We start from the raw sequence: 956,692 nt of genomic DNA, 5'->3' as shown, positions 1-956,692 counted from the left end.
CATCCCAGATGAAGCTAACACACTGGCAGAAGCCGGTGTCCTGTTACAGGACACAAGACTGATAAGAATTTGACGACCCCAAAAAGAATTTGCAGGGAATTGTGACTCTCACTTAATTCTTGCTGAGAAGGAGAAATAAACCATTTTAATCATATATATTCTATAATCACGCGCCACATGTATAAACATGTATCTAATTTTCCCATCTCATGATTTTCCTTTTATCTGGTTTTGCCTACAGTATGTCTTCATTTTCTCTTTTAAACTCTTTTGTATTAATGTTTCAGACTTGCATACTAGAGATGCGCGGATGGGCTATTACTTCATCCGTAACCGCATCACAAAACTCATCATCCATCCGCCATCCACCCGCATCAACGTTTTTGACCAACTTTCAAAACCGCACCCGCCCGCCATCCGCTAATACAAGGCGCTGCTTATGACAGCCGCGAGACTAGAAACCGCCCAACACCTGCCCGAATTTAATTAAAATATTTTTTTTCGTCACGTCATCCGCCCGATCCGCGGTTTATCCCCGGAGTCCACGGCTATAACCGGCAACCGCGCATCTCTATTGCATACTATGGTTAACCTAAATCATATGTGTAGCATGTTTAGTCTCTATAAACTCCAATCCTCGTCCCCCATTTGTTAATTTACATTACATTTTTCTAAATTTGTGAATCATTAATATTATAAGAATCTTGAAGATTCTTTTCTTAAACACCCAATCAAATTATATATTCAAATGCCCTGCTAGAATATTCTCCATTTATATAAATGACCTCCCATTCGCTTGTCCTGATGTTTCTGTGCAGATGTATGCTGATGACACCGTAGTCTATGCACACGGTAGGAATATCTCTCAGGTGGTTGCGAAGCTCACTAACTCCATGGTTAATGTCACAGCTTGGTTGAAACACTCCTGCCTGCAGCTGAATACATCAAAAACAGTAGCAATGTTTTTTACCAAGTCTCACAAAAAATTCAGTGTTGAGCCAGAAATCTTTGTTTCAGGGGAAAAACTGCAGATCGTGTCAGAATACAAATATCTGGGAGTTTTAATTGATTCAAAGTTATCATTTTCATCACATGTAAAAATGGTCTGTAATCGAATTAAATATAGTCTCTGTAATTTTAGACACATTCGCCATCAAATGTCCACACAGGCAGCAAAAATGTACATGCACTCTATGATTTTCTCACACATCACATACTGTTTACCCATTTGGGCACAAGCTAGTATTACATCTTTGAAACCTCTGCAATCACTTTACAAACGAACTGTTAAAATTCTGGACAATAAACCATGTATTTCTCATCATTGTCCAATACTACAAAAATATAGATTACTCAGTTGGGATAATATGGTTAAATATTAAAATTTATGTCTCATTTATAAAATTATTCATGGTATATCTTCCCCTCCTCTTCATCAGTTTGTCAATACCCGAACAGTTGATTACTGCAGGACCAGAGGTGCAGCTAGGGGAGATTGTATCATTCCCCTTAGAAAAAGTGTATTTGGTCATACTGCTTTTTCTGTTCAAGCTGCTGCTGAGTGGAACCTCACCCCAATAACCATCAGAAATATAAACACGTATAGTTCCTTTAAGATTCAGTTGAGGAAATGGCTTATTGATCATCAGAGCTGTCAACATTAACCTATTACTAAACCTGTTCTTGCTGCACACTGTTGGCTTTTCTCCTTATGTGTGTGTCATGTTTTTACGTGATGTTTGTCCGATTGATGTCTTGATGTGTTTAGATTATACATTCTAATGTAATAGATAATTTTACTAAATGTATTTTAATTTTTTTAGTGCTATGTAATATGTAATCGCTTTTAGGGTGACTTTCACCATCTGTCTAGGGACTACAGATGAAAAATAGCCTTTAGGCTAATTCTGGCATATTGACAGTAATGTTTATGAATATGCACTGTCCCTGTAATAAATAAACTAAGTTAAAAAAAAACAAAAAAAAAAAAACACAATGGGTCATACAATCTCCCTCCAAAGGGAAACCTTCTTATTGCCTCACACACCTCACGCTTTAAAAATCACTGATCACAAGATCACCCCTCTTAGTCTCTTAGTCTACAAACGACAAACAGGTTAATTGATTGTAATATTAATTTACAACATTTAGTTAATTCTATTAACTGATCCAAATATTCATAATGAATTATAATGAGTTATTATTGATTATTCATATTTCTTTATAGCTAATTTGCTACATTGGTCAAGAAAAGAAGGGTGATTGGTCCTCAGTGGACGAGACAAAGAAATCCAGGTGGGTATTTGTGGCTGGGGTGAAGATCTGGTTATTCTCTGTAGTCGAAATGAAGGACTTCTACCATCCTACACTCCAGCTCTTAAACTACACTGATAACCCCTATCCAGGTTGTGTTAGACTTTCTCATTGTCCTTCATTAATATGTAATTAATATTAATATTATATCATAATCTGTTATTACCCATCATTTTAATTTTCACGTTTTAATGATAATAAGACTTTTTATAGCGTTTTTTTTCTTCACATTTTCATTTTTAATTATGATTAGAGAAAGATTATGAAAGTGAAAGTGACATGTGAAGGCCGAGTAACTGATACTCAGAATTTGTCCTCTGCATTTAACCCATCCAAGCTACTGCACACATATTAGGAGTAGTGAGTAGTGAACACACATAAACTGCAAACTGTGGACACACACCCAGAGCATACCTGGGGAACGATTGGGGGTTAAGTTCCTTGCACAAGGGTCCCCAGTCGTGCATTTATTTGTTTAGGAAGAGAACAGATGAACAGAGAGTGTGCGTCACTTTTCATGTTCAACACCACACAAAGCAAATTAATGTTTGATTAATGTCAATTAATGTCATCCTCTCCTCCTGCTTTCGCACCTCGTTGACTACCTGCTTCCTCCTTTGAGCTGGGGGTGCCTTGTGCCATTTAGGAGGAGCTAAACTGAGCCCAAAACCCCCTCTTCCATGCTGTACCTGTCCCACGATATGACCAATATGAAGGGCAGCCTTTGCCTCTTCCACAGATTTCTTTGCTGACCACTTTCTACCAGTTTTAACACAGGAGCTGCCTCCCTTACACATTTGTCGCGCGGCTTTTAATTATGAGATGCTCCTCGATTTAGAGGGCTTAAATTGCATTCGTGCCCATTCAATGTTATCGGTTAACTCACCCAATAACCGATTAGTGCAGGCTACTGTTGTAGTCATGGTTGTCATATCATCCATGTATGCTCTGATTGGTGATAGTCGCATCCCAGAAGCCAAGCGCTCTCCTCCTACTACCCATTTTGATGCCCTAATGATTACTTCCATTTCCATGGTAAAAGCCAGTGGAGAAATGGTGCATCCTGCCATTATTCCAAACTCTAAGCATTGCCATGTAGTGCTGAATTCTGGAGTTGAGAAACTAAATTGCAAATCTCCAAAATAGGCTTTCACTAAATTTGTTATCGACATCGGTACCCTGAAAAAATCAAATGCTGCCCAAAAAAGCTAATGTGGCACTGAATCATATGCATTAGCCAAATCCAGGTATGTCACATGGACCTCCTTCCTCTCCTTTTTAGCTGATTGAATTCGTTGCCAGATAACATTGATGTGTTCTAAGCATCCTGAGAACCCTGGAATGCCCGCTTTTTGAACTGAAGTGTCAATGAAGCCATTCTTTAATAGGTAGGTTGCAATCTCTGAGCAATAATGCTGAAGAAAATCTTACCTTCGACGGACAATAGTGAAATAGGACGAAACTGACTGATGCTTGTAGCATCTTTTTCTTTGGGTATAAAGACTCCATCTGCTCGGCGCCATGTTCTAGGTACAACCTGCTTTTCCCATGCCACTTTTACCAATTTCCACAGAATTCGTAGAACTCCTGAAGCACTCTTGTACACTCTGTACGGAACTCCATTAGGCCCTGGAGATGATGAAGACCTTGCCTTTCTCACAACCTATCACACAACTCTATCTCTTTCCACTTAGGTGCACAGACCTCCATTTGGTATTCTGGTGGATTGATAGGTGGGATGTCTGACGGAACTGACATAGGCTCATGCCTTTTTGCATCTGTATGCAAATATCTCTCTAGCTCAACCCTAGATGCTTTTAAAGTGCCATTCTTCTCACTGGTGAATAACTTCTTTACGAATTTGAATGGGTCTTTATAGGAATTAGCCCTCACATGCTCCTTCTTTTTGTAGCGTTTCCGTAGGCACTCAGCTCTGCGTAATGTTGCAAGCTTATCTTTTATGGCCCTTTGTAAGAGATTGAGTCCCTCCTTCTGACTTTGTTCTGCTCTTTTCCATTGCTTCCTCAGCTGTCTCCTTTCTCTAACTAACCCTTCAATTTTCTGCTGCCGTCTAGACACTGCAGGAGTAGTTTGTACTTTTTCCTTCCTTTTTCCCACACCAAACCTCTCACTTCCATATGCATAAATGATGTCCCCAAATGTATCCAGCTTCTTTTCAACTGTACCAGTTAATCTTTCCAATGCGAAGCATAGATCTGTGTTTACCGTGTCCAATCCAGTTGTCTCACAAGCTCTTGGCCATCTAACTCCAGGTCTATACCCGTTGAGGTTCTTTTCTCTCTTATGCTGGTTAGTCTGACGGGGTTCACAAGTATCAATGTGTTCATCACTAACTGTGCAAACCCTCCTCTCCTCTATGATAGAGTTGCTGATATCCTGCGAACTGTGGTTTGTTTCCTGTCGCTGGATTTCATTCGACTGACTCGACTGACTTCGTAAGAAGTACTGATCAATGCGAGGCCCTTGTCCCTTCTCCCTCAAGCATTTCATTTTCCCTTGATGTATCTTCAAATCCCTGACCGTTGTCGCCTTGCTCCTGCCACAGACACAAGCTTGGAGTTCAACGACTTTGCTAACTGCAGAACCTGAACTAGTCTTTTGTGAAGTACTCTCCATACTCATATCCGTTTCCATTCCAAAGTCGTTAACCATGTTGTCCAACATTGAGTAATCTTCCGCCCCCGCTCTCGCAGACTCTAGGGGTATATTTCTCTTTAGCTTCTCAGAAGCCTTGGGCGGGAGTCTCCAGTATCCTGTAAACACAGAGCTGGATACTGCCGACAAGGGTAACTAACCCTTACCAGCCCCATTGGGGTCTCTTTCCTCCAGTCAGCTGTCTCTCCAGGCTGTCACAAGGTCTTTTCCTTGTTGCCAGCAGTACTATTCACTGCAGTCACTGGACGTATCCAGATCTTCATGATTTCCACTATGATTTCCATGATTTCCATACAATCTTATTATAATATGAACAAAACGGAAAAAAATATCTTAATTAGGCTCAGTTGACGCTCTGTATCTGCCCGAACTCAAATTTTCCTCGTGGTCCGCATCAACTTAAACTGGATGCTCACCTGTGCATAATCAAACACATGCAAGGGAGACTGATGCAGAAGTAATTGTCATTAGATTAAGCACATTTGCCTCAGACAGACTTCTTGTGGCAGTTGATAATAGTATCATTATTCTGCTCTTTTAATAATTTGTTAGGTTTCTGGTTGCAGCAACAAGGAAACAGGATTTCTGTGCAGCAGACTTTATTAACAATAAACTTAAACTTACAGAAACGCTCGGGAGACTAAGAACCAGGACAGAACAACCAGCTAAACATTAACGTCGACAGACACTGAACAGGACAAAACACAGGGCTTAAATACACAGAGCTTATGAGGTTTACGAAGATACAGCTGGGACAAATGAACTCAATGACAGAAACCATAGTAACAAACAGGCTTGGGATGAACTATTGAAGGGGGAGTGGCTAGGAACTGAACATAATGAATATAGAGAAAGTCCAAACACAAACAGAAACGTGACATTACCTCCCCCTCCCGGAAGGCGTGTCCTTGCGCCATAAACAATCAAGAGGGGTGGGAGGGTGTTCCCATTTAGTCCCCTCATGTTCCTTGTGTATAAATACTTCCTGTTTGGTTCAGTTTGTTGTCAGTCATCATCTATGTTTAAGTGGTTGTGTTTATGTTATTCTCCAGTGAACTCATGTTTTTCTGTCAGTGGATTGAAAAAATACTGTTCTGTTTATTCTCCTTCATTGTGCGATGTCTTTACACAGCCATATTGTGACACTTAATGTGTACTTATAATTTGCTTACTCTAGAAAGTACTGAGTAATATATTGGTTACTTTTATAAGCCGCCTGATCGGTCGTGGCGGCGGTATTGCAACAATCTATAGAGATATTCTAAATGTTACTCAGAAAACAGGTCACAGGTTTAATTCGTTTGAAGTACTTGTGCTAAATGTTACGCTCTTAGATGTAAGAAAGAAATCCCTATTATCTCTAGCCTTGGCTACTGTATATAGACCTCCAGGGCCCTATGCTGATTTCCTAAAATAATTTGCAGACTTTCTCTCAGATCTATTGGTCAATGTCGATAAAGCAATAATTGTTGGAGATTTTAACATACACGTAGATAACACAAATGATGCGTTAGGGGCTGCGTTTACAGATTTATTAAACTCCTTTGGGGAGTTTCACTAGATTTAATTATATCATATGGAACCAATCCAACCCGATATAGATATTCTACCGCAAAGTGATGATGTCACTGATCATTACATGATAACTTGCATAATACGTCCTGCTAAAATTTGTCATGGTTGCGCCACGTTATCGACCAGGCAGAACAATCCTTCCAAACACTATAGATAGATTCTCAAATAGCTTACCTGATCTATCTCAGCTGCTCAGTGAACCCGAACAAACAAATGAACTAGAGGAAATGACTAGCAGTTTGAGCACCATTTTCTCTAGTACACTAGAAATTGTTGCACCAATTAGATTAAAAAAGGTTAGAGAGAAAACTAAAGCACCATGGTACAACAGTGCTACGCATGTTATCAAGAGAGAAACTCGTAACTTAGAGCGTAAATGGAAACAAACTAATTTAGAGGTCTTTATAATCGCGTTGAAAGACAGTATGTCACGTTATTAAAAGGCTCTAAAAGAAGCCAGGGCTGAGCATCTCCGCAAACTAATAGAAAATAACCGAAATAATCCAAGGTTTTGATTCAACACCGTAGCTAGACTAACAAATAAACAAACATCACCAGAGCAAAATATTCCGTTACAGTATAGTAGTAATGATTTTATTAATTTCTTCAATGAGAAAATAGAAAGCATCAGAAACACAATTGTAAATGTACAATCTTTTATGGTGTCTTATGATTCAGCCTCAATTATCACCCCTCAAGAACAACTACACCGCTTTACAACTATAGGACAGGAAGAGTTAAATAAACTTATCATTGCATCCAAACCAACAACATTTTTATTAGATTCAATACCCACTAAACTACTGAAAGAAGTGTTACCTGTAGTGGAAGAGCCTCTTCTCAATATTATTAACTCGTCTTTATCTTTAGGTCATGTTCCAAGAATATTCAAACTGGCAGTAATAAAACCGCTCATTAAGAAACTGCAATTAGATCCAAATAAACGAGCAAATTACAGACCCATTTAAAATCTTCCATTTATGTCTAAAATTCTAGAAAAAGTTGTGTCCGCTCAATTGTGCTCTTTCTTGCAAGAAAATGATATCTATGAAAAATTTCAGTCAGACCGCATCATAGCACAGAAACTGCGCTAGTTAAAATTACAAATGATTTACTGTTAGCTTCTGACCAAGGCTGTATCTCAATACTAGTTCTACTCGATCTTAGCGCTGCGTTCGACACTATAGATCATAAAATACTCTTGGGTCGACTACAAAACTACACTGGTGTTCAGGGACAGGCATTAAGCTGGTTTAGATCGTACTTATCAGACCGTTATCATTTTGTCTGTTTAAATGGGGAAAATAACGTTAGTAGACTATGGAGTGCCGCAAGGATCGGTGTTAGGCCCTCTGCTATTCTCAATATATATATATGCTGCCACTTGGTAATATTATAAGAAAACATGGAATTAATTTCCACTGTTATGCTGATGACACTCAATTATATATTTCATCAAGACCAGATGAAAACACTAACTCATCTAAATTGACAGAGTGTCTCAAAGATATAAAATGCTGGATGACGTATAATTTCCTGCTATTAAATTCAGATAAAACGGAGGTATTACTTATTAGTCCAAAAAACTACCCCCAAAACCTTCTACAATACAACTTTAATTTAGAAGGATGTCCTGTTACTTTATCCACTACAGTAAAAGACCTGGGTGTTATACTAGACCGCAACTTGTCTTTCAAAAATCATATTTCATATGTTACAAGAACAGCCTTTTTCCACCTTAGAAACATTGCTAAGCTACGTAACATGCTATTTGTTTCTGATGCAGAAAAGTTAGTTCATGCATTCATGACCTCGAGACTAGATTACTGTAATGCTTTATTAGCTGGCTGTCCTGCATCCTCAATAAACAAGCTACAGTTAGTGCAAAATGCAGGTGCTAGAGTTCTTACTAGGTCAAGAAAATATGATCATATAACACCAATTTTATCATCTCTACACTGGTTACCTATTAAGTTCCGTATCAATTACAAAGTATTACTGCTGACCTATAAAGCCCTAAATGGTCTAGCTCCTGTGTATAATCCATCACGTTCTTTAAGATCACTAAATTCGAGGTTTCTGGTCATTCCTAGGATATCTAAGTCCACTAAAGGAGGGAGGGCGTTCTCGTATTTAGCTCCTAAAGTCTGGAACAGCCTTCCTGATATTGTTCGAGGCTCAGACTCGCTGTCCCACTTTAAAACTAGATTAAAGACGCATCTCTTTAGCCAAGCATTCACATAATGCTTACCTTTTATACCACTGTTGAATCAGATCGAATGCATTAATATTATGAACAGCAGCTATGCTAATTATTTCCCATCTGCTCTTCTGCTGTTATGTCGAGACGCTAGTCCCGAGTTAAATAGCGTTCGTCAGCTCCAGTTTGTATCCAGCCTCTCACGGAGACTTCAGATCCCCCAACACCTGCGATGAGATGACTAAACGCCTGTGAAGAGACGACTCGACGCCTGTGAAGAGACGACTCAACGCCGGCGATATGTTATGCCCTAAATTACTACATGATTAACTAACTGTATTTTTTCTATGTACATTTCTGAAATGCACTTTCTGTAAAGCTGCTTTGAAACAATATGTATTGTGAAAAGTGCTATACAAATAAAATTGAATTGAATTGAATTATATTTTGGTTAATAATATTTTGGTTCAGGGTTAGTTCCTACAGAAGGCTAGATATTATAGTAAGTACATAGTACATACATGTATAACAGGACTAAAATAAAGTTAATGTCTTTTCAAAAAAATGTTGTCATTGTTTTCAAACTATACAACTTTGCTCCAAAATGACTTTCCCTAGTATCAAGCATGGGGTATTGGATAATTTTTGGATAATGAAGGGAACAAGATGCTGAATCGTAAGACGACACTTTGGAGAACACAGTGTGTTAGCGCCTGAAGCACGTGTAACTCTAGTCCAATCTAGATTGGCGCTGCGTCATGACACAGCATGTGACGTAGCTTACACCGGCAGAACGCAGAAGTTATAAAAGGACGCCGGCACACAGTAGTAGTTTCTAAAAGATCGAAGGAGGCGTGGCAAGGAGACCCAGACACCCAGTGTCTCATCCTTTTCTCAAGGAACAAGGGTTACAGAGGAACTTGAGACGCTCCCTTTCGAGGGAACTCGTGCTGCGTCGTATGAAGACACTTTCGAGTACAAATACCTACTAGGCCACAACAACTAATGCATGTCAAAGTGTGAACTGTCTAGACACAACTAGGACGAGAGTATCTGCGTACCCAGAGTAGAAGGAAGATGCAGACTGTAGAATATCATGAACGTATGTGGGAAAGAAAGGCTTTAGAAGACGCCATGCTTCTAGTAGAATGAGCCCCTATGGCCAGAGGTGAAGGCATATAACGCACCTGGTAGGCCAGAGAGATTGCCTGAACAATCCATTTACTAATTGTTTGCTTGGAGGCCCTTCCTGGGTGACCGAAAGCACACTAACAGTTGGTCTGACTTCCTCTAACGAGAAGACTTTTGAACCGTTTAAAACCACACTTTACTCAGAGTAAATGAAGTCTTCCTTGTTCCGCCAACACATGCGGTCCGGGATAGAAGACCTGTAAAATAATAGACCATGCCACATTAGAAGGCACTTTAGGCACGCAAGATAGCTTTCACATTCCCAGGGCAAATTCTAAGCATGGAGGACAAATAGACAGAGCTAGAAGGTCCCCGACTCTCTTAAGGGATAAAAGCTACCTTGAAGTTGATAAATTTCTCAGAAGCTGATTTCAGTGGCTCAAAGGGGGCCAGAGACAACCCTTTGAGAAACAATGCCAGATCCCTGGTTGGAACTCTGGCATGAGTCCACTGAGGAACCGTTCAGTCAGCTGGTGCCAGCAGCCCCTTTAGACTTAGTGTGACAAGGCAGATATTGTTTTAAAGCGGCTGACAGCCTCTTCGCCTCCTGGAACCTCTCGACGACTGAATTAAAAAAGCCCAGAAGGCGAGAGCGGGGCATTCAAGAAGAACAGTTTATCCTTCTCCCGGATGCCCGATTAGTTCAGCCGCAGGTGTCTCTCCGTCACTACTAATGCTGCCATTGAGTGGCCGATGGCATGGGGCATCTCCTTAGTAACGAGGAGAGACAGGTCCGATGCCCGACAAAGCTCTGAAACATCGTCGGGCCCGACCCCCTCGCCATCATCAAGGTATCTTAAAAGGTCTTCCTGGTAGGCCTGCATTATGGCCATGCTGCATCATATGACGACACTTTGGGGACCAACATCAGCCCGACCTGCCCAACCCGCTGCCATATATGCTCTGCCCACCAAATCAGATGTAGTTTGGCAGGGTTTTGTGGGCAGCGCCGGAGCTTTCAGAGATAATGCAACGTCGGGTGAGAGATAGCTGGCAAGAGGCTCTTCAAGACCCTAGCCGGGGGAACACAAGCCTGACTACCCTCATCAAAGACAGCCGGGCGGGAGCAGTGCACTCTGAGCGGAAGCAGCTCACATCGAAACCCCCTCGAGTGCTGCCCGTGCATGTACCAACACCCAAGCAGTACACACAAAGCTAGTGTGTGTCCCTACCTGTGAAATATCTGGGGCATGGAGGCACACACCGCTTAAACTGCTTATTTTCGCTCACCATTCTTGCTTTCTTTATTTTTTTTATTTTTAGAATAACTCCTGACTGAATTACAAACAACACCAAATAGACTGACAGTTTAAACAGAGGGCTTACTGAAGGACAGCTACCCTCTTTGTGTGGGTAGCTGCCCTTAATAAATGTTTATAGAATGTTTATGTATGTTTATGAATGTTTATGGGTGAATGTTTATGGGTAAATGTTTATCGAGAAGATGGTGCTTCGATAATTATATTTTTTAACAGGGATTTACAAGTGGCTATGTTTTAGGCTCCTAGGGGGATTCTGATCAACTTGAGCTTATGTACAGTAATCATGTTAGACTGATAAGACCCAACACCGTCGGGTCTAATTATCATATTGAGAGGACTCAAGCCTGCAGGCAAGGAACCTCCATGTTATAGAACCTCACAATTGTGGACAGTGAGGACCAGCCTGGCCGCCGCACATATGTCTTGAATTGGCACACCACTGGACCAGCCCCACGAAGAGGCCATGCCTCTTGTAGAGTGGGCTCTAGCGCCTATAGGACAATCCTGGCCCACCGAGGTGTATGCCAGAGAGATGGCGTCCACTATCCATCTAGACATTCTCTAATTCGTGATTGGTAACCCCTTGGTGTGAAGGGGTACAAAGAGCTGTTCTGACTACCTAAACGGTGCAGAACGCTCCAAGTAGATTTTTAGAGCTCTGACAGGACAGAGCAAATTAGCCTCCCTATCGTTCTCTTGGTTGGAAGTGCTGACAATGTAATGACCTGCGCTCTGAACGGAGTTCGTTACGTCGGACGACGACGAATGGGGTTTCGCTTAGAAAGCCTATCAACTTCGAGTATTACAAAACGAGCCAATGGCAAAGAAATGCCATGGGTCTGCTGAATTTGCATGGCGTAACTCCGCCCCACCTCGTGGGTATACAAGGAGGAAGCCGGCAGCAAGCAGATATGTTTCTTCGCTGAGGAGCCAAGACTGAGCTCAGCCGATCCCGCGGTACAGCGGAAAGTGGCAGGCAGACGTAACGTCTCCGTTCCCTACTCAGGGAACGAGGGTTACATTCGTAACCGTAGACGTTCCCTTTCGTTGTCACTCCGAGTTACGTCGGATGACGACGAATGGGGTTACCAGTCTAATCACGCCACCTTCTCAGCTGTCTTCCAGTGCCCTGCGTAAATCGAGATCCCTGTCGAGACTGGACGAAGGACTCCATTTAACACAGGAATACCAAGGTACACTGGGAAGCATATCCCAAGCTAGGGGAAGTATGCAATTAATGCCAACCCGGAGGGGGGGGGGGTGGGGGTGGGGGTGGGGGACTTAGAGAATACACATATGACCCGAAGGAACATATGGAGAACACTGGGGTATCCAGCCGCAGGTGGAATATTTCAACCCCAGGGCTGTCAAGGTGGCTTGCCAAGGGAAAGACACATGCTCAGAGAGGCTTATAGTGGAAATACACATGTGGGGGTCGCTCAGGGGAGGGACCATGCACACGGGAGGCACCTAGCCGACGCGCAGGCAATAGACACTGGCGCCAACGTCAGGAGTGCTGGAGGAACTCAGGGCTTTCGGGGAAGCTCACCTGAGGAGAATATCGCACGTATCCAGTCCGTGGAGTGGAATGGCCAGCAAGCGAAGACACCTGAGCGGGTCCAGTACTAGCTTGTTGAAGCGAGTACATGAGAGGACACTGGCTCCACTCGGAGATTGTAGAATCTGGCGAATGTGTTAGGTGTCGCCCAGCCAGCAGCTCTGCAGATGTCTGTTAGCGAGGCGCCATGCGCTAGAGCCCAAGAGGACGCCACACTCCGGGTGGAGTGGGCAGTCACACCAAGGGGGCACGGTCGACCTTGCTGCTGGTAAGCCAAAGCAATGGCGTCCACTATCCAGTGAGACAACCTTTGCTTGGAGAGAGCCTTTCCCTTCAGCTTCCCACCATAACAGACAAAGAGCTGGTCTGAGGTCCTGAAACACTGCGTCCTGTCGACATAGGCACGGAGAGCGCGTACTGGACAGAGAAGTGCCAAGGCTGGGTCTGCCTCCTCCGGGGGCAGCGCTTGCAGGTTCACCACCTGGTCCCGGAAGGGAGTGGTAGGAACCTTGGGGACATATCCAGGCCGGGGTCTCAGGATCAAGTGAGAGTAAGCCGGCCCGAATTCCAGGCACGCTACCTCAACGGAGAATGCGTCCAGGTCCCCTACCCTCTTGATGGAGGCCAGAGCAACCTGGAGCGCTGTCTTCATAGACAGGAATTTAAGCTTGACTGATTGCAGTGGCTCAAATGGATCACTCTTCGGGGCAGTTAGAACCACTGAGAGGTCCCAAGAGGGAACGAGAGGAGGGCGAGGCGGATTTAGTCTCCTCGCTCCTCTCAGGAACCTGATGACCAGGTCGTGCTTCCCCACCGACTTACCTTCGATGAGGTCATGGAGTGCGGCAATAGCGGCAACATAGACCTTCAGGGTGGAGGGAGACAGCCTTCGCTCCAGCCCCTGTTGAAGGAAGGAAAGCACAACACTGATCGAGCATCTCCGGGGTTCTTCTCGGTGAGAAGAGGGTTAGGGTTCCCAAAGCGTGACAATGCTTTGGGAACGCCCCTGCGTGAGTGCGTCATGAAGCACGTATGAAATCAGTCCAATGGCGAGACGGAACGTCATAGGCGGGTGACGTCATCGACCAGGAAACTATATAAGCACCCCAAAACACAAGCGCGTCAGCTTCTGAGTCTTCAGCAAGCGCTCTGTGTGTGAAATCATATCAGTCTGTCTCTCAAGTGTTTTTGTCTGTCCATAGTATTGCTAGGCAGGAGTTTTTCACAAATAAAAAAAAAAAAAACAAACTATAAGGAGACGATATATATATATATAATATGGCGAGCGAACAGCAGTTCAGAAAGTGTGTTCATCCCTGCCCACGTTATATCACGGGTGGGGACACTCATGATCTGTGTGTTGTTTGTATGGGAGTGCAGCATGCCCAGTCAGCTCTCGAGGGAGCTGATTGTGTGCATTGCGAGCGTTTGTCCATGAAAACGCTCCGCTCCCGCCGAGCTCTCTTCGAGAAGAGTGGTTCGGTGCGCTCTCCCCGCGGTTCGGGTCCCGCTGCTGCCGAGGCACAGCGGAGGCTTCAATCGTGGGGATCGCAGATGGATCTATCAGCGGGGATGGAGACGGGCTCTGCCCCATCTCTGCCCTTACCTGGTAGATCCAGCGCCTCAGATCCGGCGGTTTCTTCCGCCCGGGCTGAGGCACCATCACTTCAGCTATCCAGTTCTGAGGAACTGGACATTGAAAGTGTGGATACTGCAGAGACTGGGGACTCGTCACTTCAGTCTCCTGCTAGTGAGGAGCTTATAGAGGTGTTAACTCGTGCAGTTGAAAGATTAAGCATTGAGTGGCCAGCTGATACACAGGAGTCTAGATTTTTGCCATCTCGCGCTGCACCTCTGCGCCGGTGTCTGCCATTCTTTCCTGATCTCCACACCGAGGTTTCGAGATCATGGAAAAGACCGGTTTCGTCCAGAATATTCACACAACAAACATCGTTATATTCTAATATTTCTGAGGCGAAATCTTATGGCTATGGGGCGATGCCTAAAGCTGAGGAAGTGTTGGCGAGCCACCTTTCTCCTGATACGGCATCGTCCTTCAAGACACCGGCGTTGCCCACCAGACCACTAAGAAACACTTCGGCTCTGGTGGGCAAAGCTTACTCGGCGGCTGGACAGGCAGCATCCTGTTTACACACACTATGTCGATTCTTCAAGCCTATCAAGCTGATCTGTTGAAAGATATTAGTGAGGGGCAGGAATTGAGTGCTGATGTATTGAGAGAGTTACGTCAGGCAGTCGATCTCTCTCTCCGTGCCACCAAGGAGACGGCCAGATCAGTAGGCCGTTCTATGGCAGCCCTGGTGGCAACGGAGAGGCACTTATGGCTAAATCTTTCCAATATGAAGGAGAAAGAGAAATCCTTCCTTCTGGACGCCCCGCTGTCAACTGCTGGCCTCTTTGGTGACTCGGTAAATACGGTCATCGAGAGGTTTCAAGAAGAGAAGAAGCAGGCTGCGGCGCCACAGAAGTTCCTCCCCCTTAGGGTGCATGTCCCCGGGGCTGCTGGGCGGAAAGAGCAGCCCCGGCCGTCGAGTAGCTCCTCGCACAGGGTGCAACAGAAAAGGAGCATCGCGTCTCGTGCTCCTCCCCAGCAAGACTGGGCCGAGGCGCGGCACTCTCAGTCGAGGCCTTCCAGGGGCAAAACCGATTTGAGGACGGTTATTGTCGCCAGGAAGGCTTCGTCGAAGAAGCCCTGACGCCACAAACGTCAGGGTACTGAGGGTGGTCCCCACCAAGAGAGAAATGTGTTCACCGCAGTACACGGCGCCCGTTCTCTCTCGGTGCCCTCAGGGGCCCGTTCTGCCAACCCCGCCTGCGTGCCGGGGCGTAGACGGTCCCAGCGAGCGCTTTCCCGAGGGACGCTCGCTCGCTCCGAGGAGCGGTGTGATGCGGTTAGACCAGTTGTTCCCTGCCGGTGCGCCGTTACAGGGCACTGTGTCTGCCACTCAAAATATTCCAGAGGCCAGTCTTGAGAGACTGGTACCCTTAGTAGAATTTTTGGCGGATTGGAACAGCCTTCCAAATATTTCTCAGTGGGTCCTGCAGACTATCGAGCACGGGTACGCGATTCAGTTCAGATCACGCCCGCCACGCTTCAGAGGGGTTCTTCCCACAGTGGTGGACCCCGAGCAGGCTCTGGTTATGGAACAGGAGGTGAAAACTCTGCTGCTGAAGGGGGCTATAGAACGAGTTCTTCCTCCCAGCAGAGACTTGGGTTATTACAGCCGATATTTCATCGTTCCGAAGAAGGATGGGGGGTTGCGTCCAATTTTAGATCTGCGCCTATTAAATCGCTCAGTAGGGAAGCTCAAGTTCAAGATGCTGACTCTCAAGCAGATCGTGCCACAGATCAGGTCCGAGGACTGGTTTGTCACGATAGATCTAAAGGACGCATACTTCCACATTTCCATCCTTCCACAACACAGGAAGTTCCTGAGGTTCGCTTTCGGGGGCGAAGCGTACCAATATCGGGTTCTTCCTTTCGGCCTAGCACTGTCTCCCCGAACTTTCACGAAATGTATGGATGCAGCCCTGGCTCCGCTGCAACTCCAGGGCATCCGCATTTTAAACTATATCGCCGATTGGTTGATTCTGGCTCAATCGGAGCATCAGGCGATTCGGCATCGAGATGTCGTTCTCGCCCATATAAAGAAGTTAGGGCTGGGGCTCAACGCCAAGAAGAGTGTGCTTTCTCCAGTACAGAGGACCACCTTTCTAGGCGTGGTTTGGAATTCGACAACGATGCAGGCACGTCTGTCTCCTGCTCGTATAGCTTCGATTCTCTTAACCGTCAAACAGGCAAAGCTAGGCCAGTCACTCACTGTAAAAGAGTATCAGAGAATTCTGGGTCTGATGGCAGCTGCGTCCAACATTATAACTTGCGGCCTGCTGTACATGAGACCACTGCAGTTGTGGCTCAGGTCCAAGGGGTTCTCCCCGAGGGGAAACCGGCTCCGGAAGATCAAGGTCACGAGACGGTGTCTCCGTGCCCTGGCTATGTGGAAAGAACCTTGGTTCCTGTCCCTAGGTCCTGTGTTGGGGGCTCCGTGTCATCGTGTAACACTAACGACGGATGCCTCTCTCACAGGTTGGGGGGCGATCATGAGTGGTCGCTCAGCTCAGGGTCTGTGGCTAAATTGTCTAGAAATGCTGGCGGTGTTTCAGGCTCTGAAACACTTCCTCTCAGACCTGAGAGGTCATCATGTTCTTGTCCGGTCAGACAACACATCGGTGGTCTCTTATATAAACCATCAAGGGGGTCTGCGTTCGCGCCCGTTATACAAGCTGGCTCGCCAGATCCTTCTATGGTCCCAAGGGAAGCTTCTTTCATTGAGGGCGATCTACATCCCGGGGTATTTAAATTAGGGGGCAGACATCCTGTCGAGGCAGGGGCCGAGGCCAGGAGAATGGAGACTCCACCCCGAGGCGGTGGAGCTCCATTGGAAACATTTCGGTCATGCCGAGGTAGACCTATTTGCATCCAGAGAAACTTCACACTGCCAACTGTGGTTTTCCCTAAGTCCTCCAGCCCCTCTGGGGTTGGACGCTATGGTACAGGAGTGGCCGAGGTCACGCCTGCACGCATTTCCCCCGATTGCTCTGCTCCCAGGAGTTCTGGAGAGGGTTCGCCGGGACGGGGTCAGTCTACTGTTGGTAGCCCCGTACTGGCCGGCCCGAGTTTGGTTTGCGGACCTAATATCTCTCCTCGACGGCTCTCCTCTGGAGATTCCGATCAGGAGGGACCTTCTCTCTCAGGCGAGCGGGTCGATACTTCACCCCCGCCCAGATCTATGGAGGTTGTGGGCTTGGCCTCTGAGGGGGCCCAGCTCATAGAATCTGGTCTCTCGTCCGAGGTCGTGGAGACCATCCTCCACTCCAGAGCTCCGGCCACTAGGAAATTATATGCCCTGAGGTGGAAAATGTTCACCTCTTTGTGTGGAGAACACCAGTTGGACCCAGTTAACTGCCCAGTGGGTGCAGTGCTGGAATTCCTTCAGGAGCGTTTCTCCACAGGGTTATCCCACTCCACACTGAAGGTGTATGTGGCGGCCTTATCTGCTTACCACGTCCCTTTGAGTGGAGCTTCTCTCGGGAGACACCCACTTGTAACCCGTTTCCTTCGTGGCACTCTGAGGCTGAGGCCAGCAGTTCGCACGAGGGTGCCGACCTGGGACCTGGCGGTTGTTCTAGAAGGTCTCTCTCTAGCACCGTTCGAGCCCATTGAAGAAGTTTCTGAGAAATTCCTCACTCTAAAGACTGTATTTCTTCTTGCTATATCTTCATTAAAAAGAATAGGAGATATTCAAGCTCTGTCGGTTTCTTCCTCGTGCTTGGAATTTTCACCCGGCATGGTCAAGGCTTTCCTCCTTCCTAGACCGGGGTATGTTCCCAAGGTTCCAACTAATGTGGTCAGGCCTATTGTACTGCAGGCTTTCTGTCCTCCTCCATTTTTGACGTCGGACCAAGAGAAACTAAATCTGCTCTGCCCTGTTAGGGCTTTAGATGCGTATGTCCACAGAGCTGCCCTGTGGAGAAAGAGCGAACAACTTTTCGTTTGCTTCGGACCCCCTAAGAAGGGATGTCCAGTATCTAAGCAGAGGTTGAGCAAGTGGGTGGTTGAGGCCATCTCTCTTGCCTACGAGTCCTCCGGTCAGCCTTCTCCTTTGGCTGTCCGGGCTCATTCAACCATGGGTATGGCTGCCTCTAAGGCTATTTTGTCAGGAGTATCTATTCAGGATGTTTGCGATGCGGCAGGATGGTCATCACCGCATACATTCGTTAAGTTTTATCATCTTGACTTCAGCTCCACTCCAGGGGCGCAGGTGCTTTCGTCTTAATGTGCGCTCTGACTTCACACGATGGACACTTGCTCGTATGGCGGCGTTGGTATTAGCGTTCCCAAAGCGTTGTCATGCAGCTCGAGTTCCCTGATAGGGAGCGTCTCTGGTTACGTATGTAACCCTGGTTCCCTGAAGGGAACGAGACGCTGCGTGTCTTTGCCATACTCCCGGCATGCCCGTGAGCACTTGCTTCAGTTTATCAGAAGCTGACGCGCTTGTGTTTTGGGGTGCTTATATAGTTTCCTGGTCGATGACGTCACCTGCCTATGACGTTCCGTCTCGCCATTGGACTGATTTTATACGTGCTTCATGACGCACTCACGCAGGGGCGTTCCCAAAACGTTGTCACGCAGCGTCTCGTTCCCTTCAGGGAACCAGGGTTACATACGTAACCAGAGACGTTCTCGGAGCATATGCCCTGCATGCGTGAGGCGCGCCGCTTCTTTATTTAAATCTACCCTACTTTGTCAGTTATTTGTTAGTGAGAAAAATATGAGACTACTTTATTAAAAATATTGCTTAAGTTAACAGACCTGTGTGTGTTTTATATCACTAGTGCAGTGTCCATTCTCGGAGCATATAAGCTCTGCTCGCGTGAGGCGCGCGCGCATCAGGCTCGCACTGTTCTGTAGTTTATTAAAAGTTTATTAATTCTGAACGTGTCGCGTCTCGCCTGTCTATCTATATTGCACCAAATACGACAGTGCACTCCCTTGTGAAGTCGTTTGGATGAACTGTTCTCGAAATAATCAAAATGCAACGGACAGATAGACATAGGCTATAGAGATTCAGAAGCTTCGAATATTCGATGTTCATTACTACCGAAGCTTCGAAGCTCAAAAAATGGTATTGGACCAGCCCTAACTGTATCTAGTCATATGAGTCCTGACTCCATTGGATATTTTATATTTGGTAATTAATTTGGTAAATAATTTGGTAAATATTTTATATTTGTTCTGCTTTGGCATTAACAATTAGGGGCCAGGATGTTGGAGCCATATTTAGAATTTTGTGCACTGCCAGAAATAGAAATTAGTAAAGATTAAATTTGATGTATTTATTATGTATTACAAAATATTATGCTTTAAATGTACAAGGGAATTTTATGTTTTATGTTTAATATTTGAACTAACCTGGTCAAGTACATTTATTGACTCCTCCCCTTTTTGATGCATCCCTACCATGCGTGAGTGCAGGTGTTCATAATGATGTAGGATTGTTTGGCCAGACAGTTTGGAGTATGGAGAGCAACAGTTTCTTCAATCGCATGAAACGTATGTTATGAGAGACCTCTGTTCACACTGATAGTGTTTTCTTGGATGTCAATTTTTGTTTTTTGTTTGGAAAGTAAACCAGAGATTGCGATCAATAAATACAGATTTTGTTATGACCGCTTCTCCGTGCGTGCTTAATGGACATGTAGATAAGAAGATACTCCTCATCTAACCTCGAGAGGCTAAAAGAATTAAGACATTAGGGATTAGCCTCTACAAGGGGGCCGGGGGGGATTCATCCTCCTGGGTCCTTTAAGGAAACAAATGACGAGGTCATTTCTCCCCAGTGACTGGCCAGCCACAGGAGCATGGTAAGCTGCTATGGCTGCCACATACACTTTCCGACCCGCATCCAGAAGCTCTTGTAGGAAGGAGAGTACCACTGACACCTCGCATGACTGGGGCTCGAGGTCCCTAGCTGTGCACCTATCTGACTGGTAGAACCATGGTATTGAAGATCGGGACATGTAGATCAGCACTGATCATGTGTGGTGTGCCGCAGGGCTCCATTCTTGCTCCTATTTTATTTTCTCTCTATATGATTCCTTTGTGAGGTATTTTCAGGAAATATGGTATTAAGTTTCACTGGTACACTGATAATGTACAAGTGTATCTGCCACTGTCACATGAAAATGGTTTAGAACCTCTTATGAACAGCTGCCCCGGGTGCTGCATGGGATGGGTGACCGGAGGGTAGTGTTGGATGTCCCGCCCGGTAACCATTCCCTGTGGGATCCAGAATTATCAGCTATGCTGAAACGGGCCGCCGAGGCTGTTGGGCTCGAGTGGAACCCTCCACCGTGTCCTGTTCAGTCTCGGTTGGATGATTGGTATCTCGGGGCGGGCCGTGCTGGTTCTCAGCCCGCCGCCCCAGTGCCCTTCTTTCCCGAAGTGCATGAAGAGCTTACTTGGTCGTGGACGGCACCTTTTACTGCTGAAAACGACTTAAGTAGTTCTTCCTCCCTCACTACCCTTGTCGGAGGAGCGGTGAAGGGTTATGAGGCTATCCCTCCAGTGGAGCGGTCTGTTGCGACTCATTTATGTCCAATGGCCGCTGCATCCTGGGTGGGGGATCCTTGTTTCCCCTCGCAGGCCTGTGAGTTCGCGTCAGGATTGGCGGTCAGAGCTTACAGAGCTTGCGGGCAAGCCGCTTCCTCTTTGCATGCCTTGGCGTTGTTGCAAGTGTACCAGGCCAAGACACTCATGGACATGCACGAGGGTAGTTTGGATCGGGCGCTCATGAGTGAGCTCCGCACCGCCATTGACCTTGCCCTCCGGGGTACGAGCGTCGCGGCGTGTGCGGTCGGTCTAGCGATGTCCACCTTGGTGGTCCAGGAACGCCAACGTTGGCTCAGCCTGGTTGAGATGGCGGATGCGGACAAGGTTCGGTTTCTGGACTCCCCAATTTCCCAGGTTGGGTTGTTCGGCGACGTGGCGGAGAGCTGCGCCCAACAGTTCTCTGCCACCCAGGTTCGGACGGAGGCTCCCCGACACACCCTATCCCGGCGGCCCGCTGTTGCCTCCACCCTGCCGCCGGGGATAGTCCCTCCGCCAGTTTGTCGCCGAGGGCGCCCCCCTGCCGCTGCCTCCGGTTCCGCGGGGTCTCCGCAACAGCCTTCACCCAGGCCCCAGCGTAGAACCAGCAGCAGGCAGACCGCCAAGTCTGTCTCAGTCACTGCCCAGCCAGGGGGCGAGTGTCAGAAACGTTCCTGAGACAGGCCACCCAGGGATGGGGGGACTAACTCTTCAGATGGTTACCGTTCCACCATTCGCTCTCCGGAGTCCAGTGGTACCCAAATTATCAAAAGAGCGAATTTCTCCGTCCCTGGGTCCCAAGAGGGCGAGGCTGGCGGTTTGCGACCCTGTGGAACAGCCTTGCCCCCCCCAGCCCCCTCTTGTTCGCCAGCCGGCAACACGAGGCGTTCGAGGACCCGGTCATCCGCCTTCTCTCCCATCCTCTGTTGCCCCGTGGAGACAGGTAAGTGCAGCACGGCTCACTCAGACCCCGCTTCGGGCCGCCCACGGGCCTTCCGAGCCGGGTCCCTGTCCTCCACCTCGCTGCCCCACCCCGGGTATGCCTGTGTTACCTTTGGTCCCCCTGGTCCGGTTCGTCGAGGCCTGGAAAGTGCTCTCCAACCCGTCCGGCTGGCTCCTCCGTACCATCAGGCTCGGCTACACGATTCAGTTCCGCCGGAGTCCGCCCAAGTACAGTGGCATTCGCCACACTTCGGTGTCGAGCAAATCTGCTCCTGTCATGCGCGCGGAGATCGCGGTCCTGCTGGCGAAGGACGCGATAGAGCCGGTGTCGGTAGCCGATATGAAGGCCGGCTTTTACAGTCCGTACTTCATTATACCCAAGAAAGGGGGTGGGTTACGACCAATCCTGGACCTGCGAGTCCTGAACCGGGCCCTTCACAAGCTCCCGTTCAGAATGCTGACGCAGAAACGCATCTTCCAATGTGTCCGTCCCCAGGATTGGTTTGCAGCGATCGACCTGAAGGACGCGTACTTTCATGTCTCCATCCTGCCGCGACACAGGCCATTCCTGCGTTTCGCGTTCGAGGGTCAGGCGTATCAGTACAAAGTCTTACCCTTCGGGCTGGCCCTGTCACCCCGTGTCTTTACGAAGGTCACGGAGGCAACCCTCGCTCCCATGAGAGAGCAGGGCATTCGCATTCTCAACTATCTCGACGACTGGCTGATACTAGCTCAGTCTCGGGAGCTGTTATGCGAACACAGGGATTTGCTGCTCCAGCACATCAGCCAGTTGGGTCTTCAGGTCAACTGGGAGAAGAGCAAACTCGCCCCTGTGCAGAGGATCTCTTTTCTCGGTTTGGAGCTGGACTCGGTCCAACACACGGCGCGCCTCACAGAGAATCGCGCCCGGTCGGTGCTGAACTGCCTGAATTTTATCAAGAGCAGAACAGTGGTTTTTCTGAAACATTTTCAGAGGCTCCTGGGGCATATGGCAGCCGCAGTTACGCCGCTCGGCCTGCTTCATATGAGACCACTCCAGCACTGGCTTCGCGACCGAGTCCCGAGGTGGGCGTGGCAGAGAGGCACGCTCCCTGTGAAAATCACCCCGGCCTGCCTCCAAACCCTCAGCCCGTGGTCGGACCTTTCGTTTCTCCGGGCCGGTGTGTCCCTAGAACAAGTGTCCAGGCATGCTGTGGTTTCCACAGACGCCTCCAACACCGGCTGGGGGGCCACGTACAACGGGCATGCAGTAGCTGGCACCTGGACGGGGTCCCACCTGCATTGGCACATCAACTGCCTCGAGTTGTTAGCAGTGCCCCTTGCTTTGAGACGCCTCAAGACGACGCTGCTCGGCAAACATGTACTGGTCCGTACGGACAACACGGCGACCGTTGCGAACATCAACCGCCAAGGTGGTCTACGTTCCCGTCGCATGTCACAACTCGCCCGCCACCTCCTCCTATGGGGTCAGAAGCATCTGAGGTCGCTTCGTGCCGTTCACATCCCTGGCCTGCTCAATCGTGCCGCCGACGAGCTCTCACGACAGATTGTGGCCTCGGGAGAATGGCGGCTCCATCCCCAGGCGGTCCAGCTGATATGGGACCACTTCGGGGCCGCACAGCCAGTTGTTTTATTCCCTCGAAACGGATGCTCTGGCTCACAGCTGGCCCCGGGGCCTCCGCAAGTACGCGTTTCCCCCAGTGAGCCTTATTGCACAACTACTGTGCAAAATCAGGGAGGAAGAGGAGCAGGTTTTGCTAGTTGCCCCTTATTGGCCCAACCGAACCTGGTTCCCTGAACTTTTTCTCCTCTCGACAGCTCCTCCCCGGCCTATTCCTCTGAGAGAGGACCTACTCTCTCAGGGACGGGGCACCATATGGCACCCGCGTCCAGACTATTGGAGACTCCATGTTGGTCCCTGGACGGGACGCGGAGGTTCTAGGTAGTCTACCACAGGCAGTCGTAGATACCATCACTTCAGCGAGAGCTCCCTCTACGAGGCTTGCTTACTCCCTGAAGTGGAAACTGGTTTGGAGCGTCGGCTGTCCCCCTCCACCCTCAAAGTGTATGTCGCCGCTATTGCCGCACATCACGATGCAGTAGACGGGAAATCCCTGGGGAAGCATGACTTGATCGTCAGGTTCCTGAGGGGAGCGAGGAGATTGAATCCGCCTCGCCTCCCCTCTATACCCTCTTGGGACTTATCTCTGGTGCTAACCGCACTGCAGAGACCGCCCTTCGAGCCTTTGCAGGTAGCAGAGTTAAAAATTCTGTCCCAAAAGACAGTTCTCCTACTTGCTTTGGCCTCCATCAAGAGGGTAGGGGACCTGCACGCATTTTCGGTCAGCGAATCGTGCCTGGAATTCGGGCCGGCTAACTCTCACGTTATCCTGAGACCCCGGCCTGGATATGTGCCCAAGGTTCCTACCACCCCCTTTCGGGACCAGGTGGTGAACCTGCAAGCGCTGCCCCCGGAGGAGGCAGACCCAGCCCTGGCTTTTCTCTGCCCCGTTCGCGCTCTGCGCTTGTACGTGGACAGAACGCAAAGCTTTAGGACCTCAGAGCAGCTCTTCGTCTGTTATGGAGATCAGCGGAAGGGAAAGGCTGTCTCCAAGCAGAGGTTGGCCCACTGGATAGTGGATGCCATCATCTTGGCGTATGAGTCCGGTTGAATTCCCTTGTCCGGAACCTGTTGAGCTCCTCCGCACCCCCCCAACGTCGGACGTGGCGGAACGTCTGGTGTTAGGCCTACCACTCGTATGCAGTGTGGAACCCGTGTTAGGCTGGGTCCATATGTTGCGGTCCCTACGGCGACCCCATATGTGTATTCTTCCACGATACGGCTCCCCAAAGTGAGCCCGTGTCTTTCCCTTGGCAGAGTCCTGCTGTCACTGTAAATTGGTGTGTCTCCCCCCTCTCTAGGCTGGAGCCACCCCAGTGACATTCCATATGTTATACTGCCCGGCCCTCCGCCCAGTTCATATGTGTATTCCCCCCCCCCCTTTTTCGGGTTGGTTGGGCTTCCGCAGCATCCCTTCCTTCCAATGTTGGGCACGCTTTCCCAGTGTTACCAAGTCTAACTGAGTGGGTCTTGTGGAACAGCAGCGACTTCCTGGCCTAAGCCCTGTCCTTTTCCGCTAGAACGTCGGGAGGATCAGAAGGCTTTTGTCTAGGCACTGGAAGGTGGCAGCGTTAGTGGCGTGTTCAATGGTTGATCCTATTTCAGTCGGCGTCGACTACGTCCGACGTTATCGACTGAAAGGGAACGTCCTGGTTGCGTATGCAACCCACCGTTCCCTGAAGGAGGGAACGGAGGACGTAGTCCCCTTGCCACTACCGCTGGACCACCGCTGACTCCGAGTTACGCTCGGCTCCTCAGCGAAAAGCAAATGGTGCGTGCATCCACTTCCGTATTTATACCCGCGCTGCGGGGCGGAGTGTGAGATGCAAATCTCGCACGCCAATGTGTATTGGCTCGTTCAATAATACTCGAAGACGATAGGCTCCCTAGCGTGATCCCATTTCAGTCGGCGTCGACTACGTCCTCCGTTCCCTCCTTCAGGGAACGGTGGGTTGCATACGCAACCAGGACGTTTCTTTCACTTATGCAATCTAGCAAAGATGAAATCATGCTTGACGTTTAAAGGCCTTGAATCCGCGATCCACACTTTGGTAACATCCAGACTTGACTATTTTAATGCATTTTATATATGGGAATTAGTCAGTCATCTATTTCCCGTTTACAAAAAGTAAAAAATTCAGCTGCTAGACTTCAAATGGGGATAAAAAACATGAACACATTATTCTGACCCTGATCTCCTTGCACTGGCTTCCGGTTTATTATAGGATTGATTTTAAACTTCTGTTATTGGTGTACAAATCTTGTCAGATCTTTTAATTGAATATCAGTCTGGACGAAGTTTGAGATCCGCGACTCAAAAGTTACTCAAAATACACAACACATCGAAATCAAAAAGGAGATTGGGCCTTTTCTGTAGCAGCGCCTAAACTTTGGAATAGTTTGCCTAAACATATTAGAGACGCTGCTAATGTGCAGGATTTTAAAGGACAACTTAAAACAAATCTGTTTTCAATAGCTTTTAATAGTGATAATTTTACTATATGTGTTGCCTATGTGATGCTGCTTATTAGATGAGATCCTTTTCTCCTTCTGTGTTCTGCGTTATATTGTAAAGCACTTTGGTCAACTTGTGTTGTTTTAACTGTGCTAAATAAATAAGGTTGCTATTGCTATTGCTATTGCACCAGCTGGTGAATACTGACCACTTCAGAGCATAGAGGGGCCTGGTAGACAGTGCTCCAGCCTCAAGGATGGTACTCAAGACCTTTTCTGGGAGGTCCCAGGGTACCCATTGAGGTATACCTCCACACATGGAGGTCCCATAAGTCGGGGCGAGGGTGCCAAATCATCCCGTTGGCCTACTAAAGGACTACTAAAAGGACTGGGCATCCGCTTTCCTTGATCTGTCTGATGACCTGATGGATCATAGAGACTGGCGCGAACGCATATAGAGGGCGTCTGGGCCAGGAATGGGCCAGCGGGTCCTTGTTCCTCGAAAAGAACATTGCGCAATGAGTGTTGCTTTCCGAGGTGAAGAGGTCGACCTCTGCCTATCCGAATACACCCCATATCAGACGAATCGTCTGTGGGTTGAGAGACCACTCGCCTGGGGGAGTGTTGTCATGAGATAGCATGTCCGCACCCAAATTTTGGACGCCCGGGACATGAGCAGCTCTCAGAGAGCGCAGGTTGGTTTGTGCCCAAAGGATGAGTTTTCTGGCCATGACATAGAGGTTGCCCGATCTGAGGCCGTCCTGGCGATTTAATTTAAATTTATTTGTATAGCGCTTTTCACAATACATATTGTTTCAAAGCAGCTTTACAGAAAGTGCATTTCAGAAATGTACATAGAAAAAATACAGTTAGTTAATCATGTAGTAATTTAGGGCATAACATATCGCCGGCGTTGAGTCGTCTCTTCACAGGCGTCGAGTCGTCTCTTCACAGGCGTTTAGTCATCTCATCGCAGGTGTTGGGGCATCTGAAGTCTCCATGAGAGGCTGGATACAAACTGGAGCTGACGAACGCTATTTACCTCGGGACTAGCGTCCCGAGATAACAACAGAAAAGCAGATGGGAAATAATTAGCATAGCTGCTGTTAATAATATTAATGCATTCGATCTGATTCAACGGTGGTATAAAAGGTAAGCATTATGTGAATGCTTGGCTAAAGAAATGCGTCTTTAATCTAGTTTTAAACTGGGACAGTGAGTCTGAACCTCGAACAATATCAGGAAGGCTGTTCCAGAGTTTAGGAGCTAAATGTGAGAACGCCCTCCCTCCTTTAGTGGACTTAGATATCCTAGGAATGACCAGAAGCCTCGAATTTAGTGATCTTAAAGAACGTGATGGATTATACACAGGAGCTAGACCATTTAGGGCTTTATAGGTCAGTAGTAATACTTTGTAATTGATACGGAACTTAATAGGTAACCAGTGTAGAGATGATAAAATTGGTGTTATATGATCATATTTTCTTGACCTAGTAAGAACTCTAGCACCTGCATTTTGCACTAACTGTAGCTTGTTTAATGAGGATGCAGGACAGCCAGCTGATAAAGCATTACAGTAATCTAGTCTCGAGGTCATGAATGCATGAACGTCTCAGGTTACTATTGTAACCATAGTTCCCTGAGAACAGGGAACGAGACGATGCGTCCATCGACGCCATGGGAACGCCCCAGCGTGACTGCGTCTGAAGCATCTATGTCAACTAGTCCAATGGAAAGAATGAGCGTCACGGGCGGGTGACGTCATGACCAGGATATGATAAAAGCACATCCGGTGCAAACCGGCATTAGCTTTGAAAATTGCCGAAGCAAGCCGATCACAGGGATGCAGGAAGTATGGCAGGGTGACGCATCGTCTCGTTCCCTGTTCTCAGGGAACTATGGTTACAATAGTAACCTGAGACGTTCCCTTACGAAGGGAACTCAACGATGCGTCCATCGACGCCATGGGAACGAGAATACCCAAAGCGCCAGAATTCCAAGTACCTGAGTGTCAGTCTGTTGTAACTAAGCACTAAGCACCTGAGAACCTGGGGCAGCATCCAGGTCCAAGCTGTAAAACCTCATGAATGTGAGCGGTGAGGACCAGCCCGCCGCATCACAAACGTCTTGGAGAGAACTCCAGATAATACGCTTAGAAGCCATACTCCTAGTGGAATGAGCCCTGACCACCAAATGGTTGGCCAGAAGACTCACAAGCAAGAAGAATAGTCTCGACTATCTATATGCTCAATAGGTTGGATTTTCTCGACAGAGAAGTCCGATGAACATAAGTGTCCAGTGCTCGCACTGGCACAAGAGGTTCAGCTTTTCCTGGTCCGAAAAATGGGGGAGGACAGAAACCTGCAGCACAATAGGCCTCGGAATAATGGTAGGCACCTTTGGAACATATCCATGTTTCGGGTAAGATTGCCTTGGCCATCCCGGTGCACTCAAGGCAGGTGGGGACCGAAAGGGCCTGAAGGTCTGACTCTTATAGGGACGAAATAGCTAGCAGAAAATAGTCTTAAAAGAAAGGAACTTCTCTGAGACCAAATCTAAGGGCTCGAAGGGAGCCCCAGATAGGCCTTCTAGAACTATTGCAAGGTCCCAAGCCAGCACCTTAGTGCAAGTTGCATGCCTCAGCCTCAAAGTGCCACGAAGGAAACGAGTGATCAGGGGGTCTCGACCCAAAAATGTACTACCCACCAGGGCGTGGAAAGCCGCAATGGCCGCCACACATATTATACCTTATGCGTGGAAGGACATAGACCTGATACAAAGCGTTCTTGCAGAAACTCGAATACTGTGTTTACTGAACAGTTAACCGGATCCCACTGACGCTGGTAACACCAAGAAGTGAAAAACTCTCGAAATAGTGAATATAGTTTCCTCGTAGCGGGAGCTCTGGAGCTTAGAATGGTCTAAACAACCTCGGTTGAGAGACCACTCTCTATGAGTTGGGCCCCCTCAGAGGCCAAACCCACAGTTCCCAAATCCCCTGCCGGGGGTGCAATATTGCATCCCCTGCCTGAGACAGAAGGTCTCTCCTGATCGGGACCTCCAAGGGAGGTCCGTCGAGGAGAAAAATTAGGTCCGCAAACCAAATTCAGCTCGGCCAGGGTGGTGCTACTAAATAGGCTTATTCCATCCTGGCGGATTCACTCCAGAACTCCTGGGAGCAGAGCAACGGAGGGAAATGCGTACAGACGTAGCCTCGGCCACGTCTGCACCATAGCATCCAGCCCCGTGGGGACTGGTTGAGTGAGGGATAACCAGAGCGGACAGTGCGTCGTATGCTGAGACGAGAACAAATCCACTTCTGCCTGGCCGTAAAACTCCCATATTTGCTCCACCGCCTCGGGGTGGAGTCCCCTGGCCTCAGCCCCTGCCTCGACAGGGTGTCTGCTCCAATATTCTGGCCCCCCCTGGAATATACACTGCCCTCAGACAGCGTAATTTCTTGAGGGACCAAAATAAGAGGCCACCAACGTGTTGTCTGTGGGTCAAGAACCAGAGTTTCCTCCATATAACCAAGGCGCGGGGATACTGCCGCGTGATCTTGATCGTAAGGAGTGGGTTTCCCCTCAGGGAGAACCCTCTGGTCCTGAGCCACCTCTGTAAAGGTCTCACGTACAGCAGGTCAAAGGGTATCACATTGGACGCTGCTGCCCTGAGGCCTAACAGTCACTGTTCCAGAACAACACATGATGGCCCCTCAGGTCTGGGAGGAGATGTCTCAACGCATTGAAGACGACCATCATCTCTAGGCAATTCATGTGCCAAGAGAGATGATGACTCCTCCACAAGCCCTGAGCTGAGCGGCCTTCCAATACCGCTCCCCAGCCGGTGAGGGAAGCATCTGTCGAGATCACAACTCGATGGCAAAGAGCTCCCAACACCGGACCCTGGGTTAAGAACCAGTGTTTCCTCCATATAACCAAGGTGCGGAGACACCGCCGCGTGATCTTGATCATACGAAGTGGGTTTCCCCTCGGGGAGAACCCTCTGGTCCTGAGCCACCACTGTAAAGGTCTCATGTACAGCAGGCCAAAGTTATCCCGCTGGACGCTGCTGTCACAAGACCCAACAGTCTCTCTAACTGTTTTACAGTGCGTGACTGGCCTAGCCTCAGCTCTTTTGCGGCTGTTAGGATAGCAGCTACACGAACGGGCGACAGAGTGGCCCGCATCGTCACTGAATCCCATACCACACCAAGGAAAGTGGTTCTCTGTACTGGAGAAAGCACACTCTTCTTGGCATTGAGCCTCAACCCCAACATCTGCATAGGAGCGAGAACGACACCTCGGTGCCGAACCGCTAACTGTTCTGATTCCGCTAGAATCAGCCAGTCATCTATGCAATTCAGAATGCATATACACTGCAGCCTGGCGGGGCCAGAGCTGCGTCTACACGCTTCGTGAATGTGCGGGGTGATAGAGCTAGACCGAAAGGAAGTGCCTGATACTGGTGTTCTTTGCCCCAAAGAAAACCTCAGGAACCTCCTGTGCTGAGGGAGGATGGAGATATGGAAGTATGCGTCTTTTAGATCTATCGTGACAAACCAGTCCTCGGATCTGATTTGAGTCACGATCTGTTTGAGTGTCAGCATTTTGGAATTGAGTTCCAGCACCAAACACTCCAACAGACGAAGATCTAGTATGTGACGCAGCTCTCCATCCTTTTTTGGAACAATGAGATAACGACTGTAAAGACCCGACGCAATGTCGGGCGAGTACACCTGCTCTATAGCTTCCTTTGCTAACAGGGCCTTTACCTCTTGCTCCATTACCAGAGCCTGCTCGGGATGCACCACTGTGGGCAGCACCCCGTTGTAACGAGGAGGACGAGAACCAAACTGGATTCTGTATCCTTTCTCTACAATCTGCAGGACCCAATGAGAAATATTCGGCAGAAGCTTCCACGCTGCCAGAAAATTTACTAAGGGAACCAGCCTCTCGAGGCTGGTCTCTGGTGTTATCGAGACAGCCAATTCCGGAGCCTGAAACATAATGGCAGGAACTACCTGAACTGGCCGCTCTAAGGCCCCCCTCAGAGGGCGCGAAACCGATGCTGTGCCGCAGCATAGCATCAGCGACTCGCTGGAGACCGCTGCGCCCTGAAGCACCGAGGGTGGCAGGGTTGGCAGAACGGTCTCGTGAGGACCCCGAAATGGAACGGGCACCGTAAAATGAGGTGTACACCGCTCCACTTCGGTCGGGGCTGTCCTCACAGGCCTGATGCGTGAACATCAGGACCTTTTTTTCTTTTGAGCCGCAGCCTTCTCAGCGTGAAGAACGGTCCTCGGATCCGGCTTCTGCTTTGAAGGCTTTGGCTGCTGTGTTGTGTATGAGAAACTAGACGGCTGGAGCTGCTCACGCCCAGCAGCCCCAGGGGGTTGGACATAGCGAGGGAGAGATTATCTTGTATCTTTCTCTATGATTCCCATCAAATTGAGCCAGAGGTGTCTCTCAGTGACCACAAGGGCTGCCATCCCTGAGAGATAAATCTGTGGCCCGACGGAGTTCTCAAACCCCATCGGGCCAAACTCCCTCACTTCTGTCCAAATACCGCAGCAGGTCAGCCTGATATGCTTGTAGCACTGCTATGGTGTGCAAGCAGGCCCATGCTAGACCCACTGCCATATATGCTTTTCCCACTAGATTAAAAAATAGTTTTCTTTAATGGTTGAGTGAGAGAAGCCGACGCCTTCAGGTACGATACTGAACCGGGAGACAGATAGCTCGCAAGCGTCTGTTCTACCCGGGGTATAGCCATACCCTCTTAACCCCCAAATATCTGAATATACATGAATGTGGGGGCTAAAAGACAAGAGGAGTAAGGCTTTTTCCATGATCTAGACAGCTCGCTGTGCAGATCGGGAAAAATGGAAGGCCCCGTGATGGAGGTGGAAAAATAGAGGGAAGGAAACTCGTTTAATTTATTTTATTTTTAGGACGAGTGCCCCCTTATTTCTGCTGGCCATAAATATTTAATTTATCTACAGCCTTAGTAAACACTTCCACCAGCTTATTATTTTTTATATATATTTTTTATATATATTCACTTTATTTTATATATAATATATAAACTATCATATATATATATATAGGCTATATTTCTCATACGCTGGGGAAAGAGATGGCAAATTCACTTCCCCCATGATTGTGTCACTTTCAATGCCCAGCACATCTACCCCCTCGGAGGTAGAGCACTGAAGCATTGATTTCTCTCTCTCCCCGGGCGGAAGAGACCGCAGCGCGGGCTTCCGAGACCGGCGAGAGAGCACTGGATCCCTCGTGGAAAGGGAGGAGATAAGATCCGCGGACCCGTCTCCAACCCCGTAAAGAGATCCTATTCGCGATCCACAGGAATGCATTCTCCGCGCTGCCTCGGCAGACGCGGGACCTGTCACCCTGAGAATTGCGAGCCCGGCCACTTTCCTCGAAAAGTGACAGGCGGGAGCGGAGCATGCGAAGCGAAAGCTTCTCACAATGTTGGCAATCAGCCCCCTCGGAGGCTGATACCGCATGCTCTACTCCCAAACACATCACACAAAGCTCGTGTGTGTCCCTACTCGTTAAATAGCGCGAGCAGGGAGAACACAGAGTTGTGCAATTGTTTAGTTTCCATAAATATATATATATCAGACAGACAACAGTAAATATAACAGACAGTTTGACACAGATCGCTTGCTGAGGCAACAGAAGCTAATGCCGGTTTGCACCGGATGTGCTTTTATCATATCCTGGTCATGACGTCACCCGCCCGTGACGCTCATTCTTTCCATTGGACTAGTTGACATAGATGCTTCAGACGCAGTCACGCTGGGGCGTTCCCATGGCGTCGATGGACGCATCGTTGAGTTCCCTTCGTAAGGGAACTAACTTTTCTGCATCAGAAACAGATAGCATGATAGCTTAGCCATGTTTCTAAGGTGGAAAAAGGCTGTTCTTGTAACATATGAAATATGATTTTCGAAAGACAAGTTGCGGTCTAGTATAACACCCAGGTCTTTTACTGTAGTGGATAAAGTAACAGGACATCCTTCTAAATTAAAGTTGTATTGTAGAAGGTTTTGTGGGTAGTTTTTTGGACCAATAAGTAATACCTCCGTTTTATCTGAATTTAATAGCAGGAAATTACACGTCATCCAGCTTAGATGAGTTAGTGTTTTCATCTGGTCGTGATGAAATATATAATTGAGAGTCATCAGCATAACAGTGGAAATTAATTCCATGTTTTCTTATAATATTACCAAGTGGCAGCATATATTTTGAGAATAGCAGAGGGCCTAACACTGATCCTTGCGGCACTTCATAGTCTACTGACGTCATCTTCGATTTTTCCCCATTTAAACAGACAAAATGATAACGGTCTGATAAGTACGATCTAAACCAGCTTAATGCCTGTCCCTGAACACCAGTGTAGTTTTGTAGTCGATCCAAGAGTATTTTATGATCTATAGTGTCGAACGCAGCGCTAAGATCGAGTAGAACTAGTATTGAGATACAGCCTTGGTCAGAAGCTAACAGTAAATCATTTGTAATTTTAACTAGCGCAGTTTCTGTGCTATGATGCGGTCTGAATTCTGACTGAAATTTTTCATAGATATCATTTTCTTGCAAGAAAGAGCACAATTGAGCGGACACAACTTTTTCTAGAATTTTAGACATAAATGGAAGATTTGAAATGGGTCTGTAATTTGCTAGGTTATTTGGATCTAATTGCGGTTTCTTAATGAGAGGTTTTATTACTGCCAGTTTGAATATTCTTGGAACATGACCTAAAGATAAAGACGAGTTAATAATATTGAGAAGAGGCTCTTCCACTACAGGTAACACTTCTTTCAATAGTTTAGTGGGTTTTGAGTCTAATAAACATGTTGTTGGTTTAGATGCAATGATAAGTTTATTTAGCTCTTCCTGTAGTTGTTCTTGAGGGGCGATAATTGAGGCTGAATCATAAGACACCATAAAAGATTGTACATTTACATAGGATTACATAGGATTTATATAGGACACCACAGACATATTGTCCGTGGAGACTAAGACGTGGTGTCCTCTGAGGTCTGGCAGAAACACGTTCAGGGCTAACCAAACTGCTCTCATTTCCAGGCAGTTTATATGTAAGCTCTTCTCCGGGCTCAACCAGAGGCCGGAGACAGGCTTGCCCTCACACAGCGCTCCCCAACCTCCTGGAGGACACACCCATGGTCACGCCCGACTGGTACCAGTTTTGGGCTTTCCAGGGGACCAGAGCTCTTATGCAGCATCTTATTACAGTGTTTCTTAGTGATTACTAAACCCCTTTCGGCTCAGTGCCAGGGGGACTAATTCCATCGCCCCTTTTGCTAGCAGATTTTTTTACTTCGGTGCGAAGCACGTGAGCCACGTCGCTTCTCACCGAAGTCTCGATGACTGCCTGAAATCGCAGGGGTCTACGAGCAAATTGGAGCGAGTAGCCTTGCTTTATAATGTTCAAAACCCAGTTCGACACTTCGGGGATGGCTTGCCAGGCCTCGGCCCTTGTGGCTAGGGTTTGAATGAAACATGGGGCTGGGCCACCTGGCATAGGGGGACCTAATACCCTTGTGTTGTGTTTTGTGCACATATTCTCCGTGGGGCTGGCTTGACGGGCCTTGGCCCGGTTGGACAGAGATAGAGTGACAACTGGGGGAGGGCCGCCTAGAGAAGGTGGACTGGTTACCCGGGTGTTGTGTGTTGGAAACATACTGTTATTGTGCTTTACTTGGGTCGCTGTAAAAACAGCATTTGTTTGTAGGGGCGTGTGTAGTGCAACGGGCCCTTTGACTACAATAGGAAAATCCCCAGCCGCCTGAGCTAAACAGGGAGCTAGGAGATTTAGATGAGCACTTTTCGAGGGCGGTCCGGGCCAGAGCGATACTCGGAACCTCTCTCTTTCCTCCTGTTGCTAGAAGGTCTTCTGAGGCACAGGGTCCAACACAATGCTGGGTTGGGGACCCTGGCGCCGGGGCAGCGGGTAGTGGGTAGCATTTAGCTGATTGTGAGAGGCGATGAGTATCAGCCGCAGGGCGGGGCTGAAAGACCCGAGGCGCTGGCTTCGCTGGCTGAGGAGGCGGCGTGCTCTTAGGGCGACTCGAGACAGAGCTGGAGCGCTTGGGCAAGAAGTGTCTCAGAGCTGAGAAGGCTTCTGTGCCTTGATGAATCATTCCAAAAACCTTTTTTACAGCCGGGCCAAAAAGACCGGTGCTGGAGATAGGTGAATCAAGAAAAGAGGTGAATCAAGGAATCAAGGCTCTCTTATGTCTGTTCAGCCAAAGATGGCGCTCGAGCACCACAAGGTTAGCCAAGCCTCTGCCAATCGCTTGAGCGATAGCCTTCGTAGCATCCAGTGCTAGGTCTGTGGCGCTGCACAGGACACAAAATGTATCAGGGTTCAGGCCAGACTCGTCCATGGTTTGGAGAAGTTTGGCCTGAAAAACCTGTAACACTGCCATGGTGTGTAGAGCTGATGCAGCTGTGAAAGTGCGTCCAGCGAGGGTTGAAGTGTTTTGGCAGGGCTTCGAGGGGTGTACCGCTCTAGATCTTCAACCAGCAGCAGTGGATGGGCAAAGACGAGCAGTGACTGCTTCTTCGAGAGGAGGCAGTTTCGAATAACCTTTTTCCGCTGCACCTTCAACAGAGGAGAGCATAGCGGAAGTAGAAGCGTTTGTGCGTGCCGAGTAGGGGGCGCGCCATGACTTTGTGAGTTCACCGTGAACCCCAAATGAAATGGCCTTGGTGAGGATACGTAGCATCTCGGTGTCTGAGTTAGTCCTGGTAGGAGTAGCATTAGCACCAGACTGTGAAAGTGCGGGGCCAGCCGAGCCCGACCACTCTTCTTCAGACGAAGCAATGGAGAGGCTGTTGTCATGCTTTGTCTGATCTGCCGAAGGAGACGAGACCCCCCGCTCAAAGGGAGGGGGGCTGGTCTGTCTGGGTGAACAGGACAGACGAAGGAGACTGTGATGGAGAAAATGAGGCACGCAGGGACGTGGCCGGCGTGGGCTCACTTTTTTCCATGTGCTCGGGTTCCCGTTGGCTGCGGCACTTCTTCTTCTGTGGCTGAAGTAGTGAGGGGAAAGGAAAAGCAGGAGAAGCGGTGTTGTAATATGGAACAACGCTCGCGAAAATTGCTCTTTTAGAACTGAATGTCGCACCAGCGATCACACAGTAGCAATGAAAAGGATATAGCGTGTTCGCCGGATGGCAGAGGAGGCAGAGACGTAAAGGTCGCTGAAGGAGATAAAATCTGAATATGGCAAAAAAATAGGGGCATCTTATAGCCATAAGCCACGCCCATTCTGGTGGGCTCTGATGTGCTCTGGCGCCAAGTCACCTGATTGATTCGCAGTTGCTGTAGCACAGCCAATGGGTGAGCTAGACGCTCTGCTGTGTTCGCTGTGCAGCTGCACTGCATTTTAGGCTTCAATATTTCTCGAGGAAAGGAGTTTCCCCACTGCGTATTAGCTACGCAATACGAAGTGACCGTTCTCGAAAGGGAACTCTCATGCCATTGCATGCACACCCTTATCCATGCATTCACAAAAATATACATCCATGTGCATGTATACCGATGAGCTCACATCTGCATGCATATTACAAGTGTTTCTCCAGCTGTCTAGATCCTCTGTTATTCATCTTCACAGAGTTTTTTATTAGCTGAGCTCTTGTGCAACTGTGCAAACCTTGATTTTATCAAGCAAGACATAGGCTATTCTTGGATCAATATTTTTGACAGCCCTGAAACAAGATTCTTATCAAGACAGTAGTTGGACTAATATTCGGATTCAGGACATGAAAATTGTTTCAGGACCAATAAAGGATACTGATCCAGGAACTTATCCTACTTGGTTAAATCTTGTTGTGCACTTTACAGGATTACTGCTGTGATAAGATATGACAAAACAGCCTACATATTCACTAATAGCCACTCCAGACCAGTCATTTGAGGTCCAAGCATCCTTAAGTATTCAATTACTTTTCATGCAAAAGTAAACACAACTGTGGCGAGGGGGGCGTGGTTCAGCAATGTCTGTGATGGGAGAGAGAGTTGGGAGGTGGGCGGCACGTACGTAGGTCAAGTGCAAAATGATGAACACCTGATCACGTTTGCAGTAATTGCCGTTGTGAAACATAAGAGCCACCTGGAAGCGGGAAGCTGAAAGAGAGAGAGAGTGACTGTGGATGTGTGTGTGTCGTGACCAGAGAAAGAGCCTGAAGAAGCTGCTGCTATATTGTATAAGTTGTTAGAGAATTTATGTGTGAATGCACAGATAGCGCAATCGTTTGCTTTGAAGTTTTTCTGAATAAAAAGTACACACGTTCCACAGCACGCCGACCCCGTCTCCTTCCTTCTCCCCTGAGTCTGAACTTTGCTACACTGGTGCTGAAACCCGTGAAGGAAGGAGAAAGTCGCCGCCAGTATGTCGACCCCGCCGGGTACGCCGTTTGCGGACATCATCCATTCGCTCGCGGGCCTCCACCAAGAGAACCGTCAGGCGCTAATGGATTTGAGGAGCGACCAGGATCGCCGATTCCACACCCTCATCCAAGCCCAGCAAGAGGACCGCGAGCTGTTCTGGAGCTTGCTGAGCCGGGAGGTTCGGACCGCAGCCCTTCCCCCCAGTCCAAGTTTAAGTCCCCAGTTTAAAAAGTTTATATATTTGGCAGATGTAAAGCATACATGTATATGTTTTTTGTGTTGGTCCATTTTTATTATTATTACTTTAACAGTTCAGGGATGTTCAAGGAGCAACCTGTTTGTGCACTTTCTGAAGATTTTTTGCACTGTGAATTTGCACTGTCAGTTCTGTTTTTGAATAAAGGGTCGTAAATTAATGTTTATTTTATTTTATTTTTTATTTGATTCATCGATTAATCGAAAAAATAATCAACAGATTAATCATTTGTTAAAATAATCGTTAGTTGCAGCCCTAGTCGACTACCGCAAGGTGAATGCTGTGTCGAAATTCGACGCATATCAAATGCCCCAGATTGACGAGTTGCTGGATCGGCTAGGCACGGCTCGTTTTTACTCGACATTGGACTTAACAAAAGGATATTGGAAGATCCCCTTAACTCCAATGTCCAAAGAAAAAACATCCTTCACCACGCCGTTTGGTTTGGCACACTATCCTTTCTGGTTTTTCGGGCACCGGCCATGTTTCAGCGCCTCATGAACCGAGTACTTCGACCCCATGCCGCATATGCCGCTGCCTATCTAGATGACATCATCATCTATAGTAACGACTGGCAGTGGCATATGGGTCATTTTAGGGCTGTTCTGAGGTCGCTGAGACTGGCTGGCCTGATGGCCAACCCGAAGAAGTGTGCAATTGGGCGGGTGGAGGTTAGATATCTGGGCTTCCACTTTGGTCACGGTCAGGTGCGTCCCCAAATTGATAAGACAGCAGCAGTTGCAACCTGCCCGAGACCCAAGACCAAAAAGGAGGTTAGACAGTTCCTGGGGTTGGCAGGATATTACAGAAGGTTTGTTTCTAACTATTCGGACCTCGCCAGCCCGCTGACTGATCTAACTAAAAAGGAAACACCAGATACGGTCCAGTGGACGGAGCTGTGCCAGCAGGCCTTCACCCAGATAAAGGCTGCCCTGTGTGGCGGGCCGCTCCTCCATGCTCCTGACTTTTCTCTCCCTTCTTTGTTACAGACAGACGTGTCGGACAGGGGGTTGGGCGCGGTCCTGTCGCAGGAGATAGAGGATGAGGAACGGCCGGTGCTGAACATCAGTCTGATGGCTCCCCGGCCTGAGGCGGGCGGTGGGGGTATGTGGCGAGGGGGGCGTGGTTCAGCAATGTCTGTGAAGGGGAGAGAGAGCTGGGAGGCGAGCGGCACGTAAGTAGGTCAAGTTAAAAATGATGAACACCTGACCTCATTTGCAGTGATTGCCGTGGGGAAGCATAAAAGCCACCTGGAAGCGGGAAGCTGAAAGAGAGAGAGTGGCTGTGGACTTATGTGTGTCATGACCAGAAAAAGAGCCTGAAGAAGCTGCTGCTATATTGAAGAAGTTGTTAGAGAATTTATGTGTGAATGCGCACGGAGCACGATCGTTTGCTTTGAAGTTTTTCTGAATAAAAAATAAACACGTTCCACAGCACGCCGACCCAGTCTCCTTCTTTCTCCCCTGAGTCTGAACTTTGCTACAACAACCATTATATAACTTCAGCACAGGCTATGAGATTCATAGCATGGTATGATGATTAGATGGGCCAGCTCTGACTGAATATCTAATTACATTACAGTGTTTCTGAGTGATTACTTTATGCTGAAATGAGTCACATCTTTCTGAGTCAGACTTAAACAGCTCAACACTTCCAACTAAGAACCAAGTGAGTCTTTCCTTTTGAGTCTGCAGTATATAGTACCACCCATTACTCTTCCTCCTGTGTCTGTGTTAGTAATGCTTTCTCTCTCTTCTATCTTGCTCCTTATCTCCAGCATGGGCACACACACACACACACACACACACACACACACGCACGCACGCACGCACGCACGCACGCACGCACGCACACACTTTCCTTGGCATCATGCATCTTTCATTCTGCCGCGTGTTATAATCCCTGAGGTGTGCTCCCAGGACACACACACACACACACACACACACACACACACACACACACACACACACACACACACACACACACACACACACACACACACACTCACGCACACACGCACACACGCACACACACACACACACAAAATCACCTTAAACCACAGGAGAGAGAGGGAGGGAAAGGGCGAGACAGCTTTTACTAGGGTTCTTTTACAAAAAAAAAAAAAAAATACAAGGAAAGGCAAGCCTCTTTTCATTTGTTCTTGAAGCTCTATACCATTCACTTCCCCCCCAGCTATTCCACATCAGACTGAACCTGAGGGATGCTCACACAATTTCCAACCATCTTTCTCAGCCTCATTCTGAGCAGTCAGAGACACATCAGAAGCACTCATGGGAGAGGATTCACCTTCAGGGGAAACATCCACAGTCTCTAATGACCATATAAAAAACACAGAATGTAATGAATGTAACCTGACCACTGTCAGTAACATAGCTAGAGTCTAATGAGCACAGTAAACACACACACACACACACACACACACACACACACACACACACACACACACACACACACACACACACACACACACACACACACACACACACACACACACACACACACACACACACACACACACCATATAGCAGTTATAGAAAACAGTTGTGAGGTTTCCTGCATGTAATGCAGCTTTCTTTCCCCTGTTTGTGTGTTATTCAGAGTGGAACTAAATTAATGAATTACAGTTTTTTACAGTCGCTAGGACACATTTCTCAATACTTAGGTCACTTTTTCAAAACTCTTCAATGAGCACAACATGTGGGCTAAACTGTGGATCATTTATCATTGCTTTGGCACAAAATGCATTCAATGACTACATCTTTCAAATTACATTAATTATTTACTCACTTCGACACAACAACCACCAAAACTCTGTGTACTTACAGGCCAATTTGCACATGCTTACATACTGTTTTCAAAACTGTTAAACTTATGTTCAAAACTGGTTTAGGTCTGTCAACCTTTGCTAGTGTGATGGAAGAATATGTTGATTTGAGACATGTATGAAGTGATATGGTTGTTTTAGTGCATTTTGAAAGTGAAATGAACTGCTGTTCCGAGCCGAAAGTTGGTTTGGAGAACTGTGTGAAGAGCTTTGAAAAAGTGACGTAAGTATTGAGAAATGTGTCCTAGCGACTGTAAAAAAACTGTAATTAATGACGTGTGGTTGCACAGCCCATCAACACACAATCAGAGCATTCAAACATCCACTCTGAACTGATGATGTTACATAACAGTTAGGAGAGAGATAGACAGAAAACGAGGCATGATATTTATGTATTTATCCTCTTATAATTATTTTTATAATTACACTGTAAATGATTGAAAAATGTACAGAAAAACTATAAAACCACTTTAATTGGTTAACTGTAAGTTAGATGCTATTTGCACTAAGTGTAAATATTAGATTATATTAATAATTAGTACAAATAGTGGCAGATACTATTTGCACCTCAGTCTATTGTAGTATATTATAAAACAGTATGCAATAATAACAACATATTTTGTGTATATTGTTATATTTATTAAAATCGTACATGGATGCTGCTTTATTGGGACATCACTTGTCCCTATCACCAAAGCCCTCCCCTACACCTAATCCTAATCATATTGATCATGCTGATCATTAAATATGTCCTTGAAGGTTTTACCATGGTTTTGAGTGTGGTAATATGAGCTGCACATGCCGCAGTCAATGTGTCAGGTTGCGAGGACACCAAATCCAATTTCAATTATATACCTATTAAATACCTGTTAGCACTTTATTTCCATTCTTCCATATTTTATAAATTTTTATTTCAAATAAGTGCCTTTCCGACCTGATACAGTATGCGTTGAAAAACGAGAAGAATGACTTTGGAAGAAGGCAAATTCGAACTGTTGCATCAAAAGTTAACACCATCCAATGAAAGCAGAAGCGCAAGTTCTACCAGAAAGACTCCAATGCCATGTCGGTAATTTATAATCTTGCGCAGCCAATCACAGCTTGACATCAAATATAAAAAGACCAATCTTACCCTCCTATTTTGTTGCCTGTAGGTGTCATAGCGAAGTTCCGCTCTTCAAGCGCATCTTACAGAGCTCACCATGCCGCAAAAAGCAACCGTAGACTTTGACTTTTCCGATTCAGGCGATAATCAAGTTCCGCCTTATCCTCAGTCAGTGCGTCGGAGCAGCTGTATTCAAACAGGAATCTCCCTGGTCTCAACTGCCCTCTGAGAAAATTGTTACTATCCTGGAGGAGGCCGGTTTCCCGGTCAGTAACGACCTTTCACACAATGATCTCATCTCTTCCAACACCCTGGGCACATCTGCTGCCCCACCTGAGGATGATACTTCAGCCATCCCGGCTCCAACCCCTCAACCCAGCTCAAGCCAAAAGGCCCAAGTCCTCTACACCAACGCCATCGCCTTCGCCTAATTTCGGAATAGAAGGATCCAACGTGCAGCTTCTAAAAGGCGTTCAAGGTCTCACCGAAACCGCCAAGTTAAGTCAAGTCACCTTCATTTATATACCGCTTTTAACAATATAGATTGTTACAAAGCAGCTTTACAGTGATAATAGGAAATTAAAGTAACAGAGATTGTTTTGGCTTTACAGCCGCTCTAGAATAAAGTTATTGTCTAGCTAAAGTTAGTTTTGATTGATTCACTTCTGTCAAAACGATCATTAGTTATTAACTTAGGGGGCGCTTACACGACACTGTTCTAACAGAAAACCCCTAACGCGTTCCGGCCGCTGAACACCTAGATCTGGAAGTTCTTTAGTGACAGGCCATCCACACATCCACACAGGGCAGCTTACCTGCTCCTTCCTCTTGGTATCACTGCAGTACAGGTAGACTGAGGATATGGCCTCCCAGGATCCCATCATCACTGGTGACGTAGTCATGCATACCACGAGGGACAGCCTTTTTCTCCATATCCTTGATAGACTTCAATGGAGGCTTGCCTATTCAGTTGTCCCTGGCTGTCCCCGTGTACCTGCAGTCCTTGTCTTTGAGGTACCGCACTATCTCCAGGCTGGTGAAGAAGTTGTCCGCAAAGATGGCTGTGGTGGTGGAGTTGGACATGGCTCAATTACAAGAACTGGCTGGTGACACCCATGGCTTGTTGTTCAGACATCATGGGGAAACCGTGGGCCTCCAGCATAGTTTTGCCCTGGTATAGCACCAGGACATGAATAAAGCCATCCTCAGAAGCCCTGGCAAACAACTTAAATCCCTATTTGTCTGGCTTGTTCTTGATGTATTGCCTCAGGTTTACAGCTGTCTTGCCTTTGTAGGGAACCATAACCTCATCCACAGACTGCTTGGGGGCCTGTGGCTCAATCCTGAAGGCAGTAACCAGGAGGCTGAACACTAACTGACAGAATCTGTCAATGGTGCCCGGGATCTGGGTGTTGTCATTAAAGTGGACAAGCTTTCTCATCAGCCTGAACCTCTTAGATGACATGAGGTTTGCAACTTGATGGACCCTGGTCTCCATTGCCCAGTAGTCATCAATGGAGGGCAGCTCATAAATCCCCATGTAGAGCAGGATAGCCATAAAGATTGTCATCTCATCTTCAGTGGTGGTAAAGGTGGTGTTAAAGTCCTTCTGGGTTGCATACAAGTTGATATGATATGTTATATGCTTGATGACATGGGGGAACTATAGGGAGTCTCAATGAAGTCAGGGGGAAAGTGCTGGAACTCAGGCAGGGGTTGGTTGTCCATGTCAATCTTCTTCCAGGTGGTTATCCTGGCTGCTGGCTTCCCCTTCTTCGTGGGCCCCTTGGGCTTATGGTGCTGGCTAGTCTTTGTCCTCGCTCTCATTATTGTCGTCATCGTCCGAATCCTCAAGCTCCTCCACTGCAGGCCGTACTCTTGCTCTTGGCAGAGGGGCCCATGTCACTCGGGCATGGAGTGTCCAGGGTGTGGGTAAGTGGGAGGAAGCCTCGGTCTGCCATGTCATCGTCTTCCTCATCAGAGCCCTCATCGTCACTTTTATTAGTAATAAGGCTCACAGTAAAAATAAACAGCAACACATGCCATAATAATATAAACTGGGTTAGTAGTAATAATAATAATAATAATAATAATAATAATTAATAATAATACCTGTTATAAGTTAAACATATTTCATGACAGCAACATGACAGACGACGAACTCGAAACTGCACACTCACACTACAAGACAGAGTGCACAAGAACGAGCATAAGCACATCCTGTGCGCTCACAACAGAGGACAAACACACGGAGCATGAATGTCCGAATCCCGACACAGAACCGAAACCAAACTAGACAGACACCACGCCCCGCACATGTAACAAGGCATACAGACAAGAGAGCGCACGGCTTGAGATAAAGCCGCGCGCCTACTCAAAGACATTAACAAAACAGGAGTGTCAGAAAACCAAGAAATAAACTAGACATAAGTGACAGAACCCTGACACTATTGTCCTACATTATAATGCATTAAGTGAAAAATAGCCCTATACGTACTGGTGGTACCACTTATTTTAGCAGTAATGAGGCTCACAGTAAAAATAAACAGCAATATATTCCATTTAAGTATAATACAAACTGGTATAAAGTCATAAAACTGACCAAAATTACACATATTTACTATTTATGGCTTGATAATTTCAATAAATGGTTTAAGTTTCCCACTGGATCACTGTATAATGTTATACAAACCTGTGGCAACATTCAATGTAATAGTACATACTATTGTCCTACGTTATAATGCATTATTTGTAAAAAACAAAAACAAAAACTTGAGTCTGTTTTACTATGCATCAGGGGCCGTATTCACAAAGAATTTTAAGGCTAAAAGTAGCTCCTAACTGGCGAATTTAGTAGCAACTCCTAAAAATAATGGGCGTGTCACTCCTAACTTTAGGACTCCTAATTTTTTTCACTAAAAGTAATTCACGAAGCATTTTAGCCCTAAAAGTAGCACCTAAGTCTGGGACAGCTTAAAAGAAGTCGAGAGGACTCCTAACCAGTGTTGGGGAAAGTTACTTTTAAAAGTAATGCATTACAATATTGCGTTACTCCCCAAAAAAGTAACTAATAACGTTACTTAGTTACTTTTTATGGAACGTAATGCATTACATTACTTTTGCGTTACTTTTTCTCACCTGCATGGGCTTGTTTGTTTGTTTTTTAATAACAGCTAAAACAATATTTTTGCCAATTGTTAAGGCCCTTTCACATCAAAAGTTAAATGAATAAGCCTAAGGCTGAAGGAAATGCATATTTACTACTGTACAGTAGAGGGCGCCGCTCAAACAAACCTTTCAGCTGCTGCTGTTCTTGATTAAATAACAATAGGATACAGGAGAAGGAAGTTCAACACTCTTATTTCTAAACCTAATCTAAAGTCATTTTTGCTTATTAGTATGGTTGAATTAGATCATTGTAGGTCAGCAGCAAAGACATTGGTTAATAAAATGAGATTAAATACATAAAGTATATTTGTGTAATTTAACATAGTTAATTATGAAACTTTTGCACAAAATTCTGAGATTGCATTTGACTGTTTTTATTCATTTTGAGGAATACTGAATGTTTTAGTGCAAGTGAGATGAGTAAATGCATGTTCAATGCAAATGCACACAACACCTCACTTTATTTCTCTCAACATGGGGACAGGAGAGCTGTCAGTCAATAAATGTGAAAAAGTAACTAGCGTTACTTATTTGAAAAAGTAACTCAGATATTTTGTTGTAAATTGAAAAAGTAATGCGTTACTTTACTAGTTACTTGAAAAAGTAATCTGATTACATAACTCAAGTTACTTGTAATAAGTTACCCCCAACACTGCTCCTAACTCACTAAGACCTATTCACAAAGGATTGTAGCGCATATCACCGCCTCGCAGTCATCCGGGGTCTGCGACACAAGCGGGAATGCTGCATTGATCTGCAAACAAATCTTCTCCTATGTCTCACGCTTAGTTTTACTTGATATCCCAGTGTCGAATTTCCCTTTTATTTTTATTTTTTTATTTTTTCAGCACCAACTGGGCCAGCAGCAGTAACTGATCCTGCGTCCAGTTGGGCTTTCTTTTTCGTTTTGGCGAGTTCATAATCCACCGTCATTCAACTATTACATTACTTCAATAGGAGCAACATTTACTTGCTTTAAGTAGTCTATTTAGGCTATGGAAGCTTGTTTCCGCCACAGAATGAAAAATAAAAAAGCTAATTGCGACTTTTTATCTCAGAACTGCGACTTTATTTCTCACAATTCTGACTTCATATCTCGCAATTGTGAGATAAAAAGTCGCAATTATTTTAATTTATTTTTATTCAGTGGCGGAAACAAGCTTCTATACTAATAGGATGTCAATTAACCAAGCAAGTGTTAATGCAAGTGTCGTTTTTCATTATTAGGCAAGTGGCGGTTTCATTAGGGTATTAGGCTACCTTAATTTAATTTAATTGAATTCACCACTTTTCTCTCTCTTTCTGCCTTTTTAGAATTACACTTCACTGGGGCCTGCACAAACATGTCATTATATATGCATTTCGATGACATTACTATTATTATTTTGTGTAGGACACAGACATATTTAGATGTCGTAATTCCATGATTTGTTGCGTCTGTGTTATGTTCCGCATGATGGCCCTGTCATCTAACAACCAATCACCGTGATCATTGCGAGGAAACTCGTGCATGAGAATTGACGTCATCCATAGCAACGAAGACTCACTCTTAGTTTAGGAGTTGTCATTTTTCCTTACTAAGAGTAGGTCTGAAAGGCGTTGTGAATAACTTTTAAGAGAAAACTCCTAGCTAAAATATTTTAATGGGATTTAGGAGTACTCCTAGTGGTAAAATAAAATTCTTTGTGAATACGGCCCCTGGTGTATGTCTAAAAATGGACACACTGTCACTTGCACTAGTATCCAAAAAACTCCTAAACCCATTTAAGGGTAAAAATTGAATTGATGTTCAACAAATAAAAAACAGATATAATACAGATGAACAAATGATAAAGCTCGAGTTGCTGAATATTCAATTCAATTCAATTCAAATTTATTTGTATAGCGCTTTTCACAATACACATTGTCTCAAAGCAGCTTTACAGAAATTGCATTTTGGAAATGTACATAGAAAAATACAGTTAGTTAATCAAGTATTAATTTATGGCATAACATATCGCCGGCTTTGAGTCGTCTCTTCACAGGCGTCGAGTCGTCTCTTCACAGGCGTTGGGGCATCTGAAGTCTCCGTGAGAGGCTGGATACAAACTGGAGCTGACGAACGCTATTTACCTCGGGACTAGCGTCCCGAGATAACAGCAGAAAGGCAGATGGGAAATAATTAGCATAGCTGATGTTCATAATGTTAATGCATTCGAACTGATTCAGCAGTAGTATTAAAGGTTAAGCATTAAGTGAATGCTTGGTTAAAGAGATGCGTCTTTAATCTAGTTTTAAACTGGGACAGCGAGTCTGAGTCTCGGACAATATCAGGAAGGCTATTCCAGAGTTTAGGAGCTAAATGCGAGAACGCCCTCCCTCCTTTAGTGGACTTAGATATCCTAGGAATGACCAGAAGCCTCGAATTTAGTGATCTTAAAGAGCGCGATGGATTGTATGGCGATAGAAGGTCTGTTAAATACGCAGGAGCTAAACCATTTAGGGCTTTATAGGTCAGTAGGAATACTTTGTAATTGATACGTAACTTAATAGGTAACCAGTGTAGAGATGATAAAATAGGAGTTATATGATCATATTTTCTTGATCTAGTAAGAACTCTAGCAGCTGCATTTTGCACTAACTGTAGCTTGTTGATTGAGGATGCAGGACAGCCAGCTAATAAAGCATTACAGTAATCTAGTCTCGAGGTCATGAATGCATGAACTAACTTTTCTGCATCAGAAACAGATAGCATGTTGCGTAGCTTAGCAATGTTTCTAAGGTGGAAAAAGGCTGTTCTTGTAATATATGAAATATGATTTTCGAAAGTCAAGTTGCGGTCTAGTATAACACCCAGGTCTTTTACTGTAGTGGATAAAGTAACAGGACATCCTTCTAAATTAAAGTTGTATTGTAAGGGATTTTGTGGGTAGTTTTTTGGACCAATAAGTAGTACCTCCGTTTTATCTGAATTTAATAGCAGGAAATTACACGTCATCCAGCATTTTATATCATTTAGACACTCTGTCAATTTAGATAAGTTAGTGTTTTCATCTGGTCGTGATGAGATATATAATTGAGTGTCATCAGCATAACAGTGGAAATTAATTCCATGTTTTCTTATAATATTACCAAGTGGCAGCATGTATATTGAGAATAGCAGAGGGCCTAACACAGATCCTTGCGGCACTCCATAGTCTACTGACGTTATCTTTGATTTTTCCCCATTTAGACAGACAAAATGGTAACGGTCTGATAAGTAAGATCTAAACCAGCTTAATGCCTGTCCCTGAACACCAGTGTAGTTTTGTAGTCGATCCAGGAGTATTTTATGATCGATAGTGTCGAACGCAGCGCTTAGATCGAGTAGAACTAGTATTGAGATACAGCCTTGGTCAGAAGCTAAAAGTAAATCATTTGTAATTTTAACTAGCGCAGTTTCTGTGCTATGATGCGGTCTGAATCCCGACTGGAATTTTTCATAGATATCATTTTCTTGTAAGAAAGAGCACAATTGAGCGGACACAATTTTTTCTAGTATTTTAGACATAAATGGAAGATTTGAGATGGGTCTGTAATTTGCTAAGTTATTTGGATCTAATTGCGGTTTCTTAATGAGAGGTTTTATTACTGCCAGCTTGAATATTTTTGGAACATGACCTAAAAATAAAGACGAGTTAATAATATTAAGAAGAGGCTCTTCGACTACAGGTAACACTTCTTTCAGTAGTTTAGTGGGTATTGGATCTAATAAACATGTTGTTGGTTTCGATGCAATGATAAGTTTATTTAGCTCTTCCTGTCCTATAGTTGTAAAGCGGTGTAGTTGTTCTAGAGGGGCCATAATTGAGGCTGAATCATAAGACATCATAGAGGATTGTATATTTACAATTGTGTTTCGGATGCTTTCTATTTTCTCATTGAAGTAATTCATAAAATCATTACTACTATATTGTAATGGAATATTTTGCTCTGGTGATGTTTGTTTATTTGTTAGTCTAGCCACGGTGTTGAATAAAAACCTTGGATTATTTTGGTTATTTTCTATTAGTTTGCGGAGATGCTCAGCCCTGGCTGCTTTTAGAGCCTTTTTATAACGTGACATACTGTCTTTCCACGCGATTCTAAAGACCTCTAAATTAGTTTGTTTCCATTTACGCTCTAAGTTACGAGTTTCTCTCTTGATTGCATGCGTAGCACTGTTGTACCATGGTGCTTTAGTTTTCTCTCTAACCTTTTTTAATCTAATTGGTGCAACTGTCACAAGAACTGGACGGAAGCAAATGCAAGTTGACTCTTTTATTAATGGTCAGAAGACACAAAGACAATCACGAGGAACACTGCAGATGGTGGCGCAGGGACTCAGTGGTCAGCGTGCAGGTGGTGGTGATACCGGTGCGGGTGATGGTGAATCCAGTGCAGATGGACATCCAGACGAGACAGGACACGAAGACACCGAACAGGAACTCAACTGGAACAGACTGCGACAGGAACACGAAGCACGACACAGAGAACACCAAACCAACGATCTGACAAAGAGAGGAGAGTGTGTTGAGTCTTTATAGGTGAGTGAATTGGCAGCAGCTGGTGCAGGGAACGAGATCAGCTGGCACGCTGATCAGTGGCACGAGCGGCCACGCCCACTCACACACACACAACAACAATGACACGAGACATGAAGAAAACAGCGAACTCATGAATCGTGACAGTACCCCCCCTCCTAGGGACGCCTCCTGGCGTCCCCAGACTCCCTTACCTGTCGATTGTAATCATCAATAAGGGAGTGATCCAGAATGTCTCTAGCAGGCACCCAACTTCTCTCCTCCGGACCGTAACCCTCCCAGTCCACCAAGTACTGGAACCCGCGTCCCCTCCGCCTTGAGTCCAGAATACGATAAACCGAATATGTGGTCTCCCCGTCTACGAGTCGCGGCGGTGGGGGAACCGGGACAGGCGGATTAATACGAGAACGAAAAACGGGCTTAATTTTGGATACATGAAACACGGGATGAATTCTCCTGTACACTGGAGGAAGATTGAGGCGGACTGCCACCGGACTAATGATTTTGGTGACAGTAAACGGACCAATGAATTTGGGAGCAAGCTTATTCGAGACGGAGCGGAGAGGAATGTTCTTGGTAGAAAGCCACACTTTGGAACCGACGACGTATACGGGAGGCCTCCGCCGGTGGCGATCAGCCTTGGCCTTGGTGCGCGCTCCCACTTGGAGTAGAGTCTCTCGGGCTCTAGTCCAAGTGCGATGACACCTCTGGACAAAGGCGTGAGCGGAGGGAACCGCGACCTCGGGTTCCAGACTAGGAAAAATTGGTGGCTGGTACCCTATGCTACACTCAAACGGAGATAGGCCCGTGGATGATACTGGTAATGAATTGTGGGCGTACTCCACCATTGACAGTTGTTGGCTCCATGAGGAAGGATTCTTGGAAACCATACATCGCAACGTTCTCTCCAAATCTTGGTTGGCTCTCTCAGTTTGGCCATTGCTCTGGGGATGAAACCCTGAGGACAAACTAACAGTCGCACCCAGTAATCTACAAAATTCTTGCCAAAATTTGGACACAAATTGGGGACCTCTGTCGGAAACCACGTCTGTCGGGAGGCCATGTAACCGAAAGACGTGGTTAACGACTGTTACCGCTGTTTCCTTGGCTGAGGGCAATTTGGGCAAGGGAATAAAGTGGGCCGCCTTCGAGAACCGGTCCACCACGGTTAAAACTACCGTGTTACCCTGAGAGGGTGGGAGGGCGGTGACGAAATCTAGAGCGATGTGGGACCAGGGTCTCGAAGGAACCGGCAGCGGTTGAAGGAGCCCATCTGGGGGTCGATTGGAAGTCTTACCAGTGGCACAAACTGAGCAAGCCAAAACAAAACTGTGAACGTCGCGAGCCATACGAGGCCACCAAAATCGTTGCTTGACTAAAGATGTAGTGCGGCTAACTCCTGGATGACAAGCCACATTGGAACAATGCCCCCACTGAACAACGTCGGACCGTAATTCCTCTGGCACAAATAAACGGTTCGGTGGGCAACCGACCGGAGGCGTTACCCCTTGTAAGGCCGTCTTGACCTTCGATTCGACCTCCCATGTGAGAGTAGAGATAATTAGAGTCTCTGGAAAAATGCTCTCGGGAGTAGACGGGCGATCGGAACGGTCAAAAATGCGCGATAAAGAATCGGGCTTGATGTTTTTGGAGCCCGGGCGGTACGAGAGAGAAAAGTCAAAACGTCCGAAAAAAAAAGTGCCCACCGAGCCTGCCTAGAGTTCAATCTTTTAGCAGTTCTGATATATTCCAAATTCTTATGGTCTGTCCAGACGACAAAAGGTACCCCCGACCCTTCTAACCAGTGGCGCCATTCCTCCAATGCCAATTTGACTGCCAACAACTCTCTATTACCAATATCATAGTTACGTTCGGCAGGGGATAATCGATGGGACAAAAACGCGCATGGGTGCATCTTGTCGTCTGTGAGAGAGCGTTGGGATAGTACTGCACCTACCCCCACCTCTGACGCATCGACCTCCACCACAAACTGACGTGATGAATCAGGGGTAACCAGGATGGGGGCTGAAACAAAGCGGCCTTTCAGTTTGGCAAACGCAGCTTCCGCTGCGTCTGACCACCTGAACGCCGTTCTGGGAGAGGTCAAGGCGGTCAGAGGCGAGGCTAGTTGGCTGAAATTGCGAATAAATCGTCGGTAAAAATTGGCGAACCCCAAAAACCTCTGTAGGGCCTTACGGGAATCTGGACTTGGCCAATCTACCACAGCCTTAACCTTCTCAGGATCCATACGCACTCCCTCAGACGACACAATGTACCCAAGGAAAGGAACAGACTGTGCATGAAAAGCGCATTTCTCCGCCTTGACAAAAAGCCCATTCTCTAGCAGTCTCTGAAGCACTCGTCGAACGTGCTGCACGTGTTCCTGGAGAGAAGAAGAAAAAATCAATATGTCATCCAGGTAGACATATATGAATTGGTCGACCATATCTCGCAGCACGTCATTGACGAGTGCCTGGAAGACCGCTGGGGAGTTGGACAAGCCGAAAGGCATGACCAAGTATTCAAAGTGCCCCCTGGGGGTATTAAAAGCAGTCTTCCATTCATCCCCCCTCCTGATGCGGACCAAATGATAGGCATTACGTAAATCCAACTTTGTGAAGATAGATGCTCCTTGCAACCTCTCGAAGGCTGAAGACATCAACGGCAAAGGATAAGTATTCTTTACCGTGATGTTGTTCAGCCCCCGGTAGTCAATACAAGGTCGCAAAGACCCATCCTTCTTCCCCACAAAAAAGAACCCCGCCCCCGCTGGAGAAGAGGAGGGACGGATGAACCCCGCTGCTAGAGAATCAGAAATATATTTCTCCATAGCCTCCCTCTCTGGGACAGAAAGTGAATATAACTTGCCTTTAGGCGGAGACGTACCTGGCAATAACTCTATAGCACAGTCATAGGGACGATGCGGAGGAAGAGAAGCAGCACGAGACTTACTGAACACCTCCTTCAGGTCTAGGTACTCCGTGGGCACGCTTGACAAGTCCGCTGCTTCCTCCTGAAACGTACAAACAGAAACAGACGGACAAGCAGACACAAGACAGGACTCATGACATTTATTGCTCCATTCAGACACTGATCTCTGCTGCCAGTCTATTTTGGGATTGTGTTTGAGGAGCCAGGGATGACCTAAAACAATGGGTGCCAGGGGGGAGTCCAAGATATAAAAAGAGATGGTTTCGGAATGGTTGCCGGATACGCTGAGTGTGAGGGGTCCAGAGGTATAAGAGATGGTAGGGAGTGTTTGTCCGTTAATCGCGTGCACTGCGATGGTGTGACTGAGGGGTAGAAGGGGAACCTGAATCCTGAGTGCAAAAGTGTGGTCCATGAAGTTACCTTCAGCCCCAGAGTCCAGTAGTGCTTGACAGTCGTGAGAGTGAACGGACCACCTGAGTCTTACCGGGAGGAGCGTTGATGTTGATGAGGTCTTCTCGGCGGAGATCCCACCCGACAGTAGCCTCAGGTTTACTGCCGGGCTTGGCCTTTTACCGGGCAGTTGAAAGCAAAATGTCCTGCTGCCCCACAGTAAAGGCAAAGGCCCTGGGACCTCCGCCTCTCCTTCTCCTCCCGGGAAAGCCGAGCTCGCCCGACCTGCATGGGCTCGTGATCGTAGACGGGGCTGACCGCGTCCCCGCCGCTGGTTCGCGAAGTCTCCGCCGCTCCAGATACCCGTGCGGGTAACCTCCGAGATTCGACTCTGGAGAGTCGGGAGTCCACACGGAGTGCCAACTCGATCAGCCCATTGAGGGTAGTAGGTAAGTCCAGGGCATAAATCTCTCTCTGGACGCGGTCAGCCAGCCCATGCAGGAACATATCCCACTGCGCCTCCTCGTTCCACTGACACTCTGCCGCCAAGGTCCGGAACTCGATAGAGTAATCAGATACAGATCCTTCACCTTGCTTGAGGTCTGCTAGAATCCGGGCCGCCTCTCTTCCCGCGACCGCACGGTCAAAAACTCTTCTCATCTCGGCGGCGAGTGTCTGGAACGAGTTACAGCACGAGTCTTGGTTCTCCCACACCGCCGTTCCCCATAGCGCTGCCTTCCCAGTCAGAAGAGTGAGCACGAACGCGACCTTACTGCGTTCACTGGCAAAGGTCCTGGGCTGCAAAGAGAAGTGCATCGAACAGCGAGTTAGGAATGCTCTGCAAAAGTTCGGCTCACCGTTGTAGGACTCAGGAACAGGTAAGCGGGGCTCTGACTGGGAGGCGCTCTCTGGTGGTACGAGAGGAACGGCTGGTGTGGGTGGCGCAGTGGGAGCTTGCATCAGTTGGAATCGCTGGGTGAGCTCGGACACCTGCGCCACAAGAGCTTGAATAGCTCGACCCGATTCATTAGTATTCCTCTCCTGGGAATCCATCCGCGCCATGCAGGTCTTGATGAAGTCTTCCAAGGAAGAGGCTGTTTCCCCTGCTGCTTCCATTGTAGGTCAGATCGTTCTGTCACAAGAACTGGACGGAAGCAAATGCAAGTTGACTCTTTTATTAATGGTCAGAAGACACAAAGACAATCACGAGGAACACTGCAGATGGTGGCGCAGGGACTCAGTGGTCAGCGTGCAGGTGGTGGTGATACCGGTGCGGGTGATGGTGAATCCAGTGCAGATGGACATCCAGACGAGACAGGACACGAAGACACCGAACAGGAACTCAACTGGAACAGACTGCGACAGGAACACGAAGCACGACACAGAGAACACCAAACCAACGATCTGACAAAGAGAGGAGAGTGTGTTGAGTCTTTATAGGTGAGTGAATTGGCAGCAGCTGGTGCAGGGAACGAGATCAGCTGGCACGCTGATCAGTGGCACGAGCGGCCACGCCCACTCACACACACACAACAACAATGACACGAGACATGAAGAAAACAGCGAACTCATGAATCGTGACAGCAACAATATCTAGTGTACTAGAGAACATGGTGCTCAAACTGCTAGTCATTTCCTCTAGTTCATCTGTTTGTTTGGGTTCACTGAGCAGCTGAGATAGATCAGGTAAGCTATTTGAGAATCTATCTATAGTGGTTTGAAGGATTGTTCTGCCTGGTCGATAACGTGGCGCAACGTGACAAATTTCAGCAGTACGTATTATACAAGTTACCATGTAATGATCAGTGAGATCATCACTTTGCGGTATAATATTTATATCAGTTGGATTGGTTCCATATGATATAATTAAATCTAGTGTATGATTTAGACGATGAGTGGGACCACTGACGTTTTGCGTGACCCCAAAGGAGTTTAATAAATCTGTAAACGCAGTCCCTAACGCATCATTTGTATTATCTACGTGTATGTTAAAGTCTCCAACAATTATTGCTTTATCGACATTGACCAATAGATCTGAGAGAAAGTATGCAAACTCTTTTAGGAAATCAGCATAGGGCCCTGGAGGTCTATATAGGGTAGCCAAGGCTAGAGATAATATGGATTTGTTTCTTGCATCTAAGAGCGTAACATTTAGCACAAGTACTTCAAACGAATTAAACCTGTGACCTGTTTTCTGAGTAACATTAAGAATATCTCTATAGATTGTTGCAACACCGCCGCCACGACCGATCAGACGGGGCTCATGCTTATAACAGTATCCTGGTTGAGTGGACTCATTTAGACCGAAATAATCATTTGGTTTAAGCCAGGTTTCAGTAAGGCAAAGTACATCGAAACTATTATCTGTGACCATTTCATTTACAATAACCGCCTTAGGTGTGAGCGATCTAATGTTTAGAAGACCTAGCTTTAGAAGTTGTTTTTTTTCACTGATATTTAGATTTTCTGGTTTAATTACAATAAGATTTTTGCTAGATCCTACACTAGATTTATTGTTTGGCCTCACTAAGCGAGGAATAGACACAGTTTCTATATAATGTTCTACACTACTTATATCAATTAAGTTGGGACAGCAAAGACTGTGATTTGGACTTTGACTTACTAGTCATATGGTGTGTAACGTCTTGGAGATGTTGTCCGACAGAACAGCCGCTCCGATTCTGCTGGGGTGCAGGCCATCAGCACGGTAGAGCCTAGGTCGCTCCCAGAACAGATTCCAATTATTTACAAAGAGCAGTTTCTGTTCATTACACCATGACATTAACCATTCATTTAGAGCAAATAATCTACTGAACCTTTCTTGTCCTAGTCGGTACGTGGGAAGCGGTCCAGACACGATGATCGTTGCTTCAGGCGATGTGCTGCGAACCGTCTCGATCAGGCTTCTGTAGTCCTTCTTCAGAACCTCCGTCTGCCGCAGCCTGATGTCGTTCGTCCCCGCGTGTAGGACCACAGCTCCGACGCGCTCGTCACCGTTCAGGATCTCGGGAATCTGTGCAGCGACATCAAGAACACGAGCACCAGGAAAGCAGTGAGTGCACACCTTACGCTTACCTGAGGTAGCACGGACATGACGGACCATGGAAGTGCCGATGATCACGGCGGCGTCACGTTCCGGCTCGCGAAGAGGGGAGAAGCGGTTCCGGGTGGAGATCTCGAAGACCGGGAGGGGGGGGGAAGTCCTTGGTCTGGTCCTGGCTCGTGTCTTCCGCTGTGGGATCACCCAGGGTCCGTGGTGTTGCCTCGGTGCCGGAGTGAATGAAGGCAGAGATGATCGCGTCCTCCTGGGCAGAGAAACGCACGGAGTAGACGAAGTCGGAGTCAAAAAGTTACTAACCACTGACTTGTGAGCATCGGCGCGTGATGTTTCAAGCGTTGATCGCCGATCTCGCAGCTCGGCTTGCTTCACCAGCAGAACACGGATCTGCTTCTCCACCGACTCCAGCTCCAATCGTACCGAAACCAGCTCGAATGTGTCCTCACCTGCACTCAGAGGTAACGTTAGACACACATCCGATATGTTCGCCATTATAACAGATGAACAGTAAATTAGTAGTGATACTACCAATATCACTACTAATTTAGGACTGAAATGATGGATATAACACGTATCCTTTCAGTCAAACGGGTGTAAAATGAGAGGGTCGATAGGCGCGAGGCCACGCGTGAAATGCTAGCGGGCTAAAGGCTAGTAGCCGAGATTCGGAAAGTTGGATCTAAGTAGCGATATCAAAGCAATCCGATTGTTTTTTATAAGGAATAGTGTCGAGGATAAGTTCACATGATATAAAAATAGAAAGTGCTTGTTTATAAATGAGTGGTAAAGAAGAAAATCAGGGATTAATGAATCAATTCGACGGAGCTCCAAACACAAACACAGATCGCACGCGCATGCGCAAAAAAAATTTTTTTGCACATGCGCAAAAAAAATATTCAATCCCTTAGTTCAAAAAACTTATTGTTAATGATATGATTACAGATTATAACCTAGATGTGCTGTGTTTGACAGAAACCTGGCTAAAACCAGACGATTACATTACTTTAAATGAGTCCACCCCCCAAGATTACTGTTATAAACATGAGCCCCGTCTGAAAGGCAAAGGGGGAGGTTTTGATGTAATTTATAGTAACATCTTCAGAATTACTGAGAAGTCTTGTTTTAAATATAATTATTTTGAAGTGTTGGTGCTTAATGTAACACTATCTAGAGTAAATGATAATTCACGTTTGAGATTTGTGCTGGCTACTGTATACAGGTCTATCAGAGTTAGTACTGGCTGCAGATAAAGTCCTAATTGTTGGTGATTTTAATATACATGAAGATAACGAAAAAAATGCATTGGGATTGCCATTTAAAGACATTCTGAATTCAATTGGAGTTATGAGTAACCTACTCATTGTCGTAATCATACTCTGGATCTAATATTATCACATGGAATCAATGTTGATTCCGTTGAAATTCTACAGCAGAGTGATGACATCTCAGATCATTATCTAGTCTTGTGTATACTTCATTTAGCCAAGGCTGCAAAGTCAACTCCGTGTTACAAATATGTTACACCTATCACTTCTGCCACGAATGATTGCTTTATTAATAATATTCCTGATCAGTTTCATCTCCTCAGCATCCCAGATAGCTTAGAAGAACTCGATATTGCGGCAGAAACTTTTGACTCTCTCTTTTCCATCACTTTAGACACAGTTGCTCTTTTGCGCTTAAAGAAGATTAAAGAAAATAGTCCAACACCATGGTACAACGAGCACACTCAGGCCCCTAAGAGAGCAGCCAGAAAAATGGAGCACTACTGTAAGAAAACATTATTTTTTTCACATTTCATGGAAAGAGAGCATGATTGCGTACGGAGAGGCCTTAAAAGCTCCTAGATCTGCTTATCAACCCTATTAGAAAAAAAATAAACAAAACCCTAGGTATTTATTTGAAACAGTGGCTAAATTAACGAAATAAAGCTTCAACCCGAGACGTTTCTGCAGCACAGCAGTAATGACTTTATGAACTTCTTTACTTACAAGATTGATAATATCAGGGAGAAAATAATAACATGGAACCGTCTACTACAGTATCGCATCAGACAGTGCATTGTAGTCTCCCTGAGGAACAATTTTATTTATTCATTGCTATAGGAGAGGAACAATTTTCTAAACTCATTAAATCATCTAAATCGACAACATGTCAGACCCTATACCGACTAAGCTATTGAAAGAGATGCTTCCAGAGGTCATAGATCCTCTTCTTAATATCATTAATTCATCTTTGTCATTAGGATACGTACCAAAAACTTTTAATCTGGCTTTGATTAAACTGCTTGTTAAAAAAGCAACTTGATCCTAAATAATTAGTTAATAACTGATCGACCTCGAATCTACCTTTTCAGTCAAAGATGTCAAACTATGTCCCTTTCTAGAAAAAAATGGTATCTGCAAGGATTTTCAGTCAGGATTTAGACCATACCATACTACTGAGACAGCTCTCATCAGAGTCAGAAATGATTTGCTCTATTCACCCGATAGTGGTTGTATCTCTCTATTAGTGGTACTCTATCTTAGTGCTGCATTTGATACTATTGACCACAACATTCTTTTAAATAGACTCAAAAATTATGCTGGGATTAGTGGAATTGCATTAGCATGGTTTAAATGATACGTATCTGACCATTATCAGCTTTGTAGCTGTAAATGAAGAGATGTCTTATCGATCAAAAGTTCTGTATGGCGTGCCACAAGGCTCAGTACTAGGACCACTGCTGTTCACTCTGTAAATTCTAACCTTAGGAGATATTATTAGGAAGCATGGAATTAGTTTTCACTGTTATGCTGACAATACTCAGCTCTATATTTCTTCATGCCCTGACGAAACTTACCAATTCACAAAATTAATGGAATGCATAGGTGATATAAAAAACTGGATGACTAATAATTTCCTACTACTCAATTCTGAAAAAACAGATATTCTAATTATTGGACAAAAAATTCTCACGTGATAACCTAGAATACTGTCTAAAACTGTCACGGAACGTGCAAGGCAAAAAAGGTGTGAGGACTCAAATGCAGGAGAATGGTAATTCATTACAAAAATAAACAAACACAAAGCAAAAAACCCACGTGGGGGAAAAACACAATGAATAAAAATGAAACAACAACTGAACCTTAACATGAAGCGGATCACGGGGAACGGGAGACATTAGACAACGATCCGACAAAGACTGCAAACAAGAGGAGACTTAAGAAGGGAACAAATCAAGATGGGACAGGTGGAAGAACTCAAACAATAATCAGGAAACGAGGGGGAGGGATCAGACAACGACAAGAGCACATGGCCCAAAATAACAAAACACCCATGTGCAACACAAGACAGGACAGGCATTTGACATTACCCCCTCCCTACAGTTCATCGAGCGGCCCGGGCGAAGCTGAAGACCCCTCGGGTGGCCAGGGCGGCGAAGACCCCTCAGGCGGCCAGGGCGGCGAAGACCCCTCAGGCGGCCAGGGCGGCGAAGACCCCTCAGGCGGCCAGGGCGGCGAAGACCCCTCAGGCGGCCAGGGCGGAGACGACCCCTCAGGCGGCCAGGGTGGCGAAGACCCCTCGGGCGGCCAGGGCGGCCAAGACCCCTCGGGTGACCAGGGCGGGACGGGAGGGACAGACCAGAGGGGAGCATATAGTCCATCAGTCGACCAGAGCGAAGTAGACCGTTCATTGGGAATCCCGGGCGAAGCGGACAGTTCATCGAGCGGCCCGGGCGAAGCTGAAGACCCCTCGGGTGGCCAGGGTTTGTGAAGACCCCTCGGGCGGCCAGGGCCGCGAAGACCCCTCGGGCGGCCAGGGCGGCGACGACCCCTCGGGCGGCCAGGGCGACCAAGACACCTCGGGTAGCCAGGGCGGCGACGACCCCACGGGTGGCCTGGGCGGCGAAGACCCCTCAGGGCGGCCAGGGCGCGAAGACCCCTCGGGCGGCCAGGGCGGTGAAGACCCCTCGGGTGGCTAGGGCAGTGAAGACCCATCGGGCGGCCAGGGCGGTGAAGACCCATCGGGCGGCCAGGGCGAAACAGACGACCCATCGGGCGGCCAGGGTGAAGCAGACGACCCATCGGGCGGCCAGGGCGAAGCAGACCCCTCGGGCGGCCAGGGCGAAGCAGACCCCTTTGGGCGGCCAGGGCGGTGACGACCAGGGCGAAGACGTCCCCTCGGGCGACCACGGCACAGGAACAGAACCTGGCTCAGGAACAGAACCCGGCTCAGGAACAGACACCGGCTCAGGAACAGACACCAGCTCGGGCACAGGAACGGACACCGGCTCAGGAACAGCAGACACTGGCTCAGGAACAGCAGACACCGGCTCGGGAGCAGGAACAGACACCAACTCGGCGGCGGCCATCCCATCTGGGGACACTGGCTCCGGCTCAAGAACAGACGCTGGCTCCGGCTCAGGAACAGACACTGGCTCCGGCTCAGGAACAGACACTGGCTCCGGCTCAGGAACAGACAATGACTCAGGAACATACACCGGCTCAGGAACAGACACTGGCTCTGGCTCTGGAACAGGCACTGGCTCCGGCTCTGGAACAGGCTCTGGCTCTGGCTCTGGAATAGGCACTGGCTCCGGCTCTGACTCAGGAACAGCAGGCACTGGCTCTGGCTCCGGCTCTGGAACAGCAGAGACTGGCACTGGCTCCGGCTCAGGAGCAGACACTGTCACTGGCTCCGGCTCTGGAGCCGACACTTGCACTAGCTCCGACTCTGGAACAGGCACTGGCCTTGGCTCCAGCTCAGGAACTGGCTCCGGCTCAAGAACAGACACTGGCTCCGGCTCAGGAACAACAGACACTGGCTCCGGCTCGGGAATAGCAGATACCGGCATGTCCAGGATCCGAGCCAGACGTTCCAAATAGTCCATAAGTGCCTTGGCGGCCACACGAATGGGCATCTCCTGATCTGTCTCAGACTGGGCAGACGGGACGTGCACAGTTTCTGACTGGGCAAACGGAGCGTGAACAGTCCCTGGCTGGGCAGACGTGATGTGAACATTCTCTGACTGGGCAGACGGGACGTGAACGGTCTCTGACTTGGCCCCTCTTCTCTGCTGAGACCTCATTTGGTCGGATCGTTATGTCACGGAACGTGCAAGGCAAAAAAGGTGTGAGGACTCAAATGCAGGAGAATGGTAATTTATTACAAAAATAAACAAACACAAAGCAAAGAACCCACGAGGGGGAAAAACACAATGAATAAAAATGAAACAACAACTGAACTTTAACATGAAGCGGATCGCGGATCACGGGGAACGGAGGATCACGGGGGATCACGGGGAACGGGAGACATTAGACAATGATCCGACAAACACTGCAAACAAGAGGAGACTTAGGAAGGGAACAAATCAAGAGGGGACAGGTGGAAGAACTCAAACAATAATCAGGAAACGAGGGGGAGGGATCAGACAACGACAAGAGCACATGGCCCAAAATAACAAAACACCCATGTGCAACACAAGACAAGACAGGCATGTGACAAAAACTTGATGGCAGCTCTGTCAAGTCTTCGTCGTCAGTTAGGAACTTGGGTGTGCTCTTTGATACCAATATTTCATTTGAAAGTCACATGTCTAGTATCTGTAAAACCGCATTTTTTCCATTTTAAAAATGTATATAAATTACATCATATGCTCTCAATGACAAATGCAGAACAATTAGTTCATGCGTTCATGACATCAAGGCTAGATTATTGTAATGCTCTTATGGGTGGTTGCCCTGCACGCTTAATAAACAAACTACAGCTGGTCCAAAACGCAGCAGCTCGACTTACCAGAACCAGGAAGTATGACCATATTAGCCCGGTTCTGTCAACACTGCATTGGCTCCCTGTTAAACATTGTATACATTTTAAAATATTGCTGATTACTTACAAAGCACTAAATGGTTTAGCTCCCCAGTACTTGAGTGAGCTCTTAACATATTATAGTCCTTCACGTCTATTGCGATCTCAAAATTCCGGCCAGTTGATAATACCTAGAATATCAAAATCGACTGCTGGCGGTAGATCCTTTTCCTATTTAGCACCTAAACTTTGGAACAGTCTTCCTAACATTGTCCGGGAACCGGGGACACTCTGTCAGTTAAAAATCTTTTAATCTAGATTAAAAACACATCTCTTCAACCTGGCATACACATAGAACACTATACATTCCTATTATTCAAATCAGTTTAATGATTATTAGGCTGCATAAATTAGGTCAGCCGGAACCAGGAACATCATAAAAAGAATGGCATCTCTGCTAATTTTAGTTTTTCTGTTTATTCCGAGGTTAACTGTAATCAGCCAGACCTGGGCCGTATCCAGATCAGATGGTGGACTTGCGCCTAGACACAACCACAACGCATGATGTAATCAGCCGGATCCAGGCCGCATCCAGATCAGATGGTGGACTTGCGCCTAGATATGACCACAACACATCTCTTAAGTGTCAGCAGAGCTTGTGTCAACTAGACTCTCCCCTGTGAAGGCCTCATCAACACGACAGCCATTGGCACTGATCCTCAACAAACTCGTCTCCATACGTGCGTGATGAGTCCGATCTTCAACCAGATGAACTGCATAAAATCTTCCGATTCAATCTTACTTTTGACCTGTAATGCTGCCTGAATCATAATCAAACACTGGTCATTCGTTGGCCAGAGGAGAACTGGCCCCTCGACTGAGTTTTTTTCTCCATTCTGTCACCTGATGGAGTTTTTGTTCCTTGCCACTGTCGCCTTTCTTCGCCTTTGTCGCTATTGGCTATTGGCTTGCTTAGTTGGGGACATTTAATTTTATATTTAAAAATATTATTACAACATTATTTTTCTGTTATCTCTGTAAAGCTGCTTCGAAACAATCTGTATTGTAAAAGGTGCTATATAAATAAAGGTGACGACTAATTTCTGGAAATCCTACGCAAACAACATCTATCTCAACATTTAACACAACTATTCAACCATATGATGTGTGAGTTTCATTAACTTACCATTGTCGTTTTGATGATATTTCTGTATGTGTGGGTGAAGGTAGGAGCGTAGATGCATACTTTACAAACTCCAGAATGACACTGAAGTTAAAAATCCCGCAGGCAGCTCCTGATTAGTCAGATGCCATGGTGTCACTATCTGTGACGTAGACTGATATCCGTTGATTGGGTGGAGAAATCCATGTGCATATACAAGCTCATGGAGAGACATGTAAATGCCATTGAGAAAGATCGATTAAGTTCCCAAATATGTTTTTTCGCCTGATAAAGGGTTTGCTCCGTGGTCTTTCTCCACATCTATACTGGGCATTCCTTTCGTATCGGAGCCGCAACGACAGCAGCTGAATGCGGCGTTAACGACTCTACTATCCAAATGCTCGGTAGATGGTCGTCCACGGCATACAAGACCTACATCAGATCTGACACACAAATTCTACTATATGCTCAACAAGCCCTCTCAACCCACAATCAAGGTAAATCTTTTCGCTAGCTTCAGGTGGTGGTTAAATAAGATCTATACGGCTATCCTTGTGTCTGCTTTTCGTGGCTCACTTGCTTTAGCTCTACACGCAGTCAATCGTGGCTTTCCGTCTTAATTTTGTTCCGTTACCGTTAACGATGGCGAATTTATGAAGAGTAGCTTTCGACGAGTATACCATAATTACAACTTTCTGAGGTTAAATGTAGAGCCCTGCTTATAAAATGCCTATCGCACCTTTAGTTTCTGCATCGCCTTCATTAAATTCAACTTAGCCTATCGTGGCTTTTGAAATATAGCTTTCATGATCAAACAGGTGTTATTTTTTCACGGCTAATTGTGGCCTAGTTCATTAATGCTATCGTAGCTTTTGCCTTAAAGGTGCAGTGTGTGATTTTTAGCAGCATCTAGTGGTGAGGTTACGAATTGCAACCAACAAAAGTTACGGTGGCCGACAGGTAAATATGTCATTTTCTGAGACAGCAGGGGTTAGCCAGTTCAGCAATGAGTTTTCTTTACAAGGATAAATTAAGAAATGATGTTTACTTAATTATTAAGTACAACTATATGTTATTGCGAATATTATTGTTATTTGTTCATCATTGTGTCAGTGTTTTATTCGCTGAACTTGCACGAATAGCAACATCGTAACGAAACACGTTTGTCCGTTTAGGGCTACTGTAGAAACATGTCGGTGCATTTCAATGTGAGGGGTTCTGTGGTGTATGTAGATAGAAACTGCTCATTCTAACCGTTCATTAAGTAAAGTCTTTATACACCACTGAAAACATAGTTATGGATCTTATATTGCATTTCTGTCAATAGATCCTCAGAAATATTACACATTGCACCTTTAACATTATCTTTCATATATAAACTCATTACTATTAAACTAGGTTTCATGATTGCACAATATAGCCTAAATATTTCATGGCCAATCGTGGCCTTCGTCCATCCAAGGCTATTATAGCTTTCTCGCTTCTCCCTGTCCCAATACCATGATCCCGGCCTATCGTGGCTCCTCGGAAAGACGCTCTGGCGACTGCACATATCATAGCAATAAATGTAAAACCATGGACCTATTTTCCAATGACAAACGCTTGTGAAAATGGCCTTCTGTTCATCTTTAGAAGATGATAACATGGCTTAGCTTGGTTTACATAGACTATAGCGACATTCATGTAGTATCTTAGTTAAAATTCTCGATATTGACTGAAAGTTTAGTCTAGTCTTTAGTCTCTAATCTATTATACTTTTATCACAGCAACAACTTCAGATTATTGCCTTATGTTGTCTCATGTTCTACGTAAAATTCTTAGCATGCTCAAAATATCCTTTTGGGTCTCAAGCTGTCTTGTTTGTTTTAGTCTGTCACATATTGCACCTTAAACACATAAGCCTACTTTTAATCCATAATTTGTCAATTCTATAGCACAAGAAGTTTTGTCTAGATCGACTTCCCTATTTGATTAGTTTTCCTGCATGCATTCCAGGATCCTCATAGATGCGCACGGAATACATCTCATTTTCCTTATTTTTGGGGGTAGGCTCCGCCCCTGCCTCTACCATCAGGCAGGACCTACCAATTAACTTCAAGACCTGGGCGAAGGATGGGGCCTACGCCAAAGAACTTTGAGAGAGAGCTTGTCGAGTGTTTATTTATTTATTTTGTCCGTAAAATAATTTTCCAAAACAAAATTCATTCATACTAGAATCCATGAATGTCCATGCCTCTACTCCTGAAATCCGATGGGTTTCTTTTGTAATTTTTTTCCTGGCTCAATCAGACAATGGTGGGTGGAGTTAGTGTAAATTGCCTCTTGCACTTGGTGTAAAATAGACATTAAAATATACAGGTCCTTCTCAAAAAATTAGCATATTGTGACAAAGTTAATTATTTTCCATAATGTAATGATAAAAATTAAACTTTCATATATTTTAGATTCATTGCACACCAACTGAAATATTTCAGGTCTTTTATTGTTTTAATACTGATGATTTTGGCATACAGCTCATGAAAACCCAAAATTCCTATCTCAAAAAATTAGCATATCATGAAAAGGGTCTCTAAACGAGCTATTAACCTAATCATCTGAATCAACTAATTAACTCTAAACACCTGCAAAAGATTCCTGAGGCTTTTAAAAACTCCCAGCCTGTTTCATTACTCAAAACCGCAATCATGGGTAAGACTGCCGACCTGACTGCTGTCCAGAAGGCCATCATTGACACCCTCAAGCAAGAGGGTAAGACACAGAAAGAAATTTCTGAACAAATAGGCTGTTCCCAGAGTGCTGTATCAAGGCACCTCTGTGGGAAGTCTGTGGGAAGGAAAAAGTGTGGCAAAAACGCTGCACAACGAGAAGAGGTGACCGGACCCTGAGGAAGATTGTGGAGAAGGACCGATTCCAGACCTTGGGGGACCTGCGGAAGCAGTGGACTGAGTCTGGAGTAGAAACATCCAGAGCCACCGTGCACAGGCGTGTGCAGGAAATGGGCTACAGGTGCCGCATTCCCCAGGTCAAGCCACTTTTGAACCAGAAACAGCGGCAGAAGCGCCTGACCTGGGCTACAGAGAAGCAGCACTGGACTGTTGCTCAGTGGTCCAAAGTACTTTTTTCGTATGAAAGCAAATTTTCCATGTCATTCAGAAATCAAGGTGCCAGAGTCTTGAGGAAGACTGGGGAGAAGCAAATGCCAAAATGCCTGAAGTCCAGTGTCAAGTACCCACAGTCAGTGATGGTCTGGGGTGACATGTCAGCTGCTGGTGTTGGTCCACTGTGTTTTATCAAGGGCAGGGTCAATGCAGCTAGCTATCAGGAGATTTTGGAGCACTTCATGCTTCCATCTGCTGAAAAGCTTTATGGAGATGAAGATTTCATTTTTCAGCACAACCTGGCACCTGCTCACAGTGCCAAAACCACTGGTAAATGGTTTACTGACCATGGTATTACTGTGCTCAATTGGCCTGCCAACTCTCCTGACCTGAACCCCATAGAGAATCTGTGGGATATTGTGAAGAGAAAGTTGAGAGACGCAAGACCCAACACTCTGGATGAGCTTTAGGCCGCTATCGAAGCATCCTGGGCCTCCATAACACCTCAGCAGTGCCACAGGCTGATTGCCTCCATGCCACGCCGCAATTTCTTTCTGTGTCCTACCCTCTTGCTTGAGGGTCTCAATGATGGCCTTCTGGACAGCAGTCAGGTCGGCAGTCTTACCCATGCCATGATTGCGGTTTTGAGTAATGAAACAGGCTGGGAGTTTTTAAAAGCCTCAGGAATCTTTTGAAGGTGTTTAGAGTTAATTAGTTGATTCAGATGATTAGGTTAATAGCTCGTTTAGAGACCCTTTTCATGATATGCTAATTTTTTGAGATAGGAATTTTGGGTTTTCATGAGCTGTATGCCAAAATCATCAGTATTAAAACAATAAAAGGCCTGAAATATTTCAGTTGGTGTGCAATGAATCTAAAATATATGAAAGTTTAATTTTTATCATTACATTATGGAAAATAATGAATTTTATCACAATATGCTAATTTTTTGAGAAGGACCTGTATAATAAATAAAATATTTTTACTGTAAAATAAGACAAAATACAATTTTTTTATTTTTTATTTTTTTTGCAGTGCAGGAGAATAGGACACAGAATTAGAGAAAGTAAGAACCCACCAGCATATTGGTAAGGCCTTTCACCTTTTATAATAGAAGAACGGAAATGAAATCGAGTTTTATAAATTTAGACACCCTAAACTGGCCTTGACTATATCATCTACCAATCCCCAAAAGCATTTATCTGTGCTGTCTCCACATATAGGTATTCTGGGAACCACTTCTGAAACACAATTAGGGTGAGTTATGAATGTGAAACACAGTGCACACAGAAAGCGGGGGAAGGGAGGGAGATAAGCTCACTGATATAGATATGGTCTCGCAATCTTGTGTCGCTGCCTCTTGGAAGTGGCAAATGGAGAGGGCAGAGCAAATTTTACGCCTCTGCCACCATCTTTTCAAGCTATACTAATTTGCTAACTCCAATCTATCTTTCTGCTCTCATCTCCGCGTCCCCCTGTCCCCACGGTCAGAAAATGACAAAAGCACAGAAATCCATCTCCAGCTAAACCAGCATATTATTATCTGCCTAACGAGAGAGAAAAAGAAAGAGAGAGACAATTTCCATTTCAGTGTTCTAGCCACAGTCACAGAGCTGTTTCCCATATACACAGGGACAACCTTTGCTTAATTGGAGATGTTAAATGGTCTATTTATCATGTGTCCAACACCTCTCCACCAGCACATGCCTAATTAATGCACATAACTGCATAATAGGATTGCAATTATGTTATTTAGATGCTACAACACAGTGTTCACATGTCCCCACCTGTGTGTCAGCTGAACGCTAATACTGTGTTTATTTTAGCTGCTGCTTTCCTAACAGTGATGTGTTAGAACCAGCAGAATGCCGCTTTTTACTACATTTTTGCATCTAATTTTTAATTGCACAGAACAGGACAAGGACGTTTTTGGATTTCAGTTGTGGATGAATGTATATTCCAACAGTATGCAACGTTGATTCCTTTGTTTCCACAGCCATTCTAAGTGACAGTGATAAGACGGGGTACTTTGTTTCAGACCCCTGGCAGCCATACACTAGACAGTTTCCCATGGGAGGTATGTATCTGGGTGGGGGCTTTCAGACATCCCGACCTTCATTTTGAAGTCTTTTAGACCAGAGAGTAGATTGCAGCCACAACTGTTTGCCAAGGACACTTAAAGGTTATTAAGACTGCATAATTTTAGTGAAAATGTCATTAGACAAAATGTTTCCCAACATCACAACTCATAGATTTTCTTTGTCCAGATTTCAATGAACATCAAGACATGAAGACTTTCTGTTGTGTTGTTTTCTCTCTAAATAGCTTTTAATAGAAACACAGTTTGCAGGAAGGCAGCATTTACAGATTTAGGGGTGCCAGCCCTGTCTCTGCATGATTAAAAAGCCTGTTCTACTCACACATTACTGGAGCTGAAGGGCTCATATTCCAACTCTTCCCAAATGGGATTTTACACATGAATGAACTGTGAAAATCCATATTTCCATGACCGCATCCTTGCATTCCAGCAAGGGAATTACTTTGCCCTCTAACACTTTACCTCAAATTAGATGAATGTTCATGAATGGGATAAAAGGGAATTCATTATTGGTTGGGTTGGTAGAAATAACACATTATAAATGTAGCAGAAGTAAGCTATTAAAAGAGAATCAGATGTTATGAATGAGGCAATATCTAGTTGCCTAGTGCACTTCCACTAATGCCAACATAATTTTCGAGTCTATTTAAAAGAATGTTGTGGTCGATAGTGTCAAATGCAGCACTAAGATCTAGTAACAATAATAGTGTCACAGTGTCTGGTTGTGTTTCCCTTGTTTGTCACTAGAGGTCCTCGTTCTCACGGTGTCCGTCACATTTGACATCATTTCCCAGCTTCTGTCTGTCACTGTCACTCATCAGTCCATTGCACTCAGCTGTTCACCGTAATCATTGTTCCCAGCTGTTCATTGTTAGTCTTGTTAGATCTGTGTATATATTTCCTGTCTGTGTCAGTATGTGTACGGAGTCGTTGTATTATGTCCCCACTCTTCCGTTCTCGTTTGTGTTTCTTTGTCTGTGTTGTTCTTGTCTTTTGGATTGCTACATGGTATTTGACCCCTGCCTGGACTGATTGTGAGTTGGATTACCCTATCATTAAAAACTACTGCTTTTGGATCTTCTGTCCCCTGTGTGTGTTTCCGTGACAGAACGACTCCGTCAAACCCAGATCCAGCGGTATGTTTTCTAATATCTCTTCCCCAGCCACCGAGCGGGAGAGAAGGGAGTTTTTTAAGGGGACCCGGTTGGTCAAGTTTCGCGGGTCCCGTGGAGGTCACAGTGGAGGAGGTAGTCGGGAGATGATCCCTTTTCCGGTGGTTCCGGTGTTCCTGAGCCAGTGTCTGCTGTTCCTGAGCCGGAGCCAATGTCTGCTTTTCCTGAGCCGGAGCCAGTGTCTGCTGTTCCTGAGCCAATGTTTGTTTCTGTGTTTGTGTCTGTCTTTGTGGCTGTTACTGTTCTGGTGTCTGTTCCTGAGCCGGTGTCTGTGTCTGTTCCTGAGCCGTTGTCTGTGTCTGTTCCTGAGCCGGTGTCTGGGTCTGTTCCTGAGCCGGTGTCTGGGTCTGTTCCTGAGCCGGTGTCTGGGTCTGTTCCTGAGCCGGTGTCTGGGTCTGTTCCTGAGCCATGGTCGCCTGAGTGGTCGTCTTTGCCCTGGTCATCACCGCCCTGGCCGCCCGAGGGGCCGTCTGCTTCGCCCTGGCCGCCCGAGGGGCCGTCTGCTTCGCCCTGGCCGCCCGAGGGGCCGTCTGCTTCGCCCTGGCCGCCCGAGGGGCCGTCTGCTTCGCCCTTGCCGCCCGATGGACCGTCTGCTTTGTTCTGGCCGCTTGACTAAACAATTTTCCTGAGCCATGGTCGCCTGAGTGGTCGTCTTCGCCCTGGTCATCACCGCCCTGGCCGCCCGATGGGCCGTCTGCTTCGCCCTGGCCGCCCGATGGGCCGTCTGCTTCGCCCTGGCCGCCCGATGGGCCGTCTGCTTCGCCCTGGCCGCCCAATGGGCCGTCTGCTTCGCCCTGGCCGCCCGATGGGCCGTCTGCTTCGCCCTTGCCGCCCGATGGACTGTCTGCTTTGCCCTGGCCGCTCGACTAAACAATCACCCCCTGTTTCTGTTCCCTTCAACGGACCTGGACCCCCATCCCTCCCCCTGATCCTCCACCACTACACCTCCCGCCTGGACTCCTGTGTGTTTGTTTATGTCGTGGAGTGTCAGGTAGCCGCCTTGTAGAGGGGGGGGGGGGTTATGTCACAGTGTCTGGTTGTGTTTCCCTTGTTTGTCATTAGAGGTCCTCGTTCTCACGGTTTCAGTCACATTTGGCTTCATTTCCCAGCTTCTGTCTGTCACTCATCCGTCCATTGCACTCAGCTGTTCCCCGTAATCATTGTTCCCAGCTGTTCAATGTTAGTCTTGTTAGATCTGTTGTATATATTCCCTGTCTGTGTCAGTATGTGTACGGAGTCGTTGTATCATGTCCCCACACTTCCGTTCTCGTTTGTGTTTCTTGGTCTGTGTTGTTCTTGTCTTTTGGATTGCTACATGATATTTGACCCCTGCCTGGACTGATTGTGAGTTGGATTACCCTATCATTAAAAACTACTGCTTTTGGATCTTCTGTCCCCTGTGTGTGTTTCCGTGACAAATAGAGAGATACTACCATGATCGGATGATAAGAGCAAATCATTTGTGACTAATGAGAGCTGTTTCAGTACTATGGTACGGGCTAAATCCTGATTGAACATCCTTGCAGAGCCTAACCCTAACTTTGACAGAAATGGTAGATTCGAGATCGGCCTGTAATTGACTAACCGTCACCCAATTGCCCTGCTGCATGGGCTTCACAGCCGGGACCGAACAATGTACAGAGTTCACTAAGCTAGTTGCATCCAAAGCAGTATCTAAAGCCCTTGCACTCTTACAATTAACCTCAATTAAAGTTTGGATGTGTGTCTCTAGTTCTGAAATCTTCTCCGTCAGCCTGACTATCTACCTGCATTTATCACATGTAAATCCTGTGCTGACAGAGAAGGCTATGCTATACATGTTACATGAAGTGCAAGTGACAATAAGAGGAGAAGATGGCATGACTCACCGTGTTTGTTGACTGATCCTACTCACCACAGTTGTTGATGGACATGTAAAAAGCGCAAGCAAAATAAATAAATAAATAAAGAGGGCACGGATGGCACGCTAACAGGCTAGCGAATTACTAGCGTGTTGTGCTAGCAACGATTTAGATTGAAGCTAGCGATGTCAGGTTAATGTGATGTTGAGTAAGTTATATTTAGCAGTATAAACAATAGGGAATACTAGTAATACTACTAATACTAATTATTTATAATGATTTAAAACAGAAAGATATATAAAGCTTAGAGACGCAAACTAACTCAACCAACTCAGCAGCAGCAGTAGCAGCAGCAGGCAGACAAGAGCATTCGAGCAGCAGACAGGAGCAATCGATACCCTCGGTCTAATACCCTCGGTTTGCAATGGATATCAAGTCCATCCATATTTTTTTTTCCATATACTGTTTCATTTGGAAATATCTACATTACAGAACATAAATTGGTTTGCGCAGCGATTAAGACTTCTCTTTAATCAGACTTACAAATACTATGTATTTGCTGTCTAATCAAAAGTATACTTGCTTTTACATGCCAAATTACAGAAGACACAGATTCATTCTTCCCAAAATATTCCCTTTTTTTTGTCTGTGTGAACTCCTTTCCTCCAGAGCACCAATCCTCTAAATAGACCTATGACTGATAGTTCATTATTAGCTTAACTGTGATTAATGTTCAGATATTGCCTATTTGATAACATCTGATTCTCTTTTAATAGCTTACTTCTGCTACATTTATAATGTGTTATTTCTACCAACCCAACCAATAATGAATTCCCTTTTATCCCATTCATGAACATTCCTCTTATTTGAGGTAAAGTGTTAGAGGGCAAAGTAATTCCCTTGCTGGAATGCAAAGATGCGGTCATGGAAATATGGATTTTTACAGTTCATTCATGTGTAAAATCCCATTTGGGAAGAGTTGGAATATGAGCCCTTCAGCTCCAGTAATGTGTGAGTAGAACAGGCTTTTTAATCACGCAGAGACAGGGCTGGCACCCCTAAATCTGTAAATACTGCCTTCCTGCAAACAGGCTTTAGGATGAGTTCACTAAAGATATATGGCTGGTTGCACTAGTTAATAGTATCAAATGGAACAGTGCTTCTGAGAAAATTGGGAGGATTTACTTGACTGTTATCTCACTCTAAATACATGGGCAAAAGCTTTTTATCTCTTAACACATTCTGAAGATTGCAATAAGCTCATTTAAACCAATGGACAAACAAACAGATAATTAAAAAAGCTACATATTAGACAGTGAATCTGCCTCTGTGAACTAATCTGACAGCTCAAACAAGGGCCAATGATCTCATAACAGAAGATAATTGTAAAATTTAACAGTGTTGGTAAAAACACAGATAGATGACAGGGTCACTAACACAGATCAGATTCACTAGACCAGCAAAATGAGTGAAACAAAACAGATCAACTCAGTGGCACTAACAAAGCAATTACAACCATGACAAGGCTTTAATTGTGTCTGATTGTAGTACCATTACATCTATTTGCTTCACCTCTCATTATGGTTGCCTTCTGAGCATCTACTAACCTTTAAGATGCATCCGGTTTTATGCATTTACTGGTAAAGCTACTGAAATATATGCACTTTACTCACGCACACACACAATTATGTATGCATGAGTATGCAAACACATTCATGCATGCACACATACATATTCAGTCACTCGTAGTCACACACAAAAATTCTTAGAGCTTCCAGCGACACTGCAGAGATCTCTCCATTCAGGGGCTGTAATTATGGACTATTGAGATAAATCAATTACCATGAACATATAGCCTTTAATTTATTTAATCCATAACTAATTAAAGAGCCAGAGGAGGGTGGGTCGAATCATGGGAGTGTGTGAGTAATGAATGAAAAGATTTCTATAAAAATTAATTGTTCAGAAAGATTACAGTAATCTGATCAGTCTAGTTAATATTTTCTATTTTCTACAAACAAAAACCCTATCTGGATTTTCCTTTTTTTTTTTTAGAGATAACTTCATTTGACAGCTTTAAATCAAAAGACTTCCCTTTTTCAAAAATGAACCCAAGACTAATATTAAATCAAACTTTTTATATGCTAATTATTTTTTGTGCTATGAGTCCCATTTCTAGCTTGTGTCTATGGTTAGGGCGTATTACTCTATATGGCCGTGTAGTGTTAAATACACTAAAAACGCTAAAAAATACTAACACATTAGCACATTAGCATCCCACAATCGGCATGAAAGGACACAAACTGATCACAATCTTTCCATTTCAATTTAGCATTGCAGCTGACTGCATCCCCACAATCCATTTATCTCTCTCTGCAGCCTTTTCTTGTTTGTCTCCCCCTCTCTCTCTGAAAAATGGAATGGAGTGGAACTGGACATACCATCAAATCCAGGTAAAGATTGAATCGGACAGTAAGAGTCTGGTCTAATCAGGTTGAGAGTGTGCCCCCTGGAACTAGCATGGGCCAGTTGAGAACAGATTTAGTATTTATGTCATTTTCTTCAGATTTATTCAGCCACAAAAACATTCCCTGCTTAAATCACATTCCAGCCATTCAGCTATGAAACATAATCAAGTCCAAGAAATTGAGCCTTAAAGGCGCAATAGGTGGTTCTTTACAGAATTTTTTTTTGTTATACTGGTTGAAAGGTTAACTAGTACAACAAACGGCGAGACCCTGGCGGTGATGAGGGTATCCGTCCGAAGGCACAGACCCACTCAGAGTCCAGTGTCGACATCCCACGGTGGAGTCAAGGAAGGGAGGAGCCGTGGTGGAGTAGAGGCTGACATCAACTGGGGGACGACCGACAATGGCAGAGCCAATGGATCCAAGGGTGCAGACGGAGAGGACTGCCCAAGGACTGCGGTGATGCCGGTGTGATAGCCTAGTTTCTCCCAAGGTATTTTTCTACATTCTGTCACCTGATGGAGTTTTGGTTACTTGCCATAGTCGCCTTTTTCGCCTTTCTTCGCCTTTGTCGCAATTGGCTTTTGGCTTGCTTAGTTGGGGACATCCAATTCTGTATTTAACAATATTATTACAAGATGATTTTCCTGTTATCTCTGTAAAGCTGCTTTGAAACAATCTGCATTGTAAAAAGCGCTATATACGTAAATAAAGGTGACTTGACTTGACCTGACCGGGGCACTGGATCTATCCGCTTATGCCGGGTGTACACCAAAGGATTTTCACAGTCCCAGACTAAAGACCGGCAGTCTTTAGGAATCTTACTGGAGTCTCGGCGCACTCCGGTCGTCTCGATCGTTAAATGTGAGGTGATAATCTGTAGTCGGCGACCCGATTTATGCCAGTCTTTCTCTAGTCTTTCATATCAAACATGTTTGATATTATCGCAAATCTTTAGTCTGAGACTAAAAACTGTGAACCCAAGTCTTTAGATGTGACCTGATAATCTTATAAAGTCTTTTCTAAATCTTTTCAAAGTCTTTAGGTGTACAGAAAGCATTAGGCACTGACATAGGTTGTAGGACCTGAGGCTCGACGTGAGTGCTTGGCATCGCAAGAAATGGCGAAGGGCTGACATCTTCCAGCAGAGGCGGTACCTCCATACTGAAGTCCATCAGCCAGTCCTCAGTCTCTATTTCCACCAGTATACCCATGGTAGTGCTGGGCGGTTTGACCAAAAATGTATATCACGTTTTTTCAAAATTATGCCGGTTTTCCGGTTTATGACGTTTTTTTTTCATGCATAATCAGGTGTTCAAAGCATTTTCTACTGGTTGAGAGAGGAATTACTGCAGTAAATTGACTTATCCTATTTTACTGTCATTAGTGAATATTGTAGAATAGAATAGCGCCCAGTATAACCTAAAATTGTTATTTCTTAACGTTCTAATAACGTTCTTATTACCAGGGAATAACGTTAATACAACGTTTATATAACAGGAGAATTGTACGTTCTAATGACCTTTGAATGATGTTCTTATAACCAAGCAAGAACGTTAATACAACGTTTATATAACGGGAGAATTGAACGTTCTTATAACGTTTTGAAGTTCTTATAACCAAGAAATAACGTTAATACAACGTCTAAAAAACTGGACATTTTGAATGTCCCTAGAACATTCAGAAATAACGTTAACGTTTTTATAACTTAATGAGAACGTTATGAAAACGTTCTTATAACCTAAAATTTTTAGCTGGGGAAGAGGAGAGATTCGCGATTGCACTGAACACGTTTTAAGTGCAGGATTCTCTGAGCGAGCCCAGAGAAAATAGACCTATTTTAACAAGAGCAGCGTGTATCTGAGAGCGCGGCACATTATATTCCGCGCGCGAGCAGAGAGATTCGCGCTCGCGCATTATATTAATGTACTTTCGAGCTACAATAATGCGCTCAGCATCCATCGTCCATGTATTGTAACAGAGCACTGCTGTTTGTTTACCCTCACTCGTCGCTGCTTAGAAGTGCAACATTGTAAAGGGTCCGTCTGAAACAGTGTCGTGCAGTGTAACGTTTGTTCCGAATGTGTGTAATTAAATACACCGGTATGGCGGTTTATTCAAAATCAATATCGTGACGAAAATATAAACCGGTTTTCGGTTTGAACCGGTTTACCGCCCAGCACTAACCCATGGCCACTAATGACATAGACTCACACCCCTGGTCAGACTCACTGGGGGGCTCCTATTCCAGGGCGAGGGTCAGCACTGTCCACTTGTCCTCGGGCTCTGGCTGACGTGTCGCGGCGGGTGGTAGCTCTCCATTTCCGGGGGGCTCACATGATTCCACCGTGGTTGCAGGTGGTGAAATGGGCTCTGGAACCGGCTGTGTTCTGGACCGGGGGTAGACAACCTCCAGACACAGGATGATAGCGTCCCTCCAGTTCAGCCCAGAGGTGTCTGGGAGGTCTACAGGTTGATAGTAATTCGCCCTGATCCAGAACAGTGACTTCAGGGTCTCGTAATCAAAGGGGCTGGTGAAGGCGAGAAGGCAGAAAGTCCAGGCTCTAATGAGCCACAACAGCAAATCGCACTGCATAATCCATTTAGGTCGGTTGATCTGCCTTAAGATGAAGATGAAGACGGATGAAGACTGGATACAAATATAAAAGTGATTTAATGAAACAAAAAGGTAGAGAGGCATAACAGTGTGCATAATATTAGCATACATAAACAACAACTGACAACCAAAGACTGAAAACAGAGGAAATTAAAGCTTTAGCGTGAGTTTTGCCAGAAAGACTCAATTGTTACGTCACTTATTACCTTCTCATCAAACCAATCGTGTTCTAATACTCGTAGTATAAAAAAAATCGGTCTGTCAACCTGACACCTGCCTGTCAACATTTTTTTTTTTTTACATTACCTCACTCACCCAGTTTGCTCAGACATCATATGTCATCAACGCGTTTCATGCTATGCAGAGTACAGACAGACGTCAGTCTCGGAGCACCGCAAACAAACAGCAGCCACCATTTACAGTTCCTCCAAAACAATGAGCTTATGCTACGTTTACGCCATAACTACTACATGCTATTCTCAATATATATGCTGCCACTTGGTAATATTATAAGAAAACATGGAATTAATTTCCACTGTTATGCTGATGACACTCAATTATATATCTCATCACGACCAGATGAAAACACTAACTTATCTAAATTGACAGAGTGTCTAAATGATATAAAATGCTGGATGACGTGTAATTTCCTGCTATTAAATTCAGATAAAACGGAGGTATTACTTATTGGTCCAAAAAACTACCCACAAAATCCCTTACAATACAACTTTAATTTAGAAGGATGTCCTGTTACTTTATCCACTACAGTAAAAGACCTGGGTGTTATACTAGACCGCAACTTGACTTTCGAAAATCATATTTCATATATTACAAGAACAGCCTTTTTCCACCTTAGAAACATTGCTAAGCTACGCAACATGCTATCTGTTTCTGATGCAGAAAAGTTAGTTCATGCATTCATGACCTCGAGACTAGATTACTGTAATGCTTTATTAGCTGGCTGTCCTACATCCTCAATCAACAAGCTACAGTTAGTGCAAAATGCAGCTGCTAGAGTTCTTACTAGATCAAGAAAATATGATCATATAACACCTATTTTATCATCTCTACACTGGTTACCTATTAAGTTACGTATCAATTACAAAGTATTCCTACTGACCTATAAAGCCCTAAATGGTTTAGCTCCTGTGTATTTAACAGACCTTCTATCGCCATACAATCCATCGCGCTCTTTAAGATCACTAAATTCGAGGCTTCTGGTCATTCCTAGGATATCTAAGTCCACTAAAGGAGGGAGGGCGTTCTCGCATTTAGCTCCTAAACTCTGGAATAGCCTTCCTGATATTGTACGAGACTCAGACTCGCTGTCCCAGTTTAAAACTAGATTAAAGACGCATCTCTTTAACCAAGCATTCACTTAATGCTTAACCTTTGATACTGCTGAATCAGTTCGAATGCATTAACATTATGAACATCAGCTATGCTAATTATTTCCCATCTGCCTTTCTGCTGTTATCTCGGGACGCTAGTCCCGAGGTAAATAGCGTTCGTCAGCTCCAGTTTGTATCCAGCCTCTCACGGAGACTTCAGATGCCCCAACGCCTGTGAAGAGACGACCCGAAGCCTGTGAAGAGACGACTCAAAGCCGGCGATATGTTATGCCATAAATTAATACTTGATTAACTAACTGTATTTTTCTATGTACATTTCCGAAATGCAATTTCTGTAAAGCTGCTTTGAGACAATGTGTATTGTGAAAAGCGCTATACAAATAAATTTGAATTGAATTGAATTGAATTGAACTACCAGAATTACAAGATGGTAACCCGCGACCTTCTAACCGGAGCTGTTCACATCCTCAGACTCGGAGTTATGCGTTTCCATGTCAATAGTATCAACACCGCAATGTATCTGCTGCAGTCAGGTACGTTCATTTTAATTGTAATGTTATGTGCTTTGAGACATTTCATTTTTTTAATGTATTTTTTTATTTACTAGGACAGTGCATATTAACAACAGTACACTTACAAAAAATAACAGCAGTACAATGAAGTACAACTGCAGTAAAACTGAAGTTCAAAGCAGTATAACTGCAGTACAATGAAGTACAACTGTAGATTTGCTGTATTACGAATTATAGATACATTATAACTGCAGTACATTGAAGTTCAACAGCAGTAAAACTGCAGTACAAAAAGTACAACTGCAGAATAGTGAAGTACAACTGCAGTACAACTGTAGATTTGCAGTATAATGAAGTAGGCCTAGGCTATACAATAACTGTAGTTAAGTGATAAACGTAAATGCATATGATCGAAGACTTTAAATGCAAAAACCTCAAAGTCCATCTGACATTTCTTTTTTAAATTAGCTTTTTTATTTATTTAGCAGGCTCCTATCAGTAATTTCACTTTAATGGCAACGAGGTAATTTAGTTGCCATTAAAGTGAAATTACTGAACCTAAATAAAGGAGCTATAAAGAATAAATAAAAAAGCTAGAGATGGACTTTTTGGTTTTTGCATCTTGCATCTTAAGTCTGATTACCATTAATACTACACTGACTGCAGTTATTCCGTAATATTGTGCGACGCGAACTTTTTCTCCCGCATAGTTAGAATAGCCCGCACGTGACCAGATCTTCTTCCTTCGCGCGAACGCGGTCGTTGTCCTGACAACGAGTCTCGAGAGCAGCTGATTATGGAAAGCCAAGAGGGCCAAAAACACGCGAATTTTTAGCGTATTTCACGCTTATTTCACGTGTATTTTACGTGTATTTTACACGTAAAATACGCGTGAAATACGGGTCGGTGTCATTGGCTGCTGAAGACTTGGGTCTAACCATTTCTGTGAGCTTAGAGGGGTGTACCTTTCATAGACTAGGCTACCACCAGTTTAAATTCTATAGATCAGCTTATTCAGGTTTTTTGTATAACCTATATGAATAATATATTTAAATAGCAGTGTTATGACAATTTAGATAAAAATAAAATTAACTTGTTTTTCTTCACTCATGCCTTTTTGTAAATAAACACATTAGTGGAAATTCTAGCTTTAACATCAAAGCATTAAGGTGTGTGGGGAAATCAGTTACAGTGGAGGTAACCAATGCAGGTTTATGATCACTGCAGGTTTAAGATACAGACCACTGAAATCAATATCTGTCTTTGGAAAACAACGTGAGCTTTTTTTGTGCTTACATTTACAGCTATAGCAAGAAGGGGGCGCTTTTTCAAACCTTTTTGTTCTGAAATTGGGCACTCAGACAAACTGTAATTAGGTATACAGGTGATTTTATCAATTTAAAGGAATTTAATGACTTAAAGTATTTAAATATGTTATTTAAGGCTTTCAGGATTAGAATGGGAGCTTGTGCTCAGGTCAGGACAGGTATAAGAACTTGATTTGGCTTTCCTGACAGCAGAAGTATTTTACTGCTACCAAAATTAAATATCCTCCTATTTCTTTTTTTTCTTTTTCTTCGTTTTCTTGTGTAGCCCAAAGAAAATAGATAGATTGCAATTTTATGAACAAATATTTTTACAAAGATTGCCCCCTTTTGCATATTAGTACATTTACATATTATTATTATTATTATAACAGGGACAATGGACAGTAAGAACTGGCCCAGAATTAGCTACAGAGCTCAATTTCATCTGCAGTCCCTGTCATTTGATAGATGCTTTTATCCAAAGTGCCTTACATTGCATTTCAATGTACACATTTACATTCTTATCAGTTCTTGCTTTCCCTGGGAATCCAACCCATGACCTTAGTTTTGCAAGCGCCAACATTCCACTGTTTGAGCTACAGGAAAAGTAGGAATTTACCTGTAAAACCAATCAACCCAACTCAAGATTTCTAATATTAAAAGCTAACATTTGATTGTAGAAAAGTTTACAGATGTGGTTCTTGATCAATGCAATTGTAATGAATATCTGTTAAAACAACATAACCTTGCTTCACAGGGACCACACTACAGAAACGTCCTATCTTAAAGGTATTGTTCACTCAATTTAAAATTCTGTCTTCATTAACTCACCCTCATGTTGTTTCAAACATGCATGAGCCTCTTTCAATGTTTGGTTACTAATATTTGAAGATTATTGGTAACCAAACATTGCTGGTCCCCATTGACTTCCATAATATTGTTTTCCATAGTGTGGAAGTTCCACACAAGAAAGAAACTTTGGAACAACATAAGGGTGAGTAAATGGGTGAACTATCCCTTTAAGCCCCAAGTTATAATCTGACAAGTTCAGTGTTTTAAATTGGTTCCAAAATGAAATCACAGTGGTTACTTAAGACAAGATATTACTCTGACTGAAGTTGTTTCTGCAATACAGCCTCAGGAAACCATTCCTCATGTATGCAGCCATATATCAAGGTGGACCTCACACAGTAGGTTCACACTCACAGTGTCATTACATGGACATTTATCAACTTTATCATAGAAGGCTTTAATAAAAGAAAGCTAACAGACATAGGGGATGCGGTGATTTCGTACCACCAGATTTCGTCATGAGTCATTTTGTACCCACCACTTTTAACTTCCGTCCATATTTATTTGACTTTTGGTTCGATTTTTGGACCATTTTCAGTGGTTATGAGGAGCAATATGAGAGAGAAATTTGGCAATCATTGTCTGACCCAGCAAAAAATAAAAAAACTATAATATATTTTTTATTGATTTTTCTGTTCGCATTTATGAGGGAAAAAACAACGTGTCAGTTGTCGTTTACTGACGTGAGCGTTCTGAAAGCGGCACTAAAAGACTTCTTTAAAACTTTAACAGAGACCTCAAACAGAGCAGCTGCCTTTCTTTACATTTATTTTCGTTTCGTATTAATTATATCTTAATTTTAATCAATGTTTCATGAACCAATTGTCTGGATTTATTAAATAAATAAGAAGTAAATATAGCAGAATCACGACATGGAGGCGCCGGCGAGTGAATTGGAGTTTGTCTCATAAATTAACCGAAACTCGGCGTATAATGCACATTCACATTCACAGCGTATTTAGACACATTTAGATGCATTTATAATCATTACTTTTACCGGTTCTTTGTGGCAAGCTTTATGCGTGCGGTCGTGCGCTTGAGCACAAATTATGAGCTTTTGGCAATTTTTTTTAATAATTATTGACAAAATTAGAATATAGTAAAAGGTTTTTTTTTGTGTGTGAAAGTTTTGGGTGGGCCTGTTGAAAAGTGGGGCCGTGCTGCCCGTGCCTGAGCTACAGGACATCGTCTTTGAAAACATAACCTGCGCGAAAGAGAGAGAAAAAAATTAATACGTCATTGTACCCAGCACTTCTGAAAATGCACTTCCGAATGCGTCTCTGTCCCCAGCACATTTCAAACCAAACTGACGCCCATGATAACAAAGATAGATTGACAGGTGACACTGCAATGACTACCCTTTTAAAATGCTATTTTAACCCTTTACACTTTTTTTTTTTTTTTTTTTTTTTTACATCAGCAGGGTTCACTTGGAATGCTCCGAATGCAATGGGCAAACACGGTCCTCAAGGGTCAATGCCCTCTGCTTCAGCTTCATTTCATTTTTTCTAAATGTAATAAATTTTCAGTGAAATCAATTCTGATTTAAAATAGTAATGCATATGTTAACAAACTGACCCACTGTACCTTTTATCATGCAGATGATTTGTATGAATTTATGATCACAAGCTTGGATGTGTTCTGTCAGTGCTTGAGGAAGGTAAAGTAAGTGGGGAACTGAATAACGAAAAACGAGTTGGCTTTATAGCACAGTCTCATTTCAGTAAACTGCTGGTTAGGTATGAAATATGCCACATGGTGTCCGGTAAGAGACTTGGTGAAAATATGTTGGAAATTTGAGAGTAACCTGTTTATTTGTCACCACAACAACTCAGTTATTAACAAGGATTGAATGGTTGTACTTAGTTGTGGGTGTATTAGTGTGTGGTTTTCTTTAGAAACAGAAACTGCAGAGTAAATATTCTAACATTAAATATTAGAGACAACACGGCACTGACAACATACATTATACTTCATCTCATTAAACGACAAATTAAACCCCATGTAGCCTACTATTTAAATCGATTGCTGGATGTCGTAATGTTATTGTAGCCTACATAAATCTGATTTAGCATTTTATTAGCAACCCCCACCCCACCTGTTCCACCCACTTTTTAAAATAAAGTTACGTCACTGATTTTTATGTTTATATGTTTACTTAAATGTTATATGGTGTTTTACCAAAGTGTCTAATAATTTTTACAGATAAAGTGCTTTAATACCAATTACCAAGGTAACCTGTAAAATACTTCTGCTGTCAGGAAAGCCAAATCAAGTTCTTATACCTGTCCTGACCTGAGCACAAGCTCTTATTCTAATCCTGAAAGCCTTAAATAACATATTTAAATACTTTAAGTCATTAAATTCCTTTAAATTGATAATATCACCTGTATATCACCAAACAAAAAGGTTTGAAAAGCGCCCCCTGCTTGCTATAGCTGTAAATGTAAGCACAACAAAAGCTCACGTTGTTTTCCAAAGACAGATATTGATTACAGTGGTCTGTATCTTAAACCTGCAGTGATCATAAACCTGCATTGGTTACCTCCACTGTAACTGATTTCCCCACACACCTTAATGCTTTGATGTTAAAGCTAGAATGTCCACTAATGTGTTTATTTACAAAAAGGCATGAGTGGAGAAAAACAAGTTAATTTTATTTTTATCTAAATTGTCATAAAACTGCTATTTAAATATATTATTCGTATAGGTTATACAAAAAACCTGAATAAGCTGATCTATAGAATGTAAACTGGTGGTAGCCTAGTCTATGAAAGGTACACCCCTCTAAGCTCACAGAAATGGTTAGACCCAAGTCTTCAGCAGCCAATGACACCAACCCGTTCATACTGATTTTTAACGCGTATTTCACGCGTATTTTACGCGTAAAATAGACATGAAATACGCGTGAAATACGCATGACATAATCAACGCGTATTTCACGTGTATTTTACACGTCAAATACGCGTGAAATACGCGTAAAAATTCGCGTGTTTTTGGCCCTCTTGGCTTTCCATAGCTGATACTCGTTAGGCCGTGTGTCCACCAAAGCGTTTATAGCCGGCTGAAAACGCTGGAGACTCTGCTGAAAACGCCTAGCTGTGGGCGCTTGAGAGCGTTTTGGCAGCGCTGCGTTTTTCAGTTGAGACAATTCGTAGCTACGATACAGAATAACCGCAGCACAGTTTACTTGTAACTGATTTCGCAGATAATTTTGTTTCATACAAAAAATTTCTTTTTCATCCATTTTGTTCGGTTAGCTCTGCTGGTTGACGTCGTTGTACAGAAAGAATGTTGTGACAGTTGGTCGTGTGGTATTTGTCCCGCCCCTCCTCCACTGTGATTGGACGGCTGTGTAAAAAGTGACAGTGATGAGTGCAGCGTTTTACCCAAAGTTGAAAATTTTTCAACTCTCGGCGACCAGTAAAAAACGCCGGGCGCTCAGCACTTGAGCCTTAAATACTTGCTCAACGCCTCGTTACGCTCATGGCGTTTAAAAAACGCGGCGCTCCCATTGAAAACAATTGGAATTTTACGCCAGCTGCTTGAAAAAACGCTTTCGTGGACACACGGCCTTACGGTCAGTCAGCGTCTTTTCCCGTAGTGTCTACTCCATAAAATACCTTTTGGTTGATTTCTAAACCGACAACATCGTTCATATACTTTCATATTTGTGAACTATCACAATTAAATCACAAAGACATGACAGCATTACAACCCGTGGTCATTCACAAGTGGGAAGAGAAACGTTTTCTGGAAGAAAAGAAGTTCAACAGGCGAGTTGGAGCGTTGGCTTTGTCAAGTCATTCAGTTTAGCGGTGACGGTGAGTATAACGTATAATGTATAATGTGAAATATAGCGTATTATTTCAATTTTAGAGGGATGTAAAACCACTTTACTTATGTTATTCAAACCGGTGAGCAAATTAGACTATATTCCATACTGTAACTTAGCGAGCGTACTGTAGTTTTACAGTTTACTTTTTAGAGCTGCGTCACAGCAGATTGTGTTCTGTTTGCAGCATTATTTATATTTCTTTTTATCACTGTAACACTTAAAAAAAAACAATCTGTATTGTATAAAGCGCTATAAATAATGGTGACTTTACTTAAATTGTTTCAGATCTTCAAACAACAGAGAATGAAACAAAAGCAACCAGAATAAACACACAATTCAGTTTATTAATGATAATTGTACTTGTCTTTTGTTTTATGTTAAATTTCTTTGGAATATCTGACACTATTGGTTACACAAAAATACAAGCAATTATGTTCAATAATTTGACATTAATGTGCAGAAAATGATTTTTTTTTAAATATCAAAATTGTAATTCAACAGAAGATAATGGCTATGGTGAAACAAATATGCACTCACAGTATTTAAAAATAATTGTCTTTCTGCTTTTTTCCAGACATGTTTTTCCAGAAATTATTGTGTAAGTTGTGTAGACTGTCAATGGAGTGACAGAAACTCTCAAATTTCTTCAAAAAGATTCAACGAAAGTCTTAAAGGGTTGGAACGACATGAGGGTGAGTAATTAATTACAGAATTGGTTTTCTAACCCTTTAATTTGGAGTGTTCAAATCCATTATTAATGCCGACTATGTTCAATAGTTTGACATTATTGTGAAGAAAAGGACATTTCTTAGAATACTTTTTATTGTGTGATTGCTATTTTCAGGAAAATGCACTGGAAACAACTAAAAACAGAAGACCAAAAATGTAACTCAACAGAAGTTAAAGGCTGCGGTGGAACAAAGATGCACTCAGATAACGGTGAGCAGTAAGCTAAATTCTTTATTATACCTTTTATAAACTATTATCTTTATAGTTTAGAATAGATAATGACTGATATTGTACTTCAGGAACCAAGACCTGTGGGAATGCTGGAGGAATCAAGTGTACGAAGTCCTCCGTCTCCTCAGCCATTAAAGAATTCAGACGTGAAGAGATTGAGGATTTAAAAAATGAAATCAAAGAGCTAAAAGAAAATGTACAATATTACCACCGATTCAGGATAAAAACAGATTTGGAGAGAGAGCTGAATGAGTGGAAAGGCAATGAAATCTAGTTCTACTACAGCAATTATTATCAGTACTAAACATCAGTTCTCAACAGTTTGCTTGTAGACTCTCTTCTTTTGTACATATTATACCATAGTCTGTTTGAATACTCGATCCTGACTGACTGGAAGGTGTGCATTAAAACAATGAATGCACAGATAGTTACAGTCTGTTTAATCATCATTCTAAATTAATGTGCTCTCTTTACTGTAACACACATACAGTCACTCTCACACAGAAACATTTCTAAGCAACAAGGTCTTAACATTGCTGTTTTTGAAGTAATTAAACTGACAGCTTCACTAGAGTGATGCTCAACAGATGCAGGTAATTCACATATGCACAATCCCTCTCTCTCCCTCGTTTATTCATTCAAATAAATGTAATCCAACCACACTCATTTATCTCTGTGGCTGAATGCTGAGTGTGCAGAATACTAGATCTAATGACCCGTAACCAAAACAACTAATGAAAATTAACTGTTAGTTTTACTCTTCCAGTCAAATTGTGCTCCACAAACATTAACCCTTGTGCGCTGTTCGTTTGCAGTTTACACCCGGGTTGTTTGGGGTCTCCAGAGACCCCAGGCAACACAATATAGCCTAATTTTACTCAGTTTATTCGTCTTTTTACTCCACATATGTGCAGTTTTTGGAGGATTTATTTTATATTTTTAAATTTATATAAATAAGCAAATATTTTTTTATACAAAAACAGCTTTTTAAATGTAAAATTCACTTTATAAAAGACCCACATTTCTAACTTTTATTTATGGGGATAACCATGGATAATTTGACATGGTTTAGTGCAAGTATGGTTTAGTATAATTTTTTGGGAAATCCGTTTTAAAAGTAAAAAATATCACTTTAACCAGTAGATTACTGCAGAGCTTTACTATTTGCTATTTGACTAACTGAAAGACATTTTTTCACATGTTTTTGCAGTTGTATTCATATCTACATATGAAATCACAATTATAACAATAAAAAGTTTAGCATTTTTTGTACTGAAATCCCCAAAATCAGAAAAAAACGCAGAACACACATAGACGGAAATTAAGTTGGTACACTTTAAATTTGTAGAATATGAAAAACAGATGTTTGAAATAAATGCTAAACTCTAAAGACTCCAACTTTTCTTTTTGTAACATCTTGTTCAGGTTTGATTCTAATCATAATGTAGACTAACATTATTGAAAAACTGATTTATTTCATTGCAAAAAAAAAAAACTGACAATAATTTTTATTTGTTATAATTGTGATTTCATAATATGTAGATATGAATCCAACTGGAAAAACTTGTGAAAAGATGTCTATCAGTTAGTCAAAAACAGTTAAGCTCTGCAGCAATCTACTGGTTAAAGGGATACTTTTTTACTTTTAAAACTGCATTTTCCACAAGATGGGCAAAAATCTTACACTAAACCATGTCAAATTATCCATGTTATCCCCATGAATGAAACTTAGAAATGTGGTTGTTTTATAAAGTGAATTTTACATAAAATGTAGGCACTGTACAGTATTTAAAAATGATTGTGTCTTTCTGATTTTTTCCAGAAATGCATGTTATTGGGCAAATTGTGTAGGCTGTCAATGGAGTGACAGAACGCTCTCAGATTTCATCAAAAAGATCTTCAGTTGTGTTCGCGAAAGTCTTGCAGGGTTGGAACGACATGAGGGTGAGTAATTTAACTTCTTTTACCTGGAGTGTTCAAAACCATTATTAATACTGAACAATAAACCATACAAAATGAACTGGAAATTGTATGAATACTTTCCACAAACACTTGCTGACACCAAGTTCAATTTAAGAGATTAACTTGCAGATTAATTTTAAGCACAATATGCCTGTGGTGAAGAGTGTAACTGAAAAGACTTTCTGTGATTCTTTTTGTTTGTTTGTTTTTTCCAGACTACATCCAACTTAGTCTTTCCACATCTGAGATGAAGACAGTTAAAAGAACCATGTGGAATAATGAGGATAAGCTCTTCAAAAAACGCAACCTCTCTGTATAATGTGGGGGAAGATATACGTATGCATGATTTGTAAATAAACACTTGGAATATATTGTCTAACTCTCAGCCTGTTATTTGAAGTTATAAAAAAAAGCAAAATCGTTATTTGTTGCATTGCAGTTTTTTTGTACCTTAATTCATTATATTGCAGATGTGTGAAAATAAAACTTAATCTGGATATTCTGGTTGTATTTCAATTGTATTGCACAGAATTTTATTAGTATTGCATTTAGTAGTATTGTAATTGTACTTTAGTTGAACTATGTATTATTGCAGTAATACCGCCATTACATTGCAGTATTATTGTAGTACTATTGCAGGAATACTGCAGTTATATGGCAGTACTATTGCAGTAATACCACAGTTAAGCCGCCTTTCCACTGCACACGACAAACGACAGACGTCGGACCGGAAGTCATTCATTTCCAATGGAGAGTCGTACGGGAGCTGCTGGGAGTTCCGATCATATGCGTATGCGGAAAATTCGGATCCGATTTGAGCTTTGGATCCGTTGAAATATCTGAACTTCTGCGGCTAGACCGAATGCGACCGGCCGACCGGATGTGATGTATTCCAATGTAATCCAATCAAATCAGTGTGCGCAAGTTGAGAATTATTCATACTCTTTTTTAAAACTTGATCCGAAACACTTAATACTTTTAAAAAAGACATGGTTATTAATAAATAAGTTTAAAAAAATTATGAATTTAATATATATATTATTGGTTTTAATGTTGTATTCCTTTTCCCTCCTAAAATATTGGCGGTCATTTTTGATGTTTTCATTCATTCATTCATTCATTCAACCATGGTAAATGCACAGAGAATAAAGGCTCTTGTTGTTGCACTCATTTACTGGAGACGCAAAAAGAAATACTCTAAATCAGTGTGGGTAAAACACTACCTGGCACGGAGGAAACATCTCGGCGAGTATCACCGTTTAGTGCAAGAGATGCGTCTAAACCAAAACGGGGAAGATTTCCGTGAGTATTTTCGGGTCTCACGAGAGGAATTTGATGAGATTCTCCAGGCTGTTGGCCCAAAAATTACCAGGGAGGATACTTCATTCCGGGAGTCCATCAGCCCAGCCGAGCGCCTTGCAATTTGTCTCAGGTACAAACTTAAATCAGTAATATAGAAACATATATAAATATGTATATATAGGCCTATGTGTGCATGTATATGTATGTGTGTATGTATGAAAAACATTTATTTCATAATGTGATTTCCCCTCCACTTTTTTTTAATGAAAGTTCAAGGATAAACGATGCAGATTTTTTTTAACATTTTTTATCATATTTACCAGGGGTACCATTCATTCTGAGCACGACTGTATATATACTATATGCCCACAATTTATATTTTTACTGCCCACAATTCTTTTGTTGGTAAATTTGCTGTTTGCTATAAATGACTACTGTACACACCCAAATCAAGTCTACATGAAATAGTATAACATGACAGGTCATCAAATAGGCCTATAACACTTGCTTGTCTGAAAAAAATATATATAATTATAATTTATAATTATGTATTATTTGTAAATATAATTTATTCTCATGCAATATTAGTTATAGCATTACATGCATTTTTTTAATATAAATGTTTACCACCAACTTATCTTATGTCTTATATTTTCAGATACCTAGCCACTGGAGACTCATACCACTCACTGTCCTATCGCTTCAGAGTGGGCTGGTCTACAGTGTCCACCATTGTCCCTGAGGTGGCAACGGCTGTCTGGGAGGGTCTGGTGCATCAGTACATGCCAGTGCCACAAAAAGAAGATTGGCAGACGATCGTCCAGGACTTTAATGTGCGCTGGAATTTCCCTAATTGTTTAGGGGCCATTGATGGTAAGCATGTGGTCATCCAAGCTCCACCCAACTCAGGCTCCCATTTCTACAATTATAAAGGAACCTATTCCATCGTATTACTTGCAGTAGTTGATGCCAACTACTGCTTTAGGGTGATTAATGTGGGTGCTTATGGCCGTGGAAGCGATGGTGGAACCTTGAGGGACTCTGCTTTTGGCAGGGCCCTTGAAGCCGGAACCCTGACAATCCCGCCAGATGCCCATCTACCAGGTGCTGAACATCTAGGCCCACTTCCTCATGCTTTTGTTGCAGACGAAGCTTTCCCACTCCGTCGCCATCTCCTGCGGCCCTATCCGGGAAAGAACCTGCAAAGATACCAACGCATTTTCAATTACCGTCTGTCCCGGGCCAGGCTGGTTGTGGAAAATGCATTTGGCATTCTTGCATCTAGGTTCAGGATGTACCACAGGGTCATGGGTCAGCACCCTCAAAATGTCGAAGCATGTGTGAAAGCGACATGTGTCCTCCACAATCTCCTGCGGAGGAGCAAAACCACTAACCCCTCTGCACCAATGGAGGGAACAAACAGCAGCATGCAAGGCATCGCCTTCAAGGTGCTAACAATTCCTCGAGGGAGGCTGTCCATGTGAGGGAAACCTACGCATCCTACTTTTCCTCTGTACATGGTGAGGTTCCATGGCAGCATCTGGTGTAGAAGTCCTTCCAACAGACCAAAGGTCCTTTTAAGGGCCACCACAGTTTCGCAAAAGGCTTTTTTCCAGTTCAGTGTGTATGGTGTCTCTTAATTATGTTCATGCTAAAGCTATTAAACATATTAAAACTATACTAAATAGAGAATTTCATTATTTATATGACAATCATATTTAAAGCAAATTTATCTTGGTACTGGTTGCTAAAACAACCATGCATGGTAGCAATTAACACAAGTTCAAGTAGATGAGTACTCAAAATCTTTATTAAAGAACAGTGTGTCAGTGAACATGTCAGAAAACATAATAACATGTGTGTGTGTTTTTGTGTGTCAGTGAACATGTCAAAACATAATAACGTGTGTGTGTACTGTGTGTGTGTGTGTACTGTATGTATGTGTGTGTCAGTGAACATGTCAGAACATAATAACGTGTGTGTGTGTACTGTATGTGTGTGTGTGTGTCAGTGAACATTTCAGAACATAATAACGTGTGTGTGTGTGTACTGTATGTGTGTGTGTGTGTGTGTGTGTACTGTATGTGTGTGTGTGTATGTGTACTGTATGTTAGTGTGTGTGTAAAGAGGTCCAGCCAGATAGGAGGTCCAGTTGAAAATTTCTGCAAGAAAAGGAGAGATAACTTTAGCACCATTATTCACATTTTATTTTAATTTATTTTAAAGAGAGATCTTCAAAACTCACAGTCAAACTCAGCCTCAAAAATAAGCTGGTGCATTTTCAGCTTGGTGAGTTCCCTGCATTTAGGCTCAAGTCTCTTCAGGGCTGGCAGCAAACTCTGCAGAAACTGCATATCAGGATCTTCTGAGCCAGCAGGGGCAGGACAGCTGGAAGTTTGTATGGCTTCAACGACTGTCCGCTCAAAAGAAGACATAGATCCTGCTTCAACTCTCCTCCGGCGTTGTCGTGGCTGGGCAAAGTCTTTTCCACTCTGCCTCTTTCTGCTCTCCTCCTCTCCAGTCATGTCCTCTCCTGGACAGTCCATCCTACTCTCTTCTGCACTGATCTCTACTCTTATTTCTGTCGTGTCCTGTCCTACCTGCTTTTCTTGCACATGTATTTCCTCTGCCATTACGTCTGCACTATCTTCCTCATTTCTTCTCCCTTCTCGTCTCTCCTCCACTTCCATGTTCCCAGATGTGGGCCGAGAAGTGATAAATGGTAGGAGGAAAGACATTTCTGGCTGGCAGCTGCTCCGCTTTTTCTTTTCTTCTCCTCTCTCCTTTCCCTGACATAAACATCACAGAGATCCCTCCACTTTTTCCTGCACTCATCCACTGTTAAGTTTAAAAAACAATTACATAACTGTAAACTTAACTCACATAACTGTAAACTTACATCATAAGTAACTAATCAAATTACAAAAACATGAAGAGTGATCCCTTATTTTAATTTTAGTTCATTATTAATGCATTTGCCTACACCCAACACTGCTAATTTCATACTGCTAGTTAATAATGTAATTGTTTTATTTCAGACTAATTTCATACTAGTTCATATCACAGTAGCATATGCGCATAACTTTACAATTTAAATTAAACTTAAAAAAATTATAGCATTGTTCGTTATGTTAACCACGTGTAATAATACAACTGCATTGAAATACTAGCTAGATGGTAATTTAGGCGGGACAAAGATTTGCTTTCATTCTGCACATTTGGCAATCAAAACCCACCTGGCAGACCGACAATCTCGCTAACTCTCTTCCAAGCTTCATTTTTCCTGCTGACGTTTCTGTATGATTCAAGAGTAATATCATAAAGAATGGGGTATTCAGAGACTGCGAGAATCAACTTCTCTCCCATGTTGCCGCGTACGATAGGAATGAAAGTTCCATGCGACTGACACTAGGGGCGAAATGCGACAATCGTATGCGAATGTCGTGTGCAGTGGAAAGGCGGCTTCATATTGCAGTATTATTGCAGGACTACTGCAATTATATTGCAGTACTATTGCAGTAATACCAGTTATATTGCAGTATTATTGTAGTAATCCTGCAGTTATATTGCAGTATTATTGTAGTACTATTGCAGTGATACCACAGTTATATTGCAGTATTATTGTAGTACTATTGCAGTAATACCACAGTTATGTTGCAGTATTATTGTAGTACTATTGCAGTAATCCTACAGTTATATTGCAGTATTATTGTAGTACTATTGCAGTGATACCACAGTTATATTGCAGTATTATTGTAGTACTATTGCAGTTATACCATGATTTCCATTACACGAGAGTAGATGTTAAAACTTCATGCTGATTTATACTCTGCTTTCGCCAAGATAAGCACCAACTAAGACGTAGCTTTACAGTAACCTATGCTTCTCCATCCATTTACGCTTCTTTCCATCTGGTGACGTGAATCTCCTTCTGTCTGGTGTTAATAGTGTATTTGCGCGTCAGCACACACAACGGCTGCAACCACAGTAAGGTCCCCCCATAACAACCCTCTGGATTGAGCGGAGTAGGGAACATCTCTAGGGTCTTCAAGTGGGCACCTTCCGTCCTCAGTGTTTCGTCGACTAGCCCACAACACCTCAAGAGGGCTCGACAGTGACTCTGGCGTCCCAGAGTCACCCCCCTCCGTCCCCCACTCAACTCAGCCCGGCTTACTGACCTCTACTTTCCTCTTGCTGCTGAGACCTAACCACAATCTCACAATCTCTCCGCAACCCAACCATACGCGCCAACCCGTTTGACTAAGGCTGTCGAGCCCCACTGGTGCGTTAATATGCAGTTTCAGTGGCAACGGTTCCGTATGGCATACCACCTACCGCAAAACACAATATCTGCCCAACCACCCGTCATTCACGCAATATACACAGGAACGTAATGACTGTAAATACTATACAACCTCTACAAATAACCAACAGTGCTGCTGAGACCTAACCACAATCTCACAATCTCTCCGCAACCCAACCATACGCGCCAACCCGTTTGCCTAAGGCTATCGAGCCCCACTGGTGCGTTAATATGCAGTTTCAGTGGCAACGGTTCCGTATGGCATACCACCTACCGCAAATCACAATATCTGCCCAACCACCCGTCATTCACGCAATATACAGAGGAACGTAATGACTGTAAATACTATACAACCTCTACAAATAAACCAACAGTGCTGCTGAGACCTAACCACAATCTCACAATCTCTCCGCAACCCAACCATACGCGCCAACCAGTTTGACTAAGGCTGTCGAGCCCCACTGGTGCGTTAATATGCAGTTTCAGTGGCAACGGTTCCGTATGGCATACCACCTACCGCAAAACACAATATATGCCCAACTTCCCGTCATTCACGCAATATACACAGGAACGTAATGACTGTAAATACTATACAACCTATACAAATAAACCAACACCCTTCAAGTTTTCAAGAATTCTACGAAACCGTAGCATGGCGGCCTGTACTCAGCCAGCTAGAATCTTTCCGTCTCAACCACAGCCAGTTGCTGCTCCTTTCTGCTGCTTCAGATAAGTTCTTTACTGTGCGACGCAACTCTTGACCACTGAATCCGACGTCTCTGAGGAACCGGGTTGTAGAGTGTGCCACAAAACCTCGACAACCCACTTCCACTGGATAAACCTGGACTCTCCATCCTCGCTGTTCTGCTTCAGTGGCCAGATGAGCATACCGCAATTTCTTCCTCTCATATGCCTCATCTACCGCATCCTCCCATGGCACTGTTAACTCTATCAGTTGAACAATGCGTGCTGATCCAGACCACAAAACAATATCTGGTCGTAGGTTAGTGGTGGCAATCTCAGGTGGAAAAATAAGCCGTTGATCAAGATCAGCCAGCATCTTCCAGTCCCTAGCAGCTTCCAGTTGTCCTGGGCGAGAATTGGTGTTAGCACCTTTTCTTGGTGGTTGCTCGCCTGGGCGGAGGAATATTGTCTTCTGCGTGTAATGTTTTGCTAGAACAGGCGGCAACTTATTGATCATACTACGCTTGCCTTCCAATGCTAAAGCCAAACATCGCAATACTTGGTCATGGCGCCAAGTAAACCAACCTTGGCTAAGAGCCACCTTACATCCTGTCAAAATGTGCCTTAATGTGGCAGGTGATGAACACAAAGGACAAGAGGGATCCTCTCCTACCCAGAGGTTTAGGTTCTGCGGTGATGGGAGAACATCATATGTTGACCTAATAAGGAAACAGTTATATTGCAGTATTATTGTAGTACTATTGCAGTAATCCTGCAGTTATATTGCAGTATTATTGTAGTACTATTGCAGTGATACCACAGTATTATTGTAGTACTATTGCAGTAATACCACAGTTATATTGCTGTATTATTGTAGTACTATTGCAGTAATACCACAGTTATATTGCAGTATTATTGTAGTACTATTGCAGTAATCCTGCAGTTATATTGCAGTATTATTGTAGTACTATTGCAGTAATCCGGCAGTTATATTACACTATTATTGTAGTACTATTGCCGTAATACCCCAGTTATACTCCAGCTATACTGCAATAGTAGTTATATGATTCGGCTTATGTCAAAATGATTTATGACCCTATGATTGACAGGTGGGCGGGGCTAACCTTTGACCTTCCGGAGGATGTTCCGGAGGTCCTTTGATGTAGGGATTAACCTTTGACCTTCCGGAGGGGTTGTTCCGGAGGTCGCTTAATTTAGGGATTAACCTTTGACCTATCGATCGATCAAGTTGACAGTACATTCCGGAGGATGTTCCGGAGGTCCTTTAATGTAGGGATTAACCTTTGACCTATCGATCGATCAAGTTGACAGTTGTCTTTACCCTATTGACCTTTGTATGATATATGAAGTTGCCAGTTGTCTTTGCCAGTTGTCTTTGCCCCATTGATTTTGACCTATTGACCCCGGGGGAAATAACTTCTTAGTGTGGGAAATCCCCTCCGTGTCGGGGTGAGAAAATAATTTTTCTAATGTTGCATATAGATTAGAATAGATTAGAATTACAAAAGTAAAATCATCTTACCGTTTCACTATGGTGAAGAATTGGATTAAAGTTGACAGTCTCCGCACTGTGTGTGTGTGCGTCTGTGAGTGTGTGCGTGTCATCCGATATCCTGGCATTCCTGAGCACGCTATATAAATGGGGATAGTGGAAAAAGTTTTTCTAATAATGCTACATATCTCACACTAGAGTTGAAAAACATTGATCTTTTAAAATGGTTATAAAATGTACATTTAGTAATTTACAAATATTTTTCATACTAACTAAAGTAGATTTGAAAAACATTCATTCCTTTAAAATAAATATCTTACTGATCCAAGTATTTAAAAAATAAAATCATCTCACCGTTTCACTATGGTGAAAAAAGCCCCCATGTGCGTTTCTCTCACACCCCTTGCATTTTGACAGTCTTTGAGTTAAATGTGTGTCTGTGTGACACCCGATATCCTGGCATTCCTGAGCACGCTATATATATGGGTATAGTGAGAAAAAAGAGATTGTTTCTAATAATTTCACATATTTTACACTAGAGTTGAAAAACATTGATCTTTAAAATGGTTATAAAATGTACATTTAGTAATTTACAAATATTTTTTCATACTAACTAAAGTTGAAGTACATTGATCTTTTAAAAGTGTATCAAATATCTTTTCAAAACAAAAATAAAAACATCTTACATTTTAGAGAGTTGAAGAAGTAAATCCCAACACATCATTGTCAATATAATGTATGAATGTATTTACAAAAATATCCTCGAGTGTTTTTCTCCCACACCGGTCATTTTGACACTCTGTGATTCAGAGTGGAGGAGGAATGTGTGTGTGTGTGTGTGTGTGTGTGTGTGTGTGTGTGTGCGTGTGCGTGTGCGTGTGTGTGTGTGTGTGTGTGTGTGTGTGTGTGTGTGTGTGTGTGTGCGTGTGCGTGTGTGTGTGTGCGTGTGTGTGTGTGTGTGTGTCAGGCCAGCAGCAGTATGAGACGTTGAGGATGTTTTGTTAGTATTAATCTTAAAAGTTAATCTTAAAAGTTTAAAAATAAAAGATAATTTAAATTCAATTCAATTAATTATTTAAAGTCTTAATAAAAACGTTTTAATACAGTCGAATCTTCTATTTATCTTTTAGAAGATTACTGTAATGATTTTGTTTAACGGAGACCTAAAGTATAATGTTTATTAATTTAGTCATAGCCATAATGATTTTTGTACTGTAACAGCATATTCTATCCCGTACACCTAAACACGACCATCACAGAAAAAGGCATCTTTACATTGTTTTTTACATACTGTTTTACTCTCTCACACACACACAGTAACCCGGTTCCATAAAATTAACTAATCTCTATTTTTAAATTAAATGATTATAAATAACGTATATAACTCAATGAATAATAACAAGTATGTTACTAAAATGAATTCAAACTATTTAAACATAGTTTTAGCTAAATGAATTTATATATATATAATATATATATATATATATATATATATATATATATAAATATAAAAATACCTTACATTTCCACAGTGCTGAAGATGTAGTTCTTTATGCAATGATAAAAACAGTCCAAAGTCATAAACAAAATTGTATTCCTTTTTTATTCCTTCAGTGATAAACTACAGGGTGAAATGAATGCATGACCCCCTCAGAGAGACGAGAGGAGTTACAGGACAGATGAGACAGATGTGCCAATGTCATAGCATATGTAAAGTTAGTCTGCTTTCCAGAGTTTTATTCATACTAAATTCATTTGAAATATTAAAAGTTTAAATTAGATCTTTTAAAATTAAAAGACTGTTTAAATCAAAGCTTTAACGTTTTATTAAAATCGTATCTTCTTAGAAGACTTCTGTATGATATAAATGATTTTACATAAATTTAACCTATGGTATTATTTTTACTAAAGCGTCTGTTCAAAAAATAAAGCAAAAACCGTACTTTGGTGTCTTAGATCTTATACAAATTATTTCAAACAGTATTTTTGTCCATGCCGCATGAAACATGTTGTCAAAGTTTGTCACAATGTTTTTTTTGTAGTTGTTGTTTTTGTTTTTAAGAAATCCCAGGACTCTACATTGCTCTTATTTAGATTAAGTTGTATCATTTAGAAAACCACCGTACATTTTCAGAGACGCGATGTACCTTTTTTGGTCCATCACACAGCATATTTAATTTTACTCCTCTTAATTCAAAGCATGATCTTACTTTTTCTACGGTAGCTATGATCTATTGCACGTATAAGTTGTATATCATTTTTTACTTTTCTTGTATCTCCCGAACTATCCTTAATCAGTGTGGAAACATACAGGCTGAACCCCTTTACTGAGAATATACTATCGGTTATCTATATAGTAGGAGGCATGCCCTTTGACCTCCTCCATTTTGGAGGCTTACAGCTTAGTCCTTAAGCGGCTACAGTAATTTATTGCCATGTGTAACCTGAAAAAACAAGAGGTGATAAAAAATGTTAACGATGACCTCATGGCTACGGCTGTGAGAGGACTCCATTCCCTACTGAAAGAACATTGTGGACACACAGCTCTGACGTTTTCCAAGAGTATTTTGCCCAGCCTCTTCTTTATAAACAGCCAAGACAAATCATTTCTGGACCAAAAACTTTTGCACCCTCACTCCTCTTACCACCTCATCAAAAGACATGTCTAAAAGTGAGTATTGTCTTTATAATTCATTTATGCTACAGTGTTTTATTTAAAAAGATTGTTTACACATAAGGAAAAGACGGTATAATTCATTAGTGTTTTAAACATGCTATTGCTGTTATAGCATGCTTTGTTGCTCTTACACATTGTTATATGTTCTATATCAAATGTTTTTGACGTCATATACGTTTCAGAATATATATATATATATATATATATATATATATATATATATATCCCCCAGCCAATCACATTTTACTGTAGTTGCCCGCTGGGGGGTTTCCATAAAGGACATTAAAATAAATGTTTTAAATATTATTTAGATTATTTGAGTCAAACATGGTTATATGTGCATAGGCCTATTTAATTATTTAATCTGTATTTTATTCCTCTTCAGTTACTTACTTTTTAAATTTCGGTAGGCTACTTTTTAATTCTTCCTTTACTTTGTCTTTGATTTTAACTTTTAGCACTTTGCATGATAAAATTGTTTAAAATGTAAGCTGTAAATATGAATGGCACAATGTGATAACCAAAATATATAAAAGTTAAGTCAAAGCTATTTATATAGCCTAGCGTTTTTCACATTCTCATAATTTAGTTATACATTCTGACGCTGGGACACTGTCAAGCGTCTTCTTTCAGATGGTTCAATATTTATGATATTATGCTCCCCTGAATGGAAAAGAACTGTAAACTTCATCATTGTACTGTAATGAACTGCGTTACTGCCTATAGGATGATTGCATGATTTTTTTCCATTTAAAATAACATGGTCTTTCCTTTTCTCTCTCTCTCTAGAGACAGCAAACACTGCAGGACAACCGGACATCCAAGTAACATGTTAGTGTGGTTTATATTTCTTTTTAATGAGAAACATTATAGAGTGCAACAGGCGTTTTCTGGAAGTAAAAACACTTCCGGTAACCAGCGACTGTGAAAAAGGGGGCAGGTACTCTATTGGGTGTATAATGAACAATTGACAGATGAAATGACAGATATTTTATGTAAACAGGCAAAATCTCTTCATCTGATGGTGGCCATGTGTTTTCGCCTATCATAACTGGTTTAACTCATGGCTCCTCCTTTGAGATCAACATAACTTCTGACGAATCAAGTGTACCGGCACATTGTAAGTGTAATAAAACAGTTTCGCCTATGTATTAAATTAATCTTAATTAAGCAGTCCGAGTTAACTATTTGGGACCAATTGGAAATTTACATTCTGATCTAACAGCGTCATGTACAAATTTGTCATGCTCCTGGATTATTTTACTATACTACATTAGCCTTTTATTTACTGATGATTTTATCAAAGCGACGAATTAACTCAATTCATGGTTGCAATAATAAAATAAATGAACAATTGACAGATGAACTGACAGATATTTTATGTAAACAGGCAAAATCTCTTCATCTGATGGCGGCCATGTGTTTTCGCCTATCATAACTGATTTAACTCATGGCTCCCCCTTTGAGATCAACATAACTTCTGACGAATCAAATGTACCGGCAAATTGTAAGTGTGATGCATGAAAAACTATTAAAACAGTTTTTCGCCTATGTAATGTATAAAATTAATCTTAATTAAGCAGTCCGAGTTAACTATTTGGGACCAATTTTAAGGAAAGTTACATTCTGATCTAACAGTATCATGTACAAATTTGAAATATTTTGGTACTATTGAATCAAGTTAAGTCATGATGAATTTATCTTATCTGGTGTCATGCTCCTGGATTATTCAGAATTGTAACTATAGCCTTTTATTTTACGGCACTTATTTATTTTACTACAGATTTTATCAAAGCCAAATACTGTCCAAAAGGGGCGACTGGGAAAGAAGAGAAACAGGTCAATACAAGGTTAGATTCAATCTTTATATTCTTTCCCCATTTTGCCTTCATTTTCCTTTTCCTGTTTTAATTTTTCTATTTTTATATTCTCAGATCATCAAGGGTTTCTGAAAGCAAACACCAGTCAGTTGGTTGAAAATATGAAGAACATTGATCCAATCATTGACGATCTTGACTTGCACAATGAATCAGTTGCAAATGTGTGAGCGAATCCAACACGCCGGATGAAGATGAGGGAACTGCTGGACTGTGTGATGAAGATGAGGGAACTGCTTGACTGTGTGAATTGTGAAAGCATTGCCAAGGAGCTGGTCAATGCTTTGTGCAAGCCCATCATCAAAATGTTTTAACATATCGTAAATTTCAATTGTTTGATAAATTATCTAACGATTATACCTAACTATCAGCAGTTATATGTGAAACGAGCTCAGTCGCATTAGAGATGGATTCTTGTTTATATTGAACCGCATGTTTAACAGCTCTAGGGTTCTTAAATTGTTTACCGCGGTTTCATTTTGAACAACACTATCGTAACACTTATCGTATCGCCGGGTGTGATTGTAATGTTTTGTATGGTGTTTTTCTTTACACTTTCCCCCTGGATATCTGGTTCCTACAGTTAGCGGTAATGTTAGTCAACTCTATGTCTTCTCTTTGTTCATATTTGACAGTATTCGCATGAATTGGCGTGATTTAATAAAATGACGGTTTAAACCATCATCTTCGCTTGAGACATTTACATTATATTTTATGGTTTACAGTATATTTTACAGTATTTTACAGTATATTATACCATCCTAGTTTTAAATAGCGCTTAAATGTATATTTTACCCCTTTATGCGGCTACAGAACACCGCACAAGGATCTCTGAAATGTTTTTTGTGTAAAACATCTATGTAGATCTATCTATGTTTTTAAAAATACACCGAAACAAAGAATGAGTTTAGTTGAATCAGGTTAACATTCTTAATTTAGTCCAAAACTATTAAGTTCAAATAATCCAATTGTTTCGTTTATTTAGGGATAGTGTTCAACAACCTTTACAAATATATCTAATAAGATAACCTTTTACAAAATCTTTACTCGGTAAAGACTCTTATTGGTTTTGTCGCATCCAATGCATCCCCAAAGTAGTTGTTTTTATAATGATTAAAACCGCTTTAATTATTATTATCATGGTCTACACTTTATGGTAAAACACTAACATATCAGAAACTCTTTTAAATATAAACATTAACATGTTTTTATCTTGCTGTTAAAACACATAAATAACGTTTTATTTCAAATGTACACCCCTATACAGCATGATGGGATGGGGAAATCCACAGGCTCACTGAAATATTTAATCTCTGAAATATTCTCATCTAGTATTTATTCATTAAATTATTAATGCGCAAGAATCAAGACTTATAATACCATTTTATTATAAAATTGTGAAACTCCAAAGCTCCGACACGGTCGCAAAGAATGATGAGTTAAGCGGTACAATCTTTTATTTCAACAGTATTTTTCTTTACAAAATGATGATAGACCGACATTAAATATACATAAAGTAGACAATAACTCCATTTATTTATGATCCAACCAGAATAGAAAGTCTCGGCACGCTACCATGTCTTGGTCTAGGGTATAGTTGACGAGGCCTTCAACTATTTCGCCAAGATCTGTTTTGGCATTTTTTGATGCCAGTGACGCACAGAGATCTGTTACAAACGTAAACATAACGAGTAGTTCATCGACCGCGAATTCGTGACTAGATGCATACATCACATCCAGAACTTTTCTGAGGATTACGCCTGTCGGCTCTAGGGTGTTAAAAAACATGGGCGTCACATCGGTCCATGTCCCCACCAACCCTCTTATGACATCCATTTCTTTTTTGAGATTTGTGACACGTTTGGTGTCCCGCTCACAATCGGTTTTCCTATCGCACGCAGCATCGATGATACTGTCCATCAAGTAAACCATCTGGTCTCTAAAATGATCTTTAAACATAGAGTCTAACGTGGCCCTTAAACGACACTCTTTCCCCGTGGAGCACTCACACAACGGATGATACTTGTGTCCCGCATCGCCGGAACTCGACGGGCAGTTGTTCTCCGTCAGCTTTTGCGTCGCCATCTCAGAGGTTTTTAGATTTTCAAATAGGAAACTGTTTGATGGTGAAAGTCCCCGGAATCTCTTGAGCGAGTCCTTGCAGCACAATCGTCCAGGCCTAGTGCTTTAACGCTCGGAAGCTTGTGTTTTTGACAAATGCCAAATGCTCAGACAAACAGGAACATCTGATCAATTCCTTCCACTTTTGATCAATGAGATGTTGTAGTACCCCCGCAGTCGCGTTTTTTACGATATCGAATCCGACGTCGTTGAAGCATCCGTCCGTAGCGTCGAAACGGGGTTTCGTCGAAAACGTCGAAACTCTGTGTAGAGTTTATTAACCCATGCGATTGGGGTCCGCCCTCGCACCCATGGTGTGTACGGTGGGGGTCGTCATCAGGACGCCGTAAATAACCATGACCTGCATGTCGTCCGAGAGAATTCAGCCGAAAATTATTTTACGGTACTGTTCAGTTTATTTAAAAAATATTTTTCATTGAACACCGTTATATTTGTTTTCTCATTCAAAGTCATGTTGAAAGAACCTGTTTCAGTTAAGTAAACCAAAAAAAATTACTTAAGTAAATGGAGTTATTGTCTACTTTATGTATATTTAATGTCGGTCTATCATCATTTTGTAAAGAAAAATACTGTTGAAATAAAAGATTGTACCGCTTAACTCATCATTCTTTGCGACCGTGTCGGAGCTTTGGAGTTTCACAATTTTATAATAAAATGGTATTATAAGTCTTGATTCTTGCGCATTAATAATTTAATGAATAAATACTAGATGAGAATATTTCAGAGATTAAATATTTCAGTGAGCCTGTGGATTTCCCCATCCCATCATGCTGTATAGGGGTGTACATTTGAAATAAAACGTTATTTATGTGTTTTAACAGCAAGATAAAAACATGTTAATGTTTATATTTAAAAGAGTTTCTGATATGTTAGTGTTTTACCATAAAGTGTAGACCATGATAATAATAATTAAAGCGGTTTTAATCATTATAAAAACAACTACTTTGGGGATGCATTGGATGCGACAAAACCAATAAGAGTCTTTACCGAGTAAAGATTTTGTAAAAGGTTATCTTATTAGATATATTTGTAAAGGTTGTTGAACACTATCCCTAAATAAACGAAACAATTGGATTATTTGAACTTAATAGTTTTGGACTAAATTAAGAATGTTAACCTGATTCAACTAAACTCATTCTTTGTTTCGGTGTATTTTTAAAAACATAGATAGATCTACATAGATGTTTTACACAAAAAACATTTCAGAGATCCTTGTGCGGTGTTCTGTAGCCGCATAAAGGGGTAAAATATACATTTAAGCGCTATTTAAAACTAGGATGGTATAATATACTGTAAAATACTGTAAAATATACTGTAAACCATAAAATATAATGTAAATGTCTCAAGCGAAGATGATGGTTTAAACCGTCATTTTATTAAATCACGCCAATTCATGCGAATACTGTCAAATATGAACAAAGAGAAGACATAGAGTTGACTAACATTACCGCTAACTGTAGGAACCAGATATCCAGGGGGAAAGTGTAAAGAAAAACACCATACAAAACATTACAATCACACCCGGCGATACGATAAGTGTTACGATAGTGTTGTTCAAAATGAAACCGCGGTAAACAATTTAAGAACCCTAGAGCTGTTAAACATGCGGTTCAATATAAACAAGAATCCATCTCTAATGCGACTGAGCTCGTTTCACATATAACTGCTGATAGTTAGGTATAATCGTTAGATAATTTATCAAACAATTGAAATTTACGATATGTTAAAACATTTTGATGATGGGCTTGCACAAAGCATTGACCAGCTCCTTGGCAATGCTTTCACAATTCACACAGTCAAGCAGTTCCCTCATCTTCATCACACAGTCCAGCAGTTCCCTCATCTTCATCCGGCGTGTTGGATTCGCTCACACATTTGCAACTGATTCATTGTGCAAGTCAAGATCGTCAATGATTGGATCAATGTTCTTCATATTTTCAACCAACTGACTGGTGTTTGCTTTCAGAAACCCTTGATGATCTGAGAATATAAAAATAGAAAAATTAAAACAGGAAAAGGAAAATGAAGGCAAAATGGGGAAAGAATATAAAGATTGAATCTAACCTTGTATTGACCTGTTTCTCTTCTTTCCCAGTCGCCCCTTTTGGACAGTATTTGGCTTTGATAAAATCTGTAGTAAAATAAATAAGTGCCGTAAAATAAAAGGCTATAGTTACAATTCTGAATAATCCAGGAGCATGACACCAGATAAGATAAATTCATCATGACTTAACTTGATTCAATAGTACCAAAATATTTCAAATTTGTACATGATACTGTTAGATCAGAATGTAACTTTCCTTAAAATTGGTCCCAAATAGTTAACTCGGACTGCTTAATTAAGATTAATTTTATACATTACATAGGCGAAAAACTGTTTTAATAGTTTTTCATGCATCACACTTACAATTTGCCGGTACATTTGATTCGTCAGAAGTTATGTTGATCTCAAAGGGGGAGCCATGAGTTAAATCAGTTATGATAGGCGAAAACACATGGCCGCCATCAGATGAAGAGATTTTGCCTGTTTACATAAAATATCTGTCAGTTCATCTGTCAATTGTTCATTTATTTTATTATTGCAACCATGAATTGAGTTAATTCGTCGCTTTGATAAAATCATCAGTAAATAAAAGGCTAATGTAGTATAGTAAAATAATCCAGGAGCATGACAAATTTGTACATGACGCTGTTAGATCAGAATGTAAATTTCCAATTGGTCCCAAATAGTTAACTCGGACTGCTTAATTAAGATTAATTTAATACATAGGCGAAACTGTTTTATTACACTTACAATGTGCCGGTACACTTGATTCGTCAGAAGTTATGTTGATCTCAAAGGAGGAGCCATGAGTTAAACCAGTTATGATAGGCGAAAACACATGGCCACCATCAGATGAAGAGATTTTGCCTGTTTACATAAAATATCTGTCATTTCATCTGTCAATTGTTCATTATACACCCAATAGAGTACCTGCCCCCTTTTTCACAGTCGCTGGTTACCGGAAGTGTTTTTACTTCCAGAAAACGCCTGTTGCACTCTATAATGTTTCTCATTAAAAAGAAATATAAACCACACTAACATGTTACTTGGATGTCCGGTTGTCCTGCAGTGTTTGCTGTCTCTAGAGAGAGAGAGAAAAGGAAAGACCATGTTATTTTAAATGGAAAAAAATCATGCAATCATCCTATAGGCAGTAACGCAGTTCATTACAGTACAATGATGAAGTTTACAGTTCTTTTCCATTCAGGGGAGCATAATATCATAAATATTGAACCATCTGAAAGAAGACGCTTGACAGTGTCCCAGCGTCAGAATGTATAACTAAATTATGAGAATGTGAAAAACGCTAGGCTATATAAATAGCTTTGACTTAACTTTTATATATTTTGGTTATCACATTGTGCCATTCATATTTACAGCTTACATTTTAAACAATTTTATCATGCAAAGTGCTAAAAGTTAAAATCAAAGACAAAGTAAAGGAAGAATTAAAAAGTAGCCTACCGAAATTTAAAAAGTAAGTAACTGAAGAGGAATAAAATACAGATTAAATAATTAAATAGGCCTATGCACATATAACCATGTTTGACTCAAATAATCTAAATAATATTTAAAACATTTATTTTAATGTCCTTTATGGAAACCCCCCAGCGGGCAACTACAGTAAAATGTGATTGGCTGGGGGATATATATATATATATATATATATATATATATATATATATATATTCTGAAACGTATATGACGTCAAAAACATTTGATATAGAACATATAACAATGTGTAAGAGCAACAAAGCATGCTATAACAGCAATAGCATGTTTAAAACACTAATGAATTATACCGTCTTTTCCTTATGTGTAAACAATCTTTTTAAATAAAACACTGTAGCATAAATGAATTATAAAGACAATACTCACTTTTAGACATGTCTTTTGATGAGGTGGTAAGAGGAGTGAGGGTGCAAAAGTTTTTGGTCCAGAAATGATTTGTCTTGGCTGTTTATAAAGAAGAGGCTGGGCAAAATACTCTTGGAAAACGTCAGAGCTGTGTGTCCACAATGTTCTTTCAGTAGGGAATGGAGTCCTCTCACAGCCGTAGCCATGAGGTCATCGTTAACATTTTTTATCACCTCTTGTTTTTTCAGGTTACACATGGCAATAAATTACTGTAGCCGCTTAAGGACTAAGCTGTAAGCCTCCAAAATGGAGGAGGTCAAAGGGCATGCCTCCTACTATATAGATAACCGATAGTATATTCTCAGTAAAGGGGTTCAGCCTGTATGTTTCCACACTGATTAAGGATAGTTCGGGAGATACAAGAAAAGTAAAAAATGATATACAACTTATACGTGCAATAGATCATAGCTACCGTAGAAAAAGTAAGATCATGCTTTGAATTAAGAGGAGTAAAATTAAATATGCTGTGTGATGGACCAAAAAAGGTACATCGCGTCTCTGAAAATGTACGGTGGTTTTCTAAATGATACAACTTAATCTAAATAAGAGCAATGTAGAGTCCTGGGATTTCTTAAAAACAAAAACAACAACTACAAAAAAAACATTGTGACAAACTTTGACAACATGTTTCATGCGGCATGGACAAAAATACTGTTTGAAATAATTTGTATAAGATCTAAGACACCAAAGTACAGTTTTTGCTTTATTTTTTGAACAGACGCTTTAGTAAAAATAATACCATAGGTTAAATTTATGTAAAATCATTTATATCATACAGAAGTCTTCTAAGAAGATACGATTTTAATAAAACGTTAAAGCTTTGATTTAAACAGTCTTTTAATTTTAAAAGATCTAATTTAAACTTTTAATATTTCAAATGAATTTAGTATGAATAAAACTCTGGAAAGCAGACTAACTTTACATATGCTATGACATTGGCACATCTGTCTCATCTGTCCTGTAACTCCTCTCGTCTCTCTGAGGGGGTCATGCATTCATTTCACCCTGTAGTTTATCACTGAAGGAATAAAAAAGGAATACAATTTTGTTTATGACTTTGGACTGTTTTTATCATTGCATAAAGAACTACATCTTCAGCACTGTGGAAATGTAAGGTATTTTTATATTTATATATATATATATATATATATATATATATATATATATATATATATATATATATTATATATATATAAATTCATTTAGCTAAAACTATGTTTAAATAGTTTGAATTCATTTTAGTAACATACTTGTTATTATTCATTGAGTTATATACGTTATTTATAATCATTTAATTTAAAAATAGAGATTAGTTAATTTTATGGAACCGGGTTACTGTGTGTGTGTGAGAGAGTAAAACAGTATGTAAAAAACAATGTAAAGATGCCTTTTTCTGTGATGGTCGTGTTTAGGTGTACGGGATAGAATATGCTGTTACAGTACAAAAATCATTATGGCTATGACTAAATTAATAAACATTATACTTTAGGTCTCCGTTAAACAAAATCATTACAGTAATCTTCTAAAAGATAAATAGAAGATTCGACTGTATTAAAACGTTTTTATTAAGACTTTAAATAATTAATTGAATTGAATTTAAATTATCTTTTATTTTTAAACTTTTAAGATTAACTTTTAAGATTAATACTAACAAAACATCCTCAACGTCTCATACTGCTGCTGGCCTGACACACACACACACGCACACACACACGCACACACACACACGCACACACACACACGCACACACACACACGCACACACACACACGCACACACACACACGCACACACACACACGCACACACACACACGCACACACACACACGCACACACACACACACACACACACACACACACACACACACACACACACACACACACACACACACACACACACACACTCCTCCTCCACTCTGAATCACAGAGTGTCAAAATGACCGGTGTGGGAGAAAAACACTCGAGGATATTTTTGTAAATACATTCATACATTATATTGACAATGATGTGTTGGGATTTACTTCTTCAACTCTCTAAAATGTAAGATGTTTTTATTTTTGTTTTGAAAAGATATTTGATACACTTTTAAAAGATCAATGTACTTCAACTTTAGTTAGTATGAAAAAATATTTGTAAATTACTAAATGTACATTTTATAACCATTTTAAAGATCAATGTTTTTCAACTCTAGTGTAAAATATGTGAAATTATTAGAAACAATCTCTTTTTTCTCACTATACCCATATATATAGCGTGCTCAGGAATGCCAGGATATCGGGTGTCACACAGACACACATTTAACTCAAAGACTGTCAAAATGCAAGGGGTGTGAGAGAAACGCACATGGGGGCTTTTTTCACCATAGTGAAACGGTGAGATGATTTTATTTTTTAAATACTTGGATCAGTAAGATATTTATTTTAAAGGAATGAATGTTTTTCAAATCTACTTTAGTTAGTATGAAAAATATTTGTAAATTACTAAATGTACATTTTATAACCATTTTAAAAGATCAATGTTTTTCAACTCTAGTGTGAGATATGTAGCATTATTAGAAAAACTTTTTCCACTATCCCCATTTATATAGCGTGCTCAGGAATGCCAGGATATCGGATGACACGCACACACTCACAGACGCACACACACACAGTGCGGAGACTGTCAACTTTAATCCAATTCTTCACCATAGTGAAACGGTAAGATGATTTTACTTTTGTAATTCTAATCTATTCTAATCTATATGCAACATTAGAAAAATTATTTTCTCACCCCGACACGGAGGGGATTTCCCACACTAAGAAGTTATTTCCCCCGGGGTCAATAGGTCAAAATCAATGGGGCAAAGACAACTGGCAAAGACAACTGGCAACTTCATATATCATACAAAGGTCAATAGGGTAAAGACAACTGTCAACTTGATCGATCGATAGGTCAAAGGTTAATCCCTACATTAAAGGACCTCCGGAACATCCTCCGGAATGTACTGTCAACTTGATCGATCGATAGGTCAAAGGTTAATCCCTAAATTAAGCGACCTCCGGAACAACCCCTCCGGAAGGTCAAAGGTTAATCCCTACATCAAAGGACCTCCGGAACATCCTCCGGAAGGTCAAAGGTTAGCCCCGCCCACCTGTCAATCATAGGGTCATAAATCATTTTGACATAAGCCGAATCATATAACTACTTGCAATATTGCAGTTTTTTCATGTCCAAAGAACTGCATTTTTCTACATGTAACAAAAACTGCAGTATTACTTGTAAAAAACTGCAGTATTTTTTTGTAAGGGTATACCTGTAACATGCCAGAATTATGCAAGCATAAAACATGAGGTAATTAACGGCATCTCTTGTGATGCTTTGCCAAAAGCAGCTGTGTGTGTGTGTGCCTTTAATATGTTCCAGATCATCTACAACACCTTTATTATCAATGTTTTCTAAATTTAGTCATCCCTAAATATACAATGGTTGGTTACTTTTGTCAATTAAATACAGTTGAAAGAGAATTTTAAAAAAATCCACAAATTTTTGATTGTATTGCATTTTACAAAATGTCTTAACTTTTCTGGATTTGGGGTTGTAAATAAATAAATGTCAGGGATTCTTGATGTCAACTAAAACTCTTTCTGCGTAATAACTTTTTTGAGAACACTAATCTAACCCTGACATCAAGAATCCCTCACTTTTATTTACAACCTCGAATCCAGAAAAGTTAGGACATTTTGTAAAATGCAATACAATCAAGAATCTATGATTTTTTAAATTCTTTCAACTTTATTTAATTGACAAAAGTACAACGAAAAGTAATTGTTTAATAATCAATTTGTGTTTTGTAAATATAAACCGTTTTGATTGTTGTAAAAATTGATTTTGATGGCTGCTACACACTCCAAAAAAAGTTGGGACAGATGCAAAATAAAAGTGAAAATCTTATAGAATATCCAAATCAAACTCTTTTGAAACGGTCCACGATAAGAAGGTGAACTGGTAATAGGTATGGGTATCGTGATTGAGTGTATAAGTGTCACGTTATGTGCAGGTAGCTGAAGACGAGGATGCAGGAACTTCAAAGTATTTGATTTATTTACAAAATTTAACTTTCTGGAACATACAGGAACAAAAGAACAAAACTCCAGGGGCCCGTTTCAATAAGGTGGTTCAACCAACTCTGAACTTACTCATTTCAGCTGTTCTGAAACTGAAAACTCAGAGTTTCCCATCTCAGGGTAAGTCAACTCAGAGTAAAAATTTTAACTCAATCAACTCTAAGTTGACTGACTCTGATTTAAGCGCGTGCGCTACAACTATAAAAAGCCATTATCAATGGAGCGCAGATATTATGAGTCACCATGGTAACAGCACCAGACAAAAAGAGGTCTGCATATTTCTCACCAGCAGTACGCAAACATTTTCTTTTAAGCAACAGGGCAGCAGCGGCGATCAAGAGAGATAGTTTGGGAGAAAATAGTTGCTCAAGTCAATGCGCAAGTTTACATTTTAATTACTGTTATACAGTGTTGGGTGTAATTACCAAGTAATCTAAAAACTGTTTTTTTAATTAAAGGGATTACTCTTAATTCTTCTGTAATATAAAGTAAAATATGATGTCATTGCATTAAATACTGCATAGACTATAGAACAATTCTGTATAAAACAATAGTGGATTTAACATAACATTTTTAAAAGGTATATTTTAATGTAACCTTCTCTCTCTACACACTTTGGTCAATTCAATAATAATTAATGCAATTGTATATTGTTAATCTGAAAGCATTAAAAGAGCAGTTTATTGTTTCTTTTTGTATTGTTCAAGTGGTTGAGGTTGATATGGGATTTATAAAGTAATTAGTAATAAGTAGACCAATACTTTCTAGAGATAGTAATTATTACATTAATTAAATTACACTGTTGAAGATGTCATTTGTAGTTAGTAATTAATAACTATTTTAGAGTAACTTACCCAACTGTTATAATATAAGAGGTGAAACTGGAATAACAGCATGTTATTCAACCTAATTTTAATTTTCATGTAGGTGCAATCCTGCAGCCATTAAAAGAACATGGCAGCAGCTGAAAATGAAATATAAAAACACAATTCAATCAGGTAAGGCTTGAGCATATCATGGATGTAGGCTACCTGACTTTACAAACATTTGATATATTAAATAACTAAATAGCATCCAGTGTCTTGCAGTGCAGCAGCATTTTTGACATGTCTAATTAACACAATTAAATGTTCATTCTCCTTTGACTTCTACTCAGCCAACAGAAAGGAGGAAGAGGCTCGCAAAGATGGAGATGCAGAGGAGGAGGAGATGCAGAGGAGGAGGTGATGCAGAGGAGATGGAGATGGAGATGGCCCTGAGCCTGAATGCTGGAATTCCTGGAGGGACTTCAGAGCCAGTCACTCCCGAAGATTCAAGTGCCTTCATAAAATGTAAGAGGTCAACATGTGTATTATTTTTTATATAGGCTGTTTTTGATATTTCCATATATTTTACTTGGGTTGGGTTTTTTGTTGCTCCCAACAGATTCTGATGGTAATATCTGTCTTTTGGAGCCTCCTGTCCCAACAGAACCCCAGACAGTTGTAAGTAGCCGACTCAATACACCAGAAATTATGACAAATAGTATTATAAAATTTGCTCAACCAAATGCTCATCTTCACAGGACGATGGGGATGAAGAAACAGTTTCTGCTGCCACAGAGAGGCCTACAGAGGAAATGTTAATATTATGTGTCTACACATTCACATTTCTTCACATTATTTATGTGGAGTAGCCTATAGAATCTAAGTTTATATCTAAGTCTAAACAGATATTCTTATCTCTCCCCCGTCCCTAGAGTGTGGTAGAACAGTAGGAAGAAGATCCATCAACTTCTGGTGCACAGATGAACACAGTTCAGTGATTTTCAGGGAATGCCACAGTTTAATTCTGTAGAATTTGTTTAGAACTACATGATGTAACTCTAATCTACTGTATTTTCAGTTGCCAATTAAGAAGTTGTATAGACTTCATCTTATTAAAAAACTTGGGGGAAAAAACAGCAATGAATAAATGTTCCAAAAGAAGGAATAATGCGTTTAAACACCACTTCCTCTTTAAAAAAGGGGAGGAGACCGAAATAAACTCTGGGTTTACGGAAGTAAACCTGCTCCTGACCAGGTTAGGTTCACAGAGTAAGTTACCATGCTAACTGACTCTGAGTATAAGTTACCTCTCTTTCAGAAACGGGCTTGACTTACCCTGCTTTCTCAGGTTTGACTTACCTCCCATTCTGAAACAGAAAACCCAGAGTTTCGCTCATTTCAAGTTTAACATACTCAGAGTTTTCACTTAACCTCCTTTCTGAAACAGGCCCCAGGACTTCAGGGTAAACACAACCATACATTGACGACGACCAACAAACACTGAGGGAAAACACAAGGCTTAAAAGAACTGAATCTAATGGGATAATTAACAGAACACAGGTGAAGAAACTGAACACAAACGAGGAGCGGGAAAACTAACAGGACTGAATCAAAATCACAAAGACGGGGGGAAACAAGATCTCAAAACTGAACTAATAACAGGACTAAACCAAAATCCCAAAGACAGGGGAAACCAAGGTCACAATACAGAACTCAACACATAGAAACATGACAATAAGGACCATCTCAGTCTTTACAAGCAAAGATGGGTCATGGCTGATCACTTTGTGCCAAATATAATGGGACAAAATATTGTGACAAGATTCAGGGAATCCAGAGAAATCTCAGTACATGTAGGGCAAGGCATGAAAGCTCTGTTGAATGTGCATGACCTTTGAGCCCTCAGACGTCATTGCATGATAAACCTTCATACTACTTTGTTAAATATAGCCATGTGGAATTCTTTGGAAAACCATTGTCACTTACAAAGCCTGCTGGTGCATCAAGGAATGCCACTTGAATCTCTGTTAAGCAAGGATATATCTAGCATCTGTTCAATGCAGAGATGCTACCGAGTTCTCTGGACCCGAGCGCATCTCAGATGATCCAAAACACAGTGGAAATGTGTGCTGCGGTCAGATGAGTCCACGTTTCAGCTTGTTTTTGGGAAAAACAGACATCGAGTTCTTAGTCCCAAAGACGAAAGGGACCATTCAGATTTTTATCAGCGACAGATACAAAAGCAAACAGTCATTGTATGGGGGTACATCAGTGAAAACAGCATGGGTGACTTGCATGTGTGTGAAAGTACCATTGATGTGGAGGCATATATTGTACAGACATTTAATGGCATCAAGATCACATCTTTCCTGAGAAGAAAGACAATGCCAGGCCTCATTCAGCATGTACTACATCAATGTTTTGTAGACACTCTACACCATAGAGTGGATTTGCTTGACTGGTCTGCCTGCTGTCCAGATCTGTCACCTACTGGAAATGTATGGCCCATCATGAAAAGGATATTATGATATGATATCAGACAATGACATCCATGGACTGTTGAGCGGCTGTCTTGTATCAGGCGAATTACAATTAGTTTTGTGCAGTAAAAACATTGGAATTAGGTTCTGTGTTCTTTTGTCAGTTAAATAAACTTGAAAGAGAATAAACAAATCACAGATTCTCACATATTTTATTGCATTTTACAGAACGTCCCAACTTTTATGGATTTGGGGTTTCTTTCATTCATTTGTTTGTTGTTGTTGTTTGATTATTTGTTTTATTTATTTATTTATTTCTCATGGCAGGAAAATGGGTCTTGTATCATCACTGATACTGATTTAAGGGGAAATTATTCTATCATGCGAGAAGAAAGAGAACGTGATAGGAGAGACGCAGTTAAGCATATGGATGTATACATATACAGTTTAGAGGTCACATTAGAAAAAAATGTCACTGCATACTGCTGCAACTGATCAAAAATTGCAAAATCAAATAGAAAAAAAATTCACTGCATAATGCTGCAACTGATCAAAAGTTGCAAATTAAGATATATAAAAAATAAAATATTCCAGAGAGCGATATATGTTAACATGCATACAACTCAACATTATATTCTCTATAGGGTCCCTAAAGGCTTTTAGTGCAGTTACTTGTAGGTCACTTTTATATACTTGTCTGAATATAGCTACTTGTCTGACTGTAGAGAATGCTCTTAAGGGGATAGTTCACCCAGTAATAATAAAAAAAAACCTGTCATTATTTACTCGCATGTTTTTCCTAAAACCACATATTTCGTGGAAGACAAAAGGAGATTTTAGTCAAATGATAGCCTCAATCATCATTACCTTTTTATTATATTATATGGAAAACGATGAAAAGAAAGTGAAAAGTGACTGAGGCTGATTGACCCCTTTGAGTTTCATGAATAAAGTTGTGCAGTTTGGAAACAACATGAGAGTAAGTAAATAAAATCAGGATTTCGGGGTAAGCTGTGCTTCGAGACTAAGTAAAGTAATGCGTTGTATCCTACACACAAAACGTGCACCAAGGTTTCCATTTACTTATTTCTTTGTAAACTGTAAAAAAACATTTAAGGGAAACTTCAACTTATTCAATAGTTCAGTTTTCAAATAAAAACTACATGGCATACTTAAAATGACAAATTACTTCTCCCAAATTCATTTAGCCTAAAAGCACTCTAAATATGTTATACAAGGTCATACACTCCAGTTAGCTGAAGGATAATGCGGAGGAATAGCTCCCATACTATCCATAATGTAGGGAATTAACAAAAATAAATAAAAAATAAAATAACGACTTTATTTCAACTATTAATTTCCTTCTCTGTGGGCCTCGAGTCAGTTCACTAGTGTAATAGCGTAAGCTTCTGTTGTTATACATCACACGCATCACACACATGACCAGCGTCGGCCAATAGTGAGCCTACGTTTGACGTAGCTCTACACAATACGTTAACTGAATAGAGGGCCACAGAGAAGGAAATGAATAGTTAAAATAAAGTCGTTATTTTTGTTTGTTTTTGCGCTCAAAAAGTATTCTCGTTGCTTGATAAACTTAAGATTGAGCCACTGTAGTCACTTGGACTATTTAAACGATGTCTTTAATAATTTTTCGGGGCTGGCAAGTGTCAATCCCTTAGAAGCCTATGGAGGAGTGAACCAGCTCTCAGATTTAATCAAAAATATCTTAATTCGTGTTCCGAAAACGAACAAAGGTCTTACGGGGTTGAAACAACATGAGGGTGAGTAAATACTGACAGAATTTTCATTTTTGGGTGAACTATCCCTTTAAGGTAAAACAGACCTCCCCTCTCATTTGTTGTTAGGAACATGTATCTTCATCAGGGGGTTAGTCGTCAACCAGCAGAGAAACATGGAAATGTGCAGAATCTGGATTTTAAACTTGCCTTTCATTGAAATTTGTCTAATTAAGCCCCCAGATTAGCTACATTGATTTTTCAGCTGTTTTCTTATTCATTGGATTTTCTTTCCCTAGTTACAATTGTGGGATTGAAATTCAAGATAACCTTGTTGTTAGAAGGTCAAATTAGCAAGGCAGACATTAACTAAATTCAGCATATGGCTTGATGTGAAATTGTTTACACTGGAGACTACCAGGTATTGAAAGGAATGCCTGAACAACACGGCAATGCTAATTCAACCAAGCAGCGTAATAAATTTCTTATTAATCCTTAAATATAATTAGTTACAATTTTTTACTATTTAGCTGCTTAAACTGTCCCTAAGGGGAAGACAGGGGTTTCTAGTCAAGGTTGGGAATGTTAGAGATGAGATGAGTTTCCCTCCAGTCAGTGGTGCTTATTCGCTAGCCTTAAGACCTGTGATCGTTTCCAAGGCGACGACAGGCAGCATATAGAGAACCTGCCAAATGGAAAATGTCAATTACAACAAATATGTAGATATGGTGCAGTGAGTGTGCAGCAGGGCAGACTGAGAGAGGGGAGGGTAAAGCGGGAGCTATAGGGTGAGACAAAGGGGCTGAGTTATGCCGGCCTGGCTGACAGAGGGAATGTCTGTCATACTTCATTGTATTACAGTCTCTTCAGTAGAGAAGTGACGATCCAGGTGTGATGATTTTTCCCCTTTAAAAACCATCATCGTTCACCATCAGAAACATTCGTCCAGCTCAGCCTGTAAGATGATTTAGCCACAGAGATAAGGTCAGTCAGATGAGGAAAGCAAGACTAGGGACGATATTGGAAGACAGGTTAATAAAAGGAAGAAAATAAAGGGAAGGTTTTGATGTGAATTGAAGGGGAAGAAAGTTAAGAGGAGGATATAAGAGGGTATTCTAGTACAATCACAATCATATAGCTGTCTTTCATATGGACTGGACCAAGGAAAAGTATTTATGGTTTTTGAAAAGATTAGTAAGAAGATTAGTAACTGAACAAGCATCATGATGTCTTTTATAAATTTCTGAAAACTTCTGCAAATTCTGCAAATTAATTTTGATAAATATACAAACAAATAAAACAAGAAGAGAACAGAAATAAAAAGAAAAAGCACAAAAGAGGCTTTTTTAAAGGAAAGCTAAACAAAAAGTGTAAGAATGTTCAAAACATTAAAAAAGAGAGGCAGTTGAGGACTTGTTGCATTAAATATTAAAGGAGAAGAACGATTAGAGCAGTGTCAGCAACCAGAAGAATACAGTACAAAGGTAACTTCCATATAGGTTATTTATTTGCAGGTAAGTGCAGAAAACAAATGATGCAAGCAGATGAGTGACTGAGTTCATTAAATAGCAGCAAACACGTAGCTATTAATAATGGATACTGATGGCTTACTGAGTGCAAGTGGGAACCAGGAGGGATGCTGGGAAATCTAGTTCTGTGGTGACTGGGCTGGTGACTGAGGATTGTGATTGGAGATTGTGACAGTACTCCCCCCTCCTGGAAGGTGCAACCTTGCGCAAAAATAAGTCCAACTAGGGAGGAAAAATCCAGGACAGGATGAGCAATGGTAGAATCCAGAGCAAAAGTGCTGGGCGGAGTTGAAGACTCCCAAGGTGAAGCTGGCAGAACAATAGATCCTCACAGTGGAGCTGAAGACCTCCAAGGCAGACCCGAAGACCACCACATTCGAGCAGATCTAAACCCAGGCAGATCGGTTGGCTAGAGACCATTAGCTGGCTCAAAGTCTGGAAGGGCTGTTGGATTGAGATTGTCTGGAAGGGAAGCTAGCTTGAGAACGTCTGGATGGGCGACAGGCTTGAGAACATCTGGATGGGTGACAGGTTTGAGAACAACTGGAGTGCCGGCTGTAAGTCAGGTGTCTGGAGTGCTGGCTGGCTTGCTGATTCCTGAAGGGCTGATTTCGACAGACCTAATGAAACAAAGACAAACTGATAGTTCAAGGGCGACCTTCAAGGCTGCGCCGAGGGAACCTTGATCGGCCTCTGTGGCGAGGAGACTTTGATCGGCCTCAGTGGCCGCGACGAGGGAACTTTGATCAACCTCTGTGGCCACGACGGAGTAGACAGGAGGTTCGGGGACAACCTCAATGGCTACATTAGGGCAAACTGGATACTGAGGACGACCTTCTTTGTCGCATCAGGGCAAACAGGAAACTCGGGAACAACCTCCGTGGTCACATCAAGACAGACAGGAAAATCTGGGATGAACTTTTTAGTCACATCTTGGCACACAGGAAATTCGCAGGAAACTCTGGGACGACCTCTGTGGTCGCTTCAGGGCATAGAGGAAGTTCATTGATAAATACAGCCACTTCGATAAGAGTTGGTCAGCAGTGTTCGGCCCAAACACACATGATGGCCACTGCCGTAACTGGGAGAGCAATCAGCAGTAGAAGGCGAGGCAAACTCCTAATGAATCGCTGAGATTTGAGTAGACTCCTGGCTGAGTTCAGGGATCTCAGCAGGCTTCTGACTGACTTCAGGGGAAGGGGCGGACTCTTGTCTGAACTCTGGAGCAGACTCTTGGTCAAGGGGGCTAATGGCGCTTTTCCACTGCATGGTACGGTACGGTTCGGTACGGTTCGACTTGGCGCGGAACGGTTCGGCTCGCTTCGCTTTTCCACTGCGTGGTACGACTCGACTCGGTACGGCACGGTTCTGTTCGCTTTAGCTCGGTTGCTTTTCCACCGCAGTTAGTACCCCTTCAAAGTGGGTGGGACTGATCGTTATTTGCGCCGCCTCTATTGCCATGACATCATCGTAAACGCGCCAAATTTCAAACGCAAAACACAGGAACAATGGAGCCTATCGAGGGGATGGTGTTCCTGATTCTCGGCATGTGGATGTTTTTAACTGCAAGACGGAGAAATGTGTTTAAAATGAGGCTGATGGCAAGAAAAAAAAATACTGCTAAAAAAAACAAAAGAGTCTGGGAACTCTTACAACGAAGCGCAGATGACGACATCACTCAGTTTGCCCGACGGCGCACTAGGGTAAGCTAATCTTGTTTGGGGTCTCAATCGCTATATCGTCACAAAGCATATAATGAATTTAGCTGGCAATATTATGTATTAAGAAGTGTAATCTGTGTATTTCAGATTATCATATTTCGCAAAGTCGCCGCCACAGACCATCTGTTTGGACGTTTAACAGAGCTTCTGAGTGGTGGGATGTGATTGTTCCTGGTTTTACAAACACGCAGTGGTTGGAGAACTTTAGAATGTCGGAAGAAACGTTTATCCATTTGTGCAACAAACTGCGTCCTGCGATGGAGCGACGGGACACAAACTTCCGCGTGTGTGTACCTCTAAAGAAGAGAGTAGCCATTGCACTGTGGAAGCTTGCAACCGGCTCTGAGTACAGAAGTGTTGGACATCTTTTTGGAGCAAGCAATTCAACTGCGTGTCGGTGTGTTCAGGAGTTCTGTGCTGCAGCAGAGACGTTGTTGGTACCTGAACAAATTCGTTTTCCAGATCAGGAGAGGTTTAAAGAAATGGCTGCCTACGTTGAGAACAGATGGGGACTCCCACAGTGTATTGGTGCTATTGATGGATCACACATACCCATAATAGCACCACAACACTATCACTGTGACTATTTCAACCGTAAAGGCTGGCACTCCATCATCCTTCAAGGTGTTGTGGATGGGAAGGGACTTTTCTGGAATGTTTTCACAGGACTGCCTGGAAGCCTGCATGATGCTCGGGTTTTGAGACTGTCCACGCTGTGGGAGGTGGCAAGCCGTGGAAACCACATACCAGCTAGCACCAAAAACATTGATGGGGTGAATGTTGGCTACTACATCCTTGGAGACTCTGCCTATCCCTTGCTGAACTGGCTCTTAAAACCATTCATTGACACTGGATGGCTGACAGCGGAACAGCGGGTCTACAACGCGAAAATATCCAGAGCATGTGTAGTGGTTGAAAATGCTTTTGGAAGATTAAAAGGAAGATGGCGTTGTCTTATGAAAAGAAATGACTGTTCGGTCGACCTTGTGAAATCTATGGTGCTGACATGCTGTGCTCTACATAACCTTTGTGAGAGTCATGGAGAGGCCTATGAGAGTGCATGGGATCCACCTTTAGCAGCAAAACCTGTGCTGGCACTGCCACAGCCTGTAGAGGAGGAGGGCAGGGATGTCCGTGAGGCTCTGATGCGTTACTTGAACAGTTGACTATGTCTGTTCTGTAAAGTGTGTGGTCAATAAACTTTTGTGCAGTATTTGAAAATGTTTCCCTTGCATATTTCTTAACCCCTTTCACGGAAAAGATCACAGATTATTTTAGTAAAACATTTCACCACTCGTTAAAACATCACACTCTTACTTGATCTGGAAAAACTTTCCCTCATTATAAAGATTTAAGACTCCAGCTTTGATATTTGACCACTTTTATGATAAATCTGCTTTGCAGTGACATTAAATTCTTAATTTATTCCAGGAGTGCGAAATTATTAATTTGTAACATTTGATATTTTGAATAGGAATCATCACTCATAATGCAGTCAATCATGTTTTCTCAGGTTTATTTGTGTTCACTTACATGCAATATACAGCATCTGGAGAAATAATTATCACATGTTTTTTAAATATTTTATCATACAGAATAATATTTCTATTAATTTTATGTCATAACACTATTTTAAACCTTGACCGGAATCTGATACAAATACTCGATGGTGGTTTAAAGTGAGTTTTAAGTAAAAGTGTATTATTAATATTTTATATTGTGTAAATGTAGCTTGCTGATACCTGTTGCTTTAATCCACCTGCTGGAAAAGCTATTCTATTACATAATTCAATTTGTTAAAAGAATTCACGTAAGGTCCCAAAAATATGTATAAGGTCCCAAAAATATTTATATATTTTGTTTTTAAACAAGACTTAAAATAATAGGTGGATTTTGCATGTATAGTAGGATGACATGGGTGTCGATGGCTAAGCATAATGCTAGAATAAAGGCTATAATGGCTGAATTCAAACAAAAGAATAAGGATAAAAGAATAATGAGGATTAAGTCTCATACCGGCAGAGGTGTGAAAGGTATGTCTATTGACTACAATAAAGCATGAATGGGACAGTTCTCCTCACCCGACATTAGTCAATAGACTGTAAAGGTGTCTACAGGGCAATAAAATATTTGATAAGAATCTAATCAGCCTTCTCTTAAAAAAAACTCCCCATATATACTCCACAGCATGGATATTTTTAAGAAATCTTCAGATTTAATATGGAGCAGGAACCCAGGTTCCTGCTCCATGCTTCCTTGAGCTTATATGTCTTAATATTAATAACAGTCTGATTAATTCTGAGTCTTGAACTGTAAAGTCTTACTTCTAGACTGGGCTTTCTTAATATATGTTGGTTATGTCTCCATTCAGAATAGATTATATTCAAGTGGGGCATACATGACACCCAGAATAAAAAGGTTGCTGCTCATAAGTCACAGCAACCCCTTTTTATTTTGGGTGTCATGTATGCCCCACTTGAATATAGTCTATTTTGAATTTCAAAGGTATAATTAGCTATATTACATGCTAATGAAATATTAAAGCATTAAAAAGGAAAGTACACGTTTAACAAGTAAATTTTATTGAAGAAAAATGTAAACAGATCAAACTTCAAACAAAGTGCAAATATATTTACTGAAAAAATAAAATATATAAAGACATATATAAACAAATATTTAAAAGTAAAAAATGTACACCAAGCGAACTTGACATTTTGTGCAAATGTATGTAGTGCAAAAAAATAAATATATATATAAAATATAAAGACGACATATATAAACACAAATTTAAAAGAAAAAAAATGTACACTAAGCAAACTTTAAACGTCGTGCGCAAACGTATTATACAAAAAATTCAGAGAAAACAAGTTAAAAAATAACTATTTCTATGAATTATGGACTAGAGAGGTTTTAGTCGGGCAGAGAGGTCTGTTGTTGCCGGCCACTCATCGCCTGTACAAGCATCCCCATGACGTTGAGGAAGGCTTGATTGAATGCAGCCGTTTGTGCATTTTCCTCCGTCCTTAAGGCCGCTTCCTGCTCCCTCGCTTGCCGGGCCTCATCGATTGCCATCTGCAAATGGAGCTCCCTCTGTGCCCGGTTCAGTTCCTGCTGTTGAATATCAGCCACCTGCATCTCTCTTAAAACAGCTAGATGCTCCTGATGGTGCATGCTCCTTTTCCTCTTGCCTAGATACAAAGGAAGAACAGTTATAATTGTGTTTTTTTTCTAAAGGTAAAACAAAAACAAAAGGAGAGTAAAAATAAAGCTAACAGAATTACATATAAATTAATTTATGAAATAACTGTTCATTAACAACCCTTACATGATCTACAGTGTGAACTAATCACAAAGTTACAGTAGCTAGCAATAATGTATTTATGGTGAGCAACAGGATTTCATGATATATCCAATTTTATTGCAGGCATTCAAATCGACATAAGAAATTAGGATTAGGTAAGCTTAGTCTAGATATATGATTTGTAACAGAAAGTGTTTTAGTCGTATTTCATACCTGGTACAACACGCTCTGGTGTCCTGCTGGTGCTGGAGGTTGCTGGTGTAGGCGGTCGTGCTGGTGGTGAAGCTGCTATCACCATTTGGGACGTTGAGGCATCACTGCATGGAGAAAGTGCTAACGAGTCAATCGTAGACAATGCATCTGAAACAAAAAGATACACAAATTATTGCAACACAAATCAAACTAGCAACAATAAGAAGTCCAGAACATTTAAATAATTAAATAGTCATAGATGTATAAAAAATCAAAATAAAGCTTTACAGTAGATGGTCAATAAAGTGAAGCTTTCAAACTTAATATATTGTTAACTTAACACAACGTACCATCATTGAATGTGTTGTCTAACAACGAGGTGGCCGAGTCCAGGGCACCCTCTCTCCCATTGCTCGCAGGTCGTCTTCCGTAGATAGCGTCCATTTGGTCGAACCACTTCCACGTTCTCCTGTTCGCACCACTCCGGCCGTTGTGATCCTTTATGGTTCTATGGTCACTCTTAAGTTTTTTTTTAATTTGTCCCTACACTGTTTGTAGGTCCGGTAATAGCCGTGTGCGGCTAACAGCTGAGCTACTTCTTGGAACACTTTTTCATTCCGTTTTGCCCCATCCAGCTCTCGCTGGATCCGCTCCTCTGCAACCAACGAGAGGAACGTCTGCACCTCGTCCACTGACCACGATTCAGCCATTTCTTTTTTAAAGTTTTGATCTCTTTTTTTCAAGAAAGTAAAAAACAGATGCTAACGCGTTGGCTGTTGTCTACTGGTTATTTAAATCTAGCGGGTTTAGTGTCTCATCTCGCAAATCCAATGACGCTGGTAGTGACGATTCTATCTGACCAATCAGTGATCTGCAGTGTTTTTACGTCACATTTTAGTACCGGTACGGTACGCTTGGAACCTCAACAGACCAGGTACCATTTAAAGCGAGCCGAAGCGAGCCGTACCGTACCGTACCATGCCGTGGAAAAGCACCACAAGTGAGCCGTACCGAACCGAACCGTACCGTACCATGCAGTGGAAAAGCGCCAAAGCGTACCGTACCGAACCGTACCGTACCGTACCATGCAGTGGAAAAGCGCCATAAGGGGCTGGAACCGACACTGGAGCGGGTTCAGGGCTAGAGCAGACACTGGAGTGGGCTCAGGGACTTCTCTCATTGGAACGGACTTGGGAATTTCTCTCACTAGAACGGAATTCTGGAATTGCTTCCTCTACTGTATATGAGGACCAACCCACTGAGCCACTGTGCTGCCCTGTTTACATGTGTTGACACAGAGTAGCCTATACAAGTGTCTAAGGGCATTAAATATTTAAATTACAAAAATAACAGATAATACTTTACTTTAAGATTCACATTTTACTGTAGTAGTACACTACATTTTTTAAGAGTCTCATGGAAGTACACAGTCCAGAACATGGAATCATAAAGAGCAAAGATTACATTTTCTAAAGCAAAAACACATCCTCACTACAAGGACAAATAGAACACAAACTCAAACATACAACTAGCACACAAGTCAAATCTAACAAGAAATGTGGAAAACAACACATTAGAAAAAGAAAACACAACAAAATTCTGTTTTGTGTATATGAATTGTTTCATATGGAGTTTCAAACATTGCCATTTTACAGTGATGCTTCAGGCTGAAGAGAGACCTTAGAGTGTAACGGTTGTCTGCAGACGCTGGATATATGATTTAGATTTGGCGTGGAATGGACTGCATGAGCAGAGTTGTGAGTAATAGAAAGTCAATGAGATAATTTAGTTCTAAATCAGATGAAATGCTGCTCCTGAAGGGGAAGTTCAAAGTCCTGATTGATTAGTGTAATGCATTAGGTTCAATCCCAGCTAACAAGGAACCCAGCAAACAGAACGTTCCCATATGGTTCCCATATGGTTTTTGTTTTTTTGGGGAACCAAATAAGAACGTTATCTGTGTTTTTTTATATATAACCTAAAGAGAACGTTCCCTGCAGATTATTATTGTATAAACTAAAGAGAACTTTCCCAGAACGTTCCCTGCAGGATAGTTTTAGGTTTTATTCTATAAACTAAAGAGAACCTTCCCAGAATTTTCCCTGAAGGTTAGTTTTAGGTTTTATTTTTATAACCTAAAGAGAATGTTCCCATTACGTTCACTATCTTTCTTTAAAAGTTATGTAAATGTTAGGACAAAACGTTCTTAAAAATATTTAAAAAACATTCAGAAATAAAGTTTTCATAACATTTAAAAAAAGATAGAATAGAACCTTCCCATAATGTTCACTAACGTTCTTTAAAAGTTATGTAAATGTTAGGACAAAACGTTCTTAAAACATTTTAAAAACTGGATATTTTGAATGTTAAAAAACATTCAGAAATAAAAAACTCATAACATTTCCAAAATTATAGAATGTAATGTTCCTCTAACGTTCACATAAACCAAGGGAAAAAAAGTTCTGAAAAAAAACATTCAGAAATAACGTTTTCATCACTTAATGGGAATGTTAGCAAAACATTCTAAGAACATATTTTTGTCTAACGACTACCCATCAGTTTGGTAGTTGGTTGAATGGGCGACCAGCAGTATGAATGCGGTCTAAACGACTGCCCATCAGTTTGGTAGTTGCTTGAATGGCCAGCCATATAAAAACTATAAAGAACTATTTACTTGACATGCGGTGCTAATTATCTTTCCATTCTTTCCCATTGACACAGAAACAATTCAGAGAATGTCTCGTTGAGGAACTTACTGTGTTGGTGCGTGCTGATGTTCCTTCATCTCCTCCATCCCATAAAGATGAGACTCGCCACTTACCAGGGACCTTTGCTTCAGCAGCACCAAAGGAAGGCGTGAGTGCAGGATTTGTTCCCGAAAAACCCATTTTTTGCAAGACTTGTTCAACGGCATTGTGCTTTCAGCCAAAGCGGGACTGCTTCACTGTTTGGCATGACAAGCACTGACTAAACTAAGCATTTTGCCGGAGACAACAGCATTGTTGGACATTTTTTACCTTTGTATGTTTTTATACAGTATTTATATCACTTGTTGTATTTTCTTTTTTTTTTACATTTTTTTATATTTCATAAAATTTTATTTATATTTTTATTTTTCTGGTGTGCAAATAAATCACTTATATATAAAGTCTTATGGTTGTGTGTATTATTTTATAATTGAAAAAGCATGGTGCAGTGTAAACGATGACAAAAAAGTGCCCTTCATAACATTTGGTCATTAGGTTGCTTTTTGGGGTATCCAAGTAGGTTTCTTGGTACCTGGACATAGTCTTGGAAAAAAATATGGTAGGAATCTCATTTTTCATAATACCTTCCTTAAATGTGAAATATAAACTGATGAGACTTGTGGCTTTCAATCAATTACCTAACCGGATTCCTCTAGGTTTGTTTTCATTTATTTTTACATGAGATGATAAAATGTTACTTGCAGTACAATTAATCTTCAAGGCACTTCAAATTCTATAATTTTTTGTCTGTGTAAGTTTTTTCAACTTTAACATATGGGTAATAAACTATACAGTGTCTTATTTTTAAAGATGTCTAAATTGTGAATGTAGTGCAAATTGTTCAGCAACTGCAATTAATTTAGTTTGGGGATGTGATTTCGTGGGATGTGCCTCAGGCAGGGGGAGGGAGAAAGGGAACTGACATAGTCTTGGAAAAAAGCTTGCAGGATCCCCATTTATCATTGTATCTTCCTCAAATTTGAAATATAAACTGATGAGACTTGTGGCTTTGAATCCTTTACTTACTTGGATTCCTCCAGGTCTATTTTTATATATTTGTCAAATATATACATTATTTGTAGCGCACATTCTTTTTGAGGCACTTCAACTTTTATAACTTTTTATCTGTTTGAGCATTTTCAGCGCTGATTGATTGTTAGTAAAGTCCCAAGTGTCTTCTTTCCAAAGAGACCTCAATTGTGTCTGTGGTGCACCGTTCTCAGGAGCTGTATTTATTTTAATTCAGGTTGGTCATTTTCAGCTGTGAGCCCCCTAGAAGGGGAGCAGGTAAAGATGTTCCAAGAACGTTGTTCTAAGAACATTTTCACTCAACATTACGAGTATGTATTTTAACTATGCAAACATTATAAGCCTGTTCGGTTTATTTTTTTTATAATAACTGCACACTATTTATCATTAGTTAAGCATTAGTAAACAGTTAGTTCATAATTTATAAAGCAGTAATATACATTACTAAGCAGTTTATAAACAGCTATAAATGCTTTATTCTTGATTTAGAAGCATATCTATAATGTGTTTAATAATTGTATTGTCATACTTTTATTAATTTTTCATATTTTATTAATGATCAGTTTATCATTTCTAAATGAAATATAGCATTAGTTACAAACCAGTTATTTAGGAGTTGTCAGTGATTCATAAGATCACTTAACAAGTAATTATAAAGCATTTAGTAGTGGCCAATTAACTATTTTTGTAAGCTCATCTAAAGTGAGGACTATTTATGCCTTGTAAAGCATTAACAAAGGAGATGTAAAGGCTCATTTATCAACTAAACAGAAAAAGGAAACAAACACAACACAGTGATACAGAACATATAAACATTATTAACTGAGCCTTTAAATCTCATTTGTAAATGCTTTACAAGGCATAAATAGTCAACAATAGATAACTGAACACTAAATGCTTTATAACTATCTGAATTAACCATGAATTTCAGTAGAAATACATTAACACACTAAGTAACTATTACTATACACTCACCTAAAGGATTATTAGGAACACCTGTTCAATTTCTCATTAATGCAATTATCTAATCAACCAACCCCATGGCAGTTGCTGCAATGCATTTAGGGGTGTGGTCCTGGTCAAGACAATCTCCTGAACTCCAAACTGAATGTCAGAATGGAAAAGAAGGTGATTTAAGCAATTATGAGCGTGGCATGGTTGTTTGTGCCTGACGGGCCGGTCTGAGTATTTCACAATCTGCTCAGTTACTGTGATTTTCACGCACAACCATTTCTAGGGTTTACAAAGAATGGTGTGAAAAGGGAAAAACACCCAGTATGCGGCAGTTCTGTGGGCGAAAATGCCTTGTTGATGCTATAGGTCAGAGGAGAATGGGCCAACGGATTCAAGCTAATAGAAGAGCAATTTTGACTGAAATAACCACTGGTTACAACCGAGGTATGCAGCAAACCATTTGTGAAGCCACAACACGCACAACCTTGAGGCGGATGGGCTACAACAGCAGAGGACCCCACCGGGTACCACTCATCTCCACTACAAATAGGAAAAAGAGACTACAATTTGCAAGAGCTCACCAAAATTGGACAGTTGAAGACTGGAAAAATGTTGCCTGGTCTGATGAGTCTTGATTTCTGTTGAGACAGAAATTTCAAATTGGTTTCTTGAACATGACAATGAGTTCACTGTACTAAAATGGCCCCCACAGTCACCAGATCTCAACCCAATAGAGCATATTTTGGGATGTGGTGGAACGGGAGCTTCGTGCCCTGGATGTGTATCCCACAAATCTCCATCAACTGCAAGATGCTATCCTATCAATATGGGCCAACATTTCTAAAGAATGCTTTCAGCACCTTGTTGAATCAATGCCACGTAGAATTAAGGCAGTTCTGAAGGCGAAAGGGGGTCAAACACAGTATTAGTATGGTGTTCCTAATAATCCTTTAGGTGAGTGTATGTCTGAATAATATGATGTATGAATGTACATTTAAATAGTTTATTAATCATTTACTCACACTTTCTAAGTAATCTTATGAACTCCTAAGTAACTGGTTTGTAAATGATACAATACTTAATTTAGAAATGATAACTTGATCATTAATAAAGTATGAAAATACAACAATAATAATAATTATTATTAAAATATTATAGATATGCTTTTAAAACAAGAATAAAGCATTTACAGCTGCATTTATAAACTGCTTGTTAATGTCAATTAATGCTTTGTATGATTTAACTGAAAATGAATTAACTGTTTACTTATGCTTAACTAATTATTAATAGCATGCAGTTATTATAAAGTGTTACCGACTGTTATAGAAACATTATTTTAGGAACATTTTTCACTAACTTTTTTTCAACTTTTACATAACGTTATGGGAACATTCCCTGTTAGCTGGGTAGAGCGCGTGGCAAAATCAGGAATTGTTTAAGTGACATTAATCTGCTGGCAGAATTCATACTCAGGGAACTCATATTTATTTTGCACAAAGTTTTTTGTATCTAAATCACGAACACATAACTTTAATCTAAACAAACACATACACACAAGGCACGTATACATAGAAAATGGAAAAGTGAAAGTGGATTACCGGAAAGAGGAACAATAGATGAAGCTATGGAGTCATAAAAGAGTCATTTAACCCTTGTTAACAAAGGGGTTCACACTTTAGTATATCGTTCGATACTTGCATTTGCCTTAGCTGTTGAAGAGCGTCCGGATAAACAGTCTCAGGAGAAAGTCTTGATGGTTCGGTCTGATGGTGCTGAAGTTGCAATTGATTTCTTCCGCGTTGAATGAAACAACGATTTTTAACTTGTAGTATTAGTCTGAGTTATGGGCGAGGAAGGTACAATTCATATGGCCTGATATTTCTCACGCAAACAGAAGAAGTAAAAGCGCGAGGAGAAAACTTGTGTTGGCTTTAAAGTTCCACAGGGGTCACACCTTTTGAGTTTTGGCTTGAACAATGAGAAAGATACAATTCTCAAGTGGGAAAGTTCCTTTGTTTGGAAGCTGACTCATTTTCATGTTTTGAGTCAGCTGGCAGTTTGTCTTCATTTATACTCTGATTAATATAACAAACACACTGCATTCTATGAGAAGAAGATGTCCACCAAAGTGTGAGTCATTGAACGAGTATTATTTTGATAGGAGACACCACACAAATGGGGCTACATTAACAAGTAGTTCTATCGTCAGGCATGCATAACACTATACCATATAAAAAGACAATATACAAACAGTAATAATACACAAAATGTAATAGGGAAATGCATGTTCATTCATTAGACCGATTTGTCAACGAATTAGTGGAGAGAATTCCTTTTCTATGGGACTACAGGTCTATCTCCCAACTGAGTGTCTTTGAAGTGTATGAGGGGAGCGACTGTTATCAGGGGACTCTAACTGTTGTTTGTGCATATGCACCAAACAGCAGTTCAGAGTATTCGACCTTCTTGGAGACCCTAAATGGAGTTCTGTATGGGGCTCCATTGGGGGACTCCATAGTTCTATAGTTGAAGTTCTCCATAGGAGACTTCAACGGATTGAAGAGGAACAATGTGGTTTTCATCTTGGCAGTGGAATGACGGACCAGCTCTTTACTCTCACAAGGATCCTGGAGTGGGCTTGGGAGTATGCCCCTCCAGTCTACATGTGTTTTGTAGATCTGGAGAAGGCGTATGACCGGGTCCCCCAGGAGATACTGTGGGAGGTGCTGCGGGAGTATGGGCTGAGGGGATCCCATCCCTATCCAATCCCTGTACATCCAAAGCGAGAGCTGTGTCCGAGTACTCGGCAGTAAGTCGGACTCTTTCCAGGTGAGGGTTGGCCTTTGCCAGGGCTGCGCTTTGTCACCAATCCTGTTTGTGATATTCATGGACAGGATGTAAAGGCGTAGTCGTGGTGAGGAGGGGTTGTGGTTTGGTGGGCTTAGGATCTCGTCACTGCTTTTTGCGGATGATGTGGTCCTGATGGCATCATCGTCCATGACCTTCAGCTCTCACTGGATCGGTTCACAGCAGAGTGTGAAGCGGTTGGCATGAGGATTAGCACCTCTAAATCTGAGGCCATGGTTCTGTGGTGAAGATTTTAAACTGAATATTAAATGAACAATGTTTTTAACATCTAACCATAAAGATATGAATTATACTAACATCTCGTGATAAGTTCTAACACTTCCTTTGGTCCTATGTCTGAAGATGACTAAAACTTCCATTCCTGATTCTAACAATAAATCTAAATTGAACTTACTTCCTTTTTCTTCTAGGATGTAGGCATCAGACAAACTCTAACCTCCTAAACATTTGACTTAATATAACTTTGGTAAATGGAACTTTGAATTTGGACTAACCGTTATATTGTGAAATGATTAATTAAAATATTAACCCCTCACAATGTTTTTGATAATACAGGATATTTTGCTGATGTTACTAAGAAAAGGGTAATGAAAGGGGGGGACTTACTTTGACAATGTAACCAATCGTCATGATGGAGAGCGTGATATGTTAGTCATGATGATTTTGTTTTGAGATTCCTGGGTTTGAAAGCATGTGATAATGTATCATGTCATATTATAAAAACTGTTGTATTCGTGTTGACTGGTGGGATTCTCAATGGGATTTGTCAGAGATCCACTGGCCTTGCTTCTTCTAGGGAGATTCTATGAGTTCTCTACTCGAGAACTCTCCTGGCCGTGATTAAAGCATTTAAAGGACATTTGCTGGAGCCTGTCTGTTATTTTCTGTTGCCAAAAGGTTAGACTAGGGACCCAAGTAAGTAAGTTAGAGTTTAGGGAACTCGGCCAGTTGTCGACGGAAGACGCAGGAGCCAGAGTATAAAGGTTATTGGGTGTCGATTGTAGACGCCCCAGATATTAAGTGTCGATTTGGAGACGCATTGGGTGAAGACTGGCCACCCCCAAAAAAAGAAGACTAAAGACCTTATTACCAATTAAAAGTGATAGTTTTCAATTAAAATAATTGGGTTCCAGGTACGCAGTTAGGTTTAGGGAAAAATCCACAACAGTTCTCAGCAGGAAATCGGTGGAGTGCCAACTTCAGGTAGGGAATGACTCCTTACCCAAGTGAAGGAGTTCAAGTACCTTGGGGTATTTTTCACGAGTGAGGGGAGACTGGAGCAGGAGATTGGCTGGAGAATCAGAGCAGCGGGGGCGGTATTGCATTCGCTTTACCGCACCGTTGTGACGAAAAGAGTCACACTCGATCTACAGGTCAATTTTTGTTCCTACCCTCACCTATGGTCATGAAGGCTGGGTCATGACCAAAAGAACGAAATCGCGGGTACAAGTGGCCAAAATGGGATTCCTCAGGCGGATGGCTGGTGTCTGCCTTAGAGATAGGGTGAGAAGTTCATCTATCCGTGGGGAGCTCAGAGTAGAGCCACTGCTCCTTTACGTCTAAAGGAGCCAGTTGAGGTGGTTTGGGCATCTGGTAAGGATGCCTCCTGGACGTCTCCCTAGGGAGGTGTTCCAGGTACGTCCAGCTGGGAGGAGGCCTCCTGTAAGACACAGGACTAGGTGGAGAGATTATATATCCACTCTGGCCTGGGAACGCCTCGGGATCCCCCACTCAGAGCTGGTTAATGTGGCTCGGGAAAAAGAAGTTTGGAGTCCCCTGCTGCCTCGCGACCCGACCCCGGATAAGTGGATGAAAATGGATGTAGGAATTTGTAAGGGGTATACAGTTAAAGACCCAGAACCAGATATGAAGAATGAAGACCCAGAGTCAGAATTATAAAAAAATAAAGAAAATATTTACTGAAGATAGTTTGCAGTTTCATCAGCAGAAGTCAGCTTCAATACTCGCACAGGAGTTCGTAGGCCGCCCCGCTTACAGTTACAAAGATCACAGCAGTTATACAATTTCCAAGGTCTAAGCTACGTCATTGCTTACAGGATGAATGATTCTCATTGGCTATGAACTAGATAAACACAGTAATTTTCCACACATATACAGATAGACTGAAGCATATCTCCATCGATTATGCAGCTGAAGTTAGGCACGTCATGACCTTCCAGGTCGCAGATTTGGGTTGCTGGGCGCCAGCATGTCCAGAACAACAACTCAGTCAATCTCCAATAATGCCAGTGGTTCCTTAACCTGTAACCAAGAAGACTAACACACACCGACACACAGCTTTTCCAAGGTTGGATTTGGCCAGGCTCTCACTATAAACAGGAGAGTCCTCTCAAAACATCAAGATAATGCGTTCTTTCTCTCAAGGATAGCTAAACTTTAGTCTAACTGGAAAGAAAGGCTTTAACAAAGAAATGGCCCCTTAAACTATTGGCTTCAATGACCCCTATATGTTTTAACACATTGAAGACCTTTCTCAAACACAAAACAAGTCCCTATTTCATTTCTGGAAGCTGGGTTAAATAAGCAAGCACTGTATTCAGATATCAAATACAGACATTAAAGAATACATGAAAAGAACATTTCAGTAATCACACTGGTAACTTATATAAATAAAGTAAAATCTCCAGAGAAGTCATTCAACTCATTTGATATTTAGAAGGAAAAATATTGATTAATACCTTAATTATAATCAATCATTACATATACATTGAAGCAGCAGTGGATTCCAATCCACCCCCTTCAAATTCTTCCCCACATGGATATCACCTCAGATTCATTCAAGTTCGTGAATTTGAACATGCGAATTCACCGCATTGATCATAAGCTGCCTGATTTGGAAGTGACCTGAGTTAGCATTGCTTATTGCATCGCTGCATTATTGACATGGACTCACCGAAGTTAATTAATGTGACTGACTCAAGAACAATTTCAGATAAGATCTCTATTGAAAACATGCTTGCTCTAAACGCTATGGAAGTAAAATGCCAAATGTTTTTGAAACAAAAAAGCTTGTTGAATTGCACTACTTGAAAAAATATGCATTGCATTAACCGTCCTTGCATTTTAATGCATTGTATTTTTAGGGCTTGCATTTTTATGGGCTGAAATTCACCATGGTTGTATAGGTAACACTTTACAATACGGGTGCACTAATATGCATTAATTCATGCTTAACTAATACACAGATAATCGTGAGTTAATGTATGACTCATGAATAACTAAACCATTAATTAATGATTACTGCATCAGCAACTAATAAAGAGTCTATATGATTAATATATTAAGTAATATATTAATTGTTATTAATTAAATCGGTCATAATGTATTAATTCCTTCATAAAATATTTTATTAACTAATAGTGTAAATTAATGCGTTAATTACCACAGTGGGTTGAAGTCATGTACTTCAACTTAGAATTGTCTGCTTTAATTAATCATTAGCTACTGATTTGCAAAGGTATCATTATGTTATGACTTTACTTGTTGAGGCACATGACTATTAACTAACTGTTAAAGGGGACATATCATGCTAAATCCCCTTTTTTAGCCCGTAAATGCATTTTGTTGTATATTTGGAGTGTTTATAAGTACAGAAAAGTTGAAATATGTCTCTTCAGGTGCTTCATTGATATCTTTATATTCTGTTTTGGTCATATTTTACAACCTGTTCCGATTTTACTATTCTCTATGACGTTTTTTGAACAATTACGTCACAGTATTTGCAGCGGAACTGCCAAATAAGGACATCGACTACCGGCCGAACACTTCGAGCAATCCGCCATTTTAATTTCTCGCTGCGATTTTTTTGTACAAGCTCAAGGATGCAGAAATTACGAGAGGGTAAGTCAAAATGTTCGGTTGTTTGATGTAGTAACCCACACACTTCATTACACCGTCTCCCAGCAGAACCTCTTCGAAGTGCCTGGTTGAGTTTTATTTTTCATGGAAAATGTACCCACATCTGTGGTAAAAGTAATTTTTGTGTGCACGAACGAAGCACTTCAAGGATAACTACTTCAGCAACCTCCGCCAGTATAAAGAAGGACTTGCCGATAGACTTCGTCTGATTGAGGGGTCAATTCCTTCTATCTTTGGAGACGAACAGAGCACTTCGGTAAGCTGTAAATAACGTTTTTACGTGCAATAACAACGTGCTTTTCTTTAATTGTTTATAATACAACTTATATTTTGTTTGGTGAGTGTTAAATAGTCGTTGTAAAACATGCAGTATTGTAGTAGTGGGCATGGATGGAGAAGTTACTGTAAATACAGAAACATACCATTGCGATACATCCATATGAAGACGTTGTTCTGCAGGTTCGTCGTCTTCATTTTCATCTCGCTCCGGGTCCGGCTCTGGCTCGACATGTAAGGCTTAATGGACAAGTCTTCCGTTGTTGACATTTTGTTAATAACGTGTGAATAAAAAGTTCACTGGTCATATAATCGTATCTCTGCTATCAAACTACAAAAATGGCCGAACGGGGTGGAGTTGAAACGAGTGTCACCTCTGCAACCTGGAGAGGGGGCGGGGTATGAAGTGTCTCATTTGCATTTAAAGAGACCGCACCAAAACGAGTTGCTCTCAGACGCACATCAGAAAAGGGGTAGAAAAGGGGCCTGTGGAGCTATAATAATGAGGAATTCAGACCCAAGCATTAAAGTTCTGCTTTATATAGACCACAAATGTAGGATTTATATGTAAAAAGGAATGATTTAAAAGCATGATATGTCCCCTTTAAGTAATATGTCATTTTGGTTTTGAAATCCACACTAAGTCATGGATTTAAATTTCCAACCATCTACAACCAAGATTTTACTGAGTCAGATGAACTGCCGCATCCAGTATCTTGTTGTTCATGCACAGGAATATGTCAGGTTAAGATTGATGTCGTGGAACACTGAGAACATGCGCTCGGGCTCTGCTATTTTATAACACTGTGTCTAGACTGGACAAAGACAATAGAACCCATTATAATCAGTGATACTACACTGGATGCGTCGCAACGCAACGCTACACGACACAACAAACCCTGACAGTAAACTGATGCCACACTCTATTTCTGACGTACTCCAAGCTCTTGTGCTACTGTACTTCTGTAATGAAGGACAAATGGACTTGCAATGGTCTGTCATGTCCAGTGTAGACAGCTGTAATGGTCTCGTCCAGTTTAAACACAGTGTAACAGCGGTCAGGAGTTACCCATCCTTTAAACACTCTCTGACATTACATTCAGTTTTACTGTCAAAACCCATAAATGGCATATTACTTAACAATTAGTTAATAGTCATGTGCCTCAACAAGTAAAGTCATAACATAATGATACATTTGCAAATCATTAGTTGAAGTACATTGCTTTGACCAATTCTGGTAATTAACGCATTAATTTACGTTTTTAGTTAATACAATATGTTATGAAGGAATTAATACTTTATGACACATTTAATTAATAGCAATTAATATATCATACTTAATTTATTTACCATATAGAATCTTTATTAGTTGCTGATGCAGTAATCATTAATTAATGGTTTAGTTCTTCATGAGTCATACATTAACTCAGGATTATCTGTGCATTAGACAGTAGCGTACCGTGGGGTTTCAGTCAGGGCCTTCAGTAACCGCCCCCCCTTTCCATTTCATTTAATTTCATTACATTATATTTCTCTGTACTGTAGGCCTACGTGTTGTAGCCATTAAAGTAAAGTTAGTTTCATATTTATGTTTAAATAATATGGTATTTTTTCCATTTCATCTATGTTGATTATATGAAAAGTGATCAGCCTATCAGCCAGTATGAGTAGCCTAATCATAAGATGCGTAATATCGAGAGACATCATTTTGACCGCTTTATTAAGTTTTGTTTTGTGAAGCCCTTCTTTAAAGTGAATTTCGTTTTGTATAAATTGTATCTTAATTTTAATCAATGTTTCATCAACCAATTTCCTGGATTTAATAAATAAGTAGCAAATATAGAAGACAATAGCCATCAGGAGACGGAGGCGCCGACGCGAAAAACTTGCATCGAACGTGAACTGGAGCTTGTCTCATAAATGAACAGAAACTCAGAAATATATCTAAGCTTGAAATGTCTACTTTTAAACAAAACAATTCAAAACGAAAAGAAAAGAAACAGACAACTCTCTTATAATCCGTATGAAGTGTGCATTTCTCTCTGTAGGCACCTTCACCTACTAAGAAGGTGGCGAGTCAGCATCGTAACAGAAAACACTATTTATTAAGAAACAATTAAAAAGTCTCCTTGTTATATTTGACACATTCATAATGATTAGGCTACATTTGCCGGTTCTTTGTGGCAAGCTTTATGCGTCTGCTAACTGATCGAATATCGTGACATCGATATTTTGTACCAGGCCATTTATGGTTTTTCACATTGTTCAATAAAGTTCTTGGTAAAAAAGAAAAGAAAAGAAGCTACTGTGCCTAATATTATTGTATACAGCTTGTATTTATACTAAGTCTTCTTCTCTGTTTAACAAACGGCTCTTAGCCACCAATTACATTAAACTCATAGTTTAGCTAAGGACTTATAGTTTAAAAGTGTATATAACATGGATTTAAAAATAATATGAAACACACAAACATGAATGTTGAAAATATTTTTGTGCATTTATTTAAAATGATTAAAATGTATTTATAACTGATTACAATATTTATATACATAAAAAATAATTCATACAACGTAACTTTTTTTTATTAATAAGCTAGTCGATGAAAATGCTTGCATAGCGACAAAACGTACTCTTACTCTTTTACAAAAAAATTACAAAAACTTGGTCCCAACAGGGCCTTTAACATCAACATGTTGAACAAGTCTGCTGGCTCCAGCATTAAACAGACAGACGTGAACGTGGTTCCCTTTCAGTCGATAACGTCGGACGTAGTCGACGCGACTGAAATGGGAGATCGCTAGAGAGCCTGTCTTCTTCGAGTACTATTGAACGAGCCAATGTAATTGGCGTGCGTGATTCGCATCACACACTCCGCCCCCGCGGCGCGGGTATAAATACGGAAGTGGATGCACGCACTAGTTGCCTTTCGCTTCGGAGCCGATCGTTTGATGTCTCTGAGAGTGCTGTTGTCTACAACGAGTGAGTGTGTCGGTGTTCTTCAGGAAGACTCTCCCAGTGCTGGTGTTCTACAGCGCGAGTGCAGCGGTGATCGCGAGCTTTGAGCTCTCAACTGCTGTTTTAACAGCAACAAATTTCTAAATGTTTGTGTGTGTTGATGGCTGGTTAGAGGGCGTAAAAGTGAGTGCTTCACTGTTTCAGTTCTCTGTTCAGTGTTGCCGCGGTCATTCCCCTGTGTGCTCCGGCACTGGTGACGGTCCTATTTTCTGAAAGAGCAACACGGGTGCGTTTGCGTCTTTTTCAAGATGTCATTCCGCCCGTGCGTTTCTGGGTGCGGTCGTTCCCTGTCTCTCTCTGATGGTCACAACTGTTGTGTCACGTGTTTGGCTTACAGCACGCTGAGACAGCTTTTGTGGACAGCTCATGTTTTCACTGTGGGAACATGACTGTCGCAGTGTTGAGGGCGAGACTCGCCTTCGTTCGCGGAGAGCGAGTCCCCATTACCATGCCCCACCCTCGGGTGCTGTGTGGGATGGGTGACCGGAGGATAGTGTTGGATGTCCCGCCCGGTAACCATTCCCTGTGGGCTCCTCACTCCTCCCTTCCACTGCAACCACTGGAGCCTCCTGTGTTGTCTGCTGGTCCATCTGTAATGGGTGGGCCAGCGGTTTCACTCGGGGCTCCCCTGGAGGACAGGACGCCGATTGCAGCATCAGAGGGTGAGCTGACTTCTAGAGATGATGACTCGGCTGCATTGTCTCCCTCCGGGAGTTCAATGTTGCCCGAGCCGGATCCAGAATTATCAGCTATGCTGAAACGGGCCGCCGAGGCTGCCGGGCTCGAGTGGAACCTCCTCCGTGTCCCGTTCAGTCTCGGTTGAAATCTGGAGTTTGGTATCTTGGGGCGGGCCGCGCTGGTTCTCAGCTCGCCGCCCCAGTGCCTTTCTTTCCCGAAATGCATGGAGAGCTTGTCAGGTGGTGAACAGCATCTTTCTCTGCCAGAAACTGCCTGAATAGCTTTTCCCCCTCATTACCCTTGATGGAGGAACGGTGAAGGGTTGCGAGGTGTCCCTCCATTGGAGCGGTCTGTCGACACAGGTGCTTGTTCCTGTTCCTGGGTCATCTGTTCCTGGGTCCCAAGAGGGCCAGTCTGGCGGGTGTGACCCTGTATAGCCTCACACCCCTCAGCTCCCCCTTGGTCGCCAGCAGGCAGCTTGGTGCGTTCGAGGACCCGGTCATCCGCCTTCTCACGCGCCCTCTGCCGCTTGTGGAGACAGGTAAGTGTTGCACAGCACACTAACACCACTCTCTCTACTTTGCACCTGTGTCCGGCGGCCGCTGCCTTTTGGGGGGATCCTCGTCTCCCCCCTAAGGCCTGTGAGTTTCGTCCGTTCCGACGGGCAGAGCTTACAAAGCCTGTGGGCAAGCCCCTTCCTCTTGCGTGCCATGGCGTTGCTGCAGGCTAGGGCACCCATGGCATGCACGAGGGTAATCCAGACCGTGCGCTCATAGGTGAGCACCGCACTTCATCCGACCTCACCCTCCGGGGTACGGGTGTCGTAGCGTGCGTGATCGGTCTGGCGATGTCCACCTTGGTGGTCCAGTAGCGCCTTCGTTGGCTCAGCCTGGTTGGTATGGCGGATGCGGACAAGGTTCGGTTCCTGGTCTCCCCAATTTCCCAGGTTGGGCTGGTCGGCGACGCGGTGGAGAACTGCATCAAACAGTTCTCTGCCGCTCAAGCGCAGACGGAGGTCATCCGGCACATCCTGCCCCGGTGGCCAGCTGCTGCCTCCACCCGCCGCCGGTGGCAGTTCCTCCGCCTGCTCGTCGCCGTGGGCGTTCTCCGGCCGCCGCTCCTGCTGGCCCTCCGCAGCAGCCTCCACCCAGGCCTTAGCAGGGAGCCGGCCGCAGTACAGACGCCCAGCCCGCTCCAGGCGCTGCCAAGCCAGGTGGCAAGCGACAGCGAAAGCATTCCGGAGCGGGCCGCCCAGGAATGGATGAGATGCTCTTGGAGTGGCACGATCACTCCCTCCCCCCGGGTGAGGGCCGGGTGGAGCCTTTGTTTGTGTGTGTGTCTGTTCCGCCGCTGGCTCCCTAAAAAAAAAAAAAAAAAGCGGAGCAAGCGGTACCCACACTTCAAAGAGAGAGCAATTTCATCTGTTCCTGGGTCCCAAGAGGGCCAGTCTGGCGGGTGTGACCCTGTATAGCCTTACACCCCTCAGCTCCCCCTTGGTCGCCAGCAGGCAGCTTGGTGCGTTCGAGGACCCGGTCATCCGCCTTCTCACGCGCCCCCTGCCGCTTGTGGAGACAGGTAAGTGTTGCATAGCACACTAACACCACTCTCTCTACTTTGCTGCCCCACCTCAGGCTCGGCTACCCCGCTCAAGTCAGTGACAGTCATCACATTAGGTGTTGAGCAGACGTGCTCCTGAAAATTCAGTGATATTCATCACACCCAGTGTTGAGCAGTGCTCCTGACAGTGCTTATCTTATCCTGCTGGCGAAGGATTTGATATAGCCATCTTGGCCCAAGATTGGTCTGCAGCTTTGACCTGAAAGACAGGTGCTTCAGATCTCTACCTCCCGTACCGCAGGCCATCCTGTGTGTTGCGTCTAAGGGTGGAGTATCAGTACAGTGTCCTTCCCCTCGAGTGCTCCAGAGCCCGTTGGGTCTTCAGGTCAACTGGAAGAGAGTAATCTCGCCCACGGGCTGAGTATCTCTTTTCTAGTTTTGGAGAGGTACTCGGTCCAACATGTCTCTCCAATGAGAATGTGTTCAGCTGGTGTTGAAGTGAGAAAGGGTCCCACTGAAAGAACTTTCAGAGGCTCCTGGGGTATATGGTAGTCGCAGCCTTTGGCTCCCTCCATATGTGACCGCTTCAGCGCTAGCTTCACGATCGAGTCCCGAGGTGACCGTGGCAGAGCAGCTCACCCTGTGTGACTATAGTTCATCCCGGTCTGCTGCCAAACCCTCTTCAACAGAGGGGCCATGTACAAAGGGCGTGTTTTAACGGGGGCCTGGGCGACCCCCGACTACACGGGCATTCGTGCCTCGAGTTGTTAGACATTGCGACCGTTGTGCAAGCTTCCCCTGCATGTCACAAACTCACCCGTCACCTCCTCCTTGGAGTCAGACGCTTCTGAGGGCGCCTTGTTCCACTCCTCCCGCTTACTCAATCGTGCCGCCATCGAGCCTCACGACAGTTATAGCCAGGGCAAGTGGAGACTCCATCCCCTGGGTCCGGCTGGGTCATGACCATTCCGGGGCCGCTCAGTTGCCCCCCCGGTTTTATTTTTCCGCCAGTATTTGGGTAAACCGAGCGGACTACCCTTGGACAAACACTGGGACTCAGCTGCCCCAGGGGCCCGCAGAAATGCGTTTAACCCCAGTGAGCCTTCTAAAAGTGACTGCGACTCAGGGTCGCCTTGCGCCTGCAAGTCAGTGAAATCATCACTCTTCATGTTGAGCAGAATTGCTCCTGAAACTCAGTGAAGTTCATCGCACTCAGGTGTTGAGCAGCAATGCTCCTGTAGCTCAGTGAGTCCATCACAGGTAGCTCAGTGAATTCATCACACGCAGTGCTGAGCAGAAATGCTCCTGGTGCTCAGTGAAGTTCCTCGCACTCAAGTGTTGAGCAGAAATGCTCCTGAAGCTCAGTGAGTTTATCACACTCAGGTGTTGAGCAGTAATGCTCCTGAAGCTCAGTGAACTTGTCACACTCAAGTGCTGAGCAGAAATGCTCCTGTCGTTCAGTGAAATTCTTCGCACTCAAGTGTTGAGCAGAAATGCTCCTGAAACTCAGTGAGTTTATCACACTCAGGTGTTGAGCAGGAATGCTCCTGAAGTTCAGTGAACTTGTCACACTCAAGTGCTGAGCAGAAATGCTCATGTCGCTCAGTGAGGTTCTTCGTACTCAAGTGTTGAGCAGAAATGCTCCTGAAGCTCGGTGAGTTTATCACACTCAGGTGTTGAGCAGGAATGCTCCTGAAGCTCAGTGAACTTGTCACACCCAAGTGCTGAGCAGAAAATGCTCCTGTAGCCCAGTGATCTTCACATGTTGTGTTGAGCAATGCTCCTGTCTTTTGCGCCCGTCACTTGCACCTACGTGCCAAGTCAGGAGAGGAACAGGTCTTCATAGTTGCCCCTTATTGGCCCAACTAGACCTGGTTCCCTTCAACAGCCTTCCTGACTTCTCCTGAGAACTCTTTCGGGGACGGGGCACGATGGCACACGCGTTCTTCCCCCGGAGATTCCGGGTGGTCTTACATCTGAACGCGGAGGTTCAGGTGGCTATCACAAGAACATGTGATAGTTACCATCACTTCTGCGAGCACCCCCTAGAATTGGGTAGCGTGCTTACGCCTTTAGAAGTGGAACCTAGTCGTTGAGTGCGTCTTCTCTCCAGAGGAGATCCTGAAAGCTTTCGATCACTTCAGTGCTCTCTTTCCTGCAAAATGGGTTGCAGTAGGCTGTTTTCCTTCACCCTCAAAATGATGTTGCCTCGGTGTTTAAACGACGCTCATCGTGTTGCAGAAGTATGCAGAAGCACGTTCTGATCGTCAGGTTCCTGAGGAGCAAGGTCTGAAAATCCTTGTGTCCCTCTTTATCCTCTTGGGCCTTGTCCCTGGTGCGACTGCACTGCAGAGACCGCCCCTGAGCCACTGCAGGCAGTGAGTTAAAAATTCTGTTATATCAGTTCTCCTGCTCGCGTGGTCTCTACTAGAGGGTAGGGACTTGCTCGCTTTCGGTCAACGTATTGTGCCTGGAGTCTGGGCCGGCTAACTCTCACAAGCTGAGACCCCGGCTCGGATTGTGCCCAAGGTTCCTACCTCTCCCGTAATAGGAGCAGGTGGTGAGCCTGCAAGCGCTGCCCTGGAGGAGGCAGATCCAGCCTGGCTTCTCTGTCCGTTCGCTTGGACGCGTACAGAATGCAAGTCATAGACCTCAGACCAGCTCTTCAAGTATCTGTTGGAATTCAGCAGAGAGGGAAGGCTGTTTCCATGCGAAGTTGCACTTAGTGCTTGCCTTCATTTCGGCAAAGATCCGAGATGCAACATGTCCACTTAGGTGTTGAGCTCCTCTATGATGAGTGTAAAGTGCTCCGACTGGGCGTTGACGATATACTTTGCTAAACAGATTCTAGAGTTGGGGGCTGGACGACACCTAGTTGAATCGCTGCTTCCCGTGGGCTCCCTTCTCATGAAGCCAGTTTCACCGTGAGCCCGGTTCAAGTGTCGGCTTGCTGCGCCATTCCCCTCCTATGGACTGGATACGTGCGCCTTTCTACTCCAGTTGAGTTCCCTTAAAATTGAACCCTGTTGAGTTCCTCCACACCCCTCCGACGTCGGACGTGCGGAACGTCTGGTGTTAGGCCTACCACTCGTAAGCAGTGTGGAACCTGTGTTAGGCTGGGTCCATATGTTGCGGTCCCTTCGGTGACCCCATATGTGTATTCTTCCACGATACGGCTCCCTGCGGTGAGCCCGTGTCTTCCCTCGGCAGAGTCTCTCTGCCGTCACTGTCCGGTGTGTCTCCCCCGTCTTAGGCTGGAGCCACCCCAGTGACATTCCATATGTTAGACTGCCCGGTTTCCGCCCAGTTCATATGTGTATTCTCCACATTTCCTCCCTCGGGTTGGATGTGGCTTCCGCAGCGTCCCTTCCTTCCAACGTACGGGGAACGCTTTCCCAGTGGTCCTGTAGGAACAGCAGTGACTTCCCTGGCCTAAGCCCTGTCCTTCCCCGCCTTAAGTTTGCGGGGGCATCAGGAGGCTTTGGTTTAGGCACTGGAAGGTGGCAGCGTTAGTGGCGTGTTCAATGGTTGATCCCATTTCAGTCGCGTCGACTACGTCCGACGTTATCGACTGAAAGGGAACGTCCTGGTTGCGTATGCAACCCACCGTTCCCTGAAGGAGGGAACGGAGGACGTAGTCCCCTTGCCACTACCGCTGGACCACCGCTGACCCCGGGTTACTCTCGGCTCCTCAGCGAAAAGCAACTAGTGCGTGCATCCACTTCCGTATTTATACCCGCGCCGCGGGGGCGGAGTGTGTGATGCGAATCACGCACGCCAATTACATTGGCTCGTTCAATAGTACTCGAAGAAGACAGGCTCTCTAGCGATCTCCCAATTCAGTCGCGTCAACTACGTCCTCCGTTCCCTCCTTCAGGGAACGGTGGGTTGCATACGCAACCAGGACGTTCCTCACTGCACTTTGGTTCTTCATCCCGTTCCTCACTGCACTTCCTGTGTGAATGATAGTGTGTGTGTGTCTGTGTGCGTGCGTGCATGCATGTGAAGGAGAGAGAACAGGGGGCAGCTCACAGCACTGCGAGGGTAACAAGCTTACTAACACCCCTCACAGTGTTGTCAACTGCACCCATAGACAATAAAAGAAAGGCTGCACCCCGTTCCTCGCTGCACTTCCTGTGTGAATGATAAATAACCTGTTCCGCTCAGTGATAGCTGTTAGCCAGTCATAGCGGTCATAGTTACCCTCAGTGAAGTGCCGCACAAAACCTTTTCCGGCCTTGGTCAGCCTATCCAGCTTAGGTGTAGATCTTCCTTTTTAAATGATCTCTTTCTTCTCTCCAAACATACGCCTTGAAAAAGGCACACGAATGAGATCGTCAACTGGACCGGTAAGAGGTGTGAAGGCAGCGGCCATAGCTCAGTTCACTGACATTGCTCACAACCCGCCAACATTTCAAACGGTTGATGACATCAGCGGGGGCTAGCGCCGACACATCGCTGGGCCCTGAGGGCGTTCTGTCACTGCGCATCGAAATTTGATTGGCTAATGATACACGTCAGTCAAAGTTATGATCAAATTGGAAATGGCAGCTTCAACGGAAGGGTAGCTATACTTCTAGTGCAGGTTCTCGGAGCTGTGATGCGTTTAGATGACCATATGGAAAATCCAGCTCAGCCTCACAAAAAATAACCATATTCTTTATGCAAATATAATCGTAAAAATGAAAAAAATATATTTTACATATTATATATTATATTACATTATATTTTAGATTCTGACAGGGCCGGCAGAGAAGGCCCTGATGGCCCTGACAGCCCACCTCTGGCATTAGATAAGCATGAATTAATGTATATTAGTGCACTCATATTGTAAAGTGTTACCGTTGTATATTTAAGCTGTGGATATTTCAATTAAAAACATTTCACACACATTTTCATTATTAAAAATTCAATTCAATTTGGAAAAATTCAAAATTCGCCCCCTGCTACCCTGGCTCATTGAAACTCATGTCTTAAGTGTACACAACGAATTCAGTTTTGTAGCCTAACCACCTTAACAGCATATAATATCAAGCTCCGTGTTTTGTTACTTTCGATAATAAGCAAGGTGTAATCTTTCAAATTCTGTCTATTTGATCACCAAAATCAAACAATAAATGCCGTTTTGGCGCTCTTTGATATGGCGTGACAGATCACTGTTCTAGGCTCCTCATTTCAAGCGTCAGCGCGGAGCGCAACTAAACGCGATACTATCTTCCTCAGTTACAGAATAAACATGAATGTACACCTGAAGGTAGGCTATGTTGAAAGATAAAGTATGCTTACTGAAAGACATAATAACTCGTGTAATCGCTCAATCTGTGTTTCAGCAGCGGAAAGACATCAATAAAACAGCTTAGTTGTCTTAGCATTATATTTACCTCAGCAGGCAAGTCATCCACTGTTCCACAGCTCGTTGATTCCTAGAGAAATGAACTCTTGCACTAAATAAATGCACTATATTAGCCTATATATTAGGCTATATTTTACTTAACCTGTTAATGATATCTTGATTATTTAATGTAGGCTATGTTTAAAATATCTTTCATGAAAATGACAGCAACTGTGTAAATTATTATAATATTTCAATAACAAGTAAAAACATAAGTTAATGCAAAAACGGCCTTGTGTTCAGTTTACATGTTTTCATACAATGTGTTAGGTGTTGATTATTATATCTAAAAAATAAATAGCATCTGAATTTTGGCTAAAAGTCTATAGGCTCTGTTGTTATTATTTATTGCTCCCTATATAGTTTGCTGCATTAGCAGTTTTTTTTAATCCTTGAGAAACATTTTTTGTACATGTAAGCAGCTTTCTCTACCATGAACAATATTATGTTATTCCCCGACGCTAATGTACAGATCAAATGTTAAATATTGAGGTAGAAGACATATATCTCGGTTGTTTAGTTTCCCTTAACAGCGGCACTGTGCAATATAAATTTTGAGATTCCCTCAATACGTTATTCTCCAGGAAATTTGCCTTGATCTTTTGGTATATAAGAGGTCTTTGTACCATTAAAACTTCCTGCAAGTTTCATAGCTTAAGACGTCCTCCCCATTATAAACGAACAATTTATTTAATCAAGCTCTAAATACAGCTCGTTGGGGATCCATGTACGAAGTGACGTCACGGTACGAAGTGACGTACCCGTCGTTTGCATATGACCGCCTCAAGAGCAAGACGACTACGCCTCATTTCGCATCATCGCATGTTGCCGTGCACACAGGTGTTCAGTCGACGTGCAGCGAGTGGGTTTGTTTACAAGGATATCGCGATGCCACGCAGATGTGCTGTTCCTGATTTTTTTTGTTCATGTTCATGCTGGTTATAGCTACCGTCTGTAACGTTAATCACATAGGCTACTGGTGTTCTGCAAACCAGCAATTTGTTTTACATAGGTACCGTATGCTCTTATTGTAATCTACCAGCAATACTGTTGTAAGTTACCTGTATTTGAAATAAACACCCGGTACTGGTGGTGTTTGATCACCGTAATTCTGACCCAAATTGCTTTGTCGCCCTCCTGGCTGTATATGGTGATATTTTTTGCAAGTGTTTCTTTAAAAAAAAAATACACTGGACAGAGATCATTTATCGCTTTTAATTTAAAACGGTTTATTTAAAACAATTATTTATCAAACAGATGGAATTAGAAATAAAGGCCTTCCTCTAATAGAAGCCTGCTTCAAAAAAAAACCTGGTACCATTTGCAGTTCAGGTAAATAAAGGCCCCGGCTTTTATTTGAGGAATTACAGTATATCTGTAACATAGATCTTTCGTTTATATAAGAAATATAAATGTTAATTTGCAGTTTAATACGTTGCTTATACAAATACATTTTATTTCAACATATTTCAGTCGATTTTCACACATCTCAGTATAGCAATATAGTTTGCTAAAAGCGGATTATTCATTCACACACAGAAACGCGATTCAAATTTAAAATGTCTTTTTTCGAGTTGTGGTAAACAGCGCATCTCTGCCGTTCATTCATTCACACACAGAAACGCGATTTACTTGAAAATGAAAAAAACTTACTACAGTATTCCTCAGCTCAGCTGAATCTGTTGCTCCTCGAAATACCAGCACTTCTGAGGTAGGCCTACATTTTCCATTATTATTATTATTATTCCTCACAGTGCTGCGAGACAGTATAAACAAGTAGCCTACAATGATCTGAATAAACTTGATGTGTTTTCTCGAGCTGATATGGGGGCGTTCACAGTTTACATGGATCACCTCAGTAATTTGTGTTTGAATAGCGTGCTGTCCGTGGGCGGAGTCAAATTAAAAATAATTAGCTGAGATGAGAAAGACTGACATCTCACTCTTTACATACAGATTACATAAACTGAGAATATTTGTTTTTTTATAAAAATTACTTAATTTAAAAGAAGAGAATGCAAGCTTCATGCCTGTGTGTCTGTATATGCCTGTTTGACGGAGTATTCGCAGAGTTATTGTTCATTTTCGGACGTGTTTCAAAATTGACTTCACTGACAGAGAGAAAGCAGAACTCACATCATGTTTATTTTTCTTTATTTGGCAGAAAGCACAACACTTTATTTTTATTGTGAGTATAAGGAAAAATAATACACACTTAACAGGATCGATTGATGTATGAAACTGGTTTGTAAGATCAAAGTCAACAGAGTATTTGTACTTTAGATTGAAGTGATAAGAAAAAAACCGAGCAAATCACGCCGGCACGATTGCCGACCTCAGAGGGTTAAGCTGTCTTCTCTACATTTCAAGGATGACTGTTTTGAGAACAAATCACAGTATGACGCTGGCTTTGCCAGAAAACTTTTGCTTAAAGATCAGGCCGTGCCGACTATTCTAGGCCCAACAACGACGCCGCACACTGTAAGTAATGTATTTCATCTTAAAACTACTTTTTAAAACGTTAATTGCAGTTTCATTCATTATCAATAATCACAGTGTTTTTACTTAGATTACTTGCATATTGTTTTCAGAGTCCGTCATGTTCAGGGCAGGCCCCGTATTAAATGATGTAGGATGTCAAACTGACCGACCCACTCAGACAAATAATGTTCAACTGTTAGCAAATTATAGGATGATTACGCAACAATAACCCGTTTTCAAGTGTCTTGGGTTACAAATGACATATTAATGACAAATGGCACGTATTAATGACAAATGAAACGTAGCAATCGGTAGCACCCGCTACTAATGTAAACAGTTCCGCAGAATCCGCACATGTTCTGTCTAGGGGGAATTATTAATTTATGTGTAAGCACTGACGTTAGCCAATCATAACAGTGGGCTTTAACACTGAACTCTTAAAGGGGAAACACCCCCAAAACAGACTGTTTGAATCAGAGGATGGGAAATAGGGTGGGAAAAGGTCATAAATCACTCAATTTTACAAGGTTTTTGTCCAAAAAACTATAGTAATACTATAGTTGCACCTAAGGGAACATAATAAAACAAAAAACAAAACCATGTCATGACCCCTTTAATGGACTAATAGTGATATAAAAGACTGAACTCGCACCTTATTGGGATTGTAGGCTATACTATATAGGAACAGGAAAGCGGACTCAGAGTAAACATAACAAGCAAAGTTTCATGCTAAGCGTTTCCTAGTGAAGTATTGGCATAAAGTTGGCTTGACATTGGACATTAGATATTCGCACATTAAGGGACCATCTCTTAAGTTACATACGATATGGGTGTGCAGGTTTCTAACTTCAATATAATTTTAAGAAAATGACATATAGTAATAAAACCAACTGTAAAGGGTTCATGTGGGTGTCAGGCATGATGCACGAAGATGACGAATAGGAAAATGACTCAGGATTTTATTTCAAGACCGGTCAAGACCACAGGCGTCATTATTTCACGACATTATTTGTTAACATCATTACTGTGATTAGACATTAAACTTCCGACCAAGAGCTACACTCATGTCTAGTTTTAAACGTTTTCATTTTGACTGATTGTTTTACGGTGGCAAACACTGCTCTGCCCCACAACACCCCACCCCACCCCACATCACACACACTGTTTTGTTATGAGTAAGAAAATTTAAGCATTACGTTTCAAGTTCCAGAAGCTAAACATGTTTTTCATTTATTCAGCATTTCAGTATGCTATTGTATTCCAGGAATATTAATTTTGTTGGGAACTCAGAAGCGAAGACCAGGAGACATGGTTGTATCTTCAGCAGGATTCTTTATTGAGAACACGAGCTGTCGGTAGCTGCAGTCATCAAGTCTAAACTCAATAGCTTAAACACAGTGTTTTATACCTTTCAAGGGGAGGGATTTGTAAATGTAAATAAAAGACAGTAAGTCAGCCCGTTCCCGGAAATTCCCCAGACCTGCCTCCAAATGGTAAACACTTGTGTAAACTTTCTCAGTTAAAATACTGTTGAACCTAAATTAGATCACTCAAACCTTAACATTATCATAGAGACAGAAGCCCAGCTGTTCTTGAGAAGTAACAAAAGGTTAATGTCATCATCTATGCTTCCAAATGGTAAACACTTGTTAACCTAAATTAGATCACTTAATACATTTGTAACACTACAATTTCATATTTGTTTCTATCTAGGTCATGTTCACTTTATGATTGCATGGTTCTCAATGTCCTTTCCCGTGACCCCTAGTCTGAAAGAAAACTCTCGCACTTAATGCCCGTTTCAAGTCTGTTAAATCCATCGCATTTCAATTCGTATCTGTCGACTTATTGTGTCTGGTGTAGCATTGTCGGTATGTATACCTTGTTTTGTCAGATTGTCAGTAGGTATCCTTCATTATTTTGTCAATAATTTAAGTTTGTAGAGTGTAATCTGAGGAGATGTACGGCTATGTGTATGCTAGCTATTGCGTGTGTCATTTGTCAATAAGCTGCACTTTAAAAGTGCTATAATTACCTGAATGTTATTCACGTGTATTTCTGCTCTTATATTAAAGTAACACTACGTAACTTTTCAACCTTCATAATATATTTCCAAGTCTCTTGTGATGGTACATCGACTTACAATAGGTTGAATGACACGTCTGCCATAGCCTGACGGGGTCTGTAGCGTTTTTAATCGTACTTTTAAACTTCGGGTTTCGGGTAGTAACCGGCGAACAAAGAGAACTACAAATTTCGACTGCTTTACGGCATATACGTCACTTCCACCACCACCGCCACTTCCTTAAAATCGGACGTGCGAGCCAAATGTTATAGTCATGGCCGAAGCAGCACAAAAAAACAAGAAAGCAAAGGTTTTATCGGAGCAAAGCAAAAAGAGAAAAAGAGAAAGTGATCGCGTTAAAGGCAGAACGAGGATCAACATTGGGCCAGCGTTTTCTCGCTGGCGTGAGCTGAAGGAGGAGGAGGGGTGCCCGATGCAGACTTGGCTTCAATGCTTTTGGACTAGTAAGTATATTGCTTGCATACCGTCTCTTTGTTGTTTTTTTGTCTGCCTGACTTTGTTACGGAAGCTATCTTATCCTCCGTTTATCTTCATGAATCAAGTAATGATAGTAGAGTAGCGAATTATCAATCTGGTAGCTAGTAAACGATATTCTAGTTTTTGATGGTTAGCTATCGCTAGCATTCTCATTCTGATTTGAACTTTCCAATCGATGAAATGCAAATAGCAAATGTTTGACCTAAAAAGTGTACTCTACTCAACATGTACAAAGAAAAAAACCAAATGAAAGCCTATGTCTAAACGGCGTGTACAGGTTTGGTAGGGGCTACATTCTTGCAAGTAAATATATAAGATGTAGAAAATCATATTTTAGGATACCTAACATGTCTGGTATATTTGTTTATTTGTCTCGCCTCAGGCTATAATGCAAATCGATTTGTAAAATTTGCAGATTCATTTATGGTAGCTTGATATTATAATATTGACGATATATGGTTATTATCTACCACTCAAAGATTGCATTGAAGTATCATATAGATTCAGTAAAACGGTAACCAATAGACGAGGCTACTATAATGACGCTGGCTTGTAAACGTGATCATCGCGATCATTTGTCGTTAGAAAAATATAAAACCCATGAAATTATATTCATATGTCATGCTGAAATATATGGCACTGTACCTGGGATGAAGACATTTCACACGCGACGCAAGCAGAACAACTGCATGTGACTTCCTACAGTGTTCAGGGCTATCATGGTTGTCAACAAATGCACGTGCATGTAGGATGACAGAGTTTACGACAGTAGTAGAGGACAATACTGTTTCCCAACTGTAGGGGGACCCCGAGAGCAAAAGTTACCTGGTGTTACTTTAATGTAAAATGAGTACAAACGAAATGCAACGGTAATAGTGCAAATTAGCCTTTATTCATGTGGAGTTGAGGTTGAATGAAAATGGCGTTACGCTAATTTTTCCTTGCTCTTTTGTATTGCAGTTTCACTTTTCCCTGTAACGTTGTAACAACTCGTCTAGTATTCACACCTAGAATAATTGCCACAAGATTTATATTAGGGAGAGAACCACCGGCTATGCTCTGTTTTAGTCTGAATACTCAGTAAGACGAGAAATTGATGCCAAAGTGAGTATTATTCACAAAAGAAAGATGTAAAGAATACATATGACCATCAATACGTGATAGGAAATCACACATATAAAAACCCAAGTCAAAGCATTTCAAAATAGAAGAAAACAAAGTCACACATCAACAACACTATTTAGAAAAGCAGTGCAAAAGCTCTTATCTGGGTAGGCCGACATGACAAAAAGTCCTTTCTGCTGTATTTAAGTGCACGAAAGTCTGGAAACGAAATGGCTGGAATCAGTCCGATATAATCCATCATAATCCATGCGAGCAACTAGACATTTCTCCTTGTACACCGACCCAGAGGATAACGAGGAGAATAGAAGTAAGGTGTCCTGGGGTTAAACAGTCCTTTTGTTGAACAATCCTCCTGGAAATTATCAGGAAGAACTAAAGAGTCCTTTTTGACTGAGCAGAAAATCCCATAGATTCCCAGTCTGGACTCTGAGAGTGGCATGCAGACACCATGCTGTTAGTCCCCAAACAACTCTCACTCCTTCTATCATTGACTTGCTGATATCCCAGATCAATAAGCACACTACCTCCCCCTAGTGTCAGGTAGAAGCCTTGCATACCAAAGGGCAACTAATGTGACAGATCAAGACTGTTACAACGGTATCTCCAATAAACCAGTGGAACTAGAATTCATCTTCAGAGTCTTGGGGTGGGGAAAAAGTTTAGCTGGCCGTCAGGATATTAAGTTGATATATCGAGGACGGCACACACACACTCCACACGTGAATGCGGGAGACAGGAGAACAAGCTGTGCCTTCACCGTGGCTGTTGGGGAGATGTCAGCCAAATCTTCTGTTATACAATTTGGTTACCTAAACTACAAAGGTTTAATCTGCAAAAAAGCATCTAAAAGAAAACATACAGCAGCATGTAAGTTCTGCAACGCAACGCCTACTGAGACTGCTGGGACATCGTCTGTGGCGAGCAGGATGAGGCAGAGGGCCGTGAAAGAGCGGCACGAGGCCGGTGGCGTGATTACTGATGAGCGACACCCGCGCGACGCACCGGTCTCGTATCTCTCACGGAGGAGCGGAAGCATAAAAGGAGTAGCGACGACCTTGGAGATCGAGAGAGGAAAGGCCTGAACTTGTGTTTGTTTTGTTATATGTGACAGCAGTCGTCCGTGAGGGGCTGCTGTCTTTTACTTTCATTTTGTATTTGTTTTATTTTATGTTTCTAAAATGTGTGTGAACGTTCGCCGGTTCCCGCCTCCTTATTCCTGTAACATCTAACCACGTTAACTAGTCAAACTTTTATCGACATTTAGAAAGGAAGCATAAAGAAAGGTAAGCTGCTCAGTGCAAGTAAATGATGATAGCAAATTCTGCGGTACCAACAACTCATGTTCACCCCTCACCAGAGTACTGGGCGATATTAACCAAAAACATAAGTCAAACCACATGTGAGATATTTACTGTAACAAAAAGTAAAACACCTGGTAATCAAAATAAAATGCAAATACAGGGTTTCCTTCCCCATAAATCTGCACAATATGTACCAACATGTGAATGAAAAATTTATATAAAATAATTTGCCTACTAAACAAGACTTAATGCATGGATGTGTACATGATAAATATTCCACACCTGTTATTCACATTAACTTGAGACATAGGCCTAATGGACTGTCTAAATAAATACCTCGTAGAGATTAGCATTTTTACGGAACTTTGAGTTAAAATGGCCGCGATTGCTTTTCACAAATCAAACTTGCAAACAGAAAGCACCCGCCCTCTGTAAGTGTCAGTTTGGTGTTTCTGTCCACAAACAAACTTAATTGACCAAATACAAGTGTTATTAAATTATATCGATGTACACAATATTTCTTTACTTTATATCATCTATATAAGATATATATATATATATATATATATATATATATATATATATATATATATATCGTCGTATATACATTTATCACCCAGCCCTACCTCAGGCTCACCAAAAACACTTTGGCGAATAGAAGTTTAATCATCTAAGATTATGTTATTTTCAGTCTTATGGAGAGACAAATAAACTGGTTTGACCATATCATACCATTTCAATTATATCATTGTTTAACTTGTGTAAAGTAAATTGTTTCCATAATGCCTTTGATTTGCATGTATTGTGCTGATGTGTTTTATATGTGATATGATTTAACATCATTTTATTAAGTTTTTATACGTTTGCAGTCATTTTTTTAAGATTGCTCTTTTAATGTGATTGATGTTCATATCACCAGATATCTTATCAGTTCCTTCCTGAATTTTTAGGTTCTTGGAGTACAAGGCAGGGCAACAGACAGATGTCACACAGCCAACTATAGCAGTGTTTACGCAGAAAGTGCAGGCATACAACCTACATTCACCAAGACAACAAGCCATCAGTGAAGCCATTATCCAAGATATGATAATTGGGTGTTGTCTGTCTCTGTCACTTGTGGAAAATGGACATTGTAAACACTTTCTTGAGATTATGGACAGCAAGTACACAACCATCTCTAGAAGAACTATTTCTGAGAAACAGAAACAGACTGTCAAGGAAACTGTTTTAAAGAAGCTGGAGACCCAGTCATCTGTTTCATTAACGACCAATCTCTGGTCTGATCGTAGGCTCCGCTGCTTCCTTGGAGTGACTTGGAGTGAATCAAATGATTCAGATTCCTATGCACTCGAATCCTACTTGCTGGACTGTAGGCGTTTTACATGTAGACATAGTGGGGAGCGAATTGCTTCTGCCTTTGAAGAGATCACAAGTCAAGTCAAGTCACCTTCATTTATATAGCGCTTTTAACAATATAGATTGTTTCAAAGAAGATTTACAGTGATAATAGGAAATTAAAGTAACAGAGATTGTTTTGGCTTTACAGCAGCTATAGAATAAAGTTATTGTCTAGCTAAAGTTAGTTTTGATTGATTCACCTCCGTCGCAACGATCATTAGTTATTAACTTAGAGGCCGCTAACACGACACCATTCTAACAGAAAACCCTTAATGCAATCCGGCCGCTCATTTGCCCAAAACAGTGCCTGGTGGCTCGAGAACACAAACCATTAAATAACAATCAATCCGAGTCAAATACGGGAAAAAAACTATGAACAGGAATCAACGCTCAGAAATGTTCACCGGGGCAAAACAAGACTTCGCACTGATACTGTGTAAGTCGTGTGCTTAAGTAGTGTGTGTATAATGAACTGCAGGTGTGTGTGTAATCAGTCCCAGGATTGAGGGCCTATGGGAGAAGTCCAAATGAGAAGCAGTCAGTATTCAGGTGATTTCACCGCCTGGTGGTGCGAAGAAGGTGGTGCGGAAGCTCCACTTGTAACAGTTTACTTCGCAGACCCCCCCCCCTGCGAATGAGGCAAATGAAGCCTGGGTCTACCACGTTGTCGAGGGGCCGGTATCTCCAGATGTGTCCTGTGAAATTCCTCCATGAGGATGGGGTCGAGGATGTCCTCCGCATTGACCCTGGATCGCTCCTCCGGACCATACCCCTCCCAGTCTACCAGGTACTGGAGTTTACTGCTCCGGTGCTTGGAATCGAGTAGTTCTCAAACCTGGTACACCTCCTTGCCGTCAACCTGAATGGGTTGGGGGTTGTGGGTCTCCGCTTCCTCCTCTAACTCTCCTCTAAGACCACCAACGGGTTTCAGAAGTGAAACATGGAAAGTGGGAGAAATACGATAATTATTAGGCAAGTCTAAACAAAATGAAACTGGGGTAATTTGTTTTATGATTTTGAAAGGCCCAACAAACCTGGGATTGAGTTTTCGGCATGTAAGTTTGAGACAAAGTTCTCTCGTGGATAACCAAACCCACTGACCCGGGGCATATTCATGACTGGGACGGTGATGACGATTAGCTTGTTGTTCCTGTCTCCTCACAGCATGTTGTAAATGGGTGTGTGCATGGTTCCAAGATTCTTCACAGCGCTGTAGCCACTCAGTAACAGAGGGAAGGTTGGAAGGTTCGCCAGACCAGGAAAATAAGGGAGGTTGATAGCCCAGGACGCACTTGAAAGGGGTCAAACCTGTAGCAGGCTTCTGAAGTGAGTTCCGTGCAAACTCTACCCACATTTGATATATTTAATCCAGTCGGTCTGGTTCTGTTGGCAGTAAGCTTGTAGGAAGTATGTCAATTCTTGATTCATGCGTTCAGTCTGGCTGTTAGATTGTGGATGGTACCTGGAAGTGAGACTTACATTTATGTTGAGATGTTTGAAGAAAGCGGTCCATACTCATGAAATTAACTGTGGGCCCCCACCCGAGACGTTGTCTTCAGGCAGACCATAGAAGCAGAAGACATAATTACAGAGTGTCTCGGCTGTTTCAAAAGCGGTGGGAAGTTTGGGCAGGGGAATGAGTCAATATGATTTGGAAAAGTGAAATATGACGATGAGAATGGTGGTGTTGCCTTGAGACTTGGGAAGATCGGTAACGAAGTCAATTGCGATATGTGACCAGGGATGTTGGGGGATGGGTAGGGGTTGAAGAAGACCAGCAGGTAAAGGACGTGGTGTTTTGGAGGTATTGCATACAGTACAATTATTGACGAATTGGATGGTGTCAGAAGACATCGTGGACTACCAGAATCAATTCTTGAGAAGGTGTAGAGTAGCTGTAATACCTGGATGGCCGGAACTGAGAGCTGCATGAACTTGGTGTAGAAGTTTGTTGCGTAGGGTTTCTAAGACAAAAGTACGCTCACGAGGGCATTCCGAAGGTAGAGTACTTTGGACATTGATTTGAGTGATCTCGGTCATGATGTCCCACTGAACAGGAGCAATGAGCAGTTTTTCAGGAATAATGTGTTCCTCAGACTTAGGAACATTCATCTCCTCCATTTGTCAAGACAGAGCGTCAGCTTTTGTATTCTTAGAACAAGGTTGGTATGTGACGATGAAGTGAACCTGGTTGAAGAACAGTGCCCATCTGGCCTGTCTGGGGTTCAATCGTTTAGCTGAAGGCAGGTATTCCTAATTTTTTGTGGTCTGTGAGAATCGTGAAAGGATGCTGTGCTCCCTCTAACCAGTGCCGCCATTCCTCCAGTGCAGCCTTCATGGATAGTAGTTCACGGTTACCCACATCGTAGTTTCGTTCGGCTGGGGACAATTTTCTTGAGTAGAATGCACAGGGAAAGATTTTGGCTGGAGTTCCATGACGCTGACTAAGTATGGCCCTGATACCTGTGTTTGAAGCGTCAACCTCAACTTTGATGGGGAGATTTGGGTCAGGATGATGAAGAATTGGAGCGGATGTAATTCGTGTTTTGAGATCTTGGAATGCCTGCTGAGAGTGGGTAGACCAGATGAAGCGAGATGAAGAGCCATGGTAGTTAAAGGAGCGGCGACAGAACTAAAGTTTCTTATAAAGCGCCTGTAAAAATTGGCGAACCCCAGGAATCGTTGTAGTTCCTCTACTGTGCGTGGTTGAGGCCATTCCAAAACCGCCTTGACCTTGCCCTCATCCATAGCTATTCCCTCTTGACTGATGATGTATCCCAGAAATGACGTAGAGGTCTGATGAAACTCACATTTCTCAGCTTTGGCATAGAGTTGGTACTGAATCAGACGTTGGAGAACAGATCTTACATGCTCGATGTGTTCATCGAGAGAATTGGAATAAATCAAGATGTCATCAATGTATACCACAACCCAGTGATTGAGCACGTCTCGGAAAACGTCATTAATGAATGATTGGAACACGGAAGGACTGCTGGCCAATCCGAACGGCATGACCAAGTACTCATAGTGGCCTGTGGAGGTAGAGAAGTCAGTTTTCTATTGATGAGATTGTATGCACTGCGTAGATCTAATTTGGTGTAGTATTTAGCCTGTCTGAGTTGTTTGGGTGCCGCGGGTACCAAGAGTAATGGGTATCGGAATTTGATGCTAAGGTCATTGAGACTGCGATAGTCAATGCAAGGTCGTAGACTACCATCCTTTTTCTTTACGAAGAAGAATCGGGAGGCAGCGGGTGATGTTGAGGGTCTGATGAAACCTTTAGCTAGTTCCTCCTCTATATATAGGTCTTCATGGCATTGGATTCGGTTTGAGACAGAGGGAAGATTTGGCCTTTGGGAGGAGTTGCCCCAGATAATAAATCAATTGAGCAGTCACTGGACCTGTGAGGAAGTAAGTTAGATGTCTTGGTTCGGCTGAAAGCAATGGCCAGATCTGAATATTCTACCGGTAGATCGGGGATGTCGGTGTTCAATTCTGTGACATTAATGGAGCGTACTGGTATTGGGGAGACTTGACTTAAGCATTGGTCATGACAATTTGGGTCCCATTGAACAAGTTGTCCTTCTTTCCAGGAGATGTACGGGGTGTGTCTGCGTAGCCATGGTAAGCCGAGAATGACCGGATTGTTAGGTGAGTGAATGACATAGAATCTGATGATTTCTTTGTGGAGTATTCCGACTTGCATGTAGACCTCCTCCGTGATGTGTTCGACTCTTCCTTCTCCTATGGGGCGACCATATAGCGCCTCCACTGCCAAATGAAAATTGCACAATGTAAGGGTGAGTTTATGTTGTTGCGCAAATGCAGTAGATATGAAATTACCGGCTGCCCCAGAGTCTAACAGAGCAGAAGTAGATACTGTCTTGCCCTTGAACGATAGTTCCACAGGTATTTTAATACAGGACGAGGAATGATTCATTTCATTTCATGGACTTGGAGATATATGGAGCTGGTCGGATCGGACATGCTGACTTGAGGTGACAAGCTTTACCACAGTACATGCATCGGTGCTTTTGCATTCGTCGTTGTTGTTCTCGTTCTTCGGGGGTTAGATGAGTGTAACCGAGTTGCATAATTTCTGGATAAGAGACAGCGGATTGTGCATTGGAGAAGTGTGGACGAATAGGACGTCGCGATCGGATCAGATTATCGATCTGGATTGTCAGTTCAATTAATTCGTTCAGCGTTCTTCTCTCGTCACGACAGGCTAATTCAGCTTGAAGTGCGTGACATAGTCCTTTTCTGAACAGAACTTTTAATGTGTCCTCTATCCACTCCGTTTGGGCAGCAAGTGTGCGAAAAGTCAATGCATATTCTGCTGCTGTGGTTCTCCCCTGTGACAGAGCGAGTAGCTGATCCCCCGCACTCAGACCTCCCGCAGGATGTTCAAAGACCTCTCTGAAGCATTGTAGAAAGATAGTGAAGGAGGGGAAGATTGAACCATCCTCTCTCCACACAGTGGTGGCCCAGTCTAGAGACTTTCCACTCAACAGCGAACACATGAATGAGATTCTGCTTGAGTCTGTGGGATACAAAGTAGGCTGTTGATTAACAAAGAGAGAGCACTGCAATAGAAATCCATTACACTTAACTGGATTTCCATAAAATTTCTCGGAAAAGGCTAATCGTGGGTTTGCAGACCAGGGTTATGGAGTCCACTGGGGCGGCAAGTGCTCAGAACTATTCATTGATTGTTTATGGACAGGTTATGGAGTCACAGCATATTTCAGCTACGAATGAAACGCAGGGCGGTGTCTGAAGTTAGAAGTTCCTCCGCTGAACACGACACAAGCTCCAGTGCGAGATACAGTGCCGTTACAGTGGAAACGAGACAATAGAGACTGGTCAATTACACTTGAATTACTTCTAAATGTTTAATTTTAAATTTTAATATTTGTTAAATGAGCTTAAATGTATACAATATGTATTCAAAATTATATAAAATATTTTATACTGTAAAATATGACAGAAAATAAAGGAATTATCATGCAAACCAGTAATTGTGTGAAGTATTTTATTTTATTTTTATTTTTTTTATTTAAGGTAATCCGTAAACATTAATTCATGTATAAAATAAAAAAAGAAAAGAAAAAAAAGCTAGTATTATAGAAAAAAATCAAACAACCCATTATGCTGGGTTAAATAAACAACCTATTTTTACCATTTTATCATGTCCTATATTTACCCAGCCCTTTTTTTAGAGTGAATGAATGAATGGAATTTTTCCTCAGGGAGACTACAATGCGATACTGTAGTAGACGTTTTAAGTAAAGAAGTTCATAAAGTCATTACTACTGTGCTGTTTGGAAATGTCTGGGTTGAAGCTTTATTTCTCATTAATTTAGCCACTGTTTCAGACAAATACCTAGGGTTGTGTTTGTTTTCTTCTTAGGGGGTTGAAAAATTAGCAGATATGTAATCGTGCTCCCTCTCCATGAAATGCGAAAAACCTCTAGCTTTTAGGGTCCAGAGTGTGCTCGTTGTACCACGACATTGGACAATTTTCTTTAATCTTCTTTAAGCGCAAAGGAGCAACTGTGTCTAAAGTGCTGGAAAAGAGAGAGTCAATAGTTTCTGTTGCAACATCGAGTTCTTCTAAGCTATCTGGGATGCTGAGGAGATAAAACTGAACACAAAGATTATTTATAAAGCAATCTTTAGAGTTAGAAGTGATAGTTCTACCATATTTGTAACAGGAAGTTGGTTTTGCAGCCTTGGCTAAATGAAGTATACATGAGACTAGATAAGGATCTGAGATGTTTGCTCTTCTGCAGAATTTCAACGGCATCAAGATTGATTCCATGTGACAATATTAGATCTAAAGTATGATTACGACAATGAGTGGGTCCTGACACGTGTTGTCTAACTCCCAATAGAGTTTAGAATGTCTCTAAATGCCAATCCCAATGCGTCTTTTTCATTATCTACATGGATAATCTAACGCATTCTCATCCTTTGGCGCCATATGACAAAATGGCGAAATACTACGCACATGGCACCCTTTATCGTCAATATAACACGGACTGTGATGGGTAGGTTTAGGTGTGGGGTAGGGTCTGCGTCTCATATTCACGCTAAAGGATGCCAGTCAACTTTATGACGCCTTGGGTTCGCGTGTTATATTCACGCTAAAGGGTGCCATGTGCGTAGTATTTCGCCGTTTTGTCATATGGCGTCACATATGCCGCCAAAGGATGAGAACGGGCTCGATAATCCCACCGGTCACAATTGTGACCGCATCTTTTTCTTATTTCTGGATGCTCTAAAAATGTTGTTATTGACTTTGGGCAAGAAATTCAACTTTTAAATGACAAAATAGATTGTCTTGATTAAAATCTATTAACGTCATGTGACTAGTGTGAAAGGTCACATGACCAGATCAGTTTACTTCCTGCTTGCACATCTAGAAGAAGATGTCTTCCTCAGACTACTACAAAAAGTAGTATGTAAAACATATTAACAGATTGAACCGTCATATTTTGTACATATATTCTTTAAAGGGTCTACTACTGATATATTTTGAGAATTATACTCCTGCATATACATTTTGCTCATAAGACTTGTAAATTTGTTAACGGTCACAACAAGTGCTTCCATTGAAAACACATGTATTGGCTGGTATTGGCAGGTATTGGCAGTCCTACACTAAACATATGCCACACATGTGAAGGGGATGGATGATCTAGGCAAAGGAGAAGTGCTCACTAACACAGATTTAGACAGATTTGTGAACAATATTTGAGAGAAAGAGGCCTTTTGTGTACATAAAAAAGGTCTTAGATCTTTGAGTTCAGCTCATGAAAAATGGGGGCAAAAACAAAAGTGCTGCGTTTATAATTTTGTTCAGTGTAGTTATCAGTATCCCAGAAACTTTCAATGTGCTGGACCTTCTAGACGTATGTGACTCCCCTCTGCGCCTCCTCCTCCTCTTCGGATTAAAATTTTCGGATTAAACGGGTTAAAATCGGCAACAATCACAAAATAGAGGAGACAATAACGTGTCTTTTGATTCTTTAGCTGAAGTGCTATGTTGAGCTAACCTTGATATTTATCCAAAATTAGCACACATGTCAGTTTGTATGAATTCTGACTATGGTGTTTCCTTCCGGTCACTATTGTGACCGAGAATAAAACCTAATATTTCACTAACTTAACCAACATAAAATCAAAAAAGGCATAATGTTTGACTGTTTCGGATTAAAATTTTCGGATTAAACGGGTTAAAATCGGCAACAATCACAAAATAGAGGAGACAATAACGTGTCTTTTGATTCTTTAGCTGAAGTGCTATGTTGAGCTAACCTTGATATTTATCCAACATTAGCACACATGTCAGTTTGGGGCAAGTTGCCTCAATGACTTTGGGGCAAGTCGTCACATGTGGCAACTTGCCCAAGTATAAATAAACACATAGAACATCCTAAACATTTTTTTGTAATATTGTACTTTATTTGTAATTGCAATAAGGTTTTTGAAGGAAGGAAGGAAAGGCAGGAATTAAGGAAGGAAGGAAGGAAGGAAGGAAGGAAGGAAGATGGTTCAAAATTATCAATGAAAGACAGAGCATGGCAGTACACCACCCAGTGGCGGATCTAGAGATTTTTTCCTGGGGTGGTATGAGGTTTCAGGAGGGGGGCCATGGACATTATTCATAATTTAAAATGCTACGGTTTTCATTGAATGTGTTTTGTTCTATACACTACATTACATGGAGTGGGAGTCAAATCAGAGATGTAGCTGGGTTTTTGCATGGTGTGGGTCTTAATTTGTGTGATGTGGACCCTTTCTCTGTGTAATCACTATCAGCAGCCTGTGTATAGGCTACTTAAATTGTACTTTGCGAAAAAGCAATTCTTGGGGGGTTTGTCGCTTCATGCGACACACGCAGATTTGCACACACACGCAAGGTCTCTCGCTCTCTCTGTCTTGCGCGCGCTACACGGTTTGGAGCTCACGAGCTCTTGATTCAGGGAGATTTTAACTAATTTGCGGCCATCAGGGAGCCGCTATCAATATACGAGAGAATTGGGATGTCTGCAAACGTTCGCCGGGCGCTGCGTCCATTGGCCAAAGAAGATCGCCTGTTTGGGCCTCATGTTTTTTTAGACTATATATACATTTTTTAATTATTATTTAATACCCATTTTTAACAACATGAAAAAGACTATTCAAACATGACATTAAAATATAAATATAAAAAATTACAGACATTTCAGACTACTTTTACAGACTACAGACTTTACAGACTTTTACAGACTACTTTTATACCGTGTATTCTCTGTGTAAATTCGTGCACCGAACCATGACGCCCGTACCGTTTCAGTTCAATACGAATACATGTACCGTTCCCCTATTTGAAAGTAGTGGGCTACTTTTACTCGTTGTGATTGAGTAGAATTTCAGTCATGTAGGGCTAACTTAACTGCAAAATGCCTGGTCAACCAGAGAAAAAACGGTCACGTTGTTGATAACAGGTGTCCATGTGAGTCAAAGGTGCAGTGCTTGTGAATCACCAGCTTATGACACCGCTTAGATATCTCAGTTTAATTTGGCATGTCGACCATTTTTCAAAATTGGATAGTCATAGATGCTGGGAAAGTGGATGCATGCCAATTTTGTGACAGCAGTAGTTTAAACACACACAAAGAGCTAGACTGAGGTTAGACCCTTATCTGACCTGACAATCATAGAAAAATTTGACAACAAAGTATTGCGGATGTAAATAACGTAACAATGTGGTTGTTGCACGGTTAACTGTCTGCTATTGACTTTTTCGACTTGGTGTCAAACTTACCTCTAAACTCACAGCTTATCAGCCTCTCTTCCCCGAGGCACTGTCCAGGCTGCCTGCTGGCATGACTGGTAAAATTTTGCGGGGGTTCCTGCTGTGCTGGTGATGGGTGAAACCATTGTGAGGGGGAGGGGATTTGAAATCGACTATTTCTGTTTGAGAAGAATTTGGTGCGGGTCTCCTTGGCCTTCAACGTGTAGGCTATGAACATAAAATATACTTAAAACATATTATCTGATTTATAAATGGGGTGGCAACAGGGGTGGCAAAACTGTATCCCAGGGGAGGCAGCTGCCACCCTTTGCCACCCTGTAGATCCGCCCCCACCTGACATAATCTTAAAGGCAGTCAGGCAGGTAAAGTTGCAGAACCCATCAATCAGATGTACATCAAAGGATTTTGACATAAATTACCGTACTGGATTCAGACGTGGATTCAAACAAGTAGGGTCACTGAGCTTTGCTGAAAGGGGAACCCTTGTCACACTGGCCTGTACTGAAAAAGGAAGCTTTTTTAACCTGAGATCAATTGCTAAAGTAAAGCATTTTTTATCTAGTGAGGATTCGAAATTGTAGTTAATTTTTTTATTACATCTAAGCTTGACTACTGCAGTTCCCTATATATCGGTCTCCCCCAGACTCTGCTTGTCCGCCTACAGTTAGTGCAGAATGCAGCGGCAAGGCTTTTAATGGGGGTGCGAAAGAAAGAACATATTACTCCGGTACTGCAATCCCTAAATTGGCTTCCGGTCAAATTTAGGATTGATTTAAAAATTCTCTTGTATGTTTACAAGGCATTGTCAGGCCTTGCCCCCCAGTACATATAATAGTCTCCCATTCCATGTGAGGTCAGCTCCATCGATTACAACTTTTAAGTCTTATTTAAAAACGTATTTATTTTCTTTAGCTTTTGAATAAAGTGAATGACTTTCATGTTATTATTCTGTAAAGCACTTTGGGGCAACGTCTGTTGTTTAAAAAACCTGCTATATAAATAAAGTTGCTTGCTTGCTTGCTTGCTGTCTGAGAAACAGGCAATAGTACACCTCTATACTTTAGTTTCCCCCGTGTCAAATTCCGCGATCATTTCCTGATCAACGAGGCACCTGGAAGCAAAGGAGGGGCAAATTCCTCTGGATGGATGAAAGACACACACTTTGTTCACTTCTTGAAACATTTCAGTGAACATACAAAGTGCTCAAAAGAGAAGTTTACTCCTTTTGGACACAAGTCTCATCTGTCCATTGATGGACTCAATTATATCAAAGAAAATGGCATAATCATGCTGTCATTCCCACCCCACTGCTCACATTGGCTCAAACCATTAGAAAGGTTTGTCTAAGGGCCACTAAAGAGGCACATCAACAGCGTGCGTGATGCCTGGATGAGGAACAACCATGGGAAGACAATGTCAATTTATGACATTCCTGGGATTTTGGCAATTGCCTATCCTCTGGCTGCAACCCCCTTGACCATTCAGGCTGGCTTTAGGGTGGCTGGGGTTCAAACTTACAAAAGAAAGCTACAAGAATGTTCAAAACAAAAAAGAGAGGCGGCTGAGGACATGTTGACATAAATAAATAATTCAGCAGATGTATGAGTTCAGACTGGAGCTGTAAATACAAAAAGCAAAAGCTCAGAGGAGATCAAAGGAAGGTCACATAGAGAAGATAAGAGAGAGAACATTCTGGAAAAGGGTCAACCATAATTTAAAGAACCCATTGCATGGAGCAGAGTGATATTATCATCCAGTCAGCATGCAGTATACATAGAAGAGTAAACTAATTTATTACTCCATCCATTCCTAAACAAACAAACAAACAAACAAACAAACAAACAATAAACAAACAAACATGAACATGGAAGGTTAAGTTTTAATGTATAAACACAGACAGTATAAGCTAATTAAAACGATAAATAACTCATTGCTAAAAAATAATGAGCAAGCTTATTATGAAGCACTGACACTGACTTTGGGCATAATTCATATTTTGATTATCACAGCATAAGCATCATTATCCCTGGCAGCATTCGATGACTATGTTGGCCAAATCAAAGCACTTTATTTTCACTATCAGTATGTAGAAAGGTCACCTTTTTATTAATAACAATGAGGTAAACTTACTTCATTCTTTGTACAATCTTTTTTAATCTCCATCCTTAACTGAAATTGTATCAATTTATTAGGTGGAAAATGTGAAGTTTGGTAGTGCATTACTGTCATTGTCAAGTCAAGTAAAGTCATCCTCATTTATATAGCGCTTTTAACAATGTAGATTGTTTCAAAGCACTTTTACAGAGATAATCATATAATTTAAGGTAACAGAGATTGGTTTGGTTTTATAGTGGTTCTTGAAAAATGTTTTTTCCAGCTAAAGTTAGTTTTGATTGATTCACTTCCATCTAAATGATCATATGTTATTAAATTAGGGGCCGCTAAGACGACACCGTTCTCTCTAAACAGACTGTGATAATAAACGCGAACCTGTGATAGACGCTGATGCCGTTCACATGCGCATTAAGAATTGATTCTATAGTTATGTGCGTTTGAATATATGTGAGCAGGTTTGTAATTCCTTACAAACCATGCCTAAACAAACTACTTGTCTATAAATTTTGATGCAGAATTTTATTTTATCTTATCACTTTGGGTAGGTACGCGAACTGAAAAATTCCACAACGCTTTATCTGTAGAGTGGTATAGGGATCCTCCATAGGGAGAGGCTAGTTGGCACTTCAGCACTGCATTGTCATCAGGTCCTTCGTCAGATCTGGAAACGGCCTGGATCCGGCATGCTGCGGGAAAACCTTGGGATAAACAAAGACACTAAAATTAGCGTAGATGCCATTCTTCTTATGATGTAACGAGTACATCAGGATTTAAGGGAAGTGTTCCCAGTTCCGGCTGACCTAATCTAAGCAGCCTAATATTGAATTATAGAAGGCTATAGAGTGTTATGTGAATGCTAGGTCAAAGAGATGTGTTTTTAGTCTAGCTTTGAACTGACAGACTGTGTCTGCTTCCCGGACAATGTTAGGAAGATTGTTCCAAAGTTTTGGTGCTAAAAAGGATCTACCGCCAGCAGTCGATTTAGATATTCTAGGTATTATCAACTGGCCAGAACTTTGAGATCGCAATAGACGTGAAGGACTATAATGCGTTAAGAGCTCGCTCAAGTCCTGGGGAGCTAAACCATTTAGTGCTTTGTAAGTAATCAGCAATATTTTAAAATTTATACGATGTTTAATAGGGAGCCAATGCAGTGTTGACAGAACCGGGCTAATATGGTCATACTTCCTGGTTCTGGTAAGAACAATGCACTCCCTAATGCGATGCTGTAGTAGACGGTTGCATAGTTATAATTTTGTCCCTAATATTATCAATCTTATAAGTGAAGAAGTTCATAAAGTAATTACTGCTGTATTTCTTGGAAACTTCTGGGCTTGAAGCTTTCTTTTTCGTTAGTGTAGCCACTTTTTCAAATAAATACCTTGGATTATGTTTATTTTCTTTTAATAGGGTTGAAAAATAAGCAGATCTAGCAGCTTTTAAAGCCTCTCTGTAAGCAATCGAGCTCTCCTTCCATGAAATCCTAAATACCTCTAGTTTTGTTTTCTTCCAGTTGCGTTTCCATTTCTCTGGCTGCTTTCTTAAGGGCCCGGGTGTGCTCGTTGTACCACGGCGTTGGACTATTTTCTTTAATCTTCTTTAAGCGCAAAGGAGCAACTGTGTCTACAGTGCTGGAAAGGAGAGAGTTAAAAGTTTCTGTTGCAATATCAAGTTCTTCTAAGCTATCTGGGATGCTGAGACGATGAAACTGATTAGGAAGATTATTGATAAAGCAATCTTTAGTGGCAGAAGTGATAGGTCTAACATACCTGTAACACGGAGTTGGCTTTGCAGCCTTGGCTAAATGTAATTTACATGAGACTAGATACTGATCTGAGATGTCGTCGCTCTGCTGCAGAATTTCAACAGCATCAACATTGATTCCATGTGATAATATTAGTTCCCTTTCAGTCGATAACGTCGGACGTAGTCGACGCGACTGAAATGGGATCACGCTAGGGAGCCTATCATCTTCGAGTACTATTGAACGAGCCAATGTAATTGGCGTGCGTGATTCGCATCACACACTCCGCCCCCGCGGCGCGGGTATAAATACGGAAGTGGATGCACGCACTAGTTGCCTTTCGCTTCGGAGCCGATCGTTTGATGTCTCTGAGAGTGCTGTTGTCTACAACGAGCGAGTGTGTCGGTGTTCTTCAGGAAGACTCTCCCAGTGCTGGTGTTCTACAGCGCGAGTGCAGCGGTGATCGCGAGCTTTGAGCTCTCAACTGCTGTTTTAACAGCAACAAATTTCTAAATGTTTGTGTGTGTTGATGGCTGGTTAGAGGGCGTAAAAGTGAGTGCTTCACTGTTTCAGTTCTCTGTTCAGTGTTGCCGCGGTCATTCCCCTGTGTGCTCCGGCACTGGTGACGGTCCTATTTTCTGAAAGAGCAACACGGGTGCGTTTGCGTCTTTTTCAAGATGTCATTCCGCCCGTGCGTTTCTGGGTGCGGTCGTTCCCTGTCTCTCTCTGATGGTCACAACTGTTGTGTCACGTGTTTGGCTTACAGCACGCTGAGACAGCTTTTGTGGACAGCTCATGTTTTCACTGTGGGAACATGACTGTCGCAGTGTTGAGGGCGAGACTCGCCTTCGTTCGCGGAGAGCGAGTCCCCATTACCATGCCCCACCCTCGGGTGCTGTGTGGGATGGGTGACCGGAGGATAGTGTTGGATGTCCCGCCCGGTAACCATTCCCTGTGGGCTCCTCACTCCTCCCTTCCACTGCAACCACTGGAGCCTCCTGTGTTGTCTGCTGGTCCATCTGTAATGGGTGGGCCAGCGGTTTCACTCGGGGCTCCCCTGGAGGACAGGACGCCGATTGCAGCATCGGAGGGTGAGCTGACTTCTAGAGATGATGACTCGGCTGCATTGTCTCCCTCCGGGAGTTCAATGTTGCCCGAGCCGGATCCAGAATTATCAGCTATGCTGAAACGGGCCGCCGAGGCTGCCGGGCTCGAGTGGAACCTCCACCGTGTCCCGTTCAGTCTCGGTTGAAATCTGGAGTTTGGTATCTTGGGGCGGGCCGCGCTGGTTCTCAGCTCGCCGCCCCAGTGCCTTTCTTTCCCGAAATGCATGGAGAGCTTGTCAGGTGGTGAACAGCATCTTTCTCTGCCAGAAACTGCCTGACTAGCTTTTCCCCCTCATTACCCTTGATGGAGGAACGGTGAAGGGTTGCGAGGTGTCCCTCCATTGGAGCGGTCTGTCGACACAGGTGCACCTGTGTCCGGCGGCCGCTGCCTTTTGGGGGGATCCTCGTCTCCCCCCTAAGGCCTGTGAGTTTCGTCTGCTCCGACGGGCAGAGCTTACAAAGCCTATGGGCAAGCCCCTTCCTCTTGCGTGCCATGGCGTTGCTGCAGGCTAGGGCACCCATGGCATGCACGAGGGTAATCCAGACCGTGCGCTCATAGGTGAGCACCGCACTGCATCCGACCTCACCCTCTGGGGTACGGGTGTCGTAGCGTGCGTGATCGGTCTGGCGATGTCCACCTTGGTGGTCCAGTAGCGCCTTCGTTGGCTCAGCCTGGTTGGTATGGCGGATGCGGACAAGGTTCGGTTCCTGGTCTCCCCAATTTCCCAGGTTGGGCTGGTCGGCGACGCGGTGGAGAACTGCATCAAACAGTTCTCTGCCGCTCAAGCGCAGACGGAGGTCATCCGGCACATCCTGCCCCGGTGGCCAGCTGCTGCTTCCAACCGCCGCCGGTGGCAGCTCCTCCGCCTGCTCGTCGCCGTGGGCGTTCTCCGGCCGCCGCTCCTGCTGGCCCTCCGCAGCAGCCTCCACCCAGGCCTCAGCATGGAGCCGGCCGCAGTTGAGACGCCCAGCCCGCTCCAGGCGCTGCCAAGCCAGGTGGCAAGCGACAGCGAAAGCATTCCGGAGCGGGCCGCCCAGGAATGGATGAGATGCTCTTGGAGTGGCACGATCACTCCCTCCCCCCGGGTGAGGGCCGGGTGGAGCCTTTGTTTGTGTGTGTGTCTGTTCCGCCGCTGGCTCCCTAAAAAAAAAAAAAAGCGGAGCAAGCGGTACCCACACTTCAAATAGAGAGCAATTTCATATGTTCCTGGGTCCCAAGAGGGCCAGTCTGGCGGGTGTGACCCTGTATAGCCTTACACCCCTCAGCTCCCCCTTGGTCGCCAGCAGGCAGCTTGGTGCGTTCGAGGACCCGGTCATCCGCCTTCTCACGCGCCCTCTGCCGCTTGTGGAGACAGGTAAGTGTTGCACAGCACACTAACACCACTCTCTCTACCTCAGGCTCGGCTACCCCGCTCAAGTCAGTGATAGTCATCACATTAGGTGTTGAGCAGACGTGCTCCTGAAAATTCAGTGATATTCTTCACACCAAGTGTTGAGCAGTGCTCCTGACTTGTGCGTGCTTATCTTATCCTGCTGGCGAAGGATTTGATATAGCCGCTCCTCCAGCCGGTACGAAGGCCAGTTGTAAACTCGTTCTTCGTGCTACTAGGTGGTGGGTCATGACCATCTTGGCCCAAGATTGGTCTGCAGCTTTGACCTGAAGGACACGTGGTGTCCTTCCCCTCGAGTGCTCCAGAGCCCGTTGGGTCTTCAGGTCAACTGGAAGAGAGTAATCTCGCCCACGGGCTGAGTATCTCTTTTTCAGTTTTGGAGAGGTACTCGGTCCAACACGTCTCTCCAGTGAGAATGTGTTCAGCTGGTGTTGAAGTGAGAAAGGGTCCCACTGAAAAGGTTCAGAGGCTCCTGGGGTATACGATAGCGCAGCCTAAGTTGGCTTCCTCCGTATGTGACCGCTTCAGCGCTAGCTTTACGATCGAGTCCCGAGGTGACCGTGGCAGAGCAGCTCACCCTGTGTGACTATAGTTCATCCCGGTCTGCTGCCAAACCCTCCTCAGCAGAGGGGCCATGTACAAAGGGCGTGTTTTAACGGGGGCCTGGGCGACCCCCGACTACACGGGCATTCGTGCCTCGAGTTGTTAGACATTGCGGGTGTCACAAACTCTCCCGTCACCTCCTCCTTGGAGTCAGACGCTTCTGAGGGCGCCTTGTTCCACCCCTCCCGCTTACTCAATCGTGCCGCCATCGAGCCTCACGACAGTTATAGCCAGGGCAAGTGGAGACTCCATCCCCTGGGTCCGCTGGGTCTTGACCATTCGGAGGCCGCTCAATTGCCCCCCCGGTTTTATTTTTCCGCCAGTGTTTGGCTAAACCGAGCGGACTACCCTTGGACAAACACTGGGTCCCAGCTGTCCCAGGGGCCCGCAGAATACGTTTAACCCCAGTGAGCCTTCTAAGAAGTGACGGCGACTCAGGGTCGCCTTGCGCTGCTCAAGTCAGTGAGATCATCACACTTCATGTTGAGCAGAGTTGCTCCTGAAACTCAGTGAAGTTCATCGCACTCAGGTGTTGAGCAGCAATGCTCCTGTAGCTCAGTGAGTCCATCACAGGTAGCGCAGTGAATTCATCACACGCAGTGCTGAGCAGAAATGCTCCTGGTGCTCAGTGAAGTTCCTCGCACTCAAGTGTTGAGCAGTAATGCTCCTGAAGCTCAGTGAGTTTATCACACTCAGGTGTTGAGCAGTAATGCTCCTGAAGCTCAGTGAACTTGTCACACTCAAGTGCTGAGCAGAAATGCTCCTGTCGTTCAGTGAAATTCTTCGCACTCAAGTGTTGAGCAGAAATGCTCCTGAAGCTCAGTGAGGGAATGCTCCTGAAGTTCAGTGAACTTGTCACACTCAAGTGCTGAGCAGAAATGCTCCTGTCGCTCAGTGAGGTTCTTCGTACTCAGGTGTTGAGCAGAAATGCTCCTGAAGCTCGGTGAGTTTATCACACTCAGGTGTTGAGCAGGAATGCTCCTGAAGCTCAGTGAACTTGTCACACCCAAGTGCTGAGCAGAAAATGCTCCTGAAGCCCAGTGATCTTCACATGTTGTGTTGAGCAATGCTCCTGTCTTTTGCGCCCGTCACTTGCACCTACGTGCCATGTCAGGAGAGGAACAGGTCTTCATAGTTGCCCCTTATTGGCCCAACTAGACCTGGTTCCCTTCAACAGCCTTCCTGACTTCCCCTGGAAACTCTTTCGGGGACGGGGCACGATGGCACACGCGTTCTTCCCCCGGAGATTCCGGGCGGTCTTACATCTGAACGCGGAGGTTCAGGTGGCTATCACAAGAACATGTGATAGTTACCATCACTTCTGCGAGCACCCCCTAGAATTGGGTAGCGTGCTTACGCCTTTAGAAGTGGAACCTAGTCGTTGAGTGCGTCTTCTCCCCTGAGGAGATCCTGAAAGCTTTCGATCACTTCAGTGCTCTCTTTCCTGCAAAATGGGTTGCAGTAGGCTGTTTTCCTAAATCACCCTCAATATGATGTTGCCTCGGTGTTTAAACGACGCTCATCGTGTTGCAGAAGTATGCAGAAGCACGTTCTGATCGTCAGGTTCCTGAGGAGCAAGGTCTTGTAAATCCTTGTGTCCCTCTTTATCCTCTTGGGCCTTGTCCCTGGTGCGACTGCACTGCAGAGACCGCCCCTGAGCCACTGCAGGCAGTGAGTTAAAAATTCTGTTATATCAGTTCTCCTGCTCGCATGGTCTCTACTAGAGGGTAGGGACTTGCTCGCTTTCGGTCAACGTATTGTGCCTGGAGTCTGGGTCGGCTAACTCTCACAAGCTGAGACCCCGGCTCGGATTGTGCCCAAGGTTCCTACCTCTCCCGTAATAGGAGCAGGTGGTGAGCCTGCAAGCGCTGCCCTGGAGGAGGCAGATCCAGCCCTGGCTTCTCTGTCCGTCGCTTGGACGTGTACAGAATGCAAGTCATAGACCTCAGACCAGCTCTTCAAGTATCTGTTGGAATTCAGCAGAGAGGGAAGGCTGTTTCCATGCGAAGTTGCACTTAGTGCTTGCCTTCATTTCGGCAAAGATCCGAGATGCAACATGTCCACTTAGGTGTTGAGCTCCTCTATGATGAGTGTAAAGTGCTCCGCCTGGGCGTTGACGATATACTTTGCTAAACAGATTCTAGAGTTGGGGGCTGGACGACACCTAGTTGAACCGCTGCTTCCCGTGGGCTCCCTTCTCATGAAGCCAGTTTCACCGTGAGCCCGGTTCAAGTGTCGGCTTGCTGCGCCATTCCCCTCCTATGGACTGGATACGTGCGCCTTTCTACTCCAGTTGAGTTCCCTTAAAATTGAACCCTGTTGAGTTCCTCCACACCCCTCCGACGTCGGACGTGCGGAACGTCTGGTGTTAGGCCTACCACTCGTAAGCAGTGTGGAACCTGTGTTAGGCTGGGTCCATATGTTGCGGTCCCTTCGGTGACCCCATATGTGTATTCTTCCACGATACGGCTCCCTGCGGTGAGCCCGTGTCTTCCCTCGGCAGAGTCTCTCTGCCGTCACTGTCCGGTGTGTCTCCCCCCGTCTTAGGCTGGAGCCACCCCAGTGACATTCCATATGTTAGACTGCCCGGTTTCCGCCCAGTTCATATGTGTATTCTCCACATTTCCTCCCTCGGGTTGGATGTGGCTTCCGCAGCGTCCCTTCCTTCCAACGTACGGGGAACGCTTTCCCAGTGGTCCTGTAGGAACAGCAGTGACTTCCCTGGCCTAAGCCCTGTCCTTCCCCGCCTTAAGTTTGCGGGGGCATCAGGAGGCTTTGGTTTAGGCACTGGAAGGTGGCAGCGTTAGTGGCGTGTTCAATGGTTGATCCCATTTCAGTCGCGTCGACTACGTCCGACGTTATCGACTGAAAGGGAACGTCCTGGTTGCGTATGCGGAGGACGTAGTCCCCTTGCCACTACCGCTGGACCACCGCTGACCCCGGGTTACTCTCGGCTCCTCAGCGAAAAGCAACTAGTGCGTGCATCCACTTCCGTATTTATACCCGCGCCGCGGGGGCGGAGTGTGTGATGCGAATCACGCACGCCAATTACATTGGCTCGTTCAATAGTACTCGAAGATGATAGGCTCCCTAGCGTGATCCCATTTCAGTCGCGTCGACTACGTCCTCCGTTCCCTCCTTCAGGGAACGGGGGGTTGCATACGCAACCAGGACGATCTAGAGTATGATTACGACAATGAGTAGGTCCTGACCCGTGTTGTCTAACTCCAATAGAGTTTAGAATGTCTTTAAATGCCAATTCCATTGCATCTTTTCCATTATCTACATGTATATTAAAATCACCAACAATTAGGACTTTATCTGCAGTCAATACTAATTCTGAAAGTCAAATTCTTTGATAAAATCTTTATGGTGCCCTGGTGGCCTGTATACAGTTACCAGCAGAATTCTCAAACTTCATTTATCGTTTACATTATATATTTTTACATTAAGCACCAACACTTCAAAAGAAGTATATTTAAAACTAGATTTTTTAGTGGTTTTTGAAAATATTACTATAAATTACAGTAACACCTCCCCGTTTGCCTTTCAGGCGAGGTTCATGTTTATAACAGTAATCATGGGGGGTGGACTCATTTAAAGTAATGTAATCGTCTGGTTTTAGCCAGGTTTCTGTCATACACAGCACATCTAGGTTAGAATCTGAAATCATATCATTAACTATGAGCGCTTTTGAAGAAAGGGATCGAATATTCAGCAACCCAAGCTTTATCGTTTGCTCATCTGTATTATATCTATTTTTTATTTGTTGAATATCAATTACATTTTTAACCTTAGATCGGTTTGGACGTTTTTTTGGATTTCCAAATTCGGTGGAACAGACACAGTCTCTATATGATGATATATAGGTGAAAGAGGCTCTATGTGATGGGATTTATCTGACCTTGGTGACGCGAGGCCGCTAGCAGACGGTCAGTTTAGCCAGTTTGTCTGCTTCCTGACCTGAGCCCCAGATTGTCATGTTTTGTCTCTAAGACTATGAGCCAAATTACTAGAGAGAAGAGCAGCACCATCCCAGGAGGGATGAATACCATGTCTTTTCAACAGGTCAGGTTTGCCCCGAAAACTTTTCCAATTGTCTATGAATTCCATATTATTTTGGCGGACACCACTTAGACAGCCAGCCATTGAGTGATGACAATCTGCTAACTATCTCATCACTCCTTCGAACAGGAAGGGGGCCAGAGCAAATTACAGTGCCTGACATCTTACTTGCAAGTTCAAACACCTCTTTAATATTAATTTTGGTGATCTCCGACTGGCGGAGTCGAACATCATTAGTGCCGACGTGAATAACAATCTTAGAGAATTTACGATTAGCATTAGCCAGCACTTTTAAATTTGCTTTGATGTCAGGCGCTCTGGCTCCCGGGAAACATGTGACTATGTTGGCTGGTGTCCCTATTTTCACGTTCCGTGTAATAGAATCGCCAATTACCAGGGCACAATCAACAGAATTCTCAGTGGGTGTTTCACTGAGTGGGGAAAATCGATTTGTTGTGGTAATCGGTACGGAAGAGTGGTTTTTTGATACAAAGAAATACAAAGCTAATATGAGGCTTAGACGGAGCTTACAGCCTCGAAGCAAAAAAAAAACACAGCAGGCAGCTAGGCGGACAGGAGCAATCGGTCAGCAGTTATTGTTATACATAGTTATTGTAATCCAATTAGTTCATAAAAAGCCCAGGTGAGTAAGAATCAGTCAACAAACACCGTGAGTAATGTCTTGTCCTGTTATGGTCACCTGCACTTCATGTTACATGTTTAGCATAGCCTTCCCCGTCGGCAATATAGGGTTTATATGTGATAAATGCAAGGAAACAGTCAGGCTGACGGAAAAGATTTCAGAATTAGAAACACGCATCCAAACTTTAATTGAGGATAGTAAGTGTGCTAGAGCTTTAGATTCTACTTTGGATGCGCCTAGCATAGTGAACTCTTTACATGATTCGGTTCCGGCTGAATTATTGCCTGTGGAGCCAGGAAGATGGGTGACAGTGAGGGATCGCTCTAGTCACGGATCAAAAAACCACTCTTCCGTTCCGATTACCACAACAAATCGATTTGCCCCACTCAGTGAAACACCCACTGAGAATTCTGTTGATTGTGCCCTGGTAATTGGCGATTCTATTACACGGAACGTGAAAATAGGGACACCAGCCAACATAGTCACATGTTTGCCGGGAGCCAGAGCGCCTGACATCAAAGCAAATTTAAAAGTGCTGGCTAATGCTAATCGTAAATTCTCTAAGATTGTTATTCACGTCGGCACTAATGATGTTCGACTCCGCCAGTCGGAGATCACCAAAATTAATATTAAAGAGGTGTTTGAACTCGCAAGTACGATGTCAGGCACTGTAATTTGCTCTGGCCCCCTTCCTGTTCGAAGGAGTGATGAGATAGTTAGCAGATTGTCATCACTCAATGGCTGGCTGTCTAAGTGGTGTCCGCAAAATAATATAGAATTCATAGACAAAAAATTTTTGGGGCAAACCTGACCTGTTGAAAAGACATGGTATTCATCCCTCCTGGGATGGTGCTGCTCTTCTCTCTAGTAATTTGGCTCATAGTCTTAGAGACAAAACATGACAATCTGGGGCTCAGGTCAGGAAGCAGACAAACTGGCTAAACCGACCGTCTGCTAGCGGCCTCGCGCCACCAAGGTCAGATAAATCCCATCACATAGAGGCTCTTTCACCTAGATATCATCATATAGAGACTGTGTCTGTTCCCCGAATTTGGAAATAAAAAAAAATGTCCAAACCGATCTAAGGTTAAAAATGTAATTGATATTCAACAAATAAAAAATAGATATAATACAGATGAGCAAACGATAAAGCTTGGGTTGCTGAATATTCGATCCCTTACTTCAAAAGCACTCATAGTTAATGATATGATTTCAGATTATAACCTAGATGTGCTGTGTATGACAGAAACCTGGCTAAAACCAGACGATTACATTACTTTATATGAATCCACCCCTCGTGATTACTGTTATAAACATGAACCTCACCTGAAAGGCAAAGGGGGAGGTGTTGCTGTAATTTATAGTAATATTTTCAAAACCACTAAAAAATCTAGTTTAAAATATATTTCTTTTGAAGTGTTGGTGCTTAATGTAAAAATATATAATGTAAACGATAAATAAAGTTTGAGAATTCTGCTGGCAACTGTATACAGGCCACCAGGGCATCATAAAGATTTTATCAAAGAATTTGATGACTTTCTATCAGAATTAGTATTGACTGCAGATAAAGTCCTAATTGTTGGTGATTTTAATATACATGTAGATAATGGAAAAGATGCAATGGGATTGGCATGTAAAGACATTCTTAACTCTATTGGAGTTAGACAACACGTGTCAGGACCTACTCATTGTCATAATCATACTCTAGATCTAATATTATCACATGTAATCAATGTTGATGCTGTTGAAATTCTGCAGCAGAGCGACGACATCTCAGATCATTATCTAGTCTCATGTAAATTACATTTAGCCAAGGCTGCAAAGCCAACTCCGTGTTACAAGTATGTTAGACCTATCACTTCTGCCACTAAAGATTGCTTTATCAATAAACCTCCTAATCAGTTTCATCGTCTCAGCATCCCAGATAGCTTAGAAGAACTTGATATTGCAACAGAAACTTTTAACTCTCTCCTTTCCAGCACTTTAGATACAGTTGCTCCGTTGCGCTTAAAGAAGATTAAAGAAAATAGTCCAACACCGTGGTACAACGAGCACACCCGGGCCCTTAAGAGAGCAGCCAGGAAAAAGGGAGCGCAACTGGAAGAAAACAAAACTAGAGGTATTTCGGATTTCATGGAAGGAGAGCTCGATTGCTTACAGAGAGGCTTTAAAAGCTGCTAGATCTGCTTATTTTTCAACCCTATTAAAAGAAAATAAACATAATCCAAGGTATTTATTTGAAAAAGTGGCTACACTAACGAAAAAGAAAGCTTCAAGCCCAGAAGTTTCCAAGAAACACAGCAGTAATGACTTTATGAACTTCTTCACTTATAAGATTGATAATATTAGGGACAAAATTATAACTATGCAACCGTCTACTACAGCATCACATCAGGGAGTGAATTATAGTCTCCCTGAGGTAAAATTTGATTCATTTGTTGCCATAGGAGAGGAAGAATTTTGCAAACTCGTTAATTCATCTAAATCGACAACACGTATGTTAGACCCTTTACCGACTAAACTACTGAAAGAGATGCTTCCAGAAGTCATAGATCCTCTTTTTAACATCATTAATTCATCTTTGTCTCTAGGATACGTACCAAAAACCTTTAAGTTGGCTATGATTAAACCGCTTGTTAAAAAAACGCAACTTGATCCTACAGAATTAGTCAATTACAGGCCGATCTCAAATCTACCTTTTCTGTCAAAGATACTAGAAAAGGTAGTATCCTCACAACTGTGTTCCTTTCTTAAAAGAAATGGTATCTGCGAGGATTTCCAGTCAGGATTTAGACCGCACCATAGCACTGAGACAGCTCTCATTAGAGTCCCAAATGATTTGCTCTTATCATCCGATCGTGGTTGTATCTCTCTATTAGTGTTACTTGATCTTAGTGCTGCATTTGACACCATTGACCACAACATTCTCTTAAAATGACTAGAAAACTATGTTGGCATTAGTGGAATTGCATTAGCATGGTTTAAATCATATTTATCTGACCGCTATCAGTTTGTAGCAATAAATGAAGAGATGTCTTCTCGATCACAAGTTCAGTATGGCGTACCACAAGGCTCAGTACTAGGACCGCTGCTGTTCACTCTGTACATGCTACCTTTAGGAGATATCATTAGGAAACATGGAATTAGCTTTCACTGTTATGCTGATGATACTCAGCTCTATATTTCTTCCAAACCTAACGAAACTCACCAATTCACAAAATTATCGGAATGCATAGTTGATATCAAAAATTGGATGACTAGTAATTTCCTACTACTAAATTCTGAAAAAACAGAGATTCTAATTATTGGACAAAAAACTTCCACACGTAATAACCTAGAATACCGTCTAACACTTGATGGCTGCTCTGTTAAGTCTTCGTCGTCAGTTAGGAACCTGGGTGTGCTCTTTGATACCAATCTTTCATTTGAAAGTCACGTGTCTAGTGTCTGTAAAACCGCATTTTTCCATCTTAAAAATATATCTAAATTACGTCATATGCTCTCATTGACAAATGCGGAACAACTAGTTCATGCGTTCATGACATCAAGGCAGGATTATTGTAATGCTCTACTGGATGGTTGCCCTGCACGCTTAATAAACAAACTACAGCTAGTTCAAAACGCAGCCGCTAGAGTTCTTACCAGAACCAGGAAGTACGACCACACTGCATTGGCTCCCTATTAAACATCGTATAAATTTTAAAATATTGTTGATTACTTACTAAATGGTTTAGCTCCCCAGTACTTGAGCGAGCTCTTAACGCATTATAGTCCTTCACGTCTATTGCGATCTCAAAACTCCGGCCAGTTGATAATACCTAGAATATATAAATCGACTGCTGGCGGTAGATCCTTTTCCTATTTAGCACCAAAACTTTGGAACAATCTTCCTAACATTGTCCGGGAAGCAGACACAGTCTGTCAGTTCAAAGCTAGATTAAAAACACATCTCTTTGACCTAGCATTCACCTAACACTCTATAGCCTTCTATAATTCAATATTAGGCTGCTTAGATTAGGTCAGCCGGAACTGGGAACACTTCCCTCATATCCTGATATACTCGTTACATCATAAGAAGAATAGCATCTACGCTAATTTTAGTGTCTTTGTTTATCCCGAGGTTTTCCCGCAGCCTGCTGGATCCAGGCCGCTTCCAGATCTGACGAAGGACTTTCGCCCTGACCTGATGACAATGCAGTGCTGAAGTGCCGACTAGCCTCTCCCTATGGAGGATCCCTATACCACTCTACAGATAAAGCGCTGTGGAATTTTTCGGTTCGCGTACCTACCCAAAGTGATAAGATAAAATAAAAATTCTGCATCAAATTTTATAGACAAGTAGTTTGTGTAGGCATGGTTTGTAAGGAATTACAAACCTGCGCACATATATTCAAACGCACATAAATATAGAATCATTTCTTAATGCGCATGTGAACGCCATCTGCATCTATCACAGGTTCACGTTTAAAGTCTGTTTAGAGAGAACGGTGTCGTCTTAGCGGCTCCTAATTTAATAACAAATGATCATTTAGACGGAAGTGCTGCTTTGAAACAATCTACATTGTTAAAAGCGCTATATAAATGAGGATGACTTGACTTGACTTGATTACTGCAAAAATGAGTGGAACTGGTGTTATTACACACAAAGCCAATACACTCTGATTGATGACAGCCTTCATAACAGTTACAAGGGTTTTCTCGAATGAGAGCACACTTTGATACTGTTAAATGTGTATTTGTGTGTGTGAGGCAGAGAGTGGTTTAAGCATGGTATTGATCTGTAAAGCTACACATATTTACAATGACATGGATTTCAAAATATATTCATCCTGACTGCTTCCACCTATCAGATGGCAGAGCATCTAATAAGTCCACTGGTTGATACATCTCTGTCATGAATGTTGAGACGCTGCCATCAGCCAAGAACCACCTGCTGTTCTGTCCCATCATTTCAGTCATAGCACACAAAAACACATGGCAAAGGAGATCCAGCCTGCTTATTTAGTCAATGGGACCCTTCACAAGCCATTCAGTTGGATGAAAAGGCCTATAATTTTACACCAAAGAGAATGTTTCCGAAGCAGCTATGGAGGCTTTTGCTAGCTGACTGTGACATCTCAGAACGACACAGGATGCAAGTGCAAATAACGCTTTATTTAGGATAAAGACAGCAGACAGGTCAGATAAGACACACTAGGGTCGAGACAGCACAACACAGATGGAACAGTGGCGCAGGGACCCAGGTGAACAGGTGGTGCTAGTGCTGGTGATAATCCTCTGTGAATGTGCTCGGTGATCCCGTGGTGAGTATCCGTGACAGTGTGTGGAAGTCCCGTGAAGTCAATCCAAAGACACGTAACGATACACAATCCAACCGGGGACGACGGCACGATGAACAGGTAATCCACTCAGCGATGACACGAGGAACAGGAACACACCGGAGACGAACAATGATCTGACAACATGAGACACCAGTTACTGAACATATAAAGCCACATACAAAGTGAAACCAGCTGGCGCTGCTGATCAGAAGTGATCAGTGACCACGCCCACACTAAACACACACATACACACACAGCACACAAGACGAGAGAGAGAAAGTAAATTGATCAAACGTGACAGTACCCCCTACCCTAGGGACGCCTCCTGGCGTCCCCAGGACGCCTTACCTGTCGATTGTAATCATCGATCACAGAGTGATCCAGGATGTCTCTAGCAGGTACCCAACTTCTCTCCTCCGGACCGTAACCTTCCCAGTCCACCAGGTATTGAAATCCGCGTCCCCTCCTTCTCGAGTCCAGAATACGATTTACCGAATACGTTGGTTCCCCGTCTACGAGACGCGGCGGTGGGGGAACCGGGACTGGCGGATTAATACGTGCGTAAAACACAGGTTTTATTTTGGAAACATGGAAGGCGGGATGAATTCTCCTGTACGCCGGAGGGAGTTTGAGGCGGACTGTCACCGGACTAATGATCTTGGTGACAGGGAACGGACCAATGAATTTGGGGGCAAGTTTATTAGATACGGATCGGAGAGGAATATTCTTAGTAGAAAGCCACACTTTTTGACCTACGACGTATACGGGGGGCTTTGACCTGTGGCGATCGGCCTTGGCCTTGGTGCGCTTCCCCGCCTGGCGGAGAGTCTCACGGGCTCTATTCCAGGTGTGGTGGCACCTCTGGACAAGCGCATGAGCGGAGGGGACCGCGACTTCGGACTCCATACTAGTAAAAACTGGTGGCTGGTAACCTTAACTACATTCAAACGGCGAGAGGCCCGTGGATGACACTGGCAACGAATTGTGGGCGTACTCCACTATCGAGAGTTGTTGGCTCCAGGAGGAAGGATTCTTGGACACCAAACATCGCAACACTCTCTCCAAGTCTTGGTTGGCTCTCTCGGTTTGTCCATTGCTCTGGGGATGAAACCCCGAAGATAGACTGACAGTCGCCCCCAGTAATCTACAGAATTCTTGCCAAAATTTGGACACAAACTGGGGACCCCTGTCAGAGACCACGTCTATCGGGAGGCCATGAAGTCGAAATACGTGATCTATGACAGTTACCGCTGTCTCCTTGGCTGAGGGTAATTTGGGCAAGGGAATGAAATGAGCCGCCTTCGAGAACCGGTCCACGACAGTCAAAACGACTGTCTTGCCCTGGGAGGGCGGGAGGGCGGTAACAAAATCTAGAGCGATGTGGGACCAGGGTCTCAAAGGGACTGACAACGGTTGGAGTAACCCATCTGGGGGTTGATTGGAAGTCTTACCAGTGGCGCAAACCGAGCAAGCCAATACAAAATTGCGGATGTCACGAGCCATCATGGGCCACCAGAATCGTTGTCTTACCAAAAAACTGGTGCGGTTAACTCCTGGATGACACGCTATGCTGGAAGAATGTCCCCACTGAATAACTTCGGACCGATTCCCCTCTGGCACGAATAAACGGTTCGGCGGGCACTTGGCGGAGGCGTTACCCCTTCTAAGGCCGACATGACCCTCGATTCGATCTCCCACCTGAGAACGGAGACAACTATAGTCTCTGGTTAAATACGCTCGGGAGTAGACGGGCGTTCGGTCTGATCAAAAATACGAGATAATAAGTCGGGTTTGATGTTTTTGGAACCCGGGCGGTACGAGAGAGAAAAGTCAAAACGTCCGAAAAACAGTGCCCAGCGAGCCTGCCTAGAGTTGAGCCTTTTAGCAGTTCTAATGTATTCTAGATTCTTGTGATCAGTCCAAACAATAAAAGGTACCCCTGACCCTTCTAACCAGTGGCGCCATTCCTTCAGCGCTAACTTGACTGCCAACAACTCTCTGTTACCTATGTCATAATTGCGTTCGGCAGGAGATAAACGATGGGATAAAAACGCGCAAGGATGCATCTTGTCGTCTGAGGAAGAGCATTGGGAAAGAACTGCTCCTACCCCCACCTCTGACGCGTCGACCTCCACCACGAACTGACGTGATGGATCAGGGGCGACAAGAATGGGAGCTGAAACGAAGCGGCTCTTGAGTTTAACGAATACAGCCTCGGCTGCATCGGACCACCTGAACGTCGTTCTGGGGGAGGTCAAGGCAGTCAGAGGCGCGGCTAGTTGGCTGTAGTTGCGAATAAAACGACGATAAAAATTGGCAAACCCCAGAAACCTCAGTAGGGCCTTACGGGAATCTGGACTTGGCCAATCTATCACAGCCTTAACCTTGTCAGGATCCATACGCATTCCCTCAGACGAGACGATGTGACCTAAGAAAGGAACCGACTGTGCATGAAAAACGCATTTCTCCGCCTTGACAAAAAGCCCATTCTCTAGCAACCTCCGAAGCACTCGTCTGAGATGCTGAACATGCTCCTGGAGAGAAGATGAAAAAATCAATATGTCATCCAGGTAAACATATATGAACTGGTCAACCATATCTCTCAGCACGTCATTGACGAGTGCCTGGAAGACCGCTGGGGAGTTGGACAGCCCGAACGCCATGACCAAATATTCAAAGTGCCCCCTACGGGTATTAAATGCGGTCTTCCACTCATCGCCCCTCCTTATGCGGACCAAATGATAAGCGTTACGTAAATCCAGTTTTGTGAAGATGGATGCTCCCTGCAACCTCTCGAAGGCTGAAGACATCAACGGCAAAGGGTAAGTGTTCTTTACCTTGATGTTGTTCAACCCCCGGTAATCAATACAAGGTCACAAAGATCCATCCTTCTTCCCCACAAAAAATAACCCCGCCCCCACTGGAGATGAGGAAGGGCGAATGAACTTGGATGCTAGAGAATCAGAAATATATTTCTCCATAGCCTCCCTCTCTGGTATCGAAAGTGAATATAACTTGCCTTTAGGCGGAGACTCACCTGGCACTAAGTCTATGGCACAGTCGTAAGGACGATGCGGAGGTAGAGAAGCAGCACGAGACTTACTGAACACTTCTCTCAGATCCTGGTACTCCTTGGGCACGTTAGACAAATTCACTTCCTCCTCCTGGAACACAGAAACAGGTACAGACGAACACGCAGATTAGAGACAAGACTCATGACACTTATTACTCCACGCAGACACAGAATTCTGACCCCAATTAATTCTAGGGTTGTGCAGTGTAAGCCAGGGATGTCCGAGTACTACTGGTGCAATGGGTGAATCCATGAGAAAAAATGTTATAGTTTCTGTGTGGTTGCCAGATGTAGTGAGTGTGATGGGTTCAGAAACGTGAGAAATGTTAGGAAGTTCTTGACCATTGAGGGCGTTGACGGAGATCTTGTGATTGAGGGGAGAAAAGGGGATAAGAAGTTGCTTAGCGAGTCTAATGTCCAGAAAATTACCTTCTGCCCCAGAGTCCAGTAAAGCCTTGGTGTCGTGAAAGTGAGTTGCCCACCTGAGCCTTACCGGAAGGAGAGTAGATGATGAGGTCTTCTCGATGGAGATCCCACCCGATAGTAGCCTCACAGTTACTATCGGGCTTGCTCTTTTACAGGGCATGAATTGATGAAGTGCCCCGGTTTTCCACAGTATAAACAAAGTCTTTGGGATCTCCGCCTTTCTCTCTCCTCCCGGGAAAGCCGAGCTCTGCCCACCTGCATGGGCTCGTGATCGGTGACGGGGCTGACCGTGTCCTCGCTGACGGTGCGTGCCCTCTCCGTGCTGAAGAAATGACGATTCTGGACGGCCCGACTCCTCCTGCTCAGCCGAGCATCGACCCGAAGAGCCAACTCAATGAGTCTGTTAAGTCTTGCGGGTAAGTCCAACATGTAAATCTCATCCTGGACACGGTCAGCCAGCCCATGCAGGAAACGGTCCACCTGCGCCTCCTCGTTCCATTGGCACTCTGCGGCCAGGGTGCGGAATTGGATGGAATATTCCGACACCAAGCGGTCTCCCTGGCGAAGATCGGCGAGTAGTCTGGCCGCCTCCCTACCCGCCACAGCCCGATCGAAGACTCTCTTCATTTCCTCCGAGAGTGCCAGGAACGAGGCGCAGCATGGATCTTGGTTTTCCCACACCGATGTTCCCCAAAGTGCAGCCTTTCCAGACAATAAGGTTAGTACAAATGCCACCTTAGATTGTTCTTGGGCGAACGTCTGTGGCTGTAACGAAAAGTGCATATGGCATCTGGTTAAAAATGCTCTGCAGTACTCAGGCTCACCTGCATATCCCTCAGGTGTGGGAAAGCGTGGCTCACGAAGATTCCATCCTTCTGGAGGTGTGGATTGAACAGGCGGTGTGGGCGACGTAGTGTGAGCTCTGAGAAGTTCTAGTTGTTGGGTGAGCTCGGACACCTGCGCCACAAGTGCTTGAACTGCTCGACCCATGTTCGTGATGCCTTCCTCTTGTTGGTCCATCCTTGCGATACTGTTAACGGCGAAGTTGTCCCGGCCTGATGCGCTTGCTGCATTCGTTGAGGTCAGATCATTCTGTGACATCTCAGAACGACACAGGATGCAAGTGCAAATAACGCTTTATTTAGGATAAAGACAGCAGACAGGTCAGATAAGACACACTGGGGTCGAGACGGCACAACACAGATTGAACAGTGGCGCAGGGACCCAGGTGAACAGGTGGTGCTAGTGCTGGTGATAATCCTCTGTGAAGGTGCTCGGTGATCCCGTGGTGAGTATCCGTGACAGCGTGTGGAAGTCCTGTGAAGTCAATCCAAAGACACGTAACGATACACAATCCAACCAGGGACGACAGCACGACGAACAGGTAATCCACTCAGCAATGACACGAGGAACAGGAACACACCGGAGACGAACAATGATCTGACAACATGAGACACCAGTTACTGAACATATAAAGCCACATACAAAGTGAAACCAGCTGGCGCTGCTGATCAGAAGTGATCAGTGACCACGCCCACACTAAGCACACACATACACACACAGCACACAAGACGAGAGAGAGAAAGTAAATTGATCAAACGTGACACTGACAGCACAGTACACTCAGTACACTCAATCTCTTTTGACTCTGGCGATCGATTGCTCCTGTCTGCCTTGCTGCTGAGTGGTTTTCGTCTGTAAGCTCTATATTGCTTTCTGTTTTGAATCTTTATTTACTATCATTCCGTGTTGTTTATATTGCTAATTATATCTTACTCATCACCACACATTAATCTGACATCACTAGTTTCTATCTAAATCGTTATCACTAGCACAACACGCTAGTAATTTCGCTAGCCTGCACAACACGCTATCAACTCGCAAGCCTGTTAAAGCGCTATCCATGCCTGTCGTTTTTATTTATTTATTTATTTTCTCATGCGCGCTCACGTCATCCGTGCCTGCCGTCTTAATTTATTTATTTTTTCTCTCGCGCCTTTTACGAATCCATCAAATAACTGTGGTAAGTATAGGATTAGTCAACAAACACGGTAATGTCTTCTCCTGTTATTGTCACTTGCACTTCATATCACATGTATATTATAGCCCTCTCTGTCAGCAATATATAATTTACATGTGATGAATGCAGGGAGACAGTCAGGCTGACGGAGAAGATTTCAGAACTAGAGACACACATTCAAACTTTAATTGAGGGTAGTAAGAGTGCAAGGGCTTTAGATACTTCTTTGGATGCGACTAGCTTAGTGAACTCTCTACATTGTTTTGTTACGGCTGTAGAGCCCGTGCAGCAGGTCAACTGGGTGACCGTGAGACGCTGTAGTCGCGGGACAAAACACCGCTCTTCCGTTCCGATTACAACATTAAACAGGTTCTCCCCACAAAGTGAAACACCTACTGAAAATCCTGTTGAATGTGCGCTAGTTATTGGCGATTCTATTACACAGAACATGAAAATAGAGACCCCAGCCACCATAGTCACATGTTTGCCGGGAGCCAGAGCACCTGACATCCAGCAAAATTTAAAAGTAATGGCTATTGCTAATCGTAAATTCTCTAAAATGATTATTCACGTTAGGCTTGCTACGATAGTCGGTGTTACCGGTGTTACACGATGTTCAGTCGCAACACCGGTTTCATCACTTGCCCACCGCGGCACCACAAAAAAAAAAGGTTTAAATCGTTAAAAATATTTAACGCAATTACGCAGTATCCATTAAGTCCTGCCTATTACACACACACACACACGACCCACAAAAAAGACGCGCGTAAGTATCGAGTTCTCTTTCGGGAATAAACAAACCATAACACACACAAATTATGCCAAAATGTCTGTTTTGTCGAGTGTCCTCATAAGAGCAGTCTTCAATGATTGTAGAGATTTGTGAGAAAATGGGACGCGTGTCAGATTGCATCTCTGTCAGCAGCGGCTGGTCATAAAGTATCATTAATGTCATTCAAAGAACAAAGGTAAGAGAGTAAATTACTCACTCAGACCCGGTGCCAGGAGGATTATTATACCAGTAGCCTAATTATCATGAATGCATTCCGCTATCTTTTAACACATCTTCGGCGAACGGCTTCTTCACACAAAAGAAAAACTCTTCATGAAGTGCAGTGAAATTCAGCGACCTATGGCGTTTCCTGATTGATCGAGGTTGTTTTTTAATTTTTATTTTATACGTTTAATTCACATGAGCTCTAAGCGCATGCTTTGTCAGACAAAAATGATGGATTTTGATTGGTCAGATCGCATGTCAATAAAACTCCCTGCGAAGGATGAATTGATGCTATTTTAAAAGTGTAAGTGAAGTGCACACTGCTGCACCAGCTTTTTATAAGCGAAGTAAAAAAAAAAATTACCGGTATTACCGGTGTTGTCACACGTCGATTAACCGGTGGGAAAATATCCTCACCGTCACATCCCTAATTCACGTCGGCACTAATGATGATCGACTTCGTCAGTCGGAGATCACTAAAATTAATGTTAAAGAGGTGTGTGAACTCGCAAGTACGATGTCAGGCACTGTAATTTGTTCTGGCCCCCTCCCTGTTCGCCAGAGTGATGAGAGACTGTCTTCTGGCTAATGGCTGGCTGTCTAAGTGGTGTCCACAAAATAATATAGGGTTCATAGACAATTGGAAAGGTTTTTGGGGCAGACCTGACCTGTTGAACAGAGATGGCATTCATCCCTCCTGGGATGGTGCTACTATTCTTTCTAGTAATATGGCACATAATCTTAAAGCTCAAACATGACAATCTGGGGCTCAGGTCAGGAAGCAGACAGGCTGGCTAAACCAACCGTCTGCTAGCTGTCTCACGTCACTGAGGTCAGATAAATCCTATCACATAGAGACTCTTTCACCTAGATATCGTCATATAGAGACTGTGTCTGTTCTCTGAATTAGGACATACAAAAAACTCCTAAACCCATTTAAGGGTAAAAATTGAATTGATGTTCAACAAATAAAAAACAGATATAACAAAGATGAACAAATGATTCGGTTTACTGAATATTCGATCCCATACTTCAAAAGCACTTATTGTTAATGATATGATTACAGATTACAACCTAGATGTGCTGTGTTTGACAGAAACCTGGCTAAAACCAGACGATTACATTACTTCAAATTAGTCCACCCCGCAAGATTACTGTTATAAACATGAGCCTCGTCTGAAAGACAAAGGGGGAGGTGTTTCTGTAATTTATAGTAACATCTTCAGAATTACTGAGAAGTCTTGTTTTAAATATCATTATTTTGATGTGTTGGTGCTTAATGTAACACTATCTAGTGTAAATGATAAATCATGTTTGAGATTTGTGCTGGCTACTGTATACAGGCACTCAGGGCACCATACAGACTTTATTAAAGAATTTGCTGATTTTCTATCAGAGTTAGTACTGCCTGCAGATAAAGTTCTAATTGTTGGTGATTTTAATATACATGTAGATAATGAAAAAGATGCTTTAGGATTGGCATTTAAAGACATTGGCGTTGGACAACACGTGTCAGGGCCTACTCATTGTCGTAATCATAGTTTAGATCGAATATTATCACATGGAATCAATGTTGATGCCGTTGAAATTCTACAGCAGAGTGATGACACCTGAGATCATTTTCTAGTCTTGTGTATACTTCAGACTGTTATCTTGTCTATACTTCAGAAGTTGACTCCGTGTTACAAATGTGTTAGACCTATCACTTCTGCTACTAAAGATTGCTTTATTAATAATATTCCTGATCAGTTTAGCTTAGAAGAACTCAATATTGCTACAGAAACTTTTGACTGTCTCTTTTCCGGCACTTTAGACACAGTTGCTCCTTTGCGCTTAAAGAAGATTAAAGAAAATAGGGTAACACTTTACAATACGGGTGCACTAATATGCATTAATTCATGATTAACTAATGCACAGATAATTATGAGTTAATGTATGATTCATGAGGAACTAAACCATTAATTAATTCTTACTGCATCAGCAACTAATAAAGAGTCTATATGATTAATAGATTAAGTAATACATGAATTGATATTAATTCAATGTGTCATTGTGTGTTAATTCCTTAATAACATATTTATTAACTAATAGTGTAAATATAGAAAAGAACCACCGCTCATCCGTCAAAAATCTGTCTTGTAGAGAGGTGCTGCTACATTAAATCATCAGGAATTGTAAAAATACAGCAGCCGCACACTCAAAACACTGTGCGAAATCAATTTTAATACAAAATAAAACATTAAAATTGATTTTGCACAGTGTTTTGAGTGTGCGGCTGCTGTATTTTTACAATTAACTAATAGTGTAAATTAATGTGTTAATTACCACATTTAGTCAAAGCTATGCACTTCAACTACCAGTTGTGTGCTTTAATTAATCATTAGCTAATGATTTGCAAAGGTATCATTATGTTATGACTTTACTTGTTGAGGCACATCATTATTAACTAGTCATTTAGTAATTGTAGTAATTTGCACATGAATTTGCACTAACAATGAAGTAATTAATCATGTATTAATGTGTCCCTGTATTATCTGGAAGTTGAAATACAAGGCTTTGGCTCATTCTGGTAATTAACATATTAATTAACACTATTAGTTAAAAAAATGAGTTATTAGGGAATTTATTCACAATTACCTATTTAATTAATAACAATTCATGTATGAACTAATACATTAACCATACAGACTCTTAATTAGTTCCTAATGTGGTAATCATTAATGAATAGCTTAGACAATCATTAGTTACACATTAATTAATTCAGTATTATCTGTTCATTAGTTAAGCATGAATTAATGCTTATTAGTGCATCCGCATTGTAAAGTGTTACCGAAAATAGTCCAAAGCCGTGGTACAACGAACACACTCAGGCCCTTAAGAGAGCAGCCAGAAAAACTAGAACGCAACTAGAAGAAAAAAACAACACATTTTTCGCATTTCAGGGAAAGAGAGTACGATTGCGTACAAAGAGGCCTTAAAAGCTGCTAAATCTGCTTATGTTTCAACCCTATTAGAAGAAAATAAACAAAACCCTAGGTATTTATTTGAAACAGTTGATAAATTAACTAAAAATAAAGCTTCAATCACAGACGTTTCCAAGTAGCACAGCAGTAATAATTTTATGCACTTCTTTACTTATGTGACAGGTTGAGTATTTTTTTTTAAATATTTGTCTTGCCTTATTAGAAGTAGTTTTCCATTTTTAATGGTTCTGTGTATTTTAATTGAAGACCCGCCCACTGGTGTTGAACAACGGCTTGATATTGAGCACACCTGTGTGGCTCAATCATGGAGGTGCGTCATGTTTTAGTGGCGTGATAAAAAGCCTGTCTAACTGTGCGTTCACACCGGACGCGAATAGCGCGTCAAATTCGCGTCTACCGCGTCTAGTTTGACGTTTGACCACTTTGTGTTACTTCGCGTGTCAAGAGTGAAACTGACGCGCGTAAATTTCGCTTCAAACTTTTGTTTTTTACGCGCGTCAGTTTCACTCTTGACACGCGAGTCAGAGGCGAAAGTTTCAAAAGTTTCGAACCCCGTTGACGGCCATCTTTTTACAAGATGTCTGTTGTTGATCGGTCATTTATCGAGAGAGTCACCACTCTGTATTTGCTCTGGAGAACAGAACAGCGGCCTAGGGATCATCATCGCCGTATTTGGGTCCACCAGACCCTTCTGAGGCGAACCCAGTTCGGCGAGTTTCACCATTTGCTCCAGGAGCTGCGCCTGGATGACGGCCGCTTTCAGCTGTACTTCCGCCTGTCCCGCGCCCAGTTTGATGACCTGTTGTGATGACCAACTACAGGCGCTCTATCCCGGCTGCGGAGCGCCTGTCCATCTGTCTTCGGTTAGTAAATGTATATGATATTTTAAATACAGTATATTCAATATGCTAACATATGCTATCAATGTTTTTTTTAAACTGTGGTACGGTTGGCGCTCTTTCTAGTGATACTCAGTTAACTGACGTAAATATTCTCTTGGCAGACGTGATACTGTCATGTTTCTCTGTATAAACACAGTGATTTTTATAGTGATTCTGAGTTAACTGCTATAACCTAGACATTAAAATATTCTTGGCATACGTGATACTGTCATGTTTCTCTGTATAAACACAGTAATCGTTCTAGTGATACTGAACCTAGAAATTAAAATATTCTCTTGGCAGATATGATACTGTCATGTTTCTCTGTATAAACACAGTGATCTTTATAGTGATTCCGAGTTAACTGCTATAACCTAGACATTAAAATATTCTTGGCATACGTGATACTGTCATGTTTCTCTGTATAAACACAGTCATCTTTCTAGTGATACTGAGTTAACTGGTATAACCAAGACATTAACCTAGAAATTAAATATCACTATCTGTAAGCAATATGACGTTCTTGATTATAGTCTATATGTCATGCTTAATTATTGCCATTTTAATATACCATAAACCATTTAATAGTATACCTGTTGAATGTATAGTTTAATATGTAACTACAAGTGTACTTGTAATAATATTTATAACAATGTTTTCTAGGTTTCTTGCCACTGGGGACTCATTCAGGACGATAGCATCCAGCTACCAGGTTGGTGTCTCCGCAGTGTGCCAGATCGTCGCCCAGGTAGTGACTGCCATCTGGGACTGCCTTGTAGAGGACTACATGGCTGTGCCCACCACCGATGACTGGAGGTCCATCGCAGAGGGATTTCAGGAGCGGTGGAACTTCCCTCTGTGCGTTGGAGCGGTGGATGGGAAGCATGTGGTGCTGAAAGCACCCCCCAACTCAGGATCCCAGTTCCACAACTACAAGGGAACGTTCTCCATCGTTCTGCTTGCAGTTGTGGATGCAAAGTATCGCTTCCGGGTGATCGATATTGGGGGGTACGGCAGGACCAGTGACGGTGGAATTCTGGCAAACTCCGCCTTTGGACAGGCTCTCCGGGCTTGCACTCTTCATTTGCCTCCTGACCACCCTCTACCTGGTGCTGAAGACAGAGGACCCCAGCCTCATGTCTTCGTGGCTGATGAGGCGTTCCCGCTGCGGAGGAACCTCATGCGGCCCTTCCCTGGATGCACGCTTCCTCCAGAGAGGCGTGTCTTCAATTACCGCCTCTCTAGAGCCAGGCTGGTGGTGGAGAACGCCTTTGGCATCCTCTCCTCACAGTGGAGGATGTACCGCCGCCTCATCGAGGTCCACCCTGAAGTTGCGGAGAAGTGCGTGAAGGCGACTTGTGTTCCACAACTTCCACAACTTCATGCGGTATTCGGAAGGGAGAGAGGCACCCTGTGAGGGGCGCGGGGCATGCTGGAGAGGAGCCACTGACAGGTCTGGGTCGAGTTGCAGCCAACAACTCCTCCAGAGAGGCACTCTAGGGGAGGGACGTCTTCATGGAACACTTCTCGGCGGAGGGAGCAGTACCATGGCAGCCGACGGAGTAGCATTTGAAGTCCTCCTCATGACTTCCCCACAACGGCTCTTTTAAGAGCCACCTACAAACCTATAAAGAGCATGTCTTTCTAAAAATAGTTTTCCTCCATTATAATATTTAGTATTTTTTTTCCAGGTTGTCAGCCTCAGTTCCAGGCTGTCAGGTCCACAACATGCACATGTATTAAGTTTAAACTCTGACTAACCTTTACAAAATTACAGGTTTTCCATGTTTGTATACAAGGTAAAATGATTTATTTATTTTTTAATAAATTCAAAATTGTCCAAAAATCAAATTGTTCCAAATTTAGCACAGTATACCTATTTTCCATTGCATAAGTATATAATTTATATTTAAAATTTTCCTTAAGATGAGGCGGCATGCTCTGTACAAAAGCCAGAAGGGATAGGAGGAAGTGCTCGTCTGTGGTTAGTGGCAGTGGCGGTGGCGATGGGGGGGGGTGTTGGAGGTTGCGTCGGAGGTTGCGACAGGAGCGCAAGAAGTCGCTGCTCCACCTCCGACGGACCATCCGGTGACCGCTCACGGGGCCGCCGACGAGCTCTCCTCCTCTGTTGGCCTGTGAAAATAAAAAAATACAACACATGGTGCAATGAGAAGGCAGAAAGATGATACCTGATTTTCATTCTCACAGTGAAGGTTGAAAAATTGCATTTAAACGACAAAATTGTCTAGATATTGTGAGAATAATATCTGTGCCCTTGAGTGACAGATAGTGCTTAACCCTCAGAGCCTGACGTCATCATCGACGACGCCACACGGCACCTCCGATAAATATTTATTTTATTCGACGAGAGATTTATCGATTTTCTTACCGTTTTTTCCAGCAGAAAGCTAACGAGCTAGGCATCAAGGGGGTGTCTTTGGTGTCTTTCTAGCCCTTTACAGAAGGTTTTCTATCCAGCCTGGAACTTGTGCATCCTTTCAGAGTTTTTCAGCAATAAATCCAAACGCTTATATCCAAGTATGAGCCTCTTGATGTCCATAATTTATAAATATTCCGTCATTTTTGCCGCTAGCTCGACGCTAGCTGCCATTTTGGATATCACGTGATGTTTTCACGTGATGGTTGTTGACCAATTACAGGCTGATCCGTCGTAAAAATTGGTGTGCGTCATTACGCAACTTTTGATGCCATGCAGGATGATGGATTTTCAGGAGAACAGAGCTTTTTGACAGATGAGAAACTAGATTACCAGCATAGACCCAGCTGAAGTGCCATTTATTTATTTACTGTAAAAACAGTATTATAGTAGTATAAATGTAGTATAAAAGTATAAAAAGAATATAATAAATAAAATAATAAATAAAATAAATAAAATAGAAATGCAAAGCCACTGGCACCAGTGAATTTCATGAGGCCCAAAACGCCTGGACTTCTTTTGGAAAAATGTAAATAGTTTTGGTTCTGTACAAGTTATAATGTTTATTCCTGTGCTCCAGGACTCTAAAGACATGAACAAACTGTTTTCCAGAGGAAATTGGCTTAGCTTTTATTTATTTGTGTGTGATTTCAATAAATATTTGAGTGATTCAATTTCCGATTTATTTTTTCATTTGTCTTTGTGGTCCCATAACCTATTTTACATTCAGGTGACATCAATGCAACACAAATATGCTGAAAGTTCAATTTGTCCTGAAAAAAAAGAGGTGTGTCAATTGTGCACAAAAGGGTTGATGTTTTACAAGCTTTTTTAGTGAATAACACCAGACGGAAAATGTATTGTAAAAATACCCTTAGGTCTCTGAGGGTTAAATGCATGTGTGATATTGTTTTGAACTTGCTTTAACATATATTAAGTAGTTAAAGTTATACTTCAGACATATACGTAGATAAACATTCAAATGAACAGTAGTTAAAATGTATGCAGATGATTGGTTGCATAGACTGCAATGGATTTGTGTCTGCATTCACAAAAAACGTGCATGTAACATGTTGAAATATTGTTTTTACTATTGCCTTCACAAACCTCTAGGTTCAACAGCAGGGGCTGAGGCACCAGGGACTGGGGAGACAGGAGCAGAAGATGGGGTTCTTTGCCCATCCTCACTCTGATATGGCTCTGTCAAGACAATATTAAATGTTAATACGACACATTGGTAACAATACTCAGAGAGATTACATTTTTTAATCTGTAAACATGACAACATATATGCCTCGTAATATTAGAAACACACCTGTCACTGTCTCCTCTGATTGTTCGGGTTGTCCCTGGTCCTCGAGGTGGTTGTCCTCTCCGATCCGGGCCTCGACCCCCTCCATGTTACTTGTCGTTTCTCTTGGAGTGACGAAGGGGTCAAGGAATCCCAAGATCTGAGAAAACTTCCACCTCTTCCCAGACCCTGCTGCTGACCCACTCCTCTTCTCCATCTCCTTCCTCTTCTCCTTCAGGTACGTGTCTCTGAGGCTTTTCCACATTTTACGGCAGACATCATCTGAATAAACACATTATCTTGTTATTGAAAAGCAGTTGTATATTTGCGGGAAAATAGTTGTAAACTAGCAGCACGGCAGCTTGCTAACTGATTAGTAACTGTCAGGTTCTTTCCATAAAATTTCCAGGAGCCATTCATGGAGTCAACAAAGTGTTATTTTATTGACTGTAACAATTAAGTGCTGGCCACACATTGTGCAAAAATAAAGGGGGAAAAAAAAACACTAACTAATAAATGAGGCAAAAACAGCACATTACTGAGTTCTGGGTCTCAGATGTTTCTCAGGGATCCCTCACCAGAACTAACCCAGCCACAGACATTGATGCTCTTTTAACAATCCAGACCAAACTATTTTGATAATTACAGGGGTACCACAAGACTTCTCATTCCATTACATCAAACATAAAAGGGAAAAATATATATAACAATACACGGACACGAATGAACATAAGAATAACATTTACCATAAAGCAATAAAGAAAATTCACTTAAACATTCATACGCAAAACACCTCCTTTAAACATGTGAATTAACAGACGACCCCAACCCATATTGTCCTAAAAACTACATTTCCCATAATTCCCCATGAGATATATAAAGGACACCAGGAAAAGGCCGCACCCTTTTCATTCCAAACCGTTCCATGCTGCAGTCATGGATCCTGGCGAAACCATGGGTAAGATATACATATAACAAACTTAAATAAAACTTTAAACCCATATTTTGGTTGTGGTTTCATTTACTCTAGCGTGCACTCTAGAAATAAATGGTTATGAACTTTGTTGCTCCTTGATATTTAAACCACTAAAGAGACCACGTAGCTTCTCCAGTTCCAAGGTCTGGGTAACTTATATTTAAACAGACAATTTACATAGAAATTCATAAATAGACCAAAACAAAGACATTAATTCCTTAAATCAAACAAAAATATCAATTTTTACCTACAAAAAAAATGTAAATAAACTAGAACCAATTCAAATGTTCATTCAGGTGTGGCCTTAGCCATCACAGCAACGTTAGCTCAATAACGTGACTCAAAAGTGAAATTTGTATATTTTACAACGCACCAGGTTGTACAATCTCCTCACTAATCTTCTTCCAAGCGAGGTCCTTTTTGAACAGCGGCCTAGGGATCATCATCGCCGTATTTGGGTCCACCAGACCCTTCTGAGGCGAACCCAGTTCGGCGAGTTTCACCATTTGCTCCAGGAGCTGCGCCTGGATGACGGCCGCTTTCAGCTGTACTTCCGCCTGTCCCGCGCCCAGTTTGATGACCTGTTGTGATGACCAACTACAGGCGCTCTATCCCGGCTGCGGAGCGCCTGTCCATCTGTCTTCGGTTAGTAAATGTATATGATATTTTAAATACAGTATATTCAATATGCTAACATATGCTATCAATGTTTTTTTTAAACTGTGGTACGGTTGGCGCTCTTTCTAGTGATACTCAGTTAACTGACGTAAATATTCTCTTGGCAGACGTGATACTGTCATGTTTCTCTGTATAAACACAGTGATTTTTATAGTGATTCTGAGTTAACTGCTATAACCTAGACATTAAAATATTCTTGGCATACGTGATACTGTCATGTTTCTCTGTATAAACACAGTAATCGTTCTAGTGATACTGAACCTAGAAATTAAAATATTCTCTTGGCAGATATGATACAAAGACAAAAGTAAAGCTGAACCGAAGGTAACTAATGTGCCAGGAAATAGGATGGAATCCTATTCTCAGAGAGAAGTAAATCATGAGAGGAATGAGCCAGATCTGAATATCACAGTAAACAAAATTGACTTTGTGGCATTCATTTGTGCGGTGGTGAATGGTACTTCACAAGTGGAAAAGCGATCTGACAAATTAAGGATTATCTTAGGATGTGCTAATAAATTTCTCAAGTTAACAGGAGTTTTAGCAGAGGAGGTGCATGGGATTTTGAAAGCGGAGAAAGGAACTGCTGCCATGGATATGACTCAGAGTAATAATCCTTAGCTGTACATTTACATTTATTCATTTAGCTGACGCTTTTTATCCAAAGCGACTTACAATTGCTATATATGTCAGAGGTTGCACGCCTCTGGAGCAACTAAGTGGTTAAGTGTCTTGCTCATGGACACATTGGTGTCCCACAGTGGATTTGAACCCGGGTCTCTCACACCAAAGGCATGTGTCTTATCCATTGCGCCATCACCACCCCCTGATGGCTGTACGATGTCTTTCCTACTACTACATTGGAATGCTAGGAGTTTAATAGCAAATGGTCAAGAATTTAAAAAACATATATCAGAAATGGAAAACGCACCAGACATCATATGCATTCAAGAGTCATGGTTAAACAATTCTTTGGACTTTAAGATCAATGGATATGTAGTAGAGAGGAAAGACAGAGTAACTGGAAGAGGAGGTGGGTGTGCGACATTTATTAAAGAAGATATAATATATAAGAGAATAAACACAAGTAATAATGTAGAATGTGTCAGTATAGAAGTAATGAGGAGGTATGAAGAAATTAGAATTTCAAACTTTTATAACCCATGCAAAGAAATAAATAATAGTATTCTAGAAGATGTGATGGGTGAGTCACAGGGTAAAGTTATTATATGTGGGGATTTTAATGTACATAATGGTCTATGGGGTAGTAAGAGTACAGACAATAACGGGTTAGTTGTAGAAGAATTTATAGAAGAACACTCGTTAGTATGTTTGAATGATGGGAAATCCGCAAGAATGGATATAGTTAAAGGCGGCTTGTCATGTTTAGATCTCACAGTAACATCAGCTGCATTAGCAGGTAAGTGCACTTAGAGCGTACAAGAGGATAATTTGGGCAGTGATCACTGGCCAATAGTCTGTGAGATTCAGAGTGCAGTACAAAAGCAAAGTTTTAACCAGTGTGCAAGGTGGGGATTTAAACAGGCAAGATGGGAGGAGTTTTGTGGGTTGTGTGAAGAAAATTTCAAAAATATAAAGATGGAAGGGAATATTGAGGAGAGATATAAAAAAGTAGTAAGTGAAATTATTTTAGCAGCGAACCTATCTATACCATTAATAAGAGGCAATGGAAAAAGAAAGAAAAATGTTCCATGGTGGTCTGAAGAATGCACGGTGGCAATTAAAGAAATGAATAAGGCATTCCGGGTTTTAAAAAGGTTAATAACTCAAGATACAGTAATAGATTATCAGAAAAAAGGGCAGCTGCAAGAAAGTGCAAATAGAAAAGCATGGCAGGAGTTCTGTAACACAATTGGGAGAGGGACTGGAATGCATGTGGTATGGAGAATGATAAGAAGAATGAATGGTGTCAATACTCATAAACAAGTTCCTTTAATTGAGGAAGACGGAAAGGTGGCCAGAACAGATAATAAAGATATAAATATTGGCCAAAACATTTGCTAAAGTCCATAGTATTTAAAACTTGAGTGATGCGTTTTTAAAAAGAAGACAAGAGTTAAATAAAATGTATGAGAATGTTTGTATGAAAAAACAAGAAGTTGATAGTAACACGGATAATGATTTTAATCTCTTTGAATTAAAAATTGCTTTTAGTAATTCAAAGGATACAACATCAGGGAGAGACATGATAAGCTATAGAATGTTAAAAAACTTACCGGACGTAGCCATTAAAGTAATACTGGATGTATATAACCAGATATGGAATAAAGGCACCTTACCCAAAGAATGGAAAAATGCAATAGTTATACCAGTAGCAAAACCAGGTAAAGATGCAACAAAATCAAGTTGTTATAGGCCAATTGCTCTTACATCTACAATATGTAAGGTGATGGAAAAATGATAGTAAGAAGATTAAATTATTTTTTGGAGAAAAATGTGATTTTATCATCAGCTCAAAGTGGGTTTAGGAGGAAAAGATCTACAATGGATGCTTTGTTGTAATTTGAAAGTGAGGTTAAAAAAGCTTTAACAATGAATGAAATGAAAGAATCTCTTGTTGCTGTTTTCTTCGATATTGAAAAGGCATATGACACTTTATGGAGGGAGGGACTATTAAGCTAGATAAAATCGGAGTAGGGGGGAGAATGTACAACTGGATATTGGATTTCTTGTTTAAGCATACATTTCAGGTTAGAATAGGGGAAGAAATTTCAACTATGCATCATATTCTGAATGGGACTCCTCAAGGAAGTGTAATCAGTCCAATTTTATTTAACATAATGATTAATGATATTTATGAAAGAGTTAAACCAAGTATGGGAAGGCACTATATGCAGATGATGGTGCAGTGTGGAAAAGAGGTAGAAACTTAGGGAATGTAGTCAAAGGAATACAAGAATCAATAAACAAAGTTGAAAGGTGGTAAGTGGAATGGGGACTAAAGTTGTCAGTATTAAAGACCCAATATATGGTTTTTACTAAGAAAAGGAAAATGGAACAAATGACTTTGAAATTATATGGTCAATTATTAGAAAGAGTGACAGAATTTTAATACCTTGGACTAATATTTGATGGAAAATTAACATGGAATAGACATATTAAGCTAATTGAGAACAAGTGCAAAAGAGTAATAAATTGCATGACTTCAATAGCCAAATATGAGTGGGGAGAAAGGAAAAGCTACTACTACATGTATATCAAGCCTTAATACGGCCTAGTTTAGATTATTGGTGTGCAGTGTATCGTGGTGCAGCAAAATCAGAGCTAAAGAAGTTGGACAACTTACAGGCTAGGGCACTTAGAATCTGTTGTGGAGCAATAAGATCAACTCCTCTAAATGCCATCAGGGTTGAAATGGGGGTGTGGCGGGGGAGGCGTGGTTCAGCGAGGTCTGCGACGACAGAGAGAGTGGAGAGACGAGCGGCGGTAAGTAGGTCAAGTGCAAAATGACTGACACCTGTGTCTCGTTGCAGTAATTGGCATGGGGAGACCGTATAAAAGACAGACTGGAACCAGCGATCGAGGAGAGGTCTCGTGGGAACGTGGGAAGAGGTCTCTGGAGAGGAAATACGAACCATATAGAGTATTTTGAACTGTGAATGAGATTTATGTTCGGCGTGCGCATGTGGCGCAAGAGTGATCTGAGTTTATTGAATAAATTACCCACGAGCCTCAGCCAGCTGACCCCGGTCTCCTTCCTTCTCACACACACAAAAGGAGAAATACAACACTGGTGCCGAAACCCGGGAGGAAGGAGAACGCCGCCGCCAAGATGCAAATTCCGTAAGGAACATCGGGAACGCCATTTGTGGACATCCTCACATCGCTCGCGGGTCTACATCAGGAGAACCACCAAGCCCTGCTGGACTTGCGGTCGGATCAGGAAGGTCGGTTTCAAGCCATGATGCAAGCCCAGCAGGCGGACCGCGAGCTGTTCCGGAGCTTGCTGGACCGGGAGGTTCGGACGGAGCCGGCTTTCCCCAGCTCCATCCCAGCCGCTCACATGTCTCTTACGAAGATGGGTGTCTCTGATGATCCCGAAGCCTTCTTGGACTTGTTCGAGAAAACGGCCGAGGCATGTGAGTGGCCATCAACCAGCTGGCCGGTTCGGCTAATCCCTCTACTGTCGGGGGAAGCCCAGAAGGCTGCTCAACAACTGCCCGTCCAGAAACTCCTGGTATACGCCGATTTGAAACGAGCCATTCTCCAAAGGGTCGGACTCAACCCAGAACAACATCGTCAACGCTTCTGTTAGCTGGAACTGGCGGAAGCAGGCCGACCCTTTGTTTTGGCGCAGCAGCTCCGGGACTCGTGCCGCAAATGGCTGTTGGCCGAATGAAGCGACACCGAGGCTATCATCGACAAGGTGGTACTGGAACAGTTCGTGTCTAGGTTACCGAAGAGGACTGCCCAGTGGGTCCAGTGCCAACGGCCGGCGTCGCTGGATCTGGCCATCCAACTGGCGGAGGATCAACTGGCGGCGTGCTCCGGGGTCGGCGAACCCCTGCCATCCATTTCTCTCTCTCTCTCTCCCCCTGTCTCTCTCTCTTCCCATTCCCCTAAGCCCGTTCCTTTCCCCAGGACCCGCTTCAATGGACCACCGAGGGCACCTCCCCGCTGGAAGGCTGGAGCCGAGGGCCCAGCCGGGTTGCGAGGATCCGTCAGGGGAGGGGGGCCGGGACATCCTGAAGGGCTCAACGCGGTTCCTGCGCTCTCCCCACGCCAATTCCTTGACCCGCTTCCTGCCACTAGAGTGGCGGGCAAGCCTGGGCCGGCCTGTTGGCGTTGCGGGGATCCGGGCCATTTCGTGGACCGCTGCCCGGTCATGGAGGTTGGGACATTGGTCCGGATCCCGGACGTCCCGCAGGCCGCCCCCGATCAAGCCGGGTTATACCAGATACCTGTGAGTATTAAGGGGGGTACCTATCAGGCCTTGGTGGATTCAGGTTGTAACCAGACCTCCATCCATCAAAGCCTGATACAATCCGGGGCATTGGATACGGGGCGCATGGTTAAGGTGAGGTGTGTGCACGGGGATATAGTGGAGTACCCCTTAAAAGCCATCACTATTAAATTCAGGGGACAAAATCATTGTGTGGAGGTCGCAATTACCCCGCGCCTCCGGCATCCGTTAATTTTGGGAACGAATTGGCCAGCTTTTGAACAATTATTGGAATGTTCGACAACGGATGCCTCTGGGAAACAGAAAAGGCGGGGAAGGGGGGCAGGCGCTCAGGTCGGAGAGGCTGTTCCTGGACCCAGCGGAACTGTTTCAGAGGAACCGAGCGGCTTGGCGAGGTTAAACCTCTCCAGTCGCGATGACTTTCCCCTTGAACAGTCCCAAGATGAGACGCTCAAACATGCGTTTGAACAGGTCCGTTCCATCGATGGGCAGATCCTCCAACCTGACCGCACGCTCTCCTATCCTTATTTTGCCGTTATTAAAGACAGGTTGTATCGGGTGACCCAAGACACTCAGACAAAGGAAGATACAACCCAATTGTTAGTACCACGGGGCCGTCGGGAAATGCTTATCCAGATGGCACATTGTAATCCGATGGCGGGGCATCTAGGGATGACAGCTACATTAAATCGTTTAATGACCCGATTCTTCTGGCCGGGCATTCACGAGAACGTGCGCAGGTGGCGCGCGTCGTGTCGGGAATATCAGTTGGTAAACCCACCGGCCGCCCCAGCGCCATTGCGCCCTCTACCTCTTGTGCAGGTCCCCTTCGAGAGAATTGGTATGGACCTCATCGGGCCATTAGAACAATCGGCACGGGGACATCGCTTTGCGTTAGTTATAGTAGTCTACGCAACGCGATATCCCGAAGAAGTGGCTCTGCGCACTATATCAGCTAAGAGTGTGGCAGACGCCCTGTTTCGTTTAATCTCCCATGTGGGAATCCCGAAAGAGATTCTCACGGATCAAGGCACCGCGTTTTTGTCACGCACGTTAAGCGAATTATATGAATTATTGGGCATTAAATCGGTGCGTACCAGTGTCTATTACCCACAAACGGACGGACTGGTCGAACGATTTAATCGCACGTTGAAAACAATGATTCGTAAATTCGTACAGGAAGACGCAAAAAATTGGGACAGGTGGCTAGAACCCCTCTTATTCGCCGTGCGAGAGGTCCTGCAAGCCTCCACGGGGTTTTCCCCCTTTGAGCTTCTTTTTGGACGTCAGCCCCGTGGGGTGTTAGACGTCCTAAAAGAAACTTGGGAGGACGGACGCTCAGATAGCAAAAATGAAATTCAGTATGTCATGGACCTGAGAGCAAAACTCCATACACTGGGGCGGCTCTCTATGGAGAATTTGCTTCAGGCTCAGGACAGACAAAGCCGGCTGTATAACAGGGGAACTAAGCTTCGAGAGTTTGCACCGGGAGATGAAGTGCTCATTTTACTACCAACCTCCAGCTCCAAATTGTTAGCGAAGTGGCAAGGACCCTTTGGGGTCAAACAGCGGATAGGGGATCTCAATTATGAGGTAGTACGAACAGACAGGGGTTATTCACGGCAAATCTACCATCTCAACCTCCTAAAAAATTGGAGTGAGGAGGAGTCAGTGTTGCTTCCGACGGCAGTGAGTGGAGAGGAGGATCTCGGGCCAGAAGCGATCATCAAAGGGAAATCTCTCGCCCTGGCCCCGGGGGGGATCACCTCTCGCCCTCGCAGCTCACTGAGATCACAAGGTTACAAAGAGAGTTTGCAGATGTGTTTTCACCGCTGCCTGGTCGTACTAATCTGATCCAGCCACATATTGAGACGCCGGGCGTGGTGGTTCTCGGCCGGCCATACAGATTGCCTGAACACAAAAAAAGTGGTTCAGACGGAATTGAAGGCAATGCTGGAGATGGGAGTAATTGAGGAGTCCCACAGTGACTGGGCAAGCCCGATAGTTTTAGTTCCTAAAACGGGTGCAGGTAAGGTAAAAGGAGGTGAGGCAGTTCCTGGGGCTGGCGGGATATTACAGAAGGTTTATTCCTGACTATTCGGACCTCACCAGCCCGCTGACTGACCTCACTAAAAAGGAGGTACCAGATACGGTCCAGTGGACGGAGCAGTGCCAACAGGCTTTTACCCAGGTTAAGGCTGCTCTGTGTGGCGGACCGCTCCTGCACTCTCCTAATTTCTCTCTCCCTTTTCTTTTGTAGACTGACGCGCCGGACAGGGGGCTGGACGCTGTCCTGTCCCAGGAGGTGGAGGGGGAGGACCGCCCGGTGCTGTACATTAGTCGTAAGCTCTCAAAGAGAGAGACTAAGTACAGCACCATAGAGAAGGAGTGTTTGGCCATCAGATGGGCGGTCCTCACCCTTCGCTATTACCTTCTGCGGCGGGAGTTCACCCTCTGTTTGGGCCACGCGCCCCTGCAGTGGCTCCACCACATGAAGGACACCAATGGGTGGATCACCCGTTGGTATCTAGCTTTACAGCCTTTTAAGTTCAAGGTGATCCACAGGCCGGGGGTGCAGATGGCTGTGGCTGACTTCCTCTCTAGGAATGTGGGGGGGGCTGCAGGCCGGATAGCTCCCTGGCCTGAGTCGGGCGGTGGGGGTATGTGGCGGGGGAGGCGTGGTTCAGCGAAGTCTGCGACGAGAGAGAGAGTGGAGAGACGAGCGGCGGTAAGTAGGTCAAGTGCAAAATGACTGACACCTGTGTCTCGTTGCAGTAATTGGCGTGGGGAGACCGTATAAAAGACAGACTGGAACCAGCGATCGAGGAGAGAGGGCTGAGGTCTCGTGGGAACGTGGGAAGAGGTCTCTGGAGAGGAAAGACAAACCATATCGAGTATTTTGAACTGTGAATGAGATTTATGTTCGACGTGCGCATGTGGCGCAAGAGTGATCTGAGTTTATTGAATAAATTACCCACGAGCCTCAGCCAGCTGACCCCGGTCTCCTTCCTTCTCTCACACACACAAAAGGGGAAATACAACAGGGGGAGATGCCACTAGATTTAAGAAGGGAAAAGCTTACAATGATGTACTGGGTTAATTTGCAGGGTTGTAATAAGAGACATTGCACACGAGCAATTTTAAATGACTGTTGGGAATATAAGAAGAATAATGGAAATAGTTTTGGATGGAAGTATAAACAATGGGTTAAGGAATGTGGTCTGGAAAATGTAGTTATTTTTCCCAATATGCCATTAAAAGGGGTATGGGATATTCCTGAACCTAATGTTGAAATGAGACTGCTGGAGGATCGGGAGAAAGCAGAAGGAAGATATACTAATAGCTATGAAATCAATGGTTTTATGAGAGAACATTTTTATTCTTGTATACAGATCTATACAGATGGATCTAAACCCCCAGTTGAACAAAAAGTGGGAGTAGGAGTATATATTGCAAAATTTGAGACAAAAATAAGTTTAAGGTTGAGTGAAAAAATGTCTGTGTATTCAACAGAACTAGCTGCTATAATAGTAGGTTTGCAGTGGTTAGAGCAGACTAAGCCAGATAGGATGGCGACTGTAATTTGCTCAGATTCTGCATCAGCACTTAAAAGTATATTGTCAACAAAAACTGACAGAGAAGACCTGATAGTAAAAATGTATTCATTATTATATAGGCTGAACATAGAGGGTATAATTGTATACTTTTGTTGGGTGCCGGCACATATTGGGACAGTAGGAAATGAAATAGCGGATAAATTAGCAAAAGAAGCGTTAAGGAAAGACTTGGTAGATATTAAGATACCTTTAGGAAGAAATGAAGTTAGATCAATTATTAATAGAGAAATAATAAGAATATGGCAACAAAGATGGGAAAGTAGCAGTACAGGTAGGCTGTATTATAGTATTGTAAAATCAGTAGGGAAAAAAGAATCGTGCTATGGAAGACATAGAAAGGAAACGGTAATGATTTCTAGACTAAGGATGGGTCATACAGGGTTAAAATCAACACTGGCATTAATTGAAAAGCATGGAAATGGTATGTGCGATTAATGTGGTGTTATTGAAACAGTAGAACATGTGTTTTTTAAGTGTAGTAAATATGAAGAACAGCGTAGCGGTCTTTTTAGTAATATAAAGAACAGGCCAGTGAATATCATGGACCTATTGGGAAAGGGTTTGAGTGATAGACAGAGGTTTAAGGACCTGATAACATTTTTAGAGCTTACAGGGCTAGATCACAGGATCTAGAGCCTGAGGAGGAAGAGCAAGTAGCTCTGGTCATCCTAGAGGTTGAGGTGCTCAGTGTGGAAGCTGGAGGAGCTGAACACGCAGCGTCAGCTGAAGCTCGGGCTCTGATACTCTGGGATGTTAAAGTTTTTTTTTTTTTTTTATCAGATCCATTACTCATGTGCACAAGGTATACACTAGGTGGTGGTAATACTCCAAAGGAGTGAACGGCCATAAAACGGAAAGAAGAAGAAGAAGAAGAAGAAGGCCTTGTTAGTCTTCTCCGTTCTGTATGTTGTAACGGGTTACCCGTTCCTATTTCCAGTTGCTTTCCCTGGTGAGTCGGTTGATTTATTGCTCTTTCTCTTAGTCGTAGTAGATCATGGTGTAAATATGTGTTTTTCATTAGGAACCTGGGTGTGCGTGAAATGGCAAGCACAGGTAGCATAAAGCTCATTGTAGTCTAAATTTAACCTATGAGGTAAGACATTTTTTATTGTGGGTTTTCTCATATTCTGTGAGGGGGGAAATCTTTTGAAATTGATGCACTATTTGTGCTTTTATTGTATTCTTATTGCAGGTGCGGCCCAGAGCGCTAGCTGCTGTCTTTTTTTAATATATATATCCGCCTTTTTCCTGGTTAGCGAATTTACCCATGATTCATAGCGGGTCTGAACCGGAAGCCGGTTGTCCTTTTCCGGTTCGAAGCTTTATGAAGATTAAGCGCCGCTTGCTCAGAACGCCGCAGTGATGTGCTGGTTAGAAAATATGTGAAATAAGTAGGGCTGCCCCTGCCCGTGCACGTCTGAAGTTGGGTTGGAAGTTATGTATACTATATGGGAGAGAATGCTAAACCATAACGAGCGTTTTCGTAATATATTTCCTATTCTGCATCTCAACGCACGCATAAGCTTGCCACAAAAACCCCGGGAAAAGGAATGATTATGCATTAAACATTTGAATTGTTTATTAATAACTAGTGTTTTCTGTAAGTGTCGACTGCAAAGATAAATTTGATGATACTGACTCGCCATCTTCACAGTAGTGAACGATCCTATAGAGAGAAATGCACACTTCATACGAATTAACCTATAGGCTTCTTAAGCAGAGAGCAGCCCATTTCTGCTCGTTTTAATTATTTTGTTTAAAAGTACACATTTCAAGCTTTCAATAGATATACTTATCATGTATGTGAGGCAAGTAACTTAGGCTATACGCTGAGTTTCGTTGATAAATAAGACGCGCTCCAGTTCACGAGCCCTCGCCTCCGTGTCCTGTATATCTACTATTTGTGCTTCTTATTTATTATTCCAGGCAATTTGTTGATAAAACATTGATAAAAATGAAGATACAATTTATACTAAACGAAATTCACTTTAAAGAAAGGCTTTCTACAAAACAAAACTTAAGTGGTCAAAATCATGTCTGAGCCATTCCAAATGTTTTCCGATATATTGGGCATCTTATGATCATATCTGACTCATCTTATGCGGTTCCCTTTTCATATAAGCAACATAGATGAAATAAATAAAAAAACATTATATTGTGAAACTTAAATATAAAACGTATGAGCTCATGTGCTCTGGTGTGTAGCCTATAGCCTTAACATGTATGTGTGCGTGATGTGATGGAGGGGTGCGATTCTCGAATATTAATTGCATAATACCCAGCGATCTTCGAATATTATTTTTGCTTGAAATGCCCGTCCCTACTGGTAACGTATTACACCTTTTTCGTTGGATGCTTCAGTTTTAGCGCAGCTAACCAAAAACGTCTACTCTCTGGTATTGAATGTAGCTGATACAGAACTGGACATAGGCATTCTCTCCTTTTTATCTTATGCTCAAAGCACCCAGTTTCTAAAAAGTTTTTTTATCTTCTTTGAATTGTTAAAACAACTAACAACAGCACATGTAGAGCCTGAACTCATTCTCTCACTGCTAATACAGTACGAACCGGAAGTAGGCAACCGGAGTCGTCGTCATGGCGCCGCCCATTGTTTAGAGCAGAATAAGGTGGATATATATATACCCGTTTGTGTTGCTGTTTCATTGTCCTGTACGAACGGCTGTTTCATTGTCCTGTTCGTACGGCTGACTGCAGTGGATGTTTGCGGTTTCGAACCGCTGTATTGACCGAGCTCTTTAACGACTTCTGCCCTATATCGGTCTGTATGAAAGGTGTTGAAGCATTGGACATGCCTGTTTTATGGGCTATTAAATTAAACTAACATGGTGGTAGTTTGGTCCGTTAAAGCAGCCTGAATGATCTAAAATATTATTAGTTGTGATGTTAAATATTGTGTCAGTTTGATTGTCTATGTAATCTTTTCCTTTTTTTTCTTCGCTTGGTATTAAAAATGTATTTTCCAGTGTATGTCCGCATGTGAATTATTTGACCGGTGATACTGAGGCTTAGCAGAAGAGGAGTGTATTTGTTTTCTTTTGATATTGTTTCTTTATTTTCGTGTATCACTTGCTTTAAGAACTTTTATTCACTGGTTTGTCCCTCCGGCTAAAGTGGATTAATTGCGGTCTCTTATCAACTGTGGGTATTTAATTGGTAAACTGTGTATGAGATCTATTTCTAGGACGTTTTAAAATGAATGTTTCCTGTGTGAAATAAACTTTGTATACTTTTGGAAGTCACGTCTCTGTCTTTGACACAATCCGAACCAGCAGGGTCCTTCATATTGTTGTAATTCTTTTGGGTTTAATTCTTTTTGGGGTATTGTTTATTTTTATACTTTCCTGGGCGAAGTAACATAGGTGGCGTAGTGTTTTTTTTATATATATTTTTTTTTATATATGTTTAGCCAAAGGTTACACTTACAAGATTGATAATATCAGGGAGAAAATTATAACTATGCAACCATCTACTACAGTATTGCATCAGTCAGTGCATTGTACACTCCTTGAGGAAAAATTTCATTCATTCATTGCTATAGGAGAGGAAGAATTTTCCAAACTCGTTAAATCCTCTAACTCGACAACATGTATGCTAGACACCATACCGACTAAGTTATTGAAAGAAATGCTTCCAGAGGTCATAGATCCTATTCTTAAAAACATTAATTCCTATTTGTCATTAGGATACTTGTCAAAAACTTTTAAGCTGGCTATGAATAAACCGTAACTTGATCCTGCAGAATTAGTCAATTACAGTCTGATCTCGAATCTACCATTTCTGTCAAAGATACTAGAAAAGGCAGTATCCTCACAACTATGTTCCTTTCTAGAAAGAAATTGTATCTGCGAGGATTTTCAGTCAGGATTTAGACAGTACCATAGTACTGAGACAGCTCTCAGAGTCACAAATGATTTGCTTTTATCATCCAATCGTGGTTGTATCTCTCTATTAGTGCTACTCGATCTTAGTGCTGCATTTGATACTATTGACCACAACATTCTTTTAAATAGACTCAAATTATGTTGGCATTAGTGGATTTGGATTAGCATGGCTTAAATCATACTTATCTGACTGTTATCAGTTTGTTGCAGTAAATTAAGAGATGTCTTATCGATCACAAGTTCAGTATGGAGTACCACAAGGCTCAGTACTGGGACTACTGCTGTTCACTCTGTACATGCTACCCTTAGGAAATATCATTAGGAAGCATGGCATTAGTTTTCACTGTTATGCTGTCGAAATTTACCAATTCGCAAAATTAACGGAATGCATAGCTGATATATAAAATCTGGATGACTAGTAATTTCCAACTACTTAATTCTGAAAAAAACAGAGATTCTAATTATTGGACAATAAACTTCCTCACGTAATAACCTAGAATACTGTCTAACACTTGATGGCTGCTCTGTCAAGTCTTCGTCGTCAGTTAGGAACCTGGGTGAGCTCTTTGATACCAATCTTTCATGTGAAAGTCACATGTCTAGTATCTGTAAAACCGCATTTTTCCATTTTAAAAATAGATTTAAATTATGTCATATGCTCTCAATGACGAATGCAGAACAATTAGTTCATGCGTTCATGACATCAAGGCTAGATTATTGTAATGCTCTTATGGCTGGTTGCCCTGCCCGCGTAATAAACAAACTACAGCTGGTCCAAAACACAGCAGGTAGAGTTCTTACTAGAACCAGGAAGTATGACCATATTAGCCCAGTTCTATCAAAACTGCATTGGCTCCCTATTAAACATTGTATACATTTTAAAATATTGCTGATTACCAACAAACCACTAAATGGTTTAGCTCCCCAGTACTTGAGCGAGCTCTTAACGCATTATAGTCATTCACGTCTATTGCGATCTCAAAATTCCGGCCAGTTGATAATACCTAGAATATCAAAATCACATGCTGGTAGTAGATCCTTTTCCTATTTAGCACCTAAACTTTGGAACAGTCTTCCTAACATTGACCAGGAAGCAGACACACTCTCTCAGTTTAAATCTAGATTAAAAACACATCTCTTCAACCTAGCATACACATAGAACATTATACATTCCTATTATTCAAATCAGTTAAATGATTATTAGGGCTGCATAAATTAGGTCAGCCAGAACCGAGAACCCTTCCTATAACACCTGATGTACTTGCTACATCATAATAACAATGGCATCTATGGTAATTTTAGTCTTTCTGTTTATTCTGAGGTTAACTATAATCAGCCGGACCCGGGCTGTATCCAGATCAGATGGTGGAATTTCACCTCGACATGACCACAACACATTCCTGAAGTGTCAGCAGAGATTGTGTCAACTAGACTCTCCCCTGTGAAGGCCTCATCGACACGACAGCCATCGGCACTGATCCTCAACAAACCCATCTCCATACGCCCGTGATGACTCCGTTCTTCATACAGATGAACTGCATACTATGATTGTAAAGGTTTGAAATATTGAGAAGTGCAATGGCTTACACTAATAACTATCTAACATTATTCCAAGCAATTAGTCCCATGTGCAGTGTCCATTGCAAGCTCAGCTACACAGTTCAATAAATCCACTTCAGAAACGTTGTTGAGATAAAAGATGAAAATCTCCAGTTTTTATTCCTTGGTTTCCGATTTACAAAAGAAAATGTGAGCTGAATAATACAATTATTCTGATTGCTAATGAAATAAAAGATTCTTAATAGAAATAGCTATAAGTTAGCAGTTAGCAGGTAAGAAAACCGTTCGCTTCCACAGCTCTCAATATCTGAGTCACATAATGAGAATCAACATAATGTAGTCGGAGTTGGCCTGTTCTTAAAAAGGCAGTACACTGTTTTTACCAAATCTACAAGCACATTAATAATAGTATGCTTTTACCTTTTAAGTATTATTTAACCATTACATGAACTTCTAAATTAAATTATTTACCTGTTTAACATGAATTCTTATTCAAATTACTATGAATTATACTTTGGCCTCTACAATGATGTTCCGATCCAATCTGACCTCTGCCTTTTAACGCTGCCTGAATCATAATCATTCACTGTTCGTTTGTTGGCCCCCTGACTGAGCCTGGTTTCTCCCAAGGTTTTTTTCTCCATTCTGACACCTGATGGAGTTTTGGTTCCTTGCCACTGTCGCCTTTTTCGCCTTTCTTCGCCTTTCTTTGCCTTTCTTCGCCTTTGTCTCCATTGGCTTTTGGCTTGCTTAGTTGGGGACATTTACTTTTATATTTTACAATATTATTATAGCATTATTTTCCTGTTATCTCTGCTTTGAAACAATCTGTATTGTAAAAAGTGCTATATAAATAAAGGTAACTTGACTCATGATTAAGTCATGCTAGTAACAATACACACCAATGGATGAATACTTTCCTCCCTTTGTACAGGCAAGGCTGCAAGGGACTGTTACTTCAAATTCCGGGTCCCAGGAGCATCTTTGTTCTTGATGTCCTGTTTTGATTAATTAAACTGAAGCTGCATAGTATCTCTTAGCAGAGACAAACGCACCAGTTCACTTTATCTCTGTTCAACTAGCAGCCATAACAAGGGAAATGGCCTTCACAACTACAGCATGCTGGTCTGTGATGTAATACCAATCCAATTAACAAGCTCGATGCATGGCACTCCGGAACTAATGGTGTCTCTGTCTAGTGATACTGTTTGTAGAGAGAAATATATTCACAGAATTTCCGTTTGAAATTTGAGCTTGATAATGATAATTGTAAAAAAAGTTTTAATCAAATGGCAAACGTCTTTGTCTAGATAAGGATATTTAATTTATTAAAATTACATATGCAATGATTGAATAACAGTTATTATTTTTCAATTTATTTTCACAAATGACACAATAAACATTAAATATTGTTTAAAATACAAATAGAATGTTTTGTTTGTTTCATTGTTTTTGACTGTTTTACTATTTTAATAAACTTGATGTGTTTATATCCAGCTGATGTGGGCGTAGGCATGTTTGCATGTCTTGTCTCAGATCATTTGCGTTTGAATAGTGCGCGCTCTCCATGGGCGTGGCACATTAACGGGTAATGAGGTATAATTAGCTGAAAAGAAAAAGACTGACATCTCTCTCTTTTCATACAGATTACATAAACTGCGAATATTTGTATTTTATATAAATTACTTCATTTAAAAGAAGATAATTCAAGCTTCATAAAGAAAAATCTCTTGTGTACGACACACAGCAGGGGGGGGGGGGGGTTCAGGCCTCAAAGATGTTATCTCCTCAGAGCCAAGCCAGAATGGAGACCAGAGCACATTCAAACACACACACACAAGAACCTTTCTCCAATATCCTCACTGTAAGGACTGGGCGAGGGGTGAATCTGAATAACTAAATACATCCTAGCTAAAATCCCATTGCCTTCAGGCCCAAAAAGCCTGGATGTAAATTAACACACACACACACACACACACACACACACACACACACACACACACACACACACACACACACACACACACACACACACACACACACACACACACACACACACACACACACACACACACACACACACACAACCACACACGCATCCCCCACAAGTGAAGCCCGCTCAGGACAGAGCGTGGTGTCCAGTTACGAGACATTTTTATGACTGACTGGAATGTCCCAAAGAAGGTGATTCTAAAGAGAAAGAAACTTCTCTTTTTAGACATTTAACCAGATATATTCGATGTGTTTTTATGTGTGTCCATTTGCCCATGTCACATTGGAATGACTATGATTTTATCGTAGCTTAAAGTGAATTATAAATACCTTCATTATGCATTTCAAATATAACTGTCTATTCCCATAACTTGTACACATAGTTCTGGACACCTCCAGAATGCTTTCGGTGTGATCAATCAGAATACGTACAGTAATATCCAGTAAAATATAGTTTACTATGTTTTCCATCTTTGGAGTGAAAAGAGACCAAAACTAACATCACTGGTGTTCTTAGATAACAGCGTTTACGACCCAAAGGAATGTTCACAGAACTGTGGCTCTCTCTGAATTCTAACCAAGGAGGAGAAATGAATCCTGTATTCATATATATATATGCTATTATATATCCACTTGAGAATTGTATGAACAATGTATCTAAGTTCCCTATTTCATGAGTTGCCTTTTTGTGGTTTGGTCTATGTTTCTCGACAACTCTAATGCGATAATGTTTTAAACTTTGCCAACTAATGTTTAACCAAATCCATTTGTGTCAAGTTTGGTCTCGATAAACTTCATTCCCCATTTGTTAATTGACATTACATTTTGCTAAACTTTGTGACACATTAGTATTATAAGAATTGTGAAGATTCTTCTCTTAAACACCCAATGAAACTAGAGATTTAAATGCCTGGTTATAACACAAAGGGTCATAAAATCTCCCTCCAAAGGGACAGCTCCTGATTGGACCCTCTTCCAAAAGAAGGCGGAAACGTCAGGTCTTCAAAAGGACTGAATACCAGTTTATCGCTCTCTTACTTCTCTTGTCCTCGTGTCATAATGTAACGTCTCGCCTCCGGGCGAGCTCTTCGCCTTTCTTTTATTTGTTTCTAGTTTAGTTTGTGTTTTTCAGTCTTAGATAAGTCTCCGTGTTTAATTCCAATCGACGAGTGAAAAGAACACCGCGTGACATATCTCTTCAGCAAATCCATCTACAAGGGACCTTTAAACGAGCGCACGCTCGTTTTGAAGGAGAAACACGCGCACGTGACCACGTGGCGAGAGACGCACACACGCTTCTTCACCAGCCATGCAAAGATGTGACGTTAACTCTGCGTGATTTCCCAATAGAGATCTTTATTTATTTTCTTTGTTAGTCAAAGTTTTGTTTTCCGTAGTCGACTCTGTTCACTTCCACAAAGTGAAACGAACTTAGCCGAACTATTTTCCTTTGGTAATGTTACCCCAAAGACTTGGAAACTCCGTTCAACACGCGCGCCAAGCAGCACCCAGTGACGCTTCCTAAAGGACTCCGCTCACGCACGCGCAGGAATGCCGCGACACAGAGAGACCCAGAAACTTAAGTATATCTCTTTATAGAGCTTCTAAGGAGCATTAAGATGATGTGTTCGTGTTGTTACAGACAGGGGACTGTCAGGGTGAATGTTGCCAATGCTCTCTCTCTCTCTCTTTCTCTCTCTCTCTCTCTCTCTCTCTTCCCCTCTCACACGTGTTTCCATTGTCCACACTCTATGCATATCTCGTTCATCGATGCCTGATCGTGTTTTGTTGTTTATTATGTTTGTAAATACATATATCCCATGTAACCGTTGTAAATACATAAGTAGTTCTGCCTTATTAAATTCATTATATTCATTTGATTGATGCACTGCCTTTTTGCTCATTTTCAAGTCCCTTAAGTGTCAAAAGATCTTATAGCAACAAGCTTACAAATTAAAGATACTTTAAAGAGTATGTGTTTATAGGGCAGGAAACCCAATTCTTGTGGCCACAGAATTGCTTTTCCTGAAATCCTATAAAGTAAGATGATATTGTGGATTCCCACAAATATTAGTCTGACAATTGAGCTAATTAATTTAGCCTGTTTTGTAAGACGTGGTCCGGGTAGTTAATTGCAATCAACTTGTGGTTAAGTGCAAGGATACACAGACATGCATGCAGGTAAAATGACATATCATCCCTTATCGGGAGTTTTATTAACATGTAAGACTGATCTAATCCAAACATGTATGAATAATTATTAATTACCAATTATTAATTATGATATGCAAATTCCCAACGGATTAGATCCGCCCCAGAGTCTTTACATGTTTATTTTTCTTTATTTGACAAAAAGCAAAAAAAAACCTTTGTTTTTATTGTGAGTATACACAAAAAAATAGACACTTAACAGGATCGAATTATGTATAACACTACTGTGATCTGTGAAATGAAAATCAACAGAGTATTTTGAGTCTATTTTGCACTGATAAGAAAAAAAAAATGAGCTGGTATCGCCGGCGATACCTTAGACCTCAGAGGGGTTAACAGGACACAGGTGAAGGAGTTGACTAATTAGACAGACAGGGGAAAACTGGGTCACAGGACTAAACCAAAAACACAATGAAACATAGGAGACAGACCATACATGTAACAGTATGCCCGAGGGGGAACCAGAAATCCATGGGACAGAGGCTAAGCTGGTGGGACCGAGGATGGAGGCTGAGCTGAAGGTGCAGTCAGGTCAACGGCTTACCAAGGCCAGGGGATGAGGGAGCTCGGAGAAGCCATATGGCCGATGGTTTCCAGTGAAGCCGAGGGAGGGCGGAGCCAGGGTGGAGCTAATGTGTCACCAGGCCGAGGTGGAGCAATTGACACAGAAGCTGGAGCTGGACACTCTCCGTCCTTATCATCGGTACAGGTTTGTCTCTTGCGGGTGGCTGGTCTCCACTGTCTGCGGTGGGCTCAGGCAACATCTCCGTCACGTTGTTCACTGGTGGTGGTCGGCTGGTCTCTAGCAGTGGAATGGGGCTGGAGGCAAAGTCATCCTCTGCAAGGCCGATGGTTAGTGATGTGACATTTGAACCGAGGCGTCGGAGCTTGTGTCGAGAAAAAATGGGCGTGCCAGATGAAGCCGCGATTCGAGGCTTGTGTTGTTAACGTGAAAATCACGTGACTAATGACAAACGAGGCCTCGGTTTGTGTGGAAACGTCATCGGTTCGGTTTGAGTGTCGAAACTCACGCCACCTTGTGGGTGTTGTCAGGAGTAGCAGACGCAGTTGTAGTAGTGTCAGAGTCAGAGTTAGAGAACTCTCATTGTCATTGTCGTTATTGTGTCATATGTGTTGTTAGGGCTGTATATTATTACATTATATCAAGTTAGAATACTTATAGTATATTGTTATTATTAATTATAGTAGCTATATTATAGTCTTGTTATACTAATTAGATAAGATAATTTGGATTGCTTTGGATTTTTGGATCTGGACTGGACTGCTTATTGTTTTGGATTGCCCTTTTGGATTTGTTTGCTTATTGCGACTCTTACTTTTTCCTGGTAAGGGAGCCGCAAGAAAGAGGAGATCCTCCCCTGTCTGGCCTCAACAGAAGCATCAGTATCCTCATTTATACCAGCTGGCACTGGCATTTTTATGTTCCCCTGCATCCTCTGTTCCTTGTGAAAGGATCTTTTCCAAGGCTGGAGAGGTTTTGTCCAAGATGAGGAATCGTCTAAACCCCAACACACTTGAAAATTGTTTTGTTTCTCAATGAAAATCTATTGTAATCCTTCCTTCACCCACCCCAAACTGCAGTGTTGCAGTTTGCTCCTCTAAATCCCCAGTCCCATAAGCACAACACTGCACTAAAACTAGTAACAGTTCACTGCACAAAACACCCCAAAAACAATTCTTAACTTTTTCCACCCCAGACTAATCTGTTGCAGTTTACTTTATTACACTCCCTCCACCATAAGCACTGCACTCAAGACAGTGTCACTTTTGTTGTTCATACTGACACTATCCAAACAATTTATGAATAATTAATTAACTGTGTGTGTGACAGTTGTCTCTGCACAAGTAAATTCAGACAGAGAAAGATAGGCTACATATTTTATTTTATACCCAGGCAATGGACAAATGTCTTCTCAGGTCTTTTTATTATTGCAAATGAAAGGTCACAGACTTTAATAGTGAGAAGAAAATAAATAAATAAATAAATAAATAAAACAACGTGTGTTTGGGTGGGGGGTATTAGTTTGCTCAGATCATTGGTTCAGAATTAATTAATTTGTCTGCTACTTCTTTGCACAGTAACTAGGTGTCACTAGTGAGCAATGCTGAATGAAGCTTCGAGTAATGAACCTTTGGGTGAAGCAATGGGCTGCGAGGTCTCAGTGGTTCAGGAAGCCTCATTTTGCCATCACTACCAATGGTGAATGGTGAATTGTTGTTCACCAGCACCCACTCCATGAATACGGCAAAATCCTCCTTCGGAGCAGAGCGGTCTGTGTAGTGTGTCTGACACGCAAGCTGGATAAATTCACAAGTGTGTTCTTCCAGCGGGCGGTCTCCCTGCTCCAGGCAGAGAAGCTGGACGGTGGGTGGAGCCATAGGGGGGAAAAACAGAAAAATAAGCTGAAGGAAAAAAACAAAATCACTGTTTGGTACATTTTTCTGTGGTAGTGGAAATAGCACGAAGACGAAGGAGGATGATAATACTAATAATTGTCTTTAATGACAAAACACAGGAATCAGGAGAAAACCACACTTAATATTAAAGAGAACGGATGAAGACTGAGGGAGAACACAGGGTCTACATACACAAAGCAAACAAAAGTACCTTAATTAGATAATTAACAGGACACAGGTGAAGGAGATGACTAATTAGACAGACAGGGAAAACTGGGTCACAGGACTAAATCAAAAACACGATGAAACATAGGCCCTGTTTACACGAGTACGCTCGCGTGTGAAAACATAAAAATATTTTATCAGATGTGCCTTTTGTTTACACGGCGACAGCGTTTTTGGGGCTTAAAAACGCAAAAAAGTGAAACCACCCTCCACAGTGGAAATCTTAAAAACGCTCCACGTCGCGTTCCCGTCTAAAGGGTAAAAACGCAAATCTGCTTACGGTGGCTCTCGTCGTGTACGCATTGACGTCACAGGCATGCGCCAGTACAGGAAAATAACAACCAACATGTCGGATTATTTCCATACGTCGGACCTTCAAATTGCCCTAGCAGCTCTGATAAACTTACTAGAGTCTTTTTGCTGTTCGCTTCCCCATGTTTTGATTTCGTGCTACTAGGGAGAGAAGTAGAAGGAAGGTTGTACGCAGGCACGCGGACTTGGTGTTGTTGTGTGGCAGTGCTTCACATTGCCACCTAGCCGCCTGGAGTGCATACTACATCGAATTTCACACACTTTTGCGTTACCATATGCACGCAGATTTCCCCCCCATAACGCTCGTCTAAACGCAGAATAAAAAGTGATAACGCAACCCCACTTTTGCATTTTTTCTTCAGATCGTTTCCATGTAAACATAGCCATAGTAGACAGACCATACATGTAACAATTAATACTATTCTGTGTAATATAATACTTGTGGTGTTATACATGTTCTTCTCAAAAAATTTGCATATTGTGATAAAGTTCATTATTTTCCATAATGTAATGATAAAAATTAAACTTTCATATATTTTAGATTCATTGCACACCAACTGAAATATTTCAGGTCTTTTATTGTTTTAATACTGATGATTTTGGCATACCGCTCATGAAAACCCAAAATTCCTATCTCAAAAAATTAGCATATTTCATCCGACCAATAAAATAAGTGTTTTTAATACAAAAAAAGTCAACCTTCAAATAATTATGTTCAGTTATGCACTCAATACTTGGTCGGGAATCCTTTTGAAGAAATGACTGCTTCAATGCGGCGTGGCATGGAGGCAATCAGCCTGTGGCACTGCTGAGGTGTTATGGAGGCCCAGGAAGCTTCGATAGCGGCCTTAAGCTCATCCAGAGTGTTGAGTCTTGCGTCTCTCAACTTTCTCTTCACAATATCCCACAGATTCTCTATGGGGTTCAGGTCAGGAGAGTTGGCTGGCCAATTGAGCACAGTAATATCATGGTCAGTAAATCATTTACCAGCGGTTTTGGCACTGTGAGCAGGTGCCAGGTCGTGCTGAAAAATGAAATCTTAATCTCCATAAAGCTTTTCAGCAGATGGAAGCATGAAGTGCTCCAAAATCTCATGATAGCTAGCTGCATTGACCCTGCCCTTGATAAAACACAGTGGACCAACACCAGCAGCTGACATGGGACCCCAGACCATCACTGACTGTGGGTACTTGACACTGGACTTCAGGCATTTTGGCATTTCCTTGTCCCCAGTCTTCCTCCAGACTCTGGCACCTTGATTTCCGAATGACATGCAACATTTGCTTTCATCCGAAAAAAGTACTTTGGACCACTGAGCAACAGTCCAGTGCTGCTTTTCTGTAGCCCAGGTCAGGCGCTTCTGCCGCTGTTTCTGGTTCAAAAGTGGCTTGACCTGGGGAATGCGGCACCTGTAGCCCATTTCCTGCACACGCCTGTACACGGTGGCTCTAGATGTTTCTACTCCAGACTCAGTCCACTGCTTCTGCAGGTTTTTGTCCACACTTTTTCCTTCCCACAGACTTCCCACTGAGGTGCCTTGAAACAGCACTCTGGGAACAGCCTATTTGTTCAGAAATTTCTATCTGTGTCTTACCCTCTTGCTTGAGGGTGCCAATGATGGCCTTCTGGACAGCAGTCAGGTCGTCAGTCTTACCCATGATTGCGGTTTTGAGTAATGAAACAGGCTGGGAGTTTTTAAAAGCCTCAGGAATCTTTTGCAGGTGTTTAGAGTTAATTATTTGATTCAGATGATTAGGTTAATAGCTCGTTTAGAGACCCTTTTCATGATATGGTAATTTTTTGAGATAGGAATTTTGAGTTCCCTTTCGTTGTCACTCCGAGTTGCGGATGACGACGAATGGGGTTTTGCTTAGAAAGCCTATCAACTTCGATTATTACAAAACGAGCCAATGGCAAAGAAATGCCATGGGTCTGCGGAATTTGCATGGCGTAACTCTGCCCCACCTCGTGGGTATAAAAGGAGGAGCCGGCAACATGCAGATATGTTTTCGCTTCGGAGCCAAGTCAAGTCAAGTCAAGTCAAATATATTTATATAGCGCTTTTCACAATACAGATTGTATCAAAGCTGCTTCACAGTATCAATCAAAACAACTTAACAATGTTTGTTTATTACTGGAAAAAAAAGACATCCAAGTTTGGTAGAGCTAATCAATGGTATGATTGGTTAATTAATTTGAATATCCAAGTATATTCTTCTCTCCACAAGCCATCTCTGAATTGTCAACTTCACAAACGAGTACCTCAAGTGTTGGTGTGACGGCGATCTACGGCGAGAGCGTGCTTCCTGCTGATCTGTTGCAGTGGTCTGCCAGTCGGTGCATTTCTCCCCGGGTGCTTCAACACTTGAGTTTTTTCTCACTAAAAGAGCTTACACGTGGCACGTCTTTTTAAAGATGTCTCGCCCGTGTACTTCTGGTTGCGGCAGATTGGTATCGGACTCTGATGGGCACGAGCGTTGCATAGTATGTTTGGGCATTGATCATGCTAGAGCAGCGCTCGTGGATGACTCATGTTCTCTCTGTGGGAACATGACCATCGCGTCATTACGGTCGAGACTCCGTGAACTCGCAAGAGTGAGAGTCCCCTCATCCACCCCCCGCTCTGCGGCTGGTGGCCAGGGTGACCTCAGGGTTACGGTCTGGAACAAGGCGCCGACTATGTGTCCGCGACCCCAGCCCCCCTCTTCAATGATGGTGCCCGCTAGCGAGCTGCTGATTCCCGCGGGTCTACCCTCTGGTGGCCCGCGTGTTTCAGTTGAAGCTACAGAGGAAGATGCCATGTCTGTTGCAGCATCACTAGGTGGGTTTGAGTCTTCTGGAAGTGAGGGCTCGTCACAGCTGCCACCTTCCGGTGTGCATACGGCTGTGCTCGAGTATGATCCGGAGCGGATCCGTCTGCTTAAAGCTCCCTTGTGCCAGGCCGGCCTCTTCGGCGGTGCAGTTGAAGATTTTGCCCAACAGTTTTCAACTGCCCAGAACCAGACCGAGGCCATCAGACACATTCTGCCCCGCCGGCCCGCTGCTACCTCCACCCAGCTGGCCGGGCAGACGCCTCGACCTGTTTCCCGCCGAGGGCACCCACCTGCGGCTCCCGCCCCTCCCGCCCGGACCACGCAGCAGCCTCCACCCAGGGCCGGTCGCGGAGGAAGCCGCAAGAAGGCGCCACTGCCCTCTCCTGCCCCGCCCCCCGCTAAACACTGGGCCAAGCGGCGCTCCTGAGACGGGCTGCTCAGGGATGATGATTGTTTCTCAGGAGGTGGTAGCAGGACCACTCCTTCCCCCGGTGGAGGGCCGGGGGAGAATCTTTTGTTCTCCAATCCCCCCTGCTCACCCACGGGTGGGCAGCACCCTAATGTGGTTAAAAAAACAGAAACAATCCCCTCTTCCCTGAGCTCACAGAGTTCTCGGGCGACACAGAGCGCCGCCCACAAGCCGTGCTCTCCTCGCCCCCCTCTGTCCAAGAGGCGGTTGACACGGCGTGCCGTCCACGGACCGCTTCGCCCCTGTCCCCCTCTGTTGCCAGACCCCTGGCAGAGCAGGCCCCCGCGGGACGACCAGCCTGGTCCTCCCCTGGCCCCCTCTGCCAGGGCGCGGTTGCTAACCGGCCCCCACACCGGTCCGCTATGCCGTCCACATCTGGGCCAGTTACTCCGCTTCGCTGCCCCTCCGGGGGGACGCCTGTGGTTTGCATGATCCTGCTGGTTCAGTTCCTGGGAGCCTGGCTAGAGCTTCCCCGTCTGTCCCGCTGGATCGCGCGGAACGTCAGGTTCGGCTATGCGATTCAGTTCGCACGGTCTCCTCCCCGCTTCAGGGGAGTCCGCTCCACTTTGGTCGGTGGCAATGCCCCCATCATGAGAGCAGAGATTGCCACCCTGTTGGCGAAGGGTGCAATCGAGACTTTCCTTCCAGCCGAGATGAGGTCCGGCTTCTACAGCCCCTACTTCATTGTCCCCAAGAAAACCGGTGGGTTACGGCCAATCCTGGACTTGCGCGTGCTGAACCGCTCCCCTCACAGGATGCCGTTCAAGTTGCTCACCGCCAAACGTGTTTTCGAATGCATACGGCCCCAGGATTGGCATGTGGAATTCTGTTAACCCTCTAAGGCCAGGGCAGATACGACGCTTCAGGGGGCCAGGGTGGATGTGACACTTCAGGGGCATAAGTGGCCATCTTGTCTGAAGACACCAACGTAGACACAGGTGTAGAGGCGGCCATCTTGTCCGAAGACAAAGGCGTAAGTCTTCCGTCACGACATGCTCTGAGACACAAAGGTTTAGGATCTGTATGATTACAAATTTTATTTAAATGTTTAATTTAGATTTCCAATACAATAGTAAAGTTTATAAATGATGAGACCAGGAAATCTCTGCAAACGGTAGAGGTTCCCAGCATCATATTCCTGACTGTTCCATCTCAGTACGAGAAGGCTAGGCCTTTCGTGTTCTCGTGTCTCACCGGGTGGAACTCATGCTGAGCAAGTTTGAACATCTGCTATTTTATTACTGAGACCGTTTGTCTTGGAGTTCTCATCTCAGTACGAGAAGTCTATGCCTTTCCTGTTCTCGTGTCTCATGCTGAGCAGGTTCCACAATCTGTATACCTTATTTACATTTGCTTTGTTTCAGAGAAGTCTTCACCTATATGTAATCCCTCCCCCTTGAAATGTATATAAACTACAATGTAAAGTTCCCTTAGTTAGACGATGTTGGAATGACTGCAGCTACCGACAAGCAATAAAGAACTTCTGCTTGGAAAACTTCCACCGTCTCCTGGTCTGAGCTTCTAACTTTTCTACAAAGAAAAAGATCACTACAGATGGTGCCGTGAGCCGGATAGAATTAACTTCACCTGAATCCAGATTGGAATTCAAGCTCAAAGATCTGACTGCATTCCAGAGAGAATCTTACCTGAATCCAGAACTGGAATCGCCACTCAACAAAGACTGAGTTCCAGAACTGAAATCTCCACTCAACAAAGACTGAGTTCCAGAGCTGAATCCTGAAGCTTCAAAGCTCAACAAAGAACAAACTTTTTTTTGACTGAGTTCCAGACGGAATTCTTTCCGTATAAACAACGATTTGGTGAGTTTCACTCTATTCAAAGAACCACTGAAGACCAGTTATCAGACAGCTGCAGTGTCTGGCTAACAAAGTTACCCTTTAAAAGTTTATTTTAAAGATGAAAGTATAGCCTCTACGTTGCTAGAGAAGGTATCCTCTAAAGTTACGGAAGGTTAACATTACGTGTTAATATTGGTGAACCTCTGTTCAAACAGGGATGTGTTTATCCTCTAAAAGTTAGGAAGGTGAAAGATCCTTTGCATTTCCTTTTATAGAAGATTAGAGTAACGTGCTAATATGTGACCCGTCACAGAAACCAGGGACACAAGTCGGCAGCACAACTTTCGAGCAAAATGAGAAAGAAAAGTTTTTTTTTCAAAATTGGTGATTTTCAATTTTTTGGAGAATCTGTTAATTGAAATCACGAAGAAGCCTCTCCATGTTTGAGATAGCAGTATTGGTATATTTAAAAGCTTACATTTTGAGGTTGAAATCTGCCTGTTTTCGGAGATTCTAGCATGCAGTAGGGGCGTGGCGTGTCATTGTCTGTGTGTATTTCCATACTGAATAACCCGGCGCTTTTGCCCCCGCCCTCCAAGTGAACCGCATGGCTACTTATTATGCTGTGCTCTGGCCGGCTCTATCTGATATCAAAATTCAATGAAGATGGATGCCGCAAAGATTGTCGCAGACGAGCTGAACCGTCTGGCAGTTACACCGAAAATGTTTTTGCCGCACTTCGTGGGCTCGGGAAACTGAACCGGAGGTATGGGTGCTTGAATACGGCGGCTCGGCTCGCTGACAGCGGTGGCTGGCTGTTTCATATGTGACGTCCCGATTGCTTTGAATGGGGAACGTTTTGTGAACAGGGAACAGAGTTAATGGACTGGCAACAATCTCCATAGAACATGAACTGGCACAGAGAATCGAAATAGAGGATGCAGTTAAGACCTTTGCTGCGATGAAGGCCTGCCGTGCGTGTTTCTGAGATGTAAGTTAAGCTTCATTTGCTCTTTAGTCGTTATTTAAGATGCTGAACCTGCTGATGATATAATGTGCTTGCGGACATTTCATTTGTGTGTGTATACGCACATAAGAAAGTGGTGTAAAGAGATTTGCAACAGTATTTTGAGGAGGTGAAATGTGATTATTTGGAAAATTCCAGAAATGACTGCTTAAAGAAAAATGCCAGCAGGCATTTGCCTCCTGCATAAACTTTAATATTGTTGACATTTTGGGCACACGAGCGTTGCGGACTATTTGCGTTATATGTAGGCCTATGGCTTATTGGTCTTTGTGTGTTGTTGCTGGTTTTGCGTTATATGTATATGGCATATTGGTCTTTGTGTGTTGTTGCTGGTTTTGCGTTATATGTATATGGCATATTGGTCTTTGTGTGTTGTTGCTGGTTTTGCGTTATATGCAGGCTATATGGCATATTGGTCTTTGTGTGTTGTTGCTGGTACGTTGCAAATAGAGGGGCAGCACAATTGTTTTTCGCCTAGTGCGGCAGAAGTGCACTCATTCGAAATGCAAAAAAAGCTGTAAAGCACATGGAGGAGCTTTACAGGGGGTATGGCTTATCTAAATGAGATGTAAATGAGCCCTATTGTCACCCCCAGCAGCAGAGAGAGGTGAGAACTGCACAATCTTTAGAGGTCGTTTTCTCATCTATGAGCTTTTTTAAGTGCCTACTTTAAAATGGCCACAACTTCTCCAAATATTATCAGATTTCCACATATTACACATCGTTGGAAAGCTTGGAGATTACACTTTCAGAATCTATGAATAACTCAAAATGCCCCAGAACCGACTTGTGTCCCTAGTTTCCGTGACCGGTCACATATTTTGTGTGTTTCCCTTTGCTCTGAGCAAGGAAGGTTAACTGTGTTATCGAGTGTAGCCTCTTTTGATCAGAGAAGATTTAGTGTTTTTGGTTTGTTTTATCCTCTAAAAGTTAAGAAGGTGAAAGATCCTTTTGCATTTTTCTTTTAGGGAAGATTAGCATAACGTACTAATAGTTTGTGATGTGTTGGTAACAAGGAAGTTTAAAAATAGTTGATTTGTGTTAACAAGCGTACCCTCTGTGATCAGAGAAGTTTAGTGTTTGTTTGTGTGGTAACAAAGAAATCCACAAAATGATTAAGAAAAGTGCTAGACTAATCTCCACAACTAAAAAAGGTGGTCTTGCTACTCCTTTGTGGTCAGATAGCTAATTTAAAACACTGTTAGGAGAACAGATGAATCTTATAGTCACTGAAAAAGTTAGACAAGAACTAACACAGAAATATGAGATTCATCCAGATAATATTTGGTCTGTAGAAGAGTGTAAAAACGTACTAGGAGCAAGTATTCGCAAGAACAATGTGAAAGCCATAATTTGTTGCCATAGAGAATTTCTTTTAGCAAAAGCTACAGAATAGTCTTAACACAACTCAGAGCTAGAGAAAGAGAACAAAGAGCTACGTCCTAGAGTTTCCGCGTTGACCAAGAAATTGAACCGCAACAAAGATGCAGAAAAAACTGATGTGGAAGAAGTAAGTCAGCCTGATAACATTTACCCTGATTTACAAGCGTTCTTTGAAACAGATGTAGCCATCCAATCAGTCACTGATAAGCCTGTAAATTCAGTTTATGTGTGTGGAGCTAGAATAAGATCACAGGGAATTGAGGAAAATGAAAGTGTTTCTACCCACCCTTCTGTAGTCCGAATACAAACTTTCGCAAAAGCCCTTGGACCTAAGGATATAGAACGACTCTCTGAGAGTTTACCCTCACCTCGTAAACAGTTTTCTGAATTTAGAAGGGCATTGATCAGCAAAATTCGTCTATATGACATGTCGTTAACAGAAGTCACACAGTTAATGTCACAATTTTAACTGATTCTGAATTCAACAATTTTGAATCTGCAGTGACTTCTGAACTACAACATGCTAGTAGAGGCGATATGAGAGAAGGTGTTTTGAAAATCCTAAAGACTATCTTAGGACCCAAAATAGACTGGTCTAGAGTTACTAGCTGTGTACAAAAGAAAGAAGAAACGATTAATGAATATACTGAACGGTTTTGTCAGTCAGCTATAACTTACAGTGGAATAGTGGATGATTCTGAAAGTGTGCTCAATGACAAAGGACCACTAATTCGTATCTGGTCAGATGGCCTTGTAGCCGAATATAGAAGAGCTTTGCCATTCCTAGATCTAACTTGTTCTAACAGAACTCTCAGAAGTAACGTTGAAAGGTTAGCTGCATGGGAAAGAGATGCTGATGTTAAAGCCAAAGTGAGAGTAGCAGCAGCAGCTACATTTAGCACAGCAAAACAAGAAAACAGGTGGTCTAAAAAAGAAGGCAGCTGCCTGTGGAAGATTAGGACATTGGGAGAAAGAGTGTAGGAAGAAATTGCAAGATACAAAAAGAAATGCTATGCATAATTCTGCTCCTTCTCAGCCTGCTTACAACCCGGAAGCAGTTCCGCAAGTGTCCACTGAAACTTTAGGACAGCTTGTTCAGGCTCTTTTAAGAGCACAAAAAGACCAGGAAAAAAACTAATTGTTGGGGCTGTGAGTAGCTACCTTACCCCTGTAATCCATCATAATGACACAAGAATTTTTGTGAAAGGTAGCATACAAGAGAAAGAAATTGATTTTTTGCTTGATACAGGTGCAGAAATTACCATAATTCCTACAAAATTGGCTAAAGGTTTAGACATTCCGTACAAGAAAACCAAATTTTCTTTAACTGGCGTAATAGGTGAAGATTCTGATTTGTATGAAACCCCGCCCATAGATGTACAATTTGGCCCGAAAACTCTGACTACAAAATTGTTATGTGCTCCATTAAATACAGGTGCAATTTTAGGCATGGATCTCCTGAGACAAATACATCTAACTTTAGACGTGTCCTCAGAATCTGCTAGCATTAAAATTTCCTCAGCACAAGTTTCTACCAATAATGTGATCCCTCCTGAGTATGCTTTCTTACAGAATCATCCAATTTGGGCTAAAGACAAGGATGATTTTGGTTTGTTGACAGGTGTAGAACCAATTAAATTGACGGGGACTTCACCCCCGGTCACCAAACAATATCTGATCAATAAGGAAGCTATACAGGGGATCAAACCTATTGTAGAAAAGTTGCTGATGCAGGGAGTGCTAGTTAAAACCAATAGTCCCTGTAACTCGCCCATATGGCCCATCAAGAAATCCAATGGGACATGGAGACTTACAATAGACTACAGAGTATCCAATAAAAATATTGAAAAAATCACCCCTCTAGTGGCAGATCCTTCCACAATTTGTAATGGCATACCATTAGAGAGTAAGATTTTTTCAGTAATTGATATGTCTAATGGATTCTTTTCTGTACCGTTGCACTCTGACAGCCAGCCATGGTTAGCTTTCACAGTTGACAATGAGCAATACCAGTGGACACGTTTGCCACAGGGATTTCAAAACTCCCCAACCATATACCATCAGGCTGTCAGACGTGATTTGTGTGACCCAGAATGTCCGGTAAAACAGTCCACTATGATCCAATATGTCGATGATATTTTGATTGCCTCAACAGATCACGAGGTACATCAAACTGAATTGGCATCATTGTTGGACTATTTGCATAAGAAAGGACACAAATGCAGCTTTCACAAAGCTCAAATGGCTAAAAAGCAAGTCACATTTCTGGGTCAAATAATTAGTGCAGGAAATAGATCCATTACACAGGATCGAGCGGCTTCAGTCAAAGCCATACCCCCGCCTACTACCATTAAAACACTCCGATCATTTTTAGGAACAGCAGGTTACTGTAGACCTTGGATTGAAGACTATGCCTCAATTGCACAGCCGCTCTATGACTTGTTGAAAGGCCATGGTAAAGATTCTGAAACTGTTTGTATGGAAGAATGTCACCTCAAAGCGTTCAATGATTTGAAGAGAGCACTATGTCAAGGACCAGCATTAGGAATTGCCCAAACTGATAGACCATTTGTGCTTTATGTCCATGAACATTTAAGCTTCATGACTGCATGTCTAATGCAAGATCATGGGGGCAGTTTACGCCCAATTCATTACTATTATGGTAAACTTGACATAGTAGCTCAAGGTATGGGCCCATGCCTCAGAGCAGTACAGGCAGTGCATCTAGCGCTTCAGGCTTCATCAGGAATGGTGTTAGGACAGTCTGTAAACGTAAGATGTCCGCACGCAGTGTCCGCATTAATGAATCAAGCAAAAGTCACTTCTGTCACTTCCTCTCGCTGGGGAAATTGGTTAGCAACTCTCACAGCCCCGAATATTGTCTTACAGCGTGCACCTGTCACGAATCCGTCCTCATGTATGATGTCTGCTATGACTGAAGTTTTGTTAGAGGATGAAGGAGAAATGACACACGATTGTGTTACGCTTACATATACACCTATGAGTGAAGTAAAAGAAACTCCCACAGAGAATTCAGAATTTGAGTTGTTTGTTGACGGTTCAGCTCAAGTAATTGAAGGTAACAGATGAGCAGGTTATACAGTAACGTCCACCACGGAAGTGTTAGCTTCAGGACGTCTTCCAGATCATTTTTCAGCTCAAGCTGCAGAACTAGTAGCCCTAACAAGAAAATGCACGCTAGCTTCAGGATCAGTTGCTAATATCTACACACATTCCAGATATGCTTTTGGGGTAATTCATGATATTGGTGTCATTTGGCAAACCAGACAGTTTCTAACTTCTGCTGGATCCCCCATTAAGCATGCTGAATTAGTGAAAGATCTAATGTTTTCCATGAAACTTCCAAAGAAATTAGCAGTGATCAAAGTGGAAGCACATCTCACAACTAATACTACGGAAGCTAAAGGTAATGCTCTTGCTGATATGGCAGCTAAACAGGCTTGTTTCTATGCAACTGTACAAGTGTGTTCAGGTAGTGCAGCACAGAAGACAATTATGCCTCCTGAATCAATAATTGATCTGTACAAAGACGTTCCTCTGTATGAAGCATGGACATGGTTAGACAAAGGAGCCACCGTGGATTCATCATGTTGCTGGACCAAAGGGGGAAAGTATGTTGCTCCCGAATCACTGTTACCATATTTGGCTCAACAAATACACAATTTGGGTCACAGTGGTCCAGCAACGATGAATCACAGGTTCTCAAATCAGAAATTCAGAAATTCAAATTCAGAAATGTAGCCACAGAAACAGCCAAGAGATGTGTTACATGTCAGAAAAATAATGATGTACCAGCAGCCACTACACCAGCAGCACATACCCCAGCCCCACCAGGACCATTTCGTCACCTGCAAGTTGATTACATATCATTGCCTCGTTGTAAGGGAAAAACTGATGTTTTGGTAGTAATAGATAAGTTCTCAAGATGGGTAGAAGCTTATCCAACAGGGCGTGCTACAGCTGCACATACTGCTAAATGTCTTGTCACTGATTTCATTCCCAGATGGGGATTACCAGATTGCATTGACTCAGATCAAGGTACACATTTCACAGGACAGGTAGTCAAGGAAGTGTCTAGAATTTTGAAGATTAAGTGGAATCTTCACTGCCCATACAGGCCACAAGCATCAGGACAGGTTGAACGATCGAACAGAACAATCAAAACCAGACTAAGCAAAATGCATCAGGAAGGGGTACCATGGGTCGAAGCACTGCCAGCAGTACTGTGTAGTATGAGAGCATCACCTAACAGAACAGTAGGACTGAGCCCTCATGAGATTATTACTGGACGCCCCATGCAGATGCCAGGTGTGATTGATCTTAGAAATGCTGATGTACACATTGCCTCAGATGCCCTGATTGCTTACTGTGAAAACCTAACAAAGGCGGTACAGAGTGCCAGAGGGAGAGTTGAGTCATGTTGGCAGACTCCACCAGAAGGTGGACACACAATCATCCCAGGTCAATGGGTCATGATAAAGTCATTCAGAAATAAGCCATTAAAACCAAAGTGGCATGGGCCACATCAAGTGATGTTAATTACAGCCACTGCAGTATTGTGTCAGGGAAGGAAAACCTGGACTCATTGTACACACTGTAAGGTTGTTCCCCCACCAACAGGGATAGGTTAGGACACGGAACCAGTGAGGAGCCCCGGGAAGAACCGAACGCAACAGGCTTCGGGGTTAACCCTGGGGTGAAGACTTCCCTCATAGGCCCTATCCTAGTCCATCCTTACCTCACTGTTCCTTAGGTGTCAAAGGTTTAAGAAATAGGGAAAGAGGAAACAACAATAGCAGACTCAGAAAAGTTTAAAACCCTAGTGTTTGAACAAATACTGCTCCACTGTCTAGCAGACTCAGAAAAAGTTCACAATCCTAGTGTTTGAACAAATACTGCTCTACTGTCTTTTGTTTTTTCTTTCTTACTCTGTGCAGACACCACTTGATGACAGTCCGGGACCCATACGTACCATACGTACTCACCTGCGTATAAAGCCACAACCTCCAGAAAACAACTAGACCCACTGCCGAACCAACTATCACGAAAGAAAAAAAATACACAACACAGAGACTACTCACATACGAAACCTTCAATCATCCATCAACATGATCAAGATTGTCGTTCTACTAAGAATCATAGACATCGCACAAAGTGTGGACTCCAGAAACAACATATTCTTAGAGCTGATGAATATGTCAAGAAATGCCTTGTTTGCTGGAAAGGACGTTTGCATGCCACACGCACCTTCAGTAGGAGCAGGAATCCCCTGGGTGGCACACCCTATCTCCAAATGTGACACGTGTACCTTATTCAATCATCATACCAGTGAATTATACAACAAGGATACATGTCACAATACAACAATTCCTCCAGCTTCTCCGTGTTGCATTCCAGGACTACCATCCTGCAACCTAACTTCAGCTACTCCCATCATGACAGATCTACTCCTGCCAATGATGTTCTATTGGTGGATGGAAAATTATGCTCCAGCATCGACTCCACTGGGTGAAATTCCTCGTGAACGTTGCAGCTTTGTGATTGAAAGAGGAGCAGAATCCCACGTGTACGTTACTACAACAGATAAGAAAGAGGAAAATGACTTAACAGAGTGTTTCTCCAGAAACCCATCCCTACCAATTTTTTTTTAAATAAATCAGTTGTGTATGATCTCTCCACCAACTGACACTTTTTGGTTATGTGGAACTTCTGTCTACAGCATCCTCCCCAGCCAATGGAACGGAAGGTGCACCCTGGTTTATATTCTACCAGCTATCAGAGAAAATACACACTCCACCCCAAGCTCCCCACAGCTACAAAATTCAGCTCCTACCAATATCGAAGCAGATGGCTGCATTCCAGGACTCACTTGTGCACAAACATGGTGGTCAAGAACTCTTGGAGCATTAATACCATCTTATGGTGTCATGCAAGCCCTTGATCAAGTCAGAAGCTTATCGAATTCTGTACAGAATTTGGCCAATGATACGGCTTTGGCCCTTGGTAACATCAAGGACACTCTCGCTTTGCACAAGATAATGATCTTACAGAACAGAGTGGCCTTGGATTACATTCTAGCAACGCAAGGAGGAGCCTGCACCATCATTGGACCTGAGTGCTGCACCGGGTTAATGGATCCAACAGAGAACTTGAACAAAATCCAACAAGACATTCTTGATCTGACAGCAAAATTACACCAGATGACTGAAGTTAATTTTTCATGGTTCGGAAACTTGATTGGGAAATCCTGGCTGTGGATAAAGGAAATAGCAATTGTGTTGTTGTTTGTTCTACTGGCGTACTATCTATGCGTCCACAGTATCAAGTGTTTCATTCAACATATGAATCACGCCTCTCTCGAGAAAATCACAGTTCCTACCAGAAAAGACTATTACCCGTAGGGACGTCACAGACCCTAAAATTGCATGTTTGTTTAAGTGTTTAAATTTGTTTTTTGTGAGAGTTATTTAGAACTCTCAAAGGGGGAGATGTAGGATTACAAATTTTATTTAAATGTTTAATTTAGATTTCCAATACAATAGTAAAGTTTATAAATGATGAGACCAGGAAATCTCTGCAAACGGTAGAGCTTCCCAGCATCATATTCCTGACTGTCCCATCTCAGTACGAGAATCCAGGCCTTTCCTGTTCTCGTGTCTCACCGGGTGGAACTCATGCTGAGCAAGTTTGAACATCTGCTATTTTATTACTGAGACCGTTTGTCTTGGAGTTCTCATCTCAGTACGAGAAGTCTATGCCTTTCCTGTTCTCGTGTCTCATGCTGAGCCGGTTCCACAATCTGTATACCTTATTTACATTTGCTTTGTTTCAGAGAAGTCTTCACCTATATGTAATCCCTCCCCCTTGAAATGTATATAAACTACGATGTAAAGTTCCCTTAGTTAGAAGATGTTGGAATGACTGCAGCTACCGACAAGCAATAAAGAACTTCTGCTTGGAAAACTTCCACCGTCTCCTGGTCTGAGCTTCTAACTTTTCTACAAAGAAAAAGATCACTACAGATCCAAATGCAGTATTTATTGAACAGGGTAATCCAAAGACGTAATCCATATAAAAGGCAAGGGTCATACACAAACAATCCAAACAATAACAGATCAGGGCTGAGGCAAATAGAGAAATCTACTGGTGCAAGCAGAGAATCAAGAGAACCAGGACACTTAGCAGGAAATGAATGTGAAAACCAGGCTTATATTGGGTGGATAAACAAGATAATGACATACAGGTGGATACAATGAGTGCTGATGAGTCCAGGCAGAGAATAATGGGAGATGTAGTTTGTGAGGAAATGACAATAGTCTGATGTGGAGTGCCCTCTGCTGGCTCTCAAGGGCACTCCAGCTGGTGACCATTACAACAGTATTCAAGGTTATTACGTGAGGAAGTTTTTTGTCCTATAATTACAATCTCTGTTTTTTTTTTCAGAGTTAAGTAGTAGGAAATTAGTAGTCATCCAGTTTTTTATATCAGCTAAGCATTCCTTTGATTTTGTGAATTTGTAAGATTCATCGGGGCGTAAGATTCATCAAACTAAGGCCATGCTTCCTAATGATATCTCACAAGGGTAGCATGAATAGAGTGAACAGCAATGGTCCTAGTACTGAGCCTTGTGGTACTCCATTCTGAACTTGTGATCGATAAGATATCTCTTCATGTACTGCTACAAACTGATAACAGTCAGATAAGTATTATTTAAACCATGCTAATGCAATTCCACTAATGCCAACATAATTTTCAAGTCCATTTAAAAGAATGTTGTGGTCAATAGTATCAAATGTAGCACTAAGATCGAGTAACACTAATAGAGAGATACAACCACGATCGGATGATAATAGCAAATAATCTACTCTAATGAGAGCTGTCTCAGTACTATGGTACGGTCTAAATCGGACTGGAAATCCTGGACATAACATTTATTTCTAAAAAGGAACGTAGTTGTGAGGATACTGTCTTTTCTAGTATCTTTGACAGAAAAGGTAGATTTGAGATCGGCCTGTAATTGACCAATTCTGAAGGATCAAGTTGCGTTTTTTTAACAAGCGGTTTAATCATAGCCAGCTTAAATGTTTCTAGTATGTATCCTAATGACAAAAATGAATTAATGATATTAAGAGGAGGATCTATGACCTCTGGAAGCATCTCTTTCAATAGCTTAGTCGCTATACACTTTTAAATAGACTCGAAAATTATGTTGGCATTAGTGGAATTGCATTAGCATGGTTTAAATCATACTTATCTGACCATTATCAGTTTGTTGCAGTAAATGAAGATATGTCTTATCGATCACAAGTTCAGTTTGGAGTACCACAAGGCTCAGTACAAGGACCATTACTGTTAGCTCTGTACATGCTACCCTTAGGAGATATCATTTGGAAGCATGGCATTAGTTTTCACTGTTATGCTGATGATACTCAGCTCTATATTTCTTCAGGGCCTGATGAAACTGGAAAAAAAACCAGAGATTGTAATTATAGGACAAAAAACATTCTCACGTAATAACCTAAAATACTGTCTAACACTTGATGGCTGCTGTGTCAAACCTTCGTCGTCGGTTAGGAACCTGGGTGTGCTCTTTGTTACCAATCTTTCATTTGAAGTGTTTCTAGTATCTGTAAAACCGCATTCTTCCGTTTTAAAAATATATCTAAATTAGATCATTTGCTCTCAATGACAAATGCGGAACAATTAGTCCATGCATTCATGAGATCAAGGCTAGATTATTGTAATGCTCTTATGGGTGGTTGCCCTGCACGCTAAATTGATAAACTACAGCTGGTTCCAAACGCAGCAGCTAGAGTTCTTGCTAGAACCAGGAAGAATGACAATATTAGCCCGGTTCTATTAACACTGCATTGGCTCCCTATTAAACATCATATACATTTTAAAATATTGCTGATTACTTGCAAAGCACTAAATGGTTTAGCTCCCCAGTACTTGAGCGAGCTCTTAACGCAGGATAATACCTAGGTAATAATACCTAGGCTGGCGGTAGATACTTTTCCTATTTATCACCAAAACTCTGGAACAGTCTTCCTAACATTGTCCGGGAAGCAGACACACTCTGTCAGTTCAAATCTAGACTAAAAACACATCTCTTTGACCTAGCATACACATAACACATTATAAACTTCTATGAATCAATGTTAGGCTGCATAGATTAGGTTGGCCGGAACTGAGAACACTCCCCATAAATCCTGATGTACTTGTTACATCATAACGCCGTCAGCTTTTCACAGGTTTGCATTTTTAAAGCTTGCGCAGAGATAAAAAAACTATATATACATTTTTTTTTTTTCAAGGCTTGCACCTTGGAACCTATTTCTAGGTTTGTGTTCTTGAGCCACCAGGCACTGTTGTTGTGCGAATGAGTGGGCTGGAGCGTGTTAAGGGTTTTCTGTTAGAACACGGTGTTGTGTAAGCGGTCCCTAAGTTAATAACTAATGATCTTAAACTAAGTTTAGCTGGACAAGAACTTTATTCTAGAGCTGCTATAAAGCCAAAACAATCTGTGTTACTTTAATTTCCTATTATCACTGTAAAGCTGCTTTGAAACAGTCCATATTGTTAAAAGTGCTATATGAATGAAGGGGACTTGACTTTTGCTTTTGTCAACCCCTGTGTCTCAGAGCAATACGCGACAGCTGGCAAGAGGAAGAATATTATTTAATATAACTTGGCTGAAAAAAGAAAGTCATATACACCTAGGATGGCTTAAGGCAGAGGTAGGCAAGTTCGGTTCTTGAGAGCCGCTGTCCTGCAGAATTAAGTTCCAACCCTAATCAAACACACCTGAACAAGCTAATCAATGTCTTCAGGATACTAAGGCTATAGGCAGGTGAGGTTTTTTTCAGTGTTGGAGCCAAACTCTGCAGGACAGCGGGCTCTCTAGGACCGAACTTGCCTACCCCCGGCTTAAGGGAATTATGGGATCATTTAAACTTTTCCTTTGAGAATTAGGAGGAATATTTGTGCAAGACACAAATTGCTGTTTACTTGCTAGTGTCACAGGTCTGTCAAGGAGGACTCAAATGCAGAACGAGTGTTAACAGGTTTATTGACAAAAAGTAGACAGATGACAAGATGTGGTGGGAAAGGTGAACAGTCCAGACAATAGGCAGGGCTGAGACACAATGACAGCCGTTGTAACTAGCCGAGCAGCAGTTGTAACTAGCACAAGATGACTGTAGGCTGGGGAGTAGTAATGGCAGAGCTGTGTGAATGAGAACTGAGAATACTAGCAATAGCCAGACAGGAACTTCAAGTAGCAAGGCACACAGCAAGGCACTCAGGGATCTCAGGCTCAGCACCAGGGACTCAGGCTCAGCACCAGGCACTCAGGGGTCTCAGGCTCAGCACCAGGCTTGCTCCAAAGCAAAGAGTGTAAGCAGCCAGGGACGTTCTGCTAGCTGGACAGTACCGGAACTAGGGACACAGGAGACAAGACAGATAGGGCCGATGGCAGAACTAAAGCACTTAAAAACTTCTACACATAAAACACTATAGACTTTAGTAATAAGAAACAAACTATGTAACAGAAGTACACAGTAGCACAACATCTAACAAACTGGCAACACATGAGGGAAAGAACACACGTATAAAGGGAGCTAAGAACATGAGGAACAGGTGACAACACTCGGACAAGGAACAGGTGAACACACTCAGGTAAACGAGGACTCAACTAGACAAGAGGGCGTGGTACAGGGAAACAAGGAGGCAGGAACAAAGGAGCATATGGCCAACACAAACAAAACCATATGTTGAAGCACAACACAAACATAGAGACATGAAACAAAGACAACACAGACAAAGCTGCCAGGGCAGAACCCTGACAGCTAGGTTACAGTGATAAATGTCTTGTGGGTGCAACTCGTAATTAAAATTGTGCATTTTTTAAATGTGCATACTTCATTTGCAGGTTAATATCTCCATTGTCAAGGGTCACTCTCCCTCATGTAGTGACTTGGCATTTGCAGGAACTATGCCTAGTGCACATAATAACAATAACAATAAAAAAGCACTCAAATCTGTAAAGACAATAGGCGCTTAATGTTTGCCCAGAATCCCATGCTTAAAGCTCACCTCATCATATGGGAGATTAGTGGCAGCTGTAACTTTATTATCTAGGCAGAGCGGGCATAGAGAGAACATAAATAATTCAGTGAACTGTCTGTGGGAAAGCACTATAATTTAATTCTGCAGAATCGAGGTTGCGGCTACGTCAACACTATACTGTATGAAACTAGAGATCCCCTCATTCTTGCTCTCACTGTTTGTCGGTTGTGTTATACATGCTCTCTCTCTCTCTCTCTCTCTCTATCTCTCTCTCTCTCTCTCTCTCTCTCTCTCTCTCTCTCTCTCTCTCTCTCTCTCTCTCTCTCTCTCTCTCTCTCTCTCTCTTCTCTCTGCATACCCTATGTTCACTCACTATGGTTCATTCCTTATTGTCAGGTAGCACCATGGCAACACTGTGGCCAACCATGTGCTCTCAGCAGGAAGATTGAGAAAGGAGAGAGGAAAATAAATTTATATGAAAGGGAAGCTTGTTTTCCTCTTCCGTTTGCACTATAAAATAAAAAAGTGACAGAATATGCAGAGTGCAGCCACATGTGCAAGATTCAAATGTTATGAGCTGTGACGCGTCATATTTCTTTATTAACACAGATTTTTGACTTTCAACCGAGTAAACACAGAAAGTACCCCCACCGTTATTGAATGGATCATATTTGGTTATTTCTTTGGGAACCAAAACATAATTACAGTACAATTGACTATAATTGTAGGTATCCGAAATATTAATAGGTACCCCCACATTATTGACTATAACGACTGAATATCATGACTGAATAACAGTCATAATTTGTAAAATCATTTTCACAATTCACAGAATAAACATTCAATGTTGTTTTAAATAAAAATGGAATGTTATGTTTGTGTAGCAAATTAGCTCTAAAGAAATATTAATAATCAATCATAACTTGTTATAATTGATTATGAATATTTGAATCATTTAATAGAGTTAACTTAATGTAGTAAAATGAATATTACAATCAATGCACCTGTTCATCCCATAAACACTCAGTATTAATTGTTTATCAATTCTAAGAAATGTTCATTTCTGGGGGAGGGAAATGTCTTTCTTACTGTACAGTACTACTAAGAGCCTGCATTCAAAATCTAAATCGTAAAATAAACCTTGCTGCAAGCAGAGAATCAGAACCAAATATGTATTGTGCACAAGTTTTATTAACTAAATCACAAACATAACTAAACTAAACACACATATATTCATGCATAGGTAAAATGGTGAGTGACAGAATTAAACCGGAAGCAGGAAATGGAACTATGGAAAATATCCATTTAACTATGAAAAGAACTATCAGCTTATCATTTTCAGTGCACCTCATTAAATGTATTGTATACTTGCATGGCCTTGACTGAAGAAATGGTGATGAACTTGCGTGGTTGGTTTGACTGTTCTCATGGCTGGAGTGCAGATTGTGGCCGGCCGGCCCTGGGCCGGAGAGGACACGCAGAGCAAACAGGAGAAGGGAGGAAGTCGGAAGAGCTGATGGTGGGAATTGCGATCGACTTCTTCTGCATGGAATGAACATGTTGTGCCAAACTCCTGAGGTTGTCCTTGATTCTGTTGTGGTTGAAAGAGTCCTCTCTCTCCTGAATGAGCACATGACCCTTGTGGGTCAAGGCCTGCTGCCCTGGGGTCTGGGGCCTGGTGAGGCCCCGCAAGACAGCAACCCGAACGTACAAGAGAGGGCCAAGAGAGGGAAGGCCTTGCGTAGAGGCCATTTAAAGCCTGAGAAAGGTCCCACCTTTCAGGGTTGGCTCAACCAATAAGAAAGGGGGAATTTCTAAGCGGGAGATTCCTCTGTTGGCAGGATCTATGATGCTATCTCAAGTGTGGTTAAACATATGCCTTGCCGTTTGTGTCAATTTATACTCAGATAGATATAACAAACAAACACTGGATTCTAAGAGAAGAACACTGCATTCTACACTAAAGTGTGAGTCATAAATTGAGGATTAACTAGATAGGAGAATCGATACAGGTGGGGTTACATTGACCATTGGTTGTATAATAAAATGCATACTGTAGCATCAAAGACATAATAGTACACAAGACAGTAAATCATTCCTGTGGTGCATGCTAATTTATAAATCAGTTCGTTCATAAATTAATGCAAAATCTGTTTTAAGGGCTGTGGGTCTTTTCTATGGCCTCTGCTTTTTCCATGTGGCCACATTTTTAACAGCAATAAAACCAGCCTATCTGATCATAGTCATGGTAACCAAGACCCTTCTTGCCCTTGTTGGGGGGATGGGACCATACATCCCAGAGTGAGTTTTAAAGATTATTTGTTAAATATAACAAATAATTGTGTCTGATTTGTAGGGCTTGCACAGACTAGTCGAGTAGTCGAGAGATCGACTACTTCAACCACTAGTCGGCGCTGTTGGAAACAATCGACTACTCGAGTGCCCATTAACCATAAATTAGTTCAAAATGGTGAACGTCACCAACAGACCCCAGACATCAGATTTGTGGAAGTATTTCATCAAGGATGACGAAAATATCGTAATTTGCCAACTCTGTAAGAGGCTGTTCACATATCGCGCCTAAAAAGTTATCCGTCTTTCCACAAGTGCTCGTGCTCCCATGGCGTCTGTTGTTGCTATGCAACCATGAACTGTGCTCTCTCCATGATGACGAGGAAGTATCAGCAAAGGATTAATGATTTCTAGCCCTTGCATTAGCTTTACTACTAGATATATTTATGGAGATGAGAAATAAAAACCCGCAGTGAACAGGTATGTTCGGCCGAGCTTTCGATGTTGTTACGGAAATGCAAGCTTATCGGTTGGTTTTTGTCTCATGACCTGCGGCGCGCTTGCAGCATTCTGAAAAGTTGAGATGTTTTCATCTCGCCGCGGCATAGGCGCGCCTGGAAAAATCAGTTCACATTAGGCCATTCACATATAGCGCCTAAAAATGCGTAGAAAACACTAGGTGCGCAGCGTTCTCCTTTTTCCAAAGCACTAGGGAGGTTACGCTCCAGAGGCGTCTGTCGTTGCTAAGCGCAACCATCAGCTGCACTCTCCGTTACAGCAAGGAAAAGCTTGCGGCATTCTGAAAAGTTGTGATTTATTTATCTCGATGCAACGCGGACGCGCTTGGAAAAAACGAGCTCATCGCACCGTGACCATTATGAGCGCGCATACCGCGCGTCTACATTTGAAATAGCAAACTTGAGCGCGCAAAAGACGCGATATGTGAACAGGCCCTGATCGAGCTTGCCGCACGCCTGCATTTGAAATAACAAACTTGAGCACGCAAAAGAAGCGTGACCTTTCACTTATTTCTTCCACTTCGCAGTCATCGTTCTTAGTTGCATACGTTCATTTTCCAGTCATCTTGAATGTTATTGTCAATACAACTAAACATTTTGGGAGAACGTCACGTCACGTAAGTTGACTTCATAAATTCATGTTGATTTCCTAAAAACAACCTAAAATGTCTCACCATTATTGTGATAAGTGTTCATTTTGGTTGGGCACTTGGAACTTCATTTATATCATTCTGATTCTCTTCCAATTGATGCAGTGATGCAACATGAAATCACAGTTATTTGATTTCAAAGGAAGTGAAGTAATAAATATTATATATATTTATACTTAAATTATTTCCATGTTCTTAATGAATGTATTTATGATGTATAACATAACTATCATGTTTAATAATGATCTTTTTACATTTTAATTGCAAACACTTATTACATAAACTTTTAATTGGTTTGATATAATCCCTCTATATTTGTGACAATATCTTGCAATTTTGTTTGAGTCACACACAGACTTCAACGTTCAGCATGCAAACCACAACAATGTTAACAAGTTTTTTTTAAATTAATTTAATTAATTAGACCATTGCAATTTTATTAGCTGTCTCTTGTCAGTATAACCCCAATAACGATAGCAAATACAATTTTAATGGTAAAATAAAGCCAAAAACAAAAAAAAAACAATTAATTTATTCATGCCACAATGCACTCTGGGAGTACACTTCCTCAGATCACAGATAGAATTAGGTTGACAAAACTTAAATAGATTAAGTAAGAAGAACTTGATGTAATTAAGTTGTGCTTACTTAAAGTAAGGCAACGAGTTTGCACAATTTAATCAAGTAAACTGAACTAATTCGTTTTTACAGTGTAGTCGTGCAACCCCTAATGATTTGTCTCAGTCGTTACATTTATTTCATTATTTTTCACTATTTTAGTACTTTCATTTTTAAAAAGAGTAAAATAGTGAATATTTTCCACTTGTGCAAGCTTCAAATGTCATAACTACTGACTGATTTCTGACCTTCAACCTAGTAAACAAAGAACTCTCCCCAGCCAATATTGTGTGGTCCCCATTTGGTTATTTCTTTGGGCACCAATTCCTAATGTTCAAGGAACACTATTTTAAAAAGAGTAAAATAGTGAATATTTTCCAGTTGTGCAAGCTTCAAATGTCATAACTACTGACTGATTTCTGACCTTCAACCTAGTAAACAAAGAACTCTCCCCAGCCAATATTGTGTGGTCCCCATTTGGTTATTTCTTTGGGCACCAATTCCTAATGTTCAAGGAATATTTTTTAAAAACATTTTTTTTTTAAATAATAAACATAAACTAACATTCTGAGAATGTTCTGGGGCAACAAAAAAAATGTTAGATCTGAAGAGGTGTATTCCTATATAGAGATAGTTACCCACCTCTCTCGGAGTGCCAGATATGTTTAAAAGACCCAAGTAAACCAAGCTCTTGTGGGTTTGTTTGTGTTTTGTTTCAATTTCTGAGTTCAGATGGGAAGTTATAAACAGAGAGGGAGCAGGTTTTGATGTGAGGAGTGAAATAGCTTTCCCTCCCATGTGTCGCACTGTGAATCCTTAAGGGGCAGCTGCTGTGACTGATGTAATGGCAAGGCAATATCAGCAGCAATAGTAGGGAACTGAGACACGGCTCATATGAGCAGGACCGGGCTTGAAGTAGGGTGGGGTAATAGGGCCGAGAGGAGCAGCAGCCACATTGCAATCAGTTCCGCTGCTCTGACTCACTCTGTCACCTGGTGGCTTGTCACCACAACCACCATGGTATTTTGATATGTGGGAGTTCCTATAAGATGATAATAATGGCAGGATGAACCCAGAGTTAGTTATCTGTCCCTGAAACACAGCCTCAGACAAGGGGAGGGCTCTTTCCCCAGCAAACTGCTGCGTATTATATAGTGCTGAAAAATAGAAGACAAACAGCCTCCTCCAAGGCCAGAGCAGTCAGACTCTCATTTAATCTCTTCCTTGTTTTATTTCAATGTTTTTCTCTGTTGTATATATGAATGTGTGTATTTTCAAGGATAAAAGGAAGCAAGATTCACAAACACCTCTGCAGGGATGTGGAGATTTTAATGGCTCTCTTGGGGAAGCCTGTGGTCTGTTTTGGTGAGATGGAAGACCTGTTGCTGTCTCTGCTGGGACGTTTTTGCATTTCCCACTTCTCACTCTCTTCAAACTGCAAACACTCTGACACTAAAAGACTGTACTCACATCTATTGTGCTTATTCACAGTGTGGCCATCAAGCTGTATGTCTGAATTTACTTTCAAATGCAAATTAGCGTTTCTTTAAGGTGCAGCAGTCACATCCTTTAGATGTGAGCTGTCTTGTTTTTGGGTTGGTTGCCATATTTGTTTTAAGACAAACTTTATATTGACATTTTCTAGACCTACTTAGATCACTTGGTCACAAGTAGACATTCTAAAGTCTGGTTGTGCTAGTAACTCAACGGTTAAGAATGTCACTACTGCTAAGATGTTAATCCATGTCAGCCCATTCACAGTTTCACGCAGTTAAAAACATTCTGGAAGGGAAATGCTTGTGCATACCAGTACATAATGTGTCATATCAATGACAAAAAAGAATCACACATGCTTTTTTCTATTGTCACCCATTACTGGACACATCCAGATTTTCAGTAGTTGCCTGTTATACTCTGGATGTCACTCAGCTCTCATTGAACATGAATCTGCCCAGGCTGCTGTAAAGTTACCCTATGATCTTTGAACATGAATGTGCCCAGGCTGCTTTAAAGTGTTCCTTTTATCTTAAAGTCTCCTAATTTTCTTTCAGAGGTCTCCTCCAAAAGGTTTACATGCATCAAAGGTAAAAAAACAGTTACATTTTTTCATAATATACATTGCACATCACCACATTTTTCAATGATTCTCAAACGACTCGATGGATGAATCGCTCTCTCTAAATCCCTCCTTTGCGCAAGCTACTCTGCTCTGATTGGCCAGATGGCACAGTCTGTTGTGATTGGTCTATCGTGTACAGCGCCATACATAGATGTTTCAACTGTAATTCCTCGCCATCAGCATTGACAAGTATGTTCATCAATAAACTGATGTGTATTCTAATTTATTGCGGTGCACATGCGGAAACTGTATCAATAACAGCGCATGACTTACATTAGCTGTGCACTAACGTGAATGTCTGATGTAACATAAACATTTGTAAGACACATTTTGCTCCATCCTTTATCTTTAATCAAAGTAGTAAAAACAACAGGCAATCTGTATTAATAGACACAAGCAAAGCTGATTAGCAGAAGTATTTCAGTACGACAGTGGTAATGTGAGTTACCCGGTTAGCCCTAGACCCATAATATAAAACACGAAACTACATTTTGAACACCCGGTAGAAAATACATCAATAATTATTCATATTTACAGGTTGTGATTCTGAGGAGCAAGTCCAAATAAACTGGGTACTGACCCATCTTTGAAGAGCAAGTGTTTTGCGAATCCCGAGATGAGATTTGAGAAGCAATCGTCAGTAAAATGACATTTGAGGGCTGGTCAAGTTGTTTGCGGACGTGTATCTTCTAGTGACGTAGAAGACACAAACAACTCGCACAGGCGGTTCAGAGTCGATTCTTTCTTTTGGGAGACAATAATTTTATTTATCGTGCACTTTTCGATATTACTGTCAGAACTCGGGTTTGACCTTCTTTCTGTTTTCGTTCCCCTTTGTGTTTGTTTCTAGATGTGTCCCAATGTGAAGGCTACACCCTTCGAAGGTTGCATTTGAAGAACGATTGCGCCACCGTAACACAATGAAGGCTGTCCCAATTAAATTCTCCACCCTTCGAAGGCCGTATTTGAAGGCCGGTTGCGTCATGGCGGCATGACGAAGGCTACTCTAATAAAAAAACGACGCCAAATGCACCCTTCATTTCCCCGTGAAAGAAAGGATATATAAATGGATCCTTACATACACTAGCCTACTGTCACGGTGTTGTGCGGGTAGAAGAAGATGGCTGAGTCAAAAGCTCCAAATCAAACAGTTTTACTGATCAAACTCACAGGTACAGACAGGCAGGCAGAATGACGGGCAGAAACACACTAAACACATCAATATAACTTTAACAACCGACCAGGACACACTGAACAGAAGCAAACTAAATACAAGCATGAATCAAACATAACAAGGTGAAAACAGGTGACACTGATGATGATAACGAGGGACAGGCTGGTAAGTGAGGGAGTGAGTTCAGGTGTGGAGACAAGAAGGATTCTGGGAAGTGTAGTGAAGATGACTAAGACAGACAGGTGCAGACGAAGACTGTGACAGAACGCCCCCCTTCAACAAGGCGCGACCTCGCGCCGTAGAACATCAATGGGGTGGGGGGGGCGGGCGCCCTGAAGGCTGGCCAGGGCGTGGCCAAACTGAGACGGGAAGCCTCCAGGGCGGATCAGGAAGTGCAGGCGGCCAGGGCGGAGCAGGACGTGAAGGCGGCCAGGGCGGAGCAGGACGTGAAGGCGGCCAGGGCGGAGCAGGACATGGGCGTGGCCAGGACCGTGGGGACCCTTCGGGCGGCCATGGCGGTGCGGACCCCTCGGGCGACCATGGCGGTGCGGACCCCTCGGGCGGCCATGGCGGTGCGGACCCCTCGGGCGGCCATGGCGGTGAGGACCCTTCGGGCGCCCATGGCGGTGAGGACCCTTCGGGCGGCCATGGCGGTGAGGACCCTTCGGGCGGCCATGGCGGTGAGGACCCTTCGGGCGGCCATGGCGGAGCCCTATGGCCCCCCCCAAAAAAATTAATGGGGAGAGTGACAGAGTCACTACTAGTCTCTGGGCTGGACGGAACCAGCGGTGAAGGGGTCCGTGGGCTGGACGGAACCAGCGGTGAAGGGGTATCTGGGCTGGACGGAACCAGCGGTGAAGGGGTATCTGGGCTGGACGGCCCCAGCGGTGAAGGGGTCTCTGGGCTGGACGGCCCCAGCGGTGAAGGGGTCTCTGGGCTGGACGGCCCCAGCGGTGAAGGGGTCTCTGGGCTGGACGGAACCAGCGGACTGGACGGGACGTGAACAGGCTCTGGCTGGACGGTCTCTGGCGCAGGATCAGCGGGCTCTGGCGCAGGATCAGCGGGCTCTGGCGCAGGATCAGCGGGCTCTGGCGCAGGATCAGCGGGCTCTGGCGCAGGATCAGCGGGCTCTGGCGCAGGATCAGCGGGCTCTGGCGCAGGATCAGCGGGCTCTGGCGCAGGATCAGCGGGCTCTGGCGCAGGATCAGCGGGCTCTGGCGCAGGATCAGCGGGCTCTGGCGCAGGATCAGCGGGCTCTGGCGCAGGATCAGCGGGCTCTGGCGCAGGATCAGCGGGCTCTGGCGCAGGATCAGCGGGCTCTGGCGCAGGATCAGCGGGCTCTGGCGCAGGATCAGCGGGCTCTGGCGCAGGATCAGCGGGCTCTGGCGCAGGATCAGCGGGCTCTGGCGCAGGATCAGCGGGCTCTGGCGCAGGATCAGCGGGCTCTGGCGCAGGATCAGCGGGCTCTGGCGCAGGATCAGCGGGCTCTGGCGCAGGATCAGCGGGCTCTGGCGCAGGATCAGCGGGCTCTGGCGCAGGATCAGCGGGCTCTGGCGCAGGATCAGCGGGCTCTGGCGCAGGATCAGCGGGCTCTGGCGCAGGATCAGCGGGCTCTGGCGCAGGATCAGCGGGCTCTGGCGCAGGATCAGCGGGCTCTGGCGCAGGATCAGCGGGCTCTGGCGCAGGATCAGCGGGCTCTGGCGCAGGATCAGCGGGCTCTGGCGCAGGATCAGCGGGCTCTGGCGCAGGATCAGCGGGCTCTGGCGCAGGATCAGCGGGCTCTGGCGCAGGATCAGCGGGCTCTGGCGCAGGATCAGCGGGCTCTGGCGCAGGATCAGCGGGCTCTGGCGCAGGATCAGCGGGCTCTGGCGCAGGATCAGCGGGCTCTGGCGCAGGATCAGCGGGCTCTGGCGCAGGATCAGCGGGCTCTGGCGCAGGATCAGCGGGCTCTGGCGCAGGATCAGCGGGCTCTGGCGCAGGATCAGCGGGCTCTGGCGCAGGATCAGCGGGCTCTGGCGCAGGATCAGCGGGCTCTGGCGCAGGATCAGCGGGCTCTGGCGCAGGATCAGCGGGCTCTGGCGCAGGATCAGCGGGCTCTGGCGCAGGATCAGCGGGCTCTGGCGCAGGATCAGCGGGCTCTGGCGCAGGATCAGCGGGCTCTGGCGCAGGATCAGCGGGCTCTGGCGCAGGATCAGCGGGCTCTGGCGCAGGATCAGCGGGCTCTGGCGCAGGATCAGCGGGCTCTGGCGCAGGATCAGCGGGCTCTGGCGCAGGATCAGCGGGCTCTGGCGCAGGATCAGCGGGCTCTGGCGCAGGATCAGCGGGCTCTGGCGCAGGATCAGCGGGCTCTGGCGCAGGATCAGCGGGCTCTGGCGCAGGATCAGCGGGCTCTGGCGCAGGATCAGCGGGCTCTGGCGCAGGATCAGCGGGCTCTGGCGCAGGATCAGCGGGCTCTGGCGCAGGATCAGCGGGCTCTGGCGCAGGATCAGCGGGCTCTGGAGCAGGATCAGCGGGCTCTGGAGCAGGATCAGCGGGCTCTGGAGCAGGATCAGCGGGCTCTGGAGCAGGATCAGCGGGCTCTGGAGCAGGATCAGCGGGCTCTGGAGCAGGATCAGCGGGCTCTGGCGCAGGATCAGCGGGCTCTGGCGCAGGATCAGCGGGCTCTGGCGCAGGATCAGCGGGCTCTGGCGCAGGATCAGCGGGCTCTGGCGCAGGATCAGCGGGCTCTGGCGCAGGATCAGCGGGCTCTGGCGCAGGATCAGCGGGCTCTGGCGCAGGATCAGCGGGCTCTGGCGCAGGATCAGCGGGATCAGCGGGCTCTGTGCAGAAGGTTGAATTAAAACCTGCCACTGAGGACTGGAGAAGGGAAGCTGATTTCAGTGCAGATCGGACGGATTTAAGTGCAGGATCCGCCATTTTAGCCCCCAGGTCCATGCTGTTTGAAACCTTCTTCCGGGCTCGGGGCGACACGGGAGGCTCTGGCTGGATAGTCTCGGCGGGACGAGACTCTGGACGGGTGGTGACGGAGGCTGGTGACAGTGGTTGAGCGGAGATGTTACAATCAGCCTCACCCACAGTGTAGGCTGAGCCGCTCAACAAAAGCACGTAGTCCAGATACCGTTCAAGGGTCATACCGGGATTTCCTAGTGGCATCCATGAATGGAAGTGAGGGTCTAATCCAATCCAGAATAAATCCATCAACTGCTGATCGGTAAGCGTGGTTAGATGGCTGTACTTTATAAATTCCTCTAAGTAGGATTCAATCTTACGGCCATTTTGAGAGATGGAACACAGAATCTGACTCGCTTCGTCCATTTTCTGTTAGGTCGGCTCTTCAGTTATTTTCTTGGTCGGTTGTTCTGTCACGGTGTTGTGCGGGTAGAAGAAGATGGCTGAGTCAAAAGCTCCAAATCAAACAGTTTTACTGATCAAACTCACAGGTACAGACAGGCAGGCAGAATGACGGGCAGAAACACACACTAAACACATCAATATAACTTTAACAACCGACCAGGACACACTGAACAGAAGCAAACTAAATACAAGCATGAATCAAACATAACAAGGTGAAAACAGGTGACACTGATGATGATAACGAGGGACAGGCTGGTAAGTGAGGGAGTGAGTTCAGGTGTGGAGACAAGAAGGATTCTGGGAAGTGTAGTGAAGATGACTAAGACAGACAGGTGCAGACAAAGACTGTGACACCTACAAAATCGCATCAAGGTAAGCATCTAACCCTAACCCTCGCATCTAACCCTAACCTTATATATATATATATATATATTATATATTCGCATGCCTGTCTCCCCTTATTGCTTGATTTCTCAAATACTTCTATGCTTCCTTTCCCTTTGTTCTCTGTTATTGTGTTTTGTGTCTTTTGCTGGTCACCTGCCTGTTTTTTCTAGTCTAGTTTTGTTATTTTATTTGGTTTTGTCTTCTTTTTATTTAGTTATTTTCTTTGCCCAGTTGTGTTCTGGTTCCCTGTTCCTCTTCAGCATTCACTGGTCTCTTACTGTTCTAGATCAGGCATTTGAATAATGTAAAGGTATTGTTTGTTAAACCCAGCAGCTAAATTTCCAAATGTTTAGCTTTGTTAAAATTAACAGTCCCATTTTATGTCTTTAACTACTATGTACTTGCATCCAAAAAAATTTTAGATACAATGTACTTATTGTGTTCATGTTATATTGAAAACCCATTTTGCGGCTATTGACCCAGCTAGATATGTTATAAAAATGTTTTGCTAATGTTCCTGCTATTTCTGAATGCTCTCTAATGTTTAAAGTTATTCAAACGTTAAGGAAACATTCCTCCATTTCTTCATTTTGCAAACATTATGGGAATGTTATTTTTGAATGGACATTTACAGTAGGAACATTAAAAAAAAATGAATGTAAATGTCCAGCTAAAATGTTTCAGAAACAAAGTTCCATGAGCTATGTACAAACAACAACCAATTCTCATTCCCAAGGCGTCAAAAACTGAAGCCTGGTCAAGCACCACCGTCGTCACAATAAAGACGCCAAAGGCGCCCCTCTGCATCACTTTATGTACGAATTGGGAAGTCCATTGCTTTCAATGGGAAACCTGTAGCGTCAACAATGGACGTGAATTTTATCAGTAAGAAATCGCGCTGAAGAAGTCTTTTTCCGAACACATTGCGATGTTTGGCATCAGTTCACGTGTGCCATATGTTGGTCAGTAGGGGTAAATGCGCTGTCCTAATAATCTTTGTTATAAAGTCTTTTCTGTTTGTCGATATTAATCAGATTAGCTCCCGTCACTGCATTATATTTGCCATTCCACGGAGGCTTGTGTTTCATTGCTTTCTTTCAACACCTTACTAAACTACGGTGATTAAGCAATACCTGTCACGTGACGTGCTATAGACCTTCAATCAGTTAATCATATTCATATCAGGGTCAAAGTAGTACAATTAGTTCCAAAGTGGTATTTGTAGTAGAAGCACAGAAAAAACAACACTTATCATGCTTTTTACCTTAGTTTTACTGTGATGGGTGTAGTAAAAAGGATAGTAACCACAACATGTGCCATGCTTTTTAACTCAGTATTGGTAGTTTAAAAGTGATATTTGTTGTAAATGCATTGTAACCACAACACTTGCCATGCTTTTAATGCCTAATAATGTAAAATCCAATATTTGTTAGCTACCTTTAAATAATCCTATAGGGACCTATATTATACATAATGATATTTTCTTTTCTCTTTTTTTTTCAGTTCGTCCCCTTGGAATTATAAGGTTCTATCTGCGTTCTGAGCAGTTTTGAGATATTGAGCTTCAAAGTTTTTGCATTACATATAGGAAAATTTATATGGGGAACAAGTTTCTTTCAAACATGAAAATAACAGGGACCCTAAATGTATTCTAAATGTACAATATCAAAATCCTCTCAAATTTGTAAATGGTTTTTTTTGGAATGGGTCAAACGCAGATAGAACCTTCTAATTCTAAAAAAACACTTTTCGCTTAGAATTATAAGGTTCTATCTGCCAAAACATTATTTGAACATTAAATATAAAATTAATGTTGTAACAATGTCTCAACATGTGTTAGAAAGTAAAATTGTATCCTTTCTATGACATTTATTTCATATTTTTTAGCACTTCCATGTATTTAGGACATTTCAAATTAAGCAAGGTAGGTCTAAATATTTTGTCCAGTGCAGAATCTTAATTTTCGTTACCAATTTGGTGGGTAATTAAACACATTATTGCAGAAATTGTTACTTTAATCTTTCTTTTGTTTAGACAGAAAGCAGCTACTGTAATACATCTGAGCAGGACTTTATTCCAGCTAAAGTGGGCCAGGTGAAATGGCTTTCTCTCTAGACATCAGTATGGCTGAAATAACATGCTAACGTTTATTGTTGTAATTAAGACCCCATCAATGAAATTGTTAACTATTTGACCTTTAAGGCTTAAAATTGTAAAAATTAAGACATTTTAAGACTTTAAAAACTACAATAAAATCGACATGCTTCAGCAAATTAATTCATAAAGTTAAATAATCATTGAAAAATGATTCACTGACTATATGATCACAAAAAATGTCAGACTATTTTTTTAATCACACACACACACACACACACACTCTCTCTCACTCACACACACACAGTCACACACACACACACACACACACACACTTTCACACACACACCAACACACTTTCACACACACACACACACACACACACACACACACTTTCACACACACACCAACACACTTTCACACACACTCGCACACACACACACACACACACACACTCGCACACAAACACACACACACACACACACTCGCACACACACACTTTCACACACACACACACACACTCTCACACACACACACACACTTTCACACACTCACACACACACACACTTTCACACACTCGCGCACACACACACACTTGTATGTTAAATGTTTTTTTTTTAAATATTCAATTTACTCACTGCATATTTGTATAATTCAGATAATAATAACTATAATAATAATAGTTATTAATAATAACCTGATTCATAATTAATAATAATAACCAATACACTATAAAGAAAATGGCCAAATTGAAGCCACTTCATAACACTACACAATTTAGTGAATATTTAATTTACTGTAAATGTATAGCATTCTGCCTTTATGGGGTTTCTTTTTGTCTTCAAGGAAAAAGCCGGCGACATGACATATAAAGTTGATTCTGATTGGTCCTCTTCTGTGCATTCGAAGTGCTGATTGGCTCACGCAGATAGAACCTTATAGAGCCAAGTTAGAGTTCGATTTTGTAGATAGAACCTTTTTGTTTTTTCAATAAAAAGTCCCACAATGTACACAACTTAAAAAAAAAAAAACATCACATAATGTAAATAAGTTGTCACAGAATAAGAATATGTGAATAACTCAATTTTGACAAAAATGTCAGATAGAACCTTATAATTCCAAGGGGACGAGTTGACAAGACCAAAATGACCTTTCGGACTCAGTCAGCCCATTATTATTTGAGGAGAAGTAAACAGAGGAGATGGAAAGCTACAAAGGCAAATATTCGCATGTATATGGTATATGCATGTACATATGGTATGTATGTGTTGGTTTTAACACTTAATCAAACGTTTTATCAAGCATGTGTTTTTTCTTAAACCTTTTCTTACAAAACCCATAGCCCAATCAGTGCGAACAGTGTCAAAGTCTTAATAATTAACAAGATTTAAAAAGTTTTCAAATTCGTTGGATACTAGTACATATTTGTATACTCGTACATAATCCTGCAGCTTTTACTCCTACTGCTGTTATTGGCTACTGCCTCAATTCCAATATTCAATAAGGGAAACTTTCTTGGAAAGTAGTCGGATGTCCCACACACTGTTAAAGTTTATATTAATTGCATTGCATTCTTTAAAATTATTACAAATTGGACCCAGTCTGTTCATGTTCCAATGATACATGATGTCTCTCCACACCTCATGACCTACCTCTGCTTGCAAGAGTGGAAAAGCTAATTTGTCACGTGACATCAGATATTCGATTATTTTGTCATAATCAGATCAGTTACACTGCTGATAACTGTCCTGTTTGCATGTTTATCGTGTTCATTTTAAACTAATTCATATGGATATTGCTTTGCTATTAAATACATACTTTTATTCATAGAAATGCCCACATATCAGTGAACTTATTACATAAAAAAGCATTCAACATTTAATTATGCAACTCTTTACAGAAATAAATCCTGCAGTTATATATAAACTGACTACTTGCATGTTATGTAATACAATTACCTTCATTTCTGTCTTGCAGGGTTACTTAGTTCTTTTTTAAAGATCTCTACAATATCTAACTCAACAGCTTTAAGAGCCAACCCTCACAAGAGCTACTAGTGAGTCGCAGGGAATCTTGCCTTCCGATCCAGAAGAAATGGCACTCCAAAACCCTCGATGAAAAGGTTGTTATCCTGGTCATGCTCAGTGAGCCATGTCTCAGTAAAGGCCATGATGCAGCGGTCTCTGAAGTCCTTCTGAAAACGAATGTCCCCCTGGAGTTCGTCCGTTTTTTTCCTCAGAGACTGAACATTCCCCATAATAATAATGGAGGGCAGGGGTATCCGAGTGAGCCGCTGTTTCCTGACACGTATTCTGACGCCACCTCGTTTCCCAACTCTTCTTCTTCTTATCTCTCGCTGTACCACGGATTGTATGGGAAACACTCAGAGGAAAATCCGGGGAATATAGCATGCTGTCTATCGCGCCAGCTAAACTCGCAAAGTGTAATTGCAACAGTGCATCTCAGGTGTACTGTATCCTAGCACCATTAACGTCGCATACCAGTAGTTGATAGAACAAACTCCACAGAGCGGTTAGGTAGAGAAAATCCATTTCCATTTTTGCAGCACTGGAAACAGTCCTTAGAAACAGCTCTCGAGACACATAAGAAAATAAATAAATAAACTAAACAAAGTACTTTAAACTTTTAAAACACGTAATATGTGGACACCAAACTCTCACTGCCGGTCGCCGCGTGCGCATGCGCCCTCCTAAGTTTACGACATCACTGTCATTTAAGTTCTTTTGCGGCTGTGATTAATGGTATTTTTACCACTCATTACTTCATACTTACGTGCCATCCAGAAACTTGCGCTCTGCAAGTGAACGCCGAAGTGCCATCTCAAAGAGGCACAAAATCTCTTTCTCTGACCTTTTTCTGGTCTGTTCCATGCTGTTGGAATGACCTGCCCAACTCACTCAGAGCTGTCCGTGGCCATTTTCAATAAACGTCTGAAGACGCATATTTTTCGGCAACACTTGATCCATTAATACTACTACTTTATCTTCTATTCTATATCTATTATCTTTATAAAAAAAATAATAATAAACTGGGAAGGGTCATAGCACTTGCATATTACTGTCCTATTGTTAGTTTAACTGCTTCTATTGTTCTCATTTGTAAGTCGCTTTGGATAAAAGCGTCTGCTAAATTAATAAATTTAAATATAAATGGCCTGAAATGTTTGGGGCTCTCAAGTGCGGCCCCTAGTGACAGTCTCAACACAATGTCTCGTAACCTCCATCAGGGAACAATGGTTACAATGGTTACAATAGTAACCAAGACATTCCTTTTTTTTCTTTAATTACATTTTCTTGTGTGTTCCAGTGATATCTGTAAAAAAAAACTTTTAAATTGAGTGTTGTTTTAACACCGTATTATTCCTGCAGAGCTGATCTATTATTCTTCAAGTCTGTCTGCCAAGTTTTTAATGGTGTCTCTCTCACACACACATGCTGAAGAGCCAATGTGACCTTCAACAGACTCTTTTGTGTTGTGTTTCTAAAAATAAAGCTGTGATCAGTGAAGAAGAGGGGCGTCTCTACCCATGGGCACACGCTCAAAGACAGAGTGTGAGAGACAAGCCTAATTAACTCTTTCACCATTAAAGAGACAGGGGGTAGCCATGAGAGGGGAGTGTGTGTGAAAACCTTACATGGGCAGTCTAGTGCTGGCAGTGAACTGAATAAAACTAATTTGATGAAAGAAAAGCAAAGCATGTATGTTAGGGGGAGGAAAAGAGTGTTGAAGATCGTGAGGATGGAGCTCGATGAGCATGTGAGGCAAAAAATAAAAATAAAACAAAAATATTATTTTGTATTACACTGTGTTCTACTTTTTTTGTCTGTAAATGTGTTTAAAGGTTTTCATCTGTTTAGACTTAATTCTAAAAGTGCTTATATAATAAATATTTATAAATATAAATATATAACAAAATCTGTAAATAAACAGGGTCATGAGCCATGTCAAACCCTGCTTGTGTGCTTTCTTCTATTCTCAGGTCAACCACAACCATTTTAAGAAGTTAAATGAGCCCCAAACAAGACAGGACACTGAGGTAGATGGCATGTTAAAAAGATGACACGTTAAAAATCAGAGATCTCTTCTCTTCTTGTCTTGCGAGGGACAGATTATAACGTTGACATGGGCATGGACATCTCAGGGGACCTTCATTCGTTTCCTAATCAGGACCTTAAATAGATCAACATTAAGTCTGCTCTTTAAACCAAATAAAAGAAGCAATGTAGGAGAAAAGTATGTGCAAACAGTGGGAAACTGTATATTTGGGCAGTGTGCACATGTCAAAAAATCAATTCTGATTAGAAGCCTGTGACATATAAACACGCAAATCAACCCGATCAACAGAGGTGGCTAGTAACAAAATACATGTACAAGGTTAAACATGTACTTCGTTACATTTAAATATTTTTTTTTTTTTGAAAATGTGTACTTTTAATAGTATATTTTAATGTGGGTACGTTTACTTTAATTCGAGTACATTAATAATAAAAAAAAAGAACTGTACTTTGACTTACGCTGGGCGACGTTCCACTCGTTACTTTAGTTTAATGCAATACATGTTAAGAAATACGTATAGTTATATCAAGCGCACGCTGTCTCTTTTTTCTGGGACATGAGTGATGCCCCATTCACAAATGAACTACTTGAGTCGATTCTGTTCAAAGACTTGATCAAACAAGTTGGCAAAACTGCATGAATTTTCACAAATCAGTTTGAATGATTTGTTCAGTTTTTCTCTAGAAAATTTGTTCAGTTAATTTCTAGAGTGCCCAAAGAGTGCTTATTCCTGAGTTTACATACAATTAAAATACACTACAGTTCCCTTTACATGCCTTTGAATACAAATTCTGTAGGTTCACTTTATTCCAACATTGTCTAAAAATCTAAATAGCTGTATACGTTATAATTATACAAAGCAAAGGACATGCAATGATTTTTGGGCTACAGATGCCAGAAATAATGCTGGTCTCTTCTGTGCTTGTAGCAAAGGTATCAAATTATGATAATAATAATAATTTAAATTCAATATCTATCAAAATATTAACATATTATTGTATTGTTGTTATGTAGGCTTTTCTCTTTGGATTTTTTTCTTTTTGGAAGTAGATTTTTCATTGGATACTTTTTTACTCTAAAATCAAGTAACTATTAAGAATATTAATGTTACTTTTACTTTGAGTAAATATTTCTATAAGTGCTTGTACTTTTACTTGAGTACAGTTTTTGGATACTGTACCCACCTCTGCCGTTCACTTTCTTTATCGTTCATGAAACACTATGTTCGGATTTATAAATCGGAATGAATTCATTTAGATTGAAACAAAAGGTGTGCATGAAAACATAGCCATGTTATGGCATTAGCATAAAAGACTAATTAAGAAATAGTGTATAAGTCTATTGAAGAAGTCAAGGAGACACAGAGACTGAGACCAAGGAGGATTGAGGACTAAGGCGAAGCCGGAGGGAAGGCAGGGCACAACGGAGCCAAAGAGGTGGCGCAGGCAGGCAACTGACAAAGGCGGGACGAGGGAGCCCAGTTAAGGCATAAGCATGACAGTCCCAGATGGAGCCGAGAGAAAGAAGAGCCAAGGTCGTCTGGGCGATGGGCCAGGGTGGAGTGGTGGAGACGAGGGATCTATGCCACGGTTATTGACCCCTATAGCCAATTAATTACTAGCCTAAATAAGATCAAACATATAGCCTAATTATAAATTACGGTAAAGTGAACTTCTTGTAAGTGCGCCTACAGAAATAGACTCAAAAGCTTTATGTAGAATATAGAATCAAATCTTTATTGGCGTTACTGTTGGGCATTGACTGTATTTACAATACATAGGCTGAAAGTAGGCCTATAGATAATATAGAACATTAATTGGGTAAATAGATAATGAGATAATAAAAAAAATAAATGAATAGCCTATACAAATATTAAACAAAAAAAGAGATGTGTCTTCAGCAGTTTCTTAGCCATTTTCAAGAAACAGCTGAAGACGCATTGCATTATCTTCGTGAAAATTTTAACCTGCAATTTACACTTTAAACATTTATTTCTGAGAGATTTTTGTCAAAAAGTAAAAAAATCAATGCATCTTTACTAAACATAAAGATAAAAACTACCCATCATTGTTTTGTATGTTTTTTATACCAAAATGCTAAATTTAATAAGAAAAGTTGGTACGTTTTACAGTAGTTTTAAGCACGCCCCCTCCCTTCCACTAGGCTGGGCGTGATGTCATAAAAGGGACTCCAAGCTTTTACTGTCTATGCTCCAAGCCTAGAGTTACATTGGAGACCTAGCTAGCAAAAATGGTCTCAAACATCTCTGTTATTATCAATGAAGCTGACTGCACAATGAATCCTTTATAATAATTACACTATGTTTGTTATAATTAGAGGATTTGCCAGCATACAGAATTCAGCAGCACTGAACAAAAAGTCTGTTTTGAGCGGTGAGTGGAGTCTATCTTTAATGCTTCTGATTGGCCATTGCATTGAATAAATCAACACATATGTCTGTGATTGGCTACATCGCTCAACGCTGCAAACATTTTATAAATAAAAACTCTGGCATGTAAATCATTTCTATTTTGTTTTAGTTGTTCTTATTGCTTTTATGCAACAGATGATTAAAAATTTATTAGTTTTTATGTTTTATTCATAGATATTTCTAGTTTGCGGGAGTCCCGCGAATCGTTTTATTCTCCCTCAACCCGCACACACAGAGTGAGTGCATTACCGCCCGCGCTTCCAATTATGACGTCATCACCCAGTTACTGTAAAAAACATGCTACCTTTGCAGAAACCCCAATAAATGTTATTTTAACGCATTTTAAGACAGACATTTTTAAATAGGCAATATATATATATATTGAGCACTTTAATTTGATTTAATTTGATCTAGCATGATTTGCCATGATACACCATGTAATAGTGATCTTGAGCCAGGGATCACAGTGGTGAAAAAAGCTTGAGGCTAGGACAAACGGTCTATGAGTTATGCGCAATTTAGTACTTCTGGTTGCTGTAGCACCACCTATGGGCCAATCGGGGTCATACTCTGATAGGTTCTCCCCAAAAGTGTGGCCTACCATTTGGTCGAGTTTCAAGTCTTGGTTTGGGCTGCACGATGCGTTTTAGGGGAATTTTTTTTTTCAAATAGAAATTATAGATTTTCAGCACTTCGTGCTTGAACACCTAAATACAAGTCTTATTATATATTATATTTGCTCCTAAATTACATCTTGTTTAAAATATGTTTAAACAACGTTGCTGGAAAATAAGATGTATTTATTTACATCCCTGCTGTGGCATGTCCCCACCCCCCATATCATAAATCATAAATTATGCCATCATCCCCATCACCTTTCTATCAGAATATTTTCCTCTACAACTAAATGGCAGGTGGTGGACATCACCTGCATCTTAGGAACAAAGCCTCTCTCTTCATCTGAGCTGCTGGAGCTGGAAAAAGCAATTACTGTGACCTCCAGAGCCCACACTGGGGTAAATAACACACCATCAGCAGCACTGAGAGTGAGGCAAAGTGTGATGGGCGCACATACACACTCCCCTCTCATGTGCCAGCCTTTAATAAGAAACTCCTTTCTCCTGTGAAACATGTGTCCTCTCCTTTGTAGCCCTCTCCATCTTTACCCTTCATTTCCTACCCTCCATTTCTCATGCCCCTGCACATTATTATTTTTTCTCGCTCTCTTTTTTTCCACCCTCTTCCTCCTTAAATCTCTAATGCAGCTGAGCTCCATCACTCTTCTATACACACCTCACCCCCTCCCTCTCTCCCCCCTCATCCCTCTCACTCGCTCTGTGATAAGGAATCGGTCGATCTGCAGCTATGTGGATTTGTCTGCTGTGAGCTGGGGAGTGATTGTGTAGTTGTCAGTGAGTACCAGGCTACTGATATAAATCTTAATATCCTACTTAAGGCCTCGATTCATCATTCAGCTGATTTATTAACTGGACTAATTCTAATTCATCAAATAAATACCAGCTCAAATACAGAACAGCCATACAGCCAATTAAAGCATTTTATTTGTTTTGTTGCTGTCTCTTTTTCTTATAGTGTGAGTAGTGTGTTCACACTGAAAAATACAATTAGACCTAGTGCACATCATGATATACTTGCTCACCTAAAACAAAAAATGAAGTCTTGAATGTTGGACTCAATGGTTTTAGCTTTGCCTATAGCAGGATGGGTTCTAAGAGGAAGGGCTAGTGTTCCTGAAGCTCAAACAGTATTGCATAGTCATGGATTTAATTTCCCAAGGAATAGATCAATTGGTATCTTGCATGTACAGTAATGTAAGTAACTTCATCTTCCAAATGCATAAGGTCAATGTACAAAAATCATAGAGTAGATGGCCAAGTGTGCAATGTAAGTACTCTTTATTTGTATTGAGGGACAACACAAGGGCTATAAATATACACAATGAACTACTGAACAAACTGGAAACAACTGGTCACAATCAGCATTCATTCATCTTAATGATATTTTATTGTCGATGCAGGACCTCCGAAAGTACATTTTGAAATTCTTGCAGACCTTGACCTTTTGGAGTATTCCATGAATTGACATGATGCTGGCATGAAAGAGCTGCACAAGCATCAAAACAGTAACAAAGAGGATTCAGTGTGTGTGCTCTTTGATTTGATTTTAACCCAAGCAGTGATGCAAATACAGCATGTACAGTATGTTTGTGTGGCTCAGATATGCCCTTTCGTTATTGGGACAAAATGTCTTCATAAAGATGTCAATTTCCGAAATCCTTGTCCTTATGGGGACACTATTTGGTCCCCATGAGGAAAACAGCTTATAAATCATACTAAGGGATATTTTTTGAGAATCTAAATATGCAGAAAGTTTTCTGAGATAGGTAGGCGTAGGGGATAGAATACAGTTTGTACAGTATAAAAAATATTTTTAATAAAAATTAAAAAATGATCCCATAAAACAAGAAAAATACTCAACAGATAATTTTTTTACATCATGTTTAATTTAATTTGTCACTTGGGGGCTAAGAAAAACTACCGTTTTAGTGTGTATCCCTTTAAATGCAAATGAGCTGCTGCTGCTGCTGGCACAGGGGGCGGAGCCTCACATTCTCAGTGTCAGGAAAATAGGCTTGTTTGAGATGAGCAAAATCTGCGCAGAACCGATTACCGGTGATCACTGCGAGATGCATGCCGGTTAGAAATGTGTCCGAGTCATAGCTAGTAATAGAAATGCTTCTACCGTTGCGTTTAATGGACTCTCTATCTATGGGCTTCTCCCTTGACTTTATGCCTCTATGTCCCCCCGATTGCCTCATAGACAGTAAAAGATTGCCTGTGAGCTTCTCCTCCTGTCTATACGGTAATGTCTATAGTGTGCGACAGAAAGTCGCGTGGTTATGATGCAATCGTTAGCCTATTTTTTTTAAAAACGGCTTCTACGGTGCCAAAACGTAAGATACAAAGTAATGGAGCCTTTTTTACAATGTCGTTTTTCTTTAGAAATAAATAATGGACAAATTAATTATTTGAACGCCTCAGATGTAAAGTTATTTGCTGTCAAAGCGACGCCAAAATGAATGGGAGTCAATGGAATGCTAACAGCAGGTGAAGTTCTGCTACAATGGCGGCTCCTGCGAGGCTTCAGTTTCCGGCTGATGGATTACCCCCTGGTCCGAGTGCGGGTCGCCTTGCTCTGATGTCATGCTGACATGTGTCAAAAACTCTCGCGAGCGCAAGGCGCACGTGTCAGATTCTGCAGTCGTGCGCATTTGCTCTCCACCGACTGCGCTGATCAAAAGCATGATGGGAAACGACTTGCTGACTACACAACTTAATGTTGATTGGTTTAAACAACCGTGATGTATTGTTCTCTTTTAACATGTTTGATTTTAATACTCGGATATCATGGTTCCCTTTCAGTCGATAACGTCGGACGTAGTCGACGCCGACTGAAATGGGATCACGCTAGGGAGCCTATCGTCTTCGAGTATTATTGAACGAGCCAATACACATTGGCGTGCGAGATTTGCATCTCACACTCCGCCCCGCAGCGCGGGTATAAATACGGAAGTGGATGCACGCACCATTTGCCTTTCGCTACGGAGCCGAGCTTCATGTCTGGATCTGAAGAGTGTTGTTGTACAACGAGCGAGTGTGTCGGCGCTTCTTTGGGAAGTCTCTCCTGGTGTCGGTGGTTACAGCGCGAGTGCAGCGGTGATCGCGAGCTTCAAGCTCTCAACTGCTGTTTTCACAGCAACCAAATTTCTGTTTGTGTTTGTTTGTCTGACGGTCGGTTGAGGGCGAGAAAGTGAGTGCTTCACTGGCACAGGGTGCACCATTCCTGTGTCAGTGTTGCCGCGGTCATTCCCCTGTGTGCTCCGGCACTGGTGAGAGGTTTTCACTTCCTAAAAGAGCAACACGGGTGCGTTTGCGTCTTTTTCAAGATGTCATTCCGCCCGTGCGTTTCTGGGTGCGGTCGTTCCCTGTCTCTCTCTGATGGTCACAATTGTTGTATCACGTGTTTGGGCTTACAGCACGCTGAGGCAGCTTTTGTGGACAGCTCATGTTTTCACTGTGGGAACATGACTGTCGCAGTGTTGAGGGCGAGACTCGCCTTCGTCCGCGGAGAGCGAGTCCCCATTGCCATGCCCCACCCCCGGGTGCTGCATGGGATGGGTGACCGGAGGGTAGTGTTGGATGTCCCGCCCGGTAACCATTCCCTGTGGGCTCCTCACCCCTCCCTTCCACTGCTACCATTGGAGCCTCCGGTGTTATCTGCTGGTCCATCTGTAATGGGTGGGCCAGCGGTTTAACTCGGGGCTCCCCTGGGGGACAGGATGTCGATTGCAGCATCGGAGGGTGAGCTGATGTCTGGAGATGACGACTCGGCTGCGTTGTCTCCCTCCGGGAGTTCAATGTTGCCCGAGCCGGATCCAGAATTATCAGCTATGCTGAAACGGGCCGCCGAGGCTGTCGGGCTCGAGTGGAACCCTCCACCGTGTCCTGTTCAGTCTCGGTTGGATGATTGGTATCTCGGGGCGGGCCGTGCTGGTTCTCAGCCCCCCGCCCCAGTGCCCTTCTTTCCCGAAGTGCATGAAGAGCTTACTTGGTCGTGGACGGCACCTTTTACTGCTGAAAACGACTTGAGTAGTTCTTCCTCCCTCACTACCCTTGTCGGAGGAGCGGTGAAGGGTTATGAGGCTATCCCTCCAGTGGAGCGGTCTGTTGCGACTCATTTATGTCCAACGGCCGCTGCATCCTGGGTGGGGGATCCTTGTTTCCCCTCGCGGGCCTGTGAGTTCACGTCAGGATTGGCGGTCAGAGCTTACAGAGCTTGCGGGCAAGCCGCTTCCTCTTTGCATGCCTTGGCGTTGTTGCAGGTCTACCAGGCCAAGACACTCATGGACATGCACGAGGGTAGTTTGGACCGGGCGCTCGTGAGTGAGCTCCGCACCGCCACTGACCTCGCCCTCCGGGGTACGAGTGTCGCGGCGTGTGCGGTCGGTCTAGCGATGTCCACTTTGGTGGTCCAGGAACGCCATCGTTGGCTCAGCCTGGTTGAGATGGCGGATGCGGACAAGGTTCGGTTCCTGGACTCCCCAATTTCCCAGGTTGGGTTGTTCGGCGACGTGGCGGAGAGCTGCGCCCAACAGTTCTCTGCCACCCAGGTTCGGACGGAGGCTCCCCGACACACCCTATCCCGGCGGCCCGCTGTTGCCTCCACCCTGCCGCCGGGGATAGTCCCTCCGCCCGTTCGTCGCCGAGGGCGCCCCCCTGCCGCTGCCTCCGGTTCCGCGGGGTCTCCGCAACAGCCTTCACCCAGGCCCCAGCGTAGAACCAGCAGCAGGCAGGCCGCCCAGTCTGTCTCAGTCACCGCCCAGCCAGGGGGCGAGTGTCAGAAACGTTCCTGAGACAGGCCACCCAGGGATGGGGGGACTAACTCTTCAGATGGTTACCGTTCCACCATTGGTTCTCCGGAGTCCAGTGGTACCCCAATTGTCAGAAGAGCGAATTTCTCCGTCCCTGGGTCCCAAGAGGGCGAGGCTGGCGGCTTGCGACCCTGTGGAACAGCCTTGCTCCCCCCAGCCCCCTCTTGTTCGCCAGCCCGCAACACGAGGCGGTCGAGGACCCGGTCATCCGCCTTCTCTCCCGTCCTCTGTTGCCCCGTGGAGACAGGTAAGTGCAGCACGGCTCACTCAGACCCCGCTTCGGGCCGCCCACGGGCCTTCCGAGCCGGGTCCCTGCCCTCCACCGCGCTGCCCCACCCCGGGTATGCCTGTGTTACCCTTGGTCCCCCTGGTTCGGTTCGTCGAGGCCTGGAAAGTGCTCTCCAACCCGTCCGGCTGGCTCCTCCGTACCATCAGGCTCGGCTACACGATTCAGTTCCGCCGGAGTCCGCCCAAGTACAGTGGCATTCGCCACACTCCAGTGTCGAGCGAATCTGCTCCTGTCATGCGCGCGGAGATCGCGGTCCTGCTGGCGAAGGACGCGATAGAGCCGGTGTCGGTAGCCGATATGAAGGCCGGCTTTTACAGCCCGTACTTCATTATACCCAAGAAAGGGGGTGGGTTACGACCAATCCTGGACCTGCGAGTCCTGAATCGGGCCCTTCACAAGCTCCCGTTCAGAATGCTGACGCAGAAACGCATCTTCCAATGTGTCCATCCCCAGGATTGGTTTGCAGCGATCGACCTGAAGGACGCGTACTTTCATGTCTCCATCCTGCCGCGACACAGGCCATTCCTGCGTTTCGCGTTCGAGGGTCAGGCGTATCAGTACAAAGTCTTACCCTTCGGGCTGGCCCTGTCACCCCGTGTCTTTACGAAAGTTACGGAAGCAGCCCTCGCTCCCATGAGAGAGCAGGGCATTCGCATTCTCAACTATCTCGACGACTGGCTGATACTAGCTCAGTCTCGGGAGCTGTTATGCGAACACAGGGATTTGCTGCTCCAGCACATCAGCCAGCTGGGTCTTCAGGTCAACTGGGAGAAGAGCAAACTCGCCCCTGTGCAGAGGATCTCTTTTCTCGGTTCGGAGCTGGACTCGGTCCAACACACGGCGCGCCTCACAGAGAATCGCGCCCGGTCGGTGCTGAACTGCCTGAATTTTATCAAGAGCAGAACAGTGGTTTTTCTGAAACAGTTTCAGAGGCTCCTGGGGCATATGGCAGCCGCAGCCGCAGTTACGCCGCTCGGCCTGCTTCATATGAGACCACTCTAGCACTGGCTTCGCGACCGAGTCCCGAGGTGGGCGTGGCGGAGAGGCACGCTCCCTGTGAGAATCACCGCGGCCTGCCTCCAAACCTTCAGCCCGTGGTCGGACCTTTCGTTTCTCCGTGCCGGTGTGTCCCTAGAACAAATGTCCAGGCATGCTGTGGTCTTCACAGACGCCTCCAACACTGGCTGGGGGGCCACGTACAACGGGCATGCAGTAGCTGGCACCTGGACGGGGTCCCGCCTGCATTGGCACATCAACTGCCTCGAGTTGTTAGCAGTGCTCCTTGCTTTGAGACGCCTCAGGACGACGCTGCTCGGCAAGCACGTACTGGTCCGGACGGACAGCACTGCGACCGTTGCGTACATCAACCGCCAAGGTGGTCTACGTTCCCGCCGCATGTCACAACTCGCCCGCCACCTCCTCCTATGGGGTCAGAAGCATCTGAGGTCGCTTTGTGCCGTTCACATCCCTGGCCTGCTCAATCGTGCCGCCGACGAGCTCTCACGACAGATTGTGGCCTCGGGAGAATGGCGGCTCCATCCCCAGGCGGTCCAGCTGATATGGGACCACTTCGGGGCCGCACAGATAGATCTGTTTGCCTCTCCGGACTCGTCCCATTGCCAGTTGTTTTATTCCCTCGAGACGGATGCACTGGCTCACAGCTGGCCCCGGGGCCTCCGCAAGTATGCGTTTCCCCCAGTGAGCCTTATTGCACAACTACTGTGCAAAGTCAGGGAGGAAGAGGAGCAGGTTTTGCTAGTTGCCCCTTATTGGCCCAACCGAACCTGGTTCCCCGAACTTTTTCTCCTCTCGACAGCTCCTCCCTGGCCTATTCCTCTGAGAGAGGACCTACTCTCTCAGGGACGGGGCACCATATGGCACCCGCGTCCAGACTATTGGAGACTCCATGTGTGGTCCCTGGACGGGACGCGGAGGTTCTAGGTAGTCTACCACAGGCAGTCGTAGATACCATCACGTCAGCGAGAGCCCCCTCTACGAGGCTTGCTTACTCCCTGAAGTGGAAACTGTTCGTTGAGTGGTGTGCTTCTCAAGGAGAAGACCCCCGAAGGTGTTCGATCATTTCCGTGCTTTCTTTCCTGCAAGAGGCTTTGGAGCGTCGGCTGTCCCCCTCCACCCTCAAAGTGTATGTCGCCGCTATTGCCGCACATCACGATGCAGTAGACGGGAAATCCCTGGGGAAGCATGACTTGATCGTCAGGTTCCTGAGGGGAGCGACGAGGTTGAATCCGCCTCGCCCCCCCCCTCTATACCCTCTAGGGACTTATCTCTGGTGCTAACCGCACTGCAGAGACCGCCCTTCGAGCCTTTGCAGGTAGCAGAGTTAAAAATTCTGTCCCAAAAGACAGTTCTCCTACTTGCTTTGGCCTCCATCAAGAGGGTAGGGGACCTGCACGCATTTTCGGTCAGCGAATCGTGCCTGGAATTCGGGCCGGCTAACTCTCACGTTATCCTGAGACCCCGGCCTGGATATGTGCCCAAGGTTCCTACCACCCCCTTTCGGGACCAGGTGGTGAACCTGCAAGCGCTGCCCCCGGAGGAGGCAGACCCAGCCCTGGCTTTTCTCTGCCCCGTTCGCGCCCTGCGCTTGTACGTGGACAGAACGCAAAGCTTTAGGACCTCAGAGCAGCTCTTCGTCTGTTATGGAGGTCAGCGGAAGGGAAAGGCTGTCTCCAAGCAGAGGTTGGCCCACTGGATAGTGGATGCCATCATCTTGGCGTATGAGTCCCAAGGTGAACCCTGTCCCCCCGGACTGCGAGCTCACTCCACAAGGAGTGTTGCCGCTTCTTGGGCGTTGGCGCAGGGTGCCTCGCTGACAGATGTCTGTAGAGCTGCGGGCTGGGCGACACCTAATACGTTTGCTAGATTCTATAGCCTACGTGTCGAGCCGGTTGCTTCCCGTGTGCTCTCTTCTCATAGAAGCCAGTAACACCGTGAGCCCCGGTTCAGTGTCGGCTTGCTGCGCCATTCCCCTCTTACGGACCGGATACGTGCGCCATTTCGCTCCGGTGGAATTCCCTTGTCCGGCACCTGTTGGTCTCCTCCGTACCCCCCCCAACGTCGGACGTGGCGGAACGTCTGGTGTTAGGCCTACCACTCGTATGCAGTGTGGAACCCGTGTTAGGCTGGGTCCATATGTTGCGGTCCCTACGGCGACCCCATATGTGTATTCTTCCACGATACGGCTCCCCAAGGTGAGCCCGTGTCTTTCCCTTGGCAGAGTCCTGCCGTCACTGTAAATTGGTGTGTCTCCCCCCTCTCTAGGCTGGAGCCACCCCAGTGACATTCCATATGTTATACTGCCCGGCCCTCCGCACAGTTCATATGTGTATTTCCCCCCCCCTTTCGGGTTGGTTGGGCTTCCGCAGCGTCCCTTCCTTCCAATGTTGGGCACGCTTTCCCAGTGTTACCAAGTCTAACTGAGTGGGTCTTGTGGAACAGCAGCGACTTCCTGGCCTAAGCCCTGTCCTTTTCCGCTAGAACGTCGGGAGGATCAGAAGGCTTTTGTCTAGGCACTGGAAGGTGGCAGCGTTAGTGGCGTGTTCAATGGTTGATCCCATTTCAGTCGGCGTCGACTACGTCCGACGTTATCGACTGAAAGGGAACGTCCTGGTTGCGTATGCAACTCACCGTTCCCTGAAGGAGGGAACGGAGGACGTAGTCCCCTTGCCACTACCGCTGGACCACCGCTGACTCCGAGTTACGCTCGGCTCCTCAGCGAAAAGCAAATGGTGCGTGCATCCACTTCCGTATTTATACCCGCGCTGCGGGGCGGAGTGTGAGATGCAAATCTCGCACGCCAATGTGTATTGGCTCGTTCAATAATACTCGAAGACGATAGGCTCCCTAGCGTGATCCCATTTCAGTCGGCGTCGACTACGTCCTCCGTTCCCTCCTTCAGGGAACGGTGGGTTGCATACGCAACCAGGACGATATCGTATATGTTATGTGTGAATATTCCCAAACTCTCGGAGGGTGCGATCTCTATGGGTTATGCAATGTTACTTTATTATCAAATAAATAAAAGAAAAAACTCATAGCCTATGTCTGTATTAAAGAAAAAAATGATTGATAAACAATTATTGGGAATGGAATTAAATAACAAGTACTTTGGGTGTCTTGTTCATTATATTTATTTTCATATAAAAGCAACAGAACTTAAATTACATCCAGTTTATTAGCAACATTGTGCACGAGCGTGAATCCTGCGATATCCATCTTTGATCTCGCAGGTGTCAGATCCACTGCGAGAAGTGAGAAACTGTCCGGCTTGCCTGCGCTTTTTTACTACTCTCACTGCAGCCGTCTACTCTCGACTACACTTCAGGCGAGGCAAGGCGCATCTCAAACAAGCCTAATCTTATCTCATGGAAAGATAATATCAGAACAGAAATGTTCAGTAGCAGTGTTCATTTCAACCTGGAGTCGGACAATAATGCACACAGAGCCAGAGAATACATTCTGCAAGGAGATAGAACATGTATAGTTTAGCTTAATTTCGGTTATAATTTATTTGTCATCTATTTTTATCCACTATTAATACAAGCCTGTTGTAGCGGACCTCGTCCGAATCATAGCCAAGAATTTACTGATGAGTTTTATTAAGTTTATTGTACATCACACAAAAGATGAAGCGTCAGTTTTACTCCAGAAATCACCATAAGAGCTGAATAAAAACAGTATAAGAAGTGCGCATTAAAGTCTTATCCATAAACTCTCTCTCTCCTTTTCATTATCATCAACATACACAGCGAATTACACAAACACTCATTACAACTAACAGTACACAAATATATACAGACCTTATGCCTTTTCAGTATGGAATCAGATCAGTCTCATTATTAATTCATGCAAAAAACTTGATTCACATATGCGTAGACAATTTCACATGCATGAAACAAAATTCACGTGCACACAAAAAAAAAAATCACGTGCGTGAAAAAAAAATATATTCACAAAAATCAATTCACATACACAAAATAAAACTATATAGTCATAAAATACATTTCAAAAATGCAAAACACAATTCGTAGATATATGTGAATCAAGGTTTTTGCATGAATTAATAATTAGACTGATCTGCTTCCATATTTCAGTGGGTGCTTAAAGGCGTGGTAAAACACATTTTTTCAAAGGCTTGATTGTGTTTGTGGGGTGCACTGTAACATGTGTTCATGCTTCGTTTTTAAAAAATTGCATTCTTTTTCATATATTTTACCTTTAGTCTACACTGCTCTGTCCCTCCTTGTGAAAACAGTCTGATGGTTTCCGGGTCTATGAAGCCAGTCCCTTAAAAATATGCAATGGGCTCAGATTGGTTAGCTGGCACAGTGTGTTGTGATTCGCTCACCGACTAGTGCAGGTTTTCCGGAAACGACATGCCCCGTACCTTTACCGGTAGCCTAGTTTGTGCTTTGGTGTACGTCAATACGATGCCGTCAATAAAACCATACCAATTTGAGCCCGAATCAGACCCAGATAATGTTAGTGAAGATGATCGAGCAGAACCTGTTCAAGAACGGCTGTTAAACGACGTTTCAGAAAGGTTTGTTTTTTTACCTAGATAGACTGCGGATCTATAGGGATCGTTACTGACTGCATGGTTACTTTTTATTTTTAGAACGATTGTAGCCAAATATCTGTCAACAGAACTATTAACCCAAAACGAACACTTAACATTGGCTTTACTGCAGTAGCCAAATCTAAAACAGAATCATGTTTAGCATGACTGAAGTTAAACAAGCGGTAAACGATACATAAAAGCTCTAATCAAAGAATAATTTACTCTAATTCCAAGTTCGCTGTTGAGATTTAAAAAAAATTTGTAACGTTAGGCGTTTGTCGGATAACGTTAAGTATGAATGAGCATTTAACAAGCTGGTTTGCAGAGCCAAACAGTGTTGTCATTTGATCACTTCCTTGCTACAACGTACAATTAACAATACAAACTATTACAGGAAAACACATCGACAAAAAATAAATCATACTTACAGGTTGTGGCCCGTAAACAACAGCTTCTGTTCTTAAAGTTGGAACTGCTCCATCTTTCAGCACAAGCCGTTGTGCGGATCCTACATTGAACTCGCCAAGATTCTGGAAGCTTTCCTCCGTAAAATGTGCAGCACAGAGAGCGAGATTTGGGTAATAATTAACCATTGATCCCTAACTCCCATGACCCTAGGAAGGCTGAACAAAGTGGACCTGCAATCTGGGCACTGATGAAAATAACAGCGTTTCGACGACATTGCAGCGGCAACAACACTCCTATACCACAATAGCTCTTCTCCAACGCGATATAAAATGGCCTCGCCCCCCTTATTTCGTATTCTCGGAGGAGGGGTTTATTGGGGTTACTGACGTCAGCAACCCTGGAGGAATGTTGTGTAGTCCCTACCTGCTGTTTGCTGTAGTCCTTAGAAATTGATTTATTTCAAAGCAAATATCTCCGTTTGCTTTGAACTTGAAGCGCTGTAACTTTGCAGATGTTGTTTATGCTCAAACAGCAACATTACACACTAACTAAAGTTAGACAAGTGAAATCGTGTTTTACCACCCCTTTAATAAACTGGTAAACTTTACATCCGTAAAACAACTCTGATGAACTGTAATGAAGTGCACGCTCTACCTTTCATTACTGATGTGACCAGTATCAATCAGGAGACCATAAACCTAATCACGAACAGTTGGTACAGATTCATCCGCGAGTAACAAGGAGAGTAAATGAAGACTGCTATGTTCATTCTTAAATCTTATAAGAAAACAACTCAATCGCTTAGGAGGCATTCTTGTCTACAGCTGCTCCAGCATCGAAACAATGGCGGACTGTGTTTAGGTCACTCAGGGAGGGTCTATACTAAAACTGCAGTGTTAGTCAACAGTCGTGGGAGGAGCTTGTGCAAAAGTATGTCACATTGCCCAGAATCTGAGAACCGCTTGTTCTAAAACAGTGCTTATGATTTATGGGGATTAAAAAAAAAAATACTGGCTGGATGTTTATCGTTATAGGGTGTTTGTGTACACAGATTTATGTTCGAACACCGTGTAAAAGTGAACTTTGCATAATAGATGCCCTTTAAGAAAAAATGCTGACATTGTGTTTCCCTCCAAAAGTGAAAAGCTCAGAAGTCACATGCATACCTCTGAAAATAATGCAAAATACTGTTTGCTTGGAGGACTAATATGAAATCTGTTTGTGTTTCTTGCAATATTTCTGGTTAGCTTCATTTTGATAGTCACTTTAGACATTCTGCTATCTATAAGTAGGCCTATCTAGCCTACATGTCAACTAGTTTGTATTAATTTTCAACTTCTGTGCATATCAACTCTCATTAGAGTATTAGTAGACTGTTAGGTTAAGATTATGGTTAGTAGGATACGTTGACATGTAGTTGCAAAGTTACTTCTAGTCAGTAGAATGTCTGTTGGGGGACCATCAACATAAAGTTATAGTAGATATTAAGCAGAGAGTCTACTAATATTCTAATGATTGGTAGTTGACATGTAGCCTAGTTGCAAAGTTACTAGTAGCGAGTCTAAAGTGGACTATCAAAATAAAGTGTTACCTTAAAGTGTTACTTTACATTTATACATTTGGCAGACGCTTTTTTCCGAAAACGACTCACACACTGCATTCAAGGTATAGGCCTATATTTTGTCAGTTCATGCATTCCCTGTGTATCAATCCCATGATTCTAGTGTTGGTAACACCATACTGTTTGAGCTACAGGATTATTAAGGCACAACCTTTAAACAAACATAATCCATATTCATTTTGCTTAATCAATGACAACAATATACACTGTGCATCGAACTATGGAAAGCCAAAAGGGTCAGAACTCCTGGGTATTTTAAAATTATAAAATACAAATGCTAAAGTTAGTACATGTTTTTAGTAGTGCTGTAAAAGATTATGTGTTAATATATGTGATTACTCCTATTCATGCAAATTCTTTTAAACAATGCATTCAAGCGCGATAAGTGCGGTACTGGCGCCTGTTTTGTCGAGTATTCTCACAAGCGCAGTCTTAACCCTCTGGGGTCGACAAATGCGCCGGCGCGTTTTGCTGTTTTTTTCCACACAGCAGCAACATAGACTTAAAATACTCCGTCATTTTTGGTCATATAAATAAAATCAATACATGATTATAAACTATAGAGGGTCTTCTTTTTTTGTGTACATTCACATTAACATCAAAACCGTGTGTTTTGTAAAATAAAGAAAATAAACAGGGTGCGCTTTCAGCTCACTCTGTCCCCACAAAAATCTTTCTGAAACAAGAAAAGCTTTAAATGTATACTTTTAAATAAACCAATTCACATTTAAAACAAATATTCTCCTGCAATGTAATCTGTATGAAACTAAAGAGAAGTACAGTTTCTTCTGTCTCAGCTAATTATCGTTAATGTGTTCACACCCACTCGCAGAGCACGCTATACATAAGATAATGTGTTGAGGCGATCTATGCAAAATAGATAAATGCCCCCGAGGTAAATGCCTTAAAAGCAGCAAGTTCCATCACTAGATTCATTCAGTTTCCTGCGCGTTTGGAAGATGGCACGCTATACCCGCGAAGATGCTCTTCAGCTCGTCCTGGATAGTGACGACGACTTCACATTTTCCTCAGAAGAAGACCGGGACTCCGATGACGAACGTTTGTATTTTGAAGAGCGACTTGATCCATCCGTGGATACAATTTCGGATGAGTAAGTCTTTTAGTTTAACATTAGTTGACAAGCTATTCTATATAAACATGTACATATTTTACTGGTTGGACTATTTCCAGACTTGCCATCCAGTATTGAAATGTAAAAATGTATCTTAATAGGCCGCTTTTAGTTACGTTTAAATTGTCTAGACTATGCTATATGCTGTATGATATGAAAAATTATATTTACAAAATATTATGTATGTTTACATTATATTTTTGTCTATAGTGTTTATGCTGCATCATTTAACTATGGTGCTGCATCATTTGACTATAGTGTTTATGCTGCACATTTAACTATAGTGTTTATCAGTGTTGGGGGTAACTTATTACAAGTAACTTGAGTTACGTAATCAGATTACTTTTTCAAGTAACTAGTAAAGTAACGCATTACTTTTTCAATTTACAACAAAATATCTGAGTTACTTTTTCAAATAAGTAACGCTAGTTACTTTTTCACATTTATTGACTGACAGCTCTCCTGTCCCCATGTTGAGAGAAATAAAGTGAGGTGTTGTGTGCATTTGCATTGAACATGCATTTACTCTTCTCACTTGCACAAAAAACATTCAGTATTCCTCAAAATGAATAAAAACAGTCAAATGCAATCTCAGAATTTTGTGCAAAAGTTTTATAATTGACTATGTTAAATTACACAAATATACTTTTTGTATTTAATCTCACTTTATTAACCAATGTCTTTGCTGCTGACCTACAATGATCTAATTCAACCATACTAATAAGCAAAAATGACTTTAGATTAGGTTTAGAAATAAGTGTTGAACTTCCTTCTCCTGTATCCTATTGTTATTTAATCAAGAACAGCAGCAGCTTAAAGGTTTGTTTGAGCGGCGCCCTCTACTGTACAGTAGTAAATATGCATTTCCTTCAGCCTTAGGCTTATTCATTTAACTTTTGATGTGGAAGGGCCTTAACAATTGGCAAAAATAGATTGTTTTAGTTGTTATTAAAAAACAAACAAACAAGCCCATGCAGGTGAGAAAAAGTAACGCAAAAGTAATGTAACGCATTACGTTCCATAAAAAGTAACTAAGTAACGTACTTAGTTACTTTTTTGGGGAGTAACGCAATATTGTAATGCATTACTTTTAAAAGTAACTTTCCCCAACACTGGTGTTTATGCGGCATCATTTGACTATACTGTTTATGCTGCATAATTTGACTATAGTGTTTATGCTGCCTCATTTGACTATAGTGTTGCATCATTTGACTATACTGTTTATGCTGCGTCATTTGACTATAGTGTTGCATCATTTGACTATAGTGCTTATGCTGCCTCATTTGAATATAGTTTTTATGCTGCCTCATTTGACTAGTGTTTATGTTGCCTCTTTATCATCAATGAAGCGTGTGCTCGCTAATATCTGTTGTAAATGTGCTGAAATGTGTAAATATGCCCGGTTGATGAAGTGCACATGTAACCCAGGTTACTAGAGCGCACACCAAACCAAGGAGAGAAGGAAGAAAAAAGACAGAAGTTAGATTTATATAAGTAATTTATTACTTTTATTTTAATGAAAAAGAGGTTAAATATGAATAATAAAACATGTAAATGACAAACTAAAAAAAGGAAATTAATTCGATTAATTCGAATTAGCCCCGCCCTCAGCTGTCGTGTCATGACTAGCGCGAGGGGGAGTGAGAAAGAAAGTTGTCGCAGAAAGCCGAGAGTGAAATGGCTGCGTGAGTGAAATGCATGTAGATTCTTGTGAAAAGACAATATTAGATAAGAAATCCTGTGGATTCAGCAGAGGATCGCGTGCGTCCTAGTTCCTAGCTTGTCTAGGATTGTTTCTGATTGATTAATACCCGTTCTTGGTGAGTGAATTATTGATCAGCCATAATATACATTGTTCTGTGTTTTATGGGTATAAAAAATACTGTGTTGTAAGTTTTTGAGAAATATGGTTAAGAAATGTGGTATAAAGTGATTTATTGATAATTAATCTGCTGTTAAAAGTGGTTATGTATGCTTTTCATTGCATTTTCGCAATATGTGTGATGTAGCCCACGTGGAGATTTTGCTAGCCATGTGGTCTGGGCTATAAGCTAACCTAGTGCACGTCATTTTAAAATGTCGTTTCTCCACTTTATTTCACATTTGTGGGATTTATTTAAGGGTAAAGAAGCCATAAGCAGTGATATGTGTATATATATTCCTTTTAAAGGATTTGTTAATGAGAAATTAGTCAAGTTGACATGTTAATGTGTGAAAGGGAATTAACTGTGATTAATTGTATTTTTCTGCCTTGTCTTTGCAAGGTTGGGTTTTTTTGTTTTGTTTTCTTTTCCCCTTCTCTTTATGTTGAGTTCCTGTTGTGATGACTTGTGGAACTGAACGAGAAGTTTGAGCTGAAATCTGTCTCTGCCGTCAACGAGGTCAGCTCGGTGTTGGTGGATACTGCCGAGCCAGCCCTGATTTTCTGAACTTGGACATTTCCATACACATTCATCGAGGTGGTAGGACCCCACGTGTATATGCCTTCGTGTTTTTTTTTCTCTCTCAAGGACATCGTTGCATCAGTGAAGTGAGAAGGAGTTTCCCATCTCATTTGTTCACCTTGAATTGCCTTGCAGTTCATAAAGGATATTGAACGAGTGAACTGAACATTGAGTTGAAATTTACTCATTTGAGTCAATCCTGATATTATTCAGCGTGCCATTGAGTATTGTGCTTTGAAGTCTATTGTTTTGTTTTTTGTTATTTTCTATTTGTTTTTGAAATTTTCTTTGAAAGAGTCAAAAGAGTTAAGTTAACTATTCACTTGGTTTTGAGTGAAACTGATTTCAAGGAATTATTTTGAAGGGTTTCCTGTGTAATTTACCTTGAAACTATTGTTTTATTTTTGTTGTTTTTTTGTTGTTTTGTCCTATTTCCCTTTATTCCGAACTAATCATTTCAAAGTAAAAAAGAAAGAAAAATACTTACCATTTTATACTACATCTGTTTCATGTGGTTCTTTCCCTCTGTCTTGCTGCAACACAGGCTTTCGAACTTAGTAGTCTTCTGAATCTGGTCCGAGATATAGAAATTAATTTTGTGAGAAACCACTTATCGAAACTTCGACTTTTACAATGGATATTGTGAAGCGGGAAAACGTTAACGTAGCAAACGCGCTCATAGTCGGAGGCCTTACGTTAACCGAAACAGACAATGAGTTAGAAATTTACCTAGAAAGATTTGGTTCAATTAGCCGTAACATTATCATTGATGACCCAGCTTCAGAGTTTCACCAAAATGCCATCATAGAGTATAATCATAACTCAGCAATCCAAAATTTGCTCTCCTTCCTACCCTTGACTTTGGGGAGTCTCACTGACCTAGGCGTTACTTTCCGAGTGCGTGCCTTAGCCACTGTCTACACTCAACATTCTATCTGCACTGCCACTGAAGGATATCTTGAGGAATTGAAGGCCATTGCTAAAGAAAGTGGATTGTCCTTCCAAAGTGTGCTTCAAGAGGAATTGGAGAAACTCAGAGAGACCCATTCTGAAAATGAAGCTCCAGCAGAATCTCAGCAAGCGAGCTGTCATGGTTCTAGCAGTGACTCACAGGGTGCAGAGGCCACCGCCCCATCGTCAATAAGTAGCCCCATGACTAATTTGAAAGTGACACCAACTCAAAGCTCAGAACCTAAAAACCCAACCAAGAACAGAACAACGTTTGTTCCTCCCCCTTCTCCAGAAACTACCACTGAAGGTATTACCGTGACAACCTGCCCTGTGTTCCCCACCAGCATTGTGGACCCACCCAGTGTTCAGAGAATGGTGGTTGAACACATAGTGAAAACAAGTGAAGCTACCCTGTCTCAGCAAACCTCGATCCGTCTGAGAGTCTTCTCAGGGAGGTCTCCTCGCCCTCCCAACGAACCCGATTTCGACACCTGGCGTGCGAGCGTTGACTTCTTGCTAAATGATCCTTCCATTTCTGACTTGCACAGAACAAGAAAAATTCTCGACAGTCTCTTACCTCCAGCTGCCGACATTGTAAAACATGTGCGTCCTCCAGCCTTACCTGCTGAGTATCTCAAGATCTTAGAGTCAGTTTATGGTTCTGTTGAGGATGGAGACGAGTTGTTGGCCAAACTCATGGGCACTCTGCAAAATCAGAGTGAGAAACCGTCAGACTACTTACATCGTTTGCAAGTTATTCTGAGTGCTGCAATCAGGCGGGGTGGCATAGCAGAAAGTGAACATGACCGTTACCTTCTGAAACAATTCTACAGAGGGTGTTGGGACAATAGTCTCATTACTGACCTTCAGCTTGATAAAAGAGAAATCCAACCACCCACTTTTGCCGAATTAGCAGTGCTTATTCGAACCCAGGAAGACAAACACGCCTCTAAGGAGGAACGGATGAGGAAGCATCTAGGGATAACAAAACCCCCTAATGTCTACCTAAAGTCACGAGCAGTCTCCAATCGAGTAGCAGCCTGTTTTTGTGATGTGCCAAGTTCTGATGGCTCGGAAACTAGACTTCTAAAGAAGCAAGTTGCAGAAATCCAAGCCCAAGTCATTGTCTTAAAGCAGCCTCCTGATCGAGGAAATCCCAAGAGTCACTCTGAAAATGCTGAATTGACCGCTTTGAAGAAGATGGTGGGAGAATTGTGTGCTCAAGTAGCAGTAGTAAAAGCGTCGGTTACTCAGGGACTGAAACAGAACAATGCGGAAGAGCCTGAAGTTGCAAGGCTGCAGCGTCAAATCGCAGAGCTACAAGCGCAAAGTGCCACTCGTAAGATGCCTCAAACTCCTAATAATCGGAGACCGCTTGACACAGAAACGGATAGAAGTCCCAGGATGGGCCAGCTGAGAGTTAACAGACCACGACCCTGGTACTGTTTCCGGTGCGGAGAGGATGGGCACCTGGCTATCACTTGAGAGAATGCTCCAAATCCTTCCAAAGTCGAAGAGAAGCGACTTAATTTAAGAGAGCGACAAAGCCAATGGGACTCTCTGCATGGAAGGCCAGCCCAGCCTTTAAACTGAAAAAGGTCTCTGTAGCGGGGCGTATGGAGACCAGATGTTCAGACTGTCGCCCTGAATGTTACAAATTGATATCCGATACGAGCAGCCATGAATCACCACCATTGAAACGCTTGCCAAAGGGACTAGTGGGAATGAAATGCACAGCTAAGGTCACCATTGAAGGAAGAGAAGTAGATTGCCTGTTGGACACAGGGTCACAGGTGACCACAATTCCGCAGTCGATTTATGAAGCCAATTTGCCAGACTACCCCCTGAAGCCGTTGGAAGACTTGCTGGAGGTAGAAGGAGCCAATGGACAGTCTGTGCCATATCTGGGGTACATTGAACTAACACTGAAATTTCCCAAAGTGCTCTCTGGTACTGAAGTTGAGGTTCCCACTCTGGCTCTGGTGGTTCCAGATTTAACCAGTCTTTCTCAGATTCTAGTTGGAACCAATTCCCTAGATGTGCTTTACAGCAAATGTGCTAAAGAGAATGCAGCTAGCCTTCAGTCAAGTTTCCATGGTTACCAAGCCGTACTCAAAGTTCTAGAAGCTAGATGGAGACAAGCCAGTAGTAAGACTCTGGGTTATGTGAAGATGAAAGGAAATTCGCCTGAAGTTGTGCCTGCAGGAAGCACAGTAGTCTTGGATGGTTTTGTTCACCTATATGGTCCCCACACAGAGAAGTGGGTGACTCTTGAGCCTCCATCTATCCCCTTACCAAGTGGTCTACAGATTGCAAACTGTTTGCATACCTTACCTCGGAAACGACTCTCCAAATTGTCAGTTCTGCTGAGAAATGGAACGCGAACCGACATAAAAGTCCCCCCTAAAGTTGTGCTTGCAGAGGTTCATGCAGTTCAGAAGATCATAGATCAGCAGCACCAGAGTTCAGAATTCACAGCTGAGGAACCGTCGCCCAACTGTGCTAACCTTACCTTCGAATTTGGTGATTCTCCCTTGCCCACGAGCTGGAACGAGAGGATCTCAAAGCTGTTGAACTCCATGCCTGAAGTCTTCTCTCTGCACGACCTTGATTATGGCAGCACTGAAAAAGTCAAACATCAGATAAAGTTGCATGACAACACCCCGTTCAAGCACAGAGCTCGACCTATACATCCTCAAGATGTTGACGCCATGAGAAAGCACCTTCAAGAACTGTTAGAGGCCGGAGTCATCCGCGAGTCTGAGTCTCCATTTGCGTCACCCATAGTGGTAGTCCGCAAGAAGGATGGTACAGTAAGGCTATGTATCGACTTTCGAAAACTTAACTCACAGACGATCAAAGATGCATACGCTTTACCAAACCTGGAGGAGGTCTTTTCAACACTCACTGGCTCTAATTGGTTCTCGGTGCTCGACTTGAAATCCGGATTCTATCAAATCGGAATGGAAGAGACTGATAAGTGTAAAACCGCCTTTGTCTGGCCGCTGGGATTCTGGGAATTCAACCGGATGCCGCAGGGAATTACCAACGCACCAAGCACGTTTCAGAGGTTGATGGAACGGTGCATGGGAGACCTGAACAGGAAGCAAGTGCTGGTTTTCATCGACGACCTCATAGTCTTTTCAAAAACTCTGGAAGAACATGAGTCCCGGTTGTTGCAAGTTCTAAACCGACTGAAAGAGTATGGTCTGAAATTGTCACCCGAGAAGTGTCGATTCTTCCAGACGTCAGTAAAGTATCTAGGTCACATAGTCTCACGAAATGGAGTAGAGACGGATCCAGCAAAAGTCGAAGCCTTGAAGACATGGCCGAAGCCAACGAACCTGAAAGAGTTGAGGTCCTTTCTCGGTTTTGCTGGATATTATCGGAGGTTTGTGCGAGAGTACTCCAAGATCGTTAAGCCTCTCACCGACCTTACAGTGGGATATCCTCCACTCAGGAAGAGCGGTATTAAGAAACCGAAAGAAGGAAGCTATTTCAATCCCAAGGAAGAGTTCGGTGATCGATGGAGTCCAGATTGTCAGAGTGCTTTTGACTCCATAATCGGCAAACTCACGTCTGCACCTGTGCTGGGCTTTGCTAACCCCAAGCTTCCCTACGTGCTTCATACCGATGCCAGTACCACCGGGCTCGGTGCAGCTTTATATCAGGAGCAGGAAGGGCAGATGCGGGTCATAGCTTATGCCAGTAGAGGGTTGACCAAGGGTGAAAGCAAGTATCCTGCTCACAAGCTAGAGTTTCTGGCACTAAAATGGGCTGTCACCTCCAAATTTAGCGACTACCTGTATGGTGTAGAGTTCACTGTGGTAACGGATAGCAACCCCTTGACGTATATCCTAACCTCAGCGAAGCTTGATGCCACCAGTTACCGCTGGCTGTCCAGCTTGTCAACCTACAGTTTAAGTTGCAGTACAGAGCAGGTAATCAAAACCAGGATGCTGATGGTTTATCCCGACGATGTCATGGTGAACTTCTGGATGACCTGATTTCTCAAAAGGAGAGAGAAAGGATAAGGCAGTTCACATTGAATCATCTCATGAAGCCAGAAGTTGAGTCATCTGTTTTCATGGCAGACACAATAAAAGCTATCTGTGAAAGGCATCAGGTGATCGGATCATCTAAAAGTCCCAGTTCCTCTCACTCTTCTCTTGCCTTGGTTGAAACCATTGCTCAACATGAGGACGCTCTGCCAAACGAATTCCAGTATGAAGAGGAACATGGTCTTCCAGATCTTCCTCATCTCTCAGAAACATCCTTGGCAGAACTACAGAGAAAAGATCCGGAAATGAGGATTATTATTAGAGGATTGGAGAGTGGAGTGAAACCTCGCAATCTGAGAGATCACCCCCCTACCATGAGTTTGTGGTTAAAAGAGTGGAACCGTCTCGAGCTGAGAAGTGAAGTGCTGTATAGGAGGAGACAGGAATGTGGAGCCTCTTATCAGTTGGCATTGCCCGTTACATTGAGAGACATGGTGTTACGGAGCCTCCACGATGACATGGGTCACCTGGGTATTGACAGGACCCTGGATCTCGTCAGGTCGAGGTTCTTCTGGCCGAAAATGTCGCAGGCAGTGGAGCAAAGGATAAGAACTTGTGAACGTTGTGTCCGTAGAAAAACGCCTCCGGAAAGAGCAGCTCCTTTGGTGAACATCCAAACTAGCAGGCCCTTAGAGCTGGTGTGCATAGATTTTCTGTCCTTGGAGCCAGATCAGAGCAACACCAAAAACATTCTAGTTATCACGGACCACTTCACTAAGTATGCCGTTGCAATACCAACGCGAAACCAAACTGCCCAAACCGTTGCAAAAAGCTTGTGGGATAATTTCTTGGTACACTATGGATTTCCGGAGAAACTGCATAGTGACCAAGGGGCAGACTTTGAGTCCCACACAATAAAGGAGTTGTGCAAGATCTCGGGAATTCACAAAGTGAGAACTACCCCATACCACCCAAGGGGCAATCCAGTGGAGCGATTTAATCGTACACTCCTTCAGATGCTGGGGACACTGGAAATTGAAAAGAAGTCTCGATGGAAGGAGTTCGTAAAGCCTTTAGTGCATGCCTATAATTGTACCCGCAATGACACCACTGGGTATACTCCTTATGAACTCATGTTCGGACGACAACCCCGCTTACCTGTCGATCTGGCTTTCGGATTTCCAGCAGATACCCCCGTCAAGTCTCACTCTCAATATGTGAGAGATCTCAAGAGTCGGTTGAGAGAGAGTTACGAGATGGCTACCAAAAATGCAGGGAAAGCAGCTGAACGTAACAAAAGGAGATTTGATAAGCGTGTGGTTGCTTCAACATTGGAGGAGGGTGACAGAGTTCTTGTAAGGAATGTGCGATTGAGAGGGAAGCATAAACTGGCTGACAAATGGGAACGAGATGTTCATGTGGTTGTTAGAAAGATTCGAGATCTACCAGTATATACTGTCCAACCAGAAAGGAAAGATGGTCCTCTCCGGACGTTGCATCGAGATTTACTGCTGCCCTGTGGGTTTTTGCAGCCAAGCAATTCCGAAGAACGACCAAAGCAGAAAGTTCGAAGGCCCAGAACCAGAGCTTGTCCTGATGAAGGGACAAAGGAGTCCGAGCCTGCTTCTGAATGCTCAGAGTCTGGATGAGCGAATTCCCTGTTATGTACCTGGAAGAACATTGGGCTCTGAAACTCAAATTATTACGGGCATTGAACACTTACCTTGTGTTCGAGAAGTTGCATCTGACTTGCCTGTCCCTGATCCTGATAGGGAGAACTTACCGGCTCAAGATTCCATGGAGAGTAACTCTGGAGAGCTTGCAAGACAATACTTACCTGAATGGAAACCTGTGGAGGAAAAATTGGATGAACCTGTTGGAGGAGGAATATGTGCAGATGAGATTGAATCAAGTTTTAGTGAATCAGATGTCTCAGTGGAGCAGAGACCAGAACCAGAACAATCCCCTGGATCTCTGGATGACTACCCTACTCAATTGGTTGAGACAATGCCAAGTAGTTCTGAGTTAGGGAGTGTAGGGAGAAATCTGATCTCAAATAAAAAGAGTTGTGTTGAAGACACTAAAGCTGAAGAAAGGAGTGCTGAACCTGAAGACACATCTACCCTCAGACGCTCACAGAGAGAGCGACGTCCCCCTAAAAAGTTTGAATATCCCCAGTTAGGGAATCCACTCACCCTAGTAATCCAGTCCTTGTTGCAGGGTTTAAATGAGGCTTTTAGTTCTTCCTTAGAAGAGTCAGTTGTCGCCCCTGTAATTCACGTGTAGATGCAACGGGACGTGCATATATTCCAGAGGGGAGGGTGTAACCCAGGTTACTAGAGCGCACACCAAACCTAGGAGAGAAGGAAGAAAAAAGACAGAAGTTAGATTTATATAAGTAATTTATTACTTTTATTTCAATGAAAAAGAGGTTAAATATGAATAATAAAACATGTAAATGACAAACTAAAAAAAGGAAATTAATTCGATTAATTCGAATTAGCCCCGCCCTCAGCTGTCGTGTCATGACTAGCGCGAGGGGGAGTGAGAAAGAAAGTTGTCGCAGAAAGCCGCGAGTGAAATGGCTGCGTGAGTGAAATGCATGTAGATTCTTGTGAAAAGACAATATTAGATAAGAAATCCTGTGGATTCAGCAGAGGATCGCGTGCGTCCTAGTTCCTAGCTTGTCTAGGATTGTTTCTGATTGATTAACACCCGTTCTTGGTGAGTGAATTATTGATCAGCCATAATATACATTGTTCTGTGTTTTATGGGTATAAAAAATACTGTGTTGTAAGTTTTTGAGAAATATGGTTAAGAAATGTGGTATAAAGTGATTTATTGATAATTAATCTGCTGTTTAAAGTGGTTATGTATACTTTTCATTGCATTTTCGCAACATGTGTGATGTAGCCCACGTGGAGATTTTGCTAGCCATGTGGTCTGGGCTATAAGCTAACCTAGTGCACGTCATTTTCAAATGTCGTTTCTCCACTTTATTTCACATTTGTGGGATTTATTTAAGGGTAAAGAAACCATAAGCAGTGATATGTGTATATATATTCCTTTTAAAGGATTTGTTAATGAGAAATTAGTCAAGTTGACATGTTAATGTGTGAAAGGGAATTAACTGTGATTAATTGTATTTTTCTGCCTTGTCTTTGCAAGGTTGGGTTTTTTTGTTTTGTTTTCTTTTCCCCTTCTCTTTATGTTGAGTTCCTGTTGTGATGACTTGTGGAATTGAACGAGAAGTTTGAGCTGAAATCTGTCTCTGCCGTCAACGAGGTCAGCTCGGTGTTGGTGGATACTGGCGAGCCAGCCCTGATTTTCTGAACTTGGACATTTCCATACACATTCATCGAGGTGATTGGACCCCACGTGTATATGCCTTCGTGTTTTTTTTTCTCTCTCAAGGACATCGTTGCATCAGTGAAGTGAGAAGGAGTTTCCCATCTCATTTGTTCACCTTGAATTGCCTTGCAGTTCATAAAGGATATTGAACGAGTGAACTGAACATTGAGTTGAAATTTACTCATTTGAGTCAATCCTGATATTATTCAGCGTGTCATTCAGCGCGTGTTACACACAATTGTGTTAATGTTTGCGGTATGCTATCTCCGGCAATGGCCCATTGATACGCATATACAGCCATTATTCACATCAGTTATTCATATAGGCTAATGGTACTATACTTGGAAATATTTATGTAATAATAGTTCATACAGTATTTATCCACTATTTTACAGATGTTAGTTCAATTTTGTTTATATACTTAATGATGATACAACATGAGCTTTTGTCACAAGGTGACGAAATTCCAACTTTTTCCCTTGAAAGGCGGAACTAATGTTCGCCGAGATTGCCTGCCGCCGGACCCATAACAATGGAACACCTGGCTAGTTCCGGGTTAGCGCAAAAATCCCTGTGAATGGGGTGATTAGCTAAAATCGCCGGCAGCTGTGCATGTCACCTGAAGAAGAAGAGGAGTACGTGCCTGTATACTCACCTGACTGCTTTGCAGTGAAGCCCTCCACCCGTAAGTTCTCTGTCTGTCACCTGTAGAAGAAGAGGATTACGTGTCTGTATACTCACCCGACGGCTTTGCAGTGAAGCTCCCCAGCCGTAGGTTCTCTGTCTGCTTTTCGCTGCGAAGAAGAGGAGTACATACCCGAAACTCGCACCTCAACTCCGCATGGCTGATGCACAATGGAATCAAGAGAGTGTGGGGAGAGTGGTGTGTCGCTACGCACTGTCAGTCCCGGCCCAGAGCGAGGCCATTATCTGGGTCCGCCTTCCTGCCCAGCTTCACGGGTCCCAGGAATGGATCCTGGTGGAGCCTCATTCAGACTGCCAGGCTGTAGAAGTGGCCCGGGGATTGGCTTCTGTCCGCCGGGGTCGGGTCGCCGTAAGACTGAGAAACACGAATCCCTATGCAGTGGATCTGCATCGACACCAACGTCTGGCTCAGTTCACCATAGTAAGCCCCCAACAAGTTCATGAGGAAGGAGAGTTTCGGTTCTGCCAAGTGGGCCCAACGGTAATGGAGGTGGCCTTGGCACAGACCGAATCCCCTGCGAGCAGAAAGGAGGAAACGCTGCTGGCCCACCTTGCGGGAGAGTCCTTACAAGGTGATGGGATGGAAGAAGGGCAGGCGAAGTAACTCCGGGACTTCCTGGTGAGATGGAAGCATCTCTTCTCCACCCATGGTGGAGGATTATGGGCGGACAGACATCATAAAGCACCAGATCCCTACTGGGGATGCTCCTCCGAGCCGGGAACGCTATCGTCCCGTACCCCCGACTCTGTACGCTGAGGTTCGTACCCTCCTACGAGGGATGCTGGAGAAGGGAGTTATCCGAGAGAGCAGCAGCCCGTGGGCAGCACCGATCGTCCTCGTTCGGAAAAAGACTGGAGCATGGCGATTCTGCGTTGATTATCGGAAGCTGAACCATGTTACCAAACGAGACGCCTTCCCCCTGCCGCGGGTCGAGGACTCCCTGACCAGCCTCACTCGGGCCGCCTGGTATTCTACCTTAGACTTGGCTAGCGGTTAATGGCAAGTTCAAGTGGAGGAAGGAGACCGGGAAAAGACTGCCTTCACCACCCCCTTTGGCCTCTTTGAGTGGGAACGTATGCCGTTTGGGTTGTGTAACTCTCCCGCTACCTTCCAACGGCTCATGCAGCGCTGCTTGGGAGGCCAGCTTATGGACACCACGCTCGTCTACTTAGACGATGTCATTGTGTACTCTCCCGACTTTGAGTCTCACCTCCGACACCTGGAGCAAGTATTCCAGTCCCTGGAACGGTACGGATTAAAGCTACAGCCCGAGAAGTGCCAGTTGCTCAGGAAAGAGGTAAAGTTCCTGGGCCATCGAGTCAGTGCGGCTTGGATTGCGCTGGACCCCGAAAAGGTATCGGCCGTCCAGGAGTGGACCGCACCGAGATTCTCCCAGGGATTCGTGGGATACTACCGGCGTTTCATCAAAGACTTTGCCAAGATCGCTAAAACCCTGAACCAGCTGCTTGGAGGCTCGGGGCGGACCCGGGGTCTTGGGTCCCCTACCATCTCGTGGGACCCCGCCTGTGAGTTGGCCTTTCAGAAGCTAAAACAAGAGCTGCTCCAAGCCCCGATCTTGGCCTATGCTGACTTTTCCCAGCCCTTTACGCTCTACACGGACGCCAGTAATCTGGGATTGGGGGCCGTACTAGACCAGAGGCAACGGGGAGAAGAGAGGGTCATTGCCTATGCAAGCAGGAGTCTGCACCCAGCTGAACGTAACGAAGCTAACTACAGCTCCTTCAAGCTTGAACTCCTCGCTATGAAGTGGGCCATCAGCGAGAAGTTCAAGGATTATCTGTGGGGGGCGAAGCTAGTCGTGGTTACGGACAACAACCCGCTGGTCCATCTCCAAACTGCAAAACTGGGAGCCGTCGAGCAGCGATGGGTGGCGCACACTGCGTCAAAAGGGGTCTATACGGGAGAATTCAGACAATGAATACGCCCGCTAAATGTGCTGTTTGGCAGGGATCTTTGGAACTTTGTTACGCGTACCTGTAAATGCCCGTAAAGGCCCGAAAACAGGAACTTGTCTGACCACATGCTGTTAGTTGATGGCTTGGCTTTGTAAATGCTAATTTGTGTTGGGACTGGCAGCTCAAGATTGCCCCTATTCCCCTGCCCCCCTCATTAGTATTCAGGAAAGGTGGGCTGATAAGTGCTTTACATTGCGTGAATCTACAACAAAGACTGTAGACCCTGAAAAGCAGTTTGTATCTGGGTGTCCTCTGCTCTTCAAGATGGCTTGCAAAAGATCGCTGGAGTTTTAGGGAGAGCAGAGTAGAGATGTTACTCCTTTACGTCGGGACAATGTGGCTATTCAAACTCCGAGTCCGAACAAAAACAGACATATGGTATATGCAAGTTTGAAGAGGATATTTGAAAAGCTGGAGACGATGAACAAGAGGTTGGATAAGATGGAGGCTGACATCAATGAGCTCAAAGAAGCAAAAGAGCAGCCTGCTTCAAAGAAATTAAAGAGAGCTGGAAATAAATATGTTGCGGTAAGTTATTTTCTGACCGTCACAAACATTTGGCGGTGTCCGCTTAACTTCGTGTGCTTTATTTATTAATGTATTTGAATTGAGCCCTCATACTATGTTGGATGTTTACAGGAAGCTGTACGGAGATTGCACAATGGGGAAAACAACATACACAAATATGACCCACAGACAAGGTATATCTTTAAAACTATTGTTTCATAACAGTCCTTTCTTCTAAATTATATTTTTAATCAACCTTCTTTAATTACTGCTCCACAGTCTATCCTCCCCCCACAACCTCGAGGTCACAACCTATCTTTATAATGGCGTCTCCATGGCTGTACCGGACGTAGATCCTGCTGTTTTTAAAGGTAAGTCACAAGAGAATGTCCCAAGGCTACAACTATTTATCTGTATAGATTAGTTAGTTATAAATAAACACATTCTCCCCCCTCACTATCTTCCTCTCTCTAGCATCCTGCAAGACGTATTTTGAAACTGTTAGAAGGGGTTTCAGGATGGCCCAAGATGAGAACAAAGACACGATGGAGGACAGCAGGATCATTGTGAACATGAGACAAAGAAAAAGAAGAGTAAGTGTAAATAAATATAAATCTCAGTAAAAGACTCAGCCTGGGAGAGGCTCCCATCCCAACCAATTTGATATTTTCAGTGGTTTAATTACTTTTTTATCCTCCTATTTTGCAGCTGCTGAGCAGCAGGACTGGCGTTCTCCAGACAAGAGGAAGAGGCAGCTATCTGGAAGACTACAACAGTTGACCACATGTCTGAAGAGGAGGATGCTATCTTGGATGGAAAGTCGGTGTGGGTTGTTCGGGCTCCAACCCGCAGTACAGTTTTGTCTGTGCTGTGTGGGGTGCTACAAAAAAGACTGGAAGCAGACCAGAAGTACTTGGGAACTCATCATGCACGAGTTGGTGCAGATCGAGTAGCGGTGGAGACCACAGAAGCTGGCCTGTGAATTATTTTAGTATTACGCATAAAAATAGTATTCTATAGTATAATTTGAATATTCTGTTGTTTTTTTATATATAGTATTATTTATATTATAAAGTATTATTTATAGATTGTATTATATATAATTCTATATAGTTTTCTATATATATACTGCATTTATATATTCTATACAATTCCATATTGTTATCTATTTATAAATTGTATTATTTATATATTGTACTATTTATATATTCTAAAGTATTTATATTATATTGTTTTCTATATATTATAAACAGGCCTTATATATTATATGGGGTTATATATTGTATGACTAATAGTAAAGTGTATTCTGTGCTAATGTATTTTTATTTATAGAATTTTGACTGTGCGTATATACGGTCCTTCTCAAAAAATTAGCATATTGTGATAAAGTTCATTATTTTCCACAATGTAATGATAAAAATTAAACTTTCATATATTTTAGATTCATTGCACACCAACTGAAATATTTCAGGTCTTTTATTGTTTTAATACTGAAACCCAAAATTCCTGTCTCAAAAAAATAGCATATTTCATCCGACCAATAAAAGAAGTGTTTTTAATAAAAAAAAAAAAAAAGTCAACCTTCAAATAATTATGTTCAGTTATGCACTCAATAGTCAATACTTGGTCGGGAATCCTTTTGCAGAAATGACTGCTTCAATGCGGCGTGGCATGGAGGCAATCAGCCTGTGGCACTGCTGAGGTGTTATGGAGGCCCAGGATGCTTCGATAGCGGCCTTAAGCTCATCCAGAGTGTTGGGTCTTGCGTCTCTCAAGTTTCTCTTCACAATATCCCACAGATTCTCTATGGGGTTCAGGTCTGGAGAGTTGGCAGGCCAATTGAGCACAGTAATACCATGGTCAGTAAACCCTTTACCAGTGGTTTTGGCACTGTGAGCAGGTGCCAGGTCGTGCTGAAAAATGAAATCTTCATCTCCATAAAGCTTTTCAGCAGATGGAAGCATGAAGTGCTCCAAAATCTCCTGATAGCTAGCTGCATTGACCCTGCCCTTGATAAAACACAGTGGACCAACACCAGCAGCTGACATGGCACCCCAGACCATCACTGACTGTGGGTACTTGACACTGGACTTCAGGCATTTTGGCATTTCCTTCTCCCCAGTCTTCCTCCAGACTCTGGCACCTTGATTTCCGAATGACATGCAAAACTGAGCAACAGTCCAGTGCTGCTTCTCTGTAGCCTAGGTCAGGTGCTTCTGCCGCTGTTTCTGGTTCAAAAGTGGCTTGACCTGGGGAATGCGGCACCTGTAGCCCATTTCCTGCACACGCCTGTGCACGGTGGCTCTGGATGTTTCTACTCCAGACTCAGTCCACTGCTTCCGCAGGTCCCCCAAGGTCTGGAATCGGTCCTTCTCCACAATCTTCCTCAGGGTCCGGTCACCTCTTCTCGTTGTGCAGCGTTTTTTGCCACACTTTTTACTTCCCACAGACTTCCCACTGAGGTGCCTTGATACAGCACTCTGGGAACAGCCTATTTGTTCAGAAATTTCTTTCTGTGTCTTACCCTCTTGCTTGAGGGTGTCAATGATGGCCTTCTGGGCAGCAGTCAGGTCGACAGTCTTACCCATGATTGCGGTTTTGAGTAATGAAACAGGCTGGGAGTTTTTAAAAGCCTCAGGAATCTTTTGCAGGTGTTTAGAGTTAATTAGTTGATTCAGATTCAGATGATTAGGTTAATAGCTCGTTTAGAGACCCTTTTCATGATATGCTAATTTTTTTAGATAGGAATTTTGGGTTTTCATGAGCTGTATGCCAAAATCATCAGTATTAAAACAATAAAAGACCTGAAATATTTCAGTTGGTGTGCAATGAATCTAAAATATATGAAAGTTTAATTTTTATGATTACATTATGGAAAATAATGAACTTTATCACAATATGCTAATTTTTTTAGAAGGACCTGTATATATGTCATGTGCCCAGTGTCATTTACAAATAATAAAAATAACAAACTCAACTTTGTCTATCTGATTGTCTTGACATTATAACCATGAACAACAATGATAATAAATATTAATAATGAGTAATAATAAACCCAAATGAGGCCATAAACTGGACCAATAGTGTGGGGGTTTACAGGAGGGACAAAGCATTGAGCAGCCAATCCTATGTAAGACCTCTGACCAATTGAAGGAGGCCACTGCCTTTTGTCCCAAAGGTGTGAAATGCTAATGTTCCCTTGCATTGACCCCGACCGGGGGATTATTCACTATGGTAACTGATGGCCTTTAGTGGCTCCCTGCTGTGCCCCAAACTTGGTACATATCCAGGAGTATTCGGGATTGTGTGACGGGACAGCAAACTCCCGTACACACATGTTTATTTGTGGAGTACACAGGAGTACTCAGGAGTTTTACATGCCCGATTACAGCTCTTTTCACGCAGTGGCAGCTGGCCAACTATGATTATCACATTCAGTACCGGCCAGGGAAGGAGCATACCAATGCCGACGTCCTGTCTCGGCTCCCTGAGGGTAAACTCTTGAGATCTACTTCGCCCCGGAATGTAGCAGCGGAGGAAGGACTATGGTGGGGATCGTAGAGGCCCCCGGGCTCCGAAGGGAAGGAGTTCCCTTGAGTTGGCGTTGGGACCCTCTATGGTGGAAGGACCGACAGGCAGAGGAACCGGTTTTGGCCCAATTACGGGACTGGCTGCAGCGAGTGACTTGGCCAGAAGGGTAGCACGACGTGGGCAACCCCGAGGGGTGAAGCAGCTCCTGGGACAACGGGAGAGACTCTTCCTCAAGGAGGGAGTCGTCTGTCGAATGTTACAGGACCCAGCACTTGGGGAGGAGGTATGTCAAATAGTGGTGCCTGGAGATCACTCCCAAGCTTTGCTCCAAGCTTATCACAACTACCTGGAACATCAAGGGCAGGAGAGGACGACCTCATTGGTGCGGAGACACTTTTACTTGCCTGGGATGGAGAAGGCAGTAAGGATGTTCATTTTGCAATGCCCACGTTGCATTCTCTTCAAGACCCGGAGAGAGGTACGAGCCCCACTGCTCCCAATTCAAGCTAAAGCCCCACTACACATGGTGGCGATGGACTACCTGACGTTAGGTCGGCCCACCGACCTCATCCAAAACATCCTTGTGGTAACAGATCTCTTCACGTAGTATGCATGGGCCATTCCAACTAGAGACCAGACCGCAACCACCACTGCCAGTGCCCTTTGGAAGAATGTGTTCCAGCCCTTTGGATGTCCAGAAGTCCTTCACTCGGATCAAGTCCCAAACTTTGAGTCCCGGGTCATCAGAGAGCTGTGTCAGCTATACGGGTGCAAGAAGACCCACACCACGCCGTACCACCCCCAAGGGAACGGAGGGTGCGAACGATTCAATCAGACCCTGTTGGGTCTGTTAGGGACGCTGGAGGTGGAACAACAGGGTAATTGGATGGCAAGTCTCCCGGCCGTAGTCCAGGCCTATATTAACAGTGTGCATAGCACTATTGGATATGCTCCGACGTACCTGATGTTCGGACGGCACGTACAGTTACCCACGGACTCACTGTTGGGATCCAGCCCCGCAAAGGAGGGGACCAGCCTAACGGAATGGGTGAGAAACCACCACCAGCGCCTCCACCTTGCTTATGAGCAGGTTTCCGCCCGAATCGAACGAGCTGCGCGGAAGAGCAGAAGATTATACGATCGGACTGCTCGTGAGGCTCCCCTGCTGCCGGGAGAAAGGGTCCTGGTCAAGGACAGTCAGCGCCAGGGAAAGGGAAATTTGAGCGAGCGTTGGGAACCTCGACCTTACGTGGTCCAACGACAACCCCGACCTGACCAGCCCATGTACGTCCTGCACCCTGAAGGGGACACCGGCCCAGAACGGGTATTGCATCGGAACCTGATCCGCCCTTGCCCCAACTACCCAAGACCTTTAGACACCATCATCCCCACCGAAGAGAGAGCCCACCGAACCCCGATGACAGAGCTGTCAGAAAAACGGTTTTGAGCGAGAGGTACTTTAGGTCCACGGAGTCTAACGGTTCAAAGGGGGAAGCTTTCAGGGCCTCTAGGACCAGTGAAAGATCCCAGATGGGAACCAAGGGGGGTCGCGAGGGGTTCATCCGTCTAGCTCCTCTAAGGAAGCGAATGACGAGCTTGTTCCTTCCTATTGACTGGCCGCGCGCCGACTCAGCGAACGCTGCAACGGCCTCCAAATAGACTTTTAGCGTGGATGGGGACCTGCCCTTATCCAACAGCTCCTGAAGGAAGCTAAGAAACCCCAGGACCCCACGCATTCGTGGGTCTAGATCTCTATCGGCGCACCATTTGGAGAACACCGACCATTTAGACGTGTAAAGCTGCCTCGTAGAGGGGGCTCTGGATTGCGTGATCGTGTTCATCACTCCCTCTGGCAGTACAACGGGTATCCGTTGATCAACCATGCATGTAGAGACCAGCGCTCTGGATGGGGATGCCAGATTGAGCCGCGGGCTTGAGAGAGGAGGTCTCTCCTCACTGGAATCGGCGAAGGGGCTGTGTGGGACAGCCGCATCAGCTCCGGGAACCAAGTTTGATTCTCCCAGCACGGGGCTATAAGGAGCACTGAGTGGCGCGTTTCCCTGATTCTCTTGATTACCTGTGGTAACAGAGAGACCGGAGGGAAAGCATAAAATGGGAGGCTGGGCCAGATTTGGGCCAGCGCATCCTCGTTCTTTGAAAAGAACATCGGGCAATGAGCACTGTCTTTTGACGCAAAGAGGTCGACTTTCGCTTTGCCGAAAAGGCGCCATAGTAACTGGACCGTTTGGGGGTGCAGGAACCATTCCCCCGGGGGGATGTGTTTCTTGGACAGTGTGTCTGGACCGCTGTTCAAATGGCCTGGCACGTGCGCAGCTCTCAGCGAGCGCAGGCAGCCCTGAGACCATATAAGAAGGCGTTCCGTCAGTTGGCAGAGGTTTCTGGATCTGAAGCCACCCTGGCAGTTTATGTAGGACACCACCGACATGTTGTCCGAGCGGACCAGTACATGGTGGTCCTGTATGAATGGGAGGAAGCGTTTGAGCGCGTTATTTCCAGACAGTTTATGTGGAAGTGTTTCTCATGGTCCGACCACAGGCCAAAGGCCGCTCTGCCCTCAAAAACGGCGCACCAACCCAGGTTGGAGGCGTCCGTCGAGATGACCAATCGGTGTGAAACAGCCTCCATCGTCACTCCCCGCTGGGACCAGTCGGCCGCTAACCAGGGCTGCAGAGCCAAAACGCAGCTCTGAATCACTCTGATTCGCCTGTAGCCTGAAACCCAAGCCCGGTGAGGCACTTGGGAGTTCAGCCAGCGTTGTAGCGGGCGCATGCGCAGCAGGCCCAGCTGAAGCACAGCCGCAGCTGATGCCATACAGCCTAGCATTCTCTGGAATGTCTTCAGAGGTATAGTGCTGCATTTGTGGAAAGACGTATTGAACCCCGTATTGAAATGTCCATGATGGTCCAGGATCAACATTAGCGAATCTACCCCGTATTGAAATGATAATGATGGTCCTGGATCAACATTAGTGAATCTACCCCATATTGAAGTGATCATGATGGTCCTGGATCAACATTAGTGAATCTACCCCATATTGAAGTGATCATGATGGTCCTGGATCAACATTAGCGAATCTACCCCGTATTGAAATGATGATGGTCCAGGATCAACATTAGCGAATCTACCCCGTATTAAAATGTCCATGATGGTCCAGGATGAACATTAGCGAATCTACCCCGTATTGAAATGATCATGATGGTCCTGGATCAACATTAGTGAATCTACCCCATATTGAACTGATCATGATGGTCCTGGATCAACATTAGTGAATCTACCCCATATTGAAGTGATCATGATGGTCCTGGATCAACATTAGCGAATCTACCCCGTATTGAAATGATGATGGTCCAGGATCAACATTAGCGAATCTACCCCGTATTGAAATGATCATGATGGTCCAGGATCAACATTAGCGAATCTACCCCGTATTGAAATGATCATGATGGTCCAGGATCAACATTAGCGAATCTACCCCGTATTGAAATGATCATGATGGTCCAGGATCAACATTAGCGAATCTACCCCGTATTGAACTGATTATGGTCCTGGATCAACATTAGCGAATCTACCCCGTATTGAAATGATCATGATGGTCCAGGATCAACATTAGCGAATCTACCCCGTATTGAAATGATCATGATGGTCCAGGATCAACATTAGCAAATCTACCCCGTATTGAAATGATCATGATGGTCCAGGCTCAACATTAGCGAATCTACCCTGTATTGAAATGATCATGATGGTCCAGGATCAACATTAGCGAATCTACCCCGTATTGAAATGATGATGGTCCAGGATCAACATTAGCAAATTTACCCGTATTGAAATGATCATGATGGTTCTGGATCAACATTAGCGAATCTACCCCGTAATGAAATGATCATGATGGTCCTGGATCAACATTATCGAATCTAGCCCGTATTGAAATGATCATGATGGTCCAGGATCAACATTATCGAATCTCCCCCATACTGAAATGATCATGATGGTCCTGGATCAACATTAGCAAATCTACCCCGTATTGAAGTGACCATGATGGTCCTGGATCAACATTAGCGAATCTACCCCGTATTGAAATGACCATGATGGTCCTGGATCAACATTAGCGAATCTAACCCTATTGAAGTGATCATGATCGTCCTGGATCAACATTAGCAAATCTACCCCGTATTGAAATTATCATGATGGTCCTGGATCAATTCAACATTAGCGAATCTACCCCGTATTGAAGTGACCATGAGGGCCCTGGATCAACATTAGCGAATCTACCCCATATTGAAATGACCATGATGGTCGTGGATCACCATTATCAAATCTACCCCGTATTGAAGTGACCATGATGGCCCTGGATCAACATGAGCGAATCTACCCCAAATAGGAATGACCATGATGGTCCAGGATCAACATTAGCGAATCTACCCCATATTGAAGTGACCATGATGGTCCTGTATCAACATTATCGAATCTACCCCGTATTGAAATGATCATGATGGTCCAGGATCAACATTAGCGAATCTACCCCGTATTGAAATGATCATGATGGTCCAGGATCAACATTAGCGAATCTACCCCGTATTGAACTGATTATGGTCCTGGATCACCATTAGCGAATCTACCCCGTATTGACATGATCATGATGGTCCAGGATCAACATTAGCGAATCTACCCCGTATTGAAATGATCATGATGGTCCAGGATCAACATTAGCAAATCTACCCCGTATTGAAATGATCATGATGGTCCAGGCTCAACATTAGCGAATCTACCCTGTATTGAAATGATTATGATGGTCCAGGATCAACATTAGCGAATCTACCCCGTATTGAAATGATGATGGTCCAGGATCAACATTAGCGAATTTACCCGTATTGAAATGATCATGAGGGTTCTGGATCAACATTAGCGAATCTACCCCGTAATGAAATGATCATGATGGTCCTGGATCAACATTATCGAATCTAGCCCGTATTGAAATGATCATGATGGTCCAGGATCAACATTATCGAATCTCCCCCATACTGAAATGATCATGATGGTCCTGGATCAACATTAGCAAATCTACCCCGTATTGAAGTGACCATGATGGTCCTGGATCAACATTAGCGAATCTACCCCGTATTGAAATGACCATGATGGTCCTGGATCAACATTAGCGAATCTAACCCTATTGAAGTGATCATGATCGTCCTGGATCAACATTAGCAAATCTACCCCGTATTGAAATTATCATGATGGTCCTGGATCATTTCAACATTAGCGAATCTACCCCGTATTGAAGTGACCATGAGGGCCCTGGATCAACATTAGCGAATCTACCCCATATTGAAATGACCATGATGGTCGTGGATCACCATTATCAAATCTACCCCGTATTGAAGTGACCATGATGGCCCTGGATCAACATTAGTGAATCTACCCCATATAGGAATGACCATAATGGTCCAGGATCAACATTAGCGAATCTACCCCATATTGAAGTGACCATGATGGTCCTGTATCAACATTATCGAATCTACCCCGTATTGAAATGATCATGATGGTCCAGGATCAACATTAGCGAATCTACCCCGTATTGAAATGATCATGATGGTCCAGGATCAACATTAACGAATCTACCCCGTATTGAAATGATCATGATGGTCAAGGATCAACATTAGCGAATCTACCCCGTATTGAAATGATCATGATGGTCCAGGATCAACATTAGCGAATCTACCCCGTATTCAAATGATCATGATGGTCCTGGATCAACATTAGTGAATCTACCCCATATTGAAGTGATCATGATGGTCCAGGATCAACATTAGTGAATCTACCCCATATTGAAGTGATCATGATGGTCCTGGATCAACATTAGTGAATCTACCCCATATTGAAGTGATCATGATGGTCAAGGATCAACATTAGCGAATCTACCCCGTATTGAACGGATTATGGTCCTTGTTCACCATTAGCGAATCTACCCCGTATTGAAATGATCATGATGCTCCAGTATCAACATTAGCGAATCTACCCCATATTGAAGTGATCATGATGGTCCTGGATCAACATTATCGAATCTACCCCGTTTTGAAATGATCAAGACGGTCCAGGATCAACATTAGCGAATCTACCCCGTATTGAAATGATCATGATGGTCCAGGATCAACATTAGCGAATCTACCCAGTATTGAAATGATCATGATGGTCCAGGATTAACATTAGCGAATCTACCCCGTATTGAAGTGATCATGATGGTCCTGGATCAACATTAGCGAATCTACACCGTATTGAAATGATCATGATGGTCCAGGATCAACATTAGCGAATCTACCCCGTATTGAAATGATCATGATGGTCCTGGATCAACATTAGCGAATCTAACCCGTATTGAAATGATCATGATGGTCCTGGATCAACATTATCGAATTTAGCCCGTATTGAAATGATCATAATGGTCCAGGATCAATATTATCGAATCTACCCCGTCCTGAAATAATCATGATGGTCCTGGATCAACATTAGCAAATCTACCCCGTATTGAAGTGACCATGATGGTCCTGGATCAACATTAGCGAATCTTCCCCGTATTGAAATGACCATGATGGTCCTGGATCAACATTAGCAAATCTACCCCGAATTGAAATGATCATGATGGTCCTGGATCAATTCAACATTAGCGAATCTACCCCGTATTGAAGTGATCATGATGGTCCTGGATCAACATTAGCAAATCTACCCCATATTGAAATGATCATGATGGTCCTGGATCAATTCAACATTAGCGAATCTACCCCGTATTGAAGTGACCATGATGGCCCTGGATCAACATTAGCGAATCTACCCCATATTGAAATGACCATGATGGTCGTGGACCACCATTATCAAATCTACCCCGTATTGAAGTGACCATGATGGCCCTGGATCAACATTAGCGAATCTACCCCGTATTGAAATGACCATGATGGTCCAGGATCAACATTAGCGAATCTACCCCGTATTGAAGAGACCATGATGGTCCTGGATCAACATTAAGAAGAAGAAGAAGAAGAAGTTTTATTTATATAGCGCCTTTCCAAAGCTCAAGGTCGCTTTACATGGTACCTTTATAATACATTTAACACTGACGCACAACTTTACAATCACAAAGGACACATATAATCACATTTAGGCGAAGTACATGTTAAACAGATATGTTTTTAACTGTGTCTTGAAAGCAGTCACTGATGAGATATTTCGAAGTGAAAGGGGCAGTGAATTCCATAATGTTGGCGCATTAACACTGAATGACCTTCCACCTACTGTAGATAATCGAAAACGAGGGATGGACAGTAAACCAAGTTCAGTTGATCTGAGAGAGCGTGCAGGACGGTAGGTGAAAAGTAGATCAGACAAATATGGGGGTGCAAGACCGTTTAATGCCTTATATGTTAAAAGCAATACCTTAAAGTGGATACGTGATGAAACAGGTAACCAGTGAAGGTCATGAAGCACCGGAGTAATGTGAGCAGAACGCCTGGTGGAGGTGAGAACTCTTGCTGCTGAGTTTTGGACGTACTGCAATCTTGCAATACGTTTTTTGGGAAGACCAAGAAATAAAGCATTGCAATAATCCAGACGTGATGTGATTGATGCATGAATTAAGAGTTCGGCGTCAGCTAAAGTGAGAGATGGTCTTAGACGAGCAATATTTCGAAGATGAAAGAAAGGGTTTTTAACAATGGAAGAAATATGAGAGCCAAAAGACAGAGTTGAGTCAAATAAGACACCGAGGTTGCGAGTCAGTGATGAAGGCTTTATATGGAAACCATCAATATAGAAGGACTGGTCCATCCTTTTGACTGAAACTGGAGAACCAATCACTAATATCTCAGTTGTATTATCATTTAATTTGAGGAAGTTAAGGGAGATCCAATGCTTTATGTCCCTGATGCATGCAGTGAGTGAGTCAGGCAGGGATGGTCTATCGGAGCTGGTGGTGAGGTAAATTTGGATGTCATCTGCATAGCAATGGAATTGTAGTCCATGCCTGCGTATGATGCTACCAAGTGGGTGTATGTAGATGATAAACAAGAGTGGACCAAGAACCGAACCTTGAGGAACGCCCCGTGTAAGTAAATTGGTGGCAGAATTATGACCTTGTATGGTGATATAATACATTCTGTCAGTGATATAGGAAATAAGCCAGGAAAGAGCGGAACCAGTGATACCAATATCAGAAAGCCGAGAAATAAGCAATTCATGGCAGACTGTGTCAAAAGCGGCGCTTAGATCAAGGAGCATCAAGATGTTTATTAACCCTGAATCCATCGATGAGAGAATGTCGTTAACCACACGCAGAAGAGCAGTTTCAGTTTCAAATGATCATGATGGTCCAGGATCAACATTAGCGAATCTACCCCGTATTGAAATGATCATGATGGTCCAGGATCAACATTAGCGAATCTACCCAGTATTGAAATGATCATGATGGTCCAGGATCAACATTAGCGAATCTACCCCGTATTGAAGTGATCATGATGGTCCTGGATCAACATTAGCGAATCTACACCGTATTGAAATGATCATGATGGTCCAGGATCAACATTAGCGAATCTACCCCGTATTGAAATGATCATGATGGTCCTGGATCAACATTAGCGAATCTACCCCGTCCTGAAACGATCATGATGGTCCTGGATCAACATTAGCAAATCTACCCCGTATTGAAGTGACCATGATGGTCCTGGATCAACATTAGCGAATCTACCCCGTATTGAAATGACCTTGATGGTCCTGGATCAACATTAGCAAATCTACCCCGTATTGAAGTGATCATGATGGTCCTGGATCAATTCAACATTAGCGAATCTACCCCGTATTGAAGTGATCATGATGGTCCTGGATCAACATTAGCGAATCTACCCCGTATTGAAATGATCATGATGGTCCTGGATCAATTCAACATTAGCGAATCTACCCCGTATTGAAGTGACCATGATCGCCCTGGATCAACATTAGCGAATCTACCCCATATTGAAATGACCATGATGGTCGTGGACCACCATTATCAAATCTACCCCCTATTGAAGTGACCATGATGGCCCTGGATCAACATTAGCGAATCTACCCCGTATTGAAATGATCATGATGGTCCAGGATCCACATTAGCGAATCTACCCCGTATTGAAGAGACCATGATGGTCCTGGATCAACATTAGTGAATCTATCCCGTATTGAAATGATCATGATGGTCCAGGATCAACATTAACGAATCTACCCCGTATTGAAATGATCATGATGGTCCAGGACCTAGAATTTATTGACATTTTTAAAACATTATTATAACATTTTACTAAATATTAAATGTGTATTTGTCTGTAAATGTATGAGAGAAAGAAGACTTTAAGGGGTTATGGAGTAATGTAAGCTTAGCTATTAGCTAAACGGCACATGGCTGTTGTATGTTCAGAGTTGCATTACATTATGCCATTTAAGTGTTCTATTTCAGGATTTTTTAGTGAATAAATACATTTACAAAGTCAGATTTTTAGTTACAGAGAGGGTCAAAGAAAGAGGACAGACAAAATAACTTACCTTTTGTCGGTCAGCCAAGGTAAGAGAGGAGGGAAGATTCAAAATGGACTGATTGCATTTAGTCGGCACACACTGATGACATCAGAGGCTTGTGATTGTATGATTAAACGTTGATCCAGGATCAACTAAATTTGTTGATCCAGGAACACATCTTACTTTGCAAAATCACGGTGACCCTCCTCCAACAGACACTCTACTGACTATAAGCAACTTCGCAACTACATGTAAACTTATTCTTATCTTATTCTGGGTGTGCTCTTTGATAGCAATATTTCATTTGAAAGTCACGTGAATAGTATCTGTAAAACCGCACTTTTCCATCTAAAAAATATATCTAAATTACGTCATATGCTCTCAATGACCAATGCAGAACAATTAGTTCATGCGTTCATGACATCAAGGCTTGATTATTGTAATGCTTTTATGGGTGGTTTCCCTGCACGCGTAATAAACAAATTACAGCTGGTCCAAAACGCAGCAGCTAGAGTTCTTACCAGAACCAGGAAGTATGACCATATTAGCCTGGTTCTGTCAACACTGCATTGCCTCCCTATCAAACATCGTATACATTTTAAAATATTGCTGATTACTTACAAAGCACTGAATGGTTTAGCTCCCCAGTACTTGAGCGAGCTCTTAACACATTATACTCCTTCACGTCTATTGCGATCTCAAAATTCCGGCCAGTTGATAATACCTAGAATATCAAAATCGACTGCTGGCGGTAGATCCTTTTCCTATTTAGCACCAAAAATTTGTAACAGTCTTCCTAACATTATCCGGGAAGCAGCCACACTCTGTCAGTTCAAATCTAGACTAAAAACAAATCTCTTTGACCTAGCATACACAACACATTATTGACTTTTATAATTCAATGTTAGGCTGCATAGATTAGGTCAGCCGGAACTGGGAACACTTCCCATAAATCCTGATGTACTTGTTACATCATAAGAAGGATGGTGTCTACGCTAATATCAGTCTCTCTGTTTATCCCGAGGTTTACAGCAGTTTGCCGTATCCGGATCTGATGAAGGACCTGCACCTGGACACGACGACAACGCAGTCCTGAAGTGTCAACTAGTCTCTCCACTGTGAAGGCCTCCTTCCCTTCCCTTTACCTCTGTACAGTTAAACGTTGTCGGGATAATTCCGGTTCACGTGGCTTCGCGGAAGCGATAAAAAATTCTGTATTATAAATTTCAAGGCTTGTACCTTGGAGCCTATTTCATGGTTTGCGTTCTCGAGCCACCAGGCACTGTTTTGTGCAAATGAGCGTTTTATGTTAGCACGGTGTAGTGTTAGCGGCACCCAAGTTAATAACTAATGATCGTTGCAATGGAAGTGAATCAATCAAAACCAACTTTAGCTAGACTAACTTTATTATAGCTGCTGTATAAAGCCAAAACAATCTCTGTTACTTTAATTTTCAATTATCACTGTAAAGCTGGTTTGAAACATTCTATATTGTTAAAAGCGCTATATAAATTAAGGTGACTTGACTAATAGATTTAGCTTTCCCCATATACAGGTATTGGTCATTTGATTTATTTCAAGAATTCAACTTAACAGGTGAAACTAATATATTATTTAGACTCATTACTTGCAAAGTGAGATATTTCAAGCCTTTATTTGTTATAATTTTGATGATTATGGCTTACAGCTTATGAAACCCACAAAATCAAAATCCCAGAAAATTAGAATATTATATGAAATCACACAGTAATTACACAGGAATACCATGGTCATTGAACCAGGTTTTGCTTCTTTTGGCAGTGTGGGCAGGTGCAAATCCTGCTGGAAAATGAAGGAAGCATGAAGTGCTCTGGATTTAATAAAGCACAGTGGACCAAAGTCTTCTTTTCTGATAAGAGCAAATGTTGCATCTCATTTGAAAACCAAGGTCCCAGAGTCTGGAGGAAGAATGGAGAGGCACATAATCCAAGATGCTTGAAGTCCAGTGTGAAGTTTCCACAGTCTGTGTTGGTTTGGGGAGCCATTTCATCGGCTGGAGTTGGTCCACTGTGCTGTCCACACAACGCAGCCGTCTACCAGGACATTTTCGGAGCACTTCATACTTCCTTCAGCAGACACGCTTTATGGAGATGCTTCCTGCATTTTCCAGCAGGATTTGCACCTGCCCACACTGCCAAAAGAACCAAAACCTGGTTCAATGACCATGGTATTCCTGTGTAATTACTGTGTGATTTCATATAATATTCTAATTTTCTGGGATTTTGATTTTGTGGGTTTCATAAGATGTAAGCCATAATCATCAAAATTATAACAAATAAAGGCTTGAAATATCTCACTTTGCATGTAATGAGTCTATAAAATATATTAGTTTCACCTGTTAAGTTGAATTCTTGAAATAAATCAACTTTTTGATGACATTCTAATTATATGACCAGCAACTGTACCATAGGTCTCCTTGATTCTCTCCCTTTGTGCATTTGTTAGTAAGTTAGAAGGCTATTACGGTTAGTGGGGAAAAAAAATAGTTGCTGGATTTGCCAAAGTTTGCAAGGTTCTTGGCACTTCGAACTATAAAAGGGGTTTTAAAACAACTGCAAATGTCCAGACTCATGACGTCAGGATTGCCATCAAATTCATCAAACTATCTATAACTTAAAGTTTAACAGTTTTATCTCTCTGAAACATTCTGCTTATATCTGGATGGAGGCAAAGTAAACACCAAAGTCAAATTAACATGGTTTTTGCTAATTTCTTTAGTGTTGTCTGCAGACCAGAGCAATGTGACAATTTAAATGAGTTTCCAAGCTGTAGAATAAACTATAATATGCACCAGACTCTATGCCAAATAATCAAAAAAGTCTGGCTTTCAAAACAACCTTTGAAGTATAGAGGGGTATGGCTGTAATTGTATTAGTGAAAAGCTTTGTATGGACAAAAAAATGTAAAAATATGCAAGAATTTAGCCCTAGAGGCTCACCTACTGTTGCGGGCAGTAAATACATGTGCAAATTACAGTGCCAGCAGTTACTCTGTTGACACACGTTGTGATTCCTGAAGAGGCAACTGCTGGCAGAGATCAGTGGTACAGGTATGTGCAACATTAAAACAGGTAATATAGCAATCATTAAACAGACTGAGGGAAGAAAAAAATATCACAAAGGACATTAAGAAAAAAAGTGGAATAATTTAAATATGAAACACAGGGACAGTGTGGGAAACAAAGATGAAAATGCAGTAAAAAAGAAGTGTAAAAAGGCATCTACTGTATGTACATTGCTTCTGGGAGGAACAAGAAAGACAAATCCCCCTTCATACAGCATTCTACGTCATTTGTGTGGTTTATAAGCAGTGCTCTCAATAAGCCTTTCAGTGTAAATGAATCATAAAGCGACAGAGAGCAGAGAGGAAAGCAGTACATTAACACAGGCCTGCGGCCCTAAATCTGTTTCAATTAGGTGACACTTTCAATATTGTGCATCTGATTTTCCAGATATTGAAATATCTTTTTTATGCACGGAACACTGCAAAGGCAATCTCCCTTCCCTTCTACATACAATATCCCTTTTTTGGATATTTTGAAGGATGACTGTAATTTCATGGAATTAGGTGAATTTTCAGCCCAACAGTGATTTGCAACAGCAGTAGCTGGAGTAATATACAAATAAAGCAGAGGTATACATAACGCAATGTGCTGTTTTGGCCAAGCAGACACAAGAATGGACACATCACACACAACACCTTGGAAAATCGTTTTCTCGCTCACCCTCTCAAACACATACACATTTCATGTTCTAGCCAATATAACTCCCATCTGTATGGAAGAATATCCTCCCCTGCGGATGAGGATGACTCCAGTATACCCTGCTTTGCTCCTGAAAGGACTGCTGGACTTCGATAATGTACTGTAGAACAAAGGTAATATTGTAAAACTCAATGAAAGTGATCTGCCTGCAAGAATCTTGTCTATCAGTCAAAGACTCAGCAGTGAAATGATTTTCAAACAGAAATAAAGAGGCAGTAGTCCTCCAGCATACTGAAATAAAGAGCAAAGATAGTATGAGCTGAAGTATGAGCAGGGGTGGATGTGTCTGTCTGGCATGTTGGTCTTAGTGCTGAGAGACAGATTAACTTTGAAAACCGAGCCATTTAACTTCAACATTTCCCTTGAGTATCCTGTGTGGGATTGTTATGGTGAGAATCTCTCACATCATGAATGTGTTGCCGTTTCTCTGCTTGATGGATCAGAGGTGTTGGATCTTCACTAGACTTTTTAATATGCCAATACGGAAACTGCAAATTCAGAGCAGCTTCAGAAGTGCAGAGCAAAGGAAGTGTAAATGTTAGAAGTCTAAACAGAAACAAACACAGATGGTCAGTTTTAGTAAATACACACACACACACACACACACCCACACACGCATGCACGCACGCACGCACACACGGACGCACGCACGCACGCACCCACCCACCCACACACACACACACACACACACACACACACACACACACACACACACACACACACACACACACACACACACACACACACACACACACACACACACACACACACACACACAATATGGGGATCTCTAAGTGGGCGAGTTGTTTACTTTGTTATTAATCCATCAGTTTACCCTTACAAAACAAAAATATATGTGAATATACTTAAGATATATAATGCAATATATTACATAATACATTTCCACATATGGGAAACTAGTGCTTTTGTTTCAATGTACTGCAATATATGCATTACCAATGTTTGGCTATATACTAAGACATATACAAATATTTAGAAATGATGACAAAAATAGTCTTACATGTAATATTCATAAAGTTTTATCCTTTATTGTGTACATATATTGCATATACATGTACCCATATAAATGTGAATATACACTATATTGCCAAACATTTTGGGACATCTGCCTTTATGTAGATGTAACTACATCTGCCTTTTGGTTTCTCCATTCTGCCACCTGGTGAAATTTTGGTTCCTTGCCACTGTGACCTTTGTCGCCTTTTTTCACCTTTGTTGCCATTGGCTTTTGGCTTGCTTAGTTGGGGACTCTTAATATTCAACAATAATATTGACCTGACTGCATTGACACCATTATATGAGAACTGAACTGAGCGAGACGATGACATCACAGTTTTCTCCAGAGTGGCTATAAGTGAACTAAACTAATAACTTTTTTACAACAAAAATGAAACATCACTGAACTTACTTAACCCATTTAATCCCTAATTTTTCCCAGAGATGACATATATGAGTTTGTGTGGTATAAGTAAGTATATTAAACAATCAATGTCAATAATGTAAAAAAATATTTGAAAAAAATGAGTTCCCTTTCGAGGGAACTCGCGATGCGTCAACGACGCTTTGGGAACGCTCCCAGCGTGAATGCGTCTGAAGCATCTATGTCAACTAGTCCAATGGAAGGAATGAATGTCAGGGATGGGTGACGTCATGACCAGGAAGTGATAAAAGAGCATCCGGTGCAAACCGGCATTAGCTTCTGTTGCCTCAGCAAGCGATCTGTGTCAAACTGTCTGTTATATTTACTGTTGTCTGTCTGATATATATATTTATGGAAACTAAACAATTGCACAAACTCTGTGTTCTCCCTGCTCGCGCTATTTAACGAGTAGGGACACACACGAGCTTTGTGTGATGTGTTTGGGAGTAGAGCATGCGGTATCAGCCTCCGAGGGGGCTGATTGCCAACATTGTGAGAAGCTTTTGCTTCGCATGCTCCACTCCCGCCTGTCACTTTTCGAGGAAAGTGGCCGGGCTCGCAATTCTCAGGGTGACAGGTCCCGCGTCTGCCGAGGCAGCGCGGAGAATGCATTCCTGTGGATCGCGAATAGGATCTCTTTACGGGGTTGGAGACGGGTCCGCGGATCTTATCTCCTCCCTTTCCACGAGGGATCCAGTGCTCTCTCGCCGGTCTCGGAAGCCCGCGCTGCGGTCTCTTCCGCCCGGGGAGAGAGAGAAATCAATGCTTCAGTGCTCTACCTCCGAGGAGGTAGATGTGCTGGGCATTGAAAGTGACACAATCATGGGGGAAGTGAATTTGCCATCTCTTTCCCCAGCGTATGAGAAATATATATAGCCTATATATATATATATATGATAGTTTATATATTATATATAAAATAAAGTGAATATATATAAAAAATATATATAAAAAATAATAAGCTGGTGGAAGTGTTTACTAAGGCTGTAGATAAATTAAATATTTATGGCCAGCAGAAATAAGGGGGCACTCGTCCTAAAAATAAAAAAAATTAAACGAGTTTCCTTCCCTCTATTTTTTCCACCTCCATCACGGGGCCTTCCATTTTCCCGATCTGCACAGCGAGCTGTCTAGATCATGGAAAAAGCCTTACTCCTCTTGTCTTTTAGCCCCCACATTCATGTATATTCAGATATTTGGGGGTTAAGAGGGTATGGCTATGGGGCAATACCCCGGGTAGAACAGACGCTTGCGAGCTATCTGTCTCCCGGTTCAGTATCGTACCTGAAGGCGTCGGCTTCTCTCACTAAACCATTAAAGAAAACTATTTTTTAATCTAGTGGGAAAAGCATATATGGCAGTGGGTCTAGCATGGGCCTGCTTGCACACCATAGCAGTGCTACAAGCATATCAGGCTGACCTGCTGCGGTATTTGGACAGAAGTGAGAGAGTTTGGCCCGATGGGGTTTGAGAACTCCGTCGGGCCACAGATTTATCTCTCAGGGATGGCAGCCCTTGTGGTCACTGAGAGACACCTCTGGCTCAATTTGATGGGAATCATAGAGAAAGATACAAGATAATCTCTCCCTCGCTATGTCAAACCCCCTGGGGCTGCTGGGCATGAGCAGCTCCAGCCGTCTAGTTTCTCATACACAACACAGCAGCCAAAGCCTTCAAAGCAGAAGCCGGATCCGAGGACCGTTCTTCACGCTGAGAAGGCTGCGGCTCAAAAGAAAAGGTCTGGCGCCACCGGCGTCAGACCGGTGAGGGCAGCCCCAACCGGGGTGGAATGGTGTACACCTCATTATACGGTGCCCTTTCCATCTCGGTGCCCTCAGGGGACCGTTCTGCCAACCCCGCCACCCTTGGTGCTTCGGGGCGCAGCGGTCTCCAGCGAGCTTCTGGCGCAGCGTCAACTCGACATTGCGTCGGAATGCGCCCTCTGAGGGGGGTTCGAAAACAGTCAGTTCGGGTGGCTGTCTTTATTACACCAGAGGCCAGCCTCGAGGGGCTGGTTCCCTTGGTAGATTTTCTGGCAGCGCGGAAGCTACTGCCAAATATATCTCTATGGGTCCTGCAGTTAGTAGTAAGAGGCAGATTTGGTTCTCGTCCTCCAGGCTACAACGGGGTGTTGCTCACGTTAGTGCATTCCGAGCAGGCTCTGGTAATGGAGCAAGAGGTAAAGGCCCTGTTAGCAAGGAAAGCTATAGAGCAGGTGTACTCACCCGACATTGCGTCGGGTCTTTACAGTCGTTATCTCATTGTTCCAAAAAAGGATGGAGAGCTGCGTCACATACTAGATCTTCGTCTGTTGGAGTGTTTGGTGCTGGAACTCAAGTCCAAAATGCTGACACTCAAACAGATCGTGACTCAAATCAGATCCGAGGACTGGTTTGTCACGATAGATCTAAAAGACGCATACTTCCATATCTCCATCCTCCCTCAGCACAGGAGGTTCCTGAGGTTTTCTTTGGGGCAAAGAACACCAGTATCAGGCACTTCCTTTCGGTCTAGCTCTATCACCCCGCACATTCACGAAGCGTGTAGACGCAGCTCTGGCCCCGCCAGGCTGCAGTGCATATGCATTCTGAATTGCATAGATGACTGGCTGATTCTAGCGGAATCAGAACAGTTAGCGGTTCGGCACCGAGGTGTCGTTCTCGCTCCTATGCAGATGTTGGGGTTGAGGCTCAATGCCAAGAAGAGTGTGCTTTCTCCAGTACAGAGAACCACTTTCCTTGGTGTGGTATGGGATTCAGTGACGATGCGGGCCACTCTGTCGCCCGTTCGTGTAGCTGCTATCCTAACAGCCACAAAAGAGCTGAGGCTAGGCCAGTCACGCACTGTAAAACAGTTAGAGAGACTGTTGGGTCTTGTGACAGCAGCGTCCAACGGGATAACTTTTGGCCTGCTGTACATGAGACCTTTACAGTGGTGGCTCAGGACCAGAGGGTTCTCCCCGAGGGGAAACCCACTTCGTATGATCAAGATCACGCGGCGGTGTCTCCGCACCTTGGTTATATGGAGGAAACACTGGTTCTTAACCCAGGGTCCGGTGTTGGGAGCTCTTTGCCATCGAGTTGTGATCTCGACAGATGCTTCCCTCACCGGCTGGGGAGCGGTATTGGAAGGCCGCTCAGCTCAGGGCTTGTGGAGGAGTCATCATCTCTCTTGGCACATGAATTGCCTAGAGATGATGGTCGTCTTCAATGCGTTGAGACATCTCCTCCCAGACCTGAGGGGCCATCATGTGTTGTTCTGGAACAGTGACTGTTAGGCCTCAGGGCAGCAGCGTCCAATGTGATACCCTTTGACCTGCTGTACGTGAGACCTTTACAGAGGTGGCTCAGGACCAGAGGGTTCTCCCTGAGGGGAAACCCACTCCTTACGATCAAGATCACGCGGCAGTATCCCCGCGCCTTGGTTATATGGAGGAAACTCTGGTTCTTGACCCACAGACAACACGTTGGTGGCCTCTTATTTTGGTCCCTCAAGAAATTACGCTGTCTGAGGGCAGTGTATATTCCAGGGGGGGCCAGAATATTGGAGCAGACACCCTGTCGAGGCAGGGGCTGAGGCCAGGGGACTCCACCCCGAGGCGGTGGAGCAAATATGGGAGTTTTACGGCCAGGCAGAAGTGGATTTGTTCTCGTCTCAGCATACGACGCACTGTCCACTCTGGTTATCCCTCACTCAACCAGTCCCCTCGGGGCTGGATGCTATGGTGCAGACGTGGCCGAGGCTACGTCTGTACGCATTTCCCTCCGTTGCTCTGCTCCCAGGAGTTCTGGAGTGAATCCGCCAGGATGGAATAAGCCTATTTAGTAGCACCACCCTGGCCGAGCTGAATTTGGTTTGCGGACCTAATTTTTCTCCTCGACGGACCTCCCTTGGAGGTCCCGATCAGGAGAGACCTTCTGTCTCAGGCAGGGGATGAAATATTGCACCCCCGGCAGGGGATTTGGGAACTGTGGGTTTGGCCTCTGAGGGGGCCCAACTCATAGAGAGTGGTCTCTCAACCGAGGTTGTTTAGACCATTCTAAGCTCCAGAGCTCCCGCTACGAGGAAACTATATTCACTATTTCGAGAGTTTTTCACTTCTTGGTGTTACCAGCGTCAGTGGGATCCGGTTAACTGTTCAGTAAACACAGTATTCGAGTTTCTGCAAGAACGCTTTGTATCAGGTCTATGTCCTTCCACGCTTAAGGTATAATATGTGTGGCGGCCATTGCGGCTTTCCACGCCCTGGTGGGTAGTACATTTTTGGGTCGAGACCCCCTGATCACTCGTTTCCTTCGTGGCACTTTGAGGCTGAGGCATGCAACTTGCACTAAGGTGCTGGCTTGGGACCTTGCAATAGTTCTAGAAGGCCTATCTGGGGCTCCCTTCGAGCCCTTAGATTTGGTCTCAGAGAAGTTCCTTTCTTTTAACCCTTTGGAGTCTTGGGCTATTTTGGCCGTTTTTGAGTACTTTTATTTTTTTTAAATTTTGCAACATAAAAAAATGTTTACCATACCAATGTTTGGTATAATTTTTTTCAGCACAACATCACCTATATGATCAGACAATTAGTTTTTCACTTTGATGTACTCTATCAACATACTGGACCCAAAATCACACAAAAAACACAAAATCCGAATAGAAAAATTATAGCTTTTCTACTACAAAAAACACAAACATGCTCAATGAAGCATTTTAAAAGGTTTAAAATGTAAACACAAGTTGTAAAAGTCAACATATACAGGTACAATTCAGATATAATCAACCTATATACAAAAAAAATATGATTTACAAAAAAAAGCGTGTGTAGCCATAGGCTTTTTTTCTTTCTTTTTAGCTCAGCCACTTTTTAAAAAATGTTGTGCACACAATTATTCAGAGAGCTATATTTAAGGCCTTGCATTCCCAGAGTATGAGGGTTCGCAAATAGTGCAAATACAACATAAAAAATTTAAAATTGAGATAAAATTAAACTATATGCAGCAAAAAGCAGGTGGGGCAATAGGCGTTTTTTCTTTTCTTTTTTGCTTAGAAACTCTACAAAACAATTCATGTACAATTACACAGATATCTACATTACAGGGATTTCATTCCTTGAGTAAGAAGGGTTCCTCAATAGTGCAAATATACCATACAATAGGTAAAATGAACACAAAATCAAATTATACATACAACTATTTACAGCAAATATCAGGTGTTTTTTATTTTTATTTTTTATCTGTGCCTCTCCTCAAAACAGTTTAGCTAAATCTACTCCTAAACTACCTAAACTACTCCTAAACTACCTAAACTATCTACACTACTCCTAAACTACTCTCAAAATCTACTCAAACTCTTCCAAAAACTAGCAATAATCTCTCTCTCTATATATAACGTATATATGTCTATCTTTATCAACTCCGTAAATCCTCTGCCTTTCAATTTTGCGTCTTAGCTCAGTTGGCTCCTCCTCCATTCCCTAAAATGTGCAGCCTGAATAGCAGAGTCAGCAGATTCACACATTTTTCTCCGTTTTGTTTTATGACAAAAACCGACGAAGTTATTAGAATAAATGCAACGCCTGTCGCATCCCATCTTGCGTTCTTTTACGAACGCGTCAGTATTTTTTTATATAAAGTTTAAATGATCATATCTCCGTTTTTACTTGGTCTATCAACACAAAACAAAAAGTAAAATAGAATTTCAAGCCAGCACTTTCGACAGAAGTGGACGGCAGCGCTCAACGTGACTTTGTTTTTATGCTTCGACGTCTTAAACTGGTCATGTAACTTGATCACGCCGGCGTGATCGGCGACCCCGAAGAGTTAAGACTATTTTCTGCTAGCTATTTCGTCCCTATAAGAGTCAGACCTTCAGGCCCTTTCGGTCCCCACCTGCCTTGAATGCACCGGGATGGCCAAGGCAATCTTACCCGAAACATGGATATGTTCCAAAGGTGCCTACCATTATTCCGAGGCCTATTGTGCTGCAGGTTTCTGTCCTCCCCCATTTTTCGGACCAGGAAAAGCTGAACCTCTTGTGCCAGTGCGAGCACTGGACACTTATGTTCATCGGACTTCTCTGTCGAGAAAATCCAACCTATTGAGCATATAGATAGTCGAGACTATTCTTCTTGCCTGTGAGTCTTCTGGCCAACCATTTGGTGGTCAGGGCTCATTCCACTAGGAGTATGGCTTCTAAGCGTATTATCTGGAGTTCTCTCCAAGACGTTTGTGATGCGGCGGGCTGGTCCTCACCGCTCACATTCATGAGGTTTTACAGCTTGGACCTGGATGCTGCCCCAGGATCCCAGGTGCTTGGTGCAGTGTGACAACAGGCTGACACTCAGGCATTTGAAAGTCTGGCGTTTTGGGTATTCTCGTTCCCAAAGCGTCGTTGACGCATCGCGAGTTCCCTCGAAAGGGAACGTCTCAGGTTACGACTGTAACCATAGTTCCCTGAGAAAGGGAACGAGACGATGCGTCACCCTGCCATACTTCCTGCATCCCTGTGATCGGCTTGCTTCGGCAATTTTTGAAGCTAATGCCGGTTTGCACCGGATGCTCTTTTATCACTTCCTGGTCATGACGTCACCCGCCCGTGACATTCATTCCTTCCATTGGACTAGTTGACATAGATGCTTCAGACGCATTCACGCTGGGAGCGTTCCCAAAGCGTCGTTGACGCATCGTCTCGTTCCCTTTCTCAGGGAACTATGGTTACAGTCGTAACCTGAGACGTTTTATCTCTGGTCACAATTGTGACCGGTGGCAGAACACAGGGAGTCTAAGTCTATGGTGTATATAAATGAATAAAAATCTCCAGAAATTAGTTTAAAGACAGGATTAAATTGTTGAAGTGTTTTATTTGATTAACAAATAGGTTAACATTGTCTGGCTCAGTTTAAAAAATGACAAAACAGTAATCCTATGCAGCAGCATGTCACAAATATTTGAATAAAATTATGTTATGTAAAATAACAAATTATAGGAAATTGCTTAGAATGTAATGATTATGAATGACACAAAATACTTAAAATTACCAAATGAAAAAAAACCTTAGAGAATTAAAATAATAGATTAGAACAAACAAATAAACAAATGAAAATAAATAAACAAATTATCAAATACAAGCCTATGGTAGGAAACATGATTTCTGCCAAGGGCACTGGTATGGTCGTAGTAGTAGCATCTGAAGATGGCAGTACAGATGATGTAGCAGCTTCAAGTTTTTTTTTGAGAGAGATTTCTTGTTTGAATTGTGAGTTTTGGTTGGTCCTCACATTCAGGTTCAGTTTCCTCAAAATTATCAGATCCAAACAGTTTTGCAGTAGAATTCAAAATTCTTGATGGTATGTGAGCCACCAGTAAAATCCATGTCAGATGCATCACTATCAAAGTCGCTTTCTATTGCATCCTTCTCTATCTTAGGGGCCACTGCTATATTACAAATTGCAGGCTCTGGATCGTCAGTGTGAAGTAAATCCAAAACTTGACTTAAAGTCAATCTGAAAGTGAGTTCATAAAAATAACACAGAATTACATATGGGGAACATAGACTCCCTGTGTAATACCACCGGTCACAATTGTAACCGTCTTCATTTATCTGTAGTTTGACAACAGAATAAAGCATGTATTCATTAATTTCAATGTGTATGTGTAGATAACCCTTTCATGATGATATGTGCAAAAAATGTATGAGCTATTCAAAAAGGAACTTAGTATTCTTACCTGTCCTTTCTGAGCTTTGATGTCATCCTTCCGTTAAGATGGCAGCACCAGGAAATAAATGTGTGTGGTCACATGACCGAACAAACTAATCATGTTAGACCTGCCATAAACTCATATAGACATCTTACATTTTCATTATATATGAATATGCGCTTTATAAAATGAGTTACTTTTCAATTCCATACTAAAATATGCAAGGAAAAGTTGTGGTCACAATTGTGACCAGTGGGATTACATGGGTTAAGCTGGACTGTGACGCTATTTTCTTCTGGAAACAAACTTTGATGCATCATTTTCCTGTTATCTCTGTAAAGCTGCTTTGAAACAAGCTGTATTGTAAAAGCACTATATAAATAAATGTGACTTGACTTGACATGCACATGAACTGACATTTTAATTTGTATAGGGTTTAATATGGAGTTGGCCCACCCTTTGCAGCTATAACAGCTTCAACTCTTCTGGTTATGGGAATTTTTTACCATTCTTCTAGAAGCGCATTTGTGAGGTCAGGCACTGATGTTGGACGAGAAGGCCTGGCTCGCAGTCTCCGTTCTAATTCATCCCAAATGTGTTCTATCGGGTTAAGTTCAGGACTCTGTGCTGGCCAGTCAAGTTCCTCCAAACCAAACTCGCTCATCCATATCTTTATGGACCTTGCTTTGTGCACTGGTGCACGGTCATGTCATGTAAGCGCAGCTGAAGCATTAAGAGTTTGTTTCACTGGAACTAAGGGGCCAAGCCCAACCCCTGAAAAACAACCCCACACCATAATCCCCCCTCCACCAAACTTTACACTTTGCACAATGCAGTCAGGCAAGTTCCGTTCTCCTGGCAACAGCCAAACCCAGACACTTCCATTGGATTGCCAGAGAGAGAAGCGTGATTCGTTACTCCAGAGAACAGGTCTCCATTGCTCTAGAGTCCAGTGGTGGCGTGCTTTACATCACTGCATCTGACGCTTTGCATTGCACTGCACTTGGTGTTGTAAGGCTTGGATGCAGCTGCTCGGCCATGGAAACCCATTCTATTGAGCTCTCTATGCACTGTTCTTGAGATAATCTGAAGGCCACACAAAGTTTGGAGGTCTGTAGCTATTGGCTCTGCAGAAAGTTGAGGACTTCTGCGCAATGTGCGTCTCAGCATGTGCTGACCCGGTCTGTGATTTTACGTGGCCTACCACTTTGTGGCTGAGTTGCTGTTGTTCCCATTCGCTTCCACTTTGTTATAATACCACTAACAGTTGACCATGGAATATTTAGTAGTGAGAAAATTACACGAATAAGCTTATTGCACAGGTCTTAACCTATCAAGGTGCCACGCTTGAATTCACTGAGCTCCTGAGAGCGACTCATTCTTTCACAAATGTTTGTTGCAGTCTGCATGCCTAGGTGCTTGGTTTTATTCAACAGTGGCCATGGAAGTGATTTGGAGGGGTGTCCCAATACTTTTGGCAATATAGTGTATGTAATATGAATTCAAAAAAGAAAAAAAAGTGCGCACATCCAAAAAACTTTTGGCAGGTGCTCGATCAAATGAAGCATCAAATTAAAAAATAAACAAGAATCGGCACACTGCCACTTCTGTTCCCAAGGATTTATTAAAATGAGCAATGTTTCGACCGAAAGGGTCTTTGCCTGACGAAGTGGCAGTGTGACGATTCTTGTTTATTTTTGAAAATTGTGTATATACACATATACACACACATTCACAGAATGAGTTACATGTTAAAATTAAATGTTATTTCATGTGTTTTTGCGCAATATTAATATAGGGGGGAGATCTGTTAGTGTTTAATGTTCTATTATTTTGGAATTTAAAAGGGTATATCTTATTTCTGGTATATCTGAGTTTTTGGGGTTACCATTGTGCTGAAGAGTAGAGCCTGGTTAGGTTGATGATTGGCGTGTTACTTTATTTTAAAAGTTATGTCTGCACACTCTTCAGCACAGTGATAGTCTCTTTGCTAAATGTCTTAATGCAGGTGTGTTTGACTTGTTCTATTGTTAATTAGCTATATATTAAATAAATATTTGATGTAAACAATTCTAAAATGGCAATTCCTTATGTATTATTCAATATTTTGAAATGTATTAACACAATATATTATTTTGTATATTTTCAATATACCATTAAATAATTTAATATTTTGATCAGTCATATACAGTTGTGCTCAGAATTAATGTCACCCCTGGTAAATATGATCAAAAATGGCTGTAACAAATAAAATCTGCATTGTTTATCCTTTTGATCTTTCATTTAAAAAAAATTTGCAAAAATCGAACCTTTCATTGAAGTAAAAGAATTGAAAGTGGAGGGTAAATCACATTATGAAATAAATGCATTTCTCCAAAACACGCTGGCCATAATTATTGTCTCCATAATATTAAATACTTTTTTCAACCTCCTTTTGCCAAGATAACAGCTCTGAGTTCTTTTACGAGAGGTTCCCTTTCAGTCGATAACGTCAGACGTAGTCGACGGTCGACTGAATGGGGATCTCGCTAGAGAGCCTATCCTCTTCGAGTACTATTGAACGAGCCAATGTAATTGGCGTGTGTGATTCGCATCACACACTCCGCCCCCGCGGCGCGGGTATAAATACGGAAGTGGATGCACGCACTAGTTGCCTTTCGCTTCGGAGCCGATCGTTTGATGTCTCTGAGAGTGCTGTTGTCTACAACGAGCGAGTGTGTCGGTGTTCTTCAGGAAGACTCTCCCAGTGCTGGTGTTCTACAGCGTGAGTGCAGCGGTGATCGCGAGCTTTGAGCTCTCAACTGCTGTTTTAACAGCAACAAATTTCTAAATTTTTGTGTGTTGATGGCTGGTTAGAGCGCAGAAAAGTGAGTGCTTCACTGTTTCAGTTCTCTGTTCAGTGTTGCCGCGGTCATTCCCCTGTGTGCTCCGGCACTGGTGACGGTCCTATTTTCTGAAAGAGCAACACGGGTGCGTTTGCGTCTTTTTCAAGATGTCAGTCCGCCCGCGCGTTTCTGGGTGCGGTCGTTCCCTGTCTCTCTCTGATGGTCACAACTGTTGTGTCACGTGTTTGGGCTTACAGCACGCTGAGACAGCTTTTGTGGACAGCTCATGTTTTCACTGTGGGAACATGATTGTCGCAGTGTTGAGGGCATGGCTCGCCTTCGTTAAACGCGGAGAGCGAGTCCCCATTACCATGCCCCACCCTGCACGGGTGCTGTGTGGGATGGGTGACCGGAGGATAGTGTTGGATGTCCCGCCCGGTAACCATTCCCTATGGTCTCCTCACTTCCACTGCAACCACTGGAGCCTCCTGTGTTGTCTGCTGGTCCATCTGTAATGGGTGGGCCAGCGGTTTCACTCGGGGCTTCCCCGGAGGACAGGACGTCGATTGCGGCATCGGAGGGTGAGCTGACTTCTAGAGATGATGACTCGGCTGCATTGTCTCCCTCCGGGAGTTCAATGTTGCCCGAGCCGGATCCAGAATTATCAGCTATGCTGAAACGGGCCGCCGAGGCTGCCGGGCTCGAGTGGAACCTCCACCGTGTCCTGTTCAGTCTCGGTTGGAATCTGGAGTTTGGTGTCTTGGGGCGGGCTGCGCTGGTTCTCAGCTCTTTGCCCCAGTGCCTTTCTTTCCCGAAATGCATGGAGAGCTTATCAGGTGGTGAACAGCATCTTTCTCTGCCAGAAACTGCCTGAATAGCTTTTCCCCCTCATTACCCTTGATGGAGGAACGGTGAAGGGCTGCGAAGGGTCCCCCATTGGAGCGGTCTGTCGACACAGGTGCACCTGTGTCCGGCGGCCGCTGCCTTTTGGGGGGATCCTCGTCTCCCCCCTAAGGCGTGTGAGTTTCGTCCGTTCCAACGGGCAGAGCTTACAAAGCCTGTGGGCAAGCCGCTTCCTCTTGCATGCCATGGCGTTGCTGCAGGCTAGGGCACCCATGGCATGCACGAGGGTAATCCAGACCGTGCGCTCATAGGTGAGCACTGCACTGCATCCGACCTCACCCTCCGGGGCACGAGTGTCGTAGGGTGCGTGATCGGTCTGGTGATGTCCAACGTGGTGGTCCAGTAGCGCCTTCGTTGGCTCAGCCTGGTTGGTATGGCGGATGCGGACAAGGTTCGGTTCCTGGTCTCCCCATTTTCCCAGGTTGGGCTGGTTGGCAACGCAGTGGAGAACTGCATCCAACAGATCTCTGCCGCTCAAGCGCAGACGGAGGTCATCCGGCACATCCTGCCCCGGTGGCCAGCTGCTGCCTCCACCCGCCGCCGGTGGCAGCTCCTCCGCCTGCTCGTTGCCGTGGGCGTTCCCCGGCCACCGCTCCTGCTGGGCCTCCGCAGCAGCCTCCACCCAGGCCTCAGCATGGAGCCGGCCGCAGTAGAGACGCCCAGCCCGCTCCAGGCGCTGCCAAGCCAGGTGGCAAGCGACAGCGAAAGCATTCCGGAGCGGGCCGCCCAGGAATGGATGAGATGCTCTTGGAGTGGCACGATCACTCCCTCCCCCCGGGTGAGGGCCGGGTGGAGCCTTTTGTTTGTGTGTGTGTCTGTTCCGCCGCTGGCTCCCTAAAAAAAAAAAAAAAAAAAAAAGCAGAGCAAGCAGTACCCACACTTCAAAGAGAGAGCAATTTCATCTGTTCCTGGGTCCCAAGAGGGCCAGTCTGGCGGGTGTGACCCTGTATAGCCTTACACCCCTCAGCTCCCCCTTGGTCGTCGGCAGGCAGCTTGGTGCGTTCGAGTACTCGGTCATCCGCCTTCTCACGTGCCCCCTGCCGCTAGTGGAGACAGGTAAGTGTTGCACAGCACACTAACACCACTCTCTCTACTTTGCTGCCCCACCTCAGGCTCGGCTACCCCGCTCAAGTCAGTGATAATCATCACATCAGGTGTTGAGCAGACGTGCTCCTGAAAATTCAGTGATATTCATCACACCGAGTGTTGAGCAGTGCTCCTGACTTGTGCGTGCTTATCTTATCCTGCTGGCGAAGGATTTGATATAGCCGCTCCTCCAGCCGGTACGAAGGCCAGTTGTAAACTCGTTCTTCGTGCTACTAGGTGGTGGGTTGTGACCATCTTGGCCCAAGATTGGTCTGCAGCTCCGACCTGAAAGACATGTGCTTCAGATCTGTACCTTCCGCACCGCAGGCCATCCTGTGTGTTGAGTGTAAGGGTGGAGTATCAGTACAGTGTCCTTCCCCTTGAGTGCTCCAGAGCCCGTTGGGTCTTCAGGTCAACTGGAAGAGAGTAATCTCGCCCACGGGCTGAGTATTTCTTTTTCAGTTTTGGAGATGGACTCGGTCTAACACGTCTCTCCAATGAGAATGTGTTCAGCTGGTGTTTGAAGTGAGAAAGGGTCCCACTGAAAGAACTTTCAGAGGCTCCTGGGGTATATGGTAGTTGCAGCCTTTGGCTTCCTCCATATGTGATCGCTTCAGCGCTAGCTTCATGATCGATTCCCGAGGTGATCGTGGCAGAGCAGCTCACCCTGTGTGACTATAGTTCATCCCGGTCTGCTGCCAAACCCTCTTCAACAGAGGGGCCATGTACAAAGGGCGTGTTTTAACGGGGGCCGGGGCACCCTCGACTACACGGGCATTCGTGCCTCGAGTTGTTAGACATTGCGACCGTTGCGCAAGCTTCCCTTGCATGTCACAACTCACCCGTCACCTCCTCCTTGGAGTCAGAAGCTTCTGAGGACGCTTTGTTCCACTCTTCCCGCTCTACTCAATCGTGCCGCCATCGAGCCTCACGACAGTTATAGCCAGGGCAAGTGGAGACTCCATCCCCTGGGTCCAGCTGGTTCATGACCATTCCGGGGCCGCTCAGTTGCCCCTCCGGTTTCGTCTTCGTCTCCTGTTGCTCAGTGAAGTTCTTCGCACTCATGTGTTGAGCAGAAATGCTCCTGAAGCTCAGTGAGTTTATCACACTCAGGTGTTGAGCAGGAATGCTCCTGAAGCTCAGTGAACTTATCAGACTCAAGTGCTGAGCAGAAAATGCTCCTGAAGCCCAGTGATCTTTACATGTTGTGTTGAGCAATGCTCCTGTCTTTTTGCGCCCGTCGCTTGCACCTACGTGCCAAGTCAGGAGAGGAACAGGTCTTCATAGTTGCCCCTTATTGACCCAACTAGACCTGGTTCCCATCGACAGCCTTCCTGACTTCCCCTGAAAACTCTTTCAGGGACAGGGCATGATGGCACACGCGTTCTTCCCCCGGAGATTCCGGGCGCTTTTACATCTGAACGCGGAGGTTCAGGTGGCTATCACAGGCATGTGATAGTTACCATCACTTCTGCGAGCACCCCCTAGAAATGGTTAGCGTGCTTACGCCCTTTAGAAGTAGAACCTAGTCGTTGAGTGCGTCTTCTCTCCAGAGGAGATCCTGAAAGCTTTTCGATCACTTCAGTGCTCTCTTTCCTGCAAAATGGGTTGGAGTAGGCTGTTTTCCTTCACCCTCAAAAAGATGTTGCCTCGGTGTTTAAACAACGCTCATCGTGTTGCAGAAGTGAGCAGAAGCACGTTCTGATCGTCAGGTTCGTGAGGAGCAAGGTCTTGTAAATCCTTGCGTCCCTTTTTATCCTCTTGGGCCTTGTCCCTTGTGCGATGCACTGCAGAGACCGCCCCTGAGCCACTGCAGGCAGTGAGTTAAAAATTCTGTTATATCAGTTCTCCTGCTCGCTTGGTCTCTACTAGAGGCTAGGGAGTTGTTCGCTTTCAGTCAACGTATTGTGCCTGGAGACTGGATACGTGCGCCTTTCTACTCCAGTTGAGTTCCCTTAAAATGTAACCCTGTTGAGTTCCTCCACACCCCTCCGACGTGGGACGTGCGGAACGTCTGGTGTTAGGCCTACCACTCGTAAGCAGTGTGGAACCTGTGTTAGGCTGGGTCCATATGTTGCGGTCCCTACGGCGACCCCATATGTGTATTCTTCCACGATACGGCTCCCAGCGGTGAGCCCGTGTCTTCCCTCAGCAGAGTCTCTCTGCCGTCACTGTCCGGTGTGTCTCCCCCCGTCTTAGGCTGGAGCCACCCCAGTGACATTCCATATGTTAGACTGCCCGGTTTCCGCCCAGTTCATATGTGTATTTTCCACGTTACCTCCCTCTGGGTTGGAAATGGCTTCCGCAGCGTCCTTTCCTACCAATGTACGGGGAACGCTTTCCCAGTGGTCCTGTAGGAACAGCAGTGACTTCCCTGGCCTAAGTGATCACCTGCGCTTGCTGAGAGCTGCAAATGTGCCAGGCCACCTGAATGACGGCCCAGACAAACTATAAGGGACAACGTTCCCCCAGGGGAATGGTGGCTGCACCCCCAAACGGTCCAGAATTTATGGCGCCTGTTCTGCAAAGCGGAAGTCGACCTATTTGCGTCAAAAGACAACGCTCACTGCCCAATGTTCTTTCGAAGAATGAGGACGCGCTGGCCCAAGTCTGGCCCAGCCGTCCTCTGTATGCCTTCCCTCCGATCTCTCTGCTACCGCAGGTAATCAAGAGGATCAGGGAAAGGCGCCACTCGGTGCTCCTCATAGCCCCGCGTTGGGAGAATCAGATTTGGTTCCCGGAGCTGACGCGGCTGTCACTGACAGCCCCGTGGCCGATTCCGGTGAGAACGGATCTCCTCTCACAAGCTCGCTGCTCGATCTGGCATCCCCATCCAGAGCGCTGGTCTCTGCACGCATGGGTAATCAATGGGTATCCAGAAGGAGTGATGAACACGATCACGCAGTCTAGAGCTCCCTCTACTAGAAAGCTTTACGCGTCTAAATGGTCAGTGTTCTCCAAATGGTGCACTGACAAAAACCTGGACCCACGGACGTGTGGGGTCTCACGGCTGCTCAGTTTCCTACAAGAGCTGTTGGATAAGGGGAGGTCCCCATCCACGCTTAAAGTCTATGTGGCGGCCGTTGCATCGTTCGCTGAGTCGACGCGCGGCCGGTCGCTAGGAAAAAATGAGCTTGTCATCCGCTTCCTCAGAGGAGCCAGATGGATGAACCCTCAGATCCTATGTGGGATCTTTCATTGGTCCTCGAGGCCCTGAAAGCTTTCCCCTTTGAACCACTAGACTCCATGGAGTTAAAGTACCTATCACTCAAAACCGTTTTCCTGACAGCACTGTCATCAGTGAAACGTGTGGGGGACTTACACGCGCTGTCTGTCAGCGCCGTGTGTCTCGAGTTCGGGCCAAATGACACAAAAGTCATCCTCAAACCTAGATACGGTTATGTTCCTAAAGTGATAGGTTCCATTCAGAGCGCAGGTCATTTCTCTATCGGCTCTGCCTTCATCCGATAATAAGAGCGACGTTAATCTCCTCTGCCCATTCAGGGCACTGAGGATTTACACTGCGTGCTCCGCCCCTTTCAGGCGCTCGGAGCAGCTTTTCGTTTCGTTGGTGGGCGCACCAATGGTCTCGTCGCCTCGAAACAAAGCCTATCCAGATGGATTGTGGACGCTATAGCAGCCGCTTACGCGTCGACAGGTCTGCAATGCCCCCTGGGCATCAGGGCTCATTCCACCAGAGGCATGGCCTCTTCGTGGGCATGGTCCAGCGGAATTTCTATTCACGACATATGTGTGGTGGCAGGCTGGGCCTCCCCGTCCACCTTTGTCAGGTTTTATAACCTAGAAGTTCCCGCTCTGCAGGCAAAACTTCTGTCAGTTTAAGTGAGATTCATTTTTTGTCCACAGATGTTCGTGCGCAGGCTACTCTCACGTATACTAGCTCTTCTGGCTGAGCTGCACTATTGGGTATGTGCTATATGCTTATACAGACCGGCGACGCCGCTCTGTATTCCCTATGAGTGCTTATGTACAAGTGCTGGCCCGCGTTGCTTGCCACTTTACTTCTCACTTATTTGGGTTCCCCGGAAAGCCCTGGAACTCATTGTGGATGCTTGGCGCGCACGCCGTTGACAAAGGTTTCCCGTAGCGTAAGCTTACTTACGCAATATGAGAGAACCTCTCGTAAGAGAACGTATCGGTTACCTAATGTAACCTCGGTTCTCTCTAGAAGAGGGAACAAGTATTGCGTAACCTGCCGTGCTTGCGCCACAAGCGTTTTTTCGCTTCAGTCGATGAAAACCAGAGAATACAGCCTACGAGCCCTGCTTATATACACTAAGCCACGCCCATTCTGGTGGGCTTTGACACTGTGAAGGTACGAGCGCCCTTCATTGGACGTGACGTCACGTCGGCTCAGTGGTAGGCTGCTGCAGTTCCCGCAGGGCAGCCTATGAGCACGCTAGACAGGATTTAAGAATAATTTTTTGGCTTCAATATCTCAAGAAGATGAATCTTTCCCGTAGCGTAAGCTAACTTACGCAATAATCATTCCCTCTTCTAGAGAGAACCGAGGTTACGTTGGTAACCGACACGTTTTCTTCTATAATGCCTCATGAGTTTGGAGAACAACTGACAAGAGATCAGAAACCATTCCTCCATACAGAATCCCTCCAGATCCTTCAGATTCACAATTTCATGTTGGTGCTTCTCTTCAGTTCATCCCACTCATTTTCTATAGGTTTAGGGGCTTTTTCTATTCAGTTTAGGGGACTGGGACATTCAAGTCAAGTCAAGTCAAGTCACCTTTATTTGTATAGCGCTTTTTACAATACAGATTGTATCAAAGCAGCTTCACTGTGATAACATGAAAATAATATAACAGAGTTTGTTTCTAAAAGAAAATTGAGTCAACGTCCACCTTAAGTAAGGCAGATCAATAATATTATTGAATAATAAATGTCCCCAACTAAGCAAGCCAAAAGACCAGGCAACAGTGGCAAGGAACCAAAACTCCATCAGGTGACAAAATGGAGAAAAAAACCTTGGGAGAAACCAGACTCAGTCGGAGGGCCAGTTCTCCTCTGGCCAACGAAGGAACAGTGCATGATTTATGATTCGGGCAGCATTACAAGTCAGATTGGATCGGAACATTTAGAATATTTATCCATTTCCATCATTTGGAAGTCCAAGTAATCACGCCGGTGTTGAGACGAGTTGTTGAGGATCAGTGCCGTCCACCATAGAGGGTCCATGTCGCCGGTGTTGAGTCGTCTCTTCACAGGCTTTGTGATTGGGGTATCTGAAGTCTCTGTGAAAGGCTGGATACAAACTGGAGCTGACGAACGCCGTTTTTCTCGGGACTCGCGTCCCGAGATAACAGCAGAAAAGCAAAAAGGGTGAAATAATTAGCGTAGCTGCTGTTCATAATGATTTCCATAACACATGCGTAAATGATAAAAAACATGAAGACAGTGATTCTTGCGTCCCAGAGTCACCCCCCTCCGTCCCCCACTCAACTCAGCCCTGCTTACTGACCTCTACATCCCTCCTGCTGTTGAGACCCAACCACAATCTCACAATCTCTCCGCAGCCCAACCATACGCGCCGACCTGTTTGACTAAGGCTGTCGAGCCCCACTGTCGTCGTTAAAGCAGGTTCAGTGGCAACGGTTCCGTATGGCATACCACCTACCGCAAAACACAATATCTACCCAACCACCCGTCATTCACGCAATATACACATATATGCAACCTATACAAATAACCTACAGACTCTTCAAGTTTTATAATATTAAATGCATTTGATCTGATTCAGCAGTGGTATAAAAGGTAAGCATTATGTAAATGCTTGGCTAAAGAGATGCGTCTTTAATCTAGTTTTAAACTGGGACAGCGAGTCAGAGCCTCGAACAATATCAGGAAGGCTATTCCAGAGTTTTGGAGCTAAATGTGAGAACGCCCTTCCTCCTTTAGTGGACTTAGATATCCTAGGAATGACCAGAAGCCTCGAATTTAGTGATCTTAAAGAACGCGATGGATTGTAGGGCGATAGAAGGTCCATTAAATACACAGGAGCTAAACCATTTAGGGCTTTATAGGTCAGTAATAGTACTTTGTAATTGATACGGAATTTGATAGGTAACCAGTGTAGAGATGATAAAATTGGTGTTATATGATCATATTTTCTTGACCTAGTAAGACTTCTAGCAGCTGCATTTTGCACTAACTGTAGCTTGTTTATTGAGGATGCAGGACAGCCAGCTAATATAGCATTACAATAATCTAGTCTCGAGGTCATGAATGCATGAACTAACTTTTCTGCATCAGAAACAGATAGCATGTTACGTAGCTTTGTAATGTTTCTAAGGTGGAAAAAGGCTGTTCTTGTTACATATGAAATATGATTTTCGAAAGACAAGTTGCGGTCTAGTATAACACCCAGGTCTTTTACTGTAGTGGATAAAGTAACAGGACATCCTTCTATATTAAAGTTGTATTGTAAGTGAGTTTGTGGGTAGTTTTTTGGACCAATAAGTAATACCTCCGTTTTATCTGAATTTAGTAGGAGGAAATTACGCGTCATCCAGCATTTTATATCTTTGAGATACTCTGTCAAATTTGATAAGTTAGTGTTTTCATCTGGCCGTGATGAAATATATAATTGAGTGTCATCAGCATAACAGTGGGAAGAATTCATGGCAGAAGCTTAGTTTTGTGCTCAGTTACCCATTTTTGTGTTGATTTTGATGTTTGTTTTGGACCGTTGTCTTGATGGAAGACCCAACCACGGCCTATTATGAGATTTCTAGCAGATGCAGTCAGGTTTTGATTTTTTATCTGTTGGTATTTGCTGGAATCCATAATATCACGTATCTGAACAAAATGTCCAGGACCTCCAGCAAAAAAAATAGGCCCACAACATATAAGATCCAGCAGTATGTTTAACCGTCGGCATGGGATATACTTTTTTATCCCTGTTTGAATCAAACACATCTGGTGGCTTTGCTGCTATGAAGCCCTTTTTTGTTTCATCTGACCATAGAATCTAAATTCTTTAAAAAAAAAAAAAATGTGTACATTTTTGTTTTTGTCATTGTCTTGCCTCCCAATGCTTTGATAAGGAAATCCTTTCTGTGCTTTGATAAGGAAATAATGACCATAAAACCTATACTAGTGCATAAAAACACACACATATAAAGTCAGATGATAGTGATTTGACAGTGGTGCATTTGCATATTCTCAATTCTTTCCATGCTGTTCATCTTCTCTTATTTCAGACAACAGCCATTGTGCTGCAGAGGCACTGCAGCCATCAGCTTTGTTTGAGAGAGAGAGAGAGAGAGAGAGAGAGAGAGAGAGAGAGAGAGAGAGAGAGAGAGAGAGAGAGAGAGAGAGAGAGAGAGAGAGAGAGAGAGAGAGAGAGATTCAGAGGAGACATACTGCACAAGCCATGAATTTCCATTAATCATAACTCCTCTATCTCACTCACTATCACCACATACAGGGCACTCCAGAGAGAGAGGGAGAGACCTGTTAAAAATAATAAGCCACTACAGAGATGGGAAGTGGTGATTACATTAAACTCTCATTAATCAGGATTCTGACACCACCTCATCTCTATCTTTCTCTCTCTCTACCTCAGGGCAGACTTATGTTAATATCTGTGCCATAAGGTAGTATCAACATAGACACAAGACAGGGTCCATAATCAAACACCTTTGTTTGACAAAAGCAGAAACAAAGTAGATAGAGATGCTCAGTTTGTACTTCTTAAAGAGAAATAGCATTTTTGATCCATGGGTTCTCTCTGGATTTTGGGGGAAAAGGGCTACAATGACCAAAAGGATGTGTGTTTATGTTAAGAGTTAGATGGCTGACTGTGATCTGCAATAATTATCCAAAATAATGGGAAAATGTGACTTTACATATTGAAATTTGAAATACCTAACTGCAGGTAAATGTTGCATTTAGTGGCCCTACGTTAAATATCTAGTGAGTAATAAAAACACATACAATTTTCCCAAAAACAAATGAACATGAATGTGGTAACATTTTATTAAGTTTAATGCTCTTTAACTGTTATGTCTTGTCATGTTGTGTCTGGTTCTTGTTACTCTGTCCCCCTCTGCTGGTCATCATAGGTTACTTTCTCTTTCTCTGCTCTCCCAGCTGTTCCTTATCTCCTCTAACTACCTCGTTCACTCTCTTCCCACCTGTTCCCTTTCTCCTCTGATTAGGTCTCTATTTCCCTCTCTGTTCTTGCTGCTTTCTTTGTCAGATTCTCATTTGAGTTTCTCATGCTAGAAGCAAACTTCTGTCTCGCTCATTTCTACATTGTCCAGCCCAGTCCTGTCCTGTCCTGTCCTGTTGGCATCCGCCTGGCAAGTGCAATCTGTTCTCAGCTAATCATCTTATTATTTACTCTGTCTAGTTCATCTGATGCTACGAGAGACCTGGTAGTCACAGTCTATCTTCGACCCGCGACCTCTCTGAGAGACCTGCAGCCTGTCGCCGCTACTCGGCTATTCTCTACTGCTGTCTAAAGCTTTTGAAGTTACCTGAGAGACTTTTTATGTTCCTGTTATCGCCCTCTCTGCGGGTTGTTTGTTTTCTCCTTTATCATTCAAGAAGAAGATCTGTGTACTACCCTGTGTTGTCATTAAAAGATTCTGTTCCTGTTAAAACGCTTTTGGGTCCTCACTTACCAGCATAACAGAAGAATCTGACCAAGATGGACCCAGCGACTCCGGATCATTTCCAGTCAGCCGTCGAGATCCAGGGAGCGATGATTGGCAGACACGAGGAAGAATTGTCTGCTGCTCGACATGCAGTTGAGACCCTGGCCGCCCAAGTCTCCGATCTCACAAGACAGATCAATCATCTCCGCCTCGATCCACCGGTCACTTCCAGGGCTTCCGAATCTCTTGAACCCCGAGTCAATAACCCACCGTGTTACGCGGGTGAGCCCACAGAATGCCGCCCGTTTCTCACTCAATGTGATGTTGTCTTTTCTCTCCAGCCCAACACTTACTCCAAGAACAGAGCTCGTATCGCCTACGTGATATCTCTCCTTACTGGACGGGCTCGAGAGTGGGGAACGGCAGTCTGGGAGGCGGAGGCTGAGTGCACTAACCGGTATCAGGACTTTAAGGAGGAAATGATTCGGGTATTTGACCGTTCTGTTTTCGGTGAAGAAGCTTCCCGGGTCTTGTCTTCCCTAACTCAAGGTAATCGATCCATAACAGATTACTCCATAGAGTTTCGCACTCTTGCTGCCTCCTGTGACTGGAACGAGCCGGCTTTACTCGCCCGGTTTCTGGAGGGTCTCCGCGTGGATGTTAAAGATGAAGTTCTCTCCCGGGAGGTTCCTTCCAGGGTGGACTCCTTGATTGAACTCGCTATTCGCATCGAGCGACGGTTCGACCTTCGCCGTCGAGTTCGAGGAAAGGAGTTCGCTTTCTCCGCTGCTCCCCTCTCCGCATCACTACCATCTCCCTCCGCCAGTTCGAGTTCTGAGCCCATGCAGCTGGGAGGCGTCCGCATCTCGGCTAAGGAGAAGGAACGGAGAATCACCAACCGCCTCTGTCTCTATTGCGGTTCTGCTGCACATTTTGTTAACTCATGTCCAGTAAAAGCCAGAGCTCATCAGTAAGAGGAGGGCTACTGGTGAGCGCGACTACTCGGGTCTCTCCTTCAAGATCCTGCACTACCTTTTCGGTCCATCTCCGCTGGACCGGCTCGTCTGCCACCTGCAATGCGTTGATAGACTCTGGGGCGGAGGGCTGTTTTATGGACGAGACCTGGGCTCGGGAACATGACATTCCTCTCCAGGAGTTAGAGGATTCCACGGCCTTATTCGCATTGGACGGTAGTTCTCTCCCCAGGATTCAGCGAGAGACGCTACCTTTAAGCCTCACTGTCTCTGGTAATCATAGCGAGACCATTTCTTTTTCAATTTTTCAGTCACCTTTCTCACCTGTTGTTTTGGGCCATCCCTGGCTAGTTCGTCATAATCCCTCTATTAATTGGTCTAGGAATACTATCCTCTCTTGGAATGTCTCTTGTCATGTGGAATGTTTAATGTCTGCTGTACCTCCTGTTTCTTCTATCTCTTCTTCACAGGAGGAGCCTGGTGATTTGACGGGGGTGCCGGAGGAATATCACGATCTGCGCACGGTGTTCAGTCGGTCCCGGGCCACTTCTCTCCCTCCACACCGTTCGTATGATTGTTGTATAGATCTTCTTCCGGGGACCACTCCACCCCGGGGAAGACTATACTCGCTCTCGGCTCCTGAACGCAAGGCTCTCGAGGATTATTTATCTGTAGCTCTCGATGCCGGTACAATAGTTCCCTCCTCCTCTCCCGCCGGAGCGGGGTTTTTTTTTGTTCAGAAGAAGGACGGTGGCCTGCGCCCCTGCATTGATTATCGGGGGCTGAATGACATAACAGTTAAGAATCGTTATCCGCTCCCTCTTATGTCTTCAGCCTTCGAGATCCTGCAGGGAGCCAGGTTTTTTACTAAGCTGGACCTTCGTAACGCTTACCATCTCGTGCGCATTAGGGAAGGGGACGAGTGGAAGACGGCGTTTAACACTCCGTTAGGTCACTTTGAATACCGGGTTCTTCCTTTCGGTCTCGTAAACGCTCCAGCTGTCTTTCAGGCGTTGATTAATGATGTCCTGAGAGACATGCTGAACATCTTTGTGTTCGTTTACCTTGACGATATATTGATTTTTTCACCGTCACTCCAGATTCATGTTCAGCACGTTCGACGCGTTCTCCAGCGCCTTTTAGAGAATTGTCTTTATGTGAAAGCTGAGAAGTGCACTTTCCATGCCTCCTCCGTCACCTTTCTTGGTTCCGTTATTTCCGCTGAAGGCGTTAGGATGGACCCCGCTAAGGTCCAAGCTGTCATTGATTGGCCCGTTCCTAAGTCACGCGTCGAGCTTCAGCGCTTTCTCGGCTTCGCGAATTTCTATCGTCGATTCATCCGTAATTTCAGTCAGGTGGCTGCTCCCCTCACAGCTCTTACTTCTGTCAAGACGCGCTTTACATGGTCTGCTTCCGCCCAGGGGGCTTTTGATCTCCTCAAGAGTCGTTTTACATCCGCACCGATCCTTGTTACACCTGACATCTCTAGACAGTTCGTTGTTGAGGTTGACGCGTCAGAGGTGGGCGTGGGTGCCATTCTTTCTCAGCGATCGCTCTCAGACAACAAGGTCCATCCTTGCGCGTATTTTTCCCACCGCTTGTCGCCGTCAGAACGTAACTACGATGTGGGTAACCGCGAATTGCTCGCCATCCGCTTAGCCCTAGGTGAGTGGCGACAGTGGTTAGAGGGGGCAACCGTTCCTTTCGTCGTTTGGACTGACCATAGGAACCTTGAGTACATTCGTTCTGCCAAGCGACTTAATGCACGTCAGGCTCGTTGGGCTCTGTTTTTCGCTCGTTTCGAATTTGTAATTTCTTATCGTCCGGGCTCTAAGAACACCAAGCCTGATGCTTTATCCCGTCTCTTCAATTCTTCAGAAGTCTCCACTGACCCCGAGGGGATTCTCCCTAAGGGGCGTGTCGTCGGGTTGACTGTCTGGGGAATTGAGAGGCAGGTAAAACGAGCGCTCACTCACACTCCGTCGCCGCGCGCTTGTCCTAGGAATCTTCTTTTCGTTCCCGTTCCCACTCGTCAGGCCGTTCTTCAGTGGGCTCACTCTGCCAAGTTAGCTGGCCATCCCGGTGTTCGGGGTACGCTGGCTTCCATCCGTCAGCGTTTTTGGTGGCCCACTCGGGAACGTGACACGCGCCGTTTCGTGGCCGCTTGCTCGGTCTGCGCGCAGACTAAGTCTGGGAACTCCCCTCCTGCCGGCCTTCTCAGACCGCTTCCTATTCCCTCTCGACCGTGGTCACACATCGCCTTAGACTTTATCACCGGTCTGCCTTCGTCGGCGGGTAAGACAGTTATTCTTACGGTTATCGATCGTTTCTCTAAGGCGGCTCATTTTATTCCCCTCGCTAAGCTCCCTTCGGCTAAAGAGACGGCACAAATAATCGTCGAGAATGTCTTTAGAATTCATGGCCTTCCGTCGGACGTCGTTTCGGACAGGGGCCCGCAGTTCACGTCTCAATTTTGGAGGGAGTTTTGTCGTTTGATTGGGGCTTCCGTCAGTCTCTCGTCCGGCTTCCACCCTCAGTCTAACGGTCAAGCCGAACGGGCCAATCAGACTGTCGGTCGCATCCTACGCAGCCTTTCTTTCCGTAACCCTGCGTCTTGGTCAGAGCAACTTCCTTGGGCAGAATACGCACACAACTCGCTTCCTTCGTCTGCGACCGGTCTATCGCCTTTTCAGAGTAGCCTCGGGTACCAACCTCCGCTGTTCTCGTCTCAAATCGCCGAGTCCTGCGTTCCGTCCGCTCAGGCTTTTGTCCAACGTTGTAAGCGCACCTGGAGTATTGTCAGGTCTGCACTTTGCCGTTATAGGGTTCAGACTGTGAGAGCCGCTAACAAGCGTAGAACTAAGAGCCCTAGATATTGTCGCGGTCAAAGAGTATGGCTCTCCACTCTTAACCTTCCCCTTAAGACAGCTTCTCGTAAACTGACCCCGCGGTTCATTGGTCCGTTCCGTATTTCTCAGGTCATTAGTCCTGTCGCGGTGCGACTTCTTCTCCCTCGTTATCTTCGTCGCGTCCACCCGGTATTCCACGTCTCTTGTGTTAAACCCGTCCTCCGCGCCCCCGCTCGTCCCCCTTCTTCCCCCATTCTTGTCGAAGGCGCTCCTATCTACAGGGTTCGCAGGATTCTAGACATGCGTCCTCGGGGCCGTGGTCATCAGTTTCTGGTGGATTGGGAGGGGTACGGACCTGAGGAGAGGAGTTGGGTTCCCTCTCGGGACGTGCTGGACCGTTCGCTGATCGATGATTTCCTCCGTAGCCGCCAGGTTCCCTCCTCGGAAGCGCCAGGGGGCGCTCGTTGAGTGGGGGGTACTGTTATGTCTTGTCATGTTGTGTCTGGTTCTTGTTACTCTGTCCCCCTCTGCTGGTCATCATAGGTTACTTTCTCTTTCTCTGCTCTCCCAGCTGTTCCTTATCTCCTCTAACTACCTCGTTCACTCTCTTCCCACCTGTTCCCTTTCTCCTCTGATTAGGTCTCTATTTCCCTCTCTGTTCTTGCTGCTTTCTTTGTCAGATTCTCATTTGAGTTTCTCATGCTAGAAGCAAACTTCTGTCTCGCTCATTTCTACATTGTCCAGCCCAGTCCTGTCCTGTCCTGTCCTGTTGGCATCCGCCTGGCAAGTGCAATCTGTTCTCAGCTAATCATCTTATTATTTACTCTGTCTAGTTCATCTGATGCTACGAGAGACCTGGTAGTCACAGTCTATCTTCGACCCGCGACCTCTCTGAGAGACCTGCAGCCTGTCGCCGCTACTCGGCTATTCTCTACTGCTGTCTAAAGCTTTTGAAGTTACCTGAGAGACTTTTTATGTTCCTGTTATCGCCCTCTCTGCGGGTTGTTTGTTTTCTCCTTTATCATTCAAGAAGAAGATCTGTGTACTACCCTGTGTTGTCATTAAAAGATTCTGTTCCTGTTAAAACGCTTTTGGGTCCTCACTTACCAGCATAACATTAACTGTCTCGCCTTCGTTTTTAGACAGTAAGCTACATAAAAGGGCGATTCAATTTTGCCAATAGTTTGTGTTCAAAATAACTGTACAATTCTCAATAAGGGAGTGAAAACAAATTGTATATATTGAATCACTAAATGATAATACAGTACAATTAGCACATTGATGAAACACAAGACAGCACCATGAATAAAACAGTTCAATACTTGAAAAAAAAATAAAAAATAATTCAGACTGAGACCCAAAATAATAAAGTATTGCCACACAAAATATGGCTTGTGTGTTGGAGTACCCAAAATAATGTAACGATAATTACCAAACCACTAAAACACAAATAAACAAAAACAGCCAAAATGAGGTATGGAAGGTGTACGAAATAGTTCCACCTGCAACACTCATCAGGACCATGCATATAAACCCCCGCTCTACCACTTCTCATTGTCTGGTATTGTTAACCACTACTGTGCTTTTAACTTAACGGACTCCAACCTGTGCTCGTACCTTTGAGTAATCAAACCTGCTCCTGGTAAGGAAAAGAGACATTATGTCATGATCACGGACTACATTTCCCTTCATGCATCTCCCTGGACTGATTACACCTTACACCTGCACTGCACTGATTACACACACACCTGCATCTCATTCACACACACACATATAAACCACTTCTACGCACCAAACTGGTGTGAAGCCTTGTCTCTCCTGGCTGTCTTTACCGAGTGTTTCTTCCTGTGGATTTATTGTTACATTGACCTTGGACTGTGTATCCCGTTTCTGCTTGTTCTCTGCCCACCCAGACTTGGATTGCTTACTGGACCTACTGGACCTTGCTTCTCGCTGCCTACCCTGACCATTGCCTGTTATCTGGGGTGCTTCTCAATATCCCTCCTCGTCTCCTCGCTCCTCTGTCCTCCATCCTATGACCCGGAAACCGATCGAGCTCAGCCATCTTGAAGGACATCTCAATTCTCTAATTGCACCGTGAGGAGTCGAGGATCGAGGAGTGAGGAGGCTTCCAGAGGAGACATGAGCGAGTATACACAGGTGTATCCTATGCGGAAGTGTTTTATCGACTAAACGTGACGCACGTATCAATTCTCCTCCCATTCACATCGATCACAATCTGTTTTAATTTATACTTTACCTTTGCAGTTTATATAAACCACACATTACACATATTTCAACAGGGTATCTTGCTTTATTATTATTATTTATTATGAATTTCTTAAATAAACAAACTTCAACAACATAAGGGCAGATCCTTTGAGCGCTGCTGATGACGCTATGAAGTGACGCTCGAGTGATCAAGTACACTGTTAAAAATTACCTGTAAAATACTGGCAGCAGGGTTGCCAGCCAGTTACTGTATTTTTTACAGTAGCGTCTGTAATTTAATTTACAGAATTTTACTGTATTCTCTGATTACAGTATTTTTTAAATTGTATTTCTTACAGTAAGTTACATGATTCTCTGTATTTGCTATATCTAGAGGAAATATGTAAAATGCAGTATATACAATATATTTTCCTGATGTCTGAATATTAATGACTGGCAGCTAAATTTGAAATGTTAATTATTCATCAAATGCAAATTGTTTTTAAATACATTAAGTGTTGTATAATGCACAACTTAATTCCCCTATTACTTCACAAAACAAACAAATCATTCAATATCCTAATCTTGAAAAACAGGTCAACATTTGTTTAATTTATAACTTTAAAATATGCATGAAAAAAAGTAATAAAACAGTGTATTTTGTATATTTTGATTTAATTTTTATTTACAAACTTGTATTTTTTTTTTAAATGGACATGAAATTAAATATTTTTTAATTACTTGAAACAAATTAGCCGTCATGGCCCTTCACACAAAGAAGAAATACGCAAACGACATACATTTAAAACAAGTTGACCAACATGATCATCATAAAATGGTTCTGAAAAACACAGACACGGATGAATTTTCACCACTTCATTACCAGACAAACATGTCCAAACAACAAGGCCCCAAGTGAGTCCAACAAACTTCTGATCAAAAATGGAGAATAATTCAGCTCCAGATGCTATTCCATCACAGGATGCAAAGAGTGGCTAGAAATATTGAAAAGGACAATATATTAGATATATTACAAAACATAATGATATAGTCAGAGACAGATAGAGGGATGACAGATACAGTTAGAGACAGGTAGAGAATATTAAAAGGTTACAATTAAAGAAAAAATATATCTGTGTGTGTGTGTGTGTGTGTGTGTGTGTGTGTGTGTGTGTGTGTGTGTGTGTGTGTGTGTGTGTGTGTGTGTGTGTGTGTGTGTGTGTGTGAGTGTGTTACTTACATTTCAGAAATTCCACTGATAACCCATCACTTTGCTGGGGAGAGTGGCAACATGTGGGTTCACTGCAACCTGTTTCTTCTGTACCATTTGCCCTGTCGTTTTAGATGGCAATTTTCCTCTCGACTTCTTTGTTCCTCTCTCCGGATTGATACATACAAAGCACCTAAAGGGCCAGGAAACAGACAATATGTAATTAAGACTAATTAACTCAACAGATAATATATCTAAAGGCAAGTTCTGATATTGAATACATGTGTAAAATGCAGGTACTGAAGTAGTTAAGAATTCAATCATTACCTTTAAATGAACTCCAAGGTGCCTCCTCCTGATTGCATATGTAATATGCAGTGAACAGTATGGCAAGGCCAGACAGGAAGCTGGGCTGAATGCTCTCCTCACACACAACTTGGCCTTCCAGAGTCCACTTGTCAAATTGTCTCCTAAAACAATAGCACATGTGGCAAAAGTTATTTTTTACTATACCATTTTTATTTTTCAGCTTTTTACATTTAAACTATATTTTAGTATTCAGAGTGCAGGAACTCTTTCTTTTAAATAAAATGAACAAAGGCATTATACAAACAATAAGCTAATTACACACACAGAGTAGGCTATAGCTAAAATATATGTACTGAAATGTAAGGGATTTTTACACCGGCATATTAAACATGCGACAAAACTGGTATTACAGCACCATTCAAAATGTAGGCTAACGTTATATGACACACATCCTCTGTGAGTCTGACGCAAGGTTTTAGCAACGCCGTTTTAATTTCGGCGCCCATTTTAACAGATGACTTGATTTTGATTCGATTTACACCATACAATAATCACGACGAAGTGTGCTGATCAACACGAAGCTCGTGTGAATACCGACTTTTGTCATTAAAACATGTAATTCTTAACATAGGAGCCCATAGAACCCGAGGAATGTGTGAAATACTACCGCGTCCGTGCTGCTGAAGCCCCGCGCAAGTCTCCCTCGCGCCCCGCGGTCGGAGGATGTGTTATCCGGGGTTAAGTTACCAATATGAACCGCGAATATAACGTTACCTTCATAGTCTACGAGTAACCCAACATGAAAAATAAGAAACTGAAATAATAAGTCACTTACCACAGAGTTGAGAATCACTTCTCTTGCCGCCGCCGACACGACCGTTGAAGATCACAATGCCTCTGAAGATTTGAAATTTACAGCAATATTCTGTATTTTGAATCAAACCGACGCGCGACCCCAGAATGCATTGCAGTTTACAGCAATATGCTGTATTATTAGAAAACAGCCAGCTGCTGTAAAATAATGCTGTAATTTTTACAGCAATTCATTACAGTGTATTCCAATGTATAAAAAAAAGCTTTCATTCGATTCCTTCATCCTCCTTTTCTTTCCTTGCGTCCTTCCCTCAAAACCTACAGGGGGTGGAGCTGAGACGCTAGGAAAGGAAGCGAGGAAAGGAAACGAGGATGCACAAATAAGAAATGAGAAGCACCCCTGGGGCCTATACCATGAAGCCGGTTTAGGTGGCTAGCCAGCTATGTTTCAGTTTAGTTTGCGCCAATCCTGTGTTTTAGGCACCATGAAAGTGGTTTGGCTTTTAGCAGTGTTCATCGCCATAGTAATTCACACTCCACGGCTAACCTGGTCCGGGGCAGGTTAGGGTTCCAGGTAAGAGATCTTAAACTGAACTTGGACCAATCCGCTGTGAGCAAAGTGACACATGTCTGATGTGATAGTCACTCCACCTGTTTCTATTCCAAATTAAGGTCACTAAATGGCAAATGATTTTTGAAGACAAAATTGTCTGGCTTTTACTAATACTTAATTAGAATAAAAACGTTAGATATTATCATTTTTTTATTGTGCACAGTTTAAATTAATAAATATATAAAGTAATATAAATATGCTTTAGAATCAATAGATAAACTATACAATTACTACATGTGAGCTTAAATGTTCAATTCTCTCTATACCTTTATCAATTGTATAAACTAACTTCACTGCTTTTACTTGCACTCATATACAGTAGTGAGACTTTTTAGTTATCCTCTTTCATAAACAGCTATTTTCTTGCTGTGTAAATTTTTTTAAATTCTTAATATTTTTCAATCTTGTTATATTCTTGCAAAAGAGAGGAGTGAATCTCACTGCTTATCTCGTGAGAAATGAATCACCGTTTCACTCTTTCTCAGCATGTGTTTGGCTGTTCGCTACTGATGTCACACCTAAACTCCCAAACTCAGGATCAAAGTCTGAGTTGACAAAGAAAGTTGATGATCAGCATCATGGTACCAACAAAGCCTGGTTGGTTTGGTTTTGTCAACTCAAAACTAATCCTCTAACCCTGAGTTTGTTCAACTACCATCATTGTACAGGCCCCTGGTTTGTTTCTGATTTGTCTCTGTTGCCCTGTTTGCTGTTGTTGATTCCTGCCTGTTTGACTACTCTAATAAAAGCTGCAAATGGATCCCCTTGTGTCTGGTGCGTCATTACACATTACGTATGTAATCTAAGCTAAGTGTTGATCTGAACTTGACTTCTGTGACTCACCTATGTGCTTCGGCTGATCTTACTGTTTACCTGTTAATAAACATTATAAACCGTTACCTTGGTGTTTTCTTCTGTTGGTGACAAATATGATAAACAGTTTTGGATTGTTGTCTTCTATTGAGGGGCTCCATTTCATTGTCACAATTTCATTGTATGTAATGTTCAAAAATGTTTTTGCATTTTCTCATTTTAATTAAGTAAATTGTAACCACATAAAGCATTATGCACCTGTCATACTCAGCAAACTCACTTGATCTCTCTTTCTCACTTGTTTATTTCCCTGAATATAGTGTGTGCGAAGATTGATGAGAGATAGAAATTCAGGGTGAGTGAGAGATGCATTGGAAAAAAATAAAACGGAGTGAAGGTGAGAGGAGAGCGGGATAGCATTGAAAATGGGGAAAAAAAAACTAAAAAAACTGGGACTCACCCATGTGTGAAAGACATAATAGAAAGTGTTGAAAGATGTGAGGAATGACGCTTCTGAACAGGCTGTAAAAGCTTCTGTGCCATAACACTGTCCAGGCAGGATTTTCCTGGTCTCTGTCTTTTCTTTCCATCTTTCTTCTGTAACCTCCTTCTAATCTTCTCAAAGTATAATTTAGACAGAATAACTAGGGCCAGCAATTATGTTCAGCTTGTGTTAAAAAGATTTACAGCAACAGCAATTCCCTTTAATGTGAGCCTTAAAACGGCATTCACAACCCATTTTAATTCTGCAATGTGTAAAAAATGTCGATAGTTTAGCCATCAGAATTTGACTTGATTATTAACAAAACATAATGCAGGACTGCAGTCGATAGTGGAAGATACAAGTATCAAGTATCCTAAAGCATATTGACACAGCAATTGTAACAATGTTGTTTTTTTTACACCTATATTTGCTATTATTGATATAACCTTTATTACTTTAACAACTATTACTTTTTCTAGACATTAAATACTATTACATTTTCCATCCTATTAGTTGTTTTTTTTTATAATATTGTAACCAGCCAGATACAGGTGTTAGTGAGACTATGCTCTTTCAAATGAGATGTTAAACCAAGATCCTGACTCTCTTGTAATAAAAATGGGGTGTTTCTCAAAAAGAATTTAAGAACTTTAACCCCGAAACAGGAATATATGGGAATATACTTGAAAATAATTTTCCATATGGGAAACTGCTTATATTTTTCTATATAGCAATATATTGTATGCATGGACCATGTATGGAAATATATCGATAGATACTAAAATTTAAATGGCAATGAAAACAAAAACTGCCCAACGTTTTTAAATGCAGAAGCTTTATTGAAACAGTCAATTAATTAACTTTATTGTTTGCATATTACAAACTTTGTATTTAAAAATATGTGTGATGGTACTGTATACAAGATTTTTGGACAGTTGAATATCTTGTTAAAGTTATGCCAATAGGTTGGGTGGAAAATGCAGGTTTGAAATGTATAACTTAATTGACTGAGTGCTCATTCTCAAATTGAATTCCTGTGTAATGTATTTTGCAATTGTTATTTTGGGCCCTTTAGTTCTTGTTTTATTTTCTTGTTCCATACCTTGTTTGTAATGAGTAATTAGCTCCTTTTCAAAGTTGGATGTTGCGCACATCAAATTAATATATGTTATGAAGCATATATATGATTATAAAACTTGCATACATTACAATATATAGCCTAAGTAAATATATTGTCACATATTTTTCAATATATGAAAAGTGGCAATTACTTATTATTCCACATATTGTAACATTAACATAAATATTATTCTGTGTAGCTCAAGATTCAGATGTCGAGAATTTGGTTACAAATTTTAATGCTTCATGTACCGAGGTGTTGGATGAAGTCGCTACTCTAAAAGTAAAAAAAAAAAAAAAAAAAAAAAAAAAAAAAAATGAAGATATTAGATCTATAAGAAAAATTTGTAGAAGGGCAGAAAGAAGATGGAAACGGGATAAGCTGCAAATTTCCTATCTGCTTATGCAAGCCAGTTTGTCTCAATATCAGGAAGCTGTGGAATTATCTAGGGCAAATTATTTTTCAAATTTGATTGAAAAAAATTCTCATTGTCCAAAATCTTTATTTTCCACACTTAATTCTGTGTTAAATCCTCCTATTTTATCCAGGTTTGCTCCAAGCACTGATCTGTGCGATAGGTTTTGTAGCTTCTTCATACATAAAATAATTGGCATTAGGTCCCAGATTTTACCATCTTCATCTGAAAGTTGTTATAATTACTGACTTCTTCTAGTCTGTCTGCGTTTCTGACTATATCACACTCCGATCTGCGGGCTCTGATTTCCAAAATGAAATTAATTACTTGCTCTCTGAATATTATTCCTACTGTCCTTTTAAATGAGGTACTGGATGTGGTTTTACCTAGTATACTTTCTATTATAAATGCATCTTTAAATAGCGGCACTGTTCCATCCTGTTTAAAACACGCTGTGTTCCACCCCTTGCTAAAAAAAACCCAGCCTTGATTTTTCAGAACTAAATAACTATAGGCCGATTTCAAAATTGCCTTTTTTATTAAAAGTTTTAGAAAAGGTTGTTTTAAATCAACTCACACCATATTTAATTGAAAATAACATCTGAGATCCTTTTCAGTCTGCTTTTAAAGCTAAACACAGTACTGAATCTGCCTTACCTGTGACTAATGATATTTTGATAACAGTCCATTCTGGAAACTGCGCAGTCCTCGTCTTGTTAGACCTAAGCGCAGCCTTTGACACTGTGGACCATTCTATTTTGTTGCAGAGATTAAAACATGAGGTCGGCATCCGTGAAAATGCATTACAGTGGTTCGAGTCTTATCTTTTAAACAGGAGCTTATCTGTTGAAATTGGAGAATTTTCTTCATCCACCAATAAATTGTGGGGTGCCCCAGGGCTCCGTATTGGGTCCAATTCTTTTCTCTCTTTAAATGCTTCATCTGCGCTTGATTTTCGAGCATTACAAATTCAACTATCACATCTATGCAGATGATACTCAACTCTATTTACCATTAGATTTTGGAGATGATTCTGTTTCTTCCTTGTTTGCATGTTTGAAGGATATTAGAGAATGGATGGACAAAAACTGTCATCAATAAAACAGAGGTTATCCTGTTTGGCTCCAAATCTCAAATTGACAAATACAGTCCTTCTTTAAGTAATTCGCAGTTAAAAGTTAACTCTTATGTTAAAAATCTGGGGGTCACTTTTGACTATGAGATGAGGTTTGACAAACAAATAAATTCTGTAGTTAGGGCCAGCTTTTTCAACTAAAGTGTCTTCGTAAGTTAAAGTATATTCTAACTTTTAAGGATTTGGATATAGTAATACATGCTCTTATATCCACAAGATTCGATTACTGTAATGCTCTGTATGCTGGAATTAGTCAATCATCAATTTCACGATTGCAGCTTGTTCAAAATGCTGCAGCTCGTTTCCTTAGTGGGACAAAAAAGAGGGAACATATTGCACCTATTCTGGCAGCTCTCCATTGGCTACCTGTGAAACAGAGAATTGATTTTAAAGTTTTAACTTATGTGTTTAAAGCTCTAAATGGATTGGCCCCTATTTATATATCTGAACTTTTAAGAATATATTCTCCACAAAGATCACTTAGATCGTCATCTAAGTTATTATTAAACGTCCCGAAAACCCGCCTAAAAACAAAGGGTGATTTTTATTTTTCTCAGTTTATGCGCCAAAACTATGGAATACACTTCCATTATCGATTAAAGTTTCCCCTACATTAAAAGTTTTTAAAACATCGATTAAAACGTACCTTTTTGCACAAGCATATTCAAATGTGTCTTAATGCTGTATGTATTTCTGTAAAGATTATGTAATTTGTCCTTTTTTAATGTTGCTACTAGGTTCTTATTTTATTTGTGATTTTTTTGTGTGTTTTTTGGTTTAAATTCTTTGATATGTTATGGTTTACCTGTATGTGCAGCTGTGCTGAGATTGTGAAGCATTTTGGTCAAACATTCGTGTTGTTTTAAGGTGCTATAGAAATAAACTTGACCTTGACCTTGTATATTTTCAATATTCATTAAATAGTTTCATATATTGATCGTTCAAATATAAGGAAATATTTTCTTTATGTAAGGGAATGCAGACACCCAGTCCAAATTTGTCCATTGCCCTCTATCCATCTTGTACATATACCTTTATAGCTATACTCTTTACTGATAGTGTAATGGCTGTCCTGATGCACTAGGACTCCTTTTCCATTCTTCAGGTGGATGCTTCACACTGATGGTGCTGAAAAGATTCTCCCATTTGGAGGCAATTCCTATTAACTGTCCTCATTGTTCCATGCTCTCATTGGTTGGATGGCATGTGGGCGATTAACTAGAAAAGTTGTATCAGAATTGTTCACTCAAGCTGAAAAATCATGCACTGTTGCAATAACTACATATTTTAATGTTTTTCTCAACACACACACACACACACACACACACACACACACACACACACACACACACACACACACACACACACACACACACACACACACACACACACACACACACACACACACACACACACACACACACACACACACACACACACACACACACACAATTATATGCAAATTATATTTTTGGTATATGCAAAGTACACACATTATCTGGGAACATGGAAGTACTTCAATAAAAGGAATGACTGTTTAATATAATTTTTTGTTTTAGCAGAAGTCAAAAAACAGATCCTGCAGTGCAAGCCATGCTCCTATGAGGCTCACTGTGAGAGCTACATGTTGTGCATGCTAGTGTGAACGTGATGCAGACACATCAAACACTGTCATGTATGGGAGCTAATGGGATAAGTGGGGGCTTTACAAATGTGAAAAGGGAAGTATGAACACAGTGTTAAATATGCAAATAAAACTGGAAGTTTCATCCAGATCTGTTCACTTTACTGCATCAACCATTAAACAAGTGTGGTGCCTCAAAACATATACCCAGCTCACTTGCATACTACACAGCAACACAGACATGTGCATGTGACCCTTCTGTGCATGTAAGCAAAACAATACAGACACAAATCTTTTACCCAGTGTACCCTACATGCAGCCATAGGGGGCCAGCTGGTTAATGAGTTTTACAGTTCATTCTAAATTCATTCAAAAAATGGTTGAATGGAAATTCTATCATAATTTACTCATCCTCATGTCATTCCAAACCCTCTTCGGAACACAAATGAAGATATTTTTAAGGAAATCTGAGAGATTTCTGTCCCTCCATTGACAGTCTACACAACTACCACTTTTACACCAATTTAGTCCAAATTTTCTGAAGAGACATGTTCGCTTTATATGATGAACAATTTAGGCTTTCATTCACATATACTTGCAGTTCCATTATAACTGGAATGTAATGTTTGCTCATTTGAATTATAGTTATAACAAAGTTATACCTATTTAACTAATGACAAAACCAATTTTAACTTTTAAATGAAAATAATTTTATCAGCATTGCATAGTGATTATTTACATATCCTTTCACAAAAATTTTGTAGACAACATGGTGCTGACAAAATATAAGTCCACTAATAATCAACCTTGTTTGTCATTCATTCGAGCTTGAGGGTTTGTATGATGCCTCAGAAAAATACTAATCTCCTGAGAGCAGCTATATACTGGGTAATTTGGGTTTATTAGAGCCAAGAAAATAGTGATGATTGGGATTCATGAACTCTCATAAATTGTGTCAAATTTTGTAGTTTTTCCTAATCCATCGATCATAATAGAAATCTTAAAAAAGGCCTTATCCCCAACTACCTTTCAGAAATGGGGTGTTTTAATATCATATATAATACACAGCAACCATTCTATTCTGTGATGTGTGAAGAACCCAAAAGTTTGACTTTAAAATATCCCATATATAGAAGCATAATGACCTAGACTTAAAGACTGACAGACACTCAGATAAACATACATAGACAGCAATCAACTAAACTTGAAGATTTCACTGATTAGCATGACAATGAAACAATATGCAATAAAGCAAATTATAAAATTATAAAGTATAAAAAAAGTATAAAAATAAATGAACAAACAGTACATTCAGTAGCCTACATACATATACAGTACACTATACATTCAATATTTCATGTACATTTTTAGTAATTAATCGATTGATTTTTATTTATTAACAAAATCTCTACATTTTACATTTCACAAGATCAAAAACTATGGCTGTGATGTTTTCAAACAGCAGAGCAGATTATTGGAGAAAAAAAAACACAATAGCCAATCTTTGAAACTGCTTGTTATTCATACTGTGGCCCAATCCGGGGGGAGGGTTCCTACTGTGCATAAACAAATAAGGTAGAAAATTGATGGGGGCTGCAAAGAGACTCTAATGAAATGGCAAATTTTCTCTGCCTCCTTTGAAGAACAGCCAGAAGCCTTTAAAGGAACACAAGGAGAAATGTGATTTCTCTCCTCCCTTTGCTGTTTCTTTTCTTTTCTCTTTGTTCTTCCAGCTCTCACCTCTCTCTCTCTCTCTCTCTCTCTCTCTCTCTCTCTCTCTCTCTCTCTCTCTCTCACACACACACACACACACACACACACACACACACACACACACACACACACACACACACACACACACACACACACACACACACACACACACACAGTATGCACATTCCCCCTCCCTATTTTTCTAATTTTCCTGAGGCCAGAGCAGCTTGGCACATGACATTGATTTCCATCAGCGTTTGGAAATAACCTTGCTGTTGCCCAGACAACCCACATTTACCTTTTCTGTCTTTTTTGCATATTGGTGCGAGTTTTTTCCATCAGTGAGGGAACGAATGTGGAACGAGATGACTAATGTGCTCAGGTGGGGCAGCGAGCAGTAAAGCATGTGTGTGGTTTTGTGTGTAAGTAATAAATGGTGATGCCCAGCGCAAGCAGGGCGATGCAGCGGGACTGGTAGAGGGGTAAAGAGAGAGTTTAGGTGTTGAGATGAATATTCTTCTGCGATCAAAGAGCAGGCCAGAGGACTACTCTCATTTTCCCATTAAATTTTAAATATTGAAAACCATGTCTTAAAGTGTTAAACATAGCCTAAGGGGGGACAATAACATACAGCTAGTTATATGTTTGGGAAACTTTAGTTTCACTACATACCAAAGCATAATATTGTTTTACTCCACTACATTTCAGCAGTCTTATTAGTTGTAAACACAGGTGAGACCACCTGCAAGGCATTTCTGCCTGACGCACTTCCGCCAGTGCCTTTTGGTCCGGCTGCAGGGTCGTCAGCCGGGAGCCACCCTTCACTGATGTTTCGCCCCTTTAATCCCGGAACAACTCCAGGTGGTGGAGCAGTGGCAGGGACGTCTCCCTGCCGCCACCTGCAGCCAGCCTTAGGATCCGTCTTTCCCCCAAGCCTTGTCCTTTCTACGGAGCCAGTGCCAAAGGCTCCCTTGCTCTGCCTCTTCTGCCAGTTCTTTGAGGACTCTCTCCAGTTTGGCACCTCTGATTCCAAGGGTCTTAAGGAGTCGCTGGATGAAGGTTCCAGTGAAGCCCCTGTAACCAACTTCCACCGGGTAGGTGTATGCTCTCCACCCTCCTTGTGCGCATGCAGCTGCCAGTTCCGCATACCTCTCCTTTTTTCTTTCAAAGGCAGCCTCCAGCCCATCCTCCCATGGCACGGTCAGTTCGGCCATAACGACGGTCTTTGTGGCGATGGACCAAATCACGATGTCTGACCGGAGACTACATACCATACAACACTACACACTACATACCAAAGCATAATATTGTTTTACTCCACTACATTTCAGCAGTCTTATTTTATTATTATTTGTATATTATTTTAGTATTTATATTTTGAATTGTTTTATATGATGAGTTTTTATTTAAGGGGATGTCTAATACTATTTCATGCATTATGACTTATTTACACTGTTAACGAGTTGGATTCTCACGTAAACATGGCCAAAGTTTAAAAAAAAATAGTTGGACGTATGACGGTGTATTTCTGTGCCAAATACACTCCTTCAGGATTTGTATAAGTTTCGGAAAGTTTTTTTCCGAGTATGGCCCTGTATGACGTCATAAAGGGGGCAGCAGTGGCTCAGTGGTTCATGTAGGTTGTCTACAAACCGGTGTTTGGTGGTTCCATCCCCGGTTCCACCTGACCAAGTGTCGAGGTGTCCATGAGCAAGACACCTAACCCCAGCTGCTCCCGACGAGCTGGATGGAGCCTTGCATGGCTGACACTGCCGTCGGTGTATGAATGAGTGATTGAATGGGTGAATGTGAGGCAATATGTAAAGCGGTTTGGTGGCCATGGGTCTGTTGAAAGTGCTATATAAATGCAGTCCATTTACCATTTACCATAAAGGGCGGAATTTTATGCATGGGCACTTCTCCCGGAAAAGCGTGCTCATCAACGTGCTTCGTTCGAGTTCCGGAAGCCGTTGGCTGCACTGCACACCTCCAGGTGCTCAGCTGTTTTCGGAAAGACTCGGTACAGCGAATCTGTCTTTTATAAATTCTGATAAAACTAAAGACTCTTCGGGCGATATGAAAGATGGAATACTGCTCTATAGGTACTCAAGATTAACATGAGATTGACAGAAACTGTGTGTGTTATGTCCCCTTTAAAGTAAAGTATTTACTGAATTTTTGTACTTCATTCACTGTAAGTTTGTAGGACAATGTGCCACATTATATTCATGATTGGACTGTGCTACATTGACAGGACATTACTATAAAGTACATTTGTTTGTGCCTGTGTTGTGCAGATGGGTTAACAGTTTGGCTTCCAGAGCTTTGATCCTAACTGCCATATTATGAACTTTAAGTCACTCTTGTCTAGAAGTCAATATAGTGAGAGTCCAGAGGGAGTGCTAGCAAATAATCATACAGGTGAGTGGTTGATAAATTAGTGTGTGTGTGTTTAGGGTGTATGTATGAATATGTATATTTCTTGTACAATTTGGCATCTTCAAGGACAGCAGCATAAGAGCAGACATCTATAAGATATCTTTGGTGGGGCCACCTCCACCTCCAATCTACAGGTCAAAATTAATTTCTAATTGCCTGAGTCTTTAAAATATTCCATATCTGCATTTCCCATATCCCATGTCACATTCCCATATATGCTCAAATTGGAATGAAAAGTAATGACCAGAGACAAGGGCTCTCAGTCTCAGAAATAAAGATTGGCATTGCCAATATGTTGGTAGAAAGCAATTTGCACCTGAAGTGGGTTCTATCTCGAATTTTCCCACACTATAAGTGCGCTGTCCAGCCCCTTCTAACTCAGATATTGTGTGAGCGTATCACCTGCATGTAATACACACATCCATCAGGTCCTTTAAATCACCAATATTGAATTAACTGATCAGGTTTCCACTTTTATGATCAACGGTTTGATTTGCAGCACTCAACATACTTAGCGAGAAAAGAAAACACATACGTTTGTGCCTGGGTTTTTGTGGTTCATGTATGTTTGTGATGTTTTATGTTGTGTCAGTTTGTATTTTATTCTGATGCTGCAGAAATTGCCCTGTGAAGGAATAAATAAAGAATATGCTGCTAGGCTTACTTTCCATCATCTCAAGATTCTATGGGGGATTTGAGAAGTTTTTGGACACAATATAGGGTTTCTGGAGATTGAAACCCTAAATTAGGTTTCACTGGAATTTAAAAGCCACCCACCTGGTTATTCAGTGAAGAGTTCATTTTGAGGATATACAGTACGCCAATAAATACCCTGATATGGTTTCAGCTGGGTCTGCATAAACAAATTTGTTATTACCAAATTCATGAGCAGGGAGAAAGAACCCAACTTAGATGTGGATTCCTCCTTGAGGGCAACTTTATTATTTTTCGGCTTCTGAAAATGTATTCTCATCGAACATCTTTTTGAGAAAGGGCAAATTTGCATAGCTACCATAGGAGAGTAAATCTGATCATATAAATATAAATAAGAAAATATTTAAGTGTGTTTTCATATAAAAATAAGTTGAAAACTGTGTATGCGTGGGCATGAGTGTGGGTGACATAGTAAGAGGTGCAAGAAAATAAAAAGTGTGAGGGCTGGAGGGCACTATAACGTACTCGGTTACATACGTAACCTCGGTTCTCTCTAGAAGAGGGAACGAGTATTGCGTAAGTTGCTTACGCTACGGGTAAAGTCATCTTTTCTCGAGATATGAAACCAAAAATTATCCTTAATTTTGTATTTATTGTCAACACAGTGCAGCAGCTAGTAGACCTAGAGCAGGCTGTCTAGCGTGCTCATTGGCTGCTCTGCGGCTACTGCAGCAGCCTACCACTGAGCCTGGCGTGACGTCAGGCCCAATGTCACAGCCCGCCAGAATGGGGGTGGCTTAGCGTATAAAAGTAGGCTCAGAGACTGCTTCTCTGGTTTTCATCGACTGAAGCGAAAATCGCTCTTGGCGCAAGCACGGCAGGTTACGCAATACTCGTTCCCTCTTCTAGAAAGAACCGAGGTTACATACGTAACCAAGTACGTTCTCTTACGAGAGGTTCTCTCATATTCATTCATTCAATACTTTATTGCCATACAACTCGGTGCAAGTTGTTAGGGATTTGCTTCAGTGTGCTCGTTCAACAAAAAACATAAATCAACACAAACAATATCCCACATGGGATGACACTTGAGAAAAGATAAAGATAAAGAGAACACGCCACTCATCATGTACCTGGATGACAGTCCAGGAGACTATAGTGGCTGATGTCAGGTAGAAGTAAAAATTTGCATAAAGATACAGAGCACAGCTCCTCAACTTTACAATGAATAAATCTATAACACTAATATGATTTTCATAATATATATATATATATATATATATATATATATATATATATATATATATATATATATAATGATATAATAATAAAACACTTCTAAAAAAGTTCAAATTATGCAGACTTATTAAGAGAACCTTTTTTTCATAAGGTACTGGTTCAGAAGCTGAGAGCTGTTTAAAGATTTAATGGCTCTGCAGTATGTGCTGTTAAGGAAGCGGGAGGTTTTTGTCTCAATAGCTCTCAACCTTCTTCTTGATGGGAGTATAGAGAAAAGAGAGTTGGCCGGGTGAGTATCATCTTGTAAGATCTTTAGGCCATTTTTAACGAATACGGGCCTCGTAAATCTCACAGATGGAGTTGAGTTTAAAGCCAATGATTTTTGAGGCTGTGTGGACTATCCTGTCTAGCTGCAACCTCTGCTGGACAGTAGAGTTGCCATACCAGACAGTAATAGAAAAAGTGAGGATACTCTCGATGGCAGCTTGGTAGAACTGCAGCATACCCTTACAGGCCACCCCAAATTTCCTCAACTAGCGAAGGAAAAAAAGCCGCTGATGGGCTTTTTTCGTAATGTTGAGTATGTTATCATCCTATTTTAAAGATGATGATATCGTAGTGCCTAAAAACCTAAAACTGTCCACCCTCTCCACCACCATCATATTGCGTAAGTTGCTTACGCTACGGGAACCCCTTGTCAACGCCGTGCACGCCAAGCATCCACTACCTGAGTCCCAGGGAATCCCGGGGAACATAGATAAGTGGGAATCAGGTAGCTAGCAATGCGGGCCAGCACATATACATAAGCACTCATAGGCAATACAGAGCGCCGTTGCTGGTCTATATAAAGCATATCAACCCATATAGTGCAGCTCAACCAGGAGAGCTAAGTCACGTGAGAGTAGTCTGCGCACGATCAGATCTGGGCAGAACGTACATCCCACTCATTCTGACAAAAGTCTAGCCTGCAAGACTAGCTGTCAAGACTTAGAACTTCCAGGTTATAAAACCTAACAAATGTGGACGGGGAGGCCCAGCCTGCCATGTCACAAATGTCATGAATGGAAATCCCGCTGGACCAAGCCCACGATGAGGCCACGCCTCTAGTGGAATGAGCCCTGATGCCCAAAGGGCATTGCAGACCTTTAGACACATAAACATTCGCTATAGCATCCTCTAACATCTGGATAGGCTCTGTTTCGAGGCGGCGAGACCCTTGGTGCGCCCACCAAACGAAACAAAGAGCTGCTCCGAGAGCCTGAAAGGGGCGGAGCGCGTAATGTAAGCCCTCAGCGCCCTGACAGGGCAGAGGAGACTAACATCGCTCTCACTATCAGATGCTGGCAGAGCCGATAGAAAAATTACCTGCGCTCTAAAGGGAGTGCCCATCACTTTAGGGACATAGCCATGTCTTGGCTTCAGGATGACTTTGGAGTCATTTGGTCCAAACTCAAGACACGCAGCGCTAATGGATAGCGCATGTAAATCCCCCACACGTTTAACTGATGACAGAGCTGTCAGAAAAACTTTTTTGAGCTAGAGGTACTTAAGGTCCACAGAATCTAGCAGTTCAAAGGGGTATGCTTTCAGGGCCTCTAGGACCAAAGAAAGATCCCATACAGGAACCAACGTGGGTCGCGGGGGGTTCATCCTCCTGGCTCCCCTAAGGAATGACCAGCTCGTTCCTTCCTATTGACTGGCCATGCGTCGATTCAGCGAATACTGCAACGGCCGCCACATATACTTTTAGCCTATATACTATATACATATACTAGGGGGACCTGCCCCTGTCCAACAGCTCTTGAAGGAAACTAAGAAACCACGATACCCCACATGTCCGTGGGTCCAAATTTCTGTCGGCACACCATTCGGAGAACACAGACCATTTGGACACGTAGAGCCGCCTCGTAGAGGGAGCTCTGGATTGCGTTATCGTGTTCATAACCCCTTCTGGCAAGACAACGGGTATCCATTGATTAACCATACATGCAGAGACCAGCGCTCTGGATGGGGATGCCAGATTGAGCCGCGGAGTTGAGAGAGGAGATCTCTCCTCACCGGAATCGGCCAAGGGGCTGTGCGTGACAGCTGCGTCCGCTCTTGGTTCTCCCATCGCGGGGCTATAAGGAGCACAGAGTGGCACATTTCCCTGATCCTCTTGATTACCTGTGGCAACAGAGAGACCGGAGGGAAAGCATAGAGTGTGCGGCTGTGCCAGATATTGGCCAGCGCATCCTCATTCTTTGAAAAGAACATTGGGCAGTGAGCGTTGTCTTTTGACGCAAAAACAGGTCGACTTCCGCTTTGCCGAATAGGCCAGGGGCGTAGCACAAGATCCCGGACCCTATGTATAGGCAGTCCTGATGGGCCCCTATGTTCCAAATAAAATATATTCCAGACTTTTCAAGGGCCCTCTCTCCCCTTGGGGCCCTGGTAATCAGTACTGGTTTTACCCCCAGACCGACGCCCCTGGAATAGGCGCCACAGTAACTGGACTGTCTGGGGGTGCAGGGACCATTCCTCTGGGGGAACGTTGTCCCTGGACAGTTTGTCTGGGCCGTCATTCAGGTGGCCTGGCACATACGCAGCAGATGTTCCGTCAAATCGCAGAAATTCCTGGATCTGACACCGCACTGTATGACACCAAAGACATGTTGTCCGATCGGACTAGAACGTGGTGGTCTCGTATGAGCGCATTCTCGACGGCTATCATCTCCAGACAGTTAATGTGAAGGCATTTATCTCGGTCTGACCACAGGCCAAAGACCAGTCTGCCCTCGAAGAGAGCGCCCCAACCTAAGTTGGAGGCGTCCGTCGTGATGACCTTTCAGTATGAGATGGTTCCTATCGTCACCCCGCGCTGGTACCAGTCGACCGCTAACCAGGGCTGCAGAGCTGAAACGCAGCTCTGAGTCATTCTGATTAATCTGCAGCCGAAAGCCAAAGCTCGGTGAGGCACTCGAGCATTCAACCAGCATTGTAGCGGGCACATGCACATTAGGCCCACCAGAAGCACTGCTGCAGCTGATGCCATACAGCCCAGCATTCTCTGAAATGTTTTCAGAGAAGCGACGGTGCCCTTCTGGAAAGGTGCGCTGTGTCGATAAACGGGCCGTCATAGCTACAGAGTCCAGTTCTATCCCCAGAAAGGAAATTGACTGACTGGGCAGTAATGAGCTCTTGGTCCAGTTGACCGTGAGACCCAGGCTTTCCAGATGACTGAGAAGCACTGTTCTATGAGATAAAAGTTATATCTCTGACTGTGCCAGAATCAGCCAATTGTCCAAAAAGTTCATAATCTGCATGCCCTAATTTCACAGGGGGGTGAGAGCCGCATCCATGCACTTCGTAAATGTACGGGGTGCTAAAGACAGGCCGAACGGGAGGAAGGTGTATTGATATACCTGACCATCGAAGGCGAATCTCAAGAATTGCCTGTGATGGGGTATTATCTAAATCTGAAGTAGGCATCTTTCAGAGCGAGAGATATAAACCAGTCCCTCTGGCGAATTTGTGCGAGAATTCGTCTGGTCGTGAGCATTTTGAACGGTCTTCTCATGAGAGCTTTGTTCAAATATCTCAGATCTAAGATAGGTCTTAGAGCTCGGTCCTTCTTGGGTACGAGAAAATAGCGGCTGTAGAAGCCTGACTCGCTCAGAGAAGGGGGTACCGGTTCTATAGCCCTTTTGCACAGCAGTTTGGCTATTTCTGCACGGAGTAGATGCGCTATTTCCGCTTTCACTTTCGTCGCGGTCCGTGCTCGAAAGCGCGGGTGCCGGCGAGCAAATTGTAGCTAATAGCCCTGTCTTATTGTGCGTAGCACCCATTCTGATACCCCTGGAATGGCTTCCCATGCTTCCACATGTATAGCTAGGGGCAGAATGGACTCCGGGTCCCGATCGCCGGACTTCGTGGGCTCGGGAAACTGAACTGGAGGTGTGGGCGCAGCGCGCGTGCCCTCAGTGCTTGCATATGGCGGCTCGCTGACAGCGGTGGCTGGCTGTTTTTATATGTGACGTCCCGATTGCTTTGAATGGGGAGAGTTTTGTGATAACTTTGTGATGCGCGAGCGGCGCCTGGGGCGAACTGTTTGTTAGTAAGCGTGAGCGCTCGTGAGCGGGCACGTAATTTACATTAATATCTGACGTCCCGATTGCTTTGAATGGGGAACATTTTGTGATAACTTTCTGCTGCGCGAGCGGTGCCTAGGGCGAGGTGTTTGTTAGTAAGCGTGAGCGTTCTGGAGCGGGCACATAACTTACATTCATAACCTGACCGATATGAGGCTGTTTTGGTCGTTTAACAGAGCGGGCAGAGTGTAGGTGTGGGCACATAGTCGTGGGCACATTTCCTACATCTAACACTCGAGCAGCATTTGCCCGCTTTATGAGAGTGGGCTCTGTGAGAGTGAGAGAAACGGCGGCTCGTTGACAGCGATGGCTGGCTGATTCAAGTGTGACGTCCCGATTGCTTTGAACAGGGAACGTTTTGTGATAACTTCGTGATGCGCGAGCAGCGCCGGGGGCGAATTGTTTATTAGTAAGCATAAGCGCTCGTGAGCGGGCATGTAACTTACATTCATGGCTATGGGCAGAAGGGCCTCCGGGTTCCGATCGCCACACTTCGTGGGCTCGAAAAACTGAACCGGAGGTATGGGCGTGGCGTGCCCTCGGTGCTTGAATACGGCGGCTCGCTGACAGCGATGGCTGGCTGTTTCACAAGTGACGTCCCGATTGCTTTGAACGGGGAACGTTTTGAGATAGCTTTGTGATGCGTGAGCAGCGCCGGGCGTTTATTAGTAAGCGTGAGCGCTCGTGAGCGGGCACGTAACTTACATTCATAACCTGACAGTATGAGGCTGTTTTGGCCGTGTGACAGAGCGGGCAGAGAGCAGGCGTGGGCACAGAGTTGTGGGCACATTACCTACATCTAACTCTCGAGCGGCAATTGCCAGCTTTATGAGGATGGGCTCTGTGAGAGACACAGGGGGTATCGTGCTTGAGTGTAGGGGTGAACACTGAGATGAGGGCACATTTTCTACATTTAGGGCACCAACGGCATGAGCCGCATAATCAGACATTATACTCTTGAGATTTGTCTGGGTCGCCGTAGAAACGGTGGCGGTGTGCAGGCAAGCGGATCGGATTACCGGCTCGTTGGCTGCTGAATACACCGCTGCAGTAGCCTTTTCTAAGGGGACTGACAGGGCGCGATATGTCGATGGTGGTCCGGCCGCGGTGGGTCTTTTCCTCCTTGCTGCCGTTAGGAGGACTTCGCTGTCATAGTTGCAAAGACGGAGGCTGAGCTGGACGCTGACTACCGCTTCGCGCAGGAGGCTGATCACGTGAGCGGCCTGTAGCTGAGATGGAGCGTCGTTCCTTAAATCCGTGATGGCAGCTGGATCCGGGCCTTTCTCGTCCCCTTCTCGGCGGAGAATGGTACATTCCACGATTTAGAGGGCTCTGTGTGGAGCTCCGGCAGAAAAGGCCAGGATAGAGCAGCTGTCCCCTGCGGCATCTCCATCCGCCTCGTCCCCTGAAGCGACGGCAGAGAGGGGCGGAGCCAGCAGATGCGCGTCAAGGAGGGAGGGGCGGAGAAGTCAAGTCAAGTCATCCTCATTTATATAGCGCTTTTAACAATGTAGATTGTTTCAAAGCAGCTTTACAGAGATAAACATATAATTTAAGGTAACAGAGATTGGTTTGGTTTTATAGTGGCTCTTGAAAAATGTTTTTTCCAGCTAAAGTTAGTTTTGATTGATTCACTTTGATTAAATTAGGGGCCGCTAAGACGACACCGTTCTCTCTAAACAGACTTTAAACGTGAACCTGTGATAGACGCTGATGGCGTTCACATGCGCATTAAGAATTGATTCTATAGTTATGTGCGTTTGAATATATGTGCGCAGGTTTGTAATTCCTTACAAACCATGCCTAAACAAACTACTTGTCTATAAATTTTGATGCAGACTTTTTATTTTATCTTATCACTTTGGGTAGGTACGCAAACCGAAAAATTCCACAACGCTTTATCTGTAGAGTGGTATAGGGATCCTCCATAGGGAGAGGCTAGTTGGCACTTCAGCACTGCATTGTCATCAGGTCCATGCGAAAGTCCTCGGGATAAACAAAGACACTAAAATTAGCGTAGATGCCATACTTCTTATGATGTAACGAGTACATCAGGATTTGAGGGAAGTGTTCCCAGTTCCGGAGAGAAGGAGGAAGGAGAGAGAGAAGGAGAGAAAGGGAGCTCCGGCGAGCGCTTAAATGCCACATCAGGCTCCGGCGGTGTCTGTGAACGGTGCTTCTTCTTGCACGGTCCAACAGAGGGCGGAGTGACAGCTTCGGCGTTGAACAATTCAAGTCAAGCCCGCAGGGTCGACATCGTGAGTTCTTCGCAGTGGACGCAGCCTCCCGACGAACAGCGTGGGCTGCGTGGTCTGGGCCCAGGCAGAGAGCGCATATCACGTGGCGGTCTCCGTTGCTGAGCGGGGCTCGGCACGAGCCACAGGAAATGCGAGGCATTTTTATAAAAATGCCTCGCGCTCTTTTAGGAGACTGCGAGTGTCGTGGCGGCGAACACGCACAGCAAGCAAAAGAGCAAAAGGATACTCGTCGCTGGATAGAGTAGCAGGCACGGAAGGCTGAAGGCGGCGAAGTCGACTGGCTACTTCAGGCGCTGTCCTAAGTTTGCAAGGCGCTGGGCTCGATTCGGCGGCGGCTTCTCTCAGGATCCAGCGATGCTAAGAGCTTTGTTGAAGAGATGAAAATCAGAGAAGCCTCTGAGCCGTACTTTTATACGCTATAAGCCACCCCCATTCTGGCGGGCTGTGACGCGTAGAGGGCGTGACGTCACGCCAGGCTCAGTGGTAGGCTGCTGCAGTAGCCCCAGAGCAGCCAATGAACACGCTAGACAGCCTGCTCTAGGTCTGCTAGCTGCTGCACTGCGTTGACAATAAATACAAAATTAAGGATAATTTTTTGGCTTTATATCTCGAGAAAAGAAGACTTTACCCGTAGGGTAAGCAACTTACGCAATACGAGAGAACCTCTCGTAAGAGAACTGTGAATATGATATCACATATTTTTCCATGTCTCTCACAGCAGCAGAAGACACTGTGCACACCTTAACACAGGGGGCAGCAGAGATTTAATAACATGCATTTCAAGTAAACTAGTATTCTGGTTTTAAGAAGCATTTACGTAAGGGATAATGTACATCCAGCCAGTTTTTATCTCAGATTATTACACGGCTCTGTGGAATACTTGATTCTGATTGGTCAATCGCGCCATCCAGTTGTATGTTATTCCCAGAAAATGACCACTCAAAACAGATAACACAGGCTCATCCCGGTTACTGAAGTCAGCAGCGCTATACATTGCTAAGAAAAAAATTTCTTCGTGGAAGTTTTGCATTTGGTGAGCTAATAAATTATTAAAACTCAGGCGAATCAATATTTTGTGTATAGTTATTTAATTATGCCATCCAGTATCATGGACTCGCTCTCTCTTGTTTCATACAAACGCAGCTGCTGCCATTTTGTGACTATTGTTTTGTACACTGTTGGATTATAAGATACAAACAGGTATGATTTTAAAACAGTTTAATCTGAAATCAATATCTAGTTAAATAGTTAAATAATAACTATTTATGTGGTGAAATGCTAAATGTCCGTCTAGTTTGCCATGCTGCAACTGCTCTCTAGGTGGAAGATTTGTGCTTAAAGACCTAATAAAATATTTCTACTCAGATCAATATTTCGTGTCTAATTATTTACTTATGTGGCAAGTAGTCATGTAATAAGCGGGATAATGTAGATCCAAAATAATCCCCTTCAGGCTGATGGAAGATCACCTCATCACCCTGGCTGAATATATTTTGAGAGAACAACAGCATCCAGCTTACATTATTACAACAATTTACATTATCCCTTACATAAACCCCAACCGGGAGATCAGGACCCCGACGGAGGGATACATTATAGTCATCATACCACTTATTACACAGCATTTCGCCTGATAAATAATTATGGGGATAAGAGATTTTGATTTGAGATTAAACTGTTTTAAAATTGTACCTGATTGTTATCTTTTAATCAAACAGTGTACAAAACAATTGTCCTCGATACTGGATGACATAATTAAATAACTGTACACAAAATATTGATTCGACTGAGTTTTAATATTTTATCAGCTCAACAAACGCAAAACTTACACAAAGAAAAAACTTTCCTAGTAAGCGTATAGCGCTGCTGGTTTCAGCAACCCACAATAGCCTGTGTTGTATTCAGCGGCTGTTATCAGGGAATAACATCCTGATGGATGGAGCGATTGACCAATCAGAATCAAGTATTCCATAGAGCCGTGTAATAAAGCATAATAACATTTAAGACCACTTTGTAATTCATTTTATGGTAGAAAGAAAGAAACAAGTCCAGTACTCCCACTACAACACTAAGCTTCTTATCCAAACCTGTCACAGGCATTTAATAACTGATTTTACTATTGTACACATTCCTGCCTCTCTTGCTGAGTCTATAGAAACTTTAATGATAGTAATTAAATTAAAACTAGTAGCTAAACTGTTGTAAGCATTTTTATTTTTGCTTATGTGATTCATCCAACCATTTGAAAGTGATTAAAACACTGAGTGGTAGATTACCAACTTCTAATTACATTATATTTATATTAGGCTACACACTGACTATTATAACTATCATGAAACCAAATAAATGGAGATAAAACAAGAAACATTTGCTAAATAAGGCTCATAATATTTTGGAGTGGTTGGACAATGAAGACTCCCATCACTCTCTAATCACTCACTTTCTTTGAGAGGATCTTCACCCATTTTCAATCCACCACCAGTCATGGCTGGCAGCCACTGGTATTACCGTCCTAGTTTGTTATACTGGCTCAATAAAAACATTAACTATCCCATACTGTACTGAATCTGTAGTCCCATTCTGTAGTCCCACGCCCTACCTGACTGGTATTCAAATACCGTCACTGGCGTCAATCCTATTGTTCAAAGAGGTTTTTCTCCATCTGGTGAGGCATGAGGCATATCCTTTACTTTGGTGAGGAGGTCTGTAAAAACTTAGAGATCACATGTTCACTTACTACAAGACTGGTGATGACAACATACTGTAAAATGTTTTTGGAGAGTAGTAAGGATGCCACACAAATCAGTGACAGACTCTTTTGCAACTGATCGATTCTAAAAGAATGCAGAGGGACTCGTCTGGGGACTCGTCACTTCAGTCTCCTGCTAGTGAGGAGCTAATAGAGGTGTTGACTCATGCAGTTGAAAAGCCAAGCATTGAGTGGCCAGCTGATAGACAGGAGTCTAGATCTAAGAGCAAGCTGGATGAGAGATTTTTGCCATCTCGTGCTGCACCTCCACGCCGGTGTCTGCCTTTCTGTCCTGATCTCCACACTGAGGTGTCGAGATCATCGAATAGACCAGTTTCGTCTAGAATATTTACACAGCAAACATCGGTTTATTCTAATATTTCTGAGGCTAAAACTCATGGCTACAGGGCAGTGCCTAAGGCTGAGGAAGTGTTGGCGAGCCACCTTTCTCCTGTCACGGCATCGTCTTTTAAGACACTGGCGTTGCCCACCAAACCACTAAGAAACACCTCAGCTTTGTTGGACAAAGCTTACTCGGCGGCTGGACAGGCAGCATCTTGTCTACACACCATGTCCATTTTACAAGCTTATCAAGCCGATTTATTAAAAGACATTAGTGACAGGGATGAATTAAATGCCGATGTGTTAAGGGAATTACGTCAGGCAGCCTATCTCTCTCTCCGTGCCACCAAGGAGACGGCCAGATTAGTAGGCCGTTCTTTGGCAGCCGTGGTGGCAACGGAGAGGCACTTATGGTTGAACCTGTCTAATATGAAGGAAAAAGAAAAATCCTTCCATCTGGACGCTCCGCTGTCGACCGCTGGCCTCTTCGGTGACTCCGTAAATACTGTCATCGAGAGGTTTCAGGAAGAAAAAAAGCAGGCGGCGGCGCTCCAGAAGTTCCTCCCTCTCAGGGTGCATGTCCCCGGGGCTGCTGGGCGGGAGCAGCCCCGGCCGTCGAGTAGCTCCTCGCACAGGGCGCAACAGAAAAGGAGTGTCGCGTCTCGTGTTCCTCTCCAGCAAGACTGGGCCGAGGCACAGCGCTCTCAGACGAGGTCTTCCAGGGGCAAGGCCGATCTGAGGATGGTTATTGTCGTCAGGAAGGCTTCGTCAAAGAAGAAGCCCTGACGCCACAAACGTCAGGGTACTGAGGGTGGTCCCCACCAAGAGAGAAAGGTGTGCGCCGCAGTACACGGCGCCCGTCTCTCTTGGTGCCCTCAGGGGCCCGTTCTGCCAACCCCGCCTGCGTGCCGGGGCGTAGACGGTCCCAGCGAGCGTTTTCCCGAGGGACGCTCGCTCGCTCCGAGGAGCAGTGTGGAACAGTTAGACCAGTTGTTCCTTGCCGGTGCGCCGTTACAGGGCACTTTGTCTGCCACTCAAAATATTCCAGAGGCCAGTCTCGAGAGACTGGTACCCTTAATAGAATTTTTGGCGGATTGGAAAAGCCTTCCATATATATCTCAGTGGGTCCTGCAGACTATCGAGCACGGGTACGCGATTCAGTTCAGATCACGCCCGCCACGCTTCAAAGGGGTTCTTCCCACAGTGGTGGACAGGCTCTGGTTATGGAGCAGGAGGTGAAAACTCTGTTGCTGAAGGGGGCTATAGAACGAGTTCTTCCACCCAGCAGAAAATTGGGTTATTACAGCGGCATTTCATCGTTCCAAAGAAGGATGGGGGGTTACGTCCTATTTTAGATCTGCGCCTATTAAATCGCTCAGTAGGGAAGCTCAAATTCAAAATGCTGACTCTCAAGCAGATCGTGTCACAGATCAGGTCCGCGGACTGGTTTGTCATGATAGATCTAAAGGACGCATACTTCCATATTTCCATCTGTCCACAACACAGGAAGTTCCTGAGGTTCGTTTTTGGGGGCGAAGCGTACCAATATCGGGTTCTTCCGTTCGGCCTAGCACTGTCTCCCCGAACTTTCACGAAATGTATGGATGCAGCTCTGGCTCCGCTGCGACTCCAGGGCATTCGCATTTTAAATTATATCGACGATTGGTTGATTCTAGCTCAATCGGAGCATCAGTCAATTCGGCATCGAGATGCCGTTCTCGCCCATATAAAAAAGTTGGGGTTGAGGCTCAACACCAAGAAGAGTGTGCTTTCTCCAGTACAGAGGACCACATTTCTTGGCGTGGTTTGGGATTCGACGACGGTGCAGGCACGTCTGTGTCCTGCTCGTATAGCTTCGATTCTCTTAGCCGTCAAACAGGCACAGTTAGGCCAGTCACTCACTGTAAAAGAATATCAGAGAATTCTGGGTCTGATGGCAGCAGCGTCAAACATTATACCTTGCGGCCTGCTTTACATGAGACCACTGCAGTGGTGGCTCAGGACCAAAGGGTTCTCCCCGAGGGGAAACCCGCTCCGGAAGATCAGGGTCACGCGACGGTGTCTCCGTGCCCAGGCTATGTGGAAAGAACCTTGGTTCTGTCCCTAGGGCCTGTGTTGGGGGCTCCGTGTCGTTGTGTAACACTAACAACGGATGCCTCTCTCACAGGCTGGGGGGCGATCATGAGTGGTCGCTCAGCTCAGGGTCTGTGGCAGGACCATCATCTTCAATGGCATATAAATTGTCTAGAAATGCTGGCGGTGTTTCAGGCTCTGAAACACTTCCTCCCAGACCTGAGAGGTCATCATGTTGTTGTCCGGTCAGACAGCACATCGGTGGTCTCTTATATAAACCATCAGTGGGGTCTGCGTTCGCGGCCGTTATACAAGCTGGCTCCCCAGATCCTTCTATGGTCCCAGGGGAAGCTTCTTTCATTAAGGGCGATTTATATCCCGGGGTATTTAAATCAGGGGGCAGACATCCTGTCGAGTCAGGGGCCGAGGCCTGGGGAATGGAGACTCCACCCCGAGGTGGTGGAGCTCCAATGGAAACATTTCGGTCGTGCCGAGGTAGACCTATTTGCATCCAGGGAAACATCACACTGCCAACTGTGGTTTTCCCTAAGTCCTCCAGCCCCTCTGGGGTTGGACGCGATGGTACAGGAGTGGCCGAGGTCACGCCTGTACGCATTTCCCCCGATTGCTCTGCTTCCAGGAGTTCTGGAGAGTGTTCGCTGGAACGGGGTAAGTCTACTGTTGGTAGCCCGTACTGGCCGGCCGAGTTTGGTTTGTGGACCTAATTTCTCTCCTTGACGGCTCTCCCCTGGAGATTCCAATCAGGAGGGACCTTCTCTCTCAGGCGAGCGGGTCGATACTTCACCCCGCCCAGATCTATGGAGGTTTGGGGCTTGGCCTCTGAGGGGGCCCAGCTCATAGAATCTGGTCTCTCGACAGAGGTCGTGGAGACCATCCTCCACTCCAGAGCTCCGGCCACTAGGAAATTATATGCCTTGAGGTGGAAAATGTTCACCTCTTGGTGTGGAGAACACCAGCTGGACCCAGTTAACTGCCCAGTGGGTGCAGTGCTGGAATTCCTTCAGGAGGGCTTCTCCACAGGGTTATCCCACTTCACACTGAAGGTGTATGTGGCGGCCCTATCTGCCTACCACGTCCCTTTGAGTGGAGCTTCTCTCGGGAGACACCCACTTGTAACCCGTTTCCTTCGTGGCACTCTGAGGCTGAGGCCAGCAGTTCGCACGAGGGTGTCGACCTGGGACCTTGGGGTTGTTCTAGAAGGTCTCTCTCTAGCACCGTTCGAGCCCATTGAAGAGGTTTCTGAGAAATTCCTCACTCTAAAGACTGTATTTCTTCTTGCTATATCTTCATTAAAAAGAATAGGAGATATTCAATTTTCACCCGGCATGGTTAAGGCTTTCCTCCATGGTTAAGGTATGTTCCCAAGGTTCCTACTAATGTGGTCAGGCCTATTGTACTGCAGGCTTTCTGTCCTCCTCCATTTTTGACGTCGGACCAAGAGAAACTAAATCTGCTCTACCCAGTTAGGGCTCTAGATGCATATGTGACCCGTCACAGAAACCAGGGACACAAGTCGGCAGCACAACTTTCGAGCAAAATGAGAAAGAAGAGTTTTTTTTTTAAATTGGTGATTTTCAATTTTTTGGAGAATCTGTTAATTGAAATCACGAAGAAGCCTCTCCATGTTTGAGATAGCAGTATTGGTATATTTAAAAGCTTACATTTTGAGGTTGAAATCTGCTTGTTTTCGGAGATTCTAGTATGCAGTAGGGGCGTGGCGTGTCATTGTCTGTGTGTATTTCCATACTGAATAACCCGGCGCTTTTGCCCCCGCCCTCCAAGTCAACCACATGGCTACTTATTATGCTGTGCTCTGGTCAGCTCTCTCTGATATCAAAATTCAATGAAGATGGATGCCGCAAAGATTGTCGCAGACGAGATGAACCGTCTGGCAGTTACACCGAAAATGTTTTCGCCGCACTTCGTGGGCTCGGGAAACTGAACCGGAGGTATGGGCGCAGCGCGCTCGCCCTCAGTGCTTCAATACGGCGGCTCGGCTCGCTGACAGCGGTGGCTGGCTGTTTCATATGTGACGGAGAATCGAAATAGAGGGTGCAGTTAAGACCTTTGCTGCTGCGATGAAGGCCTGCCGTGCGTGTTTCTGAAATGTAAGTTAAGCTTCATTTGCTCTTTAGTCGTTATTTAAGATGCTGAACCTGCTGATGATATAATGTGCTTGCGGACATTTCATTTGTGTGTGTATACGCACATAAGAAAGTGGTGTAAAGAGATTTGCAACAGTAATTTGAGGAGGTGAAATGTGATTATTTGGAAAATTGCAGAAATGACTGCTTAAAGAAAAATGCCAGCAGGCATTTGCCTCCTACATAAACTTTAATATTGTTGACATTTTGGGCACACGAGCGTTGCGTACTATTTGCGCTATATGTAGGCCTATGGCTTATTGGTCTTTGTTTGTTGTTGTTGGTTTTGCGTTATATGTATATGGCATATTGGTCTTTGTGTGTTGTTGCTGGTTTTGCGTTATACTGTATGTATATGGCATATTGGCCTTTGTGTGTTGTTGCTGGTTTTGCGTTATATGCAGGCTATATGGCATATTGGTCTTTGTGTGTTGTTGCTGGTTTTGCGTTATATGTATATGGCATATTGGTCTTTATGTGTTGTTGCTGGTTTCGCGTTATATGCAGGCTATATGGCATTATTGGTCTTTGTGTGTTGTTGCTGGTACGTTGCAAATAGAGGGGCAGCACAATTGTTTTTCGCCTAGTGCGGCAGAAGTGCACTCATTCGAAGTGTAAAAAAAGCTGTAAAGCACATGGAGGAGCTTTACAGGGGGTATGGCTTATCTAAATGAGATGTAAATGAGCCCTATTGTCACCCCCAGCAGCAGAGACAGGTGAGAACTGCACAATCTTTAGCTCGTTTTCTCCTCTTTGAGCTTTTTTAAGTGCCTACTTTAAAATGGCCACAACTTCTCCAAATATTATCAGATTTCCACATGTTACACATCGTTGGAAAGCTTGGATATTACACTCTCAGAATCTATGAATAACTCAAAATGCCCCAGAACCGACTTGTGTCCCTAGTTTCCGTGACTGGTCACATATGTCCACAGAGCTGCCCTGTGGAGAAAGAGTGAACAACTATTCTTTTGCTTTGGACCCCCTAAGAAGGGCTGTCCAGTATTCTAAGCAGAGGTTGAGCAAGTGGGTGGTCGAGGCCATCTCACTTGCCTACGAGTCCGCCGGTCAGCCTTCTCCTTTGGCTGTCCGGGCTCATTCAACCAGGAGTATGGCTGCCTCTAAGGCTATTTTGTCAGGAGTATCAATTCAGGACGTTTGCGATGCGGCAGGATGGTCCTCACCGCATACTTTCGTAAAGTTCTATCATCTTGACTTCAGCTCCACTCCAGGGGCGCAGTTGCTTTCGTCCGAATGTGCGCTCTGACTTCACACGACGGACACTTGCTCTTATGGCGGCGTTGGTATTAGCGTTCCCATAGCGTTGTCACGCAACTCGAGTTCCCTGATAGGGAACGTCTCTAGTTACATATGTAACCCTAGTTCCCTGAAGGCAACGAGACGCTGCGTGTCTGTGCCATACTCCCAGCATGCCAGTGAGCACTTGCTTCAGTTTTATCAGAAGCTGACACGCTTGTGTTTTGGGGTGCTTATATAGTTTTCTGGTCGATGATGTCACCCACCTATGACGTTCCGTCTCGCCATTGGACTGATTTCATACGTGCTTCATGCAGAGATGGGGACTCGAGTTTGAGACTCGGACTCGAGTGCGACTTAAGTCGCACACACAGTGACTTCAGACTCGACTTGAGACTCGTCCTCGAAAGACTTCAGACTCGACTCGGACTCGAGCTGCGGGACTCGTGAACAATTTTTATTTTTAGGAAACGTCTGATGAGCACCCTGTTATTCCCCTCCCTCTGACCCGTTACCTAAAACCTGCCTACATAACACGTACTACGTGCGCGCGCGCGGCCACACATGAGAGGACAACAAACAAACATGTCGACTGCACCGGCCGTTGCTGTGCCATTCATCGTCAGCTTTGGGTTTAAAAACTTCAAACAAGACGGGCCAAACAAAAGAAGCGCTCAATGCAAAATATGGGGTATCTGCGCGCGTGCACCTCATGGTGTTCTGAGAGCGCGAGAGGTGGGTGTACGAGAGAGAGAGAGAGAGACGTGCGAGAGGTAGTGCTGCGCGAATGCGCTACGGCGCTCTGCAATCAAATACGATTTTAAATAGGCTTAGTAAAAAAAAAAAAAAAAAACGAAAATCAATGTGTGGCGGGCCGCCACAAATATATGAACCATGTATTTCACATCATTTGGTTGCAATAGTGTTTTGCATTTAGCTACTGTGATGTTTTGCACTATGTCAATTTTAGTGCTGTGAGGTAGGCTATAACATTTTCTATATTTGGTCTAATGGCTCCACAGAGCCAGCACAATAGGAGCCAAGGCCTTTCATTATAATTCAGCAACAGACATGAGAGTCCTTTTTCTTCAGAACCTCAATTTTTACAGATACAGATATTAACTTAAAAGTAAAGTATTCTTGGTGTTTTTGTCATGTTGAAATAGCCTGTTTACACTGATTATATACCTAAATCAAAGCTGATATTGTATGCTATTAGATAAAGGAGTCATAATAACATATTACATGCTTTGAATTCCTTAATAGCTATGCAGTGTTCTAAGCAGCCTGGATGGGTCGCTGTACGTGATGCAACACTTATTATAACCACAAGAGACTTGAGACTTGACTTGGACTTTAGCTCAAAGACTTGAGACTTGACTTGGACTTTAGCTCAAAGACTTGAGACTTGACTTGGACTTTAGCTCAAAGACTTGAGACTTGACTTGGACTTTAGCTCAAAGACTTGAGACTTGACTTGGACTCTAGCTCAAAGACTTGAGACTTGACTTGGACTCTAGCTCAGAGACTTGTGAGCATCTCTGGCTTCATGACGCACTCACGCAGGGGCGTTCCCAAAGCGTTGTCACGCAGCCAAGTCAAGTCAAGTCATCCTCATTTATATAGCGATTTTAACAATGTAGATTGTTTCAAAGCAGCTTTACAGAGATAAACATATAATTTAAGGTAACAGAGATTGGTTTGGTTTTATAGTGGTTCTTGAAAAATGTTTTTTCCAGCTAAAGTTAGTTTTGATTGATTCACTTCCGTCTAAATGATCATTTGTTATTAAATTAGGGGGCGCTAAGACGACACCGTTTCTCTCTAAACAGACTTTAAACGTGAACTTGTGATAGACGCTGATGGCGTTCACATGTGCATTAAGAATTGATTCTATAGTTAAGTGCGTTTGAATATATGTGCGCAAGTTTGTAATTCCTTACAAACAATGCCTAAACAAACTACTTGTCTTGTCTATAAATTTTGATGCAGAATTTTATTTTATCATATCACTTTGGGTAGGTACGCAAACCGAAAAGTTCCACAACGCTTTATCTGTAGAGTGGTATAGGGATCCACCATAGGGAGAGGCTAGTTGGCTCTTCAGCACTGCATTGTCATCAGGTCCAGGCGAAAGTCCTTCGTCAGATCTGGAAACGGCCTGGATCCGGCAGGCTGCGGGAAAACCTCGGGATAAACAAAGACACTAAAATTAGCGTAGATGCCATTCTTCTTATGATGTAACGAGTACATCAGGATTTAAGGGAAGTGTTCCCAGTTCCGGCTGACCAGTTCTAAGCAGCCTAATATTGAATTATAGAAGTCTATAGAGTGATATGTGAATGCTTCCCGGACAATGTTAGGAAGATTGTTCCAAAGTTTTGGTGCTAAATAGGAAAAGGATCTACCGCCAGCAGTCGATTTAGATATTCTAGGTATTATCAACTGGCCAGAACTTTGAGATCGCAATAGACGTGAAGGACTATAATGCGTTAAGAGGTCGCTCAAGTACTGGGGAGCTAAACCATTTAGTGCTTTGTAAGTAATCAGCAATATTTAAAAATTTATACGATGTTTAATAGGGAGCCAAAGCAGTGTTGACAGAACCGGGCTAATATGGTCGTACTTTCTGGTTCTGGTAAGAACTCTAGCGGCTGCGTTTTGAACTAGCTGTAGTTAGTTTATTAAGCGTGCAGGGCAACCACCCAGTAGAGCATTACAATGATCTAGCCTTGATGTCATAAACGCATGAACTAGTTGTTCCGCATTTGTCAATGAGAGCATATGACGTAGCATATAATGAGAGCATAATTTAGATATATTTTTAAGATGGAAAAATGCGGTTTTACAGACACTAGACACGTGACTTTCAAATGAAAGATTGGTATCAAAGAGCACACCCAGGTTCCTAACTGATGACGAAGACTTAACAGAGCAGCCATCCAGTGTTAGACGGTATTCTAGGTTATTACGTGTGGAAGTTTTTTGTCCAATAATTAGAATCTCTGTTTTTTCAGAATTTAGTAGTAAGAAATTACTAGTCATCCAATTTTTGATATCAACTATGCCTTCCGATAATTTTGTGAATTGGTGAGTTTCGTTAGGTTTGGAAGAAATATAGAGCTGAGTATCATCAGCATAACAGTGAAAGCTAATTCCATGTTTCCTAATGATATCTCCTAAAGGTAGCATGTACAGAGTGAACAGCAGCGGTCCTAGTACTGAGCCTTGTGGTACGCCATACTGAACTTGTGATCGATAATTTACTGTAATGTTCTCTTCATTTACTGCTACAAACTGATAGCGGTCAGATAAATATGATTTAAACCATGCTAATGCAATTCCACTAATGCCAACATAGTTTTCTAGTCTATTTAAGAGAATGTTGTGGTCAATGGTATCAAATGCAGCACTAAGATCAAGTAACACTAATAGAGAGATACAACCACGATCGGATGATAAGAGCAAATCATTTGTGACTCTAATGAGAGCTGTCTCAGTGCTATGGTGCAGTCTAAATCCTGACTGGAAATCCTCCCAGATACCATTTATTTCAAAAAAGGAACACAGTTGTGAGGACACTGCCTTTTCTAGTATCTTTGACAGAAAAGGTAGATTTGAGATCGGCCTGTAATTAACTAATTCTGTAGGATCAAGTTGTGTTTTTTTAACAAGCGGTTTAATCATAGCCAGCTTAAAGGTTTTTGGTACGTATCCTAGAGACAAAGACGAATTAATGATGTTAAGAAGAGGATCTATGACTTCTGGAAGCATCTCTTTCAGTAGTTTAGTCGGTATAGGGTCTAACATACATGTTGTCGATTTAGATGAATTAACGAGTTTGCAAAATTCTTCCTCTCCTATGGCAACAAATGAATCAAATTTTACCTCAGGGAGACTATAATGCACTCCCTGATGCGATGCTGTAGTAGACGGTTTCATAGTTATAATTTTGTCCCTAATATTATCAATCTTATAAGTGAAGAAGTTCATAAAGTCATTACTGCTGTGTTTCTTGGACTTCTGGGCTTGAAGCTTTCTTTTTCGTTAGTGTAGCCACTTTTTCAAATAAATACCTTGGATTATGTTTATTTTCTTTTAATAGGGTTGAAAAATAAGCAGATCTAGCAGCTTTTAAAGCCTCTCTGTAAGCAATCGAGCTCTCCTTCCATGAAATCCGAAATACCTCTAGTTTTGTTTTCTTCCAGTTGCGCTCCATTGTTCTGGCTGCTCTCTTAAGGGCCCGGGTGTGCTCGTTGTACCACGGCGTTGGACTATTTTCTTTAATCTTCTTTAAGCGCAACGGAGCAACTGTATCTAAAGTGCTGGAAAGGAGAGAGTTAAAAGTTTCTGTTGCAATATCAAGTTCTTCTAAGCTATCTGGGATGCTGAGATGATGAAACTGATTAGGAAGATTATTGATAAAGCAATCTTTAGTGGCAGAAGTGATAGGTCTAACATACTTGTTACACGGAGTTGGCTTTGCAGCCTTGGCTAAATGTAATTTACATGAGACTAGATAATGATCTGAGATGTCGTCGCTCTGCTGCAGAATTTAAACAGCATCAACATTGATTCCATGTGATAATATTAGATCTAGAGTATGATTACGGCAATGAGTAGGTCCTGACACGTGTTGTCTAACTCCAATAGAGTTAAGAATGTCTTTAAATGCCAATCCCATTGCATCTTTTCCATTATCTACATGTATATTGAAATCACCAACAATTAGGACTTTATCTGCAGTCAATACTAATTCTGATAGAAAGTCAGCAAATTCTTTGATAAAATCTTTATGGTGCCCTGGTGGCCTGTATACAGTTGACAGCAGAATTCTCAAACTTGATTTATCGTTTACATTATATATTTTTACATTAAGCACCAACACTTCAAAAGAAGTATATTTAAAACTAGATTTTTTAGTGGTTTTGAAAATATTACTATAAATTACAGCAACACCTCCCCCTTTGCCTTTCAGGCGAGGTTCACGTTTATAACAGTAATCATGGGGGGTGGACTCATTTAAAGTAATGTAATCGTCTGGTTTTAGCCAGGTTTCTGTCATACACAGCCACATCTAGGTTATAATCTGAAATCATATCATTAACTATGAGCGCTTTTGAAGTAAGGGATTGAATATTCAGCAACCCAAGCTTTATCGTTTGCTCATCTGTGTTATATCTATTTGTATTTGTTGAATATCACTTACATTTTTAACCTTAGATCGGTTTGGACGTTTTTTGGATTTCCAAATTCGGGGAACAGACACGGTCTCTATATGATGATATCTAGGTGAAAGAGGTTCTATGTGATGGGATTTATCTGACCTTGGTGACGCGAGGCCGCAAGCAGACGGTCGGTTGTTGGCTCTTTGTTTCAAGGGTGCTCATTTGCATGTGCACGCTGGAGGGGTGGTAGCCGATGAAGAAACTATGAAATATTCTTGTAAAACTAATATGTTGTTGTTATCGACATATCATGTACACAGTCATTTCAATTTTCAAATTACCAATTTATAGAGACCCAATATTGTATGTAGGTGAGGTTACATTGACAGTTGGTTCTTATCAAAATAATCCACAGTATCAAAAATAAAAATTATTAGAATTAAAAGACACTACACAAAACAGTAAATCATTCACACAAATCTTTCTGGAGAGCAGGTTCATTTATAGATCCGTTCGTCTATGATTAATGCAGCAAAGCCCTTTAGTTGGGCATTTGGCCATTGAATTAATTATTTTTCAGCAAATGTTGAAAGTGCATGATATCACTCTGTCTATAATATTTAAAGCTCCTGACTGCAATGACATTCTTTTTATATGTGCACTTTTTGAAATCAGTGACTGACAGCTGGATTTTGAAAAATGTGAGTTCTCAAAGTCTTTCAGTTTTGAACTTGTTAATTTAATGCCAACCAGATGAATGGTGTAAACTAGGAGACACAAAATACGGTTACACTTTATTTCGATAGTCACTTTAGACATTCTGCTAACTATACGTAACTTTTCAACTACATGCCAACTAACTGTCATTAGAGTATTAGTAGGCTGTAGTAAACTGTCAGTAGACTGTTAGGTTAGGGTTAGGTGTTAGGGTTCGGGTTCCGAGAACAAGTTGACATGTAGTTGCTAAGTTAATAGTCAGTGGAATATCTGTTGGGGGACCAACAAAAAAAAGTGTTAGCAGATATTAAGCAGACACTCTACTAATACTCTAATGACAGTTAGTTGACATGTAGCTGCAAAGTTACTTATAGTTAGTAGAATGTCTAAAGTGGACTATCGAAATAAAGTGTTACCCAAAATACTGATATCATAAAAAAATATGTATAATAATGATAATAATAATAATAATAATAATAATAATAATAATAAATATGGTTCTATGGTTCCCTATGGTTCTAGGATATCTGTTTTAAACATTCTCAACCAGTAAAATGTTGATCCTGCATATGTTTTTGCATTTGTTAAAGAACTAATATTATCATAGAGAGGGAAGGAGGCTGACTCTTATTTAAAGAATCTGTGTGCTTATTATTTAAGACAGCTCTTTTAGGCTTCTACTATCTTGTTATTTGGGCTTTTAATGCTCCAAACCTCCTTAAACGATGCAAGAGCGTTTTTTCATCAGTGATGTTCTAAAGATACGCCTCATTGCCTTTCAAAAAAGATCTGCAACAACATACCTTGCTCTTCATCCCTGTGTTTACTACAAGTGCAAGACTGGCAAACATTAATTCAAGCAAATCACTCCCCTCCAGAGAGAACCGACATGATATTTCTCTCTGCTGTAGAATCTAATTAAATTTGCAGCTGTCTTTAAATCAAAATGAGATTCATTTGCATATGGGCAGGGTAACAGCCCCACCTTCCTTTGAAAAAAGGCTTGGCATCATGCCAGGAAACAGTCAGAGAATAGTGTCTGAGTGTGAGAATACTGCATATACATGTGTGCATGTGAATATTCATTTGAACAGGATGGGGGAGTGGAGGTAAAAGACGACAGGCATAGTAGATGAGGTGGAATGAAAATCAAAATTACGCAAGTGAACAAATTGATGCTAGCAATTTACAGTAGATAGACTAAAAAACAATGTGGGGTTTTGCAAAATTGGCTCAAGGGTGTTGCGAACAGAGCTGTCACAACAGAAAACTCAAAATCACTGCATTGCATAAAAAATACAAAATTATAAAGTATACAAAAATGCATTTCATATTTCAAAGTTGTTAATAAAAAGCAATTAATTATCAGCAATTACCTTGGTTATCTTCGTCTGAACAGAATTGCTAGCATTGCGCTGATTAGCTGATCTTAAGAAGGTTGCCGAACATTTGTTTTGGAGCTTTTTGACTTTTCACACAGAGAGGAAGATGAATTCTTATAGGGAGACTAACGACTTGAGATAGATGTCTGCCACCAGTGCGCAGACCAGTGCACACACACACACACACACACACACACACACACACACACACACACACACACACACACACACACACACACACACACACATACACACACACACACACACACACACACACACACACACACACACACACACACACACACACACACACACACACACACACACACACACAATGATCTTGCTAGCTATGCAAATTGGGACTTATACTATTCTCAAATAAAGCTAATATTAATAACAGACCTAAATACCAGGGCCTAAATATCAGGGCAAAGATATGATGCAGAATAAAGCAAAGTCCTTGGACAATGAAAGCTGCTATGGAGGACATTTTCAATCAATATCGAGGGCATGGTTTAGCCCAGAATGTAAAAAATGTTTAAGTGTAAAGAAATGTTCAAAAATAAATAGCCTATTATGTCTTTAAGTAGACTTTTAAGTATTTGGTGCAGTGATATTAACACCAAAGCAAATACAAAAATCAGAATGGCTGTTTGAAATATTTAAATGCTGTTCAGAAACAGAAAGTACAGTTGCTTTGTTTACTGGGTTACTGTTGTTTCATAAGCGACATGTGTAATGTTTTGTGCATTTTCAGTGTGTCTTATTCACTTGTTCCGTTTCCATGCTTCTCATCCGTCTTTGATTTGTTTCAGAGTGTGCATGCACATTCATTATTAATCTTATGCCTCATAAAAACAGCTTTGTTAATGTTTCTTGTCTCGTCACAGTTACAAATGGTAATGAATCACTACAAATTATAGCCTATTTTCAATCAAAATAGCTAAATTAAACATTTATTAAAAATGTATTAGTTTATATCCCAAAATATTTCTGTTGGTCATTTAACATTTATATTGTAAAACAGCAGACAAATATATTACCTATATGTGAATTTATCTCGCACTTTATGATCATTTACTAAAGCTTCGCGCTGGAATTTGTAATCAGCATTCAGAATCAGCAGTTTCTGTTAACATAAAACCTGCCTACTTTAATTTGATTGGTCATATCAAATATTTTGACATTAATGTGTGGTGTTATGCTGCCTTTAAATGAACACAATCAGTTTACCTGTGTTTATATAATCCAGTGTGGATTATATAAACACTGGCAGTGATAATTTAACACTTGAGGTTTTGCAGTGCGCGCTATCGGAAATGTCCTACTTCCCAGTTCTGAAGACGTTATTACGAGCTTGTCACATTCAAGTACTTTATTGTCAGAAAGAAAAGGAAAGATGGAGGACATCAGGTTTATTCTTGCCTTGGGAAAATCTTATTAAAGTCAAAATGATATTCAGTGTCCATTCATTGACAACCATGTAAACATTCACTGCGCTATCTAGATCAGTTTGCGGACGATTCTTAAATTTCTGTCACATACAGGCTATTTTCGCTTTGTATAAAACATAAGCAGACCAGATTTCTCATGGTGGAATATGGAAAGGGACAAACAATAGGACAAATACAATAGAGTTATTAATTAAATAAACTTTTTTTTTTTTTTTAGGTACAGTAGGTTTATTTAACATGTATAGGCCTACATTTATGTAACATCTTTTGTTGTTTGATTAACATTAATGACACAGACAGGTATTATAGGCTGCTGTCACTTTAGGACTGAATGCTAGGATCTAATATACGGACACAGCTGGTTTTCACTCTGCTTATGTTCACTTAAGCCATAATTCACTGTATCAGAGCCCCTCTTCGGAGAACCTGTTCACTCCCTATTCCTATTAAGCCCTATTGTACTGAATTTTGGTTGTAGTTCCACCAGAGTTCCACTGGGGGGCGATCGCCCTGAGTGCAAAATGAATGGGAGTCTGGAGCTAGACGGCTAACTTTATCTCGTTCACCCGATTGCCGTTGAGAAATCTCAGATTTGATTGTAGGCTTTGCAAGTTCAACATGGGTTATAGGTCGAAAGTTGAATGAACGAGTACTTATGTCCTTCGATTTCTTACAGGTTGAGTTGTTGTTGCCCATTACACGCTAGCATTCTGCTAATGAACGCTGATTGGTCAGTGAAGGACTAATTACGACCATAGATACCGCTTGATGGCATCGTGGCATCCGAAGCGGGACAAGAAAATTTACACGGAAAATAAATTGAATTTGAGTACTTGTTGTGTTATTCTTGTTTTAGGAAATACAGGATACATATGTTATAGTATTGCCACCTTAAAAAAACAACAACAACAACAGCCAATGTCCCGCTCAATACTGCATAATATCAATAAAAATTGAAAAAGGAGAAAAATGCATTGCAGCTGTGCAAAGATAAATTGTTCTAATATTGGGCAAGGGTTGTCCTATTTCTCATTTCGCAAGGACGAAAAACGTATGTGCTCCTGTGTTAATTGTCAAAGCCTACCTGAATTTACGGTGGGTCACGTATATGTGTGTGTGTGTGTGTGTGTGTGTGTGTGTGTGTGTGTGTGTGTGTGTGTGTGTGTCTGTGTGTGTGTGTGTGTGTGTGTGTGTGTGTGTGTGTGTGTGTGTGTGTGTGTGTGTGTGTGTGTGTGTGTGTGTGTGTGTGTGTGTGTGTGTGTGTATTTTCGGCGTGGTCTTTTAAAACAACAACACTAAAACTCTTCTAGCACGTGTATTTAGCTGTGTCAGCTGTGTTGTTGATGCCTCGAGAGAAAAGAAAGTGCAGAGCCTGAAAGCACCAAAGTGACTGAAGGATTGCCGTAAAGCAGTATCTCTGGCCGTCGGATGTGTATGACGTAATTTACATTTTAAAATAATTTTTAAAGCAAATAAGTGACTCTAAAAAAATCTAACACCCAGCAATGAGTAATTTCTTTGCATCGCCTTTCGAATACAACATTCAAATTACTAGACATAAAAATTATATCCTGAGAAAAGTGGATTTTGGCTTTGTTTTACTGGCCATGTGCTTGTGTTCCCTTTCAAGGGAACTTCGAGCTGCGTCAAACGCTGCGGGAACGCCCCTGCGTTGTGCGTCATGAAGCACGTATGGAATCAGCCCAATGGAGAGATGAAACGTCATAGGCGGGTGACGTCATCGACCAGGAAACTATAAAGCACCCCAAAAACACAAGCGCATTAGCTTCTGTGCTTTCAGTCGCGCTACATGTGAATCTGTCCCTGTGTGATATTGTCTGTCTTACATACCCTGCACCACACAAACAATTTATCCCTATATATATATATATTGAGAGATTATGGCGGACGAACAGCAGTTTAGAAAGTGTGTTCCTCCCTGCTCGCGTTATTTAACGAGCGGGGATACACATGATCTTTGTGTTGTTTGTTTGGGAGTTCAGCATGCCCAGTTTGCTCTCGAGGGAGCAGACTGTGAGCATTGCGAGCGTTTGCCGTTAAGGACGCTCCGCTCCCGCCGGTCGCTCTTTGAGGAGAGCGGTTCGGTGCGCGCTCCCCGCGGTTCGGGTCCCGCTTCTGCCGAGGCAGAGCGGCGGCGCTTATCGTGGGGATCGCAGATGGATCTCACAGCGGGGTTTGAGACGGGCTCTGCCTTATCTCTCCCTTCACCTGTGAGATCCAGTGCCTCAGTCCCGGGTTCGGAAGCACGCGCTGCGGTTTCTTCCGCTCGGGCTGAGGCACCAATGCTATCCAGTTCTGAGGAACTTGATGTTGTTAGTGTTGAGGGAGATGTGGAGGATTCGCCACCCCACACTCCTGAGAGTGATGAGCTTATGGAGGTGTTAACAAGAGCTGTTGAAAAACTTAATATTGAATGGCCAGTGACTAGACAGGAGTCTGTTTCTAAATCAAAGTTGGATGAGAGATTTTTGCCGTCACGTGTGCAGCCTCCACGCCGGTGCCTGCCGTTTTTCCATGATCTCCACACCGAGGTGTCGAAATCATGGAGAAAACCGGTGTCATATAGAGTGTTTAGTCCCCAGACTTCAACATACGCTAATATTATGGGAGCCAAGGCTCATGGTTATGGTGCGTTGCCTCGTGTGGAAGAGACGCTTGCGAGCCATCTCTCCCCCGAAGCAGCATCATCTTTTAAGGCACCGGCATTACCCACCAAGCCTTTAAGAAACACTTCGGCTTTGGTGGGTAAAGCATATTCGGCAGCAGGTCAGGCTGCGTCATGTCTGCATACTATGTCAATCTTGCAGGCATACCAGGCTGATCTGCTAAGGGACATGAGTGAGAGTGAGGAGGTCAGTACTGACGTAGTTCGCGAACTGCGTCAGGCTGCTGATTTATCCCTGCGTGCCACCAGAGAATCGGCCAAATTAATGGGTCGTTCTATGGCAGCTCTGGTGGCCGCAGAAAGACATTTGTGGTTAAATCAGACTAATATTAAAGAGAGAGAAAAAGCTTTTCTTTTAGATGCTCCTCTTTCTCCCATGGGGTTGTTTGGTGATGCTGTGAATTCAGTTATCGATAAATTCCAAGAAGAAAAGAAACAAACTGCAGCTTTTAAAAAGTTTCTTCCCCTTAAAGTTCATGTCCCTGGGGCTGCTGGGCGGGAGCAGCCCCGGCCGTCTTCGAGCTCATCACATAGAGCGCAGCAGAGGCAGAGTGTCGCGTCTCGTGCTCCCCCTGCTGGACAGTGGGCTCAGCCGCGACACTCTCAGCCGAAGCCTTCTCCCAGTAGAACTGATCTGAGGACAGTTATATTGGCTAAGAAGGCTTCGGCTAAGAAGAAGTCCTGACGCCAAGCCGTTCAGGATGCTGAGGGTGGTCCCCACCGAGGCGGAAAGGTGTTCACCTCTTTTTACGGTGCCCATTCCTCCTCGGTGCCCTCAGGGGCTCGTTCTGCCAACCCCGCCTTTATGCCGGGGCACAGACGATCCCAGCGAGCGCTTTCCCGAGGGACGCTCGCTCCCTCTGAGGAGGGTCTCAGAGCGGTCAGACCAGTTGTTCCCTGCCGGTGCGCCGTTACAGGGCGCTGCGTCTGCTGCTCAAGTTACACCAGAGGCCAGTCTCGAGAGGCTGGTACCCTTAGTAGAATTTCTGGCAGAGTGGAAAAGCCTTCCAAAAATATCTCATTGGGTCCTGCAGACAGTAGAAAAGGGTTATGCTATCCAGTTCAGGTGTCGTCCACCAAAATTCAGAGGGGTTCTGCACACAGTGGTGGGCCCCGAGCAGGCTCTGGTATTGGAACAAGAGGTGAAAACGCTCCTTCAAAAAGAGGCTATAGAACGGGTTCCTCCTCCCAGTTTGGAGTCAGGTTATTACAGCCGATATTTCATCGTTCCAAAGAAGGATGGGGGGTTGCGTCCAATTTTAGACCTGCGCATATTGAATCGCTCGGTAGGGAAGCTAAAATTCAAGATGCTCACTATCAAGCAGATCGTGTCTCAAATCAGGTCCGAGGACTGGTTTGTCACGATAGATCTGAAGGACGCATACTTCCATGTGTCCATCCTTCCACAACACAGGAAGTTCCTGAGGTTCGCCTTCGGGGGCGAGGCGTACCAGTACAGGGTTCTTCCGTTTGGCCTAGCTTTATCTCCCCGCACTTTCACGAAATGCATGGATGCAGCACTAGTGCCTCTGAGGCTTCAGGGCATTCGTATTCTCAATTACATCGACGATTGGTTGATTTTAGCTCAGACCGAGCAGATGGCGGTTCGGCATCGAGATGTCGTCCTCGCTCATATCAGAAAGTTGGGGTTGAGGCTGAACGCAAAGAAAAGTGTATTATCTCCTTCCCAGAAGACCACTTTTCTGGGTGTCGTTTGGGATTCGGTATCGATGCGGGCGCGACTCTCTCCGACCCGCATCGCTTCGATTCTCTCAGCTGTGAAACAAGTGAAGCTAGGCCAGCTACTCACTGTCAAGCAGTTTCAGAGACTGTTGGGTCTGATGGCAGCAGCGTCCAACGTTATACCTTGCGGCCTGTTGTACATGAGACCGCTACAGTGGTGGCTCAGGACCAAGGGATTCTCCCCGAGGGGAAATCCGCTCCGCACGTTCAAAGTCACGCGGCGCTGCCTTCGTGCTCTGGTCATGTGGAGAGAAACTTGGTTCCTATCCAAAGGTCCTGTGCTGGGGGCTCTTTGTCGTCGCATAACGCTAACGACGGATGCTTCCCTCACAGGGTGGGGGGCGGTCATGAGTGGTCGCCCAGCCCAAGGTCTGTGGCAGGATCATCATCTTTCGTGGCACATAAATTGTCTAGAGATGTTGGCTGTGTTTCAGGCTCTGAAACACTTCCTAACAGACCTGAGAGGCCATCATGTGTTAGTTCAATCAGACAACACGTCGGTGGTCTCTTACATAAATCATCAGGGGGGCCTGCGGTCTCGCCGGCTTTACAAGTTGGCCCGTCAGATCCTCCTGTGGTCCCAAGGGAAGCTACTATCTCTGAGAGCAATGTATCTCCCTGGGTATTTGAATGTGGTAGCAGACTCCCTGTCGAGGCAGGGGCCGAGGCCAGGGGAATGGAGACTCCACCCCGAGGTGGTGGAGCTCCTTTGGTTGAGTTTCGGTCGCGCCGAGGTGGACCTATTCGCTTCCAAGGAGACCACTCATTGTCATCGGTGGTTCTCCATCACTCTTCCAGCCCCCCTGGGGTTGGATGCTATGGTGCAGCCGTGGCCGAGGTCACGTCTGTACGCCTTTCCCCCGATTGCTCTGTTACCAGGAGTTCTGGAGAGGGTCCGCCGGGACGGGGTCAGTCTACTACTAGTAGCCCCGTTCTGGCCGGCCCGAGTATGGTTTGCGGACCTGATTTCTCTCCTGGACGGTTCTCCTTTGGAGCTCCCGGTCAGGAGGGATCTACTCTCCCAGGCGGGGGGCACGATACTTCACCCCCGCCCAGAATTGTGGAAACTGTGGGCTTGGCCTCTGAGGGGGCCCAGCTCATAGACTCCGGTCTCTCAACCGAGGTTGTTGAGACCATTCTTAACTCCAGAGCTCCATCCACGAGGAAGCTTTATGCCTTGAAGTGGAAACTTTTCACTTCTTGGTGTGGAGAACACCTGCAGGACCCAGTTAACTGCCCAGTGGGTGCAGTGCTGGAATTCCTGCAGGAGCGCTTCTCCACAGGGTTATCCCCCTCCACACTAAAGGTGTATGTGGCGGCACTAGCTGCTTACCACGTCCCTTTCAGTGGAGTTTCTCTTGGGAGACACCCGCTTATAACTCGTTTCCTCCGTGGCACTTTGAGGCTGAGGCCAGCAGTTCGTACGAGGGTGCCGACTTGGGATCTGGCCATTGTATTAGAAGGTCTTTCCCTAGCTCCTTTTGAACCTATCGAAGAAGTTCCCGAGAAGTTTCTCACTTTTAAGACTATCTTTTTGCTTGCTATCTCTTCACTAAAAAGAATCGGAGATTTGCAGGCTCTGTCGGTTTCACCCTCGTGCCTGGAATTTGCACCTGGCATGGTTAAAGCTTTTCTGCATCCTAGACCAGGTTACGTTCCTAAGGTTCCTACTAATATTGTTAGACCTACGGTTCTGCAGGCTTTCTGTCCTCCTCCATTTATGTCATCGGACCAGGAGAAACTTAATTCACTCTGCCCTGTTAGGGCATTAGACGCTTATGTCCACAGAGCTGCCCTGTGGAGGAAATCAGAACAACTTTTTGTATGTTTCGGGCCACCCAGGAAAGGGTGTCCGGCGTCTAAACAGAGAATGAGCAAGTGGGTGGTTGAGGCTATCTCACTTGCTTATGAGTCGGCTGGCCAGCCTTCACCTTTGGTTGTCCGAGCTCACTCTACCAGGAGTATGGCTGCTTCTAAAGCTCTTTTGTCGGGGGTTTCCCTGAGTGATGTTTGTGATGCGGCTGGATGGTCTTCACCGCATACTTTTATTAAGTTCTATGACCTAGACTTAAGCTCTACCCCTGGGGCACAGGTGCTCTCGTCCTCTGTGCGCTAGTCTCACATGACGGTCATTTGGTCCTATGGCGACGTGGGTATTCGCGTTCCCGCAGCGTTTGACGCAGCTCGAAGTTCCCTTGAAAGGGAACGTCTCGGTTACGTATGTAACCCTAGTTCCCTGATAGGGAACGAGACGCTGCGTCGCTCCGCCATACTCCCGGCACTCCCGTTAGCGCTTCCTTCAAGCCTATCAGAAGCTAATGCGCTTGTGTTTTTGGGGTGCTTTATAGTTTCCTGGTCGATGACGTCACCCGCCTATGACGTTTCATCTCTCCATTGGGCTGATTCCATACGTGCTTCATGACGCACAACGCAGGGGCGTTCCCGCAGCGTTTGACGCAGCGTCTCGTTCCCTATCAGGGAACTAGGGTTACATACGTAACCGAGACGTTTTATGTTCATGTTTGGTGTGAGCACATGGCTTGTCATGTATGTTTCCCTGTGCCATGTGCTCTCCTGTCATTGTCTAACCCCGCCCATCTTGTTACCTGATTATTGATTCATTCGCCCCACCTGTCCTCCCTCATTGCCCTCTTTTGTTTGCTTCCCTATTTATTCTCCTTGTGTTTTCAGTCCTGTGTTGGGTTGTTGTCTCATCTACACTGTGTGTTTCCATGCTGTCAAGTCCAAGTCTGTCTTGTTTTCCCCCTTGGTAGTTTTTGTTTGTATTTTATTTTATTTTTATTAATAAAACAGCCCTTGTTTCCTGCACCTGAGTCCTCGCCTCATCTCCTCAGTCCCAAATCCTGACAAACTGAATTTGGGATCACGCTCTGTCTGAGAGAGACCGCTTCTGGTGTGTCATTTTGCGCAATACCACTTTTTTCACAGTTCTTTTTTTAACAACTAACTGTGCATAATAACTTAAACTCTTTTTGAAGATCCTCGTTAAATGTACATATACACATGCTTCTTTGGTGTCTGATTTATTCTTCTCCGTGCTCTCTATTATCCTGCATTCACTAACTGCAAGTTAATTAATAACAAATTGTGACTGCATGATAAATTTGTTCTCCAAAATATACTATGATGAGATTTGGCTAATTCTGATTTGGCTGTTCTTGCATGACAGAAAACTACTACTCGCTTTTATAGGATCACCAAGCAAAGACAATTTAGGAAAGAAGAAATATGGGACACAACATGATTTTTTCATAAGGGTGTTCATGTTTAGTTTTTAACTAGGAAACCTGAATTTATGATCATTCCAATAGCATGTGAAGACAGCGACCGCTGACAGCTCAGATGAGAAGGACGGTTATCTTGGCGCCATGCAATATTTGTTAATGTTGTTGTTAAAATGAGTTAATGTTATTTCACAACCTTTATTGCACCTTGGAAAACTAGGGGGACCTCAATGGTGGGCATGGCCCTGATTTTAGTGATGGACAATTCAACAAAGTGAATAGTTTGATCCAACTGATGATTTTAGTATCAAAATGTTAAACCTGACAGACAACTTTAAAGTAGAGTAAATACTAGGGCATAGAATACCATATTGTTGAGACAACAAATACCACTTTTCCACCAAAAAAGAACTTGTTGGGAACTGGTGCTGGTTCAAAGTTGGTTCAACTTGCGAACCTTCTCAGAACCTGTTTGTTTTTCACTGACTAGAGAGCCCAGCGAAAGAGGTTGTTACGTCACTGTGTACGTCACCATACTCCTTAGCTAGAAACACTTGCACCAACTTCAAGCATAACAATTACAACGGCGGACTACATCATCATTCTGCAAATGTTTCTCCTGGCTTTGCGATCCTATATTGGGGTCAGAAGAAGACGTTTAGAACACATTTGTGTTCTAAACCCCGCCCCCAGCCCCCGACGTAAGCATGACGTGGTAAAAGAACGGTTCTAGTCCAGCAAAGAGTTAGTGCCGCTTTGGAACCAATTTTCCTGGCCGAGAACCGGTTCTTTGGCTGTCGAAACACAAAGAACTGGTTCGCAAATAGGCACCGGCTCTGAACCGGCTTATAAACACTTATTGCTCCTAAAGGAACACAATTTGTTTGTGGTAACAAAACTTATCTGTTCATTTCTAAGGGATGGAAAGGTAGATATTATTTGGCTTATCTTCTACTGGCAATGCATGCAGTATCAGAGGATAAGATTATGTGAAACATAATTTAATCATGAGTCATCACATATTATTGTGACCAATAATGTAATATAAAAAAAATTGTAACCGCAAATGGTTGGGACGATATTTACCATTTTTAGGAGTAATCGATTTACAGAATGACCTACAGGCATGACATGAGGCCTTTAAGGCCACAGCAAACACTAAGTCAACAAATTAATGACTTTAATGATATGAAAACGTGTAGTGTAGGCTACTGTATACATACCTTTTCGTTGTCTACATTTTAAATCTGCATCTGTCCCTCTCCATGCAGTGTGCAGCTTCACGTGTCAAAAACTCCATGAGGCATCAGTGATTGTTTTTATTTCGACTCTAGATGCCGCTCTCGTACTTTATAATAACAGTGGACCCTTCTCAGTCACTCCAGCAATGAACGCAACCTGTACAAACTATCTCAATGGATTTGTGCCGCTAACCAATTGTTCCCGCAAGATAGAACATATAGGCTGCGTCTGGAATCGCATAGGCTACTTTCTTGAGTTACTTAGTTTGAATAAGTAATTACTTTGCGACCGCTAAAAAAGTGCATTCTATGTTTGTAGTAGTCTATGAATGTAATCCGAACGTACTACATCCGCCGTGTTGTCATTATCATTTGACCATCAGTTGTGTCGCTTCACTGCCATTCATAAATCCTCTCCTGTGGCCTCATGGATAGTAAAGTGTCCATCAAATGCACACTTCAGAACCTCTGGAAGTATTAGGTCATTTGGAAGTATTAGGTCAATATTAGTGACTTTTTGCCTACTCTTTTATGAGTGCTGTGAATTTGATTTCGGATATCGCAATAGATCCTTCACTGCCTGTGTTATCCCCATAGACTGTAAAAAAATATGGACGTAGTGTCCGTGACGTCACCCGTAGGTTTCTGAAGAGTGCTTTTGAAGCCTAAAGTAGGCGGGGCCAACCGTCGCCATCTTGGCATCGCGTCAGCTCTCGTCACTCCCGGATAAAAGAAAATGGGCAAAGAGGCGGAGCGTTGGTGGAGCTGAGGTACTAATGCTATACTACTGGCCTAGTGCTAAAGTGACAGCTGAATGTAGAAGTAAAGCCAATAGTTAAAGTTCATGTTTTTGCCCTTCAAAATACTATAATAATTAAAAGACGTAACTAAAAGTGAGACTATGTGTATCGGGATGCATTATTATTCTGCTAGTTAAAAATGTATTATCATGCAGTAACTTACAATATTGCTCTGAGCTTGTGCGTGTGACAGTGATTCATGCGCATAAATGTCAGTCAGTGCGGCATCGCACGTCAAGTTCATCAAGAGCTTTATTCAGTTCAGTTGATTTTAAAATCTGATTTTGGCCGCTTCTCAATTTCTCAAATGGGTTAAACCAAAAATATTACCTAAGAAGTTCAAGTAAATGCACTAGAAATCCGCGCTCATTCAAGGGTGTGTATCTATTGCATGGACGGAGAGAAAGCACTGACACCTGCAGGATTTTCTCACGGTACTTTTTATTTAACACTTAAAAGTTTGAGAGCAACGGTACCGCATAATGAGTGTAGCCTGTACAGTATACTCCAAAAAGCAACGAAATTGTCAGACATCCATTAGTGCATGCGAGGAAAACAACTGGAAATACAACGCTGGTTGTTCTCTCCATACTCGACACCGACGGAATCCAACGGCGTGGGCAAAGGTATAATGCGTGTATTAAATTGTATGAAATAATCCCGAAAAAAGCACAAACACTGCAGAGATGGCAAGTACAGCAGCTGAGGGTGACGTTAACAGAGACAAACGTCGGCTAGCAGTTATAGCAGCCTCAATCCACCAGTCACGCAAGTGGCCACGCCCTTAATTATGCAGAACTTTAAGGCTCAATATAATTTAAACGGATGAGGTGTAAAAAAATTCACCCCCCTCACAGTTGTCATGAAGGGCAAAATTAGCTATATAGACCAAAACCACTTTTTGCTCCAGGCTGTAAACATATTTTTTTCTGCTGTAAAGTTGGGGATTTTAACATGGGGGAGATACAGATTTGACTCACTTTTGCAGCCTGCCTCAAGCGGTCAGTCGATGAATTGCAGTTTAATTCACTTCCGTGTTGGTTTCAAGAGAGACGGGGAGGTTGCCGCTTGGTTATCCCACTATCCTGTTTGTTCGATTCCATGAAAATGTTTGCTACAAAAAAAATTAAATGGTGTCTGAATAATGTTAGTTAATTTCTGTGTAAATGGAACAACTTTTAATTTCTAGCAAGAAATTAGTATTGAAGTTATTAAATATTTCTTTAGTTATCACCAGCTCCCTCTATTTGGTTGTAGATCATTAGATCGATGCCTAAATAGGCTACTGTTATGAAGCCTGTCCGAAATCAGTTTCGGTAGGTTCCAGGCAACAAGTCTACCTAAGCTTTCTTGTAAGTCATATTCATACGAGTAATCTGGTTCTTCTTAAACGATTCTGTTTCTCTCATATTTTAAAATAGCTTTAAGTCTGATTCATCCCAAACAGACCGTGCTCTCTGTTATAAACAACCTGATTCATTCTTGTACATTGGTTCATCCAAACGGTTCTAAATGAAATGATACAGAAGTAGCCTATATCTTACCCATTATGGTATTCATAATATTGTATTCTGTAAATTATACAAAACTTGCCTTCATAAAAAGGAAAAATGGTAAAAAATTAGTGTCTGTCCATCAATATCCCTGAGAATAGGGTTATATTTATTCCGATTTAACTATATTCAAGATTTATATAGGTTATAGTCTACATGTAAACAGATGCAATCTCAAAGGTATTGTCAGCCCCTATTGAAAAAACCTTTTAATGGCATATTTTCCACTTTATTGTAACTTCCTGAATATAGGCTACACAAAATTACATTCTGATTATTTCCATATAGCTGGATAAATGAAGTACTAAATAAATGTTTCCCATTTTTATTAGGCTTCTGTACAGAATATAGTCTGTTTCATATCTTTGTTTTAAAATTACAAGCATTCACTGTGGTATTCTTACATTCAGTTTAGCATGATTTCCCCATGATCATTACCTCAGACCCTACATAAGAAACATATTACCTTCTGATTCATAAACTTACATCAACGCTTGATGATATGCAGAACAAATCACAAGCCTAGCATTCATTTAATTTAGCTATATTAATTTTATCTTACAACCTAGTGTATAACTGTATATATTTGTTCAATGTTCAACCAAGTCTTTGTTAAAACTAGAAATAATCAGATGCAAAATTAGATGACAATAAAAATAGCAATTTTTATTGTTCCCCCATATCTACAGTGTAAGATAAATCTTACCGTATAATACTTCAAAATACAATGGGTACAATATTCATAATATAATCTGTTTTGATATATATAACATCTCCGGCCAGTCTGGACATACATGAATTACACAATATGGGCTGAATAGAAAAATAAAAGACTAGGATATTTGGTTTTTGTTCATTATGGCTGGAAAATAACATGACAGCCAGGATTTTGACAGCCATGTATTATGCAAATCACTAAAAGCCACACTAGGTGGGACTTTGGAACCTGAGACTAGAAACAAAACTGTCCCTATTTGTAAGCAGTATGCATTGGTTTCATAGACAGGGTTTAAAATTAAGCCTGGATTAGGCCTTAGATACTTAAGACATTTAAGTAGCTTTTATAAACGTGCCTTAGAAAAAAAAAACATTACTGATGTGCCTATTGAGACAAAACAATGGCACTGATATATTTTAAAACATTCCAGTGCAAGTTGCTTTCCGTTAAAACAGCTCAAACATGCATTATACTCTGGGACTAGTTGTATCTGTGAAATTAGGGGATTATCTTTTAAATTATAATCTTTTGAATCAGGGTAAAAAAAAATCTTCAAAATGTACACCCCTTTAAATGATGCAGGCAAAATATGTGACAGATCATCTGCAAGTGGGCAAAAATAAGAATTGTGAATGGTAAGAATTTTTTTCTTAAATAGAAAAATGGTCAGCATATGTCCAGAACACAGGTTAACTGTTGAGAAAATTACACAATTTATCCCATATTTGTCCATATTGGCCCAGAAAACATTTAAAAATTATGAATTATCAAACCAAAATATTAAAACCAAATGGCATCTGCAAAAACAACAACAAAAAAAACCTTATAACTGATGTCTTTTTTGTGGAGGAATAAAAACTGCTCCCCTCTAGTTGACATGGACATTAAAAAAATCTATTTCTTATAAATTAGTGTGCTTGAGATGCCACTTGTTTTGATATTTTGCTACTGTACATAATGCAAAGACATTGATGCCCTTTTAAGTGTGGCTTAAGTGTCTAAAACTGTTGGGGGTCAAAAATCATGAAATACATCTATCAACAGATCATGGTCACATGTATATCACATAATACAGATAGAGAATAGAATGGCTCAGAACTTGCTTTACTGAATACTGAGAGTTGCAAAAAAAAAAAGGACAGATGGTTTGGGTCACTGTGGTGCAATTCTGGAAATCTGAACATTTGACCTACTACTAAAGCCACACTATTACATCCGGGTAACATGATGCAGTATATAAATACATAACTCTTTACAACTTAAAAAAAACATGTTTGGCTTTCTTTAAAACAAAACATTTAATTTCACATAAGTATTTCAAAGCCTTTACAATTAAAAAGCACAACAATAATTAGAATGACAAAATAAATGAACTATGCTTTAAAAACACACACACACACACACATGCAAACATGGCACAAAGCACATTAGAATTTCATAGACCAGTAAAGAAACAACACAGGGCAGAGTCACTACAAAAAGGGGGACACTAAACCAGATTTATGTTTACACTTAGCTAAAATGTTATTCATACAATGCTTCAATCAAGATCAAAGCTATTTTCTAAAAGTGCGTGAATGCACAGAAGTCATGTAATATACTATAGATCCTTTTCCACTTGTCTCTGTTCCATTATATTTTCAAATAGTCAAAAACATTATTTATTTGGATTTTTATGCTGTAGACCCCCTCATTTTTTATACCCAATAGCCATTCAGTATGTATTGGTTAATTAAATTGCAATTTAACCACTTTAATGTGTTTTGTAATTTTGTAATGAATAAGTTAGAGAATGTTAAGCATAGTGGCATGTTGGATTTTTGACATGAGCAGTTACCATAAATGAGAACGTTGAGGGGGAAAAAACATAGTAACACATCTTTAATAAAAATCTCATTACAGAACATCACATTTTGCTACACACTTAAAGATTCATATTCCACAGATCAGAAATATTGTTGGGGTAAAACAAGTGTCAACTGACACAATGACAAAATGATGAAGGCATAGTGAAAGGAGAGACTGTTGAAAATTAAGAGAGAGAAGGTGAAATAGATAGATGGACAGACTGATGGAGATATGGATGGATGGTCAGACAAACATCTACATCTCATGGGAGAGGACTTCATGCTCAGGTACACCATTGGCGTGGATTGCTTGCTGACCGTTTGGTTGTGTGTTGTTCTCATTGAGTCTGCGTACGCGGTACATCTCGTAATGGATGCTGCTTGCAATATCTTTGATGTTCTGCATGTGAGTTCTAGAACAGCGAAAACAGACAAAGAGTAAACACTTATAGCCTATTGAAATATATTTACTAACAAATGAACTGTAGTCTTGTTTATCCAAGAACTGAGATGTTGAATTGTAGAATACCTGATAAGCAGGTCCCGCAAATAGGCAAACTCGCAGTGTGTGGTGTTCTCAACTGCAAAAACAATTAGAAAAATGAAGATGGTGTGGTTTTAGAGAGTATTTGAGTCATGAAAAACCATTAACAAATTATTTATATAACATTTTGTATAATTCAAATCACATTTATCATAATACCTTTCACAATACATATCGTTTCAAAGCAGCTTTACAGAAAATGTGTCTACATTACATTTTAAAGTAATCTGTTTTCAGAGGTGACTATGTCCTAGTACATATATGCTACAAATCATGCAATTAGCTAATAATGTATTTAATTTAATGCAAAAACAATAAACTCATTGAAGTGATTATTACAAAGTTGTGAATATAAAGCATTGGTGTGTGTTAAATAAACAGTCAATCTGTAACTATATGTTTCAATATTTGCTATTTCGTTGAGGTGTGCTAGCATTGTATTGCCACTAGATGACAGTGCAGTAAAACAGATGGCACCAGAGTAAGCATATTTGAGCAGAAAAATGCTTCTTTAAAGGGATAGTTTACCCAAAAATTACACTTTAAAAAAATTATGGGTAACCCATTGACTTCTATAGTAGGAATATATATATATATATATATATATATATATATATATATATATATATATATATATATATACATTTTGTGTTCTTTCTTTTGTGTTCAACAGAAGTTAAAATAAACTACCGAGACATGAATGCATACAGACTCTTAAAAGAGCCCATTAATTAAGGAAATTGAAAATGTTTGGATTATGTTGATTTTTGGTTGTTAAAAAAATAACATGCAAGGCTGATTAATATTAAATAAATATGACAATATGGGGTAAGGTAAGAAGAAAAATGTGGTGAGTAAGACAAACATAAAGCAACTAGGCTTGGAATGATAAATTAGACTAGAGAATATATAGAAACAGAAGTACTGTTTACGTCCTCTTTTTTAAATTTTACACACACACTGACTCTCTAAATACTACTTGCCTAAAAGGTCACATGAGCTGATCTGTGCTTCAATTGTTAATCACATTTTCACTGTAAATCAATGCACTCCGGTCACTGCAAATAACTGTTAGTGTGAATTCCACTTTACCCTTTTATGTAACATATAAAGGCATCTTCTTAAAGGGTAAGTTCAGCGTTTTACAAGTAAAGCCCTGTTTTAAGATCATTTCTGATTAAATCGAACGGTTAAGATTAAAATTTGGACACATGCTACTGTCCCGAGAATTTTAGGTTTTTGTGTTAGCACCCCCGCCCCCCCCCCCCCCCCCCCCACACCTATACAATGGTTCTCTTACGAGAGGTTCTCTCGTATTGCGTAAGTTTAGCTTACGCTACGGGAAAGATTCATCTTCTCGAGATACTGAAGCCAAAAAATTATCCTTAATTTTGTATTCCTTGTCAACGCAGTGCAGCAGCTAGCAGACCTAGAGCAGGCCATCTCGCGTGCTCATTGGCTGCCCTGCGGGCAACTGCTGCAGCCTACCAGTGAGCCCGGCGTGACGTCACGCCCAATGAAGGGCGCCCGCGCCTTCATAGCGTCACAGCCCGCCAGAATGGGCGTGGCTTAGCGTATAACACTAGGGGCTGTAGGCTGAATTCCCTGATTTTTCGTCTCTTCAGCGAGCTCTTCGCATCGCTGGATCTGAGAGAAGCCACCGCCGCCGTCGAACAGCGGACAGCCAGCTTAGGAGAGCGCTGAGGAAGCCGGCCGTCTTCGCCACCTTCAGCCATCCGTGCGAGCTACGCTATCCGGCGACGTATCCTTTACCTTGCTAAAACCTATTCTAAAACCTATTCTAAAAGAGCAGCGAGTGTCTTTTTTAAGACGCCTCGCACCTCCGGCTGTGAAGCGCTTCCGCTGTCGACCCTGCGGGCTCGACTCGAAGCCTTCAACACCCCCCGCCTCTCCTCACCGACGCGCAGCTGCCGCTCACGAGCCTCACTGCCGTCGCATCTGAGAATGAGGCCGAGGGACACGTACGAGCACGCGGCTAGCTCTCTTTACGTTACAAGAGAGCTACCCCGCCCTCGTGTCCCCGTTCGCGCGTCATGCAGAGCCCTCTCGAGCTCTCTGCATGACCCAGACGAGCATCATCTGTGTTACATGTAGGTCCCGTGCCCACTACTCGTGCGCGCGCCCTCGTACAAACACTGTTCCAGTTCTGCTCGACCACCGAGCACGCGGCTAGCTCTCTTTACGTTACAAGAGAGCTACCCCGCCCTCGCGTCCCCGTTCGCGCGTCATGCAGAGCCCTCTCGAGCTCTCTGCATGACCCGGACGGGCTTGCGCGCCGCCGTCGAAATGTCTCGCCATGTCAGTCCCCTTAGATAAGGCTACTGCAGTGGTGTATTTGGCAGCCAACGAGCCGGTAATGCAACCCGCTCGCCTGCACACATCCGCCGTTCTCGCGGCGACCCAGAGAAATCTCAAGTGAGTATAATGTCAGATTAAGAATGTAAGTTACGTGCCCGCTCACGAGCGCTCACGCTTACTAACAGACACATCGCCTCCGAAAAGGCGTGCGTGTTTGAGTTTATTCCCTGTCAGTCCCCTTCTAACAGGCTACTGCAGTGGTTCAATTAGCAGCCAACGAGCCGGTCTGTTGACCCTCTCGCCTGCACACAAACGCCGTTTTCACGGCGACCCAGAAAAATCTCAAATTGAGTAAAATGTCTGGTCCGGCTCATGCCGTCGGTGTTGTAAGTGTAATGAAAGTGCCCACGCCCCAGTGTTCACCACTACACATAAGCACTCCGAACCTCGCAGAGCACAATCTCATGAAGCGCAGAAAAGCCGCTCGAGTGTTGAATGTAAGAAATGTGTCCACAAGTCTGTGCCCACTATCTGCCCGCTCTGTTACACGATCAAGAAAGCAGGTTATGAATGTAAGTCTCGTGCCCGCCAGAGTGCGTTCACGCTTGCTAACACAAACCTCCCCCCGGGCTCCGCCCGCGCGTTTAAGCGTTATCACAAAACGCAAGGCATTAATAAAACGTTCCCCATCCATTATGATCGGGGCGTCAAATACACTTGTAAGTCTAGTGCCCGCGCTCACGCTTACAGGAAGCTTTTCCACCCGGAGCGCTGCTCGCGCGTCAAAGAGTGAAAAAAGAATGTTCCCCATCCCTTATGATTGGGACATCTCACATAAATCAGCCGGTCTCGGCTTTCAGCGAGCAGCCATTGCCCAGGACCGAGAGCGCGCGCGCCGCGCTTTCGGCTAAGGGGTCAGTTTCACAAAAGAAAGCAGGTTATGGATGTAAGTCTCGTGCCCGCCAGAGTGCGTTCACGCTTGCTAACACAAACCTCCCCCCGGGCTCCGCCCGCGCGTTTTAAGTGTTATCACAAAACGCAGGGCATTAATAAAACGCTCCCCATCCATTATGATCGGGGCGTCAAATACACTTGTAAGTCTCGTGCCCGAGCACACGCGCTCACGCTTACAGGAAGCTTTTCAGCCCGGAGCGCTGCTCGCGCGTCAAAAAGTGAAAAAAAAAAAAAAAAAGAATGTTCCCCATCCCTTATGATTGGGACATCTCATATAAATCAGACGGTCTCGGCTTTCAGCGAGCAGCCATTGCCCAGAACCGAGAGCGCGCGCGCCGCGCTTTCGGCTCCGGGTCAGTTTCACAAAAGAAAGCAGGTTATGAATGTAAGTCTCGTGCCCGCCTGAGTGCGTTCACGCTTGCTAACACTAACCTCCCCCCGGGCTGCGCCTGTGCGTTTAAGTGTTATCACAAAACGCAGGGCATTAATAAAACGCTCCCCATCCATTATGATCGGGGCATCAAATACACTTGTAAGTCTCGTGCCCGCGCACACGCGCTCACGCTTACAGGAAGCTTTCCCGCCCGGAGCGCTGCTCGCGCGTCAAAAAATGACAAAAGACTGTTCCCCATCCCTTATGATTGGGACATCTCACATAAATCAGCCGGTTTCGGCTTTTCAGCGAGCAGCCATTGCCCAGAACCGAGAGCGCGCGCACCGCGCTTTCGGCTCCGGTTCAGTTTCACAAGCCCGCAAATGGCGATTTCCCCCCTAGCGGCTCACATAGCTGCGTGGGAAACTATCCCAGGGATTTCAGAATGAGTTTTGAGCACAATAAAGCAGGGCTATACACTTCAATTCATTCGCCGTCCCCCGCGCTTTCAAGCCCGGACCGCGACGATTGTGAATGCGTAAGTAGCACACCTACTTCACGCAGAAATAGCAAAGCTGCTGTGCAAAGGGGCTATAGAAAAGGTACCGCCTTCTCTGAGCGAGTCAGGCTTTTACAGCCGATATTTTTCTCGTACCCAAGAAGGACGGAGCCTTCAGACCTATCCTAGATCTGAGATATTTGAACTAAGTGCTTGCGAAAAGACCGTTCAAAATGCTTACGACCAGGAAAATCCTCACGCACGTTCGCCCGAGGGACTGGTTATTTCTCTAAATCTGAAGGATGCCTATTTTCAGATTCAGATAGTACCCCGTCACAGGCAATTTTTGAGATTCGCCTTCGACGGTCAGGTATATCATTACACCGTCCTGTCCCTGGCACCCTGTACATTTACGAAGTGCATGGACGCGGCGCTCGCCCCCCTGAGAAGTCAGGGGCTGCGAATAATGAACTATCTGGACGATTGGCTGATATTGGCACAGTCAGAGACAGAACTGCTATCTCACAGAACAGTGCTTCTCAGTCATCTGGAAAGCTTGGGTCTCACGATCAACTGGACCAAGAGCTCATTACTGCCCAGCCAGTCAATTTCCTTTTAGGAATAGCACTGGACTCGGTGACCATGACGGCTCGTTTATCGACACAGCGCGCGCGCCGTGTTCGCCACCTAGCCGCATATTTCCAGAAGGGCAGCTTTCTCCCTTTGAAAACATTTCAAAGGATGTTGGGCTGTATGGCATCAGCTGCAGCGGTGCTCCAGCTGGGCCTACTGCGCATGCGCCCGCTCCAACGCTGGTTGAATGCTCGCGTGTCCCGCCGGGTGTCTGGCGGGCAGAAAATCAGAGTGACTCAGGCCTGCATAGCAGCTCTGCAGCCCTGGTTAGTGGCCGACTGGTACCAGCAGGGAGTAATGATGGGAACCATCTCTTATCGTAAAGTCATCTCGTCAAACGCGTCCAACTCGGGTTGGGGCGCACTGTTCGAGGGCAGACCGGCCTTTGGCCAGTGGTCAGACCAGGAGAAGGGTTTTCACATAAAGGGCTGTAACATGGAAATGATAGCGGTCGAGAACGCGCTGAAGTGCTTCCTCCCGTTCATACAGGACCAGAATGTTCTTGTCCGCTCGGACAACATGTCTGTGGTATCCTATGTAAACCGTCAGGGCGGTGTCAGATCCAGAAATCTCTGCAATCTGACGGAACGCCTCCTTATTTGGTCTCCGATGCACCTGCGCTCGCTGAGGGCGGCGCATGTGCCTGGCCATTTGAACGACGGCCCAGACAAACTGTCCAGGGACAACGTTCCCCCAGGGGAATGATCCCTGCACCCCAAACGGTCCAGAAACTGTGGCGCCTATTCGGCAGAGCGGAAGTCGACCTATTTGTGTCAAAAGACAACGCTCAATGCCCGACGGTCTGTTCGAAGGATGAGGATGCGCTGGCCCAGGTTTGGCCCAGCCTCCCGCTATATGCTTTCCCTCCGGTCTATCTGTTGCCACAGGTGATCGAGAGAATCAGGGAAACGCGCCACTCGGTGCTCCTCATAGCCCCGCGTTGGGAGAATCAGATTTGGTTCCCGGAACTAGCAGGGCTGTCACATACAGCTCCGTGGCCGAATCCGGTGAGGGCAGATCTCCTCTCTCAGGCTCGCGGCACGATCTGGCATCCCAATCCAGAGCGCTGGTCTCTGCATTTATGGTTGATCAACGGGTACTCGTTGCCCTGCCAGAAGGAGTGATGAACACGATCACGCAGTCTAGAGCCCCTTCCACGAGAAGGCTCTACGCGTCTAAATGGTCGGTGTTCTCTGGATGGTGCACCGACAGAGATCTGGAACCGCGGACATGCGGGGTGGCGCATCTGCTCACCTGTCTACAAGAGCTGTTGGATAAGGGAAGTTCCCCATCCACGCTCAATGTATACGTGGCGGCCGTGGCAGCGTTCGCAGAATCGACGCACGGCCAGTCATTGGTAAGACACGAGTTGGCCATCCGCTTCCTTTGAGGAGCTAGAAGGATGAATCCGCCGCGCCCCCCGTCGGTTCCCATGTGGGATCTTTCATTGGTCCTCGAGGCCCTGAAAGCTTTTCCATTTGAACCACTAGACACCGTGGGGTTGAAATATCTATCACTGAAAACCGTCTTTCTGACTGCACTGTCGTCAGTAAAACGTGTAGGGGACCTGCATGTGCTGTCTGTCAGCGCGTCGTGTCTTGAGTTCGGACCGAATGACTCTAAAGTCATCCTCAGTGGAATTTCTATCCATGACATATGTGTAGCGGCGGGCTGGAGCTCCCCGTCTACCTTTGTCAGGTTTTATAACCTAGAAGTTCCTGCCTTGCAGGCTAAACTGTTGTCAGTCTGAAGGAGAGGTGTATTCTGCCCAGATCTCCTGCTCAGATCACTCTCACATGACTCAGCTCTCCTGGTTGAGCTGCACTAAGTAGGGTATGTGCCATGTGCCTATACAGACCGGCGCGCTGCTCTGTATTCCCTATGTGTGCTTATGTACAAGTGATGGCCCGCGTGGCTGGCCACCTTATTTTTTCCACTTATGGGGTTCCCCTGAAAGCTCGGGGTCTCATGTGGATGCTTGGCGCGCACGGCGTTGACAAAGTGTTCCCGTAGCGTAAGCTAAACTTACGCAATACGAGAGAACCTCTCGTAAGAGAACGATACTCGGTTACTAACGTAACCTCGGTTCTCTCTAGAGAGGGAACGAGTATTGCGTAACCGGCCGTGCTCGCGCCACGAGCGACTTCGCTTTAGTCGACGAAAACCAGGGAATTCAGCCTACAGCCCCTAGTGTTATACGCTAAGCCACGCCCATTCTGGCGGGCTGTGACGCTATGAAGGCGCGGGCGCCCTTCATTGGGCGTGACGTCACGCCGGGCTCACTGGTAGGCTGCAGCAGTTGCCCACAGGGCAGCCAATGAGCACGCGAGATGGCCTGCTCTAGGTCTGCTAGCTGCTGCACTGCGTTGACAAGGAATACAAAATTAAGGATAATTTTTTGGCTTCAGTATCTCGAGAAGATGAATCTTTCCCGTAGCGTAAGCTAAACTTACGCAATACTCGTTCCCTCTCTAGAGAGAACCGAGGTTACGTTAGTAACCGAGTATCGTTTCATAGGTGCATTGGAACAATTATTCATATAAACGCATTAAACTTTAGTTTACAAAGACGTGAAACTCACCGAGTGGTCTGTGGTGTTCACTGATATGCTCACGCAAAAATCGCTGCAAAAGATACTTTCCAACAGGTTTTATCGTAGTTTTTTGAAGAATGTCCGGTTGTGAGGCATTGGAAAAATAGGTCCACAGTTTTACAACGAATGGTAAAACACCTATATGATTATGCTATATGACTTTTACCACTCTCTTGTCCATGCAAGATAGAGCTTTTCGAATTACTATTGATCAAACGTGTTCTATGTGAAGGAGTAGTTTGAATTCTCGGTAACTAAGATTCGTGTCCAGGAACTTGATCTACTCTTGGCAGCAAGAATGAGAACCACACATATGTGAATGTGTATATTAGGGCTATAAATTGAATAAAATTGTTTAGCAATTATTTTAATTCTATACAGCAATTAATGTCATATATTTTGTAGTTAACATGTCTCATTGAGTTCCATCTTATTCCACTTTCTGATTTAGAACTACAAAGATTCTACATAAAACAGCATTAAATGCAATCAACATTTTCTAAAGCTAAACTACAATAACTAGATTACATTTTCATATACTTTATGAACTTAATTTTAATCTTTCTGGTTGACTTGTAATTACAATGCTTTCATGCCCTTCTCGTTCCTGATATTTCATTTTTGCTGAAGCTCTATGATAATTCTTTTTCATTTTTAAACATTACAGAATGAACACTTTTTTTCCATTTGCATAAATGTTTTAATGACATATAAAATATGAATTGCATTAAACATTAAAGTAATCGGATACGTTAACTTAGCCCTAGTGTGTAAATGTATATTGTCTAAGATATCCTGTAGAGAGCATTTGTGATGTGGCTCTTTAAAAGTTTGGCTTAACTGTTTAAATCTTGAGAATCTGTTTGTAAATCAATCACAGTGATGTAGGATGATGTGGACACGAGTACATGCAATTCCTTACACACACAACCAAATGTTTTTAAATAAAAAAAGAAGCACAGGACACTAATCCAAGAACAAGGCTTACTGCCAGAGAGGATGTGCAGATGTGAGTTTGGGCAAGAAAATGTAAGACTGAAGAAAAGTGTTGTGTGTGTGTGTGTAACCTGGTAAATCCTACATTATGGGGACAAAATGTCCCCACAAAAATGGCAATTTACGAAATCCTTGTCCACGAAGGGACATGTTTGGTCCCCATGAGGAAAACAGCTTGTATACCATTTTTTTTAATGTAAAAATGCATAAAGTTTTGTGGGATGGGTAGGTTTAGGGGTAGGGTTAGTGTAGGGGGATAGAATATACAGTTTGTAGTTGTATAGTATAAAAATCATTAAATCTATCATGAAAACACAATGTGTGTGAGTGTGTGTACAACCTTCTACTGTCCCCCATCTTGTTTTCCTGCCCAGAAGTCTTTTTCCATTGACCTGATATTCTTGATCACTTCCGACCACAGCAAAAGGGATCATCTCCTATAACACACATCACATGGAAACCCTCAGTATGCAAAAGCAACACTTGGAATAACAATTTACAGCCCAGTCAGGCTGAAACAGAAGACTCAAAAGCTTACTCCATGAAGTGTGTCATAAACAAGACAGCCCTTTTACACCATATGCCAAACGCATACGCCAATAAAAGGATACTATAGATCCTTTCCCACTTGTCTTTTTTCCATTATATTTTCAAATAGTCAAAAACATAATTTATTTGGATTTTTATGCTGTAGACCCCCTCATTTTTTTATACCCAATAGCCATTCAGTATGTATTGGTTAATTAAATTACAATTGAACCACTTTAATGTGCTATTTTGTAATGAATAAGTTAGAGAACGTTAAGCATAGTGGCGTGTTGGATTTTGACATTGTTTCTGAGCTCTGTCGAGTTATAGAAATATAAAGTGACAAGTGGACATACCCTGATCTTCTCATTAATCATTCTGTCTTCTGCATCCTCATCAAACTCCTTTTGAGGATAGATGTCGATTTCATTGGTTCGCAATTCCTCTCTTATCTGCACATACACACAGCAGACAAAAAAAAATCCATGAATCATTGTTTATCTATGGAGGACATGCATGCCTGTGCACAGAACATTAGGTTATGTAATTATTTATGAGGCATCCTATACAGGAAGAGGGCTAATTATCTTGTCAACAAAAGAGGATGATTCATTAAAAAAAGGACAAAATTAGTAATGTTCAACTCTTGTTAAACACATTAATAAGTAAAGGCCTCAAGAAAAAACATGAAATTAAAGAAATAGTTCATAATTTATACTTGTCATAATTTACTGGTTGTAAACCTGCATGGAACACAGAAGAAATTCTAAAGAATGTACCAGTGGCTCTTTTCCATTAAATAAATAGGGTTTGGAGAGTTCAGTTCAAGCTTCAAAATGGATTCAATGGCATCATAAAAATTTACCATTCATCTAAATACATTCCAAATCATCAGAAGTTATACAGTAACCTTTTGTGATGTACAAAAATGTCAAAGTTTTCACTGATAATTTCCCCTCTTTTGAGCTGTTAACTATTGACTTGGTGAGTTGAAGTTGAGAACAGAATTATTTGGCCTCTTTACCATCCTCCGTCAACTGGGCTGTCCTCCCAAACTCTTGAAAATCATACAAGAATATTATGTTCTTATGAAGGCAACAATACAGTTCGAGGGCTCTCGTTCTAAGGAATTTCCAATTTTCTGTGGTGTAAAGCAAGGTTGCGTTCTGGCTCCAACTCTCTTTGGTATATTCTTCTCCGCTGTCTTGCGCCGAGCTTTCCCTGTCCCATCTGGAGTGTTACTTCACACACGCAGCTCTGGCAATCTCTTCAACCTGGCAAGACTTCGTGCAAAAACAAAGATCAACCGCGTGCATATCCGGGAACTCCTATATGCAGATGATGCCGCCTTCCTTGCCAATTCTGAGACCGAGGTGCAGGCTATGTGCTCCTCCTTTGCTGTTGCTCGTGAGGAGTTTGGATTAAAGATCAGCCTGGGAAAAACAGTGGTCTTTGCCCAACCTGCTAAGCTCTCACCCGCAATCACTATCAACAACAGCGTACTGACAAACACCACAAAGTTCACTTATCTGGGTTCCACAGTCAACACCTCCAACAGTCTAGACTGCGAATTGGACATCCGAATTGGGAAAGCATCAACAACTTTCGGCAGGCTTAGCGAGAGAGTATGGAAGAACAATTCTCTGTCTCTCTACCTATAAGTCCAAAGTTTACGAGGCCTGAATTCTCAGCACTCTCCTGTACGGCAGTGAAACTTTGTGCACCTACCGCAGACATGAACATCGTCTGAACACCTATCACTTTCGCTGTCTGCGCTCAATTATAGGCATAACTTGGAAGGGTCATGTTCCAAATTCGGTTATCCTTTCCACGACCAAGAGAAGACCTCTACACTATGTTGTGCACCCGTCGCTTACGCTGGGCTGGCCACACTTACCGCATGGAAGAAAACCGGTTACCGAAAGCAATTTTGTATGGCGAAATTGCTGATGCCCCTCGCCCAGTCGGCCGGCCGAAGCTCCGCTACAAGGATGTCCTGAAGCGTGACCTTCAGTCGTTCGGCCTTCCAAGCGACAGCTGGGAAACACTTGCTGGTGACCGAGCAATGTGGCACGCCTCCAAAATATCTGGTGTCAAAAGATCTTGCGAGCAGTACAAAGACTTCCTCGACAGTAGAAGACTGAAGCGTCATACCAATCGTCATTCTCGACGCTAAGGGTCTGAATGAATTTGTAATTTGTAAACAAATCATTTAGAGCTTTTCCACATAATGAAATATGAATCCAAGTTTCAAGTAGTCCATACTTAGCAAATGACAAAACATCCAAACATATGGATTCTGAACACTTGGAATATAGTGTATTCATATGGACCAAAGTTATTTTCCAATTATTTATATACTATTATAGTATTTATTAATATTTTGAATAATCTTTTATATTTTTTATTTCACTTTAAGTTTAAGTTTTAGTACCAATTTTGTTGTTTGTCATGCTTTTACTTGTTATATATATATATATATATATATATATATATATATATATATATATATATATATATATATCTTAGCTTATATTATTATAGCTTACATTATTAAATATTATTTAGCTTTCATTTTTATATTTATTTTAGTTTTAGTTTAACAACAACATTTTGGTATTTTATGTAGTTCTTTTTTATTTTGTAATGTTTGGATTTATTATTGTGCCTGAACTTGTAAAAGAAATGTGTTTTATAAGAAAATAAACTTCAGCTCACTTTATTTCAGTTTGCTGCCAAAGCAGCATTTCTAAATTTCCTCAGTAAGTAGCTCTGTAAGGTTTTTTACATTTATTCTTTTTTTTATTTAGCTTAAACAAAACATATTTTTAATAGTCTTTAGTTACCAGTGCTAGTTAACACTTGGTGTGGTTATTTATTTATTTATTTATTTATTTATTTATTTGTTTGCTCATTTTGCTACTCAACAGCCTGAATCTCCCTTCAATTTCATTATAAGGAAATGAGCAGCCAGTAATTCATGTTCCCTTTCGTTGTCACTCCGAGTTACGTCGGATGACGACGAATGGGGTTTCGCTTAGAACACCTATTGACTTCGAGTATTACAAAACGAGCCAATGGCAAAGAAATGCCATGGGTCTGCGGAATTTGCATAGCGTAACTCCGCCCCACCTCGTGGGTATAAAAGGAGGAAGCCGGTAACATGCAGATATGTTTTCGCTTCGGAGCCAAGAGTATTCTTCACTCTACAGTCATTTCTGACTTCGCTCTACGAGATGAGCTTCTCTCTCCGGTGTTGGTGTGACGGCAATCTGCAGCGAGCTCACAGTGCCTGCTGATCTGTGCAGTGATCTGCCAGTGTGTGTGTGTGTCTCCTTGTGCGCTTCAACATCGCAGAGTTTTTTTTCTCCTCTCATAAAAGAGCTCGCACGCGGCACATCTTTTTAAAGACGGCTCGCCCGTGCATTTCTGGTTGCAGCGGACTGGTATCGGACTCTGATGGGCACGAGCGCTGTCTAGTGTGTTTGGGCTTTGATCATGCTTGAACAGCGCTCGTGGGTGACTCATGTTCTCGCTGGGAACATCATATATGGGTTGAGACTCGGTGAACTCGCAAGAGTGAGAGTCCCCTCGTCCACCCCCCGATCTTCGGCTGGTGGCCAGGGTGACCTGAGGGTGTTGGTCTGGAACAAGGGGGCGACTCTGTGTCCGCGACCTCAGCCCCCCTCTTTAATGACGGTGCCCGCTAGCGAACTGATGATTCCACGAGTCTTCCCTCGGGTGGCCCGTGTGTTTTCATTTGAAGCTACAGAGGATGATGCTGTGTCTGTAGCAGCATCACTAGGTGGGCTTGATTCTTCTGGAAATGACGACTCGTCACAGCTGCCACCCTCTGGTGTGCATACGGCTGTGCCTGAGTCTGATCCGGAGATGACGGCCATGGTTTCCCGGGACGATTGGTTTTGGGTGAGGCCGCCGACCTGCGTCCACGGCAAACCCCAATATCTTTCCTCCCGGACGTGCATGATGAGATCACGGGTCCGCTCGTTGGTCTCATCCGCCTTTCCTCCCCTCAGAGGCCGCTGCCCATGGGTACACTGGGGTCCCCCCGGTTGAACGCTCTGTTGCCATGCTACTGTGCCCTCAGAGTGCTTCCTGGCGCAATCCTAAGCACCCGTCCAAAGCCTGTAGTTCTTTTTCGTCTACACTAATCTGTGGCGAAATCCTATAGTGCCACAGGACAGGCAGCCGCCTCACTGCATCCCATGACCGTTCTGCTGGTCTACCTGACCCAGATGCTCATGGACATGCAGGAGGGCGGGAGGCTCTTCAGTGAGCTGCGCGCCGCAACTGACCTTGCTCTCCGAGCGACGAAAGTGGCCGTACGCTCTCGGAGTCAGGTGATGTTCACCATTCTGGGGCTGACCGGTCTGATATGCACGATGTCGGGCGGACCCGTCTGCTCGACACCCCCATTTCCCGGTTCGGCCTCTTCGGGGGTACGGTTTAGTGCTTCTGCCCAACAGTTCTCAACCGCCCGTGAGCAGATTGAGGTTATTCTGACCGACGGCCCCGCCGTCCGCTCAGATCCCTCAGTCTGCCCACCGCCAAAGGCGCCCTCTCAAGGTTCCAACCCCGTCCGTTCACCCGGGCCTGGCTCTGGAAGACCGTAGAAGGGCTGCCACAGCCCTCTCCAGCCCCGCCCCCCGCTAAACGCCAGGTTAAGCGGCACTTTTGAGATGGGCTGCTCAGAGATGAGACTCAGTTCTTTCCAGGAGTTTGTAGCAGGGCCACTCCTTTCCCCGGTGGAGGGCTGGGGAAGAATCCTTTTTCAGAAAGAGCTGACTCTCTCGTCTCTGAGCATACAGAGTTCTCGGACGACACAGAGCGCCGCCCACAAGCCGTGCTCTCCTCGTCCCCCTCTGTCCCAGAGGCGGTTGACACGGCGTGCCGTCCACGGACCGCTTCGCCCCTGTCCCCCTCTGTCGCCAGACCTCTGACAGAGCAGGCCCCCGTGGAACGCTGGTCCTTCCCTGGCCTCCTCTGTCAGGGTGCGGTTTTGACCTTGCCCCCACACCGGGCCGCTATGCCGTCCACGTCTGGGCCGGACATTCTGCTTCGCTGCACCACCGGGGAGACGTCTGTGGTTCTTGACGCCACTGGCACAGTTGGGAGCCTGCCTGAGCTTCCCTATCTGTTCCGCTGGGTCGCGCGAACCATCGGCTCAGCTATGCGATTCAGTTCGCACGGTCTCCTCCCCGCTTCAGGGGAGTCCGCTCCACTTTGGTCGATGGTTATGCCCCTATCATGAGAGCGGAGGTTGCTACCCTACTGGCGAAGGGTGCGATTGAGACTGTCCGTCCAGCCGAAATGAGGTCCGGGTTTACAGCCTCTACCTCATTGTCCCAGAGAAGTCTGGTGGGTTACGGCCCATCCTGGACCTACGCATCCGAACCGCTCCCAGGCTGCCGTTCAAGATGCTCCTGGCCAAACGCATTTCTGGATGTGTGCGGCCCAAGGATTGGTTTGCAGCGATCGACCTGAAGGACGCCTACTTTTATGTCTCCGTTCTCCTTCGACTCAGACCATACCTACGGTTTGCTGTCAGGGCGCGCGCATATCAGTACGCTGTTCTCCCATTCGGGCTAGCCCTATCTCCTCGCGCCTTCACAAGGTTGTTGAGGCAGTCCTTGTTCCTCCATGGGAACACGGGGTTCGCACCCTGAACTATCTCGGTGACTGGCTGTCTTAAGCTCACTCCTGAGACCAGGTTTGCGAATACAGGGACCCAGTGCTCCGGCACCTAGCTCGTCTGGGCCTTCGGGTCAACTGGGAAAGGAGTAGACTTTGCCCCGTGCAGAGGAGCTCTTTTCTCGGTATGGACTTGGTCGCCTTCTCCACTCAGCCATTGCTGACTTGCCTGAGACTATCAAGCGCAAGAGTGCGGTTCCACTGAAGTTTTTTCAGAGGCTCCTGGGGCATATGGCATCTGCAGCCGCGGTATGCCGCTTAGATTGCTTCATATGAGACCGCTTCAGCTTTGGATTCGCGACCGAGTCCCGAGGTGGGCATGGCAACACGGCACCCTCCGAGTACCAGTTACTCCGACCTGCCGTCAGTACTCACCCCGTGGTCGAACCTCAGTTTTCTACGGGTCCGAGTGCCCCTGGAACGAGCTTCCCGGCATGTTGTTGTCTCAACAGATGCCTCCACGGGCTGGGGCGCCATGCGCAATGGACATGCTGTCACACTCTCATGTTGAGCAGAAATGCTCCTGAAAAATTCAGTGAGATTTATCACACTAGGTGTTGAGCAGAAATGCTCCTGAAGTTCAGTGAATTTCTTCACACTTAGGTGTTGAGCAAGGTTGCTCCTGAAGCTCAGTGATTCTCACATGTAGTGTTGAGCAGTATGGCATGTCTATTGCCTCGAGTTGCTGGCAGTACGCCTTGCCCTGCACCGCTTCCGGGCGTTGCTCAGGGGTCAACACGTACTAGTCCGATCAGACAATACCGCCACAGTAGCGTACATCAACCGTCAAGGTGGTCTACGCTCGCGCCGTGTGTCGCAACTCGCCCGCCACCTCCTCTTATGGAGTCAGAAGCATCTGAGGTCGCTTCGAGCCATTTTCATTTCCGGAGTCCTGAACTGTGCAGCCGACGAGCTCTCACGGCTTCAGCCCCTCCCTGGAGAATGGCGACTCCATCCCCAGTCGGTTCAGCGGATTTGGGACCAGTTCGGGGACGCACAGATAGATCTGTTAGCCTCTCACGACTCGACCCATTGCGCCGTTTTATTCCCCCCGAGGGCACGCTCGGCACGGATGCTCTGGCGCACAGCTGGCCGCAGGGCCGCAAGTATGCGTTTCCCCCAGTAGCCTTCTTGCGCAGACCTTGCGCAAGGTCAGGGAGGATGAGGAGCAGGTCATTCTGGTTGCCCCTTACTGGCCCAACCGGACCTGGTTCCCCGAACTAGTTCTCCTCGCGACAGCACCAATCCCTCTGAGGAAGAACCTTCTTTCTCAGGGACGGGGCACCCTATGGCACCCTCTTCCCGATCTCTGGAACCTCCACGTGTGGCTCCTGTATAGGACGAGGCAGGTTTGAGTACCCTACCACCAGCGGTGGTGGCTAACATCACTTCCGCTAGGGTGTCGTCCACGAGACACGTCTATGCGTTGAAGTGGAACCTCTTCGTCAGCTGGTGCTCTTCTCACCGAGAAGACCCCCGGAGATGCTCGATCAGCGTTGTGCTTTCCTTCCTTCAACAGGGGTTGGAGCGAAGGCTGTCTCCCTCCACCCTGAAGGTCTATGTTGCCGCCATTGCCGCACACCATGACCTCATCGAAGGTAAGTCGGTGGGGAGTCACGACCTGGTCATCAGGTTCCTGAGAGGAGCAGGGAGACTAAATCCGCCTCGCCCTCCTCTCGTTCCCTCTTGGGACCTCTCAGTGGTTCTAACTGCCCTGAAGAGTGCTCCATTTGAGCCCCTGCAATCAGTCGAGCTTAAATTCCTGTCTATGAAGACAGCGCTCCTGGTTGCACTGGCCTCCATCAAGAGGGTAGGGGACCTACACGCATTCTCCATTGACAAAGCGTGCCTGGAATTCGGGCCGCCTTACTCTCACGTGATCCTGAGACCCCGGCCTGGATATGTGCCCAAGGTTCCTACCACTCCCTTCCGGGACCAGGTAGTGAACCTGCAAGCGCTGCCCCTGGAGGAGGCAGACCCAGCCTTGGCACTGCTCTGTCCAGTACGCGCTCTCCGCGCCTATGTAGACAGAACGCAGTGTTTCAGTACCTCAGATCAGCTCTTTGTCTGTTATGGTGGGAAGCTGAAGGGGAAGGCTCTCTCCAAGCAAAAGTTATCTCACTGGATAGTGGACGCCATTGCTTTGGCAAACCAGCAGCAAGGTCGACCGTGCCCCCTTGGTGTGACTGCCCACTCCACCTGGAGTGTGGCGTCCTCTTGGGCTCAAGCGCATGGCACCTCGCTAACAGATATCTGCAGAGCTGCAGGTTGGGCGATACCTAACACATTCGCCAGATTCTACAATCTGCGAGTGGAGCCAGTGTCCTCTCATGTACTCGCTTCAACCAGCTAGTACTGGACCCGCTCAGGTGTCTTTGTTTGCTCGCCATTCCACTCAACGGACTGGATACGTGCGATTTCTCCTCAAGTGAGCTACTCCGAAAGCCCTGAGTTCCTCCAGCACTCCTGACGTCGGCGCCAGTGTCTATTGCCTGCGCGTCGGCTAGGTGCCTCCCGTGTGCATGGTCCCTCCCCTGAGCGACCCCCACATGTGTATTTCCACTGTAAGCCTCTCTGAGCATGTGTCTTCCCTTGGCAAGCCACCTTGCCACCCCTTGGGTTGAAATATTCCACCTGCGGCTGGACACCCCAGTGTTCTCCATATGCATCCCTCCGGGTCATATGTGTATTCTCTAAGCCCTCCTCTAGGCTCCTCAGCGAAGAAACATATCTGCATGTTGCCGGCTTCCTCGTTTTATACCCACGAGGTGGGGCGGAGTTACGCTATGCAAATTCCGCAGACCCATGGCATTTCTTTGCCATTGGCTCGTTTTGTAATACTCGAAGTCGATAGGTGTTCAAAGCGAAACCCCATTCGTCGTCATCCGACGTAACGTCTCCGTTCCCTACTCAGGGAGCGAGGGTTACATACGTAACCGAGACGTTATCTCCATTTGTGTTCCACAGAAGAAAGTAAGTCATACGGGTTTGGAACAACATAAAGAAGAGTAGAAGGGTGACATAATTATTTTCATTTTCAATTTATAACTTTTCCTTTAGTGACGCATTCTCTACTGTATATTAAGGGTCACCACGCCGTCGCTTTTCAGATGTCAAACTGAATAATCGTAACCCACATGAATTCAGACCTCTGGCAGTGAAGATTTAAACCGGCCATTGGGAGCATAATGAAAAGAACACAGTGAGAGAGCTTTCAGCCTGCGGGAATTAATGAATGACAAAGAATCAAAACTGCACCCTTCAGAGAATACATTCTGAGCTGGTGTATGTTTTGATTCTCTGCTTCTATGTGCTTGATGTCCTGAGCTGAACATTAAAGCAAATAAACCAGACAAATTCAGGAACTCCACATCAATGTTCTCAAGGTTGAAAATAGTCACCCCACTCTCCTGACCACATAGCTAAACATAACAGTTGCGTACAAGCCTGAAGAGCTTCTGGAGCCTACAGTTTGTTCCGTTTGGCAGGTGAAGCTAATGTTAGGAGGAAACGGTAGCTTGGACGCCAACTGAGTTTCCTCTGGCATCTTTTACAAAGGCAAAACCAACAGACGTCATGTGAGGTGAAGTATGTGAAGGATAAAGTTGCCTTCACCTACTACAAGAGCACAGGCCAACATGTTCATTGAATAAAAACATGAAGTAATAATACTAATTTAATCGCTTCAATCAGGAGCCAATCACTTCACTTTAAATTAACATACTAAACAGCTATATACGTGCAGTCCTCAAGATCTCTTCTTACTTTTGGATACCCTATTATTCTGTACACCAAAGAGTAAGTCATCAGTTCACATGTTAGTGCTGGTTTTATGGCAAACCTCCATGCTGTACCAACTCCAGCTGCCCACTGCTGGATCTGTCCTGTAAACTGCCTCTACCAGCCTTTGAAGTTCTGCCGAGTAGGAGTTTAAGTTGAGGTCAAACAAAACACAAAATGCCTCACCGGCCCCTGAACCCCAAAAAAAGAATCCAAAAATACTCAAGATCTAGGTTCTAGGGCTTTTCATCCATAATTAAGGATGTTCGAGTATGAGTGAAGATATTTTCCACACCAGTTCTACAAATGATGGGTGGTTATAAAGAGTTCTTTTAAATTGAGAAAAAACAATTCTAGATTATAATAGGATATAAAACAACTAATACTGTAAATTAAGCAAAAAAGTACCAGCCTATGGTATATTGCAAATATAGTGAAAAGCTGAAGCGTTTTGTTAGGCATGTGCCACATATTTCATTTAAAAAGTTAATTTTATGTCAAACATGTCAATGGCAAATAAAGGTGGTTGAACCAGCTTTGCATGCATTGCAACTTTGCCTAGTTGCAATACTCATAAGAGAAGAGATGCCATTGCAAGGAGGATAAGTTGTTATTTAAGTGGACACGTGAATTTAATAATAATATTAATAATGATATAATGTATTTCAAAATGCTAGAACACTGTATCAAATAATCAGCATCTAGGACTGGAACAGTGTTGTATCATTATGCACATGCCCAAGTGTAGTCTGTTACTTGACATGCCAACAAAAAATACTCAGGGGGGAAGTGTTTTGCACCAATTTACACCATCAGGAAAGTGATTCCAACAGATATTTACCCACAGAGGTTCTCACAGACATTGTGTGATGACAGTCTGTAATGAGGTTAAATGCTTAAAAAAAATTCATCATTATACAACTGGTGTAGCTTCTTGGATGAGCGAGGCAAAATGTCCTCAAATTAATGGAAACATGCCAGATGCTCCAAAATAAATTCCTTTTATGACCCAGGTGAATGATATAGAAAAGAGGGAAAAGACCCTCACCAGCAATGTACAAGGTGAGGAACTGAAACAATGTAATAAAACCTCTTATCATACAGTTGGAAAAGGTCCATTATATACATTGTGGAACTCACCTTCTTTTTGAAGAAGTCTCTCTCCTCCAGTGTCAGTGTGTCTGCTTTGGCGATAACAGGAACAATGTTCACCACTTTACTTAGGTGTCTCATAAACTCAATGTCAATTGGCCGCAAACTAAAACAAGGAAGAAAACAAAGCAAAGCAATCAGACCCAAAATTGACAAATTGGAGATCATTGCGTAATGTCTATTCAGGTGGTCTAATGTTTAATCTTTATTTAAAACATTTAAAGAAGTAGAGTGTAAAAGTTTAACCTCAAGTATCTCATTCTAATACTGTAAGAGTAGGACAAATAATTAACAAGGCATCAAAAGACTGACAAACTACTAATGTGAAGAGTATACTGGTTAAAAGTTTAGGGGGGAAATCGGGGGGAAACGTATTCACCCTTATATCAGTCTGATTTTCTTTCTCATGTGGAACAAGTTGACACTACTCTTTTCCACACAGCGGAAGTGAATGGTGACTGGGACTGCCTAGCTCAAAAATGACAAAAACCAAAAAGCACAATAAGCAGCATATTGCTGCAGTTCTGAAATCTCATTCATGTTTTCATATCTAAATATGGAACTTTATTAGTACTTGTTTGTCTCATAACAGTCATGATGTCCCCAATTAGAATATAGTATGTCAAAATCACACAATATCACATATTTTTGGTGAATAATGACTTGTTTATCACACAAAGCTCATATGAACTCATTTGTATGGAGTACATTTGTGTTGCTTTTTTTGTTAAAATAATAGCAATAATAAAAAGAAATGGTCTAAAGTAGAAAGAAAACAATATGGGTTTGGAACAACATAAGGGTGAGTAAATTATGACAAAATAAATTTTTGGGTGAAGTACACCCTTAAGGATATGTTGAACTTTCTTCTTTGCTTGTGACTTTGCATTACTTGTAAAAAAAATAATTACATATAATAAGTTGGCAAGTGTATTTAGGTCTGCTGGGTTGATTTGAGTGTACTGCATTCACAACCACAAGGCACAAACAAACAAGCAACACTGACATCTTTAATGTCCAAACATCCGGTTCACTCATCTCAAATGACACACTGAATTGTGTCTTTTAATAAACTGGAATGAACATGCACATGGCCTTTTAGTCCGCAGGACAAAAATGTGTCACAATCTGGGCTTGCTTACTATCACATTAGGAGGACCGCAGAGCTTGAGGGCTTTGAATATTCTGCTGAGTGCTAAAGCACGCAAAATATACACATGCAGTATATTATATGATGTTAAAAAGTGTAAGCCCACAAAACAGAATTGAGGTTTTGAATTGAATTGAATTTATATCTTCATGTATATTTGAAAGGAAACTTATTGCATTATCAGATGCACATAACTTGCATGAGCCCTGGCAAGGAAAATACCAATTTTATATTTGAGCACCTACCCACATCTGTCTCATAATTCTTTCATGGAGGAAGGAGTCACCATCTGTGGTGGATACTTCTCATTTCACTTCCTGTTTTCCAATAAACCACATGGAAATGGCTAGCCACCAGAGTGCAACATCCACTAATGAGATTATAAAAGTCTCCACAAGGTCTCAAAGGATCTGTGTGAAATGTCCAAGAATGAACCTCATGGCAAATTTGCAGCCAGTGTTGACAGCTGATTCTGGGATTTGATTAACAACTACAGAGTTTATAGTTGGTTTCTGCTTTTCTGAAAACATGATGAATTAAAATTGACAAGCCAAAGAGCCAAATGCTGAGAGTGAATTGTGGTCTTGATGTCTGATGCTCAAACCCTGAATGAAGGCACTTGATGACATAAATAAATATCTGTAATATTAGATGCAAAGACATCCCACTGCTAGTACACAACATTATTCAGGGCTGCAATTTTAAACATATTTCCTCATTGTGGAATTATGGCATAATAACTAACTGAAAAACGTACAGCTATATGTTATGTAGCACAGTGTCTGTTAAATTGTCATTTAAAAATTGTCTTTACATGTCATTTAAAATACACAATTGCTGCCGTAAGTTCAAGTACTTCCTGGAATTCTCTGAAAACTACATAAGTAACAGTAAGACGGTTGGCCCTGCCAAAATATGCAGAGATTCCAAATGAAATTCATGTGACATATGAATGATAGTATGTCCTTTTAATTTATAACCTCATAGTGTACATATTAACAATAGCTATGCAAATCCTGCTCTGCAATATCCAGTTAGTAGTAAATGTCATGTTCGTAGTGAATATTATGTCCATGAATACTGATTGTCTGATGGCACTACAATTGAACATCCAAAGTTTTGTTTGGATAAATCCTTTCGGCTTACTATGACCAATAATTTTCCAAGACAGGAGAAAAGAAGGGGCCAATCAGATTTCTGTTAGGCCCATTGCCCCTTTGGCTCCACCCATACTTCCGCTTATGCTCTTGAGGTGAACGGGGCTGTTTCCTGGACACAATTTCAAACACAGGCACTGAAGTCTGTGTGCGACTTGACATGTGGCAAGACGAGCAGCTGTTCAGATATCTTACAAGCACACAGCAGCTGCGAGACAGTATCTAATAACAGTGTGCACAGCAACACATACTCATAGAAGGAAATGCCCTCTTTAAAAGACTTAACCGCCCAAGCCCTCCTCTCTCCTGTGCAGACACTACACACATAAACATATACCTAGAAAACAAGACAGCAAACCACTTGCAAGACCACACAATGTTATTATTCTTCTAGCCCCATCAAACACACATAAACACACACACACAGTGGTTCCACACAGAGTGAAGATCCAACTCAGTGATCCGATCACAAGTGTGTTTATGCCTTGTAGTGACGCGTTTCATGTAACAACTTCTGATCAGATTGTGAAGGGTCTACAATTTCATTTTATAATTTTTTCAAAAAAAAAAAAAAAATGAATACTTTGTGCACCATTTTTCTCAAATAAAAAGGTCACATACCTGTATTAACTAAATCTTCCAAATGCAAAAAAGGTGCGCAAACAGCACATACAAGTTTAAAACTTTTAGTGCAGTGATTGTGAGTAAGGTGGTCCTTTACTGTTCACCAGTCCAGAATGCATTAGTATTTAGTATATTAGATTAGTATTTTACACTACTATATGGTCCAATGGATTTCCGGATGCCTTCAAATGTTGGTGTTTTGTGCCCCTTTTATACCTGCATCTAAGGCTGACCTCTTAGATTGGATCACCCAAAGCAAATCATAACACCAGTTGTAAATGCGGTCTATACTGAAAAAAAAATAATTCAAAACATGTCAAACTTAACTTATGGAAAAAGTTCTTGCATCAACTGCTTTCATCAAACATATTGTAAAACTCAAAAAACAAAAACAAAAAAACGTGTGGATCTGAGTTAAATAAACTTGCAGTTCAAGTTAAGCTGAGTGTTAACATTCCATAACAGTGAATAGAACTTTCATATCTTGTGTAGCAGTTTGTTGAGCTAAATGAAAAGGTTATATAGAGTTACTTCTATATTCCGAAACAAGTTGTATATACACTCATTGAAATGAAAGAAACTTCACTGAAGAGAAGACTAATCACGCAGATTGTGACTTGAAACAGAACTTTTACAACAAGATATAACAAAAGAAAACACTACATAGAGCTAAAACCTATAAAACTTAAACAACACGGTTAACAATTCTTCACCATGACTTCACATCTGAGTGCGGTGAGCAGCAGTTTATAGTATGGATTCAGCCAAAGATACAGATTTTAACAAGACCCTCCCGTCTAAAGAAACATAATATAACAATAACAAAAGCAAATTTGATTGTGTGTGTGTGTGTGTGTGTGTGTGTGTGTGTATGTGTGTGTGTGTGTGTGTGTGTGTGTGTGTCTCACCAGTGTCCAGTAGGAGGAATAAAGTATATGCAGCAGTGGACTCGTGAGTCTGGAATCCTCTTCTTCCTGTCGATGTTGATCTCTTCCTGTAAATACTGTTCGTATTGTGCATTAATGAACTTCATGATGGGCTGCCAGCTGCAAACAGATCAGAGAGACAGGGAGACACCAGAAAACACATGAGATCTAACAGGACCACCAGGTAAACTATGAAAAAGTAAGTGAGGATAGGAGCAGGCTTCACTCAATGCATATATTTATAAACTTTAAGAGTGCTGGCCTGGATGATAGGAGAAGGCAGAAAAATAGGAGAGAGGCCGCACTTTTTTCATATAAGCTATTTATTTGCACAAATAAATAGCTTATATGCATAGTGCGGCCTCTCTCCTGTTTTTTTTTAAACTATGAAATAGTTCAATAGCAGTTAGTATTAAGTTACTTATACTCCATGTTATATATATTGATATGCTTTTCATGGCAGGTATTAGTACTAACTGATAAAAAAAGGAGATACTTACCAGTTCTCATTGTTTATCTGGTCTCCAAAGCCTGGTGTATCGATGACGGTCAGCTTCATTCTCACTCCTTTTTCCTCAATATCTGTATACAAGATGAGTTTGAAGAGGAGAATGTGCACTGTTGATAACCAAACTTACGAGAATGTCACAATTGTTAAAATAAGACTTCTGATTATCCGTTTTAGTTTTAGTTCATCAGGCATTTTTACCATGACTGATGGACTTGATTTCAATGGTCTTGGGAATTCGCTCTTCCTCAGTTGTCATCACAGATCTGCGACTCACTTTAGATTTAAAAAGTGTGTTCATTAGTGTGGATTTACCCAGACCACTCTGACCTGTACAAATGGAAAGACAAAAAAAGAGAAAAATTGATGTTTTAAATTGAATGAATAAAGCATAGTACTATATGGTATGCATGCGTGTATATTAGTTTAATATGTGAATTTAAAAAGATTCGTTCATTTGGATGAACGGGGGTGGGGATGGCGCAGTGGATAAGACACATGCCTTTGGTGTGAGAGACCCGGGTTCGAATCCACTGTGAGACACCAATGTGTCCCTGAGCAAGACACTTAACCCCTAGTTGCTCCAGAGGCGTGCGACCCTTGACATACAGTATATCGCAATTGTAAGTCGCTTTGGATAACAGCGTCAGCTAAATGAATAAATGTGAACGAGTTCGAACAGGATCACGAACGTGCATCACAGAACAGAGCAAGGCGAGCATTTGTGCTTATAAAACGTAAAGTTTTTTATTTATTTTTGAAATGACCGATCGTTTCGCTAGATAAGACCCTTATTCATCGTCTGGTATCGTTTAAAGCCCTTTGAAGCTGCGCTGAAACTGTCATTTGGTCCTTGAAACGTTTGTGTCCTATTGAAGTCCATTATATTGAGAAAAAGCCTGGAATGTTTTCATCAAAAACCTTAATTTCTTTTCGACTGAAGAAAGAAAGACATGGACATCTTGGATGACATGGGGGTGAGTAAATTATCAGCAAAAGTTTTTTGAAAAAAAACCCAATCCTTTAACGTTATCTTAGTAGCTATTTATAACTTATAGAAAGAGTGCAACCTTATAAAGTTACATGTATTGCAAAATACATAATGATTTGAGGACCAAGTTTGTAGTCAAAGTATGGGCAGGCCATAGTCAATGTAATGCATATTGTTGATGTTTCGTCCCTATTAGTGAATGTTCCATAACTTTTTATAATCCGCCGTCATCGGTGGTCCTGCTTACTAGCCAGCTTATAAAATCTTCTTCAAGGCTGTGCTGGTTGCATTTGAGGTACAGGTCATGGGGTTTCTCAGATTTCGCTTGAGACGGGTATAAGCATTAGCCTCGATAGTAGTCGTGTCTCCTTCATTGCGTATTTTTATATTTTTAATATATCCCTCCACTGCATACTGTAACCCCTTTTGCCTCGATCTGGAGGGTATCGCGGAGGTATTGCTCCAAAAAAGGTCACTGACACGCACGGATATACCTCTTCCCGTCATGGCAATCTGTGGCACTGGTCGTGTTGGACCATTTTGTTTGACGGGCGTAGTAACAATAACTAGGGGGTGTGGCTTTTGCGAACGGTCAATTAAAGCCACTAGAAGACAAGCCTGCAACCTTATCCAAAAAAGCTTAACGGCTAATGCTAACGCTCAGCTATGGCGGGACGCAGGAAAGGAGACCAGAGGCCTTTTTATTTTAAAGGAGAAAAGGCACCACTACAATTAATAAACCGCTTTTGTGAGGAAATAGCTTATCATTTAATGAATTGAATGCCTGTCCACTAATCTTCAACATGTTTTACGCTAAGGGACTGTTCGTTTTTTTTATTTAAGGAGCTACCGGAGGAGTTTTGAGATCTATAGTCAAAATAGACTTGACCATCCCTTCACCAGCAATACATTTTTCTACGACCCTCCAAAATGATTGTGAAAAAAGGCATGACCCTCCCCGATAATTTAATGATTACTAAAAATTTTGAGTATCTATTAACAGAAATGCAATATGACATCCATAACTATGTTATTTAGTGTATAACCGCTGGCACCCCCTTCTATGAAGGTCGACATATTGTGACGTCATGTTTCTATCGTAGCCGAACGCGAACAAACAGCGCTACAGAGCGCGTTTTGTCACTACCTTGAAAGAGAACCAGCAGAAAGCTAGAAGCTAGCCATAGACACCGTGTGTAGTGACTTTTCCCTTGTCAGTGGTGTAAAATATGTAGTTGGATTGTTTCATGTAACTTAGTTCTTCTCCCTCGCTGTGTTATGGCTTTGCTATGTGGGGATAAATGTGCTGGTTACGTAGACAGCTGATTAGTACTCTTGTCATTGACCGTAAAACAGTAACGTTACAGGAATCACCAACCCGTCAATCGCGGTCGACAAGTCGATCTTGGAAGCATTTTAAGTCGCGAAGAGTTTTCAAAATCAGAGAAAAAAAGCCTATTGTGTGTAGTAAATGGTGTCTAGGGGATGCGGAGGCGCGTGCGCTGTTACAATCATGCCATTTTTGCCGCGCGCACCTTTGGGCTCATGCTTTAACCAGCTCAGCCACAGTAACAGCTCATATTTAGCCAGCTAAACTTTTACTACCCTGTTAGAAAAAATATATAGTTGCATATAGTTTCATGTGGTTCTTCTCCCTCGCTGTATTATGGGTTTGCTATGTGGGGGGAAATGTGCTGGTTACGTTTGTGAGACAAACAGCTGATTACTATTATTATATTATATATTAAGATCCTCACCTGACTATGTCTTTGTAAACTTTATCCATGGTGTGGTTTATAATGGACTGTGGTACAGAAACAGTGACAATGTTACACACTCTTGGCTTACTCTGGCTAGGCTTACGGTTTTATTCCGTCCTTCACGTGATGCCAACTCACACCAGGAGCATTTCAGAAGTGAAGCGAACTGGGGTGCTTCTGACACGCACCACGTTGCGGCTGATGTAAACACAAGCATTGACTAGAGTGGCCGCGATCAGCTCTGGTAGCCGTATCGCAGCCATAATGCACCCCAGACATGTGCAGTGTAAATTAGGGGTAAGAGATACACACCCTCTCATCTCCCTATAAGACAATATCTGGTACAACAACACAGTTGCTTGGCGGTCATTCTCGGAGCAAGTTTGATATTTTTTCGCTTATGTTTTCGCTTGTACCTTCATGAAACATGCTCAGATCGTAGAAAATGGCACATCATTATTTATAGCAGATTCTCACTATTATGTTGAGTCCCACATAATTCATTGTGTCGATGACAAGATATTCCTCATGGAGTAACAACACATAAAACTCCATAGGCTTTCCATCTACAGTAGAGGTTGTGGTGTGTTGTGGATTGACTCCTGTGTCGATCACTGTTGGAACAGCTGTATCCTCTTCACCTTTTTCCTCACCTTTTTGTTAGCTTCAATGAAGGACAGATGTCGAGGAATTAATCGATTCACTCGAATAGGCAAGTTTTCATGCTTGAAAAGGCTGTTTGATGTTTTTGAACCCGCCTTAAACATTGATTGCAGATGAATGATCCCTTCGGAAATAAGGGATCATTACCCCTGTTCAGAGTGGTAAGTAATTTGCCAGCCAGATTATATTGGGAATATTCTCAGGGAGGAAGTGCATATTGTCATGATCACCATTAGTTACGGCAAGTGACCTGCTCTCCTCACATATATCTGTTACCCACTGCCGCAGGTCTGTCTGTGTTTGGTCACATGGATCCACTTCTTCCAGGTCCTCACCCTCTACATCTGGAATGATGACACACTCTTCTGCAATGCGGGATTGCAGGTATTTATTGCACCTTTCTGATGTGAGGGGGCTCCAGAGCTGTCATTGCCCTCTGCTCTGCCGAGAGCCACAACAGTAATACTGCATAGTAGCTCTCTTGCATCATCCATGGATTGTGACATGAGAAGCTGAGCCATTGGCCTCGCAGAGAAATCTTTATCGTAATGTGTTTTTTTTTTCCAAGCAGCCCAGTGGCAGATCATCTTGATGCAGTGTGCGACATCAACCCGAACCGGTCTTTAGATCAGGATGAGGAGTAAAAGCCTTGACCAAAGCTCAGAGCAAAGCCAGAGAAAAGTCACTCACAACCTCTTTTGGACATCACCTGAACGACATCAGGCTGCGGCAGACGGAGGTTCTGAAGAAGAACTACAAGAGCCTGATCGAGACGGTACGCAGCACAGCGCCTGAGGCAACGATCATCGTGTCTGGACCGCTTCCCACGTACCGACAAGGACAGGAAAGGTTCAGTAGATTATTTGCACTAAATGAATGGTTAATGTCATGGTGTAATGAACAGAAACTGCTCTTTGTAAATAATTGGAATCTGTTCTGGGAGCGACCTAGGCTCTACCGTGCTGATGGCCTGCACCCCAGCAGAATCGGAGCGGCTGTTCTGTCGGACAACATCTCCAAGACGTTACACACCATATGACTAGAAAATCAAAGTCCAAATCACAGTCTTTGCTGTGCCAAATTAATTGAAATAAGTAGTGTAGAACATTATATAGAAACTGTGTCTATTCCTCGTTTAGTGAGGCCATATAATAAATCTACTGTAGGATCTAGGGAAAATCTTATTGTAATTAAACCTGAAAATCTAAATATCAGTGAACAAAAACAATTTCTAAAACTAGGTCTTCTAAACATTAGATCGCTCACACCTAAGGCGGTTATTGTAAATGAAATGGTCACAGATAATAGCTTCGATGTACTTTGCCTTACTGAAACCTGGCTTAAACCAAATGATTATTTCGGTCTAAATGAGTCCACTCCACCAGGATACTGTTATAAGCATGAGCCCCGTCTGATCGGTCGTGGCGGCGGTGTTGCAACAATCTATAGAGATATTCTTAATGTTATTCAGGAAACAGGTCACAGGTTTAATTCATTTGAAGTACTTGTACTAAATATTACGCTCTTAGATGTAAGAAAGAAATCCCTATTATCTCTAGCCTTGGCTACTGTATATAGACCTCCAGGGCCCTATGCTGATTTCCTAAAAGAGTTTGCAGAGTTTCTCTCAGATCTATTGGTCAATACCGATAAAGCAATAATTGTTGGAGATTTTAACATACACGTAGATAACACAAATGATGCGTAAGGGACTGCGTTTACAGATTTATTAAACTCTTTTGGGGTCAAGCAAAACGTCAGTGGTCCCACTCATCGTCTAAATCATACACTAGACTTAATTATATCATATGGAACCAATCCAACTGATATAGATATTATACCGCAAAGTGACGATCTCACTGATCATCACATGGTAACTTGTATAATACGTACTGCTGAAATTTGTCATGTTGCGCCACGTTATCGACCAGGCAGAACAATCGTTCCAACCACTATAGATAGATTCTTAAATAGCTTACCTGATCTATCTCAGCTGCTCAGTGAACCCAAACAAACAGATGAACTAGAGGAAATGACTAGCAGTTTGAGCACCATTTTCTCTAGTACATTAGATATTGTTGCACCAATTAGATTAAAAAAGGTTAGAGAGAAAACTAAAGCACCTTGGTACAACAGTGCTACGCATGTTATCAAGAGAGAAACTCGTAACTTAGAGCGTAAATGGAAACAAACTAATTTAGAGGTCTTTAGATTCGCGTGGAAAGACAGTATGTCACGTTATAAAAAGGCTCTAAAAGCAGCCAGGGCTGAGCATCTCCACAAACTAATAGAAAATAACCAAAATAATCCAAGGTTTTTATTTAACACCGTGGCTAGACTAACAAATATACAGACATCACCAGAGCAAAATATTCCGTTACAGTATAGTAGTAATGATTTTATGAACTACTTTAATGAGAAAATAGAAAGCATCCGTAACACAATTGTAAATGTACACTCTTTTATGGTGTCTTATGATTCAGCCTCAATTATCGCCCCTCTGGAACAACTACACCGCTTTACAACTATAGGACAGGAAGAGCTAAATAAACTTATCATTGCATCGAAACCAACAACATGTTTATTAGATCCAATACCCACTAAACTACTGAAAGAAGTGTTACCTGTAGTGGAAGAGCCTCTTCTCAATATTATTAACTCGTCTTTATTTTTAGGTCATTTTCCAAGAATATTCAAGCTGGCAGTAATAAAACCTCTCATTAAGAAACCGCAATTAGACCCAAATAACTTAGCAAATTACAGACCCATTTCAAATCTTCCATTTATGTCTAAAATACTAGAAAAAATTGTGTCCGCTCAATTGTGCTCTTTCTTGCAAGAAAATGAGATATATGAAAAATTCCAGTCAGGATTCAGACCGCATCATAGCACAGAAACTGCGCTAGTTAAAATTACAAATGATTTACTTTTAGCTTCTGACCAAGGCTGTATCTCAATACTAGTTCTACTCGATCTAAGCGCTGCGTTCGACACTATCGATCATAAAATACTCCTGGATCGACTACAAAACTACACTGGTGTTCAGGGACAGGCATTAAGCTGGTTTAGATCGTACTTATCAGACCGTTATCATTTTGTCTGTTTAAATGGGGAAAAATCAAAGATAACGTCAGTAGACTATGGAGTGCCGCAAGGATCGGTGTTAGGCCCTCTGCTATTCTCAATATATATGCTCCCACTTGGTAATATTATAAGAAAACATGCAATTAATTTCCACTGTTATGCTGATGACACTCAATTATATATTTCATCACGGCCAGATGAAAACACTAACTTATCAAATTTGACAGAGTGTCTCAAAGATATAAAATGCTGGATGACGCGTAATTTCCTGCTACTAAATTCAGATAAAACGGAGGTATTACTTATTGGTCCAAAAAACTACCCACAAACTCACTTACAATACAACTTTAATATAGAAGGATGTCCAGTTACTTTATCCACTACAGTAAAAGACCTGGGTGTTATACTAGACCGCAACTTGTCTTTCGAAAATCATATTTCATATGTTACAAGAACAGCCTTTTTCCACCTTAGAAACATTACAAAGCTACGTAACATGCTATCTGTTTCTGATGCAGAAAAGTTAGTTCATGCATTCATGACCTCGAGACTAGATTATTGTAATGCTATATTAGCTGGCTGTCCTGCATCCTCAATAAACAAGCTACAGTTAGTGCAAAATGCAGCTGCTAGAGTTCTTACTAGGTCAAGAAAATATGATCATATAACACCAATTTTATCATCTCTACACTGGTTACCTATCAAGTTCCGTATCAATTACAAAGTACTATTACTGACCTATAAAGCCCTAAATGGTTTAGCTCCTGTGTATTTAATGGAGCTTCTATCGCCCTACAATCCATCACGTTCTTTAAGATCACTAAATTCGAGGCTTCTGGTCATTCCTAGGATATCTAAGTCCACTAAAGGAGGAAGGGCGTTCTCACATTTAGCTCCAAAACTCTGGAATAGCCTTCCTGATATTGTTCGAAGCTCTGACTCGCTGTCCCAGTTTAAAACTAGATTAAAGACGCATCTCTTTAGCCAAGCATTTACATAATGCTTACCTTTTATACCACTGCTGAATCAGATCAAATGCATTTAATATTATAAAACTTGAAGAGTCTGTAGGTTATTTGTATAAGTTGCATAGTATTTACAGTCATTACGTTCCTGTGTATATTGCGTGAATGACGGGTGGTTGGGTAGATATTGTGTTTTGCGGTAGTTGGTATGCCATACGGAACCGTTGCCACTGAACCTGCATTAACGACGACAGTGGGGCTCGACAGCCTTAGTCAAACGGGTCGGCGCGTATGGTTGGGTTGCGGAGAGATTGTGAGATTGTGGTTGGGTCTCAGCAGCAGGAGGGATGTAGAGGTCAGTAAGCAGGGCTGAGTTGAGTGGGGGACGGAGGGGGGTGACTCTGGGACGCAAGAATCACTGTCTTCATGTTTTTTATCATTTACGCCCGTGTTATGGAAATCATTATGAACAGCAGCTACGCTAATTATTTTCCCTTTTTGCTTTTCTGCTGTTATCTCGGGACGCGAGTCCCGAGAAAAACGGCGTTCGTCAGCTCCAGTTTGTATCCAGCCTTTCACAGAGACTTCAGATACGCCAATCACAAAGCCTGTGAAGAGACGACTCAACACCGGCGATATGGACCCTCTATGGTGGACGGCACTGATCCTCAACAACTCGTCTCAACACCGGCGTGATTACTTGGACTTCCAAAAGATGGAAATGGATAAATATTCTAAATGTTCCGACCCAATCTGACTTGTAATGCTGCCCGAATCATAAATCATGCACTGTTCCTTCGTTGGCCAGAGGAGAACTGGCCCTCCGACTGAGTCTGGTTTCTCCCAAGGTTTTTTTCTCCATTTTGTCACCTGATGGAGTTTTGGTTCCTTGCCACTGTTGCCTTGGCTTTTGGCTTGCTTAGTTGGGGACATTTAATATTCAATAATATTATTGATCTGCCTTGCTTAAGGTGGACGTTGACTCAATTTTCTTTTAGAAACAAACTGTTATATTATTTTCATGTTATCACTGTGAAGCTGCTTTGATACAATCTGTATTGTAAAAAGCGCTATATAAATAAAGGTGACTTGACTTGACTTGACTCTTTTGGAGTTGGTGCACCTGCACGTATCCATTCTGTCAGCCAATGTGTTATTGTATTAACATCATGTCTCTCTGACAGCTTTTGCACCACTAGGACACTTGAGTCTTCATCCCCTGCCAGAAGACCCTGATATAGGAATGGGACATATGGCCAGACTTGTTAAGGTCTCTGTAGTTTCCTCACCACTGAGCCAGTTGCATCAAAACTCACAGTGGGGTTAGTAGATAAATTTGACAATGTCTTGTACAGATACATTTGTGTTTGACTCCAATAGTGACAGAGAAACTTGTCTAATCCAATGTATTTAATGCTACCAATGTGAGGTGCACTGTATTTTAACATCTACAGTGACAAAATAGGATCCTTCTCGCCTAATCCTAAATAACCTTTTAACCTTTGAAATCAAGTTACCAGACATCGCACACTTGGAACAGCCAGTGTGCAGGGAGTCATCAGTGTTTTTAATTAAACACTTGATCACCATTGGGCTGTTCATTTCAGGCACTTTGTCACATTTTATGTGAATGTGGCCACGACACTCCTTACAGTTGCCTCTGATTATGAGTTTTCTGTGCAATAAACATTGACAATCTTAGCTCTCTTGAATGTTGTACCATTATTCTTGAAGTTATAACTAATAATATCATTAGAAGCACAAACGATTGAGCCTATTTTGCAGACGTTTTGCATTGGGTGGGGGTCCAACTTCACGTAGGTTGAGTTATGGGGTGTTGCTCTGGTACGCGTGAGTATGAGGCTTGGTCACAGTATACTCACTACAAAAAACTAGGCTACACCACTGCTAGAAATCATCCTGCTCACTAAGGGTGTGATCACACTTGGCAGGTCTGGTTTGATTAAAATGAAGTCTGGTGTGATTGCTCTGTTAGTACGGTTCATTTGAATAAGTGTGAAGATGTGAAGTGTCAAAAATAAGTGTGAACGCTGCCATCCAAACCTTAAGGTGCACCAAACAAGCAGCCTAAGACCCCTGGAAAAGTGGGTAGTTCGACTGAAATATGAACGTAACACAGACCAAAGACATCTGAACGAATCAAAAACAAGATGTAACGTCACAAGATGCGACCCTAAAAAGTACTGAATGCTCAAGAATACCTGGTTCTTCTCATCATAGGAGCAACATTTCCCGTTACAGTTCGGTACAGGCATCGGGAACACCGTCTCCTTTCAGCAGATCTTTGTTTGTGTGCGCAACGGAGGAATTCCTGGTGCTATTTTGACTCGTTTTCACATTTTATAAACTCTTCACGAGTTCTCAGCTGGTAAAAATACCAACATATGCACAGTATTTGCAACATATGTAACGAGCGTATTCAGCCCAACACAAAGCATTGTTTTGGATGTTCGGCAGGTTCCGTCGCAAAATATATCATAAATGTTTTTTTTATTTATTTTGTGATATTTATGTCTTAAAAATGACAGTGTGAACACCAAGTGAGCCAGGACTAAATGTATCTTTTTTTTCTGGATCAAAAAGAACCGAACTAAAAGTGTGAACACACCCTAAAACGTCTCGGTTACGTATGTAACCCTAGTTCCCTGATAGGGAACGAGACGCTGCGTCAAGCTGTGGGAACGCCTCTGCGTGTGTGCGTCATGAAGCACGTATGGAATCAGTCCAATGGAGATGCGGAACGTCATAGGCGGGTGACGTCATCGACCAGGAAACTATAAAGCACCCCCAAAACACAAACTCGACAGCTTCTGATAGGCCTGAAGGAAACGCTAACGGGCATGCTGGGAGTATAGCAAAACAACGCAGCGTCTAGTTCCCTATCAGGGTTACATACGTAACCGAGACGTTCCCTTTCAAGGGAACTCGAGCTGCGTCAAGCTGTGGGAACGCCAATACCCACGTCGCCATAGGAGCAAATGACCGTCATGTGGGAACTAGCGCACAGAGGACGAGAGCACCTGCGCCCTAGGAGTGGAACTTAAGTCCAATTCATAGAACTTAACAAATGTATGCTGTGAGGACCACCCAGCCGCATCACAAACATATCTTAGCGATACTCCTGACAAAAATGCTTTAGAAGCAGCCATACTCCTAGTAGAGTGGGCTCGTACAGCCAAAGGTGAAGGCTGACCAGCCGACTCATAAGCAAGTGAGATGGCCTCACACCCCACTTGCTCATTCTCTGTTTAGACGCGGGACACCCTTTCCTGGGTGGCCCAAAGCACACAAATAACTGTTCTGATTTCCTCCACAGGGCAGCTCTGTGGACGTAAGCGTCTAACGCCCTAACCGGGCAGAGAAGGTTAAGTTTCTCCTGATCTGATGACACAAAAGGAGGAGGATAGAAAGCCTGCAGCACTGTAGGTCTAACAGCATTAGTAGGGACCTTAGGGACATAACCTATAGAAAAGCCTTAACCATACCAGGCAAAAACTCCAGGCACGAGGGTGCAACCGACAGGGCCCGCAAATCTCAGATTCTCTTAAGTGAGGAGATTGCAAGCAGAAAAAGAGTTTTGTAAGTGAGAAATTTCTCAGAAACTTCCTCAATAGGTTCAAAGGGGGCCAAAGAAAGGCCCTCTAGTACAATGGCCAAATCCCAAGTCGGCACCCTCGTACGAACTGCAGGCCTCAGCATCAAAGTGCCACGAAGGAAGCGAGTTATAAGTGGGTGTCTCCCAAGAGAAACTCCACTGAAAGGGACATGGAAAGCAGCTAGTGCCACCACATACACCTTTTGTGTGGAGGGGGATAACCCTGCAGAGAAACGCTCCTGCAGAAACTCCAGCACTGCACCCACTGGGCCGTTAACTGGGTCCTGCCGGTGTTCTGCACACAAGAAGTGAAAAGTTTCCACTTCAGGGCATATAACTTCCTCGTGGACGGAGCTCTGGAGTGAAGGATGGTCTCAACAACCTCAGTTGAGAGACCAGATTCTATGAGCTGGGCCCCCTCAGAGGCCAAGCCCACAGTTTCCACAACTCTGGGCGGGGGTGAAATATCGTACCGAGAGAGTAGATCCCTCCTGATCGGAATCTCCAAGGGAGAGCCGTCCAGAAGAGATATTAGGTCCGCGAACCATACTCGGTCCGGCCAGAACGAGGCTACTAGAAGTAGGCTGACTCCGTCCCGGCGAACCCTCTCCAGAACTCCTGGTAGCAGAGCAACCGGGGGAAAAGCATACAGACGTGACCTAGGCCACGGCTGTTCCAGAGCGTCCAACCCCAGAGGGGCTGGCTGACTGATGGAGAACCACAGATGACAGTGCGTTGTCTCCTTGGAAGCGAATAGGTCCACCTCGGCGCGACCGAAACTCAACCAAAGGAGCTCCACCACCTCGGGATGGAGCCACCATTCCCCCGGCCTCGGCCCCTGCCTCGACAGGGAGTCTGCTACCACATTCAAATAACCAGGAAGATACATAGCTCTCAGAGACCGTAACTTCCCCTGGGACCACAGGAGGATCTGACGGGCCAACTTGTAAAGTGGACGCGACCGCAGGCCCCCCTGATGATTTATATACGAGACCACCGACATGTTGTCTGATTGAACTAACACGTGATGACCTCTGAGGTCTGCTAGGAAGTGTTTCAAAGCTTGGAACACCGCCAACATCTCTAGACAATTTATATGCCATGATAGATGATGGTCCTGCCACAGACCTTGGGCTGGACGACCACTCATGACCGCCCCCCACCCTGTGAGGGAAGCATCCGCCGTTAGCGTTACGCGACGACAAAGAGCTTCCAACACAGGCCCTTTGGATAGGAACCAGGTTTCTTTCCACATGACCAGAGCACGAAGGCAGCGCCGCGTGACTTTGATCGTGCGGAGGGGATTTCCCCTCGGGGAGAATCCCTTGGTCCGGAGCTACCACAGCAGTGGTCTCATGTACAACAGGCCGCAAGGTATAACGTTGGACGCTGCTGCCATCAGACCCAACAGTCTCTGAAACTGTTTTACAGTGAGTAGCTGGCCTAGCTTTACTTGTTTCATAGCTGAAAGAATCGAAGCGATGCGGGTCGGAGAAAGTCGCGCCTGCATCGAGATCGAATCCCAAACGACACCCAGAAAAGTGGTCTTCTGAGAAGGAGATAATACACTTTTCTTTGCGTTCAGCCTCAACCCCAACTTTCTCATATGAGTGAGAACAACATCTCGATGCTGAACCGCCATCTGCTCTGTCTGAGCTAAAATCAACCAATCGTCGATGTAATTGAGGATACGAATGCCCTGAAACCTCAGGGGCGCTAAAGCTGCATCCATGCATTTCGTGAATGTGCGGGGAGATAAAGCTCTTCCAAATGGAAGAACCTTGTACTGGTATGCCTCGCCCCCGAAGGCGAACCTCAGGAACTTCCTGTGTTGTGGAAGGATGGAAATATGGAAGTGCGCGTCCTTTAGATCTATCGTGACAAACCAGTCCTCGGATCTGATTTGTGACACGATCTGCTTGATAGTGAGCATATTGAATTTTAGCTTCCCTACCGAGCGATTCAACAGGCGCAGATCTAAAATTGGACGCAACCCCCCATCCTTCTTTGGAACGATGGAATATCGGCTGTAAAAACCTGACTCCAACCTGGGAGGAGGAACCCGTTCTATAGCCCCCTTTTGAAGGAGCGCTTTCACCTCTTGTTCCATTAACAGAGCCTGCTCGGGGCCCACCACTGTGGGCAGAACCCCTCTGAATTTTGGTGGACGACACCTGAATTGGATAGTATAACCCTTTTTTACTGTGTGCAGAACCCACTGAGATATTTTTGGAAGGCTTTTCCACTCTGCCAGAAATACTACTAAGGGTACCAGTCTCTCGAGACTGGCCTCTGGTGTAACTTGAGCAGCAAACACAGCGCCCTGTAACGGCGCACCGGCAGGGAACGACTGGCTTAACTGCTCTGAGACCCTCCTCAGAGGGGGCGAGCTTCCCTCGGGAAAGCGCTCCCTGGGCCTGTCTGTGCCCGCATGAAGGCGGGGTTGGCAGAACGGGACCCTGAGGGCACCGAAGAAGAGCGGGCACCGTGTAATGCGGTGAACACCTCTCTCCCACGGCAGGGACCACCCTCAGCATCCTGACGCCAGTGGCGTCAGGACTTCCTCTTTGCCGAAGCCTTCTTAGCCATAATAACTGTCCTCAGATCAGTTTTGCCAGAAGACTTCGGCTGAGAGTGGCGCGTCTGGTCCCACTGTTTGGAAGGGGGAGCGCGAGACGCGACACTCGGCTTCTGTTTGGCCCTATGTGAGGAGCTGACTGACGGCCTGGACTGCCCCCGCCCAGCAGTACCGGGGACATGAATTTTAAGAGGCATAAATTTCTGAAACCCTGCCGACTGTTTCTTCTCTTCCTGAAATCTGTCTATGACAGTATTTACAGAATCTCCAAAAAGACCATGAGGAGAGAGCGGAGCGTCCAAAAGAAAAGCTTTGTCTTTTTCTTTCATACCAGAGAGATTTAACCATAGATGCCTCTCTGCGGCCACCAGGGCTACCATAGTACGGCCCATTAGCTTGGCCGACCCCTTGGTGGCGTGCAGAGATAAATCTGCAGCCTGACGCAGTTCGCGAACTACCTCAGTGCTGACCTCTTGAGTGTCACTCACATCCTTTAATAAGTCAGCCTGGTATGCCTGCAAGATGGACATCGTGTGCAGGCACACCGAGGCTTGACCGGCCGCCGAATACGCCTTACCCACTAAAGCTGACGTACTTCTAAGAGGCTTAGAGGGTAAAAGTGGTGCTTTAAAAGAAGATGCAGCTTCAGCAGAAAGATGACTAGCAAGCGCCTCTTCTGCTTTGGGCATCGCCCCATAACCATGAGATTTAGCCCCCACAATGTTTGAATAAGTGGAAGTTTGAGGGCTAAAAACACGATAAGAGACCGGCTTTTTCCACGATCTCGAAACCTCTGTGTGGAGATCAGGGAAGAAGGGCAAGCACCGGCGTGGAGGTTGAGAACGGGAAGGCAAAAATCTTTCATCTAATTTAGATTTTTCTCTAGACTCCTGCCTAACAGCTGGCCACTCGATGCTTAATTTAGAAACAGCACGAGTGAGCACCTCCATAAGCTCCTCACTTTCGGGAGAGCGAGATGGCGAATCATCGACATCTCCCGCATCCAGACTAACAACATCCAGATCCTCAGAACTGGATAGTTGCAGTACTGGGGCCTCAGTTCGGGGGGAAGAAACCGCAGAGCGTGCTTCCGAACCCGAGACTGAGGCACTGGATCTAACAGGTAAGGGCTGAGATAGGGCAGAGCCCGTCTCAAGCCCCGCTGTTAGATCCATCTGCGATCCCCACGAATGACGTCGCCGCTCAGCCTAGGCATAAGCGGGACCCGATCCGCGGGGATCGCAAACCGGACCACTCTCCTCAAAGAGTGATCGGCGGGAGCGGAACGTTCTAAGAGGCAAACGCTCGCAATGCTCACAATCAGCCCCCTCGAGACCTGACTGCGCATGCTGCACTCCCAAACAAACAACACATAAGCTGTGTGTATCCCCGCTCGTTAAATAGCGCGAGCAGGGAGGAACACACTTCTTAAATTGTTGTTTGCTCGCCATTGTCTCTCAATATAATATATATATATATATATATATATATATATATATATATATATATATATATATATATTGTTTTTTGAAATAGTGAAACTCCTGCTTAGTGACAGACAAAAACACTTGAGACAGATCCACATATAGCGCTTACTGAAGGCAAAGAAGCTGTCGGGCTTTTGTTTTGGGGGTGCTTTATAGTTTCCTGGTCGATGAAGTCACCCGCCTATGACGTTCCGTCTCTCCATTGGACTGATTCCATACGTGCTTCATGACGCACACACGCAGAGGCGTTCCCACAGCTTGACGCAGCTCGAGTTCCCTTGAAAGGGAACTGCTAAAATAGCATTTCACTGCCATTCCATGAAGTGTGTGACTAATACACTTTAGAGACAGAGAAGTGTATGAGTAATTGTGTATAGTACTCATTATATGTTATGGGTAATATGAAATTAAGTTTTGTTCAACAATTAATATTGAACAGGGCTCTTTAGCTAATAGCTTGAAAATTCGAAATTCAGCCCATTAATCTCTTTTTTATGGCTGACTGAATTAGCTGAAATACTGTAGTTCCGTTAATAGAGCATTTTTTTTGTGTTCAAAACTCAAGTGAGTTCAAAAGTTCTCATGCATAGATTACATTCCATAACCAAATCAAAGTGATTTTTATTTTATTTTTGGACATAGCTATCCAAGTTTTCCAAACATTAATTACATAAAATACAGTTCATACCAGGCATTTAAAATATATAAAGAATATTTAAAACAAGTGTTGTTGTTTTTTTTCTAAAAAAAATATAATAAAACCATTTGAAATAGTAAACTATTTGACTTGTTAATCGAGGATGTGAAGTTATGCCTGCCACCAGCCAATTTATAACCAGGGCAAATTTTAACTGACTATCCCTTCATTACATTTATTTTAATAAAAAAATAATATTAACTATATGTTTTTCATGTTAACTTAAAATTAAAGTGTAATGTTTGACCCTCTTCAAATTTGTGTTTGAAAAATGTAGCGTAGGGGTGTCCAAACTCGGTCCTGGAGGACCACTGTCCTGCAGAGTTTAGCTCCAACTTGCCCCAACACACCTGATTGGAAGTTTCTAGTATGCCTAGTAAGACCTTGATTAGTTGGTTCTGGTGTGTTTAATTGGGGGTTCAACTCTGCAGGACAGAGGCCTTCAAAGAGCAGGACTGGACACCACAGATCTATCTCTATTTAAAGCTGCAGTCCGCAGCTTTTTTTGTGCCAAAAATGTACAAAATTGTATATAATAAGGGAGTACATAATGAATTCATTTTCCAAACCGTGTTTTTGTCTTATCCTGAATCACTACGGTACACCTATAATAATTGTTTATATTCGGACTATTTTAGACTGGTACAGGTCTTACCACTGCGGAGTAGTCCAGTACCTGCGTGACTCATCATAGACATACTGTAAACAGAGAGAAGTAACTCCGGCTACAATGTTCTTCTGCAAGACGCATGCAGTTCTATTTATTAACTGCGAGAGCGCCAAAAGTTACGGACTGCAGCTTTAACCATTTAGATTTAGTGATATATAATGTGTATTTTGTACATAACGAAAAGCATACATGCATTTGTTCTTGCACACTCACGCCTGTACTTACCCACTACCATGATGTTAAACTCAAAGCCTTGTTTCATGGCTTTCCTTCTCATCTGTTCCAAGATGGCATCAATGCCCACATAGCCAAACTCACTGCTGGTGTTCTCAATCCGTGCCACAGGCGTCTTTCCTACGTCTGCCATATTGCCGTAAATACTTGTAATGACCTCTGGCCCTAATGAAATTATAGGAGACAGAAAGAAAGACAGAGACAGATCAGTTTAAGATTATTTTGCAACATTTTTGGCTGTGCATGTGCAGAATAAAGTAGACCCTCTCTCAGAGCTATTATATTTGGTTTGTCTGCAAGCTGCTATGACAAAACATTGCTATTAGAAGTTGCACAATGGCAGCTTGACACAAGCATTACCACTGCATTCAGAAGTTCAGTGGTCCACTAGATGTGGGTCAGTTGAACCAAACTGCATTTTTCACTTTGTGTAGAAATTTAAATGTGGCTCATATTTTGAATGTAATAGTATGTAAAATGAAAAAAAGTCTGATTCCTGGTTGCACTGAACGTTATGTAAAATGAAAAAAAGTCTGATTCCTGGTTGCACTGAACGTTGTGCAAAATGAGCAAACAAATATTTATGAGCAAACAAATATTGTACTGATAGGTTTCTGAAAAGAGACCAGATCGCAGAACACATGGAAATAAAGTAGGCCAGAAAACCCACAACAGTTATACAGTTTCCAAAGCTTAACAAGACACATATGTAAACATAAGAGTATACACTCATTATATAGCTACATCAAAGTTTTGTGCACTCCAACATTTCTTTTCTAAATTACCATTATATTACCAATGTTTTACAAAACCACTTGTATCAAGCTCTTAATTAATTCATCAAACCAGAGCCAAACTAAATTATTCTCAAATGATCAATTGATCATCAACTTTACCAAAATATACCAAAAATGCTTATAACCACAAACTTACCCAGAATACAAAAGGATAGTCTGCAAAGTTGTTGTATTTGATGATTCAGTAGTTTGAAAAATGTGTGTCTGACAGTGAGCAAGTGACACACACTCAACATGCCAGAGTGGGAGGGGACATGATAACTGCTTTTCCTTTTATAACGACTAAATGTGGCTTCCTCTTTTCATAGAGCGTCTAGACACTTGCACAAAAGCCAATATTTTTCACAAAGAAGAATATACCCCCCAAAAATATACCCAAATATGCCAATGGTGATTTAATAAATAAATAACATTTAAATCAATAACATAAATAATATAGTCTATCTGAATGATAATGCAAGGTGATATTACACAACAACAACAAAAAATATATAGGCATGTACAAACATAACTTATGAAACTCACTATTGCTTCATCAGACGCCTGAGGTGGAAACTATGAAATCCTGATCTGTGACCAACACAGTGTATGCTGTAATTTACAAATCTGTAAATATCACTAATTATGAAGTAGGCTATAAGAGTAGAGTTCAATAAAACACAAAACTGAGAATGCATGTTTGGCTGTAGCCAAATAGCAGTTATTTTTTTGCTTAGTTGTATTATCATTTTGAAGAACAATCTTTATCTATGTTTTATTATTTCACTACCATGTTTTGAGGTATGATTCATGTGTCTAAGAAGTCAAGTCAGAACTATTAGTCAAATGCAAAACTTGTTTTGCATGTGTTCCTTTGTGGCTTATGTACAGTATCAAAATATTGAAAAAATGATTTCCTGTCACTGAGTTAAACACACTACTTCACAGAGTCTTTTCTAAGAGAACAGAGAGTGACAGGCCTGAAAGTTTAACCTAAAACATTAGACAGTTATCAAACCACAAGCAGCCATGTTTTGTCCAGAGAATTTAACCTACGCCATTTAAGTGTGAGACAGAGGATTAGCAAACTAAACATGCTGTGTGCTCATGTCCTTCTATGTCTTACTCATTATTCAAATTAGAAACATGTTATAGACAGTGGCCACCATAAGGTGACTGCTGGGGTCTCTCACACTATATTCACTTTTTCTTTTATAACAAATCCTGAATAATCATTCTATAAAACTCCTCACTGTAAATGTGTCATTTCATATCTAGATTTGTCCACCTGTTCAGGAAAAGCTTTTATAAGTCCCAATTTAGACTCTCTCTCTCTCTCTCTCTCTCTCTCTCTCTCTCTCTCTCACACACACACACACACACACACACACACACACACACACACACACACACACACACACACACACACACACACACACGTGCGAGCGTTTTTCACAAATGAATGCAACTTAGAGGCATATTGTCATAACATAATAAGAGGCAAGAGCAGAATCAGGCAAACTACACCCCTCAGGCTACAACTTCATTTCAGCCTCTGGCTCCAAACACTGTGTGATTAATGCAGTCTTTCAGATTGTGTGGAGTTTTGGCAAAACTCCTAAAGCCAATTAAAATAAAATGATAGGTCTAGGTAAACCTAACCCATCAGCGAGGTTCAGCATTGAGGCCTAGAACTTTCCATTCGCCTCAGGGAAGCCTCATGGTTTACTGTGACCTATTGTTTTCATATGTTAACCCAATAGTCAATCACATGTGAAATCCACATTTCAAACTTGAGTGAACCACAGTTTTTTTAATGCCAAAGTGGAATGTTATCCATGTAAGTTTAGCCTGTAGTTTTGAGAAGATAGAGGGAAAATCTACCATGTAAACTGCATGTTCAGAGTATGCCAAATAGTTATTACTGTATTTAAGGCAGGATTTTTGCTGACTTGATTTCTGCTGGATTGATGAGTGATCACAACATGTGGTCATGTTAATTATGGTTTAATACCAAACATAATCTGTGCCATTGATTACATGACTACGCTGCCCTGCGAGTAGGTGATGCCAGCACCTGTTGTTTGCCATCTGCTTAGAAACAAAATGGGGCATGAATAGGAAAGGGGGCAGTGACACAGGCACACAAACTATGATTTAAAATATACTTTAAATCAATCTCAACTAGTTCCTCTTTTGGTTAGCCTCATTTTAAAATGCGAAGAGCTAAATTCCATATCATTGCAAAAACAATGGATTATTTAGAACAGTGGTTCTCTAACTGTCCAGGCACTTTAGCAACATACTGTAGACAATGCCATATTTTCATAAACATCAATATTACTGTATTTCAGACAAATATGCTACTATATGATGCTTTCTCATCAGTCCTGATTTACCCTTTGCAGACCTGTGAAAGAGCCTTTTCAGAATCTAAACACAAACCATATAAGATTTTAAGATTTAGAATTTAATCAAATCAAACAAATCACCTAGAAAAAGAAGAAGAAAAAAAGGATTTTTTTTAACCTAAGACTCATCAAATCTAATCAAATGAAGTCTCAGTAAGCATGAAATACTGTATGTGGATTTTAACAAGATCAAAAAATGCACTAAAACACTAAAAGTGGCCTCTCTAAAGGAATATCATTTTGTAGATGTTACAAAAACGTGCTCCTTTCCTAACTTAATATGCAGAGTAACTGGATTTTGTAGGTTGGTGGCTATTCAAAAAATAATAATAAATGAACCAAATTACAAAAAGGAATTAGCATATGAAATATCTTACTTACTTCTTACTACAACATATGTTAGCCTAGAAATTGATTTTCCAGCCAACAAAAAAGTTGTTGCATGTAATTTTTTGACTGTACTAAAGCATAAAGATACCATAACATGTCTGCATATGTTTAGGAAACGTGCTAAGTTCACATACTTTTTTTCTCTAAAAAACAATACTTCAGCCAGTTATTCTACTTTGAAATGTGCGTTCCGTTCTGTGTCGGAATGTCTGTTTTTGTTTTGGGCTTTGAGTTTCCACCCACTGCCAGTTTACCCAATAATATTTCAACAGTATTATTTGACATTATTCAACAGTTAGTATGTTCGGTTGCCAGTTGGTGGAAAACACAGTTTATTGCAGACATGGAAGCCAGCAAACTAAAGCCCCTTTCACGCAAAGATTCCCGAAAATACACGGATAATGTGTCCCGTCATTCACACTGCCAGTGATTTCCCAGAATCTGTGAGTGCGTTCACATCACACACATCCCTCAAGATCCTGTAAAGACACGTGACGTCAGGATGTGAAGTGTAACGTCGAACGATCTCAGCTTCAGCGCATTGGTCTTGGCTTTTGTTCACACAGGGTGTGTTCCGGGACTGATCCCGGCAATGTTACTAGGTCCCCATCCCGGCATCGATCCCTTGACGTGTTTGCGTTGACACAGAAGGCTCTAGCAATTTTACGCCAATTTCCCAGGATCAACGCGCTGTGTGAAAGGGGTTTAACTGCGTCAGAGATCACAGATTACATCCAACCTAAAAAGCCTCGGCATTCATCTAAAAATCTATATTAAAAGGAGCATATGAAAACAAGAATAAATCAACTCATCAACTTACAATGAGTAAGTATCCTCGCCTTTCATTGTCAATTGTGCTCACTCTTGTTGCACATCCTCTATCTGGCAACCCACGTGTCGAGTCTTGAGAAGAAGGGGGCGGGAGAAACAACTCTCTCCAATATTTTGAATTTGGACTGCAGTACCCATTTCAACCGCTGTCAATATTACATATGGCACCTTTAAATCATAAAATCTGTATGGACCTGAATAAACATGCCCGTTTATGGGATGTGTATACTCTATATGTTACAGCAAAAGAGAGACATGCAAAAAAAGCTTTGCTTCTTATAGGTCACAAATTGTGGGACAAAAATCTACACCATACCATATGTAAAGCCAAGAATAATATGGTGATGACACCGATTTGACACAGACCCTATACGTCACACGCAACATAAGTGCTCTAGGCATGATCAGCCCACTCTGTGGACTCTAATACACAAACCTATAATCTCAGTCAGTCAGTCAGTCAGTCAGTCAGTCAGTCAGTCAGTCAATCTCAATCTTCACAGCTCTTAAACCATAAACTCTCTTTACAGAAAACAATACAATTCAGTTTCGAAAAGATGTAGCTTCAGTGGCAGTTATCCTGTCTCTCATGCAAAGTTTGTGGCCTATATTTTTCACTAGCATGTGTCAGTGTTCTAACAAACAGGAAATAGGGTCTACCGCTAAAGTGTGTCCTTGCACACTCATGCGAGCAAATTTGCATGCACATTGTGCTTTTGCTAAATGTCACATTTATGTTTCTCATGTAATGTCTTGTTATAGAATTTAAGTAATTGCCTTTTATTTTATGTCACTTCATTATGAAGCTGTTCAAATAGTAAATTCTGAATAGTTTGTCAGTTGGAACATTTAGGCCTAATATTGTATTTTGCAGTTTGGTCAAAGACCATAGTGTGTATGCATCAGGTCCATCTATATGTATGACTGGGTTTGTCCTCTCTGAAAATTACAACATTTAGAACCACAAAATCCCCAACTATAGCTCAGTATTCCACAGATCTCATGTTTCCATTGAATACTCCAAGACATGTAAAGCCACAGAGAACTCTCTCACTCTGAATCAAAAATCTGACATGGTTGATTTCCTGTTTTCACTTTAAGAACCCAAGAGTTTGTGCCTCCACCTTCTGAAGCTGATCCAACCCTGTGCAGAAACCATATAGCCACAGAAAAGCAAGACAAACACTGAAACAAGGCCATCTATCAATTCATTCCTCACAGGCGACATACAATTTAATTCTGTCTTCATTCTGAACCAGAACAGTTGGGAATGTGCCCGTGTTTAGAGTATATTGGCCCCTGTGACTGGACTTCAAACTGGCAACAGACATTCAGAGTCAGTTTAATGAAAAGCATTTGTACAACTAACAATTAGTGTCAACAGCCAATGAATCCTAGTAGACACCTGACAGTGGCCCTAAATGTGTATTTAAACGTGTCACAGTTATGCTAGGCTAAGAATGTAAATGTTGCTAAGGCTGTTCTTACTGAAAAGAGAAAGAATGACAGAATAAAGGAGGAAGGAAATGATACCACCTTATTTTGATTCCACACTGAAGACATTTCAGGAAACTCCCAGGTTCAGAGATATTATGTGAATGCAAAAATAACCATCCATAATACGTGCAAGGAAAGTCGGGGCAGAACGCATGCTGAATTATCTATTGCAAATTTTAAACACAAGCTCCCATAGATGTGGTCCAATGGGGAAAATTCCTCATGGCAGAAGAATGATCTTTTCGAGTTCATACATTTTGATTGCAAATCCTCAATTTGTGACACTCAGTCCACTCTAAATAACTGTATGAAACCATGCTGTGTGTATAGCCAGATCTAGACAAGCAGTAGGAAAGCACAAGAGGCCATTTCCACAGATCCAGGATGAAGTTGAAGGAGGAAGCGGTAATAAAGTTTTATGTCTCTCTTTGACTGAAGCAGATATATGGAGCCTTGAACTACATGAAGCATTTCTAGAAACTTTCGTGTAAAAAGCACCAGCTGGAAGACACGGATGATCTTCAGATGCTTCATGTGTTCACCAGATGCATCAGATAAAAGAGTGAAACATTGACCTCAAGTCTCATTAGAACAGACAATCACATTACAAGGAACAAAATCTAGTGAACTATCATAATGTATGTAAAACTTTGTGTGTTTTTAATGAACTGGAGAGCTCTGAGGATATGTGTTCTGAAGCCCTTTAAGTCATGTTCTATACACTAAATTAGCAATTAGGTTGCTATACTTGACCATAGTAGATTCTAATACCTATTCAGTATTCCAATATGGAACAATTCCAAATAACGACAATACAATATGGGATGGTGATAGCACAAAAGCTGACTTAGTGCCTTAAATATAAAGAAAAGTAAGCATGAAATTGCTGGGAAACCTGCAATTTGTGTAGGTATTATATGATGGGCATGGGCAAGCATTTTATATAATAATGGTATTGTTGAACAAAGAAGTTCATTTTTAATTTTAAATTCAGTTGTTGTTTTTCCTCTTTGATGACTGATGAACTGCACATTATAATAGATGAACTGCATAATATAATGTTCCGATCCAATCTGACTTCTGACCTAAAATCCTGCCTGAATCATAATCAAACACTGTTCGTTCATTGGCCAGTGGAGAACTGGCCCCCGGACTGAGTCTGGTTTCTCCCAAGGTTTTTTTTTCACCATTCTGTCACCTGAAGGAGTTTTGGTTCCTTGCCACTGTCGCCTTTTTCGCCTTTCTTCACCTATGTCGCCATTGGCTTTTGGCTTGCTTAGTTGGGGACATTTCATTTTATATTTAACAATATTATTACAACACTATTTTCCTGTTATCTCTGTAAAGCTGCTTTGAAACAATCTGTATTGTAAAACGCGCTATATAAATAAAGGTGACTTGACTTGACTGGCATAATGGGGGGAATGGTTAGGGGCTTGAAGGAGGAATTTTTTGCTAATATATGGCTGCTTTTGTTGTAAATTGATAAAAAATAATTTCAAAATTAATTTTAATTCTAAAGCCCATGTAGCCAATCTAATAATCTTTTGGAAACAGAATGTTTCTTTCAAGGGCACCAGAAAAAAACAGAAGTGTACTGTAATCCAATTTATATTTGTGTTGATTTTAATTTCAGTTTCTCATGAAATAATGTGTAGACTCCTTTGACAGCATGCATCAAACACTATCAAAGCTGCAATACTCCACAAACCAAACCAAGAGGAATGTATTCAGGACGTTCTCTTTTCCATCTGTTTTGAGCTGTGTACAGCTAGTTTACCTCACAACTCCTGTTAAAAGCCAGATGAATCTGTAAACTACTCAATCTGTAGAGTGAACTCTGGTGCTCAGAATGAAGAATGCTACTGGAGGACTCATCTTCCATTCTGCTCGTCCCTTGAGAATTCAACCTTTGCCATTACATGCCACAAGCAGATGGTGACGAAGGGTGTTAAAATATAGTTTTCTACAGAGAATCTTCTAGTAAGGAAAAAGTAGCCAGTGTGAGTGCTGTAGGCAAGCAAAACTGCAGAGAACCAAAAGAGCCATGTGAAAAATTATCACAATGATAATTTGATGACCACAAATAGCTAAATGTCATTTTTATTCAGATCAGTCACAAGGAAATCAATTTATATTTGTGGCACTAATGTAAATGTTTAATCTGATGCTTAGAGGATGAATATCTGATTTTAAATGAAACCGGGCATATTAAAATGAAGCCACACAGAGGGGCAGACTTGGTAGTCAATCCAAATATTTGTAACTACATTAAAACCTTCAGAATTTTATAATTAGTTTGCCATTAATGCCATTAACCAGATGCTATAAATCTAACCCGTTGTGTTTTTTAATCGTTGATGTAATTTCTAGAGTTCAATGTGGTAAAAAAAAGCCAAAATAGGCTAATATCATGACTGCAAGATGCCTGCACAATTTCTGAAATTAACACTTTTAAAGTTCCCTTTCAAGGGAACTCGAGCTGCGTCAAACGCTGTGGGAACGCCCCTGCGTTGTGCGTCATAAAGCACGTATGGAATCAGCCCAATGGAGAGATGGAACATCATAGGCGGGTGACGTCATCGACCAGGAAACTATAAAGCACCCCATAAACACAAGCGCAACAGCTTTCTGTGCCTTCAGTCGCGCTATATGTGAATCTGTCCCTGTGTGAATATTGTCTGTCTTTACATACTCTGCACCACACAAACAATTTATATATATATATATATATATATATATATATATATATATTAAAGGTGCAGTGTGTGACTTTTAGCGACATCTAGCGGTTCGGTTGCGAGTTTACACTAAGGGCTCAGCCCACGGCTCATCCCTCCCTTTCGAAGAAGCTACCGTGGCGAAAACGGGACAAACATCGTCGTCTGAGACGGCAGAGAATAGCCAGAGTAAACCAAGTTTCTGTACCACAGTCCATTATAAACCACATCATGGATAAAGTTTACAAAGCCATAGTCAGGTGAGGATCAAGGGTCTTAATACGTAATATAATAATAGTAATTAGTTGATTGTCTCACGAACGTAACCAGCACATTTCTCCCCACATAGCAAACCCATAATACAGGGAGGGAGAAGAACCACATGAAACTATGCAACTATATATTTTTTCTAACAGGGTAGTAAAAGTTTAGCTGGCTAATATGAGCTGTTACTGTGCTGAGCTGGTTAAAGCGTTAAGCCTTGTTTATACTGGACGCGTCCGCATGAGCCCAAAGGTGCGTGCGGCAAAAATAACGTGATTGTAACAGCGCGCCCGCCTCGCATCCCCTAGACATCATTACACACAATAGGCTTTTTTCTCTGATTTTGAAAACTCGATCGACTTAAAATGCTTCCAAGATCGACGGGTTGGTGATTCCTGTAACTGTTTTACGGTCAATGACAAGAGTACTAATCAGCTGTCTCACGAACATAACCAGCACATTTATCCCCACATAGCAAAGCCATAACACAGCGAGGGAGAAGAATTAAGTTACATTAAACAATCCAACTACATATTTTACACCACTGACAAGGGAAAAGTCATTACTCACGGTGTTTATGGCTAGCTTCTAGCTTTCTGCGGCTTCTCTTTCAATGTAGTGACGAAAAAGCGCTCTGTAACGCTGTTTGTTCGCTGTCGGCTACGGTAGAAACATGACGTCACAATATGTCGACCTTCATAGAAGGGGATTCCCGCGCCTATGTAGATATAAATGCCTCATTCTAAGGTAATAAAAACATTACGGTTTATTAAGTAAGTTCTTTATACACCACTGAACACATAGTTATGGATGTCATATTGCATTTCTGTTAATAGATACTAAAATTTTTTACACATTGCACCTTTAAGAGAGATATGGCGAACGAACAGCAGTTTAGGAAGTGTGTCCCTCCCTGCTCGCGTTATTTTACGAGTGGGGATACACACGTTCTTTGTGTTGTTTGTTTGGGAGTGCAGCATGCCCAGTCAGCTCTCGAGGGAGCTGATTGTGAGCATTGCGAGCGTCTGCCATTAAGCTACGCTCCGCTCCCGCCGGGCGCTCTTCGAGGAGAGCGGTTCGGTGCGCGCTCCCCGCGGTTCGGGTCCCGCTCTTGCCGAGGCAGAGCGACGACGCGTATCGTGGGGATCGCATATGGATCTCTCAGCGGGGTTAGAGACGGACTCTGCCTTATCTCTCCCTTCACCTGTGAGATCCAGTGCCTCAGTCCAGTGTTCGGAAGCACGCACTTCGGTTTCTTCCGCTCGGGCTGAGGCACCAGTTATAAATGAGGGAGATGTGGAGGATTCGCCACCTTACACTCCCGAAAGTGATGAGCTAGTGGAGGTATTAACAATAGCTGTAGAAAAACTCAGCATTGTATGGCCAGTGACTAGACAGGAGTCTATTTCTAAATCAAAATTAGATGAGAGATTTTTGCCGTCACGAGTGCAACCTCCACGCCGGTGCTTGCCGTTTTTTCCCGATCTCCAACACTGAGGTGTCGAAATCGTGGAAAAAACTGTGTCATATAGAGTGTTTAGTCCCCAGACTTCAACATATTCTAATATTGTGGGGGCAAAATCATATGGTTATTCGGCTATGCCTCGCGTTGAAGAGACGCTTGCGAGTTTTCTCTCCCTCGAGGCTGCGTCATCTGTTAAGGCACTGGCATTACCCACCAAGCCTCTTAGAAATATTTCGTTTTTTGTTGGTAAAGCGTATTCGGCGGCGGGTCAGGCTGCGTCATGTCTGCATACTATGTCTATTATGCAGGCATACCAGGCTGACCTGCTGAGGGACGTGAGTGAGAGTGAGGAGGTCAGTGCTGACGTGGTTCGCGAACTGCGTCAGGCTGCTGATTTATCCCTGCGTGCAACCAGAGAGTCGGCCAAGCTAGTGGGTTGATCTATGGCAGCTCTGGTGGCCGCAGAAAGACATCTGTGGTTAAATCAGACAAATATAAAAGAAAAAGAAAAAGCTTTCCTTTTAGACACTCCTCTCTCCCCCCTGGGTTTATTTGACGATGCTGTAAATTCTGTCATCGATAAATTCCAGGAGAAGGAAAAGCAAACAACAGCTTTTAAGAAATTTCTCCCTTTAAAAATTCATGTCCCTGGGGCTGCTGGGCGGGAGCAGCCCCGGCCGTCTGCGAGCTCATCATATAGGGCGCTGAAGTAGAGTGTCGCGTCTCGTGCTCCCCCTGCTGGACAGTGGGCTCAGCCGCGGCACTCTAAGCCGAAATCTCCCAGTAATAAAACTGATCTCAGGACAGTTATATTAGCTAAGAAGGCTTCGGCTAAGAAGAAGTCCTGGCCACGGCGCGCAGGACACTGAGGGTGGTCCCCACCGAGGCGGAAAGGTGTGCACCTCTTTCTACGGTGCCCATTCTTCCTCGGTGCCCTCAGGGGCCCGTTTCGTCAACCCCGCCTTCATGCCGGGGCGCAGACGGTCCCAGCGAGCGATTTCCCGAGGGACGCTCGCTCCCTCTGGGGAGGGTTTCAGAGCGGTTAGACCAGTTGTTCCCTGCCGGTGTGCCGTTACAGGGCGCTGCGTTTGCTGCTCAAGTTACACCAGAGGCCAGTCTCGAGAGACTGGCACCCTTAGTAGAATTTCTGGCAGAGTGGAAAAGCCTTCCAAAAATATCTCATTGGGTCCTGCAGACAATAGAAAGGGATTATGCTATCCAATTCAGGTGTCTTCCACCAAGTTTCAGAGGGGTTCTGCCTACAGTGGTGGGCCCCGAGCAGGTACTGGTTATGGAACAAGAAGTGAAAGCACTCCTTCAAAAGGAGGCTATAGAACGGGTTCCTCCTCCCAGTGTGGAGTCAGGCTATTACAGCCGATATTTCATCGTTCCAAAATAGGATGGGGGGTTGCGTCCAATTTTAGACCTGCGCCTATTGAATCGCTCGGTAGGGAAGCCAAAATTCAAGATGCTCACTATCAAGCAGATCGTGTCACAAATCAGATCCGAGGACTGGTCTGTCACGATAGATCTAAGGGACGCGTTCTTCCACATTTCCATTCATTCACAACACAGGAAGTTCCTGAGGTTCGCCTTTGGGGGCGAGGTGTACCAGCACAGGGTTCTTCCGTTTGGCCTAGCTTTATCTCCCCGCACTTTCACGAAATGCATGGACGCAGCACTATTGCCCCTGAGGCTTCAGGGTGTTTGTGTCCTCAATTACATCAACGATGGGTTGATTTTAGCTCAGACAGAGCAGATGGCGGTTCGACATTGAGATGTCGTTCTCGTTCATATCAGGAAGTTGGGGTTGAGGCTGAACGCAAAGAAAAGGGTATTATCTCCTCAGAAGACCACTTTTCTGGGTGTCGTTTGGGTTTCGATGCAGGCGCGATTCGCTCCGACCCGCATCGTTTCGATTCTCTCAGCTGTGAAACATGTAAAGCTAGGCCAGCTACTTACTGTAAAACAGTTTTAGAGACTGTCGGGTCTGATGGCAGCAGCATCCGACGTTATACCTTGCGGCCTGTTGTACATGAGATCGCTACAGTGGTGGCTCAGGACCAAGGGATTCTCCCCGAGGGGAAATCCGCTCCGCACGATCAAAGTCACGCGGCGCTGCCTTCGTGCTCTGGTCATGTGGAAAGAAACTTGGTTCCTATTCAAAGGGCCTGTGTTGGGGGCTCTTTGTCGTCGCGTAACGCTAACGACGGATGCTTCCCTCACAGGGTGGGGGGCGGTCACGAGTGGTCGTCCAGCCCAAGGGCTGTCGCAGGACCATCATCTATCACGGCTTATAAATTGTCTAGAGATGTTGGCGGTGTTCCAGGCTCTGAAACACTTCCTAGCAGACCTGAGAGGTCATCGTGTTAGTTCAGTCAGACAACACGTCGGTGGTCTCTTATATAAATCATCAGGGGGGCCTGTGGTTTCGCCGGCTTTACTATTTGGCCCGTCAGATACTCCTGTGGTCCCAAGGGAGGTTACTATTTCTGAGAGCAATGTATCTTCCTGGGTATTTGAATGTGGTAGCAGACTCCCTGTCGAGACAGGGGCCGAGGCGGGGGATTGGAGACTCCATCCCGAGGTGGTGGAGCTCCTTTGGTTGAGTTTCGGTCGCGCCAAGGTGGACCTATTCGCTTCCAAGGAGACCACGCATTGTCATCTGTGGTTTTCCATCAGCCATCCAGCCCCTCTGGGGTTGGACGCTATGGTGCAGCCGTGGCCGAGGTCACGTCTGTTCGCCTTTCCCCCGATTGCTCTGCTACCTGGAGTTCTGGAGAGGGTTCGCCGGGACGGGGTCAGCCTACTATTAGTAGCCCCGTTCTGGCCAGCCCGAGTATGGTTTGCGGACCTGATTTCTCTCCTGGACGGCTCTCCCTTGGAGCTCCCGGTCAGGAGGGATCTACTCTCTCAGGCGGGCAGCATGATATTTCACCCCCGCCCAGTATTGTGAGCTTGGCCTCTGAGGGGGCCCAGCTCATGAACTCTGGTCTCTCAACCGAGGTTGTTGAGACCATTCTTCACTCCAGAGCTCCATCCACGTGGAAGCTTTATTCCTTGAAGTGGAAAACTCTTCACTTCTTGGTGTGGAGAGCACCTGCAGGACCCAGTTAACTCCCCAGTGGGTGCAGTGCTGGAATTCCTGCAGGAGCGCTTCTCCACAGGGCTATCCCCCTCCACACTAAAGGTGTATGTGGCGGCACTGGCTGCTTACCACGTCCCTTTCAGTGGAGTTTCTCTTGGGAGACACCCGCTTATAACTCGTTTCCTTCGTGGCACACTGAGGCTGAGGCCAGCAGTTGGTAAGAGGGTGCCGGCCTGGGATCTGGCCATCGTATTAGAAGGTCTTTCCCTAGCTCCTCTTGAACCTATCGAAGAAGTTCCTGAGAAGTTTCTCATGTTTAAGACTATCTTTCTTCTTGCTATCTCCTCACTAAAGAGAATCGGAGATTTGCAGGCTCTGTCGGTTTCACCCTCGTGCCTGGAATTTTCGCCTGGCATGGTTAAGGCTTTTCTGCATCCTAGACCAGGTTACGTTCCCAAGGTCCCTACTAATGTTGTTAGACCAACAGTTCTGCAGGCCTTTTGTCCTCCTCCATTTCTGTCGTCTGACCAGGAGAAACTTAATTTACTCTGCCCTTTTAGGGCGTTATACGCCTATGTCCACAGAACTGCCCTGTGGAGGAAGTCAGAACAACTATCTGTGTGCTTTGGGCCACCCAAAAAGGGGTGTCCCGCGTCTAAACAGAGAATGAGCAAGTGGGTGGTCGAGACTATCTCACTTGCCTATGAGTCGGCTGGTCAGCCTTCACCTTTGGCTGTACGAGCCCACTCTACCAGGAGTATGGCGGCTTCTAAAGCCTTACTGTCAGGAGTTTCCCTCAGTGACGTTTGTGATGCGGCTGAATGGTCTTCACCGCATACTTTCATTAAGTTCTACGACCTAGACTTAAGTTCTACCCCTGGGGCACAGGTGCTCTCGTCCTCTGTCCGCTAGTTCTGACATGGCGGTCACTTGGTCCTTTGGCGACGTGGGTATTAGCGTTCCCACAGCGTTTGACGCAGCTCGAGTTCCCTTGAAAGGGAACGTCTCGGTTACGTATGTAACCCTAGTTCCCTGATAGGGAATGAGACGCTGCGTCATTCCACCATACTCCCGGCATTCCCGCTAGCGCTTCCCTCAGGCCTATCAGAAGCTGTTGCGCTTGTGTTTATGGGGTGCTTTATAGTTTCCTGGTCGATGACGTCACCCGCCTATGACGTTCCATCTCTCCATTTGGCTGATTCAATACGTGCTTCATGACGCACAACGCAGGTGCGTTCCCACAGTGTTTGACGCAGCGTCTCGTTCCCTATCAGGGAACTAGGGTTACATACGTAACCGAGACGTTATTTTTCACTATACAGATTTCCATTACACGAGAGTAGATGTTAAAACTTCATGCTGATTTGTACTCGGCTTTCGCCAAGATAATCACCAACTAAGACGTAGCTTTACAGTAACCTATGCTTCTCCATCCATTCTTTCCATCTGGTGACGTGAATTTTCTGTCTGGTGTTAATACAGTGTATTGCGCGTCAGCACACACAACGGCTGCAACCACAGTGCGGTCCCCCCATAACAACCCTCTGGATTGAGCGGAGTAGGGAACATCTCTAGGGTCTTCAAGTGGGCACCTTCCGTCCTCAGTGTTTCGTCGACTAGCCCACGACACCTCAAGAGGGCTCGACAGTGACTCTGTCGTCCCAGAGTCACCCCCTCCGTCCCCCACTCAACTCAGCCCAGCTTACTGACCTCTACTTCCCTCTTGCTGCTGAGACCTAACCACAATCTCACAATCTCTCCGCAACCCAACCATACGCGCCAACCCGTTTGACTAAGGCTGTCGAGCCTCACTGGTGCGTTAATATGCAGTTTCAGTGGCAACGGTTCCGTATGGCATACCACCTACCACAAAACACAATATCTGCCCAACCACCCGTCATCCACGCAATATACACAGGAACGTAATGACTGTGAATACTATACAACCTATACAAATAAATCAACAGTTGCTGCTGAGACCTAACCACAATCTCACCGCAACCCAACCATACGCGCCAACCCGTTTGACTAAGGCTGTCGAGCCCCACTGGTGCGTTAATATGCAGTTTCAGTGGCAACGGTTCCGTATGGCATACCACCTACCACAAAACACAATATCTGCCCAACCACCCGTCATTCACGCAATATATACAGGAACGTAATGACTGTAAATACATTACAACCTATACAAATAAACCAACAGTTGCTGCTGAGACCTAACCACAATCTCACAATCTCTCCGCAACCCAACCATACGCGCCAACCCGTTTGACTAAGGCTGTCGAATCCCACTGGTGCGTTAATATGCAGTATATACAGTAGTCATCATTTGACGTGGATCAAAACCTTTGATAAAAGTTAGACATGAATTTTGTACAAAAGTGTTCATTTCAGCAATTGTTAAAATTTCAATTACAGTATATATATTTAAACTGTGCGTATTATTAATTGAAAACATTGTTATTACACCTTGGAATACCTCATTTATTCATTTGAAGAAGTACCAAGCAGGCCCAGTTATCATCCAAAGCTGACAAACCCAAAACAGTCAAATATTGGTTAATGAATCAGCCTGTCAATATATAGGCCTATCGGTCTACCACTATTGTGAATAACAAAATAAGAAACTGAACATAAATGTTGAAACCTTACATATTTTAACATGTTCATTAATAAAACTGATGGCCAATCTTAGACAAATGTGATATGGTATGGTGGTGACACAAGCATTCTCATTTTCCGCAAGCACTCCTTATCACGCATGTAAATAGTCAACAACAGTGTTCAACAACAGATTCTCTTTGATTTTCACATCATTTCAGAACCTAGCATAAGGGCCCGAGCACCAATGGTGTGAGGACCCTCTTGGAATTGCTCTGTTTATTATTATTATTATTATTATTATTATTATTATTATTATTATTATTATTGTCATTCTCCGAAATGAATCGCATTTTTGAGGGCCTAAACATGCACGAAAACTCACGAAAATTTGCACACGCATCAGAACTGGCGAAAATTTACATCTGATATGCTTTTCAGAATTGGGCGGGGTAAAATGGCTCGATAGCGCCACCTATAAAGGTTCAACGGAGTGCGCCTCCCGCTACGTTTCACGTATGTGTACGAAATTCGGTACATGCATGTAATAACCCAATACCTACAAAAAAGTCTCTTGGAGCGTATCCCTAAACACAACAGGAAGTCAGCCATTTTGATCTTCCTCTCAGATTTTTGTGCAGTTTTTGCCATTTTCAGGCCTCGTACTTTAACAAACTCCTCCTACAGTTTTAATCTGATCATCTTCAAATTTGGTGAGTGTAATCTTAAGGCCTTTGCGACGTTACATTGCGAAGATCTTGAGTTTACGTTGAAGTGCGTGTCCTGACAAAATTTAGATGTTTCGCCATGAAACAGGAAGTTGCTGTAACTCAGGCAAACAATGTCCAATATGCCCCAAACTTCACACGTTTGATAAGAGTTCTGTCCTGAACACATGTCCATGCTCAAATTCAGTTACAGTCATAGCACCACCTGCTGGCAACAGGAAGTGACATGTTTAAAACTGTGGTGGACTCCTGATAACATATAAAAAAGTGCCAGCAAGTGCTAAACATGCTAGCAACGTACTAGAAACATGCAAAAACATGCTAGCAAACACTTAGCTAAGTGTTAAAGCATGCTATTACTAAAATTAAATAGGAATTTGCTGTAACTCAGGCATGGAATGTCAAATCTGCCCAAAACTTCACACGTTTGATAAGAGTCCTGCCCTGAACACATCTATATGAGAATATTCAGATATAGTAATAGCGCCACCTACTGGCAACAGGAAGTGACATGTTTAACACTGTGATGCAGTACTAGCAACATATTAAATATGCCATTGAGTTATAAACATGTTATAAACATGTTAAAACATGCTAGCAATTCTTAGCTAAGTGCTAAAGCATGCTAATGCAATGAAACAGGAAGTTGTTGTTACTCAAGAAGGCAATGTCCAATCTGCCCCAAACTTCACACGTTTGATAAAAGTTTTCTCCTAAACACATGTCCATGCTCATATTCAGCTGACAACAGGAAGTGACGTTTAACACTGTTCTGGACTCCTAATAAGTACATGTATGTAATGACCCAATACCTCCAAAAAAGTCTCTTGGAGCATATCCCTAAACACAACAGGAAGTCAGCCATTTTGATCTTCCTCTCTGATTTGTGTGCAGTTTTTGCCATTTTCAGGCATCGTACTTTAACGAAGTGAGTCTAATCAAAAGGCCTTTGCGACGTTACATTGCGAAGATCTTGAGTTTACGTTGAAGTGCGTGTCCTCGGCGGCCTGACAAATTTCGATGTTTCGCCATGAAACAGGAAGTTGCTGTAACTCAGGCAAACAATGTGGACTCCTAATAATATATAAAAAAGTGCCAGCAAGTGTTAAACATGCTAGCAACATACTAGAAACATGCTAGCAAACACTTAGCTAAGTGCTAAAGCATGCTATTACTGCAATTAAATAGGAATTTGCTGTAACTCAAGCATGGAATGTCAAATCTGCCCTAAACTTCACACATTTGATAAGAGGCATGCCTTGAACACATCTACATGAGAATATTCAGTTATAGAAATTGCGCCACCTACTGGCAACAGGAAGTGACATGTTTAACACTGTGATGCAGTACTAGGAACATATTAAATATGCCATTGAGTTAGAAACATGTTAGAAACATGTTAAAACATGCCAGCAATTTTTAGCTAAGGGCTAAAGCATGCTAATGCAATGAAACGGGAAGTTGTTGTTACTCAAGAAGGCAATGTCCAATCTGTCCTAAACTTCACACGTTTGATAAGAGTCTGGCCCTGAACATATCTACATGACAATTTTCTGTTAAAGTAATAGCGACACCTACTGGCAACAGGAAGTGACATGTTTTACAGTGTGATGCAGTACTAGCAACATAGTAAACATGCCATTGAGTTATAAACATGTTAGAAACATCTTAAAACATGCTAGCAATTCTTAGCTAAGTGCTAATGCATACTAATGCACTGAAACAGGAAGTTGTTTTTACTGAAGAAGGCAATGTCCAATCTGCCCTAAACTTCACACGTTTGATAAGAGTCCTGCCCTGAACATATCTACATGACAATTTTAACTTAAAGTAATAACGCCACCTACTGTCAAAAGGAAGTGACATATTTTACACTGTGATGCAGTACTAGCAACATATTAAAAATGCCATTGAGTTCTAAACATGCTAGAAAAATGCTAAAGCATGCTAGCAACACTTATCGGAGTAATAACGCATGCTATTATCCCCATAATAAAGGACATTTTTGTAACTGACTTTGACATACTCCTCGTATATTTACCTACTTAAATGCACATTGCCCACCGTGCTCTGTCTTCCTAAAGCCACCGGGTGGCGGTGGCATGGGTGTGAGGGCCCTTTGAATGCTGCTTGCAGCTTTAATTCTTACATTGAGATTTAACCCATGTAATACCAAATTAATTACAGTGCCTAATAAAGTTAACCCCCAACTAGTTACTAACTCAAAGTTTTTTTTTTCTTTTTTTTTTTTTCCTTTCTTTCTTTTTAAATTTGGAGCATGTCAAATATTCAATTGTGGGTATTCAAACACCATTGGATGTGTGTTATGATGTTTAAAAAAAGGTTAAAGCTTTGAAAAAGAAGGAAAACAGCTGTAGTGGAATAATATTTTAGGTTAAAGGGCAGCTGTTCTAAAGATTTGGAAGGATTTTCTGTTAAATAATTGGGTCGATATATAAGAAGTGGAGTTTTATCTGAAAAAAGAACTCTGCTGAACATATCATATAGCCTTGTTGATGTAACTGAAGATTACAGAAGTATTTGTAATTGATTTATAACGAAGCGCCAACACACCTGAAAGATCGATGTGCTCGATAGATTGCTAACTTCTGTTACTGTAAAAACAAATTACTGGAAGTAATCTGACACTGACAAATGGAATGAGAAGTTAAACAGGAACAGAACAGATCTGTGCTGAATACAAACAGGTCCATTAACTTACATGTTAATGATAACAATTAAACAACTGAAACTATATTGTCATGCAACACAAAAATAAGAGAATGAACATAGGAAGCCATTAAAAAAATTTGGGGTTTGGGTATTTATAATAATCTCAGAGCGAATGTCAACAGCTGACACATGTGGGATGCGGGGCCCAATGTAAACTAATTAGAAGAAAGGATCAAAAATGTCTGATGGTAGAAATTGAGAGCAGTGATGACAAACACCCCACACAAAGAAAAGGAGAGGGCCAGGAGGTATAGAGAAAGAAAGGGAGGGAGGGAGGAGGGGAGGGGGGGGGGGGTGGTGGTGGAAGAAAAGTAAAGGAGGGGTTCACTGAGCGTATCATCTGTTTTAATGCACAGACAAACAAGAGAAAGAGAGGTCTTAAAACACAGTACAATATCCCACAAACACAAGCCAAAACCTCCTCTCCTCTTTCTCTCTCACTTGCTTCCTTTCCTCACTGGCAAGAACACAATTAGGACACCTGGGAAAACTTGTGCATGCAGCAGCAACACACACACACACACACACACACACACACACACACACACACACACACACATGCATGTCACGCAGTCTGTAGCTCTGTAAAAGCATTACAGCCTCTCTGAATGAGACTCTGGAAAGAGATATAAAACTCACGTAGAGAAAGTCTGTTTTAACATAATAAAACATGGAGAGCAGATAGTGACTCACCCTTCGTTTAGCAGCTCTTTATCTCTCTTTCTGTCCCTCTTTCTCTGTGCCTGAGTCAGCCTGAACCACCAGCTGGACTCACAGCCATGCCCACTCTAGAGTCATGTGACCACAGAACAGCCAAGCAGCACTCATCACCCATTCATACAGGGTATTGTAGAATCTGTCATGGTGTGTGTGTGGCCCAGGTTTTGCTTACATTTTGGGGACCAAATGTTTCCAAGAAAATAGCTAAACTCTTACTTAATGTTCAGTAAGGGAAGAATAGCGGCTTAATAAAATAATGTCTGAGACATTTTAGGTAGAGTAAGTATAGCTCAGTATAAAAACAATGGTAGTCCCCAACATGATAACAAATCCCCACATTTGTTTGTCTCTCCTTGTATGAGTCCCTTAAATAATAATTATTATTAGTAGCATATAATTGTAAGTGGATCAGTTTTCTTTAGAATTCAGAAAAATAACTTGTTTTATACATTAATTCATTCATTCATTTAATAAGATGTCATATTGTATTAAAACTTATTTATATAAACATATTCATATTTTGGCCCTAAACTACTGGCAGATATATGTTCTTCCAGTAATCAAATTAGTTCTCAAAAATATAGGGTTTTAAAATATTGATTATTATTATTAATTATATTAATTATTATCATTACTAATCCTGAATCTCAAAATTTCTTATAATTCTGTCATGGTAAGTTTTTAAATAAATCTATATACTTAATTTGAACAATTTGAACAATTTTAATGCATAACTGAGTAGCTCTTTTGGCATTACTCGTTCATTGTCCCTAGAACATATTAATAACCATTTACTTTTCTCTTTCAAAAATATGTTTTGTAGCAGAATGTTACAGGGATGAAGATTAGTGCAAAAATGTCTTAGAAATATTGCACACCACATTACCATCAATTTAAAATGATTATAATTCTATTCACTACACATTATTAATAATACATTTAGTTAAATGGAAAAAATAATAAATCACAACAATATTCAGTCACTGTCAGTACAAGAGGAAGTGATTTAATGTAACTTTCCTATCACTGTATCAGCAGTAAAACGCATAGGCCTAATTGAACGTTTGCATAAGTATGCATGTATACAAGTGGATATGTGTGTCTATATTTTTTGCATGGGCAAGAATGTAAACATGCAAAATGCAGGAAGTCGTTAAACAGCACAAAATCTGTAGCCTATCTTTAAAAGGTTAAAGGAAACCCAGGCATCGCTCTTCATTTGAAACAATTCTTCTGTCTGAGAGAGTAACCACATCCAGCCACCTAGCTCAGACTGGATAACAGAAATGATAAAACAGCATTCTACACAGATTGTAATGATAGGACAGTAACGTTCAGCATTTATTTCGGCTTTTGAGATGCATGGCAAAATCTCCAAAACAATTCTTAAGACACTAAGAATAATGAGAGAGGTCAGGCCATGATTTTAGAGTACAGGGAGTAGTCTGTCAGAGATGCCTTAGTGTGTAATCCTAAAAAAGTCTGAGAACAGCTACATTATGTTACTCAGGAACTCTTGACCAGAGAAAGACACACACAGAGAGAGAGAGAAAGAGAGAGAAAGAGAGGGAGACTTCCTGTAGATTTTTTTTTCTGCTTATCTTAATTACGCATATACACACGAGATTGGTCCTTAGAGGTTTGACCACATGACTTCCTCTTCATGATAACCACCATAAACATCCAAGTATTACTGGCCGTTTGTTGCTCTTCACACATAGTAAGCCTCTTCCTGAGATTTCTAGACTGGAATTGTTTGTTATTCTATAATGAATGTTTATGTTGTTTTACTCACAGGAAGGTATCAGAAAGCCAATGAAGGTGTATCACTGCCCGAGAGAAAAAAAAAACGTTAGAGAGAGACAAAAAGACAACGAGATAGAGAGTGTAGAGGAGGAAGGATGCTGTGCAAGATTAGATATGATAGTGAAATGCACAATTTATAATTATAGCATATGGAATTGATTTCACAGCTTTCTTAGTTCTGATGCAGTGAGGATGACTAATTCTTAAGGCCTTCAGAGATTCAAGACTGCAGCTCTGTCTTATCTGGAAAAAGCTTGGGTCAATATATAAATTACCTTCCTGTCCCCCTGGGTGTTGTTCTCTCCCAAACAACTGAAGGACATTTAGTTTGAGGATGATATGTGGTTAGAGTAAAGCTGTCACCTTCAGACATCTTCTAGATCCATGGTCAGCCATTGATTAGAAGCATTAGAAGCTGTAATGGTAGTTTCTTCTGATTCTTCTGTACCACCTTTTGAAGTCAGTCTAAATACAACCAGTATTTGAAACACGAGCAAAACAAGTCTTCCTTTTAAAAGTTTACTTCCAAAACATAAAATTATACATAGACATGGTACGCACGGTCAAAAAACTGTGTTGCTTCCAACGTCTCTAACTTCAAACTGAAACTAACTACATCCAATCGCTTACGCTATGACGTAGCGCTATCTGACTGGAAGCTGAAATATTGAAATGTTATCAGATCTAAACATTACTAAATTATGCATTTCAAACAATACATTACTTATGAATTTTCATAAAATAGTTTTTACTGTTTTTAAACAAAATTATTATTTCAGATGAACTAGTCCTTATGTGGCTCTTATATTACCCGGCCCCTAATTGGATAGGCAGGAGGACTAAGCAATTATAAACTTAAACACTGAGAGCCAAACAATTTCTAAATGTCCATAAACTATCAACTTATTTCTTCACTCTTCTGACGTTGCCTCTTCCAACAAACACAGTTTATTTACAGGCCTTTCCAGAGTGTTGGTCTTGGTCTTTATCTTCACTCTTCGTACTGTTCCACTGGAGTCCGGCAACGTTTCAACAACCTTTCCCATGAGCCAGGAGTTCCGTGGGGAAGAACTATCCACTAGTAGCACAACATCTCCTGTCATGAAGTTTCTTCTTGGCTTTAGCCATTTCTGGCGCTCCTGAAGAAGTGGAAGGTATTCACGCGTCCATCTTGTCCAAAACAAATCCACAAGATATTGAACTTGTTTCCACCTCTTTCTTGTGTACATGTCATCTTTGTTGAAAATCCCTGGAGGCATGTTGGGTTGAGATTTCAACAGCAATAAGTGATTGGGTGTTAGAGGTTCTACGTCGTTCACATCATCTGAAACAGTTGTAAGCGGCCTGCCGTTGATGATGCTTTCAACCTCACACATTATTGTCAGAAGACAATCATCATTCACTGCTTGCTCTTTCAAAAGGGAGTTAAGGATTCTTCGCACAGTCCGAATTTGTCTTTCCCAGACCCCGCCTTGATGCGAAGCGGCTGGGCTGTTGAATATCCACTTTATTCCTTTTGGTTGCAAGGCCTTTTCAATCTTGTCATTGTCCAGCAGTTGAACGGCTTCTCTTAACTCTCTTTCAGCGGCCACAAAATTTGTGCCGTTGTCAGAACGCATGATGGTAACTTGACCTCTCCTGCACATAAAGCGACGAATTGCATTAATGCAGGAGTCTGTGTCGAGGCTTGGCTTGTGGGATCCAGTACCTGCATCTCAGTTGTGCCAAGACATAACTGCGTCCGCAGTGTCCTGTTCTTTGGTGTATATCTCTCAAAATCAATGTAGCAACTCTGCTGTGCTTTGAAATAATTGTTGGATGTTTAGCGTTTTCTGGCATGGCAGACTTGTTGAGTCTTCCGCCAACCCTTAACGTGCCATCTTGAAGAATCGGATCCAATTTAAACAGCTGACTGCTGCGACTAAGCTGTTTACCTTTCTCCAGTACTTTGATTTCTTCTCCAAACTGCTGTCTTTGACTGAATTTGATTATTTCCGATTCTGCGACAACCAGATCATCCAAAGTAAGTGATTTCTTTTCTGTTGCTTTGAATTTCTTAATTTGTCGTTCTAATTTCGATCTCACCTTTTCAGGGTCCTTTTCAGTTTCCCTGATCTTTCTTGATACTTCCTTTCTTTCCTCTTTCATTTTCCACAGATTTTTCTTCACCTTTAAAATCCAGGCCACTGATCTTTTTAGTTTATGCCAGTCCGAATAATAGTTGATTAGTTTGTCGATTGGTTCCATGTTTTCTTCAACTTTGATCACATTGACTGTAACTCCATTCTTGACTTCTGGATCATTTTGAAGGCTTTCTTTGCCTCGCACAGGTTGTTCCGACCAATCACTTTCATTGTTCAGCAAGAAGACGGGCCCATTGATCCAGGTTCCTCCTGGCACCAAACTCTTAGCTTTCAGGCCCCTGCTGGCTTGATCTGCAGGATTTTCCGTTGTTCTGATGTACTTCCATTGCGATGGCTTGGTTGCTTCTCGGATCAACGAGATTCTGTTCGCAACAAAGGTTTTGAAACGAGCAGTTTCACTGTCAATGTATCTGAGCACTGTTGTACTGTCTGTCCAGAAAACATATTGTTGCAGTGGAACTTGAAGCTCTTGATGTAACATCTTGTCTATTTTAACAGCGACAACTGCTGCGGTCAACTCGAGTCTGGGAATGGTGACCAGTTTGAGTGGGGCCACTCTTGACTTCCCCATAAGGAATGCACAATGCTTCTCCCCTTGACTATTCTCTAGCAGCAGATAAGACACAGTGCCGTATGCGGACTCAGAAGCGTCTGAAAAATGATGTAACTGTGCTGCGGCAGTGCATCCAAAATCTGTAGGCTTCAAACACCTGCTCACATGAAACGTAGAAAGATGACTGACATCTTCAATCCATCTTTTCCAATCTTCAGCGTGTTTTCCGACAATGTTCTCGTCCCATCCGTATTGTTCTTTACAAAGATCTTTTAGCAAGAGTTTAGCAGGCAAGATGACCGGAGCAAGAAAGCCAAGGGGGTCGTAGATGGAATTCACGACTGATAAAATGCCTCTTCTGGTCATCGGCTTGTCTTGCAGCTTCATACTGTAGGTGAAAGTATCAGTTTCTGTGTCCCACTGTACACCGAGAGTCCTCTCGACTGGCAAAGCGTCATGTCTTAGATCCAGGTCTTTCACTTCGCTGGCTCTATGTACTTCAGGGATTGACATTAACACCTTCCTGCTATTGCTCATCCACTTTGTTAAATTGAAGCCTCCGCTACAGTCCAATACTGTAATGGCCATTCTCAAACAGTGTCGTTTTCTGCACAGACTGCATAAACTGTTTGTCTTCACGAGACATCTCCTCTTGATCATCGTAGTTACGCTCTGAAAAATCAGTGTTATACTGTTGAACCAGTAGCTTCTCAATCTCCATAACAGAAATTCTGTTTACTGAAAATGTAGGCATTTCATTCATTGCATCATCCATTTCCTTTCTTATGGGCCCATTCACAACCCAGCCAATGGCAGTCTTCACGGCATAAGGGCCTCCATCCTCAGCATTAATAACATGCCATGGTTCCATTGCTCTTGAACAGTTAGCTCCAATAAGCAGGCCTACATCCGCTTCTATCTCTGGCAAGCGTACTTCATTGAGATAAGGCCACTTCTGGATATCTGACTGTTTAGGTATGTTCTCGATGTTAACAGGTATGTTGCTATGAGTGAACACCTTAGGTAGCTCAATGTACTTGATGTCTTCCAGCCCGCACACTTCCAGGTCTGATATGACAAAACTGTTCATGAGCTTCTGTTCTCCAGGTTTGTCTTGACCAATGGTGCTAAGAAGTATTCGTGTTGGTTTCCCTTTGATGTTTAGTTTCCTTTGCAGGTCTTCTGTGCAGAACGTTGCTGTGCTTCCCGGGTCCAGAAAGGCGTATGTTTCAACACACTTGTCACTCCTTTTCGACTAGATCTTCACTGGTACTATTGACAGCACACTTTCCGCTTCTCCGGCCCCCGTGAGGCTACAGGACTCTTGCAGAATAGAAACTTGAGCACACGATACTTCACTTCCATGACGACCATCTTTCTTTTCCGGTGAGACAGAACCTTCTTCTTTTATTATGTGCAGAATGTCTGGATGCTTTAAAGCACATTCTTTACACTCAATTCTTCTTTTGCAGAATTTGCTAAGATGACCCGGAACTAAGCATCCAAAACACAAGCCTTTCAGTTTTAAGAAATCCACACGCTCCTTATGTGGTTGGTGTTTGATTTTGCTGCATGAGGCGAGGGTATGTGATTGCTGGCAGTACAAACACGGCTTCTCAAAGGCACTCACAGTTTTAATTGAATTTGTTGGCTTAACATGCGTTTCTTGAGGCCCTTTGCTTTCGGTGAAAACATTTGTTGCAAAACTGCTTCCACGAACCTCTCTTTTTCCATGATGCTTTTCTTTTTGGTCAATCTTTCCACTTGAGATTGGACGGCTGCCTGAGATATTACCAAAGAGGGGATCCATCGCTATTCTAGATTGACGGTCTATGTAGCTCACCAAATCAGCAAACTTTGCTCTCCTGCCTCTTCGCTCTTTTATGTCATAAGCTTCAGCACGCCAACGTTCCTTCAGTTTGTACGGTAGCTTAGACACCACTGTCCGTAAGTTGGTAGGGTTGTCCATCTCCTCTAAGAATTCGATGTCTTCCATAGTATTGCGACATCCAATCAAAAACATTGCATAAGCGCTCAATGCTTTCCCATCATCAGACTTCACTTGAGGCCATTTGAGTGCTTTGTCAATGTACGCGCTGGCAATCCGTAATTCATCCCCATAGTGCTTATGAAGTTGTCGCTTCGCTTCGCAGTAGCCTTTGTTAGGCGTCATATGAGCACAGCTGCGAACAAGCTCTTGCGGTTCACCGGCCGTAAATTGTTCCAGGAAGTACAACTTGTCTTGATCATTGCTGGTTTTCTGATCTATTGCGTGCTCAAACGCCCTCATGAAAGATTTGTATTGTAGCGCATCACCCTTAAACACAGGAATGTCCTTGGTTGGTAGATGAGATAGCTGCTGTTGTTTTACAAGTAGCTCAGTTATTACATTCTGTTTTTGCATAACCGCTAGTATGTCATCACCTCTGTTAGGCTGAGCATTAAGCACATAATCGAAGACCGGTTGAGATTGTTGTTGTATTCGGGAGTGCCTTGTATGTGATTGAACATGAGTGTTCGTATTAGCTTGTTGTGGAAGCATAATACTAGTTCTTTCCTTCACGTGTCCACCTCGTGGCTTTTGCACTGCCGCGTAGCTACTTAAACCATCTTCAGATTTTTCATATTCTTTAAGCACCCTTATTTTTGCTTTACTCTCGGCTAACGCAGTTTCCAGCTCTAACTCTTCCTTTTCAGCTTTGATTCTAGCTGCTTCAAACTCAAGCTGTTGCATTTTCTTTAGCATTGCAGCACGTTCGAGCAGGGCTGCATGTTCCGCTTCCTGTCTAGCTCTTGCTGACGATACTCGTGACACAGCTGAGGTGCGACTTACTTGTGATCCACGTGGGCTGGCATATGTGACATCGTTGACCCCAACCTGTGAAACGCTGTCATTTGGTTTAACAGTTTCTTGCAGATAATCAACCACATTAGTTTCTTCTTGCAGCACCTTTTCCACTGGCAGTATGGATTCATGCTCAGCTGCAATCCAATTTTTTGTCGTTTTCATAAATCCTCTAATTGTTGCCATTTTAGGGTCGAACCAGTTCTCTTGATCACTTGTTTTTTCATCTTCAGTCAAAAGATTTGCAACTTCGTTGTTGAGACGTTTAAACTAATTTATTGACGTTGCAAAGTCATTTTCCATCATATTTTTTACCCTTTGTAAATTTTGAACATCACTCATCAATGTTTCTAACTCTTTTCTTTTGCTTGTAAGAGTTGCTAATGTTCTTCTTCTCAATGAAATGCACCTCTGCAAACGAAAGAAACGGAGCGGTGCAGATCATTCCGTACCAAGTTTTTTTGTTTTTTTTTGTTGCTGTGCTGCATGTCCTGAGTGGTTGTGCATTGTTTGTGGTTAAAATGAACATGGATTGACACGGAAATTTAAAAAAATCACCATAAATGCATATAGTTAAAGTCTACCATGTTTCCAAGTCACCATTTGACTTGCGGGGCTTGGTAATGAAAAGAAAACTACACCCATTTGACGACAAACTGGCACAGGACTGCAAACACAAGGGGACTCATTTTATCAATAATGTAGCAACAAATAAACTAATAATAATAATTAGTTAAATCTATATAGCGCTATTTTTGGTACTCAAATCTCTTTACATATGGAAGGGGGAATCTCTTTTACTAGCACCAATGTAGCATCCACCTGGATGATGAAACGCCGGCAATATTGTGATGCTGTTCATATTGCACCAGAACGCCCACCACTAACCAGCCACACACAACATGATGGCTCAAAACAATTGGTATTTAAATGCCCCTAAAAATAATGTATTTAAATTAAAACGGAAATGGCATTGGTCTCACAGACTTACTCTCTCATTCGGCACAAATCCAAATGTTTCCATATTCGCGATCTAACATTTGGTTGCTAAACTATTATTAATATATTATATAAAAAAGTGGTATTTTTAATGGCTCACAGACACCTATCTATTCTAATTGAATAGAATTTTAATTTGACCTTCTAATATTGTCGGATAATGATCGGTTAAAAAACAACTGTTGTCCATCAGGAACAGATTTGCTATGTTGCTCGAAAGTTCACGCTAACTCAAAAACTTGTGTACACGAGCTGAAACCTAAGCTTTGATTGTAGCCACCGCAAACGTTCATATTGATAGAAGCCAAGTTTGTGTGGAAACTTCCGTACGCATTTCTGTCGCACAATCGTTTAGAAAATGAGGGCCAAGGAGAATAAATAGGTAAGCAAATACAGAGGTTAATGAGGGAGAGCAAGTCGGACAAATGAACCAATAATGAAGAAGAAGGGTGGAGTTACAACAATAGGCGGGAGAGCACATGGCACATAGAAACAAACATGACAAGCCATGTGCTCACACCAAACATAACAACAACAAGAGCACATTGCCAGTGAATACAATCACAAGCCAAGTGCTAAAACAAAACGTTAGGCTTGTTCGACTTGAACCGATGCTGCACAGACCGATCGGTGAATGATATCAAAATACTGCGAGCGCGATTAGAGAGCAGACGCTCCATATGCTTTTCATTTGCTCTCGCTGTACTTATCTCGGGAGATCAATATGCCGATTAAGATGTCTCTGTCATGTGTCAGGAAAGGATACCCTAAGTGGCTTTGTCTTGGACACCACCTGGCAAGCGCAAACGAGGCAGGCCAAGAACAACATGGAGACGGACAGTGGCGACCAAGCTAGAGGAAATGTGGCTCTCATAGGGAGAAGCACAGTTCACAGCTCAGGACAGACCTAGATGGAAAGAGCTAGTAGCGAATTCATGTTTCACATGGGACGAAGATGATTAAGTAAGTATAGTAAAAGACAGACAGTGTATTGTAATCAAGTTTGTTAAGTTATTCCAGTTGTGTGGTAATTTGCTGCAGTGCTTTTAACATGTTTACAGTTACTCACACCACAGGTCCACATCACAACTCTCATGAATAGTGTTGTTCATCACTTTGGAATCACTAGAGAATGAAATCTCGTAGAGCTAGATGAACCATGATGTTCTGTATTCTGAGGGTGACAGCTGTGAGTCATGAGGTCATAATGTGCAGAACACACAGGGAACATAAAGTAGGTCAAAGGTTATTTTGCACCCCCCCACCGACTAAATAATTTCTCTTTCTCTCCACAGACACATCAATTCTTTTCATCGGAGTCCACCACAAAAACACAATGTAGCCAGGCCACTGCGGGGGAAGGGGTGAGGTTGGGGTTCAAATAATATCCCTATGTGATGATCCTTGTTTTTAGGGACGTGCCTGAAGCCGAATACCTTAGGCATGTTAAGGGCATGACTTCAAAATGAATAATGAAGTGTAAGAAATAACATTAAAAAACTTTGATGCTATTGCTCCTTGTGCTTGCTGGATAACAGGTGAGCCAGGTGAAAGCACAATATTTTAGATAAAATTACAACACAATGGTGAGTTTGTAGAGTAAATTTAAAGCACAATCAAATAGTCATGTTGCGTTTTCTGATGCAAGCATTCATTGAATGTTGAAGGCCTGTGCTGAAAAGAAACCTAATTTGTTAAAGTCAGCATGAAACAGATATTGCGATAGTCTTTTCTTTCCTGTTGTGACGTACATATATGTACACAAGCATAACAGCTTCTGGAATGATTAAAGTCAGTTTGCAGTCAGTTGTGGAGGATATATAGCCCCACTCTCTTCCGAGACATAAGTCATGAAGACACCAGATGCCGTTTCAAGGGGGAGGGGAGGTTAACGTTTTTGATTAAAGATTATGGGTTCATATTTAAAAAAATAATTATGTGCATGGATAAATCATTTATAATAAGCATTGCAATATTCTGTGAACAAAAACTCTCAATTTTGATTTCATGGTGATTTAAAGGGATAGTTCACCCAAAAATAGTTCACCCTTTAATAACTCACCCTCATGTCGTTCCAAACCGGTAAGACTTTGTTCATATACAGAACAAAAATCGTAAAGCTTTCTGTCTCTCCATAGAAAGCTACACAACTGACACTTAATGTTAAAAATTTTCCATAAAGAGATCGTAAAACTATTCCATTTGAAGTTTTCTGAAGAGACTCGATCACTTTATATGATGAACAGATTTAATTAAGGCTTTTATTTACATATAAACATTGATAAGCAAACGTAAACACAAGCTCAACTGAACCTGAGGAAGCTCAAACTTGCTGCTTAACACACAACTGATGTGTAAGTTGATCTATATTTATATGTCAAGCAGATGCACATGATCTAGCGACTCTAGCCTGAAAGAAACCGAGTTTATGAGACTGTGTTATCAGATTTCATTGATTTCAAATATGAAAGTTATTCGTAAACTTTACAATTGTTTTAAGAAATTGATGTTCCACATCCAGAGAGATAGGAGCTGTAGCTGCACGACTTAAATAGCTGGCCGAGAGTTGTTTCAAAGTTGCTGCCGAAAGTTACGGTGCGCTAGTTCAGAGGCATGCCCTCCTGCTCATTCATCCAGCTTACAGTCTTGCATTCGATGTAGGAGTAAGCTACGTTTATATGTATTGGCAGTAGCACGTCCTCTACTTGCTCTGCAGCAGCAGCATAGCAGATCTATTCCGCCAAGACCAAATATATCAACATTTTCATACCCATTACCATGTCAAACACTCAGGGAGTTGTCATGACAGAAATATATTCCAGACAAATAATTTTCCAAAATGAGTTTTCTACCTTTCTACCTATCTGACCTTTTATTTTTTTAGGCTGCCATCATTTATAACTGACTCTTTCTTATGAGGGTAGTAGTCATTTTAATTCAAATATGAGGGTTAATTATTTTCATTTAAATATTGAGATGCAATTTCACTGCCTGGAAAGTAGTGAAAACACATTGCATTGAAAACATTGTTTCTATTTTGAAATTCCGAATCAATGATTGTAGCACAATGAAAATTAAAAAAAGACTATTTTTTGTTTTTGACCTGTTAATCATCATTTTTGGAGCATATGCTTGTGAGTGTAGTGAGGCCAATAGGCAGTGGCATCTTTTCTGGCCTCTGGTTGTAGTAAGGATCACATCTTCCAAACTGGCATATGATAATGTACCCAAATGCCTGACTTCCACAACGATATATGCCTTATATATTCTTCATATCTAACCTCACCGCTTCTATCCTTTTTAATCCTCAACTTATTTCTTTCTTACTATGACCTCATTTTCTCATGCACTGCCATCACGATCATCAACACTTTCTGGAAAAGGTTCAGCTTTTCGTCTCTGCCTATAAAACTTATTAACTTCAACCTAAAAACACAACCTCAGAAAATACTATTATACTGACTGCCAATACTGAACAATAAACAGCTACACAGAAAATATGTATCCCTTTAAATGGACTTTGTTATTTATGCATATTTAACACACAGATTGTTTGTTCTTTGAACTTTTGTTTTTACAAAATGTGCATTAAAAATGACCAAAAACCTCTGAAAATACATTTGGATATGCAAATTTTTTTTTATGAATTTATATGTATTTTCTAGTCTAAAATGAATTCACTATGGAGCCTTGGTAGCAAGTGACCTAACATGTGCTAATGTCCTCTTCACTTCCTTGTTGCCAAAAATGTTCAGCACATGGCAAATAGATTTTAATTTTATTGGCTGAAGGGGATGTCATATTAATAAAATTATAATTTTTTTGGTTGAACATTATTATCGTATTTTAACTGCAATTTTCCTTGCGTCATTTATAAATGACGACGTCCCATAAAGGGCCCCAGGATAAAGTCATATGAACAGAGATGGTTTGCATTGTGGTGGGAAACTTGTATGACCCCTGACCTTCCTCTCACCATGTAAAGTAAACACATGTTTCCGGAAATTTCATCAAGAGAGGACTGTCATATTTCCAGTGACGCATCTCAGCTCAACTCTTCTCATAGACAGAGGCATCCTTTGTCAACAATACACACAACTCTATCTAAAACAACATAAAAGCAACCAGAACTAAACTTTTTGTTTCTGAACCGGACACTCTGGAGTGCAACTGTGTGTGTTTGTTACAGATTTCCTCACTTCCTTTGAGGCTGTGTACAGTATCGATGTGTCTGAAATTGAATACTTCCCAACTAGATAGTATGCGAAAAACAGTAAGCCAACAGATTAGTACGCCTTAGGTCACATGACAGTGACAACATGGAGTAGTATGGTACAACGGGACTAAAGGCTCACCTTAAGAAAAATTAGCTTTTCACTCCCCCCCCCCCCCCCCCCCCATAGTGTATGATTGCAGAAAAAAAAATGTTTCTATTGAACATTGATGGAGCAACAGATTTTTCTCTAAACAGATTTTGTGTTAAAATAAATCATAAAGGTAGCTTATTTTGTTTAAAAATCTTATGAATTTAAGAGGTGTACACATGGGGTAAAAGGTTCACCAGCATGGGGCAAAGGGCACACATTATTTATACAAATACTTAAGCTAAAATAAAATGTTTTTAATAAGTTAATATTTTGTAGTACACTTTTCTGTTTATTTTGATGAACAAAATACTTTATTTGTGTTCAATAAATATACAGTCATTAAAATGTTAATATAAAAAATATTTTAAGTAAATTTTAAGTATTTTAGTAAAGATGAGTGTTTAAAGTGTGTGTGTGTGTGTGTGTGTGTGTGTGTGTGTGTGTGTGTGTGTGTGTGTGTGTGTGTGTGTGTGTGTGTGTGTGTGTGTGTGTGTGTGTGTGTGTGTGTGTGTGTGTGTGTGTGTGTGTGTGTGTGTGTGTGTGTGTGTGTTTTATAAAATATAATAAATATATTATCATATAGCCTATATAACATGATCATATATTCTGCCATATAAACAGTACAAAAAACATAAAATAATTAGAGCACCATTTACCTGCATCAAACAACTCTGTTGGTTTTTTCTTATAATTAGTATTCTTATAATTGGTACATTTAAGTTATTGCCACACTTTAATATGCAAATTATATTAATTAGAAAAGGCTTTTATTTGTGCTTAAAAGATAAAATAACTGAGATGTGCACTCAGATTTTGACACTCCTGATGCTTCGAATCTTTTCCCGGAACAATCAGAGAAAGCTTCAGAGATTCAAGAGGCTTCATTTCTCCATCCCTAACTCAAACTCTCTTGATAGAGGTGAGCGTGGTCAGGAGGGCCATCTTCAAAGAGAGGGCACTAAGCTCGCTTGACTTCAAGGCACAAAAAGAGCTTTCTGTGTGGCCAGCAAGACCAAAGTGAGGTCATAAGAGGAAAAATATCACGGTCTCGGAGGATTAAACCTACTCACGACTCTGAGGAACCTGATGATCAGGTTGTGCTTCCCCAAGTATTTACCGTTGACTGCCTTGAGTCATTTGCGGGGCCCTACGCAACTTGCATAGAAAAGGGCTGATCGGCTCGGACTTTAACCTCCCCTCAGGTATGATGGCCTCCGCAATGTCCTTTTTTCTGTATAGAAAAATACAGTCCCCCGTTCAAATTCCTGTTCTGCAAAGTTTATATCTTATTTTTTAAAAGGCTGAAAAGCTAAAGAAACAGCTTAAGTGAACTTTTTACATTGTAAGTCCAGTCATCACTGCTCCTCAGGATAGGGAAACTTACCCCCAGCGTCACTATATCGACACAACATTGATAGTGTAGATAGAGAGCATCTCAGTTACTATTGTAACATTCATTCCCTGATGGATGGAATGAGACGTTCTCCCTCCTACCACAACACTGAACTACCTGCTGAAATAGCCAGGACACAGTCTCGGCTCCTCGGCACAAACCTGAATGAGTGGAGCAAGCGATCTCCTTTCATACCAGTATGTCGAGGGAATGCCATGCAAATTCCACCCGCCAATTTACATTGGCCTTTTCTGAAGTATCACCAAGTGCGACCCATCATGTCACTACATCGACACATCATCTCGTTCTCGCCATCAGGGAATGTAGGTTACAACAGTAACCAAGGTGATAACAATAACAGTTAAATGCTCAAGCTCTTCAAATTTATGTAAATTCTGATTGGTTGTCAATGTTTTTGTGAATTTTTGTCGTCTGACTGTCCCATCAACTGTCTGGTTACCAACATTCTTTAAATTATATTATTTTGTGTTCAACAGAAGAAAGAAATTCATGTAGGTTTGGAACAAAATGAGGGTGAGTAAATTACATTTTAACTTTTGGGAGAACTATTCTTTTCAAAAAATGTATTTAATCTGTAAACAAAGGCCTATTACACATTTGAACAAATTATTATTTTTTATAAATTATTTTAGGGTCTTCGGTATCCTGTAATGTCATCATTAAAATCCAAGATTAAGAGGATATGTTATATCCTTCATAATCAAGGCCTTTTTTACTGATTGAATATATTCATAATCAATGACTGGTTATATATACTGATTGATTATATATTTGTTATAAAAAATATATAATTTTTTGCATGTATGTAGAATGTAGAGAATATGGTTTGATGTGACCTCTTAGTAGTTCTCTGCTGTCTCTAGTAGTATGACGTCTGAGAGACAGAAAGGTATTTCGCTATTCTACTTGCCCTTGCTACAGTAACTTATGTTGAAAGTGAATTTAGAAAACAAAACATTTTTCACATCACGGTGAATCCACAGCAGTATCACATAACTGAGTACAACAGAAACAGAAGAAAAAACAATGAAAACAATCCTTGTATCTCTTTTCTACTTACAAATCTCAAACACCCTCTCTCTCATTACAGATTCAGGTGGTGAGAAGAGTCTCTTATGATGACTTTCCATAGACGTAATGATTTTTATACTGTATTGCCTGTACTGTGTTTTATATCCCCTAACCCTAACCCAACCCCTAAACAAAATCCTAACAGAACACTTTTTTAAATAAAAAATAAAAAACAACAACATAATTTAGTATGATTTCCTCATAGGGACCAAAAAAATGTCACCACAAGGTAAAAAATGTCTGGTATTACTATTCTTGTGGGGACGTTTTCTGTGCACAATGAAGGGAATACCTGAACCAAACACACACACACATGTCTGCAGGATGAGGCATGGAGCCAGTCAAAACATTCTGCAGAGGGTCTAAGGCACCAGCAGGAGGCGCTTAGTTGATAAAATCTATTTATCACGATTTTGACAGCCCCTCTCTCTTGTCCATGGATAACGTTTGGATGGGTGGTCTGGGTATGACCTCACTGAAGCAGAAGACACAGCTATACTTGTTACAGACCCAAGATAAAAGATTTGAAATGAAACCTCTGCAATAAGGATGAGTCGCATGATCTGTAGGAGGGAACCAGGGATTGGGATATGAATCAAGCTCAGGAATAAAAAAAAAAAAACAAGTCTAGAACTAAATAAAACAGGAGATTGTCAGTTGCCCGTTAAAATAAAAAATCACATTGTTTGATTTTTGGATTCAAAATGTATGGATTTAGGCTGATCTGATCTGAGGTTTTATAGAAAATCTAAATAAAGCAAATCAAAATATACTACAAAAAAAAAAACTACAAAATATACTACATGTGTTTACAGGCTCTTAAATGTCAGACCAAGAAGAAACAATTGGAAGGAAGGACGTGAGATAAGCTGGTGTGAGGTCACTTCCTGGCCCCCCAAAAAACTGAAAGAACAGGAAGGAGCCTACTCTGTCACACTCACAACAAAACTATAGTTAGATGTTGCCCTCCCAGCTTTACTGTACTGTATACTATTGTAGTATACTATATAGTTTTATAGTGCCAACTATAGAATATACAGCTGTTATATAGTACTGTATTGTACATAAAAGTAACTACACGTAAGTGAATACACAAGCACCAATTACAAAATAAAGATAAGTAAAGTGAACCTAATGCATACTTAATTATAATAGTTTTACTTGAACCATTCAATCATGTTTTACATGGTAAACATTAAATTGTGTAGAGTATCAGAGATAAGAAGTTTAAAAACAACAATAATAATTATATAAATTATATAAGTTCTGAGGGCAGATCAGAATAAGAGAACCCATGAGCACTAAATTAGTAACGTTTCTGTGCCAGTAATGCTATCTTCACATTCATGGTGTCTCTGGGTGAGCAAGTGCAGAAAAAAAAAAAAAAAAAAAAAAAAAAAATATATATATATATATATATATATATATATATATATATATATATATATATATATACCGGAATATATATTCTTAATAAGAGACCTATTAGATTGTCATCATTTACTTATTAGATTAAATGCTCAATTCATTTTACAATGTCTTCATGAAGCTTGAAAGTTTTGCTTGAATTGACTTTCAGTGGATGGACAGAAAACTCTCAGGTTTTAATTTCTATAATAACTGGAGAAAGCTTTTAGTATTGCAATTTATTTAAATCGGAGATGCTTGACTTGTGCAGAACCCCGAAGCACACAATTTGTGAAACTACAATTAAGATCTACCATTTGTAAATCGTTGCTTTGTAGGTTGATTTGTTTCTTTTCTATCCAACTATACTTCCTATTACTCTGTGTTATACTGTTTAGCATCTGTAAATGAGTTGTATGAGTTGTATACGCTGTATGATTTCTTGAAACTAGCATACATATCTTCTAAAAAGTTTAATGGATCTTAAAACTAAGCAAAAGTTAAGTTTAGCTTTTCATAAGCATTAAATATTAATACACTTTAGAATAAAATAGTCAACTCAGCTTGTTTTAGGAGTTTGTATCTAAAAGAAAAGGCCTACAAAGGAAGACATAATAAAGGAATGTTGCAGGTTTAATAAAACTTAAAGGCATAGTTCACCCAATAACAACAAAATATGTTATTATTTATTTACCCTCAGGTCATTCCAAACCAAGACTTTTGTTCATCCTTGCAACACAAATTAAAACTGGTTTTAGGTGATTAGAAGTCAGTCTATTTTTTACCCGACTTTAGCATACATAATATATACACATGGTATAAACACATATATCCCCTTATACCCTACCCCTAAACCAACCCATCACAGAAAACCTTTGCAATTTTCTGAATAAATAAAAAAAACAGTTTAGTTTTATAAAGCGGTTTAATTTACGAGGACACAGGAAGTGTGATGTACATGTGTTATGGTTGTGTAAAGCATTATAGGGTAAACTATGAAAGAATACAGAATATATGTAGGCTATGTATATATATTTTTTTTCTTAACAGTCTTTACTAAAGCAATGAACTCCATGTGACATGAGCTGCTAGAACATCATAATCAACTCACAACCACGAAGGGAGAGAAAATTTCAGACTGCATATTACATCTTACTCAGACATAGCAAGCTGATTGTAGGTTGACCACCTGCTGTAACCTCTACTATGCCATAAGGTTCCACCTTTAGCCATAGTTCCATCTACAAGTGCTCATAAATTTGGAAGAAAAGAGAAAGCCCTCCTCCTTCATTATCCCCAATATAAATAAAACGGACAGAATATCCAATACATTTAATGCTCCTTAAATAAACAACAGCCTTCATTATAACAATTTTAAACTTTAAATGAAGTCTGGCATAAACACCCTCTGGATGTTTTTTTTATAGTTTCAGCAACAAATGCCATTAAAGTTTTCAGATACTCACAGCTGCACTGACTTAAATATGACCACTTCCCCTCTCATTCAACACAGTTCTCCTCTACCTCAGGTCCTTTGTGATCCTAAGTTACCACAGTATGTTTATGTCTCAGTATGAAGGCTGTCTGAAGCACAGCTGGACTGAAAGTCTCCAGTCCAGACAGAGTAAGAAGCCTGCGGCTGCCTTGCAGCTTTCTTCCACTCATGGCTCATTTGCATCTTGCTAATTTCTCATGGACAGTAAGGGCCACAACTCAACGGCCCATTCAGGATGTCAGAGTCAGAGTAAGTTCAGTATCCAGCTGAGATCAAACACAAAACAGAAAAGCTTTGAGCTCAGGCTAAAGGGGATGAAGCACCGAAAGTCAAAATCATATGAAGCAGAAGACTGGAATAACTCCTCTCAATAACAATAATGACAGGCATTTATGTTTCACACAGTGTTTGAACATCTTTTAAAGCAAGAGATGAGGTTAAAGATAATAGGTTCCAAACATAGACCAGGGCACCTCGTGACAGACCAAAGAAAGGAATCCTAATGAAATAACGTATGTGCACCACTGCCTGGTTCAAAAAAATTGAATTTGCTTGGAAATATTAAAACAATTCCTATGAGAAGACAATTGACCAGCTGTGTGGTTATCTAAAAGTTTCATTCATCTATTTTGAAAGAAAAAAAAACATATGCTCCCTTTATATGCTCCCTTTATTTTGAGTGTCTATACTACTACTATAGTAGTTTATACTACTGTAGACTAAGATTTAAATTATTAATTTGATACAATTTACTTACTGTGTACATACATGTTTTTACATTGTACTTTATATATATATATATATATATATATATATATATATATATATATATATATATATATATATATATTTAAATTCCTACATTTGATTACATCAGTAATTAGTTTCTGTAATTACCCCTACCCCTAACCTAATCATATCATGAAACCAGTCTCTAACCTTATCCGTGTCCCACCTCAATAGAAGTGTTTTGCAATACAACATAAACACAATAAGAAGACTGTACCAAACATTATTTTTTGACGTAATACATTGTAGTTAAAGACACCCAATATACTGTATGCCTTGACCAAAAACAACAATATTATTGGACTGCACTTACTATGCCCGTCAGAACCAGGGGATTTTCGTCCGACGTGATTTGGCGATGGACACCTTGTCGTAACCGACGGATGGTGGAGACTGTCATGACTTCTGGTGTCTGTTGTTTTGGTGACAATGATTTCATGCTTTCTTGCTGATCCATCTCCAGGACTCGGTGGCTCGCTCTTTCTGAAGGTGGTCTCTGGGAGTTTAGCACTAGCATGAGGAACAATGGTAGATGCTGCACGTGTGATGGGGGCAATGGTCTCCAGTGTCTTGCTAAAAGTGACTGAGTGCTTCTGCATCTCAGGGGTCTTACTGTGGCCTAAGACATCTGGTCTCTTCAGCCCAAACCGGGCCATTCCAGGACTAGGACACAATAACATTTTATCTTTTAGTTTAGCATTACATAATCTGAATTATACAACTGTTAGTTCTGATATTCTGATCTGATTGGACAAGAGTGCTCATATTTTGTATCACTGTTTGTATCACTTTTTCACTGTTCACTTGTCCAGCACTATTTTGCTGGCTAAGCAGAAACAAAATTAAAACTGGTGTTTAAAATCTAAGTAACTCAAATGGTATTTTCTGGTTTCTAAAACTGTTCAATCTGAGTCCAGAACCATTATACAAGTGTGTAATGTCATATGACTTTGTACAAAAATGTATGATTAGTAGGTTAAATGTCATGAAGGTCCACTCCTAAACCTGAGCCTCAGGAGAGCATAAGTAAATGGTACAAAAATGTACAAAGGAGATTGTACAAGTTTGCCACAGTCTTTATTACTTTTATTCATATAAAATATTAGTTACATTTTAGACACAATATTTGCAGTTACTTTTTATATTTTTGCTTCACCGACAAATGAAGTTCTGTACAAAACCAAAACAGGATCAAAACAGTTACACGTCTCAGAGCAACACACAATAGTGTTGTTTTGTTCATGACTGAAGGTTTTAAAACAAATTGATTGAATAAATGATTCAATGACTCATTTAAAACACACAAAAATAGACTGACTGCTGTATTACGTATATTTGAATCCAAATAACAGATTTTCTTAATCTTTGATGCAGTAAATCCTCAAAACTTTTGCATTTTTCTCTTCCATGTTCTGACTTTTCAGCATTATTGAAACCAGTCATCTAAGTGGCTATAGCCTAGTCTTATTTTATTCTGTCTGTGAACTACAGAGCTTGCTCATTCAGCTCTAATTCTAACCAAAAGTGCTCACAGCAAGACCACACAACTGGAATTGCTAGACAATGCCACAAAAGATAATTTTGGTATTCTCAATAAAATCTAGTAACTGGCAGATATGTGAAAATTGCAAATATACATGTAATTGTTTATACCTGGGAGATCCTTCAATAGCTTTGCCGTTGTTGTTGGATGAGATGTCAAAGCCTAGCTCTGTCCTACGTGACACAGGTTCAGGGGTTCGGGCCATGGCCCTCAAGGTGTCAAGGGGCTTGGTGCCATTGGAGCCCAGTTCGTAATACCTTCCACTGGTCGGAGACATGGCTGAACGTTGAACATTGGATGGTACTCGGCGTGTGTGAGATGATGAAGAGTGCGAGGATGAGTCCACATCCTCCACTTCAAATGAGCGTTTCAGAGCTGGAAGAAAAGGTCAGATTGGAATTTAGTGTTAAATTCCTAGATTTATCTTCTGTAGTCAACACATGTATAGCCAACCACCAACTTTTAGAGAAAGATCTGAGGTTTGAAATACAAATTATGTAATAATACAAAAGCCATTCATTTGTACTCAACCCAACAATTATATTTTATAGTGTTAGAAAAGTAATGTTTGTGCTTCTCAAATTCATCAAGTTCTGCAAAACGTACTCGGTTACCTAACGAAACCTCGGTTCTCTCTAGAAGAGGGAACGAGTATTGCGTAAGTATAGCATACGCTACGGGAAAGATTCATCTTTTCGAGATATTGGAGCCAAAAAATTATCCTTAATTTTTGTATCCATTGTCAATGCAGTGCAGCAGCTAGCAGACCTAGAGCAGGCTGTCTAGCGTGCTCATAGGCTGCCCTGCGGGAACTGCAGCAGCCTATCACTGAACCCGACGTGACGTCACGTCCAATGAAGGCGCATCGCAGCGTCAAAGCCCGCCAATATGGGCGTGGCTTAGCGTTTATAAGCAGGGTTCGTAGGCTGATTCTCTGGTTTTCATCGACTGAAGCGAAAAACGCTTGTGGCGCAAGCACGGCAGGTTACGCAATACTCGTTCCCTATTCTAGAGAGATCCGACGTTACGTTAGGTAACCAAGTACGTTATCTTACGAGAGGTTCTCTCGTATTGCGTAAGTATAGCTTACGCTACGGGAACCCCTTGTCAACGCCGTGCGCGCCATCATCCACTTATGAGTCCCAGGAAAAAATATAAGCGCATGTATATAAGCACTCACATTTATAGCACATAACCTGATACAGTGTAACTCAACCAGAACAGCTAAGTCATATGAGAGTAGTTTGCGCACGATAGTACCTGGGCAGAACTGACCTCTCTCTTAGACTGATAGTAGTTTCGCCTGGAGGGCGGGTTAGGAGATAATCTGACAAAGGTGGAAAGGGAGGCCCAGCCCGCCGCCACACATATGTCATGAATAGAAATTCCACTGGACCATGCCCACGAAGAGGCCACGCCTCTGTGGAATGAGCCCTGACGCCCAAGGGGCATTGCAGACCTTGCTGTATAAGCAGCTGCAATCGCGTCTATTATCCATCTGGATCAACTCTGTTTCGAGGCGGCGAGACCTTTGGTGCGCCCACCAAATGAAACAAAAAGGTGCTCAGAACGCCTGAAAGGGGCGGAGCGTGTAATGTAAACTCTCAGCGCCCTGACCGTTTTTAAGTGATAAGTATTTTAGATCCACAGAGTCTAAAGGTTTAAAGGGGTATGCTTTCAGGGCCTTGAGGACCAACGAAAGATCCCACACAGGAACGCGGGGATTCCTCCGAGGAAGCGGATGATGAGCCCGTTCCTGCCTATTGACTGGCCGCGCGTCGATTCTGAGAACGCTGCGACGGCTGCCACATAGACTTTGAGCGTGGAAGGGGGCCTTCCCTTTTCCAACAGCTCTTGAAGGAAACTAAGCAACCGCGAAACCCCACACTTCCGTGGGTCCAGCTTTTTGTCAGCGCACCATTTAGAGAACACAAACCATTTAGACGCGTAGAGCCTTCTGGTAGAAGGAGCTCTAGACTGCGTGATTGTGTTCATTACTGCGTCTGGCAGGGCAACGGGTAACCTTTGGTCAACCATACGTGCAGAGACCAGCGCTCTGGATGGGGATGCCAGATCGAGCCGCGAGCTTGAGAGAGAGGAGATCTGCTCTCACCGGAATTGGCTACGGGGCTGTCTGTGCTAGCCGCGTCAGCTCCGGGAACCAAGTCTGGTTCTCCCAACGCGGGGCTATGGGGAGCACTGATTGGCGCGTTTCCCTGATTCTCTTGATCACATGTAGTAACAGAGAGACCGGAGGGAAAGCATATAGTAGGCGGCTGGGCCAGGAATTCGCATGCCCTGTTTTCTCAAGGGGGCGAGTGCCGCGTCCATGCACTTTGTGAATGTGCGGGGTGCTAAGGACAGACCGAACGGTAGGACGGTGTGCTGATAAACCTGACCGTCGATGGCGAATCTCAAGAATGGCCTGTGACGGGGTATAATCTGAATCTGAAAAAAGGCATCTTTTAGATCGAGAGATATAAACCAGTCTCTCGGGCGAACGTGCGCGAGGAGTTGTCTGGTTGTAATCATTTTGAACGGTCTTTTCATAAGAGCTTTGTTCAACTGTCTCAGATCTAGTATGGGTCTGAGACCCCCGTCCTTCTTGGGCACGAGAAAATAACGGCTGTAAAAGCCTGACTCGCTCAGAGAAGGCGGTACCGGTTCTATGGCCCTTTTGCACAAGAGTTCGCTATTTCTGAGTGAAGTAGATGGGCTACTTCCGCATTCACTGTCGTCGCGGTCCGTGCTCGAAAGCGTGGGGGACGGCGAGCGAACTGTAACGCATAGCCCTGCTTTATTGTATTTAGCACCCATTCTGATACCCCTGGAATTGCTTCCCATGCTTTTAAATGTGCAGCTAGGGACAGAATGGCCTCCGGGTTCTGATCGGCGCGGTGTGCGGGCTCGAGAAACTGGACCGGAGGAATGAGTGTGGCGCGCGCGCTCTCTGTGCTTGAATGGGGCGGCTCGCTGACAGCGATAGCAGGCTGTTTCATATAAAGCGTCCCGATCGCTGTGAATGGGGAGCGCTTTATAATCACTTTGTGATGCGCGAGCGGCGCCATTGGCGGCGTGTATGTTAGTAAGCGTGGGCACTCGTGACCGGGCACGGGACTTCCATTCATAATTTGACCGATATGAGGCTGCACTTTGTGACGCGCGTTTAACGCCGTTGGCGAAGTGCATGTAACAAAGCGCGAGTGCTTGCAAGCGGGCATGAGACTTACGTTCATATACTGACTCATATAAGGCTGCACTTCGCGGTGCGTGCGGCGCTGTGTGCGAAGTGCTTGTTAGTAAGCGTGAGCACTTTCGAGTGGGCACGAGACTTACATCCACAACTTGATTGATATGAGTCTGCACTTTGTGATGCGCGTGACTTGGCCGTGTAATAGAGCGGGCAGATAGTAGATGTGGGCACGGACACGTGAGCTTTTTGCCACATTTGCCAGCTTTATGAGAGTGGGCTCTCTGGGTGACACGGGAAGTGCTGTGTTTGTGTGTAGGGGTGAGCACTGTGGCGTGGGCACTTTTTCTACGCTTAAAACACCACCAGCGTGAGCCAGATAACCAGACATTATGCTTAAACCAGACTTTCTGAGATTTATCTGGTTCGCCGTGAAAACGGTGGTTGTGTGCAGGCGAGCAGGTTGTGTTACCGACTCGTTGGCTGCTAAATGACTCACTGCAGTAGCCTGAGTTTTAATGGCCGTGTGATAGAGCTGCGAGAGCCGGGGTCGAACACGGGTCTCTGGCACGAAAGCTGTGGGTTTCGCCACTGAGCCACAGGGGGGAAATGACATCAGCTTCAGTTAGCGCGAGCATATAAAGAGAGAGTCATCACAGATTCTGTGTGTCAGCGTTTGTTTGCAGGCGTGCGTGTTATATAACAGGCTGATGCTGCAATATTGACATTACCAGCGGCTCGAATTAAAATGAGCTGAGAAATGTTTGAGAAATGGGGGATAGTCCGGCCTCGGCGGGACTAAAACACACTCTTTCCTCCTTTTTGCCGGTGACGCATGCGCCCTGGGCGTGCGGGAGGGCGTGTTCGCTTTCTGTACGTAAGAAAGCTGACCACGATCTCAGAGAAGAGAGTTGCATAAAATTTTTATCCGCTGCGAGAGTCGGCATAGAACACGGGTCTCTGGCGCGAAAGCTGTGGGTTTCGCCACTGAGCCACAGGGGACAAAATGACATCAGCTTCAGTTAGCGCGAGCATATAAAGAGAGCGTCATCACAGTTTCTGTGTGTTGGCGTTTGTTTGCAGACGTGCGTGTTATACAGTACAGCAGGCTCATGCTGCAATATTGACATTACCAGCCGCTCGAATTAAGAGGGGCTGAGAAATGTTTGAGAAATGGGGGATAGTCCGGCCTCGGCAGGACTAAAACACACTCTTTCCTCATTTCGCCGGTGACGCATGAGGGACGGGGTAGCTTTCTTGTAACGTAAAAAAAGCTAGCCGCGTTTAGAACAGCTGATAGCGGCGCGTCCTCATCCATATCAAGCGCCTCGTCCCCTGAGGCGGTGGCAGCGCGGGCGGGAGCCGGCGGCTGCGCGTCCGGGAGGGGGGGCAGAGAAGGAGAGATAGACGCTCAAGGGAGAGTCCATTGGTGGCCCCCGGCTCCGGCGGCCTTTGAGAACGGCGCTTCTTTGTGCGGTCCTGCAAAGGGCGGAGTGACAGCTTGAGGGTTGAACACTTCGAGCCGAGCCCGCAGGGTCGACATCGGAAGTGCGTCGCTGAGCTCACAAACCCCCGAGAGGGCAAGAGCTGCGTGTTCCTGGCCCAGGCAGAGAGCGCAGATAACATGGCGGTCTCCGTCGCTGAGCGGGGCTCTGCACGAGCTGCAGGAACTGCGAGGCATCTTGAAAAAGACGCTCGCTGCTCTTTTAGACAGTAAGTTTTGCAAGAAAGGATATGTCGCCGGATAGTGTAGCTTGCACGGATGGCTGAAGGTGGCGAAGATGGCCGGCTTCTTCAGGCGCTGTCCTAAGCTGGCTTGTCGCTTCCTTGACGGCGGCGGCTTCTCTCTAGATCCAGCGATGCAAGAGCTTCGCTGAAGAGATGAAAATCAGAGAATCAGCCTTCGAACCCTGCTTATACAGGTCCTTCTCAAAAAATTAGCATATTGTGATAAAGTTCATTATTTTCCATAATGTAATGATAAAAATTAAACTTTCATATATTTTAGATTCATTGCACACCAACTGAAATATTTCAGGTCTTTTATTGTTTTAATACTGATGATTTTGGCATACAGCTCATGAAAACCCAAAATTCCTGTCTCAAAAAATTAGCATATCATGAAAAGGGTCTCTAAACAAGCTATTAACCTAATCATCTGAATCAACTAATTAACTCTAAACACCTGCAAAAGATTCTTGAGGCTTTTAAAAACTCCCAGCCTGTTTCATTACTCAAAACCGCAATCATGGGTAAGACTGCCGACCTGACTGCTGTCCAGAAGGCCATCATTGACACCCTCAAGCAAGAGGGTAAGACACAGAAAGAAATTTCTGAACAAATAGGCTGTTCCCAGAGTGCTGTATCAAGGCACCTCAGTGGGAAGTCTGTGGGAAGGAAAAAGTGTGGCAAAAAAACTCTGCACAACGAGAAGAAGTGACCGGACCCTGAGGAAGATTGTGGAGAAGGACCGATTCCAGACCTTGGGGGACCTGCGGAAGCAGTGGACTGAGTCTGGAGTAGAAACATCCAGAGCCACCGTGCACAGGCGTGTGCAGGAAATGGGCTACAGGTGCCGCATTCCCCAGGTCAAGCCACTTTTGAACCAGAAACAGCGGCAGAAGCGCCTGACCTGGGCTACAGAGAAGCAGCACTGGACTGTTGCTCAGTTTTGCATGTCATTCGGAAATCAAGGTGCCAGAGTCTGGAGGAAGACTGGGGAGAAGGAAATGCCAAAATGCCTGAAGTCCAGTGTCAAGTACCTACAGTCAGTGATGGTCTGGGGTGCCATGTCAACTGCTGGTGTTGGTCCACTGTGTTTTATCAAGGGCAGGGTCAATGCAGCTAGCTATCAGGAGATTTTGGAGCACTTCATGCTTCCATCTGCTGAAAAGCTTTATGGAGATGAAGATTTCATTTTTCAGCACGACCTGGCACCTGCTCACAGTGCCAAAACCACTGGTAAATGGTTTACTGACCATGGTATTACTGTGCTCAATTGGCCTGCCAACTCTCCTGACCTGAACCCCATAGAGAATCTGTGGGATATTGTGAAGAGAAAGTTGAGAGACGCAAGACCCAACACTCTGGATGAGCTTAAGGCCGCTATCGAAGCATCCTGGGCCTCCATAACACCTCAGCAGTGCCACAGGCTGATTGGCTCCATGCCACGCCGCATTGAAGCAGTCATTTCTGCAAAAGGATTCCCGACCAAGTATTGACTATTGAGTGCATAACTGAACATAATTATTTGAAGGTTGACTTTTTTTTTTGTATTAAAAACACTTATTTTATTGGTCGGATGAAATATGCTATTTTTTTGAGATAGGAATTTTGGGTTTTCATGAGCTGTATGCCAAAATCATCAGTATTAAAACAATAAAAGACCTGAAATATTTCAGTTGGTGTGCAATGAATCTAAAATATATGAAAGTTTAATTTTTATCATTACATTATGGAAAATAATGAACTTTATCACAATATGCTAATTTTTTGAGAAGGACCTGTATACGCTAAGCCACACCCATATTGGCGGGCTTTGACGCTGTGAAGGTGCAAAGCGATAGTGATAGGCTGCTGCAGTTCCCGCAGGGCAGCCTATGAGCACGCTAGACAGCCTGCTCTAGGTCTGCAAGCTGCTGCACTGCGTTGACAATGAATACAAAAATTAAGGATAATTTTTTGGCTTCAATATCTCGAAAAGCTTAATCTTTCCCGTAGCGTAAGCTATACTTACGCAATACGAGAGAACCTCTCGTAAGAGAACTTGCATTCGCTGCAAGGTAAGTGTTATTTTGGACTTTCTCATTTTTTATGTATTTATTTTAAAGACACCTTAACCCTCTCAAGTTTTCTACTTGTGCACCCAGATGTCCTGTTTGGTGCCAGTGCCTGAATGCCAACATCACTTTTGGAGGGATGAAGGTCACTGGATTGCCAGAGGAGCTGCCCTGGTTCTGGTATTTAATCAAGCCTTTTGGCATGATCTAATTATCGGGTGAACTGGAGGCTAAATGACTCCATGCTTAAGATATATGTATGCGATTATAAGTGTAACAAAACCAGCAATGCTGCTATTCTTTAATTCTTTATTCTTCTTAAGGATTTTTCTTGAGTTTATTTTTGTGGCCGACCTTATTGTATATGCATTTGCACTGCTCTTGCTAGATTGAGTTGGTCATCATGGAAATGATCCAGCTGCGTCTGTGTTATTTAATTTGCTCGTCGTTAGTAGATCACGGAATCACACATAGAACTTTCCATTCAAATCTGTGCTTTTTTGGAATTTTGCTCTCGCTCTAATTTGCCTGGTTTAGTAAATCTGGCCCCTAGTCTTATATTCCTTTTTTGGAGGAATCAACTCTTTGAATGGAAAAATATAAAATACTTAACATTTTTAGAATGATGGAAACATAGCTAAAACACTTGTGTGACATATATTTTGACCTTCTAATGTAATGGCATTTGAATAAATGGTTAAACGCAAGATTTGCTGTAAGACCGTAAAATGTTCTCTCACCAACAGCTTCATATTAAACTCAATAGCAGACTGTCATAAACTTTAACAATTGAATAAAATCTGGACTGCTCATTTAAGTATCTTGTTCACTTCCAGTATGTTTTACAATACAATCTGGATATGTGAATATGGTCAAAATAAATCTTACAGTCTAAAAGAGATCACATGCATGTCCAAACCACTCTTCCACTGGATTCAAAATCCCACCACCCAGTTCTTTATGACTTGGGAGAAAACACAATCTCTGTAAAGTTGGGCCAGATATTCCAGAGACAAGTTTTCCCAGAGTGCCAGCAATATTCACAGTGCTTAGAAAATCCCTTATGAGTTTCTCACACTCCGCACACAAACAGTAATGAATAAAGCATGCAACAACACAACATATACAGAAAGTATAAGATTAAGCATAAGCATAAGATTCATCTCCCGATTTGCAACGTTTCAAGCACTTTTCATTTTGTTATATGAAAGGCACATACATATTAGATTGTATTAGACTGTATTTACCCTTGTCCCAGACACACTCCCAGTTCACTTGTCCCAGATGACTTCCATCATAAAAAAGTCTTTATTACACACACACACACACACACACACACACACACACACACACACACACACATATATATATATATATATATATATATATATATATATATATATGTGTATATATATATATATATATATACTGTATATATATGTGTGTGTGTGTGTGTGTGTGTGTGTGTGTGTGTGTGTGTGTGTGTGTGTGTGTGTGTGTGTGTGTGTGTGTGTGTGTGTGTGTATTCTTTTGAACTTTCTATTAATCAAGAATCCTGAAAATAATGGCGATAATAATAACATTTTCAATAAGAATAAATGTTTCTTGAGCAGCAAATAAGCATATTATAATGATTTCTGAAGGATCATGTGACACTGAATACTAATGATGCTGAAAATTCAGCTTTACCAACACAGGAGTAAATTACATTTTAAAATATATTCAAATAGAAAACAGTTATTTTAAATTGTAATAATATTTCACAATATTAAGTATTTTGGATAAAATAAATGCAGTCTTGGTGAGCAGAACTGACTTCTTTTAAAAACATTTTAAAAAATCTTACAGATCCCAAACTTTTGAACAGCAGTTTAATATTATTAATTATAATCTAATCAAGAGTGAGTAAAAAAGAGTGAAATAAAAAAAAACTCATGTGGGTTAAAAAAAGAGACAGAATTAAGATGTGATGCATTGTTAACATTGTTAGTTGACAAATTAAAGCTCCAGTAGGTAACTTTTGTAAACAAATATTTGTTAAAACTGTCATTATGTCCTGACAGTAGAATATGAGACAGGTAATCTGTGAAAAAATCAAGCTCCTCTGGCTCCTCCCTGTTGTCCTATTGCCATTTGCAGAAATACACCGCTCCCGGTCAGAAACAACCAATCAGAGCCAGGAGGAATGTCTTAGCAGTGTCAATCACGCTCGTGTACGCGCTGATCACCCCTCTCTTGCACAGCGCGAGCGTTTACCATCGTTCGTGACTCTCATGTTGAACTCGTTCATCCAAATGAACAAATCTTTTTCAGAGTCATTCAACGAACGAAATGACTCGAAAAAAGATTTGTTCATTTTGATGAACGAGTTCGAACAGGATCACGAACATGCAGGTGAGCATTTGTGCTTATGAAACTTAAAGTTTTTTATTTACTTTTGAAATGACCGATCGTTTCGCTAGATAAGACCCTTATTCTTCGTCTGGTATCGTTTAAAGCCCTCTGAAGCTGCAATGAAACTGTAATTTGGTCTTTGAAACGTTTGTGTCCTATTGAAGTCCATTATATGGTGTAAAGACTGGAATGTTTTCATCAAAAACCTTAATTTCTTTTCGACTGAAAAAAGAAAGACATGGACATCTTGGATGACAGGGGGGTGAGTAAATTATCAGCAAAAGTTTTTTTAAAAGTGAACTAATCCTTTAACGTTATCTTACTAGCTATTTATAACTTATAGAAAGAGTGCAACGTTATAAAGTTACATGTATTGCAAAATACATAATGATTTGAGAACCAAGTTTGTAGTCAAAGTATGGGCAGGCCATATTCAATGTAAAGCATATTGTTGATGTTTCGTCCCTATTAGTGAATGTTCCATAACTGTTTATAATCCGCCATCGTCGGTGGTCCTGCTTACTAGCCTGCGCCTTCACGGCAGGCTCTGCTGTGGGGGAGGAGCTGTGGAGGGAGGGCTGTAGCGCAGCAGAGAGCAAGGGGGTTGGACCTGTAAGTTGTGCTTGTTCAAATTTTCAGGCTAAGTCAAAATTTTCTCAAAACTCCCTACTGCAGCTTTAAATAAATGAGTGAGAGTGTGAAAAGTGAGTTTTAAGGAAGTTTAGTTTTTAAAAGGCCATGGGTTCAAAAATGCCCTTACCAGAGGTAACACCCATTTACACAATTATATTCACATTTGATTATTACCTGATTTTCTTGAGGTTAGCTTCCAAATAAAACTTGTAAAAAAAAAAAAGAAAAGAAAAAGTGATGCACAACCCACTGACCAGCCTTTCAGAAACCTGCTCCGACAGCTGTTTTTGTAATAAAACAATATGCTTTTAAAAGTTATATGGAGTGACATTTGATGCTGTATCTACAGCTGTTTGGCTGGGTTGAGCATAGCCCATGAGCTCTTTTTGGCTTCAGTTTCTGAAGAAAAGCCAGAATGCTTTCCAGGGATTATGGGAGCACTCAGTTTGTCCATCCCACGCACCTGGAATTAAAGTAAAAAACAGAAGAAAAAATAGGATCTGCAAAAAGGAAATCCATGCCAGAGCAATGTGTATGACATATCCTGTAATCTCTTACTCCAGGCAAAAAAAAAAAAAATCCATTAAAATCTACTGTTCTCAGAAGCAACTGCTCCTAAACCAATTCAAAGCTGTTAATTTGACTGTGCTAAATTGTGAAGCCATACTTAGACACCATGCAGATGTAAGATAAAGAAAAAAACAGGCAATTAGATAGTTTGACTAACAAATAACTAAACACATCTAGATAGTAAAAAGTTAAACTTTTGAAATCATATGACCTGAAGTCCCACAGTCTCTCTTTAGAGCAGCACACAATCATTAGATTCAGAACCAGGCCAGCATATGTTAAAGCAGCCAACCTTCACTGAAAGCTTTATTTTCTTTGGCTTTCTAACAAGGCCTCTGTGTCAAGGCTTGTGACAGCTTTAGGGCAGACCCTACATTAAGATAGATAGACTTATATTTCCAGTTCCTTCATAGAACTAAAGAAGCATCCGTTTTTGTTTGTCCTACTCCTCAGAAAAGGGCTTAGTGAAGGGAACATGGTGTCAATTAGGAGCCAACAGAAAACAGGCCATAATTTAAAGAAAAAATATAATAATACAAAATTTTGCCTACACAAAAGATCAGAGAAGATTGTGAAACCAAAAGGGTAGTATGGGCAGTATTTGGCCAAAAAAAAAAAAAAACATGTAAGGAAGCACATTTGGAAAATTCGCCAGAAATTAAAAACTGATATGGGTACATTTGTTCAACATACTAAGATTTGTGATACAATAATTCAAACTTTGCACATACTACACTGTTACAGATTTTTTAGGTTTTTATGAGGCTCTTCTGCTCACCAAGGCTGCATTTCTTTGATTAAAAAAACAGTAATATTGTTAAATATTATGACAATTTAAAATAACTGTTTTCTATTTTAAGATATTTTTTAAATGTAATTTATTCCTGTGATCAAAGCTGAATTTTCAGCATCATTACTCCAGTCTTCAGTGTCACATGATCCTTCAGAAATCATTCTAATATGCGGATTTCATGCTCAAAAAAACATTCATTATTAATATCAATGTTGAAAACAGTTGTATTTTTTTTTTCAGGATTCTTTGATGGATAGAAATAACAGAATTTATTTGAAATATAATCTTTTGTAACTTTATAAATATCTTTACTGTAACTTTTGATCAATATAATTCATCCTTGATGAGTAACAGTATTGATTTAGTTTATTTCTTCATTCAGCTTTGCTCACATGAATAAATTACACTTTACTATATATTCATATAGAAAACAGCTGTTTTAAATTGTAATAATATTTCACAATATTACTGTTTTTATTTTAAATCAAATAAATGCGGCCTTGGTGAGCAGAAGAGATTTCTTTAAAAAAAATAAAAAATCTTACCGATACAAATTTTTTGACTGGTAGTGTACATAATATGGATAGTGAAGTTTTAAAGTGACCGCTAGAGATCACACAAAATTATTCTAGTTTTCCAAAAAAATATGTTTATTGGAGCATGCTTCAACTCCTAGAAATAAAACTAGGAGGGGTATGAAGGTAAAAGAGTAGCAAAACTCGAGAGCATGTAGATGTGAATTTTTGAACTTGTACAACACATGTTCATACTTCTACACTAAAATTTAAACTCACAGCTCCAATGTTAAAAAAGAATTAGAAGGGAAGGAGACACTCTGTCGATGACGACACTATGGGAAACACCCTTAGCATAACGCGTCTGAGGCATGAATGAAACGAATCCAACCTATTGGCGTTGCATGATGATGTAGCGTGTGACGGCATACACAGAAGCTACAAAGGGATGCCGGCACACAGAAGCGTTAGCTTCGCGATGAAGCAAGCGGCTCCCAGGCAGAAGGAGGCTTGACAAAGGGATGCAGTGTCTCGTTCCCTTCTCAGGGAAGAAGGCCCTGTACTTCTCCTTGATACCCGACAGATTAAGCCACAGATGCCTCTGCGTGGTTACCAGTGCTACCATGGAGCGAACGATGGCACAGGCCGTCTCCTTGGGAACACGGAGAGACAGATCTGTGGCTTTGCGCAGCTCCGCAATATCTTCTTCAGTGGGACCCTCGCCTTCATCAAGGTCCTTTAACAGGTCGGCCTGGTAAACCTGCAAGATTGCCATAGTATGCAGGCTCGCACCAGCCTGACCCGCCACCATATAAGATCTGCCCACCAAATCAGATGTAGTACGACAGGGTTTGATGGGCAGCGCCGGGGCTTTAAGGGATGACTCAATGTCTGTTATCATCCCATAACCGTTCTCCTTAACCCCCACGATGTTTCTGTAATCCAACAACAGGGGATTAGAAATGGCGCGCTGAAAAGGGCAATTGTGTAAGTCTCGAAAGAATTGCAAACCCCGGCATGAAGGCTGTGATCAGTGCTGCAGGAAGCACTCATCAAGTTTGCTTGTAGCCTGCGCTTCCTGCCTCTCTTGTGGCCAACTGATGTTAAGTTTGGCCACAGCATGCGTCACAACCTCCACGAGCTCCTCATACACGGGTGCAGATTGAAATGGCACGTGTGATTCGTTTAGATTCCCCGCCGCAATGCTGAGCACATCTACATCTGAGTCAGACAGCTGCAGCACCGGGCTCTCAACCCGAGTGGAAGAAGCTGCGGAGAGGGCTTCCGCATTGGGAATGAAGGGATCTGAGCTATCAGATGAGGACCGAGAAAGTGCCGAAGCAGTCTCGTTCCCCTCTGCTAACTCTCACTGCAAGCCCCAAGAGCTGAGCCACCCGAACCGCGGGGAGCGCGAGCCTGGCCGGCTTCATCAAATTCAGCCAGGCTGGAGCGCAGCACAATGATAGATAGTGCTTCACAGTGGCCGCAAGCAGCCCCCTCAAGGCCCCTCTTGGACGATCCCAAGCAGTACACACAGATATCATGTGTGACCCCAGCCTTGTTAAAACGAGGGCAGGGATGCACACTCTTTTTAAACTGCTCACTTGCCATTTCACAATATATATTTCACAAACAACATCAAATAGATGATTCACACAACAGAGAGCACTTGCTAAAGAGCAAAAGCTAACGCTGTTGTGTGCCGGCATCCCTTTGTAGCTTCAGTGTATGCCTTCACTTGCTACGTCATTACGCAACACTAATAGGATTGAATTAGTTTCATTCATGCTTCCAGTGGCGTCATGCCCCTTCAAAGTGAGGGGGTACGTGCCCTCTCAGATTTTTCCTCCCTGGTAATTTTTTTGTCACAACTTTATTCCTATTATGCTCCATAATACCAGAGCCGATAACATCTCAAATGTATTCTTCTGGATGTGTAATAAATCGGTCAGCATCAGTCCGCCCCTATTTCCTAATATGGTGTCTGTGTATATCAAATCTAGAGCGCTACGGACGGACGGTTGAGTCCTCGCGGACAGTTGAGCTTCTCACCCTATCTCTAAAGTAGACACCAGCCACACGCCTGAGGAAACCCATTTCGGCCGCTTGTACCCGCGATCTTGTTCTTTCGGTCATGACCCAGCCTTCATGACCATAGGTGAGGGTAGGAACGAAAATTGACCTGTAGATCGAGAGCTTTGCCTTACGGTTCAGCTCTCTTTTCGTCACAACGGTGCGGTAAAGCGAGTGCAATACCGCCCCAGCTGCTCTGATTCTGCGGCCAATCTACTGCTCCAGTCTCCCCTCACTTGTGAACAAGACCCTGAGGTACTTGAACTCCTTCACTTGTGGTAAGGACTCATTCCCTATTTGGAGTTGGCACGCCACCGGTTTCCTGCTGAGAACCATGGCCTCAGATTTAGAGGTGCTAATCCTCATCCCAACCGCTTCACACTCTGCTGTGAACCGATCCAGTGAGAGCTGAAGGTCATGGACTGATGATACCATTAGATGATTTAAAAATATTCGTTAATCATCTGTAGGTAGCGTATTCATTATAATGTAATCATAATGGTCGTTTGAGGACACTCAACGACCACGTCATCTGTGAGCGTGAGAGTTTCTAACAATTTCAATCGATAAAACTACAAACCTGGCATGGAGGTATATATAAGTCATTATGATTGTCATTTTTATTAATATTATTTTATGAAGTAAGTAACATGTAAGATAAAAGTAGTGTTCCTTCTGCACATCGAAAATCATTTTCGATTTTTCCCTGCCGGTCCTCTGCTTCAGGGTATCGAAAACGAGATGAAAATAGCAGGGCTATCCCCCCCACGGAGGGATGATCGAGAATCGCTCCTCCGCGGAGCCCTCAGGAAATCGATGTTTGTATCCAGCATCAAGTCCGCTTCGGGACACATCAGTTTTCAGTAAATGCCCCAAGGGCTTGCGGCCAGGCAGTGTTCGTGTTTGCCCATCGGAAACGGTTTTCGATTATTCCCTGCTGGTCCTCCACTTCAGGGTGTCGAGAATAAAACCGAAAGAGCCTCCCCTCAGGGGAGCCCTCGGGAAATCGATGTCTGTATCAGCCATTAAGTGCGCTTCGGGACACATCGGTTTCCAGCGAATGCACACTGCTCTGTCTGCCCAACAGGCTTGTGGCCAGGCAGCGCTCGTGTCCACACATCGAGAATCGTTTCGACCAAACCCTGCCGGAGAGCCGATATAGGGGAACGAAAACGAATCTTGAATAATACCCGAAATCAGTCTCAAGAGCGTGGTTCCCTTAGTAGAATATTTCAAAGCATGGTAAGATCTGCCAAATATTTCTCCTTGGATCCTGCGCACAATAGAGAAGGGTTACAGGCTCCAGTTCGATTCCACCCACCGAAATTACACGGGTTGGTGTGGACTGCAGTCGACCCAGTGCAGAGTCAGGTATTGGAACAGGAAGTAAACTCCGTGCTGGTAAAGGAGGCCATAGAGCGTGTTCCTCCGCTGGACAGGAAGTCCGGGTTCTACAGCCGCTACTTCATAGTTCTCAAGAAGGATGGAGGGTTGCGCCAATTTTAGATCTAAGGCATTTGAATCGAGGAGATTCAGGTTCAAGATGCTCACTATTTCCATCATCGTGTGTCAGATCAAATCTGAGGATTGGTTTGTCACGATAGATCTAAAGGACGCATACTTCCAAATATCCATCCTTCCATCCAGGGCTCCAGACTAACTTTTTTCACCTACGTCCTGGAACCGTCCTGAAAAACAATATGAACCGTCCTAAAGTGAATGTCCCAAAATCAAAATGTTGTTTCTGTACTTTGTTATTATCATCTATAGTTGTTAGTCACATAATAAAAACACCATTAAAAAACACCATCTTTATTATATATATTATTATAATTATTTAGCTCCATTCAAAGATGTTATCTGTAAACAGGTAAAAAACTGATTTAATAAAAAATATCAGGAGTTAAATGCTTTTTTGTATTCATGCAGAACAAATCTTTTTTTTTTCTTTTTTTCTTTTTTTTTACATATACAAAAATTAAGAGAAAAATACATACAGCTCAAAACGTTTTTGAGTTGGTTGGATTAAAAAATAACAAATAAATACTGGGCTCGTCCATTTTGAGCCAGGCCTATGGTGACTAGTGAGTGATTTTCATTTTAGCAGTTCATCCAATAAGCAGCCTGAGGAAAGCTTTGAGTGAAAGCTTCTCAGCCAATCAGCGGCTTCTACCCCACGTGTGGACTCTTAAGCCTGCCCACACTGCATCGTCACCACAAGTGATCCAATGACATGAATGACGTTCATGAAGTGGCCAGGTGTAAACAGCCCCATTGAGACAGACACAGACGGTAGCTATTATTTAGCAAATATGAAAAGCAAAACAATCTGTTTTACGTTACCGTTGTTTAACCAGCGCAACATATTTGCGATGTCATTAAGTCATTTGATAGATGCACCCATATGCACCCGGTACCGCGGAACACGTCTCCGGGTGAGTAGCGGCCAGTGATAGTAACTGTAGTAACAGCATGAGAAGACGCGCTCCGTTGTAACTGTTAGTCTGTAGGGGTCACAAAGGCGGTCTTCCACTCATCACCTCGCCGAATACGGATCAGGTTGTATGCACTTCTAAGGTCCATCTTTGAGAAGATGCGAGCTCCACGTAGCTGTTCCAGAGCAGCAGGGACCAGAGGAAGGGGATAACTGAATTTGACGGTTTGGGAATTGAGATGACGATAGTCGATGCACGGCCTTTTGTTCCGGGATGGACATAGGGTATATACGACCTTTGCGAAGGGTGGCTCCGGGTAGCAAGTTAATTGCGCAGTCCCATGGCCGGTGTGGTGGTAACTTGGTTGCCAGTTGCTTGCTGAAGGAACGCCCGGTACTCCACTTGGATCTCGACCTGGCTCTGAACCTCGGGGCTTTCCACCGATGTAGAGCAAACTGGAATCTCTGTTACGCCCGTTACTGGCTGGGACTGAAGAGAAGGAGGGCTTTTCTGAACGGAACCGAGACAGGAAGTATGACAGTTCTCACCCCACCGGTGTACCTCACCAGTTGCCCAGTGGAGTACTGGCTGATGTTGGACTAGCCACGGGCGCCCCAGGACGATGTCTGCGGTGGACTCCTCCAGCACCATAAAAGAGATTTCCTCCGCATGTAAGCATCCTATGCGAAGAACGAGAGTGGGTGTGAAGTGGCGAATACGACCTCTTCCCAATGGCTTGCCTTGTATGGTATGGATGGGCAGGTCTTGGGATAAGCGCCATTGCCGGATGTTCAGCTTTTGAAGAGGCTGGAGATGAAGTTCCCCGCGGAACCGGAGTCGATGAGGGCTTGCGCTGGGAGACAGACACAGGAGGTTATAATATGCCAACTGGTACGTGTCAACTGTTCTACCCTCGTAGTAAGTTGGATTGCACTTACTGCTTCCCGCGGTGGACACACTGGACAAGAACGGGGACACACTGGACAAGAACGGAGGAGGTGATTCTCGGAAGCGCAGTAAAGGCAGAGGGAATGTATTCGGCGCTGTCTCTCCGCCGCAGACAGATGGGTGGAATCTACTTCCATCGGTACTGGTGCTGGAGGAGTGACGGACGGAGCGGGAGGCGGAGAGCTGACAGTGGGTTCACCTAGATTGCAAGCAGCGAGGCGCTGGGAAATCCGAAGCGTTAGCTGGATCAGGTTTTCCAGACCCGTGCTGTCATCATATACAACCAGCTGATGGCGCATTCTAGAATTTAACCCATGACAGAATGCGGAGATCAGAGCATCTCGTTCCAGCCGCAGGAGGCGGCAAGGGTGCGAAATTGCAGGGCATATGCGCTTACAGAAGAATTCCCTTGACGGAGGTTGAATAACTGGTCATGAGTGGATAGCTCGGACACGGCTTGCTCAAATACCTCGCTGAAGTGCTGTTTGAAGGCTGTAAAGGACTTTATCACAGGTGAATTAGAATCCCACAATGACCCAGCCCACCGAAGCGCTGGACCGGACAGCAATGAAATCAGAAAGGCCACACGGGCTTCGTCACTGCGAAATTGATGCTCATTCATAGTTATGTACAGCGATACTTGCAATAGAAACCCACTGCAGTTCTCCGCCTCTTCAGAGAATGTTGCTGGTCGGGCCATGGGACTCGCGGAGGCAGTGAACGAAGCAGCGAGTGATTGCGGAAGTGGTGGTGGTGGTGTGATCGCTACATCGACTGGTGGTTGACTGAGAGGGAGATCCTCTTCAAGCTCCGGCTGCCTCTGCATCTTCGGTCTGGTCTTCTGTCAGGGCTCACAGATGTAACAGACTGGATGGTAAGTTTATACATTTTATTGTGCAGATTTATATTCCGTCGGAGATAACAGGTGAGAAACAAATGACTTAGAAACATAAACAAGCTTAGCTGATGAGTAATGTGCATTTTCTCTCTTGCAGATGACTTGGTAGATGGTACACGGAAGACGGGATGGGATCAGACGAATCGGCAAGCAGGTAAGTAGCAGAGTGGATGACGGAGTCTGTGAGTCATAGATTGATGAGACCAGACAATGACTGCAGTGAAGGTGAATGCTTTATAGTGCATATGGGTGATGGGACACAGGTGATGGTGATCAATACTCAGGTGATTGTGAACGGGGGAGTGTCCGACTGGGTGATAGGGAATGAGAGGGCGGCGATGGAGATTGTGACGTGGATGGAATCCTGACACACGTGTCTGCAAATACGATTAAAAAATGCTGTATTATGAATGCCAGGCCAGTAGTTGGTGAGGTCACTAGAAAAGAAAAACTATTGACCTATAGACTGAACACTTAATCCGCATGTTTTCACAACTTTGTATTTAGCATACAAAGTTTTCAATTTTTAGTTGAAAACGGTGTTGTGAACACGACCCCTTAAAATATGACTGGCCTTTTGTAAATGAACAATAATAATCTGTCATTAATTGAATCGATTAAGTAGCACAAGTTATTACTGCACCACCTGCATGTGACATCATTAATGACAGTCCTATATTTTTTAACTAACATGGTTTACGGCTACGTGACCAGGTTATTATGGTTTCAGAAAACAGTGGCAGCTAGTTAATTTCTCCAACAATGCATTGTACTATGGTAGTTAAGCAGCGAGATGCACCCCAGATTATGGTTAAAAAATGTAAATACAATTTGACATTCTTTCTTCTCTGTGACAAGCAGGTGTCAGAAACAAAAAGTAATGCAACTTTGGTCCTGGGGTATATCTGCTTTTCCAAAAGGTCTGACAAACAAAAACACTTAAAATACTGTAGTTACACTATAGTATTGCTTTTGAGCATGCAGATACTGTTCATACACACAAACAACCTTGAACTCCCTTGCACATTTAAAGTGACTATTTTCACAGTGTTATTGTAGAGACGGTGAACGCAGGATGTTCACTTTAAAGGCTGTAGAAAGTACACAACCATGTGATTAAAGGGACACTTCACCTATTTGCATTCAGCTTTGTATTGTTAGAAACCCAGTCATATATTATAATGATCATGGATTTTTCTTTTATTTTTCCCTGAGATGGGAGAAATAAGGATTTAAGTGTTTTACTTCCTGCTTATTATGACATAAAAATCGTAATTTTGCGTCATAATAAGCAGGAAGTCACATTTCATTGAAAAGTTTAGAGACTACTAACACTAGCTCATCATTTATTCAGGGGGAGGGGCCCACTCACTCTAAAGACCTATTACAGATCAGTGGGTGGGACTTCACTTGCCGAAACTAATAGCAATATCCACCATCTTGTTTGGAAGCTAAGCTAACAAGCGCTGTGGAGCCAGATGGGAAGTTACGACAATGATGGAAGGAAATAAACATGATATGCAAGAAAAGACGATTTTGAAAGTCTTCTGCTCAAATCCGATGTTCGTGGCTATCTTTACGAGCCACAATATAGCGAAGTGTCGGATTGCCGACACGAGCGGGTAGAACGACAGGACCAGTCCGCCTCAACTCGAGCCAGTGCGGGCTCCTCGTACGTAACAGGCAGGTCTTCTGCATCGGCAGCAGAAGCAGTGCAGAAGCTGCAGAAGCCGTGGTCTGTTTTTCCATCAGCCAAATCAAAAGACCTGCCTGTCGCGGTCGAGGAGCCCGGACTGGCTCGAGTTGAGGCGGACTGGTCCTGTCGTTCTACCCGCTTGCGTCAGATTGCCAACACGAGTGGGTAGAACTACATGACCAGTCCGCCTCAACTCGAGCCAGTGCGGGCTCCTCGTCCATGACAGGCAGGTCACGGTCTCGCGTTCTACCCGCTCATGTCGGCAATTCGACTGAAATATCCAGCTCCAGATTGCCAGTACTGCGGGCACCAGTAAGTTGAGGAAGCTCAGGAGGAACTATTGTTGTTACTATTGTATTGTTGAACATTTATTGTTAACATAATTATTTTTGTTGATATCATTATTGAAATAAATGGTTCACATTTACGTTGTTTTCCTTATTAGTGTTTTATTCCACGTGCATGTTAGATAAATTTGGACGACCAACATTCCATCAGTGGAACTAATGTTACTAACCTACTGTTACTTTACATGATAATAGATAACAAAAATGGTCATGCCTACATATTTTTATTCTTATTTTGCAAATCCAAATTGCATTACAATGTTCGGACTGAACATTCAACATAAATGGAAACGAGGAGTAATTCAATAATGATTTCGGCAACAAACTAGATTTTTTTTCTGTGAAATGAATTTCAAACTCTGGCGGCACCCAGCCTTGTAGACGGTAGAGTGCTTTCTCTGAATCTGATAGGCGGATACTTCCTCAGTGTTGTTCTGGATTAGTGGGAGTGGCTTGCGGAGCTGTGCAATGAGGTGCATTGTGGGAGTTCTGGTTTTCAGTACAAATGCACCCTAAAGTTACTTTCTGTCTTTACTCGGTCAAAAAGGCACCAAATTCGAAAATTTTATTATATTTCGACTACATATATGATCCACTTTCAATAAAGATGAATGTTCCCACGGGTGAAATGCTCCTTTAAACGGCTGGAAGAGTGATTGTGCAGTTACTTTCAAAGTGATTCAAAATGTGTCCAGAGATGCTGCCTGTGAACACACACCATATTATGTTTCATTGCAACTAGGTCATTGACTGAAAAATACACACAAATTCACTTACTGTGTTCATTCACACCGCTGTGAAATATAAGTGTGCTTAAATGTGGTCTTTGTTTCCTGTTTACACTCAGTGCTATTGGGGTCTATCTGACCCCAGACATAAATAGAGCTATTGTACAAAAAAATATAAATTTTAATAATACAAATGATATATCATTTTTTTCGTTACCTTCTCATCTATATTTTTATGCTGTGTTTTGGGGGATATGAAGTACTTTTTTTACCTATTTACTGCAAATTCCTCAACAACACCATTAGCATAAATATGAAATATTCAATTTTTATGAAAAAAAAAACATAAATGATGATCAAATTTAAATAGGAATTGTTTCTGGATATTGATCTCGGTGTTAGATGCATAATTCTGCCATCTGCTGGTTAGATGTTTTTTGTAGATAATATATTTTTAGCCTTAAAGTGTAATTAACATATACTACCAGCAGAGGCTCCATAGAGATCCATTCATTTTTCTGGATGTGACTTACTGCTCTTATAACAGCTTTTGTTATGAATACATATATTTAAACGTTTAAAATACATTAAATCAGTATTTTTTCAAAGTTTAGAATTATTTTTGTTGTTGTTTGAGGTCTTTTGAAGTATCTTATAAGTATCTATAGCAATAATGCTATATAAATTTTGCAGTAATGCCTAATAAATTTGCAATAATGCCACAAGTTACCACTAAAAGAAAATACTTGATTGCAATTTCATATTATTTCAATAATCGAAATGTATAAAATGATTAACTTTAGAATAAGAAATTAATGTTTAAAGGAAAAAAAAACAGCTATAGGCGGATATGAACAGGAGTGAAGAGTAAACACCTGTGTCAATGTGTGTTTGTGTGTGCGCATGTGCGTGTGTGTGTGTGTGTGTGTGTGTGTGTGTGTGTGTGTGTGTGTGTGTGTGTGTGTGTGTGTGTGTGTGTGTGTGTGTGTGTGTGTGTGTGTGTGTGTGTGTGTGTGTGTGTAATCATGCTCATTCCACTTTTTTTTCTCTAATGCTTCTCTAATTCTCTAATTCTTCATTTATGTGTGAAAAGTTTTAGATTCATGCTGGAATTATTGATTTTATTTCACAATTTCTATAAAAATGCTCTCTTTTGCATGTCACATCGGTTTGTTTGTTTGTGTGTCTCTCTGTGTGTATGTTATGTGTGTGTAGTCATGTTCTTTCCATATTGCATTTGTGCTCTCCTACCATACCTTCATTTGTGTGTGAAAATTTTTAGATTTATGCAGAAATTATTGATTTTATTTCCCAATTTCTATAAAAATGCTCTCTATTGCAGTCACACCTCTGTGTCTGTGTGTGTGTGTGGGCACACATCTGTGTGTGATAATGTTCATTCCACATTGCAGAGTGCGAATTACCCCACCATAATTGGGGGGTACTGCCCCTTCACTTCTTCTATGACCATCATGGTCCACTACCATATCAATCCCCACCGTGATCGCCAAGTGCAACATGTGTTGTGCAATACACATACAAGGTCTAAACATGCGACAAACTGATAATCAGTAGGCTACAGAATATCTCATTCGTTATTATATATCCAAAAGAGAACTGTTTTGATCAACTCCCAAAAGTTAGAAGTTAAGTGCACTGAAATACCATTCTAATTACTAGTAAAAGTAATACCTTTTCAAGAAGCCTATTGCCTATTTCATGAAATATTGATTTGGTTTATTTTTAGATTTCATAAGACCTGGAGGTAAGACCCAACCCTCTCATATACAGAAACCAATTTTCCATTGTAGTCTATGGTAGTCAGTGTCAAATCAACACAATCTTTAATGTTTAACCATACTACCACCTGGGGTGGTAAAGGGGTGGCATGAGGTTTCAGGAGGGGGGCCATGGACATTATTCATAATTTAAAACGCTACGGTTTTCATTGAATGTGTTTTGTTCTCTACACTACATTACACGGAGTGGGAGTCAAATCAGAGATGTAGCTGGGTTTTTGGATGGTGAGGGTCTTAATTTGTGAATTGTGGACCCTTTCTCTGTGTAATCACTATCAACAGTCTGTGTAGTCTATAATTAAATTGTACTTTGTGAAAAAGCAATTCTTTGGGGGGTTTGCTCCCCAGGAGATAAAAAAAGACCCCTCAAATGATGTTTTGAGGAAATATGAACAGATTTAGTCATACGACACACACACACACACACACACACACACACAGTTCGATCGCGCCCGCGTCTCTCTCTCTCTCTCTCTCTCTCTCTCTCTCTCTCTCTCTCTCTCTCTCACACACACACACACACACACACAGTTCGATCGCGCCTCTCTCTCTCTCTCGTCTCTCACACACACACACACACACACACACACACACACAGTTTGATCGCGCCCGCGCCTCTCTCTCTCTCTCTCTCTCTCTCTCTCTCTCTCTCTCTCTCTCTCTCTCTCTCTCTCTCTCTCTCTCTCACACACACACACACATACACACACACACACACACAGTTCGATCGCGCCCACGCCTCTAATACACTAACAATGTTGTTTCTAGATCCGCCCCTGATTTTACCTCACCACAATGTAAAGCTTGAATAAAATTGAGAATTATCTTGCTACCTAACCTTGCTAACTAACCTTGGTAACTAAGGTCCACTTAACTAGCCTCAGTGGGTAAGTGAGATGAGCTATGAAAGAACAAAACACGTTAATAAATGAAGGTTGTAAAATCAACAAGCTAGACGTCAGCTAGCAACTTACATTTATCCATGCACGTCAGCAGCAAACCGTTCTCTATCTCCGTAGCTTCTAGCCACGGTGGTTCAAAATGGTACGGTCCACAATAGGGGTGTCTGAAATCGCTTTACATTAAAATGTTCCTACAGTGAAAATAGGAGTTGACTTGTAGCCTATTGTAACTCTAATTATATTGTTTCACAATATTATAAAAATTATCTGACCCCCCCAAAACTGATATTTCTGTCCCTTTGGGAGGTACTGGGTCTTCATTGGGGGGTATAGTATCCCCTGTAATTCGAACTATGCCACATTGTATTAGTGATCTAGTACCAGGCCTTCATTTATGTGTGAGAATTTTCAGATTTATACCGGAATTATTGATTTTATTTGCCAATTTAAATAAAAATGCTTTCTATTGGAGTCACACATGTGTGTGTGCAAGTGATCATGTTCATTTCACATTGCATTTGTGCTCTAGTACTGTCACAGAGGAGGCTCCCGTACCACCTCCTTTCTGCCACCAGAGGGAGCCTTCTCCGGAATATTAACTATTGGCTCTGAACTCAAATTCCCATAATACCTCTTACCTGGGACTGATTGCGCTTCACACCTGCACTGCATTTACACACACGCATAAAAGACACTTCCACTCACCACTTCTCTGCGAAGTCTTGATTTGCCTTAGTGATCACTTCTGAGCGTTTATCTATTGTCTTGTTTATCTAGTTTGATCTTGGACTGTTTCCTCATTTGTTTGATTGTTATCTGCCTGGCCTGACTTGGACTGTTCTTGGACTTTTGATTATCGCTGCCTGCCCCGAATTCTGCCTGTTGTCTGGATTTTCCCTGCTGTTTGATCTACCTTGCTCAGTCTGCCCTGTTTGACCCCGCCTGTACGACCTTCCTTATTAAAAGCTGCAAATGGATTCTGCTGAGTCTAGAGATTCATTACAAGTACCTGGACTTCATTGCGGTATGGAAATTTTCAGATTTATTCTGGATTTATTGATTTTTTTTGACAAATAAAAAACATTTTTTTTTCGATTTTCCCATTCATTTCAATGTTGACCCCAAAGGCACTGAGTGTGATTTTTTTTTTTTTTAATTTTTTTTTTTTTTTTTTTTTTTTTGACATACCTTTAGAACAACCGAATCAAGCCCAGTTTTTGTGTGTGTGTATAGATGGATAATGTAGAAAAAGTCACAATTTTATGCAACTGAGATGAAGGGAACCATGTTTATTTACTACGAAAAAGTCGACTGGGGTCATATAGATCCCAGGATACATAGTAGGGTTAAAGGGACAATGAGTAGGAATTTCTCCCATCTAGCGGTGAAATTGTATTTTGCATTTAAATGAATTGTGCTCTCCAGCGCCTTGCTTTTTCAATGCGTGTTGCATCTACGGTAGCTGTTATGTACCAAAAAGCTATGACAGGATGTCTTCTAATAGCACTTCGGCGAGTTTTCCTTGGGGTGAACAGGTTTGTTATTTCAAACAAACTGCAAACTTTTAAACTTGCCGGGGTAGTGGCATGCGCCTCTCAGTGGCCTGCTCCTCCGTTTCTGCTGCTTTCAGTTACGTGACGCTGGCTCTGAATGAAAACGTGCTGTGGAAACGCGTTGGCCTAGTACTTTTTGACCCTCTCTGCTATTATAGTTTTCAAGATGGCGGAACGACATGGAAGCCTCCATGGACCTACCCGTCACATATATAAAGATAATAAATTCTTTGTTTACGAGGATAAGTCAGATAATTGGCAGGGGTATTTGCACACCATTGAGGACATAATATGAATAAAAATATTGATTTTAGATAATAAAATACCTAAAAAAACTACACATAGTCCCTTTAACTGCATTGAATGTGCACTTATAGTGTACTTCAAATCTTAAAAGTATGTGTCTTAAAAACTGTACATGCAGATTATATTATATTAATTAAATAAAAGGGCACTAAAGTGTCCTTAGAGCTCACATTCATTTTTTCTTAACAGCTAAGTAGACCTTTAAAAAGTACACTTTGTAATAATGTTAAATTTACTTTAAAGCACATTTTAAATCATTGTTATTATAATCTGATTTTATGACAGGTAAAGTACTTGATTATAACTGTAACTGTTGTATGTTATTAAGTTAGTAGTTAGTATACTGTATTTGAAATGTACTGAACAGCAACTTTATCATTACAAATTAATCATTGCAATTAAATATATGATATACAAGTTTCAGTAGAAATTACATTAAAGTATTTAGTTTACCATAAATAATCGTCAATACATTTCAAATAAAAGTAATTATGGAATTACATTTAAAAAATATGTATTTACGCTCTACTTGAGTGGTTCAAAAAGCACTCTAAAGTTATGCATTTAATATAATTTTAATCTTGAATACATTTTCATTTAATTGCAATTAGCATGCAATGAAGTGCCCAAACACATTACATTCAGTTCACATTTAAGGATATTCTTTGTTATTCTAAGTATATTACTTAAGTGCTCTACACTCTATTCCAATAGTCCCCTTTAGACATTCTACTAACTATAAGTAACTTTGCAATTACATGTCAACCAACTCTCACTAGAGTATTAGAAGATAGGTCAGGTTTCAAGTTATCAGAATAAGTTTGCATGCTTACTTGTGTTACTTATAGTTCGAACGTCTATTGGGGGACCAACACAAAGTGTTAGCAGATTTTAAGCAGTTTACTAATACTCCAATGACTTGTAGTTGATATACAGTTGCAAGGTTAATTTTAGTTCTGTTCTTAGTTCTAAACTCTCAGAGAGTTTAGCATGATAATGGACATGACAATATTAATGTATTTGGTCTTGGTTGAATAGAACTGCTATGCTGCTGCTACTGTTGTTGCTGCTGCTGTTGATTATTTCTGCTGTTGCTGCTGCAGAGCAAGTATGGAGACTTGCTACTGCCAATAGACATAGACATGCTGCTGTGAGCATGTAAGATATGCTGCTGCTGCACAAAAAGCATGCATGATACTACCTTGCATTACCTCTATCTAACATTTCATATGGTGTTCCAGGTATCTTTTTTGTTTTTGTTTTTTTTGCATCATGGCTTAAAGCTAGTGAACGTACTCTGTTACTAACGTAACCTCGGTTCTCTCTAGAAGAGGGAACGAGTACTGTGTAATATCTTACGCTAGGGGAAAACTCTTTTCCACAAGATATTGAAGCCAAAAAAGTATCTTTAATTTTGAATTAATGTAAAACGCGTTGCAGACGGCTCGCATGCCTATTGGCTGCCCTGCGGCAACTGCAGCAGCCTATAGAGAGAGTGTGACGTCAGATCCAATGGGGGCGCTTCGCGCCCACTACGTCATGTCCTGCCAAAATGTCCATGGGCTATAAATATAGCTCGATGGCTGATATAATCTGGTTTTCATCGCCGAAGCGAACCAGCGTGTTGCAGGCACGGCAAAGATACGCAGTACTCGTTCCCTCTTCTAGAGAGAACCAAGGTTACGTTAGTGACCGAGTACGTTCTCTTACGAGAGGTTCTCTCGTACTGCGTAATATCTAACGCTAGGGGAACACAATGTAAAACACAGTGCGTGCTGGGATCCAACACCAAAGTCCCAAGGGCAGGTGCCCGGGGCTCATATAGTGCATAATCACCAGGGACTCACAGAGAGTCTGAGAAGAGAGGCTAGTAGCGTCATTCCCATAAGTAGCATCCTCAGGGAGCTAACTACATCAACCGTGTTCCACACAGTAAGGGTGAAAAATATCCGGCCTGAACTTGGTAACAGTATGGGTCTTATTTAATGCCCATGGGGTAATTTTATCGATCAGCGAGCGATGCTCAAGCGGTTTCAGTATTCTGAGCCGAAGCAACGGGGCAGACCGTACTGATTTTTTTAGAACGACAGTAGTTTAGCCTGTAAGGCGGGGTTATAGAAACCTTATAAATGTAGCGGCTGGCTGGGCCTTGCCGTCCATACATATATCCTGCAAGGTAACCCCGCTAGACCAGGGGTCGGCAACCTATTTGTCATAAAGTGCCATTTTTAAGTTTCCGAGTTCATCACTGTGCCATAACCTATGTTTTTTTTTTAACAATTTGGGAGGAGTAAAATTTACATTTGTGACTTCAACAAGCATATATAGTGCATATATGCATTTTGTTCATTTTCATCTGGAATATGTAAAAGTGTGCTCTCAATCAGAGGGCATTTGTCTCACGATTGGATAGCTTTCCAATCAGAGAAAAAACATGAAGTCATCAGGTACGCATGAACGGAGTTTCCACATGCATCACAGTCATTTTAATATGTATGGAATGTTTAATAGGGACTCTATACACTTGGTTGAAATTTATAGCATTAACTATTTGCAGCGGAACGAGCTTTAAGGTGTCAGTTGGATAACTTGTTTGCTGATGCGCAGTGGTCAGCGCGACCACTCTGACCAATGGTTTGTTAGAGCTGCTAGCTTTCATTGACTTGTGCAGTTTAATACTCACACTTTAATAATATTAATAACTCCTAACTTAATAAAAAAAAAGTTGTTACTACAAGGAATTATTACGTCAATATGTAGATCTGTATATAGGTGGGAGGTAGGCTACTTTATTTGAATGAAATACATACACCCCTCTCGCGCTTGCTTGCGTGCCAGCGATTAACCCTCCGCGTGCCAGTGTTGGCACGCGTGCCTTAGGTTGCCGACCCCTGCGCTAGACCATGCCCACAACGAGGCCATGCCTCTTGTGGAGTGCGCTATGACACCAAAAGGACACTGCAAGCCCTTAGAAGTTTAGGCTAGCGCTATGGCATCAACTATCCACCTGGATAGGCTCTGTTTTGATGTGGCTAGTCCCTTAGCACGGCCACTGAACGAAACGAAGAGCTGCTCAGTCTGTCGGAAAACAGGAGAGCGGGACACATAAGCTCTTAATGCCCTGACAGCGCAAATGAAGCCCGCATCCTTTTCCTCGTTGTACGCCGGCAGGGCAGACAGGGAAATAACCTGAGCCCTGAGTGGTGTGTTGAGGGATTTAGGCACGTACCCGTGTCTAGGTTTGACTATGACTTTCGAGTCATTTGGCCCAAATTCCATACACGTCGCACTTACTGAGAGCGCTTGTAAATCCCCTATGCGCTTCACTAAAGCGAGAGCCATTAGAAACACTGTCTTGAACGACAAATGTTTCATGCTTGACAAATGGGTTGGCTCGAACGGGGCACCTTTCATGGCTTCCAAAATCATAGAAAGGTCCCACATGGGGACTGAAGGGGGTCTGGGAGGATTCAGCCTCTTAGCTCCTTTGAGGAAGGGGATAACCAGATCGTCCTTCCCCAGTGACTGGCCAGTGGCTGGTTTAGTAAACACTGCTATGGCCGCCACATAAACCTTGAGCGTGGATGGGGATCTGCCCTTATCCAGTAACTCTTGAAGGAAGGAGATAACTTCCGTAACCCCACAGTCTGGGGGTGAAAAGCCTCGAGCTTTGCACCAACCAGAAAACACAGACCATTTTGAGGAGTAGAGTCGTCCAGTGGACAGGGCTCTACCCTGCGTGATCGTGTTTAACACTCCCTCCGGGAGGTTAGCGGATACCCGTTGATGGACCATGCATGTAGGGACCACAGCTCCGGGCGAGGATGACAAATCGAGCCCTTGGCCTGAGAGAGGAGGTCTTTCCTCATCGGTATTGGTCATGGGGCAGTGCTGGTCAGCTGCATCAGAACTGGAAACCAAGCCTGATTTTTCCAGAGCGGAGCCAAAAGCAGAACTGAGCATTCGTTTTCCCGTATTCCTTCCAATACCTGAGGCAGGAGCCAGACGGGGAGGAAAGCATAGAGTCGGCAGCGTGGCCAGACGTGGGCCAGTGCATCTCTGCTCTTGGAGAAAAACTTCGGACAATGAGCGTTTTCTTGGGACGCAAACAGGTCTACCTGCCGAGTGTCTCCCACAGCAGTAGGACCGTCTGCGGGTGCAGAGACCATTCTCCTGGTACATTGTTTCTGGACAGTCTGTCTGGTCCCAAATTCAGGTGACCAGGCACATGTGCTGCTCTTAGTGAGAGAAGATTGTGCTGAGCCCAGATCAGGAGAAGTTCCGTCAGCCTGTAAAGGTTTCGGCACCTGATGCCACCCGGGCGATTTATATAGGCCACCACTGACATGTTGTCCAAACAGACCAAGACGTGGTGACATTTTATCTGGGGACAAAAACGCCTCAGCGCATTGTCCACTGCCATCATTTCCAGACAGTTTATCTGGGGACAAAAACGCCTCAGCGCATTGTCCACTGCCATCATTTCCAGACAGTTTATCTGGGGACAAAAACGCCTCAGCGCATTGTCCACTGCCATCATTTCCAGACAGTTTGTGTTGGAGCTTCTCTCGTTCTGACCTGTAGCGTCTGGACCAATCACACACAAATTATTCATTTATATTCATATTCATGTTTATATTATATTCATATCATATTTAATGAATAGTCCGGCAAACTCACTCTCCCAACTAAGATGTGGCCAACTTCCCCTGAAACTAACACCACTGGAAGAACTCAGTGTCCGGTTAGATTGATAAGAATTTTATGACCCTGGAATTCCTGAGAGATGTGACTCTTATGTAAATCATACTCAGAAGGAGATTTAAGCCCTGTTAATCCTATATATATATATATATATATATACAGGTCCTTCTCAAAAAATTAGCATATTGTGATAAAGTTCATTATTTTCCATAATGTAATGATAAAAATTAAACTTTCATATATTTTAGATTCATTGTACACCAACTGAAATATTTCAGGTCTTTTATTGTTTTAATACTGATGATTTTGGCATACAGCTCATGAAAACCCAAAATTCCTATCTCAAAAAAATAGCATATCATGAAAAGGGTCTCTAAACAAGCTATTAACCTAATCATCTGAATCAACTAATTAACTCTAAACACCTGCAAAAGATTCCTGAGGAGTTTTAAAAACTCCCAGCCTGGTTCATTACTCAAAACCGCAATCATGGGTAAGACTGCTGACCTGACTGCTGTCCAGAAGGCCATCATTGACACCCTCAAGCAAAAGGGTAAGACACAGAAAGAAATCTCTGAACAAATAGGCTGTTCCCAGAGTGCTGTATCAAGGCACCTCAGTGGGAAGTCTGTGGGAAGGAAAAAGTGTGGCAAAAAACACTGCACAACGAGAAGAGGTGACCGGACCCTGAGGAAGATTGTGGAGAAGGACCGATTCCAGACCTTGGGTGACCTGCGGAAGCAGTGGACTGAGTCTGGAGTAGAAACATCCAGAGCCACCGTGCACAGGCGTGTGCAGGAAATGGGCTACAGGTGCCGCATTCCCCAGGTCAAGCCACTTTTGAACCAGAAACAGCGGCAGAAGCGCCTGACCTGGGCTACAGAGAAGCAGCACTGGACTGTTGCTCAGTGGTCCAAAGTACTTTTTTCGGATGAAAGCAAATTTTGCATGTCATTCGGAAATCAAGGTGCCAGAGTCTGGAGGAAGACTGGGGAGAAGGAAATGCCAAAATGCCTGAAGTCCAGTGTCAAGTACCCACAGTCAGTGATGGTCTGGGGTGCCATGTCAGCTGCTGGTGTTGGTCCACTGTTTTATAAAGGGCAGGGTCAATGCAGCTAGCTATCAGGAGATTTTGGAGCACTTCATGCTTCCATCTGCTGAAAAGCTTTATGGAGATGAAGATTTCATTTTTCAGCACGACCTGGTACCTGCTCACAGTGCCAAAACCACTGGTAAATGGTTTACTGACCATGGTATTACTGTGCTCAATTGGCCTGCCAACTCTCCTGACCTGAACCCCATAGAGAATCTGTGGGATATTGTGAAGAGAAAGTTGAGAGACGCAAGACCCAACACTCTGGATGAGCTTAACGCCGCTATCGAAGCATCCTGGGCCTCCATAACACCTCAGCAGTGCCACAGGCTGATTGCCTCCATGCCACACCGCATTGAAGCAGCCATTTCTGCAAAAGGATTCCCGACCAAGTATTGAGTGCATAACTGAACATAATTATTTGAAGGTTGACTTTTTTTGTATTAAAAACACTTATTTTATTGGTCGGATGAAATATGCTAATTTTTTTAAATGGGAATTTTGGGTTTTCATGAGCTGTATGCCAAAATCATCGGTATTAAAACAATAAAAGACCTGAAATATTTCAGTTGGTGTGCAATGAATCTAAAATATATGAAAGTGTAATTTTTATCATTACATTATGGAAAATAATGAACTTAATCACAATTTGCTAATTTTTTGAGAAGGACCTGTATATATATATATATATTAGAGGTGGGCATAGATTATTTTTTTTAATCTAGATTAATCTCACTGGAATCTTGGAATTAGTCTAGATTAATCTAGATTAAAATGGCTCATTTGAATTCTGCCGAAGGTATTCAGAATATGTGTGCTACCCAAATAATGACTAAAAGTAAGTCTTTGAGAATAGTTCGCCTCACGTAGGGATGTGAATTTCTGCCAAAAATGCCATTCGACAATAGAGGAGCAAAAGTCGAATATCGTTCACAAAAAAAAAAAAAAAAAACGTACAATTACAATGACAGAAAGGGAGGCCAATTTCATCTTTAGCAATTTGTCATCAAACAAACTGTTTATTAATTGAACAAGTAACAGGTTTTCGTCGGGTTTTTTTTTTAAACATAGTAACTTAGGCTAATTGGAAGAAGAAAAAAACAATAAGCACAACATAGCTCCAGTCCGTTTTTGCATCGCCAAACCAGATGCTCGTTAGATCAAAAAATAATGTCATGTCATAATGATTTTGTGAACCTGCCTTTACCTGCAATAGCCTCCTCCTTTTTAAACAAATTAGTTTCAATCAATGTAACGCAATACACACACATAACCGCGGGATGGCGGGGGCTCAACTTCATGTTAAAAATCACTGATCACAAGATCAGTTCCCTTTCGAGAGGTCTCTCCTATTGCGTAAGTAGCTTACGCTATGGGAAAACTCCTTTTCTCGAGAATATTGAAGTCTTTATGTAAAACGCATTGCAGCTGCACAGCTGACAGCAATGAACGAAGGCAGCTTGGTCATTGGCTGTGCTGCGGCAACTTGCTCGAACCAATGACGGGGCGACTCTGAATGCGCGACCAATGAGCGCGCGTCAGAGCCCGCCAAGATGGGCGTGGCCAAGAGCTATATATTGGGCGCCCCGTCATGAGAGTTCTTTAGATTTAATCTCCTTCAGCGAACACCTTCTTCGCTGGATCCTCCGGATTATTGAAGCTTCGCCGTCGAAAAGCATACCAGCGGGATTTGCTACGAGGACGTCGGCGCCTTCTAACGCGATCCTACTGAGCCATCCGGCGTACTCCTCACGCAAGTATTTACATCTGTTCGCTCTGCGACACTTGTAAAAGAGCAAATTTTCCAAGGCGTTGTTTCAAATGCCTTCCTGCGCGTCGTGCAGAGACCTTCTCCTGGACGGGGATCGTCACATCATCTGCGCTCGCTGCCTGGGCCGGGACCACGCAGAAGCTGCTTTGACCAAGGGCGGATGCCCCGAATGTGACGACCTGGGTCTCTCCGCACTGCGGGCTCGCCTCGCCGCTTTCGCCGTGAGCGAGCCCATCGCCGCCATCCCTCTGTTCGAGCCGCGCACTAAGAAAAAGCGCCGCTCACAGAGGCTTCCTGAACCTGAGCTCAGTGACGTCACGCCGAGCCAGTCTCCGCGTGCTTCACCGCCGCTCTTGCCTTCCCCACCGCCGGTTCAGTTCACCCAGCCGGACCCACACCCCTCTAGCAGAGCGGAGGGCCTTGTGACTTTCGGCGCGTCCGAGGACGACGGGGGAATGGATGACAGCTTGTCAATCGACGCTGCATCGGACGACTGGCCGGGCTCCACTCTCGACCCCGCCCCGTCGACGCTAGCTAGCGCGAGCGGGGGCTCCACCATGGATAGCGAGATTATCCGCGTTCTCTCTAAGGCCGTGGAAGACCTCGGGCTCGATTGGTCTTCTCCCGAAGCCGGAGCCGACTGGATGAGTGGTTTCTGCAGGGGCGCCAGCAGGCCCCTCGGCAAAGGCCTTCTCCCTTCTTCCCGGAAGTTCACGACGAACTCACCAAGTCGTGGAAAGCCCCCCACTCTGCGCGCCTAAAGCCTTCTTTTTCTTCCTCGCTCTCCTCTGTGGACGGCGCGAAGGAAAGAGGCTACGAGGGAACACCGCCCCTCGAGGAGGCCGTGGCCAATCATCTCTGCCCGCCCTCCACCACCGGATGGAAAGCCAAAGCTTCCCACCCCTCGAAGCCCTGCCGCACTACTTCAGCTCTCGCCGGTCGCGCCTACGCCGCCGCCGGCCAAGCTGCATCAGCGCTTCACTCTATGGCGGTACTTCAAGTGTTCCAAGCCAAGCTTCTCCGCTCTATGGACGAGTCTGGCCCCGAACCCGAAGCCTTTAAGGACCTACGCAGCGCGACTGACATAGCCCTGCGAGCCACGAAGGCCACCGCCCAGTCTATCGGCCGTGCCATGGCTAATTTGACTGTTCTCGAGCGCCATCTGTGGTTGACTCTGACTGAGATGAAGGACGCGGATAAGGCGCCATTTCTCGACGCGCCTATCTCCACCAGTGGGCTGTTTGGACCGGCGGTTAAGGGTTTCGCCGAACGCTTCACTGAGGCCCAGAATGCTTCACAAGCTATGCGGCATTTCCTGCCCAAGCGCTCCAGCTCATCGCAGAGCAGACAGAGGCCGCCGCAGCCGCAGCGGGCTAGAACAGCCCCCACCGCCTCTCAGCCCGCGCCTCAGGCTGACGCTCGACGCCGCTCGCGCTCTCACAACCGCAAGCCGCCTTCTGAGCGACGGGGTCCTCGGCCCAAGATTGTGCTGAACCCCGAGCCTCGAAAGCCGTCCTAGCCACAAGAATGAAAAGAGAGAGTGCGTGTCTCGCAAAAGCCGGACCACTCTCTCTGCAAAAGCTCAAGCATTACCCAGTCCCCTTACAGGCGGCTGGATATGTTCATACAGCAGTCAATGGGCCAGTCACAGAGCTCGCTCACCTGCAAACAAACGCCGTTTTTACGGCGACGCACAGAAAACACAAAAAGAGTCTTTTTCTGCCTGTGTCACTAAGGGTTCACATGTCCACAAAGTGTGCATTCCCAGATACTGTCAAAACAGTGCCAAATTCATTCCCAGCTCAAGCTGCGCACCCCATGAATGTAGATCACGTGCCTACGGTCATGTACGCACCACTACACACAAGCACTGTTCACACAGTTATAAATTCATCCCCAGTAAAAGCGGGAAACATTATAAAAGTGACGCGTGTACCTACCACTGTTTATGCACCCCCACTTATAAACACTGTCCTTACAGTGTCAAACACAACCCCAGCCCAGGCTGCGAGTTTTACAGACACAGCGCGCGCTGCTGTAATCACACACGCGCCCATTCACTCAGCTGCTCAGCGCGCGCCCGCGCCTCTGAGAGCTATGAGCTCAGGCGATTCGCTGGCCGGGTCCCTGCGTCACAGCAGCCCGCCCCTAGCCTGTATTCAGCCCATATCTGTACACGCAGCGGCATGGGAAAATATTCCAGATATGCCGAAATGGGTATTGAATATAGTAAAGCACGGATACTCGCTCCAGTTCACTCGCAGACCACCACGTTTTACGACTGTGGTCGAGACGAAAGTGAGAAAAGAGTGCTCACATGTTCTACGCACCGAGGTGCGCAAACTAATAGAAAAGGGCGCTGTGGAAACTGTTCCCCCCTCTCTGAGCGAGGCAGGTTTTTACAGCCGCTATTTTCTCGTCCCGAAAAAGGATGGCGGTCTCCGCCCCATCCTAGATCTCAGACACCTGAACAAAGCACTAATGATTCGCTCGTTCAGAATGTTAACAACCAAGCATATCCTCGCGCAAGTACGCCCAGGAGATTGGTTTCTCTCAGTGGATCTGAAAGATGCTTACTTTCACATTCCAATAGCGCCTCATCACAGGCCGTTTCTGAGATTCGCTTTCGAGGGACAGTCGTACCAGTACACAGTACTTCCGTTCGGCCTGTCCCTGGCTCCCCGTACATTCACGAAATGTATGGATGCAGCACTTTCCCCCCTAAGGCGAAGGGGAGTGCGAATACTGAATTATCTCGACGATTGGCTGATTCTAGCACAATCAGAGAGTCAGTTAATAACACACAGATCTTGGATTATCAGCCATTTAGAATGCCTGGGTCTAAGAATCAATTTTGCAAAAAGCATACTATCTCCCAGCCAGAGGATTTCTTTCCTGGGAATAGTTCTAGACTCGATGCAAATGACAGCGCGTCTCTCATCAGAGCGCGCGCTCACCATCCGGCGCCTTGCAACATCATTCAGGGCGGGCGCGCTCGCCCCCGTCAAGCGGTTTCAGAGGATGCTCGGTCTCATGGCCTCAGCATCGGCCGTACTCCAGCTAGGATTGTTGCATATGCGCCCTCTCCAACGCTGGCTCAAGAGCCGCGTCCCTACTCACGCGTGGCGTTCGGGCCACCTTTTAATCAGAGCGAACCACGGCTGTATAAAAGCCCTGACGCACTGGAAAGCCGCCGACTGGTACCAGTCAGGCGTGAGTCTGGGTGTGAACACAAGGAGAAAGTTGATAACGACAGATGCCTCCAAAATAGGTTGGGGGGCCCTTTACGAGGGCAGGCCTGTCTCCGGCTTTTGGTCAAACCCGGAGAAGCGCCTACACATAAACTGTCTGGAAATGAAAGCGGTCGCTTTGGCTCTCAGAGCCCTGCTCCCACAGCTGAGAAACGAACACGTCTTGGTCCGAACGGACAACATGACGGTAGTATCGTACATAAATCGCCAGGGTGGACTCAGGTCGAGCTCCATGCATTCAATGGCCAGGAGACTCATTTTATTGTCCCAGCACAACTTGCGCTCGCTGAGAGCAGCGCATGTGCCAGGTGCCCTGAACCAGGGGGCGGACATGCTATCCAGAGACAAAATTCTCCCAGGAGAATGGGCTCTCAACCCGCTGACGATTCACGGGTTATGGAAAACCTTTGGCAAAGCGGAGATCGACCTCTTCGCCTCCAAGGAGAACGCGCACTGCCCTCTTTTCTTCACGAAAAGCATGGATGTGCTCGCCCAGAGCTGGCCGAGCCGTCCCTTATATGCCTTTCCCCCGATCGCGATGCTACCGCAGGTCATCAGTCGGGTCAGAGAGGAGAAAAACGCAGTGCTGCTGATAGCCCCACTCTGGAAGAACCAAACATGGTTTCCAGATCTGATGCAAATGCAATCTGCACCACGGCCGATTCCACTGAGGCCAGACCTCCTCAGTCAGGCCAACGGGATGATATTTCATCCCCGCCCCGATCTGTGGGCCCTTCATGCATGGCGCCTCAACGGGTTCCCAGGAACCTCACGAGCGGAGCACTAAAAACCATCGCTGAGGCGCGGGCGCCCTCCACGAGACGCTTATATGCCCAGAAATGGAAAGTGTTCAGTGTCTGGTGTAATGCCAAGGGCCTGAACCCTGAAACATGCGAGATTACGAACGTACTCGCTTTTCTACAAGGGCTTCTGGAGGCGGGCCGCGCCCCCTCCACGCTCAAAGTATATGTGGCGGCCATCACAGCATCACACGACCCTGTAATGGAACGTCCATTGGGAAGAAACGACCTAATTATTCGTTTCCTAAGGGGCGCTAGGAGGATGAACCCTTCATGCCCCCCCCCTCAGTGCCGATCTGGGACCTAGCTACTGTCCTAGACGCTCTTAAAGGGCCTCCGTTCGAACCACTCCGAACCGTGCACCTTAAACAGCTCTCGCTCAAGACTGCGCTCTTGCTGGCACTCGCCTCGGTCAAGAGAGTGGGCGACCTGCACGCGCTTTCGACAAGCGCTGCCTGCCTAGAATTCGGACCTAACGACTGCAGGGTCGTCCTTAGACCGAAACATGGGTATATTCCTAAAGTGCTCACCACTCCCTTCAGAGCACAGGTTATCTCCCTAACTGCGCTATCGTCCCCAGCAGACGAACACGACGCTAATCTACTCTGCCCCGTTAGGGCTCTCAGAGTGTATTTGGAGCGTTCTGCCCTATTCAGACAGACAGAACAACTGTTTGTATGCTTTGGCGGCCGTACGAAAGGTTCCGCCGTTTCAAAGCAGAGAATCTCTCACTGGATAGTTGAAGCTATAGCGCTGGCTTATGAAGCTAAGGGACTTCAATGCCCCTGGGGAGTCAAAGCACACTCCACCAGGAGTGTGGCTTCTTCCTGGGCATGGTCGAGCGGGATTCCGATCGAGGATATTTGTGCGGCGGCAGGCTGGGCCTCACCGTCCACATTTATCAGGTTCTACAACCTACAGGTCCTGACACTGCATTCCAATGTACTATCAGCATGATGCTAGTTGAACTACGAGTTCGTATCTAGATTATGTATGTGCTTGTGTCACACTGAGCGCCTTCTAGCCGCTCTGTATTCTTTCCCACATATAAAGCTCGCCTCTGCCGGCTAGTTGGATGATAACTTTGCTTTTTTAGCTCAGGCACCTGCCTCTGGCTATCATAAGGCGAAGTTCAGCACGCACGGCGTTTTGCATGGTGTTCCCATAGCGTAAGCTACTTACGCAATAGGAGAGACCTCTCGAAAGGGAACGACTCGGTTACTAACGTAACCTCGGTTCCCTGAGAGGAGGGAACGAGTATTGCGTAAGCTGCCGTGCTTGTGCTTGGTTAGTTCGCTTCAGTCGTTTTAACCTAAAGAACTCTCATGACGGGGCGCCCAATATATAGCTCTTGGCCACGCCCATCTTGGCGGGCTCTGACGCGCGCGGGCGCGAAGCGCGCTCATTGGTCGCGCATTCAGAGTCGCCCCGTCATTGGTTCGAGCAAGTTGCCGCAGCACAGCCAATGACCGAGCTGCCTTCGTTCATTGCTGTCAGCTGTGCAGCTGCAATGCGTTTTACATAAAGACTTCAATATTCTCGAGAAAAGGAGTTTTCCCATAGCGTAAGCTACTTACGCAATACTCGTTCCCTCCTCTCAGGGAACCGAGGTTACGTTAGTAACCGAGTCGCTTTCTCTTGCTCCTGCTTCTCGACTGCTGGTTGATGTCTGGGGGGGAGCCCCACCGGGTCCCATGGGCCCCGGCAGGCTGTGACTACAGCCTGCTATTCCTTCACTCTCCCAAAAGAGTCAGACTGTATTTTCTTCATTTCAACTCAGAAGAAAACTACCATTTTACCATCACTGAATGGGCAACCAACTACGCCGACTTCCTCACTCCTTGGTTGCCTGCATGGCCTCTCCGGCCCAGGCCCGGCAGGTCACACAATCTGCATGTGCTCAGCCATGTGCTCATGGAGAGAGAGAAAACCTCCAACCAGAACAGAGTCAAACTACCCATGCAAGTTCATCATCTTCATCCAACGGAGAAGAAAACGATTGCAACTTCAACATTTGACACTCACGGAACCATCAACGACTACAATTTTCAAAAACTTCAAGAATTGTGTCCACTACCAAGCCATGCAAGTATCAATTTAAGAATGTGCTTTGAAAATTATAATATTGATGGTTATTTTCATAGTTAAATGGATCTGTTCGATAGTTCCATTTCCTACTTCCGGTTTCATTCTTTCACTTTAACCATCTCCCTTTGAATGCATGAATGAATGTGTAATTGTTTGTATGTTAGTTACGTTTTCATGTTTTTGTTAATAAAACTTGTGCACAATATGTATTTGGTTCTGATTCCCTGCTTGCATACAAAGTTTAATTTACGATCTTGACCCTGTTACATGCTCTAAGCGCTGTACATGCTAGAAAAAACTTATTTTTCTGTGGAAATGAAAGATACCCTTTTCTTAGAATAAATGAATAATCAAAAGAGTTCGTTGGACGAACTGCTTAATTGATTGTAATGTTATTTGTAATGTTATTATTGATTATTAATATTTAATTGAGCTGATTTGCTACAGACCACTGGCCAAAGAAAGGTCTGCCCTCGAGCAGCGCTCCCCATCCCGAGGTGGAGGCGTCCGTGGACACCACCTTCACACTCGAGGGAGTTCCCAATTACACCTGACTGATACCAGTCGATTGCTTTCCAAGGTTTCAGAGCTGAGACTCATTTCTGATCGACCTCGAGGCGAAGAACACCAGAGGCCCATGCCCGAGGCGGTACTCGCGCTCTTAGCCACAACTGCAGCGGGCGTATGCGAAGCAGACCCAACTGGAGTACTGAAGATGCTGAGGCCATGAGACCCAGCATTTTCTGAAACCTTTTGAGCGGGACTATAGTGCCGGAGCGGAAGGATTTCGTGACGTGCTGAATGTTCAGTCTGCGCTCCGGCGACAGGCGCGCTGTCATAGACAGAGAGTCCAGTTCTGTGCCCAGAAAAGATATTCTCTGACTGGGAGACAGCAAACTTTTCGCCCAATTGACTGTGAGACCTAGATTCTCGAGGTGTTCGAGTAATATGGTCCTGTGTTTAATGAGCTATGAGTGTGATCGAGCTAGAATCAGCCAATCGTCCAAGTAGTTCAATACTTGCATGCCCCGAAGTTTCAGGGGCGCGAGAGCCGCGTCCATGCACATCATAAATGTACGGGGTGCCAGGGACAGGCCGAACAGCAGGACTGTGTATTGATATGGCTTTCCCTCGAAGGTGAATCTCAAGAATCGCCTGAGACATGACGCTATTTGTATTTGGAAATACGCGTCCTTCAGATCTATTGACAGAAACCAGTCCCCTTGGCAAATCTGTGCGAGGATTTTCCTGGTCGTGAGCATTCTGAACTGGCGTTTCACAAGCACTTTGTTCAGCTGTCTCAGATCTGGAATCGGCCTTTTTCGGTGCCAGAAAATATATGCTGTATAGACCCCCTTTACTCTGAGCTTGAGATAAAGGCTCTATGGCCCCTTTGCTCAATAGTTTCGCTATAGATGAGCTACTTCGTTTTTTACCGTAGTTTCGACCCGCACCGTGTAACGGCAGGTACGTCGAGCGGACTGCAGCGAATAGCCTCTCTTTATAGTGTTCAGCACCCATTCTGATACCCCGGGGTGCTTTGCCCACGCATTTGCGTGAATAGCTAGGGGTAGAATGAGATCTGGGCTCTGGCCGCAACATAGTGGCGACCAGAGAGCTCCGGTGTGCTGTAAAGTAAACACTGTGTTTGCAGCGTCTGAGGAGGGGGGCGTGCTGATCACAGCGGGCAGCCTGGCCTCGCTCGATTTCTCTATTGCAGTTTGCGGAGAGAGAGCGAGCGAGACAAACCCCTTGGGGTTCAACATGTCTGTGAGAGAATGGGCACATTTACTGCACTGTAAACACCGTCGGCCTGAACTGACTGAGTCGATGGCCGCGCTTGATTTCTCTATGGCAGTTTGCGGAGAGAGAGCGAGCGGGACAAAACCCGTGGGGTTCAAAATGTCTGTGAGAGAATGTGGGCGCGGGACAGCGGGCACATATACTGCACAGAAAACATCGTCAGCCTGAGCTGCCTGAATGTCTGTTGGTTTCGTTGTTACGGAAAACGTGGGACATCTATTGTGTAGTGTTTGTGGGCACTGAGTTGTGGGCACATTCACTACATGTAATGCACAATCGACATGAGTCGATTTTATTTGTGTGAGCCCTGTACTTTAGTGGGCTGTGCTTGTGTGTATGGAATGAACACTGAGTCGTGGGCATTTTTATCACACTCATAACACCATCGGCCGTGGCCGGAATACAGAAAATACACACTTCATGTGATTTATCTGTGTCGCCGTGAAAACGGCTTTTGTGCGCAGGCAAGCGGGCCGTGGTACCGGCTTGTTTACTGCAGAATACACTGGAACAGTCGCATTTTCTGGAACTGAACGAGCGAAAATTTTTCGGTGCAAGTTTAATGCACAATCGACATGAGTCAATTTTATTTGTGCGAGCACTGTACTTTGGTGAGCTGCGCTTGAGTGTAGGAATGAACACTGGATAGTGGGCATTTTTTTATTACACTCATAACACCATCGGCCATGGCCGGAATACCAGAAATTACATTCTTCAAGTGATTTATCTTTACCTTTGCAGTAAACACCTGTCCAGCCGGTTGTGCGCAGGCTGCGCGGCGCCTTTCATTCAAGGCCGAGTCCGTTTGCCGTTGCTGTACACCAGGGGCTGGAGGAGTCAGAGGGCCGTCCACTGAGGGGTATCCAGCGACACTGGCAGATATCACAGAGGAGTTCGCCGAGCTGGAGGAGGAGCGAATGGCAGTGGTTTTTTGGAACTGGAAACAAATATTTTTTTTCCTTTTTGCTCTCTCGCCTCTATCCCACCTCATACTTCCGTCTCCTTTTCTCTCGCCTTATATGTCTTTACCCCCAGATATTGCGGGTGCTGTGATGGATTAGAGCGCAGTCTCGTTGGTGCTTCCCGGCCCGTGAAGGGCAATGGGTGTATGTGTTAAGCAGGGCGGTGGCAAGAGCCATGGGAACAGAGCGATCACTCGTGCCATCTAAAGTCCCAGGTAGGAGCTCCGGAATGATAAGAGGAGGAGTGACAGTGAAGGATGAGAGAGGACCAGGCCTGGATTTTATGTTGTTGTTTTATGCTTATATATGGCAGTCGTCCATGGGGGGCTACCGCTTTACTTTGGTTTTGTTGTTTGTTTATTTTGGGATTAAATGTTTATGTGGAACATACTCTGCCGGTTCCCACCTCCTTCTTCCCTTATCAACACATCTTGTTACAATATGTAAAACTTTATTTTGATAGTCCACTTTAGACACATATATGATTTGTTAAAATTGCATTAGCACAACAGGCTTTCTCTGCTATATTCCACTGCAACAATATCCAGAGTGTTATCCACATGTAACACATGATCAGTGTTTCTCTCTGAGTGCTTGTTATCTTAACTATGCTTAAGTGTTGACAAGTAACATAATCTTGTGTCTGAGCTCTGAGAGGAGACTCAAGGGTCAAAAAGTTATAGGATTCTGCGACATATCACTTTCAAAACAATCCGGTTTGTTAACTGCCAAGGCAACATGGGCAAACCAATGGATACGCAGAACCAGGAAGTAGCTCTGCCCACAACTTCCTCGATAAAGCTGAACTTACAGTTCGGAAATCTGTTCCCATCCCTGATAACAGACACACACACACACTCCACCACAACACAAAAAGTTTTACACACATATACTGTATGAGCACCTTTTAACACAAACACACTTTCACAGACTCCATCAATTTCCTTGTCATCATTTTCACCACAAACAAAAGTTTATATTTGAACCTGCAGTATATATAATTTCTGGGTGCAGAAAAGCTCCAACGCCCCTCTGTGGTCACCTGTTAAACTGCATAGCAAATTCAATACAATTCTACAATGTTAGTCCTTTGATGTTGAAACACATACACATTTGTAATTCTCAGTTTTAGATGACATTCTGATCAACCATACAAAGACAGAGCATTATGGTGCGCCAAAAGAATGGATGAAAAAATACAAAACAATATACTGTATCAGGGTGTGTGCAAGGCGTGTGGCATTGCCCACTAACAGCTGATGTTACAGGAGCTCCAAAGATTTGAGGCATGTCACACAGCAAACCTCTCCCTGCACAGCTGCTCTGCGGTGTGATACTGACACAATCCTTATGGGAGATTCTGCTGAGTAAGGTAAACCTTCTAACTGTGTTACTCTCACACACATACTCTAGTAACTTAGTCAAATTTACTAGGGAGTTGTCCACATTCAACAAAAGTATACTTCTATATTGTTCTCCTTCACATTGAACAATTATGACAATCTAATCAATGAACTGTGTTTAACGACAGTATTGAAAAAAATTATATATACTTAAAATGCAGAGTGAAAGAAGTAGAACGAGAAAACTCAAAAAGCAGAAACTAAAATCAGGTTCCACTTCCTTATTGATGAAATCACACCCATGGTCATGTGTCTTCCTTATAAAATTAAAAGCACAATCAACATAGACCAAACATAATGATTTGTGCACTTAGATAAGTAGATAGATAAATAGACACAAATGGCACAGTACAGTTTATTCGGACCAACTACTGTTCTTCTAAACTGATTGAATCCAACTGAGAAGAAACTGAGAGTAGTGAGTGTCACAACTGTGCCAGATCAGAACCTGCACAAAGTGTAAATTACAAAAACAGTACTTTCTATACATCTCTCTAAAGACAATATAAAAGAAAAGGGTGAATTTCAAACTGATTTACCAAGATTCTAAAAGAGCAAGAAGGATTTACTTACCAGCAATTCTGTCTCGCTCCATAGCTGGATTTTGGCTCCTAACAGCCACATGTGGTTTCTAGGGTTTCTCCTCCTCTCCCTTTATTTGCAGACTTCCCCTTTTGCTTTTTCCGAGAGTTTAGTCATCCCCCCCCCCCCCCCTCTCTCTCTCTCTCTCCCCACCCACTTTGTTCTTTCTTTCATTCTTTCCTCAATTTTCCTTCCCCAATACAGATCTTAAAATAGTTCAAAGTGTTTAACTGACAAGAGCTTCCAATGGAACTGCTCTGACATGTGCTGATCATATAGCTTCATTCGTTCTCCTTTTGTCTTTCTTTTGACCTCCTTTGACACTGAAGCCTTATTGTGTCTCTGAGATGGGGATAAGCCATGTGACTGTATAAACAGCCTCATGCTCTCACCACGAAAGCAAAGAAGAGAAGTCTGATCTTGATACAGCTGAAGCAACATGACTTTTCTATTTCATTACATTATTGAAATAATGCAAGTATCTGTACCCTATTTTTGTGAGCATTAAGGCTTTTTGAATTTATTGGCCATCACATACTGCATTTAGGAGTTTTGGCAAATTAACTGTTCTATGGCTGTACACTACAGATTGCCTGTTTGTAATTCAGTCATTAATCTGGTCATTTTTTTAAGAACAGCATTAAATAAAAATGAGCACCCAACCCTGAGCATATTTTTGCCGGTGATGTGCGGGCTTTCACTCAAAACAAAATCATGATGACCTATGACCTAAACCTCACACATCTAAGATCAAATCTAGCGTGGCATTCTGATTAGTGTATGTGCAAGATATTAGGATACAAGACCTCCTCTCCATTTCCAAAGGATAAAAACAGCCTCAAATCACTCTACCATACTGATGATTATTCCTTCTGGGTCAATGATGACGCAGATGAAATAAGCCTATAATAATCTGGTTCTAGAAATAATTGGCTTTTTTTAGGAAATACAGGATTTCTTTTGCTGGATCCAGCACGAGTCATATACGCCAAAAACTAAGGTACTGACCGTTACATACATCCATAAGGCTCTAGAGAATGGATTTATTCTGCTTTCCACTTCACTTTTCGTGTGTAAGAAGGACAGAGGTTTTCGCCCATGCATTGACAATTGTGGCCTAAATAACATCACATTGAAGAATCAATATCCACTGCCACTTATGGCCACAGCCTTCAAACTCCTCCAGGGAGCTACTATCTTCACTAAGTTGGATCTCCAGCATGCATACCACATAGTGAGAATCCAGGAGGGGTACGAATAGAAGATGGCTTTCAACACCCCTACTGGACAAGCTTCAGGTGATGCCTTTAAGCTAGCTAATGTCCCAGCCGTCTTCCAAGCACTTATCCAAGATGTCCAGAGAGAGATGCTGAACCAATGTTTGTTTATATATCTTGTGATATTTTAATATTTTCCCAGAGTTACGAAGACCACGTTCAACATGTTGGCATGGTTCTGTCTTGTCTGCTCTTGAACAACCTCTTCGTCAACCTAGAGAAAAGTGAGTTCCACATCACTAAACGCTCTTTCTTGGGTGTCATCCTTTCATGTGGCAGTGTACAGATGGATACCTGCAAGGTTCGTGCAGTCCTGGAGTGGCCCAACTCTGATTCATTGAAACAAGTCAAAGGCTTCCTGGGTTTCACCAACTTTTATAGGAGATTCATTCGAGGCTTCAGTTCCATTGCGTAACCTCTCATAGCTCTAACCAGGAAGTCTGGCACAACCTTCCAGTGGACAGATAAGGCTAACCAGGTATTCAAACGACTCAAACAGCTATTTACTTCAAATCCCATATTGTACAATATGGGAGCCCTCCCTAAAGGTAAACTACATCCCCTCACTATCCTAAGATGACCCTGGTCCCACATATCCATGGATTTTGTTAATGGCCTACCCGACTCTCAAGGTAACACAACGATTCTTGTAGACGGCGGAACTTCTCATGCAACATGTCTTTAGAATTCATGGGTTTCCTCAGGATTCCTTTTGGACTTCTAATCGGTACCACCAGCAGCTTGTCCTCAGGGTTCCATCCCCAATCCAATGGCCAGACAGGGAGAGTGAAACAGGAGATTGAGAAAAACCTTGGGTGTCTAATCTCAAACATCCCGAGTACATGGAGTTCCGAGCTGGTCTGGGGGGACTTTGGCCATAAACCTCTCCATCACTCGTCATTGGGTATATCTCCATTTGAATGCCAGTTTGGGTTCCCCCCTCTCTGTTTTCTGAACAGGACCTACAAGCACAGGTTCTAGCAGCGGCCCAGTTACTCCGGAGGTGCCGGGAGGTTTGGAAGAGAGCTCGGGCAGCCCTGTTAAAGTTGTCCCTGGAACAACAGAAACAGGCCATTTGATGTCGGCGGATATGTCCATCACTCTATCCTGGGCAGAGAGTGTGGCTTTCGACTTGGAATCTCCCATTGCACCTCGAGTCACGGAAACAAGGTCCTAGATACATTGGACCTTTCAAAATTCTCAAGAAAATAAACTTGTTCTATTACCGACTCCTATTGCCCGGGTCCATGCGCATACACCCCACATTCCATGTCTCATGCCTCAAACCTGTCATCAATCCTGCCATGACCAGTGGTACTGCTCCAAGTCACAAGGGGGTACATGATGTCTTTTGCCTGCAAATCGGCGCAGGATTTCAATGTCACATGCCTGTCCTGTCTCGTGTAGCACATGTGGTGTTTTGTTTTCCTGTCTCTGTCTCGATCCCACCCTCCTTGTTATCTCATTATTGGTTTCATTTGCCCCACCTGTTGATCCCTCTTTTCCTGCTTGATTTGTCCCTTTTATAAGTTCCTTAGTGTTTGCAGTTTGTGTCGGTTCGGCGTTTTGTATACGTCTCCTGTTTTCCTGTGACCTCCGGTATGTTTGATTTTGAAGTTGTTGTTTTGTTTTATATTATGTTTTCCCCCCTTGTGGGTTTTTATTTTACTTTATGTTTCTTTTATGAAATAAATCACTATTCTTTTGCAATTGAGTCCTCACCTAGTTTTCTTTAGTTGTCACGTAACAGTCTTTTGCCTGCAAATCCTCCTCCCACTTGCCAGGGGGCAACCATTGGCAAGAACTCTCAGTTGTACTTAGCAATCATTTTTGATGATTCTCACCTTTGTAGGGCCCTTTTTAAGTTTGCCTTTAGTCATTGTTTTTTGTTCAGTCTTGAGCCTACTCACCTTTGTATCCCATTGCATTCCGTGAGTCTATTGTGAGCCATTGTGTATGTTTTGTTTTCCTTTTTGTGACTATTGGAAGCTTTGCTACTAGTTTGTGTTTGTACTTTTGTTTTTGGACCTTCTAAAAGTAAAAGTGGCTTGAAGTTTACCTGGAGTTTATGCTCCTTTTGTTATTCCTCCACACATGAGTCTCAAAATTCTCAACCTTGAGTTAGCTCACTCAGTGAGAACACCAGCTCTGTGTCCAGGAGACCGGGATCCTAGTCCCACTAAAGACAACCCCCGTGGGCGTGCGTCACCAGCGAAATGAGGAAAGAGTGTGTTTTAGTCCCGCCGAGGCCGGACCAATTTTCATTTCTCAAACATTTCTCAGATCCTTTTAGTTTGAGCGGCTGAAAATCTCAATATTGCAGCAATGAGCCTGTTGTATAACACACTCGCCTGCAAACAAACGCCGACACACACCAAACTGTGATGACGCTCTCTTATCTGCTCGGGCTAATTTTAGCTTTTGTTGATTCCCCCTGTGGCTCAGTGGCGAAACCCAAAGCCTTCGCATGAGGGACACGTGTTCGATCCCAGCACTCGCAGCAGATTCAATTTAGTCTCGCCGCGGCCAGACTTACACCCAAACTTTCCACTTGTCCAGTTCCAAGAAAATGCAACTGTTCCAGTGTATTTTGCAGTAAACAAGCCGGTACCATGGCCCGCATGCCAACATAGTCACATGTTGCCGGGAGCCAGAGCGCCTGACATCAAAGCAAATTTAAAAGTGCTGGCTAATGCTAATCGTAAATTCTCTAAGATTGTTATTCACGTCGGCGCTAATGATGTTCGACTCCGCCAGTCGGAGATCACCAAAATTAATATTAAAGAGGTGTTTGAACTCGCAAGTACGATGTCAGGCACTGTAATTTGCTCTGGCCCCCTTCCTGTTCGAAGGAGTGATGAGATAGTTAGCAGATTGTCATCACTCAATGGCTGCCTGTCTAAGTGGTGTCCGTAAAATAATATAGAATTCATAGACAATTGGAAAAGTGTTTGGGGCAAACCTGACCTGGGATGGTGCTGCTCTTCTCTCTAGTAATTTGGCTCATAGTCTTAGAGACAAAACATGACAATCTGGGGCTAAACCGGACCGGCTATTGGTCCTGGCTAAACCGACCGTCTGCTAGCGGCCTCGCGTCACCAAGGTCAGATAAATCCCATCACATAGAGCCTCTTTCACCTAGATATCATCATATAGAGACTGTGTCTGTTCCCCGAATTTGGAAATCCAAAAAACGTCCAAACCGATCTAAGGTTAAAAATGTAATTGATATTCAACAAATAAAAAATAGATATAATACAGAGGAGCAAACGATAAAGCTTGGGTTGCTGCATATTCGATCCCTTACTTCAAAAGCGCTCATAGATAATGATATGATTTCAGATTATAACCTAGATGTGCTGTGTATGACAGAAACCTGGCTAAAACCCAGGGCCGGCCCTGGTCAATTTGCAGCCCTAGGCAAGATTTTACCTGGTGCCCCATGCATCACAGATCATTTCACCCTGTCATTGTGTTCATGATTATTTATCCTACATATATATATATATATATATATATATATATATATATATATATATATATATATATATATATATATATATATATATATATATATATATATACACACATTACAGCCTAAACACAAATAGCACAAATAGCGCTTTTTACAATATAGATTATTTCAAGGCAGATTTACAGCTTTACAATTTTGTTGCGTTTATAATTTTGTCCAGTATAGCCGCTTTGGATAAAACAGTGATGTCATTGTCCAAATGTCATTCATGCACAAACTATTCATTAAGTGCTATAGCAAAACTGTTTGTTTTGCAGTTGATGGCAGCAATCTTCCACTAAACTATGGCACGTTTCATGTTTTCACCATGAAAGAAACTGCGAAATGTCTTCTTTAATGTTAATTTTACATAAAACGTTAATACTTTTAATAAACCTGTAGCCTATATAAATAGCATCAATAATTTTGGCAAATAAATCTAAAAAATGCCATATATCCCCTTCAAAACTGCACAACTGTAGAGTAAAAAATTAATAAATAAAAGTGATTGAATACGTCTAAAAAAACTGACGTGATTGTTACAAATCACATTGTCTGTGGCCTCTGGAGAACTCAGAACAACTGTTAGCATAAAGTTTAAGGTAAAAATAACTGCCATTAAAGGTCCCCTGACATGAAATTTGCACTTTCTGAGTTTTTTTAACATTAATATTAGTTCCCCTAGCCTGTATTTGGTCCCCTCGTGTCTAGAAATTTCAGTCGGTGTAAACCGAGTTTTGGCTATCTTTCTCTGCCTGTGAGAAAATGAGATCTCAGACGGACTGGTCTTGAATCTCCCCTATATGACGTCATATAGGGGAAAGGTTACCTCCCCCCTCTCTGCTTTGCCCGCCCAGAGAATTTGACCCGCCCATGAGAAAACGAGCTAGGAAGTACGCGCGCGATCTTAGTTTATCCTCGAGCGATCATGGCGTGTGACCGATCGAAGCACTAAAGTTGAATAGAGAGATATAATGGCTTGCAAAACAAGCAAAGCATGGCAGTTGATCAGTGTTCGGATGTACAAATGAACACAAAAGTATTTTTTAGTTCCTTTCAACCGAGCCTCTGAAGAAACAATGGGTTCATTCAAGTTCAGAAAGGTAATCTTTCTCTCAAAATCGTTCAATACTGTTAATGCATCAGTAAGTCAAACCAGTGACTAAAATATCACCTTCACATCGTTTCTTTTAGTAGGATAAAAATAATCTTATTTAAATTGTGAACAAATTATTTACAGAAATCGATCAAAGAACAATTTTTCACACAGTGCGAGTTTATATGGACAACTCGTTATGAAATCAATGACGCACGTGACTGCACAACGAAGCTCTTACTGTATGTACATCATCGTGTTTGCATTGGTGAAAGCATTAGAGAGAGTGCAGAAACTGCGTTGCAATGATAAGATCTTCAGTCTCGCGATCTTCAGACTGTCATCTGCTTGCTCAATGCTCATCACAGCAACATTTTATGTGATGGGAATAGATCTAAATACTTTAAAAACTTCTCATGATTCGTTAATCTCGATAGCTGTATTAGTAAAAACGTATAATAGCAGTAGTAAAGGTATTCGAGAGAATTTCACATGTAGCTATTTCATATGCACGCATGTAGCCAATCACAGCAGTGGCCGCGTTTACACTGAATCCCACAGCAGACACACCCCTTCAAACAGAGTGTTCAAATCAGAGGCTAAAATCAGGCTAGGAAAAATGCCTTTTATTTCTAAATTATGACTATTTTTGATCTAAAAAACATACTTGCATTATACGGGCAGCCCAGGAAACATTATAAAATAATAAAAGTGTCATGTCAGGGGACCTTTAAATTACATATCTTACTGCAATTAGATAAACTGTTCATTCATTACATTACATCTGTCTTTATCCCCTTTTATCCTCTTATCTTTCGTTTTGCACTGCATCTATTGCAGATTATAATGCTAATTTAAAATATGTCATATAAATTTGGCCATCCGTCACAATCAGGTAACTTTCACCATGTCTAGACCTGGCGCGAGCTGCCAGGCTCATTTCTACGGGGTGCTTGAGTGTGTTAAGTGCCCTCAAACGAAAGCAATGCTGTCTACATTGGATGCAGCGAGGGGCGGCGCTACACAACAAATTACCAACAGTAAACTGATCGCGCGCGCTCTGTTTCTGATGCACTTCAAGCACTCGCTGGGCGGGGGAAGATTGATGCGCCGGACCGGAGTCGGGGGACTTAGTTAGGTTTTTGTGGAGTTGTTTTGCTTTATTTTGTAGTATGTTGAATTGATGTTTTTAAAACAGTAAAAAATTCACTCGTTCACTCATTTTGGCGCCCCTATTGAGTGGCGCCCCTAGCACTTGCCTATTCCGCCTATGCCACGGGCCGGCCCTGCTAAAACCAGACGATTACATTACTTTAAATGAGTCCACCCCCCATGATTACTTTTATAAACATGAACCTCGACTGAAAGGCAAAGGGGGAGGTGTTGCTGTAATTTATAGGAATATTTTCAAAACCACTAAAAAATCTAGTTTTAAATATACTTCTTTTGAAGTGTTGGTGCTTAATGTAAAAATATATAATGTAAACGATAAATCAAGTTGGACAATTCTGCTGGCAACTGTAAACAGGCCACCAGGGCACCATAAAGATTTTATCAAAGAATTTGCTGACTTTTTCTATCAGAATTAGTATTGACTGCAGATAAAGTCCTAATTGTTGGTGATTTTAATATACATGTAGATAATGGAAAAGATGCAATGGGATTGGCATTTAAAGACATTCTTAACTCTATTGGAGTTAGACAACACGTGTCAGGACCTACTCATTGTCATAATCATACTCTAGATCTAATATTATCACATGGAATCAATGTTGATGCTGTTGAAATTATGCAGCAGAGCGACGACAGCTCAGATCATTATCTAGTCTCATGTAAATTACATTTAGCCAAGGCTGCAAAGCCAACTCCGTGTTACAAGTATGTTAGACCTATCACTTCTGCCACTAAAGATTGCTTTATCAATAATCTTCCTAATCAGTTTCATCGTCTCAGCATCCCAGATAGCTTAGAAGAACTTGATATTGCAACAGAAACTTTTAACTCTCTCCTTTCCAGCACTTTAGATACAGTTGCTACGTTGCGCTTAAAGAAGATTAAAGAAAATAGTCCAACACTGTGGTACAACGAGCACACCCGGGCCCTTAAGAGAGCAGCCAGAAAAATGGAGCGCAACTGGAAGAAAACAAAACTAGAGGTATTTCGGATTTCATGGAAGGAGAGCTCGATTGCTTACAGAGAGGCTTTAAAAGCTGCTAGATCTGCTTATTTTTCAACCCTATTAAAAGAAAATAAACATAATCCAAGGTATTTATTTGAAAAAGTGGCTACACTAACGAAAAAGAAAGCTTCAAGCCCAGAAGTTTCCAAGAAACACAGCAGTAATGACTTTATGTACTTCTTCACTTATAAGATTGATAATATTAGGGACAAAATTATAACTATGCAACCGTCTACTACAGCATCACATCAGGGAGTGCATTATAGTCTCCCCGAGGTAAAATTTGATTCATTTGTTGCCATAGGAGAGGAAGAATTTTGCAAACTCGTTAATTCATCTAAATCGACAACATGTATGTTTGACCCTATACCGACTAAACTACTGAAAGAGATGCTTCCAGAAGTCATAGATCCTCTTCTTAACATCATTAATTCATCTTTGTCTCGAGGATACGTACCAAAAACCTTTAAGCTGGCTATGATTAAACCGCTTGTTAAAAAAATGCAACTTGATCCTACAGAATTAGTCAATTACAGGCCGATCTCAAATCTACCTCACAACTGTGTTCCTTTGTCCTGTGTTCACAAGTTCATTATGGCGTACCACAAGGCTCAGTACTAGGACCGCTGCTGTTCACTCTGTACATGCTACCTTTAGGAGATATCATTAGGAAACATGGAATTAGCTTTCACTGTTATGCTGATGATACTCAGCTCTATATTTCTTCCAAACCTAACGAAACTCACCAATTCACAAAATTATCGGAATGCATTGTTGATATCAAAAATTGGATGACTATTAATTTCCTACTACTAAATTCTGAAAAAACAGAGATTCTAATTGTTGGACAAAAAACTTCCACACGTAATAACCTAGAATACCGTCTAACACTTGATGGCTGCTCTGTTAAGTCTTCGTCGTCAGTTAGGAACCTGGGTGTGCTCTTTGATACCAATCTTTCATTTGAAAGTCACGTGTCTAGTGTCTGTAAAAAACGCATTTTTCCATCTTAAAAATATATCTAAATTGCGTCATATGCTCTCATTGACAAATGCGGAACAACTAGTTCATGCGTTCATGACATCAAGGCTAGATTATTGTAATGCTCTACTGGGTGGTTTCCCAACCAGAAAATGTCTTTTCTGGGAACAGTGCTGGACTCGCTGTCTATGACAGCACGTCCGTCGCCGGAGCGCGGACTGGACATTCAGCGCGCCGCGAAATCCTTCCGCCGCAGCTCTATAGTCCCGCTCAGAAGGTTTCAAAAATGCTGGGCCTCATGGCCTCTGCATCTTTGGCACTTCAGCTGGGCCTGCTTCGCATGCGCCCACTGCAGTTATGGCTGAAAGCGTGAGTTCCACCCCAGGCATGGACCTCTGGTATGTTTCGCCTCAAGGTCGACATGGAATGCGTTTCGGCTCTGGAACCTTGGAAAATAGCCGACTGGTATCAGTCAGGCGTGAGTTTGGGGACTCCCTCGAGTGTGAAGGTGGTGTCCACAGATGCCTCCATCTCGGGATGGGGAGCGCTGCTCGAGGGCAGACCGTTCTTTGGCCAGTGGTCAGAACGGGAGAAGCTTCTACACATAAACTGTCTAGAACTGTTGGCAGTCGACAACGCACTACGCCGCTTTTGTCCCCAGTTAGAAGGCCACCACGTCTTGGTCCGGTCGGACAACATGTCAGTGGTGGCATACATAAATCGCCAGGGCGGCGTCAGGTCCCGAAACCTTTACAGGCTGACGGAACGCCTCCTGGTCTGGGCTCAGTACAACCTGCTTTCATTGAAAGCAGCGCATGTGCCTAGTCGCCTGAATCTGGGACCAGACAGTCTGTACAGAAACAATGTCCCAGCAGGGGAATGGTCGCTGCACCCGCAGACGATCCAACAGCTGTGGGATACATTTGACAGAGCGCAAGTGGACCTGTTCGCGTCCCAAGAGAACGCTCACTGTCTTAACTTTTTCTCCAAGAGCAGGGATGCGCTGGCCCATGTATGGCCCCGCTGCCCCCTCTATGCTTTTCCCCCCGTCTCGCTCCTGCCTCAAGTTCTGGAACGAATCAGGGAAAACGAATGCCCAGTGCTGCTCGTGGCTCCGCTCTGGACGAACCAGATTTGGTTCCCAGTCCTAACGCGGCTGACCAGCACTCCCCCGTGGCCTATACCGGTGAGGAGAGACCTCCTCTTTCAGGCAAAGGGCTCAATTTGGCTTCCTCGCCTGGAATTATGGTCCCTACATGCATGGGCCATCAACAGGTACCCACTAACCTCCCAGAGGGAGTGTTAAACACGATCACGCAGGCTAGAGCCCCGTCTACTAGACAGCTCTATACCTCAAAATGGTCAGTGTTCTCTGCCTGGTGTCAAGCTCAGGGCTTTTTCACCCGTAGACTGCGGGGTCACGGAAGTGCTCTCCTTCCTTCAGGTGCTGTTGGATAAGGGCAAAACCCCATCCACGCTCAAAGTATACGTGGCGGCCATAGCGGCGTTTGCAAAACCGACGTCTGGCCAGTCACTGGGGGAAAACGACCTTGTCGTGCGATTCCTCAGGGGAGCTTGGAGGCTGAATCCTCCCAGACCCCCCTCAGTCCCTGTGTGGGACCTTTCTACGGTTTTGGAAGCCATGAAAGGTGCCCCATTCGAGCCAATCCATTTGTCAGACATGAAACATCTGACTTTCAAAAGTTTCTTATAGCTCTCACTTCAGTGAAGCGCATAGGGGACTTACAGGCGCTCTCAGTAAGCGCGTCATGTACATTTACATTTTACATTTATTCACTTAGCTGACGCTTTTATCCAAAGCGACTTACAATTGCTAGATATGTCAGAGGTCGCACGCCTCTGGAGCAACTAGGGGTTAAGTGTCTTGCCCAGGGACACATTGGTGTCTCACAGTGGATTCGAACCCAGGTCTCTCACACCAAAGGCTGTGTCTTATCCACTGCGCCATCACCACCCGATGTATGGAGTTTAGGCCTAATGACTCAAAAGTCATACTCAAACCAAGGCACGGGTACGTGCCCAAATCCCTCAACACACCGTTCAGGGCCCAGGTTATTTCCCTGTGCGCCCTCCCGGTTCATGATGAGGAGGAGGATGCGAGTCTCCTTTGCCCTGTCAGGGCACTGAGAGCTTATGTATCCCGCTCGTCTGTCTTTAGACAGACCGAGCAGCTCTTTGTTTTGTTCGGCGGACGCTCCAAGGGACTGGCCGCATCAAAACAGAGCCTATCCAGATGGATAGTCGATGCCATAGCGCTGGCTTACACTTCTAAGGGCCTGCAGTGTCCTTTGGGTGTCAGAGCGCACTCCACGAGAGGTCGTGGCCTCGTCGTGGGCGTGGTCTAGCGGGATTTCCTTGCAGGATATCTGTATCGCGGCAGGCTGAGCCTCGCCGTCTACATTTATAAGGTTTTATAACCTAGAGGTTCCCGCCTTACAGGGCAAGCTGCTGTCGGTCTAGAATTCAGTACTATCTGCCCCGCTGCGCCGGCGCAGAATGCTGAGTTTTGCTTGTGCATCGCTCACTGATCGATAGAACAGCTCCATGTGTGTTGAATAGCCCGTACTTATACCCAGTTCAGGCTGAACACGTTCACCCTGTCTGCGTGAAACACTGTTAACATAACTAGCTCCTGTGGGATGCTATTTCATGGGGAATGATGCTTGTAGCCTCTTTTCTCCGACTCTCTGTGAGTCTACGGTGATTATGCACTATATGCTAATACTGCCCTTGGGACTTTGGTGTCGGATACCAGTACGCACGGCGTGTTGCATTGTGTTCCCCATAGCGTAAGATATTACGCAGTACGAGAGATACTCTCGTAAGAGAATGTACTCGGTTACTAACGTAACCTCGGTTCTCTCTAGAGAGGGAACGAGTACTGCGTATCTTGCTGTGCATACAACAGCGCTGGTTCGCTTCAGTATTGAAAACCAATTTGTTATCAGCCTGTCGAGCGTATTGATAGGCCAAGGCCACGCCTATTCTGGCGGGATGTGACGAAATGGGCGTGAAGCGCCCCCATTGGGTATCACGTCACACAGGGCTTCTCTCGATAGGCTGCTGATGTTGCAGCAGGGCAGCCAATAGGCGCGCGAGCCGTTAATTAATTACATTAATTTAAAATTAAGGATCATTTTTGGCTTCAATATCTCGTGGAAAAGAGTTTTTCCCCATAGCTTAAGGTATTACGCAGTACTCGTTCCCTCTCTAGAGAGAACCGAGGTTACATTAGTAACCGAGTACGTTTTACTAGTAGTTTAAAGAGCACATCTGTTCAATAATCACAATGCACACATATTTTTTGTCAACACCATCAGTTTTTCATCAACACCATCAGATTTTCATCAACAGAGTTGGATGTATGTTTTTGTTAATTTTTTGTTAATATTTTGGGGGAAAAAAAGTTCTTCCTTCAGTTTATGTTGTTTTTGTAATAAAGGACCATCTGATCTACATCTTCTCATGTTTATTTAAGGAATTTATTTTTACAGTATTGAAATTAAAATCAAAGTTTGAAAATGAGTTTTCAGAATAGTGTGAAATCACAACTTAAGTTTATATATTGTTTTTTTTTTTTACATATCAGAGTAACTAAACACCATTACAAAATACTTCAGAACTTTAGATTCTTGTTGGATTGGAAGAATTAAAATTGTATACTTTTTAGTGTGTCTGACGGAGTTGACACATCCAGTTCTGAATGGAGTTTATTTGTTAAAAATGTGTTTTAATTTAGAACCTGTTCCTTTACATTGTTAAATAGCTAAGACCTTTCTCTGCAGAAACATACAGCTCTAAATGATATAGAGCGTATTTTTTTTAAAAGTTTTTTAAAACGTGTTTTGTCCCGACTCTCAAGAATCAGAGTAATATGAAAGCTGTCATGCGGACCTGGGATAGAGGATGGATACCCGACCCGAGCCCGACGGGCCGGGCCGGGTTCGGACAGATATTTAGAAATTATGTTCGGGTTCGGGTCGGGCTCTGTCACATCAGCGCGATATGGCATTGAACATTTTTAATTTAAAACAGCTTATTATGTTGGTAGCCAATGTGCCTGATGCTTTCACATGATGCAAACGTTCGTTTTTGTGATTAAAATACATGCAAAATATTCCCATAACATCTGTCTTCCTGTGTGCGGAAATTTGTTTATGTAGCCGTGACAACGAAACACGTGCATGCGCACCTGCGTTAAGTGCGCTTGTTTCTCCGTGCGCGCTGATGCACTCATCCTGCTGACATTTCCGAATGTCTTCCTACAGTTGCTTAATAAAAGCAGGCTTTCCACACAAACAAACGCACATGTGTCATTAGTATGAGAAAAAAAATGGGATTTTAACTGTCGGTCTCGGGTCGGGCTCGGACATAAATATCTTTATGCCTGTCGGGCTCGGGTCGGGTTCGGTTACTGCTGTGTCGGACGCGGGCCGGGCTCGGACAAAAAAATTCGTCCCGATCCGCACTCTAACCTGGGAGCGCACCGAGGTACCGAACACGAGACTACCTGAAAGAGGTGCCACGATTCGTGTTTATGGGTGCTTCTCATTTCTTATTTGTGCATCCTCGTTTCCTTTCCTCGCTTCCTTTCCTAGCGCCTCAGCTCCTCCCCCGGTAGGATGTGAGGGAAGGACACAAGGAAAGAAAATGAGGATGGAGGAATCGAATGAAAGCTTTTTTATACACTGGAATACTTGATCACTCGAGCGTCACTTCATAGCGTCATCAGCAGCGCTCAAAGGATCTGCCCTTATGTTGTTGAAGTTTGTTTATTTAAGAAAATTCATAATGAATAATAATTAAGCAAGATACCCTGTTGAAATATGTGAGATGTGTGGTTTATAAAAACAGCAAGGGTAAATTACAAATTCAAATTATTGTCACCGATGTGAAGGGGGAGGAGATTGTATACGTGCGTCACGTTTAGTCAATAAAACACTTCCGCATAGGATACACCTGTGTATCCTCGCTCATGACTCCTCTAAAAGCCTCCTCACTCCTCGATCCTCGACTCCTCACGGTGCAATTAGAGAATTGAGATGTCCTTCAAGATGGCTGTGCTTGATTGGTTTCCGGGTCATAGGATGGAGGACAGAGGAGCGAGGAGACGAGGAGGGACATTGAGAAGCACCCAATGTGACTCGGGTTCGCGCTTTTTCAGGAAGTAAAGTAACTTACGCATGCGCTTTAGCAGATTACGATGTATTTAGTTCAATAAACCACATATAAGGGATGATAGTGATGATGATTTACCTTGGATACGAGCAGTGCTTGAAGTGGGAAAAGAAAGGTGCCGGTACTCTCTTGCATTGGCAAATCATGACATTTGAGATTTCTACAGTGAAAAACAAAACTTATAACAAAACTTGTTGTTTATTAACAACATAAATGTAGCCTATTAAAACAATTCGTGCGTGTGTGCACGTGCGTGCGAAAACGGAACTTTTAAGTCTGCAAGTCCAAAAATACATTTAGATTATTACATTTTATTTAATTAAATGCATTTATGGTGAGATTATTATATTTTCATGTCAATCTGTGTTTTGACCACGAACCATGAGCTGTCACTTTAATTAACCGCGTGCAGCACAGCAAAAATACACTCGGAACGATCTCTGCACTGCTGTATACGCACAGCACCAGGAGCGCATTGACGGACCGCATGCGCGTGCAGTGTGAAAGCTCGAACCTGTTAACATGAAAAAATACGCACTGCATTGGCACTGCAAACGAAGTATATCAAGGGGCGTGACACTGGCGCTTTTTCTGTCAGTTGTCGAGTACCAGCTACATGCGAGAAGTAGCTGTACGCAAGAAAAAGTGCAGGTACGCTTAAGAGTAAAATGTAGAAGTGCCGTACTGCGTACCGGTGAGTACCGCCCCACTTCGAGCACTGGATACGAGTGAGTGTGAGCCTGCAGTGTATTCGCGCATAGCAATCAGGGCAACACATTAATGGCAATCCACTGTCTCCTAAAAATAGTTCGTTTGCAAGCTGCAGAAATACTCTTTCATAAGACACACATACAGTAAACCCAAGTATTGTTTACTCTGCTGCGCATAATTTCATCATAATAATTAAAATATATATATACTGACCCTCGTTCCGTGCACGTTTGTGATGATGTAATATGCACGCAAATGCACCAGCGTTCGATAGAGTCAAGTTGAGTGTGAAACCAGACCAACGCTCGGGGAACAATCGCACTCGGACCGCAGCAAATGTGCCCATTGTAAAAATGGCCTATATTAGTGCACTTCTTTAAAAAAAAACATTTGCCAAAATCCAAGCAGTGCAGATATTTGTTCAAAGACTATAAAGCAGTTAAAACAGAATGTAAAAAAAACAAAATTTAACAATAATTTACTAATTGTACTAAATAATAAAGGAAAGGGCATAAAAATAAAATATTTACTTATAAAAATACATTTGAATTATTATTAATGATTTTAAATTAATAATAGTTTACATAAGATCATATTTTAATCTTCAAGTTTTTAAACAATTCACAATAGAAATGAATCTTAAATCCTAAAACCCATATTCTTAAAATACTATGGCAACTATACAAGTATTATATTAGTAGTATTTGATGAGGAATGTTCAAGTTCACAAGAAATATCTCACTCTATTGATTTACAAATCATGCTTAAAATATTGTGGAGAGCACTTTTGAGAAGACGTGAAATTGTCAGAAAATCAGGAGGTGTGAGCAGAAGTCTTTACTCTTCATCCTCACTTTTGTCTAACAATTGAGACATTGAAATCATCTCTTTAGTGCTATCATTTTTCTATCATTTTTCAAACTGTCAACTAAGACGAGTGAGAAGGCTGGATTTAAAGTCTGGCTGTGATGATAATAATGGCATAATAACAGGGATATTTATAAAGTCTTACATATTTATAAGACATATTTATAAAAAAATATTCTGTGCATTAATGAACATCCTGTAAACACAACACACACGCATGCTTATGTTTTTTCTTTCTTTTTCAGGAAAGCAGATGGACAAAGGCACGTGTGCAAGAGCATCCATGCACAAAACAGAGATGCAGATAAATCCACAAATAGCATCAGCATCAGTGTAACTAAAGGGCACATGCCTTACAGCCATTTACACTCTGTCCTAAGCATGACTCAGACATGCACATTTTGTTATATAAGCATGTAGTGTTTAATCATCAGACCAGTCAAGTCTGATGGCAAGGCTTCAGGGGAGCAATGCTTATTGAAGCACAGGAAGTAGTCAGAAAAAAATGAGATATACAAGAAAAAAGGGTCATGACAGCAGCAATAAAGGGATGTGATGGGGTGATTCAATGAACAGAAAAGGCCAAATAAGAGGACTTTTAAGTGATACAAATTGTGGAAAAATATAACAAGTATTTCTTAAAAATGCAGCACACAGTATTCTTCAAAGTCATGAGGGATTTTGTTAGGGGGTTGTTAGGCGCCCACACCTATGGTGTTTTTTTCTAGACTATGATCTGTGTGTCTCTCCTCTTTTTTGACCTATTTGCACAACCTTCTTTTTGCCACCATATACTATCTCACTGATGCCCTCTAATGAATGGCGAGGCTTATGAATAGGGTAGACTGGTTTCCTCTGTTCGATGGCTGCCAAATGGGTAACACTTAATTTCAATGGTCCACTTTAGACATTATGCTAACTATGAGTAACTTTGCAACTGTTACATCTGTTTCTGGCTTTGAGGTTTGTCCAAGCCTGTTATTTTTTCAATGTACAGTTCAGTTTCCTTTGTCTCTGTCATCTGTTTCCATAGGCTGAATCCATCTGCTCAGTTGTGAAAATAAACTCCTTGTTAACTTCAACCTCCTTCTCTTGAGTCTGATTCCGTAACAGAAGACCGGACCAATACAGACTGACAGCAAGATGGGCATCCTCCTAGTTCCCCTAGACCCTGCCAATCTGCTTCTTTCCATCTCCAAGGACCACCACCCGATCGAGGCATACACAGAGGAGTTCCTCGACCTTGTTCCCCAGATGTCCTGGAACCCTCAAATTCAATTTATGGATTGGTCAGGACGATCCACTCTTCAGACGATTTCCATCTGCTGCCACCACATGTTCCTTGAGGGAATACATCAATAACATCCTGTGGGTGAGTGGATCGTCCTACACCCTGAAAGAAGCAGATTCAGATTCCCTTTCCATCCCTGTCACCATTCCAGAGCCTCGTCCCAAGATGGCAGCCGCCACTCCAGAATTTTGAGTTTATTTTGATCAAAAGTTTCTGCTTGCAAATATATCCAGCACTTTTCTTTCATCGTTTTTTGCATTACTCATTGCTACATGTCAACTTATTTTATAACCCAAACCCCAATAACTAACTCTAACCTAACAGTCTACTAATAGTCTACTACAGCCTAGTAATACTCTAAGAGTTAGTTAAAATGTAGTTTCAAAGTTACTTATAGTCAGTAGAATTTTGAATGTGGACCATTAAAATAAAATGTAACTGCCAAATGTTGCACCTTTCCAAATGTCTAATAATAAAACATTTGGCCTGATGGTCACCAAAATGATATGTATTCTATGATGAGCAAGCAATGGGATGTTTCTCCCTCTTTGTACTTTATATTCTCCTTGAACATGAGTTAAATGGGCCCTGACAATTCTTTACAAGTTCAAAATCTGTAAAGATCGCACTCTTCCCTTTTGTCACAAAAACAAAATGGTTGCCGTGGTGTGTGTGTGTGTGTGTGCTGCAAGCTGCAGTCTGCTGGCCGAACGTTTTGCTTTTTAAGGTCACTGTGACATATTTTTCCACTCTAAAACTTTGTGCAATTGTCTACTAGTGGTTTTAAGAAAGGCATACTAAACTAATCTTCAGCTCTAAACCAACTAGTTATTGGACCAATTCCTTCTCTTTGTGTAAGTGGAAAGAGGCTGGTCTGTCAATGGGTGACGAGACAATTACTCTCCAAAGCATTTTTGACATGATGCAGCAAATTAAGCTTGATGTGATTTCACACATGGACGCCAAAATTTATTCACTTGGAGCCAACTTGACCAAAATAGATGGATCGCTTCAAATGTTTGTAGAGCAGGTTATCGAGCTTGAGCAGAGAGTCAGCTCAAACGAGGATGATATAACAGACCTGGTCAAACGTGTGAAAGTGCTTGAAAAGGAAAACCCGGACCTGAAATCATGGGTGGAGGACGCTGAGAACCGAAGCAGACGCTCCAACCTACGATTTATTGGCATCCCAGCGAAGGGCCGAGGCTAGAGATATCCTTGGCTTCATGAGACATCTGATTCCACAACTCCTAGGTGAAGTGAATTTCCCCACTCCTCTGTTGATCGAGCGCTGCCACCGTACAGGTATCAAAGACAACTCCAGAGCCAAGGGTCCTAGGCCGATCCTGGTAAAGCTCCACTATTTACAGGATAAGCTAAAAGTAATGAAACTATCCAGGGAGAATAAGGAGTCGCTACATCTCCACAAAGGACAGAAAGGAGTTTGTGTCTTTATTTATCGGACTTCTCTGCTGGTCTGGTCCAGAGACGCCGAGGGTTTGATGCGGTTAAGAAAAAGCTCTGTGATCGAGATATTAAATACGCATTGATCTATCCTTGCACACTGAGAGTTGTCTTTGCTGGTAAGTGTAGCCAGTGAGGTGACAATTAGTAGAGGGTGTGGCCAGGTAGGGTTTTTAAGCAGGCACCTGTAGGAAGGCCTAGGGAGGAGGTCCAATCTTTTGTGTGGAGTTGTGCTGGTTGGTAGCACTTCTTTGTGTGTTGGTGCACAGACGCGGTCTGGTTGAGCAGACACAAACATTGTGCTGTCCGGTGACATGTCCATGTTGGTTTGTGCATGATTGATCTGATGAGCAGGTCATGTGGTCACGCCCGTTCCTATCTTAGAAGTTAGTCCAGGGTTTGTGGGTGAGCCGCAGGTTTAGTTGATCGCTGTTCCTCTTGTATTTTCTTTTGTTTGATTCCCCAGCTAGCCAGTACCTGCATGTGTGCGCTGTATGCCTCCAGCGCAAGGAGTTATGGATGTTGTGAATCAGACTGGCTAGCGGGGAGTTTTGATTTTTTTTCCTTTTTTTTCTCTTCTACTTTTTTGTGTATACATCACTTCCCAGCCTCGTGTTGCCAGCTAACTTTTGTACCCTCTGTTATATTGATGCAACAGGGGGGTTGCGGCCCACAAGGGGGCCTCAGTGAGCTCTTTGGGGGGTCGCGTCATATTTTGAAAAGAGTTGAACAGTGAGCATTAAAGCAGCAGTCCGTAACCTTTTTTGTGTTCAAAATTTACTAAATTTGTATAATGAGTGAGTACATCATGAATCCATTTTCCAAACTGTGTTTTTGTCTTATCCTGAGTCACTATGGTACACCTATGATAAGTGTTTATATTGGGACTATTTTACACTGGTTCGGGTCGTACCACTGCAGTGTAGCCCAGTGCCTGCGTGACTCTTCATAGACGTAAACAGAGAGAAGTAGCTCCGGCTAGAATGCTCTTCCGCAAAACGCATTATTCTGTTAATAAACGCATGTTTATTAATCGCTAGAGCGCCAAGCAATCATATTACATTAGCTAATTTTATTCACGATCCTCTGGCTGACCAAAAAATGGGTTTTCAACGAGGTCCCAGACACTAGTCATTTTGTTATAGGCCTAGCCTATATTAATTATTTTTTCGCTACACACCAGTGTGAATACTGCTATTTTTGTTATTGCATTTCAAATAGGGCCAATTAATAGGCTACTCCTAGGCTTACGTTTTTAAATTACAAACGGTCTACTGATGTTTTTGTTATAGTATTTTCAATATTATACGCTATTATTTGTGCATAAACATATCTGGTTATAGTAATAAACAGACTGTTTGTTTAAAAACAAAACATCCTTGGTGCAAGCTTACAAGAGCGACGATATCATTAAATGTGATGGGGGCCCTACAATATTTTCTTGGGAAAAAGGGGGTCTCAGACAAAAAAAGGTTGGGAACCACTGCTTTAGAACACATGAACTTGATTTGCATGAGACTTAAGTTTGCAGTGGAATTCCTTTTTGGTTTGGAGTACATTTGAGTTTGTTATACTTTTATCTAATATGATTTTGGGGTTATTGGTGTAATTTATTCTTTTGCATTATTTTGAATTGTTCTGTATGACAAAGTTGGGATTGTACTGGGGTTTATAGAGGGTTGGCTGGTTATTAACATCATTGGGGAGGGAAGGAATTCTTGTTCTACAATGTATTTTCTTTAATTATATATATTATTTTGGTATTGTTTTATTTATCAATAAATCGTATTTTTGGGAGTACATTGTAGTCAGTTTTTGATCTCCCTTGCTTGAAGAAGTTGCCTTGGTACATAAGGCACAATTATTTTGTACTCATGAGGAAGCTGAGAAATTCCTTGGTGATCTCTCTTTTATGAACTCCTCTATTGAATCTGACATGACAGCCTAAAGTTAGTGATCGAAGACTGGTGCTAACAGTAGTACTATACTCAGCTTGCTGATGGACTCTTTAACTCTTTAGTTATTTTCCCTTTTTGTGATGATTTCCTTGCCGAACTGGCATTGAACTTATTATTTATTATTTGAATTGTTGTTACTGGTATAAGTGCTGCTTGAGCTGCCTTAATTTTTGTTCCTTATTTGCAAATCAGTGCTGGGAGCAGTAAGGTTTGGAGCAGCTTTACTGTTTGCCGTATAATATGCTACAAATGCCGTAAAACGGTAGCCTGGATGCCAGCCCGAACCCCGCCCACACATTTTTTAGGTCTGGACTTTATCCGTTGAGGAGCTATTATGCCCGAACAGAAAATTGTTCTGACCAAACAAATTGTCAGGGCTGGCTTTATACAATGATGGAGAGATGAGCAACGGTAACGTAACCATCCACGTCATCAGAGCGCTTGGGTTGAATTCATGGCTGCCGCTGGAGAATTGAGTTGTGTATATTCCGCTATCGCGTGTGTTATAGAAGAAATAGACAGCGCATTAATTTTAGAAGAGGAACAGAGAACCGCGATCAAGGCATTTGTCAATTAAATATGTTTTTGCCGTCCTTCCTACGGGATTCGGAAAAAGTTTAATCTATCAACTTTAATCTATCTCTCAACATACATCATTTACTCTGTTGCTCTGATTGGTTCTAGGTCTATCCAATTGAGAGCAGAGGCCTTTTATTTCCTGGTTCGGTTGACACACGCCCCATGATCACAGCCCAATGGAGCAGTATCAGACTCACATTCTGACTACAATCTGAGTATGACGACGTCAGGCTAGTAAAATGGCGTAATGCTAAAAGATGGGTTAGTTTAGGTTATCTAAATGGGATAAGTTTGATATAGGCAATTCATATTTTGAATGTTTGAACAAATTAAATATTGTAGCATTTACAGTCTCCAATTTTTATTTTTTATCAGTACTATCATTACTTATGTACTGTTATCTTATGATTTCATGCAACATTAATTACACTACATAACTATTCCAGCATTAATAGACCTGGACCTTTTATTTTTTTTTAATGTTCATGAATGGGTCATGCAGACTGAGCTGTGCACTTATAGGTTTATGTATGTACTTTGTTTTTGTGTTTGTGTGTGTGTGTGTGTGTGTGTGTGTGTGTGTGTGTGTGTGTGTGTGTGTGTGTGTGTGTGTGTGTGTGTGTGTGTGTGTGTGTGTGTGTGTGTGTGTGTGTGTGTGTGTGTGTGTGTGTGTGTGTGTTTGTGTGTTATGCTCTCCTACTACCTTTCTCATCCTTTCCCTGGTGCTATATACTATAACCTGCGTTGATGCTCTATATGTATTTTTGCTTTCACTTCATGTGTATACTTATTCTATTATTTAGGAGTAATGCCCTCTAATACTAATGGTTTACTTGTTATTCACTTGAACATTAGGAGTTTGCCATCTAAAATTGATTTATTGAGAGCTTGGCTCACTTATAATAAACCACATATAATTACTCTTTCTGAAACTTAGTTAAGCAGTGTTATTTCTGATGATGAAGTCAAACTTGACAATTATGTTCTATTCAGGAAAGAAAGAGCCTCAAGAGGTGGGGGCCTCTTTAACACGGGGCCTCTTTAACATTAATCTTCAAATTTGACTGCAGAACTTGTATTGCCAAGTGAGAATCCTCTGCACTTTGAAGGGCTCTTTGTTAAAATTATTTTTCATAATCATAGGACATATCTATAAACCTCGGTATGCTCCTTCTGAAACCACTGAATGTACTGTATCCTGTCTACCATAAATGATTTAAATGGTGCTAGTGAAAAAATGATATTAGGTGATTTTAATACCAATTGGCTAGTTTACTCTTCTTATAAAGACCGCAATCTCTTTGACAGCATAAATTTAACTCAACTCATAACTGAACCTACCAGAGTTGGTTCTAGCTCTGATTCTCTGATTCTATTACCTGATTCTCTCGGTGATCACTTTATTGTTTTTTGTATCTGGAAAATCAAAATGCCTCATCTTCCCCCTAAATTAATCAGAGTAGGGAAATCAAGTAATATTAAGCCAATACACTTTATCCAAGATTTACTAAACATAAATTGGGAGAGATATCATTTAATTCCATCTGTCGAAGACGCATGGAATTACTTTTATACTGAATTTTTTGAGCTAATAGATAAACATGCTCCTTGGACATCAATCAAAGTCAATGGTCGACACTTACCATGGATCAAAGGAGATTTCATACGCTTACTCAAACACATCAAATGATTCTGCTGACTGGATGCTTACAAAGAATTTAGAAATAAATGTAAAACCAATACTAGAAATGCTAAAGCAAATTACTATAATGACTTTATCAGCTGATTTTAAGAATCCAAAGCAATTCTGGAAGAGAATCAATTCTATAACGAATAAACCTACAAAAATCCTTATTTCCCATATCAGAGTAAACAATGAAACTATCAGCGAACCTTCACTAATTGCAGAGGCCTTCAGTCAGCATTTCTCCACAGTTGGCAGTTCTTTTTCTTTTTCTCCTCACTCTGATTTTTCCTTGACCCAGAATTGGTGCAATATTTCCTTCTGCTTTAACACTATCACTCCACCTGATGTTCAGCAGGTTATTGATGGCATAAACTCCAGATGCAGTGCTGGCCCAGATGGTCTGGAGATCAAGTTCTTTAAACTCACCTCTCATGTTGTATCATTCCCACTGGCTGGTATGTTTAATTTATCATTGGGAACTTGTGAAACACAAGATCATGGACTTGCGCCAGAGTAACTCCTCTTCATAAAGGAGGTGATATCACAGATATTAATAATTACAGACCTATTTCAATTATTAATAGTGTAGCAAAAATATTTGAAAAACTAGTCTTTAACCAACTTTCTAAATATCTTAATGACCAAAACTTATTATCTCCACACCAGTCAAGTTTTTGATAAAATTTCTCGACCACCACTGCTCTTCTAAAGTTCACAAATGAGGGGGGCGCATGCGCGCAGTTCATGGAGTAGTCGCCTTTTACAGAGCTCTTCCCCGCTGACACTATATTTTGAATGTTTTTGTAAATGAAGTACCATCAATTCACTTTACAGGTGATTATGTTCTTTTGAGAGTTACCAGTCGTCAGTTGTTTTAGGTATCTCGTGAAATTTAAGTGCGGTGAGCGCGATTTTCGTTATTCACTGACTCATTCTATGTCCGCAAAATGGCGTAGAAGAAATCTTCCAAAACCGTTGCAGCTATTAAGGAGGACACCAATCCAAATGATTCTATCACACAGGGAAATGTGAACGCGATACTTGCTGCAATCGGTGCCCAAGGAGATGATTTAAAAAAACTGATAGAGGACAAGATGACAGCTCTAAGTGTTCGCTTGGATGCGCTGGACGCCACGCTGGTTAACTTGCAGTCAGAACAGGCCGGCGTTAAACAGAAAATGGTAGAGATAGAAGGTGCCCTGAACGATACGGATTTACGCCTCGGTGCGGTCGAAAAGGTGTGTGAAGATTTGCGTGCGGAAAATAAATCTCTCTGGACTAAATTGAATGACTTGGAAGGACGCTCTCGCAGGCTGAACCTCAAATTTGTGGGAATAAGCGAGGGAGAGGAGCGGGGGCGCCCTTCGGTGTTCATTCAGGACTTGATTACTGAGCTCTTCGGCCGAGATAACTTTCATAAGCCTGTGAAAATTGACCGAGCTCATCGAGCCCTGCTACCCAAGCCATCTGAAAGCCAGAGACCTCGCACCATTATCGCACGGATCCACAATGATCGGGACAAAGATTTAATCCTTCGTCTGAGCCGTGAAAAGTTTCCTCTGGAATATAAAGGAAAGCGGATTCACATCTTCCCTGACTATACTGGAGGTGACCACTCGGCGACGTGCCTTCAGTTCAGTCACGAAAGCTCTACGGGAGGCTGGATTGAAATGGTCCCTGCGTTTTCCAGCGAAACTGACACTGCAGCATAACGGTCGGGAGCGCTCTTTTGAATCTCCTGAGGAGGCTAAGAAGTTTGTGGATAACTTGTCGAAGGACTCGACGTAACCTCTATGCGTGACTTTACTCATCTTGACCTGTGTATGGTACTCGACTAACAGAAGTGGACTATTTTTTTTGTGAATATTTTGTTATTTTCATCGTGGTACGTAACGTTAATTCAGAGATGAATGGTTGTTTGCGCGGTGGAAAGCAGGGGGGGTTTGTGTGTGTGTTACTCCTTGTGTTTTTTCGTTATTTCTGCTCTTTTTGGGCTAAGGTAAGCTATTTCTGACTTACTTTGCACTCTTGTTGTCTCCGAGAGGATGGGGAATACTTGCTGCTTCGGTTCTTGGAGCAGCTGTGGGGAGTTCGTAAGTTCCTTTTTTTTTTTTTTTTTTGCACCAGATAATGTTCTTGCTACGATTATTACTATTTTTGTGTTTATTTCTTTTAATTATGTTGTATGAGTGGCACTATTACTAATAGCAATAGCGATGTCGAAATGAATATCACATTTGTCAGTTGGAATGTAAGAGGAATGGGACACCCAATTAAAAGGGGAAAGGTGTTTGCACATTTAAAGTTATTGTCGGCTGATATTATTTTTCTTCAGGAAACCCATATTAGACCCAGCGAACAGATGCGGCTTAGGGCAAGTTGGATCTCACAAGTTTATCAAGCCACTTTTTCCTCTAAAGCCAGAGGGGTGGCTATACTTTTTAGGAAATCTATTCCTTTCCGAATGCACTCTGTGGTGTCTGACCCTGCGGGAAGATATATTATTGTATCCGGATCCATTAATAATTTCCCGATTACATATGTTAATGTTTATGGACCAAATATAGATGACCCTGCTTTTTTCAGGAAATTATTTGGGGTTATTCCAGATACTAACTCGACTAATTTGATAATTGCTGGAGACTTTAACTGTTATTTGGATCCTCATCTTGATCGTCATTCTTCACAAGTTCCTCATCCTATTCAATCTGTTGGTGTTTTAAACAATTTGATAAAATCCATGAATCTTGTGGATATATGGAGATTACTTAACCCGACTGCTCGTGATTATTCTTTGTTTTCCCACGTTCATAAATCCTATACACGAATTGATTACTTTATTATTGACTCTAAACTCATTCAGGTGGTGACTCAGTCCAAGTATCATAATATTTTGATTTCTGATCATAGCCCTATTTCTATGGGTCTCAAAATTTCACTACCAAAGGCGCAGTATTGTTGGCGTTTCAATCCTCAATTATTAGTGGATAAAAAGTTTCAGTCTTTCATGTCTGAGTGTTTACACCAATTTTTGGAGACTAACGACAAGGGGGATGTTTCAGACTCTTGTTTGTGGGAAACATGTAAAGTAGTGTTAAGAGGTCATATTATTGCATATGAATCCTCGTTGAGGAGGGAGAAGCATAAGCGCCTGGCTGAGATAGAATCCACACTTCCAGAACAAACATTTCGTTCATCTAAAGCTCAGAGTGACCTTAACGCTATTCTTAAGTTGAAATATGAATATAACTCTATTTTGAGCGATCATGTCTCTAATTTGTTAATTAAACTTAAACAGAAACAGTTTGAATTGGGAGATAAAGCAGATAAGCTTCTTGCCAGGCAACTAAGGGGTGTGCAGGCTAGTAGTGCCATTCATCAAATAAAATCGCAGAATGGTACTTTAGTTACACATCCTAAAGAAATTAATAATCATTTTGCTGAATTTTATAAGCAACTTTACTCTTCCAGCTGTTCTGAGCTGAACACTACAGGGCGCCAATTTCTTGATGCGGTGGATTTTCCAAAACTTAATGAATGTGCCAGAGAGGAATTAGAGGAACCGTTTACTCTTCAGGAAATTTTGGAAGTAATTAATTCTTTTTCCAATGGGAAAGCCGCGGGCCCTGGTGGGTTTGGTGTGGAATTCTATAAGGCCAGTGCAAATGCAATTGCTCCTTTGTTACTTAGAATGATAAATCATTCGATTGAGAAGGAAATATTTCCAGACTCTTTTTATGAGGCACATATATGCCTTTTGAAGAAAAAAGACAGAGATGTTACGGAGCCTTCTAGTTACAGGCCAATAAATCTTCTCAATTGCGATCAAAAAATAATTGCTAAGATTCTGGCCACTCGTCTGATTAAGCATGTGGCCTCGTTTATTCACCCAGATCAAACTGGCTTTATCCCAGGAAGATTTTCATTTTTTTAATTTGCGTCGCCTGCTAAATATTTTGTACAGTAATAGGGTAAGAGATCTAAGGCAGCTGTTCTTTCTATAGATGCTGAAAAGGCCTTCGATCGAATAGAATGGAGCTATATGTTTTCTGTGCTGGATCGGTTTGGCTTTGGTGAGAATTACAAACGAATCATAAAAATGCTTTATCTTTCCCCTAAATCTGCAATACTTACTAATTCGGATAGGTCTGCTTTTTTTCCTCTTCAACGTGGTACACGTCAGGGCTGTTGTCTAAGCCCATTGTTATTTGATCTAGCTTTAGAACCCCTGGCCATCCATCTTCGTAATCATTCTGAGATCAGGGGTATATCATGTGGTCATTCTGAGGTTAAAATGTCCTTATATGCAGACGACTTGCTTCTATATTTGAGTGATCCCTCTTCTGCTTTGCCATTTTTAATGGAATCACTTGAGGTGTTTGGCTCCTTTTCTGGTTATTCTGTTAATTGGGAGAAGAGTGTATTCATGCCCTTGGGTGAAGGGTTGGATGCTCAGTTTCAGAGGTCATTACCTTTTAGAATAACAGAGGATCATTTCACTTACTTAGGGTTAACTATTCCTAAAAAATGTAAAAAAAATTTCACTCTAAATTTTATAGAAGCCATGAATAAGTTAAAAATATATATTGATAAATGGAGGGTGCTCCCGTTATCTTTAATTGGTCGAGTCAATGCTATTAAAATGGTCTCTCTGCCTCGCTTTGTTTATCTTTTTCAGAACCTGCCTATATATTTGCCACATTCTTTTTTTAAACAATTAGATTCTATCATTTTTCCATTTATTTGGGGTTATAAGGCGCATAGAATTTCTAAGGCCCATTTGCAGAAGCCGAAAGAGTTGGGTGTTCTAGCGCTACCAGTTTTCCGTCATTATTATTGGGCTGCTAATGCCAGGGCTATGATGTTCTGGCGGAGTAGTGATCAAGCTGGCGAGAACTTGATGGACACCCAACCCAAGTGGCTGTACATGGAGGCTCGGTCAGTTGCTGGTAGCTCTCTTGCCGCTATTCTTTTTTCGAATCCGATATCTTTAAAGAAGTTACAATGTAAAAATTCTGTTGTGCTCAATTCCATTAGAATTTTAATTCAATTGAAGACTGTTTTGAATATTATACGTCCTTCAGTGCTCCAGTCCATTTGTGATAATCATAATTTTTTGCCTGGCCAGTCAGATAGGGTATTTTCACTGTGGAAAAGCAAAGGACTGACTATGATTAAGGACTTCTATATAGATGGAAAATTTGCCACTTTCGAGTACTTGTATAAAACATTTGATCTTTCCCAATCACAATTTTTCCGATATCTACAGGTGCGCCATTTCATTAAACATTCTTTTAATGAGTTTCAGGAGTTGCCTCAGGATCATAATATGTATTGTCTTTTGTATTGTAATATGTATGTATAATATGCATTGTCTTTCTAATGCCAAAAAGTTGGTGACACGGTTTGTTTCCTTGTTTGTATCTCATTCTCCAGTCTCTTCAGATCACATCAAAGTAGCATGGGAAAATTACGTGGGAATTAATTTCTCAAATGAGATTTGGGAAGAAGGACTGAAGCGAATTCATAGCTGCTCTATTAATGCAAGATTGCAACTTATTCAGTTTAAAGTGTTGCATAGATTACACTATACCAAATCTAAACTTAATCAAATTTACCCTTCAGTTTCCCCATTATGTGACAGATGCCAGAGCTCTGATGGGACACATGCTCATACTTTTTGGTTTTGCCCCGAGATTTCTGAGTTTTGGAATAATATTTTTTTGTGGTACTCAAACGTTTTTGGAGAAGAAATCAGTCCAGATTTTGAGTTGGCTTTGTTTGGGTGTTCTGACCCTATATTAGCATTGACACATTCTCAACAACTGTCTCTTATGTTTGGTATGGTGGTGGCCAAAAGGGTGATCTTGATGGACTGGAAGTCCATTGTACCACCCAGCTTTCATAAATGGCTGGCTGAAATGGTTGCTGCCCTCAAGCTCGAAAGGATTCGGTTTTCTAAAGCTGATGCTTCTAAAAAATTTGATAAAGTCTGGGGCCCCTTCCTTAAGTATCTTTCTAAGAGTTGAAATATGTTTGGGCATATTTGTAATATGGATGACTTATCTCTTTTATTTCTTCACTCCATTGTCAAAGTATTATTATTATTATTTTTATAAAGTTTGATTAAGTGATTTAAAGTGTAATTTCCTTCTCTCTGTCTGGTGCGGGCGGGGGATGGGGGTGTTTTTTTTTTGTTGTTGTTGTTTTTGTTTTGTTTTTTATTTTATTTTATGTATAACATTTTTTTTGTAAACATTTTGTGAGACTTGGATATGTTTTGTGTTTGCATAAAAAACTGCTATGAATAAAATGTAAAAAAAAAAAAAAAAAAAAAAAAAAAAAAGTTCACAAATGACATACTGTCAGCATCTGACAGTAAAATGTCAACAGGTTACATATTTACTGATCTTACCAAAGCCTTTGATATGGTTGATCATTATCTTCTCTTGGATAAATTGTATGCTATTGGTCTTTCTTCTGACTCTTTATTGTTTTTAAATTGTTTTCTTCATCGCAAAAGACAGTGCGTTACTTTTCAAGGCAGCCAGTCAGGCTTTAAAATTATAGATAAAGGTATTCCACAAGGTTCATCTTTAGGTCCTCTTTTATTTTCTATTTTTATCAATGATTTACCGCAAATCTGTCCTGACTGTTTAATTCACTTATATGCAGATGACACTGTAATATACTCCTCCATTTCTGATTGTTCACAAATCCAACACTCTCTACAAATGGATTTTAACTTAGTTCAAAAATGGTTTTCTTCTAATAAACTCCTCTTGAACAGGGCAAAATCTTACAGTATGTTGTTTTGCACTCAACCTAATTCTTTGCCTTTATCTAAAAACTGGTCTATTAGTTTTCTTGATGGAACAACTTTAACAAAAGTCAAAGAATTCAAATATCTTGGTCTCTGGCTTGATACCCAGCTCTCCTTCAAACCACATATTAACTCAATTTGCATGAAAATATATGGTCAATTGAAGTGACTTTACCCCTCTGTCGATTGCTTTTCACAACAGGTTCGGAAAATAATTATTACTCATTTAATACTTACAATACTTGATTATGCTGATGCAATATGTGGAAACACCTCAGATTCAAATCTTCGACCTATCTCTGTTCTATATAACAGTCTTTGTAGATTTGTGTTCAGATGTCCTTTACAGAACTCACCACTGTCAAATGTATGAGTCTTTGAACTGGCTGGCTCCCAAGTCAAGAAGGCAATTCCATTGGACACTACTTATTTTTAAATGTATTCATTTCAATGTCCCTTAATAACTGAAATATTACTTAATTCCTTTTTATACACAGTACAATTTAAGGCATACGGAACAGTTTTTCTTTCATACACCCATAATTAGTAAAGAAATAGGTTGTCGTGCATTTAAATGTAAAGCTCCATCAGACTGGAACAATCTTTCCTGCTTGCTCAGTTCTATAGCCTCTTTTTTATATTTTCAAATCATCTCTTTTTACTTATTATGATACATTGTGTTCTTGTTTCTGATTTCTCTCTTTTTTTTTTGTTATTGTATCTGTTTCTATTTCTATTCTATTTATGTATCTGTACGGGTTTATGGATGTATGTAAGCAAATTTATACCTTGATTTTGTATTTGCATTTTCACAGATGGTTCACCATTTTTCTTGGATTATTGTATGGGCCAAAAGGGAAGGGACAAGGTTTATGGGAGCATTGTTAGAGTGTGTATGTATATGAATGTGAATGTATCTAAATGTTTGTTATAGTCCTGTGTTGCATTTACTTTTCTTTTTTTTAAATGATTTTCTATTATGATGTTGGTCTCTTTGTACTGTAGGGACCCCCTCGAAAATGAGATGGTTCATCTCAAGGGGCAATCCTTGGAAATAAAAAAAATCTAAACATGGTCTGGAGAAAACGTGTATGGAGGTACATTTTACATGTTTTCTATTTTGCATGAAGATGCCCCCTATTAAAGTGTCTTTGACTTCAATATTAATTTTTGATTATAACCTAGAAATAATTCTGGACTTTCAAATAACACCATGACAACAAATAACACCAACAACCTAATAGTCAGACTCAATAAACAGCTAAAACACATAAAAAGTGTTCCGTTTTCTGTTGAAAACGGTGTTGTGTAAACATTAACCGTCAGTTCTGGCAGGTCACGTTAGTCAAGCTTGCATCAGCTTACTCTCAGCTAATACACGTCTACCTATAGGAATATGACGCACATCACTGCATACATATATAAGCTCCTTCAGTATTATCAACAGCTATTGCGTTTCTCAGGAGCTAATTACCCTCCTCCATCCCCAGCTCCTCCTCTCGTCCAGTCAGTATGGCATTCTGATTCCCCTTGAATCAGAATAAATTCTCGAATGATGTTGTCCTTCAAAATCTTGAATTAATGATATCTGCAATACATTCATGTTGGTTCGGTTTACCTTAAAGGGTGTGGTTGCTGCTCTCCCTGCTCTTATCCATTCTAGGCTTCATGGATGCGCAGGGAGTTCTTGATCAGAACCATACCGCCAGTCCTAACTGTATGCTAATTGTCAATCATATTTGACGATAGTGGTCCTGACAGAAATACCCTCAGATCGCAAAGTTTCAAGATAAAGCTTCAATCAGTTAAAATTATTTAATTGGCATTAGGTATATAAATGAATTAATAAGTGATTAATACAGATGAATAAATGCTGTGACAATTGTTATTCTTAGTAAGTTCATGATACCAAATGCATTTATGCATCACCTCATTAACCCTTAATCTGTTAACTGTTACTGCCAATGCATGTTTAAAACAATTATATCCCATATTTCACCTGATCTAATGTTGACAAATGATATATCATTCGAAAGCTTACGAACTCAAAATTCAGCCTGTGAAACCTGTTTTGAAATTGGAGGTTGCGTTACCATAGAAACAGTACTCTAAATTATTTTATCGGGAATGTTTCATAATTTATGATCAAAACTTTTAACACATATTGTCAGAAAGGTCTGAGTCTGAATGTTCCATATTTTGTGACAGAAGTGATATTTGGACAGAAATTTATGAATTTGTTATGGCAGAATGCATACAATTAAATTCAATGGAATGTAAGTCACCCGGTGGCTATTTTTAGTATTATGCCTAAACAAAATCTCAAGGGAACTTCAATTTTTGTGATAGCAACTTCAAATTTGGAACACAACTTGGTTCGATATATGGCTTTTATTTTATAGTAAAAAATATTTTGTAAAATACATATTTTATAAAAATATATATATATTAAGTACAGTATATTTGATTTACTGTAAGTTTAAACTTCCATAACTTTTTCATACTTTCATTTTTTTGAAATGCTTTCACTTCAATAATAATCTGCTGACGGTTTTCTTTAAAACAAGACCAAATTTAAGTATATATTCCAACGCATACTTGAATTACAATAATTTAAGTTTGAATAGTGCATTTTAAATAGAGCTAGTTTAATCCCTTTTTTATACCCTAAACAGGCAACGTAACTCAGGAGTCATATACATTTCAAAACATGCTAAATAACAACATGAACAACATTTTTTTTCAGAGAAAAGGTAAGTTTAATATATATTATCTCCAAATCTGAATGTTTTGCACCACTGGCAGCCATGTTGGATTTAGGTCAGGCTGACTAATTGATCACAAAAAATTTGAAGCAAATTATGTAACCAGCATACTCAAGACAGACCAGGCTGTCATAAATGATAAAAGGATTTTATTAAAAAAAAATCATTCTTATGCCTCAAAAAAGACAAAAACGATGTGTCTCGTGAGTCACTTTGCCTGTTTTAGGGTTAAATCAAGCTGGGGTGCGTTTCCTGTACAAAGACATAACTCACTGCTTAACTTCCATAGTACAATGCATCGTTTAAGAAATCAACTAGCTAGTCACAACGGTTTCCTGAAACCATATTGTCGCAAATTGGTCGTTCAACCACGTTGGTTAATGATGTCACGCACATGGTGAGGTAATAACTTATTTTATTATCTGTTTGAGATCGAATTAATACTGTTTTGCTATAAATTACAGACATGGCATTTGAGTGTCACGGATATGGTGGCTGTAATCAAGTGCCAGACGATGGAGATAGCAGAGAAGTGTCCTGGAGTCTTCATCCGGAGGGTGAGCAGGGTATGCAGACTTCAGGGTAGAGACGGCCCTTCAGGCGGTCAGGACGGAGACTGCAGTTTGGGTGGCCAGGGCGGATCGGCCATTTCCATGAGGTCCAGATTTTGCCACTCTGGCCAGGGACCTATAGCTCCCCCCAAAAAATTATTGGGTGGAGCTATGGGCTTACGCTCAGGAACTGATACAGGCTCGGGAACAGACACTGACGCATCTTGCCCTGAGACAAACTCTCAGGCATAGCGGCGGCCATCTTGGCTGGAGACGAGGACACAGGCGTGGCAGCGGCCATCTTGCTCAGGCTGGGCAGGCATGACTAGAAGAAGCTCAGGCTTGACAGACATGATGTGAAAAAGCTCAGCCTTGACATGAAGATACTCTGGAAGGGTGGTCTCGACGGGACAAGATTCTGGATTTGGTGGAGGGGTGCTAGCACCCACTCCACACATGCGGCGAAATCTTCCTGAGGACCGCTCCCTGGGAGGGAGCTTGGGACTGCTCACTGACGCTGGAGACGTAAAACACATAGAGCGGTCGGGATAGCGTAATAGGGACACCAACTCCAAGAAATCCCTGGTGTGAGACTCCAGGGAAGGGTCCTTCTGCTCCAGACATAGCAGGGCAACGGTGGGAATGTTCATGGTGAAGTTGAAAAAACAAACAAAAGAAAACACCACAAAAAATAAACTGTAGATGGTCTTGTTTTCTGTCACGAATGTGGTGGCTCTAATCAAGTGCCAGACGACGGAGATAACAAAGACTTTAATCCAAGGATACGCATGAAAAGGTACAACCACATACCACATAGAACTCTAAATAATACAAGACGAGGAACATACTGAAATAGAGGGCTTAAATACATAGCAAACAAGAGGAACTAACCAGACTAATTAACACAACACACCTGAAACGAGAAACCTAATTAATTAGTAACCAAGGAGACAAACAGTTAGGTAACAGAGGAGAACTGATAAACAGAGTAGAAGATTTTGACAATTTTGACAAACTCAGACATGAACAGAACAGAGAAACAAATCAACAAGCATAACCCTGACACAGAGGAATATTTCTCATTCTTCTCAGTTATTTTGCTTTATTTCCAGATTCAATCATAGGCTCGTTCTTTACTAGAACACATTCGCACATAAGCACTCTTTAAAAACGACGCTTTAAATCTCTTGACAAACTTAAAGACGCAAATTACATTTGTGTGTATTCTAAATAAAATATAGCCTTTAGATTGTACTGAATGTCAGCTTGCTTATTTGGCTCAAGATAAGGACTTATTGAGACCACATGTCATGCAAAAAAGAAACTCTGCTTCTAACCACAGGTCGAGAGCTGTCGTTCCAACCACACAACTTTGTGATGCTGTTTGTGTATGTTGGTTAGAACGATGGTTTTGGGAAACACAGACTCGTTGAACTATGCTGATAACATCCGAACTTGCAACCATAGTTGGCTAACGATGCTTTTGGGAAATGCACCCATGAATAGGCTTCCCAAGTCAGTTCTACACAGTTCTACACTCTACACTGAATACAGACCATCAAGAATTGCAGTTGTTTGTTATCTTTTTAGTCAATATTGTGAGATTATGAAATCTGTCCTGAAATCTGTATGAAATCAGTTTACTATGAAATTGCTAATGTCCAAATCTACAGCAGCAGGACTGAGACAAACCCCTCTCATGTAGAGTTTGGCCACAGGCTCCACAGACTTGGCCCCACTTTTTGGCTGAGCACACAACTCTAAATATGAAATCTCTAAGCATAACCTTGAGAGTTACATAACTATTAATTAGAATGACAATCCAGACTATCTGCAGTATTTAACCCTCTGGGGACGGATTGGGCGGTACCACCCAAAATGACATACTTTTGCAAATGTGTAATTATCTTAAAAACTATTAATGCTAGAGAGGTGCGGTCTTTTTTACCGTCTTCCTCAGATTCGACTGAAAACAGTGATAACAAACTTACCCTGCTTGTATACACACTTCCTTGTTGCGCAATACCACTTCGTCAAAGGCCAATGAAATCGATGTTGTTTGGTAGATTCACGAGCAACAACCAATGGAAAAATTGCCGATGGAGGAATATTTTTCTTACCCAATCAGAGCAAGGTTACCATGACGTATTCTAGCAAATCGGAGGACTCTGTAGCCTTGCAAGGGGTGGTATTATATACTATTACGCAAACAGCTTCTTGTGGCAGAGACGACAGAAAGCGAACGGACGCGTCCAGTATAAACAAGGCTTTACGGAGCGAGAGCGCACAGAGATATGAGAGAGAGACAGAATAATTATAATAAATACATACACATAAAATTATAGCATTATTTATTGTTTTAGCACTTTTATGATGGCAAGCAGTAAACGATTTACGGTGGAACAAGCTCTGGAAGAATTACTGGAGAGTGACGAGGAGAAAGCATTGCTTAGAAAATTCTAAGCATTCCTAAGAAAAACGCCTTGGGACTATTTGTAAATAAAGTTAAATTTTTCATTGTTCTTTACACATTTTATTTAACAATTACACATGTCTGTCAAGCAAAGGCTTGAAAAATAGAGAAAACGGACCAAAAAGAGCTTAGTCCCCAGAGGGTTAAGCATTAGGTCCTTGCACGTTACCTGCAGTTCTGAGCTAATGGTTTAGGCTTAAAGGTACAATAATTAAAGGTACATTTATTTTATGGTTTGTTTAAAGAAATTAAAAGTATTTTTGAAAAATATGTTTTAAACCAAGTACATTCACAAGAGATGTTGACTCACATAGAGCAGATTGTTTGATAGGGACCGACATTTGGACATGCTCACATGACCAGCTAAATACTTCTCACTTTATCTCATTAACCCATGTTATTCATTAATTATCACCAAATATATTAATCATGGCTATTTGGGCATATATGGCATTGATTACTCTTTACATGTTACTTTTATGTGTGTTTGTGCAAATAAGAATGTAAATAAAGCTTTGTAAAAACAAGGCATCAGGTAATTGCCTGTTATAACAGTAATAAAATACAAGAAATAATCAAATACAATTCTAGTGGGTTTAAAAATGTCCTGGTTGCGTATGCAACCCACCGTTCCCTGAAGGAGGGAATGGAGGATGTAGTCGACGTCGCCTGAATGGGGGATCACGCTAGGGAGCCAATCGTCTTCGAGTACTATCGAACAAGCTAATGTAATTGGTGTGCGTGATTTACATCACACACTCCGCCCCCGCGGCGCGAATATAAATACGGAAGTGGATGCACGTACTAGTTGCTTTTCGCTGAGGAGCCGAGCGTAACTCGGAATCAGCGGTGGTCCAGCGGCAGTGGCTAGGGTACTACGTCCTCCGTTCCCTCCTTCAGGGAACGGTGGGTTGCATACGCAACCAGGACGTTCCCTTTCAGTCGAGAACGTCAGACATAGTCAACGTCAACTGAATGGGGATCAACCATTGAAAACGCCACTAAAGCTGCCACCTTCCAGTGCCTAGACAAAAGCCTTCTGATGCCCCCGCAATTTAAGGTGGGGAAGGACAGGGCTTAGGCCAGGGAAGTCACTGCTGTTCCTACAGGACCACTGGGAAAGCGTTCCCTGTTCAAGGAAGGGAGGGATGCTGCGAAAGCCACATCCTGCCCGAAGGGAGGTAACATGGAGAATACACATATTAACTGGGCGGATGACCGACAGTACAACATATGGAATGTCACTGGGGTGGCTCCAGCCTATAACAGTGGGGAGACTCACCGGACAGTGACAGCAGAGCAGACTCTGCCGAGGGAAGACACAAGCTCGCCACAGGGAGACGTACCATGGAAGAATACACATATGGGATCACCATAGGGATCGCAACATCGTGAGTCATCGTGAAGAGGCAAGAAAAACGCAAGAAGTGTTCAAAATACAAAGTTCAGGCATTGCTCAGAGTATCAAAAAACCAGACAAGGGAAATTTAAAGGAAAAGGACAATTTTTTTTATTTTTTATTATTATTTTTTTTTATGTTAAGTACTCACGGAAGAGATGAGTTTTCAGTTGTCTTTTGAATGCTGTCAGGGATTCTGCATTACGGACGAGGGTGGGAAAATAATCCACCAGCATGGAACCGTGAATGAGAATGTTCTGGAGAGTGATTTAGTGCCTTGCTGTGATGGTACCACGAGCCGTCACTCATTGACTGATCGTAGGCTTCTGGTAGGAGTGTAGACTTGTAGGATTGAGTGAAAGTAGGACAGAGCTGAGCCTGTGGTAGATCTGTAAGCAAGCGTCAAAGCCTTGAATTTGATGCAAGCAGCGAGTGGTAGCCAGTGCAGTGAGATGAACAGAGGAGTGACGTGGGCCCTTTTGGGCTCATTGAAGACAAGGCAGGCTGCAGCATTCTGGATCATCTGTAGAGGTTTAGTTACACATGATGGAAGTCCAGCCAGAAGAGCATTGCAGTAATCAAGCCTAGAAATAACCAGGGCCTGGACGAGAAGTTGTGATGCATGCTCCGTTAGGAAAAGTCTGATCTTCCTGATGTTATACATTGCAAACCTGCATGATCGAGCTGTCTTCGTAATGTGGTCTGTGAAGGACAGCTGGTCATCAAATATTACTCCCAGATTCCTGACCGAGATTGATGGGGCGATTGAGGATGACTCTAGTTGGATAGTGAAGTCGTGCTGTAGAGAAGGATTGGCGGGCGGGACAAGAAGCTCAGTCTTTGCCAGGTTGAGCTGCAGGTGATGTTCTTTCATCCATGTTGAGATGTACGCCAAACAGCTTGAGCTACGCGCAGTTACTGTGGGATCATCTGGTTGAAATGATTGGAAGAGCTGGGTGTCATCAGCATTAGCAATGGTAAGAGAAACCATGTGCCTGTATGATGGGTCACAGTGATGTGGTGTAAATGGAGAAGAGGAGCTCACCACCTAGTCCCCTAAGGAAGAGGTAGGAACCTTGGGCACATTCGTTGACCAAAAGCGAGCAAGTCCCTACCCTCTAGTAGAGACCAGGCAAGCAGGAGAACTGTTTAACAGAATTTTTAACTCACTGCATAAAGTGGTTTAGGGGCGGTCTCTGCAGTGCAGTAGCACCAGAAATAAGGCCACAGAGGATAAAGAGGGGCGCAAGGCAGATTGCATTGCCCCCTCAGGAACCTGACAATCAGGACGTGCTTCCCCTGCTTCTGCATCATGGAGAGAAGACTCACTCAACGAATAGGTTCCACTTTTAATTGGCGTAAGCAGAACTTTCTCCATAGGGTGCTTGCAGAAGTGATGGTAACTACCACATATTCCTGCGGTAGCCAGCTGTACCTCAGCTTCAGGAGCATCTCTGCTCAACACCTGAGTGTGATAAATTTCACTGAGCTTCAGGAGCATCTCTGCTCAACATGTGAGGGTGAAGAAAATCACTGAACTTGAGGAGGCGTCAAGCGACAATGAATCGAATAGCCACCTTTTTAGAAGGCTCACTGGGGAAGTGGAGAGATCGAGATCTGAAGTACTGTCCTTCAGGTCGAACGCTGCAGGCCAACCTTGGGGACGGAGCATTTGGAAATGCATCTGCGTTTCAATTGACACAGATCCAAGATGGCCATGACCCACCACTCTAGGGTACAATTAAATACAGATTTTATAGAAAACGGTCTTCATATCGACTGGAGGAAGAGGGTACATTGCATCCTTCGCCAATAGGACTGCGGCGTGCGCACACAGGACAGGAGCAATGCTCAATACGTAGGTGTGATGAATATCACTAATCTTAGGAGCATCTTAGCTCAACACCTAGGTATGATTAATATCACTGAGCCAGGGCGGAAGCCAAGCGAAATGAATCGCAAGCCGAGTCTGATGGTATAGTTTTGGGCCATCTGGACTGGGTGGGAAGCATCTTTTTTGGCTTCTACGAACCGGGCCAGGTCCAGGGAACCACAGACGTGCCCGAGGTTGAGGACATGGGCCCCGGCTCTGAAGCCCCGGAGGCGGCCCGAAGCAGGGTCTGAGTGTGGTGTATGACACTTAGCTGTCTCCACAAGATGGCCAGGGATGCGTGAGAAGGCGGCTGACCGGGTCTTCAAACCGCATCCATGGGCCGGCTGGCGAATAAGAGGAGGCTGAAGGGTGCAAGGCTTTGCAGGGACACACACTAGCCAACTAGCCCTCTTGGGGCCCAGGAAGGGAGAATTTGCTCTTTCTTTGAATATGTTGGCTGCTGGCTCCGCATTTTTGGGAACCAGCGGGGGAACAAACACACACATAACACGGAAAACTTCACTCGGTCCTCCTACGAGTGAAGGGAGTGGCCGTTGACCATCTCCAAGAGCATTCCTCCATCCCTGGGTGGCCCGCCTCAGGTTTAACGCTTTCGCTGTCACTTGACACCTGGCTTGGCAGCGCCTGTAGCAGGCAGGGCGCCCCTCCTGCAGCCGGCTCCACACTGAGACCTGTCTGAAGCCTACTACAACAGTCCAACGGGAACTGAGGCAGCATCAGGTGGGCGCCCTCGGCGACGAGCATACGGAGGATCTGTCCCCGACAGACGGTTGGAGGCAGCAGCAGGTCATCGGGGCAGGATGTTCTGGATAGCCTCCATCTGCTTCTGGGCGGCCGAGAACTGCTGGGCAAAGTTCTCAACCGCGTCGCCGAACAGTCCAGCCTGGGAAATGGGAGAGTCCAGGAACCGAACCTTGTCCACTTCACTCATATCCGGCAGATTGAGCCAGAGATGGCGCTACTGGACCACAAGGGTGGACATCGCCAGACCGACCGTGCGAGCTGCAACCTTCGTGCCCCGGAGGGCGAGGTCGGTTGCAGTGCGGAGCTCACCCATGAGCTCACGGTCTGGGCTACCCTCGTGCATGACCTGGAGCAATGCCATGGCATGCAGAGAGGAAGCGGCTTTCCCACTTTGTAAACCTCTTTGACTGAGAAAGGTGCCATTCATGCCCTTGTCAACTCCTCATGCACATCAGGCAAGAAAGGTACCGGAGCGGCGGGCTGAAAAGCAGACCGACCCGCTCCGCTAAACCAATCATCCAACTGAGCCGGTTCGGGACATGGTGGAGGGTTCCACACGAGCCCTACTGCCTCGGCGGCCTTTTTGAGCATAGCTACCATTTCTGGATTCGGCTCGGGCAACGCTGGTCTCCCAGAAGGGGGCACCGCAGCCGAGTCGTCATCTCCAGAGCCAAGCGCCCTGTCCGATGCTGCAAAGGACATCCTGTCCTCTGGAGGGGCCCTGAACGAGACGGCTGGTCGGTCCACCACAGAGGGACCAGCACGCTCATCGGGGAGCTCCACCGGCTGCGGTGCAAGAGAGGAGTGAGGGATCCACAGGGCCTTGTCGGGTGATTTGCTTGCTGTTAAAACAGCAGTTGAGAGCTCAAAGCTTGCAACCATCGCTGCACTGCACTGTAGAAACCACCAGCTTGGAGAGCCTTTCCAGGGGCCGGTTTCACAAAGATAGACTTTGACTATGGCTTAGATATAGTACATAGTCAGACTTCAGATAGACATCTTAATCAGACCGTTGCACAAAGCACTTAAGACTCTGGCTATCTTAAGTAGGACTACACAGCAATGCATTATGGGTAAAATTAGACACTTTTCAAAACAAAAAACATGGCGGATCGAGTAAGCGTATTCAACCGCTCGGTGCAGTTTACCCCTGCGGAAAATGTGTTTGTTGGAGGAGTATAACAGTTACAAGGACATTTACTTAGGAAATTTAGCGGAGAACGTAGTAACAAGAAGAAATGTTTAATTTGGAAAAAGATTGCTACGACAGTTAACAGCTGTGGCGAGCAGGAGGGACGTGAGAGAGCGGCGCGTGGCCGGTGAGACGCACCGGTTTCGATTTTCAGCGTCGTTGTTCCTCCTTTTATGCTTCCGCTCCTCCGTGAGAGATGCGAGCCCGTTGCGTCTCACAGGTGACGTTCATTATCACTCACGCCACCGGCCTCGCCCCGTTCTCTCACGTCCCTCGGCCTCGTCCTGCTCCACAACAGCGTTAATCCGACCGTTGAGCAGAGCATTAAAGACGTACAGAAAATATACAAAAACATGGTACAAGATGCCAAAAAAGAAATATTTAAGAGGAAATATCCTAAAAACCCTTTCCCTTCTCCTTCTCATAGCTCTCTCCATAACGTCATCAGCAAACCACAAATTATGAGCCATTTTCCCTTTTCTTTTGGCTGTTTGGTATGTAACTGTTTGTTACTGCTGGTTGCCAAGGTAACATAGAGTCTTAGACCTAAGTTAGCCTGGGGGTAAGGTGTCTAATTTTTTTGGTCTTAATTAAGTCAGTCTTTATTTTTGTGAAACAGTCTAACTTGCATTAGACTAGTCTATGAGCAAATTTTAGACTTGTCTAACACTATAGACCGTTCTGAAATAGCTTTGTGAAACCGGCCCTAGATGAACACCGACACACTCGCTCGTTGAAATCAACAGCACTCTTCAGAGACATCAATACAATCGGCTCTGAAGCGAAAGGCAACTAGTGTGTGCATCCACTTCCATATTTATACCCGCGCCGTGGGGGCGGAGTGTGTGATTTAAATCACGCACACCAATTACATTGGCTCGTTCAATAGTATTCGAAGACGATTGGCTCCTTAGCGTGATTCCTATTCAGTCGAAGTCGACTACGTCTGACGTTCTCGACTGAAGGGGAACTCCTTGGGCTGGAAAACATCAAACTAATCAAGTAATCCTGGTGCTATTTTGCATGGAGCCCTGATTAATTTCTGACCCATACTTTGGCTTAAAATGTTCTTTACATTGGTTCTAATTAAATGAACATTCAACACTTGTGATTATCTGTGATGATAAACATACTGTAGGAGAGATCATATAAAATAAAGGCTCTATCAGCCAACAGGGCTATGGAAACAACAGTACCCTAACAAGCATCTGGAATTTGTGGTTTTTGCTAAATGTTCATGCCTAATGACTTACCATAAGCAAAAAACAATAACATCATGACCTGTTTTTATCCATCTGTTCAAAAGCTTTTTCAATCGTGACATCATGCATTAGCTGCACGCTTCAAGAGCTATTTATGTATAACCTTATGGGCCTGTTGCATATGATCTCATAGCAAATGAGAGTGAATAAAGTTATTCTGAAAAAAATCATAATTTTAACATGAGTTCAAAGAAACATATTATTTATGAATAAATAATTATTTTCATAAAGTCTAGACAGCATAACTGTAAGAAAAAATACATTCCAGGAAAACTAGCTCATAGCAGTGGAAAGGGACTGCAGAGAGCTAATAAGTCATGAATTACTTCCTGTTACAATGTTAATTCCAATCTTGCAAAGAAGTAAGTGAAGTTTTTCAAATGTGATGATAAGAACCTGACATAAGTGACATCTACATATCCTATTCTTATTATTAACAAAATGTAAACCATCAAATCACTCTAATATTTGAATATTTTTTAAGAGAGAACTTTACTTCTCTAGCTTTAGGCATTAGGAAATAATTCTGTGAACATCTATTCTCCACAACAAAAAAAGTTACTGGTAATTGCCTGCCAGGTCATTATTCATTCCTCCCATTTGCATATATTCTAGCACTATACGTTTATCTTAAGCATAACCTTTGGATAATGTCATGACCTGAATTCAGTTATACATTATATATATATTCTATAAAAGATACAAAGAGTATAATTTTTGTTCCTGAAACAACCATTACTATCTAGACCACTGATTCTCCTTCTGGCAATTTTAAAAATATAAAAGATGTACTCATCAAGTGACTTAATTTCAAAATATAGACGGTCCCTAGAATAGCTCAAGCAAGACAGTCCATTTGTGTGTTTAACAATAACTGCCATTGACATGGCTTCAGATACTGGACTAGAATATCCAGCTTTCATGAAATAAAATTAAATATTTGTGCTACTATCACTTCAACATTCAGAGAAAAAATATGTATATACCCTAAAAATGCTTGTCATGGTAAAATTGGTATGGGTACACACAATTCACTGAATCATGTTCACAAAATTAGCATACATATGAAGGTATTCCATTTTCATAGAGCATAAAGTATATATTTTTGGTTCAACATGTGATCTGATTGATGCGGCTCTATTTTCACATTCAATTTAAGTGTCTTCTGCATTTAGTAATAGAGGTCAGCTGGACTCATGCTTGAGTATATTAATAGAACTCTTAGAATGAAAGAAAGCTCCAAAGTGAGCAGGAAGAAAACATAGAGATAATGTAGTAATTACTTTAAGAAAGAAAGAAAGAAAGAAAGAAAGAAGGAATTAAAAAAGAAGTGTCATACACTATCTCACTATCACCCAAAAAACATGATGAAAATCTTTTTAAAACTCTAGTCACATACTGTACACATAATGAAAGATGAAAGTCTTACCTTGATGCGAAGTTGTTTTCTTCATTTCCAATAAATACCGGTAACCACTTTGATTGCACTATTGTTTTATTTCTTTAACATGAATGTTTTATTTAACCTAATTTAGATTTTTAGTTTTATTTTATACGTTTTTTATTGTTATTATTATTAAATATTGGCGTCCCGTTATCCGTTCACGTGTAATCCGCGCGCGGCTCTTGTTGTCCGTAGCGCGCCAGCATGAATCTTCCACTTGTCAAAGAGAGCGTGGCTGATAACACTAGTGTAGGGCGCGCGCATAGGATCACATCTGCCAGGAGCGCGCTTTATACACACAGTCTACTGCAAGAGGGATTTGATTGCACGATAGCAGTTTTCCTGCTATTAGTAATTAAGTATGTTTACTTCAAGAACAAAACTAAATAAAACTAATGCTTTAGAGCAACAGAGTAGCCTACCTAAGTCCATGGACCGCGTAGTACCAATAGAGGGGGGTTGGGCACCTCTTTATTTTTAAAAAAAACATTTTAGAATCCTGCAATGCATTATAATTGTCCCTGTTTCTCTCGTGCCCAATATTGAAAAAAGGAGAATTATTTAGTGTTAAACTAGTTAACACTAGTCTGCGGCGCGCTACGGCTGCGACACGGCTACCGGAGCTCATCGCATGTGTTCAACAGCTATGCTGCGTTTACACCGGACGCAGGCGGGCGCGAGTGATTTCAATGTTGAGTCAATGCAAAGACGCGTTACGCGCGTAAAAAAAATTCCTGCGGCGCGAATGAGGCGTGGAGCGCGGCGCGCTAGACGCGAATACGCCTCATTCGCGCGAATGGCGCGAATTGAGCGTCTGGCGCGTTACGCGCGAATGGTGCATTTTGTGCATTCACGCGTTTGACGCGAATACGCGTCTGCCGCCCGAGTTGAAAAATCTGTACTTTGGCGTCAATTCGCGCCGCGTTAACCAATCAGGAGCCTAGCTGCTTGCTGCTGTCACGTGGTGAAGTATCTGTATGCTTCAATACATTATTTTGTAATGGTTCTAATGCACAACAAAACAACTATTTTATCACATAAAACTTGATTTCAATATATAGACATTCATTTTGTATTGAATGCTATTTATTCCATATCTAGATTATATTAAATATTATTATAATGTGAAGACAAACATACTGCATTATAAATTCATGTCTGGACAGTGTTGTGTGTGAGAGAGAAAAAAATCACAGGACAGATTAATCACTTTTGGAGGCTGGCTCCATCATCAAAACAAAAATAAATGACAGATTAGGTGGATGAGGGCGAGGGTGATCCTCGCTTCGATGCGGGACAACAGGTCATCAAGCTGGGCGCGGGACAGGCGATAGTACCGCTGAAAGCGGCCGTCATCCAGACGCAGCTCCTGGAGCGAGCAAATGGTGAAACTCGCCACACACAGAGCTGTGACTCTCTCGGTGAATGCTCGATCAACATAAAAAAGATGGCCGCCAACTGTTTTCGATTGTGAATCCATTCGCAGGTCAAGAGCGAAATTGACGCGCGTAAAAAAACAAAAGTTTGAAGCTAAATTTACGCGCGTCAATTTCGCTCTTGACGCGCGAATGGATTCAAAGTGGTCAAGCGTATAACTAGACGTGGTAGGCGCGAATTTGACGCGCTATTCACGTCCGGTGTGAACGCAGTATTACACCAACCGCGACGTGGCGTTTCAGAAGCATCCTAGAAGCGGCTCTCCGCACCGCTTCACTAAAGATAGGTGCTAACCCCTAAAATCCACTGGATCCGTCTACGGAGCGGAACGTCAGCGCCACGTTTTTGATGCGTCCCTAGCTCGGCGTCAAAGTCCACTGGAAGCGTCTCAGACACGTTTCAGCAGCTTCTTCGTTGGTGACTTCTTAATTTTTCCTTAGAATCGGAGCGTTATTTATTTGTTGTTCATTTGTCCTCTTTTGGTTCAGGAGCGGACAGTTGTGCTACCTTATTGTTTTTTTTCTTTTCAAATTTCCTCTTTGTGCTTCTACAAGGTGTTTTATTTTGAAATCGACCGGATCCTCTATGCCGTTCTGTGTCTGACTTCCTTCCCGGTACGATGTTTGACGCGGCAAGTGGCGAAAATAGACCTGCTACTGTAACCCCCTCACTGGTTCGTTCTTTCGACCCTCCCGGAAAGGACCACACAGAGACGAAGTTAAGACGATTTAACACCCATCACGTGTTTACTGGGAATATGTGAAATGACACCACACAAACATGAAATACAGCTCATCCGGTCATATAACATTCTCCTCAACAGCTTGCATAAAACTCTTTAGTCAATTCGTTATTAAAAGCTCAGTTTCTTCTCTTTTTTTCTCTGAACACAGAAAACGTAACATCATACAAACATTAGTACATCATACCTGGGAATATGTGAAATGACACCACACAAACATGATATACAGCTCATCCGGTCATATAACTGTCAAGAATAAACACGAAGTAAGTTACATGTGAAAATAAACAACAAGAAATACAATGAAAACCATGTGCTCGACAATGAGTTTCGGTATAAGATAAATTATTCATCAACTTTTCTATCTCTTATGACTCAATTATGAAATAAAATACTTTTAAAAGAACAATTCTGATCTTAAAGAGAAATAAAATCATCCCTGACAACATTTAATTTCTGTTCGACCGGAGAGAGATTTTCCACCTACCATTCTCCTCAACAGCTTGCATAAAACCTGAAGAGAAAATGGCCGATTGCACTGATAGTTTACTCTAGTCGCCTGTAGGTGTCTCCATATCCCTTTCTTTTAGATGCACTTGATGCATTATATTTAACGAATATTTAAGGAATATTATAGAACATGAACAAACATTTTGGCATAATTCATTACAAATTTATTTTACCCGTTACATTCTCCCCCACTGAATTTGCCAAAATATGGTAACCAAAAAAACAAAACAACCAAAATCGGTTCACTCTTTTCTTTACCTTTTTCCTTCTGAAAACACAGAAATAAACCAGAATTGCCATACTTAGCACATTGCTTTTGATCAGTTACAACTGCTCATATAAAGAACTGACAGGAAAAAGTGCTGCGCATATCACTTTTCCTTGATCATGACCCAAATGAAATGCCTCTTACATTTCACTTTAGCAATTCCTATTCACACACAGATGAACACAATACATTGAATTTAACACTTCATTATTTCAGACTAAGGGCCGAAATAGACCATTTACCCAGGATTTGCTTTCTAGTGTGAAACAAAGTGTGCTGATTTATTGAAGAGATAAGACGATTCACTGGTTTCAACAATCTGCCAAACTTTGACCTACGACCCTGTAACTCAGTACTGTCTACTGTATCATCAATATCAGGATTAGGATTACAGGCACTACTGTTTTCAGGACTTTCCTGAAAGACCTGGCAGTCTGGAGAATCATTTCCAGGAACCCCACTTTGCAATGGAACATCAACAACCTCATCTGAGTCTTGAGCATCGCATGACTCGGTTATCTGCGGATCACCGTCAGCCACAACAATCATCAGACATCGAATCATCATGTAGGGACAATGAGTCTTACATTAAATTAGCTCAAATTATATATAGGGAATTTTAATAATTAATCATGAATTATTAATATATTGCATATTACAGTTAAATTATCGAAGCTGAAAATAGATCGATTGTATATATGAATGATCACCATAATGGGTTATGGTTCGTCATTAATATATCAATAGTCTTATTACAGATCGATTATATGAGATAACCTTAAATGGAATTAATTTAGTTATTGAACAATCTGTTTGTCCAGCAAACAGCCGTAAGATTAACTTATCAATTTTCAACAAAAAGTATCTCTTTCTTATAATTCCAAAAAAGCTATTTTCTGGCCATGAAAAATCACCTTCTTGTTATTATAAAATTTAGGTTACTGAAATAGTAACGAATTGTAAAGCTTTGTAGCTAAAGGGTCGAACACTTCATTGACTTTGTAAAAATGAGCACTTTAGACAATTAGTGTTACGGCGCAGCAAGGACAAAGCAGAGAGTGAATCCAAATGCAAGCACTTTAATAATCCAACAAACAGGTAATCCAGGGTAAACTCAGAACTAGGAACAAGGTACTCAGAACTCAGATTACAAGCAACATTAAACAACGACCGACAAACAACAACTGAAGCAGAGGGGTTTAAATACACAGGCAAACAAGCTAAACAAGATAACAAGGGGGCGGGGCTAATTAGAAACACCTGGAGAGACTAATAAACAAGAAAAACTACAAAGGACTACAAAACATAGCACAGAACAGGAAAAAACAAAAGTCCAGACAAGACAAGGAAAACATAAGGCAGGAATCGTGACAATTAGCAATCAAGAATATAATGGTTTTAATAAAATGAAACTACGGATACAGAATTCTACATTTAAACCCGGGATACATGTATGTACAATAAACAGTAAAACTAACGAGACAAACGAATAACAACGGGAGTGAGAGAGAGAGAGATTGAGTGAGAGAGAGAGAGAGTGAAATATATATATATATATATATATATATATAGAGAGAGAGAGAGAGAGAGAGATAGAGGATGAGAAAGTGAAACTAACGGTCAGGATGAGAGAGATCACCGGGGTGATCACAGCATGGCAAAAATCACAGACAATAACCCTTAGAGAGGCAACAAGAAATCACATCAATCAAATCAAATCAATAACCTATACTTGCGAATGCGTATGGTTCTCTTTGTGTTGCTGAGGAACGCAGAGTCGTATGCGTGTTTGTCCTTCGGCGCTATAGGCTTGTTCTCTCGTGTCTTCCGGGGCGAGCAGACTCGCGGGAAGTTTTAAAGGTTCACCGAACGTGAAGTTACCAAGGAAATAGTTCAGAGTTCATCTCCCTCGGGAGGGAGAGGCGAAAATGAAAATAAAACTTAGTGAAGAAAGGAAAAGAAAAGAAACGCGGTGTAAAGCTCCCTAAGGAGCCATGGGACCGGAAACCTCTCACAGGGAAAGTGCTCTCTGAGAAACTTCTGTGTCTGTCTCTTATGGAGAGGAGGGGTTCACGCCTGCTTCGCGTATGTGAACCAATCATCTTAGAGCATCTCGAGCGGGAAAAGTTCTTCTTTGTCTTGTCAGGATAATTTACGATGGTATAACATTTTGTCATTTCTAGCCAGAAAGATTGTACACACAGAACAATACATTTTACTGTAATATCCTATGTATGACTTGTTTAGTCAAAACAAGACGGTCAAACAGGTACCAAGAATGGCCGGAAAGAGTAGAAGAAACATAAAGTTACATTCATATACAGAATTACACACATTTAATGTTCACTCACACGACTATAAAGCCATAATACCGGCTACCATGACCTAGGAAAGATCAAATTCATGTTTATACCTTTCTTAAGTGGTTATACTTATAGAAAATATAAGATTGCAGAGTCTATTCCTCTTTCTTTATCAGAATTCAAGTGGGAGCTGTGATTCCCTTGGAATTCCTTTTGGGGGTCATAAAGTTTTATGACCTAGCAAGAGGGAGAGTTACAGAAGATGATACTGTTAGGTAATCTTTCTTTAGAAATACACTTAAGATTTGAAGTTACAGACCAGTCTCCAATTACATCTATAGAATAAGACAAAACTAATTAGATATGCATGCATACAGGAAGGTTAGATACAATTCTGTGTTATATACATTAAGGACATTCCTATCCTAAGTTGCACACAAAGGACGTTTGTGTGCGGGTATGTGTGGTGTGTGTGTGTGTGTGTGTATCCTTAGGGCATATTGTCCATCCGTGGTGTGCACCACGTGAGGGTTTCGAGAACAACGGGGACCTGTTTCTTGATTGCGCAATGCGTCATAAATGGAGTTAATCAATGACCTGCTGGCAGACATTGGGGCACCATTTCACATGATTCAAGGTTTTGTGAATTAAACATATATGTGTTCATATTTGTTCAGTTGTGAAAGGAAAACAGGATTCGGTCAGTCGCTACATATTCCCCCTTTTCGTCGGATGAAGTCCCTGTGTGAACATCATCGGACGACAATCATCACAATGGCCGACTGGCAGGTGAATCCTGATGGTCATGTAGCAGGTGGACCATGGTAGTAGGGTAGCAGGTGGAACCTGATGGTAGGATGGCAGGTGGATCTTAAAGCTGAGGATTCAGCTCGATGAGGTTTGGCGTGGTCTCTGACTTGGCACCCCCTTTCCCGGGATTCCGTCTGAGACCTTCAGGCACGGCTTTCGTGAGCTCGGCTGTGTCGCATCTGTTCAGAACGGGCAGTCGAGACAGTGCTTGGATGGCTGTGTTGACCGGAGCAATGCAATGAATTGGGACCCCCTTTCCTCGATCCAGAGTTCCAGTTCTGGATCTAAGGTGAAGTTGTAGTTCTTGAAGGATGGGAGTTCCAGTGCTGTCTGGTACTCTTTGCTCGGAAGATGGTACAATGCCAGAGGATTCAGGTGGAATATGGCACCTTTCGGGGCTTGAATCCACGTACTGTGGTTGAGCATGTTGACACAGCTGTTTGTGTCATGCTGGTCGTAAGTGAGAGTAGCTGTACGCACAGGTGTGTTAACGAGCCACCTGTCATCTACAATCTCTGCTTGCGTCTCTGTGACTTTTGCTCGAGGCTTAGCTTTGGCAGGGCAGTGTGTGTCGCTGACCAGGGGTTGCAACCCGCAGGTTCCTTCAGTGTTGTCTCTGAGGAAGGGTTTGCTAGGGCAGAGATAGTGAATGAATTTGGTGAGGTACACATGTGCAGGTTTGGGGACAGGTGCAGCTGTCGTGGTAGGCCACCACATCTGGAATGTGTGCCTTCATGTGGGTGTTGCTTTTCAAAAACCTGACATTGGCAATCTCTTTAAGTCTGTAGACTTGGTTTGACTCGCTGATGGATTGGTTCAAGAGCACATCCACTTCCCTCTGCTCGTGATCGACGTAGAGTAGGATGGCGCTACCCAGAGAGTAGGCCAGGTGTATTTGTAAGAGGATCAGTTGGCCTGGTGATGGCGGAAACCAGCATAGTTAGCACAAGGCTTAAGGGTTTCAAGTATGGTGGGATTCTACCCGTGGCTGGGCTGTCTTTTGAGGAGTTAACCTCCCAAAGCATGTCTGTTATCAGGGCTGTAACCAGCTGAGTTTGGGCAAGTCATTCTGGAAGACAGTAAACAGCGGTTTCATGCAGTTCATGGTCTGATTCAGCAGGACGCTGTGAATGTTGAGAATGACCGTGTTCTTCTCAATGTCTTGCCGATGGTTTGCAAAGATGCACTCTGCGTGGTGAGTTGCTATTTTAGCTGTGAAAGTTCAGTCTGAATTTCAACCACATGCCGTTTCGCAGTGGCTATGTTTGCTGTGTGGATACTTGGCATACCAGTGTCGAACAGAGTTCTGGCGGCAGCTACGGCTCCGAGCAACGCTCCCAGGAACCGTTTTGAGTGTTAGTTGGTGCTTAAGAGTCCTGATTGTGTAACAGTCACTTTCCCAAGTTGGTTGGACATGTGTTCGACCTTGGCCTTGGCGTGAGAAAGGGAGTCCTCTGTCCATCGGGCACTTGCCCAGCCGTATTGGGCTACGGTGCTGGGGTAGTGTGCTCTGTAGGCCTTGTGGGGCTGGATGAGTCGAACATGCGCTTGATGGGTGTAGGTCCTGCAGTCGGTGATCAGGAGTCTCGGTTGTTATCTCGGTGGCAGCTGTCCTCTGGATGGCTGACAGCACGGCATGGCGAACCACAGCAGCAACCTTGGCCCATGTTTTGCCACATCTTGCTGCTGGCATGTCGCTTGCTTCAGTGTATTGTCAGTGGCTCTGGTGCTGTGGTTTGCAGCGCATGATGCGTCATGGACGTACATTGGCCTTATCCTCCCTTTGCGCCGTTGCATTACACGTCCTTGCGTTGTGGTGTCAGACGGTGCACATAGAATGTAGCTCTGTGCACGCAGCATGTGCTTGGTGTCATGCAGTGTTCTGAGTAACTGGTTGTCAGTGAGTGTAGACGGCAGTCAAGGGTTGGTTGGAGGGGTCTGAGAGGTGGTGAAGCAAAGTCTTTATTGTGTCAGAAGCCCGCATGTTCGTTATGTCTGTGTTTGTAAACAGCGGAGCTAGCGTAAACTGCAGTGAGGTAGACAGTTTAGGTTGTAAAGTTCTTATGCTGTGTGTAATCACTTCAAACTTCAGGGTGGGTGGGCGGGTTTGAAGTGACCACAGCTAGTCGTATAGTGCGCCAGGCTTGGTGAGGGTATGGGTTTGGTCATTCAAGTCTTTGTCAAGGCCCGGTTGCCTTGAGTGTCCTTTCACCTTTTTCCAGTAGGCAATCATGTTGATTGTTCTTGTGATGTAATCGCATGCCTGGAACCGGTGTTGGTGTGTGACAGGCATGTGGTTTGAAGTCTTACAGCCATTTTGTTTCCGGCCTGGAAGTTGGTATGGGAAACTGAGTCTGGCATAGTTAAAGTCTGTGCCCCTAAGGAGTTATTTGATGTTATGCGTCAACGCGATGTGCAGCGTTATGAGGATGGCTGCTACCTCAGCATATTGTGATGACTGCGGGCCCAACTTGAAGTATTGTGGTGGGCACGGTATGTCATTTTACCTACAGCATGCCCTCACCTGATTGACGGGTGCCCTCATGGTGGTAGGAACATCCATCGATGTAGGCTGTGGGCATACCTTGACACGCATTCTCTTCAAAGTACCTGTGACAGGTCAGTTGTTGTTTTTGGGGTTCTTCTACATCCACCGTCGCAACTGGTGTGTTATCAGAGCAGTTTTGGCAGGCTGCCAGGCCATGGCCTAGCGCAGACTTGTGATTTTGAGCATAACGTGCCTCAACATTGCGCCCCTGGAGGGCCATTAACCATGTGGCTATGCTTGAATTGGTGACCACGCCATCTCCGATGCACTTGCTCCAATGGGCTCCAATGTAGTTGGAGAATCTCTGGATGGCCCGTACAGTGCAGAGCAGAGCTTTTTCACAGTCTGAGAATTTAGTCTCTGGTGGGAGAAGTGTCATGCTGGCATATGTAACGACTCCTTTGTCTTGATCATGCCTTTGGTACAGGCCAGCACTGAGACAGTGGTTGGAGAACCCAGCTTCTAGATAGAACTCTTTTTGTGGGTCAGAGCAAGCCAGACATGGAGCTGTGCATAAGTGTCGTTTTAGCTCATTCATGGCATTTTCTTTAACTTCTGTCCATACAAATGGGCAGTCTGTTCTCAGAAGGGCAGTTAGAGGTTTCACAATGTCTGAGTAGCTTTCGCTGAACTGCAGTGAGTATATTGAATACGGCTGGACTGCGGTTCGATGCCTTGTGATCCGATGAGTGGGGCCACATAGTTGACTTTGGTTCGACACCACTGTCCTTTGTGGAGGGCGTTCTTGGCGCCGGCAGTGGATAATTGGTTCAAAACATAGTCTATCTCTTTCAGGTGGTCAGCCACTGTTGTGTTTTTCATGAGAACATCATCAACGTAGATAAGGTTACCTCTCATTCTGGCATCTGGGCATGCTTTGTTCAGGGTTGTGTTAAACTCAGCAGGTGAGTTGGCATAGCCGAACGGGCACCTGGTGAAAGCGAATTGTCTGTTGCTGAACGTGAAGGCTAGCTTGTGCTGATCTTCTGGATGCACCGGTATGGTCCAGAATCCAGAGGCCACATCAGGTGTTGAGAAGATTGTGGCTCCTCTGATTCTGGGTATTTCTTGCTCCAGCTGGGTCATGGGCCATCGGGACAGTGGCACCTGTTGATTCAGTTTCCTGCAGTCAATGGTGGGTCGCCACTTGCCATTTGGTTTGAGGACGGGCCAGATGGGGGCAGAATGGGTGCTGTTGCATGGACGGATGACACCTTTTTCAAGCCTGGATTCGATGATCTCTCGCACCGGTTCGTGTGAAGCGATGGGGATCTTGTACTGCCTGACAAAAGTGGGAGGAGCATTAGGGTGCGTTGGGATACGCACAGTGTGGAGTTCGGTGAGACCACAATCTAAAGAGTCTTTGGCAAAGGATGCTTTGAACTTGTAAAGGACTTGTCTGAGTCTTTGTAGATCTGCATCATTTTTAATTGCGTCAGCGTCTTTTAGAATTTGCTGAACTTGAGACTCAAATCCTGGGTACGGCTCCTCTGTTGGTGTGTCATCGGTTGGGTTGATTTTTAAAGGTGTAGCAGGTGCATTAGTCTCACTGACAGGCTGGTGGGAGACTGTGTACACTGCGAGGTGTTGGTCCTCTGTCAGCTCAGTTCTGCACACTTGGTCTTTGGCTACTGACATGACAGATGTGATGGCAATGAGTTGGAAGGGTACTGTGAACACTGTGTTGTCAGTGTGCCCTTCAGGTATCAGTGCAGGTGGGATGGGCCCGATGACGGGTAATACAAGTTCAAAGTCATGAAAGTCGTGGCTCACTAGCCATCCTAGCCTGTAGGATCTGGGGATGTTGATGTCCGTTGCTGTGCAGTTGTTGAACAGAATATAGACTACCCGAGATGACACTTCTGTGAGGGGTGTGGCTTCGAGTGTGAGTCCAAGGTCCCCACATTCAGGTGAAGGTTGGAAGAAAGCCAGCGTGTGGTTTAAGGTTTGGCCACGTCGCATGTTGAGCCGTACAGTGACCCCTTTTGTGTACGCTGGTATCACTGTTCTTTGTTCGTTGATTAGGGTGCAGACTTCAGGGATGGTCTGCCCTGACAGTAGATTTTCATGGTCGATGAGAACAGGTGGCTGTAAAGTCAATGGGGCCCATACCACTTCATTTAACATGTCCACATGAGCTTTGAGACGAAGCAAAACGTCTGCTCCAATGTAGACATCGTGGACCGGATCCGGTAGGCTCAGGAAGTAATGGGTCAGGCACCGGTTATTCCACTTTAATTGCAAAGCACAGATCCTTTTTGCAGCTATCATGGAAGATGGATGTGCGTTGAGAGGGAAACGTGTGCGTTTGCTGGTATAAGACAGGTCCGGTGTTTTGTCAATGATTGCATTGAATAATGAGAGACTGATGGCTGAGTTGTCTGCCCATAGTGCAAGTACAATGTCAGTAGTGGTTACATCATTCAACTGCAGGTCCGTTGTGACCTTGGGGCAGAAGGAATCAGAGTCTTTGGTGAGCTGAAATGTGCAGAGTGGTGAACTTGAATCTTGGTCTGGTGTGACTGGAGGGGGAGGGGTTCCCGCACTTGAGCCCAAAATTTCAGTTGTTTGAAGTCCAGTAAAGGTTCAAAGCGATCTAGCAGGTCTTTGCCAATTAGAAGTGGGTAAGTGTTAATTTTTTTAGGTGTACACTGGGTGGATCAGACTCATAGATGACTCATGGTGATTGATGGGCGGTTAGGGCCGGTTTTGTGTGGCTCTCGGCGGGTGCAGATAGCCAAAACAGCATTTTCTGGTACCTGGTGTGAGGGAGTGTGCCGTCTCGTTCAGAGTGTGCAGCTGTCAGCTGTGGAGCTTGGGTGATGCTGTCACCTTGTGATGTGACAGTTAGCTCTGTGGTCTTTGGCTGACGCGCAGTGTTCTGGGTGCCTGTTTCAGGTCTTATGCTTAGACATAGGACGTCTGGCTCGTCCCTCTTGTTTCTCTTGTGAGATCTCATGTGCAGAAGCCCTTTCAGCACCTTCAGGATCTCTGCCGTCTCTGACGTGGCTGCACTGTTTTTATCTGATGTGTGCTCAGACTTGTGCTTACCAGTGGCATGTTGAGAGGGGTACCGCTCCGGGCTGTCTGGGTTTGAGTCTCTTGGTGATGGGGGTAGGCTGTTTCTGGGTCGCCGGCAGGCTTCCCAGAATCTTTCAGAGCGCCCGCTCTGGTGCTTCGGAGGAGCACCATTGTGGTTGTGCTGCCCTCTGCTGGCTTGGAACTGTCTTGACTCTCTGTACAAAGGTCTGTGGTGTTGTGGGGCGGCCTCTAGAGTCAGCTCTGAATAGTTTTTCGAGACAGGGAAGATGGTGTGGTTTTTTTACAGTCTTTTTGGACACAGTCTTCTGCTTGACATAAGCTTTGTGGGCCAAGTCTCGTAGCTGTTGGGCAGACATGGTCCGTGAACAGGCCAGGTGATGACTCACTGTGGGATGCAGATTTCGGAGAAACAGAGTTCTGAAGTTGAAATCCTCTTCCATACCTGGCTCGTTCCGTGCTCCGAAGTAGGCTCGTCGGAATCGGTTGTAGTAGGTATGTGGGGTTCCAAGTCTTGTCTGCTTGAGGTCCATGGCGATGATGAGCCCTTGGTCTGATTCTGGATCAGAGAATGCTTGGATCAAAGCTTGTCGCAGCTGCTGGTAGTCAGTTTTGACAGTCTTTGTTTGACGGTCTAGGAAGCTGCGCACGTCACGGCTAGACGTAATTCTTAACAGATACAAATTGTCCCAAGCTGTCAAGTTGGCGACAGTTTGCAAGTGAAAGTCAATGTCCTGTAGATAAGATTGAAGGTCATCACCTCCTGCAGGGTCTGGATTGAATGTAGGGATGTTTCTGGCCAGCTTGTCGAGTTCTTTGGGGGCCATGCCGTGGTTAGCGGCAGGGGTTGTCTGGAAGCTGGCTGGTGACATCTTGAGCAATGGGCTTTTAACCCCCCTTTCAGCTTTGAGTTTGTGGCTGAAAGGTACGGACCGGCTGGTTAGGGGAAACTTTGTTGTGTGCGTTTCCCCTTCCCGGTCATTCTGCAGTCTATAAGAGTGTTTCAGTTCTCTGTGAACAATGTCAAGTTCGTTTTTTTAGATCGTGTCTCTGCTGAGTAAGCTCATGGATTTTAGCACGGGCCGCTTGCAAGTGTTTTTCACAGGCACTGGCTTTAATGCCACTTTCTTTGAGTTCAGTCTCTGCTCTCTCTAGGAGGGCGTCATTTTGTTGGAGTTTTGCCTCGAGTTCCACTCTGGCTTCTCTTTCCAACTGTTCTCGGTAGTCTGTGTCGAGGCGAAGATCTTGCAGGGCATATTGAAGTCTTTCTACTTCTTTCTGTTGCTCTGGATCTGTGTCGTCCTCTTTCTCGCGCTGGTTCTGGGTCTCGAGGAGGAGCTGATCAAGGCGACTCTGGGTTCGGGCCTGGTCCTTCCGGGCCTCCTCCGCTTGAAGCAGAAGCGCTGCTGCTTGTTGCTCCAGGTCGATGTTACTCCGTTCGCTGAGCCTTGCCTGGGGGACGAGGTTGTGTGCGATGCCTCCGACGATTCTGGCTCAGTCTTTGTAGTTGTAGCTCAGGGTTGGATCCGGGGCTATCAGCTTGCCCAGCTCGGTGTCCAGCTGCGTTTGGCTCAGATGCTGCAGGTCACTGGCGTCCTTGGGCAGGAAGGGGGTCGTCATGGCTCTCGACCATGACTGTAGGACAGGAACATACTGGCTCACTGTGGGCGAGAGGAACACAACATACACAAACAAAGAGACCAATGCAAGTCCGTTCTAAGCTTAACAAGCTATACTAATACGGGCTATGCCGTTTATGAGAATTTTGGGGCTAACTGATGTAAACAGTTAGCGAAGCCAATTGATTTAGGTCGACGAAGGACCCGAACTAGAGATTTGACAGGCAGTAGCCTAGCGGGTCACGTGAAGACAACGGCTGCGTAATTGTCACTCTATTCTATTATTTAGCTTCCTTGGTGGCTCTCACAGGTTCCTGTCTCTAAGTGAAATGAAAGAAACAAATCACAACAGAACACAAAGATAGAAGAGATCAGAGTGAAAGGTAACAATGAAAATGAATAGTTCTGAAATCAACTGGAATAAATACTAACACTGGAAGTGTTAGGGAGAATAAGGAGGCCTAAGCCTACTACCGCTGATAGGGTTTAAGATAGGGGCTAAGGGTGAGTGGGGTTGTCGAGATAGCAACCTAAGAAAGTGTGGCTTGGAGAAGAGATGGGCCAAACACTTAAAATATCCGGGAGATATCTAGTATTTTGCGGCTCATAGTAGGTGGAATGGGTTTTTATTAAATTTAGTTTACCTGCGGTGAATTGAATCCACTCCGGTGAGAACCAGTGGCATGGTCAACCTCCCTGGCGCTTCCCAAACACTCAACTGCGGTGTCCTCGGCCCTCCGTTACTCTGTGTCGCGTTGCGCCCTCCCAAACAGCCTTTGTGACTTTAAACACAACTCGGCAAAGCCAAGATGTCAACCGCCAGACAACACTACAAAATTGGGCTGTTCCCCAGAACCCTCCCGGAGGAGTGGCCTCTTTTTAGGCCCCGGTTTAGGTACTGGTCCCAGAAATTGCCTTTTTGTTTCGGCTGGACTGGTTGACTACCTTCGGAGTGCCAAATTGCTGATGTCAGCACTGCGGGCCGCAACGACGGACAGAGATAAAAGAAAGCTTAAAGTAAATTAAGGCTTGTTTGTTTAAACCAAATTGAGTAATTATTTATGTAGCTAAAAGAGTCGAAGGTTTTATTAAATAATAATAAAAAGAGGGAATTATGATAATGTTGGTAATTATCAAAATAACCTAACCCAAAAGAGAGGAAAAATAATAAAAATCAAAATATGAAGAGACAGGATTGAAACACGGTAGAAGAAGCAGGCCGCAGTAGTGGGTTTTCACCACAAGGGGGCGTATTCCTTCTCTGTGCTTTGCCTGGGTAAACAGAACACTTGATTCAAATTCAAAATTCAAAACTTGTTTAAATTTAAAATTTAAAACAAGCAGGAAAGAATTAAAAGGGAAATCGGAATGATATCCTATAATAGCTAATAACACCGTAAAGTATCATTAATAACTATAAAATAATCAAAAAGGGGAAGATGAGATAGATGCACAATTCAAAACAGAGTGAAAGGAGGAAAAACGTGATACCGACTTAGTGAGGAAGGCCACAGGGTGGCGCTGTTTCCCCCACATGGATATCAGTGACTGATAGGCAAACACGATGTAAATTTAAACTGGTTTAAAACCAAATTAAAATAAGCGTGAAAGGAGATTGAGAAATCAGGATAAAATTTTATAATAATTAACGACAACAGTAAAGTATCGTCAATAATTATAAAATAGTCAAAAGAGAAAAGTAGAAATAGGCAATTCAAACAGAATTGGACAGAGAGACAAGGAGAGTTGAGTGAGCCGACTTCTAAAGTGGTGGCCACTAGGTGGGATACTTCTAAGTGGGCTCTCTCTGGCTGTGCTGGGATTTAGTTTAAGTCTTAATTCAAATCTTGTTTTGAACCAAACTCAAAGTAAATGTACCAGTCAAAAGCAGAACAATTTGTCTAACACAAAATAATATTCGCACGAGCAAAGCTCTAAATGCAAATAATTATTGAGAATTTAGACAGGGAAATGAATTCCCTTAATTCACAGGGAAATGAATTCAGCAGTAAAGAGAGCATTATCTGAAACGGCCACAAGATGGCGTAATTGCGCTGATGCAGGCTGAAGTCAGAAGGTGGGGCGTAATTCGAGACTTCAAAACACTTAAAGGACGCCCTCTGGTGTTTAGCAAGCTGAATTACAACTGACTTTAATGTGATTCAAACTAAGAGCTTTCAGCTCGCGTCGTGCGCTGATTTCCTGCAATAAATCACAAATAAACAAGCAAATCTCTGTGGATCTTTCGGTGCTGTACTGCACAAGAGCGTGAAACAGGATTTTTTTTCGCTGTGAAAACACACAGATGTGAAACAACAGGAATTTCCGTCGGTTTTTACTCACATAAACATTTTTATGTATTAGAATTATATTTAAATGTATCAGATCTTTAATTGGGTAGCTAAACCAATTTTGACCAGGAGTTTACCGTTTTTGTTGAATATCACTGGGTTAACCACGAATTCAATAACGACATTATGTAAGGCCTTTTACCACTGAAGAGAGGAAACTTGCTCTCGATCAGATTTACGTCTTGCTCTGAGAAAGAGATTCTCGTCTTAATCAGGCGTTTAAATAATATTAACATGTACCAGCTGCAAAGAGTTTGCTTCGTCTTTACAGGGTCAGGTATTATGAACTGCAGTTTAATTTAGCAATTAACAGTGTTCACATGTTAGACATATTTCACAGAGTCGATTTGCTTAACTGAGATCGGCTTCGTGCCGATCAGTTCTTCAGTGGGTTCGCGTTGCGCGACTTTCACTGGAGCGCGCATTAAAAAAAAAAAATGAATACACAATATAGTGTATGGTGCTAAAGAACGAATTGCCACCCAGTGCTGCAAGACAGTCTTCCTGATGGGGTAGGGGGTGCGCGTCTTTCACTGTTCGCGCATTAAGCCAGCGAAAATCAGTGCATATGCGAAGATCGCCATCTTTTTTCCAGCACAGAACCAGAGGTGATGCGAATTCGCTAACCGACTTACGCATTATACCCCTCTCTTCCATCTCATTCAATGCAACACGTAACTTCTGGTATTTTGAAGGGGGAACTCGTCTATAGGGTAAGCGAAAGGGCCTTTCGTCGAACAGATGGATTCTGTGTACAAAGTCCTTGACTTCACCGCAATCAAGAGAATGTCCGGAAAAGATAGACTCATACTCGAGCACTAAGTCACACAGCTTCGCCTTCCAGAATTTAGAAACTTCGCAATTTTCCAAATCGACTGTCACCAATCCACACTTTCGCAGCCTGGCGTTCGGTGTATCAGACTTATCCGACTCAGCAGCTGACTGCTGAATGCTAGAACGAAGTAGAAGCTCAGGCTTAGTTCCCTTTCAGTCGATTACGTCAGACGTAGTCGACGTCGACTGAAATGGGATCACGCCAGGGAGCCTATTGTCTTCGAGTATTATTGAACGAGCCAATACACATTGGCGTGCGAGATCTGCATCTCACACTCCGCCCTGCAGCGCGGGTATAAATACGGAAGTAGATGCACGCACCATTTGCCTTTCGCTTCGGAGCCGAGCTTCATGTCTGGATCTGAAGAGTTTTGTTGTACAATGAGCGAGTGTGTCGGCGCTTCTTTGGGAAGTCTCTCCTGGTGTCGGTGTTTGCAGCGCGAGTGCAGCGGTGATCGCGAGCTTCAAGCTCTCAACTGCTGTTCTCACAGCAACCAAGTTTCTGTTTGTGTTTGTTTGTCTGACGGTCGGTTGAGGGCGAGAAAGTGAGTGCTTCACTGACACAGGGTGCACCATTCCTGTGTTAGTGTTTCCGCGGTCATTCCCCTGTGTGCTCCGGCACTGGTGAGAGTTTTTCACTTCCTAAAAGAGCAACACGGGTGCGTTTGCGTCTTTTTCAAGATGTCATTCCGCCCGTGCGTTTCTGGGTGCGGTCGTTCCCTGTCTCTCTCTGATGGTCACAATTGTTGTATCACGTGTTTGGGCTTACAGCACGCTGAGACAGCTTTTTGCGGCCTTCCGAGCCGGGTCCCTGTCCTCCACCTCGCTGGCCCACCCCGGGTATGCCTGTGGTGCCTCTGGTCCCCCTGTTCCGGTTCGTCGAGGCCTGGGAGGTGCTCTCCAACCCGTCCAGCTGGCTCCTCCGTACCATCAGGCTCGGCTACACGATTCAGTTCCGCCGGAGTCCGCCCAGGTACAGTGGCATTCGCCACACTTCGGTGTCGAGCAAATCTGCTCCTGTCATGCGCGCGGAGATCGCTGTCCTGCTGGCGAAGGACGCGATAGAGCCGGTGTCTGTAGCCGAGATGAAGACCGGCTTTTACAGCCCGTACTTCATTGTACCCAAGAAAGGTGGTGGGTTACGACCAATCTTGGACCTGCGAGTCCTGAACCGGGCCCTCCACAAGCTCCCGTTCAGAATGCTAACGCAGAAACGCATCTTCCAATGTGTCCGTCCCCAAGATTGGTTTGCAGCGATAGACCTGAAGGACGCGTACTTTCATGTCTCCATCCTGCCGCGACACAGGCCATTCCTGCGTTTCGCATTCGAAGGGTCAGGCGTATCAGTACAAAGTCCTACACTTCGGGCTGGCCCTGTCACCCCGTGTCTTTACGAAGCTCGCGGAGGCAGCCCTTGCTCCCATGAGAGAGCGTGGCATTCGCATTCTCTTCAGGTCAACTGGGAGAAGAGCAAACTCGCCCCCGTGCAGAGGATCTCTTTTCTCGGTTTGGAGCTGGACTCGGTCCAACACACGGCGCGCCTCACAGAGAATCGCGCCCGGTCGGTGCTGAACTGCCTGAATCTCATCAAGAGCAGTACAGTAGTTTATCTGAAACAATTTCAGAGGCTCCTGGGGCATATGGCAGCCGCAGTTACGTTGCTCGGCCTGCTTCATATGAGACCACTCCAGCACTGGCTTCGCGACCAAGTCCCGTGGTGGGTTTGGCAGAGAGGCATGCTCCGTGTGAAAATCACCCCGGCCTGCCTCCAAACCCTCAGCCCGTGGTCGGACCTTTCGTCCCTCTCAGGGACGGGGCACCATATGGCACCCACGTCCAGACTGTTGGAGACTCCATGTGTGGTCCCTGGACGGGACGCGGAGGTTCTAGGTAATCTACCACAGGCAGTCGTAGATACCATCACTTCAGCGAGAGCTCCCTCTACGAGGCTTGCTTACTCCCTGAAGTGGAACCTGTTCGTTGAGTGGTGTGCTTCTCACAGAGAAGACCCCCGAAGGTGTTCGATCATTTCCGTGCTTTCTTTCCTGCAAGAGGCTTTGGAGCGTCGGCTGTCCCCCTCCACCCTCAAAGTGTATGTTGCCGCTATTGCCGCACATCACGATGCAGTAGACGGGAAATCCCTGGGGAAGCATGATCTGATCGTCAGGTTCCTGAGGGGAGCGAGGAGATTGAATCCGCCTCGCCCCCCCTCTATACCCTCTTGGGACTTATCTCTGGTGCTAACCGCACTGCAGAGACCGCCCTTCGAGCCTTTGCAGGTAGCAGAGTTAAAAATTCTGTCCCAAAAGACAGTCCTCCTGCTTGGTTTGGCCTCCATCAAGAGGGTAGGGGACCTGCACGCATTTTCGGTCAGCGAATCGTGCCTGGAATTCGGGCCGGCTAACTCTCACGTTGTCCTGAGACCCCGGCCTGGATATGTGCCCAAGGTTCCTACCACCCCCTTTCGGGATCAGGTGGTGAACCTGCAAGCGCTGCCCCCGGAGGAGGCAGACCCGGCCCTGGCTTTTCTCTGCCCCGTTCGCGCTCTGCGCTTAAACGTGGACAGAACGCGAAGCTTTAGGATCTCAGAGCAGCTCTTCATCTGTTACGGAGATCAGCGGAAGAGAAAGGCTGTCTCCAAGCAGAGGTTGGCCCACTGGATAGTGGATGCCATCATCTTGGCGTATGAGTCCCAAGGTGAACCCTGTCCCCCAGGACTACGAACTCACTCCACAAGGAGTGTTGCCGCTTCTTGGGCGTTGGCGCAGGGTGCCTCGCTGACAGATGTCTGTAGAGCTGCGGGCTGGGCGACACCTAATACGTTTGCTAGATTCTATAGCCTACGTGTCGAACCGGTTGCTTCCCGTGTGCTCTCTTCTCATAGAAGCCAGTAACACCGTGAGCCCCGGTTCAGTGTCGGCTTGCTGCGCCATTCCCCTCCTACGGACCGGATACGTGCGCCATTTTTACTCCAGTTGAATTCCCTTATCCGGAACCTGTTGAGCTCCTCCGCACCCCTCCGACGTCGGACGTGGCGGAACGTCCGGTGTTATGCCTACCACTCGTATGCAGTGTGGAACCCATGTTAGGCTGGGTCCATATGTTGCGGTCCCTACGGCGACCCCATATGTGTATTCTTCCACGATACAGCTCCCCAAGGTGAGCCCGTGTCTTTCCCTTGGCAGAGTCCTGCCGTCACTGTAAATCGGTGTTGTTTCCCCTCTCTCTAGGCTGGAGCCACCCCAGTGATATTCCATATGTTATACTGCCCGGTCCTCCGCCCAGTTCATATGTGTATTCCCCCCCCCCCTTTTTTTCGGGGTTGGTTGGGCTTCCGCAGCGTCCCTTCCTTCCGATGTTGGGCACGCTTTCCCAGCAGGGCCGGCGCCACGGGGGGGCGTGAGGGGGCGACGCCCCCTCAACGGGACTCTCCCGCCCCCTCAGATCACCATGAATGTAAACGGGATTGTACTGATAAAATATGCTATTTAAAAATCACATTTGCCAATTACATTTTCACATTTTCTTGTTTTTGTGAATATTAAGCTGAATTAATAATATTTTAATTAAGGACAGTCTGTTAGACAAAGTCGAATTTTGATTGGTCGTTTGATTTTGCGTGCTCGCTCACCCTAGCATTACGTTAAATTTCTCATACGGGAAAGATCACACGACGGCTACGGACTGTAGAACGGATATTCCATAATTTCAAGGTTGAATAATGCATATCGGGGGCAATCGGGAGAGTCGGCATAGGCGGAGGGTGAACCAACTCCAGGGTAAGGCTAAGATGTGCGCTTCCCCTGCATTTAAATAGATTTCCTAACCATGTAGTTTTAACCAACGTCGCCTAGCAACAGCTTAAGCGTCCCAGTATAAATGCTCCCGTTAACTCACTTGTTATTAGCGCAACTATACGTTTACAAACTGTTAATTTGAGCAAAAAACAAGCACTGTATGCCTGGCAGCCAATATAAATAAACATTGCCTTACCTAATGCAGCAAAATCCTGCGTTTAGACATGGCATCAGGCGTTGATGATGCCCTCGTTGTTTAGTTTTGTGGTTATGTCACTCTCAATTAGAGCTTAGCTGCTAGATTCTCTGCCCGAGCCCGAACTTGACCCGAACCGACGATATTTCCCGTCACTATCCTCGGGCCGGGCCGGGCCGGGCCTTTGATCTAGAGACGTGCACTCCCAACGCAATAGAGTGCGGCGCAAGACTAGATTTGATGGCCGAGCGCGGGCGCGGGCGGTAATGCACTCACTCTGTGTGGGCGGGTTGCGGGAGAATAAAACGATTCGCGAATCACGGGACTCCCTCAAACTAGAAATATTTATGAAGAAAACATATAAAAAGTAATACATTTTTATTCTTCTGTTGCAGAAAAGCAACAAGAACAACTATATGTGTGCTTTAGCAAGCTTTAAAGTTAATGCTTTAGTAACAAATTTATCAGGAGCATTTATGCTGATGTCTGATGTGTATGATGGCGACACGTAGTATTTGTATTTTGGAGGTACAGAAAAAAAGTCTATTTGTGGGCAGGAGCGGGATAAAACATTAATGTTGCGGGCGGGGGAAAGTAACTTAGAAAGTAGTTGAGAACGTCAGTAAATTTAGAGGAAATGTTGCTGATTTTTTAAACAAAATAGCTGACGTCTTTGTCTTGCCAAGGCTAATTTCATAGCTAGCAATTTTTATCCCTAAACAGGCTCGGGCTCATAATTACAGTTAATTTGTCGGGCCGGGCCGGGCTCGGACACAACGTGCAAATGAATGAGTATTTAAAGTGATAACAATTTAATAAAAACATTGTAATTTATAAATTATATTGCTTTCATTTATTTAAAAATTGTTTATCGAGAAAAATGCATAAATCCTGCAATTTATAAATTATATTGCTTTCATTTATTTAAAAATTGTTTATCGAAAAAAATGCATAAATCCTGCAATTTATAAATTATATTGCTTTCATTTATTTAAAAATTGTTTATCTAAAAAAAATGCATAAATCCTGCATAAAATGAATTATCACGCGCATTAATTATCTCTGCGCGTGCGCACGTATGCAGTTTACGTCGTTTTCCACAGACCACAGCTGAGCCAGCCCAGTCGCGCTTATCATTTGGTTATGGAGTGGAGGAAACTGATCCTAGACCAGCAATTATGTGCAGCATTTCTTTATGAAAGCAACTAGTAGAAGCAGTCAGGCTGCTTTTGAGGGAGAACATTTCACTCGAATTGTATATTGCTAGTCTCAAGTCCGTGGCCAGGGGAAGGCTAAGCCTTTTTAGCAAAAAGTTTTTTTTCTCTCTCTCATCAAAACGTCTTATCAATCGTCTATAACAGTCTATATCAAGCAGGGACACGTTTGTGTGCATTTTATTTTGTGATTTCATTGTAACGAATAGAGTCTCCCGCAACAGCGATAGATTGAAACGCGCGTCAGTGTGAAAACTGCGCGAGCCACAAGACAACACTGTATCCGCTTCACTGATCGCAGCGGCAACGAGCACTTTGATCACTTGATTTAAAAAGCAACACATTTCAGCGCTAGAACAACTCTAATTTGACAAACGAACAAAATGAATCCTCTGCTAGTTAACTGGAGATGTTTTATTAATTTGTATTGGTACATCCGTGCCGCGAAGATGTTTTAAAAAGTGGTGGGGAGAAGATCGACCCTGGCAAAAAGTGGTGACGTGCGTTAATGTGAACGCCCCCTCTCGGTATTTCAGACGCCCCCTCATCAGTGCTCGGCTGGCGCCGGCTCTGTTTCCCAGTGTTACTAAGTCTAACTGAGTGGGTCTTGTGGAACATCAGTGACTTCCTGGCCTAAGCCCTGTCCTTTTCCGCTAAAACGTCGGGAGGATCAGAAAGCTTTTGTCTAGGCACTGGAAGGTGGCAGCGTTAGTGGCGTGTTCAAAGGGTGATCCCATTTCAGTCGACGTCGACTACGTAGTAGTCGGAGTCAGTGTAGTCCCCTTGCCACTACCGCTGGACCACTGCTGACTCCGAGTTACGCTCGGCTCCTCAGCGAAAAGCAAATGGTGCGTGCATCTACTTCCGTATTTATACCCGCGCTGCGGGGCGGAGTGTGAGATGCAGATCTCGCACGCCAATGTGTATTGGCTCGTTCAATAATACTCAAAGACAATAGGCTCCCTGGCGTGATCCCATTTCAGTCGACGTCGACTACGTCCTCCGTATACGCAACCAGGACGTTTCGCACACATCCTCGAATGCAATACAGGGGTAAACGTCGGCCACTTTGGCGTTTCGCCTCACAGTTACTGGCTTATCGCTAGGGTTGATCAGCTTAAGGGGAATCCAGCCATCGCCCCAAAGCGGAGTGACAACACGACACACTAGAACATTCTTGGGGGCCGAATAGAGTCTAGATGGTTCCACCATGACAGTACTGCCCGGTTGGCTACAGGACTTAATATGTAGTTTACCCCAGACAAGATGCTCTTGGCCAGGCGAAAGTGTAACTGCATGTTGAAGTTTAACTGTGCCAACATCAGGAATCGTTCCGCCCTTCCATCAACATACACCAGCCATCATAGACAAGAACTCGTCGCTTTCTAGGTTAGTCTCGCTGGGCATAGATAACAATTCCCAATATCTAGCTATCCGCTTCGAGGGAATTTTCAAGGCCACCCACACCCCCCCTCTCCGAATGTGGGCGTGTCAGTTTCCCTGACTATTAGGCGATGTTGGTGTAGAAGCTGAATTTGGAAATTGCAGTGCAGTCACGTTTTGAGTGACCAGCGCCATGACATCTAAAACACAAATTATCAGATCTGCAGTGGTCGAATGTAGTATGCGTTGTGTCGCCACAAATCTTACAGTTCCTTGGCCCAGCTGCGTTCCTTCTGTGCACTCTCCCAGAAGATTCATACTCAGGTTTACTCTTCTCATTTGTCTTCAAGACCTCGATCAACTGAGCTAGCATGACAGCCATCCGATTCAGACCAGATTGATCGTTCGCGTCCTGCTTAGATTCACCAGGCCCGTTGGTCCCCTGCTTGAGACACATTAATGCAGACTCAGAAACAACGTTAGAATTTCCACAGCACTGTATGGTCGTTTGTGCATTATGGCAGACAGGGTAGGTGTTTAGGTTCGGTCTTAGTTTAAGCACACGTTGGAAACCATCTAAAAGCTCCTGAACATCTTTCGCAGTCCAGCATTCTAGTGGCCGTACTTTAAAAGTGCGTGCTAATTCAGGGTCTGGGCAATTTCTCACAAACATCATTGCAACTTCAGAATTTAAATTGTCCATTCTTCTGCCCTGCCCCCTGAGACACTCGTCAGCTATATCTGCTGACTTATTAAGGCGAAGCCAGTAGTCAAAAGGATTTTCGCCTTGTTTAGGCAATGTACTGTAAAAGTCTGCGAGTGACATGCTAGAGTAGGACACTTCACTGAAATGTTGCTTGAGAATACTGTAAATAATCTCAGGGTGATTTTTGTGATTTGTGCATTGTGCCCATTAGGTGACTAACAATCTCATTAGCCTGTTCAGTAATTTTGACATTTCTCTTTTGCAGGTAAATTTGCATCATATCAATCCATTCTTGAATGTCACATCTGCCCAAACCATCCCCCCTAAACACTGGCGGGTCTTTTCCATCCGATTTCAGAATAACATTCAACTGTGACAAATCAAGATTAGCACTTTGAGAGCCTGTGTTGTTATTACCATTATTGGTTCTGGTAAATTCACCCCCTGACAAAAGTTTGGCCGTTACTGAGTCACCAATCTGTCTGCACAATTCTTTAACTAAATCACCCAATTCGCTGACGTCTCGATCACTAGAACTTTCCACAATGCATGGCTTTGGTGTAGAAGTAATAGGGAAAGTTTTGTTTACATCATGAGCTGTTTAATTTCCCTTAGTACCATCAGGAATGTGAGTCTTATAACCGAGTTCACCCGACCCCGGCGTAGTGTCAGAAAACGGCATCGAGTATTTCCCCCGTCCAATCCCAAAAAAATAATTGTCTGCACCACCCTCAGCCATTTTTACAAATTTAAACTACTCAGAATATTCTAAAACTAAACACAAAAGTCAGTTTAATCAAACAAAACCGTTGTTTAAATCACTTCACCTATCTTCAGTCCATTGTCATTTATTTTCCCTTTCGAAGGTCCCTCGAAGAGAAAAAAAAAAAAAAAAGAGAGAAAAAGAGTCTTCAACCGGAGAATCTGGCAACCGCAGTCCACTCGACCAGACGAAGCGCGCAATGTCCTCGCTGATCTCCGCTGTGGGCCTTGTTGTCGTCCCTCCGGAGATCAGCTTTGCGTTGATCACAAACGGGAATCACGGCACCATTGTAACCCCCTCACTGGTTCGTTCTTTCGACCCTCCCGGAAAGGACCACACAGAGACGAAGTCAAGACGATTTAACACCCATCACGTGTTTACTGGGAATATGTGAAATGACACCACACAAACATGAAATACAGCTCATCCGGTCATATAACATTCTCCTCAACAGCTTGCGTAAAACTCTTTAGTCAATTCGTTATTAAAAGCTCATTTTCTTCTCTTTTTTTCTCTGAACACAGAAAACATAACATCATACACACATTAGTACATCATACCTGGGAATATGTGAAATGACACCACACAAACATGAAATACAGCTGATCCGTTCATATAACTGTCAAGAATAAACATGAAGTAAGTTACATGTGAAAATAAACAACGAGAAATTCAATGAAAACCATGTGCTCGACAATGAGTTTCGGTATAAGATAAATTATTCATCAACTTTTCTCTCTTATGACTCAATTATGAAATAAAATACTTTTAAAAGAACAATTCTGATCTTAAAGAGAAATAAAATCATCCCTGACAACATTTTATTTCTGTTCGACCGGAGAGAGATTTTCCACCTACCATTCTCCTCAACAGCTTGCATAAAACTGAAGAGAAAATGGCAGATTGCACTGATATTTTACTCTAGTCGCCTGTAGGTGTCTCCATATCCCTTTCTTTTAGATGCACTTGATGCATTATATTTAACGAATATTTAAGGAATAGTATAGAACATGAACAAACATTTTGGCATAATTCATTACAAATTTCTTTTACCCGTTACACTACCTATTCTCTGCGGAGCGGAGCGGAGAGGCGCTTCTGAGACGTAGCTGGTGGACTTAAGAGCATTGACTATAATGGCCGCGATTAGCTCCGGCATCCGCGACGCTGACGTTCCGCGCCGTAGACGGATCCAGTGGATTTTAGGGGTTAGTCTATTTTCAAATGGTTGCCGCGTCCAAGCCGCACCGTAAATACAAAATAAAAGTAAAAATAAAAACACTTTAAATTTTAAAATAAACACCCTGTAAGGACTCCCAATTGTATTGCACACCAATATATCCTTGGTAAAAAACAATACACTGTAAGGTAGAAACCCAAAAATCAAGAAAAATCACATCGGACAGGTAAATCACATGGTCTCGCGCATCCAGTCGCGTTGCTTCTGAAATGCTCCTGGTGTGAGTTGGCACCACGTGGAGGACGGAATAAAATCTTGTCGGAGCCGTAATGCACTGCAGAATGTGCAGTGTACAAAAGGGGTAAAGTCGAGAACAGTTCAGACGGTTCTCGTTTATAGTTATCTTATTCATAAGTGTTTAGAAAAACCCTGCACGAACGCTCAGTCACATAATCATCATTCAGATCACTGCTAGGGGGGCTTGAGATCATCACACAAAAGCAGTTCTGTAAAAAAAAAAAAAAAATATATATATATATATATATATATATATATATATATATATAGTAGGCTGTGTTATGTATCCTGATTGACTTTATGATTAGTTAAATCTGTTTTGCACATGCATCGAGTTAACCATTTCAGACAGTACCGGTCAGCCTTGGTCTCGTTCACTTCACGTCTGTGGGCGTTACGCACAGCTCAGTGTGGCCGCTCCAATTTACCTTCAATGAAATCTAACCTTAGTGTAATTGACAGAATTACTAAAAAATATTTTTATACATAAAAGATTTTTTATAAAACTCAAGAGATGGTGGATGTGTGAAATTTCATGATTTATGAGTGACGTTAGTCTAGTAGAATTTTCTAAAAAATATTTTGCTACCTAAAAGTTAAAGATTTTTTGTGTCACGCATGCATGCATGTTCATTTCCCACATATTACATATAAAATGCATGTGGACTGATATTTTTCCAATGTCTGGACTCCTTTATTAATGGAGTAGGCTATATAAACTGACGTTTCAATATATTGGTATTAAATACATTTTCTGAGAATTTATATTTCAAGTTTTTACTGCAAATGTCGAAATGCACGCTCTTTGGTCCATCAGTGCTTGAGTCACTGATCACATTAGAATAAAATATCTCATAATAAAATACAAAATTAACTGATTTATGAATGTATATGCATAGTTCTCATCAGTCGGAAATACAGATAAACGCTTTAATTTGTTGTATTTTTGATCCTGAAAGAAAACAGAACAACAGAAGAGTGAATCATAGGCCTACATGGAGTCTGTGTGACGCTTAAATATAAGTTAAAAAAAAATTAAACATACGTTTCATATATAGCCTATGTTTAAATAATACAATGTTATTTTATTTATTTCATCTATTTATTATATGAAAAAGGAACCGCATGAGATGAGTAGGCTAAGATAGGATCATAAGATGCCCAATATAGGCCTACCGGAAAACATTTGGAATGGGTCAGACATAATTTTGACCACTTATTAAGTTTTGTTTTAAGTGAATTTCGTTTTGTATTAATTGTATCTTCATTCTAATCAATGTTTCATCAACAAATTGACTGGATTAATAAATAAGAAGCAAATATAGTAGACAATATAATTAGGACACGGAGGCGCCGGCGCGTGAACGAGCGCGTCTCATAAATTAACCGAAAACTGACAGAAAACACCAGTTTATTAATAAACAATTCAAATGTTTAATGCATAATCCTTAAGTTGGCCATTTTTTTGTGGCAAGCTTTGAGATGCGGAATAGGCAATATAAAAATGTAGGCATAAACACCGGTGTGATCATACGCTCCGGGGACCAGCCTAGACTGATTACACCGTGATCGTACGTGCGAAAGGCTTAAAAACAAGACATTTTATTATACAAAATATTGAAATGTAGGCTTAAATCAAACACATTTTAATTCAGATTCTGTATTTATTTTTTTATATATATATATATATATATAAAACAACGGAAAACAAAAACAACGATAAAAACAGCTGGCTTCTGTTCCAACGTCTATGTAGCCGTTACAGGTGGAGTGACCGGCGCATATAGCGGTGACAGGTCGAGTGACCGGCACATATAGCAGTGACAGGTCGGGTGACAGGCTCGTATAGCCGTGACAGGTCGAGTGTCAGGCACATATAGCGGTGACAGGTGGAGTGACAGGCGCATATAGTGGTGGCAGGTCGAGTGACAGGCGCATATAGCGGTGACAGGCCGAGTGAAAGGCGTATATAGCGGTGACAGATCGAGTGACAGGCGCATATAGCGGTGACAGGTCGAGTGACAGGCGCATATAGCAGTGACAGTTCGAGTGACAGCTGCCAATAGCGGTGACGGGTGGAGTGACAGGTCTCAGTGGCAGCTGCCCCTGCCACGGAAAGATTTTAGCCTTACTGTTTTAAATTTAAATTTTTTTAAAAACTGTCCCGACACTTTATTTAAACCTTGAAATGTTCGATGGGGTTTCAAATTTAAGTAATTTTAGTGTTTTTTTACTCAATAATTTAGCAGACTAAAGACAAGCTTCTTCATTTTCATTTACTGACGCGATCGGCTGACAATCTTCCTTTATCAGTCTTGTTGTCTGTGCAGCGGCTCTACAGAAATGTAGCAAATGTTGTAATTTGCCATTGCTAATTAAACAAAACACTTGACTTCAAATAAATAAACAGTCAATAAACTCACTAAAAAAACAAGAATCAAGAACGATAAAACATTAACGCTGTCGGCCAATAGCAAGTATGCTACAATGAGATTCGATCTCATGTCGCTTTAAGTTCCGAGAGGTAGGCTACATGTCCTTGCATTGACCACAGAGCTACCATCTGAATGCTGTTCAGTTATCGTCTTATGATCATGCAAAGCCTCACTGATGTATGTTTCTATTGCAATGTTTTTAAGTATGAATAATGATATTTAAGTTTCATTATTTATTCAATTTAATTTCAGTATTGTGAATATGAATTATTTTAACTACGTTTCACTTGAATTCATCTGCTACCAGCTTTCAATCGCTCTGAATGAGCCGAGGCGCGGCGGCAGATAACGCAATAGAGATAATAAACGGACACTATTCAAAGTCTGTGATTGTAGCGCCTCTTAGCGGTAAAAGGCAGCAAATACACCCCAAATTTTAAAAAGTATAAGTAAAAGTATTATTCTGGTTGTCCACCTACTGTACATCAAAAATGGACACTCTCAATGTGAGAGCTATCGTGGTCCGCGGCTCAGCAGCAACCCAGGTCAGCCTCAGCACCATAGAAAGGAGAGCCAGAAGTCAAGCTAGGCCTCTGCCCGGCAAAACGCTACCCATTGCGTCTTAATGCTGTATCAGGTGCTGTTCTCCCACATCGGCGCAAGACGCAGCCTGTAATACTTCAACCATTTGCCACTTGACCCAGAGCATGGCAGGCCATCCCCAGAGTGTTGAGCTGGATTTGGGGACAATCAAACGAGGTTACTTGATTTGCTCGTAGACCCCCACGCTTCAGGGGCATGGACTGCACTATGGTACGGAGCAACGTGGTACACGTCCTCTGTTCCTAAGTGATGAATTTGCTAGTGAAAAGAGCTGTAGAAACAGTTCTTCCAGCTCACAGCGAGTCAGGCTTTTACAGCCCTTACTTCCTCGTTCTCAGAGTTCTACTTTCTGCTCTTCCAGAGTCATGGCCTCATCTAGGGCCTGGTCCAGCAGAGTGTTCATTGGCAAAATCTGTGCGGCGGCTGGCTGGTCCTCGCCGTCCACCTTTGCCAGATTTTACAACATGGACGTCCCTGCTCTACAAGCATGGGTTCTGTCTATTTAGCTGGGCTTTGACCTCTACGTGAGCTCAACCCACTAAAACCCTGCCTAGTGGCTCTGAGTCTCTTAGTCTCGGGCAATTACCTCGCCCTACTTTAGCCTTGATGCCCTCTGGGCCCTTATTTTCAAGTGTTCTAGGCTAAGGCCATGGAATGATTGTCGTTCTGCAGTTCTGTCGCTTCAGTGGAATTGATCCAAGATCCTATGTCGGAATGCCCGCTTGTATAGACGTGTAGCCCCATCCATTTTGGCGGACTTTAGCACCATAGGTTTGTGCAGCTCTGCTGCAAAGCCATTGGTTCGTGCAAGTCCGCGGCACAACCATTGGCTTTTGCAGTTTCACTGCGTGATTCTATAAGGCTTCAGTAATTGGAGAAAAGTGAGTTTTCCAAATGCGTCTTGTGACGCAGAACTCGTTTCCGTTATCTCAGGGTAACATGTTATCACCGTTATCATGATTCTGATCGACAGAACAAGTTTATTTCATTATGCCCTACATTACTGCACTAATATAGTCCAGTTATATTAATACAAGTAATACAACTTGTAATAAAAGATTTATCTTGAACTCAGTCATGGAAAAACATGTCTAAACCTTAATTAAACAATTTAATAATCAATTAAAAAAAATTATACCTTACACTATACCCTCATTGGACAAGCGGTTTGGAAAATGAATGGATGGAATATTCAGCTGCAGGCGTCATCTTATGGTGAGATGCAGGAATTCACTCAGCAGAACTCTCACAGTGCATTATGGGTATTCTATAGCCGTTGTGTGTACATCAGTTGTACACTCATTATTGAGGTGCATAATGAGATTGAATGAGTGGACTCGAATATGGGTCACTATGGTTTCAGACACCACTACAAATGACTGTCGCCTCAAAAAGTGCATTATAAGGATATAGGGGGTGATTTTAGGCATAGCGGAATGGCGATCCACTCTTTAGGAGCATTGTCGCCACCTATTGTACTGCATATCAACTCGTGTTTATTACATGGTTGATGTGACTGAAGTTTAAACTCTATGGATTTTTTATACTCCATCCCAATCCGTGGACCAATCAGAGTGCATTTTCCTGCTAGCGCTGCGTGTTCAGCTCCGCTAACACTCACTTTTAGCTCTTTATGCTCCAGATCAGGTAAAGCATTCCCATTATTTCATACTATATACTAAACCCTAATCCTGAATCATAGTTTTTTTTTTTAATAATGCACCCCTGCACTCCGGTCTGTCCAATAGAACTTTTTCTATAACATCCTCATTCCTCACTCTATCCTTCCTATTCTTAAAGGGATTAAGTAACATACAAACATACACTTATATTTAGTACACATAAAAAGTACATGATACCATTTCAGATACACCACACAAATCCCATAACCCATTTTTGTGCAAACCCATAAGTGCCAGAGTTGATTTCAATCCTGTGTGTCCCAGTCAGCAGTGGCGTCATGGTTCATGTGCACGTGCCCCCTCAGATTTTTCCTCCCTGGTAATTTTTTTTGTCACAACTTTATTCCTATTATGCTCCTTTATACCAGAGCCTATAACGACTCAAATGTATTCTTCTGGATGTGTAATAAATCGGTAAGCATCAGCCCGGCCCTTTTTCCTAATATGGTGTCTGTGTATATCAAATCTAGAGCGCTACGCGCGTAGCGCTCTAGAATCTTTGCTGTGTATGTTGAAGCAACTCACTCGTCTCGCACGTTGAGCTGGCAATGTTTTACAGATGGTCTTGAAGTGGTAAGTGGGCAAAGCAACAAATCGGCATTGAATTAGTTATCGGATGATATTAAAAGTTAGTGGGATTATTTGTGGTTAACCTGGAAATTTTAACTTGATCAAAAAGTTTTGGATTCAGAGCATTAACTTAAGTTGTCTCAGTGTAACGTTATCGATAGCTAGCCTAGTCTAACCGTAAACTAGTTGGCTAACCTTACTGCCTGCCATACAAAGCCAATAAGCCATAGTAGGTTAAATGTACAAGTTACAAGTTACTAGCTTTTCTGTTAGCTCATAAATTACTAAATATAATAATGAGCAGTGTAACTACAGTATTTCAATGATTTTACTAAAGTAATGTTACATATTACATTTGATTTGATTACTTTTTTACATTTCTGTCAAATATTAACCATTTTCAAATAAACGGGGTAGTGTTAACCTTATTCAGCACTGAAATCTGTCAAACTTCTTTAAAAGTCCTTCATCACATATTAATATTAAAATAACTTAATTTTAGAGCACCACAAACTCAGACCTCAGCACCTTTATGTACCTTTAATGTAAGATCGTTCTTAGGTCACATACCAATTTAAAATCATAACATAAAAACTGCAATGGTACTGTTTTTAAAATCATGTGTAGTAGGCCTAAGTGTACAGTAAGTGTGTGTGTAAACATTCTTTAATGAAGTAGACTTCAAAAGTTTTTGAATTTGAGCTTACAGTTCTTTCATCAACCTGTCTTTTACATAAACTTACAAAATAGATACTTTAACTTAGTCCTCAGATAGAGGAGGGTTGCTGCTAGCTCCGTTAAGGTATTTATGTCCCTCCCAAACTGCATTGAAATGGTATGTTTAGCAGCCAGAATTTAAAAATTTTCAGGGGGAGAAACGCCCTGACCCCTCCTAACATGATCCATATCACCCATCGGAAAACAATTGCAACGTCTCAGATTGTGCCCCCCTAGAATTTTGGCTTATATGACGCCCCTGCCAGTCAGTAATACCTCTTTTTTTTCTATTTCCTCCCTGGCAATTTATCCTTTTGCCTCCTTTCCCATAGGTACTTTAACATCCACCTCCCACTTGTCTAGTGCATTTTTTTTTTTTTTTTTTTGCAAGTTTACATGTTCTTGTACCCAACAAAAATATACCACTATTCCAGCCTCTTTCACTCTGTATAATGATGAATATACTTCCATTAATAAATCGTCTCTGTCTGATCTTTCATGCAGTATGCTAATTAAAGCTGAAGAAGAATCCTATCATATTACTATTTTGTTTGGTCTAACTTGTTCAACTCTAGTCCTATTTTTATAGATCCTACCTCTGCAGTGTACACTTATTATTCATTGGGCAATTTCAAACTCATTTGTGTTTTCAGATTTCTGAACATATATTCCTAATGAAACCTCTTGACAAATAGTTTTTTTGTTTTTTTAGGAATTCAGCACTTCAGAAAGACTTGTTCATTATATTTCAAACAGCACACACCACAAGTTGCAAACCACAAAAATAAATACCTCCATTCATAGAAACAAATCGAACTGTCTAACACAAAATCTATATGTGACCGAATCGTTACCGGCAAAACAGGAGTCAGGCTAATCTAAAAGATAATTCCTAATATAATTTTTGTTTGTCGACTACGCCAAATTGTGACCGAATGGTTACCGGCAAAACAAGAGTCAGCCTTATCTAAAACATAATTCCTAAAATAATTTTTTGATTGTCGACTACGCCACCTAGGGACACCTAGGGACAGGTTTGTTATCAGCGAATGAATGGGCAGAGTCACGGGTTCTATGAAAAAAAACAGTTTTTATTCCAATTCTCCTTCTGACACACTCATAAAACTCCCCCCTCGATAGGGCATTGGACTAAACGCTTAATTCAAAACATACACAAGGGAATTGACAAATTTTTTTTTTAAATATACAGCAATGGTGAATCACCAAAAGAAACAAACAACAAAAAACAGGGAAAAAACAACATTAATTCAAACCAAGGTCAAACATATTCATCAACACAACCATGCAGGGCTGAAGGACATCTACCTTGGGCACCCCCTGCTGGTAATGACCTACAAGAAAAGCAAAATACTCACTCAATACTCACACCACACCACACAGGTGAAATACAACACTCAAGTGATTCGGGAGACCCCACTACCACAGCCCAGGTAATTGGCCCTCAGCTCCTGCATCAAGATACAAAAAAATGAATTCCAGTACAATAACCATAATTTCACATAATTTGTAAAGCAATACAAGACAAAAAGAAATTTAGTCAAGATGGGACAGTTAGCTGGACTTCCACGCCCCAAATAATATTAACAAAGTTAGATATACAAGAGACAAAACAAAAGTGATAAATCACAACACTCAATTTTTAAACAGAAAATAACTCTCTTAGTCACTCACACAAACAAACAAAAAACTGAATTTTACACAGAAAAAAAGCAAATAAGTCAAAACAGTCAATAAATAAACCCAGTAGAAAAAAGGGCTCCCTAAATAACTGACACATACAATAACACAACAGAAATAGGGTTCAGTAAATGAAAATACACAAATTCAATTCACCATTGTACTTTTAGGCCAGCACACACAAACCAGGTTAACTGAAAAAAAAAGAAAAAAAAAAAAGAAAACAGAGAAAACAAAATCATAACATCCAAGCGAAACAGCAGCGCTTCCCGGGCCGCTCACGCTATACCGCTAAATATCGCAGCACGCCATGCCCAGCCAATCCAAAGCACATAATCAAAATATGGTAAATCAGATCGTAGTGAAAGAAAAATGATTCATACATACCGAGGGTAAGCCGATTTTCCCTGCATAGGTGAACAGCAACTGGTGCCACTAAACGCCACTAAACGCCACACACCACAGAACGCTGCAGTCATAGACATTATAAGCACACGCACATCAACCCCGAATCAATGTAAACACCCCTCACCTGAATAAATAACCATTCAAGTCCAACCTAGCCAGTGTTAAAAGGTCCAAATGATCAACATGCTACCTTCCAATCTATACCAGCACAAACAGAGGATATTTAACAGTCACATCATAAACAAGCAGATCAAACGCAATCACTTACGCATACATTTCCTTTGCAGCCCGTCAAGCCAAAATGACGCCAACAAATGCGGCGGGTGTTTCAACCAATCACATTACACCATAGGTGCAGCCCATTTAAATACACTCTTCCTGATTTGGTCCTCCACACATAACCAATGTGTGGAATCTTTAGCATAAGTTCTGTCGGGAAGACTCAATTGCTACGTCACTTCTTACCTTCTCATCTATCCAATCGTGTTCTAATACTCGTGGTACAAAAGATCGGCACTTACACATGTCTGAATTCGCAGATGCTGACACTTCCATTCGTTCGCAGATGCTGATGCGACAACTCATGTTCTCGTTCAGTTGCTAAACGAACATGTCTCAGGACACGCATATTGTTTAAGATTATCAAGTTCCGACGATGAATTAGTCCTGCCGTCTCTCCTGCTGCACGTCGCAGTTCCTGCATTTAGTGCCGCATCTTCCCATGGGCACAGCGGTTTTCGGAGAGTTTGATTAGCCAAGGCCTCTTAAAAGAAGTCCTGCTCCTTCTAGGCCCAAAACACCCTGGGTAACCCATCAGTTTCCATTTCCACAACATAAAAAGCCTCAACATCGTCAGCTCAGCCAAAATAATCCGGCAGGAAGAGAACTGAAAAATTATTCTCAACTTGTCCAGCAAAAAGAACCCCGCTGTCTGGGTGTCATTTGTTCCGCAGATCACCGATCCCACCGACATGAATCAACAACTCTGCAATTCACAAGAGGCGATCTTCTCACACTGGTTTTCAAGGTCAAGCTCCACTCCCAAGGCTTTCAAGTTGGTTTTTCAAGTTTTGGTAGGCGCACCCGCACTGTTAATATGTCCCCTCTACCTTGATTAAACTTCATTCAAGCATTTAACTTGTCTCTCTCCTGCTTCCTACATCAGCATCAGAGTTAAAATTGGTGACTACGGTGATGTGGAGTGTTCCTAATAACTGCTGACCTGCAGACTGCAATGCAACATCCTGCAACGCTTTAAACAGCAGGGCCAGATAGCTCGCCTTAATGTTTGTAACAAAGTGTAAGCAAAGATTTACATTACGGATATTCCACTGTGCAGTGGTAATTTAATAATATCAGCGTAGTCGATCCCACACTCACATGGGCAGTTTGCAAAATACTCAATTACAACTCTGCAAGTGAATAGAAATAAAATAAGCTTAAGAGTAACAGAATATTAAACTGGCTTTAAATGCATATGCCATATTCACAGGTCGCGCTCATCATAACATCTGCTCACTCACCAGTGTTCGGTAATGTATACATTTATTAAAAAAATTGGTAAATACTTTATTTTACATATGTTCCATGTAATAACCATAGTAACAGTGAATTATGCCTAATTACATGCAATTAACCCTCAACCAAATCCTAATCCTACCGTAACCCTAAAGTACATGTAGTTAATTAATGTTACACTGTACTTAAATATTTAATTACACTGTAACAATGACACCTTAAAATAAAGTGTAACCAAAAATTTTTTAAACATCTGAAAAGGAAATAAGCTGAGCTAAAAGAGAGCAAGTTGGTCATTGGCTGTTATGCATATGCTGTAGTAGATATCTACAATGGCAGTAAATGACTTATTTTCATAAGTGTTGTAATTTCTCAAGCAACTTTTTTACACCATATTTACTTAAAATTCATATTATTAAGGTCCTTTTATACTTAAAATTTAGATCTACAATATTAGAAAATGTGTACAATCGCTGTAACACACAACCTTTCCTGGGCACTACTTGTTACGTTAGGAACGAGGACACAAAATGCAAGTAAAAGGCTCTTTATTATAGTGAAGATAGAGATGATGATGATGTAAAGTCCAGGTGATGCAGGCGGTGGCGCAGGGACTTCGATGGTCAGACACGGAGTGAAGGATGAAGTGCAGGGTGCTCTGAAGAGTGACGACGTAATCCAGACACAAAACGAAATCCAACAAGACGAAAACTGGAACACTGGAACTCGAGACGGGACACGAAGCACGGGAACAGGAACAGGCAACACAAAGACTTCATGCAACGATCTGACAAAGGGAATGAGAAAGTGGTAAGTCTTTATAGGAGATGAGATGAGTGGCAGCTGGTACTGGTGAGTGATCGCAGCTGGATACTGATCAACTGTGATGATCCGGACACACCCACTCACACACTCACACACATGTAAACAACAAAGCACGAGACTAGAGAGAGAGACCGCATCCATGAACCGTGACACTACTTTAATCCACTGATATATGTGATCGAAATATTTTATGTGGCGGGTATTTCCACATTAAAATTTACAGAGAAATGCAGTCTAATGATGCTCTGGTCAAAGGCCACATATACTTAGCCAAAAATTGCTTAACAGAGTAGAACTAACAGTCATATTATTAGTTTTATAACAACAAACCAATCACCGGAACTAATCACAGTGAATAAGACTTGAGTGACATTGTTTTTACTCAACCGTATGATTTAAAAGTTCATGTATCTTTCTATTCAAGAGACTCAATTGGTTGTTGTGGCCAGTGACCTCCCAGCCATGAATAAAACTATTTCTACAAAGAGCAACTTGGGAGCCATTTCAGGCATATGCTGTGCATCTGAGAAATGGATTATACACTCAAAAGACAACAGATCATCAAGTATCATTGAGGTAATGATAGTCGCTTCTTGACGGGACTGCCGCCACCTTACTTCAGGTAAGTATATTAAGAAGTCAGATTTAGTTGGTTAATATTTGTATTAAGAATTTCCATGACATATGTTTATAAAAAAAATAAAAAAATCAAATCAAATATTGTCCAAAATGAACCAACTGGCCTGGTTGATTCACTTACGTTCATAAGTTGGGGTCAGCAAGATAAGATTTAAACCCTGTTTTATATTTCGATATATTAATGTGTGCGCAATTCAGTCACATCATCCATGAAAAAAAACAAACAAAAAAAAAAAAAAGCCCAATTCAAGTGACCCGATCCAGCTAAACGAAGGGTGCATGTCCGATCTCAGATTTTAGATACTTGGACGGCAAGGCCAGATGAATTTCTAAGCTCGCTTAGGCTTCGTTTCGTCCGCGCTTCACGAAAAAGATCCTATAGCGGTCGCTAGCGTCCTTTGGGATTTGACGTGGTCACAAAACATATTATATTGTTGTGATAACAAAGCATGGTGTCATCTTTAAGGCAGATCTTATTGTCAGGCGATCATGCCATTCCCATCAGTCGTCTTCAATTTTATAATTAAGGTTGCGCTCATTCCTGGCCACTGCAATGCCATAGCTACGCGCTTTCACTCTTTGTTCCAGGCTTTCAGACGGCTTTGCCCTTTAGCAACCAGGATCCATCACCCTGCCCTCCTCTAGCAGAGATAATGTTAAATTAGTCGCTCCACTCAATCCAGCTCGACCATATATATCTGAAGCCGTGGCTCCCTAACCTTAAAAGCTTATATTTCTGCAGTCTTTGTTTATAATGTCTCGCATTTCTTTTCAGATTCCTCTTTTCCCATCCTGATCACGGCCTGTTGTTCCTTCCTCGTCTACAATTACGATCATCTTAATTAAATATTTTTCCATGCGTAGTTTGTTCGCAGGCATTCAAATTCACGCAAGTATTTTAATCCTAATTATCCAATTCACCGTACTTTCTCTTCGCTTGCTACTCAAGGCATAGCCAAGTCCTCTAGTAAACCTCCGATAAATGACTGCCAATCACATTGGATTACAAAGATAAAAAAGGTGTATTATTGTGCCCTTTTCGCAGGATGAGTGGTGGGTCTCCGGTGTCCCCAGGGTGTGTGTGTGGGGCTTGGCTCGGAATGCCCCACAGATATTTTGGCATAGTATGCTGGAATTGTCATTTTGAGGGTGAGTAAAGCATATAGTTTTTGTCTGTCCCTTGGATGCGGTCGGGCTGCTGCTCCTAGCAGAGGGGTCGGAGTTTCAACAGCTCGTTTGCAGCTTCGATTACCTCTCACTGACAAATTTCAAAACTTTTAGCTTTATGTTCAACCGGAGTCAGACAAAGATGGAGAGACTCAAGAAGTGTCAACATGTAGACAACATTCCAAATGGTTAGTTGATGAATTATGTATCTTATGTGTAGTTATCTTCTAGACACTGATTAGCTTATTCGGTCTTGATATTCTGTAAATCATGTTCCATGGGCACGATTTATGTAAATTTAGGGTTTGTGATGCCACTAACCCGGAAGGAATGTTGTGTAGTTCCTCTCAGCATGGTTGTAGTCTTTTAAAAGCAATTTCTTAAATGAAATTCTCCCATTGCTTGAACTTTGAGCATTGTAACTTTGCAGATGTTGTTTATGCTTAAACAGCAACATTACACAGAAGTTAGAAAAGCGAAATCTATTCAACCACCCTTTTATTACCTCCCGTCCGCAATGGTCTCTTCTTTTCCTATTGTCATATTCAGATTGTAGCCGTGTTTTTTACAGCGTTCATGGCTCATGCATTCAGGGGAATTTACTTCAGAAGCTAAACACTCCAATCTTCCCCATGGTCTTTTCTGATTTACGTTTCTCACCTAATTTCTTTACTCTCTTCTTAAGCCCTCTAAGAATGACTCTCAAGCCTCTGGTATCACATTATCAATTTCTAAATTTAGTAATAAATTCTGTCCCTTCTCATCTATGATTACATTTCTAAAAACTCCCCTCTATTTATCCTAACTAACGGAGCACCTCTGTCTAAAGCCTGGTTCAGGACTCATCTAGTTTCCGTCCTCAAAAGCTGTCGTTTATCTCCCTCCCAGTATACACTGGTCACTCCTTCAGGATCGAGGCAGCCACTACAGGAGCTGAACGTGGCATTTCTACTTCAGCTATCAAGATCCTGGGCAGATGGTCTTCCTCTGCATTCGAGTCATATATAAGACCCGATTTAAAAATCATCCTCGAAGCTCAGCAAGCTCTCCAGTAACAGTTCAGGTAAATACCTATGCAACTACTGGTGGTGATGTTATGCTTGCCCATTTCTCATTATTCTGTCAATAGTCTCTAGCTTGCATTCTACAAATGGCCGATGAGACATTGTCGATGTGTGGCCTAGTGGCCTTGCGGAGCCGAAGCGCTGTAATCATAAAGTCAATGGCTGTGATACGTCTGTGCCCTGCTCCCCTCTGTGTGTGTGTGTGTGTGTGCGTGTGTGTTTTAGAACTCCCGGCAAGATGTCAGAGAGGACAGCGTTTGCAGTATGGAAGTACGCACATTATTTTCAATTTGTCAACGAAAAGGAAAAGAACATAACGGTAAAATGCACACTCTGCGTTGGTGAAAAGTTTCTGTCGACCGCCAAAAACTCTACCTCAAATTTAAAAAAACATCTCACATCCAAACACCAATCTAGCACTCTTGTAGCAAAGCCTGCTGAGGAGGACGACGGTGGTGCACCAGCTCCAAAGCAACAGCGTTTGAGTTTTAACTCCACTAAAACAGTCCACATCAGTGAAGTTCACAAACTTGTGGCCGGTTATGTAGTTGAGGAGATGCTTCCAATTACAACTGTGGAGTCTGCATCTTTCCGTAGATTAATCAGTAAAATCCCAACTACACGTAACACAGAGGGAACAGTGCCTGACCGCAAAACATTTGCAAGCTATCTAGACAAATCCTACACAGACATGGAGAAAGAACTGAAAAAAACGTTTGAAGAACTGGAATTTGTTTCTACCACGGCAGATTTGTGGACAGCTAATAATAAGAGCTTCATGGGAATGACGGCACACTGGATACATCCATCCACTCTGAAGCGGGGGAAAGCTGCAATCGCATGTAGGCGGGTGAGAGGACAGCACACGCATGATGTAGTTGCAGGGGAGATCGAGCAAATTCATACGTCATATGGCCTTGGTGGGAAAGTGACAGCCACTGTCACTGACAATGGATCTAATTTTGTTAAGGCGTTCAAGGTGTTTCACAAAACTGCCTCGGACTCAGAGGAGGAGGAAGATCGGAGTGAAAGTGTCACTTTCGAGGATATAAACGATGTGCTGTCAAGCTCTGATGGTGATGGCATGATCAGTCTCCCTCCTCACCACAGATGAGCGTACACTAAATCTGATATCCACACTCATACACTAAATATGATATCCACCACTGACATAGAAAAATGTCTGTCTTCCAACAGTGACACAAGAGCAGTATACAGGAGTGTTATTGCTAAATGTTCGGCACTCTGGACCAAAGCGAGGAGATCAGCATAGCATCAGAAACTGTGGAAAAATTCAGCAGGAGAAAGCTGCTGGTTCCCACGACGACCAGATGGAACTCTTTTTATGAGGCTTTGTGCAGGGTCATGGACATCCCCATTACTGACCTCCACAACTTATGCACCCAGCTGGGCATCAGGTGCATTACTGACAGGGAGTACCAGTTTATTAAAAAGTACTGCGTGATTCTCAAACCGCTGGCCATGGCCCTAGACATTCTTCAAAGGGAGAAAAACTGTTTTTGTGGAACTATCCTGCCGACACTGGAGGCCCTGATGGCAAAAACGGTGGATTTAAAAGACAATCTCTCCCGGATGACATCTGGCCTGCCTGATGTTATAGTTGAGGTAAAATTGTTTGTTCGTCTGTTTTTTGTATTTGCTCATATCTTACAAGCTTTACTAAAACATTGTTGCTAAGATTTACACTGCATGTTTTAAACTAATTTCGATATTCCTGCCTGTATCTTGCAGGCCATAAAGACACGCTTTGCATCCACGCTGGACAGCAAGGAGGCCCTGCTGGCTGCAGTGACCATTCCTAAATTCAAACTGCGCTGGATAAAAGATGAGACTAAAAAAGATGCCGCCAAGGTGCTGCTTGCTGCCGAGTGCCGTGTGCTGGAGCATCCGCTGCTTGAGGAACTGCCACCTGCACCCGTCAGCGGAGGAGACGCCGTGACCGACTTTTTTTCATTTACAGAGGACAGACAGGTCTCAGAGACGTTGGACACTGAAATTGCTGAGTATTTTAAGTCAGGTGTCGAGATCGATATGTTGAACAAGTTCCTCAGGATCAAGACAGTGTTTCTGCGCTTCAATACCCCACCACCCTCCAGCGCACCCGTGGAGAGACTTTTTAGCCTCGGGAGTCTCGTTCTTACTCCCAGGAGAAATCGAGTGTCGGACAAATGTTTCGAAAACCTGCTTCTTCTACGTTTTAATCACTACTTTGAAGAGTAAATGTAAGAGGAGAGGACTATGTTAAAGCGAATTTAGATGAGTCACAAACGTTGTTACACTTTATTAATATTTAGTTCGGCTATTAAGCGATTTCTCATTTGCCTGTGTGGCAATGAATGATTTTATTCGGTTTGTAATTATTTTTGTTTGACAGACAGCTGTTAATTTCTGTTAGATCGTTGACTGGTTGTTCATTTCTAACTGCATTAGAGTTAAAGAAAAATTCTAACTGCATTAGAGTTAAAGAAAAACTCTAACTGCATTAGAGTTAAAGAAAAAATCAGGAGTTATCTTGTTTTATGGTGCTCATATAGCCTAGGCTACCCGGGCTAGGAAGGTGTGAATTTTGATTAATATGTTCTGTGATAATAAATAAATAAAACGCTATGTGGAATAGCCTATTGATCACTGTCTTTCGTCTTATTGTTATCCCGCAGTGTTAATTTAGTCGGATGACTGACGTTATTCATTGCCAGGAGTCACGACTTCTAGGTGCATTTAAAGGGGGCCGTGTCTGTCAATTAAGCTGCAGCATGTGTGAGACGCTGCAAACTGCTTTAAATATTTGGTAACGCATGAGTACTCTAACGCGTTACTTTTATGAATAGATAACGCTGTAACGTAACTGATTACTTTTAATTGATTGTAACGTTGTAACCTAATTAACTACTTTCCAAAGTAACTATACCCAACACTGGACTGTGTAGCCTAATGTCCTTGTCCCATGGTCTTGTGGCCAGTAATGGCATTGGTTCTGTGTGGCCTAGTGGCTGTGTCTCGTTGGCCTTGTATCCGTGTGGCATTAGCAGCCTTGTGGCCCTTGTAGCCAGCCTTGTGGCCTTGTCTCTGTGTGGGTCTCAAGGCCTTGTGGCACAATGTTGTAAAAAATGGCCAGTGGTCTCGTGGCCCTTAGTGGCTCGGTTCAGTGTGGCCTAGTGGCCGTTGTCTCTGTTCAGCTTGTCTCAGTGTGGCCTTAGTAGCCTTGTGGCATATTGTTTGCCTTGTCCTCTGTGCCTTTGCGGCAGTGTGGCTCTCCGGGGCATAGGTTTTGTGTGGTCTCCCATGGCCTTGTGGCATAACGTTGCCTTGTCCTTTGTTCCTATCGCTGGCAGTATGGTTCTTTGGGGCTTAGGTTTTATGTGGCCTAGTGGGCTCGTCTATGAGTGTTTTTGTTTCTGTGTGGTATTCGTAGCCTTGTGGCTCAGCTGGGTCTTCTCTTTGTCTGGGTCTTCATGGCCTTGTGGCATATCGTTGCCTTGTCTATATGTAAAAAATGGCCAGTGGTCTCGTGGCCCTTAGCGGCATTGGTTCTATGTGGCCTAGTGGCCGTTGTCTGTGTGGCTAAGCGGCCCTGAGGCATCGTTGCCTCACTAAAAAATGGCCATGTGGTCTTGTGGTGTGACATTAGAGGCCGTTGTGGGTGATCGTCGGCCTTGTCTCTGTGGTCTAGCAAGGCCGTGTGGCCCAGCGTGGCACTGCTCTGTGCGGCCAATTTGGCCTGGCCAAAGGTGGTCTGGTTTTGTGTGGCCCAAGATGGCCTGCCTCTGTGTGGTCTATCATGGCCTTGTCTTTGTGTGGTCCATAGTGGCCTGGCTCTGTGTGGTCCATTGCGGCCTTGCCTCTGTATGGTCCATCGCGGCCTTGTCTCTGTATGGCCTATAGTGGCCTGGCTCTGTGTGGTCCATCGCGGACTTGTCTATGTGTGGTCCATTGCGGCCTTGTCTCTGTGAGGTCCATCTCGGCCTTGTCTCTGTGTGGCCTATAGTGGCCTGGCTCTGTGTGGTCCATCGCGGACTTGTCTATGTGTGGTCCATCGCGGCCTTGTCTATGTGTGGTCTTTAACGGCCTTGTTCTGTATGGTCCATAGTGGCCTGGTTCTGTGTAGCCCAAGGTGGCCTGGCTCTGTGCGGTCTATCACGGCCTTGTCTCTGTGTGATCTATAGTTGCCTAACTCTGTGTGGTCCATCGCGGCCTTGTCTCTAAATGGTCTATAGTGGCCTGGCTCTGTGTGGTCAATCGCGGCCTTGTCTTTGTATGGTCTATAGTGCCCTGGCTCTTTGTGGTCCATCGTGGCCTTGCTCTGTGTGGTCTATCACGGCTTGTGCTTCCAATGGCCAGTCTCTATGTAACTATGTTAGCCTCATTCTCAGTTTAGCTTCACTATTCCCCAGTGCCTTGCTTCCCTTCAACTCATTTCCTGTAACTCAAACAGCAGAGCGTTGGAGAATTTAACACTAAGGTCATGGGTTCATTCTCCTGGGATCAAGAAATAATAAGACGTAAAGTGTGTATTGCAATGTAATATTAGTCGCTTGGGATGAAAGCGTCAGCAATGAATAAATGTTTAAATGTAACAACAGCAGCAAGAATATAAAAAATGCATAATGCATAATACATGTCTTCACATAGTACCCTACAGATTCACTGCTTCTCACAATGATGAAGGGGCCCTCTTTACTAATTAGCTATCGGCCTATGAGTCTTCCCACGTTCCATGTTAATGCTATTATGCTAACTCTTTTTTTCTTTCTATGTTTAGGAACTACAGGATTCACGACTGGTGGTATACTTTTCTTACTGTTCTTTGGGGGTGGGCTCCGTCCCGGTTGAATTATTCTTCCACCTATTTTTGGGGGTCGGCTGTGCTCCTGCCTTCATTTTTCAGGCAGGAAATGCAGAGTCCGGACCCTCGGATTGCGAGCTATGGACAGGGCCAACGCCAAAGAACTTTATATCATAATATTGCTTGCTGGGCTGTCAATGAATGTATAATTGTTACAGTATTTATTCTCCCCAGTCTTTCTGGTAGAACTACATTCAGGTAGAAATGGATGCTTTAGCATAAGTTCTGCCGGGAAGACTCAATTGCTACGTCACTTATTACCTTCTGATCTATCCAATCGTGTTCTAATACTCGTGGTATAAAAGAACGGTACTTACACATTTCTGAGTTTGCAGATGCTGACGCTTCCATTCACCTCCATCCTCCCCACCACCACCAAAACGGTTTCTTCCCCTCCATCCTCCCTACCACCACCAGGATGGACCCTTCCTATACTACCCAGAGGGTCGGCTGCGCCCCTGATTTGGTCTTCAGGCAGGAAATACAGAGTCCGGACCCTCGGATTGCGAGCTATGGACGAGGCCTACGCTAAAGAACTTTATATCATAATATTGCTTGCTGGGCTGTCAATGTATAATTGTTACAGTATTTATCCTCCCGAGTCTTTCTGGTAGAACTACATTCACATGCAGATCATTGACAATAAAGTTCAAGGGGAGACCTAGGGAGAAGTTTTTCTTGAAATATGTAACTTGGTGGGATTTTTTTTAGCAGTGTAAAAGAGAAATTGCATCATCAATTTCATCCCTATACATTATTTCTAAGTGATTAAACTGAAGGTGTTACAAGTCTTAATGTTCTTCGGCAAAGTGGAGGACCACTTTCACTACCGCAAAAGGTCACTATGAGTATCAAGTCATGCCCTATGGACTGGTTAATGTCCCGTACCTCTTTCAATCCTTATGAATGAGGTACAATAACAGATTATCTGCACTATTTTTTTATTGTATACATTAATATATCGATTTACTTATCTTCACTCACCGAGCATGTCAAAATGGTAAGATCGGTACTCTGATTACTCCCATAGCCAGCACATTTACCTCAAAGCAGATAAATGTTATTTACATCAATCCTTCTTAGGATACATCATCTCATTTCAAGGAGTAGATGAACCCAGAGAAGGTGACCACCATTACTTTCTGAAGGTTTACAATGCCTTTTCAGCTTTGCCATGGGGCCCATGTGGAGCCAATGGATAAATTTATCTGGGCCCCATTTAGGTTGCCCATGCAGGGCTCAAGTGACAACCCATCAAAAACCCACATGGAGTTGAACCTGCATGACTGAAATAGCTGTGCAAGAGGCATTTAAAGATAAGAGAAATTACTTGTCTCAAAGGGACTTTGGTTCAAGACACTTTTGTCAGAACAAGATAGTGTACTTTCTCTTAACAATACAAAAATACAGCAAGCTGCACACTGGTGACACCTTCTGGCCAAGATGTTGTAAATTCTATGCATGTATAATAATGCTTTATACAAACAAAATGTAAATTTTTTCATGAAAGTATAATCTATTAAATGTAATCTGCAAATGATTAAATACCATTATATATGAAGTGTCTGTAATTTGTGTTATTTTATTAATTTGTAGTGCTTGTTTTATGTGTTTTAGGTAGGGATTTGCTAGCATATGCCAATTGGAAACAACTATCATTCTTTATTTTTCATTATACATGCTGTGTTTGAAATTAAAACTGAACCTATGCTATAAAAGTGACCTAAGATCAATAAAAACCATATATTAGACGAGTGGTTCTGAATTCTGGTCCTGGCGACACCCTCTCTTATAGGAGAGAATTCCATAAACTGAGATGCATTCTGACTGATAGAGTCCCTAAGCAGTGTTTGCTGATCCCTATTCCTTGAGCAAGGGACAATATATGTAATAAACGTAAATAAAAATAATTTTGTTATTTGATGTGTATTTTAACAGATAAAATATACATATTACATTTAATTGTCATATTGAACATCACAACAGACATTTATCACACAGTTTAGCACTTTAAATATGACCATTTATATTTAGTAAAATAATAATAACTTTTTTCTTACATAAATGCCCTTGGATATATTATACACATGTATATTAAGTAAAAATATGGTAATTTATATGGATTTTTTTCACAGAACATGTCATCATACCTCAAACTTCTCTAATATGCACTACTGTAGTTTCATCTGTGTGTGCGATGATGCTGGGTGTTCCCAATGAGAACATTTTGCCAAGTAAAGTGAAATAGGAAATAGGGAATATTCTCATGGAATAGGGAACAGTGAACACTGGGGAATCAGAACACAGCCCAGTTCACGAAGCTCTCTCCTAATGTGCTGATGATGATATAAATAAAGTTTATTACACTGGCTCCAGGGTTCACCAGATCAACACCCCCTAATAGAAAACCCCTAGAATTTTTAAATGTTCGCTAACCAAAGTTTTAAACAGTATGTGTAACAAAGTCATGTTAGCTAAAATCGTGTGACTTTTGTCAATTTGATTGTAGTATTTTAGTTATTTAAAAATGTCAATTTGTTAAACTCTACGAACCACTGATTTACAAGAAAATATTCGTAAAGGTTTCAAAGTTTAATGGCAAGCAGATTTTTCGAAAGCACCATGACTACCTGTTAGGCTAGTCTTGTTTTTTGTTTTGGCTTGAGTATTCTCTGCCTGCCATGACTTCCCTCTCTGCCTGGCTTTTTCTGCCTGATCTCCAATAGCTCCTGTTACTGTTTCCGGCCTAACATGCACCCTAATTTAGCCCTCCTCTTGTCTGGTTTCATTGGCCCTGTCTGTTGGTTCTCAATTCTTACCTGTCCCTGGCCTTTGAGTCAGCACACTTGTCTGATTCTCACTGCCCAGGTCCCATCTCCATTGGTTCTGCCTGACCTTTGTGGTATTTTGGAATAATAGTGTAAGAGAATGCTTGTATTTTGAAAATAAAAGGGCTGTTCCGGTTCTCGCCCGGATGTTATGTGCTGATGGTTAAATAAAGACAAGCTCCAAGTATGTCGTGGTACGAACCTTTTTTGTTCTTTACCAATAACTTGACATGGTGTCAGAAGTGGGCGACTTGTGAGCGGAGAAGGGAAAAGGAAAGGAACTAAGTGATCGTTTTGGCAAGAAATAGGAGACGAGCTGGCAGAGATGGCGCAATCTACACCAACTGCTACGTTCACAATACAACCTCCAGAGCCATTCGATTTTACCAAGCCTCAAGAATGGGAGCGTTAGATTGGGAGATTTGACCGCTTTCGACTCGCAAGCAATTTAAACGCAACGTCGGAAGAAAACCAGGTAAACACGTTAGTGTATTGTATGGGTGATGAAGCCGAAGATGTGCTTAAGGGGCTAATGCTAGCTGCTGAAGAGAGAAAGAAGAACACGGATGTTAAGGCGGGCTTTGATACATTTTTTTGCCTAAAAAGAATTTAATATATGAAAGAGCCAAGTTCAATCAGCGTGTGCAGTTGCCGGGAGAAATGGTGGATTCCTTTATAACTGCTCTGTATGGATTAGCGGACCATTGCAAGTATGGACAGCTACAGAAAGAGCTGATACGTGACAGGTTGGTGGTCGGGCTGAGAAACGTTTCATTGTCAGAAAGGTTACAGGTAGACAGAGATCTAACCATTGAAACTGCTATAACCAAGACAAGGCAGTCTGAAGAGGTTAGACGACAGCAGTGTGATTTAAGGGGAGAAAATGGCAGCGCTAGCAAGTGCTCTAATGTTGATGCTGTGCATGCAAAAAGTTACAGAAAATCCAAATTTCCCTCAAAGCTTCAGCCATCTACACAAATTTTTCAGCCACAAGCACAAACATCAGGTAAATATAAATCTAATGCATGGCCACAGCAAGGTTCAAAGGCCTGTTATAGATGTGGGAAAATGCCCTCACATGGAAGATTAGAATGCCCTGCTACAGATGCTGTGTGTCACAACCGTGGAAAAACGGGACATTATGGGAAAGTGAGCAGAACCAGTGTGAAATATTTGAATGCTCTCACTACAGAAGAAGAAAAGAGTTTATTCCTGGGTGCCGTGGATGCGGGAAAAGACCCGTGGACCGTGCAGCTGCAAGTGAGAGACAAAAAAGTGTGCTTTAAAATTGACACTGGTGCTGACGTTACCGCCCTGCCAGCCGAGGTGTATTATGACATTACAGGGGGACCTGATATGAAGCGCCTGGAAGTGTCTACCCGCCCATTGTTTGGGCCAGGAGGCAATGTATTATCTGTCCTAGGTGTAGCCAGAGAAACACTGCGTAGAGGCGCACAGACAGCCACAGAGGACATTTATATAGTAAAAGACCTGCACACTGCACTTCTGGGAAGGCCGGCCATAGAACAGCTTCAGCTTGTGTGCAGGGTTGACAACATCACCAAGGGAATCGCTGAAACAACAGTATCCGAAGCTGTGCAGCGGCTTGGGTCTTGTACGAAGGCCGTACTCAATTAAATTAAAGCCAGAGGCTGTGCCCTTCTCTCTTCACGCGCCACGCAGAGTCCCTCTGCTGCTTATGGGAAAAGTGAAGGAGGAGACAGACCGTATGGAGGAGATGGGTGTAATCACCAAGATTGAGGAGCTGACTGATTGGTGCGCCCAGATGGTGGTGGTGCCGAAAAAAGCAGGTACTGTTCGCATTTGTGTGGATTTCACAAGGATGAATGAATCAGTATGCAGAGAGAAGTTTATCCTGCCTTCTGTCGAGCACACTCTGGGCATGCTAGCTGGCGCAACAGTATTCAGCAAATTAGATGCCAATATGGGCTTTTGGCAAGTACCGTTGACAAAAGAGTCTGCCAAATACACCGCCTTCATCACGCCTTTTGGGCGCTACTATTTTAACCGGCTACCCTTTGGCATAGCTTCAGCCCCCGAGCACTTTCAAAGGATGATGATGACAGAAGTGACCGGTGGTCTAGAGGGGGTACTGTGTCACATGGATGACATTGGTCTGGGGACAGACGCAGGTCGAGCATGATATACGGCTACAGGCGGTGCTTGAGAAGGCACAAAAGGCCGGTATTACGCTCAACATGGACAAATGTGAGCTTGCACGCCATACAGTCAGATTCCTAGGTCATGTGATTTCAGCAGAGGGAGTGAAGCCAGATCCGGAGAAGACGAGAGCTGTGCAAGAGATGGACGCACCCAAAAATCTCAGCGAACTAAGGAGTTTTCTGGGCATGGTCAATCAGTTGGGCCGCTTCTTGCCTAACCTGGCTGAAAAAGACAAAGTGCTAAGAGACCTGCTGTTTAAGAAAAACCACTGGTACTGGGGGACGGAGCAGCAGGCGGCCTTTGATCAGTTGAAAACAGAGCTGTCATCCACACCAGTGGTTGCACTATACAATCCGAACAGTGCATTAAAGATCTCTGCTGATGCCTCTTCCTTTGGCCTGGGGGCAGTCCTGCTGCAGAAGAATGATGCCAGGTGGTCACCGGTGGCATATGCGTCCAGGTCAATGACACCGACAGAGCAGCGCTATGCTCAAGTAGAGAAGGAAGCATTAGCTGCAACGTGGGCTTGTGAAAGGTTCAGCTGTTTTATCCTGGGAAGACCATTCGAGCTGGAAACTGACCATAAGCCGTTGGTGAGTCTGCTGGGCGGGAAGGCTCTGGATGACCTCCCACCAAGAATCCAAAGATTTAGGATGCGACTCATGAGGTATAATTATACAGTCAATCATGTCCCTGGAAAAAGCCTGTGGACAGCCGACACCTTATCTCGTGTTCCCATAAGAACCGCAGAGGCACACACCGATACAAGCCTTCTAGAGGACACCAACATCTATGTAGACTCTGTCATCTGCAATATTCCTGCCAGTGGAGAATATCTGAGCAGCTTACGCGAGCACCTGAGGGCAGACGGCACATGCTCTGCACTGATGAATTACTGCACAGACGGCTGGCCTGACAAAAGCCAACTGCAGGGAGAGCTGAGACATTACTGGCCCGAGAGAACACCGTTGACGGTGCATGATGGACTGCTGCTGCGGGGCACAAGGCTCGTCATTCCATCTGCCTTACAAGGTGATGTGCTACAGAGACTACATGAGGGGCACCTGGGGGTGACAAAGTGCAGGGGCCTGGCCAAACAGACGGTATGTCGGCCAGGGCTCAGCAGCCAGCTGAATGACATGGTACTGAAATGTAGAACCTGAATTCAAGAGAGAAGGAATGTCAAAGAGCCGCTGATGTCGACGGAGATGCCAGACAGGCCGTGGCAAACGGTGGAAGCGGACCTATTCATGCTGAAAGGCAAGACATACCTACTCGTAGTAGATTACTTCTCAAGGTATGTGGAAATTGCGCTGTTGTCACCCACAAGGTCTACAAATGTGGTGGTGCACCTGAAATCCATTTTTTCTCGTCATGGAATTTGTGAAGTTCTTCGAAGTGACAATGGGCCCCAGTTCTCTGGTAGCCATTTTAAAGCCTTTGCAGCAGAGTATGGCTTTCTGCATATTACGAGCAGCCCCAAGTTTCCCCAGAGTAATGCGGAGGCCAAACGCGCGGTACAAACCGTGAAAACCCTACTAACAAAGGCATCAGACCCATATCTAGCATTGCTGGCTTACAGAGCAACCCCTCTACAGAATGGCTATAGTCCAGCGGAGCTGTTGATGGGGCGCCGCCTCCGCACTACTGTTCCTGCCCTTCCAACCCTGCTGACTCCAGTGTTGCCTGACTACAACGTGCTGGAGGCTAAAGAAAGGGAGAAGAGGAGGTACGACGCAAAATACTTCAACAAAAGACATGGCACGAGAAACCTGGAGCCGTTAGTCCCTGGAGAGGATGTGTGGATCACTGATTCACGAGTTCAGGGCACAGTGTTATCTACATACACCACCCCTCGCTCGTATATCGTCCAGGTGCCTCAGGGCACGCTGAGGAGGAACCGGCATCACTTGGTGTCACTGCAGACCAACTGCAGGTGGTCGACATTGATAAGTCACTGAAGGAAGAAAATGCACCAGATGCACCAGAGCCAACATCACCAGAGCCAGCTCCACCAGTGACAATATCTCCCAGAAGAGAGGGTCCAGAGACTGTGCGGACCAGTTGTGGGAGAGAGGTTAGAAAGCCGCAGAGACTTGATTTGTGATTTATTGACGGGTTGTTTAGAGAGGGACGGGTCTTCCAGCAATAGGGCAGAATTAACCCCTTAAGACCTGCAGAGACAAAGGTAGTCTTCCCTTTGTTCTCAAAGAAAGGGAGATGTTGTATTTTGGAATAATAGTGTAAGAGAATGCTTGTATTTTGAAAATAAAAGGGCTGTTCTGGTTCTCGCCCGGATGTTATGTGCTGATGGTTAAATAAAGACAAGCTCCAAGTACGTCGTGGTACGAACCTCTTTTGTTTCTTTACCAATAACTTGACAACCTTGTTCCCATTTTTTCTTCTCTATGTTTCTATGTTTTCTTTGAATGGTTCCTCTGTTTCTGTAAATCGACCTTAGGTTATAGAAAGGCAAAATTTTACCTTTAGGGGTACAACAGCTTGCTGCAGGGGCAGTACCCTTAAAGGAACATCTTTGTACCTTATTTACCCCTAAAATATTCATAGTAGTACACTGTAAAAAGTGGTAACCGGCAATACCTTAAAGTGTAAATTGCAGGTTACATTTTTCAAGAAGATAATGTAATGTGCATATTAAACATAAAGATAAGAACCGCCCACCATTGTTTTGTATGTTTTTTTATACCAAAATGCTGAATATAATATGAAAATTACTCCCTCTCCCTTCCACTAGGCTGGGCGTGACGTCATAAAAGGGACTCCAAGCCTAGAGTTACCGTTAGTCTAACGGCAAGTAGGCTAGCAGTTATATTGGAGACCTAAGTCAGCTACCAAAAATGGTGTTGATGAATGAATTAACTCTAGTAAACATACTCGTGTGTGCTGAGTTCAAGAGGACCGTGATCCTGCCTGAAATGAGAGTAAGCTATTCGCAAAACAAAACGGGTTCAAGCCGCATGCGTCAAAACCAGGATGCTGCGTGAGGCAAGTCAGATTTGCCGGTCGCGGGTCTAGCTGCTCCACTAAAATCCAAAACGCGTTCAATTCACGGCAGCACATACTCTCCACTTCTGATTCCATTGGGTGGCATAGCCCACTGACTGTGCAGTGTGTGCATCTCTGCAGCTCTGATTAGGACTACTAACACCATATAAGTAAATAATGTCTTCAGTCGTTGCCCCTCCTTGCTATTCTACATGACAAGATTTTGAAAAGACTTTGGCTTATTCCCTAATGTTATCCAGGTTAGCACCAGGTTAACCTAGGTTAGCTCTAGCTACTCACCAGGACACCTGGCCAACCCTCCAATCATTTTCCTCACACCAAGCATTGATGACTCTTTGATGGTCATGATTTCTGGCAATTTCCTCCCATCTCTCACGCCTGACAGGTTAAAAATTGTCCATAGTTAAGCCACAAACAGTAGGAATCTAGCAGAGTATGGATTGCTACCATAGACATAATAAATATATAGACGCCCTATTGGCCGCTAGAGCGTACGTCAACGACGCCGCCATATTACGGAGGGCAACTTTCCCATACCTCTCATTACTGGAATTGAGAAAAATGCCTGCTTCGTGTGCTGCTTGGGGTTGTACAAATCGCCACACAATTGAAAACAGGTCTCGGGGAATTAACTTTCACAAACAAGACTGAACATTTTTTCTGGTTGTATTTGGTCATTATATAATTAGTAATAGTAACATACACCACGTACCAACCACTGAAATCGGTTGATAAATGTAAAAGTTATTATTGTTTTTATCCAGGATAACCGCAAGCTCACCCATTTACTTGCATTTGTTTACAGCGCAGTCTCGCCCTCAGCAAAATGGCGGACAAGTTGATGCAGCAACGTTCCAAAGCGGCCAATAGGGCGTCTATGTATTTATTATATCTATGGTTGCTACTCCCTCCTATGACGTCATCACCCAGTTACGGTAAAAAAAAAACATGCTACCTTTGAAGAAACCCCAATAAATGTTATTTTAACGCATTTTAAGACAGAAATGTTTATATATATATATATATATTGAGCACTTTAATTTACACATTAATTGGTTGTGGTGGTTAACCTGCAATTTACACTTTAAAGAGCTGTTTTTACTTTATTTAACCCATAAAAAATATATTGTTGGTATAAATTAATGATTTAGGTTGATTCAGCAATATATAATTTTTAGGTTATAATTTTTTATAGGTACATATTATACCACTTTAAGGTACTAATATCTAAGGTACTAACACCTTCTATGGGTAGTTAAGATACAAATTGTCCCTTTAAGAGTGCTGTCTCTGTGACAAGCTGTTGTAAATGTACTCTATTGTAAATGTACATTTTGTTCTGATAGTGTATAAATAAAATATTATTACTCATCGTTATTCATTCATTCAGTCATTAATTTATTAATTTTATTCATTCATTCATTTGTTTGCAAAATTAAGTATAAGCACTCCACATAGCAAGTGATCTTGACCCGAATTGGGCCTCAAGCTTGCACTGCTGGCCTCATGCTGGCAATGGCATGTATCCTGTCAGCCACAGCTGGACCATGTGTGGCATTGATGGCACAACATGAGGGAGTAGTATGGCCCAGATAAATCCAGTGATCATGGTCCAAATCAGGATTGTGACCTTGGTCCAATTAAGTGCTCTTTAATGCAGTTGACATCCCTGATTTGATAACGTTTCATTCTGCTATGACTTGTCATTTCAAATAATTAATTTTAAACAATACTACAGTTTAAAATATTGAATTGATTAAAATGTATGTGATCATTTAACCATAATCATGCAATATTTTATTGATTTTGTTTACCATGGGGCATAATTGTATTAATATGGTCACATAAAATACACCGTATTTTGTTCCTGTGTTGTAATCCAAATCTTCGGGATATGATGCTTTGTGTGAGGAACTGTTGTAGAGTGAGCTTTAAAAAGTTTTATGTAAATATTTATGACAGTCTAATGGGGGCAGTCTAATACAGTTCAACATTGCTTTAAAAGGAGCAAAGAAGAACCTGTTGTTTGTGCATTTGGAGTCAACCTGTGATGTGGTTGATTGCACTGTTTGCTGTTGAACTCACTCAGTAAATGATCAATCTTTAAGTTATTACAGCAACAGATCCAAATTAAAACTTTTATTCATAGATATGTATCTCTTTCCTCACAAGTGATAATAAAAAATAGGTAAAAAAAAAAAAAATCCCAACCACACAGAGCAGCAGTGTGTGTTTCAAGACCACACCACATGCAGTGAGTTCATGTCAGAAATCAGAAATGCTTAGAAACATTGTGCTTGGCCGGTTTTTGGTTTCAGCCGACAAAGTTTAATTCCTGTCTAACTAGGGGGCTTCCCATAACGTTCACGCATAAGGTCAGTAGGCAGAAGTAGGAGGTCTTTGTAGCAGCTCAAACGCATTTGACCACATGAGCATCTACATAAGAAAGCAATCCAAGCGAATGCGTTTTTGACTACCTCTGGAAGTGGTCAAAAGTGGACAAGCTCAAAACGTTTTAGACCCTTAGACTCTTGCCCTGATTAAACATGGTATTAAGATATGTTTTGGTCGATCGTATCACAAGAGGACTACGCTAATGTAGGGTATGGACAAATCGGACACACACTAATTATTCATTATATACAAAGGTTTATGAAACTTCAAAACTAACAGCCCAAATGAATGAACACAAGGGCAGAAACAGTGTCATGTTACAGGGCATGATAAGGAGATTTTACGACCTCCGAGGAATGTGGCCACATGAACAAGAGAGAGACTATGGAAGATAGAAACCCTCTTTAAAACAGACTTTACTGCATTAATCATAGACTAACTGATCTATAAATGAACATGCATAAAACTGTGACAGAAACAGTGTAAATGGTTTACTGTCTCGTGTACTATTAGGTATATATTATGGTATGTATCCTGCTATACAACCAACTAACAATCAATGTAACCTCACCTGTATCATGCCTCCTACCTAATTAATCCTTATTTAATGACTCACACTTTGATGTACATCACCTTCTTCTAGAATGCAGTATGGATGTGTTATAGCTATCTGAGCATTAATGAAGGTATAACCACGCTTTATTAGAGACAGTCCACATGTGACCTGCCTCTCTTAGTTCTTTCATCCAGCTGCAACACTGTTCTGGTGATACTGGGGAACCCCCTCCCCCTCCACGGGGGCCCCAGGGCCCAGCAGGCCTCGATCCAACCAGATATGGACTCAGGCAGGAGAGAGAAGACTCTCTCACAAAGAACCAAGGACAATCTCAGGAGTTTTGGAACAAAGGCTCCAACCAACAATGACTCCAATCACCCACTCTTCCGACTTCCTCACTTCTCCTGGGTGCTCGGCGTGGCCTCAACAGGGCCCCAGGCCTTGACCAAACCAGCCATGCGTTAGAGGTCTGCGCGGGACACAATTTTCAGACCCGCTCCCGCCCGCTCCCGCAGTGTTCAGTCCCGCTCCCGCCCGCTCCCGCAAAGATTTGTCATTTTTAGAACCGCTCCCGCCCGCATCTGTGATATAATGTCCCGCTCCCGCCCGCACTTTCTGTCTGACGAAAGGTCTTGGGGAAAAAAATGCGTGCACACAAAATTCCTTACCAATACTTGGTAACATATTTATTGGTCCCATATTACGAACAGCATAATATTCACAACAGTACTTTATCTGAAGCACTAGAGGCGCTCTGTTCCTCGTCCATGCTGTCTATTTTGAACTTGAACTAGCTTTCGAATTCGAACTCGGAGCAGCGGGAAAGGAATTGTCTCTAAACAAGTGTGCGTGAGATTAGGCCCCGCCCTTCCCGACAACATTCACAAGTTTAGGCTGCTTAAAACGTGTTTATTGCTGCCAATCAGAATCTCCCTCACAACTACAAATTATGTACGCTACTTTAATCATTTATATATTTTACTTTATACTCATATTTAATTTGCGGGAGTGCAGCGTATCATCCCTCCCGCCCGCACCCGCAAGTGCACCTCATCATCCCGCCCGCTCCCGCAATGACCTTTAAAAATTTGTCCCGCGCCGCACTGTTTTGCGTCGGGACCCGCGGGTCCCGCGGGACTCCCGCGGGAGTGCAGACCTCTACCATGCGTTTCCTGGAGCAAGAGAACTCTCAACCAACTTCCACTTGACATTTCCGGAACCATCAACGACTTCAATTTTCAACAACTTTAAGAATTGTTCCCACTACAAATGCAAGTATTCAATTCAATGAAATGTGAAAATTAAATTCTGATGGTTCTTCTCATAGTCCCTTTTTCCGGTTTCCAATTTAATCCTATCACTAACCTATTTCTGTTTTTCTGTATATGTGTGTTTAGTTTATTCATGTTTATGATTTAGATAATAACATTATGCACTTTATGTATTTGGTTCTGATTGGCTTGGAATACGAAGTCCCTTTACGGTTTTCGTTCTTGCTACATGCTCAAAACAATGTACATACTAAGAAATAATTATTCTTCTGTGGCCAGGGAAGATACCCTTTTCTTAGAATAAATTAATAATCAAAAGAGTTCGTTGGATAAACTGATTAATTGATTGTAATATTAATTTAGCCATGTCAAGTTAATCCAATTAACTGACCCAAATATTCATAATTAATCATAACAAGTTATTATTGATTATTAATATTTCATATAGCTAGGTTCCTTACATTAAATACAGGTGTAAACGAGTTCTAAAATGTTTTGAATCTTTTGACCACTTTCAGAGGTAGTCGAAAACACATTCAGCCGGATTTTGTAGTGTAAACGCTCATGTGGTCAAATACGTTCAAACAGCCACAAAAGATTGCCTACTCTTCGCCTACTAATGTGTAAACACTACAGGAAGTGCACTGTTACAGATCTGCCAGGCTCCTACACCAGCCAATCCCAGCGCACTCCCTCTCCTGAGTACTAATCAGTGTAATCACACACACCTGCACCTCATCCGCATCCTCATCACCAGAGCTAAGCACACACCTCGCCCCAGCTTATTGTCTGGTCTCGTTCCTGAACGAAGTGGACACTTACCTTGTTTCCTCTAGCAATTGTCAAGCTATTCCAGCGAATTGTCTCCAGTGTTTCCTCCAGCGTCTCCTCAAATGTTTCTCCTGTGATCCTTCTTCAGTGTCTTCTCAGTCCTCTGTTTTCCTGTTCCAAATCATCAGATCTGCATTCCTGTTATACAGCGAGGTGTGTGCATCCGGTCCATCGTCCATTCAGCCACCCACCACCCTCCGGTCCTGTAAGCAAAGACTTTTTCCACCGAATTCACATTCTCCAAATTATCATTTGAACTACTCAATTACCTGCTAGTTTCATCTCTGCTCATTGTTGCCAATAAACCTCCTGTTAATTCTCATCCTCTTTGTCCAAGTGTTCTTCCGACACTATAACAACAGTGTAATAATAGGCTGTCAATTAAGATAACACAATCCTTTGGAGGTACAACAGCTTTTTTTTTCTTATTTGATATAAATGTATTTCATTTCCAACCATGTCAGTATGTTAAAAGCAGATTTACATTCACAGTGGCAGAGTTTCTCACTTTTTCTATTTTTCTATTTGTATTTTAGGCAGTTTAGAGGACCTTTTGCTGTTTTAGTGTTAACCCAGCGGCAACACTGAAGTTGTTCTTCAGAATATGTTACACTGTTGAGTGTAATGTGTATTACATGGACCCTTATAATCGGATTGGCTCAATCGGACTAAAAAACCTTCATGTAAACACCTTAATCGATCTGATTGAGCTCGATCCGATTGGAATTTCGATCGGATTGAAAGGGGTAGTTTGTTCCTTTTGTAATCCGATCGAAAGAACATTTAAACATTTGATTGGATTGAAAACCGAAACTGAAAAGATTGCGCATGTGCAATGACGTTGAAATAGTGTAATGACGTATGACGCTCGGAATGAGCAGTCCTTCCTGTTAAATAGTGTCATCTTAATGAGTGTCACGTTATTCTAAAATTCTCATTTCACTCAGCGTTTGTGAAGTGGAGCAGGACAACTTCCCACCAATCCTTGTTTCAGACTCTCATCCACAGACGACGACGCTTTGGGCACGGGGTTTTACTGCGTGATAAATATAAGCAGCACGGCAAAATGGTATGCTCATTGTCTCCAAATCATGACCAGAGACGGATAAATATTAAGTCTGCTGTTTAAAACAAATAAAGAACTAATAGAGAAGAATAGTTATGCGCGAACAGCGGCAGTATATTCGTACAGTGTGCGCATGTCAAAAAATCAATTCCGATTTGAAGCTTGTGACATATAAACGAGCACATTAACCCGATTACTTTATTTGTCGTTCATGTAAACACCATGTTCGGATTCATCAATCGGATTGATTTCATTCCGATTGAACCAAAAGGTGTCCATGTAAACGTAGCTACTGTTTAGCTTTACTGTTTTTTCTCTCTCTTTTTGCAGTCCTCTATACTTTATTTACTGAGAAGTGATCAAGGTTTAATACTTGGGCATTTCACCCATGCAATTGTTAAATTACTTTTAAGTGGACAGTTCCTGTGGAATTAAAATGTAACGACACTGATGGTACACAACAATTACCTCAACGATTACATATTATTTTAAGTGGACGGTTCTTGAGGAGTTACCATGTAAGAACACTTTTATTATAGTGTTACACAGAGGTTTAGGTTTTACATATTACACAGGAAGTTGTGACACTTTTGTACTTTATATTAAGTGGACAGTTCCCGAGGAGTTACCATGTAAGTACACTGTTGTTATAGTGTTAGACAGAGGTTTAGGTTCTGTATTGGGACTTGGCTAGATAAGTCTCAGGTGTGGCTAAGTTTTGGAGTTTCTGGTTTACTTAAGGCTGAGAATCGGTACCAATACTGAAACCTATCCAGGCCCAGTGCAGAGCCAATTATGGGTTATTATGGCTAATTTGTGGCCATTGTCTTTAATCAAGATCTGAGCCTCTACAGGGCCGCCATTCTTTGCGACATGTGGGCCATGGAAAAAAGGGTTGTGTGGACCAGAGCTGGGCCAGAAAAAAATATGTATAAGTGGGATTTTGTTTGCTGCTTTGAATCTGTTTAAATCAGTGCTGTGAATAAAGATAGAGGCACACTTTCTCTGTGTCTTTCAGCTTTTTTGCTCTGCTTGTGTTCAGATGAGTCTGTGCCACACAACAATTAACATTCCCCACCACAGAAACACTTGCTTCAACACAGGATGTACAGAACTGACCTGAATGATCTCAATCAGAAAATTGATTGTATGCTCATGTAAAAGTACAGCCTAGAATTCGTTTTTAGTACGTTCTAAGTTTATCAATTTTGTAGGGTCACAAGGGAATGCTAAATCAAATCAAGCAAGTGTCAGGTTGAAGACAGGAATAAACCCGGGACAGGGAGCCAGTCCATCCACAGTGTTAAAACTCACTTCATACTCTCACTTACACCTATAGACAATTTAGCTTCTCCAATTAACTTGATCTTTAAGTCAAGGGAACCCATCCCAACACAGGGAGAACATGCAAACAAAACACAAGAAACAAAAGAAAGGTATCCAAGATCTTTCTAAAATCAGTTTAGTTTTATTTGTTTTATTCAGCTTATCCATGTGTGACTCCGCTTTTATTGCACTGTACTGTCACTTATTGTATCCAATTTCAAGTTACACGTAGGTGTGAAAGTTACACGTACGTATGTAATGGAGAGTTTTTGCTACATTTTGGTCGCCACAATGTTGGAAATTCTTGACTCACACAGACAAAAACATGTCTGTGTGAGTCAAGATTTTCCAACATTGTGGGGGACCAAATGTCCAAAATGTAGCAAAAACTCTCCATCAATTACAGCACCAGGTGATGGTCCACAAATAAAATGGCCAAATAATCTTGCTAAATTATATTATAATACAAATCTGAAGTGTTTGTGTGAGAAGGTTTAGGAGTAAGGTTTAGCTCAGTATTGAAAAAATAACAAGTCAATGGAAGTTCCTATACCATAAACAAATGTTTGTGCATGTGCATGAACTAGATGTTTATTGGTGACAATCTCAAAACAAAATAATCCACATCCCTACCAAAATGTAATTGAAACAGAAGCAACCAAGAGAAAATATGGGTTTCTATATTAATGCATGCTAAACTGCTCCGTGGTTTAGTCACCTTTTTATTTATACTAGGTCCAAATGCATTAAAGATAATTCAGTTCATCTTGACAGGAATGTAACTTGTTTTTCATGCACAAGAGATATCTTGTGGTCAAACGTGTCATTTGCTGTGTAAACCAGCTACAAAGCAGAAGATAAACAGGATGATGCTTCTGACCACAGACCCAAATGGAGCTATATATTACTGACGGGTCAAGCATCATCAGTGTGGGCAAACAGAGAATGGACCTACTTTTATTAAATACTGCTGGTGTACATCACATATATCCTTATTAATTTATTTCAGTTATTTATTTTCCATGTTATTGTACTTTCATGAAAATCTTGTTAAATTGGTGTGATATTCTCCTGCACATTTATTGCATACAATAAATAATATATATTAAATGGAATCAATTGTAGCTGATTTTAATTAATTCATATTCATATAATTTATATTTATTGAAAGTTTATTTTATATGTGAAGAGGTCTCTTAACTGAAGTAATACCTTCAGTTGGCTTTGCATGTAGCTAATATACAACAGTGTGATAATCTTAAAGATTTTAACTCATTTTAACTCATAAGATTTTAAGATTAAAACATTTTGCATTTACCTAAAAGGCATACATTTGTGCATGCATAACAGAAAGTAAAAGGGAGAGTTGGAAATTTTTCTTTGTGCAGAGCAGAATTTTGTTCCGTATTAGTGTTTTATTATGTCAATCAAAAAATTATTGAATGAATTAGTTGATGTACTGTAAAACATTTGGTGTATAAAAAATCCATCTGAATTGATTTGAAATAATTTTGACAATCGTTTAATATCTTTTGTTGTATTGTTGTTTTTGCTTTTTTTTACAGTGTAAAGGTTTACAATATTTTGCACAACAATATATTCAGAAACAAGAGATAGTAAATAAAATGCAATACATTCAAATGCAATCATGCTGGATGATGAGTAAAACAACACACTTACATACTTTAACACTTTTAATACAATAAAAGCTGTTTAAAACTCTACTAACACTAGTAAACACAAGAAACATTTGTGTTTTGATGCATTTTGAAAGGTTATAGAGAACTGCAAAGCTGGAAACCCAAGTAGAAAAATGAACATCAGAAAGTAAAATACAAACGCAAACAGATGCAGTGCAGTGTTTAGCTTCAAGTTTGCCATGAGCGAAAATGGCTTTTCTGATTAGCATTATTATGAACGAAATTTGATTGAAATATCATTTCACCACTGGCCTATATTGTTAGACTGAAACTAACAGGCCCTTTACAAAATGATTTAGGCTCCTTTGCACATGCATGTGCAAATTAACCACAAGTGAGGTCTTTGACATTTCTCTCTGCTGCATCTTTTTTTAAAAATTCTTAACACTTGAACTATTTTTCATTCTCCCTGATCAACAGCATTTTAAATTTAAACTAATCTAAACTGAAAGAAGGCTGCAGAAAGATTTATTACACACAAGGTACATAAGAATTCAAATATAAAGATATAAATCATTTGAAAGCTTTGCCAATCCAAATGGACAGTAAAACAACATAAAACCTTATCAATCACAAGTTTTTATCGAAGTTGCTTGGAAGATTGATAGTCTGGGTTGATGAATGTGCGTACAGAGGGCTGGCCGTTCAAATTGCTCCGTTTCATCTCTTCATAAACTGACTCTGAGGGTGGATTTGATGGTGTGTATTTCTTGTTCCCCCAACAGCCCTTCATCTGAAAGTGAAAAAAAAAAGAAGTGACTCATTTTAAAATGTCAAATAGTATGTGAAATAAATTAAGAAATTGCTATATTCTTGACTTATATTCTCCAAATATTTTGCCAGTTTTTAAACAGACTGTGTACGAGAAACAATGTACGAGAAAAACATGATAATATAAAACATAGTTATAGTTTTCAACCCTGTTGCTAAAGCCTCCCAACCCTGCTCTTTTTGAATGTCTCCTTTGTCTGACACACTCATTTTAGGTCTTGGAGTCCCTATAATTAGCTGATGACCTGAATCAGGTATGTTTGATCAGGGAGACATTCAAAATGTGCAGTGTTGAAGGGGCGCCAGGTCCACGGCTGAGAACCACTGATTTATAAGAAGAGCAAAAGGACATTTTACTTGGAATGCAGAGAGACGCAGAACAACAGGACACTTGCCAAGCTTGTTTACAAGAATCTAATCGTTTGCATGACTACTAGTGGCAAATACCACAAAAGATAATGTGCCATTGACCAATCACACAGAGCATTTAGCTTTTTTGTGGTCCAATAATAACATGAGAACACTGTTACTGATTTTACTGAGCTCTATGACTTCCGTTTCTCAAATGAAGATAAGAAGAAATAGGCCAATACAGTTAAACAATAAAGACCTACATCAGTGGTTCCCAAAATCTGGGGCACAGAGTTCTAAAAGGGGTATGTGTGGGGTGGGGGCTGGGGTGTACAGGAATAGTGTACAGTCAGCATATTGTTATGCAAGCCCACTGCATAATTATCCTGCTTATTATGTGGCTACTTGACAAAATAAGTAAATAATTGAACACAAAATATTAATTTGACATATTTGACTACCTCGTTCCTTGGTCTGTTAGCAGTTGTAGCGGTTGTAGTCATGCAATACCAGTCTACTAGATAGTCTACACGACTGAAAAAGCAGAATGGATGATTGCAGGGAGCCATGGAAAAATATAGATGAAAGCTGCATGGTTCTGCATTAAGCATGAACAAGTTTGTGAAACTTGCCAGTGCCAGGTAAACATAAAGCAGACAATAATGTAAAATTCACAAATACCAAAACAACGAGACTACACCAGATGCTAGCGGCGTGATGCGACAAAAGCAAATAGAACCCATTATAACTAGTGATCATTCAGTGATGCTATTATATTATTATTGTTCACTTTATTTTGATGTCCCTAGCACTGTTACGTTTTGGTTTTGTTTCATGTTCTTGTTTCATGTCTGTCATGTGATCCCCTGTTCTAGTCATGTGATTTTTAAAAATCACATGATTTCTCTAAATAAACTGCACTTGGCTTCTTTTCAACTTGCCTTCAGTGGATGTTCATTACAAACCCATTCTGTTGACTATATACTGTCACACTCATTAGAGTATATATAGAGTACTAGTAGACTGGTAGGTTTAGGTTTAGAATAAGCTGACATGTAGTTCCAAAGTTACTTACAGTCCGTAGAATGTCTGTTGGGGGACTAACACACAATACAGAGTTAGCAGATATTACTCTGAATTCTCTAATGAGTGTTAGTTGACACATAGGTGCAACGCTACTTGTATTCAACAGAATGTTCAAAAAATGACCATTAAAATAAAATGTTACCCAAATGCGTTTACAACATTCGTTTTATCCGCGTCCAGGTTACATCCTCTGTTGTGGTGCAGACCTGGTGAGTATTGAAGGACGGCGGAGCACGGAGCCGACACGCAGCGGAGCCGATCCGCAGCCGTTCCGCAGTTGGTGGAAATCCGGGGTTAGATTCACCAGTACAGGGGGTAACGAAGAGAGAGCACAGTGTTGTCTGCCTCAAAATATTAGCTTCTGATAGTATGAAGCTAAAAAGGTTAAGAGGCCAAGTAGTACTACTGTATTAATTTCAATATTTCAAATAAACAGAGGTGGGCTGTCAGGGCCATCAGGGCCTTCTCTTCTGGCCCTGTCAGAATCTAACATTTAATATAATATAATATAATATAATATGTAATATTAATATTATATAAAATATTAAATATATATTTTTCATTTTTACGATTATATTTCCATAAAGAATATGGTTAGTTTTTGTGAGCCTGAGCTGGATTTTCCATATGGTCATCTAAACGCATCACAGCTCCGTGGACCAGCACTAGAAGTATAGCTACCCTTCCGTTGAAGCTGCCATGTCCCATTTGATCATAACTAGCTGATGACCTGAATCAGGTATGTTTGATCAGGGAGACATTCAAAATGTGCAGTGTTGAAGGGGCGCCAGGTCCACGGCTGAGAACCACTGATTTATAAGAAGAGCAAAAGGACATTTTACTTGGAATGCAGAGAGACGCAGAACAACAGGACACTTGCCAAGCTTGTTTACAAGAATCTAATCGTTTGCATGACTACTAGTGGCAAATACCACAAAAGATAATGTGCCATTGACCAATCACACAGAGCATTTAGCTTTTTTGTGGTCCAATAATAACATGAGAACACTGTTACTGATTTTACTGAGCTCTATGACTTCCGTTTCTCAAATGAAGATAAGAAGAAATAGGCCAATACAGTTAAACAATAAAGACCTACATCAGTGGTTCCCAAAATCTGGGGCACAGAGTTCTAAAAGGGGTATGTGTGGGGTGGGGGCTGGGGTGTACAGGAATAGTGTACAGTCAGCATATTGTTATGCAAGCCCACTGCATAATTATCCTGCTTATTATGTGGCTACTTGACAAAATAAGTAAATAATTGAACACAAAATATTAATTTGACATATTTGACTACCTCGTTCCTTGGTCTGTTAGCAGTTGTAGCGGTTGTAGTCATGCAATACCAGTCTACTAGATAGTCTACACGACTGAAAAAGCAGAATGGATGATTGCAGGGAGCCATGGAAAAATATAGATGAAAGCTGCATGGTTCTGCATTAAGCATGAACAAGTTTGTGAAACTTGCCAGTGCCAGGTAAACATAAAGCAGACAATAATGTAAAATTCACAAATACCAAAACAACGAGACTACACCAGATGCTACCGGCGTGATGCAACAAAAGCAAATAGAACCCATTATAACTAGTGATCATTCAGTGATGCTATTATATTATTATTGTTCACTTTATTTTGATGTCCCTAGCACTGTTACGTTTTGGTTTTGTTTCATGTTCTTGTTTCATGTCTGTCATGTGATCCCCTGTTCTAGTCATGTGATTTTTAAAAATCACATGATTTCTCTAAATAAACTGCACTTGGCTTCTTTTCAACTTGCCTTCAGTGGACGTTCATTACAAACCCATTCGGTTGACTATATACTGTCACACTCATTAGAGTATATATAGAGTACTAGTAGACTGGTAGGTTTAGGTTTAGAATAAGCTGACATGTAGTTCCAAAGTTACTTACAGTCCGTAGAATGTCTGTTGGGGGACTAACACACAATACAGAGTTAGCAGATATTACTCTGAATTCTCTAATGAGTGTTAGTTGACACATAGGTGCAATGCTACTTGTATTCAACAGAATGTTCAAAAAATGACCATTAAAATAAAATGTTACCCAAATGGGTTTACAACATTAGTTTTATCCGCGTGCAGGTTACATCCTCTGTTGTGGTGCAGACCTGGTGGGTATTGAAGGACGGCGGAGCACGGAGCCGACACGCAACGGAGCCGATCCGCAGCCGTTCCGCAGTTGGTGGAAATCCGGGGTTAGATTCACCAGTACAGGGGGTAACGAAGAGAGAGCACAGTGTTGTCTGCCTCAAAATATTAGCTTCTGATAGTATGAAGCTAAAAAGGTTAAGAGGCCAAGTAGTACTACTGTATTAATTTCAATATTTCAAATAAACAGAGGTGGGCTGTCAGGGCCATCAGGGCCTTCTCTGCTGGCCCTGTCAGAATCTAACATTTAATATAATATAATATAATATAATATAATATAATATAATATAATATAATATAATATATGTAATATTAATATTATATAAAATATTAAATATATATTTTTCATTTTTACGATTATATTTCCATAAAGAATATGGTTAATTTTTGTGAGCCTGAGCTGGATTTTCCATATGGTCATCTAAACGCATCACAGCTCCGTGGACCAGCACTAGAAGTATAGCTACCCTTCCGTTGAAGCTGCCATGTCCCATTTGATCATAACTTTGACTGACGTGTATCATTAGCCAATCAAATTTCAATGCGCAGTGACAGAACGATGTGTCGGCGATGTGTCGGCGCTAGCCCCCGCTGAGGTCATCAACCGTTTGAAATGTTGGCGGGTTGTGAGCAATGTCAGTGAACTGAGCTATGGCCGCTGCCTTCACACCTCTTACCGGTCCAGTTGACGATCTCTTTCTTGTGCCTTTTTCAAGGCGTATGTTTGAAGAGAAGAAAGAGATCGTTTAAAAAGGAAGATCTACACCTAAGCTGGATGGGCTGACCAAGGCCGGAAAAGGTTTTGTGCGGCACTTCACTATCAACTATGACCGCTATGACTGGCTAACAGCTAGCACTGAGTGGAACAGGTTATTTATCATTCACACAGGAAGTGTCAAGCTAGGGAGCCTATCATCTTCGATTACTATTGAACGAGCCAATGGAATTTGGCGTGCATGATTTGCATCACACACTCCGCCCCCGCGGCGCGGGTATAAATACGGAAGTGGATGCACGCACTAGTTGCCTTTCGCTTCGGAGCCGTTCGTCTTTGATGTCTCTGAAGAGTGCTGTTGTATTCAACGAGCGAGTGTGTCGGTGTTCTTACGGGAAGACCTCTCCAGTGTTGGTGTTCTACAGCGTGGTGCAGCGGTGATCGAGAGCTTCTCAGCTCTCAACTGCTGTTTTAACAGCATCAAATTTGTATTGTTTGTTTGTGTGTTGACGGTTGGTTAGAGGCGAGAAGTGAGTGCTTCACTGTTGGTTGAAAGACTATTCAGTGTTTGCCGCGGTCATTCCCTGTGTGCTCCGGCACTGGTGACGGTCCCATTTCCTAAAAGAGCAACACGGGTGTGAGTACGTCTTTTTCAAGATGCCATTCCATCCGTGCGTTTCTGGGTGCGGTCTGGCACTATCCCCCTCTGACGGTCACGAAAGTTGTGTCGCATGTTTGGGCTTACAGCATGCCGAGGCATCTTTCGTGGATGAGTCATGTTCTCATTGCGGGAACATGGCCATCTCGGTGTTGAGATCTAGACTCGCCTTCGTAAAAAGCGTTGGTGCAGTCCCCACCTCTGGGCCCCGCCCTTGTTCTTCCTCTGGGTTACCTTCCCAGAGAAAGACTGGAGTGCCGTCCAAGCTGGGTGATCTGAGGATCACAGTGAGGGGTAATCCGCCCGGCCAGGCCCGGTGGGTCCCTCAATCCTCTTTCACACCGCAACTGGTGGAGCTCCCCATTGATCCCGCTGGTCCCTCTGTAATGGACAGGCCAGCCGTGTCATTTGGGGCCCCTCCAGGGGATACGATGTCAATCGCAGCATTGGAGGGGGAGCTGAACTCTGGAGATGACGACTCGGCTGCACTGCCTCCCTCCGGGAGATCAGTGTTGCCCGAGCCAGATCCAGAAATGTCAGCTATGCTGAAAAAGGCCGCAGAGGCCGTAGGGCTCGTGTGGAACCCTCCACCGTGTCCCGAGCCGTCTAGGTTGGATGATTGGTATATAGGGGCGGGCCGTACTGGTTCTCAGTCCGCCGCCCCGGTTCCTTTCTTTCCTGAAGTGCATAAGGAGCTTACGAGGGCATGGATGGCACCTTTCTCTGCCAGAAACCGCCTGAGTAGCTCCTCCCCCCTCACTACCCTTGATGGGGGAGCGGTGAAGGGTTGCGAGGCTATCCCTCCGGTGGAGCGGGCCGTTGCGATGCAGTTATGCCCAACGGCGGCCGCTTCCTGGAGAGTTGATCCTAGTCACCCCTCTAAAGCCTGTAAGTTCTCGTCCGCTCTTACGGGCAAGGCTTACAAAGCTTGTGGGCAAGCCGCTTCCTCCTTGCATGCCATGGCGTTGCTCCAGGTCCACCAGGCCCAGGCACTCATGAACATGCACGAGGGTAGTTCGGACCGTGAGCTCATGAGTGAGCTCCGCACTGCAACTGACCTCGCCCTCCGGGCGACGAAGGTTGCAGCTCGCGCAGTGTTCAGCGATATCCACACTTGTGGTCCAGGAGCGCCATCTCTGGCTCAACCTGGCCGATATGAGAGAAGCGGACAAGGTTCGGTTCCTGGACTCTCCCATTTCCCAGGTTGGGTTATTCGGCGACGCTGTGGAGAACTTTGCCCAACAGTTCTCTACAGCTCAGAAACAGACGGAGGCCATCCGGCACATCCTCCCTCGGAGGGACGCTGCTGCTGCTGTCAGATCCTCCGCCTGTTCGTCGCCGAGGGCGTCCGCCCGCAGCCGCCTCAGCTCCCGCCGGACCATCGCAGCAGCCTTCACCCAGGTTCCGGCGTGGAGCCGGCCGCGGAAGGGGCGCCCAGCCTGCTCCAGGCGCTGCCAAGCCAGGTGGTAAGCATCAGCGCAAAAGGAAACGCTGAACCTGGACGGGCTCTTAGGGATGGAGGAGTTGCTCGTGGAGTGGTCGCCGATTCACTCCCTCTGGCTGGTTGGAGGGCCGGCTGGAGATTTTTGTTATGTGTGTGTCTGTTCCACCGCTGGCCCCTATAAAAATGAGGTCAGCAGTACCCACATATTCAGAAAAAGAGCAAATTTTCTGTTCCTGAGTCCCAAGTGGACCAGTCTGGCGGTGTGACCCTGTAATAGCCTTACATCCCCCAGCTTCCCTTGGTCGCCAGCAGGCAGCTTGGGGCGTTCGAGGACCCGGACTCATCCGCCTTCTCACTTCCCCCTGCCGCTAGTGGAGACAGGTAAGTGTTGCACTGCACACTAACACCACTATCTCTACTTTGCTGCCCCACCCCAGGCTCGGCTACCCCGCTCAAGTCAGTGATAATCATCACATTAGGTGTTGAGCAGACCTGCTCCTGAAAATTCAGTGATATTCATCGCACCGAGTGTGGAGCAGTGCTCCTGACTTGTGCGTGCTTATCTTATCCTGCTGGCGAAGGATTTGATATAGCCGCTCCTCCAGCCGGTACGAAGGCCAGTTGTGAACTTGTTCTTCGTTCTACTAGGTGTGGGTCGTGACCATCTTGGCCCAAGATTGGTCTGCGGCTCCGACCTGAAAGACATGTGCTTTAGATCTCTACCTTCCGCACCGCAGGCCATCCTGTGGTGGCGTGTAAGGGTGGAGTATCAGTACAGTGTCCTTCCCCTCGAGTACTCCAGAGCCCGTTGGATCTCGAGTAATCTCGCCCACGGGCTGAGTATCTCTTTTTCAGTTTTGGAGATGGACTCGGTCTAACACGTCTCTCCAATGAGAATGTGTTCAGCTGGTGTTGAAGTGAGAAAGGGTCCCACTGAAAGAACTTTCAGAGGCTCCTGGGGTATATGGTAGTCGCAGCCTTTGGCTTCCTCCATATGTGACCGCTTCAGCGCTAGCTTCATGATCGAGTCCCGAGGTGACCGTGGCAGAGCAGCTCACCCTGTGTAACTATAGTTCATCCCGGTCTGCTGCCAAACCCTCTTCAACAGAGGGGCCATGTACAAAGGGCGTGTTTTAACGGGGGCCTGGGCGACCCCCGACTACACGGGCATTCGTGCCTCGAGTTGTTAGACATTGCGACCGTTGCGCAAGCTTCCCGTGCATGTCACAACTCACCCGTCACCTCCTCCTTGGAGTCAGAAGCTTCTGAGGACGCTTTATTCCACTCCTCCCGCTTTACTCAATCGTGCCGCCATCGAGCCTCACGACAGTTATAGCCAGGGCAAGTGGAGACTCCATCCCCTGGGTCCAGCTGGGTCATGACCATTCCGGGGCCGATCAGTTGCCCCCCCGGTTTCATCTTCCGCCAGTGTTTGTGTAAACCGAGTGGACTACCCTTGGACAAACACTGGGTCTCAGCTGCCCCAGGGGCCCGCAGAAATGCGTTTAACCCCAGTGAGCCTTCTAAAAGTGACTGCGACTCATGGTCGCCTTGCGCCTGCTCAAGTCAGTGAAATCATCACACTTCATGTTAAGCAGAATTGCTCCTGAAACTCAATGAAGTTCATCGCACTCAGGTGTTGAGCAGCAATGCTCCTGTAGCTCAGTGAGTTCATCACACTCAGGTGTTGAGCAGAAATGCTCCTGTAGCTCAGTGAATTCGTCACACACAGTGCTGAGCAGAAATGCTCCTGGTGCTCAGTGAAGTTCTTCGCACTCAAGTGTTGAGCAGAAATGCTCCTGAAGCTCAGTGAGTTTATCACACTCAGGTGTTGAGCAGGAATGCTCCTGAAGCTCAGTGAACTTGTCACACTCAAGTGCTGAGCAGAAAATGCTCCTGAAGCCCAGTGATCTTCACATGTTGTGTTGAGCAACGCTCCTGTCTTTTTGCGCCCGTCGCTTGCGCCTACGTGCTAAGTCAGGAGAGGAACAGGTCTTCATAGTTGCCCCTTATTGGCCCAACTAGACCTGGTTCCCATCGACATCCTTCCTGACTTCCCCGAAAACTCTTTCAGGGACGGGGCACAATGGCACCCGCGTTCTTCCCCCGGAGATTCCGGGCGGTCTTACATCTGAACGCGGAGGTTCAGGTGGCTATCACTGGGACATGTGATAGTTACCATCACTTCTGCGAGCACCCCCTAGAAATGGGTAGCGTGATTACGCCTTTAGAAGTGGATCCTAGTCGTTGAGTGCGTCTTCTCTCCAGAGGAGATCCTGAAAGCTTTCGATCACTTCAGTGCTCTCTTTCCTGCAAAATGGGTTGGAGTAGGCTGTTTTCCTTCACCCTCAAAATGATGTTGCCTCTGTGTTTAAACGACGCTCATCTTGTTGCAGAAGTGTGCAGAAGCACGTTCTGATCGTCAGGTTCCTGAGGAGCAAGGTCTTGTAAATCCTTGCGTCTCTCTTTATCCTCTTGGGCCTTGTCCCTGGTCCGACTGCACTGCAGAGACCGCCCCTGAGCCACTGCAGGCAGTGAGTTAAAAATTCTGTTATATCAGTTCTCCTGCTTGCGTGGTCTCTACTAGAGGATAGGGACTTGCTCGCTTTCGGTCAACGTATTGTGCCTGGAGTCTGGGCCGGCTAACTCTCACAAGCTGAGACCCCGGCTCGGATTGTGCCCAAGGTTCCTACCTCTCCCGTAATAGGAGCAGGTGGTGAGCCTGCAAGCGCTGCCCTGGAGGAGGCAGATCCAGCCCTGGCTTCTTTGTCCGTTCGCTTGGACGTGTACAGAATGCAAGCCATAGACCTCAGACCAGCTCTACAAATATCTGTTGGAACTCAGCAGAGAGGGAAGGCTGTTTCCATGCAAAGTTGCACTTAGTGCTTGCCTTCATTTCGTTAAAAATCCGAGATGCAAAATGTCCACTTAGGTGTTGAGCTCCTCTATGATGAGTGTAAAGTGCTCCGCCTGGGCGTTGACGATATGCTTTGCTAAACAGAGTCTAGAGTTGGGGGTTGGACGACACCTAGTTGAACCGCTGCTTCCCGTGGGCTCCCTTCTCATGAAGCCAGTTTCACCGTGAGCCCGGTTCAAGTGTCGGCTTGCTGCGCCATTCCCCTCCGATGGACTGGATACGTGCGCCTTTATACTCCAGTTGAGTTCCCTTAAAATTGAACCCTGTTGAGTTCCTCCACACCCCTCCGACGTCGGACGTGCGGAACGTCTGGTTTTAGGCCTACCAGTCGTAAGCAGTGTGGAACCTGTGTTAGGCTGGGTCCATATGTTGCGGTCCCTACGGCGACCCAATATGTGTATTCTTCCATGATACGGCTCCCTGCGGCTAGCCCGTGTCTTCCCTCGGCAGAGTCTCTCTGCCGTCACTGTCCGGTGTGTCTCCCCCGTCTTAGGCTGCAGCCACCCCAGTGACATTCCATATGTTAGACTGCCCGGTTTCCGCGCAGTTCATATGTGTATTCTCCACGTTACCTCCCTCTGGGTTGGATGTGGCTTCCGCAGCGTCCCTTCCTTCCAATGTACGGGGAACTATTTCTCAGTGGTCCTGTAGGAACAGCAGTGACTTCCCTGGCCTAAGCCCCGTCCTTCCCCGCCTTAAATTTGCGGGGGCATCAGGAGGCTTTGGTTTAGGCACTGGAAGGTGGCAGCGTTAGTGGCGTGTTCAAAGGGTGATCCCAATTCAGTCGACGTCGACTACGTCTGACGTTATCGACTGAAAGGGAACGTCCTGGTTGCGTATGCAACCCACCGTTCCCTGAAGGAGGGAACGGAGGACGTAGTCCCCTTGCCACTACCGCTGGACCACCGCTGACCCCGGGTTACTCTCGGCTCCTCAGCGAAAAGCAACTAGTGCGTGCATCCACTTCCGTATTTATACCCGCGCCGCGGTGGCGGAGTGTGTGATACAAATGACGCACGACAAATTCCATTGGCTCGTTCAATAGTAATCGAAGATGATAGGCTCCCTAGCGTGATCCCAATTCAGTCGACGTCGACTACGTCCTCCGTTCCCTCCTTCAGGGAACGGTGGGTTGCATACGCAACCAGGACGTTTTGTCGCTATGCAAGCATTTTCATCGACTAAGCTTATTAATAAAAAAAGTTACGTTGTATGAATTATTTTTTATGTATATAAATATTGTAATCAGTTTTGAATACATTTTAATCATTTTAAATAAATGCACAAAAATATTTTCAACATTCATGGTTGTGTGTTTCATATTATTCTTAAATCCATGTTATATACACTTTTAAACTATAAGTCATTAGCTAAACTATGAGTTTAATGTAATTGGTGGCTAAGACCCGTTTGTTAAACAGAGAAGAAGACTTATTATAAATACAGGCTGTATACAATAATATTAGGCACAGTAGCTTCTTTTCTTTTCTTTTTTACCAAGAACTTTATTGAACAATGTGAAAAACCATAAATGGCCCGGTACAAAATATCGATGTCACGATATTCGATCAATTAGAAGACGCATAAAGCTTGCCACAACGAACCGGCAAATGTAGCCTAATCATTATGAATCTGTCAAATATAACAAGGAGACATTTGAATTGTTTCTTAATAAATAGTGTTTTCTGTGACGATGCTGACTCGTGACTCGTGAATACTGACCTTCGCAGTATTATGAAGGTGCCTACAGAGAGAAATGCACACTTCATACGGATTATTAGAGAGTTGTCTGTTTCTTTTCGTTTTGAATTGTTTTGTTTAAAAGTAGACATTTCAAGCTTAGGTATATTTCTGAGTTTATGTTCATTTATGAGACAAGCTCCAGTTCACGTGGGATGCAAGTTATATCGCGTCGGCGGCTGCTATTTTTGCTTCTTATTTATTAAATCCAGGCAATTGGTTAAAACATTGATAAAATTGAGATATAATTTATACAAAACGAAATTCACTTTAAAGACAGGCTTTATACAAAACAAAACAAAGCATCTATCTCTCTCTCTCTCTCTCTCTCTCTCTCGCTCTCTCTTTTTTTTCTTTAAAAAGATGAACTTATATATTTTATAATATATTATATACGATTATGCACACATTCTTGAAAGAATAAAAAAAAATTGTATTGATAATAATCAGGGCCCGGTTCCCCGATAACGCTCACTCTTAGCTCGCTAAGAAGACTCGAAAGATGTATCTTACCAAAGTTGTTTAAGTTCCTAAGTGTGTTCCCCGAAGTGTCCCTTAGGAAGCTTCTTAACACGCTGCCTCTTGCGTTCGACGTTGCAAAGGCGCTGTCCCAAGTGAAGGTGCTGAATTAGTTGGCATCGATTGCTCAGGAATCGATTTTGCACTTCACGCGAAGGTGCATTACGGCGTTAAGAAAGACAACACATTCTATGCAAATGGAACATTCCTCAAATTATTCCAGTAACATTTATTTTAACATAGTTTAAGTTATCAGTAAAATATAGACTATTGATTAAATTATCAAATTGTGATATGTCAAAATGTTTGAGGTGACCGATCAAAGCAGGATTTATGTTCACAGAAGCAAAGACCCGCGCGCGAATCCCAACGTTACGCTTCAGAGATAAGATGTATGTGGCAAAACTAAACAGCTGTTTTACAATCGAAGTTTTAAACGACGACATAAATAATCAGTTTGCAAAGACTGTATCAATCAAAGCTCAGCTTGGGGAAGGGGATATTTACAGGTAAAGATAAAGAGACTTAGAGAAGAAGAACAAGAGAAGGAGAGGGAGATAAGAGATGAGAGCAATAGCCTATTGCATACTGTGGCCAGAATGAGAATAACTTTATTGCAATGGATTCCTATTTACCACAGATATACATAGCCTAAGTTCTTTGACAATTACAGTGGAAAAATAATATGAGCAACCCCCAGCAAGATTACTTTTGGGACCTCTGTATTTATAAAACCCTGTGTACGGCTTTTGCACTGAATAGAAAATTATATTTTTTGAAAAATACAATGAATTACAAGGCTGTACAGAAGAGTGTTCTATTGCTGACTTATATACTAAGGTTTTAAGTACATTATTTTAATATAGTCAGTAGGTAACTAAAGTGGGCCGGTCTAAGGCATGAAAGTCCAGGGCTGAAAATGAGTCCCACTCCGGCCCTGAAACCTCTCACTCAAAGTGCAAACCTACACACCAAATCACCAAAACCATAAGCTATTTCTCAGCCTTTGACTCAGTTTTCAATTGCATAAAAAACTTTTTTCAAAACACTACACACAATTCTCTACCTAAAACACAAAATTCTAGCAGGAGTTTACTTGCTTTCCTTTTCCAAATACAACCAATCAAAATGCTACACTTATTCACCAGGTCACACACACACTCCTCATATGTGCAAACACTAATTGCTTTACTGATCACTAACCATTCACTGCTTTACTGTAGTATAAGCCTATTATAGGTCAAAGGTCAGATTACCTGTTTTGAACAATGGATGCCAACAATGGACATAGACCCCCCACACTCAATTGTGTTCTTTACTGTATTATAAAGAATATCCTTTTGGTTTACATATGTTTATGGATTTGTTGTATGCTACTGCATACAACAGTAATGTTTGGCCTAATAAATATTTTATGTTTCTACATTGCATTGGTGAATACAGTGTACTTGTTACCCCTCTCAGAAGATTACTTTCCCTGTAGAACATTGTATTGAAATGTAGATATAAGCGTATGAAAGACCAAAGAGCTTTAGATTTAGAAAAACAATGTTTACATGGTTTGCACTATTATGAAATAAGTGTTTGCCATTTGATGCAAATGCTTCATTCTGACATGTGTTTATGGCATTTTGAATGCAGTGTTACATTTTTGAAGGAGATGTGAGGCATTTTGCATTTTGTGTGTGAAGTGAAAACGTGTGTAAGCAGTTGGAAAAAACTGTAATGGTAAGGTACTTTACAATCATAATTGATTGGCAAGCAGCTGCAGTTACTTCTGTTTAATGTGGTATTGATTGCCATTGGTTAATGTTTTCAATAAAAAGCAACCTATCTACAATGAACAGAGAGAGAGAGTTATATACTGAATATGGTGGGGAAGCAACGTAAAAAAAGGGCACCAAGCTTCTCGTCAGAGGAACTTGAAATTTTGCTGGACGAGGTGAGCTTGCACAAGATGACACTGTTTTCCAGGTTTCGGAATAACTTGTGCAACAGCAACAAAAAAGAGCTATGGAGCGACATAGCAAGGAAGATGGCTGCCTCCGGATCAGGCACACCAAGGTCCTGGCAGGACGTAAGGAAAAAATGGCATGATTTTTCAAGCCAGGTTAAGGTGAGAGGTTCTGCTGTCCGGGCCGGGCGAGGACAGGTGCGGGGACCAGTTCAGTGCAACCCTTAACAGCACATGAGGAGAAGGCACTGGCGATCATGGGAGACACAGTCTCACATGGAATCCCTGGGGGGATTGACGTTAGAAGAGGTGAACAGGCCTCATGTTCCAGGTCATCGCCATCCCCCAATGTGCCATGCTCCCCAGACACCGAGCCACCTGCAGCACTCTCCTCACCTGGCAGCCCCGAGCCAGAAGGGTGCACTAAGCCACCACCTCCCGTACATACGTCTTCGCCAGGACTTCGCTACACGACATCACGACGTCACTCCACAATCTCACCATGTCGGTGTAGCAAAGAGTTGGTGAACATTGAAAAGGAGGAGTTGGTCGTGTTACAGGACATTCAGCGCCAGTTGACCGAAGCAAATGAGCTCACTCGCCAGTCTCTGGAGCTGAAGAGAGCCAAGCTGGAACTGGCCAAGCAGCAGCATGCCCTAGCAGAGGTGCAATTCAACAGGCCCTCAATCTCAGTTCCAATCTTGCTGCCATCTGAAGGTGAGCCAGTTCTTCTTGGTTTATAGATTTTGATGTTCCTTTCCTCACAGTTCCTAATCTGATTTCGGTATGTGTTTGTCTTTATAGATGCTGAGCAACAGTCACACCAGTGACCGTGTCTGTGTGTGTTTGTATGCGCATTTTCATTAAAAATACTTGATCATCAACAAGATTGTATGTCATTCTTAATGAGTCAACAACTGATTCTCTATTAGCAAGTTAATCCAAAAAGAAAATATAAATCAACCAAAAACATTTGCAATAAAAAGCTGCCTTGCCTCAACCCCGGCAGCGTGCAGGGCAGCCCTTTGTGGAGGATAGAGGACCTCAACTTCTCCCTCTCCATCTTCCTCCTCATCCGCTTCCACCTCCTCTGCTTCCACCTCCTCCTCCTCCCCCTCCGGAATAGGTGCGCCTCCACGCACAGCCATGTTGTGGAGTATGGCCGTTGCCACCGTAACTGCGCAAGAGCTGTGAGGCTTCATGCGCAGTCCTCCTGACGACTTGTGCAGGCACCGAAAGCGCAGCTTCCAGATGCCAATTGCACACTCGACAACGTTGCGCGTGCGAACGTGTGCAACATTGTAGGCTCTTTCAGCCCGAGTCTGTGGGTTGGTCAGCTCTGTGAATAAGTATGTTCTCAGAGGGTATCCACTTTCCCCGAGGAACAGGCTCTGACCAAACCCCTCTCTCTCCGCTTGTTCACCCACGGCAGAATTGGCCCAGACGAAACTGTCGTGGGTGCTGCCTGGCCACCTTGCCACCAGGTCGGAGATCACACCCCTATGGTCCACTATAACCTGCACGTTTATGGTCGCGTATCCCTTTCGCGATATGTACGCCTGATCAATCACTGATGGATTGGCGATAGGGATGAGTGTGCCATCCACCAGGCCCAAGACTCTGGGGATGCCAACAATGGCATGACAGCCCTGGTGCACCTCCTGGACCTCCTGACGTGTTGCTGGCAGCCGGACGTAATCCACGGCATGGCGCAGAAGGGCGTTGTTGACAGTGTGGACGCACCTCCACACCGAGGTCTTGCTTAGGCCGTAGCCCTCTCCCATAACCTCGATGAAACTCCCTGTAGCAAAAAACCTTAGCGCTGCAAGCAGCTGGACTTCAGGGCTTAAAGCAAAATTCCGCTGCGTTAGCCTGGCAAGCGCAGGTCTGAGAAGGTACAGCAGCTCCATAATGAGTCGTCTTGGGAGGCGAAATTTTTTTAATATAGCCACGTCAGGCAAAATGTCTAAAGGGCTTAAGTTTTGCCGAATAAAAAAATTGACATGGACTAAGCGGCTCTGCGGCCGGCGCCGTCTTTGATTCAACACTAGGACACGTTTGATCGCTGCCATAGCTGATCGCTTACTGGACACCACCATGCTTACCCATTTATAGATCTTAGCCATTTAGAGTCAAATTGTTTGCCAGATTTTAATTAGCCTATCAAAAGTGATTGCCAATTTAAACGCTTTAATGACATTACGAAATAGTAATATACATTGATGAGCAAAAAACATTATAGTCACAGTTGAAGTGAATATTGTTGATAATTTCCCAACAAGGCCTCATATTTAGGAATGGGTAGATTAGATGGTAAGCAAACAACCATATTCAATGTATTGAATGCAGGAGAAATTGGCAGGAATAAAGATCTCGGCCCGGTTCCCCAATAACGATCACTCTTAGCGAGCTAAGAAGACTCGAACGATATATCTTACCAAAGTTGTTTAGGTTCCTAAGTGTGTTCCCCGAAGTTTCCCTAGGAAGCTTCTTAGCACGCTGCCTCTTAAAATCGACGTTACAAAGGCGCTGTCCCAAGTGAAGTTGTTGAATTAGTTGGCATCGATTGCTCAGGAATCGATTTTGCACTTCACGCGAAGGTGCATTACGGCGTTGAGAAAGACAACACGTTCTATGCAAATGAAACATTCCTCAAATTATCCTAGTAACATTAATTTTAACATAGTTTAAGTTATCAGTAAAATATAGACTAATAATTAAATTATCAAATTGTGATATGTCAAAATGTTTGAGGTGACCGATCAAAGCAGGATTTATGTTCACAGAAGCGCGAGCCGCGAACGAATCCAAAGGCGACTCTTCAGGAGATAAGATGTACGTGGCAAAACTAAACAGCTGTTTTACGATCGAAGTTTTAAACGACGACATAAATAATCAGTTTTGCAAAGACTGTATCAATCAAAGCTCAGCTTCGGGAAGGGGATATTTACAGGTAAAGATAAAGAGACTGAGAGAAGAAGAACAAGAGAAGCAACAGCAACTTGTGCAACAGCAACAAAAAAGAGCTATGGAGCGACATAGCAAGGAAGATGGCTGCCTCCGGATCAGGCACACCAAGGTCCTGGCAGGACGTCAGGCAAAATGTCAAAAAGGCTTAAGTTTTGGCGAATAAAAAAATTGACATTTTTTTTATTCGGCTCTGCGGGCGGTGCCGTCTTTGATTCAATACAAGGACACGTTGGATCGCTGCCATAGTTGGTCGCTTACTGGACACCACCATGCTTACCCATTTATAAATCTTAGCCATTTAAAGCCAAATTGTTTGCCAGATTTTAATTATCAAAAGTGATTGCCAATTTAAAAGCTTTAACGACATTACGAAATAGCCTAGGCTAATTACCACCATATTAGTTCTGATACCAAATAAAGTCAACTTCATAAATAGGCCTGTATCCATTGCGAACATATTTTATTATTAGTCTTCAAATGTCCATAACATAAAATCATTTTTGAGCCACAACATTGTCAACATACCATAGTCTGACTTGTACTGCGCTGCACTGATTTCTAAAGACTGCTGCACAGTGGCGGCGACTAGCGTCTTAAGCTCAAACAACGCTAAGAGAGAGCTTACGAATGGTCCAGACCAAACTTACGAAAGTGTGACTTACAGAAGATATACTTAGCGTACGAACGTGTCGGGAATCGTGCCATCGCGTTAAGAGAGAGGTTAAGGAATAGGTTAAGAACTACTTAGCGATAAGAACATTTTGGGGAACCGGGCCCTGAGCAACTTTGACAACTGACAAATTGTTATTGCAAGGCGAGTATCGCTGAAACAGCAAGGCTTGTGGGTTGCTCCCGGGTCAAGGGTGCTGTGAATTGATTTATTGCGAAATTATTAAATTATGGGAAAAGTATATTTCAAGGTGGCTCTTTTGATATAAAAGTTAAAAATCCTTTTGCTTGCCAAAACGTTCTCAATCAGTGACACTTTCTCAATCAATGTCGAGTCAATGAGTCTGTAACCCTGATATGCTCTCAGGAAGACTCAGCTGCTGAAATTTATTAATATTTCACTTCAGCATTTGGCAAGCCAAATTTTTCTCAACTCCGTTCCTGGGGACTCACTGTTGTGCACATTTAGTATGTCTTCTTTATCTGACTTTATGACCTTCTTCACTTATAAGATTGATAATATCAGGAAAAAAATTATAACTATGCAACCGTCTACGACAGTATCGCATCAAACAGAGGTCATAGATCCTCTTCTTAATATCATTAATGAATCTTTGTCACTAGGATATGTACCGAAAACTTTTAAGCTGGCTATGATTAAACCACTTGTTAAAAAAACACAACTTGACCCTACAGAATTAGTCAATTACAGGCCGATCTCAAATCTACCTTTTCTGTCAAAAATACTAGAAAAGGCAGTATCCTCACAACTATGTTCCTTTTTAGAAAGAAATGGTATCTGCGAGGATTTTCAGTCAGGATTTAGACCGTATCATAGTACTAAGACAGCTCTCATTAGAGTCACTAATGATTTGCCCTTATCATCCGATCATGGCTGTATCTCGCTGGTGTTACTCGATCTTAGTGCTGCATTTGATACTATTGACCACAACATTCTTTTAAATAGACTCGAAAATTATGTTTGCATTAATGCAATTGCATTACCATGGTTTAAATCATACTTCTATAATTCAATGTTAGGCTACATAGTTTAGATCAGCCGGAACCGGGAACACTTCCCATAAATCCTGATGTACTTTGTACATCATAAGAAGGATGGCGTCTACGTTAATATTTGTCTCTCTGTTTATCCAGAGGTTTACCGCAGTCCGCCGGATCCAGGCCGTATCCAGATCTGATAAATGATCTGCGCCTGGATACAACGACAACGCAGTCCTGAAGTGTCAACTAGTCTCTCCCTTGTGAAGGCCTCCTTCCCTTTTACCTCTGTACTGATAAAATGTTGTCGGGATAATTCCGATTCACTTGGCTTTGCGGAAGCGATAAAAAAATTTCAGAGCCACCAAGCACTGTTTTATGCAAATGAGTGGCCGGATCGCATTAAAGAATTTTCCGTTATAATGGTGTCGTGTTAGCTAGTTAAGTTAATAACTAATGATCGTTGCGACTGAAGTGAATCAATCAAAACTAACTTTAGCTGGACAATAACTTTATTCTAGAGCTGCTGTAAAGCCAAAACAATCTCTGTTACTTTAATTTCCTAGTATCACTGTAAAGCTGCTTTGAAACAGTCCATATTGTTAAAAGCGCTATATAAATGAAGGTGCCTTGACTCTGATGCACTCAGTTCAGTTCACGTTCTTTCCTAATGAGCTGATGATCTGAATCATGTGTGTTAAATAAAGAGGACATCTAAAATGTGAAGAGTGGTTGGTCCCCAGGCCCGGAGTTGAGAACCAATGGTGCATAGTGTACATTTAAAATCATCCCAGAGCTTAAGAATTGCAAAAAAGTTACACATCAGAAGATTTTCAACATCAAACCACAAAAAGCATCAATTAAAAGTAATTTGTCACATGACAGCTCAGTAATGCACTTCATATATATGCATAATGTTGTCCATAAGTTTTGTTTTTGCTTTTGAACAACATCGTAATTTTATGCTTACCTTCATACTCATACAGCAGATACCATTGATGCACAGTAGCATGACAACACACAAAAGGAGGACGATCTTCCAAAGAGGAAAAACATCTTCTGTGCAGTCTTTTTCTTTTTTTCAATGACAGAATAAATAAAAAACATCAGGGCCAGATAATTATAGAATTATACTTTTATACTCTATACATTTTTCCATTCAATATTAATCAGAAAGTGATTGTACTTCCAAATCTCTCCATCAAAATGTTCCCATTCACGCTATTTAGATACTAAACACATGCGGTACATTTATATAATAAACTCATCATGTTTTAGAATACAATTATGTACATGAAATGTAAGATACACTTACCTATCCATAACCAAGTTAATTTGCCAACAGTATTTTTTTCTTCCAAATTAAATTCACACCAGTAAACCCCAATGTCTTCGGCAGTTACATGTAAGAGGGTGACACTAAGGTTGGGAAGTGCTCCACTTACACTGACTTTGGATTTGTTCACTGTTTTAAAGTCTAGATGGTTTTCTTTGTAAAAGTAGAAGAGTTCCTGCTGTTTACTTGCTTCATCTTGTTTGTACATGTACACTCCATCTTGAGGTGTTTTATCAGTAGCGCACTCGATGGTGACATCATGCCCAGAAGATTTGATTACTGTTTGAAGTAAAGCAACTATTAAGACTTTTTTTTCTGCAAACACTTAAATACACTAATGAATTTGCAAAGCTATCTTGTGTGTGCTTGGTATTTTCTTAACTTTTCTACACAATGTATTCTACTGCAGGGTCTGTCATAGCAATATAATCCTAAGTAACATTTTTAATTGGATAACAAAATGTAACACTATACAATAAGGTTTATGTTGTTAACATTAGTTAATGTATTAACTAACATTAAATAACTATGAGCAATATATTTGTTAATGTATTGCTTTATATTTGTTAACGTTATACAGCTGTTCAATGTTTGTTCATGTTACTTCACAGTGCATTAACTAATGTTAACAAATACAATAAAATGTTAATACATATATTCATACCTTGCACCACTGTGGCTGCCCATGACATGCTTCTTATACAAATACTGATCAATAGAAAACTGAATCTCACGACGTACAGCATCTTCGCAGCTCTTTGTGACAATGACTAGTTTCTGTTCAACAACATCAGGTGGAAGTGGTCAGCAAAGCTCATCAGAGACTTTTTTTTTGTAAAGGAAGCTGATGAGAAAGAGGTTCTGCAAATAGGCCTGTAGTAGGCCTATCCTATGTCATCCTAGAAAAAAAAAAAAAAAAAAATATATATATATATATATATATATATATATATATATATATATATATATATATATATATATATATATATTATATATAATAATACATATTCTCAAATGGCCTAAACCTGAACAAGTCAATATTGATGACATGTTGTATATGCTTTTTTTTTTCAGAATACTGGTGAAATGCTGTAAACTTATAAACTATAGTTCCCTTTCGTTGTCACTCCGAGTTACGTCGGATGACGACGAATGGGGTTTCGCTTAGAAAGCCTATCAACTTCGAGTATTACAAAACGAGCCAATGGCAAAGAAATGCCATGGGTCTGCGGAATTTGCACAGCGTATCTCCGCCCTACCTCGTGGGTATAAAAGGAGGACGCCGGCAACATGCAGATATGTTTTCGCTTCGGAGCCAAGTTTATTCTTCTCTCCACAAGCCATCTCTGAATTGTGAGCTTTACAAAGGAGTACCTCGATGGTTGGTGTGACGGCGATCTCCGGCGAGCGCGTGCTTCCTGCTTATCTCTGCAGTGGTTTGTCAGACAGTGTGTGTCTCCCCGTGTGCTTCAACACTTGAGTTTTCTCTCACAAAAAGAGCTCGCACGCAGCACGTCTTTTTAAAGACGGCTCGCCCGTGCATTTAAAAAAAAAAAATGAATGGTGCGGCAGCTTGGTATCGGACTCTGATGGGCACGAGCGTTGTCTAGTATGTTTGGGCTTGATCATGCAAGAGCAGCGATCGTGGATGACTCATGTTTTCTCCGTGGGAACATGACCATCGCGTCATTAAGGTCGAGACTCGGTGAACCCACATGAGTGAGAGTCCCCTCATCCACCCCCCGATCTTCGGCTGGTGGCCAGGGTGACCTGAGGGTTACAGTCTAGAACAAGGTGCAAAGCTATGTGTCCGCGACCCCAGCCCCCCTCTTCAATGACGGTGCCCGCTAGTGAACAGGTGATACCCACGGGTCTGCCCTCTGGTGGCCCGTGTGTTTCATTTGAAGCTACAGAGGATGATACTATGTTTGTAGCAGCTTCACAAGGCGGGTTTGATTTTCCTGGAAGTGACGACTCGTCACAGCTGACACCTTCTGGTGCATACGGCTGTGCCTGAGTCTGATCCGGAGATGACGGCCATGCTTTCCCGGGACGATTGGTTTTTGGGTAAGGCCGCCGACCCTCGTCCACGGCAAACCCCAATACCTTTCTTCCCGTACGTGCATGATGAGATCTCGAAGTCCTAGAAGACCCCCTTGTCTTCTCGGGACCGCTCACTGATCTCATCCGCCTTTCCTCCCCTCGATGGGGCCGCTGCCCATGGGTACACTGGGGTTCCCCCGGCTGAACGCTCTGTTGCGATGCTATGTGTCCTCAGAGTGCTTCTTCTCGGCGCAATCCTAAGCACCCGTCCGTGGCCTGTAGTTTTTCGTCTACGCTTGTGGCGAGATCCTATAGCGCCACGGGACTGGCAGCCGGCTCACTGCATGCCATGGTCATTCTGCTGGTCTACCAGACCCAGATGCTGATGGACCTGCAAGAGGGTGGGACTGACCCAGGGCTCTTCACTGAGCTGCGCGCCGCCACTGACCTTGCTCTTCGAGCGACGAAAGTGGCCGTACGCTCCCTGGGTCAGGTGATGCTCACCATTCTGTGGCTGAACCTGTCTGATGTGCTGGATGTCGCGCCGCCCACCGCCAAGGGCGCCCCCCCGCGGCTCCCACCCCGCCCGTTCACCCGGGCCGGCTCTGGAGCCCGCGGTCGGACGCCACAGCCCTCTCCAGCCCCGTCCCCCGCTACACGCCGGGTTAAGCGGCGCTCCTGAGATGGGCTCCTCAGAGATGGGACTCAGTTCTTTCCAGGAGTTGGTAGCAGGACCACTCCTTTCCCCGGTGGAGGGCCGGGGAAGAATTCTTATTCTCCAAAGAACTGACTCTCCCGTCTCTGAGCACACAGAGTTCTCGGACGACACAGAGCGCCGCCCACAAGCCGTGCTCTCCTCGTCCCCCTCTGTCCTAGAGGTGGTTGACACGGCGTGCCGTCCACGGACCGCTTCGCCCCTGTCCCCCTCTGTCGCCAGACCCCTGGCAGAGCAGGCCCCCGCGGGACGACCAGCATGGTCCTCCCCTTGCCCCCTCTGCCAGGGCGCGGTTGCTAACTGTGCTATGCCGTCCACGTCTGGGCCAGTTACTCCGCTTCGCTGCCCCTCCGGGGGGACGCCTGTGGTTCCCACATGATCCCGCTGGTTCAGTTCCTGGGAGCCTGGTTAGAGCTTCCCCGTCTGTCCCGCTGGGTCGCGCGGACCATCAGGCTCGGCTATGCGATTCAGTTCGCACGGTCTCCTCCCCGCTTGGGGAGTCCGCTCCACTTTGGTCGGTGGCTATGCCCCCATCATGAGAGCAGAGATTGCCACCCTGCTGGCGAAGGGTGCAATCGAGACTGTCCCTCCAGCCGAGATGAGGTCCGGCTTCTACAGCCCCTACTTCATTGTCCCCAAGAAAACCGGTGGGTTACGGCCTATCCTGGACTTCCACGAGTTGAACCGGTCCCTTCACAGGATGCCATTCAAGATGCTCACTGCCAAACGCGTTTTCGAATGCGTACGGCCCCAGGATTGGCTTGCAGCGATCGACCAGCTTTGGCTTCGCGACCGAGTCCCGAGGGGGGCATGGCAACAAGGCACGCTTCGAGTACCAGTTACTCCGACCTGCCGTCAGTTCTTCACCCCGTGGTCGAACCTCAGTTTTCTCAGGGCGGGTGTCCCCCTGGAACGAGCTTCCCGGCATGTTGTTGTCTCAACAGACAATACTGCCACTGTAGCATACATCAACCCTCAAGGTGGTCTACGCTCTCGCCGTATGTCACAACTCACTCGCCACCTCCTCCTATGGAGTCAGAAGCATCTGAGGTCGCTTCGAGCCATTTTCATTCCCGGACCGCTGAACTGTGCAGCCGACGAGCTCTCACGGCTTCAGCCACTCCCTGGAGAATGGCGACTCCATCCCCAGTCGGTTCAGCTGATTTGGGACCAGTTCAGGGACGCACAGATAGATCTGTTGCCTCTCACGACTCGACCCATTGCGCCCAGTTTTATTCCCTTACTGAGGGCACGCTCGGCACGGATGCTCTGGCGCACAGCTGGCCGCAGGGCCGCAAGTATGCTTTCCCTCAGTGAGCCTTCTTGCGCAGACCTTGCGCAAGGTCAGGGAGGACGAGGAGCAGGTCATTCTGGTTGCCCCTTACTGGCCCAACCGGACCTGGTTCCCCGAACTAGTACTCCTCGCGACAGCACCTCCCTGGCCGATCGCTCTGAGGAAGAACCTTCTTTCTCAGGGACGGGGCACCCTATGGCACCCTCGTCCCGATCTCTGGAACCTCCACATGTGGCTCCAGGATGGGACGAGGCAGGTTTGAGTACCCTAACACCAGCGGTGGTGGCTACCATCACTTCCGCTAGGGCGTCGTCCACGAGACACGTCTATGCGTTGAAGTGGAACCTCTCCGTCAGCTGGTGCTCTTCTCACCGAGAAGACCCCCAGAGATGCTTGATCAGCGTTGTGCTTTCCTTCCTTCAACAGGGTTTGGAGCGAAGGCTGTCTCCCTCCACCCTGAAGGTCTATGTTGCCGCACACACCATGACCTCATCAAAGGTAAGTCGGTGGGGAAGCACGACCTGGTCGTCAGGTTTCTGACATGAGCGAGGAGAAATCCGCCTCGCCCTCCTCTTGTTCCCTCTTGGGACCTCTCAGTGGTTTAACTGCCCTGAAGAGTGCTCCATTTGAGCCCCTGCAATCAGTCGAGCTTAAATTCCTGTCTATGAAGACAGCGCTCCTGGTTGCACTGGCCTCCATCAAGAGGGTAGGGGACCTGCACACATTCTCCGTTGACGAAGCGTGCCCTGGAATTCGGGCCGGCTTACTCTCACGTGATCCTGAGATCCCGGCCTGGATACGTGCCCAAGGTTCCTACCACTCCCTTTCGGGCCAAGTGGTGAACCTGCAAGCGCTGCCCCTGGAGGAGGCAGACCCAGCCTTTGCACTGCTCTGTCCAGTACGCGCTCTCCGCGCCTATGTAGACAGAACGCAGTGTTTCAGGACCTCAGACCAGCTCTTGTCTGTTATGGTGGGAAGCTGAAGGGAAAGGCTCTCTCCAAGCAAAGGTTGGCTCACTGGATAGTGGACGCCATTGCTTGGCATACCAGCAGCAAGGTCGACCGTGCCCCCTTGGTGTGACTCCCCGCTCCACCCGGAGTGTGGTGTCCTCTTGGGCTCTAGCGCATGGCGCTTCGCTAACAGACATCTGCAGAGCTGCAGGCTGGGCGACACCTACACATTCGCCAGATTCTATAATCTCCGAGTGGAGCCTGTGTCCTCTCATGTACTCGCTTCAACCAGCTAGTACCGGACCCACTCAGGTGTCTTCGCTTGCTCGCCATTCCACTCCACGGACTGGATACCTGCGATATTCTCCTCAGGTGAGCTTCCCCGAAAGCCCAGTCTTGACAGGGATTTCGATTTACGCAGGGCACTGGAAGACAGCTGAGAAGGTGGCGTGATTAGACTGGTAACCCCATTCGTCGTCATCCGACGTAACTCGGAGTGACAACGAAAGGGAACGTCTATGGTTACGTATGTAACCCTCGTTCCCTGAGTAGGGAACGGAGACGTTACGTCTGCCTGCCACTTTCCGCTGTACTGCGGGGCTCGCCTGAGCTCAGTCTTGGCTCCTCAGCGAAGAAACATATCTGCATGTTGCCGGCGTCCTCCTTTTATATCCACGAGGTAGGGCGGAGATACGCTATGCAAATTCCGCAGACCAATGGCATTTCTTTGCCATTGGCTCGTTTTGTAATACTTGAAGTTAATAGGCTTTCTAACCGAAACCCCATTCGTCGTCATCCAACGTAACGTCTCCGTTCCCTACTCAGGGAACGAGGGTTACATACGTAACCATAGACGCTCTCCACATAAATGTTGGAGATTGTGTTGGAGATTGTTGAACCTAGTGCACATTGCTTTGAAGAAATGCAAAAGCAATGCTTTATATTTAATGCACATACAGAGATGGAGTTTGTGAGAAGCAGCATCTACTGTGAACCATGGAGCTGTAAGCTGCACACCTGAAACAAGGTGCTGCTCTTCACTCTGATAATCACACTACTAACCTATATTGCGATTTCAGTTTATTTAAATGAATTGTGCAGTCAAGCTTTTTTCTTTTTTAACTTTACTTTCAATTTCATTAGCTTTTCATCAACTTACAAACCTGCTTCGGTTCTCTCACAAGCCCCTATTTGAGAAATCCTCTTCTAGTAAGTCACATTTATGAAGTGTTGACACATTTTAATCTGTTTATTTTGTAAAATGATTGAATATGTATAGCCAGTCAAAATATTTGTCCAAAATAAAGATTGGTATTTTGTTTTTGTCAAAATCGTATTATCTTATAATCTTATTAAATAACAAAATACATTATTCATACATATGCTTATAAGCAGGTGTTCTCAACTCTGGCCCTTGATATTCACTTTCTTACAGAGTTTAGCTCCAACATTGACCAAAATCGCCTGCCTGCGACATTATAGGCTATGTTTGAAAACGCCCCCTGTACTATTTACTATCACACTATAATATAGTCCACTTGAAGGAGTAAATGAAAACGAGTCAGTGACTTTGGACACTGAGTGCGGCAGAACTTCTGCTTTTACACAGTTTGTGCTTGCTCTTTTATAATCATTTGTAACTTAACAAACTAGCAGATCCAACAGGAATTAAAATATTGATCTTGAACTCTGTCATGGAAAATAGTTTGTAAAACATTAATTAAACAATTTAAAAATCAATTAAGAAGGAATTTATACCTGTATGATATTAAGCTGTAGCCTCATTGGAGCAGCGGTAATGAAATTGGATGGATGATTCAGCTGTGGGCGCCATCTTCTGGCGAGAGTACACATAATGCACCATCACAATACATTATGGATATAATCAAGCCATTGAGTGTCCATCTGTTGTACACTCGTTATTGCGGTGTATTATGGGATGGAATGAGTGCACTAGATAAAATCCTCTATGCTTTTGGGCACCACTACAAATGACTGTCCTCTAGTGCCCTATTTAATGGTATAGGGCTTTTTCAGACACAGCCAACAACCTTGAAGACCTTGATTAGCTTAATCAGGTGTTTGATTAATGCTGGAGCTAAACTCTGCAGGGAAGTGGACCTTGAGGGCCAGAATTGAGAGCCCCTGCTGTATAGGTAGTCTATGGATAAGCATTCAACCCATCCAAATTATTTCACACACATTAGGAGTTGAGAGTAGTGAACAAACACACACACTAAATCTTAGACAAACACATCAGGAGCAGTGGACAGCCATTTTTGCTGTGGAGGCCATGAGCGATTGAAGCGTTCCTGCCGGTATTGAGATTTTACTTTGGGTTACCAGTCTGACTCTCTAACTGCCCCACTTGTACCACCAACATGCATTTTACGGTGATATATTTTTTAAAGTGTAATAGGGGAAACAATTGCATAATTTATGGCCATTACACAATTTTAACCCTCTATGGTTAAATGTTGATATATTATTGGTACAATATGACCTCATCTTCCTCATCACAGTATGACACCTCATCCTCACCCTCATCAACAGGCAGTTGTGTTTTATACCTTTTTTAGGTGCTATAGAAAAATGTGCAGATCACAATGTGTGCAGATATAGTGTGTGAATTACTATTCTTATAAGTGCATTGCAAAATAATGCAAAAATGCAAATTTAGATAACTCTTTTCCTTACAAATATAATATATTTGTTTCCAACCTATGCCTGGAATGGCCTTATGCAGTCCATTGTGGTATAATGTTGCCTCATGTCCTCTAAAACGTTTGATGATATATAATGTAAAGTTCTTGAAAATACTTCTTTACTTTCCAGTGAAGGTGACTCATATTTTTTTGTGGGTGATTAACTGGACGCAAATTAGTCAAAAATGCACTTTTCATTGAGGAAAATATGGAGCCAGGTGACCTGTGCACGTGCTGAAACAAGACACAAAATAGACTCCTGTGGGTCATGTGACTACTCTTTTGCTGGTAACACTTTACGGTAAGGGTACATGAATTATCATGAATTCAGGTATAAATTCATGAATGAATTAGGCATTAATATCTCACGAATCATCAGGAACTAACACGAGTTCAACGTTTTTCATTTATGACTTCATGGATGAACAACACCTTAATTAAGACATTAACTAAGATGAGTACATCATCATGAATTATGATTTATTACGCATGATCATGATGTTTTTTTTGTTCACAAAAAATGTGTCTTTACTATCCATTGTGGATAAAGCTACAGTTATGGTACATGAATCATCATGAACTCATGCATAAAAAAGCATTAATTCATGCATGCAACACTACTCTTCAAATTATTAATACAAAAATCCACATTACCTCATGCATGCATACAGGCTAGAACAGTATATCAATTAATGTGAACTGTTTTTCTGAATTATGATCTGAGTTTCCAAGCATGTTCATGTCTTCTTCATTGCCTGCAAATGGACAGACCCCAAAATTGGCCAATCACAGCAAATTGCACACGAATTCTGTTAACATTCAAATACAGTCATCATTAACTTCTCACTGAGAACACAATATAGCCTATGCCTGCAACATATATGAACATTTATGTGTCCAAACATGTGAAGAAAATATTTGAGTTGATCTACTGTATATATAGAACTGAGAACTTCTCAGATAAGTCAAATGTATGTATAGATATATGTCATGCTATTTAAAATATAACATTATGTTACATGAAATTTTTGTATGGGTAAAAAGTACAAAATATATTTCAGGCCTAGTGGAGTTGGTAAGTAATAAATGTGTAAAGTTGCATTAAATGGAAATACTCAATAAAGCAAAAAAACTACCTCAAATGTGTATTTAATGATTGGATTAACTGTTATCTGTGCTGTTGTCTAGTAACTCAAGTTGGAATTTTCACCCCAAAATGGCGGCAGCGCTACCGAAGCGCCACCTAGTGGCTGTTTCCAAAAAAGCATCAGAGTTTCGCCTCTTGTTCTTCTATACTCTTTGCCTTCACAGAGCGAACCGAAGCCGGATTAACATTTTCATGGATTATTAATTTAAATCTCCTCTGTACCTCATACGAAACTATTATAATTCTGCCAGAGAGGACTGCGACTGCAACACATCATCATGTGAACGACTTTTGGTACCGGTGTTTTGACATTTTCGCAATAAATAAATTATTGTGATTGGTTATACTTGTCTGTCTGTTATGTTTTTCTTCATAATTGTAGTCTACGTAGTTTTAAGGATTAGTGACTCAAAATATATTTTAATGCTATATTGTTAATAAAACTGCCATTTCTCAACACATCCCTGTCCATTACGTTTTATCCTTTTTATATTCTGTATAAAATGGGTATGTTTAGGTTTGGGAATAGGGTTAAGGGATCTTACATTTATCTATAAAATTGTAAAAGGGAAATTATACAGATATCTTTATGATATGGAATATACGCAAATAACGTTTTGTAGCTGTCAAATCGTAATAATGTTACGTTTAAATGTTGCAGATATGTCCATATTATACGTTTCAGCATCTATCCAAACGTACAAAAAAGTACGTTCTCTCTCTTTGACAATAACGTATTAATACCTAATTTACGTATTAACAATGAGACCATGCTGTTTATTCTGAAACAGTATAACACAGTTAAATCAACAGCAATACTTGGGAAGAGACATGAACATGCTAGATAACTCAAATCATAATGAAAACACATTGTTCATCAGTGTTTCAAAAGACCAAGTCATCACTTTAGTTGAGGGGCCACACACATGATGAAGTCATTAAAGGGGGGGTGAAATGCTCAGTTTCACTCAATCTCATGTTAATCTTGAGTACCTATAGAGTAGTATTGCATCCTTCATATCTCCAAAAAGTCTTTAGTTTTATTATATTTATAAAAGAAAGATAGGCTGTACCGAGTCTTTCCGGAAAAACCCGAGCGGGTGGAGGCGTACCGTGTGGGCGGAGCTAAATAATCACGACACGAGCGCGCGAAGCTTTTGCGTTTAGAGCGTCTGGAAGCTGTGAGTGACATCCGAAAATAAACCATGGCTAAGGGACCTTTCGGTATTTATGGAAGGGGCCACCGGAGGAAAATAGGGGAGGGTCATGTCGTTTTTTTCTTTGGTGAGGGGAGGGTCATCCAACTTTTTTTTAGTCTAGGGGGAGGGTCACTGAACTTTTGTATTTATGAAAACATCTAAATTTTAAAGTGGCTTTTTCGGTGCATATTTTCAATGTAGCTCCATGTAGCTCCCTCAGTCCCCCCCTCTCCATCGCTAGCAGATGGGTCTGACCCAGCAAAAATCGCACCATCCCCCAACCCATTAATGCACAACACGTGACCCCACCCCAACAATCACAGTAGGCTCTTGTGAACGCGCTTTATTTCAAAATGGATCACAACTTTCTGAGGACGAAAGTAAGGACCGCTAGCTGGAAGCACAAAAACATAAGGGTTTCACTCCAGACGCTGTCGGGTGAGGAAACGTTAAAAAAATTTGATTATTTTATAGATAAATTTGACAATCCAAAATTACGGGGAGTCCAGAGAGTGTTGGAGGAGTTGCTGGTAACGTTACCCTATGAAGACAAGCCATGTGGTGTACTGCACATGGATTTTGCCTTCGAACTGTTTGCGTCATTTTTCGAGAGGCAAACAGTCGAAATAGAATGGTTCCGGGACTGCATATTCAATCCCGAATATGGGATACCTGTTTTATTATATAGACAAACGGGCAAGCAGTGGATTGTATTGAACGACGGTCGGCGTCAATTGAGGACGGACAACATGACCATGACATTGAAGACGTCAATACTGAAACGGTAAGTACAGTTTGGTTTTGAGCTTTATACTATGCATGTGTTTTGTTGAGGGTTCTGGTGTAACGTTGCGACTAGGTCGCAGTATCACAGAACAGAAGAGTAGCTGCTAGGCCTATTCCACAAAGCCTAGCCTACTGTACATAGTACAAAACATTTTAAGAGCCAGAGCTGCGGCTGATTCTGTGTTTACATCGTAACTTACTCATCCAGGTTTGGTCAAAGTGAGAAAGATTGGAAGGGAACTGACAGGCTGAGCCCCCAAAGCAATTGTAATATTTTAAGTTTTTACTTTCATTTGTCGATTTCATGACACCAACATCCAGAAACGAATATACGAATGACGTATACAGCCTCAGTTTTCAGATATGATATGATCAATGGGATGAAGAATCAGTCATTTCTTTGAACAAATCAATGTATCCATGTATAGAAAACTCTTGGGGGATCACATTTATTTTAAATTTAAGATTAAAAAGTGTGTGTGTGTCTCTGAGAGAGATAATTGTGTGTATTTTATTTCACATTATAATTGACATGTTCCTACAATATTAACACAACAGATACAGATTGTTTTCCCCCCCTGTCTGTGTTGACACCTCTGCACAGTTTTTCCTCTGCATTTGCATTTAGTATAAAAGTAGCTCAGCAAAATAAAACACTTTTTCTATGCATAATAACAACATGAAATTGTTTCTAGAAATTTAAACTTGACAGAAATGAGTGACTCTGTGTGCTATTAAATCAGTGTACCGGTTTTACCCTTGTACCAAGTATCACAGCCTATTACAATGTAAGTGTTACTCTGTATTCATACAATACTCAATATTGATATTGTTATTCTCTCCACTAGATACACTTATTGAATCAATGACCAATGAATATGATCGATGGGTTGCCACTGCTCTGTTAGTCTGTGCTGGAAAAATGCATGGCATGACTACCATGAGAGCGAGACAACTCTTGCAGGATCTTGAGGAACGACTGGACAAGTGGGATGCCAGCAAATCAGCTGCAGAGGTCTTTGTCTCCCAGAGGCTTGATCACCGCAAAGAGAACCTGGAGGCCAGGGTTAAAGCTTTCACGAAGCAGATACAAGTAGCTTCCATAAGATGGACTCCAGAAAGGGTTGGTGATCTAGAGAATGAGAGGGTTTTTCTGCAGGAGTCATTAGAGAATGTGAAAAAACTCAAGGTGAGTAGCCTACTTCTTCAGAGACATTTAAAGTGGAATAATCTGCACCATTTCATAATGATGCCTGCCTATTGAGTGTAATGTGTTGCCGTTCACTACAGCTTAAAGTTGACGCAATATAATACCTGTTGTGGTATTAAGCATTTGTGCTATTTTTCCATATACAGGCAGCTGAGACGCCGTACACCAGACAGTGTTTGAAACAGGCTGTGAAAAGGAAGGCAGACCAGATTGCGGAAGACGAGCGCATTAAGAAGAGGGCCCGAGGTGCTGGTCACAAAACTATCATGGATGAGGAGGATGAGAAGTGGTTGGCTAAGTGTATAGGTAAGTAAATTACATGCATATTTGTTTTTTTTAAATGTAAACCTTTATCATTATACAACTATGGCTATTGAAAACTATTAATGATAGTCAACCAGAATTTTTGTATTCTGTTATTTTCAGAGGACAAAACTACAGTTCATGGTCGTCGGCATGAAAGCGTACTCTACACCCATCATAGAGTGAAGTCCCGGGATCTGCTGAAACTGGCAAACTACAGAAGGCTGAGACTAGGTCTGCCGTTGATTCGTGCTGTGTCCACAGTGCATAGCAGAGCAAGACGTCTGAAATCCCTTCAGAGCAGGAGACATGTAGGTCTCAATCTACATTTCTAGGGCTTTGTGTGCACATGACTGTGTTTATGTGGGTTAGTGCATGTGTGGTTTGAGTACTGAAAGAATGTTTATTCATTTAAATTGTTAGTGTATGGCACTATTTTTCATTAAACTATGTAATGTTTAATTCTTTACAGATAAATATGATAGTATATTTTTGTTTTAATGTTTTCTTCAGAAGGGTTTAGGACTCCGGTGCTCAAAGAAACCTCCGAAAACAGAGGAAAGAGATAACGAATGCACTCATCATCAGAGGAAACACGTTTCTCTTGCAAAAGAGCATCTGTTTGGAGTTGAGGCAGGGGAAAGGAGAAAGTTTGCTGTGGCCATCAGCATGGACGACAAGGCTTACCTTCGCCCTGGAACCTCAGGTTTGTTGCTATGTTGAAACGGTATTAATGTGCGCAATTGTAAATGGGTGGGTGAATCACACAACTATTTATATTTTCAGAGGGATTTCATGGGTCAAGGAGACAATCGGATATCCAACCCACAGATGATCAGGTTGCAAAAAGGCTACCAGTTCACGACTTCCCAGAGCCTTCCATGTACATCACACCCTCTGCTTTCCGTCTGCTTAAGAAAGAACCTTCTCAGTTGGAGGCCACTACCTTGGTATCTTCAGATGATTCCAGTATGGCAGTAGTCCACCCAAAGGCCTACATCGGGACCCATGGGACAACTTGGGCATCCAATTATATGCGTCTCATACATTTCTTTCTTGAATGCTACTGTTATACATCTCCTATAGCTGGAAAAAAATAATAAAGCAGTTTGTTTATAGTTGTTTAAGCAGTTTATATGTTGTGTATCTTTTTTCTTATTTTTAATAACAAAGATAAAATATAATTTTAAATATTTTGGATTTTTATCTTCGCCCACTTTGGCCTAAATGTCTGCCATTCTTCTTTATTATATATTTTGTAACCAATACGTTTTGTTTTTGAAGCTGGAATGTAGCTGACTAGCTCAAAGGTTTCACGTTGCCTAGCAACAATTCTTTTAAAGCTTCAAACCAACAGCAGAAACGCTAGGAACATAAACCATGTCAAATGTAGACATTTGGTCGAATTTCTGGCAACTTTCAAATTTCTGACTCAACTCGGTCTCTGGGACTTGAAGGTGGTGTACTAGTGTGCATCCACCACGTTTATCCTTCATTTCCTTTTTTCTTGAACGGTATGGGGAGTAAAATAATTAGCTGAGCCTCGCGCTGTGGGTTTCGAGTGGTGACACTGCGCGCGACCCTCGGGTGAGTCGCGAGAATAAAAAAAAAAAGGTTTGCCAGTGATTTTTTAAAACTGTTTTTAAATCCGTTTTAATATGAATATTATTGATGATATTAACTTTGAATAGAATTACACTGAAAAATCTTTCAAATACATGCAAAATAAATACTCCACGTGTCACATGACCCCCGTACAATCAATCAGTGGTCGCTCTTGAAAAAGTTTGAAAACTATTGAGAGGGCACGGCACTGGGCACTAGCAGCAAAGCGCGAATGTGATTTCTGGCGCCAATACGTAGGCAACTCTTCAAATATCCTTTCGGTCCCGGTGATTTGAAATTGTGCAAACGATATGAGAAGGAATGAGTAAACGTTATGCAAACTCCCAAATTGACGCTCGTGTCTCCAAATGGAGTTTTGGATAATGTTCAGCTTCGGCAGCTTTTAAAGGTAATACCTATGCTAAAATATACAATGACTGAGCAAATGTGTTGAATTTGTTATACCCACTTTGCTTTGTTGAATGGTCTCAATGTTGTTATATTTCATGTGAATACAAACGTTAGATGAGTAGTATGCAGGAAGTGTTGCTTATTGTGTTTCCACAACAATGTGAGTATTATAATCTACTGAAATGGCCACCATAAACGTGGAGTGTAATGTAACGTACGCAGAGGTTTGTCATAGTTGTAAACAAACAATGGCTTCTGAACATCTTTACCAAGCGCAAATCAGTACAGAAATCAATAAATTATCGGGGAGGGTCATGCATTTTTTCACAATCATTTTGGAGGGTCATAGAAAAATTTATTGCTGGCTAAGGTCAAGTCTTTTTTGACAACAAATCTCAAAACTCCTCTGGTGGCCCCTTAAATAAAAAACGAACAGTCCCTAACAATCAGATTCAGCCATACATTTTTGATCAGAATCAGATCCCGAGGCTGAGATTGAAGACGACCAGCAGCAGCAGCAACGACTACAGCAGGACGTCTCTATGTGGTGTGTAGGCCTACTGGAACGGTATAACTTATAACTTAAACAATATAAGGGCTCGTTCATACAGAACGCGTTTTTGCTCACAAAAACGTGAGATGGGCAGTGAAATGGGTGAAAAACATAAGGTCTCGAGCGTTTTTTTAAAAATAGAAATGATTTGAACTTGAGCGCAGTGTTTTTAGAACACCATGTCATGCGCGAGTTTTACAACATTTGTGTGTTGTAAACAGACAGACTGGTTTATGAGGACATGATTTATTTTTACAATAAACAAACTGAAACCTACAGTGACCAGCTAAACAAATGTATTTAAACACACACCATACATCGCATGCTCCATAGATACATTAACTGTATGTGATCATGTTGTTTACTTTCTGTGCTTACACGCCGATAGTTAACAACTCACAGACATTTGAAGCAGTTTTACTAACCGCCTGCGGTTCCAACGCACGACCGTGAACCTTTATCGTTGGGACTGCTCCATCTTTGATTATTAGGCGATCTGCAAATCCGGCGTTGAACTGGTCCTTGTTTATAAAACTATTACTGTCGAAATGAAGGGAACAAACAAAAACACTTGCACAACTCCGTTGCTGCTCTGGAAAAACAAAATCCATCCACAGGTCCCTTAACGCTGGGTTCTTTGGAAATTTGTGCAATGTTGTCTTGCCCTGGCAACCAAAAACACACTTTTTTGGTGCCATTTTTTTAATTGCAGCGCAGCCGAGCCCAGCGCTAGGCTACAGCACTCTCGCACGCACTAGGCTACAGATGCGCGCGCGCCCTTCCGGGAGAAGTGCCCTTAAGACCCGTATAAGGAAATTCCGGCGACTCTGACGTCACACAGGCCCGTATTCGAAAAAAAAACTTTCCGAAACTTGTGACAAACCGGAAGGAGTATTTTTGGAACAGAATTACTCCATCAAACTTACAACTTCATTTTTGAAACTTTGTCTATGTTTAGAATGGGAATCCAACTCTTTAACAGTGTGAAAAACTCACTATGCATGAAACAGCATTTCACCCCCCCTTTAAAAGATAATGCTTAGTTAATGATGACTGTATTTGAATGTTAACAGAATTCGTGTGCAATTTGCTGTGATTGGCCAATTTTGGGGTCTGTCCATTTGCAGGCTAAGAAGACATGAACATGCTTGGAAACTCGGATCATAATTCAGAAAAACAGTTCTCACATTAATTGATATACTGTTCTAGCCTGTATGCATGCATGAGGTAATGTGGATTTTTGTATTAATAATTCGAAGAGTAGTCTTCCATGCATGAATTAATGCTTTTTTATGCATGAGTTCATGATGATTCATTTACCATAACTGGCTTTATCCACAATGGATAGTAAAGACACATTTTTTTGTGAACAAAGAAAACATCATGATCATGCGTAATAAATCATAATTCATGATGATGTACTCATCTTAGTTAATGTTTTAATTAAGGTGTTGTTCATCCATGAAGTCATGAATGAAAAACGTTGAACTCGTGTTAGTTCCTGATGATTCATGAGATATTAATGCATGTATTAATGCCTAATTCATTTATGAATTTATACATGAATTCATGATAATTCATGTACCCTTACCGTAAAGTGTTACCCTTTTGCTCTTTTATTGATTATTATTTGACTTCATCTCCCCTGAGATAGGTTTGACCAATAAATGGGTGTCTCATTTTATTAAAAACGAACTAAAATTGACTATGTTGCCTGAAGGCAACACTGTACCATAGTTAAAAAGTGTGGTCACCCAAAAGTGTTATCTGGATACTGCCACAGCTTTTTTAATGCAGCAGAAAATAAGCAGTGTGAAAGCTGCAAGTGCGCCTGCTGTTGCAATTCTTATGCTGCTCTGCTCACGTGCTGTGGACATAGGATGTATTTTAGGATGCAAGTTAATGTCGGTGTGAAGTTGAAAGTTTTGAGGTCAAAAATAAGGTTGTATCTTGGCAACGCTTTTGCTAACTGAAAGAAAACTTGGTAGGCATCAGTGACATACTGATTTGGGCAAACCTGTAAAATTAGCTGAAAGCACCACCTTCTGGTCAGATAAATCTGCTCAAAACTTTTCATGCTCATATAAATTTGAATGATACAGTTGGTTCATGGGCACCGTTTTTGTATGAAGCCACCACTGAAACTGGTTCAACCAATTGCCTAATCACATCCTTAGAACTGTGGGACATCACAGGCACCAAAGAATGGAGGACAACCAAAATGGTTGTAACACCTTTTGATCCAATATCTGTAACTCATATTGCAAAAAGGATTGAACAAATGCATAAAAACATGGGCTAAACAAATTTAAAAAATCAATTGTTACCTTATACTTACCTATATTGTCCCATTATTTTAACATTAAGTGTTACAACTGAGCCTGTATTACAACCAACCCTGGGCTCCACATACTGTACTGTACATAAATAATTAGATGTAGTGATGAATGTGACAGGTAACCATGGTGTATTTGCAGTTCCCTTTCAAGGGAACTCGCGTTGCGTCGATTGACGCTAAGGGAACGCTTTGCGTGATGATGTATTGAAGCACATGTAAAATCAGTCCAATGGCGTGACGGGACGTCAGAAGCGGGTGACGTCATGAACTAGGAAGTATATAAGCCGGTTCAAACCCACACGCGACAGCTTCTGTGTCCTCACAAGCGCTATATGTGAAACTGTCCCTGTTATTTGGTGTTGTCTGTTTCTATATATATATATATATATATATATATATATATATATATATATATATATATATTAGTGCTGTCAAACGATTAAAATATTTAATCGCGATTAATCGCATTAATGTCATAGTTAACTCGCGATTAATCGCATTTAATCGCACATTTTTATCTATTCTAAATGTCTCTTGATTTCTTTTTGTCCCATTATTTTTTCTCATTTTAATGCTCTTATCAACATGGAAAAGTGGATCGGCTTGCTTTGTGCAAATGTTTTTTATTGAAAACAACATTGGCATATATTGTGTTCAATTTCACACTAAAACATTCTTACTTGGAGCAAATAATCTCTCACACAATGTAACACTGTCCATCAATAAAAGGGTGAAAGAAATACTGACGAGGTCCTGATATTGACGAGGGGGCGGAGAATTCGCATCAGCTGTGTGTGTGTGTGTGAGTGTGTGTGTGTGTTTGGCCATCATCAAGTGGTATTTCAGACTGGACGTGCTGCGATGATGATAGCTCAGTTCACAACGACAAAACACACAGATCACTTTGGTCTCGTCAATGGAACCATTTGGCAACTTTTTAAAAGTAAACGTTCCATTCAGAATCTTATTGGCATCCATTTCGGTGTCTCGCGCTCGTCATCCACTCAAAACTGGACGTTTTGAACGTTCCTATAACATTCAGAAATAACGTTTTTATAACTTAATGGGAACGTTATGAAAACGTTCTTATAACCTAAAATTGTTAGCTGGGGAAGAGGAGAGATTCGCGATTGCACTGAACACGTTTTAAGTGCAGGCACATATTGTCCTAGCGAGCCCAGAGAAAATTCTAACAAGAGCAGCGTGTATCTGAGAGCGCACGACTCGAGCAGAGAGATTCGTGCTCGGCACATTATATTCCACGCGCGAGCAGAGAGATTCGCGCTCGCGCATCCGGCTCGCAAGCCCAAACAAGTGTGTGCGGCGTGCCTGTTGTTTTGTTTCCGGTCTAGCTAGATCCGCTTGCGCTTTCAAAACGTCCATGCCGCGTCCTATTGCAAAAGCATGTGAAAAAAAACTACAAAGTTTGCTAGGCCAAAAAGACCGTTAATCGCGCGATAAAAAAATTAACGCCGTTAAAATGGGTTTGCGTTAACGCCGTTAATAACGCGTTTAACTGACAGCCCTAATATATATATATATATATATATATATATATATATATATATATATATATATATATATTTCAGTACGGTGAGTAAGCAGCAGTTCAGAATGTGTGTGCACCCCTGCCCGCTTTATTTGACGGGTGGGGACACACACGTTCTTTGTGTTGTTTGTTTGGGAGAGGAGCATGCACGGTCAGCACTCGAGGGCGCTGTCTGTGAGCACTGTGATGTGCTTCCATTGCGGACGCTCCGATCCCGCCTGGCGTTCTTTTGCAAGGACGCCTAGGCTCACGTTCCCCAGGGCTCAGGTCCCGCTGCTGTTGAGGCACAGCGAAGGCTTGGGGTTCGCAAGTGGATCAGTCAGCGGGGTTAGAGACGGGCTCTGCCCTCACCTGACAGAGCCAGTGCTTTGTTTCAGGGTTTGGAAGCAAGCGCTGCGGTTTCTTCCGCCCAGATACAGGCACCAACACTTCAACTATCCAGTTCCGAGGAATTGGATGTTGTAAGTGTTGATACATGTGAGTCTGAGGATTCGCCACCTCAGTCTCACGTGTATGAGGAGCTCGTTGAGGTTGTGATGAGAGCGGTCGAGAGACTAAATATAGATTGGCCGTCAGATAAGCAGAAGGTTCGTTCGAAAAGCAAGCTCGACGAACGCTTCCTGCCCTCTCGCGCACAGTCTCAACACCGGGGTCTTCCGTTTTCCCTCGATCTCCAGACTGAGGTGTCGAGATCGTGGGAGAAACCTGTGTCATACAGAGTTTACAGTGCACAAACATCTCACTACTCAAATATTTCACAGTATAAAGAATATGGTTATAGGGAGATGCCAACGGTGGAAGAGACGCTTGCGAGCTATCTCTCACCTGAAGCTGCATCTTCTCTTAAAGCCCGGTATTACCCACCAAGCCAGTCAGAGTGACATCTAGTTTGGTGGGTAAGGCTTACTCTGCTGCTGGTCAGGCTGCAGCAAGCCTCCATACTATGTCGCTGTTGCAGGCTTACCAGGCAGAGATATTAGGAGACCTTGATGAAGGCGGGGGAATTGGCCTGAACGCAGTTTGCGAACTGCGTCGGGCGACAGATTTGTCGCTCAGGACCGCCAAGGAGACGGCTAAATCTATCGGCCGTTCTATGGCAGCCCTGGTGGCCACTGAGAGACATCTCTGGTTGAATCTTACCAACATAAAAGAAAAGGACAAACATTTTCTTATGGATGCACCGATCTCGACTTCTGGCCTCTGTGGCGACGCCGTTAATTCGGTCGTCGAGAGGTTTCAGGAGTCAACCAAACAGGCGGCGGCATTACAAAAACTCCTCCCCCGTCGGATTCATGTCTCCGGGGCTGCTGAGCGGGAGCAGCCCTAAACATCAAAAGCCAGCTCCACACATCGTGTCACTCAAAAACAGAGCGTGGCTTCCCGTGCTCCCCCAAAGAAAAACTGGGGACACGGAAAGCCCGCTCAACAGCAGCCTTCAAGGCCTAAAACGGATCTGAGGACCGTTATTATGTCCAAGAAGGCTGCAAAGAAAAGGTACTGACGTCTGAGGGCGCAAGCCATCGAGGGCAGTCCCCCCTCCCCCCCCCCCCCCCCCCCGAAAGCAGAGCGGTTAACACCGCATTATACGGTGGCCGTCTCCCTTCAGTGCCCTCGGGGGACCGTTATGCTAACCCTGCCACCTCGTGTGTTACAGGGCGCAGCGGTCTCCGGCGAGCACATATCTCAGGGTCCACCTAGAAACGTAGTGGTCCTGGGATGCCCGCCCCCTCCGAGGAGGGTTCTAGAGCAGTCAGTTCAGACGTTCCCTGCCGATTCGCCGTTACAGGGCGACGAGCTGATTGCTCAACAACAACTAAATCCAGAAACCAGTATCGAGAGGCTGGTACCTCTAGTAGAATTTTTGATAGCGTTGAGGCTACTGCCAAATATTTCTCGTTGGGTCCTGAAGACCATAGAAAAGGGTTATCAAATTCAGTTTGGGTCTTGCCCGCCCAGGTTCATGGGGGTCCCACCCACCGTGGTGGACCCTGAGCAGGTTCTGGTAATGGAACAAGAAGTGAAAAACCTGTTGGAGAAAGGGGCCATAGAATATGTACCTCCCTCCAGCAGGGACACCGGGTTTTACAGCCGATATTTCATCGTTCCGAAGAAGGATGGGGGGTTGCGTCCCATTTGGGATCTAAGACTTCTGAACGAGTCAGTCATGCAACTAAAATTCAAAATATTAACTTTGAGACAAATCGTGCCAAAGATCAGATCCGAGGACTGGTTTGTCACAATAGATCTCAAGGACGCATACTTCCATATTTCCATCCTTCCATATCACAGGAAGTTCCTGAAGTTTGCTTTCGGGGGCGAAGCATACCAATATTGAGTTCTTCCATTCCATTCTGTCAGCCGTAAAAAGGATAAAGCTAGGCCAGTCGCTCACTGTGAAACAGTTTCAGAGACTGTTGGGTCTGATGGCAGCAGCGTATAACGTGATAACTTTTGGCCTGCTGCACATGAGACCCTTGCAGTTGTGGCTCAGGACCAAAGGGTTTTCACCGAGGGGCAACCCCATTCACATGATCAAGTTTACGCGGCGATGCCTACATGCCTTGGTTATGTCGAAGAAAACTAAGGTTGTGGAGACCATTCTACAATCCAGAGCGCCTTCCACTAGGAAGCTTTATACCCTGAAGTGGAAGGTTTTCACTTCTTGGTGTAGTGACCGTCAGTTGGACCCAGTTAACTGCCCGGTTGGTACAGTGCTGGAGTTTCTACAGGAGCGGTTCACTGCAGGTCTATCCCCGTCCACTCTGAAGGTTTATGTGGCGGCCTTAGGAGCTTACCACATTCCTTTGGGTGGAATGTCTGTGGGTAAAGACCCTTTGGTATCTCGTTTCCTACATGGCAAGTTGAGGCTGAGGCCTGCTGCGCGCACAAGGTTTAAAAACTCTGTTCCTCCTCGCTATTTCATCTCTAAAGAGAATAGGAGATCTTCAGGCTCTGTCGGTGGCTCCCTCGTGCTTGGAATTTGGACCCGGCATGGTTAAAGCATTCCTTCATCCTAGGCCGGGTTATGTTCTCAAGGTCCCCACTAATGTGACCCGATCTATAGTGCAGCAGGCCTTCTGTCCTCCTCCGTTCCAGGATGCGGACCAGGAAAAGCACAATTTGCTTTGCCCGGTTAGGGCGTTTAAAAAAAAAAAAATGTCATTGGTCATTTAGATAATGTGACGCATCCTGTATACGGAAATGAACCTGGACATTCTATCCGTCGAAAAATCTCAAAATCGGCAAAATGGACATACGCGGTTTTCATCGGACAGCGACGATATATATATATATATATATATATATATATATATATATATATATATACACACACACACACACACACACACACATTATATATATATATATATATATATATATATATATATATATATATATTAGTCATTCTTGGCACATTTTCCAAGTAATTCACTCAGTTTAGTCAGGTGGCAGTGCTGGCCACAGTATGAAAAAGCAGGGCTTAGATTCCCTTTCATCGTCTGCTAGAAGCTTTAATGCTCAGCAACTCTACACGGCCAAAAAACAAATAAGCAAACAAAAACAGACATTACATTACGTGTCAATGTGTTGTAGGCTCTATTTGAATAGATCAGTGTGTATGTGAGTGCAAAAGAGAATTTTAAAACACTACGTTTACTTAGATAGGGCTCATGTTGTTGTTGTTTTACTGAAATAGAATGTCTTGAATAGAATTAAAACTGCCATCATTGTAAACAATGGCCTATTTAGATCAAGTAGCTTATAAATGAGTACACCTCATTTTGACACTTAACAAATTCAGAAATTTTATTTTACATAGAAAATACATTAGGGTTCCTTAAGGATGTAATGTTCCTGAAAGTATTAATCACTTACCAAAAAAGCATGTCAAAATTAATTAGGAAAATAACATTTTCTTATCAAGGTTATAAATGGTGCAAGTTAAAGGCAATTTTTAGGTGTTACATAGCCAGCTGAATCATTCTCAAACTGAATGCTGACGACAATGTTCAGAGAAAAATGTCAGAAGACTTATTTCATTACACAACAAGGTTATAAGCAAATTATTGTTTTAATGTACAGTACGGCACAGTAGCAAAAGTAATAAACAAATACAAAAAAAGAATGGATTTGTAACAAGATCCCTGAAATAATCAATCAGGGGCCAGTTGCATAAACATAGTCGCGAAGTTAAGACTGTGTCTTTAGAAGTAGTCTGGCCAACTAACAATTAGTTTGGGCTAATCAATCAGTCTTACTTTGCTCATTCACATGAGACCAATAACTGCCTTAAAAAGGTTATGACCAATCTTAAAAAAAAAAAGAAGACTAACTTGTAAGACTAGTCTGAGCAGTTTATGCAACCATATCTTTAAAAAAAATATGACTAACTTGTAACACTAGTCTAAGCAGTTTATGCAACCAGTCGAAGGCCTTCACTTTAAGCTTTAATTTTATGATGAGGCAAAAAAGAGCAGGAAATTGCCAAAGTGTTTCAAAGCTGGCAAAAGCTATGAGAAGAGTGATGATTTCATTTCATACAGTCCTACAAGATGCATCAGTAAAATGCATGCTTGATTATTAATGCAGAAAGTTTGTCCAAAGTTCATGGTAACAAAATAAAGATGTGTGGGAAAACATACCCTTGGTCTCATGTAACAAAGTCAGCCATCAAAGTATATGGTGTTGCAAGGGGGAGCATTAAATGCCGTGCGTGGCCCTCATAGTGAAATTCAGTGGGGGTATGAAGTTCTTATAGGGATGTGAGTATACTGAAGGTGTGGGGGAGTTGTGCTTTAGCAATGGTGTCATGAATTCACACTGTAATACACAAGATTGAAACAACAAGCAAAAGTTTCTCGTATTGTGCATTTTTTTAAATGACATTGACTCTATACATTCTACCAAGTGAAAAACCTGCTGTGTACAAGCATTTCACACGACCTTAGCTCTATTTAGCACCTCTAGTGGGATTTTGTAGAGACAAGTTGTGCAACACTCCCCAACAAACATCTGGGCATTCAAGATGGTCATCCTCCAGTAGTTAAACCGGATGGATATGACAATTTGTCATGAATTTGTACAGTCAGTGCTAAGAAGGATCAGAGCAAAATACTTGAAGTTATGAAGATCATACTACGTAATAATAATGGAATAAACATATATATGTACTCCTCTTTGCAGCCCTTAATTTAAGCTAAATTGCCTAATTTAATTATTTTACATTTTTTTCTATGTGTTGTATTAGCTCTCTATAGTCTAGGGAAATAGGGGTAGCAGTAACAAAATTGGAGAAAGAGCCCCAGAACATCTTATCTCCAGCCCCAGTAACACACATAGTGAACTAACATGGATGTTTATTGAATCAAAATAAAGATAGATGGAAACATAAGCTTCAGGAGGGGGCAACCCTTACACAAAGAAAATATATTTCCTAATATATGAATGATTGATATATTAAATGATTTAATGGTATATTAGAAAATATACAGAATAGTATATTGAATATTACATAAGGAATTGCCACTTTCATATATTGAAAAATATGTGACAATATATTTAATGTTACTGCAAGTGTTTAAATATATTGAACATAATCATGCAGTATATACACACACTTAAAAAAAATATAATTTAATATATTCTTATATTTTATAATTGTTTACTAACACATGACACTGACAATGTCAGCGACAGTGACGATGACCATTAGGTGGTGACTGTGACAGAACTACCCCTCCCGGCAGGCGCGTCCTCGCACCGTAAATGGTGAAACAAGTGAGGGGGGGGGGGGGCATCCTGGAGTCCTCCCCCAGAGAGTCACCAGGGACCGATGACTCCAGGACGTTACCAGCAGTTCGGGAGACCAGGGCGAAGCAGGTAGTGCTCATGGCGTAGACGACCCTTCGGGCGGCCATGGCGGATACGAACCTTTGGGAGGACATGTCGGAGACGGTCTGGCCACTCTGGCCACTCTGGCAGAGGAGTAAATTTGGCAAAAATTGGCAAAAATTTTCTTGGGTGGAGCTATGGGGACAGGCTCAGGGACAGGCCCTGAGGGCTCAGGCGGCATGACTGCGGTCATCATTGGCCAGGGTTCGAGCGGTGAGGTGGCCATCTTGGCCGGAAACGAGGGCTCGGGTGAGACGACGGCCATCTTGGCCGGAGACGAGGGCTCGGGTGAGGCGGCGGCCACCTTGGCCGGAGATGAGGGCTCAGTGGAGGGTGACCAGGCGTGAACAGTCTCTGGCCTGGCGGACATGACGTGAACAGTCTCTGGCTCGGCGGTCATGACGTGAACAGTCTCAGGCTCGACGCACATGACGTGAACAGTCTCTGGCTCAAGGTCAATCAAGTTACTTTCCTCCAGACCTTAGACGAGGGCAGTAGTGCAGACGGGGACTAACACATGACAGTGACGATGACATTGACAGAGACGATTACAGTGACGATGACCATTAGGTGGTGACTGTGAAAATCCACAGGCTATGGGGAGAGTGGGGCACAACCTAACAAGGGCACCCTTGTTTTAAATACTTCCACACATGCTAGATGAAACTTGTGTATTTACTAGTTGCCATTATCAACACTACTGTATATATATTTTTTTACATTTACATTTATTCATTTAGCTGACGCTTTTATCCAAAGCGACTTACATTTGCTATGTATGTAAGAGGTTGCACGCCTCTGGAGCAACTAGGGGTTAAGTGTCTTGCTCAGGGACACATTGGTGTTTTTCTGATTGGCCGATGTGTTGGAAGCGGGACTTTTATTTTGACGGCGCTGCAGACTTTTATTTTGACGGGTGGCGCTGAGAACACCAGCACCAGAAGAGAACGGCAGCGCCTGATCACACAGCGCTTACTCACATTCTCCGTCTTCATTAGTTTACGATCTCTGTCAGTCAGATCTAATACTTTGTTAGACAGAACCGGTGGCTACAGAACTGGTCAAAGAAAGTAAATGGTATGCGAAAAAGTAATACGTTTGCTTTTATATTGTTTGTAACCGAAAAGGCAAACAATCAGCCTAAAATACCTAAAATCTCATTTACCGTCAACATTCAGCAAATGTGCATCTAAATAATTTAAACAAATCTCTGAATATCTAATAAACATTTAATTTCACAAACCTTGCAGATTTAAAGGCACAATACCTAAGATTTTTGCATTAAAATATCCCAAAATCACAAGGCCAGTGTTATATATTTAGTTAAGGTGATAACTTACAATATTCCAAATGTTTCAAACAATGTTTAAAAACAATGTCGCGAGAAAATAAATATACAATGTTCTACATAAAGATTAACAGTCCTTTGGCAAATGATGTGGGTATGTTCGAATGTACGTTAAAATGCGCAGCGTTATGACAATTCAACAAATACAGTAACATCTGTGATAACTAATTTACTATTAAACCTTACTTTTCTTGCGGTTATTTCAGTTTAATGAAAAACAAGCATGTCATTAAACGCAACATTTATAGAAATCGAACTTTACCTCATCCATGAAAATTAATTTTCGATTCCCGTCTGACTGATGTATCCACGGTGGAGTTGAAAACAACAGTTCCCATCATTCCGCGCTCATCACCTAAAGATTGCTCACCGTCGTCATCAAGCAAAGCCGTTGTTGTTTTTTGAATGTAGCGCCCTCTAGCGGCATAAAATCTTAGGTATTGTACCTTTAATCGAATCCAGCTGTGATATCTTGTGAAGTGTGCATTTGTAGCCTGCATAAACGTGTTCCTGCGAGTGACGGTCGGTCCGTGCGCAGTGAGTGAATGCGAACAGAAGATCAGCTTCACAGGAGACTCTATCGAAACACTTTAAATCCTTCATTTTAAAATATGCTGTGCTATATCCAGCGGCCCACTGTGTCATATTCATGTCGTTTTCACTGTGTGCTGTTTGTAAAATTAGCGTTACCTTGTCAAAAGTCAAAGTAAAAAAAAAAAGTCTTTATTTGAAAAAATATGATTATCAGTGATTACTCATTAATTACCAGATTACTGAGTGCCCTATTACAGTGTTTACTTCCTTTTTATTCACATATTCATATATTTTTAAACAATTACTTTATTTGTGAACAATTCTGTGATAGGATTGCAGATTCAAGAAGTTACCATCTAAAGTATAGGGCCTAAGCATGTTTATTTTAAAGATTTTTAAATATGTATTAAATTTATCAAATTTAATAAATATTGATTTATATAAATATAAAGTGTCTGTGCAGGGCCGGCCCGAGGCATAAGCGAACTAAGCGGCTGCTTGGGGCCCCCTGGTCCAATCGAGTTTAAATTATTATTATTATTTTTTTAGATGACTTAAACAAGTGACATAAATGAAAGAATGAATTAATGAATAATTCAAGACAAGAAAATTCTGATTGCATGATCAATATAGCCTACCTGCCAACAACTGCTGCTGTGTCTGCCAGCGTTTAGGTCATGCGCATAATCTAGACACCTCACGAGTGCATAGACAATTCGTGCGCAACTGCGCATAGTCACGTAAGTTGGAGAAAATAGCCGCAGGGGAACTTGACCTTCTAGGTGTAAGGGTAGCAGTTTGAATAAATAAAAAACATAGCACTTTGAACTCTTCTCTACTATATTATACCACACATCAGATCACTAACTCCAAAAACCCGCGACATTCCAGTACCAAGTGCGCACGACCCATTCCTATCTACGGCAAGCCCCGAGGGGAAAAATAGATTGCATACAAACATACAACGAGCGCCAGTAGCCTACATCATTACCGGTATTATAGTTACATACTTTGTTGGATTCTGTCATCTACAATCCAACAAAGTCTGTTACAATAATAATAATAAAAAATATTTTGAGGACAGTTACACTGTATTGAGACAGTTGAGAAATAATAATATTTTTACAGTTTTCAACAATAATTGTCATTTCTAATTTCTCAGTTTTGTCAATATTTTAGCAAATAATTTATTTTATATGTTTTGAGAGTTTGTTTTAAGAAGTTTCAAAGAGTTAGTAAAATAGTAAAGTAAAAGTAAAAAACTTTTTTATTGAAGTAGGCATCTATTTTTTAAGTATTTATTTTGTATTAATACATAGCCTCACTGTATTCATTTATAATGTATCATTATTGCGTGACATTTGTGTCAATAATCGTCAAGCACAGGTGACTTCGCGTAGTGGGAGGGGGCCCCCAAATCAAATTCTGCTTAGGGCCCCCAAAAGGCTCGGACCGGCTCTGTGTGTGTGTGTATATATATGTTCTGCCTTGCACCCCTCAGCCCCCTCTTGTTTGCCAGCACGGCAGCTGGGTGCGGTTCGAGGACCCGGTCATCTGTCTTCTCACGCATCCCTGGCCTCGACTGCTTCAGCACTAGCTCCATGATCGAGTCCCGAGGTGACCGTGGCAGAGCAGCACACCCTGTGTGACAACAGTTCACCGCGGCCTGCTGCCAAACCCTCACCGACTGAGGGGCCATGTACAAGGGGCGTGCTTTAATGGAGGCCTGGGCAACCTCCAACTACATGGGCACTCGTGCCTCGAGTTGTTGCAGTTGGACAACAGAGGACATAGTCCCCTTTCCATTACCGCTGGACCACCGCTGACAATGAGTAACGCTCGGCTCCTCAGTGAAAAGCAGCTAGTGCGCGCATCCACTTCCGTATTGAAACCCGTATTTATACCGATGTAAATCACGCACGCCAATTCCATTGGCTCGTTCAATAGTACTCGAAGATGACTGGCTCCCTGGCGTGATCCCGTTCAGTCGACGTCAACTACGTCCTCCGTTCCCTCGGTTGCATACGCAACCAGGACGTTTACTATTTATGGAAATGTATTATGTATTATATCGCATTATATTTTGCAGTATATTACCATATCTTTTTTGGTCACGTAAGGTAAGGCCAACACAACAAACAAAAATTCATAACCCTAATACATTTTAACCAACACACACACACACACGCGAAAAACAGCTTCAAACAAAAATGGCACTTGCCTACGGGTTTCCTCACACAATATAACTTGTCTCAAACTCTGAAATCACAGTAACACTAATGACTGAAACTCAGTGTTGGACAGTAGCGACGCTACTAGTTTAACTACATTTCTCAGTGTCGCTGTTTTCTGAATCAAATAGCTTTTCAGTAGCGGAGCTCTTTTTTTGATCAAGTAGTGCGGTAGCATCCACACAAGCTAACCATTTTTTCCAAGCATTTCTAAAGCTCAAGCTCAAATCGGAAATACAACTGATAAGTATCACTGATGCTGGATCAGATAGTGACGGTGACTTCTTCTTCTTGTTTTACGGTGGTTGGCGATTCTAGGGCCATATGATTTCATTACCGCAATATGGAAAACGTGGACTGAATCACAGTATATCCATGCATAAAAACGAAATTTACTGTATAACGCGGAATTTCAATGAAATTTGTCAGATCTTGGATGAAAAGAAGGTAAGTAAACTTTAAATAAAATTGCGATAGACTAGTGTCTGTGAATATTAAACCGCATAAAGACTATTTAAAAAGGAATCATGCATGTTCTGCGTGTCTCTGTAAATGAATGGCTCAGACGCGCGGCCGCGAATACATTTACCACACCCTGAAGCACCCATGACGCTCGCGATGTTTTCAGTAATGGATTGATGAACTTCATCTACACAGCCGCTCTTGGAGTCACTTTAGCAGCATTTTAGCTTTATTTTAGAAAAAAACTATCGTCATATCAAAAACAAAACAAAAAACAGAGACTCAAAGGTCTAGCTACATGGCAACCTGTCAAAATAAAAGGTTGGTTTAACGTTTGAAGAAAGTTTTGCTTAAATCATTAGGCCTTTTAAATAATTGATCATTACAATTTAAAATATTATAAACAAACTATTTCATAGTGCCCCTTAAAATGTCATTTATTTAAAAATGTTAATAAATTATTGTTAAATTGTATACGTTTCATGATTCAATTAATTACACATGTTTTTGATTATTAAAATTGTATTTACCCATTAAAATTGGAGTCCAGAAAAATAAAAACAAAATAAAACTGAATGTGGAATGTGGGAAAAAATAAAACAGATTTCATAGGGCCCTACAAACCAGCTTTTTGGTGCATTACCACCACCTTCAGCTCCATATGGTGTGACATCACGTACCAATATCAATCCTTGGGCTGACACGTGAAGTGATAAATGGAAAAAGATGCACACACTCTTGACTCTTTTGTTATAGTTTTATATAGTTCTATGGTTTTATATAGTTATTATTATTTATTTATTTTTGCCAAATTGGTTTGGAACAGTTGTTGAATAAACAATTGAACTGACAAATTATGCCTACCTATATGTTTGATTGACAGTTTTATTGATCACTGAGATATGACTTGGAATTAAGTTGGTTCAATATAAAAATTAAATTTGAAAAAGTAGCTTAGATGTAGTAAACTGCTTTTGCCATATTGCTGTAGCTTAGCTTGCTACATTTCCCAGGGTGGTAGCTTCTGTGTAGTGAAGCTATATTTAATGTAGAGTAACTGCTAGCTTAGCTCACTACATTTTCAAAGTAGCTTGCCCAACACTGCTGAAACTTACCAGCAACAAGACAGTGCTGGGGCTGAGAATGGTTCAAACCTTTTCTTTGCTGCTGCTAACCTTTGCTTTAAAATGTTACTTACCTTTATATATATATATATATATATATATATATAAGTAACTTTGCAACTACATGTCAACTAATTCTGTGTATAGCGTTTTATACAATAATTTATATAGATAGATTACAATAGATTGTTGTACAATAGACATTTTTTTTAAAGTATATCTATTGAAAAGCTGCAATACTGGTGTCCATGAGCATTTAAAGTTGTTAGGAGTTCTTTTTCAGCATTATTTACTTGACGCAAGAATCAGTTTTAAAGTGTTATTTGTTAAAAAAAAAAAAAAGAGGGGGAAAAATCCAGGGACTCACGTGTTACTGTAAAAGAGGAATGTAAAAAATTGCCTCAAATGTTTTGGCCTAAGCCAAATCTTTTCAAATAAAGAAACACATCTGCCTTTTGTATAGAGGTGATAACCAGTTATCCATGGGTTGTGATGTGATGATTAAAAGACTGCGAGAAGACAAAATGTCCTTTTTCCTTTATTGTTGTACAGTAAGAAAAATAAAAAACATGAAGTACAAAAGTGCTTTAAGTTCTTCTGGGATAATTTCCTAGTCTTAAGCATCTCTACATGCTACATTTTAGAGGTCTGCGCGGGACACAATTTTCAGACCCGCTCCCGCAGTGTTCAGTCCCGCTCCCGCCCGCTCCCGCAAAGATTTGTCATTTTTAGTACCGCTCCCGCCCGCATCTGTGATATAATGTCCCGCTCCCGCCCGCACTTTCTGTCTGACGAAAGGTCTTGGGGAAAAAAATGCGTGCACACAAAATTCCTTACCAATACTTGGTAACATATTTATTGGTCCCATATTACGAACAGCATAATATTCACAACAGTACTTTATCTGAAGCACTAGAGGCGCTCTGTTCCTCGTCCATGCTGTCTATTTTGAACTTGAACTAGCTTTCGAATTCGAACTCGGAGCAGCGGGAAAGGAATTGTCTCTAAACAAGTGTGCGTGAGATTAGGCCCCGCCCTACCCGACAACATTCACAAGTTTAGGCTGCTTAAAACGTTTTTATTGCTGCCAATCAGAATCTCCCTCACAACTACAAATTATGTACGCTACTTTAATCATTTATATATTTTACTTTATACTCATATTTAATTTGCGGGAGTGCAGCGTATCATCCCTCCCGCCCGCACCCGCAAGTGCACCTCATCATCCCGCCCGCTCCCGCAATGACCTTTAAAAATTTGTCTGCGCGGGAGTGCAGACCTCTACTACATTTAAAGCGGCACTATGCAGGATTTCTGTTTTGTCAAACAGCGATCCCTAGAGTCGCTGTAGAGTACTTGTATTTAACGTTACTGTCGTAAACACCACTCACGCAGAGCGTATCTGCACCTTTCTTTTACTGTCTATGATCTGCACTCACGGCCTCTGCACTTCATAATAATAAAGTAGCCTACCGCGTTAGGCTTACCTGAGCCTACATGCCAGATGACACCAATAAAGTGTATCATGTACGTCGCATTATTTCGCAGGGCTCTCAAGTTTTGAAGACAGGCAAGAGTGACATCCAGCTGACAGATACATTTTTGTCATTGGTTGTTGCGTTAAATCTTACCCAGATACAATAGTGCTATTTTCTGATTGGCTATTGTGTAGCTCGACGAACAACACCTGCGGAGACGCGCTTGATTCCTGCCGGTTCCACAGTGAGAGCGGCGCGGCCAGAGTTTTGGGTGCTGCGGCATATTAAATATATTACAAATAGTTTTTCAGTGTGAGAAATACAATGTGTGGTGGGAGAGCGTGACAAAAGACCAAAATGAGTGACTTGAGAGCCCTGATTTCATAACAATGTCCGTTATGATGTTGTTAGACATGATTATTGCAATTTATCATAATAGTTTGCAAATTGCGCTCATTTACACTATTTACAACATGTAGGCTTATTTATGTCCTGATAATTATGTGAGATATTGACAACTGTTCTCATGATAATCGCAGGAATCAACTTTAACAGTGAAAGACTGAGCGAGTGGGACTCTTGTCCGGTTCCTCGTGCTGTCAGATTCTCGTTACCTTTTTCTAGACTCTTCCGACCGCGCTTTCTTAGTTTTTTTCGCCATTCTGAAAACGCAGGTCCGATGTTTACTCGTGTCTGACTCCTCCCTCGGTCAGTCTGCCATTTCCTCTTTCTCTGTTCCTCCGACAATGCTTTTCTAGCTTTCTGCTTCTTATATGCCAGCTTTGCCATGGGACGATAGTTGTTCTTATAGCTAGCCGTATCCTGGATGGGGGCGTGTACGCGCATAGACATCATATAGATAGACGCCCTATCGACCGCTACTGCCTATTGGCGCGGACGAGCCGTGGGGCCGCCATCTTAAACCGGTCACCCGCTCCGCTCAGTGTAATCTGTTTGGAAGGTGCAATGAGCTGCCAGCGCATTTAATTAATCATATCTCACTGAATACCGAACTGATTTTCACGCGGGTTTTTTTGCTGCAAAGGTCATACACGTAGCTACACTACAGGACACATTGAATATTTTGTTCACAAAATACAACTAATAGTACGGTAGTGTTAAATGTTAAATCTAACTTGTGTAAAGTAATCCCCGAGTGAAGGTCCGCCGATTTGAGCAGGAATATACTGCACATTGCTCTGAAATCTACTGCTGCTATGCAACGCAAATAGGAGTATGACCTGCTTAATATGGCGGCCGCATTTCTTGCGCCCCAGCGGCCAATAGGGCATCTAGGGTCTATATGATATCTATGTGTACGCGTGCAGTGCCGTAAAGCAATTTGTTACCTCGCGAGACCTGATCTCACACGATACTTCCTAACACTGAGGCCGGCGGCCTGCCGGCCCAAAGTTGCAAGGGTGGTTTTGCGGGTCACATGCACCAGGGGGGTGCGAGACGACCACCATTCAACACGAAATCAGTAATATAAACATTACAATGACTCCAAAGCTGTTCGGTTAAGGTAAAAAAGCTACTTAGTTCTGCTTTAACAGAGAGACATATATTTCATAATTTTATTCAAAATCAAGTAAGAAAACAAATGCATCCTTTATTCAGAGCATTCCTTCTTCAAAACCAAACCATTCCTTGATTTAACAGAAACTACTTATTGGCACACAGTTGTATTCACAGTTACTCTACTTACTGGGAAAATAACCACAACACAAATCATGCCACAATTCACTTTTGAATTACATTTATTTTTATTTTTGTATTGCTTACACACTAAAAGTGTTATTTGAGGACCACTCAGTGAAACCATTCACTCATATACCTAATCTTTAGACCAAGTCTGCAAAACTACAGGTACATTGTGGTTTAAAGTCAGGTTGCTATTGTAAAACAAACATTTTACAAAACTCTAAACACAGTTCTCTACATTAGACAAATCATTAAAAGCTAATAGCTCTTTAGTTTAATTTGGGAATCGCTGCCATTTAAATGCCACGATCATCTCCCGATTACCTACACCCAATAATCATGTGTGAAAACACTTACACATAAATTGTTCACTTAGAAATCAAAACTTAGTGTTTTGAAAGAAATTATTTTTACCCCCTTGCATTTCTGTTTGTGTATATATATATATATATATATATTTGTATGTTTGTGTATATACAATAGTATATAAAACAGTAACAAATTCAAATTCTGCTGTAAAGCAGCTCTAACAAGCCAATAGTGACAGTTCAGTATTGATTCAGTTTAGTTCCATAACAGTATAAAATTCATCAGTTGTACATACATTATGTGTTTAAAGTGTATTTGTGCACATGTGCATGTGAGTGCTTGTGTGTGGCTAATCATTTTATGTTTGTGTAGAGTTACTACGCAAAAATACCATTTTAAGAAGAGTTAAAATAGTTTAGAATGAAGTATTTGCTTATGCAAGATATGTGTGACGTTTTGCATGTTGTGTGTGTGTTTTGTTGTTTTTTGTGTGTAGTTTTGAGAAATGGAGCCATAGTTTCAAGAATTTTGTGTAAGCATTTGAAAAAACTGTAAAGTGGAATGTGATTCTTTTTGTTTGACAGTAATTATTTATTGAGGTAAGACTTAAGAAAGAGATCCTTCCTCAGACAGTGATACAATGGTAGAAGTAAAACCATAATTACAAAAAACTGTATGTGAATTAAAGCAAAAAAGTGTTCAAAGTTGTCAAAATTATTGTTAATTTAGGGATCATTTAGGACTCCCTTCCTAAAAAGGATATAGCTTCAGGTGTTTTCAGGTTGTTAGAATTAATGCTGTTAATGTTTGATGTATAATTTGTCAATATAATGTATATATTTTTTTTTATTTCAAATCTATTTGTATAACACTTACTAAATAAGCATAAATGTTGTTACTAAGCAGCTTTACAGAAAATGTGAACATAAAGCCCTCAGTGAGTAAGCTAAAGGTGACAGTAGTGAGGAGAAAACTTTCTAGAAAGATACAAAAAAACTTTTTACAGGACTATAGATTTGGATATTATTTCCTACTGCTGAACATGACAGCATGCATGTTTTTATTTGATTATTTGAAATTATCATGAGTAGTGATTTTTTTTTCTGACCAGGCATATTGATATATTTAATCATTTTCAAATGAACTTTGACAGCCATTTTGACAACATTTTGTAAAATATTTCCTCACATTTTCAACAAACCTCATTATACCCTCCTTGGCCCTATAAACCCCAGTTGGAAAACGCATTGTTTACTAGTGATTAATTTAACAGTTATAGTGCTCCCTACATGCTCTTTACATTCCTTTGTAAATGTAAAGAGAAGTGATAACACTTTACAATAAGGTGTCATAAGTTAATGTATTAATAACTAACTTGAATTAACAGTGAGCAATGCATTTCTTACATTCATTAATCTTTGTTAATGTAGTAAATAAAAATATAGTTGTTGATTGAGATTAATAAATGCTATAGAAGAATTGTTTACTGTTAGTTTGTGTTAACTAATATAGTGGACCAATGTTAGCAAATTAAACTTATTTTAAAGTGCTAACAGAGACATTATCTTACAGTCATTACTAAAATCTTACAGTAACATTACAGTCATGTGAAGCAGCTGCCATTTTCTTTATACCTTCACTTTTGTTTTAGTGAAATGGTGGCTGTGCTGACCTCAGTATGAAAAGCAGGGCTTAGTTTCAATTTCATCTGCTGATAGTGGAAGCTTCAAAGATTAGGGCTAAAAAAATACAAATAGAGAAGTCAAAATTTCAATTATATAACTTAACAACATGTTAACTATTAACTAGTATTAAATCGTAATAATCATAACATTGCTTTGATCTGTGCCTAAAAGCAAAAATGTGGGCCTACCGTGTTGTCTGATTCCAGATCACCTTCAGCAGTACTTCCTGATTCATAACCTATTTTAAAAAACAAACCACAAAAAAAAATACATGTTATATTGTTAATTGATAAGAATATCTGTGTAGTCTATATAACTATACTTTCTTGCACAAGATAGAGCCCTTCAAGTGTCATTTACAAGGCCAAAAAATTGGGGGGGGATAGTTTATTAGAGAGAATGTTTATTATTTCCCATGCATTTTTATTAGAATGAGACAGAGTTGCTGTACTTTCCCACCAAGTATGCTTTCAGACTTATCCGCACAGATTGTAACTCAGATTAACCATGAATGTGAGAAAGTGGAAAAGTGAAACAGAAATCAATTTCAAGCAGCAACTGATTGTTAAAACAGAAACAACTAAATGTTTCAGAGAGAGAGAAAGTTTGACCCAACACCATTGTAAATATAAAATCACATGCATTTGTGTAACATACTTAGAAAAGGATGGGCAGAAGGTCGTCTATCGTCTGTGAATAAATCCAGTATAACATTATAAATCACTACTGACTACTCAAACCCATATTGTAGAATAACCTTTAATTTGAGAAGCAGTTTTGAGATATTGAGCTTCAAAGTTTTTGCATCCTAAGCGACTTTGTTTTCTAAATAAAAAGTCCTAAAATGTACACAGCATTACAAAGCAAATAGCCTAATGTAAATTTGTCACATAATAAGAATGTTAATGACAAAATTTTGACAAAATGTCAGATAGAACCTTATAATTCCAAGTTGACGAACTATAGAGAAGTGAAAATACAGCTTCACAAAACCTAGAGTTGACTTAAGCTTAACATAAACCGAAGTCATAATCAAATCATGATAAGGAATGTCTAAGGTCTTTTAGTAACACAAGAATTCCCCTTAGACAATATCTACTGAGGCCTCTTGTTTCTAAACTTAAGCATTGCCACATTTCCCCTTTTTGGCTGCAAAAAATGTAAAAAGTCTGTTTCACAGAGATCCTTCCTCAGACATAACAATCACTGAAATGTGTATATAATTGAAATTCAGGTAAGCAATAGGTCAGTTTTCTTTAGAACAAATGTTAAAAGTATACTCACGTTGAACATTTTTTTTTCGAAATATCAACAGAGCACACAGAAGACCAACAATGAGTGATCCGATGACCATCACACCAGCAACAATGTGTGTTGTATTAGATGTTATAGAAGATTCCTTGTCAGAACCATCTGAAGAAACAATAGATACAATTAACAACAGCACATATTCTCCATGGCAATGTTGTAAAAAAAATATACTGTCCTACACAATTTTCTTCATGACAATGCACAGATTTATAAATTTGCTGACTCAAAGTAACCTGAGATATATGTGGCAATATCAATGCTTTATTGTACTACTCTAAATTGCATTGCAAAGAAAAAATTATACTAATAAAATGCCATAATATGGCCAGCTCCCTACAATTTGCCTTGTCTCAAAACATGCCCAGTGTCTTCAGAATCCTCAGAATCCATGGTATGATAACGTAAACACTCCTGAACAGTGCTACTGTTAACCCTGAGTTGACATATGTCTAGAGATAAAACCACATCTATTCTGCAGATCATATTTTTACACAAGCTTCTAACTGTTAAATAAGCACTCAGGTAAGAGATGGTAAGAAAATGAAGCTTAATTACCTCTAGCAGATGTGATCTGTAATGTGCTTTCTCCATCTTGCACATATTTGCTGTTTAAGACAATGCATCTAAATGGCCCCAGGTTCAAGTTAATAGACTTGAAAGTCAGTTTGCTAGATAAGGCCACAGATTTTAAACCATTGGTGTCATTGGTGGCTTTTGTCAGGTCTGAATTCATGGTCCAATTCGTTCCAGAACGGTCAAACCAATGGATGAAGCCTGCTGGGTAGCCATCAGTAGCATTGCAGTAAAGGTCGACGGTCCCTCCGTCTGTTACATCTTTAGGCCATGTGCTTGAGATTGGATTTTTGTACTTGGCTTTATTGAGGGTAAGAAACATTCGATAAGTGTCAAGAAAGCAGAAAGTATTATAATAACCACTTTTAAAAACAAAATGGCTAAGAATTTCAGAATTTTATTTTATTTGATGAGACTGAAGAAATTCAAATCTCACCTGTGATAGTGATTCTAAGTTGCACTTTTTTTTCACCTGTGTCTGTTAGAACATAGTACAGATATTCACCCTCATCAGAAAACTTAGTGTCTGAGATTTGCAGCGATGGACCCAATGCTGGGTTTTTAAGTCCAAAGCGTGGATCTCCTGAATTTGTCTCCTCAAAAAAAGTGAAAAGTGGTTTGTTCTCTGTGATTTTTTTTAAAGAAACTCCTTCTATTTTAATTTCTTGGATGTCTTTGAAATTGCAGTTGATAACTGTGGTCTCAGCAACAATTCCAACAGTAGGTAGGCATTCCAATCGCCACAAGTCTGTTAAACATAAAAGTGCAAAAATAAAATTGCATTATGGTATTTTAGTGAGAGCATAACTATATTTATACTCAAAGGAATGTTCAGAGCTTCATACAAGTATCTTTTGACAGAATCTGTGACATGCTAACCACAGAAAATAATTTACAATGTAAAAAAGAATTAACTTGAGCCCAGAACATTTTTTAAAACTGCTTTAAGGACACCAAACAATCTTAGTCTCTAATAATCCAATAAATCCAATAAATATCTGAATATTAATGCATTGTACCTTGACTGGGCCTCACAGCAGGGATGAAGAGAGAAATTATTACAATAACCATAACCATCACCAGAGACATGTTTACTCTGAAAGGATAAGAGAGAGAGAGAGAGAGAGAGAGAGAGAGAGAGAGAGAGAGAGAGAGAGAGAGAGAGAGAGAGAGAGAGAGAGAGAGAGAGAGAGAGAGAGTTCACAATAACGAAATTATTGTACTTTGTTGCTGTGTACGTGTTGGGAACCTTATCTCTACTATTGTAAAAGTTTAAGCTGGGTTTCAGGAAGCAATGCTAAGAAGCATTCAATGTTAGTTCCTTCAAATAAATAAAGCAATATGGTGCTTAATCATAAAATGTTGTGCATGTAAACATAGATACATTGTACATGGTGCATAAACATTGATAGGCATAATTAATTGCAATAGAGATGACATGAAATTAAAATTATAATAAAATTAAATAGGGGAGAGCGGGGCACAACCTAACTCTTTTTGACTTTCTCAGTTTGTGTAAATTCACTTGGGTTTTAGAGTATTTAATAAAGGAAATACTCTGAAACCCAAGTGAAATACTCTGAAACCTCAGTTTACACAAACTGAGAATGTGTGATTAATTTCACACAAGTCTAGGACAATTACGTGGTTTTGTTTCATTAATACAGAGTATACTTTTTTCTTGATTGACCCCGAAAGAATGGAAGTGAACTGATAACACGCCCCATGTTGGGGTACATTGTAACACGTGAGGGGCACATTATAACATCACCATATGACAGCTTAAATATATTTAAAAGACAAATATATATATATATATATATATATATATATATATATATATATAATACAAACTAAAATATTCTGTAAATAAAATACAGTTATTAACTTTTTCATATAACACAATGGCATTTTTTTGTTTGACAACAAACACACCATAAAACACAGCTATACAGCATAATTCAAAACCTAATAATAATAATAATAATAATAATAATAATAAATAATTTCTGAACATTGACTCTCAGTCTTTATTTGACTTTTTATCATGGTTTCTCTATAGAATTCATACAAATATTGAATATCATATGTTTGTTCTTGGAGCTTCTAAAACTCACACAAAAAAACAGAGAACTTTAGTAAGAAATTAACTTTTGCTATGGTTAAATAAATGTTCAGTGATACTGGTAAATACACTAAGTTTCATCATACTGGCATGTGTGGAAAGCTTTAATTCATGAGTGTTACACATGAATTACAACAAACCATGCAACTAACCATTACAACTAACCATGTGTGTTACACATGGTTACAACTAACCCTGCGTTAGGTTGTGCCCTGCTCACCCCTAATAATAATAATAATAATAATAATAGCTAAATTGTTAAGTAGCCTATGTATAAATGTTTATTTATTAATTTTACATATCCACATTCAAATTAAGACAGCACGTCTTCAGCAGAATTTTTCCATCTCCATAAACTAACAGTCTCCTCTTTCGCGGCTTCTTTAGACTCCTGTTTCCTGATCTTTAGACCTGTTCTTCGCATTGTCCTAGTCCAAATTATTAAACCAAAAGTTGCAACCTGCCTTCACTTTATCATTCTGTTGTTCATTTTTGCTACTAGATCCATAACGTAATAAATTTATACCATTAATGAAAAGTGATTGGTATGTGTAAAAACACTATGTTCTAAAGCCTGAGTTACTAATGCTTTTTTAGTTGTGTTGACGCATGCGCTGTTTTTATAAATATATTTCCGTGTATGAAATAGGCTACATTAAAAGAAACTATTGGCCTACCAAATAGCCTAAATGTTAACAGCCACTAGGCTACTCATGATTAATAAACATAAGAGCTGCAACCACATTTAGGCTATGTGCCCTAATCTTACTGCTTCTGTCTTTTTAGCGCGTACGTTTTTAAGCGATTTTTGACCTCATTAATTTTCAAAATGTTAATGTTAATAGTTAATGTTTACTATACTAAAACGTAACACGGTTGTTCAACTTTACGGATATTAAAAATGACACCATCGTATATAGGCAAAAGATTAAACAAAACTTACAGTGTAAATGCTCTTCAAATGGACGAGGAAACGAGAATACAACCGCATGAAGCATTAATGACTGCCTTTGTAATGGAGATCTTGCATGCTTTCACTTTCAGTATGTAGCCTAGACCAGGCACGGCGCCAGGATTCCAGGTTTGGATGGGCCAGACCAATTGTGGGTGGGCCTTAAATTAAAAACGTTAAATTAAAAACGTTATCCAATCACTGTTTAACCTAATAAAAATTACTGACTAATATACTGCTATATTATCTGTACGTAGACTATAATATAGATTTTAATAGCTTGATGCTCTTTAAAATTTTGTTGCATTGTTAAACAGTTTCGGTGAATAGGAGTCAGGACGGACCTATCCGCGATCGCTCTCCTCTTCTGACCAAAGAAGAGCGCTTTGGAATCTCCATTAGGCTACGCATCATACCTGGGCTGCGAAAAGAAAAAGAAAAAAGAAAAGAAAAAGCGGTGTTCTTTATAAAAGAAGCACTTCAGAAATAGTTGAAATTGCATTTATTAGGACTCATGGTATAGCCTATTATAAAAAATAATCTAAACTATAATAGCCTATATTTAGACAGTAAAAGAGGTCAGGAATGTAATATTTCCCCAAAACATAGTTTAGTTCTGCTCGTATAACATTAGGCCGAATATTTCACAATTCTTCTTAATTGTTTTAAGTTTTCAACAATACATTACAGATCAACAACACTGCGCGACAGTTTCAATCAATATTAGGGGAACAGAACTTGTTAATTAACAACGTCATCTGTCCTTTTATTTATTTTCGATTTCATTAACAACAGACTGACTTATTATACAAAGAAGATGTATTAAAATGTAACATATACAATATCACAATAATATCAATAAAGTTATCTGCATTGCAGAAAAACAACAATAGCAACAACAACAAAAAAAACATTTCAGAGGCCAAAAACTAATCAGGCTAAAAAATAACAACTGAGTAAAACAACTGTAGGCTAAAAGACACTCAAATTTTTGCGCTAACAGACATCGCTGGGCGCTGTACCGCGGCTAGGTGGCTGCTTTTTAGAGCGACCTGCCGCGGAGCTGGAGCGCCTTGGGATGAAGTGTCGCATGGCTTGCGACGTCTTCTGCACCTCCGTGAAGCGTTCCGCAAAGCCCTTGACCGCAGGGCCGAGGAGGCCGGACTCCAAGACGGGCGCGTCAAGAAAAATGGCTCTGTCAGACTTGAAAAATTCTGACTTTATAACACGCAATTGCGGCTTTATTTCACGCAATTGCGACTTTATTTCACGAAATTCTGATTTTAGATCTCGCAATTCTGACTTTATTTCTCATAAATGCGAGATCTAAAATCAGAATTTCGTGAAATAAAGTCGCAATTGCGTGAAATAAAGCCGCAATTGCGTGTTATAAAGTCAGAATTGCGAGATGTAAACTCGCAATTATTAAAAAGTCGCAATTATCTTTTACAATGTTTTATTCTATGGGGGAAACAATACGCTTCCATACTAGGCTATAGCCTATAGCCTGCCCTATTTATGGAGCCTAATTAAATTAATATAAGGGGCGATTTGTCCACTAATGGCTTAAATGAACAACTAGTCGACTAGGGAAAAAAAATAAAAAATAGTCGGATGCCTTATTCCACATATCTTCGAAGTTCGAACCAGCAGGCCATTCTGGGTTGAGCGAGCGACCCTGCTGAATGAGCGAGCAGAGCGGAATATTCAGAAATTCGCTCTCCGCTCACATGCTCTGATCGGAACAAACCCGAACACTGTCTGCTGAACTTGCGCAGAAACATCAAAATAGACATAGGCCTAACCAGCTTTTTAAAATTGTTTTAAAAATTAAACATTTAGACTATTTTAGCACAAATTATGAGCTTATTGGCGATTTTTTTTATAATTCTTGACCAAAAAATGTTGAAGAAAAGTTTTGGGTGGACCTGTTGAAAAGTGGGTGGGCCTAGGCCCGTCAGGGACATGTACGCCTACACGTAATAGCCTAACAACGAATAGTACCAACCCTTTACTTCTTTTTCAAGCAACTGTTAGTGAAAATTATTTTCAATAAAAAAAATCTTAAATCCCAATATAGCCTAGTCTACATTAGACTATGTAAATAAACCAATAAGGCTATAGGTAGCCTACTAAATAAAACAATATAAGTAAAATTAGGAAGAATAAACGTGACATTTTAAATCAATGTTTAAATCAAATCAACATATCAATTATTGATATGTTTGAAGTTCTTCATAATAAAGACACGAGTTTAAAGGGTAACTAAACACTAAAACAACTTTTCTTAGTTAATGATCTGTAAGAATGGACCTTCATAAATGCTGTTCATTGATTCGAGTACATTTTTTGACATTTGGGTTTAAAGTGTTTTAATTCTAGGTAAAAAAGTCTGAGTGCTGCCCTCTTCAGGTTGAACGGTGGCTACTGCAGTTGAATTTTCCTAATGGAAGTTGTGGTACCCTCTGACGTCAGGGCTAACCACGCCCTTACCTACAGAGAGATGCGTCTCAGGTGCACGTTGGGCGTACGCTGGGACAGACGAATAGAAATCTCGCTAGAGAGGCCAATCTACTTCGAGTGAAACTAAACGAGCCAATGCACATTGGCGTGCAATCATTTGCATCAGCTGTTCAGCCATGCAGTGCGGATATATAATGAGCAGCAGGTGCGATTGCACTTTATTTGTTTGCTGAGGAGCCGAGCCAATGAGTTGGCTGCCCCGGGGGGTCGCAGCAGATGTGGCGACGGGACGTACGCCTCCGTTCCCTCCTTCAGGTAAAGATGGTTACCATACGTAAACGAGACGTTCCCTATCAGTCGGTAACTTTCGAATTACGTTGTGACCAACGAATAGGAATCCCTACCAAAGCAGCACAACTGCTGACCCCATCCAGTGCCCTGTGTGAGCCTCTTGCCCCTTCTTGCCTCTAAAGACAATAGGAGAGGGCTTACACTGAGTGTATCTGTCACTGTTGTTCCGTGATAACCCATACACTGAGATTAACTGGATAACACTGGGAAAGCGTGCCCTTTCTGTTAGGAAGGAGAACGCTGTGGAACCCACATTGTTCCACGAAGGAGTTATGAGGAGATATACATATGGACTAACCCCGAAGGTTGTACTGCATTTGCAACACTGGGTGACTTAGCCCAAGGGAAGGACATGGGACACGAACATGATAGGTGTCACCCAGCCCGCAGCTCTACAGATATCTGTTAGCGAGGAGCCATGTGCCAGTGCCCAGGAGGATGCAACGCGTCTCGTGGTGTGAGCATGCATCCTGAGTGGGCAGGGCATGCCTTGTGCTTGGTAAGCCAAGGCGATGGCATCCACTATCCAGTGGGCCATCCTCTGCTTGGAGACAGCCTTTCCCTTCTGCTGGCGTCCGTAATAGACAAAGAGCTGGTCTGAGGTCCTGAGACTTTGAGTTCTGTCCACGTACAGATGCAGAGTGCGAATGGGACAGAGCAAAGCCAGGGCTGGGTCTACCTCCTCCAGGGGCAGCGCTTGCAAGTTCACCGCCCTGAAGAGACTGGTAGGAACCTTGGGACATAGCCAGGCCCGGGGTCTCAGTACAACATGGTTGTCACTCGGCCCAAACTCTAGGATCAATTCGTCGACAGAAAATGCCTGCAGGTTCCCTACCCTCTTGACAGAGGCCAGTGCAACCAGCAGTAAAGTCTTCATGGAGAGAAGCTTTAAGTCTGCTGATTGCAAAGGCTCAAAGGGAGCATCCTGGGGAGCTCGAAGCACCACGGAAAGGTCCCAAGAGGGTATGGAGGGAGGTCGAGGAGGATTTAACCGTCTCGCCCCCCATAGGAACCTGATGACCAGGTCATGCTTTCCTACTATTTTGCCATCTATGTGGTCGTGATATGCTGAAATAGGGGCAGCTTGTATTTTGAGGGTGTAGGGAGACAGCCTTCGCTCCAACACTGCAAGAAGGAAAGCACGGACCCTATTGAACATCTTTGGGGGTCTTCTCAGCGAGAAGAACACCACTCGACAAACAGGTTCCACTTCAAGGTGTACGCACGTCTCGTAGAAGGCGCCCGCACAGAAGTGATGGTGTTAAGTACCTCTGGGGGTAAGTCACCTAGAACTTCTGCGTTACATCCAGGGACCACACATGGAGTTTCCAGAGGTCCAGACGTGGGTGCCATAGGGTGCCCCGTCTCTGATTCAGGAGGTCCTTCCTCAGAGGAATGGGCCAGGGAGGGACTGTCACAAGGAGCATTAGTTCTGGGAACCAGGTCCGGGTGGACCAAAAGGTAGCCACCAGAAGGACCTGCTCCTTGTCCTTCCTGACTTTGCACAAGGTCTGTGCAAGTAGGCTCACTGGGGGAAACGCATATTTGCAGAGGCCCCGGGGTAAGCTGTGTGCCAGTGCGTCCGTGCCAGGTGTTCCCTTGGTCAGGGAGTAAAACAGCTGGCAGCAGTAGGTCTCTCAGGAGGCAAAAAGGTCTACCTGAGCATCCCCGAACCCTCTCCAGATCAGCTGAACCGCCAGGGGGTGGAGTCGCCATTCTCCCGGGAGCACAGCTAGTGACAGCTCGTCGGCCACACGGTTGAGCACACGGGCCACACGGTTGACATTCATGGCTCGAAGCGACCTCAGATGCTTTTGACTCCAGAGGAGGAGATTTTGGGTGAGTTGCGATATGTGATGGGAGCGTAGACCACCTTGTCGGTTGATGTATGCAATGGTTGCAGTGTTGTCCGTACCGACCAGCACGTCCCTGCCCTGTAGAGGCCTTTTTAAGCAGCTCAGAGTGAGACATTCTGCTAGCAACTCGAGGCAGTTGATGTGCCAATGCAGTTGGGGGCCCGTCCACTTCCCTGACACTGCATGCCCGTTGTACGTGGCACCCCAGCCGGTGGCAGAGGCATCTGTGAACACCACAGCATACCTGGATACCTGTTCCAATGGCACTCCTGCCCGCAGGAACGAGGGGTCTGACACAGGCTCAAGTTCTGGCGGCAAGCCGGTGTGATTGTCACCCATCTCGGGACTCGGCCGTGAAGCCAGTGATGAAGCGGTCTTATATGGAGCAGCCCGAGTGGTTTTACCGCTGCTGCCACTGCCATGTGCCCCAGGAGCCTCTGAAAGAATTTTTGAACGTATTCAGGCAGTTGAGCACCGACTGAGCGCGTTCCTCTGTGAGGCGCGTTGTCTGTGCGACTGAATCCAACTCCATACAGAGAAAAAATATCCTCGGCACGGGGGAGAGTTTGCTCTTTTTGACCTGAAGACCCAACTGGCTGAGGTGCCTGAGCACGAGGTCCCTGTGTTCTAACTGATCTTGAGAGTGTGCTAGTATGAGCCAGTCATCGAGATAGTTGAGAATGCGAACGCCCTGTTCTCTCATGGGAACAAGGGCCCCCTCCGTGACTTTCGTGAAGACACGGATAGCCCGAAGGGCAGGACCTTGTACTGATATAATCGAAACTCGAACGCAAAGTGCAGAAATGCCCTGTGTCGAGGAAGAATCAAGACATGAAAGTACACATCCTTCAGGTCGATCGCTGCAAACCAATCTCGGGGACGGATGCATTCGAAAATATGTGTGTGTGTGTGTGTGTGTGTGTGTGTGTGTGTGTGTGTGTGTGTGTGTGTGTGTGTGTAAAGAAATGCGTTCATGAAGTCGAACTGCCTCGGACATGGATCTAAACCAAATAGTAGCGTTTTACTTTTATCTGGGCTTTCAACAACAGGAAATATTACAGGTGCTAATCTACCAACATGCATTACCATGGCATTGCCTATAGATGAGCTCACAGACACCGCCAAAGTAGGTACCACAATCCTTGTCCAAACTTTATGTGGCACGCTGATTTTAAGCCTTTGTGTTTTCGTGCTCGTCTATAGGCAACGCCATCTGGGCCGAAAACACTTAACAGTAACCATACTGTCTCCCTCTTCACCGTAAATACGTTCTGGATACATTTTAAGTGCATCACATATATGTGTATATATATACATATATATATAACACTGGTGGTGGTTGAGGAGAGATTCCCTGATATGATTGTAAAGCGCTTTGGGTGTAGGCCTACAGTAGACATATGAAAGTGCTATTTAAATGCCTCATTCATCCATTCATTCATTAAGCTGGATATCCTCATCCAGTCTGAAAAGTGTTTTTGCCTGTAAAGTCTATGCCGGTGCATTGTATTTAGTAACGTTCTAAAACAAATGGTATTGCCCAAGAGTGCCGCACAAGTCCTGAAAAGTGAAGCTAAAGTGTCTCGATCGCTCCCCGGTGGCTGGTCCAAGTATAGGTCAGAAAGCCCGCCTCCCCATGAAGTCTAATGAACCCGATGGAAACTAAACAATCAAATTACACTTCAAGTTTGGTCTCAGTTAGTTAGTTAGTTTATGCTATAAACACGGGAATGTGACATCAGGATTGACAGCTGTGATTGACAGCTTCTCTAAACGAAGTAGTCACTTAGGTACCAATAGACTTTTTGGGGGATTTTCAGGAGGAGATTGGAACTTCAGCTTTAATTTATACATGTCCATAACTGTTTATCACGCTGACATAATGAGTTGTTCTGCAGTAAACTGTACTAACAGTTTCTGCGAGAGTGAGGACGGGACCTTGATATTGCGGATTTACTTCCTGCTCACTACTGCGCAGACTCGGGTCCCGTGCTCACTACTGCGTAGAAGCAGGTCCCAAAGTCCATATTAGGACTTTGGCGGCGTCAGTTTTCACCAATGTAAGAGAATGCAAGGGCTGTTGTCCATCTTTTTTTTACAGCCTATGGTAATGCCATGTTGTTAGATTGGTACCTGTATAATTTCCTTTTGTTGAAAGCCCAGATAAAAGTAAAAAGCTACTATTTTGTGTAGATCAATGTCAAAGCAGTTCGACTTCAAGAAAACACTTGCTCTTGCCAGTGGATGGCAAGCACTACGGAGGATTGTATTCTCGAAATGTTTCGACTTTAATCTTGAAATTTTTCAACTTTAATCTCGAAACTTTGACTTTTTTTTACGTTGTGGTTCAGGGCTTCCGTAAGCGAAACATTCTGCAGATGATATTTAATGTTGTGTCTGCTGGCTCTATTTCTTAAACAGCTTAACGCACTTTAATGTTCTATACAGGCCGTTTCGCGTTTATTTTCACACACCACTTACTGCGCATATAGGCCTACTGAGACTTTTCTCAGCGATACGCTTTTTTTGATCCCCATTTAATTGGTACTGTCATTGATGGAAAAAACAGTTTGTTTATAGCAGAATTTGTAACCGTAAAGAAGACAATGTAACTCCAGTGTTACGTCCCCGGCGCGTCTAGGGGTGTGCGACTAACAAAACAGATAAATGATGATAAATGATAAAACGCATAAAATACACACACTATCACCACGCTGAATAATGCTTGATATTAACCACTCTAACAAGCAGGCACCCTCCCTCTATAAAACAGACTTCCTCAGCACCTGCCTCACCAAACTTACCTATCTATCTTCAGAAGCGTGCCAGGCTCGAGGCGATTTACAGGCAGTGCATCAGCGGTCGAAACCCTGAAACACCAGCCCCGTTCAGAGAACGCCGTCTCCTCCCAGGATTTACTTCCAAAAACAACAAAGACAAAATAATAAACTAGTGCCCGTTGGAATGGCTGCTTCAGCCCAGCTGGACACCTGCTCTAAGCTGAGGAAGCAGTCAAGTGGATATTTACTCGGGGTAACATCAATCATTACATTACCATAAACAGCAAAAAATTACATTTTAAAAAATTAAAATATGAATTACAAATATAATATAAAGCTTAATCACCATACATTCAACATGAAACATGAATCAATCATCCTGGTTTTCCAGAAATATCCCGAATGAGCCCCCACTTTTGTTACGTCCCCGGCACTTCTAGGGGTGTTGGACTAACACAACAGATAAATATTTGAGTGGGAAAAAAACCCAAGGATGACCCAAAACAAGTGTCAAGTTCATGTGTTTATTCCAAGAAATCTCTGCTCTCATCAAAGATGATATGAGGTATGTTATGTAAAGTAAATTAATTAACAAGATATTCAGCAGAAAATATGCAACACAATACACAATCACCACGGCTCCCACCGCGTTGGTGAAGCACATGCGGAGGTTGCCCACCGCTCACCATGCCGTCTTCCAGCTGGTCAGGAACACTGGGCCCACGGCTTCCTCCACAAAGTCACTGGACGCACGGCGTGGGGAGAAGTCAAGATCGACACCTGGCAGATCACGTCCCGCCCTGGTCCACACAATAAATCACAAAGTAATCCACACAGTCTGATGCAAGCCACCAAGGAAAAGTGAGACGAGAGCACTTCACTGGCTCAACTTATACGCCCCACTAATTGCCGCTGATCAGCTCCAGCTGCGGGATTTCATGCAGCATCAGGCTCAGGACACGAGTAGGCTACACCCCTGCAGGCTAGAGACAGAAAACAGCCACAGCAACACAAGCACAGCACACAGACCCCACGGGTCGTAACACCCAGTTTTATGTGACTCATATTTGCGTGGTGTCGCAACTGGTAAAGCGAGTGAGCTTGTGTCGCTGAGAACCGGGTTCGATTCTAGTCCGTTGTAGGGTCTGGACCAATCAGACACACACTAATTATTCATATTCACTATATTTAATGAATATAAAGGTCTATGAAACTCTCCCCCAAAACTAACCTCACAAATGAAGTTACTTTGTCAGCCGGGTGTCCGGTTACAGAACACTTTAAGACTGATAACAGACTTTACGACCTCAAAGGAATGTGGCCACATGCGCCACATGCTTAAGAGAGAGAGACCATCTTTAATTAAATAAACTTTGCGGTGTTACTCTGATCTATGAAGGAACATGCCTCACAGAAACTGTGATGATTTACTGTCTCGTGTACTATTAGGTATAACAACATGGTATGTTTGATTGGGGTGTATGTGGTTGAACAACCACCCAACGGTCAATATAACCTCACCTGTATCATGCTTCCTAGCAAATTAATCCTCATTTAATGACACACACTTTGATGTACATCACCTTCTCTTAGAATGCAATGTGAATTTGTTATGTCTATTTGAGCTTGAATGAACAGTCTAAGCATGCTGGGGACAAAGACCATAAATCAACTAAGAGCCGCTTCCCCTCTCGGACATGTCACCTTACTCATAGGTCCATTCAAACCTTAGGGGTTGGTTCTTTTCTCAGGGTATATCAGAGGCAGGCAACAGTAACCGCCCGCTCTTAGTTTTTTTCATCCAGCCGCAACACTGTTCTGGTGAGACTGGGGAGCCCCCTCCCCCTCCACGGGGGCCCCAAGGGCCCAGCAGGCCTCGATTCCAACCAGAGGTGGGCTCAGGCAGGAGAGAGAAGACTCTCTCACAAAGAACCAAGGACAATCTCAGGAGTTTTGGAACAAAGACTCCAACCAACAACGACTCCAATCACCCATCCTTTTGACTTCCTCACTTCCAATCATGCGTTCCTGGAGAAAGAGAACGCTCAACCAACTTCCACTTGACGCTGCCGGAACCATCAACGACTTCAATTTTCAACAACTTCAAGAATTGTTCCCATTACAAATGCAAGTATTCAATTCAATGAAATGTGAAAATGAAATTCTGATGGTTCTTCTCATAGACCCTCTTCCGGTTTCCAATTTCATCCTATCACTAACCTATTTATGTATTCATGTGTGTATGTTGTTTAGTTTATTTATATTCATATAAATATCTATATTTAGTTAATAAAACTTGTACATAATATGTATTTGGTTCTGTTTTGTTTGCAATACAAGTCACTTTACGATCACGGTTTTTGCTACTGGCTCAAAGTACTGTACAGGCGAAGAAATAATTATTCTTCGGTGGCCATGGAAGATACCCTTTATTAGAATAAATTAATAATCAAAATAGTTCGTTGGAAGAACAGATTAATTGATTGTAATATTAATTCAGCCACATCAAGTTAATCCAATTAACTGACCCAAATATTTATAATTAATAATAACAAGATATTATTGATTATTAATATTTCCAAAAAGCTGAGTTCCTTACACCGTGGTGGTTCCTAATCATTTCACATGTAGGCTATCTGTTCTCGTTGACTCATTGATGTGTTCTGGATAAGCGAGTTACTGGTATACTGGGGTGTGTCTGTAAAAGGTAAATTCTCTAGCAGTGCCATTATTTATAAAGATTACTTTTTTACACTATATCACACTATAATGATGCCATTAGCACACTTCAAGTTTACTTGGAATGCCAGTGCAATGGGTTTTTAAATCACTAAAACTGTGTTATCAGTATAATATTAAAGTTTTTCTTGATTGCTTAAACACTATAAACAGGCTTTTGAACTAAAATTTCAAAACCATAACGCCATTTATCAAAAAGCACACCCATTTCCCTAAACTATGAACACTATTCCCCTGTTTTGACACATGAGTCCGAACTGTCACCGCAAAACTCTACACACAAATCCCTTCATTTCTCATTGCCTACACCATGTTGTCATTTAGAAAGCTCTAGCATTCAATATTGTTCACTCAAGTCAGCAAAGCGTCAGCTCAGTTAGCACACAATTACCCAAGTGAAAACACTAAGAGCCAAAATTGATTACACACCAAGCAGTACCTTTAATAGAAAGGGCCAGAGTCAGTTCATTCAGTTTTGGAACAATGGATCCAGAAAAACATGAAGGAAGAGGTTGAGGACACTGGAGTGGCGGAGGAGGAGGAGGAGATTGGAGTGAAGGAAGAGGAGGTGGTGGAGGTGGAGGAGGATGAGGAGGAGGAGAAAGAGAGGAAGATGAAGGGCAAGTGCAAGGAGACAAGTCTCGGATGAAATTCGTTCCACTCTAGTTGCTCATGCCTTTTTCCATGGTATGACTATGAGGGAGGCTTGGCAACAAGGAAGGCCAAATTTAAGTCGCTTCACTGTTGCCTCAATCATAAGAACCATGAAACATGGACCAAAACAAGACGTGACAAAACTAAAGCCATATGGTGACATTGTTTGAACAAAAGTTTTTCTCACTAATTTTCCTCATGTTCAATAAATTCTGCAATTATTACACAGAGCATTTTGAATGAGTTGAGGAGATAAACATGTGGTTTATGCCTCTGAATTTTATCATGCCTCTGACAACCTCTGGAGTATTTCTTTTTTTCTTGGGATCAGTTTCTCACAAGGTAATGAGAATGTAGCACACAGCTGCAGTTTGGGGGTGGACTGAGAAAATTCTTTTGGAGAGAAAAATACATGTAGGAGGGAAAATATGTAATTTTCCACTGGGAATTGACATTTTGAGAACTGTAGCTCCTCCCACCTGACTTCAATCTGCCTACACTGAGTTGCACTGAGTGCTCCCTGTGCTCTCTTTCGATTTTTCTCTTATTGTTTCATTGTATTTTGTAAGTCCCCGCATTTAGGTTCATCATAACAACTCCCTGACAGAAGACTAGAACAACAAAACTAACCCAGCAGAATTTGAGTTACAACTGCATTCCCCATGGTTTTAAAGGACAATTCCGGCCAAAAATAAACCTGGGGATAAATAACACATGGGTACCGAGTCGACCGTTCTCTGTGATGCGTTTTCATGATAATCGAATGTACCCAGTTTTAACGTTAGTTTTATTTTAACCACAGATTAGCTTATAGCGCTAGTGTATGGGGCATTGAATAAGTAAAAATAAAAATTGCTAGTTAATACCCATAACAAGGCTCAAAATAACCATACACAAAAGAAATATATTGAAATATATTTTATAGTGTCAAAAATATATGTGGCATATATTCCAAATACATTGAAATATATTTGCATTGTTGTTCACTTATATTTATCATTTTGAAATATATTCTCAAATATAACAAAAATATATGACGTCAAGTGTGCAATATATTTACATTTATAACGTAATGTAAAATATATGACAAAATATATGGTCATAAAATGTTTAGTTCCCTTTCGAGGGAAGTCGGACTGCGTCGAATGACAATTTGGGGGGGAACGTCCCTCAGCGTAGCGCCTCTGAAGTATGAATGAAACTAAGCCAATCTCTGATTGGTGTTGCGTCATGACGTCATGACGGCATACAAGCTGAAGCAATAAAGGACACCTGCACACATGAGATGTCAGCTTTTTGTTCTCAGCAAAGCGCTCTCTGTTTGACTTGTCTGTCTTATTAGGTGTTGTCTGTCACAAAGCATTACAACTATATATATATATATATATATATATATATATATATATATATATATATATATTATGGCGAGCCCAAGTTTCACTCGGTGTGTGCATCCCTGCCCTCGTTATATCACGGGTGGGGACACAGATCGTTTGTGTAGGCCTACACATTGTTTGGGAGTGCAGCACGCGCTGGCAGCTCTCGAGGGGGCTGCTTGCTCGGATTGTAAAAAACTTCCAATCCGTGTGCTGCGCTCCCGCCTGTCCATTTAAAAAAAAAAAAAGGAGGAGGATGGTCAGGCTCGCGAGCCCCGTGGTGCGGGACCCGCGTCTGCTGAGGCGGCGCGGCAATGCTCTAATAAGCAATAAGATTCTGTGACTTGGATCTCGCATTTGTCGAGGCAGCGCGTAGATCAAAGGTCTACATTGCAATACAGAATCTAGTTGCTCGGATCTCGCGTTTGCAGAGGCAACGCGTAGATTACGGGTCTACTTTGCAATAAAGATTCTGTGTGTGTGCGAGGCATGAACCGTCAGCTCCTGAGGGTGCTGGCTGTGTTCATTGAGAAATATCTCGACGCGATATCCGTGTGCTGTTGGATGTTTCAGCCTCACACCTGTTGACTCTTCTTGGGTTGGAAGCCAAATATATCATGAACGACTCGAATCTCGCGTTGCCGAGGCAGCGTGTGGATTACGAGACCGTATAGCCTAACACAAAACAGTATTGTCTGGTAATTATGGCTGCATTTAATTTTAAGAAATTAAAAAGATGAAATATTTATGACTTTTGAATATCAGAAGTTAGATATTTTAATTCAGCCTACCATTCAGACCGTGTTTCACTTATACAGTGTTTATGGCTACATTTATTTCTGAAGAATTAAAATGATAAGCAGCGAACCCAGGCTTGTGGCCATGCAGTGTTCCTTCTGCATATCAAAAATCATTTTTCGATTCTTCCCTGCCAGTCCTCCGCTTCAGGGTATCGAAAACGAGACAAAAATAACAGGGCTATCCCCCCCGTGGAGGGACGAGCGAGAATTGCTCTTCCGCGGAGCCCTCAGAAAATCGATGTTTGTAGCCAGCGTCAAGTGCGCTTCGGGACACATCGGTTTTCAGCGAATGCGTGCTGCAGTGTCCGCCCCAATGGCTTGCGGCCAGGCAGTGCTCATGTTCGCCCATCGGAAACGGTTTTCGATTATTCCCTGCCGGTCCTCCGATTCAGGGTGTCGAGAACGAAACCGAAAGAGCCTCCCCTCAGGGGAGCTCTCAGGAAGTCGATTTCTGTATCCCGCCGTTAAGTGCGCTTCGGGACTTATTCCCATCATCGTGAGTCAAATTCAATCCGAGGATTGGTTTGTCACGATAGATCTAAAGGACGCATACTTCCGCATATCCACCCTTCCATCTCACAGGAAGTTCCTGAGGTTCGCTTTCGGGGGCGAAGCGTACCAATATCGGTTCTTCCGTTCGGCCTAGCTCTCTCCCCACGCACATTTACCAAATGTATGGATGCAGCTCTAGCACCGCTGAGGCTCCAGCGGCATCAGGGTACTCAATTATATCGACAACTGTATGATTCTGGCCCAGTCACAAGAGCTGGCGGTTCGGCATCGAGATGTCGTCCTCGCCCACATTCAAAGCCTGGGGTTGAGACTCAACACGAAAAAGAGCGTGTTGACACCAGCCCAGAGAACCACGTTCCTGGGAGAGGTGTGGGACTCGGTCACGATGCGGGCACGATTGTCTCCTGCACGAATCGAGTCCATTCTCGCCACAGTGCCCAGGATAAGCTAGGCGAAGCCATTACTGTGAAACATTTTCAAAGAGTATTGGGGCTCATGGCAGCAGCGTCCAGCATTATTCCATTTGGCCTGCTGCACATGAGGGCCCTCCAGTGGTGGTTGAAAACCAAGGGGTTCTCCCCGAGGGGGAACCCGTTCCGCATGATCAGGGTTACGCGCAGATGCCTTCATTTCCTATCTATGGGGAAAAAAGCTTGGTTTCTGTCCCAAGGTCCAGTGTTGGGAGCGTCATGTCGCCGGAAAACCGTTTCGACAGACGCCTCCCTCATCGGCTGGGGCGCGGTCATGGACGGCCGCTTTTCGACAGGCCTGTGGCAGGACCATCATTCCTCCTGGCACATAAACTGCCTGGAGATGTTGGCGGTGTTCCGAGCTCTGAGGAGTTTCCTGCCGGACATCAAAGGTCAGCATGTCCTTGTGAGGTCCAACAATATGTCGGTGGTGGCCTATATAAACCATCAGGGGGGTCTGAGGTCTTGCCCTCTATGCAGACTGGCGCATCAGATCCTCCTGTGGTCCCAGGGGAAACTGTTATCTCTAAGAGCAACGTATATCCAAGGGAGTCAAAATCAGGGAGCAGACAACCTGTCGAGACAGGGGCTGAGGCCCAGGGAATGGAGACTCCACCCCGAGTTGGTGGAGTCAATATCTCAGAGGTTCGGCTCAGTGGAAGTGGACTTATTCGCGTCTCGAGAGACGATCCACTGTCCACTGTGGTTTTCCCTCACTCACCCAGCCCCGCTGGGGTTGGATGCCATGGTGCAGACGTGGCCGAAGCTGCGTCTGTATGCATTTCCCCCGAACGCTCTGCTCACGGGAGTTCTAGAGAGGGTCCGTCGCGACGGGATCAGTCTACTGCTGGTAGCCCTGTTGTGCACTGCAAGTATAACAGTGACACTCCGGGGCGGTTATGGCCTAATGGATGGTGAGATGGACCAGTGACCCAAAGGTTGTTGGTTCAATTCCAGTACCGGCAGGAAATGACTGAGGTGCCCCCAAGTGCTCCCTAGGCGCCTCACAGGCTGCCTCCGGGTGTGTGTATCAACGTTTGCAATGTGTGTGTTCACTACTCACTACTCTGCTCCTAATGTGTGTGCACTAACTTGGATGGGTTAAATGCAGAGGTCAAATTCCAAGTATGGGTAACCATTCTTGGCCATCATGTGTCACTTTCACTTAAATAACTTTATTCAATTCTGAAAATATATTTCAAATGAAACCATTGGAAAAGTTAAAACATATGAACATATATGTTGTTAGTAAATATATGGACATACAAATATATTCACATATTTAACTAAAATATATTAAAAATAAAATAAAATATATTTACATATATTTAACTAAAATATATTTATTGGGCCAATTTCAAATATTTGCATATATACCAAAAAAAATTATTTTCAAATATATTTATTTTGTGTATGGGTAGCCCCACACTAACATGGTGGCATAATTAGGGTCTCTACCTGCTAACCGAAGCATTGAGAACTTTGTAAGTGAACAGACAGTTTAATAAGGAGATATTTTATAAAGACAGTACACTTCGCGCATACAGACAGGAGCCATCTTTGCCACCACGGACAGGAGCCACCACGGACTGTTTTCCAAAGATGGCTCCTACCTATATATGTCAAGTGTACTACTGGAGCAAGAATAGCGCATGTATCCAGTCCATAGGAGGGGAATGGCGCAGCAAGCCGACACATCGAACGGGGCTTACAGTGAAACTGGGTTCATGTGAAGGGAGCCCACGGGAAGCAACCGGCTTGACTCATAGGCTATTTTTTAAGCGAACATGTTTGGTGTCGCCCAGCCCGCATCTCTAAAAACATCTGTCAGCGAGGCACCCTGTGTCAACGCCCAGGAAGGAGCTACACTCTTTCTTTGGAGAGGCTAATTAGCCAGGTGGGCACGGTGCACCTTGGATAAACACACCAAGATGATGGCAACCACTATCCAGTGGGCCAACCTCTGCTTGGAAACAGCATTCCCTTCTGCTGGTCTCCGTGACAGAAAAGGGCTGGTCTGAGGTCCTGACGCTTTGCGTTATGTCCAGCTGTACAACAAGGAGCGAAAGGAACACCATTTAACGAATAGGTTCTACATCAGGGCGTAAGCATGCCTCAAGTGATGATATCTACGACATGTTTGTGGTGATACCTAGAACCTCTGCATCCCGTCCTTTCAGGACCAAACATGGAGTTTTCAGAGGTCTGGACCTGGGTGCCATCGGTGCCCCGTCCCTGAGAATGTTTTAGAGGAATAGGTCAGGAAGGGCTGTCGAGAGGAGCATAAGTTCAGAGAACTAGGTCTGGTTGGGCCAATAAGGGGCAACTAGCAAGACCTGCTCCTTCTCCTCCCTGACTTAGCACAGGGCTGTGCAAGAAGCCTCACTGGGGAAACGCATCTCTGCGGAGGCCACGGGGGCAGCTGTGTGCCAGTTGTGTCCGTGCCGAGGGTTCTCCGTTCGGTCAGGGAGTAAAACAACTGGCAAAGGGACGAGTCCAGAGAGGCAAATACTGTGCGGCCCCGAAGTGGTCCTTGAACAGCTGGACCACCTGGGGATGGAGTCTCCACTTCTCCCTGGTCCCCAGGCTGTCGTGAGGCCCAGTTGGCGGCATGATTAAGCAGGCCGGAAAATTAAGTGGAATGAAGCGACCTCAGAAGCTTCTGTCTCCAAGTAGGTGGCAGGCGAGTTGCGGCATGCGAGGGAAGTGTATCGCAACGGTCGCAGTGTTTGTACAGACCAGTATAAGCTTGCTGAGCAGCGGTGTCTCAAAGCAAGGTGTACTGCCAGCAACTCGAGGCAGTTGATGCCAATGCAGTCGGAGGCCCGCCCAGACCCCCATTACTGCATGCCCGTTGTACGTGGTCCCTCAGCCCCCTTTGCCAGGCGGATTACCCCTCACTGTAGTCCTCAGATCACCCAGCCCATACAGCATTTTAGCCGCCTTCTGGGAAGTTGGCCAAGAAGAAACACTTGAGCGGGCCATGGGAGTGGGGACTCCACCTTCGCGAACGAAGGCGAATCTCGATCTCAACACCAAGATGGTAATATTCTCGCAGTGGAACATGTGAATCAGCAATTGTGACCGTCAGAGGGGGAGAGAGCACTACCGCACCCAGAAACGCATGGATTGAATGGCATCATGAAAAAGACACAAATGCACCCGTGTTGCTCTTTCAGGAAATTGGACTCATCACCAGTGCCAGAGCACCCAGGGGAATGACCGTGGCAACACTGAACAGTGAACTTCTTCGCCCTCTAACCAACTGTCAACAAACACAAACACAGAGATTTGATGCTGTTAAAACAGCAGTTGATAGCTCATAAGCTCATGATCACTGCTGCACTCTCGCTGTAGAAACCACCAGCACTAGGAGAGTCTTCCAGAAGAACACAACACACTCGCTCGTTGTATAGAGAAACACTCTTCAGAGACATTGACACCAATCGGCTCTGAAGCAAAAGACAACTGGTGCATGCATCCAGTTCCGAATTTATACCAGCGCTGCGGTGTGGTGTGTGTGATGCAATTCTCGGACACCAATGTGCATTGGCTCGTTTTAACAATACTCGAAGATGACAGGCTCCCTAAGCATGATCCCAATCAGTCAGTCGACACGTCGACTACGTTGAACGTGAGCGACTGAAAGAGAACCACTGTTTTTGATCAATTAACGACATGCATAGCTCTTAAAATCATTTGAATTGCGCTGCACCTCCACCAGGGCTGCTTTTACTCCACTTTTAGACATACACTCGCGAACTTCCACTTAGGGAAATACTTTCCGCCCTTTTGAAGTGCATTCAACTTCGTCAAGTTGGCGAGGGAGGTTTATTTGAAAAGACCATTGACCCCTCGATTTTGACCGAAGAAGCAACCTTGATTTTGACAGAGGAAGCAAGTGTACTCGTTATCGGGTATTGCACATTGGGTTCCGACAGTAGTGGGCACTCATGCAACATAAGCAATGACGTACATCTGAGTGAATGAAATAGAGGGAAGTTAGTGAGGGAAGGGCAAATAAATTGGACTTAAAGGCCATGGTGCAGGTTAAACACCACTGTCGATAAATGGGTAGATAAAGCAGTCAAGATATGTATATAAAGTTAGAAATGTCTCCAAAATGGTGTTAAAGTCTAGTTTTTGTAGTTTTGGTTAGTAACGGTTATTTTTTTATGCAACTCGGCGATGACGTCACATGAGGTAGACGCGGTGGAATGTAGCCTCAGCCGTTCTCAGCTACTTGAACTAATTCTAGCAGACTGGCACTGACTACTATGGCGTCTAACTGGGATGAGGAAGAGGTGGCAAGACCCACAGTTAACATTTATGATGGCCCACAGCCATACAATTTCGAACCGCTTAGACGTGAGAGGGCGAATGAGGAAATACCGAGAGCCGATGGCCGTCAAAGACAAATAAATGCATGGTCAGAGGAGAATGAATGGAGAGTTGGTCTAGTGTCCTGGTGAGTTGCTACCATTTAGAAACGCAGCAATGACCGCTGGAGCTAGTAGTCAATGAACAGCAGTGCATACAATAACATTTTTTTTTTACTGTCAGTGAATAGCATTGAGTGAAAGTCAACGTTTTCTTTTTATCCAGTGACAGTGATTGTCGTTGGCTCAGAAAAGTAACGTTACCCTAAACTTAGTCAGAAGATCTATAAATATAATGCAAGCTTGACAGTCCCACCTGTGAGTGTTTATTTTTAAACTTTTACCTCTTTCTCCGGTGAAAATGTTGTTTCACCGTAGCCGACGCCGAGAAGGCTGGTCATGTCTTCAGTGTGATTATTGTTGATAGTGCCAACTCGTTTTCCTCGCGATTGATTGTCATTGACACAGTCAGTATTACCGGGAGAGGGAGTGAGTAGTAAGCGTCTGTGTCGCTGTGTTTGGCAGGTGTCTGTGTGGGCGGTGTCGTCCCATGGAAACTGTGGTGGAGAGCTTGTGTTGTAGGGAGGTGAGCGCGTTTTGGTCGCTGTTGCATGCACAAACATGCATAAGAGACAGGCTTCAAATGACGTTTCCAACCTACTTACAGAGTTTAAAACTTACGAATCTTTCCTACTTATCCCTAGGCAATACCGGTACACTGCGTACAGGCAGGCTATACGCTGGGCTTATGGAGTTTTAGGGAGGAGTATAAGGAAGCCTCTACCCTCTTGTGTGGTTTCAACCATAAGGCAAAACTTCCAAAGTGGTGACCAGACCTATCAGGGCTTTCTATGGCCTCGTTTGAATGAGAATGAATAAAAATAATTCTGTAAATAAATATTAATAAATAAATATTCTGTTGTGATCGCCCAATTGCCCTTAAAATGTTATAAAGTACACAGAACACATGAATTTTAATAAGTAAAAACAGTTTATTGGCATTGCTTGTAAGGGTTACTACATTTATTTGTATAGCACTTTTCATACATGGAATGCAATGCTTTAATTTCATTAGTACTCTGGCAGAAGCATTATGTATCAATTGTAGCTTCGCTAAAGAACTCTTCGAAAGGCCAGTGTACATAGCATTGCAGTAATCAAGATGAGAGAAAATAAAAATATGTATGAGTTGCTTAGCATCATCCAAGGATAAAAATGGTCGAATCTTGGCTATATTTCTCAGATGCCTGCAAAAGTGTGGTCTTACCTGAGGGTCAACTGATGGTTCTCGTACTCACTCACACTCACTTACACACACGCACGCACACACAGTCACACACACAGTCTCACACACACACACACTCTTTCATGAATGCATATGCAGTGTTACATGCAAAAGCACATCAAGCTGACACACAGTGAGCCCAGACAACACCGCACACAGACGTTGACAAGGCACAGGTAAAATGATTGGTAAATTATTTTGAATTACATACAACAAATTTCATGCAAATAACAGACAGAGGAGCAGACATGCAGCATGCAGGACCCCGTGAATGGGGTACAGCGACAATTATTGCCACTTACAAAGACGAAAAAATTTGATGATTTAGTGCAAAGTAAAACCAAAGCAACAGCACACAAAGAAAAAACAAAACATGCAGAACACAGGAAACAACCACCAAATGAGATGTCAGGGACAGAAGGAAAGAAGATAACAAAATAAATACTTACTAAAATAAATTAAAATAAAATAAATACTTACAACTAAATCATTGGTAATAATAATAATAATAATAATGTGAATCTAGGTTCTCTTGTAGCGTGACTGCCGGGCTAGGAAGCGGCTGACGGCCTCCTCCTTAGGAACCTGTTCAAAGGATTTTTGCGATGGGGGCGAGTGCATCGGAGGACAAATTAGCGCTAACCTCTCGAAGAGCTGCAGGTGAATGGGTGTAGCTTTCCTGAAAGGCCTTCATCAATGATGTTGCATAACCTGCAGACATAATAATAATAATAATAATAATAATATTTAATAGAGATCATTGCCAGTGATCACAGATGTCTCGTGAGCCATCTCAAAATATGATAGAACTGCATGAAACTGCTTACTGTATGAGGCTGCGTCTTTGATGGGACGCACCACATGGGCACCTTTTCTGAAGCGCGGATACCGCACGCAGTACTTCTCCGTCCCATCACTTCTCCTTGCTGTCTCCCGGTTGCCATTGTGATTATAATGCAGCGCCGCTAAGAGAAGCCTACAAAATAACACATTTACAGGCTATGTATTAATTTAATCAATGTGTATGGAAATGTTCTGATTGCATAGATACTGGCAATGTTTTAGACTATATGATAATATCTACCCCTTAAAATACCCAAGTTTTACCGTGAGACCATCGGGGGGGCTTCAAAGAACACTGTGTCCCAGCGTCAGAAGTGGAGGAGGGCAAGGGCTGATCCCCAGTATAGACACTCTCCACAGTGTCTACACTGTCCACAGTCTCCTGCTGTGAGGCGTCTATCAACATCTTGCAAAAACAAATATGAAAAAGGGTCAGCAAAATGCAAGAGTGTAGTGGTGAAATAAGAGGTGGGTAAACTATGAATACTTAGAAGTGATTCGCAAGCACATTGGGTGCACAAGCACATTGCAGGAGCACATTAAATTAATCATTTATTTTCAACTTGCAAGTACTGAGAATTATTTACTTATCTTTGAAATTCCAAGACGATAAGTAAATATTCCCAGTCATTTCATAAGTCCATCAATAAAATGGGACGTGTGTGCTACAACTAACGTTAGTTTCCCAGTGGAAACAATAACCTCAGGCACAGCCGTACCAAAATCAAAACAGTGCGAGTGGGTGAGAAAAATGCTAAGAGGGTAGGTGCTACACAAGAGAAAAAAGGTTGGGAACCACTGACTTAGATTACAGTACTGTGGACCCACATATGCGATACTAAATGTTTTACTTTTATTCGTGAATCACGAAATATGCTCTTCTAATGTCAGAGTGATCGTGCTTGTAAATTAGTGGAGGCTGTGTCAAAGGGAGCACGGTATACAAAATACACACAGAGCTAGCTAACACGCAGCTTGTAAACATTAACGTTAGCATGATGCTTACCGTGGCAATTTCTCGCTTGCGGCAGACGGTGTCTCTCGACCTCGGGACAGGGCAAGCAGAGAGGTTTGCGTTCACAGACGGCACGGCGGTAGGAAGTAATTTAGCACTTCTCTCACTCTTTAAACCAAGTGAGACCATCTTGGCGTCCCCCGAGTTGTAATCCTCCTCTTTGAAATGCGCGCTGCATATTCTCGAGTAGGCGGTGACAGAGCTAGCTGAAAAATCTGCCCGCCTAATCTTCACAAACTGCACCCAGCTTTGGAAGATCCCTTTGTCCTTGGGGAAGGAATGGACCCTATGTCTTGCACCCGCCACAAACACAGTAATAAACCATTTTGACTAACGTTATTTATGATCTACTCTTTATCTATCTCTAAGCTATCTGTTATGCTATGCTATCTCTCACTATATATGCTATGCTTATCTATCTATCTATCGTTATCTATCTATCTATCTATCTATCTATCGTTATCTATCTATCTTTACTTATAAATCTGTCACTGTCACTCTTTCACTAGCTAGCTACTCCTCGTATCACTCTCCCTCAATGGTACGGCGGGCCACGGGCTTTCGTCTGCCGTCCAACAGTCACCGAGTGCCTCATGTGACGTCATGGAATGCATTGTGGGAGAAATAAGAATCATCGCTAAGCTGTAGCTAAATGCTAACATATCACCTACTTTTCCGTATTATATTTTAATTTTTGAGTACCCTACAACATCAAATACAATGGATAACTGTTTAAATGTTTATTACCAACTAGAAAATTGCCACAAAAAAAAAAAAAAACCTGCACCATGGCCTTTAAACGCAGCCCAGGGCCTACAATTAATTGATCAGCTGAGAGCCACATTAATGAATGTGACCAACAGCTACTGAACCACACAAACTGCAAATATTATACCTCGCTGAGTATATGAGTCAAGCTTGTTTATGAAAAATGACTCCAAATGGAAAATAATGTACATAACAGAACAAAACCTGACATACCTAGATACTTATATAATTCCCATTTATTTACACAACTTTCCTATGTGAAATGAATTCCATTCTTTGGAGTGGGTGCACTAAAATAACAGCGATATACCTATATTGACTACACCTGCCCTGAAAGCAGCACGTAATACACTAAAATAACAACGATTTGAATCTATTGAGTACGCCTGCCCTGAGAGCAGCACGTAATACACTAAAATAACAGAGATTTGAATCTATTGTGTACTCCTGCCCTGAGAGCAGCCAACACCAACACCCCCCAAGAAACCAGTTTATCCTTCACCTTTAGTCCACCAACAGTCCTCATCATGACCTCAGTCCACAGCTTCAGAGCAACTTGGCACTCCAAGATTCAGGTACTGTTGTCTTCACCGAACCAAGCAGAACCAGTGAACACAATCTGAAACTGTCCTTAGCGAGTCAAATATATATATATCACTCCGTGGCCACCAGCAGGAAAACAACCGAACTGGCCGTGCTGCGACCCTCCTCAGAGAGTCGCCCCCCCAGAGGACGCAGAGGAGAAACGATTTCTCGAAACCGTCCCTCCCCAGTATAGTTTATCTGTTTTTGCACGACGCAATTCTCGTCTCGAATAGCGTCATTGCTGACATCACTTCACATTCATCCATGTCCATATACTTTACCCACCAGCGCTGCCTAATAATTATTATTATTTTTTTTAGATGGCTGGTGGGTAACGTCGGGGTTAAAAATGATGACGCCGACTCGGGAGAGAGAAAGCTCGAGAGCAAGCGTCTCTTTAACCCGAGGCACTGTTATACCATGATACTTAATACCCATAGCATTACTATAGTTAGACGTTTGGGCATTAAACACATAAAATAGAAACCGGCTTATTCCACGATCTCGACACCTCAGTGTGGCAGTCCCCGACGAGGAGGCTGAGATACAGAGTTTTTCTGTTTTAGATATATTTCATCTAATAAACTCTTTTTATTTTCACGCTCATAATGTTCAGCTGGCCAGTAAATATTTAACTAGCAACAGCACTAGATAAACCTCCTTTTAAAGCTCCTCTTTATTCAACAGAGTTATAAGCTGACTTATTTATTTATTTATTGAAAACTCAAACATCTGCCTTTTTCTTAATATCTTTATTTGTTTTGTTCTCTTTTTCTAAACAAAACACTAAGGATACCAATTCCTCGGAATTGGAAATCGCCAGCACTGGATCTGGCAGGTGAAAGCTGAGATAGGGCGGGGCCCGTACCAACCCCCGCTGTCAGATCCGTTTGCGAACCCCAAAATGTGAGTCGCCGCCGTGCCTCGGCAACAGCGGGATCTGCGCAGGGAGCGCAAACCGAGCCGTCCTCCTTGAAGAACGCCCCGCGGGAGCGGAGCGTCCTCACGGACAGCTTCTCGCAATGCTCACAGTCAGGCCCCTCGAGAACTGACTGTGGCATGCTCCACTCCCAAATAGTAACAAAAAGCTGATGTGTGTGTCCCCACCCGTGATATAACGTGGGCAGGGAACAACACAAAGCTGCTTGCTCTCTTTTTACATAATATATATATATGTATATTGCAACTTGACAGACAACAATAAATATGACAAGGACAGAATACACAGATCGCTTGCTGAAGGCACAGAAGCTGTCGCAGTCTGTTTTCAGGTGTGCTTTATAGCTTCCTGGTCTATGACGTCACCCGACTATGGCGTCTCGCACTTCCATTGGACTGATTATACACGTGCTTCACGACGCAGTCACGCAGAGTGCTCCCTTGAAAGGGAACTAAGCTGAGCTGAGCTCAAAAATAATTACATAATCTTTATACTTATCATTGTTAATTATTTTATATTAACACATATCTGTCATAAAAGCATTCAGTAAACATAGCTGTCAGCTCCCAGGGAATTCTTCAGGGTATCACTGTTGTAAAACTAAAGCAAAGTTGTAACACAATCCTATAATATACAGTGTACAAAATATTTCCCCCCCTCATTTAATCTATAGCACTTTATTTTCCTGTTCCCTATTGAAGGGTTGGGGTCAGAATCCCTTGCCTCTTCAATTCAACTGTATGTATATCCTTTTTATGATTACATTATTACTATAATAAGCACTAATCAAGTTATATAATCATTTTATGATTACATTATTACTATAATGAGCACTAATCAAGTTATATAATCACTCCCATACGCAATAAGTGATTCACATATAGTTTCTTATTCATACTTTTGTTGAATGCACATCTTTCCTGAATGTTGGTTGAATGCCTATCTTTCATGAATGTCTCCTCATGTCTGTGACTAATCTTCTGTGGCCCTGAGCGAGAACATTAAACACAGGCTTTTTGTCCGTATGTATACTAATGAGTGTGTTAAACTTAAAGAAAACCCTCATCATATGATCATGTTTCTCTGCTGACCCTATTAACGGACAGGGATCAATTTCTGTACGATTCTATGATTTGTTTTACTTCTTTCATATATATATCTCTCAAGAAGTAAAGTAATTGTTATTTCTTCTCTCTGAGGATGGAAGGTTTTATCAGTATGTTGCAGGTCTCATGACACGGGGTGGCTGGTCTCATGACGCTTTTCGATGGGCCCTCCGAGGTCATTACTGGATCTTCGTGACTTGGATGACAGCTATCTTGATTGTTGTCAACGTACCCTTCTATCTATGTGTCATTGTTTAGATTTTATGTCCTCTGAGCCAATCAGAAGTGAATGTTTATGGAATGTATGCCCTTGGAAACAGTATAACTGGTGTACGATTTTCATGTAAGGTAGAGTTAGCTTGCGACCTCCTCGTGAGACTTTGACGCTGGCTCTACCAATTTAACTGCAAACTATTCTTCAGTAAATTTTACTCTTTGATTGAACATCACGACTCCTGGTCTTCTTTCATCATCTCTGGTCCTGGGTCAAGAAACTGTAAACCCCCCCAGTTTACAGTCCTTTCACTATGTTATGTACTTATTATAGTAACTGGGTAATAACAAGGTACTAACCCTGAACCTACGCCCAAAACTAACCTTTACCCATGTAGTTACCTTATATTACCTAGTACTTTCTTAGGTAAGTACACTGCAAAGTACATGTAAGTGCACATACTGCAAAAAAAAAAAAAAGTGTGATTGTTCTATATAGTTTTGATATTTTGGTATATTTTTTCCAGTTTATTTTAGGTTGGTTTTATAGTCTAGTAAATCTATAGGCTACACAATGTTAAGGGTATTTGATTCTTATTAATCGTTTCATTGTTACATCAGTTGACCATTTCTTTCTGGTCTATTATTGACTTGTTCTTTTATCTCATTCTTCAGTTACCTGAATGAGCTGGCAAAAACTGGATGAATAAAAGGTGCTAACACTGAAGAGGCCTCTAGGCCTAGTAGTAACTGTGCTCACTTCCATCTTTGGTATAAGTAGAAGTGGGTGGTAGAGGGCACGTGACTATGACTAGCTGAGGACGTTGTTTTCGCTGAGCTCCCGCTCCCCCACAACATTAACTAGACTTCCTGCAACTTACTACACCCCTCTTAGCCTAAAATAGCAACTACATAAGTGGCAACAAACAAGTGAACTTTGCTGGTGATTAACCATGTCGAAACAGACGAAATTTCAGTCACGGAAGCTGACAAATAATTCAGCTGCTAATGCTAGCTCAGCTAGCGACTCTCCATTACAAGACGATGGGCCTCTGCCTATTGTGGACACCACGACTCTGATCCGCGAGGTAACCCAAAGTTTTACTAATGCCATGGACGAAAAGCTCTCTAAATTCTCAGAGACTCTAGAAAAAATCTCCTCAACTTTGGAGAGCCAGTCCAAACGCATCACTGCGGCGGAGCAGCGAGTTTCGGACGTGGAAGACACAGTGGCCGGGCTGGAGCTAAGAGTCGCCGAAGCAGAGCAGAAAATTAAGATAATGGCAGATAGCATGGATGACATGGAGAACCGGAGCAGGCGGGACAATATCCGTGTCCTCAATCTGGAAGAGGGCAAGGAGGGAAAACCCCCTATAAAGTTCTTTGAATCTGGGCTCCCTACTGTACTCGGCTTAGAGGGTAGCCCCGGTACTAAAAGCCGTATTAAGATCGACCGGGCACATCGCAGCTTGGGACCACGGGGAGCGCGCTCACGTCCGATGATTATTAAGCTTTACAACCCCAGAGACAAACCCAGGATAATGGCAGCACTGAGGGCGAAGCTGAACCTGGAATACGAAGGCAAGAAGATCTTTATTCACCAAGACCTGTCTACCACGGTTCGAGAGAGACGTTGCGCCTTCAATAGCGTATGTCAAGCCCTCATTGACAAAGGTATCCGTTTCAGCATGCGATTCCCGGCTACACTCACCGTGAACCACAACGGTACGGAACACAAATTTGAAACACGGAGAGCTGCAGAAAACTTTCTCAATACGCTGGAATAGAGTCAGAAGATGACTCCGGTCTGTGATTCTCATCTGCTGGTTCGCTAAGGACTGAGTAAGTTTTATTATATATATACAGAAGACTATATATTCTAAAACTATTATTACAGCAAACTAAAACAGTTTGCACGAGAATTTAAATGGGTTCATAGCCGACTTGGCTCAACTATGTTTCGTCCTCTATTGAGATACGAGGGATTTGATGTTACTGGTAATATTGTAGCTACAGGAGCTTTTTGCTGATCTGACTGATCAGAATAATAATGTGCTTGCTAACTTTATGTTGTGGGGGTGGGAGTGAGATATGGAAACTGTTTGGTTTTCCAGAAGCAATTACTCCCTTCAGCAGCATGTGCTCTTACAACACCACCCATTGGGTAGCTTTTTGTTCTTGCTTATATATATATTTTTTTCTTCTTTTTCTTTGTCTTGTTCTTTTTGTTTCTCTGAGTTCTGACGTTCTCCCATCGGTTGGAAATGGGCATGTTTATCCCAGCACAGTGTATCTGTCCAATAAGTGTGAACTGCAATGTGTGTTTTTTTATATATATATATTATGTTTTATCTACCCTAAATGGATCACTATCACTTGCTACTCGATAAGTAGTCCACGCCATGAGTAACACAAAAATTATTACATTAATTGTCAAAGGTATCAATCATGTGGTGAAGCGGCGGAAAATTCTCTCCATGCTCAAAAAAGATAAGGTACAAGTGGCTCTATTACAAGAGACCCACCTCACTGATCTGGAACACTTGAAATTAAAGCGGGACTGGGTCGGTCAAATTTATTATTCTTCATTTAACTCAAAGAGCAGAGGAGTAGCAATACTTATCCATAAAAATCTTACATTTACACTTGATAAACTCATTCAAGATACTGAAGGAAGGTATGTTGCTGTTACTGGGTGTCTGTATGGAGAACGTGTTCTCATAGGAAGCGTCTATGCCCCCAATACATTTGACAGCTCGTTTTATTCTAAATTATTGGCTGATATCTCCTCAATTTGCCCTCCAAATGTCATACTTGGAGGAGATTTTAAGTGCGCTTTGGCCCCAGAAATGGACCACAGCCCACCTAAAACTCTACCCCCCACCAAAATGGCCCAAGCTACAAAGGGGCTTTGTTCAGATCTGGTTTTATTTGATGCATGGAGGGTAATTAACCCACAAGATAAATACTTCACATTTTTCTCTCGCCCTCATCATTCTTTTTCAAGAATTGATTATTTTTTTGTCTCGAGGTTAACACTGGACAAGACTATAGCCTGCTCTATTAATCCATGTGCCCTCTCAGACCATTCATCGGTCTCTATAGAGCTCATGCCACCTTGCTATAACCCTCTATCTAGACACTGGCGTTTAAATACTTCTCTTTTAAGTGACCCTGCATTTTTGGAATCAAAATGGGACCTTTTCATTTCAACAAATGATTCACCTGAGATCTCTGCGTCTACTCTGTTGGAAACAGGCAAGGCCTTCCTGAGGGGAGCAATAATTTCCTATACTGCTGCAAAGAGAAAAAGTATACTGGCAAAACAAATAGAACTTGAGCAACAAATTATAGCTCTGGATAGCGACCTCAAGACCACAGCCTCATTATCTATACTTAAAAAATTAGAAGCAGCCCGCTCTGCCCTAGACCAACTTTTGTCTCAGAAAGCAGAATCTGCCATCTTTTTTGCTAAGCATAGATTAAGTTATGTGGATGGCTGATGAACCCAGGCGCAGACAGTATGCAATCACAGAACGTTTATTGTAGACCGAAAAAAGGGGAAAACAAAACCCACGAGGGGGTAAAACAAGGACAACTCTGACGAGGGAAGACTAAACTAGACTAACACTTGACAAACTAGACTATAAACTAATAACAGAAACAGGATAAGTAATACACTAGACAAAACTCTCCAAAGGTACTCACAGGTAAGTTAGCAATGACTCTCACAACATATGACAAATTCAAACAGAGTCAAACAATGAACCAACACAGGACAGCAAACACAAGGGGATTATAAAGGGAACACTAATGACAAGGACAGGTGAAACTGACTAGACAATAATGACGAGACGGGATAACAAGGGGGCGGGGTAACGTAACGAGACAACACAAGCACATGGCCCAAACAATTGGCCATGCGTTTGTACACAAAACATGATTCTGTCATGATCCTGCCTCACGACTAGGAAAATCAAGGATACTAAGGCAGAATCATGACAGATTATTTGAATCTGGCAATAAACCTGGGAGGCTCCTGGCTCGACTAGCCAGGGGCCAGACAGGGCCTCATGTTATACCATCGCTTAGGGATAGTAAAGGCACAGAGCATTTCGAAACCAAAACCATGTGCAAAATTTTTAAGGATTTTTATCAGGAACTATATTCCTCCGAATGCCAAAACACTTCAGAGTAGAGGAAAGTATTTTTTGATAGAATACATCTTCCCATTTTAACTGAAGATTGTAGAAATGACTTATGTAGACCAATTACAGCACAAGAAGTTACAGAGACCATTAAATCCCTACAGAGTGGGAAAGCCCCGGGTCCGGATGGATTCGGGCCTGAATTTTATAAAAAGATGATTAAGCTGGTGGTTGGACCCCTGACTAACATGTTTACTGAATCGTTTGAAAGAGGCACGCTTCCACCAACTTTAAACCTGGCCCACATCTCTCTGATTTTAAAAAAAGACAAGCCTTCGAATTGCTGCAGGTCCTATAGACCAATAAGTTTGCTTGGTGTTGATTGCAAAATATTATCAAAACTCCTGGCTAGAAGGCTGGAGGAGATGCTACCTGTCCTAGTTAGACCAGACCAGACTGGATTTGTCAAAAATAGATATTCTGTCTCTAATGTTCGAAGGCTCCTAAACGTAATACAATTTTCGCATAGTACAAAGAAGAGGGTCCTGGCGGTCTCATTAGACGCCGAAAAAGCATTTGACCGGGTGGAGTGGGAGTACCTTTTTGATGTTCTTGATAAATTTGGGCTGGGCTCGGTGTTTTATTCAGTGGGTTAAGCTTCTATACAGGTCTCCTGCCGCCCGGGTCATGGTAAATGGCTCGCTGTCTGATTTTTTTCCCTTGAGTAGAGGTACACGTCAGGGTTGTTCCCTCTCACCACTTTTATTTGCATTGCTCTCGAACCACTTGCTGAGACTATTAGGAATCACAATGGACTGTCCGGTGTAACTTTAGGAGACACTGAACACAAAATATCGCTTTATGCTGATGACATATTACTGTTTATCACCAAACCAGAGAATTCTATACCCGTTTTGGTAGGAATTATAGGTCAATTTGGTCAAATCTCAGGGTACAAAATTAACAATGACAAATCAGAGGCCCTGCCACTGGGACACTTTGGAGATCGTGCAACCCTTGTTAATTTTCCATTTAGATGGTCGAGTGCTGGCTTTGGTTACCTGTGCGTCAGAGTATCAGCTAAAGTATAAGTATTGTATAAATAGAATTTTAAGCCAACTTAGACAGCAGTTAAATGTGATCTCTAAAGATGGTTCGATCTCCCTCTGTCATGGATGGGAAGGATCAGCCTGATAAAGATGAACTTGCTTCCCAGAATATTATATCCAATGCAAATGCTACCACTTAGGATCACTAGAAGGGCATCTTTAGGTATAGAAAGAGCTCTCTCAATTTTCATATGGCACGGAAAGAGACCCAGACTAAAGATAGACTAACTTTACAATTACCCATTAACAGAGGGGGTCAAGCCCTTCCCAATTTTTTGTATTATAACTGGGCCTGTCACGCACGCATAATATCAGGCTGGCTCAATCATTTTCTCCACCAGGAGGGAACCCTGGTGGATGCCTGGTGCTGTGCTCCTTTTTCCCCCATCAGTCTTATTTCAATTAAAAAAGGTGAAATCATGGCAGAGGTTAAAAATAATCCCATCATGCTTAACACTCTAAAGACTTGGCGTGATATCGCTATGTTTGTCGGAGAGGCTTTTCATTAGCATTACAACCTATAACCCAAAATAAAGCTTTTCCTCCTGGTGTGGGGAAAAGTATTTTCAATTTTTGGTACTCAAAGGGACTACGATTTTTGGGTAATTTATTTGAAAACAGTAATTTTATGTCATTTTCACAACTTCAAAATAAATACCAAATACCACGCAACCACTTTTTTGGTTTCCTTCAGGTTAGACATTTTGTACAGTCCAATCTTGTACTCTCAACAGACCAATCAATAGAGAGTCCAATTGATGGCTTCCTCCTTACTTTTGGCTCTCTCCTTATTCAATTGCTTCCAATAACAGAAAATTTATCTCACGCTTTTATAGAAAACTGTACTCTCTTAATTGCGCCAATATTAACAAAAGCAGGGAGTCATGGGAAAAGGATTTGGAGATTGATCTTGATATTGATATCTGGTCAGATGCATTTGAATCTGTTAAGAAACTGTTTATGTGCAATAGACTTAGAGAGAGTCAGTACAGGATATTGCATAGATTGCAGAGCACTCCTCATTTTCTAAACAAGATCAACCCTCAAGTCTCTCCCCTCTGTAGGAAGTGTAAGAAGGAAGTAGGGACCTACTATCATTGTATTTGGCAATGTCCCTTAATACTCAGGTATTGGAGGAATATTTCTCAGGAACTAAGTTCAATTTTTCACAAAACAGTTAAATCAGAACCAGTCTTGTTCCTTCTGAATCTACATTTAGAGCAGCTCTCTCTATCTGCAGGGCAACTGTTGTTAAAGGGTAAACTCTTACTTCTAGCAAGGCGTTGTGTTTTGTTCCAGTGGATTGAGGAAAAACCTCACTCGGTCACACAGTGGTACAGAGAAATATTTAAGGTTTTTCCTCTGGAACGCCTCAGTGTCATTTTAAGGGGCAATGCAAATTTGTTTTATAATGTTTGGAAACCTTTTCTTGACTACCTTCCTGGTGATCTTGTTGGTTTGCTGCAGGATGGGAGACCACATTTTGTCTTCACCAATAAGTCATAAATAATTTTGAAATTTCCCCCCTTTTTTTGAAAAAAAAGAAAAAATATATATATATATATATTTTAAATTATTATTATTATTTAATGTTTTAATTTTTTTTTGTATGTGTTTTGTTGTAAACAATAATGTAGATTATGTGATGTAACATTTGATGTGTAATTTGTGTGTGAAAAAAATGTTCCCCTGTTTTGTATGTTGGTAATAGCTGGGCTTGTTTGTTTATTGTTTGTGTAAAATCAATAAAATATATAAAAAAGAAAAAAGAAGTGGGTGGTAATAGACAAGAAATATTTCCCTTTCGAGGGAACTCGCACTGCGTCGTTGAAAACAACTCTTTGGGGGCGCTCCCTTAGCGTGCGCCTCTGAAGTATGAATGAAACTAATTAAATCCTGATTGGTGTTGCGTCATGACGTAACATGTGACAGCCCATAAAAGTGACGGGGAAAAAGATGTTGTCCCGCCGTCGCTAGCCGCTTTGGGCCACATCGATTTCCAGCGAACGCACACTGTGGCGTTCGCCCCAAAAGCTTGCAACAGGGCACCAACTATGGTCACAAAATCTTTCTCGACTTTTTCCTGCCGGTCCTCCGCTTCAGGAGGTTGAGAATAGTGCTCGAAAAAAACACCAGAGGCCAGTCTCGAGGGGCTGGTTCCCTTAGTAGATTTTGTAGAAGAATGGCAACACCTTCCGAATATATCTATATGGGTCCTGAATATTATAAAATATGGTTACAGATTGCAGTTCGGTCACCGACCTCCCAAGTTTGCTGGGGTGGTACCGACTGCAGTGGTTCCAGAACAGGCTCGGGTTATGGAACAAGAGGTACAGACTCTACTGGATAAAGGGACCATAGAAAGTGTTCCCCTACCAGACAGGGAGTCCGGGTTTTACAGCCAATACTTTATAGTTCCAAAGAAGGATGGTGGACTGAGGCCGATTTTAGATCTAAGGCTTTTGAATCGTTCTTTGAGGAGATTCAGGTTCAAAATGCTTACTATTCCCATTGTCGTGAACCAAATCAGATCCTAGGCCTGGTTTGTCACGATAGATCTAAAAGACGCTTATTTTCATGTCTCCATCCTTCCATATCACAGGAGGTTCCTGAGGTTTGCTTTCGGGGGCGAAGCATACCAATATCGGGTTCTTCTGTTCGGCCTAGCACTCTCTCCCCGCACGTTCACTAAGTGTATGGATGCGGCTATGGCTCCACTGAGGCTTCAGGGCATCCATATATTGAATTACATCGACGACTGGCTCATATTGGCCCAGTCTCGAGAAATGGCAGTTCGGCAACGAGATGTCGTCCTTGGCCACATTCAGAACCGGGGGTTGAGACTCAACACTAAGACAAATGTGTTAGACCCAGCTCAGAAGACTACTTTTCTGGGCGTGGTATGGAATTCGGTTACGATGCGGGCACGTATGTCTCCCACGCGTATCAAATCCATCCTGACCATGTTGTCCGGGATAAAGCTAGGCCAGGCCATCACTGTAAAGCAATTTCAGAGATTGCTGGGCCTCATGACAGCAGCATCCAACATAATTCCGTTGGGCCTGCTTCACATGAGGCCCCTTCAGTGGTGGCTAAAAGCCAAGGGGTTTTCCCCCAAGGGGAATCCGTTCCGTATAATTAAGGGTACACGCAGATGCCTTCGTTCCCTATTAATATGGAAGAAACCTTGGTTCTTGTCCCAAGGGCCAGTGTTAGGGGCATCATATCGCCGGAGAACTGTTTCAACAGACGCTTCCCTCACTGGCTGGGGCGCGGTCTTGTACGGCCGCTTTGCCAGGGGTCTGTGGCAGGACCATCATCATTCTTGGCATATAAATTGCCTAGAGATGTTGGCTGTGTTCAGGGCTCTGAGGAGCTTCCTCCCAGACATCAAAGGTTACCACGTCTTTTGATACGTTCGGACAATACATCAGTGGTAGCTTATCTGAACCAACAAGGGGGACTCAGATCGCGCCCTCTATCCAGATTGGCGCATCAGATCATTTTATGGTCCCAAGGGAAAATATTATCTATAAGAGCAATATATGTCCCGTGGGTTCTGAATCAGGGAGCAGACATCCTGTCGAGGCAGGGGCTGAGGCCCGGGGAATGGAGACTCCATCCAGAGGTGGTGGAGTTGATATGGCAGAGGTTTGGACCAATGAAAGTGGATCTGTTTGCGTCTCGAGGGAAGTCCCACTGTCCACTTTGGTTCTCCCTCACTCATCCAGCTATGGATGCCATGGTACAGGCCTGGCCGAGGCTTCGCCTGTGCGCTTTTCCCCCGATCGCTCTGCTCCCGGGAGACCTGGAGAGGGTCCGTCACGAGTGCATCAGTCTTCTTCTGATAGCCCTGTTTTGGCCAGCCCGAGTATGGTTTTCAGACTTAATTTCACTCCTGATAGCTCCGCCATGGCAGATTCTTCTGAGGAGGGATCTGTTGTCGCAGGCGGAGGGCACTATATTCCATCATCGTCCGGAGCTGTGGAAATTGTGGGTCTGGCCTCTGAGCGAAATATATTAACATATTATTGCAAATGAACAAAGCTGAGTCAAATATGTTTCTAGAACAGTGATTAAAATTGGCTGGAATATGTTTTTGTATATGTGACATGAACTCTGGTGGTGATGCACTCTAAAAACATTTAATATGATTTACTCAATTTTTTTGGTGAAACATTTTTAAACTTAGAATATTGATTAGATTTTTAAGCAGTGAAAGCAATTACTTACACTGTATTAACTGAGTAAATGTTAGTAAAACAAATTAAATAGATCTGAGTGACTGCATTTGGTACATTAACAAATAAACATGAGTAGAAATAATTACGGGGAAACATTTAAAAACAAATATTTATGAGTAATATAAACTGTGTTTATATGGCAGTAATATTAACTTTTTTATTTCCTCTAAACCCTTTTAAAAATATTCCATACAACCATCGGTATAACTACATGACATTGACCTTTATTGTCGATTAGTAGCCTAACATTACAGCAAAACAGCATATATTTTATACTATTTTTAACACGTATACAATATTGCCTACATCTAAACTCATGTAAGAAACATTTTCGAAGTAAAAATTAAACATTTAGGCCTAAACATTAAAGTAATTCAAGTGTAATCAACCAGTCTGTTATCCAGTATCCACCGGATCAGCGCTGGTTCGCGTGCCGGAGATGGACTCGCCTCTGCGGGGGAACCTCTAACTTTACACCGCCGTCCTGCGTCACTCACAGCCGAAAGATGCTGCGACGCGACTGACTCCTTAACCTGCCAATAAACAAAAAGTGCACAGTTCTGAGGACATTTTATCATCCAAATTAGTTATATTAATTATCTTTAAGAATATAGTCGTGTGTTTTATATGCAAGGCCTTCCAATCACGCGAAAAGGCAGGCGCGAGTCCACACTCGTTTAAGGTGAGTAACATTGCGTCTCTGTATGTTCCTTCGCATTAAATAAAATTATTTAAAGCACATTAATGTTTATACAGATAAAATAAAACATACACACCTGAATTTCACAGAGGAAATGCACCAATTATGCGAGGCTGAGAAGAGGAGAACTGTTGTGCACTGGAGAGAGTTCAAACAGCGCGCGCTCACTCGACTCAACCGTCGAGTTGTCGTGACGTCAGAGGGTGGGGGAGGGGTGCGTTGTTGTAATCATAGACAGTAAAATATGAGTAAACTTAATCAATTTCTTATGCTTTTTAAATATTAATAATATTGATTTTATTTAAGTAATATTTGTGGTTCTTGAAACAGATTAGTTTAATTATCCATTCTCAAATATTGTGATGGAAATTTCACAAATATATTAGCTCAGTGTATTTTAAATAAATAATTGGTTAGTCAAATACTAAATTATTTTAGTGAAAAACTTCAAACTTAAATATAACTGTAAATTTCAGACAAAATTTATTGTTGGAGTTTTAGTCAATTATTTCGGTAGGCTATGTTCAACTCAAACTATCAAGTAAATGATATTCAGAGATTTTAGTTAATAAAGTTAATTATTACTGTGATATTTACTAAGCCACTGAATAATTTTTTAGAGTGATACGCATAAGAATCACTTCAACATTTAGGAAAGTTTTATGTTTGTAGGTTAAGAATAGAACTGTTGTATACCATAGTAGTACTGTGATAAAGTTTAGAGAAATTGTCACAAATGAAAATTAAATCTGGTGATGCAGGATTTAAAATGAAAACTATTGATATGTGAAATATCCAACTGTATATTGTAGAACACATTCTAATAAAATATTTTTGTAATTAAAATGTGTGCTTGTGTGTGTAGTTTAAATGTTTAAAACATTGTGGTTTTTGCAGCGTATATGTCCCTTACAATATTCTGTTGGAACATATAAGAATCACAGGAGTTTTTAGCAAATCTTTTCCAAATGGGGAGTAACATTAAACCATTAATAAATGCGACTGAAAATTTAATTGATAAGACAATTTAATGCAATAGAGTCAAACCCACGATTTTAATATGCATAAGTTAAATAGGAATACATACAAATTTGTACGTCGGCAAAGTTGTTTATACGTAAATAAATTACGTTTTTTTTGCTGTCAATATATGTCATTGTGAGTTGTTGTGAGTTGGGCATGTTGACCTGCAGTTTTCAATAAAGCAGATTTGTTGTCTCAATTCAAGTCAAGTCTGTTTCTTGAAACAAGACGATTCATCTTTTACAAATAACACAGCAGCTTAAAAACCTTATGACATGTCAAAAAAGCTTGTTTCATCTGAGATATGACTCAAAACAAGATATTTTTAAGACAGTTTCACTTAACAAGATATTCAAGATGCACTGTCTAAAAACAAGATCCTTTAACTCACTTAAATCTTGGTCTTTAGGTGATTTTGTCTTATATTAAGTGTGATGAGATATTTTGACTAGAAATTAGAAAAATATACTTGGCAAGATTTTGAGTTTTTGCAGTGTAACAGTGAATTGAATCTATTGAGCACTCTTGCCCTGAGAGCAGTGAGTAATACACTAAAAATAACAGCGATTTGAATCTATTGAGAATTCTTGCCCCGGGAGCAGCGCGTAATACACTAAAATAACAGCGATTTGAATCTATTGAGTAGCCTACTCCTGCCCTGCGAGCAGCGCGTAGTACACTAAAAATAACTGTGATTTGAATCTATTGTGTACTACTGCCCTGAGAGCAGTGCGTAATACACTAAAGTAACAGCAATTTGAATCTATTGAGTAGCCTACTCCTGCCCTGCGAGCAGCGCGTAGTACACTAAAAATAACTGTGATTTGAATCTATTTAGTACTCCTGCCCTGAGAGCAGTGCTAGGGCAGTAGATGTATCAGTTTGATCATTGAAATGTCGCGGAGATTTGAACCATAGACAGTAAAAGAAATGGACACAGCGTCCCCTTTGATTTCAACGGAGAAACGTGAAGCCCATTAGAAGCACTCACTTCCTGATGGTAGGCCTGTCATGATAACAAATTTTGCTGGATGATAAATTGTCCAAGAAATTATTGCGATGTACGATAATATTGATAACAAACAATAATATTGTCATTCTGAGACCATTTTCATCTAAAATAATGATAATGGCATAATAATGCAGGTACACCTTATATATATATATATATATATATATATATATATATATATATATATATATATATATATATATATATATATATATATATAATGTATATTTATAATTACATTTTAAATGTTTTATTATTGGTTTATATTCAAATGTAGCCTGTATCTATAAATGTCTTTTTTTCTTCTCACTTTATTACAAGGAGGAATGTGCTGAGGCCCTATCCTAGAAGAAACCTCTCCCAACCAAAGAGGATCTTCAACTACCGCCTTTCAGGAGCCTGAATAGTATTTGAGAATGCCTCTGCACAATGGAGAATCTGCCACAAGGTGATTGGAGTGAGCTCTGCAAATGTGGATGCTATTGTGAAAGCAACAGTGGTCCTTCATAATTTCCAGAGGTGGAACTCAGTAGAAGCTCCTGTCCCACAGGAAGAACATCACATCCATGCACTTACAAGTGCAAGGAGAGTGGGCACCAACAACTTCACCCAAGAGGCCATTGCTGTATGAAAGTCCTTTAACAGCTACTTTTCCTCTGCCGCTGGTGAAGTGCCCTGGCAACACAACATAGACTGATCTGCTCACCTGTCGTCTCTGCACCCCTCGCCTGCTGCTGCTTTTCATCTTCAACATAACACAAAGGCTCTTTTAAGAGCCACTCACTTATTTTAAACCGCAACATCTGAATCAAAACACGAATCATGAACTCAGTTCTTTTTTAGAATAAAACATTTATTCAAACATTAAAGCTGACACTAAGGAACAAATTATATATATATATATATATATATATACACACACACACACACACACACACACACACATAACATCTAAATCAAAACACGAATCATGAGCTCAGTTCTTAAATATATATATCAAGAATTTAGATCTCAGGAAAACGTCCTCGGGTTACGACTGTAACCCTTCTTCCCTGAGAAAGGGAACGAGAACTGTGTCGAATGACACTTTGGGGGGAACGCCCCTCAGCGTAGCGCCTCTGAAGTATGAATGAAACTAAGCCAATCCTGGTGTTGCATCATTACGTAATGTGTTTCGGCATACGCGGAAGCTATAAAGGACGCCGGCACACATGAGATGTCAGCTTCTGCGATGAAGCAAGCGCTCCCAGGCAGGGGAAGGCGTGGCCAAGGGACGCAGTTCTCGTTCCTTTCTCATGGAACAAGGGTTACAGTTGTAACCCGAGGACGTTCCCTTTCGAGGGAACTCAAACTGCGTCGAATGACACTTTGGGGGAACGAGTACCCACTATGCCACAACGCCACTAGGCCCTGCCTGTCCTAGTGTGAAGCTGCTCACAGGCACACTAGGACGAGAGCACCAGAGTGCCAGGTGTTGACGGAATGTCCAGGCTATAAAACCTAATAAAGGTATGGGGGGTGGCCCATCCAGCTGCATCGCAGACCTCCTGGATAGGGGCCCCCGAGAGGAGGGCTCTAGAGGATGCCATGCTTCTGGTAGAGTGAGCCCTCACGGCCAAAGGTGAAGGCTAATTGTGCACCTGGTAGGCCATGGATATGGCTTGGACAATACTGATGGTCTGTTTCGAAGCAGGAAGCCCCTTCTTGGGCGACCCGAAACACACCAGCAACTGGTCCGACTTCCACCATGAGGATGACTTCTGGATATATCATTTAAGAGCTCTGACAGGGCAGAGCAAATGAAGCCTCTCCTCATCCGCCGACTCGTGAGGTGGATGATGAAAAGCCTGCAGAACCACAGGGATGCAAGATGGCCTTAATGTTGCCTGGAGCAAACTCCAGGCACCCATTGGAAATAGAGAGCGCCTGGAGATAACCACTGCCAGGTCCCATGGTACGAGCCGTAGGTCTCATCCTCCAAGCCCCACGGAGGAAACGTACGACCAACTGGAGCCTTCCCAGAGGCCCATCACTCAGAGGAGCGTGGAAACCCGCAATGTCAGCCACATACGCCTTGAACGTGGACGGGGTAAGACCAGTGGAGAAGCGATCTTGGAGGAACTCCAGCATTGAAGCCACTGGCCAGTTAACTGGGTCCACCTCACGCTCTCTACAGCAAATGGTGAAGACATTCCACACTCAAGCCGTACAATTTCCTCGTGGAGAGTATAGTCTCCACAACTCCTACTGACAGGCCGGCCTTCCGGTACTGTGCCCCATCAGGGGCCAGACCCACTGTTTCCACAACTCCGCCCGAGGGTGAAATATTGAGCCCTCTGCCTGTGTCAGCAGGTCCCTCCTGATGGGAATCTCCCATGGAGGGCCATCCAGGAGTGATATGTCGGAGAACCATACTCGGGCCACCATTGACATATTGTCTGATCTCACAAGGACATGATGACCTTTGAGGTCCGGCAGGAAGCTCCTCAGAGCTCGGGACACCGCCAACATTACCAAGCAATTTATGTGCCAGAATAAATGATGGTCCTGCCATAGGCCTGTCATAAAGCGGGCCGTCCGTGACCGCGCCCCAGCCCGTGAGGGAGGCGTCTGTCGAAACGGATCTCCGGCAACATGATGCTCCCAACATGGGGCCTTGGGACAGAAACAAAGCTTTCTTCAACATGGAAAGGGAACGAAGGCATCTGTGCGTAACCCTGATCATGCGGAATGGGTTCCCCTTTGGGGAGAACCCCTTGGTTTTCAGCCACCACTGTAGGGCCTCAAGTGCAGCAGGCCAAATGGAATGATGTTGGACGCTGCTGCTATGAGTCCCAGCGCTCTCTGAAAGTCTTTGACAGTGATGGCTCGGCCTAGCTTTACCCTGGACACTGTGGCCAGAATGGACTCGATTCGTGCAAGAGACAATCGTGCCCGCATCGTGACCGAGTCCCACACCAATCCCAGGAACGTGGTTCTCTGGGCTGGTGTCAACACGCTCTTTTCCGTGTTGAGTCTCAACCCCACGCTTTGAATGTGGGCGAGGACGACATCTCGATGCCGAACCGCCAGCTCTTATGACTAGGCAAGAATCAGCCAGTCGTCAATATAATTGAGCACCTTGATGCCCTGGAGCCTCAGCGGTGCTAGAGCTGCATCCATACATTTGGTAAATGTGCGAGGGGAGAGAGCTAGGCCGAACGGAAGAACCGATATTGGTATGCTTACCCCCCGAAAGCGAACCTCAGGAACTTCCTCTGAGATGGAAGGATGGATATGTGGGAGTATGCGTCCTTCAGATCTATCGTGACAAACCAATCATCGGATTGAATTTGATTCAATCAATTTGATTTGGTGAGCATCATGAACCTGAACCTCCTCAGAGACCGATTCAAGTGCCTGAGATCTATTATAGGATGCAACCCCCCATCCTTCTTGGGAACTATGAAGTAGCGGCTGTAAAACCCGGACTCCCTGTCTGGCGGAGGAATACGTTCTATAGCCTCCTTTACCAGCAGGGAGTTTATTTCTTGTTCCAATACCCGACCCTGCTTTGGGTCAACTACAGTCCAGACCACCCCGTTGAATTTGGGTGGAAACTGAACTGCCATCTGTACCCCAAGGGAACCAGCCTCTCAAGACTGGCTTAGGGTATCGTTTGAGATTCATTCTCGATCCCCTGAAACGGCTCTCCGGCAGGGTTTGCTCGAAACGAGTGCTGCCTGGATGCAAGCCTGTGGGGCAGACAGAGCAGCGTGCGTTCGCTGGAAAACGTTGTGTCCCAAAGCACACTTGGCGGGATACAGAAAGCGATTTCCTGAGGGCTCCACAGATGGGAGGCTCTTTCGGTTTCGTTCTCGACACCCTGAAGCGGATCTCCGGCATGGTTATACCGAAATCGATTCTAGATGTGCGGACGCGATTGCTGCCTGGGCTCAAGCCTGTGGGGCGGACAGTGCAGCATGCGTTCGCTGGAAACCGATGTGTCCCGAAGCGTACTTGACGGCGGGAAAGCAACATCGATTTCCTGCGGGCTCCGTGGAGGAGGCAACCTCGATTTCTCCGCCACGGGTGGGGCCACCCGCAGAGAACCTAGGCTAGGATCTCTTTGCTCGACGTTCGCAGCTCATCATTTTAATTACTCAGAATTAAATGCAGCCATAAACACTGGATAATGGTAGGCTGAATTAAAATATCTAACTTAAAGTGAAATATTCCATTTTAATTTAATAGAATTAAATGCAGCCATAATCACCAAACAATACTGTTTTAATATTATTTACAGTCTCGTAATATACACGCTGCCTCTGCAAACGTGAATCGAGACAATATATTGGCTTTCATCCCTCGAGAAGAAAGTCAACAGGTCCGAGGCTGAAACATCCGACAGCGCGCGGTTTATTGTAGGCCTACGCGTCGAGATATTTCTCAATGAATACTGCCAGAACCTTCAGGAGCTGATTGTGAATGCCTCGCACTCAAAGAGTATTATTTCCCAGATTGTGTGTCCCTTTTTATTGTAGACCCGTAATCTACGCCTGCCTCGGCACACGCGAAATTCGAGTCATTCACAATATTTTTTGGCTTTCATCTCTCGAGAAGAAAGTCAACGGGCGCGAGGCTGAAACACCCGAAAACGCACGGCTGTGTGCGTCGAGATATTTCACAATAAACACAGCCAGCACCCTCAGGACCTGACTGTGCATGCCTCGCACCCACACAGAATCTTTATTGCAAAGTAGACCCGTAATCTACACACTGCCTCGGCAAACGCGAGATCCAAGCCACTAAATTCTGTATTGCAATGCAGACCTTTAATCTACGCGCTGCCTCGGCAAACGCGAGATCCCAGTCACAGAATCTTTATTGCTGAGTAGACCCGTAATCTACGTGCTGCCTCGGCAAACGCGAGATCCGAGCCACTAGATTCTATATTGCAATTATTAGGACACTTCTTATGGGACAAACAACACAAAATAGTACAGACAGTTTGACACAGAGCGCTTGCTTAAGAGCAAAAAGCTGACATCTCATGTCTGCCGGCGTCCTTTATAGCTTCCGCGTATGCCGTCACACATTACGTCATGACGCAACAACAATCAGGATTGGGTTAGTTTCATTCATACTTCAGAGGCGCTACGCTGAGGGGCGTTCCCCCCAAAGTGTTATTCGACGCAGTTCGAGTTCCCTAGAAAGGGAACTCAGCCCTGTGTAAAGAAGTCAAGAACTAAATTTCAACTTGACTCCTTTTTTCTTGTGACAGGTTTCTGAGACGTCGTGCCAGACTCAAAAGAAAAAGCTCCTCCTCATTTGAAGCCTGATTGAGAACACTCATCAACTGATTCTCAAACTCATCATTCTGCCCCTTCCTTTTTTTGTTCCTCATTGATCCCTCTGGTGCTGGCATAGCCCGTGGAGTGCTGGGTAGAGGTAGATGTGATCCAGCCAGAACTGCAGGAGTAGACAGGCACCTGGGAGCTATATCAGTCAGGAAAAGGGTAAAGGTTTCAGTTGGGGCACCAGGTGGTGGGGTGCCAGGTGGTGATGACTGAACAGCCAGGGGTGATGAGGTAACCTGGGAGCTAGTTGATCTCTCCTCTAAGGATGGGAACATATTGGATGTTGTGGCCCTCTCTCTGACATGAGGCTCCAAGAAACTCATTATGGACAAATACCTCCATGTGGTCAAAAACAAGAAATACTCCAAGGCACTCAAATTGTGTAGAAAAAAGTATAAAAAGCCTTTATTAAATCATGGCTTTTAACAAAAAAATTGGTGACAGATACACCTACGCGTTGCGGCTATATGCCTTCGTCAGGGTGTGTGTAACAAACAGAGTCACAGGTACATTTTAAGTAGCAGTTAATTAATCAAATAACAAACACCTGGTCACACTATGCAAGGCAACCTGAAGGTAGAAAAGTTCAAAGAATGGAATAGTATCTCACACATTATGAAGTTAAATCAAACTCAATATAAAAAGGAGGAAAAAAATTATATACATATACATACACACACACACACACACACACACACACACACACACATATATATACATACACATATACATAAAAATATTTATGAATTTCATCGATATCTTGAATATGGTATACAAATCAAAATAAACAAATCAATATTATATATTCAATGAAATAAAGTATTTTAGAACAAGTGACAATCATTAAAATACACTAATCAGTTGATGTATACATCAAATAATACATAATACATTTTATTACACGAAAAAAAAAATTAATAAAAATGGTACAAAATCTAATTCTCCATTTAAGTCTATACATTAATTCTCCATTTAATGTAGTAGCTTTCAGTGTATAGATCCAAAATGACTCTCTTTGTAATAGCCTGTTAACCCTATCTCCTCCTCTTGATCTTGATGGTTCAATGCCAATTATCTTCAATGTACTTAGGCTACCATGATTTGTATCTCTATAATGTATGACCATAGGGTATAGATGGTTACAGACTCGAATAGCATTTTTATGTTTTGATAATCTTATCTTTAATTTTCTAGTAGTCATCCCTATGTAAAAGCATCCACATGGACACTCCAACCTATATATCACAAATGATGTATTGCAATTAATAAAATATCTTTTTTTCAATTCAGAGCCCGAGGTTACATCTCTAAACATTTTAGTCTTAATCATATTATCACAGTGATTACAGTTCCCACACCTGTAATTTCCTGCGCTTAAACTTAACCAGGTATTTGATTTCTTGGATGAAAGATGGCTTCTCACTAATTTGTCTTTAATTGTTGGTGCTTTCCGGAATTCAATGGAGGGAGACTCAGGCATGACTTCCCTGAGAAAAGGATTGCTCATAACTATTTCCCAATTACTCTTTATAATTTTCTTAATTCTGTTTTCCTCTGTGCTATACTGTGTCATGAAATAAACAGACTTTTCTGAATCCTGTGATTCACGTTTTTGTCGTAATAGTTCGTCTCTACTAATGTTTCCTACTTTATTATATGCTTTGTTAATCACGCTATTTTTGTACCCTCGTTCCTTAAATCTTTGAGTCATGTCTTGTGCCCTGATGTTAAAATCTTCTTCCTTATCGCATATTCATTTCAGCCTCTGGAACTGGCCAAAAGGAAAATTATCGGTCATCCATGCGGGATAAAAGCTGTCTGCTCTTAATATGGTATTTCTTTCAGTTTCTTTCCCTTAAAATAGTAGTATGCATCACTCCATTCTTTCTTTAAAGATTTTTAAGTCCAAAAAGTTAATCTGTGTATGTGAAAAATCTAGACTCAACTTCAAATTTACATTGGTATTATTTAAATAACTGTGAAAAGCTAATAAATCCGCCTCCGATCCTGTCCATATCAGTATAATGTCATCTATATATCTGCCCCACCACACCACATGTTTTAAATATGGGTTTAAATCAGAAAATACAAAGTTTTTTTTTCCAAAATCCCAAAAACAAATTTGCTTAATTAGGGGCAAAACATGCAGCCATAGCTGTACCTTTCATTTGTTTATAGAATTCATCTTGAAACAAAAAGATGTTGTTTTTCAATGTCCATTCTGCTAATTGCACAATAAAACATGCAGGTGCCCTTTCAGTAGATGATCTAATATCTAGATAGTATGTTAAAGCTTCCAGCCCATCTTTATGGTCTATGTTTGTATACAGTGATTTAGCATCCATAGTCACCAATATAGATGATTCAGTAGTTTTAATCTTTCTAATTGTATTTAATACATGGGTTGTATCCTGAATAAATGAAGGAAGTTTACCAACCAATGGTTTGATAAAGCTATCCACAAATTTTGAAGCTGGCTCTGTAATAGATTCATTTCCACTGATTATAGGTCTCCCTGGCGGATTTTCAAGATTTTTATTTATTTTAGGAAGCATATAAAAAGTAGGAATCCTATTTTTACAAAAAAGAAAATCACACTCATTTTTTGAGATCCATCCCTCATCTTTAGCATGTAATAAAATATCAGTCAGTTCATTTTTGATTCCTTCTATTGGATTGGATTTCAGGCGCTGGTAATACTCACGGTTTTGTAGTTGCCTCAAGGCTTCTTCAATATACTGATCTCTGCCCCATACCACAACTGCACCTCCCTTGTCCGCTCTTTTTATTACTAGATCATTGTTATTTGAAATCCAGTTCAAAGCTTCTCCTTCTTCTTTTGAAAGATTGTATTGTTTTTTTGTTTTGTTTTTAGGTGAAGATCTTGTCAATATCATACATTCCTTTCTTGTAGAAGGAATTCAAAGTTGGATTAGATGAACCCGGCATAAATGTTGACTTGGGTTTAAAAGTTGTTACCTTCTTGTCATAAGTACAAGTAGCTGCTTCAGAAGTATAGTACCAAACTTTCAGTTGAGGACTTTAGGTCCACTTTAGTTTGGAATTCTTTAGCTGTATTAATTGGGGCAAAAGACAGACCTTTTGACAGAACGGATATACAACTTGTCGGTAGAGAAACCTCTGAAATGTTTATCACTTCATCTCCTTTGTTCGTCTCCTGGTGTGTCTGCCTTGAATTGGGAATCTTGGTTGATCTCTTTCTTACTCGTCTCGTCTTCCACTGTCCTGTCTTCTGAATCTCTGGTTTGTTCTGGACTTGTTCTATAAAAAATCTCTTCTAGGTGAGGTCTCCACTGCTGAACGGTCTTCGTCACTACTAGGTAAATTAAAAGACACTGATCTCTTTCTAGGAGTCTTTACATTCCATTGTGACCATGTGTATACCTTGTGCTCCTTATAATCATCTTCATCTCTTCCAAATTTTGCCAGCTTTTCTTTTTTGAGCTTTTTGGATAGTTGTTCTAGATCTGCTTTAAGTTTCTCTTCAAATTGAAAAAGCACTTCATGTCCATCTGATGTAAACTCTTGTTTGATTTTGACAAGCTGTTTTTGCATTTCAGTCTTCTGTTTTTTTGCTTCTTCAATTAGTAGCAGCATAAGGTCTTGGGAGCATTTATTCAATATTGCTTCCCACTTTTGACTGACCTCTATATCTCCATGGCCAAATGAAGGACATTTTTTAATTCTGAGTCCTCTTGGGATCATATTTTCTCTCCAATAGTCAGATTGTGTAACCATATGTAGATGTAATTTCAATTCTTTTTCCGAATGCCTCTTGAGTTCATAACACAGTTTTTTAGAATCTGCATACTGTGGTCGATAGTATTGACTCAACAGTGTGTCTGTAACAATGATCTTCTCACCTTCTTCTTTAGAATAGGAAAAAATAACTCGTCGTCATCTTTTGATGAAAAATAGTGTCTCGATCCCAAAAAGCGTCTGCTAGACGGAGCAACTTCTGCACAAGACGATCCCTCAACGTCCTTATTTCATCACAGCAAAGAATGCAAGAGAAGTGCTACACAGGGTGTAAAATCTCATTGCTCTTTGGTTGCTTGGGATAATTATGCTCAAAAACAAGAAATACTCCAAGGCACTCGAATTGTGTAGAAAAAAGTATAAAAAGCCTTGATTAAACCATGGCTTTTAACAATAAAATTGGTGACAGATACACCTACGCGTTGCGGCTATATGCCTTCTTCAGGGTGTGTGTAACAAACAGAGTCACAGGTAAATTTTAAGTAGCAGTTAATTAATCAAATAGCAAACACCTGGTCACACTATGCAAGGCAACCTGAAGGGAGAAAAGACCATGTGGTCTTTTGTTCTGCACCAGTCTCCTTCTCCCTCATAGTCCCTGAGATTTTTCCATCGCTTTTTAAACTCATCCTCTAAATAAGTTGGGAAAATGTTTTATCTTTTTTAATAACACATTTGAAAACTATACCTCTCCCCCACGTGAGAAAATTGAACAGGTGTAATGTTAGGTGTCATGGTGGACGTGCATACGTTCTATGTATAACAGTTGTATTAGACAGGTCTATTAAACAGATCGTAAACTAATAAACACGGAGAATACGAGCACTATGTGCTCAGGCTCTGGCGTTCTCAGCATGTCAAAAATTAAAGGTCCGCCGCCTATATTGCCTATCTACAACAAGCTACCTGATATATAGGCCTATATATATATATAACATCGAAATCAACACACGAATCATGAGCTCAGTTCTTTTTTAGAACAAAACATTTATTCAAACATTAAAGCTGACACAAAGGAACAAATTATATATTAATTAAAACACACCTGACATGCCAACTTGAATGGAGATATGTCTCCAGGACACAGCTTTTCTGACGATGTCCCTATACGACCTCAAACTTGTATCGTACAGCTCAGGAAATTCGAGATGGTTCTCACTGCGGAACATGAAATCCACGGGGGGAGTCGGATCCAGATCCAACTCCTCCCACCTTACATACACCTAAACCTAGCCAACTCCGCCCCCTGATCCCTAAACACACCCTAATCCCTAAACCCAACCCTAATCCTACCCATCTCCACCCCTTGGATCTTGATCCGACTCCTCCCCGTGGATCTCATGTACTGCATCGAGGTGCTACTGGGAAATTCCCAAGGGGGTAATCCATCCGCCGGAAACTGAAGCTTCCTCTGGGGGCCGCCATTGTAGCTGGCTATCACCTGCTGTTAGCATTCCATTGACTCCCATTCATTTTGGCGTCACTTTGACAGCGAATAACTTTACATCTGAGGCGTCCAAAGACTCCATTTGTCCATTATTTATTCTAAAGAAACACGGAAATGTATAAAAGGCTCCATTACTTTATATCTTACGTTACGGCCCCGTAGAAGTCGTTTTTGTAAAAATAGGCTAACGATTGCGTCATAACCACGCAACTAAAGTTTGGTAAAGCCAACAGCTTTACCAAAATTGTACTCCAAAAACACATTTTGTCTTATTTTAATTCTTTTTAAGAGTCACAAAATGTTAGAGTGTAAAACTAGAAAATATTTTATTTTAAAAGCTATTTCATGATGCTGAAAGTCATGATATCATACTGTCCTTAGTAGGTGGTATTTTTTTCAAACAAGTGTAAAATATGCATTAAACATGTTTTAAATTACAAATTTCTGGTTGGGGTTTTAATTATGTTGTTTAGAAATTATTATTGGTGACAGTTTCCAAATTATGCTAAATTAATTTGTTTAAAAGTAACTTTTATTGTTGAAAAATACCAATCCATAAATCCTGTCTCAATTCTGTTACTACATGTTATTGTCTCTTTAAATTATGCTTATCTGTCGCATCAGTATCCTAAGCAACGCAAGATGATGTCACTTCCCTTTTGGTATTAAACTCTGAACAACTAGGAGGTATGTGTTTTGTTCTCTCTGAAGCCATGTAATCTTACAGGCACTTGCACCAAGAGTTCTTATGTAACATGTCAAAACTGTTTCAACAATCTCATAGGGAAAGCAAAGTTCAAAGATATTAACAAAAGGAGGTATTAAAAGTTTTTAAAATCATCTTTAGTATCAGGCCATGTGCTCTTAGCCTTTATGCTAGCATACGGTGTTATTAGTAAAATTGCTAAAAATGTCAACTCTGTTACTGTCAATTCTGTTACCAAGGTACGGTAACAGTATTGACCAATGCCTTGGTTACAATCACACAATGATGCAAACACACACAAAAATGCATAATGTGTGTTTATAGCCACACCCACACACGCACGCACACACGCACACACAAACACAGATCAATTGGGTTATTCTACCATGATCAAAGGATTTCAACACACACACACAGTGGCGTCATGCACGTGCCCCCTCATATTTTTCCTCCCTGATAATTTTTTTGATTCCTATTATGCTCTATAATTACCAGTGCCTATAACGACTCAAATGTAGCCTATTCTCAGGAATGTGATTTTTCCGGATTTTCCGATTTGCCGGAGTGAAAAGGAGAGGAGATATGAGGACATAACAGGCTGACGTGTGAACAGATTTTTCCTTCCGTTCCAAGTATCAACAAGGACGTATTTGCGTTCAGCTTGTTCAACTGCTCAATCTCGTACCTCAGTCGCTCTCGCGCTACAGTGGTATCGTTGTCAGTTGACAAAAACATCGCCGTTAGGCCACCAGTAGGACTGGCCGATATCGATATAAAAAATATATCTATATATTTTTAAATGTGATATGGAATTAGACCATATCGATATAGTTCAAATTTGCGCTATGATCCTTGCTTCAAACAAGCTGCTGACTGCTTTTGTAGAAATACATATCGTGCATTCTATCAGTTGCAGTTCTGGCGCCTCCGTCTCAACAGCATTAGTGTAGGCTACAATGCGACAAATACTCATATCAAATGTTAGCGCAGAGGAACGTGACACATCAGTTCAGTGAGTTCACAAAAGTTAATTATTTGCATGTGATTTAAAGCCTTGCCGGTTAAACATGTCATTCACTGCAGATGCGCTGTTATAACATGTGCTTTACTGAGCGCGAACACCCGACGCGCACATGCACTAAAAGCCTGTCTACAGCGCCTGGTTACTGCTGGACTAAGTTATCTTTCGAGTCTTATTTCGCTAATACTCTCAAATACACACAAGGTTACACACAAATACATAAGGAAAGTCTGTTATGTCTAAACTGAAAGCAAACCGAGAAAATTGAGAGAAATCTGCTTGTCAAATTAGACGCGTTGCGTACGGGTCTTAAAGAGACAGTAGCCCTAATAATAAATATGCAGCCGCTTGTCCTTAAAGGGATAGTTCACCCAAAAATAAAAATTCTGTCATTATTTATTCACTGTAATGTTGTTCCAAACCGATATTAATTTATTTATTGTGCTGAACACAAAAGAAGATATTTTGAAGAATGTGGGTAACCAGACAGTTGCTGGCCCCATTGACTTCCATTGTGAAAAATATACCATGGAAATCACTGGGGTACATCAACTGTTTGGTTACCCACATTCTTCCAAATAACTTTAACAGAAGAAAAAAACTTATTCAGGTTTAAAACAACTTGAGAGAGTAAATGATGACAATTACATTTTTTTGGGAGAACTATCTATTTAATGTTAATAAAACAAGAAATCTGTATATTTTCCTGCTTTTTTGTCCTTAGCCAATCACATGCCTGATTCTTCTGGATGTGTAATAAATCGGTCAGCATCAGCCCGTCCCTTTTTCCTAATATGGTGTCTGTGTATATCAAATCAGCGCTCTAGAATCTTTGCTGTGTATATTCAAGCAACTCACTCGTCTCGCACGTTGAGCTGGCAAAGTTTTACAGATGGTCTTGAAGTGGTAAGTGGGCAAAGCAACAAATCGGCATTGAATTAGTTATCGGATGATATTAAAAAGGTAGTGGGATTATTTGTGGTTGACCTGGAAATTTTAACTTGATCAAATAGTTATGGATTTGATATTAGCTGCGAATTCAGAGCATTAACTTAAGTTGTGTCAGTGTAACGTTATCGATAGCTAGCCTAGTCTAACCGTCAGAAAAGAATTGCCTCAGATTGTGCCCCCCCAGAATTTTGGCTTGCATGACGCCCCTGTACACACACACACACAGACACACACATGCACCCTCCACCCAAGCATGTGTGGTTATTTGTCATGCTACCATACAATAATATAATAATAATGTAATACAATGTAATATAATGTAAAAATGTGTGCCTCAGGCATGCCACTCTCTGCTGCAGTCAAAACCTCATCTCCAAAATCAAACACCTGCGATTCAGAAACAAAGCACAAAAACTAAGGGTACTCCAAGTGATATGCCACAACAACAGGTTTATTTAAATGAATGGCTGCAACAATAAAATATTTGTTAATATAGGGAGTGTATGTGCATAATGTGTGTGTGTTTGTGCTTGTGCATGTACACGTGTGTATTTGTGTGTACATGTCTGTACATGCACATTCACATGGGGGTTCGATTGCTGTTCCTGATCCTGATCGATTGCTCCTGTCTGCCTAGCTGCCTGCTGTGTTGTGTTTGCTTCGAGGCTATAAGCTCCATCTAAGCCTCGTATTAGCTTTGTATTTCTTTCTGTTTTGAAGCATCATTTACTACCATTTCTAGTTGTTTATACTACTAAATACAGCTTGGCAACATCTCAGATTAACCTGACATCGCTAGGTTCCGTCATTGTTAGCACAACGCGCTAGTAACTCGCTAGCCTGGTTAACGCGCCACCCGTGCGCTCAGTTATTTATTTTTCTCTCGCGCGCCCGCGCCTCTGAGTTCATAAAAAGCCCAGGGGCCTCATGTATCAATCTTGCGTACGCACAAAAACTTTGCTTACGCCAGCTTTCACGCTCACGGTCGGATGTACTAACAGTGAAATTAACGTGAGAATGTGCGTTCCTCCACGCCAATTTCATGTCTGGCGTACGTACATTTCTCATAGATTTTGTCCGTTGGCGACTCTTACAGGCAATGAAGTTAAGTTGCAAACATTACACAACGAATTGTTCTACAAGTCTATCGCACTTCCACCTGTGGGAAGCATTGCAATTAATTTGCAATTTATAAAATAATTTACATATATTGTCACACGAGCCTTATGGGAATATTCTATCAACTATGCAATTAAGTAAGAACATATAAAAGCATATGCAAATTGATACAACCCTTAGTCTATGGCAATGGCAGCTTTGGCCTTATTAGGCCCCGTCCACACTACTGCGTTTTCGTTTAAAAACGGAGAATTAAAACGAAAACGATCTCCGTCCACACCAGCGTTTTAGCTGCGTATTAGAATTGATCTCCGTCCACATTAAAACGACTGAAAACTCGGATCACGTGACCATTCTCCAACACTGTGCATGCGCGTGCCGGTGTAAACAGGAAACGGATGGACTATTCCTCAGATTTGATGAGGAAGCAAGTAACGTTAGCTACCTCTGCAAAGATTAGAAAATGTCGAAGACCAGAGATTTCTTTTCATGGACCGCCGCTGCACACGGGAATTGTCATAGATCGCTCGAATAATAGTTTGCCTCCGGCGCATGTAGGCAGTTATAGCATTGTAAAATGCAGAATTTGCTTGCACAACAGCTGCTAACAAAGACATCAAAGTCAGTAACGCTTGTAATTCGTTATCCATGTTGCACTCACTAACATCAGCTACGTAGTCCAGGATGTTTTTGTTTGTTTTCTTCCGGTGACGGGACATGTGATGGGTGGCTGACGAATCAGGGAAGGATACGTCATGGGTGATGACACCCAATCATAGAGCCGAGCGTGACCTTCTACGTCATCGTTTCTAAACTCCTCCGTTTTGTCCCGTCTACACTAAAACGCCCTCCGGAGATTCAAAACGAAAAACGGAGCTGCAGCGTTTCTAAACTTCTCCGTTTTGGGTCTTCGTTTTTCCCGTTTTAGTGTGGACAGGAGGTGCAAACGTAGCAAAAGGTCTCCGTTTTTAAACGAAAACGCAGTAGTGTGGATGGGGCCTTAGACAGACTGATCTCATGAAATGGCGTATGTATGACATGCCAATTCGTATTTCCATTTTTGGCGTGCTATCAACACGCATAATCGCTTTTCAGCGTGTTTATCAACGCCTTTGACTTAACGTTATATTACTGTATTATGTATATATAGATATATGACCTACCCCAACCCCGTCCCTAAACCTACCCGTCACTGGGGTTAATACCATTTATGAGTGTTCTCCTACCATCCTAGGAAAAAAAAGATCGCTCCACAGATGTAGATATAGATTTTGCTTCGTTTCGCTCGGACATTTAACGGCATACACATGCACGCGGAATCACTCGGACATTTAATGGCGTAGACATACACGCAAAAGATTTCGGCGTGGACATACACGCAGATAGCTCAAAATGCGTATAGATAACACGCCACTTGACTTGAAAGTGGCGTGTATGTTTACGCAAAGTCATGATGTCATGTTGTATTAGAGGACATTGCTAATGGCAGAATCCGAAGAGAATGAGTTTTTAGGGACCACAATGATTTTCTGGCCCAGGATGATGACTTGCTTATCAGCCCTTTCAGATTTCCAAGGGCTATCCTCTTGGAGCTCTGTGCGGAGTTGGGTCCGAATCTAAAGAGAGAGACAGCGAGGAGCCACGCAATACCCGTTCCCTTTTAGGTGCTGACAACACTTGGTTTCCTGGCAACTGGTTCTTTCCAAAGGGAACTGGCAGACCGCTCAGGAATAAGCCAGTCATCTTTGAGCCGCGCAATGCCAGCGGTATGGGTCGGGATCATCCGCATGTCTACCTGGTATATAAGGTTCCCATATGATGCAGTTGACCAGCCAAACATTAAAACGCAATTTGCAGCGATAGCCGGTTTTCCTAATGTAATCGGAGCGATCGACTGCACACACATTAAGGCGCCATCTGAAGAAGAATTTGCATATGTGAATCGGAAACATTTACATTCAATAAATGTGCAGATAATATTGGTTACCTTTGTGGCAGTCCTGTAGTAAATCAGAGTCTCCCACAGCAGCAGATACTACTCCAGAGAGTAAAGTTTCACCCATAATTGAGGCAACTCTGTGCTCAAAGGGTGTAAGTTCATCAACCCCTTTAACACTGCCTGTTCTGCCCACACTTTGTCGGTGAGCATTAGTTCTCCATTTAACGTCCACCTTTATATCAGACCATTTCTTTTTAAGGACATTTATAGTGCGACTTTCAGATCCCACCGCATTGACGTCATCAGCCAAACTCTCCCACTCATATTTTTTCCTTTTGTTATTAATTCCGGAGGACGAAGTTCCAAATATTTTTTTTCTCATTTCTACCTCCGATAGTAGCACCTCCGATTCACTTTCTGTAAAGTTTCGCTTCTTGCCGCTTGCTTTAGCCATTTTCTTACTCCTTTCTTTTGCCAAAGTGGACTCATTACCATATTTAAATGTATTTAATTAAGGGAGGAGACTGGGTGGGGCATTGTGGTCGTGCATGTGCTCATTTTTACGTTAATTGGGATGTACAAAGAGAATATGCGTGGGATCCTTCGTACGCAGAGATTCATACATCTGTTTTTTTTTGTGCGTACTCACATTTACAGCTTTGTCCGTACGCAATGTTTTAGTATGAATTCAACGCAAGTCTTTGTACATGAGGCCCCAGGTGAGTAAGAATCAGTCAACAAACACGGTGAGTAATGTCTTGTCCTGTTATTGTCACCTGCACTTCATGTTACATGTTTAGCATAGCCTTCCACGTCGGCAATATAGGGTTTATATGTGATAAATGCAAGGAAACAGTCAGGCTGATGGACAAGATTTCAGAATTAGAAACACGCATCCAAACTTTAATTGAGGATAGTAAGTGTGCTAGAGCTTTAGATACTATTTTGGAAGCGCCTAGCATAGTGAACTCTTTACATGATTCGGTTCCGGCTGAATTATTGCCTGTGCAGCTGTAGGGGTCAGTGGCGGCTGCTGGTCTCTCAAAGAGGGGAAGCTCATTTTCGGCCTACATCATAGAATTGTCCATTTATTTAAACGTAAATTCGGCCTTGCGTTCCTTTTCAAGAAAATGCTCTGTGACCCTGTCGTACCAACTAGGCGTCTTTTCCAGTGACTTGACCAGTGTCCTCTCAATGGCCAGCAGAGCTAGGCTGCTTAAACGGCCTTGGCCCATTGTGTTACGGGTGTAGGACTTGAGCCGCTTTAAACAGGAGAAGCTCCTTTCTACGCCTGCAGATGTAGCTCCAATTGTTGCCACTAATGAGAACAGTTTGTAAAGCTGAGGCATTGCACTGTCCAACTCCATTTTTTTAAGGAACACCAAGTAATCACACAGCTTTCCCCTGTTACACTGCAAGTCCTGATCTGAAAACAGGACTTGAAGTTCAGACCTCAGTCTCCCTGAATCAAAGTGATGGCCATAACTTTTCAGGACACTTTGTAAGGCCTCCTCTGGAAATACTTGCCTCATGTCATCAAATTATCCTGGATTGACTAATTCTAAGAAGAGCATACTTTCCAAATTTGAAAAACGTCGAGGAATCTGCTCCAAGATGTTATCAAGGATCGCCATGTACAGATTTCTGTAGCGCTCTTGAGGGACCTGCAATTGGGTCAGACGGCGCTTTCTCATGGGCTCATCTCGTGGGTCTGATGTGAGATCTGCTGTTTTGGCATAAACAGCTTGGAAAGCCCCCTCTGACCTCTTCTCTTTGACAAATGCAAGAAGAGACTCAATTCTTTTCTTGCAGTAGAGAACTGTGTCTTTTCCATCGCCCTCTGCTGAACAATGTCAAAGACCACAACAGTCTCAGAGAAGATTTGTTCATATGTGTACAACATGAACACAAACTCAAAATCCTCCAGTTTCCTCACAAAGCCTTTGGCACAATCCAGTGTATCATCATCCATTGTCGTATCTGCAATGATGCTATCAAATGTCTGCAGGAGGCCATCATAGTTGTTTGCCACAGTGCTCACTATCCGTGATGTGAAATTCCATCGAGTAGGAGCGTTTCTGGGCAACCTTGAACAGCCTACAGACTCCAGAAAAGACGTCCTCTTTGTGGATTTTGAAAAAAATATGGCAAACCCAGAGAGTGATGCAAAAACAATTCTGTTCTCAGGCAAGCATTTAGCCCCCTGTGACAGCACCAGATTCAGTCTGTGTGCATAGCAATGCACAAACATTGCACTGGGGGCTATTGCTTTCACTTTGGCCTGCAGACCATTGAGAGCTGAAGCCATGACAGCAGCTCCATCATAGGTCTGTGCCACAAGCTTATCCTTAAAATTGTAGCCCTGCATGTTCTCATTTAATACATCAAAAACAGACTGAGCATCTCGCCCCTCAGAAACATCAAAAAATCTAATAAAGCGCTCCCACTGCGCTCGTGGCTCTATTAAGCGGCGCCAGCCAGCAGCCACACGATCTCTCACTGTTTACACCTATCAGACACTCGGGATTGATACACGAAAACACACAGACAGTGCAATCCTGCTCTTATTTAACCATTTTCTCACCTTATCTTATATTTTATTCGCTCTTTTTATCCGTATATGGGAGTGCGCTCGTGGCACTATTAAGCCTCGAGCTAGCCACCAGCCACACGATCTCTCACTGTTTACACCTATCAGACACTCCTAATGATACACGAGAGCACACAGACAGTGTAATACAGATCTTATTTACCTATTTCTCATCTTATCTTATATTTTATTCGCTCTTTTTATCCGTATATGGGAGTGCGCTCGTGGTTCTATTAAGCGGCGCCAGCCACCAGCCACACGATCTCTCACTGTTTACACGTATCAGACACTCCTAATGATACACGAGAGCACACAGACAGTGCAATACAGATCTTATTTACCTATTTATCATTTTATCTTATATTTTATTTGCTCTTTTTATCCGTATATGGGAGTGCGCTCGTGGCTCTAATAAGCGGCGCCAGCCACCAGCCACGCGAACTCTCACTGTTTTCATCTACCAGACACTCGGGATTGATACACGAAAACACACAGACAGTGCCATCCTGATCTTATTTACCTATTTTCTCACCTTATCTTATATTTTATTTGCTCTTTTTGCCCGTGATGAAGCGTGTCTCGATCCTGGCTCTTACATCAACAGCCACAAGATCTGTCATTGTTTTCATCTACCAGACACTCAGATTGATACACGAAAACACACAGACAGTGCAATCCTGCTCTTATTTACCTTTTTGTCATCATATCTAATAATTGTATAAGCTCTTTTTGCCCGTGATGGAGCGCGTCTCGTGGCTCGTCGCGTCAGCCTCTAGCGTCGCACCTGCCACAAGATCTCTCTCTGTTTTACAGCTGCCTGTCATCCAGGAATGGTGCAGGAGAACAAACTGTCAGTCACAGAACATGTCAAAGTCAAATGAGTAAATTGAATATTTAAACATCACATTGTGGTTTATGAAATATTGTTTAAGTACCTGTTTAAGTAGTTAGGCTACCTGTATACACTTTTGGGTGGGGGTGGCTGATTTCAATTAATATACATTTTCTGCAACCAATACTCGTAACTCAACTACATTTTCTTAGCTTCAGATATTGAGTAATTAATAAGATAGGCTACAAAGATGAAGTTGGCCTCGCCATCTTCGCAGTAGTGAACGCGCGGAGAGAAATGCTCATTTCATACGGATTACATAATCTGAGAGTAGCCTATTTATTTTTGTTTTGAATTGTTTCGTTTAAAACTAGGCGAGACATTTCTATCTTTCTAGATACTAGATATATTTATCATGCATGAGAGGAACGTGCAATGCAAAAATGCCATGATTTTATTGTTATAGGCCTATGTCTGCTATATTTGCTTCTTATAAAATCCAGGGAATTGGTTGATCAAACATTGATTCAAATTAAGATACAATTTATACAAAACGAAATTCACTTTAAGGAAATGCTTTATACAAAACAAAACTTAATGGAGTGGTCAAAAACATTTTCCTTCAGAATATGTCAATCGGAGTATCAGGCGCTGTAACGTGAGAGATCTTGTGGCTGGCGCGCCACGAGATGCGCTCCATATTACGGGACAAAGGAGCTAATAAAAAATAAGATAAGATGTCAAATAGGTAAATACAAGCAGGATTGCACTGTTTGTATGTCGAGTGTATCAATCCGAGTGTCTGAAAACAGTGAGAGATCTTGTGGCTGGTGACGTAAGAGCCACAATCGAGACGCACTTTATCACGGGCATAAAGAGCAAATAAAATATTAGATAAGATGACATTAAGGTAAATAAGAGCAGGATTGGACTGTCTGTGTGTTTTCGTGTATTAATCCGAGTCTCTGGTAGATTGAAACAGTGAGAGATCTGGTGGCTGGTGACTGGTGACGGTTAGTAAGAGCCACGATCGAGACGCGCTCTATCACGGGCAAAAAGAGCGAATAAAATGTTTATCAATGTGTATCAATCCCGAGTGTCTGGTAGATGAAAACAGTGAGAGATCGCGTGGCTGGTGGCTGGCGCCGCTTAATAGAGCCACGAGCGCACTCCCATATACCTATAAAAAGAGCGAATAAAATATAAGATCAGATGAGAAATAGGTAAATAAGATCTGTATTGCACTGTCTGTGTGCTCTCGTGTATCATTAGGAGTGTCTGGTAGGTGTAAAAAGTGAGAGATCGTGTGGCAGGTGTGACGCTTAGTAGCCCAGGCGGGAGCCAAGAGATGCTCTCCCTTATGGGCAAAAAGAGTGTATAAAAAAATAAGATCAGCATTGCACTGTCTGTGGGTTTGTCTGGCTTCAGGGGATATGCACTGCATTTGGTTTAAAAACATATTGTGTAAGTTCGAGTGGCAGGCACATATAAGGCGCGAATATCTGTGACTGGTTGAGTGGCAGGCGCATATATCCGTGACTGGTCGAATGGCAGGCGCCTATAACGCAGTGGCAGGCGCATATATCCGTGACTGGTCGAGTGGCAGACACGCATGTAACGCAGTGGCAGGCGCATATATCCGTGACTGGTCGAGTGGCAGCTCCCCCTGCCACCCAAAGATTTTACACCCTCTCCTGTGAAGCCAGGCAGATGGGTGACAGTGAGGGATCGCTTTAGTCGCGGATCAAAAAAACAATCTTCCGTTCCGATTACCACAACAAACCGATTTGCCCACTCAGTGAAACACCCACTGAGAATTCTGTTGATTGTACCCTGGTAATTGGCGATTCTATTACACTGAACGTGAAAATAGGGACACCAGCCAACATAGTCACATGTTTGCTTGGAGCCAGAGCGCCTGACATCAAAGCAAATTTGAAAGTGCTGGCTAATGCTAATCGTAAATTCTCTAAGATTGTTATTTACGTCGGCACTAATGATGTTCGACTCCGCCAGTCGGAGATCACCAAAATTAATATTAAAGAGGTGTTTGAACTCGCAAGTACGATGTCAGGCACGAGCAGGATTGCACTGTTTGTATGTCGAGTGTATCAATCCGAGTGTCTGAAAACAGTGAGGGATCTTGTGGCTGGTGACGTAAGAGCCACAATCGAGACGCGCTTTATCACGGGCAAAAAGAGCAAATAAAATATTAGATAAGATGACATTAAGGTAAATAGGAACAGGATTGGACAGTCTGTGTGTTTTCGTGTATTAATCCGAGTGTCTGGTAGATGAAAACAGTGAGAGATCTGGTGGCTGGTGACTGGTGACGGTTAGTAAGAGCCACGATTGAGACGCGCTCTATCACGGGCAAAAAGAGCGAATAAAATATAAGATGAAGTGAGAAAAGGGGTAAATAAGAGCAGGATTGCACTGTTTGTGTGTTTTCGTGTATCGATCCAGGTGTCTGGTAGATAAAAACAGTGAGAGATCTGGTGGCTGGTGACGCTAGTAAGAGCCACGATCGAGACGCGCTCCATAACGGGCAAAAAAATTGCAAATAAAATATTAGATAAGATGACATTATGGTAAATAAAGAGCAGGATTGCACAGTCTGTGTGTTTTCGTGTATCAATCTGAGTGTCTGGTAGATGAAAACAGTGAGTGATCTGGTGGCTGGTGATGCTAGTAAGAGCCACGATCGAGACGCGCTCTATCACGGGCAAAAAGAGCGAATAAAATATAAGATGAGAAGGTGAGAAAAGGGGTAAATAAGAGCAGGATTGCATTTTTTTGTGTGTTTTCGTGTATCAATTTGAGTGTCTGGTAGATGAAAACAGTGAGAGATCTGGTGGCTGGTGAAGAGCCAGGATCGAGACACGCTTCATCACGAGCAAAAAGAGCAAATAAAATATAAGATAAGGTGAGAAATTGTGTAAATAAGAGCAGGATTGCACTGTGTGTGTGTTTTAGTGTATCAATCCCGAGTGTCTGGTAGATGAAAACAGTGAGAGATCGTGTGGCTGGTGGCTGGCGCCGCTTAATAGAGCCACGAGCGCACCCCCATATACCTATAAAAAGAGCTAATAAAATATAAGATCAGATGAGAAATAGGTAAATAAGATCTGTATTGCACTGTCTGTGTGCTCTCGTGTATCATTAGGAGTGTCTGGTAGGTGTAAACAGTGAGAGATTGTGTGGCAGGTTTTGCTGATGGCGCGACCCTTAATAGAGCCACGACCGCGCTCCCATACGGATAAAAAGAGCGAATAAAATATAAGATCAGATGAGAAATAGGTAAATAAGATCAGTATTGCACTGTCTGTGTGCTCTCGTGTATCATTAGGAGTGTCTGGTAGGTGTAAACAGTGAGAGATCGTGTGGCAGGTTTTGCTGATAGCGCGACGCTTAATAGAGGCACGAGCGCGCTCCCATACGGATAAAAAGAGGGAATAAAATATAAGATCAGATGAGAAAAAGGTAAATAAGATCAGTATTGTACTGTCTGTGTGCTCTCGTATATCATTAGGAGTGTCTGGTAGGTGTAAACAGTGAGAGATCTTGTGGCAGGTTTTGCTGATGGCGCGACGTTTAATAGAGCCAAGAGCATGCTCCCATATACGGATAAAAAGAGTGAATAAAATATAAGATCAGATGAGAAATAGGTAAATAAGATCAGTATTGCACTGTCTGTGTGCTTTCGTGTATCATTAGGAGTGTCTGGTAGGTGTAAACAGTGAGAGATCGTGTGGCAGGTTTTGCTGATGGCGCGAAGCTTAATAGAGCCACGAGCGCACTCCCATACGGATAAAAAGAGCGAATAAAATATAAGATCAGATGAGAAATAGGTAACTAAGATCAGCATTACACTGTCTGTGTGCTCTCGTGTATCATTAGGAGTGTCTGGTAGGTGTAAACAGTGAGAGATCGTGTGGCAAGTGTGACGCTTAGTAGCCCAGGCGGGAGCCAAGAGATGCTCTCCCTTATGGGCAAAAAGAGCGTATAAAAAAATAAGATCACCATTGCACTGTCTGTGGGTTCGTCTGGTAAATTAAAACAGTGAGAGATTTTGAGGCAGCTGCAAGCCTGTCACGAGACTGGTGCTCAGGATTTTAAAAAAGTGGGTACAGTAGTTGCAAGGCAGGCGAAAAGAGTTTGGTTAATGGTGAATATTGACCTATTGTGCATACCGTTCTGGCTCCCGCTGGCTTCAGGGGATATGCGCTGCATTTGGTTTAAAAACATATATTACATATTGTGTAAGTTCGAGTGGCAGGCACATATAAGGCGCGAATATCTGTGACTGGTTGAGTGGCAGGCGCATATATCCGTGACTGGTCGAGTGGCAGGCGCATATAACGCAGTGGCAGGCGCATATATCCGTGACTGGTCGAGTGGCAGACACGCATGTAACGCAGTGGCAGGCGCATATATCCGTGACTGGTCGAGTGGCAGCTCCCCCTGCCACGCAAAGATTTTACCCCCTCTCCTGTGAGCCAGGCAGATGGGTGACAGTGAGGGATCGCTCTAGTCGTGGATCAAAAAAACACTCTTCCGTTCCGATTACCACAACAAATCGATTTGCCCCACTCAGTGAAACACCCACTGAGAATTCTGTTGATTGTACCCTAGTAATTGGCGATTCTATTACACGGAACGCGAAAATAGGGACACCAGCCAACATAGTCACATGTTTGCCGGGAACCAGAGCGCCTGACATCCAAGCAAATTTAAAAGTGCTGGCTAATGCTAATCGTAAATTCTCTAAGATTGTTATTCACGTCGGCACTAATGATGTTCGACTCCGCCAGTCAGAGATCACCGAAATTAATATTAAAGAGGTGTTTGAACTCGCAAGTACGATGTCAGGCACTGTAATTTGCTCTGGCCCCCTTCCTGTTCGAAGGAGTGATGAGATAGCAGATTGTCATCACTCAATGGCTGGCTGTCTAAGTGGTGTCCGCAAAATAATATAGAATTCATAGACAATTGGAAAAGTTTTTGGGGCAAACCTGACCTGTTGAAAAGAGATGGTATTCATCCCTCCTGGGATGGTGCTGCTCTTCTCTCTAGTAATTTGGCTCATAGTGTTAGAGACAAAACATGACAATCTGGGGCTCAGGTCAGGAAGCAGACAAACTGGCTAAACCGACCGTCTGCTAGCGGCCTCGTGTCACCAAGGTCAGATAAATCCCATCACATAGAGCCTCTTTCACCTAGATATCATCATATAGAGACTGTGTCTGTTCCCCGAATTTGGAAATCCAAAAAACGTCCAAACCGTTCTAAGGTTAAAAATGTAATTAATATTCAACAAATAAAAAATAGATATAATACAGATGAGCAAACGATAAAGCTTGGGTTGCTGAATATTCGATCCCTTACTTCAAAAGCGCTCATAGTTAATGATATGATTTCAGATTATAACCTAGATGTGCTGTGTATGACAGAAACCTGGCTAAAACCAGATGACTACATTACTTTAAATGAGCCCACCCCCCATGATTACTGTTATAAACATGAACCTCGCCTGAAAGGCAAAGGGGGAGGTGTTGCTGTAATTTATAGTAATATTTTCAAAACCACTAAAAAATCTAGTTTTAAATATACTTTTTTTGAGTGTTGGTGCTCAATGTAAAAATATATAATGTAAACGATAAATCAAGTTTGAGAATTCTGCTGGCAACTGTATACAGGCCACCAGGGCACCATAAAGATTTTATCAAAGAATTTGCTGACTTTCTATCAGAATTAGTATTGACTGCAGATAAAGTCCTAATTGTTGGTAATTTTAATATACATGTAGATAATGGAAAAGATGCAATGGGATTTAAAGACATTCTTAACTCTATTGGAATTAGACAACACGTGTCAGGACCTACTCATTGTCGTAATCATACTCTAGATCTAATATTATCACATGGAATCAATGTTGATGCTGTTGAAATTCTGCAGCAGAGCGACGACATCTCAGATCATTATCTAGTCTCATGTAAATTACATTTAGCCAAGGCTGCAAAGCCAACTCCGTGTTAGAAGTATGTTAGACCTATCACTTCTGCCACTAAAGATTGCTTTATCAATAATCTCCCTAATCAGTTTCATCGTCTCAGCATCCCAGATAGCTTAGAAGAACTTGATATTGCAACAGAAACTTTTAACTCTCTCCTTTCCAGCACTTTAGACACAGTTGCTCCGTTGCGCTTAGAGAAGATTAAAGAAAATAGTCCAACGCCGTGGTACAACGAGCACACCCGGGCCCTTAAGAGAGCAGCCAGAAAAATGGAGCGCAACTGGAAGAAAACCTAACTAGAGGTATTTCGGATTTCATGGAAGGAGAGATCGATTGCTTACAGAGAGGCTTTAAAAGCTGCTAGATCTGCTTATTTTTCAACCCTATTAAAAGAAAATAAACATAATCCAAGGTATTTATTTGAAAAAGTGGCTACACTAACGAAAAAGAAAGCTTCAAGCCCAGAAGTTTCCAAGAAACACAGCAGTAATGACTTTATGAACTTCTTCACTTATAAGATTTATAATAATAGGGACACAATTATAACTATGCAACCGTCTACTACAGCATCGCATCAGGGAGTGCATTATAGTCTCCCTGAGATAAAATTTGATTCATTTGTTGCCATAGGAGAGGAAGAATTTTGCAAACTCATTAATTCATCTAAATCGACAACATGTATGTTAGACCCTATACCGACTTAACTACTGAAAGAGATGCTTCCAGACGTCATAGATCCTCTTCTTTTAACTTTTAAACACCATTGACCACAACATTATCTTAAATAGACTAGAAAACTATGTTGGCATTAGTAGAATTGCATTAGAATGGTTTAAATCATATTTATCTGACCGCTATCAGTTTGTAGCAGTAAATTAAGAGATGTCTTATCGATCACAAGTTCAGTATGGCATACCACAAGGCTCAGTACTAGGACTGCTGCTGTTCATTCTGTACATGCTACCTTTAGGAGATATCATTAGGAAACATGGAATTAGCTTTCACTGTCATGCTGATGATACTCAGCTCAATATTTCTTCCAAACTTAACGAAACTCACCAATTCACAAAATTATCGGAATGCATAGTTGATATCAAAAATTGGATGACTAGTAATTTCCTACTACTAAATTCTGAAAAAACAGAGATTCTAATTATTGGACAAAAAACGTCCACACGTAATAACTTAGAATACCGTCTAACACTTGATGGCTGCCCTGTTAAGTCTTCATCGTCAATTAGGAACCTGGGTGTGCTCTTTGATACCAATCTTTCATTTGAAAGTCACGTGTCTAGTGTCTGTAAAACCGCATTTTTCCATCTTAAAAATATATCTAAATTACGTCATATGCCGTCATTGACAAATGCGGAACAACTAGTTCATGCGTTCATGACATCAAGGCTAGATTATTGTAATCCTCTACTGGGTGGTTGCCCTGCACGCTTAATAAACAAACTACAGCTAGTTCAAAACGCAGCCGCTAGAGTTCTTACCAGAACCAGGAAGTACGACCATATTAGCCCTGTTCTGTCAACACTGCATCGGCTCCCTATTAAATATCGTATTAATTTTAAAATATTGCTGATTACTTACAAAGCACTAAATGGTTTAGCTCCCCAGTACTTGAGCGAGCTCTTAACGCATTATAGTCATTCACGTCTATTGCGATCTCAAAGTTCTGGCAAGTTGATAATACTTAGAATATCTAAATTGACTGCTGGCGGTAGATCCTTTTCCTATTTAGCACCAAAACTTTGGAACAATCTTCCTAACATTGTCCGGGAAGCAGACACAGTCTGTCAGTTCAAAGCTAGACTAAAAACACATCTCTTTGCCCTAGCATTCACAAAACACTCTATAGACTTCTATAATTCAATATTAGGCTGTTTAGATTAGGTCAGCCGGAACTGGGAACACTTCCCTTTAATCCTGATGTACTCGTTACATCATAAGAAGAATGGCGTCTACGCTAATTTTAGTGTCTTTGTTCATCCCGAGGTTCTCCCGCAGCCTGCCGGATCCAGGCCGTTTCCAGATCTGATGAAGGACTTTCGCCTGGACCTGATGACAATGCAGTGCTGAAGTGCCAACTAGCCTCTCCCTATGGAGGATCCCTATACCACTCTACAGATAAAGCGTTGTGGAATTTTTCAGTTCGCGTACCTACCCAAAGTGATAAGATAAAATAAAATTCTGCATCGAAATTTATAGACAAGACAAGTAGTTTGTTTAGGATCATTTTTAGGGTAGCATGGCATTCAGATTCTTTGAGAGAGAAAAATCCATCACTCCTCATCCTTTTGGTTTAATTTACATTAAATTCCTTTAATGAAATTAATGACATGACATTCATTAAATGAAAATGACATTAATTTCCATTTAATTAATTTCCTTGAACAATGTGATATGCTTTTTTTCTTGTCAGGTTCCCCTTCAATGATAAAGACAGGTTGCAGCAGTGGATACACAATATCAAGAGAAAGAGCTGGACACCAAACATGACGGAAATCATAATATTACATCTCTTTTCTACACAAATGGATGAGTGAGTCGGGCCGCCGGCTGACAAGGAGTGTGTTTTGTTTGCATGTGAGTGTATTGCCCTCCCTCCCTGTTCAGTTTGGTCTACTCCATTGAGTATCTTGAAACACGCCCCCTTTCACGTCGTCTAATTTACAGAGAGAGAGACAGATTGATCCGGTACAGCGAATTTCTCTGAGCAAATAATTGTCTGGGGAAGAAAAGGAAAGGTGGAGCTGAAAAGTTACGCGTTAAAAAAAAAGCATTAGAGGTATTATTATTCATTCATTCAGATTCAGGAAGATAGACTGAGTCAGAGTCAAGAAGCCATCCCCAGCTTTGATTTCTTCACTGTACCGACATCAGAAAATCTAGACATATTTTTCAAGTTCCACCCTCAACAAAATTCATGCAAAGCTTTGGTTCAAAAGGTTTTCTGCTGTAAAGATTCCCTTTGTTTTACAAATATTACCAAATATATGTTGTGTTAATTAAAATAAACGTTTAAATAGCATCTCTGTTAATTTCTCGTTTCTTGTATTGTATTTTTATGCTATAAGTGGTGTTAAAATTATTCTGTACATTAATGAGCCAGTGTGTTATGATGTGGGGGGCTGCTGTGGGCCAGAAAGTCCATGGCCACTTTTTGGTCCCAGTCCGCCCCTGGTTAATACACTTCACATATCCTTACTGTAAACCATACCACTAGGTTAACTGTATACTACTGTCTACACTGCATGTAATTTACTGTTTATACTACACTACATGTCTATACTGTACTTTTTTTGCAGTTCTGGTTAGACACTAACTGCATTGAATTGTCTCTGTACTTGTCCTCTACACATTGACAATAAAGATAAATCTAATCTAATTTAATATTCAATCTATATTCACTGTGTAGGCCACTGATTCTGAATATGCATCATTAAGAAATTCTAAACCATATGTAATAAAACCACATGACATTTCTGTCAAAGCATGTCTACTTGAAAAGTGTCTACTGTGTGTTTTGATAATAAATATTCAATCATTTGGTTATTAATAAATATTTATTTAAACAATAAACACAAATAAAAACAATATAAAAAAGTAATAATAATAAATAAAAAATCCCTATCCCCTCTAGCTACATTCGTCGTGGGGAAGAAAAGAGAGAGGCCATGGGGGGGAGGCTAGGGTGATGCTTAAATGGCACGGAGGGGAGAAAGGGTGGGGGGAGAAAGAGGAGTGACAATTGAACAGTGTTATGTCTACCAATGTGATGATGTGTTAAACTAAAGACAAAAGGCACATACACAACCTCAAAAGAATTTAACAATCTTCAACTGTTTCATGTTTAAAACATGTTGAGAGGTTTAATCCAGCATCACCCCTACTGGATTAAGCCTCTCAAGCCTTCAGCTAAATTATTTAAAAAATATATCATTACCCCTAGTGCAGGGGTAGGCAAGTTCGGTCCTAGAGAGCCGCTGTCCTGCAGAGTTTGGTTCCAACACTGAAAAAAACCTCACCTGCCTATTAGGCTTGGGCGGTATCCAAATTTTGATACCGTCAAACCTCCTCCCTATTTTACCGGGGTATACGGTATTACCGTGACTAATTAAAAATTATGACATAAGGCTCAGACAGCGTCACCAAACTGTTGGCTTGTGTCTACACCCTTCAGAAACTGAATACCAGATCGGGCATAAAAAACACACAAAAAAAAATCAAGGCCAACCCGTGCACTTGTGTCTGATCCCTGTTGACGGCATTAAATGTAACATGAGCTGTAGCCCTATTTAGACTCGACTATTTTTAATACGTGGGCCGTTATAATATGGTGGCGCCAAATAATTGTTTAACCCAGGTGCTGAGGGGGTGGTAGATATAAATACTATTTATAAATGAGCAAAAATGGACATTAATAATATTTAATTATTTTAATTATGACAATTGTATTCATTTTATTAATTCATTTAAATTAAATTAACAAGCAACAAGCAAGAAGAGCATGTGTAAATCCGGTGACACGCGTCCATTGATTTTTATTAATACAACTTTTCTGTCAGTGCTGCAAAGATTAAGCTGACGATCGCCATCTCCTAGTGGACGCGCATATATAGAGAGAAATGCAAATCATGGATTACATAATCAGAAGGTATAGGCTAGCCTTTTTCTTTTCGTTTTGAATTGTTTCGTTTAAAGAAATTGACGATTGATATCTCCGTAGTGAACGCGCCTATAGAGAGAAATGCACATCCTGGATTAATCAGAGAGTATGCTGCCTATATTTCTTTTCCTTTTGTATTGTTTCGTTTAAAGAAATTGACGAATCGCCATCTCCATAGTGAACGATAGAGAAAAATGCACATCATGGATTAAATAATCAGAGAGTAGGCTAGCCGATTTCTTTTCGTTTGGAATAGTTTCGTTTAATTTGATGATCGCCATTTCCGTATAGAACGCGCATAGAGAGAAATGCACATCATGGATTAAATAATCAGCGAGTGGCTATTCTTTTCGTTTTGAATTGTTTCGTTTAATGAAATTTCAAGCTTTATTTAGATATCTGTCATGTCTGTGAGACATACACTGAGTCTCGGTTAATTTATGATGAGATTTCAATGCAAGTGACCGCGACGCGCCAGCGCACGATCATGTCATGATTATGTTGTCTGCTATATTTGATTCTTATTTATTATTGGTTGATAAAAAAAAAATATTAAATTTAGGATACAATTTATACAAAACGAAATTCACTTTAAAGAAAGGCCTTTTACAAAATGAAACTTAATTAAGTGGTCAATGTCTGACTCCCGATGCATCCCATCTTACTCCTGCTGTTCAGTTTTCATTATCAACGTAAAAAAAAATAACATTATAATATTTTAACAAATATAAACGAATGCGCTTATTTAAAGAACTCGGGGCAAAATGCATCCTCGCAGCACTGAGTGGGTGGTTGTTTCGGAGATGCGACATTAGGTTAGAGGTGTTTCCATCTCTCGCGGTCACCTTTTTTATTGCAACATTTACAAATTGCCTCGTCAGTATTTACCGCCTCTCCCTTCTCTCTCTCTCTCTCCTCCACACTGTCACTTGATGACAACTACATAAGCATTTTTAGGCATTGAATAAATTATATTTATTTATTATATATAAGTGCCGGTAATGACGGTATTGAAACTGATACCGTTGCTATTTTAAGACCCCGCGGTAAACGTATTACCGAAATACCGCCCAACCCTACTGCCTAGCCTTAATAACCCTGAAGACATTGATTCCTGAAGACCTTGTTCAGGTGTGTTTGATTAGGGTTGGAACTAAATTCAGCAGGAAAGCGGCTCTCTAGGACCGAACTTGCCTACCCCTGCCCTAGTGGATAAATGAACTTCGTCCCTAAGAAACATTTGAAGCTTATTAAATACAATTTGAGGGTGATGCCCGATACCCCCCTGCATTCCCAAGACAAAGGTAGCCATGACACTGTTCACCAATTTACGGGATTTGTCAATTTTCCCCAGAAGGCCCGATCTCCACCGACGTCTCTGGGTGATGTCAGACAGAGCGATGGTCATCTGAGGGAAACGCCGATGGAGATGTTGCAGATCCTGCTTCACTGCTGCGACGAGATTGATGCTCTTCCTGCATCCCAAGTCGTTCCCGCAGCAGTGAATCAGCAGGACATCCGGGGCTGCTCTTCCTCTAAGGGACCGGTAAAAGAAAGGAAGGAGTCCGTGCCATCGAAGTCCACCCCAGCCAAACCAGTGAACCTTGGCCGCTAGGCCAAGATTGGCCCCTATGGTCTCTCTGGCTCTCTCTTCCCCACGACGAATGTAGCTGCTCCCCATGATCCAAATCATTGGATCTGTTAATAGTAGGAGTGTAAATATTAATCGATTCGTATCGATGCATAGATTATACAGCCGACGATTCGATGCATCGATGCGTCCGCAGAGTATCGATTAATGTGTTTGTTTTGCCGCCTGTCTATTTTCACCATCCGCTCATATGCGTACAAACGATTGTTGTTATGCACTGGGCTAACGTTAGTTAGTCACCGAACTAAACTGCCAGTTTGAATGCACCCTCAGTCATTCTAATTCCAAGCTAGCAGTTACTAACGCAAACAAACAGGCGCTAACGTGTACAAAAGGCTACTTCAACAGCTGACTTGAAAAGTCTAGGGTGCTTTCACACCAACTCGGAACGGAACGGGCACGGTTCGCATGAAAAATCGCTAATTATGTAAACGCTGTCTGTCATGCGGACCCGGGTGCGCACTGGGGTACCAAACCCGAGAGACTGCCTGGAGGAGGTGCGCTGAGTTCGGTTGCACTCGAACCGTGCCGCGGCTCGCGTGAATGTGAAAGCATCACGGACTCGGGTGCGCACTTGTTCAGGAAGTAAGTGACCTGCGCATGCTTTTCAGCTGGTTTTTAGTTAAATAAAACACATGTAAGGGATCATAGTGTTGATAATTTACCTTGGATAAGAGCGAGAGTGAGTCTGCAGGGTATTCGCACACACATTGCGCGTGGACTCAGGGCAACAAATTAATGGAAATCCACTGTCTCCTGCGTTTGCAATCAGCAAAAAGCCAAATGCGACACACAGTAAACCGGTGTTGTACACTCAGCTGTGCATAATAGCACCAAATAAAATAAAATAAACACAATATATTGACCCGCGTTCTGTTTTCTATCATGCGTCGTGCACGTTTGCGATGACGTAAGATGCACGGAAACGCTCCAGGATTCGATAGAATCAAGTTTTGAACTGTATGCAGTAGCTGTTATATTTGCTGTTCTATTTGCAGTGCATTGAGCACAACATACACATTATGTGAATAGAATACTGTTCCTGTATTCTCAATAAAAAGCAAATTATAAACGTTTTTGTTGATTTATTTGAAACTTAACAGATATCATGTAAAAATATCGATTATTGAATCGTATCGAATCGTATCGCGGGGAATTCTGAAGTATCGAAAATAATCGAATCGTTGGCTTAAGAAATCGGTATCGTATAGAATCGTCATGTAGGCTCCGATTTACACCCCTAGTTAATAGCATACAGCAAACACAATCAAAACACTGTTTTGTCAGTATCAGTAAAAAGATTTTAACACACACAAGTAACTTGTCTCGGGCAATTGATTTCTTTCTATCCGAACAAAACAGAAAAAAATTTCTATACAATAAAACACAAATTAATTGATTTGATCTGTTCATTGAAATAATAACATGACAATATAGGTATTACACAAGGTTCATTTATTATTTTATTCTCTCTTTCGGTCAATGTGTTGCTTTCCATATTTTATACTATATTTCTAAATTATACTATAGCTACATGATTTACCTTTGTTGTCAGCCATGGTGTCCCTTAAGTGCCAAGAAGGGTTTGTATTTAAACCTATGAGGAAAGAAAAATGAAAAGGGCAACCATTATAGATGTTATTGTCCATCTATTATTTACATGTTATTTAACAGGCCAAAACAGACGCTTTTGTACAAAGCGATTTACAGAAGACTTTTTTATATGACTGATTCAGCCATTTCTCTTGCGATAGATCTTTTACTGTCTCTGTGTAGATAACAGTTAACGCCATTTTGTGGTTATATTCGGTGACCATTAACATTATACAACATCATGTGCATCAAGCAAGCATGTCAGTTATTTGCCCAGCAAGCATGCTATCTTTACCAATCCCTAATTTCACCGTGCTTAAATGATATTTAAAATATTCGTTCCCTGGGCGGTTAAATAAATATGACTCATTTAACTTACATTAACTTACATTCGACTTACATTAGCTGTTTAAGTTTAATTACTAATCTTAAATATAATTTAGTTAGACACCTCAAGAGGGCTCGACAGTGACTCTGGCGTCCCAGAGTCACCCCCCTCCGTCCCCCACTCAACTCAGCCCAGGTTACTGACCTCTACTTCCCTCTTGCTGCTGAGACCTAACCACAATCTAACAATCTCTCACAATGGTGCAATCTCAATGCTTTCGCACCTCGTTGACTACCAGCTTCCTCCTTTGGGCTGGGCCTGCCTTGTACCATTTAGGAGGAGCTAAACTGAGCCCAAAACCCCCTCTTCCATGCTGTACCTGTCCCACGATACCCCCAATTTGAAGATCAGCCTTTGCCTCTACTACAGATTTCTTTGCTGACCACTTTCTACCAGTTTTTACCACAGGGGCTGTCTCCCTTACACATTTGTCGTGTGACTCTGCTAAAGTCATTTCCAGTCTGACCTTGGCACACTTAAACTCCTCGGTTAAAGCAGAGACTGGCAGCTGCAATACTCCTTTACTATAAAGTCCCACTCTGCTGAGGCAGCGTGGAACTCCCAACCATTTCCTGATGTATGAACTTATTAACGCTTCCAGCTTATCCACTGTTGTCAAAGAAACCTCATACACAGTCAGTGGCCACAGCAACCTTGGCAGTAGACCAAACTGAAAGCACCAGAGTTTCAGTTTGCCTGGTAGAGCACAGCTGTTTATGCTCTTCAACCCTTCCACTGCTTGTCGTCTAACTTCTCCCACTCGAACTGTGTCCTTTAGATCCCCATCGTACCATCTCCCTAGACTCTTCACTGGCTTCTGAGAAACTGTTGGTATTGCCTCACCATTAATGAAGAATGTTTTATCTACTACCTTGCCTTTAATTATGGAGATGCTCCTTGATTTAGAGGGCTTAAATTGCATTCGTGCCCATTCAATATTATCTGTTAACTTCCCCAATAACCGATTAGTGCAGGCTACCGTTGTAGTCATGGTTGTCATGTCATCCATGTATGCTCTGATTGGTGGTAGTCGCATCCCAGAAGCCAAGCGCTCTCCTCCTACTACCCATTTTGATGCCCTAATGATTACTTCCATTGCCATGGTAAAAGCCAGTGAAGAAATGGTGCATCCTGCCATTATTCCAACCTCTAAGCATTGCCATGTAGTGCTGAATTCTGGAGTTGAGAAACTAAATTGCAAATCTCCAAAATAGGCTTTCACTAAATTTGTTATCGACATCGGTACCCTGAAAAAATCAAATGATGCCCAAAGAAGCTCATGTGGCACTGAACCATATGCATTAGCCAAATCCAGGAATGTCACGTGGAGCTCCTTCCTCTCCTTTTTAGCTGATTGAATTCGTTGCCAGATAACACTGATGTGTTCTAAGCATCCTGAGAATCCTGGAATGCCCGCTTTTTGAACTGAAGTGTCAATGAAGCCATTCTTTAATAGGTAGGTTGACAATCTCTGAGCAATAATGCTGAAGAAAATCTTGCCTTCGACGTTTAATAGTGAAATAGGGCGAAACTGACTGATGCTTGTAGCATCTTTTTCTTTGGGTATAAAGACTCCCCCTGCTCTGCGCCATGCTCTAGGTACAACCTGCTTTTCCCAAGCCACTTTTATCAATTTCCACAGAATTCGTAGAACTCCTGAAGCACTCTTGTACACTCTGTACGGCACTCCATTAGGCCCTGGAGATGATGAAGCCCTTGCCTTTCTCACAACCTGCTCTATCTCTTTCCACTTAGGTGCACAGACCTCCATTTGGTATTCTGGTGGATTGACAGGTGGGATGTCTGACGGAATAGACATAGGCTTATGCCTTTTTGCATCTGTATGTGTTTCCTCCAAATATCTCTCTAGCTCAACCCTAGATGCTTTTAAAGTGCCATTCTTCTCACTGGTGAATAACTTCTTTGCGAATTTGAATGGATCTTTATAGAAATTAGCCCTCGCACGCTCCTTCTTTTTGTAGCGTTTCCGTAGGCGCTCAGCTCTGCGTAATGTTGCAAGCTTATCTTTTATGGCCCTTTGTAAGAGATTGAGTCCCTCCTTCTGACTTTGTTCCGCTCTTTTCCATTGCTTCCTCAGCTGTCTCCTTTCTCTAACTAACCCTTCAATTTTCTGCTGCCGTCTAGACAATCCAGGAGTAGTTTGTACTTTTTCCTTCCTTTTTTCCACACCAAACCTCTCACTTCCATATGCGTAAATGATGTCCCCAAATTTATCCAGCTTCTTTTCAACTGTACCAGTTAATCTTTCTAATGCAAAGCATAGATCTTTGTTTACCATGTCCAATGCAGTTTTCTCACAAGCTCTTGGCCATCTAACTCCAGGCCTATGCCCGTTGAGGTTCTTTTCTCTCTTATGCTGGTTAGTCTGACCGGGTTCACAAGAATCAATGTGTTCATCACTAACTGTGCAAACCCTCCTCTCCTCTATGACAGGGGTGCTGATATCCTGCGAACTGTGGTTTGCTTCGTGTCGCTGGATTTCATTCGACTGACTTGACTGACTTCGTAAGAAGTACTGATCAATGCGAGGCCCTTGTCCCTTCTCCCTCAAGCATTTCATTTTCCCTTGATGAATCTTCAAACCCCTGACCGTTGTCGCCTTGCTCCAGCCACAGACACAAGCTTGGAGTTCAATGGCTTTGCTAACTGCAGAACCTGAACTAGTCTTTTGTGAAGTACTCTTTATACTCATATCCGTTTCCATTCCAAAGTCGTTAACCATGTTGTCCACCATTGAGTCATCTTCCGCCCCTGCTCTCGCAGACTCTAGGGGTATTTTCCTCTTTAATTTTTCAGAAGCCTTGGGCGGGTGTCTCCAGCATCCTGTAAACACAGAGCTGGATACTGCCGACAAGGGTAGCTAACCCTTACCAGCCCCATTGGGGTCTCTTTCCTCCTGTCAGCTGTCTCTCCAGGCTGTCACAAGGTCTTTCCCTTGTTGCCAGCAGCACTATTCACCGCAGTCACTGGACGTATCCAGATCTTCATGATTTCCATTACACGAGAGTAGATGTTAAAACTTCATGCTGATTTGTACTCGGCTTTCGCCAAGATAATCACCAACTAAGACGTAGCTTTACAGTAACCTATGCTTCTCCATCCATTTACGCTTCTTTCCATCTGGTGACGTGAATCTTCTGTCTGGTGTTAATACAGTGTATAGCGCGTCAGCACACACAACGGCTGCAACCACAGTGCGGTCCCCCCATAACAACCCTCTGGATTGAGCGGAGTAGGGAACATCTCTAGGGTCTTCAAGTGGGCACCTTCCGTCCTCAGTGTTTCGTCGACTAGCCCACGTCACCTCAAGAGGGCTCGACAGTGACTCTGGCGTCCCAGAGTCACCCCCCTCCGTCCCCCACTCAACTCAGCCCAGGTTACTGACCTCTACTTCCCTCTTGCTGCTGAGACCTAACCACAATCTCACAATCTCTCCGCAACCCAACCATACGCGCCAACCTGTTTGACTAAGGCTGTCGAGCCCCACTGGTGCGTTAATATGCAGTTTCAGTGGCAACGGTTCCGTATGGCATACCACCTACCACAAAACACAATATCTGCCCAACCACCCGTCATTCACGCAATATACACAGGAACGTAATGACTGTAAATACTATACAACCTATACAAATAAACCAACAGTTGCTGCTGAGACCTAACCACAATCTCACAATCTCTCCGCAACCCAACCATACGCGCCAACCCGTTTGACTAAGGCTGTCGAGCCCCACTGGTGCGTTAATATGCAGTTTCAGTGGCAACGGTTCCGTATGGCATACCACCTACCGCAAAACACAATATCTGCCCAACCACCCGTCATTCACGCAATATACACAGGAACGTAATGACTGTAAATACTATACAACCTATACAAATAAACCAACAGACCTTTCAAGTTTTCAATAATTCTACGAAACCGTAGCATGGCGGCCTGTACACAGCCAGCTAGAATCTTTCCGTCTCAACCACAGCCAGTTGCTGCTCCTTTCTGCTGCTTCAGATAAGTTCTTTACTGTACGACGCAACTCTTGGCCACTGAATCCGACGTCTCTGAGGAACCGGGTTGTAGAGTGTGCCACAAAACCACGACAACCCACTTCCACTGGATAAACCTGGACTCTCCATCCTCGCTGTTCTGCTTCAGTGGCCAGATGAGCATACCGCAGTTTCTTCCTCTCATATGCCTCATCTACCGCATCCTCCCATGGCACTGTTAACTCTATCAGTTGAACAATGCGTGCTGATCCAGACCACAAAACAATATCTGGTCGTAGGTTAGTGGTGGCAATCTCAGGTGGAAAAATAAGCCGTTGATCAAGATCAACCAGCATCTTCCAGTCCCTAGCAGCTTCCAGTTGTCCTGGGCGAGAATTGGTGTTAGCACCTTTTCTTGGTGGTTGCTCGCCTGGGCGGAGGAATATTGTTTTCTGCGTGTAATGTTTTGCTAGAACAGGCGGCAACTTTTTGGTTATACTACGCTTGCCTTCCAATGCTAAAGCCAAACATCGCAATACTTGGTCATGGCGCCAAGTAAACCGACCCTGGCTAAGAGCCACCTTACATCCTGTCAAAATGTGCCTTAATGTGGCAGGTGATGAACACAAAGGACAAGATGGATCCTCTCCTACCCAGAGGTTTAGGTTCTGCGGTGATGGGAGGACATCATATGTTGACCTAATAAGGAAACTGATCCTACTCTCTTCCATTGACCAAAGGTCTTGCCAGCCCATTTTGCGTTGTTCCACACTCTCCCATCTCATCCACTCTCCCTGCTTGGCCTGGGAAATGGCCTTTATACATCTCATCCTCTCCTCCTGCTTTCGCACCTCGTTGACTACCAGCTTCCTCCTTTGGGCTGGGCCTGCCTTGTACCATTTAGGAGGAGCTAAACTGAGCCCAAAACCCCCTCTTCCATGCTGTACCTGTCCCACGATATCCCCAATTTGAAGGTCAGCCTTTGCCTCTACTACAGATTTCTTTGCTGACCACTTTCTACCAGTTTTTACCACAGGGGGTGCCTCCCTTACACATCGGTCGCGTGACTCTGCTAAAGTCATTTCCAGTCTGACCTTGGCACACTTAAACTCCTCGGTTAAAGCAGAGACTGGCAGCTGAAATACTCCTTTACTATAAAGTCCCACTCTGCTGAGGCAGCGTGGAACTCCCAACCATTTCCTGATGTATGAACTTATTAACGCTTCCAGCTTATCCACTGTTGTCAAAGAAACCTCGTACACAGTCAGTGGCCACAGCAACCTTGGCAGTAGACCAAACTGAAAGCACCAGAGTTTTAGTTTGCCTGGTAGAGCACAGCTGTTTATGCTCTTCAACGCTTCCACTGCTTGTCGTCTAACTTCTCCCACTCGAACTGTGTCCTTTAGATCCCCATCGTACCATCTCCCTAGACTCTTCACTGGCTTCTGAGAAACTGTTGGTATTGCCTCACCATTAATGAAGAATATTTTATCTACTACCTTGCCTTTAACTATTGAGATGCTCCTTGATTTAGAGGGCTTAAATTGCATTCGTGCCCATTCAATATTATCTGTTAACTTCCCCAATAACCGATTAGTGCAGGTTACCGTTGTAGTCATGGTTGTCATGTCATCCATGTATGCTCTGATTGGTGGTAGTCGCATCCCAGAAGCCAAGCGCTCTCCTCCTACTACCCATTTTGATGCCCTAATGATTACTTCCATTGCCATGGTAAAAGCCAGTGGAGAAATGGTGCATCCTGCCATTATTCCAACCTCTAAGCATTGCCATGTAGTGCTGAATTCTGGAGTTGAGAAACTAAATAGCAAATCTCCAAAATAGGATTTCACTAAATTTGTTATCGACATCGGTACTCTGAAAAAATCAAATGATGCCCAAAGAAGCTCATGTGGCACTGAACCATATGCATTAGCCAAATCCAGGAATGTCACGTGGAGCTCCTTCCTCTCCTTTTTAGCTCATTGTATTCGTTGCCAGATAACACTGATATGTTCTAAGCATCCTGAGAATCCTGGAATGCCCGCTTTTTGAACTGAAGTGTCAATGAAGCCATTCTTTAATAGGTATGTTGACAATCTCTGAGCAATAATGCTGAAGAAAATTTTGCCTTCAACGTTTAATAGTGAAATAGGGCGAAACTGACTGATGCTTGTAGCATCTTTTTCTTTGGGTATAAAGACTCCCCCTGCTCGGAGCCATGATCTAGGTACAACCTGCTTTTCCCAAGCCACTTTTATCAATTTCCACAGAATCCTTAGAACTCCTGAAGCACTCTTGTACACTCTGTACGGAACTCCATTAGGCCCTGGAGATGATGAAGCCCTTGCCTTTCTCACAACCTGCTCTATCTCTTTCCACTTAGGTGCACAGACCTCCCTTTGGTATTCTGGTGGATTGACAGGTGGGATGTCTGACGGAATTGACATAGGCTCATGCCTTTTTGCATCTGTATGCGTTTCCTCCAAATATCTCTCTAGCTCAACCCTAGATGCTTTTAAAGTGCCATTCTTCTCACTGGTGAATAACTTCTTTATGAATTTGAATGGATCTTTATAGAAATTAGCCCTCGCACGTTCCTTCTTTTTGTAGCGTTTCCGTAGGCGCTCAGCTCTGCGTAATGTTGAAAGCTTATCTTTTATGGCCCTTTGTAAGAGATTGAGTCCCTCCTTCTGACTTTGTTCCGCTCTTTTCCATTGCTTCCTCAGCTGTCTCCTTTCTCTAACTAACCCTTAAATTTTCTGCTGCCGTCTAGACAATCCAGGAGTAGTTTGTACTTTTACCTTCCTTTTTTCCACACCAAACCTCTCACTTCCATATGCGTAAATGACGTCCCCAAATTTATCCAGCTTCTTTTCAACTGTACCAGTTAATCTTCCAATGCAAAGCATAGATCTGTGTTTACCGTGTCCCATGCAGTTTTCTCACTAGCTCTTGGCCATCTAACTCCAGGCCTATGCCCGTTGAGGTTCTTTTCTCTCTTATGCTGGTTAGTCTGACCGGGTTCACAAGAATCAATGTGTTCATCACTAACTGTGCAAACCCTCATCTCCTCTATGACAGGGGTGCTGATATCCTGCGAACTGTGGTTTGCTTCCTGTCGCTGGATTTCATTCGACTGACTTGACTGACTCCATAAGAAGTATTGATCAATGCGAGGCCCTTGTCCCTTCTCCCTCAAGCATTTCATTTTCCCTTGATGAATCTTCAAACCCCTGACCGTTGTCGCCTAGCTCCAGCCACAGACACAAGCTTGGAGTTCAATGGCTTTGCTAACTGCTGAACCTGAACTAGTCTTTTGTGAAGTACTCTCCATACTCATATCCGTTTCCATTCCAAAGTCGTTAACCATGTTGTCCACCATTGAGTCATCTTCCGCCCCTGCTCTCGCAGACTCTAGGGGTATTTTCCTCTTTAATTTTTCAGAAGCCTTGGGCGGGTTTCTCCAGCATCCTGTAAACACAGAGCTGGATACTGCCGACAAGGGTAGCTAACCCTTACCAGCCCCATTGGGGTCTCTTTCCTCCTGTCAGCTGTCTCTCCAGGCTGTCACAAGGTCTTTCCCTTGTTGCCTGCAGCACTATTCACCGCAGTCACTGGACGTATCCAGATCTTCATGATTTCCATTACACGAGAGTAGATGTTAAAACTTCATGCTGATTTGTACTCGGCTTTCGCCAAGATAAGCACCAACTAAGACGTAGCTTTACAGTAACCTATGCTTCTCCATCCATTTACGCTTCTTTCCATCTGGTGACGTGAATCTCCTTCTGTCTGGTGTTAATAGTGTATTTGCGCGTCAGCACACACAACGGCTGCAACCACAGTGCGGTCCCCCCATAACAACCCTCTGGATTGAGCGGAGTAGGGAACATCTCTAGGGTCTTCAAGTGGGCACCTTCCGTCCTCAGTGTTTCGTCGACTAGCCCACGACACCTCAAGAGGGCTCGACAGTGACTCTGGCGTCCCAGAGTCACCCCCCTCCGTCCCCCACTCAACTCAGCCCAGCTTACTGACCTCTACTTCCCTCTTGCTGCTGAGACCTAACCACAATCTCACAATCTCTCCGCAACCCAACCATACGCGCCAACCCGTTTGACTAAGGCTGTCGAGCCCCACTGGTGCGTTAATATGCAGTTTCAGTGGCAACGGTTCCGTATGGCATACCACCTACCGCAAAACACAATATCTGCCCAACCACCCGTCATTCACGCAATATACACAGGAACGTAATGACTGTAAATACTATACAACCTCTACAAATAAACCAACAGTGCTGCTGAGACCTAACCACAATCTCACAATCTCTCCGCAACCCAACCATACGCGCCAACCCGTTTGACTAAGGCTGTCGAGCCCCACTGGTGCGTTAATATGCAGTAATATGCAAAATATATTCATGAAAATATATTAATAATGATAATGTATAGTTTTTAATCAAGTGAGTTTTTGCAATACTTTTATTTCAGCCCTATTTACCATTTCTAAATCTATATTATATATATATATATATATATATATATATATATATATATATATATATATATATATATTTGATATAATCAACAGTTTAATATTATATATTATATTTGATATAATCAATACTGCTTTCATTTTCTATTTACAACTTGTAAAAGCACTTTCTGGGCATCTTTATTATATATATATATATATATATATACATATATATATATATATATATATATATATAAGCATTGAAAGAGAATCTGAAAGCACTAAAGACTGGCTTTATAAACAGGCTATATAAACATAAAATCAAAAGCAAAGTGATGGTATACAAAATATTATAGACTAGGCTACTATATGGGAGTCCGATGTCGCGTTTTGCGCGGGTCCATCTCTTTAGCATTCAAACAACAAAATGTATTTTATAATTAACCATTTTGATAAAGGATGTGATAAAAATATGATAAATGGCTGGTCTTTTTAGACATGTAAAGGCCTAGAGCTGTAGCCATATAGGCTGCACAATTTAAAATTCTCCGTCACTCTCAGACATGATCAGCACTATTTATCGTTCGTTTTTAAAGGGATGCATGGCTGCACATGATGAATTAAAGTGACAGTGCATGTTCGTGGAAAAAATGAACACAGATTGACATGAAAATATAGTAATCTCACCATAAATGCATAAAATTAAATTAAAATATTTTTCACAGGCATCTTTTTACTGTAAGCCCGGGGTAAAAGCAATTAACACTTACCAGGAGTAGGACTACTTTAGAAAAAATAACTAATGAACTAATGCGGTCAAAAGTTTTTATTTTATTTTTATTATTCTTGTGACCGCATCATATTATGTGTGGGCATAGGCCATTGCACCTATGAAAGAGTCATAGATCTCCAAATTCAGTTTTAAATTAATAATTTTATATTAATTAGATTTTTATATAAGTGCTGAATGATTTTGACGTGGTTTAAATAAATGGCCGTGCGCGTGAACTTTCGATTCACTGGAGCGGCCGCGGCGCAGAGTTGCCATGGGAACGGCGCGGGACCACTGCTACTGGCAATCAGCAAAACTCCCTCTCTCGCTGTTGTTTTAACTGCTTTCAGGTGAGATTAGTCTCTAACAGCACACGAATAATACATACAACTGTTTTTGACATTTCTCTTACTTGTAATTGACACGCTTCTGTTTAATATTTACTTTATAGACATGGTTTAGTGTCTTCGGAAAAAGTCCGTAAGCATCTCAACCGTTCTCTTACGAGAGTATCTCTCGTACTGCGTAATATCTTACGCTATAGGGAAAACCTCTTTTCCACGAGATATTGAAGCCAAAAATTATCCTTTAATTTTGATTAATGTAAAACGCTGTGCGGCAGCGTGCAGACATAGGCAAGACGGCTCGCGCGCCTATTGGCTGCCCTGCGGCAACAGCAGCAAGCCTATCGAGAGAGGCCCTGCGTGACGTGACATCCAATGGGGGTGCTTCGCGCCCATTTCGTCGCGTCCCGCCAGAATAGGCGTGGCCTTGGCCTATAAATACGCTCGACAGGCTGATACAAACTGATTTTCATCTCTTCAGCGAAGCACTACTGCATCGCTGGATCCGGAGTGAGAAGCCGCGCCGTCTGATAGTAAGCCTTCTGCGGGACGAGCCTTCGAGCCTGAAGCCGCTGGCCTTCACCTCGCCGCCTTCAGCCACCGTACCTGCTACGCTTTCCGGCGTTAATATCCTTTTTCACTGCTAGAGTGTGTGTTCGCCATCGCGACTCACACTCTCTCTCTCTCTCTCTTTATCTAAAAGAGCAGCGTCTTTTTGAAGACGCTTCGTTCCTGTGGAACTATTGCCATGGTGACTCTGAGGACTTGCCTGGCATTTTTTCTCCGAGTCTGCACTCCCACCCGCTGTATTGCCGCACCGCAAAGCGCCGTACTCAGCGGGTCCCCGATCCTTCTCCAGCCGTGAAAGCTCGCCGGTTCGCCCGCCAGCTTCACCAGCTTCAATCGAGTCGCTCACTGGCGGACAACGGCCGCCGCGCGCCGCCGCTTCCGCCATTAATGACGACGAGATAGCTGCATCTGTAGAGGAGGCCAGCTGCTATATCCCCACGTTGGACAGTGAGGATTGGGCGAGCTCTGTGGATCTCCCTCTTCTGCCCGCGAGTCGTCAGGGAAACGGGCCAGCATCAAAACCGCGGCTAGCTTTCTTTACGTTATAAGAAAGCTACCCCGCCCCCCGTGGGCATGCGTCACCGGCGAAATGAGGAAAGAGTGTATTTTTAGTCCCGCCGAGGCCGGACCAATCTCCATTTCTCAAACATTTCTCAGCTCCTCTTAGTTTGAGCGGCTGAAAATGTCAATATTGCAGCAATGAGCCTGTTGTATAACACGCACGCCTGCAAACAAACGCCAACACACACAAAACTGTGATGACGCTCTATTATGTGCTCAAGCTATTTTAAGCTTTTGTTGTTTCCCCCTGTGGCTCAGTGGCGAAACCTACAGCCGTCGCACGGGAGACCCGTGGTTGATCCCAGCTCTCGCAGCAGATAAAATTGAGTCTCGCCGCGGCCAGACTTGCACTGATACTTTTCGCTCGTTCAGTTCCAAGAAAATGTGACTGTTCCAGTGTATTTTGCAGTAAACAAGCCGGTACCATGGCCCGCTTGCCTGCACACAAATGCCGCTTCCACGGCGACCCAGAAAATTCATATAAGCAATGTATTTTTTGGTATTCTGGCCACAGCCGATGGTGTTATGAGTGTAATAAAAATGCCCACAGCCCAGTGTTCATTTCTACACACAAACACAGCCCGCCACAGTGCAGGGCTCGCACATATGAAATCGACTCATGTCAATTGTGCATTAAATGTAGTGAATGTGCCCACAACCCAATGCCCACAAACACTACACACTGCATGTGCCACGTTTTCTGTAAAACGAAACCAACACACATACAGTCAGCTAAGACCCACGGTGTTTAAGTCTCGCCGCGGCCAGACTCCACCGAAACCTCTTGCTCGTTCAGTTCCAAACAATGTGACTGTTCCAGTGTATTTTGCAGTAAACAAGCCGGTACCACAGCCCGCTTGCCTGCACATTAACGCCATTTTTACGGCGACCCAGATAAATACAATAAAGAGTGTATTTTCTGGTGTCCCGGCCATAGCCGATGGTGTTATGAGTGTTGTAAGAATGCCCACGTCACAGTGCCCATTCCCAGACGCAGACACAGCCCTCCACAGTTCAGGGCTAGCACAAATAAAATCGACTCATGTCGATTGTGCAAACGTAGTGAATGTGCCCACGACACAGTGCCCACAAACACTACACAGTGCGTGTCCCACGGTTTCTGTAAAAACGAAACCAACACATATTCAGTCAGCGCAAGCCGACGGTGTTTTCACTGCAGTAAATGTGCCCGCTGTCCCGCGCCCACATTCACTCACAGACACGCTGAACCCTACGGGGTTTGTCCCGCTCGTTCTCTCTCCACAATTTGTCATAGAGAAAGCGAGTGCAAACAGGCTGCCCGCCGTGATCGGCGCGCCCCCGCCTCGCACACTTTAAACACAGTGTTCATGTCTCAGCACACCGAAGCTCTGCAGCCGCCGCTGTGCCGCGGCCAGAGCCCGGATATCATTCTGCCTCTAGCTATCCACGCGAATGCATGGGCAATGCTTCCTGGGGTATCAGAATGGGTGTTGAACACTATAAAGAGAGGCTATTCGCTACAGTTCGCTCGACGTCCCCCCCGTTGCACGGCGCGTGTCGAAACCACGGTGGACAACGAAGTATCTCATCTACTTCGAACCGAAATAGCGAAACTACTGAGCAAAGGGGCCATAGAACCTTTATCTCAGGCTCAGAGCGAAGGGGGTGTATACAGCAGATATTTTCTGGTACCGAAAAAAGACGGGGGTCTCAGACCCATTCTAGATCTGCAACAATTGAACAAAGCGCTTCTGAAACGCAAGTTCAAAATGCTGACAACCAGCAAAATCCTCACGCACGTGCACCAGGGAGACTGGTTCATGTCAATAGATCTGAAAGACGCCTATTTCCAAATACAGATTGCGTCACGTCACAGGCGATTCTTGAGATTCGTCATCGAGGGCCAGGCATATCAATACACAGTCCTATCGTTCGGCCTGTCCCCAGCACCCCGTACATTCACGAAGTGCATGGACGCGGCTCTCGCACCCCTGAGACTTTAGGGCATGCGAATTTTGAACTACTTGGACGACTGGTTGATTCTAGCTCGATCACGATCAGAGCTCATAGAACACAAGACCGCATTACTCGAGCATCTCGAGAATTTGGGTCTCACAGTCAATTGGGCGAAGAGTTTGCTGTCTCCCAGCCAGAAAATCTATTTTCTGGGAACAGTGATGGACTTGCTGTCTATGACAGCACGTCTGTCGCCGGAGCGAGGACTGAACATTCAGCGCGCCGTGAAATCCTTCCGCCGCGGCTCTATAGTCCCGCTCAAACGGTTTCAGAAAATGCTGGGCCTCATGGCCTCAGCATCCTCAGTACTTCAGCTGGGCCTGCTTCGCATGCGCCCACTGCAGTTATGGCTGAAAGCACGAGTTCCGCCCGGGGCTTGGGCCGCTGGTCTGTTTCGCCTCAGGGTCGACAGGAAATGCGTCTCGGCTCTGAAACCTTGGAAAAAAGCCGACTGGTACCAGTCAGGCGTGATTCTGGGGACTCCCTCGAGTGTGATGGTGGTGTCCACGGATGCCTCCACCTCGGGATGGGGAGCGCTGCTCGAGGGCAGACCGTTCTTTGGCCAGTGGTCAGAATGGGAGAAGCTCCTACACATAAACTGTCTAGAAATGCTGGCAGTAGACAACGCGCTAAGGCGCTTTTGTCCCCAGATAAAAGGCCGCCACATCTTAGTACGGTCGGACAACATGTCAGTGGTGGCGTACATAAATCACCAGGGCGGCGTCAGGTCCCGAAGCCTTTACAGGCTGACGAAACGCCTCCTGGACTGGGCTCAGCACAACCTGCTTTCACTGAAAGCAGCGCATGTGCCTGGTCACCTGAGACAGACTGTTCAGAAACAATGTCCCAGCAGGGGAATGGTCGCTGCACCCGCAGGCGATCCAACTGCTCTGGGAGACATTCGGCAGAGCGCAGGTGGACCTGTTCGCGTCCCAGGAAAACGCTCACTGTCCGAACTTTTTCTCCAAGAGCAGGGATGCGCTGGCCCACGTATGGCCCCGACACCCACTCTATGCTTTTCCCCCCGTCTCGCTCCTGCCTCAAGTGCTGGAACGAATCAGGGAAAATGGATGCCCAGTGCTGCTCGTGGCTCCGCTATGGACGAACCAAACCTGGTTCCCAGTCCTGATGCAGCTGACCAGCACTGCCCCGTGGCCGATACCGGTGAGGAGAGAACTCCTCTCTCAGGCAAAGGGCTCGATTTGGCATCCTCGCCCGGAGTTATGGTCCCTACATGTGTGGGCCATCAACGGGTACCCGCTAACCTCCCGGAGGGAGTGTTAAACACGATCACGCAGGCTAGGGCCCCGTCTACTAGACTGCTCTACTCCTCGAAATGGTCAGTGTTCTCTACCTGGTGTCAAGCTCAGGGCTTTTCACCCGTAGACTGCGGGGTTACGGAAGTGCTCTCCTTCCTTCAGGAGCTGCTGGATAAGGGTAGAACCCCGTCCACGCTCAAAGTATACGTGGCGGCCATAATGGCGTTTGCAAAACTGACGTCTGGCCAGTCACTGGGGAAAAACGACCTCGTCGTGCGATTCCTCAGGGGAGCTCGGAGGCTGAATCCTTCCAGACCTCCCTCAGTCCCTATGTGGGACCTTTCTACGGTTCTGGAAGCCCTGAAAGGTGCCCCATTTGAGCCAATCCATTTGTCAGACATGAAGCACCTGTCTTTCAAAACGGTATTTCTTGTGGCTCTTGCTTCAATGAAGCGCGTGAGGGACTTACAAGCGCTTTCAGTAAGCGCATCCTGTATGGAGTTTGGGCCTAATGACTCAAAAGTCTTACTCAAACCAAGGCACGGGTACGTGCCAAAATCCCTCAACACACCGTTCAGGGCCCAGGTTATTTCCCTGTGCGCCCTCCCGGTGAACAATGAGGAGGCGGATGCTAATCTCCTTTGCCCCGTCAGGGCGCTGAGAGCTTATGTGTCCCGCTCGTCTGTCTTCAGGCAGACCGAGCAGCTCTTTGTTTTGTTTGGCGGACACTCCAAGGGACTGGCTGCATCAAAACAGAGCCTATCCAGATGGATAGTCGATGCCATAGCGCTGGCTTACACTTCTAAGGGCCTGCAGTGTCCTTTGGGTGTCAGAGCGCACTCACCGAGAGGCGTGGCCTCTTCGTGGGCGTGGTCTAGTGGGATTTCCTTGCATGATATCTGTATGGCGGCGGGCTGGGCCTCGCCGTCTACATTTATAAGGTACTATAACCTAGAGGTTCCCGCCTTACAGGACAAGCTGCTGTCGGTCTAGAATTCAGTACTATCTGTCCCGCTGCGCCGGCACAGAATGCTGAGTTTTGATTGAGTATCGCTCACTGATCGATGGAACAGCTCCATGGGTGTTGAATAGCCCGTACTTTTGCCCAGTTCAGGCTGAACGCGTTCACCCTGTCTGCGGGATATACTGTTGACATAACTAGCTCCTATGGGATGCTATTTCATGGGGAATGATGCTGGTAGCCTCTCTTCTCCGACTCTCTGTGAGTCTATGGTGATTATGCACTATATGAGCCCCGGGCTACTGCCCTTGGGACTTTGGTGTCGGATCCCAGTACGCACGGCGTCTTACATTGTGTTCCCCATAGCGTGAGATATTACGCAGTACGAGAGATACTCTCGTAAGAGAACGTACTCGGTTACTAACGTAACCTCGGTTCTCTCTAGAGAGGGAACGAGTACTGCGTATCTTGCCATGCATACAACAGCGCTGGTTCGCTTCAGCGATGAAAACCAGTTTGTATCAGCCTGTCGAGCGTATTTATAGGCCAAGGCCACGCCTATTCTGGCGGGACGCGACGAAATGGGCGCGAAGCACCCCCATTGGATGTCACGTCACGCAGGGCCTCTCTCGATAGGCTTGCTGCTGTTGCCGCAGGGCAGCCAATAGGCGCGCGAGCCGTCTTGCCTATGTCTGCACGCTGCCGCACAGCGTTTTACATTAATCAAAATTAAAGGATAATTTTTGGCTTCAATATCTCGTGGAAAAGAGGTTTTCCCATAGCGTAAGATATTACGCAGTACTCGTTCCCTCTCTAGAGAGAACCGAGGTTACGTTAGTAACCGAGTACGTTTTCAGAAGAGGTAAGCTAACGTTAACTCGGTTGAGCTTTTATTTATGAAAGTTTGGGCTTTTAATCACCTTAAGTGAAGATGAGAGGTTTTGTAAAGTTTTTTCTTGGAAGTGAGCTAATTTATTTAACACAAACATAAACGTAAACGTATATAATCGGTGATGTTACTTACACGGAGCGAGATAATTGGCTGAAACTAACGTTAGCTCAATGGTAAGTTAAACAAATATTGATAAAAAAATGGGTAACACTTTAGAATAATGGTCCGTAGTTAACAAGTAGCTATGCAGGAAGTAATAGGTAGTACTGCATTAACAATGAACTTAATACTATTAAGTTAACTAATATGGAAGCAATATTAACTAAGCAGTAAGTAATATCTAATTTAGTACAAAGGTAGTTCCTTGGTAGGTATTTGATTATTACTAAAGAAATATATACTCATTGAGAACTACTTGTGAACTAAGAAAGAATAACCAATTAATTACTAATCACAAAAGTAACATGTCTAAAAAGTGAACAATTGTGTGTTTTTTTTTTACTCTTAACATGGTCATAACATTTCAGAAGCTTGTGCCTCAAATGGGTTCTTTGTGGAAACCAGTTTATGAATATTATATCCCCCCAAATACATTAGCTACAGGTTGAGATTGTGACTACTACTCTTACCAAAGGATGGACATATGTTCTCTGTTTAATTCAAACTTAAACATAGAATAATACTAATAATGATAATTTTTTTAAAATTTTAAATAATTAGGAAGTGATGCTGACATGATTGGATTAGTTCACTATTATGAGCTCTTTTGAGTGTCAGTTCAATATGTCTCAGACTCCAACAACCTACCTTTATGTTACAGTAGCCGCCTGAGGAGGACTTCTCTTTAGGATATAAACATTGATGTTCTCTTGTCAAAAAAAATTTGCATCCTTAATGAAGAAATTGGCTGCATTTATGTTGTGATAATCGCAAAACCACATCTTCCAGATTACAATGTTTGTTTGAATATTACTAGTGCCTCACAGAAATGTATGCCTGTGCAGTATGTGTCAAATATAAAATGAAATACCTTGTATTACTTGTGAAAAACATGCTAACTCCTCACTAATTACTCAAGCGTTACCATGTCATCCCGCAGGATCTACTAGTGATGTGGCCCATTATTTTAAAGTGTAAAACATGCTAACTCCTCACTAATTACTCAAGCGTTACCTTGTCATCCACAAAGAACCCATTTGAGGCACAAGCTTCTGAAATGTTATGACCATGTTAAGAGTAAAAAAAACAACACACAATTGTTCACTTTTTAGACATGTTACTTTTGTGATTAGTAATTAATTAGTTATTCTTTCTTAGTTCACAAGTAGTTCTCAATGAGGATATATTTCTTTAGTAATAATAAAATACCTACCAAGGAACTACCTTTGTACTAAATTAGATATTACTTACTGCTTAGTTAATATTGCTTCCATATTAGTTAACTTAATAGTATTAAGTTCGGTGTTAATGCAGTACTACCTATTACTTCCTGCATAGCTACTTGTTAACTACGGACCATTATTCTAAAGTGTTACCAAAAAATGTTCTGTGATTTCAGTAGTAACACAATAACCCATAACAGAGAGAAAGCTCCACGACTTCAACATTTCTGAAGAAAGTCGGAGAAGTAGGAAACACAGGTGAATTACTCAAGTTTCATTCCCTTAGGCAGCCTATGTAGCAGTGATCCACCACTCAGATTTAATCAAACATTATCTTCTAGTGCTGGGCGGTTTGACCAAAAATTTATATCACGGTTTTTTTCAAAATTATGCCGGTTTTCCGGTTTATGACGTTTTTTTTTTTAATGCATAATCAGGTGTTCAAAGCATTCTCTATTGGTTGAGAAAGGAATTACAGCAGTAAATTGACTTAGGATGGTCTATTTTACTGTCATTAGTGAATATTGTAGAATAGAATAGCGCCCAGTATAACCTAAAATTGTTATTTCTTAACGTTCTAATAACGTTCTTATAACCAGGAAATAACGTTAATACAACGTTTATATAACGGGAGAATTGTAAGTTCTAATGACGTTTGAATGATGTTCTTATAACCAAGCAAGAACGTAGAATTGAATGTTCTTATAACGTTTTGAATAGAGTTCTTATAACTACGAAATAACGTTAATACAACGTCTAAAAAACTGGACATTTTGAATGTTCCTAGAACATTCAGAAATAACGTTATTATAACTTAATGGGCACGTTATGAAAACGTTCTTATAACCTAAAATTGTTAGCTAGGGAAGAGGAGAGATTCGCGATTGAGAAAATAGACCTATTCTAACAAGAGCAGCGTGAACAGAGAGATTCGCGCTCGCGCATTATATTAATGTACTTTCGCGCTACAATAATGCGCTCAGCATCCTTCGTCCATGTAACGTAACAGAGCACTGCTGTTTGTTTACCCTCACTCGTCGCTGCTTAGAAGTGCAACATTGGAAAGGGTCCGTCTGAAACAGTGTCGCGCAGCGTATGTTCGTTCCGAACGTTGTCTAATTAAATACACCGGTATGGCGGTTTATTCAAAATCAATATCGTGACGAAAATATAAACCGGTTTTCGGTTTGAACCGGTTTACCGCCCAGCACTAATATCTTCATTTGTGTTCCGAAGATGAACGAAGGTCTTACGGGGTTGGTACAGCATGGGGGTGAGTAATTAATGACTTAATTTTCATTTTTGGGTGAACTAACCCTTTAAGCATTTCACAACCCACACACAAACAACTACAAATGAATAGGCCTGGTGCTAGTTATTAATGTGTGCACAACTACCCATCTATTTGACAAATTCACAAATGTGCGTCACTACATTTAAACTAATACAATACAACTTGTGTGTGCAAAATCCAGAATCACATGAATGTGCAGCATTTTGTACAAATAGACACATAGTTGTTAATACAAAACCTCGATTTTGTATTAACCCTCTACCGCACGCATTATGATAGACCTATAGAAAAAAATATTTGACTCTTTTTATTTTCTTAGAATGGCTTAACTTGAAGTGCTGTAAAAAAAAATTGATTTTTTAAAAATGTTAAGGTCCTTTATGATGTGTTGCCATACGGCAACAACGTACAAAAGTGGAATTAAAAAAAGAAAAGAAAAAAAAAGCCATTTAAATTAGATTTTTTTCCGTAATAGCCTACAAATGCATTGGCAGTATGACAAGCCATTTTAACTTTTATTCATTTTCATTCATTGCGTTATATAACTTATAGGCTCTTGTCTGTAGGCTATATATTTTTCCTCCCATAGAGCCTATTATTATAAAGAAAAAGCTTAACGTCAATGCAGTAAGACGATGATATAAAAACTCAGTAGCCTAGCTACACCTTATTAAACATGCAACTCACTATATTGCACGTTAAGCATTTTATATTGGTTTTCTATGGGTGTTTTTCATAATCTGATTTAATCTGTTTGCCTATACATACAGTGTATACTTTATTAATACGGTAGGTGTACTAAATGTGGTGCTTCAATATCACTCACTTTGAGCGTAAATGGGGAAGATCACTCGATTACGCTGCCGTTGTCTGTTTTAGCAGAATACTGCCATCTAGTGGTAGCAGGTTTTCTCAGACAGTGTGTGTGGATCGTGCAAGGCTAAACCGGCGAAATGAAAGTCTCAAAATCCAAATGAATCAAATAGGATCGACTCAGAAACGAGTCAATGAATGCACGCGTGTCACCTGATCCACAAATGCACATCTTACTTGTTGCATGCACAAATTCTGAGCTACATTAATACAAAATCGAGGTTTTGTATTAACAACTATGTGTCTATTTGTACAAAATGCTGCACATTCATGTGATACTGGATTTTGCACACACAAGTTGTATTGTATTAGTTTAAATGTAGTGACGCACATTTGTGATTTTGTCAAATAGATGGGTAGTTGTGCACACATTAATAACTAGCACCAGGCCTATTCATGTGTAGTTGTTTGTGTGTGGGTTGTGAAATGCTTAAAAAACGCGAAAAGAAAGTCTCAAAATCCAAATGAATCAAATGAGATTGACTCAGAAAAGACGTCAATGAATGCACGCGCGTCACCTGATCCACACATGCACATCTTCTTTGTTGCATGCACAAATTATGATACACTAATACAAAAGAAAAAATTTGTAATCACAAAAATGTCTCTATTTGTACAAATTGCAACACATTCATTCAATTTTGAATTTTGCACACGCAAGTTGAAAGGCATTTGGTTGTGGATAGTAAAACATTTCTGCAACATTAATCAGGTTCATTGATATCTGTGCTTGCACGTGTTAATCATTTTGATACTATATTCATCCCATACATAACCTCATATCCATTTTATCACAATATATTTCACCTATATCACCATGCATCTGTTATTGTCTTATATTTTTATTTCTCAAATTTAAATTTTTATTTCTTTAATTTATTTTAAGAAGGTTTTGAGGACATACAAATGTAAGTTATTAAGAGCAATATTAAATGAATTTAACCCAAAAACAAATTTTGTTATCCTAATTAAGAAATTAATTTCTGTATATTCTTTAAATTATTTCTCTTTTCTGCATTTGACCTCTGCTGTAGCTTCTTCTTTCCTTTTAATAAACCTGGCATTGTATAATAATATTGTTGGCTCTGTGACAAATGGTTTGTTGTGTTCCTAGATCCTTCAATGCTGATGCCCTGCACCATAGCAGAGTTGAGCTGATCATCATCTCTATTGATGAACCATATGATTAGTAAGTAAAACGTCAAACATACACTAATTGTGTTGGTACAAATGTTTGTCTCTTATGTTCACCAAGACAGCATTAAAGTCCCCATGAATTCAAAATTGACCATACTTACTTTGTTTGCCTAAATTGATCGTTTTGTGGTGAACAATTCATCCATGCAAGTCAATCCACACAAAAAAATTTTTTGGCTTCGTAATCTTTAATCAAAATCTGAAATTTCCCCTCCCCTCTGCATTGGAGGACCTTCCCTGATGACGTAGGTTTGACGGTTTGGGTGTCTGCTTAACATCCGTAACGACGCCCCTCCAACTGACAGTACACAGGCTGCCTGTGTGTTTGAATGAAACACCTACTTTTCTAGATCCAATCAGGTGCTAGTTGGAAAAAAAGCCACGCACACTATTTTGCCTCATTTAGTATTCCGTTTCTCTCGGAAATACGTCACAACACTGGAGAAAAGTCGTTTGCAACTTCCGGTTCACGGGGACTTTAAACATTAATGCCGTTATATTTGTGTGACGTCATTTGCGGTCACAGATTTGGCTGCCAGTGCTCCCCTCTCACACATACTGAGAGAGAGAGAGAGAGAGAGAGCTACAATGAATTCAGCCATCCATCATTTTATTATAATAATAATAATAAATGTGTTTTAAAATGTATAATGATTATTATTATTTATGAAAAAACCTACAATATGGGCAGTGTATAAAAAGAAAATGATGTAAGAAATCCTAATTAAGTAAAATTATAATTATTTTAAAGAATTAAATTGCATCTTAACTGTGACTTTTATGATTTATTTTTTGTTGGTGGGTTGGAAAGTCTAATAAAATGTGTTGCACTTTACATTCTTTACTCTCTCTGTGCCAGGCACGTGCAGAGGGGGGGGGGGGGGGGCTTTGGGTGCTCGAGCACCTGCCCTTTTGCCCCTTGGTGCCCAAAGTGCCCTTTTGTCAAGGCAAAATTTCCTCTCCTTTTTTTTGTAATTAAAGGCCCTTTTTTGGATGCCTGCCCAATCTAACTATTAGTAAAATTAATGAATAATAATTTAGCCGTAAATATAATGACCCACATGATGACCTTTCACCTGACGAACTCGTCCGGGACGATTCCTCACGCTGCACGCGCATTTTTTGATTTCGCGCGGCTACGCGCACTGCCAGAGGATATCTTCAACTCTGCGGCTGCTGGTAAGTGGTGTTTTATTCTCAGCGAAATGATTTTGATGTTTGTTTACTTATTATTATTATTATTTTACAAGAACGACGTGAAGAGCATGCTGAGATGTTGTTTATATTGCTGTGTGTAGGCTGTAGAAGTAACGTTAGCTTGCTGTTTGAGGGAGAAAAGTTTCACGGGCGTCGAGGGGTCTGGTCTTTTTATGTTATTTGACTAAAAACTATTATTTTTACTTTAAACTATTATTATTATTATTATTATTATTATTATTACAGTATTTATTTAAAAAACGTATAGTGCCATAAAAATTATCATCACAAATCTGGTAAGAGTTTAGGCTTATTATCACATACCGTTAGCTTACAAATATCTTATGTTTTGTGTGCAGAAGCCTCTGTGAACATCTCCCCTAGTACTATTATATAGGCTACTATTATTATATTATTATATTATAGCGGCCTGGGCAGAATCTGCAGCTTTACAGCAGGTCAGTGAGCTAGTGAAGGTTCCAAACACTGTCAGCAATCTTTACATCTTGTCATGGTCACATAAAAATGATTTAATCAGCTAATATATCTCTATATGTTTGTTTTAATGTCTACAGTCTCAGATCAGCTCCAGCAGTATCAGCAGCAGCAGCAGTAACAACAACAGCAAAGGCAGCAAACTCACTTAAGGACTTTAGTAAGAATGTACCAGAACAGGTATCACATTAATGTTAAACATCTTGTAAAGTATTAATTGCTGTTTCTGTTTGCTTTGTTTTTATTTTCATTGTATAAATGTAACTCTTGTATTTGTGTAAATCAGTTTATGCCATGAAAATAGCCATAGATGCTGATATGGCATTAAATAAAACTATACTATTCGAAACATGGGCCACGTTGATTTTGTCCTACACAGTTTACTATAACAGCTGTTCTTTATTATTCTGTATAACAGAGAAGAAAAAGCCATCAGGTTGGGACAACTTAAGATACTTCAGTTTCTAATCCCAGAGTTATTAATAGGTGCACACTGCACATTCATAATTTTTTTTAACTTTTAAACGTAAAATTTGTCTTTTCTGTTCTGTTTCTTTTTCAAAACTGCATCAATGCATTTGCTACTGTATCAATACAGAATCATCCGTATTGATATATTACTGTATTGATATTTTGAGCACAGCCCTATTTAAAGCCTTGTTCCGCATGTGCCCCCTTTTATACTTTGAGCACCTGCCCCTCCAGAGGTCTCTGCACGGCCCTGCTCTGTGCAGTTTCAAATGTTATTTTACATATTTATGAATCACTTTATTAACTTTGGGTTAATAACATGAAAATAATTATTCCTTTCTCTTTTTTAGTGCCGATTATCATCCGATTTTTGTAAGTGCAGTCATCTTCTGAATTGCCATGTTCAAACCATATGATTAAATAATTTATTTAAAAAAAAATTTTTTAGTTTGTACAGACGTGCAATATCAAACTCATATTCATTGATGTTTCTTATTTTTCTCCCCTTTTGTCTCAACAGCAGCTGAATAAACCAATGGCTCTTTTAAGAGCCATCCAAACATAACTGCATTAGCTTTGTAAGTATATTTTTTTACTGATAGATTAATTAAAACTACATCATGCAGCAAGTTAGTCAACAGTGATGTTATGATAAAGACATTAATGGCATATAGTCTTAAAAATGGTCTATTGACCATGGTCCTAATTGAATGAATTAATGAACAACGTCAGTCCTGAGAGCAACAGTCCTGCAGAGTTTTGCTCCAACCCTAATCAAACACACTACTACAGAATGATGAGATTTTGAAATGAGTATGATTAATTTGACTGTTATTGCAGGTTTTCTGGGATCTCCAGCTGAATGTGATCTCCACATCAAGACATCAGATGCTGACCTGGAACTGCAGATGTAGCCTAACTGTACACCACACCAACCCCTCTGCTTTTGCAGATGACTGATTACTATCATGTTAAGGTATTATAATAGCAAAACTTCTCACCTGTGACAGGTTTTTTTTTTAGGAATTGCTAACTTTTTTCTCTTTTTGTCTCTCACAACTATGGAAGCTTGTTTCCGCCACTGAATAAAAAAAGATTATAATAATAATTGCGACTTTTTATCTCACAACTGCGAGATATGAAGTCAGAATTGTGAGAAATAAAGTCGCAATTGCGAGATATAAAGTCGCAATTCTGAGAAATAAAGTCGCAATTGCGAGATATAAAGTCGCAATTCTGAGATTTCCATTACACGAGAGTAGATGTTAAACCTCATGCTGATTTGTACTCGGATTTGTACTCGGCTTTCGCCAATATAAGCACATACTAAGACGTAGCTTTACAGTAACCTATGCTTCTCTCTCTCCATCTCTCCATCCATTTACACTTCTTTCCATATGGTGATGTGAATCTCCTTCTGTCCGGTGTTAACGGCTGCAGTGGACTTGGCGCGTCAGTACACACAACGGCTGCAACTACAGTGTGGTCTCCCCAGTGGACCAGCACGACAACCGTCTGGATTGAGCCGAGTAGGGGACATCTCTAGGGTCTTCAAGTGGGCACCTTCCGTCCTCAGTGTTTCGTCGACTAGCCCACGACACCTCAAGAGGGCTCGACAGTGACTCTGGCGTCCCAGAGTCACCCCCCTCTGTCCCCCACTCAACTCAGCCCAGCTTACTGACCTTTACATCCCTCCTGCTGCTGAGGTTGCTCCTTCCTCGTAGTTCACGTGTGACCTAGCCGCAATCTCACAATCTCTCCGCAACCCAACCATACGCGCCAACCCGTTTGACTAAGGCTGTCGAGCCCCACTGTCTTCGTTAAAGTAGTTTCAGTGGCAACGGTTCCGTATGGCATACTACCTACCACAAAACACAATATCTGCCCAAACACCAACCCTCATTCACGCAATATACACAGGAACGTAATAACTGTAATTACTATGCAAACTAGGGATGCACCGATCCGCATTTTTTCACTTCCGATCCGATCCCGATACCTGAATTTGGATATCGGCCGATACCGATACTATTCCGATACCAGAGTTGTGTTTGCTTTAATATTATTATTAAGTTGGCTTGTGAAAGCCAACTTACTGAAATCCTATTTAAACTTATTATTATTCTTTTTCTTCTTCTTTTTCTTAACCAAAATTTTCTGACTGCTACTCCTCCTAGAGCTTTAACTCTACAAACTCCAAACTCGGGTCAGACCTTCAGACTGTTCTGACTTAGTGTGCTATATCTTTTCAGACTGATTTGACTTTCAGATTTCTTAAAAATTAATATTAAAAATCATAAAAATCCCATTGACTTTCATTGCAACAGTTCAAATTGAGCCAAGGCTACGGTGGCCCAGCAGTGTACAACACAAAAACTCAAATCTAAACTCCCTGAAGCCCAAGACTCAATTAAACTACCATTCTATATGTACTAATGAACTTATCTATCTATCTATCTATCTATCTATCTATCTATCTATCTATCTATCTATCTATCTATCTATCTATCTATCTATCTATCCATCTATCCATCTATCTATCTCTTTCTATCTATCTATCTATCTATCTATCCATCTATCTATCTATCTATCTATCTATCTATCTATCTATCTATCTATCTCTTTCTATCTATCTATCTATCTATCTAATCTATCTTTCTTTCTTACTAACTAATCTATCTTTCTTTCTTTCTAACTAATCTTTCTTCTTTCTTTCTTTATTTCTTTCTTTCTAACTAATCTTTCTTCTTTCTTTCTAACTAATCTTTCTTCTTTCTTTCTGTCTTTCTTTCTTTCTAACTAATATTTCTTTTTTCTTTTTTTCTTACTAACTAATCTATCTTTCTTTCTTTCTAACTAATCTTTCTTCTTTCTTTCTTTCTTTCTAACTAATCTTTCTTCTTTCTTTCTTTCTTTCTTTCTTTCTAACTAATATTTCTTCTTTCTTTCTTTCTAACTAATATTTCTTCTTTCTAACTAATCTTTCTTCTTTCTTTCTAACTAATCTTTCTTTCTTTCTAACTAATCTTTCTTCTTTCTTTCTTTCTTTCTTTCTTTCTAACTAATCTTTCTTCTTTCTTTCTTTCTTTCTAACTAATCTTTCTTCTTTCTTTCTTTCTTTCTTTCTTTTTCTTTCTTTCTTTCTAACTAATCTTTCTTCTTTCTTTCTTTCTTTCTAACTAATCTTTCTTCTTTCTTTCTTTCTTTCTAACTAATCTTTCTTTCTTTCTTTCTAACTAATCTTTCTTTCTTTCTTTCTTTCTAACTAATCTTTCTTCTTTCTTTCTAACTAATCTTTCTTCTTTCTTTCTAACTAATCTTTCTTCTTTCTTTCTTTCTTTCTTTCTTTCTTTCTTTCTTTCTTTCTAACTAATCTTTCTTCTTTCTTTCTTTCTTTCTTTCTTTCTTTCTTTCTTACTAATCTTTCTTCTTTCTTTCTTTCTAACTAATCTTTCTTCTTTCTTTCTTTCTTTCTAACTAATCTTTCTTTTTTCTTTCTTTCTTTCTTTCTTTCTTTCTTTCTTTCTTTCTTTCTAACTAATATTTCTTCTTTCTTTCTTTCTAACTAATATTTCTTCTTTCTAACTAATCTTTCTTCTTTCTTTCTAACTAATCTTTCTTTCTTTCTAACTAATCTTTCTTCTTTCTTTCTTTCTTTCTTTCTAACTAATCTTTCTTCTTTCTTTCTTTCTTTCTTTCTAACTAATCTTTCTTCTTTCTTTCTTTCTTTTTCTTTCTTTCTTTCTAACTAATCTTTCTTTCTTTCTAACTAATCTTTCTTCTTTCTTTCTTTCTTTCTAACTAATCTTTCTTTCTTTCTTTCTTACTAATCTTTCTTTCTTTCTTTCTTTCTTTCTAACTAATCTTTCTTCTTTCTTTCTAACTAATCTTTCTTCTTTATTTCTAACTAATCTTTCTTCTTTCTTTCTTTCTTTCTTTCTTTCTTTCTTTCTTTCTTTCTAACTAATCTTTCTTCTTTCTTTCTTTCTTTCTTTCTTTCTTTCTTACTAATCTTTCTTCTTTCTTTCTTTCTTTCTTTCTTTCTAACTAATCTTTCTTCTTTCTTTCTTTCTTTCTAACTAATCTTTCTTTTTTCTTTCTTTCTTTCTTTCTTTCTTTCTTTCTTTTTCTTTCTTTCTAACTAATCTTTCTTCTTTCTTTCTTTCTTTCTAACTAATCTTTCTTCTTTCTTTCTTTCTTTCTTTCTTTCTTTCTCTCTTTCTTTCTTTCTTTCTTTCTTTCTTTCTTTCTTTCTTTTTCTTTCTTTCTTTCTAACTAATCTTTCTTCTTTCTTTCTTTCTTTCTTTCTAACTAATCTTTCTTCTTTCTTTCTTTCTTTCTTCTTTCTTTCTTTCTTTCTTTCTAACTAATCTTTCTTCTTTCTTTCTAACTAATCTTTCTTTCTTTCTTACTAATCTTTCTTCTTTCTTTCTTTCTAACTAATCTTTCTTCTTTCTTCTTTCTTTCTTTCTAACTAATCTTTCTTCTTTCTTTCTTTCTTTCTTTCTTTCTAACTAATCTTTCTTCTTTCTTTCTTTCTTTCTAACTAATCTTTCTTCTTTCTTTCTTTCTTTCTTCTTTCTTTCTTTCTTTTTCTTTCTTTCTAACTAATCTTTCTTTCTTTCTTACTAATCTTTCTTCTTTCTTTCTTTCTTTCTAACTAATCTTTCTTCTTTCTTTCTTTCTTTCTTTCTAACTAATCTTTCTTCTTTCTTTCTTTCTTTCTAACTAATCTTTCTTTCTTTCTAACTAATCTTTCTTCTTTCTTTCTTTCTAACTAATCTTTCTTCTTTCTTTCTTTCTTTCTTTCTTTCTTTCTTTCTTTCTTTCTAACTAATCTTTCTTCTTTCTTTCTAACTAATCTTTCTTCTTTCTTTCTAACTAATCTTTCTTCTTTCTTTCTTTCTTTCTTTCTTTCTTTCTTTCTTTCTTTCTAACTAATCTTTCTTCTTTCTTTCTTTCTTTCTTTTTCTTTCTTTCTTTCTAACTAATCTTTCTTCTTTCTTTCTTTCTTTCTAACTAATCTTTCTTCTTTCTTTCTTTCTAACTATTCTTTCTTCTTTCTTTCTTTCTTTCTTTCTAACTAATCTTTCTTTCTAACTAATTCTTTCTTTCTTTCTAACTAATCTTTCTTCTTTCTTTCTTTCTTTCTAACTAATCTTTCTTCTTTCTTTCTTTCTTTCTTTCTTTCTTTCTTTCTTTCTTTCTTTTTCTTTCTTTCTTTTTCTTTCTTTCTTTCTAACTAATCTTTCTTCTTTCTTTCTTTCTAACTAATCTTTCTTCTTTCTTTCTTTCTAACTAATCTTTCTTCTTTCTTTCTTTCTTTCTAACTAATCTTTCTTTCTTTCTTTCTAACTAATCTTTCTTCTTTCTTTCTTTCTAACTAATCTTTCTTCTTTCTTTCTAACTAATCTTTCTTCTTTCTTTCTAACTAATCTTTCTTCTTTCTTTCTAACTAATCTTTCTTCTTTCTTTCTTTCTTTCTTTCTTTTTTTCTTTCTAACTAATCTTTCTTCTTTCTTTCTTTCTTTCTTTCTTTTTCTTTCTTTCTTTCTAACTAATCTTTCTTCTTTCTTTCTTTCTTTCTTTCTAACTAATCTTTCTTCTTTCTTTCTTTCTAACTATTCTTTCTTCTTTCTTTCTTTCTTTCTTTCTTTCTTTCTTTCTAACTAATCTTTCTTTCTAACTAATTCTTTCTTTCTTTCTTTCTAACTAATCTTTCTTCTTTCTTTCTTTCTTTCTTTCTTTCTTTTTCTTTCTTTCTTTCTTTCTTTCTTTCTTTCTTTCTAACTAATATTTCTTCTTTCTTTCTTTCTTTCTTTCTTTCTTTCTTTCTTTCTAACTAATATTTCTTCTTTCTTTCTTTCTTTCTTTCTAACTAATATTTCTTCTTTCTTTCTAACTAATATTTCTTCTTTCTTTCTTTATTTCTTTCTTTCTTTTTCTTTCTTTTTCTTTCTTTCTTTCTTTCTTTCTTTCTAACTAATATTTCTTCTTTCTTTCTTTCTTTCTTTCTAACTAATATTTCTTCTTTCTTTCTTTCTTTCTTTCTTTCTAACTAATATTTCTTCTTTCTTTCTAACTAATATTTCTTCTTTCTTTCTTTCTAACTAATCTTTCTTTCTTTCTAACTAATCTTTCTTTCTTTCTTTCTTTCTTTCTTTCTAACTAATCTTTCTTCTTTCTTTCTTTCTTTCTTTCTTTCTAACTAATCTTTCTAACTAATTATTTCTTTCTTTCTTTCTAACTAATCTTTCTTCTTTCTTTCTTTCTTTCTTTCTTTCTTTCTTTCTAACTAATCTTTCTTTCTAACTAATTCTTTCTTTCTTTCTTTCTAACTAATCTTTCTTCTTTCTTTCTTTCTTTCTTTCTAACTAATATTTCTTCTTTCTTTCTTTCTTTCTTTCTTTCTAACTAATATTTCTTTCTTTCTTTCTTTCTAACTGATATTTCTTCTTTCTTTCTTTCTAACTAATCTTTCTTTCTTTCTTTCTTTCTAACTAATCTTTCTTCTTTCTTTCTAACTAATCTTTCTTCTTTCTTTCTTTCTTTCTTTTTTACTTTTTCTTTCTTTCTTTCTAACTAATCTTTCTTCTTTCTTTCTTTCTTTCTTTCTTTCTAACTAATCTTTCTTCTTTCTTTCTTTCTAACTAATCTTTATTCTTTCTTTCTTTCTTTCTAACTAATCTTTCTTCTTTCTTTCTTTCTTTCTTTCTAACTAATCTTTCTTTCTAACTAATTCTTTCTTTCTTTCTTTCTAACTAATCTTTCTTCTTTCTTTCTTTCTAACTAATATTTCTTCTTTCTTTCTTTCTAACTAATCTTTCTTTCTAACTAATTCTTTCTTTCTTTCTTTCTAACTAATCTTTCTTCTTTCTTTCTTTCTTTCTTTCTTTCTAACTAATATTTCTTCTTTCTTTCTTTCTTTCTTTCTTTCTTTCTAACTAATCTTTCTTTCTTTCTTTCTTTCTAACTAATATTTCTTCTTTCTTTCTAACTAATCTTTCTTTCTAACTAATTCTTTCTTTCTTTCTAACTAATCTTTCTTCTTTCTTTCTTTCTTTCTAACTAATCTTTCTTCTTTCTTTCTTTCTTTCTAACTAATCTTTCCTCTTTCTTTCTTTCTTTCTTTCTAGCTAATCTTTCTTTCTAACTAATTCTTTCTTTCTTTCTAACTAATGTTTCTTCTTTCTTTCTTTCTTTCTTTCTAACTAATCTTTCTTTCTAACTAATTCTTTCTTTCTTTCTTTCTAACTAATCTTTCTTCTTTCTTTCTTTCTTTCTTTCTTTCTTTCTTTCTTTCTTTCTAACTAATCTTTCTTCTTTCTTTCTTTCTAGCTAATCTTTCTTCTTTCTTTCTAACTAATCTTTCTTCTTTCTTTCTTTCTTTCTTTCTAACTAATCTTTCTTCTTTCTTTCTTTCTTTCTTTCTAACTCATCTTTCTTTCTTTTTCTTTCTTTCTTTCTAACTAATCTTTCTTCTTTCTTTCTTTCTTTCTTTCTTTCTTTCTAACTAATCTTTCTTCTTTCTTTCTTTCTTTCTAACTAATCTTTCTTTCTAACTAATTCTTTCTTTCTAACTAATCTTTCTTCTTTCTTTCTTTCTTTCTAACTAATCTTTCTTTCTTTCTAACTAATCTTTCTTCTTTCTTTCTTTCTAGCTAATCTTTCTTCTTTCTTTCTAACTAATCTTTCTTTCTTTCTTTCTAACTAATCTTTCTTCTTTCTTTCTTTCTAGCTAATCTTTCTTCTTTCTTTCTAACTAATCTTTCTTCTTTCTTTCTTCTTTCTTTCTTTCTAACTAATCTTTCTTTCTAACTAATTCTTTCTTTCTTTCTTTCTAACTAATCTTTCTTCTTTCTTTCTTTCTTTCTTTCTTTCTAACTAATCTTTCTTTCTTTCTTTCTAACTAATCTTTCTTCTTTCTTTCTTTCTTTCTAGCTAATCTTTTTTCTTTCTTTCTAACTAATCTTTCTTCTTTCTTTCTTTCTTTCTAACTAATCTTTCTTATTTCTTTCTTTCTTTCTAACTAATCTTTCTTCTTTCTTTCTTTCTTTCTTTCTAACTAATCTTTCTTCTTTCTTTCTTTCTTTCTTTCTTTTTCTTTCTTTCTTTCTAACTAATCTTTCTTTCTAACTAATCTTTCTTCTTTCTTTCTTTCTTTCTAACTAATCTTTCTTCTTTCTTTCTTTCTTTCTTTCTTTTTTTTCTGTCTCTTTTCTGTCTTTTTTTAGTCATCCAAAATACCTTAAAACACCCTAGCAACACCATGGCAACCACCCAGAATACCGTAGAACACCCAAGCAACACCATAGCAACCATCCAAAACACCCTAGCAACCACCTAAAATACCTTAGCAACCGCCAGGCCACCACCCAGAACACCTTAGCAACCCACTAGAAACACCCTAGCAACTTTAAATTACTTCAAACTATACTTCAAACTTTAAACTACTTTAAACTTTAAACCATTAAAACTTTAAACTTTAAACTACTTTAAACTTTAAACTAATTTCAACTTCAAACTACTTTAAAATTTAAACTAATTTAAACTTTAAACTAATTTAAACTTCTTCAAACTTATTGGTCCAAACTCTCACAAGCCAACTTAAAGTTTGTCTCGACGAACTTTTTCTAGTTATCATTATTGTTGATTTTATATGATGCTGCAATAAACTCCTCTCAAAAGGCAAGTATGATATGTACGCATGTATGCATGTATGTCCCAAAAGGCAACTTGAGGTATAAGGTTAGAAAAGCAAGTCAGAAAAACAGGATTAACAGGAAAAATACCATACTGAAAATAAATATGCAACTGTAAGTGTTTCAAATTGATTGTCATGTCAATATTTATTACATTTAGGGATGCAACGATACCATTTTTTCTGAACCGATCCGATCCCATACCAAACTTTCTAACGCATTCTCATCCTTTGGCGTCATATGTGACGCCATATGACAAAACGGCGAAATACTACGCACATGGCACCCTTTATCGTCAATATAACACGCACTGTGATAGGTAGGTTTAGGTGTGGGGTAGGGTCTGCGTCTCATATTCACGCTAAAGGATGCCAGTCAACTTTATGACGCCTTGGGTTCGCGTGTTATATTCACGCTAAAGGGTGCCATGTGCGTAGTATTTCGCCGTTTTGTCATATGGCGTCACATATGCCGCCAAAGGATGAGAAGGGGCTCAACTTTCTGAGTATCGACCAATACGGATCCGATACCAGCGCAGTCTTTTTTTAAATCAAGTAGAATTTCTAGAACTCTGTGTTGAACTGATAATCACTCTTTTTTGTGTTAAACACAATCTGCTTAATACAGACAACTTCATTATAAAGAAAAACAACAAATAAAAAAAATTATCATAACCTATGACAAAAATTATATTATAAACTAGATTTGAACTCTAGAAATTAGAAATTTAGTCTAGAAAAATCACGAGTGCACAATAATTGTATAAAATCTGAACATATATAGTGAAAGAAAAAAATATTATTTAGTGGGGAACAAATAAGAGACAATAAGTGTAGGCACCAGCACTAAATCTGGTAAAACGTTACACATTGCTGTTTGTATTGTAAAATACATTCATGAAAAACAAGATAACAAAAATCAAAAAGATCAATTATTTTATATATAGCCTAGCTACTATAAAATTAAGACATTTTTTAAATGTATAGCACAGCTGTTTATTGAGGCAGCAACATATGATAGATGGGACATTTAATAATCTTTCATTGCGCAAAAGTATTATGATATGATCATGAAAGACTCCAATACAGTGCGGCACAAAGCGCTTATGCGCATCCCGAGCGCAGAATGATGCGCTTGAAGCAACACAGTCACAGCGCGCAGCGCGTCGAGTCCGCATTGAAAAGTTCAAAGCACAAAGGAAAGACATATTATGCGTAGTGTATTATTCAGTATCTATCTATGCAATAGTTTATTCAGCCTTTTCTTTTAACAGTTTTAAATTTCAGTTACTGTGGGCGTGAAGAAGAATTATAGTGCTCTCCAGTGTTGTGATCTAACAAACAGACACACGGTAAAAAGTAACGTGATTACGGTACAGCAAGTCCAGCAAGATAGTAATTTTATCCGAAACCATAGATTTTTATCTACAGATCAACATTGATTGTAACAGTAACATTGAATCATCTTGGAGAGTTTCATCGAGTTGACTTATAACCGAACGCGAGGCTCTGTTGAAATGGTGAATGAAGAATGATTGACAGCCGCAGCGGAGGGAAAAGTTTACGTGATCTTGAATTTAATTACTTAAATGTTCATTTCTATCTCACATTATACTATAAAATGGCTTCAGAACACTTATAATATAGTGCACAAACACTTAATGGTGCTTTATAATGTTTTTGTGGGGCTTAATAATAACACAATAGTAAACACAAAATATCGGATTTAGATCGGCCTCGTCTGACCGATACCCGATCCGGCAAAAATGGAAGTATTGGAGCCGATACCGATACTGGATCGGCCCCATCCCTAATGCAAACCATACAAATAAACCAACAGACTCTTCGAGTTTTTCAAGAATTCTACGAGACCGTAGCGTGGCGGCCTGTACACAGCCAGCCAGAATCTTTCCGTCTCAACCACAGCCAGTTGCTGCTCCTCTCTGCTGCTTCAGATAAGTTCTTTACTGTGCGACGCAACTCTTGGCCACTGAATCCGACGTCTCTGAGGAACCGGGTTGTAGAGTGTGCCACAAATCCTCGACAACCCACTTCCACTGGATAAACCTGGACTCTCCATCCTCGCTGTTCTGCTTCAGTGGCCAGATGAGCATACCGCAGTTTCTTCCTCTCATATGCCTCATCTACAGCATCCTCCCATGGCACTGTTAACTCTATCAGTTGAACAATGTGTGCTGATCCAGACCGCAAAACAATATCTGGTCGGAGGTTAGTGGTGGCAATCTCAGGTGGAAAAATAAGCCGTTGATCAAGATCAGCCAGCATTTTCCAGTCCCTAGCAGCTTCCAGTTGTCCTGGGCGAGAATTGGTTTTAACACCTTTTCTAGGTAGTTGCTCGCCTGGGCGGAGGAATATTGTCTTCTGCGTGTAATGTTTTGCTAGAACAGGTGGCAACTTATTGGTCATGTTGCGCTTGCCTTCCAATGCTAAAGCCAAACATCGCAGTACTTGGTCATGGCGCCAAGTAAACCGACCTTGGCTAAGAGCCACCTTACATCCTGTCAAAATGTGCCTTAATGTGGCAGGTGATGAACACAAAGGACAAGAGGGATCCTCTCCAACCCATAAGGAATAAGGTTAGGAAACTGATCCTACTCTCTTCCATTGACCAAAGGTCTTGCCAGCCCATCTTGCGTTGTTCCACACTCTCCCATCTCATCCACTCTCCCTGCTTGGCCTGGGAAATGGCCTTTATACACCTCATCCTCTCCTCCTGCGTTCGCACATCGTTGACTACCAGCTTCCTCCTTTGAGCTGGGCCTGCCTTGTGCCATTTAGGAGGAGCTAAACTCAGCCCAAAACCCCCTCTTCCATGCTGTACCTGTCCCACGATATCCCCAATTTGAAGGTCAGCCTATGCCTCTACCACAGATTTCTTTGCTGACCACTTCCTACCAGTTTTTTAACACAGGTGCTGCCTCCCTTACACATTTGTTGCGTGACTCTACTAAGGTCATTTCCAGTCTGACCTTGGTACACTTAAACTCCTCGGTTAAAGCAGAGACTGGCAGCTGCAATATTGCTTTACTATAAAGTCCCACTCTGCTGAGGCAGCGTGGAACTCCCAACCATTTCCTGATGTATGAACTTATTAACGCTTCCAGCTTATCCACTGTTGTCAAAGAAACCTCGTACACAGTCAGTGGCCACAGCAACCTCGGCAGTAGACCAAACTGAAAGCACCAGAGTTTTAGTTTGCCTGGTAGAGCACAGCTGTTTATGCTCTTCAACCCTTCCACTGCTTGTCGTCTAACTTCTCCCACTCGAACTGTGTCCTTTAGATCCCCATCGTACCATCTCCCTAGACTCTTCACTGGCTTCTCAGAAACTGTTGGTATTGCCTCACCATTAATGAAGAATGTTTTATCTACTACCTTTCCTTTAACTATCGAGATGCTCCTTGATTTAGAGGGCTTAAATTGCATTCTTGCTCATTCAATATTATCGGTTAACTTACCCCAATAACCGATTAGTGCAGGCTACTGTTGTAGTCATGGTTGTCATGTCATCCATGTATGCTCTGATTTAGAGAGCTGCATTGGGATTGAGTCCCGTTGGGTGCCGCAAATCTCGCGGGAGCGGGCGGTTTGAACTTTGCTGCGGGCGGGAATGGGCGGCTAAAAAAAAACTCGCGGTAGCCTAATTGTTTTAGATGTCCCCGATAGCCTAGCCAGGCTACTATTCATCTTCCTGATCAGTGCGTCAGAATGCTCAGAATACATGCAGGCCAGGGAAACGAAACAAACAACCCCATGAATCTCTTTAATAATAGCATTACAAATACGTGTTTTTTCCTGCGGGACGGGAGAAGACACAAAATCAAAGATCAACACGCAATTCTGACTTTATAACCTGCAATTGCAACTTTATATCAATCAATTCTGACTTTATATCACGCAATTCTGACTTTATATCTCGCAATTCTGACTTTATAACAAGCAATTCTGACTTTATATCTCGCAATTCTGACTTTATAACAAGCAACTGCGACTTTATATCACGCAATTCTGACTTTATATCTCGCAATTCTGACTTTATATCTCGCAATTCTGACTTTATATCTCGCAATTCTGACTTTATAACAAGCAACTGCGACTTTATATCACGCAATTCTGACTTTATATCTCGCAATTCTGACTTTATAACAAGCAACTGCGACTTTATATCACGCAATTCTGACTTTATATCACGCAATTCTGACTTTATATCTCGCAATTCTGACTTTATATCTCGCAATTCTGACTTTATAACACGCAATTGCGACTTTAAATCTCGCAATTCTGAGAAATAAAGTCAGAATTGTGAGATAAAAAGTCGCAATTACCTTTTTTATTTTTCATTCTGTGGCGGAAACAAGCTTCCATACACAACACAAGTTACACCTTTTGAAATTCTTGATTGTAGATGTACACATCCTACAAATCACTGACTGCTCTGGGCCAGGTTTCACGATAACGATGTAGGCCTTAGCTCTCTACGTGCGAAAATCCCAAAAATGCACTTAATGAATTAAATGAATTAAAAACTATTTCCCCAGAATATTTATTAAATAATAAATAATCTGGTGAAATTGTTTTTAATGTACGTTTTTCAATATCGTGCAGCCCTAATATTGAGCATAGCTTAAATTGAACCTGGAATGATCATTTGTGATACCAGATGAGATGGATGTATGATAGATTTTGAACTGTACTATTTTTATTGCAGGTTTTCTGGGATCCCCAGCATCAAGGCATCAGATGTTGGCCTGGACAGATATACCTGTACACCAGACCGACCTCTGCTTTTGCACGGATGGCCGATTACTACCATGTTCTGTGAGGTTATTATTATAGCAAAATTGAGCACGTGACAGTGGAATTTGTAGGTGTAAAGAAGTCACACATCAGTAAATTTAAAGTCACAGAGAGAAAGTTTCAAACTTTCTCTCTCACAAACAACACAGTAGTTACAGCTTTTCAAATTCTTCATTGGAGGTGCACAAATTCTATTTGACAAATCACAATGAAAGAAATTCATATGCTCACATTTTAGGTGCGGTCACACAAGGGGTTTGAGCATATGACGTCACGCTCTGCAGCGTCTTTTTTATAAACATGAATTCAACATGTAACTAATAGCATTATATAGAATTTTGCCATGGGATTGTGTGTATTGTGCAATATTTTTTACTCCTTCTCGCGGATTTTGTTCACACCTAAAGTGATCGCAGATAAAGCCGCCTCTCAGTACTAAATTGAGTTTTTTTTTCGCTGCTTATTGACTGTAAACAGTAAAATACACACAAAATAATGTCAAAATGCTGGTCTTGGTGAGTATTCAAGTAAACCCAGTCAGTTATGTTTTTAAAAAGTTGAGAAAGAAAACGTGTGTAACAGTATAATGGATCCTTGTGTCAGTTCTTAAAATGACATCAGTTATATTGGATGATAGATAAATTATGAGATAATATTAAAAGTATCTATAGGATACGAAGAATTTAAAAAGGTGTAACTGATGTGTTGTGTTTGTGAGAGAAAGGAACATTTTTTTTTCGAAGACTTAACATCTACAAATTGCTCTGTTTTGCTTTAATAATACTAGATATAATACAGTGTATGCATAATTTGAGAGGATACATTTTGATCATGTTTTTTCAAGCACATTTTATCAATGCCAAACCACATCAATCTTATTACCTACTATTTTGTATATAATCAATATACAGTACCGGTCAAAGTCTCTTCTGCTAACCAAGATGCATTTATTTGATAAAAAAATACAGAAAAAAAATATTTATTTTAAATTGTAATTATATTTCACAATATTACTGTTTTTTATGCATTTTTGATCAAATAAATACAGCATTGATGAGCAGAAGAGACAAAAACATTTTTTAAACTTTTGACTTGTACTGTATAATCAAGTGATATGTAATAAGTACCAAGGGCTGGACCCTGTTGACCCAATCAGCGTTTCTTGTCCAATGGTCGGTCAGTTTACTTTTCTTATTTCATCCTTCTCAAGGGCATTTAATAATGACTTTTCAGTATAAATCTCTTTTTTTGGCCCATTTTATCTGTCAAAGAAAACCTGCTTAATTATGCACACCTGAATAAATATATCCTCATTAACAATTATATATCACTTATAAATTATTATATTAAAAATGAATGGTAGTTATTAAGAATGATTAGGTTTGGAATTGATAAAATGTGCTTGGGTAAAAAAAGAATGATTAGACTATAGATAGACTTAATAAATGTGCAATATTATAATAAATATGCATGCACTGTAGATGTACTGTATGCAAATATAACAAAGGGACATAAACAGATGAATATTCAGGGCTGCAAACTTGTTACCTTTAAGTAAAAATCACTGTTTTGAATCCAGAATAGATTATGTGCATGATTTGTGTAGATCCAATGAGTTGTGAAAAATGTGGGTTACATATTTGTCATATTTACATCCCTGATATTACAAGAGCAAGGAACATACATTTTAATTGCGAAGGTAAACCAATTTATCTGCTATATTCTTCTGTCCTCTATTTTCAATGGTAAAATTTATTGATACATATTCTACTAAACATATGTCTTTATTTTGTGGAACACAAAAGAAGTGTCACATAGTCTAATTCGCCATTATTTTATTTTAATTTACAGAAAAGAGAAGTGATAATAGTAAATTGTGACTAAGGCTGTCAGTCTCTTAACTTTCTGCTTTGCATCTCCTTGTGCCCCACTGAAAATAGAAGTCATATGCATTTGGTTCAAAATAACATTGAGTAAATATCACTTTTAATTTGTAACTTGAGACTATTTATATTAGATTATGTTATTGCGAATATTAATGTTACTTGTTCATCATTGTGTCAGTGATTTATTCGCTGACTTAAGCTCGCTTCTTTTGCACGAAGAACATAGTGAGGAAACGCGTTTGTCCGTTTAGGGCCACTGTAGAAACATGTCGATAAGCCTAGGATAAGCCTGTGGTGTGTATTTAATTTACTTATATAGCCTACTTTCTCGGTAGGCTATTTGAGTGTAAATGCCTTTTCTATATTTGTCTTAAATAGAGAAGGCTTGTATGCTCTAAAAATGTATATGTAAATTTATATTTTGTATAAATAAAGCAATGATAACTGAATGTGATGTTTGTGTGTTTAATACATTATTACCATGCAGGCTAACTTATTAAGTGAGATTTTTAATTGTACAACATCGTTTCACCCAACTGAAATCAACATTGTTTCAACATTAGGTAAGCAAACCAATTAGATTGATGTTATGTTGAATATGTGTTGATTCTATAACGTCGTTTCACAAGCATGCAAATGGAAATTATAGCGGCCCGGAAAAATTATCGAGTTCATTTTTTTATCCTGCGATTAATTGATTTATTGACTATCGGGACAGGCCTACCTGACAGCTGATCATACTGCGCAGGCTCAAACTGAGCTTGACGACGTAGACGTGACGTGAGCAACCTGTCTGACTGTTGTAAATCTTCTAGTAGCTGTGCCACATAGCGAATTATTTCCAATTCCTCAAAAACATTGTTGAAATATTTTGTCCTGTTGCTTTTATGGACTCTCTATTTATGTGCTTCTCCCTTGACTTTATTTCTCCATGTCCTCCCGATTGCCTCATAGACAGTAAAAGATTGCCTGCGAGCTTCTCCTCCTGTCTATACGGTAATTTCTCTACTGTGCGACAGAGAGTCGCGTTATGACACAATCGTTAGCCTATTTTTACAAAAGCGGCTTCTACGGGGCCATAACGTAAGATACAAAGTAATGGAGCCTTTTGTACATTGTCGTGTTTCTTTAGAAATAAATAATGGACGAATGAAGTCTTTGGACACCTCAAATGTAAAGTTATTCGCTGTCAAAGTGACACCAAAATGAATGGGAGTCAATGGAATGCTAACAGCAGGTGATGGTCTGCTACAATGGCGGCCCCCAGGGAGGCTTCAGTTTCCGGCTGATGGATTACCCCCTTGATTTGAATGAGTTCTGTAGTCGCATATCAATTTCACACACAGCGAGGTAGCATTGGAAAAGCATGTTTTACACCAGTTACCCCCTAAGCAGCTTTGTTGCGGTCGACTGATGAAACAGTCGAATCAAAATGCATACAATACGATATTTAGACTATGATTATTAGTTCTGTGCATTTTAATGTTTGCTGATTATCTTAATAAACGTTAGAGGATGATGAATTTGAACAAAATATATAGTAAAATCACTTACAATAAATGCTTTCTCCCACGAACATCTGTTTGTCTTGTATTCGGAGTCCGACTAATCCCTCCGCACGTTCAAACGTCTTGACCCAGTCTTTGCTTAAGTTTCATTGGTTGAAGCTGTAAACCAATAATTTTCCTTCCCAGCTAACACAGTTACATTGTGAAGAGGTAACCGGACCATTCGTCGTAGCGACGTACCACATAACGTTCCAGCGACGTAACTTTGTGATTCCCATAATCGTCTTGCGACGTTATAGTGGTACATCGCAAGAACGTGATGAGTACGTCTCAGTGACCAAACTGGTATGTTGTGAGGACGTAACATCAAAGGACCGTGTTAGGCCACGTTCACACTGCAGGCAAAAGTGGCCCAAATCTGATTTTTTTGGGGTCAAGTGACCAGGTCAGACTTCTTCAGAGGTAGTGTGAACACTCAAATCTAGGCCAGATCTGATTTTTTCAAATCAGATTTAGACCACATACATATGTGGTCCTGAATCAGACCCAGATCTGATTTTTTTCAATGCGGCCGCAGTGTGAACAATCAAGGCGAATTTGATGCGACTTTTACGTCAATCTACGTCGACATTTGTCACAATTATGCGCCGGCGAAGCCCTAGACACAACAAACACAGACAGTAGCCTAACATTAAAAACTCCGTTTTTGAAAAAATTGCACACGAAATGGAAGAACGGGGACACAGGAGAACAGCGTCTCAGTGAAACTATTCACGTCATATTCCCACCACTCCTGGCTTCGTCTATGCATCCACACAGATCTCTGTAGTGAATTTGCAACCATAAACCCGCAAAAGTTTCCATTACACAAACATTATGAAATAAATGCGAATATGCTTACTTCCTCCATAACCTCCCGAACTTTAGTGCAACCGCGTGCTGCGTCTGATGTCATTGTTATTGTTCTTTTGCGCATGCCGGTTAGTTTGAAACCTCAAACAGTTCACACTGCAATCAGATATAGGTCACATTTTAAAAGGTAATGTGAACAGCCAATCAAAAAATCGGATCTGAGCAAAAAATCAGAATTGAGCATTAGGACTTGCGGTGTGAACAGGGCCTTAGTCATAGCAATAACCAAAATACTGCATACATTTAATCAGCATTTATTCAGTGTGTTACCTGTACTATTGTGTGTGCACCGCATCCATCAATGTGTTACACTGTTATCAACTGGAAAACATTTATATAATTTATTATTTAATCAGCAGTTAGTTAATGACATTTTCCACAGTAAGATAATAAATAATTAACATATAATTTTTTAACATATATATATTAAAAGTTAACAACAAAGTTATTGAGAGGTGAAAATTTGGCATATACATAGAATTTTAATTAATTTGATCTTACTTTAAGGAAAAAAATGAAAACTAATGAAAATTTCAAATGAATCAAAAAGTCTTATTCGTCTTCAAAAAGTAGGAGTGTTTCATCATCGTCATCATGCTGCTGCACACCTTTTCTCTGGTGCTGCTGCTGCTAAATGAAAATTATATTTTAGTTTTATGCAATTAAGTTTTGTTTAAATTATTATAGAGAACACATTTAAGTGAAACGAAGTCAAAGTAAGTCATGTCAGTCATAACCTGTATTATGACTGACATTTGACAAATTGCTTTGTTCTTTTTCTGGATAAAAGCGTCTTCTAAATATGTAGCCTAAATGTAATAATAATAATGATCATTATTATTATTTGCATTTATAACTATAAATGAGTTCACTGAAGACAGTAATATGTTTATCATAAAATCATTTATGAATGTTTTTTTTTTATATAACCTAACCTTTTACAGTTTTGGAAATGTGTTTGTGTTATATTTCTTTTTTATATGTGAAGTCTTTTTTTGCTGATTATATTATACTGAGCTTTTTCCTCCCCAAAAATTCAAGAAATTATCCATTTAAAAATATTAAGTTTAAACATAATGAAAAGCATCCCTAAACAGAAGGCCTGGTTGAATCATCAGGCACAGATTGGGGGAGAGGCCACAGATCCGTGAGTATGGTTTACAAACCCGTGGGAACGGATTGTGAAAGCCTGGGCACGGTTTATGAATTTGTGGGTACAGATTGCAAAAACTGAAGGCACGGTTTACCAATCTGAGAGCACGCATTATAGGAACTCGTGGGTACAATTTATTAATCCATGGGCACAATTTGTTAAACCGAGGGAACAGTTTGAGAATTCATGAGTACGGTTTATAAACTGAGCGGACGGATTGCAAAACCGTTGCCACGGATTGTTTTTTTTTTCCCCACAAGTGACTTCCCGGGCTCCGTAGTATGACACAGCGCTGTCAATGTTGGAGACCCAGCTTTAAAAAAATCGTAAATAAATTAATTTATATCGTAAATTAAATCGTTGAGAACAGACCACAAATGTGCACTATATGTTGACCTTTTTCATACTATTACAGCGGAATGCAAAAGTAAAATAGAAAATAATCATGAGGAAAAGAATGCAGTGACTGAAAATAGCTCTTGCCATAGATATTCTTGTTATAACATGTCATGTTGAAATACCATGTGCTACGTTATTCTCATCCTAACATGAAAAGAAAACATGAAAGAAAACTGATCGCTCATTGAGTCAAACTAACTGATAAACTTTTTTTGTAGGGCAACCTTATGCTGCGTTCACACCGGACGCGAATTGAACGTCAAATTCGCGCCTGCCGCGTCTAGTTATACGCGTGTACACTTTTATTTGTCATTTATTTTTGTTTTGATGATAAATGGAGCCTGTGCTGTGATTTTTTTCCCTCACACAACACTGTCCAGACACGAACTATGTTTTTGCACTAAAGTACTAGGCTATGTTGGTTCTCTTTACATTAGAATAATAATAATGTTTCATATAATCTAGATTAGATATGGAATAAATACCATACAAAATTAATGTCTCATATATTAAAATCAAGTTTTTATGTGATAACATATTTACTTCACCACGTGACAGCAGCAAGCTGGCTCCTGATTGGTTAACGCGGCGCGAATTGACGCAGAAGTTCAGATTTTTCAACTCGTGCGGCAGATGCGAATTCTCGTCAAACGCGTGAATGCACAAAATGCACCATTCGCGCGTAACGCGGCAGACGCTCAATTCGCGCCATTCGCGCCGCAGGAATTTTTTACGCGCATAACGTGTCTTTGCATTGACTTAACATTGAAATCACTCGCGCCTGACGCGCGATTGGCGTCCGGTGTGAACGCAGCATTATGATTTTAAATGATTCGTTTCAGTCTTTTTGAATGGCAGTTCACCAAACCGGAAGTGGCACCCGTAATTCAAAGCGCAGTAAACTCGTCAGGAATAAGGTGGATATAGCTGGTAGTCAATATCGATGCACGCCCCTATATATATATATATATATATATTTTTTTTTTATTTATCAAAACAGAATATGTTCATCAGTGGTTGCATGATGAATCCAATAACCCCTTTAAGCTATAGATTGAAGGGCGCATCTGACATTGTATCTGCGCAACTGATGGCAGTGGCAACGAGCTCAGCAGCTTGATTCAAAAAATCAAACGTAACGGTATTTAACGGTGCTGACAAGTGGACGGTAGAAAAAAAGACGGAAAATCAGCCGAGAGCCCAAGCTCGTTGAGGCACTCGAGCATTCAACCAGCATTGTAGCGGGCGCATGCGCAGTAGGCCCAGCTGAGGCACTGCTGCAGCTGAGGCCATACAGCCCAGCATTCTTGAGACGTTTTCAGAGAAGCGAAGCTGCCCTTCTGGAAAGACGTGGCCAGGCGCGCTGTGTCGATAAACGGGCCGTCATAGCCACAGAGTCCAGTTCTATCCTCTAAAGGAAACTGACTAACTGTGCAGTAATGAGCTCTTGGTCCAGTTGACCGTGAGGTAAACTGAACCGGAGGTATGGGCGCGGCCCATACCTATGGCTGGCTGTTTCACATGTGACGTCCCGATTGCTTTGAACGGGGAACGTTTGAGATAACTTTGAAATGCACGAGCAGCGCCAGGCATTTCTTAGTAAGCGTGAGCGCTCATAAGCGGGCAGGTAACTTACATTCATAGCCATGGGCATAATAGCCTCCGGGTGTCAATCTCCACGCTTCATGGGCTCTGAAAACTGAACCGGAGGTATGGGCGCGGCGCATTAAGCAGGCACGTAACTTACATTCACGAGTTCACACTTACAAATGATCAGAGAATAAATGGTTATGCGTATTTTGCGTGCTGTCCGGGGGGAGGGCTCCGAGCTTGGAAATTGGGCCCGAACCCAGAGTACTCCCCCCGTATCTCTGTTTAGGAAGATAACTAGGCAAGTGTGAGGAGATGGGGTGGTGGAGGGATGCTGAAAACTGTTGAGGAATATGGGTGAGTCGACTGTGTATATTTATAGGCTTTACTCGTGCTGATTGAGGGGACCTGTTGATTACTGATTGCTGACAGCTGGCTGGAATGGCTTGATTGTTTGATCATTAGAACGTGTTCCTCCCAAACCTTGTTAATAAAACATCAATCCGTAACCTGACCGATATGAGGCTGTTTTGGCCGTGTGACAGAGCGGGCAGAGTAGGCGTGAGCACAGAGTTGTGGGCACATTTCCTACATCTAGCACTTGAGCGGCATTTGCCAGCTTTATGAGAGTGGGCTCTGTGAGTGTGAGAGACACGGGGGTATCGTGCTTGCGTGTAGGGGTGAACACTGAGATGTGGGCACATTTTCTACACTTAGAGCTCCACGGCGAGAGCCGGATAACCAGACGTTATACTCTTGAGATTTTGCAGGCGAGCAGGTTGCATTACCGGCTCGTTGGCTGCAGAATACATCGCTGCAGTAGCCTTTTCTAAGGGGACTGACAGGGCGAGATGTTTCAATGGTGGTCCGACCGCGGCGGGACTCAACCGTCTTTTGAGAGATTTGACTGGGTCCGGCGGTTGTGTGAAGGTGAGCGGGTTGCATTACCGGCTCGTTGGCTGCCAAATACACCGCTGCAGTAGTCTTTGTAGCCTTCCTGGATCGAGCAGGAGGCGGAGTGATGAGAACTCGACTACTCTTCGCTGTCCGATGCCAGGATGGAACAGCTGTCACCTGGGTCTATTCCTTCAGCATCGTCCCCTGAGGCGGTGGCAGTGAGGGCCGAAGCCGGCAGCTGTGCGTCCGGGAGGGGCGGAGAAGGAGAGAGAGAAGCTGGCGGGATGTACTCCGGCGAGCATTCCAGAGTGACCTCAGGCTCCGATGGTCTCTGTGAACGGCGCTTCTTCTTGAGGCCGGAGTGACAGCTTCCACGTTGAAGGCCTCGTGTCGAGCCTGCAGGGTCCACAGCGGAAGCGCTTCACAGTGCACGCAACGCAGCCTCTGAATCAAGGGCTGCGCGGTCTGGGCCCAGGCAGAGAGCGCAGATCACGTGGCTGTCTCCTGCGCTGAGCGGGGCTCTACACGAGCCACAGGAAATGCGAGGTCTTTCTCATCGGGCGTGACGTCACGCGCGGGGCTCAGTGGTAGGCTGCTGCAGTTGCCGCAGGGCAGCCAATGAGCACGCAAGACTGCCTGCTCTAGGTCTGCTAGCTGCTGCACTGCGTTGACAATAATTGAAAAAATTAGGTACATTTTTTGGCTTCAATATCTTGAGAAAAGAGGACTTTACCCGTAGCGTAAGCAACTTACGCAATACGAGAGAACCTCTCGTAAGAGAACTGCTCTGGGCACGGTAGTCATTAGACCTCAGTTTATATGCCAGCTGGCAGGTTGCGCGTGTAGTAATAATGCACGCGAGTAATAATGTAAATTGTGACAGTAGGCTATTTCAGCATTGACGACTCGCATATATAGGTTGCTGAATATATGTATGTATGTGTATGTGTGTATACATTTTATAATGAGCTTGCGTTACCTTGTCAAATATTGATAGATACCGAATTGATTTTAAAAAAGTTAAGCGAAATTAATTATCAATTAAAATGAATTAACATTTGAGCATTGTTGTGGGTACCTTGGAGATGATGGAGAGAAAAATAAATAATAGGCCTATATAGTATTCAGCAATGCGAGTCGCCAATGCTGAAAGAACAGTTGCCCACAATGCTGCACACGACGCGAGTCTGGTGTTTACACTACGACGCGTGGGAGTAGCCTACTAACTTAACTGTTTTTGTTTTTGATGTAAAAGTTGAGAGGAAAGGCTACGATATGCTACAATATGTAGGGGTTTAAGTTTTCCGTAGCTACAACGGATTTCTGTTAGTAACCGGCCCTTGATGTCTTAGATTCACTTTTCATACATTTCCATTTTATTAAATGTCTTAATTTTAGTTTGAATACGGGAGTGTGACCAAAGCCTGGAGTGGAGAGAAAGCACGTTCCTCTCCACTCTAAAGCGTTCTGTTATCACTCGGCTCTGGATCCACTCCGGGTTTCCATTCCTCACTGAAAAACTACGACTTGCATGTCCCGATTATTTGTCTGCTATATTTGCTTCTCATTTATTAAATCTAGGCAAATTGTTAAAGAAACATCGATTAAAATTAAGATAGCTACAATTAGAAATAGCAAATAAGTGTTTTTTTTTTAGAGCACAAATTAAGGTTAACGAAAATGTAAGTTAACTTTAGCAGTCATATTAGGATGAGATGCTATTCAATGTGGAAGGGGCGTAAATTGAAACTTACCTTAGAAAAAAAACTTTAGTCAGGATCTTCGGACTGGAGAAGCGCATGTATTTTGCGCATGATTATGATTATGATTATTATTGTCATTATTTATTTAATCTCCGATCATTATTTTACAGGTGCATATGTTTAAGTCCTCATTTGGCTGGTTTGGAAGGACCAAGTGTCAGCATTACAGGAAAGACACAGATCGGTGAAAGATGAATGACACACAAGACTGTTGTTCTCCAAAATAGTTTATCCTAAAATAGTTTAATAGTTTATAATAGCGTTACAAGTATTATCCTAATGATATATGCCATTTGGATATTATATGGGAAATGTAGCCTACTTAATTTATCAAAGATTTTATTAAGTTATCTGGTGACGAGTTGACCACGTCTTTACAATGTTTTCCATGGGATAAACTGGCGACGTCTTTTGAGGATGTGCCCACAACATTTCTGGAGCGTTAGCCAAGTTTATAAGAAAATGGAACTTTACCACGACATCCTCACAACGTTCTCCATGGGAGTAACTAGCGACCTCTTTTGAGGACGTGCCCATGACGTTTCTGGAACATTAGCCAAGATTATAAAAAATGGAACTTTACCACGACGTCCTCACAATGTTTTCATAAAGTAATGTCAAACTGACCAAATGACGTCTAACTGACGATGTCGTCACAACGTTCTGTGTTAGCTAGGTTTCTGCCCTCAGAACATGTTTGAGTAAGTAAAACTCTCATCTTCAAATTAGCAGAGAAGCCTATTTATAAACTGAGCACCTACACCAGTATTTGTACTGGGAGACATAGAGACTCAGGGAGTGAATGCTCTAGATTTACTCATGCATGCAGTTGGTGATGTAGTGGGTCGACTTATGAGTGTGTGTTAGTGGCTTCCAAAATGAATTGTGCTGTTCCTGAGCACAAAGCGAATGAAGTGGTTGGAAAGGGAATACATATATGTGTTTTTTTTACCCCAGTGCTACCTCTTTGTACCCCCACTAAAAAGTCACCATTTCAAATGTACCTCCTTTCATTAAGGATGAGATGTTGACTAAGGTGTTGAAAACAGATTGCTCCCATAAAAATGATCACTATAGGGAGTAATTCGGAGCTGGTGAAACATGTAGTGTCGATTCACGTATGATACTAAACTGAAACAGAACTGATCTTGATTTAAATCTTAAATTCAAAGAAAATGATTTGTCTTCCTGGCAGAACTTTTGCTAAAGCTTTAATTTCTGATTACAGGACAGATCAAGATGTAAATCACATCTTTAAAAATCTGCAAAAATAAATGCCAAAAGTGCCAATGCAAACCTTGGCTTTTACCTTAAAAGAACTGTATGAAGCTCTCCAGAGTATGCAAAATGGGATAGTTCCAGGGATAGATAAGATTCCCTTTGAAGTTTATAAAGCATACTGAGGCATTATAAGAGAGGACTTGCTTACAGTTGTCACATGCCTGTCCTGTCTTGTGTTGCACATGGGTGTTTTGTTATTTTGGGCCATGTGCTCTGGTCGTTGTCTGATTCCTCCCCCTCGTTACCTGATTATTGTTTGATTTCTTCCACCTGTCCCCTCTTGATTTGTTCCCTTCTTAAGGCCATGTCCACACGGACACGGGTATTTTTATAACCGGAGTTTTTCCTCCTGCCTTTAAAAAAAAAATTCCGTCCACACATGCTCGGTTTAAAAAAAATCTCTGTCTACATGAAAACGCAAAAACACGCTATCAAGAGCTGTCAAGAGCATGCCACACCAGCAGGCGGTGATATAACCCTAACCGTAAAGCCATGTTGGCCAATCAGAAGCCTAACAAAAAGTTATTACCGGTTCCGGTAGGCTAACAACATGACGCACAGAGGAAAGGGAGAGTCATATGTTTGGACTGACGATGAAGTTGAATTGTTCCTTAATGTCACACGTGAATACAAAGTTAGCAAAACTCAGGAAAACGTGGACTGGGAGTCTTGCCAGTCCAAGTACGCCGAGATCCTAGCGCTGTTCCTAGAGCAGTACCCTTCTGCGACGTCCCAAGAGTTTCCTCATCGTAAAGAGGATATAACCAGGACCATCATCACCAACAAGCTTAAGGCAATACGGGGCAAATACAGGCAAGCGGTGGATTCCGGTCGGAAAAGCGGCCATGGCAGAGTGGTTCTACTTTACTTTGAACTATGTGAGCAGATATGGGGTGGTTCTCCTGCAACGACTACCATTCCATCCGGTATAGAAACAACGGATGTTGATACAGCCTCTCATCGCAGTTCAGATTCTGCATCTTCATCTATACTTGATCTCTCGGCTGAGGAAATGTCTCCTGTGTCTGATCAACTTCAAGACTCTGATGGCAGCAATTTGGCCCCCTCAGTGGTGAAGGAGAGGAGAGCTCTACTTAATGTATGTATCCTTAATCGTTGACCATTAAGAAGTGCATTTGTTTATAAAAGTTGAATGTAGATTAATTTATTACATGGCTTGGTTGAATTGTAATGTAGAATGGGGTCTGTTATTTCTTGATAACAGACGCTGCTAAGTATAACACAAGTTGCCATGAAAAACAGAGCGTTGTCATGGACGCAGTTCAGAGACGAAACGGACTATTTTCTTTAGCGGATGCAATACAATCGTTTTTAAATCAAACTCCTTTTTAAATCAATATTTTGTGTCAAATTATTGATTTATTTAGTAGGTAGCCATGTAATAAGCGGGATAATGTAGAGCGAGGCGGTTGTTAGCGAATACCACCCCTTCAGGTTCCGCTTCGCGTCGGGCTCCTGATCAGCCTGTCGGGGTTGTATTCGCTAACAATCACCTTGCTCTACATTATCCCTTACATGCACGTCATTTACTTGAGTAAAAGTAGCAAAAGCACAGTAGAAAGATACACTGTTACAAGTAAAAGTCCTGCATTCAAAATCGTAAAAGTACAAAGGTATAAAGCATATACGTTTCAACAAAAGCATGAAAAGATACTAAGTACCAAAAGAAAAAATACAGAATTTCAGAAAACAGATATTTTATTACTGGATATCTTATCAATGTGTTAATGTGTTAATCATGTTAATGTTGCAACTTGTAAAGGCACGGATCATCTTAAGTACTTAAGTACTATACACTGGTGGGTATTGATGATCTGAAACTGCAGTACTAGACATTGGAAATACTCAAAACATAAGTTACACAAAACTGTATTTAAGTACAATGTAAATGTATTTAGCTTTATTCCACCAATGGTGTGTTGTGATGGTCATGTCAACTTGGTTGTAACATTTTATCATTTTGGCCTATGTAGTTGAAACTTTCTTATGTAAGTTTGAAATAATTATTTTAAATCTACTCTTTTACAGGCAAAACTCAAAGGACACAAACAGGACAGACTTAAAAGAAAGCTTCCAGCAGAGACACAGTTGCTGCATGCAGCCGAGGAAGACATCCAGATGAAAAAAAGAATTCTGGACATGATGGAGACGTCAGAGAAGCAAGCATCTGAAAATTTAAGGAAATTATCTACCAGTCTTGAGAGTCTGACAAGCTCAATTGCAGATGGATTTTCACTTCTGAGACAAGTTATGATGCATCCACCACCACAACCATTCAACATGTCACCATACCAAACCAGGGGTCCTTATGGACACGTGTATGCATCTGCACCACCACCCAACACGACACCTGCCAGATTTCCACCAAACACATTTCCACCCAACACTACACCTGCCACATTTCCACCCAACACTACACCTGCCACATTTCCACCCAACACTACACCTGCCACATTTCCACCCAACACTACCATAAGTGTGCCACCACACACACCTGGCTCTACCTCACCTGTGCAGGGATTCAGACAGTTTTCATTCACACAAGCACTTTTTCAGGATGACATTTGAAGTTATTGACAAAAAACATTAGAAAGCTGTTGTCTGGGCTGCATCTTTATATTTATTTCATGTTTTATTATACTTTGAGTTTGTGTTCACAAAGACTGTTGAAGTACACCTGTTTTTGAGGTGTTAAATGTGTAACATTTGTTGTTAGGCGGTTTCAATATTGTATGTGGAAAATAAGGTCTGTTTCGTTTTTAACGGACTGTCAAACCCTTTAAGTTTGTTGTACGAAAGATTTTCTGTAAAGGTAGCCCGCCTACCTTTAAGTTTTGCGCTCAGGTCATGCCAGTAGCTTTGTTGACACTGGTAATGCACCTGAAGTTAATTTGTTAAATTGTGCTGAAACAGTACTCAGGCAGGTTGTGACTTTTTGTGCAGTGGCTGGTTCAACCCAACAATGTGAAGAATGTATTCAATACAAAGAGTTCGAAAATTGTACATGTCTGAGTGAGTATTTATTTAACTTAAGACAATGCTGTGAACTGTAAACTCACAAGGACAGGACAACCACATACAAACATTGCATATTAAATTGCCTTAATTGATTTCCTGCAACAAAACAACAACTTTTAACTTAAGGCACTTAACAGTTTTTCACATGTTCAGGATTACATTTTATAGACCATAAGCAGGTTTGACTGGCATGTAACACACACACTCATGTACTAGGCAGAGAAGAATGAAGCCACAGTGGCCATCAGATAGAAGTCCATTTTATGGATCTAGAAATTCAGTAAGGACTCTCCTGACCCTTTTACCTTCTGCTGTGATGCAGTCAGCTCTGAAATAAGTCTGTGTGTCTGGCTGGTTGTCCTTGTCATGCTGAATTGTCTCATTGACTCTGTTCTCATCCATCGTCTCCTTGTTGGCCTCACAGTAGTTATGGAGCACAAAACAGGCATAGATGACAAAGGGAAGGTCGTTTAGATTAATGTCCATCGCCCTTCTCAATGCTCCAAATCGTGCTTTCAGTCTGCCAAAGGCACATTCAATAACCATTCTGGCTCGACATAAGGAGAGTCCAAAATACTGTTCCTGAACAGTGCTTCCCCCATTTGGATACTCCTTCATCAGGTAGGGAAGCAAAGGATATGCAGGGTCCCCAAGAAGAAAAACTGGAATGGGTTCCTCATGTTCCAGAATTTGTTTTTTTTGAGGAGGGTATCGTGCCATTTTTCAAATGTGTGTTCAGCATTGAATTTGTAAACATACGAGCGTCATGGACACTACCTGGCCATTTGACTATGACATCAATAAATGAATATTTGTAGTCACATGTGGCTTGTATGTTAAGAGAAAACCTCCCCTTTCTGTTCAAGTAATCCATAGCATTTGTAGATGGCTGCTTTATTTCCACATGGGTCCCATCCACGGCACCAATGCACTGAGGAATGCCGTGGGCTTGGTGAAACCCCGCTGCAAGTTAATTTACTTTGGACTCAGTGACAGGTAACTGTATATACACAGGGCCCAAGTGGACAGTAATTGCTTCACATACATGTCTTACTATTTTCGCCACCACCTGTTTTGACAATCCAAAGGCGTTTGCCGTCTTGCGTAATCTCCCCTCGTCTGCTAAATAGTACAGTGTGCAGGCAACTTTTTTGACAACACTGACAGGCGATCTCATTACAGTTGTCTGCCCTTCAATGTGCGGCCGAAGCAGCTCGCTCAAAGTCAACAGCGATGTCCTCGACAAACGAAAATTTTCTCTCCATTCTTCAGCAACAACCACTTCGTTCTCGAAGCTGTCCCAACAAGTAGAGGTCCGACCGGGTCTCATCCAAAACCGGCGGCGGTGGCGGCGGGGTCTGTGTCGTCGGAGTGTTGTCATTAGCAGTGCCCTGCGTAGAATTGCATTCTGACGCCTCTGTTCCTCAATATAGTAGAATAACTGAGCATGTATCTGTATACATGTTATAAGCCCAGCTATTATACTCAATATTTGGGCTACGTCCGCCATTGCACAGCAATGCACATCGTCAACAAAGCAGTCAGCGGCGCACAATCTGACGTCAAACACAGCGGATAACGGCGCACACTCTGACGTCACAAGGCAAAAACCCCGGTTTCACTGTCTACACGACAAAACTGTAACCGGCGTTTTTGAAAATCCTCACCCTGGCAGGGGTTTTCAAAAATGTTCGCTTTCAGTGACCTGATACTGCGTTTCCGTGTGGACGAACGGCTGAACCGCGTAAAAAAAGTCACGGTTATAAAAATACCCATGTCCGTGTGGACAGGGCCTAAGTCTCCTCTTGTTTGCAGTCTTTGTCGGATCGTTTGTCTAATGTCTCCTGTTCCCCGTGATTCCCTGTTCCCCGCTTCATGTTAAGGTTCAGTTGTTGTTTCATTTTTATTCATTGTGTTTTTCCCCCCTCGTGGGTTTTTTGCTTTGTGTTTGTTTATTTTTGTAATAAACCATTCTCCTGCATTTGAGTCCTCACACCTTCTTGCCTTACCCGTTCCGTGACAACAGTGATTTAGTCATGGGTTTTTTTTTGGTTTTTTTTTAACCACTAAGTGGTTAGAGAGCAATTCTTACTCTCCTCCCAAATAAAGGAGATTTGAGTGATATTAAAAACTGGAGATTAGTGTCATTACTGTGCTCTGACTAAAAAATTCTGTCCAAAGTATTGGCAATTAGATTAGGGAAAGTTTTAGATGACATAAATAGTCCTGAACAATCCTACTGTGTGCATGGAAGATCTATGTTTGACAAAAAAAAAGTAATCTGAGATTTGATGGATTTTTCAAAGATTTGTAGTGTGAATTTAGACTTGATTTCCATTGATCAAGAAAAGTCATCACCTTTATTTATATACCACTTTTTACAATACAGATTGTTTCAAAGCAGCTTTACAGAGATAAAAGGAAAATAATGTTGTGATAAGATTGTTAAATATAAAATTAAATGTCCCCAACTAAGCAAGCCAAAAGCCAATGGCAACAAAGGCAAAGAAAGGCGACAGTGGCAAGGAACCAAAACTCCATCAGGCGACAGAATGGAGAAAAAAAAAACCTTGGGAGAACGTGTTGGGACGTGTAAGGACAGGGCATATGAGGACAAGGATATGAGAATGGAAAAGTACCCAAAAACACTTGTAGGAGAGATGGAGGCGTTGGGAAGCACTGGAAGAGAAACATATTATATACAATGTAAGATATTCCACCAATAGGAGAAGGTCTAGGGGAGATGTTTTTAATGGTGGCGAGAATATGAGTAAGAAAACAGATAATAATAATATAGATGCCCATTGTGTAATACAGATGCCCATTGGGTAAAAAGATATTAATACAGATGCTCATTGAGTACCAACGATAAGAAAAAGGTATAAGACTTGAAGGTCAACCACTGTAAAATCAGATGGCCAGCTGGCATCTCACTTTGTTGACTTGTTCAATAAAGTTAAATCTCCTGAGACCTGAAGCTTCGACTCTGAGATATTTCTTTGAGACCTGATTTGAAGACGTTGAATTTGCCACAACACACCAAGGCTCAGTCAGGGGGCCAGTTCGAACGAACAATTTATAATTATGATTCAGGCAGCATTATGGGTCAGAAGTCAGATGGGATCAGAACTTTCACAATATTTATCCAGTTCCATCTGGTTGGGGGTCGGAGTCATCACGCCGGTATGGAGACGAGTTTGTTGAGGTGTCCATGAGGCCTTCACAGGGCTGATGAGGCTGGCACTTCAGAGTTGCGATGTTGTCGTGTCCATGCGATGGTCCTTCATCAGATCTGGATATGGCCTGGATCCGGCGGACTGCGGTAAACCTTGGGATAAACAGAGAGACTAATATTAGCGTAGACGCCATCCTTCTTATGATGTACCAAGTACATCAGGATTTATGGGAAGTGTTCCTGGTTCCGGCTGATCTAAACTATTCAGCCTAACATTGAATTATAGAAGTCTATAATGTGTTTTGTGTATGCTAAGCGAAAGAAATGTGTTTCTAGTCCAGATTTGAACTGACAGACTGTGTCTGCTTCCCGGACAATGTTAGAACTGGCCAGAATTTTGAGATCGCCATAGACGTGAAGGAGTATAATGCATTAAGAGCTCGCTCAAGTATTAGGGAGCTAAACCATTTAGTGCTTTGTAAGTAATCAGCAATATTTCAAAATTTATAAGATGTTTAATAGGTAGCCAATGCAGTGTTGACAGAGCCGGGCTAATATTATCATACTTCCTGGTTCTGCTAAGAACTCTAGTGGCTGCATTTGGGACCAGCTGTAGTTTATTTATTAAAAAAGCAGGGCAACCACTCAGTAGAGCATTACAATAATCCAGCCTTGATGTCATGAACGCATGAACTAATTGTTTTAACTGCATTTTTAATTGAGAGCATATGACATAATTTAGATATATTTTTAAGATGGAAGATTGTGGTTTTACAGATACTAGACGTAACTTTCAAATGAAAGATTGGTATTAAAAAGCACACCCAGGCTCCTAACCGACGACGAGGACTTGATAGAGCAGCCATCAAGTGTTAGACAGTATTCTAGGTTATTACGTGAGGAAGTTTTTTGTCCAATAATTAGAATTAATGTTTTTTCAGAATTAAGTAGTAGGAAATTACTTGTCATCCTTTTTTATGTCAGCTATGCATTCAGTTAATTTTGTGGATTGATAAGTTTCGTCAGGGCGTGAAGAAATATAGAGCTGAGTATCATCAGCATAACAGTGAAAACTAATGCCATGCTTCCTGATGATATCTCCTAAGGGTAGCATGTACAGAGTGAACAGCAACGGTCCTGGTACTGAGCCTTGTGGTACACCATACTGAACTTTTGACTGATAAGACATCTCTTCATTTACTGCTACAAAATGATAACGGTCAGATAAGTATAATTTAAATGATGCTAGTGCAATCCCACTAATGCCAACATAATTTTCGATGTTGTGGTCAATAGTGTAAAATGCAGCACTAAGATCGAGTAACATTAATAGAGAGATACAACCACAATCGGATGATAAGGCCAAGTCATTTTTGACTCTAATGAGAGCTGTCTCTGTACTATGATACGGTCTGAATCCTGATTTAAAATCCTTGCTGATACATTTCTTTCTAAAACGGAAAATAGTTGTGAGGATACTGCCTTTTCTAGTATCTTTTACAGATTCAAGATCGGCCTGTAATTGGCTAATTTTGTAGGATCAAGTTGCGTTCTTTTAACAAGCGGTTTAATCATAGCCAGCTTAAATTCTTTTGGTACGTATCCTAATAACAAAGATGAATTAATGATATTAAGAAGAGGATCTATGACCTCTGGAAGCATCTCTTTCAGTAGTTTAGTCGGTATAGGGTCTAACATACATGTTGTGGATTTAGATGATTTAACGAGTTTACAAAATTCACCCTCTCCTATAGCAATGAATGAATAGAATTTTTCGTCAGGGAGACTACAATGCACTGTCTGATGCGATACTGTAGTAGACGGTTGCATAGTTATAATTTTCTCCCTGATCTTGTAACTAAAAAAGTTCATAAAGTCATTACTGCTGTGCTGCTTGGAAATGTCCGGGCTTGAAGCTTTATTTTTCGTTAGTTTAGCCACTGTTTCCAACAAATACCTAGGGTTTTGTTTATTTGATTCTAATAGGGTTGAAAAATAAACAGATCTAGCAGTTTTTAAGTCCTCTCTGTATGCAATCGTGCTCTCTTTCCATGAAATGCGAAATACCTCTATTTTTGTTTTCTTCCAGTTGCGCTCCGGTTCTCTCAAGGGCCTGAGTGTGCTTGTTGTACCACGGCGTTGGACTATTTTCTTTAATCTTCTTTAAGCGAAGAGGAGCAACTGTGTCTAAAGTGCTGGAAAAGAGAGAGTTAAAAGTTTCTGTCGCAATATCGAGTTCTTCTAAGCTATCTGGGATGCTGAGATGATGAAACTGATCAAGAAGATTATTTATAAAGCAATCTTTAGTGGCAGAAGTGATAGGTCTAACATTTGTAACATGGAGTCGGCTTTGCAGCCTTGGCTAAATGAAGTTTACACGAGACTAGATGATGATCTGAGATGTCATCACTCTGCTGCAGAATTTCAATGGCATCAACATTGATTCCATGTGATAATATTAGATCTAGAATATGATTACGACAATGAGTAGGTCCTCACGTGTTATCTAACTCCAATAGAGTTAAGAAAGTCTTTAACCCTTTGGCACGTACGATCACACCGGTGTGATCAGTCTTGGCTGGTCCCTGGAGCGTACGATCACACTGGTGTGATTAGAACGGTCAGTGCATCACGTGATCAACTGCTAAATTCAAACGTGCTTTCGCACGTTGACTGGCACTGAGCCAGAGACGGACGCACTAAGTGCTGTCATATATCACAAATATTGAGTGTTTTCAACCACATAATGTTTATTTTAGGTTTATTTTAGGTTTCAGACACTTAAATACACATAAGTACTACCAAAACAATGATTTTGAGTTGTAAAATACACACTGATGTCTATGGAAGCGGCAATAATAATCCTTTCCATTATAATAAGACGACACTTTTATTCATATCAGATACACATTATGTAAGTAGCTTTACATTTTACCCTATTCTTCTCCCTGTTCACCGGCCACTTACTTTCATGTATTTCGTGAGAAGTGGAGGAATTGACGTGTTGTAAATCCAACAGATCCGATTCTCTGAACTGGGAAACAATCTAACATGGCGCCGCCCATTGCGCATACAGCTCAACTAACGCGATCGTTATAAAGGTGTTTAAACAACAAAACACATCCACTTGCACATATTTGACAATTGAAATATCAGTGTTTCATGCTATAGCTAATACATTTGTGTATATTTAAAAAAAAAAAAGGAAAAATTACATAAAAGCAGATCATCATTCATTCAGTGCTGTGTTGTGGTTGCGCTGTGTCAGGCAACAAGCAATGACGCGTCACCATGGAAACATTAAAGTGACAAGTTCTAAATAACGGTCGCCTTGAAAAACACACGCTTGGGGGGCAGTTAGAATATTTTAAACTTACGTGTGAAAGGGTTAAATGCCAATCCCAATGTATTTTTTTCCGTTATCTACATGTATATTAAAATCACCAACAATTAGGACTTTATCTGCAGCCAGTACTAACTCTGATAGAAAGTCAGCAAATTCTTTGATAAAGTCTGTATGGTGTGCCCTGGTGGCCTGTATCCAGTACCCAGCACAAATCTCAAATGTGATTTATCATTTACACTAGATATTGTTACATTAAGCACCAACACTTCAAAATAATTATATTTGAATCTAGACTTCTTAGTAATTCTGAAAATATTACTATAAATTACAGCAACATCTCCCTCTTTGCCTTTCATGCGAGGTTCATGTTTATAACCGTAATCTTGGGGGGTGGACTCATTTAAAATAATGTAATTGTTTGGTTTTAGCCAGGTTTCTGTCAAACACAGCACATCTAGGTTATAGTCTGTAATCATATCATTAACAATAAGTGCTTTTGAAGTAAGGGATCGAATATTCAGCAACCCGAGCTTTATCATTTGAATAATATCTATTTTGTATTTGTTGAACATCAATACAATTTTTACCCTTAGATGGGTACGGAAGTTTTTTGTATTTTCTAATTCGGAGAACAGAAACAGTCTTTATATGATTATATCTAGATGAAAGAGTCTCTATGTGATGGGATTTATCTGACCTCAGTGACGTGAGACAGCTAGCAGACAGTCAGTTTAGCCAGTTTGTCTGCTCCCTGACCTGGGCCCCAGATTGTCATGTTTGAGCTTTGAGACTATGTGCCTGACATCATACTTGCAAGTTCACACATTTCTTTAACATTAATTTTATTGATCTCCGACTGGCGAAGTCGAACATCAGTAGTGCCAACGTGAATAATAATCTTAGAGAATTTACGATTAGCATTAGCCAGCACTTTTAAATTTGCTTTGATGTCAGGCGCTTTGGCTCCCGGTAAACATGTGACTAGGGTGGCAGGTGTCTCTATTTTCACGTTCCGTGTAATAGAATCGTCAATAACTAGGGCACTTTCAACAGGATTCTCAGTGGGTGTTTCCCTGAGTGGGGAGAATCTATTTGATTTTGTAATCAGAACGGAAGAGCGGTCTTTTGTCCCACGACTACAGCGTCTCACCGTCACCCAATTGCCCTGCTGCACAGGCTCTACTACAGCTAGAACCGAATAATGTACAGTGTTCTCTAAGCTAATCGCATCCAAACTAGAATCTAAATCCCTTGCACTCTTACAATTAACCTCAATTAAAGTTTGGATGCGTGTCTCTAGTTCTAAAATCTTCTCCGTCAGCCTCACTATCTCCCTCTATTTATCACATGTAAATCCTGTGCTGACAGAGAAGGCTATGCTATACATGTTACATGAAGTGCAAGTGACAATAAGAGGAGAAGATGACATGACTCACCCACCGTTTTTGTTTGACTGACTGATACTCACCACAGTTGTTTGATGGATTTGTAAAAGGCGCGAGTGCGCAAGCAAAATAAATAAATAAATAAAGAGCACACTGATGGCACGCTAACATGCTAATGAATTTCTAGCGTGTTGTGCTAGCAACGATTTAGATTGAAGCTAGCTATATAAGGTTAATATTTGATGTTGAGTAAGTTATATTTAGCATTATAAACAACAGGAAATTATAGTAAATAATGATTCAAAACAGAAAGATATACAAAGCTAACAGACGCAAACTAACTCAGCAGCAGCAGCAGCAGCAGGCAGACAGGCAGACAGGAGCAATCGAGCAAAAACTTTTTGCCATTTGCCAAAAGCCATTTTACCACGTAGAGCATGATTATTTATGGAAGACTCTAGATGCCTTTGGTTTTAATTCGGTTTTTAAAGGCTATATTAGAGCTGAAATTTAAAAGGAACACACAATCCACCATTAATTTTCAACATACTCTCAATGTCCTTATATAATAAAGTTCAGCGTGGAATAAGGCAAGGTTGTTCATTATCAGGCATGCTCTACACATTGGCAATATAACCACAGATTTAGAAGGGTTTTAAAAGTTTTACCATTGATGAACTGTGAAAGTATTTTGTTTTATCAGCTTATTTGTAAGCCCGTCTAAATCGGTCCAATGGCGGTATCCGATAGAACGTGTGAAGGTCTCTGTGTGTTACTGTCTTTCCGTGTGGCAAAGTAATTTAGTTCCAATTAATCTTATCTGACTCCATTTTATCACAACCTCGAATTTAACTACCCCTTCTGATTAATGCGGGTCTCACGATCACAAACTCGTCAGCTTCGGTCACTAAACTTCCTGTTTCAGGAACTTCCCTTCCTGTTCGCCGGAGTGATGAGATACTTAGTAGATTGTCCTCACTCAATGGATGGCTGTCTAACCCCCAATTTCCACCAACTGCGGAACGGCTGCGGATCCGCTCCGGAACGGCGACGGAGTCAATAGGTTTCCATTAAAGTCAATGTGTGTATTTTCACTGACTGCGGAACGGCTGCGTTCCGACTCCGTCCCAGCTCCGGCGACCGCAGCCCTCCGGAGCAGACACGCAGAGTTTCTATTTTTGCCGGATGCCGGAGTGACGCCGCAGGAAGTCGAGCACAGAAACAAAATAAAACATCCGGTAATTTTCAAAATAAAAATATACTTTTTCCTTTTCCAACAAGAACAATAGTTAATTTTATTTACACAGCCTAGTACTTTCCCAATACATTCAAAAAGGAACACAAAATAAACATTTACCATTTTATAAGTTGATTATATAGTTATAAATATTGTACTAGAATCACAATAATATCCACAAAAAAGGGAGATCAGCAGGTCAGCACAGAGTTGTTTCCCCTGTACTGCCCTACTAAGGCAAAATACCTTAACTCACCAGAGTGTGAAACTGAGAAAAATGACTTTAAAGTTATCTTAATGTCCTGACAATTGAGTTATAGGTATAATATTGTAATTTTCACATTTTGTAGTGTATACCTGTATTAACCTATCTACAATTTTTTTAACTTAAATTTGACCTTTGACCCTTTTTCGGAAGTTACTGTATTCTGCCTTAGCAATGCCCACAAAATGACAATCGGTCACACTAAGGCAAAAGACCTTAACTTCTATTTTATAGCACAATGTTCAGAATCAGAATCAGAATCAGAAAGAGCTTTATTGCCAAGTGTGCTTGCACACACAAGGAATTTGTTTTGGTACTGAGGCTTCCAGTGGACTATACAAATACAAATACAACATGAAACATGAAACATAATACTACAAATTATAAGAATAAAAAAAAATATATATATAAATATAAATATATGAGAATAAAACTATCACAGTTTGGTTTAGTCAGAATAGACATTTTCAGATTTACAGATTATGAACCTATTTACAGTGTTTTGAATATTATAAATAAATAAATCTACATATAAGTATCACCTGAGTTGTAGGATATTGCACTAAACAGTGGGAGTTTTGCACTTACAGGCATATGCCTTGGGAGGAGTGTTAACTGTTCAGGAGGGAAATGGCCTGTGGGAAGAAACTGTTCCTGTGCCGAGATGTTCTTGTGGCCAGTGATCTGAGTCTCCGTCTTGACGGTAACAGTTCAAACAGGTGGTGTCCATGGTGAGTGGAGTCTGTGATGATTTTACCTGCTCTCTTCCTCACTCTGGAAGAGTACAGGTCCTGGAGGTTTGGCAGGGGGGCACCAATGATCCTCTCCGCAGTCCGGACTGTCCGTTGTAGTCTCCTGATGTCTGATTTGGTAGCTGAACCAAACCAGACAGTGATGGAAGCGCACAAGACAGACTCAATGACGGCTGAGTAGAACTGAATCAGCAGATCCTGTGGCAGGTTGAACTTCCTCAGCTGGCGAAGGAAGTACAGTCTCTGCTGGGCCTTTTTCACAGTGGAGTCAATGTGATTGTCCCACTTCAGGTCCTGAGAGATGATAGTGCCCAGGAACCTGAATGACTCCACTGCTTCCACAGTGCTGTTCATGATGGTGAGTGGGGGGAGTGCTGGGCTGTTCCTCCTGAAGTCCACGATCATCTCCACTGTTTTGAGCGTGTTCAGCTCAAGGTTGTTATAACTGCACCAGGCAGCCAGCTGTTCAACCTCCAGTCTGTAAGCAGACTCGTCACCGTTTTGGATGAGACCGATGACAGTGGTGTCGTCTGCAAATTTCAGGAGCTTGACAGTGGGGTCTTTAGAAGTGCAGTCATTAGTGTACAGGGAGAAGAGCAGTGGGGAGAGAACGCACCCTTGGGGGGCTCCGGTGCTGATTGTGAGTGTCTTGGATGTGTGTTTCCCCAGTCTCACTCGCTGCTGCCGGTCCGTCAGGAAGCTGGTGATCCACTGACAGATCGAGGATGGTATGGAGAGCTGGGTCAGTTTGGCTGTGAGAAGACCAGGCATGATGGTATTGAAGGCCGAACTGAAGTCCACAAAGAGGATCCTTGCATAAGTCCCTGGTCTGTCGAGATGTTGCAGGATATAATGCAGTCCCATGTTGACTGCATCATCCACAGACCTATTTGCTCTGTAAGCAAACTGAAAGGGATCCAGCAAGGGTCCAGTGAGGTCCTTCAGGTGGGCCAGCACCAGTCTTTCAAACGACTTCATGACCACAGACGTGAGAGCGACAGGTCTGTAGTCATTAAGTCCAGTGATTTTGGGTTTTTTGGGGACAGGAATGATAGTGGAGCGTTTGAAGCAGCAGGGAACGTCCTCCACACAGACCTTAAGCTCAGGTTGGATGGCAGGAGGGGGGAGTGATAATTGGAGTGCAGGAGGTGATGCTGAAAGTGTGAAGTGCAGATCAGACCGGGTGTGTGGTGTTAATGAGGGCTTTTCAAACCGGCAGTAAAATGAATTTAAATCGTCAGCCAGGTGTTGATTGTCCACAGATCGAGGGGATGGTGACTTGTAGTTGGTGATGTTCCTCAGGCCATTCCAGACTGATGATGGGTCGTTGGATGAAAACTGGTTTTTCAGTTTATCAGAGTAGTTCCTTTTAGCAACTCTGATCTCCTTTGTCAATCTGTTTCTGGCCTGGTTATACAAGATTTTATCCCCACTTCTGTAAACATCCTCTTTGGCATGATGAAGGTGTTTGAGTTTGCATGCATCCTCACAGAAACTTATATATGATGTTACAGTATCTGTGAGCTCATCCAGATCATTGGTAGCAGCTTCAAAAACAGTCCAATCAGTGCAATCAAAGCAGGCCTGTAGATTCTGCTCTGCTTCATTAGTCCATCTTTTTACAGTCCGTATTCCAGGTTTAGCTGATTTCAGTTTCTGCCTGTAGGTCGGTATGAGATGAACCAAACAGTGATCAGAGAGCCCCAAAGCTGCCCGTGGGACGGAGTGATACGCATTTCTTATTGTGGTGTAACAGTGGTCCAGTATATTACTGTCTCTGGTGGGACATGTAACGTGCTGTCTGTATTTTGGTAGTTCACGGGCAAGATTTGCTTTGTTAAAATCCCCAAGAATGATTAAAAGAGAGTCTGGGTACCTTTGTTCCGTTTCAGATATTTGTTCAGCCAGCTGTTGTAGCGCCGCGCTCACGCACGCGTCTGGAGGGATGTAAACATTCACGAGAATGAAAGAGGAAAATTCCCGAGGCGAGTAGAAGGGTTTACAGTTTATGAAATGTGCCTCTAAATTAGGAGAGCACATCTTCTTCAGTGTTGTTACATCTGAACACCAACTTTCGTTAATGTAGAAACACAATCCACCACCTCTCGTTTTCCCCGTTAGCTCCGCGATCCGCTCGGAACAGCTGGAAGCCCGGCAGATGTATTGCGTTGTCCGGTATGGCTTCACTCAGCCAGGTTTCAGTGAAGCACAAAGCAGCAGAGTTTAAAAAATCCTTATTAGTGTGGGTGAGGAGAAGAAGTTCATCCGTTTTGTTAGGAAGGGATCGGAGATTCGCGAGATGAATACTGGGGAGTGCAGTGCGCAGGCCGCGCTCGCGGAGTTTAACCAGCGCGCCGGCTCGCTTCCCGCGTTTGCGTCTGAACGCGCGTTTGAACAACAACGCTGCACCTCCGACGAGAATGTCCAGCAAAACGTCCGAATAATCAAAAACTGTAGAAAAGGTCTCTGGTGTGTGTTTCCTAATGTCCAGTAGTTCGTCTTTGGTGAAACCGATAGGAAAAGAATGACTAAACGCAGAACAAACGAACAAAAACAACACAATAGCTGGAGAGCTCCACACCGAGGCAGCCATCCGCGGCGCCATCTTGGATCATCTTCCATGATCACCTTTATGATAACACTTAACACTATGATAAAAATGGCTTCACATGTACAGTATAAACAAGAAATTGAAGTAGTCAGACTAGTTGGAAAAGTATAGTAGGTTTTAATTAACATGAATTTCATAAAACAAAGTTGATTAACCACTAAAATGTAACAGATGTGGAATATTTAAAGTTTTTTTGAAAAGCCGATTCTAAAACTGAAGCGTGTGTGTGTGTGTGTGCGTGCGTGCGTGCATGCGTGTGTGTGTGTGTGTGTGTGTGTGTGTGTGTGTGTGTGTGTGTGTGTGTTTAAACATCAGAGCTGTGTGAGTCTGCAGAAGGGCATGAGGCCTGATTGTTACCCTCCCTATTCTTCATCCTCACAGCCATTTCGCACAGTTAGTGACCTCCAGAAAAAGCTCCTGGTAGCTGGCATCAGGGGAACAAGATTCTGCAAAATCCCCTTCTTCTTGACCTCCTCAACACCCAGGTCCTGAGATCTTAAGGTAAAGGGTATGCAGGTGCTGAACTCACATGGACCTTGTCCCACGTCGCAGTTGGATCACTTTCAGGTCCGCCAGTCTGGGCATTTTCTTCAGCTTTGCCATTGAATGGCCATTCACCCAGTCCCTGATGGCCTCGTTTTTGAGTTCCGAGACCTCCATCTTCTTAGAATTTGAGTTTTTGACAATTGACACAAAATCCTCAAAATCATACACCACTCCTCCTGGTCTGCGTCTCATCTCTTGTTCCACGCTATGATGCACACTTTCAGCACTCATGAAAGTGTGACCAGGCTCAAAGAATTTTAGGGTGACATCTTCAGTTTCTACAATATTGGAGTTGTCCAAGGACACAAGAGATGAAAGAAGGCACCAGTTCTTGTTTTGGGCACTGCAGTTGTCAACCCAGTAGATGATATGTTTGCAGTCCCTCTCTTTTTCTAGTGCCACCACATATGCAGATGTGATCTCCTTTGCATCCGCCCTGTAATTCCTTCATGCCAGACAACAGAGATGTTTTTCTTTTTGTTGGTTTTCCCTCCCACGGATTCAAATGTCTCGTGGTAAACACAGATGCGCCTGGTGAAGAGCGCAGATTTCACACCAGGCATTCTAGGAAGCATTATCACTTTCTGCAGGTCAACACTTATGACTGACGTACTCTCAGGCCAATCTCGATCTGCATCGGCAAGGTAGTGTAGCCTGGTTTCAACAGCTCTGGCCTTATGGTTTTTCCACTTGTCACACTGAGGGCCGTTTTCTGGGGCCTCCTTCTGGTGCTTTTCCTTTGTGTGCTGGTCTTGCAACAAACAGATTTCGCACTCTTCTCCGAGTTTGGCAAAACTGATGTTCTTTGAGCTTACAGCTTTTCGATACGTGTCATAGCTGCACTGGTTGTCTTTCTCCAAGTAGTCAGCAAACATCAGCTTGATGCTGATGTCACTGGGGAGATACCGGCGGCAGGGTGAATGCAGTGGCTGACGGTTGGATTAAAAGACTCAATATGAGCATATAAGGGTTCCAGGTCAAGCTTGTTTGCAGGCTCATGTCTCCCTCTCTGGTCAGCAGGTGGGGCTAGGGCTGATGTTAGTTCTTTGCCCATCACTGACAGGACTATGCTATCATTAGTTGGATGATAGCCTAGTGTAGAAAGGAAGAACAGTTTTTATACCTGTTGTGGGTTTTCGCCTGCATCTTTCAGCCTATAGATGAAAGACCTGCTTCGCCTACTTGGATTTGCACAGACCTTTGCCCTTGTGACCTGGCTGACACAATGAAATACAAAGGCTCTCTTTTCTTGGTATGTAAGGTCCCAGAAATCCCGCCATATCTTCTTTCGGTGGTCCTCTGAAAATTTGGCAGAGCATTGCCGCCGACACTTGATTCCACATGGGGCCCTTAATGGTGGTCTACTGATGGGCTCTGGAAGAGGAGCTGGAGTTGATGTCTCTGTGGCCTCACAGCTTGGGACAAGCTCCTGGACAGACAAGGATTGTGCGGTTGTCATCTCTGGGGCTGAGGTTGGTGCAGCGGGTGTAAGTTGTGGGTCTGGCACATAGACATGGATAAGCTCAGGGAGTGACATGGAGGGCTCAGCAGTCACAGAAATGAGGGCAGACAGTGCATTGAGGGAAGGCCCTGCTCCCATCAGTGAGAGTGGAAGGGAGTCTTCACAAACTGCTGTGGCATCTGGTGTGCTGGTCATGAAAAAGTCATCTGCTCCATATAATAGATCATAACTAAGATCTAGACAGCTATCCAAAATGGTCAACTTAAGTTTTGCAGGAGGCATGCATGAACTGTGACCCACTCCAGTTTTGCAGGGGACATGCTGCTGAATATCTCCAGACGTAGGTGTTACAGAAACTGAAATGAATAAAAGAGCATTAATTAGAAACAAGCAGCTAATTAATATTACATACAGGAGGATGTATCCCCCTTTAAAAAGCACCCACTATGGCCAGTTGGACAAAAAAAAAATTAAGTTTAATTATCTATATACTAGGGGTGGCACGGTACACAGAAGTCACGGTTCGGTTCAGACATCACGGTTTGGTACATGTTTGGTACAACGGAGGGAAAAGCAAAACAAAAATGCAGAAGGCTTTTATTATTATTATTATTATTATTATTGTGCATGTCTCAGGCTGTACCACCAAAGGAAAATAAATATCTTAAGCGTTGTATTTTTTAAGTAAGTTTGATCAATAAAGTAAAGGCATAGAAGCAGTTTATTTGTATATTTCTGTATAAAATAATACTACCATTAGAATGTTTAACTTAAAAATAAACAGAAATAAAAACCAATGCACAATATTGTGTTTTATTGCGAGTGTACACAAATAAGTAAACTCTTTGCAGTTTGAATGATGTCCTGTATCATGAACAAAATGATGGAGTATGTTTTTATGTTTCCACTGTTCGATCGCGCGCCCACACACACACACACACACACACACACACACACACACACACACACACACACACACACACACACACACACACACACACACACACACAACATATTCCAGCATTGCAATCTTGACATCCGCAGCCTGTTCATAATAGCCAAAGAGCTTCAGAGCTAAGGCGGGGCTACAGATTAGGTGTCCCTAACTGTATCTAACTATGTTCCGCCTTGTAATGGATTTGTTTTCTTTTCGGATGTTTGACATGGATTTTAACCATAGACTGTAAAAATATGGACGTAGTGACCAATTTTAACCAGGGTTCAAGTAGGCTCTAAATTACTACATTCCTGCTGCTGGTGTATAATGGGTGTGTCGTTGCGGCTCTAACCAACCAACTCGTGTAGTTTTCAGTCAGTGGACTGTCATTGGCAGGCGAGAACTAGCCTATGAGAAGCACATTTTATTTCAGTACATGTAGCCTTGTATGTATTACGGGCTGTGAATTAAGATATCCGCTACGCTTGTAACTGGATAAATTGTTGATTATGGCTCGAAACGTGTTTGTGTCTAGTTTGTGAAGTACCATAGCTAACTAAAGGCTGCCGCTATTGCTGGATTTTAAATATTATCTTTTTTTTAAGCACCCGTGTTGTGTGTCATTCTTACCTTGATCTTGGTGTTTACGTTTCAAAGCCATCTCCAACATCATTTTCCCCCGAGAGTATGCCATTCTTCAACAATCCAACAAAAGCTAATACTGTGAAACATGTACGTGTGTGTCTGAGGTGATTTAATTGTTACATCATAACTTCGTAACTTCAGCGCGGCAATACTTTGATGGTCGGTCAGAACAAGGCAAAGTGCCGTAACTGCAGCGCAGCGCACCCGGAACTTCATTCGAGTGTTCAGGAGCAGCGAGAAATGAAGGCATAACGCCGTAACTGACGTTACGGGCTTCTACCACAGTTTCACCTTGGCTTTTTGAAGTTACGCAAAAAACATCATCTTTTTTCCCCCAAAAAACAATCGAATTGAAACTTGATGTTTGTCTATATGATAAAACTTATGTTTATTGTCCTAAAAATGACAACAACTCATTTTAGCCAAAATTTGAAGTTACTTTTACCTTAGTGCGGCAGTGTACTCCTCTGGATGGAAACAATCTGTTGCTGGTTTTGTGGTTCTGTTTATAGAAACTACATCCTGTTATATCGCACAATCAAACGTAAATTCGCGAGATATCGTGTCCTCGTGACTTCAGCTGTCAGTCACGGCCGCAGCCGTTCCGCAACAAATCCGGTTCTGCAGTTGGTGGAAATCCGGGGTAAGTGGTGTCCGCAAAATAATATAGGGTTTATAGACAATTGGAAAAGTTTTTGGGGGCAGACCTGACCTATTGAAAAGAGATGGTATTCATCCTTCCTGGGATGGTGCCGCTCTTCTCTGTAGTAATTTGGCACATAGTCTTAGAGCTCAAACATGAATTGGTGTTCAACAAATAAAATGATGTTCAACAAATACAAAATAGATATAATACAGATGAACAAATGATAAAGCTCGGGTTGCTAACTATTTGATCCATTAGTTCAAAAGCACTTATTATTAATGATATGATTACAGATTATAACCTAGACATGTTGTGTCGGACAGAAACCTGGCTAAAACCAGACAATTGCATTACTTTAAATGAGTCCACCCCCCAAGATTACTGTTATAAAAACGAGCCACGTCTGAAAGGAAAAGGGGGCTGTGTTGCTGTAATCTATAGTAATATCTTCAGAATTACTGAGAAGTCTAGTTTCAAATATAATTCTTTTGAAGTGTTGGTGCTTAATGTAACTCTATCTAGTGTAAATGATAAATCAGGCCACCAGGGCACATTACAGACTTTATCAAATAATTTACTGATTTTTTATTGGAGTTAGTACTCGCTGCTGATAAAGTCCTAATTGTTGGAGATTGTAATACAGTATATATATAGATAACGAAAAAGGTGCATTGGGATTGGCATTTAGAGACATTCTGAACTCTATTGGAGTTAGACAACACGTGTCAGGACCCACTCATTGTCATAATCATACTTTAGATCTAATATTGTCACATGGAATCAATGTTAATGCCGTTGAAATTCTGCAGCAGAGTGATGACATCTCAGATCATTATCTAGTCTCGTGTATACTCCATTTAGCCAAGGTTGCAAAGCCGACTCCGTGTTTCAAATATGTTAGAACTATCACTTCTGCCTCTAAAGATTCCTTTATTAATAATATTCCTGATCAGTTTCATATCCGCAGCATGCCAGATAGCTTAGAAGAACTCGATATTGTGACAGAAACTTTTGACTCTCTTTTTTCCAGCACTTTAAACACAGTTGCTCCTTTGCGCTTAAAGAATATTAAAGAAAATAGTCCAACACCGTGGTACAACAAGCACACTTGGGCCCTTAAGAGAGTAGGCAGAGAAATGGAGCGCAACTGGAAGAAGACAAAGCTAGATGTTTTTCGAATTTCATGGAGAGAGCATGATTGCGTACAGAAAAGCCTTAAAAACTGCTAGATCTGCGAAACTTGCCAATTCAAGAAATTAACGGAATGCATAGCTGAAATAAAAATTTGGATGAATAGTAATTTCCTATTACCTAATTATGAAAAAAACAGAGTTTCTAATGATTGGACTAAAAACCTTAGCACTTACTAACCTAGAATACTGTCTAACAATTGATTGCTGCTCTGTCAAGCCTTCGTCGTCTGTTAGGGACCTGGGTGTGCTCTTTGATACCAATCTTTCATTTGAAAGCCGCTTTTCTAGCATCTGTAAAACTGCATTCTTCCATCTTAAAAATTAGGGCTGGGGTAAACGATTATTAATTAAACGATTAGTCTGGCGATTATTTTATCGATTAGTCGACTAATCTAATGACTAATTGAACGTCATTAGATTGAACTAATTGGTTACATGCGCTTTGTAGTAAGTAAGTAACGTGTCTGGGTTAGACAGGTCAATTTAGCTCAAAAGGAATTATCAATTGATTTATAGGGAATCTTAAAAGAATCAGTTATACGGCCGAGCAAATGACTCGTCCAGCGTTCATTCTAACGGGCCGTAACTATAACCTCTGCAGCGGATATAAATATCCAAACTATAGTGAAACACTATTTATTTGCAAGGTAACTTAGATCAGCAGTTTAAGACATTAAATCTGTAAGCACATAACACAAGACAATTATCTTTAAAATATAAACAAGACTTTATTGATTATTCTAAAACATAAAACTAATATCTAACACAAACCCACGCAGACACACATTCATACGAGTTGCAGAAAGAAAGAGAATGAGGAAAGAAAATGAGTTCAAGAGTGAGACAGTGAAATCCCAAGTTTCTATATGCACTTATAAGACATGACCTGAACGAACCATCAATCATTAATTTTAGTTAAGAGACTGGAGGCTACTTGCTTGTCGTTGCATTCCTTTGGGGATTCCTTTTGTCGGTGTAAAAGGGTGTTTCCCGGGTTCGTTGACTGGCTGACGGTCTCCTCATGTCTGGATAGATGTCTCTGGGTGGCCAATCACGTGGTGTGTTGGCGATGGATGAAAGTCTTTGGTGTTGGAAAGCGGGCTTTGCAGTCAAATCATTGAAACGAAACGTTGCAGCAAAACTTAACTTAGAATCGAGACTCTCAACGGAAAAGAAAAATAAAGCTAAGAAACAGAAAGAAAAGTGAGACCATAGTAGTTATATATGGCTTGAATGAAGCTGTTTAACCCATGTTCTTCTGATCTTGTTTGGGTTCTTTGTCTGCTGGTCAACATGGTTACTCGTCTGTCCGGTTACTCGTCATGGCTTCTCCATGACTTCTGTAAATCTGCTCTAGCGAACAAATTCACAAACCAAACCTCAACCCAACTTAACAAAAACTCTACAACTCTCTACTGGCTTTTTCGGGTCCTAAGATTTTAAACTCAATCGTTTGTCCAACCTCTTATATGAGTTATGACCAATTAGGCACTGTCTTTATTTGGGAGGTGGCATTCTCTTCACCTCTCATCGTAAATCATGCGTTATCTGTTATCTCCTTACTCTCCAGGTCTAGCAGAGAGTTCGGAGGGAACAGTTTAGACATTATTCCTTTTATAAGAACACAAAACATTTTTACACAGATTTCAATCAAGCCATCTTCTGAATTAAGAACATATGATCGTACTGATAGGTACGTACACACTTTCATTCAAACATCTTATAGTTATAACAATTACATGACTTGTATGTGATCTAAGCATAATAGACACATACAGAGGTTGCAGGTACAATATAGGATTATGTAGTTGAACAATGTTTGATTAGAAGTCCGTCAATAATTGTTTTAGGATGATTTTATGTATTTTTAAAGTCTCCGTCTCTGTGGTTTTAAGAGATTTCAACCATGGGGTCTTTCAGAGGAGGGGGTCTGTTTTCAGTCCCGTCTTGGGATCAAACAACCTCTGCCGTTATCTTGATGGGTTGTGAGCCGTGCCATCTCTGAACCAATCAGTCTTTTCCAAACTATATAACTAACGTGACAACGTTCTTCCTTTAGTTGAGCACATCTCTTTGAAACTTTCATGGTCCAAAAGTTCTTAGCTGAGACTGGCTGGAGCCCACTCCATTCATGGCCTAGATTAGACTGGTGATTTTGGGGGTCTGGAATGTTGAGTTTTGTGTGGAATTATGGAACGAATCACCTGGAAGATTCATATGTTTGGTTCGCCCTCAATTCCTACAAATCCCCCCTTAGTTCGGCGATGTGTTGAGATGAAGACATCGGTGAACGCTGGAGAAACATGGGTAGAAGAAGCAGACACATACACAGCAAACAACAAGACATCACCTCCATGACTGGCCACTGTACTGGTGCAGGGCATTAGATTATCTAAGTATTAAGGCGAGACACGGCAGGCAAAAACATCGTTTTTTTTTCACTGGTCAATTTTGAGATTTTGGAATATTTGTCTTCAATAACAATGTCTTCTTTCAGACTTGTGGTGAAAAAAAGGCCAAAATACACATTTAGGTCTTTATTTTACTTCACTTTGTCTGTTTGCGTCTGTAGATTGCTCATAAATTCATCAAAAGTTGTCGTTATAAATCATCCCTCTGCTCTGCGATCGCGATCTGGACCCTGTCATCACACACACACCGTTAGAAAGCTCTTTCTTTCCTGTACAATACTGCCGGATCCAAATATGGTCATTTCCTTTTTATCAGCAACCAATCGTGAAAGTAAAAGGGTGGATTTTACTCTAAATGCAAAATCTAATTGGCTGATGCTAAAACTTTAAAGCCCGTTATCTCAAAATGACTGTTCTCTCATGCTCCAAGTCCGAAATCTCTAGTTCAGTAGCACCTATATACACCAAACTCTCCAGTCTTGTACCTAGTTATATTATGTTTGTTTTATTCTCTTCTAAATTGTTCTAGGTTAAGACCGTTTTACCTTTCATTTTCTGGTGACATCATTTGTAGTAAAAATGATGTGACCCATCATGCATGGAGCTCTCTGGCTCACATTCGTTTTAAGGTGGCTTACAAATATTAGGCGTGGTGCATCAGTCCTAATATCGTGACCTTGACGAACCAAAAGGATGGGGTAAACAGGCATTTTACCTAATAAAAGAAGAAGAAAAGGAAAGGAAGAGATAAAACAAAACAAAGCAGTTGAGTGCTTCCTGGTATGGGTTACAACTACTGTTGCGCAGTGTCAGGTGTCACAATGTAAGTAGAGGGGTTCTACTTGTTGGGTGGATAGCTATATGTTTCCAATGGTAAGTGTAGCTAAGTCGATGTTAAGATAGTTTCTACCTGTGGGAAGAACATGTTTGTTGAATGTTTTTCATGGTAGATGTGTTTAACTTCTGTATGTTAGTGGTGCAGTGTAGTGTAGTGCATGTATGTATGGTCAGATCAGTTTCAGTCTGTTTTTGCTCCCTCCTTTTCTTGAAGGCTTGCCCACATGCTTCTTGGATTAGCTTTGATGAGCTTAGATGGAGATTGCTTGTGACATCTTTGCCTTAGAAAAGGGATCTTCTGTAATCTGCTTGGGGTCAGTCCAGTAAGGCAGGAAGTTCTCTGGCAGACATTGGGAGGTAGTTTGGCAATGATGCGTGAAGCTGTAGTGCAAAACGTTGTCTTCGTTGTGATGCCTTCTGGTTGTGACAGACTTTCTGGCCTTCTGTGCTTACTGTGGTTACTGTAGCACGCATGGTTCTTGAGTTTGGAGCTCTTTTGGTTGTTTCTTTGTGAGTGATGGGTAACCAGGATGGTGTTTTCGGATACCTCTGGTTGTTTGTCAGTGGTTGGTTGTGAGAGACCCCTTTGTTCTGTGTTGTTGTAGAACAGGTGGTCGTCATCTTCATTATGAAGCTGTACCAGATGATCATTGGTCTTCCGTTCCATCGCTAGTCATAGCGAGGATGACTCATCTTTTGGGTCACACATGTTTACCTTGTTTTTGATTAACACTTTCAGTTGCCTCATTAGTTGCTCCATGTCTTCTGAGGGTAAACAGTTTTGTTCTTGGGCACACTCTGTGCTGTGTTTGACTGAGTGGTGCAGAGGTTGGTGTCATCATCGATTACTCACATTGAATGGTTTTGGATGTTTTGGTCGATGGTATTTGGATGTCCAGTTAGGATTCCAATTGTTTCCTTCTTGTGGGTTTCTTGAGAAGCGTGGCTGGTCCCATGACTTTTCAATGCGGTTGGTATGGTAGCTGTCATCAGCATGGGAGTCACGTTCTCTGTGCTCCTTATGAAGGACTGTGATGTTGTGATGCCACTGTGTGTCTTCCAGTGCAAGGCTTGTGTCTTGGCTGATGGAGTTTGAAACTGTGGATGTTTTCAAACCTTTCTTTGAGGCCATCTTTTGTTTGATGTAGGCCTTGTGTGTCAGGTCACGTAGCTGTTGAATTGTCATCGTGTCTGGGCAGGCCATGACACCAAGATGATGATTCAATCCGGGGTGCAGGTTTCACATGAGGAGGGTTTTGAAGTTCACATCCTCTTCAAGTTCAGGTTTATTATGTGCACCAAAATATGCTTGTCAGAAGCAGTGGTAGTAGGTTTGGGGAGTCTCTTGTCGACCTTGTTTGGTTTCCAAGGCGATTAACACACCATGTTCTGACTCTGGGCCTGTGAATTGTTTCATCACTGTCTCACATAGTAGCTGGTAGTTTGACTTTACATGAGCAGGTTGTCGGTCTAGGAAGCTTCTTACCTCTGGACTGGATGTGGATCTGATGAGGTACTGTATAACCTGTCTCTGTCAGTCACATGGAGTCTCACCTCTAGGTGGAAGTCAATATCTCGGAGGTAGGCCTGGATGTCTTGGCCCTCTGTGGAGTTTGGGTTGAACGGGGTGATGTTCTTAGCCAGCTTGTCGAGATCTTTAAAGGTCATCCTATGTGCAGCTATGGAGTCTGCCGGGATGAGCTCTCTTCGTTTGTTGGCAGTGAACAGTTCTGTGTTGAAGGCCTGTGACGCTTTGGGATGTGGCCATTCACCTCTTCCGTTGTATGGCAGTTCTTGGATGGAGGACGGTGTTCTGCTCAGCAGTGGTGATGGTGAGGAGATGGCTCTCCCTTCTTGGCTCTGGTTTCTGTTTGAAAACATGCTGGAGTTCATCTCTGACCGTGTAGAGCTCGCCGTTGGCGTAAATTCGCTGTTGGGTCAGGTGGTCCATTTCAACGCTGCACCTTTTCAGGTGGTCTTCCAGAGCATTGATTTTAGAGTTCTTATTTTCAATGTCAGCTTTGGCTTTCTCTAGCTGATGTTCAGCAGACTGGAGTTGGTTTACCAGGTGCTTCTGGTCAGTCTTTAATTCTTGTTTGTCACGCTCAGTGACTGCAAGGGATTCTTGGAGCTTGTCAACTTGTTCCTTTGTTTCTTGCTCCGCTTCATCGGACACTTTGAGTTTGTCTTGAGCTTTCGCTTTGAGCTGGTCTGTGCAGCGTTGAGTGTGCATCAGCTCTCTCAGGAACTCAGTGGTCTGACGCTTGAAGTCGTCCTGGACTTTCACTTCCAGCTTGTCTATGCGGCTTTGGGCACGTGTCAGCTCCTCCTGAAGGTTGGTGATGTGCTTGTCGCTTAGTTCCAGCTGGGCTGTGAAGGCATTGCTTTGGGAACTGGTGATCTTGGTTAGTTCCACGTGGTTGTGGTTCTGGCTTGAATCATGTGTCAGGAATCTTCTCAGAATTATGATTATTATTAAAATTAATAACAGTTCAATTGTCTTTGGTGTAAGGCAGTTTGTAATGCCCCTGAGCCAGGCGTCCACATCTTCCCCTCGGGCAGTGGGGTTTGTCATCCACGACATGATGGCACGCTGGGGTGAAGAGACTGACACAGATCTGTGTGGGGTTTAAACCTATATGTGTAGTTGAACAACTAAGTGTCGTTTCAGTGATTGAACACGCATAGGGAAGAGCCTTAATGACTAAGTGTTGGTCTAAGTGTAGACGGGTAGGCTAGTGATGTAAAGATTTCTTCATTCAACTGAGTAAAGGAAAGAGAGAGAAAAAGGTTAAAACAAATCTCAATGGAAAGAAACTTTTTTTTTTCAATGGGAGAAATATTTTTATAAATATTTTCTATCAATGAAAAGCTGGTTTCAACTCGTGTTGTGAGGACTTCGTCATTTAAGTGAGTAAAGGGAAAAAGAGAGAAAGGTTAAAACCCAATTTCAATGAGAGAAAAAGAAAAGAAAGAAAATACTTAACTAGGAGAAATATTATTTTTCTCATAAATGCTTCCTATCAATGACAACCTGTTTCAAGCAACCACACACACTTTAAGTTGGACCGCTTACAGCAGGGACGCTTTGAAGGCAACGTTTGCTCAACACTTGTCTCTGTTAATAGATCTTGGTTAAGATGTCAACATTTAAATTCCGTTTACAAATGGAGGGAGAGTATGGAGAACAAGAGAGGGTTTGATTTAAAAATCAAATACCTAATGATTTGTTTCTTGGGAAAGATTATCTTTCTCTTACTTTTAGAATTGATTGATGTTTCTTAGATGAAGAGGTAAATGAATGAATCAAATACAGTGGTTAAGTTTATAACAACAACAGGAAGAAAGGATAAATGGAGGATACAACGCAATTAAATAATGAGCAAGTATAAGTAATTAGTAGAGCAGAGTCTAATATTTTCTTTGTAATAGGAAAAATGTGGGCGGAATACGTTTACTTAACTTTAAAAGTTCAAGACGTATTCACCTGAAGTGATTAGATCTAAAAAATCTTATGAAATTAGAATTATTAAAAATAAATCTAGAAATGACTTGTTTAGAAAAATAGAATTTCAATTTCAATTTTCATTTAATATTTTCCTTTTAAAAATAAAAAATCTAATTCGAATTTGACAATTAATAATCGTAAACCAGTATTTTCTTTTTCCAAGTAAAATGCAAGTAAAGTAATTAATAATTGTAAACCAATATTTCCCTTTCAAGTAAAATATCGGTAAGGTAAAATGTGAGAAAGGTAAAAGAAGAAAGAAGAAAAGACCATAGGAAGGTTTAAAAGTCAATGTGTTTAAATGGTTAAATCACTTTACGTTGTTCAAACAGACACTGTGTTTAACTACTGATGGTAATACTGATGATAACAGTAACTAATACTAAAGGCTTTAGCATATAGGCCTCAATGTAAACAACTGCTTAGGTTAGCTTAGTCACCATGGGTTTGTTTCAGAGAATTTCTAATAGAAGAGAATTGGCACTGTAGGGTATGGACCAATCAGACACACAATAATTATTCATTATATACAAAGGTTTATGAAACTCCAAAACTAACAGCCCAGATGAATGAACACAAGGGCAGAAACAGTGTCATGTTACAAGGCATGATAAGGACATTTTACGACCTCCGAGGAATGTGGCCACATGCACAAGAGAGAGACTATGGAAGACAGAAACCCTCTTTAAAACAGACTTTGCTGCATTAATCATAGACTAACTGATCTATAAATGAACATGCATAAAACTGTGAAAGAAACAGTGTAAATGGTTTACTGTCTCGTGCACTATTAGGTAAATATTATGGTGTGTATCCTGGTATACAACCAACTAACAATCAATGTAACCTCACCTGTATCATGCCTCCTACCTAATTAATCCTCATTTAATGACTCACACTTTGATGTACATCACCTTCTAGAATGCAGTGTGGATGTGTTATAGCTATCTGAGCATTAAATGATGTTTTATTAACAAAGTTCGGGAGGAGCACGTTCAGATAATTAAACCTAATTAAACACACGTGGAGCACATTCAGATAATCAAACCTAATTAGACACGAGTGGTGCTTAATCAACGAGGTAAGCGCTGTGTATATATACAGCAAACTTACCTCCGTTCATTGACAGTTTAACAGCATCCCTCCACCACCCCATCTCCTCACTTATAGTCCTAATACTCTTACAACAACGGGGGGAGTACTCTGGGTTCGGGCAAAATTCCGAGCTCGGAGCCCTCCCCCCGGACAGCACGCCAAATACGCATAATCTTTACTCTGTTTAATTGATGTAAGTGTGAACTCGTGAACAAGTTATTATTGATTATTAATATTTCATACAGCTAGGTTCCTTGCAGCACTGTCAGGTTACTTCCGGTTTCTGGACTGGCAGCAGTAACACGTCTCTGTCCATGCAGGGGCGCTCGCAGGCGAGTGCAGAATGAATGGGAGTCTATGGGGTTTCACCCCCAGAAATCCACTTTTCTCAGGATGTAATTTTTTGTCAAGTAATTTGAAAGTTGCATTCAAAAGGGGGGGGGCTAAGATAATACACTCAGCTGAAAATTGCATTTTTAAGTTCACTTATCTGTTCTAAAAATCCATTCAAAAATGTGATGACGTCACATAATAGCAGAATGCTAGCGTGTTCTGGCCAACAACGACCTAACCTGTAAGAAATCGAAAGGACATAAGAACTCGTTCATTCGACTTTTGGACCATAATCTATATTGAACTTGCAGAATCAACAATAAAATCTATGTTGATTCAACGACAAGCAGGAGAAAGGGATACATTTAGCCGTCTAGCTCCATAGACTCCCATTCATTCTGCAGAATCTGGCGCAGCGGAAAAATTAATTTCCGGGGTTTCGCACAAGGTGTATGCGTGAAGTTAGAGGCAGCTCTCTCTCTCGTGCACGGATAGCTGATGAGCGCGGTGTCACGACGCTCCGGGAAGCAAATAAAGAAAATAATCTTCCAGATGAGTTCTGTCAATGGATATATGTCAGGTTTTTTTTCTTCCAGTGGTTCTGAGGAGGGTTTGGACTGGCGAGCCTCCCTTGAGTTTGTTCTTGGATCTTTCAATTGAGGAAATCAAGTATTTGCACTGATTTGAACTGCGACTGGTAGGAAAAAGAATACCTTTCCTCATCTTTTGTTTTTCTCGGATGGACATTTTTTTCCATTACCAATAGATAAAGGACACTTACGTTTTCTACAGATTTTTTTTAGAAACTCTTTTCACAAAGACTGAACATTCTGAATTGAATTGAAAAAATATTTGTTGTCCAATTGGGTTACATATTGTTTATTTGGGGTTTTCTTGTTGAAATCCAAAGAGAAAAATGGAGATCTGAAGAAATACATGTCTACATTTTATTTTATTTATTTTATTTCATTTTATTTGTTTATCAACTAATGTAATTCACCTGTTGTCATTCACTTGAAAATACAGTGGGTGTTCAAACGAGTGTTCACCGTTGTTGTGGCATCTTTCTCAGTAGCGAATCTGATTCTTCTGAAACGCTGGTCCATAGATTGCATTAGGTTAATAGCCAGAGAGTAAGCGCTATAAAAAGTTGCCGAGACGAGCCAGAATATTGATTGCCTAACAACAACAGTGACTTCTCAGTACGACAAAACAAATAGAATTCCTACTGTGAAACAAGCCATCCCAGTGTTAACAGTATGGATATAGTGGAACAAGAAAATGTGAATGTTTCCAATGCTGTCATAGTTGGTGGCATAACACTGAGTGAATCTGACCAAAACTTAGAAGCATGGCTTGTTCGGTATGGCAGCATTAATCGTACTCTGCTTATTGATGACCCAACATCTGAATTTCATCGGCAGGCTATAATTGAGTTTGCACATAGCTCTGCAATGGCAACCCTGAAGCTTCTGTTGCCTTTGAGTATTGTTAGCACTTCAGATTCAGATGTCATATTCACTGTGCGTGCCCTAAGCAGCGTATATACCGCTGTAGTTAAAGATGATTCTACTAAGGGTTATTTGGCAGAATTGAAAGTCATTGCTAATGCTACTGGCAGATCCTTTGAAGAAGTGCTTCAAGAGGAGTTAGTAAAAATGAGATCAGTTGGCTCTAACACTGAGCAGTTGCCCAGCTGTCATGTTGCAGACTCACAAACTCGGGGACTCAGCACTTCCAGTTCCTTCAATGGCCGTGGGTCTCCCACCACATCACATATGATAGGAGAAAGTAGAGATGGAACTTTCTCACCAAACGTTTCTCCATTGCTGAGTGGTGAATCCAAGAAAACTCAAAACCTGTCCAAGGAGAATGAGAACAACACTGTACCTAATACTGGTGGAAGTAACAATCCTTCAACCACAGGGATGTCACATCCAGTTCTGACTATGGATATGATAGATCCTCCTGGTGTGCAATGAGTCGTGGTTGAGCATGTTGTGAGGACAAGTGATGTGACAGCCCAGCATATGTCCCTACGTCTCAGATATTTCTCAGGGAAAATGCCACGTCCACCCAATGAGCCAGACTTCGATACATGGCGAGCAAGTGTGAAATTCCTACTGGATGATCCATCGGTTTCAGACTTGTCTCGTACAAGAAGAATCCTAGACAGTTTGCTTCCACCTGCTGCTGACGTAATCAAACACGTTAGCCCACAATCATCGCCCTCCGTATATTTGGAGTTGCTGGAATCAGTGTATGGATCAGTTGAGGACGGGGAGGAGCTGCAGGCAAAGTTCATGACGATGTTGCAGAATCAGGGCGAAAAGCCTTCCAGCTACCTGCATCGATTACAAGTAATGTTAAGTGCAACAGTGAGGAGAGGTGGCATTGCAGAGAAGGAGCGTGACCGCAGTTTGTTGAAGCAGTTCTGTCGTGGGTGCTGGGATCACAACTTAATTGTCAATCTTCAGCTGGAAAGGAGAACGAGTAACCGACCTACCTTCGCTGAACTAGTAGTGTCTGTCAGAACGGTGGAAGACAGGAGAGCTTCAAAGGAGGATCGGATGAGGAGTCATTTTGGGATGACTAAACAAGGTGTAGCCCCTTCCAAAGCACGAGCTGCAGCTCATCAGTTGTCTGCTCACTCACATGAGGTAGCCAGCGGAGCAGCCCCTGAAATAGACTCCATGAGAAAGAAGATATCAGAAATTCATGCTCAACTTGCCTCCATGCGACCATTGACTCAACAGAAGTGCCAGCCCACTTGTTCCAAAGTGATGGATGTAACATCGCTAAAAAAAGAACTGACTGAACTACGAGCCCAAGTTCAAGCTGTGGAATCTGCAGTCTCTCCGAAGGTCCAGAACAGAAGCTCAGAGGCTGAGGAAATTGTTGAACTAACATGACAGGTTGCAGAATTGAAAGCTCAACTAACCATCTCTGATTCACAGAAGCATCAGCCAGGAAGAACATCTGGGTTCAGGATTCCTTCCACGACTTCACAGTCCAAGCAAACTAGACAAGAAAGTGACTCAGTCAGTAGTAGTGGATTGACCCCAACTAGACCCCGTCCAAGCTACTGTTTTCGTTGCGGAGAAGACGGACATATCGCTGTAAACTGTGAAAATGATCCAGATCCTGCCAAAGTAGAAAGCAAACGACATCAGCTGAGGGAGAAACAGGCTCAGTGGGATCTGAAAAAAAGAGTTGCATCCCAAAGGTTAAACTCCAATCAGTCTCTGTAACAGGGCGTACGGAAACTGAGGGAATACCCACATGCCCTAACAAACCTAGAAAAGCATTCAACCAGTGTCATAAAGTAATTCAGAGAAATCTACCAAGAGGATTGGTTGGAATGAAATGTACTGCCCAGTTGGTTGTTGAAGGAACTCCAGTGAATTGTTTGATAGACACAGGTTCCCAAGTAACCACCATTCCACTTTCCTTTTACCAAAATCATCTGTCGAAACATCATATGAAGTCACTTGAGTCTTTACTTGTAGAGGGAGCAAATGGACAGTCAGTCCCCTACTTGGGCTATGTAGAGCTCACTCTGACATTTCCTTCAGAGTTCTTGGGAGTAAAATCAGAAGTTACCACGTTAGCCCTAGTGGTCCCTGATCTGATGCACATGCCCCAGGTCCTAGTGGGAACGAACTCCCTTGATGCTCTTTATGCAAACCATGCTCAAGAAGGTCCAGGAAACCTCAATCCAGCTTTTAATGGATATCGAGCAGTTCTCAAAATTCTTGATGTCAGACATAAACAAATGAGCACTGAAGTTCTGGGATGTGTAACGTTGGAGGGGACTACTCCAAAAGTCGTGTCAGCAGGGAGTGTAGCTGTTCTTGATGGAGTTGTTAATCTGAGTCGCTGTTCTCGTGAGAGCTTGACAACATTAGGGCAGCCAGAAATGTCTTTTATGCCAGGTGGATTATTAGTGGCTAGGGGACTGTACACTTTGCCTGCTAAGCGCTCCTTTACTTTACCTGTAGTGGTGAGAAATGACACCCAGAATGACATAGCTGTTCCACCAAAAGCTGTGATCGCCGAAATGTACACTGTTCACCACGTGATGGAGACGCAGCCAGGACATGATGCTTCTCATATGCAAGTGAACTCTGGCAGCTCACCGATAAAATTTGATTTTGGTGATTCCCCTTTACCAGCAGAGTGGAGAACCCGAATATCAGCGTTACTGAACATAATGCCTGAGGTGTTTGCCTTACATGACATGGACTATGGACATACGAATAAAGTGAGACATCACATCAAACTCAGTGATGAAACTCCTTTTAAACATCGACCTAGGCCCATTCACCCACAGGATGTCGACGCTGTTCGCAAGCACCTGCAAGACTTGTTGGCTGCTGGAATTATAAGAGAATCTGAGTCTCCCTTTGCCTCCCCCATTGTGGTGGTGAGGAAGAAGGATAATTCAGTACGCCTTTGTATTGACTTCAGAAAACTCAACTCCCAGACAATAAAGGACGCCTATGCGCTTCCCAACTTGGAAGAGGTGTTTTTTCCGTTTTAACCGGCTCAAAGTGGTTCTCCGTTCTGGATCTGAAGTCGGGGTACTACCAAATCGAGATGGAGGAAGCGGATAAACACAAGACAGCCTTCGTGTGCCCCCAAGGATTCTGGGAGTTTAAACGAATGCCGCAAGGGATTACAAATGCCCCCAGTACCTTTCAACGGCTCATGGAGCGCTGTATGGGTGATCTGAATCGAAAAGAGGTACTTGTTTTCATAGACGACCTTATCATTTTTTCAGAATGCCTTGAAGAGCATGAACATCGACTAGTGCAGGTCCTTACCCGTCTGAAGGAATATGGCTTGAAACTCTAGCCTGAAAAATGTAAATTTTTTCAGACTTCAGTGCGATATTTGGGACATATTGTTTCTCAGCACGGTGTAGAAACAGACCCAGTGAAAATTGAGGCCATCAAAACCTGGCCAAGGCCACAAACAATCAAGGAACTGAAATCATTTTTGGGATTCGCCGGGTATTATAGAAGGTTCGTTCAAGACTTTTCTAAAATAGTCAAGCCACTTAACAACCTCACGGCTGGATACCCTCCAATTCGAAAAGGAAGAAAGTGTAAAGACACAAATCGTCATTACTACGATCCAAAGGAAAAGCTGGGAGACAGATGGGATGTTTCTTGTCAGCAGGCGTTTGAGACAATTGTGGAGAAATAAACAACTGCTCCAGTGCTGGGATATGCTGACCCTAGATTGCCATATGTATTACACACTGATGCCAGCACCATAGGCTTAGGTGCCGCTTTATATCAAGAACAAGAAGGCCATTTCAGGGTCCTTGCTTATGCTAGTCGAGGACTAACTAAGAGTGAAGCCAGATATCCTGCTCATAAACTTGAGTTTCTGGCCCTTAAGTGGGCGGTTACCTCAAAGTTCAGCGACTATTTGTACGGGTCTGAGTTTACTGTTGTAACCGACAGTAATCCCTTAACTTATATCCTGACTTCGGCCAAATTGGACTCTACCAGTTATAGATGGCTGTCTGGGTTATCAACCTATAATTTCAAGATCCACTACAGAGCAGGAATCCAAAACCAGGATGCTGATGGGCTGTCCAGGCGTCCAAATGGTCAACTGTTGAATGATCTGGAGTCTCAAAAAGAACAGGAGAGGATTAAACAATTCACTCTGAATCATCTAGCTAAAATCGACGAAAATCTGTCTCTGATCCTTCCAGAAGCAATGAAGGCGGTGTGTGAGAAACATCAGGTTAGCCATGCACAGGATGAGCATCTCCTTGTCTTGATGACTTTAGTAGAGTCCTTGACGATGGATGCTGGTGCATTGCCTCAAGTATTCCAAGAAGAATATGAAAATGGCTTACCTGTGATCCCTCACCTCTATGAGGAAGATTTAGCAGCCCAGCAACGAGCGGATCCAGAGTTGAAGGTGGTCCTTGAGTACCTAGAGTCTGGTGAAAAACCCCTTGCTAGGAAGTCCCAGTCACCTACTATGGCAATGTGGATGAGAGAGTGGAATAAGCTTGAAGTTAAGAATGGAGTGTTGTATCGGAAAAGAATGGATCAAGGTAGAGCGTTGAGCCAACTAGTGTTACCCAAGGATTTTCGAGAAATAGTACTCACCAGTTTACATGATGACATGGGCTATCTAGGGCTCGAGCGAACGCTTGACCTCCTTCGCTACCGGTTCTATTGGCCTAAAATGGCTGATACTGTGGGGAGAAAAATCAAAACCTGTGAGCGTTGTATTCGGAGGAAATCTCCACCACAAAGAGCAGCTCCTTTAGTGAACATACAGACCAGCAGGCCCATGGAGCTGGTCTGTATGGACTTCTTGTCGGTAGAACCAGACAGTAGCAACGCAAAGGATATATTGGTCATTACCGACCATTTTACAAAGTATGCCATTGCGATTCCTACTAAAGATCAGAAGGCTCGGACTGTGGCCAAATGTCTCTGGGATCAATTCTTACTGCACTATGGCTTTCCTGAAAAATTGCATAGTGATCAGGGCCCGGATTTTGAAAGTGCAATCATGTTATAAAAAGAAACTCTGGCCTTTGAAATCGTTTCTATTTTGTATTGTACAAAAATGTATTACTTTTTATATGTTTTATTCATAGATATTTCCAGTTCTCTAGGAGTCCTGCGAATCGTTTTATTCTCCGCAACCCGCACACACAGAGTGAGTGCATTACCGCCCGTGCTCGCACTCGGCCATCAAATCTAGTCCCGCGCCGCACTCTTTTGCGTTGGGAGTGTACATCTCTAGATCAAGGAACCGGCCCGAGGATAGTGATGGGAAATATTGGGTCGGGCCGGGTAAAGTTCGGGCACGGGCAGATAATCTAAGCTCTAGTAGACTGACTATCGATCTTGCCGAATCAGGTACTCAAAATGGCGGAAGAAAAGTTTTAGAAGTGAGTGATGAGTGACGTCAGTGAGGAGGCGTTGGTGACATCATCTGATATTCATGTATATGGGAAGCCAAACAAACCAAAAGTGGGACGAGACAGCGGGGGTTTAAAGAGCTCGTGCTGACATGTCATCTGCGCAGTTCAATGGTCCGAGCCGCGCAGCCGATTCGTCAGCGCAGCGCGGACGTGTTTCCTAGCGAACCCCAATGGGCAGCGCGGCGCAAAAAATCCTTACCAGCTCTGCGCTGACCAATTTAAACAGCGCAGCGCAAACCATACATACATGCAAATAAATGTAGCCTACAATAAAGAAACCCCTCCTTCCTTACAAAAAATTGATTCTCTGCTGAAGTTTAGGAGTTTTTCCCCACAGAAGACAAAGAAGAAGAAACACAAGATGAAATGCATACATTTCTTTTGTTTATTATCTTTAATTATCGTCCGATCTGCGCTGACGAATCGGCCGCGCGGCTCGGACCATTGAACCGCGCAGATGGTCAGCGCGGCGCGAGCTCTGTAAACCCCCACTGTCTCGTCCCACTTTTGGTTTGTATGGCTTCCCATACTTCTATACTCTTTGGACGGGCTCTGTTTGTTTACTAATGCCGTTGATTCACTGTTCATGTGCGAGTCAGAGTTCACCCGGAAGCGTTGGTTAAGACTTCCGTGTCACGATCGTAACTATGGCGACCAAACAAACACTAGTGGGCAAACACGTGAATTGCAAACAGTTTGTAAACAGTTACATGAAATGTGGGCGCATTTGAACACAGTTCAAAGAATATGCACATACAGTCAATCATATTACGTGAAATGTCGGCACATTTCAATACTGCACAAATAAGAGACACCACTCGTTGCTGGTTTTACAACGTGGGGCTTCACTCAGTTTGTTAAAGGTGCTCAAAGCGATGTCACAAGTTTTTTAGGCCAAAACATTTTTTGTCACATACAACAAACATCTCCTCACTATCAGCTAGCTGCCTGTCCCCTGAACACACAGAAAAAAAACACGGTCTCTGCAGACACCCCAGGCTCCACAAACGGCAACAAAAACAAACTGGGCTTTCCCGCACCACGAAACATAACAAACTGTTCCAGCCAATAACCGATAAGAAGGGTTTGGGGTGCGGTTTGGGGGGTTAGTGCGCGGATGAGGAGGAGGGAGGGTCTAGCTAGCCTTTGTTTTGTTTGACAATACTTTAAACGTCAACAAGAAGTGATGTCACCCGACATCGCTTAGAGCACCTTTAAGAGTGATATTAACTTAGCGGCGTTGCGCTGTAATAGATGGAACAATGGCGATCTTTGGCGGATCGTCTCTGTGCTAGTTTATCTGGGCACACAAGACAACATGGTTCTTAACTGTTGGTTCAGTTTCAACATCAAGCTTTACTTGAACAAAACTTAAAATAATTCCTATTCAATTAAACTCGGACACGCGCAGTGTTTACACGATACGTCATTGAACAGACACAAACAGATCATCATAAACTGTTTATCACGGGGATCGCAGTGGAACACGAACTGATAATCAGATAAATAAATATAAGGCTTTTATGACTAGATGAGGAACACGCTCATAACACAAGACAATTATCATTAAAATATAAACAAGACTTTATTGATTATTCTAAAACATAAAACTAATATCTAACACAAACCCACGCAGACAAACATTCATATTCATACGAGTTGCAGAAAGAAAGAGAGTGAGGAAAGAAAATGTGTTCAAGAGTGATATAGTGAAATCCCAAGTTTCAATATGCACTTATAAGACATGACCTGAACGAACCATCAATCATTAATTTAACCCTTCTTTAGTTTCTTAGGCGGAGTTATTAAATGTTATTTCAAAACACCAGTCCAGTTAAGAGTCTGGAGGCTACTTGCTTGTCATTGCATTCCTTTGGGGATTCCTTTTGTCGGTGTAAAAGGGTGTTCCCCGGGTTCATTGACTGGCTGACGGTCTCCTCCTGTCTGGATAGATTTCTCTGGGCGGCCAATCACGTGGTGTGTTGGCGATGGTTGAAAGTCTTGCAGTCGAATTGTTTAAACAAAACGTTGCAGCAAAACTTAACTTAGAATCGAGACTCTCAACGGAAAAGAAAAATAAAGCTAAGAAACAGAAAGAAAAAGTGAGACCAGAGTAGTTATAGATGGCTTGAATGAAGTTGTTTAACCCATGTTCTTCTGATCTTGTTTGGGTTCTTTGTCTGCTGGTCTACATAGTTACTCGTCTGTCCGGTTATTCGTCATGGCTTCTCCATGACTTCTGTAAATCTGCTTTAGCGAACAAATTCACAAACCGAACCTCAACCCAACTTAACAAAAACTCTACAACTCACTACTGGCTTTTTTGGGTCCTAAGATTTTAAACTCAATCGTTTGTCCAACCTCTTAGATGAGTCCTGACCAATTAGGCACTGTCTTTATTTGGGAGGTGGCATTCTCTTCACCTCTCATCGTAAATCATGCGTTATCTGTGATCTCCTTACTCTCCAGCTCTAGCAGAGAGTTAGGAGGGAACAGTTTAGACATTATTCCTATTATAAGAACACAAAACATTTTACACAGATTTCAATCAAGCCATCTTCTGAATTATGAACATAGGATCGTACTGATAGGAAACAAGACACACTTTCATTCAAACATCTAATAGCTATAACAATTACATGACTTGTATGTGATCTAAGCATAATAGACACAAACAGAGGTTGTAGATACAATATAGGATTATGTAGTTGAACAGTTTTAATTAGAAGTCCGTCAATAATTGTTTTGGGATGATTTTATGTATTTTTAAAGTCTCAGTCTCTGTGGTTTTAAGAGATTTCAACCATGGGGTCGTTCAGAGGAGGAGGTCTGTTTTCAGTCCTGTTGAAAATTCCAATTCTTAGCTGAGACTGGCTGGAGCCCACTCCATTTATGGCCTAGATTAGACTGGTGATTTGGGGGGTCTGGAATGTTGAGTTTTGTGTGGAATTATGGAACGAATCACCTGGAAGATTCATATGTTTGGCTCGCCCTCAATTCCTACAGCTTCATAAGGCACACACGCACATTTGCACAAACACGCAAGGTCTCTCGCTCTCTCCTTCTCTGCCGCGCGCTACACGGTTTGGAGCTCGCAAGCTCTAGATTCCGGGAGATTTTAACTAATTTGCGGGCATCAGGGAGCCGCTATCAATATGCGGGAGACTCCCAGAACTTCTGTGAGACAGGATGTCAACTCCATTTGGCAAAGAGCGCAAATAACGACACCTTTACGTTTGGGACTAAATTTGTAGTATTCCCATACCTTCGATGATTTAGTGCAAGCTGTTTTTTTAGGACTTTTTCTTTTGTTGGGGATTTTTGCATGGCTTTGTTGGGAATTCTGTGAAGAGGTTGCTGTTTCATCCTCCATTCTCCAATGTCTCAGGCTCCCACGTGTGTGTGGCGAGCTGTACCGCCGGGAACGGTGCAAAAAATAAATAAAGAAATAATGAAGCTTCGACAAAAAAATATGACGTTGACGCAATTTTGACCTCGCCGGTACAGGCCTATAAAATATATATATCAAAAATTACAACATATGCTCTCAATGAAAAATGCTGAAAAATCCATGACTGCTTGCGGTAGATCCTTTTCCTATTTAGGACCAAAACTCTGCAACAGTCTTCCTAACATTGTCCTGAAAGCAGACACACTCAGTCGGTTTAAATCTAGACTAAAAACACATCTCTTTAACCTGCCATACACATAGAAAACGTCTCAGGTTACGACTGTAACCCTGGTTCCCTGAAGAGGGAACAAGATGCTGTGTCGAGACACTGTGGAAACGCTCCTGCGTGATTGCGCCGTGAAGCACGTGTATAATCAGTCCAATGGAGAGTTGAGACTTCATAGCCGGGTGACGTCATCGACCAGGAAACTATAAAGCACACCTGAAAACAGACTGTGCTAGCTTCTGATAGGCCGCAGCAAGTCGATCACAGGCATGCAGGGAGTATGGCAGGGCGACGCAGTGTCTCATTTCCTGAACCAGGGTTACAGTCGTAACCTGAGACGTTCCTTGAAGAAAGAACTCAAGCTGCATTGAGACGCCGTGGGAACACTATACCAACGACACCGTAGTAACAAGTGCCTGTCCATGTGAAATCTCTGCACACACCAAGACGAAAGCACCTGCGCCCCTGGAGTGGAGCCGAGGTCAAGGTCAAAAACCTCACTAATATGTGCGGCGGGGCAACATCCTGCCACATCACAAACATATTGGAGGGAAACTCCTGAAAATAATGTTTTAGAAGCAGCCATACTCCTAGTATCTTGCTCTGACGCCTCACATTGCCACGAAGGAAATGTCACTAGAGGGTGTCTCCCCAAGGATACACCACTTAAAGGGACATGGTAAGCAGCTAAGGCCGCCATGTACACCTTTAGTGTGGAGGGGGATAGGCCTGCGGAGAAACGCTCCTACATGAACTCCAGCACTGCAACCACAGGGCAGATAACTGGGTCCAGCTGGTGCTCTCCGCACCAGGAAGTGAACAATATCCACTTCAAGGTGTAGAGTTTCCTTGTGGAGGGAGCTCTGGAGTGGAGGATGGTCTCAGAAACCTCAGTTGAGAGACCTGAACTTATGAGCATACTGCATTCAGAGTTTACACCTTTTGGGTGCAGAATGCCATTTGCCGGGAAGACAAACCCTCATCTGTGAGCAAGTTATCTCTGAACTCTTAAGAACTTTGTTACCTTTTAGTTGACTTCTTTAGGAATGAGGTGTAGCAATGTTCAGGGAAGAAGGAGGCGGGAACCGGCGAACATTCAAATAAACTTTATTAAAATAAAACAAACCTAACTAAAATACCGCCTGCTGTCCCTCGAGGACGACTGCTGTCTTACCTAAAATAAACATAACGGCCAGCAGCCCCTCGCAGACGACTGCTGGCTAAAATAAAACACAAGACCGGTGTGCTTCACAGATGTTGCTCATTAGCAATCGCACCACCGGCCTCAAGCCGTTCTCTCACGTCCCTCGGCCGTCCTGTTCGCCACATACCCCCATCGCCCCTCACAGGCCGGGGGGTACCCACGAGCCTGTGTCTACTCCCCCCCAGCGGCGGCGATCCCTGGGGGGTATGGACCGACAAGCCGAGGGAAACGGAGACGGAAGCATGAGGAGCGACAGATCGAGAGAGGGGAGAGAGGAAAAAAAAAATGGGTCCGGTTCCCACAACGCGCTGCCATCTGGTCCCCCACCAGCTGGGCGATCTCCTCCGCGGTGCCTGGCGGTGACGCTGGGTAGCCCTCGGTGGACGGCTCGACGCTCCTCCTCCGCCCGGTGGACGGCTCCGGCTCCTTGGGCTCAGGGCAGACGGTAGGAGTCCCCCGCTCCCTGCTCCTCCACTTTTCCGGGTGGACGGCAGCAGGCTCCGGCCCACGGCGAGCGGCGGCGACTCCCCCGCTCCCTCCCGGACGGCAGCTGCCCCTCCAACTCCCAGGCGGCCGGCAGCGAGCTCGACCGTCCCACCGGCAACTCACTCCAGCGCACCGCCTCGAGCGTCCATGTCCGCGAGTCCCCCGCTCCCTGCTCCTCCCCTCGTTCGGCGGATGGCAGCAGGCTCCGGCCCACGGCGAGTGGCGGCGAATCGCGCACCATGCTCGATGGCACCGCGGATTCCCCACAGCGGCGAGGACTCTCTGACAGCGCGTTCCTCCCTCTTCCCGGGTTTCGGCTCCAGTGTAGAAATGTTCAGGGAAGAAGGAGGCGGGAACCGGCGAACATTCAAATAAACTTTATTAAAATAAAACAAACCTAACTAAAATACCGCCAGCAGTCCCTCGCGGACGACTGCTGGCTTACCTAAAATAAAACAAAACGGCCAGCAGCCCCTCGCGGACGACTGCTGGCTAAAATAAAACACAAATACAAAAAACAAAACTCAACTAAAATACAGGCCTGTTCCTCTCTCTATCATCAACATCGTCGCTCCTCCCTTATGCTTCCGCTCCTCCGTGAGAGATGCGAGACCGGTGTGCTTCACAGGTGTTGCTCATTAGCAATCGCACCACATGAGACATTTGTATCAGTCTCACCGAGCCATTTCAAATTATACCAAACATATATAATACTGTATGCTAATTATTCACATTAAACCATATAGATTTCAGGGTGAATTTTGGTGATATCAGCATGAGAGAGAAGGAATGGGGGAAGAGGGAAAGAGATGTAAATTAGGATGATTCTGAGGTGAGACTTGTGTCTCAAATGGTGATGCTAACTTCACAAGAGAGAGTTCAAATGTTAATTTCCTTTGATTTCTCAGAGAGTTGCCCTCTCTTCCAGTTCTTCAGTCTTACAGCTAATGCTGATGATGTTATTGTAATTGTAAAAGAGCAAAATGATGTGAACATTTTAATGAAAACTTTGGAAGATTTTGAGATGATATCAGCTGCAAAAGTGGATTGGTTAAAATGTTAAGCTGTTTTAGTGGGAGAGTGGATAACTGTGACCCCCAAACTCCCAGTTGGTCTGACATGGAAAAAAGATGGCCTAAAGTATTTAGGAGTTTATTTAGGAGAGGAGTCGTTTTAATTAATAAATTGGGAAGGGATGCTTGAGAAAATAAAGGGCTGTTTGGATAAACAGACGTGGATTAAGCAAACATTGCCCTTATAGGGGTCGAACCCTTATTATTAAAACCTTGTTGCTTCATCTCTTTGTTATCGGCTGACTTGTGTTGCCCCGCCACCACTCTTTTTGGCTAAGATCCAATTGATGTTGATAGACTTATTCTGGGATAAAATGCACTGGGTGGTCCATAACATCTTGTAATTAACAAAAGAAGAAGTTGGACAAGGACTTACAAAGCAGGACCTTTCGAGTACAATTTATACAACGTTTCTTGACAGGCCCAGGGACTGTAAGTTGTAAACCAGTGGCAACTGCTCTTTTAAAAACTGTTGCAGGTCTAAATTTGGACAAATCCTTATTTTTATTGGATCCAAAAATTTTAAATGGAGTGAAATCTCCATTTTTTTATCGGAGACTTTTTAAAGTATGGAGTCTTTTTAAACCCCAAAGGATAAATAATCCCAAATCCTTGTATTAACTTCTTGAAGAGCCATTCATTTATGGTGCAAGACTGGACATAAGTAGTGCATCAGTTTGTGTAACATCTTATTGAGGTAGATGTGGTGGCAAAACAAATTGCCGTTAAGATCCACTTAAATGTTGGAAAAATTACTACAAAAGATAGAGACTATTCTTACAGTAAAAGAGGCTGATTTCCTCAGGAAATATTGTGCGGGTGAAATGGTGTATGGTGGAATTTTTCTGGAATCAGAAAAATATATGCACATGGCCTTTGAAGAAGTGAAAGGCAATACATTTTATAATTTGTGTTAAATGTTTAACCAAAAAGGACTAAATGGAAAAATGTATACACCTTGGTGAACTGTTTTAGGTGTGGATGAAGTTAAGCCAAATTGGAGATTGTTTTACAAGCTACCATTTACTTTAAAAAAAAGAGATTTGCAGTGGAGAATTTTACATTGTATTATTGCTGTGAATTCCTTCATATCTGAGATGAATCCTGATGTAAGTCAAGAATGCCATTTTTGCTCACAAAGGGAGACCATTTTCCATGTTTTTTTTATGCACTGTTATACTTAAACCTTTATTTGCGGTTTTACACAATTTGTTAAAAGTTTTTGATGAATTTTAAATTCAAACTTTTATATTTGGTGTTAAATATACAAGGAGACGACAGAGAGAGTCAGCTGTTAAATTTTGTTTTGGGTAAAAGTAAAATGGCAATATACATGAGTAGGAAAGATAAAATTTAACATAATCAGGAATTTGATCTTGAGGTTATTTTTGATGCTATGGTAAAGTCAAGATTGTTGATTTTTAGTTTTTATAAAGATACTTCATGTAGCCTATTGCAATGTTTGATGCAAACGAATAGGTGTGCCAGCAGGTAGGTGAGAGAGTGGCTTGGTGCCTCTGTTTAAGTATGCTTGTTGGCGGTGTTGGCATGCCTTTCACCTATCTTGGACGGCTTTCTGGGGTTCTACTTGCGGCTGCAGATGCCTGCTGGTCGCTGGGAGTATGGAGCATAGTCGTCGGCTCATCAGAAGCTGGGCAGGTGACTGGAGGTTGTCCACTGGAGTGTTCCTGTACTCCAACAGAGCGAGGTAGGGGTCTATGTTTCCAGATTTTGCCTTGCCCAGGATGCGATTCACTGTCTGGACAGTCTTTTCGGCGAGACCGTTGCTCTGTGGGTAGCGCGGACTTGTGGTGGTGAGGGTGAAGTACCACACGTTTGCGAGGCGGCGGAACTCCTCAGAGCTGTAGCATGGTCCATTGTCGCTGATGACTGTCTCTACGATGCCGTGACGAGTGAACGCGGACTTGACTCACTGTTGAATATTATTCCTTCCATCTCGGAAATCTCGTCTAGGTGATTTCACTATTCCTGGATGCAGGGCGGGCATTTCCTTCCTTCGTCAGGCCATCCGTTCCATGTGGCTCTTTTGAGTGTAGTGAGCTGTACATCCTGTGTTGTCGCATCTTTGATCTCCAGTAGCTTGCTGTCACTCACTGGAACAGTAATTATGAGTGTGTGTACCTGTGCTTTTATGCTTTCCATAAGGCTGCTGTCTTGGTGCTCGATGGACTTTCAGGACAAGTTGTCGGCCACTGGGATGTCCTTTCCGGGTGTAAGGACTTGGCTAAGTGGGTGAATCTGAATAACTAAATACACTCTGCTAAAGACCAAAAATCTCTGAATGTAAATTAACCCAAACACACACACACACACACACACACACACACACACACATTCCCCCACCAGTGAAGACCACACTCAGGACAGAGCGTGGTGTCCGCTTACAAGACATTTTATGACTGATCGGAATGTCCCAAAGGAAGTGGATTCCAAAGCGAAAAGGAACTTCTTTTCTTTAAAAGACATTTAACCAGATATATTCGATGTGTTTTTTTTTGTGTGTCCATTTGCCCATGTCACATTGGAATGACTATGATTTTATCGTAGCTTAAGGTGAATTATAAATACCTTCATTATGCATTTTAAATATAACTGTCTATTCCCATAACTTGTACACATAGTTCTGGACACCTCCAGAATGCTTTCGGTGTGATCAATCAGAATACGTACAGTAATATCCAGTAAAATATAGTTTACTATGTTTTCCATCTTTGGAGTGAAAAGAGACCAAAACTAACATCACTGGTGTTCTTAGATAACAGCGTTTACGACCCAAAGGAATGTTCACAGAACTGTGGCTCTCTCTGAATTCTAACCAAGGAGGAGAAATGAATCCTGTATTCATATATATATATATATATATGCTATTATATATCCACTTGAGAATTGTATGAACAATGTATCTAAGTTTCCTATTTCATGACTTGCCTTATTGTGGTTTGGTCTATGTTTCTCGACAACTCTAATGCGATAATGTTTTAAACTTTGCCAACTAATGTTTAACCAAATCCATTTGTGGCAAGTTTGGTCTCGATAAACTCCAATCTTCATTCCCCATTTGTTAATTGACATTACATTTTGCTAAACTTGTGACACATTAGTATTATAAGAATTGTGAAGATTCTGCTCTTAAACACCGACGAAATTAGGGTTTCAAATGTCTCTCTCTTAGACAAAGAGCAATACAAACCAAAGTCCCGCCTGTGAAATTCCAACCCTCTAATTGGCCAAGTCAACAGGAAGAGGCCGGATTTCTCCAAGGTGATAAATGACGCTTCCCTCCTCCGCTCGCTCTGTTACTTCGCCTGTCTTTGTGTCATAATGTAAGGTCTCGCCTCCGGGCGAGCTCTTCGCCTTTCTTTTATTTGTTTCTAGTTTAGTTTGTGTTTTTCAGTCTTAGATAAGTCTCCGTGTTTAATTCCAATCGACGAGTGAAAAGAACACCGCGTGACATATCTCTTCAGCAAATCCATCTACAAGGGACCTTTAAACGAGCGCGCGCTCGTTTTGAAGGAGAAACACGCGCACGTGACCACGTGGCGAGAAACGCACACACGCTTCTTCACCAGCCATGCGAAGATGTGACGTTAACTCCGCGTGATTTCCCCGTAGAGATCTTTATTTCTTTTCTTTGTTAGTCAAAGTTTTGTTTTCCGTAGTCGACTCTGTTCACTTCCACAAAGTGAAACGAACTTAGCCAAACTATTTTCCTTTGGTAATGTTACCCCAAAGACTTGGAAACTCCGTTCAACACGCGCGCCAAGCAGCACCCAGTGACGTTTCCTAAAGGACTCCGCTCACGCACGCGCAGGAATGCCGCGACACAGAGAGACCCAGAAACTTAAGTATATCTCTTTATAGAGCTTCTAAGAAGCATTAAGATGATGTTTTCGTGTTGTTACAGACAGGGGACTGTCAGGGGGAATGTTGCCAATGCTCTCTCTCTCTCTCTCTCTTCCTCTTCCCCTCTCACACGTGTTTCCACACTCTATGCATTTCTCGTTCATCGATGCCTTATCGTGTATTGTTGTTTATTATGTTTGTAAATACATATATCCCATGTAACCGTAGTAAATACATAAGTAGTTCTGCCTTATTAAATTCATTATATTCATCTGATTGATTTACTGCCTTTTTGCTCATTTTCAAGTCCCTTAAGTGCCAAAAGATCTTATAGCAACAAGCTTACAAATTAAAGATACTTTAAAGAGTATGTGTTTATAGGGCAGGAAACCCAAATCTTGTGGCCACAGAATTGCTTTTCCTGAAATCCTATAAAGTAAGATGATATTGTGGAGTCCCACAAATATTAGTCTGACAATTGAGCTAATTAATTTAGCCTGTTTTGTAAGACGTGGTCCGTGTAGTTAATTGCAATCAACTTGTGGTTAAGTGCAAGGATACACAGACATGCATGCAGGTAAAATGACATATCATCCCTTATCGGGAGTTTTATTAACATGTAAGACTGATCTAATCCAAACATGTATGAATAATTATTAATTACCAATTATTAATTATGATATGCAAATTCCCCACGGATTAGATCCGCCCCAGAGTCTTTACATAATTGGTGGAGAATGCAGGTACATTTTAAACTTGTTTTTGAGCAATTCAGTTTCAATCGATGTCTATATTGTGATTTAATATTGTACGCGCGCCTCGAGTGAGCGAACGCAACGCGAACTCACTGGCTGACTGATTAAAGGCACCAAGCCGAGTCCATTTCAGCACATTAACAGCTGCAAAATAATGTCTAACATTCCTTTTGCCATTGTTAATAACTAAAAGTAAAACTACAGTTTCATAGTATGAAATTTGTCCAACAAAAGACGAAGAAACCTCTTTTGAATTGTGACAATTTAATGTTAAACTCCCCTGTCCGAACGAGATTCTTCTGTCAGGGTGAAGACTAGATTTAGTGAAACGATGTTCTTTCACTATTCTTAAGAAAGGCCTGATATTATAATCGTTTGATTAACGATAAACTCCTGGTTAAACATTGACGTAGCTACTCAATTGTAAAAAACCTAAAGCATATTTAATCATAAGTGCTATTTGATAATATGTCATGGGAGTCGAAAAAACAGACGAATATTTCCTGTTTTATTTTGCACGACGCAGCGAAGCAATCCCGACAGACGTGTTTGTTAAAATATAGCACCAAAAAAATCCAAAACCAAAAAACATTTTTAATCATAAGTGCTATTTGATAAATGTTATTTGGATCCGAACGACAGACGTATAATTCCTGTTGTCCATATTAGTGTGTGGAAGCGAAGAAATCCTTCCATGCACACGTGTGTCGAATAGAAAAAACCCGCCGAGGTTTAAAATTCATAAGCGAACACGTGTGAATCATAGCGCTAATTGTTGTATGTGGGAATCGAAAAACCGATGCCTAATTCCTGTTGTCCCTATGTGTGTGTGTAGGAAAAAAAATCCTGCCACGCCGTTTTGTGAAATATAGCCGAAAAAAAAAAACCCCGCTGAGATTTTATTTTGGATAAGTGTGATCTTACAGAAAACAAAGCGTCTGCACGCTCAAATTTGAATCACACATGGAAGCAGACTGGTTGTTATTCCGCTGACAAACACTAGAGGGCAGCACTGAGGCCTAAGTGCTTGACAGTTCTCGAATTACGCACCGCCCCCTGACTTTACCCTCCATGAGCGAAATAGTGCCATCTCGTGGACACTAGTAACGAGGTCGTCCTTTCCTAAACAATCTCTCTCATCACAATTTCAGATTTTTCCAGTGAATTTCTGAAATTGTGTTTCTAACTTTCAATGCATGTGCAAGATCCAGTTTTACTAACATGATTTCACTCCTGACTGTGTACACTTATTTTGAATTTGGTTCAAACCACAGTTGAATTTAAAATTTAAAAGTAAGCAGTAGCAGTTTCTGATGACCACTTAGGAGGAATGCGCCCCTTGTGGCCTCCCCCCTCTACGTCAGCTCATCACTTAGTTCCTAACATCATTCTTTTCTGAAGTGGCTTTCTCCCAGTTGGTTTTATTTTGGTTATTATCATTGATACCTCACCGTAGTCGTGATCATCATCAAATATAATGCCAACCTTTAATTTCCTACACTTAATCAAATTTGGTTTGAAACAAACAAATTTCAAGATCAATTTGAATTAAGTCTCCTTTCCTGTTGGGAATGGTTTTATGGCTTTATTTCTATATTTCCCTTTTCAAATTATTTTTTATAATTTTGATTTGATACGTTACGTTATGTATTTGATACGTTATGACAACTGTATCCTTACTATTCTAGAAGTTACTTAACATCTATGCATACGCTTGATTTGAATTGTATTTAAACCAGTTTGAATGCAATTTAAATCAAGTTCTCTGTAGGCCAGGTTGACCACTAGGAGGAAGTGGCCCAAACCCTTAGTGGCCCAGACGCGCCACTACAGCTTGCTTCCTCCTGTGCTCTTCCTGCTGCACTTAATCTCTTCTCTGAATGGAGGCTAGGTTGTTCTGATAATTAACATTGTCATAATTCCCTTTTTGTTTGTACCATAATTTTAGTAAAGCCGTTGCCTTTGATGACTTTTCTACAAAAAAAAAATAGACACTCAACTTGATTTAGATAGAGAGAGCTTTAATTCACGTTGAGGTTCACTTGTCCTTCATCCTGTTTTGTGTTTGTAGGTAGAAATTTCTCTCGTGCTGTGGTAATTTGACAGTCATCTCTGCTTGGGGTCCAGCAAGCTGGTTCGTCTGACCTGCGTCACCAGCGCTGACTGAGCACGAGTCTCGGACTTTCCTGTATTTCTCCGTTGGTGCGGCCCGCAACACGACATCACCAATTTGGCACTGCCGGTTGTGTTCTAAGTCAAGTTGCGTGAGGGCACACATCGGTACAGATATACGGAAGGGCCCGAGAGACTGCTGTCAAGTGTTTGGGGACTACAGAAAGACCAACCACGATGCTGACTCCAACCTGAATGACCTCATTTCACCCCAGGGAAACTAGAAAAGGTATTAAATCCATCCACTTAGTATTGGCCACAGAATCTAGAGATTCCCCCGGGCATTGAAGTGTTTGGCTCCCTCCTCCTCTCCGAGCCACAAATCGCAGGCTTAGGCCTCTCTTCCCCTGTAACACTTCCTGTGTACTATTAACGCCATTTCATTACAGACCTTTCCATCTTGGATGGTTGCATGTTACTTCAAACTTTGCTATCTTGCCATTGCTGTTTTCTGTTGTGCTCTGTTCCTTTCAGTTCACCTAGAGACAGAACCTATCTGAGACAACAAGGAACGCTGAATAATAGTTTGACAACCAAGCCGTTAGCATCAACAGGTGACCCCTAAGCTACCGCCCTGTTAAAAATCTTTATTCAGGCCCATGCTGACCTACCCAAATTGTCCCACCAAATGATTTAACTGTCGGCATCAGTTAACCAAAATTTTCATACGTGGCATAGCCCGTTTTATAGCTTGTTAAACGTAGAACGAACCTGCATACAGATACAGATACAGATAGCTTTATTAATCCCCAAGGGGCAATTCAGTTCCATTGGTCTCTCTCTGTGTGTGTTGTGTTCCTCTCGCCCACAGTGAAGCCAGTATGTTCCGGTCCTACAGTCCCACAACCCGCTGGGACAACCTGGAGACATGGCTGAGATTCATGACACCTCCATTCCTGACCAAGGTCGCCAGTGACTCAGAGCCCCGAGCCAAGAGCATCGCAGACGTGGACAGGCTGATGGCGCACAAACCAAGCCAAAGCTCCCACGACAAAGACCGGTCAGACACGTCAACCTCACTTGCCAGCTCATCGCACAAGCACGTCTCCACGAAAGGAGCCGCATCGCCCTGGAGCACGAAGTTGCAACGCTAAGGATGCAAGCCGAGGATGACAACGACCCCGAGCTACAGAAGGAAGTGGAAAGACTTCAAACTGCCCTATCTGATCTTCATCTGCACATAGACCAAAGAGTGCAGTCAGAGAAAAGAACCAGAGAGGAACTCAACGAGAAACTCCGACAAAAGTGAAGCCCCTTGCAAAGAGCAGAGACTGAACTTAAAGAGACTCGAAAGCCACGGCCTGCGAAAGAAACTCGCAAGAGGCCCGTGCTACCATCCACAAGCTCGTTCAGCAGAGACAAGATCTCGAACACGAACTTGACACCGTTCACACAGAGTTGAAACCCTCTTATAGACTGCAGAAGGACCGGGAAGGGGAAACGCACACCACAAAGTTTCCCTGACCAGCCAGTCCGCACCTTTCAGCCAAGAACCCAGAGCTGTACAGGGGGGTGAAAGCCCACTGTTCAAAACATCACCAGCCAGCCCACAAGAACCCCCGTCAGCAGCGAGGGTGGAAGAGCATTTCCAGGAGAGCCCCGGCCACTAACCACGGCATGGCTCCCAAAAGACTTAACAAGCTGGCCAGAAACATCCCTATGTCCACTCCGAACCATGCAGGAGGCAACAACGTGCACGGCACCCGCAGGACATTGACTTTCACTTACAAACTGTTACCAACGTCACCGCGTGGGACAGATTGTACCTGCTCAGAATCACGTCCAGTCGTGATGCGCGCAGCTTCCTCGACCGTCAACCAGAGACAGTCAAGTCGGACTACCAGCCGCTGCGGCAGGCCTTCACTAAAGAATTCTCTGATCCAGAATCAGACCAAAGACTAATCACAGCCATGGACCTCAATCAGTCCGGCATGGAGGATGATTTCAACTTCAGAACTTTGTCTCTCCGAAATCTGCACCCCACAGTGAGTCATCATCTAGACATCCTGGCCTGACCACATAGCATGACTACTCAACAGCTAAAAGAAGCTTACACAAAGCAAAAGACTGTGTCCGAAAAGACTTTGAAAAACCCCACAATCTACTCTGTCTCTGAGCCCTACTCAGAGCTGCCTCTAGAGGGCGCCCCACAACACCATAGCCCTGTTTACAGAGAGTCAAGACCGTTCCAGGCCAACAGAGGGCAGCACTACTGCGATGGTGCTCGTCCAAGACACCAGAGCGAGGGCTTTGACAGATTCTGGGACCTGCAACAACCACCCGACCACCCAAAAGGTGGAGCCACATGGGAAACCGACCAATGGCCCAGAAAGAGCCGAGCCCCATCGACCAGACCATCAAGCCCAGACAGCCCAGAGCGGAACCCCTCTTGACATGCCACTGGTAAGCACAAGTCTGAACCCACATCAGAAAAAAAAGTGCCGCCACATCTGAGACAGCTGAGACCCTGAAGTCGCTGAAAGAGCTTCTTCACAAAAGACTTTCCAAAGGAGACAAGAGGGACGAGACGGACATCCTATGTCTAAGCGTAAGACCTGAACCAGGCAACCAGAACACTGCTCGTCAGCCTCAGAGCACAGAGCTAACTGTCACATCACAAAATGACAGCATCACCCAGTCACCACAGCTGACAGCTGCCCAGCCTGAGCAGGACGGCACAAGTTCCCATGTTTTGGCTACCTGCCTCCGCAGCAAACCACATGAGACCGGCCCTAACCGCCCATCGATCACCACACCAGCCCCTACGCTAAGACTCCTGGGGAACCTGATCGAAAAGGGGGGTGGCCCGGAAACTCTACCTAGCCATCACTTTGGAAAATGAGGTGAGCCTGGAAGCCCTGGTAGACACCGGCTCAGACCTCACTTTAATGTCAGCTCAGCCCTTTGAAAGACTTGGCACTAAAGCTAAGAGCAAATATCGAACTCTTATTCCCCAAACGTGACAGCTGAACGTGCAGTCGTACAGCCAGACTCCAAGGTCACAGAGTTCCCAGGAACTCCAGCAGCCATCCATGGGTACACAGCCTCAGCACCAAGTCAAGATTCAAGTTCGCTACCCTGCACCTTCCAGCTCGCCAAAGACCAAGAAATGCTGCTCAACGATGCGTGAACTGAATACAGAAGGCCTCTAACACAGAAGGCCTCCTCAGAAAGGGTCCCTAAGATCCCATTGATTCCGAACTGCAAAACCAGAAGGCACACAGAATGAACACAATGCAAGACTCTGTAAAAGGGTCCCTGATCAGCATAGGACATAGAACTTGTAAAAGTAGATGAAAATGTGTGCTCAAAGAGTTGCAAAACTCTGCATTCGTAAAATTAGAATTTTACTGATTTAAAAATCTTAAATGGACGTGTAAATCTCAACGGCCAACAGACTATGAACGACTCTTTTGAAACAAACAGTTTCTAGATGCTGGTTGAATTGGCACTGCTAAACATTTCCATGACAATGAAAGGTTACAGGAAACACTATCTCCAAATAAGGCATACGTCACCTTGACGCCATAGTGTAGGAAAACCACCTGAGTTTAAACTACTGTAAACCTACAGGTGTGCATTTGATCATTGCGATCCAAACGGAACACAACATGCGATAAGCATTTTGATCACTGGTTGCTGGCTTGTCTAAATGCAGATAAAACAATAGCTGGAATTGACATCTCTACTGTAAGTGAAAGAGTCTTAGATTTCCAACTAATATAAGTAAGTTCAGCAGTAAAGCGTAAGTCTGTTTGACAAAAAAAAAAATCTCATCTCAGCAGCTTGTAAACTGTACCGATATCTATCCTGCTTTGGTTAAAGAAATCCAAATTGCAGTATTGCTAAACCTGTTTCTGACAAAGAAAGCTCAGGACAGTGTTATATATACGTAGACCTGGGTGATGCTCCCCTTTCTACAATGTAAAGGCCTTACAAATTATTGTTAGATTGATGTAATTCACCTAAAAATTTTAGCTGCATCTACAAGCAGAGAGCTACCTAGCGATCAAAACTGTTCACTCGCTGAAGAGCCAGCATTTATGCATGAGAGGGACGTAACTACATAGGCTTAGACAAGCTTTGACTTACAGCAAATCTATTTCCTTACTCTGTAAACAAATAGAATAAGTTGTGTAAAGTAAAGAGAAGAGTTCCATGAGTAAAATTAGCAAATGCCAAAACACATTTGCATTTTACTAAATGTAACATCAAGTTCTTGAAAGACTTAAAGTATAGGCGCCCCCTTTTAACCCGTTTAAACATGCATAACTCATTAAAAAGGTGCAGACATTCTTCAGGTACTGTCGAATTGTTCTGACATGCTCTGGTTCCCATGACAACGACTTGTCACAGGAAGTGCTAACTCGTGATGTCACTTTGTAAACAATCCAGCCTAGGTGGCTAAGCTAACCTAACCTAGCGTCCATCCAGCTTAGGCTAAGCTAACCTAACCTAGCATCCATCCATCCAGCTGAGGCTAAGCTAACCTAACCTAGGATCCATCTCGCTTAGGCTAGGCTAACCTAACCTAACATCCATCCAGCTTAGGCTAAGCTAAATAATAACTTCTACAGTTAGCAGTTAGCATCATTTACTTGAAGCCTTAATTACAGCTGCTGTTTATACAGCCCAAAGTATTCTAGAATACTTTCTTTAACCCCAGTTAGGGTTTGTAATTCTTCACTTTCCGTACTTTCAATTCTGCTCAGCTAAAGTTCACCTTCACTAGTTTAGGCATAGTCCTTGCTGAGAACTGTAGGCTAAATCGCCAATTAAACTTAAGCTTAAGTACATGTAAAATGTGTAGCTAAAGAAGAATCTGTATAGTAATGAGAATTTTCATCAGCATGTTGACTAAACCTTTGAAGGGACACACAGAGTGGTCGTGAACACGCAACAGCTGTAACCCACCATGGAGTGTTGGTCCAAGCGAATTCAAAGTTTAGTCACTAGTGCTACTGACTATTCTCACATTCAGATCATTCCCGCTGTTTTGACCACTCACCTACGTTTCATTTTTATTTTTACTTTAATAATAATAGCAGTCAGCTATTACCTTGTCTTTTCGGTCATCTATATGATCCAATTCCATTTCCTCTCTTGTTGGAATGTGGTTCCATTTCCCATAGGGCCCAGAAAGGAAACAGAGACACCTTTATTTGTGATTTTGTTTATTTTCAACAAGTGCACTCATTTTTATGACACTGCAACACAAGTAATTTCAACGATTACTAGGGCATAACTATAGTCCTGAGGATTGATAATAAGCATAATTTGAATAGGAAAGCTGTCCTTTTTCCCCCTATCATTCACTTAGTCAAGCCGTAGTTCTTAGGCCCTTTCCAGGAAATACTATCGGAACCAACATAAGTCTTAGCCTCCTAACATCCACAGCTAAGATAAGGATACAAGACACACTTCACTAGCTAGATACACGTGAAACGCATAGCTTTATGCTACATTCCTAACCGAACCCATTAAACCTTGGTTCTGAACTTTTAGGGTCATGCATTAGTCTCACCACAAGTGCGACAAAATGTCACAGAGCCTCTGCTTAACCTGACCTTAACGTTCCAGCTTACCAAAGACTATGACAAACAATGGACACTATGAGAAACCACCTCTCATACCCCTCCAACCACCCACGAACGCCGTCTGCACCCACCGACAACCAATGCCCCAGACAACCGACGTCAACCGGCACATGCTGCGCGCACAAGACAACATTCAGCGTTCTGCACCTGATGCCATCTCTGCGCCACATCTTGTGGTACAACAGTGCAAAAGGGGGGTCATGCCAATGTATGCCCATGACGCACCATGTGCTGCACACCGCAGCACCAGAGACACTTGCAAGACACCGAACCAAGTGGCATACCGGCGTCCTCAAAAGCGGAAAGACTGTCCTAGCCAACCAAGGACGACACTCGCTGAAATTTTTCCTCCCTTTCTCTTTCTCTCTCCCTTTCACTTTTACCAGGATGCTGCTGTGCCTCCAGCCAACCAGAGGGCAGCCGCAATCGGACATCTCACCAGGTCCGGCATCAGGCATCGTCCTAAGGGAACAACCAGGACTCCTTTTCTGCCGGACCCGCACTCAGAAAGTGTATGTGCCACCTGATCCTCGCAACGCCTACAGAACACAATACAGCTGGGTAGGGGCCGATGGACAGAAGACACCCTCACTCACGCTGAGGCCGATGTCGAGCACATGCTCAACGAACTTGCGAAAATGACTATCAAACAAGCGGAGTTAGGTGGACACAACCACCGCTCCAAACAGTTCCGGGGAGCTTTGCCCGGAGCCGCCGCCACTCTGTTTAACACTTGTATGTCCAGTGTGAATACAGTGAACCTAGCCACCGTGAGGCGGCATGCAGCCGAAATCCAGACAGAGATTCCACAGATAAAAGAGCAACTCGCAACACAGAGTGCATCCCTGCAGACCATCGACAAGACACTAAAGGGGATTGTGGTAATTTTCAACACTCACAGCGTTCTGCTGACCCAGAGAGTGAACTCCATGAAACAGCTGTTTACTCTCTTCCAGAATGACTTTGCACAAACTCAGCTGGTAACAGCCCTGATAATAGACACGCTGCTGGAGGTGAACTCCTCCATTGACAGCCTAGCCATGGGTAGAATTCCACCGCACCGGATACCCTTAAGCCTTGTGCAAACCATGCTGGCTTCCGCCATCACCACGCCAGCTGTCTCTCTACAAATACACCTTGCCTACTCGCTGGGTAGTGCCAGCCCACTCTGCGTCGACCCCAAGCAGAGAGAAGTGGGTTTTGCTCCGGAACTTACCCATCATAGAGCCAAGCCAAATCTACCGGCTCAAGAACATTGTCAATGTCAGATTTTGAAAAGTAACACTCACATCAAGATCCGCACGCCGGACGTGGTTGACTTCAACGACAGCTACACAAAGCTGTCCTTAGCTCCGAACCCGTACGTGTGCACATTGACCAAAGACACTCACTATCTCTGCCCTAACAAACCCTTCCTCGGAGACAACACTGACGGAATCTACAGGCTGCAGATCAGCGACACCTGCTGCCCTGCCAAAGCTAAGCCTCGCACTCAAATCATCGAGACCCAAGCAGAGATTGTAGGTGACAGGGCTCGTTAACACTCCTGTGCGCACAGCTGCACTCAAATACGACCAGAATGACACTGACACCTGTGTCACCTCGCTCCACCAGAGCATGTGAATCCAAGTACGGAAAGGCGCCATCCTTCACCTTGACGACCTGGCATGGTACCATCTTCCAAGCAAAGAGCACAAATTAGAACTGGAAATCCCATCCTTCTCCAGTAACCACACTTTCACCCTAACTCCAGAACGGGAGTTGTGGTTTGCGATTGGGGGGGGGGGGGGTCCCAGCGAATTGACATTTATCCTATCGACACAGCCCTCCAAGCTTTGTCTCAACTGCCCTACTTAACCACCACACCTGCTGTCCAATCCTGGATTGCGGCCGACCCTACGCTGGGTACCTCTATCAACCACACCCAGACGCTCGACAGTCATCCTGCGCAAGAGGCTCAACGAGGTGCGAATATCTACAGCCAAGCCCACGGGACCTTCAGGAAGAGGGTACCACGCTGGGGGCTGCGTCGAACTTAATCAAGCTGAGCCCTCAGCCTCAGCCTGAGAGCACCTGCTACCTGATCATCATGATTCACCTGTCATCCGTCCATTGTGATGAGTGTTGTCCGATGAAGTCCACACAGGGACTTCATCAGACAAAAAGGGGGACTGTAAGGACTGGGCTAAGTGGGTGAATCTGAATAACTAAATACATTCTGCTAAAGACCAAAAATCTCTGAATGTAAATTAACCCAAACACACACACACACACACACACACATTCCCCCACCAGTGAAGACCACACTCAGGACAGAGCGTGGTGTCCGCTTACAAGACATTTTATGACTGATCGGAATGTCCCAAAGGAAGTGGATTCCAAAGCGAAAAGGAACTTCTTTTCTTTAAAAGACATTTAACCAGATATATTCGATGTGTTTTTTTTGTGTGTCCATTTGCCCATGTCACATTGGAATGACTATGATTTTATCGTAGCTTAAGGTGAATTATAAATACCTTCATTATGCATTTTAAATATAACTGTCTATTCCCATAAATTGTACACATAGTTCTGGACACCTCCAGAATGCTTTCGGTGTGATCAATCAGAATACGTACAGTAATATCCAGTAAAATATAGTTTACTATGTTTTCCATCTTTGGAGTGAAAAGAGACCAAAACTAACATCACTGGTGTTCTTAGATAACAGCGTTTACGACCCAAAGGAATGTTCACAGAACCGTGGCTCTCTCTGAATTCTAACCAAGGAGGAGAAATGAATCCTGTATTCATATATATATATATATATATATATATATATATATATATATATATATATATATATATATATATGCTATTATATATCCACTTGAGAATTGTATGAACAATGTATCTAAGTTCCCTATTTCATGAGTTGCCTTTTTGTGGTTTGGTCTATGTTTCTCGACAACTCTAATGCGATAATGTTTTAAACTTTGCCAACTAATGTTTAACCAAATCCATTTGTGGCAAGTTTGGTCTCGATAAACTCCAATCTTCATTCCCCATTTGTTAATTGACATTACATTTTGCTAAACTTGTGACACATTAGTATTATAAGAATTGTGAAGATTCTGCTCTCAAACACCGACGAAATTAGGGTTTCAAATGTCTCTCTCTTAGACAAAGAGCAATAAAAACCAAAGTCCCGCCTGTGAAATTCCAACCCTCTAATTGGCCAAGTCAACAGGAAGAGGCCGGATTTCTCCAAGGTGATAAATGACGCTTCCCCCCTCCGCTCGCTCTGTTACTTCGCCTGTCTTTGTGTCATAATGTAAGGTCTCACCTCCGGGCGAGCTCTTCGCCTTTCTTTTATTTGTTTCTAGTTTAGTTTGTGTTTTTCAGTCTTAGATAAGTCTCCGTGTTTAATTCCAATCGACGAGTGAAAAGAACACCGCGTGACATATCTCTTCAGCAAATCCATCTACAAGGGACCTTTAAACGAGCGCGCGCTCGTTTTGAAGGAGAAACACGCGCACGTGACCACGTGGCGAGAGACGCACACACGCTTCTTCACCAGCCATGCGAAGATGTGACGTTAACTCCGCGTGATTTCCCCGTAGAGATCTTTATTTCTTTTCTTTGTTAGTCAAAGTTTTGTTTTCCGTAGTCGACTCTGTTCACTTCCACAAAGTGAAACGAACTTAGCCGAACTATTTTCCTTTGGTAATGTTACCCCAAAGACTTGGAAACTCCGTTCAACACGCGCGCCAAGCAGCACCCAGTGACGCTTCCTAAAGGACTCCGCTCACGCACGCGCAGGAATGCCGCGACACAGAGAGACCCAGAAACTTAAGTATATCTCTTTATAGAGCTTCTAAGAAGTATTAAGATGATGTTTTCGTGTTGTTACAGACAGGGGACTGTCAGGGGGAATGTTGCCAATGCTCTCTCTCTCTCTCTTCCTCTTCCCCTCTCACACGTGTTTCCACACTCTATGCATTTCTCGTTCATTGATGCCTTATCGTGTATTGTTGTTTATTATGTTTGTAAATACATATATCCCATGTAACCGTAGTAAATACATAAGTAGTTCTGCCTTATTAAATTCATTATATTCATCTGATTGATGTACTGCCTTTTTGCTCATTTTCAAGTCCCTTAAGTGCCAAAAGATCTTATAGCAACAAGCTTACAAATTAAAGATACTTTAAAGAGTATGTGTTTATAGGGCAGGAAACCCAATTCTTGTGGCCACAGAATTGCTTTTCCTGAAATCCTATAAAGTAAGATGATATTGTGGAGTCCCACAAATATTAGTCTGACAATTGAGCTAATTAATTTAGCCTGTTTTGTAAGACGTGGTCCGTGTAGTTAATTGCAATCAACTTGTGGTTAAGTGCAAGGATACACGGACATGCATGCAGGTAAAATGACATATCATCCCTTATCGGGAGTTTTATTAACATGTAAGACTGATCTAATCCAAACATGTATGAATAATTATTAATTACCAATTATTAATTATGATATGCAAATTCCCCACGGATTAGATCCGCCCCAGAGTCTTTACACGGGGCAGTGGATGATGTGGATGTTGTACTTCTGGAGCTGTAGTATCATCCTCTGCAGCCGTGGTGGTGCTGCAGCCAGCACTTTTTCGGAGGATTGTTTCTAGGGGTTTGTGGTCGGATTCTACAATCACTCTCCAGACGTAGATGTATTCGTGGAAAAGCTTACAGCCAAGTAAAACTGCATACAGTTCCTTTTCTATCTTAGCGTAATTCACTTCTGTGCTGTTGAGTGACTTGGAAGCATATGCAATGGGCTTTTTGTCCTGGAGCGGGACAGCGCCGAGGCCACATTTTGATGCGTCTACTTGGAGTCTCAGTTCTTTCTAGGGGTCAAAGTACACAAGCACGGGGTGATGTGTTATCAGTTTTTTCGTCTGCATGAATGCTTTGTCATGGTTTTTGTCCCATACGAACTCACTGTCCTGCTTCAGTAGTTGACATAGTGGTGTATTTATCTCGGAGAAGCGTGGTGCGAATCTGGTCAAATAGTTAATCATCCCGAGGATGGTTTCCAACTCCCCTCTGCTTGTGGGTGGCTGCATTTCTCGTATCGCTTTCACGCGAGAGCATGTGGCCAAAGTAGCTGACCTCTGATACACCTATTTGGCATTTGTCGGGATTTAGCCTTACCCCTTTTTCTCTTGTGTGCCTCAGCATGGCCCTGAGGTTGTTGTCGTGTTCAAGCTTTGTCTTGCCAAAAACGAGTATGTTGTCGACAATGGCGGCTACACCTGGTAAGGGGTAGTGGGGCCTTTGAATCGCCTTGTTGAGGTCTCTGGGGCCCTGGCAGACTCTCAGCTTGCCAGTCTGGGGTTTTTCTACGACTATGAGGGCGTTGACCCATTCTGTGGGCTCTGTCTCTTTGCAGATCGCATTGCTCTCTTCCATCTTGTCGAGTTCCTGTTTCAGTCTATCTCGCAGAGCAATCGGTACTCTTCGTGAGGGGTATACTACTGGTGTGGCGTGCGGGTCGACATGGAGGTTGCACTCCCTTGGAAACTCTTCTATGCCCTGAAAGACGTCTGTGTATTCTATTAAATACAGTAGTGAGGTGGAAGGTTGAGCCTGTAGGTGACCTTGTTGGCCTGCCTCTGCACAATGAAGGGACCTATGTAGTAGGGACTCAGCTTACGGCAGGGCAGGCAAAGACGGATGTCGCGGGTGGAGAGCCAAACCCTTTGTCCCGGTTGGTATTGAGTGGCTTCATCTCTACGGACATCCACTTGGAGTTGGTGTCATCGCACTGCCCTCTGGAGATCCCATACCCTCTCGCTCTCTTCGTCCAGTTATTGACAGCTGGAACCTCCGACGGTTCTCGGGACCGGGGGAAGAGAGGAGGTTGGTAGTCGAGGATACATTGGAATGGAGCAAGCCCAATGGTGGATTGGCGCAGGGAATTCTGGGGATATTCCGCCCAGGGGAGGTAGCTGTCTTGGTGCTGGTGGCAGTATGACCGCAGGCATCTCCCGATCTTCTGAATCTTGCACTCAGTCTGGCCATTGGCTTGTGGATGGTAACCTGACGATAGATTCACTGAGACGCCAGAGGAGTTTGAAGGCCTTCCACAAATGGGAGATGAACTGGGGACCTCTATCCGATACAATGTCTTCTGGTAGAGCATAATGACGGAGTACTTGTTGGAACAAAAGTTCTACGGCTTCAAATGCGGTGGGCAGGCCCTTGATAGGGATGAGTTTACAGGCCTTGGAAAAGCGGTCGACGACGACAAATACGCAGGTGTGATGGTTGGACGGAGGAAGGTCTGTCATTCTGTTCCGGGATGGACAGTGGGTAGAATTTACCCTTAGGTGGCATCACCCCAGGCAGTAGGTCGATGGCGCAGTCTTCTGATAGAAGTGGTAGACGGGTCGCCAACCATTTGCTGAATACATCCTGGACGCCTGGTACTCTGGAGGGATTTCAGTTTTACTCTCAGTCTATGGGCTTTTGAACGAGGTGGAGTTCAACTGGAGACTGGATGAAGATTTCGAGAGATGTCGACAGTTCCGACGTGTAGACGGAACTGTGATCGTCTGTCATCTGTGTTTGATCACAGATGACAGACAGTTCTGGAAGCAGGAATCACTCCATTGTAGAAGCTCTCCAGAGTTCCAATTGATGATGGTTTTGTGCTGGGTGCCTTCCAGCACCAAGAATGAGATCTTCTCCTCATGCAGGCAGCTGTCACGTAGCGTGACTGTGGGGGAGAAGTGGCAGACACAATCACGGCCCAGCAGCTTGCAAGGATGGTGTGAATGGCTAATTCTTGTGAGCAGAATTTTCTTCTGGAGGCTGAGTCTTTGGAGAAGTTGATGAGAGATGAAGTTCCCTGAAGACCCGGAGTTGATGAAACGAGAAGTTTTGGGATTAGAATTTGGACAGGCGTGCGAGTGAGAGGTGCAACTTTGGGCAGAAACTGGTTGGTACTCACTGCTGGGCGTGGTGGTCGTATCGGGCAGTTGGTGATGATATGACCTTCTCAACCACAATAGACACAAGTGCTGTGTTAGACTTATTTGACACTCAGCATTGGACAGATGGTAAGTGTCTACCTGCATGTGTTCTGGTGCTGGAAGGGCGACAGCAGGTTGATCAAATGAGTGGGCTGAAAGGCATTGAGAGATACGCACAGCTTCAAGCCGCTAGATGCTGCCAACGTGTGGAACTGCAGAGCATAAGCATTTATAGAAGTATTACCTTGGCGGAGGTTGAACAGCTGATCATGGATGGATAATTCTGATGTGGTTTGACCAAAGACTTCCTTGAAGTGACTGATGAAGGATGCAAATTAAGTCGTGACCAGTCAGTTGGCGTGCCAGATGGATTGGGCCCTATGGAGTGCGCGTCCAGATAGCAGGGAAATCATAAAGGCGATGCGCGCCCGTTCGGTGGAGAAAGACTGTGGTTGCATTTCAAAATATAGTGAACATTGTAAAAGGAACCCGCTGCAATCCTCCGCCTCACCGTTGTTTGTCGCTGGTCGGGAGTTATAGACCAGAATATCAGTATTTTAATAGATAGGCCTATATTTATAATTATATCAAACAGAAACAAAGCAAAAACATATGCATGACCAGCAGCAACAGCAGGACATTTGCAAAATTATTTATTTACCCCCAACTCTCTTTGCAAAACACAGTCCTTGATCCCCTCGTCTTCCCAACCATTTCCTCCTGCATAAACTGTTTATTTTTCTCATTTTCGCTGCAAATCAGCGCACAGACAATTTGGATCACAATCTTCTTGTAGGCTATCATTTTTAATAACAAATTCAGTGTCGCGCGAGAACTCCGGTCTCACGCAGGCGTGATCTTCCGTTATTTCCTTATCACTTCTCGCGTTTGTTTGGTTGTGAAACGTAGTTTGCGGACCAGGGAGAAGTTGTCGGCGATTCTTTCTTTTGTAAAGTCATGCAGTGTGAAACCTCCTGTCGCCGATCCATCGTGCAGTGTGAACACACCAGCAACTGAATGTTAACCCAGATAGTCACGCAGTGTGAAAACAACAGTGACATTATTATTTTGAAAATCGTGCAGTCTGAACTCGGCATTAAACTGCAACGAGACCAGACAAGGAGTGAAAGGTGAACGGGGCATATAAAAGGTTTGTGATGATGAGGGAGTGCAGGTGCAGCGAGTCAGTACTCTGGTGATTGTGAACGAGTGGGTGGGTCCTGGTGATTGAGTGACAATTCCGAATTGTAAAGCTTTTAAGTTTAAAGCTTACATGCTTCTGTACGTCCATGCTTGTTTTATTTTTGAGTGTTGCTTATTATGTCTAAAAATAAATAGCAACTGAATAATAATTTGGGTTCTGTTGTTAATTGTGACCTTTACCATTATAGTAATGTGTAATAAAGGGCTCCCATATAGTTTACAGCATTAGCTAAAATCGATTTTTGTATCCTTCAAAAAATTTTAGTCATAGAATTTATTTAAACACATATGCACATTTAAAAATAAAAACAGTTTAAAAAAGAAAAGAAAAAATAAGCAATATATAGTAATGTGAAGACGTAAACAATAAAACCGTGGTACTGAATCTACTTGTATAAAGTTGGGTTATCCTGTATAACAATCAGGTAAACAAATAATGTTTTTGGTAATCCATCTAATAACTTTTATGAACAGGGAATCTCCAAAATGTTTGTTGAATAGGTCTATAATAAAAAAGTAGGACCATTAAAATCTGTTTTTGTTCTGTTCTTTAGTGAAGATGTAACACATAAAACTGAGGTACTGAATCTTGTTTAAGGTTAGCTTGTCCTGTTTTGCTATCATGTAATCTGACTCTATTCAAATAATGTTTGTGGTAAGCCATCTGATAACTTGTCTGAACAGGGATTCCAACTGTATGTTGACATTAAACCTCCAAAATATTTGTTGAATAGGTCTATAATAAAAAAGAAGAGCCATTCAAATGTGTATTTTTGTTATTTAGTGAAGACAGAAAATAGGCTGAAGTTAAATCAGGATCAAGTTATTAAACTGCTCTTAGATCAACAAACTAATTTTGGAGTGAGAACATAAAAGTTGCTATCATGGGAGCCTGTTTCTGTTCATTAAATTATTTTTTAAATATATGCAGATTGAAACACTTGACACTGAAGAGTCCACCAATTTTTGTAAAAGATTAAAATATACATTAAACAAATGTTAGTCAAGTTAACTTCAAAGCTATAGTTAATAATCTAATGTCTAGCTTAATGTTCCCTTTGTCAAAATTATATTTAATTTCTGGGTTCTGCATTTTTAAGTTTTGTTAAACCATTACTACTGAGGTCTTTGTTGATCGTGTTTACATTTGTTCTTGTTTTTCCAGTCTTGCCTAGTCTAATGACTCCAGTGACAAGTCATGACTCGAGGCATGAAGAAAAGGCAAAGAAATGCCTTTTGTGTGTCTTGAAACTTGTATCTGAGTTCAAAACTTTACTATCATCGTTAAGGTGTCTCCACATATCTCAATGAATGAAATTAAATGTAAATTAACAGGTATGGCTCAAGTACTTTAATAATGATAAGATTCTAGTGGCTTTGCAATGTAAGAAATTTCTATCCCTGTATTCAAATCCCTGTACTCTGCCTACAGCAAAGATGAATTGGACAGATTTTATGGGGATGGAAAAACAACTTTTATTCTAAAAGGAAACATCAGTAAGTTTGTTCCCATCTATGTTTGACATTACATCGATATTGACGTATTAGGGGTCTCACTTGGGAGAACCAATCACCTCTGAGTTGTAAGAAAACGGGCAAATGAATAGCTTAAATGCTAGCTTTAGCCTGATAGCAGTAAAAGCGTACCTCCCACCATCCCTCCAAATTCCTGTCCAAAGCCACGCCTCATGAAAGCATGAACGCGCACAGCCACCGAAGACCAGAGACAACGTTACTGCAATACCAATATCATGTGTCATTCACCGGTGAGAAAACTTCATAGTACGTAACACTACAATACCAAACATAAACAAATTCTTAAAAACATAATTAGATGCAGCACGTTTTCATTTTGTTTAGCTAGCAAAGCTTGTCAGTGTGTAATAATATTTCTTGCATGACAGGGTTTCCATGATGAGAATCTGCTTGGCTCCGATGAAGATATATAGATCGTAGATCCTTTGCCAGTGCCACTTGTTGGTGGTTCAGAAGGACAGTTAGGCTGTTGCCGTTTGCCTGCCATTCTCGCTTTGTCTGCACAGCGTACGTGAACGTGCTGATGACTTATGTCTGCGTGAACATCCTGCGCAGTGGTATGCAAACACACATTGACCGATAGGGAACACATGCATTGGACTGTTCGGACCGAACGCAATGATTGAAAGATCATTTCATGGTCCTACACCTTCCACAGACGACATATATTTACAAAAAATACAATTAGACCGCTTAACAGAGAGATCGCTATCAGGATATGAGGATACTTTCAACCAGCATAACAAAAAATGTTTTTGCAGAGAATAATCTACGGCACCTTTAAGTGAAGAGATTTTGCACTTTGGCGCAAAAGAGTCGATTTCTCAAAAAAAAGAAGCATGGGCAGCAAGTGTCTTTTTAAAGATATCTTTCTGTTTGTATGTTTCTGGATGAATTCGGTCGATTCCTGTCTTCATCTAATAGCCAAGATTGCTCTCTCACATGTCTGGGCCGTAAGCATGCAGAGAGAGCGTTCTACCAGATAGACTCGGGAGGCAAAATGACGAAACAATGCATAAAATTATTAAGAGCCCAGCAAGCAAGTTTATAATGTTCTCTGGCGTAGGCCCCGTCCGTAGCTCGAAATCCGAGGGTAACGGATTCTGCATTTCCTGCCTGAAGACGAAGGCAAGGGTGCGGCTGACCCCCCTGGGAGGTATGGGCAGGGACCATCTTAGTGGTGGTGGGGAGGATGGAGGTGAATGTTGGCGTCAGCATCTGCAAACTCAGACATGTGTAGGTACGGATCTTTTATACTACGATTATTAGAACACGATTGGTTAGATAAGAAGGTAGTAAGTGACTTAACAATTGAGTCTTCCTACGCTAAACATTGGATGGTTCATGCTCTCACTGAACCAAGGTATGAGTCCCTACTATGAAGGTATATTTGGTGCAAATCAACTGAATACCTGTGACAGTGAAATTTGTAGTTGTAGAGAATACCCACACATGTGTATCAGTAAATTTTAAGTCACGGAGAGAAATGTTTTAAGAGTTGCAAACTTGTAGACTTTTTTTCTCTCCCACAAACACAACACAACAGTTACACCTTCTCAAATTCTTCACTGCAGGTGGACAAATCCAATTCTACAAATCCTATATTAAGAAACTCATATGCTCACATTTTTACTACAGTTGCTGCAGTGAATATGGTGCAAAACGCATTTACACACCCGCATCAAAAAATGTGAAGTCACGGAGACATTTTGCTCATCCACAAATCAGTATGTGAATCGATCCAATGAGAGTTGCACACTTGTAGAATATTTTCTCACAAATATCTTGTATATTTTTCGAGCACAAAAACAAGTACATAACTACAGCTGCTTGAATCAGCTGCGACGAATCTCGAACACTGTTTTTTGCTTTCAAGTGACAAGTTTCGCGCACACTCCCTTTTGCACCATTGATCTATGTGAAATTTGGAGCAAAAGTGAGTTGTGCATCTGTAGAGGCAGTGGGTGGAGCCTACATGAATATTCATGAGTTTCCCAGGCATGCGTGTGGAACTGCTTATTTAGGTCACCCTCCTCGTTTCTTAGCAGGTTTAATGGATTATTTCCTAAAAGGTAAATATAGTTTCAACATGAACTTAAACTACTTAGACAAATTGTGCATCGTTTCGTAAAGTTCATAATGTATTTATTAATTTGCACGTTTTGTGTATTCGTCAATCACTGTATAAATTGCACTTTGCAAAGCTTTAAAACGGTGTCTTTTACTAATTGTTATCATTTGTTGATTGCAATAAATTAAATAAACCCTCATAAATGTATCTGTGGGCTAACACTTTTTTTTACAATTATATTCTGGTGTGATTGTTCTTAAATTCTTGTTCATTTAAATAAGCCAAATAATTTAAGACCACACACAAGCATGAATTTGTTGTTTTAATACTTAAGTACAATTTGGATGAATGCACAAAATTGTATGCACAAAAGTGGATAAATTACATTTGGTACAACTAGGTTACTGTAAATGAGGGAAAAAACACACTTAACATTCTTTTACGGAATACAATAAGCAACCAATTTGATGTTCTAAAAAAATCATATTTACAAATATACATACTGGCAAAATAATGTAACACTATTTTTTTTAATGTTTTGGTTGCAAGGTGTGCTTGTGCTGGTTTTGTTATAATAATAATATATACACTACTGTTCAAAAGTTTGGTATTAGTAAGGTACCAAGGGTACCAAGACTACATTTATCTGAAAAACAGTAATATTGTGAAATATTTTTATGAACTGTTTTCTATTTTGATGTTTAAAATTCTAGATTTCATTGTCACACGACCCTTCAGAAATCATTCTAATACTGATTTGCTGCTCAAGAAACATTTCTGATTATGATAACAGTTGAAAATGGTTGCGCTGCTTAATGAAGTGTGGAAATCATTATGGAGCATATGTTTTCAGGATTGTTTATGAATAGCAAGTACAAAAGAACAAAATTTATTTAAAATTATAATTATAAAAGGTAAGTCATCAGAAGAGCTCAGCAATAAATAAATTAAATGGTAATGGTTCATGTATTTAGGAATATTCTATATCTGCTCTTCTGTTGGAAATAAGTGTTGCTGTAATCATTCAGGTGTTCTGGAATTTTTGGTTTTACAGTAAAAGTGGACACATTATAGACTTCTATAATTCAATGTTAGGCTGCATAGTTTAGATCAGCTGGAACCGGGAACACTTCCCATAAATCCTGATGTACTTTGTACATCATAAGACGGATGGCATCTTCGCTAATATAAGTCTCTCTGTTTATCCCTAGGTTTACCGCCGGATCCAGGCCGTATCAAATCTGATGAAGGACCAGCACCTGGACACGACGACAACGCACTCCTGAAGTGTCAACTAGCCTCTCCCTTGTGAAGGCCTTGAACTCCTTTTACCTCTGTACTGATAAAACGTTGTTGGGATAATTCAGATTCACGTGGCTACGCGGAAGCGATAAAAGATTCTCAGAGCCACCAGGCACTGTTTTATGCAAATTAGCGGCTGGATCGCATTAAAGGTTTTCTGTTAGAACGGTGTTGTGTTAGCGGCCCCTAAGTGAATAACTAATGATCGTTGCGACGGAAGTGAATCAATCAAAACTAACTTTAGCTGGACAATAACTTTATTCTAGAGCTGCTGTAAAGCCAAAACAATCTCTGTTATTTTAATTTCCTATTATCACGATAAAGCTGCTTTGAAAAAGTCCATATTGGTAAATGCGCTATATAAATGAAGGTGACTTGACTTGACTACCGAGGGGTTAGCGTTGGCCCAAATGCCCACGTCGCCCTCTTGCACCAGAGCCCCCTCTCACCTATGTTGAGGATAGTTCCCGCCCTCTGAAAGAAGCGTGGTAAATGGTCTCGTTCAACGATGGAGATGGTTACGCCATGTCCACAAGTGCCTCTGACCTGGGTGCTTGGTCTGAGGTCCCTTCAGATGCTAGATGCACCCCGACCTTGCTGGATGCAGAGCTGATGTCCATCCTCAAGCAGGCAGTGGCAGACTTGGAGTTGGATTGGGCGACCCCCGAACAGCCGTCCAAGAGATGGATGGACATGTCTTTCCTCAGTGTTAGCAGTCAAATGGACGCCCCGCAGAGATCCGCCCCTTTTTACCCTGAGCTCCATGATGAGCTCACCCGTTCATGGTGATCCCCTCACTCAGCCCAAGCCCATGCACAAGGAACTCAGCTGCTGACGACAGTGGAGGGGGCGGAGAAATTAGGGTACGACTGACCGTCTCCCGTCGAGGATGCCGTCGTGGCTCACCTATGTCCGTCCCGTGGTTGGAAAACTGCCTTGCCGCGGTTGGAAAACTGATGTGAGCCACAGCTCACATCGCTGAAAAGACATACGCTTCAGCGGGACATCTGCCCTCCACACGATGGCAGTCCTGTAAGTCTTCCAGACAAGACTTCTGAGGTCCCTTGGACAAGGAAAGCTCGGACCCAAAGTCCTTTAGAAAGCTGCGCACATCAGCAGACCTGGCCCTGGCTGGTTCTAAGAAGCTCGCACAGGGAATCGGCCGCAGTATGGGCAGTCTTGTAGTCCTGCATCGTCATCTGTGGCTGATGCTCACAGAAATGTGAGATGCAATGAAGAAGCAGCTCCTAGATGCTCCGGTAAGCCTGCAAGGTCTATTCGCTGAAGCAATCAAAGATGCTGCCGCATCTTCTGCCCAAGCGATCCAGATGGGGGAAAAGATGGGATATGCTTCCCATCTTAGATCTAAGACTACTAAACAAAGTGTTCGTGAAATGCGCCTTCAAAATGTTTACAGTGAAGCAGATCCTCGCGCACATCCAGCCTAAGGACCATTTCGTTGCAGGGGATCTAAAGGACGCTTATTTTCACATACAGATAGCCCCTTATCACAGGCGCTTTCTGCGATTTAAATTCGATTTACATACAAGGTTTTGCATACCAATTAAAAGTATAACCATTCGGGGCTGGCTTTAGCCCCCCGCGTGTTCACAGTGAGCATGAATGCAGCGCTCTCGCCCCTGAGGCTCAGTGGAATGCGCGTGCTGAACTACCTCGACGACTGGCTGATTATCGATCAAGCGAGGAGTGTGCTCAAGGAGTACTAACACAGGCTTCTCGCCCATTTGGTGTGTCTGGGTTTATCGGTGAACATGCAAAAGAGCACGCTTCAGCCCTGCCAGTCGATTACTTTTTTCTGGGTATGGTCCTGGACTCGCGCATGATGCTCGCGTGCTTATCAGAATGTAGAATTCAGTCCATTTACAGTACACTTGCCTCTTTCGTGCAAGGCAAGGCCATCCCCCTGAAAACGTTTCAGAGGCTACTGGATCTAACGGCCACCGTCTGCCGACTGGGCTTACTGCACATGAGACTGCTGCAACTATAGTTACAGAGCCAGGCACAGCCACAGGCGTGGAGAGCGGGGATGGAGCGCCTTGTTGTAACACGATCATGTTTCGAGGCTCTGACGCCCTGGTTTGGTACGACCATGTATGAACAGGGTGCTGCTATGGGCAGGGTGGTCAGACGGATGGGGGTCTCCACAGATGCGTCACTGTCAGGCTGGGGAGCCCTCTGTGATGGCAGACCAGCGTTCGGTGTGTGGGTGAGAGACCAGAATGGCATATAAACTGGTTGGAGATGGAAGCTGTTCGTCTGGCGCTGCAGAGTTTTCTTTCGTTCGTGAAAGACCATCATGTTCTTATCCAGACGGACAACACGGCGGTGGTGGCGTACATCAATTGCCAGGGAGGAATGCGCTCGCGCTCCCTGCAGGGCTTGGCGAGGCACCTGCTCTTGTGGGCGGAACGGGTACTCCTTTCAATCCGGTCTGTACATGTACCGGGCTGCCTGAATTGCGGCACGGGCATGCTGTCCTGGATGGGCATTGTGCACGGTGAGTGGAGATTACACCCTCAGACAATAAAGACGATCTAGAATCTTTTTGGCGAAGCAGAGATCGACCTCTTTGCGTCAGAAGAGACCACCCACTGCCCGGTGTACTTCTCGCTGACAACGGCTCCTCTGAAAGGGGACGCGCTGTCGAGTCACTGGCCCAGAGGTTGGAAATATGCATTTCCCCAAGTCAAAATAATGCTGCTAGTGCTGCAAAAGATATGGGAAGCGAGGAATGCTCTGCTTCTTGTAGCGTCGAAATGGCCCAACAAGCCGTGGTTTCCGGAATTGGTGAACCTGTCGTCGTTCCCCCTGTGGCGGATCTCGCTGAGAAGGGACCTTTTGTCCTAGGCGAAGGGCACCATATGGCATCCCAGTCCGGAATTGTGGGACCTGCATGTGTGGCAGATCAATAAGGAGTTAACCAGCAGATGGTGTCAAAGAGAGTGTTACAAATGAAAGCGGAGACCAGAGCCCCTTCAACAAGGCGCTTATACACATTGAAATGGAGAGTGTTGAAAAAGAGTGTTGAGACACATTGAAAAACTACTCCAGTGCAGCTCTGTAATTGGCCAAAATCCTCTACTCTTCCCTGTGGATGACCTCTGACCTACTTTCTGTATGATCTGAATTTTCCCGTTTTGAATTTTAGAAAAAACTGAATTTGAAGTTCAGAATTTCCTCTTTATCTTGAAAACTTGAATCTGTACTTTTTAAAAAGGGATATTTGCAGATATTTGCAAACAGCTGTTTGAAAATACATGTCTATAGGCTAAATTTCAAATGTTCAATATTCGTTTAAAGAAATCAAATTCATAACTATTTAAAATTCCACATATTATTCAAATTTGTTAGATTACACTTGTCCACAATTCAAATTTAAACAATTCAAATTCAAATCATTTTGTCATAGGCTATTATAAGCTCCATTAACACCTGCAAAAATCTGCCCTCAAATAACATAGACTAATCACATGATAAAACTAGAGCAAATACTAGGGAGGAGTACTCAACTAATAGCGTATATTTATAGGCTCGAGTGAGAGAGAGTGAATTCGGACACTGAGTGCGCCGGAGGGGTTGTCGCTTTTGCAGTTTTGTGAGTGCTATTTAATAATCATTTGAAACTTAGCAAACTGGCAGATGCAGACAGTGAGATGAAAACATGTCTCTTGAACTCTATCATGGAAACTAGCATGTATAAACCTTAATCAAACAATTTAATAATAAATTAAAAAGTAATTTATACCTGTATGAGATTATGCTATAGCCATATTGGAACCCTTCATGGTTTGATAAATGGATGGTTGGATTGTTCAGATCAGCTGTGGGCGCCATCTTCTGGCCAGACACGGGAATTCATTCGATGAGCAACTCTCACTGTGCATTATAGGTATTCTCTAAAGACGTTAAGCGCATAAACATATAAAATAAATATATTATATTGTATTTTACATGTCTATGGTTTAGAATGCGATGAGTAATCCAGTCATTTATAGATCAGTAATCCTGTTCATGACCATGGGCTGCTTTCACTTTCACTTAGCTATAATGTTATGTAAACACACCTGTTCATAGTACAGGTAATAATACACTATTATATTATATAATAGCCTATTATATTAGTCAAGTCAAGTCACCTTTTTATATATATATAGTGCTTTTACAATACAGATTGTTTGCAAAGCAGCTTTACAGAGATAACAGGAATATATAGTTGTAATAATATTGTTAAATATAAAATGAAATGTCCCAAACTAAGCAAGCCAACAGTCAATGGCGACAAAGGCGAAAAAGGTGACAGTGGCAAGGAACCAAAACTCCATCAGGAGACAGAATGGAGAAAAAAAACCTTGAGAGAAATCAGGCTCAGTCGGGGGGCCAGTTCTCCTCTTGCCAACGAGCAAACAGTGTATGATTATGATTCAGGCAGTTTTACAGGTCAGAAGTCAGATTGGATCGGAACATTATATAATGCAGTTCATCTGGTTGAAGATTGGAGTCATCACGCGAGTATGGGGACGAGTTTGTTGAGGATCGGTGCATGGTCGTTGTGTCAATAGAGCCTTCACAGGGGAAAGTCTAGTTGACACATTCTCTGCTGACACTTCAGAGATGCGTTGTGGTCGTGTGTAGGCGCAGGTCCACCATCTGATCTGGATACGGCCTGGGTCCGGCTGATTACAGTTAACCTCGGAATAAACAGAAAGACTAAAATTAGTGTATACCATTCTTTTTATGATTTATGAGTACATCAGGTGTTATAGGAAGTGTCCCCAGTTCCGGCTGACCTAATTTATGCAGCCTAATAATCATTTAACTGATTTGAATAATAGGAATGTACTGTTCCATGTGTATGACAGGTTGAAGAGATATGTTTTTAATCTAGATTTAAATTGACAGAGTGTGTCTTCTTCCCAGACAATGTTTGGAAGACTGTTCCAAAGTTAAGGTGCTAAATAGGAAAATTATCTAGCAGTCGATTTTGATATTCTAGGTATTATCAACTGGCCAGAATTTTGAGATTGCAATAGACGTGAAGGACTATAATGCGTTAAGAGCTCACTCAAGTACTGGGGAGCTAAACTATTAGTGCTTTGTAAGTAATCGGCAATATTTTAAAATGGAGAATTAGAAGAATAACTGGTAAGGTGTTTACTTGGGTTGGACGGCAGTGACGTTTGTAGCTATAGTCAGGACAACACAGACAAAGACATGTCTTCTTTTTATTTGAGAAAAGCTCATGTACATAAAAAAAAAAAATGAACACTCTATTACACACTTCCTCCAAGAAGTCAAAGAACAATACAGCACCTTTTTGGCATACGTCAAAAATAACAAGGCAATAACTTTCAATCTTTTTGGAGAATATGGAATACTTGATGATTAGATAAAATGGCTTTACATTGTGGCTGTTGTTTGTATTTTTGTACATATTTTATAACTTTATGTTTTGTAACAAACACAAATAAATAATAGCTTGCTCACATGCACCTTTTCTGGCACAGAAAATTCACTGTAGTGACTAGAAGGTAATACAGTATTTCATTGCACTCTCATGTTGTTGCTCTGTCAACTCTAACCACACAACCTGAATATACAGGCAATGATTTAATATGTAACTGTTAAACCTCATTGCGTTTATGTTGTTCTTTTGTAAACATCTCTTCAGCGATCAGTATATCAGTGTTAATTTTTTTTTTCTTTACAACTACAAATGTTTCAGTTTTTTTTTTATTTGCAGTGATGGATGTGAAAATGTGTGTTTTAACCAGCAGGTCTGAGGCACCACAAATTGGGCACCACAGTTCATAAAGTGCTGACAAAACTTAATACATAAAAAGGGAGACAAACACTGAATCAGGGAGACATTTCTGAGGCTTATGTGAATGAAGTTTAACCTCCTAAATGGTAATGTTGAGAACTTTGATGGCGAAGTTTGGCCTAGGGTTTGTAGTATCTGAGAGTAGCAGTGCATACACAGGATTTGTTTTTCCTAAGGGGTCTTTTAGTCGACGCAAGACTGAGAGACCAACACTCGACACATTCAAAAACATTCTTTGAATGAATCACAGCTCAGAGATTTGTGGCACGCCTCTCTGACTAAATTGTCCTGATCTGAATCAGTTCTTTGTGGCTTATGAATACAGTTATGCAGAGGATGAGCACTGAATACAGAACAGCACATTTACTCTGAGATGCTCGTTTCACATAGGCCCAGATCTTATCCTTAAGTGCAGCAAATCTTTAGCCTAAGACCAGAGAAGATTTGCCCCCTGGTGGGTTTCTACGACCAGAAGGAAGCCCAGCTGCGGGCTGCTGTGTTGCAGAGAGGCAAGGTGGAGCTGGTGTGTCATGCTGCTCCTGAACAGCCTTAGATTCTTCTGTGCTATCTGTGAACATAATAATGAAAAGAAATACTAATGAATTATCAGATAATTTTATAACATTTCAATAATAATAAATGGAAAGAAATAAAGCTATTATGTAAAGCTATTATATTTTTGCCACATTTTCAGTTACTCTCACCCTTGTGAGACAGTGAAAGTAAGACAAATGTGTCAATGACAAATCAATATTTTAATGATTTTTATAAAATCTAGCTTAAAACACATAAGCCAAATTACTCTTGCTAATTATACTGGTTTCATACAGTTTTGAAAAACCTTTATATATTTTTCAAGTTTAAATTTAATGACTCTAAAAATGTATAAAACAAACAAAAAAAGTTTCTACAAAATGTCTTTAAACCTTGAATACATATGCAGACCTGTAATCTTATTCATTATTTTAAAATAAAATATTCTATAATTTATCATGTAATATTATAGTTAAGATGTTATTTTTGTGTATGTAACACACCACACTACATGCACAACTTGATATTACAACCTGAACTAACCTTGCCATTAAGTCTTGTCATAAAAATATTTAATTATTGGATATTTTAAGATTTTTAAGGCCAGAACTTTGATTTGCTGGACAAACGCTTAATGCATTATGATTGTACCCCGACATTTTATACTTAATGCCTTCCAAAAAATTCTCAAAATGAAACCAATTAAACACATGCTCATAATAGGTTCACATAATTTTTTTTTATTAAAAAAGGTGTCAATGATGAAAAGTTATGTGGATGGTTATAAAACTTACCAACATTGACTGAGTCTTCATCACCATTCTGTGCAAAAATAAAGCATATTCTCAGTAATAGATTAAAAAAAAAAACATTTAAAATTCATGCAACCACTTTGAAGTCAGTCTGAACTTCAATCCAAGGTCACAAGTTTGTTTTCCCTCGTTAATGACTGAACTTGTCTCTATATCTTACCACAGGTACATTGTCGAGTGTGGTGCTACTTTGGCTGACTGGTTGAGCAGTGCATCTTCTGAGCGGGGCAGACGGCTCTCCACACAACACACCAGTAGGCTTTCCACCTTTCAAACAAATGAGAACTGTAAAAGTATCTGTGCATTGATCTCATAAACAATAGAGAATACTTGCAACCCCGACATACAAGTTGTATTTTATTGCATAAAAATATGTTTAAGAGCATATTAAGTATTTTAAGAGATTTAAGAACAAAATAATGATCGGTAAAGAAGTGACATTAGTTATCATTTGTAAACTGTTTTAAGGTGCAGTATGTAATATTGACAGCTAGCAGGTGAAAGGGTTACTGCAGTCCAAATTCAAAACAATGGAGAGAGTTGTTTCTCCCGCCCCCCTCCTCCTCATGACTCAATGCTCATGCTAGTTGCCAGATTGAGGGACACACAACAGGAATGAGCGCATCGACAATTGAAGGCAACGAGCCTCACACTGTAAATTGATGAGTTGGTTAATCCACGTTTTGATTTGCCTCTGGACATAGATCTTTTTAGATGGATGCTCAGGCTTTTTAGGTCGGGTATATTCTGAAATCTCTGACCCAGTTTGTTTGCTGGCTTCCATGGCTGCATTAGGTTGTGTTTCACGGCAAACTGGCAACCCGGATGTCGAAATACTATTGGGTAAATTGGCAACGGTCGGGATCACAAAGACCAAAACAAAAACGGACATTCCGACATGGCGCACACATTTCAGGGTAGAATAACTGGCTGATATATTGTTTATCGGAGAAACAAGTATGTGAACTTAGCATGTTTCCTAAATATCTGTATTTTTATGCTTTAGTATGGTCAAAAAAATGACACGCAACACCTTAGCATGTTTTTAAATGTGGAACTGAAACACATTCAGCATTTGGTTGCTCATTATCACACATGCTAAAGTGAGTCACATTTAGTTATTGTTGCTTCCACCAGCAGCTTATGTCTGAAACAAAAAAAATCACATTTAAAGCAGTGCATACTCATCAAACCATGATTTTAATATTTCTTATTTTCTCTAAGGTTTAGTCATATCAAATGCAAGAGAATAGCAAGTGGATAACACTGCTTAGAATACTATTAAAAAGTAAAAGACGAGACATGAATCATTATTAAGAAAAATCAGCACCTGGTGGATTGTTCCTCCGATGGGCATGCGGGTCCTCGGGTTCAGCAAATATACTAGATGCCATTTTGTGTTTTTTCACAGATTTGTCTTCATCGTTGCCAAAGCAGATGTTTGAACCTCCACCTGGTGGACGCAGTACTCTGGGATGGAAAACAAAGAAACATTAAAAAATATGTTGTCATAAATAAAACTTTTTTAACCGATCAGTGATCACTAACTGGCTTGTCTTTATGCACATTGTTTACTTTTATTTTAAAAGGTCATTTTTTTTGTCTGTGCATGTTTTTTGGTGGATTACTTTTATTTTTGGATTAGCTTTTATTTTTGATTTCTTAAGTGTTTGTTTTGTCACATAATGTAGGCTACATACCCCAACATCGCAAAAAGGTGTTGTGGGCAACATCAATCCAAAAAAATGATTGACCCATGAGGGTCACATAAAACAGAATAAAACAACTTAGAATGTTGAGTAAAATTAAGTGACTACGTTGAGTTCGCCTTTATGAAAGAAAATAAACCTTGTGGCTTTATAAAGATATTTGTTTTATGAAAATGTAGGAATTTGTGCAGATGTAAGATGTAAATATTCCTAACTGCACATTCATTATTTGATTGAATTTGATTTATTCTTACTTTAATTATATTCTGTAGCCTAAATGAAAAAAAAATCATATTGTTCTTATTCATGCCAAGAAAGCTTGAAGCTGAGCTGATATTATCGTCTGATAGTAAGCATGCTGAAATAAATCTCACTCAAAATCCTTCCACCAGTCCGACTGAAAACGTGATTAGTGATAGACGTCATTAGTGCATTCAGTTAATGAAACGATAATTCGGATACAACAGGGAGCGTAGGCTAATATAATTCTTTACTACAGCAGCTGAACCGCACCCAACCTTAACCACACACGCGCGCGCCCAAGCATCCTCGTAGACGGAAAGCGTGGTGAGGGACTCTTTTCAGATGTAGCCTACGTACTACGGATACAGTGCAGTAAATACGATGTTTTAATAACTCAACAATTATGGCATTAATTGTGTGGCTGTCCTTTTGAAGATACTGCAGTAAGAGGCCGTTTCCCAAAGCCCAGCGAGTTGCCTATAGACAGAATGTTGGAGCGTTATTGCCTATTATAAGACTTGGAAAGTGCAAAATGCTGGTGTCTCTCCAAGAAAGCTGTCTAGATAGGCTAACAAGATTCAGACACTGCCAGGGGGATGCACATTAGTAGCATACAATAAAACAGGCATTTATAAACTAAAATCCTGCCTTGAAGGTCTTTTTAAAATTCAATACACTTTCCCTTTGAGCTACGGTACCATTTTATCCCCAAAACGCAATATTTGTACCGAAGATGGTGCTCATTCTCATCAGCATCGCCATCCGTTTTTAAACCAATATCGTTCGGCTGTAGAATAATTTTGTCTTTTGTCAGTGATATTACATCTCATATAACGTCCTGAGATACCATTAGCCAGTATAAGCTTTAATAATTTGCTGTTTGCTACAACCTAAACCGTTTGAGTATTATTATCTTCCTATAAACATCATCTATCAGCACCTGGAGCTGCTCCTCCCGGTCGGATCCATGCCTTGATAAGTGGTGGTGGTTGTCATCTGGAACACTCTCAGCTTCTGTTCACGGCTTTTCCCACAATATATTCGACAGATTATTGTCATCAAGCCACAAAGAGCGTCTCCTGCTCAGGTCATCAGTCTCTAGTGCTGAATCTGCGCTCCGGTACACGCCCATTAGACGCGATTAATACTGCACTTCTGCAGATCAACCACTGGAGCGGCGCCGGAGAGCAAATAGTTGTGTAAAAATACAGTTGGTGTCATAAATTTAGATTAAAACCTGTCGACATTTGAGGGACTCCTGCAAAACTATAGCCTACAGAAGTTGCAAGCAAACCATGACTTATTCTTAGTAATCAGGGTAAATTGTAGCTATTTGTTCTATTTATATTTTGTCTGTGAAATATTTAAGCTTCTAGAGGCCAGTTTTAAATGAAAAAATATATATATATATACAGTATATTTGAACTTAAATATTAAATTACCCATCTCCTATTTGTGTTGCTTTTTTTTGAGGATCTCTAAGTATTTACACCATTAGAATAGTTATGAGTCCCTCAATTGCTTCAATGAAAAGATGGATCTCAAACTCAGTCACTGCTGGAAAGGGTTTATATGCAGAAGATGCTAGAAAACCAAATGTGCCAGATTCTTCTGAAAAACAGTGGGCAGTTTAACTGCTCAGGACTAACAGTGGACTCGAGCAACTATCACAAAAAAAGGTTTAAAGTATTAAGAATTGTGTTTGTACACTTTTTAAGTCTTATTTCGCTTTTTTGTCTTGACTACGTAAACACTTGTTTTGTGAAATGATGTTATTTTGTAGATTCTACAAGGTGTGTTTGTAAACCACAACTATCTAAATAAAAGAAGAGTGGAAACAACTATGTTGCTATTTCTTTTAAATGTAATAATGAAGTTAAGAAAAAGAAAAAAAAGCCTCAAGTGGTTTTGTAAAACATTTTTATTCCAACACAAAATCTTATCAACATTTCAATTCACAACACAAGTCACTAAATAAAATTTGCCTGAGTACAAAAGAGAAATACATCAACATATATAAAATTTTTATAAAAAGTCCAATGGCTCTGAGCAAACAAAACAGTATTTTAGAACTGACACTGACCAAAGTTCTATATACCAAGTCTGATGACTGATCAAAAGCATTTTAGTCGTAACACTCTTAGGTCAACATCTGATGAAATATATCAGCGTTTACACAAATATATTTTGAGAAAGCCATTCATCTGATTTGGGAGAGCTGATGGGCATTTTAGAGCACAAGTTTTGGCAAGGTGGAATGAGGTCAGCCTATTAAAAAAATGCAGGGGACAGAGGAGGACATGGTGATGGAGGGCAGAGGTGGTTATTTACATCAGGCCCCCAGTCTGTTGCTGAAACACATCAATCGTATCCTCATCCTCCATTTCCAACTGCAAATAGATTAAAAATGAAAGAAAGACTATAAACTATATGAATACTTCACGCATGGTGACATCCAGAACTGGTCATATCAGTGACTATACCTGAGCTGGTGTGTCAGTCTCATTAATTGGCTGCCCATCAAACCGGAACCGAATCTGACGCATTGATAGTCCCTGTGAACAGATCAAATGTAGACTTGACTGCTTGAGAAGCAGGCATTAGACGCATAAATCCAAGTGGAATATGGTGGAGAAAAGGCCCTGTCAATATCAGGTTGATTGGGACACTTTCTTGCCATTGAGATGACTGGGTAAAATTGTCCCAATCAGGGTGATGGAAACATAACTATTGGTTGCAGATGCATACTGTATGTATTTGCAACCAATAGCTATGTTTCCGTCACCCTTATACAGATGAGATTTATATCCAACTTATAACCAATTATTTCCAGACAGTCACATCTTTACCCATCTCTTAGTGGCAATTATGGACAACCTTAAAGAAATGATGATTGTTTCTGTAAGGGAAGGTAAATTATGCAGTTGAATGCAAATAAAATAAATTTTACCTGTCTCTCACAATATGCTTTCATCAGTTTGTTGAGGGGTGTGTGCCTCTTGATTTTGAACTGAACCACTGAGCCATCCTGCCCAGCCACTTTCAGATTGATGTGGTCATTCTCTGTTTTTACACCCTCCTGAAATGAAAAGTTAAATACAGATATCATAAATAGACATCAAAAGCTAATTAAATACATGCTTGGCCAAAATTATGTAGTGGACTATCATCTTGGAATCATGTCAGGAACAAAAACAACCACAAACAAATTCAGTTCAATAAAAGGGTTTACAAAGCTTATAAATGACAAAACAAGTTCTTTCACTTATCTAAAATAACATACTGTCTTCCAAAGTCTAAACTATTAGACATTATGGCCTGATTTCACAGACAGGGCTTAGATTAAGCCAGGATTAGTCCTTATCTTAATTAGAACATTTAAGTAGCCTTTATAAATGTGCCTCAGAGAAAAAACAAAAACATTACTGGTTGAAACAAAACAATGGCATTAACATTTTTAGATATGCGCATTTTAAGATACACAAGTTGCTTTCAGTCAAAACAGCTCAAACATGCATTTTAGTCTTGGACTGAGCTTAAGCCTTGTCTGCGAGAACCGAGGGTTGTATTGAACAACGGAACAGCAATAAAACAAAATAAATGTGACACCACACTACAGACAATGTGACCATTTTCTTTTATTACAGATTTTAAATTAAGTGATGTGTAGAGCAGTGCTTCGCAAACATGTCTTAGGGACCCCCACCGACCATTGCACATTTTGTACATCTCGCTCAGTCACACTTCATTCAAGTCTCTAGTCTCTACTACTGAACTGATGCGTTGATTTAGATGCGGCAAGCCCTATGTGGGAATAACTTTATAAGGGTAGATGGAGTAATGTAATTTTCCCACAGGACGTCTGTAATATTAATGGCCAATTCACACGGTATAAGATATCTCAGTAAAACTAGCAGAAGTGGGAAGGGTAACTCGATTTACACATCACCGTCAACCTCCTGTTGTCTATGGCACGCCATTTTAACATTTAATCATTCAAACCTACTAGTCTCTATTTTCATGCTACTAGTCCTTATTTATTAGATACTAGTGCTTATTCATTAGTTATTAATACTTATTCACTAGATTCTAGTGCTTATTAAATTGGTACTAGTACTTAATCATTAGATACTAGTACTTATTCATTAGTTACTAGTACGTATTAAATGGATACTAGTACTTATTTATTAGATAATAGTACTTATTTTGATAGTGACTAGTAAAAAAATTATTTTATTTGCCATTGACTTCTATGGGGATCTGTCATTCAGATATCAACTATTCAGTTCTGACTAGTATGCATTCCAATTGTGACTAGTACATAATATATTAGATACTAGTAGTTATTCATTACGTACTAATACTTATTTTTTTAGATACTAGTACCTATTACTAGATACTAGTATTTATTCAATAAATACTAGTACTAAGTCATTAGATACTAGTACCAATTAAATAGATACTAGTATCTATTAAATAGATACTTGTACTAATTCATTAGCTACTAGTATTTATTAATTAGATGCTAGTACCTATTAATAAGATACTTTTATCTGAATGGTGTGGAAAACACTTGAGTTTAGCATTAACGTACCTGAGGTAATTTTTCCGGACCTTTATACTTAAGGTAAAAGTCGCCGTAATCTGTACTGACATGGTACGTGATTATTATTACTGAGATGGCACAATCGGACGGGGGACTAAAATCACAGAGAAGCTCTGCTGAAGTATTACTTTACCCCACCTCTCCATGTTAAACTAACGTTAGCCCCGTCCGAATAGGTCTTTAGATGAGGGCGACACGAAAAATGAGCAGTGGCTGGGGCTCTCCAGTAACGTTAAAGGTTTGAAAAGCACCTATTTCCAATGTGACACGCACACCCCACTACTTTTTTAAATTTTATTGTCAAAAAATAAAAGTCTGACGATACAGAATTAAATAAACAAATAAGACAAAACGGACTTCGACAACGCGTTTGTTATAGGCTAAATCCACGCTGCTAATTCGCGAGTCCAGAGTTTTGCGCGCGAACAGTCAGTGAGCTCGTGGGAAACGGCAGTGCTTTATAGGTTTTGTCTTAAAGTTACCACTTGTATGATGTGCGAGGCACATTAGCGAACTGGATAATTAGCGCGTTAGCTTTATGGAATTCCATCACCATTTCACAAAGAAACTGAATAAATGAACAATAAATGAGAGTAAAATAAACTTTTAAAAAAACAAACACTAATCATATAACAAAGAATTGTCGTGCTTACAAGAACATTTATAAAGAGCCCTGCACACGCACCTTTGGCTTCTCGTCTGCCATGACTGCCTCTGCCTCTCACGAACGCGCGTAATGTCGCCGGAAATGACGGCAATTTAAAGGGCCCACTTCCGGAATCCCATTACCCTCATCCTCCCCTTGATTTGACAAAATCAGGAATATCCCCATTTAAGCATTTAAGCAGCAAAGCTGAGTGTGATTGATTTGACAAAACCAACAGCAACCAATACTGATAGACACAGTATACCACATCGTTCAAAACAATATATTTATTTGTCTTTAAAAGAGTCTACATAATGTTAAATTGTAGATTTAACTGAGACTAAAAAGAACAGTATCATTGGAATACTTGTGAAGCTCAAAATAATTTACAAGTCAAATTAATAATCATTAGAATAGGCTGCTGGACACATCCAGTACAACAAAATAATACTGAGACATCTGCAAAACAAAAGCCATACAAAAGGCACACACACACATCTTTTAAAAGTCAAATTTTATAATATAAATAATTGCATCTGTAATAACCCTAAAATGAAGTGTAAAACATCAAAACCAGCCTCCTGTCCAATTACACACACACAAAAATAAAGAAAATCGGGCAACTCTCTGCATTTTGGCAGTTCCTTCCAGTTGTGTAAAAAAGGAAATAAAGTGAAACTTTACATCCAAAAACATAGAAGTCAAGTATGCTTTGCACACTCTTTTTCCCTCCACACTTCCCTCTGTGAATTACTGCTATCTGCTGAGTTTCTGCTAAATGACGTAAGACAAAGTAAACTTAGCTTTAAACCAGTGAGGCCAGCCATGTCAAACACCAAGAATCTGATTAACAGTAATGAAATAAATATGTAAAACTCAGAAATAACATCAATAAAATTCACATAAACACTAACACAACTGGTGCATCACATCACAGGACAGAGATTAAAGGATAGAAAAACTGTAACCTGTCCAGTAATCTGTATGAGCTGAATTGTCAAGTGGTGGCTAACAATAAAGTGACCCATTACTAAAAGCAACATGCTTATGTTAATGAACACAGAACCTAATGAGTACCTAAGACCAGCATATCAAGACATCTGGGGGATTACTCACAGATTGGGATTTATAAATGTAACATCCAGTGTGTCAAAGGTAAAAGTCCTGGACATAACACATCTTTGAGAGTCTGTTGAAGGCTCATTGATGCAAACCGTGTTTTCCATTTCTCTACATGAGTAATAGTGCTTACACAGCTATAAATGACCCCATCTTTCCACTGGAGGGAACTTGTCTATCTCTCCAGACTCCGTGACCTGTCGATCTCCAAGGATGAATGTCAGCTTGTATCTCATTCTCACTTTCTCCTGCAAAACACACACGTAAAATTATTTACACAGTCATTGAGTTCATCATAGAAATTTTATCATGTAAATATATTTATAATTTATTTTTATGGCCACAAGTAAAACACAATCTAATAAGTAATATTGCAAGGATTAGCATTGTAGTCATTCTCGAAATATGGTGACAAACATGACAATTGACTTTTCAGTGATGAAACATTTCAAATGTTCAAGAAATTCTATATAAAAGCATTTTATAACCTAACCTGTTTTCAGCAATAGAAAATGGTGCGACTCTATATTGCTTTGTACAATAAAAAAACACAACAAAAAACCAAAAACCCTTGTCCTCAGTTATTGACAAAGATGAAGAGGAAACAAAAAGACTATCTTTATTCACAATGCAAAATACTCAGGGGATCAAAGGAACAACATAGAAGCGCAAATTGCGTAAATCATAGACGATTAACACCCAACCAAAAATCGACACAACTCAGAGCTTAAATAGACAAGGGAATGGTAATTAAAGGTGGGGTACGTGATTCTCTTTTTTGTCCATTTTTTCAAAATAACTTGAAATCCTATTCCTAACCCACTTACAGCCACTGAGTTAGAAGCACTGAAATAATAATTAAGCAATTTAATCATCTGTGGAACGGGCAGGACTCGAAAAACTCCAGCCAATCATTTCCAAGACCACCTAGAATCATTGGACAGTAAGTTTGTCAATCAAACGGTCGTACCACACACCCCTTCCCCCAGCAAGCGTGACCCCCTTCGTGCCCATACTCAAAGCTTGTTACGCATGCGCATTTCGTCAGTAAAGCCGGTTCCATGATTAGTAGTAAATCGGCATTACAATCTCTCGCGCATCTGCTTTTTATACTATATAGTAGGCAAAAAGAGTATGTGACAAAAGGAGTATGGCCGAATTCACAGTACTCATAGAAGAGTAGGCAAAAAGTACCCGGATCACCTACTTCCGGTCGGATTCTGAAGTGTGCATACGATGTACAATTTACTATCCCGTGAGGCCACAAAAGGGGATTTATAAATGTCAGTGAAGCCACGTAACTAACGCTGGTAGGTCACATGATACTGACAGCATGGCGGATGCAGTACATCCAAATTACATTCATACTACACACATTCATACTATAAAGATGTACTTTTTTTAGCGGTTGTGAAGGAATTACTTATTCAAAATAAGTCAACTAAAACTGAACATGACTGTGACGGTGGCAGTTTTTTTACCACCACGGTGGTAATGGACCAACTACCGGCGGTGGAGCGGTGGTTGGGGGGGTCGTTTTGAAAAAAAAAAAAAATTCCACACAAAGACTCGTCATATAGCCTACCGCTCTGCGCTTTGAGAGGGATCAGGGAAGTGGCATGTGGGACACGAGCAGGAAAGAGACCATCGATCTCTTTTCTGATATCTTCATGTTTTCTACTTGTTGTAAAAAGTATGAAGAGCGAATTTTATCTTCCACAAGGGCAAGGCATTTAGGCTGTTTGATTTTGCGCTGCTAGAGAAATGTGTGAAACGCGCTTTACAAATATACTTGCCTTACCATGTCTAATAAAAAACACAAACGGTGTTAAAAAGAATTTGACGTGCAAGTAAAAATGTAGGCTATCTGTCCTACAGCTTTTTTCTACTTTACCACAGTAAAGAATACGAATATAATAGGCCTAATTAAAATCGAACCAAGGAAGAAACGTTTATAATCCCCTTCGAAAATGGGTGAGACGTGAGTGAAGATTTGGGAAAAGAAACAAAAGATTCCATGCAGGGATGAGTCACGATTTTTGAATATTCGATTAGTTGATTTAATTCTAGAATATCTAATAGGTTGCGCGATGTTTTCGGGTGCTGATGAGGTGGTGACGTGTTCATGTAACCAGAGGGTGACGCTGTCAAATATAGCAAGGAGACATTTTATTTGTTGATTAAAGGTGCTCTAAGCGAGGTCACGCGTTTTTTAGGCCAAAACATTTTTTGTCACATACAGCAAACATCTCCTCACTATCCGCTAGCTGCCTGTCCCCTGAACACACTGTAAAAAAACACGGTCTCTGCAGACACCCCAGGCTCCACAAACGGCAACAAAAACAAACTTGGCTAACCTGCACCACAAAACATAACAAACTGTTCCAGCCAATGACCGACAAGAACGATTTGGGAGGGGTTAGTGTGCGGATGAGGGAGGGTCTAGCTAGCCTCCGTTTTGTTTGACAATACTTTAAACGTCAACAAGAAGAGACGTCACTCGACATCACTTAGAGCACCTTTAAACTAGTGTTTTCTGTATAAGCGTCGGCTGCAAAGTATAAGTTGACGATGCTGACTCGTCATCTTCGCAGTGAACGCGCGTATAGAGAGAAATGCACATTTCATACGGATTAGCCTACATAAGCAAAGAGTAGGCAAGTCCGTTTCGTTTCGTTTTGAATTGTTTTTAATTCATTAGAGTAGACAATTCAAGCTTTCTATATGGAATATTGTTAAATTTGCTGATAATCGGGTGACCAGATCGCAAACCAGAATTCAAAGCAGACAAAGCTTAAATTTATGGGCTCACGCACATCTCTCACATTTGTCACGAATCCAAATGTTTCCATGGCTGTGATGTAACATTTAATTGAATAAATAACCAATTATTTCTTTTGTAAACAAAGCTTTATGCTTCACTCCTGTCATAATATTCATTTTAAATAGCATAAAAATAAAAATAAATTGTTTTGGCGGACCACCGCCAGTCCTACTCAGCCACCGCGGTGGTGCGGTTGTCAAGTTTATCGGCACAGCCAGTTAGGCATTAGTGTACAAGTCTAACAAGTCTGGAAAAAAAACTAAACAAAAAAAACCAAACCAATATAATTTATAATATGAATTTATTTTATAAATGTGATGCTAATGGTGAGTCAATTGTCTATTGGTGTACCTACCAAACCATATTTTGGACAAATTGAGGATGTCTATTTATAAAAAGTTGAATTTGTTTCTTTTAAGGTTAAGTTATAGTATTTATAACTTTCTGTTTATAAAAATAATATAAGTTTATGGAATGTCCTCATTTAGATAGACAAGCATATGTGTATGTGTGTGTCTTTCTTCACCTTCAGTGGGCTAGCCAGGAGCATGATCTGAGTGATAGAACTGGGGGGCATGAAGGGGTTAAAGGGAACCATTTCTGTTCCAGAAGGGGGCTGCAGCTTCACTCTCATAGACTGTCAATTACAAATCACAGAGGTAAAAGTCAAAAATGCATTAATGCATTTTGCCGTTTTGAATAGCTTTTGGTTTCAGATGGTTTTGATTAAAGGGATAGTTCACCCAAAAATGAAAATTCTGTAAGTATTTACTCACCTTCATGTTGTTCCAACCTCGTAAGACCTTCGTTCATCTTCGGAAGACGATATTTTTGATTAAATCTGAGAGCTGCTTCACTCCTCCATAGGCTTCTTAAGGGATTGAAGCTCACCAGCCCCTAAAAGTTATTAAAGATATCGTTAAAATAGTCCAAGTGACTACAGTGACTCAATCTTAATTTTATCAAACGATGAGAATACTTTGTGCGCAAAAAATAAATAAATAACGACTTTATTTCAACTATTCGTTTCCTTCTCTGTGGGCCTCGAGTCAGTTCACTAGTGATATAGCACAGTTCTTCTGTTGTTGTACGTCACACGCATCACACACATGACCAGCGTCAGCCAATAGTGAGCCTACGTGTGACGTAGCTCTACGCTATCACACTACGTTAACTGACTAGAGTCCCAACAAGAAGGAAATTAATAGTTGAAATAAAGGCGTTATTTTTTTAAAAATTTTGGCACACAAAAAGTATTCTTGTCGCTTGATAAACTTAAGATTGAGCCACTGTAGTCACTTGGACTATTTTAACGATATGTTTAATAACTTTTTGGGCCTGGCAAGTTTCAATCCCTTAGAAGCCTATGGACTAGTATGGAGGAGTGATCCAGCTCTCAGATTTCATCAAAAATAACTTAATTCGTGTTCCGAAGATGAACGAAGGTCTTACGAGATTGGAACAACATGAGGGTGAGTAAATACTGACAGAATTTTCATTTTTGGGTGAACTAACCGTTTAAGTAAAAAACGCTTGTGTATCGCAAAAAAATAAATGTCTACTTTTAGGTTCCATATACTTTCAGAAGAATATTAAAAAGACATTTCATGCCTCTCACCTTTGGCACAGCTGCCTGAAGCACTACATTCCTCACTAACAATGGTGCGGTGTTCAACATCGACACCACAATCACAAGAACATCAGGGCGTCCAGGTGGATGGTCAGTAGCAAAGTGCAACAACACACGAACACCATCCTTATCGTAAGCTGTCACTGGACCCTCTTTACCTGTGAAAACATAAAGGGAAAAACATACAGTTCTAAGCCTTACCATAACAGGCAAGTCAATAAGTCTAGAATAACTGCTACTGTATAGATTTCACAGCATCCGTATTCATTTATAGGCCTTACTTGGTTTAATGGCTTCCAGTGGAACGAAGACAGTGTTTAGAGAGATGTCCGAGCCTGAGGGACTGGTGGCTAATGTTGGAGACAGGGATCTGAAGAGAGGGCTGTCTGGGTCGAAGCTCTGAGGTTTGGCAGAGGATACAGCAGAAGGCACTGGTGTTATTCCAGCAGGAAAACTGAATGTGGTTAATGCAGGATGAAAGTTCTCTTCCCAAGCTCTAAGTTCTCTGCCGCCCGAGCTTGAATATTTGGACTGGCTGCTTAATATAGAAAAGAACAAACAATTAGTTGTACTTAAAAGGAACGAGACACTTCACAAGCAGTTCTATGATCACAATAAAAGGCTCTAATAATAGAGTGTGCACATTCTGCCCCTTTCCTTCCTTCCTTCCTTCACTGTTTTAATGCTATTATTAAACTGCTTCATCTGTGAACAACTAACATTTACCAATGGCATCAATCCTCTCTAGAATATATTTGGAAAAAAAACCTTCATTTTCAGCAGCCATTACTTCAGTGTCACATAATCTGTGAGAAATAATTCCAATATGTAATAAATAAAAATAATAAATATGTTTTTTTAGTTTTTTTTTTAAAGAAATTGCTACTTATTCTCTCACTACCTATTAGCCTTGTCCAGGTTCAGCATGGCAAAGTCTTTACTGCCCTGTTGGAGGGAGTTTTCAAAGCTTGTGACTGAGGTAGCTTCAGAGGTAGGTGGCACTGTTGAGATTAGAGGATTTAATGGAGCAGAGCTGAAGAGGAGGTCAATCACTGGTTTAGAAGTCTGTCATTACAACAAAAAAAAACATTTATGGGTAACGTTAGATATCAAACATTTAAATGCAGACTCTCTAGGCACATCTTTAATTCATTATACATTTAAATTATATATAGATTACAGCACTCTTGTAATCTTACTTGTGAGGAAATCCACTGATTGCTTTGAGCTTCTTTTGTATTCTTTTCTGCTGACTTCTTTGATTTTGAGTCCAGACTACCAAGACCTGAAAAATAGTCAGTTAACACCAAGAGTGTTAAACACTGAGATTACCTTAAAATGGATGACTCTTACTTATTGAATTTTAACCCAATCCTATAGAAAATTGTATTAGATTATACATAATACTTACACTCCCATACAAAGATTTGAGGTCAGTAAGATTTTTGTTTGCAAAGGCTGTATTTATTTGATTATTTGACAGTAAAAAAAGAGTGATTTTTTTCCCCTGTAAAAAGGCACAGCTCAATATTCAGCAGCCATTATATGAGTCTTCAATGTTACATGATCCAAACAAAATCATTCTAATATGCTGATTTGGTGCTCAAGAAACTTTTCTCTCTTCTTTTTTTTATTCTTTCTCTTATTATTGAAAAATGATTGTGCTGCTTAATGTGGAAAGTGTGGAAATATTGGCCTAAAAATTTTTAACAGTGGTGTATTCCATTTTATATTAACCCCTTAAGCCCTGAAGAGTTGTTTTTTCTGAGTGACATACACAAAAGTAAAGACTCATAACTACAAAACTATAGCAAGGAGAGTCAAAAGGTAGGTATCGTTTGATAGAACACTTTTTAAATTTTTAGAAAATATAAATTACATTAGGAAATTCTCATGCTAAACAATGTAGCCTTGTTTAGTGCTGAAAACATTTATTTTCTATTTATCAGCAAATAACCGCATTGGAGTTAATCAAATTGGCTATATGCACTGTAAACTTCAGACTCTAGGCTTTTAAATGACACCTATTTTGTGTTGATCAAGGCAGTAGTTTAGAAAAATATGATTATTATTTTTTTCCTAGCTAGGGTTTTAGAGGGACTACTCAGCACTCATTAAGAGTTTTATCAAATTTAGTATTAAAAAGCTGAGTTTCTAAGCTTTAAAATGATACCTTTTTTTTGTTATTCCATTAAGTGGTTGCTTAGTAATTTGATTATGAATTTTTTTTGCGGGGGTGTACCGCCAGCAGTACACTTCGGGTTTGAGGGGTTAAATACATTCCCAAAAAAAATACACATCATACACTGCAAAATACTCTGAAGACATCTTTACCCAGTGAACCAAGTTCTTCATCCAGAAGAGAAAGACTGCTGGGAAGCTGGCTTGATGGAGGACTGATTTGGAAACTTGACGATCCAGAGGACGTGTTGGAAAAGGAAGGCCGAGCTGCAAGTGTGAGGAGGTCAGCACGAAGGGAATCCGAGTCCTGGGGTGGTGTCAAAACATGTTTGAGGGGTGAAGGAGACCCCAAGTCCAAATCAATCAAAATCTCAGAAGAGCTTCCATCATTGGGGTCTGTTCAGAAAAACAGAAAACAAACTCACATTGAACTGCATTTTCAGACTTGTAGTTTCACAAACCATGCAAAGCTCTTTGGATAATTCAGATACAGTATGCTAAATCTTTTTAAAAACATTTGAATGTGTAAATTGTAACAATTCTGGTACATAATACATACGTTTTGAGACTGTTGAACCTGGTATGTCAATCACAGTGGTCTGTCCTTCAACAATCTTTTTATACGAGTTGATTACACGTGAGAGATCATCACTAGCGTGTAAAATATCACCTGCACCAACGACCACAAATTACGTGTAAAGGAGAGGAAGTTATTTGGTTTTAATATATTATTGGATTAAAACCTAAAATGAGTTTTTATTTACTAATGTGTATTACCTAAGGCACTGTCATCATCCTCTGTCTCGGTGGCGAGTCTGAAGACAGCGGTTCGAAGTTTGTCACAGTCATTATAAAGATCCTATGAACATACAGTTGCACATGGTCAATTACGTACAAATGCAAGCTAAGTCTAGCAGTGACTGGATATAAAAGGGCTCACCGTTAGAAGTTCTTTATCCGCTTGTGTCGACTCATCTCTTTTGAAATGACTTAGCATCTCATTTAGGAGCTTCACACTGTTGTTAACCTCCTCTAGGGTGCTGGCACGATGGGAAGCTTTCTGTTGTATAGCCTCATCCTAAAATCAAAGTAAGAGTGCAGTAAGCCATTTAAAAAAATGCATATTAATTCTTGCAAGCACACCCATCAAGGGAGTAAACCAAAAGGTAATTACGCACATGTTAATGACTTGAATACACCACTTCTACCATGAGCATGCTTTTATTTTCTGAATTAAAATAAATTGATACTTTTTGGTATAATATTTTATTATTATTCCGGGTGCACTTTATTTTACAGTACGTGCACTTAAAGTGTACTTACCTAAGAAAGTACTGGTTAATATAAGGTAACTACATGGGTTTAAGTTGGGTTTAGGTGTAGGTTCAGGGTTAGTACCTAGTTATTACCCAGTTATTGTAATAACTATAATAAGTAGTCCATAGTATGTTTATGGGGAACAGAACTGTAAAATAAAGTGCGACCATTATTTCTTACAAAACTATATTTTAACAAAACTGCAAAATCCTGCTTAAAATAATCATGCACTCAACATGCAAACCCCCCCCCCCCCCCCCCCCCAACTTAAAATAGGAATTATATCACATCATAGTAGACCCTCACGGCTGTGTGTCTAGGTCAACAAATAATATCAGATTAATATCAGATTTTAATAATTAATTCATATCAAGGCTCTTAAAATATCTGATCATTTTACCTTTTTACGAAAAATGTCATGTGGTGCATCTACAAGAACATAATATATAATGTTTGCAAATACTTTTTGCACTGAATGAAATGACGGAAAGAAAATGTTATTACTTTTTCGTTTTTACAGTGTACATGACAGTCATTTTTAATTTGTTTAATGTGTTTTTCAAAACGACAACATAAATACAATTAGTACATTCCTAAAAAAAACTGGCTTTTTCAAAGATATTTGAAGGATTTACTTATTTGTCAGTGAAGTATTTTTATATAAAAAAGCACATATTATTCAAGCTTTACCTCTTTGACCATGCTCTTGATAATGCGGTTGGCTTCTTGAAGATCCTCAGGCTTTTTACTCTTAAGAAGTTCCGCAAGACGCTGCAACAAAATGATTATAGACAGAAAATGCTTTACAATTTTACAAAACAATTATCCTTAAAAGAATATTCTAGGTTCAATACAAGTAAAGCTCTGTCAGCAGCATTTGGACTAAAAAGGAGAACTAAAAGCATACAGTTTCATAAAAGGACTCCCATTGATTATTGTTAAAATGTCTTTTTATTTAAATAGTTTGAGCTGTTAAGTTGTTTAAATCAGCATTTTATGGTTTTGTGATTTACGGCCTTAAAGCCCAAAGTATACATCGGTTTTTAAGTGTATACGAGGGCCTGCGTACAGTAACGCAATTTTTGCCACCAGAATTGTACAGGACGATTTTTTGTAACCGTGCATAATTTGTATGCGCAGGTCACACATGCGAATTCAATTTGTTTAGCATTAATTTTATGTAACTTATTACAGAAAAGGTTAGTAAGTAACTTGATCAATCTAAAATCATATTAACACATGTTGTTTATGTCTTGTGGTAACACTATTGAAAAAATTTGCATTTTTACATTTACATTATGGATTCGCTGCATTCACTTCCTTTGTACGTGCCTCACTCAACCTAGACAGTGTAACTTTTGCTTTTTTAATATAAAGAAAACAAGGTACAAACAAACAATTTTCTGATTATCAATATTATGCTACAAATACGGTCAGTTGAGCCTAAATTGCACTGAACCTGAGAAACTTTCTTTAAGTTCTAATACTGTAATGTGTTTCTTCACCTTACTCTTTTCCTCATTATCAAACACTGGATTCTTGGGCTTTGGAGAGGGAACGAGGGTCTTGTCCACAGGAACCTCTGGGTCTTCTGTTACAATACCTAAGAAAGAATGTGACAAAGACTAAACAAGACAGTCTAGCAAAATTGGAAGACAGAAAACAAGTAGGTGAGATTCTTGTTAATGCAAATGTTTCTATTTGTGACGAAAGAACCTTGTATCTTCAGCATCTGATATGCCTCTGTGATCTTTGCCTCATCTGGTAAAGCAACTGACCAGCTGAAGAGCAACTCTATTACTTTAGTCTTCACTTGTTCAGATACTCTGTCTCCCAAATACTGCAGGATAAAAAAGGGCAAACTTATTATGGAGATATTGTGTCTATAATGGATGGTACCTAAAAAGTTGGACAAAAAAATCATGCAGGTTTTTAATAACTTGAAGGTGGGTAAACGATGACAGTTTTCATTTTTTTGTAGAAACAATCTTTTAACTTACCTTAGGTGAAACTACTTTAATGAGTTCATTTAAAAATCTAAATTTTCCAACTTCATTATGAAACCTCCTCCCACAATTCTTCATGCAGGCTTCTAAAACCTGTAAGAACAATCTGAATTTAGTTAGTCAGTCACTATATTAAACATACAATATTTGGTCAATTTTGGAGACTGAAAGAGATAAACTCACAGTTAGTGCTTGTAATGACTCCCATTCTTGTGGTGACTGGATTTTATGTGCTAATAATCTGACCGATATTTGTGGGCTGCAAGTTACAGACAATTCTCAAATCAGTGATTCGTAAGAACAAACACAAACTTAACAGTTTCTGTATACAGAATCATCCTAACTTAGAATCCTATATTTTCTGCTCAAGCCTGGAACAAAGTACACAGCTTTTGAAAATCTGAACAGATTTGAAAACAACAGGCATCATACATTTGCAGATGTTGTAAATGGTTACAGAGAAAAACTGGGCATCATACATTAAAGGACTGGCTCTGATTTTCAGCAACTAACATCGACTCCTCTCCAGACTGTAAACCGGGAGCAAAAGTCACGTAGTGTATTTGTAACCATGGTGATTTCACTTTGCAAATGGACATTTTTCAAGTCTCAGGTCAAGAATTATAATAAGATGCTTATATAATACAGCCTCAGATGCTCAAAAAGACATTTTCATGAAAGGTAAACAAAACATACCCTTCAAGTTCCTTGTTGATTTGGTCACAGAACCCAATGATGTACTCCCACTCCTCCTGTCTGTTTGACGGATTGGTGGCTTTGTCTAACAAGAAAAATCACTATTTTTGAATGAAAATTAATTATCTCTTATTTGTTACTATTGTTCTGCTAAACGTTTGAATTAACATATTTATTAAATAACAAATGTCATAATACATTTATGCACGTAGTAGACACTTTTTATCCAAATCAAGTCACTTTTCAATTCACATTTATATAGCATTTTATAAAATACAAAATCGTTTCAAAGCAGCCTCACAGTAATAAACGAGAAAACAACTTAATTTAGCTCAATTTAGTTTAGTGTTGATTCAATTCACCTCACTATGTCAGTGTCGCTAAGTTCATCGAAAATGAAACAACTTCAAAGGCAGATACTATTAGGCAAGGCACTTTTATAAGTGTAAACTATGCAACGTGGGAAGTTCAGGACAAAATGGTTGGTTTTCTACTTAAAATAGAACCTGTTTCAGAGCTAACAATAAAGAAGTGTAAAGTGACAGCTATTATAGACAACAGCCGTTCAAAAAGAGTTTAATTGATTGGTGAATGACAGAAGAGTTTGTTAATCACAACTGCCTACGTGTCTCAAAACCTAGACATTTAGGCGCATAACGCGTTGGAACCAAATATGCTGCCGACTTTGTATCAACGATACCCTAAAATGCTGGCGATGGGTCGGTCCATCCGACCTGTCAGTGTAAATATCACAGACACACCAAGACATGAGAAAACAACTGGTTACAAAAACCACCCGTATATGGCTGTTTTCTGTATCTTAAAGACTCTACACAGTGAAATTAAACCATATTCTCGTAATGTATTAGCATGAAAACTCACTTAGCCATGACTCCAGTGACTCTCCTTCCGGATCCGCCATGATCACACAGATGCATAACTGACGAGAAGGAACTACACAACAAGCCCGTCATGTGACATTCTCGTGCCTCTGTGTGAATCAGTGGCCTGTGGCCTTCCGAAAGGAAGCGAAGTTTTTTTTTTAAAGTAAATAATTAGTGATTAAATATTGTGTTCACAAATATATACCTCCCCCTATAGTAGTCATGAAACCAAATGTTTTCAACCCATTTATTTCATGATATAAGATATAATTTGTGGTATAAAACAATAATAAGGTATAGAAAATTGATTACTCGTGATTTATGTACCAGGGCCCGTAACCCTAAAAATTCTGAGAATCCTCTCAGAGAGCTCCTAACTTAACCTAAAAATTCCTTGCCAGGAGTTTTAGCTTAGAAGTGATTCCAGGGCCCGTATTCATAAAGAATCTTAATGCAAAGAGAAGCTCCTAGTGACAAAATTCTTAGAAATGTGGGCGTTTTCTCTTAAAATTAAAGAAAAAATCCTAGTAAAGAAAAAAGTAATTCAGAAAGCATCTTAACCCTTAAAAGAGGTCTTAAGTCAAAAAATTGTTAGGAGCACGGACGAGGACTTTTAAGAGGCTTAAGAGTTTCTTTAGCAGAGGAGAAAATGGCACAAAGACGTAGAGGGAGAAGAAATGTATCGCAGACAATAGATGACAGTGAGTTAATAAGACACTATAGATTAGATCGTGCAGGGAATATGTTTGTGACCGATTTTATTAGAGACACAATAACATCTCCGACACAGCGCAGGAATGGCGTAGTGCCAGAAATTAAATCACTACTGTACATTAAGATATTTGGCTGCTGGGAAAATGCATCAATGCATCAGTGATGATTTGGGTCTGTCACAACCTTCTGTAAGCAGAGTGATCACAAACAATTACAGCATTTGCTGTGTCTACAGCTTATTGTGTCGCAGTTCATTTTGTTTACACTGGACATTCCCACCTTGCAGGCTCAAAAAAATGCATTTATGAATATAGCATCTTCCGCACAAGCAGGGGGAATGAACCGTAAAAGTTTATTATTAACCGCTATAAGCTCCCACTTCTGCTTCTTTGCTGTGACACCCGGCCTGAATTTTCCTTTAAGGATGGCTTTGTGTTCATCCACTAACTGGGCTCACAGTAAACACTGTTCCTCTGTCCAGTTGAGCTTTCTTGTCCTTCTTGAGTAACCACCACTTAAATAGACAGTGGAACATTTTTTTGGATTTTCTAATCCAATCAAATACCTTATAGGAAATTAACAGTATGGTAAATAAAAAAAAGGATTTATATACACATATATAATGTGTGTGTGTGTGTGTGTGTGTGTGTGTGTGTGTGTGTGTGTGTGTGTGTGTGTGTGTGTGTGTGTGTGTGTGTGTTTCTGTGTGTGTGTGTGTGTGTGTGTGTGTGTGTGTGTGTGTGTGTGTGTGTGTGTGTGTGTGTGTGTGTGTGTGTGTGTGTGTGTGTGTGTGTGTGTGTGTGTGTGTGTGGTTTTTCCTTCTTGGACAACCAACCAATCACAGTCTTCAAAAGAGTGTGTCATACATAGCAACGGGGTCAGCCCCGCCTCCTCACTAAGATAAAACATTTTGTCTTTTCCTTACTCAGAGTTGCTCTCAGATCGGACCCGAATCGCTCTTAAGCTACTGCTCCTACGTAAAAGATTTTAAGCTAAATTAAGAGTTTTCTGAGAGGATTCTTAAAATCTTTATGAATATGGGCCCAGAACATTTTCAGTGAACTCTGAGCAAGGAATGGATGGAAAATCCTATCTTAGTGAGGAGGTGTGGTTGACCCCGTTGCTAGGTATGAGTCATCATTTCAAAAGCCGTGATTGGTTGATCCTACAAGTTTGATGAAAATGAACTTTTGGTGATAATGAGCAAAGGATGTACCCTCAAATCAATAAACATAATTATACACTCTAATCTTGTGCAGACTGTAATTGTAAATAATATTTCACATTCAAGAAAATATCTTGTAAATGAATAGTAAGCTGTAGGGTTATAGCCTAACATTAGAATCTAAAATATGTGGAAACTTAAGCTCATTACACCCTGTTCAAATAATGATTCGTGTCTTATTTGCTCATATTAATATCCTAGCTGGCATATTTTGTACTTTCACTCCCATATGGACCCCATTGAAAACAAGATGGCCTATCTCAAGGGGCTGTCCTTAATGAAGTAGAAATTGCAATATTACAACTTAGTGTGGTCTTAACGAGGGTAACACGGCTCAGCTTTTATCAATGTCTGTAGCGTCTCAATAATTCCCTGTCATCCAGTGTTTGCAGGACATCTCTCCTGCCTCCTCTGTTGGCCATTTTGTGCAGCTGCTTAGGGTAACTCCTAAGCAACTAAAAGTCCTCTTCCCTGCTCTTAGCAGATCTCGCCTTAGGAGCCCTTTTAAGCGCTAGGAATCTTGAGGAATAGCTTTTATATTAACTGGGATTTTCGTGTCACTTTTAGGGGAAATTCTAAGAAAATGTCATGACTCTGAGAATTTTCTTAGAATTTTTCCGCTAGGAGCCACTTTTTGCACAAAAATTCTTTAGGGATACGGGCCCAGGTCTGTGTGTGAATTTAAGATGTTGCCGGTTATGTGATTAAGTTTTCAAGTGATGTTATTAGTAGCAAATTGCTCTCGTCTGATTATATATGGGTTCAGAATAATACGAGTAATTCTTTTCATGTAAAGCTCTAATGAATTGAATGAAAGTAAGATATTTAGCGCTAGTTTAACAGTTAACCTTTAGATTTGAATTAATTAGTATTTGTACGTTTGTATAAATTGTATGTATATATATATATATAAAAAATTTTTTTTTTTTTTTTTAACTAAATCTTTACAACTACGGCCAGTGCGCTGATAGTTTAGTCATATCCGATTGATACTAATCTGGCACCATTTATAATAATCTTTCTGTACACCTAAAGACTTTGAAAATATTTAGAAAAGACTTTATAAGATTATCAGCTCACATCTAAAGACTTGGGTTCACAGTTTTTAATCTCAGACTAAAGACTTGCAATAATATCAAACATGTTTGATATGAAAGACTAGAGAAAGACTGGCATAAATCGGGTTGCAGACTGCAGATTATCACCTCACATTTAACGATCGAGACGACGGGAGTGCGCCGAGACTCCAGTAAGATTCCTAAAGACTGCCGGTCTTTAGTCTGGGACTGTGAAAATCCTTTGGTGTACGCCCGGCATTAGTAATAAATTACAATTTAGTAAAATTTGTGGTTTTAGTATTGTAAAACTATCAATTCAATTTAGGAAATGCGTATACCTTGGCTAAAGACAGACTTTTCAATTTCTCAAGTTCAGTTGTTTCATGATTTCAGTATTATAATCTTTTTTTATTTATTATTTTTATTATTATTACTATATCTAGCCCTGAATATATATAAAATTGTCTTTTTTATTTAGTTTTATTTTCTGCACTAGCTTTACTAAATGTTCTTAATCATTTTCTATGTTGTTTTAATGCTTTGGCAAAACAAAATATGTTTTGTCATGCCGATAAAGCTTTCTGAATTGGAGAGGGAAAGAGGGACTCAAACTCAAAACAGCAGACTTTATAGTATATAAACAGGACAATGAAAATGCTCTCAAATTTTTAAAAACTTACAGCAGCCAACATGACTGAACATTTTTTTCCATATTGACCCAAACAAAACTTTAACAATGTAGGCCATTTTAAACTTAATATGCAATTAAGAAACTTTTACAAGGTATCCTAATGTGCTAACAACACAGGTAAAAGTCAGAGCATCTTCCACTGATATTGCAATAACCCTTCACTGTAAAAAAATATGAAACTGTACAAAGTGTTCAAGTATTTAACTTCTAAAAATAATTATAAATTAAAAGAACTAAACAGAAAAGACAACTGCCATTCATGTATACTGCTGGTGACTCACAGGTTTGCGGCTGGGAGCGATTGCTTTTCTTATTGCATGGAATCATCATGTATCACCAGTGCAGATTTAAGACACTAACCTCAAAATAGAACAAATTCTGACCATTCTGAGCTAAACCCAAACGCTGAACACAACACATGCTAATGCATGAACACAAGCTCTGCCATAATGCTCCACAGTACTAGTACATGGGGTTACCACTTCTTTCTCCCATGAAGTACTCTTAAGGCCTTCCATGAACACTGAACGCTTGAAACCCAAATGCGGAACCAGGAACCTCATTCTCTCCTCAGTCAGCAACTTCACTGTAGTAGTACTTGTGTGCAGTTTCAGTGAGGGTCCAACCACTGGCCCTGAACTCCAAGATCTCCAGCAGCAAGAGCCTTGTCATGGAGCCGAGGTCTTGCTGAAGGAGAAAACCATCCCGCAGCAAGTAAAAGAGCTGATTCATGCGCTGAGAGTTTGTTTGCTCCAGCTGCTCACCCACACGATGAAGCTGTAAGACTAGACAGTCCACCTGTTAGAAACACAAAAGAAATTCCAGAAATCATGTACTGTCAGAGTATGTACTACATTTCAAAAAACTTCACAACCATTAAAAAGTAGTATGTTCTGTAAAGTATGAACACAATCACATGCTACATTCAGCATAGGGATGTCAATGAGTAATTGTTAATCGAGGAGTTAATGGATTAATCACCTTTAAAAAATATAATCGATAAATCAATAAATAAAGCTCAAATGCATTCAGTAAAAATGTGTAAAGGTGAAAACACAGCCTATAAAATCAACTGATGCTATAGTATGCATTACAACTTGACCACTAAATGTATATTTTAGAAAACTTTGCTCAGGCTTGTAAACACATTTGAACTGCCAGTAGTCCGTAACAATTGCAATAAATGATTTTGTATATATAAATACACACACATGCATGTATATATTTAAGAAAAATGTGTTGTTTATATATATAATATATTTATATATAATATAAATTATATATAAATCTATGAACAGTACATGCAAATATTTCTTAAATATATACAAGCATGTGTGTGCATTGATATATATAAAATAACTATACACAGTACACACACATATATATGTAAACACAAACTTTTATCTTGGATTAATCGTTTAACAGCCCTACTTAAATCATCCGTTTTTTTTATTACTGTTTTATGAATACTGGGAATTTGGATATTCCACAAAATTGCACAAAGTTACTTTGTCTTCTGACATCCCTACAATCCTGACATCCTTGTTAATTTGAAACAAGGTTATGATACAATGCAGCAGAGTGTCAAAAATTATAATGTTGACAGACAGTTATATATTCCTTCTCAAAATTAAATGTACTTCCAAATGTTTATGAGCCAAATCTTTTACCTCTTCCTCATTCATCAAGGCATCTGGCTGAGCCAACCTAAAGAGGCAGTCATATATTGGATCCACAAGGGCCACAACAGGAGCATTGTTTACCTAAAAACAAGTTAGTCAGTCAAACCTGGTTGAGGAAAAACAGACCATCCAAATACAAATTAAACACTGCATACTTGCAACGGAGATATTTTACCTTGATATAATCAAATACGCTGCATATAAACGTTACCACACACACCCACTCCTCCACCGAGCGGTTTCGAATCTCCTCCCTGGCAGTGAACTCTTGCTGTAGACGATTCAACAGCTTTCGCCTGAATTCACTGGATGCAGCTTTTTGGGCCTCTGCCTATTTAGTATAAAAGTTTATTCACAATGTAATAAAACAAAATGCATGGCTTCAATGGAGGTTAATTTCATCATGTGTTTTGCAGACAAAAACAAGTTGTTGGTTCATGAAAACAGCTTGTGTTAGGAATATATTAAAGGTCACAAGTTAATGAGCAACATAAGAAAGGCTTACCTGAACTACAGTATAACACATGCGGCCAGCATCTTTACAGAACGAGAGGTCTTTCAATGACTGCTTTACAATGGCGTTAGAAAGCTTGTCCATATCAACTTTCTTTGGATCTGTGAGGGGAAAAAAACCACTTGTTCTTGCAAAGTTCTTAACCTGAAAGGGTAAGCTAAAGGCAAGATACTTAAAAATCTTACCAAATCATTTTAAATGGATAATCATAGAAAGTCAGGTAAAGTTTACATACCGTTCATCGCTGTTTGAAGCATAGTCTGAGTTTCCGTATCAAAAGCAGTCCATGCGGAATCCATGCTGGTCGAACTTAGCAATAATATAAGGTAATCAAAACAACGGAACGACCACAGACAAAAACATTCATTTATCAAATGTATATATAAAATATATCGAATTACATGACAACAATTCAGAACATGACAGGGATCGCTCGCGTGCATTGTTTATCTCGCTGACATCGCTGTGCTGAATTGTTTGGTAGTTTACAAGTCAGAACAAATTCTAGATTCGTTAAGAAATTAATTTATATCAAAAGTATTGCGAAATCACAAAATGTTCAATATCACTCTCTTACTTCAAACGCGGAATCCTCGCGCGTGTTTGTTTCCTGTTTGCGTGGACTGGTCAGTGCGCATGCACTTTTGGACACACTTCCGGGTTCAACACTCATGTGCATCACCATGGCATGTATCTTACTATTATGCGCTTAAAATATACTAATGTATATTCGCGTATTATGAATTATTTACACCTTTTCTGTAAAGTATTTAAATATTTACCACAGTATTACTCTTTATCTGGTTTGCAGTTCTGAAAAAAATACTTTATTTTAGTTATTTAGATGTCACTAGACTATGGAGGACCAAACCTGCAGAAATTAAAAATAAATACATGAATAAATAAATGAATAAATAAACAAATAAATATGCGAATAAATGTTAAAAAAAGACTATTTATACTTTTATTTCCTTATGTATAATTATATTTTTTCCACATTTATTTATTTATTTAATTATTTGTTTATGCATTTATTTATTTTCAATTGTATTTTTCACATTTATTTATTTGTACATTTATTTATGCATTTATTTATGTACACATTTATTGCTCTGTATGCTAATGGCAGGGGCGTGTTTTACCTAAGACATAGCAATCGATCTCAGAGTGGCAGTTCTGAAGCATTGAGCCACATTGATTGACACGGGCTCTGTTGACACCTTGTGGTGTGACCAATAAATACGCAAGATGTTTGTGGACGTGACTTTACAGGTCACGCAGGAAATAAATGACTTAGAGATGGGCAATATGGCCAAAATCTTATATCACGGTTTATGTCCTTTAATATGCCCTATAAGTTTTACCATAGGCTACATAGGCCTACTCTTTATTCCGGACATGGCCGTAAAACATCAGCAGGTCGGGATTTCTAAAATGTCTGGGCACACTTGAACAGAATCCGCTGATAAACAGACAATTTGACACGGAAGCGCGTTGTATGACAACCCTGTTGTATGAATAATTCTAATATTTATATTAGTTGTATGCCTGAGATTTAAATGAAAACCACAAAACACGCAATTTGGTTAAATGTTTTCCCCCAAATATCTGCTTCTCTTACCTCCCTGAAAATGGTTTAGGCCGATCCAGGGGCGTCGGACAGGGGGTAATAGTGGAACTATTGCGGAATGCACAAAGATATATTGATAATCCATAATATTAAAATGACAAAATCACATTGTTACAATGATGCTATCGGTAGGGATAACATTTCACAAGACTCAATTTTACATCCGTAAAACTGAGTGAGACATGTTTTTATTTGTCACTTGTTTAAGTCATCTAAAAAAAAAAAATTTAAACTCGATTTGGGGGGGGGGGGGGGGGGGGATAGGGGGTTCTGGCAGCCGCTAGTTCGCTTATGCCTCGGGCCGGCCCTGGTCACTATCCACTGGCACATGCCAATAATGTCAGTGACACATCTCACTATATGCACTGGCACATGCCAGTGGAGACCAGGGGCTCGTTCTTCGTACGTTGCTTAAAACATCCGAGATCAAATGAGACATCCAAGATGATATCATCGTGCTAATCATGATCCGGCTAATTGGGTTCTTCGAACACACCTGTTGTTTATGATTAGTATCGCTGGATTGAGTTATCTGAGATAATTGCGCGTTCATGCGCTGGGTTAAAAGGGGATATGTATCGATAGTAGAAACAATGATCAGCAACGCTGCTATTGGCTGTTCAGCATGGCCAAAGAACGCGCCCAGTTTTTCTCCCAAGGAGAACAAGAGCTTTTAATGGAAGGTTATGCCGAATTTGAATCTTTAATTAAAAACGACAGGGAACACCTCGAAGTCTGCAAAATCCAGGAGAGAGGGCTGGCAAAAAGTAGCAGACAAATTAAATGCGTAAGTGCTGTCCATGGTAGATGTTTCTATCACTTTCTACAGTATGTATTTTTGCATTCTAATAATTTCATATTTATTTCGTTCTTTTATGTCAGAGCCTCCGCGGGACCCACTAGAACATGGGGACTAGTAAAAGGGAAGTACAAGAATATTCTACAAAATGGTAGCCTTTAATTCTTATACTGTCTTTATTTTAAAAAGCCAATTTTTTCCTCTTTTTAAAAGCCACTGTTAAATAATGTGTTTGTCTGTTTATAACAGCCACCAAGAAAAAGGCTGAAAAAAAAAAACAGGTGGTGGTCCTGCACCACCACAATATACCCCAGCAGAGGAGCTGGCCCTTGGGTTGAATGAAAACCGACCCATTGTGGAGGGCATCCCTGGGGGCAGCTCTTCCTCAGACCCAAAGCCAGGGACCAGTAGCAGCAACACCTTTATTACTAGTAGGCTAAATGAGTTTTCAATTCTCTTAGTACACAGTTCATTTATTTGTTGCTGCATTAAATGAAGTATAATCCAAATGGCTTGTACAGTAATTTAAACCGTTTGTGAAAGTGAAAACTTCTAAACTTTTAGTTAATATAAAATATATTGCCATGAGTTATTGATCACACTATATTTTTTACAGTGTCATTAATTGTAATGACAATTTTTTTTGTTCCCCTCTTTTGTGCAGTTTTACATAATACACCAACACTTTTACCTGTTCCCAAGCAAGTGGTGGCTGAAGCATATAAGTTGTGTACTTTTTCTAACTTGCATAAAGGGAAGAAAGTGCAACACTTTGTAATACCCATTTATTTCCATTGCACAGGACAGTGAAGAAACCCTCTCAGATGACTGTCCTTTGGAGGAAGAACCTGTAAGTGCGTAAATAACTTTACACTAATTTGTATATACTTGTGTACCTATTCTTTCTGCAATATGAGTTGCAGGAGTCCACACCTACAGAAAGGCCTACAGAAGAGTCTGCACAAAGAACTGATACAGAGGTGGACAGTGTTGTACTTTTACTTTTTACTTTTGTTGCATGAGGCATGTTTTGACCCTTTTTCTTTCACAAAATGACACAGGGTGACATCCGTTCCCTATATAAACGGCATCTTCAACAAAAAATCGAGTATTTTGACCTGAAAAAACACAAATTAAGAGGAGAAATTGAACTTGACAACTTGAAAAAGACAAAAATTGCACTAGAGATAGAGTTGCTTCAAAAGGACCTTCAGCGTAAGTGCTAATACATCATTTGACACATAGTAGTATTGCTGACTTTACATAACTATCTCTTATTGCAGGCAAAGGATGACTTGCTGGCTTTTCTTTATAAAGAATTGTTTAAATAAAACTCCAGGAACTAAGCATTTTTGTCTTGTCTTTTTATTACACATTCAAAAATGGGTTTTCCACAATTCTGTCCCGTGCAGCTCTGCCACTAGGTTGGTCCAAGTGCACTGGCTGGAGGTCATCATCAGGCTGCACCCCCACCACAGGGGTCCTCTCCTTTCTGATAGTGGCAATGTTATGCAATATGGCACATGCAACAATTATGTCACAGGCCCTGTCAGGTGCAACCCTCAGACACTGAAATCTTTCCTTTAGTTGCCCAAAGGTCATTTCAATGCGTGCCCTTGTCCTGGCTAGAGCTGCATTGTAACGGGTTTGTGGTCCAGAGTTTGGGTCAGGGAATGGCGTCATGAAGTACTGCCTGCAGGCATAGCCCCGGTCACCAAGCAGGACCCCGTCAAAATTCCCTGTATAATGGAAAAATGCAGTTTTGTTAGGCTCAGCATACGTGTGTGTAATACTGTGAGCTTGACATTTATAAGTTCCCTTACCACGTTCAAATAATGTGCATAAATGTGACTCTCTGAAAATTCTTGAGTCATGCACTGATCCTGGCCATTTTGCTTCCACATTTGTTATATGGAACAGAGTCACACACCATCTAAGAGATTTTAGTCAGTCAACTGCATACTTTTTGATTACATTCATTTTTTTATGTAATATATTACTAATCTGGAATATTATAAATTGTAATAGTAACTTGCCTGCACATTTACACTGTGACCCCCCTTTCGGTTCACAAAATCCCCTTCATTGGGCCCTGGTGGGGCCTTGATGGGGACGTGTGTGCAGTCTATGGCACCAATCACGTTAGGGAAGCCTGAAGGACACATACTGTTAGTCATACTTTTTGGCATGGTCATGATTGCATGTCATTAACAATTATAAATGTACCTGCAATAGCAAAAAAATTCTGCTTTACAACCTGGGGTCTTAAGTGGCTTGGAAATACCACAAAACCCCCTAAAAACTGCTTGAGTGCCAAGTAAACTTTGCGAATGGCACGACAGACAGCACTTTTCACTAAGTTCTCTGCATCTCCAATAGTGTAAAGGAACGTGCCACTCGCAAAGAATCTCAGGGCAATGCACACAGTCTGTGCAGTTGTCAAAGCCCGACTCCTCCGTGTTGAACATTTAATGTGTGGTTCCAGCAAATTAATGATGTAAATAACACCCTCACGAGAAAAACGATATCTCTCAAAAATTACACTGTCGCGCTGCGCTAAAGGATCCTGTCTATCCTGCAATACGCGATTAATTCGAAAAGCTCTGCGAATTATCCTCGCACCTTCCGCAACAGGTTGCTGTCGTAAAAATGGACAAGACATGGCTACGACAGACTTCCCGTATCACCTCCGCTTATAAAGCCGCAATCTAATCCTGTTTACATGAAATAAGCCTGCTCGCGAGCAGGTTCAAGCTGGCGCACCTGTTGCTATGACAGCAAGTCTAGGATGAGCTTCGAAGAACCAAACGATCCAAGATCATGCCAAATCGCCAACAATCAAATCCAGCTAACTGAGTTAGCGACGTACGAAGAACAGGCCCCAGATGTGCCAATACGCAGAGTGACCTGTGCCATTGGCTTCTGTGCGTCAGATGCACATGTCACTTAATGTTAATACCCCCTCTCTTTATTTGCCTAGCTTGTGTCCTCCCATGTTAGCGATCCCCCTATCAAAAGCAGAAATGGTTTGGCCTTGTTGTCCACCGAAGCGGTCATTCAGCTTGTGTGGCATGGAAAGGAGCCTCGGCTGCTCGCGCGACAAAAAAAATAAGCCTAAATCAGGTTATCAAAAAAGAAACGAGTGGAGGGAAAGGGAAAGGGAAAGAAAGTTGCAGGAGGGCAGACAACTTCTGATTAGTTTTTTGGGGGGTAGGAAGAATGGTGAGGCTTGCGAGAGAAAAGTGTAACCAGAGAATGTCTAATATGGGGAGAACGTTCACTCAGTAAACTTCCGGCTTCTGAACTGGTTGCAGTTTCACTCTGGTTCCATATGAGGGCGCTCACAGGACGAGTGCAGAATGTATGGAGGTCTATGGAGCTATTGAGAGTGAGGAGTTGTCGTCATGGTACAGAGCCCCTCCCCTCGATATCACGGGGTCTCGCGGGATTCTCACCCTCTCCGCCATGTTGGCAGGATTCCGGCGGCAAAACAAGATTGTTTACGTGTGTTGTTAACTCGGTAGTAGAGGAGGTTCTCGCAATTCCACACTGTTTTAACATGCCTGGAAGTCACCGCTGCGTTAAAAACTGCTCCAGTACCTCACACGATACATTTGGAAAACATAGGAAGAATGGAATACACTTTTTTAGGTTACCGAAATGGACACAGCATCAGGGAGAGCAAGTCTCTGACCTGACGAGGAGACGCCGGATTGCTTGGTTGGCTGATGCCTTTGATAAGTTGACACTGTTTGCTGTGCCTTAACGAACATGTGCAAAAGTGTTGTTTGAGTGCCTTGTTCATTACTTTTTTATTTCTTGAAATAAATGCTTGAAACAACTTGATATGGCTTAACAATATTTATCGAGAACTGAATATATATGTATTTTTTTCGGACAACATAAGTTTCATAGACAACATAAGTAATAATAATAAAATAACAATACTGTTCTTAGTGCAAAAGAACAAATATCTTGATGCTGCTTCTCCAAATACCGCTGTTTTGCGCTTGGTGTGAGCTTGTTCCTGTAAGGTCCCTTTTCTTTCGCCTTATCTTTTTGCATTTCTTTACTTTCTTCCTTTTTTTCTCGTATTCGTAGATCCGTCTCTGTCCCGCCGAAATAATAAATGCGCGAAAATAATAAATGCGAAAAAATTAAAGAGCTCTTGAATGTTTAGTCGCGCTTCTGTGAAGTTCTGATGGCGTTGCCCCTGGCAACCGATAGCGTCTCCTACCATCATGGCGAGCCGGCTCAGACCCCGCCCACATTGGCACGTGACTCCTCAATCTCAATACCCCTAAAAATCCACTTTTCTCAGGATATAATTTTTTGTCTAGTAATTAGTATGTTGTATTCGAAAGGAGATGCAAAGAAATTACTCATTGCTTGGTGTTAGATTTTTTAGAGTCACTCATTTGCTTCAAAAAGTCTTTTAAAATGTCAATGACGTCATACACATCGTTCCACCAGAGATACTGCTTTACGGCAATCCTTCAGTCACTTTGGTGCTTTCGCGCTCTGTCTGCACTTTCTTTTCATCGACAACACCGCTAACACAGGTAAATACACGCGCTAGAAGAGTTTTTGTTTTGTTGTTTTAAAAGACTACGCCGAAAATACACACACACATTCTGGTCCTGCTTCGGATGTCACGATGCTATCAAGAGGGCGTGATTTTTTTCCCCAAACCACTTCAGCGGAAATCCCGCCCTGCAGCCGATTTCATTGGTTTAGGTTACAGTGACGGGTAGGTTTAGGGATCAGTGTTTGGTGTAGGCAATCAGTACAGTGATTGACATGACCAATGAAAACTTTTAAATCGGCTGCAGGGCGGGATTTCCACTGAAGTGGTTTGGGGGAAAAAATCACGCATCAAGAGGTGTCTCTGGTCGTAATAAGTCCTTCACTGACCAATCAGCGTTCATTAGCAGAATGCTAGCGTGTAATGGGCAACAACAACTTAACCTGTAAGAAATCGAAAGGACATAAGTACTCGTTCATTCAACTTTCGACCTATAACACATGTTGAACTTGCAAAACCTACAATCAAATCTGAGATTTCGGATCGGGTGAAAGAGAGAAATTTAGCCGTCTAGCTCCATAGACTCCCATTCATTTTGCACTCAGGGCGATCGCCCCCCCAGTGGAACTCTGGTGGAACTACAACCAAAATTCGGTACAATAGGCTCTCCGTAGACGAGCTCTGTTATTACTCAACCTCAGTGAAGTAGTCTTGTAAAAAGTAGCCTACCGGCACTTTATACAAAGTAAAAAATTTAATTGTGCAAATGTGACAACACCAGTCTTTTTGCACGGTTTTACTTAGATACACGCAGATAGACGGCTGCATTCAAACGGTCCACATTTAGGCCTAACTGTTACAGCTTTCCTGTTTGCAGCGCTGAGCACTTTAGCCAATTACAGAGAAGTCTGTTGAGCGTGTGAGTGTAGCAACAAATCATATACAATTCTCGTCCTCTCAAAATGGAAAAATATTAGAAGGCCACATTTTAATCTAGCTATTATTTACATTTATATTATTAATGTTAATAATTCACTTATTTAATTTATGTTTTATTTTCTAATAAATTAAATGGTTAAAATTAGTCTGTTTTAAAATTTCTTGCTATGTTAGCAATGGTAGGCCTACACTGAATTTAAAGGGGCATTCGGTAACTCTACCTATTTCTTCGCTGATTTTCACTTTTGTTGTCGCATGTTTTCTCAGCGAGCTTCCCCTACAGCTGTGAGGCGTATATTTCACAACAATGTCGTAAAAACGTGTGGAGGTGGTATGTCTACCGAGGTGGGTAATACATACACATTGAGTGTGTGTTTGTCAAATTGCCGTAAAGCAGTTTGTGGTTCTCGCTCGTTCTCGCTTCTCACGAGACTTCCTATTTCTATCTTACCGGGACGTTAGTCCCCATGTTGCAAGTTTGGTTTTCCGCCTGGGAATGCTGGGGGGAGTGGGAAAGTCACCATTCTCAACAGAACAGGTTATTAAACCATCCAAATGATTTCTAAACGGTTTTATTAAGTTGAAATAGTTTCCCGAATGCCCCTTTAACCTTGTGAAATAAAAAAAAGAAGTTTTGAATAATAGTGAAAATAAAGCAGTGTTGGAAGGGGCCCATCCCTTGGTTCTGTGACCGGGGCCCAACATTTGGTGCTACGCCCCTGGTCCGATCTAAAGTATTTATTAATTATTCAGTCAATGACAAGCATCAGATGGACCCAATAAAATTGTAAGTCCCACCCCAGCTCGTGAACAGAACAAATCAGAGTTGACGCGGCTGCTGCCTGAAGCTAACGATGAACTTGGTGGAAGAGCAGGAGACTGACTGACTGAAAAATGTTCGGAAAAAGAAAACATCAAATCAGGGTACCAGAAACGCCATGAAAAGAAGGAGAGGGAGGCCAGGATAGTTGTTGTATACCAGTCGATCAAGACGTTCTTAAAGACAGTTTGTATGGTTATTTCACCGGGAATAAGACAACTACCGTCTGCAGCCTGCCGGGTACTGTCACTTTTCATTACTGTCACTCATTCATCATGCGCACCACAGTCGACAGAATGAATACACGGTCAAAATTCCTGTCTTTTCACACTATTGTAAATAGAGTTAAAAAAATAACACGAGTCATGCATTGCATTATGCACCTGACCTGCCGACTGTAGGCTATTTAATACATCAAGAAAACACGAATAGCCTACAACAACACACTGCACTTGGATGAATAAATCTTTTTGCTTTATTTAATAATATTACCAGTTCTATATTATCTTTATTAAAAATAAGACAATAAATGATTTTATTTTTTAAATTTGACTGCATTCTTGTCAATTTCTAAATGTTTACTTTTTGATTTATGAATTATAACAGACTGATGGGGCAAAAAAACCATTTTACTCTTTTTAAAATTGGTTTTATTATTATGTAACAATTTCTTGCTTTTTGTTAGTTGTAATTTTTATATAAACATTTAAAATAAAGGTTTAACAACAACATCACCATCTTCTGTTAGTTAGGCCTATATGTGGGGCTCCATGCTCATCTATTGTACAGTATGATGTTGGTGGGGGCCCCGAATCCTCTGTATGGCATCATTCTACGGCACTACTAAGCAGACATATCAAATAAAACAAAACAAAAATCACAAAAAAAAGTGCATTGGGTTTCACTGGAAATATCTTTATTCTATGTAATTTATACAGGAATCATCCAGAGTATCCAACATACTCTATAATGTTCCCAAATGGAATCACATCAAGAGCCATTTTAAAGGGATTCATGAAATGCTCCAAATTTGTTACATTTGATAATTGATCTGCTACAGACCCGCTGGCACCATTATATTATTTTCAAGCTATTTTGATATAAAGGGATACTTCAACCAAAAAGAAAAATTCTGACATCACCTTTATGACATTCCAAACCTGTATGACTTACTTTCTACTGTGGAGCACAAATGAGGATATGTCTTCTACAGAAGGAAGTAGTACACATTTGGAACGACACGAGGATCGGTAAATAAAGAATTTTAATTTTTGGGTAAACTGTCCCTTTAAGAGAAAAAGAGACTACTTGTAATTGTACTATGGCATGATATTATGCTTGATCATCCCACACCAAATAACATGGCAACACTACATATTATGAAAACATGACAAAAAGCAAAAATGAAAAACTCACTATGCATTTTAACAATACAAATCAAACATGACATGGTGCTTTAAAATGAATCCTGGTGCAAAACTGTAACTGTGGTGTGTCAAGTGATATCAACCTCTTATTTGTGGAATATTTTTTTTAGTACAGCAGATATCATATAACATGAAATAAAGTTGCATATAAAGCTAAGCTGATGTGATGTACAGAACGAAATATCAGTCCGGAACATTCTTCTCACACAGCCAATATTGCTTCATAAAATGTCAACCACTCCAAACAGCAGAGTCTCTTTTTTTCGGCCAATCGACATCCATGTCACATGCCTTTTCTCTCCCCTCTGTGGTTTCCGTGGCAACCCAGCTGGAAGTCCACAAGTGCTTTAAGCAGGCAAACATTTTCTCTGAAAGTTACATGTTTTGATTGACAGGTGTGACATAATTGCGAGGAAACATTCCTGTCTGTCCGTGACAAGCCCCCTTCCACCAATTAGGATCCGAGTTGTCCAGGACCTGGATGAAATCTCCACGCCTGAAACCCAGCTCTCCATCCTCTTGAGGGTCAAAGTCAAACAAAGCTTGAACATATGTGGAATGCTGTGGAACAGAAGTAGAAATGTTGAGAATTATTAGAATTGTGTCATTGCTTAAAACTCAGTCTGGCCTAATGCTGGTTATAACTGCAATCATAACTGTGCTTGGATTAGTAGATTGGAGTAACACTCCACCATTACATCATACTAAAACCCCAAAGACACAGTTAAGAAATGAAGGATAATATATATATATATATATATATATATATATATATATATATATATATATATATCTTGGCCAGGTCTTGTTTGTAAATGAGAAGTGGTTCTCAAACAGTTCTGATTAAGGTTAATAAAGGTTAAATAAAACATTTAAAAAAAAATTATATATATATATATATATATATATATATATATATATATATATATATATACACACACACACTATTTACCATACATATAAATATATATGAAAATATTGATTTTTTTTTCATGAAGTATCATGAAACTCCCCTATTTTAGCACTGGAAAAAGAAAAAGACTTAAGAAATGGGCATTTAAAGCTGTGGAAAAGTGGGAGTGAAGAGGGTGCCCATCTGAATAAAACACAATACACTCATTACAGACACATGAATATTGACAAAAGCAAACAACAGAGTTGGGGGCACCTTGATGTATTTTAAAAATATAACCCTATGACAACAATCTCAAAAAAATCTTATCATTAGACACTACTAACAACTATCATGAACAAATCAAATACATTCTGTTAAATTATTCTTAGAAATATTAACAAATCAGCATTAGGCTATAACTTTGCAGAGCAACTGGTCTATATGTAAAATTGAGGAATAATAATATTTTCATAACGTTTAAGAACACTACAATCTCTGAACAAACGACACGTCAGTTTAAATAAAGAAAAATAAAGGCATAGTTACTTTTTGTCTATCAGTCTACATAATTGTTTCTGTGTATCAGATTAATTCATTGTGTCATTGCATTCATGATCAGTGTACCGCTGTATCAGTGTCTTTATTTGCACATATCAGTATCAGTGTCTTTATTTGCACACATCAGTCACAAGACATGAAATATTTGCACATATATTATACTAAAGTATATTAAATATCTCCATAAAAGCTAGAAACACGCTTGATCCTGTCTGAATATAAACTGTGATCCGCATTGCGAGTGTTAGTTTTCTGTGCAGAAACCACTCATGTCTGCTCATAAATATTGTTGCAATCATATTTCCCATGTGTTTGCAGTCAAACTTCAGCTCTGACCACACTGTTGGGAAAATGCAAACAACACTTTTGTGCTACTGTACTGATACACCTACACCTACGTGTCCGAACGCAAAGCTGAAGAGGCAGAGGTGAACGAACTGCGCTTAAATGCTCTTTCATGACATTTGAATTCTCCACTGTAATGCGATACATGTAAGACCATAATAATAAACGTAATGAGTGCTATTTTTGTTTTCATTGATGTGCAACCTGTAAAAATACGTTAACACCTCAAAATTGTTGTCATTGATTCATGACCCTTAAAATAACTTAGGTACAAGGGTGATTGCACAATGCATCAACACAACAATTTTGAGGGAAAGTGTTGGTTTTAATTAAGTAATAATAATTTGTTACATTTAAATAGCACTTTTCTTGGCACTCAAAAGCCCTTTACAAAGAAGGGGATCTCTCCTCAACCACCACCAATTCACCTGGATGATGCGACGGCAGCCATATTGTGCCATAACGCCCACCACACACCAGCTTAGCTTACTGGTGGAGAGGAGGCAGAGTGATGAAGCCAATCAGTATATGGGGATGATTAGAAGGCCATGATGATGAACAGAGGCCACTGGGCAAATTTGGCCCGGATGCCAGGGTTAAACTACTACTCTTTTTTCAAAGAATATCCTGGGATTTTTAATGGCCACAGAGATTCAGGATCGGTTTAAAACCTCAACCTAGTTTTCCCAGGAGGTCTCCCATCCAGGTACTGACCAGGCTCAACCCTGCTTAGCTTCAGTGGGCAACCAGTCTTGGGCTACAGGGCGGCCAGGCTACTGGCTGCTGGCCATATCACGGTTTGTTATTAAGGGGAAAATCATCTAGTAACAGGGTGACAACTTAGGTAAAATGAAAAATTGCTTTAATACAATTTACTTAAATTCAATTGGTTATAAAAAAATTATAATGTTGCATGATTTATTTGTTGGTTTTAGTCGAGAAGGTGAGATGTGTCCCATACAGTACTTGTGGAATGTTCCAGCACTGATTCAGTCCTACCTGTGGTACCTGTTCAATGTCCCTCAGGAAAATGGGCTGATTCCTGGACACAGAAGTGGATCGATGATAATCTACTAAAGAGTTTAACGAGTTAAATTTGACCACCCACAAGAAGTATTTTCCTGCTCCGTCCCGTAAGACTTTGAAATGCTGGACATCATTCCCAAATCTATGGGAAAACAAAGGGGGGTGGGGGGGGATTGGGGGTAGTGTTTAGAGAATTACATCATAACCAGCTGCATTTATAGCACTTGGATATTGCAACTATAGTTATAAAAAAAAACTATGCACTGTTCAGTGTATCATAAACCCTGATGTCTATCTGTGGAGAACTGTTTGAATGATTCAGTGTTGGCCTAGTTTAGATACCACACAAAAGAATTCAGAAAAACACAAAAATAAAGTGCTGAAACGGCTATATTTTTTGCTGCACTGCATCAATTATTCATTGACATGCCCCTATTTACAAGAACAGATTCAATTACTGCATCAAAATTTCAAAAAAATAAGTGTTTATTACTAGGACTTCAGAAAAGTCATATACAAATTGGCAATGTTATTTTGCACAGAGAAATACAATAGAGTAGGATAGAATAGAATAGAATGACGTACACATACTTGACAGACAGTGAGAAGTCTCCAGGTGCACTCTCACTCTCCCTAATGAGAAAAGCTCCATCGTGTCTCTGTTTATTTAACAGTTCTTCTGCTTTTGCACGGGGAATCTTCCCATAAAACCAGCTGTGTGTTCAGATCAAATCAAAAAGCAATGGTTAAGATGTTGTAGAATGTACTGGTGACATTCCACTAATAACACTATGGTGTTGCTAGGGTGATTTAAGGTATTTTGGGTGGTTGCTAGGGTGTTCTGGGTGGTTGCTAGGCAGTTGCTAGGGTGTTCTGGTGGTTGCTAGGGTGTTGCTAGGGTGTTCTAGGGTATTTTGGGTGGTTGCTATGGTGTTGCTAGGGTGATTTAAGGTATTTTGGGTGGTTGCTAGGGTGTTCTGGGTGGTTGCTATGCAGTTGCTAGGGTGTTCTGGTGGTTGCTAGGGTGTTGCTAGGGTGTTCTAGGGTATTTTGGGTGGTTGCTATGGTGTTGCTAGGGTGATTTAAGGTATTTTGGGTGGTTGCTAGGGTGTTCTAGAGCATTTTGGGTGGTTGCTATGGTGTTGCTAGGGTGTTTTAAGGTATTTTGGGTGATTGCTAAAAAGAAAGAAAGATTGAAAGAAAGATTAGAAAGAAATAAAGATAGATAGAAAGATTAGTTAGAAAGAAAGAGAGAAAGAAAGAAAGAAAGAGAGATAGAAAGATTAGTTAGAAAGAAAGAAAGATTAGTTAGAAAGAAAGATTAGTTAGAATGAAAGAAAGTTAGAAAGTAAGATTAGTTAGAAAGAAAGAAAAAAAGAAAGATTGAAAGAAAGATTAGAAAGAAAGAAAGAAAGAAAGAAAGATAGAAAGATTAGTTAGAAAGAAAGAAAGAAAGATTAGTTAGAAAGAAATAGATTAGTTAGAAAAGAAAGAAAGAAAGAAAGATTAGTTAGAAAGAAAGATTAGAAAGAGAGATAGAAAGAAAGATAGAAAGATTAGTTAGAAAGAAAGAAAGATTAGTTAGAAAGAAAGAAAGATAGAAAGTAAAATTAGTTAGAAAGAAAGAAAGAAAGAAAGATAGAAAGATTAGTTAGAAAGAAAGAAATATAGAAAGATTATTTAGAAAGAAAGAGAGAAAGAAAGAAAGAGAGATAGAAAGATTGTGTTCATAAGTGTATGAGTTTATAAGTTTATGAATTCATGAGTTCATAAGTGTATGAATTCATGAGTTTATAAGTGTACGAGTTTATGAGTTTAGAGTTTATAAGTTTAAATGAGTAAGAGTTCAGAGTTTATTAATTTATGAGTTTGAGTTCATAAGAGTTTGAATTCATGAGTTTATAAGTGTATGAGTTTATAAGTGTATGAGTTTATGAGTTTAGAGTTTATAAGTTTAAATTAGTCTAAGAGTTCAAGTTTAGAGTTTATTAATTTATTATGAGTTTAAGAGTTTAAGTGTAGATAGATAAGTGTCATAGATATATGAGTTTATTAGTTTAAATGAGTCTCAATGGCTCATATAGTATATAGAATGGCAGTTTGATTCAGTCTAGGGCTTCAAGGTATTTAGATTTGAATTTTTGACAGTTGGGGAGTTTGAAAATCTGAACATTCCGCCATGTTAAGTCAATGGGAGTTTTTTCCGACTTTGATCGTCATTTTTAGGAAAACCGTAAGTCCGATCAGTTAGAAAAGATATAGCATACCGAGTCAGAACAGTCTGAGTGTCTGTGCCGAGTTTGGAGTATGTGGAGTTAAAGCTCTAGGAGGAGATAGAGTTGTAAATTTTTGACAGAATAATAATAATAATAACTAGAAAAAGTTCGTCGAGACAAACTTTAAGTTGGCTTGTGAAAGTTTGGACCAATAAGTTTGAAGAAGTTTAAATTAGTTTAAAGTTTAAATTAGTTTAAATTTTAAAGTAGTTTGAAGTTGAAATTAGTTTAAAGTTTAAAGTAGTTTAAAGTTTAAAGTTTAAAGTTTAAAGTTTTAATGGTTTAAAGTTTAAAGTAGTTTAAAGTTTGAAGTATAGTTTGAAGTAATTTAAAGTTGCTAGGGTGTTTCTAGTGGGTTGCTAAGGTGTTCTGGGTGGTTGCCTGGCGGTTGCTAAGGTATTTTAGGTGGTTGCTAGGGTGTTTTGGATGGTTGCTATGGTGTTGCTTGGGTGTTCTACGGTATTTTGGGTGGTTGCTATGGTGTTGCTAGGGTGTTTTAAGGTATTTTGGATGGTTGCCATGGTGTTCTGGGTGGTTGCTATGGTGTTGCTAAGGTGTTGTAAGGTATTTTGGGTGGTTGCTATGGTGTTCTGGGTGGTTGCTAGGCAGTTGCTAGGGTGTTCTGGGGTTGCTAGGCAGTTGCTAGGGTGTTCTGGTGGTTGCTAGGGTGTTGCTAGGGTGTTCTAGGGTATTTTGGGTGGTTGCTATGGTGTTGCTAGGGTGATTTAAGGTATTTTGGGTGGTTGCTAGGGTGTTCTGGATGGTTGCTAGGCAGTTGCTAGGGTGTTCTGGTGGTTGCTAGGGTGTTGCTAGGGTGTTCTAGGGTATTTTGGGTGGTTGCTATGGTGTTGCTAGGGTGATTTAAGGTATTTTGGGTGGTTGCTAGGGTGTTCTGGGTGGTTGCTATGCAGTTGCTAGGGTGTTATGGTGGTTGCTAGGGTGTTGCTAGGGTGTTCTAGGGTATTTTGGGTGGTTGCTATGGTGTTGCTAGGGTGATTTAAGGTATTTTGGGTGGTTGCTAGGGTGTTCTGGGTGGTTGCTAGGCAGTTGCTAGGGTGTTCTGGTGGTTGCTAGGGTGTTGCTATGGTGTTGCTAGGGTATTTTGGGTGGTTGCTATGGTGTTGCTAGGGTGATTTAAGGTATTTTGGGTGGTTGCTAGGGTGTTCTGGGTGGTTGCTAGGGTGTTCTAGAGCATTTTGGGTGGTTGCTATGGTGTTGCTAGGGTGTTTTAAGGTATTTTGGGTGGTTGCTAAAAAGAAAGAAAGATTGAAAGAAAGATTAGAAAGAAATAAAGATAGATAGAAAGATTAGTTAGAAAGAAAGAGAGAAAGAAAGAAAGAGACATAGAAAGATTAGTTAGAAAGAAAGAAAGATTAGTTAGAAAGAAAGATTAGTTAGAATGAAAGAAAGTTAGAAAGTAAGATTAGTTAGAAAGAAAGAAAAAAGAAAGATTGAAAGAAAGATTAGAAAGAAAGAAAGAAAGAAAGAAAGATAGAAAGATTAGTTAGAAAGAAAGATTAGTTAGAAAGAAATAGATTAGTTAGAAAAGAAAGAAAGAAAGAAAGAAAGAAAGAAAGATTAGTTAGAAAGAAAGATTAGAAAGAGAGATAGAAAGAAAGATAGAAAGATTAGTTAGAAAGAAAGAAAGATTAGTTAGAAAGAAAGAAAGATAGAAAGTAAAATTAGTTAGAAAGAAAGAAAGAAAGAAAGATAGAAAGATTAGTTAGAAAGAAAGAAATATAGAAAGATTATTTAGAAAGAAAGAGAGAAAGAAAGAAAGAGAGATAGAAAGATTGTGTTCATAAGTGTATGAATTCATGAGTTCATAAGTGTATGAGTTTATAAGTTTATGAATTCATGAGTTCATAAGTGTATGAATTCATGAGTTTATAAGTGTACGAGTTTATGAGTTTAGAGTTTATAAGTTTAAATGAGTAAGAGTTCAGAGTTTATTAATTTATGAGTTTGAGTTCATAAGAGTTTGAATTCATGAGTTTATAAGTGTATGAGTTTATAAGTGTATGAGTTTATGAGTTTAGAGTTTATAAGTTTAAATTAGTCTAAGAGTTCAAGTTTAGAGTTTATTAATTTATTATGAGTTTAAGAGTTTAAGTGTAGATAGATAAGTGTCATAGATATATGAGTTTATTAGTTTAAATGAGTCTCAATGGCTCATATAGTATATAGAATGGCAGTTTGATTCAGTCCAGGGCTTCAAGGTATTTAGATTTGAATTTCTGAGAGTTGGGGGGTTTGAAAATCTGAACATTCCGCCATGTTAAGTCAATGGGAGTTTTTTCCGACTTTGATCGTCATTTTTAGGAAAACCGTAAGTCCTATCAGTTAGAAAAGATATAGCATACCGAGTCAGAACAGTCTGAGTGTCTGTGCCGAGTTTGGAGTATGTGGAGTTAAAGCTCTAGGAGGAGATAGAGTTGTAAATTTTTGACAGAATAATAATAATAATAACTAGAAAAAGTTCGTCGAGACAAACTTTAAGTTGGCTTGTGAAAGTTTGGACCAATAAGTTTGAAGAAGTTTAAATTAGTTTAAAGTTTAAATTAGTTTAAATTTTAAAGTAGTTTGAAGTTGAAATTAGTTTAAAGTTTAAAGTAGTTTAAAGTTTAAAGTTTAAAGTTTAAAGTTTTAATGGTTTAAAGTTTAAAGTAGTTTAAAGTTTGAAGTATAGTTTGAAGTAATTTAAAGTTGCTAGGGTGTTTCTAGTGGGTTGCTAAGGTGTTCTGGGTGGTTGCCTGGCGGTTGCTAAGGTATTTTAGGTGGTTGCTAGGGTGTTTTGGATGGTTGCTATGGTGTTGCTTGGGTGTTCTACGGTATTTTGGGTGGTTGCTATGGTGTTGCTAGGGTGTTTTAAGGTATTTTGGATGGTTGCCATGGTGTTCTGGGTGGTTGCAATGGTGTTGCTAAGGTGTTGTAAGGTATTTTGGGTGGTTGCTATGGTGTTCTGGGTGGTTGCTAGGCAGTTGCTAGGGTGTTCTGGGGTTGCTAGGCAGTTGCTAGGGTGTTCTGGTGGTTGCTAGGGTGTTGCTAGGGTGTTCTAGGGTATTTTGGGTGGTTGCTATGGTGTTGCTAGGGTGATTTAAGGTATTTTGGGTGGTTGCTAGGGTGTTCTGGGTGGTTGCTAGGCAGTTGCTAGGGTGTTCTGGTGGTTGCTAGGGTATTGCTAGGGTGTTCTAGGGTATTTTGGGTGGTTGCTATGGTGTTGCTAGGGTGATTTAAGGTATTTTGGGTGGTTGCTAGGGTGTTCTGGGTGGTTGCTATGCAGTTGCTAGGGTGTTCTGGTGGTTGCTAGGGTGTTGCTAGGGTGTTCTAGGGTATTTTGGGTGGTTGCTATGGTGTTGCTAGGGTGATTTAAGGTATTTTGGGTGGTTGCTAGGGTGTTCTGGGTGGTTGCTAGGCAGTTGCTAGGGTGTTCTGGTGGTTGCTAGGGTGTTGCTAGGGTGTTCTAGGGTATTTTGGGTGGTTGCTATGGTGTTGCTAGGGTGATTTAAGGTATTTTGGGTGGTTGCTAGGGTGTTCTGGGTGGTTGCTAGGGTGTTCTAGAGCATTTTGGGTGGTTGCTATGGTGTTGCTAGGGTGTTTTAAGGTATTTTGGGTGGTTGCTAAAAAGAAAGAAAGATTGAAAGAAAGATTAGAAAGAAATAAAGATAGATAGAAAGATTAGTTAGAAAGAAAGAGAGAAAGAAAGAAAGAGAGATAGAAAGATTAGTTAGAAAGAAAGAAAGATTAGTTAGAAAGAAAGATTAGTTAGAATGAAAGAAAGTTAGAAAGTAAGATTAGTTAGAAAGAAAGAAAAAAAGAAAGATTGAAAGAAAGATTAGAAAGAAAGAAAGATAGAAAGATTAGTTAGAAAGAAAGAAAGATTAGTTAGAAAGAAATAGATTAGTTAGAAAAGAAAGAAAGAAAGAAAGAAAGATTAGTTAGAAAGAAAGATTAGAAAGAGAGATAGAAAGAAAGATAGAAAGATTAGTTAGAAAGAAAGAAAGATTAGTTAGAAAGAAAGAAAGATAGAAAGTAAAATTAGTTAGAAAGAAAGAAAGAAAGAAAGATAGAAAGATTAGTTAGAAAGAAAGAAATATAGAAAGATTATTTAGAAAGAAAGAGAGAAAGAAAGAAAGAGAGATAGAAAGATTGTGTTCATAAGTGTATGAATTCATGAGTTCATAAGTGTATGAGTTTATAAGTTTATGAATTCATGAGTTCATAAGTGTATGAATTCATGAGTTTATAAGTGTACGAGTTTATGAGTTTAGAGTTTATAAGTTTAAATGAGTAAGAGTTCAGAGTTTATTAATTTATGAGTTTGAGTTCATAAGAGTTTGAATTCATGAGTTTATAAGTGTATGAGTTTATAAGTGTATGAGTTTATGAGTTTAGAGTTTATAAGTTTAAATTAGTCTAAGAGTTCAAGTTTAGAGTTTATTAATTTATTATGAGTTTAAGAGTTTAAGTGTAGATAGATAAGTGTCATAGATATATGAGTTTATTAGTTTAAATGAGTCTCAATGGCTCATATAGTATATAGAATGGCAGTTTGATTCAGTCTAGGGCTTCAAGGTATTTAGATTTGAATTTTTGACAGTTGGGGAGTTTGAAAATCTGAACATTCCGCCATGTTAAGTCAATGGGAGTTTTTTCCGACTTTGATCGTCATTTTTAGGAAAACCGTAAGTCCGATCAGTTAGAAAAGATATAGCATACCGAGTCAGAACAGTCTGAGTGTCTGTGCCGAGTTTGGAGTATGTGGAGTTAAAGCTCTAGGAGGAGATAGAGTTGTAAATTTTTGACAGAATAATAATAATAATAACTAGAAAAAGTTCGTCGAGACAAACTTTAAGTTGGCTTGTGAAAGTTTGGACCAATAAGTTTGAAGAAGTTTAAATTAGTTTAAAGTTTAAATTAGTTTAAATTTTAAAGTAGTTTGAAGTTGAAATTAGTTTAAAGTTTAAAGTAGTTTAAAGTTTAAAGTTTAAAGTTTAAAGTTTTAATGGTTTAAAGTTTAAAGTAGTTTAAAGTTTGAAGTATAGTTTGAAGTAATTTAAAGTTGCTAGGGTGTTTCTAGTGGGTTGCTAAGGTGTTCTGGGTGGTTGCCTGGCGGTTGCTAAGGTATTTTAGGTGGTTGCTAGGGTGTTTTGGATGGTTGCTATGGTGTTGCTTGGGTGTTCTACGGTATTTTGGGTGGTTGCTATGGTGTTGCTAGGGTGTTTTAAGGTATTTTGGATGGTTGCCATGGTGTTCTGGGTGGTTGCTATGGTGTTGCTAAGGTGTTGTAAGGTATTTTGGGTGGTTGCTATGGTGTTCTGGGTGGTTGCTAGGCAGTTGCTAGGGTGTTCTGGGGTTGCTAGGCAGTTGCTAGGGTGTTCTGGTGGTTGCTAGGGTGTTGCTAGGGTGTTCTAGGGTATTTTGGGTGGTTGCTATGGTGTTGCTAGGGTGATTTAAGGTATTTTGGGTGGTTGCTAGGGTGTTCTGGATGGTTGCTAGGCAGTTGCTAGGGTGTTCTGGTGGTTGCTAGGGTGTTGCTAGGGTGTTCTAGGGTATTTTGGGTGGTTGCTATGGTGTTGCTAGGGTGATTTAAGGTATTTTGGGTGGTTGCTAGGGTGTTCTGGGTGGTTGCTATGCAGTTGCTAGGGTGTTATGGTGGTTGCTAGGGTGTTGCTAGGGTGTTCTAGGGTATTTTGGGTGGTTGCTATGGTGTTGCTAGGGTGATTTAAGGTATTTTGGGTGGTTGCTAGGGTGTTCTGGGTGGTTGCTAGGCAGTTGCTAGGGTGTTCTGGTGGTTGCTAGGGTGTTGCTATGGTGTTGCTAGGGTATTTTGGGTGGTTGCTATGGTGTTGCTAGGGTGATTTAAGGTATTTTGGGTGGTTGCTAGGGTGTTCTGGGTGGTTGCTAGGGTGTTCTAGAGCATTTTGGGTGGTTGCTATGGTGTTGCTAGGGTGTTTTAAGGTATTTTGGGTGGTTGCTAAAAAGAAAGAAAGATTGAAAGAAAGATTAGAAAGAAATAAAGATAGATAGAAAGATTAGTTAGAAAGAAAGAGAGAAAGAAAGAAAGAGACATAGAAAGATTAGTTAGAAAGAAAGAAAGATTAGTTAGAAAGAAAGATTAGTTAGAATGAAAGAAAGTTAGAAAGTAAGATTAGTTAGAAAGAAAGAAAAAAGAAAGATTGAAAGAAAGATTAGAAAGAAAGAAAGAAAGAAAGAAAGATAGAAAGATTAGTTAGAAAGAAAGATTAGTTAGAAAGAAATAGATTAGTTAGAAAAGAAAGAAAGAAAGAAAGAAAGAAAGAAAGATTAGTTAGAAAGAAAGATTAGAAAGAGAGATAGAAAGAAAGATAGAAAGATTAGTTAGAAAGAAAGAAAGATTAGTTAGAAAGAAAGAAAGATAGAAAGTAAAATTAGTTAGAAAGAAAGAAAGAAAGAAAGATAGAAAGATTAGTTAGAAAGAAAGAAATATAGAAAGATTATTTAGAAAGAAAGAGAGAAAGAAAGAAAGAGAGATAGAAAGATTGTGTTCATAAGTGTATGAATTCATGAGTTCATAAGTGTATGAGTTTATAAGTTTATGAATTCATGAGTTCATAAGTGTATGAATTCATGAGTTTATAAGTGTACGAGTTTATGAGTTTAGAGTTTATAAGTTTAAATGAGTAAGAGTTCAGAGTTTATTAATTTATGAGTTTGAGTTCATAAGAGTTTGAATTCATGAGTTTATAAGTGTATGAGTTTATAAGTGTATGAGTTTATGAGTTTAGAGTTTATAAGTTTAAATTAGTCTAAGAGTTCAAGTTTAGAGTTTATTAATTTATTATGAGTTTAAGAGTTTAAGTGTAGATAGATAAGTGTCATAGATATATGAGTTTATTAGTTTAAATGAGTCTCAATGGCTCATATAGTATATAGAATGGCAGTTTGATTCAGTCCAGGGCTTCAAGGTATTTAGATTTGAATTTCTGAGAGTTGGGGGGTTTGAAAATCTGAACATTCCGCCATGTTAAGTCAATGGGAGTTTTTTCCGACTTTGATCGTCATTTTTAGGAAAACCGTAAGTCCTATCAGTTAGAAAAGATATAGCATACCGAGTCAGAACAGTCTGAGTGTCTGTGCCGAGTTTGGAGTATGTGGAGTTAAAGCTCTAGGAGGAGATAGAGTTGTAAATTTTTGACAGAATAATAATAATAATAACTAGAAAAAGTTCGTCGAGACAAACTTTAAGTTGGCTTGTGAAAGTTTGGACCAATAAGTTTGAAGAAGTTTAAATTAGTTTAAAGTTTAAATTAGTTTAAATTTTAAAGTAGTTTGAAGTTGAAATTAGTTTAAAGTTTAAAGTAGTTTAAAGTTTAAAGTTTAAAGTTTAAAGTTTTAATGGTTTAAAGTTTAAAGTAGTTTAAAGTTTGAAGTATAGTTTGAAGTAATTTAAAGTTGCTAGGGTGTTTCTAGTGGGTTGCTAAGGTGTTCTGGGTGGTTGCCTGGCGGTTGCTAAGGTATTTTAGGTGGTTGCTAGGGTGTTTTGGATGGTTGCTATGGTGTTGCTTGGGTGTTCTACGGTATTTTGGGTGGTTGCTATGGTGTTGCTAGGGTGTTTTAAGGTATTTTGGATGGTTGCCATGGTGTTCTGGGTGGTTGCAATGGTGTTGCTAAGGTGTTGTAAGGTATTTTGGGTGGTTGCTATGGTGTTCTGGGTGGTTGCTAGGCAGTTGCTAGGGTGTTCTGGGGTTGCTAGGCAGTTGCTAGGGTGTTCTGGTGGTTGCTAGGGTGTTGCTAGGGTGTTCTAGGGTATTTTGGGTGGTTGCTATGGTGTTGCTAGGGTGATTTAAGGTATTTTGGGTGGTTGCTAGGGTGTTCTGGGTGGTTGCTAGGCAGTTGCTAGGGTGTTCTGGTGGTTGCTAGGGTATTGCTAGGGTGTTCTAGGGTATTTTGGGTGGTTGCTATGGTGTTGCTAGGGTGATTTAAGGTATTTTGGGTGGTTGCTAGGGTGTTCTGGGTGGTTGCTATGCAGTTGCTAGGGTGTTCTGGTGGTTGCTAGGGTGTTGCTAGGGTGTTCTAGGGTATTTTGGGTGGTTGCTATGGTGTTGCTAGGGTGATTTAAGGTATTTTGGGTGGTTGCTAGGGTGTTCTGGGTGGTTGCTAGGCAGTTGCTAGGGTGTTCTGGTGGTTGCTAGGGTGTTGCTAGGGTGTTCTAGGGTATTTTGGGTGGTTGCTATGGTGTTGCTAGGGTGATTTAAGGTATTTTGGGTGGTTGCTAGGGTGTTCTGGGTGGTTGCTAGGGTGTTCTAGAGCATTTTGGGTGGTTGCTATGGTGTTGCTAGGGTGTTTTAAGGTATTTTGGGTGGTTGCTAAAAAGAAAGAAAGATTGAAAGAAAGATTAGAAAGAAATAAAGATAGATAGAAAGATTAGTTAGAAAGAAAGAGAGAAAGAAAGAAAGAGAGATAGAAAGATTAGTTAGAAAGAAAGAAAGATTAGTTAGAAAGAAAGATTAGTTAGAATGAAAGAAAGTTAGAAAGTAAGATTAGTTAGAAAGAAAGAAAAAAAGAAAGATTGAAAGAAAGATTAGAAAGAAAGAAAGATAGAAAGATTAGTTAGAAAGAAAGAAAGATTAGTTAGAAAGAAATAGATTAGTTAGAAAAGAAAGAAAGAAAGAAAGAAAGATTAGTTAGAAAGAAAGATTAGAAAGAGAGATAGAAAGAAAGATAGAAAGATTAGTTAGAAAGAAAGAAAGATTAGTTAGAAAGAAAGAAAGATAGAAAGTAAAATTAGTTAGAAAGAAAGAAAGAAAGAAAGATAGAAAGATTAGTTAGAAAGAAAGAAATATAGAAAGATTATTTAGAAAGAAAGAGAGAAAGAAAGAAAGAGAGATAGAAAGATTGTGTTCATAAGTGTATGAATTCATGAGTTCATAAGTGTATGAGTTTATAAGTTTATGAATTCATGAGTTCATAAGTGTATGAATTCATGAGTTTATAAGTGTACGAGTTTATGAGTTTAGAGTTTATAAGTTTAAATGAGTAAGAGTTCAGAGTTTATTAATTTATGAGTTTGAGTTCATAAGAGTTTGAATTCATGAGTTTATAAGTGTATGAGTTTATAAGTGTATGAGTTTATGAGTTTAGAGTTTATAAGTTTAAATTAGTCTAAGAGTTCAAGTTTAGAGTTTATTAATTTATTATGAGTTTAAGAGTTTAAGTGTAGATAGATAAGTGTCATAGATATATGAGTTTATTAGTTTAAATGAGTCTCAATGGCTCATATAGTATATAGAATGGCAGTTTGATTCAGTCTAGGGCTTCAAGGTATTTAGATTTGAATTTTTGACAGTTGGGGAGTTTGAAAATCTGAACATTCCGCCATGTTAAGTCAATGGGAGTTTTTTCCGACTTTGATCGTCATTTTTAGGAAAACCGTAAGTCCGATCAGTTAGAAAAGATATAGCATACCGAGTCAGAACAGTCTGAGTGTCTGTGCCGAGTTTGGAGTATGTGGAGTTAAAGCTCTAGGAGGAGATAGAGTTGTAAATTTTTGACAGAATAATAATAATAATAATAATAAGTTTAAGTACAATATCAGTAAGTTGGCTCTCACAAGCCAACTTAATAATAATAATAAGTTTAAGTACAATATCAGTAAGTTGGCTCTCACAAGCCAACTTAATAATAAGTTTAAATAGGATTTCAGTAAGTTGGCTTTCACAAGCCAACTTAATTATATATATATATATATATATATATATATATATATATATATATATATATATATATATATTGTGTTTATTTTCCTAAATACACTAATGTGTCTTTCTTTGTACAATGAATTAAAGAGATGAAAATTCTGTCATCAGTTGCTCACCCTCAAAGACTTCCATTCATCTTTGAAACACAATTGAAAATAGTTTTCATGAAACCCAAGAGATTGCTGTCCCTACATTCAAGTCCATTCGACTAAACCTTTGACATGTCATGCTTGAAACATGAGAGCAAACCTCATTGGTACTTGCTGAAGCTCAGAACAAACCCCATTGGCTAAGAAAGTGCGGACAAGCTTCTGTTTACCGTATTTCATTTATGGGCGTTGATCAATGTTAAATCTTTATTAAATCTGTTCATCATATAAAAATTAAATTAAACCACTGAATTCATATAGATTACTTTTACAATGTCTTTATAAAGTTGTTGAAGTGTCAAAGTTTTACTTGCTTGGACATTCGATGGAGGGCCAGAAATCAGGTTATTTGTGTTTCAAAAATGAGCAAAAAAGTCTTTTGGGTTTGGAATGACAGGAGTGTGAGTAATTGATTACAGAATTTTAATTTTCGGGTGAACTAACCCTTGTAAAGATGGTCTTTTTGTTGACTAAAAAGAGCAAATACTTACGGGTGTGGCTTCATTTCTATGTAATTTTTAGGGATGAATCCTTCTTTTCCATTGAGTTCTGCCTTGTACCAGTTCTGGTCACATTCCTCATTTAAAACCTGATGGCAAAACAATAGACACTTCAAAACTTGACCAGCATGTTGTCATTATACAGTGTCCACACAGTAAACCACAGAAGACACTTCCCTCCGAACATAGAGGAGCTAAAGAACCAATCATATCACTGGCTGTGGTGTTTAAAACCCTCTATAAATAGCATACAGGAAATATCCATCATTTCAGATTTAAGCCACACATAACATCCTGTATACATAAGACTTCTCTGGCACTAATGATAAATACATTGCACACTACCCTGTTTTGTGGAATTGCAAAACTGAACCAGATGGATTGCGCAAAAAGATGTGGACCATTACCATCAGTTCTGATGGCTGGGATTTAATGTCTCTTTCATAACTGAAGCACTATTTGTTCATTTCTGACCTGTGGACAATCTCAGAGGTGGAGGGCTTTCAGTTGAAACAGATGAAGTCGACACATATGAAAAAGCATCACTTAGTGTGATTATTTTAGGCTAAAAGACCCTCTCTCTCAGTCATGCTTAAGTCAAGTACGTTATGAAACATCCGTCTAAGATAAATGGGAATCTTATCCTATAGCCTGAACACTCTCATAACTCTAAAAGATGGTCTCCCCATCCCTTCTCTCTCTGTAAACAACCATTAATCTGCTCTCACACCCATCGCGCTATGGCGCCTCTTTTCTTTGCCTTTAAGAAAAATAGTCACATTATAAACAAGCCAAGATGTCAAATTCCAAATATAAAAAAAAATAAAAAAAAATGAAAGTAGGTCTTGGTGGGGAAAATGAACAAAGTATAAAAAGGAAACTGGGTCTTGGTGGGAAAAATGAACAGTCTCAGTTATAAAGAAGATAAACTTTTATTTTGTATTTTTAAAATCTACTCTTACTCTAAGCACTAACAAATAGAGAGTGGAAAATAATGTTTTATTTGTCATTTTTTTTACTCTTGTAATCTTGGTGAAAAAGTAATCAAAATTTTAGGAAATCTCTGTGTGGGTGCAGAGGAGAATTTGCATATGCAAAATTTGCCCCAATTTTGTCTCTTTCCAGTAAAACCCCTCGCAGTGGTTGGATGAAAACTGGTATTAGACATACAACATAAAATCAGAGCAAGCTTTGTTAAAGCCAAAAAGTAATACAGCAGACAGATAACTGAATGTGATGCCCAAACCAAGTCCAAATGCTAAAACACAGGTTTGTGGTTCAGGGATGTCAATCCACAATCCACAACCACTAAATCCCTATACAGAGGAAATCATATACTACCAGCAGCATGCTTGCCCGCAGCTAAGCACTGTTGCTAGGCAGAAAGAGCATAGCAACAGAAAGAGAGTGGGAAAGAGGTTCAAATGGTAATAGAATACAGGAACAGTTTAGAAATCGCTGGTGCATATGCACCCATATAGAGTACAGAGAGACGGTGTGTAGCAAGTGACCTTAGGCATGACAATAAAATAAGAAATAATATATCTTCCATGTTAATATATAATAGTTCACCTATAAAAATGTTATCATTTACACACCCTCATGTCACACCCAGAGCCATATAGAGTGAGAGTTGCGACAACTCCATTGACTCCAATGGAACGGTTTTTTACCGCAATGGCGGCTCGCGGGGCCTCTGAATAGTTCCCGGAAGTAGCAGCAGCGCGGTAGAGTTACAGCAGAACAGACCGTTTGTGATGCACTTTTAAAAGGTAAGACGTTTAAAGAATAAGATTGTATATTATCAGTACATCTGAATCAAATTAGCTTATGTATTAAAGCATGTTAGTTAATTATTGCTTTCTATATTAGTAGTTTTAGGGGACGTTATCAGGTAAAATAAAGGTCATTGGATAAAGTTAATACCGCATAACAAACCACGACCAGCCTATTAATGGTTAAACCCGTTCTATTAATGGATGTTTATCCTTTGTTGTGTAATAAGAGGGAAAGACTTCTAAACAGGGGTTAAATATAACATTGGGGAGTGTGATAGTTGTAATTGATAAAATGAGAATATCGGTTTCATTCCATATTAAATGTGCAATAACGGGAAAAAAATCCTTATTTTAGATTACATATTTGAGTAAGCAAAAACGTATGGTTGGATTTTTTTATTCATTGTGTTTCTGTTGACTATTACCTGTCTATTACGTTTCAGCTCAGCTGATTTGTATTGATGGGAAAGGGAGATGGAAGTTTATAAGTAAGATTAAAAACCATGCTTAAAACGGCAGCAAGCCATTTTCTAGATAAAATCACACTAGGCTAAATGGGGTATTATAAATACCATAACTGTAATATATACTGACTACTATATACAATTTATCCCTTTTATGTTTCCTTGATCTCTTTCAACACAAGAAGCACAAAGGGGATTCAGTGGATCCTGAAGACTCCTGCACTGACGCTGTACCCTCACCTTCAGTCTCAGATCCTTGGATTTTGCAAGGATTTACTTGCTCCTTATTTTTAATAAACATTAAACTTCCCAGTGTTGGTCTTTGTGAAAAAGTGCAGATACACCTAAGTATGATTAGCACAAAATGTTTAGTTGTATTTAGATTGCTCCTGACTTGAGCATATTTCTGCTCTCTGTGTCGGACAGTACAAGAACAACAGAGGAAAGGACAGACAACATGCTTGACGTGCAGTTTATTAGACATTTATAAATCCCTTTGTGCTAAATCAGTGCAAAAGTATATATATATATATATATATATATATATATATATATATATATATAGGTCATTGACAAATAAACAAATTAATGTGTTTTTTAAATCTTTTCAAAACTGATGTAATGTATATTTTTGTGTCATGAACAATGTATTTAAACAAGTTTCAGTTGTGAACATTTCTAAGTGTTTAAATTCACCTGAAAGTGTACCAACCTACTCATACTTGAAAGCAGTTTTTACCAGTATTTGATAGAGATCTACAAGGATCATTAAGGCTCCTCTGGACAATGCTTTATCATGCATACTGTAATTACCATAATAAGAGAGCCATGTTTGCAGTTGTGCCATTCTGACATGCAAATTACTTGACAAAAGGTTTTCAATTATCTCAACAGCTATAAATCTACTGAAATGTATACAATTTGTTTATTTGAACAGTTAAAATGATGCCATAGAATTACATTTTTTTTTTTTTATTCTTAAAACACCATTTAAATTAGTATTTTAGTCTGTTCATTTGTGCGGACAGTTGCACAACCTGACATTTTGGGGGGTTTAAGATATAACAGGATTCTAAAATTATTATGTATTAATTTATATAGTAATAAGTGCATAAGCATTGTAAACATTAAGATGAATGCAATTTTACATTTTACTTGTTTGCAATGGCTTTTTAAGACAATCACTTGTTTCCTGCAAGTCTCCTGTCCTTGTGAAACCATAGTGAACATTACGTGATAACCCTTAAATAACATACACGTTTAAGAACACAAAAATACTTCAAAACAACTGCAAAACGGTCTTTAACCAAGGTAAAGTTAGCCAGAAAATATGTTAACAAAGGCAGGCAACGCTGGTTGACCACAATAAACATTAAATATTAGCAGGTTTTTATCTTTTAAAAACAATATTGCTGTAACTACATACACATACTACATCCAAATGTCAATGTATTATATACATATTGAAAACCAACGCATTTATTGACTACAAACTACCAAAAATCACAGTTCTGCTCTCTAACTCCATCGATTTGAATTGGCGCCAAAGCACTTCCTGGAACTATCTGAGGTCTACGTGAATCACGTGACAACCAAGCATTTAGAACTTCCGTTGTCGCAACTCTCTCTCTATATGGCTCTGGTCACACCGAAACAGTACGAATTTCTACTGCGGAACACAAAAGAAGATATTTTGAAGTATGTCTGTAACCAAACAGTTTCAGTTACCTAAGATATTTCTCAAAACAGCTTTTTTGTGTTCCACAGAGGGAAGAAAGTCAGAAAAAAGGTTTGGAATGATATGCACATGAGTAAATGCAGACAGAATTGTCATTTTTTTATTTAGGCCCCATTCACACTTTTGCAGTATTGTTGGCCACTAGTGGGGATGGGCAAAAGTATGAGTACTCCGAAGATCTCATCAGAAATGTCGACAGAGAACAGGTAAATCGCTCACAGTAACATTAACTTCTCCATAGAGATGCACCGACATGAAAATTTTGGCCGATACCGATAACCGATAATTCTTTATATTTGAAAGCCTATAACCGATATATTGGCAGATAAATCTAAATCCAAATTTAGATTTTGGGCTTAACAGTATTTTCCTTTTTTGAAGTCATTCCAATCATATTTCAACCCCTTCAAAAACCTCATGGCGAACCGTGAAGTGTCTCAGCTGAAGGTCAATGAAATAATCCATTATTTATTGGCTTTAATATATTGGCCAAAGTTTCTTAACGGGCCGATAATGCTAAAATAAAAAATTAACATATATATATAGGCCGATATGTATAGTGCAACCCTACTTCTCCATCTTGCATACATGCCACAACAGTACCTAAAAAGATTCGGAGTCTTTACTCCTATGGTACTCACTGCATTTGCATAAAATCACCACCAGTTGCTGGTGTTTATCGACTCTGTGAAATTGAATAACTTCTGGCCGTAGTTTTCATGTCGTGCTTGGTTAAGACAGAGTGTAAGCCTGATGGTGTTGACAAGAGCAGAGTAGATTCAAGAGCAGTCACAACACAAGTTCTCAGACCACATCGGTCAACCAGCTTTCCTTTAACATTGACAAGCTCTGTCCCTAGAAATCAAAACACTGACACACAACCCCAGGACAGGTGTGTGACTCAAGGCATTATATAAAATTGATTTTTTTGCTCCAAAATCTGGTTGCATGAGCATTGGGAAACGAGTAAAGTAAAAAAAAATATATATATACATATAAAAAATATTAGCAGTTACAAAATGTGAGAGGTATGTGATCCCATATATTTGAATTAAGCAATATTTATGTTTTTTATATGTATTTCTTTTTTTACCCAAATCCTCATTTAAGTCTCATTCTCTTTTTTTTCAAAGGGGATTTATTTATGACTATATAACTCATAAACACTTATTTTCTGTCTTTCGTGAAGTTTTTTTTTTTTTTTTTAGCAAATAAAATATAACCTACATAACCCATTTAACCTAAAATGAAACCGAACTAACAGTTTGTATGTCTTCAATCCTAAACTATGCCCTGGATAAGTGTTTATTGTGTTGTGTCATGGTCATGATTTTACCATGTCAAGGACAAACTGCTAGGTGTTTGGTTTAAATGTCTAGACTTGAGTCTTGTGGTGCTGGACTGCCATCGGCTCATGTGAATATCACATTATTACTCACCCTGCCTAAAATAAACAAATCACACCAACACAAGCACCAGAGAATGCAGTGCAAAACAGATAAACACTATGAAGCATAATCGTGATAGAAACATAAACTACAACCGACCAAGACTATCTAGTGCATAACTGTATTAACTTTATTGGATTCTTCTTTTTAGAGTTAGCCTATCTTTTTGTCCTTTTTACGGCTTAATTGGATAGAACTGTGTAGAGATCAAACAGGAAATCACAGGGTGGAGAGAGAGGAACAGGACAGCAAAGCACCTCGAGCCGAGAATCAAACTCGGGTCGCCAGAGAAGCAGTTAAGCCATATGTCGGCTCAGACAACTTTATTGGCTTCAAACATGGCTCATTCTATCAGAAATTATTCTGAATTATTTCTTTTATATGCATTTTGTTTTATAGTATTTTCACTTATCTCACTTATTGTAGCATAAAACTGAATTGTTTTTGTTACTCAAGTTCTAAACAAAAAGGTAAATATGAGATTAAGTATTTAATTAAATTGGTTATCTGAAAATAGACATACCTACATGGCTATTTCATTTTTAATAAATATAAAGTATTTTTTACCAAATTTCCACCAAAAATACACTACCAGTTGGTAGGGTTGGTAAGATTTGTTAATGATTTTGAAAAAAGTCTCTTATGCTCATCAAGACTGCATTTATTTGACCAGGAACACAGTAAAACAGTAATATTGTGAAATTATTCATTTAAAATAACTGTTTTCTATTTTAATATATTTTCAAATGTTTAAACTTTTCAGCACCATTACTCGAGTCTTCGGTGTCACAAGACATTCATTTGAATATGATGATTTGCTGCTCCAATAACATTTCATATTATTGCATACAGTGTTGAAAACCATTGCTGCTTAATATTTTTGTTTGCTTTTTTTAAGGTTTCTTTCATGAATATACTGAGTTGTAAGGTTTTGGTCACACTGCACATCCAATCAAGAAAATGTAGGTCATTAAAATGTTTCTAGGAAATATGGTCCAGTGTGCCTAAAGCACTTATGAAAGACAAAGGAAGCATAATTGCTCATGAGAAAAAAATGGAAAATTAAGCATACAGGCAGGGGGGCGAGATTTTACAGGATCTTAATTCAGTCATAATAAAAGGCAAATCTTTTTAACTAATAATATCCTCTAATTCCAAAGATTTTCACCTCATGTCTGGCATACCCTTTACAGCAGGCCTATATATCTGTAATAAACATATTATTATTGTGTTCAAGGGCAATGGCGAGCTGATACTGGTTAAAGAGAATTGAATCGCCTTTAGCAGCTGGGACTAGACAGCACCAATTCAAACTTAACATAAGAGTAGTAGCAAGTAGTGCAGTAAGATTTTTTTCCACACTGAAAAGGATCATTCATTTCATTCATGTTCGATGTATTTTAATGAATCTGTGTATTGCATCTTATTCCTTGTTTAATAAATAAATGACACCACCAATGATATCAGACTGGCATCAGCCATGATATTACGAGTCCAAACATTCCCTGAAGGCCAAACTGTTTATCACAGGCTGACACACTTCAGACAGGCTGTGAGCCATAGAGGTTCAGACACAAGATCATAACTGTAGGGATAAAAGACTGGAACAGACGAAGAGATGTGTCACTAAAGCAGGGATCAGGCACTTTGAATCCATGCTCATGTGTACATTTTCAAAGATGCAATGTAAGAGAAGCACATGCCCGAGAGATATTTAGTAGGTTAAATATCTAGACCTGTCTGCAATCCAAATCCTGCAGTGTGAAATGTGTTTTGACTGTAAATTACATCAGCGACAAAAGACAGTTGTGTAGTGTGAAAAGAACAGCAACCCGACAACCTTGAAAGTCATAGAGTGTGTATAGATATAGCTAGTGTGTAGTTTACGATATAACGTTTTGTGAAGTAAGAACTACAGTGATGTCAACTCAAATGCCTGCACTCAAACACTGAATCAGTAAATAGAGGTGACCAAATTGGTATTACACCAGAAGAACCCATTGAATCTAATCATTTGTTTAAATGCATAATCGCTGATGTCCATCCACAATGAGTTTCAATGAATTCATAAAAAGCTACCAGAAAGCTACCAGAAAAACTAAACCAACAAAATAAAGTCAAACAAATAGTAGCATAGGAGTAAAAAAAAAGTATCTTAATAGTCTCCCATATAAACCAGGTGTTTGGCTGTAACTATAAGTAAAGCTTTAACCGCAACTATTCTCTGTACAGACTGTAGCATTGCTGGTCACGTCTCTAGCACAACATCAAAGTCTCAAAACTGAAAGCATAGAATTAGAACCTTTTTAGTGGTATTCTGCCTTGCACCAGAGGCACTTTTGGTTGAGTGTTCTAAGTCAGTGAGAATGATGCTAAAAATACTGAAAATACAAGGGCTTCTGTCAGGGCACTACAGAGAGCAAATTATATGTTTTTTTGTTATTAAGCAGAAGAGTTCAGCCTGTTTCATAAAGTGTCTATGAATCAACATGTTAAAAGTAATAATTATCCAAAAATTAAGAGATGACACCGGAATGCAATGGATTAATCGAAAATGGTGTAAACCAAAAATTCAAAGAATGGAAAAAAAAGTAACGATGCCTTTATTCTTTCTTTATCACTATATCGGAGCCAGATCTTGATCTTTCGTCATTATTAATACATAATTCCCTTTGAGCAATGCTACTCCCTCTTTCATTGTAGTAGCAAGCAAAAGAGCGACATGTACATTGTTAAAAATGTCATAAGTCATATATGTGTTACATCATGAGAGTGAGTAAATGAAGAGGGAAATATATGTGAGAGGATTCCTCTTATTTTGCAGGTGACATGTTCTTTGATGCAACGCCCATGTATGCTAAATCAACTCCCATGAAACTAGGAAAGTAGGGCAATAAATATATAAATATATCAGACATTCAGCTAAAATTTTCAGCGTTGCCTTTGGGGGAGTTGTGGGGGAAGCACCAAAACCACAAGAGACTCTAGAAAAAGCTGAGTTCCCTGTAGCCAGAGGTTCAAAACAGAAGAGAAGACCAAATCCTATCCTGCAGTAAGGAGGCTGGTACAGTAATTAGTCAGGATTTCTAGGCCAACCTAACAGAGTCTCTTCGGGCTTGGGAATGTTCACAACATATTAGAAGCAAATTCTGTTATCCCATGGGATATGTTTGGGCTGTTATTCCCCCTTTAAATAAAAAAAAAGTTTTTCATATAGATAACAGCAAAATTGGAAACATCCCTCTCTATATGATCCAAGTTCCCAACAGAATTCTGTTACTTACTCAACAGAACAATGTTGATTTACAGTAAAAATTTTGGGATCAGTACGATTTTTTTAAATGTTTTTGAAAGAAATCTCTTCTGCTAACCAAGGCTGCATTTATTTGACCCAAAAGACAATAAAACAGTAATATTATGAAATATTATTACAATTTTAAAAAACTATTTTCTATTTGAATATATTTTAAAATGTAATTTAAAGCCGAATTTTTAGCATCATTACTCCAGTCTTCAGTGTCACATGATCCTTCAGAAATCATAATAATATGCTGATTTGGAGCTCAAGAAACAATTCGTATTATGTTCAATGTTGAAAACAGCTGTGTACAATTTTTTTCCAGGTTTATTTGATGAATAGTAAATTTATATGAGATAGAAAGCTTTTGTAACATTATAAATGTCTTTATGGTCACTTTTGATCAATTTAATGCATCCTTGCTGAATAAAAGTATTAATTTCTTGTCACAAAAGCTTTCAATTTCAGACAAATGCTGTTCTTTTGAACTTTCTATTCATCAAAGAATCCTGAAAAAAAATTGGTTCACAAACGTTTTCAACAATGATTGCAATTGATAGCAGCAAATCAGCATATTAGAACTAGAATTTCTGAAGGATCATGTGACACAGAAGACTGGAGTAATGATGCTGAAAACTCAGCTTTGCATCAAAGGAATAAATAACATTTTAAAATATATTAAAATAGAAAACAGTTAATAATATTTTATAATATTACTGTTTTTACTGTATTTTGGATCAAATAAATGCAGCCTTGATGAACATAAGAGACATGTTAAAAACATTGAAAAGATACCTATCCCAAACTTTTGAATGGTAGTGTATATATTACCACTTACAAAACAACATTAAAGGGACTATGTGTAGTTTTTTAAGTATTTTATTATCTAAAATCAATATTTTTATCCATAAATATGTCCTAAATGGTGTAAAAATACACCTGACTTATCCTCGTAAACGAATAATTTATTATCTTTATATACATGTGACGGGTAGGTCCACGGAGGCTTCCATGTCGTTCCGCCATCTTGAAAAACTATAATAGCAGAGAGGGTCGAAAAGTACTAGGCCAACGCGTTTTTGTTCAGAGCCAGCCTCACACGTAGCTGAAAGCAGCAGAAACGGAGGAGCAGAGCAGTGAGAGACGCATGTCACTGCCCCGGCAAGTTTAAAAGGCTGCATAATGCACTGTTATTTTTAATGGTGGACCATACATATGCCGAGCCTCAGGAGAAGAAATCCTTGTCGCCAAAAAAGTCCAAAATTGAACGTAAAAAGAAATGTGACCGGAGATTACAAAAACAAGAGTCGTTAATGCAGGAGAAAGCTTTCAAAAGAGACGCTGAAGTCCTGCTTTCTCAGGTAGGCTAAGTCATATTACAGTCTTAATTACATGCTTTTTTTCATTGCTTGGTTGTGTACTTTATTATATAGACAGTAGAGGATTTATAGTTAAAGTTAAACAGGATCTTTGTGTCATGATTCTGCCTTAGTGTTCTTGATTTTCCATGGTCGTGAGGCAGGATCATGACAGAATCATGTTTTGTGTACAAGCACATGGCCTTTTGCTTGGGCCATGTGCTTGTGTTGTCTCGTTACGTAACCCCGCCCCCTTGTTATCCTCGTCTTGTCATTATTGTCTAGTCAGTTTCACCTGTCCTTGTCATTAGTGTTCCCTTTATAATCCCCTTGTGTTTGCTGTCCTGTGTCGGTTCATTGTTTGACTTGTCATATGTTGTGTGAGTCATTGCTAGATTTACCTGTGAGTACCGTTTGAGAGTTTTGTGTAGTGTATTTCTGATCCTGTTTCTGTTATTAGTTTATAGTCTAGTTTGTCAAGTGTTAGTCTAGTTTAGTCTTCCCTCGTCAGAGTTGTCCTTGTTTTACCCCCTCGTGGGTTTTGTTTTCCCTGTTTTCTGTCTGCAATAAACGTTCTGTGTTTGCATACTGTCTGCGCCTGGGTTCATCCGCCAACCTCATGACACTTTGATGAATAGCAGCTATTGAGTAATGTAGAGAAGGTGCTAAATACAAGGTTTGTAAGTTTACTTTTTGTAACCTAGAAATTCGATAAGAATATATTTTAATAGAGCATATGATTGTTCTTGCATTGTTTGTCATAGCTTTTTGGTACATAATAACTACCGTAGATGCAACACGCATTTAAAAAAGCGAGGCGTTGGAGAGCACAATTCGTTTGAATACAAAATACAATTTCACCGCTAGATGGGAGAAAATCCTACACATTGTCCCTTTAAGTAAAGTACTGCTGGCTCTATTCTAACCGATTCACAAAAAAAAAAAAACTGATTTCTAAGAGTTATTTATATACTTATTTATTATTTATCTGACTCCTTCGTCCATGCTGTTTATCTTGGATTATTTTGTTGTACCTAGTGTTTTATCTCATCTTATACCATTGCACAATGGCTGAACCTAGAGTGCTTTATTCTGATTGGCTGACAGATTTTCTAATGTGTTAATTAATCTTTAATAACTGCACGAATAAAGTAGTTTCAACCAGATCTTGAGCACATTACAGTTCTATATCACTGTGCCAAATTATTTCATCAGAACAACTGCTCTAGCCTCCATTGCTCATTCTAACATGTCGTAGAGTCTTTGTCTGTTTATAAGGAAGATGCAGGGAAATAGTTCTATATATACACAAGATTATTTTAAGGACAAAAACCTGAAAAATGTCTTGAAATTAAAACACTTATTAAAAATAACTGAGGTAAGCGGAATAACTGACAATGAATCGTTGAATTATTAAAAAATAGTGCACACCTGAGGTGGCCTTCAGTCATTGCAATGTTACCACCTTGGGTGTGCATTATTGTTCAATAATACCATAGCATGTCATCAATTATTCTTTACACATTCAATTGAGACCGCAAACTCACAACTGGACTGGTAAAATATGTAATATTTTGCCTTGTCATTGTAGCTTCCATAAATTGCTCTCAAAAATGCATCAAATTCCGTAATTGCTTTTGGTCTGTGCTAGGATTTGAATTTTGCAGGAATTTGCCAAAGAGCAGGGGAGAAAAAATATCAAGAACAACTCTCCTAAACCTTCATTCTGAAGAGGTGAAGTCAATGAAGAAAATGCAACAAGAAAAGACAGGTCTGGCACTCCTTGCTTTACACTCCTGTGATTTTTAATATGATCAATTCTAAAAATGATATGAAAAGTTGCTAGTGATTACTAAGATTAATCCTTTTTGCCAGGAGACTTGAATCGTTCATTTTTTTTTTTCCAACCTGTCAATTACACTGGAAAATTTAAATTTAGAAGATAATAAAAATTCAAAGCCCTATGGCTCAAAGGTTTTCTTGAGAGCTTCATTGGCCTTCTGCTAGTGTTAAACTTGGCACAGTATCTCTATGTGACAAAATTCTTGAAGAAAGTCAAAGTAAAATTCAGGTAAAAAGAGCAATGTTTGACCATATTCTAGTTGGCAGAATGCAAAAGCAGATAGTACTTGTGTACGCTGCTGATTAAAAGTTGTCTGGAATGTTGAGCTTTGAAGCTGTACGTTTTGCTGGTTGAAAGGTCCAGGGGGCAAGAATAGCTGATACGTGACCTAAATTAAATTATAGCAGGATGGCAAGCGCTCCTGAATCCAGTCCAAAATCCTTTGGATGGAGCTGAAGCCTTCAAGGGTGTGTGGATGGGGGGAGTCTGAGTTGCTAGGTTGACTGCCCTTGGTTCAGAACCAGGACAGAAACAGATCTTTGAAAGAAATCTCTTTTGCTCACCAAGGCTACATTCGATCAAAAATAGTAAAAAAAAAAAAAAAAAAAAACTAACACTGTGAATTATTTTAATTTAAAATAACTGTTTTCTATTTTAATATATTTTAAGATGTAATTTATTCCTGTGATGAATAGAAAATAAATGTTGGAAAAGTTTATGAAGCTTAATATTTTGTTGAAACCATGATACACTTTTTCAGGATTCTTTGATGAATAGAAGTTCAAAATAGGGCTGCATCGCTGGTCCCTTCGAGATTTTCCTATAGGGTTTTATAATGGAGTTTTTCAATTTATGAGTAAAATAAAGCATGTGGTAAACATAACTTGAAGATACTTTGACGTTTTATTCTACAATATACACTGCACACCCAAATTGTTATATAAAACATAGGCTACATTTTCAAAAGTGAACATAACTGCTTCAAACTTCAAGTTTTCAATATGGATTTGTGTAATTTACTTTGCAGAACAAACTGTCAAAGTATCAAGTTACCGAATTAGTCTTCTGGGCTCTGCACCGTTCTATTGGATCCAAGCATTCGGTCTTAAAGTGACAGCAGCCTAATATGCTAGTGCTGTCTGTGTCATTAATGTTAATCAAACAACAAAATACAAAGAGAAAATAATTTTTGTAACTTTAACAAATATTAAATACATGTAATACATACAGTGAATTATATGCAGTTATTTTTCATTTGATTATTACAATTCTGAATACTGTTAGACTGTATTTTATTTGTATCTTTGTTCTATTCGTATATGTCTATGCTTGTAATTTGTTTATTAACTTCTTTGCAAATTCAAATTCACCCCTGGTGCAGAATCTGCCATCTTTTCTCATGGGTGGGTGCCATATTTTTTTGAGCCAATTATCTGAACTTAAATTCCATGTGACTAATCACTCTGGAGCCACACTAAAATGATATCATGACAACACAGATTGGCTGATGGCACCACAAGAATGTGCAGTCACAAACCCTTAACTTGTGATTATCCTGAGCTTTGATATCAAAGGCATCAGACAGAGAAAAGTAGAAGTCCAGAGCATGCTTATTTTATTTAGCCCAACAAAAAGAACTGGGCCTTGGCAAATAACAAATATATAATTAAATATTTGTGATTTACAACCTTACATCATTTTAATTTTAAGGCACGACTTATCAAGCTGTAAATATGCAATAGCCTAAATTATATTAATTATATATATTTTTTGTTGTTTGTTGAAATCTCCTTAAAGTGTTTTAATAGTGTATTCTTTCAAAGTTGATGGCCTCAAAGCTACCCCACAAGGACTAAATTTTTGAGTTAACATGTGGTCAGTTTAAAGTAGATTAAAAAAAGTTATGTGATATTCAAGAGATGATTACAAATTAGGGAGTTCCAAACAGCAAAACAATTGTAGGCAACAATTTCTAGTTACAATCACATCAACTTGATTGTTTATATATCCCCAAAATGTAAACTATATTATCGCCCAGCTCTAATCTGCTAAATATGACTATAAGGCATTGGAGATATTACAAACATTAACGTCATGATTTTCTGAAAAGCTGACTCAAAACAATGTACATAATGTGAGAAAAGCACTATAAAAATAAGATAATTGACTTGACTTAACATCACAGCATGTCCAGACTTTACCAAATCAATGCTGCATATTTTCGACCCTGATTAAAGTTAATATGTGTCTCTATAAATTAATTATTGCAAAAGGATTAACAGATAAACTAGAGGTATCTCAGGTTTCTCATAGCTTGATCATACAGTTAAACAGAAATGAAAAAATGCTGCAGCAATAAATGACACTTACCTTTAGAATCTCTCCACGCTTGAAACTTAATTCATCATCCGCAGTAGCTTTGAAATCGTATTTAGCTATTGCCTCCATGGCATGGACTGTGTGGACACAAGACGGATATACAGCTCCAGAAGGAAGTGTTTCTACATACAGAATAACACCAAACTGATCTGATTCAATCTCTTAATTTCTGTCCTTGTCCCTGCTGTCCGTGGAGTGACAGATCTTCCTTGTCTGCGTGCTGTCAACCTGCAGACAGAAATAAAGATTTGAAACAAATGTAGTTGTCTGTATAGACAAAGCATAAGGAAAATATTGTTTGTTTTTGCCTTTTAATCAGATCTGGTGTGAAGCAGCTGTGCAATGTACGCAAATATAAAGGGAACGAAATAACTGGGTCGAGCTGACGTTTTCTTGCAACTGACTATGAGCCAATAAGAGGAATGAGATGTGATGTGGGGTGTCTTGATGATACTGGATGCTGGTGAGATCTTGAGTCATTAAGATCTGACACATTTGCACCTCAACAAATGTCAACTAATTGCAAATCCAAACAAATTCTTCATACGTTCATGTCAAGATCACGTTTAAGGCTTAGTGGTTGGGGTTTTGATCCATACCTGTGATTTGAATCATTTCAATCGATTCACTAAGAAGATTTATTTGATTCGCTTACTTGTTCGTTCAGAGGCTTTTTTAAAGTGCGAAATCAATGTTTGAATCAATGATTCAATCAACCGATTCGTTAAAACACTCATTACATTTAATTAAAATTGTCTCTAAAAATCTATAAAGATATTTTTGCGTATTTAAGTATCATTTTCGTTTTACTCAAACCAACAAAGCAGACCATTTTATTAGTACTTTTAGTCAACTGTAGCTAGCTATGACTTTTACCAAGACGACCAATATAAATAAAATAGTTTTGAGATTCAGAAAAACATAATTTTAATAGGCCTAGTGTAGTCATAATTCTCCCTTTTCTCATTGTAAACGAGAACATGAACCGAACAGGACGAACGACGATTCCTTCATTCGGTCAGCAAAACCATGTTGACGTAAAATTGTAAAGTTTAGGTCTCGTTCACGAACTATCTGGGTGCTTCTCAATATCCCTCCTCGTCTCCTCGCTCCTCTGTTCTCCATCCTATGACCCGAAAACCAATCAAGCACAGCCATCTTGAAGGACATCTCAATTCTCTAATTGCACCGTGAGGAGTCGAGGAACGAGGAGTGAGGAGGCTTTCAGAGGAGCCATGAGCGAGGATACACGGGTGTATCCTATGCGGAACTGTTCCATTGACTAAACGTGCACGTATACGTTCTCCTCCCCCTTCACATCGGTCACAATCTTTTTAAATTATAGTTTACCTATGCAGTTTATATAAACCACACATCTCACATATTTCAACAGGGTATCTTGCTTTATTATTATTCATAATGAATTTCTTAAATAAACAAACTTCAACAACATAAGGGCAGATCCTTTGAGCGCTGCTGATGACGCTATGAAGTGACTCTCGAATGATCAAGTATTCCAATGTATAAAAACAGCTTTCATTCGATTCCTCCATCCTCATTGTCTTTCCTTGCGTCCTTCCCTCACAGCCTACAGGGGGAGGAGCTGAGGCGCTAGGAAAGGAAGCGAGGAAAGGAAACGAGGATGCACAAATAAGAAATGAGAAGCACCCCAGGTATCGCGATTCGCGTTCAGTGTCACTCCTCCTGCGAGTCTCGTTCAGTAAAGGGGCGTATTAATAAAAACGATCCAGCAACCAATGAAAATGCCCATTCACAGTCCACACCCGAATGCTATTTGCTCGTGCTTATCGTCCGTCTGAAGACTGGACAGGCAACCAATGGAGTCACGCGCTTACTTAGATGAACAAAATAGGAGTCAGTGCAAGGGATTGAACGAGAACGATTCACTTAAAAGATTTGTTCACTCCACTATTCGGCTCAGCTAGTGATGTGAGATACTAGAAGGTGGCCGTTATAATTAAGCTGTCAACACGTTGCAACCATGTAACGAGTTCGCGAGGGTCCAGACCTCCGGACAGCTCGCGCTGAACTATGTGTCGTGGGGCCCTGGGCGTCAGTCACGTCGCTGCCTTAGATAACTAAGTTGATTATAATAGGAGCGTTTTGGTTTGTCGTTTTGCACGTTTGCAGCAGTATGTATTATAATACAAGTTGTTAATATAGTTAATGGTTATATATTCATAGTAGGAAGTGTTAGATAAACAGATTCGTTTAATTGTTGTGATTTTGAAGATGCGATCATTTGTTTTGACAGTGAACTTTTCAGCCTTGGTTGTGAATCACCAACACGTAACGTTACCACTCAAACATAAATTCCTTCATACATATCTTTTTCTTTCCACCACATATAAATCTTTAATTCTATCAAGAAATCTATCAATCTGATTGAAACGAGTCGAACAGTTCTTATGCAAACAGAACTTACCCAAGTGAGGTGCAGTCTCCCACTCCGATCCCCCTTTCGCATTGAAAAAGATACCTAGATAAAACTACTGTATTTTAACCACAGTAAAATCATAAATACGGCCCACTATTGACTATCAGTCAATTTTCCCGACTCCGGAGTGGCTCTGGGAAAAGCAAGCGGGCTGTTAATTTCCGCTTCCTTCGTGTTATGGTCAGCAAAGATGGAAAGGTCCAAACAAAAACTTCGCACACTGAATTAATAAATGGAAACTACATATATCGACGGTGCACTATAGATCATAGATTCGGTTCAAACGCGCTTGCCCCGTTAATTAAACCTTTTCATCTCACTGTGAAGACCGAAGTAGGCTACATATTTGGCTTGAAACAGGAGAGAGATTGGTTATTCCAGTTCTCCATGAGAAAGAATAATGCAGCATGACACACAGATGAGCGGAGCGACATCTAATGGACAAAGGGTGAAATGCTGCACTCCATAACTCAGAGAATAGTCAGGCTGCAAGTCAATTTGACAGACATTTCCAGGACAACAGCTGCACTAACAAATTACTTTAATGCTCAAATAAATTACAAAAAATGAACCACGAAAACACCTCATTAGCGGAAATGTAGGTGAGCCATTCCACCGAAAGGGTGACATTTCTGTCCCCAGGACATTATAAAATTACATGAATTGGGCAAAATGTCCTGCACATTAAGCTAACTACAAATTTAAAATATATAATTAAAAACATTAATAAAAACTACATAGAACACTAAAAAATAGCATTTTCTGCATGTCCCCACTCTCTATCTCTAAACTTTACCATGAAATATGATGATTAAAATCCTTCAGAAATCTTAATTTTTTTTTAATTGTTATGTGACTTTATATCCATCTATGCACGCCCAGCCCCAGGAGTGAGTTAAAGTAACAGGAGTGAGTAGAGTCCTCTGTTTTGTTGATTTAATACTGTTAATATTTGTTGATATAATACTATTCACCTGAATTGTGAGTTTGAAGGTTGCAATTACTTATATTGTAGACATTAGCATTAGTTTTACCATGTGAAAACCATACTTCCAGGAAGCCAGTCCACCACGAGGTGACTTAAATGTTTTGTCTTTGTCTTTCTTATATTTTGTAGAAGATGGAGAAAACCCATACTATACAGGTGCCAGAAACACACATGGCATATTGCATTGAACACACCCGCAACCCTCTCTTTTCCCCCTTTTTTGTCTTAACTTCTCTCTTTCTCCCTCCCACTTTCTTCTTCTCTCTCCTTCTTTCTCTTTCCACCTCCTTCGCTGTGAAGTACTACTAGCACATAGTACATCACTTCAACACAGAAATCTTGTGCACACACAGTCATACACACACATGCACACAGATATGGACACTCATTCCTGTTACCCAATGTTCATTCCTGTTACCAAGTGTTCATTCCTGTTACTATTTTTTTTCTTCAAATTTTAAACAAAAAAAAAAGTTAAACCACTGTTTTTATCAGTTTGGTTTGGTCCATCATTTATATACAATTGTTTGATAAATTAAATTATAAAAACAATTATAAACTTGAGGGTTCGGTCTTCTTTAAAATGAAAAAATGGCTTGCCTTAATATATAGTGGTTTTTTTGTGTAACAAATATCACTTATTTGAACATATAACCAACAATTTCTGTAAAATAAACACTTTCGTGTGGGGAAAACAAAGGAATTAATTGTCATGCTTTTTAAATGGCACATGCGTTTCGGTAACAGGACTGAGAAAACATGCGTCCATCTCCTGCTTAGAATTAAATAAAGTTGCCTGAGATTGACCAATGAATACTAATTGAAAAAAGATAAAAAAATAAAGTTTAATTTAGAAGAGTTACAATAAGCAAATGTCACCCATTAGGTGGAATGGCCCAGGCCTAAATATTGTCACAAGGTGTTTGGGTTTTTGATAGGGATATTTTTTCTTCTATTCTATTGCACTTTTCAAATGGGCTATATAAGTTTTATAGGGTACATAAGGCAATTTAATTTGAAAATTAATTTCAAAATGTTGAGATAAAAATTTAAACATATGCAATTTAATGAGTTATGAGTTACGTTAAGAAACCAATAGAAAAAGCAAGACTTGTTGGGTTGGTGCAGTGTTATAGGACACACAAATAGACCGATACGCGACTCCCATCGATATTTGAACAACTGCAAACCTTGCAAACGAGAAATTTTGCAAATATGAGAAGAAATGGTGATGCCCTGATGTATAAAGGTGCAGTTTCCATCTATGACTGGAGGTGTCAGCTGGTGTCCAAAGAAAGACGGGCAACTCTCTCTCTCTCTCTCTCTCTCTCTCTCTCTCTCTCTCTCTCTCTCTCTCTCTCTCTCTCTCTATCTCTCTCTCTGCAGAGACTGAGACTCTGGATGCTGCTGCTCGTCATCTCTCGCGTCTTCAAACAAGTTTTGCACAGGGTTATTCTTTCGTTTTTATTTGTCTTTATTCATTTATTCAGCGTGTAGCGGTGAAAATTGTGTATAAAATTATAAGTAGCCTAGCAAATGTGAGGCGGTGCTAAAGGTGCGACCCTCACTGTGAGCCTTAAAGTTATTAGCTGCTTTGTTGTCTGCAGAGGTAGATGTTGAAACGGCATTTCTTTCGCAATTTTCACCATGGATATCTCTGAAGACTGTGAAAACTCATCTCTGGTTTTCTTTAACTCGTCAGAACAAGGTAGGCAGGCTATGGCAGGGAATCAGTTGGAAGTGAAGGTGACAATTTAGTTTGTTTCAAAGGTTATCAGCTGATACAGAAACAGAACTGATTATGATCTTGTTTGCGAATATAACATTGTTTACAGAATACGGCAACAGCTTATTATTCTTATTAGGCTATATGATGAATTTTTAGCTATAGGCTATGATATGGGATGTAGGCGGTGCATAACATGTTCACAAGTTTTGTTTTTTAATAAACTTCAATATTTATTATTTCTGTGAAAATATATAAGAGAAAGTGTATATTTTAGGCTCTATGGAACCATTTATTTTAAGTTTAGCATCGTAAAAACAGCACAATCTAAAAGATTAGCAAAATGCTGTTTAATAAATTCTGTACACCACGGGATGTCAACTTTTTTAATTTTTCTTTCTCTTCTCATTGCTTCTGTTTTGTGCTTAGTTACAATGGGAGACCAGTATGGAAATGCCATCTTGCCCAGTATTTTTGGAACCATATGTATTTTGGGCATCACTGGAAATTCTATTGTAATCTACACCATCATTAAAAAGACCAAATTCCAGGCTAAACAAACAGTACCAGACATTTTCATATTCAATCTCTCTATTGTGGATTTGCTTTTCCTCCTCGGCATGCCCTTTCTCATCCATCAGCTCCTGGGCAACGGATCTTGGTGTTTCGGAGCCATTATGTGCAAAGTCATCTCTGCTTTAGATTCTAACAGCCAGACCGTGAGCACCTACATCCTTACCGTTATGACCTTGGACCGTTACGTGGCAACCGTCCACCCATTCCGCTTTAACCATGTCCGGACAACCTGTGTAGCCGGCACTGTGGTGGGGATTGTGTGGGTGCTCTCTCTCATCTCCATCACCCCTGTCTTAATGTACACTGGCTTGATGCCTCTCCACAGCGGCCAGGTGGGATGTGCTCTTCTGCTACCGAATCCACCCACCAATATCTGCTGGTTCACGCTCTATCAGTTTGTGCTGGCGTTCGCCCTTCCGCTCACGATTATCTGTGTGGTGTTCTTTAAAATCTTAAAGCATATGTCTACCACAGTGGCACCTCTTCCCCCGAGGAACCAACAAGTGCGCACCAAAAGTGTGACTCGGATGGCTGTGGCCATCTGTTTGGCCTTTTTCATATGTTGGGCTCCGTACTACATCCTTCAACTTGTCCATCTGGGAATACAGAAACCCAGTGCCTCGTTTTATTATGTCTATCACGTTGCCATTAGCATGGGTTACGCTAACAGCTGCATTAATCCTTTTCTCTATATTATTCTGAGTAAGACCTTTAAGCGGCAGTTTGTAGTTGCTATCCAGCCTGCGCACAACCACTTCCGGGTCAATCTAAGCACCACAGAGGCCACTGTGTCCCTCCGTCTGGCTGCAGACTGCCAAAGACATATTCCTGCGGACACCTCAGATTAATATAATAATGTCTTTCCTAATTACAGATGATTTAACGGCTTGAGTGTGAGGATTTAATTGTTTTCTTGGCTAGGTGGAACATGAAGATATGTAGGCTTACGAAAAGCAAGGGTATGCAGAGCACAATTGAATGACTGACAGTCTGGTTGAAAAGTCTGGGTGAAGTGAAGAATCTTTGAGCAGCTGTGCAACTACGTGCTAACAAATAACAATGTCCATCACAGGCAGAACACAAAACACAATCCGCTGCTTGTCATCAATACAATATGCTGTTTCATTACTATACATAAAATGTTGATTAAAGTTAAAGAAAATATGATGGAATAATAGATCAACATGCTATCTCTGTGCACTGTGTGTGTCTGCATTATGTATTTATACATCATGCCTAAATTATGTTTACAGTAAATGTGTAAAAGTGGAACTGTATCGTTTTATTTTATTGATTGCTTTACTTATAGAACAGGAAACAGATCAGCAGTAAGTGATTGGTTGTGTTTGATATTTTATTATATTGCTTTGGTAGATCCCCTTGGTGCATATTCGAAAGTTACTTTACTTATACTTACCATGTGTTGTGAAGCCATGATATAAGCATGTCACCAGTCAAGTGTTATGTTTATGAAACATTAAAAAAAAAGTTGAATTATTAAATTCCAGTACTACCTTACCAATAAACTCTGAAGATAAATCCATCCGACTGGACTCAGGCAGAAATCATGTTCATAGGTCAGCTAATTTATTAAAGTTGTATTAATGTTACTGTAGTATGAAGCAGGGCGGGGCCGAGAGCCTGGGACATTTTACGTTGCTGTTTTTAGTATGCTTATATGCCATAGTCAGCTGCTGTCACTCCTTTCTTTTTGTTCTTTAATATGCATATTTTACTATTAAATTTCAATGTTTCCCGAACTTGAACTTTGTTACAGTCACATTTGATCACTTAAATTCCAATTCTTTTATTTCATTCTAATGAAACAGCCACAAGTGCTGAATTACTACTCATAAAAGTCACTTTATTTGACGAATTATATTTGTGAGGTAACGCAGCTCTGTTTTACCTGGTCAAAACAATCATACTAAAAATACATTTGAGAGTGTTGTTATGTAGGTTATATTACTCTGTGTATTCGCTCGGTGGCTGGTATGAGACACTGTTGTGCACTGCAGTAAGCTAGATTGATATATATGAATATCACATTAATAAAAGCTGTATGACTTGTGTTGCTTAATGGCATGCAATTCATTTTAAAACATTGTATGGTGGAGAAAATGCTGTATTACTGTTACTACAAATAAAGCTCTTTCTGGATATTAAAGCGTCTTTGGTGTTTCCATGGTTTCTATGGAAGTAAAACCGGAAATCGCGGATATGACGTCATTGACAGGTGACACAATGACACAATTTCTCTGCATTTAAACATTTGGGATAATGTAATGTAACGACTGAGACAATCAGACACATAACAATTTGTTACATTTTACCAATTAAGCTTTAAAGCCCACTCTTAGCAATTAAAAGCACCCCCCCAAAACAGCCCTTAAAAATAAACTTTCCTGCATTCATTTATAGACAAACTGATCTATAAATGAACATGCACCCCAGGACATTGTGTGTGATAATTTTATGTGTTGTATACTGTCTCTTGCAATTTATTTATTTTATGCTTGCTTTATGAGAGAACTACAAGTCAATTTAACCCCACCTACATTGTGTCTCCTATCTAATTAATCCTCATTTAATGACTCGCACTTAAGTGTACATCGCCTCATAATAGAATGCAATGTGTGTTTGTTAAATTTATCTGAGTATAAATGGACACAAACGGCAAGGCATATGTCTAACCACACTTGAGACAGAGTCATAAATCCTGCCAACAGAGGAATTTCCCGCTTGGAGATTCCACTTTTCTTATTGGTCGAGCCAACCCTGAGAGGTGGGACCTTTCGCAGGCTTTAAATGGCCTTTAAATACACAAGCCCTTCCCTCTCTTGGCCTTCTCGGAACGTTGGGGTTGATGTCCCGCGTGGCCTCACCAGGCCAGAGGGCAGCAGGCTTTGACCCACAACCAGCCATGTGCTCATTCTGAGAGAGAGGACTCTCTCAACCATAACAGAATCAAGGACAACATCAGGAGTTTGCCACAAATTCTTCATGCGATGCAGAAGAAGTCAATTGCAACTCCAACCATCAACTTTTCTGACTTCCTCCATTCTCCTGGTTGCTTTGCATGTCCTCTCCGGCCCAGGGCCAGCAGGCTACAATCTCCACTCCAGCCATGGTAACAGAGTCAAACAAACCAGGCAAGTTCATCACCATTTCTCAGACTCATGGAACCATCAAAATCCTTCTTCAGGATCTTCACAAAATGCTTTCACTGCAAAGGCCATGCAATTTTACGATTTAGATTCTGACTACAGGCTCTTAGTAGTACTGTACAGTAAGAAAGACATTTCACTTCCCTGGAAATTAACATTTCTTAACAAACAATTAACGCTGAGTGTTCAGGGGATGAACAGATTGATTGATTGTATTCATTTTACTATATTAAATTAATTCTATTAACAGATCCAAATATTCATAATTAATTATTACAAGTTATGATTGATTATTAATATTTATTTTGAGCTAATTTGCTTCAGTAAGTACAAGTCAACAAAATATATAACATTGTTCCTTTGGTTTTTGGATTTTTTTCATCCAAAATCTTACATATTGTGCCTTTAAGTCATATATATTGGTATTGTGACAATTAACAATTTAAGATTTATTTGATCAAAAAATACAGTAAAAGTAATAGTGTGAATTAATTAATTTAAAACAACTTTTCTATTTTAATACATATAAATTGTAAATAATTTATGTGATGGTGAACCTTTAGCAGCTATTAATCTATTCTTTATTGTTACATGATCATTCAGAAATCATAAATATACTGATTTTGTTGTTCAAGTTTATTATTATTATCATCAATGGAAAACTATTGTGCTACTTAATACTTTTGTGCAAACTTAATGTATTTTTTCAGGATTTTTTTTTATGAATAGAAAGTTTAAAAGTACAGCATTTCTGTCAGGACCACTATCGTCAAATACGATTGACATTTAGCATAGAGTTTGGATTGGGGGTATGGCTCTGTTCTGGGCAAGAACGCCCTGTGCATCCATGCAGCCTAGCAGATAAGAGCAGGGAAAGCAGCAATAACCCCCCTTAAAGGGTTACTAAACCCTAAACCAACTTTTTTTTGTTAATCATCTGTAAGAATGGGGCTTTATTAGTACTGTTCATTGATTGGAGTAACTTTTTTGACATTTGTGTATAAAGTGTTTTAATTCTACAAAATATGGTGTAAAAACGTCTGAGTGCTGCCCTCTTCAGGTTGAACGGTGGCTTCTGCAGTTGAATTTTCCTATTGGATGTTTGGAGTGGTTCGTGAAGTAAGGGGTTGTTGGTGAGGTAGGCAAGTTCCATACAGACAAATGCGTCTCAGGTGCACGCCCCCCTCCGCTGGGCTCTGCCCACTTTTCCAGCGTTTTTCAAATACTGCCAGTGGGTGGAGTCAGGCTCTGACCAGGGGTTTAGTTACCCTTTAAGGTAAACAGAACAGAACCAACATGAATTTATTGCAGGTATCATTAATTAATTTTAATGCACAACATAATTAGATAATTTTAGTCTGATTCAGGGGTAATCAGAATGCCAAATCCTGACTGACGTGAGGAGAAGCTGGGGATGGAGGGGGGTAATTAGATCCTGAGAAACGCGATAGCTGCTAATAATACTGAAGGAGCTTATATATGTATACAGTGATACGGTAGGTGTGTTATTCCTTTGGGTAGACATGGATCAGCTGAGTCAGCTGATGTGAGCTTGACTAACGTGACCTGCCAGAACTGACGCTTCACTTGATTTATATAAAATAAAAAAAATTGTAACATTATAAATGTTTTTACTCTAATTTAAAGTACTTTAGTATATGTATTTTTTAAACTTCAAATGAAATCTTACAATGTTGTTATTCATCTTGAAGCTGGTTGTTATGGTTCTTTTTTTAAATTCCTATTGAGAAAGTAATTAGTGAATGTATTTGGACACAATGCTGCTTGAGAGGTGCCTGGACAGTTGCATCCTTTTGTTTTGTGTCTCTAATGGCACATAAATTACTCACATCACCTTGTTAGTCGTCTTAAGGTTTTGTAAAGCACTTTTCAGGTTTTGTAAAACCTCTAATATATATAGGAGGTTGCTCATGTAGTAAAAGCAGTAAATCAAAAAATCCTTGAGCCATAAAAGGAACTCAAAGAGGCAAATGCTTCCTCAGGGCTGTCTTAATGTGCAAGATATGAATACTTAACATTTTGTCATAGGCAACAGACAGTCTCATGGTAACAGAGGCATCTATTTTCCATACATTGCCTCTTCAAATGCCCGATGTCTTCAAACTAATATTAACTGTTGAAGCCCATAGATGAACAGACACTTCACAAGTTTGTACATTTGCTGGCATATACAACAGCAGGTTAATCAGACAAGTGTGAATGAATACGTATGAATACATCCTTGGACGTAACACAAGGTATAACCATTTTTTGCATTATGATCATTTGTAGCTTTTAACTTCAAGATGATGCTAAAATGTTAAGGGCTATGGCAAGTTTAATATGTCAGTTACTCTTTAATATTAATCCTATAAAAGTCATCATTTCTGAGTGGCCTTTTATCATGAAAGCAAATGCATTCATTCATATAATTACACTCCACAAATCCTGTAACACGTGCACACTATACTAAGAGTTTACCCATAACAGGAAACAGGAAACAGAAAAAATATTTTCCTTGAATACTTACGTGACTGTGAACCGAATTGTTTATTTCTGCCACAACCTTATCAACTGCCACTCCACACATCAAAATACACACAGACAGTGATGGACGGTGGAGATTCATAGAAGATTGCCGTTTTGGCCCTAGGAAAGATTTTTTTTTGTTGTTGAGATTTTCTCTTTTTTAGAAACCAATCCCCCCACAAAATAAAAACAGTGAAGAAACAATTGTCATAAATCTAAGTATAAATTGCTAGAGTTGGGGTACTCAAACTCGGACTCATGTACAGCTTTTCGCGCAGGGGCGTCATGCAAGCCAAAATTCTGGGGGGGCACAATCTGAGACGTTGCAATTGTTTTCTGACGGGTGGTATGGATAATGTTAGGAGGGGTCAGGGGGTTTCTCCCCCTGAAAATTTTTAAATTCTGGCTGCTAAACATACCATTTCAATGCAGTTTGGGAGGGACAGAAATACCTTAACGGAGCTAGCAGCAACCCTCCTCTATCTGAGGACTAAGTAAAAATAATCTATTTTGTAAGTTTATGTAAAAGACAGGTTGATGAAAGAAAAGCACATGAGAGAGAGGCGACGGCTACACTTTCGTGCACTCTAAGCCTACATCACCGTCATAGCGATCTGTATAACAACTATGCTGTAGCTTTCGAACGGGTAGCCTATATTTTTTCACTGCATTTGAATTAGCTGCCTGATCCGTGAAGAACCGTGAATAACAGTTTTTATGGGAGAAACATCAAGTCCAATGCCTTGATAACGTTAGGTTGGATTTTGCAGTTAGCCTACAACAAATTTGTAAAAAAAAATCTCCCTGGACATGGAGACCCAGGTGGATCAGACGGAGCCTTGTGGAGTCGTAAGGATGATGATTTCTGGTGCAGCCGAGGGATGGAGGAGCCAAGGTGGAGCCAACAGGTCGACAGGCCGCGGTGGAGTGATGGGTTCAGAGGCTGGAGGCGGAGCCAGGGGATCCCCTTTACTGGGCGGAGCTGGTGACTTGAGGCTCTCAGAGCAGGGACACAGGAGATTCAGGGCTGGGCGAAACCAGTGGGGAAACAGGCGATACAGGCGGGTCTGGAGAAACAGGTACTTTCCCCTCCTCAAGTACATCCAATAGTTCCACTAAATATCTTGCAGAGCACATTTCTTCCAGGGCTTTCTTCCTAGCCCTTGAACTCCACTAACACTCCCTCGGCGGCTCCATGTGGCTCAGGCTCTGGGGCGATGTCATTCCACAGTCCACATTCTGCTCTATGCACAATAGCTGAACAGCGGGGAGGTCCATGGTGACAGGAAGTGGTAAGAAAAACGAAACAAAAACACAGCAAATAATTAAACTGTTTAAGATTCTGTGTTCTGTCATGGGTGCTGCTAACAGGGGAAGCGCACAAAGATTCAAACAAAATAGTTTTTAATCCAAATATCCAAAGTAAACTCTCAGGGAACAAAGACTTAGGGTGCTTTCACACTGGCAGTTTAGTTCAGAATGGGGCACGGTTCGCATGAAAACTCGCTAATGTGAACGATGTCATGCGGACCCGGGTGCGCACTGGGGTACCGAACCCAAGACTATCTGAAGGAGGTGGTCTGAGTTCGGTTGCACTCGAACCGTGCCGGGGTTCACGTGAATGCAACACACACTCTGGTGCGCACTTGTTCAGGAAGTAAAGTAACCTGCACATGGGTTTTAGCTGATTATGATATATTTAGTTAAATAAAACACATGTAAGGGATGATAGTGTTGATGATTTACCTTGGATACGAGCGAGAGTGACCCTGCAGTGTATTCGCGCATAGCACATGGATACAGGGCAACAAATTAATGGAAATCCACTGTCTCCTCAAAAGAGTCCGTTTGCAAGCAGCAGAAAGCCACCTTATACAACACACTCACACAGTAAACGTGTTGTTCACTTAGTTACGAATAATTACGGAGCCCCCCTAGCCCCACTTTGTAAAAAAAAAATTATAACTATCTCATGGCCTCAAGATAGTAACTCGTGGCCTCAAGATATACTAACTCGTGGCCTCAAGATAGTATCTCGTGGCCTCGAGATAGTAACTCGTGGCCTCAAGACAAGTGTATATAAAAGGAGAATGCACAATGGAGCAGCTTTTCTCCCCAAAGCAGGAAGTGCACGCTAAAGCTGCCACCCGTTTAAGGCACTTCTTGTCAGGCTAATAGCTATGGATAGTTGGATCGAGGCCACGAGATAGTTATAATTTTTTTTTTTTTTACAAAGTGGGACTAAAAAAAAAAAAAATATATATATATATATATATATATATATAGACCTGCTTTCTGTTTTCTATCATGCACCGTGCATGTTTGCGATGAAGTAAGATGCATGCAAACACACCAGAGTTGGATAGAATCAAGTTGAGTGTGAAACCAGACTAACACTGCAGGGGGCGCCGGGAACAATCACGCTCAGACCACAGCAAACAAGGCCAGTATGAAATCACCCTTAAATATACAGAACAAAAGAGCTAATTAATGGGCAACAGGATTCACAATCAAAGGAACAAACTGGCACATAGGAATCTGGGTCACAGGCAAACGGCACAAAAATAAAACAAAGAAACATAACCCTGACAGTTAGACTGTATTCAGTAAGCCTTAGAACCTTTTACTAATTTGTATTTGATACCATTGACATTCTTTTGAATAGACTCGAAAATTATGTTGGCATTAGTGGAATTACACTAGCATGGTTCAGATCATACTTATCTGACAGTTATCAGTTTGTAGCAGTAAGTGAAGAGATTGATCAAACGTTCAGTATGGTTGTGATTGATCTGCCATGAGCCTTAAGGAAAAAGGCAAACAATGGTAACAGTAAAAAAAAGAAGATCCAAAAATCACAGGAAATATCCAGTATTCAAAAAGGAGATAATTGGGCTTGAGCCTCTCAAACTGACAGAGAACAAAATTCAACACCACCTTTCCCAGGATACAATAAATAACAACTCTCTCTAGACAAAACATACACTGAATTTATAAGAGGTGGCCAGCATGAAAACAAAAAAGGGGAAACATAACCATACAAATTTTTACAAAACCAACAACACAAACCCTGGAATGAACACAATACATTTAACTTAATTTAGAGCCATGGATAAATTTTAGTTAATGCAAAATAATTATTTTAAACAACCATCACATTGATCAAGACATCACATTTTCCTATGTCCCCTCTAATATATCAAAGTTGGTACAGTCTCATTTCCTTTAGAATTAGAATTCCCATAAAACTAATCAACCTCCTGTTTGAATCTCTTTGTCACTAGGCTGGTCCATTCCCACAACACACCAGGTACTAAACACTTCAAGTCATCTTAATTACAAAATGAACTTACAATTTGAGCTGTTTTTATAAATCACATTTTAGCCAAATAGGAATTTTAACTGGTTTTAATGTTTTTACCTTTAGCTCATGCACTGACTCAGTACAATGACAAATAAAGATCTTAAACCAAACCAATAATGTCCTTTTATTTATTGATCAAATGAGAATATGAATATATAAGAATTGTGTGGCTTAAATCCTGGCCATCACAATGGAGCACCAAGGAGCTCAGTACTAGGACCGTTGCTGTTCACCCTGTTCATGCTACCATTGGGAGATATCATTAGGAAGCATGGCATTAGTTTTCACTGTTATGCTGATGATATTCAGCTCTATATTTCTTCGTGCCCTGACAAAATGCACCAATTCACAAAATTAACGGAATGCATAGCTAATATAAAAATTTGAGCACATTTTTTTTTTTCCCCTAAAAATGATTGGGCAAAAAACCTCTGCATGTATTAACCCAGAATACAGTCTAACAATTGATGGCTGCTCTGTCAAGTCTTTGTCGTCGGTTAGGAACCTGGGTGTACTCTTTGATACCAATTTTCCATTTAAAAGCCACGTTTCTAGCATCTGTAAAACCGCATTCTTCCATCTTAAAAATATATCTAAATTACGACATTTGCTTTCAATGAAAAATATGGAACATTTAGTTTATGCGTTCACAGGGCTCTCAAGTGTCACGCATTTCGGTCTTTTGTCACGCACTCCCGCCACACATTGTATTTCTCATACGGAAAAACTATTTATAATAGGCTATTTAATATGCCACAGCGCCCAAAATTTCTCTGGCCGCGCCGCTCTCACTATGGAACTGGCAAGAATCAAGCGTGTCACCCCTGGTGTTCTTAAGGCTCGATTATACTCCAGTTTGGACTCGTATATGGACAGCTGCGGACTACTTGTATTTATACTGTCCGCTCTGTGAACGCGTTCCACGCATCCAGATCAGATGGTGGACCTGCGCCTGGACCCATCCACAATGCATCCCTGAAGTGCCAGCCTCATCAACCCTGTGAAGGCCTCATCGACACGACAGCCATCGGCACTGATCCTCAACAAACTCGTCTCCATACCGGCGTGATGACTCCGACTTCAAACCAGATGGAACTGGATAAATATTCTGAATGGTCTGATCCAATCTGACTGCTGACCTGTAATGCTGCCTGAATCATAATCATACACTGTTCGTTCGTTGGCCAGAAGAGAACTGGCCCCCGACTGAGCCTGGTTTCTCCCAAGGTTTTTTTTCTCCTGATAGAGTTTTGGTTCCTTGCCACTGTTGCCTTGGCTTTTGGCTTGCTTAGTTGGGGCCATTTAATATTCAACACTATTATTGATCTGCCTTACTTAAGGTGGACGGTGACACAATTTTCTTCTAGAAACAAACTTTGTTGTATTATTTTCATGTAATCACTGGGAAGCTGCTTTGATACAATCTGTATTGTAAAAAGCGCTATATAAATAAACGTGACTTGACTTACATTAGTTAGGCTAGTATTAGTTTCTGCTGTTGTAATGAAATGATAAAAAACATGGCAGCTTCTAGTTGCAAAAAAATTGAATGTTTCTAACACATTTGAAGCAATAGTTTACATGAGTCAAAATTAAGACACAACATCATCAAAAAATCCTAAGTGTTTTATATACTCATTATTACTATAGCTTTTTACTATGGTAAATATGGAAATATACAGTAATAATATGCTGGTTTGGCTCGTGTATATAGGCAGGCAGGACAAAGCCGTACCAAAATATTAATCAACTTGAAAAATCCATACAATAAACTTTCAATAATGTAATTTTGTTCATGAATGCATTTAAAAATGAAACCGTTTTGAGTTGGCCTGAGTTATGGAAATTGCATGTAGGACCTACACAGTGCATGCAATTGTAAAGACTGTAGGTCTGTGCCCTCAGAACCTAATTTTCATCCACGAAAATAATCAATATGGCATCTACCCTGACTAAGGTCTAACCACATATAATTCAGTTATATCAGAATCAGAATCAGAATCAGAAAGAGCTTTATTGCCAAGTGTGCTTGCACACACAAGGAATTTGTTTTGGTACTGAGGCTTCCAGTGGACATATACAAATACAACATTAAACATAATACTACAAATTATAAGAATAAAAAATAAAAATATAAATATATGAGAATAAAACTATCACAGTTGGGTTTAGTCAGAATAGACATTTTCAGATTTACAGATTATGAACCTATTTACAGTGTTTTGAATATTATAAATAAATAAATCTACATATAAGTATCACCTGAGTTCTGGGATATTGCACTAAACAGTGGGAGTATTGCACTTACAGGCATATGCCTTGGGAGGAGTGTTAACTGTTCAGGAGGGAAATGGCCTGTGGGAAGAAACTGTTCCTGTGCCGAGATGTTCTTGTGGCCAGTGATCTGAGTCTCCGTCTTGACGGTAACAGTTCAAACAGGTGGTGTCCAGGGTGAGTGGAGTCTGTGATGATTTTACCTGCTCTCTTCCTCACTCTGGAAGAGTACAGGTCCTGGAGGTTTGGCAGGGGGGCACCAATAATCCTCTCCGCAGTCCGGACTGTCCGTTGTAGTCTCCTGATGTCTGATTTGGTAGCTGAACCAAACCAGACAGTGATGGAAGCGCACAAGACAGACTCAATGACGGCTGTGTAGAACTGAATCAGCAGATCCTGTGGCAGGTTGAACTTCCTCAGCTGGCGAAGGAAGTACAGTCTCTGCTGGGCCTTTTTCACAGTGGAGTCAATGTGATTGTCCCACTTCAGGTCCTGAGAGATGATAGTGCCCAGGAACCTGAATGACTCCACTGCTTCCACAGTGCTGTTCATGATGGTGAGTGGGAGGAGTGCTGAGCTGTTCCTCCTGAAGTCCACGATCATCTCCACTGTTTTGAGCGTGTTCAGCTCAAGGTTGTTATAACTGCACCAGGCAGCCAGCTGTTTAACCTCCAGTCTGTAAGCAGACTCGTCACCGTTTCGGATTAGACCGATGACAGTGGTGTCGTCTGCAAATTTCAGGAGCTTGACAGTGGGGTCTTTAGAAGTGCAGTCATTAGTGTACAGGGAGAAGAGCAGTGGGGAGAGAACGCACCCTTGGGGAGCACCAGTGCTGATTGTGAGTGTCTTGGATGTGTGTTTCCCCAGTCTCACTCGCTGCTGCCGGTCCGTCAGGAAGCTGGTGATCCACTGACAGATCGAGGATGGTATGGAGAGCTGGGTTAGTTTGGCTGTGAGAAGACCAGGCATGATGGTATTGAAGGCCGAACTGAAGTCCACAAAGAGGATCCTTGCATAAGTCCCTGGTCTGTCGAGATGTTGCAGGATATAATGCAGTCCCATGTTGACTGCATCATCCACAGACCTGTTTGCTCTGTAAGCAAACTGAAAGGGATCCAGCAGGGGTCCAGTGATGTCCTTCAGGTGGGCCAGCACCAGTCTTTCAAACGACTTCATGACCACAGACGTGAGAGCGACAGGTCTGTAGTCATTAAGTCCAGTGATTTTGGGTTTTTTGGGGACAGGAATGATAGTGGAGCGTTTGAAGCAGCAGGGAACTTCACACTGCTCCAATGATCTGTTGAAGATCTGCGTGAAGACCGGGGCCAGTTGGTCAGCGCAGGCTTTTAAACAAGCAGATGAGATGCCGTCTGGGCCTGAGGCTTTCCTAGTCTTCTGTTTTTTGAAGACTCGGCTCACGTCCTCCACACAGACCTTAAGCTCAGGTTGGATGGCAGGAGGGGGGAGTGATAATTGGAGAACAGGAGGTGATGCTGAATGTGTGAAGTGCAGATCAGACCGGGTGTGTGGTGTGAATGAGGGCTTTTCAAACCGGCAGTAAAATGAATTTAAATCATCAGCCAGGTGTTGATTGTCCACAGATCGAGGGGATGGTGACTTGTAGTTGGTAATGTTCCTCAGGCCATTCCAGACTGATGATGGGTCGTTGGATGAAAACTGGTTTTTCAGTTTATCAGAGTAGTTCCTTTTAGCAACTCTGATCTCCTTTGTTAATCTGTTTCTGGCCTGGTTATACAAGATTTTATCCCCAATTCTGTAAGTATCCTCTTTGGCATGACGAAGGTGTTTGAGTTTCCCAGTAAACCATGGTTTATCATTAGTGAATGATAAGAATGTCCTGGTAGGAATGCATGTATCCTCACAGAAACTTATATATGATGTTACAGTATCTGTGAGCTCATCCAGATCATTGGTAGCAGCTTCAAAAACAGTCCAATCAGTGCAATCAAAGCAGGCCTGTAGATTCTGCTCTGCTTCATTAGTCCATCTTTTCACAGTCCTTATTCCAGGTTTAGCTGATTTCAGTTTCTGCCTGTAGGTCGGTATGAGATGAACCAAACAGTGATCAGAGAGCCCCAAAGCTGCCCGTGGGACGGAGTGATATGCATTTCTTATTGTGGTGTAACAGTGGTCCAGTATATTACTGTCTCTGGTGGGACATGTAACGTGCTGTCTGTATTTTGGTAGTTCACGGGAAAGATTTGCTTTGTTAAAATCCCCAAGAATGATTAAAAGAGAGTCTGGGTACCTTTGTTCCGTTTCAGATATTTGTTCAGCCAGCTGTTGTAGCGCCGCGCTCGCGCACGCGTCTGGAGGGATGTAAACATTCACGAGAATGAATGAGGAAAATTCCCGAGGCGAGTAGAAGGGTTTACAGTTTATGAAATGTGCCTCTAAATTAGGAGAGCACATCTTCTTCAGTGTTGTTACATCTGAACACCAACTTTCGTTAATGTAGAAACACAATCCACCACCTCTCGTTTTCCCCGTTAGCTCCGCGATGCGATCCGCTCGGAACAGCTGGAAGCCCGGCAGATGTATTGCGTTGTCCGGTATGGCTTCACTCAGCCAGGTTTCAGTGAAGCACAAAGCAGCAGAGTTTAAAAAATCCTTGTTAGTGTGGGTGAGGAGAAGAAGTTCATCCGTTTTGTTAGGAAGAGATCGGAGATTCGCGAGATGAATGCTGGGGAGTGCAGTGCGCAGGCCGCGCTCGCGGAGTTTAACCAGCGCGCCGGCTCGCTTCCCGCGTTTGCGTCTGAACGCGCGTTTGAACAACAACGCTGCCCCTCCGACGAGAATGTCCAGCAAAACGTCCGAATAATCAAAAACTGTAGAAAAGGTTTCTGGTGTGTGTTTCCTAATGTCCAGTAGTTCGTCTTTGGTGAAACTGATAGGAAAAGAATGACTAAACGCAGAACAAACGAACAAAAACAACACAATAGCTGGAGAGCTCCACACCGAGGCAGCCATCCGCGGCGCCATCTTGGATCTTAGTCCATATGTGTTTATTCAGTTTCAGTTGATTCAGTTAAAATCATTCACCTCTCATTCAGTCCCTGTCATTACATGAGTACCCCAGGGGTCTGTCCTGTGGTCCCTGCTGTTCAATATTTATCTTCTCCCCCTTGTTTACATCTTCCGTAAATATCAGATTCACTTCCATTGATACGCAGATGACACCCAGCTCTATCTTTCAACCAAACCTAATTCAAAACTTCCAGCATATTCCCTTATTTAACAGTCTTCTTGACATAAAATCCTGGTTCACTTCAAACTTCCTCAAATTGAATAGCAATAAAACAGAATTGCTTGTTATAGGTACAAGATAAACATTAAACAAACTCCATAATTTTTCTATTCCCATTGATAGCTCCTTCATCTTCCCCTCCCCTCAGGTTAAGAGTCTGAGTTTCATCTTCGATAGCACCCTATCTTTTACGTATCATTTTAATAATGTTACCCGGTCTTCTTACTACCGTCTTCGAAACATCAACCGTCTGCGTCCCTTCCTCACGCTTCACTCCACTGCCATTCTTGATCATAGTTTAGTCAATTCTCGTTTAGATTACTGCAATTCTCTTTTGTTTGGCCTCCCGCATAAAACCCTCCATAAACTTCAACTTGTCCAAAACTCAGCTGCTCGTATTATTACTCGTACCCCCTCTATTCCTCAAATCACTCCTATCTTACAACAGCTTCTTTGGCTCCCCATCATTTACCATATCAACTATAAAATACTTTCTCACTTTTAAAGTCATTCATAATCTTGCCCCTTTATATCTTTTTGATCTCCTCCATATACCCACAAACGCAATCTTAGATCCTCTTCTTCAATCCATTTTACTGTTCCCTGTGTATGCCTTGGTATGGGGAGCAGAGCTTTCAGCTGCTCTGCTCCTCAGCTCTGGAACTCGCTTCCACCGGGTCTCCGTAAAGTTGATTCCCTCTCACATTTTAAATCCAAACTCAAAACCCATCTGTTTAGAATGGCTTACCCCCTCTGATCACAACTGCATTGTTTTTTTTTAAGTGTGTTGAATTTCATTGTTTTTACTAAAATATTGTTATTGTCTTGTTGATGATGTATGGTGACCTTGAGTGTCAAGAAAAGCGCCTATAAATAAAATAGCCTACATTATAATGATAATATAAAACCCACGCAAAACGCACAGCCTCAAACAGAGAAAAGAGGAGCATTTTCAGCTCTTCAGGTCCCAGGATCCCATTCACCAAGATACTCTGATTACCACCTCTTGTGAGGGTTTTGTAAGGACGAACCCAATTGCAGACAGTTTGCGAAAACACAAGGTTTATTTGACAAAAAAGGGAAAACAGAGACTAACAACACTAGACTAAGACTGGACAGGTAACTAGACATAACTAATAACAGCAACAAGATCAGGATTGTACAAGACAGTTCTTCACTAGATACTCACAAGAGGGTCAACACACAGGTATGGTATCACAGGATACACACACTGAGAATCACAATGAACCGGCACAAGACAGCAAACACAAGGGGATTAAATAGAGAGACTAATGATAACAGGTGACACATGTAAAGCAATAATGACAAAATGAGGATAACAAGGGGGCGGGGCCAGAGGACGAGACAACAAGCACATGGCCCAAACCAAAGGCCACGTGCTTGCACACAAAACATGGTTCTGTCATGATCCTGCCTCAAGAATTAAAGAACAACAAGAACTAGATGGCAGAATCAAGACACCTCTTGCCTTAAATATTGCCTTGAAATTTTGCCTCGAAATTGCTGAGCAGGATACTAATTATGAGATTCAAAAATCAAAATGGCAAGATTTTAAATTGATGTTGTTTTTATAAGTTGTTCAATAAAAGATATTGACTTGAAATACATTGAAATACAGTATTGTTTAGTCAGGAACCTGGGTAAGTCCGGCTCTGCCCCTTTCTCTCTTGTCTTGACTCAGACTTGTTAAAGACTGGTTAACGACTCATACTCGACTTGGACTTGACTAAGGTGGACTCAAACCCAACACTATAAATACAAAAGTATTGCACAAAAAATATATGCGTCATGTTTTGTTTCATGTCAGTCATGTTTCATTTCTTTGTTATGTGATTCCCTGTCAGTCATGTGATCCAGCCATCTGTTCTGTGTTGTCATGTTGTCATTGGTTCATTGTTTCATTGTTCAGAGGTGTCCCTTGTCTTGTCATTAGTACTTGTGTATTTAAACCCTCATGTTTGCCTTGTTTCTCGTCAAATATTGCTTTACTGTAACCTAACCTCTGTGGGTAATGTTTGATCACAGTCTGTAAATAAACTGCACATAGGTTCTCTACAAACTTGCCTCCAGTGGACTATATTACAGACTGTGATCAAACATAAAACAAAGGCATGATATGGCTTGAACAAAACATAAACATAACAAGATCTTACCCACAGAGGTTACAGTTAAACAATACTTGACGAGGAACAAGGCACGAGTGGCTACAGTGAATGCACAATGAAGAATAATTCAACAGAAAACTTTTATTAACACCTAAAATAAGAACACTTAGGAAATCGCACAGAAATACTAGAAAACTCAACCACTACACATACACAAGGCAGAAGAAAGATTAAGGAAGCTAAAGGCTTAAATGCCCACTGAAGTGCCATGAAACACGCAGCATTATTCATGGTGTTGACGTAATTTCCACTGAAACAGGAAGACAGGGTGGGACACATTAAAAAGTTCCTCCCATTTTTTTAAATAGCTTACAACGTTTAAGTCATATCACAGCTCAGCCAGAGCCATTTGAGCTCGGAAAATCCACAGTTTCCTCCTACTCTCTAACCGCTTCTCCTCCGCTGTCATGTCTCTGGACCAGAGCTGCGGCGGTTCGCGTGGCACTAACGTGAAACCAGACTTCATTCTCCCCAGTGGAAAGCATATTTACACTGTCTGGATCGTTCCCTATTGCCTATTTAGTGCGCTTTGTGCCATTCCCCATGTAGAAAATAATAATAGTGTAAACAAGTGACCGATTTCAGTCGCAGCTTCAGCGTCTATTGGGGGCTGGATGCTTTAAATTCTAGAGAGCATTTGATTGGACAGAAAATCTGACGAGAAGCTGAAGTGCAGGGTGATGTCATCAAAATAGTTGATCCATATTGGCAGAAACTAAGTTTTGAACGCTTATATTTTCTAAATGCAAATTTTGTCATTGTTTTGGAGTACACTAGCTTATAGACAACAGTAAGACTAACATGTACTAAAAGCCTATAAAATTCAATTGGGAATAAATTAAGAACCTAGGAACATAGATCCCACAGAACAGGCAAATGTGATCAGGTGAATTACAACAAAAACACAAGAAACCAAGCCAAACCTAACCAAACCAAAATAAAACTACACATTACAGTGTACATTATATTAATAATAAAAAAAAAACAGATGATGGTGAAACTATACAATAATATGATCTAAGTCACATCATAGCCTTAAAAATGCTGCGTTCACACCATGTAGTAATTAACATAATTACAAGATGACAACATTCTACTCTGAGCTTCTGACAAACGGTATATCTGACATGGTCTGACAAAATTTGAAAAATCTGTGTTTCATTCACCTCGGATGAGGGATGTCGGAGCTTGGGATGGTGTCACACCCGAGTTGACCAGGTTCCAGTTCACAGGAATAAACACATTAAAAAGCTGTATTTTGCACAGGCAACGCTGGAGTATCATGTCCACAAATAAAGGTTGTATTCTGTGCGCATCATTGAGATTGAGACAAACATAAACAAATAATAAACTATGTATTACTAATGTTTCACAACATCATGTGCTAAGCCATTCTGAAGTACTAGCATTCATGCACAAAATATGTAGAGTAGTCAGTTCCAATCCTGGGGCCTGTACCATGATGGAACAAACGTAGGGTTACGGGATTAGTTTTGAGTTGACAAAACCAAACCAATCCAACCAGGCTTTGTTGGTATCATAATGTTCATCATCAACTTTCTCAGTCAACTCAGGCTTTGATCCTGAGTTTAGGTGTGATATCAGTAGCGAACAGCCAATCTCATGCTGTGAAAGAGTTAAACTGCGATTCATTTCCTGCGAGAGAAGCGGGAAAATAAAAGTTATTAGAAGTTAAAAGTTTGAAGGTGGAATTTAGAAGTTAAAAGAAATTAAAATTTAATTAAAAGTTATTCTTTTAATCAGGCTTTTTTTCTTCTGATGTGATTCCAGACATTTGTATCACCCTGATGTAACCCGGGTAACCCAGGCTACTAATAAAATAAAATGAAAGTAAAAAATAAGTAAGAAAGAAACAGAAAGAAATCACCGATTACATGAGGTGATGGGCTCTTTAAGAGCTAGTATCAGCAGTGAACCAAGCCCCGCCTATCTGCTACTGGTGGAGCGAGTGAGATGAGGCAGCTACACGGAGCGATCTTCAAAACCCCTCCATTTAAGTGATTAATTCAGAGAAAAGTGATCGAATACAACAGAAAAACAGGATTTCTGATCTGATGCTGTAATATGAAGGAGCTGATGCCAGAGTAAGAAGCGGATGAGACGGAGGCTTGTGAAACAGATCGATGCAGATACACGGGGTGCTTCTCAATATCCCTCCTCGTCTCCTCGCTCCTCCGTCCTACATCCTGTGACCCGGAAACCAATCAAGCACAGCCATCTTGAAGGACATCTCAATTCTCTAACTGCACCGCGAGGAGTGAGGAGGCTTTCGGAGGAGTCATGAGCGAGGATACACAGGTGTATCCTATGCGGAAGTGTTTTATTGACTAAACCTAACTACTTTACTAAACTACTTAACTAAACTACTTTACCTTTGCAGTTTATATAAACCACACATCTCACATATTTCAACAGGGTATCTTGCTTTATTATTATTCATTATGAATTTCTTAAATAAACAAGCTTCAACAACATAAGGGCAAATCCTTTGAGCGCTGCTGATGACGCTGTGAAGTGACGCTCGAGTGATCAAGTATTCCAATGTATAAAAAAGCTTACATTCGATTCCTCCGTCCTCATTTTCTTTCCTTGCGTCCTTCCCTCACAACCTACAGGGGGAGGAGCTGAGTTGCTAGGAAAGGAAGCGAGGAAAGGAAACGAGGATGCACAAATAAGAAATGAGAAGTACCCACGGAACATCAATGTGCCACAAATGAACTTCCTTGTAGAAAATATATAAATTCATCGCCTTGGTGAGTTAAAGCTCAAACATTGACTTGACATTCATGTAAAAAGGTACCGCGGATCTGATAGAGAAACAATACAGAGTGTTTATATAGACCGTTCGAGCCGAAGTGGATAGCACATGGGCTAAAGCTGACGCAGGTGTGAGAATGCTAATTAGCTAATGAAGTATGCTATTAAGTGTTAAAGTGTTATGTTTAATGTGTTGATTGAAGTGCATACATGTGATTTGACGATGATATTGTCGAACTGTGGATTAATTATTGTTCTGCCTTGTGTTTTGCAAGGCTGGGTTTTTTTGTGAGATTCAAGTTCTTCTGTGATGAGTTCCCTGATTCGTGCTGGACGCACAAGG

The 956,692-nt window shown here is 42.1% G+C and overlaps 10 protein-coding genes, 5 long non-coding RNA genes and 1 pseudogene across 26 annotated transcripts; 5 read left to right on the top strand and 11 right to left on the bottom strand.

Annotated features, from left to right (window-relative positions):
- The first annotated feature begins 46,399 nt into the window (after positions 1-46,399).
- On the top strand, positions 46,400-660,093 carry LOC143706765 (uncharacterized). Its single transcript, XR_013193022.1, has 2 exons — positions 46,400-46,482; positions 660,063-660,093. It is a non-coding gene; the product is annotated as an uncharacterized LOC143706765 (long non-coding RNA).
- On the top strand, positions 110,584-110,910 carry LOC143707236 (uncharacterized). The gene is made up of 3 exons (XR_013193121.1): positions 110,584-110,621; positions 110,716-110,774; positions 110,855-110,910. It is a non-coding gene; the product is annotated as an uncharacterized LOC143707236 (long non-coding RNA).
- LOC143707235 (uncharacterized) lies at positions 197,651-201,788 on the top strand. The gene is made up of 2 exons (XR_013193120.1): positions 197,651-198,802; positions 201,578-201,788. It is a non-coding gene; the product is annotated as an uncharacterized LOC143707235 (long non-coding RNA).
- On the bottom strand, positions 377,430-548,763 carry septin9b (septin 9b). Of its 7 annotated transcripts, none has more exons than XM_077199008.1 (13): positions 505,212-505,294; positions 471,375-471,663; positions 461,315-461,579; positions 459,975-460,324; positions 420,539-420,712; positions 404,004-404,132; positions 403,795-403,876; positions 403,277-403,414; positions 399,426-399,543; positions 389,150-389,245; positions 388,606-388,702; positions 379,884-379,935; positions 377,430-379,767 (listed from the first exon to the last, which is right to left on the bottom strand). In XM_077199008.1, exons 2-13 carry the CDS (start codon positions 471,529-471,531, stop codon positions 379,611-379,613), a joined length of 1,815 nt encoding a protein of 604 aa, XP_077055123.1. In that variant the 5' UTR covers positions 471,532-471,663; positions 505,212-505,294; the 3' UTR covers positions 377,430-379,610. The 7 variants fall into 7 exon arrangements, with proteins under 7 accessions (XP_077055123.1, XP_077055124.1, XP_077055125.1 ...); XM_077199009.1 differs by lacking the exon at positions 505,212-505,294 and adding an exon at positions 484,977-485,032; XM_077199010.1 differs by lacking the exons at positions 471,375-471,663; positions 505,212-505,294 and adding an exon at positions 548,556-548,763.
- Positions 609,750-631,077, bottom strand: LOC143706763 (uncharacterized). Its single transcript, XM_077199040.1, has 4 exons — positions 630,902-631,077; positions 630,217-630,516; positions 629,872-629,975; positions 609,750-610,673 (listed from the first exon to the last, which is right to left on the bottom strand). Exons 1-4 carry the CDS (start codon positions 630,981-630,983, stop codon positions 610,521-610,523), a joined length of 639 nt encoding a protein of 212 aa, XP_077055155.1. The 5' UTR covers positions 630,984-631,077; the 3' UTR covers positions 609,750-610,520.
- Positions 660,094-664,697: 4,604 nt separating the features above from the next.
- LOC143706760 (uncharacterized) lies at positions 664,698-670,910 on the bottom strand. 2 transcript variants are annotated; one of them, XM_077199037.1, is made up of 8 exons: positions 670,765-670,910; positions 668,716-668,792; positions 668,133-668,444; positions 667,679-667,996; positions 667,097-667,225; positions 666,470-666,502; positions 666,001-666,050; positions 664,698-665,866 (listed from the first exon to the last, which is right to left on the bottom strand). In XM_077199037.1, the coding sequence occupies exons 2-8, from the start codon at positions 668,783-668,785 to the stop codon at positions 665,861-665,863; spliced, it is 918 nt and encodes a 305-aa protein (XP_077055152.1). In that variant the 5' UTR covers positions 668,786-668,792; positions 670,765-670,910; the 3' UTR covers positions 664,698-665,860. The 2 variants fall into 2 exon arrangements, with proteins under 2 accessions (XP_077055152.1, XP_077055153.1); XM_077199038.1 differs by lacking the exon at positions 666,470-666,502 and having other exon boundaries at positions 670,765-670,907.
- Positions 670,911-763,637: 92,727 nt separating this feature from the next.
- On the top strand, positions 763,638-780,777 carry LOC143707234 (uncharacterized). The gene is made up of 7 exons (XR_013193119.1): positions 763,638-763,940; positions 764,534-764,633; positions 765,275-765,296; positions 765,445-765,502; positions 765,765-765,900; positions 766,365-766,453; positions 778,354-780,777. It is a non-coding gene; the product is annotated as an uncharacterized LOC143707234 (long non-coding RNA).
- A 34,379-nt stretch (positions 780,778-815,156) lies between these two features.
- LOC143707155 (uncharacterized) lies at positions 815,157-816,045 on the bottom strand (annotated as a pseudogene).
- Positions 816,046-816,086: 41 nt separating this feature from the next.
- On the bottom strand, positions 816,087-816,902 carry LOC143707154 (uncharacterized). Its single transcript, XM_077199906.1, has one exon. The coding sequence runs from the start codon at positions 816,900-816,902 to the stop codon at positions 816,087-816,089; it is 816 nt and encodes a 271-aa protein (XP_077056021.1).
- A 46,494-nt stretch (positions 816,903-863,396) lies between these two features.
- Positions 863,397-868,432, bottom strand: jpt1a (Jupiter microtubule associated homolog 1a). Its single transcript, XM_077198973.1, has 5 exons — positions 868,248-868,432; positions 866,686-866,825; positions 865,516-865,622; positions 865,338-865,365; positions 863,397-864,577 (listed from the first exon to the last, which is right to left on the bottom strand). Exons 1-5 carry the CDS (start codon positions 868,364-868,366, stop codon positions 864,432-864,434), a joined length of 540 nt encoding a protein of 179 aa, XP_077055088.1. The 5' UTR covers positions 868,367-868,432; the 3' UTR covers positions 863,397-864,431.
- A 778-nt stretch (positions 868,433-869,210) lies between these two features.
- On the bottom strand, positions 869,211-872,698 carry sumo2a (small ubiquitin like modifier 2a). The gene is made up of 4 exons (XM_077198972.1): positions 872,599-872,698; positions 870,258-870,386; positions 869,791-869,862; positions 869,211-869,697 (listed from the first exon to the last, which is right to left on the bottom strand). Exons 1-4 carry the CDS (start codon positions 872,617-872,619, stop codon positions 869,635-869,637), a joined length of 285 nt encoding a protein of 94 aa, XP_077055087.1. The 5' UTR covers positions 872,620-872,698; the 3' UTR covers positions 869,211-869,634.
- Positions 872,699-872,831: 133 nt separating this feature from the next.
- gga3a (golgi associated, gamma adaptin ear containing, ARF binding protein 3a) lies at positions 872,832-885,354 on the bottom strand. 2 transcript variants are annotated; one of them, XM_077198970.1, is made up of 17 exons: positions 885,215-885,354; positions 884,333-884,417; positions 883,820-883,895; positions 883,631-883,729; positions 883,347-883,470; positions 883,136-883,233; positions 882,321-882,401; positions 881,254-881,391; positions 881,091-881,172; positions 880,873-880,983; positions 880,467-880,709; positions 879,332-879,417; positions 879,034-879,197; positions 878,414-878,670; positions 878,121-878,290; positions 877,029-877,139; positions 872,832-873,926 (listed from the first exon to the last, which is right to left on the bottom strand). In XM_077198970.1, exons 1-17 carry the CDS (start codon positions 885,252-885,254, stop codon positions 873,816-873,818), a joined length of 2,076 nt encoding a protein of 691 aa, XP_077055085.1. In that variant the 5' UTR covers positions 885,255-885,354; the 3' UTR covers positions 872,832-873,815. The 2 variants fall into 2 exon arrangements, with proteins under 2 accessions (XP_077055085.1, XP_077055086.1); XM_077198971.1 differs by having other exon boundaries at positions 878,414-878,667.
- Positions 885,355-888,825: 3,471 nt separating this feature from the next.
- Positions 888,826-891,762, bottom strand: mif4gda (MIF4G domain containing a). The gene is made up of 6 exons (XM_077198969.1): positions 891,678-891,762; positions 891,336-891,409; positions 891,092-891,201; positions 890,762-890,917; positions 890,575-890,667; positions 888,826-889,702 (listed from the first exon to the last, which is right to left on the bottom strand). Exons 2-6 carry the CDS (start codon positions 891,397-891,399, stop codon positions 889,475-889,477), a joined length of 651 nt encoding a protein of 216 aa, XP_077055084.1. The 5' UTR covers positions 891,400-891,409; positions 891,678-891,762; the 3' UTR covers positions 888,826-889,474.
- A 3,116-nt stretch (positions 891,763-894,878) lies between these two features.
- On the bottom strand, positions 894,879-896,885 carry LOC143706726 (uncharacterized). The gene is made up of 3 exons (XR_013193019.1): positions 895,566-896,885; positions 895,353-895,462; positions 894,879-895,268 (listed from the first exon to the last, which is right to left on the bottom strand). It is a non-coding gene; the product is annotated as an uncharacterized LOC143706726 (long non-coding RNA).
- Positions 896,886-900,707: 3,822 nt separating this feature from the next.
- On the bottom strand, positions 900,708-933,902 carry grb2a (growth factor receptor-bound protein 2a). 4 transcript variants are annotated; one of them, XM_077198968.1, is made up of 6 exons: positions 933,482-933,902; positions 931,027-931,263; positions 916,721-916,818; positions 904,656-904,778; positions 904,038-904,206; positions 900,708-901,801 (listed from the first exon to the last, which is right to left on the bottom strand). In XM_077198968.1, the coding sequence occupies exons 2-6, from the start codon at positions 931,102-931,104 to the stop codon at positions 901,616-901,618; spliced, it is 654 nt and encodes a 217-aa protein (XP_077055083.1). In that variant the 5' UTR covers positions 931,105-931,263; positions 933,482-933,902; the 3' UTR covers positions 900,708-901,615. The 4 variants fall into 4 exon arrangements, with proteins under 4 accessions (XP_077055083.1, XP_077055081.1, XP_077055080.1 ...); XM_077198966.1 differs by having other exon boundaries at positions 904,650-904,778; positions 933,482-933,897; XM_077198965.1 differs by having other exon boundaries at positions 904,650-904,778; positions 933,478-933,888.
- Positions 933,903-935,863: 1,961 nt separating this feature from the next.
- mchr1a (melanin-concentrating hormone receptor 1a) lies at positions 935,864-938,950 on the top strand. The gene is made up of 2 exons (XM_077199970.1): positions 935,864-936,189; positions 936,637-938,950. The coding sequence occupies exons 1-2, from the start codon at positions 936,129-936,131 to the stop codon at positions 937,629-937,631; spliced, it is 1,056 nt and encodes a 351-aa protein (XP_077056085.1). The 5' UTR covers positions 935,864-936,128; the 3' UTR covers positions 937,632-938,950.
- The last annotated feature ends 17,742 nt before the right edge of the window (positions 938,951-956,692 follow it).

Source organism: Siphateles boraxobius, unplaced genomic scaffold (genome assembly GCF_051911475.1).
Source record: "Siphateles boraxobius isolate OS27281-9 unplaced genomic scaffold, OSU_SipBor_1 41, whole genome shotgun sequence".
Taxonomy (NCBI): domain Eukaryota; kingdom Metazoa; phylum Chordata; class Actinopteri; order Cypriniformes; family Leuciscidae; genus Siphateles; species Siphateles boraxobius.
Note: the sequence above shows the minus strand (reverse complement) of the source record. Positions and strands in the feature narration are given on the sequence as shown.

Bases quoted from the DNA above. Each gene is read 5' to 3' on its own strand.
- jpt1a (XM_077198973.1), bottom strand. From the start codon at position 868,366: ATGACAATAATCTGTCGAATATATTGTGGGAAAAGCCGTGAACAGAAG. The intron at 866,826-868,247 runs GTGCTGATAGAT...TTTCCATCCCAG, and splicing joins ACCGGGAGGAGCAGCTCCAG to AGTACTGCGTCCACCAGGTG. The intron at 865,623-866,685 runs GTGCTGATTTTT...TTTGTTTGAAAG, and splicing joins TCGGAGGAACAATCCACCAG to GTGGAAAGCCTACTGGTGTG.
- sumo2a (XM_077198972.1), bottom strand. From the start codon at position 872,619: ATGGCAGACGAGAAGCCAAAG. The intron at 870,387-872,598 runs GTGCGTGTGCAG...TTTTCATTTCAG, and splicing joins TGGCAGACGAGAAGCCAAAG to GAGGGTGTAAAAACAGAGAA. The intron at 869,863-870,257 runs GTAAAATTTATT...ATCTGTTCACAG, and splicing joins AAGCATATTGTGAGAGACAG to GGACTATCAATGCGTCAGAT.
- mchr1a (XM_077199970.1), top strand. From the start codon at position 936,129: ATGGATATCTCTGAAGACTGTGAAAACTCATCTCTGGTTTTCTTTAAC. The intron at 936,190-936,636 runs GTAGGCAGGCTA...TTTTGTGCTTAG, and splicing joins CTTTAACTCGTCAGAACAAG to TTACAATGGGAGACCAGTAT.
- mif4gda (XM_077198969.1), bottom strand. From the start codon at position 891,399: ATGGATTCCGCATGGACTGCTTTTGATACGGAAACTCAGACTATGCTT. The intron at 890,918-891,091 runs GTAAGCCTTTCT...TATACTAAATAG, and splicing joins TGTGTTATACTGTAGTTCAG to GCAGAGGCCCAAAAAGCTGC. The intron at 889,703-890,574 runs GTAAAAGATTTG...TGTTTCTAACAG, and splicing joins CCTTGATGAATGAGGAAGAG to GTGGACTGTCTAGTCTTACA.
- LOC143706763 (XM_077199040.1), bottom strand. From the start codon at position 630,983: ATGCTGTACGTCGTGAGATTCAGTTTTCTATTGATCAGTATTTGTATA. The intron at 630,517-630,901 runs GTATGAATATAT...TACTTCAAACAG, and splicing joins GGCAGCCACAGTGGTGCAAG to TAATCAAATCTTCTGGGCAT. The intron at 629,976-630,216 runs GTAAGTGTATCT...ATTGAAAAAAAG, and splicing joins ATTAACTTGGTTATGGATAG to AAAAAGACTGCACAGAAGAT.
- LOC143706760 (XM_077199037.1), bottom strand. From the start codon at position 668,785: ATGTCTCTGGTGATGGTTATGGTTATTGTAATAATTTCTCTCTTCATC. The intron at 668,445-668,715 runs GTACAATGCATT...TATGTTTAACAG, and splicing joins TGCTGTGAGGCCCAGTCAAG to ACTTGTGGCGATTGGAATGC. The intron at 666,503-667,096 runs GTGAGTATACTT...ATTTATTCACAG, and splicing joins TCGAAAAAAAAATGTTCAAC to ACGATAGACGACCTTCTGCC.
- grb2a (XM_077198966.1), bottom strand. From the start codon at position 931,104: ATGGAGGCAATAGCTAAATACGATTTCAAAGCTACTGCGGATGATGAA. The intron at 904,779-916,720 runs GTAAGTATTTGC...CTGAACACACAG, and splicing joins ATAGAAATGAAGCCACACCC to CTGGTTTTATGGGAAGATTC. The intron at 901,802-904,037 runs GTAGGACTGAAT...TCTGTTCCACAG, and splicing joins ACATTGAACAGGTACCACAG to CATTCCACATATGTTCAAGC.
- LOC143707154 (XM_077199906.1), bottom strand. From the start codon at position 816,902: ATGTCGTGGATGACAAACCCCACTGCCCGAGGGGAAGATGTGGACGCC.
- gga3a (XM_077198970.1), bottom strand. From the start codon at position 885,254: ATGGCGGATCCGGAAGGAGAGTCACTGGAGTCATGGCTAA. The intron at 883,730-883,819 runs GTGAGTTTATCT...TTGTTCTTACAG, and splicing joins AGTCATTACAAGCACTAACT to GTTTTAGAAGCCTGCATGAA. The intron at 880,984-881,090 runs GTAATACACATT...TCGTTGGTGCAG, and splicing joins GGATGATGACAGTGCCTTAG to GTGATATTTTACACGCTAGT.
- septin9b (XM_077199008.1), bottom strand. From the start codon at position 471,531: ATGTCACTCCATATAACTTTTAAAAGCATATTGTTTTATTACAAAAAC. The intron at 403,415-403,794 runs GTAAGTATCTCC...ATCTGTTTGCAG, and splicing joins CAGATAAACAATGAGAACTG to CTGGCAGCCCATCATGAAGT. The intron at 379,768-379,883 runs GTATTCTACAAT...TCGCTGTTCTAG, and splicing joins TTGCGGGACCTGCTTATCAG to AACTCACATGCAGAACATCA.